Source organism: Lathamus discolor, chromosome 3 (genome assembly GCF_037157495.1).
Source record: "Lathamus discolor isolate bLatDis1 chromosome 3, bLatDis1.hap1, whole genome shotgun sequence".
NCBI lineage: Eukaryota > Metazoa > Chordata > Aves > Psittaciformes > Psittacidae > Lathamus > Lathamus discolor.
Genome location: NC_088886.1, coordinates 5105786 through 6259218, shown reverse-complemented (window position 1 = coordinate 6259218; position 1153433 = coordinate 5105786). Strand labels below are relative to the sequence as shown.

General features: G+C 44.1%; 8 protein-coding genes and 3 long non-coding RNA genes across 37 annotated transcripts; 4 read left to right on the top strand and 7 right to left on the bottom strand.

Annotated features, from left to right (window-relative positions):
• The first annotated feature begins 149912 nt into the window (after positions 1–149912).
• Positions 149913–156014, top strand: LOC136011447 (uncharacterized). 2 transcript variants are annotated; one of them, XR_010611381.1, is made up of 3 exons: positions 149913–149976; positions 150941–151053; positions 154546–156014. It is a non-coding gene; the product is annotated as an uncharacterized LOC136011447 (long non-coding RNA). The 2 variants fall into 2 exon arrangements; XR_010611382.1 differs by having other exon boundaries at positions 150941–151083.
• Positions 156015–350774: 194760 nt separating this feature from the next.
• PLPP3 (phospholipid phosphatase 3) lies at positions 350775–396013 on the bottom strand. Its single transcript, XM_065673267.1, has 6 exons — positions 395325–396013; positions 370707–370864; positions 365973–366256; positions 365150–365207; positions 356791–356967; positions 350775–351424 (listed from the first exon to the last, which is right to left on the bottom strand). The coding sequence occupies exons 1-6, from the start codon at positions 395461–395463 to the stop codon at positions 351299–351301; spliced, it is 942 nt and encodes a 313-aa protein (XP_065529339.1). The 5' UTR covers positions 395464–396013; the 3' UTR covers positions 350775–351298.
• A 16685-nt stretch (positions 396014–412698) lies between these two features.
• LOC136011442 (uncharacterized) lies at positions 412699–424608 on the bottom strand. The gene is made up of 3 exons (XR_010611379.1): positions 424498–424608; positions 414584–414658; positions 412699–413695 (listed from the first exon to the last, which is right to left on the bottom strand). It is a non-coding gene; the product is annotated as an uncharacterized LOC136011442 (long non-coding RNA).
• A 1551-nt stretch (positions 424609–426159) lies between these two features.
• PRKAA2 (protein kinase AMP-activated catalytic subunit alpha 2) lies at positions 426160–453265 on the top strand. Of its 5 annotated transcripts, none has more exons than XR_010611378.1 (10): positions 426160–426336; positions 432636–432777; positions 434783–434876; positions 436249–436393; positions 437417–437504; positions 440079–440303; positions 442661–443165; positions 444914–445040; positions 445293–446521; positions 453088–453265. XR_010611378.1 is itself a non-coding variant. In XM_065673253.1 (9 exons), exons 1-9 carry the CDS (start codon positions 426243–426245, stop codon positions 445529–445531), a joined length of 1659 nt encoding a protein of 552 aa, XP_065529325.1. In that variant the 5' UTR covers positions 426160–426242; the 3' UTR covers positions 445532–449525. The 5 variants fall into 5 exon arrangements, 3 of the variants coding, with proteins under 3 accessions (XP_065529325.1, XP_065529326.1, XP_065529327.1); XR_010611377.1 differs by lacking the exon at positions 453088–453265 and adding an exon at positions 448641–449525; XM_065673253.1 differs by lacking the exon at positions 453088–453265 and having other exon boundaries at positions 445293–449525.
• On the bottom strand, positions 453190–477385 carry FYB2 (FYN binding protein 2). Of its 5 annotated transcripts, none has more exons than XM_065673247.1 (20): positions 477204–477385; positions 472564–473338; positions 471542–471736; positions 470476–470509; positions 467662–467750; positions 466909–466937; positions 465640–465671; positions 464686–464770; positions 464187–464340; positions 462401–462527; positions 462271–462311; positions 461898–461967; positions 459888–459971; positions 458574–458602; positions 457757–457817; positions 457102–457194; positions 454895–454979; positions 454439–454595; positions 454244–454277; positions 453190–453798 (listed from the first exon to the last, which is right to left on the bottom strand). In XM_065673247.1, exons 1-20 carry the CDS (start codon positions 477210–477212, stop codon positions 453651–453653), a joined length of 2331 nt encoding a protein of 776 aa, XP_065529319.1. In that variant the 5' UTR covers positions 477213–477385; the 3' UTR covers positions 453190–453650. The 5 variants fall into 5 exon arrangements, 4 of the variants coding, with proteins under 4 accessions (XP_065529319.1, XP_065529318.1, XP_065529320.1 ...); XM_065673246.1 differs by having other exon boundaries at positions 462271–462314; positions 477204–477383; XM_065673249.1 differs by having other exon boundaries at positions 453657–453794; positions 462271–462314; positions 477204–477368.
• Positions 477386–486527: 9142 nt separating this feature from the next.
• C8A (complement C8 alpha chain) lies at positions 486528–506390 on the top strand. Of its 3 annotated transcripts, none has more exons than XM_065673251.1 (11): positions 486528–486656; positions 488705–488798; positions 489731–489875; positions 491366–491510; positions 492640–492829; positions 494307–494507; positions 495823–496063; positions 500651–500779; positions 501341–501498; positions 503335–503557; positions 505835–506390. In XM_065673251.1, exons 1-11 carry the CDS (start codon positions 486538–486540, stop codon positions 505984–505986), a joined length of 1797 nt encoding a protein of 598 aa, XP_065529323.1. In that variant the 5' UTR covers positions 486528–486537; the 3' UTR covers positions 505987–506390. The 3 variants fall into 3 exon arrangements, with proteins under 3 accessions (XP_065529323.1, XP_065529324.1, XP_065529322.1); XM_065673252.1 differs by having other exon boundaries at positions 488702–488798; positions 495823–495979; XM_065673250.1 differs by having other exon boundaries at positions 488702–488798.
• Positions 506391–512570: 6180 nt separating this feature from the next.
• Positions 512571–532738, bottom strand: C8B (complement C8 beta chain). Of its 2 annotated transcripts, XM_065673243.1 has the most exons (12): positions 532558–532736; positions 530848–531001; positions 529682–529823; positions 528729–528870; positions 526258–526390; positions 525222–525419; positions 522847–523087; positions 519980–520108; positions 518896–519059; positions 515977–516130; positions 514633–514701; positions 512571–513240 (listed from the first exon to the last, which is right to left on the bottom strand). In XM_065673243.1, exons 1-12 carry the CDS (start codon positions 532680–532682, stop codon positions 513089–513091), a joined length of 1803 nt encoding a protein of 600 aa, XP_065529315.1. In that variant the 5' UTR covers positions 532683–532736; the 3' UTR covers positions 512571–513088. The 2 variants fall into 2 exon arrangements, with proteins under 2 accessions (XP_065529315.1, XP_065529316.1); XM_065673244.1 differs by lacking the exons at positions 512571–513240; positions 514633–514701 and adding an exon at positions 515420–515862 and having other exon boundaries at positions 532558–532738.
• A 6670-nt stretch (positions 532739–539408) lies between these two features.
• Positions 539409–1024125, bottom strand: DAB1 (DAB adaptor protein 1). 11 transcript variants are annotated; one of them, XM_065673261.1, is made up of 15 exons: positions 1023895–1024125; positions 791806–791877; positions 667502–667701; positions 604825–604964; positions 602465–602563; positions 581118–581249; positions 580341–580460; positions 573602–573661; positions 560691–560747; positions 557666–557728; positions 556424–556532; positions 553496–554044; positions 552624–552751; positions 551673–551771; positions 539411–542717 (listed from the first exon to the last, which is right to left on the bottom strand). In XM_065673261.1, exons 3-14 carry the CDS (start codon positions 667566–667568, stop codon positions 551688–551690), a joined length of 1608 nt encoding a protein of 535 aa, XP_065529333.1. In that variant the 5' UTR covers positions 667569–667701; positions 791806–791877; positions 1023895–1024125; the 3' UTR covers positions 539411–542717; positions 551673–551687. The 11 variants fall into 11 exon arrangements, with proteins under 11 accessions (XP_065529328.1, XP_065529338.1, XP_065529337.1 ...); XM_065673260.1 differs by lacking the exon at positions 1023895–1024125 and adding an exon at positions 1023438–1023567; XM_065673259.1 differs by lacking the exon at positions 1023895–1024125 and adding an exon at positions 857256–857373.
• LOC136011446 (uncharacterized) lies at positions 1023873–1033009 on the top strand. The gene is made up of 3 exons (XR_010611380.1): positions 1023873–1024131; positions 1031265–1031329; positions 1032962–1033009. It is a non-coding gene; the product is annotated as an uncharacterized LOC136011446 (long non-coding RNA).
• An 84525-nt stretch (positions 1033010–1117534) lies between these two features.
• On the bottom strand, positions 1117535–1139006 carry OMA1 (OMA1 zinc metallopeptidase). 5 transcript variants are annotated; one of them, XR_010611375.1, is made up of 10 exons: positions 1138424–1138650; positions 1137414–1137942; positions 1136759–1136987; positions 1135499–1135672; positions 1135299–1135406; positions 1133587–1133715; positions 1130168–1130242; positions 1127531–1127680; positions 1119045–1121059; positions 1117535–1118886 (listed from the first exon to the last, which is right to left on the bottom strand). XR_010611375.1 is itself a non-coding variant. In XM_065673240.1 (9 exons), exons 2-9 carry the CDS (start codon positions 1137920–1137922, stop codon positions 1120841–1120843), a joined length of 1593 nt encoding a protein of 530 aa, XP_065529312.1. In that variant the 5' UTR covers positions 1137923–1137942; positions 1138860–1139006; the 3' UTR covers positions 1117535–1120840. The 5 variants fall into 5 exon arrangements, 4 of the variants coding, with proteins under 4 accessions (XP_065529312.1, XP_065529314.1, XP_065529311.1 ...); XM_065673240.1 differs by lacking the exon at positions 1138424–1138650 and adding an exon at positions 1138860–1139006 and having other exon boundaries at positions 1117535–1121059; XM_065673242.1 differs by lacking the exon at positions 1138424–1138650 and adding an exon at positions 1138657–1138852 and having other exon boundaries at positions 1117535–1121059.
• A 6551-nt stretch (positions 1139007–1145557) lies between these two features.
• On the bottom strand, positions 1145558–1150064 carry TACSTD2 (tumor associated calcium signal transducer 2). Its single transcript, XM_065672989.1, is given in 6 exon segments — positions 1145558–1148765; positions 1148768–1148901; positions 1148903–1148951; positions 1148954–1149082; positions 1149085–1149419; positions 1150000–1150064. Coding segments are annotated over 6 exon segments (969 nt in total). The 3' UTR covers positions 1145558–1148508.
• Positions 1150065–1153433: the final 3369 nt, after the last annotated feature.

Below are 1153433 nucleotides of genomic sequence, written 5' to 3'. Positions count from 1 at the left end.
TGTAGTGACAGGACAAGGGGTAACGGGTTAAAACTTAAACAGGGGAAGTTTAGATTGGATCTAAGGAGGAAATTCTTTCCTGTTAGGGTGGTGAGGCACTGGAATGGGTTGCCCAGGGAAGTTGTGAATGCTCCATCCCTGGCAGTGTTCAAGGCCAGGCTGGATGAAGCCTTAGGTGGGATGGTTTAGTGTGAGGTGTCCCTGCCCATGGCAGGGGGGTTGGAACTGGATGATCTTGAGGTCCTTTCCAACCCTAACTATTCTATGATTCTATGATTCTAAGTTTATTCTTCCTTTCTTCCTTTTTCTTGTTATCAGTGATACATCAGTTTGTGATCGGCAGAAGAGCAGATCAAGGCATCATCACACCAGCCCATGGTTCTAGACCCGTAATGTACCTTCACTATGGAAACTGATGAGCTGCTGCGCCAGCTGCTGAAGGCATTAGTGGTTGTTTATCAGCTCAGTCTCATCCAGTGATTATGAAGGGATGTTTTTCTAACCTTCTGCTACCTGGGGTTGGAGTTCTGCAGGGGTCACTGATGGGCTGTTTGTCATCCAAGGTTTTCCAAAGCACTGTGAGAATCTCTGTCACCAGAGAGTTACAATGGTGTGTTTGTCACTCACATCTGCTGGCATCTATGGTATGAACAAGGCAGGGCACTGGGGACAGGGGTTAGGAGGTTCCTTGCAATTTTTGCTGTCTTAGTCTTGTGTGGTCTTTGCCAATGTGTGTTTATTTCCCTTTTGATAGCTGATGTGGTTTTATTCTCCATTCAGGAGAATGTCTGGCAGTCTAAAAGTGTTCCTTTTTCACCTGTATTAAGTCAGAGAAAAGAAAGTCAAGAAGGAACCAAAGTTTTGACTCCACTCCCTTTGCTTTCTTCCAGTGACCCTGACTGCTTTAATGAATTCTAACATAGTGGAAAGAAGACATGAGGCTTGAATTCACACACACAGAGACAGAATAGCTATGATAGCTAAGTCACATAGTCTTTTATGGGCATCTCCTGTTTCTTGGCTAGGATCTTGGTTGCAGCCTTATTTTCCTAGAGACCCTGTTTCCTAGAGACCCCATAGCACACAAACATGTGCTATGGAGGGAAATGAAAGGCACTTTCCTATGCAGAGAGAGAAGGGTTCATCCAGTTTATACTGGGTATATATGCTAAGAGCTCAGCGTCAGAGGGACAAATCAATCCTCCAGGATCTTCAGCCCATGCAAGACCACGGCATGCTGCGTTTGGACTTTCCAGCGGGTGGGTAGACTCATTTTAAGTAGAAAGAGCATCTTTCTTTCATTAGAACTGTAATGAATATTCATTCCAAATCATGAGTGAGCGATTGGATATTTCTTTCTCTCAGTTTTTTTGGGTATAGGAAGGGGAAAAATGGGAGAAAAAAACAGACCAGATCCCCCCTCTGCGTTGTGTGGTGACCTGGGACAAAGCTCAAGATGTTGTATGATCTCAGGAAGTTCCAGGTCAGGACTGTAGTGCTCCATCTTTGTCTTTCCTCATCATTTACACGTGTATCTGCCACCTTTAATTACAGTAACAGTCACAATAGCATCTTCTTGGTGACAGAATATTTTTCTCCCTTTTGTCTTTCACTTCTTCTTTCCCCTATGTATTTAGATAACCACAACTTGCAACCACATCCATAGGCAGCAAGCAAAGATGTAGAACACTGAGCTCTTTGAATGGTGGCTGTGCTTAGATAACCATGGGTTTGTCTCAGAGCCCCATGCCTGCGCTTGTCCTCTAAGCTCAGCCCATGTAGAAGTCTATCCTTCTTCTTAAACCTGTACCTGTCTGCTAATGCTTGGGATATAGGTGCACAATGAAAGCATGTGTGGCTTCTGAGAAGCAGGGCTGTATCTGGTGGTCTAGTGGTAAATAAATGTGGGTACACTGACCCAAATTCAACGTGGAGTAAACCCCATGTTTTCCTTCAGCTACACTGCTGGTATTGACATGTGGTCTGTCGCTGCTGTGGTCTTCTTACTGGTGAGGAACTGGGGAAGTAGGGAACTGTAAACCCATTTGGTTCAGATAATCTGTTACATGAACTCTGTTGTTGAGAAGGGGGAAAAAAGACCATAAAGTATTTATTTAGAAAGTGCAGCTTGTTCCCATTTGTGACCAAGCAAATTAAGAAGATTGAGCTTTGGGGGGTGTTTTTGAATGGGGGAAGGGGAAACCCTGTAATCATGAAAGCCTGTGAAATAAGATTATTTCTTCCGAAGGAACAGAGCCAGTTAAGAAACGTCGATGCATAAGCCACGTAGCACCATAAGACTGACCTTTCTTCTGTCAGCCTCTTCAACCCCCTTCTGCAGAGCTTTTTAACACCATGTCCATTGCTCTTCTCCCACAGAGCCTCTTCCCTTTACCTCTCTCCTCTCCTCTCCTCTCCTCTCCTCTCCTCTCCTCTCCTCTCCTCTCCTCTCCTCTCCTCTCCTCTCCTCTCCTCTCCTCTCCTCTCCTCTCCTCTCCTCTCCTCTCCTCTCCTCTCCTCTCCTCTCCTCTCCTCTCCTCTCCTCTCCTCGTTCCATTTGGGATACAAGGGAAATGGGTTGAGGACCCTCCTAAAATTCCATCTCCCTGTGAGCTCCCACGAGACTGAGGTAGGTTCTCACCTCAGGCTGGAAGAAGCGGTTGGGTGCAGGGCACGATGGGCTGGAGCTCAGCACCAACAAGAGAGGTCCAAATCAACCCCAGCGTTGAAAACCTGTGTGAGACCAACCAAACCCCTTGAGTTTACCGCAGGAAATGCTCGTAAAGATTTATGGTCTGGACTGTACAGAAAAGTAGAGCTTGACAGACAAAGTGTTTCCTTTGGTCTTAAAAGCTCCAAAGCTTTTCACTTACTGGGGGAGAGTTAACTTGAAGCAATATAAAATGTTAACTGCAGAGGCTTTCAGAGGGGCTTAAAAGAATTAGGGTCTTAGCTGTCCAATAACCCATCATGTCTAGTGCAGGCAAATGATGTTGAACAATTTATTTCCTAGCTGCTGAGCTGCAGTACTGGGAGGGGGTTAACATTGTTTTAGGTGTTGCATATGAGAGAAGAAATGTATGGGTCTCATTCCTGGGAAATGTATTCCTCTGTGCCCTAGCATGAGGCAATTCATTCAGGCTGGAAGTGCATAGGTGTCCTTTGGTGACATACAAGCACCGTGAAACTCAGCAGAGACTTGGGATTGCAAGAAGTAAATGTCATCTTGAGTGATGACCACTGAAAGAGAGGGCTCCGTTTTTAACCTCATCAGGGAAATTGATGGTCTGGTGCAGAAGGGGGAAGAGGACATTTCACGAGATATATTCCCATCATAGTTTTGGGCTGGGATGGCCTTTCAAAGGAGCTGTTTTAACCAATTCCTTCATCCCCACAAGCATTACATAAGAGCCATTGGCAAAACTAACAGACACACACACACACACACGCTTCTTGTACAAAGGGCTGAAAACCAGCCCAGATGTTTACAAAGCAACCACAAAAGACTGGAAGAAAAACAAACATACAGAGATGTTTTAAATGCAGAGGAACCAGCAAACACAGGAAAAAAATACCCCTGTTCCTGGCAGTAGCTTTGGAACATAATGAAACCATTTGGGGCAACCCTCCCTTTAAACTTGCCCCATGGCAGGTTTGAATTATCAGTTATGTTTTCGTTCATCACTTTAGGTCAAAGACTTCATCTTTCAGTATAGGTCTGCCCTGCTCTAAAAAGGCAGATGGAAAAGGAAGGCAGATCTTCATTCCTAATTGTTTTACTCTGCTTTCTCCTACTTCTGCTGACAGAAGCTCTGTAGCGAGAACATAGAAGAGAGTTCTCTTGCCTCCCTTGCCTTTGAGCAAACAAGCACTGCTTGTGCTTCCCAGTTTTGGGCCTTTTTGCTGGGGACTCCTCAGTGCTTTGTAATGTGAGATCAGGAGATCTGACTGGAAACACTTTCCTCCCAGGCTGAAATGCTTTTCTGTGACAGTGATGCAAGAAAGAGGACTGTTATCTCCACACCATTCATCTTGCAGAGCTGGTCCTGAGAGTATGTGTTGCACTGCAGTGAGGAGTGTGGTTTTGGCACCAACTTCTTGGTCTTCTTTGACCAAACCCACTATCCCTGTGATTTTTAGGTCAGAAACAACAGCTTATTTCTACGAGGTATTTCTCTTGTATCCTTTGTTTGCTAACCAAGAGTAGCTTGGAAATGTATTGTGTTGGGACAGATGCTTGAATTTGTGTAGTCACTCCTAAAAGGCAGCTTACGTTTTCCAGATGGCTTAATAACAAAGCTGGTTTAATATTCTTTGCACATATATAAAAGTAGTAAAGGAACTCACAAATTCAGGTGCCTAGGTAAGGTGGTCCTGAGCCCAGGACTACGAAATACAACACTAACGTGGTTCCACACGCGAACTTCACAGCTTTGACCTGTTGCTACATTAGCTTGTAGTAAAGGTGCCAGCAACAGAGCTGCTTTTTGTTGAAGAAGGCTGTGTACTTTGCTCCTAAGCACTATAAACACTGTAAAAGCTGTTTACTTTGGCTTCTGGTGTCTTGAATTTGCCGAGGAAGGTCATGGCTTTTGTCCTCTTCTACCTAGAAGGCAAAACGTTTGAAGAGAAGAGGAAAAATGCTCCTTTCAGGCTGGAATGTTGAGGTTGCAATTTATCCTACAGGACTTGAAAGAGGAATTTTCAGTTCCAACTTGTTTGAAGAGGAATGGGCTGGTGAAAGAATTTAAGGGCACTTCTGAAATGCAAAATGTTGCCTGTCTATGGAATGGCCCAGAAAGGAAACATCCGTGAGGATCTGTGGCTCAGATATTCCACACTGCCTGAACAGAATAATGAAACACTTCTCCTGAGATTTATGAGCCTGGAAAATAGACTGCAGACTGCCATCAAGGCCTGAAAATACTACAGACTGTAGCTGGAGTCTCTAGTACATCTCTTTTTATACAAGCAATACGGGGTGGGAGTATTGGGAAGGAATCAGAGATGAAGTGTAAATGCAAACGCAGAATATAAACATATTCTTTACTGTCATGAGGCTCCCAAGCTGTGGTTGTGGAAGAGGTTTTATCTTTCTAGTGCAAATTCCCTGGTCCTTTCGTTTTGTTTTTATAACTGAATGCTACCTCCAACTTCCTACCATTACACTGCAAGGCGAGGTGTGGTGCGGGAAGCATGAACTCTGTTGGAAGCTTCTCTCTCTTAAGCAAACTCAAAGGCAATGGAGTTGGTGAGTTCAGGCTGCTCCGTGAAGGCCAGGAGTATACTGTGATCTCCTAATGCTGATCCATCCCTTCTGTTGAGTAAAGGATGAGCAGTGACTTGTGCACTTCAGGATAGTTTTGTGTTAGTGGAAATCACAACATCCTAGCAAGCAGGATATCGAGGATAGCCAGACCATCTCTGCCCCAAGCCGTGTCAGCTCCTAGAGGCCTGTGATGGTTGTTACTCTGTCCCATTCCTGAAAAATCACAGCACTTGAGATTCCCAGCCCCAGTTTGCTGCACAGATGATTTTTTTTTCCTTGGCTGTAATGCCAGTCTCTCTTGCTGCAAGTGTTTTCTATCAAATGTGTGTCATAAACCATGAAGTAGATAGATGGTGCTTGGCAGTCACATCTGCTGGCAGGATTGTTGGTATTATTATTTTATCACGGCTGTGTTATTTAAGTGTTCAACCTACAGGTTTGAGAGTGATTTTGGATGCGAGAAAATCTGAGTTGCCTGGTTAGATGTGCCAGCTCAAGGAGTGAAACCTCACCCACGAGTCCCAGCTCTAGGAACAGGGACAAAACCCTCCTGCATACACACTTAAAGGAGTAGTTTGCTCTGTCACCTCTCAGCCCTCTTATTGCCAGACTCTGAGCTCTGCTGGAAGCCCAGTTAGAAACTTGGGTATCAGAGTGTGGAGCTGAGCTCCACTATGAAAAGAACTCCCTCTGCAAGGTTTCCTCAGGTGCACTCCAAATGAGCTTACAAATGAATCTTTTTACAAGGGCACATAGCAACAGGACAAGGGGGAATGGCTTTAAACTGAAAGAAGGGAGATTGAGATGAGCTCTTAGGCAGAAGCTCTTCCCTGTGAGGGTGCTGAGGCGCTGGCACAGGGTGTCCAGAGAAGCTGTGGCTGCCCCATCCCTGGCAGTGCTCAAGGCCAGGTTGGACACAGGGGCTTGGAGCAAGCTGCTCCAGTGGAAGGGGTCCCTGCCCATGGCAGGGGTTGGAACTGGATGAGCTTTAAGGTCCCTTCCAACACAAATGATATGATGTGGTCTAAGCAAAGACATCCTGATCTATACCTGTACAGCTCAACAGGACCTGGAATAAATGAGGAAAGAGCGTGCAAAAGTGTGAAGGGGAGTGCACACTCAGCACCATAAGGTTATAAATAAGGCTTTTATTTTTCATTCCTTGTTTTCCCAAGACATCGACAGAGGAAAAGAAATAGATTTCAGTGGCTATTTGCAAGAACTGCATGTTAAGGGTGAGGATCACTCCATGGTAATATCCATGAGCAATCCCTCTCTCTTACTCATCATGTCAGTCCATTGTTGTCAGCCTAATGCAAGGTGTTTAGCTATGGCTCTGCATTCCTGCTAGGAACTAAGTGTACAAACTCCCTGTGTGGTGGCTTGATCCGTGATTTCCTAGTAAGGTGCCATGTGCAAGGACAACCCCGATTGCGTTCACAAGGAACGTTTTTTGTGGGTAAGGCATTAGAACAAGTGCCTTGTGTGTGATGATGGATACTGCCAGGCGGCCGATAATTCTGATTTACACTTGATTTCTTTCTTCTTGAGGGGAAATCCCAGTTGCCAACTATGTTAACGATGTATGTAATGGTGTGTTAACGGACACCATTAGTTTGCTGGACAAAACGGAGACCTCTGCCAAAACAAACCTTCTCCAGTGGTAACGTTTTATGGATCAGCAGATTCTGAAAATGCTTCAGAGTGGAACTGAATGGCGGGGCACATGCTTCAGGAATGGCGAGCAGTTTCCTAACCACAAGGTTCAAGGTATCTGTTAGCAATTAACTGCACTCGAGCATTTTCTTAATTTCAGCATTGCACAATTTCTCGATGAGGTGCAATAATTGCAGTCCGGAAATAGTTTGTTTTAACATTATGACTAGATTAGTATGGAAAAGTAGTCCCAGCTTGGAGCAGCTCACGTTAACTTCCATCGGCAGGACCAAGCCGCGTGGAATGTGCTCATAGCCTAAGGCGTGCAGGGAGCCATACCCCGCATCCCTAGCGCTGAGGTCAGGCAAGGTTTGTGGGAGACAACCCACAGCGAGGGGTCTGGCAGACCCTCTGGCTCAGGGTGAGCTGGTTCAGCTGCTTTCGGAAGCGCTGACAGCAAAGCTGGTCTGCAGGAGCAGCGGAAGAGCCATGCATGGATGGAGCCAGGATGGATCAGCACTTTTGAAAGGTTTGCCAACATCTGGGCAGGCCTTGGGCTGTACCTGAGTGGAATTAAATGTGCTCGTGGATGCAGGTGCATGTTCTCAGTGGGAGCTGCCTGTTGCTTGGCAAGAAGGATTTGTCCTGTGGATGCATGCGGTATCACGCGCTGCCGATCTGCAGCTCTCCTCTGAAAAGGCTGATCTCAGTTTCCAGGTTGAGTTCTGTATAATCCAGGATTCACATAAAAATCGTGGAGTGGGATTTGTCTATGTGCAACAAAACTGCTTTAATTCAAGTTGTGGAGACTTCCACAGTATCGGAAGTGTGGGACAGCAGAAGACAGGAACATCCTGGAAGTGTTTGTTGTACCATAGTATTTACCCCAGGGTTTGAATCAATGGGCAGATGTGAACTCCCTGCAATCCCAAAGCACGTTTTATATAGCCCAGACCGTGTGACCCCTTTACTCCAGAGCAGGGCTTTGAGGCTCTCCCTGTACTTCTTACTGCTCAGGAGTTCATAGAATCATAGAACCATAGAACAGTTTGGGTTGGAAAGGATCTCAAGATCATCCAGTTCCAACCCCCCTGCCATGGGCAGGGACACCTCACACTAAACCATCCCACCCAAGGCTCTGTCCAGCCTGGCCTTGAACACTGCCAGGGATGGTGCACTCACAACCTCCCTGGGCAACCCATTCCAGTGCCTCACCACCCTTACAGTAAAGAACTTCCCCCTTATATCCAATCTAAACTTCCCCTGTTTAAGTTTTAACCCGTTACCCCTTGTCCTGTCACTACAGTCCCTGATGAAGAGTCCCTCCCCAGCATCCCTATAGGCCCCCTTCAGGTACTGGAAGGCTGCTATGAGGTCCCCACGCAGCCTTCTCTTCTCCAGGCTGAACAGCCCCAACTTCCTCAGCCTGTCTTCATACGGGAGGTGCTCCAGTCCCCTGATCATCCTTGTGGCCTCCTCTGGACTTGTTCCAGCAGTTCCATGTCCTTTTTATGTTGAGGACACCAGAACTGCACACAATGCTCCAGGTGAGGTCTCACAAGAGCAGAGTAGAGGGGCAGGATCATCTCCTTCGCCCTGCTGGTTACGCTCCTTTTGATGCAGCCCAGGATACTCCGTAAAGCCCATTAAAGCAGTTTATTGCCTCAGTTATGAACCTTCATGTATTAGTACAAGAACTTCAGAGTGCAAATATGGATTAAATAAATGGCTGACAAGGCTGGAGTGATCCAGCAGTGATGCTGGTTCTTCCTTCTTCCTTTGAAAGGTTTCCATTCATCTCAGACATGATAGTCTAATCTTTGACCGAGGCAAGAGTTTTACCTGGAGAGTTTCCAGTTGTGTTAATGGGAGCTGTGAAAACCCTGTGCATATCAGCAGCAGAAATGGCCCCTTTTTCAGAGGGAATGGTTTTGGTTGTTTCCTAGTGCATTACAATAACCAGCCACCAGACTTAATTGCTTTTTGTCCCACTTTCCCTCCCCTCCTCATATCTTTATCTCTTCATGCCATAAAAATACTGCGTTTTAAAATGAAGTCAAGGAGACAGAAAACAGAAGAGACGTGTTTTGCATAAAAGAAGAAACATGTGTTAGGAATAAAGGCTCAAAATGGGCAAACATATTGAAGACATATACATACTTGCTTTCCCTCTCCCCCTTTTGCACCCTCACAGGCAGGCAGGCGTGAAGCTGCTTGCGCACAGTTACACCTGAACAAGCAACCAGGCATCATCCCAAGAGAGGGGCTTGGAGCAAAGTGGGGATGTTCTTTCCACCTGGGCTGTTTCATGTGGATGGAGCATGTTCTGGTACTTTTATTGGAGCTGAGCACAAGCTGGCACAAGCAGGTGAAATTCCTCTGGCAAAGCCAGAGATGACCCTGGATGGGTTTTAAAGGGAGTGAATGTTGCTTCTGGGAGCAAAGGGAGTTCTCATTGCTCCTGGAATGGACAGAGAGGCCTGATGTTCATCCTCTGTGCTGGTCCTCCTCAGGACATTCAGTGTGTGCTTGTACTGTAATCAGATGTGGGTCTCTGTTAACAGTTGGCATGGATTACACAACTCTCCCATTACACAGCTCTTTTCAGTTGACTCACTGAAAAGAACCCTCACACTGCTACTGACCTATTCCCATCACCTGAGCTGGGGTCTCAGGCTGCTGTGGCTGTGTCCGTGCTGTCCTGCAGTGATGCTAGGGCTGAAGAATGAAGGGCTTTCAGGGAGCCTGACTCCACCTGGGCTTGCTCCTTCTTTTCTTCATTGCCAAGGAAAATAAAATACATTCCCCACACCAACTCCTTGAAAAGGGGGGGGAACTCCAGAAATATTTTAAGTACTTGTTGTTTTTCCTAAGGGGGGGAAAAAATGCAATGTGGTTTCGTTCTGGCCGTGCGGATATTTATGTGAGCAAGAGAGAAGCAAGATCAGAGAGAAAAAACTGGGTTTGGTTGTGACACAGCCTTTGGTGCCTGAGATGTGGATTTACTCTTGGCTCTGCTAGAGATTGCCCTTGTCACCTTGGACCAGCCACGTTCACCTCTGCACCCGCAGCTGCCCGCGTACTAGAGCTGATGAGAACCCTTTATGTTTCTGTATTAGGTGCATGGGGCTGGAACTAACAGGAACATCTAAAGCCACGTAGTCATACTAGAAGATTAAGGCAAGTTTTGCTTGGGAGGGTACCACCAAGGTTTGTTCAGCACCATGCACACTGTGCTTGGGTTGCTGGAGTCTTCTAAGTGCTACTGTAATGCAAACAATAGGCTGCATTCAGTAAGCAGCTCCTCAAATTTCCTGTGGATATCCCCAGCAAATCTGTATTTAAATAAGCAATAGTTTCTTAATCCTGGGCTGTGAGTTGCTGGGGCAATTTGTACTCAAGGTGAATGCTGAGGTTAGGGAGATGTTGAGCTGTAGGAAAGAAGCTTGCCATCCAAATTGTTTCCATCTGGTTTCATTATGCCCCACTCCTGCAGAACAAACCAAACATTTTAGCTTTCAGCTATTCCCTTCTGGACTCTGTAAAGCTACCTGTTCTCCAAAGCATTATTTGGTGTCTTTAAGTGCTTTAGTCTCATGTTTTTACAGTTGTATTCAGCCAGGCAAGAAAATTGCCTTAAACAGATAGGGAAGGCAGTTGATAAGAATGGAAAAGCAGTTTGATTAGATGAAAGAATCCCTTCAGTTTGAATTGTTTTGGTGATACACTGTGGGCACGCTAGGATTTCTTGACACTTGCATAGTTTTGCACTATCCTTTATTCCACTTCTCCCTTGTCAGGGCCATAGAATTTACTAGCCCATTCATGAGGTCATACCCAGTTTCCTCCACGGTTCTTGTCATATATAACTGAACACTTCAGCCCAAAGGACCCAGAGTAAGGCTCAAACCTGTGTTTCTGGTGCTGTGGGTGATGTGTCCACCCCTAGTCCTTGCAGAAATGGGTGAAAACCTGAAATCTTTGGGTTTACTTCTTTTGCTAAGATCAAGATCACTCTCAAAGGACCCAACATGTTCATGGAGAGAGCAAATGGTGTCAAAACTGTTCTAAAGAAGTTTTTCCTGCTTCAAAACCTAAAGCAATTAAGTATCTGCTGCAGCCATCCTGTACCTTCCTCACGTCTTCAAGTCCAGAAGGGTTCAGATCTTTCAACCAGAAAGACATTGCTTTAGCAACTGAAAACACTTCTTCTCATCAGTGAATATATTGCACCCTTTCTTTGTGGTTAATCTATTTGCGTTTAGCTCCGAAGAGTGTTTTTTATGTGCTAGTTGCCTGCTTGCCCAGATATGTTACCTTACAAGAAAAGTAATTGATTTTTAGCCAAAAGGACAGGAGGAAGGTTAAGAATGCGCTACCCAATTTCTCATAGCTTTGGAGGAGGCAGATGTTTCTCTTCTGCTTCCAACCTTCATTTTCTTTGCATGAAGAATGAGTTCTTTAAAACCAAATAAATATCCCTTTGAGAAGAGCGTGGTTCCCACTGTTATTCTTTACATTAACTGTTTTGTAGCTGAGGCAGAGCTTGGCTTGTTGATTTTTGATGCTAAAACGGAATGAAAGGACAGATTATAGTGTATTTCTTTTCTATAAATTCAATTACTATGCTCAAGAGCTGCTCAACAACAAACCCTCTGATATCTGACACAATATGAATTCTCATTACTCATTCTAGGTAGTGTAAATATGACTTACTTGCAAATACTTGTTTTCTTGCCATTAAGATTGCATTTAAACAGTCATAATTGCAAACATAGCAGCACATATTTCACATTCATGAAGACAGCAGAGAGAACAGTTGGTATCTGCTAGCAGTAAGCAACAGCAGACTTCTACTAAGGCAAGCAGAAAGGAAAGACAAGCAAAAAGCTGTTATTATTGAGGGTAAAAGTGCATAGGATGGATGCTGCCTGTCCCTGACTTGTCTGTGCACATAGGGCATAACATAGGTGATGGAGGCAGTAGGATGCCATTTACCTCCTTGGGAATGGCAGGTAGGCCTAAATAAAACCTACAGCATATAGAAGAAGTGAGAAATGTCCGATTTCAGGTTAATATCCTCCCTCTGGGGATGCCCCTGAGACTAGTGCAGCTAATTCCATGCTCCGCAGCCCCCGTTTCCCAGGGAAAAGGCCTGAAATGTTTACTAAAGCAGAAAGCCTGGCAGGGGAGGGTATCTGTGTGTGGCTGGGAATGGACACTCCGAGATCTCTAGGGCCTACTGAAGCATGGCCAGAGGCTGGGGGTCACTGGTAAGGTAACCTTGCCCATAGCTGGGATTTAGTCATTTGTCTTCATAGAGTCTAAGTGATGGGAAATGCGGACAAAAGCCTTTGTGAAGCTCTGCTTGCCATATGTAGCTGTACAAGGCTACTGGGGAGGCTTGTTTACCCACTAGGTCTGCAAGAGGCGTTTGGTTCCTAAGTTTATAATCAACATGGTGACCTCTTTCCAGAGCGTGAGGAATGGCTGAGGCATTACAGAAACCACTGAAGTGTATGTGTTCAGCCATGATGGGATCAATGTACTCCACTGTCTTCCTCTTGTCCCTGCTCTGTGCTGAGTGCTGGGCAACAAGGACTTCCAGAATCCCCATTGGGAAATCTTGGGAAGAAAGAGAAATGTGGAAAGCAGAGACAGACAGGTAAAAAGTGCCAAGGAGGGGTGAGACAGCAGTTGCCTATGGAAGCCTGTTGCAGTCAGTGAAGCAGAACGAATGTGCTGAAAGATGTGACATTCCTTGCCTGTAGTGAGTCGTGATGGGAATTTGGGCTAGCCAAAGCAAGAGCTAGTGGTGTAATAGACAAGAGACAAAGGGTATGTAGAGTCAAGACTAAAACCACATCCAAGCAAGACGAGACTTGAGTGGTTCAGCCAGTCATCTCAGACCCACTGACTGCCCTGCCTAGGGAGAGGTTAATGGGTTGAGAGCCTTCCCAGGAAACCTGTGCTGGGTTGAGGTTAAGATGGAGGTTAAAACTGGGGGGGGTTTCACATTAAAAATACAGGTGTCTCTTCAGGGCTGCCCATGATTTATTGTTTCCACATTGCATGAGTGGGGGGCTCACAGCCCACCCACAGGCAACCTTTCTTCCCTACAACAAACAGAACAACACAAAACATGTGTTTGCATTCAGCTGGCTTCTCCCTCACCTCTGTGAGTACTGTCCACCTCCTGCTCAGCTCCATTTCCAGCTGAAGGAGCTTATGGTGGGACAATAGTGAGTCTACTGGGGACAGAGATGTGTGGCACAATGAGAAGAGGCTTGGAGCAACCTGGTCCAGTGGAAGATGTCTTTGCCTGTGGCAGGGGGCTGGAACTGGATGAGCTTTAAGGTCTTTTCCAATGCAAACCATTCTGTGATCCTATGAAAGTGGTTTAGTTCCCCATCCAAACATATCGTTATCTTTTCTTCTTACAGAAGGGGTTTTCATGCTGGTCATAGTTCTGGAGGTTTTAGGGTGAACATTTACAGGATTTTCCCCTGCCCTCTCACTTTTCCTTCTATACTCTCTTAAAGGGCCAGTATTTCATCCTTGTGGCAAGATCCTAGCAGTTGGGTATCAGCCCTGCTGATAAAGGGGATCCTGAAGCTCAGTTGCCTCTGTATTGCACAGTGTCAGTATTCTGCATCTAGGGCTGTTGTGTGTTCTCACCTGAACTCCTGGCACACCGCAGCTGCAAACAGAGGCATTGCAGCCACTTCTGGATAATATTTTTCATTGAGCCACTTGAGAGTGAAGAACCTGTTTCCTGTTTAGAGCTCAGAGAGCTCAGCCCAGCCATTTCCTTGCTACAGGTTTTGGAAGGGAGCACCGTGTACATCCTTCCAAGCACTCTGAAGGCATCTGAGTTCACATCTGACAAATTGGTACAGATAGAACTGTCTGTTCCTGCCTGCTTTCTGCCTGAGTAGGGCTGGGGATCCTGGCCAGATCCAGTGCTTTGTAAAAGGGTGGATTAGCACACACATGATTTCACCCTACCAATGTGGCTTCTGGCCTGAAGCTGCTGTGCATCTGTAGACATCAGGCCTAAGTGTGTCCTAGGTAAAGCCAGTTTGGAGTCCTTATATGCCAGTACATCATAGAAGCCCAGACTGGTTTGTGTTGGAAAGGATCTTAAAGCTCATCTGGTTCCAACCCCTGCCACAGGCAGGGACCCCTTCCACTGGAGCAGCTTGCTCCAAGCCCCTGTGTCCAACCTGGCCTTGAGCACTGCCAGGGATGGGGCAGCCACAACTTCTCTGGGCACCCTGTGCCAGCGCCTCAGCACCCTCACAGGGAAGAGCTTCTGCCTAAGAGCTCATCCCAGTGTCCCCTCTGGCAGGTTAAAGCCATTCCCCTTGGCCTGTCCCTACAGGCCCCTGTCCAAAGCCCCTCTTCAGGTTTCCTGGAGCCCCTTTAGGCACTGGAGCTGCTCTAAGGTCTCCGCTTACGGAACCTTCTCTTCTCCAGGCTGAACAAGCTCAGCTCTCTCAGCTTGTCTTCATAGGATCATATGGGCATGATCAGCCCATTATTAGCAATAAGGCAGTCACAAAGTATGGGTTCCTGCTCCACTTGAAGGCAATTTTCTATGTCCGAAGTCACTCTGCTCTAGGAGAAGAGAGAGGATGCTACATCTGAAACTTTTGCATATGGATGTGCCTGTGACTTTTTAAACCTGGATAGTTTCTGGCAGAAAGCAGTAATCCTGCACAACTTGGGTGAAGTGTCTGTGCATGTGTTAAACCAGACGTTGCTTTCATTTACCTAGGGAGGTCTTCTGAGTGCTGTGTAATGTAACTGGTGCAACAGAACTGTGCAGGAACGCTGAAAAGGTCCTGGTTCTGGGTTTGTTTTACACACTTGAGTCTTTCCAGGTAACATATTTCTAAGGCCCAATAAGGTGCAATATAGTGCCATGCCTTACATGACCTCTTGTGAACAAGGGGAGGTTGTCTGCTTTCTCAGAGGTGCTATCAAGAGGCAGTCCTCTATAATCCTGCCATCAAAAGCCCTCCATCTGCTGTTATTTTGCCATCATATATATTTGATGCTGCTGTGAGGCAGTGACAGCTTCCATTCTCCTTCAGGCCCCAGGAAAATGTCTGTGGAATTTAGCAGAGCAGCTGACAAACCTTTGGGTGTTGCTACAGCCTAACTAAAAGTGAGCATCCTTCCTGCTGGGACAGCAAGGAGAGGCATTTCAAGTAGTTTCTAGAAATCACTTCTATACACCAATTCAGTCTGGTTTCATCCTAAAGGATACTTGTATTTAGTTTAGTGTGAGGTGTCCCTGCCCATGGAGGGGAGGTTGGAACTGGATAATCTTAAGGTCCTTTCCAACCCAACCCATTCTATGAGTCTATGATTTAAGAGAGTACTGCTGATGCTGAATAGGTTTAGGGTGTTGGAGAACTGAAGGAAGCTCTTTAGCATACAAACATCTTAATAAACCTTAGCACACATCTCTTTGCAGGCACCAAGTCCAGACCCCGAGATCTGAAAAAGCATTCTGTTGTAGGGGGAAGGATATTATATTCAATAAATCATATGGAACTATTTATCAGCAATCACTTCTTTAACTTTTCCACAGTCTTCAGTTTCAAAGCACATTTTGAAGTGAGTGAAGTTTGTACAGAGCAGTTTATTTAAAAAATTATTTTAGGAAAATGACCTCAGGGTTGATTGTGTATTTATGAAGGGTTTCTCTTTTTTTTTTCTTGTGTGTTAAATATTAACATAATGTAAGAAAATGGCTTTATTAAGAACAGTGGAAAAATGTGCAGAGAAACAGAAAAGATTTTGTGGCAGACAGTCTGCAATGGGAAAAGCTTGACTTGTCATGCAGTCACAAAGGACAAAGTCAGTGGAAAGACCCTGATTCAATGGGCTTTGGAGTAGGCTCTTTACCATGGTGGGATTGCTTGCTGCAGGACCTCGAGGTGTTTCTGGTAATGTCTGCATCCTCTTCAGTGAGTGTATTTAGATTTACCTCAACCTCCTCGCTTGCTGCCATCTCCTTGCCTTGAATCCTGTCCTGATCTTCAGTGAAAAATGAAATGAAAGTGCTCAGGATTCCACCAAACAGATGGGTTTTACCCGGCAACAATCTCTTGCAAATCCACATAGGCCACTTTGTGTTCCTGACATTGCTCGTTCCTGGAACAGTTATGGTCTGCTGCAGTTCAATTGCGTGTTTCAGTACACGACACAGCATGGCTCTTACAGTGATGACTTGGTAGTTTTCTAAAGCTGACTGTGAGCATTTGGTATGTGGTTTACAAGTTGGACTTGATGATCTTAAAGGTCTTTTCCAACCTGGTTGATTCTAGGATTCTTCCCAGTGCAGTCAGTGGTTCTGTGGTGAGCCCACAGGTTGGAGTAGAATGAGCTTTTTGCTGTAGATTGTTGTGGGATTTACGGTTGTTCTTTATAAATGCAACTCAGTGACAGATACTTGCCGTACATCTGAACCTGCTGTACTCCAGGGCTTAACTTGGGTCCTCCAGAGATGAGCTCAAGTGTGAAGGCTGTATGAGCTACACTGTCCGTGCTTCTAGAAGGTAAGCTTCATATCCTGGCTTCCCCAAAGTGCCGTGTGATGTCTGCTGATTGCCCTTGGGGCTGGGAAGGGAACAAGGAAGATGTGTGTGCTCAGGTCAACGCACATGCCAGGCTGGAAGTGCACGTAGAAGCCCTGAACATGCTGGAATGTCAAGGTGCAGTTTGGATTCCGTATAGACAGGCAGGGCCTTTTCCGAAGCATCCACAATTGATGAAAGGGAATTTGTTTGCACTGGTTTGGAATGGATTAAGTAGACAAAATATGAATGTTTGCATAAAGTAGTAGCCACAGCTCTTGTGTAGACAGTAAACAACCATTTATTGACAATAAACTTGTGCTCTTCTGGTAAAAAGTCTTAAATCCCTTATTTCCTGAAAGGCTCAGGCAGGGTGTCTTTGGTCACTTGCACATGTTTTGTACTTCATCTCAAATCAAAACATCCTGATTTCCAGTCTCTGGAACGTATTACTTGGCCATGCTTCCCCTGTTTGAATAGAAAGTGGCAATCCCTGGCTGTGCACGCATCAAGTCTGTTTTAGGTAGCATCTATGAGATAAGAAAACTGTGGATAGATAAGATCCTAGGAATTGTGCAGCAGAAAACATCCTTGGTCTGGCCTTGACAAGAGGGAGTTGTGCTGTTGGAAAGCTCTTCTTAGTCCCCTTCTACTTAAACTTTAATGTGATTGCTGTGAAAGAAGAGAGTATTTTATCTCTCAAGCAGGAGCCTCCAGTCTCTTGTATGCCTAGGCTTCCATGGTTCCAGGAGTTTCTCTGAAGGTTTCCAATGTGGCACGCCACTGCAAGGGGAACCAACCTGAGACCCTTCATAGCAGGTCTGTCTGGGTGTGCTGTGGGTATTCACCTCTCTGTCAGCTTGGTGAGTACAGAAGGGTTGGCTGGTGGGCCACAGTGTGCTGCTGGCTGGTGCTGAGCCATCAAAACAGAAGAGTTGAGATTCAGTCTTTGCTTTGGTCTAGAAACCTGCTCAGGTTAAAGAAAGCCACTGTTTGCTCAAATGAGTCCTGACAAGGACTTCTTTGGTAGGATAATTTCCTGCCTCAGCATCAGTATCTGGAGAAAGGATAAGGGAGTTCAGGTTAAATCTGGGGCTAAATGAGCAATGGCAGCAACCAGGATTTTCTCGTATGTCAAATATTCTTTATTCCCTTGTAGTACATTGAACTAAATAACTTCTTTTCTAGATGGTCTATTAGTAGATGTAAATCCATTCCCCACAATCAGGTGGGATGTCTGTAACTAGAGCATGTTTTTAGCGACATTTCATCCTGAGGCATCTTGTTCTGGCTGAAGATGTGCTCACTGAAGAGGCTACTGGCTCCTGACCATTTCACTTCCATGATGATGTCTACCTGATCTCTACCTGTCCCAGCCTCAGTCATACACATGTAGCTGCACAGGTACTCACATACCGTCAAAATGAGTCAGAAAAAGTCATTCTACTAGAAGCAGTTGAGGGATCTCAACAGCATTGAGCAGAGTGGAGGCTGCCTCTGTAGAAAGGAATCCCTTCATCGAAGTCTCACCTGTGGTCCTCAATAGCCCAAAGCCTGGATTAGTCACTTCAAAACTTGTTTTTGCATCCCTCAGCATTCAAAGGCCTCAGATCCATGACGCTTCCAGACTTGCTGTGACCCTCTTTCTCGGGCCCTGGCCTCAGGAGGTGAAGGTTGCTGAGCACTGTGTCAAGCTGCATCCGAAGTGGGTTTTGTTTAACGGTCTCTGCTGCTGTTTATATTTTCTACTGCTCTGCGGCTGGTGTTTGTTGCCATTAAAACTTCATTTGTTTGGAGGATCTTTTCAACAAACTGAAATCCAATAAATCATGAGTAAAATATTTATTATTTCAACTGGATCGGAAGGGGAAGGGGGGCAGTGGACAAATCTGTGTTCCTTCAGCAGCGTATTAAATGGGAGACCACGGGGGCATGTTAGCCACAGGACTTGGTGCCCCAGAAGAACAATTACTTGGCTGGATAGGAGTGGTTGAGCGACAGCTTCCCATTTGGAAGCAGAAGTGGAGCAGAAATGCTGTGAGTGCTCCAGCTTTATCCTGTCTACCCGTGTAATCACATCCCCACATGATGGTAGTGAGCTAAGGGCTTCTGGATTAAAACTGTCAAATATGCAAGCCTCTAATGCCTGAGTTAGAAATCCTGGGCTAATAAACTGGTCCTGTTATGCTGGTGGCAAAGCTGCTATTGTCTGAGGTCAGGATTTCACTCCAGGTCTGCTTCAGTTTGCAGACAGTAGCAGACTCTAAGCTCTTCATCCTGCTGTAGGCTATGTTGTACTAGCTTGTGGTGGGACCAGTGACATGAAGATCTGGAGCAGGCTGTGGAAAATGTCATCACAAGCACCATTACATTAGAGCTGTGTGGCTTGCTTTATTTGTTGAATAATGAACTCTACTAAAAATAGTGTGGGGTTTAAGGCTGCCCATGTACTTTTGTGTTCAGCCAGTGGCTTTGGCTGAAAATACAGAGGGAAACATGGGAAAGTCAGGCTGTGATTTCAACATCTCAAATACAGAATAGATGGAAGTGATGTTTAGCTTTTACTGTGACATCTTTTCCAATGCCAGAAACACACAAATATTTTGCTTTTGGACTGATCTGGTTGGAAAGTATTCTGAAATCTGTCCATGGGACTAAGGCAAAATCTCTGCATAGTCCAGTTAAACTCAGAACAGGTATAAAGTGGGGATCCAAACAACAGGAGATGTAGCAGGATCCGTAAGAAACTTGGTGCATAGATCTTGTATGAAGAACTGGTATATATGTCTAACTGTGATGCAGTCTGTCTTTTCAGTGAGGAAGATGCCCTTCTGCACCTGTAAACAAGACCCAAAATATTTATACAAAGATTTGGCCTTAAAGTTATACATTAAATCCAATTTGCTCATCCTATGTGATAGTTTCTACCCCACAGAGTCCCAGAAGCCATCGCCTTCACTATTAAGGCCTCTAGATGCTACTAGAAGACCATAAAACTGTAGGATCCTCTTACACTAACTTACACTACGGTAAGTTTGCGTCCCATCTGTCAAAAACAGGACGTGTGGCAAACCCTGCCCAGTGACTCATCTGTTCAGCATTCTCAAGTCTTTGAGACCTCTGCACTCACCAGGGAGCTCTGACATTTACCAATGTTATCTTTCTTATTTCAGTTTTGGCACCTTCTTCCTCTCCTCAGGGACCTTACTGGGCACAAAAAACACATGGAATGAGCAGCAGGCATCATCTGTCATTCCTCTGAAAGGTTACTGGGTTTAAGTATGTTATTTGGCCACGGATGGTGGTCACTTCACCAGAAAAACAACAAAATCCCCCCCCCCATACTATGAAGGAATTGGTCACTGGGCTGAGTTTTACATGAGGGGTCCATTCGTGGAATGGGTACAGTAATCCTTATTCATAGTGACTTTTGGGATGACTAAACTATCAAGCAGCAGATTAAAACCAGTTATGAAATGCTTTTCTTGCTATCATTTACTGTGAATCAGCAGTAAAGTAGTCACCCCGTTGGCAGCACTCCCATGGAGGTCAATGGAGCCAGGGTTTCACCCCTGGAAGTCCTGCTCTGCAGGAGGGGCTCTCCATCAGGCTGTGTCCATCCGTTTTCACTTCTGTGAGCGGTTGTGGGTTGACTTACAGTGTTTCATAACACAGGAACAAAGGGGTTATTGAATGAAAACGAGGGAGGGAGAGATTTAAAGCAGATGAGAGTAAATACTTGCTGCACAATAATGTCAGCACCTGGCTTTTTATCACTGGTAGACGTCAAAGTACTTTACAAGAGTGGTCAGTACCAGTATCTCTGTTTAATAAGCAGACGAAGAAAGATAACACTACCTGCTCAAGGTCACCAAGCAGACAACGCCAAAGCCAGAGTGGAAAATATCCTCCTACATTATGCTGTGGTTTCTGGTTAAAATCAACTTGCTTTTATGGTGCAGAGCTCCAGGTCAGCATGACATCAAGGATTCAGTGGCATGGACTGTTTATGTGGAGAACAAGCATATAGCATGGGGAAGATGTAAAAGAATTGAGGTCAGGCAGCAGCTCCTGGTTTCGTAGTAATCTGAGGCCATAGAACAGGAGACTCTATGGCTGGATGACATGTTTCTTTTAAATGATAATACAGAGGACAGAGCTGGGTTCTGGAAGTGAGTTTTCTGCTTGAAAACCCTGCTGAGCATCCCAAGTATTTGGTGGTCCATGCAGAAAGGGAGCTGTCATTTTGGAAATCTACCCTGCCCAACATGAACTAAGGTGGCATTGGTTGTCAGCAGAGATATTCCCACATAAGGGTGAAAAATGACCCAGTTTTCCTGGAGTGATTCAGGAATACACAAAAGACTGAGGCCTAAGCTAAGCATTCTTGTGAGGCTTCCAGGTTTACCCCCAAAACCAGGCAGGACTCATGGAACCTCTTCAGTGAGCACATCTTTAGCCAGAACAAGGTGCCTCAGCATCATCTCATGGTCAAACCCCCACGATCAGATTTGATGCTGTCCTTTCAAATGCATTCCAGGAGGCTTTTGCCAAACCCATAGTGAGTGCAGTTGGCTCAGTGGAGAAGAGAGGGTTGTCCATCCTCCATACCCATGGACAGTCACACAGTGTGTTCTCCACCTGAGCCACTGTTCCTCCTCTTACCTCTCTTGGAGAAGCATAAGCCCTGGCAGCCCATTAACCCTTTCCAGGCCCACATGGGTTTGCACATGTGCCTTTTAGTGGCATAATTCTTGGCAAGAGAGGCAACCTTAATATTGCTATTGGACCTGTGTGCGTGTCTGTTGTTCATCATGTGTAAATTAAATGGACTACCCTGGACTGGAGAGAGCGAAACTAATGATTGCCATATTGTTCCCAGCAGTCATCAAGCAAAAGAAGCTGTTTGAACTTTCCCCCACAGACGCTTCTGTCTCTTGCAGTGATTTCAAAATCTTGGGGTTCTACCCTTTTCAAGGTGATTAATTTTGTAATGATGCCTTTGCTACCTTCCCCTCCCCAAGGGAGAGGGTGAGCGGGACAAGGAGAAGGAACTATCCAAAACTAACTCCATGTGCGGCAGTAAATGCCTGAGAGCTGCTTCTCTTCCTCTTGCCTTTGGTTTCCAGCAAATTCCCATGTCCTTTCAGATATTTCCTTATGTTTTGTTTTTAATTCCTCTTCAATGCACGTATTGACATGTTTCTGTCTATTTGTGTTCTCCTTTACCCAGTGAAATGATTCCACTGGGAAGGGAAGGTCCAAATGGAAGGTGGAAGGAAGGAAAGCATCTTTCCTCATTACTAGTAATAGACTGATTGATAGTGTGTGACTCTGAGGCAAAGTGTCTCTCTGGGGTGGAGATCGTGGCCTCATTCTTAGCATAAGGACAGGCAAGAGGCTGGAACTAAGAATGGGGACTGCGTTTGGAACGTGTGACTAATTGTGGTGCTTGCCTGGCCCTCTTCCCGAAAATCAGGGCAGAAATGCTGCAGCAGGCATTGTCTTCATCCCACAGGATATTTCAAGTGCCGTGCTTTGTGACTAAGAAAAAGACTGCATCCAACTGTGACCAGAGCTGACCTTCTTCATACTGCTCTTGAAATCTCCTCCCTGGTGTATCTTGCTCCACAGCCATGAACAGACAGTAGGAAAAAGCAGCAGAAAAATGAGACAATCCCTCACATTGTTCAGATTGTCAGTAATAAATCAGAGGGAGGGGGAAAAGCCTTCCTTCTTGGCAGGGTGATCCCATCATCTTTCATAGAAGAAAGCATTCTTTACAGTGAGAACTATCACTAGGATGATCAGTCAAACCTTCCCAGGGATGTGGTAGAGTCCCATCATTGGAAGCTTTCAGGATGGGATTGGACAGGGTGCTAGATAATCTCATCTAGGCTCCCTTTCCCACCAAAGATTGGACCAGACGATCTTTCAAGGTCGCTCCCAACCTGGGCTGTTCTGTGTTTCTGTGACCATCAGCATGTTGGTTAGCTGGGTGTGTGATGTTTTCTAATCACAAGTGGTCAACTGCTGCCCTTCAGTTCTTGCTGTAGGTGAATCCATGCTGTTTGCATCTCATTCCTTTATTATCGAGCTTCTTTACAGTCTTACCTTGCAGTTTTGGGGATAGTTGGGAATCCCTTTATCTACCTGGCTGCTACCTGCTAGGCTTTTCTCTGAGCTGTCTCATTTGATCAAAGATGGGGCTCTGGAACCTGCAGTGAGTGGTAAACCTGCATTCTTGCATGTGAACTTATGTATAGGCTCACTTTCTGAAGGACTTTCCTTCTGATCAGGGGTCTGGCTCAACCTGGTGGCTCCTTGGAGTTGGGCAAAGGACAGCAAGTATGGAGGTCTGAACTGTGCCTGCGGTGCTGCTGTTTTCTGTACCTCAGTTTAACCGCATGTAGAACGTGGGTCTGTAGATCATTCTGTTGTCTTCAGTATGATAATCCAGAATACTTCGAGAAGTATTCTAGGAGTTCCTAGGCCAGTTTGGTTCAAAATAGAAAAGCGCTCCCCCAAGTTTGATTTCAATCAAATTACCAGTGGGAGAGTCTTTTAGTTTGCTCAATATGGAAAGAACTCTCAGGAGAGAGATGTTGGAGGACATCATGAAAGCTGAGACAAGACGTAAGGGTGCCATAAACATAGAGGAAGAAGTGGAAGGGGAGGGAAAAGACAGCTGGCCAAGAAACATCATCAGTGACCCTGGTGAACAATGTTCTGTTGGAATGGGGAGGGTGCAAATCAGCTTGGAGAGGATCCAGGATGCTGGAGACAGAGAATACTCCTGCTGTGCTTATCTTGTCCTTACCCACAGATGAATCTAGTTCGACCACAAGCTTCTGAAATAAAGTAGGTCCCAGAAGACCCACCACTGTGCCCTTTTCATCAGGGACCTTTGTGCTTTACATTGCAGAGGATTTTGAAATCCTAACACATGAGATGAGTCAGCTGCATTAGTGGTTCCAGATTTTTTTGGTATCATTATTTGATTCTGCTAAGTATGCATTGTAAAGGTAAAAACATTGGATTCCACACTGGGAATCCAAGTGGCGGCAAGGACGGCAGGGAGAGCTGACAAGCATTGTGGGGAGAACCAGATGAAGGGGAAAAGCGAACATAACTATAATATGGTCTGATAGCATAGGTGGGGCAAGTGTGGGCTTGGATGGGGTCGTGAATTTCCTGGCTTCACAGCAGCCTGTGAAGACAACATCACTCAAAGCCTTCTCTCCTCCAGGATGCAATTTCCTCCCCATTCTACTGACGGATCCTTTTCTGCTTGTGTATATTTTCCTTTCGGGCAACTCAACAGAAGTCCTGAAAACTGGCAAAGCAGCTCAGAGCTGTAAGAGATCTTGTACAAATTCCTCCTGCCTGCACAGGTTGTTGAGACGTGGTAGAACAGAAGATTACAGATAAAAATGCCATTTTCTGTCAAAGACAATAAAATGCTTCCAGAGCTGACCAACTGCAGTGCATTTGTCCTGGCAGGTCCTGAAACCAACATGTTGTCTCCAGAGATGCAATTAGCCTGAATTCTGGCATAGCTTGCATGATAACCCTGACGTGCTTGCTGTTAGTGAAAGAAGGGCTGGAATAAAAGCAATGGGTTGGATTGCTCATCTTGATGGCTGTGTGGTACAAACCTCCTGTTACTTAACAAAGTACCCAGGCTTTCTGTGTATGGGTTCTTATTTACTCCACAGACAACACAGACCCTCAAAAGCCACTCATAAATTTCAGTGGGAATTTGCTATAACAGGCTGAGTTCCTGAAATCCTCAGGGTAAGTCTTCCCTGAATGCCTGCCCAGCAGGAATATCTGCTTTACCAACCATAATTAGTCTTGGGATCTTGTGGGCAATGGAGTCATCGTTATTCCATACTCCTCTGTGGACCTGGGCATTTGTTCTTCAGCCACATTCCACGTGCGGATCTTGAATTTATGTTTGTTTTTAGGGTATGTTTAGGTGAAACCTTCAAGGCCAGCGTGGATATAGCTTGGAGCAAGCTGCTCTAGTGGAAGGTGTCCCTGCCCATCGCAGGGGGTTGGAACTGGGTGGGCTTTTAGGTCCCTTCCAACTCAAACCATTCAATGGGCTGGGGCTCATTCTTCAACTCCGATTTGCCCACTTTGCACATTGCTTGGTTTTATAGAGAAACTGCCAAGATGGGCATGAAAACCAGGCTCAAGTATGGTACTTTTGGAAGGGGTGGCAGGGTGAGACTCAGAATGTCTTCAGAGGAGTATTAATTCTTTCAAACTGGACACATGTAGCATAGGCAGGCAGGAATCATAGACTCATAGTAGTGCACAGTTGTGGGCAGGTGATTGCCTTGAGAACAAGTCTGCTGGCACAAGTACCACAGTTTTAGCTCTTTGGAGGGAGAAATCATTTGAATTCCCTTCTGAGAACTGTACACATCTGTGGTTTGATGTAACCTTGCTAAGTGAGTCAGTCACATGTAACTACAGCGGATGCTGCACTCTAAAATCAATAAAGCTCCTGGTAGTGTGGGGTTCCTTTTAGCTCTTGACACTGTGGGCACGTCGCTTACTGGTGAATACCTCTGACCTCCTCTGAAAGCTTTGACCAGATACAGTTCTGCTGCCATCTCTTCTTTAGGCATCAGAGGGGCAATTTGCAGAGGGAGCCTGTGGCCATAAAGCAGTTGTAGGTCTTTCTTCCGTCCTTGTGTAAGGCCTAACTGATGTTCGGAATAGTGTGTCGTCATGAGCTGATCTGAAACAATGCCAGGTTGTCCCTGCTTCCAGGGATGGATTGGGTGAGATGACCTCCAGGGGTCTCTCCTGACCTACATTTTCATGTGATTGCAGGAGTGAATGGTAGCCAGCTCAGGACCTCTGCAGCACAGGCTCCTTTTATTTCTACCTAACATGAATAGACACATTGTGTTGGTACCCAAAGGCTCTGACAGACAAGCCTGGCAGTGATCTGAGCTTTTACTGTCCTCAGCTGTTGGCCTGTGTCTCTGACAGAGGATGTCACACTCGCAGCAGCAGGAGGGAAGGTGTGAGCTGGAGCAGCTGATGATGCTCAGATTGCTTGTTCTTACAAGCTGGGCCAGTCATGTTTCAAGCTATGGCAGCCAATTGCTCAGATAATGGGAGACAGAGCTCTTAACTTTACACAGCCAAGCTTGGAAAATGAAGCCAAATTGATCTGAACTTGATTTGAGTATGGAAAAGGGATGCTGCAGTCCTCCATACCGCCTGAATGCTAAACAAAGCACGACATGGCCCAGAACCCAAATGCTTACGCAGCCTCCCACCTCTGAATATTGGCTTTGAATTGGCTTTGATTTTTATTGCATATTTGTCCACAGCAGCTGTCAGAAAGCTTAAATGCTAGAGTTACTGCTGTAATAAATACATCCCTCCAAACCCTTGCTAGGGTTCTACCCATTGGGAGTTTATGTAACACACTGAGTGGTACAAAAAGTATGCAGAGAGAACATTGTGCTTCCTGGAGGTTTCATCTTGGTTTGACAGCTCAGTGCTGACTCACTGTCAGGACCTGGGTTTATGCCTTGATGTTGCTCTATAGCAAAGCATGAGGACTGCTCCCTGGGAACTACGACCATCAGTGTTGCCTCAAATGGATGTGAAACCAGACTGTTACCATCCTAGGTGACTTTTTTCCATGGCAGTGTAAAAGCCATGGCATTCAGCCAGAGGCCAGTTTAGAGCAAAGGCTGCTTTCCTGCGCCAGTAGGGAAAGAAGCAGAAAAGACCCCAAAGTGGTCTCAGAGTGCTCTAGTAAGATGAAGATTTCTTTTAGTGCTATTTTAATCCCGTACTCTATTTTTATCTAATTTCCTTACATAACTGTCAGAGTTACAGCTGAATAAACTTCCAGCAAAGAGGTATTTTTCCAGTAGAGCTCCAGCTTTCTCCAGATTGATTCTGTGAAATCATCCACAAGAGGCTTCCAGAGCCTGTATACAGCGTAAGTCCTTTGTCTACCAAGGAAAGGGTAGAAGGAGATCCAAGCCCCGTAACAACTGAGTTTGTCCCTCATTCTGGAGATGGTAGAACCATAGAATGGTTTGGGTTGGAAAGGACCTTAAGATCATCCCGTTCCAACCCCCTGCCATGGGCAGGGACACCTCACACTAGACCATGTCACCCAAGGCTCTGTCCAGCCTGGCCTTGAACACTGTCATCCTGCACGTATGGATGTGTGTCTTGGGTGAGATGTCTCCTCGAGCTCTGAGCACATTGACAGTGAGTGGAAGTGCATTGTGGCTCCATCTGCCCACCCTCCAGTCAGTTCAAGCTCTGGCAGCGGGATGATAGAGATCTGGTTCTATTGCCTGCTCCAAGCAGCTGCCTCCTCTGCCTGTGCAAACCTTTGGTACTGTGAGGCTTCGGGTATAGCTGCAGTTAACTGTGTTCTGGCTCTTCTATGTTGTCCAGAGGCTGTTTAAGGCAGATCACGAGTGAACAAAATGCTGAGGGTTTCCTAATACTCTCCAGGGACCAGGTGGGTCCCTGGCTGTGCAGGACATGCCCTGAGGAATGCTACGTTTTCTCTTCCAAATTCCCACTTTGTGTATGCACCTGCAGGAGAAAAATCACCCCAATCTAGGCCAGACGTATTCTCCAGCCCCTCCTTGCCTCTGAATAGGAAGCGTTCACTGCAGCATCCTAGAAAAGCCAGTCTGCTGCCCAGCCGAGCATGAGGGATGGGGAAAACAAGGGTTTGAAGAAATGTGAACCAAACCAAACCAAAAGCAACTTTAAATAGGAATAATGGCTGTAAAGGCAATGCACCAGCACCCCTGCAGCTCTTCTTTTGCAGAATGGAGAGGAAGCAGGCCTACAAGGAAGCTGGAGAGGGACTTTTTACAAGGGCACTTAGTGACAGGGCAAGGGGAATGGCTTTAAACTGACATGGGAAAGATTGAGATTAGATCTTAGGCAGAAGCTCTTCCCTGTGAGGGTGCTGAGGCGCTGGCACAGGGTGCCCAGAGAAGCTGTGGCTGCCCCATCCCTGGCAGCGCTCAAGGCTTGGAGCAAGCTGCTCTAGTGGAAGGTGTCCCTGCCCGTGGCAGGGGGTTGAAACTGGATGACCCAACCCAAACCAACCTGCGGTTTTATGGTTTAGGGCTGTCTTACGCTAAGGGCATACCTTTGGCTAACGTTCTTGAATAGCTAACGGTCAGATGCAAGGCCCAGTGGAGTCAGCGGGAGGTTTTCCACTGGCTCCTTTAGACCTTGGATAACTCTTAGCTATGTAGGCAAGATAACACTCAGGAGTAATCAACATTTGCCCCTTCTTGGAAACGCAGCAGCCCAAAGCGGCTGTGGTCAGATACTTGTTATTGCGCCTGACACCCTGTATGGAAAGTCCAGATCATCAGAGAGATGAACATTTGAGATCTTGGATGTGGAATTGTTTATTGAGCAGTGACAGACTGTAGCTCATTGCTTTTAATAATGATAAGGAAAGGTTTATGCAAGCGCACATCTGCTCTTGGCTGGGGACAAAGTGTGTTAATAATGGCATGTTCTTGATTAGCCATAAATTGTCAGGAGCACTTGCTCAAATAGCAGCGCCCATGGTGACTGACTTCTGCGGCACAGCTTGTATTGTTTCCACTGCCCGAACTTGGTGTGCAGCTAGGAAATACTGCCCTGTAGAACTGCTGGTGCTTTTTCTTCTACTCTGTTTCTGTTACACAGTTTCACTGCTGGGCTGCTTGGACTCCACCACGAATTAGGATGTTTTAGTCCTTATTAAGGAGAAGTGGCTGAGATAGGTGTTTCTGATCTGATGATTGGTGAAGGGCACAAGTGTGATGAGGAATGGCTGAGGGAACTGCAGGGGTTTAGTCTGGAGAAAAGAAGGCTCAGGGGGGACCTTATCGCTCCCTACAACTGCCTGACAGGAGGCTGCAGGGAGGTGGGGGTCAGCCTCTTCTCCCAAGTAACAAGCAACAGGACAAGAGCAAACGGCCTCAAGCTGCACCAGGGGAGGTTTAGATGCAGCTGAGGAACAATTCCTGCCCCAAAGGCTGCCCAGGGCAGGGCTGCAGTCACCATCCCTGGAAGCGCTCACACACCGTGTAGATGAGGCCCTCAGTGCCATGGGTTAGTGGTGGCCTTGGCACTGCTGGGGAACGGTTGGACTTGATGATCTTAAAGGTCTTTTCCAATCTTGCTGATTCCATGATTCTATGATCTCTGCAATACAGGTCATTTTCCAGAGGCCCCTTCAGTGATGGGTATTAGAGCTGAGGATGGTGGGTGCTGGCAGATGCAAACTTGCGCTAACATTGGGCTGGAGGTGCTGGAGAGCGTGTTGTAAAGACATCCCAGCTTATAGCATGGGAAGTAGCTCCCCTGTGGGCAGTCAAACCACCTCTGTCCTAGTGCTGTGCCTGATGGAGCAATCCCTTCCCCAAGCCGTGCTGCACAGGGTTAACGCGGTGAGGTTTCGCTCAGACACTCTGCTTCTGTTCACAAAGCCCTGGGTCTTCCTTATTCTGTCATGACCTGTGACATCTCTGGCTATTGAAGTAGACTAACAACATTTAGCAGCAAACAAAGGCAGGTTTTTCTCACTGTCACTGGCCTAGGTCTCCCAGTGGTTGTAATGGAGATTTTCGACAGCTCTAGTGACATATAATCCAAAGAGGGTTTTCTGTGTAATGTATCTCTCTGAAGACCGGCAGTGATTTCCTCAGGCCCAGAGGTAACAAAGGCTTCTTGCACTGCGAAAGCTGCCTTCTAAAATTAGAAGCAGGGCACTGGTATTAGATCTTGCACTGGGAATGTAATTGCAAAATACATCGAGCTGTTCCCTGGTGTGTCTTTAGAGCCAGATTGTTTCATTATTCACCAGGTTTTTTCATGGCCTTCAAGTCTCCTGTTACCTCCCAGGTTTTGAAGCATGCCTTAAAAATGGCCAGGTCTTAAGACAGAAGGAAATGGGGAGCAAACAGCAGTGAGGGGTGAGAGTACTGTTTCCTTCCATAAAGCATGTGTACTTGCCCTGAATCCAAGGATAAGAGCTAGTCGGACATAACAATACTATGAACTGGCTTTCTGCCCATTCCAGAGTTAACTTTGGATCCCAAATATGAATCCTGCACAGTGAAAAGAGGAAATCATCATTTCTGTCCAAATGCGCTATATCATTTCTTGAAGCTCACCTGATACAGCTGCAGCTTATTCCAGCTTTGCTATCTGCAGAGTCCCCCAAAGAGTCCTTCTGAGTAGGAGATGCAGCACGAGCAGAACCTGCTTCCATCCATGGAGGGGAAACTGAGGTACCAGGACACCGCTGACTTGGAAGCAAGGGGTGAACTCGCATGTTGTGTGTCAGCACCTTTATTCTTGCAGACGGCTCAGGAAACAGGCAGTGGTATGTGCAGCCTTTGAAAGGAAAACTCTGAGCTCCTCAGGGTGAATTAGAGCAGTCAGAGAGAAACTATCAGCTGAATCTGAGAGCGAGCCGAGGATCAGAGGGAGTCCCCCCACGGCTCCCGTTCAGCAGCAGTGTATATTATTTTAAAGGACCCTCATGCAAGAATTATGTTGCATTCTGAAAGAGGAGATTGTTTTACTTACTTGATGTGGGAAAGGCCTCAAATTACAGCCCTTCCTGCTTATATTATTACATTCTAGGGTTCATCCTGCTGCTGTTACCCTGTGCTGCATGGGAAGCGGGGTCCATGGCAGATAAATCCACAGCCAAAGCCTGTTGTTACAACAGAAGTCTCTTGCCAGAGAGCCTGAACTGTTTCAGACTTCTCATTACAGCTGAATGCAATTAATTGTGCTCTGGAAAAAGCATGTGGGAGACAGGTCAGGGTGTCCTGGAGCACAAAGTGTCTGTATAGTTCCAGAGCAGGTACAGCGTCAAGCGGAGGCTGCGCTGACAGGGAATGGCTCCAAATTAATGTTGCACAAAGTGCTCTTATCTGCACTAAACAGGGGCGGTTCAGGTTATATATAAGGAGGAAGTTCTTTATTATGAGGGTGGTGAGGCACTGGAATGGGTTGCCCAGGGAAGCTGTGAATGCTCCATCCCTGGCAGTGTTCAAGGCCAGGCTGGACAGAGCCTTGGGTGGGATGATTTAGTGTGAGGTGTCCCTGCCCATGGCAGGGGGGCTGGAACTGGATGATCTTAAGGCCCTTTCCAACCCTAACTATTCCATGATTCTGGTCAAAAGACTGAGTTTTGGCTTATTCCTCCATCACAAAGTGATTTACTTTCCAGGGAGGTGGAGAAAGAAGTAAGTTTTATGCAGAAAGTGGAGTTACCCCAACCAAAACTATGACTGTCATCTTGACCAAGGTGAAACATTTGTGTCCTGAAATTCCCATTCATGGGTCGTCTAGTCCTGACTGCACATAGAATCATAGAACAGTTTGTGTTGGAAAGGACCTTAAGATCATCCAGTTCCAACCCCTTGCCATGGGCAGGGACACCTCTCTCTAGACCATGTTGCCCAAGGCTCTGTCCAACCTGGCCTTGAACACTGCTAGGGGTGAAGCAGTGTCCAGGCTCGCTGGGTGAATTCATGTCACTGGTGCATCGCCTTTGTCACTGGCTGGGGAGACCACAGCATGTCATAGGAAATGTAGTCCACCACACTCCTCATCCATTGGGAAAATGGGGATGTGATGCAGTCACATCTCCTATGAGGCGTGAATAGCACTTGGGCTTTGAAACGTGTTAGTTTTGCCTCAAAAACTTGTTATTTTGAGGAGCAGAGGGAGTTTCTCACCCACTTTGTAACCTGCTGTAGTCGAATGCTAAGGTTTATGAACTCAGCAAGGAATGGGGGGATTCACACAGGGATAACATCTCAGCTCCAAGAAATAACATAAAACTTAAACATAAGGACCCTAGTGAGAGCAGCCTTGAGGAAGCATTTCATGGAGAAGAAGGTCTTCTGGGATTGGGTCCTGATTGTGAAGAGGTCAGAGAGGACCTGGCGGCCCTTGGGTGAGGAGCAGAGGGAGTGGGTGCTTCAAGTCCCAAGTCTGGTTTGAAGCTGGCTGGTGGCATCGTTCAGTGGAGAAGGGCTTTTGCATTCCTCTTCTGACAAAGGCTGCAGGCTGCTTTGCTGCTCAAACAACAAATAAGGCTGTGTGTGGAAATTAAACCATTGTAAAGCAGAATCAAACCTTCTGAAGCAGCCAAATCAAGTCAAAGTTGCAGCTCTTAGGCCTGGCTGCCGATGCTGGTAAGGGGCATGTGTCTGAAGCCTGGCACCCTCTGCCTTTGGCTACGGAGCTGCTTCTTTGCTGGGTGCATGGCATTTCTCAGGCTGTGCTCTGGGCAGGCCATGCTATATTTAAGTACATTTTGCTGGTGAGGGACTAAAGGGCCTCCAGAGTTGTAACTTCCTAAGGGCTATTCTGCAGATTCCTTCCTCCTTGCTTTTTCTTTGTTTCCCTTTAAAGGAAACCCTCAATCTTCTTAGGAAATAATCCTTTGTTTATGCCTTGAAAAAACCTGTGCTCTCCTGGCCGGGAGCATGGAAGAGCCCATAGGAAGAAGTGCCACTTGTGCACTTGGATACAACCAAGCATGTCTTAAATAAACACTTGTTTATTTTTCTACCTTTCTGTGGAATTGCATCGTTGCCAGCATGGAAGGTAAAAGTATCCAGTTCAAAGACGACGACCGTAAGCGCAGGCTGACATCCTGTTGTAAATATAGAACTGGCCTCATGACAATGCCCTGCTCGGAAACAATGGGAAGCAGGGCTGGGAGAAAGAAACTTGTGAATTAACACAGCCAAGGCAAATGATTAACAGCTGATGGAGGAAAAGAGCTGTGGGCAATGCTGCCTGCTCTCAGGGGTGCTTCTGAGCTGGCCTTTGCGCTCTCACAGAGCTCTGCCATCAGTGATGCCACCCTGGGGTACCAAGGACATGGGGGACCCATCTGTGCCAAGCCACAGAATAGATCTCTCTCTCCCCTTGCTCTGAGCAGTAGTTTTCATCTCCTTGTGACCCCATCCTGCTACTGAGCACCGCTATCCCTGCCAACAGGACAACCTTGCATTGTTGGTAGGTTTCTGTGCTGCCCAGTACTTAGATCAGCATTTGCTGCGTTTGGGCTTTGCACCAGCAGGACCAGCACTGGGGGAGCTGCACAGGGCTGAATCCCTGCCCTCAGCGGACAAAATCCCTCTGGGCCAGTGATACCCACCCTCCATTGTGTTGCATTGGAATGGACAGTGGAGACCCATTTCCACAAGCAGGATGAGAGCCACAGGCACTGCCAAGACAGAAATGATAAGGTTCATCTCAAGCAGGCTTGGCCGTGAGGAAACAGTCCCAGACTGATTAGGAACCTTACTGATGCTTTTTGTGATACCTGAGAAAACCTTTTGTGTCTCAGTAAGAACCAGTCTGTGGCTGGGGACCTGGCAGAAGTCACCAACTCCAGTCCCCACCAAGGGGGAGCAGATTGGAGAAGACAGGAGCCACAGGCACCTGTAAGCTGGTCTTTGCATTTACAGCATGTTTGAGGGGACTTCAGGACTTCTTGTGAGCTGATGACTAAGTTGGGTGCAATTCCATGTGGCAAGAAAAGATCTGCAATTGGTGAATCCCTTGTGTAAACTGGGTTGAGTCTTTAAAAACCAGTAGAGTTTAGGTGAGCTTCACACTTCTTTTGCCTTGATTACAGCTTTTGTGACTCTCATGTGGAAAATGATGGCTTGCGCTGAGACTGCAGTACTCACTTCGCTTGTGTCCCAAGCCACCTTCAGCTCCAGGGCTGAGCCGGCAGAGCAGCGTCCACAGCGATAGCAAGTGGCTGTCACTTGTTTATCTTATCTAGCACACAGAGTATGGCATCCAAGGGTTGAAGCACTGGGTTTTCTTCTTTTCCCTGCCTGTGCAGCGCAGGGTGTGCCCCGTTTGACCTAAATATTTGTGAAGTTACATCCTTGGGACAGGCTGACAAAAGGTTATAAACTCATTTGTTTTCATCTTTTCCTAAGCCGGGCAGGCTGCAGTGAGGCATGACATCTGCCTCACACGGGTCCCTCACACCTTCCTCTGACGCAGCTGGGGCTGGCCACCATCTCAGACAGGATATAGGGCTAGACAGGCCGTGGACATGATCCACACTAACAATTCCTGCTTCCTTACCCTGGGATGCTGCCACCTCATCACTTTAGAATCATAGAATCCCAGACTGGTTTGGGTTGGAAGGGACCCTAAAGGTCATCCAGTTCCAACCCCCTGTCACAGGCAGGGACACCTTCCACTACAGCAGCTTGCTCCAAGCCCCATCCAACCTGGCCTTGAACACTGCCAGGGATGGGGCAGCCACAACCTTCTGCAGGTTGAGAGCTCTGGAGGTACTATTTGGGTTAAGAAGCAAATAGTGTCATGGGAGATTAGGTGTCAGTTCTGTGTTAAGAGGGGTTCTTGGGTTGAGTCTTCAACTTGGTGAATCCCTGTGAAGCAGCACAGTGAGGTTGGGACCAGGATTTTCCCACTGATGCCATTAGGTTGCACTGTCCCAGTAACTGTGCTCATCTTTGGATGAAGATGGGAAAAGTGAGTTTTGAATGTTAATGGAAGGAAACCAGGCAGTTTAATCCCACTTTTCACCATATTCCCAGCACGGTTTAATGACTGCATTTAATCGTGGTTGCTTCTTTTAGGAACAGAGAGGAGTGAGGTGCAGTCTCAGTATTTTAAGCATAGGACAGGGTGGAAGACTGTGGTCAATTCCCCAGCCACTTCAAAAGACTTCCCTAATGTGGGTGCCAGCTGTGCCCACATCTGGGCTCCCCCAGGCCTGAGGCTGGTCCTGGCTGTGCATATAGCAGTCCCTGGGGCCACATGGGGAACACTGCTGTGTCTCAAGCCAGTGCTGCATCCCAAACCCATGGACGTGGGCAGAAAACAGCAAGTGTCTTGTCTTTCACAGTGTATTTCAGTATTCACACTGCAGCATCTTTGTGCTTGGCTGTAGTCACGCACCACTCCCCATGGAGCTCACTCACTGCCCTATCAAGCAATCTCTCATCTCAAAAAGCTGAACAAATCTGCAGCCAAGTGTTTCAGAGTCAGTGCAGAGCCTATTAAAGCCTGACACAGCGTGTCCCCCATTGTATGGTATCAGTGGGCAGAGGCACGTTGGGGTGCATGTCTACAGACCTGTCGGCTGGTGGGTGGAAGAAAGAGATCCCAAAGCACTGCTGGGAGTGACAGGTGAGTTATTGCAGGAGTCAGTGCAGCCCAGAAGCAGAAACACTCTGCAGGGTATGAGGCTGGTACTGCCTGTGCTAGCTGGTGATTTGCAATGTGTAACCAGCAGTTGTGAGCCTGATCCCACTGTTTGCCTGTGCTCTGTTATCAGAGCCTCTCAAATGTTTTCCATCAGCTAATCCTTAACCCTTTGTAGATACAGAGCAGCCCTGCATTGGAATCAAGAGCCACATCACAAATAAATTCTTCCTATTCTTTGTTTGGGAGCCTTTTACAGTGAGTGACCCCCCCCCAACTAAAAACCATGTGGAAATTATTTAGAAAGAAGTAACAGCCACAATCCCTATCCTTTCACCCAAGGGGTATTTAGCAAGATAAGGACAAAGTCTCTGTAGAACGAAGTGATTTGAAAGAGCCTGTAGGAGAGGCTCAGAACCTAAAATTAAAGGTGACTTTCTTTGAAAGTGAAGTGATTCAGTGGCATGAGTGCCATTTGCAAACAGGAGCAGGTCTTCTGGAGCAGACCAGACAAAGGCCTTCAGGTACCTGCATATTTTAGTCGCCAAGCAGGTCGAAGAGTTGAGTGCTTGCTGGGTGTAGAGGCCTTTCCCTAACTGATTGATAAGGTCTCTGCGTGGATGTAACCTTTCTGAGTTTTTGTTCAAGTGTTTCACCACTCTCAGGGCAAAATCCTTTTTGTTTGTCACTGATGTGAGTCTTCCTCACTGCAACTTGTCCTTTTGCTTTGCATCTCTGAGAGGCCAGGCTTCATCTCCTCTGTTACCACCCTCTATGTACTGGAAGCCGCTGTTCCCCATCACTGCCTGGACAAGCTCAGGTCCATCCTCTCACGCCATGTGCTTTGGCCCCCAGACCATCTCACTGGCTCAATCCCTTTAGTCAATGTTATGTCCTAAGGAGCCCAAAGTTGGATGCAGCATCCAGGCTCGGGCTCACAAGTGCTGAATACAGAAGAACCATTTCCCCAACCTGCTGGTTACACCACTGCTGATGCAGCCAATGCAGAGTTGGACTTTGTCCCCGGAAGAGCACGTTGCTGACTGAGGCTCAGCTTATTGCAGTGTAATCAATATCCTTCTCTCCCACTGGCAATCAGATCTACAAAATGTCCCTGGCTGGCCTCTCATGAGTTTATATAGGCAACAGGGCCAGATAAAGACTTGAGCAATCTTGTAGAGCTTCTATTATCTGTACACTTCCACCTTGCATCCAGTTTCTGATTGACTCTGTCTGTCAAAGCCTTGCTTTTCGTGTTTGTAAGTTCACAGCAAAAGCAGAAATGTGTCCGTTCCCTGAAATTGCTTTCCTAGCATCTTCTGTTCCCTGAATGCTGGTTCATGTCTCTGAGCAACAGAAAGATCTGGGGGAGGTTTCAAGGGAAACGGTGTTCTTCATGTGTAGTCTTATTTTACTGATCTCAGAAGACGAACTGTTCTTGACTACTTTGATCCTGCTGCTCATTCTAGTTATAAATGGGGGAACAGGAATGTAGCCAAAGCAAGAAGTGAATAGGTGAGAAAAACTCCTGTGTGAGAGCTTCCCACCCCAAACCCCCGCATATTGATAACTGTTTGAAAAATCCAGTTGTTCTTCCGGGGGGCTGGAAACCTGAATTGCTGGGCGCCAAAGGGGAGTCAATGGGGACTGCCAAAGCATTATTGTTAAGTCATAGAATCGTAGAACCACAGACTCTTGGGATGGTTTGGGATGGAAGGGACCTTAAAGCTCATCCAGTTCCAACCCCCTGCCACGGGCAGGGACACCTTCCACTAGAGCAGCTTGCTCCAAGCCCCTGTGCCTAACCTGGCCTTGGACACTGCCAGGGATGGGGCAGCCACAGCTTCCCTGGGCAGCCTGTGCCAGCGCCTCAGCACCCTCGTAGTAAAGAGCTTCTTCCTTGCATCTAATCCAAATCTTCCCTCTGTCAGTCTAAAGCCATTCCCCCTTGTCCTGTCACTGCATTCCTTTGTAAAGAGTCCCAAATCAAGCAAGATCCCCAGCTGCTGAGCACCAGTGTGGCTCCACTGACTTACTGGAGGGAGTTTCTGGGGTCCAGCAATGTATGAAGGGCAGAAGCACAGCTAGGTATTTTTCTCTGTGTTTAGGAGGGTCTTTTTTGGGTTGTCTTAAAGCCATTCACATCATTCCTTCTGCTTCTGTCCTAATTCTAGGCCTTGGGCACATAAGACTCTTCCTTTGCTATTTGTTCTCAGCCCTGTGCATGCTTCCAGCTGTGCTTTACTACTACATCTGGTGGCACTGCAAATGGAAGTCTCACCACCCATCCCTACCAACACCATGGAGGCCATGGTCCATTCAGGGCCATGCTGTGAGCTCAGGTCACCCGTGCTGGTGGCAGGGTGATGTGGTGTATGAAACCAACCAAGGTGGCACTTGGCCTCAGCCCTGAACTTTTGCACCTTGCAAAGGGGAAGGTGGATGATTTGGGGGTGGTGAGAAGCCTGAGAATGCAGCAGCATTCCTGTATCCAGGCTAGGTGGGGCAGCAACAAGGGGATATTAGCTCTCCCTAGCAGTCAGTGTCTGAAACTTCCTTGTATTGTTTGTCCAATGCTAAGAGTTTCCCCCCAACACTAAAAATAGCTTTTTGTTTGGAAGTTCACTTTGCATTCAAGCTTCCTCTCTTGGTTTTCTCAAGAGGTTCCTTGATATCTTTAAATTGGCTTCAACCACAAGAACAAAAGGCAGCAAAAGTCTCCCTGTGTAAAGATGGGAAGGTTTTCACCTCAGAAGGAGAGAGGGGGAGGCTGTTTTTAATATCCTTTTATATTCAGTGCAGGTTTGACTGGTGAGAGCGAGCACTGCGTTCAGCCTTTATTCCGGTTACCCAATAAGAGCAGAAAGGGAACGTGTTGTCCTGCTGGGATCCCAGGGAAGAGTTGGCAGTGGTACCACACAGCTCAAATATGTTGTTCACAGAAATACTCAGAGCAAGCACCAAGCAACAGCAATCGCTGTGCCTTTTAGCTCTAGCACTTGGCAGCTCTTATCTGGACCAGATGTTGTCTTAAGTAAAAGGGAGATGCTGTTTTCCGGGGCAGGGGATATCTATTATTTTTCTGACATTAATGCTTGATGGATTCCTTATAAAAATAATGCCTTGTAGAATGTTAATAAATAGCTGTTTATTTTGACAGCAGTGTCAAGAGCATGCTAATGTGTTATTGTTTGTACTGTGGACACTTAAGACATATAAAGGGAGTTTGTATTGCTGGTTCCAGGGAAGCAGGAGGGTTTTGCTAGTGGTGGACCTGGTCCAGAGAATGTGCTTTACATATGGGTGTTTATATCTTGCTCTGTCTGTAAGAGTTCATTTGGTTGATGAAAGCTTGTTTGCTAGCACCCTAGGAGCTGGCAGGATGGTATTTATACCATTGTCAATGCTAATAAAGGTTTCAGATGTTACAAAAACTCTCAGATCAGAAGAAATGAAGAATTGATTACATCTAAATTTCTTCTAAATTCATTTGTGCTTAAAAGGGATCGGCCCTGTGGGCATTTGAATCTGAACTGGTCTCCTTGGTTTCTATTGAAGTGAATTTGATTGGAAACCAGGCAGTTCAGTGGTATATGCCAGTCTAACCACAGCAGTGCAGAGCTTAACATGGCCTGGAAAACTGGGTGGTACCTTGGGTAAAGCAGCTCATGCGGTAGTTGCTGTTGGTATATAGCCATGTAGATGTGTCTGATAACTGAAGCTTCCTGCAGTTAGATCCCAAAACTTAAGTCCTGGGTGTAAAGTACGAAATCACTGGGCTTGAAAATGCCTCCTAAGAAGTCACCTCCTCTTTCATAGAACCATATAATCCCAGACTGGTTTGGGTTGGAAAGGACCTTAAAGCTCATTCAGCTCCTACCCCTGCCACAGGCAGGGACACCTTCCACTAGAGCAGCTTGCTCCAAGCCCCTGTGTCCAACCTGGCCTTGAGCACTGCCAGGGATGGGGCAGCCACAGCTTCTCTGGGCACCCTGTGCCAGCACCTCAGCACCCTCATAGTTCTCATCTGTGGAGCTGAACCAGCTCTACCCACATCATTCCTGCCCCCCAGCTGGTGATGGAGACGCTGCAGCCTACCCAGGCTGTCAGATGCACTCCTGTGCTATCCTCATTGCTTGGAAAGCTTCCTCCAAAGTACATTCACAGTCTCCCTGGCTTCAGATTACTTTGTATTGAAACTACAGTGGATGTGATGGTACCACAGCTTGAATACTCAGCTCTTCTGGAAATACACATCTTCTGACTGCCTTAGCTAGCATGTAATACAGTGCAGCCACTTCTAGTGTGCAATGCTACTTCAGTATCTATAATATACATGGGAAGTGAAATTAGATCTATGAAACAGATCCCTTTATTCATACAAGAAAAAGCCCTGAAGACATGTGAATACCAGCTCCCTGATAAAGGAATATCTTCTCAAATCAGCACTCCTGCTTGCAGCAAGTGCGCAGTGTGTGGTGGAGCCATCAGCGCTTTAAGGATGCGCCCCAGAGAGATACCATGTGTTACATGGAAATGTTGCCTTTCTTTGCCTTTGTGATGCATTGAAACAATCCTTCCTCTGGCAAGGTCACGGCACCCAGTCACACAGCAAGCCTTATCAACAAGTAGGCATATTAAATATGAAATGTTAGCTCTCATACGTGTGAGAATGGTTCTTAAGACAGCATCGGAATTTATGTACTGTTAGTATAGGTGGATACGTTTTCCACTAGCAGCAGCTATAATAAAATCAGATTGCAGCTGAAACTAAATGCTAAATTGAATCATAAAAATTCAATCAAAATGAAGTGCTGGTGGACTCCCATCTAAGTCGGATTCAATTAAAGAAGCTGTTGAGGCCAAAGGCTTGAAGCAATAGTGAAGGACAGGCCCATAATGTCATCTCTGGAGTCAACATGAGTTACTAGCCCTCGGAGGGAATGAATTCCCCTTAAATTCACACAAAGGAGCAGCCTTTTCAGCTGGTGTTTCTGCATTATTCTGCCTGTCTGCATGCATAGCCTCAGGTTATTTTCATAGAATCATAGAACAGTTAGGGTTGGAAAGGACCTTAAGATCATCCAGTTCCAACCCCCTGTTATTTTGGCTGCCTGGCACCGGTGCAAGGCTGTGGACAGGGAGGATGCAAGCAATGAGTGCTGAGATCTCTCAGGTCCTTCCAGCAGTGGGTGCTCTGCTCACCTCAGGTCAAAGCTAAGCACAGCAGGGTGGGAACAGAGGTTTTCTGCCCAGGAAAAGTGGGTGCGGAGAAAATCCTAGAACCCCAGACTGGTTTGGGCTGGAAGGGACCTTAAAGCTCATCCAGTTCCAACCCCTGCCATGGGCAGGGACCCCTTCCACTAGAGCAGCTTGCTCCAAGCCCCTGTGTCCAACCTGGCCTTGAACACTGACAGGGATGGGGCAGCCACAGCTTCTCTGGGCACCCTGTGCCAGCGCCTCAGCACCCTCACAGGGAAGAACTTCTTCCTTACATCTAATCTAGATCTCTCCTCTGTCAGTAAATGATCTGAAGTCCATCTGGAGATGACACACGTGCCTTAGGGATGGGGCATCTTTGCACAGGGTGCTGTTCCCACTGAGCACTGTTTTGCCTCGGCTCCTAACAGTGCCTTGTAAGGAGTGATCTCTGGCTTCCACAGGAGCAGTGTCTTAATGAATTAATGATTTAAACCTGTCATTTTTATTCCGGTGGGAATCTGATCAGGATCTTTTCTATATGCTCCAGTTTGGCATTTTCTTGCAGTTGTAAAATGTCTGGTCCAGGAACTTTCTGACTGGGTTTTTGCAATCAGAAAACTGGTGACCTGCAGCGACCTGTCTGGGTTTGTGTGTGCGAGGGTCAGTTCAGTAAATCTTCCAGCCCTGAAAACGTTTCCAAGTGGCTGCAGAAATGGAAAGCGGGAGCTCTAAAGGGGGTATTTTTACAGTGTTATCTTGCTTTGCTGTTGTCTGTAGCATTAAATCCAGAAGGAACATTTCAGCTGATCCGTGCCATTTCCCTTCCTGAGATGATCCCTTTGCAAGGATTCTGGAGCTCTGATTTTCCATTCCATGGCAGGGCAGTAAAGCACTCCCCTGGCTCTGCTCTTATGTGAGTACGAGGATTTACTGGAGCTTTCTGACAACTCAATCTCAGTCCCAGTTAGGTGGAGGAGGGCTTCACTGTAGGCAGGTCTCGGTTGGCTCCATTGCCATTTACCACTGTGTTTTTCCTGCTTTTCTGGTTGTCAGTCAGTTCTGCACACTTTCAGGCACCTTTCACCCCTGGAAAAGAGCTGCGGCCCCTCTTTCTGGTAGAAAACCCACCCTTTCCCTTTTAACCAGGCTCTTTGACATGAAGCCTAAAGCTGGTTTTGATGGACCTGATCTGGCGGGAGGCCATGGGATCAAACCCAGGAGAGATAAAAAAGCTAAACCGAGATGTACTGGGATATCCTGGCTTTACCTGTCCATGGAATCAACTGCTCACAAACCAGAGAACAGACACAGGCGTAGAGAAAATAGCAGAGCACTTATAAGTAACAGTGGAGTTTGAGGGCATGAGGGTAGAAAGAAGTGAAAAGAGGAGGGGGATGAAACCATCCACAAAAAGGACTTTGCTAACCAGACATGTTTGAATTAAGCCAGATGTTTCCTTGGAGGCAGGTTTTTCCAGAGCCACAACTCCACTGTGTAACGTGAGTGACAGATGCCAGTTAAAGTGACTATTTCCTCTGGAGGAAATGGCTTACTTTCTGTAAAGGCCTGGCTATGTTCTTCCCTGCTCTATATGCCAGTAATGATTAAAGCAGTGGATGATCACAGAATCACAGAATGGTTCGGGTTGGGAGGGACCTTAAAGCTCATCCAGTTCCAATCCCCTGCCACGGGCAGGGACACCTTCCACTAGAGCAGCTTGCTCCAAGCCCCTGTGTCCAACCTGGCCTTGAGCACTGCCAGGGATGGGGCAGCCACAGCTTCCCTGGGCACCCTGTGCCAGCGCCTCAGCACCCTCACAGGGAAGAACTCCTGCCTAAGAGCTCATCCCAGTGTCCCCTCGGGCAGGTTAAAGCCATTCCCCTTGGCCTGTCCCTACAGGCCCTTGTCCCAAGCCCCTCTCCAGCTTTCCTGCAGCCCCTTTAGGCACCGGAGCTGCTCTCAGGTCTCCCCTTCAGGAGCCTTCTCTTGTCCAGGCTGCCCCAGCCCAGCTCTCTCAGCCTGGCTCCAGAGCAGAGCTGCTCCAGCCCTCGCAGCATCTCCGTGGCCTCCTCTGGACTCGCTCCAACAGCTCCACATCCCTCTTGTGCTGTTGCCCCAGAGCTGGACACAGGACTGCAGGGGGGGGTCTCCCCAGAGCAGAGTAGAGGCATCACACTGATGCAAAGACTTCCTGGGCAGAAATTCTCCTCTGTCTCCACAGAGCCCATGCACTGTCGTGGGTGATCGTACAACTTGGCACAAGGCAGTCAGCACCTCTGCGTGCTCAATCAAGCTCAACCTGAGAAGAAAAACATCACTGTTGGACTTGTATCTTCCACAGGGAATTCAGCGTTGGGAGCTTTCTGGGTTGCATCTGCACCCTGTTGGAGTCGGTGGCCACGAGGTCAAACACATCTGCGTGTGCTTGATGCCTGCACCATAGTCCCAGAGCTCTGTGTGGAGCGGGAAGGACACCGCTGTGGTGTCCAGCAGTGCTAATGATTCAGGTCATAGGGACCATCCCGGGGAAGAAAGATGAAGTTGCATTTTTCTCCAGTGATGATGGTGATGTCATGATATGGTAAACAAAGTATTGCTTCTTCTATTCCTCACTCTGTTCCAGGAGCTAGGCAGGGGTTTCTGCCAGAAAGCTGACTCTTCTCCTGGCTGAGGCTCGAGGGCCCATCAGTGCTGAAACATCACTGGAATGTTCTGTCCTGCAGACACGAGGGAACAAAAACCTCTCTGGAGGAGGAAAGGCTAACCCAAGAACTTCAGGGTTGTTCTTTCTGTACCTGTCACTGTTATTTGTTATTTCAGGCAACTTCTGAATTTATATAGTGCTTCTGAAAAGAGGTGCTGGGCCCTGGGTAAGTGGACAGACTCTCAGCACCTCGCTGTTCAATGCAAAGCGCTGTGATGGAGTGGAAGGTATAGCACCGAAATTACCAGGTCATGTAGCACCAGCTAGTGATGCTTTCAGTTCCTCCTGGTGCCACTCGGAAAGCAGCTGTTTTGGGAGGTGAATATAAAGGTGGTTCATTTACAATTAGTTTTTGTTGACTTTGCCAAAATGCCTTGTCCAAACAAAAGCATTTGCATGCACACACGACGCTCGTCCACACGAACACATGCATAGTCTGGCATGAGCCTGCTCCAAAACACAGTTCTTCCTCTCAGTTTGGTGCAACACTGCTGCCCCCCAGGTATCCTGCTTGGGGTTTGGGTACCGTGGTCCTTGTCTGTCCTGAGCCTGACCCTCACAAAAGCTGTTTTCAGAGTGCTTTTCCCATCAGTAATACAAACGTCAGAAGAGCTGGGATGAAGTCCAGCCTGGTGCCCTCTGCTCCTGCCACACACCCTCTCCTGGCTGTGCTCCCTCACTCCTTCCTCCTCCTCCTTGCTCTCCACTTGCTGCCCATGCTTTGGGATAAAGTGACTCAGCAGAGAATGGCAGAGAGTGAGGCTGACTCAGACACAGCCATCAGTGCTCAGGAAAGGGCTCAGACTTCTTGGAACCTCCATTTAGTGTCTTCTAACTATGCCTAATATGGCCTTGAATCTACTTCTTGGTTTTATGGAAACTCTGTGTGGCATTAGGCTGGGTGAAGCAGCAGGCTCAGGACAACAGTGGAGTTCATTTTGGGACAGACTGTGAACCCATGGGACTTCTGCACTGCAGGGTTCCAGAGGCCTCAAGATCCATAAATCAGGGAATGTGGGTCACTATCCCATCTACAGAGCCAGCCTATCTTTGTCTTCCCAGCAGTTCCCAGTGAAAAGGGGCACTTGTAAGCAGGAGACGAGGCACTGAAATGCCAGTGGTGTTTCTTGTGAGGCTGTGAGGTGCAGGGGGAATCCAGGAGTCGAACAGGGATGAATCCCAAATACGTGCACATTTCCTCACTGTGTTTGCTGGCAGCCGTGGGTGTGCTGCTATCCACCAGGGAGGTGTGAGCACAGCAGAAACCAGCCCCGCTTCTGAGTCAGATGATTTTGGGATGGGGAATCTTGTTTTCACAGAATTCTCTGAAACTGGCCCCTGACAAGTGCAGTGCCAAGAAAACTCTGTTTACTCGCACATCTTCACGTCTACAGCTTCTGAATGTGGAACAGGCATGTTAAAGAGGAGGGTTTTGGTCAAAGCCCCTGTGTGTTTGTGCTTAGGGTGGAGAAGCTGAAGCTGATTACGCCTCGCAGTGTTTTTTTTCATGTTATATAGCTGCAGAGTAGCAAAATGAAATACATTTCCCTGTCAGTATACATGACAACACTAATTCATCCTTGGGTACCTCCTCAGGCTTGTGCTGGGTCAGTGGTTGGATTTGTACTGCCAGATTCAACGTAGCTTAGATAGATGAAGTTAATTCAGCTTCCTGTCCTGCAGCTAGGCAAGTGATGCATCCACATCCTAATTCCCCCAGGTAGGTCCTAACACCCTCCAGGCCTCAGGCATTGCCCAGCCTGGCCTGTGTGGGGTCCTGCCTGCTGCCTGCTCTGTCTGGCAGGGGTGGGGGGCAGCAGATGGTGCTCTTGGACCATTACTGGGTTTCTTCTGACCATGCAAGCTATGGGCACTACTGGGGAGAAATGAAGGCTTGGGCACACTGCGCTGTGGTTTATTGAGGAGGAGGCTGCTGCGAGCAGCAAAATGGTATCTCCTCTGCCTAAACCTCAGTGGTTAATAATTGGGTCTGGAGCACGCTGTTCCCTGGGAAATATGGTTTGTCTGAATGTTAATGCCCTTCAAGTCTTCCAGTGCATAAAAGGGCCTACAAGGAAGCTGGACAAGGGCCTGTAGGGAAAGGACAAAGGGGAATGGCTTTAACCTGCCAGAGGGGAGACTGAGATGAGCTCTTAGGCAGAAGCTCTTCCCTGTGAGGGTGCTGAGGCGCTGGCACAGGGTGCCCAGAGAAGCTGTGGCTGCCCCATCCCTGGCAGTGCTCAAGGCCAGGTTGGACACAGGGGCTTGGAGCAAGCTGCTCCAGTGGAAGGTGTCCCTGCCCGTGGCAGGGGTTGAACTGGATGAGCTTTAAGGTCCCTTCCACCCCAAACCAGTCTGGGGTTCTATAATTCCAGAGAGCCCTGATAGCCAGCGCACAGACAGCGACCTTCTCCCTTTGAGGCTATGTCTATGGCATGAGATCAATGTTACCAGAGCTATAGGGCTCACTGCTGAAAAGCAGCAATCTATTGTATGATAGAAGAAATTGTGTTAAGAAAGGAGAGCTGTCGTGGTTTAAACCAATTTCTTGGAATAATGTTGTATTAAAGTAACCCCTTTCGCTTTCAAATATTTGAATTATAGACCAGAAAACTAAAGTAGCAAAAAAGTCAAGGAGAGTGACAAAACCCTCTAGAAGGTATTTTGGGTGAGTTAAGCCTTTCAAATTCAAGCTGAGACAGGGCCAGGGTGGGAAGTCTGAAAAACTCAGTATGAAAAATACCCCTGGAATTTATTAATCAAACCCATTTTCTTTTCTCCTAGGAAAAACACAGCTCAAACCATTAATCTGTATCAAATAAGAGCCTCTCAGTCAGCCAAAAGCATGAAGTAAACCCGGGGATGCTATTTGAAGTTTGCAGGTGGCATGCTTAGATACTTATATTTACCTTCCTACTCTAGTGAGTATATAAAACAATTTAGAGGTGTGCTAGAAATACTGAGATGGAGAATGGTCAGCACATGAAAAGGCTGAAATTGGTTTAAAAGCAAGAAAGAAAAGGAAAGCTCTGTAAGGAAAGGAATGGCTCCCTGTTGAAAACTGATGGCAGCTCCATCATTTGGATCATTTGAAACCAGGCTACACACTTCACTAAAATATATGCTAAGGGAAACAGCTGTAGGTTTGTTCCCCCAAGGAGGGGCAAGACGACCTAATATATCTTCTTCATTTCATTTCTCATTTCTAGGCTTCAAATCATGTAGACAAACCTTGAAATATAACCTGCAGTCTGCTAATTCCTTCCTTTCTTCCTGTCTAGGGAGAGATGTTGAGTTGAAGGCAATTGCCCAACATTTTGGACTATTATTTTTAGCTTGGTTTCCTAAGGAAATGAAGCTTATGTGAACATAGTGTCACCGCGTCTGCCTGCCAGGCCCTTCTCTTTCCTCTTCCCCCAGGAAGGTCTTGGCCAAATTTCAACAAAACTTAAGATAGGGCAGGGGACTAGGAAGATGTTAACAGTTCTTCAAGATGTAAAGGTAGAGGAAGCTGTAGGGAGAAGGAAGTGCATGTAGCATCGTTAGATGTGTTGAAGGTTGACCTGGACTTGGCATCTGGGAGTTCACAGTGAGCTCAGCCCAGAGGCACGAGCTCCAACAAACTGGTGTCCTTCTTGGCAAGGCGGGTCCGTGGGTTAGCTCAGAGATGGGGCTGTGTTGGGACCATTTACTGGAGTAACTGGAAGGCAAAGCTGCCTTTGCGTGGCTGCCCCTGCCGCGCTAGCGCTTTCCTTCCCGTTTGCATTGTCTCCCTGGGGCGTGCTGGGGTGAGCCCTGACAACGGGGCTCTGCCACACGGCCTGCAGAACCTTCTCCCTTCTCACAGGAGGGCTTTTTCCCCTCATCCTCCTTTGAAGTGCCCTCTCCCCCCACCCGAGGAAGCTGATGTCATCGGAGGATGGGAGGCCGAGGCTGCTCCCGGGCAGTTCCCACCTTCGGAGGAAGGAAATTCCTTGGGGCAGTGCTGTTTATCTGTTGGCCCCCAGAGAGCCGGAGCGAGAAATGATGTGGCTTTCTAAAAGCCATGGGGTTTAGATTTCCCCCTCTCCTCCCCGTCCTCGCTGTGCTTTCATTGTGCAGGTGGCTGCCTGGGGACAGCCCATTGATTGCAGTGTCAGAAAGCTGAAGCCTGGCGCCTTAATGACTTTTACACCTTGCTGGTGGAATTCGCTGGGCTGAAACACAAAGCCTCATGCAAAGCTAGTTTCTGTGGCTTGATTAAGGAAGAAAAGCCCAACAAACACCCCCACCCTCCCCCAGGATTAGTGAGGGCAATGAGCCAATGCAGCTCTACAAGAAGGAAAAGGTGGGACTTGCTGCTCCAGAGGATGCGAAGGAAGGGGCCCTGGCCACAGCCTTGAAGCCCTGTTAAACAGAGCACTGGAATCACCCGTTATGTTGGAGAGGAGCTATTTGGTCAGACCAGAAAGGATGGAGAGGGTCTCAGACTGTCCTACCTGAGGATACTTACAGGTTATTTACACAAGGCTGCACTAGAGGGCAGGCGAGAGGAATTCATCTTGCCCCATCAAGTGCCCATCTGCAGTGAGTGGTGGTGTATACCTGGCATGGGGTCGTGCAGAGCAGCCTTCCCTGTAAGGTGGCTCTGGCTGTGTTGCATCAGCCCCATGATTACTGTAGTGGAAGCCAGCCTGTGAGCAGACATCAGGCTCACATTAGGCAAACATTAATCTCAGTAGCAGTGGGAGGCAAAGATGAATTGCACATCCTCAGCATGTCCAGTGCACCTTGTCTGCAGTCTCCAAATAGAATCATAGAATCAGCTCGGTTGGAAAAGACCTTTAAGATCTTCAAGTCCAACCCTCACCTCAGGACTACCAAGGCCACCACTAACCCGTGGCACTGAGGGCCTCATCTGCACGGTTTGTGAACACTTGCAGGGACGGTGACTCCAGCCCTGCCCTGAGCACCCTTTGGGGAGAGAATTGTTCCTCATCTCCATCTAAACCTCCCCTGGCACTGCTTGAGGCTGTTTCCTCTTGTCCTATCACTTGTTCCTTGGGATCAGAGACCAGCCCCCTCCTTGCTCCATCCTCCTTTCATCCTCAACCCAGATTTAAGTCTAGGTTAGAAGAAACACTTTCTGCACTCACATTCCCAGAGTGTGGTGTAGCTATGACCTTGGGGAGCCATCTTACAGCCCGTTCTGCCCACAACAGGGAGGACCAAAACCCTTGAAGTCCAGTTCTAAGCCCCCCACACAAAGCAGAAGCTTGCCACTCATGTGCCCAGAAGCCCAGGAGTGACTGCATGTCATCACAGAGGATGGGGATCGTCTCCAGCAAGAAACTCACTTTGCAGCCGAGAGGATGTGTGTCAGCCAGGAATGCGGTGTGTGATGGGCCAGCCTCTGCCAGCGCTTCCCCCCTCACCACACTGTGTCTCGGTGTTCTTTTAGATATTGAATGCTCTGATCCTTCTTTAGCCTTCCTCTATCCCAGGTAAAGACTTCAGAGAATTCAGCACTAGTCTCTCCTCTCCAGCAGGAGGAATGTGCTGACACACAGATAGCACCGGACCAGCAACCTACGCTGGAAACACAGTTACTCGAGCCAAGAGGATTCTTTTGCTGGTGCAGTTTATCAGAGCTACCCAAACGAAATTAGATATACTGCAGCATCCACACCAGGGCTTTTTGTTGGCATAGCTCTCGCTCTTGTAGGGATGATGTGTTTGTCTTTTCACACTCTGAGCTGACATAATGAGGCTTGCAAAACTTCCTTGTGTAGACTAGCCCTAGCAGAAAAGGGGTCAGCTTGCTTCAGGAGCACTTCCACGCACCAGTGAGAATTGCTGTTGTCTTGAGGCAGTACATTACACGTGTTTTCCACCCTTGTAAAAGATTTCCCACAGTGCAGAGAAAAAATCAGTCCTAAAAGCCCTGTTTTGCCCAGTCATTTGTGTTGATCTATTATACCTTGGGGGGTGTGTGTGTGTGTGTGTGTGTAGACCTTGCTCACAGATTGCCATAACACAGATTTGAGGGTTGGTGAAACAAGTACATGGAATTTATTTGCGGTTATTGAGGTGGATGAAGAAGTGTGGAAAGAGAGCATCATCATGATGGTTGTGTTTGTGTCAATCTGTTAGTTGGATGTGCTGTGTAAAATCAGGAGCAGTTTGGCTTTCAAAGGAGCTCTGAATCACTGTGTTTAAATTATCCACTGGGTTCATCCTGAGCAGGTTGTACAAGAGGGATGTTTAGTCCTTTTGCTAAAGTGTGCAGGTACTAATGAGGAGAAGCACAGCAGTGGCTGGTGAAGACACGTAATGATCCACATCAGCAAAGGAAGAACACGTCTGGGACCAGTGTGTTTGGGAAAGGGGTTGCCACTTTGTGTAAGGGGCAAAAAATACTGCAGGAGGATGCCATGGTGCCTGTCATTACGGTGACAGGCAGACATTATGCCTCCTGGGTGAAAGCCAGGATATCAACTGCAGTGTTTCTGGTCTGTGGATAAAGAGAGCATCCTTGCTGACAAAGGCGCTAAGAAGTCACTTGCCCCATAAGCTGGAGCCCTGGCTGTATGTCCTTTACACAGTTGCACAATGGGAGATGAGGTTTTCTGGCTCCAGTCAGAGCCCTCCAAACATCTCACAGGATGGCCCAGGTCGCTATTCCCATCTCTTTAGTCCTTCTTTCTTTTCATGTGACCAAGCAGCTGCGTGAAGGCCACCAGCAAAGGCTCTGAGGACCACAGCTGGCACTCCATGGTGAGCAACATCAAGCCTAAAAGCTATTGCTTGGCTTTGAAGCTGAGTGGGCAGCCTTTGTATTCTGAGATAGAGTGGTTATTTAGATAACATGCTACTGGATGGAAAAAGTTTATCTCCCCCTCCGCAGACATAGTTTCAGGCTAACTGAATTATACTCAGCATGGGTGTTTAGGCTCAGTTCTGCAATATAACATTGCACCCTGAGGAATGGTGCCTCCCAGTTTGTTGTGATATTAATTCTTGGAAGCAAAACAAAATCCTTTACAAAAGATCAATTTAGTGCATCTCCTTTGTCTTGGCAGAAGACAAATAGGAGCTGCAACATCTGGTTTTGTGAAGGGATAGTACTTTTCCACTCTTGGTTTTCTCTGGCAGCTGCGCGCCGCCTGAAAGGCTGAAGTCAAGTACTCGTCGGTGGTACCTCTGACACTGAGCAGGGTAATGGGCCTTAGAGATGAGCTGAGTATTTCAAAGCACTGGGCAGATTTTAATCATCTTTGCCATTATTGCCCTTAGCCCACCAACAAGTGCGGATAAGCCATGGGGAGAAGTACAGAATCCTGCAAACACTTTCGTTTGGCAGGAAAAAAACCCTCTGTTAGAAGCAGTGGCTGAAAGAAGAATCCCCCCAAATTCGAATGGGAAATGAAACTTGAATGCTCAGTAGGGATGGGAATTAATCACAGGGGGGAAAATACCAAGGGAAGTGCTGGCTTTTTGCCATCTCTTGATGTCTTAGATGAAAAAAAGTTGTTCTTCTGTATGAGATGGAGAGATATGTATTGGTCAAACATAAGCAATTGGCCTCGATTCAGGCACAACTGAGTGAAATTAAAGCTTTTTTTTGATATAGAGAAGCCAGACCAGACTCTTCTTTGTAGAGCTTTAAGCTCTATAAATCCACAATGTTAACTATTTTCCCTACTTTATCTGAGGAAAATCCCAAACTGGCAGGTGATACAAGTTGCCCAAGGCCATAGAAGAAATTAATGGCAGCATCAAGAGCATAACTCAAGATTTCCTGGCTTTCTGCCTGGTTCTCTAGTGCAGCCCTGCGAGAGATGCTGATGCTGCAGGGGGGAGCCTGAACCTCTCACTGTCTGCTCCTCCTTGGTGCTGCCAGCATGGCCCAGCATCTGAAGGGGAGTTTGCTACCAGCATTCAAGCACTGGGCATTCTTGTGCAGCTATCTTGGCTCTGAAGGTTGGAGCAGGGACCTCGGACTCTTCTATGTGCAGACCTCTCCTCCCCATGGGGTCACTGCCCAGCATCCTTAGGGCACTGCTGTGTTTGCCGACAGGAACTGCAGGAACAAGTAGAGGTCACAACCAGGATGAGGGGTTGCTGCTGGGGAAAGTGTGAAGGGCGAAGGAAGGTCTCCCCATGCAGGTTCCGATACTGGAGTCATGATGCAAAAGAGGAAGAAGGGGCTGAGAGGGGCAGTGGTAAGAGCCCTGACCCCGTGTCAGCAAATGGGTTGAGTATATCCTTAAAAATACATCCTGCTGAATCCCATTAAACACACTTTGTGCCACACAGGGGCTAAGGGCTGTGCTGAACCAAGGCTTGCGTAAATGGAGGGCTGTGCATCACTCAAGATGTCACCTAGAATAGAGTAGATAAGATCAGCTATTTCCTTGGTACATCTAGAAATAAAATGTTTCTTTTCCAAGAGAAATAATATTCCAAACATCAGAAAAACCCCACCAGGAAACAGCACATCAGGAAATCAGACAGACAGGGTATTTTTGTGCTTGTGAGCTGATGTGACCCGTTCATAACAATTCACTAGCACCAAAGGCATCTTGGTTCTGTCAGGCCTGGTGACTCTCATGTGGTGATGCTACTGCCCGGAGGGTGCTTAGTGAGGATAAGTAAGGACTGGACCCACCAAAGAGATAAGCTGTGCCCAAGGTTTGCTCATGTTTGGGCTTCAGTTCAGCGTGGCCATCTGATTTAGCTGCTGTGCTGGCTGGGAAGTGACTACCATGGCTTAATCCTGACGTGGGAAGTTCCAGCAGTAAGTGATGTAAATGTTGACCATGGTTTTTCACTGGGATATCCGATATACAGCCCTGCATTCAGCTCTCTTTAGACTACCTGAAAGCTTCAGGGAGCGAGTTCATGTCTCTTTACAGAAGTTCCTCATGCATATGTGAGAGTAGGTCTTACCTTAATGTATTACCTTTGGATTTTTTCAGGTTGAAAGTAAGAGAAGATGTTATCAGGTGGATCTCATCTCCTGTGTTGTGCTGGGACTGTGTTCCTACCAAGAAGGCAGCTCTTCTGTCCTGCTGGGGTGAGAGCCAATCCCAAATCCAAACAGGAATTTATGTCTTTTTAAAATGGCTGTATCAAGTTAGGAACCTTTGAATAGGGTCCTTCAAAGGTTTCTTTCAAGGCACTTTCTTTGAAATGCAATTCTCCCTTTTTCCTTGAAGTTTCTATTCCAAGGTCCCTCTAATCCTCAGCAGCTGATAAGAGCAGGAATTGCTGGAGGGGATGTCCCGGCACGCAGGCACCCGTGAAAGCAGCAGGTGAGACAACCTGCAGTCACACTGGGGCTGGGAAGTCCTCATCCATCCCCCTTGTGCCAAGGGGTGAAGCAGGCTTGGGGCTCATAAATGCGTACAGCAGGCTCCTGCTGCTCTCTCCTGCTCGCTCATCTCTACTGTCCATCCCCAAACATTAAAATTCCTGCTGGAGGCTCCAAGGTGATGACATTTTAATAAGAGGTATTGTTCTTTCCAGGATTCTTTAGGTGTGAATGATGGGACAGATAAGGAGAGGTGCTAGGGGCTATTGTGTTGTGGTGAAGGGGCTCAGCATTCCAAACTGGGCGGGAGAGAGGGCAGATGTGGGATGTGAGGTCAAGAACTATAGAATCCCAGACTGGTTTGGGTTGGAAGAGACATTAAAGCTCACCCAGCTCCAACCCCTGCCACAGGCAGGGACACCTTCCACTGGAGCAGCTTGCTCCAAGCCCCTGTGTCCAACCTGGCCTTGAGCACTGCCAGGGATGGGGCAGCCACAGCTTCTCTGGGCACCCTGTGCCAGCGCCTCAGCACCCTCACAGGGAAGAGCTTCTGCCTAAGAGCTCAGCTCAGTCTCCCCTCTGGCAGGTTAAAGCCATTCCCCTTGGCCTGTCCCTACAGGCCCTTGTCCCAAGCCCCTCTCCAGGTTTCCTGGAGCCCCTTTAGGCACTGGAGCTGCTCTCAGGTCTCCCCTTCAGGAGCCTTCTCTTCTCCAGGCTGCCCCAGCCCAGCTCTCTCAGCCTGGCTCCAGAGCAGAGCTGCTCCAGCCCTCGCAGCATCTCCATGGCCTCCTCTGGACTCGCTCCAGCAGCTCCACATCCTTGTGTTGTTGCCCCAGAGCTGGATGCAGGACTGCAGGAAGAGCCTGCTTGAACACAGTCCTAGTCCTTAATGCTTTCAGCGGATTCTGTCTAACCCATTACCTAACTGCTAAGAGAAACTAGACCTGTGGAAGTGGAGGATTACTGATTCTTTCAGTTAATCCTGCAGATCCATGGAGATGTGTCTCCATGGCGCTGCTGAGCTGCAGTGTCCCAGGCTGGAAGAGGGCAGCATATCCTCACAGGTCAGGAAATGCTATCTTGGGCTGGAAGCTGCAAAATCAAATTGCACAAAGAAGATATTGAAGGCCCCTGTTTCTCAGTCCTGTTGGAGAAAAAGCAACAGCTTTCTGTAAGCCAGTTAGTCAGTGAGAAGGTGGTCGGGCTCCTTTTTACGCATTTTAAACTCAAAGATCAGGCAGGAAAAGCCAGTGAGATGCTGTCTGTGAAAACGTGGAGCTGTTTGCTTGTGATGCTGTGTTCTTCCTATAACCTCTGTCAGGTCACACAGAATCACCTGAAAGCTCCTCCAGTTCTAAGCCCTGCCACGGGCAGGGACACCTTCCCCTAGAGCAGCTTGCTCCAAGCCCCTGTGTCCAACCTGGCCTTGAGCACTGCCAGGGATGGGGCAGCCACAGCTTCTCTGGGCACCCTGTGCCAGCGCCTCAGCACCCTCACAGGGAAGAACTTCTGCCTAAAAGCTCATCTCAGTCTCCCCTCGGGCAGGTTAAAGCCATTCCCCCTTCTCCTGTCCCTACAGGCCCTTGTAAAGAGCCCCTCTCCCATTTCCCATTCTTGGGTGCCACTGGAGCTTGAAATGAATTGTTTTATTTTATGGCAAAATAGCTTATTATCCTTTACCCATCCCCAGCCCCACTTCCGCAGTTCTTGGTGGAATACCCAGGCATGTCATGGGCCAAAGCAGGGTCAGAGCATTACCTTTCCTTTCTAACAACGTTGCCTCGACCCTGTTGTGTTCAGTGTTTTCATTTATTGCTCTTGAAGCCGAAACACATTCCAGATGTGATTTGCAAGGGCTCCCGCAAGGTCACAGCCAAGTGGAGGTGCTGTGGCTGGCCTGTGGTGACCCCGAGGTGTCCAAGATGGGGGGCCCCATTCCCTGCTGCTGCATGACTGGGGGGCTGTCACTGTAGATAAATCCTGACTTCTCCTGTGCTGAGAGACGGGCTTCTCCATCCTTTGGGAAGAGAGGAATGTGGGGATTGCAGGCGGCTCTGCCATCACCTGCTTCGTGGTGTGATGAGTGCACTGAAGGCAGAGGGTGCACGAAAGGTGCCCGTCCCCTTGAAGGGGTAAGTTTGTGCCTTGAGGAAGGGACAGCAAAGGAGATGAATGGGGTCTGCAGTGCTGAGGGGAAGCATTCCCAAACCATTGCATAGGTCCTGTATTCCTGTGCGGGATCTTTTTCTCTTTTTAGATGAAGGAAAAGAAGAAGTAGAGAAAGAAATGACTTCCTTGATGATCTCATTCACCTCTCAATCCTTTAAGCTCACCAAACCTAAGTAACGACACTGGTGTCTATTAAAAATAAATGGTTGTTTTTTCTGCTACTGTTCCCTCAGGACAAATTCAGGCTTAAAGCATAAAGACAACATAAATTCCCGTTTTCAGTGTGAGTGCACCAAAAGCCTGATTTGCAAAGGTCCAAGTGCAAACAGGAGCGGGTACCCCAGAAAGCAAATTCCTGTTCCTAGAAACACTTCTGCAGGTGTCACTTCAGCACTGAGCTGCCACAGCTGTCGTTGTGGGACTGAAACCCAGGCACAGTGGGGTTTGGTATTTAGGGTACCTAGAAGGATTTTTGCTTCCAAGAACTTGTCTACTTGCCCTTCGAATGCATGGAAATGTCTTGTTTCCTACCACATCTTGTGGCAAGAAGTCTCATTGCTTTCCTGTATGCTGTGTGTATAGGTGTCTCCTTTTGTCTGATTTGGAAGCTAGACAAATCTCCTTTTGCCATGGGGAAGCCCCCTTCAGTATAACCCCAGACTGGTTTGGGTTGGAAGGGACCTTAAAGCTCACCCAGCTCCAACCCCTGCCACGGGCAGGGACCCCTTCCACTAGAGCAGCTTGCTCCAAGCCCCTGTGTCCAACCTGGCCTTGAGCACTGCCAGGGATGGGGCAGCCACAGCTTCTCTGGGCACCCTGTGCCAGCGCCTCAGCACCCTCACAGGGAAGAACTTCTTCCTTATATCTAATCTAAATCTACCGTCTTTCAGCTGTTTGACCTATTTTCACTGTTTTGAACAGGTAGATGGTCATAAATTTCCAAGTTTTGGGTTAGTTCACAAAACCTGGGGTAAATTCTGCTCTTTCAAGCCATATCTGGAGTTTTTTTCTGATGGCCGTGCTGCACCATCAATTTTGTGGGCAGAATCCTTGAGTCACTTCTGTGACCTAGCAACATTCATGCTCCCCATTTCTTTAGTGCCACAGCAATCTCCAGCTGAAGAAAACCCTACAGCCCAAGAAGTAGCTCTGGTTGCTGTAGCTCGTCTTGAGTAGAGGGCCAGGAGAACGTCTCACCACAGCTGATGTCTGCAGACAAATCCTATCTGCCCATTCCAATCTTTGTTTTATCCTTTACCTATGAATTGTGTCTTCATTCCCTTAAACCTGCTTTTTTCTTCTCTTTTCCCAAACCAGTTCTGACTTCAGTGCCACCGAAATACAGCACTGCTGGCATCAGAGGAGGTTCTCCAGATGATTCCCCTACCAGCAATGGTCAGCGATGTGGCCACGAGGTATGTGCTGCTCCATCCAGCAGCTCTCAGCTCCTTGCTTTGTCCTCCTGTCCTTGCTCTTCAGAGCCTTTGGGCTGCTCCTTGGGACACGCCTGGGCACTGCTGGGTTTTAACCTCCCGGGTGTTTTCCATCTCTGCCTCACCTCTCCCCTGCCATCGCTCCCTGCAGCACATTTGTGAGTTCACAGCACAGTTAAAGGGTTGAAATGACCCCAAGTGATGGGGAGTGGGGAACTGCTGTGGCCTCTCAGGAGTGAAATATGGCTTTGTGTCTGCAAAGAGGTTAAAGCTGCTCCCCAGCAAGAGCAACGGAAGGAAATGCCCTGTAGCTAAGTTTCATTTCGGTGTACAGTATGAGAACATGTGCAACCCATTACAATAAAGCTCTTGCTGGAAAATGCCTAACCTATGCACTGTAAAACCTAATTAAGGGATTCCTTCAAAACAAAGTTCCCAACCAGTATCAAGGAGTGGATAATGAGAAGCTGCTTTGTGTAATCCAACCCTTTATCTTTAGGCCTTCGGGGTGTCCGTGGCCAGGGTTTGTCCCTTGTTGTTGCTGAGGCCTTTATTGTGATAGCGGGCCCCTCTGGTGCAAGAACAATTCAGCCATCTCTTTTAAAGTTGACTGGCTCCACTTAGGTTTCCTAATGGATACAGCTGCCTGTTCCTCAGAGAGATAGCTCACTGTGACCCTGGGGAGCGTTAGAGGGACAGTGTGCAGGGATCTGTGGCCAGCGCAGCCAAGCACTGAAGGCAGCATCCAGCACACAGGTGATGGAGGCCTTGGAGGGCAATGGACATAGCATCACTTCCCAGGGGGGGAGGTTTCCCCAGCAGAAGGAGGAGGACAGGAGGAAATGGGAATGCTGGAGGTTGTCCTTCTCTGAGCTCTCCCCCAGCCTGCTGCCTTCCACTTTGCCAGCTGACATTAGCTTCTGCAGCATGGGTGGAAAGGATGCAAGGGTCTTCCTTAATACTTGCAAAGGAGCAGCTCCCAAGGGGCAGCAGCTTTCAGGTTGTTTCCCAGTTTAGCAGGCAGTAGCTGTGCAGAGCCGTTCCGCAACATGACAGCGTGTGCACCATCCCTGCAATCATGCAGAAACTATTGTTCGCAGTAACTACCCTTCTCCATGTGGGCAGCCAAATGACCTTCCCCCTGCTGACGCATGGTGCTCAGTGTTACCAAGTCTCCATTTAGTTTTGGTCTCTTTTGTTTTAGCAGGGCCAATCCCAGTGCAATAACCACCTAATTCCTGTGTGTCCTTCTGTGGATAGACTCCATCCAGCAGCTCTCAGCTCCTTGCTTTGTCCTCCTGTCCTTGCTCTTCAGAGCCTTTGAGGAACTCCCTTCCTCTCCACTTAGAGGAATCTGGGGGTTTGGTGCATGGTCTAAGACATCCTCAAGCCCATCTGAAGTAGAAAGGTGAGGTTTAATAAGCTGAAACTTGCTTGGGACTTTATGGGTGGACATATGCCAGACACTTGTTGCACGCAGTGGATAAGGACAGGCCAGGTAACCTGCAAACACTTTCTTGCCACTAAGGTCACAACATTATAGGAAGTGTTTCCTGCTGTGGTGGTGGCCACTAAGGAGGAGTCAAAACTAGAAGCTCCTGTCTATGTAGGCAAAGCCAGCAGGAGCAGAGGCTGAGCCCTCTGTTATCACTGTCTGCATCTCCCCCCTCCAGCCCAGAAGCTGAGCCTGAGAGCTAAGCTGGGGTTTCCAGTATCTGTAATTAGTCATTTTTATGGTGTGCTCATTTGCAGTATTCTAGGTAAGGATCTGTCAGTATTTCCATTCTATCCCCTTCTGTTTCCAGGGCTCTATAACCAGGCTATAAAAACACACTGCGGGGCAAAGCTTGCCACATAAATTCTCAACAGAGAACCTCTTTTCGGTTTGGTTTTGCTTTGTTTTGCTCTGTCACTTATAAACGTGACTTGGAAATGTGCAGCAAATAGAGAAAAATCCAGGTGGCTTCTTCAAGCCTCTGTTTAACCAGGGTTCACTTTAGCAGAGGCACAGTGCAAAAGGAGATTCATTTCTGTGGCTTTTGGGTAGCCTAAAAAAGGGGAAGTTTACTGTAAGTGAACTGGAAGCCTATCTGTAAACAAGCATCTGGGTTTAGAGCTCTCTTCACTGCACAAGCCGTGCTGGAATCGCTGCTACAGGGCAGTTACGTTGCTCTGCATTCAGCTCTGATTGTGCACATAAAGACTTAGATGCAAAGTCTATACCCAGTGCTCAGCTTTTATACCTGCACATCCAAGGAAGGGCTAAATTTCAGGCAAATTAGGTTAGAAACACATGGTTTGGTAAAGAATTAGAATGGGGTTTCAGCAGGGATTTGGGGTGGATGAGGGTTTGGCCACGTTGAAGTGGCTACAGGCTGATGATCTTCCCTCATTTTCGGTGTGGCTGGAAACAAAAATTGATGTCGATACTGAAGTTTTCCTGTAAAAAACAGGATATGGCACCCTGCTTGTACTCTGTGAGAAATGCAGTGCAAGGAGTTTTATGACATTAAAGCATCAAACTGTACCCGTCAGGCAATATAAGCAATTCTCTCACTTGGTGCTTTGTAAAAGGCTTTCTCTGCTTCCAGGAATTAGAGGTGGATGAGCTGCAGCATCTGCCTGTTTGTTACTGTGCTGGGGCTGCGCTTAAAGTCACCCTGACACATCCAGCCAAGTGACAAGAAAGAAACCTCTCTCCTGTCAGAGACTCCTTGTAGGGAAACACCAAAGGACTAATTGGCTTCAGGGGCTCAAGATCAGTTAAGAACATGTTCTGTGCAGCAAAGGCCAAGCTTTGCAACCCCTTCCCTCCATAAAATAGAAAGTACTGATTTATCTCCCTCAAGAGCAAGGGCTACAAAATCTGCTCCTCATCTTCTTTTGATGATTTTGCGGTATGTTTCTCTGATCCTCAGTCTGATCCTTTTAATTTCAAAAGCTTTAATCAAAACCTCCCAACAATACATTCACTTGCTGGTTTTGCGGTTTACATTGAATTCTGATTGCTTTTTTTGTTTTAAGGGATGCTTGCATTAAGATGCTACGGCTTCTGTTGGAGTGATTCATTAATATATGCCTGGGGATGGCACAACCCCACTCAGATTGAAGCTTTGTGTTGACAGACCACTAAAATAATACCCTGTGTGTGACTTCCCAGGGAGTAAATAGAGCTTTTACTAGCGAGACCTTAAACCCTTACAGTATTGTGCTTAGTTAAGGCCTGGAAGCTCATAGGTATAACACAGAGTCGTGTGTCAAACAGGGCTGTTGAACACTGTGTTTCTGCTGACAGCTTTGAGATGGGGTTTGGGTTCACTTTCTCATATCAATTTGTAGGGGTGTGCAATTAAAGCAGGGCGACCTGCTGCCAGGTGAGTTAAAACAATGGGACCTGGTTGTCAGGTTTAATGACGGGATTAAGTGAGGGAGAACCACTTTAGCAGGAATGCTGCACAGAGACAGAGGAGAGCGGCCGCATGTGATTGCGTTCAACTGGGCTTTACTAGAGGCAGTTGGCTGGTGTCTCTGAGAGCTGGTCTGCTTGCTGCCCTGAATATAGAACCTCTTGAGTAACTGCCTTCATTTTATTAACTGGAGCACAGATCTGATTGCAAAAGTCCGAACAATGCAAAAGATCAACAGTTTATGCAGTTTGAAATCACAGCTTCTTCCTTTCACCGGGGCTCTGCAGGGTCACAGCATCTCGACAAACACGAGCCAATTGAAGCTGTATTATCTTTGCAAAATTGACTTTTGGCGTTTGTTTCTCTAGGATGAAAAATATCATTCATTTCCTCCAAGCTCCCCTCTTAAGCCTCTTTGCCAAGAGCCATGGCCAGCATGGAGAGGGAAGCAGATTTCTTTAGGTATAATAAGTCTGTCTCAGTTGATCTGAGTGCAGCAATTCGATGACAAAAGGAGGGGTTAGGTGAGCCTGGGTCCAAATGAACGTCACGTTTTAACATGGAAATGAAACAGGTGGTAAACAGTTCTTAAACGGGATAATAAAAATGGTCATGAAAGTTTATTTTCTTTTCAGCCTCATAATGATAGGAAAGGCTGTTTCAGGAACTGCAGGAGAAGATTTAGGGGCTAGGTACAGGGCTCCTGCAGGGGCATGTGCAAAACTGCAGGTGCCTGCCTGCAACCTAAGGTAACGGCTGGACTTGAAGACCTTAAAGGTCTTTTCTTGATTCTACGGTCCTATGAGTCTATGCTCTGCACCAGGTGTGTGCTCAGGTGCGAGGGGTTGTCCTGCAGGAGATCACTCACAGGGATTTAGGGCAGCTGCTGAGTTCTGAGACAGGGATTAAGTGTGTTGAGAGCTGTCATGTTCCCTGACTGGGGCTGCTGTGCACAGAGGGGTCATAAGTAATGCAATGAAGGGCCAGGTTTGTGCACCTGTGATATGAACCAGCACAGGGACATATACCACTCTTTGGTACAAACAGAGCCTGGCAATAGGAGGGAGAGGCTCTATGCTCAAAGCAGAGATGTCTGTGCCTTTTGTTTTCCTGACCATCCCAGATAGCAACATGTCCTACATGGGGAGCCCTGTGTGCTGCAGATCACAGGATCACAGGGTGGTTTGGGTTGGAAGGAAACTTAACCCTCATCCACTTCCAGCCCCCTGCCACGGGCAGGGACCCCTTCCACTGGAGCAGCTTGCTCCAAGCCCCTGTGTCCAACCTGGCCTTGAGCACTGCCAGGGATGGGGCAGCCACAGCTTCTCTGGGCACCCTGTGCCAGCGCCTCAGCACCTTCACAAGGAAGATCTTCTGCCTGAGAGCTCATCCCAATCTCCCCTCTTTTAGTTTAAAGCCATTCCCCCTTGTCCTGTCCCTACAGGCCCTTGTAAAAACCCCCTCTCCAGGTTCCTTGTAGGCCCCCTTAAGTTATTGGAAAGCTGCTGTAAGGTCTGCCCAGAGCTTTCTTGATGCAGGGAAGAGCAGTGATAGGTTGCACAAAGCCATCATCGTTCCATTTACAGGTCTGTGTGGTGTGGTGGGCCAATATAACAAAATATCTGTCACTCACGATGCAACTGTTGTCTTTAGACTAACACTCAGCTGTGGCCTTTTATCTCCGTTGGCTGGCTCTAGGGCTCTTCACAACTCTTTTGCAAAGCAGAGTGCTGTTTAAATCTCTCTCTGGGATAAGGAGGGAGGAGGAGGAGTTTGGACTAAAGGTTTTCCGGTGATTTTGGAAGAGAAGAAACCCTTGAGTTATTCAGGAAGGTTTCATTTTGTGTTTTCTTTCTGTTTCTTGATCCAAACGCTTTACAGGTCTCTCAGCACCTTTACACCTGAATGCCCCTAACATTCCTACACCAGGGCTGCTTGGGCAAGTGAACACTGTCTAAGAGGGCTCCAGTCATTAAAACCCCATGGTGTTTATGAGGAACTGTCTGTTTCTGCCAAATGGAAGGGTTTTTTTAGAAGAAAAACCCCTATTTTATTAAAAAAAAATCATTTTGCTTTGAAGAGAGATCTGAACATTTCTTACAAAAGGGTTAGAAACTTGGGAGGAGGAGTTGTTGCCTTGCAGTCATAGCCGAATGACAAACAGTTCTTAAACCCCATGCCTGAATAGGTGTTTTTCTTTCCCAAATGCATTACTGCAGTAAGTTCATGTGAGAAAGGATTTGGCTGGCTTGGAGTGGGACAGATTTGGAAGCTGTCTTCTCCAGGTGACCACTTTGAAGCCTCTTAAAAGCCCTGTAAAAGGAGCCAGTCTCAGCTCCAACCCCAGAATAACTTTTTCCACAGCAGAAGAAAGTGATCAAAATCAGTGCTCTTGCTGGCTGTCCCTGAAGAGAAGTCCCAGGCTAAATGAGCCATGAAGCCTGAGCTCTTTCACCATGCTTCATCCAGCCAAGCATTGCACCATATTTTATAGCAAAGCACTAGGGAAGTTTGTTCAGGTTATATACAGAGTGCTTACATCTTCATAACTGTCCAGCCAGCCCCTTTCAGGGGGCCTAAGCTCCCTATATGGAGCAAAACAGTTCCCTCCTGTACCATACCTAATGCCATGGACCTGAAAGATTGAGGGAGCACTGCGCACTGGAAGAAAACGGATAAAAAAGGGCTGAAAAGGCATTTGTGTAGGATCTTCTCAGGTATTTTTGGCTTCATCACATCTATTCATGGCTTGTCACTGTGAGATTATTCATCATGTCCCTGCTGAAATGCTTCAGATTCCCTTTATCCCAAAGGAGTTTTCATCTCTTGTAACTCAAATAGTTGAATTCGCATTGAGATCATATATCTATTAACTAGAATGGGCTTGCTTTCTTCTTCATCACTTTTAATGAAGTTCACTCCTGCTCCTTTGACTGACCAAGTTGCTGCGTTAGTGGAGTTGAAGGAAGCCTGAACTTCCTTGCTAAGCTCGGACAGGGGAACACAGACTTAAAGAAGCCAGCTGGCGGCAGTTTGGGTCCTCTTTCTTCCTAAACCATGGAACAGCTTTCTACTGGGGTTGCCGTGCTGATTGCCTAGAGCCACCCAAGAAAAAGCATAAACACAACTCAAGTGGTACTTCTCCCATTGCTCAGATACACCCTGGGATTGGGCCCCATTAGCAGCCCTTGCAGACCGCGGAGCTGTCAGGTGGATAATGGGAAAGCTTCAGGTGTAATAGAGGATTAGTCTGGGGAAATGTCACACTGGAGCTGTTTTCCATGAAAAAGTCCTTCCGAGGCTCTGGGAGAGGCAGCGGGCGCAGGAGGTGAGAACTGATGTCCTGTTATCCCGGTGACAGAGACGCGCCGGGTAGCACCAGGCAGCTGGAGCAGCAATCGCGTGCTCCTGGTAGGAGCAAGACAATAAAACTTCCTCACATCTCCCAGGCTCCGCAGCTTTCTGATGTCAACAACAGCAGCAGGAGGCTTCAGGCACGTTCCCGGCAGCTGATCGTATTTATCAAGTTCATGTTCCTCGCTTTTGCTTTCTTCTTCCTTTCTTTTTTTGCCTTAAATATCAAGGTCCGGGAGCCACAAGATGGCCACGTTCCAACTCCGGCCCCTTTGAGCATAGAGAAATGTGTGCTGGGGGCTGGAGCAGGGACATGCTTTCTCCATGTGAGCCAAAGAACAAACAGCAGAGCCCTCCACGGGGACTGATTGTTGACATGTTTATGATGATGAAGTGGGGTAGAGCTCTCAAAGGGGGATGCTAGAAATGAAGAAGTAAAGTGTGGCACTGCTGAGGGCCTATATAATGCTAAATATTGTAGGAAACTGCAGTTTCTTCCTATTTGTGACTGCTTCGCTGAGCACTTGGAGAAGTCCCTTCCCAGCCATACATCACCCGCTCCCCATTTAGAGCTGTAGCTGTAACAACAACAACAACAACCCAGCAGGCGCCAGGAGTACGGAGCGCTGGGGCTCCAGTGACAGGGACTCTCGCTGTAATTTATAGCCCTGCTCAGAAGGTGTGAAAGATACGACTCTGTGCGCCTGGAAATCCTACCCAGAGGACAGCTTACAAACACTAAATGGCCATTGGAATACCCTGCACGATTGGGGCTTGCCATTTCGCTTGGGGTCAAGGGCAAAAGCACTTCATCTTCTTCTGCATGTGCACATGTGTGTCTGCGCCGTGGGATGGGCCCTGGATCTGCTGCCCAAGGTCAAACCTCCCACCTGGCATTTGAAGGATGAGGGAGCTGGGTTAAAGTCTCCCTCGTGGTGGTGATGCACATTCTTCTGTCTGCAGCAGCCCCGGTGGGATGCTCTTCATGGGTTGTTCTGTGGGTTGTAAGGGCACATGGCTTTGGTGGGAGCATCCATGCACATCATGCTGCTCAGCACCGGGGCCCGCAGTGCTGGCTCCTCGTTGCAGAGCTTGTTTCAGTCTCTGCTGGTCTCCACCTTGCACCATGCAAGGTCTCCAGCTACCATATCTGCAGGGGAACAGCAGCTGTCCCTGATTGCCAGTTATTCCCTTTGGAACAGTGAAATAGAGGATCAGCACAACTTCACCCAGGGAAAGTGACCCTGTCCATAGCCAGGTCTGGCCAGAGGTGGTCAGCTGAGGCAGTGTCCAAGGTATGATGGCTGTAAGAGTTCTGGATTAGTCTTGGCTTGTGTTTGGTCAACTCAGAAGGTGAGGAGGGGAAAATCTGGGTCTGTTTGCATTTGCCTGTATAGACATGAGTCTAGAAAAGCAAGGAACTTATCCAAGGAACTCTAGTTCCCTCAGTTGGGTTACCTACAAGCTGAGCAGCTCCAACCAGTGTGCAAGCTCTGACCCACAGCCTGAATTAGCTTCTTAAAAAGCAAAGCAGAAATGCATGTTCACTGGCCATGTTTTGTGGGATCACTGGAGCTGTGCTCTTTTGTGATTCTTCTGGATCACTGAGCACACCTTGTCTGGGGACAGAACAGCTTTTCCCCTGAAGAAAGAAACAGAAAACATCTCTTTCAGACAGTGGGATTGAATGCGCCCTCAGCAAGTTTGCCGATGACACCAAGCTGTGTGGTCCAGTTGATAACGCTGGAGGGAAGGGATGCCATCCAGAGGGACCTTGACACGCTTCTGAGGTGTGCTGATGCCAACCTTATGAAGTTCAACCATGCCAAGTGCAAGGTCCTACACCTGGGTCGGGGCAATCCCAGGCACAGCTACAGACTGGGCAAAGAAGAGATTCAGAGCGGCCCTGCAGAGAAGGACTTGGGGGTGCTGGTCGATGAGAAAATGAACATGAGCTGGCTTCAGTGTGTGCTCGCAGCCCAGAAACCAACTGTATCCTGGGCTGCATCAAGAGGAGCGTGACCAGCAGGTCGAAGGAGGTGATCCTGCCCCTCTACTCTGCTCTTGTGAGACCTCACCTGGAGCATTGTGTGCAGTTCTGGTGTCCTCAACATAAAAAGGACATGGAACTGCTGGAACAAGTCCAGAGGAGGCCACGATGATGATCAGGGGACTGGAGCACCTCCCGTATGAAGACAGGCTGAGGAAGTTGGGGCTTTTCATCCTGGAGAAGAGAAGGCTGCGTGGGGACCTCATAGCAGCCTTCCAGTACCTGAAGGGGGCCTATAGGGATGCTGGGGAGGGACTCTTCATCAGGGACTGTAGTGACAGGACAAGGGGTAACGGGTTAAAACTTAAACAGGGGAAGTTTAGATTGGATATAAGGAGGAAGTTCTTTCCTGTGAGGGTGGTGAGGCACTGGAATCGGTTGCCCAGGGAGGTTGTGAGTGCTCCATCCCTGGCAGTGTTCAAGGCCAGGCTGGACAGAGCCTTGGGTGGGATGGTTTAGTGTGAGGTGTCCTGTCCATGTCAGGGGGTTGGAACTGGATGATCTTGAGGTCCTTTCCAACCCAAACTGTTCTATGGTTCTATGTATTTCAGTGTCTTAACCTGCTGTGGGTTTTCCTCTAGGCCTCTTGAATGTATGAGGTGGGAGCTGGTGGCTTTGCCTCTGTCTGAATTGTGCTGCTATTGTGCTGGGGGTTGCGTGTCCCTTGCTGCGATGACATGCATTGAGTAGATGATTTGCTTCAAAAGACAGTGAGTTTTTCTCTTCAGAAAACATGTTTCTGGGCATTTTCTGCCTAGTTGAAAGTTTATCTTCTCAGCAATTACATGGGATTGTCTGTGGGAAAGGGATTGTCGGTGGTGTCTCTCAAAACAACCACGATTTGTAATTTTAATACAGCATGGGAAAAACCAGATGTTTTCCCCCAGAACGCTGACTGAGCTTTGGCATTTTATCCTTGTTGTGTGGTAGCACCTGTGTCTCTGTATCTGGCCTTCGGCCCACTGATGTATTATTCCTCATTGCTAAGAGCACCCTGCCTTGCTGGAGGCCACTGTGTTTGCACTTCCACTTTGTATCTACCAGCTTCTCCCCCCACTGTAGGGCTCCTGATTTTCCCATATCTGGCTTATTCTGTGTCTTGAATATTCCTGAGCTACACTGACTCAAGGCTAAACCTCATGTTCCAACCCCCTGTCTGGTACCAGCAACCATCACACTGTCATAGAATCACAGAACAGTTGGGGTTGGAAGGGACCTTAAGATTACCCAGTTCCAACCCCCTGCCATGGGCAGGGACACCTCACACTAAACCATGGCACCCCAGGCTTTGTCCAACCCGACCTTGAACACTGACAGGGATGGGGCATTTACCACTTCTTTGTCCAGCTCTTTCCAGACCTGTGCATGGGAAGCATCACCTGAAAAGCCAGAACAAGATCAGTTTTCCACCTTTCCTGTGCTTTTTGCAGCATCTCAATTTTTAATACCCTGTGTGAACTGTAGGCATTGTTCTAGATCTTTTCTGTAGATGGTAAAGGATTTAGATTTGGATTATTTCAGTGATTCCTTCACCTTTTAAGAAACACAACTGCTGAGAACTCTGCACCCTCTGTTTATAGTCCTGTCAAGCTGAAATCCTCACACACCTGCCTGGATGAATGCCGTTGGATCCCTCTCTTATTCCCAGACATAGAACCATAGAATCATTGAAAGGTTAGGGTTGGAAAGGACCTTAAGTTCATACAGAAGTGTCATTTGCCACATGTCTAACATCTTGAGGGGAGCGCAATGCCAAGGGGAATGTGGACCTCCCATGAGGCAGCAAAGGCTGTTCTGGCATATCCATGTATCAGGCCAGGAGTCTGTCAATCCAGGAGAAGTGGGGCTGTGGGTTGTCTGTCTGGCTTTGTTTCTTCTCTGAACCTTCTGGTGCTGGTGGCTCCATGCTACTCTCTGCATGTTTTACATTTCAGACCCGATTTGCTAGGAGAAAGTCACCCAACAGAAAACCTGACAAACAAACCACAGAGAACATCTGATCTGATCAGAAAGTACGTAAGCCTGTTAGTGAATGTAGGCACAGCAAGGCTAGCATTAATGGAGAACATATTTGTTATTAAATCCCATCCACAGAAACCAATCCGAAACAGATGTGAATGTTAACGGTATTAATAAGTGGGCAAACTCCAGGGATCCTAAAGGTACTGCTGCATGGGGGGAGGAAAGGGCAGAGACACATCTTTGCTATCACATGGGATTTATAAGGAAGGGGGCTATATACCCTGTGCCTTGTTTTGCATTCCTTGTTGGGATTGAAAAATGCAGCGTGTGGAATATGGAGATGGGGTGCTCAGTTGGAGCAAAGACAGCTGCCTTTGGGAAGGGAAGGATGATGGTGATAGTAGAGTTGGGTTGAAAGGAAACCATGTTCTTGCCCCTCTCTGAGTCTGTGATAGAGTGATCCCAAATGGTTCTTCCAATGCTATGAGAGCAAAAGGCTAAAAGTGTGCCCAGGAAACATGGAGTTGCAGAGGTGTAAGATGTATTGCTTGAGTATAAAAAGAGTTTTCAGACCAGTTTTTCTCTGCAAATTTGACGAAATTCATCACTACCTTCAGGTTTCCAGCCCCTTCTCTAAAGCAGGAGGAATACAGACCTTTGCAAGACAAGGTTGGTAGGGTTTTTTGCATTACAAGCCCCACTATTTTCCCTACCCATCTTGTCTGAAACAACTGAACCTCTTTTTGGCTGGTGGCTGAACAAAAAAAGAAGGCATAACAAAAAATTCATCCCAAGGCAGACACTTGGCGTGGAAAATTGCAGCCCAAGTGGTTTAAGTTTAATAAAGTTATTAGCAATTGAAAACAGGACTTTATAATTGGAAATGTTTGGCAAGCTTAATAATAGGTTGTGCTACCAGCCCTGCCTCTTAGATGTGTTCATGTACAGGGATGTGCATGTACCCGACACCAAGACGTGCTTGCATTAAGATGCTTTCTGCTGGAAACACGCACAAATGCGATGGCACACCGATGTCCTGCGCTTCCAAGACACCACTTTTTATTCATCTCTTTGTTCTCAACCTTAATTCTTCAAGTTTTGGTTGTCCTTCCTCCTCTAGTTGTAATTCAAACCAGGCTGCAAATGCTTCTTGTCCTCATTGGAACAAAACACTGCCTCGTCTCATGCTCTGAGAATTATTATTAAGAGGAGAATTCACAATGGATTTGGGGTGGCACAAGGCCAACTTCCAGGGTAGTAGCACAGATGCTTCATACCTCTACTTTCTTCTTGTGCATTGCAATGCGAGTGGGGTTGGCTTCCTTTTGGTCTCTGTGCACAGCCCTTTGCACAGGTGGAGGTGACAGCTTTTTGGGTGCTCACCTGGCCAGATGGCACCTACCCGGGGTAAGAAGTGTCCTTGCTGGGCTGAGGTGGGCAGCCTATCCACTGCTGGCCTTCATTAGGGCTCTCTGTGGTGTTTGCTGCCGCTCCATCAGGCGCCCCAATAAAGTTTAAACTCTTGATTACCACAAGCGCCAGTGCAGCCAGGAAACGACGTCAAGTTGAGTCATCATATTGTTTGAATTACACCAATATGAACATACATGAAAGCCACGGGGAGCCAGCATTTTCCCTTCTATATAAAATAGGGTTATGACCATATTAAAAAACACAACAAAATCTACCAGCTTTTAACAGGAGATGGTGGGACTGAGGGCTAAAGTGATGCTGAAAAAGCCAAGCATGAAAATAATTCCGTTTGAAAGAAGGCCCTGCTCTTTATTGTGCTCAGCTTTATTATGACCCCTGCTCCTGTCCCCTCTACGTCTTCTTTTTGGAGAAGGGAGAAGAGCAGCTTTGGGCTGGGGCTGCTGAGCGGCAATCCCCTGCCCTTCAGGTTGACAGGCAGGGGAAGGGGGTCTCAGCACTGCAAGGCGCAAAGTGATCTTAAGGTCCTTTCCAACCCTAACCATTCTATAGTTCTATGATCCTGTGGCAGCTGGCTGGGTCAGAGACCCTGTTTCTTTTAGTCGTTGTGCATTTGTCATCAGCGGATGTTGGTCTTGATGACCTGGCTAAAGGCTGCATAAAATCTCAAGTCTGAACAGTGCCAGTTTTGGGGGTCTTTACAGCTGGTTTTCAGCCCAAATGCGATGAGGTCTCTTTCTGCACATAATCTGGGTGAGCCATTTCAAGGGCTGGTGGCTGGTGGCATGTGATGCATGATGTCTTCCTGGGGCGCACTGAATAGCTCTACCCTATTCAGAAAGCCTCTTTGCCCTGACCCAGGATCAGTCATAAGAGAAAAAGCAAACCTGGGGTTCAGGTAGCAAAAACGTGTCTGGAAATGAGGCTGTTCTCCGGTCCTCCTCCTGTTCACGAAGGAGGAAACATCGCCATTTTACCAAAGTCTGCAGGTCCATTTTTCCGACCAAAAAAGGAATCTTTCCAAACCAGCACAGAGCAGATCTCTGGCACTTTACACCTGGGCAGCACAAACCCTCTTTCTTTCCCCTGATAGCAGCATAAAGCAATGGGATGAAAAAGAAGCCTCCATCCTGCTCGGCTGAGAGTGTCAGACCCTGGCTTGTGCTGGAGGACACCAGCCCTGCCCGGGTGAACTTCCCCTGAGGCCAAGGGGAAGAAGGCTTGATTGTCTTCCTGATCTACAAGCAAAGAGGAAGCTGGGATATGCTGGTGCTCACATCTTCTCTCAGGACCATGAAAGGTGCCACTGCAAGGCTGGACTTCACCATCCCCTGTGTGAGTGAAGTTCACTGGAGGACAAGCATCGTGTCCTTCTCTCTTTGCCAGTTCTCGGTTGACTTCCAGTTAGATCTCATTGTTGCTAAATCTGACCTAACTCATGCTTTCAGATGCTGCCGAAATCCCCTGAGCACCTTCCCACTTCTTCTTCAGGAGCAGAGCAGCACTGACACATGCCGAATATCAATCATTTGTTTTTAACTCTGTCTGCAAGGCTCTGATGCGCTCACAGCTCCGGAGCTGAGGCAGACAAGCCCTACTGAAAAGCAAAGCCTTCATCCCTTCCATGCTTCTTGTTTGTTTCAGTGTTATGAATGGTGTTTGTACGCTTTTTAATCATCTCAGCTCAAGGAGTTTGAGCCCTTTGCTGTTAGCAGTTTTGATATACTGCTACCATGCTACGCACCAAAAGCATTTCTACTCTCTTACCTCCACATATGTGTGCAGTCAGGAACAATTACTAACGTCAATCGTGTCTGCTCGCGAGCTCGCTTTTCTTTCCCCTGTTGGTTGTGCTGTAAATCATTTTCACATTTACAACATTAAGAAGGCGCTCAGAGCAATCATTCTTGTGGTCAACAAACTGTTACTGCTTCTCCAGTGTCATGGGTCACTACTTAATTACTGGATTTCACTCCCAGTTGAAACCATTAATCTTGTCTCCACCACCTTTCTCTGGGCCTCTCAGGCCAGTATGGTTTATGTTAGGCACATGTGACTCAAAGGACTGGAGTGGGTTTTTACAGCAGCAGAGGTTCCGTAGCTGGGATTTCTGGGCTCGATAAGGAAAATCGTGCACCAGAGGCTTTCTTTGGACTGAGTCGCTGTAAGCTGAGCCTTTCTGCAGAGAGGTGGGTTTTCAGACAGATGCAGATATAGTGAATACAGCAAACATAGTAATAAGGTTGTTCAATGGGAGCACCAAGCTTGCACGGGGTGAAGCCAACTCAGCCCCAGGAGTTCATAGAACCATAGAATGGTTTGGGCTCAAAGGAGCCTTAAAGCTCATCCAGTTCCAGCCCTCTGCCACGGGCAGGGACACCTTCCACTAGAGCAGCCTGCTCCAACCTGGCCTTGGACACTGCCAGCATGCCCAGGCTTCATCCCACTGGAGGATCATCACTGCCTCCTGCACGCTTGGCACATGCTGCCTGTGACCAGGATGGGTATGAGCACAACAGGGAAAGGCAGGATAGCTCGGGAAAGCAGACAGTAATTTATGAGCCCAGAAGGTTCATCAGGATTTGAACTCTCCTGTGAAAGATTACACGTGCTTTAAGAGGGTTGGCTCCTGCTCTCACACTGCCCTCCAGCAGGGTGGAAGCGCACAGCCCGTGTGGATGGCGGGGCAGCATCCGACTCCTCCCCATCTGTTAGTTGCATTGATAGGGATTCAGAGGTGTTACATGAGACAGAGAAAGGCTCCCCTGTTGTTCCTTACATGGAATTGCAGCAGAAACAGATTGAGAATTGTAAGCACAAAACTGGAACATAAGGGCTACAGAATTCTAACAAAGCTTGTTTCATAGGCCACATCCACAGTGTGTTCGTACAACGTGCCACGTGAATCGCACTTAATTTACTACAGAATATATTTCGCTATTTCAGCAAAAAAAAAAAGAAGAAAAAAAAGAAGGAAAGAAAGCCTATGGAGGACAAGAGCTTTGCTGCATGTTAGCTGTAAAAGTTCCACAAATGTGGAATCTATTAAAACCATTATTTGTTTATGATGTGAAAGTGATTAGTCCGTTCCAAAACCAAAACCATGAAAACTCAAAGTGCTGGGACTTTTCAGGAGAAGAGCCACTGATTCTTGATTGTAATAATGTCTATAATATGACCATCTTTTCTATTTTATATATATATAATTGTATTTCTATTACATTTATAACTGTAGCACTCAGTTTTCTTAGCCAAAACCAGGGTCCTCTTGCACATCCATCTAGAAGACACATTCTCTGCGCTGATGAGATGAGAGCTGGATGATTACCCCAGTTTTGCCAATGGGGACCTTAGATAAGGAGTCTGCAGGAGCTTGGGTACCTCAGCTCAGCTCTCACCTGGAGCCTGCCTGGGCTGGTGAAGCCAGAACCTTTCAGTACGAGCGTGAGGATGTCCATGTGGCCTCAATTATGGACCCAGGGCCTTGGTTTCACTTCCTGGACTGAATACAACAACAGGATGCTGGGATATTTAGGCTGCGTTCACTGCAGGGAATATTTCTTCTTTACAAGCAGAAAAAAAGAGTCTGTTTCCCTCTAAGAAGTCAAAGCATGGATAGATGGGGATTTGGACTTCTTCCGTATGTAGAAACCTCACCCTGTTTTGGCTTCTTACCACCTCCTTTCACAACGCTGCTCACTTTTGATTTGAACATCTTGCTAGTGTTACTGTACTCTATGGCTTTTGGGGGGCACCTTATGTTTGCTGTCACTTACTGATGCTCACCTGGCTGTTTGGGCAGCTGCCTGCCTGCAGACATGGAGCCTCAACATATTCCTGTTGTTGGCACCTCTCATGAACCATTTTAGACACCAGGTCTGCAACACCTTCCGCTTCCCAGCCTGCTCATCCTGGCCACATGCTGCATGTCCTGCCCAGAGCTGCTTCTCACCTTTGAAGCGTGGGGCATCTTTAACAGAGAGTATACAGGTGATGCCTGAGTTCAGGTGACCATCATATAGCTGGTGTCAGTGGGAGGAGATTCTGCTCCTTCACTGATGGGCTGATGACCAAAACAAGTATCATTAAGTGTAGCAGCCTGTTAGAGCTTTTGCCTTATTATTTGAGTGCTGAGGCGCTGGCACAGGGTGCCCAGAGAAGCTGTGGCTGCCCCATCCCTGGCAGTGTTCAAGGCCAGGTTGGACACAGGGGCTTGGAGCAAGCTGCTGCAGTGGAAGGTGTCCCTGCCCATTGCAGGGGGTTGGAACTGGATGAGCTTTAAGCTCCCTTCCACCCCAAACCAGTCTGTGACTCCAAAGCAGAGCATAAGGCTCTTTAAGATTTTCTGGCCAATGTACTTTAAGCCTATTGTTTCATTTAAACCACATTTGATTGCGGGCACAAAAATCAGTCATCTCTCATTATGCAGGATGAGCAGTTGTGGCTTACTACTGTTTCCTCTGCCTCAGTGACTTGCCTGTTTGTTTTAATGTCTTGGTCATTACGGGTGTGGGATTCAAGAAGTGCAATGTTCAGTTGGTTTCACACATGGAGAAGGGCCTTTCCTCTCTTATGGAGGTCTGTCTTGAAGAAGAGACAATTAAGAAAGCAAAGGCAAAACACTTCATTTGGAGTAATTTTAATATTGAAGTTAGATTGAGTACTGAGCTGTTGCAGAGCAGTCAGCAGGCCAGGCTGCTGCTATCTTAGACAATGAAATCCCACACACGTTCGCTAACCATGCAAGCTCCATCCTGAAATCAGGACTCTTGCCTGTGTGTGCGTTGTGCGAAGCTGCCACTGAGCCTTCTAATTTCTAGCCCAGATTTCCTCTCAGCCCATTCATATCCCTGTGCTCCAGTGCTGGTTTTTAGCTTATTCTCTTTTCTTCCTGTCACTGGAGAAGCATGAAGAGTGCAGTCAATGGGTGTCCTCACTCTCCTTGTAAGTAGGCAATTCTTGGCCTGTTTCTGCTCCTGACAGTGCTTCCCTCTTCTACTAATCCCTGTCTTTCCTATGGTGCCTTGTGAATTTACCTTCCTTATGTACAAGTGGGCACAACAGTCCAGTACGACGGTGTTATCACTTCCCTCTGTCTACTGGAAGTGTTATTCAGTGCTCCCAGGTCTTTCCCTTCAGTGAGGTTACAGTGATACATTGCCTCATGCCTCGCACCACAAATTCTGTGCATTCTCTGTGACTTCTTATCCAGTTCCTTGTTCTCACTGTTTCGAGGATCCCTGAAATTGGGGTCATCAGCAAGATCCATCAGTGCATTTCTTACATTACGTGCCATGGTCATTAATGAGAAGACAGGGCAGGATTCCTAAGACCCAGCACCGAAGAGCTCCGTGAGTAATTCCCTTTAGCCAAAGAATTTCCTTTTCACATAATGTGCTTCCTGTCATACAAATCATCACTTTATGCACTTTTTAGATCTTGTACAAATTCCCATTTTTTTCCTGTAAAGAGCCATTTTCCATGTGGCCCTGTATGACATACTTTACTGAAGTCCAGATCAATTGGATTAACTGCGTGTCCTCTAGGAAATCTCTAGCAAAGAAGCCAGATGAAATGAGTATCTGTCTTTGGCAAATCCCAAAGTTGTATTCTATCCCAGTTCCTATATATACTGATGTCTTTAATTACTCTTTCCTGTGACTGCTGTTTTAAAGCCTTGTGGTTGTTCAAAATGATGAATGACAACTGATGTTACCTGCTGATTTAAAGCATACTGCTTGTAATCTCTGTCCAAAAGTGAATCTTGGTGCTTAGGATGCAGCAGAGGCTTCTCTGGAGTGGGTTTGCAAGCTGGTTGGAGAGCAGGTTACCTGCCCCATTGGATCCTGTTCCCAACGAGGAGAACCAAGAGGTCTCCAAAGGCACCTGGACACTGCAGGGTCAGGTCCAAGCATTCAGGGTGGGACCTTGGGCCACAGGAAGCTTAGGAAAGCTGTCATTCACCTCAGTGGTTCTCAGTCAAAGTTGGTGTGTGGGTCGCATCTCTCCGTGGCATTTTGTGCCCAAATGGGGAAGGGAGGAATTGTATTTCTTCGTTTTGCCCATCATGTGAGAAGAAAAATGAGTGGGTTTATGCATCTTCTCCCTAAATTATTACTCTTTAAGTGGAGCCACTCTTGAGTGGATATGAAAAGGGGAAATTTATCATCATGCTTTTGCTCTAGCTTGGAAACACACGTTTTGGCTTGTTACTACATCCGTGTTCATACAAACACAAGCACATGCACACAGCTTTATGTAAAACATGTGAAACACCTGCCTGTGTTTGCGATGAAAGAGATGGGTGGTTTGTCAAATCCAAAAACACCAGCCAAAAGAGAAGAGGAAAGATAATATGGGTAAAGAGTAAAATGTGTCTAAATAAACTTGTCAGAAATGGGAATGCGGCAGGCGGAAACCTGGATGCAACAGAAGGGAACCTACACGGAGTGTGGCAACAGGAGGATAATTAACAGATCCGACAGGAAGGTGTGGGCTTGATCTGGGAAGGCAAAGCAAGGAGAAGAGAGAAATCCAGGTTTTTACTAAGAGAAGAAAATTCTTCCCAAAGAGTCTGGCGTGGAAAGAGGCCTGGAACGGATGAGAGGCTGGGTTTCCAAGTGAAGGAATGTATGAGATGAGTCAAGAGGGAGAGGGATTTAAGGAAGAGGAAGATTTACTTCTACATTACGGATGGGGGAAGAGATAGCAGAAGAAGTTCATAATACTTTCAAGATTTCAGGCCAGCAGGAAGAAATTCTCTTGGTTTAAGAAAGGGATCTACATGTAAAGTGTTTTGTTTTTACCTTGCCCATAGGAGGACCTTTCTTTACTCCTTTTAGCTGGAGGTTTCTATAAAGACGAGTGGGTGACTGGTCCTTTTGGTAATGTAGGTCCTGGACATCAGTACACCTGGGTGGATGTCCCTGGCAGTGTTCAAGGCCAGGTTGGACAGAGCCTTGGGTGGGATGGTTTAGTGTGAGGTGTCCCTGCCCATGGCAGGGGGTTGGAACTGGATGATCTTAAGGTCCTTTCCAACCCGAACCATTCTATGATTCTATGATTCTATGACCTGCTATTGATTTTAGGGGTGGCAGATTCAAGGACCTAACTCCTGGAATGACTTGGCTCCCCAGGAACGCATGTGGCCATCTCTTAGGCACCACCAGCCATGGAGCTAATTCCAGCCTTCATATAGAGATGCTTTTCTGTAGGTGGAAGTGTAATGATTTCAGTGTAGACAGTGCTCTAGGAATACTTAACGTGGAAAGGAAAGCAGCGTTTCTTAGGGATGACGTGAGCTGGTGGCTGAAAGCAGTGAAGCTTTACTCGGAACACCCACATTCAGGTCTGGATTTACTCACAGAAACACAAATCCACCCCAGGTTGGGCTGTGAAGCAGAAAGTTCCTGAGTGCCTGGAAAGCAGCTCTTAGGTCCCCTCCCAGCCCTTGCCAGCTTTATTCTTCATTACAGGTATTAAAGGCAATCAATGTTCCTGCACAGCACTGTGCACTGATTATCCAGGTTTTCTACCACATACAGCGTGCAGTTAAATTGCACCCAGATCCCTATAACATAACGCAGTTCATATCAGAGTAAAAAGATGTACAGTGCTATTTACTGTGTAGCCTGTGTGAGGTTTCTGTAGTGGGCCCAAAATGCAGCTACAGGGACCAGGCCCTTAAAGCATTACTCGTTTTGCTCTCTGCTCTTCGTCTTGCTGACACAGGGTTTATGGAAGCAGGGCTGATGCAGTGACCAGTGCTGAATGTACCATGCATACATGGTGTCCCCATTTTTCATGTAATTTTAGTTCATCTGTGCCCATTTGGGGTTAACTTTCTAATATCCAAGTGCTAATTTCACTGCTTTGGAAGCCTGATCAATGTTAATTTCAAGGTCATGTAGCTACGTTTGGAAACCAAGTTAAAAGCTGTTGGGGCATATATATAGTTCAGAAGTAATTTGGCAGCTTCCCCAAACGAGGCCAGACCCAAACACAACATGGATGCTTTGGCTGGACACAACTACACGGTAAAGCTCTCTGAGGCAAAAGGCGAAATTGCACATGTTGCATTCAGACTGATCTTCATGAACATAAGTGGGAAGAAGGGTGAAATGAGGGCCATAAATCACACATTGTGCAGTACTCACTCAGCACTGCTGCAGAGCAAGGTGAGAGCTTGTTTTGGGGCTCAGCCTGCAGCTATGGTGGGATGGGGTTTGCAGATTCCCCCTCAATCTGTGTGTAATCTCCCTGGGGACCTGACATGGGCAAGCACCTAACCCAGTAGCATTGGCTGGGGTTGGACAGGAGGGTGATGCTGCATTCACATAGGGGAGATGATAGTGAAAACGAGCTTTCTGCTTAATCTACTCCAAGCTTGTGTTATGAAAGAGGAAGCTGAGCAAGACCTTTAGCACAGGGGAAACTGCAAGACTCAGTTTCAATCTCCTCCCTGGGGACAAACATCCCCCTTGACCTTGGGTCGGGTGTTTCGTCCCTTTCCATGCCTCAGTTTCTCCAAGTGCAATGAGATACCCACCTTGTCTCCCAGCACTTCTGACCAAGAGGGGCTGGATATGGTGACAAGGATCTTAACTAATGGATGATCCTATGTTTTCTTCCCATTATTTTCAAGGAATCATAAAATCTTTTGGGTTGGAAGGGACCTTAAAGCTCATCCAGTTCCAGCCCCCTGCCACAGGCAGGGACACCTTCCACTAGACCAGGTTGCCCCAAGCACCGTCCAGCCTGGCCTTGAGCACTGCCGGGAATGGAGCATCCTCCCTTGCCTCCTTTGCAGGAGCACAAAACGCAGGATTCAGGAAAACTGAAAAGTGCAGTGGAAAGCCTCTCCCTCGGTGCAGTTGTGCAGCATCAAGCTGAATGAAGGATGTGTGTCCGTGTCTGTGGTGCTTTTGTGGGATTAAAGCAGGTTCCCTGGGGTGTGTCCTGTTTTGTTCCAAACAGTTCATAAATCGAGTAATTAGTAACAAAGACTATTCTGTTACATGCCAATAATATCTGAAACATCATCTCTATAAATGTGGTTCGTTTAGCCATTAATTTTATAGATGGTTGAAGTAATTAACAGCGCATAAAGAGGACTTCCTCCAGCACAAGTGTGATCTCTGGCTGAATGGCCCTTTGTAGTGATCTCTAAGACAATGTCGCAGAGTGGAACTGGAATTTCATCTTGCCTTTATGTCCTTATTTCCTATTTCAAAGTCTTTCTAAAATGAATTTCAATGTGCTGCCTCTTATTAGTTCAGCTTCTTTGCTTTTGTGTAAAATCCCACTGAAATTCATACATTAGAGTCCTTTAGGTGAATTGTTTAAATGCTCGAATAAATGAACAGACACTGTCTTGCACGGAAAGGCTGTCCTGTTATCTATAGCTGTACAGACTCTGGAGCATGGTCAGGGTATGTTTTGAGGTGATTTCCTCTTCATTTGGCTTGTTACCTCCACTCAAACACACCTTTCTCCTTTGGGTTGTCTGCATGCCCAGGCAGTAGCTAGAAGCAGTTTAGAGCCGCAGCACACATGAAGATCCCCATTTATTTTTGCTGTCTAAAAGTTATATTCTCCCCATGGGAATTCATCCAAAGAACAGAACATCCTCTCCTACACTGCTGCTGTTTGATCTCGCTCCTTCACCTGTAGGCTCTCCTACCATTTGTATCTACACAGGCCTTTTGCAGTTTCATACCTGTCTGTGGATGAAAACCCCTCCTGCCTTTCTTCCTGGTCCTTCTACTGCCAAGAAAAAGGTTTTACAGTGAGAGGGAGGGGAAGATGACAGCTACAGAAAAGGCAGCACGAGCAAACAAGGTGAATGCAGCCACTTCACTGGGCATCACCTTGCTCCCCTCTGTTGATATATGGAGAAAGAGATGCCCTAAACAGGGCAGAGATGGGCAGAACTGCAGGCTTTATTGTATTTCCCTCCTGTTGATGGAGGAATAAGGACAAAGTTAGATTCATGTTTCCACTCTCTCAAAGCAGCATGAACCCCCTCAAAAGACAGAGCAGCCTCTAGCTGTGGGTTTTATGTGGCCATCACTGGCTTTTCTAGCAATGCAGATGTTGCTGCTCTCATGGGTCCATCCAAGAAGCACACACTTAATACCAGTCGGTGGGGCAAGGAGTTGTGTGGGTAAATGTACATATGAGGGTTGTCATTTGATTTTGCTGCGAGGTTCAAAAAAGAGTTAAACCCCCAGTCCCCTCTGCCATAAAGGGTCTGGCAGGATGAGCTCTTTTCATCTGCTCTATTTGGATTCCTTTTGCAAAGAGTTCTTCAGAAACACAACAGATTTTCAGACATGCTTTTCTCCTGATTAAGCTTAGCCAAATAAATTTGCATCCTTTAGTTCCTGGGATATCCTTGCAGTGTCAACATCTGTTTTGGGAAAGACTTGTTTAATAGGTAGCTACAGCTCCAAGTCTCTGCTGTCACAGTATCCTTGCTCCTAAAGAAATTAAGGGGTGCCCATTTGGCATTTATTACGACAACTCTTCCTTCCTCGTGTGAAGGAAATGATGTCTTATTTCTCTCATTAGAGTAAAATATATCCCTTTTAACGTGTTGGTGTATCCTTGCATAAATTATGAGGGCTTCTCTCTGTTTACATGGAATGCAGGCTTTTCAGAACAGGAACACAGAGATGCTTGGCTGTGAAAATAAAAAGCAGATGTCTTTCTCCCTCTCCCTCAGGAGGTTAAAGCTTATCAGGGCATTTTAACTCTTGAGGTCCTGTGATAGGCACCATCTACTGAACAAACGGAACTGGCACTGTCAGGCACAAGATGGGGCACCCAGTTGATCCTGGTTTGCCCTTGGGATTTGTCATGAAACTGAGTGTGGCAAAACTGGAAGGGAAGTTTTGCCATTGTTAGGGTGTCTTGTGTGTAAATGAAGGGAAAATGTGGCCTATAAATACCTGTGAGGATGTGTCCTTGGCCCTTTCTGAAGCCCCCATGGCGGGTGTTCTCATGGAGTTGCTTGCTTAGTTTGCTTGTCAATGTGAAGTGTATTTTCCCCTCTGCACCCATCATCGTGGGGCTTTTTTATATCAGCCACTGCATATAAGCAAGTAGCAGGAGTCTGTCCATGTGAGTGCTGAAACACTTGGGCCGTACAGGGAGGCTCAATGTGGAAAGAAAGAAGTCAAACCAATCTTTATCTTTTCCATAACCTCTGTGCAGAGGAGCAGGTAACACAAAGCCATCTGTGCCACATCCGAGGGATCTCCTAGGCAGGGGGAATCCTAACATGTTCCTTTAGGTACCATTTCCATACATCTGGAGGCACTGGCACTGCACGTGCAGCCTTCAACAAGGATGTAGTGGATGCAGAGGGTAGCAGTTTTACCATGAGAAAATGAACGTAGGGCACGGATATGCCTCCTCAAGTTGGCAAGAAACATCCACAGAGAACAGATATTCCTCATGATATATTGATTCAAACACACTGCGAGAGCCAGGCAGATGACTCTAAAATGTGGGGCTGGCCTCTACTTTGTGGTGTTGCCACAGTGGTTTATAGTGTTTGGAGGGAGAGTTATGACGCAGAACAAATGAGATAAAAAGCTTGTTTAAGTGTGATTAAACGGGTCTAAAAGCTGCCCATTTTATGGGAAGGAGCTGCAGGCGTGATGCCAAGCTGTAGCATGCTGTATGCTTCACCAGCTTGTCATATCCATATGGGCTGATTCAGAGGAATCCGTTTAAAAGTCATCCAAACAATTTATGGCCATTCTCATCACCGGGCCTAAGTGCGTGAAGGGAAGATACACCCAACGAGGTCATAAAGCAGTACCAGGATCTTCTGCTTTTAAAGAGCAGCAGTTTCGATGTTCCAAATTGTCATCCACTGACATCACCCCAGCGACCATTAGCACTGGTGGGGTGGTCGTTGTCTTGACATTTCCATATGGAGTCATGTTTGTTGGCAGCCAGCTTAAACGGAAAGGATCCCTGCGACTGGACACTCATGCGAGGCGAATCACGTTGCAGATGGATCAGATATCCTCACAGCGAAAATGCTCTCTCAGCCAACGAGTTTCTTCTTTAATGCTTTATCCCAGAGAAGTGAGCCGGTCAGAAATGTTCCCATGAAACATCGTTCCTTGAGCATGGCTTCTTGTGCTGGGAACCGCGCTAAGCACAATTGACTTTCCCTATGCCTGAGGAAGAGAGCTTGAGGAAACCCACCTGTACTCCTGGCAGATCTCTTCCAGGACAGGAGAAACAGAGTGTGTACAAGTCCCTGGCTCCTGAGCGGATGCACCTGGTGGATTTGCCCCAAGGCCAGGGATGCTGGAGCTCTGCAGCTGCCCACTGAGGCTGACAAGCTTTGACGTGCATTTCGCTGGGAGGCTGCAGCAGGGGCTGGGGAGCTTCTGGCTTCCTGGAAATCGTTCTCCTTTCAAAAACACACAACTGAGCAAAGGTTCTGTTCCATTTGGATCCACCCCAAATTTTTATACATATAAATATATATCTATTTAAACCCTTACGTTTTCAAGGCACTGGAAACACTGCTTTTCAGCCAGCTCTACTTGATAGTTTTATAGGGCTTTGCCATAATAAAAGCGAAGTGAGACGAAACAGAAAAGCCCTGCTTAGTAACAACAGGGGGTGGGGGAGTGGGAAGGGAGGCCTTAAGCAGAGGCAGCCGTGCTGAGTGACGGCTGTGCCAGCAGAGGACAGAGTGCATGTGCCAAAACGTGATTGCAATCATGTGGGTACAAGGTTCTGCATCTCAGGAGCCCCACAATCGGGAACAAATCAAGGTGCCTCTTTGGAAAGCGGGGTGCTCTGTCCTGAACCATCCCTGGTCACAAGCAAACACCACATTATTCCTCAGGCATATCTGAACAGATGCTTTTAGCCTCTTGAAGCTCTCTTCCTACATATGGAGCTTAGCTTTGTCACCAGATTCTGCCAAAGATCCAGTCCTCCTTTTGACAACAAAGAACTGTTTTTATTTACTATGAAAGCTGGTCTGGCCTTGCTTCTCTCTTCTGTGATTTATTCATCTCATGGCGGTAGTAGTGGAGCTCCTCTCACATGTTAAGAAGTTTCTTTCCAGCAAGCTATCAAGTCCAGGTTTGGGAAGTAGAAGGGGGGAGAAGTAAGGCAGAAGGGACTTCATAGCTCACTCTTTTCATTAATATTAGCCAGCCAGGTGACCATGTCCTCTTTAGATAATGTGCCGTCCACCCCTTGCATTGGGACTAGCTGCGTCCTGTCCTGTTTCTGTATGGGAGACTGAGTGATGGATGAGGCAGGATTTGTCCTAACATGCTTTTGCCTTCTTGCTTCCTAGCTCAGTTCCTTCCTCAATGGAGGTACCTTCTGAATCACACAATTACAGAAAAATGGGTTGGAGAGGACCTCTCAGTTGGCTCAGGATTATCATCAAAACTAGATCAGATCAGCCATGGCTTGAAAACAACCATGGATGCAGATGTAGCATCATCTCTAGATGGCTTTTTCCAGAGCTGCACTACCTTGTTAAATAAAAAGTTTTGTAATGTTCAAGCTCAGCTTCCCATATAGAATCCTAGAACAGTTTGGTTGGAAGGGAGCTTAAGAGCATCTAGTTCTAACCCCACTGCCATGGGCAGGGACGTCTCCCAGGCTCAAGGCTCTGTCCAACCTGGCCTTGAGCACTTCCAGGGATGGAGCGTTCACAGCTTCCTTGGGCAGCTTGTTCCAGTGCCTCATCACTCTCGCAGTAAAGAACTTCTTCCTTAATATTGCAGTTTGTGTTGCACCTATTAACTTTCTCTCCTTACCTAGAAGCATTTGGCTCTGTTACCTTTGTCACCCTCCTCCATGCAGTTGCAGGTGGCTGTTAGATTCCTGCTCAACCTCCTCTTCTCCAGACTGTACAAGCCTTGTTCCTCTACCCCATCTTTTTCCCCAGCTGGGAATGAATGCCTGGATCATTTTGTTTGCCACGCTTGAAGTCCAGCTGTCCAGCCCGTTTCGACCCATAAAATGATCTGTTTGTCCAGTCCATACTTCCTCAGCTTACATGGGAAATAGTGTCAAAAGCCATACTAAAAGCAAAGTATCTTGACAGTACTACTTTCACCTTGTCTATATAACCCATTATTTCATCACATAAGGCAATCACATTGGTCAAGTGTGATCTGCCCTAGGTAAATCTGTGTTGATTATTCCCTATTTATGTTCTAGTTCTTCCCATGGAATGTGGAAATGGATGTGTTCCACGGTCCTTCCAGGGATGGAAAGAACCCAACTGCCAGAAGTCCTTCTCTCACCTTTCTTGCAGATGGGTGTAACGTCAGCCTTTTCCTGGCCATTAAGGGCTTCCCCTAGTCACTGTGATCTTTTGCAGGTAATAAACAGTGGTCTAACAGTCACATCACCCACTTCCTCTAGTACCCTGAGATGAAAACCATCCGTCTCCATGGGTTGGACAGGGATTTGAGCAACCTGGTCCAGTGGAAGCTATCCCTGCCCGTGGCAGGGGGTTGGAACTGGGTGAGCTTTAAGGTCCTTTCCAACCCAAACCAGTCTGGGATTCTATGATTCTGTTATTTGCATGTTTACACCTACCCTGAGTTGTCTCTGACTTCTTGCTCCTCCACTGTTGGCTGTCCCTTTCTTTCCTAAGCAAATTTGGTTTGTGCAGTGGTCTAGGAGGAAGATTTACTGGTGAAGACAGAGGCAAAAAGGCTTTTTTGTACTTTGGCCTTTTCCAAACTGAAGGCCTGTCCAGAGTCTGTCTTCTCTATAAATTACATTGTTTTCAATGACCTTTTCCCTTTTAAACTGCAAGGTAACATGTTGTAAGCATTCGGAGCTGAGTATGAGACAGGGATTTACTCTGCTCAATATCTGAGTTCCGGCACATCAGTCCCATATAATGTGAATCTTCGCACAACATAAGAGCCTCTGTAAGGTTCTTTCAGAGACACAATTCCCCAACTGTGTATGTAGATTACATTCACCAAGAATGTTGTAAAATTGTTTCCTCTAAGACAAATGTCCATGGGAGGATGAATTATCTACACAACTTGGATACGCTTGCATCTCTCTTTATTTTCATGGACATTCAGGGTAGTAAATCCCTTATCTCCAGCTATGTGAACAGTTTACTAAACATCTGTCAGTAGCACCCGTGCCCAGCTTGCTAATCTGGCATGCCAACATGCCTCCAAGCCCTAAAAAAGGCTTCACAATCTGTATCTGAGTACTAAAAATGCAGTGCAATTTAACTCCTAAATTGCGGAGTGCCTGCGCTTTGTCCCTGTTAACTTCGTTTTCAAGACAATCTTTAGGCAGAGGAAGAAACCCATTTCCAGAAGGAAAACATTAGTGATGGGTGCAGTTGTGAAGGGTGGTTGTGACTGACCTGGGCCTTGGAGGTCAGATGGTTATCATAACCAACTGAACTTGAAAAACCAAGTGAGGCAACTCGAACAAATGGGTCTGTGGCATTTAGGCACTGTATTAAATAGGATTTGTGGTACTTGCTGCTTCGAGCTGTGCCAAGAATAGCGTGAGTAGCCTTTCTTGTTGAAAACTGGCACATCTGGTCCCTGTCCTAGTTGAAACCAGTGGGGCATGAAAGAATATGCTGGATTGCTAGTATTTGTTTTAGAAGCTTTTACTGGAGGATTCAACCTGGACATTCACACTGTTACGTGATCTTTCTTTCTCAAGCTCTGCATTCAGCAACAGAGCAGCTCACGTATCAGAAACCATTGATCATCTATCAAAACAAGGGGTAATGGGTTCAAACTTAAACAGGGGAAGTTTAGATTGGATATAAAGAGGAAATTCTTTCCTGTTAGGGTGGTGAGGCACTGGAATGGGTTGCCCAAGGAAGTTGTGAGTGCTCCATCCCTGGCGGTGTTCAAGGCCAGGCTGGATGAAGCCTTGGGTGAGATGGTTTAGTGTGAGGTGTCCCTGCCCATGGCAGGGGGGTTGGAACTGGATGATCTTAAGGTCCTTTCCAACCCTAACTATTCTATGATTCTATGATTCTAAAACCAGGCTCTGCTTCTGTATAATTCCCCCTGGGTCACCACGCTCCCTCCAGCACCATCTTTCTGAAGTAACACAACAATCTTGCACAGAGGAAGAGTTAATTTAGCCAACCTGAAGAGGAAGAAATGGAGGAAAAATGAATGTATTTGGTAGGGCAGGCAGATGCCAGCGGTGATATGGATTTGTACTGGGTCCTTTTTGGGTCCTTTCTGCCAGGCCAGCTTCCCTTTTTACTGGCTTGTACTGCCCATCACATTGGGAGGGAAGGCGGAAACAAAAGAAGTGGGTGGATTTAATACAGCATTTCAAAGATATTGCTGCTGGGTTTGCAGATGGTGGCAGCAGATGACAGAAATGAGCTCATTTCCCTCTGAACATTTTTCATCTCTAATGAAAAAAGCTTAAACCAAAGAGCTCCTACAAGAAATGTGGGGTTTTGTCCCTCTCCATGTTTTTTGTACTGGAAGAAAGTAACCAGAGCAAAAGAGAGCAGATTCTTGCACTAATTCCTGAAGTGCATTTTCCAGGTATCTCAATGTTGGTCCATTTTACGCATTTAACTCCCTTGGAGGCCCAGAACTGTGATGCTGTCTGTGCATCTTAGCCTGGCTCATCCCCTTGCGATAGAGCTGCCCTTGACATTTACTGTTTTTCATTCTCCAAGTCCCTGTCATCGATTCTTGTCGTTTATCTTGTCTGTGGGAGGGAATTTCTACATGGAAATCTGTTTGCTGGGCTTGAAAGACCCATATTTCCTCTTTCGACAGGCTCATGCATGGCAGGACAAGGAGTGATGACTTTTCTCATCACTGACTGCAACTGTTCTCCTGAGAGCTGCTTCTGAGCTTGGGTTTGCCGGTGGCTCCTGTCCCTTTCTTCCATGGGGACAGAGCTTGAATGCAAGTTGTGTGGTTTCCCCACCCCACAGTCAACTGGTTGATCCAGACAACATCCAGACAGCAGGCCAAAATATGACAGTCTTGGACCCAAGTGTGGTTTCCAGCCCAGAGCTAGCATAAGAGCATACATAAATTGAGCCCACAGTGTCAAGTGCAGCATGCACTGACTTGGAAAAGTTCTCATTTTTCAGTCCAGACCTGTTCAGCAAGACATCTTTGGAGCAGAGAAAAGGGACTTCAGAACCTGCTTCTGTGCATTGCCACATGACATTTATTTCCTCTCCCTCTGCCCAAACAATGAAAAGGCAAAGGGAAGTTTAGCCCCCAGGTGCATTCCTGCCATGAAGCTCTCTGATCTCAGTTTGCTTTTAGATTCTGCATGCCTGAATTAAATATAGAATCATGGAATGGGTTGGGTTGGAAAGGACCTCAGTATCAGCCAGTTCCAACCCCCCTGCCATGGGCAGGACATCTCACACTAAGCCATCTCACCCAAGGCTCTGTCCAACCTGGCCTTGAACACTGCCAGGGATGGAGCATTCACAACCTCCCTGGGCACCCCATTCCAGTGCCTCACCACCCTCACAGTAAAGAACTTCTTCCTTACATCCAATCTAAACTTCTCCTGTTTAAGTTTGAATCCATCACCCCTTGTCCTATCACTACAGTCCCCGATGAAGAATCCTTCTCCACCTTCCCATTTTTAGGAAGGATGCAACAAAGGGTGTTTTTCCCAGAGGTAGCTCTCCTTGCACAATTCATGCTCTTCAGCAGCACCTCTTCTTCCTGCATTCTCAGTTTTCCACTGCGTGTTTCTGGTGGGATGATCTGTGCTGATCTTAGCTCAGCAGACTTTACAGGTCCCCTGGTTACAGCCCAGTAAGTGAGGTGAAGTTATTAAAGGCAGAAACCAAACCAAACCCATCATGACATTTCTTAAACTAATATGAATTGCCCATTCAGCTGTTCACACACTGCAAAGTACGACCCAGACCCCTTCTTTGAGCTGAAATCCTTCTCGAAGCCAGGATCCCATTGAGGATTTGGGACTGGATTCTCATTTATACTGAGGTCTCTTGAGCCAGCAAGCACAGGATGGAAATTATTTCTACTCTCACTTTCACATGAGAATTAGGCCTTTAGAGTCAACTTGAGTTACTCTGTGCTGGCTGCATCAGTCACACACGACCACCTGCTGTTTCTGGGTTAAACTTAACAGTATTTAGGTTTTTGGCAGGAGCGTGCCCTTGGCTGTGTGTTTTCATAGCCCTGGCCACTAGGTGCTACTGCAACACAAATACAGTTGATGGTTAGATGGAGACAGCCCTCAAGCTCAGCATGGAAGGGTCTTTCTGCACCCCTGGTTCTTCTTGCCAGTGTGATGCCCATGTCTGAGCTGCTGTGGAGCTGGCATGGTGAGCCTTGGATAGGCGCAGTGCTGGTATTGAGGTGTAACACAATGTGGTGAGGCTAAAACAACCTCTCCAGGAACCGAGCCCCAGCCCATAAGGGAAGGGTATGGAGGATGGACTCCATAGTGTGCATCCACCTCAGGGTGAAATTTGAGACGGGACTGCACAGGGGAATGATGGTTTTGGTCGGTGGAGGACCTGTTACTGAAGGCAAGATGCGAAGTTCTGCTGCCTTCCTCTCACATGGTTCATTTATACATCTGGGTCAGGGAGTTTAGGACTAAAAAGAATGCTTGGATCTTCAGGCTGACATCCTCAATCCAGTAGATACTGGATTTCACTGATTAACCTGGTACGGAGGCCAGCTGACTGTGTCAGTGAAAGGATCACCTCCAGAAAAGCATTTTCTCAACCTCAAGACATCGAAACTACCCGTTTTCCGTGGTTATTCATGCTCCGTGTCTAACCCAGCTTGTTCCATCCCACTGCTTTGAATTCACCTGCCTTGGAATACGCAATAGGTTCTCCCAGAGTACGTACAACCAGGAACCAAACAGAGAACAAAGATCTGCTCCGTATTTTTCCACTGCTTATTCTTTCTGGTTTTTATTTTGGGCTTTTTTTTCTTCCCGGAAGAAAAGGAATTCTGAGTAAAATGGAATTTTAAATAGGCAACCAAACAAAACTTGTTCCTATTGAAAACCTCAAAATCTGGCTTTAGGAAAATCCTGTTTCTTAGGCTGCCTTCACTTGATATCTTATATCCTCAGCATGATTCTGCCTTTCATAAGACTTAATTTGTGTAATAGAAGCCAGCAATAAAGGCAGCTCTTACTTGCTTTAGTTTATCTGGGCTGGCTTCAGCACCTCCGAGGAGGCAGCAGAGGGACAGTTTGTACAACTCTGCCTTAGAACAAACATATTTAACGGACACAGACTCATTCTCATGGGCTCTTATTTGTCCATCTGAGCAGTTTGCTTGCTGCAATATGGCCTAAGGACCCATAAGGTCTTATGAGTTCCTACCCCTGCTCGGTCCCTGGTGCTTCTCCGGTTCACACCATCACAGTCTGGGGCTCTGTACACTGAGATCTTTGTGTGGTTTTTTTCGTGGTGAATGGGCCATCTGCCAACCAGGCCGGGACAGAGTGCTGTGTATTTGGTAGGTCTGAATAATTCTGCTGCTGTCTTGTGTGAACTAGGGGAGAATGCTGAGATTTTTGCTGGTGTCCTCTAGTGCTCTGATAGCTTTACTTTTAGCTTCCAGGAAAACCCCAATCTTTATCTATCGAGCTTGTTAATTTTGATTACTCTTGACACGGTCGACTGTTTTATGCTGCTTTAATTACTCCCCTGCCTCGTATCCAGTTGGAGCAGGAATTCAGAGCTCATTCAGTTTATCATGCATGTAATGCAACTTACAGAAAAGCATTTTGCTGGAGAGCTTTGACATTGTTCACTTGTGTTTAGTCCTTGTTTCACTGCTAAGCTTTGCTTTTCCTCTTGGTTGAATACAGGGTACAGACTAGAGCAGACCTTTGTGAAAAATCTTAGCCTTTGTTACTAGTTTTCATCTGCTTGACTGTATTGTGTTGAATCCATAGAGAATGGGAGCAGCTTGCAGCAGCTTGCACCCTCCTCTAACGATACTCATTCCAGGGAAGGTGAAATTACCAGTTAGGTGACCATAGCAGACTCACACAATGGGATCTATCGTATGACTTGAAAGCTAAGTCCCAAAATCAACTCACACCTTCTCCAAACCCGGTGTGCTGAATAGTGTGTGCTGAATGTAGATAGTGCTGGGCCATGGTGCACAGCTGGCACTTAGTTGCTATTATTTGATCCATTTAAGGCAAAGGAGTTTCGTTGTCTTTCAGGGAGTTGCAGAGTTTCCAGGTCACTGGATGACCATTAGTGTTGGCAATCACTTAAGAAAAGAAATAACTTTTTTGGGCATAAATCTAAAGTTTCTGCTCAGTAGTGTGTGTTCAAGTAAGAGTTTGCTAAGGAACAAACTCTCCATCCCACCAATAAATACCTGAGATGATTTGTTTGCTTCTTTGTCAAATGCTGAACCTCAAACCCCATTGCAACCTGAAGGCCTTTAAAAGAGCTCCCAGAACCTGGCATTTCCATACCAGTGGGGAAAAACTATTAAGAGACCTCAAAGAAACAGGTCTTTGGAAGCCCTTTTAATGGAGGTTGAGGGAGGAGAGAAGTTTGGCAATGCAAGATAAAGCAGTAACATTACACAATTGTAATGCTGTCTCTTACTAAAACCATGCTAAATGATTTGTAACACTCTGAAAGAAGAAATATGCACCATCAGCATTAATGAGCTTGAGAAAGAGAGTTTGGCCAACACCAGAAATTTCAGATTTGCATTTGGATTGAGACTGATTTGCCTTCAAATTTTGCATGTTTTCCTTGTACTCAAATTGCACTTCTTTTTGAAGCCACTAAAGCAGACCAGTTAATTCCTGCTTGGGCACTTGCCTACAGCAAAATGCCCTGTTTGTTGTGCAGTGTCGCTTCTCAGCCACAGTGTGATTCTGTTGTAAGTATCAGGATATAGTTTGACAAAGTAAGTGCCATGTTGCTTTTGTTGCTTGAGTGCTACTTTGGGAGAAACCACTTTAGAGGAACCATTCAGTTGGTGCACTTTCAGGCTTGGAAACTTGAAAACAAGCAAGACTTAAAGAACTCTCTCAGATTGTTTGTTATATTGTAGTAGCGTGGCTGGTGAGTATGTGTGTCACCATCTTCTCTGAGACAGGATATGTGTCATGAACCTCATGGTGCCAAACCTTAGAAGACAGTTTTCTTCAACTCAAGTGATGGATCATGCTTTTAGAATATGACTGGAGGGCTTCGTGTAGTGACAACATGACATTTTTCATGGTCATAAAATGGTTACAATAGATCTGAAGTGTTGTGAACCGCAAATAGTTAGGAGCAAATTTTATCTCCTACTCAAAAGTTTCATGTAGATTGCTACATCTTTCCTTTAAACAATTGTTATTGTGCTTTTTGTGCAAACATTTGCTTACTAGCTGAGCCTGGAGGTAGCAAGTTCAGAGTTTTCCCTGGGAAGGAAAATGATCTTTGTTGCTGATTGACAGTTGACCCATTAGGTCTTCCAGATGGGGTTTTTCTTTGGGAATGCTGATCTTCAACAACTCCTTCTTTAGATGGTCATATTCTTTCCATCTCCTTGTCTTTACTCTGTATCAGAGCACCCTGTTTTGCTTCTGCAGTGGTCATGTACTCCTTCAGGCTCTTGTTGTAGGCCAGATTAGCTCTTCGCATTGACGTCTTAGTACATGCGTGCAGCGTTGAGACCTTCTGTCATGAAGATGGCCAAGATGACACCCTGTGGGGCTTACATGCACTGTTATTTTTGTTTTCCCGGTTTGAGAATGGCCAAGTGCTTGTCTTAGGTTGCTGGTAGCAACAGACACACAGGGAGTCATGTGCGGGCAGTGCTGTGAGAGACACAACCATTATGAGCACCCCACCAGAAGATGCCAAACCTAAGCAAATATACCAAATATATTCATTGGCAGGCAGGCACAAACATAGGCTTCTTTAAAGCATACTTATTGACCTAACTGCTTAAAATTATATTTAGCCACAGGCAGCAAAGTAAATGTCTTACTGAGACAGTGATCTTATATCTACAGAATTTATTAGCCCAGGAGCAGAATTGCCCAGCTGCAACCCCACTGCTTCCAGAGGTAGCCTGGGCCCAGCAGCACCCAGGAGCACTACATGTGTGCAGTCTTGTGGCAAAGTTAATAAACCTTCCTTTAAAAGGTTGGATGGGGCTTTGAGCAACCTGGTCTCATGGAAGGTGTCCCTACCATGACAGCAGGTTGGAACTAGATGGTCTTTATGTCCCTTCCAACATAAACCATTCTATGATTCTATAATTCCTGGAATCACAAGAGCTGAGAAGAGTTGCAGAATCAGTTGGCTCTGTAATATACCAGAGTGGTCCAGAAATAATAGGTATCATTTGCATTTTTATATTGTCTGGATAATCCTTAATTCTCATTGTCTCAGATGATGGAGGGCTGAGTGTATCCTGAAAGTGTCTGAAGGACTGTACTGCAAACTACGTTCTGCAGCAGTAGGTACTTGTGTTTGGCCTTTGATATGTAGTAGTATGCCTAACAACACCAATGCATATGCACTGGTTTTGCATCCGCCGCTTTGAGGTAGATCAGGCTTGGCTTTTGGTCACAGTGCTCTTTTGTTTTCCTTTCTTTTCTTCTCTGCATTGACATCTTGATTTGTGTTGGCTGGTTTGTTGCATTTCTGGCAGTGAATACCTCTCTGGGCCACGAGCAGGACACCTTAAAAGAGCCAAAGCTAGAGAAAGACTTGGAAGACATACACAGTAGAGCACACAAGTGGAGCAATGGACAAGGAGTGGTCCAAAGGAATAGGAGCCGGCTTTCATCCTGAAAGCCAGCCAGCTGTCTGCCCTCACTGCCTCTGCTGCTGACCGAGTATTTCCAGTTTCAGGTTGGGAAGGCTGATGTCAGCTGGCCTGTAGGAGATGTGCTGCATGGTGGCTGCAGTCTGCTCCTCTCCACCACCAAACACCTGAATGTTGATGTGATGGCAGGTATTCTTCCTAAGAGTCAACAAACTGTGTAGGTTGCCTAGGAAGTTGCTTAGGTTCAATCTCTTTCCCTTCCTCAGATCCATGAAATATGGAAATATGTGGTGTTATAAACCTCATTCACCATGTCTCAATGTGCTTAGGCGGTCCCTTCTCCTCCTTAGGGCCAAACTGACAGATCAACAGATGGTTCTGCTGGCGTTGGGAAGTGATGGTTTCAGAGACAGCCTAGGACTGTGCTATTTCAGCCAGTGTTAAGAATGTGCCCAGTTCATTTGCATTCTCTACCCAACTTTTGGGCTTAATCCTACTGCTGCCTACTCTACAGAGCTCCAACAAAGTACTTGCAGCCTCTTCTTTTTCTGGGGATGACCCAATTTGCTCCTGAACTAGGAAATAAGGACCCTGATCAATATGGTAAGCACCAAAGTACCCAGCGTTCTTGCAATGACAGTAGTCAGGTATGTCCATTCCTTACTTCATTGCCCAGTGTAGGAACATCCATTTACCAGGAAGGGTTAAAGATGTTCAGCATTTAGCATTAGGTACACACTGGCAGTGTTAAAATTCACACATCCTCCTCCTTCAGTGAGGACAGCTCTGAACTGACCTCATGGAAAACCCTCTGGAGTTTTTGTATGATTTCACATGGGCTTATCCCCATCCTGGACACAAAGGGCTCAAGTAGCTGTATTCCTTGTGGCCTTGTGGAGGCTCGTGCCTTATATGAGTCCTCCACAGATGAATGAATCTGGTACTTATGTAAGAGAAGGGATTATTTGTTCTACCCCCACGTTTCAGAGATTTGGATCATGCACCGCATAACTTTGTCCATGTCTTGTTCTCCATCCAAAGCTGCTTTCCAAGCATTCTGTATAGCTCAACATTACTCATCTGGGAGAAGCAAAGAAACCTGAGTAAGACTTTTACAGGGCAGGACAGAGTGATGAAAAACTATAATGTGACAATGTTGTATCAGCTCAATTTGAAATGATTCAAAGGTCCTTCTCTCCTTAGGAACCCACAGAGAGCTTGGACAGGTCACCACCACTACATGGCACACCAGCTGTGCACCCAGGAGGCCTCTGGGTGTTGCTAGCTGAATATATAGGCTTGTCTCTGAACCCTGAAGTGATGAGCTGTCCATGCAACATGGCAAGAGCCCGTTAGTTTGTCCTATGCATGGGGTTAATCTACAAGCTCCTTGACATCCATTGACCTGTGCCTATGCATCAGGGCAATAGTGCAAAATGCAGTTTGTGCCTGGATCCAAAAAAGCTGGTTTTAAGCTTCTCAGCTAATTTAAGGTCAAATTCTGGAATCTTTTCAATCACTTGCATTGTACAATCCCATGCACTGAGAAAAGTGAACAAGTTAGAAGACTTAGTCATTGTGTAGGAGCAGAAAGAAACCTGAATGCAATTTAGGAGTTGAATGTTCTTATCCTGCACGTAGCCAAATAGGCAGGAAGTATCTTCTTCTGTGTGTTTCATTGTTAGAAGAGAGTTTCCCAATCACAGTAACTTTATCTTCCGAGTTGCAAATATTCCACTTTTTACTCAATCGAGAGTTGAGCAAATCTCAGCTGTGCAGCATCTTCAGAGGGAAATGTGAACATCACATTTCTGCTCTTCCTCTGCAGTCGTGATGCCATATAGATGATACCAATACTGTAAAACTGCTCTCCCCTCTCCCTCCTGCTTTCACCCACCTGTGCACACCTTGACACGTGCAACATTTGCTCTGCGCACATGTGGCCAGCTGGTTGGAACTCCAATAGCAGGCAGTGGGATAACAAGGCAAATGCTCCAAAATCAAAAATGCTTGGGCATCATGCAACTGCAATGAGTGATTACCTTCAGCCTGTGTGCAAGAACGCAGGGTGTCGTGGGGATATGCTGGGTAGCCCTTTATTTATTGACAAAAGTAATGAGTCTTCATTTTCTCTTTGGTAGGGAAGGCAGCGACTGCAGCAGCATTTCTCCTCGTTGTTATAAGAAGTGAAGATTCAAATGTGACGGGGAAACAAATTAATTGGGAGGGTCTTAATTACAATCACTGGGAGAGGTATTGTGTTGCAGTGCAAAGCAGCAGGCGAATATGACCTCTCTGCGAACTTCTCAACCCTACTAGAAGCATAAATTTGACATCTCCTAGTGGAAAAGTGTTCTGGCACTGAACTGGTGTCTACAATCAGGATTTTGTCTGCAGGTATCAATGCACAAAATCTCTGCCTCGTGGAGCTCCGACTCCCCTGAGGCTTCTTATGTTTTGCCTTCGTTTGCTATAGGCCGTGTCAGAGGGTTTCTGTGGCCTGGCTCGGCTCTGGCTGCTGTTTCTCCTCCCAGCCTGGAGCATTTTCTTGATACGCAGGGAAAATCTCTCACAAGGAGGTGGTGAGAAAGACCACGGGAGCTGGAGCAGAAAGGCAAGCTGTGTGCTGCAGAAACGCTTGCTGAAGATATGTAACTTTTGTCTGCTACCAATTGTCACAATCGGTTAAGGCAAGCAATTTATAGCTGTGTAGCTCACACTTACCCTGCTAGATTTCCATCTCTGACTCCTACCTGGCATGTAACACTGATTCCTCCTGATTTTTAGCTTAGGGCAGAGCAAAACGAACATTACGAAAGAGAGAAACTCGCCTTCTTTAAGGAAGGGTTTAGGGTTTTTTGGCTTCTTTGTCATTAAGCAAACGCTTTTGCTGAGTGACAGCTGTTTCTGCTCAGAAGCGGGACACACAGTTTGGCTTTGTTTTAATCCTGGGATGTTTATCACAGGCCGTTGAAGCATGCACCCTTCATTTTCCCCTTCTCTATCTCTCTAAAGCTTTGGGGTTGAGAAGGAGCAGGAAGAGGAAGGGTTTTCAAAGGGATGTTTCGCTGCTAAAAGTTCAGCATTGCTCTCATATGGGATTTTCCAGCTTGGCAGCTTTATGGCTAAAACCTCTGTTTTAAAACTGGCGCACACTGGTGATATCATGGACATGCCACATGGTGTCTGATGGCCTTCAGTGACAGCGGATTTATAGCATTTTCCCTCATAAAAATCCTCTCTGTTGCCAACAGAGGTCCAGCTGGAGTTATGGAATCACCAAACAGAGACCTTGCTGCGGCGAGGAAGTTTGGCCTTTTCAGTTCCCTTGATCTGTTGCATGCAGTGCACATCTTAACCTTGCACACTGAAAATCACGCAGCATCCATGTGGTACCCATGGACATGGGACATGACAGCGCTTCTGGTCCTTGAGTGCTGCTTAGCAATTAATAGGAAGTTCATCTGATTCAATTATTATCAAGTTTTATTAGATACATGCATACAATGTGGTCAAAAGCCTGTGGGCCAAAGGCCCCCACCCTAACTGTGAGATATAGCACCCCTGAAGTTTGAATGCCTCCAGAGAGACACAATCCCTTCTTGAGAGCTTGGGAAGCGGTTAGTGGAGCTTAGATGTCACCATGGACAAATCTTAGTTAATAATTCTTCCCTTTGGAAATGTGTTCTGAATCTGTTATAACTATCTGACCACTAATGGCTTTCGTGTTGCTCACTGTGAAATTCATAGGCAATTAGGGGAATGGTGACAGATCTGATAGCTAATTGCTGCAAAATTCATCCTCCAAATGGTGGAAAACCAGGATTACCCAGCTGAAAATCTACAAATGTCTTCATGCACACTAAAGAGGTTCCCCCGTGGCGCCTGTGTGGTGAGGGTTTCGAGATGCTGGGGCAGTACAGGGTGGGCTGGAAGGAACTGTGCTGAGGCAAGCAGAGTCTGCATGGCTTTCCCATCACTCCAAAGACCTTCAGCTGCATCTCCGAAGGCATCACTGGCTCTCCTGGCCATGGGGTGTTTGCAGAGTTTGTTGGGGGGCTATCCTCAGCCCTGTTGCCTTTGGGAAACGATTGCGCCATGAACAGAGTGTGAAGGCCGTAATTGCCAAGGACTAGGGCACAACTTCAGCTTCAGCTCCCTTTCCCATCTGAATAGGCCATTCTGTATATCAGTTTTCTAGCCTAGTGTTAGGTGTGAGCCATATCTCAGTATCACTTGAATGACTAGGAAGGTCTGGGCAGCCCAAATTGAAAAGCTTGGTCCGACTCCTTGTCAGATAACATGTCAAGGCTCTGGTTGTCTCCAGTGAACAAGGAGGTCTGAACCAAAGAGGTCTTTAGAGAGCACCCTTGGGCTGTAAGGTTCAGGTGATAGATCCAGCATGTCCAGTGGGCACAGGCCTGCTCCTCTGTGGTGTTTGGTGTTGTGCTGACACTCTTATTTCAAGACCTGTATAGCAGCTGGTTCTTATCTGTTTGTTGGGTACAAATTACTTCTGGGGAGATTCCGACTGGACACGAGGAAAATTTTTCCCAGTGAGAACAATCAGCCATTGGAATCACCTCCTTGGGGAAGCAATGGATTTCCCAACACTGGGCACTTATAAGATTCAGCTGGACAGGGTCCTGGGACATCTAGTCTAGGTCATGCTTTGCTAAGAAAAGTTGGACCAGATGATCCTTGAGATCCTTTCCAACCTGTATTCTCCGATTCTATGATTCTATTGCTTGAGTTTCTTAGTCAAAATGTAATATGCAAAGATCTGGCCACCCTCGTAAGCGGGAGAGGCTTGAGTTTGATTCAACACACACATAGGCAAATCAGAAATAACTTCTCGTGTCAATGTCATCAAAATGGGTTGCGTTATATGGATATGATGGGTGTGAGATCAGAGAGGGGTCCGGTGTGGTCTAGTTGCTTACTTGCTTTAGTTCTTTGGAGGACAGTTAGTTCTGCTTGGAAGGCTGGAACTTGAAAGGCATTTCTGGAAAGATACATATAGAGATCCTTTTAGATATAGATACAGAAAAAATACAGATATAGATACAGATATACATATAGAAATATATATCGACAATTATTAGATATCTATATCTATAGGTATATAGCTATGAACAGAGACAAAGAGATAAAATCTGTAGCTGACACTCTGGCTTGTAGTGAAGGGAGTGAAAGGAAAAATGGAAAAGAACCCCCAAAAAGAACAGTGAAGAAATAAACATGTTGGTGAATATGGGATAAGAAACCCAGACAAATCACTGTGTGTCTTATAATCTGGGGTAGAAAATCAGGACGAGAGAGTCAGCATTTCTCGTTACAACTTTACCAACGCGTCGGACTCTCCTCGTTGGCTTTGTTTCTGAACCAGCTCATCACACCTGGCTCTGAGCTGTCTGTGCTGACCTCTGTCAGCTCTGTAAAGTGAGAATTTAGGGACCAGATCTGCGTAAAAGGGGGGAAAAAAGCCCAAGAAAATAAGAGCACATTTGCGTTTCAGCTTTGACTTGCAGCAGCCTGGCGCTGAGCTGAGACGGGGCGGGCTCCTTCGCCAAGGCCCCTCCAGCGAGGACACAGAGGAGGCTGTGTTAGTTTCCATGCTGCTTAACATTTGTATTTATTTATGCACCACATTTAATTCTTTATTTATTCTGCATGTGAGCGTGGATTTAATGCTTGGCTCCGGGCACTCCTGTGTTTATCCACAGGGCTGCAAATGTTCAGACTGACAATAGGTTTTAACCCCAAGTGGAAAGGCCACCTCTAAATCTGCTGCTCTAGTGCCCAGCTACCCATTTGGATGCAGAGGAGCTGCCAGTGGCTTGGTTGATGGGATATTTACTCCTAGAAGCAATACCCAGTCACTAAGTCCATGTCCAGAGGCCAGGACCATCCTCTGGTTGGTTGTGGCTCCTGGAGCATGAGGTGTGAAGACCAAGGTGCTGCCGAAGCACACTGTACTGCTGTTTGCCACTAGAAGGGAGTTGGTCATACCGGATGGAGTTAATGGGACATTTGCACGTTGCTGTCTTCCTTGGTCTCTGTTTAATGCTCTTACTATTCTCAGCGACAAAACAGCCCCTGAGGGGCAGATGCCACCAAGTGTAGCAAGGGAATACCCCTGTGGATGCTCTGGCTTCAGCTCTGTGCTGGACAAAAAAGGCAGGAAACCAAAATACCCTGTCCCAGAGCCATGTCCATGCCTTTGGCCCCATTCGCACACCACATGGAGCGCAAAAGCAACGGGGAGTCAGTGTGTTACCATTGTTCATTGTTAGGAGACTCAAATCTGAAGCAGGGAGTGGAAAGCCAACATCCCACTCCAACTTGCAGAAGCCATCCAGCTCCCTCTTTGTTCGTCGGCAGACGGGGGCATAACAAAGGGCGCTGCTGAAATCCAGCAGTGTTGCAAGATCCGCGCGGGATAGTTGCAGAGCCAGTTGAAAAGGAAGAAAACAAGGGGTTTATGAAGAAAAATTGCAGCCCTTCGAGTTGTTTCTGTTTGCCAGGGTGGTACCATAGCTGAAGGTGGGTCCTGCGGGGCTTCACGCCACTGCCCTGTGTATTGCAGAAGTTGGAGGCATAGTGTGAAGATGTCAAAGGAAAGGGAAGAAAACCAGTGCCACCGGTCAAAAGCCTGTTAGTGCGTTCAGTGGTGAAAGGAAGGTGGGGCAGGGACGAAAGAGGAACAGCATCAATTAAAGATGGGAGGATGAAAGCTTGTAACACTTCAACTTTTTAAAAACCCAAACCTTACTTTAGAGCCTAGTTTGGTTTTGGTTTAAAATCCTTTTCTGTGAAGGCAAAGGTCTTCTGATTGAAATGATACTTTTGGACTGAATCTGTTGGTTTCGGGAAAACAAAACACGTAAAATATTCCAAAAGGGTGGAGGTGTTTGTTTGTGTGCAGAGCTGTAACCAGTGAAGGTGACTCTCAGATTAGATGTTTTCTGTGTTTTTCTCTATTGGATGTTTTCTGCATGCTTTCACCTGCCCTGGGGACAGTCGGATGCCTCCTTTCCTTACAAACTCAGTCCTGTGGACGGCTGTCACATTTTGCTGTGATGGCCGCTAAACCCAAGCTCTTTCACAGTGGTAGGTGACAGCTGAATTCTGTTACTTATGCTCATATGGTACCGCATCTTTCAGTGTTATGAGCCAGGGACTCCAGCTGTGGCTCAGAGCAGTGCTTTCTGGAGGACACACCATGCACATGGAAGTCCCCATTCCTTCTCCACTGAGGGCTGGAACCACAACCAAATGTGAGACCATGAATGTCACATTTCCCTCTGTGGTACTGATCAACAGGACATAAACACTACCTGTGGGCATGAAGATATCTGCCAAGCCATGCAGCCAATGTCGTGTTGCTTTCATTTCCCCGCACGCCTGTCCCCCCTCATCCTTTTGATCCAGATGTTGCTCTTCATGCTGCTGCGAGAGGGCAATATTTCTGACATGAATCAATAATAATGTTGGATGTGGAGCTCATTTCTTGGCAAATCAGTGCAAAGGAAGTAAACAGAGCCTGTTTGTTTTGACTTTCTTTCCTCATTAAGTCTGGTTTATTTTAGTAGATGGTCTTTTGATTTCATTAATTAAAATATGGCAGTACAGGCAATGAGAATGAATACAAAGGACTTAACGATTGATGTATAAAAGAGGGGAGGAATATCCTTTGGATTCCTGTTGCCAGTAAGGAAGTTGTAAGAGGTAAAGTAGATCTGCATCTCTTGGCTCTGTAGCTGAAGGGAGGAGAGGCTGGTAATTTTAGCTCTCCATGGTGCTTTGCTAGAATTCAGGGTTGAGATTCAAGGTCTTTGACGAAGCTGGGTTAATTAATGATAACTAAAACATGGTGAAGATAAGATACAGCAAAAGAAAGCCAACCAAAGCAAAAATATGTATATTACAAATCAATTATTGCAAAAGCATCCAGTATGTTTTAGTATGTCTCCATTTTGTTAGCAAAACATTGGGGAATAGGGTTCTTTGTCTATTTATATTTCAGCAAATATTAATAAGCAATTAGACTGTCAGCTTGTGGACTCTTTTCAGGTCTTTTCAGATTGGATGCACTGGTTTTGTTTAATGCTTTCACCAAAAGTGCTGCACTGTGCTTTTGTGTTGTCAAGACATGTCAAGCTTATACCCCACTTGGTATGAGAAACAAGTAGCTGTGACCAACAAGCAGCTGGAATAGTGAATGTATTAAAAATTACAGCTCGGGAATGGCAAATTGCATTTCAGAATCAAGTTTTGGATGTCAAAACCATGGGTGGTGGCCGTGGAAGGAATGTAAAAGTCAAGATGCAATATTTCGGAGTTTTGAAAAGTGAAACACTTACTTTGGAAGTGTCCAAAAGTATTATTAGGAATTATTTTAACTTTCATTGACTTGTTTAGTCTCACAACTCACATATCACAGAATCCCGGACTGGTTTGGGTTGGAAGGGACCTTAAAGCTCATCCAGTTCCAAACCCTGCCATGGGCAGGGACACCTTCCACTGGAGCAGCTTGCTCCAAGCCCCTGTGTCCAACCTGGCCTTGAGCACTGCCAGGGATGGGGCAGCCACAGCTTCTCTGGGCACCCTGTGCCAGCGCCTCAGCACCCTCACAGGGAAGAGCTTCTGCCTAAGGTCTGCTCTAAATCTCCCTTATTCTGTCTTATTAAATCATTTATTGCTGGGTTACTGGTGATGGAGCTGTGAGGTCTCAGGTGTCCATTGGCAAAAGCAAAGTAGTTTCTGTTTTGGTTTGACCTGAACCAATTTTTTTCTTTGGATTTTTTCTTGTGTTGCTGATGACAAGAAAAGCACCTGATTCACCCTGGCCTGAGGCCTTTGATACCGAACAGCAGTTAAGCCACTTAGAGTAATTGAATAGGGAAGGAACTGAGGTGGTGCCTGCCAGGCTATGGCCTCCATGTAGGCAGCTCAGGGAGGGTACAGCACCTCAATAGGGGATTTCCCCAGGTAGAGTGGGGTGAAGACTAAACCCGTCGCTTCTGGCTTGCGCATTGGAAACGTTCCGTTTTCTCCCCATATTCTCTGTTTCGCACAATCTGTAGGAAAGTTTTATTTTCGCTCTGGGAAGGAAATTGTTTCCTGCCCTCCCCAAATTTCCTGCAAAATACTAATTCTGCTTTTTACTGGCTTTCCTCGTGCGCCGTCCTGAACAAGGCGCCTATGGGCTTTCCTGAGCTTGAGAAGGAACACTGTCAAGTGCTTACGTGCACCATGCAGCTCACTACCGTGTGTTTCCATGACAAGAAAGAGGTTTTATGACCTCCACTTGCTTGGGAGCCAACTGAAATCCCCCTTTTTTTTCCCTCCTTACATGAGATTGCTGGGCAATCAGGCAGGCTTTTTGAGTTGGAAACCTTTCCAACTCAAGGTTTCCTACTGGGTAGCATGAAATGGCAGGTAAGACGTGCCGATGAGTGGACAATGCAGAGCGTAATGTTTTGGTTGCTACCTCACTGTGCTAATTTATGCTTTGCTGGGAAGCTCTGCAGAGCGCTGCGTAACCGAAGGTCTTAACCATGTGTTATAAATTGCTTGAAAACGAGAGGAAACTGAACTTTCCTTATAAAAAGACCAATGGCTGTAATTTATTACTGTAAACAAGAACGAGAAGACAAAAAAAAAAAAAGTAATTAAAAAAGAAAATGTCAAGCTCTTTTTCTTCAACATTTGAAAGGACCTGAAGTCAATTGTTTCCTCCCGTCGAAGGTCTGGTTTCTATCAAGCAGGCAGCGAGGCTTTTGTTTCGAGCAGTCAAATCAACAGGCCAGTAAGAGGAGCTTTGAACTGCAATTTGTCTCTGTGTACTTCGAAAATGTCCTTTCGACGTGTTTACATGTTGGCTGGGGCACTTGTGCTGGAGTCAGCTCTTTCTGGGATGATTAATCAAGCGATCAAGTCTCTGATTAATCAAAGTCCCTCCTGACAACGCAGTCCTTTCTTTCAATCACCTGCTGAGTCGCTGCTAAAACCCAAACAAGCAAATGATTCAACTGTTGTGTTTTTTTACTAACTAGGAAAGAATGAAAGGAAGAAATCACACACACACACAAAAAAGGCAGCGTGTCTTGCAGATTTGGCACTTCCCAAGGTACATACCTCAAGGAGAGAGAGATCTTGGACTGCATTTGTGATGCAAACTGGAACCTTTTTGGCTACCAAATGCAGGATGTGGTGTATCCTGTTCAAAGAGGCACATATTTTGCATGTTTGTGTTGGCTCCTCTCAATCAAAGCATGCTGTGATTCAGCTACACTAAAAATTAACAATCTATGTTATAGGCATGTATTACATTACGCCCCATTTTTCTGAAGAATCTTTTCCAGAAAGACATCTTCTAAAGAGAAGGGGAGGTAGGTAACAAATCCCTTGCAAATGTTTTCATAATAATTATTCATAGGCAATCAAATCATGCCACTTGAAAAGATCAGCTGAACTATCTGTAAATATTTTCACATCTCTGCAGAGCGGTACAAACTCCTAATATAATGCATCTGTCTCCATTTCGGCGTTAAATTGGAGGTGGATTTTCATGTCAGTGACTCTTCAACGTCACTGCAAATAGCGAAGAAGAAGAAAAAGAGTTACAATAGGAGATGCTGTCCCACAGCAACTTGGGATTTTCATGCAACTTGTTTTGTGGTTTCTCTTAAAGAGAGAACAGAGGCTGCGTTAGCTGAGTTGATTGTAAATAGTGATGTCAGAATCAGAGACTGAATCTCCTCCATGATGAGCAACATCATCTGAATCTGCTGGTAGCCTTATTGAGGCTCTGATTGCTCCCTTCTTTTTGGCTTCTAGGATTTTAGACTCTTTGTTGATAACCATTCTTAATGTTTTTCCTTCAGAAGCATTTTATAAACCAATGAATGAGGTGCTGCAGAGGTGATAACGAAATACAATTCTCTTTGTTTAGATGTAAAAGCAAACTGAGCTGTAAAGGAACTAAATAATGCAATAATGTCCAAGATCCAAGGACAAAGAGGTGCTTGGGCTCTGCCAACACCGGCCACAATCCCGGGCTGCTCCTCTGACCAAAGAATCACATTGATTTTGTCAATCCAATCCCACCTGCTTCTGCAGATTGGATTAGAGGGCTGTCCCACTGCCTGTACACATAAATCACCGCTGGGTTAACTGACCGAGTAGGAACACAGCTATTTTTTTGCATACTCTGTTTCAACATTGTCGGTGAGTCTCCAGATTTCCTCTAAGTTTTCCCAGATTCTTGATGTGTGATTCCTTTTGTCAGTCCTGTTTTGTTGCCACACCTATTTCTAAATCACCAATTACTCTTGTTACATGCTGATGAGCCACATACATTTGGTTTTCCTCTCCCCAGGGTGGCTATTAAAATCCACAGTTGCCTTTATTTGCTGAAGCGGCCTTAGGAAAAGACCTTGCCCAACACATCTAATGACATCTCCTTCATATTTCATTTTCAGCAGGCATTTCCGAAGAAATCCCAGTTTTGTTCCAGGCAGAGCCCTTTATTTCAAATACTGTTTCTTCCTTTGTAGCCTTCAGAACAAAGTGAACCAATGTTTGTTCTTCCAGTTGTAAAACTCCCCCTAAAAAGCAAACCTCAGAAAACATGCTATTTTCCCCTGGTTGTATTTATCTTGCTCTGTTTTCAATAACCTGGGCCTGGCATCTTGGGTATTTATCACCCTAGAGAAGACAGGACATGAAAAAAACCAGCACAACAGCACAAAGGAAGCCAAAATACAAATTTTGAGAGAAATCATATTCTGGGGACTGAAATGGCATAAAGGATTATTTTAGTTGGTCTGGTGAAAGAAGCAATTGCATCTTTGTCGCTGACATGGACAGTGGGATTGAGTGCACCCATCAGCAAGTTTGCCGATGACACCAAGCTGTGTGGTTCAGTTGATACACTAGAGGGAAGGGATGCCATCCAGAGGGACCTTGACACGCTTGTGAGGTGGGCTGATGCTAACCTTATAAAGTTCAACCATGCCAAGTGCAAGGTCCTACACCTGGGTCGGAGCAATCCCAGGCACAGCTACAGGCTGGGCAAAGAAGAGATTCAGAGCGGCCCTGCAGAGAAGGACTTGGGGGTGCTGGTCGATGAGAAAATGAACATGAGCCGGCTTCAGTGTGCGCTCGCAGCCCAGAAACCAACCGTATCCTGGGCTGCATCAAAAGGAGCGTGACCAGCAGGTCGAAGGAGGTGATCCTGCCCCTCTACTCTGCTCTTGTGAGACCTCACCTGGAGCATTGTGTGCAGTTCTGGTGTCCTCAACATAAAAAGGACATGGAACTGCTGGAACAAGTCCAGAGGAGGCCACGAGGATGATCAGGGGACTGGAGCACCTCCCGTATGAAGACAGGCTGAGGAAGTTGGGGCTGTTCAGCCTGGAGAAGAGAAGGCTGCGTGGAGACCTCATAGCAGCCTTCCAGTACCTGAAGGGGGCCTATAGGGATGCTGGGGAGGGACTCTTCATCAGGGACTGTAGTGACGGGACAAGGGGTAATGGATTAAAACTTAAACAGGCAAGTTTAGATTGGATATAAGGAAGAAGTTCTTTCCTGTTAGGGTGGTGAGGCACTGGAATGGGTTGCCCAAGGAAGTTGTGAATGCTCCATCCCTGGTGGTGTTCAAGGCTAGGTTGAATGAAGCCTTGGGTAGCATGATTTAGTGTGAGGTGTCCCTGCCCATGGCAGGGGGGTTGGAACTGGAGGGACTCTTTGTCAGGGACTGTAGTGACAGGACAAGGGGTAACGGGTTAAAACTTAAACAGGGGAAGTTTAGATTGGATATAAGGAGGAAATTCTTTCCTGTTAGGGTGGTGGGGCACTGGAATGGGTTGCCCAGGGAGGTTGTGAGTGCTCCATCCCTGGCGGTGTTCAAGGCCAGGTTGGATGAAGCCTTGGGTGGGATGGTTTAGTGTGAGGTGTCCCTGTCCATGGCAGGGGGGTTGGAACTGGATGATCTTGAGGTCCTTTCCAACCCTAACTATTCTATGATTCTATGATTCTATCTTAAGGTCATTTCCAGCTCTGACTATTCTATGATTCTATTCTGTGATTCTTGAGTCGAGGATGACAGGAGTGAACAACATCTAATGCCGTATAAATAACAAGTCTACTCTTAATACTGATCATGGAAAGGTCTTCTGATGGTTGGCAGATTCATGAAATCCCTTAAAAGTGTCTTCTACGTGGCTGTTTCTGGCTGTGCACCCAAACCTTGATTTCAGCAGATGAGATCTCAGCTACCAATACTGAACGTAGAGGGAAAAACTGTGGAGAAATAGGTAGATGTATAAAGCAATGCCACTAAAAATCTGCCACATTAAAATATTGAGCAGAACTTTCTCATTCTTGTAATTCAAATATTCAAACAATGAGTAAAATTAATCTTATTCTTGGCACAGATCTCATCCATTTTATTACTCAGTATCTCCAAATAGTCTGAGATGCCATTTCCAGTTTTTATCATATTTCAACGTTGGAGTATGACTTTGGGATATTATATTCAGAAGTGTGTGGAGCTTTTGAAGCAGAATTTCCCTGGATTTAATGCATCCCTTTCAGAGCTTTGCCTTTAGATGGAAATTCATTCTGAGCCAGTAATATTATATGTTATTTCTAAACCTCTTAAGTTTATAAAGCATATAATGAAATTTAAGTCTTCAGCCCAGGTGGAATCATGAATTAGCACCAAGTTTTCTGCGAGCAGCAGGGCTGGCTGCCTTTTTTGTGCCTTTGCACATGGTCTGGTCTTTGCACATAGACCATGGACTATGGCATGAAACATCTACAAAGAGTCATGATGGTCACTGAGGAAGTCACCCCTTTTCCTGTTAAAGCAGTCCTTCCTTGGCAGGGTGAAGATGCTTGTGCTAAAATAGGGGGGAAAACTGACCATAAACTGGGCAAGTTTTCTCAGGAGTCTCTGAGAAGGCCAGGTTGGACAGAGCCTTGGGCAACATGGTCTAATGTGGGACATCCCTGCCCATGGCAGGGGGTTAGAGCTGAATGATCTTAAGGCCCTTTCCAACCCAAACCATTCTAGGATTCTCTGACTATAAGACAGATCTATCTGTAAATGAATACATGGAGCTCCTTATGATGTGGTTATTACCTGGATTGTAGCAATGGCACAGCATTAATCACAGCAAGTGAAAAAGAGAAAGCATAAAAGTACATTGGAGGTTTTTATAACCCATTAAGATCACGATTACTTATTTAGGGTATTCGCCATCTCAAATCCTTAGGCCAGTTCTCCTCCAAATTTTTCTGATTACGAATATCAAATAGTTAAATTAAACTCAATATACTAAAACTGCTCTGCTGCTGTTGTTTTCCTGGATGCAGGACACCATGAGGTTTCCTATATTTTCTTTTGCAATATATTTCTTCTCCAGGGTATTTTTCTTGCTAGCTCTGAGCTTGATAAGGCTTCTGAACACAAGAACCTAAACCAAACTGACTCCTTCCTGGGTGAGAGGGACAGTGAGGGAAAAAAAGTCACTGTGGGAAGAATTAAGCTGTGACCATCATCTGAACTTCCAGGATGTGGAACTGCTCGAGCAAGTCCCAAGGAATCTATGGAGGTGGTGCGAGGGCTGGAGCAGCTCTGCTCTGGAGCCAGGATGAGAGAGCTGGGCTGGCTCAGCCAGGAGAAGGCTCCTTAAGGGGAGACCTTAGAGCACCTTCAAGTGCAACCCAGCAGTAAGGGAGATTTAATAAGAGAGAATAAGGGAGATTTAGATCAGGCATTAGGCAGAAGTTCTTCCCTGTGAGGGTGCTGAGGCGCTGGCACAGGGTGCCCAGAGAAGCTGTGGCTGCCCCATCCCTGGCAGTGCTCAAGGCCAGGTTGGACACAGGGGCTTGGAGCAAGCTGCTCCAGTGGAAGGGGTCCCTGCCCGTGGCAGGGGTTGGAACTGGACGAGCTTTAAGGTCCCTTCAACCTAAAACATTGTATGATTCTGGGAATTAGAGCACAGTAACAGCTTGGGCCATTGCATACCTATCCACACTGACTTTTTTGGTTGTTAAAACAGACAAGGGAGTTGCTGGAGGGCAGGCATTGCTGACTGGGCAGCCCTCAGTAGCTCCATCACACCTCTAAGTGTGTTTGCTCAGCACTGTTCCTCTGTATTTCAGGTGGGTCTTGCTTGCCAGAAGGGAAACTGTTTATGTAGCATGTTATGGAGGTGACACGCTCTTTGCCCCTGTTAGGAAAAGTTTGCTTTTCTCCCTGAATCTAAACCAAAAGTCACACTGGCTGAAGGAATACAAATGCTCTTTTTACATGGGGAAATACATAACAGGAGTCAGTCACTTACCCTGGCCAGGCGCAGGTAAACCCAGGGTCCAAATTGGCACAGCGAGGAAGCCAGCAGTAGTTTCAGCGAAACTGTGACTAATGGACACTCTGTGCCCCAGGACATCTCAGCTGCTGAGCCCCAGAGTATATTTTGATCAAGGAGGTGAATTTCAGAGAAGCAAAGGTTCAGGTGTGATGGCTCAGGAGCAGGAAGCTGTTCAATAGTCAATGCTTTATAAGTTATATCAATCTGACAGTCAGACGTTTGGCCTTAGCACTTACTGGTACGCAAGCAAAGTGCATTTCATACCTATTAGCCACTTTTCCTTCCAGGAATTGACTTGTCCTGGAAGCTCTGCCAAGTGGTTTGTACTCAAACCCCATCACTGGTGTGCAGCTCACGCTGCCGCTAAGCCCCAGCTGAGTCCGACCTGCTTTATAGTCAGTTTTCACACTTGAGAGAGCAGAGCACCAGGCTTTTGTGAGCCCAGAGCAAAAGACTTTAAACAATGGAAGTGTTCAGAGCTGTTTCCTTTGGAGATGGTCGGCGCTGATTAGATGGAGCTGCACAGCAGGTAGCCACCTAGCAAAGTGCTTAGCAAGAGCTGCCTCGTAGCGCCAGGGCGTCCGAGCATCGCGAAGGGATGTTGGATTCCATCTGTCACACACGAGTTTCTGCAAGGATTCCAAAAATCACATAACCCCATGCCCAGCCCCAGCTCTGAGAGCAAAGTCCTTTTGTTTATTGTCTTTGGGCCTGGTGTGTCTGCAGCTGTGCTGGTGGCAGCATCAGCCCCTCCAACAGACCCCCCCAGTGACTGGGGTGAGTGGTGACTGGGAGCTTCCCACGTCCAGCCTTCGTTTCTTGGAGTGCTGGTGGCAGAAGGTCATGGGCGTCTCTGCTCTTCGCCTGATGCATCCTCTTAGAGCCTGGTGATGGCCACCCACTGTGGAATGTCCCCCTGGGTGTAGGGCTGGATGTGCTTTTCCCACACTGCCATCACCAGAGGGCCTACTTGCCCTTCATGCCTGGACTGTCAACTGTGATGACATCCCTCATGGTCCAGGTCTTTCCCAAATCCCATAAACCTCGTGGGTTCTGGGCATCTGAGAAGATTCCATACCCATTGTGCAAGGGGTTTTTTCGTGTCTTGGACTGGTACTGTTATTTTTTTGTGCCTGCTGCACGTAGAATCCCAGGCTGGTTTGGGTTGGAAGGGATCTCAAAACTCATCCATTTCCAACCCCCTGCCATGGGCAGGGACACCTTCCACTAGACCAGGTTGCTCCAAGCCCTGTTCAGCCTGGCCTTGAACACTGCCAGGGATGGAGCAATCTGCAGCTCCTCATGCTGTAACATCTACATTGCAGCAGTGTGCATGCAGGAGGGGTGAGAAGGACACTCGTGGGCCTCCACTCAGCCTCTTATTGAAGCAACTAGACAAATTAAACATACATTGCATAAAATAACAGCATAAATCCATTTGGGGTCACATCTTGGAAGAAAATCTGAAGCTGAGAGTAGCCCTGAAGCCCATGCGTGCTGCTAAGCATGTGAAAACAGCTAAGGGGGAAAGCTTCCATCCTTCCTGATGGAGCAGGCTTGGGTTTGCTGGCTTTCCAGCACACGTCCCCGCAGCAAGCAGCTGGCACGCAGCAGTGGCACATGTACAGTGGAATGTGTCTGGCACAGGGGGCTTTTTCAGCTTGTGTTTTCCTAGCTGGCCATGCCAGGAGACATATTTGTGTTTATTGCAGGGGCTGGGAGCTGCCTACAGGTGCTAATTATCGCCTCTTCCTCCTCCACAAGGGAGCCAGTGTGTGAGCCACCCTTCACCCCGCCTGGGAGTCACTGTCCCATTGCCGGCCCTTCCCTGCAGCTGGGAATGAGCTGTTTGGGTTGGCCTTGGTGGTGCAGATGGTGCCACCTGCGGCACGCTCTGCCAGCAAGCGCGGTCCCAGGCAGCTGCCACTGCCTCTTAGGAGGTCATTCATGGGAGAGGGAGGCCAAAATGCATTTGTGCTTGTACAGGGCTCGCCAGGCTGACAAAGACCTTTGCACATCGGATGGCTGCTCCAACACCCCACCTCGGGGCTACAGACTACTGAGGGGGCCTGTTCAGCCCTGGTTATGGTATGGTCTTATAAGTTTGGGAGCAAAAAGCATTGGGTGTCCTCCCAAAGAACAAGGGCGGTCTGATTTCCAAGGTTTCACAGTGTCTGAACAGCCCCTTGCCTTGCGTATAACAGTATCTCCTGTCCCATGAGAGGGGCATCAGAGAGGCTGGTCCCTTCCCAGGTGACTATTTGCTAGGCCAGGATGGACGGGGCTTGGAGCAAGCTGCTCTACTGGAAGGTGTCCCTGCCTATGGCAGGGGTTGGAACTGGAGGAGCTTTAAGGTCCCTTCCAACTCAAACTGTTCTTGGATTCTATGATCTGCAGGACACTTCTCTGGCAGCACCGAGTGTGCCAGCCTCACTGAGGGCAGGTTGGTCTTACACAGCATGCAGAGTTCGCAGAAGTGATAAAATCCAGAATATAAACTGAGATTTTTCTTCTGATGGCTACTGGACAAAGAAAAACAACTTCTGGCTTTCTTCTGCCCTTTCTGGTCCCAAACAAGAAGCATTTGTTATGCATTTTTAATTAAGATTTAAGCCGATATAGCAAAATTGCTGCCTCTCCCTGTACTGCCTTTGTTGAAAAGACAGCTGAATGCAATTACTAAAGGAAAACTTTTGCACTGATGATATACTATTCATTTTTTAACTGTGGTCTTTCCTGATGTACAATAAAATAATAGAGTATAAATCACAGCAGCCTAAAGGCGCAGGGTGTGATCCTCTGACAGGTGGCCTTGGAGAAGGCAGAGATTTGAGATTTGGGAAGATTCCCACAGTGGGGCTAAAATTGTCACATTTTAGCTGTCAGATATATATGGAAAAGGAAGTCACGGAGTCTTTGCCCCTGAAGCTATAGGAGTGGCCCTTGCTCCCTTGAAGCACAACCAAGAGTTGTTTGAAATTTGGTCCACCTCAGGGACCATCATTTGAACTGAATAATAAAAGCTAAGTTGAGGCAAGTTCACTTTGTGTCATAGAACCATAGAATGGTTTGAGTTGGAAGGGACCTTAAAGCTCATCCAGTTCAACCCCTGCCACGGGCAGGGACACCTTCCACTGGAGCAGCTTGCTCCAAGCCCCTGTGTCCAACCTGGCCTTGAGCACTGCCAGGGATGGGGCAGCCACAGCTTCTCTGGGCACCCTGTGCCAGCGCCTCAGCACCCTCACAGGGAAGAGCTTCTGCCTAAGAGCTCATCTCAGTCTCCCCTCGGGCAGGTTAAAGCCATTCCCCTTGGCCTGTCCCTACAGGCCCTTGTCCAAAGCCCCTCTCCAGGTTTCCTGCAGCCCCTTTAGGCACTGGAGCTGCTCTCAGGTCTCCCCTTTAGGAGCCTTCTCTTCTCCAGGCTGCCCCAGCCCAGCTCTCTCAGCCTGGCTCCAGAGCAGAGCTGCTCCAGACCTGGCAGCATCTTTGTGCTCTTCCTTTGGACTTGCTCAAGCAGATCCACATCCCTGTTGTGTTGGGGCCCCAGGAGCTGAATGGGAGTCTCATGGGAGCAGAGTAGAGGAGCAGAACCACCTGCCTGGACCATGCTGTTGGTGTCGGGAGTAGATGTGAATGGTTCACATTGAGTTTTTTCATATGTATGGTGTAGTTGTTTCTACCATTCAGAAGAGCTGTCTTGGTACAACCCTGAACCTTGCCAGGAGATCCACAGCCATATGTTTGCCCTTTAAAGAAATGGCAAACCCAAGCATTTTCCGGGAAAACCCTCCAATGTGCTGGATCTTTTTCTGTGTTCCTTTGGGAAGAGGAGTTGAGTTTAATAGCAGTTTTAAAATTCGAAAGTTTCTTTAAAAAATATTGAAGTGCTTTTTATTTTAAGCAATATTTTTCCGGAGAAATATTAAAAAGAAATATGTATCTTTCATCATTGCTTATTTTTCATCATTTTTAGACCAACACCAGTCATTTTCATTAGTGCTCTATGATCCATTTTAGTACTAACAGGCTGAAAATTAAACATACACTAAAGTACTTCACTAAATCAGGGATCAGAGCTCCTTAACGACATGTCCATGTATACTCTACCAGCCAGCCATAAGATTTTTTTGCATCTATTTATGTCCCTTTTTCCTCCAGTGCAGAAAATGATGCCAAGATGCGTTTGCACCGGTTTACCACACACTGAGATTTCCCCTGCTCCCAGCCCCCTTACAGAGAGCACTTTTGCTTGCCTTTATTACTTTAATATATCATTTTTCCTCCTGTGTTTCACAACGTTGAGCAACTTCACCCTGGCTGCAATCACAGAATCATAGAATAGTTAGGGGTTGGAAAGGACCTTAAGATCATCTAGTTCCAATTGCCTGTTTGGCATCCCGGTGGAGGAATCCCAAGCATGCTCCAGCAGTGTGCAGCCCCTCGTGACCCACAGGTGGGCTTCATGCAGCCGCTCTCACCTCTTCCCTTAGGTGTTTTTTGGAGCAGAGCTGGGTAAACCCCAGTTTTTCCATCTTACAACAGCACTTTGTGATTATGTGGTTGTTTTTCCCTCTCCATCTCACTGTGAACCAATAGGTCTCGCTTGAAATGAATGAGTGGGAGAGAGAAAGGAGGAGAACAAATACCTTACAGTCCCCTGGTGAGGGAAGTATTAGGGATGCCAGCACTCTCGGCTCAATTCCCAGCTCTAAAGCCTTTCACATCCCAGCTGGCCTCCCCACCCCAGGCCGCAGGATGCCCGGGACCAGGGTGAGGACATACTCCCTTTCTGTGCACAACCAGAAATCCCTCCTTGCAAAAGGAGTGAGAGCAAACCCACCGTGCTCCTCCAATCAGTTTCCGTCTCAATGCACTGGTATTTTTCCACCTCCAAAAACATATTGTAAGAGCTTTCCAGCCCTTTCCCTTCTGTGGCCTTTAAAAGCATGTCAGTCACTGTAGCTGTTTCAGTAGCTGGTCCCATCAGAGCGGGTTCACCTCTATCAATTCCAATGGCACCTAATTTGTATGAATGAGTGTTTTCATGCGCACAGATATATGTAATGGTTTGGAAGACATTTATATGCCTGATATAATTAAATCCAGTGGTCTTGTATTCCTTCAGATTTGGATAGCAGAGATATGAGAATACCAGCTCTTTATGCAGAAGTCTTACAGAATTTGATCAGAAAACAATAACCATTCGTAGGCTTTGGAGCTTTTGAATAGGTTTTAAGAGCGAATTACATCATGGCAATTCTATAGAATGTCTTAAAAGGTCTTTGTGAGAGGGAATCGTTCTCTATCAAGCCTTAAAGATTACACAGCCATTTCCATAGATCATTTCATTTCTCTCCAGTCCTACTAGTTGCACTTCTATTAATTTCTGCAGGGCTTTTCCATATGGCACATATTATTTTGGCCATAAAAATGCTCCTTGCGGTCAAACAGGCTCAGAAAGATGTACAGCCCCCGTTCAGCCCACTGAAGTCGCATTAGCTCCCATCAAGGCTGAGTCAGGTTTGCAAACCTGTTCTGCACCCTTCTTCCTTACGTCTACTCAACTTGCACAAGTTTGTGCAGTGATGGAAGAGTAGTTCCCTGCCCTGTGGACGTCTTCAGCTCCATATGTGAGATGATTGAGGCCCTCAGTGACATGGTTTAGTGGTGGACTTGGCAGTCCTGCAGTAATGGTTGGACTTGATGATCTTAAAGGTCTTTTCCAACCGAGCTGATTCTATGATTCTCTGATGGAATTCCTGCGTGTGGTCTAGCAAGCTTGCTAGACCCCTTCACACTTGGAGGGATATCAAAGAGATGAAGGTTGTGATCAATTAAAGCATTTTCAATTCTAATCAGCTTTTTCTTCCAAGTTTCCCCTCCTTTGTACCTTTGCCCTGCCTGTCCCTCCCTGTGAGCTGCAGCCAGCAGTGTTTATGATGTGTTATGAGCCACCACATGCTCCCCTCCTCCTGTGCTGGTGCAGCTGTGAGGGTCTGTTGTTATTGCCATTTCTTCTTGGGGCTTCACCCGTGTTCCTATTGATGTGCTCACCCATGTTCAGTGACCCTCTGTGGTGGTTCTCCATCCGGCTCCAGTGCCCCATGGAAGCAAATGAGGTTAAATAACATCACTTGACCATTACCCTTGGCCAGGAGCAGTCTGACCTATTTACTTATCAGAAGCTGATCTCTAAAGAGCTGTAATCAGCAGTTGCAGCCAAAGGGGCTAAACCTTACAGGCTCATATGTCTTCCTTGGCCTTTGGGATGCCAAGAGTGCACTTTCTTGCTTGCTGCTGCTGTACTGTGGTGGGTGGGATGCCTTTCTCTTTTCACCTTACCATTGACCTTATGATTTATTTTGTTTAACCTAAGCCTACCGAATTCCAGCCCTTCTTGTTCAGTCCAGTACAACCTGCAATATAACCTTACACCTAATTAGGTAAGCACACCGTGAGGCTTTGCTTACGTTCATTTTGCAGTGATTTATTTTTCTTCTCATACCCTTATGAAAGTGGACACCACCAGTGGTTGGTGGGGTCAGACTTCACCTTCTCTTGCATGAGCTTAAGTAAGCAAATGTCTTTGAGGAAACTTCAAAGGAGGGATTGAGAGAGGGGCAGCCTTTTAGCCCTGTAACTAACAGCTTGGCATGTTGAGATGGAGCCCCAGCACGATGCTGAATGTGTGGGCCACTTGGGTAAACCAGTAGTATTAGCCCAGAAGAAAGCGTGATTTGGGCATAATCTGATACAGCTGCACTTATGCCAGTGGCCTCATTTTGATTTCCAGAGATGGTGATCTAGTCCTTAATTTGTTGCTTACCTGATGTGGACAGTAGTGTGTCTCAACCTGATTACACTCTGTGTGCAGTGATTTTGATGAAGCTATGCCATTATCTTCTAGAAGAGCATCTGGTCCCCTGCCCAGACCCTTTGAAACGTGGCTAGAAATCACTTAATAGTGGGAACTTGCTTCTATAACAGCAGAAATAATTTACAGCAAGGCCTTTGCCATTATTCCGCTGCGTTTCTTTGACATATAAAAAGATTTTATATTGCATATTTTCCCATGCCCTTTCCCTGCTTACACTGTCTGCTTCAACGCGTTGCTAATGACGTTCGTTGACAAGCTCAGCGCATTTTGATAAGTCTTCTGCCAAAGTGTCTCTAATAAAAATAAGAAGAATGACAAGTGGAACAGAGCAAAAAAAAAAGGATTCCAACAGCAACAACCGAAGGTTAAAGCAGCATAAAACAGGGGGGAAACATAACAAAAACAGAATGCAGTGAGCCCAGATCGCGCCTTTGTTAAGAATGTGTAATGCTTAGGTTTGTTTTGTAGCCCTGGCTCTCAAGCTACCCGTGCATCTTAGATTCCCATCTTTTGCAGTTGTATGAATCTGCCTTCAGTTCCTGTTGGAGCAGGGGCAACTGTGTTTTTGCACATCTTTTTTACACCTTCGGTCTCTGGCCTCATCATCTTCCAAGAGCCAGAGTGAAGACATGTCTCCTGTCCATGGAAATATGACCACAGAAGGCTGGTGGTTCACAGCCCCCCAGCACAACTTGCTTCTCTGCTGCCAGAGGGCACAGATGCCGCAGCGGTGAGGTAGGGCAGATATAATGGAGAGCATGCAGCCAAGCATTTGGGACATTTCCTGGTTTGGCACTGGCCGGGGGTCCTTATGTGGACCTCCGCACAGCTGGGGAGAGCTGGTGAGAAGCTCCTCCAAGGGTGAAATTCCCAAGCATGGCACCAGCTGTTGCCGGCACTGCATTGAAGCAGGGATTAGGAGCAACACTTAGACCTTACTCCTCAATCCATGTACCCGTTCCCTGCCTCCTCCACCATCACTGCTGCTTTCTGGAAGACACTTGTGATTTCTCAGCTCTGTGCCTTTCCCTCCTCCAAATGAAAGAAGAAACTCAGTCCTTAGAGCGTGACTTTGCCTCTATTTGGGCTTCACCAAACCATGATGATGCTATTGTGAAATGATGATCTCATAAGACACCTGGGGTATGTGTTTTAGGATTGCAATCAAGGGGGAATAGATGTAAAACTGAATTGGCCCAGTGCGTGATTTCAGTTCACACAGTAAGCACATCTCCTCATGTCAGGGCTTAGTGGTGTGAGCTGGGATTGAGTGCAGGGGAAATCAGTGACAATACCATTTAATACACACCGAATGGCCTGTGTGAGATTCTGGAGCTTTCTGCAGAATTTAATAAAGCTTTTCAGCTGCTTCACAGGATGCCTTGACAACCTTTTCAAAGACGTGGGAAGGCCAAAGTATCTAAAACAGCTTTAAAGCCCTTGGCCCAAGATCTGGTCCGAGCACAGCTGTGTCTATCCCCACCGTGAGAACCAGAAAGCGTCTGAGTTCACTGTTAGTGCTGCGAAGGTCTTGGTTTGGCACTTCTCCACCGTGAAAGTCCCTCTTTGAAGGGATCCCCCATTTCAGCTACAGGTGTGCCCAGAGCAGAGAGCAGGCGGCCTGGATCAGGGGACAGCAGCAGCTGCAGGGAAGGGTGACCCCACTGGTATGTCCCTCATGTCGGCTATGGACCCTTGCTAACCCTGTTATCTGAGTCTATTTTAGCACCTCAAGGGGGAACCACCATTTAAAAACATAATGTAATGCCTTTTAGTCAGGATTAGGGGAAGATCATATCTGGGTTCCTCTCCTTGTGCCACAAATGATATTTTTAGTGCCCTCAACTGGAGTTTCTGAGGAGGGGAGGACACTGCTTACCCCTGTAGGGGTTTTTCCAGTGATATAAGTAACTCCTGCTTGTTCCGTGATGCACCTATGGGACTTTTTGAACTTGTTCAAGCAAGTTCAGTTTTTGAAGGGAGTTTAGGTACCACCAATTTTCCTTGGAATTAAGCTCTTGAACTCCTTCAGCTGTTTGACACCAACTTACCAGCTCCCATGAGGTCTGTGTATGAAGGTCCCTCAGGACATAAAGGAGTCTTAGGCCTCCAATAAGGTACAGGTGAGTGGGTTCCCCTGGGGCAGCTGGAAGTGCAAACCCACATGGAACAGCTTTCGGCCATGTGCAGGACCAGCACGGTGGGCTGGAGACGTGGGCTTGCTCATGGACACCAGATTTGGGATCTCTGAGAATTCGTTTTGTAAAGCTGGAGGGTGGTGAGGGCTTGGTTCTATCACCTGGGCCTGAGAAAGCTGTATCTTGCATCCTTAAAAAGCCCAGCAGTTGAAAGAAGTAATAAATAAAAAGGGCTCAGCATGCAGTAATGCCACTGAGGCACATGGGCATCATCTTGGGGGATGCTGTAAAAGGCCTCTAGGGTGAAATGGGGATGGCGAACCCCTGCTGTTCCCCTAACCTCTTCATGGGGCTGTAGCAGTGCAGCCCTGTGCTACGCTGAGCTCCCAAGGGATGAGGGCATCAAGGACTCTGACTGTAAGTCCTTCTTGACTGGACCCTACTCATGGACATTGATTGCAACTAGTCTAGATCAAACACTGAAAGCTAAATGGTACCCACTGCAGGTCTCCATCCTGGGAAATCTCTCTTGACCAGATCCATCAGCTCAGCACTCTCCATCTACTATGCCTTTTGGACAAAAGGAAAATCCTATCCTATAGGAAGCCGATACTAGAAACATAGAGCACACCCCAAACCACTTTTGAGTAATACCCTTAGAGCCCCAGTGGTCTGGGAGGGTTTTATAGTCTAAATATCATGCCTGGGCCCCTGGAACAGGAGTGCAGGCATCCAGAAACTTGGCAGGTAACAAATCTCCATGCTTCAAAAGGCAGATGTCGTCATTGCTTGGCTTTGTGGCACCGGCACCTGGCTTCCTGGAATTGGTTTATGTCTGCCTTCCCTCTCCTGGCTCTTTGGAGGGATGTGATGACTGATCTCACTCAGGTCTCATCCCCACCCTGCAAACCCTCCATTTCAATTCACCTGCAGCACCCTATGGATGTTGCCTTGCTTCTGCCCTGGGCTGGTGGCATTGTACAGGGGCTTCACAGACCTTAGGTCCCACATTTGCAGGTGGAAGAGGGGTCTCTGTGCCTTAGTGCTGGTCCCACCTCCAGAGGAGATCTGCTCTGGAGCAGGACCCATACTGGGCTCTGCCATAATGTGCTGGAGCTCAGGCCCCACCATCCACCCCAGGCGAGGTACAGTGCCTTCTCCTTTCTTCCCTCTAGAAAAGGTTTATTTGGTTGCTTTGCAAACTTATGTCAAATACCTTATTTTTTTCTCCATGAAAACAGAATTGCCACCAAAAAAAAAAAAAAAAAGGCAAAAAAGAGCAATATTTCAACAAGTCTGAATCAGAAAACTTGATTCTTTTTCTTAGTTGGAACATTTCTTTTTAAACTCCTCTGAAAAATTCTGCTTCTCAGTTTAACCTATTTCTTTTCTTCCCTGGAATGCCCTTCAATTTTGCTTATACATCTCAAAACACCTCTCCCACCTCCCCTCTAAAACCAGTCTGTAAAGAAAATAAGTAATCTACTTTTGGGGCTGAGCAAAGCCATTGATCCATCCCAACAGGAAACACTGCACGCTTCCCCGTTCTCCAAAGAAAATCTTTCTCTTTTTTCTTTTCCTCTTTTCTTTTTGTCCCACAGTTTTTCCCCTTTGTTCCGTGAGGTCGACTTGGGACAATTCCTCCCCTCCCCAGTGTTCAGTATTACACAAGTGGACCAGAAAAAATAGCCATTCAGCTGCTGTAACCGCAATCTAAATAAGAATGAGAAGATATTTCAGCTGTTTCTCTTGGTTTCCATTTTTCGCAGTTTCTGGCTCAGTAGCTCCCAGAACCTATTACACTAATTGTTCTTTCCCAAAATCCGACTGCCAACAGAAGGCAGGGAACCAGTCTAACATTTTCAACTGGAATTTCTACTACTTTGGTTTGTTCCTGACTGTAGTTTCCAAGAACTTGTTTGCCCTCCGAGAAGTTGGACATTTTGTGCTATTTCCCAAACTTCAACTTAGTCTCCTAAAGTCTTCATCTGACAAACATGAAATTCATTATCACGAGGGATGTTTTGTGGTGGGGCAGATACAAATGTCTCCTTCGTTATATGGTTTCCAGCCTGTGATGAGATAATTAAGATGTTTATATGAAGCTAGGAGAGAATCAGTACGAGGTCAAGCCAACTGTGTGAACTCTTCAGTGCAAAACCACCTTCTCAGGTTTCCACAGGCATTTCTCTTTCACAAATATGCTTAATACCTGGCCAAAATATTCCTTCTCCAGCCAAAATGCATCTTCTAAATGCAGTGCACATTGTCAAAGGGAATGCTTGGGCTTTGTTCAAGACAGTTGTTTGTCAATGTTTTCCCAGCGTTCTCCTAATTGGAAGGGCCTATCTCAGCAGCACTTTAACTGCTTGGTTTTGTCCAGGACACCAAACATGTTACGTGTGGTAGAAGCAATAAACGAGGGTAATGACATCTTTATATTATGGGCCCTGAATTATCTGAGAGTTATCGAATAAAGTTAAATCAGTGTTATCTACATTGTGCAACACCCACTGGCAGCCTAGGCTTGCAGTCAATAGAATAAATCAGGTGCTTAAAATTAAGCGCATATTTAAGGGCTCTGTTAAAATACAGCCTAAATGCTCCTGCAGATTGAGGAGGGACTTAAAATTTCTCTACTAGAGAGAAATGGGAGTGAGATATGGGAACCTCTTCTTGCGTTTAACCCAGTCAAGACCAAACTAAACCCAAGCGAAGCCCTCCTCCACCTTCTCCACTATTTTGTTCCTATTTCCATTCACATTTCTCTTTTCTCCAGTCTAAGAGCTTTGATAAAATGGAACAAATAAAAACCCACTGTAATTGTTTGCAGCACTGGGGAGCTTTTCTTGACGTGTCCCAGAGCTTCTGCTGCGAGGGAGCCAGGCGCTGGCAGCTGGTTCCACTTTAGAGCCATGTATGAGGCTCGCAGCTCATGCAGTTGTTGTACGTTTACAAACCCCGATCACGCTGGAGCTCTGTCTCTGCACCCGCCTTCACACCAGTCTGGTTTTGCTCCTACTCTGTTGAGTTCTGGTTTGGTTTTCTTTCTTCTCCCCCTTTTTTCCCCCTTTTGTTGTTTGCAGAATGAGTAAACATCTTTTCACAAGCAGGAATAAGGCTGTGGACACTTCTGGCTGCTGCTCTCCCTTTGCTACCACTCCTTCATGTGTATAAGTTTAGCAGGGGGTCCAGGAGCTAAAATGGGAAGCACATGGTTTTGTGACTTTACAATTGAAATAAAGGAATCTAATATGACAGAAGCATGTCATATTAGAAGCAGCGTGTTGTTCATGGAACTACAGATTTCAGTGAAGGACATCCCTACCAAATCATAATTAAAACTACCATAATGACCTCCAAATTTCATTTATTGGGCTGAGAGGAAGGAAAATACAGATATTTTCAGTGGGTTCTGCTGAAACAATTTATGGAGACCCACAGCTGGTTTTAATGTGCTGATGAGCTGGGAAAACAGTCAAAATTGTACTCCAGTCAAGTGACTGTATAATATCTGAGGGCAGAAAGAGACCAAAATCTCTGTCATTTTATTTAATCTAATGAATAGTGTTTTGTAACTGAAAAACGTAATTGCTCTGCATGTATGTTACGTGCACACTTCAGTCATAAAATCCACAGTGCCACCAGTGGAACCAATGAAAACACTTTTGATGTGATTTCTTTAACTCTCTTAATTTTTCTTAAAGGCCTTTTTGGAATCAGCCAAATGTTTGGCATGAAAGTCTTCTGCAACGTTTATGCTACGGGGAAGAAATCTGTGCTCCTTAAAATAAAAAGAATGGGTTTTTTTTTCTTGCAAGAAAAGACATTTCAACAGAATAATTTTCTACCTTTTGAAATAGATTTGAGGTTTTTTCACTGGAGTTGCCTTTGAAGTCAAAGACACAAAAACAATCAACTTTAAAATTAGCACATAAAATTAATGATTGCTGGAGTTGGCAAGCGGACTGGAAAACCAGGACTCTTCTGGCATTTGCATTTGGAAAAGCTTCAAAGCTACTGCCTGTGTTTGACATTAGAAGGGAGGACTGAAGACTGAGGGAGAAAAGAGGAAAATGCCTCCTAAATATCAGGTGCAGGGCTGTGTTTGCAGACTCAGTCTTAGCGACATCACTTAAAGCAAATCCTGTTGCTAACCGTTGTGCATGAAAGATGGTTGGTTGTCCATTTGATGGGGTTTGGGTTTTGGGTTTTTTTGGGGGCTTTGGTTCATTTGTTGAGGTTGGGGTTGGGTTTATTTGCTGTTGGTTTGGTTTTATCTTTAGCATTTATAGGTGAAAATAAGCAAGGGTTTGGTTTTGGGGGAGCAATGGAAGAAGCCGCTAATACGATCATTCGTAACAAATCAGTAGCTGTCCCTAACCTCGGAGAAATACACATATATAGGGATATATGTGTATATATAAATACATATATATAGGAATGACCCAGTTGTGTTAAGAAGACACTGTTGGATTTAGCTAAACTTAAGAATCTGTGATGTACTGTAGGTTACCCTGCTCTTGCAGGGGGGTTGGACTAGATGATCTTTTTAGGTCCCTTCCAACCCTTGGGATTCTGTGATTCTGTGATTCTGTGATCCTTCTCTGGAGAGGCTTATATTTGATCACCTACCCTAAGAGCAAAACCAGCAGCCCAAGTGTATTTGTTGTTTTCCCAGTAAAATGAAGCATAATCTTTCCGGGGAGCAAAGGACACAGAACTATCTGCTTTATGCCTTCATTAGTGGAAAATTAAGTTTTCCCTCTCCTCTGAGAAGCCAGCCGGGTGTGGGGTTGGTGATGGAAGACAGCTGCAAACAAATGTGTTGAGTGAATTAATGTACTGTGTGGCGGTGGAAAAAGAGGCCAGCTCTGCAGGAAGGATTTGGTTATCACATGGAGTGAGCAAGACTGAGAGAAGGACAGTAGGGACCGTCTGCAAGTTCAGCTACAGACTGTGTTAGTGTTTGAAAGAGGAGGAAAGGGTGTCATGAGAGAGAGGAAGAAAGAAACTATGCATTTCGAGGAGCAAGAAATGGCAAAATCTGAGTTGCTATAGGTTAGAGTCTTGTTTTCTCGAGTGGATTTGGCTTCAAAAGTAATTAGCTTCTTGTCACATGCTCGGGCAGTCATGCCAAGCAGTTCAACAACACATTATTTTTGTCATTGCACAAAAGGTGATATTGAGCCCAGAATAACTGTTTCCATTTATGACTTTGGCTTTTGGCCTAAGCTCAAAGGAAGTGAAAAAAAAGAGAATGATATCCTTTTCTGAAGGTCTCGGGGCACTTGTGTTTCAGATGTTAGTGTACAAGAAAGTTTACCAGGGTCTCAATATCCATAGGAAAGACAGCTCCCCAGTAGATTTATTTGGGTTGTTTGGCTCTTTGCTGGGGAGAAAACCTAGTGGAGAAACCGTATGGGATCAGGAACTGAGGCTGCAGCGATTCCTTAACCCTCCATCTACCAAAGCCTTTTCTAAGGTGTCAGCAACTTCAGGGGGAAGAGGAAGGCTCAATAGCCAAGACTTTGTGCATGATACAGCCCCTCCAGCGCTAAGAGCTATTCTAGTCCCCATTGAGCCACTGTCTCAAGGATGTTCCTTTAACACCCCAGGAAGACATTTTGGTCCCTCGATGTGTTGGCACGATACACCAAGAAGGGTGACAGAGTTCCTTCCTGCTAAAAGAAATGATTGTTTAGCCTGAATATTGATGAAGCCAACAAATCATGCTGTAATAACCAAAGAGGTACCCAGAGGGGTAGACACTAGGTGAAAGAGGGCTTTTGCTTGCAGGGAAGTGGATAGCACACTGAGGGTGGATATATAAGTGGAAATGGATTTAATAAACACCTACTGAGTCTCCCTCCTACTTCCCTCCCTGTAAATACCCACCATGGTATTTTAATCTTGATGGTTTTAATAATACAAGAAAATCTTATTAATAATTACATTTGGGAATGTTTCTGCTTAGTCAACTCCAGGGCATCGGTTTAACTTGACACAACCAGTGTTTGCTTTAAATTGTGTGGACCATGCCAGTCCAGGGGGGTGATTCATTTGCTGGCTAATTAACAAATGGCTAATGTAAATGTAACATTCACTTCGACTTACATTCCTGCAACCCAAGCTTCTTTTTGATTAGGGTAGCTGCAAGTGGAAGCCAAATATTTTCCTTGCTGCAGCCAAGGGGATGGCATATGCTACTCATTTAGGTTTCCATTTCCTTTGCATCTTTTCAGGGGCTGGAAGTCAGGCATTAACATTTCCGAATACAGAGTCATTTCTGTATGAAAGTTTGCAAATACACCCCCCACCCCACCCCCGATTTTCTAATACAACTGAAAACTAAATCCCAAGTTCTTTCATTTGCAAAAAGAGTGTGCCCTATGAGGTTCCCCCATTCCTTCTCCTCGTATTTCCTGGTAAAGAAATACATACCCAATATGGCTTTAAGAGGCTTTTATATCTCTTGTGTGCTGAGCATCCCTCAGCTGACTCGCAAGCACAGGTTTGAATAGGGGGTGTCTGGAGGTGACCAACGCAGCCACATGCACAGCCATGTGAGGCCACATGTGGGAATAGTGCACCTCTGCTATAGACGACAATAATTCACTTCTCTAATACCTCTTCCATATAGGATCATAGAATGGTTGGGGTTGGAAAGGATCTTAAGATCATCCACTTCCAACCCCCTGCCATGGGCAGGGATGCCTCAAACTAGACCGTGTTGCCCAAAGCTCTGTCCAACCTGGCCTTGAACACTGCCAGGGATGGAGCATTCACCACTTCTTTGGGCAGCCCCTTCCAGTGCCTCACGACCCTCGCAGTAAAGAACTTCTTCCTTCAATCTAACCTGATCTTCCCCTATTTCAGTTTAAACCCATTCCCCCTTGTCCTATCGCTATATCGGGTCCTTGACCTATATCATTGGGTTGGATTCCCAGGGCTGAATGAAATGAGTTCCTGGCCTGGACACCCACCCCATATGTTGCCACAAGAGCTTCTTTGGTTTTAATGCTGGGAAAGCTCATGGTAAGAATCTATCATTTCAGTTAAGTGAAGGCTTGTGATTTTATGGAACATGTTAGCATTGATGTCCTACTCCAACTGGCTAGCTCTTTTAGTTTCCTTTGTGGGGAAATACCTTCTTAAGAGAGCTGGATTTTGGAAAGCCTGTCCCAGGAAGCATGAGACAAAGAGCTCAGGTCTCTCAGTGATAATTCCTCCACTTCTGCTTTGCAAGTTTGGAAAGGTGACATAGAGCCTTTTCCTCAGTTTCCAGCTCAGCAAGGCAGAGCAAAGACTGCTGAAACCCATCAGGGGCTGCTGTGAAGTACAATTAAGTCACGTTCCTAAGGAGCTGGGAAATCATCTGATGAAAGCCATATGCTGATATTGGGCTCATCTAACACCGGTTTGATTTGGGGATTATTTGGAAATGACCCAACAGAGAGAGAGAAAGGGCTTGTGATGACTCCTGAGAAATGTCTGCACAGGATCAAGCATCAGCCTGTTTCTCCCAGAGAGAGACCCAGGCACATCCAAGGGGATTTATGTTAGAAATTGCACTGTAAGCTATCACTAGCATCATTCCGATGTGATTTCCAGCACCTCCACGCTACAGCTCTGTTTCAATGAGATGCAGAGATACTCCGGGGTTTTTCACCCTATTTTGATGTCTTCTGGTGATGTAAATGCACTTTTCACTTCGTTTTGTTGAAGGTTCGGGCCAGGACTGTGGGTTGAGCTTGGGAAATCCGGGTTTGGCTCTGAATTACGCCGCTCAGTTCTGTTGCTGAAACTCCCTGGAGGAAGGACACAAAACGTTCATGGGGCTTGCTCTCATGAGGGATACAGAGCCATGAAACACCACCTTGTTTTGGTAGCTGGCAAAGGGAGCTGTGCTCTACCTGTGTGTATTTATTTTGCTGCTCTATGGACTGCATGAATACGTAAAGTATCATTGCCCCTGTTTCATGTGCATCCACCATAGTGAGGCTGGAGCTGAGCAAACACAAGCATCATACATCATTAGTGCTGACTGGTGTCTTCTTGACTCTCCTGTGCTCCTTTATGGCACAGGGAAACCTATACAAGGAAAATTGGCTGGCTCTTGAAAAGCATAAATGAGAGGAACTGGCTGCAGGGAAAGGTTTCTGAGTCCCGTTAGGGTTCGAGGAGGAGTTCAAACACTTCGTTCTTCAGCTGCTGGAGATAAAAGTCCTGGTACATTCAATTCCTGCTTTCTGCTGTTGCCAATAAGCAGGGGGGCTTCTTCCTCAGCCTCTTACCACTGCAGAAATAACAAGAGATAAAGCAAGCAAAATAAATAAATGCTTTGTGGCTAGAATAGATAATAATTTCACCAGCTGAATATTAAAATATCAAAGCTGAAGGAAAGGATATATAATTATGGGTCTTTGAAGTTCAATAAAGGTCTATTTCATCAGCATGGTAGCTAGTATTTCAAATGCAAAGACAGAATGATAATACTGTGCTGGCATTTCTGACCCACAGAGGATACGTTAGGAGAAGAAGGAAGTCCTTTAAGACAGAAGTCGTTTAGACTGTGGCTGATTAATTATAGAATCCCAGAATCCCAGACTGGTTTGAGTTGGAAAGGACCTTAAAGCTCATCCAGTTCCAACCCCTGCCACGGGCAGGGACCCCTTCCACTGGAGCAGCTTGCTCCAAGCCCCTGTGTCCAACCTGGCCTTGAACACTGCCAGGGATGGGGCAGCCACAGCTTCTCTGGGCACCCTGTGCCGGTGCCCCAACAGCCCAAAATGATCTGTCCCTGGCAGGAAAATGTTGCTCAGCATCATTCATCTCCAATTTACTCGTGCTGTATTTCTGGGGTGTTTTTAAAGAAGGATGGTTTGGCCAAGTATAGGAGACATACTTGGAAATGGACCTTTCTGTGCTTAGTTATGCTGGCATTATCCCCAGATTAAAAAGAAGATCCAGTAAACTGTGGCTGAACTTGATTTGTTTGATCCCAATTCCTAAACCAGGGCCAGTGTTAAAAAGCTTGGCAACATTTCTAGGACGGTGAATGTTTTTAACTCCACTCTGTAGCAGGTAAAGAAAAGTCATCCTTGAGACATCTTACACAGGACATAAGGGCCTGAAAAAGATAACAGCAAGGGATGCATGTTGATGTTATTTTATGTTATTTCATGATATTATTTTATTTTTGGTGACGTCGTTAAAGAAAGATGCTTCCTTGTGATCACAATGACATAAAAGATGTCCTTCACTGAGGCTATGCTCGGCTGCAAGAAAAGCTGTTAAAGCCAACTGAAGCTTTATGAGTACCAGCAGTGTTTATACCATGCAGTTCTTGTACTTAGGAAGAGTTTAGTACATTAAGGTTACTATATTTTTTAGTACACTACCATCACATTTGGATACGTATTCTGTTTCACATTAACATCCAGTCCGGTTTTGTGGTTGAAGAAAGACAAGCAAGAGCCCCCAGCTACATGCCAGTGGAAGAGGAGCTTTTATTGGAGGGTAGGGATGCTGAATGACCCACAGCTTCCTGTTAGTGTTTTAATAGCAGGACTTTCCCACCTGGTCTTGGCTAGAAAGTCAAACTTGGATGCTTGTGTGGAGACCTAGTAAAAGTGTGAGGAGTGTACCATATCCGATTTCCTAGGTAAAGCGTGTTATATGCTTTTTGGTTCAAAGTAGGAATCAGCCTGTGGGGGAAGTATGTTTTTTTTTTGCATGCTTTGTATGCATGGGAGGTCTTGACTAGGGTGCTTCAGATGTCACGGTGCAATATAAAAGAAATCAAAGTTTCCAAATGAGGCAGTTCATTTTGGTGTTCAACGTGCACATGCAGTGGTTGTGCAGTAGATGGAGGGGTTATAGAATCAATAGAATCATAGAATAGTCTGGGTTGGAAAGGACCTCAAGATCATCCAGTTCCAACCCCCCTGCCATGGGCAGGGACACCTCACACTAAACCATCCCACACAAGGCTTCATCCAACCTGGCCTTGAACACTGCCAGGGATGGAGCACTCACAACCTCCCTGGGCAACCCATTCCAGTGCCTCACCACCCTCACAGTAAAGAACTTCCTCCTTATATCCAATCTAAACTTCCCCTGTTTAAGTTTGAACCCATTACCCCTTGTCCTGTCACTACAGTCCCTGACTAGAGTCCCTCCCCAGCATCCCTATAGGCCCCCTTCAGGTACTGGAAGGCTGCTATGAGGTCTCCATGCAGCCTTCTCTTCTCCAGGCTGAACAGCCCCAACTTTCTCAGCCTATGTGGTGATTCAAACAGGCCAGTTAAGGAGTCATCTTGGTTGACTCCTCTTTGCTTGACTACTTAGAGCAAGAGAGCTTTACATCACATCCCATGCCTGATCATTTGTCTGAGCCCAGCCTGAACATGAGTGCAGGAGGGTGAAAGAGTTCCCTTAGGCTGAGGCAGCCAAACTGCTCAGCATCAGTGAGGCTTGGAGGAGCTGGAGGTTGAGGGCAGCCAAGTGTTTTACAGTGGTGAAATGTAATCCTTCGGATTAGTTCCACTTTTCATTTGGCCTAGTTTCATATCAGTGCCCTGGGGGCCGGGGGGGAAGTGTTGTCTCAGCACAAAGGGAGAGCTTTGGAGAAAGGCACAAGTGGGTTTCTCCCAGTACAGTGTCCATGGGGACATGTCCCCTCTTTGTTGCTGATCCAGGTGTGTTTGTATTGCACAGTGTGGGTATCCTTTCTGTCCTGCAGGTTTGAAAACTGGTGTCTGTTGTTACTCTGTGCAGTGCAGGTCCTGGATGTGACTGAGCCTTTGAATGCCGTGCTAAAGGAGTTGTGACAACTTCTGCCCTGACTCCAGTGAACATTTCCATTGATGTGCGATGCCGGCATACTCTGCTGATCAAAACCATCAGCTGTTTGAGGCTGGGAAACTGCTGCTCCTAATGCAGCAGGGCTCTGCTCCTTACTGGCATTTCTCACCTTGGTAAAGTAATTGGCTTCTGAAGAATTCACAGGATCTAAAAGGACTCTGCAAAGCCCTTCCTGCCACCTAAATTCAGTGATGGTTCGAAGGTTATGAATAACTTGTTTTATGTCAGAGCAAACTTCCCAGGGTTCAGAGAAAGGTTAAACTTGAGATTAGGTTTCTTTTGCAGGTCGGGATTTCTGTCTGCAGGAGAGTTGCGAGTATGTGAATGAGCCTAAGTCCTTGCTTGGATGCTCCTGTGCTGCAAGGCTGAGTGGTTTTTCTTGTCGCTGGACTTGATTTCTCTTGGGATATGTTGCTCTGGTCCCTTCCTGCTTTCTTATGTTGCTAGATTCGAGCACTCCTCTGGAGTGCCCTTTGGAGTTGGCCAGATGGGGTTGAGAAATGGAGTCACCCCAATTTTGAGGCTGGCATGGGCTGACCCTGGCAGCCTCCTCTCTGAGCAGCCCTCTGCACAATCCCTGTCTGTCCATCAGGGATGCAACATGCAGGGAGATGCAGGTCCCCCTGGGAGAGCCTCTTGGTCCCTGAGCTTGTCAGCTCTGACCATCCTCTTGGGGTTTAAATAGAAGACAAGTCATTCAGGAAGTACCACAAATCAAAACCAAATGAAATCTAAATGAAACCATAATATATAAGAGAAACAGCAAACAAGGATTTCCTCTCTTCGAAGGTAGAGCTGGCAATTTAAATTAAACCAGGCAAAATCAGTGTGTGATACACAGTTCAGTGGAGAGTCAGAGCAGAGTTCTGCTCGAAAGGCAGATTCAGCCCTGTAGGCTTTCCTCTGTGTGTAGACCTGGTTTTGTCTGTCAGCTGCTTCTACTAAACCACTTTAATGAAGTCTTGGTCAATGTCAGAGTTGAGATCTATTTTATAGGGATGTATTTGTGGCAGAGCATCCAAATACCTGCCTCTGAATTTGTCAGTTATAACTACATTCTCAGCAGATGTTGAAAGCCATAAACCTTGTGCTTTGGGCTTTGAATGTCACTTAAGTGCTTGCGCCATGTTCTTGGAGTGGGTTTATGAGGAAAACTTGGCACAGGGAACCGGATCTCTATTTTGTTTTAGCTGGTGATAATGAATGCCCATGGATAGAAATGGCAAAACCATTCTAAACAAGCACTTTTCCAAACAGAACAGCACTTACCTTGCAGGAAAACACCAGCATATACCGGAAAGCCAAATGCTGTCTCATTTGACTCAACCTGATGGAGTGAGAGGTGGGGTGGGTTGGTCAGAGCAATGGGGGAAGCACTTTCTGCATGTTAAAGCAGCTCATTAAAATCAAACTAATTGCTTGGCCCTCAAATTATCTAATAGCTGGTTGTCCTTCCTTCAGCTGGCTCTGTTCCCTTTCTGACACCACAGCCAAGAGCAAGCATGCAACTCTGATTTAGAAACGTCAACGTGGTTTAGGTTAGGGAGTGTTTATAATAATTATGAATTGCCTTTATGGTTTGTTTGCTTTCCATAGCAATTGCGAGAAGACAGCAGCTGACAGCTGTGGAAATTCCTTGTGTTGTTCCCCTACTACAGACCAACGTGGATTTAATTAGTGTGGACCAGCAGCACCGTATTATTACGTTAATAAGAATTAGAAAGCTATTTGCACCTGTGCTAATGTAACACTATTTATCCCAAAGTGTGCTAAAGCATTAAGTGCTTCAGGTCTCTAATGACGCTGGCTTTACAAAGGGGAAGGCTGCGGTGAGAGTCAGAGCCTTTCCCAAACACACAACGCTACCAGGCAGAGGGGAAATTCCTCCCCATGCAAAGCCATAGGGGTTGCCTAATGCATGCAGGCTGTTGAGGGAGAGGCACCATATATATGTGTATATATGCATGCATGTACTTACGAGAAGTACCCAAGATCACTATATTAAATCATTCCTATTTACAAAAAGGTACATGGGGAGGGAAGCAGATTAACAGATTCTGCTTGTGCTGTGCAAAGCAAACAACGATTTGTAACAGATCAGCCAAGAGGTTTGCTGTCAAAAAATCCTTTACAAACCTTCTAGGATCCCTTCCGCCCCTAAGCAATAGCAGAATAGAGCTGTTTGCTGAGCTGATGCTCTCTGTTAGGTTTGGCTGTTGCAGAGTGAGTATAGTTGATATTATTTGAGGAAGTAGATAGACCATGAGGAAACGTGTTGGAGTCTAAACTATACCGCATCCCCACAAAATATTTGCTGTGATTGAATTTGTGCTGCTTGAAACTCGACTCTTTCACTTAATTTCTATTTGTTTTTGGCATTGTTGGTGGTAGGAGATGGCAACGTCCCTCCTTGAAGCTTGTGTACCCTTCTTGGAAACACAAAGGAAATAAACTTCTCCCAGAGTGACAGCATTTATTGTTATTACTCCTAGTTATTTGTTTTTATTCTAGTGGGATAGAGGAGGCCAATCAGGGTCAAACTGTGTGAGGCATCATATAGGAAGAGATGGCCCCCACCTCAGCAACAATTGCAGTTCAGTCAGCGCCTGGCTTCAGTGAAGTGCTTAAGCAGGGATTTAATTGTAACCACATGCACGAATCCCTTTGATGCTGCATCATATCGGAAGCTGTGCTACAAGACAACAATTAGGAATACTGAGCAATCATCTGGACCGTGGATGGAGAGGAGAGCAAAGTGCTGAGAGGACATGCATTCACACAGGCCAAATAGATAAAAGGTGGTGGCCTTTTCCTTGTCGCTCTGCATGGGTCCCTGCTTTGTCTGAGAGGAGGCAGGAGGTCGCTAGATCAAAAGTAGCCCATTTAATCTCATTACACCTCTTCCTCAACCCATAAGCATCTTAACTACTATCGCATTGTAGTCAAAGGAATGCAGATGTGGGTGGCAATGTGATCGGGACTGCAGGCTGAAAGCACCTTGGCCATGTGTAAGTGTTGGCATATTGGAATTGTCATTCTTAACCCCCCGAATGCATGAGGTTGGGTGTCTCATGCTGAAGCTACATCTGATTCTCCAGCAGAAGTGCAATTATTCCATAGGTCAGCATCTCTAGCTAGCTTTGACCTGGTGAGTTTGTGACAGTGTCAGCAAATTGCTGGTCCTTCCTTGTCCACCAGCTTCAACTATATTTTGTTAAAAGGGACAACTTGCATACCTGAACCTCTTCCTCCTCTTCCATTTAAACTGAAAGAGGAGAGACTGAGCTGAGCTCTTAGGCAGAAGCTCTTCCCTGTGAGGGTGCTGAGGCGCTGGCACAGGGTGCCCAGAGAAGCTGTGGCTGCCCCATCCCTGGCAGTGTTCAAGGCCAGGTTGGACACAGGGGCTTGGAGCAAGCTGCTCCAGTGGAAGGTGTCCCTGCCCATGGCAGGGGTTGGAACTGGATGAGCTTTAAGGTCCCTCCCAACTCAAACCAGTCTGGGATTCTATGATCCACTTCTGGAGGTGGTGAACAGCAGAGTAGCCATCTGGCATTGTCGTGCATCAAGCTGAACTAGAACAGATTGCTAACGTCTTCCACTTGTGGATCTGAATTCTGCAACTGTCTGTATTTGCCTGTGATGTAACGTTTCGCTGGGAGAAAGTTATTCTAATCCTGTGTGTTTTGTAACAGATATTGCTGTGCTCATAAATCACTGCGGATGACTGCCTGCTCACGTTAAATGGAATTGCTATTACTGCACACACTGAATGCAGTAGTACCTGATCGGTGCTTAAGGTTGGCTGAAGCCTCTGTGAACATCTGCCCATCATTAACTGAAGGCTTTTGAATCCCTTTTTCCTGCCTTTCTCATTGTATGAAGACCAGAGGAAATGGTGATTTTTGCAGAAGCTCTTTGTCCTTTGTGAACCCTCTCTGAATGAGCTCACGTGCTTTACTACATGCGCAATAAAACATCAACACGGTGCCATCAAAGGGACAAACTCTGCCCACAAATGAGCGAGTGGGCAAGAAACTATGAGCTCTGCACATGTATCTGATAGGCTTATGTGTCTCATCTGCGAGACATTGAACTTGAAGGCAGAATCTAGAGGCTCAGTGCTGAGAATCTGTCCTGCAGCATTTATGGCTGTTGTTTAACTTTAATCTCAGCCGTTCATTTGCTTCCTGGTCCTCATATAATTAGAACATATTAAACAGGAGCCAACCACAAGAAATATAAAAGGTTAACGCAGTTAGGAAATGTCAGTGGAATGAATACAGCTCACTAATTCACGGGTTCTTTCCATAAATATTTCCACCAGCCAAAATATTGACTTTAACCTTTTCCATCTCCTGCATGTAAAGCTTTGTATTCCCTTGTCGCAGTAACAAATACCTCAGAGTGTGCGGATGGTGCTCAGCACAGGGCACGCAGTTCCAGTGTGCAGCTATGGTATTAATTAAGTGACAGACTCAGATTTCACCGTGGTACGGCACACCCAGAGATGGAAAACTCATACACAACAGCAGAAAACCCCCAATGTGTTACAGTGGGGATCACAGAAATTGTTCAGGACAACAGTTTGGAGCTGGTCCAGCAAACATCTAACCCCCAAATGTTTTGCTGTGAGTAGCACAAGTATTTGGCCATTTGGATTGGGAGATGGCCTGAGCTGCTGCAGGAGTCCACATCTTGGATCTTTCATGTATAAATTGGTCAAGAACCGTCTTAAAAGCTGTTTCTATCCTCTCAACCCCAATTACAGAATCACAGAATCCCAAGGGCTGGAAGGGACCTCAAAAGATCATCTAGTCCAACCCCCCTGCAAGAGCAGGGTAACCTACAGTACATCACACAGGAACTTGTCCAGGCGGGCCTTGAATATCTCCAGTGTAGGAGACTCCACAACCCCCCTGGGCAACCTGTTCCAGTGCTCTGTCACTCTTACAGTAAAAAAGCTTCTCCTGATGTTAACGTGGAACTTCCTATGCTCCAGTTTACACCCATTGCCCCTTGTCCTATCACTGGATATCACTGAAAAAAGCCTAGCTCCATCATCCTGACACCTACCCTTTACATATTTGTAAACATTGATGAGGTCACCCCTCAGTCTCCTCTTCTCCAAGCTAAAGAGACCCAGCTCCCTCAGCCTCTCCTCATAAGGGAGATGTTCCACTCCCTTAATCATCTTTGTGGCTCTGCGCTGGACTCCTTCCAGCAATTCCCTGTCCTTCTTGAACAGAGGGGCCCAGAACTGGACGCAATATTCCAGATGCGGCCTCACCAAGGCTGAGTAGAGGGGGAGGAGAACCTCTCTTGACCTACTAACCACTCCCTTTCTAATGCACCCTAAGATGCCATTTGCCTTCTTGGACGCAAGAGCACATTGCTGGCTCATGGTCATCCTCCTATCCACCAGGACCCCCAGGTCCCTTTCCCCTTCGCTACTTTCCAGCAGGTCAACCCCCAACCTGTACTGGTCCATGGGGTTGTTCTTCCCCAGATGCAAGACTCTACACTTGCCCTTGTTAAATTTCATCAACTTTCTCCCCGCCCAACTCTCCAGCCTGTCCAGGTCTCGCTGAATGGCAGCACAGTCCTCTGGTGTGTCAGCCACTCCTCCCACTTGCTGAGGGCACACTCAGTTCCCTCATCCAGGTCAATTCCTACAGTGGAAGGTGGTTCCATCGCCTCCTGGCTCTAATGATCCGAAATCTTTGGGTTTGGTGCCTGCTGCCAGCTCAGGGTTCCTGAGCACCCTGGCTGGGCTGGTCACCACGTATTGTGGTGGGGTGACAAGCATGATTTACTACTGACCTCCCATGGTCTGAGCTTCATTAAGGAATTAGCATCTCCTACCTGTAGCTGCTTCATGGTGAAGTTTCTCTTCTATCCAGGCTTGCTCAGGATGCTAAATGAAAGGGGTCTCACTACTGTTTTCCTTGAATCCCTACCAAACTCCTGCCTGTTTGAGAATTAGAGATAAATCTTTCAGTGGGTCTGTAGTACTAAACCCTAGCAGCTGTACTCAGGGTTAACTGTCCCCTGGGCTTTTCATGTGTGCATAGGGCATGGCTGCCTGTGCAAAACATGTTATTCCCTTAATCTGCTTCCCTATGTGCTACCTGGGGTTTCAGCTGATAAGTGTCCTGGGTGTTTTCCTCTGGACTCTCTCATAAGACCAGCATGTGCTATTTTAAAGCCGTGGGCTGCATCTTAGGGATGAAATCTGTCCTTCATACCACTGAGGGCTGGAATGCAGTATCTCCATACAGTATTCTCTGATAGGTTTTTGTATCTAACAGCCTGATGGGATGCCTGCCCATCCTGAAAGCAGGTACTGACTGTGTTTGTGTCAGAAGATACAAACAATAAATCAGAGAATCACAGAATGGTTTGGGTTGGAAGGGACCTTCAAGGAAGTGGGTAGTGCCTGGAAGGATGCTGAGTATGTACCGCTGCCACTCTGCTACAGCAGAGGCAGTATGTCATGCTGGGGTAGGAGCCTGCAATAGATAACTAGCTTTGAGATGTAAGATAGGTATCCCTATGTCTTTAACTCAAATACAATACCAGGCTATTGTGGCTTTATGTGTGCTGTTAACTCACTTGGAGCTGGCTGGGGGACCTGTGCAGTGTGCTACTATGTAGATTTTGGAGCTCCTACCCACCGCTTCTACCCTTTCACCAGTGTTAGGTGGGATTAATGTTCTGGGAATTTTACCCTGTAGTTTGGCTTTATAAAGTAAATGAGATTAAATGTTGCTTAAAGCTAAGCCTTTGCCTAAGCACTGCCCTGAATGCAGAGAACCGAGGAAGACTCACTCTGTGGTGCTCTCACTGCTGATCTTTTGTCCTGTTGCCCAAGCACTGGTATTTATGTTATGTTTCCTGAGCAGGCACACTGATTTGAGCAGGGTGTATAACTGAAGAATACAAAGTGAAGGAAACCGAAATGAAATGCATCACTTAGGAATCACTGTGCGGGGAGCAGCTGGCACAAGGGCTTGGAAAGGGGTTTCCATCAAAACGGTGCATCCGCACAGTGACAAAGGATTAAGGCTGGATCTGCAAATGAAATCTAAGCTGTACCAACACTGCTGAGAGGCAGCACTCCTGTAATGATGCTGATTTTAGGCATTGCTGGGAAAGAGAGAGAAAGAAAATGCTGCCTTTTGACCCAGCTACAGTGGCTCTAAACAGAACTAATGTATGCAGCAGTGGTGTCATGCTGCAGTGCAGCAGGACCTTGCTTTTAGTCTCACTGCAGTTTATGCTGCTGATGCATTGAATTCAGCATTTATTTAATATAAAGAGTGCCTAGTTTCCTGTAGCTGTATAAATCTGGGTTCAATATACATGTGGGTGTATATAGACTTACTGTATCTTTAACACCAATTCACAACACTTGTGTAATAATGGGCTCATGACAGAAATCAAGATCTGCCTTTGAATGAATATATCTTTTATAAAAGGAACCACAGTGAAGCAGCCCAATGAGACATGCAGTTGGTTTTTCATAAGGTTTTATAGTGCTTTCATCCTCCTGGGATGTGTGTGCTTCCCATTAGTGCATTCCCCACCACCCCTGCCATCTGTCACAAGTGATTTGCTCTTTCTCATCTTATCTCCCCCAGAGGAGAACTGTTTCTGGACAGGATTTTTTGCTTGGGTTTCTAATTTTCCTCGCAAGTTTTTCCTTCCCTGCTCACTACTTGTGCTGGGGAAAGCAGGGCTAAGGGTTCGTCCCTTGCTCTGGCTATGGGGGTAGGTGGCATCTGGGCTCTGATGAGATGCGGGGTGGTATTGGCACCTGGGGCTTTTTGCACATAACAAAGGCATTCCCAGATCTTGCCAGGACCTGTTAGAGCTTCTGGTTCCTGCTGTTCTTTACCAATTTAGTGAGTCAGAGGCAATCAAGGCATCTTAGTGGAAATCATAGAATCACAGAAATGTTTGGGTTAGAAAGGACCTTAAGATCATTTAGTTCCAACCTCCCTGCCTTGGGCAGGGAAGCCTCACACTAGACCATGTCACCCAAGACTGTCCACCCTGGCCTTGAGCACTGCCAGGGATGGAGCACCATCATTCCTCTGCCCCATATCTTGGATCGTAGCTTGAAAGGATTGGTGCTGAGGGAGCTCTGGCTTCTCAGCCTCAAACTCTTTGAGAAATAGCAGCCGTGAGGTTTTGAGTCTGAGGCAGGGCTCTCTTTTGATGTAGTCATTCCCCATACTGCTGGGCAGCACTGTTGTTGAAACCTTCACCTGTCCTCTTCTATGTGCCAGTAGCAGAACTCCTGTCAACCCCTACAAATTATCCATATGGAAGATTTTATTCCTGTGATGGCTTTTCCATTAACAAGAGCCAGTTCAGGCCTGGGGATGAGGGTAGGCGCATGGAAAGTTACCTGGAGTTAAACCTGCATCTGCTTCGAGTTTCATTACCACATCTATTCACTGTCACATTCACTAAGAATATACTTTCTTTTTCCTCCAAATCTTCCTGTGAAGTCGTTTCCACAAGGGCTGAGTCACTGTGGGGAGTCTTGTAGCACATAATCACCTGGGGGATTACTTCCTTGGTGGAATAGCTAGAAAATCAAGTATGGCTGGCCACTGGGAAGAAGAAGAAATTCCTGCCTGCATCCAAAACCATGGAGAGGTAAGGCATGGCTGATGGCCAGATGCAGCAGATGAGCCAGGAAGGCCAGGTGGTTTGTTTCTATGACCATCACCCCTGTGGTGCAATGCACCACTCAAGGCTTTGTCATCATCTGCTCCTTCGAACGAGTTTTCTTCTGAGCCAGCTTAGGCTTTAGCTCTGAGCTAAATCATGTCAGAAAGGTGTTTCTTATTGTGCTAATTATCATCAAGAAGCAGGGATTAGCTGCCTTTCTTGTATTGCATGGGGATAATTTGGCATTGGCATGACTTCTGAGTCTTTCTGATTGAAGTGTTTGAAAAGCTGAGGTCATGGCAGGGCTCCCTGCAAACATCCCCTTCAGCAGTGCTTGCTGGGCTGCATTTCCAAGGCATCTCAGTGCTTTTTTGTCTTTTCTCAGGCAAAAAATGGGGGAAAAAAAGAGAAAAGGCCCCAGCTGAGCTTGGAAACCTTCTGCTTGAGAGCAGGTTATTTACTGTTGTTCTTGGCGCAGGAGCAGTTCCAAGGCTGTGAGTTTGGTTGTGTTCATCATGGCTCCTCAGCACCATGAAGGCTCCTGCTACACCAGAGGGGACAGAGCCTCCCAGTCCCAATTCTCCTGTGTTGGAGAGGTGATTTAATCATCTGTGCTACCTGGGGAACCAATCAGGTAGATGCTCTTAATACTCAAGCAATCAAATCTTCCTCCATGTGCTCGGAAGAACTCATGTGCCTGCTACCTCTGGAGGCAATTAGTCAAAGAGCAGTAAGAGTGGGCTGCAAAGCATCTACTTGTTGCTGCAATGGTTAACTGAGAGCCTAAATCAAGAGTATAGATGTTGAAGTGCATGTTGAGGGATGTAAGCCCTATTTCTGGCTGAGCTGCCAGCATGGGGAAGGTTGCTTTGATGTGTGAAGTAGGGAAAAACTCCTTATATAGAGATTTTAGATTCGATGTGGGTGGGAAATCTGGGAAATCTTCTGATGGAAGAATGCTAGTCTTGGTATCTTTCATAATAACGTGAAATAACTCAAATACGAACACTTCTACTTTTGCTACAACTGGCATAATATTTCCTTAAATCACGATCCTCTGGATCTGGTTATTGTAAAGGCCTTTTCATCTTCAAATGGCTTTGCAAATTTTATCTGACTGAATTGCCTTAGAAACACATTAAAATTGAGGGCGAAATATTACCTTTCTTTGTGTCCTCCTAGGTAATACGTTACTCTTTCATCCTCACGTTAAATGAATGGCTCTAGTTCTCCATAAAATTTCTTTTCGCATCCTGGTGAGAATCCCCTCTGGAATAGTTTATCATGAGCTGTAACATGAATATGAGAATAAGTTTGTCTTCCTTTCAGATTTTAACCTCAAAGTTTTCGTCTGTCTTGAAGACTTCCCTTGGCAGCCATCGTAAAAGACGCCGTTAGTGCCTCTGTTGTGCTATAGGGAAGGGTTTCATTACAACAGGCTTGGCCTAGGAGCTGATGCTAATCTTTCAGCTTCCCTTTAAAACAGGATCTGAATGTGTGCTAGTGTTATGAAGTTAAAGCTGTGTAACGCATTATGGATCCTGGTCTATTTTCTATCACCCGATCATCTCTTTCCAAGGAATGCAGAGGCTTTACTTGCCTCCAAGACGAGACAGCTCTTAAAAATACTGCCGGCACTCAGCTTGCTTGCTCATTTATCAGGGCAAATAGGCAGCAAAAGGGACTGTAGCTCCCTTTTCTCCTTTGCATTGCCTGGAGGAATACAGGAACTGTGAGGTATATAATATAGTAGCTGTACGACACTGGGACTCCGTCTGGTGCTGGTTCAAGTAGAAGTCACAGGGCTCGATACAGAAATTATCAGCTGAAATTGTTTGGTTTGTGTTTCACAGGAAGCTGGATGGGATTTAATAACAGTCCCTTCTGGTTCTAAAAGTCTACCAAAGTTATAAATGTGCAATCTAGGCCGAGCATCTCTAGTATCTGTGGGCAGCAATTCTGGGTGCTGGAGGTTGTTGCTGTATAGAAGTCTGATGGGTGGAAAGATGCATTGGAGTTATGATGCATGAAGATCATGCATAAATCCTGGTTTATGTTTTTTTTTTTCTTCCATGGCATAGGAACTTCCAATATATTTATTTGGCTTAGACTTACATGGTAACAAGAAGTCTGTTTTGTACTGGGAGATGTTTCCCTCCCTGGGAGTCTTTAAAAACAAGTATGCTCTGTGATATGTAGGTGCTCAGTACTGCATGCCATGGGCAGAGGAAGAGTATTGTGAACCAGCACCTGAGGCTGGAATGCAAGGCAATAGAATTTAGTAGTCATGTCTGCAGGGATTGAATTGGCCAGGGGTTTGTACCTGTTACATCTACTGTCATTGTGAGCAAAGTTCCCAACACTGCTGTTGGATGAATTTGAAGTCCTGACCAACTGCAACCAGGGCTCTCGGCATCTTTCTGAAGATGCAGGATGCAGTCCTGTGTTATCCTGTAGTGATAGGACAAGGGGCGATGGGTTTAAACTTTAACAGGGGAAGTTAAAGTTGGATGTACGGAAAAAGCTCTTTACTGTAAGGGTGGTGAGGCACTGGAATGTGTTGCCCAGGGAAGTTGTGAATGCTCCATCCCTGGCAGTGTTCAAGGCCAGGCTGGACAGAGCCTTGGGTGACACCGTGTAGTGTAAGGTGACCCTGCCCATGGCAGGGGGTTGGAACTGGATGATCTTAAGGTCCTTTCCAACCCAAACCATTCTATGATTCCATGATTCCATGACATGGGATGAATGTGAATCCTCTGGCAAGGGGACAAGTAGTGCAGGCTTAAATGGTGGAGCTAAATGCAGCACCCGGGAGGAAGTCTGGGTATATAAAGCTGTGTGATGTGTGAGGTGTGCATGTGTGTGGTTGTGCAAACGTGGGCCCGTGGGAGGGATGTTTCTGCACCACTGGACAGCCCAGATGTCCACGGGAAGAGTGTGCACATGTGAACTGTGTGGGTGTTGTTTGTATAGCATCACAGTGGAGTGAGCAAATCTGTAACCTAACCTCCTCACCGGCTGGGCCAAGCTATGAGAAAATGGGTAAAGCCATGGAGAAAGAGGATACACAGTCCTCCTTAGAGGTGAAGTTTTTCCATCTGACTTCAACTGCAGTTTGAACCATGTCCTAAGTTAATAATATTTACACCCATCTAAGGGAGGAGCCCTTTGGTTCTGTAATGAGTCTGCACTTTGCTCTGCCCATACCTTTCTACTTTCTGAGTTTCTCATGCTCTGGACAGCCTTGGATGGGTATTTATAGAGCAAGAACGTGTGAATCCTTCACCCTTCGAACATGTGCTCGGCCTTAGGAACTGTAATGATTCATATCCTTGTCTAATCACCATTGATTATATGCGTAAAACTTGGATAAATCTTCTGAGAGGCTTAAAAGGAGATGTGTATCTAGATTCCAAAATAGCCATATGGGTTGTGACTCATTCGTTCAGATGCTGTTCATAAAAAATCAATTACATGGTCACTTTTGCTACCAGGAGGGATCTTTTCCGTTGGCCATTTATTTCCTAATTCTATACTTTATAACTCTCAGAAAATCATAAAAAGCTTACAAATTAAAAAGTATTTTTGGCAAGAAACATCTTCCATAAAGACAGGTCTGTGGCAGTTTGTTTAAAAGCAGGCTGGGATCCTAGAACACGCTGAAATTTTTAACGTTGATATGCTAAAACCACCTGGCAGAGGAAAGGGGAAATGCAAAGCATCTGGAGGAGAAAAGAGAGGCTACAGAACGAGGGGGCAGTTGTTTGTCTGGTGGTTGGAGCATGGTTGCATGCTTGACTCCCTCATTCCTTGCCCAAGTCATGTTTTCAGATCTGATGGCTACAATTAGAAAGCTCAAGTCCTTGCACTGTGGTTACAAACAACCTTGTGCTGTCCATGTGTGGTTTCAATGCTGGGTGATAGGGAAGGGTTGAGTGGTCTCACTCCCAGTGTGAAGATGGGGTCAGGAATCCAAACAACTTCTCAAAGTCACATATAACATCCTTGTCTCAATGTATTACCATCCCTGGCAGTGTTTAAGGCCAGGCTGGATGAGGCTTGGAGCAACCTGCTCTAGTGGACGGTGTCCCTGCCCACGGCAGGGGCTTGGAACTGGGTGAGCTTTAAGGTCGCTTCCAGTTCAAACCATTCTAGGATTCTACCTATGTAGGTGGCTGTGGCAGAAGAAACTGTGTTGACTGCTGTAGATTACCATGCTAGGCAAAGTGGTTAAGAGATGCTGAGAATCTGGTTTCTGATGCAAAATGCAGCTGACGAGTACAGAGTCTTTATCAAATGATGTAGTTCTTTTTGTAGTCATCGGATACTGCAGTTTGCTCATGCCTGGGAAATGGGAGTATCTTTATGAAAAGCTGAGAGGTGCTATTCATTCTCTGTCCTAAACCAGTTGAAAGGCTGTCGCTGACTGCTTCCTACCTATAAAATAGGCAGACTTTTTTCTGCCTTCTCTGTAAATAGGTTCTGCTTTTGTGTTGAAGCATCATGGTTCAGCACTAGCAGCGTTACCCTGCAGAGGGTGGCAGAGTGGTGTGGCACATATGGCACTTCTCCAAGCCTCCAGTTCAGGATGGTTTATGGTGGTGTTGACCTTGAGCTATAATTATTAATAAAAAATATGAATTTAAAAGGAGGACATCTGGAATGTATCCTTGTCAGAAAGCATTGCAGCTACTTCAGCTAGCAAACTTTGTCTCCTGAATATGAAGAGATTGAGTATCTCAGAGCAGATAATCCTCATAGCAGCCTTCCAGTACCTGAAGGGGGCTATAGGGGTGCTGGGGAGGGACTCTTCATCAGGGACTGTAGTGACAGGACAAGGGGTAACGGGTTAAAACTTAAACAGGGGAAGTTTAGATTGGATCTAAGGAGGAAATTCTTTCCTGTTAGGGTGGTGAGGCACTGGAATGGGTTGCCCAGGGAGGTTGTGAATGTTCATCCCTGGCGGTGTTCAAGGCCAGGTTGGATGAAGCCTTGTGTGACATGGTTTGGTGGGAGGTGTCCCTGCCCATGGCAGGGGGGTGGAACTGGGTGTTCTTAAGGTCCTTTCCAATCCTAACTATTCTGTGATTCTATCTCAGCGATGCTCACTGTGTGTTTGCTCTGAATAAAATACAACTTAGCAACCAGCTGCCTGTGCCTCCATATGTCAACTTGACAGGTCCACCAGCCTTTCCCGAGAGCCTTTTGATGTCATGTGGCTGGTGGATGGCTTGATTAGGAGTCCCTCATGAGATTCAGGTCTGATCTTCAGATAAATCTCTTTGCATGCCTTGCCCTCGTATTTGCGCTGCCTGCTCCATGTGTAGGACATCCATCGACAGAAACCCGCTCCAGAGCAAATGTTACCCTAACATAAACACACTGCTAGATTTCCTGATTTTATTTTTCTCAGGCAGTATATATAATCTGTTTTTTTGTCCTTGCTCAGCCCTTTGAAATATTGCGAGGCTGCTCACCGATCTTATCTTACACAAATATTTACACGCAGTTGTACTTTGTGATGCATGATTTAAATTGCCTTTGCTGGATGACTGCGATCCAGCCCTCTGGTCCTGGGGTTGTGAGGAGGCCAGCCCATGATACATGCCCCATGGAGAATTCTTGCTGACTCAGCCAGAAGGCTGCCAGTATCTCCCAGAAACAACCCATATTGCCATAAAAGCTTCTGGCCATCTTCTGCCACCTTTCTTGTGTAGATTGATCTGCTATCAGCTGGATGAACACAGTGTTGCTCTTGCCTAGGGGAAGCTGTAGGTGGTATGAAGCAGTGACTTTGTTAACCAGCGGACTTACTCCAGTATCCTGCTGTTTGCAAGGGCCTGTGGGATAGATGGGTATGACTGGGTGAGACAGGCTGATGGGGCTGCCTGTGGCAGTGCTGAAGGGGTGCGATAGACTGGGAGCTTCCAGTGTTGCCCCAAAGCCCTGTGCTGCACAGCACTGAATATGGAAACAGCATCTCACTGAGGGATACTGATTTTTAATAATAATAATAATAAATAATAATAATAATAATAATAATATCTGTCATCCCTACCCTGACTTAGATTTTCTGAAGCAGCAGGAAGAAGGGGATTCTGTTTTTACAACATCCCTTCTGACAAATATTAGAGGAAAGTACTTTAAAGCATTCCACTGTAGTATTTGGATGCTTTCACTCAAACAGAAGCCATGCGTTTCAAGCAGAAGTTGCTGGGTGAGGCTGCAGTCTCCAGAGTGTCAGAATGAACATTTGTGACTATTCCCCTGCCCTTAAAATGTATGAATTTGTGCATTTCTGTATTTATGTATACATTTTTCTGTGCGTAAATCACTGGGCACCGTTTAAAGTGAGTCATCTGAAGGGAAAGATGCATCACTCCTGTGAGCTTTTACTGGAGGCTCAGAACTAACACTTTGTCAGGAATGGTGGGGAGGTCACTGGCTTTGACTTTCTACTGTTTAACCCTTTCTTAGGTGTCCAAAAGTCAACCCTGCTGCTCTAATATGGTAGTCAGCAATCTGCCCTGAGCCATGATGCTGCTTATGCTACTGGTGTTTAAATCCCAAAGCATAGAAGGAGTTAGGGGAAAGCAATGGATCCAACTGATGGTAAAACAGCTCAAAGTCACTCTAGTGATGAGTGATTCTGTTTTTATAGCGGCCAGTGAAGTTCACCAAAGCCCATTAAGGCTTCTGAGCCAGGTCAATGGGCTTTGCATCAGGCGCTTTGTCAGGATGGCTGCGTGGTGAATTGTGCACCTAATACACTTTTAATGAAAATGTTATCCTCTGGAGCGAGGCCAGGTACAACCAGAGCGGGAGCAAAGACCCTCCGTTCCCTCGCAATCACAGGGAAAGATATTGCAGCTATTTCATAAGCCTGTGTGTTTTAAAAGTCTAAGAAAACCAGCCCACATCAACAGCGGAATGAGCAGACTTCGCCGTGGACACGTCATTTAATCACAATTTAATAAGGCTCCTGTATCAGGCTTTCGTAATGAAACTTTCGGGTAGAACCAAACAAAGGGGTCACTGTGGGAGAGAAGAATGCAGCCTTTGAGTCACAGTTTCTTTTTAGGGTTCACCGTGTTTCGTTTTCAGTGAGCTGCTGGCGAAGTGAAATGCTTTCCGCATGCCAACTGTTACCTCATAAATGGTCCTTATGAAAAGTGATTTGTGATCACGAGATGATTATCAGCCTTCTTGGCCGAGCTCCTGTGAGAAGCGTGAGTTCTTCTTCCCCCAAAGAAACCTTCAGGTATTCAGGCCTTTAACAAGTGCTCCCGAGAGGTGTTTAGGGCCTGGATGACAAAAGGGTGTTACTTTAATAAGACAGCAAGCTGTTGGGAGCTAATAAGTTGGCCTGAGACAAATATATTCAATCTGGTGGTCTTGGTTGTGTTGGGAGGACGTGGGAGCAATGGTGTATCAGGCAGGGATGACTGCCTGCACTGAGGACCAAAACCTGCTGTGCCTAATGATGCCAGAAGATGTTTGCTCCCATTGGGGTTAATGGTCTTCCAGATCTCCATGTTTTGGGAGGTTGGTGTGTGAGCCGGTAGCTCACTAAGAGATGAAGATGAATGATCTGGAGAACATCAGTGGTGATGGTATGCGGAGGACAAAGGTGTCTTTGCTGTTGGCCTGAGCCTCTTGATGTTGCTGTTCCTTTTGCTTAACAGATTTCTACTTACAGTGTGGTCCATCCTCTCTCCTTATTCTGCAGAGCTGAGGTGGGGACATCCATCACCCCATAACATCTCTGATGCATTGGCTGAAGATGCATCTGACTGTCAAAAAGAAAACCCAGCCCCTGAGGCTTTCCAAGGTATGAATTTAGTTGGTTCATGCAGCACCTGGAAAGCTTTGGCCCAAAAGGACAGGCTGGAAAACAGAGAATTTGGGTTTTGTTTGTTGCTATATTTTTACCCGTGCCCTGTTGTCTCTCCTCTGATCTGTTCTCTCAAAAGAGTCTTGTTGGCCTGTTTTTGGAGTAATAATGGCTTTTTTTTTACCCAGCACTTGAGCTATGGTGTGTACTGAATGCATCTCCGATGCTGGAGAGGTACAGTCCTGACTTCGGTATTTTGCCATGGAGGGGCTCATTGTTTCTGAATTAGCAGAATTCTCCTGGTGTGCTGTGCATGGCAGCATGTTGTTCCCAAGGATTCCTTCAGCCCATTCCTGGGGGACTCCAGCTCTAAGTTTGTCCTTTGTTTGTTTTGCTCTTGCTTGATATTGCACAGGCGTCGGGCTGGATGGCTGCTTTTTGTGTGGTGGAAAACATAACTGAACTCTCCAGTGATTCTTGCCACGAGTGAAAACTGATTGGAGGAAAAAGGAGTTTAGAGCTGTTTTGGCTTGTAAGGCTCTTAGAGGCTGAGCTTTGCATTGTTGTCATCTCTGGCGTGGTGCTGGGAAGCCGAGAGCAGCCTCTGCCCTCAAGGGTGTGGATCACCACTGTCATGCGTGGCCACGTTACTTGCCAAGCTGCTTTGAGCAGCCGCCTGCCCCCAGAGCTTGCTCAGTGTGGACATGTCCGTAAGTCCCTCCTTAAAGCTCTTTGCTCATGTGATACAGGCATGAAACCGTTGATGGAGCTGCTGTGACCTGGGCAAAGTTCATCCAGTGTGTGCTGTGTGCTCCTGTTGGCCTTGAACTCCCCATCGCTGGGCTGGCCTGGGCTTGCTTGCAGGCACTGTTGAGACAGGACCTGCCTTTGCTGTATGCTCTTGTCGTGCTTCTGAGCCTGAGGCTTGTAGCTGTGTAATGTTTGCCTTCAATTCTTTACTGCATTGCTTCTGCATATCTGTGTGTATGTTTAACTATACGTATAAAATATATATAGGCAATATCTATACTTGCACACAAACCTATTCATAACACAATATTATCAATAGACAAAGTATTATAGTACATAGATCCTAATAAATCTTACTTGTCTCACAGTGGCTGGACAGTTGTCAATTAAATTACAGCACCATGGCAGACCAAACAAATGCTACGTGTTGTCTGTTTTTTCCCCACTGCTGGGGGCATGGTGCCCCTGGGTAGGATGGAGTCAGTGTTGCTTCAGCTCAGCTTTCCTGAGCTCCAAATGTGAGGATTAAACAGGAGGAGTCATCTGCACTCAGCTCTCTCTTCTGAGCAATGGTCTTTGCATGTTTGGCAGCCTTAAGCAGTGTACACTTAAATTACAGGATGCTCTTACAGCATCACAACAAAGTCTCCATAAGTGTTGCCTTGTAAGTACTAAACAAGGACAACTCTGCTTTGCTTTATCATGCTCTAATGCTGCAGGAATTAGAATTATGAAACCATCACTTTGCTATTTCTTTTTCTGTTCATCAGTTTTTACAGTGATGGAAGGTGGATTGATATCCTGCCCAAATGAAACACTGTGAGAAGGTGATTTCTGTGTCCTTCCACTTTAAGGAAAAGCAACAGGGTAAAACACAAACGAAAGGGATAGAATTTTTTCTGCATCCCAGGGCTCTCACAGCTTTAATCTCCTCTCAACAATGTGCTTTATCTGTAATAATATATCCAGGGCTGCTCTAACTAAAGCTGTCAGGTTTCCCTTGCTACCTTTCCAAAGTTATGTGGACACTCAGAGAAGCTGCTGCCTCCCTGCTTTCAAAGCAGAAGTGGCTAACAAGCAAAGGATGCTCTCAGCTTCTAACCCAATTTGTTAGAAAAGAAATAGCCCTAGATGCAGATGATGAGAATCCCTTTTGAATTGCAGGGTGGAAAAAATACATCTGCTTGAGGGGGGAGACTGTGTGTGATGGGTATAATGGGACAGGTATTTTGTGCTTGTCTGCATCATCCTCCCCATCACTCCCTCATATTCTGTAGTCATCCTTTCTAGCAAAGCTTTGCATATTATCTTTGGCCACTCCGAGGGAGGGTAGTATATCCCTGGCTGCATCCAGTACTAAAAAAGCCTGGCTCAGACGAAATAGAACAGTTCTCAAACTGATCCTCGCTTTCTCATTTTTACATCAGAAGCAGGGCATTTGTCCATCAGTGGCTCCAACACAGTTGTGGTGAATTAAGAGGGCCCATTTACAGGGTGTCCATAAATACGCATTGCTGCTCCTCAGCCTAGTTTTCCTGGCACATTCTTTTGCTTTCTCATGTGTCAGAAGATCTTCCCAAAGCTGCTGCTGAACCACACCAGCCAAATGCCTCTGTAAAGACTTTTGCAGAAGCTGAGGTTACACGGCCTCTCCTTAAATCAGAGCTGCATTGTTTGGAGTGCATCACCCTTCTGATGTGATGCTAGTTCCAAAAATCAGCCCCTTTCTGGATGCTGCAGATCCTACTACGATGCTACTAAAGCTCAGGCATCCAAATGCTGAGTCACCTACTACACCTTTATGTACCACCATAGCCCTGGCATTAGGCTGACTTCCAGCCTGGTTGAACATGGCTGTTCCAGCTTCATTTGGTGCTCATCAGTGAAACAAAATGAGTCCTGGGTGTTCATGAGCTGCCTGTGGTGGAGGACATGCCTCTCGTTTGCTAGGGCTGGGCACGCTCATGGCTCCAGTGAGAGCTGTACATGGTTGGAGCTCTGGGGAGTTCATGTGTTGGACAAATGGAAGAAGAGCTATAAAATAAGGCATGGTCAGTCCCCACCAGTGGCTAAAGCTCTCCATAGGAAGAAGAGACAGCACAAAGGTGGCCCCTTACCTGCCTGACAGCAGCATGGCTCCCGAGGAAGTATCCCTCTGTCCGTCAGCTTTCCAGGAAACTCTTCTTCTAGGAAGCCTTGTCCAAGGCTGCCTAGGTCAGCACAAATATCTCTTGCCTTCAGCTGTTCTTGCCTTGAGCTCTGGGAATTCCCCAGTGGAGGAGGAGGAGGTGATCCGAGGACAGAGGCGTGCGGCTTGGAGGGAGCGCTTCTCATGGAGACCAGGCTGCCTGTGACCTTCCGCCTTCCAGTAGCGGACAGTCCCTTTCCCAGTGTGCCTTCACCGATGCGGGTCTGGAAGGATCCTTGCAGCACAGGAGCAACCTCCAGCACCGCGTCAGCTCCTTTCGGGTGTGATGCTCCTCCCATCCTTGATTTGGGAGCAGTAAGTCCTTCCACCACTGTTGCTGCCTCTTGCAAAGCAGGCTGTTGGCTAACCCAGGCATGAAATAACCTCACCACTCGGCTGAGGGGGGGAGGAATGAATAAATGCCAAAAGCACGCCAGTACCAAGCACAGGAAAGGTTGTTTTTCATTTATTGTTGAGATATCAAAGATAGGGGAAACATGGGAGCAGCTCTGGAAGAGCTGGGCGGAAGGCCTCGCAGCGTAGGAAGTGTTGCTCAAATAAAAGTGGAGGATGTTTATGGTGTGAAATCGGAAGTGTTTTCAGGAAGCTGGTAGGAAAATTCTGCTGAGATAGGAGAAGGGAAAACAAGAATCCAGAGTGGGAGAGGAGTGCCTTGTTTAGCTGTATTTATAGACAACTGGACCATCCTCAAACCTGATGTTCAGTCAGGAGCTGCCACAGATCTCCCTGCCTGCCTCATCCCTGCAATTCATGCTGAGGAAATGATGCTATGGTGTGTGCAGGGCTATTCTGGGCCTGGAGGCTGTTTCAAGAAGCATCAGCAAGGCCAAGCTCATCAGTGCTGTCACAGATGGACTTTGTGGGGGTGAACTTGGCTCATGGGTTTAACATGTTTAGGCCATCTAACAGCAGAGAGCAGCGGAGGAAAACGTGTTTTACAGATCTGCCGCTGAAGGTCTCAATACATTGCATGAGGCATCTCTATTTAATGTAGCTTAAATGAAAGATCCATTTCTTCTTTTAGCAGGGCTTGTAAGACCCCTGAGGATGGCGAATGCTATCACTTAAAACTGAAGGTAGAGCTCTGACTTGCAAGCTGCCTTGCATAGAGGTGTTGGCACTAGAAGTTCTCAGGGCTTTTTCTCTATCTCACCCCACGCTTCAGGTGTGGCACAGGTTAGTAAAAATAGTCTTGTTAAACACCAGCAAATTCCTGGAATGCAGTTCCCAGGCCGAGCTCAAAGGCTACCAATGACTGAATACCCAGTACAAACGAAAGGAAATAATCCTTCATGTACACTGTGGTCACTCGAAAATTCACTGCTGTGGGAGATCATCTACGTCAAATGTCCTGGCTGCTGTAACCTTGTTCTTTAAGGAATGTTTTAATTTCACACTCATCCATAGCCTCTTTAGGTTAGCCAGGCAGTGCAAGAAGTGTCCTTATTCACGTTTCAGGGCATTGTGTGGCTCATGGGGAGGAATTAGTCCTTGTCTATGAGCAATAATGACTGAATGTGGGCATTGCTGGAGGGGAAGGAATCACTTTCTTCATCACCGCATTTCACCCACAGTGAAGGAAAGATGCTCAACAGGATAGATATAAGATCTGATTGCAAGCAAGGCTGCTATTTCCATATATTTGATTTAACTTTTAGTCAAAGTAAATTGGTTTTCAAATGCAGATAACGCGGCAAAGGGCTCCAAAACTAAAACCTGAAAAAGCAATCTATCAGGCATGTCTGTCAGCAAAACAGACGCCATCCCATAAACCTGCCAAAACAGCCCTTCGCTTCAAACAATCAAAACTGGAAGGAATGAAAAGGCTCAGCTTTAAAAACCTCTCTTTGGATGTTTAAGGAAAAAAAAAAACCCCAACCCAGCTCTCAATTGGTGTAATTTGGAGTAGGTTAATGTAAAAATGAAAGCCATTCCATAAATCTTTTAGTGGAGATCAAAAGCAATGAGTGCAGGAAACCAGAAAATTGATGATACGACATTTTCCGACACCCTATAACATTCATATTATTCAGAGAACTGCCAACTGCAATTGTTCAAATAGTCTTTTAACTGATGTTGTTGCTTGAACTCATAAGGCAGCCACTGATCTCCCCAGGGGAAAGCATATGGGAAGACAGTAGCTCAATTAAGAGTAATACGGTGTGTGGCTCTTAATCCTCGGTCGAGCCCTAGTGCCAGAAAGCTCTACAGTATGGGCTTAAATTTAAGCCTGTGCTCAAATTTTATCTTTTATGTGCATTTCTTGAGTCAAATGCCCCAAATACTCTTGAATCCCTGTTTGGAAGTGGGCTGCTCAGACTGCAGCTGGCCATGCTCAGAGGTGGCACCTACTTCCTCCTGGGTGCATTGGGTTCTGCAAGCAAATCTGGATGCTTTCCATCATTGATAAATCTCATTGCAAAACCCGATTTGAAACCTGTCTCCCTCTAGTGTTGCAAACACAATATGAAGGAGGTAAACGGGGTGTCAGAGATTTAATGTCAAAGGCACTCTCCTAGTTCAGTGCGCAGAAACCAGATGTCAGCGAGCTCTCCCCATAGCTGTGCATCTCCACTGATGACTAGAGGACAGGGTCTGGAGGCATTTTGGATGGGGAGGGTTGTGCTGCGAGCTGAGCTGCTGCTGGCTGATGAACCAGGCACATTTTGGCTGCGTTGTGTTGTATCTTGTGCTCCGCTGCAGGAATAGTTTCTCCGTTGCGTGCTGGCGTCTGTGCTGACTGTGAGTCTGGCATCCTCTCGCCTGTCCTGAAAATTAGTGACATCTGAAGACAATGAGCGTTGAAAACAACGTTATGAGAAGCTCACTTGCATGGAATTGGAGCCTTCCCGGGTGGATCACACAGGTTGGGTTGTGCCCTGTGACACAGCCGGTGAAAGGTAGTAACAGGGCATCGCTGTCCGCTGCTTGGGCTCCTGTAGCTGATCTCAGCACATGGGAACAGCGTGTGGAGCAGAGCTGAAAATGTGCTTATTTAGCACATTCTCTTTTCCTTCCCATGTGATGGGGCAGTGGTGCCTGCACCTTGGCTGTGGGCTCGCAATGGACAAGATGTGCCAGCCTTGGGTTGTTTTGACCATGGCATTTTACCACTCATTAATCCTTTTGATTTTAGCCTCTTTGAAGCCCAGAGTTCTGATATTTTTCAGTGTTAAACACTAAAATCAGACATGAAAACACCTCGACCAGTGCAGAAGTTTAAACCCCTTATTCACACACCCTGGAAAGGCTTTGACTTGATATGCTGACAAGGATTGACTTTATAATGTGTATCTTCTGGCAATTATCTCCTTTTGCAGTTGATAGTGGCTCACGTTTTCCTGGTGCCGGGCTCCACTTCCAACCTCAGCAAATGAAGTGGGCTGTCGTGTTTCCCTGCCACGCTGCGGCATGCTCTGGGCAGCCTGTGATTTTGATGGTAAATATACAGAGGAATAAAATAAACATGCACCAGAACAGCACACACAGACACACACATATGATAAAAAGTCTGGTCTTTCACCTAATTTAGACCAGAAAATTGGCATCCGATTTTATTGTTCAGACCAATTCCAAGAACACAAACATATTTTTTCCTTCAAAACAAGAACTGCCAAAATATAAAGAATGGTATCTGCTGGTTTGAACTAATTGGGATTAACTGTTTCCTGGCTGCTTTCTGTGGAACAAGTGCTATTTTACTCAGCTGATAACAGCAGCAGTACCATGGCTGACTTAAGGAAATGGGTGGTGCAAGGGTTCTTGCAGCCTGAGGCCATACCCCAGTAATGGGATCTATGCAAGAGGGACCTGCACCTTTGGGTGTTTGAAACAGGATGCTCACCCATCTCCCCTTGCAGCGTGGAGAGACGAGTTTAGAGCTGCCAATCCAGACAGGGGAGCGTGACAGGGAAAATGCTGAGCTTTCAGCTCATTTTAATTAGCATTTTCTGTGCACTTTCTGATTCCCCATATTCCCGTCCAGCTGGTGAGACTATTTGTATTTCTGGCAGTGTTTCTGGAAGGCAGGGAAAAAAGCCCAGTCATATCGAGAACCCAAGTACTTCACTGAAATTGTTGGGGTTAGAATGACAGTGAAATGAAGAGTTGTGTCTGTTTGTCTTCTGGGGTTTAGGATCCATGTTTTCAAGCTTTTTCGCTGTAAACACAAGCCTTGGAAATTTATCTTAAGGTTTCAAAATAGCCAAATGTTGCAAAACTTGCCAGAAGGACTGAGGGAGCTGGGAGCACTGGCTTCACAAGAGGATGCAATGGGGGAGCAACCCACCCGTTGCCTGTGGCTCTGCTCGGGATGTTGAAATAGGTGTAGGAAAAACAACCCCAGAAGCATGTTCTGTAAAGGGCTGCTCTGAAGAACCACACTAAAAAAGCCACGTGTAAGGCATGGCATGTTGTATGGAGGAGCCATGCAGCTTATTTTTAGCACCATTTCCTGGCACCTTGTGTATTAACTGCTTCCAGACCCAGCACATCGGACAGGGATGGTCGGAGTCGCTGGAATTCGTGTGCTGATTGTGCACAGCATGTGTGTGACAGGGTGGATGATACGACTGCAGAGCAGAAGCGAAGAAGGAAGAGGAGTATTTTTGATGCAGCTCCCAGGGGACCTCTCGAGGCAGAGATGCCTGAGCGCTGCGGTATGCCACTTGCCCAGATGTATACACCAAAGCAAACCTGGAGACAAGCTGTTCCTGGGAGTAGCCCACGTGGACCGGCACGCGAGAGCATCCCCGGGGATGCTGCATGAGGCCACCAGCTCTACCAGCCTTCTGTCCCCATCAGCTGGTGTGCTGCAGAGGCTGTCTCCAGGGAGTCATGGTAGACAAGGCCACTGGGTTGGAGAGGTCCTGTGTGTTCAGGAGGGTCACATCAGTGGATAATGCTTTCTGTTTGAATAGTTAATCTCTTTGCCAGGATGCCCCTCAGGCTAGATATATGCCAAAGACCTGAGTTGGCCCCCAAGAAAATAGATAAGGCAGATGCCAAACAGTAGTGGGGGTCTGGTGGCTTTGCTTATTCTCATGTTTCATTAAAGCTTTCAGCAGTGCTGTAAAAGGCTGATGCTATCCCTTCTTCTCACAGGCAGAGCATACGTGAAGGCCTCAGACTATCATTTCCTCATAGAATTGGTTATATTTGATTTATTCAGTGTTATGCCAAGGTGTGTAAAGTTTGTGAGAGGAGATGCAAAGTGCTGGGGGAGGAGGAATCTTCTAGGAATAATGTTTCCTTGGATGACCTTTAGGAATACATTGAAGAACCTGCGCAAGCAGTGGAGGGAAGGATAGGGGAACCCTCTTCTCTAAGGAAAATGGACATTTTCCTGGAGCTGTGGGTATTCGTCTTTCCCAACAGATCCCACTTTGGTGGGTACCACAGGGAGAGATCTTCCTTCCCCTGCCAGTCTGCTTTTGCTGCTGGGTCATTGAGGAAACCACTAAACCAGCTGAGAGAACATTGATTTTGGGTTGCTGGTTTGTTTGTTTAATGATACAGTCTGCTATGAAAATCTGGGGCAAATTAAGGGAAAACAAAGCAAAGATTTTTCCTGGGAATGAAAAAAGAAAACCAACCTCAGAAACCCACAATTGTGTTTCCCAGCTTGATGGAGAGAAAGAAGCAAGCACACGGTCAGCCCTCGCCGCCACCTGCATGAGACTCCTTAATTCCTGGGTCTAGAAAAGAAGTGATCCCACAAGAAGACCCCTGGCAAGGTGACAGGAGCTCCCAAACCATGAAAAGAGGTTATGCATTTCCCCCCCCCCCCCTTTGCTAATTTTGCCTCCCTTAAGGCTTCCCTGGATTCACCCTCCTTGCTGTGATTTCCCCCTCTGATTACAGAGGCCATGAGGGAGATTCCCATTCCCCAGCATCCTCACACCTGGCTCTGATTTCTCTGCGATTGATGATGTGCCAAGTGTTGAGGGTCTGACTCCAATTTGGGTGTCAAATGGGGAGAGGTGGCTCATGAAAGATGGTCAGCTCCAGGGCAGGGTTCAGCTGCCAGTTTACAGGCACTTAAAGCTTGTACAAGTAGTAGGTTAGGGAGCTGCGAACGTGGACCATGGGCAAGGGGGGAAGCTGGGCTGAAGGGATGGAGGCAGTGGGTGAGAGCTGGGGAAGCCTGCTTGCGTGGCTGCATGGCTTTGATGGCTGAAGGACCCCATCTCCAAAGACAAATAGAAAGGCTTTGCTATCCTGCATCAATTCTGGGAGCTATGCATGTGGCTCAGAAGCAGTAACTTTCCTTCTGATTTCTCTCCCTGCTTCTGATTTGCTCTGTCACCTCGGGCAAATCATTTAACCCCAGCTTCAACCTATTTTACAGGGATGTTGCAAGGCTTAATTAAGGCTTGTAAAAGGTCTTGAGTTCCTGAGAGGTGCCTGCTGGATTAGGGTGATTAATCACATGTTGATGGGAGAGATATTGTGGGGGTAAAGCCCAGCAGTCAACAATAGGGCAGATGATATTTTTCCCTGGGGGAGTAGGACAAGGGGGTTGTAAAAGCATGCACGGATCAGAGTCATTCATTCTGGATATCAAGTTGTTGAAGCTGGAGGGAGGCTCTGTGGCCAAAACCGCAGAAATCTGACTGCATGGCTGAGATAAAGACACTGAATTTCCACAGATATCAACCAAAGGTGCATAAATTGGGGTGTTTCCCCCCAGACTTCAGTCACAAAGGCAAACAAACCTGTTGATTTAGGAATAAATGCGTGGTGCTTCCTTTGGACACCATCCTAACACTCTGAAAACATCCCCCCTGTCAGTATTCATTGCTGTTGAGTGAAAGGGAAGATTATTCCGAGGAGGAGGAGGAAAAAATCCCTGCACCTTGTGCTGAGCTTTATGCGTTTCTTCGCGTGATTGCCCAATTGCCCTTCCGTATAGAAAAGCAGAGGAGGGGGAAAAATCTGGGCTCTGTGCAGTCATTTGCAAGATGACCCAGTTCTCCTTCTTTGCGGAAGAAATACGGAAGGAAACTCGCCTGCTGAACTCTGTGCAGTGGTTTTTGGCTTATTTGGTTTTTGACCGAGTTCTTTTCTCCTATAACTCCATCTCCTTCAACACCCCCCCGCCCCCTCCCCCCCCCCCCCCCAATTTACACCAGCATCCTGAAAAGGAGCTGGTGCTTGGAAAGCAAACCAGGCAAAGGCTGAACAGGCTTTGATCTGCTTTGAATGCAGCAGGCTTTGCCCCAGCAGTTGATGGTTACAAAGGGACGGGCCCTGTGCTGGGATGGATCTGCAGGGATTTGCCTTTGAATACCAAGGAGGGCTCTCCACAGCCCCGGTGACTGGAAGGAATGCAGCGAGCCCTTGCGCATGCAAACAAGGGTGATTTCATTCCCTTTTCAGAGGCAGAGCATAAATCAATACTGTTTTGTAGATCGCTTGGCTTGCCACATTTTTTTCCTTGGGGAACATCCAGTATCCATGTACTTACGGGGAAGGACGCTGCAGGGGAGAGGGGATGGCTGTGCCCTCTGTTTTCACCTCAATATCCAGCTCAGTGAAAACTGGATTTTATTCTTCCAGGGAACTAAACAGAGCCAGCCAAAACCAGAGATTATCATCACTAAGGAATCCTGCCTGGGGAGCTTCCACCAACCAGGAGAGCAGTTCGTTTGAGATGTTTTTAAGCATTTTTTTATGGCATGGCAGTTCTAGTTGAGCTAAATGAAGCTTAGTGCAGTGGGGAATTCAGCATCCACATGTTTAAAAATCTTTTAAGATTGGATATTTAACTCCAGCAAATAATCAAGTCCCAGGAACAATTTAGATGAGTAATATATTAAAACCAGCCTTATAGAGATCCAAGAAAAACGTTGGAGGATCCATAGGGGTCATTGTTATGCACTGCAGGCTTAAATATATTGACTTTTACAACTGCAAATGGATGGTTGCATAGTGGTTTCCACTGAAGAGCAGTTTCAGTTGTGATAACTCATACAAAGTGCAATCGAGCCTCGTGCTCGGAGCCGGCATGAGGTCTAAGAACTGAGTGAACTTAATCTTTATCTCACTACAAACATTACATCTCTTTAATCCTTGAGGCATGCCATTCCTGGGAGGACCCTGCAGAAAGGATGCAACAGAGCAGGGCAGGAATCGGATTCGTTATTTATGGGAAAAATCTGGAATCAGAGAAAACACATTCTGGAATGACAGGGAAAAAAAAAATTCCAAAGGGGAAGAAAATCTCAAAACCAAAAATAAACGGATGTTTTTTTCACTGATGAAAGTGTTTTTCCCTTCACAGAAATTTTATCATTGTATTGCGAGCAAAAGGGAAAGTTGCGGTGTTCCAGTCGGAGTGCTGTCAACCCTTCCATTTCAGGAAAATGGGAATGCTTTTTGCAGCACGATTATGGATCTTACAGATTTTGATAGAAAACTGTTTCTTTTCCAGTGTGGGGGAAAACCCAAACAACTTTCTTCTGGAAAAACCTCTCTGTTAAACCCAAAGTGCCTACAGGAGTTTCAGATTTAAAGTCCATAGATAGGAGATATAGAAGGGGTTTGAGTAGGCAGGATGAGGCCATAAATCCACAAGCTTCTCCGTGGCACTGTGATCTGTTCTATACTATTTGAAGAGATGCAATAGTGAAATCAACTGTCACAGGGCAATGCCTTGGAGTCACTGGGATTTCTCCCAGGGATTGTTGCCTACACCAAGGCCTGCTGTTTGCATGTAACCATAAAATAGTTAGGGTTGGAAATGACCTTAAGATCACCCAGTTCCAAGCCCCCTGCCATGGGCAGGGACACCTCACACTAAACCAGGGCACCCAAGGCTTCATCCAACCTGGCCTTCAACACTGCCAGGGATGGAGCACTCACAACCTCCCTGGGCAACCCATTCCTGTGCCTCACCACCCTAACAGGAAAGAATTTCTTCCTTATATCCAGTCTAAACTTCCCCTGTTTCAGTTTTACCCCGTTACCCCTTGTCCTGTCACTACAGTCCCTGACAAAGAGTCCCTCCCCAGCATCCCTATAGGCCCCCTTCAGGTACTGGAAGGCTGCTATGAGGTCTCCACGCAGCCTTCTCTTCTCCAGGCTGAACAGCCCCAGTGTATGTAAAAAAGCTGTGTCATCTACAGAGCAGTGTCGGTTTTCACTTGTTGGAGTTATACAAAGTTCTAAGATTTTACTAAGGTGATTTGAATTAATTTTTAATCAATTTTATGTTCTCTTGCCAGAAAACAATGTTGATGAAACTGGGTTTCCATTGGCACCAGGACCCAAACACTCAAGCAAATAAAGCAGCATGGGAGCTGTAACCAGCATGTGAAGAACAGCCCCCGGCACAGCCAGATCCCCTGAAGACTGCTGAATAGTTACATTTCTGTAATGCTTCCTCCTATGACGTGGTGTGACAGCAGATATTTCCTCCCTCAAGATGAATTTGTCATTAACAAAGCCAGGAGAGGTGACAGTGGCAGAAGCAGGGCTTGTAAGCACCTTCAGTAGCAAGATATTTTGCAGGAACACAAACATCTAAAGGAAAATATTTTGCTTTATTCCCCAATATTCATTTCTGGTCCATTGGAAGAGCTATATAGCTTACTAATGAGGGAATTGGGAACCATGAGCTGTAATCCTTGGCTGAGTGAAGCAATGTGCTCGTTACAGCTGTCAGTCATCTCCCTCCTGTCTCCTATTTCTGATCTGTAAATTGAGGTTAATACCCTCTGTACACCAAAGGTGCAGGGAGGATTAATTAGACAGCATCTGTAGCACTGCAGTCTTCTCTTTGGGCAATGGTTGGAGCTCCTGAAGACACACAAATGTCTCATTAGAAAGCTGTTTCCTACTGCAAACCTGAACGGGGGTGCTTCAGTTCTGAATCACTGAGATATTCTTGTTTTCATCTGAAACTTACCGGTATGAAACAAATGATTCTGACACAAGGAGAACACAAAGGAAAACTGACCTTTGAAAGGTGTGTAGAGATTTACCTGTGAAGGCGATCAGGGAGATTTTTCTTAGTGAACTAAAAATCCTAACTCCAGCATCCCAAATACTTGGCAGCAGCGTAATCATGACTTTAATAGAGCGCTTGGTTTTCCTGTTACAATAAATGAGGTCTGCTCTCTGTTAAAAACAAAGCAAAGGGGAAGCAAACAACCCGCAACCCCAACCCTTGTAGGTGTCCAGGGAAATGGCTTCACTATTGGGCATATCTCAAAACCTATCCAGGAACTGTGTGTTCTCCAGCGGATTAAATTCACCCACCAGTCACTTGTTGGGCTACATTAGCAAACAAAACAAACCGGCTGACAGTTTGTGCTGTACTGCACAGCAAAATAACACCACTCCCAATGGCTTTTCCAATTCCAGGCATGGAGCAGGAGACTTAACTACTTACTGACTCGGCTCTGCTCAACCCAGAAAGGACCCAACCTGATGGATGGCTCCTGACCTCTCCTCTGCGCATGGCCACCAGCCAGCCTGCCACTTGGGTGTCTTCTGCATGGGGAGATACGAACCTCCCATCTGGCAAGAGTCCAGCCCTATTTTTGTTCCATACCATGGTAAGAAATACTACACTTCCCTGAATGGATGACCTCGAAGTCACGCGTGGGTTAAATAGAAGTATAAGTTATCTGGACTTGCAGCCATGAAGCCATTCTCTGGGAGGAAAGGGTAAACAAACAAATCATTTATTAGCAAGTAAAATTGTTTTTTCTTTGAAATGCAAAAATGTGCTCGCTGGTGAATGATGTTTTTAGCTTCACCCTTCGCTCTCGCCAGGCAGAGTCCAAGCGTGTCATGAGCAAAACTGCTTTCAAGTCACCCGTCCAGCTGGTCTGCTGTGGGGTGGTGTTTGTCTGGTTAATCACTTAGGGCAGCACTCAAATGAGGGTAATTCAGCCACTGACACTGCGAGTAGCAGGGCCAAAGTGACTGTGGATATGGGGCAGCAGCAGCTGAGACACCCCAGTGCCCTGCAGCTGGGGCTGGAGGGAGGGAGGAAGGATGAATGTGGGTACCAGCAAGGTGGATGTGGAGGCTGTCCACACAGAGCTAATGGTGGAACAATGGAACAGGTCTGTGGCATTTGGTAGACATGAGATGTACTGGAGAACATTGGATATTAGGGAGAAATTCTCCCCTGTGAGGGTGCTGAGGCGCTGGCACAGGGTGCCCAGAGAAGCTGTGGCTGCCCCATCCCTGGCAGTGTTCAAGGCCAGGTTGGACACAGGGGCTTGGAGCAAGCTGCTCCAGTGGAAGGGGTCCCTGCCCGTGGCAGGGGTTGGAACTGGATGAGCTTTAAGGTGCATTCCAACACAAACCATTCTGTGATTCTATGAACATGTTTTTTCCTGTGAAGCCCCGACTTTCTGGGAATGGGAATCTGTCTACTGCCATCATCAGCCTCTGCTCCCTGCCCTGTTACATGGTTACAGACAGGCACAGAGGAGGGGAAGGTGGCTGAGCTGTGCTGTGATGCTGCTCCTGCACAGACCATCCATGATGGAGATGTCTCCCTACTCCCAGCCTTGTTCAGTTGCTCTGTTGGTGCCATTTCATCTTCCTTGTTTGGAGGAAGTGGTAAGACCAGTAGCCTGCAATAATCCTCAGCTTCATGGCCAGGAGGAGATGGGCTCCATGGGCGGCCTCCCACAGGGTGCCTGGCAGTGCTGGCATCCTGGTGCAGACACCATCCCAATTTACTTTAAATCTTCTCTCAAACTTCCCTGGAATGATCCTTCAGTTTCCTAAGCTTTCATCATTTTTCCACCCAAAAGATTGCTACTGCAGCATGTCGAAGCACACAGACTCCCTGCCTGCCCATCAAGCTCCATCCTTTAAGCCAGCTCCTTCCAAGCAGCTCCGCAGAGACAGCCAGTGTGTTAACTACCCCATCCATCCTCAGGAAGCTCCTGTGTCACATCTCTGCTCTGTGTCACAGGCACACAATGAACAGAGCTTTACATCCAGCAGGTCTGGAGATTCACTCTGGATGTCTCCTTTGATACCTTGCTGATGCAGTGAGTGTAGACACAGCTGATCCCATGACCTGGAGAGTTCTGGTGGGCAGTAGATGCCTTTGCATCTCTGCTGCTTGACACTGCCAATTAGGCAATGCCATGGGGGAAACTGGGCTGAGTTCTTGTAGTTTCTGTCCTTTGCTTGCTGTCTGCCATGCTGCTGAAGCTGCCACTATGCTCGCTGCTGCCCCACAGGAGTGTGGAGAGGAGTCAGTGAGGAAAAGCAGCTATTTTGTGTGCTGAGGAGGTGATTAAAACACGAAACTGGAAAATATGACAATGAAAGAGGGCAGGTATAGATCATACATTAGGCAGAAGCTCTTCCCTGTGAGGGTGCTGAGGCGCTGGCACAGGGTGCCCAGAGAAGCTGTGGCTGCCCCATCCCTGGCAGTGCTCAAGGCCAGGTTGGACACAGGGGCTTGGAGCAAGCTGCTCCAGTGGAAGGGGTCCCTGCCCGTGGCAGGGGTTGGAGCTGGATGAGCTTTAAGGTCCCTTCCAGCCCAAACCAGTCTGGGGTTCTGTGATTCTAAGAAGATACGTACAAAGCACTTAGGTCTTGGAATAAACTGTCCTGAAAGAAACACAGACCAAAACTAATAGATATGTGCACATCTCTTGCCATGGTCGCTGGAGCTCCAAAATAGCTGTTTTGGGGCTGAATCAGCTGTGATTTATAGAATTGTTTTCAGGATCGTATCATCGTGTATTTCTTAAAAACTGCCTTTTCCCCAAGGAATGGACTCGAGAAATAAGATTCCTGACATTCCTTGTATTGTCCAGCTGAGACCTGTGGTACAAACAGCATTTTTGCAAGGCTGTTTTGAAAAGCAAGCTGTGTTTGTTATTGAACCCTCTCTCCCCATCTTATTTAGGCTTTTCTTCTTTCTCTACTGTTGTTATTTATGAGCCTGAAACTGGTGCTTCTGTTGGGAGAGGGATTGCTCCATGAGTAAAATTGTGGGTTTTGGTGGTCTGCAGCTTCTGAATGAATGCTTGGAGTCAGTAAATGTGCTACCACAATTTCATAACTTATCCATGTGAGGATTAAAATAAGCTGAGGAAAACAACAAAACCATTCCATTCTTTTAGCTGCTCCTGCTCAAACCTGCAGGACTGAAGGAAAAGTACATCTTGCTTTCTGATTTAAATAGCTCTCATTTATTTTTAGCCTTGTGGCCAGTGTGGGAGCTTGTGGTTGAAGCAGAGACAGGGATGCCATGCCTGGGTCTCCTGGGCTGTTAAATCCTTTCTCTAGTGGTTGCTTCAGACAGTAGCTCAGAGCTGCAGCATGGGATAGAGGGGAAAAGTGGGAAGAAGTGGCATTGGTATCAATAGCCCCAGGTGCAACCTCTAGACTGGAAAACAGTGAAATGCATGCAGCCTATTTTCCAATAGGTTTTGGGGGAATGGGAAAGAACCTTTCTCTGGCATCTTCCTGTATTTCCACTCCGACCCTATTGCTCCCTGACAGAACCCATGTGAGGACACATTTCACCTTGCAGTGTTTGTCTTCCCTTTCCTGTGACCTGACTGGGACGAAAGAAGCTCCAGCAAATACAGCAGTTGTACCATGGAGCAATTATAGAATGGTTTGGGTTGGAGGGGACCTTAAAGCTCATCCAGTCCCAACCCCCTGCCATGGGCAGGGCCACCTTCCACTACACCAGGTTGCTCTAAGCTGCATCCAACCTGGCCTTGAACACTGCCAGGGATGGGGCAGGCGCAGCTTCTCTGGGCAGCAGATGGCCTTTTCCTCTCCAATGCTTGGCTTCAGCCTCTCTTGCTTCTTGTCAATGTAGTTTATCTCATCCAGGCAGAGGTGAGGGCATCTGCCCAACCAAATGTATGGTCCTGAGTCCTGGGCTTGCCTGGGGCATGGCTGAAATGATGCAGAGGCCAAACGTCAGATCTGGGTTTCCAAATGAATTTCTAAGAAAGCTTCTGGATTTCAAGCACTCCAACCCATGGAGCTCTGCTTGAACCTCAGAGCCACCCTTAGCATGGGACTCTGAACCTCTCCAGAAGAGGCAGCCAGGGCCTTCTGGGCTGTGTCTTTACACTGTGTGTTTCTCAACGTCAACTGAAACGAAAAGGCCATGAAGACATTACCTCTGTTTACAGAGAGATAGAAACAAACACTTGCATTTGCGAAAGCAAATGTCAACACCATTGATCTGGCGCTGGGTTGTTTATGACGAAGAAAGGTTAATGGTTAATGGGAGGTTCACTCCCTTGTTTTGAAGGTGCCTAAAATCACTAAACTTCACAAACCAATATGGTTTTGGTTAAGAAACATCTGATGTCACAAAAGCAAAGTCAGAGTTAATAGGTGCATAGTTCTGTATTAGCCTGCCTTTAATTTTGAAGTAAAACTCTAATGATTACAGTAAATTTGTTCATTTATGAAACAGAGAGGAAATGTGATATGCAGGAGAGATTAGGAGCAAGGGAAACAACCCTTCTACCGAAACCGAGACGAGCCGTGCTGCTGCCTCGTCCCCCCGAGCCGCTTCCTCAGAAACAGGAATGTGGATTTTTCAAGGATACAGCAACTTCCACATCACGGGAGGAAACGCATCAGGCTGGAAGGAGAGAATTGAAGGCTTTTCTGTGCAGAATACGCAGGTTCAGACTGACTGAAATCCGGCCTTGCTGCTGGTCTGAAGTTACCAAAATGAGAAAGCAAGGTGTGTGTGGGGAGGGGGGAGAAAGAGAAGTTTTGCAGCTTTTTGAAGGAAGAGTGAGCCACATCCAGCCTGCAGGTTTGTGTGCACTGAGTCCTGTATTGTGCCTCCAAGAGTGGACCACAGAGCAACATCTCATCCTACAGGAGCATGGAGCAGCTTGTATAGTGAAGGATGATGAGTGGGAGCAGCTTTGCTGGAGGAATCAAGAGGAGAAAAGGAGGGCTGTAACGTGGTTAACCTGGGTCTCAGTGACAGCAAACAGAACAGGACTCTTCTCTTTGTCCTTGCATCGCATGGGGTCCAGTGGCTGTGGGACTCTGCTTGGAGCCCAGGGCAGTGCTTCAGACACACTTGCAACCCAAACACTTTCTGCTGCCTGTGTGTATTGAACCCCAGGCTGCTGAAAACGTATGTTAAAATGAAAAGTTAAGGGTTTTTTCAAGATATCAGTCATGCAAATGACTCTCGAAAGGACACTGACATCCCTGTATTAACCCTTTTATGACTGCAAAATGAACATCCCAATGGGATATTCTCATGCTGGGATAGGCAGGGGATGGGACTTGTGCATTGCCCTGCAAGAGCTCAGCCCTGGGTGGGATCCGCAGCATCACCATCTGCCTGCGCTTGGTGTCTCTCGGGACTCGTAGAGAGGGGAAAGCCACTTTGTTTTCCAGCCAGGTTTTTGTTTGCAGGCAGGAGGGACTGTTTGATCTCGCAGCGATGGGAAAAGCTGCTGCGTTCGGATGCGCTTGGAAAGCGTCTGCTTTGGCGGTGGCCCTGATAAGGAGAGCGGTGGCTTTGAAGGCAAAAGGAAGGCTCCAGGGGGGACCCCCGGGTGTTTGAAGGAGGGGGAACCCCTCAGTGGACAACAGCCTGGGCACGGAGCTCAGAACACGCTCTCCAGGTTATCTAAATAGCATATAAATCACTGTCGGGGCTCCATTTCCTCTGACGGGGACCCGTGTAAGTGATTAATAACACGCAAACAGTGGTACTTTGTGGAACTGCAGTAAATTTTATTATAACTTCCTTCCACTTGATAACCACTTCCATGGAGACAGAGGCGCCCGCTCCCCTCCCATCCGCTGCCCGCAGAAGACCCCGAGGTTAGGGAGGGCTCCCGTGCTCCGGCCTGTTCGTGACCAGCTGTAAGCCATGAAAAAGAGCATTCTTGTGTTGTTTTGTTGCACTGGATGGAGCCTCTCATCCCCACCGGCTGACCCGGGGTTGCATCTTGCACACCTGCTGGTTTTAAAGTCCCATTAAATGTCAAGCAGTGCGTGAAGCACATACTGTTGGGATGCTCACGGGCTACAGCAGGAAGAATCACTCCTCATGAGAGACAGATGGAGAAAGGCTGTAATTGTCGGCTTTTGGGAAGCAATAAGAGTGATTGTTGACCACTCACCACTTTGCCCCATTGTCTTGAGGGTTCACCTTTAACGTTTACAAATAAGCATGGTTTTGCATGTGGGATGCTATGATTTTTTCATGTTACTCTATTTATTTCAAGTGGGAGTGGAGGTTCCTGGCAGGTGAATGTGTTGGAGCACTAAGCCAATAGCAGGATTGGGTAGATGCACATGGGTCTGCAACGTGGTGCTTGGGTTTTGTTATGGTGAGGTTGTAATTTCCTATTGCTTTATATCACTAATCATGCAATCATAGAATAGTTAGGGTTGGAAAGGACCTCAAGATCTTCCAGTTCCAACCCCCTGCCATGGGCAGGGACACCTCACACTAAACCATGGCACCCAAGGCTTCATCCAACCTGGCCTTGAACACTGCCAGGGATGGAGCACTCACAACCTCCCTGAAATAGAGGATTTTAAATGCTAGGTACAGGAAGGTAGAAATCTCTGCCCGGCGCACCCGCAGTCTGAATAAAGGGTTTCTCCCCAGTGAGGTCTGTAAAGGCATATTTCAATATATGTGGGGAGATGCACAATGGGTGATTTAGGGTCTAAAGATTTAAACTGTTGGGAAAATCATAGAATCCCAGGCTGGTTTGTGTTGGAAAGGACCTTAAAGCTCATCCAGTTCCAAACCCCTGCCACAGGCAGGGACACCTTCCACTGGAGCAGCTTACTCCAAGCCCCTGTGTCCAACCTGGCCTTGAGCACTGCCAGGGATGGGGCAGCCACAGCTTCTCTGGGCACCCTGTGCCAGCGCCTCAGCAACCTCACAGGGAAGAACTTCTGCCTAAGAGCTCATCTCAATCTCCTCTCTAAAGGTTAAAGCCATTCCCCCTTGTCTCATCACTGCAGGCCCTTGTAAAAAAACCCCTCTGCAGATTTCTTGTTGGCCCCTTTAGGCACTGGAGCTGCTCTAAGGTCTCTCCTTAAGGAGCCTTCTCTTCTCAAGGCTGAACAAGCCCAGCTCTCTCAGCCTCTCTTCGCTGAGCAGCCCATGGGTTGGATATGTCGTGTGAGTTCTGGGCTTTGATTTTGGTCCTCACACACACTGTTTATAAAATGATGCTGGTTTTGTTTCCTAGTTTTTACTGCACTACACGAGGGAAAGGAGCAAGGTGCAAATTGTGTAACAGGAGAGGCTGCAGGGAAAAGCTGAGCCCCATTTAGTCTCTCTGTTGAGACCCAAGCCCAGAAGTTTGGTTTTGCCACTGGAAGAGGCATTCATGTGTGGAGCTGGGGGGTTGCTTTGGCTTTTGGGTTAGTTGGGGGAACTCACAGCAGAGTGTAGGATGGATTCAAGTGAAGGATGGCCCAGATGCTGCTGAGGTTGGGAGGTGACCCTGAGCAGGCGTCCAGGACAGATACAGCCCCTGTACCCCAACTTGACGCTGTGTGGTCCATGAATGAACTTTCCCCCTCCTTTTCTTCTTGGCTAAGCACAAGTGAGCTGCTTGCTCTGGTGTGTGCAGATGGCTGCTCTTGCCTGGCATGGTGCCATGGGGATGCATTGCAATAACATCTATTTTATATGAAGGGAAAAAGCCTCTGGAGAAACAAAGCTTTGAAGCATTCAATTTGTAATGGTGCAACGCTGGCAGCGAAAGCTGTGAATGAAAACTTGTGGGATGCTGAATGAGCCAGTTAATCTCGATGGGTTTCCTTAGGTTTTTTTCCTTGTAGGCATTGAGTGTAGGTTGAATTTTCTCCTGACAGCCAAATGCTGGGCTGACTGCAGAGCAGCATCTGTGTGCCCACACTTCGGAGCTCTTGGAAATCCTAGCTGTGAATGAATAAAATGCAAACAAAGCAGCAAGGCATTTTTGTTATTCCTAGAGCAAATCCAAGTGGTTTATACGAGATAGAATAGCAAAGCAAACAGCACCTTCTCTTGGATCCTATTCTGAGCGTGGCTCCTGGCTGCAATGGGAACACGTCTGCTGGAGGTTGTGCTTGGGCATCCTTGTCCTGCAGGAAGTCAGGTACCTGCTCAGGGACCAGACTGCAATGAGCTCTGTCACTGTGGGGCCCATGTGGAACCAGAGCTGTCACCAGCAGTGGGTTGGTGGCACTGTTCACTGTCAGATTTATCAGTGGGTGCGAGGCCTTCAAAGGGTTGTGATTGATGTTTTCCAAGCTGAGCTTCCCAAGAATCCTGCTTTTTCCTTCTTTTTTCTTTCTCTTTTCTTTTTTTCCTGAGGCTGATTAAGTGTGAAAGAAGTTTGGAATAAAAATCTTTCCATCCCAACCTCAGAGATCTTATATATCAAAGCAGCACGGGTGGAATAGAAATAGAGGAGGTTGGGAGGATGCAGCCATGGTCAGGGAAATGGCATACTGGCACGGGTGGGATTCCCATCTCAGATACGGTGTCAAGGAAAAATGAAAAGCTTCAGAGGAAGAAAATGATTTGAAATAAAAAGTAGGGAATAAATGGGACTTAACTGGAGGTTCAAAGGAAGCCCAAGGTTTCTTACAGCATGCAGCAATTGTAAGGGATGATATGGTCTTTCTTCCTGTTGCCTCTATGTAAATGGAATTATGAATGCTCGGACTAATAAAGCTTTGGCAAGAGCGATTCCTACCGCAGTCCAAGCCACAAATACATTTCAGGGAAAAGGTGGGATATATATTTTTAACCAGAAAAAGAAATATTCCCAGAAAATACTGGGGAATTTTCAGTAAGTTTCCTAAATGCTTTTGTGAGGCCTTCAAAGGTTTTGTGGGTTTTTATCCTCCCATCCCAATCTTCACCCAGCTGAAGAGACAGCAGCATTTCTGATGGAGCTCTCTAGTGCGTTCTCAGGAAGTCAAGCCACAAAGAGCTGTTACAGAGCAGATTTCCTTGGACAGTTTTACACTGAATTACTCAAATCCCCACCACAAAATATTGAAGAATCTGCTGAAATCAGAAGAGGAGTCTGATGGATCATGAAGAAACAAGTATCTGCTGTCCCACAAAAAAGGCTTTCATGTCTGCGACCCAGAAAGATTTGTGTCCTAATATAATCTGACACAGAACAAAGCAAGGGAGTGAAAAGCAAGCGGCTGCCAGATCTGTCTCTTGCGTGTCCACGTGGAAATTCAGCCCTCCTTTTGGGGTTAGTTTTTATTCCCTATGTTCCATGGTCGGGCTTTGGTCAGCATGGGCAGGGGACAACCCGCTTCTCCAGGGGCCTCCACTGCAGCCCCTACCTGGCCATGGGGATGGGGAAGCGAAAGGATTGGGTTGTTTTCCAGGCAGGGGTGGGACTGGAAAACATTGACGTGTGAGGAATGCATGACCTCTCCCCAACTCCTGGTTAATATATCCACCACACTTTGGGGTTTAAAATCAAACCTCTTCACGCTTTTGCTGTTACTGTGGGCTTTCCGTAGATGCTCTTTTATATTACATCGCATCACTTATATCAAAACCAGATCAGAAAGAATTCTCCTTGGCCCTTTTTTCCTGGTTTTATGACTGTGAATTTCAAAGCACTTCAGGATTACACAGGGAGGGGGGAAACGGTACTCGAGGCCTTCATCTAAACTGGATTCATTCCTGTCACCAAAATGCATTAAGCAAATAATAAATAAAGCACAAACTAACTCCAGGCAAGACAGCTGGATGTGATAGTTGAGCTTTGGATGGTGCTGGCCATGCTGAGGCCTTGCAGTGTATCTTGAGTGGGTTAAATGTACATGATGCTGAATAAAATTTGCTTTTCACACAAGTACCATGTTTATATGCTTACATGGACCTTGTGAAACACTTGAATCTCTCCTCTAAGGGAAAATGCTCATGCATCCAGTTGTGTGTTCAGAAAAGCCTGTGTTTACTGGAGAGAGAAGTTGATTGCTCAGTGTTAGCTTGGTAGAAGATGAAGATGCGTGAGAAGAAAGGCAACCATTTATATTTGCTCTCTAAAGTCCCCTTCTGTGGGACAAATGGGAATAAAAGGAATTCAACCCCTTGCAAAGGCTGAGCCATCTCTATCCCTTCAGATTTGCACTCTTACTTGGAAGCACCAGAGCTTTGTGTGCCTTAAACCACGACAGCCTTTAACTCAACCAGGGGCTTTAGGTAAGGTGTAAGCAACTCCCAATATACATTTTTATCCTAGAAATGCCAAAAGAATTTTGAAAACCCCAAAGAAAAATGTGTGTTTTACTCAAATTGGTTTTTCCCCAAATCTCTGCAATCTGAGCAGTGACTCACCCCCCAGCTGGTGTGAATCAGCACTGGGCTAACGAGCACAGAGCAACCATGCTCATTTATGTCTCTGCCAGCACAGCCTACCTTTCTGGTGCCCCAGTGCCAGAGCCACCAGCAGCTCCAGCTCGTGCATTCTCCCTGAAGGCCACCAAGGATGGGTTTGCTCAGGACACAGCAGGGACTTCCAGGTAATGCAGTTGCTCCACTTCTTTTCTTGGCTTAGAGGCAGCTTATATCTGATCACAATATCTACTAGAATGTTTTGGGCCTTCCATGGCAGGGGAGTTGGAGCAAGATGTTCTTTAAGGTCCTTTCCAAACCATTCTATGATGATTCTGTGGTTGGGATGTTTTGGTGCTGTTTTGTGCCTTTGCAATTTGTTTTGCGTTATCTGTCATATACAGGGTTGCTGTATAATGATTTTGGGGTTTCTTTGCTGATTGTGGCAGTCACATGGGCTTTGTGACTGTGAATCATTATGATGCATTGACCTCTTGTTTCTTCAGTCCCTTTGGAGCGATGTCTGGAGATAGTACCTCGGTAATAAGCAACATGTGCAAAGTGAGGCTCAGGTGCTAGGAAGGGAGCCTTGGGTTTGAAAAGCCCTGGCATAGCTTGGTCTGTTTGGATAGACCTAGTGGTTTGGACAGTCCAACGACATCCATATGCAATGGTTTTTCTTGATTCACAATGCTGAAACTAAAAACCCCTTGGCTTTAAACTTTAAGCCTCTGCATGCATTCCCCTGAGAATGAGCATTTCTGGCAAACTCCAAGTTCTTAAATATCACTTCTCCAATTACATTCTCACAGGTTAGTATTTATGCAGGCCTGGCTTTTCAAATCCATGGAGCTGGTACTGGGCTGAGGCTTAATGCATCACAGGTGGCTTTTGGTGCTTTGGGCTCTCTGACCAAACTGGTTCCAGATGGCCACACAGTATGAGTAATAACATCAGCTCATTAAGTTGCAAGGTTTCAACTACAATCACAGAATTATCAATGAAATAAAAGCTAACGGCGTATCAGCTGCACCCTAAGCCATAAATAGGATTTACAGCGAAACAAAAACCTTGTTTTGAACTCGGATCTCTCATCATTTCGATACTGGGTGTCCACAGAGTAGGTTTATTCACTAGCAAAAGGGCAAAAATCTGCCCTCGTGCTCTCCAAAATATACTCCTGAAGGCTACTGCATTGTGGGCCTGTGAACTCCTGATGTTGGGAAAGCTTTTGATTGGGGTCATTGCAAATGCATGGCAGTATTTATCCATGATGACTTAGAAAATAACTGCAATGAGCCTAGGTCTCGGATCAAAGGGATAAGTGTCAGAAAGCCTCATTACCTTGTGTTTCATGTTACGGTTGCTAATGTTGTTCTTTGTGCAAGTTGTTATCTGTCTGTAGCGTGTATATCATGTCCAGCAGGATGGCTCTTGTAGGGTGCATAGGTGGCTTCTACTACTTCAGAGCCTGTATTGAGTGTTTTGTTGGTGTAGGTGTCTCTTCTGTTCAGAATCACGATGGGGAAACATGCCCCCAAGCTTCTAGGGTAGCTGAGGTGATGGAGATACAGGGTCTTGGCTATCAAGGGGTGACTTCTGCATAAAGAATGTAAATAGAGTGGAAAAACATACACAAACTAAGTAATGCCTCTGAATTCGCATGGTCCTTGAGCCAAGCACAGGTGTTAGTACACAAATACAGCAGCTGAAGTAGATCCTTCTTTAAGTTCTTGACTCTAACACCTCTGACTTCTGGGTGACTTGGTAAAGCCCCTCTCTTCAATCCCTGAAACACGAGTGCAGCAAACAGCACCAGGTGCCCCATCAGCCTCCCTGGTTTCAGTGGGGTTCCTCATGCACGTGAAGTGATGTGGGTAGGTGAGTGTCTGCAAAATGCTGGCCAGGCTGGAGCTGCAGTGTGTGGTGTGGTGGTGAACTGAGCCCCTCTGCCGTGGCACGGGCTGGGTGATGGTGATGGGGGAATAGAGGAGGAGGGCTTCATGGTCCTTCTTGCCCTCTCTTTTGTTCTGCTAAATCTGCCCCCCGCCCCAGAAATCAGGACTTCGTTAGTAGACTTGAAGACAATGCATTAACGATACAGCGTTGCATGTTTTGGAACAAGGTATCTTGTATGTTGTGGTATAAATTACACCAGAATTATGATTAAGGAGTGTTTCCAACCCAGCTAAAACCACAAGCTATTCTTTTGTGCCCCTCCATACCAGGCACCCAGAAAACCAGTATGCTGGAAGCACGGATGTGCTTTGCTTCTAGCCGTGTTTTGTGAAACCTAAGTGGGAAAATGGGTTTCCCAAGTTTGTGGGAAGCCAGGAGAAGCTTTATATGACCCTAGCCTGGTCCTAGAGGTCCCAGTTGTGGTTAAAGCCTGGATCTAGTATGCTGAGTCATGCTGATAACCAGTGTGATGATGTGCTTTGTTACTACTTCCGTGTGAATAAGAGACTCGGAATCAGTCCCTTGATAATTAGGCATGTCTTGTTTAGATTTATCCTACCTGCTTAGCCTCCCTAGCTGCAATTCTGTTGTAAGGGCAAGCAAAGGTTACATCTATTTCTACCCCAAGGGTTGTTTATGGCAGCAGCATCGCCTTTGGGTCAGGTAGTAGTTCAAGCATTACGGTGTTAGGGAAGGTGAGTACGTCTATAGTGTCCTCCTAGTTGGGATTTAATTATCCACATAAGTCATCCTGTAGGTAGTTCTCTCTCCATCCTGTAATTCTGAGGGTCTCGCAGATGTGCAGTATCACTGCTTCCAGATGTTGACGGCCTTTTCAGAGCACTGGGCACTGGCCCAAGGAGGGATTTGGTACTGGGGAATTCTGGCACCAGCTGTTTCTCCAGCAATGTGTACACCGAGGAAATTATTGTGTGCGAGTGTAATGCAGAGACACCACTGGAGGCTGAGCTTAAATCCCCAGGCAGGCACAGCATTGATCAAAAGTCAGGGCTGGGGGCAAGCACAGAAAAAGGTAATGCTGTGACTTAGTGGGGTGGGGTGTTTACTGTCTCAGGCCACCACTATCCTTTGTGCTTTTGGGGTTATAGTGCCTCCAGCATCACTCTTCCACGAGGAACAGGTTTTCAGTAAGGTGCTTGGTGTTACTGTGAGTTTTGAGGGCCATACCCAGGCCTTTTGCTTTGAACACATAACCTGGGTGATGCAATGTGTTAATCACAGGCTGCTGTCTCATCAGGCTGATCCTGCCCAGGTTAAGGCCCATCTTCCCTGTGCACACACATCACCAATGGAAAGAGAGCAACCTGAGAGACCTAAACCATGATGAGCTTCTTGCCTGCCTTTCCATGGGGTGATGGGTCAGGTATGGGATGGGTGTGCTGAGCTGGGAACTGCCTTGTACCAGTCAGTGTGAAAGCGGGGCAAAGTCCAGGCAGGGCTTCATAACGGGACCCTCCACGGGTTGGTTTTTGGGTTGGTTTGGGGGGTTTTGAGGCTAGGATATGCCCTGACAAAGGAAGAACAAGATGTGAATGCAGCTTGCCCCCTGACCCAGCGCTATGCTGGCCATGTGTCGGCACTGAATCCCCAGCTTTCGTGGGGAGAGATTGCTACCCACCTCTACGACTGTATGCCATGGGCTCCTGTGAGGGAGCCCTAGACAAGGTGACTGCCTCTTCTGCAGGGTCAGCATCCTACTTTGGGTCTTTGCTCTGTATAACCAAGATTTAGGGCCTAAGTGGATGGTCTCCAGCCCATCCTTCTCTTAGATGCTTGCTATAAGCAGTGGGCACATGAGCATGGGTCTCGGCACCAGGAGCCACTGCTGAGACCCAAGCTCACGTGCCAAGCAGAGCATCGCTAGAGGAAGCCTGTGTGCAGCATGAGGAATGCCAGACCTACCCGCTGTCTCCAGATCTGTCTCCCCAGCCGGGCTCTGGATCTTATTTGGATACAGGGAGATTTATAAGGCATTCTCTTAATTAGGGGCCCCTGTTTCGACTAAGAAAGATGGGGAATGAGGAGACCTAACAGCAAGGCAATGGCAAACAGCGGACTGAAAGGAAAGGCTAGGGAGACCAGTGGCATGTGCTGTAAAGAAGTAGGGGCAATAAAATACACCCATAAAAATGATGTGTATGCCTGTAGCCTCATCTAAAAAGGAGGAACAACAGCATGTCCCTTCTAAGGGCAAACAAGAGAAACCCTTCCATATGTAAGCAATTATCAGAAACACATGGGAGAGGTGGACAGGGCAGACAAATCCGAAAGCCATATGATATTGCACAGAAGAGCGAGGCTCGTGTAAAGCCTGGGAGTTCATATATTTCACAGCTCACCATGTAGAGAGACTTTGGCCTGCTCCATACGCTGCCACTGGGAAGGCTCCTCTCATTTTGGCCTCGAGGCCTGTGCACAGATGGTGAGAGCTCAGGAAGAAGGGTTGAAGGGGTTGGCATGAGGAGGAGAGCCAGAGCCCTGCTTGGCTTTGCTGTGTGCTTTGCTCTGTGAACACTTTGCAGCTGGTCTGTGCCACAGCAGCACTTAGCTGGGGCACTGGGAGCAATACAGCTGTGCTGCTGCTTCTGGACTTTGGGGCATCTGTGCTTTAAGTCTGAGTTTTGAAGTGTGGACTTGTCCTTATCACCTTTAAACTCGCTATCAATGTAGTGGCAGGATGATGCTCACTGCAGGGATGGGAGTCCCAGAGGAATTGCATCCAGCCTTCCACCTTCATGGAAAGAATCAGTGTGTTCCCATCACTGCAAGGACCGTGGTGTGGTCTAGATCTTCCTGAGCTGCTTTCATGCTACCTGGCCCTGTACTGCTGCTCTGAAGTCCACAGCAGTCTGGAGCCCAAGGTGTTATCCGGCTTCTGTGCAGAACTTCTGTGCCCTGGATCTCATGATGCTTGGAAATATGGGAAAGATCTTTTTTGCTGGGACCAAGCCCTGTGGTGTGTGAGATTAGCTCAGATGAGCACATTTGTTATCGGCAACTGATCTGAACCAGTTCTTTGAGCTGCTTTGTGTCCACTTGTAAAGAACATGCTGTGAACTCGGTGCATGTCATCAGCTTACTGATTTGGATGCATTTAACTTGTCTCCAAAGCAGCAGTTAACCACTTCATTATCACACATGCCCAAACTCCAGTCTGTCTCATGTGCCCCAAATCAGGCTTGATATGTGGGTTGCTGCTTTCCAAATGTCTTGTGTTGCAAATGCAGGGACGTTCTCCTCGGGATGTGGAGAGCAGCCTTACAGAAGACAAAATTATTCCTGTTGCTATTCCCATTGGAGACCAGGCTGTAATCCCTAGGGATAATGACATTTGCTTGGTTTCCAGAGCAGTAATTGGACAATCTTCTGCTCTTCAGCCTTAATAACAGCAGCAAAGATGTGGAGAAATTGAGTACCCAACTGTGCCCATCTCCTGTAAAGCCTTGGACGTTGTTGCACCAGAGTCTCTTACTTTGCATCCCACTGTAAAGCAAGTGCTCTGCTTGTCTGTGGCCTTGGTAGGACAGGGAAAGAATTGATTCCAAATGTGGGTTTAAGCCTTGCATGAAGGCTTCCTTGTTTTCAACTGTTTCTTCAGGTTGGGCTGTGAAAGTAGCTGATCTGATTGCAAAACGCATCACTCATACATGTGCTACTGTCTATAAAACATTATTCTGCCTTGTGAGAAAGGAAAGTTCCTTTAATGCCTGAACGTGCCAGGCTCCTTCATGTGGTTGTGGGGTTGTTTTGTTACTGAGCAAGCAGATGTTTTAGTGCTCTGAGGATCACCTTTGCTGCTAAGGGTGGTGCTTACACCTCTGAGGGCAATGGTGTGTTCAGCCTCAGTAAACATGTTCTGCTCCATCTCACTGAGCACTGAAAGCAGAAACTGCTCTTGGGTTTCATTGCAGAAGGGGCAGCCTTGCCAATATAAAGAAGAACTTGTTCAGGGTCTGCTTTCATCTCTGTGCATTATCAGAACTATTAAAATGAGGAAAGAGCTCTTTAAGCCTCATTGGACAGTGACACTAAAAATACCCCAACAGCCCCCTCGATCCCAAGCCCCAAACAACTGAAAACCAAAAACCAGCCCTAAACCCTAAGCCCCTGGAAACCCTGTGGTATCCATCACTGCCATGTATAATCACAGTTAGAAATCCAAATGAAGTCTGCAGCCTGTCAGCTCTGCAGACAGATTTGGTGGTGATATGAGCAAAGCCAACATTTAAAAATGACTGAATTCTCATTATAAAGATACATGATCCTCCTTCTCATTGAGAACAGTTGGGCTTTGCTTCCAGTGGAGAGCCAAGCCATTTATTTTATAGCTCCATTGTATGCTGTGCTGGGAATTGTTCCTGCAGATAGAGGTTTCTAGCGTATTTTCCCTATGTACTTTGTTCCACATGCACTGTGCCCTTTGCACATGCTGAGGGCTCGCCCATGAATTACGCTTTGCCTGATTTGGTTGGATGGGTTTCCTACGTTTTTGTCCTATAAATTGGCATGGCCATGTATTTATTTTGGTAATCAACCAGTTCTTTGTAAATCTGTGAGCTTAATCCTCCAAGAGAGGGAAATAAAAGGCTCAGGCTCTAACAATGAAGATAAATACCTTTATTTTCATAACTTTTGGACATCTCTTTTCATGGCCCCCAGCCAAATCGTGAGGTCCTTGCTTAGGCAAGAGCACGCAGATGTCATTAAGTTCCCCACCAGGCTTGTTAGGGCATGGAAAAACCCTTCTAAGAGGAAGGATGGTCTCATGGTTTTGCCATTGAGCGAGGGTTTAGCTCAACTGGGCGAAGTTCTTGCTTCTGCTGTATATTTCCCCTATGACCTTGCATGACCACCTCTCCATCTGCTCCCCTACAATCTCCTGCTGTTGAGCATATAAATCTCCTTGGTGCAGAGGCCCTCTTGCTGTGGGTTGGTTCGTGCAGGAATTCTGGCTGAGGCTGTGAGGTGTTGCAGAGGCAATGCAGACACCAGCAATAGGATTTCAGCTCTGCCTGTGGACCAGGAATGGCTCCACCTTGCTCCAAGGTGATGGGATGTAAGCCAGAAGCCACCTGAGCCTGTTAATGCACAGCTATGTCCATAATAATGAATGCTGGATCTCATGTTGTTAGTTCAGGTGCTGTGGATGTCCAATTTGGATGCATTGCTTGTGGTGCTCCTTGTGCTGAAGGTGGCTCACAGCTGGGTGCATCTGGCAGTTCCCAGAACAGGGATGCCCCATCCCTGGCAGTGCTCAAGGCCAGGTTGGACGGGGCTTGGAGCAACCTGCTCTGGTGGAAGGTGTGGAACTGAATGAGCTTTAAGGTCCTTTCCAACCCAAACCATTCTATGATCTCAGGTTTCATCAGATAGCTAGACAGTAACAAACCCTTTGAGATGTGAACTACGGCCATCATCTCTTTGGCTGCAGCATATGTGCTTGTTCTTTAGGGTCAAAGTTTACACACCACTGAAACCCCATCTATTTCTCTATGCCTCTCACAATATCTGCTTCTCCTAGAATACCTTTGTGACATTTCTTTAAAGAATACGAATAAAATTAGTGTGTGCTTCTGTAGAAAAAACAGGTTTCCTAAGTGACTCTGTTTCCATTGTCAAAAACCCCTTTACAATGAGTAATCGTGATGTTTCTTTTCTTTTATACCAGCCTTTACAGTGAAAGCAATATGTCGGCCGTAAATCTTTAGGCTGGTTAATTCCTATAAAATCCTACTTGCAGAATCAAATGATTTTACTACCCCATGTCAAATTAATGGCTGGGTGTCAACCAGTGACACTTCCTGCTTGAAAAATGATGGTGACATTAAGTGGGATTTATTTATGCTTTCCGGCCTGATGATCATGAAGAGTGAAACTGAACAGGGAGGGTGGGGAAAACTCAGTGCTTGTTTCTTAAATAGCATCACCACGACATCTCTTTGGAGCAATCCCATGGTGGGACTTGGGTGTGCTCCCTGGATGCACGCTGACTCTGTTTTTCCTTTATGGCTGGTTGCTATGGGAAGGGAATTTAGACTCATGGCCCTAAACTCAGCTCTGGTCCTGCTTCGGTTGATGGCCTGGTTTGATGAGAAGGGTGGTACTGTGGGATGTGCCCTAAAACACAGTGTCCCTTTGTAATGAGTCTGAAATTCCTCTTGCTAAACTGTCTTTAGATATGGTGAAGGCCAAAAGGAAAAGAGCTGCTGGTGGTCTGGCTGATGCCTGGATTGAATGCTCACAAATGGAAGGAATAACTCGTGTAGTTTCATGCCACTAGACTTGCATGTGTTGATGTTGATTTGAGGAGGAGCTTTGCCTTCCTTGGTGCCTTGGTGGGAGCTGGCGGCACTTGATGGGATGCCAATTGTAATCTGCTTGTTAGTTTAACTGGAGTAAAATTGTGATTAATAGTAGATAATCGTTTTATGGTGACAACCTGAAATAGACTCAGCAGAGGTGCGTCATCAATAGTCGTGTTCAGCTTGGAAGCAGTCCACTGTCCTTTGTCCAAGTTTTTGGACAAAACACGAAAGCGCCATATGATGGTTTGGGTGGAACAGGAGCAGCAAACAAGGAAAATGAAGCAGTTCTGTCCTCTGATTCCTGGTGCTGTGATGTCCTTGAGGAATCCTTCATCAGGAAATAGTGACCTCTTGTACAAAGGGACAGCTAACTAGGAAAGACTGTCCCACTGGGAGGTTTACCTGTTCATAAGGCAACTATCCTTGACAGGCCCATGGGCGGCTGGAGACTGTGGCCTGGATGAGTTCTCTTTGGCTTTCCCCATCCAGCTATGCAGGCAGATGGAAACAGCAGCTGCCAAGCACACCACGCCTCCCAGCCTGCAATAACAATCACTCATCAGCTCACCTCTGGCCCACAAAAAAAAAAAGTGTCTGGAGAAGTTTTTCTGTTGCCAGTCACCCCACGTTTCAAGCCTATTCTCTTTGGCTTGACCTATAGCTGGGGATTTGGCCTTCAGAGCACTAGTGAAATGCATTGACAAAGGCCAGGCGAGGACGTTGGGATCGGCAGCATGGAAGATAATGTCTGAGTCAGCTCTCAACTTCCCTAGCACTGCCAGCACTAGAACTCACTGCTGCTTCTCTTGTTGCCCTGGCTATAGTAATCCTCTCTGAGCCCAAGTGTTTCCACTGTATATTTTGGGAAGAACTGGAACGTTCCACTCAGTCTTCCAAAATCTAAGTATCATTCCTTATGGTCCTCCCTAACACCTAAGAGTCAGCCCTGGACACACTGCAGATTATTTTTATCCATCTGAAGCTGTCATGCTACACCCAGTTTTGCCCAGCCTCCTGCAGCTGGGTTAGCAGTGTTGTATCCACCCTTTAAGCTGTGCCTAGGGATGGTCCTTACCCTTGTAGTCCCTCCAGTCTCAGATTCATCTGGGGCTGAATCAAGAAGGGATACAGCCAATGCATAGCACAGGACGTCATCCAGAAGTTGAGGCATAATGAAGCCTCTTGTAGCTCTTCTTTGACCAGCTTCTTGGATCTCCTTACAAAGACAACCAAAGCCTATGGAGGAACGGTATGGAGTCAGCACGCATACAAGGTTTTAGCTGGGATCTAGGACTGGGGCTCCCTGGCCCCACAGTCAGACATTTTTAGTCCCTTCCTTATCTGGGCAGGGCAGCACCACCTTTCTGCCCCTTTCTCCACTTCAAACCTTGATTCCCAGGTCAACATCGTGGCCCATACAGTCCCTGGGAGTTCAAAACTGGATTTCATCACAATTGTAGATCACAAGTTGTGAGATGCAGCTGTACTCTGCTTGGATAAGCCATCCAAGGAGGTGATCCTGCCCCTCTACTCTGCTCTTGTGAGACCTCACCTGGAGCATTGTGTGCAGTTCTGGTGTCCTCAACATAAAAAGGACATGGAACTGCTGGAACAAGTCCAGAGGAGGCCATGAGGATGATCAGGGACTGGAGCACCTCCCGTATGAAGACAGGCTGAGGAAGTTGGGGCTGTTCAGCCTGGAGAAGAGAAGGCTGCGTGGGGACCTCATAGCAGCCTTCCAGTATCTGAAGGGGGCCTATAGGGATGCTGGGGAGGGACTCTTCGTCAGGGACTGTAGTGACAGGACAAGGGGTAACGGGTTAAAACTTAAACAGGGGCAGTTTAGATTGGATATAAGGAGGAAATTCTTTCCTGTTAGGGTGGTGAGGCACTGGAATGGGTTGCCCAGGGAGGTTGTGAGTGCTCCATCCCTGGCACTGTTCAAGGCCAGGTTGGATGAAACCTTGTGTGGGATGGTTTAGTGTGAGGTGTCCCTGCCCATGGCAGGGGGTTGGAACTGGATGATCTTAAGGTCCTTTCCAACCCAAACCATTCTGTGATTCTATGATTCTATCCCATAGAGCCAGGCAGAAAGAACAGATAAGGAGGACAGGGTGTCCTTATGGTGCAGAATGATCTAATCCATACTCCAAACATCCTTCATTCTCCTTTAGGCAAACCATACACGCATAACTGGAAAGATTTTTGACAGGCAAGACTGTGTCTTAACCCCAGCCAGCAGATGAGCCCCACACAGCCACTTGCTCAATTGCCTTGGTGGGATGGGGGAGAGAACCAGAAGGGTAAAAGGGAGAGAACTTGTAGGTTGAGATAAAGACAATTTAATAGGTAAAGCAAAAGCTGTGCGTACAAGCAGAGCAATAAAGGAATTCATTCACCACTTCCCAATGGCAGGAGGATGTTCAGTCATCTCCAGGAAAGCAAGGCTCCATTATGCATAATGATTACTTGGGAAGATAAATGCCATCACTCCCCCTTGTCTTTCTTTCCCCATCTTTACATGCTGAGCATGGTGCCATATGGTATGGAATATCCCTTGGGTCAGCTGTCCTGCCTGTGTCCCCTCCCAGCTCCTCATGCACCCCCAGCCTGCTCACTGGTGGGGCAGCATGAGAAGCAATGACCTTGACTCTGTGTAAGCTCTGCTCAGCAATAGCTGAAACATCCCTGTTATCAATGCTGTATCCATCACAGATCCAAAAGGCAGCCCCATACCAGCTACCACGAAGAAAATGAACCCTCTCCCAGCCAAAACCAGCACAACACCTCTTGCAACCCGTTAATGAACCGCCCAACCAAAGAATCTCCGTGTCTAGAATTGCCTGTAATTATCAGGAGATGCATTTGTCTTGATTTACCTTAACCTCTTCAGCCTTCACATTCAAAGATGTGCAAGCCTTTGATCCAAAGAACAGCCAAGTGGCCATGAGGTGCCAATATCGCTTTGCCACAGGCCTGGCAGCATGGACCATGCTTATGTGGGAAGTGGAGATGCAGGATATGAACATAATAAACAGAAAACAGTTCAGACACATGACCTCAGGGCCAACATGTAATTAAAGAATATATATATTAACACTGTTCCTGTCTGATAAAGGATTTAAACCTTGCTTAAACTGAACTCCCTAAGCTATTGCTTAGAGCTGTTGTATCTTCCTACACACGGGTTTATGTTGTCACCAGGCTGAATTAAGTCATGTAGTTAGAAGCCTTTGGCACCTGCCTGCACGTTTACATCTGGGAAGAGAATAATTGTGTCCTTTCTCTCTCTTTGTCTCTATGCAGGGAGTTTATAGAGCCAAAGCTACCCCTAGGGCTCTCTTCTCATACGTGCTCTTGGAGTAATCTATTTTCAAGCCACCAAGAGCTGGGATGGTTGGAGAGGGCAGAGCCTGATTGGTCATTTCTGATGGTAGTCTGCAAAACTCGAAGCATTGAAGGGGATGCTTAATTGTATTACAAGGTGTGAGGAACTTGGAACCATAATATGGAGACCGCTATAGAGAAGATGATTGTGCCTCACATTTTCCAGTGTGGCCAGCTTGTAAAACATAAGCTTTTTATTTTATAACATTTTTATATTATAATTATATTTTAACTCGTGCTTTTAACTGTATAAAAAGCCCCAATGTTCTATAAGCTTGCTGAACTGGAAAATCTGAGGCATGCACGTTTGGTGATGATGACAGCTTGATGCATGGATTTGTTGGGTCAGTCAAGTGCCCTTGTCAAAATTCCTTGCTTGCATCTCACCTAGATGGAGGTTTTCGCACTCAGTCCCATCAAAGTCTTATTCAAGACCTCAAAATAGAGTTTAACTGATTCACGGAGGTTGTGTTGGTCTCACTGAGTTGATTCACCCAAGCTTTGTAACAGTGCTAATAGTAACTGATTCTTAACAACATCAGTGTGTTATTTCCGATAACCCCCTCCCCGGACTCATGTGTGTTACAAAGGAAGCTGGTGTCACTCTGTGTTAAAGAGAAAACACACCCAGCTTTCCAGTGGGGATGTTAATTACACTCTGGACATCCATGTTTAATCTTCTTGCTTTTATCGTTTTCCTACATGAGAAATGTTTAAAAACATGTGGAAGCAAATGAGATAAACATCTGCTCCAAGCTGGACTCATCCATGCAGCCCGGAATTCAGCATCTGGGAGGATTTCAGTGGTGAATGTGGCTGTGAAAAGGGCAGACCAAAATAGCACCAGTTTCCCAGGATGTCAGGCCAGGCTGCCAGCTGGTGTAAATCATGGTGTCTCCTCTCCTGTGCTGCTGTTGGGGTGGTTCATTCTCACCAAACCTCACTGGTTGGGTTTGAGATGTTCCAAGCTGATTTTCCAGATCATTTCTTTTATCCAAATAGGTTTCACTGTGGGGTTTGTCCTGGAGGAATGAGGCAATTGGTGAAGAAAGCTTCTTGTGCATCGCTGAACCCAGTTCAGGGAGAGCAGGGGTCCACACAAGCTGTTAAAATGGTATGCTGAGCTGCAGTATGCTCAGAGTGCAGCCCTGATTGGTGCTAATCCCAGACTGGTTTGGGTTGGAAGGGACCTTAAAGCTCATCCAGTTCCAACCCCTGCCACAGGCAGGGACACCTTCCACTAGAGCAGGTTGCTCCAACCCCTGTCCAGCCTGGCTAATGGAGGAGTTAGTGTTTCCGTACTGTCCTCCTGGGTGGTAAACCCATTCCCAAGTGTCTTCTATGCAACCCTTTTCTGTAATGGGTTTTAAAGGTATCACTGAGCATGTGTCTTCCCACTGATGCTCCAATGAGCTCTGTTCATGGCACAGTGATGCTGCGCAAATAACTAATGAGAAGGGACAATGCTGTGGTGATAGTCAACCGAATATGCTTAACCAGAAAAAGGAGTGGGCTCTCTTGCATAGGAAGCTCACAATGGTCCCTTCTGGATTTGAAATCTGAGAGGAGCCTGCATTTGGAGAGTGTGGAATGGAAAAGCCCCCTCCTGCCTGGCCCAGACTTCTGAAGCTGGAGCATCAGGCCAGGTGGGATTTACCACTTGCTCTTGCCAATGTGTAACCTGGCAGGGCTGAGCCACTTGGATACAAATTCCTCCTCTTCTGATGAAGACAGGGAGCCAGGCAGAGCGCTGCAGCTTTCCCAGCAGCACTCAATGGCATGCCGTACCCCAGGGCGACTTGCGTTCCCTGCTGTGAAAAGCTGTAAATTACACACCAATAACTGCATGGAAATGGCTGGGCAAATATTTGGAGAGAGTGAGGAACTCTGTAGAAATCACTGCTCTTGAGTCACTTATGGATGGGAAAAGGTGAACTGAAAACATCGCCCTGGCACGTGATTTGCTGGACGTTATTCATCTTAACAGCACTGCTCCCTCTCTTCTTCCCCCGCTTTCTTATCTGCTTGCTCTTTTCACTCTTGCTATTCAGTGGCTGATGAAACCATGGTTTCCAAATGGATTTATTTTTTCCCCTTCCAAATTTCTAATGGCAGTAAAATACTTCAAAGGCAGAGGCAGCTCAGATGCCAGCTTCTGGCCTAGAGCTTACTTTTACAGCTCTGTAATAAACCCCTCTAAGAGAAATGTTTATAATGGCCATGACCGTGGTACTTGACTATAGCAGTGCTTTCTGTCACCCTCGTAATGTGAAGTGCCAATAAATCACCTGAACTGTTGTGGTGCCCTGTATTTATTTACTAAGCTATTATAAGAGTGTTTTTCAGTTTTATTGCCCAAGTGGAACAAAAGCTGGGGTTCTGTTGTGGCTTTGGGGGTTTTGTTGGGGTTATTTTGCACAGAAGAGTAGATGAAATGCCACCTAAACCTCAAGCTGGCCTCTTGTACCTGAGCTCTGTAATGCTGCTATTTTTGGAGGCATTTTGCAGGGGATCAAACCTGATTTGGAAGCAAGGCAGAACAATATTGAGTGTTCCCAAAACTTCACCTATGGAGAAGAAGAAGATCTAAAACCATGAAATAAAACTTATCCTTCCCCCTAGTTTCCTGCATGCTGTCATCTCTGCACTAGAGGTTTTGGAAGACGTCTCCATACTAAGCGTAGGTATGTAGTCCAAAGGCTAGTGAAGAGCCGAATCGGAGCTCACGGTATGAGCGTGGACACGGTTTGACGTTAATGCATGAAAAAGAAACCATTTTCTCCCAAACGAAGGAAACACAGAAAGTTTTCCAACTGTGTCAATGACCCCAGGGCAAAATGGCTTTTGTGGCAGCGTGGATCATATGGGAAAAACAATGTTTAGCTGTTGGTAATTCAAAGTCAATATTAGAAGTAAAGCAAATCAGCCCTCAAAGCACCTGCCTGCTCTTGGAGTGCGTTTTGAAGAGCCTGGCCACATCCTGCGTTAGGACCTGCTGCCTCTGCGTGTATCACCTGGTTGGGATTTTTCACGGAGCTTGAATGTATTAGAGAGCAGCCTCGGTGGAGCAGAACTGTGCAAATTGAATTGGATTTACATGACAAGGTGGAGCCCGAGCGCAGCAGCTAGGAAATGCCTTGAGAAACAAAAGACAAAGCAGAGGGGAGGAGGGAGGGAGGCTGCTCTGTGTGAACAGGGTTTGAAGACAAGGAGAAAGATTGACTAATAGAGCAATGACATTAAAGCTCCCGCTTCAGGTGCCCCGGGGTTTCGGAATGAGACACTGAGAGTTGGGTATTAGAGGAAATAAACAGATTCCAGGTTAGAATAAGCGGGAGGCTGGAATATTATTGTAGGATAAAGTGTTCTGGGATGGAGTGAGCTGACCCAGGACATGTCCCTGTTCCAAGTAAGGGTAAAGACTTGATCATTGACACCAGCAAAGCCTGGAGGACTCAGCCTATTGGCTTCCATAAGCCCTGGGTGAAGCCTGGCTCCCGAGCAGATGTTAGGAGCTTCATGTTTTCTTCCCTTTAAGAAATATGTCTATCGGCTTGCTGCCTGTTATCAAAACATGGTTTCTTCATCAGGAATATGTAGGTTTCATCGGAATCTGTAAATACCGAATTGCTTCCATATGCCAGCTATTTCACTGGAGAGACCCTCTGCTTCGGGAATGTCATTACTGCCCAAGATAATCTGCTGTGAGTCATAATGTAAACTCAAAGTTATTGCAGTTTATTAGCAATCACAATTTGCCAGGAAAATAGAATCAAGGGTGTATCAGAGAAAGTATCTCAATTGCAAAATGAACATGCCCTCTGTTGCAGTCTGAACCCATTAATATCTGCTTTCCAAATCCAAAGAGTGATTTCCTCTTGTGCCTGTGTAATAACATGGTGCAGCGTGTTTTCTTCCGAAGGAACCAACAGGATTTGATTGAATGTATAGAAAGGAATTGGTCTTTCTTCTGGTTTGTTACTTAAAGCTGATCCTTATTGTCAACATGTCCGGCTGGAGACCATTAACGAGTGGTGTCCCTCAGGGATCGGTGTTGGGACCAGTCTCGTTTAACATCTTTGCTGACATGGACAGTGGGATTGAGTGCGCCCTCAGCAAGTTTGCCGATGACACCAAGCTGTGTGGTCCGGTTGATACGCTGGAGGGAAGGGATGCCATCCAGAGGGACCTTGACACGCTTGTGAGGTGGGCTGATGCCAACCTTATGAAGTTCAACCATGCCAAGTGCAAGGTCCTACACCTGGGTTGGAGCAATCCCAGGCACGGCTACAGGTTGGGCAAAGAAGAGATTCAGAGCAGCCCTGCAGAGAAGGACTTGGGGGTGCTGGTTGATGAGAAAATGAACATGAGCCGGCTTCAGTGTGCACTCGCAGCCCAGAAAGCCAACCGTATCCTGGGATGCATCAAAAGGAGCGTGACCAGCAGGTCGAAGGAGGTGATCCTGCCCCTCTACTCTGCTCTTGTGAGACCTCACCTGGAGCATTGTGTGCAGTTCTGGTGTCGTCAACATAAAAAGGACATGGAACTGCTGGAACAAGTCCAGAGGAGGCCATGAGGACGATCAGGGGACTGGAGCACCTCCCGTATGAAGACAGGCTGAGGAAGTTGGGGCTGTTCAGCCTGGAGAAGAGAAGGCTGCGTGGGGACCTCATAGCAGCCTTCCAGTACCTGAAGGGGGCCTATAGGGATGCTGGGGAGGGACTCTTCATCAGGGACTGTAGTGACAGAACAAGGGGTAACGGGTTAAAACTTAAACAGGGGAAGTTTAGATTGGATATAAGGAGGAAATTCTTTCCTGTTAGGGTGGTGAGGCACTGGAATGGGTTGCCCAGGGAGGTTGTGAGTGCTCCATCCCTGGCAGTGTTCAAGGCCAGGTTGGATGAAGCCTTGTGTGGGATGGTTTAGTGTGAGGTGTTCCTGCCCATGGCAGGGGGTTGGAACTGGATGATCTTGAGGTCCTTTCCAACCCGAACTATTCTATGATTCTAACATTTGTGATCAGCAAACCTCAGGAAATTACACGACTAAAGGCTTGATCTGGTGCCACTGTTGATTTGTAGAGCTGAGTTGGAGAGACACAATTGTGGCCATGTCTAAGGACCAGCCAAGCAGAAAGTACGTACTGGCACCCTGGGTCCGGGTTGCTTTGGTTTAAGTGTAAGGAGCGCCTCTTAAAGGTGAAGGGATCTTACAGGGATATTGTGCTGCTGTCGCCATCAGTAGAGCTTGGGAGAGGGCACACAAGGAATGTGGTGAGAAGTCAGTCATGAAAGAAGTGCTAAATGTGCCATTCACTGCTGGAGCAGCTCAGCTTAGGAGAAATCCTCCCTCTTGCATCCTACTGTTGGGAGCATGGATTTGGGTGGGTGAGAAATGGCTCTTTATTAGTAACACTTCGATTCCCCTGACGCCGGTGGGCTCAGATTTCCTCCAGCTAAATGTTGATGGAAGCAGCTTCCAAGTCTATTGGTATAGCAATATCAATGCATAGCGGATCCAACAACTGGCTGTGTAGGGACAACTTGTTACCTCAGAGCCCTGACCCTGTTGTGTCTTTTCACACAGATGGCAATGCCATATCCCTTCACATGAAGCTGATCTGGCTGCTAAGGTCCTTCAGCATTGGCTAGAGGTGTCCTCAGGGTAATGGGTAGCGTTGGCTTGGCCTTGCTGTGGTGCACAGTCTTGCTGGGCAACCTCATGGGCCTTAGACATTAGTTAGTCCTACCTGATTAATGGGGAACTTCCAAAGCTCCAATAGGTGGGATCATGTCAGACATCTGGAAGTGGTTGCACAGCTGGACTGAGGTGGCAGCAGAACTGTTAGGTTGGCTTCACCTGAAGTGCACTCATCCATCCTGCTGGAAAGAACAGTCTTGTAGGCTGGTATAAACAGATATCACTCCAAAGGGGGGCCATAAAGTGCTGCTTATTCATAGCGCTTGCTTACTTGGCAGGGATGCCCCTTCTCATTGACGTTTCTGGTTCACTCACCTGGTGTGGGGCTGTGGTTATGGATAAGAGAATAGGAGAGACGGAGAACAGAGCAAGCAGGTCTCTAACAGGGGGTTGCTTCTATTGAAGCACAAAAATCTTCGTTCCCCAGGAGCCTGGGCAGTCTTCTGGTGATAGACTGGTGATACTGGATACAAACTGAGGGCTGAACAGAGCATCCCCTAGTCCTCATCAAACCAAATGAGGATAGAGCAGAACCTCACCCTATGAAGACCCCTCTGAAATGTCAGTGACTGAATTACTTTGGTAGGAGAGTAGAGGTCTATAAACACCCCACCCCTGGAGAATTTGCTTGCTAGATGATGCTTGGTGGATGCTGCACCAACCTGCCCCATGCTTTCTTTAGCATTGCAGGTGCTATACAAATCCATCTTTCCTTCTTCCTTACATGGGTGTAAACCCCATTCTACTCTCCTGGAATCCAATAGCAGTTTTTACCATTCATTTCAGCGAGGTTGCAGGTATTTGTGTGTGTTTCCACCAGCTCACACTCAAGAGGAACGGCTGAGCTGGTCTGAAAAGGGGGTTTCTTACAGAGAAAAGAAGACTTGAACTCTGCTGGAAACGCTTTTGTTTGGCAGTGGCTGGGAAAGGTTGTTCTGGGACTGATTTAGAGATCACTGGGTAATCTTATGCACATTCCCTCAGGGCAGCCATAAGTTAAGTGATGAAAATGTCTGCATGTTTTACACAGGGACTGGGGGAGAGGCAGCAGTGCTGGAACAGCACACAGAGCCCCATACAGACAGTGCCATTGCTGAGGGGACAGGAGGCTCTCCCGTGGGAGCACGCACAAGTCCAGTACTTGAAGCAAGCAAAAAGAAGCATCAGTGTCATGGAGCTGAGCATATGCAGAGCTTTTGCAGTAGCTTTGCTGCAACAGCAACGCTAAAACCACCCCAATGCCCCAGAGAGCTTCCTCATGGGAGATGTGGTCCTTCTCCAGCTTCCTGCATGAATCTGCCTGCCCCAAGCTGTGCTCATGCGATGCTTGGAACGTGTGCTTGGGGCTTTGGGGCTGTGCAGAAGAATGGCTCTTGTTCCTTGCTCATCTGCAGAGAGCTGCTCTGGGGTATCCCCACGTGTCGGTTCTGGAGCTGCTGTGACAGATGCAGTGCTTCCCTAGGAGACATCCGTGGTCGTGCTGCTGCTCTGAAGCCTGCAGTGCTTACACAGGGCTCGCTGCCAGTGCCAGGGAAAACGACTTCTCCCCCTGCACGTGCTTCTGGTTTACATAATTTACATACGAATGTACAGTGCATAGGCAGCCTCCCTCTCATCCCAGCCCTCATTCCTCCTCTGCCTATTTGTGACAATGTGCTTGATGTGGCTGCCTCTCTGTGCGTGCGTGTGTGCGACATAAATGGTCTTAAATACAAGGGACTGGGTGGGAGGAAAAGGAGAATGGAAACTGCAAGTATTTTACTGAGCTTAGATACCATAATAATCCTGACAATTAACTATGGGAAAGCGCCAGAGCTGGGTTTTTTTCTGGCATACATTTGTTTTCAGTATAATTGAGGAGAGACCCTTCCTACTTGTTGCACAGCAGCCATGCCCAAGGGGACTTGGTTATAACGAGTTCCAGAGCAGGGTGTCCCTTCTGGGGTATCTGTGTGCTTTGCCCATAAAACTTGCAATGCACCCCCTCTAACATTAAAAGGCAGCGAATGAACTCCAAAGGCTTGGCTGATGAATGGGGCTCTTTGTTCTGAAACATTGTCACCCAAGAGTGAGCCTATGGGGAGATTTATAGTGAGATTTCGAGCTAGTAAGGAAGAGAAGGCTGCTTTGATTAGCCAGGTGGCAAAGCACTACAACACAGCAGATAAGGATGGCCATGCAAGCAAGCCCATGGGTACGTGCACAAGACTTGGAGTATCGCTGTGTGGTTTGCACTGCCTAGTGCTGCTGTGGCTGGGGAAGGTGATTTGCCAAAGCCCAGTATGTCCTGGGGTTTGGCTATTGCAATCCTAGGTTTTCTGGAGGTGGTTCTAGTTTGTGTTGGCTTGTTGAGGTCCCCGAAGAGCCACTGTGTCACCGAGGGCTGTTGGAGCAGCACCATACAGCTCTGCTCTCTTTGCTTTCGCGGTCATGATGTACAAAATCTCTGCTGCTTTCATCCCTAAAGCACCCGGGTATTTTGCTCATGTCCAAAGCCGCCTGGATTAAAGAAGGTGCATCCCATGGTGCCAGCAGGATGTTGGTGTGAGGGGGGACCATTGACTCTGCAGAGGCACAGTTTGCAGAACCTGCTGGAAAAAGTCAAAGTAATAAAGGACAGTGTTGGTGAGGCAGGTGAGATAAAGCCAAGGGCTTTGGCCAGGCTGCTCTGTGTACTGAACCGATCCAGTTATCCTTTGCAAGTAGGTCAGGATGGGATCTCTGCTTGCTCTTCTGCTCAGTCTGGCTGAAAATAGCTAAATTGGAGTAAGAACAGATCTGTGTTGCAGAGATTGGGAGCTGAGGCAAAGATTTCTGATCTTTGAGACATCAAGGTTGATTTCTCAATGGAGAGAGTTTTGTGTTGCTTAAGATCAAGCAGGAAGGCTGCAATGGTGCTGGGATATGAGACTGTTCTTGCTTCAGTCTCGTCCTGAGCAGGGTTTGCCCTATGGAAGAGTTTCCTTGCATTTTGCTAATTCTGCCATGCAGGAAGGCAGGTCTGTGGCATGCGTTCACTCTAGAGTGCTTCCAGCACTAATGAATTTGAGTAATCAATATTGTGCGAGTTCTTCTCACTCGAAAACAGTAATGTATCAAACCGTGCCGTTTGTGCTTGCTCTTTGCAGAATGTTTTCTGTTCTGTCCGTCTAAACACCGGGAAGTATTTTAAACAGATGTAGGCCATCAGTTTCTATAAACATCGTAATTGTTTGGCACCACCAGTGCTTACATTTCAAGATGCAATTTGCAAGGATCCGCACAGACACCAGGCGCACACTTTCTGCCGTGCACAGAAACACAGTTTACATCCCATTAGAGGCCTGTAACCTTCCTCCTGTAAAACTTGCTTTAGCTTCAAGCCTGGCACCAAACAATGGCTATTATCCTTACAGCTTTATACAGCGTCATGCTGCACGCTCAGCCATTTTAGCACGCCTGCTCGGCGGGGTTTGATAGGAGGATGTGGTTTGGATTCCACCCCGAAAGCTCTTTGTTCTCATTACCCATTGCAAACTAGAGGCAATGTTATTGGCACCTTGAGCCGTTCAGGGTTTGTCAGGAGAAAATGATACAATTGGCTTCTCAGACCTCAGTTCACTCTGTGATTCGATGGTTTACCCACAGCTTTCTATGAACTCCAGGCAACGGGTGCTGATGATGCCGATGTTCATAGTGCCATCCCCTGGAAGCAGAGGAGGTGTGGTCCTCAACTCGCCCTCTCATAAAAATGATGGATTGAGCTGCAGAGAGGGAGGGGTGAAAGGAAAAGATGGGTAATATCCATGCTAATAAATCTCGTGTGGCAATTAACATCGCCTTAAAAATGTGTCTTATCAGCACAAATGGAAATGCAGACGAGAGCAGCGGCCAAGTGCTGCTCTGTGTTTATAACCAAACAGGATGGACTCGGCATTAGTCAGGGACTGCTGGCCAAGCCCATGGCTCCCCTGGACTGGGGTGAACTGCTCTCCCTAAGCCATCTTTCATCTTGAGCTCATCTGCAGCTTAGTTGTTCTTAGTCCATGTAAGCCTGCAATGTGGTGGTGAGGTGGTTGCCAGTACCTCAAGTCCTGTTGAAGTGTGTTTGTCATGATGATTCCTTCCATTAGCCTTATCTGGTGAGTCAAAACTGGACACCTTTGTGCTGCAGCCCAGTGACAGCAAGTGGCATGAAGGCTTAAAGCAATCTGGGGCTTTGCTTTACATCGTTGCTGTCTCAAGCCAGCCCCATATGCATTCTCCTCCTGTTAGGAAATAGTAAGGGGCAACAATAAAATGAGACTTTGCTGATAGCGTATGTTCAGCTCACAGGCTCATTTCTTAATATGCTTTGGCTCCAGCCTCTAGCTGAGAAACCAGATTGCTAAAGCATCTGAAGTGTGGCTAAATGTACGGTCAGGGCATTGTGTAATTTTTGCCTCAGTGTGAGATACAGGGAAAGCTGTGAATACCACCACAGACCAGAGAAAGCAACTGCTGCTGTCCTCTCTGACCCCCTGGAATAGGCGCTTCAGGTCACCTTTCTATCCAGTATCAATCCTTGCTCAGTTTGGTATTGAGAAAGTTGCTGTCTAGATGGTGAAGCACAGATGGGGCATTGCCCTCTGCAATGGAGACGCAAAGGGTAGAGCACCAGAGAAGTGTTCATCTTGTCCATTTCCAGGTGTCTACTTAAGGTGTCTAACATAGCTTAGGCTGGTCATCAGCCCCTGTATGCAGGGGAGAGAGAAAGGTTACTCTGTAAGGCTCTTGCCTGCACATGAGGCTAATTCCTGCTCTGAATTGCTCACTGGAAGGAAGATCTCTCTCTACAGAGATTAAAAAGAGATTGAAGGAAGATCAGACACCTACTATAGTTGCTTATACAACATGATTAAAGCTGTCTGGGGCAAATGTTCTTTTTCCTTTGCCCCCAGTGATGAAGGTCCTCAGTGACAAAGGCTTCTAGGGAATCTGGTGGGCACCTCCATGGTGCAAGGGACAGGTCCCCCCAACAATAAAGGCACCCTTTTTCCCAGAGAGCACTGAACTTCACCCAGAAGAAAGCTTCCAAACATCTACAAGGAAAGCTAAAGCTGGAGCAAAAGGCTGGAGCTGATGGAAGTGGGTTGTGGTTGCTCAGTGGTCAAAACAGTTTGCTCCTCCATCTGTGCACAAGGGTCTTATTCTAGGAATTCCTGCTCATCGCTGGGAATTCGGCCTGAAATAGACTCCCTTGGTCAGAGGAGAAGCGAGAGCCTGGCTCAGGAGTCAGAAGTGCACAGAACTTGGCCTCGGACAGTTTTGCACTCTCTGACCGGGGCAGCATCTGATGTCGAGCTTTCCTCAAGAGTCACACTTGTAAATGGGAAGGAGCCCAAACCGATCACATGTTGACTGCCTGCTCAAAGACAGCTGGCTCTCACTGCCAAGTGGATGTTTGGGGAGGTCTGCTCCTGGAAAGCTCGCCGCTGCCCACGTGCTCATCTTCGTCTGGAGAGCAGGCATTTCTCAATCCTGGCTGGGCCAACAGCTCTTTCCAAACTCAGGGTCAAAGGAGTCATAGAGCCTTATCTCCATCTGCACCAGGGTCAGCAGCCGATGCTCTGCCATTCAGCTGTCCCTTGCCTTTTAACCAAGTCTGGTGTCAGTAAACTCTTTCTGCAGGTGTAAGAGTTTCCTTATGATGGCTTCTGGCTTTCTCTGCTCCATAGAGGGGGAAAAAGTCTTTGACTGTGACCTGAGCATGCCTCTGGCTTTGTGTTTTGGGGTAACATAGCAGGCATAAACATGGGAAAATAGTGTGTCCCTTCTGTTGTTTTACTGCACTGATGGATTGGGTTCAAACTTAAACAAGGGAAGTTCAGGTTAGATATAAGGAAGAAGCGCTTTACTGTAAGGGTGGTGAGGCACTGGAATGGGTTGCCCAGGGAGGTTGTGAATGCTCCATCCCTGGCAGTGTTCAAAGCCAGGTTGGATGGATCTTGGGCAACATGTCTATTGTGAGGCATCCTTGCACATGACAGGGGGTTGGAACTAGATGATCTTAAGGTCCTTTCTAACCCAAACCATTCTATGATTCTATATTGGATTTCCTCCCTCTGATGAAGCATACCTGGAATTTCTCACTCTAGAGGTTAAACTGAATTCTTGGTCAAACAAATCCTCTGAAGGTAGTGCTGTAGGGTTTTAGGCATCTCCATGCTTGCCAGCACTTGAGGTTTTCTTAACTGTATTGGGGTCCTTGCCTAGGTTTCTCAAGTGATGTTCACCTTTCTAAAGACACACAGGTTTTGTCCTTTACATAGCACGCAAAGGTGAATTCTGGAAGCTGCTATTATTCAGTTCAGACAAGCACGTCAACAGGCAGCGACCCATCCAGAGCAGATCTGCGTTTCTTGGATGAGTCAGATTTGGCTGCAAAATTCCAGCAGAAATAACTGAGCAGGTCTACTGACATGTGAGAACCATCTGACCGCTATCTCGATGGTTGCATAAACATTTTAAGATCAATAAAACAAGGTAATCCATCCCTTCTGGCTTATTTTGAAGGGAGGATTCATGGTTTTGTGAACATATGCCCTGAATTTCTTCTGATTTGCCTATTTCTCCTGGTGAGAGTGGTCCATGAGGCAGAGCAGCAATGACCCCTAGTCCCAGCATCGTTGGAGCTTGTGATGGTCCACATCAATCCCATAGCTGGCCTCTGCCAAACTGTAGGCCGTGTTCCAAACATCAATAGCAGTTATTTAGGGAACACTTATTCCAAGATACGGTTCAGCCATGCCTGCAGTGTTTCCATGCTGGTAGACAGGGATGAGAGCACAGTCCCAGCTGTTGCTCTTCAGCACGATCCCAGTTTCTTGCAGGCCAACTGCTGACCCTTCTCAGGCTGCCCAGTTGGGCTGGGCTTGGGGCCTTTGTAGAGCTGTCTGCAGATCCCACTTCCTACCCTTGTGCAGCGAATCAGTGCCTCTTCCCTGCTGCCAAAAATGCCTCCGATGGTAATGCAGAAATGAAGCCCTGGCAGCAATCCCCTCTGGACCTTAACATTTCCACCTAGAAAAGAAAACAAAGCAGCAGAAGTTGCTATTTGTGTGGCTTTCAGGGTTGCAAAGTCACTTGCCTGGTGGCTGCAAGGCTCGTGCCTTGGGAAGAATGGCCTCTTTTCAGCCACTGGCATTTCAGCCACTGGCATTGCAAGTGGATGGGGCAGCGGCAAAGGCCTTCTGTTCAGTGCAAGCTCTCGATCCATGATGTTTTCACCATTCCCAGTAACCTATGATCCAACAAGGGCTCCTTTGACATCATTTGGGACTGGACTGCAGCAGGCCTGGGCGAAGTCTTCCCCTTGGAATGGGAGGAGGAAAGGTGTTTATGTGAACCCCTGGGCGCTGGTGGGCATCTCGGGTCTGTGGGGAAGTCAATTACGTTTAATGAACTGGGCCAAAGCAGATTGTGTGATTTTTGTAACCTATTACTTTAGAAAGAAGGGAAAGTATTTGGCATCCCTCCCTGGCCATCACAGGGACCCCTTTGTGCTTTCCTTTTCCCCACTTCTCTCGTGTGTATAGCTGGCTCCCGCATCTCCACTTGCTGACGCTGATTGATTGCATTAATATCACTGTAAATATTACATAACCTCCGCTTACAATGCTAGAAGGGACTGATGAGTTTTACTTTGCCAAGGGTTTTTAGGCTGGGGAAATAATAATAAAAACATAATTTAGGGAAAAATCTTTATTTCCCCCCATTTTAGGTTTCTTTTTCCTTTTTTGTGTTTGCCGTTGACTGTTGGCTGCAGACCATGGGGAGGATGTATCCACCATTTGTGTCCATTGTGTCCAAGGGATGGTGAAAAAGAGGTGGGGAAGAGGCGATAGCAGCATGGCAGCAAACTGTGCCTGGCCTCAGCAGAGGCATGGTAATGGGAAGAGGGGATGTTAAAGGATGTCAGACCACTTACGGAGAAAAAGCAGGCTTCAGAAAACACAGTGCAAGTAAGCTGAGGAGAGTGTGGATGTACAGGGAGGTCTGAAGTCCATCCTGGCACTGCAGGCCAGCGGAAATACGGTTGCTGGAGTGTGGTACCCTGCTCTGTCCATAGTGGCTGATTTTAACTCTGTGTACTGGGTATTTGAGCTCACCTCACTTCGGATTTGAAGACCTTGGTTTCACTTCCCTGCAGAAGTGACAGGTATCCAGGGGTCATTCCAAGATCATGCCCTCGGCTGGGAGGCTGCAGGGAGGGACCGAGGGGATGCTCCCCTCCGCTGCAAAGAGCCCCTGCTTAGGGCAAGCAGGAGGGGAGATGTGACTCCTCCTCCAGCACCAGTCCAGGGTCATTTGATCTCATACATATAACACATCCTCCATCCAGACCCTCGTTCAGGCCAATTCTGTTTCTTATCTCTGTCTCCCTGCCCGAGACAAGCGTGTATCAGGTTGCATTCTGAAGAAGGCGCGCTGTTTTCGGACTCCATAGAAAATCCATTTATCATATCAGCCTTTACATTAGCCAAAGTATCAGAGATAAAAATTATCTTGGAAATCTAAACATAGATTCTAATCTAAGGTACGGCAGCATCTGTTTCCCATTACTTTTTATGACTCGCAAGACTTGAGCGCTATTACTCCTGCAGTGAGATGTTTCTGAAAGCAGAGGTCTGCGCTTCCCAGAACTGCAAGTCCCAGTGCTGGTTGCTGCTCATCTCCCAGGGCTCATCTGCATGGGAATAGCTGATTACTCAGCGTGCAGCGCCAGGAAGTGTGTGTCCTGCACACAGGCAGGCTCCACGGGCAGCAGGCTCAACTGACATCGGGGTTATGCTGACCTCAGTGGCGTCAATGTTGCGGTTGGACTTCTTTCAGATGTCTGCTCAGGGACCTGCTTTAGAGGTGTTGGCATTACTGGTCTGCAAGGCTTCACCGGTCCAAACTGGCCACGGAGAAGCAGTGATGTGGATACGTGGACATAAAGCCATGGCTTCAGGCTCCCCTTTTCTAATGGAGCTGTTTCTAGAGCTGTGCTTTGGGGATGATGAACTCCTCAAAGGCTGCTGCCAGAAGTGACTCAAACCTACCACTACGTCTCCTCTCACAAGGCCAAATTCTGCACAGCATGGAGCACGGTGCAGCTTTCAGCTTAGCCACGGAGCAGACCGCTTGGTCTAACATAACACAGCCTGTATCCTGACGACTGTCTTCAGGGCTTGCAGTGCTTCAAGCCACAGGTCAAGTGTCCACATCTTGGGGACATCCATGCACCAGCTTGGGGCCCTGAGGGTGCTAACTGACCTTGGTTCCTCTGACCAGCCTCACCTTGCACCTTTGCTGGTCCCCACTCGAGCTCAGCCTAACCTGAGTTACATTGGAGCTTGCCCTTTGCCCTGTTCCTGAGTTACTGCTTGGTTTTCCTGGATATTCCTTTAGGGAGCAGCCCCGCTCTTACTTCTCACTGACACCAGCAAGCTTGTCGCTCTTTGCAGCGCATTGGGCATAGCGAAGGGGGTGTGCTGTGAACTCAGCCTTGCCCTGCTTCTCCGAGACAAGTATGCAGCTCTGCAAACTACTGTTTGCCTCTTGAGACAAATTACGGTGTACTGCGATAGTTGAGGAATAGCATAAGAGGAGTATGCAATGAATCATGATGCATATGCACACGGGGGGAAAAGTTCAACCTTCTGTTTGCCATTATCTGACTCTTGAAAGCTGAACTGTTCAATTCTTGCATTTTCTTAGCAGGGTTTATTTCTGTGGCATTTCCTAAGTCTTTGTATCTGTCTCAAGGCAGGAAAATGTAAGTGCATCCCTCCTCAGAACTCTGCAATTGAGCTGGCTTGCAAATAAATATGAAATCAGAATAAAATAGGGTAAGAGAGCAGAAATATGTAATGTGTAACTCTAGATCTCTGCATCTGCAGGGTTGAATGTGCATCTTTAACCTAACCCAGCTGGGTGTGCCTGAAGCCCATTGCTGATGCTCATTCTACCTGGGATAGAGGTGGGTGCAGGCACTGGGACTTTGGACACTGCCTTGGCTGCAGGAGGCCATGTACCCTGCAATATCTGTGTTTAAAACATATATTACAGTCAGTGGCAGAGATGTCAAGTTATATTCCCTCATTGCATCAATGAGATGGTATTTCTCTGATATAGAGAGGAAAAGTGGAGAGAAGAGAGAATTCCTCCTCACCACCTAACTCAAAGTTACCTTTACCTCTCAAGGTACCTGTTTTTCCCCAGTAATGATAATGACAGCACATGCTGACCCATCTCCTAAATCAGCTCCCTTGGGGTGACTTTCAGGGTTGTTTGAAATCCCATGAAATCACTCTTGCCAATACAAGAAAATTAGTCTTTATTTCATGGGCACTATGCATAGGTTGTCCTGAAGAAGTGTGGTATCCAGGGCTAGATACAAATCAGGGATCTATCAATCTCTGCTGAATACACCAGATCTTGTCAAACTTCCGAACTGTATCGTGGATATTTGCCCTTCCTGAGGCAAAGGTTTCACATGCAAAGAGCAGGCCAAGAGGATTCCCGTCATGTCTTAATCATCTATGAACACTCACATCTCCTCAATCTAGCGGAAAAATGAGATCCCAAAATAACAAGGAAACAGAAGCTAAACACATTTAGAGTGGTGACAAGACATGGGTTTTCAAGAACGACACTAATTACACGTTGAAACCCATTAACTTGGTGGCTGGAGGAGTCTACATTCCTTCCTTCCTCCCTTTCACTGCCAAAACTCATCTGGAGAGTGCAGGCTGAGCATACAGGAGGTCAGTGTTGGGAATGCTGAGACTCCTCTCTGGGGCAGGAAAAGGAAGTGTGGTAATGCTAACACCACTGCACCAGCTCATAGGTGTAAACTGTGCCCCACTCAACACCCTGGAGCGTTAACTCTGAAGCCTAAGGATACCTGTTCCTATTTGAGGAGTACTTCAGGGCCAATTCCTTGGGCAACAGCACATGCTTCTGCTGGGATTGGGACCATTAAGAGTAAAACTGCCTCATTTCACCCTAGATCCTCTCCCATGCTCTGCTCTCCACCTGCTTTTGTCACAGCTCCGCACATATTCTAGAGAAGCACATGTTGTTCATATACTTGAAACTACAACTTGGCTTAGGTGGCAATGAAAGCAACTAAAAGAACCATTTCGTTTAATCCTGACCTTCCAAATGAACCTGACAAAAACACAATGGCATTTGCAGTGTTTGCACCAATCTGTATTTTTCTGGATATTCTCCCAGAGGAAAAAAAGGAAAAGCGAAGGCACCCTCCCTCCCCTTTAGGTTCACAGTAATATTTGCTTGCTTGCTCTGTGTTCAAACTGGTAGTGCAGTTGCCAAGCTCAGAATACTGTTTGTGCCACATCATACCTTTCTGTTAAAAGAAACCAACCTAATTTTGACTTTCTGAACTGATTGAATGCAGCAGGGAAAGGTCATTCTAGAGAACAGGGACTGAGACCGAGCAGTTTGGATGCTAATGGACCGCAAGCAATTTGGGATCAGAGGTTTTGGATGGGATTTTGCACACTATCCAATCCAAAAGAGCCTAGACCCCAAAATGCTCCTGAACCACAGTGGATGAGGATTGCCTGTATGGTTTAATCCTGTCTGCCCCTGCGCCGGAGGAAATCCTGCAGTGTTCCTCCTGTGTCCACCCCCTCGGGAGAAGGAGGAGTATTTAGGTCAAAGTACAGAGGACTGTATTACCGGTATTAGCACTTATTAACCAGTTTGATTCTATAAAGGGAAACCTGCAGCAAATAATGAGAATTGAGTTGGCCCTTTCCACAAGTGCTTTAACAGCTGGTGGCCTCTGAGCTGTTTTGATGAAATAAATCGCCCTGATGGAAAAATCTCCAAAGCCGCAGACTGCGGAAAGTTGATCAGATCTTTACTGGCAGTATTTAGGGATGCTCGAAACAATGAGGCAGTTGTTTTCCTGTTGCTTTCAATACCCTGCCTGGAAAAACATGATACTCCTGAAGCCTGCCCGCCCTGCAAGGTTTGGGGTGCTATACCTGACTGCAGGACTCCTGGAGGGACTTCTGCTCTTGTAATGAATTTAATGCATGCAGTAATCAGCGGGATTGCCTTGACCTCAGTTGGAGATGGCAGGATAGGCAGAGGTGGATGGGGTTTCCCTGGAACCTGGCTTTGTGAGCATCCCCCACAATCCTTCACCTGCTGGGAGTTCCTGGGACAAAAAAAGTTGTTCCAATGCACGTAAAACCTGTGAAAAGTAAACACAGAGGCAGGGCTGAATGAGCCCTTAAGATAGATCCCTGCGCGGCAGCTGTATCAGCTCTCTTTCTGCATGTCAGGATCTGCCCTTGGACCTCTCTGGCCTCTGGATGGCATCACTGCGAGGCAAATCCAGTGTTTCCATCTGCTAACTCTATTTTGGCTTGTATCTTAAAGGATATGCTCTGGGAGAAACATCTCCCTTGGCCTCTATGCTCTGCAAATGCAAGCAAGCAAGGCTGTGCCTTGAGGCCCCTCCTGGACCATGGAGATGGGGGAAAGGGTTTAAACCATTTTTCCTCATCAACCTGAGCTGGAACAAAAGGGTTTGGTTGGGTTTGCTTCTCCTGGAGCAAAGCACTACAGGGACTTTGTGTTTTACAACACGAAGTGAGAGCTGAGGTGACTGGCTGAAGTACAGATAACGTGGATAATTCAGCAGATAGCAGGAGTTTCTTTTCACTGCTTCACCTTGACCTCCTCCTATTTAACCCTCACTGAAACTGCTTTCCCAGCAGCCTGTCAATGCAGAAACAAACCATGGGGAAGAAAAGAGGAGATAAGTGTAAATCAAAGGTCATCTCGTCAAGAAGAGATCTAATTTCCACTTTCAGTGCTTGGGAAGGTCTTCATTTCAGCCTGCGGGACTAGGCGTCCTTTCAAAGGCTGGGGGTAAGGGTAGGCAGAGAAGTAATCTGCTCTAAGCTTCTCAGCTTAGAAATCCTTGTGCAGCAGGTTATCGAGCAGCAATAAAAGGAGGTTAAGGGCACAAGAAAACCCTTCTTGTCTGGTGGTTGGTGGTAGCAGTTTCTGAGCTAGGTTTGACCTTTCCACAGATGCCTGTGTGCTGCAGAGGAGCTTAACGCTGGCATTAAGCGGTGAGGAAGTAACATAGGAGTGATCCGCCAGGTGCTGTCTAATGAGGTCTTTGCCTTTAATTGGGTGTTTGCGGAAGTGGAAACGGTAGTTTAAATACCGCGGAAGACATCAAACCAATGAGAAGGTGCATGGGTGGTTGGCTGGGCTCCTCTTTTCCAGCTCTCACGAAGCCGGTTGGGTTGCCCTCAATGAAACACCCTCTGCCGTGCCTCCTTGCTGATGTTTCTATCGGTGCCTTTCATAAAGCTCCAATGAGAGTGAGTGTCACCAACTGTCCCACTCCACGACTTGCTTGTCCTCCAAAAATTAAAGCCCAGTGCCCTCCCTGAATGGAATTACTGGCACCATAATCAGCAGAACACTGAATTTTGCACACGTTTTCTTTCCCTACCCTGTTGGGCTGCCTCTCTCCTATTTGCATTCACATCCCATTTACACCTTTTAGTGATACAAAGGGTGAGCCTATCATGTTTATACAACAAATACAGCTTCTGCCCTGTTCCCTTCATCATGGGCAAACCAGAGAGCGTTTACCAAGATTCACTCCGCCTTATGGAGCAAGACCAGGGAAATAGGTTATTGCGGTCAGAAAGTCCTGTTTACAGAAGGGGGGAAATAGATCAAGCCCAGCATGTCCTACAGTAACTGTGGGAGAAAAGATGTAATTGTTGTCTGTGCTAAACAAAAATGTAAACAGGATCACAAGTAATTAGCTTTTTAAGAGGTGACTAAAGTAAATACTGCAATTAAAAAGCCTATTAAAGGTAATACTGGAACAAGAAACCTCACAAGAAACACGGCTTTGTGCTGCGCTGCCAGTCAACAGAATCAACAAACCATTAAGCAAGAAAATGTCCGTGCATGCCCAAATCAGTAAAACACATAGTAATTACTTGGCACATTTTATCTTCAAAGCCCTCTGCACACGCTAAGTAATTAATCCTCCCAACACCTCTGTGCGGTATGCGCAGCAGGCATGGGTGAAAAGCAAGCTTGTCTTGCAGCCAGGTATAAATACCTTGTTGTGGGACTCATTCTTCATGGAGGAAATGCCACTCTAAAGTCAATAACAGGGAGTGCAGTGTGGTTATCTCTTCAATGGCACTCATTGTAAGCCATGGCTGTCTTTGAGGGAAGGGGAGACTGAGGCACGTGTCAGGAGTTAGTTGGGGTTGTGGGAAGCTGCCCTTGGTTTCCCCACCAGACTGAGGAAGAGTGGCTTTAGGAAAATCCCATGAGCTTATGCAGCTCTTTGGCCTTCAGACCTGTGTCTGAACATCAGGTGTCAGCAGGGCTCAGGTTAATTTGCCAGACTTGAAAGCACATTGCAATGTAAGCTTTGGGTCAGCTCAGTTGGAGTTAATGAGTTTCAGTTTAATTAGTTGTTGCAGGGCAGACTGCAGTGTGCCCACTGTGGCATGTGTGGTCCGCTAGCAGCCGGGGGAGAGCTAATAAGACACAGATACAGAATCATAGAATGGTTTGGGTTGGAAATGACCTAAAGATCATCCAGTTCCAACCCCTGCCATGGGCAGGGACACCTCACACTAGAGCAGGTTGCTCCAAACCCCATCCAGCCTGGCCTTGAACATGCCCAGTGGTGGAGCATTCATAACTTCCTTGGGCAGCCCATTCCAGATGATACTGCCTTGTGTGCCGGTGGTCTTCTAAGCCCATTTTTTGTGCTGTGTGCCAAGCAGAAGACAGTTTTCTGCTCTGATTTTTCCATCTGTTGCTCCGTGTGATGACTTTTTTTGCCATAAACCCAAAAGGTAGGGAAAAGATAAATACAAGTGGTAGGTCAGAGCAGAGTAACACATGGGGCACTGAGGAGTAAGAATGTAATGGTGGAGCATGGAAAACTCACATTAACATCGAGCCGTGTCATAAACACATCCAAGCTTGAGCTCTGGGAGTGCCAGCAGAAATAAAACACCTTACAGAGAGAAATCAAAGATGATACCACCAGATCCCATCCATTTCCTGTTAATTGCAGCAAAGGGCTATGTGGAGCTTGGCAGGTGATGCATGGAGCAAACCTTCCCACCCGGGAATGACTAATCCCACCCTGGCTGCTGTTAAAAGACCATTTGCAGCAGTGGCTAATTGGGCCGAGCGTTTATACCGCTGTCCAAAAATAAGCTTTCCCACAAGGAAGGTTGAGCTTCAAATGGAAAACTACCTGTGCTGAGGTTAATTCTGGTGTGGGAAGGAAGGCTCTTCTGCAAAATGAAAGGCTGTATTCAAGAAAGGGCTTGTTTTCCCTTTGATCAGAGGGGCACCTGTGCCGCAAGGAGGAAAACGGAGGTTTATGGATTTGTAGCCCGCAGAGACCTGAGTTTTCACCAAAACTGAGCTTTTAGTAGCTCCCTTTGCAGGTGTGCCAGTGTGGATGTGGAAGATGAATGTTACTGTACATCTGGTACAGGTCAGCAGGGTTTGAATCATAGAGTCAACCAGGTTGGAAGCAACCTGTAAGATCATGAAGTCCAACCATTACCCAAGGACTGCCAAGGCCACCCATGTCACTGAGGACCTCATCTGCACGGTTTGTGAACACTTGCAGGGACGGTGACTCCAGCCCTGCCCTGGGCAGCCTGTTCCAAAGCCTGAGCACCCTCTGGGGAAGGAATTGTTCCTAACATCCAGTCTAAACCTCCCCTGGAGCAGCTTGAGGCCGTTCCCTGTGGCCCTATCGCTTGTTACTTAGGAGCAGAGACCAGCCCCCTCCTGGCTCCATCCTCATGCTAAATGACACCAAAAAGCAGCTCTTCTGTTTGGGCAGATGTTGAGCTTTATAAGCTCATCCAATTGTGCTGCTGCGTGGCCCTGGGTCACCCCTCTGTCACCCTTAGGGAAAGCTTGTGGATTGCCTCCACTGCCTACAGCCACAAATACCCACAAAATGACTGCCTAAAGTAGCTATTAGCAATTCCTTGGCTCAGAGTCTTTGGCAATCCAGATTCCTCAGTGGGATTTGGAACCATGTTGTCTACATGCATTTTCTTCCGGTCCTCAGGTGACATCTTGTGTCAACCACAAAGCTTTTCTCCATCTCCTTCTTGCTACAGTGCTCAAGGAAGCTCCTGTCCTTTCCTTTACTCCCGACTCCTTTGCTTATTGACTCTCAGATGAGCCCCATGCTTGTTGCTATTCTCCAGCTTGCTTTTACGCAGCCTTTGGGCTAATGAGTTGGGGAAAAGGCTGTTCATGAGGATGAATGTCCATGAGCATCAGTGTTATTAGCCTGGTCGTTTCCCTGTGGGTTTTCATTTCATCTAGGAAATAAAATCACAACAGAGAAGTTGCCATAATTTCATACTGGTTTAATAACACGTGCAGCATTTCCCAAGCCATCACATCGTGCAGGCATAAGTCATACAGTGTTTTCATGTGCTCACAAGTCCTATCTTAAATCCAGAGTAAACTGCCAAGTTATTTCCCCACAGGACATGCTCCGTGACGTATATCAGATGGATCATCAGGACAGTCCATCCCTGCAAACAGCATCTGAACACATGCTGCGGCTTAAACAAGGGACTTAAGCGAGTGCTTTCAGATTATGTTCTATCCTGGTTTGTAAACAATACATGTAACTCTGTTTAGGACCATGGAATGAGGCTCGTCTCTATCCTAAGATACAATGACATGTCTATTTGGAGGTTTCCAGGGAACGTCACCTTCTTGATTCTCTCATTTGTGCTATTGGGATTTTAGGCTTGGCTGAAAGAGGTGTGTGCAGGTTTGCATGAGGTGACTCTTCTTTGAGGGTTGATCCGACAGCACGAGATGGAAGAACTTCCACTAACATTGAGTGAAGCCCAAACTGTTACTGCAGTGATATTTGATTAGTATCAAATACCTGCTGATATCTGCTGTTCCCAAATAGTGCAGCGTTTGAAGGGGGTTTCATTTTGTTATCTTTCAGTGTCTCTCTTTCATGAGGATGCGTGCTTTGCCGCACCAGTTGGTTCTGAAAGAGTACTGGGGACAAAAAGTGTGCAGAATGGGCAATTGAGGTCCTTCCTTTCTGCAGCATGATGGACTGCCCATTGTTCTTCCAGGAGCTGCTAGCAGCCCAGAGCCCAGGATGCCATGAAGAGAAGGGCATCCATAATGGATTAAGTTCCTAAAAGCAGAACCAGAGTGCGCAGGAAAAAGCACAGGTGAAGAATTGGAAATGACACCTAGTATCCAAGTAGAGAAATATCAATGGTGGGCAGCATAGAACTATGGCATGGGATGTGCGAGCTGTGATGCTATGGTGGGAAGACAACTCTGTCCCCTACACCCACAGAATCACAGAATCACAGAATCCCAAGGGTTGGAAGGGACCTCAGAAGATCATCCAGTCCAACCCCCCTGCAAGAGCAGGGTAACCTACAGTACATCACACAGGAACTTGTCCAGGCGGGCCTTGAATATCTCCAGTGTAGGAGACTCCACAACCCCCCTGGGCAACCTGTTCCAGTGCTCTGTGACTCTTACAGTAAATCTCAGGTGATTGCTGCCAAGACCTTGCTCTTACAGGGGTGAACACATCTCAACAAGCTACCCTTACTTCTTCAGCTGCTCCCTTAGCTAAGGGAAGAGACAGGTAACCAAGCCTCCTGGCTGACATAGTGCAGAGAGGAGCAAACCCACCACTTACACCACCACTCTCCTTCAGAGGAAGCCACATCACCCTCTCCTCCTTACTGGGGATGCAAACCAGCAGCAGTCAGTAACATCAAAAACACCTGCTTCATCTTCTAGTCAGCAGCTTGTTGATCACATGAAGAATGGGCATGAGTTTCAGCACCACAGTCGTCCATGGTTCTTGGATTTGCCTCCTCTGGGGCTCTGCTGTCAGGTTGGGTCCAGCTGGGGCTCAGGAGCAGTCTCAGCTCATTGTACAGTGCCATGGGATGGACATGTAAGTGCAGCCTTCCTTGATGTACACCCCTGAAAGAGAGCCCTGGTTGTCAGGGGGCACAGCGTATGTTGATATTTCTTGGCATCAGGCAGGGGTTGACCTAATTTCTGCAGCTCCCATTAATGATAAATACTGGCTTTTTTGGTGTCTTAGCATCTCTGCTTTTCCTGCCTTCCATGCTCACAGCATGGCCTCGAGATGTGCAATACGTGCTGTTAGCATGGTCCATGTACAAACCAACCTTCACTAGATTGTACGCTGCGGTAGCCCATTAGCCCTCTGTTCCCATCGCTGGATGTTTTCAGTATTAATTGATGCGTGTTCTGGCACCTGAGTGCCACCGACATCAGTAAATAACCTTGTGCCTCTTAGCGTGTTTCAGAGCAAATGCCCCAAGCATAAGACATGGTTTTCTTCTGCCTTGAAGGCAATGGAAGGCAGTGTTCCCAGCCTCTGCACATGACTTTCCCCTGTTTATCCCACTGGGTCTCTCTTGGATTAGACCCTCTGCCATCCATCATCCATTCAGAGATAGAGATTTCACTAATGGCCACAGTGTAAATATTTACAGTAAACAGTTTTAACAGCTGACTTTTAGTAGCCACTGTGCATATGGAATTGCATAAACAGGAAGGACAATTACAGAGATGGAAAAATTGGCACAGGAAGCAAGGAAAAGCAAGAAGCTAAAATACTGAATTCCTCCAGCAGACAATTAACACAATAATTTATTAGCAACGACCCTTCACTTCTGAAGACCCACAATACACAGGCATGAAGGGAACACCTAGAATTATTGGGCCCTACAAAATAACATATAGCTCTGAAATTCGTGTCATGTTACTTTTTTGACCCAAGTGATTAGCCGGGATGTGGGGTCTCATGGCTTGTTTCCACTAGAAGTAGAAATTAATGACGGTCTCAAGTATTTCTTTAACACAATCCTGTTTATTTCAAAGGCTGTGCAAGATCCTTGTTCCCTGAACTCATTAGGAATTAAATAGCGGGAGGCAGTTTCCTTGGGCAGCAGTCCAAGCCCCCTTTTCCAGCCAGCACTCAACCCAAAAAGCTCACTTCATCAGTCTCATTTCAAGGTCACGCTTCATGTGCCTCTTTAGTTATCCTTGACTTTTTCAGCTGCCTTCTCTCCTTGCTACTGTGATATTTCTCATTATGTTTTTTCCTACTTTTCCTCCCCTTTTCCCTTACCTCCTTCCCTTTACCACCTTCCCCTCAAGAAAACCCTGCATGAATTGCTTTGCTCCTCTACAAGAAATTCAAATCCTTAGCCCGTAGCACCTGGCTAACTCATGCTATGTAGTTTAGGCAGCGGTTCCTACTGCTTTAGACACTAATTCTCCTCTTGCCCCCAAAACCTCTAGCTTTTTCTTCTATTTATCACCATCAAAAGTGGCTATTAGGCATCATCCCCTCTCCCACCTGACAATGGCTTTGTGTCTTCAGCCGTCATTGCTTGATCATGCCAGATGCCTGTGATTCTTATTACCTTTTTGTATCCTCAAAAATCTTCCTGAGGGAAAGACACAATTTGTTCCGCTCTTTTAGCCAGGCTTTGCGCCTGAATGGGGTTCTGGTTTCACTTTCCATTCAAGCTGGTAAATCCCCGTCACCGTGTAAAACACAAAACGATGTACAACTCCTGTGGGCGCTTTGTCTGTATGTACGCAGGCACACGCTTAGGACCTCAGCAAGAAGATGTATTAGCTTTTATTCCCTCCCTCTGCCAGACTAACTCTTCCTTTCTCTATGTTTGTTTAACTAATCGGCACTAGGGCCACCTGCTCTTTGAAAGGCAGGAGCTGTATACAAGGCAGTAACAAAATGATTCAGTATTTCAGTGGAAATCCGAGTTCCGTAGCTGGGGTTTTTTTGGGCTCAGGGAGCTGGGTATTTACAAGGCTAATTTCGGCTATGCAAAGTATTTCAGCAGGTTTTTAAAGGGATGACCTACAAACTAGAACTGAGAGCGAGGCTTAAGCTTGGGTTTATACATCCCAAGTGCCAAGATTGCTCAGATACGCACTTTGTATTCCCTTGCTTGCGTCCGTTTTATCCTGCAGGAGGAGGAAGGTTATTTGACTTGGAGCTGGGCAGACGTCTGACAAAATAACGTGAACGAATTAAGACAGATGAAAAGTGGGGACACAGGGGGAGAGAAAAGTGAATTTCTTTTCCTCTCCTGGAAAACCCAAACAGTTTAATATCTGCTGCAGCCCAGGTGGCATTCATTTCCCTCCTTTAACTAATTGGGGAGACTGGGATTTTTGTTTCGTTTATTTTCTTTTTACAATTTTCCTGAAGCTTTTTTTTTTTTTTTTTTTTTTTTTTTTTTTTGCCTTGGTCTATATTTTCGTTTGCTTTGGAACCACGTGTCTTCCTGCTATATGGAAAAGAATCAGTAAGCCATCACCTCCACTTCCTAAAGCACTTTTACTGCTGATTTTCTTTCGTTTATTAATATTAAATGGATTTTTGAAAAGCCATGGTTGCCTTTAAAGATCATCAAACAAAAAGGGTAGTAAAAGAATAAAGAATTCTTCTAATAACTCTAGGGGAAAGTTGTAGCTTATGGTGGGAAAACCCTGCTAGGCCCCATTAGGTTTTACTTGGAGGACCATCACAGGTTAATCACAGCAACAGCAGGGAATAAGTATGTCCTCCTTCAGCACCATTTGTTGCTGGGGATACAGGCCCACAGCTCAGTTTGGGGCTTGCAGGGCAAATCAACTCCTTCTGCTTCAGGGGCAACCTCAGGCAGTAAGCGACATCAGGCTATATTATAGCCTCCCTGCACCAGCCTTGTGTACGTGCGTGTGAGAATAAGGGCAGTGGGACTAAACTCCCCTGATTGCCTTAGAAAGATGTTTTATACAAACCTAGATGCCATGTGAAATCTGTACAAAGCAGCACCACAATGGCACCAGCCTGCTGGATTTCAGCATTTCTTAGTAATTTGGCTCTTGATCCTAGGAAAGGATGGATGTCTCCAGCTCTGTGGGGTTCATATTCAGGGGGAGACCCAAGTGCACACAACCACAAACCTTAATCTTCAATTACTGCTCAGATCACTAACTAATTTCAGTCCAAGGCATGCTGCCAAGGAAAACACGATGAAGATTGTGTTATCATAAACTGATTAACAAACTGTGAAAGAGAGACTTTTCCTGACACAGAGGATAGATGGAAATATCTGAAGAGAGCAGGAGGGGTAATGTAATTATGAAGAATTTGAAGCTACAACATAAATACAAGAATATATCCCCTGAGTCAGCAGTGCTCTTAAATAGATGTAATTTTAAACTCACAAAATGCACCCATTAAATCACATACGTGAATTGTGTGTTTAAAATTAGGCCTATACGTAAGTCCCTCGATGAGCTTGAGGCCAGGTGAGGCACAGGTCTAAATGCTGTTGACATTTTATTCTCAACAAATTAGGTCCCAAACTGCTTTCACTTTCCTTTAACAAGTCTGACAGAGTTTGGGTTATTCTTGTCGTTGCTATTGGTGTTCCTTTTTTATGATTATTCATAATAATAATAATAATGTAATTCCCACTCACATCCTGACGCTTTAGGAAAGTCAGAAGAGCACTGGTAGAGACTATTAGATCTCCTGTGTTGTCATTACCCACGCTCAGTGTTAAAGTGTACCCTTGATACAAATAAATGGCCAAATCCCAAAGACCACAGCTCAGTAACACATGGTTTCCCAGAGATCCTCAGCACATGCTTATTCACATATGTGTAATCTTTTTGGTATGCATCTGAAGAGAGGATTTTAGCACGCTACTCGTTTGTTTTACAGCTGGTTAATGATGCTAATTGGACCTGCACCTGCTCATTCAAAGGGTTTGTTTAAATGAACAGCCTGAATCTATGTAAAGAAATGGGGGGGGCTGTGTCTTTAGCTGATGTTAGTCCATTGATGCTGGCCAAGCATCCTGTAGAGAGCCTCTCTCCTCCCAGGGTTAAGCAGTCAGCAGCATACCGTTTTGCAGTGGTACTCCATAAACTGGGTGTTTCGGGGAATCATTTAAAGAAAAGATGCTGTTGTACCTCAGAGGTATTAAGAGCAAAACTGAGTGCTCTCACAGCACTTCACCTCTGTCCTTCTCAGGTGCTTAACCCTCCATCCATCCTTCACACTCAGTTGGCTCTGAAAGCAATGCTCCTTACACGCTGACTGGGCACTGCTGGCTTAGACAATCTCTTCCCCATCGTGCTGCTCACCTTGTCCCCATGTCCTGGGTTCAGCCCACCAGTCCTTACAATGAGGCATAGGGTGCCAATGTGACCAAATTGGTGTCCCCAGCTCCCTTTGCAAGTGGTAGATGTGAGGGCCAGCGAGCAGATTGGGGTTTTTAATTGAACATTATAATTTTGTTCGTATTTTATTGTAGGCTGGAAAAAAAAAACCCTGTGGCTAAACCCAGCCTAAATTAGCAGTCAGTATTGTACCCTTGGTATGGGTATGGAAAAGAAAAACAGAGGTGAGAAGGTGTGCAATAAGGAGGTGAATTCCTGCCTTGAGAACTGAATGTGGAAGGATGAAGCTAGAAATACCACAGCAGAGGATGGACAGGAATACCTTTGAAACAGACCTGCATTGGGTAATGTGTTTGAGGAAGGACGCAGCAAAGATGAGTCTGCTGTCTTGGTGAAACAAAACCTGCTCTTCCCAAAAGATGGCTGGGCTTGAGACAATGCTTTTCCTTTTCATAGCAGGCTTCCCTTAATTTCTTCCTTTTCCAAAAGAAGATACATCTTTTGCCTTTGCTTAGGAGCAGCTACTGGAGTCCCATCCCTGCACCTCTGCCAATAGCATCCCACACCATAGGTGGCAGCTTAAAGGTCTCTAGAGTATAACTGGAATGTACCATACCATCTGGTTGGAATCGAATTGAACAAATACTTTGGCTTCCTGCAATCTGATCGATAGTTTTGGTCACAAAGACTGATCGCCAGTAGAAAAAGTCTTTTGCGGTTTCGATCCAAAGCACAGATGAAGTCAATGAGAAGATGCCTGTTAATTTTAAAGGGGATCGGCACAGACACCATCCGTGTGAAGCCGTATTTCGTCCTGTCTTTGTAAAGTTTGCAGGAGAAGGAAAGGAAAAGTGTTCCACTTGTCCGGTTACTCTTTAACAAATGGGTTGAGGGTTTTAAAAACTCTGCCTTTGGGATGTTCATGCATCACTGAACACTGTTAAAATAGAATTTGACATTGGTATTCACGGCAATGCTAATAAAACTGCCTTTCTTTATAAGAAGAAAAACCCCTAAGCCTAAAAGGAGCATTAAACACATAAATAACACGAAACATGGCTGTTTCCACAATGATTTGAATGATTCATTTATTTGTTTTTAGTCCACAGATTTTAAGATAAAGATTCATCATATGAATTATTTTTTTAGGTAATGCACACTATAAACATTTTATTCCCCCGCCCCCCAAGATCTGATCCTTCTTTTTTTTCCCTGCGGAAAGCAAGATTTTTCCAAACTTTTCGTGGATAAGTGATGACGACAGGAAGTTCTCTAATCTCCTGCCATTTACAAGTGAGTCCACGTGGAGTTTTTGGATGGAAAGTTGCAGCAGAAGGTTCCAAGAGCTGCAGGGCTCGCTAGCTCTGAGCCGGGCTGAGTGTATGGAGATGTATCCCAGGCAGCAAAATCCAGCCTTCCAGAGTAAGCCTATTTAAAAGCCGTGTAGATGTGGCACTTGGTGACATGGTTTAATGGTGGACTTGGCAGTGCTGGATTAATGGTTGGACTCGATGATCTTAAAGGTCTTTTCCAACCTAAGCAGTTCTACGATTCTATTTTCTCACTTTCATCCTCACCTTCTCATGAGCAACAGCAGCCTTTTCTCGCACATTCCTTACTACCTATGTAGCCAGATCCCCCTGGGGTACGTAGGGGAGGATTTGGCTGCTAAGGGATGGTCACAGGATCAGGGTGGCTCATTCTGGTCTGGCCCTGGGGACTGAGCTCTGATTTTCCCTTTCTGCATGTTCAGAGGTGTTTGGAGGGAGGGAATGTGTAATTTGCATTTTCAGCAGCCCAGTCTTTAGTCCCGGGATTAACTCCTCTTGTTCCTCCCTTAAAGAGAAGCTGTATCATCTGGACAGGGGCTTAGGGTTGAGGAACGAGTCTGTCCATGACTTGTGATGATTTAACAGGGCGGTTTATTCCATTAATACATTATGTGTTGAGGCATGGCCCTTTGGAGTCAGTGGGAATCTTTCCAGTTGGTTTCCATTAGCTAAATATAAAATGGAGTTACAGCTTCAGAGGTACTTAGTGATGAAGAAACACCAGTACACAAGACCTTGCAGATCACGTCCCTGGGTGGCGGGTGACTATTAGCTGCTTTGGCTGTAACTCTCAGCTTCACGTCATGCAGCAGGCCTGGGTGGACTGCCAGCTCCATGGTCTGTACTGACGTTAAAGGATGCTCGCGTGTCTTCTCGTCATGCCTTACACAGTGTTTTATGCACCAAAACAGGTCCACTGCACCAGGGGTGTGGAGATAGCTTGGAAAAAAAGCTTGCATTGCATCCTTAGTGCAGATATATTTGTGAAATATTAGGTTTTGCCACCTCTGGAATAGGCTGTCTCCTCTCTCAGGGTTAAGAGCAAGCCCTGGACGGACCAGCTCTGTTTAGAGAGTGCAGGGTCAACAGCAAAACTCTTCAGCCTTGCTAGAGTTCCCTCACCAAAACCACCAAGAAATATGGCATTTCGTCGGAGGTTAAAACATTGCTCTACAGTAAGACATCAGATATCTCTGCTTTTGTGAGACCTCACCTGGAGCATTGTGTGCAGTTCTGGTGTCCTCAACATGAAAAGGACATGGAACTGCTGGAACAAGTCCAGAGGAGGCCACGAGGATGATCAGGGGACTGGAGCACCTCCCGTGTGAAGACAGGCTGAGGAAGTTGGGGCTGTTCAGCCTGGAGAAGAGAAGGCTGCGTGGAGACCTCATAGCAGCCTTCCAGTACCTGAAGGGGGCCTATAGGGATGCTGGGGAGGGACTCTTCATCAGGGACTGTAGTGACAGGACAAGGGGTAACGGGTTAAAACTTAAACAGGGGAAGTTTAGATTGGATATAAGGAGGAAATTCTTTCCTGTTAGGGTGGTGAGGCACTGGAATGGGTTGCCCAAGGAGGTTGTGAATGCTCCATCCCTGGCAGTATTCAAGGCCAGGTTGGATGAAGCCTTGTGTGGGATGGTTTAGTGTGAGGTGTCCCTGCCCATGGCAGGGGGGTTGGAACTGGATGATCTTGAGGTCCTTTCCAACCCTAACTATTCTATGATTCTATGATCTCAATAGGAACACCATCTGTAGGCTCATACTTGTGATGGTCCTCTCCATTCTGATACCTGCTTCCTGCAATGGGACATTGTCTCAGTTCTTGTGCTCCAGGTCTCCAGCTCTGTGGTGGTGACAGCTGCTTCTGTTTCTTTAGTTTGTAAGCTTCTCGGGACTGGAGCCCCTTTATCAATATGGGAATGTGGGGAAGTGTTTTTTTTATAGCCCATACAGCACCGAGAGGTACCAAAAAGGTCAGCCAAGGCGAGGTCTAAGATTCGCTGTAATAAAAATGATACAGAGACAAAAGTGGTTGATGAATATTGAATATCAAATGTGGGCTCACTTCTAGAACATTTTGAGCATTTTTGTTTTGGAAAGAATACTCCACTTAGGCTAAAATGTGAAAGACTTGCAGTGATTTTTTTTCTGCAGAGAAGGTTGCTGTCTCACTATGTGGAAATACTGTCTAGTATGCCACATAGTAAAGCACATTTTTTTCCTCTTTTGCAAAAAGTGGTCAGAAGCCAGCTTTCTTATTTATCCAACTGCTGTCATCCCACAGGGAAAGGGCTGGAGATTTAGTAATATCTTTAAAAAAGGATTGCCAATACAAATGCAATTGTTTTTTGAGAAGGCACATTAAGGAGACAACATGCAATGCTTCCAAAAAGGACAAGCAAAGCTAAATGTAAAATCATTTTAAGAGGCATTTGAGGAATGTAACAAGGACTGAGTCTAAGCCTGCTGAAATGATGGATCATTGGAATTCAATGAGACTTCTTTCTCTAGAAGTCAGATATTCAGTGTAACATAACCCACGATGTGCTGGTGGAGCAGCTGTAGGTGGGGAATGGACTCGGGTGATGTGTTTGTGGCACAGGCTCAACAGGAATCAAAGCTTTTCCAAATCGAGAGCTGTTTGAGTGATTGAGACATCATCTAGAGTTGCCCAGCTGGGCTGGAGGGACACTCTAGGTACAGCCAAGAACACTGGGATGTCAACCCATAAACAAAAGAAGGATCCAGGACACCTGTACATGAGGTTTGGCAACTTCAGCTCTTTGGTGACAGCAGAAGAGGGACGATTGAGACCCTAGTTCAGTCTTCACTTTAAGCACACCCCCACAGTCCCAACCCTATAAAGTTCTGGTTAGATTGTATTAATTTGAGTATAAACAGGACGTGTTTCATATTCATGCATGACTCTGGCTGGGATTGCTGCCCTGAATCCAAGCCATCGCAGATGAACATCTCCGCTTTAGCCTTGTTTTTGTTTTGTTGGTTATGCTTACGGCAAACAACCGTGCCTGAGAAGCCTGGGGTCCGTGGGATCAACTGTTTAATCAGCTGTAGCAAGAATGTAATTGTCTTTGTTGTTAACCATTCAGCTATGAAAAGCGTGGATAGTATATGTGCATTTGGAAGCACACACGAGTAGTTTTGTCCCTGCTTTGCTCCCTCCTACTGGTCAAACGCTCGGAATAACTTAAATATTTTGGAAGTTGAACATTTTGCTGTTTTCTCCAAGGTTCCTGTTTTCGGTTCAAACAGATAATTGCGTCTGTAATGGGTAGATGTTTCCCTCGCTTGGCTCTGTTAACATCATTAAACACCTGCTGGGGCTGAGCTTATTTTAGCTCTGAAACGTTGGTTTCTCACAACTCTTTGTGTAATACAAATGTATTGTTGTAACTACGGAGGTTTGGCTTTAGAAACTTTGATAAACTACCCTTGTTGCCACTGAAAACATACACTCACTTCTGCTGTTTGGGGGTTTTTGGTTGATTTTGTTTTGTATTCTTCAATATTTTCCCTGGAGCATAAACACTTCCCAGGCTTGCTAAAGAAAAGCAATCCATCCAAATGTAACAGAACTGTTAAGGTGCCAAAAATGCAAACATCTCCATGCCATTGTATAAAGGATGTAGGATAAGGAGGTGCTGCAGGGTGCAGGTTTTACCTCCCTGCAAAAGGAAGCTTGGATGCTTCTCTCTGCCCAAACCACAGTCTGAGGAGGCTCTTTCTGCATTTTAGGGATGCCCAACACACAGCTAGCACTGAGATGATGGGGGGGAAGGGGCACTGATGTCCACCTTACTCTGGGTTTGGGTTCTCCGTAAACCATGGAGGAGCAAATCCGATCCTGGTTACTCTTGTGCTTTGCAGACAGGCATGGGTTTAATTGAGCTGAGAACCAGCTCATGTGGGTGATTGCTTCACTCTGTCGAGTGGCTGGATGTTGCAAGACCACTCAGCATTTCAGCTGTTTTCCTGCTCGCTGGAATGTCTCTGCTCCGGGTGTTGAGTCATTTCTTCCAGGAGCGAGCGGCTTCTGGCTCTTGACATTCAGAGCAGCGCCTGCGCACCCAGGGGAGCAGGGCGCAGGGGCAGCCTGTGGGTCAGCATCCTCTCTGCCCTACGGAAATCAGGTGTTGCAATGCTTGTGCGAAGCTTGCCAGGTTTCTAATGGAAAAGTAAATGGCCAGCTAACCTCAGAACGCTGGGAGCTACCTAAGGGGTTACATCACTCTACCACCCACAAGCGCTGTATGCGAACTTTTCCCGACTTCACCCGAACCTCTTGGCTGTCATCTCCTCTGCATTTGGACAGGCAGCAGCATTTGGGTTTAGTTTTAATCCTGCACAAAAGGCATTTTTTAAGGTGTTGCTGAGCGCAGAGACAGGAGCAATATCCCATTTCTCCAAGTGCTGCAGAGATGCGCTTGAGCACCCTGTTCTCAGGCTGAGCCCTGACTATGTTAGGCTAAATATTAGAATCATAGAATAGTTAGGGTTGGAAAGGACCCTAAGATCACCCAGTTCCAGCCCCCCTGCCATAGGAGCTTTTGGGTGGGACAAGGTCTATCCCTTTTTCCCTCACCATTATCACCCCAGAATCTTCCTTGGCAGTAGTCAGACGAGCAAACCAGGCTCCTTTTAAATCTCTGCCACTGTTGCTGTCTCTGTGTCATGCTTTTGAAACGGCAACCCAAGAAGTGAGGGGCCCGTTTTCTCTCTCCCCCTTCCCAGCTCTCAGTTCCAATTTCGTTTTCTAAAGTGCAAACCCCAGAGCTGATAAACATCTTGCCATGTTCCATAACTCCTGCCCTCAGCACATTTTCCATGCTCCCGAGCCAGGCAGGTTTTTCACTTTGACTTTATAGTTATGTCTCGCTCTCGAGAGCGACAGCTCTATCGCACAAATCTCTATCTCCTGTTTTCTAATCCTGCAACTGTTTATGTTTGTCTGGCCTTCAAATAATTGCTCTTGGTCCCTCACCACACTGGGGTGTCCCAAAGATACCGGAGGGAGAATATGCATGGGATGCGAGCACTGACCTGCAGTGCTGGGTGGTCTGTAGTGGAGCACAGCCGGTGCCTTAGCCCTGTACATACGCTCAGGCAGCAAGCATCCACTGGTGTGTCCGGCACCAACACTCTGCTGTTTCCAACACCCCATAGTTGACAGCTTAGATATATTGACCCCTTTTCTTCACTTTAGTGTACCTGAAAGGATCTGTTTGCCCAGCTTTTCCTGATGGTGGAGGGTGGCACGGGGGCAGTGGGAAGAAATCGTCTTTGTATTGCTTTGAAGCCGCTGCTGTTGTGCCTGACTTTGCCTCTCCCTGCCCTCAGAATGTAACCTGAGCCTTCTGCATGGAACTTGCTCAATTTAGTTTACACAAACCATCTCCTTACTTCCAGCTTCCCTTGGCTCTCGTGTGGCTTTATTAGCCCTTTTCTCAGAGGTGGGGTTCTTAGCACCCATCTGCCCCCTAATTCCAGGGCAGAGATAGCCTTGGGGGGTCAGGTTTCCCACCTGGCATACGCTGAGCAGCCCGCAGAGCCCCAGGGAGAGGAAGGACCATTTGATGTGAAGGAACTGAGAGATGCTGGCTTGGTTGTCCATGCAAAAGGGAGGTCCCGGGGGTATTACAGCTCTGCAGCATTCCAAGAGTGGATCATGTGGGGAGAACACCCAATGTCCAGGTATAGCTTTATAATAAGGAAACCTAGGAGAAAAAGGACAGATTTCTGACAGCCAGAACTGTGCAATTCTGAGCACTTCAGGAGGTATAAAACCCCTCTGGTTTTATAAGGATATTAGGTGGCATTACAAAAAGTGCTATACGATGAAGATGCACAGCATCTTGAGGGTGCAGAGCTCCAATCTAAATGCCCCCTCTGCCTGGGGAACATGCACCTTTTCTGGGTTGTGTGCCCTGTCAGGACTCCTTTGAGCCCTAATCCTCCCCCAGAGAGCCTGCCTATATATAGGTGCACACTATAAAATAATCCTTGTCCTGCTCTTGTGGAGTTATTTTTCCTTCTACTCCACTGAAACGCTATAATTTAAACCAATCTCTATTGGCTTAGTGTGTGCTGAAGCTTTTCATTCTGTTGCCTGTGACTTAATATTATTTCTTCTTCTTTTTCCCCACCCCCTGCTAATTCCTCCCCTCAGTTTTCATCTCCCAAGGCCATAGCTAGAGCAGTTTTTGTCATGATTATCACTCATCATAACCGAGTGAGCGTAACTCATGATGTCATGATAAGAAATCAACTCTCTTAAGCTATTCTGTAGACAAGTCATCCAATAATTCCCCTTCCCTCACCCTGACAATAACCTTATATCTTCTTGGCCTGCTTTTTTTACTTGTATAATCGCTTTTGTCACGATGGTAGCAGTGCTTTGCGTGCCAGAACCATATCCCCAGAGCAGCTGTGATGAAAAGCACAGTAGCAAGTTTTGCAAGTCATTATTAGTCTTTTGCCAAAAAATGAATGGCAGCTCCGTCTCGAAGTACGTTACCCAGACGATGCCCAGGAAGGCAACATCCGTAGCATGTGCCAGGGGCTTTCTTCTTCCCACAGGGACATGATTGACTTTCACTGAGGGTGGTCAAAATGACTCATGTCCTGCCAGACGGGAGCTGGGACCCGTTTCTTGGAAGACACAAGAGTGGAGGCAGAGCCTGATTCACAATGTCTAACTTTTCCTTGCACAAACTGGTTTTGGAACCTCCCCACGTTTTCAGTTCAGGATCAGTGGCCTCCCACTGCCCAAACTGTGTTTTAATCCTTGCTCCGTTCCCTAAATGCAGTTGTTGGCTTACAGATCCATGCTTCTGACTTGCAGTTTCTCCAGGTTGGAGATTTCCCTGTCCCTCTGGACTTCCCCATGTAACCCTATGGCTGTGACTCCCTCCCAGCTCTGTCCTTTCCACATCGCCTTCTTACTTGCCGCCCTGCCTTTGCCCCACACTCTGCAGCAGCTCTTCACTGAACACCAAAGGGAGGGTGATAGGATGGTTGAAGTAATCCTCACTTGTCCTATTTCTGCTCCATTTTTAGTGCACCACACCACTTTTTCCCTCTCTGTATTTGGGGCTGGAAAACATCTGAGGTTTTTTTTCCTTATTAAAAAGCCCAGTTAAGTTCACTTTGATAGTTCTTATTTTATTTCTCCTCTCCTCAGCCTCTAAGATGCTTCCTTTGTTACTTTTGCCTCCTTTCTTGCACAGTTGATAAGACTCTTATTTTGCCACCTGAAGATATCCACGTAGGTCAGTGAGGAGACCTTCCTCTTTCAACAAGATATATTCTAAGGCATCTTTTTGTGTGTTTCCTAATAGAAATTCCAACCCCCTGTATCATAGCGATCACTGAGCCCTCCAGCCTCCCTGACTCCTCCAGCTCTACTTCCTTTCTGATATTAAAAGTCATAATTTTCCTTAAAGTGAGTCAAGTTGTGATCACTCATTGTAAGGCTATTTGCTCTGACTTAGACAGCAATCTTGCAGTGCTTAGCCAAAAGCAGGTCAGAAATAGCGACTAGTGAGGAAGCCCATCCAGGAATAACTGGGCTCCACCAAGATAATAGAGTGATTTCTCCAATTTCCCCCCAGGAAGTCTCCATCAAGAGCACAATTCCCGGTAGCTTCCCTCTCTCCAACACCATGCAGAGGTCACTGCCAAGGTCAAGTCTCGGTCAGACACTTGGTGTCACAGCATCACATCTCGACCTGATGCTGTCCTGGAAAGATGCTGACTGGTCCCTGATGGATCTCGTTCCTTTGCATCGGCAATGCAGCCAGTGGCTTGTGATTTATCAGAGCCCACCACACCGTACATCTTGCTGCTCTGCAGAAATCCTGCCAGAGAATCTGAACCAACTCGCCTGATAATTTTAAGGGCTTTTGTGGTCTTGAATGGGGAATGTGTCTCTTCAAGCATAATATTTCTTCCATCCCTTAAGGCCCTGTGTGAATTTCATGGACTTATTTGGCTCTTTAAATCCTCCCTTGCTGGGACGATGTTCCTGTGAGCTCATGGATGGCTGTGCTCTGTCTGGGCTTCTATAGGAGCCTGCCTTCTTGTTCAGACCCCTCTGAAATCCTCCCTTTATCCCCTGCCACATTTGATTTGTTGGTGTTTCTTCTCTACCAGTAATTTTTTCAAGCCTGGTTTTAAGTACAAATGAAGTTTGCATGTATTACATTGCTTATAGCATGCATTTCTCCTGTAGTTTAACTGGAAGTGCTGCATCAGGGGTGGTCCTTCCTTCCCTTCAGATCACCTTCTAATCTCCCTTTGGGGCAGGGATCACTGCCACTTTCCATGGAGCTTGAGCTTGGCTTTGCATGATGGCCAAGGGCCCATATAACCTGCTCTTCTGCAAATTCTCCTTCCAAAGAAATAAAACTCTCCATTTCCAACCTGGAAAGGGGAAATCATCCCCCAAACCCCCAAAAGACCATGATCTCATCAGGTATGAGAAACTCCTCTGGGGACAGATATTTGGCACTCTCCTATCAGCCTAATGAGGGAACAGCCTATTTCAGTGAGCCCCATTGAGACCTCAGATTTGGGCACTCTCCAGTAGATGACACGCTGCTCACCAGGGTCCTTTCAAGCCATGCAGCTAGAAAGGATTATTTCACTTTAACCAGACGTGTCCTTACACCCGCCCCCTGTGTGGGATTTCTTCCTGTTGATGTCCTTTTTGTAGTGGGCAGGGAACTTAGGATGGGAAAAATCGTCTTCCTGTGGTGCTGTCGTTAAGTGTATACTCTGGGAACTGCCTTTTTGGCAGAAATTTGGAGAAATCATATATTTCCCTTTGGTTTTGTCTTGGAAATACATAAAAAAATATGAAAGCAATCACAAAGCTGCATTGTTATCAGTAAATACTGTTTGGGGAAACCTTGCTTTACTATTTCTTTTCCATACATTTATTTGTGGGATTTTTTTGGCTGCTTTTTCTCTTGCACAGGCAGTAAAGTTCGAATTATTGTAGGATTTGGAGATTTTAGCCCAGCTCAAAAGCACTTAAAAAAGCAGAACTTGATAAAATGCCCACTAATGGAGGTGGAAAGGCTCCCACTGACTTTGAGAAACTGTTGCTCATGTGTCAGAGAATATCCAAGAAATGTTTTATTTGATGATGCTTTCAGAGTTAAGGAAATGGTGATTCTTTGAGTCAGAAGAGTAGATGGATACTGGCTCACACTTTAGTACAATTCCTATGCAGCTACAGCATTACTGTTCGCCTCAGGATTGGGTATTGCTGAGGACAAAGCAGTAGGATGGGAAAGTGGTTTTTTCCCCCTGTTGTCATTAAAGACTACCCAATCTTCTTAAATTTTAATTAAAAAACAACTTCTGATCAAATTGAAATTTGAACAAAATTAATTTGGGAGTGGGACCTTCTTTGTATGCCAGACGGAGTTGTCACAAGTTACAGTGGCTGTAACAATATCCAGACAGATCTGTGCTAGAAACACAATTACAGATTTTAATGGTGAAAGTTCTTAACCACAAGATACCTAATAAGGATTTGATTTATGGATGGGACATGTAGAATTCTCCATCACAGAAGCCGAGGTTGGGTTGTTTTCTTCTAGGTGCTCAGCATGACTCAGAGACACCCTGGGGACTGGGTAGAGAAACCAATTTAGGACAAGGGTCATGCCTGGGTTGGACTGGAGGATACAACAGGACAAGGTTCATGCTTGGGCTGGGGAGGAGATGGCAAAGGCCAGTCATTACAGTCCACCTCGTCCTTATAATCACAGATCTGCATTAAGTAGGTAACTATTGACAATAAGCACTGCAAATCTCAGTTCTCATATAGGTGATAGAAAAGTCCATCTGCAGAGACATTTAACCCCCAAAGACTTTTGCAGTTATGGTCTGAAAAGTCTGTTGCAGTTGTTGTAGATGGGGCTGACCATGCTCATCATCATTGCTATAAGACTGTAGGAAATGTTCTATACATATGGTTGAGGGAAATTCTCCTGCAGCCTGTGGCTAACAGTGTGTTATGGCAGGTGGATGGGAGTTATAGGAAGTGGAAATGTAACCAAGGTGTTCGGTGCAGGTAAAAACAAGCCTTCTGCTTGCCTGGTGGTGCTATGATGACAGTAAAACTGTCAGGATGCAGGCGTTATCCCAGGGGCTACTTGGTGGCTCCACTCCCTGAAGGAGTGATGCCCCAACACGCTGCTGAAGACATTTTGGGGTTTTAGGCTCTGGTAACATCAAGGTACTTCAAAAGAAATAAAAATGAGAAGTTAGCACTAAGGAAAAACTGAAAAAAGAAGAAAGGAAAGAGCCCCATGTTTTGTGGTTAACAATCAGCGAGTGTCACGTCTCTTTTCAAAGCAGAGGCCTCTTGATTTTTGCTTCTGTCTCATTTAATTATGCTCAAAGGGCCATACTTAAAAGCTGCAGGAAAAGGAGTCAGCCCTTTACAATGAAAGACATGAAGCTGTGTATGTGAGTACCAGCCTTTAGGTCCTGAGGTTCACATGCTGAAGAGCAGTTGAAATGTGATGTCAGGGCTGGGCTGATGCCAGGGCTGACAGGTTAAACTCTGAGACACGGCATGTCCTGGTTTTGTAGCTGTGTACCATTCCAGAGTGTCTTTATTAAGACATTTCTGATGGCAGATTAATCAGGTTGCCCATTTTCTTGTCTCAGATAGAAAATTGGATGAAATGTTCCAAAAGCATGAACCCTTTTCTTGACTAAGACACAAATTCCCTGTCTACATCAGAGGTCCTCAGATCTCCGAGGCTGGGCACATTGGACCCACATGTCTTGTTCTGGATCAATGTGAATGTCCAATCTTGAGATTAAAGGTCTGAGACCTCCATGCAACTCATGCACATGGAGGCCTAGGATACCCAGTTCACCTGTTTCCTGGGATTGTGGTTGAAATTCTTGACCCAACCCTCTCAATATTATTAGTTAATATTGGTGGATGCTTACATCCAAGAGGCTTCTTTCTTTTTCCATGCTGTGGCATGAGGTTCTTGTTACTCTTTGGTTGGAGTTGTTGGAGCTTCTATTGGAAATCTAAGGGCAACAAGGCACAGGCTCAGTGCTGCACAGACTTTCACAAACATTTCTCTGCCTCCTGCGTGGCAGAGCACATCTCTAGGTATACTCTTACTCTCTTATATTTTACCAGATGGAAGGAAATCATAAGATGATCATTCCCACTTCTATTCCACCTATATGATATGCGGAGAGCTTCCCCCACTTTTTCTTGTTTCAAAGTTTATTTGAAGCTAAGGATGGGCAAAGGGGATATACACGGGATGGTGCTGAGCCCACACTGCGATACTGAACTGCCAAAGTTCTTGGGTAGAGAGATAGGTAAGGAAACATGTTAGAACGTCAATAAAAGAAAGAGATATCTTTCTCTATTGTTTTTCTTCTCCAAGTAAAATTCTAACATACTCATTTTCAGTTTGGATATATGCCGTGAAATGTTTGACATATGGTTAACTTCATGCTGTTAATTATTTGAGGCTTTCTGGAAGTCTTATGTGGGCTTTGGTGCAGAGCTGTGTGGCTCAGCAGATCCCGTGCAGGAGGGATGGTATCTTTTCCTCTCACTTCTTTGTTGTGATGGTCGCTCACAGGCTGGGTCATCTCAGCAGCTGGGACGTCAGTGTCTGCTTGGAAAATTCATTCCCATTCATAACTTAGCCATGTGCAGTAGGCACAGGATGTGCATGTTTTGGAAGAGCGATTGCATCAGGGAGAAAGGTCAGCAGAAGGGGCAGTGCTGAGCGGATCCGCAGGTGGTTTAACTCACTGCTTGTGAGAACTAGCGTGCAGCAGCTATTTGCCTTTCCCATGAGCAGGAGATGCTCTTCTTAGCGCTCAAGCCTTGCTCCTTCTGGTAATCCAATGCTGAATCCATCAGCATGGTCCAGTGCTTTTGGAGAGCCTTATTTTACAAACCAGGCTCAGCTTTGAGCAAGCTGGAGCCTTTTTGGTCTGTACACAAAAGCAGGAGCTCAGGCTAAGCAGCCATCTAGGCACAGCCAGTGGGAGCAGTGAAGCTTAAAGCTTCAAGCTCTGCTTTGTTCCATGTGAAGCCAGTGAACGTTAGATTCTCCTGCTTGCTGGGCAGGCAGGAAAGACAGGAATTTCAAAACTTCATTCCTTCAATTCGCTTTTCCCTCAAAAATGCTGCTCTTCCATCAACTTCTTCTCTGGTCTCCAGCCTAAGCCAAGCTTTCATAACTCCTTTCCCCCCCACCCTCTGGTTTGAATTACAGCAGTGTCTATCACTTTTAGCTGACATCGTGAATAAACTCTTATAAGGCAGGGAACATCTTGCTTTCGAAATCACTTAAGTAGCAATCAAATTTAGCAGGAAGATTCAGAGCCCAGCAAGTTCGGAGGGTGTGTTTGTTTTACTTGCATTTCTTGCACTCAGAAGTGACCATCCTGCTGGCTGTCGGTATGAAGAAGTCCTCATGGGAAACCCAGTGGGTTTTGCTGCACTACCCAATTTCCACTGTTACAGTAATGCAGTGCTTTGGAGGGTGCTAATATCACAGCTTTTGCTGCTGGAGACGGGCTAATGCTGAAAACTCCCCAGGGAGAAATGAGCATTCGTCCAAGAGGAGGCCAGACAGCCAGTTATTTTCCCTTAATAAGAGCAACAACCGTTTGATGCTGCATCATACTTGAAACTAATAATGAGTTAAATAATAACAACAGCAGCTGGTGGAAAGTGAAAGAATACCAGGAAATAGCTCCTCAGGCATCCTATAGTTAGCCTATGGACTTCGTTGCCACAGGAGATCGGTGTGATGATTGCTCTTGTACAAACGCCGTGGCCCTGACTCAAGAAATACGGCTGCTTATCTCTGTCAGAAATCTCCAAGGCAGCTTTCTGGAAGAGCTTGTTGTAGCAGTAAGGTGGGACATGAATAGCTCCATGCTTTGCTGTGCAGGGCAAGGTGACTGCTCATCACGGCTAGGAAACTCTCAGGGCTTCCTGGGAAGCCCAGCTAGCCTAAAATAAGTAACCTTGGGAATAGTTGTTCTTGGAATCATCATGCTTGATCTGCCATACTTCCTCATTTCCCCTAAGCTCCCTCTAGTCCCTCAAATAGCAGCCTTCCAGTACCTGAAGGGGGCCTATAGGGATGCTGGGGAGGGACTCTTTGTCAGGGACTGTAGTGACAGGACAAGGGGTAACAGGTTAAAACTTAAACAGGGGAAGTTTAGATTGGATATAAGGAGGAAATTCTTTCCTGTTAGGGTGGTGAGGCACTGGAATGGGTTGCCCAGGGAGGTTGTGAGTGCTCCATCCCTGGCTGTGTTCAAGGCCAGGCTGGACAGAGCCTTGTGTGGGATGGTTTAGTGTGAGGTGTCCCTGCCCATGGCAGGGGGGTTGGAACTGGATGATCTTGAGGTCCTTTCCAACCCTAACTATTCTATGATTCTATAAATTAGTGGTCAAGTGAATAGGGGAGGCTTTCTGTGTGCAACAGCTGTCAGGTTTCCATTGTAAAACCACTCGTCAGCTCTACCTGCTTCCAATCTGATTGTGAAGAATTATTTTCCCACCGTATTTTGAATCTTAATTGGTGCCTGTGAAGTAAATACTGTAGTGCCATGGCAAAGCAGTCCATGAGCTCACAAGCAGTGTGAGGGTCAGCTGCCTGTCCCCTCAGGAGACTGAGATTTCTGTATCTGCATTAACAGATTCTGCTTCAGGCAGCTCTAGAGGTAAGACTGCATGGAGACCTGAGCAAATTTATTCAGTTATTCTGCATATCTGGACACCAGCAAGGTTCTCTCCAGGGTCTGCACATTAATTTTGACATTAAATTTCTTTTATAGGTTTATAACTTCGTGCTTCTAACAAACTTGGCTTATACGTTATCCACTGACGCCCATAATATGCTTTATTTTATGACCAACTGGACAAGCTGGGGGTTTCTAGTTGTTTTATTTCCCGAATACAGGCTGGAAATTACACAGGGAGGTAAAACATACATGAACCTCTTATCATCGTAATCAGATATCTATCACAGTGTTACATAGGAAGGGCTGTCTGTATAACAACTGGGAAAAGGTGTGAGTCATCGTTTCTTACTCCACGCACAGAAGTGGAACATCACACCACAGCTCGTAAGATGTGATTACACGTGAAAGAGAAGATTTGAATGATCAAGGGTTATCGCTGAGGTTTTGCAATAGAAATGACCTGTGATTCACTTCTAATTTCTAAGGGTTTTGCAAGGGCTTTTTTGGAGCTAACAAAAAGCAACGTGGAATGCTTCCTGTAACATCGAGAGCCCTTTGCTGTACAAAGGCATCGACACACTGGTTTGGACACATAAAGGGCAAAGGGCTTGCCAAACAATTGTGTCCTGACACTTCACTATTGGCTGAAAATTGACATCCACACATTACTTCATATCAGCTCAGCTGTGTCTTGTACTCATTATATTGGCTCAGGAGATGCTTTTTTGCAGCCACGAATACATACGTAACTTGTGTGTGCCATTCAAGCTGTCTTGCTGGAGATCTGCCATCAGGCAGGGAAGTCATGTGCGACTGATGGCTAGGACAAATGAGTCTGAGAAAGGAATAAGAACTCTACAGAGCAGCCCAGGAATGATGAGGTTGTGCTGCAAACCCTACCTTTTCAAGCGTTTGGCGCTATCTGTCATAGAAAGCTCAGCTCCAGTGAAAACAACTGCTTTACTAAGTAAATAAAAGTATTCTTTTGTATTTTTCCTGTGTTCTGAAAGCAAAATCCATTCAAGACAATATCAGATTCAGCAGAAAACATGTTGCCTCTGGTCACTAGGCTGTTTCCTTCTGACTGGACAAACTTCCATCCAAATGAAGTCTCGTTTTCAAGATGCGAACAACCAAGCTGCAGCCAGCGTGTGTCATGGGAACATGACCAGGAAGAGGCACTTAGAAGAACCCAGGGCTGCACAATATCTTGATAGCTAACTTGATTAGAACAAATAATACTAACAACCCAGAACAAAATGCAGTTTTATAAGCTTTTGGGTGAAAGCAAACATTGCCTTTTCCCATGAACTCCTTTGCTCCCTGACTGAGTTTTGCTCATATCCCGAATGTTCACATCACTTCCTCTTTTCAAGACCTGGATAGTCACGTTGACCAAGTATTGGGTTAATAGTTATGATTAATTTTTTGTTCTTCTTGCCCAGGACAAATAAAGAGCAACGACAGAGGAGAAGTCTGGCTAAAGTCACGTAGGCCCTTTGAATCAAGGAGAGATGTTTGTCTAGAGGACACTGACTTGGACATGAACATTGGAATTACCTTTGGAAATACTACAGCCAGGGTTTTTGCAGGAGGGCAGATGGGTAGTTATAAAAGTGTTTTCTGGCTTTCAGATCCAACACTCTATGCATCCTCATACCTTTTCCTCGATATGAGAAAGGACTTTAAGGTCCTTTCCAACCCTAACCATTATTACGGGTTCAAACTTAAACAGAAGTTCAGGTTGGATATAAGGAAGAAGGTCTTTACTGTGAGGGTGGTGAAGCACTGGAATGGGCAGCCCAAAGAAGTTGTGAATGCTTCATCCCTGGCAGTGTTCAATGCCAGGTTGAACAGAGCCTTGGGTGACATGGTTTAGTGTGAGGTGTCCCTGCCCATGGCAGGGCGTTGGAACTGGATGCTCTTAAGGTCCTTTCCAATCCAAGCCATTCTATGATTCTATGATTCTACATATTTTAAGAAGTTAAACCTAAGCTGCTGTTTCCTAGGTGGAGTATCTGCCTCCAGCCATCATGAGCTATGGAACACCTGATATCCTTACAGCTTTGATTCAAAGTCCACTAGATTCTTCAGCTCTTCAGTGACTCTTGCTGGTCCTGGGCTGGTGTACTTATACACAGAAAAAGCTGCCTTGAAGATCTTTTTGAGGCTTGGGTTTTGCTGCCACTTTACATATTGAACATGACTGAGGTTTCAGTAATTGTTCCAATGGTGAAAAGCAGAAGAAATTTAGCTCACCCGAACAATCGCTCTTGTCTGATGATCTGGGTTTGATTATGGCTCTTTGTAGATGTCTGAAAATCGGTTCATATCCTTTGCTTCAGAGGCAAAGCCTATAAAATGCATTTAGTGTCCCACTGAGTATTGCTCACATTTAATTCTGTGTTTATTTTTGGTCACAAACTCAGTGGGAAACTGCATAAACAAAGCTGCTATAAGCATATACACGCGCGCACAAGGAGGTTGCCAAGCAAACAGTGCCAATCTGGGTAAGTCTAATGTAAACACCGAGTCTAGACAAAATGAGCTAGAGACAGAAGCCAGCTCCTATGTCAGAGGAGATCAAATGTTGATAAAATTGCTAGAACCAGGGAGCCAAAGGGGTTTTGTGTTAAACTTGGATAGTGGTTAACAGTGATGTTTTTACTCAGCTTGAATTAATGGAGTTTTTTGCCTAATGTATTACTTCAGACTTCCTAACTCTGTGTCCAGCATCTGAGTTAACAGGTCTGAAAAGCCTTTGCTTTCATTAGTCCTTAGATGCCTTTCTGGACTGCAGGGTATGATGCCCATGTTCCAGCTCTGGGTAAAGTCTGAGTGTGCTATACCCTAACACGTCCCTTTTGGTGCCTCTACAGTGCTGCCTACTGTGGTCAGGTGTATGGGCCCAGTGACAGACCAACTCACCTGGTCCCCAAATCCCCTTTCCATGTCTGTTGCTCCCTGTGAACATGATGGGTCCATGCACTGCATCAGCTCTGCACAAATAGGTGCCATCGCCTCCTGTTCTACAAATACTCTTGAGTGTATAATGTGGAGTTGGCCATGGCAACCCAAATGAGGTGCTGGCTGCCAAGAAACGCTTCAAGGTAAGGAATAGTTGAACCCTAGCAGCTGAGCAGCATTTACCACCTGGAAATATGCTCCCAGCAGAACTGCAGTGGTGAAATAAAGCACAAACTTTGTCTGGTCTGTGCCACACTTAGTTTCGCCATTAAAGCAATGGTACGGGTTCTTGAGGCTTTATTAACACCGCATATCACGCAAAGGAGCTGCTGCCCTGCCCAGAGCATCCAAGAATGCTTAACCATCCCGTCTGTTCTTATATTTTGCATGCCTTATCTGAGATCTGTATCCATATCCTACTTGCCCGTTGTGTAGATCAATGTGGTTGCGAGAGTGCTTGGTGAGATCCTAATTTGTCTTGCCAACATCTGTGCACACTCTGCTCTAGAAGGGAAACTCTCAGCCTCATTTCTGGAGTACAGCAACAAAGTTCCCCCAAACCAAAGTAACTTTTAGAGAAGAAAACGAACTACTGAAAGAGTTATTCATGGGAAATGATTTCGAGTGCAGAACAATATGTCATTTACTAAACAGGTTGGGGTCAGTGGCGTAATAAGCCGCATGAAAGACAAAATCTGCTGTGTGGTTTCTGTGGTAGGACAGAGCTCCCACAATCTCTGTCCTCGGCTGCCTCTGTTCCCAAAGCATTGTCCTGCTCCGGTCAACTTCCAGGACTAGTTGCAAGCCTCTCCCAAAACATGATCTTATTTGCTTCCCATTAGGCAGACGTTTAACCTATTGGATGCTTCCCCTTTGGCTGCTTGACCAATTATGTTTTAACGAACTACCTGTAGCAGGCGGTTGGAACTAGATGATCTTTAAGGTTCCTTCCAACCCAAACCGTACTGTGATTCTATGAAGCATGGCATGGGTGATCCTGGAGATCTACCCTCAGGAACCAACAGGGATGTCACAGTCCTTACATTATCAGTACAAGGGTCACCGCCAGCTCTGGCCCCTCAGATGCCAGTGTCCCTCCTGGGTATGAAATGTGTGAATGTGAGCTGTGCCTGCAGTGGCTGTGCCCCCCCTCCGTGCTTTCCCCAGCCCTCAGTAGGGAAAGCTCTAGGGAAGATGCTCTTTCATATTTCCTCCAGCTGCCCCAGAAGGCACAGAAAAGCTCTGAAATGAGGGAAGTCATATAATCTATGTTTGGATTTTGCTTAAAAGCATATTAACCCCCCTCCCTTTTTTCTTTCGGTGGGATTTCCTTTGTTTTACTGAGCAGCTGCAGGCTGCAAGGTCCCAGAATTGTAATTTTGGCCTGCAAAAGCACCATATACTGTCACAGTGTGTATTACATATCCAATAAAGCCTGACTATTGCGTCCTCTGGGCACACTTTAAAATAATTGCTTGTAAAAGCACATACTCATCTCAGCTGCACTCATCGGAGGGCCCAGCGATAGAAAAGGCTCCCCAGAGCACAAATTCTCCTTATCCTCCTTCCTTGCACTCACCCTTCTTCATCTCCAGTCCTCCAAATAAGCTTTCCCAAGGGAATCAGTGATTTCCTCTAATCCTTCAGCTTCACTCAGGAGTATGAAGGTGGCCCAACACATAGCAGAGGAAGTGCCTCAAGGGCAAGCTGGTGGCAGAGGAGAGGGAGTGGGATTGTCCTCTCTATCCTGTAGATGATGGAAGGATGTCTTTTCCAGCTCTTTCTCCACAAATAGCCCCTTCTCCATAAACAGAGGAGAAGTAGGGCCAGACCATAGTGATGTCTGTTAACCTGTGTATAAAGATACTCTGCCACCCGGATGGCTGCCATCACTCTGCCTTTGTGTGTTGGGTACTGTTCAAACATCAAAACTCCTGCATAACACCGAAACCCCACAGTTTCTCCGGTTAACATTCCCTACAAATCCCAGGCACTCTTCCCTTCCTCCTTTACTTCTTAAATCCTCTGTGCAAGCAAGGAGCCCATAGCCCTTTCTTGGCTCTTTCACCCTGTCTCAGAGTGACTGTTAGAAATTAGTGACGAGTGAACATCCAGTGCTTTGCAGTTTGGGGTCACTTCACTTTAAATAAGCATCCAAACGTTCACAGTTGAGCTAGCCAAAGCTCATTTGTCTTGAAATTTTCTCACACGATTTCAGGCATAATTTCTTCTGGCCACAGCTGGGAGTATCAAGAGAACAGTCCTCTTTGCTGTGTTCCGGCATGTTTGGCTGTAGTGCTAGCCAGGCCTGGAAGTTAGAAGAAAACGATCTCTATCTGTCTGTTTGCCTGCCTGTCTCTCTATCTATCTCTCTGTCTATCCATCCATCTACTTACCTGCCTACCTATATATCTAATGTACTTTATATAATGCATGTGTGTAAAAACTTTAAACCCTCAGAACCCTAATGAACCAATTCAGAATTGATTTCAATTGGACATAGGTTTTGGAAATAGTCCTTAATTTCTAACCGAACGTGCACATACCCATTACAAATCAGTATGTCAGTCCATTCTGAAGAAAAGAACTCATGAGATCTGACTGGGTGATTGTGTGTGTGTTTTTAAGGATATCCATTTACGGAAAGTAACAGGCAGAACTTTATCTGCTGGCAGCTCGTTGCGAGAATTCCAGGTAGGGGCTTGCAATATTTACACAAGGTGTTTCATTGTGAACTTTCTGACTGTGAAAGTATTAAAACTCCAGAAATACACATAGCGAGCTGCAAAAAAACTAATTCTCTTCCTTTCATTTTTGTACTTGCAGGCAATCTTTGCCAGTCCTCTTGCTATTCCAGAGCACAATAACACCCATAAAAGACCAGAGAGTGTCTGCTCTGTGCAGCAGTTCTGCTTGTTTATAACAGGAGGGGGGTAAAAAATGGTTGAATTTGTTACAGCTGGTGGGGGAAATCTGGTTTTGTCCATTTTACCTGATTGCTGCTGAAACCATATGTACAATATAAGTATAAGGACGCATGCCTATAAAGAATTTCTGCTGCAGAGCTTTCTGCCGGGTTTTCCTGAAGTTTGACCTTCAGCAATCATGGTTTTGCCTTGTTTTACAGAGATCTAATTGTTCCTAATTTCCTGTCGATAAATGGTACAAGGTGTGGAGTTGCACTTCTAATGTTAAATTTCAATCATTTGTCTGACTTAATAGACATGAATAGCTCTTTCAAATCTAAGTGCTTTCAGTTCATGTAGGACATATTTATATTGAAAATCTATTTTGAGTGGGTAAAGCCATTATTCACCATGTAGGAAAATATTTCCTACCTACGGTGGTCAACCTGTGGGGGAGCTGTGGGCACAGGGCTTGGATTTTCTGATCTCAAGAAATTGACTCAATAGGGTGATTTTATTTCTTCTTCCAGTGAAAATCACGATGGGTTTCTGCTTGCCACAAGTGGGTCACGATCTGCTTGCGGATGTGCTACCTTTGGTATAATCCTGGTGCCATAAGGATGATGCTTTCTCTTGGAAACGTTGGTCCTTTAGCATCTTTCTCCTTTTATGCATGATTTCTAGTAAAGACAAGTGTTTTTAATGGCTGGATTTTAGTGTAAATCATAAATGTGTCTTGCACCAATCTGCTGTTTGCAATCAGTTGCTCTTGCTGTCACTAATAAGGGTTTCCTTCGGTTGGGGTAGGCTGTAAAGAAACCAGTGCATGCAGTTTAGGGATTAATTCTTCAGGGATTAGTTCTTCTACATTCTTCTCCCCTTGCCCATAGAGGCATGTGGGGAAGCTTCCTACATCACTGCTATGCCTGTGGCACATAGTACCAGCAATGTGGGGTACCCTGAGTCACAGTGGCAGTAGCCAAGAACACATCTAGCTCTAGGAAAGGAGTGCTGAAACCTCCATCAGAGCCCCCATCTGAATGTCTTCATCTAAATATATGGCAATATTTCTGCTGGACTTGCTAGGTATCTTGGTAGGTGTGATGTGGAAGGTAGTGTTTCTACCAGTTAATACTTCAAAGGGACAATAAAGTTCCAGGGAAAATTGCTTTTGACCCATGATGGTGCAATTAAGGATTTGCAAAACCGTTTTAACAGGATGCAGGAGAGCATATAAGAGAACTATTAATGGCAGCTGATAAGCCACTTCAGGTAAAGCTATTTGTGTATAGACGGTAATGGCTTGACTACTGTAGACATGAGTAATGTTACAGTAAATTGCAATTTACTGAAATCTTTTAGTCAGCAGTCATTAATCCTGTAAGACTTTCATAGATGAACTTGTGCCTATGCTGCTAAACACTGTTTAGGAGCAGGTTTAAAAAACCATAATGACTCACCACATAGTTTTCCCAGCCAGTATGGATCCTGAATCAGAGCAATTATTCTAATTACAACGTCCTTGTGTTTGATATATTTCATTCAGTTTTACACACTATTTTGAAACCTCGTGACAGGATACTGAATGTTGTCTGAGCCTTTTCTACCTTTCTGAAGCACTCAATTGCACCAAAAAGTTCATTCATTTCTCAACATAAGGTGTTATTCCTCTATTTGTTGTGTATACCACTTTCTGAGCACTGAATCAATGAAAACTGACTGTGTTTTCCTTCGAAAAGATGTGTATCAGAACCTTTCCCTAATATAGAGTGTGTTCTACTATAATTCAACTCATAGTTAATCCCCTCCTGCACAGATAACATTTGATACTCAAATTCTGCTCTTTGAGCTTTTCAGCCTTTCAATTCCAGCACTGGGTCCGTATCAGGTTTCCTCTTTTAAATAGCTCCCCTGTCTGTTTTGTATAACTTCCAGTGGTTTGCCGGATATCTTTGTTTCCAAATCTGTTGGTCTGCTCTGCTGGGACTACATATGTCTCTGTTGTGTTTAACTATCCCCTGCAACCTGTTAATAAAGCATAATGGGTTTGCTGAGATAAAAACCTTACCAACAAAATAATACTCCTTTCATTACAAAACGGACCCTGAAAAAAAAAAGAAGTAGAGGCATGAAATGAAAAATATTGCAAGAGAAGAAATATCTAGGTCACAGCTTTTCTCAATTTTTGTAATTTAATGCAGCCTGGAATAATTGCTGCATGCATTCTTTTGAAATCAAGTCCTGTAATGTTCTTATTGCTCAATCTCTGCTTGCAAATGCTCCTGGTAGCGTACATTGTTCTGTTTTCCAAATAACTACATTGTAAAAATGCTAAAGGAGTAAGTTGAATCAGAGTTTATCCCAATATTGAAAAGAAACGTAGCTGTCCACCTCAGCCTGTTAGCTGTTGGGTTCTTCGTGGGACATCAACTCCACTTCTGAAGGTCTCACTGCCAAAAAGCCCCAGAGTCTGGAGAAAAATATACTCTAGTGAAGGAGATGGGGGAAGTGAAAGACTTACAGCTCAAACCTCAGGTAATCTTAGGGAAATCTGAGGAAATCAAGTAGTGCATCGATGATGCGTAGGCTTTGTGCACCATGTATGCAACTCCCTGTGGAGAAAACAGTGGGATCATGCATGATTGCTTCTTCAGGATTGTCCCCTTTCCCTCTTCCTTGCTGCAGTGACATTTTAAGAGCATTCTAAAGCAATTTAAAGGTATCTAATAGAGGTAAAAAGGTTAAAGGCTTTGTGTACAGTCCCTAGGAATTAACTGGCAGTCCCAGATTTACATTACAAAAAACGACTGGAAAACCAGTTTAGTGAGATTTTCCTTGCCGGTCATCTTAGGAGTGCAAGGAGGAGGCTCTGGACAAGGAATAGCAGAAAAGGAATTGCACCCTCACTTGTCAGCAAATGAAACGTGGGCACATAATGCCTTTGGTTTGACACCAAAGTGTTTTTCTTTCCCTTTAGCGTCACGTTTTTCTGCACACCACTTCATATGCCACCAGGTCAGGGGAAAGATACGGAAGATATGTACTGAAGAAAAGTATCTACTTATCTGCTAAAAGAGAAAATACTGGCAGGTTTGCAGATTAAGCATAAGTGTTTGAAAAGCTCGTCTATTAAACTGAAGGATTATTTTCCACTCAGTGGCAAAAAAAATGAAGCACTTGAAAAATCTCAACATATTTCATGAATCCTTCAGGAAAAATAGCAGGCTGTAAGTAGGAAGTGTAGCTCACAAGTTAGAGTTATGCGTTCTTGGTATGTCTTTGCACACATGCCCTTTGAAATTAATAGACTTAACCTCTCTTCAGGTTTGTTGTGTCTGAAGAGAATCAGTTTTCAAATAGGAAAAGGAGGAAAGCTGAAATTGCTTTAGTGAATACTTATCCTCCCTCTTAGACACTGCACTCTATCACCATCTCTTCATATACAATGAGGAAACATGCTATGTTTTAGGTGGAATTTGTTACTTTAGGTCTGGACCATTTCTGTTGCCGAGCAAAGAGGAGTTCGATTTGTCTGAAGACAAGTCAGGAACACCCATCCCCCTATTACTTATTGCTAGATTTCTTGTCCTACCGTTGGAGACCAAACAATTTTTGCTATGGATGATTTCCATCCGCCCAACTAAATTGCAATGACATTTTTAACTGCAGAAAGTCTTAGGCTCCCCCTCACTCCCAATTTCTGTCTTTGATTTAGCACAGAGATCTGACTGGCCCTGCAAGAGAAAGCTTAACTTAGAAAACCTTTAACTGAGGTGTTTCCTATCAATACAAATAGGTGTCTCTCTTACCTATTACTCTTGCAGGAATAAAGGTTAACCAGTTGAGTTCAGTAATTACTGATATTCTCCAACACCCAAGCTGGTTTAAGTGGTGGTTTTGCTAGGCTTTTAATGGTGCTGCATAGATGGAGCAGATTTTAAAATACTTTAACCCTATTGAAATTTAATTATAGAGCCTGTTTTGGGTTTTTTTTTTGAGAAGTCATCCCTGTGTTCATATTAACAAAATTGCCTGGATTGCCCTTAAGAATGTTTCTAAGGTGTTATGTCTTTGTTTTTCTTCCTTATGATGATGATGATAAGTGGATTGCACTGCTGGCTTTTTTGGTTAGTTTAGTGGGATTTTTCCCTATTCATATGATTAGTCATAATGACCACAAATAGCCGTATTTCCATCTGAATAGGTAGAGACACCCTGGCTAATGCAGGAGTGCTTATACAGCAGAAGCTGAGCTCTCCTTGTGTGTCTGATAGCAGTGTTGAGTAACCAGCATTCACCATGGGTTAAAGCTCCCATCACTTTGTATTTAGCACAGCTACACACTGTTGCCTGTGTCTGCTTGCTTTAGCTGTGATGGTGTGACAGAGGATGTGCAATATACACCGCTCTTGCCCCCAGAAATAACACCAATCAAACTACTTAGTTATTGAATTTTACCTATTTGTTTCTTATCTGGAATAATCGAAGAACATCATCAGGCCTCTTAATTCTTCACAAATAATTGATCATCTGTCATTTTTTCTTGCCAATATTCAAATACCATTTCTTTCTATTTATTAGTCATTAGCTTTACAGGAGAGCATTATACAACTTCATTCCGTGATCAAAGGACTCACCATTCCATGCCAGGTTTCCAACATGAATACTTGCATTCTAAATTTTCTTTCCATTAATTTGTTGCTTCTGTAATTGTTCTTGTCAGTAAATGTGTTCATTACTGGAAAGAGAAACTTTAGAAGAACGTAAGACCAGTTGCAGTGCGTTCAATAAGGCATTAAAATGAGTATTCCTGGGAACCCTTTTTGTAGTATTTTCCCAGCAGCACATCTTCCAATGGACAGCTCTACACAGAAAGCCCAGGGAGGAAAGGAACCGAGGTCATTTTCCATGGAAATCCTTGTTCATTTAGCCCCGAGACTGCAAGACTGGACACTGTTTGGCAAGACATAATTCAATAACAGCATCTTCCCTGCCTGGGAATATAACTCAGTTGCTTGGTTTATCTGAGAAACCTTGTCTGAGTTTTGAAGCATGGAAATAAGCAGCTGGTTGAGAGGAGGATTGGAAGCAATTTTGTTTGAAAATGTGGCCCTTTTCAAACAGCAAAGCTCGGCTATCTGCGTTCTTTTGGAAATCTGAGATGATTGCTTATTTGAGAGAGCTTAAGTGGATCTGTTCTTGGTGCTAAGCCCTGTATTTTCATATCCATCCCTCTGATAAAAGAAACTTGAGACAAATTGAAAAGAAGGACTCTTTCTTCTGTTTGCAGAGGAAAATGAAGGAAGGCAAAGAAAGCTCAGACTTTTTGTTGGAGGGATCACATCTTTGCTGCAAGACCCTGGTGTCCCTTCATGTTCCTGAGACATCAGTCCATTCTACTTCTCTCATCATCAGGTGATGTCTGTGTGGCAGCTTCAGTATCTATTCTGATGGGATATGCAATTTATCTTCATTTCATGCTAAAACAAGGACACTAAACTTAAGAAATCATCACTACTTGGGCCTCCCAAAACCAATTAAATAGAATCTTCAAAGTGTTTTAGAAAGCCCTGATTCCAGCTCAGATTTCCTTGGTTTAGACCCATTTGGAGTGATAGGTATAGAAGTGCTGCAGTAGAACAAAGTAAAATGACACCTGAAACATCTCAGAGGCTCCATTCTACTTTGATGTAATGAATTTAAGCAATGTTGCTACAGATTCATGCATCAAATCAGTTTAGCAATCTGAGACCAATACATCTTCTGTCACCTGTATAATCACACACACAAGGTATAGTTGCACACAAAGAACAGCAAGAGATAGTGGTTTATTGTATTTTATTCCTGCCAAAGCTCAGACTTTGTTCTTTTTTGCCATATTCTATGTTACTAGCTCAGTGGTCCTGGAGAGATGCCACTATGTCCTCATATCATTTTTCTGTGGTTTGGAAAAGGTCATAAGCTTTCTTCCAGCAAAATTTGGATTGGTCAGGCAGAAAACTTTCTCCAGCACACAGTCTGCCCTTTGAACTGAAAACAGCATGGTTCATCTCACCCACCATACGCTGATGTCAAAATCTGAGTTGGTCATCCTTAGACTGAGTAGACACAGGCACCTAAAGGACCTCAACCACTTCCCCTGCAGTAGTCATCATACCTTAAATACTCCTTTTCCTCTCCACTGATTTATGAGAGACCCCATGAATCTCTCTATGTGCAAGTCTTCCTCATGTACGGTTAAAGTGCAGGGAGGTGAATCCATTGACAAAGATCTGGCTCATTCTGGCATCACATCTTCCAGTTTTACCCGTGTTTCGTACACATATTTAACTTCCTGGCTACTAATGGGTTAAACGGAAAGCCACACACTGCTAAAGGTGCAGGTCAGTGCTCTGAGATTTGGAAGGATTTTGCTTTCTTATTGTTTTATTCTGTAGAAATAACATCATTGTTTGCTGGGAAGAAAAAACCAAACCACACAACAAAATAAACCATCTGTTTTACTCTTCACATCAATAACTGCATTCATCAAACTCTAAAGCTACTGAAGCAGAAGACCATCAAAATATGAGAACCGCTGTAACGTCTGTGGGGAATTCACAACTGCTGTACCTGGGAAGAACATGAGTCACAGTGTATCTGGCAAGTGCAGGGACAGTGGGGAATACATCTTGCAAGAGGAAGCAAAGTGATGTCAAAGGCAGCAGATGGATTGCATTGCACTTTGCAGACTGGAAGACGTTCTGTTGTCTCCTGGAGTCAAGCAGTTGCTCTAAAGCATGTCTCATAGCACGCTTACTGCTGATGTAGGGATCACTGTGCTGGAAGCAGCTGAGCCCATCCCAGCTCTTCCAGCAGCCAAGTCTGAGCATCCTGATGGCATCATCCTTGGAGACAGTGTGTCTGAGGACAGGAAATGACAAGGTTAAGGTGCTTGATAAGCGACCTGAAGTACCCAAGAAAGTGTTAGATGAACAGTAACAATGAGGGGGCAATTAGGGCACATAGATCCCATGGAGGTCTAGAAGATCCATCCATTTTTCTTAATGGGAGACTTAATTGCAACACATGGGGTAGAGGGAACAGAGGCCATGCTGGGCAGGATCCTTTGATCCTTTGCAGTGCAGTTGCCAACTACTCTGTGTGGAGTAGCAAAGCAGTCTGCATGTGTTTTAGTTAAAACTTGGATGCATTGACCCAGTAACTCTTTGCCATTGACCCCAATGAAGGCAGATGGGCTAAGGTCCTCCCCAGCATGGTGTTGCTGGGAGCACCAGGTCATCACTCAGCTGTTTCTCACAAAGGTGTTTAGAAGATGTGCATGACCTGCCAGAAAAATCTCTCCTTGTCTCCTTGCCTAGGAGTGGAATGTCATGCCCCCAAAATCAAGGGGGAAGATTACAACCAGGCTTTCACTTTGCATGTATTCTGTTTACGGAGACTGAGCTACACAACCAAATCACAACTCCTCATTAGAGGGGAAAGGCTGAGACAGGGAAATGCCATGTACTGTGTGGATGAGCTGCAGACATTCTGCTAGGCCTCACCTAATTGGCACAGGACCCAGTAACATGGGTATCCAACCAGTCCTTTCACACATAAAAGCTTGAAATTGTGTATTTGTACTCACTCATAATTTGGCTGATGAATGCTCACAGATGTGAGGGTAAAAGGTTGTGTGAGATTCACGATGTTGCCAGCAACTTGTAAATAGCCTCCCTGGGCTGCTTAAATGTTATTTTAATAATAATAGTAGCAATATTAATTTATGGTAAATTGAAAAGGAGAATGAGAGCAAAGGGAAGCTGTGCCAGGAAGACACAAGAAATCAGAGGAGCCTCTTCTTCTTCCCAAAATTGGAAAGCCACCCTGGGAGAGGTGAGGGCTGTGCGCCCTGTCCTCTCCATTTGCACAGCCTGTGGCCAAAGCAGGCGTGGTACCAGCCACCTATAGTCAGCCATGGGTACCCAGAGCACCTTGCACCACCAGCATCACCCACTAGTCTCTGCTGCAGTCACTGCTGGCTGGTCCAGCCGGCTGGCATGGGAGCTGCTTGTCAGATGCTCCATTGGACCCCCCCAGAATGGGACTGGGAGAAGTGCCAAGCTTGCCCTCAGGGAGACTTTCCTTGAGCAGCTGAGCTTGCTCTTCTCACACACCACACATTGCATGGGCATTTGAGCAACTACCCAACCATAAAATAAGCATAAATGTTTTCTCAGGGAGAAGATGAGGAATGTGTTTTCAATCCGCTCCAAGATTTCCCTGAAATAAAGACTCCGTGTCCATGGACAAGAATTGTATTAGCACACCAGGAAGTTAAAACAAAAAAAAAAGGAGCTAAAAAGGGACTGTGTTGGTCACTCACTGCTGGGTTTGTCCATTTCTGGACACACTTGGTTAGACTTCTTTACTGGTTTGTAGGCGCCCTAAATCTAACAGGGAAGGACTGAAGTACTGACATATGGCTAAGATAGTAAAACACCCAAAACCTTTCCAAGCATTAGCTGAATTTCATCCAAAATTCCATTAAAATGCATACTGAAATGATGTGGAAAAAGGGGAGGGTTTTTAGTTTTGTAGCCATTTATGTGGGTTTTGGTGTCTTAGTGTCATCGTGATTCTTAGTTCAAATTCCTCAAGTTCACACACCTCACACAAAACACTGTGTTGACTCAGTGCCACAACTGAGATCCATTCAGAGAAGTTTAATCTCATGGACCCTCAAATCTAACACTTCCAAATTAACACCAATTGTGGTTAGTTTCTTCATATGCACTCTCTCTAGATATTCATTTCTGGCTGTGTGCAACTGCTGACAGGAAAAATGTGTTAGAAAGATTTAACTCTAACCTCACGCAAGCGAATGATGTTTCAGAACATCAGTACTTTGACAGGGCTCTGGACGCTGTCGTGTGTATGGAGACAATTTGGGTAGAAGTTGCTGGTATTTCCATTCCTCAAACGCAATTCCCTGATGACCGGGGTTGCAATGACTGGGCTTCATCAGAAACCTGCCTCTCTTCCCCAGATCCTATTCTAGTGTCTTCAAAATGTCAAAAGGACTCCTTTCTCTTCAGTACCATGATGAGAAGGATACAGAGCAGTCCACTGTGGGCTACAGTGTCTCCAGAGAAAAGGAAGAAGCATCCAGGTCATGACTTGTGTCTGAAACCTCCAAGAAAACCCTCTTTGGCAAGCTGGTAGCAGTTCAGTGCACTTCATTATTTGATTTCAAGAATGCTAGGAGGATTTATATGACATTCCCAAAATGCGCTGCTTGGACAACAGCTATGAGAGAGGCAGATGGGGTTAGGTGATCACGCTGAGGCTCAAGTGTTGACCTTTTTTGCAGTCAAGGTGGACTATGAATACATGTTGCAGACCAAAAGGCAAAAGAGACATTGCTGCATCTGTATGTGATCTGTGTGTGCCCTGAAAAGGAAATTGTATTGCAGGAGGGGTTTGCACTCAGGCCATGATTTGATTTCAAGCAACTTGTGTTGCATTATTTGATTAATTCTAAAATGGTGCATTCATTTGAGAAACAATAGCCCATCAATCTCCTCATATTGAGCAATTGTTGGAAACTTGCTTTGAAAAGAAAATTTGCAAAAATAACCTTTTGAGGTGATAAATTAGGCAAATTCTGGAGAGTTTCACCCGGAAAACAGGGAGAAAATGGAATAACTTTAATATATCTTATTTGCCCTTTTTAAATAAGCATTTTTCCCTGTTCAGTTTGGAGATGGGTTTTTTCCTGCTTGAAAAGACAACTCAAAGTCTTTTCTAAAGGCTAAGAAAACAGCAATCCAAATGTGAAAATGAAATAGAATCCTTCACTTGTAGTCACACAAAGTAGATTAGTCAGTCTGAAATTAACCTTTTTTCCTGATTTTTCTGGTTTGGCAGCCAAATTTAAAAAAAAAAGGAAAAAAAATCCATTCTTTGTACAGCTCTAAATAGTGTGTTTCAAAAATAGTCCAAAGGGGTACGTTCACACAGAAACAGATTCGTTTTCATTTCTCAAGTCATCCAATTGAGAGGGGGAAAAAGAAAAGGACCAGAAGCTCCTCCAAGTTTCCTTCTGCTGCTACTCTTGAAACAGGGAAAACACATTTCTGACCACATTACATGTTTTAGTTGGACACCACTAAATACAAGGCTTCTGCTGAAATGCAGAACGCCACCAGACCGAAGTTCAAAGCTGGGCAACCAGCCATGATTATTTGTAAAATAAAATTAATCCGAAAGCTGTCATAAGCACGATTGCAATGGGAACTTGGAGCATCCTCCTGCTTGTAAACACCCTCCCATGGTGGTCCCTGACTCATTTATCCAAAGATGTGCCCTCCCTTTGTGACGCAGCCAGAATTTAGGTGCGTGAGGAGTTTGGCTTGGGATATTGGGTTATCCTGCCTTTCCTTCCTTCATCTTCCCTGCCGTGTTTTGGTTTGGGCAGCACTTGAAGGCGATGTCATGGTTTTCATGGAGGACCCCTTCTGCTCTGGGTAGAAGGAGGATGAATAAAAGATATTGCTATTGGAACGGGACAGTGCTTTCCTCTGAAAGCTCTGTTGTAGCTCCTTCATCTCCTCCTCACTGGGAGGGTCTTGGTCCTTGGTTCCTTTGTTAAAACTTACACAGGGGAAGTTTAGATTGGATATAAGGAAGAAGTTCTTTACTGTAAGGGTGGTGAGGCACTGGAATGGGTTCCCCAAGGAAGTTGTGAGTGCTCCATCCCTGGTGGTGTTCAAGGCCAGGTTGGACAGAGCCTTGGGTGACATGGTTTGGTGCAAGTTGTCCCTGCCCATGGCAGGGGGGTTGGAACTGGATGACCTTAAGTTCCTTTCCAACCCTAACTATTCTATGATTCTATGATTCTCTTCTGTGATGGCCTTTCCCAATATGGTGTGCGATGGTAGCAAACCTGGCCTCCTTCTTCCACGTACCAAGTTAAAAATAAAACCTGTGAGGAAACATGTCCCTGGTATCTCTTAATGCAGGGACCTTTTACTAAATATTTTGTTTAAATTCTTTAGTTTCTGTTTTCAGGGTTTGTGTTCCATTTCATTTGGATGTATGAATTCAGGATTTTATATATTCCTTACTCTTTTGACTCACGGGGACGTTTCTGCCAAGCTCACTGTAGATTCCCGTGCTGTGAAACAACTAATTGCGTTCACACTCTCTGGTTAAAGCTTGTGGCTGTTAGTTAGGTGCCAGATTCCCATATCTATCAACATTTTACTAGCAGAACACCTAGGATTGTAGCAAGCAGTGCAGGAATAGAGATTTTCTTCTTCCTCCACCCCAGATCTCCATCCTCTATGAGACCTGTGGAGCGTGTCTGTGTCACTGGGCAGAAAAAGGTCAATTTTAAACAAGCAGCAGTGAATACCTGTAGTTCTTTTCATGCCCAAGAGTTGGTCATCCCTGAACCTTTCCCTCTGGCTTGGTTTTGACAACAGAAAGCTTTTTGGGCCACCCAAAACTCCTTAAGTCGTGATCTTTGGGCAAACCAACTTCTAAGGAAAGGGTCTAAGAGCGTGATGCTGCATCACACGCAGCTGCCCTGGGTGTCTCCGTGCCAGCTGGTGGGACTAAAACTGGCTGCAGCTCCTGCCCAGGCGCTGGTCCCTGACGAGGTGTGCAAACTGCTCCACCCCACTCCTCACAACTGGTCCTACAAAAACCTCACAAGGTCTGAACTCGCCGCAGTTCAAACAGTGGTTTTCAGTGTAACCAGAGAGGCTTTCAACCTTTTCTTTGGCTGAAGCAGCTCGCCAAAATTCTGTGCTCGCTTAGCACTTTTTCTCCCCCCTCTTTTTTCTTTCCCTGTTTGGCTGATGGAAAGAGGAATGCCTGGCTGGAGTTTGAGAGCTGGTGGTGGTGTGGGCCGTTTCTTCCATGAGAAGCTATGAAGCCCCACTTCCCCAGCACACCAGGAATCAAAGAGCCGGAAAGGCTCTTCTAGCTCATAGAGCCAAGTGCCATTCCCAAACAGCTCTTGGCCTCAGAAACTTCCCTTTGGAGTTTCTCAGTTCCTGTGCTTATTCTGGCCTCGTCTTCTGTTTCTTGCCACTGTTCCTGGGATGTGGGCATGCTCCAGGCACATTTCCCACTGCCACGTCCACCAGACACTTACCATCACCTCCATGAAGAGATGGAGTTCATGGTCCTACCAAAGGAGGTCATCTCAGACCAACCCTCCCAAGGGTGGAGAAAACCCTTGTCCAGAACAAAGAGATTTACCCATTGCCAACACATGTCAACAAGAAAAGACAACTGTGCAGCACTGCTTGTGGTCTGCAGGCTTTCAATAAAAGCAGGACTGCTGTGTCTCACTGCCTGGTGCCAGCCCGAGGGTAGAGCAAGTCATGGCACCATGCATTAGCAGCAAGGATGGCAGATTGGGGTTTAAAGGTTGAACACAGCATGTAATACTTTGAAGCAACCATAGCACTGAGCTTTAAATAAGACCTGTTCTGTCATAATCAGTGAACCAAGGGCATTTCATGGGTGCAATGCTGCACATTTTTAAGTATAATAACAGTTGTACAGCTTGGAGCTTCCTCTCTGAAGAAAATAGATGTAATTCCATATATATATATGGCTGCTTTAATAAATGTACTTATGTATGCTGTAAAAATAGAACATTTTCCTGGCCCTAAGGGTATGGATTTGTCTGCAAATGTTGCCATAACATGAAATTTCAGAATTCTTTTCTGCCGTGGAAAACAAAAAGGTTTTTAGTAAGCACTTGATTTAAAAACAATAATAATCACTGGAGTTGTCTGCAGTGCAAAACTTTGCCACTGTTGTTATTCACATCATCAACAAACAGGCTAAAAGAAGTGGTGTGCAGGGGTGTGGGAAAAGAGCTTTGTGGTTTTTGGTTTCAGCTCTGCCTGTGAATCACTTTGCAGTCTTGGGCAAGTGGCTTAACCTCCTGGGGGCTCCATCTATTCAGCTCTGCAGTGGGCTGAGCAGTATTTAGTGGACCTCATTTAAGGGGTGCTCGAAATAGCCACGAGACATGAGAAGATGCAAAGTCCCTGAAGAAAGATGGCATGTAAGTGTCATATAGTATTATCATGCTTGCTGGAGTATCATGGCTTTATACTTCTAGAAATCCAGATGTCTTACATGAAAAGGGTGTTATTGCTACATACAAATGGATTTTTTCTTCCTTAGTGGCAAACAAAGCAATATCTTCCAGACAGGGACCAAGATACTGACATCCTCATCAGGCAGACTCCCACCCAAGCCAAGGAAGGTTTTGCCTGAGCTAGGATTTGGCTCTTTGTGAATTATCCAACAGAATCCATTGACTTTTTAACCCATAATTGTCAAACTGCATAATTTCCAGCTAAGCAGATGGCTGGAAACAACCAACCTGTAAGATAAGGTACTCTGGCTCCAGTTTTAAGTAAAATTCGAGTTTGCTAAACATGAATGTTATAGTTACATAAATAACAAGAGAAAAAATCACCCCCAAAGCCAAAAATCGGGGGCTTTTTGCAAAAACATAGAGGATCAATTTCTCTAGTTTAGTATTACCCAACTTGGCAGTAATTCACATTTGAAGTATAATGATGTCATCTGGTTGGCCTTTTCCCATCGCAAACAGTAAATCTTAAAATCTGGAGAGATCTTTTATTTGGTTATTCATATTGTACTGCATCAAGGGGTTACAACACATGTGCCTGGGCTTATTAAAATCATCTGGAAGAGAAGAGCTTATTATTTAAAGGCACAGTACTTGAGCTTGTGCTGTTTTTCTTGGAGGCTGCTTTTTTCTGATGTCAGCTGCACTTACAGTCGGACTCTCGCCACTGCTTATGTCACATTGAGAGGGCCCTTTGTTTGGAGTGGCTTTTTGTAGTGTCTGGATATAGACACTATAACCCATGGACTTGCATCTGTCGTCCAAGGGACCAGGAGTGCACAATGCCTTTCTTCTTTGGGAAGGACTTACACCATCATGGTCAATCTCTTCATTGGCTTTCAAATGGAAAGTTACTACTGTCTGGTGATGAAGTCCACACGTTTTAGGGAACAGGCATGTTGCTGTGCTCTAACCAGCCAAACCTCTTGCTCCCAGGGCAGCTTCATCACATTTACTTTGGTGCAATGAACAAACAGCAGGCTGGACTTCTTCAAATCCTGTGGTGCCTTCAGCTGGGCTGTCCCTTTCCCTTGCTTTCCCAGATTTCCAAAGGCTTCTTTCTCCTGCTCGTTTTTATTGACGTGTCTGAGGTCTATGTTGTTTGGGGTTTGGTTTGGGCTGCTGGCTGTTTTCCTTGGAAAAAGCCATGGTGTCGTGAGTGCAGGATGTCCTCACGGCTCTGTTTCGTGGAAATTTCCTTTGCTGGAGATCGAGATGTGTTTCTCCAAGGCATTGAGCCAGCCCAGCAGTACCAAACAACCTGGTTGGTTTTTGCAGTCACTGGATTCCTCATCACAGATTCACACAGGATCTAATTCTATCTCTAAGTAGTTTTTTCCCTATTTACTTAATTTCTCTGCATGTGTGTTTGTTCCTGCGCATTCTGCCCTGGCTCCCCCTTAAGTCCATCTGTGTTGGCTTCATCCTTCCACCTGTGTGGTTAGAAGTTTCACTGGTTTATTAAATCTCCTTATAGTTATGGGGGAAAGGCCCTTTTTGTAACATAGCCAGGTAGGAAAGTTTTCTGTTGGAATACCTGAGTGAAACTTTGCTGAACTCCTTTTCTCCAAGAGCATGACTGAAATGATTCCAGCCAATTGTGAACACTCAACAGCAACTTATTAGATAGCAAAGCAATGATTGCCAGGTACATAAAACCTGACCACATTTTTTTCTTATATTTGGAGAAGGAAACAGTGTCTAGCACCTGAAAAATGAAGATAAATCTGTTTGAGAACACCCTTTTACTTTTTCCCCCAACTATTTGGCAAGATGTGGCAGTAGGAAAAACCCAGCTGTAGCTTTGAACTTAGCAGATGATTCCCTACATTGAATGCCATCATGAAAACCACATTTCTGTGACGGGGATGGGAAACTTTAATGGACACAAACAGCTTGGGGCTGTGATTGTAAGATCTGCCACCAGAAGTCTTATTCTGGTCATTTTCTCACCTGCATTATACCAACCTGATTTTCAGTGCAGCTGTTACTGCGCTCAGTAATGCTTATTGAGCGGTTTTCTGAATCCATTTCCACCCATGGAAAAGATTCCTACATCATCCACATTCATGTATATAATTTCTCTCCATTTATCTATACAAATAGAGGAGGGATAAAAGGCAGATCCCTCTGCTATCTGAAAAAAATCTAGGTTGTTGATACAAATTTCAAGGCTGAGTGTTCTTTCAGCATCATGCTGTCGCAGTTTTCTACACTTCGTGTGCCATCTCAAGGGTTATCCTTGTGCGTCACTTTCCTGACCATGAATGTCAATTATTCTTCTGAATAATGACTTTCACCACAGACCTGTTGTATATAATATGAAATCCTGTCCCAAGAGATATAATAGCCTCCTCATGTGTCTTTGTACACCACGTTGCAATCTGTAGTCTCAGCCCTGCTCGCATGATTGTGCAGGATAATATAATGCAAATGATAGTGATGAAGAGCATTGTCAGGCTTTCGGCTACTCTGGCTTTGTAACAGCAGCTGCCCTAACCCCATAGCATCTCCATTTCTTCATTGCTGTAAGGGACGCAGTACTTTCCTTTCATCTCACATAGATGTGGTTGGACCACAGCGCAACGAGTTAATGTTTGTAGATGCCACACGATTGCCAGAGAGCACAGAAAGAGCATGTATAAAAACCAGTCACAAATTTCCAGCCAGGCTCCTAACTTAAAACACCTATTTTTTACAAAAAAAGCTTGCTTTCTTGGGGGGGAGAAATTGACATTTCCTGCAATCACTAAAAGTTTTCATCTAGCTATGAAAAATTCACTAGCCCCGGTTGAAAGCTTTAGTTTTTTTTAATGAAAACATAATGGTCCTAGGAAAGAAATCTCTTTGGCTGGTCCTGGTTGATTGCTGCTGTACTCTGGATCATACCTGATCACTGCTGCGTTGACGTTTTCTTAGCTTAGAAAAAGTGCTTTGATTAATATCATTGCAGAAGCCTGTTAAATGACGGTGAATATTTTAGAGTTATTGTACCTGCTTCGTCAAACAGAACGTGCTTCCAATTAGTGTTGGTCTGCACTGTTTCAAACTAAATGTGTAACTCGTTATCAGCTGGTATCACAGGTTTTGAACCAAAATACATCCCAAAGGAAATGTATAACAAATATTTCATATCAGTTGCATAAATCAAGAGAAAATGTGCCTTGTATTTTCCTCTCTCCTCCTTGGGATACTGTACCCCTTAAAGCACTAACAGCCATATGTGGCTATTGCTGTCTAAATGCAGGGCTCAGTCATCTATACCTTTTGCCTGGCAAGCTGGAGGAAGTGATGGGCAAGTTACAGCTTCATAGTGAATTAGAATCAGATGGTATCAGTTGTAAAAGAAGGGGGGGGGGGAAGAGCACTGTGCCAGGGTAGATGGCATGAAGGGTCACTCCTTTGGGGCATGGGTCTTCCCTGCATTCCTCTCTGTTCTCAGGAAACGTGTGGAACACTATTGTTTTATATCACTGTCCTCAGCAGAGCAAACCTCTCTTCTGGGCTGTGTTTCAGACTACATGAGGTCAGGAGCATCCTTATATTTGATCTTCTCCCATCAAACCACAAACAATGACAAAGAATTAGGGTTAGACCGGTATTAACCCTCAGTGGAGCAAGCATCTGACCTGCCTACAGATCACCTGAGGTTTGTCCAGGGATTTCTGGGGCTTGAGTTGCTGTAATTTAGGCAGAACCAGTATCCTTTAAATTGGAGGATATATTCCACCACTGAGCGCTTGATATCCTATTCATAAGAGTATTGGTGCCCCTACAACTTACCTGAAGAGCCTGGTTTTATGTCTTATTTGCAGAAAAAGCTTTTCCCTCTTTGCTAATGCATCGTTTATGAACTTGCCCTGCCAGCCGCCTCTGCTTGGCTTGCTCCCCTGCCTTGCTCATCAGCTTTATTTCAGCCAAGACCTTCAGAAAAAGGTCTCTCATGCACACACACACGCACACACACAAAAGAATAAGTTGCTGTATAAAATAAACCAGACTGGCCTACATAAAAGGCACCATCCAATGTAATTAGCTGTTACTTAGCTACTACATGGTCTTGTTCTGCAGCAGCTTTCCCTCCCTGTTTCACCCATCACCTGGTTTGCCTTCCTCAACCCATCCCCAGGGCTTGGCTGAGCCATCCTGAGGACAAGACATGTTTAGGTGTGTCTGCCCCTGGCAAAGCACAACCAGTCCTAGTGCAGGTGTGAAGTGTGCCTGCGGTGTGCACGCACCTCTCTGTTTTGGGCATGGTCAATCACTCCTAAGGTCCTTTCTCTAAACACAGAATCATCTCCAGGTTTTTCTCTCTATTTTGCTTAGGAATCTGATAGAAAGTCAAATCCTTCTTTTTCCTGTTTCCTTGGGCAAGAAAAATTCTTGCACTGTTATTTTTAAATTTGGGAAATGCAAAAATATTGACTGCTGGCAAGATAAATGTGAGTAAGTATGTGAGCAAGTGCAAATGAGGCCTTCATCAGGGATATCTTTCAGCTGTTGAAAAAAAAATCAGTGCAGGCTACAAAGGGCCAGATTCTCCAGTGGTGTAACCTGACGTTGTGCTGCTGGGCCACAGCACATTGCATAGAAAACAAGTGCTAATCACCATCTGCAGTGGGGACTCTGGGAGGCTGCAGGGCTGGAAGGTGCTGGATCTCCTATGGGAGGAGAGCGGTGGAGGATGTGAAGGGATATAAAAAATGAATATGAAAGGAAGGAGAGGCTTTCAAGAAAAGAGCACTGTGTTTACATATTTTATGAGGCTACACAGGAACTGGTTGGAGGGATGCTGCACAGACATGTTGTCCAAACCAGAGGGTGTTAAATGCTTGGATGATATTCAAGTATGCATATTCACCATGTCGCCTGTTAGCTTCTAGCAGCAGCCCAAATCCCAAAGGATTCCTATTATTAATTTATCCTTGATTCTTAGATAGGCACAGACTATTTTGATAAAGGGAGGAGAGCTATTGTGACTTTCCTTCCTTTATTGTTCCACCCAGATAAAGCAGACAGGATATTTTACAACACTGTGGAGTCAATATATCGTCTACCAGAAGGTGCTGGACCTCAGGGACCAAGTTCCCTTCTAGGCTAAGCTGTTTACTCATATATAAAACTGGACAAGTCTGATTTGTCAGGACTTTCAGCCCAAACTTTTTTGTTTCAGATTACATATATAGCAGCCTTCCAGTATCTGAAGGGGGCCTATAGGGATGCTGGGGAGGGACTCTTCATCAGGGACTGTAGTGACAGGACAAGGGGTAACGGGTTAAAACTTAAACAGGAGAAGTTTAGATTGGATATAAGGAGGAAATTCTTTCCTGTTAGGGTGGTGAGACACTGGAATGGGCTGCCCAGGGAGGTTGTGAGTGCTCCATCCTTGGCAGTGTTCAAGGCCAGGTTGGACGAAGCCTTGGGTGACATGGTTTAGTGTGAGGTGTCCCTGTCCATGGCAGGGGGTTGGAACTGGATGATCTTGAGGTCCTTTCCAACCATAACTATTCTATGATTCTATGATTCTGTATTATAAGAGTGCCTCATGAAGACACATGCTTGGTCTCTACTTATCTTTAGACATAACTCAAAGGATAAATTCCCTACTTGGATAAGCATTGTGACAAATTTTTTTTGGCGTTTCTTATTATGCTGCCTTGAGTCCTGCTATTTTGCAGCAAGAGGCTTCTGGCTGAACCACTGATTCTGAGGCAGTAGCAAAGGAACTCAGCACAACAATCTTCAGCTCAAATTCAGTCAAAATACAGCCTTATCCCTTCAAAGACTGCGTTCCAGAAACTCTATTTAAGTGTTGTTATGACCCACACCTTTGGTAACGCAGACTTTTGGTCACTCTTACTTCTGTCTTATCACCATTGTGTCTTTGTGCAGACCGTTGAGCTGGCTTTGCAAAACACCCTGTGAGTTGTGCACCGCTTTTGTTGCCCACCACATCTCTCACCCCGCTGCTTGGAAAGGCTGCAGACAGGTAGGAAGGAGAATGTGCTTCTACCAGGGAGGATTGCTGTTGGGGAAAGTCACAGTGTCCTCAGGAATTCTCCTTTATCATACATTTTCTTTCTGTAAGAGCAATTCTTTTGTCATCATGGGTAGGGCATTTACCAACAAGGAATGGGGAAAGGTCTCTGTAGGCTGGAATTATGCTTAAACTGCCCTAAATGTAGGAAAGGCTTTGACTGATGATGTTATTTCAGGGTTCGGTCATGAAACATCACTCTTGCACAGATGGGATGCGGGCTGGTGACGGGGCCAGGTCCAGCCACCATTGCACTGCACGGCGGCAGTGTACATGCCTAGACCCTGATAACAGAAACCCATATTTTTCCTTTGGGTGACTTTTCAGTCACACCCACATCAAAATGTTGGGCCTCTTCTGGGAAAAAAACAATGCAGGGACGTGCATGATGAAAGGGTTCCCGGGACAGTCGCTGCACTGCTAGGAGCTCAGCCCAGAGACACACCATGGAAGTGACGTGTTCCGCGTCTTTTCCAGTAAGGACCTGGTATCAGAGGGATACATGACTGGTACTGTGTTTACCCAGGCACCTTGTGTAAATCCGCTTCTCCCGTCAATACAAACCGCTTAGCCAAAGTGGATTATTGCCTTAGAAAGGGGACACCTGCCCTGTTATCCTTTAAATGAAAAACAGCCTTAACAAATAAATGAATAAGCCATGTTGTTTTAATGAGACGTGGAAATTAAGTATCACTGCCAAAACACAGCTCCTTCTCTCAGGCTCCTGTTCTGATTATGAGAACAGTCATTTGCCAGCTCCCCACTTCCTGTTATTAAGCCAATTGTTCAACTTGCAGAAAGATTTGAGATACTAATCTAAAACCCAGTGGCTGACATTCACCCAGCATGGATGATTACCACCTCTTCCTCCTCTTCCTCTTCTTCTGCAGCAGGGTGGAAAGCCATGATACAAGGGACACCTTCATGTCTTTGAGCCCTGGGGAAAGCCTTCTGCAAGGGACAATGAGGTGATGTCCATGTACAATGGGGAGCCATAGAAGACATGAGGCACCATGTCTTCTGGCACCAAAGGCAACCAGAAGAATGAATCAGACCCAAAATATCCTAGAGGGTTTGTTGCTGCAGAGCAAGCCTTGTGTTTTTTCCTTAGAACAAAGCAGTCTTCCTCTGAAAGAAGAAGGCTTTTAGAGGGAAAGGCCTGTTTTCTTAGCAAAAAGAAGATACCAAGCATAATAAGATTGCTGCATGTTATGAAATCTATTGAATATTTACAGTAAAAAAGGACTTTGCCTGCCTTGCTTCTGTTAGGGCAGGGAGCAAAGTCACCCTTGCCAAGAGAAATGCAGGTTTTCTTCTGGTAACACCATTTGTTCTTTAACACAAGAAGGATGCTAAGCATCTGAAGTTCAGGGCTAAGTTTGCTGGTTGCAGTAGCCTCTATATGAATGATGCAGCTACACGTATCACCTGGCACCATGTCAGTGGCTTCTGGAGTATCCTGAATCACAGGGACAGCTTGCTTGAGGACTCACCAAACATTAAAGGGACTCCCCTGTAGCCCTGATCACAGGTAAAGTCAGTTTAATCTATTATTGGCCCATGTGTGAACATGTAGGAGCTTTCTCTTCTTCAAATCACAGGATCAGCATTTAGATTGGAAAAGATCTTTAAGATCATCAAGTCCAGTTGTTAACCCAGCACTACCAAGTCCACCACTAAACCATGTCAGATGGCAGACTTTCCTATCCTCGGACAGCATTAAATTAAAACAGGTTTTATCTTTGCCTGTTCTGGGGTGTTTTTTAAACCCTGTCACCATTCTGTCTAAATATTACAGAAGAGCTTTTCAAAGACACAAATAGGAGTCCAGTTTCCAGCTCCCACCAGCTTTCCAAGGGAGATGGCCATGAAATTGCCCTTTGTACAGTGAAAAATCATTCCTGCCTATACTTCACTATTAGGTTACCCATAAGGGCTTCTTCTGTTGACCTCAAACCCCCCTGGAGCTCGTGTTCCCAGCTGCTGGCAGGGCTGGCACTTGGGTAAGAGATAATATCACCAACACCTTTGCACCCTGCATAGTTCACTGTTTCATTTGGGTGAAACGTATTTTTTCCAGTGTTCGAAGTCTATATTTCTCTGGAGATGTACATATGTATATATATACATATATACACATACATATATGTGCAACATTCTTACAATAACATTACATTGGAAATTTGTGGCAGGCAGGATCTATATTTTAAACTTCCTCTTTGGTGACTGATAGCAAAGTTAGGTTTTCTAATGTATTTCATTATGTTAACCACACAAATCTCACTGACTCCTCCTTTGGTTCCTCTTCTATTTAATTTCCTACCAAAGTCTGTATTCTATCTCTTCATCCCAAGGAAATACGGATTAGGTGAAACGGATTGTAGAAACAAAATCTTCCAAATAGTTTCCTCCAAGTGAGGGAATTCCCTGTTGGTTTGTTTCTGTGAGTGGGCCATACTCGGATACAGGCAGAGGCTTCTTGGTACACACAGGTCCTTTCACAGCTATAAAACGCAGTTGTTTACAGAGGTATATTTTCCCAGGTCTCTGCTGTATTAATCATTGGTCCTGCACTGAATGTTTGTTCTGAAAAACAACCACCACCACATCTCCCTTCCGGGATGCGACGTTGAAGTATGAATGCAATGGAGAAGGCCGGAAATCGATCTCACAGAGGCTCCGCACCCTCCTTATGCTCCTATTTGCCGTATAAGTCACAGCATAGGAGCTAGCCGTGGTTGAAGTCCACCAATCACCTCCTTCACAAAAGCCTCGAGTCAGCTATAACCAACGTGGCAAGGCTGTTTGTTTATTCTTCCCAACAGATGTTTGAACAGCCTCTCCAACCTCCAATAAAATATTGCAGACAACTGTGAAGTTTACTAACCCCTTGTTAAAGTGATCTCCTTGAAGTCTTTAGCTCACCACAAGATAAACTGCACCACCATGGCATGCTCCCACTCTGAAGTACAGAGAGACATTTCCACCAGCAAACAGAGATTAGGCCTGTAAACTTTTGCACTGGAAATCGTTGTGTCTCTGGTTTAGATCAATGACATTAAAACAAAGACAGACGGAATATCTTACTCTTATCTGAGGCTGTGGTTAATTGCCTTTCTGATTCCTCACATCTCTGTCTCTTCCCTTCCTGTTCTTGGCACTGGGCTCAATGCACCAGTGGACTGGCTGTCGCAGTGTGATCATAGAGTCAATTAGGTTGGAAAAGACCCTTTTAATCATCAAATCCAACTGTTACCCCAGCACTGCCAAGTCCACCACTAAACTGTGTCACTAAGGGTTTCATCTACATGGTTTTTGAACACTTCCAGGGATGATGATTCCACCGCTTCCTGTGCAGCCTGTTCCAATGCCTGACCACCCTTTTGATGAAGGATTTTTTTCCTAATATCCAGTCTAAACCTTGAGGCTGTTTCCTCTTGTCCTGTCATTTGTCACTTGGGAGAAGAGACCAGCCACCTCCTGGCTCCATTCTCCTTTCAGGTAACTGTAGAGGGAAATGTGTGATGGCACGCGGCAAGAAGCCTTGCTGCTCTTGTCCTTGTGTCTACAGCCTGGGGTTAGCCCTGTGGATGGCAACACAGCTACACTTCATGGCTGGCACTCAGATCATGACCCACAGAAATGGTTTTCCTTGAAACAGCAGCAAACTGATGCAGGGGCAATGTTCCCATTCCCACCATGCCATGTTTGCAAGCATTTCTGGTCCTTGCCCTCCACTTTCTGCCTACAGAAGGATGGTTATGCTCAGCCAATCCAACAGGAGAGGGCAGCAGCATGAAAGATCTGAGACAAATAGGCATGGAGCTGGGACGAGACAGAGGACAACAAGCTGGAAAAAGAATGGTTGACCATTCATGGTGGTCAGCACATGGGACCTTAGGTGAGGATACGATGATGATGTTGGATACACTGCTAACAGTGGCAGACTGGTGCTTTTTTTCACCAAGATGCATTGCTTCTCTAAAGCTAGATAGTGCAATATACTTTCACATTTTATTTTTGATGCCATTCCCCCAGGTTTTCATCTCTCAGTCCTTTCGGCCTCCTGCCCCACCCTTCCAGGAATTCACATTGCACACATTTCTGCAAAGGGAATTCATCGCTTCTCTTTAAAGTTATGGGAGAGGAATGTCCTTTCCATTAATCCTTATCATCATGTACTGCTTCAATAAAGATCTCTTGTAAACCAAAAAGAATGTCCCAAGCAGCAGCTGGGGGGCTGCTGAATTGCCTAAGATGTCCACATCTAGGGCCAGACCCCTGAATATGCACAGTTTTAAGCACAAAGAGAACGCTAAGTTACAGCTTAAGTATTCAGTTGGCTCAAGGCAATGTATTTTCTATTCCACCCATTGTACAGCATCATCTGTGGGTTTGCGATTTCTCTCTGTTTTCTCTGTAAATAAATCCTTACAATGGACTTTCCCTAGTCTGACTCCAATACAACTGTGGAAGCATAGATAACACTAATGATTCAGCATGGTGAAGTCCCTACTCCACGTCTGGAGCTTGTCTACATCAAAGGATCTCATTAAATGTCCCATGGCCCCCTCTTTTCCCAAGGAAACGAGCATGTGTAGGAGAAAGACCATACAGGCTATGCTCAGGTCACTTCCAAGCAAGGATCCAGGACACAACCAGCCTGTGTATCCAGAGACCAGGAAGGTGAGCACGCATGTGGTGAGGGCCCTTCTCCTCCATCGCAATCTTTACAGAAAGCCATCACTTTTCCAAAGGTGTCATCAGGTCAGCAAGCAGCATCCCAACAGTATATGGCATCAACAGCTTGAGGTCTACTGCTGCTCATAGCCAGGGTTGTGTCCTTGTTTATAATCAGCCGTGGGATCTATATGACCAAAAGGTGCAAGCTCTTCTCACCTGAGCTGGGGTAGCAGCTCCTCCAGCTGATATCAATAATATCTCCATGTGCAATATGCACTTGAGAGAGATACAAAGTGGATTAAGAGCACAGTGTGGATGCATAACAGAGTGTCTGGGTTGACTGGTGGAAGGTTTTTCTCAGTTGCAAAGTCAGTCTTTCATGCTTTGGACCTTGTTAATGATATCTGATAATATACAGCATAGGCAAGATGGAGCTTCTCTATCCCAGACAACAGACTCCATAAATGCATTTCTAACATAATTCAGTGAGAGATCATCTGTTACACTTGTGCACGATGAGAGGGAAATAGTCCAAAATTTGTACTCTATGGGGAAAGAATAATCCTTGGAAGCAGAAAGAGGGAATCTGCTGGCTAAGAGACCCCAGAAAGCTTTGAGTGTTTCACAGGCTGTAACTGATACTGAGACTTCTGGGCAAATGGACAAAGGGATTCCTGAAGGCAGACCTCTCTCAAGCCCCAAAATGCACTTTTTTATATCTTTTTGAAGAGACATCTCTAATGTTTTGCTGGAGGGGGCTGTTGGCCTGTCAGTGCTTCAGGAGGTTATTTAACTTCTTCCATTCACAGGCCTGGACTTTATGGTCTTCTGTCTTTATTTCTAATTAATTTCTGTCTCAGCTTTCAGTGTCTGGTTCCCATTCCAAAGATGTAATTTGACTTCTCCTGTAAGAGGTCTGACTACATCCATGGTTTTTCTGCAGCCAAAACTTCAGCTTCTATTCAAAGCAAATCAGGGGCTCAATAACATGCTGGGGCTGAATTCTGTCAAAGCAAAGTGCCCTCAAGCCGTCACAATACCAGGTTCCCTGTAACACTGACACTGATAAATACAGAAAACAAAGCGTTCTGCCTTTTAAAAAATGAGAGCAAAATGACAGAAAGCCCTTTCTGCTTCAGTACATCCTAAAACTGTGTATAAATCTAAGTGTGCTTGTGCTCCCAGAGGTTGAAACTGGGCATAAAGTGTGTCAAGGGATGCCCATCATCAGGACGGGTGGTAAGGTCCAGGGCTGGTTTGCAACCTCCCCTTCTTAGGTGGCTTGGTGGTGTGCCAGACCTGAGAGGAATTAAAACATGGATATTAATGATACCCAAGGCTGCCGGTGGTAGGAGAAATGCTGGTGTTTCACAAAGAAATGCTATTTCTATCACTTCTTCCACTTACACTGCTAACTGGAGTGAGGAGAACCATTTTCATGGCTTCTTTACCCCAGAAAGCTTCTCCCACAGTAATATTCTCTCCAACACCCTTATACCCCGATGTTACTTATGACTATGTCTCACTAATGAAATCTCATGATGAATTCCCATCTCTAAATCTCTTTAGCTGTAGAGTTGCTCTTTCAAACAACCGCATCCCGCTGGATGAACCTCTGAGCACTGCAAATCCTTATTTCCCTTGGTAGCCAGGGTTCATCCATGTCAGGAGATCTTGTTCAACGAACAAGCCTTATTAGACCAGAACTGTGTGATCCTTAACAAAAAAGGGTAGGAAAACAGGGACAGATTCCTGAACTTAAGCAGCAGAGCTGGGCTGAGAGATAAACAAACTATTAAATCACAGTGCTGCGCTGTTGAAGAATGATATATCTCTCCTTTGAAAATAGTGTCTGTAAGGAAATGACAAATAATTTTCCACATGCAGGACTTACAGACACACTGAAGTGAGTAACTTGGAGGACATTAGTATTTTCAGTATTCCTGACTTTCCGGAAAGCTGTGTCCAAATCCCCACTGAGCACAATGAGAGCCTCTCACTCCTGGAAACCATACTGACAACTCAGAGATCATGGTCTAGTAAATGATGAGTAAAGACCCTGAAATGATGTGTAGGATTCCAGAGGTACGTGGGCTCACGTCTGGATCGCAGCCATGGAGAGGTCACAGAGGGAAATAAATCAGTGGCTAGCGAGCTGTGCTGGTGAATTTGGCTGTGATTTCTGCCCCAAGCTCATTGTAGTGACTCCAGGACCTGGGACTTCATTCGTCAGTACGACGGCGGAAATGCAAAATCCAGATCGCTATAATGGAGACCATTGAAAGAAGGCTCTCAGGAGAAAGTCTGCTTAGCAAAGGGAGTCATCAGCCCTTCCCAGCTGCGAATATGTTGTCTAGGACAAGAAAACAGAGGGAAAAATAAATAAATACAACCAAATCCTGCATGAAGGTCTCAAACCAAATGAAGTCACTTCCAGAAAAACATTGTCGAGTGCTTTGCTCATGGAACACACGGGTCTCTGTGTGTGTCTGCTGCAGTTACAGACTGGAGAGGACTCATCAGGAGTCAGGAGAGCCATATGCCCTGCCCAGTATGGGGCAGGTTGGGGTGCAGTGGGGTGGTGGAGGTCCTGCAAAGCAGTCCTTTCAGATACCCCAAGGCTGATCAGGACTTGTGCTGCTCAATGCTTATGCTGAGGGCAGGATCCTGCTACCTTTCTCTACTTGCAAAACCTTTCTAAGACAAGCCAGGAGGTCTCCAGCTCTTGAAGAAGACTCCATGATGCTCATTACCTGTTGGACCAACTAGATCGTTAGTCAGGTTTTGTTCTCGCTGTGCTTTCCCTAACTCCAGTTCTCCCACATTTATTGTACCCTCCTTTCACACCTTGGCTTTTGAAGGTAAATTTCCTTTCACTTCTGCCATCACCCCAGTGGCTGTCATCTGTGAAGCACTGCATTTCTAAGAGCTCACTGGTGAAACAGTCTTCAAGGCAAATAAAGTTAGTACCAGCAGTTTCATAGAATCATAGAATGGTTTGGGTTGGAAAGGACCTCAAGATCATCCAGTTCCAACCCCCCTGCCATGGACAGGGACACCTCACACTAAACCATCCCACCCAAGGCTCTGTCCAACCTGGCCTTGAACACTGCCAGGGATGGAGCATTCACAGCTTCCCTGGGCAACCCATTCCAGTGCCTCACCACCCTAACAGGAAAGAACTTCTTCCTTATATCCAATCTAAACTTCCCCTGTTTAAGTTTTAACCCGTTACCCCTTGTCCTGTCACTACAGTCCCTAAGGAATAGTCCATCCCCAGCATCCCTATAGGCCCCCTTCAGGTACTGGAAGGCTGCTCTGAGGTCTCCACGCAGCCTTCTCTTCTCCAGGCTGAACAGCCCCAACTTCCTCAGCCTGGCTTCATACGGGAGGTGCTCCAGTCCCCTGATCATCCTCGTGGCCTCCTCTGGACTTGTTCCAGCAGTTCCATGTCCTTTTTATGTTGAGGACACCAGAACTGCACTGTGACATCTTCAAAAACTCCAACAGACATGGCAGTTTGGGAGGTTTTGTTGTATAATTACTGCCGAACCCTAAACACAAGCTGTATTACAGGGCTTCACATTCATCCCAAGCAGTAAACCAGGGCCCGAGCTTGTACCTGTAGACCTAGCTGCCAATTCAGCTTTTAAGCTGCCATAAATAGAATAACCCATGCTGCTTTCTTATTTATTAATAAGGCAGGAGAGTTAAGAACTGTCGGTGCCAGCTCCCTGGTGCCCTGGAACCAGGGAGCCAGTGAGAGCTGCCATCGCTCACAGTCAGATGCAGCGTGGGAATGTGCTGTGCTCCCTGCACTGGCTCAGGCTGAGGAAAAATAACCCCAAACACTTTTGTCAGGAATATTTTACAGAAAGGAGAGATGTTGGCTAAAAATTGATTATTCTTTTTTTATGAGAACTGCTCTGAATTTCTGCAGAGAGCATCGATGTTGAGAATCCAATTTCCCTGATATAAACCCATTTTGGCAGGGGGGTTTGTCTCTATTTTTAGTAGCATTAGCATTCATTGTTCAGATTTTTGAAAGACTCTCTCTGACTATTTTCATCCCTGCTTTAGCTTCAGTTTTGCAGCTAGATTAGACCTTCCTCTTCCTACACAGAGTAAAATTCCTGGGTGGGCTGAGAAGAGCCACGTGGTGTATCAAGTTCTATCTTCTTTAAGCCCTGTTTTCTAGATCTTCAGTGAACCACAAGCAGGTACCAAGCACAGAGCTAAACACTGCATTTGCAGAAAGTAAATGAAAGCCAGGGAGGAGAAGGGAGGTTATCTCTGGAGGGTGGGGGCGGTTCTACCAGAGCCTTCTCTGGCTTGGCAAGGAGTACATCCTTATTAACACTGGTGGTAATAAACCCTTAGAATCATAGAGTCATAGAATGGCTTGGGCTGGAAAGGACCTTAAGATCATCCAGTTCCAAACCCCCTGCCATGGGCAGGGACACCTCATACTAAACCATCTCACCCAAGGCTTCATCCAACCTGGCCTTGAACACCGCCAGGGATGGAGCATTCACAACCTCCCTGGGCAAACCATTCCAGTGCCTCACCACCCTAACAGGAAAGAATTTCCTCCTTATATCCAATCTAAACTTCCCCTGTTTAAGTTTTAACCCATTACCCCTTGTCCTGTCACTACAGTCCCTAATGAAGAGTCCCTCCCCAGCATTCTTATAGGCCCCTTCAGATACTGGAAGGCTGCTATGAGGTTCAGCTGGTTCATGCCTGCAGCAGGTGAAGTCTGCTGGACAAAGGCTTGTTGCCTTGGAAATCTTCCTCTGTTGTTCTTTTAATTTGATTCCCATTTTCAGGAAGGATGCAAAGCCTGCCCTCCGTTGCATGCTCTCCTTCGGTGTTTCTGCTTCCTTCCCATAACTTGCCTTGGGCTCCGGCTAGATAGCAAGATGTTAAGAATCATCATCAACAGAAAAACAGTGTGCTCTTTTATTTTATTTACACAGCTGCCACGAATTCTGTTATGCCTAAGTCCTCTGTCTCTTCCTCTCTCAGTGGGTCAGAGAGGAAAGAATGGGCTTTTTAGCATTTGTGTTTACTTTTATTGCTCTTTAAAATATTTTATGGCTTTTTAACAGAGTGGCACAATAATATTAAAACAACATGGAAAAAAAAAGGTACAGAAAATGTATTAAAGCATCATTGAAATGGATTTAACACTTCAAATACCCCTTCAAAGTGGCACCATGTCCTTGCTTTGAAGTGAAGCAATAAATTCACTTTATAATTCTTTATTAGAGGCTTTATTGGAAATTAGACTGCATGTTCTAAACAAAACGTCAGTTTATCTATAAACAAATACTTGCCTACAACTTGGATGTAAGACAATGTATTATACATTACAATCAATTTATATTACAGTAGACAGCAGAGATTCAGTCAAGATCCACCGCCATGCTTAACACTCTATCTATCTGTATTAAAAGTCAGCTTTACTCTCAAAAATAAGCAGACAGATGGTGTCAGATGGAGAAATAGTTGAGACAATTTGCTTCAGGTTGTACAGCAATGCCATGGCTGCTGAGCATCCCTTTGGTACCTCTGGCACTGCCCCCCAGTCTTGCATGCCTTTCACAAGAGCACACAGCATACTACCCTAAGCAAAAGTTGTGATACACTGATAGTCTTATCTTGCCAATGGCTGGAATTAAAACTATGCAGTGTACAGATACAGGAGATTATCACAGAAAGAGCAGACAAAACAAGAGGGAGAGAGGAGCAAGATGCAGGCAAGGGACTGGCACAGGGGAGGGATCCATCTCAGGGCAAGCACGCAGTACAGGAATGTAGAAGTTGGATGCTTTGTTATAAAAGCAGCCACATATGCACCTTTTTGCTGCTTTTGTGCTAAATCATGTCCTGAGAAGCACTGAGAGCCAGCAGCATCCTAAAGGACAAGGCCTGGAAAGTGCTTCCCTAGATACCCAGCAGTATGGTGGCATGCAGAGACTCTCCCTCAGTGAGGAGGAGGAGGATGACCACAACTCAAACAAATCCCTTAGCTTGCTCAGTGCTGATCATTTTCCTTCCCATTCCCTTTGCATTTGCAAAGCTCATCAAGAAACTTGTGAATTAGGAAGTGGGGAAAGATGATTATGCCGACATATGTTGTTTATACGACATAAATAACCACCATCAGGGTTGTCGCAAAGGAGACTGCCACTGGGGAGTCACGATGCGAGGAGACCAAATGGTAATTACGGCACTTGAAGCAGTGACAAGCTCCCAGTAGCCTTGAGAGAGATAAATCTTCTGCTGCCTGCCCCTACTTGAAGGTAGGGCATCCTGGATTTCAGGAGCTTCCACTCTTCTGCATGATCCAACAAACATCCTTTCAGGATCTCCGGTGAATAAATAACTCTTTGAAATATGCCTTCCCTGTTGTGGCACCCATCCCAAGGAGCGCCTGCTCAACTCTTCGGCATTGCGTAAACATGCACAGCACAATCAGGAGCTACTTTTGTCTTGACCAGCAGCATAATTACTTCTTCAAAGGGCCAACTCCTCATGCCTGAGTTCATCAAGCTGTCACTCAAGAAAGGCAAATCTCTGGACAGGCGCTGCAGCCCTCCCATGGGCTCTCCAGTTTCCCCCAGTCCATAGGCTTGAACAGAAGCTGTTTGACTCCGTTGGCCGCTTGGCTGGAGGAGGGCACCGGTTCGTGCTGATAAACAAACCTCTTTGCAAGGTCAGCTCCTTTACAGCTGCCCCTCGCCCTCCTTTGAAGCCTGGTGTGTCAGAAAGCTCAGCATCGCTGTCACGGTGTGCAAGGGTGAAGGTTTTTATTGTGTTAAAGGACCGAAGCTGAGAGCATTTCTCCTGGCAGTTTTTCCTGTTCACTACAAACCTCTGATCCCAGATCTCGGCTCCCAGGACAAAACAGGATTGTGTTTAACTGGAACCAGTGTGCACAGGGGTGGGTTTGCTTTGAAGGTGCCTTTTCCAGTGCAGATCAGAGCCAGGTTCACCAGTGGTGTAAATCAATGGCACTTCTACAAAGTCATGTGTTACCAGTCAAGCTATGTCTGATTTACCGCCCCGAGCATCTGTCCCTCTGGCTAGAATCAGAAACACAATAATACCGTGATTAAGTTATAAATTTGCTACTAAAACCCCATTGTCATGTTCAAGTTATGCAGGGTGAACACAATATCACACTACAAGGTAGCAGGAGGAGATTAAATATTCGAGCCAAATCAGTTACAGATTTATTCCATAAACTTCTCACAATTTCATTGTATTTTTCCCTCCTTTGATGAATGGATTTTCCCGAGTATGACAGATTTATTTTTTGTGGCAGGTAGTTTTTGCTGTTGCCACGCTTTATGCCAGTTTTCCATTAAATCCTAAGGAACCAGATGAGGTGAGAAGTAAGTTTGCTTGTAGCTGCAATTTGATTTAGGTACATGCAGTTCACATTTGAAAGCTTTTTTCAAACGACACAAGGACTCTGTTTTGAAAGCCTTTGTGCGGCTGTTTGGAAACACTGATGTTTTCAGGAAAAGGAAGAAATCCAAAGGAAATGATAGGATCTGTAAAACGGCATTTAAAAATTAAAATTTTAAAAAGAGCCTGTTTTAAGCATCACCTTTAAATTGGAGATTTTCTAAAAGATTGTGGAATATTTACATGTAGTTAAAGGGGTTTTCTTGTAAAGACCTGTGGAGTATTTATACTTTACCAACAGGAATTTCACTCAATATACTCAGACTGGCTTTGGGTTTCCTCAGATTTCTTTGGAGATTTCCAAACCTATAAATGCTGTAAATATGATCAGACATTGCTCTGTCTGAATTCTGTTAAACTGACACTTCTTTTTTTTTTCCCTTAAAAAAATACGATCCATGGTTTATTTTGCTTGACCCATATTTGATATTTAAGGAAATTAAATAAATCTCACATTGAGTCTCCCAAAATAATACAGGGTGTCCATTAACACGTGTTAAAATTAATGAAAGCTTGGTGGTGAACATATAAATAGCACAGCTGCCAGGCTGTTTAGTAAAAGTAGAGTTGAGCTCTCCCTGCTGTAAAGTGTGCAGAGCAGATTCACTGAGATAATATTGGTTGCTATTTGTAATCGCTCTTTTGTTCTTTCTGCTTTATGGGCTCTTTGGTTACACACTGGCTACTCAATGTGGTACTGCATCAATATCCTATAGTTCTGCTAAGAGGCTTGCAAGGGGTTCAGTATTTTCATGTTCAGCTCTATCAGGAAACAATGGGTCCTTGTGTCTGCACCCTTGCACAACAGTATCTTGGTGTAACTGCACCATGCCGAGTGGGGAGACTTCCCATGGATAGTCCCCTTTGGCAAATGTAGACAGCGAGTGATGTACTGAGTTAAGGAAGGGGGGGTGGAATTAATCTAGCACTTTTGAACATCCTAAACCAGGGATTTGGATCCATTTTTTTTTGTTGTCCGTCTCATTTTCCTCTACTATTAGAGTTCCTAATTTCTTTTTCCCTAAAATGGCAGCTCTCTTCCATTCCCACCTCCAGCAACTTTTATGAGGCTGACCATAATTACGTGGCACAGCATCATGGTTCTTCAGTGACAAGTTTATCACCCACTGACTTATGCCTGGCTTTACTAGCAAAAATGACATCAGAATCTGGCCCTCTGCTTTGGTTTTGCTCTGTTGTTTAATAAAAAGCATGGCAGCATTGACATGAGCTTAGCATGATGATTCTCCAAAAACCATCACAAGGTCTCCTTACCCCAAATCTCCGCTCACACCCTGGCTCCAGACAAAGCCACCTTAAAGGAAGGCTGTGGTTAAATAAGTACTGCAATCATGATGCTGAAGAACATCTCAGAGTGTTCTCTCATCAACCAATATACTCACACTGCAGCTCCAGGAGCTCCCAGCATGTCCCAGGGAAGTCTTTGTGCCCCTTTGGACTGGTTTCCCCATTCCCCTGAGAAACCTCCCATGGAGGCAGTGTGCATCTATTACTCAATACCTCATGGCATCATCACCCCTCATGGTGCTTGCAGGCAGCCGTCCTTGTGGCAGTAAGGCAGTGTCAAGGGAGCAGAGCCCAATGTTTTGATTGAATATACAGATAAAAGTCTTGAAATGGATCCTCCTTCCCATTAGGAAGCTGTTGAGAAGATTAAAACATTAAATATGATCTCGCATGAGGTCAGAAAGTTAATCCCCCTCCCCTAAAAATTATTACACCTTATAAAGAAATAGTCAAAAGCAGTGTGGGAGTTTTCTACAGAAAGTATCAATAGACCTCAAGCAAGCACATGCAACCCCTGCAAAGGTGGTGTTCATCCAAAAACATTTTCCTTACCACCTCCCCCCCAATCCCAATTAAGCTTGGACACATTTTTCCATCAGCCCTTACCAAAAAGCATCAAAAGCTTGTTCCAAACTCCACTGACATCATAGGGAGCCTTTCCAAAGGCTAATGGGCTTTGGGATCAGGCCCCTGGGTTTTATTCCAAGCATTCACAACAGTGAGCTTAAATCGTACCGTGCGCGCCCAGGAAGATTTTCCAACATTACATTCATTTGGGACAAAGCTCCCCCCATGCCGTGGAACCCACGTAAATCACATCAATCACTTGAAAGGGGACGTGGGAAGGGCCAGGCCAGCTGAGCAGGAGTGGATTTCATCTTACACCCGCTCTTACCTGCACGGATGAGAGGAGGGACACCCGTGCCAGGCAGCTGCCAAAGAAAGGGTGCTGGTGGCATCATGCCGAGGTGACAGCGGTGGTGAGGCTGCCCATAAAGAACTGAGAAGGCTGCAAGTGAGACGGTGGGGAAAGCCCATGGAAGAAAGCGCACAGAGGGTCTCTGCTCTGCACAGCAGTTTTGCCACTGTTCATGAAAGAAGTTGTGCGGAGAGGATGGATCTGGGTATTTCTGTGCCTTCCTCTTGGTGGCATTCATCCATCCAGTGTTAGACATTAATCTCCGCTTAATTGACTAGACACACGGCATGTGAATATGATTCTAATTAGCTCACTTCAGGTTACACATTGATTCTCTGCGCACTGCCTTTTGGAGCTGTGAAGCAGCTTGTTTTTTGAGGAGGACATAAAAGAGAGAGGGGCAGGGGGAGTGTTAGTTGCAGCTATAAATTTTACAGTTCACTGGAAACCACATTAAATGGCAACATCAGTTTATAGATCAACTCTGCAACTGCTTGGTCGTTAAAGTGGTGGTGGTAGATTATTGTGTTGTAGCCTTGTAAAATATGGGCACCGTATTTGCTGGGAGAGAACTTAAAAAGAACAATAAAAGTCTGCAATGTCTTTGATTTCTCATTTTCTCTTGCATTACAGTAGGCAATACGATACGATCTGTGTGTGAGCTTTTCTGGGGTGTGAGCATTTGCAAGGCTTTTCTTTTATGCTCCAGAGGGCAAAGCTAATGAATCTTTCAGATTTAAGGTTATACTGGCTTTGCATCCCTCTTTGCCTGGACCAGACATGGGGTATATGGAGTATATGGAGTATATGGAGTATATGGAGTATATGGAGTATATGGAGTGGTACCCATGCTTGGCTGGCCCTTTAGAGAAGAAAGAGCATCATGGTCCTCTTCCAGCTCAGCCTGACACAAGGACAAAATTCACGTGCAGAAATAAAACTTGGAAGTGATAAAACCTGGAATCTCTTCCCAGACAGTGCCTAATCTCTGCCTGTCTTCTGCAATTGTAGACATTTATTTTGGACTATGAAGAGCTTCTTTCGAATGTTTGGCCCTGGCTAAAGACGCTGAGGTTGTTGGAAAGTTCCAGCCACAATATGCTGCCTGATGACCAATATATTTTGCATTAATTTTTTCCTTCCTTATCGGGATGAGAGAGTAGTTGGTGCAATGTTCAGTGGAGGGATTAGGGTTAGTAATCACGTTTTTGTCTGCACGTGGCACAAAGTCTCTTCCAACCAGCGAGCAGTAAGCGCTGCCCCACCAGAGGCCTGGCTGATCAGAAAGCTTTCCTTTAAACAAGGGGATATTTCCAACTTTAAAATGCAATATTGTCAAGTGAAATTAATTAGCTTTATTGCACAGGAGACAAATGGGAATTCTCTCCGTAATGTACTTTTGCAGACTGAGAACTTAATTGTGTGAAATGAAATGCTTTACAAAAAGCTACTGCTACCACTCACTACACTTTAGGGAATTTCTTTGGATAAAATCCCACTCGCTTTGTGGAGGATAACCCAAAGATGAGATGAAGTGCATGGCTGTCATGGGCTGCTGTGGTGGGTCCAGGTGCAGATGGGAAACCAAATACATCCCCGCCTTGTTTGCTGTTGATGCAGGCTTTAAAATGGATGGGTGTGAGGCTTATGATTGTCTTTTTGGCCCTCTAACGGCTGGACCACTGAAGCCACTGGTTAAATCTCTACTGCAGGAAGAACAAGTACTGGTCTGAATCGGATCCAGTTTGGTGGTGGTGGCAGTCATCACCACAGGGCTGCCAAACTTTGCTTGTTGAGTGAGTCAGTGGGATTGACCTTCCCACTCACTTTCTCAGGGACAGAGAAGGATCGATTCTGGCTGTGGTTTTGGCAATGTCAGCAGAACTCACATGGCCACATGTGAGACCTCACTGCACTTTTGGCTCAGGAGCCAGAAGAGCAGCAAAGAGCTTTCAAGGGTGTGTAAAGTACTTCTTCTGTCCCTTTCCTGTGAATAACAAGAGCTTTTGTTGCCTTCATTTCAAAAGTGATACAGTTTTGTGAATGCTAAAGCCACTTTCAAAATAACATAAACAGAATTTGGTAAAAGCGATGGAATACATAATGCTTCTGTCAAGTTTGTTTGGTTGCTTCTTAATGGAAAGGATTGTGAAGGGTGTTAGTAACTCAGCTTCTGAGTAATCCAGCAAACCACAGTTACAATTTCCTTAAGAAAGAAAAAGGGAAAGCTGCTGTTTATCCAACACAAAGGGAAAGGGCAATGCATCTCTGCTTGAGATGTGTACTAACATTACATGACCTGACTGCTCTGCAGTGAAGGACCAGGATATTTTCCTGATTTTGTAGTTATTTTCTTTAATGAGAGGGAGTTTTGCTTGGCTAAGGGGAGCATAAAGACTGAAGACCCCATCTTCTACCAGGCTGCATCCTATTTATGGCACTTCAGCATACAGAACTGCTCTAACCCAGCCGCAGATCATTCGTGTTGATGCAAGAGCGACTGCTGGTTTCTATAAGATGTCGTGACCAGATCATGGTCCTGGGGAACCTCATGGTGGGAGAATGAGTGTGGTATGTCATTAGTGCTTTGATATTTCAACAGCGGATCACCAGGGACCTTCTGTCAGTGGGACAAAGATGAAAGATCTGGCAGGAGCTTATCTCAGCCAGGGTAGCAGCATAGGCCAAGGCATGCTATGCTGTCCTGCTGCAAGGAAAGTCATTCATGAATTGGCCTTTGGAGACAAGCAGCTCAGTATCTCTTTGATGACAAATGCTTTAAAGTGCCTGTACAGTTCAATCTTGTCATTATTTGGGTGTTGTTCTGTTTATTGCCCTGTTTTTAAAAATAAAGACCTTGTCAGGAAGAGGTTGTAACACGCCCCATGGAAGACATTATTTTCAGTTTAAAATTTCCTATGTCCCCAGCTAAAAATGTGAATCAGAGATAAAGTCTGACACGTTCTCACCATTTGTCTCTTTGGCAAAAGGAAAAGAGGGGTCAGTCAGTTCTGGGTCTGACGTACAGGATGCCACTTGAGCCGTCATACTTGATAACTTCAACTTGAACTTGTCCACTTATGTAAATGGGGGTGATTTATAACTGATTTATAACTTTGCAATACAGACAGAGCGCTTTGTGTGATTTTCTGTGTGGTGATAAACTGCTCTGCTATAATGGCATTAAACACACAAGTTTTTGCTTGCCAGTTGTTTAGCACCAGGGACCAAGGTGTTAAGGTCTAAAAGGGCCCTGAGGGTGCACACAGCATGATTCAGGCATGGCATCTCTGTGACAATGGGAGTTTAGTGGGGTTTGGGAGTGATTTGTAGTAAAAGTTCTGATCCCTAGTATGGAAAAAATCCTTCCAAATCCCCAAAGAAAACTGCAAAGTCAGGGTCTCAAGTTTCCTCTCCCTTTAAAGTCATCATAAAGAATTAGAAAAGAAAAATCAACTTTTGCTAGATAGCACACAACTGCTGCTCAAGTCTAAGGAAGTGCTGTCCAAACTCCAGTTTCTTAGGATTTTCATGTGGTTCCTCTGACAGATTCAGCTATAGTTAGACTATTTATGTCTCAGTAAGCCTGCAGCTGCCAGCAATACAATCTGTAATTCAAAGAGCACAAATCAGCATGGATAATTCAAATCACACTACCAAATGGCTGGTTGTGAGCCCATCCTGGATCTGGATTTCAATTGCAAGGCTGGGCAATCCATTACTAGAGCAGTGTTATTCTGGCCACGGACAATTGTACTGCAGTAAATCTCCGCGATCTTTTCCTCCGTTCTGACACTGCCATAGCACAGAGGAGATTACATCATCTGGTAGAGTTCTGAAGAAAGAAGTTAGATTTCCTCCAGACCTTCAGCCCACGTCTTATGACATGGAAGATGATGCCCAAGGTCTGCCAGCTCATGGTCATTTTAGAAACACATGGCAGCATGATTTCAAAGGTTGAGGCCGTTTGTAGGTGCTGGTTCTGGGAGTGCACTGACAATGCTTTTTGTATAAGTCAGAGAAGAAATGCATTATTCCTGCAAACCATCTCTGATTTTTGTTTGGTTTTACCTTCATTTATTACATATAATTTCATGTTACGTGACTGCAAAACGAAGGTCTTTCAGCCTTTATTTTACTAAAGATGTGTTTGGCTGGATTTGAGAGACTTCGGATGGCATGGGAGGAAACAGATGAGGTGACTGGAAAAAACAGAAATTAGCTCTCAGTCTTAAGATGATCTTGCTGTAAAATTAAACCAGCAAAAATAACACTTCCCAGCTCCTCAGGGCTGTGCTTTGTGTTTAAATAGATGGGGTCATTTTATGTCTTACCTTGCCGTACAGAGACTATCCCGTAACTCCATTTCTACATGAGAATGAGCAACTCATCTGAGGCAGGCCAAGGCTGACTGACAGGAACAGCAACATGAGCTGGACAACGAACAGAAAGCAGTGAGTAATACTGTAGGATGTGTCTTGATGCACTATAGCCTCTTCTGGCTGGGTGTGCTGCACACTGATTCATTATGTTTCCCCCAAAAATAATGGAATGCCGTGAAACATCCACTGAAGTTATGAGCAACCACCGAACTTCCTGCCTTGCATGAGTTTCTTGAGCATCTCAGCCTGGTGAATTCTCCTACAGCTGCTAAAGATGAAAAGTGCATGTGTTTATAATTGGTTGGGTTTCTTAAAAGCGAACAAGTGACTGGCTGCACCAGCTCATACACACATGCCTCTGGGCAGCCTAACAGGTTGCACATCTACTACTGCAGTGCCAAGAGCTTGGCCCTTACTCTTTGGGACCATGCTTTGTGGTTAATAACAGATGATATTGTCCACCACTCCATCTTCATGTCCTACTGTTGCACATGTAGCTGAGATACTGTGAGAGATACACTTGGATATATCCTCCCGTTTGCTTTATAGGGAAAATATGTTCTGAATTGTATGAGTAAGGAGGGAAAAAAAAAACCTAACTCTGTGCTTTCCTGGCTGGATTCTGTGCCTTAGCTCCTTATTTTGACTCCATTGTCCCCATCTTTCACTTGCCCCTTTCAACCAAGAACGCATGCAAGGGTTATTTGGAATTGGGATGTGTGTCTTATATCGGAATGATTAGTTATTCAGAAATGTTCTGTTTATAATAAAACTCCCTTACAGTGCTTGGGCTGTATCAAGACAGCTTAGAGCTGGCACAAATGAGAGCTGTTCCCAGTCCTAAGGTCAATTATTAGTGCCAAAGAAATGCAAAGGAGGCTCATAGCACCTATGTACTTATTATTCATCTTCTACGTGCTTATTATATAGGCATGCATGAGATAAATAGATAGATTTGCACAGCACAATGTTTAAGCTGTGCCAAAGAAATAAAATTCTATCCCTGGAGAGTTGAACTGTGAAGGCAAATAGGGGCTAGCAATGAAATCACAGATTATGATCACAGCTAAATGGCTTCTTTAAGCAAGAAGATGAGTTGGTGTATTTTCCCTGGGAGGCTGCTTCTGATATGCATGACATTATAAGTGAAGAGGCATGAACCAGATGCCAAGGATGTGAGCCAAAGCTGATAAAAGCCAGTGGGAGTCCTTCAGTGTCAATAAGCTTCAGAACAGGTCTGTGGTGCCACAAGCTGTCTGAGAGGAGCTTCTGCAGCCTGGGATCCCAAATCTCCCCTAGACACCACTGTGGCTTCCTCACCACAGGGTTTGGACACTTCATGCATTGCCCTTAGCAACCTTCATCATCCCCATAAGGAAGTATTGTCATTTCTGTGTTACCAACAGGTAGCACAGGTTTAGCTGGATGGCTTCTTATGACGCCTCAGATGAAAAAGTAGTTGGATTAGCAGGAACTGTGAATGCCTGATTTCAGGGTGCTCTGGCCTGGGGGCTCTAGAAGGAACCGTTGTGTTAACATAATCTCCGTGCAATGTGGCTGGCAGAAAGTCATGCAGTGATTTCATGATATCCCTATTTGTGTTGTAACCCCTAATTGTACAACATCAATATCTGAGGATCAGGTCTCCTCCTAAGTGTAAACCAGACCACACCTAGTGAAGGCAAAACTGATCTTTAGCGTTCACCAGGTGGCAGTTTCTATTAGCCAGATCCAGCCCGAAATCCAACTGCTTCCACATAGTCACTTCCCAGAAAATTGGTGAGGTATTAGATAAAGAGCTCATTTCAGAGATACATTAATTTTCATTAGGGATTTTCTAATAAATTCCTTCCATGATAAAGGTAAACAGGGTATTTTTTATTTATTTTTTTTTTTTGTTAAAGACTGTAGCTCAAAAAGCCTCTTTACTTTAGGGAATAGGTGGCGTTCCTTTCCTTACTCATCCATAGAGGTTTCCAGCCAAGAACCGGAACACAAGAAGCCAAGGAAAGGAGTCCACCCAAACAAACTAATGTCATGTCATCGGAAAACAGTGGAAAATGTTCTGGAAGTACTCTCACTGTGTATTGTCCAGAAGCAGGGCTTTTTCACAGAGGATGCTATCACTACTAAAGAGCCTATGAACAGAGATTCTTTTCTGGTTCCTCCTTTTCCCTTTCTGCTGTGTTCCCTGGCCACCAAGGTGTGGGCTCCTGGAGTTAGAAAGATGAATAGCAATACATCTTCATTTCTGGAAAAAAGATGAATAAAGTCATGGCCACTGCAAGAAGATTTCGCTACTTCCAGCATGTTGGGGTAAACCCATGGACCTTAAAGCTGTGCTGACCATTCTTTTGGTGGAGCTCCTTGTATGTTTATGTAATTGTGGGCAGAAAGTACACCCCATCCTTCTTGTGCCACATTTGCTCCTTAGAGCAATGTTTTCTTTCTGCTGCTCTTGTCCTTTATCTTAGATAGATATTGTGTCCTTAGATTTCATTTTAGTAGGCTACAGGTACCACAGATTTTAAGCTTCATGTTGTAAGAAAAGCTGTATATTCCCTGGTCTCTCTAGTTGCCCTTTTCCTGCTTTTCTTCTGGCTGGGATTTGCCTGGAAGGTGCACAGCAATGTACACCGCATCCCCGATGGGCTCTTATCAATGCCTCTTCCAAAGGCTTCCCTGCTCCCTTGTGCCTGCTCAGTCTTTCTTGCCAGGATCAGATCTGCTTTCTTTAAGATCACACTGGTGCTATCAAGTCATCCTGTGATTAATTAGCACAGCTGGGTCTTTCCTCCTTTGCCATTTCCCCCTGGTGACCCAACTTTACCAGGCTGCCTGGCTCTCTGCTGTAGGAGGGCACAGCTCCAGTTTGGGCTCAATTCTTGCCATTCCGGAACTTCTGGCAACCTGGTATCACCCCTTGGCTACTCCACATCCCTGTAAACAGGAAAGTCTGGGATCCCCCAGGACTGATAGAAAACCAGGGGCTTCTCCTGTGTTTTCCCAAAGCTCCCTGAAACAGATGCGGTTCTGGAAAACAGTTGAGTCTGACAGATCTCCAGCCTTAGACAAAAAGCCATTTGGTCAGAGTATGATCATCCAGCTGCATCCAGGACACAGCTTGCTGATTTTATGGATACACATATATCTTTTAGGACTAGAAATCAGCATTGTTTTTGTCTTCATGTGTAATGTTTGACATATGATGTAAATTTACTTTTACAACACACAGACATAAAAGCTACTGTGGCTTGGACGTAGAATTTATTGATTGTAGAAAACTGACTACCAGGTTTGTTGGTTAACATTTTTCTGTACAATGGGAAAAATGAAAGACAAAATCAAAGTACGTGAGGGCAAACTTTGCACTAGATAGAAATAATTCAGTCTTTTGAAATCTCACTGCTGTAACTGAATACTGAAATCGGTTTAGTGCAGATCCCTCCTCTAATTTTTAAGATGTCCTCAGTAACCATCTACCTATTTGTAGGCAGGTTCAATTAATAAGATTTCTTAAATAGATTTCTATATGCCTAAGTGGTAAGTTATGAATTTAACAATCATAAAGCAAGATTTGCCTCTTCTCTAGTACAAAAATGCCATGAATTTGTTCATAAAAGCCTACACAAACATGCAATGGCAAACTCTGAAGTCTATGGGAGAGCAGCCTGATTAGGAGATACAGCCTGAGGCTTTTAGCTGTGGACAGATGGATTTGTGCTCCTACAAACTGCATGCTTATTGTGTGCTCATCACTTGTGCAGTTAATGGCATTCATTTTGTTCCCAGTAAAGACTGGGAGGACACAAAATCCCTCTGCTTTCTTTGTCGTTTTGTGGTTTTGATGCTCATCTTTGGCTCAAACTTACTGATCTTTTCTAGCAAAACCTTGTAACTGTTGTTTACACATCAGTGTCTAATGGACAGAACCTGGCCCCTTGTTGTTATCACGCCTGGTTCATATAAAATTTTCTAGCCTGGCTTTATAATTCAAACCATTTTCATCCTGCATCCACACACATAAGTGAGACAAAGCTACTGAGCAAGCCCTACATGCAGCTGAGAGAATGTGTTTGCCTTGAAAGTATCATTAAAGCAATTTCCCATAATGTCTGGCAGGGAGTAGGTTTCTTTTAATGATTTTATTAAAAAGTGAATTAAAGGGCAAGGGTTGCTTTCCTACAGCCCTTAATTTCCTGTTTCAGTGCCAAATGCTGTGCGTAGAAATTGCTGGGAGCAGAAGACGAGGGAGCTCTCCCGCAGGACCAGCCCCCAGGGAGGCTGCTGGGGCTTCAGCTCTGTGACCGCGTACACATGCAAGCCTGTTCTTGCACTGCAGTTTAACATCAGAAAACACAATGACAGAAGCACAGTTGTCAGTTACAGATACAAGCCTATGGAAGTAACGTGATATTGACTCCGAATAAGGCCCAAATGTTTGTTCAATATCTGGGATGCGATTTTCATTTTCCTGATGTCAGCTCGACATCAGCATAACCCCAGGGAGGGAAACACTGAAGAGAAGTGGGTCCTGAAGGCCTACATGTCCTTTGGCATGGCTGGACTAGTGACATGAGCTTGCATTTTCATTGCATCTTTATGCAGGCTGGGCCTTGCCAATACTTTGTGATGTTCAGTTTGGTGAGCATGTGGAACACTTCAAGTTGAGGAGCTCCTGGTGGGCCAGCAGCTGTGGAGAAGCAGGGGCATTTACAAAGAAGCAAACAAACTAATGCACCAAGAATAAACAGAAGAACAGTGACAGGCTACGTCCGCCTCCTCCTGGGGTCTAACAACCCCTCAGTGCGCGTGAGAGAGAAAATACGACACCCCCAACATAGAGAATGGGTGTTAAACATCAGGCGTCCGGAGTCAGCTGGGATGTGCTTTCTGTGATATCCCTTTATTTGGAAAACCAAACATCAATTCCCTCCTGGTGTGCAGAAGGACTCTGTGAGATGCAACTTGCAGCTTTGCAGCCTTCGTGGGCCTGGCCAGCTATTGGCAATGAGCAACATGTCGGCAAAACTCCAGTCTTTAAAATACTTTAATAAAACAACCATAATTTACCCCACTGCAAGAGCTATAAACTGTAATTTAATAATGTGTTTGTAAGGAGACAGCTTTTTTTTTTTGAATAATAAAAAAAAATTTTAGTATTATTAAAGAAATGTAGCATATAAAAATATCTAATTGCTGAGGAAACAGCATGATTATGATTTTCAGATATTTAGCATGAGCAAATCATTCTAAGGAAGGGAGCTGTGTTTTTATGGTAGACTCTTGCAGTACGGGTCTCATTAAGTTCTCAGGGAATACTGCTCCAAATCTTTACCATGCTTGCACATTATGTTAAGCACGTAAGCTTTCATCCTGCTCCAGTGGTGGGTTCTCAAACATAGATGACATTTCTTTGCATGGGATATAAGCATCTTTCAAGTAAAAGGAGGCTATTTCTTATAGGACAAAGCTTCATCCTTTGGGATCTCAGATTTCTAGGTTCAATTCCCATAAAGTACCCCTAAAACATCAGTTTCAATATTAGTACCTGGAATGGCTGAAACTCTCCAAATGCTCTGACTCAGGACAGGTTTAGCCAGGGAAAAACCATGTAATTGCTGCTGTGTCTTGGTTGCAGTCATCTGCTCTGACACAAAATAGAATCATATAACTGCTTCCAGCTAATAGATTTAGGCTGTGGTTCCAGGCTTATTAATACCAGATCTGTGCACTGCCAGCTCACCCAGGACTATAAATCTAATGTGGATCAGGCATGGACACATGATTGTGTTTTGTCAAATTAGCCAAGGGACATGATATGGAATTTATACCAGCTTTATACTTCTGTGCTAGCTGCACCCCTGCTGCGGAAAGGCAGAAGATAGCTGGTCCAACATGAAGTTAAGACAATGTCGATATGCTAAAAAACCTGCTGTTATAAAGGGGGGGCTTTTTGGTTCTTGGTTGGGTTTTTTCCTCTTTTACAAATGGGAACCATTAGTTGGAGTTTGCTCTAGCAGCATGTTGCTCATCTGGCACACGGCACTGGTGGTATGATACCACGCATCTTACAGTTGGGTGCAAACCACAGCCTTAAGAATTAGCACTTGAGCTCCTGTCACGTAGCTGCTCTTGGAAATCGCTTTTCAGGGCAGTAACCATTGTTTCCTTATCACGTGTTATGGGATCAAGAGGTTTTATGCTACTTAGTTGTATGACAGCTCTTGAAAAGCTAACATATTATGGAGGACTTGCATACATGTTTGCTACAGAGAATGCTCAGTTTTCAATAGTTGGGTTTAAAATCTTAGAAGGAGGAGTCCATTTTCCCTCACTCCTCTGGAGATATGCTAAACACTAATTCTTGGTGTTGTTGAGGGGCTGGGATTGGAAACTTACCTAGCCAAAAGCAAAAACTGGAGCTCTCCTTAGCCCTAAGGTTCTAGCAGTGTTGTCAAAGCAGCGGGTAGGAGACTGTGAATGAAACAGCATGGTTGGAGCATATGAGTTCTTGGCTGAGAAGTGGCACATCATGAACAAAAAATCCTGTGTTTTGCTTTTACATGAACTTTTTTAGTGGTGGGAGATGAAGCCCTCACATAACTAGGGTGTGGATATCAGGCAAAGACAGGAGGCTGGGGAGGCAAGGGCTGACCATGCAGCCTGTCTACAGTGGACAAGCAGATGTGGGACCATGGCCTGTACAATACCAATGGGCAGCGGGTGAAGGGACAAAGAATCATCACACTTCAATTTCTGGGTAAAACTTTGCTTGTCAAAATGGATCTTGCTGAAGAGAGTAACTTATTCTGGGGGTTGAGTAGAGAAGACGGGAGATCAGAAGTGATGTCTTTGGAAGAGCAGCGGCCACGATAAATGAACGTGTTCAGCCTGGGGTTTTTCTAAAGGAGAAAGCACTCTACAAAGCAGTTTCTTCAGCACAAGATGCAAAGCAGGTGAAGATCTGCTCCAGGGAAGCCATAGCAATGTGCTTGAGCGCCTCTGTCCTTCCCAAGAAATGCTGATGAGCCTTTCACACTAATATGACAACTCAGGTCACTGTGATTCATTTGTGTGCACAGGTTCTCCTCCCACCTTCATGAAAGCAATCGGTCCTGAGGGCTTCTACATAGTCACCTGTGAAACACACCAGCAGCAATTCAAGCACTGATTCGGATATTTGGTCATGTTGGAAACCAGGAAAGGGTGAAATCTGGAGGGTCCTACATGCTGTATAAGACCTGCAGGTCAGGATTGACACTGGAGTGTAACTGAAGTCAGGCTTTGACCCTTAACTTGGAAACACAAAGCTAAATTTTCCCCTCCTTTTCCCCCATCCTGAATCCTCCCTGGTACCCTACATGGCTGTTCTGTATTATGATCCCTTTAAATAAGCAGCCTGTCATTAGCTTTTATCCCAGTGCTTGCTCAGCCGGACTAAAGTCTACGTCTCTTTGTTTTTAAGACTTGCATGGTGTGTAAGTGCCAGATGTTTCCCATCTCTTGGCTCTTGGTGAAATAAACACGAACTGCCGTAACCTTCACCTTTCAACTCTTACATTACCTATTCCTAAAGTACAAAAAATGGATGTGTGTTTATGCAGCAAGGCTTTGAACTACCTTCCAGGTTTATGTCAAAAGTCCTATTCTCTAGGCAAAGATAACATACGAGAGCGGACTTTGGTGTTGCCATAAAATTCACCTTCTGCATTAACGAAGGAGTAGTCTTCATGGACACAAGTAGTCTGAGGGGGATTAGAGGACACATAAAACTGATCTGACTTTCAAACTGAGTCACTCAGCTCCAGATTCAGCACTCCTAGAAAGCAGAGTTGCTCTGTGGGGGACAGTCCGGTTACTTCACATAAAAGCAGCGTAAACATGCACATAGTCCATGGGGATTCATCTGATGTGTCACAGCTTTCCACACAAATGGTGGAGTTTGTCCCTTTAATGTGTTTCAGTTATCTTTAGAAGTTTCCTCTCCCTGCAGAGCAGGTTTGGAGGGGTTAATAAAGGAATTTTCAGCTTTAATAATAATAACTGCACATCTAAAATCATCCTGGAGTTATTTCTCTTCCTCCCTTTCTATTGCTTCTGATTGTGTAAAATCTTCCTTGGAGGCACCTTGGCTTTTGGTGGGGCATAGAAGGCTTCTTCAAGTTAATACTCATGTGTCCTAAGGACGAACAGAGAATACATAGCCTCAGGAGGCTGGGACCAGCTGCCTGATGACACATACTCCAACCTTCCCTTGAACAGCTACCCAGGCTTAGGTGTCTCATAAGAAAGTCATACAGCAGCTTTTCCTTTTTAACTCAATTCAGTAGTGTTACGCAATTAAATGAGGAACAAATGGTGTAATTAAGATTGCAAAAGCCTTTCAAGTAGAATTCCAAGTGAATTATTCAAATAGAACTTTAATTTGTGCTAATTCATGTCTTCCCAGAAAAATTAAGTTTTCCTTAGGGAATGGCATTTCTTTTTTGTCATAGTCTCAGCTGAGAGGTGCCTTAGCAAAAGCAGAGCAGTGAAATACTTCAGCCACTATTCACTCATGATTACTGAAAAGAATGTGTTTTCCCCACTGTAAACAGACCAGTAACAACATCTTCTCCGATCAAAAAAAAGCTACAAACCAGCTTCCCAGCAGACCTGGGGAATTCTTGCAGAGTCACCATCACCAAACTGTCCTTTGTGTTTTGAAATAATCAGAATATTCCCCCTGAGTTTTGTTTTAATCCTCAAGCCAAACATTTGGAGGCCATCTATTTCAAGGTTTGCCCATTTTGCAGGGTGACTCTACTATCCCTGGAGATAGGAAAGAAGCTGTAGGAAGCCAGAGCCTGAAGGAGGCCCATCTCCAGGCACTGTTGAGTCTCTGCAGAGTTATAGAGGGGCTAGCTTCCTTTATGACCTCTCAGTGCATATTTCCTTAACCAAGTTGACTCAGGATGCTGGGGTCACTGCGATGAAAGTTATTACAAAGGCTGGACCAAAGTTTATGTGTTATGATCTTTAAATTCATACTGAACTACAGCCCTCAGTTACTGTTGTGTCTGAGGGGGAATAAGAATGGCACACAATGAGACTAATTGATTTTGGGGTGTTTCCATAACTTTTGCAGCACTGTCTAAGCTCAAATTTGTGCATACGCTAACTCCCATTGCATATGCTCAGGCCATTCATTCATTCAAGCAGTTATTGAAGAGGCACTGAAGTAAACTCAGAAGTTTCAGCTATGGCACACACCCAGGTGCCTTATTCATTTCCTTATGCTTCATAAGTGCCTGCTGTCTTCCTATCTGTGTTCCAATCTAGCAACCTATATGTAGGTTTAGAAATGCTCATGCACTTCCTGTCACCTTCCTTGTCACACCATTTTGTCCCACTACATTATCATTTGGCTGGAGCCCTTTGCCCAGGAGTCACAAAATCCAATATTGTAGTGAAACCAACAGTAATTTTGCTCATGTAAAATGATATTTAGAATCATAGAATCATAGAATAGTTAGGGTTCGAAAGGACCTTAAGATCATCCAGTTCCAACCCCCCTGCCATGGCCAGGGACACCTCACACTAAACCATCCCACCCAAGGCTCTGTCCAACCTGGCCTTGAGCACTGCCAGGGATGGAGCACTTGCAACCTCCCTGGGCAACCCATTCCAGTGCCTCACCACCCTAACAGGAAAGAATTTCCTCCTTATATCCAATCTAAACTTCCCCTGTTTAAGTTTTAACCCGTTACCCCTTGTCCTGTCACTACAGTCCCTGATGAAGAGTCCCTCCCCAGCATCCCTATAGGCCCCCTTCAGGTACTGGAAGGCTGCTCTGAGGTCCCCACGCAGCCTTCTCTTCTCCAGGCTGAACAGCCCCAACTTCCTCAGCCTGTCTTCATACGGGAGGTGCTTCAGTCCCCTGATCATCCTTGTGGCCTCCTCTGGACTTGTTCCAACAGTTCCATGTCCTTTTTGTATTGAGGACACCAGAACTGCACACAATTTCCCTCTTGGCATCTTCCTAGCATACTGCAAGAGCAACGTATGTTGAAACACATTCTGATGGGGTTTTTCTGTTACCTGAAGGAAGTAAATCACCACGTTACAAATGTTACCTCAGTCAGAAATAAAGCCATCACCTTTAGCACTGGTTTCAGTAAAAACACAAACACTTCTGCAGTCAAATGACAAAGTTTTACTGCCGGGGCTCTTTGAAACAACTAATAAATATTTGTTTGCCATTTCTCTCTGGGGCAACTGTCCAATTGCTAATTTACACATCGCCAAGAGGCCTGTTAACTCTTGCCTGTAGGTATTAAACCCTATCCATTACTGTGTCAAACTGCCTGGAGGTTGAGAGATGTTTGGAAAGGAGTAAGAGCAGCTCAGCCCATGACAGGTCATCCTGAAGCAGAGCTCAGGGTCCCTCAAGAGCCTTATAGCTTCTGATGTGACTAAATTGCAGTGTTTCTGCCCTAAAGATTGTGTGTGGTGCTGCAGAGCGCTCTTCCATATCCATCACTGTCCTTTAGGGAGGGTGAAGCTGCCTAATGCTTGGCCTCCACATCTGTAGGTATTCAGCTTTTCTTTTCCCTCCTTTTCTGCTGTCACATCCAGGCCAGCAGCAGTCACTGTCACTAATAGTATCTGTCTTATCCAAGACTTGCACATACCCGAATTACCTCCCCAGCCAGATTTTAACAGGGTGGATCAAGTCAGACTCTTCCAGCACATAACCCTCAGCCTGGGAATCAGGTGCCTGGCTCTTCCCTGGCCTTGTTTATAAATGCACATACGTCTTAGGGGTTTATGTGTTTGTGCTCTTTGAAAACCTCATCTGTTTCCCTAGAGATTTGTGCTTCATCAGTTCCTGTCTGTGGGTCCCTGGTTGATAACCTGACTTCGAAAAGCCTGCGACTTAGCTGGCTGTAGTTTATTTGTTTTCCTTCCTGTTTGGCTTGAAAAACCTGCCCTCTGCAATGTTTGCTATTAAAAACTTTATGAGAAATGCTCTGGTGTAATTTGTTTTTGTTAATTACAGCTCTCCCTTTTTTGCCCCTTTATGTTGATTCTCTTTGCTTATGCCCTCACAGCCCAGATTTCTCTATCGATTGAGCAGCTAAGGAAGTGCAAGAGAGACCGAAGTCATACAGACCTTCTGCACATGAACGTGCATCCATGAGGGCACAAAAAAGCGGCAGACACATGAGTAGCACCCCCTGCCATCTGCCTTGGGCCAGATCTGCATGCCTTTTGCAGGTGGTCCCGGGTCACTCCAAGCTGGCCAACCTCTGACCTGACGCACCAGCATTAGCACAGCACTGCACTGCAGCTAACAAACATTTCTTCTCCTGCTTTGGATGGGGACAGGAGGTGTGCCACACTCACCATAGGAGTTGTGGGCAGCTTGGCTCAGGCTGCAAATGTCCAGGAGGTATTTTGCTCTTCTTCATACAATGGATTTCCCAAGCCTGTGGCTGCTTTATGCAGCAAGAACAGCTGGTTGGAGAGTGCACACTGGAGTGTTAAGCAGCTTAGAGCCGATAATTCAACTGCCATTTGTTATTTCATTCTTCGTGTAAAGGCCACAAAACCTGGAGAACAGGCAGCATTTAGAAGATGCTATCAGTATTTAGGCAGCCCAAGTGCCCAGGTCTTAGCATAGCTGATAGAATCCAACAGCTACTCTGGAAGTGAATAAAAATACAAGGAAACAGCAAATGGAAGCAGCAAATGTGAAACACCTGCATAACGTGCCCATGAGCTTGCTCTTCCTGATGTCTTAGATGGGAGGGGGTGATTCTGTGGGAGGTGCATGGTAGAAAGGTCTCACCAGATCCTGTCACATGAGGAACACCCTGAAGCCTCCTTCAACTTTGCTAGCAACACGTCCAGTAATACCAATGGCAGTCCTCAGCATATGAGGTGGATACCTGTCCCTGGGAATGAGTGTCTGGCTATGAGCAGAGCTGGAGATAAGCCTGGTTTAATAACATCCCAGCCTGACAAATGCTTTTCCCAGCTCTCTCATGGACTACATGACTCTGGCCTCTTTGTGCAGCGACATTGCAGAGCATTCACATACAAGCACTGCAGAACCCCTGAAAGGTGATGGTATTTACAGCTCCTCAGACTGCCTCCCTTGTGCTACTGAATTATGAATGCACCTATAAGCTCAACAACATCTATTTTCCCAAAGGACAAAGTCAATTTGCACATGGGGGGGAGCTGTCTCCCAAACACCAGCACTTTGCAAGCAAACCATCTCCACTCCACTGCTACCCAACAATAACCTGTGAGCTACAGATTGAGCGAACACCCACACAAAGCGGACTGTACAATAAAGAAACATTGGTTATGATATTTTTCTTTTATGGTTCCCAAATACTGTAAACTGTGGAGGAACAGAGCTGCAAAGCTGGCCATTAAACTGTCTGCTCCTTCCTGTTTGAACAGGACCTCTCCAGGGTTTTAGCTGCCTCAACCACCGCGGGTCAACATCCAGGAAGGAAGACGTTTCTAAGGAAACCGCGGAGGCTTTCCACCAAGGTGGCTGCATGAAAGCGCTGAAACTGGTGAGAGTGACAAAAAGCAGTTCATTGGATAATGTAGAAAAAGGTACAAACTTATTGCGCTCAGGCTGTTTTTATAATGAGGCCATTCAGGCATAAAAATCACTTTAAATAGGTAGCTTGTTTCCCCGTTGCAGAATTATTTTCGTCCTACTCTTTCAAGGAGGAGTTTATCTAGGCATGGTGGCGTATAAATAATAAATAGCCCTGGGGGCAAGGTGTTTTTACTTCTTCCCCCCCCCCCCCTCGTATCGTGTTGCAGTTGGGTTCAGGCTGCAAAATGAATTTTGTTTTCTGAAATATTATTTACTTTGAGTGCAGTCCTCTGCGAGAGGCTTTGGAATTCTCCTCTGCAGTTGCAATGGCCCAAACCAGACAAGAGCTTTACAGTCCCCCATTCTCATTACACGGCTTTTCTGTGGGTTGCAGGGTAGTTCGCTAGGAGGACAGGTACAGTCCCATTGGCGCAGAGACCCCCACGAAAGCTCTGTGTGTGCATGCAGTGTTCGGACTGGGTGAACACTGTGGGATTCAAATGATCCAGGGATAAACCCGTGAAGATCAGAGATGCAAGATCACCCTGAGGGTGGTAGATTACAGAAGGAGGTGGCAGCCACCATGCTGGAGGTATACTGATGTGAGACTCTCTGGACAGAAAACAGATTCATTCCTTCTGTCTCCTGTGATGCTGAGCATCTCTGAATATATTTCTAACAGTAATCACATCTGATTATCACAGCCATCAAGACAAGGAGCTCACACCAGCACCTGCTTCTCCTACATGGGGGTTGCATCCTGCCCACTGGGAGCCTCTGAGCTCTGTCCCCATGGCAGTATCATGAGTACTGGAACAAGCCCAATATCAACATCTGCTTGGAGGAACCAATTTAAGGTCTGACCCACCAGACCTCCTGATGGATGAAGGTGGTGACCAGAAGCCCCAGAGAGGCCCTACACCTGATTTAGACCTAATTGGAGAGGAGGGAGGCCAATTTGGCCCATTACTCATGGCTTTCCACAGTTCAACCACAAGGGCTCTTAGTTTCAATCTCAGTCTGTCTTAGCTAACAATGCCATTTGTCATTTTCTCATGACACAAGCTTGTGTGTTGCTACCCCACACTTCAGTCCCTGCAGGAAGCCCTTGTTAGGTAGAGCAGAACTGGTCAAACAACAAATATTCAGGAGCCTAAGGGCTTGAAAAATGTGGAGATTCCCTTCTGTGTTTTGGTTGTAGCCTCAGGCTTTCCCTATAGGTTTCATTGGAGAGAAAGGAAATAGGGAAGATGCTTCTTCTCTTGCTTGGCCTGATGTCTGTACATCATCAGGGATGAATGGTGGTAGTGGAAAAGGCAAGAAGACAGGGTTTTGGTATGGGAGACTCAGGATTCAGTGGGGAGATCCTAGAAGGACGAAGAACACTGCAGGTGGCTCATGGAGGGGATAATGAGGACCTGCAGTAGGGAAGGGCTTGGATTCAATGGGCTAAATTGAACAACCTCCATATCCAGGGACTGTATCAGAAGTTTGAGCCGGGGAGGAAATAAACAGAAGAAGTTAAGGAAGGATCGGCCTGAAATGATCCAGACACACATTAAAGTCCCAGGTTGCCGGAGGGGGAGGGAGTGAAATTCCTGCTCTCCTCTAAGAGCATGAGTGATTAGCTCTAAAAGCCATGTGCCAACGCTCCTGCGCGGCTGCCGCTGCTCAAGATAAAATAACAGGTCATCTGTTGGAGCAGAGGTTCTTCCAGACTGAAGTCTAATTTCTGTGCTCCAGGGGCTTAAGTGTTAGTTCAAAGGTCACCAGGCAACGCCAGTCACCGCACAAGGATGAAGCTCATTTTCACTATAAACAGAGCCCACAGAGTGGGGCCCTGTGCCTACTCCATCCCATGCAGTTGGAATCTGCACAGTCTCAGCAAGGAGGGAGATGTTTGGAGATCAATAACCCAGATAGGTAGTGCCGGGGTAGATATTGGTTGTGTCACTGTGCTGAGATAAGGACTTACCTTCACTCATGTAGCCAAAAAGCTTAAGCGCAGACGTGCAAAATAAACCTCAGCAGCTACAGATGAGCCTGAGGGAAGCCCCTGTGGCTCCATTCCCTTGCACCAAAACTCTGTATTCCTTTATCCAGGAGTCATTTATTACTACATAAACAGCACCATGACCTGTGTGATGGATGCCTTTGTTCCAGCAAAAGATGCAGAATGCTTGCAAGTAAATGTATTTTTTACTAAGCTCTTCACTCTCACACACACACACACACAAAAGGCCTTTTTTAAAATGGAAGCATTCATATTTGAGGTTTGAAAGGACCTTTCATTTCAGTTGCATGCCTCTGGTTTCTTATTACTGGAACAGCAATAGTTAATAGGGTTAAAAGGGTGAAACACAGCAGGGATAACAGCACCTGAAGCACAGCAGACACCCAAAGCCTCCCTGGGTGCCCCTGTCCTTACTGCAAGGGGAGCTCCATCAGCTGAATCTGGAGGTGGGCTGCCAGGGAGCTGAGCAATGGAAAGGTCACACTTTTCTAGCCTAGAAAACAGATTTTCTTCACCACCGCCCCCCCCGGAGAGAATGAGAAAACACAGTGCAAAACGCATGTAAGGTAAAACGAGAACCCCTTTATCAGCCAGGTAAAGCTATAGGGAGAACCTCTCATCAATTCAACATAATGCTTGTATTTGAGGGCCATTAGATAAACAGCACTAGGAACTTTGGGAAAATAAACTAAGTCGGATGCTTAGGAACCTGAGACCTGTTTTAGATGTTCGTCCACATTTCACCTGGGCCATGAACTTCCCCCCTATCCTCTTCACTTACACACGACTCTTTCTTTCTCTTCAAACAAATCACCCACTTGCAATCCATCCTTATCCTTGGAAAAATCCCTGCCCTTCCCCAGAAAGAAATAGCCCGCAAAACCCAGGAATCACCTACAACACAACTGCAGCACAAAGGCTCTCAGGGGCTTGTTGAGGTGCCCCGCAAAGCATTCAGGGTTTCTAAATGTTTGCTCATTATAAGCAGGAGCAGCTTTTTTCCATTACAAAGTGATCTATTTCACAGCTTTCAGCCAAAAGTGTCAAGCAATCAAGCAGCGGTTATGCCTTAAGAATTGCTAATATATTTCAGCACCTAATGAATCTATGCAAAAAAAGGCAGGTAAAGGATAGAAACAGCCCACGGTTAACTCCTGCCCTCCTCTTGCAACGATTTTTATCCCCTGCCTCCCAGTCTTGTGTTTTTACTGAATGGCAATTAATTAAAAAGATCAAGATAGAAGAAAGATGGAAACCTTATTACTGGTGTTATATTTCCATACTAGTTTTGCCCAGGGAAAAAGCTTCCCAGGAGATTAGCTAATAGTTAAGCTATTAAAGGTTTCTAAACTGGGAAGGTTATTTGCAAGGTCAGACAACTTTACTAAGCTGGTAGTTTCAAAATTATCCTGGGTTCCTTTACTAATTCATCGATCAAAATGACACATTTTAAATTATAGATGAAAACGGAGCAGATTTAAGTTCCCATCTTGTAACCCCTGCCTGAAAACTACACATTACAAGCCTCTAACCGTAGTAATTTTCAAGTGAGAATGAAACATTTGTTCTTATTATTAAGTGCTGATTTACTGCAAATTCACAAAGAGCTGAACCAGCCTTCACACTGAAAGCGTGCAATCTAACCAGCTTCTCCCAGGTGCTTTGGGCAGTTAATACACAATGACTCCTGCCATAGCATTAGCTATCTTTGCAATTTGCAGTCAAAGGTAGGGATACACTTCAATCAGGTGGGAAGCAAACACATAGGAAGGAGAGAAATAAAGGAAAACTGATCTCCTGCCTCCTGTCTCAATGCAATACTAAATCCCACCTGGACTCAAGCAGATCAGCTGTGTGCCATGTACAGGAGCCACATCCATTAGTGTCCCATGAACCAGTGACTAAAGCCAATGGTCTGCTGTTCTTCTTCAGCTTTTGAAGTCCTCTATCTAAATCAGTATCTAAATCATAAAGTCTGATAACACCTGCAAAAGTGGGTGGGTTTTCCAGGCTAGCTCCATCATTCAGGTGCTCATCAGCTTTGCAATTATTCTTAATCCTAGGGACACTATTGGGGATAATTCTGGATTGGGCACCGCAGAACTTGTGTTTGAAATATCTTGTTCTGGAGAGGTTGAGCACTTCTTACATTTGAATTCAGGTGCAGAGAGGAATATTTGCTGCTTTTCATAGGAAGAAAGTGGGGCACAAAGTCAGGAGGAGTTAAAAGAATCTGCAAAGCATTATTAGGCAGACAGGTCCAGCCAGGACTGGATCACGCAGCAGAAATCCATGCTGCGTTTGAGATGAGGCCATAAACCATCAGTTTTGTTTACAGCTGAGGTTGTCAGCTCTGTACTGGATGAAGCAAGAGGAGCCAGAGCCTTCATGAGCAAGGCAGAGCTGCTGATCCTGCTGCTGCTGCTCCAGGTTCTCCTCCTCTTGGGCTGCTGCGCAAGCTCCCTGTGCCACACAGGTTGTCCCACATCTCTGAGGTGTGGCAGATGCACACAATGTGTTACTCTGCTGATGGACCACTCCAGGAATGGCTCCAGAGATAGGGTCCCAATTACAGTCTGTCATGCAGTAATAATTGCTCCGGGGCTCCAGGCAGGGGTTTGAAGAGAAGCATGTGTTCAACCTTCTCCAGAAAGCAGGTTCCTCTAAGGAGTATCAGAATAGACACCAAAAATTCAGATATTGAGCACCAATATCAGTTGTTTAGCACAGAGGAGGGAGATGCCCCAGCTTAAACAGAACAACTTGAGCCTTCCAGTAGGGAACACTTGTGAGTCTCAGGCTGGCAGATCTTGAAGCTTTTGCATCCTGCGCACAACACTTGGAGCTCACAAGAGCCGTGTCACCCCCAAAACCATGCTCCAAGGGCCAGTTACGTGCTGTCAGAAGTACGCATGCTGTTTCATCGCTGCCTGCCTCGCATCGTCCGGTTTTGTGGGCAGCAGTGGTGGCGTTGCTTTTCTTTCCATCTGGCCCCTCTGTGTCCTCCAGCAAGAGTCAGCGCTTGCGGCTGCAGCTGTAGCAAAACCCATATGTCAAAGCTTGGATCGTTTTCTTTCCCAGCCGAGGCATCTGGATCTGTGGCTTGTTCAGCTAATAGCCTTGCTGGCAGGGCTGCAAGCAGCTCTGCAGCTAAATAGTCCTGGGGTGGCTTGGGGAGGAGCTCACCTGTCCTGCAGGGCACTTTTCATTCTTTCTTTTGAAAGGATGTGACTCACTGACATAAATTTCATAGACATGCAGTGAAAAACACTACTGGATAATAACGACCTCCTTTCAAAGTCTCTGCTATGGTATCTCCTGCCACTTCTAGAATTGGTCCTGTCAAGATAATGTGTTTATAAAGGTTTTTTTTTCATCGTGAATCAGTTGCAAAATATTCAGGCAGCAGGACATATGGAAATCATATGAGGCTTTGCTGCATTGCACTTGAAAGTGATCTCTTTAAGAAAGCGGGGGCTCAAGAGACACAGGACACTAATGCCTGACTGCTGAGGCATCACCCAGAGGTGACGCATGAGAGGGCGGAATCTGAAGCTCCTTGGTCTTTCATCTCTGAGGGATCACTGAGCTATCTGGCTTGAAAGTGTATTTGGTGCTGGTGAGAAATCTCCCACCGAACTGTTTTCCAGGGAGAGCATGGGGTTTGGTTACGTCAACACCATCTGCGTTCTCACAATGTTTGGTTTTTCCATCAGAAACTGAAACCCCCACTGGTGAGCAGCCCAGTTCACTGGATCCAGAACCTGACAAGAGGATTTGGAATGATGATGAGCACAGTGTCACCCACCGTGGTGATGTCTCCTGAGCTAGCACCTCCCTGCTGTCACAGAGCTGAGAATGAGACATGAATGATGATGTGAGCAGGAGATTTCAGGAATGGGACTTTCTGACCATGGGCATTCCCACCCCTCATTTCTTGCCTGTCACATCCCTAACTGCATAAATCACTCCTCACCTACCTCCAGGTATGCCTACTGCCACTGAACTCCCTTTTTCCTAGACGTATTCCACTCTTAGCATTATTATGCTTTTGTATGGTGTAACAGACCATAATTTCTCTATTTCTGATCATCTGTGGATCCTGCTTATGAATCTGATCATTTATTTGTACGGTAACTCTGAAGCAGTGCACAAAGAGGCATTACACAAGGCCAGGTCACGCTTGCAGGTTTAATTTTGCCTTTGCTCTTCTGAAGGTGAATGAAATCTCGCACCCACACAGAATTGAAGGGGTAAGAAAATGCATCAACCAAGCTGATAGAAAAGCAGTCCAAATCTATGTGGGCAGAAAAGTGATTTGCTTTGCAGAAGGCCTGAAACAGAGAGGGTGGAAGGAAGAAAGAGAGCAAGAAGGACAGACATCTGCCATACAGCTCCAGCACTTGTAACAGAAACGATGTGTTTGTTCAGACCAGAGCACACACTCATTTACCCGGACAATTCTGCTGTCACATGCTGCACACCAGACAAAACCATACATCAAAGTTACCAAGCACTTGCTAAACAGCAAGCATAGCCATTTATCATGTTACGTTACATACATGCTGTTTCACCATGGAATGCAGCATGTTATGCTGGAACACAGTAGCAGCCGCCTCCAAATATGCTGAATGATCAAGTGTTTTTGTGCTGGGCGGAAGCTATTACGGTGTGACCATCAGGCTCGCTTAGTTTCTCATTTAAGTTGCTCCACTGAAGCTGCATCATCAAATCTTGTTGGTGGGTAAATTGTTTATATATATATATATGTGTGTGTATATATGTGTATATATGGCACCTTTCTTGATTTTATCCTGAGATCCACTGGTTTGGCTTCTCAAACAAGAAATGGCTGAGCAGACCGATGTATTCTAGTTTAACATCATGAAGCCTGTAAGCTGCAAGCTTTCTTTAGGGGACAGCATATGGGTTATTATTAAACCAGAAAACATATGTGAATAATTGAGGCAAGGGATCCAGCATTTAGCTCAGAAAATGTGAAGTCAGCTTGCTGTGAATAACATATCTCTGCATTTTGACCTGTTGCTGACAACGAATATATTTCACTATTACCTGGATAGCAATGACTGGGGGGGGTTTCCTCCTCTAAATGAAAGCCAGTTGAGAGAAGCTGGCAACAGACAAATGATGCTCATTCCACCCCTGCTTTTACTTAATGGCTGCTATCAAGGTCCTCAGCATTCATTGGTGACATTGCTATTAAAAACATATTTCTTATCTGGCTCTTTTATTCCTACAAATCGAGCATGGAAATAAATCTGTGCTGATAGAGCAGTGAGCACACAGCCGTGGGAAGGAGAAGAGATGGCGCTGAGCTTAAGTCCTCCAAGCTGTGCACCTGCTCAGTTCACCAGGCATCATCTTCACTGCCAAACCCTCATCCTCAAGGAGACAAAACATGCTGGACTCAATAGAGGGGATGCAAAACCCAAAGGAGGAATTGGTGCTTTATCAGGAAGGACAGGGACACTGCTATCTGCGTGCAATACTCCATGTGGAAATCCAAGGTGGAGGGACAGCACAAGGGAGCCTGAATGGCTGCAGAACATACCGATCCACTATACTATGCTCTCCTGGCAGGAGTCCATTGTACTAATTCAATATGTAAGTATATTAATATGTCAATATGTGTAAGTTGCCAAGTGCAAAATAATCCCTGGCAAGTCTATGTTTTTCTGAGCAGCATTTTGTGTGTGTGTGATACATGATATATAAACACCATGCTACTCAGATCAGATCTCGAGGATTAAAAATATATGATGAATTAAAATTTCATATGAAATTCTAGCTTTGCCGAGTACTGGAAAACATTACTTTTGCCTTTTTCCCTTCTTCCCCAGAAAGGCTTTTATTATGGAAGATGAGTAAATCAGTCTTTTCCACTGTGGAAGAGTGTATTTTAATCACAGGTGTCGCTGAGAAGAAATAGAATTGCCTTACCAGATTGGTTTAAGGTACTAGAAAACCACCTGTAATGGTTATTAATGCTGTACAGGCAAGATGGGGCAACACACTGAACCAGTTGAAATGTCATGACACGTGAAAATGGCATCTCTATTTACATCAACCAAACTTGAGTTTGAGGTTATGTTTTGCCTCCAGTTTATCTGAATTTCTCTATTTATTTTATTATCTGTCCTTGGGGCATGGACAAAGTTTTACATGATTATCTGGAGTCAGCAAAGAAAGACACAACTTCAGCTTCTTAAGATCTACAGATGGGCTACTTCGAAGTGCCCGCAGTGTGTATCACTGACAAGAGAAAACCCAACAATTTCAACTGTAATGGCAACACCCAAGGACCAAGCGGAAAAAAAGAGAGAGGGTTCAAAAAGAAAGAAAAGAGAAGAAAAACACTGGGTGCCTCCATGTTTCATACTGGTTCAGATACAACTGTTTCTTGTTAATTTTCTCTTTGCAAAGTCCTTAGGCAGGAACACGAGGAGATGCTGTGTATCAGAACAGGAATCCCATTGCTATCCTACACAGTAGCCAAAACCCACCGAGATCTCCTAGGAGGTCCTGGGCTGCATTTCTCATTCTTGGATTAAAAGGTATAAGGGAAATCTTGAAGTCTCAGGAGCTGACTGATGGGTGTCTCTGGGTGTGCAAGAGCCACCCTCACTGCGGGACTGTCAAAGGCAAACCCTGAGATATTTCATTCTGCAAGCAGCCCAGGATGCTATTGCAGCAGGGAATAATATCCTTTTCCCTTGCAGGACTCCCTCAGGAATAATGTGATATGGTATCAAAACAATAATCCTCTGCTGCTCCATTTTGCTTGCAGCTCTACAAGAACAACATGGGAGAAATCGATCATACGAGATTGATGAGGCCACCAGGTGAAGTCTGGGTGAAAAGTGCTTCCAGATTTAATACCAGCTTTCCCTTTATACTCCGAATGAAAGGACAACTTTACTCCATGAGCATAAGTAACCGGGGAAACACTTTGGAGCCAGGTTCTTCATGCAGTTTTTGTTTGTGTTATTTTTCCAGTGTGTCTGAGCATAGTTTTAATTTAGCGTCGGAGTGAATCTGATACTGAGAAAAGACATTAATCTCCTTACTTTGGCTGCACTTCCTACCCTGCAGAAATTATTTATCCAAGCACAGCAGCAAAGTGGGTCAGGGGAGGAATAAAAAAGAAACTGCCCACAAAAACCTTGAATCCCTTGCAAAAGTTGGATTAAGACGCAAGACACTGGGCAAAAACCGCTTACCACGTTCTCCATTTCAAAGGAAAGGTGTCAGCTCAAACAGAGACACGAAAAGGCTGTAAGGTTCAAGCTGCAAAATCCCTCTCCCATGGTTTGTAAGGCTAGCCGCAAAGCAGGCAGCAGAGAGAAGGAGTCACCTCTCAAAGCCGCTCTGCCTTTACCTCAAAGGCATGCAAATCCCAAAGAGCGAGTTGCTTCCTTGACTACACGAAAATAAAGTCAAGAAAGCGCTTGGGAAGATGTGGGTGAGCAGCAGAGCCCACAGGGAGGATGGGGGGAGGAGAACAGGGGAGAAAGCTTTTTTCCTGCAGTTTCTACCACAAACTGCTCTCCTTAGGAGAATCTCATCTTTTCCCAGCTCCCTGAAGTGAGGGCAGCTTTGCCGAGCCCTAGGGGTGAACCGGGATGTGCATGGATAGCACTGGAGACTGGAGGTCCCACAGGAGGAAAATAAAGAGCTCAAGTTGCGCACAAAGAGTGATCTAGGAGTGAAACACGAGAGAAGTATATAGTCTGCCTGACAGCTCCCTGTAGCTCCAACGTAACCATCAAGGCTGCAGCAAAACCTTGGACTAACTTCTTGCTACAGGAAAAGCCACTTCAGTGCAGCTGGGAGGACTGGAAAACATGCTCCTATAAAATGATATTTGCAGGGTATAACCAGAGAAGGAAGAGATTGCACCATTTGTGAAAGCAATCCGTGCGGATGAGCAGGGAAGCACACGCAATGCTGGCAGCTCAGCTAATCAAGCAGGATCTAACATTAATAAACCAGAAGTGGAGGAAAGGAGATAAGCCCTGGCACAGCTGCTGGCAGAAGGGTGTTCTTCTCACTTCACCAACAGGAATCCAGCCACCCACAAAACCCCAACATATTTCTCCTTACATTAGCTAATTAAAACCCCAGTCTTAACTCTGATTAACAGCACATTCACTGTTATTTATTTGTGCCTCCTGGTGCTGATGAGCGATCCTACAGGACCACAAGCAAGCAGTAAGACATTTCCACCTCCACTGCAGGCAAAGGAAGTGATATCATCATGGGGGAACCCATGGACAGAAAAGAGGAGACCAATGGGATATTCAAAATCACTCTGGGCTGAACAAGGTCTGATCTCACTGAGGTTAACTGGAGCTTTATTCCCAGTATCTGCAGGAGCATCATTACTGGGGATAGTCCCAGGCAGGGTAGAGATGGGAACTGTGCAACGTATGCTGAATGGATGCGACTGACATCTCTCTCCTGGATCCCAGTCTTCCCAAGGAATTTGGCCTTGATTAAGCCAGCAAAGTGTATTCTTGGCAGTGATATTGCCGGTGACCTGCAATGGATACATGGGTCATCAGGGACAGACCTGTGAGCATAGTCCACCTCTCCTCAGCCTCTGGGAAATGTCTCAGAAGACAAAACTCGAATGGAGAAGCTGAAAAGTGCCTGAGACAGTAGGAGCAGGCCTTCAGAGATGAAAGATGGTGTCTTCTGGGGTAAGAAGACTGCTATTTGCACAGTCAAACTCCAGAATTACTCCAGATTCCCCTGATTGCGGCCAGGTTTGTTCCTTCACTTCCATGTAAGTCAGCTGTTAAATTGCTTCTTTTCCATAGGTGTTTCCATGGGTACTTCCCTAAGCCGTCCCACTAACTCCACACTTGAAGAATAGGAATTCACACAAGTTTGAAGAGCCTTTAGGGGAAAAAAAAGACAGCTGAGTGAATCTGGCTTCTCCTCTGATTGTACACCATGAACATGCTGTTGGCTTCCACAGAGTGGTTAGAACCAGAGGTGAGACCTGTGGGCAAAGTGGAAAATATCATTCAGCTCATCCCGCATGATCTTTCCTCACCATTAGGAAACCAAGTTGTGTGGTATGGAGTGGCCTCAGATTGCTCACAGATGTCAGGATGAAGAGAAGAAGTTCATTTCCGTCTGTGAAGGGAAGGTCACCGAGGAGCACAGCTCGTGGCAGCCTCCACCAGTGCATATGTCCCCACCACACATGACAAAAGGCTGCTATTTGGGATGTTCTTCCATGCAGACAGCACATTTCACAACTCCAGCATGCATTAGGGTGAGGTTAGGTGTAGATACCTACCCAACCGCAGACACCCGCTGCCTTCCTTCTCCTTTGTAGTGACAGAACAAGGGGTAACGGGTTAAAACTTAAACAGGGGAAGTTTAGGTTGGATATAAGGAGGAAATTCTTTCCTGTTAGGGTGGTGAGGCACTGGAATGGGTTGCCCAGGGAGGTTGTGAGTGCTCCATTGCTGGCAGTGTTCAAGGCCAGGTTGGATGAAGCCTTGTGTGGCATGGTTTAGTGTGAGGTGTCCCTGCCCATGGCAGGGGGGTTGGAACTGGATGATCTTGAGGTCCTTTCCAACCCTAACTATTCTATGATTCCAAAGTGTTTTTAAAGTCTTTTCCCCTTGGTATTTTCAGAGAGCAGCTCCTCAAGGTGGGTGATTTCCGAAGAGGCTGGTTGTGCAAACAAGTCGTGGCAGATGGCTAGAGTGGGAAAATGCACAGCTGGAGGAGCGGTGGGGCTATATATTTCGCAGTGTTTGGACTGTTTGTGAGCATAGCCTGAGTCAGCAGTCTGCGTTTTCTCCCAGGCAAGAATAGATATTTCATGCAAACTTTGCCATCCTGTTCTTGTTTCCTGTGTATAAGAAATGACCCCAAGGCAGAGAAGGAGACAATGTAGACAATTGCGATGCATGAAGGTTACTAAGAAGCCAGGAGCAGTTCAAAAGGAAGCTTTTCAGCATCTGAATAATTTAGCAGCAGAAGAGTTCAAGAAAAGGAGGGGGTTACTGGGTGGCTGTGGGAGCCAATAGGGAGATGTAGTTGTCACTTAGAATGAAGAAGACAAAGACAATTCTTTCTGCCTTGAGCGTGCATGGCTCTGGGGATGGGTGATGCTCTGGAGCAGGGTGAGCAGCTTTACTTGGGACCACAGGATTATGCGTATGAGTAGCTGCTTCTGTACCTGATAAAGGCAAAAGATGTCCCATCTCTGCAGCTTGTGTGTCTGCTGGGCACCTCTCCCAGGTCCTTTCACAGTGCTTCTCTGCTCTGCCTGTAGGTTTGAACTGGGCTGGACTCACACCAGGGTTTAGGAGTTTGCTCCTGGAGTCAGCCCTGAAGACAGGAAGGAGTTCAAGAGTTTTGAAGACTATAGAATACTGATGCCTTTGCTATCAGCTGAGCAGTATATCCACAAGACCTTCTTGCTGTGGGTGCCATCTGTCAATGCTACTATTTCTGATAATGGTCTTTTTACCCCTTCTCCTTCCATTGCACGCATGAATCCTTTAAAATTCCAGCAGTTTTAACCAAATATGAATTCTACTTCTTTTTTGAACAAAAGCACTTTTAAAAGCCTGTGTGCAATATACAACACTGAATTAATTTCCTTTGCGATAAGTTCCTCTCTGAAAATCAGCTCAGATTGTCAGTGTCTGACTATTCACAAGGGGTAACACACAGCCTGAATCTGAGCCAGTCAAAGCTCAACACCTCTGAAAAGTCAGCCTTGGCTCCTCTGGGAACCAGAAGCTGAACAGGCCACATGAGAGCTACCAGAGTCTTCCTCTGGAGGAGATGCAGAGCTGCTATCTGGCTCACACATGGCTGGGACCATCCTGATGGAGGCTTGCAAAGCCTTGTAATCCAGACTGAATTTCAGCTGGAGATTCATGCTAACAGGGTCTGGAGCTGACCTATTCTGCTGGCTCAACTTCTCACCATCAGTGACTCCCTCAGTACTTTTTCCCCTTCCTGCTGCATGTGCCTCTTTTGAGACTGCCATGGATCGGGAACTAATCTTCAGATGAATTGTTGCTCTCCCAGAGTTTGTCACAGCATTGGGATCATCAGCAGAAAAATGCCTCAAAACACTCATCATCATTACGATAATTATTACTGTGATTGCTGCTCATTCCCAGGAAAGCAACAGAAATTTCTCACACAGCAGTTGCTGATAAACCATATATTTATATATATCAATTATTTCCAACAGGAAGATCATTCGCTTCTTGCTTCTTTGACCAGTGGGGACTTGGAGTTTTGTCTATATGTAAGCAGCGTATTCATACAAGTACCAGCTCCAGGCTCTGCAGAACCAGAGTGAAAACAGCAAAAGGTAACTGGGAAGGAGATGTCAGCAGTGCCTCTAATCATTGCAGGCCTCTTGTGACACATGTTTTTAATTGTTAGAGGAAAAAAAGGAAAAGAAAGAAAACCATTTATGAATAATCTAATAAGCTTCCCACCTGTGAAACGTGGCTTCCCAGCTGCACAAAATCAAACGCAAGAATAGAAAACAGAGCATTCTCCGAGGCAACACACATTCACATTAGATGCGTGTCATTCCAAAGCCACAGAAGAAAAATGCATTAATGCCATTTTTGGCTCCTGGTGTACATGCCACTCTGTAAAAAGTATCTCGGAGGAGTGTTTGTTTAAGGAACAGAGGATCTGCTTCAAAGTCAAAAGGTAGAGCGGGAAGATGGAAGAGGGAAACCTGCTGCTTGGCACAGTTTCCAATGAAAGAGACATCATCATCAACAAAACCCCATGTAGCATTAATTTGAGGGATTGCAGCCCAGCAGCCAAAATTACTCAGGAATAATTAAGCATGTTTCCCTGATATAAAGATATTCAGGAGTAAGTTTTAAGTGAAGATAAAATGCAGAACTGCATAGGCACGGCTTTATTCCAGGAGTAATTTGTTTTCCTGGTATGAAAAGAGGGTTATGTTCGCTGCCTTTTGGAGCCACCCAGCAAATGTCCTCATGAAGCTGTTTTTCATGGGAAAGAGCTGTTTCACGGAGGGAAAAAGGTAACATCCTGACAAGGGGTGGGGGGGAAGAAGTTAACTGGATTTTCAAGGCTGTTTTGACATGTTTTTCTTCTACACAGAACCAGACTTCAAATACAGCTTCTTAACCACGACAGCTTAAATGACCCACCCAGAGAACTCTTTTTCCACAAACAATATAGCGTCGGGAGAAGGAGCCTGAGAGGAAAAGCAAACAGTCCTTAAAGCAACTGCTTTATTTGGATAGTTCTGAACCACTGGCATTGGGAGCAGGTTTTAAGTCGGTGGGCGTGAGGAGAGGAAAGCTCATGGTTTTGATTTGAAGTAGCCACATCAAAACCTGTTTTAGAGAAGGGAATGGCAGTATTTTGAAAAATACATCCTTCTGAAGGGGATGTTAGGGAAAACAATTCCATGGCCTGTTGAATGATAAAAGCCAACATGTTGGCGGGGGAGAAAAGAAGTTTCCCTGTACGTGGAGTTATTGAATAAATCCAAGGTATACCTTCCCTAGTCACAACAATAACACAGCAATAATGCACATACGTTGCTAGTGGGCAGAGAAGGGTCAATGGCCAGGACTGGTGTCAAAATGCTGCTCTGTATTTCCCACCAAATGAATTGGATACCTGCAATCATGCACACAGTGACAGCAAGAAACTAAAACCCATCCCAAAGACACTTGGAGGCCCCATTGTGGATCCATCCACCTGCCCTGTCCGGGTATCTCTTATCAGCCGAGAGCCCCCGAGTCGCTGCTGATGCAGCGATGATAGATGAGACGTAAATCTTAATGTTGGTGAGCATGGGATGATGTTGAGAGTGGCTGATGGGAAATTAGGACATCTCTTGTAGTCTTTTAGCCATTGACTTTGGCTTTCCCATGCAGTCCTGATTCCCCAAAATGGGTTTAATTTTTTGTATGTTGTTGCCATTGGGACATCTGTTTTCAGATTGAGAAGATCAGGGTTCTTACTTAGATCATTCCTTGCTTATAAATTGACCCCAGAAACTCTGAAAACTTTCCCATGGAAATGTTATTAATGGGACTATTTCACTGCAAGATGTTTTGGGTTGGATGAAACAGTGTTTTCCAACAGCAGTGACAACAAATCTCATTAAAATGTTTGAGTGGCTCCAAAAGCACCAAGTGGTTTTTTTGCGCAACTTTGGATCCTGCAGCATACAGCATGCGACAACAAAGTAACATTATTGTCACCCATCAGATAGGCAATAATACGGTATTCACTTTGCATATCTGTAATGGACCTACATCAATGGATCTTTGTTGGCAACAAATCTCTTACAAAAATGGGAAAAGGAAAATACCATTAAATACCTCCAGACTCTCAATGCCATTCAGCAAGGATGCATTTTGGTCATTAATCACCCACATTTAGGCAAGCAGTTAGAAAAGGCCAGCTGTTCCAAGCCACAATGCTTTCCTTTATTGCATTAACAATCTAACAATCTTGCTGCTAACAAGACAGCTTCAACACACATCTACAAGAAGGGCCATAATGCCTTGTTCCCAACGTGGTCATTGTTTTAGATTGAAAAGTTCATGGACTAATTATCTTCTAAACACTTCTGAACAGGCAATATCTGATTTCAAATCAGCACTGTGTTTACCCGGCAGCTCCCAGGACAGTGTGAGGTCTCTGAGGAGTATGAAAGTGAGCTCTTGTTTTCCCCTAAAAACCTTCATAGAAAGCGCAAGCTGGGAGCAGTTATGGATACTCCTCCTCCAGAGAGATGAGCTTGTAGGATGGGATCTGGTACAGCACAAGCTCTGAGCTTCAAACAGGTAGGAGCTGTTTGATGCACCTAACCTGCACTTAGTGCTGCATCCTGCTAAAGCAGTGACTGACACCTTATTCCTTCCCTTTCCAGCAGTGTGTAGTGCAGAGCTGGCGCATTTCCTCTACTTGTCTCTAATTCAGGCTCTTCCCATGAATCAGACATCCTGCTACCAGCCCCTTTTTCCCTGATACTCACACCCACTTCTACAGAAATGTGGTCATTTCTGCTTCCCATCACGTGTCTTCCTACTCACCAGTGTCCAACTGCACCCGTAGCTCCCAAGACTGAGCTTTCCCAGGGGATTCAGTGCCGGGAGGTATTCAGGCACTGCTGAGCCACACCGGGCTGCTGAGCACTTCCAGGTAAAGCTCAACATGTATTTTGTTGGATCCAGCCCATGAGCATCCTCCCACACAGGACCACGCTTACCCCATCCTTGCCCCAGGGCATCCTCCCCCTCTTTTGGCAATACCTCTCCCCATTGATGCCTTCCAGGGACTAAATCCACCACTGTTCTAACCCACAACTTTGGAGTGGGTTTAAAATTTCCCAGGGCACATTCCTGCCGCCTCTAGTTTCCAAACTCTCAGGAATTTGCCACACAAACAAGTTCCTTCCCTTTATTTGTTTCTTCAAAGTGGTTAGATGGGGGGTTGTTTGCTACCTGTCATACCTTGGTTTAAGCCTTTTGGGAGCAAAGTGAGAAAAAGGGAAAAAGAAAAGCCTTGCAGTGGATTAAGACTGCTGATTGTAGTAACAAGAGGAGGTATTTTAATGACAGGTTTAAGACTTGCTAAGTAACTGCCACTAGGATTATGAATACATTTTGTAACAGGATAAGATTAACGGATAATCCTTAAAAAAAAAAAAGATGGGAAATGGCTTTTTAAAAAGAAAAATAAACTAGGAAAACTTTGGAAATTGCCCATAAGAAAAAATTTTCCCTAGACATGTTGACATCATTAAACATTTTCAGGTCAGTGTCCTCAACAGGGCTAAATTGGTGCATCTTAATACGAGTGGAATGGTGTTGATTTATACCTCACTCAACTTGGGCATTATTTAAGTGAACGACCAAGCTTCTTGCCAAGGAGCAGCCTGGCATCATCAGCTGCAGGGAGCACAGTTTGCATGGAGCAAGCTGCCTTTCTTAGAAACGGAGCTCTTGCTCCTGAACAATGCTGTTATTGATACCTAAATGTCATATGGAAATTTGGAGGACACTTGGGGCCTTTCTCTTTCCTGACTCCATGAGACTTGATCTTAACCCTTGCCAAACTGAATCTCTGACCAGCCATTAGCTCTTGGGTTTGACCTTTTCATTCTGTATTCATCATGAGTAACACAGAAAAGGCTGTATTTTCATTCATTATCAGCAGTGGGAATGTACTGGCTGTAACACCTTCTTCTTGGCTGTACACACATGGTCTTATATCCAGAAGATCCGTTTAGGCAGATCTCTGCTGACAATGAATGAGTTTCTAAAGTGGGTTTCAGGGCCTTGCAAAAACAGCTGAAGACCCGGATGCTTCTGCTTGGTGAGGGATGTAACTGCTCAGACGCTGACCAGTTGTAACACAAGCCCAGCATCAACGGGAAGGACTATGCCTATTCTGTAGCCAGCAGAAATGGGGCCTGATTACTATCTATCTTGTTAAAATGCTGTTTATTCCAGTACAAAGAAGAGCATGAATTTGGAAATGAATTAAAAGTGCTTTCAGGAGATGCTATAAGCTCTTTCAGTTAACTTGAGGCTGAGCTTCACCAAATCTTTTTTCCAACTGCAAAACCAGGGTGTCACTGGATGCAGCAGGTTTTCGAGTCCATAGCAGGTCTAACGCATTTCTGAACTATGCCTTTGAGAGAACTGGGTTTGTTCATCCTTGAGAAAAGAAGGCTCAGGAGAGACCTTAGCACCATGGTCCAGTATTTGAAGGGTGGCTACAAAGAAGATGGAGAGTCCTTTTTTGCAAGGAGTCACATGAAAAAGGCAGGGATAATGAGTACAATTTACTCCTGGGGACATTTCAATTGGACACGGGAGGGAAATTTTTCACAGTGAGAGCAATCAGCCAGTGGAATAGTCTCCCCAGGGAAGTGATGGGTTCCGCAATGTTGGACACTTTAAGACGCAACTGGACATGGTGCTGGGACATCTAGTCTAGGTCATGCTTTGTCAAGAAAGGTTGGACCAGATGATTCCCGAGGTCCCTTCCAACTTGGAATTATGTGATTCTTGGAAAAATTGACTGTTATTTGCAAAGAGGGAAGTACTGACATTGCCATACATTGTAAGGTGCCCATGACTTACAGCCCTTCTCTTAATGACTGACGGCCCTTCACTTAAAAGCAGCAGAAAAGAAAGCAGTCAGTGAAAATAAAAATAAGAATTAACAGATCATTTTTGGTAGGAAACATCTGATCAGCCTTTTCTGCTTACTCAGCAGAGGGAGGTGAAGATCACTGCCTACCACGCTCCAGGATAAATTCCAACTGCCGAAAGCTTCTTGTCCCCATCTCAGATACATAGGCAAGACACAAGCTATGGTGTTGCTGTAACATTATGTCATGTTTGGGGGCTGTAAAAGGGCTTCCTAAGATTACAAAGAGACAAATGGAAGGAGACTGATTTAAATGAAGGTAGGAAACTTGGCTCAAAAGGACAAAACAGTCTGGACATAACCTTCCTCAATAGCCGGTGAAATCTGTGCAAGCCATTTCACTTATCAGGAGAGGTTTTGCAGCAAGCTGGTGGTTAAGTGTCAGTTATGGCCTTTGTTTGGTTCATGGCCAGAGAGAAGCAAAAACTGCTTTTTCTCCCAGAGAAGTAGTTTCTTGCCAAGTATCCCCACACAAAGAAAACAAACACACAAGAAGGCACCATCACAGATACCCAGGGAGATAAGCTGCAAAAACATGTGCTCTGGGCAAAAGTGCAAGGTGCAGAATGTGAGTTCATGATCTACATGTGTTCTTCACTCTGCTTTGTTTATTTTCGCTCGGTTTTGATGTGTTAAATTAAGGGATAGTTCATGGCCGTAAGTCATCTTCTTGCTGTGGAAGCCAAATGGTGGGAAGCAGGTATCTCGCACATCAGAGGCCAGCAGTTTCACAGGGAGACTTCAAATGACTGGAGCGAGAACATGAGCAATTGTTCTGTGGCTTAGAATGTTGAAGTAACTCCAAAGTTCTAGGAACAAAAATCGCCCTAGGTCTCAATTGCAAATTAGAAAGGGATGAAAATACCTGCTCCTCAAAGTGCTCCAGTCATTGAGATCACTAAACTACTGGGGCTGGGCCTGAGTTTCCACGATCCTTTGTGGTGCAGTTCCTGCTCTGAAGGCTTTGCTTGGAGCAGGACCAGCCTGTGCAGTGCACATGGTAGTAAGCCTAAAAGGGTGATTAAGGAGAAGGGAGGCGAAAGACAGCATTCTTTTACTTGTCTCTTGCATGTGGGGAGCAGAGACACGCAGTATCCCACCTGTGTCCCCGCAGATGGCTGTGGGGGTCTCCTCTCATACTGCCATTGAAAGGGGAAGGTTTCCTAACCCCATTGCTCTTCTCTACAAATCCTTTTTTCTCCTATGCTCCCATCTGCGGTAGCCCACGCTCTGTTTTCATGCTTATTTGCCCATTTATCAGCTTTTTTAGTGTGTGCAATACACAGATGTGGAAAGCCTTCTAACAGCACATGTGAAGGAAACCCATAATTTGGAGAAGAGATGGTTGCACTCAACATGTACAAATGGACAGGTAAAGATTTTTCTTTCCCTTTTCTGAGGCATTTTTTCCCATTCAACAGTTGGCTGCATTATAAAATTAGTGCAAATCTGTAAGTGATCACAAAGGCGCCTTAAGGAATTTTAGGTAAATTCTGCTGGTGGTGCCTGAGAACCAGCATGCATTTTTCTGATTCATGTTTTAATAGTGCTAGTGATCATAAAATCATAGAATAATTTGGGTTGGAGAGGACCTTTAAAGGTCATATAATCCAACCCCCCTTACAATAAGCCAGGACATTTTGAACTAGACCAGGTTGCTCAAAGCCATGTCCAGCCTGGTCTTGAACACTTCCAGAGATGGGATTTACCACCATTCTGGGCAATCTACTCCCTTGTTCCACCACCCTCATCATGAAAGAATTCTTCCTTACATCTACTCGGAATCTACCCTCTTTTAGTTTAAAACCATAACCTCTTGTTGTATTGCAACATGCTCTGCTAAAAGGTTTGTCCCCATCTTTCTTGTAAGCCCCCATCAGGTACTGAAAGGCCACAATTAGCCAGCTGTCTCAGCCCATCTTCAAGGGAAAAGTGTTCCATCCCTGTGATTTTACTGACAAGGGGAACTTAGGCAGCCACAGCAAGACAAAGAAAAGTCAAACTTTCTGCAGAATTTCCCTTGCCACAATGAAAAACCTCGCTATACATGACACATAGCTATCAACATTTAGAATCCATCGTCCTTCAGTGTAGTGACCCCTGCTGAAGCAGTAAACCTACTGGTTTGTGCAACTTGGTTAAGAGTGCATCTGGCAAGTGTGCTCTCAAGCACCAGGCTAAAAGCAGCAGCAATTGAAGCTACAGGGTGATCGAATAATTTCTATTGTGTGTTCAATTATATCTATGGTTTTGTAACACAACATTTAAAGAGACAGTGGGGAAACTGCTGGAAGCCAAAATCATGTCATAGTGGTGGGCTGTACAGACAGTGGCTGAGAACCCAAATATTGTCCAGTGTGTGTGCAACAGGGAGGACTGGATTAAGTAATACCCCCCAAAATTCCTATTTTCCCCCTCAACAAATAAACAGTGAAGTTCTCAATTTGTTATTTATGGGTTTCATGCCTTCAGCTGTGCTCTGGCAGTGTTTCCCAGTGATGAGGTCCACCAAAACTTACCATGAAGATGACTCTCCTCATAACGTTCCAAAAGTGAGATATTCATTCCTGGTTACTCAATATTCAGTTTCCCAAGCAAGAAACAGTGGGTTTAAGTTGTCAGTGGCACATTGGGACTTCAGAGAAGTTAAACTAGGCAGTTTTTTAACACGCCTCAGCTGCCAAAAGAGTTTGCAAATATTGCATACCAATAATGAATGCTTTTATAGACTCATCCATCATTGCAAACAAGGATTGGATTCATCTGTTAATTTGTTTCCAATGAATAACCCAATCTGTTTAGAACAAAAAGGTCTCAATGTCCTGTTTATCCCAGCCATTGAGCACTTCCCTTTAACGCCATCACAACTCATTGGTACCTGCAATGCCAACAAAACCACCAACAGCCGCATTGCTAATGCGCAGCTCAACATCAAGGTTGTAGCTTTCCTGTATGTTTTCCCAAATCCAATTTAATGTCGTAACATACTTTATTAGCTGCAGACAGAATATTTAAATTCAAAATATTTCTTTTTCAAAGTTTCATCTTTTGAAATGGCAATTGGTGATATTCAAGCCACATGTTAGCCACTTGTTTTCAGGATAGAGGGTGTACCTTAGTACAAACCTTTCTCTGTTTCTTGAAACAACAACAATAAAACACCCTTTGCCTTTTATCCACATCTGGCTGCAGCAAAAACAGTGACCCATGGAATTCAAAATTTCATACTTCACTGCTGCAGGCAAAGTCCAGAGGTTATTCTTGCTGCGTTTGTGAAAGTTGTAGCGCTGTCAGAAGGAGAAGTGCTTATTGAAAAAAACACATGGGGTTTCTGTTTCTAAAAATTATGGAATTAGTCAGTGATAAGAGGCTTTTTAATGCCCCCGAGCCATTCATGGGACTTAATAGGGAATGGCTCAATTAATTGTAAGACAAGGGTAAACAGTCCATGTCAGATATTGTGCATGGAGAGTGCCACCACCACAGTTCAGCCAGTTTGTGCTGCAGAAGCCATATCTCTCCAAAGGTCTGCAATTCCAAGGAGCCTTTTAGCCATTAATAAAGATAACAGTGACCTCAAATTTAACCTTGTGCTAAGCATGTTATAATACCATAATGACTCAAGCTTCCTGCAAATTCAAGCAGGTTAGGAGTTGTCGTACGGAGGATGATGAATTTGAACCATTTTCCCAGTACCATCGTCCATAGATCACCCTTCTAGGAGGACCACTGATTAGAATTAAAATTTAGTCTGAATTGAGAAACTGGGAGTCAAATTCATTTTAATCAAAGTGTTTACTTTGTCAGGCAAAGCAACCTGCTATAGTTACTACAAGCCCTACCTGTGAGATGAATGAGTCCAAAGACCACTGTTATCATCCCCTTAGCTACTTGCTGGAGGTGCCCATAAATCATTGTTCATGTTGCTGTCATCTGTTGAAAGGGGTTCCTCACAGGTAAAGTTTGGCATTTTTGTGGATGAGAAAATACTGTTGGATGAACTCAGCTGTGGCAATAAACATGTGAAAAGCCTCCATCAGCCTCACCATCCCCAGATGTAGTTTCCTCCATGTAAGATATAGATGGATGATGGAGTGGTGAAGTAGGCAGCTGTCCTTTGTGGCAGTGGGATTCAGGATCACGTCCTGTGGGAGCGGTTGTGCTCTAGGAGAAGTGGGGAGCAATGCTGGCACAGGGTAATCCTCCCACCTTTAGCAGGTGGGGACCTTTCTCTGCTCAGGTACCCCAGAGCATCTAGAGAAAGGGTGTTGCAACATGACGGATACCAGCAATTCTGTGGTGTAATGAGCCCTCTCTGCAGGAGGGCCAGGTCTAGAAATCCGTTTCTACACAGTAAATGTAGATCTTTGGAGACAATTGCAACCAAAGCTCTCTTCTATTAATTTTCCTACCACTTTTGTGGGAAGAGGCAGCACAGCAGAGGCAGTGGCCGCGAGCAATGACCTGGCTCTCAGGAAAGCCCTGTCCCTGTGGTGGGGTCCCTGCACAAAGATGCTAAGCTGGTGCTGGGCCACAGCAGCACGATGGCAGAGGACAAGTTGTTGCCCAACATGAGCAGGTCCAAGGCATGGTTTTCCTCAGTGTGTCTGCTGCAAGATCAGCATGCTGCTCCCTGGAAGGGAAATGTCCGATTCCCAGCTCTGGGTTTGGCTGGCATGCAAATCCCATCATCTTTCATGTGTGTGTTGGGTGTGGGGGGGAGGTGGCTTTACAACTTTAATGATTGCAGAAAGATATCAATCTGCCAGTAGGACCTTTGGGAAGCACATTTCCTTCTGCCCTGCATGTGATTCTGAAAAACATTTGGTTGACATCTTTCTTTAAGCTTCCCAATCATTCTACATATCTACAAACCCCGAACAGCAAAACATCGGCAGAACCACAGTTTCACAATATTTTGATTAAGGAGCAAATCATCCTCTCAGCTTTGATGCTTCCCTGTCTGTGTTTCCTTGAGGAAGGATTTCAACACTGAGAAGGCCATTGGACTTTGTTCATTTTGAGGCATGATGGTCTCTCTTTGTGGCTTGAGTTCAGGAAAACAGCCTGAAAGCAATGAAACAGCTATTTAAAAGCTTTCCTTTCTTTGTACAAAATTAAAGATGTTTAGGTCCTTTCTTGACTTACCAACATGGAGTCTCATCACATGCCATAACAACTACATCGAACATGCTTCAAATAGATGCAGAATAAGGACAGTTAGCGGGCTTATGCTAGTATGTATGTACTTACCAAACATTATACACTGCAATAACCTTTGTAATCCAAACACTGACAAAGGAAACCAAATAGCATACCAAGTAAACAACCACTTCAGATATATGTAGTGTCATTGACTATTCTTATTAGAAGGAAGGTCTGAGTAATAAACTCCCTATTATTTCTTTTAAACCTAAGCTAAGTAATACACTGTATCATATTAGTCATATGGGACTTATATTCCAAGTATTTCTTTCCATTTGGATTGCCTAAGAGTTAACCTAGGAGAAAGGCAGAGCATAGTGATGACACTAAGCCCGTGTAGATAAATATCATATGCTTTCCAACTTCATCACATTTGGTTTATATCAGCAGTGCTAAATTCCTCCATAATTCCCAAAATTGCATTCCAACTAGTTGACATCTACATTAGCTGGATGTTAATCCAGTTAAAAATAAATGCAAATTTTGAAAAAAAAAATGAGCTCAGATATGCTTGGAAAAACCAACTATTCCCACTTTTCTCTTTGGGGGGACATCAGCAGTCTTCCTTACTTACCTATTCCTTTCAAGACTATTTTAGAGGGTGGAACAAGGCATTTTAAAATACAAGACCAACAGAAATGCTAGTGAGAAAATTACTTACCAGCTTCGCTGAAGGTCACCTTCATTCTCACCTCCAAACCAGGTCCACGTAGCTTGCATAGCAAACCAAGAATAACCTTAGTACCCACCTGGGTCTCTATCACACACACTGTATGAATTCACAGCTGCCCCACCACAGCTTGTTCCAATTGCAGATAAACGTGATTAATGAGAAGAGCATTCCTGGTGCATTACCACTGCTCCTAAAAAGGGACTACAGTAAAATGGTTATTCTTGATTTCCCCCCTCAAGATCTGCTTGTCCAAACTCTGCCATGCTCTGTTTGTGGGGTTATCTATACTAGCACCATCTGGTGAGTCCCAGAGATATTACATGCTCCTTAGGAACGTCTTTGACAGAGGAAGCACCAAAGGTGTGAGGGATATTTGCTCCCACATCGTCTCCAAGGAGAAACTCCTGGTGATGACAGATGAGCCTGGTCCATGAAGCTCTTGCCTCCAACCTTATTTGCTTGCCCAGTTTGCCCCCCGAGGCTCCCAGTCTTCCCATGCAATAACGCACAGTGGCATTTCCATAAGCCTGCAAGGGGGCTGGCCCATGCTGGGTCAGAGTCTGTGTCCCTGATTACCAGTGCTTTAATGTCCATTTCCCCACTCCTTTGATCCTGCCCATGGCATGCAGAAGAAAGGAAAATCTGGCTTTTGTCTGAAGCACATTTAACCCCGCTGCCCAGAAATGGGACCTTGTCAGGCAGTGGATTTCATGGGTGGATGAATGAGATCACAGCAGTCTTCAGTTCATTAAAAATAAAAGGCCTTCCTAAGTCTTGCTTTAGATCTATTAGGAAATTAATGCATTTAATGTCAGACCTTAATGGCAACAGACCACGGTATTACTACTTTTATATTACAAATACAACCAGTAGCTAAATAGCTCATCAGCTCCTGAGCTGGAGTGGATTTCAGATGAGCTTCTGTTGCTCAGCTGGTATGATATCCCTGGTAATAGACCACAAATGGTGCCACTGTAACCAGGGGCTGAGAGGGTGTGCTGCTAAATTGGTCTGCAGACAACAACCTGGATATTGGGATTGTGTGTCCTTATCTCCAGCCAGGATTGTCAGATGAGTTTGATGCCTGGCCATTCCTTTTTTTCTTTCACTTTAGGGACTTCCAGAATCCATATAGCCAACTTCACAACTTCTTTGGGTACTTCTTCTTTAAATAAATGAAGCCTTTGTCAGAGAAATGCACGTCTCCAGATCTTTGTGTAAAGCTGATGCTGAACAAAGTTTGAGCTATGCTGGCTTTCCCAGTAAACCAATGAGGTTGTTGAGCTAAAGGCTGGAGCATTCTAATACAGTCCTCCAAAAACCTCCTCTGACACTTGTTATGGCGGGGCCTACTGCATGGTATCCCCTCCTGAGCGGAATTGTGCCAGAAATGGGAGGGAAGCAATAAAATTGAGCCCTCTGAACTTTAAGTGCTGAGATTCAGGGGAGGAAAGACCAATCACCCAGCACAGTGTTATCAGCTGCTGTTCCAGGACCCATGTGTGTATAGGTTGGGGAGATGGGTAAAGCAAGCTGCTTTTAATATACATCCTTAATATGGTGTTGGTCTTCTCTTCTAAGTCTATATTGTTGCATGATCTCACATATCCACTACCACAGACACGAAGGGTGGTGCTGATTTCAAAACAGGGGTAAAACCGCAACAGGCGCATGTCTGGGTTTTAACCAATTTTCCATTCAAGTCCCACCAGGGCAACCACACTGCACCAGCAGCTCTCCCCACAGTTGGCAATGCACTGCCAGTTCACACGCATTCAAATGGTCACAAAACCAAACTAAAACCCTTGGCCAGAACAAAAGGTTATTTCCTTGCTCATGACAGGACCACTGCATGGCAACGATGGAGTTTCCCTGTGCTAAACTCTCTGACAGTGCCAAGGTGTATGACCAAACAGCTTGCTACCAGGAGGAAAACTGGGGAAAACCAGAAAAGCCTACGTGGTTTGTCTGTATTAAACAGGCTGGAATAATCTCCGTGACAGATCTGCCCATCTGAGATTTCCTGGCTTGGTTGTTGCATGCTATGTGCACCCATGGGGAACAAGCAGCTATTTCCTCACCTGCTAGCTGATACAGGCATCTATCAGATAAAGAGAACCCCAGGTATATCCAGCAGCTGGAGTTAACACGGTTCCAGCCAGAAGACAGACATGTTTTGAGCCACGAGTGCAATTATCCACTGGGGTTCTCCCAAGGGATGTGGTTGACTCTTCATCATTTGAAGACTTCCGATCAAGTTTGGGTGTCAGTCCCAGAGCATCATTACTCTCCTGCAAGTGGGTTTGACACAGCACTGCATGAGATGTAGGCAGCAAAGAGCAATCCCTTGTGATCTTAAAATAGACAGCTCAAGGAGGGATCAGATCTCAGAGTTCATGTGTTGATACGTCAGCACTGAATTAAGCTGGCATTCAAATCTCCCCAGTAAATCCAGCAAGTGTTAACATTTATTGATGTTAATTAAGACATTGACTATATGGCTGCAGAAATGCTATGGTTTTACAACTAAAACTCATCCTGGCACCATCCAATAGACTTGAAAGGCATGATGCCTAATCCTTCACGTAGTCTTACCTTCTGTGTTTGATTGGGGTGAAACAAAGGTGTCTGTCAGCACTTGCTCTCTAGTGCTTGCACAGGGTTTTTTTGCTGACGCAGAGACAGCATCACATCTCTCCTGTGTGCTCTAATTGCAAATAGCTAAAACATCTGATTCATACTTAGCCTAATTATATTAATCCTAAAACAAATAATCCCAGCTCTTATGTTGTCAGAGTGTAATTTTGATGTTACTTTAAAATCACAGAAAATGGAGCTGGAAGGAAGCTCACAAGGTCATACAGCATGAATGGCTGCCAGAAGATCTCTAAACCATACACTGGAGATGGAGATGCCCTGTGCAGCTGCCTTCGCACCAAGCAGCAGTGGAAAATCAACAGCTTGCCCTCAAAATCCACATCAGAGCATCCCTACCTTTAACCTAAATATCTTCTGCTACGGATTTAAGGCTGGGATTTCTATCCTTGCTCCTTAGTGAACAGAAATCCAGTTTATTAATTTTCCTCCCTATTTAAATATTTGAGTTACAATGTAGAATCATAGAGTGGTTAGGGTTGGAAAAGACCTTAGGATGATCTATATGTCTCCCACTAGACCCAAAAAGTTCAAGTTGCTCAAAGCCCCTTCGAGCCTGGTCTTGAGCACTGACTGTCAGGGATGAAGCATTCACAACTTCTTTGGGCAGCCTGTGCCAATGCCTCACCACCCTCGCAATAAGGAGTTCTTCCCTTTATCTAACCTAAATTTTCCCTTTTTAAGTCTGAAACCGTTGCCCCTTGTTCTATCACTGCAGTCCCTGATGAAGAGTCCGTCATCATTGTAGGTCTTTACCCTCCATTCTCCCTGCTCAGCTTGATTGTTGCTATCTTCTTGCAGAAATCACATTTTCTAGCCCTCTCATCAGTCTTTGCTGAGCAATCTTCAGACCCTCCTTGAAGTGTGGATTGCAAACACTGGACTGTTCACTGCACCTGAGGCTTTGCCAGCCCTGGGCAGAACAGAAAGGATACACATCTGCAGGTGATGGATAGACATATGTATGACATATGGCACCCTGGTTACACTCTCCAGAGAGCTTTCAGCATTTTATACAAGTTGTTTGGCATATTGGACTGTCTGTGTGGCATTTCTGGGGCAGTCATCCCAGTCTGTGGCCCACTTCAGCCCTTTTCTGCGTTAGATTTCCAGCTCCCTGCCTGTTCTCCCCACCTGCCCTAGGGAATTACCAGGGTTTACTTTTTTCCATGCTAAATTGTATTTCAAATGGAGCCTCACCTTGTCCAGATCATTTGGGGCTCTAATTTTGTCCATGAAAGGCTTTGCAACACCTCTTGCCTTGTCATCGCCTAAGCGTTGTCCTTCCATATTATTCTAGTACAAGGGAAATCTATTTTGTTTTGTGTTATTGTGTTGGTTTGGGTCTTTCTTTTAACAAACCAACAAAGAGAAAATCCAAGCAAACACCTTTTGTCTCTCCAAACCACCCCTAGTGCTCAATGTCAACATATCAGTGACAAGGGTAGATTCTCTCAAGACATATTCAGCACCTCCAGGCTTTGGCTTCCTCTGATCCTTCTCTTAGTGATTAGATCTGACAATAGGAAAATGTGCCTTATTTCAAGCCTGGACAAACCCTGAGGACTTTGGGCTGTTGCAACAGGGCCCCACTCTCCCTTGGTGAGCATCAGGAGGATGAAGGACTTCCCCACTGCTGGGAACGAATGGGCCCCATGTGTACACCAAAAGACAATAGTCCTTGGCTGACAACAAAGAACACCCAAACCCCTGAGAGTTTCCAAACCCTGATCAAACACCTCATGTGAACTGCCAGAGGGGATATCAAACCATCTGGGGCTCTGAATCAATTTTATTTAGCTGTCCTGCAACCAGGAGGGCACTAAAATTGGGAAGAGCCTCACAACAAGGGCAATAATTTCAGAACCTGCTCTTAAAATAAGATTAGATCTGTTTAAGAAAGAGTTCACGTGAAGTGCCAGCATGCGATGGGCATTTCAGCCTCGTGATCCATGCATCAGGCAGAAGCAACGCTAACGCAGCATTTGGCAAGAAAAAAGTAAGGAAAAAGGTAAATAATATGATACTATTGTGGATCACTGCCACGCTGTGGGGGTAAATACACAGAGGAGTAAATACAGTTATTACACAATGCTGAAATCAAAGTCTTCTGAAACAAAAGGTGCTGTCAGAGCTGGTGGGTTGCAATTGAACTTCACAGAGCTGTGCCTTCTATATCCACAACGCTGAGTTGCAGCATATATGTCTCGGCATCTATGTGAGTTATTAACCCAAACCAGAGTGGATCCCAGCCAAACTGTCCTGCTTTCCTGGCTGCATATGAGAACCAGCCAAAGCTTAACAAGCACTTACCATGGTTTTGATATACAGCCATAACCCAGGTTTGCCTGATTTGCAGATGTGAGTGAACTCCTAGCTGAGCTGGGATGAGTCTCATGTTTCTCGCCACCCAGCAATAGTACTAATCTGCTTTGACAGCTTCAGTCTGTATCACCTGAAAAAAATTCAGCCTTGTTATTTGTTTTTTTAATCCTTTCGTGCAATAATGCTATACCCCAGAGCTAAAAACAGTGTTTCCAGAAAACACCACCACAAAGTTATCTTCATTAATTCCACGCACATAGGTGAAAGGACATTAATCTCAGCAGCTGATTAATGTGCAGCTGGAGTTTCTCCTGGATGCTACCTTTTATAGACCCTATAAAAGAAAGAAGACTCCGACACCTGGCGATACGTACATGGGAGGGAAATCCCTGCTGAGCCACTCAAGTGCATGTGCACTGGGTCCTCACCTGCCTCAGCCCTGTCTGGGCTTCTCTGTGTGGCAGAGCAGACAGTCAAGGTAAATGCAAATGCTAAGAGTGAAGCTCTGGGATTCAGCAAGGTGAGATGATTTTAGGGTATGAAAAACTGGTATGAGAAAGCAGATATGAAAACCTGATCTACATATGGAAGCATGCATAAGAATATACCTGCTGTTATATCAGGCAGGTGAAAAATGCAAGGCCAAGAGCCAAGATCAAGAAAAAAACCTACTTCCCTGTGGTATATCATTGTGCAATTAGGTATGTGTGATAGGTAGCAGATGAGGATCTATCTTGCTATTAAACAGTGTAGTAAAGAAACCCTGAAAGCCCACTAAACTGCTCCCATATGACAGTCCCTAAATTCCAAGACATGACCCATGTTCTACCTTCAAAGATACATCTGTGGACCACAGAATTCTTTTTTCCCCTGTCACCATGCTTGAAAACCCCCCACTCTTGCTGCTGTATTAAGCCAGCCTCGATGTATTTGCCAGGAATGTGTTCGTATGCTGTCTTCTTACACGGGAGACTAGCATTTTTGGGAGGCCAGGAGCACGGCCAAGGACTGAACGTGGGATGAGAGCAGTCCAATAACAGAAGGCACGAACCCACATTGCTCCACCACTAAATGATCTCCTACACCGCTGGGGATTCGCCTTTTCATTAACCACCCCCTAATTAATGCAGTCAGGCACTGCTCTAATTCCATGCCTTCACTGCAGTCCGAGCCTAAGCCTACTCCTGCAGACATTAATGGCAAACCTGTTATTTATTTCAGTAACAGCAGGACTGGACCACAAACATCTGCCTTCACCTGACCTTCCACATGCAAGGGAGTTAAAGCTTCTCTCTCTCTGGTTTTGCTCTTCTCCCTTCCCTGCCAGAAGCTGTAGGAGTCCAAAACCGTTGCACCTGAAATGCCACCAAGAGCTGTGCATATGCCATGCATAACCTCCAGTGTGAAAAATGCTTAAAGGGCATTTTAAGAGAAGTATCATTTAGTGAAAGCATAATAAGGGGATTCCAAAATTAATAACATGGGAAAGGTTTTGTGTGGACCCAGAAGCATGCCACATTTTCCAGTGATGTGCCTTCCGTACTCTACAGAAAACCAGCCTGAGCCCAAACTTTGCCACCTCTGCTTTGATGTGGGTGATCAGTGTGCCCACAGTTTCTCCCTCTTGCCCCAAGTGCTGCTGCACATTTACCGCAGCAATACGGCACTACCAAGCAGTAACATTCACCCATCTCCCCTTTCCTTATCCCTGTTATGTATTCTGAGGAATCTTGCTGGCTTCAGGAGGAAGCAAGGGAAGATGATCAAAGCCCTGATTGTGGCCTTCAGGCACTTGCGTCTCAGTCTCAGTCCAAACCACTTTGCTGTGACCTGATGCCCTGGCACATAAGGGCACATAAGATCATTTGCGATCTTCTCTAAGCTTGTTTTTCCCCAAATTTATTAATATTTGTAGGGTTGAGTTTAATGAGCAAAACCATTCTCATAATCCTGGTCGTCCACTGCAGGCAGTGGGGGGAACTGGACAGCTGCAGCAAGAGCCAAATTATTCTTCCATTTGAAACACCCTTATGAAATAATAAAATGGGTTTGTTGAAAGAATAGAGCCCAACAGTTTCCACAAAGGCAGCTGGTTAGGGCTGATGTGCCTTTCTCAGTGGAACACAGAGGAAATTAGGCGAAGTTGGATTGCGGTAAATTGGTGTGAATTCTGTGCGACTGTCAAACAAATTGACTTTTGAAATGGGTGGTTTTCTTCTGCTTGCAAATGGCATTTTTCCTTCTCTAAAATCACTTTCGTTAAAACCTCCCATTGTAATGTGCTTGGTGTTTAATAATAGAAGTATTGCATGCTTAAAAGCAGCTGATTAAGTTAGATTACTTCTGTTGAGGTCCAGCAAACATATAGCAAATATCTCAGTACTTTCTTGTTGAATGTAAATGAAACCAAGAGCATCAGAGTCTTCGCCCTGTCATGGTTGCAGAAAAAGGGAATAAACACATTCAGAATCAGGCCCAAAGGATGCTTTATGGGATTTTCTTCTCTCTTATGGTTTTTGCACCCAGAAGCCGGGAGCGAAACACCTTTGTAAGAGCGAGTAGATCAAACCTGAGTTAAAGAACCAGATGCCATTTATTCCCAGTCTGGCAAATGACCCCGGAGTATATGGTAAAAAGTGTGAATTAAACGACACAGACCTCCTCACCAGAGCCTAGTGAGTCTGTTTGTTTATTCAGCTTATACAGTCCTTGTTTTATACTTGGATGCGTATGAATAACAACTAAATTTTAAGCCTGTGCCAGCTGGTTTGTTTAAGACTCTGACTACTTTTATACCCAGCACTTGTTGAAAGGAGTGGAAATGCCTTCCCATGAAGAAACCAACCCACCCACCAGTCCCCGTCTGAGGGCCTTGGCCCCTCTTACCCTAACCTTGCTTCTTAATGAACTCTCCCCTCTCTTCTAAGTGCTCTACAGATGATGTCAAGGTATTGAGAGGATTTTACACAAATGACCAAATTATGTTCATAATTTCCTTGTGTTTTCTTTTAAAATGCTTCCAACAGATCTACCATGATATGAACTGAACTGGGTTTTTCCCAGGGTTTTTCTCCTTCCTTGCGTATTTCTTTCCACTGCACCAAGCATTCAGCTGGACTCATCTCCTCCTCCTCTTCCTTCTGAGCTCTGCATCTCTCCCAATACTGCATGATCCCACCATTTGCCCTCTCCAGATCTTTCTTTTCCAATGCCAAGTCCTGTAACCTAGCAATGATGTTATGCTGGAAAATATAATGGCTTTTAATATTTGGCCTTTAAGAAGCATTATGTCCTATGAGACAGGCTTTAAGCAAGCAAGGGGAAGGTGCAATTATGAGTAACTTTTATTCTTATTAGCCCCCTATGCATCTACGGTTGACTGCTTTGTGTTCTTTCTACCTGTGATAAGACACATCATTTTTTCTTCTCAGTCTTCCATGCCTCTAAACAAGAGAAGAGTCTTGATGCCATCCTCTTTTTCCAACCTGCTATACAGACTATATTGCCTTTACAACTTGCAGCAGTTGTGAGATCTGGGGGGTTGTCCTGAAAGAGCTATTTTGAGCAGCCTGAAGCCTCAGGCCTGACTGTGGACACTCCCTGTTCACTTGGTCCTCACAGAACATCCCATTGTGGCCTGTCTGCTTCACATGATGGGACCAAGGGGACAAACGAGGAGGTGAAAGCAGCTGGGCATGACCTACCTTCGTGTCTCCCATCCATGCCATGGGGGAGTGCCCTTGGCAAACTCAGTTTGCTGAACTTACAAGTAAAATAATTGGATTGTGATTGTTCAGTGGAGTAACACGAACAAAAATGCCCATAAGCTCCTTTTCAGGAGGTGGCACACAGCACAGACAGTGTCAAGGTGAAGCACCAGCACAGACAGTGTCAAGGTGAAGCACCTCAGTTAAGTATTAGTATCATTTGTATTCGCCAGCATTTATGGCCAGAAGAGAGACTGGATCTGGGCTTCTTTGTTTCCACTTATCTCTCACTTACTAATCCAGAGTTTCTGACATTTGTAATGTTCTGCTTTATTACTATGCATTAGCTTAAGCTTATAATGAACATGGTATGAGACATACATGGTGCAGCATATTAGGAACGACTCTGATTGACGGTGCCGTGCAGTGATGACAGCACTGTGTTTTGCTTTCATTTTTGGAGACTAAGTGGCTTACATGTGGTCCCATTTAAAGGATGTCTGGGTGGCAGCTGCCTTCTCCTATGTGCTTATGAGAGGGAAATGAACTTTTCAGTCCTGAAATACTGTAAAGAGGGGTTATGTAAAAAGGCTGCATGTGGCTATTGAAGGGGGAAAATATCCTCTCCAGACAATGTGACTTCCTGTTTACAAAATACAAACGTTTTGGACATCACTCTGAAATGTCACACAAGATTTTTGATGCTTTCCAGAGCAATGTCCAGCTTGGGATCAGAATGACTTTATTTGAGAGCGCTATCCTCAGGGGATGAGACTTTCCAAGCCTATACATCTGAAATTGCCAGTCTGCTTCCCAAATTTCAGCCTCCCTCTTGAAACACAGAGACCTCATGTTTAGGGATGCTGAGTCTGTGCCCAAAGCAGCACCCTTCTAGTGACGGGGAGCCTATTGCCCTTGTCTAGGAGGCGGCTATATACCTGTGACTTCTTTCTTTTCCATTTGCAGACACTTTGCACTTTAAAAACAATGCAGCACTGAAAAAGATCAACCCCGTATACTTGATGTAATGTTAGGATGGGAAAAAGCAATTCTACTTCTGAATACAGAAGGGATCAGCTCGTTCGGTTTCTGAACACAAAAATTGTCACTAGTCTGGCCTGTCCCATGAGATGCTTCTTTTCATTAGGGCCAACAGATATTTATCTTTATTACTGCGTAAGGGTATCTTAAAGCCCATGTGGAAGCCAATGGTGGGAGCTATAAACACCCCCTGAAGTTCTTCCTATAGGCCACAGTTGAATAGGACTTGACAGAGTATATCATCTCCCCTCTTTTCTTGGGCGCTGGCAAGCAGCATTTTGTCCCTTTCCTTTTCTAGGGTACGGACTGCCCCCACAGCTCAGTGCTCATTTGCAGAGAGGAAGCCAAGGGCAATTGAGGAGCTCTTGTTGTGCATTGGCACCAAACAGCAGAGCTGAGGAGTGAGTGAATAAGCAAACAAGTCCTGCCAAGACAAAATAGTCGCTTTGAGTGGAGTTGTGGCCTCCAGTGACAAAGTACAAGGAGGTTGCCAACAGAGGGCTGAGCCAGCAAAAAGCTGGTTTATTTATACATTTCAGCATACACCAAATGCATACACTGTGCTGTACTCTTTGAGGGGAGAGGAAGGTGGATGAAGTGAGGGGGAACTGTGTGATAATAACTATACTTTCTAAAACACACATACTAGAGTTGCATGTCTGAGACCAGGACACTGATTTCCAGGGAGAACATCTCCCAAAGGACACTCAGAGGTCCCTACTTCCAGCTTAGGAATCAGAGGCTGACAGCACTGAGGGTTGGTGTAGATGGTATATTACATCTAGTACCCAGGGGAAAACGGGCAGTAGATGCTCCCCACATGGTCTTCCCATCCCCAGTGCTGGATGTGGACCTGAATCACCAAGCTCCCTCCTGCACCCACCATCATTCAGGGCACCCACTTATGGACTGCACAAGACTCTCCCCTGCAACCCCAAAGGTGGGTCTCTGCCATCAAAAAGACACTCGCATTTGGAATAAATTTCCTCCTCCTTTCTGCCACACAAAAGGGAGGAGATAGGGACGGAAATTTGATGTCTATGGTACAAAACCTGCACCACTTTGGATCCTGCTTCTTGTGCATCTGTAAGGATAAACCAGACATATCTTTTCCTTTTTTGCTGTTTCTTTGGGGGTCTTGTTTGCATTGTTTTGCTTGTTGTTGGAATGCTTACTCTGATAAGCTGTGTCCATGAAGCAGCTAACATGAGCGCTTGTCTTCAGCATGCACAAATCACTGTTTGGGTCATCCCTATCGTGAACGCGGTGTACCTCAAGTGCTCCTTAGATAGTCAGAAATCACACAAGCTAAACTTGCTCCTTTTTCTCCTTTTGTTTTGCAGCACTAGAAAGCAGGCACAGAGAGGAGGAGACCTCTCTCAGGCTCCTTGCTCCTGGCTGCTCCCTAAATAACACATTAATCACCCAGACAATGTAACTGAACTCCAGGCTGCTGCCTTCTGCCTTGAAAAATGCATGCAGCATCATTTCTGCAGTATTAGTATCTGGGAAGCAAGGTTGCTGTGTTTCTCTGAAATCTGGTTTAGTCTGGGGAATCTCTCCTCTTGGCAGCACTGACTGGGTCCAAGGCCTTGTGTGAGGAATGCATAATATCGTCTTGATAAGTTGAGGAAGAGCGTGGTGCTCCATCCTCTACGACACCTAACCTGGATGAACCTTGTGTTATGGTACTGACAAGTTCTGTTTTGGTTCAAAGCAGTTGTTTTTATTGTTTGAATTGACTTTTGACATTTTTCACCCTGACCCCATTGCACTTCTGCCCATACGACCATTAAAGGGTTATCTAATTCCACTAGAGGCCATCTGGGTTTCTCAAAGTGCATGAAATGTCAGGCTGAGATGAACCACTAATTGTCCAAGTAGAGTATTAAGCTGTGTATGAAGAAAATGGCCTTCTCCTGACAAATCCCAGAACCAGCCTGGCAAGGTTATTGACAGAAAAGTCAAACCAAAGCATGGGCCATGTTGCATGGGGATGTCTCAGGCACAGTAAAACACCACAGGGCTCAGTGAGAGGAGGAGAGGCATGGCCATGGGCTGGCTGAAGACTGGCTCAATGAAGGATAATCAGGGAACTTGTCCTCACAGAAAGAACAAGAGGAAAACTTAAAGTCAACTTAAAAAATCAAGTTTGCATCCAGGTCTCAGGAAAAATAAATGGGGGGGAAAACTGCCTGCAAAAGCAGTGCCTCGCTAAAATTCTGCTGGGGTCAAGGAAAGCACGTGTCTGTGTGGTGTTAGGGTGTAATATGTGGTGAGAAAGGGTGCTAAGGGTGAAAAGAAAGAAGGAAGAGGCACAGGGGAAATCTGGAGGCAGACATTGGCCTCTCGGATGTCCTGTTTGTTCCCTTGGGCTCTGTGTTCTGAGTGATGGAGAAAGCCATGCAGTCCTCCTCCTCCATTTACCAGGGCTGCAAGTCTTAATTTAAGATGGCAACTAAAATTGCTTCCTCTGGACTGTGACAAACCCACTCAGCTCCAGGGCAGGGACTGAGACGTGTTGCAGTGAGTGTCACTTACTTTGAGTGAAAGGCTGCTGGAGAAATAAACAGCTGATTTAGCCTCTTGCCCTTTTGCAGAAGCAAAGAGGTTGCCAAGAAAGAAAAAATGTTAATAACAACATGGTAATCAAGGGAGGCAAAGGGTAATGTTAAGTAGAAGCTACTGAGCAGGCTTTGTCATCTTTGGAGTATGCTTCCCCTATGGATGTTATTGGCAAAGCATCTTGCCACAGTGCTGGGCAAGAGTTGGATGAGCTGAGTCCTTGTGTCCTTTAGAAGTGGCACAGGGTGCAACACAGGGATTCCTTAAGGCACATCACACCCTGAGTGACTCTCACACCTTCCTCGGGGTACAGAGAAGACAGCAAGGCAGCGTGCGAAGGGGAGCATACCATTCAGATACAGAAACATACGCTTGTCTGTCGTGACAAGTCTACTTCATGACCCCATCACGCTTGCCACAATCAATCTTCATTTGGCTTTGAACATCGATAGATGCCTCAGCAGGTTTTGATTATGGCAATGCAGTCAGCACTAGTGATGAGCTGTGGAAAATTCCCCCTCCACCCTTATCTCTTTATACTTACATAGCTGGCTGGGCATTGCTGATCTTCATGCTGTGGGGAAGGCTGACCAGAGACTGGCACACTCAGAGGGAGTGGGAAACAGACTTTTCCTCACCATTTCTTGCTTTTCACACTAACAACCTGATAATGCCTCACAGCTCACTGCTTCCTGCAGCCAGGCCTGTGTTTGTGGTTGGTGATGAAGTTTGCCTTACTGAGCAATTCCACTTTGTTATTTTAGAATTGTAATACACACACACACAACAGCATTAGGCATGTTTTTTTAGAGCAGGGAAGAAGCCAATAGAAGAAGTAAATCTTTTCCACATTCGATGAAAACGAGATGCTTGCTCTACCAGCAGTTATGGAATGATGCCGATGCTGCTGAGCGAAGCTGGATGGTCCTTGTAAGGCAGGTGGCTGCACTGGAGGGTCCTTGTGGCCCTAAAATGGATTAATAACCCTTTAAAGAAATTATTTCCTTTTTTCCGCTGCGTATTAGTACTAAAATGAACTTGGGGAGCGCCCAGGGAGTATTCACATCCTTATGGCTTTATGCAGTCAGTTCATCTCACTGCCAGTATTAAACTGGCAGCATTTATTGGTTTACAACAACGTCTGCAGACCTCCTGGTGCTGACATGCTATAGACCACTTGCTGGCCAGTGCTTCCCTGCTGTTTTCCCATCTGGTGCACACGGCAGTCAGACAAGCAGAAACTGCTTGCTCTCAGCTCACTTGCAAGCAAGGACCGATGGCTGTGCGCTATTCCCATGGTGTGGAAAGGCTGTGGAGCCACTCAAAACCACCTCTGCTGTATTTTAGCAAGGGGGGGCCTCCATTTGTGCCGCAGGAAGGGCATGAGCGCTTCCCTGGCTGGGCAGCTCTTGCTTAGGATACGGTGAGGCTGTCAAAAACACTAACATGCTGTGTCGCCTAACATCAGGCGACATCATGTACTCATTCAGAGCACTGCTGACAAGAGACCCCTCCAAATTCCTGGGAAGCATGATGCCAGTGTATTCATTCAGCTGTGCTGCTGAACTGCAGCATGTGTTGGGCTCTCCTGCAGCAGAAGAAGGGGAAGGATGTCGTTTGCTGCTCCTCACATCATCTTGTGTGCAGCATCTTTTGGTACTTGGTCCAAGTTTCAGCAAAGAGAAATACCTCAAATACTGGTTATTATCATCGTTATAATTTTCTTTTACGGAGTAAGAAGAAACACCAGAGCTTCCCTCAGCAGAGTGACAAGATGCTGGAATGCAGCTTTTCTAATAGGCAAATATGCAAAAACCAGCACTCTTGTCTTTTCTTAGTTATTCTGATCTTTTACAAGACTTGTGTGACTCAAGTCAAATATGCTGGGGAAAAAACGTACAGCCTCCACAGTCTGGAATGGCAATGTTTTCCTGAGCCATGAATCAGAGGCCTTGATAACAGGGAACCGATAATATGTTTGGAGCTGTACAATCCAGAGGCTAAAGAGCAGCTGCAGACCAAAGGCCAGTTCAGTGCTTCTAGGCAGACCACAAGCTCATTGCGGAGCAAGTCTCATCATCTTGCTCAGGGCCAACTCAAATAGAAACAAAAGGCTTCCAAGGAGACAGTCTAGAAAGGATGGATGCTGGGAGGAAGATGCCTTTTCTATGGCTTCATCATCTCCTGGACAGCTTAGCTGCACCCATGCTAATATATGAAACAGGACCAGAGCTGAACATCCTATGGATGCCTGCACTAGTCTGCACTTTCCAGTTGCTTACATGCTACTGTTCTACATTCCACAGCTCCTCCAGGGATTTCAGTACAAGCAGAAGAAAACACAAATCATGGACGCTGTGGACTTTAGTAAAGCCTTTGAAACCATTTCCCGCAGCATTCTCCGGGAGACCCTGGCTGCTCATGGCTTGAACAGGCATAGTCTTTGCTGGGTAAAACACTGGCTGGATGACTGAGCCCAAAGAGTGGTGGTGAATGGAGTTGGTGGCCAGTCACAAGTGATGTTCCTCAAGGCCCAGGACCAGTTCTCTTTAATAATCAATGATCTGGACAAGGGGATCAAGTGCACCCTCAGTAAGTCTGCAGATGACACCAGGGTGGGTGAGAGTATTGATGTGCTTGAGGGATCAAAGGCTCTACAGAGGGATCTGGACAGGCTGGATCAATGGGCCAGTCATATGAGGTTCAACAAGGCTCAGTGCTGGGTCCTGCACTTGGGTCACAACAATTCTATGCAGTGTTACAGGCTGGGGGAAGAGTGGCTGGAAAGCTGCTCGCAGAAAAGGACCTGAGGGTGTTAGACAGCAGATGCTGAATGTGAGCCAGCTTGTGCCCAGGTGGCTAAGAGCATCCTGACCTGTATCGCAATAGTGTGGCCAGCAGGGCCAGGGATGTGATTATTCCATTCCAAAGAAGGGCAGCCAAACTGGTGAAGGGCCTGGAGCATAGGTCTGATTGAGGAACGGCTGAGGGACCCGGGGAGAGGGTTAGCCTGGAGAAAAGGAGGCTCAGGGTGGGAACTTATTTCTCTACAACTACCCCAAAAGAGGCTGGACTGAGGTGGGGGTTGGTCTCTTCTCCCAAGTAACAAGTGATAGGACAAGAAGAAATTGCCTCAGATTGCTCCAGGAGAGATTTAGACTGGAGATTAAGAAACATTTTTTCACCAAAAGGATTGTCAGGCATTGGAGCAGGCTGCCCAGGGTGGAGTCACCGTACCTGGAGGTATTTAAAAGACACTTAAGGACATGGTTTAATGGTAGGCTTGGAAGTGCTGGGTTTACAGTTGATGATCTTAAAGGTCTTCAACCTAAATGCTTCTTGTTTCTATGGACAGGGCAGGTCCCTGTCTGCCTGCAGACTGGTCCCCAAGTTAAGTCCTGGCAGCTTTGCCCTTCCTGATGAGCACTGGGATAATGATCACAATTGCAAGGGGCACTTTTGCACTTTCCACTTATTTACACTATATAATGACACCTTATTGCACCCACTTTGCACTGATAAGCAGGGGAATCTGTTAAATAAAGCCCAAACCCAATAAGATACCACTTAATGTACTGCTAAAGCAGCTTAGGCAGTCTCCTGGAGGTGTCAGCTGGATCTGTTCTTTCTACCTTCTCTGGGGTGAATTTAATACTTCCCTCCAAATATAAACAGCCTAGATCGAGCAGAGCACAGCAAAGTTCATTTCTTTGAGGCCACTTGGCTAGAGGCTTTGACAAATGCCTGTGATGGTAAGGAAATGTAAAACAGTCCCAGGTGGAACCATGGCTTTGCCAAGTCTCTCTGTTCCCCTCCATGAATTTTGCCACTTTGGTGCTCAGAGCCAGCCAGGAGCAGATCAAAAGGGCACCCTCAGCTGGCTGCTGGCCATCGTAACTAAGCACCTTCTCCTTCAAACCACAAATGGCAAGGGTGCAACAGAGTTTTCCTATCCTTTTATTTCCCTTTTTCTCCTGGTTCAGTGTGGATGACAAATAACGTTTTAAGCTCATTGAGGAAATGACTTCAGATTTTACGTTCTTTCCTGGGGCAGCTTTGAATATTTAAATATATGCGTGTGCTTTTCTGCTTCTTTCTTCTCCCCTCCATATCCGATAAACAGCTTCCGCTCTAGAAACGAATACAGGATGATATCATTGCTCAGTGAAATGCACTTGTTGCTTTAGTCCTTCTTGTGTTTCTAAGGGCTCACTCAGATTTCACTGAAGTTGGCTTTATTTCAAAGGTTCGGATGATGGATCACTGGGCTAGATTTCTCCTCTTGCTTTTACCATTCCAGAGGTATATAAGGCAGAAAAATTAATAACTCTGTGATTTTACTAGGGAATGTTATACATTACCAACTATGCACTCTTGGATGTAGGTATTTACCACGACCGCTTTGCTGGCTCATTTAAGTACTTCCCTCTCTGTAAGGTCTGGGCCCTTAGAGCAGCTCTGTCAGGTGGATATAGATTAATTTCTATTTTATGGAAGGAAGGAAGAAAGTAGAATTTGTTATAGGGATAGGAGTCACCTCACCTACTCATAGCTACCCACATGAACTGCCTCCTATTTTAGTCGATGAAGAGGCACTGGCACCTCTATGGTACAGATTGTGGATATCCACAGGCACGTCTAGAGACTTCATCCTCTCTTCATGGACTACAGATGTAGTTTGGGCATAGTGAGGTGAAATCTGCCCTCAGTGCCTTAGCTGAGGGCCCGCATTTAAAGTTTATAGGATAAAAAGGAATTAAGTCTTCATCTCTCACATATCTGAGCTTCATGGTCACTTCTTTAGAGTCCTAGCACTTGCCTGTGAGCTCATCCCTAACCAAACTCAATAAGACCAGATCTCTGAGCCATCTACAGAGAAACATTTGCAGAACAGAGACTGAGGTGTTACACATTGTGGGAATAATTGTGTCAATCATGAAAAGATTTGACTGGAGATTATAAGACAGTTATCCAAGAAAAAAATATAGTTTCAACCTGAACATATATTAGGGATGATTATTATCAAGGATATTGTTATACTTAGACTTTTCTGTTGCATAGAGTAAGAAGCATTATGCAGCTTTGTGATCTTTCATTAGTAATAGCCCTCCCAGGCCAGCAAGCCAATGTCCTATGAAAAGACGTGTCACTTTTTAAAGACTACTCATCACAAACCACTTGATTTCTTCTGATTTTATCCAAAGTCCTTCTATAAAAATCAAGATTATTAAAACCCTCACTTCAAAAAGCCTGAAACTTGCAGTTTATCTTTGGGTGGGAGGAGAGGGAGGAAGATTCACAGTCCATTAGATCTTCCTTAATGGAATCTGCAACTCTATCATGCAATCTCCGAAGTAAAATGAGGGAGACCCAAGGTGTGCTTTGGTTCAGGGATGTTGACTCAATCTGCACCTTTGTAAATGAACTTAATTTCTGTAAAGTCTCTGGGCACTTCACACAAAAAGAGTCAGAATAACCCTGTTTAAGAGTGATTCTGAAGAAAACAGATTCACAAGAATGCTAAGGAGGGTTACATATTGAGTTTACATCCAAACCTCAGTCAGTGTATGACATTTCCATGATTACACTGCTCCAGCCATTTTATTAATCCCTTTGCACATGGATGTAAAGCACTACTTCCTCCTTCCTCCAGAGAATTCAATCATATGGTTTGTGCACCAACAGTGATAAAAAATGTTCCATTCAAGTTAGATTCAGGATGAAGGTATTTAAAGACAGACAGAAAAGTTAAGGCAAAGGCAGTTGGTTATGGGAGACTGCTAAAGACCCCCAGATGAGATAGGCTCATTGCCTTGAGACATGGTGTGTGTAATGATGCAGGGTTTGTTTGTTGGAGTTGATTTTTTGAACAGCTCAAATGCATATTCTATACAGACAGGCACTGTTGTGCTCCATCCCACTGGTGCACACACTGCACACATGCGGCAGCATTTGTGGCTACTGGGGCATAGGAACTCATTTCTTATCCAAGCCATAACCGAAGAAACTTCACCGCCAAATCACTGCAGCCGACTCCATTTGACAGTTTAGACCAGGATGAATATCAGCCCAGGGTGCTGGGAATGGGAAACAGGGACACTGATAAACCAAGAAGAGTTAGGCTTAAAATGACACTGTTCTGTGCCAAGTCTCCTTGAGCACCAATTCATGGAGAAAAGGAAATGGTATACCTGAAAACCGAAATAATGTGAATTGCTTCTAGCTTGCAGCTGGAGATGCTGGTTATATATGTGCAGTTTGGGAATGCTGAGTACAGGAGATGTCCTACATCTGAAGTCACACACCTGAGAATCTCAGTAGCATTTTGGTCAACTGCTTATATCATCAAGGAAGAAAAAAACGAAGCAGAAAGGCCAGCAAATGAACCCTCAGCCCAGGGCAAAGCAGCCAAGTCATAACTGAAAAAGAAGAGCAGTAGACATCAAAGTAAGGATGATGTGATTTTCAGCACACCTGGATGTCACATCTTCCCCCTGCTCATCGTCAGTGTTCCATGTCAACAGAAATACATCGGACCCCTCAAGAGCAATAGCAAAGACTTGGGAGCAGATCCAGCGTGCAGTGAGAGCTTTCAATAACCACAGTGATCATGAGCTCAGGCCCGGTGCGATAGAGTATTGGTTTGCTCATTTGGGTTTTGTTTCTCAGGTAAAACTTTTCACCTCCTCATTCGGTGAGAACAAGTCATTAGACGTTTTTAGGATCCTGACTTCTTTGCGTGAGTTGACAGCCCAAGAGTATTTGCCGAAAGTTGGGAAAAGGCCAAGTTTTCATTAAACCTCTTGTAAACCCCAAACTGCCGTCCTGCGAGGCTACATCTGGCAAAGAAGCCATCTGCGATTCGTATAGTCTTGCTCCAACAAAACGACAACAGTGTGAAAAACTCTTTTCTCTGGTCGGCAGTGAACTGTAAAAGTAACATTAGTAATAGCTTCTGCAGGCTCAGTAATGACATAATTGACATTGGCTGAAAGCACAAGCCCCAACGGCGAGGTCTTGCCAAGGCTCTGGATTGATTCATATCATCCTTCAAAAATACAGGTCATAGTCAATAGCCCTCTTGGACGCTGCTTCTCATGTCGATGTTGAGACTGCTCTCCTTCTGAGCAGCGTCTGCAATGAAATCTCACAGAGTAGGAGCCTCCTGACCTCATCCCTAGCTAAAAAACAAGCACAAAAAGGGGCTGTTCTGCTTGACTGAAGCCATTTGCTTGATCCATAAACAGGGTCTGTATTTCCAATTGTTTAAAAACCTGCCGTTTCGCAGAGGAGCACACATTGCACCTAGTAATCTCTTATATCTATAGCAACATGACCCGGTGCATTTTATTTAATGCAGAGCCCTAGTAAGGAGACTGGGCTTTAAGCCATCTGCACATATGTTTCTTGGATGCCTGATATTTTCATTTTGCTTCAGATGAGCTGCACTGTTAGGGGGCTCCCATTTATAGCATCCGGGATTTTTTCCAGTATAAGTTGTGCTCACCCCGTCTGCAAACCTCTCTTTCCCCCTCAACCCCCTTCACCCCCATGACTCAAAAAATACAAACCCCAGCAGATGTCCATAAAAAAAAAAGAGTGAGACAAAAAGCACTGATTTGCTCAAATCTCTCGCTAAAGAAACCATTCCCCAGCTCCCTTTGTGTTTAAAAGCTTGAGGCCCTGTTTTAGAGAAATCCTAGAAATAAGATTTAAAGACCTCAGTGGGACCATGCGGTGCTGAGAGGCTGCGTGGTTACTGATGGGGAATGTTTAGAAAAACAACACCTAATGCCACCAAGGTTTCCATTCGCACCTCTCCTGTTCTACACGTTCTATGGAGGGCCTGGCTTGCAATGCAGGAGCTTTTCCTGTGTTGTTTAGACAAGTAAGTGACAGAAGAACACTGCACTGGGGCCTGAACCCTTTACTAAAGCCTTAGACCTTTCTGATTCAGCAACAAGCAAGCGAGGGTTTAATCAGCTGAGGGAAGCCTGAAAGAAGATGAAAAAGGAAAAAAGATAGCAAGGGACTATCGGGTAGCACAGACCCGAGCGCCTGATTCTGACCCTCCCCTGCGGCGCGAGTGAATCCACATCTGTGAAGATCAGAGGTGGCTCTTTGCTGAGTGATGGGCTCCAGGATGCAGGAGGGAAACAAAAGAACACCGGTAATGTGATTTTTGTTTAAAAACATGTCAGGGCCAAGTGGTCAAATCCGGACCGGTGTCAAGAGGTGTACCTCTCACATTCCCTGCTGCTCAGAGTGCCTGGGAGTATGATACAGGAAAAGATACAAGAATCAAAGCCCATACCTGAGCTGAGATGTGATGGGCCAGATATTGCTCTTGTTGGAGATATTAATGAGGGCTGGCTTGGCCAGTGAGACATCTCACTATGCTGCTTGATGTCCTTGTGAGGTCACCTCTGCTGCCACCTCATTGCAGCTTGGGGTCTTTGTCCCTGTGCTTGCGAGATTCCCAGGGCCAGATTAGCAAAGGGATTTCTCTGAGCTTCATCTTTCCTGCAGTTCCCTCCTCCTGCCAGCCCCAATGCCAGAGGCAGAGCCCACACAGGCTGCCAGACTGACTCCATTTCTAAAGCCAGTGCTTGAAACCAAGGTTGGGGTGCTGGGAACTGCCTCTGAATATTCCCTTCTATGGCTATAGTGTCCATTGGCTCTTGCCTTTGGCGTGGTTTGAAGCTCCCATGGGCCGTAATCTGTGGTCTCTTTTTTGTTTCACACTGTCTCTTCAACATGAGCCTTCGGGGTATGTTCATGGCCAGCTTGTTGGGTGGGAGCTCATAAGCTTGCTGGGGCTTGTCTGCTAGCTCCCAGCTGGCAATGCAACACTGCTCCACAAAGGGAAGGTTATGGTCCCCTTTCAACACCGATGCTGCTGCAGGGTTGCACAAGTCCATCATGAGGCAGGGATGGGTTCCCAACATGGTTTTGTAACATGGATACGCTGGGACAATAGAACTCAACTGATGCTTTCCAAAAATAAAGCCACCCTGTTCCCAGCACAGCTGGGAAGACTTGCAAGACTTGAAAGGCTCCAGTGCCTCCTGCGCAGCTGCTGGCTCTGTGGAACAACATGTCTCTGCTGCTGAGGAGGGACCAGGAATGCCAGACACTGTCCATGTCATCAGAACAGCCCAAGGACAGCAGTTCTCAGTGCGCCCAGGAAAACCCAGCGCTTTGGGACACCACAGGCCAGATTTCCTCAGGTAATGTGGACTTGGGGCCGACATTCCTGGTATTGGACACCTTTTTACACTGAGGAATTCAGCTTGATGTTACCTTGCAAACCACTCTCCAGGTTGTTCCCTGGCCCCTCCAGACCGCCATTCTCACAAGCTGCCTGAGTATTAATTCATAAGCCCTGCTTAAGCCGGGTCGGAGCTGATTGCAGAAGGGAAAAGTGTGTAATGCAGGCAGGGAAACAGGCAGCATGAGCAGAAATCTGGTCAAGGGTGGTCACTTCCTTCATTTGTATGAGGATTCAGGAAGTCCATTACAAAGTACTCCATCACTGTCACTTAATTCCAGCTAGATTACAAAAGATTAATAGCTCGGCTCCTTCTACCCCCTGCCAGCGTGTTGCAGAGGGTGGTGTTATCAGCTCCTTGGTGTGTGCCAGGTAGAGTTTCCCAGGACTTTAAGGAACTTTCTTTTACTCTCTAATACCTTGATAATCTCAGCTAAGTCATCAAGGGAGCTCTTAGTGTCCTTCTAGGCATATCAATGGGGAAACATATGGTGAAACAGCAGACGAACAGCATCATGTCTTTGGGAGGCAGGAGTGAGGCCATGATGCCTACAAGTGACCTGGTTGCACTGCCTGGAGCAGGGAGCTTCTTTTTATTAGGTAGTTTCTCAAGCTGGTGTTACTGTCACTGCACACCAGAGGCCGTTAATAACTGTGGATACAGCACTGGGGTGATAAGCAAGGCCATTACACGCTGCATTCCTGTCTTTGGCCCCAACCTTGTGGTCCTAAGGAATTCAACCTGATCTCCAGATGATTTACAGCCTTTTCTTCTTCTTTTATTCAAGTCTTCCCCAGGTAACCTGACTTTGATGTGAATTCGCTTTGAATAGGCAAGCCAAATGAGCAACCACAAGCAAAAGTGGGCATTTGCCAGAGTGTTCACACTTCCACAACTTATTTACACAGCTTGGATTCGAGCATCAGGTAGCCTGGTGTTATTATTGGGACATCTTGTTACTATTCATATGACCTCTGCAATTTCAGCAGCTCCTCCACTTTCCCCCAGTGCTATGATGTACTTCACATGGCTACCCACCAGGTAAAATGTAGAGGGGTCTGGATGAGGTGTTGCTTCATGGAGGGTTAATAGGACAGGCTTAAGTGGCTCAGCCACATCTTTTCCCCATCTGGGGTAGTTATAACTGCAGAGGTTAGTGGAGGGGGGGGGGCGGTTCTACCATAAGTTCATCCCTCAAAATGAGGCTTTGGGAAAAGAAGGACTGTAAATGAATTCAAATGTGGTGAATAGTTTCTGTGAAAAAAAACTGGCCCTGGAAAATATCCCTACTTTTTTATCAGTGATTCTGAAATGCAAAGCTTGGCCATGGAAAGGCTGCAATGTTCCATTGTGTTGTTTTCTGAATATCCACATGTTTCAGATCTGCTTTTCATAGTGTTTCAGTTTCAAAAATTAACTTGAACCAAAGGAAAAGGTTGTCCAAAAAGATTATATAGCCCCCAAATGAAGTAAAAGTATTTATCTCACATTTAGCCAAAAGTTTCTGATTGTCCCACTAATGAAATTTTCTAGCATTGTTTCTCCAATTCAGTGCTGAAACAAGTAAGATCATTGGGCTAGACACAAACCAGTATTCTCTCTCCAGTGATCAGAGGGCTGTAAGAACTAAAGGAGAAGAAACATTAAGCTGAGACGTATTTTTACATCTAATGTAAGTGTAGTATAATTAATAATGTAGTAACTACTGGTCCTTGAGTTTATGGGCAAATCTTGGTGGTAAAGGCAATGGTACCTCCCTGGCCTGGGATGCAGTGGCTTGGCCCTATTTCTATCTCATCCTTCAGAGTGGGTTTGACTGAGGATGCCAAAATACCTGGTGGCCCCTTCTGCTCTGTCTGCTTGGCTCCTGCACAGGGTGGTGAGCAGACAGATAATGAAAAAAAGGGTCAGGTAGCTGGGAGAATAGAATGTCAGACCTAAGATCTTGGCCAGAAACGAGCAGGTTGTTTTGATCAACCCCTTTGAGGAATTGTCTGCTGAAAGACTTGGGCGCTTCTGTACTTTATAGTTCGCACATAATAATTTATGTATGTTGTCCAGCATTTTTTATTGTCGTAATCACATAAAGGGTCTTAGATCACTGGTGAATCTGGATTTTGTGGTCATAGCAAATGCAAGGGTAAGCCCTGCACTTTAACAGAAGAAAAGCATGGCCTTAGAGCCATTTTTTTTCCCATCTGCTCCTTCAGGGCTGGCCCTCAGTTCACTGCTGGCCAAAAAAACCGCACAAAGGGGTTTTTTTTCTTTCTTTCTTTCTTCTTCCATAGTTTCTTATTCCACTAAGGATGTATTATTATTTTAAACTTAATGGGAATTTAATCAGAAAGGAGTGACGCAGTGACTAGTCACCAGCTGAGCTCTGCAGAGCTCTGACGGATGGGGGCCAAGCCCCAGTCCAGCCTGCCAGAGCTCTCTTTTTGGTTTGGAAACCATTACTGCTGCCTCCCGTGGATGGCTCCGTGGTCATGGCAGCTGATTACAGTAACAGGGGGATTAAAACCCTTCACCTGCTGTGGCTTTCGCTCAGCTTCCCTCTCCTCCAAGTGCTATCTTTGCTGGAAACTGCCTGTGAAAGCCCAAAGCGTCTTAAAACTGCAGCAGATGTTTTACTTTAATGGGGGAGAGGAATAGGGGAGGAACTGATGACAGGCCGTGAAGAAGAAAGGTAGGAGGGAAAAAACAGCAAAATGGAACCATCCCATCTGCTTTTATCCCTCCATTAGCTGACATAGTAAATAGGGGTGGTGCAGACTAGTTTATCTAAGAGGGATGCTATGCTGCTGAGTGGAGAACAAGCTGAAGGTGTTCACTGAGTTAGAGCACTTCCCCCTAAAAAAAACAAATACAGAAAACCCAGGAAGGCTCCAAAATGACCCTGAACTAAACTCAGACCCATTTGGTGCCTCATTAATATCAGCCTAATTTTGTATCCTGTTCTCATGCCTCTGAGTTCAGCCTGAGATTTGGTTTTAAATGAGTCTGAAATTTGCAGTTGTTCAGGTCAAGGGTTTTGCTTTGGCTTGACTATTCCTGGCTGTTCCTGTGCCATGGGAGGTCCAAGAGTATTTCCAGGTTTATCAGCAACATTTCTTCTGAAAGCTGCTCCTCTAACCCTGCATTTTTGTGTGCGTTGCTGATAACCCGTGTCTGAAAGAATGGTGAGACTGTGTGCTTGGCTGGGGTCCACCTGGGTGTAAAAATAGGACTTGCAAGAGTGGTCCAAATTTGACAGCTATATTCCTACTAAAGAGGCTTCTGAGCTAATGAAGACATTCAGAAGTAATGAAGCAAATCCTCAGTGAAATACCAGCGAGATTCAGGCTCCAAGTCCTGCAGTGGGGATTATTTTATTGTTTTCCCCCTCCTCTTATATTCTGCATTCCTCAGGTATCTTTTAATTGAACAACAAACTCCACTTTTTCTCCTCCATCGCCATCTGAAGATGTCCTCTGTTTTCTCCTTCAGCTTTGCCACTCCGAAGCCAACAGCAACATCAAAGAAATCTGCTGAACTTCCCAAGTTAGCAGCAATGGAAAGGGAAGGTGGGATGCCAAGGCTGCTGTGGTACAGTATGAAAGTAGGAAAACTTTGTCAGCCTGGTTAGAAGAAACTGTAGACACATACGGCTAACACAGGCACCAAACCACTTCCAACAGATCGCCAGCTCACAGGGCTCTTTTAGAAGACACACTGATTATTGCTTTTTCAAATGGAAAACAGGGATATTGCCTATTTCTTCTTGTGCAGAAGAAGCAACTTGGTGTGCAGAAAACCCACCTGCTTTTCATTTTTAGCACATTTTTCCATTATTGAGAAGGACTGTGGACAATTGTGTAGCTATATAAAAGCTGTTTTATTTTGCCCCAATTAGAAAAAAAATGATATGCCTGATTTGCAACTGTTCTGAGGATAAATGTGTGACAAGAATAAATGGCTCTTTTTCATTACTATGTCTTTTAGCTATGCTTTTAGTGGAAAAAGTGCTCTAAAGAAGCCTAAATGTGACTTGAAGTCTGATCCTCTGCTAACTTGGCAAATACCTGAGGATGAAGTATGGAGAAGAGCTAACCTATAAAGTATCCTGTATTTTAACAGCCTGTTTCTCCATTAAGCATTTTTAGACATCAATAGAACAAATTGTCCTGTATTGTATGTTACATGTCTGTGCTGTTAAAACATTGAGGCTTTTGTCAGCTTGCTACTTTAACCCTTGAAGATGGTGGCTGGTGCTCCAGTGAAGTCATTGTCCTCTGCCTTTTGTCGGAAAGCTGCTGTTGATTTTATGGCTGTGCAACCACATCATCATTTGTTTTCACCCTCAGGAAGATCCAGGCTGCTGGTGGTGATTTTATTAGTTATAGAACCATAGAATCATAGAATGGTTAGGGTTGGAAAGGACCTCAAGATCATCCAGTTCCAACCCCCCTGCCGCGGGCAGGGACACCTCACACTAAACCATCTCACCCAAGGCTTCATCCAACCTGGCCTTGAACACTGCCAGGGATGGAGCATTCACCCCTTGTCCTGTCACTACAGTCCCTGATGAAGAGTCCCTCCCCAGCATCCCTATAGGCCCCCTTCAGATACTGGAAGGCTGCTATGAGGTCTCCACGCAGCCTTCTCCTCTCCAGGCTGAACAGCCCCAACTTTCTCAGCCTGACACTATTTGCTTGTGAGCTCCTCCGTGGACCACGATACTCTCAGATGAAGAAATACGTAAACATTAAGCAAAAATACACCATGGGCCTTTGTAATTCCAGCCTCAGCAGGGCAGGTTCTATAGGGCAGAGACAATCCTGCAAAATGTTGGCAAAAACCCACCTGTGGACCACTAGTTGTATACCTGTCCTTGGGCTCTTTCACGTGGAACAGTAACTCCTAACCTAGGCAGCTGGAGGTACAGGAGCGTAGGGGTAGGCGGGGTAAGCCTGTGTTAAGAGGAAGCAAGCTCCAGAAAGGCATTGCTGCAGCTTGGGTCTCCTTCTGTTGACAATGGTTGGTTGCTGTGGCCAGACTTTGAACCTTCTTGCCAGGAATTTTGGAGCCATCTTAATTTCTTCCTGCTTCATTCTGGGCCTGGGTGACTCCCTGTGTGTCCTGCCTGACCTGGGAAGCACCGATAGCCTTGCCAGCAGCTCCCACTCGCACAGCATTCATGCCGCTCTCATTGCTTCCTGCAAGCGTGACCTTGAGATAACCACCATCCACTCTCTCTATGGGTATGGCCTCTCAAGCAGGTTCCCACCAGGCAGAGGCAATGGTCTGCTTGCAGAATTGTCCATGTCCTTATCTCAATCCATAAGAAAGGCAAGTTAATTCACACCAGTTTGAGTGATGAGGACCCCCTCGTCCTCATCACATCCAGTCTGAGTGATGAGGACCGCCTCAATCTCGAGACTGGGGACATGAGGACCCCCAGGTCTCATCGCTGTTACCCCAGGACCATCACTGGGGCAGGGCTACCACACTGGAGACCCTCTCATTCTCAATACTCTGACTGTGTTAACCTCACAACAGGCCTTTGAAATACCTGTTTTTTGAGTATGGTTTCATGGTGGCCCTGCTTGCAAATAGAAACAAAACAAGAAACTCCTTCCTGCCCTTTCCCAATGCCTAGGACTTGCCTGCTCATCACAACTGTGTGTTAGGCTGTGGCGAAACTGCCCTCATTCAAATGAACTCTCTCTATCTCCCCCTAAAAACATCAATTATAGCTCAGATCATTTCCAAAAGCTGGCTCACACCTTGGCTGTAGGATTTGGACAAGGGGGGTGGTGGAGGCAACACCATTGTGAAGATGCAGGTGTTTAAGCTGATCTTGTATTACAACAAATTATTCATTTTAATGATTCAATCATTCACAACAACCTGCCGGGGTGACAGCAGAAAGCAAAATCCCTTGTCTGGTTGTGCTAACCGCCAACCCAGGGGTCCTCAGGCTTCAGCTACGGACCACCAGGGCCGTAAGAAGTGTAGAAAAGGGCTGTGAAGTGATTGCTGACTTTCCTCCTTGTGCTGGACAACCGAACACAAACATGCTCTCAAGAGTGAAAGCAAAAAGGAAAGTCAAATAGTGTTGTGGGAAAACTGTGCAACAAATGAATACGCATCGTAGCTGGTCTTCCAAAAATAAGGGAAATGTGATGGAACATGCATGAGGTGGACTCTGGGTCTTCCTCAAATAGGCTCCATGAACCTTTACCTGAAAAAGCTGTGGAGGCCAACTGAATTGCTCCAATATTTATGCCAAGCTTTTAATAAGTGAGGGGTAGCAGCTGCAGGACTAACCAGGAAATAACTGAGTAGCCGGTGCTTGACCAGCTTGTGGAAGGTGTTCGTGAGGAGCTGGTGACTGAGCCCTGTGATGTAGGTGGTCCCTTCCAGCCCTACGTGCCTGGGAATGGCCGTGGCTCCTTCCCAAGCGCCGTCGGCACTAATGTATTTATGTTCCTTGCTATGGTATGTGAAGCAGCTTCGCTGGAGCCAACAGGTTTTATACCTGGAAGTCCCATAAGTGACTCCCACGTGAATGTAAGGAATTCACCTAAACACCAAGATGGTGATAACACCAACAAGGTCTGCAATCACTGGCACGGTGTTGCTCCATGGAGAGAAACTCAGCACTGTAGCGCAGCAACAGGTTAGATCCCCCTTTTCCTATTTTAAAGTGTTTTTACTCCTGAACACAAGGAAATCTCCCTCTCTGCTGGGGAGCATTTAGCAGAGGAGTAAACAGGTCCTCCTCTCCCTCTCTTTGTGTTCAAACATGGGAGTTCACATCCTCTGCCTCTTCCTCTCTGCCGCTGGCCCCCTGGAACAGCAGAAGCACACCCCAGGGACAGCACAACAAACAACGCGGAGGGGCGGCGGGGGCGAGAACAAAGAGCCCTTCAGCCCTGTGAAAAGCTTGTCCTGGAAAAGGGAGTCGATCCCAAGGCAGTACCGGTGTGGGGGATTAAAAAGGCACCAGGAAAGCAGAACAAAAGGGAAGATAACGAGGCTTCAGTGGTCTTCTCGTGCATTTCTTAGATGTCGTGCGTACGTGGATTCCCGTATATATGTATTTCCAGAAGGGAAATATGAGCCTTGTTTATAAAAATTACAGGCTTGCTTCCGAGTTTAACCTCTACCCTTAAAACAGCAGTCTAGGAATTGCTTTGTGCAGGGCAAACCGTTCCTCTGGCCCAATTTGGGTTTGAAAGGAGTAAGCAATTCTAGGTTTTCTCACCTATCTGCTACCTGCTTTTGTCTCCCAGGATCCCAGTGAAAGGCAAAAGCTTTGCAAAGAGCTTCAGGCCTTGCTGTGGTTGCATCATTCCCATCTTGGCATCCACACACCGGCTCCTCTCCCTGTATCCTTCACACTTCCAGTGCCAAGAGCCTTGTACCTACCTCTGGCACCGTTGTAGCTACCTCTTCGAGTTTTCCTTTTAACTACCTCTTGTACTTATCCTTGTAACTACTGCCTGTAGTTATTTCTTGTAATTACATTGGTTGCCTTTGTGCCTGCAGCTCTTGGTGGCTGTAGGCACAGCTCCCAAGAACTATGTGATGCCTATGATATATATATGTGTCTAAATGCCTAAACCATGCAGTGTAAATCAGTGGAAGGGTAGGTATTTATCAAATACATGTATTAGAAATGCGTGCGTGTATACATGAATTTCAATGGTGCTGTCCCTCCTTAAGCCTGGAATAGGCTTTTATATGAATATATGTATGTATATCTAACCCTTCCACTCATTTACACTGCGTGGTTTAGGCATGTAGACATACATAGTGGTAGACAGGAATTCAACCCCAAAAGAACTGCATTTGCAAGACTGTTAAGTTTCTTCACAGGAAAGGCATGAATTGGAAGAGGTGTGCAGAAGAACTGTAATTAGGAATGGGCTGCCGGCCTCTTGTCCTGAGAGAAAACAATGCCAAATTGGGTTATACTTTAATAGCTGAGATGGTAAGCACATCAAGGTATGAGGATTTACATTTCCCATTTGCACTTATTTGTCGGATATCACAGGGCAATGAAAAATAGCACCCTATTATGCCTGAGATGGGAGCCCTCATCCAACAGCTCTGCTTTGGTACCCATAAGAGTCCACCCCAGGCTTAAAGAAGGACAACAGCGTCAATCATTAAAACTCTTAACTGAAATCAGTTCAGTGTTATAATGTTTGCCCTTCTCTCAGGCAAAACTGCTGGGAACACACAGAGGTTTGCCCAATCTTGTACTGCTGCACCTGACAACAGAAGAATCAAACCAGACAGTTGCATAAATATGCGTTTTCTTGCCTTGAATCTGCTGTTTCAGTTCACATGATTCATTGAACAATTCCACTGGAGCCTGTAAATAACCTCCCCCCCCCCCCCCCCATTATTACCCTAATAATTCTCCTGAGATTGAAAATGTGTTTATTTTGACTCAGAGATTGTAAAACCACAGGAATAAAACAAGTTTAGGCTGCCAGTGCTTTATTTAATATCTTGTTCTTTTGCTGAAGCTCTGAGAATAACTTCAGTTTCCTGCCGAAGAAGGAAACAGTGTTTTCCTTGACTTAAGTAAATATGACTTCCCCACTCATACATTTTCCCACTGCTGGAAATAGGCAGGAATTTTCCCCGTGCATGAAGTTTGCAGCCCATGTATAAGAGTTTGCTCTCCACCCAGTTCACATTGGGCTGGCTTGGAGGGGTTGGAGATTCCCAGATGGAGGCTAAGTCCTTATGGGCATGCAGAGGCTTGGCAAAGCAAAAAGAAGTGCCCACCAGCTCTCAGCAAGGACCTGCCCCTGACCAGGGAGCTCTGACTTCATTTTGACCTCAAAGCAATGCTCCTCTGTGTTCATTTTTTTTTTTTTTCCTATGATTTAAGTCATTTGGCTGTAACATATAATCAAGACTTCCCTTACCGAGAGGAGCTACAGCAAGAACAGAGGGAGTAAAATATAGGCTAGCCATGTAATGGGAGCGTGTGAATGTGGGATGGGAAACACAGAGGGAAGGACAGAGATGCAGTATAAAAGCAGCACTGACATCGGGAGCTAGTTCTTTGGCATGTATATAATCATACCATAATATCCAGTTGGGAGAACGTGGTAGAACATTTCAAACAAAGGAAACAGCCGGTGCCTGGAGCTCCTCTGCATATTTATTACATCAACATAATGATACAGAGAAATAGAAGAGAGGCAGAGGCTGGCATTACGAGCAGGCGAGTGTTGCTGCTACTGTGTGTAGCACTGCTGGGAACGTGCCTGGCTCAGGCTTGGTGTGGAGGCCGGGCTTTGGAGAGGATACTGGTGAATTATTGAGGGTTTAGGAAAACACGCGTGAAAAATGATGCTTGAAAACCTGGCTGGGGTGAGCATCTCAGAAGTTCAACCAAGGAGAAGAGCAAGAGGTGGCTCCATCACAGCTGGATGGTCCCCACAGCAAGGAAAGGGTTGCTGATGGCAAACCAGTCTTTCACTGAGCCAGCAGAAATGATGCCAGGGCTGGAATCTCAACCCAGATAACATCACGCTGAATGGGAGGTGGAAATGTTAAACCATTTCTAATCATAACCCTTTCTAATGGGCAACTGTAAAGACTGCTCAGGGAGGCAGGATGCTTCTCAGGGCATTTAGATGTCTTTTTCTCGAAGACATACTCTAATGCAATCAGGGAATTACAGGCTTGATGCAAAGATTATACAATTTAATTATCTAGCTTCTGTTATGCAAGAGGCCAGGAAAGATAACATTCCTGCCAGGCCTTTAATCGATGACGTGCCTGTTTGCAAAGGCACTGAGTGATCTGGGTCTCTGTCAGTTTTCTGGGGTCCTGCTGTAAGATGCCTGGCTTTCCACGGAGAGGTATCATCTGCTTCTGGGAAACCCAGCATCTTCCAAGGTTTCTCCATCTATCTACCCCAAAATGAGGCCATTTCCAATTGCTGCTCACATCTGAAAATGCTGTTCCCATCACTGCACCAACAAATGAACTCCAGATTTTGAAAACTTAAACCCCTAGGAACCCCTAAACCCCTACCTTTTCCATAAAGACAACTACTTTCTTATAACTTGGCTCTTTCAGACAACGATTTCCCAGTGCACTCTCACCGTAAATGAATCTTTTCACCCGAGGAAGACATCTATCTGCTTCCCTACCAGGGCCATTTCTCTTCTCGCTGCACTCCCAGCTATCTTGCAGGGTTTTTATCTATTTATCTTTTTTTACTCTTCTTTCTATTACTGCTGAGGTGATGGCAATTCCCTGTAACAATATAATCCTATGTAATTTATCATGGTAAGACTTTTCTGCTAATGCAATGGAGTCCCTGTTAGCTGGAAAAGAATCTTTTACAGGCAGGAAAAATCAGCGTAAGCCATATAGATCTCGCACACTACTGCAGCTAAAGAGCTGACGGGGGAAAGCGCGCCTGCTGCTGATAATCAGTGCAATGTATCGCTGCTGTGGTCTACTCATAACCCTTGAAATGAGGTTTTAATTCCTGAAGCCTTGCACAAACAAAAGACTTGCAGAGAGGGAGAGACAGTGGGGTGGGGGGAGAGGAGCAGTGACCTTTGCAAGTGAACTCGCAAGGAAACAACAACGTGCCTCAGCCTTAGCCTGATACTTTATTATTCTTTTTCTCTCTCAGAATGAAGTTGGCTGTTGGAAACCCAGAAGCTCTGGCTGTCAGACACCGGCCAGATCCCGTGCGCTTTGTTATTTCAGCGTTCAAACCCAGATGAGGCCAAGTCACGTTCAGATTTTAGACATGGCAATCGGGTCTGGGTCCTCATTGCTCTGGACTGTATTTCTGGCTACCAGGTACCCTAGAAAACATAAGGAGGTGGCCAAGGTGATGAGCAGGTTTTATCGCTGGAGTAAACTCTACCCGTGCTCTGAGCCTGGCGTCCTTGTGCAGTGCACTGATTTCTTTGCTAGATCTCCTTTGTCTGGAAACCTACAGATTAAAACAGAACAAATAACAGTGAGGAATGAGGCCTGTTATCCTATATATATGTGTATTCTATATCACATATCACGCATGCAGTATTATGATACACACTTTTCTTTTTGATGGTGATGAGACATGAAAAATAACCTAAAAGCCCCAATGATTCCCCAACTTCTCTGCATCTCCCTCAGCTTCTTTCTCTTTTTCTCTTCTTGCTCATGAAAATGTGCAAAACCAGCAGGCTGAGGCTCCAGTTTGGGGGTTGCCATCATCTAAAAAACCATTTATTTGCCCCTTGCTCCCGGCTGCTTGCCACAAGCACTATTTCCCAATGTCCCCCCACCTCTGCAGCAGGAACCGCCGTTTGCTGCTGTGGTTCTTGTGTGAGACCCTGCACTTCTGAGAGCAAACAAAAAAACACCCAAGTTGCTGCCTCTGGATCTGAGCTCTCCCCCATCAGCTCCCTGGCTCCGCAGAGAGCACTCCCATTTCAGCCCTCGCTGGAGCTCCTCGGGGTAAGATTGCAAGCGCCAGGCAAAGACACATGTTTCCCATTATACGCCTAAGTCTTCGCAGAGCCCTGGTGACAAGAGATCTTACAAAAGAGCACTGGGTGGAAAGGGGCCGCAGGTGGGGGAGGGACTCATTAGAGGGGCAGATTCACAGGAGGGAACCCTGTTATTAATAAAATAGGGGGGGATTAGAAAGAGAATAACAGAAAAGGTTGCAGTCGTTGATTTTAGTAGAAACAAACAGAAACCATTCACCTTACGAAATGCTCTCCCAAGCTGGCCAGGTCTGGGATTATGCTGTTCACGGTGTTTATTCAAATGCATGCTGTATCATACGAAGCTGCTGCAAGAAAAAAACACGCATGCAACCCTTGTGTTTATATAAATTACTTCATTTAACCCAAGAATAATTCCCAGCATTGCTCTCACACACCGCTGTCCTTTTTCCTCACCCTACTTGGAAGCATTCCCTTATTTCCAGGGTTGTGTTACAATCCCATTTGTTTCTCACTGTAAAACCAGCTCATTACGTGGCTCTTCCCATCCCTGCTGTTACAATACAGTATGCAATTTTGCATTTGCTTATGACACACCATGATCCGAGCAATATAAATATCATGGCTGATCTGGTGTTAATCATCTTCGTCCCGTCTGATGGGAGGGCAATAGAAACTACACTATGGCTCTGCAGGTTATTCATAGCATCAGCTCACTAATTTTTACTGGAATACATTCGCATTTGAATGACATGTTTATTGGAACTTCTTTTGCAGTCAAAGAGAGTTATTGTGGGCATGGGCTAAATGCATTCAGCCATTATATTCTGCAAGCCGCAGTTAAATGCCAGACTAGGGTTGAACTGGGTTTGAACAGCCTATCTATAAAATCTCCTTCATGTGTCACCAAAAAAGACTGCCTAAAGAGCCTACAGCCTACCGGCTTAATATATTAGCCTAATACATTAGCTCTTAGCTTAATATTAAAATAACAGTAATTGTCAGAGGTACAAACGTTGCGGCCAAGCAGAGAGCACTTGGAAAACGCAGCCCTGGAAGGGAGCGGATCGTCAGCCAAGAGAAATAAATTACCTTCAGCTCCCAGCACACCAGCTGTATCTAAACCAGATTAAACGCACGGTGTCCACAGACTGGTTTTATCTCCTTGGAAGAGAAGGAGGGTTTGTGGTGCCACTCGATGGCAGGCGGCTATGGAGGGTGCTTCACTTTGCAGAATCCTCTGGGGATGGTAATCACCTGCCAGGCCAGAAACGGAGATCTCCTGGTCCTATCTCCCAAGGAAAACCACCTCTTCTTCCATTTTCTGTCTCCATATCACATTCTAAAGTGATGGTTGCTTTGCATGACAGTGTGCCGTCCTTCCGCTCAGGCACTGTCTCTCTGAGCAGCTGCTGATGCTCCAAGCCCAGCTCCTGAGGCGCCCCGGAGGTCAACCATGGAGGGTATCCATTTGGGAAGTGAATTCAATGCAAAGATCCTTTTCTTTGATAGTTTTTATAACCCAAAACACGTGCTGTCATGGAGGACTGGAATTTAGATGGGCTCCATTGGAAAAGAGACTCCTGACACTTTCCCACCGTGATGGCTTTATTAGGCACATTAGCACCTCCATGCCAGATCCTCCTTCACTGAGAGCAAAAGGGCCCCACTCGGGATGCGTTTAATTCCTCTCTCTGCCCTTGGGAGCTGTGTAAAACAGAAAACAACACACATTTCAGGTTCGCTGGGGACATGAAACTTGGCCAGTCTTGCACAAAACTCAGTGGAGACACAAATCTGTCCTGGGAGCTGCCAGCAAGCACAGCCCTGGCCTCCAAATAATCACTGTTACGCCTCGCAATAAAATGCTCTGTTGCTTCTGCAGGACACGAGGGATTTTAGCCTCCAGTTCAGGAGTTTGCAGTCTGCAACCGTTTGCCTTGCCGTAGCCCAGCTGTTTTGAGGGGAAAAAAGAAAACCAACCCAGTGCAAAGCACAGAGATCAGCAGAGCTGATAACGTGGCTTTTGTTGTGAGCCTGCCCCTCCTCGAATGCAAAACGGAATGAATAGAAACCAACCTAAAGTAATTAGAGCTGCAAAGTGCACCTCCGGATTTAAAAGAACCTGGGAGCCAGTCTTCCTTTTGTCCCCCGTTTGCAAACTCAGTAAGGAATAGGCTGTTCTAGTGAAGGAGGACAGGACAATAATAGCAATAAAAGCTTTCATGGAGTTAATTCAGACCGCTATTAAATGAAGTGTAAAATTGCAAAATGGTGAGAAATAACATCTCGAAGACCTCAGTTCCTTGCTGACACCAAAATGTGTATCAAAAACCGAAATAACTCCCACTGGGGTATTTTTGCTCAAACTTTCCACAACTACAGGCAAAAGCCCAAAGCATTGCTGACTGCAAAACACAAATGACTTTACTCATTACGAACAACTCCAAGCACTGAAAACTGCTCAGAAAGAACCAAGAGGAGGCTTTTTCTGTTTCTTTTTTGTTCGCTGTGTTTGTTTGGTGGTTTGATCTCCAAGAAGGCAACATCTCTTATTAAAAAATGAATTTATATTTTTCCCAGACCTCAATTTTGGAATGAAACGGGAATCTGATTAAAAGTGATGTGAAGTGAAACTGTACAGTTGGATAATGCAATATAAATGTCTGTCTTAAGAATATGAAGCAGAGGACATTTTTAGAGACTCATCTTTTTTGGTTCTGCTCTCATAAACTCTCATTTTGTTGTGCAAGTCTCTTGCTAGAGGCACTGACAGTGAAAAGACTCCACGCAAGGCTTAAATATGGGCAGGAAACTTCCCACATAAGGACAGGCAGATAAAATTGCTGAAGCATCAAAACTTAGCCCTGCTTGCCAGGAAGTGGATGTGAGACCAACACCTTTCAATACTGCTAAAGATAGGAAGGCAGCTTGTGTCTTGTCCCACAACTGGTCACAATCCAGACATTGGGGGATGTAAGCATTTTAAACCCTTTTTGGAGAAGTAGTTAAAGTGGGAGTCTTCTGGCATGCAAGACGGCTGGATGAGCCATGTGTTTGTGAGCAGCCTGGACCAGCTGCACCATGACCATCAGGGATGGGGAGATTTGACCATGAACTCTGGTACATGTCTGCGGTTCCCACATCTCCATCGAAGGGCCTTTGTTTCTAAATGCACTCACTTTCATACCACAAAGTGTCTTATGATGTCAAGCAACCTTTCTTCAGGAGAGCTTTGTTAGAAAAAGCTTGTTACCATGAAATGCTTCTTTTTGAAGAATACAAAGGAAAAGACAAATAAAGCAGGAGTAGTTCACCCAAAACTTCCCAGCTGTCTCCTCTCGGTTAGGTTTTGGGTAACCTCATGCTAATCCATTTAGAAGAGTAGATAGGTAGCTATGGCTCCACCTTTGAATAAGGTCCCATGGGGTTCCTAATTCCTGCCACCCCCCTTCAGCTGACCCCTACTTTGGGACAAAAAAGATGTTTACCTTCCCTGCACCTCATTTTCTCTGCTGGTAATAATGGGAAGTGATGATTGCAGCCCGCTTTGATGAAGTCTCCTGTGATCTACAAATGAAAAATGCAGTGTAAATGCAAGGAATGTAATTATTATTATCACCAAAGAAGCTGCCTGGTGACCTCGGAGCTGGTTTATAGATTCCTAATTGCTTTAGATTGAAATGGCGATGAAGCAACATGTTGAAACACACCATCACATTCTCAGTATACCCAACCTGGTCTTGGGGGACAGTAAATATTGCAAGCGTGGTTAACCCGTGTTTCAGAACATGGCAATATCTTTGCCTTTGATAATCTTCTGAGCTCCAGCTGCCCCAGTGATGCTGGGATTTGGAGATGAGAAAATGAACATGAGCCGGCTTCAGTGTGCGCTCACAGCCCAGAAAGCCAACCGTATCCTGGGCTGCATCCAAAGGAGCGTGACCAGCAGGTCGAAGGAGGTGATCCTGTCCCTCTACTCTGCTCTTGTGAGACCTCACCTGGAGCATTGTGTGCAGTTCTGGTGTCCTCAACATAAAAAGGACATGGAACTGCTGGAACAAGTCCAGAGGAGGCCACGAGGATGATCAGGGGACTGGAGCACCTCCCGTATGAAGCCAGGCTGAGGAAGTTGGGGCTGTTCAGCCTGGAGAAGAGAAGGCTGCGTGGAGACCTCAGAGCAGCCTTCCAGTATCTGAAGGGGGCCTATAGGGATGCTGGGGAGGGACTCTTCATTAGGGACTGTAGTGACAGGACAAGGGGTAACGGGTTAAAACTTAAACAGGGGAAGTTTAGATTGGATATAAGGAGGAAATTCTTTCCTGTTAGGGTGGTGAGGCACTGGAATTGGTTGCCCAGGGAGGTTGTGAGTGCTCCATCCCTGGCAGTGTTCAAGGCCAGGCTGGATGAAGCCTTGTGTGGGATGGTTTAGTGTGAGGTGTCCCTGCCCATGGCAGGGGGGTTGGAACTGGATGACCTTAAGGTCATTTCCAACCCTAACTATTCTATGATTCTATGATTCCCAGTCAACACCCATTCTGACACACAAGTCAGGTTAGTTTTCAGCCTGTGTTTTGCTACAACAAATTGTGTGCAGGCCTCAGGAATGAGAACCAAATACTATTTGACATATACAGAGAGTATTTAATTTCAGAAAGAGCCTTTGTGTATAGCAGAATCACACAGCAATGAGGAGCCCCTTCCAGCCTGAAGAACAGCTGCTATTTAACAGCATATGATCACTTTATGCTGCCTTTGAAAATAGAGGGTGAGGATTCGAATGCTGCATCCTGTTAAAATTACAGGAGCAGCCCCTATAGACTGAAAGCCATTTTCCAAATGGGAGTTTAGCTGTAATTATGGGTCAAAAGACTCCTCTTAAGTAAAAAGTCCCCTAATTTAATGATGTGACACAGCATCGCTGTAGGGGCTTTGCTTTTCAGCAGTTTTTTCCTACCTCTCATTTATTAAACTAATCTGGCCAGAAGGACAAAACAACACAACCATAGGGAGGGCTATAAATCTTCGTGCTTTTGGGTAGAACTCAAGCCCTAAGTAAAGAGAGGTTGGGAAGCCACTTCCTCCATCAACAGGTTATTCCATAATTATCCTCTCCTGGGCTTTCTCCACCTTCCCCTGCAGCCTGTAGCCAGAGTTAGAGCCAAGATCCTGTGCAGAGTGGATGCACCACCAGGTCCCCTGTTTCCCAGCGTTGTGCAATGCAGGCTCTGTTATCAGTGTCCTCAGGATCTTCCCACAGCTGAGACAAAAGGTCTGGGGCTATTTGCAGATGCCTATAATTTGCAGGGTCCTCCCTTAGTTTGATTTGCTCTTAAATATAGGACAGGGAACTCCTGTGCAGAGTTCTCCCTCTTATTGCTTGATGTTTCCTGTGTACAGGGTGTGCTGTCAAAACAAATATTCCCCATCCTTGTTTACCATGTTCAAGTCTTTGGCATCTCATACATCAGGCCCAGCTTCTTCCCAGCTCCTTATAATCGTGATTGCTTGAATAGGACCTCAAAGGCTTTTAGCCCCCAAGAAAATGAACCTGATCTCTAGGATGTGACATTCAGCTTCTTTTCATGAAAACAGTGGTTAGAAATCCACTTAGCCGCTTGGTAATATCAGGATCATCTATCATTAGCTTCCAGCCCATCCCCCTGTAGCCAAACTGGCTCCTGGCTGGTTTCCTCCATGGATATTTCAAGACTATCGTAGTATTTATCTCTCCTTCCTTTGCTATTTGTGTGCTAGATCCTCAGGCTTGTGTTTCATCACTGTTTTCGTTGCTTTTCCCATGTTTCAGCAATAGACAGTACTTGCTCCCAAGGCTGTGGCTAAAGAAGGGGACCCATGTGCATGGTAGGACTGGGACTGTTGCATCCTGTGACTGCTCCCAAGGTCCCACGTGAGGTGGGGCTGGGGTTTACATTTCACACCAGACCACAGCCTCTGTGGTGGAAACTATTGAGCTTAGGCCGAGTTTTCTCTCCTTTAGGACCACAGGCTATTCTGGACTTGTGAGCTGCAAGGGGACAAACCTGATGATTTATCCACTAAGCCACATAGGCCCCTCAAACAGCTCCTTAATGTGAAACATGTGCTGCTGAGCCCCGGCAGTTAGTTCTCACTTTAACTTAGCCCCTGTTTGCTCAAATGCTGAGCGCATTCGGACAACAGAGGTTTTTTGGTAAGGAAAGCAGCATTCCTGGAAATCCCATCGCTGTAAGAGCATGCTCTGTCTGCTGGCAATTATTTTGACTCTGGCCTTAGTTATTTACAGAAGGCAAAGGATGTTTCACTTGACTTTTATCTAATTATGATGGACTTATGCAGATTAAGCATTATATGACTTATGCTATTTATGGCAAGCACAGTGTCTCGGTAGCAGAGCATGGGAGCAGGCAGGGCTCATGCTCAGGACATGGGGCCCTTGCATAAAAGGTTATTTAGACCCTGTGCTCCCAGTTAGCACTAGCTCCTATTAAAATCTGCAGGATCAGAGCATCTACATAACCTCACAGAGCAACAATGAGATTCCCAGACCTTTAGGTACTTGGCAGGTGCCACAAAGCAAACTGCGTTGGAAACCAGAGCTGGGTGACTTGTATCACTGGAGTCATTTTAATCCTCATACTTCGTTATTGTTGGCATATTAACTCCCACTTCACCTCTCTGCATTGCTTTAGAGAGAGGATATGGGTCATTACAACAAATACCACCTTCCTCCAAGGTTTTAGCACAGGGATGGCTGCATCACTTCTAGCATCCTCTAAGCCCTTAGGAGAGATTAGCTCCGGGTTCTGCACAGCTTGGGGCAAGGAAGGAGACAGGTAAGCTCTGGTAAGCAACCTGGCAGCTATGCCAAGAGGACCAGTTTTTCTGAGCTCAGGAGCAAGGCTCCAGGCAACATCTCACAGGTTGGGAAGCAAATGCACTCACACAGGTGCTGCCTCGGTGAACACAAGCTTAGCTCACAGTACTTCTCCTTCTACCCAAGCTGGTGGGCTGGCCAAGAGCAAGCTTATGCTTACTATGCTTGCTTAAGAATAATAAATCTCCTTTTGCTGTTTGTACTGTGTCTTGAAGTACTAAAGAAAATAAAAATATGCTCCTTGAATGCTCTGACACTTTAAGTGATGGAGTCAAGGACACTTCTTCTGTGCTTAGTGCCTACAACTATGTAGGGCTGCACTCTCGATGGGCAAATAGATTTGCACAAAAATGTTTAACATTTCCTTATGGGGCTTGTTTGGAATTTCCCATTCCGGGGGGGGGGGGGGGGGGGAAGAAAAATCAAAATTAATATTTTGATTTTCTGTCTCAATTCAGAAGGAAAATACACAGTAAAATATTGGAATTTCTCAAGGGAAACCCCAGACTCAAAGCTGCCTTAAGAAAGTGAGGAATGGCTAGGAGAAACCCCAAACACTTTTGATAACTAGAAATACCAGCAAATTGGCTTCCTTTGCATAAGGTTACCTACCTTGGCTGATAGTGTAGATAAGGGGAAATACCATACTAATGTCCCTTGAGGATACACTTCCCTTCTCCGTATCCTTGAGGATACACTCCTGACAGCCACCCCAAATTCCTGGAGTACCTAAACCCAGCCATGAAAGGTTTTTCCATGGGCAGAGAAGAGTGACTGCTTCAGAACTAAACCCATCTCCATGCCCCAACCTCACCCCACTCCTGTACACGTTAGCATCGTACAACTAGTTTGTCTCTCTGTGTTCTTAAGCTACCTTCTGTTTCATAAACCCCTTGATTGCCTGGCTTTTATCTGCAAAAAGTGTATGTATTTTCCTTCATAACTAAACATAAAGCACAGCAGCTGATGTATGGTCGTGAACCACACCAAAAGGCCTCCCCTTCCCCACTGCAGCAGTGGGTGCAGGGTCAAGTGGAGCTCAATCCAAGCAATTTTTCCCCCCTTCTGTACTTAAGCAAAACTAGCTGCTCATAAATATAACCAAATTGGGAGAAAACATCCTGAGGCAAACTGCAAGCTCATTACAGGTCCTGTGCTGGAAATGTTTTTGTTAGGCTCCCATTAAAGCACAATGTGTATTTTGGGAGGTTGGCTACAGGCAGCCTGTTCTCTCCCGACCCCTCTGGGTCCTTGCAGAGGTGCCAGCCTGTCGAAGGCTGTACCGCTATGTGCTAATATCTTCTCCCAGAGAGGTCTGACGGGTGGTTCATTAGCTTAAGCACTAATCCATGCTGCCTTGTACTTAATTTGTATGGAGACCTGCTCTGCAAGAAAGCTACTTTCCATGCTCTTTCCTCTGAACAGTTAATCCACCTGCTCGGTGCCCAGCTTGGCCCACTTCCGTGGGGAACAGCTCCCTTCCTTGCAAGATAAGACATGCATGGCTTAATGCCTCCATTAAGCTTGCCTTCTTTATTCAAATCTTCCTGCAGGAGCTTAGAAAGGCAATTGCCTTCCTGTTTTCAGTGCCAGTTCAGACAAGGAGCAGGCACACAGTTATTTGAATATTCTGTCCTTAATAAATAGGGCCTAAGATGTAATCCTCTGCAGAGCATCCCTTCTCTTACCTATTAGCATACGGTGGGTGGAAAGTCTTCTGCAGCCTTTTGTTCAGCTCACGTTCGCTAGTGTCTGTGCAGTTATTCGTTATCAACTGCTGTCTGCCTTCAGCAAGGTCAAATCTGCATTTGGCTTTGCTCCGGCTCCACTGGTATGTCAGATGCAGTGCAAGAATTTAGCATAGAGGTAACTTCTAGTTCCTTTGCAGCTCCTTTGGAAAGCTGGAATGGTTATAGATAGTTGTGCGGTGTGAATTTTAAGGTACCTGTTAATCCATGATGGAATCATCTTCCCAGGACTTCTTAACCCTCCAGCTTCACTTCATCCCAAGAAGTCGCCTCCAAACCTCTGAGACTTTTGCCATATGTCCTGTAGCCCATAGTGGCCCAGTTCAGAGGCCTAACAGCATCATACCTGATTTATACCGAGCATCAAGTGACTTACCCCTCACCCCCAAGCTTGGAAAAGCTGCCTACCCATCAACTTTGTTTGAAGAAACCCATCTTACACATTGTTACGGAAGTCATTAATGTTCATTTTGAAAAGAGGCCTCTTCTGCAGCTACAGACAACCCCTTGAGAGAGGATTATCTGTTTTTCAGAAGTACCCTGAGGTCTAGCAGATAAGATGCCTGACTGAAGAAGGCATGACAGAGGGCGAATGCTATCAAGCTGCTATTCTCCTGGGGCCTGGAAGGTGGAGGGGTTAAGGCCTGATAAGGAATCTCTCCTCTTGGAGAGCATCAGATTAAATCTGACCTACAAGCAGAAGGTGCTCCTATCTAATTGCTTGTACAAAGCAAAATTGGTCCCCAGCTAGTCCCTTCCCCACTGATTTTGTGTTAACTTGCAGCTTTTCGTATGTTTTTGTAAGGGAAGCAAAAGCCTCAGCAAAAACTGGGCAAGCTTTAAACTTAGAAGCATTATTTGTGAGGAAACCCCATGGAAAGTTAACCAGAGGATTCAGCTATGGGAAAATGGCATCGATTTAATAAGAAAAAGCTTTTTTTTTTTTTGATAAATAAAAGTAAAGGGATATGGGGCGTGGGAACACAGAAGCAGTTAGTAATGAAAAACAAGAGAAGCATTAACAAGATATTTTTAACAGTGAGACCAATGAGCCAATGGGATAGCTGGCCAAGGGATGTGGTAAATCCAATATAATTTGGCACCTTTAAATCAAGCCTGGATGTCTTTCTAAAGGACTTGTAGTACCTTAGCCATAGGCTATAATGCTACGTGTAAAAGCTGCTGGCTTGGTTCTGAGTGAGGGATGAAGCATCCTACACCCTGCTGGACTTGGCATTGATTCATTTGTTTATGGGCAGTGTCGGTGACTCTTAGAAATGGGAGAGTTGGACGTGCCATGTCTAACCAGCCCTGTCCCACACCACATCCATTCAAGGGGATGCTTGATCTGGCTCTGCCAAAAAGAACCACCTCTCCTGAATTAAGTAGTGCATTTTCAGCTGCAATCATCTCATTATTTATAAGCAGAAGTTTCATAGAGTTCTTCTAGTTTTTATTGTTTTCCCATGGAAAGAAAGAAAAGCTTCAGTGGTCTTTTCCCTTCACCTAAGCCTTGGTAGCTATTTTTCCTGTAATTTAAGCAGGGTTTATATCAGTTGGAGTCATACTTGTGCTTACTTGACTAGAGGCGAACAGGACTAATCCTGCTTAAAACCGAACTAAGAATATCTACACAGTTTAATGGAATGGATTAAAATTTTACTTCATATTAAACATTAACTTTTCTTGTTCAGACAAGCTCCGTGAGGCTGGAGCAATGGTACTAATTTGCCTTCAACAGCACTAAAATTTCTTTGAGAATAAGCAAATTATGCACTCGTGCAGCAGACAGGTCCTTTCGAAACGATGGTGCTCATGGGAGATCTGGCTCCCTTCCTCCTCCGGATAAAAAAAGGGTTTCTTTTATTTTAGATTTTATTGTATTTTCTCTATTTTATTTCTGAGTTCCTTATTAAACCAGCACAGTTCTTCCTGTTCCATTCCTCATGTTTCTCCAGGGGAAAAAATCAGCCTAGCATGAATTAAACGCTCCTTTAGTTAATTTATATCTCAGGCTGACCTCAGCTAGCATGCACTCACACCACACACCTGGAAATGGAGATGTCAAAGCACGGCTGGAAAGCCAAGTTTCCACACCAGTCTCTGTACAAACTAAGTGATGGCTTTGTTTCATTTTGGTCATTTTTCGGATGGGAAAAAGAAGTCCCATTATTTCAAGCTTTGCTATAATTTGAATCACTTCAAAGACTTCTGGAGCAGGCTGAATTCCCCTCAGCTCCCATTTCTCCTATCTGTAGATGTGTGTGTACACACATATTTTGGTGTTTTGGTGGTTCTTTTCCTCAGCTTTCTGCTGACACGTGGAAACACTAAAAGGTGTTTTTCTTAGAGAATAGCCCATTGTTCCTGCTGGTTATGAACCCTGAGCGCGAACTGAGATCAAACCCTGGAGAGTTCATGCCTTCAAACACTGCAGGTGCTGATGTCTTTGCCACCAGCAGTGAATAAGCTGGCAGCCGCACGCTTCACGTGTCCCAAAACACAGGAGAGTCACCTGATGAGAGATAAACCAGCAAAAAACAAAGACCCGAGACGGTTATTTTCTGGATTAAAGACGAAAAGTAAATGCTACACAAGGCTGTGCCACTATATATTAAAAGCAGCGTTGCCTGCGAGCTACAGCCGCGGTAGCAGTCGGCGGCTCTAGAGCAAGGCAGGAACTGGCAGAACGAGACTTTCTAAGGAAACCAGGAGAGCTTCCCGGTGACTTCGCTCCCTTCTAGCTACAGATAGGATGGGGCGGGGACTCATCACAACCAGTCTGATCACTACTACCCAAACACATACATAGGTGTAGTCTGTGCCCCGAGGAAATTATAACTCAAGACAAGCTAACGCAGGCACTCCCGCGCCGGCTGGTGCCAGTGGGGGTGGCGTGCAAAGGTGATAATTGAAAGTTGTTGGGGTTTGGGGTTTGTTTGTGTGTTCTTTCACCCCCCCCCCCCCCCCCGCTGAGTCAACAGGAGGTTGTTTTCCACCTCCTGCTTCCTTCTGTGAAGGTGGCAGCTTCTGTTTGACCTTGATGGAGGCTGGTAACACAAGCAGTTGGCCACTGGAGTTGTGCCAACTTGTGACCATCACTTGGCACCCAGGGAACAAGGGTGGGAAAGTCTGGAGGAGACGGGCAGCAGCTCGTGTCTGTGGGCAGTTATATGGACCATGTTTACAGAAGCCAGGAGGCAAGTGATTCACTTCATTCATAAAACCTGAGCCTCTGATCTGGTCTCTAGAAGTAAACACAAGGTAGGAATCGCTTGCCTTTTGGGAGGAGAATGGTGGATGAAGGCAGAGGGTGTGTCAAGAGAAAGGGGAGGAATGCAGCTGACATGGGGTGATGGCTCCAAGGACGGCTGTGCTGCACCCCAACCATGGACGTGGCCTTGACATCAGCCCTCCGGTGCTGCAGGACCTCAACCCAAGATATCCTCTGGCTCCAGGACTGAATGCTAGCTATCTTTACAACCAGCTGGATGAAAACTTTGGACACCAAAACCAAGGCAGGCTTGGAGCATAAGAAAAACAGGTCTCTGCTTGTGGGACGAACCTCCTCCCTCCCCCTCCCTTGACTGAGACCTTCATATCCATAAACCATTGAGCAGAAGTACAACAGCTTCAGTCTCTGAAGGCTGCCAAGCATTCTTGCTGAGTGAAGCTGTTTAGGTACACTGAAACACTGCCGAACCTGGGGCTTGCGTAAACCTTTCTTACCCTGAAACAAAAGACGTGCTCCCATGGCAGTCAGGTGCACACACGAATCCCTGCCTGTGAAAACATGCTGAACCGGTCTCTGTGCAAAAAAAGACAGGTTTGACCAGAACATCCCCTTGTACAGAAAGGATCAGCCAGCCAGGCCCGAGCATCAAAGGCAGACGGGTGCTCCACTGCCTCCGATTAGCATCGCATGAGCAGAGCCCAGAGTCTGCAGCACTAAAGGCCACAACCAGCATCCAGCAACCAGTAACATGCTTTGTTTGCATCTGAGTTTGTTCATCCATCTCCTTCGCTGGGATAGCTGCAGTGTGCAGAGCAGCATGTAAACCTCCAGCCCCAAAGTCTCACAGCCCTTCAGCATCCCTGCTGATGGACGTTAGTGGGAAGAACCAAACATCACAGCCCTGCAAGGTGCAAGCTTCAGCTGCATACACAGACAATGCTCAGGCACCACCTACAGAAGTGGTTGCTTGGTATCCTAGCGCTCGTACGGGTTTGGGTTTGGTTTCTTTTCCATTTCACCCACTTCTCTTTCACTTCCTTCCTGCCCCGCAGGAAGCAATGGCAACAGATACACTCCATCACCATGCTCAGGGCTTGTGGACCTCCGCTCCTTTGGCTTTCGCTTCTCTATGAAGCTTCACTGAAATGATCATTTAATATCAGTGCTCATTCTTCCTGTAGCACCAAAACACGTACTCTGTACCTGGCTAACACAGAAAGACCTCTGTGGGCCATGCCACCGTGTATTGCCTTCTTCCATCTGTGCCTCGAGAAATAATCATTCCCCTTTATTTCCCAAGCAGTCACCAGGGGTGAGCCCTGGCAAAGCTGCACCCCCCTGGGCACAGGCTGCCGTGCGAAGCTGTCCGTACCCTCCCACCATGAGTGTGTGGATGAGACCGGACAGCACCGGGACGGCGGACGGGAAGCGGAGGAGGAAACACCACTGCTCAGCCAGAAATAGGACTTGGCACTGGTGACAAGCAGCCCCACACTGTGATGTTTCTTTAGATTTATCTTCTACAGATTTATCCATAGCCTTTTCTCCCTCTCCCCAACCTGACCCACACATCCTGAGCGAGGTCCCAAGATCTGCCATCCCCACAGGCACTGGCTCTTATCGCCTCCTGTACCATTTCCCCTCTGACACTTCTCCAAGCCCTCCTCTTTCACCCAGACATCTGTATTCCTGTTTTCTTCCAAGTAGCCGGGGGTTAAGGTCTAAGTAAACATTTTTCTCAACCCAGCACTTGCTGCATCCGAGTCAGCCTCGCATGTGAAGGGGTCCATGAGGCCAAGCTCCTGCCAGGCAGGGTTTCCTCCTCCCACCCACGTTACACAGGGCTGGACAGCACATTTTGAAGATAATCATAGAATAGAATCATAGAATCAACTCGGTTGGAAAAGACCTTTAAGATCATCAAGTCCAACCATTCCCCCAGCACTGCTGAGTCCACCACTAAACCATACCACTCAGGGCCTTGTCTACATGGTTTGTGAACACTTCCAGGGACGGTGATTCCAGCTCTGCCCTGGACAGCCTGTTCCAATGCCTGAGCACCTTTTGGGGAAGGAATTGTTCCTGTTATCCAATCTAAACTTCCCCTGGTGCAGCCTGAGGTTGTTTCCTCTTGTCCCATTACTTGTTCCTTGGGAGCAGAGACCAGCCACCTCCTGGCTCCATCCCTTTTCAGGCAGTTGTAGAGAGCGATAAGGTCCCCCCTGGGCCTTCTCTTCTCCAGGTTAAACAGGGGATTAAGAGTTTGTCCCCACAGCCGTTGCCCTGAAGCTAAAGCCTCACCTCTAGAACACACTCAACCCCTAAACGCTTCCAAATCACATGCAGCACCGTGAAAAATACCTTTGCATTTAGGACAGGTGCAGGTCTACAAAGTTCTTCCACGTGTGATAAAACCCTGCTAGTAATTAGGATAATAATAGCACGTGCGAGCTGAGTTCTGCTTCCTTCATTTCCACCTGCTATTTATTTGCAGTTTGATGTGGTATTCGCTTCCTGTCATGCATTCTTGCAAATTACTTCTGTGCCACCTTATCTCGCCGATGTGGTTCATCCAAGGAGTGGCCGAAACGCAGCTCTGACCATGTGTCACCACCGAGAAGCTGCTTTTCGTCTGTAGGAGGAAGAAAGAAATGACTTAAAAAATCACGGCTGCCTCATAACTGTGTGCTGTGCACGTGTGGATCACAGCACATGTTGTTGTGGGCTTCTTTTATTTCCCCTCTTTTCCCCCTTCCACCCACATCTTTGCAAACCAGCGAGCTGCAAGTTTGCTGTTCAGCTGCAACGTGCCTGTTTTTCGTGGAAGAAGTGTTTGTGCAGAGCACAGTGGTAAGTTCTGTTAGGCAGAGGCTGTCCAGGACTCCAGGCAGCTGGGCTGTGGCTCTTCAGATTCTGTTTTATTTCAGTAATATTCCTTGAAAGCTCATAATATTACTAATGAAAAAGGGATGCCCTCGATAAAAAGGGATTTGCTCAAAGACTGGGCATAGCCAAGAGCAGTCCAATGCAAAGCCACAAGCGTTACCATCACATCCTCTCCAGTAGGGAGGTGGTGGGAGCTCTCTGTATGACCATCAAAAGTGGCATTGGGTATTTTATCCAGATGTCCTCATAGAATCCCAGACTGGTTTGGGTTGAAGGGACCTTAAAGCTCATCCAGCTCCAACCCCTGCCACGGGCAGGGACACCTTCCACTGGAGCAGCATGCTCCAAGCCCCTGTGTCCAACCTGGCCTTGAGCACTGCCAGGGATGGGGCAGCCACAGCTTCTCTGGGCACCCTGTGCCAGCGCCTCAGCACCCTCACAGGGAAGAGCTTCTGCCTAAGAGCTCAGCTCAGTCTCCCCTCGGGCAGGTTAAAGCCATTCCCCTTGTCCTGTCCCTACAGGTCCTTGTCCAAAGCCCCTCTCCAGGTTCCCTGCAGCCCCTTTAGGCACTGGAGCTGCTCTAAGGTCTGCCCTTAAGGAGCCTTCTCTTCTCCAGGCTGACCCAGCCCAGCTCTCTCAGCCTGTCATAAATCATCAAATCCCAAAGGGTCACCCCCAATCATCCTGCTAATGACCCTAATTCCTTTAGCTGGGGAAGGTCAACCCAAAGGCAGAACACAACTCCCGCTGGGATGTTTAGTTGTGTTATGAGCTTTTATTTAAAAAGCACATTTATACAGCAATAATTTCGCAGATACAAACTTCAATTTTGTATTCTACAAAAGTCTTTGAATATTCTTCTCTTTACAAAATGGAACATTACAAAAATACAGACAATTTAATATGAATTTTTTTATACAAATGTCTCTAATTGTAGTTATTTTCATTAAAATATTACTACCACAGAACTACAATATTTTAGTCGACTATAAAAAAATTAATTCAAATGCTTTTTTAAGCAGCAAAATGTAAATAACACAGGTCAGGACACAGTTTATAGTCATAGTGGATATATCTAAAATTGTTTCAGAAATAATATTTTACATAGTTAATTTTTAAGGTTTTATACATTATTTATATAATATTTATATATAAAAAAAAAATCATAGCTTGCTATAGTTGAAATGATAGGACGGATTCTGTGAGAAGGATGTGCAAATGGCCGTTCTGCATGCTTTGCGGGATCCCTTTGCAAACACGCTTTGTGAAAGGGCTGCAAACCAAGAACCTGTGGCTTTTGGGCAAGAAAAATAAACTTCAAAATTGGGGAAAAAGAACAAGGAATCGCACTCCATATAGGCACGACTGATTCACCACCGGTGTCACCGAGCGCAGCACAGGACCTGGTACCTGCCGTGGCGCATGCCGGGGTGCCCAAGGAAGGAGGAGGAGGAAGGAGGGATGCACAAACCAACTGACACCCAGGCTGGGACGTGCCGCCCAGCAGCCCGTCCCGAAACTGCAGAATCAAAGTTACCCCAGGACTCAGCCCCGAGGGTGTAGTGCGAATGCGTCTTCAGCAGAGCCGCTGCTACCCACTTGCCAGCTCATGTGGGCACACAAAATCTGCTGGGATTTGAGGGAGGGATGACTGGGGATGCTCTTTTCATGAAGGGCCATTTGTGGGTGCTGCACATGCCCGGGGGGTCAGGCAGGATGAACCCTCATGAGTGAATAAGAGGAAGAAATGTGGCTTCTCTACGCAGAGTTATTCAGTCTCACTGCATGTCACAGGACTGCTCGTTAAATGTAGTGTGAACAGAGACCCTTCGGAGATCTCGGACTGGGCAAGCTTCTTCTAAACTAAGTCACAGTATGGAATAGAGGAGGCAAAAATACACTAGTATCAAAAGAAGAGAAAAAAAGCAACTCTTACAAACCAATCCCAGATCTTTACTCAGTGCTGTTTCTCGCATGTAGTGCTACACAATTTACTTGTGAGTTGTTTTTTCCCTCGCAGGCATTGGAAATCTTCATAGTAAAAAAATACCCCTAAGATGGCCAGCTTTCCAAAAATCCCTTAGCGTTCATTAGGCTATGAACAATTTGGCGTTCACTACAACATGAACACTCAAACCAATTGCACATCCAGAACTCCGGCACCTCTCTTTGTTCAGCTTTTGTGGTTTGTGTGTTTTTTATTCCTTTCCCATTGTCGCTTTGACTTAGTTGACCACCAACCCCTTTCAATCCAAACGTCGCAAGTTGTGAAGACCACAGAGTAAGACTTTACTGGTCGGGCAAGAAAGTCTCTCCCTACATTCTACTGTCTGATGAGATTTGAGAGCAGCAGGTAGTTGCTGTCAGCAGTCATTTTTTTTTGCAAAAAAAAAAAAAAAAAAGAAAAAGAAAAAAAACTAAAATAAAATACAACACCCATCCAATTTCTCAAAGGTCTACACCATGTTGTGATGGTTATTTCGCTCAATGATGTCCACAGGTGAAAGGATCTCCTTCCGGATGGGTGGTGGAGGCAGGCAAGTCTTTGTCTTGGGTTTGAAGAGATCTGAGACGTAAAAGACCTATAGGGATAAAAGGAAAAGGCAAATTTAGTCACACTGGGGGATACTTTCTTCATAAATTTGGTTTACAGAAGATATTCGCATCTTTAAGCTGCAAAACCAGCACTACTTGTGCTATTGAATGCCCGTCCATAACACTGATAGCAGTGAAATCCCAGCGCCTGCTATCACCGTAATAAGGAAGAAGACTCAGACCTCACAAAACACAGCCTAAATCCATTACAGCACAATTTCATTTCTCATTGTGTAATCACCAAGTGAAATGCCCAAACCTCTGGCTGAATGGGTTGAAAAGCCAGGAAACAGATACATGGCCCCACACGCCAATAAAATAACAAAGGTCTCCAGAGGGCTGGCCTGACTCGTTGGTGAGTGGCTGTAGGGATGGAGTTGTCATGAAACAATTCATTCAGCCAGAAATCAGGCAGGCAATTAAAAGCTTTCAAATTAAAGCTGTATGAAAAGTTATCAGCAGTGAGTCAATGGTGAGTGATGCTCTTTCCTCATGCCCCACCAAGGTACTGGTATAGAGCCAGGGTCTGATCCTGAGACTAAAACCTAAAGAGAAGAGGAACTATTCCTGACTAGTTCTTCCTAAATATCCCATGATGTAACCCCTCACCCGGATGTGAAAAAGTCAGTGCTTGGGAATTCGGGAGGTAGCAACACAATAAGAAACAAAATGCTGGGAGGAAACTTCCACATCCTCCCTTGGCAGCCGCTGCACAAAGCTTATCAGTCCTCCAGGACCGGGACACTTTCTCCCTTGCCAAACTTCAGCCCCACACCAGAAGGGAAAAGAGTCAGACATCATGGATCCTCTGGATGGAGCAAGAAGTGAAGAGTCATCACTTCATTAGCTGGCACTAAAGCCCCAAACTTTGGTCCTGCTGCTGACTGCCAGCCCTTATTTCCCAGCTCATCTCAGACATCCTCAAACACCAGTAGTCTGGACCAAGCTGTGGGTTGGCTGAGCCGAAGCCCCAGGAGGAGCAGCACATGGCTGTAGGAATTAGCAGTACCTTTGAATTTTCTCCCACAATACTTAGAATCATAGAATCATAGAATAGTTAGGGTTGGAAAGGACCTCAAGATCATCCAGTTCCAACCCCCTGCCATGGGCAGGGACACTTCACACTAAACCATCCCACACAAGGCTTTGTCCAACCTGGCCTTGAACACTGCCAGGGATGGAGCACTCACAACCTCCTTGGGCAACCCATTCCAGTGCTTCACCACCCTAACAGGAAAGAACTTCCTCCTTATATCCAGTCTGAACTTCCCCTGTTTAAGTCTTAACCCATTACCCCTTGTCCTGTCACTACAGTCCCTGACGAAGAGTCCCTCCCCAGCATCCCTATAGGCCCCCTTCAGGTACTGGAAGGCTGCTATGAGGTCTCCACGCAGCCTTCTCTTCTCCAGGCTGAACAGCCCCAACTTCCTCAGCCTGTCTTCATACGGGAGGTGCTCCAGTCCCCTGATCATCCTCGTGGCCTCCTCTGGACTCAGGGGGGGAAAAAAACCCACCCAAGTCCATGGTGCTCAAAAGGGATGATATCAGATGAGTGCATCCAGGCTGGATAACACAGCAAAGGAGGAGCAAAGGTTTTCCCCATCTGCATCTCCACATTTTCTAAATGCCCACAGCCCAGCTCAGCAGGTCGAGTCATCCTTGGAAACAACTTTTGCAGGTCCCTATCAGCACAGGCAGATAAGGAGCTGAGTTGAACATAGAGAACCTGCTGTGACAATTTACTCCTACAATTACAACCGGGGATGCAGGAAACTGAGCTGTTGTTGCTCAGCTTTTATTGCTTCATGGAAAAGCAGGGAAGGAGCTGACATATAAACCAGTTCTTTTTTTTCCATGTATATGCCAGTGTCTGGCTGCCTAGTTGTATAATTGAGCCACTGTTTACAGAGCATCCAAGTGGCAGCATTGGTACCTTTGGTTAAGTAACAGGATTCAACTGATCCCACCAAAGATCACAAGCTGGAGTCTGGCCTCTTGCTGCAGCACTGCAGTGTAAAAGCATCTTGAATTGCTCTGGCAATGATTTTCTTTTGGTTGTTAATAACTGTAAAACCCCTGCTCGGCTCACTCGGCGCATTTCTGATGCCATCCCACTCAGTTGTCCACCTCGGAGAGCTGGATTCAATCAAAAAGATGTCCAATTTCTGCCCCAAGATAGCCATGACAAATCAATTCATGGGAGAAGATTGCAGACCGCAAGGAGCATATGGGGATTACTCTGAGTCTGGTCCTTATTTTGGACAGGAATGAGTTATGGTGGAGTGTCATCCTGCGTAGTTTAGCTTTTACTACGCTGCTCACTGCTTTTCAGGGTTTAATGCAGAGGCTGGGTAAGAGTTTTCATTTCTCTTTAAACTGTATTTCACTTTAACATGGCTGGAGGTTATATAAACACTTATAGGAATCATGAAACGTGATCTTTGGGGGTTAAACAGTGTGTTAAATCCTCCTAATGCTTGAACTGTTTAACACAAAAAAGGACTAATAAACGTGCAGTTTTTCACTTGGATTAGCTCTATTTCCTGTAGAAGGTGCTCTCCACCCATAAAGAAAACTTGACAGCAGAACACTGAGTGTGCACTGCACAAAGTAAGCCAATATCTTATATTGCCACTTAACAATTCCTTTTCGTTATATTGAAGAAATACTTAATCAGATACAAAGAGGTTAAAACAACTCATTTAAGCTAACCAGAGTAACACCAGGAGCAAGTCCTTCCAGCATCTCCCCTCTTCTCTCTCACCAGACAAGACAAGCTACACAACACATAGCAGGCCGCCTACAACGCACATAAAGACTATTTCCATTTAATAAATCCTCGTCGTATTTCACCCTGGATCAGGGTCCAAATGTTTCATCAGCTGGAAGCGCTTGACACTAATGTCTTCTGCTTGTTATTTCAGGCACTGAAGGACAAACGTGTCTGCGGCAGCACAACCTGGATTTAAACTCTGTCAGCCCTTGGAGATGAAACTTCCAGTTGGTTCCTACTGGAAATTGCACCTTGAAAACTATGGTGCTTTAACAGCCCTTGACTATCTGAGTGGACACTGGAAGACTTAGCTGGGAGAAGGGGTGTCTGGGAGCACACATGGTGAGTTGGAGGTGATAAGTCTCCCTCTGCTTCGGAGCATCCCATGCACAAGAGCTGGATCCCAGAGCTGAGCAACAACCCCCAGGACACTGCAGCATAAAGCTGCTAAACTATGCATTCAACGCAAACTCCAGGGAGTCTTGGGGTGACTCTTCTTTCTTGTCCCTTGTTGCAACCTCCCAAAAGGGAAGAAAGTCTGCCTGTGCCTCATACCAGCAAAGAACTTACTGATGGTTCTTTGCAAGCTGATGAAGTGGGACAAGGGTTGGGTTTAAACCCTGCTCTGAGTGCTGAGCTGCTGCCTGAGAAGTCCCCAGCCACCAAGCCATGCCTGCAAAGGGTTTGGATACAACAGCCATCTGGGAAGAGAAGCACGGGCTGCCCCAGGCTTGCAGGCAAACCTGAGCCTGCCTGTGAAACTCAGGCAGCTGCTTCCTATGTCAGTTTACCTCAACACAGGAAAACAGCCTAATGCTGCCACAGCCTCCCCTTCCCACCACAGCTCCCAGCTGCTGGAGGGCCAGGAGAGGACAGCCAGACCTGCCGCTTGTCCTGGCCAGGAAGCATCCGGACACCCATCCGGAGAGCTATTGTCTTTCTGAAACCGCTGCTGGGATCCAGGGATGGATTGCCTGATCCCCATTCCTCTTTCTATATATCCCACCTCTCAAGCAGAAAGGCATGTGGAGAGGCAAATACCCCCTTGTAAAACTGCCTGCTGTTGTGCATTTGGTCTCAACAAAACACATCATACAAATGGCAGCATTTGGACCGAGACAAGCTCCTTCATTGTTCCCAGTGTGGCCAAGGGTCTTTTCTCCCAGGACTGCCAGCTGACTCCTGGGATAGGAAAATACTACCAGGATTTGGAGAAGCACGCTGGCAATACTGGAATGAAGGACACGACCTGTAGCACGCATTAGAGCAGCAGCATGCATCTCTGCACAGACGCTTCTCTAGTTCCTCCCTGTGAATTTGCCAGCCCCACATGGGATATCAGCATCAGGCTAAACCCAACGGCTACTCCTCAGCGAGTTAATAATACCTTCATGAAAGCTTTCCAACAATGACATTTTTGTTTTGGCTTTGGAATATTATCAATGAGTAGGAAGTACATAAATAACCTATTTTTCTCCTTGCATACTATAACATTAGCAAACACCAATTCCTTGCTTGCAAGGCTGCTTTACTTTTACATCAGTTAATAAAAGCAGAGGGAAAACAAAAACCCCAAACCCAAACAAATCAAGCAAGCGGTGTGCTGCTCAAATCCCGCTTGCAGGAATTTGGACAGACAAAGGAACAACCATAACCCCCAGGCTCCTTTGTTTCTATGCGAGGCAGCCACCCGACCCTATGCCCCCCTGCCCTGCCAACTTTAAGCATCTACATGTGTCACTTCGAGTTACAGGGCTGCGCAATCAGGCCACTCTTTGGAAAGCAAATTGCATGAGAACAAGCCTGGCAGCTGAAGACATGCGGGCACGGCTTTTGTTCACCGTGTTCTCACGAGTCCTTCTGCTGTGTTAAAAACCCACCACCAAATGGGGCAGCCTGCCTCCCCTCGCTGGGCAGACACCAGCTCCCACTGCCAGGGGATGGCTTTTGGCTAAATTGTGCAGGGAAGAGCCATAATCCCAACCACCCCAGACTTCCCGCTTGGGTCTTGGTGGAAAGCCTTGCAAATGAGCCAGTGCTCATTACCAAGAGCAGCTGGAGAAGCGAATGCTGCTGGATGAAAGGGAAATACCCTCCCTTGTCTGAATGTCTTTTTATCACCCCAAGCTGTCTGGGTGAAGGGACCTTTGCCCAGGAGCTCAAGGCTGATGGGGAAAAACCCTAAATGTGGTCTTTTTTGCTGACTATGCAGTTTGTTTGGGGAGGGAGAAGTTGCTTCACCCTTCCAGCACAACAGTGGTGTTTGCTCATGGGCAGGGGAACCGCTGGTGGGTGCACCCTCCTTTGCTAGGTCCCCATTGGAACCCTCGCCATCAGGCTGGTAGGATGCTCTGCTCTTGAGCCATGTTCCATCTGCAGATGAGGCTTACACACGCTGCCAGATGAGGATAATACCAGACCAAGCTCCTGCAGTACGCTGCCTCCTGCCACATCCTGGCTGTAACAGGGTGTTCCAAGAGCTGTTGGGTAGGGCAGATGCCTGCTATTCCCCTGGGACCCCCACCAACATCCCCCAGCAGCATCCCCACTGCTGTTCCTTGCAGGGTTGGCCATACTCACCACGCAGTAAGCCACCAGGGCTCCCTGTGCAAAGCCTGCCAGCACGTCAGTGGGGTGATGCTTGTGGTCTGACACACGGGACAGGCCGGTGTAAAACGCCATCATGATGAGGGTGAACTGGAGGAGGGGACGGAGCAGGCGGGCTCCCTTCCACGTGAATCTGGCCTGCAGATAAAACTGTGGGGAAGAGAGGGAAACAGAAAGGTTGCGTTAATTTGAGGGCAGCGAAAGAGAAGCTTTGCCCTAAATGTGCACACATGGCAGCAAGCACCCTGTGGGGCTGGTCATGGGGCTCCTGCACCCCTGTGACTCAAAGGAGGAAGGAGTTATCGAAGAAGGAGGATGCTCTTTGCAAATGTGTGGCCCCCAACATGCAGAGAGAAGCGGAGCTGGAGGGCTTTTAACCCATGGAGGGGATGCAACAGAGGCAGATGGGTACACCCCATCCTTAGTGAGCCCAGGTCAAGGGCATGGGAGCCCCTGCATTCCAGTTCACACCACAGCCCCACTTCAGCCTCCACAAGACATCCCATCGGGCCAAGTAGGGGAACTCCTCCCTATGGCTGTTTAGTGTGTAACAGAAGCGAGGTCCCAAAGCTGAAATAAGCAGAACCCACAGCATCTCTCAGGTGAAAAACAGGAATCAGTGCAGCAAGCCACACCTCCAGAGCTAGCCCCAAGGATCCTCAGATGCAGCCACAACCTGTGACAACATGCAAAATACAATCCTCTAACATTGCTGTCATGTATCCCAGCCTGAGCCCTGGGGTTTGCATGGATGTAGGGAGCAGCCACTGCATCGCTTGGCATGGGAAGTCATTCCTATCCAGCGAGGGAAAAGCAAGTTCCTGGCTCGACCCAAAAAGACAAAGCTGACGTGACCTCAGTTGGACATTATCCCTTTGCCGTGACTATCTCAGGCCCATTTCCGTTTCAACCAGTGGGCACGGCCGGTTCCTGTGGGAACCGGGAAGCTGGGTGGGAAGAGAGGACAGGAAAACGGCAACCCACTGCCCACAGATGAGCAGGGAGGAAGGCAGTGGGAAGGGAGGGGACGCTGCATCAGCCTTCATGCTTGCAAAGCAGAGAGGCATTCAATGGCTCCAGAAGTGTAAAAGTGCCTGGAAAACACTGCTAGGCTCCTGCAGCTCAGACCTACGTGGGCTCATCCACAGAATGTATGTTCTGCCTGCTCCTAAATGCAGCACTGGAAGTCAGACCCAGTATGCTTTATGGGACTCAGCAACATCAGAGGGCTGGAAAGGGGTTTAATACCCATTTACGATCCCTTTTACACACCCAGAGCGGTTTACACTGCATTGATGTAAGAGGGAATGAAGCTCTTGTTGGGTTCCCACAAATAACTTAACGACTCCATTTACCTATAAAAGCAGAATTAATTGGAAAACTGATAAGGGGGAAGCATAATTTTGGCCAATTTAGTATGTTTGGCTGTTGCATAAATATTATATTTACCCCTTTGGAAAGAACGCAGGCTGGGCTCTCGAGAGGAAATGGAACATCATGTCATTTCAATAGAGCAGATGCTCCAAATTACCCAAATTGTTAGCCAATTAACATGGAAGAGAACAGTACCAAAACAGCTCAGTGCTGGCTAATGCACATTATGATTCTGGGAAATATATCTGCAAACCAGCCAGAGTCTGGGAACTGAGCCACGTCACCACGGTGCACACCCCACACCATGCAAACTTGTGTACACGATGCTATGGGATGAGTTACAGCTGTCTAGATCGCACAGCAAACCCATGCTGATGCAGCCCAGAAAATGGGCCACAGGTCTGGTTGTCTAGGTTGTGATAAAGCCCCGCCAGCAATGAGGAGGTGCTTTCACTCCAGGTAAAATGCTGCCATCACTGAACTGGAAAGCTAGAGCTGTCAAATATAGCACAACCGCATCCTGCACAGGCACTTGCAGTGATTTAACAGCAGATACTTCATCCTGCAAGCAAATAATCTCTCTGAGGTTCATCAGCAAGGAACTGTAATCTCAGATTGCAATGCTTAGGCTGGCTGAATTTTCACTGCCATGGTATTTGTGCACCCAGTGATCTGCCACCCAGAATAAACTGTGCAGGGAAGGATACTTGTGGGAAGTATGCAGGGAAGGTTTTAGGCTGAGAAAGTTGGGGCTGTTCAGCGTGGAGAAGAGAAGGCTGCGTGGAGATCTCATAGCAGCCTTCCAGTACCTGAAGGGGGCCTATAGGGATGCTGGGGAGGGACTCTTCGTCAGGGACTGTAGTGACAGGACAAGGGGTAATGGGTTAAAACTTAAACAGGGGAAGTTTAGGTTGGATATAAGGAGGAAATTCTTTCCTGTTAGGGTGGTGAGGCACTGGAATGGGTTGCCCAGGGAGGTTGTGAGTGCTCCATCCCTGGCAGTGTTCAAGGCCAAGTTGGATGAAGCCTTGGGTGAGATGGTTTAGTGTGAGGTGTCCCTGCCCATGGCAGGGGGGTTGGAACTGGATGATCTTAATGTCCTTTCCAACCCAAACTGTTCTATGGTTCTATGATTCTAAGGTGGTGATAGAGGGTGCTGGGAGCTCCAATGTCTTTAAATACAATTTCTCAGTCTAGAGACAATGTACCTTGAAAAAACTATTTATGAAGAGCATTTTTCAAGCACACAAAAGATAGAAATACAAGCTATTGCCATGGCTTAAAGGACTTTTCTTGTTCAAGAGCCTCAGCCCAGCCCAGATGACAGTGCAAAACTCAGGTTCCAGTACGTTGTTGCAGAGCAAAATTATCTCCAAGTATTAAAGCTTATAGACTTACGCTCAGTTCCACCACACAGACTTAAACCCTAATGTCATATTGTGACTAAAGACATCAGGATTAGACATTTTCCAACTGAGTTGAATCACAGAATCAACTCAGCTTGAAAAGACCTCTAAGACAAGATAGTCCAGCCATTACCCCAGCACTGCAAAGTCCACCACATGTCACTAAGGGCCTCATCTACACTGTGAACACTTCCAGGGATGGTGATTCAACCACTTCCCTGGGCAGCCTGTTCCAATGCCTGAGCCCCCTTTCAGTGAAGACTTTTTTCCTAATGGAAGTCTTGAGGCTCTGTCACATTGACCTCCTTAAGAAAGAAACTCGCTGCTGGATAATGTGACATTTGTCCCTTTTGCATAGCCTTGACATCCCCTCCAATCATTCCATCCCACAAGCTTGGTCTAAATAGTTCCTCTGCAGGGGAGGATGCGAAGTACCAATTAAAAACTAGCAATAAAAAGCAAACACCATCTTTGAACACACAGTAAAGCAGACACTGCTGGAGCTGAAGTGATTGAAAACCAACCCTGTTTGTATATACGGACCCATTCCTTCCAAAGCACAGCACCAAAGAGTGCCTAATGTACGCAGTTCAGCCCTGGAAAAAGAGTGTAAAGGCAGCGTGGCACCATATGGGCTGTGCTGAGGAACACCCAAGTGCCCAGCACCCAATTCACACCCATGCTTGTATATCCTGGAGGAGCAAAACAAACCGGAATAGATGCACCTCAGACACCACACTGTCAGTGTAAGGATCTCGGCTGAGCTCCTTTCATTGCTCCAATCAAAGTCTTGGGAAAATTGCTGTTTAGTTCCCCATTCATAAGGAAAAGAGGATAACAGCGCTTTTCATACTCTAAACACCAGGGTGCTGTGCCATAAGCACTTCAGAGGCAAGCCTTGGGGTACTCTGAACTTTGCCTCTTTCATACTGAGGGCAGAGAAACCTAGTTAATAAGAGAAGATCAGAAAGTAAAAGGGGAGCTCAGCGGCTGAAAAGATCAGAATTTCCCTAAAACAGGAATTAGCACTCTTAAGAAGAAATGGGAAGTTCCTGGTAATTTATCCAAAAACCCTGCTTTTGGTTTTTCTGAAACCTGGGAGCAGATATGAACTGCTGCTTACTAAGGACTGCCAGATTTGGTTGGGAATGTGGGGCTGGATGGAGCCCTTCCTGGGAAGGGATGGAGAAGCAAGACCACAACCAGGGTTCTTTCCACCACAAACCATCACAGGGCAGCGAAACTCAGGAGTATCAACAAGAGCAAGGGTGGATGAAATGAAATGGGCTCACACAGAGCAGGAGTTATTTGGAGCTGCCATCCACAGTCTCCTGGCAGAGGCCGAGTTACCACAGAGCAGATGGCTTGAGGGACGTCACAGTGCTCTTCTTCTGCCAGGGGACTTCCACAGTGGTGGTGGGGACAGCCCATGACCGTACGCAACCCCTGAGTAAACCCTTTGAGTAGGAGCTGGCAGGGGACATGGGCTAAAAGCATCACCTCCAGCCTCCCGGGGCTTTCTGCCACCCAGAAATCCCATCCTCTTCATGCTCTCCCCACCGCAAGGCTGAGCTCCACCAACCACGTCCCTTAGTCACACCTTCTGGGAAAGAGCTGACCTTGTTTCTGACTGTCCGACCTGCTGTTACCTCCATCTCCAGCCCCATCTGCAAACAAAGTGGTACCCAGAGTGGTACAGAGCCAAAACCTCTCAGACCCAACCTCGCCCTGATGTAACACAGTGCCCTGGCTGGGCAGAGCCAGCTGGAGGAAGGGGAACAGAAGAATTCAGCTTTCAGCACCAAGCTGGCCAGAAGTCAAGGACAAGGAAAGGGCAAAGACCTCCCAGCAATGAAGGCACACGCTGGTTGCCTCTTCCTCGCCCTTGCTGATCCTCTAACCTCATTGGGAACATCCCCATCAGCTCAGCAACGCAGTTCACACCTCGACCCTGGCCTCTGATGCAATCTCAGTTTATTCGCTTACTTAGGTCACCGCTAAACTTGACTCCAAGTCCACAACCACCACGGAGTTTCCTTCACATGGACACGTCATTGCTCAGCAGCACCAGAGCCCTGGGACCTTCACCCTTCAGCAAGAAGCCCCAGTGAGAAGCCTCACACTTACCCTGATATAAATACATATTAACTGTGTTTGTGTATGTAAAATTAGAGATGGAAGGATAATTTTACATATGAATTAGTAGAGCGCTCTTAAACCTATTCTGAAGTCTTCAGTCTCACCCACCAACACACATTAAATACACAAACATCCCTGTTTTACTCTCATTTTGTCCAGAATCGGCCAACATTGCTGAGGAATATTTAGCTTTTCTGATATTAATTTAGCTTTCCTGCATCCTCTCTGTGGTTGGCTGGGATTTCAGGCAACCTCATGCTGCAAGAAAAAAAATCAGCATTATGGTCTCACATGCTCGAGGGGAGCAGAAAGCATCCGTTGCTCTCCGCAAAGACTCCCAACATACATTAAAACTAAACCAAGAGGTGCAAGTCAGGTCCAGAGGGCTGCATGAAATAAGCTGTTACGTATCACCTCTTTCCTCAGCCTGCTATAAATACATATTATGGGCTCGCTCAGCCAAGGAGTAACAAAGCAAGGAAAATTAAGACAAAGAGGATTACCCAACTGTAATTTCCCCTTTTAAATGTTTTATACAAAGGCCTGATGTTAATTGAGTATTCTTGGTGACAAGAAGGCTCCGAGAAACTTAGCCATGAAGTCTCAGCATTTAGAACTAAATCCCAGGGGATTTTACTGTGTTACAAGTGCCTTTCCCCAGGACTTTTCCCCCAGAGACCTGTGGGGCTTGGCCTTTAGCCACCTTTTCCTACTGGGAAAGGCTAAACTGCTTCGCCTTGATGGAAACTGCCAGGCACTGCTGCTGTGCCAGGCAATGGGGAAGCCATGGTCACCCATCCACTGGCCACTAAATCCCTAGGCAAATCCAGCCCCATGGTGCAGGTGAAGCCCCATGGGATGTGTGGGAATCAGGTATCTTTTAATAGATCAACCTCGGCTTTCTGGCACTCGTCTCCATCAGGTGAGGCAAACTTGAAAACATTATAATTCAGAATGGGCTCCAAGAATGAAGGCAGGGAACGACAGGAAAGACGGGAAGTGACTTATCCTTGAAATATGAAGTATTGTTCAATAGGGAATGCACTCAGGACGTGGCTGATCAGCTCAGTCTCTGCAGCACACACTCAGCCCCATAGACAACCCCAGTTCTGCAAAGACTGACTGAATCCATCTCCTGCAGGCACTGGCATTGTGGATGCCACACTTCTTACCAGGCTTTCCAAACCCCGCTGGTTCTTTGAGCTGAGCAAGACAGCAGGGTTTATTCTGCATAAATCCCTTCGGGTTGTCATAACCCCCTCTAGTTTTTAGATTGTTTTTGGATATTATATTCCTGTCCAACATGACAGATTTTCTGCCTCCCTTCTTCTATGAGATTACCTTGTTCAGGCCCTGGCAGTGGCCATGAAGCTGAAGTGATGGAGAGCAGGGTGCTGCTAGACAAGTGAGAAGCATAGAATGATTTAGGTTGGAAAAAGCTCTCAAGATCATTGTTTCCTTGCCCTGATACACACCACATCACGCTGTTTTGTCTCAAGTTGCCTTTTTCCACCTTCAATTTATGACTGAACACTTGGTATAATTTTTTATAAATGATTTTTTAAGGCACAAGGCAACTGAACAGCTGCTCGGAGCCTGCTACCAAACTTATCCCTGTTTCGGGACAAGGAAAGAAATCAAACCATTCTTAAGGGACTGGGTGTCAAAACCCCTCCATGGCACAGGATAAGCGGAGCGGCCTGTTGTACTAGATCGAGAGGGACAGGGGCAGAGGCTGCCGAGCACTGATAGCTCAAGCGCTCCTATATGAGGACAGGGAAGGGCAGCCAAGAGAGATCGGGGCAGTTTTCTGCTCCGAAGTGTTATGCAGGAGCTAAATGCCACTTGTGAAGCCTGCTGCAAAGTTACAAACGAAATCGGGCAGCAGGCACTGGTGCAAAGCAGTGCTGGAAAATGAGCCATGAAGGTGGAAATGCAGGGAGGGGGTGAACGCTTGCCTAGCTGGGCACAGCACCCCAGGTTTGCCCTCTAACCTGATAGATGCTGATCATGCCACGTGCAAAAGGTAAAGCATCAAGCTTGGCTTCCTAAAAGGCCTGGGAGCAGCACCTACTAAAAGAAACAACCCTGGAAGGACAACCTAAATCTTGCTGAATGGAGAGAAACCACCACTGACTTAAGGACTGGCAGTGCTCACTGTTTCCGGATGCCAAGACTGAAAGCATCTCTGGGCTGACTTATCCGAATCCGATCTCCTCAGAAATAAATAAATACCAGCGTGAGGGATGGTTTTCCAAACTCAGCTTGGAAAGTTTTGCAATGGCAGCAGCAGAGGGCTGAGCCTCCTGCAGAGAGCCACCAGGGTGGCTGTGCATCGTAATGGCTTGGAGGAAACAGGCAGAGTATTTACTGGAGAAATTCAGACGCTTTCCAAGAATTATATAAAATAAGAAGGAAAACAAGGAAAGAACACACCACCCACCCCCAGCAGCCTGGAGAGCTCCGTCATTAAACTGCCCACAGGGAGGGGGGATCCAGGGCTGAAAAGGCAGGAGGGAGTAGTGGTCACTTATCTTTTCAGAGGGTGAAGGGATGGGGGGGAAGCACTGCTCAGAGATAAAAGCTCATGTTTAATGTTTTTATCAGTGCCATGCTGTTTCTTTGCTTTCTGATCTGAGCTTACAGGAGATGGGATGGGGCACAAATCTTGAAGGGAATCCAAACCTTTTTTCCTCACTTAAAAAAAAAACTCCTAAATAATTCATATATGACCATATATATGTCCATATATATATATTACCATATACATACACACATATATATATACACACACATATATACATACATACAAAAACCCAAGCAGAGATCATTCTCCAGACCCTCCCAAACGCTGTGTGTGGATCCAGCCCCTTGCAGTTTGCCCCTGCAGCCCCGGCAGGAAGCACCTTGGCAGCCGCCCCAGCCCCGGCACAGGAAGGGTAGAGCCATTTCTCACTGACAAAGAAAAACAAGTCCCAGCCCTCGGGTCCGGATCCAGCCAGGCAGAGGCTGCTCCACCTGCTCCGCTGGCACATTTGGGAACCAGCCTTTGCTCCCCAGTGGCACATCTTTCCCCCCACCATTGCAACATGCCGGCTCACCCAACACCTTCCCCAGTGGAAACCACAACGTGGGGTGAGCAAAATTGCACAGGTCGCCCACAGATTTAGTAGGATTCGGATTTAATTGCAGCCTTGGCTACATCCCAAAGCTGCACACCACAGGAGTCTTCAGCCCAAATCACACCACAGGGGCTGAGAGTGGATCTTTCCACTACTGGCTTGTTCAGGCTCTTTTTTTCCACCAACCCTTTATCTCTGATGCTCATCGTGCTGTTATTGCTATGAAATGCAGGTGAGTGCCTTGGGAAGGGGGGACAGGGATAAATCTCAACCTCAAGCAAGGTTACTTACCACCAAATACAGCATGGTGTAGAGGGAGAAGGACGCGTGCCCGGAGAAGAAGGATTTCCTGTAAAACAAAGCAGGTGCTAAGAACCAGCCACTATAATCTTCACTATCAGAATTTGATACGTAATATGGTGACTTATCTGCTGCTACCAAGAGGGTGCCAAAGCAGAACAACCCCCAACCCCCAACCTTTCAGGTTAGAAAACCTTCATTATCCGCCCTGCTCATTCGTGAGGCAGAAAGGGAACGGATGGACAGGATGCTCGCATTGTTCGTCCCTTCCTGGTCTACTCGTGGGACAGTAGTTATTTCCAGGATAACCCGATAACTCATCGTCTCGCCTCAAATAACCAGGAAACTGTAAAGAAATAAGAAGTGAGCAACTTCTGCTGTTGCTTTATTGTAGCGTGCAAAGTGTGGGCCTGGAAATGTCAAAAATGAGCATCTCATGGATTTGATAGAGAGCTCAAAGGAGACGCCCTGGCAGCCCTGCCTGCATGGAGCCTCAATGGAAGAGAAGCCCTCTGCTCTGCCGCATGGGACAGCTCGAGCTGCTCACCATGAGCTCAGCTCTGATGGTGCATTCCCACATTGAGCAACCGCTCAGGAAAACAATAGCGTAGGAGTAAAGAGAAAGGAAAAGAAATATTGTTCAGCTGAGTCCCACAATTCCCAAGGGAAAGTGCCTGTCGCTGGTAAGTTACAGCCTTCACAGAAAGCAGCATTTGAATCATCTATTGCTGGCAGAGAAACCCCCTTGAGATATTTAACATAAGACACCGTTTTGGTAGCAGCAACCCATCCCTTTGATGCGGTGGGCTCTCACCTGGCTTCCTGGACCTTGCTGTCGTTCCCCCTGCAGGTGTAGTTCTGGATGTAAACTCCCTTAGCACAGTTGATAGTGGAGAAATCCAAATCGCAAACTTCCAGGAAATGCGGCCGCAAGCGCCCGACGGACACTTTGGCAATGTCTGTGAAGGACTGGCTGATGGCACAGCCGAAAACGAAGCATCCCACCTGCTTGTAGAGTGCTGCCACATAGGGGTTCTGGATGAAGGACCTTGATTTCTCCTTCAGGTAGTGGATGCGGTAGAGCTCTCCCGTTATAATCTGTGGGAGAAATGCAACAGAGAGGTTAGAGAGCAGGAAATATGCTGGGCAATACTAGTGATGGGTGGTAAATGCAGGGCTAGCATCTTGAACCAGGAATCTGCTTCTAGAGTGAGGAAGGAGAGAGACCAGCATCTCTTTGTCCTCCTTATGTTCCACTTCCAGCATTACAGTGCTCTAAGTGTTGTTTATTGGAAAACTCAATGAACAACACTTAGAGCACTATAATTACTAAATTATTGAAATACTGAATTATTGAAAAATTCAATGAATGAGAAAGAAAAAAAAGCTAATTTTCATTTAGCACATTGGCATATCTTTACAGAAGTGAAACAGTATCCAGATCTATACCAGCATAATGGAAAAAGTAGCAATTCAACGTAAACCAGATAAAGAATCAGTGTGTGTTAGGGAAGGAGAGGCCAGATCACTACCCTCTTATCAAACTGATTGTAGAGGAAAACAAATGAACAATCTCCTTATCTTCCTCTCTGCAAACCACAAACAGAACAGGGTAAGACTCCAAAAGCCCCAGACTTTGCACATTCTGGCCCAAAATTTGCCATCACCAGACCCAGTTCAAGTTGCTCAAACCTCTGTAAACGCCAGCTATTTCTAGGCATTCTTGCCATTGCAGGGCAGCAAATTACATTTCTCTTGGGTCAGGGGTGCTGGGGTTTGACAATATCACCATAAATCACTGTCAGGGAGCAGAAGACCTGGCTTCTCATAATTCCAACTCTGAAAAGGCAGGTTAATGAAAATCAGGCTGTGAAATGAAGTCCAAATGTCTCACCTCTCCCAAAGAGGCAAAGGCTTAAATTGTTCTCCGTCACGTTACACACTTAAGTTTTGAGCTCCAGATTTACAGCTTTAGGATTTTATTCATTACTTTAAATGTTTTTATACCCAAGTAATAAATTGAAGCTTCCCCCCCCTCCCCTTATTTTTCAGCCACCCCTTGCCCCCGCCCCTCTCTAGTCACGAGGGCTATGATACGTAAAATTAACTGTCAGGAAAAATGCCTTCATGTTAATCCCTTTCTGGAGCAGCCAGCAATATTCCTCCTGGCGTGGCAGCCTGCCAGAGGCATGCAGGAGACAAGGCTCCCCTGCCTACCTATTTTAAAAGCTTGGCACAACCTTTGGAAAGTAATAAACTGGAAAATGTATAGCAATTAGACTAAGAGGAGATGAAGCTGTATCATTGTTTGAACTTAACTCGTACCCTGGCTTGAAAAAACAAAGGTTGACCTAAGGCAGCTGAAATCACAGCTAAGCAGGCTTTATCAAAGAGAGATACAACTATAATATACAGAGGGAGATTACCCTTGGATGGACATGGAGGTTCCTGCACAAGGACACAGCCACTGCCTGCAGCCTCTCAAAAGTCTAAATTCACAAGAAGGGAAGCTATGAGCCTCAAAACTCATGGCTTTTGCAGAGGGAAGATGAGACGAATTAAGGATGACACCCAACACTAGCAGATGTGCTGTTACTCCAAACCCACAAACAGGTCCATGTAAAACCCAAGGCTCTTGGCCTGGGCCAGGCATGTGACCATTTTAAACAGGGACCAACAAAAGTCTGGGGATTAATATTTTTCTCTCACCGTTGGTGGTCTGGGTAATTGCACACATGTAGCAGATTGTAAACTGGAGACTTCATTCCCTTGCTAACACGCTGCTGGGCAGCCATGAACCCTCCCCGCGTAGTTAAAGCCATGGCTCAAGCTTAATGAGAAGCTAAAAAATTGGGTAAACTTGTGTTTTTGGCAGGGCTGTCCCAGATAAAGCAAGACAGTGAATAACTAATGCAGTACAGATGTGCATGATCTGAACAGACATCCCAAAAAGAAAACAGGTCTTACAGATATTAAGCTCTTCTCAGGCCCTGCACTGCTGCTGAGCCATCCATATGGGATATGTGCCATACCTACGTGATGGGCACAACTCCTGGGGCACTGTCACACTTCAGAAGAAGCCAGTGTCAACCTTTTCTCTCTGTGAAGGCCTTTGGCAGACTTTTGGTTGTCGTGCCCATTTTATCATTATTATAAGGTATCACCAGCAATCCAATGAACCTGTAATTACTTTTAGAGCTTTTCTCATCGCTTATGTCTCTGGTGTCATGTCCTCTGTGTCTAATCACATCGAAGCGTGTCACCTTCAGCTGTAAAACAACCAGATAATCTGCCTTTGTAACTTAGATTATGTAGGAAATGAGTTTTCTTAGGTGTTTTCCATAGGCTTCCAAAGTCTATCAGGTGTGGGGACACAGGGCCTAGAGCAGTGCTGCCCATACTAGGCTCAGGAAGAGGACAACGTCACCTTCCCCCAGCCATCCCAGGGACCATCAACATGTTCCTGTGCTGATCAAATTAACCATCTTCCAGCAAGAAGAGCAGTCAGGAGAGATGAAAGAGTGTACAGCCAAGGGGCAAGAGCCTCCCCAGGGTCATCTGCATGGAAATTTGCCTGAAGCCAGTAAATACACAGGTATTAAAACCAAACGCATACCCTCTCACATCCTGATTGAAGCAAAGGTCTTTGCCTCTGCCGTTTACTTAACGAGCACTCTGGGTGTCCTCAAGCCATTTAAGACATGACCTAGACCTTTTACCCCGGGCTAGACTACCCATGACGCCACGTAAAGCAAGGGCGTGAAACATTGGCTGCACCATCCGAAACGCCAGCTCCCTGGAAGTCCTCACAACCACAGTCCTGCCTTCCGAAAGCAAACGTTGTGAGCGAAAGGAGCGGAGTCAGTGCCTTGTGGATTTGGAAGGAATTCCTATTATGCTACAGTAATTCTGGTATCTGGGTTACATCTGAAAAAAGAGGTCAGGCTGACTTGAATTTTCCATGCACGCTGCCATAGCAAAGGAATCTGTTGCTTCAATTCCTCGTTAGCCATTTGTATCACTCAACAGCAAATAACCCAGCTCTTGAATTTACCTTATTAAGTTACATTTGTTGTGGGCACAGTGAAACCAGGGCAGAAACATCTAATTCTTTGGGGATTTTCTTTCTCTTTTAATTGACCTGCTATTTCATGGTAAAAAGTTGATGGATCACATAGGCAGCTGATTATGTTTCCAGTTTCTGTTCCAACTCCTGTATTTGCCACTGCCTCATTACTGATCAGAAGCACACTCGGCATGGAGCCGGCGTGCAGATAGCCCAGGCAGTAATGTGAAAATGAGAGGCTTTTTCATTTTGTTTTTATGGCTTTTCCACACTCGGGGGTAATTCACCTGCAGGGGAAAATTCTGCTGTGTTTATGGAATTGGGGGTCTGCCACCTTTTGGGCTTGTTTTGAGGAAGGAGAAAGCATAGGAACAAGGCAGGTTTGAGGACCTACTTTGCTAAGTGAGTATATGTGGTCAGGAAACAATGGAGAGATCAGGAAATGATGGAGATACGCACAGCATGAAGCAGCAAGGCTGAGGATAGGGTATTACCAAAACAGGCACCACGCCATGCTAGAACACTTATTGCCCGTGACATTGCTCCTGCAGGGAAAGATGATGGCTAGGAGGGGAACAAGCACTCCTGAGCTCACCCATCTTCACTCCTCCCATCGGAATAACCAAGAGGAAGGCAGCATCCCTGGGAAAGCACCTTAGTGGTGCTGACACCAGGTGAGAAGCAAAATGTAGGTACTTTTCATAGGGGAATTTCATCTTCAGCTGCAAGCGTTTAGCTAACAACCAAGAGACAGGTCTTGCCTTCTGCCCCAGCACCAGATACACGTTGGCACAGGGAGGCTCAGCTCCACGGGCTGAATTTTTGGCTGACATATAAAGCTCTCACCATGCAATTGTTTCCTAGCACAGCTCTAGGAAAGCTGGCAGAAAAGAGAAATGAGGAGGCATTAGGAAGGTGGTGCATTAACTACTTTTTATAGCAAGAAGTGTGGGAATATGCTCCCCTTGGAAGGTTTTAATTGTCTTTTTAAAATGGTTGTAATATACAATCTCTTAAAAATCTAATACTAAGCTGTGAAACTTTTCCAGGCACCAGTTAGCTGAAAAGATGTATCCTTTTTTTTTTTTTTAACCTTATAAAATAGGCAAATACCAGGAGTTATTTGAATAGGGACAAACCATGCCAAGTCCTTACTGACACTCAAGTCTTTTTGTTTCTACTCTGAACTCTTACTGGAGGGTGAAAAAGCTCACAGACTTGCCCAAACAGCTTTGGGCCTGTTTATAGGCTTCAAGAATAATCTCATTCCTCTTATTACAAGCTCTCATTTGCAACTGTTTATTGCTCCACACTTACACAGAAGCCAAGCAATCGCAGAGATGTGTACCTTGGTAGACAGCGTGGACACACCAGCAAGACTATGTTAAATCCCATGCCAGTGGTGCCACTGGCTAAAGAGGTGACAAAAGCTATCAGGGATGCTCAAGGGATAGCAGAGGAGGTTTTGGAAGTGGTACTTACAGCGAGGATGGCGATGAGGATGCCCGCGGCACACAGCACTGCATCGTTGATAGTCTCCATTGACTTTAGCGGGTACCTGATGCTGTCGTCATCGCAGTAGAAGCCCCGCTGGTAGGGCTGGATTGTGCTTGTTTCAATGATGAGGAAGGGCAACCCAGCTAGAAAGAAGGGAACACAACAACAAAACCCATCAGCGATAGAGCTAAAGACAAGCAGCTTGCCAAAAATGGACCCAACTAGAAAACCTCTTGCAAGCCATGCAGCACTGCTCCTGATGGTTTTCCTTCCATGTTGTTATCTTTCCAAAGGGAATAGCATTAGGATTTGTTTTTCCAAGTTGCTCTTGCAGGGAAAAAGCATCTCCTCTGTTATGGTTATCAGATGTCTGCGCTGCCTGGTTTCAGTTAAGCCTTGTGCATTGCAAATATTAACTTACAGGAATGGACCCCTAAAGGAATCCCTCTGCAAAAAGCCATGAAAATGAATCTGGCACTTTTCTCTGGGGAGGGCCTGATGCTCTGCTGAGCGCCCCATGGCAGGGCAGTCCCAGAGCTGTGCAAACAAACCCTGGAAGATCAAGTATCAGCACAGCTTCCCCTACCCTGGTCAGCCCAGCTACACTCCATCCCATTACATTTGTGCCTTTGAAGCCTTCCTTGGCTCTCTCCTCTTTGTATTTACAGGGTATGCGTGTGCCTGTACCTACTGATGCCACAAGACTACATGCTTTGAGCACCTGTGGGACACCCACCCTTGACCCATCCGTGCAAGGGGAAGCTGAGCACACACCCAATCATCCCATCCAGAATAGATGCTGAACTCCCACTAAAGCCTGTTCACCTTCAATTACATTAAAATGACAGAAAAACTGTTTTTAAACAGTTTGTGAACCCTCTGTGCAGGAGACCTGCATCTGCCCAGCTCAGCTGGACCTTTGCACTGGGCCTGGAGCAGATCTGCCCCAAAACATGGTGTGATAGGACGCACAGTATGGAGGGGACACTGCAAAACTGCTGTATATCTGTATTCTTCTGACCTTCTTAGAGAAATACAGTTTTGCCTTAAAGCTAGGAGAACCCCGGGGTGTTTTACAGCCACGATGATACCTTGGGCCAGGCACCCTCCTTTCCTTTGCCTCAGTTTCCCCATCCATCTTTGCTATTAAGCCCATCACTAAGGGGAGCAGTGTATCCTCACCAAAACAAGCCCCAGATTCTTCGAAACCCACATTGAGAGTAAATCACAAACCACAAGGCACAGGAAACCCTCCTCCCACTTGCAGAGCGAAACCCAGGTAAGGGGAAAACAAAGGCACAGTGGTTCGAGCTCCTCCTTGAGCCAAGACAACAGGTCTCACACCCGGATCCTACAGAAAGCAGTAGGGAATACTTGTCGACCACTAACTTGCTTAAGTATCTGTGGGTTTGTTTACACAGCCAGAAGCCAAAGACATCAGAGGGATTTTCCCTTCTAAAACTAATAAAAAATAAGTTAAAAATGAAATGCTGTTGGGTTTAACCTAAGCTTGTCCCCAGTACATTTGTAGTGATCATGATCTGTTAGATGTTATCAGCGAGGGTACCATCCAGGCTGTTAAAAAGTGTCATCAAAACAATGCTCCCCATCTCCAGGTGAACCACCTTCTGCATTTCACTTTGTGCAATCCGTTTTGGCTCCTTTTCCAATATGTTAATAGGTTCGCCTAATCCAGGATTATTCAGGGGTTTTCTTGGTCTTAAAAGTGAAGGTCTACCTCATTTGTGAGCAGGAACAACCACACACAGACCCGAAACCCCCCAGGTACGCAAGAGCAGCCAGGGCCATTGCTGAGGACCCCTTTCAGATCCTTTCTAAAAACCCTGGCAATGGGTTCATTGCAAGTGCTGGGCCCTGCGGAGCTTGGCAAGGCGGGATGGTTTCCACCACATGTGTGAACCAGCAAGGAAAGGTTTCAGAACTGCCTGCCCAGCTCAGATTTGGTAAATAAAGATTGGACATCTTGTGTGAATCCAGTTGATCTTCATTCCACTATTTAACCGTTTTGATGCTCAGCCAGCTTGGCCCCAGAAAGTGCCTCTGATGCCAGCAATCCAATAGTAATAGGCCACTTAAAAAATCCTTAGGTTTCCCAATGAAAAATTGCAGGAGAAGAGCTAAAGTCACTCAATGTGATCCAATTTCACATGCACTTGAAGCAGAGGCGTAACAGTTGAACTCGGGGAGTAGACATGCCACGGTTATGTGGCTTATTGTTATTTCTCCAGTTCCTCTTGTTAATAGCTTTCACATGACAGGTCTGTAAAACACATGTTCCCACAGACAATAAAATACATCTGAAAGCTAAAACTGGCTTAAAGGGAAAAAAAAAAAGACAATAGTGTTCCTATACATTATGTGAACCCAGGAATAATAAAGATTTGTTTTCCCTTCATTCATTGAACAGCATGGGGTAGTACTTCCACGCTGCAATTATATGTACACTTGCCACAGCTATAATAAGAGCATAACTGACCTATATGCTCCACAATTTCTTAGAGCACACATAGGCATAGTTTAGAGAAATCCAATGGTTTTTGTTTTCTCTCCTACAAACTTGTGGTTCAGTGGGATATTGCCAATCAAGTCTTGATGTTTTTCCAGCAAAACAGTAACCTCAGATTCCCTTTTTCTCCCCTTTTTCTCTTTTTTTTTGTTTTAAAAACATAAGAAACATAAACATACTCTCCATAACTGCACGGATATTACTCAGAAGACATAAGACACCTTTGATTTCAAGCACTGGGTGAGAGGCTGCTGTTTCAGCTATAATTACCCAAGGAAGAAAAGACCCCAGCCCACAGTAAATTGTGCTTAAGATGGCTCTTCTTCCACAAGGATATTTCCTGGAGGATGGGTTGTCTAAGTCTCTTGGTCACCACCCACATTTTTGTTGGCAAGGGGGTTCCAGTCTGTAGTGGTGCCAAAAGGCAGCCAGAGAATGAGTTTTGCAGAAAAACACTACAGAGGGAAGTCTGGAAGAAGACAGAAAACTAAATGTGGAGAGAGATGCCTTTAGGATCCCTCAGCAAAACACCACAGAGACATTATTCACACTAGGAGAGGTGCCAGAGGCAAAGTTATCCAGAAGAGGGGCTACAGCCCACACACCCTTGGAAATGGAAGACAAGCAGCATACCACGAAGATCATAGAATCACAGAATAGTTCGGGTTGGAAAGGGCCTTAAGATCATCTAGTTCCAGCCCCCCTGCCACAGGCAGGAACACCACACACTAAACTCCATCACCTCTTCTGCCCCAGGTATAACTCTCTGATTTGGTGTTTTAATAGGAAATTCAGTTTATGTATTCTGCAGTGATTTGTATCTACAAATTCAACAGCTGGACCCCAAAAAGATGCCGAGTTTTCAACCTCTACCATTTCCCATCCCTACCCACAGTAGAAAACTACTAGGAATACAAGAGGTACATTTCAGTAAACAGTAACAAAAGCTGACTTGCATTGAAGAGAGTTATAGACATGCACAGTAGACAAAAATTACAATGGTTTTGGGGATGGTCGCTCTTCCCCCCAAAATGACCCTATCTGGCTGTTCTCTCTATGGCTATGGTTCACCTACGTGTACAGACCTATTGCAAAAATCTCTAGTAACACTGTAGAAGGGCCTCACATCCTTCTTAATACTGGTATCTCCATGCTGAGAAATTCCACAGCAGCCTGTGGACCGTACCCTAAGGCATGGAGGCAATGCCAGTGCATCCATATAAGACTGTGCAACCAGAGAAGTAGTTATCCCCATCCCACAGAGGAAACAAAAGCACAGAACAACAAAGGGATTTGCTCATTCCAATGCAAAAAAGGTAATCAGAGCGAGATTACCTTTAACATCCTTCACAAGATGAAGGAAAGGTTTTTGTCCTTATATAAAGGGTGGTGTGTTTTTTGCTTTAACAGCAGAACAAGGAAATCCCAACCACGTGCTTTTTTATCTAACTATGCTGTAGGAGATCAAACAGGGCTCCAAACCATGAACATAATAGAAATCTCTTGGGGACTGATCCTGCCCCATCCAAATGGGCTCAGCCTTGCTCCGAGCAGCGCAGAGCAGGTGTGGACACTAAAGAATTGTGTGAAGCACCACAGGATGCCATGGGGCTGGACATTGAAAAATGATGTTGCTTTTGTTGGGAGGAAGTCCAAGTGACTTGGTGACCTCTAACTGCTGGTGTCCTACATGAAGGTATTTCAGGGCAGGGTTTAAATTTATTTGTCTTTCCATTTAATAAAGCCAATCAAGTTTGGAAATCTAGCACCAATTTAAAACTACTCCCTTCTTTGGTCAGCACCTTTATTAAGAGTCAATTAATAGGCAACAATCCTGGGAAGGTTGGCAGCATGAAAGCCAAAACCCCACCACCAAACCTAAACAAAAAGCCTTGCAAAACCCCTGCATACTCCCTGACCAGCTTGAAATGTGCATAAAATCAAAGGCAGAAGAAAAAAGGGCTCTGTGCTGGGCACAGCACTTTGAATCTCAGTCTTTGAAAAGTTAATGCCTGTGCAGATTTAATGGGGGGGGAAAAGGAAAATGAAGACGGGATAAGCTTTCGTTGGCCACCCATCAGAAAAGCGAAGGGAGCAGGAGGGGAAGAGGTATTTCTGTAGTGACCCACCCATGCAGCTCATCTTCCCAGCCCTACCTCACCTTTGCACTGAATTAAACACCATTAGGGGCTTTTTCTCTTTTTTTAATGTTTAGTTTTGATGAGGGTTGGGATTTTTTTCCTCCCCACTAAATCTTTCTTCTTTCAGCCCTGCAGGTCAGCAGGATGTTGCTGGCTATCTCAACCAAGCAATTGTAATTTCTCACAAGCATTCTGTAATGTGTTTAGCTGCCGGCGTCCGGGCCCTGGGTGTGTTTTTAAGGTTTCTGTAGATTAGACATGGTATCATAGAATCATAGAATCATAGAATCACAGAATAGTTAGGGCTGGAAAGGACCTCAAGATCAACCTGGCCTTGAACACTGCCAGGGATGGAGCATTCACAGCTTCCCTGGGCAAGCCATTCCAGTGCCTCACCACCCTAACAGGAAAGAATTTCCTCCTTATATCCAATCTAAACTTCCTCTGTTTAAGTTTTAACCTGTTACCCCTTGTCCTGTCACTACAGTCCTACTACATCCAGCTTCGTAAGTGAAAAAGATCATTAAATAATTTGGTAGGGCTGAGCTGGGGATCTCATTCCTCATTCAAGACACTCTTTGTAAGTATTTGGGTACCTGCAAGAGATGGGCTTTCTATTTGAAGTCCTTAGTGGCTGATCTTCGGTACATATAAACCTAATTCAGTTTACAATCACAGAACCATAGAATGGTTTGGGTTGGAAAGGACCTTAAGATCATCTAGCTCTAACCACTATTTGTACGTATTTTAGAATGCCTAAAAGCTAGATTAGCCTATGGGAGGCTTTTATTAGGGCTTTAGAAGTTGGCTTCCCCATATGCTATAGAAGAATCGCAGCACTACGGGCCAGCCCTGACAGTGAGCAACTCTCAAAGCCAGTTGACATTACATACATATATATATACACATGCAGAGATACCATTTAATAACACAAAGAATAGAAGTATTTCCCCGTTTCCATCATATAAGGCCCATCACAACAAGGCCTGATCCTGCATTAGCATCAACAAAATGAGTGGCTGAAGGAGTTTGGTCAACCAAAAAATAATCTCAAGGGGCCTGACCCACAGCCCAGTGGCAGCCAAAAGAAGGATCCGACTGCAGCCTGGATTGGGCCATTCTGTTGGGATTCTTACAGGTCTTGAAAGCATCAGCTATGTGCCTCCTTCCCAGTGTTTTTCACTGAATGTGGATACTTGAAGCCTATGCATTCACAGGGGACAACTAGGCTAACATCAGAAATACAGAGTACCATCAGTTCTTACTTCATTACCTTCATAATCTTAACTGTTCTTCGCCTTGGTTCCAGCAGTCCAGAAAACTGCTCTGTGCATCTGCCTGTATTTTGGAAACACATCTAATACTTCTGTTTGCAAAACAGATTCCCATTCAACTCTATTACAGTTCCACTATTCTCAGCTACACAAGACCCATGAGGATAGAAGATTTTCCAAACACACAAACAAACCCCAGACTTTACTGCAGAACAGGTACCTGCTTTAAACTACTAAAGAACCCATAAACAAGGATTGGCATAGAGTGCATTTCTCTGTTTTGACCTGTTTGGAAAAGCCCTAGAATACAATGGGTTGATTTCCACAAAAAAAAACCCCTCAAGATACAGTTCCTTTTCTACTTGCTGTAGGTTCTCCCATGTAACTCACACTAACCTATGCATCTCAATCTGTCTGGTCTCCTTACTCTCAAGAAGGTGGTATTTCAGTTCACTTTATTAGGAGTTATATTTTAGCCTAATCTTAGCAAAATCAACATAAACCTCACCACTTTAAGGTCCAGCAGCTGTTAGTGGGCTTCAAGTTCATTTTGACATGGATGATATTTTCTGTGTTCTTACTTTTGAAGGGTTTGTTCATTTTTTACTAAGAAATGGTTATTCAGGAACGCTGAGCAAAATCCCTTCTCATGCTGCTAGCACAACAGCAAACAAGAAGAAAGCCAACAATATTCATTTTCTATACGCACAACACTGTAACACTGATGACCCCAAGCTGAAGAGGTATTTGAGAGGTGCCTCTAAAAGGAACCAACAGTGATGGCAGGAATGACAGGTATCTGCTGCCCAAACCCATCATCTAGAGGCAAACCCATCCTTTGCAGTAAATACAGCCCTGTGCAACCTAAAGCATTCTCATTGACCCAACCATCCTGGGCGAATGTTATTATAGAAAGGCTCTTGGTCACAGATACTTTAAACCAAATGTCAAATTATTCGCACGTACTGAAAATTCCTCTGGATTCAAAACCTCAGCAGAAACATTTCCTCATGTGGTAGAGCACGATGTGCCAGCTCCACGCTCCAAGAGCTCCAGATGAAAAGAAGCTCTGCCATTGGCTTTGCTGGCTAAAATACTGCTTTTAGAGAATACCTCTTACCTATTTGCAGAGGTAAACACCACCTACAAAGGAAGAAAGAGGAGAAGGGAATTCTAAGAAGTTGGTTAAGTTGTTCCTCCTGGGAGTTTGGCATGAGTGGATGTATTAAAAGAGCTTTATATTAAAGTGCACATAGACCTTTAATACCTAAAAAATGCATTAATAAGAACAAAAGGTCTTATCCAAGCCACAATACCTAGATGCACATGAAATTCTGCCTTTGTGGGGTAAGGCAGATTTAAGTCAGACTGGCTGACCAGCAGAACTTGGAGAGGGTGAACATAAAAGATATTATCAACAGCAATCCAGAGCCAACACAATGGAAACAAAGCCATCATTTCACATTGTCTACAGCAAGGAATAAAACGCAGTACACTGTGAAAACCCAAAGTGTCAGCACCTTACGAGGCACCTCTACACGTCTTTTGAGGCACCTCTATACATCCAAGTGCTTTGGAAGGCCTCACAGATATGAAAAGTCTGACCTAGAATGACCCAGCTTGAATAAAGGGAAGGGTGAGGGGAAGTAAGATCGAAAATGTTCCTGTGAACTCTGCAATACTGAAGGCAAACAGATCGTGTGAAAAAATACACTGTGGCAACTATTACGTTTCCAATTACAAATAGAGCGGACATGGATTACACTGCCGGTCAGCAGGGTTTGGAATAAGCCCTGCTTCACCACAACTCCTCAAGCTCTGCCTTCGAGGAAGGGCTCGGAACACTGCCCAGCCCCAGGAGCACTCATGCTGTGGGAAAGGGGCACAATACCCTGTTTCCTTGAGGGAAATCTAGGAGCTTTCTTCCAAACTGATGTAAGGGTGAGCAGAGCGGTTGCTCCTCTTCATCCACATCATCCCACTGGCATACACTAGCTCTGTGAACCCTGATAATTCCCCCTTATAACAACTCTGCTCCACTCCATCAACTTCTATTCAAAAGGAAAGTTTCATGGGCCGTAGGTATTGCTTTAATATATAACATATCAAGAAGAGATTCTATATCTTGGCTTGCTGCCCCTGACCACCACCACGTATAAGCCCTGGCTCCTTCTCTTTGCACAGCCACACCAGACCCTAAGAAGAATGACTGGAAATATAGAAACCTTCAGCCAACCTGATACGGTTGACAAAATTACCTTGATTATTGTTAAATCAATCAAGGTGCAAAGCTTTTGGGGCAAAACTAAAGCCACTTAACCTGGCCAGCATCAGGCCTCTTCAGAAACATTCAGCTGCTGAACTTCCCAAGCTTCCTCTCCCCCTTCCCAGAGCATCCCAGCCAGGCACTGCAGCTGTAATTAAGCACGGTTTGGGCTGCAACTGCCCCTGTGCAGGAGGTGGCAGAGCCCTTGTCTGCAGCACTGAAGGCTGCCGTGAGTAGGTTTCTGACCCAGTTCTGTCAATGTACCTATTGTAAACGCAAAATCCTTCTTCAGATTTGAAGCAGCAGCCACCTGCACAAATAAGGTTGGGTTATAACTCTGTAACCGAATACAAGCACTGGAAGATTAAAAAGTTTGTAGTCCAAAAGGCACTTCTGACCTTTCCCTTAAAAGTTCACTAATCACTTTTAATTCATAATTTATACCCTCTTAATATACTTGCTTTATATAATACCCCCCTTTTCTTCCCCCCTCCCTCTCCTCCTTTCTTTTTTCTGGAAGTTCCCCAGGAGAAAATGGTATTACACAACTCCCTTGATTAACTGGAAATGAAACTTTTCCCCCTCGGTAGTCGAGATTTGGTAGAGTTTCCAGGATATAATGCATCGTACACAGTGCTGAAAGGCAAAAAAATGTGCGCATAGGTGGAAATGATCCAAAGGCCCTGCAAGCGATGGGAGTTTGATCTCAGCAGTTCCTAAAGCAGAGCTTAAGGGAATAGGCTTTGCCTATTCACTGATGGGTTAAAAAGGTGTAATATTATCTCTTTTTTCCCCTCCTTAAGATCACTCAGTTCCAAACCCCCTGCCCACGGGCAGGGACACCTTCCACTAGAGCAGTTTGCTCCAAACCCTGTCCAACCTGGCCTTGAGCACTGCTGTGGATGGGGCAGCCACAGCTTCTCTGGGCACCCTGTGCCAGTGCCCCGTCACTCTCACAGTAAAGAATTTCTCCCTTATATCCAACCTAAGCTTCCTATGTTCAAGACTGAACCTGTGGTTTTTGAGGACAGCATGGTTCCATGCTGCACACCATTTCAGACTTCCGGGTGCTTTTAGTGCCCTTAAGAAACTTCATATTCTGCAAGTCCAGGTGATGCAGCAGTGTCATAGCATCGCCTAAAACATCACCACCCTCTTCTGCAAGCACAGGGCCACTACTGGCACAAGGGCCAGCCACATTGGGCATGTCCATCTTGTCACAACCAGCGTGACAGCAGCCCCTTTCCCACACACGGCCCAAACCTGCATGTTGCAGCCAGGTGACATCCCATAACCCCATTTCCTTAGGACATGGTATAAACCAGGCTGCATCCACTTGGCACAGGCAATGGCTGGGTCTCTATTCATACTGACTCAAGGGACACAACATGTACTGTGCTTTTTAAACCCCAAAATGGAGAACTCCCAGTTTCCCTTTCCAGGTCCCTGGTAACAACGTTGTGCCCTGCTGTCAAGGAACATATGACTAAATGGAAGAAAAAAGGTTAAAGCATCCCAACGGAATAGCAGTCCTTTTTTCATTATTGCAGTTAATTTTGACAAAGGCTCTTCTGTCCCCATAGCCTCCCCCCATCTCTTTTTGGAAGGGCTTTGTGCCAAGTTGCATTATCCCTCTTCACCATGGTACTGCCACGAAGCCCGCCTGGTATGTTTGCCTAAAAATCACAGGTTTTCATGGAAATTGTTTTTATCTCAACAACAACTCCCTTTGTCACCTCAGACATGAAAAGAGGAAGAGAAGAGCTCAGGCTCAAATCCCAGCCCAGCAACAAAGCATCCATGGAAAAGCTCCACAACCTTCCAAATCCAACAGCATGAAAACCTCCAAACCCCTTTTACTACTTCCCTCCTAACACCAATGCATCCACAGTCCCATGTGACACACTGCAACCCACTTTGCACAACCTCCATCTTAAAACACTTTGAGGCTTGGGAAAAAGCCCATACCATCAGTGGGGTTGTTTTGAAGGATTTTTAAATGGGAATAGTTTCTTTTCTTGCAGCTCATCATGGCAACCAGAGCCTGCTGGCTCCTGTCAGCGAGGCAGGAGCTCAGCAGCTCATAGGGGGGTGTCCTCTATTTCCAGCCTATTTACTGCTCTGTTGAGAAAGGCGCCTATAGATGCTCTAGTTCTCAGATGGGAGTTTGGAGAGGGACTCAGTTATTCAACAAACCAACCCTTTCTAAACGCTGTCAAAGGAGTGATTTGATGCCTTTCAGTGCTTACTATACAAAACACTGAAAGACCAGCGAACTTCAAAAGCCGCAGAAGCGGAGCTGGAGTTTGGCAGGAGTTCATTAGCTGCCTGTGTCCTTCTGTGTGTGGCTTGTAATTACATGCAGACTTGATGCCAAATCCTCATCTACCGAGGGGTACCAATTAACGTGCTGCTGGATGATTCACAGGTAGCTCATGTCAAGATTTATACAACCGGTGTGCCAAGTATCCCATGCTTGATTATTATATATTTTTTAAGCTGGAAAGGTTTTTATTCCTCTTTTCAAGTCATTGTACAAGCAAGGCTTTGGCAGCAGAATTGGGGTTGCCCAGCCTGTTCCCAGGCCACACACCAGTGGTAGTGATCCTGCTGTCACCATGCACCAGCATCTACAAGGAGACACGCATCCCTTTGTGCACTGGGCAAGGGCTTTCCAAGTTCTACTGTATTTTCCCTTTGTACAAAGCAGACTTTTGTGCTCCAAGAAGAAAAATCTCTAAAACTGAGGTACAATTTGCACTCTATACTTGCTTTCCTGCTACTTGCACTCTCTTACTCCTATAGGTAGATAAACAATAACAGCAAGAGCTAAACAGCAGCTGGAGAAGGTGAGGAAGCAGGTAACCAAAAAAGGGTAATTCACCTTAGGGAGAGAAAATGCATACAAAGCTACATCTCCTGAGGGAAAATATAGCAGTTATTAGATCCTCAGACAAAAAAAATTAACCCAACTCTACTTCTCTTACTTGAAGTCTGTATCCCTTTGCAGCCAGCTGGCTCCCAACGCAGCCCTTGGCAATTAAAACCTTGGGAAGTTAAACACAACAGCATGGAAGCGAGCCTTTTGTCTTCCTGCTTTTTCATTCTTCTCTTCTGTTTGATCCCTGAACAGATTCCTTAAGCTACAGGGAAACCATGGGCCCAGTGGAGCATCTTGGCACTGACTTGCAGCAGACCTCCAAGAACACTGGTTTGCCACCACTGCTGGTTTTCCTATGGAGAACAGGAGACCCAGTCCCCATTTCCTTCTTCTGCTTGACTTTCTACCTTCCAAAACCAAAGCGAACATACTGAACTTCTCCCCACAGCATCTTGGTGGCCTCCCGTCCCCAGACACACCATGAAACAAATGGCACGAGAGGGACACTAGTTCAGATTTACTTGATAATCCTGGGCAAAAACAAGACTGTAAACAGAGGCAGCAAGAGGAAAATTACAGTAATGCTCAGCCTCGATGTAACACTGCTCCCAAAACTACCAGCCAGACAGCTACGCACTCAGTCATGGGTTTGGATGCTCTATGGAGATACATGTAACAACCAGAAACCCTCATTAGCAGTAATTTGATGGCTTTTGCTCTTCCTTTGCCACACATCTGGTTTCGATGTCAATTTTTCTGACACCCATGTCTCCCACTCTCCCCCCTCCAGATACCCCCACCATTTGACTACATTTTCCTCTCTCCATAGGAGAAGCAGTTTCTCCATCACTCTTTGCTCCCATACCAGTGCAAAACGCCTTTGGCCCTGGGGGGAAAACTCAACGCCAGAAGGACTGCAAGCACAACCCTATGCTCCCACCACTTTATCCTTCTAATAAACCTATCACTGCATTTGACACAATACAGGGCTTGTCCAGCCATGAAAGCTTTCTTGCTTATCAGGAGAATTTTTTAATCAACTAGAAGGGAAAACATGGCCTGACATTTTATTGCTTCCTTGTGCTTTGCTGTCAGATGTCTCGGTTTCTTCCAATTTGTACTCTTGCTAATCTCTTTAACCAGGAATCAGGGGAAACCTCAAGTCTTTCATGCCCAGCAGCTTCTCCTGGGTAAATTGGAGGCAGGGCAGGCAGAGGAGTGTAGGGGCAGCGTAGGGGTAGCTCACAGTGGAGTGGGAGAAGAAGGCACCAGGCACCAAGCTCTCAGACTCCGTGCAGGTTCTGGGACACAGTTTTGTCCTGGCCACAATTACAAAACAACAAACAACGTCTGTGGGGAAGGGTCATAAGAAGTTCAGCTTTCCTCTATTAAAACCATCTGGTGCCTATAAAAAACCCCAACTGGTTGGTTGGGATGGTTGGTAGCACCTCCCCTCCCTGCTTGGCTCTTCCAGGCATTTCTTGGAGATGCCACCACAGGGGACAGAGCTGCTGCAAGGGGGCTGGTGGACACACACCCCACTTTGCATCCCTCCTGGTGTGAAGAAGGTCGCCCACCACCCATCTCGTTTCACTTCTCCTTATCCAAACCAGACCCTTCTTTATGAGGTGTTTGTCCCCTCAGCAACACAGGCTCCTACCTTAGTACCCCCTGTGAGAGGGCTGTGCTTTCTAAACCAAAGAAAACATCCTTGTGAGGCCAGTGTGGAACCCAGCAAAGGGTTTCTCCATACTGGAGACACCGACGGCTCCCTCTCCAGCACCAACAGCAAGAAGCATCGCCAAACCTGCAGGGGATGGGAACCTTTACTAAAAGAAAACCAAAACAAAACAGCCTAAACCTCCCCTTTGTTTCCAAAAGGAATAAAAGGAGGAGAGGGGGGCAAGAGAGAGAAAAGAGAGGAGCTTTTCCAGCCAGTTCCCTAGCCTGTAACACAAAACCATGCTGTGCTGGGAAACCTTACACCACGCAGCATCCAGCTCATGTACTCCTGCTCCGCTCGCCGCCTCCCGGATGCTTCCCCAAGCCCAAACTGCCCTAGAGAGAAGCCAAGCCTCAGCCTCTGCTGAAAAGCCTCTTTGTTTGGATTCCCTTTCCAAATCAGCGTATCCTGAGATTGAACTCCCTTCCATCCCTCTGCAGGGCTTTTTAATGTTCAGATGCCTTTGGCAGCAGCCAGATTTGCCAGCAGGTTTGCGGTCCTGTAATAGCATCCAAAGCCTCGGTGCTGGGGCACGTACAGCGCTAGGAACTTTCTTCACTTAAAGAAGAGAGGGGAGGAAGAAAAAGTATTGCAGAATTACTTCAAATGATCCTTTAATTGTGAATTGGGAACAGAGGAGCCAAGTGCTCCTTAATTAAACAGCTTTAATCAGCCTTCAATAGTCTACATTAAGGCACAGCAGTGAGCTGTAGAGGCACTATTTTTCCTCTCTTAAACTGGAATCACTGGAAGGAAACTAGACAAGTCACCAGAGAAACGCAGGCAGAGGGTCTGGTCCATACATGCATCACCAAGAGGGTTAGACTCCAACTGCTGCCATGAGCTTTCCTATGCCACCTCAACCACCATCACTCATTGCACCCAGAAACTAAACGCATTTCCCTGCACTGCCCCCTCTGTCTGCAAGCTCAGGGGCACAAGCCCATCACACATCCATACAGCCTCTGGCATGCAATGGGATGCTCCATTGGGGTTTGCGAGCATCCCAAAATCCTGCAGTCCCACAAAGGGCAAGAGATACGGTACACCCATGGCAGGACTTCTGGTCTAGCAAAGCCCCAACTGAGACCCACAAGTAGTATCAAGGGAGTATAGTTACCACTTGGAGCAAGACACAGTACCTCTTGTAGCAAGGGACTGTAATGGGAACACCAACCCTGCACCTTGCTCCAAACACCAGAGGGAAAAGTCAACCCTCTTCTCCAAAACCAGCCTCAGGCCTAGGACTTGAAGCAGTTTCACTGGGGAAAAGTTGCTTTCCACTTGCAGTTAGCATTTTAATCAGCCTCAGCATTACATCCTTTGTGAAAGCAAACCGCTGAGCACTTAAGCAGGTGGATTTTCAGACTGTGGACCCAATCCTGCGTTCATAAAGCAATACCAACTTTTGCAGACAACTCCAGCAAGAGCTAACGCAAAGCAAAGCCCCTGTTGCAACATCCACAATCCAGATGCATCCCAAACTATCCCACTTGTCTGGCTGTTTTAAACACACCGCATCCCTATACCCTGCAGTAGCTCTTGGAGCTGTAGCCACTGGAAATCTTTGTGCCCATGCACATGGTGATTCATCAAAACAGGCTCTCCCTAAAACACTAGTTGACTTTTCCATGGGTTTTGCATCTTACAAAGGTTCATACCAGCTCATTCAGAAAAATAAATGCCACAAAACTTCTCCTTTAAGGAGAAAAAAAAACCCAACAAAGCAAAAAACCACCCAACCCTCACAGCCCAATGCTTTAGAAATGCTTCCACATGCTAATCAGCCTCCTATTCAGTTCCAGGCTGAATAGGACTCCAACAATGACAAAGAAATACGCTGAACCTGTTCCACATTTCATCCCCTTCGCTCAAAATGTTGCTGTTACCTTGGTTTTCAGCTGCTTTGTGGGAGCTGCAGCAGAATGACAGCCGCAAGCTAAAGCTGCAGGGATGGTCAAGAAATGAGGAGTGCTAGACTTAGAATATATCGAGCCAAGATTATGGGGAAAAACTTGGAATTCTGTGATGATTTAAGTCACTGATGCTGCAAACTTTGATAAAAATAAGTATGAAAAAAAAACATGACATAAAAACCAAGGCCTCTACTGAAAACAGCTTCTTGTGGTCAGGCAGCAAAGCGAGGTTTTACTTAGCTTGGCAAATACGAGTAGGCTAAAGCCCTTGCTTTGAGAATTAGCCATTTGTGTGATGTATTATCAATGGGCAGCTGGATTAATGCATCTTTCCCCACATATCCTTAACCAGAAAAACTTCAGCTCTTAATTGGGGAACTGATGAGCCCGTTCCTGCTGCAATGGGTGAGCTGAGGTTGTTTCCCTCTTCTGCAGAACATGGAAGCATGGGAATGGAGCCATCCAGGGAAGCTTTCACAGGAATCAAGGTGGGAAGCTCCGGGATAGGTGCACACATGTCCTAGGGACATGGTTTGGCCCAAGCCCTGAATGGCGCAGGCTTCTCCTCCACACTTGCACATCGAGGATCTGATTTCAAAAGACACCTTGGGAGGCTGGGGATGGCCTGGCAGAGGCACTGAAGTCTGCAGCTTCACTGAAGTTGTTCAGAATTAGTGGTACCTCAGTAGCTCTGAAAGCCTCATTGGGAATGTGGGTGCATCTGTACGGGAAATGGCACCTTCAAAGTGTGCCCTTACCTTCACCTGGCTCCCTATCCCTGCACACACATGGAGGTGATGCTCCTGCAGCCTCCTTAAATTAGGAATTACCAGAGGCACAAACCTCCCCTATGACATGCCTGAGCAGGACCAGGGGCAGCAGGGCTTAAATCCTGGCCCAGGACTCTGAGGCTTTGGCTGGGCTGCAACTAAGAGAAGGGAGAAGTGAGAAGCAGCTCCCCAAAAAGCAAGGGCCATCTGATCAGTGATCAAAGAGCAGCTCCAGAAACCTGCTAACACCAAACTGACTCACAGCTATCAACTTCAAAGGAGTTTTGCTGCCTGCCATCAGCTTACCATCCCTCCAAAATTACTCTGTGAGCATCACTCAGAACATAAATGCACCCAGTGTTCAATAACCAGACCTGCTTATCAGCACCTTGCCACACTCTTTTCAACTCTCCCTTGAGAAACTAACACTTTAAAGGCTGGTGGGCTTTGCAGAAAAGCCTTGGAAGCCCTCAAAACGCTTGAGGTGCAGGACTGGTTGCCACATCCACTGTGCTGCTACAAAGACCGGTGCAAAGACCTTACTGTCAGCATTGGTGGGAATGATAACCAGGGCTGGGGTGCTCACTCCAGCAGCCTCAACCTGAGCCTTTCAGCCAGGCTTAAAGAAAGGCCCATCACACCACCCCAAAACACAGGTCATAAACAACTTGCTGAGCATCAAGGTGACAGGAAACCCAGAGCCCGTTTGGCACACTGGCCTTCAAATTCAGCAGCTGGACATCTTGAGGCATGCGGTGATGTCCCAGCATAAGCACGTGTTGAATTAGCAGCAATGCAATAAATACCTGTATGCAGCGCCCACTACATGCTTGACCAGACACAGAGGAACCGCTATAAAAGCTTCCAAAATGACTATCATTCTCACTAATTTACAGCAAAAGCAGGTGAAAGCTGATTGCAGGATGCCATGCAGCTTCTCACCTTTGCACAGCGGGGGGCTACAACCCTGGCACTGCTGAGAGAAGCAAACTCTCAGAGGGAGCATCATTTGTTTCAAGAGGGATGGCTGCCCCAAACCACTAACCAGCAACTTTCACTTTTTCTGTTTAAACCCACAAGAGGAAGAACCACTCTATTCCCAGCTCCTCCAACCAGGAAGGGTGAAGCAGCTCCAAGAGGAGCAGCCTGCTGCCTGCAAACTCCCAAAGCCGTGAAGGACACCTCCATATCACAGCCACCTTCGATGTTCAGGGCAAAGTCTGAGTCAACCCAGCAATGGCATTCCAGCCTCAATTTGTTGTGTCTTTCGGGCACCACAGAATAAGCCCACTGGTATGTTTCATGAGAATGGTTGGAGGCATCTCCCAAGCTTCTCTTTGCTATGGTCTACACAGCTTTCATGACTTCCTGTACAAGGGATGAAAAATTACTGGAAAGTACTAAAGGATTATGCACACTTTCCACTGATTCAGTGTCACCACCATTGCAGACCAACTGCAGCTTCATTTGGGCTTTGGCTAGCTGCCCCAGCCCAGCCCTTTAGCTCCTAACTAAGAGCACCATGTGCTCAGATAAGACAAGCTCATATATGGATGCAAGTTACAAGCAATGCTGGAACAAGAACACACAGCACAAAGAGCACAGGGCATCAGAAGCTCTGGAGTTAAATTACATGTTCTACTTATAACGCTTAGTGGATGTGCAGAGTTGGTTTCCAACCCTCTGTCTTCAAAACATCCAATGCATGTGAAAAACAAGCCCACTTACGTGACCAACTTGAAAGGATAGAGGTTACAGGAATTTCTGACACTTGGAAATCCATCAGGACAAACCTATTTTTCAAACTCATAAATACATTGTCCTGGTAATAAACTGAAGTTTTCCAATGGTTTCATCAAAAGCTATATGAAAACAAGTCAAATTCCTCTTTTTTGGTAATGTTCTGCCTCCTCAGGTCTAACTTGAGAAGCAGCTTCTGTGGATCTTGATCCCACTGTTAACCCCATGTTAACCCAATGTTAAGCCATCGCATGCAGCTAAAAGGCAAGAATGGATTCTCAAGTATGACTCCCCAACAGCTGGTCCAACACACCCCTGTATACAGATACCTGATCCATGCCAAGGAGCTTTCCATCTGCTAAAATGATGGAGCAGGTAGTGCTTCTCCAAAGTAGATGTCATGGGAGACAGCAAAATGGGCATAGAAAGGAGTGGCTTTGAAAGTGATATGAATGCCCTTCAGAGAAATGGGCCATGCTGATCCACGAGGAGATATGACAGACAAGGCAGCCTCTTCCCAACTTCTATTGGCACCTCTCCCCCACCCAGTTGAGGTACCTGCAAAGCCAAACTGAAGGCACGTACACAGCAGTGCAGTCTGCAGCACTGTGTTAGCAAGGGGGGAGCACAGAGCGCTGCTACAACTGCCTGAAAGGAGGATGGTGCTGGGAGGGGGCTGGCCTCTTTTCTCAAGTAACAAGAGGTAGGACAAGAGGAAACAGCCTCAAACTGCACCAGGGGAGGTTTAGACTGGATGTTAGGAACAATTCCTTCCCCAAAGGGTGCTCAGGCTTTGGAACAGGCTGTCCTGAGCAGTGCTGGAGTCACCGTCCCTGGAAGTGTTCACAAACCACGTGGATGAGGCCCTCAGTGCCATGGGTTAGCGGTGGCCTTGGCAGCGCTGGGGAACGACTGGACTTGAGGATTTTAAAGGTCTTTTCCAACCTTGTTGATGCTATGATTCCATGATTTAGCCTCTGCTACACAAAGGGTCCCACGGCTCTGCCAGACCAGCCAGTGAAAAATACAATAATCATTAAGTATATTCATAAAACTGACTTCAGGCTTTCAAATTACAGAATAAATGCTGGTTTACTTTAATTCACCCCTATTTTTTTTTTTTTGAGGCTTTATTCACTTCATTTTAATTTTCCAAGACTTTTTTTTTTCCTTTTTAAATATGAAACCTGACCTATCAGAACAACCCCAACCCAACTGCAGAAGCCAGTGCCCTGAGACAGAACAAAAAGAAAGAAGGAAATAATAAATGAAAGCACTCATACTACAACCCCAGCTGGCATCCTGCTGTCCAGGAGAGAAAGATGCATCTGAGGAGGGCGTTTTTCCCTGTTTCCTACCCCAGCCTCGGGAAACAGCTCCCCAGGGATCCACGGGGCCAGGGGAAGCTGCCATTCTCAGCGCTGGCTGCGTGGATGCTGGGGTAGGAGGGTTTGGAGGCTGCTGCCTTTCCCCACGCTGCCTTCAACAGGCATACCCTTGTTTGAGGCGCAGGCAGACCGGGCAACCACAACGGTCCCTTCTGGATTACCATGGATGAAGCGGGAGCATTGTATGAATGAAACAGAGAGGATGGAGTCTGCACTGCCAGAGCAAGCTATGGAGCAGAGCTGCGGCTTCCCCTCCACCCCCTTTTTAAAAGTCATTTCAGACGGAGATAGAGGCATGCAGACACCCTTCCTACCTTAGATACGGACACTAAAGAAGAGCCCTGGTTTGCAAGCTGGGTTTCCCAGCTGTGGTATGCAAACCATCCTTGGGCGGTATATGGAGGCACAGGCATCTGGAGGATATAGTGTCAGCCTGTATCTAGACAAACAAAGTCAGACCAAAGCAGCCTAAGAAAGGTATGCATATTAAATTGAGATTTAAAGGGTATAAAAATAATCTGTTTGATCTGGGAGCGATGTTTATATTATTTTCTGTGCTCACTACAAACAGACAATTAAAAGCAAAATGTCATCTACTCTAATTGTGATTCTCATCTCTCGCCTGTCTCAGCAGCAGGTACACGGGATTCAAAGCACTTCTGGCCATGAAGCAGTTGCACTTCATTCTGCTTTCCTGAAGACACATCTTCAGGCTGGCCAAATTCCACCAACTCGGGAAAGCCAGCAGATTTATACCCTCGAGGACTCAGTCTGCCATGGGTACAGCATTTCCTTGTTCTGCAATTAACACCTCAAGTATAATTGTCATTAATAACCTGCTCTTGATAGGTTTTTCTGTTTTCATAAAGCAAACACACACAGAAAAAGTGTATTTTAAACACCCCCAAAATATTTCTTTCTCTCCTTCCAGCCATCTTTGCCTCCTTTGGTCTTTCAAGGGAGGAGTAAAACTAAGGATTGGTATCATGCTTAGATGCTGACTGTTGCTTTAATAAGAAGCTTTTCAAGGCTCAGTAAATCTCCTTTGCTCCCAAGTTACAGTGGGGTACAATGCACAACCCCATGCCAAGATGCCACCTCTGCAAACCTGCCTTGCCAAAGCCCTTCCACACCCATCATCCCTAAGACAGTCCCTCCTGCCTTGTAGCAGCTCACTGCCTCTGTGAGATCCTACAGGTATTAAGCGATACATAAACATGAACAAGCAAACCCCATCTAGGGATGGATGCTCAAAACAAGATGACGACTCTCCACCCACACAGCTTCTTGTGTGTGGTATGGACTCAGTCCTTCCCAACACAGAGAAGACACAGCATGGAGAAGACAACACCAAGGCGCTAGGATTGCCTGGCTGGTTTAGTACAGTCAGACCTTGTTGTCTCTTGATGAAAATAATAAATGGTTGGGTCAGCAGTTTCTTCAGGAGCACATAGAAAGATGTTACTTACATGACAAGTGAGCCCTGCACGGCAGGGTAGTCTGAAAAGTAAAATAAAACACAACCCCAACCCAAAGCAAAATTGCTTAGCTCATCAAAGTCAACGTTACAGCATCTAAATAACTCTAACCTCACCCCTCATCTTTAATTCCTCCCACTCCTTACACTCAAATGACAAACCCAAGCCTGTTTGTGTCGATTTTCATGATGCGGTGACAGGGTCCCAACAGATCTCAAACCCCTTTTGCTTCTGAAAGGCAAACGATGACACAATTCTCTACACAGAAGAGGAAAGTTAAGAGTAATCTAAACTGTTAGCCCAAATTATAAGATTATATCCCCACTTACATAAACATGACAAGGTCCTGCTAGCGTAAATATTTACTTTCAAAGTTCATTTTAGCATCAAGCTCGCTACAGAAGAGGAGATGCCAAATTTGTGAGAAAGCTGAAGAGATACTAAGGTTGTAAGAGGCCTATCCATCTGTTGCTTCAAAACCCTCCAAAGGCAGTAAAACTTGCGTTGTACACATTAACTGGGATTGACAGAAGAGAGAAAATTTAAATCAGAGACAGAAAATAAGACGGGCAGTAAATTACATGCAGTTTACATCTCACCAGCCTGAAACACATGCTCCCATAAACCCCATTTCCACGAGCCTAGGAAGCAGGTACGCCAGATGAGATCCCTCTATTTTATAGCACAAGCAGGGCTTTTTGGTAGCTGTTCTACCTGCACAAGCTGCACAAATACAAGCTACCGAAGACACTCATCTGCCCTATCAGCCTTGCTGACACAGTCTTCCCCTCTTTCAAGCTTAAACGCTCTACTTGTTGCTCATCAGCAGAGCACAGGTGGCTGCTCAGTTTGCAGAACATGGGGATTCCCTGCTAAGGGAAAAAAAAAACAGGTCTAAGAGAAGAAAATTTAACCCTGGAAGCTACATCTGTAAGACCAGGCTCCAAAGCATCCCACCTCAAGGGTCAGGGCAGAAGGCTTTTCCTCACTGGCCCATGGCTCCTGCAGAAAGGTGGTGGCTGGTTGCAGCAGCTCCATGCAGTGTTGCATCTGGACAGCAGAATCCCACAGCACCAGGGAAAGCTTCACTGTGGGACTTGCCCCAGCTAGTCCCCGCCAGTAACAACTCTATGCCCTGGGCAGGAAGTGCAAGAAACTCCTGGCAAAGGAATAGGGCTGCAACTGGGCTGAAGATGATCAGATGAAAATAAAGCAAGGTCCTCCCGTCAAACCTCTTATTTTGATGCTCAGACTGTTCTCCCCATCTCTCCAACATGAAGACGCCAACTGGCTTAGCAGGGACAAATTCAGGCCCTCCAGCTGAGCTCCTCAATCACATTTTCAGATGTGCCGCAGCGACCAGCGAGACAGGGACAGGGCAGCAGGGACTCTTCCACACCACCAAGCTCGCCCGCAGCCCTAACAATTTCAGGAAGCATCTTCTAATGCTCTAAACAGAGTCCTCCTGAGAGGAGGAAGCAGATGGAGAAAGTTATTTTCCCCCCTCGGATGACCTGCTTTAATAAATGCACACTCAGTTCTTTTCTGCCGCTATTTCCGAGTTAAGCACTGACATGAAATGGCTGGGAAGTTCAGTGTTGGTGATGAAACCTCTTGTTCATGTAAGAAACCAGAGATTTGTCAGTGCCAAGTGCACTCGTTATGGGAGTGGGTTATTGGAAAATATTCAGCTCGCTGCCAACCCAGCCCAAGTTTGAAATGCAGGAGAAATGTGGGGTCTTGTTCAGTGCATCAACCTACTCCACCAGCAATGTACTTCTGCCAACGACTTGACAACTTTGCTTCTCAGGATTCCGAAGGAAGATACAGATCTTCCCCTTATGCATTTACTATCAAGATAACCACTGTACTTAATAAAGAAAGACAAAAGTGGCTCTTTCTAACAACTCACACCAAATTAAAGCTGAAGGAAGCTCTTGATAGCTCTGCTTTACTTATTCTAACTCCCTTAGATGTTTATGATAATTGTCTTCTGGGTAATTTGTTTAAATCTGAATGTAAACAAAGAAGGGTTTGTACACATCTACCACCTCACAGAGAGCTGACGTGTGTCATTCCTGAATGATATTTTACCCATAGTTTATTCTTTTCATCACCACCCCCCACCCCAGAAAACTAATTCAGGTCAGAATCAACAGCAGTACCTGCAGGAGAAGCCAACACAGCATCACCTCTGCAAATCAAATGACTGGTTTGATTATTTCCTAAAGTGTTCCTCAAATGAGAAAAAGCCTTCTATTTCCCTGTTACTCTGAATGTCTTTGGGCAGCTGCTCAAGAGGCATAACTCATTTTAACTGCACTGGAGGCCATTGGCCATGTGCCTATATGCACCAGCACAAGACCTCTACAGAGCAACTCCACCTTAACACAAGTCAACGTACCCAGTTCTGCTCCTCATTATCTTACACAGGACTCCGGGCTTTTTTACTGAACTTATAAATACCCATCAACTTGTATGTATCCAACTTTCTCCTACACTTCAGCTACAGCACCTTTTTTTCCCCTTACAAAGTAGGGTTTTTTACAAGGTCAGAAATGAAGAAAATGGGAATCAAGTACTTGGAAACAATAAACTCTTAAGTCTCCCCTAGCAAAAGGTAGAGAGAAGGGCAAACCAAGCCTACTGGGAGTGGGGCAGCTGGCTTTCACAGCAACTCATGCCCAGTCATCCACCAACAGGTCCGATACTACTGCTCTGGATGTATTTGAAAAGCCCATCCCCAAACACACATCATGGGCTATCCATCATATAATCACCTCCCTTAACACGTCCCACCCATACTCTTCACCTGCCAGTGATCAGCCAGATCTAAACTTTCCTTCAGCTGTTGAATTCATGCTCTTACATTTAAATGCTCCTCACACTAAAACAAAAACCCCAATAAACCCCAAAACAAAAACAAAACCCTACAAGCAAACCAACTCTGGTGTTTACTTTCTGATTTCCACCTGTAGTAATGTGAAACAAAGCAACACTCACAGTTTTTGCTGTCTCACATTATTCCCAGCTAACAATACCTTCTAGTGATGCTTGATAAGTTCTGTTTACCCAAACTATCACAAGTAGAATAACACATGTCAACTAACTGCTTTTTCATTTAGGACCTTTAAGTCTAAAGAAGAGGAAGAAAAACCCTTTACCCATTCAAATAACACTTACTCATGACAGAAATGCCTGAAGTTAAGAAAACTTACGTAAATATAAGTTTAAAAGTTCTAACTCCAAAGAGCTGTTTTACTAGGAATCCAACCTTCTGTTTAAATAAGTGAGGTAACTCAAGCAAGTTATGTTTCTACTTATATTAGTTTCATATATGGGATATCAAGTATTTTTATTTTTTCCAGATACAAGGAGATGGAGCTTTCTGCACTGGCCTCTGTTCTTGTGGGAATGCAAAGAGAAAACCATGCCTCCCTTCTTAATGTATCAGTGCCTAGTAATATACACCAGATGATCAATAAACTACATAAAAATTAAATCAAACTGACAGCCTTTAGAAAAAAATGGGCTCTAAGCAGAAACAATTGTTTTAAAGACTGTGGTGTCTGGAGTATTAAACTCACGTGCTGCTGTGTTATTAATCTCTTTGTTGGAAGCCAGTTGATTTCCCCTGCCTGTGTCTGTCAATTAAATATTCAGCATTGCAGCCACAATTGAACAGTTGATGTTTTGGCATGCAAAATCTTTTCGAGACAGCCTGTTGACAGTTTCCTTACATGTCATACCATTCCCAAACGCCGAGCGGGCTAGCAAACCCAGACCTCTGCCAGGGACTATGGGATGCCCGAGAACACTTCAAAGCAAGGGTTCAAAACGAGTTGCCTGCCACCAGACACCCTAGAGAGGTAGACCTGACAGCCGAGCAATACAAAGTAACTAAAACAGCAAGAGTTTCTCCTTTCCCCCCCCCCCATTTTTAATGAAAGCACCCAAGCTGCGCGCTTTGCCGTGGAGCACTACCTCCACCTGGAGCTGGCCCTGCCGCTGGCCCTGCACCGGGGGTGATGGCCCGGCTTGGGGGCTCCACCGGGGACCTGGAGCAGGGGCACATCCCCGAGCCCACAGTGCCCCCTGCGCACCGCTGGCGGCCGGGCTGAGCCCCGCCACCCGCCGGATCGAGACATGGGGGAGAGGAGGTAAATATAACACTAATAATCAGTAAATCGGGGAGAGAGGGTGCTCGAGGGTGCTGCGGGTGCCCTGCTTACCCCCCCCCCCCCCCCCCGGCCGCCATCCCCGCTGTGACCCCGATAGGACCCGGTCCCCACCACCCGGCCCCAGCGCTCCCCGGCCCAGCCCCGTCGCTCCCCGGCTCGGCTCGGCCGGCGGCCCCGCTCCGCTTTTGTTTGGGAAGCGGCACGGCCGAGCTCTGCCCGCCCTCCCGCCGCGAAACCTTCCCAAAGTGGGAACCCGAAGGGCTACGAGGGGGATAATGGAGGGGAGCGGAGCCCCGCGGAGCCCCCGCGACTGCTCACCCATGACGAGGCAGAGAAAGTCGAGGCAGATGAGCAGGGCTTTCTTGCTGCTGCTCTTGGCCGGGTTGTTGTTCAGCGCCGGGCTGCCCCCATTCTTGCTCTCCGGCGGGATCGCCTTATCGTACTTGTAGCTCTGCATTATCGGGGGCGAACGCCCGAGCCGTGCCGTGCCGAGCCGAGCCGGGCCGCTCCGAGCCGGGCCGCGCCGCGCCGCTCCGAGCCGTGCCGGGCCGGACTCACACGCGGAGCGCCGGGGAGGTGCTGCCGGAGCCGCTCCCGGCCTCTCCGGTGGGGCACGGGAGGCGAAAAGCAGGCGGGTCTTCCCTCAGAAAAGCAATTGGAAGTAGCAAAACAAAACCAAAACAAGCACAAAACCACCAGCGAAGGAGGGAAGGGGGAGCGAGGGAGAAGTTTGCGGGTGTCCCAAGGCGGTGGAAAAGTCCTGGAGGAAAAGCCGGGGGGCGGGATGAAAAGAAGAAAATATATATGTATCAAGAGCTCAGTACGCGGAGGGGAAAAGGTGCGGAGCGGGGAGCCGAGGCTGACTCCCAAGGCAGGTGGGTTGTGCGCTGCTGCTCCGCGCTTTTAGCTCTGCTCCGCGCTGCGCTGCGCTGGGGGCTCCCGCCGCGCCCGCCCCGGCCGCTCTGGGAGCCACCGGTTTGTTTCTGCACTTTTATTTCGCGAGGTCCTTTCCACCCCTTAGGAGAAAAAAAAAGAAAGAAGGGGAGGAGGTGGTGGTGGGGGGGTGTGTGTAAAATAGAGCCCGTCACTTCGCCTCGGATGGGATATCCAAGTAAGCACAGCCCCTTTCCTGCAGCTGACATTTTACATAGATAATGAACTCCACATTTTTTTCCTGAGGGAAGTTAAAAAAAAAAAAAAAAAAAAAAGGGGGAAAAAAAAAAAAAAAGTCAGGAACTAAAGTTTGGTGGTGGTTTTTTTTTTTTTTTTTTTTCCCCTCGCAGACCAGAAGGAGGGAGCCTCTAGCGTTCACAAGGCAAAGAGAGGAGCGCAAGGGGGGAGGAGGAAAACAACCAGCCTGTTCCAAGCCTGCAGGGAGGACTAGGGAAGGTGGTAACGGTGTGAGGGGCAGAAAACAGGGTCAGAAGTCAGGGACTGTAGTGACAGGACAAGGGGTAACGGGTTAAAACTTAAACAGGGGAAGTTTAGATTGGATATAAGGAGGAAATTCTTTCCTGTTAGGGTGGTGAGGCACTGGAATGGGTTGCCCAGGGAGGTTGTGAGTGCTCCATCCCTGGCAGTGTTCAAGGCCAGGTTGGACAGAGCCTTGGGTGGGATGGTTTAGTGTGAGGTGTCCCTGCCCATGGCAGGGGGGTTGGAACTGGATGATCTTAAGGTCCTTTCCAACCCAAACCATTCTGTGATTCTATGATTCTATAAACGAGTAATAAATAACGTGAAACATTTTTCTCCTGGTTTTCGCTCTTGTCCTCCAGCTCTGTGCCAAGTGCTGAGACTTTTCCCAGGTTTGCAGTGCTCAAAGACCCCAGTGGGGTGATTTTGGTAGGGCTGCATCCTGCCCTGCCTGGTCAGTGGTGAAGGATGGGGTTGGCCATTAGTGGTACCCCCACCAAGCTGTAGTAGCTTTTCCCTCCCGCACCAGCAACACCAGCTTCAGCAAATGAACATAACGAGAGTGTCTGGAGTTTGGTGAGGGATTAGTATGTTGGTTAATCACCCCTTTGGTCTAATTGAAAGTCAGCAAGGAAGTGAACAATAGGTTTCCCAGGAAGTCCGGCTGGTGGGATGGTGATGCTAGCAGCTCAGCCTGGTGGGAAGAGTGCTCAGGACAGTATCTAACCACTTTTCTTATCTTCCTTTTTTTCTTGGTCTTGTATTTGACCTCAGCCTTCCGTCTGTGTGCTGGCAAACCACCACCAGGCCAAATCCTGTGCCACAGCATATATCCTGCTACAGCCCTTGTGTTTCCCTGCCTGCAGAGGTAGGCGGGCAGGCAGGACCCCCTCAGCAAGGACACACTTCCCTGCTGCTTTTTGCATCGACTATAACCCAAGCACTAGAGATTGTGCCTCAGCAAGGGCAGGTTTTCCAGGAATCTGTTTAGACACATACCTGGGCATATTTGGGCCAACCTAGGAGGAAGAAAACAAAGTGGCTGTTTTCATATTTTACTTTTATATGTGTGGTGTAAGGGAAAAACAGACCTTGGACTTTCCTCCAGTTCTTTCGTGATGCGCTGAGGTGTCGTCTCCCACCTTACTTATGAGGAGGATGGCTCTCTTTTGCCTGGTATCGCCCCATGGCACTGAGCACAAAGCCATCAGTTTGGGCTCAGATTGGTGCCCTGTGGTGATGGTCACGCACCCGGGGGTCCAAGCTTCCTGTGGAGGACACATGTCAAGGTCTCTCCCTCTTTCTCCTGACTGCAGCAGAGGTGCGGGTGCCTAATTTAGGCTCCTCGGATGCCTGAAGCGAGCGGAAAGAATCTTCACGTGGGAATTCTCCCCCAGACAAGGGGCCAGCCCTGCGCCAGCTGCGGGCACGCTGCCCAGTACCCAGCTCCATGCTCTGCTGCGGGGCCTGGCATCCACCTTCCCTGCACCCTTCAGAGCCCAGCCCTTGCGAGAGGAGCCCCTGGCTTTCATCAGTTGGCCTCAGCCTCCCCTCAGCCCCAAATCTGCTGATTGAAAACAATCCCCACCGAAATTCCCTGGGTTAGATTCAATTTTGTGTTTAACATGAGAAAATAAAATGAAAAATAAAAGACTTGTCATTTGCGACAGCAAATAAAGACATAAGAACCTTCACGTACTTAAAGGGAAATTGAAATTACAGTTCTATTTGCATTTACAAGACCCCCTCAGGCTACTAATGTTTGCATTTTCATAACAAAAAGATTGTACTGTTAATTGGTGCAAGCCAGGGCACACAACTAAGCCAGCATCTTGGACAATTTCATAAGGGAGCAGCCACCACAATTACTCAGTTCACACTTGACAATGGGTAAGTCAGCAGCACCAAAAAGCAGCTTCTGTGCCTTTGTCAATAATAGGCAAGAGATTCATTGGTAATAGTTAATTGTTTATTCATAAATGTAATTATTGAATACACCATGCCACAGCTATCCTTTTGGGGTTCAGCTTTCAGTCAGACTCCAAATTCCAGCTATGGACTGAGGTTTCTCTTTATATAAGTGAACTGAACCGAGTCTATGTTACTAGTGAATTTTGCTCTGCATTTTTGAATACTGATCTCACAATATTTTCACCATCTCAGCTGCACCAGACCTCTGGTGAACAAGGAATACAGCAATGATATATTCTATGGGAAGCTTATTATATGGGAAGAACACTTGCTCTTGCCTGCATTTAAACATTAACTGGGATATGGCTGAACCCAACAATACTAAAACAGGAACTGTGTTTTATTCATTCAATCTTGTCATTTTAAGAAAATAAGTTCTTTAAGAATACTTCTGGAATGGGAAAAGGGGCAGGAACTGGATGCATCTTTGGGACATGACTACATGGAAACCTGCTCATACATGGCAATAACTTAAAACTGAGAGAAGCTCTTCAACATGACCAGTCATCATGATCCAGGCCAAAGGGTATTACTTCAGTCAAAAAAAAGCCCCCAAACCAATGAAAATGGCACCAATAAAAAAAGTTCCTGTTTTTACTTTCTTTTTTATTGTCCATAGAAGAGTGTCCAACGACAGTAATATCTGGTTTGAGGAAATAGGAGACCATCGAGAACTATGTGCTTCCAACTGGTACACAGGGTTGGTTTGGGGGAGAGAGAAGGGATGAGAGGCAGCTCCAGTCTCTGCTCTGAGGCTCATAGAAGTAACTTAGCTCACATGTTATTTAATGCAAAATAACTATTTGTTGGAGTGGGGTGTGGATCTGTAGCCTGCCTTGACACTCCTGCTTACCCCATCTCACGCCCAGCTTTAATTAGTCCCTATGCTGCACTTCATGAGCCCAGCATTATCACTGGGGCAGCAATGGCCCAGCAAGCAGCACTCCCCTTTGCCAGCATGGACCCCATGCTCCTAAGGCAGGATGCAGCTGGTCAGGCAGGATGCAGCCCTGGTGCTCCAGACTGCTCTACTTGCAAATGTAGAGAATCATGGAATGGTTTGGGTTGGAAAGGACCTTAAAGCTCATCCAGTTCCAACCACCTGCCACAGGCAGGGACACCTTCCCCTGGAGCAGGTTGCTCCAAACGCAGTCCAACCTGGCCTTGAACAGTGCCAGTGTCTTACCACCCTTACAGTAAAGAATCTATCCTGCTTTTCCTGATGTGCTGCAAACACCAAGCACACTGTAGAGGTCTGATGTCTAAAGCATGCATGGTTGGATGCCCATTTTGATGCACAGGCCAGTGCCAAGCCACTACTGTCCCCTCAGACATACACATATATGGGGTCCCAATTAGCTTTTCCATTACAGGGAGGATTTGGCAGTAGCTCCTCTGGAGAAGGGACCGCAGCAGGGAAGGACCAGGCCCTGCCTATTGAATTTTTTAGGGCTGTTAATGACAATGTCGATAGCAATCCTAAAATAAGAAAGTGAGCTGTGTTCAGTCTGTCGATTGTTATCCGCATGTTATCTGAGATTGTTCCCCACCGAATGGCGAAACTGGAGCAAAGTTACGTGCTGCGCATCAGGTGGCCTAAACCGGAGTCACAAGGCCAGAATACCAGTGAAATTCTGGGAAGTCCAAAGCTGAACCACCACTACCCTGTTCAAGGCTATTTTTAGCACCATCAGCTGCTGCTGATGGAGAAAACACCATGAGAGGGGCTGCGAGTCATGGGGAGGGAGCTGGAGGCATTGCCAAGACCACCCAAAAGCAGGAGGTTAAGGGCAGGAGAGCTGCCATGTCCCCTACCTGCTATCACGCACTGTGTGAGGGGTCTTCCAACCTGTGCAGTCACTGCTGCCCTATTAAGAAATGTTTGCTAAGGTTGGACTTAGACCCATCATTGCAGGGAGGCAAATAAAAGTGAAATCCAAAGGGGGCCCAGTTCTGCCCTGTTCAATGCCACTGGGAAGAATCAAGCCTCATATATCTTTAGGTCATTACAAGAAATTAGCTGATAAAATGTCATCCTGATACAGCATTTGCTGCTATTCAGGAAATTGGGTATCCAGATTGATGCGGGCCAGGAGGGTCATCCCTCAAGCATGTGCCTTGGTGACCCATGAGTTAGGAAGTTTTGTGGTCATGGACCCGTTCCTGGCATCCCAAAGCACACTGGGTCAGATGCATTTGATTTGCCAACAGCCTTCAAGTCCAGTCTGTTTTGAAACCGACATCTGTACTACTGCCAAGTTTCACAATCCTGGTGTTTCTCCTTAATTTAATTTAGTTCCCCTAAATCTTGCTGGCTCCCGACATGATTAGAGGATTCCACTTTGCATTATTACAAAGAAGGGGGGGGGGGGGGGGGGGAGGTTCAAATGATGTGATTACAACAAAAAGCTTGAAAATGTGACCTCCAAATCTCAGCTGAAAGACCAAACCACACAAGCTGTAGAAAAAGGAGGCCTTTGCATCTAATTTGAAGGCCAAATCCCACAATTCAAAGGAGCCTGATTTATGATTTGGGGGGCTGATAACACCTTGTGTCTAGTCCTAGTCATGCCTCTTGTCTTCAGCCTGCCATCTCGGGCCTCAAAAAAGAGAATAACAGCACCATCTACTGCCCTTCCTTAGCATTTGCTTGGAAAAACCAAACCCTTCAGCTCCATCAAAACAGCTCCAGCAGGTCCTGGCTCTGGTTTGCCACTGCCTGATGATGCAGCCGAGTATTGATGGAGAAATCGGAGCAAACTGGGACTGCAGAAATAAATAGCAAGGTGTTAATTAAAAAAGGTGCTTGTTAATTATTAGAAATTCCAGTCACCTTTTCCCCAACTGGTGGCATTAAAAGGATTTCAATAGAGCCGTATTTTCATATAGTTCCCTCAAATCCTTTCATGTGTTTATTAGCAGAACCTTAAAGGGCTGCCTGTATAATTCCCAATTTCTACCAGGCAGGCATTTTCACCATCAACAACAGTTAATGAAAGAGGTGGTACATTGCTGCTCCTTTCAAACCTGGTAAAACCCAGGTCTGTGCTCCGTGCTGGCGAGCTCCCAGAAGTTTGTTTGAAAGTCAAGAATGTGCCATGGTTTAATTACGCTTCTAGGTCAGGATCTAAATGAAAGCCCCGTTATAAACAGCAGTCTCGGAGGAAAGGTCCACACTCCAGTTTTTAGCCCCCAGTTGATTACCGGTTAACTCAGGGTAGTTAACACATTTGTAATGTCTGGTCTGGACACTTCCCAGATGTTTGTTGCAGGATACAAACATTTGTGGTTTATAATGTAAACAGGTAGACCTACATTTTTCAGCCTGGATTGATTTCTGGTTGCAAACTATCTCAATAACTTGGTTGAAAACATTCAGCATCCAAATGAAAAGTGAAAGAAAAAAAGAAGATTAATCTTTTTCTGTGGCTAGACCAAACTTTTTATGGGCCACCCGATAGCTTTTGGCATCACCTTCAAAGTGTTAGAGCCCTGTTGATGAGCACAGGCGCTGATGGTGCAGGTGTGTGGCTGGCCACCAGCACCAAGGGGCAGCAGGGAAGGTGATGCTGAGACAAGAAGCAGCCTTGAAGGCAGCGTGCATGGGCTTGCATCTTCTGAACATGAGCCAAGATGCTGCTCTGATGGCTTGGTACCTGAGGGACCTGGGAACATAAGCGGGGATGCAGGGAGAGGCTTTCCAAAGACATTGTAATCAAAATACATATGGAGCAACAATGGGGCTCATCAAGAGATGAAGCAGTGCAAGGAAAAAGTGAGGCAGGACCTCAAGTGTGGGGGCCCCTCATTTTAATTGTGTCTTGCTCAACTGTATGGCATGAAAATGGAGATGCGCCAGGGAAGAAGAGCTCCAACATCCCTCTCGCTGCCACCCCACGTGAGTTGTGAGGGTCAGGCCGTGTATTTGTATACAATGCACAAGTCCCTGGGCTTATCTGCTCCCAAGTCTCTATCCCGATAATTCATTGTCAGTGATCCTGAAGTATCTAAATGTGTTTGCAAGAGCCAAGCTGGACCCTCCCCAAATATTTGCTTCAGCACACAAATTGGGTTTGCTGTAACGCCAGCCACACATGCTTTGATCCTGCCTTGCCGTGCAATACCCAGGGGAGCATAAAGGGGATACACAACCTGGTTTTGCCGTTGAGGAACATTCTTCCATATGCACAAAAAACTGCAAGGGAAAGGGGAGAAAAGAGGTTCTTTAGGGGTAAGGCTGCAGTGCTGTGGCCTGAGCAAGGTTAAGCTACCCAGGAACATGAGGGGGCTGCAGGACCTCATCGTCCCCATGGGCTGTGAGTTCTGAGCCTTCAATGGGCACAGCACACACAAAATCTCAACAACAGCCTTCAAAGCCTGCTCTTTGCTCCCATTTATCTTATCTAGCACTCCACTGAAGTATGGATTTACATAATACATACCTAATATATTAATGTTCCTATTCATCGAGAGGATCTCAACACTGTTTTCTTTGGAAGCCTTGCCAAAAATGATCAAGCTCCTTACAACAGAAGATGGTTTTATAGCTCTGAAAAGGATTTTCTCCCCCGTTTGTATTCTGAATACTTTCACATAGGCTGTTTGATACTGCGATAAGAGCCAGGCCCAAGAACTCAAGAGAGGTAGGATCCACAGAGTTTGGGTTAGCAGCACATTACAAAACTACAGCACTCAAATTACTGACTCGGTATGAACCATTAGGTTCACACCCTCTCTCTAGCTGCAATATTTTCCCAAATTATCTTGCAATATAGCCTTTTAATAGCCAGGAGGGCTCAAGCCAGGCTTACTCCCATTTGTCACACACATTTCCAGTTAGCTGCCTTTTTTCCCCCGCCTCTTAAGTGCACAACCCTCCCTTCCTGCTTCACTTTTCTGTGCCAGTTTAATTTTGCTTGGGACATTGGATTTCAAAAGGCAGAAGAAATGTCTATAAAGAAAGGCACTAAAACAAATGATGTTCAAGTTATGATATTGACCTTAATACAGCTCAAACGACTTCATAAATGCACATAAGCTGCCTGGCAGACCACAGCATCAAACTACTGGAATGCTGCTATTTTCCATGTAAAGCCACACAGATATACTGCAATATATGTATAGCTTATCTTTTGCTTTATTTTGGAAGAGCTAAAGAAATATTTACCTTCGTATGAGTGTTTGGACATAAATTCTACTTCTAGCCAAAGGCAGACAAAGAAAAATGAGTAGTACATTACCCATTTAATTTCAAATAGGGATAAGGATCAGATCTTGGAACAAACCATTTCATGAGTGGTTGCTCTTTCCACCTTCATATTGTGCCTTTATAGAAGACATGCAGTAGCTGAACACAAAGTATTGGGCTCAGTATAGGACAGGATGAAGTTAGGTGGCTTGAGCTGCACAGAGACTCAGACTACAGCGTTAATGGCCTCTTCTGATCTTCAGAATCTGCAAATTTGCTCTGAACCAAGGATTATGAAATAGCAAAGAGTAAATCCCTTTAAAATTGCCGGTAAATGTCAGGAAATACACTTTAAACACACAAAGACACAGGTTCACTGACAGTTGTTGCACAACAGATCACAAATAACTTGTGTGCTCAGTCATGGGCCCCTTTATCTCCTTTATCCGGCACTGCCAACACCAAACATGAAATGTCAAAATCCTTCTGTTTCCAAACTGAGACTGTTTTGAAATACCGAGATTCAAAAACAAAAGACTCCCCAAAGAGATGCATTTTGAGTTCTCATTTTATCTGTCCTTAGCTGCCCGCCTTTCTCCAGCCATACATCTACATCTACAGCCCTCTTGCTTTTAGCAAGGCCTCCCAGCACCAGCTCCTCAGAAAGCAGAGCAAAATACCCCCAAAATCACCTTACAGTGGGTAAGAAACCCAAATCAGACAAGCCTGAGAAAGCAGTGTTTCAATTTGGTTTTGTTTTCATCTTCTTTACAGAGTATGTCACAGTGTGCATTAAGGAACCCAGCCCTGATTTTAGTCTTTCTTACTGGATTTTGATGAAAAGCTCCTGATAACAGTCCTCAAAGAGAAAACGTGATCTTTTCCTATTTCTTGACCCATTCTTTTTCGTGGTTTCCACACTCAGACAGCACCTTGCTGTTACAAGTTGAGAAGCTGTTGCTTTCTGTATTACTCTTCCCACCCGAAGGCAAGAGGTAGAACAGACTAAAACAGAAGAAAAGCGCAAATGAGCGCAGTACTCGAACTCACAGGAAATATAATTCCATAAAAGGGGAATCTTGCTTCCTAAAATCGCTTGGCATTGGGCTGTAACAAGAGACCCTTTTGCTGATGATGGCAGCCAAGAACAGTGAGCACAACATGGTCACCCACCCTTACAAGAACTCAGCATGGACACTGCAGACGTCTCTCTGCTGCGACTGCTTTACACAATAGAACTGAAAAGAAAGCAATACACAGCACCTTGCTTCTAAAGTTTCGCAGCCCCATAGAAATTAAAGGTGGCCAGTCCAAAAGACTATTATTACTGTGCCTTCTTGTGTAGATATGATCTCAAGAAAAACACACATCTAGGTCTAATAATAACAAATAATCAAGTTATTCATACGGCCCACTGCTTACACGATGGCAATTTCCCCGTAATTGCAGGTAGAAGGAATAAGCATACAAACAGCAGTCTGTAGTAACTCTGGGCTACCCAAGGCTTGGGTGGAAGCTGTTTCTTGTAGGTACCTCTACTTTTGAGAAGAGAACTAATCCAAATTCCAGCTGAGCCTTGATAAAACTCTCCCGCATCCCTGCCTGGAGCTGTATTCACACCAGAATAAAACACACACACAGAAAAATCATGAGCGTAAATATGTTTTAGATTGAAACGGGTGGTGATGACACCCAGCCCCTTTTGGTGCCGGACCTCCAGACAGTGAAGCAACAGTGAAACCCCAACAGCTCCTTCCCTGCCTGTCACACGAATCTCAAGACAAATTTACACCCAGGAGTGAATGCCTGTGATTAAGCAAATGGGGAAATCAAGTTCCTGCTCCCATCCTTTCTCCCTCACAGAGCTGTGGGGGAGGCGAGGCGGGGTACTGCAGATGTTTGCTCTCTGATAAGGTCAAGGCAGCTCCTGCTGCTGCGGTCTGCCTGGCGCTGCCTGCACAGGCAGGGCAGTGGGGTTCTGTGTGTATCCCATGCAGTGCCAGATGGGATGCTGCGTCCCTGAGACCCCTTTGCTTATCTACAGAGAGAGTGAAAAGGCTCAGAAAAGATGGCCATAAAATCACTTCCAGCATGTGCAAGGACCTATAACTGCGTCTTCCTAAACAGGGACAGAGCACATAGAAATGATGCTGGTAATTGCACAGCACTCATTAAGTTGTTAAGGTCACCTGCAGCATGCAACAAGGCAGGGAGGGAGTGTCCTGTCCCTCCCATGGCTTCTGTACCCCCAGGCAGCCACCCACAGCCACTTACTCATTTTGGCATCTTGTCTGGCTCCTCACACCTTTGCGTGCTTGTCCGCACCATACACATCAGTGCCTTGGAGCACCGGCTTGGGTGGTGACCCAGGGCTGATCCATGGGGCCCAGCACAGCGAGGAGCTTGTTCATGGCTGTTGCTTATTTAAGAGATGATAAGAGCAAGTATTTTGATAGCCAAGTTGGGGGTCTAATCCTGCCTGGAGCTGGAATTGAATGCTCCATCTCAGGACGGCAGACATTGGACAGGGAGAGATGCTGAACACTCCCCCTCCGCATCCCACACCAGCAGAAAGATACCTCGGAGTGAGATGTATTCCATCAGGATGGCAGCAGGAGCTGGAAGAAGTCCACCTCCTTGGCCATTTTCTTTTTGTCCCCCATGAGGGTAGATCCTCAATTTTTGATCCAGCTACAATTACAACTTCAGAGCCCAGGACTGCATTCAGGAGCCCAAATTCCCCCCCTTGGATGCCATCTAGTGCTCAGCGCTGAGAGCAGAGGAGCCTCGCAGGTGGTGGGAGGGAGATCATTTCTGCTCTTCTTCCAGGGGCTGCAGAAACCCTTCTGGCTTTAAGCTCCTGGGAAATAAAGTCTGGTGTGGGCCAAGATCTCACTGAGAATCAGCTGTCATTTAGGTTGATAAAGCTTATTCCAACCATTTCTTTCTCTACCTGTTTGTGTGTCTCTGTAATAATTGTGTAATTCCAGGGCTAAGCAACCACACAGACTCAGGAGGTGGGACTCCTTTAGGGGATAACATCTGCTGGAGCCATCTAAAATCTGTTTCCAATCATTTCCAAATGCTTCCCCAAAGTGCCAGTCTATCAGATTCATAAGAGAGGGCTGCCGTAGGGTGGGAAGGCCTATTTCTCTTCATTTGGCTGTAAAGTGAACCAGAAAGGCTCATATGGATACAGCCACTTCTTCCATAGGCAGCATAGATCCTATGCAGAGCTGCCCTCCTGCTTTTGAGGCAAAGCTTGGGTAGATTTTCATGAACCAACATGATGGATTCAAACATAAGAACTTTCTTCATGGATTACATGAGGTGCAGGGCAGACGGTAGAGGGAAAAGAGGCAGAAAATAGCCTGGCACTTCAGAAATACAACTTGCAGTCAGAACACTAGAAATGCATAAGGAAAAAATAAACCTAGAATTTCATATGCGTTACAACTTCTTTCAACTTTCTTTGTGTTATTCTCACCAGAAGCTAGTTTTACCTGTTTCTGCTGGTTTTATTCTCTTATTGATGTATGCCCTCATGCATATGGAGCTTCGAGCATCAGCACAACCTGCAGCCACAGGTGCTTGAGTTGGCCCATCACACATGCCTATGCACCCCTGCCCCACAGCTGGGCACCCAGCAAATGCTGCACCCCTTGTCTCCCCTTGCACCCTGCAGAGGTGGTTGTGGTCTCCAGGAGATGGACAAACTGAGTGAAGAATTCATGGTGGTCCCCAATGCCAGGGTATAGGACTGAGAATCCTCAGTCAAATCCTGAGATTCCTGCATCCCAAGGAAGATGGCAGTGTACTTCACCCAAACTCCAGCACTACCATTGTGCCCACTTCCCAGTGCTGCTGGTCATAGAATCATGGAATAGTTAGGTTTGGAAAGGACCATAAGATCATTTAGTTCCAACCCCCCTGTGATGGGCAGAGACACCTTCTACCAGACCATGTCACCCAAGGCTCTGTCCAATCTGGCCTTGAACACTGCCAGGGATGGATGTTCCTGCATGATCTTTATAACATGACAATCTCATCGGTGAGCACACAACATGCCAGTCCATGACATGGTTTAGTGGTGGACTTGGCAGTGCTGGGGAGTGGTTGGACTTGATGATCTGAAAGGTCTTTTCCAACCTAAACAATTCCGATTCTATAAGGTCCTCCCACCATGAACCCTCAGTCCCCATACGTGTTATAAGACTCACTGAGAAACCTCCCTCCTCCTCCAAACCCCCTTCCCAGAGTTCAGGGACACACACCCCATGAGCCCCGGTGCATCGCAGCCCCATGGCTCCCAAGAGCCAGCTCAGGTCTGTCTCACCAAGCCCAGGTCTTACCTCTGCACTGCAATGTAGACATATCCTCAGGGCACGTCTATTCACCGGGCTCAGGCTGCTCAGCTCCTGCTTGGAGTTGGCAGGGTGCAAGTCAGGTCTGGTTTGGGAGCTGCAGAGTAGTGTTAGGGAGCAAAGCGAGCTGAATTTGCCTGGGCACTGCGCCACGCTGGAGCAGCCCTACAGCATGCATCCAGCTCAGGGCGAGAGGTGGAGGCCTTGCAGACCTGCTCCTCCAATGCCTCCTGCTCCAGCTCCACATCACCACTGCTGCCCAAGAGCTGTGCTGCTCTCTTCTACCTTCACTAGCATTTTCCCTCCCAGATGTGGCATGTCCTTTATCCTGCTGCAGCAAGGACATCAGGAGCATTGCATCTCAGTACCCCTCGGTAATGAGAGGAGACTTTTTAGCAGGGCCTGTTGTGGTTGGAGGAGGGGTGATGGCTTTAAACTTAAAAAGGGGATATTCAAGCTGGATGTGAGAATAACATGCTTTACAATGAGGGTGGTAAAACACTGGCACAGGTTGGCCAAAGAGGTGGTGGATGCGCCATACCTGGAGACATTCAAGGCCAGGCTGAACGTGGTTGTGGGCAACCAGATCTTGTTGAAGATGTCCCTATCCATTGCAGGAGGGTTGGACTAGATGAGCTTTGAAGGTCCCTTCAACCCAAACTATTCTATGATTCTTTGAATGCGTGGCTCCTGCTGGAGTTGTGCTCCCATTCCAAAGGCACTGGAACTGAGCCTGTTTTGGAAAAGCTAAAATGATTCACTCGCAGGCTTGCTCGCCTGTTTTATTAATTCATTTTTTTCATCTGCAGTTTCAAATGGTGTAATTTTGAGATCAAAGCTCTAATGGCTCCATGTAAGCCTGGCCTTCACACATATCGGAGCCTCTGCCTCGAGGAAAGACATGAGACTCAATCTCAGCCAACATGAACCAATTCAGAGAGAAGGCAAACTGGGCTAAATTTTGCTCTCACTCATACCCATCCAAAGTTAATTGGCTTTAATGTGGGAAGAACGTACCTACTCAACTGATCTTAGTCAGATCAGGCCCATCCCTGTTGTGTATTTAAGAAAACTCATTGGATGGTGGTGCCTGTGAAATAACTGTAATTAGCCCTGGCCTGAGGCAAGAGAGAGTAGCTGGAGAGTGTGCTGCATGGACAAACAGCCAGCAGGACGCAAGGCAGGGGCTGCTGCATCCTTCCACCCAGAGAAGAGGCGTTTGTGTTGTGTTTCCTGAGCAGTACTCAGCTCAACGTTTGATCAAAGATGCTATTTACACTCTACCTGGTTTCTTCAAAATACTACAAATTGTTCCATGTGTACCTTTTCCTTCTCCATTTCAACACTGCTACTCTGCAGGACACAAGTTAAATGAGATCCAAAATGCATGGCTATCATAGAATAGCTTGGGTTGGAAGGTTGTCTAGTCCAACCTCCCTGCAACAAGCAGGGAAGTCTTCAAGTAGACCAGGTTACTCATAGCCCTGTCCAACCTTGCCTTGAATGTTTGAGGTATGGGGCATCTACTACACTTCTGGGCATCCGGTGCCAGTGTTTCACCACCTCATCATAATTTTTTTTCCCTTTTTATCTAGGCTGAATCTCCCCTCTTTTAGTTTTAAACCATTACCCCTTGTCCTATTGCTACAGGCCCTACAAAAAAATCTTTCCTCATCTTTCTTGTGGTCCCCAATGTAACGGAGAACAGAGCTTCTACCCAGCTAGAAGCTGATAAAACGCTGCCCAGTATCGTTCAACACATCAGGAACAGAAGATACTGCACTTGGAGCAACAGCCAAAGTTTAACGTAAGGCTAGCAGGACTTCATTTTTGTTCAGACCCGGCAGAGTGAAGTTTGTCTTAATGTCATTAGGTGTTGGTTTATGATAAAATAAAAGCAAGATCTGCTAGAAAGAACCATCACAGCTTGCTGTTCATCGCACTTTGAGCAGTGGGTCTGTACAGCCATGCTGGGCAGAAAAATAACAGGGCAAGGACAGAGCCAGCCTCACCAGTTATATCTGAATGTAAACGCAGTCTCTATGGATGAAATCCCCAGCCTGGGGCACAGAAGAGCAGAAGCTTGTTCTAGCTAGACCTATGAGATACATCTCCCTCTTTGAACATGGTCCTAAAGCAGCCTGCAACCCCCTAAGTGATGCTTTCTCTCCGTTGGGTGCTGGCTGGGGCCATGCTGGAGCAAGCGTGAGCAGCCCAACCCATGCTAACAGCCTCAGTTATCTGTTAATTTGATTTTTATCCCAAGCCAACACTTTACTGCTGCTGCTACACAGCAATGCAACTCCCTATCCCCTCCTGGAGCTGCAGTCCCTCTTCCCCTCCTGGTCCTTTCTACATCACCCTGCCTGATGGCACTAACGTTTTAGAAGACCACTCAGGTCATGCATTTTGTCAGAGCCAGGCTGGATCCATCTGTGATATGTGACAGCTCATGAATCACTGTGAATCAGGAGAAAACCAGCTCCTCTTGAATTTGCAATGAGCCAAATCTTTTCCTTACCGACCTACTCCATCATTCCCCATTTGCACAAAAAGACTCACTTTTTTTGTGCTCTCCCATCAACCAGCAGGCAAAAGCACCACACCAAACAGGGTCTCTTTTCCTATTAGAAACTGTGTGTTTGTTGTGCACAGTGCCACTTGATGTATGCATCGCCAGTAAAACACGGGCTCCGGTTTACTGAATCAATACAACCATCCTGTTCGAAAACCCCCCGAAGCAAAGGGCTTCTTGATGTTAAATGCTCTCTATCTACTCTTCTATACTTCAGCATTTCTTCATTGGAAGCATCGATAGTTAGAAACGCAGAAGAGGATGGTCACAAGATGAGATCAAGGACCTTCACAAAATACTTGAAATAACAACAGCATTACACTACAGGGAACAATGTGTTGTTATTAACGAACTGCTGTGCAATAATGTCGAGGGATTCCAAGCGGTGGCTCAAATCCCCTTGGCGTTAGGTGCTATTCAAAGACAAGAGCTGCTATAAAAAGCACACAAACTCTCTACAGTATGTAAAAGGCAGCCTAGCAGACGTTTATCTCCAATTTCTCTGAGATAGATCCCTAAGTTTTTCTTCATTTTTGCTGAGTTCCAAAAGGTTGATAAAACGCTGCCTGAACCAAGACTTGAGGAGCATTCTTCTTTGAGCTACCCTGCATTTTATAAAGACAGATTTGCATCAGATGATACAGCAGTTAAAAATAACTGGTGAACATCAAGCAATCATAAGTACATGTCCCACAGGTCTGCATATCTTTAATACTGAAATGTCTTCCATTCATGCAGTAGGTGATGAATTTCTCTTTTGCCACTGGAAACAGTGTATGCAATGCCTTCAGTTTTGGTAGGGTTTTTCTGTCCTAATAGACACTGCTCCCTGTTTAAATTAAGGAAGGCAAACCAAAAACTTCTGCTTTGCAGCTGGAGTAGAATGGGATTTGAAGTTAGTTCTCATGGGATGTTTTTTCCTCAGGAGTCCCATAAAAGCTCTGTTGCAAACCTATGGTCACCAGCCTCATCCTTGATAAAAATAGGAAAGCTAGCATTGGCCTCCAGATGAGGGATAAGCAGCAAGGACCCAGGACTTCCAGCTATGAGTACAACAAAACCCCCACATGCTTTCTTCACTAGGGCTGCCTTAAGAGTAAAAATTGCCTCTAAAAAATGAGTAAAAAATAGAGAACCAAAAGCATCCTGCACAGTGATGCAGGATGCTCTATATAAAAGGTCCGGTTACTACAGGTTGAAGAGAGGTGGAATATCAAAACCTACCCAGATACTCTGCAAGACAAAAGAAATGAGTAACTTCGCATGCAGTTTAGTATAAAGATCTGGACATCCAGGGTCATTTCACTGCACTGTTCAGCACGAGGTGGATCCCATTTCTATTTCTTCCTTTAAGCCACAGTACAGCAAAATCAGGTCACTTAAATCACTGGAGGGGAATCCCTGCACAATTTAAGGCATGTTGGGGCTATTGTAAAAGTAGCCATAAACCAATAATCCCATCTACCATTTCTCACCTGTTAAGCTTTATTGAAGCCTCAAATTACCATCTCCTTGCTTTTTTCCATTCTGTCCTCAACATATCTTTGAGAGGCATTTACAGCCACACTTCTCACACTTGTCCTCCCCAAAACATGCTCAGCAGCAGACAGGATTGTCCCAGCTCTTCCTCATAGGAACTGAGGATGTGGACAAGAGTAGGAGGCCACTCCAAATGCCTCTGAAACACTGCCAGGCTTGGGGCATTGACCACCTCTCTAGGAAGCCTGTTCCAGTGCTTTCAAATGGCCAGTCTAAACCTCCCGTGGTGCAGCTTTGAACCATTCTCACATGCCCTGTCACTGGATACCAGGGAGAAGAGATCAGCACCTCCTCGCCACTTTGCCTCCTAAAGGAAGGTATAGAGAGCACTAGAGGTCACCCCCTCTCAGCCTCCTTTTCTCCAAATCAGGCAAACCTGAAGTCATTAGCCTCAAAGGACTTAGGACTAAATCCAAAGGACTTAGGACACAGGACTCCTTAGTCCTCAAAGGACTTGTCTTCCAGTCCTGTCACCAGCTTTGTTGCCCGTCTGTGGACAAGTTCAAGGAGCATAGAGCATGAGCTCGAGGTCAGAGAACCAAGATGCTACAAACAATGAAGAATTCAACAAATAAACCAGCCCTCAATATTAGGATGCATGGATTTGTTGAGCAAATCCCTCTACTTTCATTTGCCCTAACAGAGTCAGTGCCTAAGCCAGAAGCTGAGACACAGGCAGGGTAAGGGAAAGATACATCAGAAGAGGTGAAAAGGATCAGAGGCAGCACGTTTAGAGGTTTTTCCTCTAAACCTCTCATATTTTATAGCTGCATCTCATCAGAGTACACGATCACACATGGTATAACCTTCAGGAGGTGAGTTTGCAGGTTGTCCTACATGACATGCTGTCAATCACTGTATAAATCATCACGCTCTTGATTTTTCTCATGCTTGTATTCCTAATCAGACTTTCTCAGCAAAGCTGCTGTTCAATCTCAAACAGGGTTAAACGGTTTTCCAGCTGATCGCTTGGCCACAGTTTCTTTCTACTCAGCTCAAAATAAGGGCCCAATCCAAGTTTGGCTCTGCGCCGTCTGTTTTCAGTATTACTTGATAAGTTCCTTTCGTCTGGAAAAACCTTCAGATTTATCTCCCACTATTCCCCCATGCAGAGATAGCGGCCAAATCAAAAGCACCTTCGCTGAACATGTGTGACTCAGATGGCCATGAAGCGTAGCAGGGCTCTGTTTCCACACACTGACTTACAAGACCCAAAATCATTTGTTGTTTCCTACTTGTTAGACACCCCAGTCCAGATATGTCAGTAAGAGACTTCATGAGACCTCATTTTGTCACTGATTAAGCTTTGCCATTGTAATCGATGGGTTGCATGGTGATATGTGCTAGTGGAGGGTTCTCCGGGGAAGCTCATGGGTTTCCACCTACATCTGCATAGTGCAGATTTTCCCTCCCAGCCCAGCAAACTTGGCAAAAACCATTCTGATTTCTGCTGAAGTGGGTTGTGAAAAACACAACATTCTCATCCGAGAGAAGGTCTCGGAAGACTTCTGCAGAGGATGCGAGTGTGGCTCCCACGGTCGCGCTAGCCCCAAGGCTCTCATCTGAAAGGGCATCCTCAGATGGAAGCTCTCCATGGCCTTAACAGAGCAGAGTGGTCTAAAGCCGCATGGCTGATTCACTGAAATGATAAAACCAGATTAGGAGATGTAATCTCTAAGCAGCAGGAAAAACTGATGGGAAGGCCAGCTGTGAAAATTGCTTTCATTTACATAGCGCGCAAAGCCAGGCCAAAAACGCTACTGTCGGATGATGACCTGTATCACATGAGTTGGTCAGAAAACATTTGCAGGATTACTACAATACGCCATTTCTCAAATTAATCAGTAAATTCCTGATACAACATACACCGAAGTCCATGGGAAAAAGCCAACTGCTCTCAGCATGTGCTGGGAAAAGCTGGAAAAGGACAGTAACGCACAAACTTGCAATAGGACACAAGAAAAACGAAATCCATGCTTATAAAAGCCATGATATCAAGTAGACTGTAAAATTAAATCGATGCAGTAACATGCAATACAGCCTTAATCAAAAAGTTATATCCCTAGGTATCTAGTAATATTGCTGCATGCATCTGGTGGGCACGGTGGTATAAGGCTGTAACCTAGGTACATAAAATGTAGCTGAAAGATTGTTATTTCTCACCAAAGAGATTTGGGGTTGCCAGTTTTTAACACAGATGGTCAAATTCAGGTTTATTTTCACAATACACTGCTGAGTTATTAAAGAAAGCATTGTATAGGGGTTAACTGAAGCCTTGGAATCAGGGAAAACACCCTCTATTATGTGCAATTTGTGAGTTATTTTCTGATCAGTAAAATGTGAGTAACATCCCTTCGATGAGGCCCTAATTCATTAAGTAAGACATGCAAGTCGGAGCTGGGTACGACTTAAAAGTGCTGTGAGTTTACACACATGATTGAAGGGTTTTGACACACAGGTAGCTGCACCATAAAGTGCTACCCCACTTTGGCTGATGGATAGTTCTTGCCCATGTAAGGTGTCTTACCTTCCTATGGGAGCAAGGTAACTCCAGGCAGCTTGCTCCATCGATGCCAGGGTTAGCCTGGGCACAGGGAAGTTCCTGCAGAGCAGCCAAGGGACAACAATTTCTTTGACAATGGCAACTTGTACTAAAGCCTTTAGCAATTATTTCTCATCAAAGCCTCGGGATAATGAAGTCCACTCTCCAAATGAGTGCAGCAGTTCACACCCATTTCCCCTTGCTCCCTTGTTGAGCTTGGTGACCTACATGAGCGAAGCTGCTGCAGCCTCAGACAAGTCTTCATCTCACAGACACACAAAAATGCCAGTCATGTAATTACCCCTGAGCATTCTTGTGGCAGCCTTGGCATAACCATAACAGACACTGAACCTTTCATCCTTAAAGATGAACCCACTAGGACTGATGTGCACAATGGGGGGAATACTCTTCTTTTCCTACCAGCCAGGAAAAATATGGATTTCTGAGTGTAGCTCCAGATGCACAGGCCCTTTGGCTAGTTATCTGTCTCTAGGAGGCTCTGTTATTTACCTCCAGTCTCGTTGGGATTCAGGTTAATACGTCAGAAGTGAAAAATCTCTACTGCTCTTGCAAATAAATTGAGCCATCCTGTTACCATGTCATACAAATTCATAAGGCAAGATCTGCTCTCAGTTTCACCTCTCCTTGCTGTGCATCAGCCTAGGAATATATGAGAGATCATTCAGTGAATGCCTGCAACTTCCATTTGCTCCATCTTAACGGCATCACAACCTAGATTCATGTATCATCCCGCTCCCCATATTTCATAGAATCATAGAATAGTTAGAGTTGGAAAGGACCTTAAGATCACCCAGTTCCAACCCCTGCCATGGGCAGGGACACCTCACACTAAACCACCTCACCCAGGGCTTTATCCAGCCTGGCCTTAAACACTGCCAGGGATGAAGCATTCACAACCTCCCTGGGCAACCCATTCCAGTGCCTCACCACCCTAACAGGAAAGAATTTCCTCCTTATATCCAATCTAAACTTCCCCTGTTTAAGTTTTAACCCGTTACCCCTTGTCCTGTCACTACAGTCCCTGATGAAGAGTCCCTCCCAGGCATCCTTATAGGCCCGCTTCAGGTACTGGAAGGCTGCTATGAGGTCCCCACGCAGCCTTCTCTTCTCCAGGCTGAACAGCCCCAACTTCCTCAGCCTGTCTTCATACGGGAGGTGCTCCAGTCCCCTGATCATCCTCGTGGCCTCCTCTGGACTTGTTCCAGCAGTTCCATGTCCTTTTTATGTTGAGGACACCAGAACTGCACACAATGCTCCAGGTGAGGTCTCACAAGAGCAGAGTAGAGGGGCAGGATCACCTCCTTCGACCTGCTGGTCACGCTCCTTTTGATGCAGCCCAGGATACGGTTGCTTTCTGGGCTGCGAGCACACACTGAAGCCGGCTCATGTTCATTTTCTCATCGACCAGCACCCCCGAGTCCTTCTCTGCAGGGCCGCTCTGAATCTCTTCTTTGCCCAGTCTGTGCCTGGGATTGCTCCAACCCAGGTGTAGGACCTTGCACTTGTCATGGTTGAACTTCATAAGGTTGGCATCAGCCCACCTCACAAGCGTGTCAAGGTCCCTCTGGATGGCATCCCTTCCCTCCAGCGTATCAACCGGACCACACAGCTTGGTGTCATCGGCAAACTTGCTGAGGGCACACTCAATCCCACTGTCCATGTCAGCGACGAAGATGTTAAACAAGACCGGTCCCAACACCGATCCCTGAGGGATTTCCTCGATTCACCTTTAAAATCCGACTGGGTGAGACTTGACATTTATCCAGATTTTCTCCTTTCTCTGCTGGCTGCCACATCACTTGAATACAGGTGCACAAAATGACTGTGAGAGCCCCTATGTGTCCATGTGCTGGACAAGGACCATGTGAACCCCTTCCTCCAGGAAAACAATCCCTCTGTCATTGCTGACTGTGGATATCCAAAATGATTCTGGCTGCTCTTTCTAAAGTATGTTTGCAGTTGGAAGAGCGGGGGAAGCAGCATGATTTATGCTCTGTCAGAAATGGATTTTCTTTTCTTTAACCACACACTACATTTACGTACCTAGGACCAGCCAAGCAGCCTGCTTGTTTTGCTTACTAACTCCTAATTTACCCAACTCTGGTTCAGGGAGATAGGCGAAGTTCTTTATAGGAAGAGGAACAGCTGGATTATAAACACAGCAGGGAAAAGATGCCCCATGCCCCACTGCAGCTACTGCTCAGGTGGTACCTCCCTGTGCTCCCTGCTCAGGAGAACCCTTCTGAGTGACTCTGAACAAAGCATGAGCCCTGCTTAGCAGGGAAGCATCCAAAACCACCTGCACAAATGCACAGGTAATACAGGGCTGATGCAGAAAACCACTGACAACTGCAAACTGTCCAAATCGATCCTCCCTGGAAAAAGCATTCCCTTTCCCCTGCAATCCTCTAAACGCATCTCCCTGCCCCTCGCCTGCCTTCCTGACAAATCCCTGCTGTGTCCTCTCCCTGCTCATGCTCTGCAAACTGCATACTCACTGTTCAACCGTCTTCCTAATGTTATCATGGTTTGCTGGGTCTCTTACCAAAGCTCATTCCTGCACCGTAACCTTAAATACTTGTCTTAAAAGCTATGATTCCTGTGCACGGATTGCAGTCCTGGTCTTTTCTTTTCTCTAGTAGTTGATTTATTAAAGATATCTAATCCCAGATGTGCCAGCTTCTCAAGAACACACCCCAATGGCTTCTAAAGGAAGGACAACCCATATAAAATATCAGAGCTAGCATTTCACAGCCACAACAGCCAGGGAAGCATCAAACTTAGGCACATAGAACCATAAAATAGTTAGGGTTGGAAAGGACCCCAAGATCATCCAGTTCCAACCCCCCTGCCGTGGGTAGGGACACTAAACCATGTCACCCAAGAAATAATCACATAGTCACATCGAGTTCCTGATGATCCTTACAGTGCGAACAATTATTTCAAGTCATACATCTTTGAGATTTATTTCTTTTTTCTATTTCATACTGTTTGAAAGAAGCCACTCAAGCCTCTCAAACCAAGATTTCTGATGCAAGAACTCCACACCGCAGACCAAAAATAGCAGAATTAGGAGTGCTAAAAGTGTCTAGCAAGGCTTTTTATTTTAATTCATATTTAAGAAACATTTCTAGCAGCTGGAGAAAGTAAGAGCTGTATTCATAAAACCCTTGGCTATTTGCCACACAAATGGTGCTTTTATTGAGCAGGGGGCAGGAGGGGGAAATGGGGAATGTGCCTATTCCGCATCAGGAATGCAATTCTCTGATTCATAAATCCTCCCTCTCTCCCCCAGCTGACTAAAGGAAACCTTTCTCAGTTTGCCACTGAGATGAGAGAGGGTGAGAGCGATTCTGCAAGAGCACCAGCCCCAGACAGAGGCATTTCAGTTGAAACAACATGCTTATTAAACACACACACACACACAAACAGGACTACATGTTATCGCCCAGCCGAGGGATGCTCAGACCCAGCACAGACAACAGCAGGGATAAACCTCTCGAAGGTGCAGCCAGCCCATCATACTAGCAGCCTGCCACAAAGTGTTATGTCCTGCCATAAATACATGCATTTTTCTGGACAGGTCTAAGAGTTTCCAGCCTAAAATGCCCACTCAGACACAGGCAGGGAGAAGGAATGAGTTATGAGGATGTGGAACTGAAACATAGGAAGGCTGAGAGCTAAATAAATACCCACATTTATTTCAAAATTGGGGATTGACACAGACACAACTGGAATGGGAATTAGGACTCCTGAATTCCTCCAAGCAAAGTTTTGTCCTGAACTGCAGGTAGCGGAAGGCACTCAAGATGCTTCCAAGATGCAGCCACTAAGGCAATACCTGTACCCTGGGTTGTTCTGGGTTTAGTAACTTCGCAGCTCGGTGCTGTTAAAAATGGAGCAGTTTGGGTTAATGAGAGAGGTCTAACTTTTGGCACATACCCAGGTGGGGAGCTTAAAACTTAAAGTAAAATGAAAGCCACTTAAAGGTTAGGGCTTGGCAGCAGCTGAGTGGAAGGTTTGGATGGGGATTTTAGACTTCAGCTCAGCTCCGCAGCTTGCCCAGCATCCCACAGGAGCTGAACCCAGATCCCAGGGTCCTGGCTGAGATGCTAGATGTGCAGAGACTGACCTCACAGCATCCCTTTACCCCAGGCAGGAACATCTGCACTCCACAGTCTCATCCAAATAACAGATTCTGATGCTTCAACAAGCTTCACTCTACGTATTTCTTCATTTCATACCATCTGTGTGTGGTTTAATTTTAGCCCTATTCTTGTCCTGGCTATTGTGGACGTGGAGAACATGCTGTTCCACACTGTTTGCAGTAGTGCTCTGATATAGTGCAGCAAGACAGGGCAAGGAAACAGTGGACTGATTCTGCAAGGTCATGGATTTTTAAACAGCATTTAAATCAAGGTTGAAAAAGGCTGGATCTACTGTACAGGCAGCAGACCAAATCCTAAACTATCCCTCTGTGTGTCCCTGGAATAGATGCTCATGGGTCCAGACTGAAGGGTGAGGATAAACTTCAGGCTCCTCCCCACTAGCAAATGCTTTCCCAGCTGAGCTAATTAGGCAAAGCCAAGAGAAGCTCTGCCAGCACTCACAGATTATGCCCTAAAAGAAAACATACTTGGCAAGCCACTGAAAAAATGCTATAAGCAGCTCACACAGTCACTGCTTTTCCCTCCATGCTGCTAGAAGTTATCTTTCAGGATTTGTTGCTGAGCTCCGGGCTACAGAGTTTCTGCAGGAATCGTATTGCCCACAACCTGGAAAGGAAAGGAGGGCAAGACTGCATGGAAATGAAAAACATCCCCCCACCTTTCCATACAGGTCACCTCAAATCCCTATTGTGCTTCACAGTTGTGGATAAAGCCTAAAAGACTGAGTTCATGAAAAAGGATGTAGTTGCTTTAAAAATAACCTCCCAAACCCCTAAATAAACCATCGCCCTAATCACAGAGCATATATAATAGAATAAGAGGAATTCATTACTATTCACTTCTAATGGGATGAGGAATTTGTGCCTTTAGGAAAACCTTATCCAGAAGTTTAGGAGTAAACCACTCAGAAAACACGTCCTGCTCTCACTGCTGGTTACAGCATGCATACACCCAGTGCTTGCATATGCAAATGGTCTCTATTTAGCAGTCTCTTCATTAAATGTGTGTTTATCATGCTGCATGCTTAAAGTATTTTGTTTTCAATGTCAGAAATACCACACTCCTTCCCCACTCTGGCTCAGGGAGGGTTTTCAGCTCCCATTCCCACCAGCGCATCCTATGTTCCCATGCAGCTCAGATTTACACTCAATACCAAAAGGAGACCATAATAGACATCAGCCCCATACACATTATGGTTTTGGAATAATATGTCCATATTGCATGTTGTTATGTTATATTACAACAAGGTAATCCCAAGATTGTTTCTGAATAGCTAACCCCCAGAAAAGTTAATTTCCAACACTGCAGCATGACAGTTCAACATCTGCTCTTGGATGGTAAACAGGGTTTGATAAATAACATCAGTTGCATAATATGAATGGGAATTGCTTAGTTACAAATCTAATGTGCATAAGCCTCTCACGCATGTAGTTTCTCTAACATTCAACAAAACCCCTTTCATATGCTACAGTTTACCCACTGCTACATTATCCCATTAGCTATCTCCTCCAAAAACAGGCTGGGAAAGCAAATCCTACTGAAAATCCACAGATTTAGGACACTTACAAGGAATGGATGGCATGCTCCAGAACCCGAGCTTTTGCATAAACAGATGTACAGCGTTCCTGGTCCTTTTTTGGTCACACTGAACTGGAAAAAATACAGCATCCTGATCTCTTCCCAAATGGACTAACAGGTTCAGAGTGCTGAGCTGTCCTCTGACAGGTCAGACATGTTTGATCTTGCTTTTTAGCCCTGTATTACCTTGCCTTTTGAGTGAAGAGGGTTTGGTGCCTGTGAGGAGCATCGGCAAAACGTAAGCACATGCCACGAGCTTCTGTAAGAGCTGTGAGGAACCTGTGTTTCTTCCCAGGACTCATGCACCCCACAAAGGAATGCATAAAACCCCGTGGTTTAGCATTTAGACTGAAATTGTACTGTAAATCCAGTCCTAATAGTGCAGCAGAGAGGAATGTGTGCCCCAGGTGAAGGGCTAAGCAGCCCACAGCATCTGTCCCCATGCCATCATGCCTGCAAGAAGGGTGGAAACGCAGCCAGCTGTGATGGAGGGGTGACTCCCAGCTGGCACTGGGGTGCACTAAGGGGCACAAGCATCAAAGCAAGAGAGAACAAGCCCTGGCAGGATGTATTTAATAAGCCCAAACCCATAAAAAAATTACTGTTAACATGCAGCGTCTGAAAAAGCAGAGACAATTGGCCACAAAGGAACCAAAGGTATGCGTGGATCCTCCCCCAAACAGGCATATATCCTGCTGGTCAAACCAGGGATTTCTCAGTGAGTACGGGGAAAGAAAAGAAGGGAATAAAAGAAGATCTGGGAGACAGCAAATCACCACTGAACACCCCCCCGTCTACGTTTGATTTCTATTTTAAATAAGCTGCAACCCTGCTAAGCACAGACAGCTCATTCAGAGATGGATGTGAGCAGAGGAAAGAGATTGCTAAGCCTGCTTCACACTCAAATACCATTTCGTGTGATCTACACCAAAAATAAAAATGCTGCTTTGCCAGACACTGGAGTCTCCATCTCCTAGCAACACCTCCCCACCCAGCCTTGTACTCCAGACCCTTCAGCTCCTGCCTGCAAACACAGCTCTGCTCCCCAGCGTGCGCAAATGAGATGTAGATGATGTCTACCTTCGACCTGCTGGTCATGCTCCTTTTGATGCGGCTGAGGATACATACGTATATCTATACGCACGTACACATAAGGTTAAAACCGAGAGGAAAATCGAGCAAATCTCCCCAAATCTCCCCTGCTTTCCAGGAGCACACCAGGCTCTGCAGAACGGCTGCTCCCAGCTCCCACCCCACACTGATGGGGGTGGAAGGTGCTCACCCACTTGGTAACAGACTCGCTGCCGAGCAAAGGGCTTGCTGCAAGTCTCCTGCAAACCTTAAACTGCCAAAAATATACCTTGTAAACGCAAAACCTGATTAATATGAATTCTGTAGCTCTAGTAAACAGCTTCTGTGTAACAGGCTGTGGAAACACAGGTTTGGTTACCAACTTGTAGGAAACAAGCAAGACAGCAAAACAGTATGTCTACAGCAGCTCCTGTAGAACATATTAGTCTAACCACTAAAACATTACCATTGGAGATCTCGCCTGTTTGTGTGGTGCTTCCACCACTCAGGTAGGGTCAGGGCTTGCCAAGACTGGAAGAGAAGATCAAACAAACCCCACACACTCTTGGGAGCAAAGACAGAAGAAAGCTGGTGAGGGCTCGCAATGTAAAGGCTTGCATGGGCTGACAATTCGGCAGTTGCCTGAAGAAGACAGAGTTTTCTCAGGCTTTTCAGGATTATTTCTAATAGTAATAATAATAGTATAATAATAATAGATAAGATAGTAATAATACTATTATTACTATCTTAAGCTTACTATTTGTAAATACTGTTTCTTTGATACCTTCATGTACATCTATTGTTCTGATTAGAATCATAGAATAGCTAGGGTTCGAAAGGACCTTAAGATCATCCAGTTCCAACCCCCCTGCCATGGGCAGGGACAACTCTCACCAAACCATGTCACCTAAGGCTCTGTCCAACCTGGCCTTGAACACTGCCAGGGATGGAGCACTCACAACCTCCCTGGGCAACCCATTCCAGTGCCTCACCACCCTAACAGGAAAGAATTTCCTCCTTATATCCAATCTAAATTTCCCCTGTTTAAGTTTTAACCCGTTACCCCTTGTCCTGTCACTACAGTCCCTGACGAAGAGTCCCTCCCCAGCATCCCTATAGGCCCCCTTCAGGTACTGGAAGGCTGCTATGAGGTCTCCACGCAGCCTTCTCTTCTCCAGGCTGAAAAGCCCCAACTTCCTCAGCCTGTCTTCATACGGGAGGTGCTCCAGTCCCTGATCATCCTCGTGGCCTCCTCTGGACTTGTTCCAGCAGTTCCATGGCCTTTTTATGTTGAGGACACCAGAACTGCACACAACGCTCCAGGTGAGGTCTCACAAGAGCAGAGTAGAGGGGCAGGATCACCTCCTTCGACCTGCTGGTCACGCTCCTTTGGATGCAGCCCAGGATACGGTTGGTTTCTGGGCTGCGAGCGCACACTGAAGCCGGCTCATGTTCACTTTCTCATCGACCAGCACCCCCAAGTCCTTCTCTGCAGGGCTGCTCTGAATCTCTTCTTTGCCCAGCCTGTAGCTGTGCCTGGGATTGCTCCAACCCAGGTGTAGGACCTTGCACTTGTCGTGGTTGAACTTCATAAGGTTGGCATCAGCCCACCTCACAAGCGTGTCGAGGTCCCTCTGGATGGCATCCCTTCCCTCCAGCGTATCAACCGGACCACACAGCTTGGTGTCATCGGCAAACTTGCTGAGGGCGCACTCAATCCCACTGTCCATGTCAGCGACAAAGATGTTGAACAAGTTTGGCAAGATGATTGAACAAGTATGATTTCATTATACTACATACAGTTTTATATTATAGCAACCTTCCTGTTTCTACACCAAGCTTGTTATTTCAGTTACCTATATTACTGGATTTGTTGAATTAAGTTGTCATTTTATTATTTATTATACACAGTCACACACTGTGGCCATTATTTTATCAGGTACCCTTTTTTGCACACACTCCTGTTCCAGCTTCCCAAACAGCTCTTTACTACTTCTGACTGTGGATTACATTTGTACCCTCCTGCTACTTCATGCAGCTGAATAAGAAATGGAGACGTCAGAATTAACATTATTAAAATGTGGCAGGATTTTTCTTCAGATATGTTAGACCAATTTCAGTGTCCAACCATGCTGCTTACTCAGGATGAGCATACACTTTAGGGTTTTTTTGTTGTGTGAAGTATTCATATGGGTCAGGCAAAGTTTACATCCTATTTAGGTAAGGGAGAACATCCTGCTCTCATTAGGAAACCTTTTGGAGTTTTGGCTGAAATTGTCCATTGAGTGAGTGCTTGAAAGGGAAACAGATCTGAGCCTCTACACAAGCAACAAACTCTTTCCCCTAACACAGCTCTCTGAGCTGAGTAGCAGCTACTGATTTGCTTAAGCTCTGGTCTGGAGGTGCAGAGGTACCACCATCCAGGCAAGAGGCAGCTAAGACCATGCAGCTGCAGATCAGGGAGACCTTCACCTCATAGCAAAAACACCTGCATCAGCTTCTTGCCAGGCTCAGTTACTGCACAGCACAGCAAGATGCTGCAGTTGTATTATTAATAAGTAAAAGGGGAAACTTCAGCACAGAAGAGTCAGGATCGCTAAATGGGTGTTTCCTTTGGGATAAGGTTTTCTTCCCCCCAAAGGAAATTTCTGATGAGAAATTACCTCTTTCTAGCAAGAAGCAGCCTGCTTAGAGTGGCTATGTTATTATGTCATACACAACAATACCTTACCAGACTGCAGATGGTCCAGGGCTGAAATGCTAAGGAATGGATAACACTATCATTAGGATGAGCTGCTAGTTCACGAGGAACAGCAGCTGACAGCACTGCCAAGACATGAAGACAGTTTCAGCTGGCTGCACTGACTGCCGATGTTATTGATGTTTCCTTCCCCATGCATCTGTTTTGCTCCTTTGTATTAACACAGCTACTGACCCAAAGGAAGGCTTCTAGAGCTGCTTTGCCAAGTGGGAACTGCTCAACAACCATCACACCTCAATGCACTGCTCAGCAGCAGCACCCCCAATCCAGCCTTCCCAAACACTAATGAATTTACTTACTGAGTCCCCACTTCTCCCAGCCTGCAGTCCAGGGTGAAGGGCAGCAAGAAGACATCCATAAATACCATCCCCCCTCCTCAACATACAAGTCTCAGCACATAACACCACCCATCCCACAATCACACTACTCCATGACACCTCCTATCCCTCCCATCCCTCCTTTTTCTTTCCTTTCCTTCCTACTCACTCACCTGCCCTGCATTATTTCATCACTGTTAATCCCTCCTACTCACCCACCTCATCCCCCAGCCTAAGGTGCAGCTGGACTTCACAGGGTGTGTGTAGGGCCATGCCTCCTACCCCATAGCATCCTTCCCAAGAGGATGTGCTCTAGGAACTTAATACAACTCTGCTGGCTGGTGCTGCTCCAAGTACAGGGTCACTAAAAGGAGGGATCAACCCAAGGAAGATGCAGAAAAAGGACCCTAAGGGCAGTGGCATCCTCTGGTGGGTGCATCGTAGAATCACAGAATGGTTTGGGTTGGAAAGGACCTTAAGATCACCCAGTTCCAACCCCCTGCCATGGGCAGGGACACCTCACACTAGAGCAGCTTGCTCCAAGCCCCTGTGTCCAACCTGGCTTTGAACACTGCCAGGGATGGGGCAGCCACAGCTTCTCTGGGCACCCTGTGCCAGTGCCTCAGCACCCTCACAGGAAAGAGCTTCCTCCTTATGTGTAATGTGAATCTCCCCTGTTTACATTTGAACCCATTACCCATTGTCTTATTGCTACAGTCCCTGTAGGGACTTCCCCACAGACAGGCACATCCCAAGTGAGGCGTATCATAAGTGTGGCACACACTAAGGACTCTGTCATCCTCAGAGGAGGTGTCACTCCAAAGGTGTTGCTCTCAGACACATGTTCTCCAAGGAGGGTATCACCTCCAAGCAGTGGCACCCCAGCGAAGGTGCACTATAAAGAGGGTTCAACCCAAGTAGGGTGTGCTGCGAGCAGGGTGCGTCCCCAGGAGCATCACTCTTAGGCAGCTGCAGCCCTCCAGGGAGATGCCAACCCAGGGAGGGTGCTACCAGCAGTCAGATGCGCCTTCTGACGGGAGCCCTCTCAACCCAGGTACACCATAAGGAGGGTGCGCTGTAAGGAAGGTGCACCCCAAGTAGAGTGTCCCCAGCAGGCAGGTGAACACCACAGAGGGTGTACCCTAAGGGTGGTGTCACCGCAAGGAGGGTGCCACTCCCGAGCTGTTGTACCCCAAGGAGGCTGTACCTCCAGCACAGCACCCCCCAGGGAGGGTGTCACTCCCCGGCAGATACCCCCAAAATCGGGCGCACTCCATGGACAGCTGAACCCACCCAAAAGAAGGGCACGCCCCGAGGAGGGTGTCACCCCAAGGCAGTGCCGCCCTAGGGGGGTGTCACCCCCAGGCAGGTGCACCTCGGGCAGGGCACACCCCAACGAGGTGTTAGACCCCCCCCCCCCCCAATCCATCCATCCACCATCCATCCATCCATCCATCATCCATCATCCATCCATCATCCATCATCCATCCATCCTTCCTTCCATCCCTTCATCCCCGCCGCGGCGGGCGCGCTCCTCCCCGCCCGCGGGGCCGCGCCAGCCGCCTCCCGCGCACCCGAGCCGGTGCTCCCGGCGCTCCCGCCCCGCCGCCGCTCCCGCTGCCGCCGCCGCCCGCCGAGCCGAGCCGAGCCGAGCCGAGCCGAGCCGAGCGGAGCGGAGCCGGGCCGGGCCGGCCCTGTGCATTGTGGTCCGTCGGCGGGGGGCGAACATGGCCGAGAAGCAGAAGCACGACGGGCGGGTGAAGATCGGGCACTACGTGCTGGGAGACACGCTGGGGGTCGGCACCTTCGGCAAAGTCAAGAGCTGAGTACCGCGGCCGTGGGGAGGGCTCCAGGCTGCGCACCCCCCTTCTCCTTTCTCCCTCCTCCCCTCCGCTAACGCGGGCCTCCGCGCCCTGCATCGCCTCCCCCTCCGCGGCGAGGCCGTGCAGCATCCCCGGGGGGCAGCGCGGGGAGCCCGGCGCCTGCACGGTGGGCTCGGGGTGGGAGGTGCCCCCTTCTCGGGGTGCGGTTGTGAGGAGGGGAATGGGGTTCGGGGGGTGTCGCTGGCGGCGAGAGGGAGATGGAGCCCTCGCCCTTGTGTGCTGCAGCCGCCGGTGCGCCCAGCAGGACCCACCAAAACTTTCCTCCAGAACTAGGAGGAAGGTGATGGGAAGGTTGGGCACTGACGGGCATCCTTCCCTCGCTTTGCCCGGGCTCTGCTCCTTCTGCCTCCTCATTCCCGATGGGGCGGCAAGTGCGTTCGGGTGGGTGTGAGGAACGGGGAGTGAAGGGGGTTTCTTCTGCTGCCCCCCCCTGTACGTTGTCCTTGGGGAGCTCGGGAACTGGCTGAGACCGGCAGAAGGTGGGGATGGAGGGTCGGGTCAGGCTTGGGCTGTACACGGGGATTCCTGTGTCATTCCTGCCAGAGTAGTCAGCTTTCATGTTCAAGGCTCTCCTTTGCTTTACCTGATTTTGCAAAGATTTCTATTTCTTTTCTGTGTGAACTCTGCCATTACAGGCAAATTTCAGTTTGAATCAAGATATTAAAAAACCCCAACAACCAACCAAAACCTGACAAAATGTATTGTCTAAGCAGAATGGATAGCAGTGATTCCTGGTTGGAAATGGGTTCTGTTCCAGCCAGGGCAGCGTGGTGGCTGCTCGAAGGGGTGATGTGCCTGCACGCAGTGACTGGAGTTTTAAAATAACCCTAAATTTGACGGCAGGGGAAAGAAACCACCACAACCACTGGAGCTAAATCCACCTGTGACCATTAATCAGGCCCCTAAAAATATATCACCGTGTTTAATCCCAAACCACAAATTTACTGACTGCAGAATTATCGGAATAAGTACTTCTGACAGTAAGGACCATTGAAATCACTGGTGGATACCAGCAGACCTCAAAAAGGGCTCTGAAGACAGGTTTGTGTCCTTGCAGACCAAATTAAGCCTGCCAACAATAGCCTTTTTTCCTTAACTACCTTCCAGGAGTAACTCGTAGAAACACGCCCCACTCCATATATGACCTGACTTCAGTAGAAACTGACCGTTTCCAAAGAAACATTTCAAATGACATAAAAGATTTCCTAGCTCAAAATCCTTTATGGGTATCCTTCATATATGCATATATATATACACGCATATTTTGTATATATATATACCCTCTGGCCCCTTAATATTAGCCCACAACTGACAGGTGTAGTTTGCACTCGAGATTGGAAACTGAGATGAAGAAACTCAATCTCCTATTTAGACAGAATTCTAGCATTTTAATCAAATGAGCTTCAGAAATACCTGCGTTCACCCTGTTTAACAAGAACCGTGAGAAAAAGGAAGGAGATTTTGGCCTGATTGGTTCAAGGGTTGTATATGGTGTGTGTAATAATTGCTTTTACACTAAGAAGGCTGGTGCAATTGGTGCCATTTCTTGTGGGTGGTGTGTTTTCTTCAAACACTGCCTTGCACAAAAGGCCTTGTACTCCTCAAGGTTAAGAAATCATAAAATTACAATTGTTAAGGATTATAATTGTTAAGGAAATAAGCAAAATGGCAATGAGAGAAAGGATTTAGTAATGATGGGGTACTAACCAGAGCTCGAATTTGTGGTTGGAGCTGAATAGTCACTTTGAGCCATCAGAAACCAGAGATATAACAGAAAAAGTCCCTGCTGCCCCATTGGCATGTTTGTTCTGGGACATCAGTGAACGGATCCTCCTAAAAAGTAGCTAAATGCTGCAAGAAACTCCCCATTTTAAGCCCATTCAGTTCCTTGATCTCATTTACAGGAAGACTACACAAAGCTTTCTTCAGAGGGGGCCAAGTAGGTTGGCAGATGAGAGCAGGATTTTGGTGCTAATACTGAAATTCCAGCTGGAGTTGGTGATGAAAATACAGCATCTGTTAGGAAAGAGGAAGGTGGCAGGAGTAAACGTGGTAGATGTGAATGTGGTGGATGGGTAGGAGGTCTCATGCCGAGGGTCAGCTTTACTACACAGGATTTTGCCAAATACAGGGAGAGCTGGAGATAGCTGGTTTTGCTGTCCTGCAGGCCAAAGATAAAGTTAATCTGCAGAAAACAGAACAGTGGAAATGATCTTGGATTATGAATTTAGTGAAGCAATGAAGGGAGGAGGTGGCATCTCCTCCACTGGTGGTTGGTAAGAACGGATTAGAAGAACTGCTGCTGTGTTTGTCATGGGCACATCCCACCCTGCAGGTCCCTGAAGACCTCTCCCACAACCACAGCGCTTGCACAACAAGGTTCACGGGGGTTGCAGCTTGGGGACCATCAGTCAAAATCCAGCAACACAAATATTTTTCCATGCACGACATTCCCAGTGGCCACTTGGTGGTTTCTTACCCACACTTGTTGGCCACCAAGGTGATCGGTTTGTGGTCCCTCAAGGACCGGCAGTGCTTGGGTGATGTTTACGTTGGTTATGCTGAAACCTCATAATGCTATGAATAGGGGTCAAATCCCGTTTTCTCATGCACTGTGCCGTTGCTGCTGAAGAACAAACCTTGCATTGGAGGGAAGATAAACTAATGGAGACTGAACAGATGAAGGAAAGGGAAAGGAAGGATGATATAACATACGAGCAAGTGGCACTGGGGTAGAATTAATAGCAGTGTTGCTAAATATAGGCTTTGGATGGATTTCATTTTAACTTTGGGCTAAGATAAAGGCTGGCACAGCTGGTAGGAAAGGAGTTTTCTCACCCCTCCGTAAACTTCTACATTCCATTGAAGCGTTTGCAAAACTTAACTCTTTGTGCTTAACTGAGCTGCATCAAACATGCACCCAGAGGTAGGCTTCTTTGGTACCTGCTGTCCCTGATGATCTCGGCTTGTGGTGTTATAAACACTATTCCTCCTCATTTTTTCCTTATGAAAATAACTAAATTAGAAGGAACTTCTTTCAGAAACTGATTCTATATATCTCTTCCCTTCTTTCCTTAGCAGCATCTGATGCTGAAGCGTACTTGTGCCCGGGCAGTCACATGTGCATGTGGATGAGGGAGCAGCTAAGGACACTCGCACTATATCCTGTTTGGTGCTGGTTTGGGGAGTTTAGGGTCAGCGTTACCACCTAACCCTTATGGCTGGGTTATTTTGCAGCACAGTGTGCAGTGCTTCTCGTCTCAGTGTGAAATCCATCTTCACTGCTCACCCCAGTTACTGGTTTTAAGCTGTAGTAGATCTTACCCGGGTATTTGTCACTAGAAGACAAGATATGTGTTTAAATCCCCTTTCTAATACTGCCACTCATCCCCTTCTTCTCCTCTGGGCTTTTAATCCAGGGAGTTAGTGAGAGCAAGGAGAGGGCTCCCCCACCACCACCACAGACCACCATTGCCCATCCCTAGGGTGAGGGCAAACCCCTTAGAGACGAGCATCCCAAGCATCCTCTTCCATGCTTATGGAAGGCATGGGACCTGCCACTGCTCATCCTAGGGCCGGATTATCCCATCAGTGTGCACATGGGGTCAGCAGCAGTGACTCCTGGAGCAGCGGGAAGGTTGTCCTTGCTGCCCCAGGTCAAAATTCCTGCGTCTGCAGGCTGCAGCCAGGGAGACCTGAAAGGCTTCAAAGTCTCCCACCACATAGCAAATTATGTTGTGTCTTTGTCTCTATTTCTCAAGGCGTTCGAGTAGGCTTAACAAGCCACGGGGGACTGGAACAATAATATCTCTGTATCTAATGCTTACTGTAAGCAAAAGATGGATTACAAAATAGACTGTTTATTTTTAATTATTAATGTGTTGGAGCTAGCAAACCTTCACAGAGTTACACAGTGTTTGTCATGGATGGAAAGGAGATGAACTCTTCGGCAATGGTATTAAAACCAATAATTATTCATTCCGGGCATGGCCATTTATTTTTTTCCCAAGTGCATAATAAAAGTTTTTCAAAGCATAAGCTGGGATAAGGCCAGAAGGGATTGTCTGGAAACAAAGGATGGCAGAAATCAGGGGTTTCTTCCTAGTTCAGTGTTAAACCTCTTTCTGTTGCTGTTCCTCAGTTTCCCAACTAATGGCTTAGTGTGTTACATTTCTATCATGGACCTGAGTGAATCAAGGGCAGCTTTCAAAGCACAGATTCTTGTGCTCCTGGGAAAGAGAGAGCAGAGGTATCGCAGTGCTATATTTGACGAAATTGAATGCTGCTGGTGAAAGACTTGATCTCAAAGACATAGAATCATAGAATGGTTTGGATTGGAAGTGGCCTTAAAGCTCATGCAGTCGTGGGCAGGGACACCTTCCACTAGAGCAGGTTGCTCCAAGCCACGTCCAGTGTGGCCTTGAACACTGCCAGGGATGGGGCCCCCACAGCTTCTCCGGGCAAGAAAAGCTGTGGATTCTCTGTCCCTTTTGGATGTCTGCTAAAGATGCCTTACACCCCCCTTTCAAGCCTTCCCCAGCCTCCTCGGTGTAATATACACCATGACAAGCTTGGCAGATAGAGATCAGTGCCCTTCATAAGACTACTATTGGCACAACCTGGGGAGTATTTCTTGCAGTTAGCAAAGAGGCTGTACCCTGACCCGTTTGCAAGCTGCAGTAAAGCTTGAGCATGCTGTTTTGCCCCTTGCACACATGCTGCTTTGCAGAGGCTTCCTCCAGCACTGCCCTGCTCCCCTCTCCCTAAGGATGCACCAGGGAAAATGCCTCCTCGGACTATTTACAGCACAATCTTTACACCGCTAGAGAGGAATTATCTGCCTCCTCCAGCCCTCAGCTAATCTCTAAATTGCATCTATACTGCAAAGCTCAGTTTATTTTAATTTCATCTAGTAGTTTTAAGTATTGCGAGGAATAAAATGGACGTGCAAAGTGCTGCTTTAATTTTCAAGGGCAGTAAAGAGTTTTATTTTTAGGATGCTCTTACTGAGGAAAGAATCTCTGGTAGGTCTTATCTGGTGGCTAATAATAGTGACCTGGCATGCCCTGAGCAGTGCCGGCGCTGCCGCCCTGCCCTTCTCACGCCGACTGCTTACTCCGCTTGCTTCTGATCAGCTCATTAGAGCCTCCAAAATTACAGTCTAATAATGTAATAACAAGGTTTGCTTGTAATTATTAACTCCTTGTGCTGTATGTTATTACTGGAAGGGTAACATTCATAATTAAAGAGCACAAATATTTACTGTAAGCAGGTTTTCTGTGCAGTCTTTAGAAAACCATCCGTATGTTACTGTTTTTAATATCCCATGAAATATTGAGACGGGGTAGCTCATGGCCAGAGAACCCTTTTGGATATCAACATCCAGTTGACAGTTTCCAAGCAATTTCTGCTCTAAACTTCAATGTAAATCATGCTTCCTAGGAGCTTTATATTTTGTTTGTATACTCTGTTTATTGATAACAAATGGATCGAATGCTGAATCCATTTCACATTATTGTTAAGTTAGTGCCATTCCCCCAGTGAGAGTGGTGCTACTCCCAGTCTGTGGTTGCCGTTTGTCCCTGTACGCAGGAGATAAGCATCAGCATCTCAATGCACCAAGTGCCTATTATAAAAACCCATACTGAAGTTTGTACCTTTTCTGACACCACATTTTGCTCTTGCGCTACAGCAGTGTTCCTGCAGCTTGTCATCAAACCAAGAAGCACGCTTAAGAAAGTATAAATAGAAATTCATTTTAGTAATGCAAATCCTGCAGTCCTATTTTGGGCAGGGAAAATCCCTGTATCATTTTTTTAAAGAAGTGTGATGGTCTAGTTTTAAGACTGGGTTTATCAGGGGTTTAATCCGCCAGTGTGTTACGGTGGAGGTTGTCCTTGTCTATTGAAATATATCTGTTTATGATTCATGTAGCTTTTACATGCTATAAATCCTTGCAAATTAGCTTTGGGTATGACCTCTTCCACTAACTCAGTCTGTTTTATTTAGTGGAGTGTTTTTTTGTGGATAAGTCTCCTCCCTTCTGTCTTACATGACTCCAGTGGGAAAACAATCAAGTGAAGAGACAAAAACTAAGATAAAATATTTCACCCCTCGTATTTTGTTAGCTTTCCCTTCAAGAGTTGTTTTTTTTTTGCTTATAAATCAGCATCCTAAATAACCTGTATGAATCTTGCTATACTGTTTAGTGACTTTGCAATGCTTTCTTTCTAATAGTTGGCGAACACCAGCTGACAGGGCACAAAGTAGCAGTAAAGATACTCAACAGGCAGAAAATCCGCAGCCTGGATGTGGTTGGGAAGATCAAACGGGAAATTCAAAACCTTAAACTCTTTCGGCATCCTCATATTATCAAGCTGTGAGTACCCTTCTGCCTTTCAGCTCACTCGATCTGCAAAGACTTCAAGTTCACAATTGACTAGGTTTCAGGAGATGGCTTGGAGTAGTAGGTGATGTTAGGTATGTGGTCAAGGTTTTGCACATTGGAGCTAATCATTGCTTTTTGAGAGTCTCCCACTAATTTATGGAGGGGACACAGTTGACACATTGAGCAATGATGGAAGATGTTTCTCCCATTGGGAGTAACAGCCAACAGACCAATATCCCTGCATCAGGTTTTGCTCAAAGCTGTGCTCTGTTGAACACAGAGACCATTGTAAAGGTGCGTAGAGAAGGTCTGGGCTTTCCTGCGCTGGGATGCTATTAAGAGTTTTTGTGATGATCCTATTTAAGCTTCAGATCTCCAGTACTGGAGCTGCTGAGAATTGCGCCTGAGGAACTGCGGCATGGCCAGGCTCGTAGGGTGAAGCCTTGGCCCAAAGTCAATAGGATTTATGTTTTAATAGCCTGATTACCCAGAGCTTAAAGGAACATTTTTTTGTTATTATTTATTATTCAGACATAGGTTTTCAAAGTTGCCACTCTGATGAACCTGAATTTAAGTTGTAAATCAGCACCTGCACTCCAGCCTCTGGGAATCCTTCTCAATCCCCAGTTTGTGCAGGCAGGCCACATTAACGAGGCACTCGATAATATCTTTGGCATTTCTGTAAAAGAAAGCTGTTGAATGGTAACTGCAAGGAGAAGTTGACATTTAGGTCAGCCTTAAAACTGGCATGAGATGTAGCAAATACCTGGGATTTAGAGGCAAGGGAAAACAAATTTTCTCTACAGTTAAATAACTAACCATGCAGCAGCTGTTGACTTTAGAGTAACTTCACAGTTCCATGGATTTATTGGAGAACAGATTGGTATTATTTCATGAAAAAGCCAGCAAGAGTCCTCAGCTGTGTACCCAGCATCCTGCAAGCTGAGTCCTGTTCACACATTTGTCAAAGTATTAAAGCCTAAAAATTAAACCCAACTTAACAATATAAGTGTCCTATGGTACATACTGCAGTCATGAAATACAGTGATAAAAGAGGTGAGGAAGAGAAACCTTGGTGCATGAACCTCCTCTTTCAATAGCTTTTTATGTGTATATAAAAGAAATAGTGGGACAGTTAACAGTAGCTGGGATGTCTGGGTCCAAAGCTCTTCAGAAAAATTAGGTTGATGCTGTTGATCTTTATGGGGCTATCACCTGTTCACTGCTGATCTCTGAAAACGGTTTCAAATGTGTTTGTTAGAAATTCCAACCCATGGAAATTCAGCTGTAAAAAGAAAAAACAAACCACAGTTTATGTGAAATAAAAGAGAGGGGTGTCTCAGATGGTGCTGCTATGAATGCCTGTAGCAGCGTTGACCTCAGCTGATGGTATTTTATCAGCTGGAACACTGAAATGAGATTGCAGCGCTCAGGGATCATATTGAATGAAAATGGAGAACTTGGGTTTTTTTTTCTCCCCCCATTCTAGAATATGGAGGGATTTAATATTTGAAAAATAACTATTTTGGGTTTCTCATCTTTGTTTCTAAGCCTTTCAAAAGAAGCTCCCTCTAGTGCTTAGAGTTCTTCTCTATCTTCTTTAATGCTTGATGCAAGGGAAACCAAATATACCCCCTTCCCTGCCCCCTGCAAAAGAAGCATTCATTTCTAAAGCTGTCGTTGCAAATCTTAGCCAAAATGGAAATTTGTAAGTCAGGACAGTACTAAATATCATAGGATTGTCTGGCAGAGATTTCAGAGGATCATTTAAAAGCTTGAAGGAAAACTGTAGGTATGTAAAAGAGATCCTTTCATAGACAAGTGAAAGATTATACTCGAAATAAGAGATGGCTTTTCAGAAGTGGAAAGCAATTATAAATGCAAGATCCAAACAAATGCTTATTTTAAGTGTTGACGTGAACCTAATCATCTGTTTAAAAGCCTTTCCCTGTTCTTCTTAATTATTTTCTTAAGTAATCCACTTGTGTTTTTGAAGGTACCAGGTCATCAGCACGCCAACGGACTTCTTCATGGTCATGGAATACGTATCTGGCGGTGAACTGTTTGATTACATCTGTAAGCATGGACGTGTAAGTGCCAGTGCCGTGCCCAAACACAGCCCAAACACTTGTGTGGGAAGAGGATGGTGTTTAGAAGCAAAACGACTGCTAAAGGGAGCACAGTTAAGGTTAAGGCCCAAAATAGAAGTTGCTTCACAGCAAACCCATCTGGAGTGTCTCGTACCCGGCTCACACAAACGTGGTGTGTGATTTTTTGCAACGTTCTCTGATGTATTTCCATACGCAAACCAAAACATCCAAGGTAACGTGTTGCTTAGTGCAAATATTTGGAAAACTAGCATAGTTTTATCATTTTTAGCTACGGGTTGCCTGTCAAAACCCCCGCGGTTCAGCAGCAGATTTACGGCATGGGAAGGAAGACGGCTCGGTGTGGTCTCCATCCCAGTCGTTCACCTCCCTCAGACTCCCCCTTGGTTCCACGTCAGGGTTTTTGAAGACTTTTAAAGGATGTGGCTTATCTGAACAACATTCTCAAAAGCCAGTAATCCTGCTGGGTATAAATCACCTGGGGTGTAGGTTAAACCCATGGAATGTGGTATTATGGTTACAAAGAAAATCACTAGTGTCAGCCCCGTGGACCTCCTCATAGTCAGGGAGCAATTGCAGGGCAAGGAGATAAAAATGGGCTTAAGTGGACATTCAGAATAAGGTTTCAAGTGAAGGATCAGCCCATTATACGTTTCCTGTCTGTACTACAAAAATCAATGCATTTATAACTAAATGGTATAGATTAGTGCACTGGTCAATGGAGTGGACTTCACTTTTCTGTGTGTAGTTCTGGTTTTCAGCACATTTCACCCATCTGGATCTTTTCAGTGACTAATTTGGATCTTTTTTGCATACAGAAACTAAATTTTTCATGAAAGTGTCTTTAGGAAGTCATCGGTCAAAATTATCATTCTCCTCATAATTTTAAATGTAATTTCTCTTAATATAGGTCAGACAACTTTATAGCTAATTTAAATCATCACAGCATTCCACCTTTAGCTTTTTTTTTTCCCCAAAGCCATCTGTCCATGAGGAATTGCTCTCTGCGGCATCCTCTGCAGTGTTTTGTCCAGCCTTGATCTGCATGTGGTGTGTAAGAGAATTGGTCCTGTTGGGATAGCAGGCCATTGCCTCATAGGTGCCACCAGTACATTCTTGATAGCTCAGCTAAATTCAGGTTTCTAATTTCATCTCTGGGCTGTATGATTTGCAAAGACTAGCACATTATAAAATGCAAGGGGGAAATCTGCTTTATTTGCTGCTTCTGGTCACAAGCACACTGTGATTTTCTCTCTGTACCCTGGAACATTTTGGCTCCTTGCTAAGTCAAACCTTCCCTTGCCAGCTCTGCACGCAGACCAACGTTCAGGACTATTTCCCCTTGCATCTGTAGGTTGAAGAGGCAGAAGCTCGACGCCTTTTCCAGCAGATTCTCTCTGCAGTGGATTATTGCCACAGACACATGGTTGTCCACCGAGACCTGAAACCAGAGAACGTGCTGCTGGACGCACACATGAATGCAAAGATAGCCGATTTTGGTATGTGACCCCAGCAGCATTCCAGACATGCAGCCAGCTCCGAGGCGCTTGCTGGAGCGTGTCCGTGTAGCACGCCTTACAAAACCCAGAGCCTGTTTTCCTAACCACTAAGCAGTTGCTTTACCTGAAAAGCCCACAGTTATAAACACCATCCCTTTTGAAAAGCAGGGATTGCCCACTGAGGGCTGCTTCTGTACTGCCATTAAGAGCAGAGCAGCAAAATAATGCCGATCTTCACTATGTTTTAGTATAATCACCTAATATAAAGATTTAGCTGATTCATGTATAAGGCAGACTCAGTGCAGTTAGTTCCAGGTTGAGCTGGCAGCATGTTTATTTTCATGCGTCTTCTCCATAGGTTTTGCCATGTGCTCTTGGGCTCACTTTGTTTTACAAATGAGCAGTAACAGGAGGCTGTAAGTTGCATTCCTGGTTGAAATCCATTGGAATAGCTGGGCTACCAGCCATGTCCTGATGACTCCTTTCTAGCAGTGATAAATCCTTTTGAAGATTTACTAATTTCACACCCCCACACAATTCCTATATAAAGTAAGAGCTCTGGGATGAATTATGTCTCTGTTCCTGTGTGCTCTGGGATTTGCAATTTAGAGAAGCAAAATTAGCCTGGAGTGAATATTCCTTGGTTGGACGTCAAAATAACAATAACGATAATAATTGTGGAGGAAGTTGTGAATGCCCCATCCCTGGCAGTGTTCAAGGCCAGGTTGGATGGGGCTTGGAGCAGCCTGCTCTAGTGGAAGGTGTCCCGGTCCATGGCAGGGCATTGGAACTGGATGATCTTAAAGTCCCTTCCAACCCAACCCATTCTGTGCTTCTGTAGTAATCATCATAATTTTCAAATCAGCTCAAAGGAGTCTTATCTAAATTAAATGACCGTTGCCCCCCCCCCCCCCAGATTTCCCCCTCCACTTACAATACCTCTCCTTCTCTGTGAGACACTGAGTTCCCTGTGCCTGGACCTTCACATCAAACATCACTATATACCAAACATCTTCTTTTTAGGATTGTCCAACATGATGTCAGATGGCGAATTTCTACGCACCAGCTGTGGCTCCCCAAATTACGCAGCCCCTGAAGTCATCTCTGGAAGGTAGGACATACCACTTCTCATCAGAGCCTGTGTGAGCACATAGTCTTTAAATGTGTTCTTGGGATTGGAAACAGCTTTGCACATCTAGTAAAAGCAGCTGGGTCCTTCCAGCCTGTATTTTATGTTTAGGTGAATCTACTGGCAGAAATCTGAAAGTATGCTTGGTTATTGCAGTAGCTGCAATAGCAATAGGAAACCAGGTTTTGCTAAAGGTGTTCACCTTGGATGAATTATGATAGGAGATGTTGACTATATTGCTAATTAAAGAGGGGTGAAATTACTCTTAGCATGCAAATACTGAGGTTTCAGATGGAAAGGCTTTTCCAGATCACGACCTTCTCTGCTGCCCACCTATAATATAAAATATAGTGTAATGAGGAAAACCGTTCACTACCAGAAGAATCAGGGAGATCTTTAATCACTTCCCTACATTGTTGAGCTCTTATATTGAAGATACTTGTCTTCTGGTTCCTTAGCCTAGGGGTTTTGTTCGTGACAGTATTTTCAACCATTATAACTCTGTTTCAAATTGATGACTTAAATTGACTAACCTCCAGTGTGGTTGCATTTTGCAGCATGCAACATCTGCACAACACATGGCATGTTGAACGCGTTCTGCAAGGGTGAATCGGACTTTACTATGTTGATACAGAAGTGTTACCTCCTGTGTTTTACTGTTGGGAACCTAAGTTACACCGACTGTACTTATTTCCTATCTCTCTCTATAATAGCATAGCAAGGATTGCAAATACAGATTTCAGTCCTCTGTATAGTCCTTCAAACTGCCCATCTCATTATGTGACCCATATATTTGAACTGCCCTTAGCATGAGCATTAGTTTTCTTATATTTCCAGCACAGAATTTTGCCTATAACTGTAGCTTTTAAATACAACATTTTGTTCAAAGTGTGTTCACTGTGATTATGGTTATTTTATCCCTGTTTATATCAATACAAGTGTTGGCAGAGTATCCCGGGAATTAGACTAGCATCCAAAAACCCTGTTGTGACTACAGCTCATTGTGCGAAACCAAGTAAATCCTCACTGTCAAGAGGGGGACCAAGCCAGAAGCTCTACTGTGATTCCAAAAAAATAGTATTATTTCAATGTCGTTTTCAGTAAAGGCCAGACACACATTTAGGAGACAAGGCACATGGCTGATTAACAAGGAGGATTTAGTCCCTGTATGCAGAGCATGATTGTTCCAAGGATACAGGCAATACAGCTTATTAGCAACGAAAGTTGAAATAAGACCAAAATCAATCCTACACATTGCACTTTTTCGCTGCCTATAGCTGCAATACCACTTGCGGTACCAGTGATGCTTACTACCCCTGATTAATATCCCAGTCTGTCTTGTCAAAGCTACAGCAGCATATGAGAGCAGCATTTATGAGGAAAAGGCACAATCCACTGTTCCTGCAGTGGGATGAGTGCATTCCTGCTGGGCGTGTGGGTCAGGGGAGCTGGTTCCCAGCTCCTGTTGCCTTTGCTGGGTAGAGCACAAAAGCAGTGGAGTGTGACAGCTCAGGTTTCAGAGTCCTAAAAGTGTATCTCATTCAGGCTTAGAAGTCCGATCAGCTATTCAGGCCATGCAGTTACCAGCAAAAGAATCAGGCTTCCTATCTGTTGGAATTGGGCTTGGAGGCAGGATCAAGAAGGCATCTAGCTAATCGTCTGCATTTCCAAAATGACTTTGCTGCTGTCCCTGGCCTCAGCAGGGAAAGTCTCACCCTTGGGTATGCAGTTTTAGTGGTGTTCAGAGAATGGCTGTGTGCATGACTGGCGCTTTTTGTACACTGGTGTGTCTGTGGGGATGCTTTTCGGGAGGAGTGAGTGCAGGATGCTGAAGTTTCAGGAAGAGACTTCTGTATTTCCGTGTGAACCTCTGTGTTTTGGTAAGGTTTTACAGCCCAAGGGTAAGCACTGCAGGAATGCATCTGTTGTAGCAAACCAGATAAATAAATAGAGCAAGCAGGCAGCAGCAAACCCTATATGTTTGGGGTGTCCCGACTTGGCGATGCCAGGGAGCACATTAGCAGCTTGTCAGAAGCAGGAGTGCTCATGTACCAGCACACAAACTTCAACAGAGAGTAAACACTCAGAGATACATTATCTGCTGCCATTTCGTCCGCCTTGCTGAGTGAATGGTGTCCCTGCCCATGGCAGGGGAGTTGGAACTGTAAGGTCTCTTCCAACCCAAACCATTTGAGGACTCTATGAACAGAAATGCTGGCTGAGCCCTTGGGGCAAAGCAATAAAGAGCCTGGCAAAGCTCTTGGAAACACAGGTTTGCTTTTTGGAGGGTCTGGCAGAGTCAGGGATGTACATGGCCATCCAGAGAAGTGCGGGCAGCCAGCACCAGCTCTGCCGTGTTATTTCCCCTCACTAATCAGTGATTTTGGCTTAAGCAGGTTTAGTTGGGAGCATCCATGTGAGTGGCTCTGGGGTGTGATGCAGCTCTGGCCTAGTGGAGCTGGCAGCAGGTCCCCAGCTCACCCGGTACAACCTGCACCCTAACTAAGGAGAGGAGGACAGGGGGTAACATCTTTCTCCTGCCTTGCCTTCGCACAGGCTGTATGCTGGCCCAGAGGTGGACATCTGGAGCTGTGGTGTTATCCTCTATGCCCTGCTGTGTGGCACTCTGCCTTTCGACGACGAGCACGTCCCCACCCTCTTCAAGAAGATCCGGGGAGGTGTGTTTTACATCCCGGAATACCTCAACCGCTCCGTTGCCACTCTCCTCATGCACATGCTGCAGGTTGACCCCCTCAAGCGAGCAACCATCAAGGACATCAGGTCAGCCAGGGTGGGATGGGTTGGGCTGGCTGTGCTAGGGGGGCTCTGACAGACTGGTAGCAGAGGGCGATGGTTGTCCTGGGGGTTATCTGCTGGTGTGTGAGCAGGGTCATTTACAGTAGTCAGCTAATCCAGCTGATTTTTGTCCCGAGTGATTCAAGGAGCATTCATGCACCCTTCTGTGCTGATTTAGAGATAGGTGAGGATGTTGTTCAGTTGATATGCTGGAGGGAAGGGGTGCCATCCAGAGGTACCTTGACATGCTTGTGAGGTGGGCTGATGTCAACCTTATGAAGTTCAACCATGCCAAGGGCAAGGTCCTACACCTGGGTTGGAGCAATCCCAGGCACAGCTACAGGCTGGGCAAAGAAGAGATTCAGAGCAGCCCTGCAGAGAAGGACTTGGGGGTGCTGGTCGATGAGAGTGAACATGGGCTGGCTTCAATGTGTGCTTGCAGCCCAGAAAGCAACCGTATCCTGGGCTGCATCAAAAGGAGCGTGACCAGCAGGTCGAAGGAGGTGATCCTGCCCCTCTACTCTGCTCTTGTGAGACCTCACCTGGAGCATTGTGTGCAGTTCTGGTGTCCTCAACATGAAAAGGACATGGAACTGCTGGAACAAGTCCAGAGGAGGCCACGAGGATGATCAGGGGACTGGAGCACCTCCCGTATGAAGACAGGCTGAGGAAGTTGGGGCTGTTCAGCCTGGAGAAGAGAAGGCTGCGTGGGGACCTAATAGCAGCCTTCCAGTACCTGAAGGGGGCCTGTAGGGATGCTGGGGAGGGACTCTTCGTCAGGGACTGTAGTGACAGGACAAGGGGTAATGGGTTAAAACTTAAACAGGGGAAGTTTAGATTGGATATAAGGAGGAAATTCTTTCCTGTTAGGGTGGTGAGGCACTGGAATGGGTTGCCCAGGGAGGTTGCGAATGCTCCATCCCTGGCAGTGTTCAAGGCCAGGCTGGATGAAGCTTTGGGTGAGATGGTTTAGTGTGAGGTGTCCCTGCCCATGGCAGGGGGGTTGGAACTGGATGATCTTAATGTCCTTTCCAACCCTAACTGTTGTATGATTCTATGAACAGGGTAATGATTTTGTATGTATTTTGTGTGTCTGTGTATATATACATATATATATGTATAGAATGGTTTGGTTTGGAAGGGACCTGAAAGATCATCTAGTTCCAACCCCCTGCCATTGGCTGGGACACCTTCCACTAGACCAGGTTGCCCAAGGCCCCATCCAACCTGGTCTTACATATATAAATGCTGTTTTATTGCATTATAAAATAGCCTAAAAAGCTCTCAAAAGTGCTTTAGCAAAACCAGCTATATTGTGCAATAATTCTAAGAACTTAATATCCACCAGACATTTTTCATTACTTTATTTCAAGACCACCTTCCCGTGGATGCTGGCTCAGAATAAGAGGGTAATCACTGTACTTAGTGTCTATCCAATCAAAAAGGAGGAGAAACATAAGAATTATTAACTTAATCCATAAATATTGGATATAGTTTTAAATGTGAGCAAGCGGTTTATCTTTAAATGCAGCGAAGTCTTCTTGTGTAGTCAATGAGTGCAGTGCCCATGAACCTTTTATCTGCATGCCTCAATGTGGAAATTCAAGGTAAAGGGTACAACTGGGTTCTTATGCATGTATTTGTGCCCACAGAGATCATTATAAGTTTATGACTGGTAGCAGGACTTCAAAATTCTCACTGTCTGAGCCATTTTAGAAACACTTTGTTAAACTGGAGACTGTTAAGCATTTTATGAGGTTTATAGTAATCATTACATCCCACTGGTGTGCTAAGCATATACATAAATGTTACTAGGACATTCAGGAGTTCTCAGGTTTTTTATGTATTTGCAATGGATGGCCTTAATTTTACCCTTCAAGGAAAACCAAGTAAAATGCCTGTTTTATTTCTGAATTCTTTAATACTAGAGGGTTTAATTACATTATAGAGCAGCAGCACTTATGGTGAAATTACAGTTGTTATGTAGAACCTATAGACAAGGTTATCATTTAATTATCACTTAATTATTATTGACTTCATTGTAAATCAGTAGGAATCAGGTACCCGGATAGCTTTGATGCTCTGTATCTCTATCAGACTCATAGTAATCAAAAAGTGTGAGCATCTTGTATGTGCTGAGCTCTTACTTCAAAGCCATGTGAGCCAGCAGCCATGCTTGTAAAGTGTCGTTGCCATTGCAATACTGGGGTGCCCATGCAGGACTGGGTTGAGCTCAACCTGCAGCTGAGGATTCATATTGGACCAAGTGAGGGCCTGGCAGCAGTGGGTGCCCCAGCACTCCTTGCACAGAGCTCACAGTGGCTCCTCTCTGCTTTCCCCAGGGAACATGAGTGGTTTAAGGAGGAGCTGCCCAGTTACCTGTTCCCAGAGGACCCTTCTTACGATGCCACCGTCATTGATGACGATGCAGTTCGGGAAGTTTGTGAGAAGTTTGAATGCACGGAGTCGGAGGTGATGAACAGCCTGTACAGTGGTGACCCTCAGGACCAGCTAGCGGTGGCTTACCACCTCATCATTGACAACCGGAGGATCATGAACCAAGCCAGCGAGTTCTACCTCGCCTCCAGCCCCCCCACTGGCTCCTTCATGGATGACAGCACCTTGCATATCCCTCCTGGGGTGAAGCCGCATCCGGAGCGGATGCCACCGTTGATAGCGGACAGCCCCAAAGCACGATGTCCTTTGGATGCCCTCAACACCACAAAGCCGAAACCTCTGACTGTCAAAAAGGCCAAGTGGCACCTGGGAATCCGCAGCCAGAGCAAACCCTATGACATTATGGCCGAGGTGTACCGTGCTATGAAACAGCTCGATTTCGAGTGGAAGGTAGGGAGTGCTGCTGCTTCTTGGTGGCCTTCAAGGGTCATTTTCTCATGAGCTGATTTGCTCAGGAATGTTAGTAAGTATGTTTACAGCCTCGCCAAATAAATGCCCCCCACCTTGCAATCATCCCAGCTCTTGCTTGTTAATATAAGCACGCTGAATTAAGATGCTAGCTGTGGTTCAGTATCTGTTGTGTTTGTTTATGGCGTGAAATAAAAGTTTGCTTTCCGAATGCTCTAAGCCTCTGGATGGAAAGATGATTCTGCCTTGTTTAGCTGCAGGGATAAGAGGAGCCAGGCACATTCTAATTTTAGTGACTAATTCCTTGCGAGGTCATCTTGAGTGCTCCTGAGCCAATAACCCTCATTATTTGTGCTTGGGTCCTGTCAGTCATGTGTGCTGAAATGGCACGATATGCATCTGCATAAAAGACGTTCAGATGAGGGGAGCAGGAGCATTGATGTGGTGGCATTTTCCTTGACAGAGATGGAACAGTGCTCGTGGACCAGATGTGCTTTCAGACACTTACTGCTTCCTTGGTTTAGGCTCAGCTTCTTGAAGCTTGATTCAAACCCAGATGACATTTTAGTTGATGGCACTCACTTCGGATATTTCTTCAGAGCTACGCAGCATTTAGTCACAATCTCTTTCAAAGTCAGATTAATAAATCCCTAACTTAGCCGTGAATATTTGCTGCTGAGCCTGATTCCTGAATCTCAGTGCGGTTGCTGAGGTGAGCTCTCCTGACTCATGGCCTTTCGCAGCAGCCTCATGAGAGCATCAGGAGCAAGGTAAGGAGAGTTTCAGCCTAGATCTTCATCACCAGAGGAGATGATACCCTCCTCGCTCCAGCTCCCAAGGGTTGTGCAGCGTGAATGTCACTGTGCTGCCTCTTCAAAGCCTTCTATCTCCTGCTTATTTTTAATGTTACATATCTAAAAGCCAAGTAGCACCCAGAAACCTGATTTCACTGCACCAGCCAGGAGATGGACTGCCTTCAGATGCATATACCCGAACTATTCTATGATTCTGTATGTGTGTGCCAGCCAGACATTTGTTAGTTGCATGGTTTTACAGAGTGAACAAACCTGATGTATTTCTGGTACAGCTTCACAAACCAAGTCAGCCCAACGTCTTTATGTGGGCAGTGGAGCTTATTTTGTATGAGAAGGTTTCACAATAATCTTTCCCACCCTAAGAATAACTTCAGATGTGACTCTTCATCAAAATAGCTTTTCCATCCGTGCAATTGCTTCGTAATTATAGCGCAGAGAAGGTCTCATTGCAAATGAGGTGCAGCAGATTGTGGGGTGGGAAGCGGCAAGAGAAAATCCACAGCTCAAGGCTGATTCGTGAACACTGAATTTAGCTGCGCTGATGGGAGAAGTTGCTCCCCCCAGATGCCCGGCTGGTTTCATGGGCAAGGGCCTCATATGTGGGTCCATGAGTGGACTTTTTGGCTTATATAGCCATTGCTGCTGGTGAAGGAAACATCAGTTTGGTGGCTGACAGATGGGTCAAAGCAGCTTCATCTGCCAGCAGCTGGTGAATCATAGCCCTGTGAAGCATCTTTCTTAGAATAGGAGCAAATAGGATATGAAACCATTTGTTTAATTTTGTAGGCATTGTTCTTTCTAGAAACTGTGTTTTTCCTCAGAAAATGTCTTGCTAGTGCTTAGAAGAACATAAGGGCAGAAACGTTCTGCTTTCTATCTCGAGTCTCACTCCCAAAAGCATGTTTCTCACTGCAGGTAGTGAACTCCTACCATCTCAGAGTGCGCCGCAAGAACCCGGTGACAGGCAATTATGTGAAGATGAGCCTGCAGCTCTACCAGGTTGACAACCGCAGCTATCTCTTGGATTTCAAAAGCATCGATGGTAAGTGGGAAATGGTGCAACACGAGATGTAAAACACATAAAATGGCCAATTTTTAAGCTAATAATAATAATAATAACAATAATAATAATAATTCTTTGTATTTTGAAATGTTTATGCAGCTACTTCAAGTCAGTGAAAGCCCTTTTCATCCATTTGCTTCCACTACCGTTACTAGTTCCATACCAAACACACATTGCAGATGCCAAACTAATGCCTGTCTTTGTTTGCTCTTTCTATTTTGAACACTGAAGATGATGTGATGGAGCAGAGGTCTGGCTCATCCACGCCGCAGCGTTCCTGCTCTGCTGCTGGCTTGCACCGGCCAAGGCTGAGCATTGATGCTGCTGCAGCCACTGAGTGCCAGTCACTGATGGGCTCCCTGAGTGGCTCCTTTGTGGGCAGCATCCCCTCGGTGACACCGCGCCTGGGCAGCCACACCATGGACTTCTTCGAGATGTGCGCCAGCCTCATCATGGCCCTGGCTCGCTGATGAGTGGCACCGAGGCACCGGTCCCTCCGCACACGGTACTGCACTGTGAGGATCTGGTCTGACTTGTCCGTTCCTTGTTTTTTCTGCTTCGTTCCTCCTCCTCCACCCCTCACCGCTCCACAGACTGTGACACAGACCCAATTCCAGACCCAGAACATACTCCCCTCTAACAAGGCACTGAGGAAATCAAGAACAGCTTCATTTCATTCACGATACCGTGGTGAAATGTATCCAATATCCCTTTTTTTCCTGGTGAACCGAATGGGAAATATTGTCATGACTGTAAAGTAGCAAATGTATCACTGAGGTTTTGGAACACACATCCCCTCTGGTTCGTCCCGAGTTAACTGAGCGCTGGCCAAGCCTTCCGAGATATAGGCAGCATGTGATGAGATTGATGTTGTGTCCCCTTTGCTGTGCAGAGCAGGGGCAGGATGCGCTGAGCCAGATCAGAAGGGTCAACCAGGAGCTACAAGAAATAGAGTGGAGGGGTAGTGAAGCAGCTCTGCAGCATTCACACCTGGGTGCCAGCAGACTGCCAGCCTCTGGTAACGCTTTCCTCCTAAAACTAGCAGCTGCTTAGATGCTTCTGCACTAGTGCAATACGCCATGCCCTGTTTTTTTCCCCCATGCTAAAGATGGGAAGGTGGGATTTGCAAAGGTCCTGTTGAAAACCTGCCATGGAAAATCCTCCAAGTGTCAATTCTTTACAGAGGAATGCCCCTGAAGATGCTTTGTTTCTTCTCACAAGAGCCCCAGATGTCACTGACCTGCTCACCACATTCAGATGCGAAGGCTGATTGCCTTTTAACCAGCCCTTAATCATCACGCCCAGCCAACATGTTCAACTCTCCCTCGCCACACCACCAGTTCCAGGGCCTGAATCTCAAGCAGGAGTCCAATGAGCCACCAACATGGACAGCAAGATGCTGATGACCCACCTGAAAACCCAGCACTTTGCCCACACTTCACCCAAGGGTGGGGATCCAGGTGAGATCGAGCAGCATCATACAGCTCCGGAGCACTTACCCCTCACCTTTCCCATGGGAAGCCTTCGCCTGTTGTCACCATCCTAGAACCGCTGCCAATCTGCCTTCCTTCCCTCCCTGCTCACTGCTTCACGCTGCTGGAGGCTTGCTTTTCATGCTGAAGGGCTCTCCCATCCTGCTGCTGCTCACCAGACTGTGACCTTCACCACGCCACTGATAAGGCAGGGATATCTGAATCCAGAGTTTTACTCTTTCTTTACTACTGGTTACCTGAAGGATAGGGTTTTCTTTTTTAAGACAAACTACAGGGATTTTTAAGGTTAAATTCTTGGTATTCAAGGGTAAGCTCTAATGCATGTATGACTACTTTGTGTAAAAGTATTCTTATTTTTCGATTACCTAGGTTTAATTTCATGGGCCTCTGCTTGGCTTTGCTATGGTATTTGATTACATTTACTTGATTTCAAAGAAAGATAACGGTCTCATCAGTCAAGGAGAAATTGCTTTATGAAAACTTTGCCAGAAATATCCAGGGACAAACACACACATGTTTATTTTCTTCTCTTTTTGGGGTTTTGTTTTAAGAAACAAAGCAAAGGGGAACTTTTGTGGGTGCCGGGTATGTGGTCATTCAACTTACTTAACTTAAAAAACTTTAATCCATCTTTTTGATAGTTTCTTATGACCCATCAAGGGGTTTTGCCAGGTGTTTTTTTTTTGTACAGTTGCACTTTAATTTATACTTTCTGCATGTTTCTATGGGAAGCAAGGAAGGGAATGACACATTAAGCCTTTTGTACTCATCATTTTAGGTAACGAAGACAAATACGGGATATTTTTGCCATCTACTGGCAGTTAAATGGACGTTTTCAGCTTAATGTCCCTTTTTCTTTCCTTAAGAAACACAAAATTGCCTTACTTTTGTTACAGATTACACTTGGATTCTCACTAAACGTGACTTTACAGGTCCGATTCTTCCAGAAGCCGCACAAAGTAGAAAGCTTCTAAATAGTTTTGCTGTTCTTGTCTGCTAAATCCAGCACAGCAGTGGTTGGATTATAAACCCAGCAGCAGAACACTTTTGTTTTTAGAAGAAATACTGGAAATATTTGTAGTACTCCTAGGTTTTGTAATGATCTTTTTATTACATGATCATTATTGAATAAATACTCTGGGGTGGAGGATGGCTTTGGTTACTGTGCCTGGTGGCTATCAATCAGATGATGCATGTCTCCAGTGCCGTAGTGTGAGCAGGTCAGACCTGGTGAGGATGGAGAATCTAGACTCCTGCATGCAAAAAACACCCCACCCCAGAACCAAAGCCGAGCAGCACACCCAGGTCTTTAGCAGCTTTCAGATCAGTGCTGAGACATGAGCAAATGCTGAGTAAACAGCCCTGAATGGTTTTGGGTACTGGAGATAAGCCCCTTTGGAAAAGAGCAGGAGAAGGCAGCTGAGCAGCCACAGGGACGGACATTCATTTCCATCCAGGAAACAGCTATGAGTGTCCATACCCCAGCTATGGAATGTGTTTGAGATGTAAAAGTGTTTTTGAATCATCACTTGCAACTGAGCATCTTGCCAAGTTGCTTGTCCTGGAAACATCTGTAGCCCGGTTGATAAGGGGCTGGTGCAGATTATATTAGATATGATCTGTGGTTCAGAAGCATGTAGATGTACAGATGTCTTGCCTTAAAATGACACTTGTCCTCTGGGATTTCCTACCCAGCAGAACTAATAGTATTAAACAGCAGCAAATGCTCTTGGGAGGATATATTTGCTTCCTGGAGGTGGGTGGGATTTCGAGGTGGTAAAATAAGCCCTTGTGGCACTTGGCATCTTCTCAGACCCATGCAAACATAAACTCATATATGCATCTGCAAAACCAGTCCTGCCTAGAAGGCAAGACGAATGGCTCAGTTTTCCATATGGAGAGACACAAAGAGAGATGAAGCAACTTTCCTGCTTGATGTCAGCAGAGGCAGTGGAGTGAGTAGGACTGATGAAAGTACCTCTTTGATGAACCCATTGATTGAACCGTCCATTGCAGCCTTACCCAAATCCACACTGCATATTGCAATGTTCTGAGAAGTTTCACTCTTTCTTTTTTCCTTTAATAGTGTATTCATTTTACCTTCAGATAAGCTGTTTTCTGGTTCCTAGCTGCAAAGAAGCTGCTGACCTCCAGTTATATTTTTCCAGAGGAAAAGGTGAACTTTTACACTGTTATACTGTGGTCAGGTTTGGTTTTTGGGTTAATGCTGGTACATGCATGTGCATCGGGAAAAGCAGGGAAGACATATCTGAATTACAGAAACTTGAATTACTCCAAGTGCAATTCTTCAAAAGCCTCTGGACAGCTGTGCTTTGCAAGCCACAAACTCACCCAAACTTCGCTTCAGCCCAAAGGGGAGAGAGACAAAATGCAAAGGATATAGAGGTCAGAATAGGTTCCAGCATTAACCTCCAGCTCCTGGGTGAGTTAATTCAGAAATAGCTTGTATTGTATTAGTTGGAAAACATATATATGTATGCATATATAATATGTACATATATATATATTTAAAAATGTGGTTAGCATCCCTGTCAGTGGTCTCTCAGTTTTATTTGCCCAGCAGTGTAGGTGTGTGCCCTGGATACCTGCCATCGCACACACTAATCTGAGCATGTGAGAGGGCCTGGAGAAAAGGGATGGTATTTTTACACCCTCTTCTAGGTAAAGCCCATGAGTAGCTTAGCTGACCCCATCGGACCCAACACAGCCTTGTCCGGGAAAGGGAGTAGAGGAGCCATGAGCATCCTGCCCTTCCACACTCCCCGGCCAAACCTATGGGGTTTGGGGCACTATTATCAGGAGTCAAAGCTTAGCAGGTAAAGGCAGAGGGATGTTTATTTCTTCTTAACAGCTCAGAAATGCATCTTCAGTGTGTGTCCAATTGAGCATTTCATAAGGTGTGTACAAGCACAGGGGTATATATACAGGCAGTGTTGTAAAAAAATAAGCAAGTGGTATATATACAGGCAGTGTTGTAAAAAACTAAGCAAGTGGTCGGTATCTGTTGTATATACGTTTCTTTGTGTGACTATGACGCCATTCGTATTGGAATAGATGAAGTTTGAACAAAATAACCATTCTGTCTACTCCTGTTCATTTTACTGCTCTTTACCATCAGTCATCTTGTGTGCACCCAATAGAGAAGGAAGAGAGACCTATACACAGTATGTGAAATCGTGCCTTCAACATACATTAGGACTGCTGGAAGTTGCAGCTTTATTTCACGAGGTGCACAGATTCCCCCATCTTATGCAGAATCCCACCGGTGAGACATGCAGGCCATGTTTCTGAATACTTGAAGTACCATTTGTTATGCAGTTATTTGGCTTCACCCTTTTACTAGCTGGGGGAAGAAGACTGACACATCCATCCCTTTGGATGAGCCAAACAAATCCTTGTTCCAGCTCCTGCAGTATTTTACAGGAAAGTTTTAGGATCTGTTTTTATTTCAGGTGTATACCTACTAGAGTCACTTTTCTCAAGATCTCACTTTGATACGGGCTTTCCATTTAGTGCTTTCCTTTGGCTTCCTTTTATATTCTTCTTCATCATTCACTTAGAAGAAAAGCAACAGCTTCCTGTAATTGTGAATTCCCAGCCTGCCTCTTGGACACCGAGGTACCTAACTCCTATGCCTGAGAGGTGAACTGGTTTTCAGAATTCCCACATTACACCTACTGATGAAGCACTGACTTTTGCAGATAGCAAACCTGGTATTACATGTATTCAACGCACATATCCTTGCTCGTTTTGATCACCAGAATTAGGAGAACTGGACGGTAAATCAGAGCTCTAGTTGCAAAGTATGAGCACACTTCTGCTGTTAGAAAAAGTCTGTTTTCAACAAAAGCATTGAAACTCCTGCTGAAGCTGCCTTATTTAAAAATCAGTTTATTTGTAAGACTCATCTCCTTTTATTTCAAGTTTTGAAATAGTTTATTTATCCTCATCTCACAAAGCTGTGAAGTAGATACTGTAGACCTGGTACTATTTATTCTTGTTGCCGAAAGCATGTTCATGTGTTCTGTATCATGTTATATTCACGTGTTTTGTACCTCAATGCATTTGTGGGGTTTGTTTTTTCTTTCAGAGCACAAAGCAAAACTGAATCCCAGGATAACTGTAGTGTCCATGGCCCAGCATCTTTGGGCAAACAAACCTCAGCTCTAAGAGAGAGGTGAACCAGACTATTGCAATTTTTGGTTTGTACTATAAGGAGTATTTATGATTTATAGTATGTATTTATGGTTATTTTTTGGTTAAAATACTGAACTTTAAAAAGCTCTAAGAATCCCTTCAAACATATCTTTAATGTGAAGCACACACAAAAAACAGAGCTCTACAAATACCCCATCCTTCTTGGTATTTTCTATTTTGTCAGCTGATGGACTGGAGAAGGTTTGGGTTTCAGATGAATTGTTTCAGTACTTTCTGGAGTGAGCTTTTGGGTACAGTTCAGTTTTGTCCTTTGTGCAAGTGTGCATTAGAATAATCACAATGAAGCCTTTTACCTCCCATTTATGGTGTGGAAAGTGTTTCTCGGTGTACTGCACTGCATGTGATTGATAGCTGTCTCCATGGTTGACATTTGCACTTTAATAAACTCAGAGATGAAAAGAGGCAAAAGCAACAAATCCTTAAAACTTACTTATTGTACAGCCCCTTTTTGGCTTGGCTGGTAGTTTTCCTCTGGAGATGATGCTCCCAGCACATCTGATCTGCGGGACCATGGATGCCCCCAGGGCTTGGGAGGGGCAAAGGGGCAGGAAAGGGTATTAAAATACATACATGAATAACATAAAGAGCTTCCCCATCCCAAAATACACACCAGGAGCCAAGCCCAAAGGTTTTCTACTGTATTAACAAGCATCAAGCAGAGCTGATGGTCCTGTGCCGACTCCAATCTCGACTCCTTATGCAGAAGCATGGAAAGAAGCATTTTAAAGGTACTGTGCAAAAATAACCTCTCATTGCAGGCAAGGTGCTTGGGGGAGAATTTTGGGACTTAGTTCTTACGTACTTGTGATGCAGTGGGATGTAAATACGGTTAAAGCATTGGATTTCTAGTGAGTGCTCCAGTTCCATCCCTATCCACACTCTCCTTTTACGCAATTTATGTGAGACAGAATTGGCTTCTGAGAAATTTCAGCTCTCCCTCAGATTCAGCAAGTCACAACTGTTATCACGGTGATTTCCATTTTGAGAAGAAACCGAGAGGAACAGCGTTTTAAATTCATATGAGAATTATTTTAAGTTCTGATGTGTTAAGGATGTACCAGCAAGGCTATAAAAGAAAAAAGGAAGAGTTTAATTTCCTGACTGGTATCTTACAATCTTAATATAGCCAGTCTGTGGTTTAATTGAGGAAATCTAAGTTGCTATATCTAAAGCAGTTTTGTATTGTCTTGAGTCATCCCATACCAAGCGCTTTCCTTCTGTGCATGCATTGGACTCTGTCCATGAAGGAAAAGAGTTATACATGCATTGCAAAGCATCCTCACATGGAGTCAGCTGCCAGCGCTAGTGCAGAGGTTTGTGTTTTGCATCTAGTTGGGTTGCAACCCCACAAGGACTGTGTGTAATTGCAGCGGGAGCGGGGCCCGATCACGTATATCACAGGATATTTGGGGAGGTTTCTCTTTTTTTTTTAAATTATTTTAGAAAAGAGAATCTTAAGTAATTTCCTTAGGAGACTAAAAAGAACTTGCACACGTGGCCAATACATGATTTGCCTGTAGCTCTCACAGAGCGTGTGATTAATAGACTTCAAGAGCTGTGGGATGGGGAGGAGGATGAGGAAGGAGTCAAGGAAGGGAGGTGGTTTCTTCACAGGATCAATCCTAAACATGCCATGGAAAAAAGCATCCCCCCAGGTAAACTGTCTCCACAACTTCCATCATCAGTACAACTACCAGCAAAGGTGAAGGACACAGAGCACGTCCCAGCCTGCTCGGGAGCCAAACACGCACTTCAGCTCCCCGACCTCTCCATCTCCTCTAGAGAAGTCTAAATATTTGGGCTGGCAAGGCTGCAAAGCTGCGCATGCTTACAGGGGCTTGCTTTATTTATTTTCTTATTGCAAGGATGGATGCAGGCCAATGCACTTAATAGTAACCACATGGTAAAATAAATAAGAATGCCTGTATAGACTTAAAAGTAAATGTTCAATATTTGCTCTGGGTTTTTTTTTTTCTGATGTCTTCTATGCCAGCTTTGAAATGGCCGTATGGCAAACAGCACTTTTATTTTGCTGGGTTTTCTTAAGCCTGGAACATTTAATAATTTCTAATTAAACCAGCTACATTTTTAGGATATTTATGAGCAAACTGATATGGGCTCTTACAATGCGCTGGGGAGGGGCAAAAGCTGTACACTAAAGTCATGTTTAAGGGTTTTTTTTCTGCCAAAGTCATTTAAAAACCCCTATCCACGTTCTTCTTGCTTTAGAGAAGGTACCCACTGGATACACTGAGGAGAAGCCATTAGCAATTTATATTTCTCTTCACATTTAGGAGCATTTTACTTCAAATAAGCAATCATCCTGCAGCCCCACAGCGGAGAAGAGCCCGAACACAGGAGCAACTGTTGGGTAACTGCCTGCTGCTGTGAGGCGCTGGGAGCCAGAAGTCAGCCTTTACATATCTGGGATGCCAAAGTTAGCTTACAAAAATAAAGTAAATTTGGACTGAATGCTTTATTTACTCTTTTTTCATGTTTTTTGGAGAGAAATGAGTCAAGTTCTCCTCCATTTCGTATATTTAACACAACATGAGTGGTATGGTACATACTTCTTGTCCCAATACCTTTGTCAAGACCAAAGCCAGTTCAAATTTATATGGTTTGTTTGTTAAAGAGCGAATCTTTGGGGAATTCTTGCAATTCTAACACCTAAACCAGAGAGTAATGAGATGGAGCAACTCAACTGCAAATGTAGGAACGTTACGGCTATTTCAGAGCGGACCAACAAGATACTCCACAAAGTGGGAACTACAGAACATAACTAACGTTGAGATAATCCATGAAGATGCGTGTGCTCTAAATAACAGGCAAAAAAGGAAAATCTCTTGCACATTAATCAGTGTAAAAGTGTAAAAAATAAAGCTTTATTTACACGTGCATCACCACTCCACAGCTGATCAATGTGGGGTCTCATGGACACAGGAAGCACAAAAAGACCTTCAGGGATGCTCCTGGGAGAGCAGCTCTCAGTTAGCAGTATCTGTCTCAAGAAAAAAAGAAAGTTTCACAACAGTGGGCACCTGGGCCATACAGGAGGTTCATTTGTATCAATTATGCATGAGCATGCAAGGAAATGATACTGCAGCAGGGAATTTAAGGGGGTGTTTTGGCAAGGCAATGCACACCCCGTGGCCCATGTTTGCAGCAGATGTGGATTAATATGGCATATCTGAAGGCAAGTCAAGAATCTCCGATTTAAAAGAGTCATGACTGGATGGGGGTTTTTTTAGCTGCAGTTGGACTGGAAACCCATATAACAGCAAAACAGCAGCCTAAAACTGGAAATACTTCTTTAATATTTAATACTGGCTGCTTACATTAACCTTCCCCTGCCTTCAGAAGTTTTAGGTACATTTCCCCAGCTCTCGGATATCTATACACAGGAAGGAGAAGAAAATATGCATCATAATAAATAAAATCTGAGTTTACCTGAAGTTCAAGTGCTCCACTAGAACATACCCGTCTGAGAGGGGGGGAAAGAGAAGGAAATTAGTAAACTCCTGAGCAAAGAAAGTCACAGTGGCGAAGCACAAAGACTGTACTGTTGCTTGTGAAGCCGATTTGCCCCTCAGACCAGGACTTCAGTGACCACCCGTGCCAGAGGCTCACATCTGGAGCACTTACATCTGCCCTCTGAATTGCGGCAAATCACTGCATTGCCCTCTGTGACATCTATAACTTCTAGCTGTTCTCCAGCTGTGACTGGGAGATCAACTCTTCTCTGACTGGAGACTGAGCACTCAGCAGTGGCTGTGCTGATGACATTGATCTCCTTATCATACTGTAAAAAAGAAATACAACCACAAGTTACTATACACTCAGTGCAATGTCCTTAAGGGCAGTGGGGAGGGATGGAGAAAAGACTTTCCAGGATGGGTTGTGAGGCTCTGGGGCTGAAGAGAGGGAGAAAACCCCAGCAACATTCCTGATGAAGATCCCAGGCTAGAGGAGAAGGTGACCAGTCAGTGGGACATCTCCCCCAGCATAGCTAAGGACCAGCTTTCCACCATGCATCTTTTAAACGTGAGATGTAGCTGCTTTCCTCCTCTGACACAATTATTTCTCTAAAAAGACACATACCATAAATGTTTCTCTAAAAGACTTCTCTTCTTTTCCCATCTTCTTGCTTTTTTCCGCACTGCTTTTCTTGACTTTGAAGATATTTCTGCATCAAGAGAAACACACACACACACACCACTTAGCTCCATCTAATAACCACTGGCACACTGGCAAATGAACTCCAGAGCCCAACAACTCCAGCCTTGTCTGCAATGAACTCTTGGAAGAGCAAAGCACACCATTCACATTGCTATTTTCCAGGAGAGGATGAACATAGCACTCGAGTCTGTTGGGGAGCAGAACTTGAGCCATTTTGTATCTCCATTAGGAATAACTATTTGCTCTGTAAGCAGCATGGGAACAAATAAACCATCAAGTGTTTCAAATCAAACGTATTTTTATAGAAGTCAACAATTCACTTCTCCCCCAGCAATTTGTCTCCTCCTGGTTTTATTTATATCCAAACATAAAGGGTCCCCAGATAACTCTCATCCTGAGTCATTTATGGAAGTGGGGTTTGATACAGCCCTCCAGATTTGTGTCGCTTTTTTAGCACATGGAGGAGCAAGTCACCCAAGCAGACATTTATATGGCATTGTAAAGTGAAAAACAACCTCTTATAACCGGCTTAAAGGAAGCAATTGCCATTCATGCTGAGGCATTCCCTGGACATGGACGTCCCGCTCTTTCTGGTTTGTACATGAATTTCCAGCTATGACATTCATTTTAAAACTGAGAGAAAAAAAGAACCCCAATGAACCAAACGAAAACCACCAAGTTACAATGAATTATCATAGAAAAGTATCATAGAATAGTTAGGGTTGGAAAGGACCTCAAGATCATCCAGTTCCAACCCCCCTGCCATAGGCAGGGACACCTCACACTAAACCAGGTCACCTAAGGCTTCATCCAGCCTGGCCTTGAACACTGGCAGGGATGGAGCACTCACAACTTCCCTGGGCAACCCATTCCAGTGCCTCACCACCCTCACAGTAAAGAATTTCCTCCTTAGATCCAATCTAAACTTCCCCTGTTTAAGTTTTAACCCATTACCCCTTGTCCTGTCACTACAGTCCCTGATGGAGAGTCCCTCCCCAGCATCCCTATAGGCCCCCTTCAGGTACTGGAAGGCTGCTATGAGATCTCCACGCAGCCTTCTCTTCTCCAGGCTGAACAGCCCCAACTTCCTCAGCCTATCTTCATACAGGAGATGCTCCAGTCCCCTAATGATCCTCGTGGCCTCCTCTGGACTTGTTCCAACAGTCCCCTTTGGGTGGCCTTCACACACTTAAAATGAAGAGGAGGGGAAATAAGAGCTGAAATTAGGAACTTTCAGGGTGTGAAGAGATTTCTCCTTGGCAGGCTCAGCCTGCAGGTCCTGCCACCTTTAAGGAATGGATGAAAATGCATTGACTTCCTGATAGTCCGTAAAATCATACACATGGCTCTGCACAACAGAAGTGGTGTTTGTACCCCATGGAGTTGCTCTGTGGTAAGAACCTGGAAAACAGAGCTCTGATTTGCATTGGTTTGAAGTCCCAGGTATTGGGTCATGAAAAAGCTCATTGCAGACATGAGAAAGCTCATTGCAAATACCCATTTTTCTGATTTAAAAGGGAAATGAAAACTCCTACTTCCATGCACATTTTTGTTTTCAGCACTGGTAAGAAAAGGTTGTATTTTTGCTTTTATGCACAAATGCTACAGCAACAGCCTATAAACAGCCATAAACCCAACTGGAAGAAGAAGACCCAAGAAATCACTACTTTAAAATAAGGGCAAGAGGAACACACAGGCAATTACTACGTTGTGTACAGGGCTTCTAAACACAGTGCGCTTGCCAAAATAGGAATAGCTGATCATGGAGATCAAATACTTAATCAAGGCACAATTAGAGAAGCAATGGGACAGAGCATGGCAGAAAAGCAGATGAATATATAGCAAGTAACACCTTTTTGTTTCAGCTAAGTGGGAGACATGATAGAACTTCAGGATAAGACCCCCAGGGTATCCCCCACTTGCAAACAGCTCAGATCATAGAGTTTGTTTTGGCCTCGAGATGCTGTCTGCAAAGTCTCTTGAAAGCTGGATTCAAAGGGAAAGGACCCTGGAGCAGCAGCCAACACAAAACGTCTGTGCAATCCGGGACAACCCACTCCAGCAGACAACTCAAGAGACAGAGGTACAGAGAGAGACAATGTGGGAAAACACAGAATAGAAATCAAGACCTTTCCGCATCGCCGCTGCTTTTCCTTTGGTCCTTATCCTCTTTCGCCATCAGAAATTTTGGCATCCAGGGTTTGTACTTGTCATCCTTCTCTCTGGGAAAAGGGGAAAGAGCCACAGAGAAATTCAAGTGTTTTCCCAGCAGACCATGTCCCCCCTTCCCAAACCCATGTACCTACAAAGTCATGATTTTTCTCTCTGTCTCCCCCCCCATAACCACCACTGAAACACAAACACTTGCTGTGATTTATACCAGCACGCACTGCTGCCACAATCATCTGGCAGCAAGACATCAAGACATGCTGTTCCTATTAAAAGCAATTTTTCTGACAAGGAACTTGCCAGGACGGGGCTGATTATGAGGTCTGGGAGCTGGAGTTTTCCTTCCTTAGCAAAACTACCTGAATTTTCACATGTTTCACGGAGCAGCTCTCTCTTTTTCATGTCTCTGGCACTGAGTAGGTAACACTGAAGAACCATTCTGTGGGATGCTACTTGCCAAATCAAACACACATGGAGAGGGCACCTGGAATTTCTCCAGAGGACTGAGTCCCAACCAGCTCATGACCCTCAGTGGCTTGCAGTACCACAGGCTCCCCAGGGCAAAGGACCATCTTCTTGCCCAAGACCATCCTCAGGAGTGGGCACTGTCCTCACCTTGGCTCTCTCTGCCCCACCTCGACATCATCATACACCATGTCCTCCTGGGAAACAGCCCCTGTCAACCAAAAAGCAGCAAAGCAAGTTAATATTAGATGTCATCCTGAGCCAAGTACTCAAAGCCATGTATTGCAGGGGAAAATTGGGCTGCTGCTAGTTGCTCAAACCCAAAGGGTCTAAAGCAAAGGAAAAGGAAGATCCGCAGGGCTCCAAAACCTCAGGGCTCCAAAACTTATGCTGGATCAAAACTCCAGCATAAGGCAGGATGCTTGGGTTTGTTAGTTGTCTCTATGGACAATTTTCAAGATGGGTCTGGCCATCCAGATCCAACAGGAGCAGCAGCTTCACCCTGTAGTCAGCCCAGGCAGAGTTTCCATCCTGAGCAGCTTCTCAAGCTTGATTAGTGGGACAGGTTTTGTGCCCACCCCCGTTTACACAGGCATGAACTTGACCCTCCACCAGGCAGCAATAAGCAGTTTTATAGGGAGCTGCTGGAGTGCCACTGGCTGTTAAACACCACTGCCAGCCTAGAAGCAGTGGCTCAGCATGGACCAATTCACACACTGCCTTCCTAAATATATACAAATCTACAGGAGGAATCCTCCTCTTCAACAAGAAAACACTCAAAAGTGAGCAAAAAAACCCACCCTCAAGAGAAGCACAAATCTCTATCAAGTCTTCAACATTAACACTGCCACATTACATGATTTTCAGAGAGGCACGATGCATTAAGGTTGATTTTCCATTGTGCAATACATTTGCCTCTTCAAACACAAGCACAAATCCCCAGGAGTCAGATATGTACGTTGCTTACCTAAATTTGGTACCGAAATGGAAAACAACCTGTGGATAGAAAGAGGCTTTTAGGAATGAGTCTGCACATCACCATCACCCCAAAGTCATGAGCACCAGCTCTCTGCTGAAGATGTATTTGCTAGAAACACATCCTTTGCTAAGTAAGCAGCAACTCCATCCTTCGTGTTCATCAGGCAGGTTAGGAGAGGTCTACATTGCACGCAAAGAACAATCCAAATCAGCAAAAGTAACCTCCTCCTTCCCACCTCTGCACCCCTTTCCGATAGCTGGAGGGTTGATGGGCAGCTGGCAACTGTACTTAGCAGTAATTCCCACCCTGTAGTCTGCCAATAACATGGGTTGCCCAGGAATTTAAATGTGACTATAACTGTAGATAACTAGATGCTTACTGGAGCTTTAAGGGTTCTTTGTGACATGAAACCTGGTGGCTCTTTCAATGGAAATATATGCTGCAGTAATGCAGGAAAGAGCCACTGACATGGCAGAGCATCTAGTGTGAAAAGGATTTTAAGCAAAACAAACCTTCCTCATATAAAAGAGGAAAGGATTAATCCAGAATTCCCAAAGAAATCAGAAAAAGTAGCGTTTCCTAGACTTCCGGCACTGCACACAAGATGAAGCACATGCTGGCAGCAGTGAAGGATGGGTTCTGCAGGCAGCCACTCTGTACTGGAGGAAAAGGCAGTTTCCATGGAACCTTAACTAGCGTTTTGAACACTAGAGTACCCCAAAGGGCACTACAGGAAGTTATACAGTATCCTCTATCCTTACTTTTTAGACTAAAGACTCAATAATAAACCTCTTCAGCAGATGCTGTTGCCAGCTTGACTTTAAATTGTGCTTAGAATAAAAACTCAACCCTTGACAGCCACATCAGCAAGACTTTGCCTAATCCTGGTCCACAGATCCAGGCAGCAGGTAGCACATTTCTATGTTCCCTTGGGTATTTGCACCATGTTGAGGTATCAGAAAGGTACCAAAGGCAGCAGAAAGCCTATGAAAGCTTGGACATTACTGTAGGGCCAGCTCCTGTAGATTCCTGATGCCAGAGACTTTGGAGAAGCTGCTCAGATGGACCATTGGCCAACAGAGAATCATGGAGTCATAGATTGGTTAGGGTTGGAAGGGACCTTAAAGATCATCTCGTTCCATCTGCCATTGCAGCTCCTATTGAGTAGGCAGAAGCACTTTGGGCATAACCTTCCCAACAAAGCTGTACTCCTTACTCCTAGACCTCCTCCTCTCAAATGATTGCAAATATTAATGCTCAGGTTTGGAGGGGGAAGGGGTGGGACAACCAGCATTTTCTTACTTTAAGTTTTCCTTGAACCTGGTATTCTTCAGCTTCAACTTTTCTATCTTAAACAAGTTTCCAAATCTCTTTTGTTTTTTTGTTCTGTCCAAAAGAGAAACAGATTTCAAATTAAAGAGGCACCAAATGCTGAAGTATGCGAGAGTTGCAATACTTGCTGCTCCAGAGATCTTGAAGCAGATAAAGGCAGGTCAGCAGACCTTAGCTCAGCATTAGGTTTTAAACCTTAACAGCATCATACGGATGAATGATGGATTCAGTGGGATGAGCACCAACACAGCAAAAGATGCTTAGTTATAAAATCCAAGCTCAAACCTTTGCTTAGATTTAAACTTTGCAACTGAAGGTGTCATTCTCTGACCGAACAACTACAGAATGGTCCAGGTTTATTTGGAGTAATAATAAATAATAAATAAATAAATATGGGGTAATAATAAATAATAATAAATGCCTGTCTCTGCCACCCTTCATCACACATTTCTGTTGTGTACGCTCTTGAGAAGGACTTTCCACTACACACACTTCTCTTTGTAGCTTACAGGGGGTTGCACAGCTACAACACAGCAATTTCCTAATGAAGTATCTGCGACCAACCAAGATCCTCACATGGGGGACATTACCCATGGGCAAGTACTATGAAAAATATTTGATGAGTATCAGCACACCTAATCTTGCATGTGGGATCAACAGTAAGATTACAGAAAGACTGGTTTGGGGATTGAGACATTGACCTCTGAACCCGGCGAATTTGGTCCCAACCCTAGCTTTGTCATGAAATTCTCTTGCAAACTCAGCAAGATGTACTGCTCCACTCTGAATTAGCAATGGAGTTTAATTTCTGCTACTGTTCAGCACCCATGTGCATAAAGGTGTAAAAGAGGTGTGGGTATGCTTCCCGATAGGTGGAAGATATACATGGCTGGTTTGGGAGCCAGATGTGGACACCAGCACACTACTTACTCCCTCCAGAGAAGCTCAGGCATCTCCAACACACAAAGCCATGGACAACTTATAGAGAAATTACACTTTGGCTTTTAATAACTGCCCAGTCACCTCCAGGGGTTTAGGTTTCTCAACCCTTTTTCCCCTCTCTGACACACACAGGCTCTGCATCCACACAGAAATTAGACTTGAATCCAGATGCAAGCCAGTACGAACCTCACATCCGTTAAGGGAAAAGCAGATGTACAGCAACACCTTATTATTCCTCCCACACCGCTCCTCAGAAGAGAGCCACCAGCTGCATTCGAAGCAATTGCGCGCGGCATCCCCAGCCCATATGCTGCTCCCAAAGGCAGTCTCTATTTCTTACAAAGGGATGCAGGAAATCTTTTACTGCAGGAGGGTAAGGAACCACACAAAGCTAATAAGTAAAAAAACAATGAACTTCACATTTCACCTCTTAATCCATTTGGGAAGCTCAGGCAACCTATAAATCTGAGGCTGCAAACCTCATTGCTTTTATAACACACCCTGTGGAAGCAAATACCCTGAGAAGCTGACTAAGAAAGAGCAGGTTGCAAGTTAGTTACAGCATGTCAGCCTGGGTTCCTTTCAGCTTTCCAACCTTCACTGAACTGAAATATGAGCATTTTGTCCCTTTTTACGGGGACAATGTCCCTATTTGTCCCTTGACACACAAAAAAGATGCCCTTTCTTGGCTACAGCTGAGCAAACCTTTTGATCAAGAGACAGCTAGCAATACTGTCCTGTGCGTTTTATGCAAGGAGAGTTCTGTAATGGAAGTACTTCCAGTGGATGGGGAGTGCTACAAGTTCTAAGAAAAAGGCCTCACTGCTTAGGGATTTCGTTCTGGTAACTATTTTTCACTCCCTATAAGTGTCAGCCAAAGGGGAAAGAGGGAGGAATAGGAAGAAGAAACCCACTCATACAACAGCTCTTCTGCAGTTGCATTAGGGAAAAAAAAGGGCTTCCAGCCAGTACCTGGCATGTGAGATCAAGGAAGCATGGTCAGTATTTCAAAACACAGACTAAGAAATTGCAACTTACTCCACTTTTGCTGGATTATCACTCCCAATCTCAACATCTTCATATGTTTCTTCATAGCTGTTTCCTGAAACTTAAAACCAAGGCATGCCATTATCAGAAACCATGTTCAGCAGTGATGAGGTGAGGCTCACTGGACAAATTGCACCCGGGCTGTAATATTTTACTCTTACAGATGCTTCAAGGTTGCTCAAATTAATTCGATGCAAGACACGTGTATTGCTCCCCACTGGTTTTAATGGGAATTTAGAGCAACCAGGCAAAAAAGAGACACTGCAGATGTTGAAAGTTAAATGAAACTATCCACATCATCTCCCAGGGACCAGCCCAAATTAAAAGCAGCTCCTGTTTGAGCTTCACCATGTGCTGCACTTACCGCTGGCTGAAGTGAATGGACATGAGGCATCCGACCCATGGCTGCTAGAAGACAGAAATATCACATAGGGATTTGCTACAGCATAGCTTTTAAAAGCTATCTATTGCAAAGAGCCCAAGTCCATACTCACAGTCTATCTTGCATTTCTTCAACATCATCATATATATCCTCTGGTGCCTGCAGAGACTGCCAAGTGTTTTGGTCCAGTGCTGTTCTTTCTATCCCTGGCTCTGGAGCACCAACATACACGTAACGCACTGGAAACGAGAAAGGAGCTTTGCTTTAGATGCTTTTCTGAGGAACTTGTCACAGGGCAAGGACAGCTGTTGAGGGTAACAGTTGATATCACAAGAAATAAGAGTCCAGGAAAGACTCTGCTCTGAGCCACCTTGAGACGGAAAAGTGAAGAATTTTGAAAGATTTGAAGTTTTAAAGTATTTAAACTATTTTAAAGTTCTAAAATAACAAAAATTAAAATGCCCATCAATATTCTCAGTTGTGGCAGCTCTGACTCGAGTCCTCCTCACCAGAAGACATTCCAAGAGACTGTTCAGAGAAGTGCTTGAAAGGAGGGCTTAGCATGGTTGGTGGAGATGCTAACATCCAAATAACAGGCTGCTGCATTGGGAATACACCCTTAAAGCAATCTCTCGGAAAGGAGACAAGGAGGGAGAGTCTCCCAGAGATGTATTTCACCAAGAGCTGCAAGCAAGCATGAGAGTTGCACCTCATGAGCTTAGAAAAAAGATTATTACAAGAGGACTTTGTTAAATGGAAATATTAAATCCTTAAAACTGATTTGAGGGAGTTGAATGCACATGTAATACAGAAATACAGCCACACAAATAGAAGCAAACAGCGTTTGTAATGCACATGGGTGTATGCAGTAGGTCTCACCAGAAACACGCACCGCCACAATATGGCGGAGTTAACGACCAAAGTTTCTGCAGAGCATTCAAACCCTATGAAGAGGAAAAGGATGGGGTGGGGAACCAAACAATTCCCTAATGAAGCAATGGCAGGAGGCTCAGCACGAGTCCTTCTAAAGCAAATTCCCAACAGAAATTGCCTCCAGCTGTTCAAAAGTCAAGCAGATTTCATACAAAACCAGACACCAACCATAACAGAAAACTGCTATGAAGTGGATTTAAAATAATAATAACAGTAATAATAAAACAGCACCTGAGGACCACACCACCACCAACAGCCACAGTCAATTTACATGTTCTCCTTCATACTCCTGGTCTGTCCACAGAGCCCAATAGAGCTCCTTTTCCCTCTTTCATCTTTGAAATGCTGCCATACCATACTAATGGCTTGCGGAGCAGGAGTAAGCCCATGCACACTTAAACCTAAAGTTGCAAAATAGTATTGAGAGAGGAAACACGACTGGGTTTAATTGTGCAACTACGGTGCATATCAGCACCTCCAGGCGCTATCTTAGAGCATTGTGAAAGAAGGAGCCCAAAGAAAAGGCTCACAGGAACTACTAAGAAGATGGAGCAAGGAGCCATCATCCATCTTCATAAGGGACAGGGCGAGACTTCAGGCTCTCATCCTGCTCATGTGTGTTTCTATCACAAGCCTTAGCCAAACCCTTTTCTAAGACTCAATAAATTAAGAGCCGCAGAGGAGATGGATTTCAGCTCTCTTGGATAAGGGCAATCTGCTAGAAAAACAAACACCTCCGTTTGAGTGACGCAGATGGTTAACCAACTTAGGAAGCTATTTGCAAAGCCAAAATAAATGATTCAGACCAGAATACAAATGCACATGCAACCTTTTGCCCTGGTTTACCTAAATTGGTTCAAGAGTTGCATCCAAATTTAACATTATTTCCCATATGGAAGAGACATTTGGGCAACAGATGGGACCGAGGATTGAGGAAACACTCAAGAGCGCAATGAGATACTCACAGAGCTCTGCTCTGTCTTTTGCCAGCCCCTGTGGGATAGGATGCTTTGCAGTCTGGGTACTGGTCACATCCTCCTTCACTTGCAGAGCCTTCATCCCACTTCCACCATCTTCCTTCGTTCGGTTAGTGGGAGATACATATTCATTTCCACCTGTCTGAGATCAGACATTTGGTTTGGTCAATACTGTCTTTAGAAACAGCTTTCCAGTAGAAATGAATATAACTTACATATGCATATCTGTAAGAATATAAGTTATCTTTGGACTTAAAACAGTTCCACACCCTTTTCCATCAGGAATTTCTGGTAGACACAGATGCTGTTTGGCAGCACTACCTGTCTTTTAGACAGTAGCAGTTGAGCAATGAGCAGGGAAAAGAAAAGGCAGAAAAACCCAGGTGATTAAGGACTCAAATTCCAACTGTTTTCCAAAGAAAGGGAGGATAAAAGGAGAAGAGATATCCCACAGTAATTATTACAAGTAATCTCAAGGATACAATACCTTGAAAATTTTCTTTGCTTCCTGCTCCTCTCTTTCAAAACTTGCTTTTCCCTCTTTTTCATCCTCTATTGTAGCTCTTCCAGGACTGAAAGTTTGAGAAATGAGAGATATCTCAGAACAGAGACACTTTAGTAAAGTCACAGACAAACTGATTGCTTTATGCCTGTGCTCAAATAAGCAGCTCATTTTCCCTTTGAATGAGGTAGATTACAAAAAAGACTGTCTGTACTAAAAGTAAGGACAAATCCAAGTCTAAAGGTTGCTGGTTACCTGGAGTAATAGCAGTCACTTCTGGAATAGAGACAAACTAAGATGATTGTTTTCTAATAGCAGGAATGGACAAGCTAGATCTATTTGCCAGTGGTGGTACCTGACTCATGAGCTGTGCCTCTCACCGTACTATATTGTGGCTTAGGAAAGAAGACAGAGTGACAGGCGGCAGAACTTGATAGCTTTTTTCCAGCATCGCAACCTTTCCCACTGAAGGGACCCTGTTTTATCACATGATTCTTCAATTCTCATTGAAAAAACAGCCTTCGGCCAGTGACAGTAATTATACAGTGCAAGGAGTCTGAAACGTGACATTTATAGGGTGAAATTCAGTGTAGACCTTGACTTACTACACAGCTTTGGACCTGGAACCAGGTGTCCCAGCTTGAGAGCCTCATACCTCTCCCTTCTTATACTGAAAAGAGTTTAGGTTTCAGTAGGAAAAGATAATGTATTTCCTTGTGTGCCAGAGGAGAGAGGAAAATCTCCCTTCCAGATATGATTTAGAATGAAAACAATCTTAGAAACCATGAGTGCTGACACAGAAGAGCATCATTGTCTACATTGTCCTGGTCACAAAATGTACGATATTTCTTTGTATTTACTGAGAGTTACAGTATTCTAATCCTAACCTGAGTCAGTTGTGGGTTTAGAAGAGGCTTGAGAGAAAGGAAAGGAAATTACCTGGATTTGGCAAAGAGAAAAGCCTTCTGTTTCTGGAATAAAGAAGAGGAAAGCCTTCAGTCACTGTGCTTTTCTTAACAGTCAAGCTTTTATACAAGGCTTCAGCTGTCATCTAGTATTTAAAGAAATATTTCTTTAGAAAGCCCAGAAGCATTTTACGTTTGGAATAGTCATCAAACAAGGATATTTCCTCTACTTTGCAGGACAGGAGATACACATATTGACAAGCTATATAGGGATAATGTAACAGTGCAAGTTACTGGTCAGAATGAAAGCAATTACAGGCTGGAGACCTTACAGAAGAGGAGGATTTTTCATTAATTAAAGATTTTCCAACCTACCATAAAATAAGACTAGAGCCAAGCCAGAGAACCTCTCTGCAAGTCACGCACAGATAAGTGTATTTGGAAACCTGTGCTATTTCCTGGGCAATGATTGCTTTGCAAGTCAGGGCTTGAAAGTGGAATTTGATGTTTCCCAAAGTGTAGTTTCCCCTCTTACCAGAGCCAGAACTGATACCCAATATATGATCATCTCCTGACATGAGGTGACCCGTTCTCTTAACCCAGCTACTCACTGTGAGCTCAGCCATGCAGCCAAGCAGGTCTTCTCTAGGACAACAACTTTAGCAATTCCTGCCCGTGCAATGCACTATCCTGGCTTCATGGCAGGATATCTGCACTGCCATGGTGAACAGCCACCCCTTTCGCAGCCAGGGTAAGATGAAAAGAGTCAAGTTGTAGTTTGCAGCAGAGATATCCCTGAAACAGGGGATGGAAATCTGAACAGTCGTGCCCACAACAGTTGCCCTCACTTCTGAGCCAAAACGTGGAGCGTGCTGCCATGACAAGGAACCTGGCACAGTTTTGCTTTTATGCCTTCATAGAGGGTTTACCAGGACCAGCTCATCTTTGGCAGGAACCTTCAGAACAATTCAGTGGGTTTTCCCTCCAGGAATTCATGATCTTGATATCAGTGCTTGACACTTACTTGGTCTACCACCAATGTCCAGATGGTGTTATCGCCTCCTTATAACAGAAGTCAAGGGAACTTACTCTCTCCCCTAGCATGTTTGGAAACCTCATTAGTCTTCGTGTCCCCTCTGCAGCTTCTTATTTATTTTATGAGAGTCTTCACAGACAACACACACAAAGAAATACTCAGCAGGTAATAAATGCCGATATTTAAAGTTTTTAAGACAGGAAAGCATGGTGTGCATGGCACTGTCAAGACTGAAAGATCAAAACTGGCTGTGATGAGAATTCTTACCTTGTGTTCTTGAGGTTCTGCCTTAGGTACTAGAAAAGAAATTTGTGAATGTGTATTACTTTTTAGACCATGTAAAAGTCACCACACTTTCAGTTGCAAAACCCAACTTCAGCTTTCAGGCACACGTTCACTGTGGCATATTCACCATGTCCTACAGGCCAGCATCCCTCAATGTGCTGTTTAGCACTGGCTTACATTCAGAGGACTGTAGCACTGAGCTTGACTTCCCACAGGTTTCATAGTCCTAGGGGCAAACCCAAGAAGGATGTCGCAAGTAGCCCCAAGGAAGTTGCTTGGCTCCTGATCCCGTGGGAGAGAAAAGCAATGCACATGGCAGAAACAAACCTCCCCCAAAAGAGGCAACTTTGAAAAAGGTAAAAGTAGAGCAGTGGCAACTCTGATTGATAAAGCAAATGATACTGGGAAGAAGTACTGCTCTGTCTCTGTACCCATTCCCAAGAAGATGCTGAGGTTTGCCTCACTGTCTTCTTTTATTTCTCTTCTACATCAGTAGCATCTCCTGACTTTTCCCCACTGCAGCTTTCCTGCAGCATTTCACCACCAAAAAGCTAACGTGTGTGCCCCAATACCCTCACACATCGCCAGTGCACAGAGAGACTGTACAGACAGTCATATTTGGTCACCTGGACCAGTGTGCATCTGCTTTTCTCAACTGTATTATCTCCTTTTTCAAAGGCTCTGTCCCAGATAGCACATAATTCACCTAGGACTGAATCATGCTTTGCAAAGTACCTTCAATGACACACAAGGTTGTGGTGTCCCCAGACTGATTCAGGTACATTGGCGCTTCTTCATAGTTCTGCTGCTCTTCAAGTTGAGCACTGAGAAGATGAAAGAAAAGAGAAAAGAGACTTTTTTTTTTTTTCTGACCCTTTTAGAAGTCTGGGGGAAAAAAATCATCTTAACAACAAGGAATTCAAGTGTTTTGATACTGAGCCTACAAGAAAGCAAAGTGAAATCAGGAATTCCTCGGAGGAAGACCTGTGCCAGACACAGGGCTCAGCTGAGCCTCTCGCTGACTCCATGCTCCCACTGCTTTTCCTTTGGGAGGATAGGTTGTGCTTACAGGGCTCAAAGCACATCAGGGCACTTCATACTGGGATTATGGCCTTCTGCCTACAGCAATCCCTCAAAAGTAGAAACAGAACAATAAAAATCCAAGGAAATCAAAGTGTAGCATTTTTCAAGCCTACTACAGCTACTTTAAAACTAAAAGCAACCCAGTTACACTGTTTGGCATGCTATTTCTCAATTAAGGAAACAGGAAGGGGAAAGCAGAGATATCAGAGGGTAGGTTTAAATATCCTGCTCCTGAGTTTATCAAGCCACAAGCTCCATGCTGACACGGCAAGTGGGATATACCAGCTGCATCTCAGCCCCGGCACCACAAAGCCTCAAGTATTGGACTTCCCAACCCAGTCTCCACCTCCTCATTCTCCTTTTTCCTTTCTTTCTCTGGAAATTTGAATTAGCATCATTTGGGAATAGGTGCTGGGAGAAACCCAAGCCTTCCCACATTACCCAGGCAAATCCCAGAGGCTTCTTCCCCTGTGCCCTCTGCAGCAGAGGTTTAGGCACCTCAGGAGCGTACTAAGAGGTGGCAAATGCACACAATGCAGCTTGTAACACATGCAGAGGACAGGGTAGGGTGGTGAAAGAGTACCAGGAAAAGCTATAGTGAGAACTTCCATCTTTTAACAGTAAGTCTATTATAAACCTCAGGGAGGGTTCGGTTTTCCTTGAATCACCCTAAACTATCACAATTCACCTTCAGCAGAGTAAGAACTAATTAGTTGTTTCCAAACAGAACAAGAGGAACAAGAAACTCAAAGTGCATGCTAAAGTAAAGCAATCAGAATAAGAAATGGCACCTGAAGTCAATCAGAAGCTTGTGCTAATACCAAAGGCTGCCCTAGCCCCTGCTCTAAGCCCGCCAGTGCTGGGGGCAGTGCCTCCAGCTCCAGTGTCCACAGCATGTTCTGGACATGTCTCCCACTGAAGGGGACACACATATACATACAGGTATTTTGTCCCCGATACCATCACTTGAGGAAATGGAGACCAGGAAAAACCCTGACCTTTCACTTCCCCAGCCCAACCCCTGGATAAAATAGCATCATCGGAGTTTGGCTGGACACCAGACAGCCCTTTACAAGCATCACAGTGCTACACCAGACCTGAAATACAACTGGGTTCATGGATCCTTGACTAGCATCAGTGAAAGCAGAGTGTTTATCCCCAAACAAGGAATCAGAGCTCCAGATTGGTTGACCCAAGCAACTGTGTCAGGGGCTCTAAGAGACCAGACTTTATTACAGGTGAGTCTTAGAGGAGGGGAATTTCTGCCTTTCCAACCCCATGATTTTGCTTTTATGCTGGAATTCATTTAACTCATTTCCCCAGTTATCACATGATTAATATTTAACAAGTGACCTATTGTCAAGACCGTATCAGAAATACTAGTGTAAGACAGCTAATCTTGCTGCAATCTATTGCTAAGACAGCTTCCTTGTGGTGCATGACAGCTTTGGAGCTGGTTATTTTTCGACCACTTTTCTTCTGACAAGCACAGGTTAAAAGTTAAACGAAACACCAGCCGACACTGGCAGGAACACCTCGTGATGTGAAAAGCACAACTTGCTATGTCAATAGCTGCAAGAGTTCATTGTTTGGGAACAGAAAGTATTTTAAGCATTCGGCTCTTTTTGCCTTGGATAAGCCATTCTGTTTCCCTTTTTTTCACAGCTGTATATTCATGCAGATAAGACAAAACACATATATGACTATTTTCCGACACTTCAGCTGTTCTTGTGGCAAAGAACCAGCACCACTAACAACCACTCATGACAACTCAGAGAAAAATCCCCTTGTATACAAAAGCAATCGCGTCTGTAAGGTTTTGAGCCATTTTGGACACTTATGGTATCAGGAGCTGCACCGGTCAGCTCATGACCTCTGTTGACTTTGGACCACCACTCACTAAAAACCTCATTTCAGCATCTGGAGACAGATGAAGCCCTGGGGATGGGGAGGGAGGGCAAAGGCTCCCGTACCCTGGTGTGCTGGCTGCACAAACATAGAATCACAGAATAGTTAGAGTTGGAAAGGACCTTAAGGTATCTATGCAGGAGGGCAAGCTCTTCTGCTGCTGGCAACAACAAACCCCTAACACCAGCTGGTTACTCTGGGGCTTTGTTTCACAACAGTTCTCAAAAGCATCTCTTTTCTAAAAACACCACTTGAGTACATGGAAAACAGGAAGCAAAAAACACGGGTGCTGCGTGATCTTTGCAAGCCAAAGCACTGGCAATGTTTTCCCTCTGGCCAGCTGAACCAGACCTAATGGCACACAGGTAGGATTCTCCACACTGCTCAAAGAGCCCAGAGGAGAAAATAGGGATGAAGCTTTAGGAGAAAGCCATCCCAGCAAGTCACTGCCTTTGGGAGTGGGACGTTCCCTCCAGACTATACAGGGAACATTCAGCATCATGGGATGGAGATGCCTTCATCACTTATGAGCCACATGTTGCCTTACTGCGCACTCACCTTTCAGGGATCAAGTAATCCTCTTCATCAGCAGCTGCACACAAACACACAGAGGATTAGTATTTGAAGGCAAGACCACTCTCTGCACACAAAGAAAGGTGTGAAATAAGACTGCCAGCAGAAACTGGGGATGTGGCTATGTTAATACAATATTATTTCATGTTTCCAGGCAACAATCTCAGGTTTTCTAGAGATCTATAATTGAGCAATATTGAGAGGGCATGGAGATGATAACATCTAAATGTAAATAGTTCCTTCCACCAAATTAATATGTTTAGAAGCATTAGTATAGTTAGAAGCAATGAGGTTAGAAAAGAGCTTCAGCGAAAACCTCTCTTTTCCTCTTATTCTTATCAAGGCTAGGGCAGAACAATAAACACTGGCACAGTAAAGCCAAAGAGAGTTTAGCAGAGCCCCTCTTAGAAAAGCGACTCCCTTTGAATTAACAAAAAGTTGTGCCTAAAGATCTGGCTATAATTAAGTCTGTATCTATAAAGAAACACCATTTAGCTCCTTAATAAGTGGTCCAGAATATTCTATTATGCAACATCAATAGGGTTTTATTATGGGAAACTGAACTTTTGCAATTCTTGATGTTGGAACATTTAACAACATTGCGCTCTGTTGTATTTAAAACAGAAGGGGGGATTAGCAGACCAGTTTCTACCGATTTTATTGTGCCTTCCCACAGTTGTGTGCTTCAGAGTCAAGGCATTTCCCATTGAAGAGGGGTGATAAAGATCAGCTTGCCTCAGAGGCAGCTGCTGCTGCTTTACAGCCAGCTGTAAACCACTCACAACACGCTGCAGTTGGGAGGAAGGCTGGTTTCTGCACGGGGGATAACGGCCAGCCTGGAAAACCAGATCCCTTTTCCAGATTAAGAGCAAAAATCAGTCTCACTGAAACTGCCGAGCACTTCTTAATGTTCGAGAAAGACGTTAGAAACAAGTAACAACATCTTATTTCCGGGCACTTGGAATCGTGGCTTTATGGATGTCAATAAACTGCAGATTATTATTCATTTTGTACAGAACAGGTCTGGGGAGAAAGACTAGAAATCTCTTACTTGTTTCATTTCCTCTGTGGGCCAAAGGCCCGGCGCTTCGGAAAGCACTGAGGTCAAACTCTGGGGGTCTTGCAGGCTTCCCAGGGGCAGGACCAAGGGATTCAGCTGAAGGGAGAGGTTTAATTCTTGGCCACTCGCTCCCAGGGCTGTGAGACCGTTTTCCTGCTCTGGGCTGGCAGAACTGGGGCTTGGATTCTGCTCCAGAGAAGCACAAGGACAGGCAGCAATTAGCCCTCATTCAAGCAAAAATCCATGCAGGAACATTAGTTATTATACAGACATTTCTAACCAGCTCTATTTCCTCCCAGTTTTGGTGTCCCCATCACACAGCAAGGCTCCTACCATGTTACCAGAATGGAAAAGTAAATGGCAATGTCCATTTTTACAGTTAACCATAATGGGGCCTCAGCTCTCGACAGCTCCCTTCCTCTGGATTATGAAATACTCGCCTCATTTTCTGTACCGATAACAGTTTAATCTGCCAGGATTTAGTGGCATAGTTGTTTTCAATACACAGCCCAAGCGAGGTAGCTTTCCAGGGTAAACAAAGGCTTAATCTTTTCAGTGCCTCGTCACTTGGTGTGACATTAGCAAGGGGAACTTTGCGGCATTTAAGTTTCCTAGCACCCGTTTCTGTATGAAATATCGCAAGGAGAATATGCCCTCCGAGCTCAAATATGACCTTTTGCAAAGCTGGGAGGGTTGCAGAGGGGGGAGTTCAGGTTTAAGCCATTTTAATTCAAACTGAAGCGTCTTTGCAGAAAAGCCAAGCCTTTATATGTCTGTGTGCAAACCGAATAGCAGGGTGCAGCCACATTTACCTTGTAATTGTGAAAGGCCAAAGCAGACCAAAACTGAAGGTACTCCCCTGTCCTCCCTCTTCATCCTACTCTCAAAATGTGGACGATTTCTTTAACTATATATCATAGAAGCATAGAATGGTTTGGGTTGGAAAGGACCTTAAAGGTCATATAGTTTCAAACCCCTGCCATGGGCAGGGACACGAGTATAGCTTACTATACCTTTCTGACGCTGAGGCTGCTCTCCTGATGCACGATAACCCTGCTGGCAGAATGCAGTTGCCACTGCAGTCTCAGCATCTGCTTCATCAGAAGTCCTGTGTCTCCCGGGAGCCTGGGGAAGAGCCTGCCCACTGCTGAGCAGAGCATCCTTCTTCTTCTGGGCCAGCAAGTCCAGCACCGGCTTGCTTCCAGAAGGTCTTATCCTACTACTGCTTGCCTCAGCAGGAGCATGTGTTGCCCGCTGCTCAAGGTGAGGGTGCACATACAAGTTTGATGCCCGTTGGGTTGGGAGCATTGCATTAGCTTTCTCACTGTGGGATAAGGTGTTTTCCCAAATCCGTAGGGCATGGTGGAAAGAGTTTGGGAACGAAGGGCTCTCTGGAGCTGTTTCGGCTGATCCTTGCTGGTCAGTGCAACAGGAAGGCAGATGCTTCCCTGGACCACTCTTGGGAGAACTCAGCCCTTTCTCTGAGATGTTGCCTTTATGCTCTTCATTGTGCCCTGCTGGCTTCATGTAACCCAGCTTGGCTCGAGGCCATACCAAGGGGTTGCTTTGGGTGAGTGCAGAGGGTAGGGAGGCATCTTCATTCTTAGGGTTTAGTATTACCTCTTTCCTCTTACTCCGGGGAAGAGGGCTGGGCACAGCGTTCCCTGCAGAGCCTGGCTTGGGTGCAGCCTCTGGGGGAGGCTTCTTGCGTGGCTGCACCGGCTTGTTGGTCACATTGGAGTCGTTCTGAAATTTTGCTCGGAGGGCTCTGAAATCACTCACACCTTCCTGGGTGGGGGGAGAGAGGAGAGCACAAAACATCTGCTTTTGGATGTGCAACAAGCAATTTATGTGGTCATGATTGGAGCATTGTGTGCAGTTCTGGTGTCCTCAACATAAAAAGGACATGGAACTGTTGGAACAAGTCCAGAGGAGGCCACGAGGATGATCAGGGGACTGGAGCACCTCCCGTATGAAGACAGGCTGAGGAAGTTGGGGCTGTTCAGCCTGGAGAAGAGAAGGCTGCGTGGAGACCTCAGAGCAGCCTTCCAGTACCTGAAGGGGGCCTATAGGGATGCTGGGGAGGGACTCTTCGTCAGGGACTGTAGTGACAGGACAAGGGGTAACGGGTTAAAACTTAAACAGGGGAAGTTTAGATTGGATATAAGGAGGAAATTCTTTCCTGTTAGGGTGGTGAGGCACTGGAATGGGTTGCCCAGGGAGGTTGTGAATGCTCCATCCCTGGCAGTGTTCAAGGCCAGGTTGGACAGAGCCTTGGGTGGCATGATTTAGAGTGAGGTGTCCCTACCCATGGCAGGGGGGGATTGGGACTGGATGATGTTAAGGTCCTTCCCAACCCCAACTATTCTATGATTCTATGATCATTTCAGAGGGAAAGAGGTCATGGACTCCACCCTGGTCACCAAGGATGTGCCAAGCATATAGTGAAAATCTAAAAGCAGGAGAGGAGAATTATCTCATTCAAAGGATGCTCCAAACACTCCCAAATCACTTCCATAAAGGGAACAGAGCTGAGACAGGAGGAAACACAGGAGCAGAGCATGGAAACACAACCAAGCAGAGCCAATGGGACAAGGTGGAGACGGTTTCTGCCCCCCAGCATCACCCAGTGTTGGAGAATCTCTCTCCGGAGGACTTGGCAAAATGAACGTTAGGGCTTCCTGGCAGAGGCTCTGTGCTACCACTTACACACCTGCTGGGTAGGAAAGCTGCGCTTTATTTCCAGTACACAAGCACCAGCCAGGGGAGAGGCTGGTGGAGATCCCCAGTCCATCCCCTGCTTCCCTTAGAAAGCTCCACCATAGGAAAAGAAGCACCAAACATCCTCCTTGGCAGGTTCTAAATGATCCCTGGGGCAGAATCTTCCTCCGCTGTGCTAGTTTAGCTCAGGTCCCTAGAACTCTTTGGATGCTTCTCCTCTTGCTGTTATTCCCTCTCACTCCCAGGAAGCAAAGGGCATACAATCCAAACATGCCACACAGAAGGACAGCAAGAGCATCTCTCAGTTCAGGTGATGAATACTCAATACAGCCTGAGATACTCAATTCCTCTCTAACACAGTTGCCAGACCCCATAAGATTTTGAACAAAGAGAGCTAATAGGTGACAGCACAGTTTAAAAGGGCACTTAACATCTTGTTTCAGGCCTTTGTCCCCAGGTATCTCCCTGTCCCATGCTGGAGAAAGGGGACCACAGTGTTTGCCTGCAATATCGTGGCTTCAATTCAGCCCTGGCCTGAACTAGGGAGAAAATATGAAGAGAAATTTATGAGCTACTTAAGTCCTTGAACTGCTCTATAACATTTTATATGCCGTGATTACATTAGGTGCACTACTCTGGCAGCTTAGTTCAGCGCAGAGAACTGTAAGGCTTCACGAGAACCTGTCTAATGAATAAATTGGAAAAAATTATCTAGGACAGAACTTCGTTATTCTGAAAAAAGCCCCAGCCTTAAGTGTTAAGGCAGAGCAGATGAATAGCGCACTGAGGGTTTATTGCATTTAATTGCACGATTTATTAAACACTGACAATTTCTCTTGAATAACCCCTTTCACTGACTTTATTACTTTCACAGGGTAGTGCATGATGTAAAGAACCAACCCTTGGGGGAGAGGGTTGAATTGCTCCAATTATATTTCATAGCAGTGGTCAGCAGCGTGATGCTGGGTAAGCTGCCCAGACAGCCTAATCTAGCGGCGAGCCGGTGGGAATGGGAGTTTTCAGAAGCACACGGAGGATGAATCAGATCTGGGAGGAAAAATATAATCCCCCATGTACCCGATCCCTCCAGCAATGCCAGACAGGAAATAAAGCAGCAAGGTGCCCTAATGCAATTGCACTGAGCTTGCACACGTGCTGCAGCTACAGTTGAAGAGTTCAATGCTGTTTACCTCTCCGTAGTGATTTTCTTTACTGTAATGCATAGCTCCTCATCAGTGTCCTCAGAGAGAAGGAAAATAGACCTGCATGTCTCGCTGTGCCACAGGCGAGGTGGACACATGCAAAACAGGGGTTTCAGCCTGGCACTGCTGTGACAGAAACGGCTGCGGCAGTCGCTGGCTTGGCATTACCTTTAATTAAAGGGGGATGGATCCAAGCCTCCTGTTCTCCCCCTTCCCTCAAGTTGCTATTCCTCTTGCCTTGAAATGGCAGCTTCAAATGATTCGCCTAATTAACTGGAAGATTATCTGTGCTTAACGCACTCTCCGTGCCCTTCACTACAATATAGCTTCCCCCAGTTCGCTGCATGCTGGGGTAGTCACACTGACAGCACGCACAGACCCAGCACAGGAGGGACACGTATGGTCCCCAGCCAAGCACAATGAACTGCCTGGGAGGATGGGGTTTAATTGCACCCCACGGCCACCTCCTGCACACCCACACCCAGCCTGATGCTCTCTCCCTCTAAACAAAGCTCCTGCTACTGCTTCTGTGCACAGGGCTGAGCTTAGCGCAACCCTCTGAGGTGCAATGAGTTCTCCTGGTCTCTGCAGGGATAGTTTTCCACCAAAGCCAGGACCATTTCAAACCTCAGACTCCCCCAAAGCAACTCTTCAGCTTGACCCACACACCTTAAGCTAACGCAGGGAGATGTTCAGCCTAAACACCGTGCCAAGCAGGTTGCATGTAGATAGGACACATGTGAAGTCCAGGGAGGGTTCAGCACAGTGGGGAGACAATTAGACCAGTTGACAAGTGAGGAGAATACACTAATACATTTAAAGGACTGCCAAAAGCTCACAATGTGCATTACAGCTACATCTGGCCAAATAATTCACTGTGAATAATAACACATTTGGCAAAAGCCCATGCAAGATGAGAGAGGGAGAGAATAAAAAGGAAACAAACTTCCACTGGCCGGAAAGCTGTGAGCATTACAGAGCCAGGGGACAGCTAAACTTGCCATATTTTCTCCCTATAAATAAAATAGCTCTTCTAACATTAATATCATTCTAGGAAGCAGAATAAAGCTCATCTTAAGCCTATGATAAGGCTACCTTTTAGAAAGAGCAGCAGCTGGAGGTTTGTGCTGTTATTAAGGACTAACTAAAAGGAATTTGCATTCTCATTAGTTCTCTGCAATTGCTTTTCTACAATGAAATCAACACCGGAAGAAAAACCCAGTTCAAGACATGGCATGCAGGACAGCCAAGAGGAAGCACTGCATGTTTAATCCATTCTTTATCTTGATTTCCAAGGGAGGTCCTGTGGGTAAATGTTTAATCAGCACTGCCCACAGCAGGGAGCCTGGAGCTGGGCCCAGGACCCTGAGCACACTGACGAGAGCACAGCACAGATACCATCTTCTCATAAACCAGAGGAAAACATCAAATCCACGTCTACTTTTTGTTAAATTGAAAGGCAGAAACCGCAGTTCATCTCAGAGCAAGGGGGGGGGGGGGGGAAGAAGGCAGGCAGTGAGCCCCTGCTCTGGGGCAGGAAAGCTGCTGGTTTGTGGTCCCCATGCAGCTCAGAAGCAGCGGTGAGCGCACACACCTAAAGTCCCGGGTTAAACTGCACTTGGTGGAGAGAACAGCCCCAAGCTACAAAGCACCAGCACCCGGTCAGGGGGAGAGGATGCAGCAGCCCATTGCTGTGTGAGGGTGGAGGGCAGCGGCGCCCCTGCAGTTACCGCATCCATCCCTGCGCTGCGGGAGCCTGGCAGCCGGTATCGGTGCCCGTGTCCCGGCTCCCGTCGCCGCTCCCCGCGCCGCGTCCGTCCCCGCCGCTGCCGCTGCCGCACCGGGCGAGGCGGGGCGAGCCCCAGAACACACCTGGGCCAGGGCAGGGCCTGCCCCCGGGGCGGGGAAAGCCTCCGGGCAGGGCTCCGGATCCCTGAGCCAACAGCGGGCAGGCTTTGGGTGGGCTCAGAAAGGGGAGAATCGGGCTTGATTCTGGGGGGAAAGAACGGTGCTTGCCCTCATCGTGTAAGGCAACCAACAGCATCCTGGCGTGTATCAGCAGCAGTGTGGCCAGCAGGACTGGGGAAGTAATAATCCACCTGTACTGGTCACTTGTGAGGCTGCATCTTGAATAGTGTGTTAGGTATTGTGTCCCTCATTGCGAGATACGGAGGTACTGGATTGGGTCGGGAGAATGGCAGTGAAGCTGGTGAAGGGCCTGTAGCACAAGTGTGATGAGGAGTATGAAGGAACCGGGGCGGAGGGGGGTGTGTGGGGGGGTGTGGGTGGGTTAGTCTGTAGAAGAGAAGGCTTGGGGGACCTTATTGCTCTCTACAATTGCCTCACAGGAGGATGGAGCCAGGAGGTGCAAGGTCTCTTCTTCCAAGTAACAAGCAATAGGACAAGAGGAAACGGCCTCAAGCTGCACTAGGGAAGGTTAAACTGGAAATTAGGAACAATTCCTTCCCCAAAGGGTGCTCACACATTGGAACAGGCTGCCCAGGGCAGTGCTGCAGTCACCATCCCTGCAAGTGTCCAAAAAACTGTGTAGATGAGGTCCTCAGTGATGTGGTTTAGTGGTGGCCTTGGCAGTCCTAGGGTATGAGTTAGACTTGATGACCCTCAAGGTGTTTTCCAACCTAGTTGATTCTATGATTCTATGATCATGGGTGCCCATGTATGTGGCAGTTCTCATGTTCCCTCTCATACCTGGGGCAGGCACAGCAGAGTCATCCCACCATGCCCAACAATAATCCTTATCCAGCCTCTGCACGGGTCTCCCCATGACACCCACCGTACTGCATCAGCACAGCCCACACCAGGCTCTTTCCAAGCTGAAGCCAGAGACCTTAGAGTGATTAAAGCAGACATTTCCCTGGAGGAGCCAAATGTTTTCTTCATCTCAGCACAGCAGAGCCCAGCAAAAGGAGTCATCCTCATGGAAACCCACACGTATTCCCTGGTGAAGCAGCTCCTTTTCAGGCTGAGCTGTTTTTCAGAGTCCTAAGGACAGACCAGTTAAATTAGGGCAAACAAGACTTTTCCCATCACTGGATATTTCTGCCCTGGAGAACACCGTCCGAACGCTGAGCCCATGTTTGTGCAGAGCATGTCTCCCAGCTAAAGCAAGGCAGGTTTGCTTGGCAAGAAGAGAACTGAGAGCCCCAAGACTTTTTGCCTCCACAACTGATCAAATGCTATTTCATCTTTCTCTGTGGGAGAGCTGCATGTTTTCCTTCAAGCAGAGACAACTGCTGCATGGAGTCCCAGTGCTGGGTGGTATTCAGAGGTGGATGTCGATAGGGCTTGGGTGGGCAGGGAGCCATTGGCAGCCTGAGCAGTAGTCACCCATCACCAGCAGACCCTAATCCCACATAATAGGACATGGCATCTCTCTTATTTCTATATCTATATTTACATCTGTACCTATATAAATATACAGCAGCTTTCCAGTATCTGAAGGGGGCCTATAAGGATGCTGGGGAGGGACTCTTCATTAGGGACTGTAGTGATAGGACAAGGGGTAATGGGTTAAAACTTAAACAGGGGAAGGTTAGATTGGATATAAGGAAGAAGTTCTTTACTGTGAGGGTGGTGAGGCACTGGAACAGGTTGCCCAGGGAGGTTGTGAGTGCTCCATCCCTGGCGGTGTTCAAGGCCAGGCTGGACAAAGCCTTGGGTGAGATGGTTTAATGTGAGGTGTCCCTGCCTATGGCAGGGGGGTTGGAACTGCATGATCTTGAGGTCCTTCCCAACCCTAACTATTCTATGGTTCTGTATCTATACCTATATCTATTTCCCAAAGAGCTGTCTGGAAAAGAAACTCTGCAGTAATAGCAGGCCTTAAGGATAAGGGAAAAAAGGGACTTGTAAAGTATGTCTGTGATGTGCAGGATCTGATGTGTTTATGATCATGTGTAGGATCTGATGTTCATCTGTAGGACCTGTGTGCATACCATTGTCTGAAGGTGATTTCCCTCCACTGATTTGGAGCTAATGGCTGTGATACATAAGTCATGGATGGACATTCCCTCTCTGCACATAGGCATGGAGGAAAGCCTTGCCTCAAGCATCCCTAATGCCTTTGAGAGTGGGACCAATGCCCTTGCAGCCTAAGTTGACCCCGCTTTCCGGGGGCAAGCTTGGGGAGAGCTGAATAAAAGGGAAAAGAAATTTGGGGGCGGGGGGGGGGGGTGTGAACCCAATTAATTTGTTGGAGACATGACTCGAAGCACCAGTCTCGTTCCTCACCACATGAAAAGCCCCGCTGCTGTGTGGGGGTCTTGGAGAAGAAAGGGGGAGTCCTGCTGAGCTGAGAGTTGGCAGGGAAGTCCCCAAAGTCAGGGCTGGAGTTGCGGTGTGATGGAAATGAATGCCAGCTTTGTGCACAGGTAGCTGGGGAGGATTTATGACCCGCCCAGTGGTATGAACACAGGCCGTGAATTAAAGCACTGTTGGAGAATCAGGAGGTTGTGACTTCAGAGCCGTGTCCTGGGGAAAGGGACGGGGCAGATTTCTCTATACGGGCTCTAAAAATAAACAGAGAAATGCCAAAGGTTTCTTTAAGACATGCATTTTGTGAGTGCTAGCCCTGGTGGGAGCCCGCTTGCCTCACCTCCCTTTGCCAGCAGCCCCAGGGCTGCCATAAATCGCACCAGGCTCTAATAACTGCAGGGGGGGGGGCACAGCGTAGCCGTGGTGGTGTATAGCTCAAACACCACAGAAGTGGAAGCCGGCTTTTTTCTCTGGCTCTGCACCTTCCTGGGGAATGCCTGACGGTAAAAGAGCTGGCGCTGCTCTATGTAAGTCACCTTTTAACGGGCCGTACGGCACAATTTCCTTCGAGAGCCTAGACGGATACGTCAGGAGATGACAAAACAGGACCTAATGCCCTTCCCAACATGCCAGAGGGAGGGCAGGTAATGCCTTGGATAGCCCTTCCCCTCGTGCCCCACCTCTGCCCGCAGTGCTGGTGCCTCCCATCGGTCCCCACCAAGATGCAAATTGCCATGAATGATGATGTCCCTGTAAAACACAATGACCACCTTGTCCGCCGCCTGTTACAGGCAGCAGTTTGGAGCAGGAGCTCAGCGTTTGGGCTAGGTTTGTGTATCAAAGGCACTGACCCAGAACAGGCGTTCCCAGGCACAACCCTAACTGGAATAAACCCAAACACCACTGCTGAGAGCAACAGCACAAAACACTTCCTAAGCATGCAAAATCGCCCAGAACAAACAATTTCAGCCTGTTTAAAGATGTAAAATCTTACGATTTGGATTGAGGTGGGTTTTTTTGCAGTGGTGCAGTTTGTATGTTATATAGATACAGCAGTCCAAGGGCTGCAAGCATGGCATTCAGCAGACTTATTTTCCCTGCATTATTCATTTCAGTTACTTAGTGACCGGTGGGATTTGTTATATGTTATAGGTACATTCCGTAGATTTGGGATATTTTTGTATGATTTTAAATGTCAAAGAGCTGCTACTAGAGAGCAGAAGCAACAACAGATCTTAGGAACAGAATCATTGAATCAAAGAATGGTTTGGGTTCAAAGGGACCTTAAAGATCATCAAGTTCCAACCCCCCTGCCATATGGCTTTTTATGAATGTGATTTATTTAGGAATATGATTTATCCCTAATATTTCAGGCTTTTAGGAAGGCAGGGCAGTGTGACTGGTGAAGAGCAGGGAAATTTTGGGGCAACTCAAAGTCTTCTTTGCATGACAACTGAATTCAGGTATTGCCCTTCACATAATCGGTGATGACGTTAGCCCAGTGTCATAATATTATGGATTGGGGATAGTCTGAGCAGTGATATTTCCTTGTCACAGCACTGGCCCTGAATGTCAGTCAGCACTGTGGGAAGGGGATGGGACACAGGGTGAGGGAAATAGCTGCTCCTGGACCCAATACAGTGGGGTCTGTATACCTGAGAAAACACCTCGGAACCCATAAAAATGGACAAAAGCAGAGGGCAGAGCACAACCTTGTGCTAAGGGGGATTACAGCTCAGGTTTTATGCTGTATTCTGGCCCCAGGAGGGCCAGAGCAGCTACTCCAGCCTACTTCCCCGCACATCTCATCCTTTTTCGGCCAGGAGGTCATATCGTGGTTTTCCAGCAGAGGGGGAGATAGGATCACTTGTTCCACCATCGAGCCGCTTGCTCCGTCTTGCATCACTTGCATTAATAAGAACTATGAGAAAATGCAGTATTATTGATCCCTGCATTCAAAAAGCTAACGCTCCCTTTTACTGGCCGGGAGAAACTGATGTCTAGGAGGAGCCAGTGTAGGTACCCATGTGGCTCCTTCAGAAGCTTTAAGATCAGCCCCATTGAAGCACTGTGGCAGTTAGGAGAATGAATTTAAAAGCCTTGCAATGTGTCAGGTTTTTTATCTGTCTAAACTACAAGGCTGTCTCTGCAGTATGGCCTTGATCCCACACTTAAGGGCATACTTCTTTCTTAGCAATATAGCCCATATAGTTGCTTGTGTATTCAAGGCTGCTTATACTGCAGAAGGCATGTTACCTTACCAGCTCAGTGTTCGGTGACACCAAATGAGGACTGGCACGTCCAGCACTAAAGCTGTGCTTATAGAATCATAGAATGGTTTGGGTTGTAAAGGACCTTAAGATCATTCAGTTCCAACCCCCCTGCCATGGGCAGGGACACCTCACACTAGACTATGTCACCCAAGGCTCTGTCCAGCCTGGCCTTGAACACTGCCAGGGATGGAGCATTCACAACTTCTTCTGGTCCTTAGGTGGACCTTTTTCACACCTCTCTGCACTCACTGGGCTCAGTAACAGACACATGCCCAACACGCATAAATGACACATAGTTTTGTTGGTCCTTACGAGGCATGACCTCACTGTGAGCACTCAGTAGCCAGAGAACTTAAGCTGGGGATGAAAACCAGATAAACCTCAGGAAGCTGTGGCTGCCCCACCGCTGGCAGTGTTAAAGCCCAGGTTGGATGGGGCTTGGAGCAACCTCCTCTAGTGGAAGGTGTCCCTGCCCACGACAGGGGATTAGAATTAGATGAGCTTTAAGGACCCTTCCAACCTAAGTAATTCCATGATTCTATGAATAAACAAGATGCACAACTAATGCACAGAGGAAAAGCATGTTGGTGGTTGCAGAGGTGGTCAGCCCTGTTATCAGGACACAACTATGGAGTGAGACCATCACTGTGAGAGTGACCACTCCTGCCAGTGTCTGAAGGCAGTGTTTGCTTTCACCCCACTGACATAGAGATGATGACCAGGGTCAGGTACAGCCTTTCTCTGCCCTGCAATAATCCAGCACACACAGGCATGAAGCCTTCAGGACTGCACAAACATCATCTAGCAGAGCATCTGCTCAGCAGTGTAAACTATAGCAAACACATTACATCTGTCTTACATTTCCTAATGCTTCTACTCGTGTCTTCTGTTTTCTGTACAATATATAGCCATCTTCCAAACCTAAACCCTCCTCTTGAAGGTATCCTCTGCTGGGATTTTGAAGTTCGGAGATGAAGACTTTGATAACCAGCTTCGCTTCTTTGGCAAAACAGATGTTATTTTACCAAGCTGCTTTGCAGAGCAAGCTCTCCAGCGCTTGCAGAGAGGATGAGCTCAGAAAGCCCATGTGTGCTGCGAAAGCACGTGTGAAATGGCAAACTTTCCAAGGGCAGCGCTCCAATTGCTAGGCATCGTTTCTTGATCTTGCCATGTCTAACATCTCTATAACCCCTGAGCGCTGCAGCAAACTCCATGTTTTAAAAGACACCACCCTACCTCTGAATGAAAGGCTGTCTGCTCTGCACTTTTCCCTGGGGAACCACAAGGGAACAAACAGCACATGGCAGGTGTCAGTCACATTGCTTACCGCATGACAGCAAGAAGCTCAGATACAACTTTGTGGGTATGATGCATTGAAGAGAATAAAAAGGAAAAGGGCTCTGGCTTTAGATGTTCATGGTCTTCAAGTCAGGAGTGAAATTCAGATTTACAGTAGTGCATGAATAATGTACTACAAAAAATTATAAATAGAATATTGGCATTAGAAAAGATTATTCTTTTAAGTAACTGTATCCCCTGCAGCAAAAGCTATATGACTATACTAAAAATAAAAATCTATGTATAAAGAAAGTACAAATGCAAATTGCTGGACAACAACAACATTATGTTAGCTCTTGTAATATAACTTCACCCTAGAGCTAGGTTCTTGTAGACAGACACATTACCAAATGTGCTGTTCAGGTGCTATTTAAAAGATCAATGCATTCTGCACGCAGAAATTAATTCCTCTTGTTGGGCCAAGTATATTTGAAGCAGAGACCTCTTGTAGTGGAACAAAATCCTGTATTGCTGTGAGTGAGGAAAAGAGGGTGCCCAGGCTTGTTTACACCGAGTTCATCTGCCCCTGATTTTAGACACAGAAGAGTTGTAAATGAGGAGTTACGTGTCTTCTAATTAGAGGCTGGCAGTGAAGAGCTCTTCAGTGTCAGGGGAAAGAGCTTTGTGAGGGGAATAGTCACAAGGTGATGATGCTCAGCCCAGCCTGCTCACAGCCCCTGTGTCCATGCTCCTGAAAAGCCCCGGTTCCTCATCCTCCTGAAGGTGACTGTGTTGCTATCTGGCATTGCACGCCAGAGATCCAGAGAGGTAATTCAGAGGTTTAGAGGCAAGGATCCAACATACATTTTAGACAATTTCAATTCATAACATTATAAATGGAACCGTAACTTTTATATACCTCACTTTTGGAACATAACACCTTTAAGAAAGCTTCTTTAATTTCACCTCTAACGCGGTGTGCCTTGCTTGCCGATTAAATCTCTCTCGCCTGCCTCCCCCCAAGCAACCTCACCTATCAGTGAGAAATTGTTGTTGTGCCTGATTGCACAAACCAGCCCAGCCTTTTACCTGGGAGATGTGGCACAAATAACTTTCATTATATATATATGTGGTGTTTCTGATGCTGCTGTCAGAGATGAAAAGACATAATGCTTCGACAGTCCTGCTTAGATGCTGAGGAGGCACTTGACTGTGCAAGCAGATGTTTATATCACAGGATGGCCCAAGTCTGAACCAAAGATAGATCTGGGAGATGGCCAGGGAGGTTCTAACCATGGGGACAGTGGGGTCCATCCCCACCAGACCTCTATAAGTATTCTAAAACCTTTTAATGTCATTCTGTCTTAACAGCGATAAGCAGAGAGGCTGGAATGCGTAACAGGGAGGTAATGGTGGTGATTGCCTTAGGCCAGTTCCAATCCCCTGCTTTTCTCCCAGGAAAAAGCAATTTAGGTTTAATAGTATGTTAAAAAAAAAATATTAAAACCCTTACTTGAATTCTTATTGTGTAGAAGAAAGAAGAAGAACTTTCTGAACCCATCTGAGGTGCCGTAGTAGGTAGGGGATTACCTTAACATACTCTCGAAGGTCACAAAAAGGCAGTTCTCATTTCATTTCACTACACTTTACCCATGTGCTATATTTCTTCATGTTTAGCAAAGACAAGCCCAAGGGTCATTCTGAACTTTAATTACATTAAAATAACATGGTAAGAGGTCCTCTTATTTGATAATATACAATACCAGCTATTGAAATGATCTTTGCAATTCATTTGGGAAATGCACAAAGCGACACTTCTCTCCTAGTCTTTTGTGGACAGAGGACAATTCACTGTCTGTTTAATAGGTGTAAGATCACTTTTCCCTATAATAATTATGCTTCCTCTTGAATATATTGAAGCTCAAGCTTCCAGTTGTCTACGGGGAACACTTCATTTATGCGCGAAGCATCTCAGCCCACTTATTGCGGAAGAAAAAGCAGGGAAATGCAGACCCTTTTTTGAACACAAGTCTCCATAGATCTCTTACTCTTTATTTAAAACTAATATCTGATCGAGTTACAGATTTCTTTGGCATTTTTGTGCCTGCCCAGGAGCCTTCGGGGGAATTTTGCAGGCTATGTGTATGCTTGAGGAAACAGGTATGTGGCAACTTGGCTATAGAATGACCAAGTGTCTTTCCAATGGCTATTTTTCCTTTCTTCCAGCACACGAAAACTAACTATTCTCATCTTGTGACTATTATCTTAATAGTAAACAACCCATGGTGTTCTTGATTTTCTGGTATTGCTTTCTTATACTTGTGCACATCCACTACTTCCTTGTTAAGATTCCAACCACCTTTCCTGTTAGGGTGGTGAGGCACTGGAATGGGTTGCCCAGGGAGGTTCTGAATGCTCCATCCCTGGCGGTGTTCAAGGCCAGGTTGGATGAAGCCTTGGGTGAGAAAGTTTAGTGTGAGGTGTCCCTGCCCATGGCAGGGGGGCTGGAACTGGATGATCTTAAGGTCCTTTCCAACCCTAACTATTCTATGATTCTATGATTCTAAAAGCATTAGAGGTACCACTAACAGATGGGCTTGCACAGCATATGGGTTAGACACAGTTTCAGATTTAGGGGGCATCTTCCTCACCCCAAATCACTTTAGAAAACAAAGACTTAGATTCCTGACTATGTAGGACCATCCAAAAGCCAAGTGATAACTCACACCAGCTTTGGAGATGGGATGCTGTCTTTGGGGGATGGCAAGTGGGAAGAAGCTGAATTGACATTACCTTGACGTATCTGGAAGGTGCGTGTTCCTCATCACTTCAATTTGCTGTCCTGGGAAGCTTTTCCCTGGTCTGCAGCCAGACACACCAAGATTACAGTTAGGTCACTGTGGGAAAGAAAATGAGTTTCCTCCTCCTTCAGATTAAAAGGAGGGTACAGGCTGGACAAGAAACACACTGCTGCAATAGGACTTGATTGACTTTAATGTGGAAACAGTTGCATGGTTTAATAAATTCCCCTGCCAGAAAACTGGGAATTTCTTTCCAAAGGGCAAAGGCCTCCAGGATGTGTCCTGATTCTTCTTGATTTGATCTGTGCTATTGTCAATGATTTACCTCAGTGTTTTGGAGTCCAGTGGCCTCCATGCTGCTTCTAGCAGTGCTTGCCCCACAGCATCCTGAAGCCTAAAGATCTGCAGCTAATCTATAGCAAACATATGGAGAAACCATGTGGTGGGGCCTGTGTCAGCTTTCTCCTTTGATTCTGTCTATATGCTCACTAGGTTTAACAGCGTGTCAGGCCACAGCTACAGCACACAGGGAGCTCGAGGCATTGCTTTCCCAGAGGTAAGTCTATTTCCCCCCCCAACTTTACATATAGAAATTACAGACAAGTCCGTCAGGCCATCAATTTTGTCCTGACATGAGGCATGTGCACACTGTGCTCTCTGTAAACAGCTACCAGGGAGAAAACGTATTGGCAGTTGTCCAAAGCCCAAGCTAGGCATCGTAATTCCTTCTTATAGGAATTGTTTGCACGATGGTTTTTCTTTCACAGATGAACTATTAAGCCTTCTTAAACTCCCTTCCCAAAATTACCATACTGGGTTTGGGCAGTTGAAATTAATTCCCTATACAGGATGATTAACGAGTGAATATTGGTTGTATTCCTTTTCATGATAATTATGTTGCATTTGCCAATGGGAAGTTAACAGGCGCACGGGAATAACCCAATCTGCCATCCAAGCCAGATCCTCATGCCTCAGGTTTTTTCCCCAACCAATATTATTAACCTATAAGAGTGTCACTTCGGCTTTGAAGGAAGGGAATAAACAAGTTACTTCTTTTCTAAAGCAATAGTGTTATGATAGGAAAACAGCTGGGGTTTTTTTTCCTACCGTTATTAATTTCAGCCTTGTTCTAAAGGCAAATATGATTTAGAAGGATCAAAAAGGGTATCAGTGATAATTGGAACATGGAGACAAGGAGAAGACGGAAAGGGAAAAAAAAAGGGGGTAGTGATACACTTAATTATGAAGGCTTATTCCGATAATCCCTTCTGAAAATGAACAAAGATGAGATTTTTGATGTTTGATGAACTTCTCAAACAAGGCAGAATAATGAAGAGGTAAATGTAAAATCCGATCGAAGGTGAGCCAATTAAGCACTTTGTGAAGTGCTGAAGGATACAGCCCACAAATCCTCCTGTCAGAGCAAAAAGGCATCAATACCTGGTGTCCTCCAGCTCCGTGTTTGTCTGCAGGCTCCTGTTGTTTTCCTGGAGCCACGGTGGGGTTTTATCTCACACACTTATCTGCATCCACGGGCTCCCTTGCTGAGCTGTTGTGGCTTTCATTTAGTAAGCCTCTCTTCTACGGCCTCTGAGGAATCCCCACTGTGCCCTATACCTCTAGTAATTATCAATATTTCTCTTTGGATTGCAGGCTTGTAAGTAAAACAGATTGCTCATTAGTTAATCACCAAAATAATAGTAATAATACTCCTAATAACAGCATTTGGCTCAGAATAACCCCTCAAAATGCTTCAAAGGCTGTGGCAAATGCAGAGTTGTATTAGCAAGCCACCGATTGCTCCTCAAGACAAAGAAAGGCAGTATACAAAGAAAGACTGTATGAGTAGGGACAGAAATAGAGCTCATAAACTCTGGGCTGGGAGGCAAGAGAAGCATTGCTCTTGCTGTTGTATAGTGATATTCAGTGTATGTGAAGAGAGCCTGATCCAAGGATTCTGGATACAGAGCCCTTGCCATTTTCTGCTTTTATATATAGTTACTTTCCTCTTCTCGGAATTTATGTTTCCTTTTAGAAGTAGTCATCCAACAAATTCTCATAGTTAACATGGCTTTTTACCTTCCCTTCTCAGCACTGTTGGTGCAGCCATTCCCACCACTCCACAAAGCCTCTGGGGATCTGATTCAGTAGATTTCAGAACAGGCCCCAGGTAACAAAACATCACTTCTGGAGTTCGTGTTGTGCTTCTGAGAAGAAAGCAAAAAAAGGAGCCTTTCCTTAAAACCTGTCTCTTCTTGACATTCCTTCTATTTACTCAGTGTGTTTGGTCTTATATATAAGATATATATAGGTTTTATTGCAATCTCCTTATTGGGAACAGCAAGGATCTCTTGGGAGAGCCAGAAACCCAACACAAAATCTTCAGGTCCTGCACCGGCTGCCCCTGACCCGTTCTGATGGTGAAGACTCAGGTGGAGCATCTCGGGTAGTACAGCCAGCCCTGCTAAGCGATACTTCCCGTTTCCTATAAAATAGATTCCCAGTGGAAAACCACACACTGATCATTTTCTCCCTGCTGCTCTTCACCCCTCCTTAAGACACAACTTCAAAGACCTTCTTGCTATCTCTTCCCCTCCTTAGAAGAAGCGGCAGAGATGTTAATTCTCCAGCTCCTGTTGACTGTCAGCTGAGCCAGTGGTCAGAATGGACTGACTGCTTTCCTTGCCAAGAGAAAAAAGTAAGACTCCACTGTAATGTATTCATTTATCTTCAGATGTGTCTGTGATGAGGATGTACACACATTAATTATATATATTATACATATTCATCATTCTGAAGCATCTAGTAAACTCATCCAAATATGATGGAGATGCTCCTCTACTAAAGAGACTCTTACCCTGGTGTAAACTAGGGAATAAATTCCTTTAAGGCAGCAGAACATCAAGATGCAAAATCAAGGCAAATGGTGGAAGAATCCAGCCAGAATATATGCCCAAGACTTTCTTCCTTTTCTATCTCAGATTTAATTAAGTATCTGCTGATTCTTAATGCAAATATTCCAATGAAAAGAAATTAGAAGCAGCCTTCATTCATCAGCTCCTGTTCTTAATTTTTTATATCATTCACATCTTCATAATTCAAGAATTTCTTTTCAAATACCTGACACAATTTTGCTTTCTACTGAGTTTATATCCCTGCACTTTTTGCTCCTGTGCTTATAATCAGTAAATGATTTGGCTTTTCTTTCTTTCCTTTTTATTTACTAGTTTCAAGAGCAGCAATTCTCATTAATAATCCATCAGAAATAGTGTGGGATCAGTGCTGCAATTAGTGTCTGTGTCCATCTGAGCCCATTACATTCCAGGACAAAGCATGTATAACTGGAAAATATATGTATTATTTCTAAGGTATAAAATAGGGAAAAGATTTTTAAAACCAGTTATTCTAGCCCCTTCAAAATTCACTTGTGTGAACTTCAAGCAAACCTCCTGCGCTCCCACCTCTCTGCCACCTCGCCTCCATTTACCATGTACAAAGTCTTTGGGCCACAAAAAGAATAACACTATAGATAAAAGCAATAGTTTCACTTGCGTTATAGCCTGTGGAGGTGATGTCTTGGTGGGATCTAAGTTAGGTGTTGGTGATGTTTTTCTCTCTTGTGGGGTTTAGCACCGGTACCGGAGGCTGGTGCAGCCGGCGCGGTTTGCAGGGCGGCAATGCGCAGGGCATCTTTGGGATGAGCAAGCTTGCCGTACTGAGACCACGTGCACTGGACCCCCCAGCTGTGGGAAGGACTTCCAGTGTGAGGAAACAGGTGAGTGAACCAAGCACAAGCTTCTGCCAAAGAGCTTTTGGTCCTGGGTGGACAGACCTGGGGTAATACCTGTCCATGGTATTACCATGGGTAGAGCTTTGCCAACCGGCCAGCAGGATGGTGAACTGGTGCAAGATAAAGCAGCAAATTTCCCCATATTTGGTTTTTTTTCCCCACTTTTATAGAAATCCACCCATGTTCTACTCAGATTTATCTAGGAAAGAAGGCTGTAAGACACGGAAAAGGTTAATTTTTTCAGTGGAACAAAAAGAGTAGAAATATTCTACTCCAACTGCTGTGCTACATGCTCACACTCCCCTCCATGGGCACCAATGCGCCCACAACACACCACTTTCTCTCCTTGCAAAAGACATAGTTCAATCATAAATCCAACAAGCAATCTGTTGGGGTGATTTATTTATTTTTAGCCATCCCCAGCTCTGAGGATTGGGATATAATACGGCTGTTCTCTGAAAGTTTCACTAGCCTTGACAGATTTCTGGGTTTACACAAATGGCTCAAACTCCCGTCTTGAGTATTTAATGAAAATTCTACTGACATTTAGAACTACGTGCCAGCTCTGTGACCAGCTCATCAGCTAGAGAAGGTCAGCATAGAACCATAGAATCACAGAATAGTTTGTGCTGGAAGGGACCTTAAAGCTCATCCAGTTCCAAACCCCTGCCATGGGCAGGGACACCCTCCACTAGAGCAGGTTGCTCCAAGCCCGGTCCAACCTGGCCTTGAGCACTGCCAGGGATGGGGCAGTCACAGCTTCTCTGAGCACCCTGTGCCAGCGCCTCAGCACCCTCACAGGGAAGAGCTTCTGCCTAAGAGCTCGTCTAAATCTCCCCTCTCTCAGGTTAAAGCCATTCCCCCTTGTCCTGTCACTACATGCCCTTGTAAAAAGTCCCTCTCCAGATTTCTTTGCTCCATGGTAGCAAGTGTAGCAGGATCAGTTCCCTCTGCCCACAAATGTCATGTCAAGGCTTTCTCCTTACTCCCAGAAGGGAAAGCACCTCCGAGCTGCCCTTCTTCCAAACATCCATTCTTGAGTTATAATTATTGCAATAAACTCCCCAAATACCTCCAGCAAAGGGAAGAGGCAAAACTGCACTTTAATCAGATGGAGCTGACTGCCCTGAGCCAAGCGGAGAAGCTATTGCTTCCTGTAGCTCCTTTCCAAGAGCATGATGTTAGATAATAAAATCAGGCCAGAGATGTGACCTTGATTTGACTCTCACTCCATGGAATCCCATGGGAGCAGTCAGCTTGGACTCTGAGCTGTGCTCACTCCAGTTTGCAAAGGAAAACCTGCCCTGAAGGAGATGGGAAAATCAAGCTCCCAGTGTAAAAGCTTCGTGCTTAACACCCAGAGGGACTTCTTGTGGCCCCAAGATATGGGTGGAGAACAGCACAAACGGTGCAAGCTGCTGGAAAGGTTTTCTGAAGGGCAGATAAGTGAGAGCGCCTGTATCTGTGCCCTTTAGGTCGCTGTATTAAACGACATCTTGTGTGCAATGGGGAGCCAGACTGCAGAGATGGGTCTGATGAGGATAACTGTGAGGATGAAGATATTGAAAGCCCTTGTGAACATCTGTTCCCAATCCCAGGGTCTGAAAAAGCAGTCCAAGGGTAGGTAATTAATCAATAGCTGCTACTCTCACAATCAAAACAGGATTAAGTGTTTCATATTGCATTTCCTTAGCAATTGCAATGCTCCATGAATTGATAAGGTGCTGTACAAAGCCCAAAGGAGAGGTACTGTCCCACACAACCATGGGTAGCAATGAGGGAAGCAGGAGGGCTCATCCCAGCTTTTCTTTCAAATTTTGCCTTGGATTTACTATCTGACCTTGGCCTCTCCCAGCCACTCCATACTTGTGATGCCCTCTTTATACTCCTGCACAAATATATCCCAGTTATCTCACAGCTTTTTCCAGTTGATAAAAGCAATCTATTAAAGCAAACAGTAGACTTTGGAGATGCAGCATCCTGGTGGCATTCATTCTTAAGGAGAAGGCTTAACTACAGGAATTAGGACTTCAGAGCACAATTCAAGGCAGAGAGCCTGAGCTCCACATGAATATATACAGGGTAAATACTTCTGTCCATTAAAAAGTCCCTGTTGTGAGGGGCAATGTTGCTGTCTAGTTTGAATAATGCTTTTGTTTGGAGCCATGGAATTACAGGGAATCTTAAGTAATAGGCAGATTTCAGAGGGCAGCAGCTGTGATGGCTGAGGAGCAGGAAGAAAGAGGCATAAGGAAATAAGAAGTGAGAGACTTGGCAAAGCACAAGCAGACTGCAAGTCTAGGGAGGGTGATAACTCCCCTGAGAAACAGGGCCATTATTAAAGGGAAGAAGATGAAATTAAGATAGAAAACAATTACAGGGAATGCCAGGAAACACTTTGTGACAGTGAGATGCACTAGGCTCATGGGGAACCTGGAGGAATTCCAGGACCTTGGAACTTCCGTAACTGCACTTGCTGGGACAGACTGGACACCTTTACTGATTTCTTCCGTTTCTAGCATATGAGTCCAAACCAATGGTTGGAAATAAAATGGCTCTTTGTGTCCTGTTAGCTTTGGGAAGCAGACAGCAAGGAGGTAACAAACCCAAAGATTTTGGGTGCTACCCAAAGGCAGAGACCTGAGGATAGGTAACTTGTAGTGTGAGGAGAACAGAAAGAGGGACAGAGGCTGTTGAGGAAATAAAACTGGAGCTATGGGTAACTTCCGGAATGTTAATTCTTTCCCAGATACAACATCCTAACACAGGAAGGGAGACAGTATGTATATGATCCTAATTTTTTTGGAGGCCACTGTGAGTATGTCTACAACGGAGAGTGGAGGGAGCTGAAGTATGATGCTGCATGTGAACGTCTGTACTATGGAGATGATGAGAAGTATTTCCGCAAACCTTACAACTTCCACATATACCAGTTCCTAGTAAGTCCTTTGGGTGATCAGATTTAGCAATGTTTTCCCAGCTAAACCTCCCATAAAGATGACATTTTGTCATTCACTATAGGTTGTCTTCCCAGGTACCCAAGCTGTCCCCAAGACAACAGGCAATCAATGATATAAATGCTATTTTATGGCACATCAAGGAACTAACATGCTTTATCACCCAGGCATCGCCACAGCTTACTCTGGCCTACTAACAGCCAAGAGAAATGGGTTTTCTCTACCTACATTCTGCTATTAATGAACTGTAGAGCTCGCACAAGCCACTTGCCTCTCTAGGGATGAATTTGGCCATGTGTAAAATGGGAACAATGCTACTGGTTCAATCTTTCAAAGCATTTTAAGCCTTTGGCATGGCTACAAGGGACATAAATCCAAATTCTGAGTGAGACAGAGATCCTGAAAGCCATCACCATGTATCACAATGCCTATACTCTGTGGGATCATATCTGATGTTGGAGACTGAACTAAGTAGAGCAAGGATTCAACCTGGGACTCCCATGTCTTAAGTGGGTGCCTTGGCCACACTGTTAAACATTTATCATGGTTTTTGACATGAATGAATAAAACACATTATTCCACGGGAATATTACAGCCACAGGTTCAATGCAAGTGGCTTTACCATCCCAGCAGACAGTTCCCTGTGCCCCTAATTCCCCAGGTTGAACACAGACAGACCCACCGCATGAACCACATTTTCTTCTCCTCCTTACCTGCTGCTAGTGGTGGAAGGCCCACTTTTGCACCATGGTCATGCACTGAGGGACACTTGAGCATGCCCCATATGCATCTTGACTTAGGAGTGTCTCCCTGCTGGATCTAGGAAGTCATGTCGATGTGAGATGCTTCCTTCAGCGCTGGTAATTGTTTAACTGGCTTTTTATAGAGATGGCAAATGGCACAGCCTGGATGCAGCAAGGCTGCTCAATTCCACATGCCAGCAAAGTAGAGCTGTCAAAGAAAAGGTCAGTGCTCTAAAACACAGGCATAACAATGTTTGTTTTCTAGCACTGCCATTGCAAGCGGCTGGATCACTGCTGTTGAATTTCTTCTCCTAAATAAATTCATCCAGAAGCAAGCTGGAGACAAAAAATTCACTCCAAATCGTTAGGATCTGGCAGAGCTGTAAAGAACTGGAAGGAGGGTTTTATAATGGGAAGTGTCAAGCTAGCTTAATAAGTACCATTACCAGCTCTGGCTGTAATGGCACTGTTATGAGTTGGCTAAACACAAGGTTTTCCCCTGCCTGGAGATGGATGAAGCTTTATCCACATTTCTCACATATTTCCAAATGAAATTGCATGTGACTTGATTCTTTATTCCACATTCACTGCGGTCAATGTCGATGCTGTCAGGACCATCACAGGCTTCAACAGGGGCACCATTAGCTCCTTAAAGAAACAGAGATTAAAAGTAAAGAGAAGTACCTAAAAATTCATCTCTGCTCCTTTCACTTTAGGCTCATGCTGATTCTGGATTCACTTTTGAGTTTTATGATGATTCAAAGGATCTGCTTGATGCCCTTAGAAGCGATAAATCCAAAACAAAAGGCTTTACCATTGGAATCGGGTCTACAGGATCAGCGTTCCAGTTAGACCTGGGCTTCACCTTATCAGGTGGCAAAGGATCCCTGAAGAATTTCACACAATACGCTACAAAGGTAAAAGAAAAACAACAAATCAGTGATGCATAATGCTCCAGTTGTGTCATCTGTGCATCGCATGGGCTGGCTGTAACTTATGTCAGTTGATTCTCTCAACTGCATTTTTGAACACATAGTAATTGTACCTTAATTTGTTCATGTAATTGCAAATGTATCATCGTTAGTAATCCTGTTTGTTGTTCTTCTTATGGTTTAGCAAACAGGGAGTGGGAATAAAATTGAATTACGAAGCACCACAACACATGTCATCTCTCCCCATCCTGTTTCATGGCTACATTAAGCACATAAATAAAAAAATGCTTAAAGTGACGATGAGGGAAGAGGAAATACCAAGATGTTGATCAAAACAGTTGTCCTCAGGGAATGATCTCTGGTAGCACATATATTTTGTTCAAATTAATACAAGCTGCCTTATGATGCTGAAATATGCTACTTTTTATGGGTGGTTAGAATAGCACACTGAAAAAAGGATACCCAGTAATAGGGTGTATTTCTCATAGTGGGTTTACATCATGGACTAGCTGTGGCGATCTCTTTCCAATCTAATAACATGAATGCTGGCATTTCCCACATTTACCATGCCCTGTCTCTATTTCTTTTGTGGCTGCTGACAGAAAACAATAAAGAAGAATTACTTTGATAGTGTTCTGAGTTAAAATGCCCTTAAAAGCTGCTTGAAATGGGCACCATTATAGCATTTACTGTGCCCTTGTCTAGACTCACACGATGTTTACAGCAAAATGATGATTAATTATTGGAGGAATCATTTAAAGGTCTGTTCTGGTTGCACTGGAGCCTTGTCGAGTCAATGGCTCATCTAGAAAAGGAGTCATGGAGCTGGTGGCATATCCAGGAAATGCTCCCACAATCAGCATCTTCCTCCTCCAGTGCTGGGCTGGGCTTGCCTTGAGCCTTTATCCTGCATCGCTGATTGAGGCTGTGAAAAAAGCGAAAGGGAATTAACACTATTGAAAAGAAAACAGGAAAAAGGAATAGCAGAAATGGGAGGATGGAGGGGAATCATGTGGAGACTGATTCTGATCATATGAACACATAAAAAACCCAAACCCATGGCTTTGCCCTCACCTCACACAGCATGCAAGAAAGATGCACTCTAAAAGAGTTACCACCAATTTCATTTAAACCTGGGCTTGTTTCCCTGCCTCCAACATACACTGACAGTCAGAGATTCAAGCTTTCCTCTGCAAATCTATAGACCAGAAATTACTTTTATTTTATTTTATTTTAATTTAATTTAATTTTATTTTAAAATGTATGTTGAATGGCAGCTCCTCTTTTTTCTTACCTGCAGGAGGTTGGTTTCATTAGAGGTGTGACAAAGGTGCAGACAGCCCGTTTCAAGATGAGAAGGGACAGCATTGTTTTGGATGAAGATGTGTTGCTCTCCCTGCAGGAGCTTCCAGACACCTATGACTATGGCATGTACGCCAGATTCATCAATGACTACGGTACCCATTTCATGACATCTGGCACTATGGGAGGCGTCTTTGAACACATCCTTGTCATTAACAAGGAAGAAATGAGAAGAAAAGGTTAGAAAATGGCAAAATATTCTCTATTCCCAACATCCTGCTCAAAGCCAGGCATTTCCAACCTGGTGACCATGGTGTGGGTCCACTCCACCAGAGTAACTCATCTGGTTCTGGTTGCTCCCACCTGCCATTATCTCCCTGGGCCCTGACAGAGTGGGTGCTCATTGGCACCTCTTTGCTGAGCTGGCTGGCATGTCCCATCCCAGGACAGACACATATGCATTGCAAGCCCCAAAAGGCACAGTGGGAGTGAGGCAGAGATATCTGTATGTTGTTCACAAGATGGATGCACTACTGGCCAGAAAGCAGGGGATAAGCTTGATTGTCACAAAATGTGCTTCCTGATCAAATTTCAGAAGAATCTGGGTGAGATTTTGGTAGTTTACAAAGGAACCTGAGCATTTTCTCTCTTTCTTTCAGTGTCACTTCTCTAAACTTCTCCTGTTTCTTACAGTCATTGTTCTGGCCATTTCCATGAATACTCAAGGACTTCCAACTCATGCAGACTAAAGCAAGTTAGCCTGCTCTTGTTTCAGCATCTTGATAGTGAGGGTTTCAATTTCCTGTAAATGGAAAGAAAACACTGCAGTTGGCAATACCTCTGCCACTTTGCTCTGGTTACTGTCACATCTGAAGGCTAACAGACCTCTGTTAGCTCCAGTTCTCAACATAAAGGAGTGTATGAGGCTGAAAAGCCATACCTCTAAATCTCAGTTACATAAAATATCCACCACAGTTGTCTACAACACAAGAATAGGCATTAGTGGTGAGCCAAGCCATAACATTTTCCCTAATCCAAAAAATAAGATGCAGAACAATGGTATCTTACTTTAGTACATGAACCAGACTGTCAAGTTTTGCAAAGGTGTTGACAATGCAATAGATCCCACTTCCCTTATGGAACATCATTCCATTCTGTGGAAGGTAAGGCTCCTTCGTAAGTCTAGGCTTGATATTTACGCAAAAGAAAATTGTGATCATAGACAAGAGGTGAAAATTGCTGCAGTTGGTACAAACTGCTGTAATTCCATTAATTTCCATGGTTCTGCCCCAAATTCTGCCCCCGGTCTGAAACAGTTTGGTACCGGCAGCACTTCGGATAACTGTGCACTCCACACTGAGTATTAACCAGGCCAATTTTCCACAAGAAATTACCAATTGAGAGAATTTTCATCAAGTCCCTGAACTAGTATTTGGAAATATGATGCCTCTTCACACCATTTATTCACTTTGAAGAGTGAGTGATGTAGAAGTGAAGATCTTGGCAAGCAAGTCTTAAGGAAGCAGACTGCCAATTTCAGAGGAAGAATGAATCCAGAGCATGTGGAGGGAGGCTATTATTTTACTTTATCTTGTGCTTGCTGTGTATATAAGGAGGAGATTTACTGCTACGAGATGCCTTATCTTAGGAAAGAAGGATGTTGAAGTTCAGCAGAAGACAAAAATGTGCCCCAGTGGAGATGATGTAATTTTCATTCTAATGAAGCATGCTTCCATAACATTCATCTAACCCATTCTCTGCTAGAAAGCCCACATATACCAACTCAGCAGCACTCTATGACACACAGCATAGAACCAGAAGGACTCCCACCTGCAGTGGCTGATATGCCCCTGTCTAAAAGCATTTAGTAAAAACCCCTGATTTCTCTAATGGCAATCAGAGCCATGCTTGAAGGCTGTGTGTGCGAGAGGATTACCTGCCTTCTCTGAGGAATAGGCAGGATCAGGATATAAGTGCTCAGGTCTTAAAATCAGAGCTTCATAAGATGAGTTTGAAGCTCTGGAGATGCCTGGAGATGTACCAGGGCTAAGAAGCATGGCACCTGCTTTGGATCAAACACTGCTTCCTTAGGGCCGACCTAGCCCCTAAGTCTATGTGTTAAATGCTCTGGAAGAGAAAACATTCCTTTCTTATAGACCAGTGACTAAAGCACATGCCCAGGAAAAGGAAACCTAGGCTGATCCCTCCCTAAAGAAGAGACAGCTTGGGTAATTGCTGAGTATCTAGCTAAGCACAGGCATAAGCTAGACTTCAAGCATGAAAATGAAGTCACCTTCTGGGTTTAGATACCCAAGAACAGACCACAACTCACCGGTGCATAGCTTAGGACTGCTGTTTTGCTGCAATACCCATTCCTAGCTTGCAGGCTGCAAGGGCTTGCATGGATGTGGTCATGAGTGAAATAAATACATATGTCAGAATGAGGTCCCTTGTTGCTCTGCCATCAATATTTTTCATTACTTGTTTTTAAAATAGATTGTTATGGTTCTATTATTTAGCAGAAAACAGTATAATGTGCTCACACATTACAAGAACATTTATGGGAGAAACATTACGCACAGGGCGAATTAGAGAGAGTCTTCATGTATTCTGATTAATTCAAAACGCAGCAGTAAATCTTATCAGTTGAGCACATTTAACTATCGCAAATTATATCATATAAAAAACCCTACCAGGGCTCCCCCCTCAAGTGCCAATATTTTCTATGGCCACCCTTTTGCAGTGATAACCACTTTTCATTTATCAAGACATGATCTTGCTGCAACCAATAGCAAATTGTATTGACAGACCCTCGCTGAACATAATTACTCAACGGGAACCATGGCAAATCAATTAATCAGGGTGTTCCTCAAGTTTAATTTGATGCTCCTCCACCACCAAGATAAGCAATCCCTCATGTTGCTTTGGGTGAATGAACTTTACCCACTGTGTTTACAACTGTTGAACAGTTTAGTAGCAGTAATTGAGTGCTACACATTTAATCTTTCTCAAGAGCCCAGTTTTGCAATGGGATGTAATTCCCCCTGAAGTCTTGAGCATGTTTCAGCTCTCATGGGTTTGAATCCAGGGGCTACAGGAGCACCTCCACCCTTTGGGACCCACAAAGCCAACGAGCAGATCCACACCTTCATCAAAAGGAGTGTGACCAGCAGGTCGAAGGAGGTGATCCTGCCCCTCTGCTCTGCTCTTGTGAGACCTCACCTGGAGCATTGTGCGCAGTTCTGGTGTCCTCAACATAAAAAGGACATGGAACTGCTGGAACAAGTCCAGAAGAGGCCACGAGGATCATCAGGGGACTGGAGCACCTCCCGTATGAAGACAGGCTGAGAAAGTTGGGGCTGTTCAGCCTGGAGAAGAGAAGGCTGCGTGGGGACCTCATAGCAGCCTTCCAGTACCTGAAGGGGGCCTATAGGGATGCTTGGGAGGGACTCTTTGTCAGGGACTGTAGTGAAAGGACAATGGGTAATGGGTTAAAACTTAAACAGGGGAAGTTTAGATTGGATATAAGGAGGAAATTCTTTCCTGTTAGGGTGGTGAGGCACTGGAATGGGTTGCCCAGGGAGGTTGTGAGTGCTCTATCTCTGGCGGTGTTCAAGGCCAGGTTGGATGAAGCCTTGTGTGGGATGGTTTAGTGTGAGGTGTCCCTGCCCATGGCAGGGGGTTGGAACTGAATGATCTTGAGGTCCTTTCCAACCCTAACTATTCTATGATTCTATGTCTCCAGCCAGCCTCTTCTGCAGGGTGTGCAGAAGGGAGCAGATACAGATCTATGGGTGTTTTACCAGTATTTTAAACACAGGCAATGCAAGACACTGCTCCCCAGGGCTGGGGTAAGGCAGTTCAGCAGACAACAGTCTACAGTGGGGCTTGGCTGGAGGTTCAATCTTTAGACCATTAAGCCATGATGCACAAATCCTGATGACCTCTGTTGCCTCCCTTTCTATACTGCGGTATTGATCACAGGGCTGCTTTGTAAAACACTTTAAAGCTCTCTGACAAGAAGGGCAACATAAAAGTTGCCTATTACTTACAACACCTGTATTTATTGAAATCAATGGATTTTTTAACTATTAAAGAAGACAGCCTTATATTTGCAGCACACTGAAGTGCGTACATAAACCCAGGCTGTATGAAATATGCACATTGCTTACCTTGGTGAAACCACCTCATTAGTTCCCTTCTCCCCTCTGCAGTTGCTTCATGGGTCTCCAGTCACATATTTTCATGATGCATGTGGCAGTGCTGGCAGCAGCAGCCCAGCAGCAGGCAGGAAGGCTTTGACAGCTCTCAACACACAGCAACCTATTGCAAGTTGCTAGTCAAGAAGCTACTTAAGCCACTAATACATGGGTCAGATCCTGAGTTTAGGAAGATCAGTGAGGATCTATCAAGTTCAGCTGTTGGTCCCAGCTTTATCCTAATTATGAGTTAGGCTTTAAAGTAACAATTAAAACAAAAGTTGTATTTTTAAATAAGTAGACCAAATAAGGAAGTACATGCCTGAAGCCTTGTGTTAATGCCTTTACTTTCTTCTAATGCTTTCTAAAGAAACCATTTTTACAGTAAGGACACTTTCCTATTCACCTATTATGCAATGGACCCAATATACCCCAGTTAAACACTGGCTTTTCCATTGCAAGGCTGTCCTCCGCCCAGAATAGCTCTTGACTTTGAAAAACAGGCCATGCAGATAACCAAGTATCTTCTTTGTTCATAGAAAAAAACCAAACAAATAGCCCCACAAATGAGAAAATTCCTATGCTTCCACTCAGAATGATTTTACTGGTTTCCTTTCTGTTTTGCAGACATCAGCGTTGAAGAGGTAAGTGCCTGCATGGGATGGTCAATTGGCCTTACAGGAAGCATGAATAAAGCGCATTTGGGAGCATCCATATCGTCCTCTGACTGTGCCAAGAAAAGACTTCTGAAAACGGGTAGGATATCAGGGCAGATGTCTGCCAAGGCATCTTGCATCACTTCTTTTGGTCACTTGGGCATGGACATTCAAGTAGGGTAACACAAGGGTTCAAAGAAGGGAGCTCTGGTGCCATCCCCAGCCATGGCTCAGGCCCAGTCATGGGACCAAAGTAACTTCGGGTCCAAGTCTCCAGGAGTCCTGATTGCTCTTGAAAGAGGAAGAATTAAGATAGTAATACCTGGATTAGAAATGTGTGTAAATAGAGGCAGTGGGGTGGCTGGAAGGCCGCAGTCCCTATACCCACAACAGACTGGGCATGGATGATAAGGGCAACATGGCAACTATTAAAGAAGTCAAAACTGACTATAAAACGTACTCAAAGAGGCTATGAAGCCTCAGATTTGTAAATCCCTTAACCAGCTACAGACAGCTCCAGAGCTCCCATTGATTCCAAGAGGTATCATCAGTGCCGCTCTCCGACAGCTCCTTGCACAATTGATCTCTCCTCCATTAAGCAGTTTCTAGTCTATGTGTGGAAATGATAACTAAATAATATGGCTGTAATTCAACTTTTCAGATGCTGAGGGCAACAGTGCAGTTGTAGAAGATATTATTCCCCGGATTAGAGGTGGAGATAGCAGTTACAGCGGAGGACTCTTAAACAGTTGGGATGGCAATATGTATCGTCACTGGGGAAGGTCATTAAAATATAATCCTGCTGTTATTGATTTTGAGGTAAGGCTTTTCTCCAGTTGAAGAAACTCTGCCACTATAAGGAATGAAAGTCTAGTCGAGCAGATCATTTCGTATTTTTATTGTGATCCCATCACAGAACAAGATTAAATGTAATGGGCCACTGATCTGGTAACCTCTTATTCATTTCACAATGGGGAGTACATCTCCCACCGACTGCATCCACAGGGAGACTGACAAGGAGCTTAATGCTGGATTAGTGCCGAGTTAAGTTTTTGATGTGCTCCCAAACAGCTTCCCAATGAATGGCTCTCCGAGGTTGTATTCATCCTTATTATTCCCCTTGATGCAGTCTGCCCTCCTTTATAAGAAGGGGACTCACAGCAGGCTGCAGAAGGAGTTTTGCCTCCCCAAACGGCAAAGATCTCTGAAGCATCCTATAGATGGGGAGGAGATGGGTGCAAGCAGAGGGGTGAAAAGGGAGACAGAAGAGGAAACAAATAATCCAGGAGGAGAGACTGCAGAGATGTGAGGAGCTGGGCACAACTCCTTGGCTGTGGTCAGGAGTACCACATCTACCCCAAGATGCTATAACTGCTAGTCTGCAGTAGGGGGTTGAGGGGGGAAGACCTCAGTCAAAGAAACACACTGCCACTTCCATCCCTCTCATCTTCAGTTGAGAGCACACCTGCTCCTGGCTCTGACAAAGGGTGGCAGAAAGAACGATGGAATCAGGAATTATCTGAAGAAGGACTCTGCAAACCTTCCTGGGCAGCACCTCGCAGGCAGAAAGCCCTGATAGGCAGGTTATTTCAGATGCAGGTTATTCACCTTTCTGCACAAGTTCCCATCAATTCTGGGCAAAACTTGCTGCAGTTTTCCAGTAAACCATGTGCTGACCTCTCTGTTGGCTGCTCTGGAGCTCAGCAGTCACTCTGCAACCGGAGCTGCCGATAAGCGCTCATGTCCACTTCAGCAGCTCTTATCGGCAGCTCCCTCTCGTTTGTTAAACAGGCTTGTGCAAATTTGTCTAAGAGCTCTTCCCAAAGCCCCACAAATCACTCTCACTGCATCTTGTGCAATGAGACGATGCCCAGCTCCTCTCTGGGACCAGTTTCCAGCAATTCCTAACCAAGACACACAGCATTTGCACAGATGTATGGATGGGCATATGTAACTATGTGACTTCAGACCAGCCCTGAGCTTTTAGGCTTAATATTCACTCTAATATTAATATGCAGTTGGGTGAGCTATAATTACAGTTGCCCAAACTGGACTATTTTTGCTGAATGGTATATAAGAACTAGACTTTGCTACTGGAACTATTATGAGCATATATTCTTGAAGCTGTAGATGGCACAATATTATTTCACTGCACTGAAGGACAAGAAGTATGTAGGCAAAATTCTCCATGCTCACCATTCACAATCTGGTCACCATTAGTGGTAGGCTGGCATTAGGTTTTGACGATATCCAAAAAGCTTTTAGCAAAACACTTTGGTTCAAAAAGGCAAAAAGCATGCAAGAATCCCTGAGATCGTGACAGCACTAGGCAAGCAGTCAAAAAATTGGCTTACAGGGCATTTTAACTTATCATTTGAATCCACACTGAAACTCCAAAGCATGTCCAGGAAAGTCAGTCCTGCGCAGACCTCTAAGATGAGGAAGGTTTTGGAATGGTGATTTCCTTCTGATGCTCATCAGTCGTTAGCAACACATTTGCATGATGTACATGGAGCTGTCAAAGAAGACAAATGGGGTTTTTCTGAGCCCTGAGTTTATCCAGCAGTGTCACAGCTCTCTGCCAATGGCGTGGTAGCATCTCAGTTAATGCTCAGCTGAAACTGTCTCCATGCTATTTATCTCCATCTTATGCAGCTGCAGCCCATCCATGAAATTCTCCGTAGAAGCAACCTCGGCGACATGGAAACCAAGCGGCAAAACCTGAAACGGGCTTTGGAGGATTACTTGTTGGAGTTCAACACCTGCCGCTGTGGCCCATGCCAGAACAACGGTGAACCTGTTTTGGTGGGAGACACGTGTTTCTGCCAGTGTCCACCAGGTTACAGAGGCCCTGCCTGTGAGGAGACGAAGCGCCAAGGTAAGATACATATACCCACAGCAGGGGAGGGCAAAAGGCAGCAAAGGGACAGGATTTTCCCCTCTGTGGTTAACCAACTGCTCTTTGCATCCATGCGTCAATCAAGCCTTCACTTCTGAATTGCTTTTGCTGCTACACGACAGAATGAATTGGGTTGGAAGGGACCTTCACAGCTCTTCTACTCCAACCCCCTGCAATGAGTAGGGACATCTTGAACTAGATCAGGTTGCCCAGAAACACATCCAGCCTGGCCTGGAATGTCTCCAGGTATGGTGCATCCACCACCTCTCTGGCCAACCTGTGCCAGTGTTTCACCACCCTCATTGTAAACAATGTCTTCCTCATGTCCAGCCTGAATCTCCCCTCTGTTTAAAACCATCACCCCTCATCCTGTTGCAATAGGCCAAGTCTCTCCCCATCTTTCTTACAGGCCATTCTTTCAGTACTTTTAAGTAGTGAAAGGCTGCAATAAAGTCTCCTTGGAGCCTTCTCTTCTCCAGGCTGAACAACCTCAACAGTCTCAGCCTGTCTCCATAGGAGAGATGTTTCATCCCTCTGATCATTTTTGTTGCCCTTTCCTAAGTGGTCCTACAAGAGACTGAAAACAGCAGCTCAGGTGATTATTATAAGTAAATCAGTGGAAATAAGGCTGCATTTAATAGCTGGAGACTTACCAATATGTTGTAAAAAGCTGAGGTAGGGTATAGGAGCAGCACCCTGGCCAAGCCCAGCTGCCCACATTACCCACAAACCTTGATGGGCAGGGAGGGAAGGGAGACTGTGGGTCAGCCTAAGCGACCGGGACTTGGTGTTCAAGCAACGTGCCACCAAAAATGCTCTTTTACTGAAAAAACATGCCACATTGCCAGATTTCCCACCTTCCCTCCCAGGAAACATTTTAACTAAAGGGAAGCATCTATTTTAGGGAGAAAAAAAGGTGTTTTCTTCCAAAATGACAGGCGTTTATTTATGTTTTCTTTATTACTTTAAAAACTATCCTAAAAAAATCAAACGGGTGGCAAAAAAGCCAGCCCTGAATCATGCTCTTTTATTTTTAAAAATGGCACAGTTCTTTCTGGGTATTTTTTGTCCTGATTTGTGAGGACAAAGAAATTCCAAATCTCAGCAGAGGAAGCTGGCAGAAAAACTCCATCTTCAGAGCGGTTCCACCAGGCAGAGCTCCAGGCCTTCAACCATGTGCTCAAAACTGGGGTCTCACCACTGGAAAATCAAAGCTGTGATGAGATAAGGAGTTAGAGCAGAGGGGGAGATGGTTTACGGAGCTGAACCCAACAGCATTGCTTCAGTGACTGTAAAGTGGGCTTCTTTAAAAATATCAGGTTCTTTGAGTTGTCTCCAATTCCAAGGAATCTGCCTTACATGATTGGAAAGCTCGGGATCCGGTCCCAGAGCAGCCTACCAAGGTGACCAGCCCCTGTGCTCCCTGATTTCAATAACAGACACACTCTCATGAGCAACTTCTAGCTTCAAATCTTTAGTTCCAAAACTCATTCAGGACCAAACCTAGTTGTTTTTAAAGCACGATATTACACCAGATATGAAACCCAGCTTTCCGCCCAGCACAAAGTAAGAGCACACACATCCATTTGCGCTGTCTGGATTAATAAAGTGCCCGAGCCAGGCATGAAGGCCAGTTGAGTAAATAAGAAACGACAGTAAACGACAGCTATCAAGCATTCTCATCATTCAGGAGCACTGCCATAATCCATAGTATCGAACGCTCCTGACAACTCAGTCTGTACTGTAATGAAAAAGCCTTGAAATGACCCATCTCCAAAAGGATGGGCCCTTTTCACAACACAGCCTGGTCTAGTGAATGGTGTCACTGCCCATGGCAGGAGGTTGGGAAGAGATGAGCTTTAAGGTCCCTTCCAACCCAAACCATTCTGTGATTTTATGGCGTTAGGAGACTTTTGTCCCTCTGCCTTGGTCAGGGGTGAGAAAGTGCACATAGAGCTGTCAGCTGCCCTTTGGGAAAGGAAAACCAAGCCACAACCTTTCGGACAAGCAGAAAAGAAGAAACAGACATTGATACCTGAAGAAGGTGATGCTGCCTCCTCTTCCCTGGCTTCAAAGTGCCTTGATCTCAACAGCCATCCATATGCTGGGCACGGGTGGTACGGACAAGGAAATCCTGCTCAAATCACAAACTGCCAGTGGCAATCAGCTCACCCCTCCCCTGCTCCCACCCAAAGTACGTCAGTGCACTTCAGACCTGAATACTTGCGTTTTCCCCCTTTTTTAATGTGTTTACAGGCAGCAAGATGGATGGGCGCTGGAGCTGCTGGTCAGACTGGAGTCCCTGTCAGTCGGGCACAGCGCGGCGCAGCAGGCACTGCAACAACCCGGCCCCGCAGCATGGTGGGGAGCCCTGCATGGGGAGCAACCTGCAGAGCAAAGCCTGCTGAAAACCACATTGCTCTACACAGGTCAAGACCAGTTTGGAGTCTGTGCTGGGCTAGAAGCACTCCAGGCATGATCCCATAATGGATTTACCCTGGGGAAAAAGAACTGACCAATATTGCATTCCTATATGTATGGAGACAGGCTGGATTCAGTGTGTAAAACCAAACCAATTGCTCCAGCTGCCTGAATGCAGATGCCCCCACACCACAAGAGGTGATGGGAGCCCCCGCCCCATTCACAATGGCTACAATACAGGAGATGGTGGAGAACCCACACAGGTGGTTTTGCTGCTGTGTGACCCTGTCATGAAATAAATTTACTGGAAGTGTTTGCGTAAGTATGCTTGACTCGCAGGAATATTTATATTTGTCATTGGAAAACACATTAAAAGCTCATGATCCTTGCATTTCCATGCAGTTGGTATTGACATATGTGCCAAGAAACTTTTGTAAGTTGACATCGTCACATTTTTAAGCCCAGCATATTGGCCAGGGCTGCGTTTGCAGCAAAGCCATATGCTGGTCTGCATGGGAGGAGGCTTAAGCCTAAAGATGCCGAGCACCACTGTAAAATGTGAACCCAAACTGATGAAGAATCTTAAACAGATCAAAAAAGAGAGGCTTGAACACAACCATTTGGCAGAGGATGTTCACACAGAAGGCTAGTCCTCTTTAAAATCAGTGATGAATTGACTATTAGGACACAGGCATTTTATCTCCCGGGCACCCAGAGCAGGTGAAGATGCTAACAGGGTGCTTGATTTAAGGGGGTTTTTTGAATGTAAGATGTAAATCTCAGCACAAGAATACACACAGTATTGAACTGTGTCCAGAGACTGCAGTGAGAGCCCACAGCTCCCTCTTATTAATGAACTGCAACAAAAACCTGGGGTGGATGGAAGGCGAATGGCACTTCATTTTAGTGTGCTTTTCATTACAAGGAAAGCAGGGGGAAAAAGCCCTGAGAAAGAACCAGGCATTATGAAAAACAACAACAGCAACAAAACCTCAAAGCACAAAGGGGCACTTCTATATACATGTGAATGGGAAGAGGGAGTAGAAAGGAATCATGGTTTAGTGAAAGAAATTGCTCCGCTATAGCTCCGCTTCTTGGAAATGCTTGTTTTTCAACAGCGTGTCTGTGGTGATTTAAAGTCTGACACTTAGTTGATGTAAATCAGTGTTGCTCCTTCAACAGAGCTGGTATATGCTACCTGAAGATCTGGTCCCGTATTTTCTTTAGTGTGCATGTTTGCCAAAGGATGACTTTTTCACCACTTTTGCTTGAAAATGAAACTATGGGCTGGTTTTGTTTAAGAAAACAACAAAACCAGGTTGCCTTGAACACTGAGAGAGAATTGTTCTGTGAAAAACCCCAATGATGAGTGGCAAAGCTGTGGCCTTTTTGTCAACTTTGCTTTTCCAAGTAAAAGTGATAAGTCACCCAGAGACGAATTTGCTCCCAAGGGCTTGAATCTGATGCCTTCTATGTTGGGAAAATGCAGCAGCGCAAAGCACCCGTATATTGGTATGATTTAGACATCCCAAATGTGAAACGAAGAATCAAAAGTTTTCCCATCGGTGGTTTTATCAACACTGTTTGACATTGGGCTGGCAGGTTATGTAGAAACATGACACTGCTCTTGCACCAATGACCAGTTTGGTTCTTAGGCAATTCTTACCTTTACACTGACTGCTTAGGACCCAGGGCAATGATTGAAAGTAAATGAGTATAAAGCCACCTCGGTTAGAAAGCTGAGTATGCTCCTTTTGGGACTAGAGGGAAGAAATTAATGAACAGAAATGATCTGATGCCTTGGAGGCTGGGGAAGGATGGAGCCTGCAGGAAGGCAACCTGCACCCTCTGCTCTTAGTGCCATTTCTAGGATAGATCACAGGCTGCAGAACCACAAAAAAAAAAAGAATAAATCCAAGTGATAAAGACATATGAAATACCACCATGAAGCATATAAAAATAAGAGCAAATAAGCTGGGATTTACCTGCAGTTCTGTGTTCTCCCTGTTCACTTCACCACCCAGGCAATGAAATACAAACCCAGGGTTTCCTCCGAAGCAGCCCCTGTCCTCCCACTCCAGTTCCCTGCTGCATCCAGGCTCAGGCATCCACAGGGCTGAAACTCGGGAGCAGTGAAGCTGAAGTCAAAAGAAAGGAAGAAGCTGCCTGTAAGGTCTGAGGGGAAAGAAAAACAGATTATGAGCAATTACACATTTACAACGCCAGTCAAAGCAGCTAATATATCTCATGCTGAAGTGGCCAGCATGAGAGTTGTGCTAGATGAGATAAGCGGCAAAAACGTGCGTTTCTTACTTAAACTAAAAGCTTGGAGGGTACAATAAAACACTGCAGTTCCACCCTGGTTTTAATGAATGGATTTTCCCCTCTTGCACACTGACATACATTTGATATAGTTATTTATCCTATATATTTCTTGCAGCATATTTCCCAGGAGACCTTGTTTATCTCGCTCATAAGTACATGATGGATGTATGGTGCTTTGGATAAATGGTATCACAATCAGATATTTTTATGGATATAGGCAAACTGGGTTATTAACAAAGGAAGGGCAGAGAGGAACCAGTACGCAAAAGAAAATAGCAAATGATTGATGACAATACACCTGAGGTGGCAAGGTGCAGTCTCCAGATAACCAGCTAACAGAAGAGTAGATAAGGGCAGTGCTTGAGACAGAGCTGTTTTCTACCTTGGGGTCAATGTCACGCTGACTGCCCAAATGCCTGCATGCCTTTGAGCTTGTGATTTTAGAGCAGGCGAAAATTCCCCAACAGGAGCAGCTCAAAAATTATTGCCTTCCTTTTCATACCCTGTAATGCAGAGGCACCGGAAGACAGAAAAGATTTCATCCTACCTCAAAAACCTGAAACAAAAGAAACGCATCATTCTGAAGAGTTTGGGGAGGGACTGGCATTTCCTGTGCTGCTCCATCAGCAGCGAGACTCTTGGTCCTGCATTACAAGTAAGTAAAAATACAGGTTTATAATGGTAATAATTACTGTCTTCCTCTCTAGTTTTGTTCAATTAGAAAAGCATGGGGGTGGTAAAACAGGATATAGAAGGCAAATCTACAGGCATAATTTGACCTGAAATCTGGCAGCTATCTTGGGTGCTCACTGGGCCCTTTAGCCATCAAAGTAGAAGAACTAGGAGTTGGAAATCTGGGGACTGTTAACACCTCTGCATGGACTCGCTGGGTCTTTCAAGAAAATCTCTCCTTCTGGGTGAGAACCTGGGAAGGAACAATTATATCCATCTGATAGTGGGAGAAACAGGAGCATGACAGAGTAACTTAGCAATACTACAGCTACCATAGGGTTTGCAAGTCCCCAGCTGCAGCCTAGATCATATTCCAGCCTCACAGGTAAACGTAAAGTGTCTCTGTGATATGAAAAGCCAGGAAGCATGTGAATCCAGGCTAGAAACCAGTCTGATTTACCCACTGCTGATGGAGATGTTAAAGGCTACAAGAGACAAGCTGGTTTTGTCCTGGGAGAGCTCGATGTGACAATTACAACTTACCTAAATACTCTTTTGGGAGTTTCCTGAGCCACATTGACCGGATCCAATATAAATCACAGCAGCAATGTTTTCAAGCATGGAGGTGAAGAAAATACAGCTTCTCCATGTTTCCTGTACTTCTTTTCTGAGAAATTACTAGATATCTTTTCATTATGTGAGAACATGATATGGGATGTAGTAAAGCCCATTGTGACAAGCGGCTTAACCAGAGAAATGGGCTAGAGCAGCACAACCAGTGCAGAACATGCACGCAACCTGCCTGCTGCCTTCCTGTTTTCATGTGTGGGTTATTAATCTAAGCTTACACAGAAGGGGGGAGTTAGAAACACCAGTAAAAGATAGTACCAAAATTTAATGCATACCAAAATGAAACAATAAAAGCTTCAGCACAGTATTTTTTATTACCCTCCAGGTCATAATAAATCATTAGTTAGTTGAATCAAAGCACAAAATCACAAGGACACGATAAAGTTACGTCCTTTATGGGAGGCTTCTAAGCCTTTAGGCTCAATATTCACCCACTACTGAAATCATACTTCAGTTAGACTGTCCTGCTGATTTCGAAGAGTGGATGGGGTTCTGAGCGACCTGCTCTAGTGGAAGGTATCCCTGCCTGTGGCAGGGGTTGGAACTGGATGAGCTTTAAGGTCCCTTCCAACACAAAACATTCTATGGTTCTATGATTGTCAAATCTCTCCTCTCTTCCTCCAAAAACCCAGCCAAATATCCAAACCCAGGCACTTCCATTTCAAAAACCCTGGGCTTTTCTGATGTGGGAGCAACAGTCCAAATTGAGATTGCTACATTTGGCTCTCCTCGCCACAGCAGTGGATAGATGTGCCATGGCTATGTGTCAGAGTGCTTACTGCAGCTCGATGATCCGGAAAGGTGGTCACATTTACAAAAGACACTTGACTCATCTAGGAAATTTCCTTAATCAGATTACATTGATGCTTCTCAAGAAGGGCAGGCAACCACACTGCAGTACCTGTCCTCACAGGCATCCATGAACCATGGCCAGGGTTCCCTGCTGCAGAGCTTCTAAAGTGTCCCTTTAGGAATCTCTGAAGAATAACACACTTCACATAAGCAGTGACCTCATTGACCATGACCCAAAATGATCCTCTTTGACAAATCTTTATCAGACAAAAGATATCACAGCTACACAGTGGATAACGGAAATGTTTCGGGTTGGCAGCTCAATTATGAAGCCCATAATGAGTACAGAGCACTCTTCTTTTACATATGCAATGTGCTCTTCCTTTCTTAAAGCTGTCACAGAAACCTTGTCAATAAGTGTGGAGGCGGCATGAGGGCTACAACTAAATGCATGTTCCATTGTTCAGATGTCAGAAAGCCTGAGTTCTTACATTTAGACAACGTCAGCCTGAAAGGAGAGGAACTGATGATACCAACCCATCATCACCAGCATTGCTAGAAACCTTCAGAATAGCGTTTGACCTTGCAGATGTTAGAAGACTCACAACACTTATGAACAACTTTGCACTGGTGGAATCATTCTACTGGAGCAAAGCTATTGCTGGTTATTTTACATGATGCCCCATCAAATGTCTTTGCGAAAAATCATTAATCACCAACAGGGCCATGGGAAAAGTCCCTGGAATGATCCAGGCTCATGAAATAGTGCCCAGTATTACATTACAAGTTTCTCTTTTGCTTGAGTTGGATTGCAATGCACAGCTCCAGGGACAGTAACAAAGGGGAAACAACTCATAGAATGATAGAATAGTTAGGGTTGGAAAGGACCTTACGATCATCCAGTTCCAACCCCCTGCCATGGGCAGGGACACCTCACACTAAACCATCCCACACAAGGCTTCATCCAACCTGGCCTTGAACACCGCCAGGGATGGAGCATTCACAACCTCCCTGGGCAACCCATTCCAGTGCCTCACCACCCTAACAGGAAAGAATTTCCTCCTTATATCCAATCTAAACTTCCCCTGTTTAAGCTTTAACCCATTACCCCTTGTCCTGTCACTACAGTCCCTGACGAAGAGTCCCTCCCCAGCATCCCTATAGGCCCCCTTCAGGTACTGGAAGGCTGCTATGAGGTCCCCACGCAGCCTTCTCTTCTCCAGGCTGAACAGCCCCAACTTCCTCAGCCTGTCTTCATACAGGAGGTGCTCCAGTCCCCGATCATCCTCGTGGCCTCCTCTGGACTTGTTCCAGCAGTTCCATGTCCTTTTTATGTTGAGGACACCAGAACTGCACACCATGCTCCAGGTGAGGTCTCACAAGAGCAGAGTAGAGGGGCAGGATCACCTCCTTCGACCTGCTGGTCACGCTCCTCTTGATGCAGCCCAGGATACGGTTGCTTTCTGGGCTGCGAGCGCACACTGAAGCCGGCTCATGTTAATTTTCTCATTGACCAGCACCCCCAAGTCCTTCTCTGCAGGGCTGCTCTGAATCTCTTCTTTGCCCAACTTGGCTTTGAGTCTTTTCATAGCAAAATCTTTCCATCACAGATGTCCTAGCCCAAGTGGATTAGCAACGCAGCTGCTGAAATACAAGCTTTCGTGGGATCAAACCAAGGCACCAGAGCCTGCTTGGGGCAGAGGCAACTACTAAAGGCAGAAGACCTCAGGGAATGTGCAAAGATGTTTGTTCCAAGATGTTCCATTTATTCTGCCCATGGCAGAAAAGCTGGCTGCTGATCCTGCACATGTGGCCATCTCTCCTTCCTTCCAACATCCCCAAGAAGCAGAAGGAGCAGTGGCTGCTTTCCAGTTCCCATCCAAGCAGCATCCCGCTATCCTTCCCTCCCTTTCAAGAGAGCCAGAGCCTCGGTGTATCTGAGCATACCAGGGCATATCCAGTACTTTCAGTGTATCTGTTCTACTTCAAGCAATGGGCAGGAGGAAGCTCATTGCTGCAGGAGGAATACAACTGCTATATAGTCTAACAACACTAGTGTCCCCAGACTGTTCTTCCCAATTCAGTTTTCACTCCTTCAAGACAATCTCTAATACAACGGACATTTTAAGTTAAATACAATAAATTGGGAAACTGGGGTATGAGGCACAGCAGCTCTAAATGTCACATTAGATACTACTGTGCTGGTTGAGATTTAGACTTTAATATGCTGTATTTTGCTGCACATCACACAGCTGCCTTCACAGAAGCTCCATATTAGGGCACGTTCTGGTGCACGTAAGATCAAACAGTCTTTCCTTATCTCAAAGGAACCTTCACAAACAAGACAAGTGGAATTTAAAATCATGCAGCTACCAAAGAAGGCAGGAGATAAAGCTGGTCTCAGCCCATTGCAATAAAAACAAAGAAAAGTAAAACTATTAAGGAGAGTAAGCACATTCAATCCCATGAGACAGCTGCAAAGCGTGTCTGAAGGTGTGATTTATAACACATATCCAGTTCCCAACATCTTCTGAAGTGTTTCCAGCTTCAATGCACTTGGGCGAGACTCATAAGCAGATTGAGGCCAACTTAATAAGCCAGTCAGATGACATTCTCCCACTCCATTTGCAGACTGCTCATCAGTTCTATGCAAGTTCCTACTGATTCCCTCTAGCAAGTAACAGTCTCAGCATCAGGCCCTGAGCATGATGAGCCACCATTCTGTGGGGCAGGGCTGTTGCACTGTCGTCTCCTTGTTTGTTGACCTCCTGAACATGGAGACCAGCTGGCCCAGCAACCCCAGTTTCCATTAATGGCAGCATCTGGAAAAAAGAACCCAAAGCCAGAAAGAATTGTCAGAATAGAGCAGCTCTTTCCATGGGAATAGCTGTCAGCTTCCATGAATCACATTTAATACAAACAGCTCTGCCCCTGTCCACAGCACTAAGAATATACTTGAGTCAACAACAACGAGTGATTGTTTTAAAGATGTTAATCCTCTGTTCAATATTTCTGGTCTTCATTCAAACTATACTTTATACAGCAAGGACAAGGGAAAAAACCCAATTAGCTTTATATTTGCTTGTAGGATGTTTCTCTCTCTGACTTAGTCAAGGCTAGGTAAGAAAAACAGCAACTAAACTCATGTCAGCCACATTCTGAGCTGCTAGGGAAAACGTTAGCACGTTCTTCTTCAATGAACAACAGCTTGAATATTCAGTTTTCTATCCATCGCTTTTCCTATTACACCGTTTCTTCTGGGCCCTGGCCATGTGAGTGACATAAAGTCAGAATCCTGAGAATCATGGAGCTGAACTTGGAGACAATACATAAAAGGAGGAAAGGGGCATGAGGAAGGAAGTTACATGTTGACAAGTGGATGGATGTGAGTCTTTGGGAGGGTTGAATGCGATTATGCGTGTGGTAAGCAGACTGGAACAAGGTGTAAGAGACTCCACAGTTTAAAGTTCCATAGAATTCCTTAGAAACACCTACAAAATTGACCCTCTGCATGGTGAAATCTTGGCTGAAAAGTGTTTTAAGCTTAGCTGGGACACAGACATACAGAATGAATACTGGATAACAGACTGAAAACAAAGCTCCATGATAGATGCAGTACATCAAATTGTGGGATGGTGCCAGAGCTCTGGGTGCCTGAGATCTGGTATTATTTAGCACCGAAATTAACGAGCTGGAAGAAGTAAACAAAATGATTAAATCCACCGATCATCCTAAACTAGGAGTTAAGAGCATCAGTTGGAAGACAGCAGGGCTAGAAAAGTGACCAAGAAGCATTAGTAAATGCTTCAAAACAACATAATAAGATTTAAAGATTAAAATGCACGGTAGCATATCTGGGGGAAAACAGTTTGCAACATATTGGCTGTATCAAAGGGAAAAACTTAAGAAACAGAACTGTTGGAAACCTGAGGCTTGTCGTGGATTGTATTCTGTATTCTGATACAAATGCCAGGGACATTTATGCATGTTAGCACTGCAAAACAAAGCCATCCCCCTGTGAGTGGCAAAGAAATATAGAAGAGGACAGGCAAAGCATATCTGTCACCTTTGCAGGACCCTAACACCTTGTCAATTGGGCTGGGCATAGCAGAGACAGACAGCACATTACTCCCCATCCATCAGCTGCCATCCCTGTCCCTGGACACTCCTAAGTATACCTGGGACTGTCTCCATGGATCTGGGGTCCATCTTACCTTTTCTCTCGTTGATCTCACAGGCAGTGCCACTGTAGCCAAGGGGACACAGGCATTCACACTTGGTTCCTGAAAGTAAGCAGAGATGGTGGGACTAGAGACTTCAGGTCACAGCTCCCTCCAGATGCCCATTTGTTTTCAGGGCTTCATCTTCTGCGAGTAAGGGACAGCAGGTGAATTATCAGCATCTTTCTGTAATGGTGAGAGTATAAAACAGCAATAAAGCAGGGAGCTGTGACTACCCTGCTATCCCTCTCACCTTCCTGGTCATTTGTTGCCATCGCTGCTATTGCAGCTCAACCTCAACTACATCAGTGCAGCAGTTCAGCAAGCCAGGGTACCACAGAGTTCCCCTGCTCCTCTCCAAAAGAGATTACCTTGGTAGAGCTGAGAGGCAGCAAACTGCAGGATCAAGAATGAGCACCTAGGACAGGAGCATTCCAGCTTGGCTTTGTGCAGAGGAAAAGTCCATGTAACCCTGCTTTGGCTGCCCAGGGCTGGGATGTGCATCCCACAGCAGAATGGGAGCTCCCACTTAGGAAAATAAATGGTCATTTAAACCTCTTGTTGAGAAGATCCTAAAAGAAACTCTAACCTGACTCAACTCCTAAAAAGTTATTTAAACAAGGGTAATCACGAGACAAATCCTTTAAGTGCTACAATCAACTAGCTGGTATGTGAAAGGATGGTTTCTGCATTAGATGATACATTTAGATGATAACGATTCTCATCAGGACTTTTGCAGATGCAGATTGGAATTAGGCACTTGACAAAATGGTCCTTTTGTTAGAAGCTCTCATCACATTGTATCTCTCTGTTTAAGCAGTGCAGTTTTCATTCAATTTGATTATTTTTCCCCTTCATTTTTAAATCACAACCTCCTTACAAAGGAGGACAGCTTCTATTAAAAGTGGGGGGAGGTGATGGTGCTAACTGCGCTTGGCACTTGTATGGTGCTTTTCATCTTCAAAACGCTTTTACAAACACTAATTAATGCTGAGACAGTAGTCACTTCTCTAGGAGGACGGATGCAGTCTTAAAAGCAAAGGAGGAGACTTAAAGATGTCAAGGCTTTTTTTTTTAATGCAGAATTGAGAAGGAACAAATTCTTCCACAAAATTGATACAGGTGGTCACCCCCATTTACAAAGACACATCCCTTGACTTTACCAGCTTTACTTATGGGTGGCACTGAAGAAAAAGACCAACTTAGATACAAAAAATTAATTACCTGGAAAAGAAATGACAGGAGAAACGAAAGAGCAGGTCACTTATCAACCTTACTCACTCCCCACACATTCCCAGCTCATTTCGTTCATAGAGAAGAGGCGCAAAATGCACCCACCTTGCAGAAAGGGGATGCCATTGCTGCGGCAGGGAGCACAGCGACAAGAACTCGTCTCCATCTGAAACTCATCAAGAGCCCGTCGCAGGTTTTCTTTTATTGTGATTGCATTGGCCAAGTCAGTTGGAGTCACCAGCTGATACAGCGGCTCTGCCTACAGGGAGGGAAGAAACTGCACTGAAATCCAGACTTAAGATTGGTGTGAGCATTGCTGGGCTCGGTGGTGGCACAGCTGGAGAGGGAAATAAGGGCTCCAGGTTTCCCATTAGTATTCCCTTAAACCTTGCAAACAACAAGCCAGTGACATGCGGAATACTCACAGGGATCCTTCCCTTGGTTTATAACACCAAAGGAGTTGCAAATGCATAACAAAATACAATCATAGAATCATAGAACAGTTAGGGTTGGAAAGGACCTCAAGATCATCCAGTTCCAACCCCCCTGCCATGGGCAGGGACACCTCACACGAAACCATCCCACACAAGGCTTCATCCAACCTGGCCTTGAACACCGCCAGGGATGGAGCACTCACAACCTCCCTGGGCAACCCATTCCAGTGCCTCACCACCCTAACAGGAAAGAATTTCCTCCTTATATCCAATCTAAACTTCCCCTGTTTAAGCTTTAACCCGTTACCCCTTGTCCTGTTACTACAGGAATCATAGAATGGTTTGGGTTGGAAAGTACCTTAAGATCATCTACTTCCAACCCCCCTGCCATGGGCAGGGACACCTCACACCATGTCACCCAAGGCTCTGTCCAGCCTGGCCTTGAACACTGCCAGGGATGGAGCACTCACAACCTCCCTGGGCAACCCATTCCAGTGCCTCACCACCCTAACAGGAAAGAATTTCCTCCTTAGATCCAATCTAAACTTCCCCTGTTTAAGTTTTAACCCGTTACCCCTTGTCCTGTCACTACAGTCCCTGATGAAGAGTCCCTCCCCAGCATCCCTACAGGCCCCCTTCAGATACTGAAAGGCTGCTATGAGGTCTCCACGCAGCCTTCTCTTCTCCAGGCTGAACAGCCCCAACTGTTAGTTAACAAACTGACAAAGAAGTTTCATTAAGTCCTTTCATACCCATTCTTTTGATATTGACATTTTCCAATCAGTTTTGCTCAAACTTATGTTTCCTGAGTGCTCTCTCACTCTGATTTACAGAACGTCCTTCCCAAACCCATCCACAAGAATCTCCTTCATTCCTCCTACAGCCACACAGCACAGCCAGAGGCACATGGTCACAGGCATTCAAACTGGCACCTTCACTACAACCACTTCACTTTTCAAGGCTGATTTCTCTCTATGAAGCCAAGATAAGGGTTTCCACTGTCTTCAGAAGGGAGAGGATAGTGATCCTCATCTGCAGATGGGGTCGGTGGGAGAAGATACGGGGGTGCAGAAAACAGTGAACATGCAGTAGGGACCAACAAGACTTCGACCTGCTCATCTGTTTTTCTCCTGAGAACAAGGGAAAGTTAAAGAATGGTCTCAGTATTGCCAGTCACCCACTCATGCCAGAGGCATGCTCAGTCTACAAGAAATAGAAGAATGTTTCAATAAGATAACACTCATTTCCTCCTGCTGCACATCCTCTCTTCATCAATTACATGATCCATACTTTGCCTTTTGAATTCACATCATACAAATGAGGAAATACACTAAGAGTGACCTGCCAAGTCCCTTCAGCAGATGATTTATGAACTGATTTGCTTTAGTTTTCCCTAACTAAGCATTCTTGGGCTGACATTTAGTCACACTCTGCTGGTACTTTTGATCTTCAAGCCCCACAGGGATATTGGTATGGAAATGAAGGATTATAGATAACCAAATCCAAATTACATCAGTCCACTGGGCAGCCTGGTCACTGATGCCAGGCAAGACAAAGAGCATCACCCTTTCTTGTGGGAGCGTTTTCTGTATGTGCAATCTAGCACAGACGGTTGCAGTTCTGTGGTCTCCTGCCCAGAGACATCCCAGGGCACTTCTGAAAGGTCAATCCACAGCACACCAGGGGTTTGGGAAAGCCACCTCTCCTGCAGCAAGTGCTAGGCAGGCACTGGCTGTGTTTCCAAAACAGGGATTTGTGCTTTGTTTCCTAGTTTTTCAGAATTCATCTCTTTTTTTTAACGTAATGTCGGGATTTCCAATGAGAAACAAGCACCTTTTACAAATAGATTTGCTGCCTAAAATTGAGTTTCACCATTAAATCAAAGACAATAATGGAATTAACTTCCAACACTACCAGTCCAAACTCCTGTTTAAAAGGATATTTTCTCACACCTTTGTACTGTTCACTCTGAGTGAGCTTATTTTGACATTAACAGTGCCAATATAATATATAATATAAATGCCAAAATAGCTACATACTTCTGCTCACTTTTTACTCTTACAGTGCCTTGCAGTTCTAAACCTCTTCAGGATCAAACCCCCTTCACTTTTCAAAACCTAACTTGTATTTCTAAGGTTCAGCTAAGCTGCACGAACACCCAGGCATGGATGGTGAACTACCTGACCCTCTGAACCAGAGAGAATTGCTGCTGTATAGTCACTGGTGCTCACAGAAGGCAGAAGTTTCAAGAACAAAAAAGTTCTTATAAAATATAAGCTGCTAGATACGTATGATTTGATAAGTGATACACGGGTAAAGCAGATGCATCGTCTGATCTACTTGGTAGGCAGCAAGTGACCACATCTGCATCACCAAGTTAGAAGGGTTAAAGCTGTTTACTTCACATACTTCCAACACATCACACCTTTGATTTTCTGAACACCCAGCCTTAGAGAAACTAATTTGCATTACATACATCTATTATTTGCCCCATAAATCTCCCTGTTTTCTTTAAATCCTGTTTACTCAAGCACAGAGTTCTCCAAGCTGCTCTGCCAAGCGAGGCTGAATGAAGTGACGGGTACAGTACCTTTAGCTTTATGATTTCAGGGTTGTACTGTACAGCATCTCCCCACTCCTGCATGAGTGCAGCAGTTGGCAGGTCCTTGTAAGCCAATGAGGTAATGTGTTCACTTGCTCCACCACGAACGAGGACGATGAAGTCTTCCACATACTGTTTTTTGGAGGTGCTGTCTGCAAAAATGCATTCAGGAAGTGGCCAGCTCTGCTCAGATATGTCTTTGTGGATTGTAGTTGAATCCCAGACTGGTTTGGGTTGAAGGGACCTTAAAGCTCATCCAGCTCCAACCCTCTGCCACAGGCAGGGACACCTTCCACTGGAGCAGCTTGCTCCAAGACCCTGTCCAGCCTGGCCTTGAGCACTGCCAGGGATGGGGCAGCCACAGCTTCTCTGGGCACCCTGTGCCAGCGCCTCAGCACCCTCACAGGGAAGAGCTTCTTCCTAGTACAAGATACTGATATTCTGAATACAAGATATTGAGATAAAAGCTAACATCTAAACACCCCTGTATACGACCCATCCCACTGAGAGGGCAAAAATGGTCCTCTTGAAGAGAAAAAGGTACTGAAGCCTGGTTTCCTACCCTGCATATCCTGTGCCCTCCTTGCAGCAATATTTCTACCCTCCTCTCCTGCACCCTATATCTTGACTCTACATTTCCCCCCTATGGTTGTAAGTTTGCAGGTCATTCCGCAGCCCGATGCTCCTCACCACCATGAATACTGCCTGTTCTCCTCTGTGTATCTTCAGCTGCATCCTCCTCCCACTGCAACACCCCCAGCTTCCCCTGAGGCTTCCACAACACCATCACCTCCCTGTTTTCCCCATTTGGGCTTCTTTTTGGGTGCAAAAAGGAGCATGCTGGGCTGCTCTGCTGAGAGCTGGGTTGATCGATAACACAGCACCAACCAGGTGGGTAACGGTTGACCTGTCCCTACTTTTCTCTGGGACACTGAGCAGATATTTCTTCTCTACCAAGCAAATAACCAAGCTGTGAGGCATCTACACCTCTGCTAAGCAGGCAAGACCACAAAATCTTGTTTTCACTATGACAAATGCTAGAAATTAAATGGGAGAAGTGCTTCATGCTTACCTCCAATCTCTTTTAGAAGGGATTTACAGCCGGCATCAGTTATTCCAAGACTCAGATAGACGCTGTATATATTTGCACCAATGTTAAAGCCACGCTGTGCACATTTCTGGACATCACTCAAAGAAAAACCTTAAACAGACACCAAAAATTTGGAGTGTTTTAATACAAGTGTTTGATGCTTTATGTCCATTTACACAGAAAATGGGAGCTGATAAATATTTTTCCTTTGGGAAGAAAAGATGTGATGAACAAGCTTTTTTTTTTTGGATATTTCACAGATCTATATACAATGAAATTAAATCTCTGCCTTTTATAGAACTCCAAAACCAAGGGGAAAAGCAAGGTAAATGCTGGAAGAGGAGGCTTTTAATTGCTAACCCAGCTGCATGGGGTTATGCAGAGCTGCAGTGGGTGGGAGCCTGGGCTGTGACTTAAACACCATGTCTTTGACAAAGGACTACCCACCACTCATCCGCATCATCAGGAGCCAGGCTTATTCAGAGTACCAGATGAAGCAGCTTTTCCTCCCTTTGCTACCTCACATCTCCAGTCCTTTGCTGCCAGAGGAACTATAACTGTTTCATGGAGGTTTCTCCATAAAGCCCTACTACAGTGGTTTTTCCTGACATGTAAGAATTTGCCTTAAAAATCTGCAAATCCTTCCTATGTTCTTCTCCAAAGCCCTTGCTGACCTGACACTCAAGAACATTTAAGCAGTTATCATGGTGAAACACCAGATACGACACTCAAGTATCTCGTTTCTTTCTCTGCTTTTTTGTTGTAATCCCCCATCTCTCCCTGAATTCTTTACTTTTTTTAGTTAAACTCATGTCTTGATGATACAAATGAGCTTGTACATGAGTTTACATAGCTCACAATACAAGTACGGCTGTATGCCTGTCCTGTTCTTATGCTCTTCTCATACATCTGATATTGGCCAGTGACAAGATCAGAAGAGAAGACGCACTGAGTTTTGGGTTGACATAGGATGGCCGCTATTAATGTTCATAGTCATGTACACCTGAGGGCAGGAACCACTATTTTATGACATCCTTGTACAGCACAATCCAGACCTCTCTCCTGCTGCCTTTCCCACTAAAAGCATTAAAACATGAACCACAGCCACATCTGGCATATTGGATTATATGTAAGAGAAGTGCAAGTACTAACTATAGGATGTAACGTTCGATACTACATAGAATCATAGAACAGTTTAGGCTGAGGAAGTTGGGGCTGTTCAGCCTGGAGAAGAGAAAGCTGTGTGGAGACCTCACAGCAGCCTTCCAGTACCTGAAGGGGGCCTATAGGGATGCTGGGGAGGGACTCTTCGTCAGGGACTGTAGTGACAGGACAAGGGGTAATGGGTTAAAACTTAAACAGGGGAAGTTTAGATTGGATATAAGGAGGAAATTCTTTCCTGTTAGGGTGGTGAGGCACTGGAATGGGTTGCCCAGGGAGGTTGTGAGTGCTCCATCCCTGGCAGTGTTCAAGGCCAGGTTGGATGAAGCCTTGGGTGGGATGGTTTAGTGTGAGGTGTCCCTGACCATGGCAGGGGGGTTGGAACTGGATGATCTTGAGGTCCTTTCCAACCCTAACTATTCTATGATTCTATGATTCTAACAGTTTAGGTCAGAAGGGACCTTAAAGCTCATCCGGTTCCAACCCCCTGCAACGGGCAGGGACACCTTCCACTGGAGCAGCTTGCTCCAAGCCCCTGTGTCCAACCTGGCCTTGAACACTGCCAGGGATGGGGCAGCCACAGCTTCTCTGGGCACCCTGTGCCAGCGCCTCGACACCCTCACAGAGAATTTCTTTCCATCTGCAAAAGAAGACTTGATTTCCAGCACAAACAGTACAAACAGAATGGATCTGAAGGGAAAAACCTGTATTCTCAGACTAAACCTACCAATCCCCAGTGAGAACTTACAGCTCAGCTCAGCACTGGGGGTAGTGTGAAAATGTTGGTACTACTGTAGGATCCTCATCTGGGTCAGCACATGCTGACAAGTAGCATTTTCATGCAAATAGTGATTCACATTAGTTCAAAGGAACACAGCTTGTGATGGGCCCACACCAACAGCTGAGAAATTGGGCAGCGCTAATGATTTGAATATCTGAACTCTGAATCTAAATTCTGTCCCTCTGGGCTGTATCTAACTACGGAATAAGCAACTTCCTAGACAGCAGAGAGCAAACTGAGTCACACACAGCAGAGTCCACAAAATGCTTTTGCAAACAGACAGCGAAGGCAGTTACTCACTCCCATGCCAATGAATAAATAAGAGAGTGCAGCTATTGATTAAAGTCACACGGCGCGCTCTGTCCTACACAACAATCATCATTTCTCGCAGAAAAGGAAGCCAGAGTCAAAGAGCAAGAGCAATGTCAGGCACAAGAGTCACCCAGCAAATTATTTACTGTTTCCTACATGCTGGAAAAGCTCTCGAGGCGAAAGGTGTTTCAAAACTGTCATTTGAAAAGCAATGGAAAAAGAACTTGGGTGAAGGTTTTCAAAGCTAACAAAAGCATTCAGCTACACGATTCTCATTCATCTCAACATCTTGTCAGCCTTCAAAACGTGTCATCTAAAATACTTGCTACAGGGCCCTTTTTCTGTGAACTGGCAGCACCCAGAGCTTGAGAGCTAGATGAAGCCCATGATGCTGAGCACGCTTTGAAAACCAGGCTCTTTATTCACTGCCATAAAGCACTTTTACTCCCATACTTCCTGCAGGCTTTCTTTGAGATGCTGACTCCTTTTTCCACTATGTCTGTTTCCTGACCTCAGACCTGAACCATCACTGGGTGCCTGCAGAGGGGTCTTCCCACCATAAAGCTGGCTCCAAAGCTTCTTCACAACCACATACCTGCCTTTTGGAGCTCACTGCTGTTCATGACTAAAGTATATTCGTAGATGCCACCGACAGTAGCCTCCGTGATGTAATGGGTGCCATAATCCCTGTAGAGCTCTCGGTACTCCCCATAGCTGTACTCTGATGGGAGCTGATGGAGTCTCTGCAGGAACTCGTAATGCAGCATCAGGGCTCGGGGCTTCAGCTTATAAGCAGCAACAGCCAGCTCAGAACGGGCATGAATGAATTTGCTGGACTACAAGAAACACAGAGGCACAGAAGAATCCAGAACTGAGGGACGATATTCTTGTGACAGCATGTAGTTATTTGCTATTAAATAATGAATGCTGGTCAGGATTTACTAATTGAAGTTTGCAACTGGAAATCTTTAAATTTAGCAAAACCAAACCTTTTAGTAGCAAAGTTTCTGAAAATCAGGATTCTGACGGGTATTAGAGAGGGCAGAAGGGAGAGACACCCATTAGATCTAAGGTGATGACTTAGGGCATGACTGGGACATGGGCTCCAGAGGCTCCAGGCTCTGCTCTGCCAGATTCAGGGTGCAAGGACACAAGCAGCATCCCATGAGACTGCTCTACCCCTAATAATGTTGCCTTTGCCTCTCACAAGCTATCCTGAAAGATTATGAAATCTAAAATCCTGGTGATTTATATGTGAAATGGGAATTCTGATCCAAACTAATATTTGTGTCTCACAGAATATGCCATTAATGAAACTCAAAGGAAGAAAGGAAACACAAACACACATGTATTTATATGTCTCTGTCTAGGTATGTGTACAGGGATAAATATTATGTCTCCCCATTCTGACATAAAGGTCAGGAACAGAAGAGGCATTTTGTTATGTTCAAAGGATTTAGCGTCCATTTTTGGGGGGCCAGCAGGACAAGCACATGGGGGGGGGGGATGTCAATGTAGAACTCTGCAGCTTAGATCATAAAATCAAGACTTAGTATTGGGGTTCTTTATGGATATATGCAAATGCTTCTCACACACCCCGATCTTGTCATGGGAAATGCCTCTTTGCAGGAAGCAAATGCGAGTTTAATAGCAACAAGGAATACTCTGCCATTCCCGAGTGCACTTTATACTGTAGGGAGAGACATAGATCAGTGCTACTATTAAAGCATTGACAAGAGCTAGGTTTGTTTACTGCAATAACAGATAAAAAAAGAGAAATCAAATGATGCTGCACACTACCTCAGACTAAATCTCATAAACCAGTCCTAGGAGTTATAGATTAAAGCATCTCCAGTCAGCTTAAAGTGTGCCTCAGATCACAGCTACGACCGAATCTCTGCAGATGAGACTGGAAGTGATTGTGCCATCCTTATTTTGTGTTGTGCTGAATGATGTGGTCAATGATGTACTCAGCAGACAGACCACATCAGCCAAAGTAAAATGGGATGCGTCTGTGTAAAATTAAACCTATGGAAGGCCTGCTAGCAGTCTTTGTTTTACTTTATTGTCAATGCTGCCCCACAGTTGAACACCTTGGCTTAGCTGTTTGCATTACCATTTACTGAAGCAACAGCTCCTGCCTTGCTGATGCCCCTAAAAGAGGGATGGCTCTTCATGCGGGAGATGATATTCAGCAATGATGGCACAGACACTGCTGAATATCATCCATGCAATAGATGCATATTGTGTGAATGACAATAGCCATCCACATCACAGTCTGGTTTCACGGGATTTCTAGAACTGCAGAAATCCTATATGCCCTTCTTTCACCCCATATTTCTCTACTAGTCACTGTAACTCACTCATAGGGCAGAGAGAACCTTGGGCTCCAGTGTTCACTAGCTAAACCCCAGTTCTACCTGTGCAGATTCCCTTGGAGGAGTCACTGTGCTGCTTATACACACTGACCTGCCAGACTGCTTTGGCATCAGTGGTAAGAACTTCTTAATGGCTGGCAGGGCAAGGTGCACTGCATCCCATGGCCAGGGTACAGCACCAAGACCCTGTTAGCAATGTCGCTTGTATATCTACTAGCAAGTCCATTGTATGGAAGAGAGGTTATTTGAAGTGGCTTTTTAGTTTCTTTTCTTTCTAAATGACTTCACTACAAACATCCAAATGTGGATGCCCAGCAGGACAATGGACGATTGCACTTGATTGTGGCTGACTCTGGAGGTCAAGCATTCTGGTTCCTGGCCGACGGGTGATTAGAAAAGCTCTCGAGTGCTGTAAGCACAGATGAAGTTGTTGTGGCCTTAGCAAACAGTTGACCAACACAAACTGTAAAGTCCCATCAAGAGGAAGCATTTAATGTACCCTAGTCAGGGCTGCTAGCCTGAGGATGAGGACCGGACCGATACACACATACAGACAACATGTTAGCAGAGGATTAAGTGGAGCAGTGCTTACAGTTGAAGAAAACCTCTTCATCCTTTGTATGAACTTCTTGAACCTGTTGTCATTTGAATTGTAACCAAGTTCAAACACTCGTGGTATTTTTATACCAAAGCTGAAGCTAGACTGCGAAGCTTTTGCCTTCAGGACACTGCTTTCATAATCTGAGTAGGAGTCGTATTCAGTCATTGTAAATTCATATTTGCCTTTGGTCTAAAAACAAAGCAAAAAACAACACATCTAATTTCCTGCATAGCAGTTGTATACCTGAAGCACAGGGAAGGAATACAGATACAAATATACTTGTGAATTAATGCTTGCACTTTGAAGATGAAAAGCCTTGTATAATTGAAGCACTATTATTATTAGCACTGGTACTTCAAGAATACTTGATTTACCGCAGCAGGAATGCTACTATCTCCTCTGTACTGCAATGACCTTAGGCTTTTACTTAGTATGTCAATCTCATGCAAAGAAGGTGAATCTTGGATGCAGGCATCAATTAAAGTATGAATCCTAAAAGGAAAAGGTTTCCTAGTGGGCAACACTCAAAAATATCATGCTATGTCATCAAAAGCATTAAGGTCAAATATATAACATCTGAAGTATAGCTTTGAAGCTTTCACACAAAGCATGTGGTATGTGGCTATATCCTAGGCTGTTGCACAAGGACAACTTTCCCAGTCTGGCTCCTGAGGCACTCTGCAATGCTGGGTGGCTTTTGGGCCCTCTTGGACAGATGGCATCGGGATGGTTAGGCTCAGTTTTTGCAATGACAAGGTCCAAGAAAACACGCATCTTGCATGAAAGACGCGCTTCCATCTATTCAAGTGCACAAGGATATTGTAAGGGGATGTGTCTAACTTCATAGAGAGGAGGACATGGGGTATGATGATGTTCTAGAAGCAGGGCTAAATTCAGTCTCATTCCATTTGGTATCATGAATTTTGTGATGCTTTATAAAATGATTAATAATGAAGCTTTATCAGTATTGCACACTAAATCCATTGGAATATACACATGCATATTTGCAGGCAAATCTGACACATACCTCTGGTGTGTAGCTTTCTACATTGTACGGCTTTCTGAATCTTGTGTCCATGATATAATGGGGAGAACATCCCCCAGCATAGTACCTGTGATCAAGAACTAATCCTTCCAAGTTGTTTGTGAAGATATTTAACCTGCACATGAAGCATAACAGCAAAATGCTAAGATTATTATCTATTTTAAAGTAAATATCAAATGCTTTGGCTGAGAATGGCAAAACACTGTTCTGTTTGGCTGAGGGCTCCCTGTTTCATACTTGGACAGAGCCTTGGGTGACATGGTCTAGTGTGAGGTGTCCCTGCCCATGGCAGTGGGGTTGGAACTGGATGATCTTAAGGTCATTTCCAACCCTAACTATCCTGTGTTCTATGATTCTTTATTTTGAAACCCCAAAAGACAGTTTTGCCTTTTTCCCTGACCAACCAACCCAGTTGCTCCAGAAAAACTAACAAGGAAAAAGAGAGTCAAATTCGGACACTTTGATGAATACGAAAGGTAATTTTCACCACCCAGCTACAAACGAGACACCAGAGATTCCTGCCACCAGCACCAGCAACTTTCGTAGCCTGTACTGGAACTCTCTGGGAAGAGCAGAACTGGACCAGCCAAGCCCCTGTCCCACCAGGCTGCCCACCCTGAGCATCCCCAAATGCCCGCACTAGTATAGCAGCATTCAGCAGGATCTTCAAAGGCAGATTTGCCAACCCATGTCATTAATCCTTACTATTTTTAATTCACCTTTCTTTGTTCTGGTTTATCAGTCCTAGTCTTTGCCAGGTTGGTCAAAGATCAGCCAGAGGTCAGGAGAGGGAACACGAATAAAGGTACTCAAGCAATTGTCCTTGAAAACACTGGGAAGCTTCTGTTTGATTTTAGTGGATAAGGGACAGTAATCTTAACCTAAGAAAGTATGCAGCAGTGCAACCTTTTTAGCTGAGGCGATTAAACCCCATCATTTGCTTTTCCTATTGCTCCTGTTGCTCACTGTCAGGACCCCCACACATCACCCTCGTAGCACACAGCTGAGGACATGGCACTCACCTCCACAAACTCACCCCCAAACAGTAACGAGAGTCATTAGATGAGAATACACCAAAAAGAAGATAAATTGCTAATAGCCCATGTTGTCTCGCCATTAGCGCTCCAGTTCTCCCTTAGATCTGCCTCTCCTTATTTTGGGGAGAGGGACTGGCGCGATAATGACTCCGAAGCTGTAAAATATTAACTCTAATTTTAGAATCAGCTGGAAAGAAGGGAAGGCCACTGAAAGCAAATTACTGAGCAACTGTAGCTTCAAAGAGATGAGAAGCGTGTTCCTATAATTGTCCAACATTATTTTTAATTTTGATTAAACCCAGCAGTACAAAGCATTAGCAGTGACGTGCAGCAGCCGCATCTCCAGAGAGCAAGAAGGAAATTATCATTTTTTCCTGGCAATACGATTTTTCTGGGTTTTTTTTAATGTAAAAAGCATTTTTTTTTTCCTGCAGAATGAGAAAAAAACTCTTTTCACACAGTCTGATCTTAGAGAAAGTTGCCACAGTTTTAGCCTGTAAAAGCTGGATCAATTCAGACATGGATTTTAATCCCCACAAAGCTGGAGTTTGCTAGCATGGAGGTTAATCCTACCCCACTCACACAAAGGACACAAATTCCACAACCTCTCACTGTCATGGAAGAAATCCAAGGAATTTTGACCTCCCCCCAAACCAATACAAAAATACCAATCCAAAAATACCAACCAGGTTTCAGTGTTAGGCAATCCAAGATCATAGAATCATGGAATGCTTTGGGTTGGAAGGGACCTTAAAGAGCACCTAGTTACAAACCTACCATGGGCAGGAACACCTTCCACTAGACCAGGTTGCTCAAAGATGCTGATTTAAGTCACTATAATGAATGATATAGCATTATCTTCAGATTTTAACAAACCTTCTTTTGCTTTTATTTCAAAATCACAGTTTGAAGCAGTCTTTCAATTCCTAAAGGATGGGACATTCCTACTTCCCAGAGACTGGATTAGGCCAAAGTCTAACTGTATTTTCATCTGTGCAAAATAACTGGATTATAGAAACTCTCCCAATGATTCATTTAAGTGCAAGTACCCATAGACATCAGAGAAACCTTCAGTGTCAACACTTCCCTCTTTACTCACCAAGTTTTGGCAACACAAAGAGCTCACACAGGCCCTTGCACAACACTTGCAAACTGAGCTGATGGTCTCCACAGGGTGCACAAGTGCCCTGGGGTATATCTGGGACTTTTACTCACCTCATTCCTCTCCAAAAGGCTCATAAAGTCAATAAGGATTTTCCCATCGGGCTTTGGACCAGGACCCAAAGGCTGTCACATCCTAACTCCTGGATACAGCAGTTGCTGCATCTTTTCTCTGCTCAACATTTATGTCTGCAGCCACATAAGATCATTCTTATCCCTAACTAAGGAACCACCTCATGAAGGTCACTGACTTACCCTTTTGCCAGATTCTCTATTCCCCAGTATTGCTCCATCTTCTGGTCACATTTCTTAAACACTTTTTTGCAGTTCTTTTCATCTGACTGGTCCCCACAGTCATCATCCCCATTGCAAAGCAGCCTCTGTGGAATGCATCTCCCTAGGATGCAAGGTGTAAATTGCTCATAAAACAATCTATTATCACACACCCTGACTCAGAGCCTAGAAACATAAAACTTCTGTAATGAATGGCCGTATAATGTATGTATCTGCACTGATTTGTCAAACTCCACCTGCTCAGTTTGGCTAAAAACTTTCCTAATTCCTTGTTCAACCTATCAAAAACAGCAACACCCTCATTAAAGGTATAAAAAACCACTTTTTTTGTTGCTAAAATCTTTTAGTTTTGAGAACACATGCTGGAGATGGTTCACCTTGTTCATATACCTTGTATATGGTATTATTTCGCTCCCCCCTCCCATGTACATAATTACTGAGTTGTCCTTCGGGTACAGCTAACTGCTGTCTTGCTTTCCCATGCTGGTACAGTGTCCCTGAGGAATTAGTTGTTAATAGGGATGGAGGGAAATGGCATGAGGCCCACCATCATATCCCACTGTGCTCCTGGGCATGGTGTCAAAGACGCCCTTGGGCATGTGTCAAGAATGCATGTTCTCCTGTTGCTGTTGGATCCACTTGTAGCACACTACAGGTTTTGCTGATATAACTGGGATTTAATTTCCTATTCGGAGATTTTAAAGACATGCTTTAGACTGAGAGATGTTGTCTGATGGCTCACTCAAAATCACTGATATAAACATGGTATAAACCACAGCATAAACATGGCTGGACCAAGGTCAACTCCTGACATCTCTTTGGCCCCACAAACTCTTGTAGAAGCAGAAAATTCAGTGTCGTGGTCTCAGAGAAGCCACCTGAGCACCACCACTCCTCACCCCCTAAGTCCTTACCTGTAACTGCACACACAAACCCATCACATCTGACTTTATTCCTGCAAGGATTATTTGTAACACAGTCTTCAGTTTCTTTATCAGTGTAATCACAGGGATCTCCATTGAACTGAGAAGGTTGTTCCAGGCGGGCGAATCTGTACTGTGATGAAATAAAAAACATTGACTCAAAGTGCACAGAAATTGGGAATTTTACGCTTCCCTAGTTAAAAAAACAAACGTTTGTGTTGGGAGATCTGATCTAAGAGTTCTGTCATGCTAGAAAAAGAAGTGTCGGCAAGGAAGTGCGACGCTCGCAACGTGCCTCATCTCAAAGGTTTCTGATCTGCCACAGTTTCAATTCTACTAAGGAAGGATTGAGGACTGCAAGGGATGAAGGAAAGTTTGCTTTTCTTTGACAGTTTGTTTAAATGAGGCTGACAGAGTAGTGCGGGCATTTGCAAGAGGAAGGAAGGATTCGGTTACAGCTCCTCTCTTTCAATTAGCACTAGTAACGACATCCCTTGTTATTTTCTGTCAGTGTATTTACTTGGCCCTCTGCATCATTAGGGATGTTTTCCGCCCACAACACTGCTGTGAAGCAGTCAATTACTCCGTCCAATATGTTAGCCCTCCCTTTTCCCCCAGCTTTTCAGATTAACTCTTTGATATGAAGCTTCGCTCTTCCCAACTCCCATCACTGGTTATTCCTGCTTAAGCCTGGGAATGGCTTCTCCAACTTGTTAGCAGAGGTCTTTTTAGCAATGGGGATTTTGCTCTCCATGCTTCTGAGATCATTACTTTCATTTGACGGGGCTTCTTAGGTAGAAAATGCTCACTGCAGACAAGAAAAAGCATCTTAATCCTGAGAGGCAGCATCTCCAGGTCCCATGGGGGACCATTAGTGGGGATGTTGCTTTCCACTGACGCTGGAAGAGGACTGTGTTGGACAGAAAGGTACTGCAAAGCCTGGGCTTACACCTCCTTATCAGGACAGTGAGAGAGCCTGGAGCTACTGGGGGTGGTGAGCTGAAGAGCTAAAAGCCACCTGAAAGGAAAAGCCTACAGTCTCACCTCACGGGGCTTTCCTTGGCAGCTCCCTGCTCTTTGCCCAACCCCACGGACAAAAGAGACAAGGATTTGCCTCCTGGTTTCTCAGGCTTCGCGCCTAAACCACAAACACTCACCCTTTTCTTTTGGCAGGGGTCACACTGGCTCCATGAGGACCATGCGGACAGCGTGCAATCACGAGGCTGCAGCAGGTCGCTCACGGACCGGGCATGTCTGCTGTTGGCCGTGCTCTCGTTGGTACCGCTGAGGTTAAGGGAGTCTTTTTCACCACTGCATTCAATGACACAAGAGCTTCAGGCTGCGAAATCACTGAGTTGTGAGGACAGAGCAACTTGGCTTACCTATAGGCAAAACTACCGGCTAAAGAGAACTAACGCTTGTTGGACATCATCAGATCTTCTATGCAGCCTCTAGATTTCAGTACTGGTATTGATGCATACTGGTATTCAGTAGTGGTGTTGATTTCATGCTGGTATTGGTTCTATATGAAACCCAATCCACTCTTCAATACCCAAGAGGAGACCCCACTGCCCAAGAGTAAGTCTGCAAAGCACTCATCAGGGGTGACTCCAGCACATGCGTTTGATCTAGCATGGAAACTCAATCCATGTCCCCACCAACCTAGGGGTTTATCTCAAGCTGTGCAAGCCCTACCAAATAACGTGGCCAAGTGGCCAGCAGTAAAATCTGCACCATCAGTGGCTGCTCTTGTGCCATCGCTCCCTGCTGCTCGCTATATGGGCAGGACTTTGGTACTTCGCTGCTGCACATGATAAACAGCTCCAAGGTCAGACATGTCTGTGCCAAACACCAGGCCCAATGCTGAGGGCTGGTGTGCATTCAGCACATAACCAGCATAAACACCTCCCTTTGCTGGGCAGCCCATTTTTTCTCTAGCTGGCCAAACCCTTTAGTCTTAGACTCTATTCTCAGTTCACAATAATCATTGACTTAATAATCCCATTCATCCCAGTAATGAACCTGAATCCCAGTCCCCTCTCGCCCTCTCACGACAACTGTCTCCCAGGTTTCCATTATGCCACAGCTAAAATGCTGCCTGCTCTTTTGACAGATTCAGTATTTCTGATTAAATCCTCGTCCCAGACAAATGCTTCCTTGTAGCACCTAATCTAAGCGGGAAGCTTTAGTGAAACGTTGACAATTAGTTTCTTTTCATACCTACTTTGACAAAGTAAACTACAACAGTGCTGCTCCCAATTCATCCACCAAGACAAGGAATAGCATCATCTGAAGCTTCAAGTATGATTCAGTGCCTGGCAAGGGGCTCTCCCATTACTGCATATTAAAAATCACACGGAATATAGGAAGTACAAAACCTCATCAGCTCACTGAGGCATGAAATCAGAGCTCAAAATCCAGAGGACAGTGGAAAAAATAGTTAGATTGCAAAGATTACAGTCACTGACTGACCACATTCCTCTAAAAGAGCAAAATGAATTAAGCTAGCAGGGAAAGAAACAACTATCAGCCACATTCTTGCCATTTATGTACTCAAAGAAAACAAAGCCCTGTCTCTCCAGCACACTGGCAGGCAGCTAGCACAGGAAAAGGTTGCATGTTGCAAGCAGAACTCCACATTACAACGATTTGTCATCTCAGGTTTACCAACAGGTTTACTCCTCTAAAGGCAGACACATTACACTACATTACTACTACACAAATCGGCATCTTTTGCTGTTCATTAGAAATACAGAAATCGCTCAAGACAGCAATTATGTGTTACACAATGTGAAAGCAGAGTCTGCACTGATTTTCACTCTGTATCATAGAGCCTCACAGACATTTCTTCAGGAACATTCACTTACCCAAAGCAATGAACAGTTAGGATGCAGAATAGGGTGTAAAGCAGCAACAGCGTGACAGTGTATGGAACAAAAGTGGTGCGTGCTGCGCTCATCGCTGCAAGGTACCATCGGTGATTTGGAACCATCACCGTTCCTGTTCTGGCTGCCAAGGGGTGGTTTGAAAACGATTCAGGTAGAAAAAGGTTGATCGCCAGGTTGTTTCTGCACACTGTAAACAGCAGATGACCCACCACCTGGCACATTCACAAGGTGGATGTTGCAATTGTTGGCGCGCAGCTTTCTGCAGGCAAGTGGGAAGGAAGCAGAGATCCACTTCAAAGCAATTCACGCTTTCATGTGTAATGCTCCTTCCAAGGGATGGGGAAGAATGAGTATTTCAACAAATGAAACACACTCGAGTCTTGGCAAGAGGGAAGTGATAAGTAAACTAAAGGCTTTCTAGGAATGGAGTGCAAAATCATTTATTGCTTCTTTTCATGTCTGTCTTCCAGAGGAAGGCCAGGCATGAAGCATAAGCAGCCAATCTCATGGCTCAGGGAAAGCCTTCATCCCCAGATGGGCTTTGCTGTCCCTCACTCGGGCTACAGCTGCAGTGGAAGCCAAGAGCCCCAGCCTTGGCTGGGCCCTTCCATAGAGATTCACTGCTCCATGCAGTCGAAGTCCTAAGCCCTTGGAAGCAAGACCTGTCAGGGTATCAAATTAACTGTCTTGGTGTTTTCTAGCTATAATGTTGAGTCATTTGCTCTCTTAAATGGTCCTAATAGGGACAGAGAACTTACCAACAGCTGATTCCCATCAGTTCAGTTGGGCTTTCAAAGGAAGCTCAGGGTCTTCAAAGCCTTGCAGGGTTCAGTTGCCTGTTGCACCTCTTCTCACTTCAGGTACAGCTTTATTCTGGAGACACAACAGTCTTTCCCTTCAATTTCCTAATCAGTCTTAACCTAAAATATGCATCTTAGAGGGACACAAGTTTTCTGAATCTGTGTTTCCCTAAGCAAAATGATGACTACAATTGCATTTTCCTTCCTCTGCTGGACAAGCAGTTCTTTGCAGAGACACAGTCTCACTCTGTGTGTGCAACTATGGCTTTTAGCAGCACAGTCTCTCACGCTGGAATAAGTCTTTGCGTGCTTTAGCGATATAAAGAATAAATACATTTTAATTTGCTCACTAAGTGAATGATAGATGCTATATCAATCAATCATATTCACTAATACAAAACAAACCTGACAACCACAGCATTACTTGGCCAAGTACTGCACTTCTTAACGTGCCATAGTTACCTTACAAATGACGTTATTCTGACTGTGGAGCTATGTCTCTGCAAAATAAGCAATAGGCTGCTGCATCTTTCTAGTTTGGCAGCTTGATGATAACAATTGAACACAGAGAAGCACATTAACTGAATCCTTGTAGGAATCTGCTCCCAGTAAAAAGACTATGTTCCAGGCAGCCAGCTTTTTCACTCAAAGTTACTGAACACACAGCTAGTGAATAACTGTCCTCTAAACATGGAGGACAAACTGTTAGGAAAGATGGCTTAGGCTGTGCAAAGCCTTTTGTTTGCCTTTTTTTGCCTTAGTTTTTGTTTCAAATGACTCTGCCCCACACTGAACCCAAGATGCGGTTATGTGATATAGCTTGCTCAACCTTTGACACAATTGATTTTGCTGTTAATCATTTGTCTATGACCAAAACCGAAAAACCACTTACAGAAAAGTCCTCTCCATACATAGGACCTTTGCTGGCTGGGAAACGCAGTACACATCCAATATTTCAACAGCAGCAAAAGAGAAGCTAAGATTATAAGCACAGAGCACCCTCTAGATTTAACTGCAAACCATGACAGTGATCCCAGTATATGAACCTCTTAAGGCAATCTGCTCCTGTTTCGTGCTTGTCTCTGTTTTGTTGCCTCTCACCATGAACATCTTGGTGGTGAACATGCCTGGTTCTGAATTACCAGAAAGAAATTAGGTTAAAACAGAAGCAGGGCCCCAAGAGACAGCATTTCCTCCAGGTTAACGTAATTTTCAGAGAGACTTGAAAAGCAAAATCAGATTTACCACATAATTTATAATCTGGTTTAATCTGAGGTAGGTCTAACACATAAAACTGATGGCAACAGCCACAGCTTATTTTCTGCTTCCTTGTAGTTTGTGGCAGAGTGGGTCCATGGATCAGTGCAAATGTTGCCTTGTAACACCGCCTGTCCTCTCTCCCTTGTCTTGTTCCTTCTCCATCGCCGACAGTAATAGCCATGGCCGTCTGCTGAGCTGTTAAGTCCCAAACCACTTAGTGCTAAGAGCGCTGTAAGTCACTGGGTGTGGGTTTCATCACAGTTGAAAATGAAGCCTCAGTAGTGTCCACCATGAACACTGAGCTTTCAAATGTAACGCATCCTTTGCAGAGATCATAACACCAATAATAAGTTTGTGACCCCTTGCTCCCTGTAAATAAAACCTATACATTTCATCAAACAGGGTTTTTGTTTTAAACGGTAGTTTCCTTTCCAAAGCAAAACTGTGAAACACATCAGAGACGAAAGGCCCTCCCTTGGAAAGGTTAGATTGAAGCCAGCAGGCACCTATTCACGGTATTGTTAGAGCACTTATCAAAACCAGTTGCTTTTCCTTTATCTTTTCATTCCCTGCTTTATAACTCATAATGCATTTCCTTCTGCAGAAGAACACAGCTGGCTCATTCATAGTTAAGAGGAGGTTTGCCCATTGATTTTAATGGTGAAAACCATAAAGTGGCAAATACAAAGGAAAATTTACAAACAAAACCCCCTAAAGAATGTTTTCAGCTGTCCACTACAACTGACTCTGTTCCATCACCATTTTTCTACCCATGCAGTTATTTTCTGGTGGTGAGGCTGGCCTCTCAAAGGCCCTGGACATGAAAAACTCACCTTGTTGTGCTTAAGTCTCCTTTCCTGGCCCTTGATTCACTAAAAATAATGCCTTATAGTGATTCAGTTCAAATTGGGCACAGGTTCACCTATTCTGAAAGCTCTGATTCTAAGGTCCTGTGAAGATGATAAGACAGAGGCTGCAGTAATAAGTACACAAAGAAAGAAAAACCCACCATGCCCCATCCCTTCTCTCCATTAGACCTCAAGATAACAGTGACACATACTATTTTCAAACTAGAAACAGCATTTCTTTTTAAAGAAAAACCAAGACATTTATAATCTCAATGTATAAATGGTACAAAATCTACAATACGACATCTTACAGCACTGTAACTTCTGCTTATTTCTAATACAAGTGGCTCCTGACATCGAGAGCTTTTCTTTGTCTTCTTCAACAGATAGTTATTAGAGGTCTAAGATGCCACAAAAGATGTTCACACAGCCAGTACCTGGCAATAATTCTTCATAATCCTTTATTTTCACAAACGTCTGAGGCTGAATGGACATTGATTTGCTGCCCATTAACCTGGCTTCCTTTTAATCTATTGTGATTTCCTTCCTTTGCTGGTGAACAGTATTTATAGAAGTGGTGCTGTGGGAGCTATGAAATGGGGTTGAAAAGCCAGCAAATAATATCAGATCTTAAAGGACCTTTCCTAAAAAAAAAACCAAACAACATTCTGTATCTTAAAGCCCCTTGAATTGGAAGCATCTGAAGCTATTCTTCTCATTGAGATTTTTCAGGTGCAGATAAAACATTTTAGGGGTGATAGATGGGCCACAGGGCAAACACATCCATTGAGATAAGACCATTTAAAGCTCTAAAAACTAATAGCTGGAGAGTTGTTTCACTAATAGACCTGATATTTCCTGCCTCCAGTAGGATAATTTTAGATAGAGACAGGCAATGGTACAGGTACTCAGGAAATCATATCAGGATATTTCCCCATATTCCTCACTGTCATCCTGAAATATATAAATCAGTTTCCCCATGCTTTCAGACAGCAAGTAATACCAAAAAAAGCGGTTTAATACACAATTCTGTTAGATACACTTTTTCTTTCCCTGTGCCAGGTCTCTGATTTACCTTAGGAATTAAAGTGAAAAGAGACAAACAAATGAAGGCTGTTAATGGGGTTGATCCTAAAAAGCAAATTGGTATGAGAAAACCAACTTGTGGAAGACCTCATTGCAAGATACCTGGAAGAAACACTCTGACAATTATAGAATCATAGAATAGTTAGGGTTGGAAAGGACCTCAAGATCATCCAATTCCAACCCCCCTGCCATGGGCAGGGACACCTCACACTAAACCATCCCACCTAAGGCTTCATCCCACCTGGCCTTGAACACCGCCAGGGATGGAGCACTCACAACCTCCCTGGGCAACCCATTCCAGTGCCTCAGCACCCTAACAGGAAAGAATTTCCTCCTTAGATCCAATCTAAACTTCCCCTGTTTAAGTTTTAACCCGTTACCCCTTGTCCTGTCACTACAGTCCCTGATGAAGAGTCCCTCCCCAGCATCCCTATAGGCCCCCTTCAGGTACTGGAAGGCTGCTATGAGGTCCCCACGCAGCCTTCTCTTCTCCAGGCTGAACAGCCCCAACTTCCTCAGCCTGTCTTCATACGGGAGGTGCTCCAGTCCCCTGATCATCCTTGTGGCCTCCTCTGGACTTGTTCCAGCAGTTCCATGTCCTTTTTATGTTGAGCACACCAGAACTGCACACAATGCTCCAGGTGAGGTCTCACAGTAATAATATCACACAAGCAGGAACAGGGGTTAGACCCACTGAGTTCACATACAGGAGCAGAAGCAGGAATAGTGTATGCAGCAGTAAGGACAGTGACAGTAGTAGTAGTTTAGATGCTTCTGCAGATGAACCAGTCTCACACGTTCACCCAAACCCTCTGTTTTCCAGTTGCCATGTGGACTTTCACTTTGTTCATTCATCACTTTCCATGCTGGCACAGGGAGACAGTAGTAGACTATGGATTCAAACCTCTGTAGAAAACTGCCAACAGATACCCGCTTTCATGTCTTTGAAATGATATTCTTCTGATTGGGACCAGTATTTGCCAGAAAATGAATAAATGTGAACCTGACAGGACAAGAGTTCTGTAGAAGGCAAGGTAAGAAAAAAGGAAACAGAGCATGGAAATACATATCACAACCTAGAAGAAGAAAGAGGTTAGTTTATCTGTCTCAGCAACTGCCACTGTGTAGTGATTAAAGCACATAAAACATTGCCTTTAATCCTACATAAGCCAGTTAAAATTGCAAGTTCCCAGTCTATACAATCAATTGCTTTCCCTGAAGTCACTGACATGGAAAAGAGGGATCATCTGAGTTGTCACTTCTTGAAAACCTGATTTCTGTAAAACCTGACTTCTGTAAAACCTCAGTTTGCACTCTGATTCTGCAAACAGTTTGCTAAATAAATTCTCATTACTGCAGGACATCATGGCTTTAATAAGCATTAGTTAAATCAGGACCGGTTTTTGAACTAGTCACGTTTGAGTTGCATGCTGTCATAGACAATCTGGAAACTCTTCGTGTGTTTAAATCACAGTACTGTCAATGTAATATAGTACCTTGACAGAGCACAGTAAGAATCAGGGCTTTTTTGTCCCCTTCTGAAAAGTGCCAACACACAACCAGGTCCCTCCCACTTTGATGTTCCTCACCACCACCAGCCCAAGTTCGAACCTGCTCATTCTGAAACAGACTCTGCATAGCAACTGCGCAACATGAGCCACTTTTTCTGATTTTTCAACATAAACCAGTTTCCCTTGGGGGGTACCAGATGAATATCAACACGATCAGATTTGGCCTACGTTATAAAAACGCATTTTAGTTTAAAACCATGTCTTATTTCGCTTTAAGCTGATGTTTTCTAGCTTGCTGAAAACCAAAGAGATCTTGTTCTTCCTTCCAAGGACATCTGAATACTGTTAAACTATGTACAAAATCAAAACGACATTAACCGTTAGCATGTTTTCACCACAACAGAACGACCAATGACCTTAGTTTTTAGATGGGATTCAAGTATTTCAACAACGTTCACTGACAAAGGCAATGCATGTTTCAGCATGACCTACTGGATGGTGGTGGATGAGAAATGGAGATCAAAAAGAAATACAGCAAAACATAGGCGCACACATCCACCCCTCTATCTCTTCCTGCATATAAACACACTCTTCTTACCCTTAAACTTCAACATGATCTCTCATGTATTTCTATTACTCACTTGCCAAAGAACGGTGCTATTCCTTATCTTAAGAGATCTAGTTCTCAGCACCTCCGAATATCAAGCAACATTGTTTTGCATCAAGTTTCACGCCAGCACAACACTTCAGCCTATCCTATGCGTTACCCTAACCACTGAAGAGGTTCCACTCAAGTAGAAGGTGGTATCATTAAATGTTTTACTGGATCAAGGCTTTGCTCTCAATTCTGTGCATATTATTGGAAAGTTGGGGGGGGGGGGGGGTTACTTGCAAAATTGTCATATTTAAATGCACATTTTTAATTTTATATCTTAATTGAAGAGGAAAATGTGAGCACAACTGATTACAGCTTCTCATGCCACAAAGGTAGTCCTGCTTGGGTAGCATCGCACAGTGTGGTCTGTCCCAGGAACGTGTGATTTTACAGGAGGTGACTAAAATACACACTGGTTTGGGATGCCTAAAAACACCATAAAAGGGGTTAAAACCAGGGAGGCAGCAATTAAAACCAGCAAGTATCTGCAAGGTAAGCAACACTTAAGTGTTTAAGATTAGTTATTCCCCAAACTGAGGCACTTTTCTCCTTTCTCAGGTATTTCCACTGTCAAAACAATTGTCCCTGACAGACACCAACACTGCACTGTAAGAACAGCGGGATTACCGCAGAAGAGCAACAGCTATGAAACAGACTTGCTGAAATGACACCTTTTTGAAATGTTTTTATTCATAACAGTATTACATGGTGTGTTACAGAAATTAATGGAAAACTGCTAAAAATTGGTTGGGTTTTGTTGCTGTCGTTGTTGCTGAATGCATTACACATAAAGTTAAAAAGAACGTGTCCGTCGATGTTAACAACTGGTCGGTATCTGAGGTAAAGTTAAAGTAGGTTTAGAAAGGTACTGCAACAGTCGTTTTCTCTTTCTCATCTTTATTAAAAAAATATGTGTCAGAATGCAGAAATAAAAAGGAATGAAAACCACGGAGTAAACATCTTTGCAAAGAAGGTGCCCAGTACGTTATTAGATGAAAGGTTTCATCAGACACTTGGATGACTACGATCTATCAAAATATCTTTTCATGACAGGGAAAGATCAAGAAGCTACAGGGGGATGATAACAGGATGGCTGGTGGGATTCCCTGGTTTTGAAATTTAAAGTGACGAATTTAGTGCTAGTGAAGGATGAGGGATTAAACAATTGCACAAGCTGGATATTTTAGTTATCTACAACACTGGTGCAGTGCAGAGGCTTTCCAGTCCTCTCAACTCAGCATCTCAACCATGGCAAGGAGGATCTAATTGTACAACAAGACGATTTTGAATCGGTTTTTATTGATGACCATTTGTAAAGGAAAGACAAAGGTCCACGGTGATGGTGCGGCCGTCTCTTATGAGACACTAAAATTCCAGCCTCATTCCCTCGGCACCTATTCGTGATTTGTGTCCTACAAATATGATGGCAATGGATCCTCTGAGACATAAATCTCGTCTTTTTCTTTCAACGGTTTTCCCCACAACTGCGAATGCACTGATGATACTAAACCCCAAATGTCTATGATGAACTAAACTTGCCTTTGTGGTTCCATATGTAGGACAAAACCCAAAAGAGCCACTGAGGAAGAAAGTAGCACCACAGTGCAAACTAGGAAAATATTCTTAAAGAAATGTCCTTCAGAAATGCTTTTACCTCTGCTTTTAATCCTGAAACACTCAATCCATCAAGTTTTAATCTATCTTCTCTGGTTAGAAAACAAGATCTTTCTTCAGCTGGGAAAAGAAATGCTGCAAAGCTGTTTGCACATGACTAAGGAATACGCATCAAATGACCGGGAATGGGGATTAAAAGTTCTCTTCTCTGCAGGTTCGTTCGGTCTAGTCACAGCTAATTTTGCATTCACATCCATTCTGTAATGCACGTTTCTCTAATTTCTCTCATTCCAAATAAAAGAGTGGAATTACGTTGGGAGATTTGGTTGTATCGACAACCGCCACCCTGGTTATTCTGTCTTCTAAACCAATTTCAGCTTATAACAGAGACGAAAGAAAGTAAAACAGTTGTAACTCCAGGCCTATTTCGATCATGACAAAAATGTAAATCCTACCGCGTCAATTTAAAAACAAAATCTGCACAATAACCCTAAAAACTGATTCATCATTCGATTTAACTTTTTTTTCTATTTTTTTCTTTTTTTTCTTCTTTTTTATTTTGTCCTTTATCTTTTTTCATTTTAGTGTTAAACCACTAAATTCAATATACTGTCACTGCATAGGAACATCAGGAAAACACATTTGACCTGTATAACAATTCTCTGTAGGGCAAAAATATATAGCTTCTTTATGAAAATCATGTGCTAAACATAGGAACCCAAACACTGCGCTTTTGCTTCATAAATGTAAAAAAAGGAACTTTTAGATTCTTTTGCTCTGTGTGTAAACAGGTGGATGACTCCTATGCAGAGGTTCAAAGGAATGTCAATGAAATGTGATTTCTTGTAAGCGGAATAAGTCCATGTGATAACTCTAGATCATAAAATCATGTGTTCCCATTAATTCCACTAGTCGCTGACAAAGCTGACTGCTTTTGGCAACTGCACTTGAGCTTCAGCCCATTATTGTAAGCATGTGAAAAAACGTATGTGATGTGAGAACCACAAACTGGGTTTGCCACACCTCCCAAGCACTGCAACTTGCTACCTTCTCTACTGTGTAATGGCATTAGTAAAAGAATTTCCATAACATTTATATTTACAAAAAGACTGGCAATTTTCATTCGAACTCCTTAAAGCCATTTCCCCTTAAACATTTAAAGAGTTTAACAGTAAGGTTTTTTTCTTTTTTTTTTTTTTTTCAAGTTATAAAATAAAAATCCCATTTGATTTTTCTGATGTACAAAAAGTGATAAAGATGAACAATTTGATCACAGAATCAGTTTGTTATTCCAAAATCCATGCCATCCTTGTCCCATTTGTAAAGTCCGCTTCATCCAAACCCCTGTACCAGAATCATACCAGTATTATTTGGCAAATGATTTTTGTTTTTCATCAAAAATGGCACACAGAGAAGAAAACACTTGTCTGCATAGCATTACAGCAGCAAGATATTGAAGAAATAAAAATATTCCTTTCTGCACTTTGTTTAGAGTTTCCTAGGAAATACTGACGCTTTCGTCTTTCCTCAGTGGGACTCGATGTCCATTCTCTACCCACAACATGAGCATTCCAAAGGAAAGCAGCATTTCGTCCTCATGCTGCGCCAGAATAGAACTTCAAGGTCCGTTTGGCAACGTTTTCAGTCAGGATGGATGAACGACCGAGTTTGATGCTGTGGTTTCAAGTTAGGAAGCCTTTCCACAGGAGGTGTTTTGCTGTTAGATCTGTCACTCATACAAAACTACAGAGTAAGAAAGACAAAAGAAAAAATGACGGTGCCAGTATTTTGTTGTTGTTGTTTAAAGATGCCTACACAGGGGACAAATAAAAAAGCCAGGATCAGCCTGATGTAAATGACAATGGAAAACATGTCACCATGACATAAAAAGTGCCGACGTGTGCCCAAAAGGCTGTTGAATGATAATGCCACTGCCACATATGGACTCTGCTTTTTGCTCAAAAGAAAAAGAACATCTCATACTTAATAAATCCCAGATGATCATTATTTATATGTGGCATACAGACAACAAATGTTTAAACGAAGACTGAGGAGTAAGATTTCCTAGTCTGGATACCCACAACTTGTGAGGACAGGGACTCGTGGTATGAGAAGCAGGGAGAGTTTTACTTTGTGCTGCCATAGGAATCTGCCATTGGTTGCCAAAAAGAACCATCAGGAACACTCGTAGAGCCAGTGCAGGAGGGCAATCATCTCTCCTTGTCAGTCAGAATCAATCAGAAAAAAGCACGAAAGCCAAAGGCCCGCCAGGTTGTTGGGTTTCGTTTGAGTCTTGGAGCACCACAAGCCTGTAACAATGCTATTTCTTAGGTCTGTTAATCTGGGCGTAGAGAGGTTCTGCTTCCTGGGGATAACAAAAAGAAAATCAGCAGAGATGTCTCCAGACACTTTTTAGCACATTTTTAAACATCTGCTTGCGAACAGCAATACCTTATGAGGCAAAACCCAAAGGAAGTGTTTGCTTTCTGTGCTGCCTTGAGTGATCACAGCACCCCGGTTGAATTGTGGAGAAAACGTGACATTATTGCAGGAAATGAATGCTTACTATCAATTTTCTCTTCCAGTTTTGGCCGTGCACCGATCCTCAGGAGGTATTGCTGGGCACAGACATATGAAGAAATGAAATGGTATTTATATGACCAGATGACTGGAAGTTTACAGGCCAGAAATGCAGCTGGAGTAAATGCTGTTACTCATACCAGGCTGAGACCCCCCCTCCCCAGCAGCACAATAGCAGAACGTAGCTGTTGGTTTTACACAATTCATGGAGAAAAAGGCTTGCAAACAGAAACCACCCCTGAAAGCTGAGCTAATGAAGCTGTGATGGGATTTAAAATAACAGGATGAGTTGCCTATGAAGAACGAGGAAAGCAAGCTCTGTGCAGTTTGATTAGGAGTCTGTATAACCATTAGTACAATCATTAAAGCTGGGAGGAAAGCATGTCAAATTTGCTAACAGATACTTCCTTGGGAATTTCCTGGATGTGGCAGGGGGAAAGCTGCCATGTTTTTCAGCGTTGCTTCCTAGCTGACAACCTGGGATTTCTTAATACTATGTTCAACTCGGCTGCAGTGGGAAGCAAACCATCCACAGACCCTGGAACGCATTCTACTTTATTTTCAGAAACTAATTTATTAAACTAAGAATGACACCTAAAAAAAGTAACAAGACAGGCAGAAAGGCTAATTAATGCCATACTGCATTAATTCTCCACAGCCTGATAAATATTCAAATACCATGCCACAACGTTGAGCTTAACCAAGTTAGAATCAACTCATGGTACAGCAGCGTCAGCAGAAGTTGACTTTAAGCAATAAAAAGCCTCTAAAGGCTGGCAAATCACTGGGCACTCTGAAGCACAGGAAGGCCTAGCAGCGATTTTAATCACGGCTTATGAAAATGATGCTTTTCCTATTAGAGAAAACCAGCCCAAAGGTGGATCTATAGGGCTATATTTAATCTGTGCCCAGGCTGCCTGGCTAGTGCTCCAGGCTGTGCCCCATCTCACCACACTGTGCACTCTGTGTTGAATGAGGAGCAACACAACAAAGCCAAACTATGACCTGTTTCCTCCATGCCAAGAGAAGTTGTCTTTTATACCTTGAAATGACTACGTTTGTGGAGCTTGCAGAGGCTCTGCTCCCCCATCTCCTGCTTTACAGGAAGCCCTGAGTACACTACGAGCATTATAAGAGGATGAGAGAAATCCTTTGGAATGATTAAATAAAGGCTGCTGAAATCATCCCCAGCAAGAAGCAAATATATTTTGTGACCTTGAAAAACCAAAGGTAATCAGAAGAGATGACTGAGAGTAAATAACCGCATTTCACACACCGTGTGTTAAGTCTACCTATGCCAATTTTCATGTACCGCAGACATGAAGCTGGCAGAATGATCTATCACAGCTAGTTCAGAGAAAATCTGTACTAATTAATGTGGGAACCTGACACACACCAGCCCATTCTTCAGGCATTTGCTGAACCTAAGGTGATTGCAAAGGGAAGCGAAAATGAAGGAGGAGAAGAAAAGGGGAGGGAGGACATCCCTCTGGAACAAAAGATGTCAGTTTTTCAAATGCCTTCAGGGAAAAAGAGCTTTTCAAAATGTCAAGCACGCTTGTTAGAGCTGTCCTCAAGTATCTTCAAGATATGCAGATGCACGTAAGGAACAGGTGCCCAATGGTGTCACAGAACTTGACACCCTTGGAAGAGGAGGAGGAGTTCATCATTGGTCATCAGCACTTTCAACATCAGACGAGGCAGCCTTTAGGATAAGGCATTTCTTTTATTCATACCCAACACTCATCAAACATACACTTCACGGGGCAAAGGCCTGCATTTCTCACTGATTTGAATCATTTTTCTTCGAGTAGACCAGAACATTTTGAATGAAAAGTATGCTCTTAGAGCTTCCTTTTAGCTGATTTCCTCCTTCAGATGCCTAAATGAGAAATTAATTGCAGTAACTGCGCGCAATGTTCTCAGCCAAAGATTATGTCAATGACTGAGATTTGTTTTCTAATATTACTTTGAGGTAATTCAAGCAGTGCATCTTGCCTGTAGCCCAACACTGCAAATGGTATCTGTAAAGTATTGATAATGATACTCAAGAGAGCAAGAGAGAGCAGAAAGGGGTAGAAGAGAGGCAAAAAAAGTCGAGTGTGCTGACTTCATGAATAGCTTTTCTTACAATGCCAGGCAGGAGGGATTTCACAAGCATTACTTTGGAGGCTCATGGAAGCAGAAATAAACCCCCTTTATTTACATGCTCCACACAGAAGTCACAGGCCATGTCACTAAAAGGCAGGCAAGCCCAACTCTTCTCACAGCATTGGAATCGTCTCACTTATGTCTTCTGCTTTCTATTTCTATCACTGTTAGGAACACATCCGAAGAGAAAGAAATGAAAGAATGGATCAGAAAGAAAGAGAGGTAGAAATAAAATAGCATACAAAGCTTCCAATTCACATAAACACCTTGAATCTTCAAGTGTTTTCCTTTCTATAACGTTGGCTAGAAGCACTTCTGACGTGGTTTCATCAACCCACAGCAAGAAACCAAGGTGGCAACTGACAGTATCTTTTTGTTGCTGCTAAATCCTACTTAAAGGTTTCTACCAGCTTTGGGGAGATGCAGTTTCTGGCAGATGTTTGAGAAGTAAATGTTTTCCTTTATGTTTGGAAGCTGCTATCAAAGTAGTGTGTAGCTGTATTCTCACATACTAATGGGGCTTTTTATGTTGAACAGTAGCCTTCAAATAACAATATTTTGCAGGAAGAGGATATGGATCCACAGGTCAGGTATCTGACTGAAGTGACAGGCTGCAGTAAGGAACCAGAAATGTCTAAATATGCATGCTTTAAGTTAGACATCTAAATATTCACGAAGCTATAAAGATGTTTTGCAAATGTTGAGTTATGAAGTCTCTCGGAATTCACTGCAAAAATTGCCAAAGAGGAAATTTTCCCTATGTACGCTACATTTACATATTCCAGAAATACTTCACGCCTAAAATCAGCTTATTCTTTCCATTTTAAGGAACATTTTGCACAACAAACAAGACTGTAGCAAACAGTAAGCATTTCTGGTACAGTACACTACTGCACGAGGTAACAAGGTCGCTAATGGTTTTGAATACCATCATGTAAATACTTGAAGTAAATTTGCATCCAATTTAAAGACATTAACATCTGCTCCCCAGCAGAACTAATCAGTGGAGAACATCTCCTGAACGATTCAGCATCTACTTGGGCTTGTGTAGGGGAGCTCACCCACAACACATAACACAGGACTTGGTTAGGAAGAAATTACTTTTCCACTGGCAGTCCTTTCATCATTGTGAGGCACCCTGCTATGTGCAAAGCTTCAGGCAAGATGTACTGAATTGTAGAGGTGAGGCCCGCATAGATTTCTTTGCCCTTTACAATAGATTCACAGCACCAGTTTTACTCCTGGCTGACTGATCAGAAAGGGCAGGCTCAAATGATAGAGTTTCATGAAATAAGTGTGCTGGAGTGCCAGCCAAAACGAGAATCTTGTGCTGGGGATGCAGGTGAAAGGAGTAGGAGTGCAATGTGTGTTCTCCATTTACTGCATGCTGACTCAGTAATACAGGAGATAGTAAATTCGGCAAGCAGGATTCAAATGAAATATCTCTGCTGATAAGACAGGTAATTCCTGTTGGCCCATTAACAGACAGTGGCTTATCTTTGGTTACTTTTATCACATTTAGTCTCTATTAGCAGCGTAAGTATAGCAGCCTTCTAGTTTGGGATTATGACTGGAGAGTGCCTCTATTCCTACTATAAACCTACCTAGGAATATTTCCTTGTCTCAATATGGAGCTTGACTATAGCATTTTAAAAGTCTCTGTCATTTTAGTATCCAGACAGATGATCTGTATCCATAAGATGATAAAGCAATGAGAGCTACTCAGAAAGATGAACCTTGCTCCATCTTGGTCCCAGTGTAATAATGAACTGCAGCCACACAATTATACTTTTTGTCTACGTATCTGTCAATTCTCCTTCCTAACTTTTAAACCCAGCGGCCAACTTGAAGCAAATTGTTCAGAAGTCTCGAAGATACTAAATTATTGCAGTGCCTTTTTTAAAGCAGTTGTGCAGAAGACAGGGAACTTTTAAATGACCTCGTTACAGAGCAAGGTAGGACTGAACTGCTGGATTGCCAATCAGCAAGTACACGCCTCGAGGCGAGCTGCACAGTAAGTTGTTTCTTGTTTAGGGGAAGAAGTTGCAGGAATGGCAGGGTACCTGGCTACTTCAGGTGGGCTTGAAGGCACTGGAAGAGGTGAGAAACCCATGCATGAGCTGGTCACTTTAAAACTGATAGCTTGAAGGGTATTGTAGCAGTGGAGACAAAGGCAAATCTGCAGGATGCCTTTGTTCATAGAGCAGCCCGAATTCCTCTGACCTTATCCCTTCAGATACCCTGGGACATATGATGATGAACAAACAAGCAGGAGTCCTGAAAGGACAGTTTTAGGGTTTCTCTGGAATGAACCAGTATTTCCCAGTCTGTGATCCCTTTCCAAACACACAACACTACTACTTTTCTCTCAGATTCACAGCCCTGTGCGGTACTTTGTCCTTGGTTTGAGAATGATACTCTTGAGAATAGGTCACCTATAATCATTACGAGTTTCCCTTTGGACTCTTTTCAGTTCCTATTGAGCCAGATGAATGATAGTAACAGATCCTACAAACACAGCCTTTGATATTTTGAGCCTATTCAGAGTCCTAGTGCAATAGAAAAGGAGCAGAAGGAAGAGGAGGATGCAGAATCAGCTTGATGTGTCCTCCTGAGGCTCACTAAGCTCCCAGATAAAGCCACTGCTTTGTCCGTAAGTCGTTATTTCTTTTGCAGGTTTCTAATAACAGTTACAGTAGTCCATCCTGGAGCTGACTAAGATTATTAGGAACATTTATCACTAAGAATGGCACTTGCTCAAAGATGGATGATGGCAGCGGGCCACCGAAGTACCACCAAAAGCTGATAGACAAATATTCTAATGAACTGTTGCTCTCCTGACAGCGCTGACTGCATCATGAAGGGTGTGACATATTTTGAGGGCTTATAATTGTCTGCACACATTTCACAGAGCAACTAAACAACTTTTTCAGGAAGATATGCTCCAGCCACAAATGTTTTGAAGGCTTCTTGAGAATCTCTCATGAACGACTGCCAGTGCAAGTCTTGAACTGGGCAGCTAATCAATAGAGCTGCATTTGTTCCAGCACTAAAAATGACTTTTATTGCAATAATTGTGGTATCAAATATTCCTTTACTCTCAGAATTTTCACCCCGTAGCTAATTTGCCTTCAAGAACCAGCTTGTGTGGTCCATATGGAGTTAGCCCGCATGCGTGATATCTGATCCCAGCATTCATGATGCATATATTCTTTCTATAGTCAGGATGCTTTGTTAGGAGATGCTGGCCAGCATAACCACCGATAACCAGATAAGCCTGGCATCAGAGAGCCAAAGTTTGCTCCTCATCTTCCCTTTTCTCATTGTGCTTGAAGGCTTCTATAGCCTTTGCTAAGCACTCAACTGTATAGCCTCAGGGCTTCCTAGTGCCACGGTGTGCCAGACACATTGCTGAGGCTGAAATTCCCCCAAGAACAAAAATATCCACACTAGCATGGTCTCCACCTAACACCCTGTAATTCAGGCTGATTGAGTGCACTGATGCAAAGAGGACGAGCAGATTAAAACTCCTCTGTTCAAACTTCTTGCTTTAATCTGAAATGTCGATAATAAGAAACCTTTAACACATTTTGCAGGATCATAGCTAAATACTTTTCTTTCTCTCTCTCTTCTTTCACCATAGTTATCCCACACACAGTCTAAAGACAGCAGCAGGGCTTAAATGCAAGTCAGCTGAAGATGGCAGTCTTATTATTCAGTGTTCTCCTTGCCTCTTCTGGAAAATCACTATTCATCCTCAACGCCGCTCATAAACAAAGGGAAAACAACTGAATACAAATCTTGCTATGAGTAGCTCTGCAAAGAGTTGACTTTATTTCACCTGCGAAAGTTAGAGCTATATGCTTATCTCCAACCACAAAGGGACAAGAAGTAAAGTGTCCATAAAATGTCATATTTACCTACTAAGAACCTATAGCTATTGGTAGAAGAGTGACTTATACGAACAGCTATAAAATTTTGAGACCTTAAGTTGCAAAGCGCAAAAAGTAGAAAGGAAAAACGCAGAAAGTAAAGGAAAGATGCTGAATTTTTTCTAAATGAAAATGTGTCATATCAAAAGAAATCACAAAACCTTGAAAGATCAGGGTACAAAATACCAGGAGGGTGAGCATTCTGAATACGTCAAGAGAAGTAAAGACACTGTACGGGTATAGCTGATTTCACAGAGATGCTGGGACCAGATACAGTCGAAATTACTGAACAAAACACTATGTCATGCTCCTGAGAGGTCCATTCATCTGAGCTGTGTACTGTGCTGTTCTTGGTGTGAGGAACCATGTTCCAAAGAGTATAGCAATCTCCCATCTACCACACAAAAGTGACTTTTGTGAAGACTGTCATTCTTTTGTACTACATGTTTCTCCCCATTAAGTTTCTCCCCGAATGTGGAGCTCAATACACAACGCAGTAGTAAGTCCTGAATTGATGATTTGCCATGGAGATTAGACTTTCTGTTGCTCTGACGATAGTAGGCTTCAGTATGAGATGGGCTGGTTTTAGCAAGTGGATTTCCTACAGCCTGCTGCTGAATGGCACTGCACAGAAGCACAATGATATTAGTGTAACCTCCCTGGATAGAGGCTTTCTTTTTGTTCAGCTTCTTGTCCTGCCCACAGCTTTTTAGGAATTACTGTAATACGATAATCAGTAACGTTATTTAACATTTCCCAGAATATATTTCTGGAAATTATACATACGCTATGCAAGACTCTACGAGGATTAACGAAAAATAGAAGAAACATATGGAATCACTAGTAATACTCTGTTCTTGTAGCTCCCAGAGACCCTGAATGTATTCAAAGAATGTATTTTACTAAGTGCTATATAAAAGCAGAACAAAAGGAGTCCCTCACTTGACTGCCTTGCATGGTAATGTGCATTAACAGACTTAAACTACTGTTTCAAGTTACATCCAGAACTCCGGGTAGGTAAATGTGTGTGATGCTGGTTTATAAATGATGTTAACTATCTTAGTGACAGTCAGAAAATTAGAAAGAGATTTTATCATTATGCTCCCCAGAATGAATTTCAGAATCATACTGACTATGATAAACCGTCATGAACAAATGTATGTGTGCTTCCAGAGTGTCTGACTCAGTTAAAGGTCAAATCCCCTTTCTTGATAGAGGAAAGAACACTCAAAATGGTCTGAAGTTGGGATAGCAGGCCGAGGTCAGGCAAAGGCAAAGCCAAATTGCTGTGTGGCACCATCCATCTGCAGAAGCAGTTCTTGCTGGAGTACAACAACCAATGGACGCTCTCACTAGAGCAGCTCATCCCAGCTCAACTTTATCCTTACACTATCATTTTTACAGTCAATGAGAGTCTAAAATGCTCTGTGACTCAGTGAGACACAAAGCTTAATGCTACTTTTGCTTCAGCTCCCAAGAGCTAAGCATTACGTTGATGTTACTAAAGAAGAGGGAGATGCCTTCTCACAGCACCACATATTAAAAGATAATCTCATTACTCCCAAGTGGATCAAAGCTAAGCTACTGTAAGATTTCTTTAACCATATTCAATGTACAAAGTAAACTGACTCCTAATGAAACTATTAATTTTGAAGAGAAACCAAATTACTTTGGCTCAGGATGGATAAATCACTGGTAAACACAGTGCAATTTCTGTGCAAAAATCAAAAGGCTTCTACCATTTTTATGGATTTGCTCCAGGAGCTCACTGCTAAAGCACAGAAGCTGCATCAGATCACGTACTTGGGTAATACAAAACATGAATGGCAGACACGGAGAAGATAATGAAACATATCCTTCAAACAGTAACACTAGAGAGTGTTTGGATGGAATAACAATGGCCAGCACTCATAAAACTCTGTAGCTTTACTGTCATATATACTGTACTGAACAAATCACAGAACATTCACTGGCAGCCACATTCTCTAACGTGTTCTATAACACGAAAGATGCAAAGATCATCTTTCCCATCTGTCTGGATTTAAATGACTCATATTTCACCAATAATTTTTAAAACATCAGTATGCCAATGGTAATATGAATGCTCCTCATTTTCAGATGTTTTAATTTGCAGTTGGAGATAAAACTACACACACTTCAATATTTTTACATGCAGATAACAAATGTGCTGCTTCTACTGATTATCACTTTGATTTAGGGTAGAGGTGCTCATGTATCATTACGTAAGTTTATTTAATGTTATGTCTATGGGTAAGATGTCTTATTCCATTTAATAGGTTACATCTGATGAAAGGCCAGAGTAGATTTGATAAAAAGATGTTCTGCCTAATACATTGTTAGTAATAGCTCAGTTTCCTTATTTCCCCTTAATATTCGAACGCAAAGTAAAACAAGTTTACATTTCTTTGAAGCATGCAGGCAGCTGAAACACACATATCTGCATAAGCTGCAACACTTAGTGAATGGCAAAAGCCATGCAAACCACCGAGCATGAGGAATACACTGTGGATAATGGAGAGGGAAAACGGAATAAATGGCAAGGAAAATTAACCATGCACCATGAAAGCAATGGTAGGCACTGGTGGAAGAATAAGTGAGCACCTCATGGTGTAGAGAAAAAAAGGACAGATACCTACCCCAACCTGCGCTATCTAGCTACCGACCTGTGGACTTATAGTATCACCAGTTGGCTCACCAAATGGATCACTGTTGGATGAGGCCTGAGACCCATCAGGCTAGAATACAAGAACATAACACCTTTTTTTCTCAACAATAGGAAGTGAAAAGTCAACAGGAGGTTATTTTCATGCTGTGGGCATAACAAGTACATCCTATCTCATGAAAACCAGAAAGTGAGACCTCGCAGCTGATACATTCTCAAAAGCCATAACGGTTTCCTATAATTGATGCAGGCAGGATGAACCTCACCAGTACCTGCTGGAGCCCATGCAGGAGATGCCACAGGCTTCAGAAGGTACAGGATCAGACAAACCAGAACTGCAAAAGGCACTGAAAGCCAGTGAAACTATGTGAATCAGAAAGAGTCCAAGCTTGCATTACTTTGTACTTTCGGGTTCTTTTTTTGTACAGACTCCCTCTTGCCTTTGGCTCACTTGGGCTCTGATCTACTTAAGATACTGTGATTGAAAGTCATTGCTTGGATAACATTTCTTGCTCTGGTCCACTGAGTCTAAGGCAAAGAATTCACATACTGAAGGCCAGAACATTGAGGAATGTAACTAGGCGAGCAACTGAGATGCAAGAACGTGCAAAACAACATCAAACCATCATCTTTTAACAGACAAACTCTTACATCTCTTTCTGCAGCCCCAGCATGTATGTTGTTTTACCTTGGACTTCCTTATCATCGAGAAGTGAATGCTGGTATGCTAAAAAGGACATTGGATACAACTAAAATATATAAACTTACATATGAATTCTGAGTTTGGCTCCTTGTATCCCCCTTAATTACCACCCAGCCCCATTAGAGCAGCTATTTCTGACACTACTAAACACCATTAAAGTAACTTCTGTCTTTCCTAGCTAAAACCAGCTAATCAGTAAGTAGGAACCTTGTTGCTACTCACAGCCTCTTGCTCCTCACTTTTGCTTGGGCTTTCAAACCCCTCTTCAAAGAGGTCGTCTGCCGCAGGATCACTGGTATGAGATGCTGATGATTTCGATGGAGAACTCTGTCTGGGTGCAGGGGTTGGAGCTAAACCAAAATTAAGGTAACAGCAACAGAACAGACATCTGTTAATTTGTTAAGAAAGCCTCAGCAGCACAAAGTTTGCTCATGCTTAAGAGCCCTCAACTTTTATTACCCCTGGAAATTTCTGACAAGGAGCTGTAAGATCTGATTTTATTCAGCAGTTTGCAAATTAAGTTTGGCTGCATCTGCATACGTCTGCAGGAACCAGGGAGACGCCACTGCATCACATTAAGAATGCTGGAGTCGCCAGCCCTATGGCTGGGCAGTGAAACGGAAGGTCTCTGTCTGGCCCCTGGTAAATCTGTGCTTCATGAATTCTTCTTTTCAGCAATTTGCAAAATCCCCCATCTCCATGCTATGAACATGATACGTTTATTTTACAGCTCTTCCCCCATGTCCAATATCAAGCTATTAAAATCAATACCCACCCCTTAAATTCTTCTAACTATGACTTGGATAGGACCTAAGTGAAACCATTGGTAAGATTGAATGCCAGGGTATTTTGCGACGAGCTTGCATGTCCCTAGCACAGAACATGTGTTACTGTCTTCTTAGAAATTAGATTTCAGACTGCAGCTGTCAGGGCTGTTGATTTCAATGATCTCTGAAGTTCCTCTCTGATACTCTTCTTTAAGGCTGAAACACATTTAATAAGCTAGACCATGCATGAAGGTTCTCAGTCTATATCTGTGTTGCTATTTACTATATGAAAAGATAGAAATGCTTTGAGGAGCAGTGAATACTCACGTGAATTTGTAGATGGTGTCGTGGAAGTCACAGGAGTCAAATTTAACTGAGAGATGTCAAAGTCATCACAATCATCTGCTTCCTGTGCCATCCCAACTTTGTTGAAGTAACTGGAGAAGGCCTCTGAGGTACAACTGAGGGAAGGCTGATCTGGTTTTCTTGATGGCACTGGTGGAGGCTGAGCCATCTGGAAATCTTTAAACATTTCTTTTCCCATTTTCTGTCTGGGCCTGTCTGTCTGTGGACTCGATCTGTTGGAATCACTTGTGGGTGGAACAGTAGCAATAGGAGCAATGGTACCTTGAAACATGGCTGCTTGTAAAGGCAAAACAGTTTGTGTTGGCATGAAGGCAGTTGGTTGGAACTGACCAGCTACAGATGGCCACGGTTGCTGAGTAGGAGGAAAAATACCGGGTTGGCCCCACGCTATCGGCTGTCCTCCCTGCATCACCTGAGCAACTGGAGGCTGAGCACCCATGGCCAACTGCTGTTGAACAAGTGGTTGCTGTCCCCAGAAGGAGGGCAGAACAGCTCCCATGGCAACATAACCTTCAAAGAATAAAGATAGCAGGGGGGAAAAAGAAAGATGAAAGATTTTAACACTGCTGTCAAGTGGATGCAGAAAAAGCTACACAATAAATCAGAAACACGCAGGTCACATTAGTGATCCCAGTGCTTCAGCACACTTGAAAACTGAAAGACATGGTTGAATTCTCATCACCGAACAAATACTTGCATACAGAAACATAGGCTGGTGGATATAGACAATAATCGTTCCCCTTATCTGAAATGCTCTTTTCTTCCTCAGTGAGTACCCCCATGGATCAGTTAAGACCTGTGTGCATGGATCTTGTTGGGACTGAACATGATCATAGAATCCTAGAGTGGTTTGGGTTGGAAGGGACCTTAAAGCTCATCCAACTCCAACCCCTGCCACGGGCAGGGACACCTTCCACTGGAGCAGCTTGCTCCAAGCCCCTGTGTCCAACCTGGCCTTGAGCACTGCCAGGGATGGGGCAGCCACAGCTTCTCTGGGCCCCCTGTGCCAGCGCCTCAGCACCCTCATAGGAAAGAACCTCTTCCTTATATCTAACCTAAATCTCCCCTCTGTACTGGCTCATGCTGGGAAGGAGTTCATCTTTTCAGAGGTGCCCATATGCTGCTAAAAAACAGGCAGCCAGAGAAAGCAGAGGGAAGGAAGAAGATGCCCAGGATTCCCTCCTCTCTGGAGCTCTGCCAGTGTTCCTCCTCCTTTTTGCTTTTATTATTCATTGGGGAGAGTGACCCACCAACACCAGCTAGCTCCTGCCAATGGCACAGATACAAAACTGGATCTAAGTTAGAGGGAAAAACCTTTAGATATGTTAGATGACAGCTCAAGGGCCCTCTAACGACAGTGTGACTTTCTTGCAAGAGGAAGCCTGAGCCATCTCTTCTGACACAGTTACAGCTCAAACCACTGGGACTCTGAATAGCAGAGAAGTGCCTCAAATTGCTTATCAAAAAGTCAGAGCCCAGATGAATTCAGATTTAAAAAATCACATTTTGTTATTAATTGGTTACTTGAGAGCACGAAAAAGATCTTGAGCTTTTGCTGTACTACATACCTAGTAAAAATAAACTGCTTTAGGTATTCTTGTAGCATAAACCCCTCCTACCCCTGCTAATCTAAGGATTAAGACTAAAATGATACTGGCTTCCTATCAGACCTGGAGCCTTCTCTTAAGCTACAAAGGGTTTGACTCTGTAGGAATTATATGATCAAATGCATTGTTATTTACACTGAAAAAAACACCCCAAACTAAAAGTGCTGTAAAAATGTTACAATTTAAACCATGTAATACAATTCTGTTCCACTGATAGAAGTACTAGGCTTTACAGAGATGCTGTTTTACATTTACATTAATTATTTACTGCTAATACTTTACAATACGCAACCTCTCTTTTAATTGTTTTTAATTGAGTATTTTTCCAAGTCCTCCTGTAGCTTTTCCTCCTCACTTTATTACTAGGCCGCTTTCTAATGCTAACTGTAAGGGTGGCTGCAAAATCTTAAAGGGAAAAGCTCAAAATAAAATACAGAAACCGAATTCTTGAAGACTAAATTAATGATTGATAAAGGAACAGTAACTCAGATACATATCTGCTTCAATAGATGGCTATGATGGATTCTCCAAGTATCCTTTTATCTTGTCGCTACAGTAACCTCTTCCAAGCAGTGAAGGTTTCCATCTGACATTATCCCTAAACACTTCACCATCAGTGTAACCTTTCTGAGATGCAGTGGCTAATCTGATGCTGTAACGCAGCTCGTCAGAGGAGTTAACCAATTAGGAAGTCACTGTTGAATGATTCAAGGCACTCCTCCTCCTTTTGCTAAGCTCTTGCAGTGCTCCTTGTATCCCAGGGAGAGATCAGCAGTCAAAACCACATGCCTTGTGTGTCTGTGCAGAATGCTACATGGCTTTTGAATTTGGAGCACTTTAAGGAACACAGAAAAGTCTACAGGAAATACCAGGATTTCACTAAGTGGAATACCTTTGAAATGCAATCCCATTCTCCATGTCTTATGCTCTGTTCAAGGGACGCAGCACAGAATGTTCACTGTTGCCACAAAAGGAGCAAAGCTAACCTAAATGCTTTGTTCTCCCTTGGTACTGTACCTAGAAGGTATGTTATCCAGATGCTGAACTGTGCCTGAACTCCCAGTGACTTTTTTGGCTTTTGCTTAAAAAAATATAGGAATATTCAAAATAATAGACTCCCCGCTTGTTAAAGACTTGTTTTGCCTTGCCCTGCAGCACTGTCCTCAAAACCCTTCCCCACTTCCACTCTACTACATTAATGCCCTGAGCACTGAAATGCAAACCAGGGCTGAGAACTGATACCAAATCTGAGTTGAGCGTCTATTTCCGGTAGATTTCTTACCTGAGGGTACGGCAGCAGTGCTGAAAGGTACAGAGCCAAACATGTCTGTACTAGCAGGAAGTGACTGGGATGAAGATGGGATAAAGGCATCACCTGGAGTAGCAGGAGTCTGCAAAAAGACAGGAATAAAATACAATGATGGCATATCAGCTGCAGCTTCTGCAGCACGACTTTGCTGCCGCATCATCCATAATTCTAAAAACACAGGTTTGGAGGGAAGCAAGGGAAAGAAAAAAGAACGGAAAGATGTAGAAGGAACAAAGCAATAGAAATAAGCGTATCAGAATTTGCTGGAAACAGGAGAAAGAAAGAAAGAAAATGAGAGACTGCACCTGAGGAACAAATAAAACTAACATTTGCCTGGAAAACCTCTCATACAAAATATGGACAATATTTCTTTCTCCAGAAGATAGAGACTTGTGATTCTACGTGTTAGGTGACAACGAGCAGAGGCAGTGACCAACACATTTGCGTAAGAAACAGTAAAGGTAAATGAAGTATCTGCAGGATTGATGGAAAAGTGAATAAATGTTGCTTCCTATTAAACAACAGGATTAGAACTATATTAAAGGAGAAACCCAACCAAGCAGGCTAAGGATGAGGAGACAGCACTCTGAACATCTAGTCCCAGACATGCTCCAGAGTACCTTGCGTGTCTGAGGCTCCTGACTTCACAGTCACTCAATATATTCAGCATATCCATACTCCCTTATAGCTTAGTGTAAGGTTCAGAAACTCTATAGAAAAATGACTGAGGTTTCATTTTATAATGCAGAAAAGCACGCGGAGAAAATTTCCTTTGCCCTCAAAACACATTCAGCCTTTTCTCTCTTCACTGCTTTATCTTCCTTCCTTTAACAGCAGTTCTGGGATATGTGCTTGGTGGAACCAAAGAGACATGATATATAAGGCTGTAACTGGATCTTAGAATCTTCCTGCAGTGCAGTGGCGAGACAGAATGCAGTGAAGCATGTACCCCTGATAAACACCAGGGAAGGAGATCTGCAGCTCAGGTTATATCTTATGTGACACCTAGCCCTATATCAGAAAAATAAAAATTGAAGAGATTTTTTGCACTGACTCCACATTCAATTTCTTCCCCTTTATTTTCTTGCAACATAAAAAGTACTTTGAAATCCTTCCTACAGGAATGGCTGACGACCTGAACTGTAAATGTGACCCATAAACGTGCTGAAAATAGCGTGTAGAAAAACGCACAGTTCAGTTTCCGTGGGTACTCACTGGGGGAGAGGTTACATCAGGAGGAGTGGACATGTCCCCAAAAAGCTCTAGTTGGGTAACAGCCTGTGAAGAGAGAAAAAAGAGAAACAACCCCTTTATTTTCTGAGGAGAAGCAGCTGCGAGTTAACTACTTCCAATGTGTAAAGTTAACTAGTAATGGCTAGGAAGACAAATCCCCCTAAAGAGACGTAGGCTTCAAAGGTCAAATCCCATATGGAGGAAGCACATGGGTTCAAGCTGTGGGATTTTGATATTGCTGATGGACCCAAACAGACGGCAGCTGACCCTGTAAAATGATTCCATAGGGAATTCTCCACCATCAAAAAAATGAATAAAGCATAAAAAACTAACCAGAATGGGACTGGATGCATTACTGCTCTGCCCGCATCATCAGAGAGCACCAAGCATGATTTATGGCCAGCACCTTTCCTAAATCCCCATTTCAAAACACAGCAGCAGACTATGGAAGTGATAGAAGGCTACGGAAGGGAAGGGCTTTTAAAGTGCTGCCTGATTTCCCCTGGCCCATGGGACAGGTTTGACCTGGATAAGTGGATTTCAAGGAGGATGCACAACTGGGTTATTGTGAGTTTGTAGCTCTACATCTAAATCATGCCAAAATGTTTTCTGAGGGTGTCCTTCAGTTTGATCGCAAAATAGGTCACCCATACAGGTCTCAACTGGACCAGAAGAGAAAAAGCACTTTCATAATAAGGAGCTCCTTGGGTGGCTGCATAATCAAAGCTCCTTCACATACTCTGGAGTAAAATTACTTTCTTCCACCCATCTACCTCTACCAATCAGTTCAGATGAAGTCCAGGAATGATAAAGCATGGATCCCTTATAGCTCTGCAGGAAACCTAATCCACATCTACCATCCTTATCAGAGTGGCTATTCTGGACAGCTTTGATGGGAACTCAGGAACTATTCTTTCTCCACCACCTTTCTTCTGCTTACTGTCTTTCCTTCTTCCCTGTATCATACTGCATCACACTCACACACCTGAGAAGCCATAAATGTCATCGTGAATGAGATTTAATGCAAATCTTGATTCAGTTTGTTGAACTTCCTCCCTAGCTTAGGGACATAAACCTTGCAACCTATCACATATGCAGGTTTGAAATTCAGTTGAGTCCTGACTTACAAAGGCTCTGGACATAGACCACATGGGCTGCTTGTTCTTTACAACCTACCAAACGAACAAGATCACCCAAAGAATTTTTTCCTGCCCTCAACCTTCTATTAGAAAATGACCCTTTAAGAAATAAGGCTATCATTCAAAATATAATAATTGCAAAGATTTATATATTTCTGCAATCCAATCTCTATTCCCATATACAAAAGCAACGCTCCAATCGCTTAGACCTGTAATTTGTCTAGCAGCTTGGATGACTCCCAGATTTCTGTCTAATGATGTACCTAAGGATGAATTACTTCACATTTCCTCACATCATGTCTTGTATTAAATAGATCACATTGCTTTAGTGCTATGGCAATATATTTGCTTCTTATGGGCTTATATATCCCTCTCTAAGTATCTGCATGGAGATGGAAGAAGGAAGAAAGAAGAAAAACCATGTTTTCTTCAGGATACACCAATTCGACACCAATTCTAGTATACATTACTAAAATACTGCTAGAAGTAGCTTCAGCAAAAAAAAGCTCAGAAGTCACTTCTGCAACGTGTGCAAACACACGGGGCAAGCATTGTTAAAACGCCCAAGCAAAGTCAGAATGACAACTGCAGCACCCGTTTGGAAATCACTTCAAGCCTCCTGCAGGTGCTACTGACTCAAGAGATGCCAGATGACACCAAATCACTGAAAGAGCAACCTTCTTCTCATCTCTCCAAATTGCTTGTTCAGCACCACCCCTAAATCTGCCTTTTCCTTGCATCACTGGTGAGCTTTTCACTGTTTTCTTCTCTCTGGCTTGGTAAGAAACAGCTCCTGTCTTTGGCAGGGGGGTTGGAACTGGCTGATCTTAAGGTCCTTTCCAACCCAAACTATTCTACGATTCTATGAACAAAGGTGAAGAAGTGAAAGAGCAAGCCAGAGGGGATGTGAAAGGGTAGGGCACACATGGTTATACAGACTAAGAGGAACTGTCTGTAAAGTCATACGTTTGTTGTGGAAAAAATATTAACCATTTCATGTAGAAGGCCAGGTTGAACGGGGCTTGAAGCAAGCTGCTCTAGTGGGAGGCGTCCCTGCCTGTGGCAATGTGTTGGAACTGGATGAGCTTTAAGGTCCCTTCCAATTCCAAAACATTCTATGATCCTTTGGTACATATTTGAAAGGTGGTAACTCTGATCTCCATGCCTTGATACCCCTGTGAAGTGGGAATAATAATACTTTTCAGAGTGTTTCAAGCTGATGGATCTTTGGAAACTCTGCACAGACATAACTCTATTAAAGTTCTTAAAAGAAACTCTATGGATTGATTTATACACAGGCAGCTGGAGAGTGACAGGAAAGCTGTCTTCGCTGTTTGTTGTAATACACATCCTTCACAATATTCCCCAAGAAAAAGGCATATATGCACAGGGGAGGTACTTCTTAACAGAATAGGAACCTTATGTGCAAGAGGAGCTACAGAACTATGCCAGAGAATGCAAACAGAAATTTAGTGGGAACACAACTTCCTCATTTACTTACTAGAGACAGCTTTAAACAGCAACACTTGGAGGTGGGATTTTAAAGTCCCGAGTGGTTCAGATCTGGATTCTGGATCTAGGTTTTTTGATACAACCCTATTCTCAGCTGAAGAAATGAATGCATCTTCTCTGACATAGACGTAGTTTTATCCACTTGCAGCATATGAAATTCTGGGTACCAAATAGTTATCTTTTATTTTTGTGATTTCACTGTCTCCACAGAACTGATTTCACCCATTAGGCCTTTCTAAATTATTCACATCCGATATTAGTGAAGTTAATCCCAAACAGAACATTTTCAAATTGCACGTTTCCTATAGATGATTTAATCTCTATTTCCTTAAAACATTTTAGTGTCACAACCTTACCTGAGTGACTGAAACAAGATTTTCATCAATGTCCAGCAATAAGTTTCCATTCTGCAGCTGTAAAGCATGATTTATGAAATGAAATGAATGATTTATGAAAATGACATGAATTTCTGAGCATGAAAATGATAACCTCCATAATTATTGCCTTCAGTATTGAAATGAAAACCCTTTCCATCTTGCAGCAAGCACAGATGTAAAATCACGTAGTAAAAACAGTGAGTTTGCTTCTGAGATATGGAGCAAACATGCATGTTATTCATGCTAAATCTCATCTTCTGGTGTATAAGGCAATTTTACCACTTGTATCATAAGTATCTATTTTCCCAGATATTTATTAATTCAGCAATAAGCATAGCCTGTGAGCTCTGATCCTGCTTACATCAGTGGAACTTTTCACTGCCTTGGTGAAAGACAGGACTTAACATCCCAAATGGGAAAAAAGCTGTAAAACCACGTATGTGCAGAAAACCACAGCTTTCTCTTAACTAAAGAACTATGACATCAATGTAGACCTAGTGAAGGTGAATATTTTCCTTCTATAGTATTTTTTAAAATCACTTACAGAAACCAATCCAAGTTATATTTAAATCCATAGCTTGTGTGTATGTAATTACATGTTGGAGTATGCTGCTCACGCATGCATCCATATCTATATCCATCTACATATTTAATACAATTTATCACTTCAATGTCCTCAGATTGCTAACCATATTTACTGTAGTGTCGGTGATTTTATTTCTTGAGAAACAAACATAACAGTAAGTTATCAAAAATCAAATCTTTGATGACTGAGAAGTTTCATACAAGCTCCCAGCCAGTAATCCCATCTTAAACCAAAGGCATTTAAAAACCTCAGAAACAGCCTAGAATGCTTTATTTCCCTCCTTCATCTCACCACAGACTGGAAGAAAAGAGGCTGGCAAAAGGCAAAGCTAAAGGAGGAAAATGCCACCATCCACAACTGGGAGAGGACTCAGTTCTGGGGGCTGACAGCATCTTCACCCAGCTCCAGATAAGGAAAGCATGAACGAAGCTTTGTTCATTTATTCAAAGAACTCCACAGACCTTGAGAATATTCTTAAAATGAACCCAGAAGGGTTTACACCTTCAGGAGGGACTAATTTTGGCTGCTAGTTAATCACTTCTTGTTCTGACAGCCCTCCTGTTTAACCTCCCCATCCTCCAGCACCCAGGGATGCGGCTCGCGTCACTTTGTAGCTCCGAACCCCCCAGCCACACCGATCACTCTGTGAAACCAGCTGAGAAATAACCATGTCTCAGCACAGAGGAAACATGTGTGCAGTGTTCAACGGACCATTAGAAATTCCCACCTGCGCTACAGCGGGACCTTGCAGAAAACATTTGCCCAACATGTCATGGTGCATCCCCAAGTGCCCAATTATCATGTAGCACTTGAGCTGCATCTTCCATTAGCTCGTGTTCTGCATCACACACTGGTGAGGAGACACTTCCTCAGGGTGAAACATCCCTGTCTGTTATAGCATGGAACAGGCAGCAACGGCGACTGTGCCAAGGCTGCAACACGGTTACAGAGGGCAGAATTTGGCTCTTTGAGCCTTCCTCCAGTTTGTGTTTTTGCTACTGAGCGCTTAACCATCACAAGTAAAGTCCTCTCCCTCCTTGCCCAGTGCATGACATTAAATAACCAGAAGCCTGGAAAGATGCTCCAGTCCTTCATCCTTCTCTAGGATTGTTGCCTGTGGGCTTCTCCACAGGGCAATGTAAAAGCTTGCTTTAACTATTCAAAAATGCATCCCCTTGAATATGAAAACACCCCTACAGCTTAGCCAACCAGGAACACACCACTCACTTGCACCCCGCCGTGCAGACCGAGGCGGAGGGAGAAGTATTAATCCTTGTATCGCAGTGACATTAAACCTATAATGAAGGCTCCATCTTCCTATGAAGGCAGGTGAGACATGCCGCAAATCTTCTAAACATGAAATATGTAAATCTGGCTTCTTAAAGCAGCAGCAAGCTTTTTAAAGCACTCCAGCCAGTAATGGAATTCCTCATGACGCTTCTTACTGTTCAGTAAAGAAAAACGTACTATGCAAGAGCTGGAGAAAAACCAGTACAGAGACAAGTAAACTGCAGCCTTCATAAAGCTGAACCTAGACCAATTCGCCTCCCTTACAGTATTCATTCTGATTACCAGGTACTCCGAAAACCATCTTTTCTAAGCAATGTGAAAGTTCAGCTTTTAAAAGAGAAATCTAAGATGGACCTCTTGCACTCACAGGAATGTGAAACACTTTATTTCTTTCACTTCTAAATACATAAACAGCCAGAATATCCAACTTCTGTTAGTCAATCTTGTTTTACCAACAGCTAGGGATCTACACTGACTTGCAGAATGAGAAAACCTGCTTAATATCGCTCTGCTTCTGCAAGCAGGATGATAAAAGAGTGTCTAAGAGAATGTGGTTTTGAAATGTCAGAGAATGAAGCAAAGATGGTGCTTAAAAAGCATGAAAATGTATTCAAGTAAGTAAATTGTACTCTGTTACAGAGCTCAGACATTAAAAAAAGAGTACAAAGGATACTAAATATAGCAAATAACCAGCAACTAGTAATTAACCTTTGAGCTGGGTATTAGCTATTCAAATCTATTACACCAGCAGAGGGATTTAAACCTGGTTTCCTGCATTCAGGGTAAGCGCTGCACCAGTTGGCCCAGTAGACAAAAGAGTGATCATCCAACTGTGCCGCCTCGCTGCATTTCAAATTCCCTTTTCCCAACATGTATTTTACCCTGGCAGTCTAATGACAAGTCAAATGGTTAGTCAAACTAAACACTTGTGTTCCTATTTTACTTGAAACGATAAATATTTTGGCTATGTCAAGTATTTGTTTCTGGTGGTTTGAATCATTATTTTAGCTCAGCAAAGCTCCGGTTATTTACACAACCTTATACCACAAGTGTTTATATTACTACGAGCTCCATGAGCTGCAAGCAGCTTGCTAATTAACCACAATTCATTCTAAAAAACAATTAGAACTATAACGAAGGAGCATGTCACAAGCATGACTGAAGTGATCATTAGTCAAACCACGTCTAGTAGGTTGAGACATACTGAAAACAACCAACAAGACATATTGTTTTGCTGTGAAACCACTGTTGGATTAATGAAGTAGCATGATAACTCAACAAAGCACTGCTCAATTGCTTCCGAATTAAAGAGAATACACTGAAGAATATGTGTGTGAAAAAAGCATTGTCAACGCCTTTGCAACCTTCAGCTTCCTACAGATCCTAAAGATCCTCAAATGCCATGAGCTTTCCCAGTTACAGAGGTAGCGGCAGTGTTACCATCAACCCTGATTTATACAGGTATGGCTGAGAACAATCTTTTAGTTGTAAGGCTGCTGTGAACATTTAGGGTGATTCCCAAATGGTATAGGCCACATTAACAGCATGGGTTACCATAGACCTACACTGATGGATCTTTATCCAAGATACATGCATTTGGGCATCCATTACTTATACAGGGTTCAAATCCAGTGCTCAGAATCCTGGGGGATATAGGAACCCTCCTGTTTGAAGTTTCTCTTACCAGTTTCATAAGTAATTCTTACTTGCCAGAGGCATTCTTGTTCAAGCAATTCCCTGTATTTTTACTGGAAGTAACAAACCCAAGTTCTGACTTTGGTAAGATGTACCCAACTACAGGGTAGCTTTGAGCTTCATCGCATTCACCAACTGGCTGGTCCCCTTTGCCTGTTCACTGGGAAGCAGAGTATGTGCTGGATAAAAATGCTCATAGTCATGGCTTCACAGCTAAAGAGGTAGGATGGTTAAGGATAATTGACATAATGGAGTACTGAGGAGCGTTTGAGTGAATTGCTTCACTGGTGCTCGATAGCTTCCTTTAAATTAAGGATCTCTTCATATGATCAAAACATATATTCACTCATTTGTTTATTTTCTCTTCATTTGAACGGAATTTAATTCTGAATTCCCTGTGTGCTTTGGGTATTTACTCTTATAGGAAACGGTATTCAAAACGTTTCAATTGGCACTTTTCTCTGACAGCCTCTAATAAATCAAGAGTCCAAAAGAGTAACTCTAGCTTAGAGCCAGACCCATGCTGCTTCCAGGCAACATGACACTCAAGATAATTAAACTTCCCAGAGCACAGAGGATGCTGGTGCAAAGGTCCCAGCTGAAAGGTCACCTCATCTGTATCTTCTCCGGACCCCATGTGGTGGGTTCAGAGAGCATGGTATACACCAGTCGCATCACACACATTCAAAAGAAATCAAGTCCAGAAATACCACTGTGTTGTTGAACTAAGCACTGAGGCTTTCAAATTGTTGACACAAGCTGCAAAAGCTGCTGTCATTTACATTTGTGATGTTCTAATAGGCCCTAACATCTGTCTTTCAGACACATAAGCCTGTCTCTAGATTTAGGTACCTTTATAAAAAGAGGTGCCCCTGCCCATGGCAGTGGGTTGAAACTGGGTGAGCTTTAAGGTCCCTTCCAACCCAAACCATTTAATGACTCTTTGATTTTAAAACACTCGCAAGCACAGTTATACAGGTCTATCTATGCCTTTCAAAATGACACGTGTCTGAAGCTATAACCAAGCTTGAGAAACAAGTTATTTCACCTTCATTACTGAATGCTGCCTCAACATGCTATTTTCCAAGCCTGGAAATTTCCTGAACATCAGCAAGCAAAAATCATAGAATCATAGAATAGTTAGGGTTGGAAAGGACCTTACAATCATCCAGTTCCAACCCCCCTGCCATGGACAGGGACACCTCACACTAAACCATCCCACACAAGACAAGGCTTCATCCAGCCTGGCCTTGAACACCGCCAGGGATGGAGCACTCACAACCTCCCTGGGCAACCCATTCCTGTGCCTCACCACCCTAACAGGAAAGAATTTCCTCCTTATATCCAATCTAAACTTCCCCTGTTGAAGTTTTAACCCATTACCCCTTCTTAGGGTGCATTAGAAAGGGAGTGGTTAGTAGGTCAAGAGAGGTTCTCCTCCCCCTCTACTCAGCCTTGGTGAGGCCGCATCTGGAATATTGCGTCCAGTTCTGGGCCCCTCTGTTCAAGAAGGACAGGGAATTGCTTGAAGGAGTCCAGCGCAGAGCCACAAAGATGATGAAGGGAGTGGAACATCTCCCTTATGAGGAGAGGCTGAGGGAGCTGGGTCTCTTTAGCTTGCAAAAGAGGAGACTGAGGGGTGACCTCATCAATGTTTACAAATATGTGAAGGGTAGGTGTCAGGATGATGGAGCTAGGCTTTTTTCAGTGATATCCAGTGATAGGACAAGGGGCAATGGGTGTAAACTGGAGCATAGGAAGTTCCACGTTAACATCAGGAAGAACTTCTTTACTGTAAGAGTGACAGAGCACTGGAACAGGTTGCCCAGGGGGGTTGTGGAGTCTCCTACACTGGAGATATTCAAGGCCCGCCTGGACAAGTTCCTGTGTGATGTACTGTAGGTTACCCTGCTCTTGCAGGGGGGTTGGACTAGATGATCTTTTTAGGTCCCTTCCAACCCTTGGATTCTGTGGATTCTGTGATTCCTGTCACTACAGTCCCTGATGAAGAGTCCCTCCCCAGCATCCCTATAGCCCCCTTCAGGTACTGGAAGGCTGCTCTGAGGTCCCCACGCAGCCTTCTCTTCTCCAGGCTGAACAGCCCCAACTTCCTCAGCCTGTCTTCATACGGGAGGTGCTCCAGTCCCCTGATCATCCTTGTGGCCTCCTCTGGACTTGTTCCGTGTTCTTCTGTACTTAGTAACGTAGGATAACACTGAATTAATCAGGAAAAAATCACAACAGGTTCTCCCCAGACTGATGCAAAATGCATAGAGCATTTTCCCCAGAACTGTACTCCCTTTAGTTGTGCAACTGATGCTATTTAATGCACACAGCAATACAGACTAGCTAAAGCTACAAACTTTGCTACTTAGAAAGCAGATTGTGTGGAAATAGATGTTTTAGCAAATCAGTATGAGCTGCGGGACTCTGAGCAAATCAAAACGTAGTGAATCAATACAACGTGCAGCTGTGAACTTAATATATCAGGAACCATCAGATAAAATCTGCATCAGTCATAGTGCATAAAGGACAAAAATTCACTGTGTGTACGAGAACTTTACCCCACAATCAATGAACCTGACCCACGGTTCAGCCACACTCTCTTTTGTCCGCTTTGGAGAATATCAGAAGGGACAGAATATTACCTTGGAAAACGTAAGGAAACGAGGTAAGGTCAGGAATGCAAATAAACATGAAGCCATAGGACATGCGACCTAACGGGCTGCATGACTGCAAGGGGGCACTGAAATGTTTATAGCTTATTTATATTGCCCATGTTCTGTATTTAAAGCACAAATCTTAACACCATACTAACACCCATGTCACCCATACCCAACAAGATAACCCTGTTCCAGGGCAAAACCTGTAGCTTTGGTTTGCTTCCTTGTTTCTTGCTTTTTCTGCAGTACGAACAGAGAGAAAAACTGATGGAAAACTGATCAAGGGCGGTGTTGCTGGATTACAGCCTTCCCCATTATGTGTTTATGTCCCAGAATCCTAAAGGATTGCACTGGGAAGTAAAGTTCAATGCTTTGACAGCATGTGATCATTCTGCTGGTGATGCAGTGTTTAGGATCACACTGGGGGAACTGTATTACAAATGCAGGAACTGAAAGCCTGCTAGCAGGAGTACTCCTATGGATTAAAAAGAACTCAATATGTGGCCCGCAATATCAATATGGCATAAAGGAAAAATGAAATCAGGACATTTTATTCCCATCTATGAAACAGTATTCCTACACTAGTAAAACACCCTATTTGACATGCTAGATGCAAAATGCACTTACTTTCAACATTCAGAAACTACGGAGATTAAGAATCAAAGTCTTAAAAAGTCTATACATTAACAATGGATTAATTCTAACATCTAACCCTCCAGATTGCTGGAAATCAGGCTCTGAATTCAGGTTAACAGCTTCTTGAATATTCTTGCTCTACCTGGCATTGCAAGAACAACTTTTCAAGTTGAAATATCCTGAACTTTGAGCTAAGGTGCTAAAATGTACATATGGCATGTATTGTACATAAAACACACGAAGAAACTTCATCACTTTATATTATAGACGTTATAGTCTGGGAAGACTGGAAGGAATAACTGGTTTCTGCTTCCTGCACCCCTAAATTTCTTATTAAGACGCAAACCACAAAATATCTCCAGAAAATACAACTTAAAAGGAGAAACAAAAATGAAAAAATACAGATTTAGTTATTATAGTACTTGATGAGAGAGCTAACATCCTACTAAGTACAGCTTTCACAAGCTGATGGTGGTGATCCCTGCGAAACATCCCTGATGGTGGCTAGCTCCTCTCCTTGGAAAGGAGACACAGGGGTCTGAGCAAGGTCTCAGACCTCTAGTGAAAATTCAGGCTTTAAAGTGCTTTTTGCTGTGGATCCACTCCAAACCCTCTGCTGCATAGCTGTTTATGCCAGTGCTGAGTGAAGGTAAAAGGCTTTTAATCAGTTTTTAGTCGCATTTTTTACGGGTAAAAGCAGAAGCAGAGTACAAAACAGCAGATGATGAGGCCCATGGGTCTTGCTAAAAGGAAAGAAAAAGCACCTTGACAAATCTCAGTGACCTTTTATAATGTAGAAGTAATTAAATCACAGTTAATGACAGACCTTGACTGGTAACACACATACCTAACAAAAGTCCAAACAAAACAGATATATCAGCTACCTGCCTAACATACCAAACCTGCCCCATGGCATTAAGGGATGTGCCTCTTCTGCATCACCCTGACTCAACTGAATGCAGGACCCTCCTGCAGTGCCAACACCTTCTTTCTAACCCCAATAATGGAAAAAAACCCCAAACCCACAAATACAAGTATCTTAAGACATGACAGTGCAATGTGAACAACATCACTGGATATCAGTAATATCCATGACAACTGCCCAGAGGATAACACAGGGCAGGTTGATGCAGGTCACAAAGAAGATGGTACCCACACAGCAGATGGAAACAAATAGCTGATGTGTGGAGAGGCCATTATAATAAGGGCCTCCTGCTACAGCACAAGTCTCGCTATTGAAGGCATGAACGTGACAATGTCTCACCTTCAGGGCTCAGATGTTACCTTTGGTATGGTGCTAAACGTTTCCATTATAAGCCAGCAGTGGTATCAGAGTTAATATTGGTATTAAATCAAAAGGCAAGCTGAGAGGAGGGACACATGGAGCAGAGGTGTTTTCAGTGCTGCACAAAATCGCAGAGCAGTTAATGCAAGGTCTAGGCTGCAGGTACTGATACGTGTATCCACTTCTGTCTATAGAAATAGCAAAGGCCCAGCAAAACACCAAATAAACTCACAAGACATTATCATAACACATATACTTTCAAACTGCGCAACAAGTAGCTGTGCCTCTTAAAAATGCCCATCCCACACCGCAATATTAAACCTTGCACACAAGGTTTAATTGGGTATAACTAAGTCAGGGCATTTGAGCACAGCTAAATACAGCGGGCAGCTTTGCCAGCAGATAGTCAGGCTGGGTCTGAACACACTCTTTCTTCTCATGTCTGAAAATCTGATCTAGAAAGCCTGACTGTGGAGGCTGAAGCCAATGTCACCAGTTTGGAAGCTGTTTCTGTAAAGCCGTTGATGCAGGGCTGTCCATGCCTTCCAGATAACCCCAGGCACGCTTCCTCTGACACGAGACTTGAACAAATCAGACCCGCAAATGCCACTGTAATCAAAGCCAGAATTAAAACTGAGCTTTCCCAAACACAGCTTCTTAGTTCAGGCAGAAGGATCAGGCAACCCTATGGCTTCTAGATCCATTAATTCTCAGGTCCAGCCCACCTGCATCTGCTCCTCCCATGCCTTGCTCTATGGCAGCCAAATTACTCCCTGTCCATTCCATCCCAGTTTAATACTTTCCACATAGTTGTAACTAGTCGAATGACTGCCTGCATTGTAAGGCATCAGTTATAATGCCTTGAATCTTTATAGAGCAGTAAGATGACTTGTTTGAAAGCCTTCATAAAACTGTAAGCAGATAGTTTAGACATTCTGATGAGAAGAGAAGGTTTTATTATGATGTGACTGACAGTCTCCGTGAAGGGTATTTACAGTCTGATTCTTATTACTAAAAACACCATGACAGGTAGAACTTGATGTGGATGCATAATGGGGAGACGATGGGAAATTATGACAAAAAGAGCTCATTAAACATTTCACCTTTTTATAACAGTTAATTTCACATACAGAACTACAATTTCTCAGTGGAATCGGTACCACTTAACACAAGCTTTTTGGGTGAGCTTGCTTTCTTTGTCTGACTTGATGTCTATTCTGACTGAATGGAGGAGAACCGGTCTAAGGAAGGAGCAGAGAGAAAATAGGTACAAGTACATGAAGAGTGAGTTGATACAGAGGAAGGGAGGAAATAGGATACCGTGAACAGTGTGGGTTTGAAGCATGCCCCACAGAGGAAATCTACAAGAGAGCAGGATTTGATGAGAAGGGATGCAGCAAAGAGATGGGGAAATACAAGTACTCCAGTGAGTAAGCAATCTTTTCATCCCAATGTCAGAGAAGGGACTTGGCAACCAGCCACCACTCCTAATTGAGTTCAGCAGGGACATTCAAATCCTGAGATCCAAAACTCATTCTTTTCCACCTCATTTGCACCAAATTTACATTACCTGATTTCAGAGATCATGAGGAGTCACACTACAAAGTACTTTGACATCTTCTGATAAATGGCCTCACACGATGGCACAGTGTTGTGCAAGTACATCAGCTATCTCAATGCATCTACAATGTTGAATACTTCTGCCTCATGGCACTACCAGGAGAAGCTTCATACCTTCAGCCACAATTGGACCCCATAAGCGCAGAAGAAACATCTGCCCCAATAGTACTGGTTTCTTAGGATGCTACTAGCTCACTGCAACCCAGTATGAATTAACACTTCCCAGTTTCAAAGCTACCTCTGAAAAAGGGTTTCAGGCTTTTAGTTTCTCCACTGTGGCAGATCTCACCCCACCTAAGCCTAACCATTTAGCAGGTATCAAACCTGCAAGGCATTTACAGATCCTATGTAGCCATGAAGGAACAATGTCCAAATGTACATTTAGAGAGGGACACTTCATGCAGGCAGAAGGAATTCCCCCATGAAGCAGCTATTTCTCTCCATTGGCTACAGAAGTCAAAGGTGGAGGGCACCTAGATAACAATTTTGGTATCCCTCACTTTAATGTGCAAAGACTAGAGGTAACTTGACTGGGAACACACCAGAGGAAAACAATCCCAAGATGGAAAATTGATTTCTGTCCAGGGAATGTGGGCAATTCAGTCTGAACTCAAGCAAAACCTGCTGCATTTTTATTCAGTGCTGTATTTATTGTCAGGAGAGAGAATTCATGGTGCCTGAAACCTATTAGGAGCTACAAAAAGTTTCTCACTTTACTCATCCATTATGAAATTACTGAAAGCCAGATCTCCTAATAGAGCAAGTGTCCTTACATGTTGAAATCAGGTAGATGAGCTTGATTATTTGCCCTCAGATTGAATTTTAGAGGTTTATATAATAATGACAGCTATAAATTGGAAAGAAAAAATTACGGCAAGTGTCTCAGTGACAGAGTGTGGAAGGGTGAGCAATAAATCAGATGGGCAGTGGAATATTAAATCACTAATTTTAAGAGCTATTTCTGCTTTTCCTTTTTTTTTTTTAATGCATATTAATATAAAAAGGTGAAACAAAATCTCAGCTACCTACTTCTTCCTCTTCTCTTTGTCTTCATAAATTACAGTAAGTAACTTGTTTGGAGAAAAAGCTCTAATCCTTTTAAATTTCAGCATGAAATAGCAGAAAAACCTTGAATTAAGTCAAGCAACCAACTTCACGGAGATGACAGATGAAATATATTTGATGATTACGGAGTGGGTTCCATATGCCCTATATCTCACAGCCACGCTCTTTAGCAGGACAGCCTAATACCAAAGTGTCTGCAGACATGATTGTAAATGTACTCTACACCCAGTCGTACTGCAACGACCTAAATTACAGACTATACCCGGAGTAAATTTGAAACATCCCTGAAGGAATAATAAAAAAGTCAGAGGAAACGCACAGCAGAAGAATTGTAACAGTGAACTGTGAGAGAAATGAGTCAAAAACCTACAGCCATTCCGTGCCCACAGACACCTTCATTAGATATGCAACATGAGTTATTTTACTAGATTTTCCCAGGCAACACGATGATGCCTCCCTCCTCCTCGCGCCTTATCATGAAATATTTATGGCAAGGTTTGTTTGTTTGTGCAAACCACAGAAGTGTCACAATTCAGGCCCCCATTCAGCCCCTCCCCAGCACTTATCTTTCATAGTCAACATCTCTGCGCTCAACCCCAGCTGTGCAAGTTACCACATCCTCATGTGAAAGGAGGCTCTTCCTCTCTCTTGAATACATTTTCCCCTTGCTTCAACAGATTGAAATTCCTGACCTTTTCCTTTGTTTTCCTCCATTCTCACATAAATCCTCAGAAATACTAATTTTCTGTGCAACCAAATGCAATCAAATAATTTCTCGAGGTATTTATAGCACAAATTTATATTAAACAGTATACTCCACACTTCGCAAATGCATGCCTTGCTGCTAAGGCATCTGTCACTCCACTTCTGCTCTCAACCGCTTGCTACCATTCCTTATAGATGGGAATAAATGCTGCCCCTCTTCAAAATGCTAATACACAGAAAAGGAATGGTGCCATTTGGATACAAGAGAGTATTAACCCCATTTTTTAACAGTCTACTGTCCATGCAGGGCACAGGACAGAAAGAACTGATAGTCTATATTGACCTTTAGTCCCCTGTGCACTTGGAGCACTACAGAAACAATATGTAGCAACAGAGGGAGGAAAACTCCTTTGTGCTGATTAAAGCCCACAATAACCAGGAAAGCATTGCAATACATAGACAAAAAAGCTCTGCCACTCAGGAATTTGCTGATTGAGGTCTTTTTGCCCACTTCATCTTGATGTAGTTCCTTTTAGAGTTTCACAAAGCTGTCTGCCCATATCTCTGCCCTACAATTGTACCCCTCTTACTAAGCTACCATAGAAGCTGGTTTTATTGGAAAAAAGAATTGGTTTTCTATGGTGTATGCTAGGTTGGATTTTTGTTTAATGTATTTGGGTTTTTTTCCAAATGACAGAAAAGTAATTCTAATGCAAATTCCCAGGTTTTGGGTAACATTTGATTCACATCTCCTTATGAAATGTTTGCCTATCAGCACACTGTATTCACCAGGAAGTCTTTTGAGAGGTATAGACATATTAGTTGCAGAAAAACACTGTAGAGGTCACAGTGTTCTGACAGACCTTTTCCTAATGCTACCTCTCTTGAGCTCCACTCTATTCAGACTTTGCCTCCCCTGCTGTCCTACTAAACCAAGCCGAAAGGAGCACAATATATAAAGTACAGCTCTGACAGAGCACACAGGGGAGAAAATGAAGTTCATGCTCACTCAGAGTACAGCGCTGGGTAATAGAGGAACCCTCCTAATCCAGCCCCCAACAGTTTATGCATTAACATGCAGAAGGCTTATTGTTGACTCTTGACCACACATAGCACATTTATAAATAGTGACTTACGTAAGAATGAGTTGGAAAAGCCAGAAAGGAGATTTAAGTAATGAATGAGATGGATATAAGTGACATAACAATCCTGGTTATTCTGAATAACAACACATCACAGATAAAATTCACATCACGAGGAATGTACCAGATGTTACACGCAATAATGACAGTCACAGAGGCTAAGAAACACACCTTTACTGCATATAAATAGGGAAAATACTTACACTTACAGGTTGACTTTTTGGCACATCATAAACACCTTCCTTCTTTTGGCTGGTAGGAACCTGCAACAGAAAATGAAAACGAAGGTCATTACCAAAGCAGGTTTGATGAAAATTGAAAGCAGCAAGACATATATGTATAGAGTAGCCATTTAATACTAATGAAATCAATCTCTTCATGTAAGCAAGTACCACCACTCGAGCAGATACTAAAGAAATAAAACATCTGTCCGAATTTCAAAATCCTAAAGCCCAGTAGTGTTCAGAAATGAGAGTTTCATTCTCAGTTAATTCTGGTTGCATCAAGTCCAGGCGCACTTGGATCTCCTTCCTAATGAAATGGCTTTTATTCATTTTACTTGAGGGTTAGATGATGTATGATGAAGTCATGATCAGGTCAGTAAGTCATCTTCCTCCGCGGTAGAGATCCAGGGTACAGCTACTGAAGTAAGGGAAAGAGATGCGTGGCCTGTAGCGTTACATTTTTCCCCTTCCAATTCACTTCATAACCTAAGTCAGATAAAGTCATAACATGTACCCCTGCAGTGCTGGGGCCCTGCAGCTGCTATAAGTGATGTTTGGTTATGATGCTGCAGTTTTACTAAGGAATTACTGGCCTGTAAGAGTCTGACACAGCCAGGGAGCTGAACTCAATGGCCTCACATGGACAAGAGACGACACACTTAAAACTGGGGTGAGCCTTTAGTGGAGTCAAGAGTCATCATGTACACCTTAGGCATTTATGACCTGCTCATGTGAATCGATTTGCTTTGTAATACCGGGCTTTGCCTGCCTCAGGACTGCTGGTTTACATATTTATTATTTGTGATTGCATTCCTTTTCCTTCCTGGAAGCACTGAATGTCTATTGTAAATGACACAAGCAAAGAGAACATGCTCTAAACTGGTGCAGATGCTCTAAGTAAATCAGTGCCAGTTTTTCACTGAACAAGGGCGTTCAGCATAAGCAGGTTACATTTCAGACAGTAAGGAAACCTCACAGGTCAATAGGAGAAATAATATTGCAGATATTAAAAAATGATTACCTTTCTGTTTTCTAAGACAGTAACTATGTTAGAGTTGTGATACTAGAGTAGGAAGAGCGAAGATCTAGGGGAAGCTGAAGTAATGTAACTTTTTCATTGAGATGTTATAATTTCTTATTTTGCATAATATATAAAAAGCTCTCTCTACTGTTCAAACATTCTCTTGCCCATCTTTAAACGTTAAAGTGCTCAAGACAAACTACACATCATTAACTTGGTGCACATTGCAGAAGTCAAAAGCACAAGCACAGAACCCTCAAGGGAACTGCATGAGCTTTTCAAAGATCTCTTCTATTCCTATCCTGGGAATAGCCTGCTTGACTTGCTTTTCTCAAAGTACTGGTCCTTCCCACTGAAAACACCTATCCCATTAGATAGGTGAAACGGGTAACAGTGGAACAGTTCAATTTCATGGAAATAACAGTCTGTAACGAGAGAAAACTTTAAGGGACAGTGTCAGAGCAGAAACCAAGACCGGTCTGTTTCATAAGTCACTGGCAAGCTTAGTCTTCATAAAAGAGGACAAATGTGCTAAGATGAACTGTTTATAAACTATCACCAGTTCCTCTTTTCTCTCTAAGTTTTCTCTTCAAGTCATTCTCCTCTTCCTCCTTCCAACTTTTCCATGAAGTCATTCCAATTAGCACGCTTCTGTCCACAGCTTACTGTGGAAATGAGCATTTCCCTGCACTATCAATCCCCTCTTTTTTACTCCAGCTTATGCTTTCACTAGAGAAAAACTCCTGACTTCTAATATCAAGACAAAGTTTTCTGACAGACATTTTTCTCTCCCAGCCCGATGCCTGTTGTCTTCTTGTTGTCTATACTGCCATGTAGCATCACGCTTTCTTGCATCGCTACTTACACCAGGGGTCTGCAAGGGCTTTCTCTTGGTTTTTGTTTTCTTTGATTAGAAATATCAGCAAAGAGGTACCAGCACTGCTGCTGCTGACAGCTGTCTCAGTGACAGGCTGTGAACTACTTTGATGTACTTGCATTTCACTAGCAAAACAAGCACCACAACGCAGAAAGCCCCATCTCAGATTGACAACTCCTCATCGAGCTGAACTTGCTTCTCCATAGAGACCAGTGCTGCTACATACACAACACAAAACCACTCAACAAAATCTCATCCCCACCTCACTGAAACAACTGGCAGGAAAAGAGATGCTATTAAGAAATCTGACACTAGGTAAGAGGATTGTACATGCTCAGTGATCAAGTCCTTGCCTAACACATATTAGAGTAATTTACATAGACAGGCAATATTAGAAGAACAGACAGACACAGGCAGTCTTTGGGGTAATGTATCAAAGGAAGGTGACAGACAGAGAATGAATGCTTAAAAAGAAAACTGTGACCTCTGCTATGTTAAAGAGAAACAGAAATTGTCACTTTTGGCACATTATCTTCCACATCCAGGTGGAATCTTTTCTTTCCTGCTCGGTAGGACTCTTTCCCACCATGGGAGAAGTGAATTCTTCACATACCAGCTCTCGGTTGAAAACCCAGAGCAGCACCAGAAGAAAGATTTGATGAGGCTGAAGTGAGGATGCAGGTGGTTTCTGAGCAGATGCATGTTTACTACAGTATAGGATGGGGAAGGCTCTGTAGTAAATAATAGAAGCAGGCACCAATTTGCATCGAACTAAAATAAAGCTACTAAGTGTCGTGGTTTAAACAAAAGGAAACAGGAAAACAGGACCTTTTCTAATTTAATCTTTAATAGTAGCCTGGGTAGGTCTGAGATCATCAAGATCTTGTAAGAGAAACAATTTCCTAGTGATCAGAGTGTACGATCTGCATGAGGGGAACCCAGATTTATAGTAAGCCAAAAGCTCACAAAGTCCATGGGAACTAAGAAGCTTGTGGTCTTGGGCAAGTCTACACTAGTGATACTACAGCATGTCAATTACATAGGTAACGGAAGAAGCCACCTTGCTCCTCAAACTCAGCATCTGCAGTATTACAAGTACTGCCTGTAGTAAATTCAGAGGACAATGCTAGACCTGCATATATTGAGAGAGTGGCATATTAATCACAGGAATTTTCTGTGGGAGGAAACACTTCTTCACATCCAGCTACTGTCAAGTGAAGCCTTCAGCAATTCTCTGGTGGCTTACAGGACAGTAACAGCAGTGTCTTGAGATGAGGTGACAGTGACCTCAGCATCTGCTCATTGTCTTTAATTTCCGTTTTAAGAAAAAGAAACTGTCCAGAGTCCTCCTGTTCTTTAGGCCATTCCTCAGAACACAGCTCCTACTTCTTCCCTACCCACCAAAGTTTGATCTAGGATCTCCAAACACTGGGAGCAACGATCCCATTTTGCTTGCTTCCACTGGTACATCCCTAAAACACCACTGAAAGCTCTGCACTTGGATGAACAACAATCAGGTTTTTTTCACCTGATCATAGTTGTGATGGGATTTTTTGGGTGCCATGGTTTAGTGTGAGGTGTCCCTGCCCATGGCAGGGGAGTTGGAACTGGATGATCTTAAGGTCCTTTGCAACCCTAACTATTCCATGATTCTATGAACTATAGCAGTAATTATTTAATGGATTGCTTCCCTGACAATAATCGAACTTTCAACACTATGTGGTAGCAACATTTTAACCTTAGCCATACTCTCACCTTGAGAGCTTTGTGTGCCTTGGTCTAGAGATGCAGAAAGATGCATATTCTAGTGTGTGTGGCAGGGGTGCCAGGAAATCAACACCGACAGAGTAAATGAATCTCAACTCAATGACCCTGTGATGGGGCTAATAAAATGGTTATTTTCTAACGTTTAGCTTGCATTTCCATTTCCCACTTAGCTTCTTCCTATTTTGGCTTACAGCTATTCTAACCTTTCATTTTCTCCCCTGTTATCTTCCTACCTTCTATCATTACTCAAAAAAATACCTTTCCCTTTGTTTTTGTTCTATCCTTGCTCCTGCCTACTTTAGAAATGCTTTCGCTATTAGCAGATCAACCTCTAGTACGGCCAGATGAAATGCTTAATCACTGCTTGAACTTCTTCCCCTCCACACTAAATGATTTCCTCGAATCACTATTTTCTTACAGCACACAGAGATTTCTGTCTATTTTCAGATTTGCCTCTAGTATGTGACACAAAATGAATTACATTATATTTTAATAAACCCCGGACTGATCCCGTGAGGATAAATTGAACGACAAAAGATTATTTTAGATTGCTTTTAATGCAATTTTTGTCAGTGTGAAGAATGGGAGCTTGGGCTCTAACATAACATTTGCACTCGGAAAATATTTTCCCCGGCCTGGGGGGTATCCATTGAGAGCTCTTAGGTTTTGTCAGTGATTTCCTTGGTTAGGCAGAAAGAAGAGCAATACCATCAAAATGCCTTTCTCAGAATTGCTTGGGTGAGCAATCCATGAGACTTCAGGATCTGTAAAGGTGTAAAATACTGCCAAAATTATCAGGAAAAAAAGACAATCCATTATTTATCACTTAATCTGGTGCACGCAAAAGTTTAAGACCTTTTATAAGTGGACAAAACGAATACAATCTGCAGAAGCTGAAATGACAAACAGAAGCATCACACTGAGACTGGGCGGGTTATTCATGTCATGTCACCAAAATGAAATGCCAGACGTTTCTGTGATGGATGAAAACTAATAAAAGTGAACTATATATGAAATGTACTTCACTAAATGCTTGCAATCGTTGCAATGAAAACACCAAAGTTAGTAATTTTATACCTGATAAATGTTTTCTTCCGTTTCAGGCTCACGGATTGGCTCGTGTCCAGCCTCAAACACAATGTACTATGACACCAGCCGCCAGAGAGGGAAAGTCAAAGATGAAACAGAAGGGAAAAAGGCGATTTGGAATTCCACGTCAAAACACAGGCAGGCATTAAAGAAACAAGTTCAAAGCACAGGCTGGCAGCAGGATAACCGGTGTGTTGGAAAGCAGAGTAAGGTTGTTTCATATTTCATAAACCGGCAATAAATAGACCTGAATCTCCCCTAATGATCATTAGAGCAACTTCCTAATTCTTTCTCACTAGAGAGACTGCCTGTGGCCCAACATTCATTTTCCAAAGTCAACATGAGTTTTGCCTCTTTTACATAATGGCAATTATTTCAACATCTATTTATTATCTATGAATAAAAAAGCTAAATCCAAACGGGGGGAATAGGCTGGTGCTCATATAACAGGCCACGTAGCAAAAGGCTGTCACAACTATTTTCACTTTCAGGTTCTTGCTTTATTGTGAAGAGCACAAAGTAAAACTCCTGACATTATAAAAGCTGAATAGCAATTTAGGGCATCCTAATCCTTATCATCTTTCTTGCTGCACCTTAGGCGCTCTTCAATATTCCCTAATGGCTGGATCGGTTTCTTTCAGCATGCCTCCCACTGACATACCTAAGTGGAAGAACACAAAATCTCCAGGAATAAACCCTGTAAACTATCATCTGTTTTGTTTCAGTACAAAAACATGAGAATGAAATTACAGCTTTTTCTTCTTCACACTCAGTAGGGTACTGGACATGAATATATTGACACATATCTGATAATCATCTTTGCTCCAAGACATTTTGCTTGGATGAAACAAGGCTTAAATTTCAGATCTATTATTAAATCATAGCCCAAGCGCCAACAAGGGAGCATGTTAGAACATCAATTCCACTGATGTTCTTATCCAAATATTCCCCTTCTGAATTATGTTCTGGCCCCACAGAAGACAAAATGTCAACTTATTACTCTCAGAACAAGATGTCACCTTCCTTATTCTCAAAGTAACCCCCTTTTCAGTTAGGGTTTGTATTCAATAATGATGACAAATCTCATTTGGGAATTTAAAATCGGGACTTGCAAGCCACATTTTAGGAATATTCTATCCTATACAGACACATTGTGACATTACTTACAGCTTATCTCTAAATATGCTACTTTCTGTCAAAATCTCACAAGTTTCTCAGAAGACCTATCTCAGTAAGCTTCAGAACATCTTGTTAAAGGTTTTGGCTGTGTTTGAAGATAACATATATCTAATCATTTCTGAAACTCCAAGGCAGTACAGCTTCAGAAATTACCTGGTATACAGGATCTTCTACATCTTCTTCCAATATTGTCTACAGCAAAGTAAGAGGACAGGCAGTAAAAGCAAAGAACATAAACAGCAGAGATAAAAGAACTGTATTCAGAAACTAAAGGACAGCAAAGAAATAAGCAAAATGGGCAGGTAAGTATATAGTTTTCTTTCTCCAGTATACAGATAAAGTCACATGCTTGTACAAAGTAATTTTATTCCAGTTTCATCCAAGTTTAAAATCTGCACCTTGTTTGATTTGATTCAAATGCATACATTCAGAAGTATATTGAATCATCCCTAAAGTATTACACACTGTAAAAACCTGACTTACAACACACACACTTTCATTACAGTTTTCCTTCTGAGTGAGAGGAAACACTACGCAGGAAATGGATAGATCATTTCCAGTTGCTAAACATGTTCATCATACCCCAAGTGTTAGCTTTCAGCATTGTTTAATCCTACCCCTGAGCTCACGATGGCTGTTAGGTTCTTACTTGTCCATGAAGCTAGCACCGTTCAAACCCATTGCTGTTAAGAAATGCTGAGGATGCTCAGTGCCTCTTTGGAGCAATTCTGGGGGGCATTTCACACCATACTTTTCTTGGCACTAGTCTAAGCTTATGCGTGTACCTGGTATACCGCTTGTTCACACTGCTTGTCCTTTTGTGCCTTTTTTTCCATTTCTTCTCTTTGTTTCAGTTCATAGATGAGCTGAAACAGGTCTCGCAAGTCCAGAATTACAGGTTCAGCCTATGGAAGCAAAAACAGGAAGGAAAGTTTCTATATGGGAAAGTATACACTTTTTAACCCACCCTGCTGATAGAGCAGTTACAGCATCTCCACAATCGGAGAGAACTCCATACAGAAGTAATTTCTCCCTTAGCAACCAGGCTCAGGTCAATTTCTATCAAACTAACTATATTTAACAATTAAGGATAATATTTCAGTATCATTAATATTAAATTGATGTATTTATAATCAAATATAAAAAGCATTATGAATACAAAAGGCATATATATGAATATAATAGAATATTTATTAGTGGTTTCTCATGCAATGGAAAGAATGTAGACTATATGCAAAGTAGCTCTTTGGAATCTATCGCTCTCTGTTTAAATGAGTGTACGAATATAATAACCAAGCTTAGCTGTATCCAGTCAAGTTTAGTTAGAAAGGAAACCAATAACTAACTATAAACAGTACATCATTAAAAATCAGAAACAGAGAAACACATTCTCTTTCCCCCAAGCTGGTTCCATTAAGTTGGCATTTAACATCTAAGCAGTCACTTGTGATAAGTGTAGCACAATCAGAAACAACCCAAGGTTGGCCTCTTGAACGCCTTCTTATGAACAGAGCCTTTCTCTTGGGTTACACTGTAGAAAATGACAGTGATTTGATACTTACTGCCTGGGCTGTTTTTATTGCCACAAATCTATGATTTCCCTCCTTTCCACATACATATCCAAACGCTCGATGGTCTGTGATATCCTTTGCGATGTATGAAATTTCATGAACTGCATGGTGGTGCTGTAGTAGCTATTAAAAAAAAACACAGTAAGAGACATCCATCAAAATATTCCATTAAAAAGCAGTATAATTTCTCTTTCATCAGTGCTTCACCCGGATCTCAATACACCTATGGAATTAAAACAAGCAAACACATCCTGGTATCAAAATCAATTAACATCTGAATTCCTTAAACCTATTCTCTTTACAAAATCTAGTCAAACTTGATTTGCTTTAATAACGTGACTAAAGCTTCAACTGAGGATTTTTTGGTATCTTTTGGTGAGCTATAATTCAATAGAAAATATTATGTTACTTAGTTGCTACCTACACAGCATCCTAGGTAGACAATCAGTATCTGTAGGTACATATAAGAAGCAGCAGCAGTTACCTGTAGCTTCATACAGGGTGACTCAGGACAGGCTGATCATTAGGGGCCTGCAGAGCTAGAGCTATCCAATCTGTCTAAGGATCAGCACAAGACTTGCTTTATCTCTGTAACCCTCAGCATCAGCCAGCGAGTGGTATTTCATTTAAAGCAATAACAGAACTCCAAAACTGTACTTTTCCCAGAAAACGAGTGGAAATTGACTGAAATCGATGCTAAATGCAAAAGTTCACATTTTATTTAAAAATCCCACTTTGGTTAATTGTCACAATAAAAAGGCTCAATTTTGTTTAAAATGTATGAGTAAAGCTCTCTCCAGAGCCAGGACATGAATCTGAGGCTCCTACAAGCACGCCTTGGAGTGCCAGAATCTTTATCACTTTGGCTTAAATAGTATTTTATTACCAAAGTAATACTTAAGTATTTCTACTTAGAATAATGTCCTTGAAAAGTTTATCTAAACCAATCTATTAGCTTCAATTTCTACCTTCTGATATATTGACCTGCTCATATATCATCTAGGGATAATGCTATTTCTGAGAGGAGGCGAAGCCTCACAAAGGATTCTTTTGAGGTCCAGCTTCCTGCTGGGTTTGAGAAAAGCACATTTTGAAAATCAGCGTGGTATCGAGGCAATCTCTAAACAACCTGGTATTTTTAGGGCTTAAAAGAAAACATTTTAATATTCAAACCCACAGAGGATGTGTGTGTGTAGAAGCAAAAAGGCTGAACGCGTGCAGGGCAAGTGACAAGTGATGAGGTTTCTGTAGGACATAGACCGAAATCTAACAGGAGAGGCAGCATGCAAGAGACAAATGACTACGTATAAAACAAAAGACTGGGCATATTTCATTTTCATTTTGCACTAAATAGCTCCTAACGTCCCAAGATCAAGATTGCTTGCTTGAAGGAAAACGGAAGTGTTGCCATAGGCTTCAAGCTGAACGTGGCTAAAGCTGAGGGTGCACTTCAGACACTCCTAACGTGTTAGGTGTTTAAAATTAAGGATGGGATCTTACTTAGATAACACAGGGATATTGATATATTAGGTTTTTCTGAAAACCAAGTTGCATGCTATCTGTTACAATGAAATGAAATGTTCCCATCTCTCTATTCTGCATATGACAAGGAACGTTATCTCCGGCTCCTATTAAATCAAAGCTCTTTGACATTGCCTTATTGATTGCGAGGCAGGGGTTTGCACTGAAATTAAACTGTGATCAGATTCCTTCCTCATGGAATTACATCTGAAGATCGTTCTACCATGGAAAAGTATCCCCCGCAATGTAAGACAGCAGATGGAAACACGCCAATTTATTTGGGAACCCTCATTAACCATTCGAAAATCATTACATTTTTAATGGTTGTGATATTTTACATACTGTATCAATGGAAGTACAAATTAAGTAAAGGTGACCGCAACATTATCCTTTCACATCTTTTACTGTATGGAGTGTTTAGCAAGAGCTTACTGACTTGGAACATACGCATGAAATGCAATGTTGCATATAGACATCTCTACTCCAATGTAGATATAAACATACCTTCAAACCTGTGTTTTCATAGCCCTCAAGTCATCTAATGTCTGTTTTCACATATGCCAATATTTATTATTCCACGAGTGCCTAATTCTTTGCAAAGCAGAAATAAGGCTCCTGTTGCAGTCAGTAGAGGTTTACCACTGTACAATGCAAGATCAAAACTGCGTCCTTTCTGTAAATCTTTGTTTTGAGGATGCAGCCTGCCCAGTACCATGCACAGCCCTGCACAGCAGTGAGATGCGCACCAGCATGGAGGATGGCACAAGGAGAAACACCATGTCAGCCAGCCACCCAGCACAGACTTACAACTGAGGCCACCTATAAACACATGCTCTTTGCATGTTTTGATTAGATTTATGGCTGATTACATACATTAATCTGTCCTGTGAAATAAGACCAACCAACAGAAATACCATTTTTATCCCTCAGTTTGTAACTGCTCACATGTAGCCACCCCCTTGATACTTGATATGAACAGTCCTGAAAGGAGATGAAACAAAAGCCACACAAAATTGCTTACAAGAGTGCTGGAGAAGGACTGTTTTACAAGGGCCTGTAGGGACAGGGCAAGGGGAATGGCTTTAAGCTGCCAGAGGGGAGACTGAGCTGAGCTCTTAGGCAGAAGCTCTTCCCTGTGAGGGTGCTGAGGCGCTGGCACAGGGTGCCCAGAGAAGCTGTGGCTGCCCCATCCCTGGCAGTGCTCAAGGCCAGGTTGGACACAGGGGCTTGGAACAAGCTGCTCCAGTGGAAGGTGTCCCTGCCCATGGCAGGGGCTGGAGCTGGATGAGCTTTAAGGTCCCTTCCAACCTAAACCATTCTAGGATTCCATGATATGATTCTGTGGGTAGCAGAACTGCTGGTCAGTTACACAGTTACTACTCACAAGCTGACCTGCCTCCCTTTCTCCCCAGCCTCTTTTATTTATTTATTCTTTTCTTACCGCGTTCAAGGTTTTAGCATGACTTAATCCTGTCTCCAGTGAGCCAGAAGCACATAAAGGAATTACTTCATAACTCAGGGCTGTTTATGACACCCCCATAAGCCCATGCTGATGGACAGCATCACACACCAGTTGATGTTTTTACTGTATCTTTGCTGAGCACTGTTACAAGCCAGTCACCAATTCTTAAGTGAGGTATCAAATTATTTTGGAGGGCTGCAGCACAACAGAACGAATTATAGAGAAGACTTAATTTGTATGATGGTTCAATACAGTCAATTAAATATTGCACAGATTAGGAAGTAATTTAACATTTAAGCTTCAGCTGTTTAAATAATACACCGTACACAGCCTCTCCTGTGACTCTATTCACCGTTGCAGGCATAGAATCATAGAATGGTGTGGGTTGGAAAGGACCTTAAGATCATCCAGTTCCAACCCTCTGTCATAGGCAGGAACACCTCACACTAAACCATCTCACCCAAGGCTCTGTGCAACCTGGCCTTGAACACTGCCAGGGATGGAGCATTCACAGCTTCCCTGGGCAACCTATTCCAGTGCCTCACCACCCTTACAGTAAAGAACTTCTTCCTTATATCCAATCTAAACTTCCCCTGGTTAATCAAGGATTTTAGAAGAAAGATAAGGTCTCGGGAAAGGGTAACTAAGACCATCTCTTGACGTAAACATGATGCAATTATTCTGTTTTATTCACACACTATAAAGCTTTTTTTGTGGTGTTAAAGACATCCAAAATACCCACCTCCACCAAGACGTCTTCGCTCTTCCCGATAAGTTACTCCAGTCTCTCCCAGTAGCCATTATTTTCTCTCCTTTTCTCCGTTCTATCCCCTGCTTCTCCTTTCCCCCAGGGTTGCTCCCTGTACGTCGCACTGGACTGATTTAGCTGACTGAGATCCGTGGCATTTCCAATTTCCCTTGGGCTGCTTGGTACCGATCATAAATTTCTTCACCCCTTATCCTCATCTTGCCCCTTTATGTCCACGCTGTAGCCTCCAGTGCCACTAAATCAATTAAGTCAATCAATTAAGTACTCGGAGGGTCTCGCAACCATTTCACATGTGCGAGTTAGATGGCATGAGAAAGTCACTGCTTCACTATCGCCATTTCCCTTTTAATGAGGTTGTCTATTTAGTGGAGCCTGGGGCACAGTGTTGAGAGCCTCAACAAAAAACATCCTGCAAGCTGCAAAGCCTCCTGTAAAAGCTGCCCCACTGAACGCGGGAAGCATGTACCATACAATGCTATATCCATAAGCACAAGTTCCACAGGGATTCAAGTTGCACAGCCTTTCCACTTGCATAACTAAACGGTCAGGTTGTTTTCAGATAGGTGGTATCAGCTGACAGCTCTGCTGTTACTATTTCCATGCTATTGATACTGGGATATGGGAGACATACGTGGTGTCCAAGCATCCTCTGCATTTCTGCTCCTTTCTGCTCGTTTTTATCACATCTGAATAAGCAATAATACATTTTCTGTGTCACATAAAGCTCCCCAAACAACAAAGTTACTCGGCAAACTGCAAAATCCTTAATAGATTCATAATAAAATAACTTTATGGATTATAGCTTCGGTCATGCTGTTCTCTACCTGCAAGTCCAATATACTCCAACAGATGTTGTGATTGCTCAGCAGCAGGTTAGGAAATCAGGCCCTGTATGTTTAGGAAGACCACTGAACAAAGCACAGAAACTGAACCCAACCTGGAAAATTACGGCAATGCCTTAAGAACAAGCTTAGCAAGCCAGAAATACACTGAGCATTATTTACTGGGATGCATTAAGTGAAAACAATGAATTGTAAAACACACGAGTGGTTCTGAGATCAATTTACCTCTTTGCTGCAAGAACCGCTGGAGCGGTGCAGATGTGCAGCCAGCTCCTCTGCTACACCTAGGAGGCAGCTGCGTGCCTCAACGGTGCTTCAAGGCGTTCATGCTACGGCACTTTGTGAACTGTTCTTCATGGCCATTTCCTTACAATTCCTGTTTGGTTTAGATGAGATTTGCAGGGATCATGGGGACAACAACTGGTCATAAGCATTTTTCTGATTGCTTATGTTTGTGCTGCAATGCTTCTCCGCTGTTCCGCTAAATGCACTTTGTAGAGGTGGTCTGGAGCTGCTCATCTCCATCATAAACCCCAAAATCCAAATAGACACTTGAGGGGCAGGCGTGAAACACCTCAATTCTCTCCATCTGCAGATTCAAATCCCAGACCTGTCAAGTTTTATGACTTTAAGGCAAGGATAACGAGCAGTCCCCTGTATGTAGACACTAAAAAACCCCCACCCAAAACCCCACTTGGCTGGCATGGATTTTTTCCTGGTACCCATTAATGGTGCATGGATACCTGTTAAAAGCAGTTGTGAACCTTTCAACTTCCTTTCCCCCTACAGACAAGTGTGTTTCAATGGGACTGTATACAGACAATCTGGGGAAAAGCTCAACCATTTCAAATGTTAGTGAACTGGAAAATGAATCAGTAAATTGTATCTGCACCACAAACATCCCATGTTGTTTTCTAGCACTTAGCATTTGGGTGGCAAGGGGCATCAGCCTCCTGAGATGCGTAGGATGAGCAGATGATGGGGAAAAAGCAACAAGCCTTGCCCTACCACTGCAAACATTTCCAGTGCAATGTGAAATAGCAAAGAGGACACAGCTTGGTGCATTTCAGAGCTACAGCTCCCAACGAGCTCCAGACTCCCTGCAAATTACTCCTGGTCGCAGCACAGAGCAACTGAGAGCACGGGTGGTGACAGAGCTCACCCACCCAAAAAGCCAATTGCTCCCCCAGCGCTGGCAGTGCATTCACCCACAGCCTTTCCCTGCCTCCTGGGTGGCTCCTGAGCACTTGATGCAGTATAGAAACGTTTCACTGGTGTTGTGGGTGTTGCTGAAGTGTAAATGAAGAGACAGAAGTTGCAGGTTGCTGTCAGAGGCAGCTAAATCCAACCTGATAAGGCTTGGAAGCACATCTAGGGATTTTATCACTGCTGCTGGTTTCTCAATCAGTGACAAGCTTGGAGTTACTGCTGCGGCATCCTCTGCCTCCACTTAGCAGATGCGCTTCAGGATCCTTTTTCTCTCCTATTGTTTTGGCCCATTTTCCAAAGATGAATACAGAAATCTGTTGGGATTTTGCTCCAATTGGTCAGAAAGGCAAGAGGGAAATAGTTCATCCACGCCACAGGATATAAAATGGGACGTTTGAGGAAAGGAGGTAGAAAAGCACTCAGGAGAAACAGTGTTAGAAACTGTATGTCTAAAGAAAAGGTAAATAGGAAACAACATATTTCAAATCTGACAGTCCTTTCCTACCATGATGAGTGCTCTAGTTGCATGTCTATGAGAAGAGAAGCAGAACAAACAATGTATGACAGATCACAGTAATTTGGCTTAAACGTGGTAGTGGTTGGTGTGGGGAAACACTTGATAGACCATAAAATCTGTCATATAAACATTTAGTGTAACACATGGAAAATTACATCTAGTTCGATCTAGAAAAGGAAGGCAGCAGTACAGTTTAAGCTTAGCAAATTAGCAAAATACTGAATTCCTACCAGCAAGAAGTCTTGGAACAAAGTATTGTATTCAGCTTCCAAAACCTAATGTCATCTATGAATACCTGAAAACCAAAACCCACTAGAAACCTCTTGCTGTTCTGAAGATTGCAGTATTTTGAGGCATTTCCAAGAGGCACTGGCCATTTTTTGAGGTACTGGCCAAGATGAGCAGTTTTGAGCGTAGAAGAGTATAAAATGAACATACTACCATGCAGGGAGAAATGAAACCTTTCCACTGAAGGAGACTGAAGAGGTGCTACATCCTACACAGCCAAATTGAACGGTTCAGCCCTCAACCCTTTTGATCCAAAGCCACTCATGGAGTTTGGCCTAAGCAGTAGGTTATGGACTTTCCATCTGCAAAAAGCCCCCAAGATTAGGAGCAGAAAAGGAATGTGTAACCTCTGGAGTGTCCTCCAAGCCTGAAGGGACTCCTCAGATGGCAGCCTTAAAGCATGTCTTCACAATGAGAAGAAAATAAATCCCTCTAATCCCCATGCTTCCTCCACGCACACTGATTTTGCAAACAATAACCTAAAGAAAGACTTTTCCAAGTGCCAACTTCCAAAAGGCGTTTCAGCGCACAAGCTTTGCAATAAAAACATTTGGCACAAAAAGCACTCTTTCAGATTACATGCAGATCAAAGCTTGGCCTATGTATCACAAAGGGGCACATAAAATATGGTGCTGATAAAGAAAAGAATCAAAACAGATTCAGCCCCAGTTATCACAGACCCTGTCCCTCCAGGGGGTCAGCAGTCTGTCTGTGACACAGCAAAGCACCCAAAAGATGTGTGAATTTAATTTCCTCTTAATAACAATACTAATAATACACTCTAAAGAGCCATTCTCTTCCTGCAACCAAGGAGACTGGAGCAAAAAACAGATTATGTGACTTCCCAAGCTTACATGGCAACGGGCAGCTGAGTCAGGAAGGACAAAAGTCAGTGAGCACAATCACGTATAAGAATAAGCACATCTTCAAGTAAGCTCGACTAAGCTCAATCTGTACACTCCAATTCATCCTACATCAAGGCAGGCACTCTGCAGAAGTAACCCAGGTAGACACCTGCTTGGTTGGACTCAGGAAGATAGCTTAAAAGGGTACTTCGGCCTCAGCTAAAATCTGAATTAATCCCTACCATTTCCTTTGCTTGACGAAAAGGTATCCTGCTACTGCCTGTATCTTACCCAGGGAGCAAGAGCAGCAAACTGCTAAGAGAGGAAACATGAGTGTCCTTGTTTGTGCCTCATGTGATGGGCACGTACAGTGGCACTCTCAACTGGCCTGGACTTGTCCTCACTCGAGACCTCTGGCATATACCAGCAGTCAATTAAGGCAGAGGGACTTAACTTTGCCAGCACAGCAGTCTAATTGTGATGGATGGATCTATGATACTGAGCTAGCTGGATGTTCCAAGAACCTAATTTGTGCTACAAGAACACCACTAAGGTAATAAACTTCTGTCTGGCTCTCATAATTTGTAATAATGCCTGACAAAGACCAGATATGAATTTAGTTATTGTTCATTGTCTTAGGAAGCAAATGCTAAGTTGCTCATGCAGAAGATCCATTTCTTAGATATATGAACTTGGAAAGAAGCAAACCAAAACTGGAATGCACACATGGTCGATTTTGTATCTTCACTTCAAAGGCTTTTCGACTTTTTATTGCACCAGGAATGAAAATAGCCAGCTAAATCTAAACCCCTTGTCCAATTACTATTAATCCCAAGTTATATTCTAAACATGCACTTGCAAATATTGTTCCAGGACAAAGAAAATCCTAAAGGGCAAGGAAACATTTTCACAGAGCTTTGGAAAAACAGATGTGCTACACTAAAGCCGTGATGTTGGACCTCCCATGAGTCTTGCACTATTTTCTTATTGTTCCTGCAACAAGCACAGTCATTGTTTTATCAGGATGGTTAAAACAAAGAAGGATTTGCACAGCAGTACCAAGAAGCATCCAACCTCAGCCTTGATACCAAAGTCAATAGCCCCAGTAGGCCACAATCAGCTCAGCAATGAATGTGGCCCTACAATGCAACTGTATGGGACTACCTGTAGACTACAATACACTGATTTACCTTGCCATTTCACTATTTCAACATGGTGCACAAGTAACAATTCTTGCCTCTAAGGATATTATTTCATTCTTTGGGATGGCAGCTCCCCAGTGGCCCATAGAATACACACATCTGAGTGTATGCCCCCTTAGCACCCACCTTATCAACTTCTGCAAATGGGTCAATAGATCAAAATAGCCATAAATATGCCAATATTGCCCTCTACTCTCAAGCCAAAGCTTGCATACAGCCTCAGTATAGCACCTCTGACCATGCCTTGTAGTTTGTCCTGATACTCTGAAGTTTGCAAGACTCTTACTGATTAAATCCTGAATTTGAAGGAGCACAACATTCAGTGATGGGACAGTCAATTTTACAGTGTCACCAAACCTCTCCATATTTTTATTGCTTTCATATATACAGACTGTGAATGCCTTTTGAGAAGCCTTTACTTTTACAAGGTTCTTTTTACCTTCACACCAATATTCTTCACCTCCTGAAACGCTTTTGATATAAATGAATGGCACGAGAAATACCATCATGAAACTCCTAGGAGCTTTGGAGGTAATTATGGGCTTTAACCATCTCAGATCTTAACTGCTTCAGATGCAGAAAGCATTATGACCCACCTTCCTCTTATAGCCTGTGATCTGAAAAGCTCATCATGAAACCCAGCCTCTGATTCTCCTGATGCAAACCCTATAAAGCAGAGCTTGCAAAGATCACAAAAATCCCAGCCATACTGGCAATACTCAAATTTAAGTTGCCCTGGAAAGTCATCAAACAGCAACTTTCTTTAACCTTAGATCTACTTCCATAACTTTCCAAACTTGGCTGGAAAAGGGGGAAAAGGACAAGAGGGATTTATTTTATGCTTATCTGTCTCCCTGATTCTCATGCCAATTTTAATAAGACTTTAAAGGCGGCTGAGAGAAAGCACATGTACAGAGAAGAATAAGAAAAGGACTCTGAATTCACAAACTGTGTAGAACCAGTATGTCATGTTCATGAGCCAACTGAAAATGAAAGCAAAGAGGTTGAGAAGTTCACATGACACAACGTTTTATATGTTTCAGATACAAAAAGGATTTCATGAGCAGAAATAAACCAAAGCACATAGGCAAGAAATCCTGCGTTTCACAATGACAGATTGGTTTCAGACGGCACAGTAAAGGATTGGACAAAACTGACTCAGCCCAACTCTTCATGTCTAATGGCTTAATTTCTAGTAGCCAACATAAAAATATACAGGTCCAGATAAAGGAGACATCCTGAAATGTTTCCTGCCACAGACATCTGTTTGCTTATGAGAAACACTTGGAACAGTATCACTACCTACCTATCCTGGTCATAAAGACCATGCCATTTTATTTTCAGTCTTCCTCCAGAAAAAGATAGGAAACCTTTTCCTTTGAGTTACAGCTGCATGTAAAAATGAACTTCAGATAATCCCATAAATGTGCCATTCCTTCATTTGCTCATGTCCCACAACAGACACTTAACCTAGGATACAATGCAATGACACACTCATCTTAGGTCGGTGTCACACAGGGTCTGCCTTTCAGAAAAGCTGTCAGGCAGTGCTGCCCTCACCTTATACTTCAATGCACAGAGAAGAGCCTTTCCTAGTTTTGATGCATGGATGCTGGCTTGTTTTCTCCTATTCATTCCTTTAGTTTGCCCCCACCCTTTGCAACTTGTGTGCACAGCAGGTATTCTACTTCTCTTAATTAAAATTGAACTTCCTCATTACTTCGCTTTCAGCACTGCCCAGCACTAAGCTTTATGCATGCACAGGTTACACTCACGTGCTTTACTCTTCACAATACTTCCATATTCCTGTAGCATTTGGCTAATTAAAGATACACCAGAAGGCTATAAAACCTTCAACAAACCAACTCAGCCTTTATAAAAGCAAGGACACTATCAAAAAAATTGGATTCAGATCCGTGTTTTGACTATCTAAAAAGAAGAAGAACAAACATACTCGGAGCCACATGCAGTATTTTCAGATGCCCAGTTTTCTCATTCACTTTAAATGTCAAGGCACTCAAACTAATTAGTGCTCTGCCTCACCTATTTCACAATGCTCCCTTTAAAGTCTGCAGGAACGTTGCTGCTGCTTCGCTGTGAGTACAGTGATGCAGAGTTAGGATAGGAACCACAAAGAATTAAGAAGTGTTAACAGCAGAAATAGGTAGAGTCCATTAAATGCTGCTTATTTGCTAGAGAAGTGCTATAATTTAGGGATGCAGTAGGCACTGATGTAACTCCATGATTACTACCAGGTGCTGGGTAGCACAACAGGAGATGCTGTTCCAGCCCTTAGGCCCTGTGACACATGGTTGCCTGCATGCTGAGCATATAGTGCATAAACTAGAAAGGTTACGAATACAATTATCTCATTTAGAAAGACAACTTTCATGCACAGTTATTTATATATTAAGCAAAGATCTATTGGTACCTGAAACTTATTACTTATTCAACTGAAAAACAGGGATAAAAACAGGGATTTGTGCTTCATAACTGTTGACAAATAAGAGCATCCAGTGGCAACCACTGTCTTTCCTCTTCTCCTTCCACAGGGCCGGCCACTTACTACATACACTAAATGGAAGAAAAGACATTTACTTGTCCCCCTGGACTATCAGATTGAACAAAGGTCTTGCCAACTACCCTGTGAAGACAAACGTGTTCCTGAGGGCAGAACATCATCCAAATCAAAACTGATTTTACTGCCAAGAGACCTATCACCATCATCCCGCAAACTCCAGGTAGCTTTAACAGTAAACATTCTGTAGTTTCCCTCGCCCATTACACTGATAGTGAAGGTCATCCACCTCCCTTGCATGCGACCCCAGCAACAGAGGAGGTTTAACAGCCTACAAGTTAGCACAGGAATTCAGAAACATCATCGGTAGTATTGCTATTACAAGGGCAAATGGCAAATTGCAGAGCAGCCTACTAGCTAAAATGCACTGAATAGGAAGGAAAATCACCAGCACACCTGGGGCGGAATGCTTCCCAGCCATCTCCAAGCGCAAGGAACAGCACATTTCAATGGGGGATGTAACCTTCTGTTACAGCACCCGCTGAAGGTCCCCCACCGCTCTCCAGGGAGGTTTCAGAGCATCTCAGCTGCCTGCACTATTATTATGTCAGCATTTTTCTTGCTAAAACCTTTCTCAAGCAGTTTGAAATCCAACCATTACTATTCTGTGCGTCCTGAAAACAGACCTGGAATTTGTTTCTAGTGTGTAATGCATTAACTTAGCTTAAAAATACCAGTGCTTGCAAGCAACTCCCCCATCCCAAGCAACTCGGTATTTTAGGTGCTCTTATCCAAGACAAAACTGCAGCTGGAGAAAAGGAATATGGCTCCACTGGAGTCAGCGGGACTACAATGTGGCTTTCTTATCCTAATTTATAAATATGAATCACAAAAGGTAGTGATTTTAGGCAAAAAACAACAATACAACTCTGTACTTTGAGTTTTCTACCATGGGACAACAACTCATTGGAGGGGAAACGGTGCAGCTCTACTATATAACAACATCTAGAACAACAAGTATTTTTATAACCAAAAGCTATCAACTTTTTAGTGCAATTCACCCCAAATTCTGCTCAAGCATACCAAACATTATAAACAGACAAAAATCACATAGCAATTTTCACTACAATGGCTCTACAGACAGACAGCCACCCCCATACTCAATGGAGGCTAAACGGTAAGTAGGAGTATGCGCCTAGTGAGATTCCCCATACAGTAACACAGAATGCATGCAGTAGTATTTAAATCCATCCTGGGGTGCTTGGATTAAACAACAGGAGGCCAGATACAGCCAAATGAGACCATCACTAAAACAATAAAATCTCATTTTCTGCCTCTTTAAAAGCCATCGACTTTTTACCCTTTTCACACTGAAAAATACAACTACAACGAATCCTCACAAATAATTCCAGTTTGGATAAAATGTCTGGAATGGCTTCATTTTATCTTAGTGTCAGAAATATCACAATACTGACTACAAGAAAGCTGAACACAGCTCTAGATCAGAGCATTTCCAGCTGAGAGGAAGGAGAGAAGTATCAGCCTTCCTCTGTATGCCAAGTGTTAGGAGGAAAGACTGAACGATCAAACCACAGTGCTAGATCTTAAAACCCTCAGACTTCACAACGTGCAAAATCACATCTGAGTTTTGCCTTTTGGGCTCTTTTTCTTTCCACAGTGACAAAAAACCCCCTCTACAAAACAGAAGACTTTTACAATCTTCATACAGCAAACTGGACGTCTATAAAACGCATCTCTATGAGCTTGTGGCTATTAAAAATCCCTGTGGAGCACGCTGAACCGTCCAAACTGTCTAGGGCACAGTTTGGAAGGCCAATAAGAAATGAATTACAATAGTCAATAAGGGATGTAATTACAGAAGTAGGTTCATCTGACATTTACGTTTTGCTAACTCTCAAATGCTGTTTATAAAATGTTACTGTCTCCCTTTTGAAGTGTCAGATGACTATAAATGCCTTGTAAGAGCAATAAGCTGGGTTTTAAGTCCCCTGCTCTGCTATATTCTAATTAAACATATTTATTGCATATAGAACAGCAAATGCCATGTCTTCCTATTCATATTTACAAGTAGAAAAATGGGAAAGTGTCAAGCAAAAGAGCAAGACGCCCAGTTGGCCAGAGGGATCTTTTTCAGGCAGAAGCTGTGGACAATGCAATCCAATTCAGATTGGCCCCAGATGTCACCATTTTCAAAGGAACATGCAAAATATGACTTTCTCAGTATGTTCTTTATTGTTGTTACTAAGATTTCACTAATGATTTTATCAGTGCAGTCCTTTGAAATCCTCAGCATGGTCCAAGACCCAACACTTCTTACAAAAAGCCCTATAAATACATAATTTTGATTAAAAAACTTAAAAGGTAATCCCGGAGACTTTATATTTTAATTCCAGCCTTTGAAAGTTAAGGGCCCAATGCCCACTGGGATAATGCTGACGTGCATGACTGCAGTAGCTCATCCTCATGAACCCTCAGGTATGGAGAAGTCCTTCACTCACTGCCCTGGTAGATGCCCTCCATCATGGAGGAATCTGAAGGGATCTGCATGAAAATGGATAAATAATTCCTCCAAAGTGTGATGGGCAGGATAGGAAGAGGCTCGGAGTCGTTTGTTTGAAAACTGAATAAATGAATGATGAAAGCCGGTACTGTGGAATGACTCCTTATAAGTTGATAAAGAGTAAAGGCAGCCATGAAAAGTCGGGAAAAACCAAAAGGGAGTAGGGCAGGAGGCTGATAAAATACAGAAGCAGATTCAGCATAGGAATGCAAAGGGAAGTGTGACATGATCAAAAGAATAAGCTGAGACAGCAATCTTGGCAGTCACGATGGATTTCAAAACTAAAAGTCATATTTGTCAAGGACAAAGGGAAGGATAACAATTGAGACACAAGATGAAGAGAGGCAGGAGTGGGTTTTAAACTGTAAGCATGAAAATAAATGCTGTATTTCACAGCAGTTAAGAAGAATCTGCAATATCTGAAGTTACCCTGCGTGGGACAATCGAAACCAACACTGAGTCAAAAAGGCTGCTGAATTTACAGGGCTGAATAATGGATGATGCTGATATTTTCCTCAGTGTTCCGAAAGGAGGTCAGAGAAGGACCTTTGGGAGTCAGGATTAGAAGGCCTGGTTTAGCCACGTTAAGCTTGAACTGCTGGCTAAATGCGCACGGAGAGGGCTGGAGAGACAGGTCAAGATTTGAAGAGAAGATGTCAGGGCTGGCATCATTTGGTTTGACACAATAACCGAATTTACATGTGTGAATGAAGTAACTCTCATAAAAAAACACAGCAGGAAGAAAAAGAGATCAAGAACAGCGAGCATCCAGGAAATCCCAGATGGAAACTGTGGGAGCGAGAATGAGAAATTAGACACACAGGGGCAAAATCCAGAGACAAGAGCAACGGAGGAAGGACTTTATTCAGGTAAGTTAATGACGCTAACAAAGTTCTGTGCCTCAGATCAACCATGGAGAGTCAAGCAGGAATTTTAGGAAGATCAGTTTCAAAGAAATGAAGGGACCACCTCTGGGCCTGGAGCTGGAAGGAGCCCCCAGCAGGGACCATTAACAATCTCCTGGCCAATACTATGCTCTGGCAAACACAGAAACACAGTGAACTAATCACATCATCTCTCCTGCTCACTGCAGAGCGAGCAGAGAGCGGATGAAATGAATTCCTTCTTTTATTTCTATTTATAAATACTCAGAGAGGCTCGATGATAGAGACTTGACAGTTTGACATTTCATCTGCTCCAGCACATGTGCTTCAAGGAATAACTACAGATCCATAACCATACCTCGATTTCTGGTCAGAGATGCCAGAACCAACAGATTTCCAGCAAAGTCAAGGAGTACCTTTGGTACATTTTACACGAGGTATCTTCTGCCAACAGTGAGAATTTTCATCTTGCGAAAATTTCCTTTCAGCCAAGTTTAGCCGTTCTGTTAGCAATCTATCAGCATAATTAACACTATCATTCACATCAAATGGAGGAGAGCAGCAAATCCTGGGGTTATCGGCACAAACCTGATAACGTCTCAGAACAAGCTAGAAAATGCTTTACAGACGTGTTAGCAACAACTTTAGAAAAATCTGTGCATTATAAGGTCAAGAGAGCTTCAAGGTTCAGGAAGATGGGCAAGATGTAGGCATCTAAACCAGTGGCTGGACTATACGAGAGCCGTAACTTCTTGCTACAAGAGAATAATCTGAAGCCAGCAGGATTATAACTGCCCACTACCTGTTTTATTTATTTGGACGTTATGAAAAGATACAGCAGAAGATCAACCACTAGCTCTGTGGCCAGCATGAAAAGGCAAATTAATCTGGTTTTGTACAAAATACTACAGGTAAGGTCTGGTCCCCCTTCCATGGAACAAGGAGCTATTATTCACTGAGTAATACCTTCTTAAGTAGGTAAATACCGTTCTCCATGAGAGTCACATAATCCTCCTCAAAGAAAAGAAAGGTTAGAGTAAGGCATAGATAACAAGAATGAGAGTATACAGACAACATGAAATGCATGTATTTATACATATGTTTTCATTCGTGGATTTCATACTGACAGCCTGAAGAAAATGGCTACAAATGAAATTAATAAAACATGAATAAAACACTGCAACACTTCTATGTAAGACTGTAACCCAACCAGACACTTACAGTATTCCTAGATATTCCATAATCCCACAGGCTGTGCCCAAGCCCTGTATTTTGATAAATATATGGGTCAACATCTCTGAAAAACTAGCCAACCCCTCCAAAGTATATAACAGACAACACAAACGAAACTCAGTTTCAGGGTGTTGCATAGGACAAAATAGGAAAAACAGGGGATATGGCTGTTATCTTCATAAACTGCGTTACAATCTGCCTGTTTAGTGTATTGCTCACAAATAAGATACTGATACAGCTCTACCATGCTTTTCAAGAAACATGGAATATAGATTAATAATTAATAATAATGAATCTCTAACAATAGCTCATAGAAAGCTATATATTGCAGTATATTCTGGCAATTTGCATATCCATGAGCTGATGCAAGATTTTACTTTGACAGAAATGATTCTTTACTTCAAGCCAAATAGTAGTTATTTGCTTTCATCTTCTTTCTCTTTCATAGTGTCTGCGTTTTCCATTAGTCAACAGGACTTTGCAATTAGAAAGAACATGAGTTTAAAAGTCTACCTTATTATATGAGTGTAGAAGAAAATGGGGGTTTTTCCAAGCATTTTATAGAATTTAATTGTTACTTTTAAATACATTTTTGGAAAGTAACTTCCAGCAAACAAAGATTTATTGGTACATAAATAAACAATGAGACAATTACAGCCTCTTTGTGGAGACCATATTAGTTACGCATGTCTAATGAAGCATTACTAAGCTATCGCAGGGAGATAGCCTGATGTGTGTGATTAACAAAATAATACTCATAAATAGCTGAGAACAATGATGGTCCTTTAAGAATTGTGCACATCCTTTTATATTCGGAGTTACTGGGGTTTTAGCCACTAAGTTCCACCCTGAAAAGGAGAATATTAAATAGAATAATGCAACTATTTGCCTTTTTGCCTTCTATAGACCATGCTTTTGAAAACACGAGTGAACACTCATGAAAGTCTACTAACAAAGGATGTACTTCAGCTTGAGATCTAACCAAGGTGAATAGGACAGAATAAATAGAGGAAAAGTATTTTCATATAATATGTAGCCATGACATCTCTGAAGTGACCCTGGGTAGAAAAAGTACCAGTTTAGTGATAATTGTGATAATTTTAGTGACAGTTTAGTGATAATAGTGATAACTTTAACTTTTAAAATTAAAAATAATATGTATTCCTTCAGGTGAGACAAAAATTTTGGAGAAAGCAAGTAGGATGACTGGCCAACATATGAGAGCAGACAAAAAAGGTACATTTATAAGAAAAAATAGGGTTTAAACGCATGTGCAATGACAGTTTTGGACGTAAAATAGGAAAACGTTCTGCTAGTCAAATTAAAGACAATTTTGGACTCTTAACAGCTCAACAACTCTAATTCTCAAGAGGTGATACTGTCCTGCCTATGCAAGCAGGCTACTGAGTGAGGCTATAGGACAATATACACAACCTACAGACATGCAAGGTGAATTCTGCTAAGCAGGGCCCTTCCGCCCTATTCTAAATACACTGACAAGTGGTTGAAAAGTGGCATGAAGGGATCTATTTAGATGGATCCATGGCATAGAATGAGGAAATATATGAGAGGAGTTATAATTCCTATTGCAGTGCTATAGATGAACTAAATGGTATTGCATCTACAGAGCAAACCCACAGCAAACCCTTCTTGTATTTTTCTTGGTGAGATAAATTCTTCCCAAATGATATTCCACCTTCAACCTAATCTCATTCATGGACAAATGCACTCAAAGGGCAGAATTCCTGACAGCTGGAATAACAGCATTATTAAAATCAATATTTTTTGATGAATATTAGGTCTGGAACATATTAAAGGGAGCTATAAAATACCAGGGGAAAACCCTTCCTTATCATTTTTAGTAGTAACCCAACTACAGCCTTTCATCTGCAATGAATTATGGAGCAATTCCCCTAAATCCTCTGTATGAAGTCAGTTATGACACTGCCAGTTTTAAAAAATTTGCTAGTTTTGAGCTACAAATCGAGGTTTTATTGGGATAAATTAAAATCCAGCAATAGCCTAAGACACTAAACGTACAGAAGCCTACATTTTTACCCTGAGCATTTTTTCTCTATCACATCAGACTGACATTGTGGCAGACAGGATTGCAATAGCCAGTGATAAAAATTAAGAAAGGACACTCTAGAGAGATAAATAATCTTCCCAAGTAAACAGCAAATGACTGCTCTGGCCTGAAGTATCCCTTTGGGAATTCCAAAACCATGGCAACACAACTAAGGGAGAAAGCATTGTGGGGGGCAAGGAGAGCTGTAAAAGGAGAAAGCAAATCCAAGATTATCCAGGCTATTCCCTAATAAGGGCATACTTTTTTTGCCCTGTTGCATGAATGCGAGCATCAGCCTTCAGACTTTATAAACACTTCAGTTTAACTCAGATGTCAGAAAATGTGTGTGAGCAAAACATAACCTTTTTGCAACCCCTTTTGCTTCCTTCTCATCCAAAAAGCCAGGCTAAGCTATTGTACATCCCTAGGTTTGCCAGTTTGTGGGATTTTCTTTGTTGCTTCTTCAGGATGGGATTATCAGTATCCTATTACTGATAATATTTTATTAATATTAATATATATATTTATTATTAGGTAATATAATATATTACCTAACTACATCATCCTTATTTTGCCTTATAGGAGGATAGGAGGCTGCACATTACAACAGGATTGCAACTTTCTCTGGAGGTCACTTAAGCACATAGACATCAATGTGAGACTACGCAGGCACTATCATTTACTACTACAACAGCTGTCATCTCTTAGCTTTACACCAGGATGAGTCAAAGACATATGGCTGAGACACAGTGCATCACCCCTAAACATCTGTCTCTTGTGCTTTGGAAAGCACCTTGCCTCAGTAGTGCTCCTGTGGGCTCGGGGAGCCCAGAGATACTGTTGGAGTCAGTCCATGACTTACTGCCGATGCTAACCACTGTATTTCGTATGTTAGGACTGTACATGACTACCATCAAGAATGGGAATGAGATGACAACTGTAGGTTAGCAAAGCAGAGAGAGGCTGGATGATAGACTATGAGAAGAATAGGACCAGGGTGTGATACTCTGGAACATGGAGAGACTCAAGCTGGGGGAGAAAGCTGAAGGGATGGTGGTTGTGAAGAACCGGCAGAAGAATTCAGGCACCCTGCGCTTCAAGACCTTGGCATGGAAAGCACAATTCTCCTGCTTTCAAAGCAGTGTGTAAAAACTGATGTTGAAAGATCCCCACATCCCTCTGTCACAGCTCCTTTTCAAGAAGGACAACTCAATATTCCTGTCCATCACTCTGGCAGCTCAGGAGCAGGCATCTGGAAGGTGGATTTAAAGGTTTCAATCTAAGCCTCAGTGAGTGACAGAGCTACTATAAAGATGATATAGTCATGTCAGATTTAGAGTATAAAGTGTCAAAGTTATGAAATGAAAGAGACTTGTTCTCATGTTCCCACCTTACCAGTTGAAGATAGGACTGCGTGCAGGATGCTGCAGGAAAGGCAATTTGGCTAAATTATACCCTTGTTTCTAAAACACATATCCTTTTCCCTCTTTATTTAATGGAAAAGACAACCAATGTTTGTGAAACATTCAGAGACAAGCACAAAAGGATTAGTTTTTCTTCTGTTTTCTTTGTCCAAGAAAAGGCTTTAGTCTTAGGAAAGCAACTGTGGCCTCAGTGCAATCTGACATTTCTGAGCACAGGCTGTAACCTCAGCAATGCTCTCTTAAACACTGCTTTTGTAGGAACACTTTACACATGCTGTACACAACACATTCCAAATGAGCTTTTCATTACTAAGTACTCATATTATGTATCAGTAAGCTCAATGACATTGATTTTCTAATAATATAAATTAACTGGCAAGGATAATTTTATCTACCATCAGTAGGGTCTTATTTCTGACATCATCTTAAACAGTTATTCTTTCAAAAGATTAAATCAAGAGCTTTTTAAAATTCAAGGCAGAGCTTAAACTGCTGTAAAGATCTTCTTAATTAGGATTTAAGCAGTTTGCGTGTTGTTGCTTTAGATCTAAGTACTATAATATTTTGCTTAGGTTTCTTCTTTCAGAGCAATTTAAAAAAGCAAACATGCTATTGCTGTGGCAAAAGCTGCATAAGGTATAAATGCCTTCTGCAACTTCCTCGACCAGATGCTACTGGATGAGTTGCTGCTTGGTACCCTCAAACAACCACCTCTAACTTTCCACTATTTTTTGCCTCTGATTCCATGCAATATATACTTTTTCTAGCACTGACAATACAAAAGCACTGATTCTTATGGTCACCAAGTACGTCACAGGAGACTGTTACTGCTGTTCTTATCAGTATATTGCATTATAGAATCATAGAACAGTTAGGGTTGGAAAGGACCTCAAGATCATCCAGTTCCAATGCCCCTGCCATGAGCAGGGACACCTCACACTAAACCGTCCCACACAAGGCTTCATCCAACCTGGCCTTGAACACCACCAGGGATGGAGCATTCACAGCTTCCCTGGGCAACCCATCCCTGTGTCTCACCACCCTCACAGGAAAGAATTTCCTCCTTATATCCAATCTACACTTCCCTTGTTTAAGTTTTAACCCGTTACCCCTTGTCCTGTCACTACAGTCCCTGACGAAGAGTCACTCCCCAGCATCCCTGGGGACTTATGTTGACTACAACTGCATTCATGTAGAATTACAGACCTGAAATAAACATGTGATTTCCCTGGGACATCTTCAGGTCAATCCCAGCTAAGTGTGTGCTGCTCCCAGCAGCCCCACAGCTCCCACTGCCCTTCCTTTCTCTCTCTGTCTCAGACATCAGTGGGGAAAACAAGCTTTCACTCTCCTGCAGTTGTCTGCAGCTCCCTGTTCCAACTTGTTCTCTTGCCCTCACTTCTCACGACACAAGGAGCCCAATCCAAGGCAATTCTAGCCTCTAGCCCTAATCTCTTGTCATTAGATTCTCAAAAATCACTCGACCTGTATTACCAAGAAGGTTTAAGCAGCATCCAGAGGATGGCTGTGGTTGGGCCCAGGCTGGATAAGAAAACCCATATGGACACTGATGCCAGTCTGTACCATGTACTGCTAAAGTCCCCTACAAACAGTGGGCTGGTATTTCCAAGAAGCAACTATTTATCTGGCAGAAGGAAAACAAACCCCCTCTTGCCACTTTCTGGACTCAGAGCTGGGAATGTTTATGCACCTAAGGAGCATCATCTGTGTACTCAAGTGGTTCTGCAGAAATATCCAGAACAAGGCTCTACAATAAACCATGTCCCCACGCTACACTTCACACCTCGGCCATCTAACAGCTCACTGTGATATATGATAACCCTTTATAAAGCTGCTCGGATGCTTCAGGTGTGCTTTACACCGGTGAGATATTACTGCCCAGCAAGGAAATGCTTTTAAAGAAACATGCCAGGAAAGATTCAGTGTTGTTCCATCACCCGGTTATTTTACTTACCCCTGTCTTCTCATCAAAGATTTTGATTCCCCCAAAGGAGACTGTTAAGAAGACTTTTTGTTTATGCTCTCCTTTCGAACGAGCCGCAGCAACAATTCCCTATTGAAACAAAGAACAGTTGGGTTGGTTTCATTACTCTTCCAGATGCCACAGCACAGCACAAAGATTTGCTTGTGAATGATTCACCACTTCCCTAGGAAACCTTCAGGGCTTTCCAGGAACAGTCCCCCCCTTCTTACTTCTGGCTTACTCTCTTTTTTCAAGGTACCACATCTCTTTATGCTACCCAGCGAGCATTTCATGTGCTCCCGCTTCCAACCCCTGCACTAGCTAATCCTCCATGAAATTCGTTTTCATGGAAGGAAGCTGAAGGTCATTCCTAGCACACTCTTCCCAGCTACAAGCTGTTTTGTTTTCTTTCTTCTCTTAAGGAACACAAACCAACAAGCAGTGGAAGGAAAAAGTGTCGACAACTTTAGCTTGCTTCAGGGCCACATTCATCTGGAATGAGCAAATTGAGCTTTTCATAGAAGAAAAATATAATTCTCAAAATCAAACTACACCTCTACTGTAAAAAAAACTGGTATTGAGGGTCAGTAGTTTTCATGATCTCAGGCTTTTACTTTGTAAGTTGATATGCTTCTCATGCATTATTCTCCCATATAGTAGTAACTTGTTTCCACCTTCTCAAGAGCCTGCCCTGCCCAATAATGCTATCCTAAGATGAAATATAATCAACTGCATTAGTAAATAAATGATCATTAGCCTTTATCTGGTACTCTGCAATTTCAGCATCTCTTTTATGTTGAGTTTACAGACATTACACAGCCATGAAAATTACAGAGAAAAAGTCATTTATCAAAAGCACCCCAAAACTTTATGGCTGGCTTAAACCACTGTGTTTCCAGAGCCGATAACTTCACGCTACGCTGCCTTATATACAAACATGAATTTCTAATGCTCCCCTCCCTTAATGGTTTTAGTCATCTCCCAGCACTGTTTAGATCAATCTCGCCACTGCGCAGACAGGTATCAAGCGGCTGGGAGAGATGGAAATGGTAATCCCTGGAGGAGAGAGACAAAAAGGCATGTGCAGAACAGTGACAACTCTCCCAGACTGCTTCTAGGAACTATGAAATGATGAGAAATAGCCAGTATACAATTAACAGATAGGAATATTGTGGCAGATGTGACACACCAACAGTGCACCTTTTAGTGCAGATTAGCTTCTGCTTGCCATAAAGTGTTTGTAACTGATTTGTAAAGTATCTACCGGATCTTGCTTTTAGATTGTTGAACCATAAGATGTATGTCACCCTTTGCTGTTTCTTCATGAATAATTTATTCCTCCTAGTTCCTTGGGACTGGAACCCTGCTGGTCGGGAGTGTAAAAGATATCATTTAGTGATTTCTCCTCCTGAAAAGATCAGCAATGGAAAATCCATCAGCTCTCGTGGCAGAGGGCTGCGGAGAGAACTGGAAGGAAGAAAAATGCAGAGGGTTTACTCCTAGACCTAGCTTGTAACCCTGCAATGCAGACGGGAAACCAACACTGCCCTCAAGGAAAACATAACCTATCCTTCCTTCTCAGTGACCCCAGCTCTTCCACATGTCCCAGGGTGACGTAAAGGATGCTTCGTATGGAGAGCTCTTATGTTTTTTGAGGGTTGTAAGAAAAGACTCAGAGAGAGATGTCTGCCAGGCTCCACAAAGTCCACCCTCTTACACTACCAGTGCTTTCAGGCTCTTGTTTCTCTCCGAGTTCGCAGTCTGCTCAAAATCTGCCTTTGTCACTGCTGGTTCTTCCCCAGACTCTGGGGATTCCTCTTTATCTTCTCATGCTCTGTGCTCTCGGTGCACTGCTGATTTTGTAACCCATCAACCCTGTCAGTACAGATGCAAGACATTCTCCTCCCAGTGAGGACACCAGTTCCCCTCTGCACCTGGCTACCTGCACACCATATTCACCCCTTCCTGCCTGTTCCAACAGGAGGTAATGGTCAAAGCAGGGCTGTAGTCAACTAGCACTGTCATATAAAATGTTTTGATATACCATTTTCCTTCAGTGGTTAACCCCCCCTTCTGTATAATAAAAGTATTCAATTTATAGATGTGTTGTTTATAATTTGTGGACAAACTGTAGTGGTGTCAATCATGAATAACTACTGAGCTCAGAGATAATGTATTAAAATTAAACTGGGATAAGCAACACCAGCCAGGAACTCACTTAAAATTGGTTGATTTCAATACATAATTAACCAGAGTGAGACCCAGTGTCACGAAAGGAGAATGAGTAAAAGTTCAAGCTGAAACTGTTCTCCTTAACTCCGTAACATTAAACATTAAATGTTTCACTGCACCTTGAGCTTCATCATGGAGTCCTGGCATAACTTGTCTCCTCGTGCGGCAGAAACCTCATCTATCCCAATCAGTTTTGCTTTGTATCGAACACCGTCACCTTTAAACCTCTTTATTAAAGTGGCTTCACTGCGATCCTGGCCTGAAAAGACATGAGGGAAACAAGGAAATTTACTTGAGTGCAAAGGAAAATAAATGAATAAATACTTACAATTAAGTGGCAAATTAGATTTAGCTCCTACCTCAACACCTAAACATGCAAACATTGCAATAAAATTAGAAGAGAATTAGTTCAATGCAACCTCTTGGCCTTCCTACCTCAAATGAATTCACAGTGGAATTGGTGCCATACAGAATCTCCTGCACAAAATTTGCACACAAATTAGGTTTACGGGAAGAAGAGATAAGACTGAAACAGACCTCATGGATCTGAAAACTTCTGATCTGGGTGGGTTGTTTTAATCCCAATCCATTTGAGGATTCTTACTTTTGCCGACAGGACTAATAGAAACATGCTGTTTCCTTGTACACCAACTTATCTAACAGTATCAGCAATATTTACACCATTAACATTTGAATGATGGCAAACCAAATGATATTATTTGCCTATAAAATACTGCTGTTCTCAACCCTCACAAGTAATACTGTCCTCTTGTTTTACTCTTTCTGCCTATACACATACACAGGAACAACATAACTAGCAAAGTCAGCTCGCACAGGCTCACCTCACCCTGAGAAGCTTAAAAGAAGGCATAAGATGTTTCTCAATAAATAAGCAATCGGGGGGTAAAAGATAGCATTGTAGTGATAAGGCCATTTGTGCTGATCTTGGCTGCAATAGGGTTAATTTTCCTCATGGTAGCTGGTAAAGGGCTGTATTTTGGATCTGTGCTGGTATCGGCACTGGCAACACATGAATGTTCTAGCTGTTGCTGAGCAGTACTAATACAGAGTCAAGGCCTGCTATTCACACCTCCCATTAATGCCTAGGCTGGGGGTGCACAAGAAGTTGGGACGGGACAAAACTGGGGCAGCTGTCCCCAACTGGCCCCAGGTATATTCCATTCCATATGATCTCATGCTCAGCATGTAAACTACAGGAAAAGTTGGCCAGTGGCCATTGCTTGGGGAGTGCCTGGGCATCAGTTGATGGTGAGCGATTGGTCTTCATTTACATCACTTGTTCTTGGGTTTTATTTTTATATCTTTTTTTTTTTGTTGTTATTGTCCTTTTAATTACAATTGTTATATTATTATCATCATCATTATCATAAGTGTGCTGCATTATTACAATAATCAAAAGAAGCTGCATCAGAAGAAATGTGACCAGCAGGTCAAGGGAGGGGATTCTCCCTTCTATTCTGCTCTGGGGAGACTCCCCCTCCACAGTCCCGCATCCAGCTCTGGGGCAACAACACAAGAGGGACATGGAGCTGTTGGAGCAAGTCCGGAGGAGGCGACAGAGATGCTGCGAGGGCTGGAGCAGCTCTGCTCTGGAGCCAGGGTGAGAGAGCTGGGCTGGGGCAGCCTGGAGAAGAGAAGGCTCCTGAAGGGGAGACCTGAGAGCAGCTCCAGTGCCTAAAGGGGGTGCAGGAAACCTGGAGAGGGGCTTGGGACAAGGGCCTGTAGGGACAGGCCAAGGGGAATGGCTTGAACCTGCCCGAGGGGAGACTGAGATGAGCTCTTAGGCAGAAGCTCTTCCCTGTGAGGGTGCTGGGGCGCTGGCACAGGGTGCCCAGAGAAGCTGTGGCTGCCTCATCGCTGGCAGTGCTCAAGGCCAGGTTGGACACAGGGGCTTGGAGCAAGCTGCTCCAGTGGAAGGGGTCCCTGCCCATGGCAGGGGTTAGAAGTGGATGAGCTTTAAGCTCCCTCCCAACCCAAACCATTCTATGGTTTTAAGATTGTTATTCATTTATTTCCATTATTAAATTGTTCTTATCTTAACCCACAAGTTTTCCAGTTCTCTTACCCCCATCCTGCTGGGGGTGTGTGTGGGGAAGAGTGAGTGAGCAGCTGTGTGGTGCTTATTTGCTGGCTGGAGTTAAACCACGACACCAATGTACATAAATTACAATGTTCAGACTAGCCTGAACCACACAGTGATAACACCGCAGCAACCCATGAACAGGACATTTTTGACAGGAAGATGTTTCCCCCGCTGAGTACCTGCAGAAAAGTTCATATTGTGTCTTAGATGGAAGAAGTATGTTAACTGGGGAATCGGTCTTCCTAGAATTGGTTAAAGACACATTTTGCAGCTGTCTGTGGAATTTCTCCCTAGGACCTCAAAAAACCAGCAGTGAACTGTACATTATTGCAAGCCAACAAGTAACCAACCAAACAACATCCAAGGCACAAAGAATTAAGGGGCTGGTTTTGATAAGCAGAAGCACAGAAGCTTTAGGGGGAAAAAGCCATCCTGGTTTATATTTCTATTAAAAGCACCTTTTTCACCACCCAACACTTGGGTCAACTTTGCTGGTATTACACACACATCAAATGGATGAATAAACTGGATTCAAAAGTATGGAACTGTGATTTTACAACACCATGATGAGAAAAACTAGAAGCATATATGACCAACAAAGATTACTTCCAAATGAAGTAATCCTTGGTTCTTCTTCCCCCCAAGTACAGCATATGCTATGAATTGATGATGGACTAAGTGCATGCTGAAGAATAGAGCTAATTTAAGCATACTGAGATCTTTGAGTGTGTTTGAGCATACAAGTACCATTTATTTCAATGAAAAATGTCAGCTCAAAGCAATGCTTTAATGCTTCATTTACAGCCCCCTAAAAAGAAGGGAACTGGTAAGTGTTGCTGCGATAGTTCAGCAGCCACCCAACTGACTCCTTGATTTGTTTTCACTCCTGCTCCCTCAAAATAATGAAACGGGATTGAAACTTGATGTTTTTACACTGTGTTTTATTAAAAATCCCCAAAACCTAATGAGACACAGATGATAAATAAGAAACTTGAAGTAGTGCTAATATCACTTCCCAGGGCAATACCAAGGCAGATGCTGGCACCACCTACTAAGCCAATGAAAACCCATTTTGCACTTTCAGCCTCCAGAGTGGGGCAGGAGGGAAAACATCTGGAGATGTAACAAAGTACACCAATAACAGTGGACTTTTCCATATGTCTTATTTGCTTCAAAGATACCCTGTTGATTTTTAGTAAATAAAATCCAATTCCAACCGCTTTCTTGACAACAATGTTCAACCTTACGTCTCTGTTACAGCCACAGGCAGCTGTTAGCTAATAGCATAAGCATGTAAGTGTTCAGGAGCGCTTCTTGGGTCCAAGACATGACAGCGACCTTGCATTCATCACTTACTTGAATATTTATACTTATCCCAACCTCTGATCTATTTTGCTGTACAGTAACTAAATCCCTGACATTAATAGCCCATTCAAACACAACTTACGGCTGTGTTTCCTAATGCATGAGTCCCATGTCAATTATGACCCACATTAAGTAAGATGAAGTGCTTTGGGGATAGGAAAATCATCAACATGAAAATGGTGTAGATATTTTAAACTGCAGTGGAAACTGCACGTTATTAAAGACTACAAATTCATCTGTAAAACCCTAAAGCATATGCCCTATGAAAAAGCAGAGAGGATGCACACACACACACACACTGCCCTATAGCATAAATCAGCCAAGAGTGACTGTTTCTCAGTGTATATCCAGATCCCCTCTGATCTGTACCTGGGTCGGAGCAATCCCAGGCACAGCTACAGGTTGGGCAGAGAAGAGATTCAGAGCGGCCCTGCAGAGAAGGACTTGGGGGTGCTGGTCGATGAGAAAATGAACATGAGCCGGCTGCAGTGTGTGCTCATAGCCCAGAAAGCAACCGTATCCTGGGCTGCATCCAAAGGAGCGTGACCAGCAGGGCGAAGGAGGTGATCCTGCCCCTCTACTCTGCTCTTGTGAGACCTCACCTGGAGCATTGTGTGCAGTTCTGGTGTCCTCAACATAAAAAGGACATGGAACTGCTGGAACAAGTCCAGAGGAGGCCACGAGGATGATCAGGGGACTGGAGCATCTCCTGTATGAAGACAGGCTGAGGAAGTTGGGGCTGTTCAGCCTGGAGAAGAGAAGGCTGCGTGGAGACCTCAGAGCAGCCTTCCAGTACCTGAAGGGGGCCTATAGGGATGCTGGGGAGGGACTCTTCGTCAGGGACTGTAGTGACAGGACAAGGGGTAACGGGTTAAGACTTAAACAGGGGAAGTTTAGATTGGATACAAGGACGAAATTCTTTCCTGTTAGGGTGGTGAGGCACTGGAATGGGTTGCCCAGGGAGGTTGTGAGTGCTCCATCCCTGGCAGTGTTCAAGGCCAGGTTGGATGAAGCCTTGTGTGGGATGGTTTAGTGAGAGGTGTCCCTGTCCATGGCAGGGGGGTTGGAACTGGATGATCTTGAGGTCCTTTCCAACCCTAACTATTCTATGATTCTATGATTCTATGCTCACACTGTATTTCCAAATTTTGGTGCTGTATTCAACTTTCTACCTGCTTGCGAAAGTACCCAATGACAAACACGGCCAGTATGATTGACTTTACGGCACTCTGAGATGGGAGATTTATGCGGGGTGATACTTCATTTGTACACGGGACACTTCCAAGTCCAGACTCTCATAAACATCTCATCATTGAAACAAAAAAGTTTCGGTTTTAATGGCAGTTCTTGAACAAGGTTCTTTCTGTGTTTGAAACTGCATAAATTAGAGATGTCTGAATTATGAGGCTGTAATTCTTAAGCTTCAGAGGAGGGTGAATGATAACACTAAACCTAAAAGCTGTCCCTGTGCCAGAAACTCACCCAGGAAAGTTCTGCCTCTTTCCTCCCATTTAATAAGTGGAGTCAATCTCTTCTTCTTTGCAGCTCCTGGCTTTGTCAGTGGAGACCCAGCTCTCCAGCCACCCCCTGCCACTGCTGGCTCAGTCCCACCCTATGGGAAGGAGGATTATCCCGGATGTGGGGTGGCATTTACTGCCAGAGCTCGGTTTTATTTGTGTAAGCCACATCTTGGGGCTTTTGCTGTCAGCTTGCCTTCCTCACGCTACAAATAACATCGCAAAGGTAGGAAGGGGGACATTACAAACCAACTAAGATGTTATGGAAAACGGAAGCTTGAGGTCTCAAATCATTGCTAGCCCATACTCTACAACAAAATTAGAAGCATGGGTTTAACAACAACCACTTCTTTCCACAACACTTTCCCTGAGATCTCATTTTAGGATGTCTTGACTAGATAGAGAACACAACAGTTGTCAAAGTCACTGCTGGATGAGCAGCTGATGCCCATCCCAATTGTCCACTATCCCCTGCACAGACGGGGATCTGCCCAGTGCTCTTCTTCAGAGGGCCATTCTAAAATGATCCTAAACTCATTTTTTTGGTGTTTAAACCATTTTTAACTTCAAGACCAATGGGTCTTTTCTGATGGTTTGCTAAAATGCTTCCAGAAATTGCTTTTCACAAGCAAAGAAATATCCCAAGCACTTGTTCAAAACGTAACGCAGTCCAAAATGGAACAAGATTATCAACAAAATGAAACACTATATGGTTCTCATGCCCCAAACTGAAGAAAAAATGCGAAAGTTAAAACCCCATGGACAGCATCACACACATCCAGTTTAGAAAGTGTGTTGCTGATGACACAGGCAAAGAAAAGTTTTGTTGTAGCACATAGATTTATAATCCTCAGAGGCCCTTGAACTATACATGTAAGTGTATTCTGTAGGTGTAACTGTGCACCTTTAAGCCGTATGCGTTCCAGCTGGACCCACTGCTCCTGCACGAGCAGGAAAGCATGACCTTTGCTGCCAAGTTCTGACATTGCACTTGGACTTCCACAGTCTTTTAAGAAAACAATAAATCCCCAGAGCTGGGTGATGCAATGTGCTTCTGAGCTTGCATCTAAAGTAGAGAGACAGGCTTATCGTAATCAGCCTTAAGGTTATCCATCGTGCTACAGCTACTGTAGAAGTCATAAACAAGGTTTTTAGCTCAAGTTAATAATCCGTATTTAAGGCAATATAGCTTAATTTGACAAAGGTTCCCTCAAGCAAGCTAGAAACAGACCTGGAAACAAATCCCCAAGTACTCAACCCAAGTATTTCAAGTACCTTCAATCCCAAGATGTGACAAGTAAACAGCCCAAGAGGAACATAATCTACTGTGGAAGATCCAGGCCAGAGCAGCTCCAGTTGCTGCTGGAGGTGGATGCTCCCAGGCCTTACCCATCAGCAGGAGTCACTGCAGCTGCTTAGGGAGTTGCTCCCAGGGTATCACCATCACAGCAGCACCCTGGCTGCCATTTATCTCTGACATCAAGAGGGAGCACCGTGCTCACATTAAGTTATCTGGTTCTACACAATGCTCTTAGCTTTGCAGACTGCAGCTCAACGCAAGGTTTTCTTCCCAGGCACTGGGTATTTTGGTAAGTGTTTCAAGAAGACTTATCCTCACTCTTGGTACTAGTCAAGGATTACATTTGATTTTGGCTCTTAGCCCAAGAGGCCACCAAGCTAATGTTGTATTAATATGGCAACATGTAGAGCAAATGCTGTTCCTTCTCCCAGGGGATCTGTAAGTGAGTGCATTTCATAAATAGGAAAAGAAAACAAACCAAAGCACCACAGCAATAAGCACACTGTTGCTTTTACTGTATGTTCTTATAACACACTAAGCATTCTTCATAGAAGCTAATCTAAACCAATAGCCCTGGAAATGGCTATATCCTTTATTTAAATGTGGGAAGCCCTCAGGGTACAATCTGAATTCCTTGATTTTATGACTGTAAAATATATAATGATATTATCACCAAAGTCAATAACACGCTCTGGGCAATCAATTCACTGAAGAACACCACATCACGGTGTTTTTTGTTCCTTTCCTGGCTAATAAACTGTCAAAGTTGTATCCATCACACATTCAAATTATAAACCTGAAATAACACCTCCTTCTATCTCACCGGGCTGAAAAACAATCACATAGGCACTTATAAACAGCCCATGTCTTCACGGGGACAATTAGCATTTTTATATCACACACACTGCGGTGCACAATGACCTCTAAGATGCCGCACACACTGAAGATTACTAAATTTGTTGCTAAGTGGAAGATATTTCCCATTAGCTGTGCATTTATCCACCCCTATGCCCACATATATATGCATCCTTAATTTTATGTATTTGCACATATGCGTACACACATGGTGCGCAGCTTCATTTGGTCTCAATTATCTGAAGAGAATTCACAGTAATTTTAATCAACTGCAGATTTCCTTAAGGAAAAAGAAAAAGTACATAAGCAGGTGTAAAAGAGAAAATATTCACACATAATTATATGTACCTTTCATACAGCAGCAACTAAACGGCGATTCAGGAAGGAATCATGAAAAGCTCAAATGGCTTATTCTCCTTGATGGAGCATTTTTCTCAATGGCTTCACAAAACTGCAAGTCCAATACAGAGGGATGGAAAGTACCCATCACACAAAGGGTTGGATCATGGGTTTGGGTTGGAAAGACCTTAAGTTCATCTAGTTCCAACCCTCATGCCATGGGCAGGGACACCTTCCACTAGAGCAGTTTGCTCAAGGCTGTCTAACCTGGCCTAGCAGCATCTAGCAGTGTATGTGCACGCGATTTGGCTTCTGGTATTATTACTAGCATTCTCTTTCTCTAACAATAGTTCTCAAATAAGCCTCTTGCAATTAGCCATTTTTAACTATTTTTAACAAGAGAGTTACTTAGGGGGTTAATTTCAGGATCTATAACTCATCTGAAGTGACCAGAGTACATTCACAATCACTACTGTCTTTCAAATGAAGATGTACATCGGATTTCACACTTTACTTGATTGATAAAGGCTAGTTCCTAGCAACTGAAAAACCTACTGGTGTAGTGAAATGCTATCTGCTTACAGAGGTGGATTACACCCTTAAAAAGCATGCTAAAATCTTACAGGGAGTAAGTAACTCTTTCCTATACAGGACCCTACACAAAAACTTGGTTGCAATATATGAGTACAACTGGAATGCAAACTTTTTTCACCAACTGATAGGGAAACACTTAAAAAGTCTGCAAGATGGTTTGGAATGCTTTTAGCTTACCCAGCTATAGATAGCTTGCTGTCAACATGCGAACCCTATTGAGGTCTAATGTATTGACAAAGTGATACTGACACAGAACAAGTACATAAAACCTCAGTAAACTACCTTTGAAACCTCCTCCTGCCAAGAACCCTGCGTCTTCCTATGAGCTGCCCTTGCCCAAGAGTGCTGTCAGGCATCATGCAAGCCTCCTAGCATGAGGAACTAGAGGGAGAACCTCCCTCCTTCCTACTGTTCCTTCAGTCCTCTTGCTCCTTCTGCGGAGAAAATGCTCCTTTTGACAGCACCACAAGCATTTTTCTTCAATGTAAAGACCAAGAATATTTCTAAGGAAAATGATAAACCATTTAAAGAGGGGACACAGAAACCACTCTGAAGGCTCCATGAACTTCTATTATGGTTAAATTTAAACATATTACCTACAATTTTAAGCACAGATAAGGGCTCTCCAGGAAAACTCAATCATCATTCAGACTATCATCTCAGCAGCACTTCCCAATTGTTCAGCACTGCTATTCACAGTAACCTCCAACTGAGAGATTTTATGGCTTCTGGCATTATTAGCCTGTGAATTACTGTACTCAAAGACACCTACACATCCCCACTCTTAGAAGCGAGTTTTCTATGTAAGTAAATAAGACGTTCCCATATTATTTGCTGTCTTTGATCAGAGCTTTATGAGCAGAGATGTCATTCACAAGGTGACAGCAGTTGCCAAGTTTTTATCTTAACGCTTTGTACTCTACACAAGCTAATACAAAACAAGATGTACATTTTACTGTCTCCGAAGCAATTGCATGGACTAGAGTAAATTATTTCTTTATAATACAAAGAAGTCTGTGTGACAGAAAGAAGTCTGTGTGAGTATGTCAAGGGAAGAACTGGATTATTTACAGAGAAGGCCTCAGCATAAAATGATGTTTGATTAGAAATCTGGACAAATCTCAGTGATGGAGAGTCTAGGGGAGCGCACAGGAGATGGCAACAATTGAGCACACGCTCCATGGGCAGATGACAAAGAACTCATTTTAGTTTTAGCCAGAAGGCTCACTGATCAATTTTATTTTCTTAGATGGTCTTTGAGATGACAGTATACGGGCACATCCTTAGACACGAAAATGACCAAAAGCTGAATGTAATTAAGCTGCCTTTAAGCCTCTGTACCATGCAAGTCTTCATAAATCTTCAAAAGGCATTTTCTAATGTCTTTTTTATAAGCTGGATGCAGAAGCAGCAAAAATCCCAAATTCTACACTGATTCGAACTGAAATGAGACAGTACAATAAAACTTCATTTTGGGGTACTAGCCTTGTTCGCTGAACCCCAGGAACAACCAAAAGTGAAACAAGGAAAACTCGGTGGTGTGTTTTCTGCTGTTAGAGATTAAGACTAAAAATGATGTTTTCTGGACAACTAGAGAGGAAGGGAGAGGACAGCTATCTGTGGATTCTACAATTAAGAGACAGAAGTTAGTTTAGCAAACTTTGTTCACCTCTGTCCTGGGTTCAGCAGTAGCAGTCATTTTTTCTCCTTCTTAGTAGCTGGTGCAGTGCTGTGGTTTCGACTTTCGGCCAAGCAACAGCGCTGATAACACCGATGCTTTTAGTTACTGCTCAAATGTTTAGTCTGACCAAGGACTTTGTGAGTCTTATGCTCTGCCAGGGAGGAGGAAGCAGAGACAGGACACCTGACCGAAACCAGCCAAAGAGTATTCCATACCACAGCATGTCACGCCCAGTATATAAACTGGAGGCAGTTACCCGGAAGGGCTAGGGCAATGCTGCGTGGAGTGAGGTATCGGTCTACAGGTGGTGAAGTGTTGTATTCTCTTCCCTTGTTATTTCCCTTATCATTATTATTATTGGTGGTAGCAGCAGTGGTTTGTGTTACACAAACACAAACAGGGATGTTGTCCGGGAAGCTAGGGACCAGGTTAGGAAGGCTAAGGCCCAGTTAGAATTAAACTTAGCCAGGGATGTTAAGGATAATAGGAAGGGATTCCACAGGTACGTAGCAAACAAAAAACAGACTAGGGACAACATAGGCCCCCTGAGGAAGCTTTCGGGAGCACTGGCTACACAGGATTTGGAGAAGGCTGAGGTTCTGAATGACTTCTTCGCCTCGGTCTTCACTGGCAAAGGCTCTGACTGCACCACCCAGTTCTTAGAAGGTAGACGCAGGGACTGTGAGAATGAAGACCTTGGGCCCACTGTAGGAGAGGATCTGGTTTGAGACCATCTTCAAAATCTGAATGCACACAAGTCCTGATGGGACCTGATGGAATCCATCCGCGGGTCCTGAAGGAGCTGGCGAATGAAGTTGCTAAGCCACTGGCTGCCATATTGGAAAATTCATGGCAGTCAGGTGAAGTTCCCGACGACTGGAAAAAGGGAAATATAACCCCCATTTTCAAGAAGGGGAAAATGGAAGACCTGGGGAATTACAGAGCAGTCAGTCTCACCTCTGTGCCTGGCAAAATCTTGGAGCACATTCTCCTGGATGGCATGCTAAGGCACATGAAAAACAACAAGGTGCTTGGTGACAGCCAGCATGGCTTCACTAGGGGGAAATCCTGCCTGACCAATTTGGTGGCCTTCTATGATGGGGCTACAGAACTGATGGACAAGGGTAGAGCAGCTGATGTCATCTACCTGGACTTGTGCAACGCGTTTGACACTGTCCCACACGACATCCTTCTCTCTAAATTGGAGATATTAATTTGATGGATGGACCACTCGGTGGATAAAGAACTGGCTGGACGGCCGCACACAAAGAGTTGTGGTCAATGGCTCGATGCCCGGCTGGAGACCACTAACGAGTGGTGTCCCTCAGGGATCGGTGCTGGGACCGGTCTTGTTCAACATCTTTGTCGCTGACATGGACAGTGGGATTGAGTGCGCCCTCAGCAAGTTTGCCGATGACACCAAGCTGTGTGGTCCGGTTGATACGCTGGAGGGAAGGGATGCCATCCAGAGGGACCTTGACACGCTTGTGAGGTGGGCTGATGCCAACCGTATGAAGTTCAACCACGACAAGTGCAAGGTCCTACACCTGGGTCAGAGCAATCCCAGGCACAGCTACAGGCTGGGCAAAGAAGAGATTCAGAGTGGCCCTGCAGAAAAGGACTTGGGGGTGCTGGTCGATGAGAAAATGAACATGAGCCGGCTGCAGTGTGCACTCGCAGCCCAGAAAGCAACCGTATCCTGGGCTGCATCAAAAGGAGCGTGACCAGCAGGTCGAAGGAGGTGATCCTGCCCCTCTACTCTGCTCTTCTGAGACCTCACCTGGAGCACTGTGTGCAGTTCTGGTGTCCTCAACATAAAAAGGACGTGGAACTGTTGGAACAAGTCCAGAGGAGGCCACGAGGATGATCAGGGGACTGGAGCACCTCCCGTATGAAGACAGGCTGAGGAAGTTGGGGCTGTTCAGCCTGGAGAAGAGAAGGCTGCGTGGGGACCTCATAGCAGCCTTCCAGTACCTGAAGGGGGCCTATAGGGATGCTGGGGAGGGACTCTTCGTCAGGGACTGTAGTGACAGGACAAGGGGTAACGGATTCAAACTTAAACAGGGGAAGTTTAAATTGGATGTAAGGAGGAAGTTCTTTCCTGTTAGGGTGGTGAGGCACTGGAATGGGTTGCCCAGGGAGGTTGTGAGTGCTCCATCCCTGGCAGTGTTCAAGGCCAGGTTGGATGAAGCCTTGGGTGGGATGGTTTAGTGTGAGGTGTCCCTGCCCATGGCAGGGGGGTTGGAACTGGATGCTCTTGAGGTCCTTTCCAACCCTAACTATTCTATGATTCTGTGATTCTATACCTTAGTTACTGGACTGTTCTTATCTCAAGCCGTGGGAGTTACATTCTTTTCGCTTCTCCTTCTCATCCCTCAGGGAGCGGGGGGGAAAGAAAGGGGGGGGGGGGGTGTGGTGGGGGGGGGGGTGGTGGGGTTGGTGCGGAGTAGACTGCATGGTTCTGATTTAAGGCCTGAGCTTAAACTACGACAACCTCATGTTGGGGTAAATGTTTAAATCAAATAGACATCAAAATATCAAGTAAATAAAGCCCTTGGGAAAACACGGTCATCAAACAGTTCATTCCTTACCCACTTGCCTATATGTGAGTATGAAATTGGTTGCTTCTGAGACAAAAATCAACTAAGAAAAGGCAATTGATTTTACAGTGATCTTTAATTGGCATTAATATGTGCACTGCATTTGGACAGAGAATGGTAAAAGCCCACTTTGAAAACCAAGGGACCTGTTACAGCTGCACTAACATGACCAAGCAAAACAGCCCTAATAGGTTAGCCAGTAGACACCATCCCTTGCCAAGCACCTCTATAAAGGGCTTCCAAAGCAGCAAGAAGAGGTCACAGAATCCCAAGGGTTGGAAGGGACCTAAAAAGATCATCTAGTCCAACCCCCCTGCAAGAGCAGGGTAACCTACAGTACATCACACAGGAACTTGTCCAGGCGGGCCTTGAATATCTCCAGTGTAGGAGACTCCACAACCCCCCTAGGCAACCTGTTCCAGTGCTCTGTCACTCTTACAGTAAAGAAGTTCTTCCTGATGTTAACGTGGAACTTCCTATGTTCCAGTTTACACCCATTGCCCCTTGTCCTATCACTGGATATCACTGAAAAAAGCCTAGCTCCATCATCCTGACACCTACCCTTCACATATTTGTAAACATTGATGAGGTCACCCCTCAGTCTCCTCTTCTCCAAGCTAAAGAGACCCAGCTCCCTCAGCCTCTCCTCATAAGGGAGATGTTCCACTCCCCTAATCATCTTTGTGGCTCTGCGCTGGACTCCTTCAAGCAATTCCCTGTCCTTCTTGAACAGAGGGGCCCAGAACTGGACGCAATATTCCAGATGCGGCCTCACCAAGGCTGAGTAGAGGGGGAGGAGAACCTCTCTTGACCTACTAACCACACCCTTTCTAATGCACCCTAAGATGCCATTTGCCTTCTTGGCCACAAGAGCACATTGCTGGCTCATGGTCATCCTCCTATCCACCAGGACCCCCAGGTCCCTTTCCCCTTCACTACTTTCCAGCAGGTCACCCCCCAACCTGTACTGGTCCATGGGGTTGTTCTTCCCCAGATGCAAGACTCTACACTTGCCCTTGTTAAATTTCATCAAGTTTCTCCCCGCCCAACTCTCCAGCCTGTCCAGGTCTCGCTGAATGGCAGCACAGTCCTCTGGTGTGTCAGCCACTCCTCCCAGTTTTGTGTCATCAGCAAACTTGCTGAGGGTGAAGGTCAGTTCAAATGCTGCTGCTAAATCAGCTCAGAACGTGTCATTTCCCAACCAAAACTTGCTGGGGAAGAAGAGAGCAAATCAGAATTGCCTTTCCTTCCAAGCTCCATTATAGCACTGAGAAGCACCATAAAGCAGCTGAAAACTTAGCCAACAGTAGGAAAACGGATCATTTAAAGATGAACATCTAAATAATTATCTCCTATGTGAACACACAAAATTTGCAGTTGCTGAATTCCCCTGACTCTCTTTAATCCTACAAGAACTAAAAGTGCTCAGAACTTAGGACGAGAAAAATCAAGCTGCTTTTACGTGTCTACCTGTATCTGGCTTCAAGTATGCAGTTTTCAGGAACAATTTTAATTAGACTTAAACTAATCCAGGACACAGGCACGCGTGCGCTTACACGTGGCACCTCAAAGTCATGTTGAGACACACAAATACACCATTTACACTTCAAAGCCTACAAATACATTCTGTTGATGAGTCTGTCAAAGAGTTTAGTTTTTGTTATGTATCAAGAAAGAAAAAGGGCGGAGAATCAGTTCACTTCATACAAATGCCAAATTCTTGTGCTGTCTTAAGAGAAATGTTAATTCTCCAGGACTAAAAAAAGAGATTTCTCACATTCCCAAATTTCTCACATGTTCGAGAAGAGAAAAATCTTTCCATTCAAGACAACTAATTACAGACACTAAAGTCCTCAAAGAAAAGAGCAATAACCCATAACAGCTAAAACAGGAGGACAATGCTACTCATCGATTTACACTTTACCCTCCCTGTCAGCACTGTGGTCTCCTGCATCCATGCCGTGAGCATGCATTGCACCACAATGAATGAAATCAGTGATACGTGCCAGGGCAACCTCTCTCCTCTTTGTCAATGAAGAACTTGACTTTGTTGAAGACTCGTGCTAGTACTCATTAGAACAGTTAGAAAATGGTGCAGTAGATCACAAGAGGCTGTAAACATCTGCAGAGTCTGGTGGTTGTGCTTCTGTTCCTTGGATGATTTCATAGAATCATAGAATAGTTAGGGTTGGAAAGGACCTCAAGATCATCCAGTTCCAACCCCCCTGCCATGGACAGGGACACCTCACACTAAACCATCCCACACAAGGCTTCATCCAACCTGGCCTTGAACACCGCCAGGGATGGAGCACTCACAACCCCCCTGGGCAACCCATTCCAGTGCCTCACCACCCTTACAGGAAAGAATTTCTTCCTTGTATCCAATCTAAACTTCCCCTGTTAAGTTTTAACCCGTTACCCCTTGTCCTGTCACTACAGTCCCTAATGAAGAGTCCCTCCCCAGCATCCCTATAGACCCCCTTCAGATACTGGAAGGCTGCTCTGAGGTATCCACGCAGCCTTCTCTTCTCCAGGCTGAACAGCCCCAACTTCCTCAGCCTGGCTTCATACGGGAGGTGCTCCAGTCCCCTGACCATCCTCGTGGCCTCCTCTGGACTTGTTCCAGCAGTTCCATGTCCTTTTTATGTTGAGGACACCAGAACTGCACACAATGCTCCAGGTGAGGTCTCACAAGAGCAGAGTAGAGGGGCAGGATCACCTCCTTCGACCTGCTGGTCACCTGCTGATTTGGTTCACTGCTGCAAATAAAGTCATGCACCAGATCATGGGGCAGAGAAGGTGAACGTCAGTCTCGAAGCATAAAAGCTCTCCCACTTGGCCTCCTCTGAAGCTCAACTCCACCTCATCTCCCACTTCACTTAACGCCAATAACACTTAAGGCCCAACACTGCTGAGCAAAGACTCCAGAAAAGCTGCATCACGCACTGTGCTGTGACAGCAAGTACATAATCAATGTGATAGTACAGCTTCAGAACCACCCTGCACCTTTCTTCCTGTGGAATTAGTGTCACTGACAATTACATCTGGATTTCTTGGTCATTTTGATGATGCTGATAAAAAATGCAGTTCTGGAATGTACAGACCCGTAAGTTTCTGGCTTAAAAAAGCTGGTGCCAGGGCCATGACATTAGAGGAAGCATGGAGCCTCAGCAGTGAGTTATGTACCCACCTTATTCTCACGCAGGAAGAGGTAAAAAAACCCAAAAGACGTGTTAAAAAGCACAGTAAATAGATTTGTAGAAATTATCCTACAATCACATTAATACAGTCAGAAAAGCAGCTGCTATTTATTTTCACGGTCAAATGGAAATACCAGCATTCACCACATGGCAGTCGGCAAAAAAACCCCCAACCACTATTTCCCTGCTGAAATTGTTCACATTTTGTTATCCAATGTTTCAGGAAGGAAATTATTTTCATGTTGGCCTCCCACTGCCTCTGCAACATCAGAGAATGTCTCTCTCTGTTGGAGAAACAATAGGAAGCAAAGAGGAAAGCAGCTTTTTTCCTGAGACTTTGGGCTAAAAAACGCCATCAATTTCAAAATTACAACAGTGGCAAAGTGCTTCTTTCAATCTGGTCCTTTCATTTTTGCCTCCTGCTGCCGTTCCTATTGTCAAAGTGGAAGCAGGAGGCAAAAAGGAAAAGACTACTGCCAGCAATCACCCTTGGGCAAAGCATTAATGAGAAGTGAAACACCCCTGTGCCATAACAAATTCCAGAGGTAAGAAATTGGGGCTTGCACATCCCTTGCACATCAAGGTAACTCTTCTGTTTCTGGAATTACATTGATCAGGTATCAAGGAATTAAAGTGTTTGGGCTGGTACCCAGGAAACAGAATGAAACAGAGTAGAAAAATAATAGAATACAACAACCCCCTCCAACAAACCCCATCACAGAATCATAGAATAGTTAGGGTTGGAAATGGCCTTAAGATCATCAGATTACTTCAAGTATGAGGAAAGGAAATTAAGGAACTGGGAAAAGCTGGGACACTTTTTCAAGACATTGGGCATAAATGGGTTGAGCTGTAAGGGCACAAAGACCCAAGTAACCCCGAAGCTAACCTAGAACCATAGAATCACAGAATGGCTTGTGTTGGAAAGGACCTTAAGATCTAGTTCCAAGCCCCCTGCCATGGGCAGGGACACCTCACACTGTACCATGCTTTATGTTAGAATGTTTGAATCCAAAAACCTGTTGGTATGTGAGGGGTAAATAGGTCAAAAGACCAAAGCAGAGTGCTTAATGCTCCTAAACTGTACAGATTTCAACAAATTTGCTGAGCCATCTGCACACCAGTCCAGTATTTCAGAGCTATTCACCTAAAGAAGAGCAGGAAGGTACGGCGCAACCAGAAAGAAACCGCTAACAACCCTCCTTCCAAACCCTCCACAAGCCAGAGAGCAGCTCTTGAAAACGGTGACTATAGCTAATCCAGCCAAACAACCTCCAATGCCCTTGCCCTTTGGTGATGGTTCCAAAGAACCCAAGTTACCCAACTGCAAATAAGTGCCCTCTAAACAGGACTTACATAAAAATGATGCCTTCATTACCTGAAATGAGGAGATCTGTCCCCAAATGAGCAGTACCTGAAAGTGTCTCTGCTTACAGTCCCCAAGTCTGTGTCTAGTAGCTGGGTGCTGCAAGGGTTACTGAATCACATCCTTTTGGGAAGAAATACCAGTGCTAAAAGGACGGTTTAACCTAGCTCTAGGAAGTTTTAAGCAGCTGGAGTAAATCAAGACAGAGGGTAGGAGCGGTGCCTCAGTCTGTCCCTGCTAAAGGCTTGAAAAAGAACACATTACTTGCCAAGATTATACATGTCTTTTTACTACCTTCTTGGCAACAAGAGTCCATTATAAGAGAGCAAAATCATTTCTCTGCAGACCTTGGGTAAAAAAAAGTGTGAACAAAGCTGACTTCATCTACAGAAGTTCTTCAAAACCAGAGAAAACTGGGGAGTGAATAAAGGCGCTAATGAAACTGAATATGATGCTATTTCTCATTGCGGGAATTAAATGAAAGAGAGGAGGGTTTTCTCCATTGAAACCTTTCTCATGTTAAAAATAAAAAGCAATGGGACTTCATGAATAGAAGCACTGCTATTTCTAGAACCAAACAACAAAAATTTATGAAGCCTGAAAATTATACTCAGTGCAACGTGCACCTGAACTGTTTCATCACCGGTGTTTCTTAAAATAATAAAGGAAGATGATTTCCAAAGGAAAACCCATATAAACTTAAAAGGAAAAGGCTTTTATTCTAAGGGCAGAGTTCTCCATTAACTTTATTTGTCCAAAAACCTTGTCATATTAACTGTAAGGACATGAAGATAAAAACCAGGCTCCTGAAATCAACACGGACATAAAGAACAGCCTCGAGGGAGGAAAACACCGATTCTATTTGTAACATTAAAATATTGCCAGACTTTTAAAACATCATTACTCCTCCTGCAGTTGCGCTTCTCTTCTGAAGAGCGTAAGACCTGTCCGCTCGGTGTAACACTCTAGTTATTTAGTTGCTGGTACCATCAAGCTTTTCTGGTTATTTCTCCCTCTAATAGTACTTCATGAGGCCACGCTGAAAACACTGATCAAGTGATACACAAATCCTTCCGGACTGCACCCCAATGCCTTCCCACTAACTTGCCTATAACTTATTAATTTACAAACAAAATTAACTGTGTCTAATCTCCATGAAAAAACCCCAACAATCTAATAATTTAATGTCTGTATGCAGCTTAGTGTATTATAAGATAGGGCATTGCTATGCCAGGTTAGTATGCTATTAGCTGGGGGATTCTCAAGCATCTGTCATGCAAAGTAGGTCAATTTCTAGCCATATAATTCTGATTATGTCAAAATATTTATTCATGAGTTTCCTAATTCAACATACTTCAAATAAGTCCTATTTATGTTAAAAAAACCCCCCACATCTAAATGATGGTTACTAACAACTGGGTTATCACAGCTTCAAACACCCTGGTAATCCAGATATGTGCATAATGCTTTTCCCTTATAACGGAATTGGGTTTATTTCCTATTTGCCATTATTTTTAGCCTGGTTTCCCAAGGAAACAAGAGTAACACTGCACACACTTCATGGGTGTATGAGGGAATATGTAAAGCAACAGAAACCCCCATCCTCCCTTCTCATGCTTGTTCTTCCCTGCATAACACTTGAACCATCTGGCCAATTTCAGTCAAGTTTCATCTATATTATGAATTTTTCACTTTACCAGTCAGGGGAAAGCAGGCAGCTGAATAGAGGAGAGAGACCTGTCAATGGAAATGCTGAGGAAAGGCCGTGCTGTGTGCTTGTCTTTCCTTAGAACTTTGTCCAAAACCAAGACCCAAGAACACAAGGCTTCCCCACTTCTTCAACTCAACAAAGTCCTTCCATCAAATTCAAAGATTAACAACAGGAAAGGGGGTATACAATGACTTACCTCATCCACACACTCAACAAGACCTCACCTCTGAGTTAGGAATGACTCTTAGCTGCAGGTAACACTCATGCAATAACATGAGTTCATCACCCAACCAAGGACATCTACGACCAGAACAAAACAGCAACTCTGCAGTTTTCAGTGCCACTGCAGGCAAAGAAAAGGTCTCCAAGGTCACAATTTTCCACTGTACCTTGCTGCAGCATTCAGATTAACCGTGGTTCTCCTGTTCCTGTTACCAGTACTTCTTTTTATCAGCTCCCATACGTTAGATCCCACTTTTTAGCCCTATTAAATACCCTAAAAACTTTAGGCTTGGTGAAGGAAAATCTTTCCACTTTCCTCCCCAGGTAAGTGCTGCCTAAAACTATACTTCAATATACTAGCAGGAAGTGCAATTGAAAGATGTATAGTACTTTCATTCTTGAGGCAAAAAAACGATGAGCCTAATTCTTCAGTTAGAAGATGCCATTCTTCTTTTATGGCATTTTAGCGCCGTACTTACAAGTAAACTGAAGAGACATTCCTCAAAGCAATGCCCACAGCAAGATGCAAAAGATACAAAGGCCATGTTCAGGTTCTCCTCCTAGGTCATGTGGAAGAGTGTATACATGTCTATAACCTACAGGATTCTTTGCCTGCAGAACAGAGGGGAAGGAATGGCTTTGCCTTTCATCAGTTAAGATGTTTTACCTGAACATCATCATTAGAGGATGACACTTTAAAGTCATCGACCATGTAGCTACTTTTATAAGCTTTTAAATGCAACTGCAAGCGGCTGGCCACCGTTTTAAGAAGGTGTGTACCATCCTTGAGAGTTCAGTCCTCTGACACTTGCAGGAGCCAGACAAAGACACATTACAGCCATTGCTCCTGTATTTGCTCCAGGTACCACGTACGCACACAGCTACGGTCCGTCAACAACCTTTTTAATCAAAGAAAATAAAAGGAGGGCATCAACACTTTTAAACCCTTTCGGTTACCAACGGCGTAATACTAATTTCCTAAATGTTCTTCTACAGAGGTAATTAAACCATGATGTGTGTTCCTTTTGTCTGGCTGCTTCTTATGCTAGGATTTAAATGCTATGTTTTGTTTCATCTGTAATAGTTTTCCCTTAGACCATTCTGGTAGTCTGTGGGCATTCAGTATAATCTGATGCTTGAGTATGTCTGTAGCAGTTATTTAACTGCCTATTGGTCTGGCTTGAAAGAATCACAACGGTGGCTAACAAGACTAATCTCGGAACAACCATTTAAGAAGAATTCTTGTAAGATTTAAATGCCAATTCTTCTTTCTTCAGCCACCCTCCTACAGGATACCACAAAGATAAAATCCATTTGATATTAAAAACATCCACAGTGAGCCTGAAGCAGCAAATCAGAACATACATTTAGATGTTGAGAAAGCATTTCTACTGTACAGATTTTTATATTAAAAGACTATAGTCTTTTACTATAAAAGACCAGGTTGATCTTTTATATTGATAGTCTTTAATATTTCATCCAGGTTGGATGGAGCTTTGTGCAACTTGGTCTAGTGAAAAGTGTCCCTGTCCATTGCAGGGGAATTGGAACTAGATGATCTTAAGGTCCTTTCCAAGCCAAACCATTCTACAATCCTATGATTCTCTTTTTCAGAGACTGTACTGATAGGACAAGGGGTGATGGGTTTAAAATTAAACAGGGGCAGTTCAGGTTAGATATAAGGAAGAAGTTCTTTACTGTTAGGGTGGTGAGGCACTGGAATGGGTTGCCCAGGGAGGTTGTGAATGCTCCATCCCTGGCAGTGTTTAAGGCCAGGTTGGACAGAGCCTTGGGCAACATGGTTTAGTGTGAGGTGTCCCTGCTCATGGCAGAGGGGTTGGAACTGGATGACCTTAAGGTCCTTTCCAACCCTAGCTATTCTATGAATCTATGATTCTATTTATGGTTGGATCTCGCTTTGCCCAGTGGCATTTCCCTTACTCTTCAGGCACTTCTCAACCTCTGTAGCCCTTCTTCCTGGGTGCTGGAGCGCTCTGCCCCATAGGACATCTCTCCTGCAATAGAACAACTCCAATCTCACCTTCACGTTAGTCAATGGGAATTTTGTTGTCAGCTCAACCAGCCAGGCTCAAGCATGGATTCATGCACAGCTTTACAGCTGGGGAGCTGGCATTTTGGTTCAAGCCACCATCAAATGTGGTTATTTACTAATACAACCCAATAAAGCAAAGTTCTACCTGCACCCTCAACTCTGCCTCTACAAATCAGTGTGTTTCAATCGTAAACACTGTCTGCAGCTTCATTTTTTCCTAGGGGAGATGGTGCATTCATCGATGTGCTTGGCTTTTCAAGCTTGTTGCCTTCTCTGCTCAGCAGGCTGCCCTTTAACATGCTCCATCTGGCAGATGTGATTCTGTGACTACTGTTGTATAAAAACCTCTTCACATTCTAGAAACCCTAACAGTATAAGACAAGGCAAATTTCAAGTTCTTTACCTAAAATCTCAATACCTTTCTTTGGAAAATGTGTGGTTTGTCTTTATTTCAAATGATCTGATTTCACCTTTTCACCATCTCAATATCAGGCATATGTAAAGGCGAGAGCATAGAGGCACAATTCAGCTTGACTTTGATTAGAGCTGCTTCATCCGCAGCTCTTGCAGGACCGGCCTTGGTCAGGATTGAACGGGCTAAACATCCATCTGAATGGAAGCTCAGCAAAAGGAGTTAATAATAGTAGACAAAACAAGATTCATTTAATCAGCTGTGTATTTCTCTGATTACAACAAACAAAGAAACAGGATTGTATGACAATTTGGAGAGCTTGGTAAACTTCAGCAGAGCCTTGCAATGAAGCCTTGGCAAGAAATAAGTGAAATACAAAGATTTTTCATATCAAGGCTGTGTAAACAGTTTCCTCTTTTAGAAATGTATCCTAGCAACTCACAGAAATGGTTTTAAAAGACAGCTGGACAAAGCCATCATTTGGAATAAAACCAGATGTAACCGCTAAAGCAGCGAGTCTGGTGGTCCCCAACTGCTCTTGCAGCCACATCTCGACTACAATTCAAGATGTTGAGAACACAAACACCAGGACAAACAGATGTTTTAAAACTCTCACCTGCAGGAACAACTACAGAAAAGTGCAGAGCTGGTGGAAATGATTCTGAGTTTTGTGTTTCTTTCCTACTGATGTAGAAAATCTCTTTGGCTTCCAGTGGAACGGCCTGCTGGACATACAAGTCATGTTTCGTATTTGCATGCTGTTAGACAGAGGTACAAGATGCACAATGGAATTTTATTTATCAAGTGTTCACTCAATTCCCTCGCAAATCAAGTCTTTTTTATTTCATTTTTCTGGAGAAAACGGAAAGAAGTGACTTGTGTAATAACGCACAGACCTTGATTAAATATCTAATCCATAATTCAATAGAGAGATTCTGCTGACATCACCAGCAACGGAACAGGCTCATAAAAATCTATCATGAATACAAAAGGAGCCTAAACTATATTTCAGGATTAGTATTCAGACTACAATTGCATAAGCGTTATTGGCAATGGGGATAAACGATGTTTAGACATAACAGGTCACCTTATAAAACCTGCCAAGGAGCTGAAACATGACAGAAGAGCATCCTACTCCTGAGACGCAACCAGGGAACACTTCTCGGAACACACTTCAATTCCACCCTGGAGGATTATTCTGCTTTCCAGTAGCTGTTTACATGTAAACGACAGTCAGTGGCAGATAAGGAATAATTAACTATCAGGCTGTAAATTCAGATACTGTCAGGTAATTAGCTCAGTCACAAATCTTTGCAACAACACTCAAAAGCAGTTGTAAATGGCAGCAGATCGCGGGCCACAAACTGAGCCCTGCGTTGGTGTGAAAGAACTGAGCAAGGGATTCTTGGGGAAGAAAGAAGAGTTGAGGCTTTTTTAGAGCACGAGGTTATATTTTAAGCCAACACCCACCATACATTCCCTTGGTTAGCTTAGCTATCAAGAAGAAAGTACATTATACTGAATATCCAACGGGTAAGATACATACGACTCCCACAAAATTTACATTTAACGGTTTGCCAGAGGATATTTTTCCACAAGAAACATGAGTTAATTTTCAGCCTCACGTGGTATCCTGAATATTCAAAGAGAGGCTCAACTAATTCTTGGATTCTTCATTTCTCCAAAAGTCAAGTTTTAATAATTCTGTTACGAAGTTTGTCAACAGACATGTTCCCAAACTAGACATACACACTGCAAGAGACTGCGCATTTGTTTCAGTTGATAAAATACCCATCCTTTACTATATGTTCTCTAGTTACATGCAAGGGGCCAAATCCATAAGTCTATGTTTGGTTCACAGAAAGGGAGTCATGGTCGGACAAGCAGCAGGCCCTAGCTTCATCACATCCACCCTTCTAGTGGTACAAAGTAAATCGTATTGCTAGGAACACATTTCACACCTCTTTACCAATTATCACAGTCCACTGAAGGACCACACATCCTGGAAATGGCCTTATCTCCAGCAGAATCTCCATACCACAGCACCCATGGCTAAGTATCAACCACAATATAAATTACTCTCTGGAGATCCACTGACCAGAGATGGATGCTGACGCAATCGGCATCCTGTGCTGAACATGTCAGTAAAGTTCCTTAAGTCTGGGAGGATGAAAAAGCAGAAAGTGGTACCACCCTGGAATACCCTCCTACCCAGACCCCAATGACTCCTGTGCTAGAAGGGACAAGCTTCATCATGTCTTTCAATGCTTCACTGTTAACTTTCATTGCTACTGTTCTGGATGGTATTTTACTGCTACTAAATGTCCCTGCCTCTCCATCTGCCCCCTTCCTGGCTTATGCTACCAATCCAGGGTGAGTGACACCAGTCTTCTGGCAATATAAATGAAAATCACCATTTTATTACCATTTCCCCTCTTTCCCAATCCATTTATTACTTCTGAACTTTAACACTTACGGACTCGTGACACGTCTGAAGAAAATGGCAAGAAGAAACTCAGATGAAGATTAAACTGGAATTCAAATGGAGAGCAGCACACGTAACACTACATTTGGATTTATTTTGGAAAAACCTTAAGATCTTTTGTTCTAAATAGAGTTACTGACCTAGAAACATATATTCATCTCTGGAAATAAATCAAAATTCCTCCTACATTAATCTAATTGCACCAGTGGAGGCTAAGTAGTCCCTTAAGTAATTTAAGTTTCCTTATTTGAGGGGAGGAAAAAAAAAGATCAGACCTTCACCATCGCTGGGAGTGTGTTTTGTAGATCAAGCCAGTTATGATTAATTTCTCTGTTTGCAGTAGTAAAGACATTTTCCCTTAGAACAGGAATAGGTGTGAGCAGACAGCCTGGGTGTTAGTGTGCATTGTATTAGTAAGTAAATAGAGGACTCCAAAGTATAGAAAATAGTCTACGTTTGTTTGGCTCGTGTTTTTTCAGTGCACCACGTGTGGGGTACAACTCCCCACACAAGTTGCTGATTTCTGAAATACAGTAAGCTCAGACACGAGTGACTCTTTCTTAGAGGTAGCTGTAACGAAAAGAAGTGGAAACTTTAAAGAATTAATGATCCTGCTGGGCTTCTTACTTCCTACTTCTGTAATCGCGAAGCTGTTTTATGAAAGGGCAGCAGCACCAATCATCAAAATCACCCCACTCTTCCTGCAGCAATAGTATTTCAAGGAAACAAGGAACCCTTTGATCTATGCTCAATGAAAGGGTGCAAATCTCAGGAGGATTCAGGTCTCTTGTCCCATAGATGAATGCAGCTGCACAGCCTAGTGCCAGTTAATCAAGATGCAGAGTAGGCCAGGATGTTGGACTCCCATCTTGGTCTATCTACAGTCTCTTGAATCTCAGCCTGAGAGATTTGGCTCTCCCCATGTGATACAGAAGGGGCCCAGAAGCTGGTCTGGACTCCAGTAATACAGTACAGATGTTCAGTCCCTACACTCACAATATGAGAGCTGTTCACATATCTTGTTATATGCATGGATGCTGTGCAGCCATGGGTAGCAGTTTACTTAAGGGTAAACTCTTGCAAGAAGTCTCCTCACAAAGTTCTTGGTCCTTTTCAAACACATGGTTTAAGCACTGAGAGCAAAATTTCAACCCCATCACGTCAAGGAGGAGGTATCTCTGTCAAGTGAGGTGCCAGCCCCCCAGCAGCAGTTCAGCAGCATGACCCAGCTGTGATTTAAGATCAAGGACAACCAGGGGAACTCGTGTCACAGAGCACCAGAGAATTTATTTGGGCCTGTGATTTCTTGTGAATCCCTTTTCCTTAGACAGGATGTCCTCTACAAATAGCTCTTTGTCTAGAGTAATTATTTGGGGATTAGGAAGAGCTAATAAAACCCTCTCCTGAAAGGCTGGATGAATTTGAGATGATAACAAGGTTGGAATGTGCCTAAGGGAGCAGGGGCATCTTTCTGATTGCAATCTGATTAACCTTGATTAAAAGAAAGAAACATTTACCTGCACCCTGTTCAATAAATTTTGATAGAAGTCTATATTCCAGCAGGCATATAATCCATTCTACATAGCAAGCTTACTGCAAACAGACTAAACTCAGATTTCTTCTGCTCTATCCCAAGAAAACCAAAGGATGATGGGACGGTAAAGTATATAGGCAGAATACAGGCTAAAAACACTGAGGAATACTCTTAAAAACTAAAATGTAGATATGAGATGTATTCTTGAGAGACATGGTCCCGATTTCCACCTTTAATATACTCCAAATCCATGTCTCAGTATTGGGAACAACTGCTTGGGCTGCATCAAAAGGAGCATGACCAACAGGTCGAAGGAGGTGATCCTGCCCCTCTACTCTGCTCTCGTGAGACCTCACCTGGAGCATTGTGTGCAGTTCTGGTGTCCTCAACATAAAAAGGACATGGAACTGCTGGAACAAGTCCAGAGGAGGCCACGAGGATGATCAGGGGCTGGAGCACCTCCCGTATGAAGACAGGCTGAGGAAGTTGGGGCTGTTCAGCCTGGAGAAGAGAAGGCTGCGTGGAGACCTCATAGCAGCCTTCCAGTACCTGAAGGGGGCCTATAGGGATGCTGGGGAGGGACTCTTCGTCAGGGACTGTAGTGACAGGACAAGGGGCAAAGGGTTAAGACTTAAACAGGGGAAGTTTAGATTGGATATAAGGAGGAAATTCTTTCCTGTTAGGGTGGTGAGGCACTGGAATGGGTTGCCCAGGGAGGTTGTGAGTGCTCCATCCCTGGCAGTTTTCAAGGCCAGGTTGGATGAAGCCTTGTGTGGGATGGTTTAGTGTGAGGTGTCCCTGCCCATGGCAGGGGGGTTGGAACTGGATGATCTTGAGGTCCTTTCCAACCCTAACTATTCTATGATTCTATGATTCAGCTAGCAGAGTGGTACTGATGCATTTCCACCCCATTCAGCTCCAAGCACCACTCTAGTAGTGTGATATTAGACTTGTGACTCAAGGACTTTCCTTCTCTGAGTTTGCAGAGGAAGGACCACCTCAGAACTTCTGGCTTCCTGCTCACCGACAGCATTAGGATAGAGTCTTCTGCAGCAGTGCAGGCTACTCTTGAAGCGTCCCACAGTAAACATCTCTAAAGGAAGAGTGATTTATATCAGCTACTTTTTCTTGATACGCTGCAGCTGAGGAGACAACAATAATAGTAATTATCTGTACTCTTCCCAAAATACCGAGTCGCTCAAATCCCAGTTATTTGTTCTAATATCTACCAGAGCTCACCATCAGTGTAAATATTTCTTGCCACCCTTTCTTTCAGTCTCTGAAAGAAAAGCCTATGTAGCAAATAATCTAAAGATGCAATGGATTGAATATGAATAGCTTCTTACTTCTGCAAAGTATCTTAATTATCGTAGGTCTTACTAACTCAGACAATTACGGCTTGATTAGGCTGAAGTTACTTTTCCTACTTTAGTCATGCAGTTACTTTCATTCACAAGAGCCCTAAGCTGCATATGCTTAAAAATAAACCAAAATTGACAAAGAAATACCTACTTTCCAAGTGAATGAGTAGAGAAATTTAGTAGTCGATGTTGTTTAATCAGAATAAATCCTAGCAATTCACTGAATTCTCCGTATTCTTTCCAGAAGCTGAAACAAGCCAATTCCTGTAAGATTTTAGATCCTGAGCTTAAATAGGTCAAAAAATAAGAGCACTGAAAATGAAATACGCTCTGCACACAATGCAAATTAACATATTGCAAAATCACCTTCACTAAATGCAAATGCAAGATGAGATTCTGATACGCTTACTCCGGTATTAATTTGAGTGAGCTGATGAGCTGAGGTGCTAATTAACTTGTAAAGCTACCAGCATTTGGCTTTATCTGATTGGCTCTATTACAGAAATCTTAGGATGTTCAGAAGACGACAAAAAGAAAGAATGAAAAAACAAAGCTAAAAATACTTCGATTCTCACTGTTTTGAGACACTGGTGGTTTTAAAAGCAACAGAAGGGAAACCCAACAGATCTGAACTGCTTTGCAAAATAATGAAGTTGAATTAAATTAAACCGTAGCTTGATGAAAATCGGTGAGGAAAACAGCACTAATGATGCTAAGAGTGGAATATAACATCTCTCTGACTACACCATGCATTCAATAAGCACACTGCGCACATAAAACAACGTAGGGAGTGCAATAAACATAAGCCACAGTAAAAAAAGGAGAATGTGCGCTTTACATTAGGCAGTACACAGAAACCCAGACCAGTTATGTACATAAAATATTGGTATACGCTTCCTTTATAGGCAAGTAAAACCAACAATGAGGAAGAAGCAGGGCAGCAGGTGACATTTTCAAGATGAAAAAAGTCCAAACCAGAACAACGGGAGCTAATTAAAGAGCACCTGACATAGCAGGCTCTTCCCTCTCCCTTGTTCCAATACCTCTTTGAAATATATTAAGCAACATCAAATGAGGCAGGAGATCATACAGTTGTTTCTCTCTTCCCTTGCTTGTGAATACCAGAGTAAACCGACTGCCTCGAAGCTTTCGTTTTCAACACTTTTCCCTTCCCAGTTTTGACTCCGCAGTGCCAGCTGGATGCAGAAGCCTCCCCAAAGAGGCACTTCCACATCTGGCAAGGAATAAAGTTTAACACCTGAAAGGCAGAGGAGCATACTGTCACCTGCTGAAAACTGCGGGATGACGATACTGGGTAGGACTGGCGGCCCTGCAAGCTGGGATCCATATTACAGCTTGATTATTTCACTGAAAAGCCAGCAATCGGCAGTTATAGCATAGCTAGAGGAAGGAACCCACCTGTTACTAGATCATTTATGCACCATTTTGTGTTAATTAAGCCTCATCTACACCAAATTTTAAGCCTGGATGGCACACAGTTAATAGCGAACAGAAGACAGTCACTAGAACAGGAAAGAAATAGAGAGGGAAGGCAATTAGCAGGGGAAAAGAAACCCTTCAAAACTGTTAAATACAGATCCTTGAGTGTCTTATTACATAAATAGTTAATTAAGAATAATTTACAGAAAGAATTATCATTACCACATTAACACTAATTGTTCTACGCAGAAAGACAGCATTGTCTAAAGTGAGATTGCCCGCCCATTACTTCAGCATATAAAAATGTCAAGGGATTTTAGTTGGTCTCCTTAATTCCCTTCTACCATCTCAAGACAGAACATATTCATAGAATGGGGTTTAACACATTAAACACAGCCCCTGCCTAGTTTTATTGAAATAAGTCAACTTATTCTATTCAAAATATTCCCCCCTTTTTTTTCCCCTTCCTTCATGAAAATGTATCAGTTACAACTCTGCCCAGGAAAATGTGTCATTACTAACATTGTATGGATAACAAATAGTAAGATTAAGTAAATACGAAGAGACATAATTATGTCTACACATGGTTTAAGTGTTGAGGTTTTAAATTCGGTGAAAAAAAACACTTCAAAGAGCAAAGAAACAGTGAATATAAAGAAGAGGACTGTCAAAAATTAAACTCAGGAGGGATGAAAAGAAGGTTTTCTATTCCCGATTCTGATGCCAACATTGTTTTCTCGAACCCTATAGATGGAAACAGAAGTTCAGGGCATGTATCCGAGCACAGAATCCAGCCCTTCAGCTCAGGGCTGCCGTGCCTGATTGAGTTTAATTTAAGCCTTCTTCAAATTGCCTCCCCTGTTGTCTATGTGCTGGCAGCCAGCCGCTTTCTCTGCACAGCAGGTCCTGCCTGAGGGCAGGGAAGGAGGAGAGCACCCGCTGCAGCTCACATTAGTGCAGGAGTTTCAGCTGCTGCAAAAGGTTGTGGCTTTCCAGGTTCCCACTCCTAAGCACCAGTCACCTTCTCACCCACGAGTACCCAAAAGTTACCTGCTTCCACTGCAAATCTGCTTGAATAAATCATCTGTAATGGCAACTTCTTTTCTTAGAGCTCATATATGAGTATTTCACATCAGCCTTCCAAAATTTTTATCATAGCACAAACAGGCATTTTGAGATTGGAGCGTCTAAGTCATATCAAGTGATATCAAGTCCAGAGGAGGCCATGAGGATGATCAGGGGCTGGAGCACCTCCCGTATGAAGACAGGCTGAGGAAGTTGGGGCTGTTCAGCCTGGAGAAGAGAAGGCTGCGTGGGGACCTCAGAGCAGCCTTCCAGTACCTGAAGGGGGCCTATAGGGATGCTGGGGAGGGACTCTTTGTCAGGGACTGTAGTGACAGGACAAGGGGTAACGGGTTAAAACTTAAACGGGAAGTTTAGATTGGATCTAAGGAGGAAATTCTTTCCTGTGAGGGTGGTGAGGCACTGGAATGGGTTGCCCAGGGAGGTTGTGAATGCTCCATCCCTGATAGTGCTCAAGGCCAGGTTGGACAGAGCCTTGGGTGGCATGGTTTAGTGTGAGGTGTCCCTGCCTGTGGCAGGGGGGTTGGAACTGGATGATCTTGAGGTCCTTTCCAACTCTAACTATTCTGTGATTCTACGATTCTATATTCAAGGCCAGGCTGGACAGGGCTTTGAGCAACCTGGTCTACTGGAAGGTGTCCCTGCCTGTGGCAGGGGTTGGAACTGGAGGAGCTTTAAGGTCCCTTCCAACACAAACCATTCTATGATTCATTCTGTGATTACAACCCCCACCTTATCAGATTTATAGGGGAAATAAGGGAAAAGAGCTCTGAAAGATTAGATGGTTGATACAAATCTGAGAAATCAGCCACAGGCTGACTACATCTACAGCAGTGACATATAGCAGGGATAAAGACAGCAAAGAAAGAAGCTCAAGAAAAAGAACCCAAACAAAACAGCAACTACACTGCAGCTGGAATGACATCTGCCTGATATTCAGCCATGTTGGTCATTCACAGCTTAGGCTAGCAGATGCTGAAGATATCTGGAAACAGCAACATGCCACTGAAGATAAAGACTACAACAAACTCCTACATATATTTCACAGAATTATCTGTGTGACGGGGTGGACTCAAAGTTTCTCCCAATCCACTGATCTCATGAAGCAGGAAGTTCTTGATATAAGAAGACAAATGAGCTTCATTTAGAAAGAGCAGTAGATCCTGATGCCTCCGCACAGTCAAGTGTGAATCACTAAAGCTATGCTCTTCAAGCTTACAGAGGTTTAGGGAGCTATAACAGCCCCCAGCTCAGCACTATGAGTGGTGTTCTAGCTCAGACTACCAGATAGCATTAGCCTAGCTTTTTCTAGCTATGGCTCAGAGACAGCCTCTTCAGGCTACCATAAGAATTAATCAAATGGAAGCTTCTGCTATAATATCTTGCAGGAATTAAGCTCTTTTACCTTGAAACCAAGTCTGAAGCCACAGCCTAAACCTTTACATAACCTTTTCCTAATCACTGCCTCCTCAGCTTACCTATAATTAAAAGCACGAACACCGGATCTTAAACAACTGCACCACCACAGCAGAAGAACAAAGCAGACTTTAATACTGTGTTAGTGCTGTCATTTCAAAATCCCGCAGACTTTAAAGGGCAATAGAAATACACATGCATTTAGAGAAGGGCATCTGCTCACAGCAAGGCCAGACATACCATTTATTATCCTCTACAAGCTCATCTTTTGAATAATACAGGAAAATTGGATGAGGAATGCTACAGATGGACAACTGACTTGTACTATTTCTTACACTGAAATGCTTTCTTGCGCACACTAAGGCATATACTTGTCCAGCAGCCACACAAGTGCAGGAGGAAATCTGCACACGCAGGCAGTTTAAAGTGCTAGTTTACCTGTTTGGCACATCTCTGTTGACAAATAGGATTTCCAGGCCAGCTTATTAATAATGATTTTGTGTGCAGCTATTGACTAATGAGGAGAACTACTGAAAGTCATGAACGTGTCTCTGGTCTTGGCGTTAGACTCCTTTGGATGCTCTCCCGCAGCCTCCTGTCATTAGGTGCAAAGCGAGCAGCAGCAGCAGCTCGGTGCGCTGAAATCAGACCTCGGCATTTGAACGCTTCACTCCAACAATGCTGGCTAATGAAAATGATGGTGGAGGAGAAGAGAATGGTAATGAGACAGTTGGGAAATGACACGTGCTATGCTGTAAGGTATATACTTGTTTTTCAAATAGGTGGAAGTCTAATGACTTCTGTACAACTGCGGAAGCTCCTATCCAGGTACTGGCACCTTCTGGTTTAAAACAACTGGTAACATGGAAGTAGCACTTGGAAAAACATGAGCCCTGTACTGCGGCTGGCTGCCTCCCATCCTTGCAAAAAGGAGTAGCAAGGTGAAGGACCTACCCCCCAGCTGAGCTTCTCACGCATGGCCAAAGGATCCTGCTTAACTACAGGCTGTTCTCATTACAAACCTTTACCCTTTGACCACAATCCCTGCTGCCTGCGCTTATCCCTGTTCCTGCACAGCCTACCCACAACATGAAAAGGCAGAGGTGACCTTTTCCCACACGCCTACTGATTCCAAGAGTAATATTTAACATTCAAATGAGGCACAGTAGGTAAACATTTATAGCTGCCCTATCTCTGACTCCGTGCCTTACTGGCTAACACGTAAGTCTTTCGTCTTTCAGTTCAGTCAACAGCTTTGCAAAATCCATTCTCAGAAAGTCTCCTCTGAATGTGACTGGGCAGGATTTTGTTTTGCCCTATGCATAGGGAAGTTCCCTAGAGTAGCTTTCAATAACGTCACTGTGGTTCGTCTTCTAACCTAAGACCTTCATTATGCTCCTGACTTCATATCCCCTTTCTTTTCCCAGTACTTCAAGTGTATATTTTTATTCGTTAATTGCAATCACATTATAAGAATGTTACAACTCGGCTTTGGTTCCGGAGTGTTGTTTTGTTATCGTTAATCAAAGCTATTTTAATTCTATTTGCCATTCTATTTTTCTTGGAATCATAGAATCATAGAATCATAGAATAGTTCGAGTTGGAAAGTACCTCAAGATCATCCAGTTCCAACCCCCCTGCCATGGGCAGGGACACCTCACACTAAACCATCCCACCCGAGGCTTCATCCAACCTGGCCTTGAACACTGCCAGGGATGGAGCACTCACAACCTCCCTGCGCAACCCATTCCAGGGCCTCACCACCCTAACAGGAAAGAATTTCCTCCTTATATCCAATCTAAACTTCCCCTGTTGAAGTTTTAACCCGTTACCCCCTTGTCCTGTCACTACAGTCCCTGATGAAGAGTCCCTCCCCAGCATCCCTATAAGCCCCCTTCAGATACTGGAAGGCTGCTATGAGGTCCCCACGCAGCCTTCTCTTCTCCAGGCTGAACAGCCCCAACTTCCTCAGCCTGGCTTCATACGGGAGGTGCTCCAGTCCCCTGATCATCCTCGTGGCCTCCTCTGGACTTGTTCCAGCAGTTCCATGTCCTTTTTATGTTGAGGACACCAGAACTGCACACAATGCTCCAGGTGAGGTCTCACAAGAGCAGAGTAGAGGGGCAGGATCACCTCCTTCGACCTGCTGGTCACGCTCCTTTTGATGCAGCCCAGGATACGGTTGGTTTCTGGGCTGTGAGCGCACACTGAAGCCGGCTCATGTTCATTTTCTCATCGACCAGCACCCCCAAGTCCTTCTCCGCAGGGCCGCTCTGAATCTCTTCTCTGCCCAACCTGTAGCTGTGCCTGGTATTGCTCCGACCCAGGTGTAGGACCTTGCACTTCTTCTTACACTTGTTTAAACTTCCAACATTCCCCTTGCAAAGCCGCAGAGGTGAGGGGTGGCTGGTGCTTCCTTCACTCACCATATCTCCTAAATGCTCTTTGGGGTAACCCCCATCTCTTCCCATCTGAGCCTTTTTCCTCTACACCAGTACTTGCTGTTCAGCGCCACCACCACCTTTTTCTCAATCAGCAAGGAAGATGAACAGCCACCCAGGTAGTCAGGTTCAATTTCACTCCACAGATCAACTAACTGAGAGAGCTGCAGCAGGGTGTAATTTACATTCCCCATCAAAAGTCTGCATGTAGCTGACAGCCAACTTCACTCAGCTTTGTCTGATCTTAATCCATTCCTGCACTTTCGAGTTTCAGCAGCAACCAACTCGGCCCAAGTGAAATGTTTTCATGTCTAATCTACCATATAAATTGCTCGCTTGCTACAGAAAAAGCCTATTTTCATTAAAGAAAAAACAAGAGCCAAGGCAAAACACAGCGTGGAGGAACAATTTGAATATACAGATTATGCATTCAGAGCTTGCCAACCAAAGCACACTGAAATCCAGGGGAACGTCCCCCAGTGAAGGAAAGGGCAGATATTTTGAATAGTTTAATATCAGTTTTGAGAAGCAAATGTTCGTCTTGTTTTAATCAGCTCCAAGTAAAGCGTTCACAACCTTGCAGGTAGCACTGCTAGAACATCACTAACTAGGTGGAGCATTTCCATCATCACTGTGTGATGGTTCACCTAAAAATGGTTTTGCAATCCAATTACGTCAATTACAATTAATACAGTGTTGATAAAGAAGTAGTACTAACGAGACATGGAATGGACACCCCAATGCATTTCATTCTGTGCCTGTGCAGTGACAGAACCAACACGGCACTGCTCAGAGCAGCAGCATCGTTCCAAAACTGTCACCTAAGGGGCTTACATCCAGCTTTGAAGTTTCCACAAAAGCAAAGCGCAGTGACAGTGAGGTAAAATTCAGCTTTTAACTCATGTTGGAGATCGGAAAGTCAACGAAAACCTTGTTTCTTTCAGACTCATTAGCAGTGAGTCCTGACACAGATGCAACTTTTGTAGTCCCGAAACGCTTCAAGCCAGCAACACACAACCACCTGAAAGTGATGCCTCTGCAGAGGATAAAATGCTTTACAAGCAGGTAGTTTTGTTTGTAGTTTTGTTGGTATCGTTTAATACAGAAAACCAGCATTTTCTTTGGTAAAATCAATGTAGTGTATCCATCCGCCATTGATAAATAGGATAAAACACAGAACTTGGTAACATATCATCAGAGAAACCACCTAAAGACGTTCACATCTGGGAAAACTCAGGTTCAGACAGAAGAATCTTTTTTTCCCCTTTAACTCTGATGTTCTTTAGTAGCAAAGAAGCACAAAAGCTCAACTCTGAGTGCATAATTTTACATCTCTGGATTCCTAAGATTTACATCTGTCATAAATATCAGAAACATGAATCTTTGAAATCAAATATTAAAATGAAGGATGATACTGTAATGCGCTGTGGCATACGGTAAATTGCTGTCATTTCTTGAGAGGTGGCAGCGTTTCAGTGGTGGCTGATTGCTATATTATTTTTGCATTCATGCCCATCACTGATGTATGCAGGTTCATTTTCATTTTTAAAAAGCAGCTCTAAAATAAAAGCTTAAAAAGTACTGCTCACAATAGGCAGAGTGCACCCGTGGTTTCTAGGCAGTGTTCTGTGCATCTTGTCTTTATTTAGTCCTAAAGTTTGTACAAACGGGGATGTAGGATAAAAAAGAGCCCCATCTACACAGACAGTATTTCATAGAATCATAGAATCAACCAGGTTGGGAAAGCCCTTTAAGATCATCAAGTCCAAACATTACCCCAGGACTGCCAAGCTGCTCCTACGTATTCCCATTACTCTAGCCATCCCTATGCTCCTGTCCCCAATTCAATCTTCCCTAAATCTAGTTGAAAACTTAGATAAGGCAAATCATCAGAGTTTGACATTTTTTCCCTTAATCCACAACAGATCAATGACCAAGTTATTTACAGGTTAAAACTTAAACGGGGGAAGTTTAGATTGGATATAAGGAGGAAATTCTTTCCTGTTAGGGTGGTGAGGCACTGGAATGGGTTGCCCAGGGAGGTTGTGAATGCTCCATCCCTGGCAGTGTTCAAGGCCAGGTTGGATGAAGCCTTGGGTGGGATGGTTTAGTGTGAGGTGTCCCTGCCTATGGCAGGTGGGTTGGAACTGGATGATCTTGAGGTCCTTTCCAACCCTAACTATTCTATGATTCTATGATTCTATTCACCAAAAGATTTGCATTTCTACTTGAACACAGATGGATAATTTATATATTTACATATGTGTACAGCATCTCTACTATTTTTGTGTTCAAACATGCCCTAAACGTCTCCAGCAATGGTAAGCTCAATATGTACATTAGCATTACTAAGTACTTGGACAGTGGGTTCTCAAAAATACTGCTTAAATGAATCAGGTTAGACTCAACATCCAGCAGCCTACTTATCTGGCCTTTCCATTCTACAGCAAGAGAAGGAAAAAAGCAGTATTTTAAGTTTTCAGTAAATTAATGCAAAACCACTTGCCTATATCCTGTAAGTGAGGCACGCAAGGATGGAAAGCTGTTGAAACACCCTTCATTACTATCACCTGGAATGTTCTTGCTTACCAACACATCATCAGTGTGTTGTTCTCCACAGTGACAAGCTGTGTTTCTTTGTGCTAAGTGGTCACAAAGTTGTCCTCTTTGTACGCTAAAGGTTAGCTTGAAACTTCCTTAACCTCTTTGCTTAGATTAGAGCCTTCTGTAAAAATGTCCCATTTTTGTGCACCCCCCAACGTTCTCTACTGCAAGAGGGAGAACTAAACCAGAAAACAACTCTGGAAATGCTATCTTACCCACACCAAATGGAAAAACATCAACATCACAACTCATGGATTTTAAATTGTGACTTTAAAAGAGCTCAAAGTCCTTGGAACTAATTTAAAAGGCCAGTGAGAGCCCACGTATACGCAGTCACCTGGGTTTTAGATACTTGCTATTGCTCCAAATCTTTATTCTTCTACATCTGTGATCTCATTGCTCTGTATTTTGCTTCTCTAACTGCAAACGGAAGCAAGAAAAGCAGTTTTCTAGTTCAGTGTTAATACACACAATGGTATAAGTAATATAACCTGGCATAAGTAATATAGTCACTTGGTGAAAACAGTCTTCAACCCTAATTAGACCTTTCAAGTTTCAAGTTCTCCTTCAAGCCCAAATACTGCAATCATGGATGCACTGGAACTCCATAACCACACATAACTAATAACACATAACTACATAACAGCTGACAAAGCAGTTATTATATGCCTCCGAACCTTCCTTTGGTTTCCTAGACAATGTGCAAAGGTAAGGGGAGACTATATAAAGCCACTCTTTAAGTTGCTATAAATCACAACTGCTGTTAAGCCATGCCCAAAACTTATCCTCAGTCTGAGTTCCGTAAAAATAAACCATTGCCAGGATCTTTTTATCAGGTTCTTTTCAATTCCACAGCAGCAAAAGGATGCTTGCTTTAAATGAGAGGTTAATTCTGGAAGCCTTCATGGAAAGCGTACTATGGAAGAATGTGCATAGAGTGACCCTTTTCAAGCAAATCTCAGACTACTGTTAGCAAAGACGAAAGCATGAGTAGGAATGTGAGGGAGCTCTCAGTGTCAGTATATATGGGTATAATCAAGGAAGAAACAACAAGAGATTGATAGCAAGCCAGGTCTGCAGAAGGCCTCTAGGATGTAGTCAGAGAACCAAGCCTCGCACTTGGCTAGCAACGCCTCCCAGGACACTGCTGTAAACCAGTTTTAGTGAGAAAATCCCAGCAATGAAAGATCCAAAATAAATAAGGATAGGGCAAGTCAAGACAGATGCTGCAGTTCACTGACATGATTGATGACTGACCAGTGTTTCAGTTCTGAAGTCAATAACCATACGATGTTTTGTTTCACGATTACAAAATGCTGCTTTCAGTAATTCATAGAAGTTTGGCTCTGGCCCTTTTCCATGAACTACACTAAGCACTGTCTGTCATCCTTGTGAGACTGTGTATGCATTATCATTTTCTGTTCTGCATCACTGGTACTGCACTTCACCTCCAACCTCTGCAAAAGCACTGCAGGAACATTATATTTAGAAACGGAAACAAGACTGTAATGATGTGAGAGAGGAGTAATTAAAATGAAACAAATTAAATTGGGAAGACACTGAAAGACAATTTACTTGAAACACTTTAGTAGCGGCTACCTAAGGAAAAACAAAAGAACAAACCCTAAACAGTTCTCATTTAGATTTATGGTTAATTAATTACGAAGATAAACCCATAAAGACTAACACCTGTACTAGAGCAATCTTCTCCCATCTATTTGTAAATGCTGCAACTCTCACTCTCCCAAAGCGCGCTGCCAGTTTGGATGGAGAGCAGAAAAAGAATGGAGCTTTTTCAGGAATATCCCACTACATCAAACTTGAAAAGAAAAATTCGGATTTAGATTCTGACTAGAAGAGGAGTTCAAGAAAACCAAGGCATTACAAACACTGAACAGTCAGTCACATGTATTCACTTATTCTTTGGACTTCTAATAAAGATGCTGCCCCAACCAACAAGTAGCCATGATGCAAAGTGGATGTCCTGGCAAAGGTTAAAAGCTTGTATGGCCATTCGCCTTCAATAGGCTTCTCATTCCATCAAGAATAAATATACAACTAGGCTTACACTCCCATTTTGTGAACAGGAACTCCTGCCTATGAACAGCCAAATTATAAAGCACAACATAACTGTGTGCAAGAGCTTATCAACCATAGAATCCCAGCCTGGTTTGGGTTGGAAGGGACCTTAAATCTCATCCAGTTCCAACCCCTGTCACGGGCAGGGACACCTTCCACTAGAGCAGCTTGCTCCAAGCCCCTGTGTCCAACCTGGCCTTGAGCACTGCCAGGGATGGGGCAGCCACAGCTTCTCTGGGCACCCTGTGCCAGCGCCTCAGCACCCTCACAGGGAAGAGCTTCTGCCTAAGGGCTCATCTCCATCTTCCCTCTGGCAGGTTAAAGCCATTCCCCTTGCCCTGCCCCTACAGGCCCTTGTCCAAAGCCCCTCTCCAGGTTTCTTTTAAATTACCCTTAAGGTACTCCAGGCAAACCATCCCAGGTTTAAGCCACGGCTGTGAAGGACAGGAGTTGCTTTCCTCCACTGCACCCCCCAGCTCCTTTGCTCCACTGGGCTGTAGCACATCTCGGCACAGGAGTGCAACCCTGCACGCCTCACTGGGATTAGGCCTCCAATGCCAGTGAAAAAATGCCTATTTGGGTATATCTGGAGTACAACGGTATCTCGGCATATAAGTATAAAATGGTAAATTTAAGAAGGTGTTGCCAAAGCAATCACTCAGTTGAGGAAAAATGCACTACTACAAGTGCTTGATATGCTCCAATAATATTTGTAAATAGTTTAAGGAAATACCTGAAATTACAGCCCAGCCGGTATGTCTAATTCCAATTCCGCATGACAGCTTTCCTCAAGGGAAGACAAGCCATAAATATGAAAACTGTCAGAACTTCCTTAAAATTCAAGCATGAGATAGCCTAAATCTGCCACAGGGCTGAATGAAAGTGGAAATAAGACAAAAAAAGGAGGCTGGGAGAACAAGGCTGGAGTGATTTCTGGGGGGCTCTTGGAAAAAAAAAAGAATGAGGATTTTCTGCCAAAGTTATTTTTACAGTAGTTCAATCCCAAATTTCCTTTTTATCTGCCTTGGGCTGAATTCTCCGTTTCCTACAAGCAAAGTCCAAAGTGTCTTTTAAGGCACACTGACACCTCCGGAGCTGTGCAGCTGCAGCGCTCCTGAAGCTGCCTGTCATTTTCCCTAATGCCATCAATACACTTTTCCTACTTTTCTCTCTTTGTTAACTCATCAAGGGAAACTGGGAAGAGATCAGCCTCTGTTGCTGTGCCGCAGACTGGATTCATTAGGATTGTCCTGACAATGTGCTGGCAAATGAAAGGGAAAAAAATGGTTTAGAGATATAGTGAATATTTTTATGTTTTAATTATGTCACACCGCATATTTTACCTGCAGGAGATAAAATATTTACAGCTTTTTACATGTTTACCATAAGATATACATCTTTATCAGAGACTGAGGGGGGAAATGGGTCTGAAAAAGGAGAAATAAAGGTGTCTTTTGGTGAATATGATCATGTTCCATACCAGTGAAGCACTTGCACCAACACAGAGGAAGAAGTATTTACAAAGCACAGAATCTAGTAACAATCTGATTCCCGAAGTAGCTTTTCCACTCTTTTCCCTAGCGATTTCCTTCTATTTTGATGAAAATTAAAAAATTAAAGAAATTCCGATTGCATCACATTCCATAACCTCTGCCTCTTTCACTTACTAAGAAAAAGCGTCTGTGCTGCTCGGTGCTAAATAGGGCCCTGCTCCTTTTCCTATGCACTTCCAGTGTGAGGTTTGTCACGTCTGAATTACTGCCAGAAGATTTTTCATAGCATTGAATTGCCACGTATACAAGCCATACTGAACTGACCGTTCTAAAAACTAGGCAGAGCTTGCACTGGAAGGTGTATTTTTTCCACTAAAATATTAACTAGGAAAATCACAGATATTCATTTCTTTTCCTCCGAGTATTTTGCACGACTCTAAGCAGCAGACCTGGAGTCCCGCGTGTTTATTCTTACAGCTGGGGACCAAAACCGCTTCACAACAAGAAGATACTTAAAATCTCTCCTTCTTAGATAACCAGCTTTACTTTAGGCATCTCAGAGAGAAAATCACCTTTCCTTAACAGAGCGCTCCATTAAGAGCCAGGATGGGGCTGATGCACTGCCCGGCAGGCAGGAGTAAGTGGAATGTAAGGCTTTTAGTCTATCTGAGGCTTTGTCTAGACTGAAGTATTTTGTGGGTTTGCTGTCTACCTGAGTGAAGGAAAAACCCACAAAGCCTTCTTCTTGAACATAGAGCTGTTTTGTCAAATTACCTTTTATCTAAACGTTGTGACATGGATGGACAGACACCTAAGCCATTGATTCCCTGAAACCACTGCCATGTCCTCTGCCTTCAGCATCTACACAAGGCTACTCATGCTAAGGAACAGAGCCTGCTCATAACTGGTTTCAAGTTAATTCGTTCCTGATTGTCATGAAAATTGGTTGCCTTGAAATTTCATAGTAATGTTTGGGTTGGAAGGGACCTCAAAACTCATCCATTTCCAGCCCCTGCCATGGGCAGGGACCCCTTCCACTGGAGCAGCTTGCTCCAAGCCCCTGTGTCCAACCTGGCCTTGAACACTGCCAGGGATGGGGCAGCCACAGCTTCTCTGGGCACCCTGTGCCAGCGCCTCAGCACCCTCACAGGGAAGAGCTTCTGCCTAAGAGCTCATCTCAGTCTCCCCTCGGGCAGGTTCAAGCCATTCCCCTTGGCCTGTCCCTACAGGCCCTTGTCCCAAGCCCCTCTCCAGGTTTCCTGCAGCCCCTTTAGGCACTGGAGCTGCTCTAAGGTCTCCCCGGAACCTTCTCTTTTCCAGGCTGTGTAATAGTTTCAAGAAACATATTTTACTTCTCCAAACACAAAAATAATGTTTCATGAGGAAACTAATAAACCCTTGAAAATCCCAGTATTTCTTGCTGTGCACAGCCTATTTTATCATGGGCACACCTTAGTTTCCTATGACGTTAGTGTTTCAATGAACAGCTAAACCCCAAACATTACTGTTTGTTTTCTGTAATTATCCACTTTTCTACTCAAGCAATACTTTATGAATCTTAATTTAGTTGTCACATTTGGAAGGAAAGCTACCATAGATAAAACCAACAAGAATAAACCAACCAGGCGTATCAGCGCTAACACAAAATGGTTCTGACTTCTGGTTTTCCGCAATGCTAACGTTCGTATTTCAGCTAGTTCTAATAAGGAAAGAATGGCCAATCTCAAAAAACAAACACCATTTTACCCTAAAATATTAAAAAAAATACAAAATTAAACCAGTTGCAAAATGTCTTTCCTAGGAACCACATTTCTGTACTGAAGAAGTCTTGTTTCAGCTAAAAGGAGATATAATTTATGGTATTATCTTGGTTTGGCAACTAGAGAAAATTGCCTGCACTGATTGCAGCAGATCTATTTTGGAACAACTGATTGCTCAGCCCACCACACTCAATGTGCAAAACCTTTCATTCCAGAGTCCTCAGAGAATTTGCCTTTTCTCCTATTAGTTTCCCACAAAAGGGTAATCATTTTGTGGTAGTTTTCTTGCTCACCAAAGATGAGTCAGCCTGGAGCTAAATGAACAATACCACACTTCAGGTAAGATCCAGACAGAGTATGTTTAGTAAACTGCCTTCTGATGAATCCACTCCTTCCCAAGTCAATTTAAAGCTGTGATTTGATAGCACCATGTTTATCTGCCACAGAAAAATCTAACTATCAGCGGAGATCTTCATCTTCCCAGCCCAAACTTATTTGACGAAGGTGAAGATTAAGGATTCCTGCTCTTTTCAGGCAGGTTTGTAGGTATTTAAAATGCATCTCTATCGCACTAAATGTTTCCAATTTGCAGGTTAGATTTTCCACTTAACTGGGAAAACAAATGGAAGCTGCCAAGAATATTGCCTGAACAATATGTTGGTGTCTCCCTGCCCAAGCTGACTGATGCTGCTGTATTGGTAAGTAACTCTTTCTCAGAGGAAGCCGCAGGTGTTTTCAGCAAACACATTCGAGCCGCGGAGAAGAAAGTTCAACCCACTCTGCTGACCTTACGACAGTGATCTCCTGGTGATTAAAACTGGGTGCTGCTGCTCACACAGAAACCTAAGCAAGAAAGACGGGATTTGCTTCGCTTTCCCATGCATCTATAGGTATCACCTATGTGGCTTTCAGTAACCATCTTGGTTATGGATGAATCTCTGTGGCCATGCAGTATTTCCAGCCTAATTACGGAATCAGGACCAGGCACTCTGGAACACAGCTGTGACAAACACAGACCTGCACGTAGCAAAGGATAAAGGCTCCACTCCATTTTTAAGACAAAATAGTAATCTTTTTGCTGAGATTTCAGGAGTTCCTGGAAACAGCTTCTTCCTTTCACACAAAAACCTTATTCCCAAAGTGATTAAGCTTTGTGTGCCTAATTCCATAAAATCTGTAAGCACGGAGAAGCCATAAACGCAAGGCTGGTATGACAACCCACTGGAGCCATTGGTGACCCTGGCCAGTAAACGGAGCAATCTGGACAGCAAGAAACCAAGGCACTCAGCCAAGATAACTTCAAGTTATTCAATATTGATTCAGTATTAAAATCCACTTTGTTCTACTAAAGTCAACATGAAATATTTTTATGTATGTTGAGCCTTATTAAAACCTATTATTCCTTTTAAAACAAAACTTAATTGAAACCAGCTAGAAGAAGGAAGTTTCATTTATCACAAAGTGACATTCGGTAATTAAAATACAGTTCAGAACAAAATGTTTAGCTGCAAAGGCATGAATTTTCCCTTCTTCACTGTTGCTGCCAAGTTGCTATTATTATGAGGGGGATTAAAGCTGCAGAACTGGCAGTTGCTTCTTTTCACTGAAAAGCAACTGAAAGGAAAACTGAGATCATTTGCCTAGAAGTGGCTCTCCCCTTTTCCTCTTTTTAAGGAGACAAGGCAGGCCAGAGATGCAGTGCCGTGACCATGTATTGAGTTCTGTGGGGCTGGTTCAGGCACAATGGCTAGTGAAAATTAATAGATCAGACTAATAGCAATAGCCAAGAACAGGCTATGCACCTTTTCTGTGTCAACTGCTGAGCCCTGCAGCTTGGCTACAAGGGGGCTATGCCTTCTGCAGGCCTGCTTGCTGCCAAGAGCTTCACCAGGTGAGACAAGCGCCTGGTCTGTGTCCCACTCTGCAGCATAAACCCTAGGAGCAGCCCTTCCGTAGGTAACAGGTCAACCCAGATAGCAGCACTTAACCATGAGAGAGGGAGCAAGAAAGCAGCTGTAGGCTTGCACTGCAATCATTGCAAGGTCTGAGAGGCAGTATGAGATGGATGTCAGCCACATGTTTTATTCTTGACACTTTTGAGGGGCAATGCTGGAGAAAACTCACGGGAGAGCAAGAGTACAGGAGGAATAATGAGATACCTGCAATAAACTGTGACACTGGATTAATATCAGAAAATGCCTTAATTATGGGGTTTGGATGGCCCTCTAGTAGTATTCAATGTCTGCATTTCTTCATTTCCTCAGTATTGATGGTTGCCTACTCTTCCAGACAGTAGCTGATGGCTTTTGCTGTCTCAAAATGCTTTCAACCAAGACATTCCCTGTGTTCCAGCCAGTGATGCTCCCCTTGCCCTTTCACAGTCGATCCTTTCCTCACCACATCCTTATTCCCTTGAATTCCAGTCATCATGTCCATATGAAACGTCACTAATTACCTTTGCTAATGTGGAAAATAAAGAGAATACAAAAGTTGATCCTCAAATGTTAAATAAGACATGAAACCATACCTAGAGGTTACTGCTTTGCTCAGTACCTTCTGAAAAAGCTGCATTTCTAAATCATTTCAACCATTTAGAGCAACCCTGTTCCTCTTTTCCTTTCCCCTTAGTATTCTTTCCTTGAAAACGTCATTATGGGGTCAACTCAGCCTTTAATGAATCAGTTGCTCCATCTGACTTTCTCTGAACCTACTCACATGTTAACAGGGCTCACACACCTACCCAAATCATGCTAGCAAATCTGGAAAGCAGAATTGCAGTTGCAGCAGATGAGAACTGGAAAGAGGCATCAGGTTATGTACAGCTGGCTGCAAACCTGACCATGATTACATTTCTGTACATGGGTCTCTAACTAAATACTCAGGACAGCTTTAAATGCATGGAATCTTTTGGCATTGTAGCCATGAAAGCTGTACATGGTGCACGTGAGCACTGCCTTTTACACTGATTTCTTGGGCCTTAATGCTGAACGGGCTCTGCTTGTAATAACTATAAGCTGTTGCAAGCTGGAATCCAAAGCTGACTGGCAAATTAATTTGGCATATATCAAGTCATTCATTCCTTTTCCTAAAACAACATTCCTGGTGCTAGGAAAATCTCTGCATCTACACACAGCAGCAATAAATACAAACCTTCTCATGCAGGCATCAAGACACAAATAAAAGGAACATGATTTGGTTTCCAAATCTGTCAGTGAACTCAGAGTGAGGAAAACATTCTTACTACCCTCACAAAGTGAGTGTGCTCCTAAGGCTTTCAAGTAGGTTAATACAACGATTACAGCATTTGCAGAGTTTTGCTATGGCATCCTGCTCCTATCTCCTTTTGTACTTAGCAACTAAATGACTAAAAATGCTTTCAATACAAAGGTGAAGTACATTAAAGAGGAGTTGTATGAAGCTTTAGCCACACCTCCATCCGACATATGAAATAGAAATCTGCAAGATACAATGATACACTTGAAATATCATTGCATATAACTGAATATATTTAATATATGCAGAGTTATTCAATGCTTTTGGCATAATCTTGCCATCTTTAACACCACTTATGTGTTATAAGGTTTTTTAAAAACGGAGCATAAAGAGTGCCTCTGATAATACAAGTAATCTAGTGCTTCAGTTTAACATAATGACTGTTGGGATTCACTGCCAGCCTTCACTCCAGGCTGTGATCTGGTTCCCTTTCTTAATTGTTACATGAAACATCATCTTACCATCAATACCACTGGTGAGAACTGACCCAGTTGTGCTTACACTGGGAGAAGGCTGTTCTTAGCTGGACTCCAAGCTCTCTCATCTAATGGCTGAATCATAGAATCATAGAATAGCTTGGGTTGGAAAGGACCTTAAGATCATCCAGTTCCAACCCCCCTGCCATGGGCAGGGACACCTCACACTAAACCATGTCACACAAGGCTCTGTCCAACCTGGCCGTGAGCACCACCAGGGATGGAGCATCCACAACCTCCCTGGGCAACTTGGGCAAGAGGACTTGTTCCAACAGTTCCATGTCCTTTTTATGTTGAGGACACCAGAACTGCACACAGTGCTCCAGGTGAGGTCTCACAAGAGCAGAGTAGAGGGGCAGGATCACCTCCTTCGACCTGCTGGTCACGCTCCTTTGGATGCAGCCCAGGATACGGTTGGCTTTCTGGGCTGCGAGCGCACACTGAAGCCGGCTCATGTTCAGTTTCTCATTGCGCAAGTCCTTCTCTGCACAGCTGCTCTGAATCTCTTCCCTGCCCAATCTGTAGCTGTGCCTGGGACTGCTCCGACCCCGGTGTAGGTGTTGAATCCCAGATTCAAAGCTGAAATTTTCATGAAACAGAAGTGCTTCCCTCAACAATTGTGGCTTTGAATGAATACTACCATTAAGTTTGAGGTAAGTAAACCAGGAAGTTAACATAACTGGGTAAATGACATTCTGATGAACAGAAACACATTGACTATGAAATTTCAGATCTCAAAGTCCATAGTACACAACAGATCAAATCGAAGTCCTATCCTAAATGCTGGCAAAGGATCTATGAAAGGTGATGTTCTCTGAATAGTTTGCCTTGGTCCTACCAGCATAAGCATATTAATGTTGTCTAGACACAAAAGTCTGGCTGTCTGAATATCCACATTACAAGGATATGGGTAGCTTACATAGCAGCACTGGCAATAGGGAATTGGCTATGTTAAGCACCTGCTATTGACAACTAAAATAATTCACTTGTGTGTAAAAAAACAGTAAAACAACTTTTTTAGGAGAAAATACCCAGTTCATCCTTTAAAATCTGGGGCTTTTTCCCCTTAAAGACCCCCCATTTCTAAATCTTTCAGCTTTTCAGTTCTGAATAACTTGGTTAACAAAAACAGTATTTAAAGGGTTTTGAGTTTAATGCAGGCCAATAACCTTGAATATTTTAAAGCACCAAGAAAGAAGCTTAGCCACACATTTCAGCAAGTCTAAAGAGACGTAATTTGAAAGGTATTTATAACTAGTCCCTCTTTATTTTCACATCTCAGGCTTTTAGAACCCTTGGTCTAAACCTAAAGGGGAAATTTTTGCCTTTGAACTAGGTTACTTCAAATGGATATTTCATTACTAACCTTAGAGAATTCAGTCTCCTCCAAACATCATCTGCTTTGGAAAAAGAAAATCAACTTGTGTTTGGATATAATTAGTGCAGTAACAGAAATGAGAAAATCTGGCCTGGAGAGGTGTTATTGGGCATTAACAAAAGATGATGCTGTAATGGTTTAGACTTATCTGCTGGAGATACACTGTATAGAATGGAGCATGAAGGAAGGACAGAATAGGTAATACAGACCTCTCTGAGTTCATCTGATGGTCAGTAAATTCATACGTGTTTCAAGTTGTATTTCTCAAGGTATCTCCACATTTCTGTAAAAGCACACTAAAAGATGAACCTTCGGCATCCCCCCTCATCAACTAGCACATTTCTCTGCAATTCAGCAGTGGAAAACAATGTCGAAGATGCAGCATACAATCTAATACAACATACTGCATGAATCTATAAAAGTCCTCTCGGATTATTCCGCACGAAGCTGCAGCTTTGATTTTCTTACTTTTCTTTGCTTGCCAGCAACTCCAAATGAGAGTTTCTTGGGAAGAAGAAGTTTGTTTCACGTGTTCTTCCTGCCTTTTGAACTCCAGTCACACACAAACTCATTCACAAGGTTATCCCACACTTTGTTAGACCCTGAAGTGTTAACTGCTGAAGATCAGCTGCTGCATTCTGCCTTGTGTTACCAACAGCCCTGCAGTCAGTCTCAGGCCCTACGAGCTGAGAGAGACTGTGGGTGCCACTGCAAAGACAAGAAAGGCTGCCACTATTGACTTCAGCCTAATACAGACGTGTTGCCAGGAGCCTGGCACTTTGCTACAGAAGCCAGTTGTGTTTGTTGTCACACAAATGAGCTTTCTCATTATGAAATACTCAAAAATAGGCTAAATGTTAAAGATGACTTTCCTGGAAGCTGAACTATGAATAAAAGGTGACGAACAAGCCCTACAGCTGCTTTTCAACATTACAAAGCTTCAAATTTCCTCCAATGAGAAAGTTTTACTATAAAATTAGACTCCAGTAACAAAAAGTCTTCAAGTTACCCATTAGCAGTGACAACTTCATATTTGTCTATCTTAACAGATGATCATCAGGCAACAGGAAATACGTTTTCATAGTATGCTTATAAAAGTTCTTATTGCATCTTCAAACTTATACCAATTGCTTCATTATGAAAAGGATCCAAATCTTCCCCCCAAATCCCTTTTTTTAATTACCTTTTAAGAACTGAAGAATTTAATACAAAGACACGAAAGAATTCATATTTCAGTAACCTCGCTCACTTAAAATTCCTGTATCCAACTGCTCTATGGACATTTAGTCCCAAATGACTGGTTCCACCTTAAGATTAAAACCAAAATAAAACAAGCCTCTGTGATCTTCATAATCTTTTCAGTATATTGGCAGTTTATGCATTGAATAGAATATGAGGAATTACTGAATTAAGGAATTACTGCAGAGAATTTGCTAGGTTTTCAAATACATGGGATATATTTACTCTAGCCGCTGAAATGACCATGTCCCTGAAAATGGTTATGAGATAATTTACAATGAATAAGTAATGAGATTAATATTAACATCCTAAATGTTTTTAAACACAACAAAGGTTCACTGCTTTCACAAGATCCAGCCCCAGGATCCTTATTGCTCTCTTAAATATCTCTACATCATAAAAACCCTCCCATGAACCTACAAATTAGCATTAAAGCAAGCTTTCAGGTTGCTGGAACTCCTTTCAAGCTATTTTTGAACACCCAAATTGTGCTTCTTTCATTGAAGTAAGTGGCTTAGCAGTTAGTGGTACTGCTTACACTTGCGTTGTAGGGAAGAACTTTGCCTAAAGAGAAAGAAGATAAGCGTGTAGTATCCTGGACCTCATTAACATATGCACATACAGATGAGTTGCAAAGTATGGGCTTTTCTATCATTTTAAATAGAGTTAGATCTAACAAACCTCTTCTATCACTAAAGACTATTCATTCCTCTTTCTTCTAGCCCTGTGGCCACATTAAGCATTCTTATCTTAACCAACTTCTTCACAACAGCCTCAATCTCAGTCTCTTCTCACCACTTGTTCCTCTTAGTTCAGAAAGTGCTGCCAAAACAACCTCTCCTGAGTACTGCTCTGCCTGTACCCCTCTGAAACACTGCACTGATTTCCAGTCTTTCAGACCATTCATTTTAAACTTACTGCTCCCTTCTTCCAGATAAAGCTTGCTCAAGAATAGGAGCCACATTCAAAATACTCAGATTTTCCCTGTTCTGATATTCTCTGAAAGGAAAAGGGAGCTGCAAAAGCAAACAAAGAAGGAAGAATCATAGAATACAAGGTTGGAGGGGACCTCAAGGATCATCTGGTCCCACCTTTCTTGGCTAAAGCACAGTCTAGACAAGATGGCCCAGCTCCCTGTCCAGCTGAATCTCAAGTGTCCAGCACTGGGGAATCCACCACTGCCCTGGAGAGATTATTCCAATGGCTGATTGTTTTCACTGTGAAACATTTTCCTCTTGAAAGGATCTTGTGAGACCTCACCTGGAGCATTGTGTGCAGTTCTGGTGTCCTCAACAGAAAAAGGACATGGAACTGCTGGAACAAGTCCAGAGGAGGCCACGAGGATGATCAGGGGACTGGAGCACCTCCCGTATGAAGACAGGCTGAGGAAGTTGGGGCTGTTCAGCCTGGAGAAGAGAAGGCTGCGTGGGGACCTCATAGCAGCCTTCCAGTACCTGAAGGGGGCCTATAGGGATGCTGGGGAGGGACTCTTCGTCAGGGACTGTAGTGACAGGACAAGGGGTAAGGGGTTAAAACTTAAACAGGGGAAGTTTAGATTGGATATAAGGAGGAAATTCTTTCCTGTTAGGGTGGTGAGGCACTGGAATGGGTTGCCCAGGGAGGTTGTGAGTGCTCCATCCCTGGCGGTGTTCAAGGCCAGGTTGGATGAAGCCTTGTGTGGGATGGTTTAGTGTGAGGTGTCCCTGCCCATGGCAGGGGGGTTGGAACTGGATGATCTTGAGGTCCTTTCCAACCCTAACTATTCTATGATTCTGTAAGAAAATGGTTGAGATGCATTCGTATGCCAAAGCGGCCCATGGTAATCACCAGAGCCATAACCCCCGAAATCATGCCCCACCATCAACAACAGGGTCAAGCTCTTCTCCCGTCCCTGTGAATGGGAGGGTTTCCCTGCTCCTCTTGCACAAAGCTTCTCCTCCTGAAACGTTATCTTGCATCTGAGAAAGCTTCCTTAATGAATTGTGAAATTCTAGAATGGTTTGTGCTGGAAGGGACCTTAAAGCTCATCCAGTTCCAACCCCTGCCACAGGCACCTTCCACCTAACCCTAACCCTAACCCCTTTGTCCAACCTGGCCTTGAGCACTTCCAGGGATGGGCATAAAGCCTTAGTTGAAAACAGTATTTCTCTATGAAAAATTTCTTCTGTTAACATACCTGCTCATTTTGCTCAAAAATATCCAGGAGTAATTCCTGAACACCTACAGTTTCTATGTCCTTATTTAATTCTCTTGTCTACCTTTTTATATCTATGCTAGTACTTTACCGAAGCACCATTACCACATTGGATTTCAGCATTATTTTCTTCTTCCAGTTCCTTTCGTGTCTCTATGATGTGACCTTTGCAATAGCTATTTATCAGTCTGCTTTCTTCAAATCATTCAAATCCTTTCTTAAAACCACAAGAAAACCAAAAACCTGCTCTTTCGAAGAGTAGTATATAAAAAAGAATTTGTCTAAGATGTAAAGAATTTCTATCTTCTGGTGCTTCCATCAGTATCCACGCATTCAGGTTTGGGTTGGGGTACCATTCAGACAAAGGAGGCAGCTCCTTCCTGACTGTCAAGCATAGAAAGCAGCACCAGACAGAGCACATTCCCTGACCACTGTCCTTCCATTCACTGAACAGGACAAAGGTCTCCGGGAAATAGCAGCATAAGCTCAGCTCATTAAAAACTGCATGAAAATGTATATCCTGAAGGGATGTTAAATTAGGCTTACAGAGGCAACTTTGAGTCTGTGCTTCCTTAGAATTTTAGTGCTTAACCTTTTCGCCCCAGCATTTCTTTAGTGCAATTAAATACAGAGGTACAGATATAAAATACTGCCTTAGTTACAGTCTACCAGCAAGGAAGAAAGAAAATAGGCGAGAGAGATAAAGAATTCTGTAGGTAGCTTTCATTCTGATCTCCAGTGTCTCCCCAGCATTGCCATCTTTTTGACATGGTCACGACAGTAGAGGCTGTGCTTTTCCACAGCCAGTTTTAATCAGAAGGGCTAATAACACCTTATTCTTACAGAGACACTTCAGAGTCTGTCCATTTTGTTAAGGCCTGCAGTCCATAAACATCCCTACACTAGTATATACAGCAAACACTAGGCACATAGGTAACGCTATCAATGTTAAACTTAAGCCATTACCGGGTACAGAGCACACCCAATTTCCACGATGCATTTACTTCCCTTTATGCGACTTTGTACATCTCAGTTCAATGTATAACTCAGGCAGGCAACACAAGGTATAAAGAAAAATATTAATTTGGTCAACTATTACTGATGGTTTTGCCTTCCACCCAGTTATCAGCATGCTAATCCACATTATTGTGATGTGCAAATATTACCCTCTTATTACTTTGATGGCAATTTTACATTTGGAAATGAAATTAATGGCTAACCTCAAAAGACTTACTAGGCTTAATTTCATTTCACTCCCTCAATCATCCTTTTCACTATACAGTTAATCTAAAAGAATCAGAGGTGTAATTATAGATCACAGATTAGCTGCTCAACATTTGCTAGTAGCTAAAATGGGGCAGATATTAAAAGCAAGTTGACTCCAGAGAAAGCTGCTCCTCCCATCATTTATAGAAGAGACTGCTGTGAAATGTTAATATTATGAAGTCAAGGCTGGGGCTTTCTGTGCCTCTCGACACCTTTGCAGGGCTCTCCCAAAGCAGGACATGCTACCACCATTGAAACCACTGCCAGGAGGATCTCCCACCTTCCCCAGCTGTGTTCACTGAAGTGGGCTATGGGTAAGGTGGGAGAACATAATGCTGTCCCAGGAATCCCTCACTAGGAATCATCTCCTTCACAGGTAGGACAAAGCAGGGAAGTGCAGAGGCTCACCTATGCTACACGGCCACATAGAATCATAGAATCATAGAATAGTTAGGGTTGGAAAGGACCTCAAGATCATCCAGTTCCAACCCCCCTGCCATGGACAGGGACACCTCACACTAAAACATCCCACACAAGGCTTCATCCAACCTGGCCTTGAACACCGCCAGGGATGGAGCACTCACAACCTCCCTGGGCAACCCATTCCAGTGCCTCACCACCCTAACAGGAAAGAATTTCCTCCTTATATCCAATCTAAACTTCCCCTGTTTAAGTTTTAACCCGTTACCCCTTGTCCTATCACATAGCAGCCTCCCAAAACACTGTCCCACAACCCAGGAGTATGCAGATGACTTGGAGCATCCTTTCCCCTTGAGCTCACTCTGTGTTCCTAGATCAGGACTTCACTGTAGGCAAGCTCTTCATTCTGAGCCTGCAAAGGAGCACTAGGGAACTCCCAAATCAGACTGGCTGACACGCTGGAGGAGAGCTCTGAGTGCCAGGCACTGAAGCAACAACCTGAAATCCTGAGGGGCCAGAGGTTCAGGTGCCAAAAACCAGAGGCGAATGATGCTGGAAGGGGCACCCAAGGGAAAACTGAATGTCTAACATCACCTATGAAGAAACTGTGAGAGTGTGTGTGTGTCCACTAGCAAATTCCATACCTGATCAGCCAGAGGGAAGAACAGACTGCGCCATCTCTGTTGTTCATGCGTATATTGATGCTGTTTCTGATTATGTGGATGCTGGTAAGTGCTCTCCTCTGTGTGAGGTGATATGCATCATTGTTTGCAGTGTGCACACAAACCTATCAGGAATACATGCTCAGCCTTGCTCCTGCCTGGATCTGGACACACCAAACCACAACAGCCTTCTATCAGGCTGGGAGAAAATTAACCCCCTGGGTCTTGTAGCCCACCAGATTCAACTGCCTCTAAGGGAAGGTCCTGGAAACATGATCATGTTAACATCTTTGGTTCCACACATGTTGATGAAGCAACAGCTTGGTTTATTCCCTAACGCAAGCATCAGAAAGAAGACACAAAGCCCATAGAGACCATACGTTATTTGCACCTCCATTTCAAACTTGATCTACTTGCAGAAAGGAAGGGCGGTTTCACAGCTTGGCAACCAAATGATAATTTGCCCTATTTCTCCTGGTTTTATCGCTGTTTTGCAGCAATGAATAATGCTGTCTCCAGGAAATGGAAGTGAAAGCTACTCTGTTCTTGTCAGAATAATAATGGATATTGTGTTGGCAACTGCCCTCCTGTGCTGCACAACACCATGAATAAAAGGAAGTGGGAAAAGCCAACAGTTCTATAGTAAATTGTGTAAACTCACCTGCTTGCAAATAAGCGATAACCTCTACTGTTTGCTGTTTCATCAGGGCAATAAGAAGAGGGTAAACACAATGCTTAAATCAGAAGTGTGGCAACTCCACTGATGCTCACCTATGGAGGGAGGTTGTGGGGGAGAGGCACTAGGTGTTAGGGAAGGGCAAAGTAGAAGTGTGTGGCTTGTAAAATGTCAGGAGTGCCTCCATACATGGGTATACAGACAGCAACAGACTGAAAGATGGCCTTCTCCAAATCTCAGATTAGTTCAGTGCTGGAATGTTAGCTCTGGCCTCACTATTGTTACTAGCAGAAGGAAAGACAACAATGAGCAGCAGTAAGGTTTTTGTTCCTCACAGCTTGCATTCATGTACAGTTTCTATTCAGAGAGGCTACACATGCAGGCTTCCCACAGTTTCACAGGGGCCAGAACCCCCTTATGGAAGCCAGTCAGACCCTTGGTAATGTCCTCACATTCACTACCCAGCTCTGTCAGGGCTTCCTCCACTGTCACCCTCCCGAGATACACAACTTCCTTTGTACCCAAAACCTACTTCATGCGGGACTCCACACACCTCTTTTGGGGCATATTCGTGGGAGAGCAAAGGTACCAAAAGGTCCTCTGATTGCTCCTTCCCTGCAAAACCAAAAGCTGCTCACATTGCAAGGGACCTTGATTCTTTTTTGTATTCACTATGCCTGCTCAGAATGCATAGATATACATCAAGATCTGCTCACCTGGTACTTGCATTAAAATACACACTGAAAGAATTGTAAAGAAGAAAATAAATCAGTTAAGTGCATATTACACACCATGACTTCACTATAAATAGCTTAAAAACCTGAAAAAGTTATTTTGCTTTTTATTCGGCCCTTTGTTTTCATACAAAAGGCCCACACAAACACATTCTTTAGTTAAACTAAATATATTGTCACATCTGCAAAGCCAACTGTAAAAGCAGAGAAATGCATTTTTCCTGTCTTTACACCAACACCAGCTATTATATATAACAATGTTTAGTTAAAAATAATACAAATAATGTGCAATTATTTCTGAGGACATGTTTACCTCTAAGAGGAATTCATTTTCAAGAGGAATGTTAAACTGTTAAACACATTCATCCACTGTGCCATCAGACAACCAAAATGCATTATGTACTATATTACCTTTATTTTGGATGGCAAATGATGTCAATATTGATTCTATAGCTAAAGCAAATCACTTACAAGGATCAGAGCCATATCTTTTCTTTATCCCCAAGGAGCACAGTGATTGTTTGGCCTGACATATTTATCACAAGGAGACTGAGCCTATTACTTGGCCAAATTCACCATATATTCTTCGAGCTCTAAAAGAGGAAGATGCCATGGCATGGGGAAGATGCCATAAGGCATGAAGGGCTAACAAATTCAGCCACAGTATGTTCCAAAAGGCTATCAACTTTGTGGGCAGGATTTTCTTAATAGTAAGTGATCGGTGTTCAAAAGGTCAATGACGTTAAAGATCAAGGACACAGTTATTTTTCAGCTAAAGTTTTTATCACTAATTTACAATGGTGTTTAGCTAAACACTTCTGGGTTTGGCTGCTTACATACCAAACCAAACCCTGTATGTTAGGGACTGTACTGATAGGACAAGGGGTAATGGGTTCAAACTTAAACAGGGGAAGTTCAGGTTAGATATAGGGAAGAGGTTCTTTACCGTGAGGGCAGTGAAGCACTGCACTGGGTTGCCCAAGGAAGTTGTGAGTGCTCCATCCCTGGCAGTGTTCAAGGCCAGGTTGGATGAAGCCTTGGGTGGGATGGTTTAGTGTGAGGTGTCCCTGCCCATGGCAGGGGGTTTGGAAGTAGATGATCTTGAGGTCCTTTCCAACCCTAACTATTCTGTTATTCTATGACTATGTTTCCTTTAACGTGTGAAGGAAGGAGTGTGGAGCAACACACAAGTCGATGTGTCCTAATGAAATGAAATTACTGTGATATCATTATTGATAATTACTGAATGAAATTACTGTGATATCACGAAATTACTGTGATATCATTATTGAGAGAGCGAGACATACTGGTTAGAAGACAAAATGAGAAACAGAACCTTCAGATTACACATGAAGCTCTGCTCTGCTTTGTGGTGTAATCTCCAGAACAGCACTGGCTTTTGATGCAAAGATTGAGCCGCCTTTGAAATCAATTTACGTTTACCCCATATGTACACAGGCCATGAAAGCTCACTGCTTTCCATAAATTATGTAAGATTATAGAATCATAGAATAGTTAGGGTTGGAAAGGACCTTAAGATCATCCAGTTCCAACCCCGCTGCCATGGCCAGGGACACCTCACACTAAGCCATGGCACCCAAGACTCCTTTCAGCCTGGCCTTGAACACTGACAGGGATGGAGCATTCACAACTCATTATACAAGCTTTGAGGAAGTTTTCCTAGCAATATGAAAAAGTATACACTGCAAGACACTGGAATCGGTTGCCCAGGGAGGTTGTGAGTGCTCCATCCCTGGTGGTGTTCAAGGCCAGGTTGGACAGAGCCTTGGGTGGGATGGTTTAGTGTGAGGTGTCCCTGCCCATGGCAGGGAGGTTGGAATTGGATGATGTTAAGGTCCTTTCCAACCCTAACTATTCTATGATTCTATTCTATGATTCTATAATATGGACATTAATGCTGACTGTTGCCTGTTTATTTCAGGGAAAATTGGTGAGCAGCTTAGTGCTTCCAAGATTGCTGGAATCACGCTAATATCCCAGATCTACTTGTTTCTGATTTCTCTTCAGCAAAACGGTGGCATTTATCAATACAGCTGATACCTCTAATGTGTAATTCACAGCGAGTAACACTGATGTATTTTATTATTACTTCAGAATTTACCATAATCATAGAGTCACAGAATAGTAATGTCAATGGAAAAGGCAAAATGTTTCAGGAAGTATAAATGTTCAAACGCATGGAATGCAATGCACTGGCAGAAATTTCATTCGTTTCTATTATTAGGCAAGCAAGTATCTTTGGATGAAGAATGATATAAAAACATTATCATCAACACACTTGTCCCTGTAGAACATTTCTATGTGAGCCACGTTAGGAAACTTCTACTAATCCAAGCCTCTAGGGGCATTTTAGCTACTAATCTGGATGAACTGGGTCACTCACTCTTGCTCAGTTACACTCTTTACATGACAGAGTCTTCTTCCCTGAACTCTCTAAACAAACCTTTTCATTCACAAAGGTTCTAATACACATTTTGCTGGGAGTCTTTTCAATGAGTGCAAGTGGAGACTGAAGTTTCCCTGAAAATTAATCTATTTGCCTGTTTGGAAGCTTTCCCTCCTTTCCAGCCCCTCACTTTCTCCATACTTGAATCAGAATCAGTTTAACAGTGTAAATTGATGAAGCCAGCAAGTGCTGAACCGGAGGCACAAGTGATCCTCACCCACTGTTAACCAACACATTTCCTAGCGTACAGCCAGCCTTGGAGCACAGTAACACCCACCTGTACTTAATGACTGTTACACGAGTCAAATCCTCTGTGGAACATGCATTGCATTTAGCTCGTAATTACTAGTTTCTACTGAAATGCTTTGACGACTGTTAAAATATTGAGAAATTATAACATAACAGAAACTCTCAGGAAATGCTATTCTTAACATCCAACACATTAGCGATTCCTCTACTGAGGAGCAAAGTAAGAGCTCCGATCCTAACTTAGGCAGACCCCTCAATTAAAAACAGCAGTAAATGTTTTAACTGCAACAAGAGACAAAATCCATCACTCCCAAAGAATCCTTCAATTAACACAACCGTGCCCCCCTCCCCCCGGTTGAATGTGGTGAAGCAGAATTCATGAGCTCTCTAATTTATGATAGGTTATTGGATAACTCTTGTTAATTATAGCCATACAACGTCAAAATTAATGATTTTCCCACCCTCTTTCCACTTGCGAATGAATTCATAACTTACATCGAGACTCAAAAGATGTGCGATTAATATTGTCAGCAACCACTTCACAAAAGAGATTTGTTAAAGGCAGGCGTGTGGACACAATTAGTGTATCAATTAATGTTGCTGTTGCTTGATCTATAAATTATTGAAAAGCTCATAACCACTACAAGGAAACAAAGCAAATCCACTCCCCGTCAATGAAATAAGCTCCTGACTGTGTCCCTCATTCATTACTCTTCGGATCATATTTGCACTTTGCTGGATTCCATGAGTCTTAGCTATGTAATCAGGAAAATAAATGAACCTCTACCAACCTGAGAACTTGAAATGCCTCATTACAGTGATGACGCTTTAATTGTTAGCTGATCGTAATGTTAAAAAAGGCAAATAAAAATACTAATAATGAACAAAATCTACTGCCGTTGTTCACAGCACTTACTAATTTCAGCTGAAATTCCAATCTGGAAATGAGCCTGCAAAAACTGCATCAAAATTTCCATGTATCAGCACAACTGTAACTTTCACATCAAGCAGAAACCTCTGTGGCACTCTCAACTTTAGCAATGATTAGCCAATAGACCAGATTCAAATGAGGTCTGAGAAACCCAAACCAAGACTTGGGTAGCATTAAGCACCTATGATGAAAACTGAAAATGACACAAAAGAACCTTGTTTAAAGGCTACTTATCCCCAAAGGCTTTTAAACTAACTAGGTACCTCCTGTTTGATCTTAGTATGACTAGAGTTTCGCTTCTGGGGATGCAAAGGTTTTTCTTTAGACAGTTAGACAGACTCCAGTCTCTCATTAAGAGTTTAAAAGACCCAGGAAATAGATGTGATTCTGCCAGAGGCCTGATCTGATATATGTGAATAGTCCCTGAAGCCACTGCACTCCCTTTAATTAGTAGTCAAGATAGTTAAAATGGGACACTTAAGCTTTTGGCCATTCTTATCCCGAGAGGATCAAACTTAATCTTGTACCACCAAGAAAGCATTACCATGCTCTGCTGGTGCAGGCAGTATGATTCCTTACCTTGTATTAAACAGCCCCCAGAGCAGAGTCCGCCCTCACTTTCCCTCCTCAAGCACAGCTTCAGAACTTGTATGTTCATTGAGCCAAAACGAAGTGCCCAACTCACGGCTATGAGAAGACAACAGCACAGGTAGAGACACCACCAGCTAGTTACAGCAATCCTGGGCTTGGCGGCCTGCCTACTGTGATAGCTGTCTTCAGGCATTGCAGTGGAAAACTATCAAGTAAGGGCATTTCACCCCTGGGGATCCTTAACATCAAAGATTGTTTATGCTGATTGTCAACACGCCTGAGCTCTTCTTCGTATCTCAGTTCCATTTTTAAAAGTCTTTGTCATTTGGAAAATTGACACAAAAGTCTGACTATAGGGGGTACAATGAGAGAGGATGGAGCAAAAACATTGAAAGCTTCAAATAGAATAATTACAGCATTTAAGTGCAACAGGAAGAAAGCAAATCCCTAGCAAAGTCTCCCGGCTTCCTCTAAGATGATGCAGATCTGCATTCAAGATTGGTACCCAGCCCTCTTTCTTTACTGACCTCCCGTTTCCGGTTACTTGGTTTAGTTAATTTTGCAAGAAGGCATTTTCCAAGGCAGTTATGGGTGTGAATCCAACACCAATGCAACACATTTACCTCTAAAGAAGTTTCTAAATCAATTTTAATTCCAATGGGCTCAAGTAAACGTTTTCAATTTGATTCAATAATCCATACAGACCTATAAAGTGGCTTTTTCCCCCACGTACTACAAGACAAACATGGGTTACGCTTCTAACAACTTTGGCCAATAAAAAACTCTAATTTCCCATCCTGAATGGTACAAACACATCATTTTCATTCACCCCTCAACGAACCGGCTGACATAAACAAAGGAAACAAAATCAGCCTTTAAGAGCATTATTTGAATCATTCTCTATATGCTTCTTAAAAAACATATGATTCCTGGCAAACACAAAAAAATGACCTAAAAATGCCCTAGAGCAGAGCTTTCTGAATCTCCTGAGGTTTATGCATCATTTCCTCTTAGACGGCAACATGAAACCTCTTCAGGATGTCTTTTAAAGTTTCAGCAAGTTTTCGAATAAGGTAATTACAAGCCTGTTACTAGCAGGTATCAGCCAAGAGTGGCATGAAGATTAGGGCTGGAGCTGGACGGTAGAAATATAATCTCCTCTAATAGCATCTAGTGCACTGTAAGCTCATAAAATAGAAGAAATTTCAGGAAAGGGCTGTGGTGGTCAGGGTGAAACATGGGTACTCTGTAAGTATCTTCATAGTACATAGAGCAAAAAGTGACAATCCGGAGAGGAAGTGAGGGTCTCATTGAATTATAGAATAGTTCGGGTTGGAAAGGACCTCAAGATCATCCAGTTCCAACCCCCTTGCCATGGGCAGGGACACCTCACACTAAACCATCCCACCCAAGGCTTCATCCAGCCTGGCCTTGAACACTGCCAGGGATGGAGCACTCACAACTTCCTTGGGCAACCAATTCAAGTCAGTTAAAACTCCTACCCTCTCCTGGGAGCATGACCAAGTAGTACTTCTAAAGACCACTAAATTCTGGATCCATCAAATCAATCCTGAGTGAATAGAAGGCAAAATTAGTACTTGATTTTTCTAATTAAGATTATCCAGGGTGATAACGTTAACCTACAAAGTTGCAATTTGATATCATCATATTCATATTGAACTTACCTATAGCACATTGGAGATTTGCAGCTGCGATTCTACTTAAATCGCAGATTCTGAAAGGATTTTGTAAGTTCTTGTCCTAACCATAGTAATAAACAACTAGTTTTGGAACAGAATACTCTTACAAACCAACTGGGATGACAATGGAGAGAGACTGAAGAGTTCATGATAACTACAAAGCTTATGGATACAAAACCACCCTGACTAATGAGGGAAATGCTTTAATAATCTCCTGTATGAGAATTGCTTTGCATATGACTACAGAAAGAGGTTAAGTTTTCCCAACACATAAAAGAAATACGCAGTAAAAGCTGTAACTTTGCAGGAGCAAATTAACGTTATTTGTTACCCCTGCAGCAGATATCAAACTATTTCCCTGTCACCCTAAAATCCATAATCTACGCAACAGAGCCTAAAAGCAGTTATAAGAAACTGTAAACACATATCCTAACCTTAGGAATTGAGCTTTGTATTATTTCAACACTTCAAATGAAAACCACTACCCTATTATATCCTTATACAGAAAGTGCACTTAAAAGTCAGCTGACACTATACAGAAGACTTAGGCTGAGACCATGAAAGGATGCTTTCCTCCATGCTCTTACTCCACAATAATCCTTGTTCCATTTCAGCCACCCCAGATCTTCAGCAGGGAATACATCTGTGAGACAGACACTCCATCAAGAATTTGTTCTCAAACTTATGCTCTTTTCAGCACAGTGCTGTGAACTGCAGGGTAGTTTGTGTTGGAAGGAACTTTAAAGATCACCTGGTTCCAACCCCCTGCCACAGGCAGGGACACGTTCCACTGGAGCAGCTTGCTCCAAGCCCCTCTGTCCAACCTGGCCTTGAGCACTGCCAGGGATGGGGCAGCCACAGCTTCTCTGGGCACCCTGTGCCAGCGCCCCAGCACCCTCACAGGGAAGAGCTTCTGCCTAAGAGCTCATCTCAGTCTCCCCTCTGTCAGGTTAAAGCCATTCCCCTTGGCCTGTCCCTACAGGCCCTTGTCCCAAGCCCCTCTCCAGGTTTCCTGCAGCCCCTTTAGGCACTGGAGCTGCTCTCAGGTCTCCCCTTCAGGAGCCTTCTCTTCTCCAGGCTGACCCAGCCCAGCTCTCTCAGCCTGGCTCCAGAGCAGAGCTGCTCCAGCCCTCGCAGCATCTTTGTAGCCTCCTCTGGACTCGCTCCAACAGCTCCACGTCCCTCTTGCATTGCTGCCCCAGAACTACCAGAATGGTAGGTAGATAACACAGCAGAAAAGGCCCCTCTCTGCTCTGGACAGAAATGGCTGCATGGCTTTTGCAGAAGTACAGCAAAACCTGTTTCACTGGAAATACACTGGAGCCGAACTTTCTGTTTATAAAGCAACGACTGATTTCTTGGGAATACTCAGATCCATTGCATAATCAAACTCATTGATTAATAACATCAGAAACCTCATGTTAGTGCTTGTTTCCTGTCACTGCTCGCAGTTAATGAACTTGGGCAAAAAAAGGAAGAAAAAGAATTCCCTGTTTTTCACATGTCCATCACTCACACTACACCGAGGAGGGCTCATTTGTGGAAATACAGGCAAATACATACAATCAATGACAAGTAAATGAGAACACCAAGTTCCTTTTGACTTCCATTATGTGGGATTTGAATAGCAAACACTGTCTGAATTGTATACCTTGTCTGTATAAAGTATTCACGGTACCCCAAGGCCCTCAGATGGCAATAAGATGCACGCAGAATTGCACATACAGTACAGAACAAGATTAATCCTGGAGATGTGCTACTGCTCTAGACTGTCCCTTCCAGTTCTTCAGATACTTGTACATGCTGCAGGGAGCAATGATTGCTGCCACAGAACATCTTTTATACTCCTGCTCAGCAGTAGAGGTAATTCTCAGAATTTCCATTTGGGGGATAGAATCAGATTTTGTGCAGAGAAGCATTCAGTTCTTATGATTTATGAAAATCCTTTTACAAGTTGGATGCTGAATATTTTATTAACATAAACACCCAGTTCCTAAAACAGTTGTTTGCTGTCTTCAAAAGTTTCACCCTCCAGCAGAAGAAATAACATAGGAGACACACATCAAAAAGATGTCATCTGTATAGCAAAGAACTGGCATTTTCCAATTTCCTGCCTGCCCCTAAATACTGAATGATCGCACAACTAAACCATCTTCACCTTCCTTATTTGCCTTGAACATCTCTCTCGGCTCACATTCTCATTTACATCAAAGTGTCCCTATTTGTGCCTTTACAAACTACAGCTTTTTTATCTTAAATGAATCATTTAAAATAGTCTAGGCCTAGAGCAGGCATGATTCTAAACCATCTTCCCCAGCAAACACATTTCTTTAATTGCTGTGTGTCTCTTTAAAAACTCAAATATATGTATTTCTGATACAGAAGCTATAGCAAACAAAAGGCCCTTCATTACTGTTTGGCTGGATCGCTGCTGTAAAACGTAGAGCTGCCCAGAAATGGAACAAGTTATCTAAGATGAGTAAAATTTGTAACACACACATATACTAGCAAAGATGAGTTGGGGCTCATTTTTGTCCTAAAAAAAACATAACAAATCCTCGGAAGTAATTGGCTAAATTATACACCCATAAAAAGAAACAGGATGACAAACTGAAAAGGTGAAACATGGAAGTTCAGATGTTGACACCTCAGGTACTGAAGCTATTAAGTACTACTTTCTGGTTTACTTCCTTGAGCGATTCATATTAAACTTGCTTTCAACCTCAATTTCATTATCTGTATAGGTTTAAAAACAAAAATTAAAGAGGGTTACATAGAATAACATGAATTAGCACTGGAAGTCAAGGACTTTGCCCCCATGTTCATCAGTAATTAAAACCATAAGCAACAAAGATATGAATAAAAATCTCAGGACAAAATTCCCTGCTCAAATCTCTCAGTACTCCTATTTATAAGTGCCAAATTCATCACATCTCATTTCTCATGCTGATCAGTCCAAAGAATTGCCCTACAATCTAACACAGAACTGTAAACAGAAATATGAATGCATCCAACCATGCATTTATTCACAGCTTCTCCTTTAGTTTTTCTCCCCATTTCCTTTACCAGATTACAATTATTCTCTCTACAGAGTGCCACTACTTCTCTGTAACTTCACAAAGCGTCGGTAAGATTCAACCTCCAGTAACACAAAGTGCATTTAAGCTCTGGTTAACTCAAAACAAAGTAGAAACAAACCAACAGAGAAAAAATGTGCTCTCTTCTGCCAAAAGTAATTTTTCAAATTGTATTTTCCATTTGTGAAAGAATTATACACAAAAAGTAAAAAATTAATGAATTGTAACAAGTTCTTTCTTCTATTTTAAATGTATTTCAATACGATGTAGTTTTAATGTCAGAGAATCAAATCCCATGTTCCCATACCAGACTTCCACTGGGCTTAACAAAGTTTGCTTTCACTGAGCACTCAGATAACAGAAGAATCACAGATGCGTAAAAGGTGGCTGATATAGGAGCTCAAATAAAGTACAAAATAAATACCAATAAAGAGAAATGAGTCACTACCTTTCTTTTTGGAGTCTTTCTTTGTGCTGGTTTTAACAGCCACTTGAAGTTCTGTCTCAGTTGACATCCTATATCCTTAGTCCTCTTCACACAGATCCAGGATCTCGGTCAGGCTCATTTAGAATGTCTCTCCAAGAGAATAATTTAGCCTTTCAGATACTATAACCCAAACAGTTCATCTCATTCACTCCTTTCAAGTGCTGTGAAAGAAGGAAACAAAAAGTAACAATCATTTTCTGAGATTAAAACATAACAAAAACCAAAGCAAACCCCTGCAAGCTTACTAAGGAAGAAACCTATGAAGTCTCTCAACTACAGAGTCAATGGTCAACAGTTTTAGATGCTTAAACACAGTCATCTAGTCCTGCTTGAGATGTTTTAGCATATCCAAGCTGTCTTCACAGGCTACAGACACAACAAGGCATACAGAAGACCTGTATTTCGGGACCAGCAGCTGGAGGACAAAGACTACAATCCAGGAAGTAGCTGGAAATGTCATCAAAACCAAACAACTCTGCAAAGACTCAATTCTTAACTGCGACAGTTCCAAGGAAGAAACATATTACCTGATGATAAGTTCACATTTTTACTCCTCAAATGCTCTTTTAATGCTTTCACTGTCCTACTTGTACAAAGACAAAACTGTATTCACTACTCATACTGAAAGCATCACACTTTGCCACTCCTCTTTCAGTATTTCAGCATAAAGAAATCTGCCTCCATATAAACAATGCTGTAATTCTTAACACCCATCTAGTAATTTTTCTTGCAAAAGACTCTGAAAATACTGTTCATTAAGCTTATTATCCTTAAATAGGATAGGAAGCAAAAAAAGATAACATTTAGGGAGCAAACTACAGCTTTACATAAGGTGTTTTTGTTGGGGGATAGATAATGTACTGGCTGTGAACCCACAATAGTCACTGTATAAATGTGCTGGAGCAGTGTGAGGGAAGCAGGCTGTAAGGCTGCAAGTAGGACTGGGGATACATGGGCTGCGGAGGCAAAGAATACACAAAGAACAACCAACCAACCAAAGAATAAGCCATGACTCCCATTCTTACGGCTGGTCCTTCTTGCTTTGAAGGATGAGCCACCTACTTCAGCCAGTCTGTTGAGGACAGAGGACCGCACTGTCCCAAAGCCATTTGTCATGATGTTCCCCCACTAAACGCATCTTCTTATTGTCCTTTCTCTTTGTGAAAAAGTTCTCATTATTAGCACAATTACAGTGAAGTCCATCTGGCCTGTCTGAACAGCTGCCCAGTTATTAAATAACTACTTGATATAGATATTAACCCAGTATATCAGCTGGTTAGCTGGCAGAGATTAACTACAGTTATAGTTATTTCCTAATGCCCCTTCTTTGTCATTTAAGAAAGTAATAAACTGCAAACACTGAAATAATTCTGACAGGTCAAATCACTTCTCACAGCAAGGGCTGTGAAGCCACTACTACTTCTCCAATCCAGGCTGTTTTAACACTTTAAAATGCTTCAGTAACATTACACTGCCATGCACCGTCAGAAGTGATTTAATATTGCTGAAGTGTGTCAGGGGCTTTCTTTAATAAGCTTTTCCAATTTGTATGTGTATTATAGAATAGTCAAAGATAGCTTTTCAAACTCTGCTGAACTGAATTTGAAATACAGAATTCCCTGTTCCTCCTATATGGTAGCTGAAAAAGTGCCGTAATGGAAAAAAAGTGGGGAAAATAAGGCAACTTACGAACTGAAATTGCAGTGCTTTCTAAATGCACGTTTTTGGAACACATGAATGAACTAAAAGCATTTTCATTATCATTATTAGTCAAGAAAACAGTAGTGAAGGAGAAAGCAAATGAAGGTTGATCAAAGAGATAAAAAAATAAGGTAACAGCCCCATGACAAGCTTTCAGGATCTGAAGCACTCTTAGGCCAGGTCCAGAGACAGGGAGACATCTCTCCCCCAAGCACGGTCAGGGTGGAACATGGTACGCAGTGACCACCAGGCCTAGGCAGGGATCCACACATGCACTGCGCTGTGAGGGAACCACCTCAGCCCACTGTTGATGGAGCTGCTCTTCGCTTACACTTGAAATCCCCCCAGCAAGTGGGAGGAAAGCGCTGCAGAGAACAGATGTCCCTTGCAACCCCCATTCCCTTACCCTCCCCCTGCACACAACCCGATTTAATAGTATTTAGTTTCACAGCACAGTAGGGATGCATTGGTCTTTACAGCTCAGTGGCACTTACTTAAAGCATCTCTCGAGTCACAGTTGGATTGACAGTGTATTCTTCTAGAATTTGGATTTAGGTTAATATAACCTAAAGCTAGCAACTGTAGTGACAGGACAAGGGGTAACGGGTTCAAACTTAAACAGGGGAAGTTTAGATTGGATATAAGGAGGAAATTCTTTCCTGTTAGGGTGGTGAGACACTGGAATGGGTTGCCCAGGGAGGTTGTGAGTGCTCCATCCCTGGCAGTGTTCAAGGCCAGGTTGGATGAAGCCTTGGGTGGGATGGTTTAGTGTGAGGTGTCCCTGCCTATGGCAGGGGGGTTGGAACTGGATGATCTTAAGGTCCTTTCCAACCCTAACTATTCTGTGATTCTATGATCCTATGAACCGCAGAACTTTACAGGAAGCACGAGCATGAGCCACCTAACAAAAGGAATGCATTTATAATAGCTCTATTTTTAAAACCGAAACAAAGAAAAAATAAACACAAAATACCCACAGGGTCAATAGTTAAGCAAGTTTTAATGTCTTAGAATTGTACGTACAAAGCATCAAGAATGTAACCGCCTATTGACAGCTACTTTCAACAGGGTAGCTGAAAAAGTAGCATCTGAATAGTCTGAGTATTTTAAGCAACAACATATGACCACTATCTCACTTGAAACTCTCCAGAAAAGCTGTATCCCCTCCAGGCTATCCCACTGAGTAATATTTATCAACGAAATGCATGTCTGGTTTTGGACAGGTTCACCTATTGATTCACTTTAATACTTAATCAGGTCATACTTCCGAAGGCTCACAGATCCTTGAATAAAGTAATAGGTATCTTTGTGAAGGAGCGCATGAACATCTGTCAGATGCAAACTGAATCTGCTACAGAGACAATTCCTCCAAAAGCACAGGTCTTTCGGCAAGCTACATTAGTAAACTTTCCTATGCCGTCCATATTTCAGCCGTTTATTACCCAGATGAGGATGGCAGTCAATCTGCTCATCACCGCAACAGCTTTTATTGTCTCCTCCAATCTAGGTCACCGTTGTTAACTACTATCGCCTTCCAACTGTGGGGAGTACTGCAGCATGTGTTTTATCAATGAGATGCTGTTTTCTTTGATCAGCTCTGCCACGTTTCTCTCCCAGCTCTAAAGGCAGAATTTTGCTAGCTGCATTTAAAAAAGAAGCCACCATCTCACACATATCCTTTTGAAAGATCTTCTTGTGTGCCTTATTACTGTTCCAGCCACAATGTTATGTGCATGCCTCAGCTTTTCCTAAAGAGGATTCAGAGCTCTTCATTTTAACAAAATACTGACATTTTCTGCCCCCTTATTAAGTGACTACAGCAGGAACACACAATCAGCGCATTTGGGAATTAACCAGCTTTTAATTCCAAGAGAAGCCTTAAGCCTGCATTCTGCATTACTCCTGCACTGCCAGGAAACCTAAAGCCTTAGTGAAGAAGTGTTTCTGTAAGTTCACTTTACAGCTGGGATTAACACAGGTTGGACCTTTTATGTGCAGGGAAATTACTCGCATGCTCCATCCGCCTCCCCCCCTGCATCTATAAAACAACAACTTCTGTCAAATCAATTGTCTTTTCAAGCACGCTTGAGCAAGCTCATGAAGGGGTTATTAGGCGACTTCCCCTGGCCCGAGCTATGAAGGAGGTCAGACCCGATTGTAATACTTCCCCTCTGGGTTTAAAATACATGAATTTATTAATTTTCTTCAGGGCTTCAAAACTTAAGAAGTTCCCTCCCCTGAAACCAATTTCCATCTGCTTATGTAAAGAAAAAGCAGTCTTAGAAAGGATTTGTAACTAAGCCCTGGCATTCCCTAGGAATTTAAGTTCTCCACAGTCCCAAAGTGGGATTTGACAAGAGGATGGTACCTCCCAAATGCTGGCTTGACAAAACAAAACCTATGCTGCCATCCTTAGCTCTTGCGTTAATACCTCTGATGTCTTGCAATTCATTTCCTTTCCTCCAAAGCACCCAGTATAATCATCTGTAAGGGAACGCTGATGCCTATGATTTTGCAAGTGTTAAAACCCAAACATATTAAAAGGGCGAAATGTGACAAAACTATTTTAAAAGGGCTGTGATCCTGAAGAAGGGAAAACAGTTGAAGCATGAAGGACTTCTAGCCAGGGAGAAAAACGTTACTCATCAACTTCTCATCTAACCCAGAGAACTTTGATGGGACCGCACAAAGACAGACGGTGCAAAAACCCTTCATTGTCACCAGTGCCCTTCTACCCTTCAGAGAGAGGCCATGAAACCCTCTGGAACTGCTCTCACTATTTTGTACTCATCAGCTCATTTCCCTAAGGGTCAGGTCTCGTGCGCATCCTACTTGGTATCAGAGTATTCACCTTTTACACAAGGAACTACACTAATTCTAAACTGAAACCCAAGGGACTGCTCCCAAAAGCCACTTATATATTTCAGTTAATAAAGCCTGTAAGTAAGAACCAGAAAACAAGGAAAATGAGGAAAAAAAAGAGCACTTAAGATATTGACACAGAAGGGAAAATGAGGATGAAAAGAAAAGCAAACAGGGGAAGCTGTCTCTGTATATACTTCATTAAAGCAAATTCTGTAACAATGTGGTTAGCAGCAAAATCTAAGCCAACTCATGCATTAAAACTCTGTCTGGCCTGCAAAAGAAAATAACCTCTGTTAAGCGTGCTGCATGTGCCCAGTCCCTCTTCTCTAGTTTTGTCATTTGCCCACAGAACAGCATAATATACTGCTTCTAGTGACAAAGTCAAGAGAATCTCTCTTGCAGCATCACATCTCAATCACTGCTTTTTCCTACAATTTCTTTACTGGTGTCTGTTAGCCTGTAGCGGTGACAGGAAGCTTACTGTTCGGGTGCACAAACTGAGATCCCACACAACAATTCATTCCCTCAGCAGCCAAGTGGCCTGTAAAACTCCTGAAATTCCCCTTTGCAAATAACAAACACCCCTCTGAGACCCAACACCCTACTTCTGCCCCCCCTAAACTGCGCAGCTTACAAAGACTTGCAACTGCCTCCATATTCCACGTGCAGTTTTGCTTGCGCTAAAATGAACAAGTACTCCCTTCCACCTCTGATTTTCTGTGTATTAAGGGAGGAGATATATGTGCTTTATTATGCTGTTTGTACTATGTCTGTAATGAGACAGCAGAATGATACTTCCCAATTAACCCTTTTTAATCCTTCCGACACCAGAAAACTACTTCGTACTTAAACCATAACATTACATTTCTTTTTTGTATTTTATCAAATACTTCCAATTTTGTATTTTTGTATTTATCAAATACTTCCAATATCTCCTGAAAAAAAAAGCTCTGTCAAAAAAAAAAAAAACAAAACAAAAAACCCTACAAGTAACCAAGGCAAACAACACGTTTTATTACATTTATTGTGGTTTACAATATGCTTCATTATTCCATCTCTAGGGCATGTTTCAGGCATTCTACCCAGTTCCTCACATGGTGTAAATAGCATCACTGAAGCTGATTTACCACTACAAGAGCATCTTGGCAAAAAATTGACCTATAAAATATTTCCAAAGTAAGATGTTTATTAGAATTACAATGACAGGAGGAATAATTACTACAATTCCTCCTGGACATCACTCCATACAGTTAGGAATACTACACTCCACCTCACCAATTATTCCCCAGAAGTGCTTTGAATTTCGTACTCGCTGAAAATGCTGACTGGATTAAAAAGATGCTTTTCACGGGAATTAATTGATTTCATCAATATTTTTAATGGGGAATTGCTAATATTTCGTATTAATGTCACAGTTTCTATTTCACATTCCAGAGGACAGAACTCTGGGAACAAAGGCAAAACAGAAGACATCGACCTTGCTTTAACAGACTTTGAAATATTCAGAAGTATGGCATTTTGCATTCAGGAAAAACTAGATGATCATAGATTCACAGGATAGGTTGGGTTGGAAGGGACCTTAAAGCTCATCCAGTCCCAACCCCCTGCCATGGGCAGGGACACCTTCCACTGGAGCAGCTTGCTCCAAGCCCCTGTGTCCAACCTGTCTTGAGCATTGGCAGGGATGGGGCAGCCACAGCTTCTCTGGGCACCCTGTGCCAGAGCCTCAGCACCATCACAGGGAAGCACTTCCTAGTATCTAATCTAAATCTCTCTGTTTCTGGTTTAAAGCCATTCCCCCTTGTCCTATCACTACACGCCCTTGTAAGAAGAAAGGTAAAAAAATTACATCAGTTCCTAATTTCTCTGAAGAAGGGCATTCAAAAGCCTTTAAGAACTGTTAGATTAGAGCCAGTCACTAAAGACCAATGGCTTTCTTTCAATGCCTTTAGCCTGAAATTCATCTCCTTAAAAAACTTCATATTATCTCAGCATAAAAAATAAAGTAAGAATATGCATTTTTTTTAAAACAAGCACACAGAAAAAAATACCCCCCAAAAACCCCAAACACCCCCCCCCCCCCCAACACTGAGAACCCAGAACTCGCTGCTCTCCCTGCTCCGCTCTATTGCTGACTAGAGTTAGTGCTGCAAAATTCCAGTACTGCTGTTGTTCCTCCAGTTAGTCTCAGTCCGATTTCCTACTGGACCATTTCCTACTTCAACTGTATGAAATAACATTTATTTAATATCCCTTCCACTGGTTTTGTCAACACCTACCTCTTCTTTCAGCCAGGTATATACGTTCGAGCATCATCATGCAACATCCCTGTGTAGCAGGGAATGCAACTCCAGCCCAAGGAGCTGAAAACGAGCAACAAACCCCCTGTGTGCCGGGGGAATAAATACAACACGCATTGTTCCTTTAAGCGTATTTGTCTGCTCGAAGATGCAAAACTCAAATGAAAGTGATATTTGTAAGCTTCTGCAGGGCACTGTATAAAAAAACCAGCACTGCCACTGAATGGAACTTCACATCGTTCCTCCAAGACTGAGAGGCTGCTATGTTACCAGATAACATAGTAAGTTGTTCAGATTGGACTAGAAATTCCCAGTGCTCACAGTGAAACTGAATTACCTAAATGCTTTTCCTATATGAATTGCGTTACACCAAGACTTTACTATACCCAGATTACTACGTTGCCAACCCTGAAGCAGAAAAGGAATTTCTGATAATGCTTTGCAAGAACAAACAAGAAACAACACTCACAACTGCTACAAATACTGCCCAGGCACAGCCTGCCTGTGATCTAAGTTCCACCGGTAGAAAAGTGCCTTACCTCCATTAAAGTCAATAAAGCCACACCAGCACAAAATCAATAGCGCTACATTTGACTTATATTGGCGTAACTCCATTGATTTTAATGGAGTTGGAGTTACACCAATTTTATGCTGGTGTATCTGCATTAGTGTCAGTGAAGTTATGCCGGCGTGACTGATGTAAACAACACCAGACCAACCAATCCCTATATGCCTGAAATTCAATGTCATTAACTGTAAAGCAACAAGAAAATGCAAATCTGTACGTTACCAAAGCAGGGTCTTTGGAATTTATATTTGCAAAGCAGAAGAGCTCTTTTGCAATCCTCTCGCCACCAAAGAAACAGAGTGAAGACTAAGAAGGGAAAAAGGACAAAGTACACAGTTGGGATCACAGTATTCTGTAATTAGAGCTGTTAAATGATTACTAAAGCGCAGTGGTGCAATCATCACGCTGAAGGAAAGGGAGAAGTATGCAGTCAGGAGCATCACCAGGGAGAAGGTAAGAGCAACGTCAGTGACACCACGTTTTATATTCAAATGCAACTTCATCACAATCAGGATTTGTGCCTTCTAATTGGAAGAAAAGGTTACAGAAATAAATATCTCGCATCCCGGACAGCTCAGCATGTTTTTAAGTGGCACATAAGTTGAAGGCAACTGACTCATCTCCTGTCCTCTATAGAAATATCTCAATTCAGCTCTTTTCTCCTTTTAATTCAAGATGACTTTCCTAATACTGCAAGTGAGGCTGAACTGGGACTTACCCTCTCATTCAATTTAAATACAATACAGCACAAAATCTACACAAGATCCAACTTAAACTGTACTTCCTAACCTGAAGTTGAGCTTGAGGTGACGCTTTACACCGGCCTTCTTAATGGATATGTATTCTGCCCCAACTTTTCCAGGTCTCCTTGAGATTTGCTCAGTCACAGGAGTTCACCTGCCCTCCAGTTTTCCCAATGCTTCCTGACATTCTGGCAAAGCAAAGCAAACTTCCCCAATGTCAACAACAACCCCCTCTGCCAGGACCTTTATTCACTGCTATTTTTCAACACTCAGCCCATGTGCCTTGACAGTTAAGCATTAGGAAAACTAATCAGAGGACTTCACCTCGCTGTAAACGGACTTTTGATTTATTACATTGAACCCAACCACCAGACTTCTACCAAAGTTCATTGTCTAGCAGAGCAAAGGGGAAAAAGCAAGAAGCTTTCTGGGACTGTAAGTATGAATTTACACACTCAGGCAAAAACGATTTTTACACTGCTGTTCCACAGCTGACAAATATCACTGTTTTAAACTAATAAATGACTTTTAGCTACAGAAGTACTTTTGACAATCCCATTTTAGCGCTCCAGTCTTCAGGCCAGCGATGCCAGTCATGAAGGTAATTCCAAGACGACCGCAAAGAGGAACAGCAGGCAGACTTCTGAACCATACCAAACACAAGTATTTGGGAATGGCTGCTAGATTTTACTGGAGAGATTTCAAACCATACATAATTCTCTTGAATTCACTTATCTGTTCTCATCTCATTTGTGAATGCCATGCCTTGTATCTGATTATGTTACAGACTGCCTCTGCTTTGTATCAGTAAGAATGTTAACCACTTTATAAGGGAAGAAGCACCTCCCATAAGAAGTCAGGCTCTGTGCATTTTCCGTTTGTGTGTAAGATTGAGCAGTGTTTCTAAATACTAAAAGATGGGACTTTTCCCACAGCTGGAAAATATACAAAAGGGGGAAACTCCAGCTCTTGAAACTACGTGGGCCAGGTGTTATTTCCTGTATCATAATTCCATACAGAGAAACACCCATACGGGGAAACACACTGCTCTCCATTTCACTATAATCATGCAGCTGGAGACGTCTACATGACCATATCACGCACGTACAAAATCAAAGTCTAAGTGAACAGGTTAGGAACCCTGTAAAAGGAATTACTTATAGCAAAAATCAAGACACTGCAGGGCTAAAATGTCAGGAAAGATGCCTAAAGGTGCTCTTGAGCATTCAGATAGAGAGCTCTGAAGTAGTTACACAAGTATACAGACCTGCACGAGCTGTAATGCATCCCAAAACCATGCTTATTCTCTAACCATTTTTTAAAATCACCCAAGTAGCATGCAGTGAGGACCCATTCACCTTCCACTGTCATGCTACGGTTTATTCTCTCTTGGAAGCAATTACAGGACAAATGCCAAGCTACAGAAGGTATTTTTCCAGCAGCAGCATCTGGCTTCTTGGCAGACTCCTCAGGCAATTTTATTGGAAGCTTTAGAGATGCTACTGGGTCAGTCCTAGTTATATTGCTCATGAGCTGTCTGGCGGTTTCTTCTTCCTAGATGTCATAATCCTTCTGATTTACCTTGAAGGAACGAGCACACTTTTATCCATTTCAAAAACAGCTGACCTGCAAGGCATTTAGGGGCTATCTGCAGAGACAGGGTAAAAGTCACTGGTCTAAATTTGTATACCTTTGAGCCAGCAGCATTTCAGCATCCACTGCTTAATGCATCATCAAGGAAACAAGTATGCCATGCAAAAAAGCTGTGTGTGTCTTACTGGTAAATTGAATGCATTCCTTATGATTAAAGGAAAAAGGATACGATGCATGACAAATTAATTAGTGGGGGGGGGGAAGGTAATCTGGGGCAGCAGCAAATCTGTGCCTTTATTTAAGATGAACTGCTCTCACATAGTGAAGACGGTGCTGTGCTGTATCCTGTCATAAGAGACAGCGCACATGGAATGCTTCTGGCAGACAGCAGGCATAAACCGAAATACAAAGGGGTCTGCTAAGCCAATGGAAGGAAAACAGTCTCCGAGAGTCTGCTTCTTGCAACTCCTCTGTTAAGCGTGGTGCCTCCGAGGGTAAAGGGGGCATGTGGAAGTAAAGACAGCCCATGTCCTTCCCCCTCCCCACACCCTAGCCCTTCCCCCTCTCCAAGCCCAGCAGCTAAGATCTGCATTATTCTGCAGCTGTGATCATGATTAATCCTCAATCCAGAAGGATGAAAGACAGGATGCTGCTTTTACCCTCCCTCTTTGCATACCAACAAAATGAAGTCCACAACGAAAAGGCTTTATGTCAGTTTAGAGCAGCCCTTTACAATCAGTGCAGAGAAAGGGGACAGAACGCTACTGAAAGTGCATCTGTAGCCCATAACACAGGTGAAATCCTGCTTTTTTAAGACTTTTGTGTAAGTATTTACAAGAAATATACTCCTTTTTTAAATAACTGAAAAAGCAGATGTGCTCTAAATTACTACTTTCTTTTTCAAGACTTTCCCACAAAGATGTCATCATGTGTCGTGTCCCCCCCCCTTTTTATTTCAAGAGCTTTCAGAGATGTTAGAGTAAGAAACTCCCACAAAATCCTGTACCAAGTTATTTTTGAGGGAAAAAAGACCTAATGCCCAAAGGTAAATATACAGGTACACAAAATGCACACTATAATTTAATAAAGGGCTACAGATCTTGGATTTTCAGTAACAGGAGTACACTGAGCAACATAAGAGAAGATTGACAGCACTAAGAAAGATGCACATATCCAGGTCAAACAAAAAGCCAAACGGAGCTGTCATCAGCACAGTGCAACTAAATGCAACCAGACACGGAATTCAGACTTGGCTAATGCGAATTGACTAATATAATTCCATTTTATGCAGGGCAAAACATATTCTGATTATAGGCCAGTGATGCTTGCAAGTTCTAAATTTAGGTGTCATTAGAGCCAGGTGAACCGTTAAGTGAGCTAATCTGAATTTTACCCATAGCACAGATTTGCGCTGTCCAAAAATGAACTTCTAAGATTGAAACCATGAACTCACCCTCATTACTTTATATGTCTTTTGGATAACCCCATTCATCAATTAAAATGTCTGCAGAATCCCAGAACTCACTGACAATGAAGCCTGGGTTTTAAAATGCCGTGCAACAACACACGCTGAAAAATCAATTATTTAGGCTCCAGTACCCAAACAGAAGTTACTGGCACACTAGAAACGGAGCCATATTTCAGAAGGGATGTAGCACAGACTCCCTTGTTTACAAGCTTGTTTTTTGCAAAGTACAAAGCAATCTCAATGATCAGGTGAACATCTGAATGCATGGTGAAGACTAAACTTCAGTGATGCCCTAGATTTCACTGACTACACAAACGAGATTAAAGCTGCACACACAAGCAGGCGGAAGGCTTCCTGGATGCAGAGAAGATCTAAAATATTTTTACAAGCTCTCTTTGATTAAAAGGCAGATTTAGATGAGATACTAGGAAAAATTCTTCCCTGTGAGGGTGCTGAGGCGCTGGCACAGGGTGCCCAGAGAAGCTGTGGCTGCCCCATCCCTGGCAGTGCTCAAGGCCAGGTTGGACACAGGGGCTTGGAGCAAGCTGCTCCAGTGGAAGGTGTCCCTGCCCATGAACTGGATGAGCTTGAAGGTCCCTTCCAACCTAAACCATTCTATGATTCTACAGTCTTATAAATTGAGAGTAATCAGGAATAACCATCAAATGAGTGTACTTCAGTACAGCAAAGAAAATCAATTATAAATATAACTAAAATGTTGATCTACTTTGTACACTCCTGAGACACCTGGTACACTTAAAACAACGTACAGTATAATCAGGGATAACATAACCTAACTTGAAATAAAGACTCTGCTATCATTTAAAGTAGTTGTTCAGCCAGCCGCGTTTAAAGCCAAAAGGTGAAGAATTCCTAATCCAATTAAAACGAGAGGGAATTTAGGAATGCAGAACTTAATTACTGTACTTGGAAGGTAGCCAGGACCCTTGGGTTAAGCACCCCTGTGAAAGCGACATAGGAACTCAAAGGACTGCAAGCGGTCAGACCCTTGGCTCTGCTTCTCCTTTGAGCAGGGCACCCTTGGCAGCCACATGCCCTGTAGCTAAACCCTAGGGAAGACACCAGCTTCTGAATACAGCATTTCCAGCAGCTCCTTATAAGCTTCCTCTCAATACCCAGCATTAGGCAGGGTTTGGGCTTGCCCAGCTTGTAAAATCATACAGGCTCTCAGTACAGTATGGTGAGACAAGTAGATGATGCTCAATTAAAGCCATTTGGATAAATATGTGTTCAGTGATGTTATTGCCTATGTGTCACTTGAACATTATGGGTTGTTTTGGGTTTTTTTCAGTTCCACAGATTAAATAGCAAGCAGCAACAATATTAGTTGCAGAACAAGTGTGATGTTTGTGTTACCCGCTCCAGTTAATTAATGAAAATAATGACAGAGTTACAAATACCAGACATTATTAAGAACTTGAAGACCATCCTACCCATTTCTCTGCCAAGGAGGATTTGTTCTTAACAGCACATTCTTCTGTTCTTCATCAAGCCTTTCTAAATCGCGCCAGCAGTAAGAGTCACATCTGCTTCCTTCAGAGGCGTTCATACATTCAGACTGATTTGGAGGAAGAAGTAAAACCCAAGAATTGCCATTCTGCCAACTTCACATCATTATTCTGAGTTAACTGCAAGGAGATTATCTTGAGCAATTACTCTCGTCCCTCACTGCACATACATTCCAAATACCTGTAATCCCCACATAGCTCAACTCTATCAGTGTTAAACCAATCTATCCCCTTCAGGTAAGATCTAATGCTAAAATCACATACCACTGGGTTTATAACCCAGACTATTACAGTCTCCATTATTAAATACTGCTTATTATTTTGTACTTACAAAGTCAGGGAGATGTGATTTTATTGCTTGCAAATCATTCTTACATTAGTCTTACGCTGTTGTAACTTCGCTCTGCTTTTCCAGATAAGCTTTTCAATTTCTGCATATTTAAATAGTAACTCTAATTATCCCTACTTGATTGCCCTTCTCCTGCAAAGCCTTTCCACAGCATCATCTGCAGTGGACTCTTCATTCAACTTAAACAGCCCAGTATACATCATATTCTTTACTTTAATAAGAGCAAAGATATGTGGGGAGGGTAGGGGGTGGGGGTGGTGGGGGTGTCTGAAAAACATGGATATTGGGTTCCATCTTCAGACGTATTTTTTCTCCGAACACACAGCAAGAAGGGCAGATTCCTGATTATTCCATCAATAATAATCACAGAACAGGGCCTAGCAATAAAGTCAATTGAAAAAATATAAAGGAAAAAAACCCCATAAGACCATTGACATGGTATCAGATCAGTGTAGAAAAGTTTGGTTCATTGTCTAAAACCACACTTAGAAGCATTGTCTGGATCTACTTCCAACCACAGTCACAGATGAGACTTTATACTTTCAGTTCATAAGTACGCAGGAGCTACATGTGGCTAGATGGTGGCTGCAATTTAATTCATTGACTCAGGTAGTCCATTCAAAGAAATGCATATTACAGTAGCCCAAAGCATGATAATAAATTTTGAGTAAAAAAGAACAGTTTTTTTAGTCTTTTAGGTCAGTTTTTTAGAGATTTTGCTATTTCGGATACTCACAACATATTTTGGGTTAATTATAATGACGTTTGGCAATCTGATGTCTTGTTAGAGTTGTCTGATATTTTCCAGTATGAATTCTCTCTTTAGTTCCTTATAGCTTTACCAAAGCAACGTGTATCTACTGGAGCTGACGTCTTGCATGCCACATAGCAAAAGCAATGATATGTACAGTCCAGTCTCCAAGACTTAGCCCTGCTGCCCCGAGGCATGCAATCCTTCCTCCTCCTCCTCCTTTGCTCACTAAGCAGCAAAGTTTCCTACAGACACTGACTTCATGCAATCCTGATTTTGATCCTCCAGCACAGATCCATTCTTTTGTACTAAGACTTTATGTGGAAAGGAAAGCGTGACTGCATCCACAACTCTGCATTCAGTTCTCTTCCATCTGGAGGATGTTAAATTTAGCGTTTCTTTACTGATGTGCTTGGCTCTGTAACAGTCATTTACATTTTTATGCATGTGTGTAATAACATCCAGGAAAAAGAGGCAACACAGGTGTACCACAACCATATTGCGGTGCCTTCTTGAATTCAGCTTGCAAGCTGCACTCTTTCAGCACCTACTCCTTCAGAAGTTACTTTAGCAATATGTGATGAGAGTCTGGCAGAAATGACTATCTTTCAAACAAGACTTCAGCACAGCAAGCCAGGAAGACAAAACAGGAGGTCCAGTTGTGATTTTCACGTCTTTTTGTGTCAAAGCAGTATGCAAAAGAGTTTGGAAAGACAAAACACAGTCTCGAGACCCTGAAGCTCACAAAAGGCTTCTATTATTATAAGCAATGCACTGCTTTATTAAATAAACCAAGCCAACCAACCACACAGAGCAGCCCATCTTTGAGCCAAAGACTTTCCTTAGAAAATGTGACATCAGCCATGAAAAGGCTTCTCTCCCATCTTCTCAGTTTGTCTCCACAAGTTATACACCACTGAAGAGTGAAGGTACTTGACCTACCACCACCTCAAAAGCACAACAAAGCACCAAGTATGCCTGAACCAGATGGTTTTGTGTACAGCACTGACGAGAAAGCAGGACAGCAGCATATTGCTTCTACAAGCTTTGGCAAGTCAATCAATAGGGATGACCTGACCAAACCCATCAAGTGGGAATAAAGTTTTGCTGCTGTGCCCATCCAACATCAGGATATATTGAGAAACAGCCTTGATGAAGAAGGCCTGACGGTTTGCCAACTTAGTTTCCCATAAGGATGTTAGTCAAAGTCTTGTAACTGCCCAAGATGATGATAGAGTGGTCATGAGGGTAAGTGCAGAATACCTGCAATCCAGCCTATGGTTCAAAAAGACAGGGATATGTGTCTATGTTCTGGATCAGGTTTTGTTTTCTCCAGATTGATGAATCTGAAAGGAACACATGCCTTGAGACCCACAGTACAGATGTCCCATTGTGATTTATGCTTTACTATAATGCTATAGCTCCGGTAAGAGCAGAAGCAGTCGTATCAATTCTGTTGGCTGGGTCCACCTGCAGGGACTGCACGGGAGTCCACACTACAAGGCCAGAAACAGCTCCTCACCAGAGCTGAACAGATTGGAACATCACAAGGAGAGTAACCGAGACAGATCCACAGCAACCTTCACAAATATATTCTCCAAGTTGGCTGCAATTGAAGTTATATTGGTCACAAACATATTAACAGGTTGAAAACCTTCTCAAAGCAAACACTTCATATTAATAAAAGCCTTTAGTTTTCAGCAAGACTTAGTACTCCTATCAGGACTGAAGTGTAACTGAAGAACAAATGATGTCACTAGTCTGTAAGCAAACACAGGGGAGAATGCTTGGCCTTTTAGCTGCAAAGCAACCCTCTGTCACTCTATTCAAGACCTGAACATGAGAATGTTCAGAATATTATTGAGTCATTCTGCTTGAAACTCAGTAAATAATACCCTGGGGTTTTTTACGTGAAGTAATTCAATTCTATTTTTATCCATTAAAGAACATTTGGATTAACAGACAGAGAAAGCTCATTCATGTCTTTAGATCAATATTTAAGGTCCCTTCCAAACCAAACCATTCTATGATGCTATGATCTATGACCGTTACGAGCCCTCCCCCCTGCTGCCCATATAACCAACCAAATCATGGCAGAAAATACATTTACATAGGCTTGAAAACATTTAAAAATCATCATTAACGTGTCTGATTCCATCTTATTTTACTTCAGAATCCGAAGTTCTATCCTGAACTCTATTTCCATAGAGATTGAGTACCAAATATTAGCAAGGTCCAATTTTACTGTCTATCCTGACAGCATTCAGGCAAATTACATTTAAAATTAAACTGAAAGCAAAGCCTTTGCACACTACCGTAATATTTCAGGCAACAATTTCCAGAAAGGAAAGGCAGAAAACAGACTGTGCATAAACTATAGTTCAAAATAGATTCCTCATGTCAAATGGCATAATTTTCCCCCTTTTTTTCCCCATTAAAGAGTTATTTTAAGTCTCCTGCTGAATATATTTACATGCATAATGAAACTTCTTCAGAGGTTCTTTCTGTATTACTATATATGCTTTAACACTGCATACGCTAATAGTGTACACACATATACAAATCCACACACAAATGGATGCACTCATGCACACAGTATTCATGCAAAAAAGAATTAATTCATGCAAAAAGTTTTGACTGGATGCTACCCCCAGTAAATATGTTCAATGTGAATAGTGCTTATGGCTGGGTTCATTAACTGAAAACACTGTTGTCTGCACGATTTGTGTTGCTCACATAAGACTGGATGACATGTAAAATGCTAATTTACAGACTCACTTCTGTTCAATTTACCATCAGGGTCTCTCTCCACTAGGAGAATCAGTGGTTGCTTACTACAGTCCTTGAGCTGAGACCTCACTCAGCACCTGAAGATAAAACTCTTCTCCAAAAAGGGAGAGTAAGGGGGGAGAAGGGAAGGTTTGGGATGAGCTCCAAACACATCTGATATGTTGTCGTAGAAAAATGCTACCCCAAAAGCCACTGCCTACTGCCATTAACAACATCCCATCTTCAAAGAGAAGCAGCTTTGTACTTAAAAGAGTAGCAGCTTATGTCACTGCAGGTAACTCTTCTCACAACTTCAGCTGCTCATCATCTTTTGCTTCTTCAGTTGTCTTCCTAAAATCCCCACCTCTAGAGCATCTGCAGTCTGACAGATCTGCTCACATCCAGTTCAAGAGCTCCTCTGAACTCTCACACCGAGCATGGAATTTCATGTTATCAATTAAGTTTGGACCTCATGTCCCCATTATATGTTGATGCAACACTTGATAAACAGATACAATTGAGAGACTAAGTTCAAAACCACATTATATCTCCAAATTTAGCACTCGTTCGGCCATCATTCCCTGACACATTCCAGGACTTCATTCTTCCACAGCTGTACCAGCTGCCTCTTCTGTAAATACCTATGACACCCAACTGCTTCAGAAACCACAAATAGTAATATATTGCTATTACAATGTATTATACTTACAAATACTCTGATTATAATTATGTCTTTAACATTTACGAGCAGGTTCAGCAGTTGTTTCCTTCCCTTCTCCCTGCTGCAGCACTGTGCTCTATCTAACCACCTCCCTGTCAACAGAGCTCCTCACCCTCCAACGTACAAGCTACTTCAGTTTCAAAGATCTATTCTATTCAGGGTAAGGTTTTAGCAGCAACTTAATGCCTTTAAATTCTTTTCTGCAACCTCTGTGTTAGTTTATCAGAGCAGTCATTAAGCCCGGGCACTTTGAGGCTGATGGGTGCATCTAAGCTAGCCCACTTCGAGCTAATTGTGTTCAATTTAACATTCGCCAAGCACTGGCAGTCCTCATTCAAGCCAAGTGTGAAAGTTTTTAAATTAGCTTTCACACTTTGATTCCCAGACAGCAAATGCAAAATGGCACAGGATTAATTTTTTTTTTCCTCCAACACCACGGTGCAACAAAATAGCCCAAAGGCTATTTTAGTTCATTTGCTTTAACTATTAGGGAAGATTCACAGCACAGACAATGCTCCAACAGAGACAAAAGCTCCAGAGGACTTTCAAAGCTTAATATTGCCTTCATTAATTAAAGTACCATACGTTTGTACAGCCTTTTCACTTTGTCACTAGATGTTAAAATGGAAGTCTAGACCATGTAAGACAAGCCACACTGGTTATTGCTTAAAAGATTAACATATCAATACATTTTTCTCTTATTACAGATCACATTTTTAATATTTAATGAAGTCTGCTGTTGGACTGTAACATGGGCTATACAGAAATCCATATTTTCCTTGGGGAAGTACAAATCTTGACTTCACATGTAATCCAACAATATGTCTTTTGACTGATCTGCTTTCATTGCCAAGATACAAGTTGAAAAGGAAGCCAGAACACTGAATTACCTATTGCAAAAATGATTCAGTGAGCCCTACCAAACAACGGCAGAGCAGGGTGGAAATTCAGCTTTCCTGGCGCTTTTCATTTTGCCAGCAATCACCACTGGGCGCAAACACTGAGTTCACATGCTCAACTTCCTGAACATCTCCAAGTCTCTTCAACAAACCTTTGAAGTACACGCGTTTCCCTTTGAGCAAATACAAAGGGTGTGCATGAGCTGCTCCACTGACAAATAGCAGAGTTCAACACATACAAAACCTCATGAAACACTCCACACTCGGTCTTCAGTAGAAAAATAATTCACCAATGTAAGAGGGAAACTGAAGCCTCCACTAAGAATTCAGCTTATCCTGTCAAAGGGCATATCAGAATACTAGACAAATCCCTATTCTTCCAATGTGGTTCATGCATGCCAGATTGCATAACTGCAGCCTTAAGTATCAGAAGAAGTAACACACAGTGAGATCGAAGTCAACTAACTTCAATGGGAGTCCTTCCATCATCTTTAGGAGTTTCTCATGAAGTTCAAAACTCATAATCATTACAATTCAAATTATTTCTTATACTCTAACAACTCTAATGACATACTCTAATAACTCTAATTTAATAATGTAATATCTGTATTGTAACGGTAGTTACAATAGTAACTACTGATAGTTACAAGAGTATAGTAGTGGTAACTCACATCACAGATGGGAACTGTCTTAATGTATAAAAATCATTTATAGTGAAATCTAAAAGAACAACTCTGCATGCACAGATGGATTCCAGCTTTAGCGTTCATATTTGATTTGATACAGCCTGAGATACACAGGTCACATTTGACAACCTATAAAGTCAAAGGCCTATCTGTAAATGTCATAGTGTTAGTCACTGAGGTGGATATAATTTAGGTACTTCTTAGCAGGATTCAGAATACCAATCTCAGATATCAACCTAGCTTTACAAGCGTTTTCTGGTTTGTGTTAAGAAGCTACATACTTGCACAACAGTGATCTTAAATATCACCTTATTTTGTAAATAAGAAGCCTCTTTCACAGCAGATTTGCAAAGGACATCACAAAATCTGTATTTGTTAACGTTTTAAAACAGAATCCACGCTCTTTAGTGAAACGCATTTATGGGATATTTTAAGAAATTCTTGCAACTCTTCAAGCCAATTCCAGTATTATGCAAACCTCCAGACAAGTCCATGAGACCCAACACAAATGCATCTCTGCCTGCCAGCAGGCAGCCGGAGGCAAGAGGATAACCTTCACACACAGGATCTCTACAGGACCACACACAAGATCTACAGACTAGTGATATTAAAATTTGATGAGCATGTTAATGCCTTTAGATCATTAGATCTTGCATGTAACTACAAACAATTCAAATCCTTACGACAAACAACCTTGAAGCTTTACACCGTTGAATATAATCCAGCTCACAACGCGTGAAACTTCTCTTTCGGTGGTAGGTACAGCTCAGACGTTCCCCGAATTCACTTCCAAAACTGATAAAGCTTTATCAGCTCAGATGGTAAACTACTACAGGTTATTTGAGACTAAACTTGTCAGAAACTGCAAAAGAGACACAATCCAATTGTTACTACAGGTAAAGAATACACTTTTCTGGTCACTTCCTGCCAGGCGCTAACAGACATCCGAATCACTAAACAACACATTCACAGGAGACATCATATGTTTGTGAATATTTATGCTTCAGAAACTGCATTCTATCCAAACGTAAATGCCGCAGCGTAAGTGATCAGTCTTCCAGAGTGTTCTCATTTCTAAAACAAACTAAGATGGTGAAAAATTCATGTTATGGTGAATGTGAATCGTCAGTGGATTGCTGGCAATTCCAGAGCACAAACAAAGCATTCACTGGGAATGGAAAACAGCCTCAGTACTGACAAGCCCACATAGGATGACTGTATAACACTTTACAAATAGTACGCAGTAAAGGTATAGGCTGATATCCAGTTGTTAAGTGCTGCACAGAACATAATCTGACACGGTTTAGATATCAGGATTCTCACATTCAAAGTATATATATGATAGAAGCAGCATGGTTACATTTCCTGTGGCCCTTCGAAAGCCTCGCCTAGTGTATTTCAACTTTCAGAAATGCAGATGTACTTCAATTCTGAGAAACTAATTAATGCTGATCTCTACTGAACACATGAAAATATCTCCGTGCTGATCAAAGGTACTCCCCCTAAAAATATTGATTCCATCTGAAGTGACATGCAGTCTAGACAAGCACAAAACACATGCATTTCCCTTCTATGGTTACTGATAAAACACAGAGCTGCAAACATCTGCAAAGAACAGGGTTTTTTTCTTCCTCCATCACAGATAGTGGCATTAGTTGGAGGTGAAGAAAAAACCAATCCCTGATATTAAGGACCGCGGATCAAAGCAACTTGCTTGCATCTGAAAGCCATTCTGACGTGCACTAAAGGCAGCAAGCACAATGTGCTATACATTTACACTCCGGTTTGGTATCTTTTTCACCTGCTTATGATACTTTTATATTTGAATCCTTAAGCTCTTCAGATGGGCCTTGGTTTTTTCTTCTATCTGTTCACAGTAAGATAGGGACCTTGTTGGTAACGCGTATCTCCGCAGAGATATACAATATATACAATAATGGATATACAGTATACAATATAATGGACAAGCGCATTCAGAACTATCTTCAGACAGTAACTCCAGCTCAAAATTCTTTATAGCCAAAATGGCTTCTACAGTTTTTCTTTTCTACTATTTGCCAAGTGGATTTATAGTCTACAGATGAAGACTGCCTTTGAGCTACACACCCGCCGCCCCAAGGGTGACAAGGAAAATTCTAGGACCACCAAATGTCTTTCTTTAACAGAGAAGAAGCAACACTGCTGAAGATGAGGAAGGTAGGATATGAGATGCTGTACATCCTCCGAGTGCCTGAAATTAACAGCTGGCAAACAATTAGTGGGGTCTCCCACATAACTTCTTAGCAACAAAAAACATTCCTATGTTAAAGTCTATAGCGCTAACAAAAACCATAACATCGCCTTTTAAATGCATTCTGGCTGTTTCGGAATAACATTACATTGATGCTTCTGATTTATTTTTTTTCCTGTTCAATTCCTGTTCTGAAAAAAGTGCAGCTCATATCCTTTCTGAAACTCTTTTATTTCCTCCATCTCCAACATGAAAGCTCGCTTTTGGCCTCACTGAGACAAAGCTAGGGCTCTGTCCAAACACACTGGCTTATTCCTTTCTTTGTCACACTTCTGTCACAATGCATCCCATTTCCTTCCTAACACCCCCTTTCAAAAAGTTTCTCATCTCTTTGAACAGAAATGTCTTCTCAGCTGTTAAACAAGAGACCCAACAAGCGACAGTGTGACATGAGTAGGAGATGAGTAAGCCTTGCCCTTTGAACAGCATTGAGCTGCTCATGGAATACAGCCTCAGCTGTTAAGATACCCAACATAAAGAAACTCTGAGCATAATCAGGTCCTACCACAGCTTGAACCACCAGCAGCAGTTTCATTTAACTAGATGCATAAATATATGTATTTCAGTGCCTAGTTTTAAAATGAACATCTGAATCAGTATCAATTCAGTGCATACAGATCCAGGGAAGAAAAGAGCACACAAACTGACATGAACAAAAGTTACACCAGTTTTCACCACAACACAACACAGTTCCTTGAAATAAAGAAGTAAGGACAACTGCTAGGGAATGACACTATTTTACCTTTTTGCATCTGGCAGCAACTGATACTAAAAGAGAGACATTAGATACAGCAAAGAGGCCTTACGGGGGGAAAAAACACTAAACACATGGTTAAATAACAAGCAAAATAATGTCACTGCTTCAATATGTCACTTTATATATAGACTAGATGGTTTGTATATGTATGTGTTTATAGAAAAGCCTGTATCTAATTAGGACAAACTTCAAGTCAAAAAGCAAGTACTGGTTAAGCTAAATGCTACTAAAGAAAGAGCTACGATGCAAATCATCACTCAGTTTAATGTAGTTTCTTATATGTAACCACATGGAACAAACAACGTCAAAACAGCTACTCTAGGGCAGCGGAGCTGTACCAATTTACACTGGATCCAGGATCTGTCCCAGTGTATAGTTCCTTCATTCCCTTTATTAGATCACGTTTGCCAGCAACTAGAAAGTACTAATTGGTGCAAAAAGCTATTCTGCACCTGTTGATTGCCAAGGCAGCTGTGCAACCACAATGAAATGGGAGAAGTGATGCAAGGAACCCTACCATTAGAAATAAACCTGAATCAATACAAAGAAGACTTAAGCACTTCGCACGTATGGCTGAATTCTTACAAAGTATAAATGGTATCAAAGCATGCTTTTAGCCCAATACTACCTAGCAATCCTTAAATAGATCAGTTTCTATCTTACCAAACTGTATTCTTTGCATTTATCATAGAATTATAGAATAGTTAGGGTTGGAAAGGACCTTAAGATCATCAAGTTCGAACCGCCACGCCATGAGCAGGGACATCTCACACTAAACCATCTCACCCAAGGCTCTGTCCAACCTGGCCTTGAACACTGCCAGGGATGGAGCACTCACAACCTCCCTGGGCAACCCATTCCAGTGCCTCACCACCCTAACAGGAAAGAATTTCCTCCTTATATGCAATCTAAACTCCCCCTGTTAAAGTTTTAACCCATTACCCCTTGTCCTGTCACTACAGTCCCTGACGAAGAGTCCCTCCCCAGCATCCCTATAGGCCCCCTTCAGATACTGGAAGGCTGTTATGAGATCTCCACACAGCCTTCTTTTCTTCAGGCTGAACAGCCCCAACTTGCTCAGCCTATCAGCCTAATTACAGCCTATTTAATTACTCTAATGCAAAAGAAAGTCAATCTTGAAGAGGCACATGCTGAAGATGAACAAACATACTGAGCTTCAGAAAAAGTTTGGTTTTCTCTCAAGGAACTACAGAGCTATTTCTGTCTTCTCACTAGGTTCAGCGCTGGTTTATTTTGATGGCTCAAACAGAATCACCAGCCCTGGTAGCAAATATTCAGCTCTTCTTTGAGTTGCTCCGATTTCTGAGACAACCTGTACAAAGCAAGAGTACGAATCCAAGAAGTGGAATTTCCCCAGGATGTTACCCTTGCATGAGTAGCTATTATTGCCAGGTGCTGCAGCCAGATTATCAATTTACTCACTGCACAAATTTTAGAGAGCGTGATATAAAAGCGAAGGCAGCCTTATCATTCCCTGCTTGTTTTCATTTCAGAAAGCTGCTTCCCCTCACCTCCTTTAAGCATCTACTAACCCCCTTTTTTATTGCAGTTTATCTTGAAAATTAATCATCATAAATTTAAAAACATTTTCTTGCAAATCTGTCAGGTCTGTAGTGCTGTTTCATTTATTACAAGGCCGCGTGACGCATCGGAGCTCTGTATTTGAACATGACATATTTTCACTTTGTTTTGATACCACATTCGAAAATTGCTCCTATCAATCTTTCACTGGAGCCAAAACTTAACTGCCTTGTTCACTGAAACATTAAATGCCAAGTCACACAGATGAATAAAAGCATTTGCAAGATGCAAACATTTGCAAAAGTTTCCTGTTGAAAGGGTCTATAGGAGACAACCCACAGTCAGTGGCAAACCCGATTATTCCTAATCGTTTTGGTCACCAGATCACACTGAGAGTTAAGATTTCATAAACGGGCTGGTCTTTAAGTAGGATTTTGTAAGTGCTTGCAGTTCTGATTTCCAAAAACTACTGCAACTCAGACTCAGCTTATGTATTATTTAAGACCCAGGATTTTCTGCATCGTTCGCTCACAGGGAGTGAAAACCCCAAACAAACAGACCATACACTTACATTCCCTATAATGCATCATTTTCTCTCTAAACAGTGGCAGCAAACAGGCACATCCAATACTGTATTACTTTCTTCTCTCATTCATGACGATGTCACACACAGGTTCTTTGATTCTGAAAAAGAAGCATTTCCCAGGTTCTAAGGATAGAGGTACCCCAACCAATCCATCATGCTTTGTGTGCTAATGATAGACTCATGCATAAGAGGCACCAGAAGCAGTCAGAGGCAGCAGGCATGAAAAGGAGTGAATCAACTGTCAAGGGTTGTGATCTGAAGGACTGCAAGGCTGTGATTAGAATTTTCAATCAGGACTTCCACAATTCATCACACTACAAGGGAAGGGAGGGAACATATTTCTTCATCAGCCCTTTTGCTATTGGCATAGCAAGTTCTAGGGCATTAAAAAAGGAAATCTTACACTTACAAGCAGGTACTCTTCAGAGAGTGGAGAGTAAAAGATTTTCTGGCACTGCATGGCTACTACTCTTTGCCTGCATATTCAAAGCTGAAGCAAGATTATCTGCAGCACAACCTTTCTTTCTGAGAAAGAAAACACTGCTCCTCCTCTCTCTCCTCTTGCAGGTATACTTATATACCAGGTATATAGGTATACTTATATACTTCCAGGTATACTTATATATACTATATAGACACCTGAGCAAGTAACCCGGAAACCTTCGACAGTTGTCTTTAGGGATATGAGAAGGAATAAAACCCACCAGGAATCCATCAGAATTTGATAACACACTGACACTTCAGAAAATAAAAAGGCAGAGCTCTTCACAAGGGAAGTATTCTCCTAACCCTTATGAAATCACCTCCAGCACTTGACAGGCTGCATAGAGTCATGTTTTCAAAACGTAAAAGGGACCAGCAAGATGATTGAGTGCGTAAGCTCAGAGTAATCAAACACACAGTCTAACTTGGTTTTCCTTACACTATTTGTTTGCCTTGGTACTACCTCTACTGACTCGCCGAAGAAAAAGTCAATCCCACAACCCAGCAGCCTCAAACAGGCCTTGAAGCTGGGCTGGTTTAGGGCTGGTTCCATAGCTCTGCTATAGCCTCCCTTTGAAACCATGAGAAAGCCACAAAAGCTCTTCAAATATTTTGCTGCTGCTTTGCTCCCCTTCCCCACCACCTATGAAATAGAGTAACCCTATCTCCCTGAACAGTGATTTCACAAGAACTCATTCACAAAGAAATGCTGCCTCAGAAAGCAATCCTTCCAAAAAATACCTGCCCAGCATTAGGAACTGGGTATGGAGACTTGAACCAAGGGCCACAAGCGAACAAGGAGCCTGTGTGTGTCAATGTCATGGCAGAGTCTTTGTCTCAAAATCCAGACCCAAGCGACGGCCCAGGCAGATTAGACATTTATTGAAATATATGAATGAAGCATTATTTCAAAAGGCAATTTTCATGTTAAACGATGAATAATGAACAGTAAAGACAGTTCTTATTTGCATAATTAATGTTTCAGTTATTGATATTCCTTCAGAGGGTCACTAGCATTTTTTCTCCGAGTTAATTAATTAATAAAGCAACTCCTTTTATGTAAGCAACTGTAATCACTTTTAATGCTCAAAGGTATGTAAAATATCTGTCACTTCTATTTTCATGTTGCAATCCTAATGACACAATGATCGTTTGCATAAACATAAACACTGAATGGGTCCATTTAACTCCTGACTAGGAAGAAATCCTTTGAAATTAAGAGGATAGAAATACATAAATCACGGCCAAACGTGGCAATATGAGCAAGAACACCTTTGGGTTTACATCACAACAATCATATTTTCCTTATCACAAATCACAGCTTTGAGACAATCTACTGCTAATGATGCAAATCTGTCCTCTCTTTAGCTGAAGACTGCTCTGAGGAGACAATAATTTGGGGAAGAATAGATGTTTATGAGGAAACAAATATGAACTAAAAAACTGTTAGCAAACAAAAAGCCTTCGACACTCAACATTTTAAAGGTAATACAGAACTTGTTCTTTTCACATTCAGAAAAACACAAATAAATCCCACAAACAGAAGCCTGATCCTACAAAAACCTGTCACAGAAAGACTTAGGGCCTGTGTCAAGTCTTACTCAAGTCAAGTGGGATGGTTACTTTGGTCATCAGCCAGAGCTTACATGCAGCAGATCAGGCATTATGCAAAATTCAACCTGGCGAAGTCTACTTTATATGGTGCTTGAAGCAGGTAGGAAAGCTAAGAGGTTATAGCATTAGTGAAAACTGCCCCCCCTCTCTGCTCTTTAAAGACAGTACCGAGCGACGAGGTTCAGAACAATATTATGAACATCTTGTTCCACAAGCTAGCTTAAAAGCTGCACCGCCTGCTTGTGAGTTATTGTCTCACAAGTCAGTCACTCCAGATTCCTGTCTGTAAATCTCAGGTTTGCTCCGTTCATATTCTATCCAAAACGCCACTGCAAAAACCATTTTAGTGGCCTCTTTCATCATGTCTCTCCTTGATGTGGGAGAATGAATACCAGGATTACCATCTTCATCACATGTAATGCTTTTAAACCACTAATAACTTGTACTCATCCCATTTCTGACCCTCTCTATCTACATCACCACACTTTCCTGCCAAACGAGCATCTTCATGGGGGGTGGTTCCAGGCTGCCCTCCTAAAGCAGTGCCACACAGTGCTCCAAAGCCAATTCTTTGTTGTTAAAATATCACCTTGGATACATCTTTTTTATGGTGTGATTTTTATGGTGTGATTTAATGGAAGAGAAAGGAAGGCATAGAAGATGTCGATATCAAAGTACTGACACTACTGACAAGCTGATAAACAGAGACCCATCATTCTGGTATTTCACAAAATTGCTACTGTCTCTACTATCAAGCACTGTAAAATGTAATTTGGGTTTATTTTCTGTTTTATACAGTGCCTAATACCATTGGGGAACACCAAAGGGAAGGAGGGTCCCAATGCACCCCCACTGCTCTGAGGAATTGGATAGCAATATAGATAATAAAATGCTATTATTTGTGTTATGCATTCATCTGCACTATATCAGCTGCTAAAACCTTGCAAATATTCCAGACATCGCCAAGAATCATTTCAACCTGTTTTCAGACTGTAGATCTCAAATCTGACCTCCATCCAAGAGATTATAACAAAATGTGAAATAACCTAAGTACTGCAAGTCATTTCACAGAAAATGGAAATAGATACAGTAGGAAAAACACGTTCCAGACTTGAATATTCACTCTTTCATGCAATCCTTATCCATATTCTTCCAGGGACCTATTTGATCTCTCTCTCAGCAAGCACACCTCACAGTATTTGTAACCACTGCAGATCTTTTTAGCCACTTGTACATTTAACTGGCAGTTCTAGCAAATGGTATTCAAAACACACAGGACTAAGAACTGCAGCCACTAAGGAGATTAGGAATAGAACACTCAGGTATTCTCTTCTGTATTTCCCAGTAATTACTCACAGCCAAGGAGCATAATAGACATCTGCTTCTTCACTGTCTGACTTCTAAAGGATCGATGTGGTGCAAACAGAAGCACTACAGGACTTAATAGCAAGTTTTATCTGATTCTTATAAGACAAGTCTCCTCAACAGCTTTCTCCCAGGCCTTGAGGAGCCAGTTAAATAGAAGCTATTAGTGTATATTTGTGTCTTTTTGCCAAAATCATACTTACTAAACACAAAGAACCTACAATAGACAGATCCAAGAGAAGACACAAATGAAATTCTAGATTAACAAAGCCCTGTTAAATCAACTTCGCAATTTTATCTCCAGGGGTAGCAATTTGGCTTGCAGTAGTGGGCTAAATAATGCAGTCCAACACAATAAGAATAGATCTGTATTCAGATGGAATGGACTGTTAACTCAGAAAAGAGGCAGGAGGGAAAAGAAATGCTGAGGTAGCCGTTTCCTGCCCACAGCACACTTTCCCCATCTTCCAAAACTACGATGATCATACATCTATCACCATATCTTGCACATTCCCTATGAAAGAGACAAAATAGCTCTCAAAATCTGAGTCTTATGGGTGTCGTCAAAAGAAATACCAATTCATCTGGATGTAGCACATGTAACACACATAAAGGAGAAATCAGTGCCATTAAAAAGTGGGGCTTCTCCTTTGCCATCCAGCCACTGCAATAGTAAGGGCTGGTTTTATCATTTCATACCACGGATACCTTCACTTCCCCAGAGTGCATTTAGCAGCAAGCCTGAAATTTCTCCTCTGACCAAGAAACAGGTCATATTTTCTACCTCTGTACCTGCACCTTCAGCCATGCAGTTTTCAATGAGACAGCGAAGCATTTCTCTATTGTAAGCACTGAAAGCTTCTCTTCAAGTAGTTCTGTTTCTTTATATGGAGCCACATTTTCATCAAATTTCAGCGCATACGTTTGATGAAACTGCTTCAAAACCTCAGGATTTAGGTCAGAAACAGAACATGAAATGTAGGGTAGGTTATAGTGGGCTTTCTAGGGAATACTCCATTAAAGCAATTTCTTGATAGGTAAGGTATTGCTTGCTGTAAAAGCAATGATTGTTGAGCATGGATTTTCAGTGGGCTCTGGAGGCTTAAAGTCTTAAAAGACCTAATTTCATTCAAAATTACCTGCTTCCTTCCCCTGGATTTTGTATCTGTACGAGTTCAGATGGAAGACAGAATTGGGCAAAAGAAGTGATGATAAAACATCAGCAAAAGAACTTTGGTTGAATTTTCTACATTGTACAAACACCTTTTCTGTACGTTGTAAATGCTGTCAAATCTTCTATAGAATATTTATTGTTTTGGCAATCTAAAAAGGAATTTTTCCTTTTTATTTTTTAGATTATAAAGCAGCACTTCAAGGTAAGAAAAAATACTATTGAATGGACGAAGTTCAGCTTCAGGGGGAAGAAATGTAAAATTACATGATTTTTACTGCATCAAATTGGGCAATGAAAACTTCAATCTATCTGTTCCAATCTCAGGTACAGCTATGAATACTTTTAAAGCAGAGATATAATATTCCACCAATGTTCTTACTCCTATTTTTGCTCTAGTCAAGTTATAATTTGTACTCCAAAAAGGATCCATTTTCAATAGATATTCATATCACCTGCCCTATTCCAATTAATTTGTTAGCTGACTGCTATTCCAGTTTAAGCAATCTGCAATATCAACATCCTGAACACAGTTGAACACTTCACAGTTATATATAACTAACTAGACAGACAACAAAGAATTTCTAACACCCAGCATTGCAATTCTTCATCCGGCTTCCTTTGCAGTGAAAACCCTGCAAGTGAAAGGACTTCAGGTTCATCCCAAGCTTCACAAAGTCACTGTGCAGTGCGGACGACAAGACAGAGTCTAGTGGGTTTTTTTCCTTTCTCAATATTTCCACTCATATGTATGACCTCCACAGTTTAACTGATGACTATTCAGTGCATCAGTTACGAAAACCAGCCATTCTCATTTCCTTTACACTCCTCCTCAAAGAAACAAATCAGTATCTTGACTGATTGAAACACTTAACTGCCAGTCATTCTTTGTCCCTGCGCTGCCTCACACCAGCCTGCATGAACTCAAGAGATGCAGAGCAGTGATTAAATTGTAACACGGAGCACTGAGAGCAATAACTAAGTGGGCAGTTATAAACAAATAACACAGGTCTTCATAATTCAGTGGAACACATTACTTGAGTTTGTGTGTGTTTTGGAAAGCCAGTCAAAGTGGCAGTGCTTTTACACTAATGCAATAACATTACTGTTTAATGGTGGAAAGCACAGGAGAGCAATATATGGCCTACAAGTAAGAGTAAAATGTGCAAGCTTAACAATACAAGTTAACTTCCTTATAAGTTAGCTAGGCAGTTCTTTTATTATGAGAGATCCATTGTTTCCTGATCTGCAAATTACTTCCTGACTCTATTAACTGTAATGGAAGAAATGTATTTTTCAGTCTTTCTCTCTGAAAGAAACCAACGCCACAATAAATCAGCCTAAGCAGGTGAGTCTAAAGGAAACAAGGCGAAGGTATTTCAAGTATGCAATCACTGGCTCCCAATAACTCTAAAGGATATTTTCCAAGGTGGGAGCAAAGAGATGAAATGATTTAAGTGTAAATTATACAATAATAGGACAATTCTGGAGTATTACCATGCATGTGAGGGATTATTAAAGATCAGGTAGGATTTTTCTAGCCTTACTTCAGGCACCTCCAGGGAAACAAATTCTGCAATGCTCTGTAGGAGATAAAGAACAACCTGAGACATTAAAAGACACGGATATAATTCCATGAACTACAAGCTTTCTTTGTAACTCAGATACCTTAAAGTGAACAACACTTCTATCACAGTCCTCGCATTTCATGTGTTTTTGAAGGATGACATTTCCGCTTACCGGCTTAGCATTTGCGTATCTTGAATTCTCTTGGATAATATTACTCCTCTCCAAGAGACGTGTATCTTATTCACATATCTTCCCTATCCCTAAATCCCAACACCCCATCCTAAACTCATTTACCTAAGCAAAATGCTTCAGAAATGTATAGCCATTATATGTTCAGAAATGTATAGCCATTATGAGTTCCCTGAATACAAAAGAGAGAGTAGGAGACACTTTTATATGCTCCTGAAAACTGAAGTCAAAAGTTGATACTGATATTATGTGGCAGAAGATACATCTGCCATGTTCTTGCTAATGACATACCAATTGCTGTGAAATAAGTCACAGCTGAATCACCACAAGGTAGTTTGGTAGCATCACAACTGTGAAACAAATACAAGAAGCAAGGCATCTGAATCTGCCCCAGTGCTGTGACTGCAGGTACTGCATTCCTCCTCCTGCAGAAGCTCTCCATCACTTCCCAAGTGTAAGAGTTCATCAAGCTGGGTTCATTTTCTCACACTTCAGATCTTCTCACCAAGGCCCAAGCACCAAGGCAGTTTAAGTTCTGTTCTCTGCAGTCAACAGGAGTCAACAGGACTCTTGGTATTGAGGACCTCTGCACTCTACACCTCACAGGAGTCATCAGCTGTAATGCTTGCTCTCAAAGTACTCAGTGTCGCATGTGCTGAGACAAGGCAGGAGGTTTTGCCATGGTTGTTTCAGTCAGATGATCAGACACAGCGTACACAATACACTCTTCCAATGGCCCCTTAAATCTTTGATCTCCAGGTCACATGTTTCACTGAAAAGGATGAACAATTTATCTGTGATGCTGCTACGAACAGTAACTATGCTAAATAATCCCTTAAAATAAGTTACCTATTTAAGTATTCTCTACTCCGAGCTAAAGCGGGAACCTATGATTAAGGCTGCCTGGCACTTCCCACTGTAAGAGTCTCAACCGCTTGCAACTTTGCCAGATTTTTATCTCTTCTGGCTACGATTTTACACTTCTATGCCTGCCTCAGGGTGATTTCCAGGACATAAGAGAAGAGGAATGAGTCGAATCACTTCCAAGATTTAGACTGCAGGAAAACCTTGTGTGAACTTACATTTGAAACGCTTTCTGAGTTTTAAACCTGGGAGTAAGATTTGGTCTTCGCATTATTGATCTGTTTTTCTTGCTAATCCTAAAAGAACCCCCCCCCCCAAACCCCAACCGAACCAACAAAAAACAAAACAACCCCAAAACAAATAAACTAAACCAATTCAAAATCACAACCCCCCAAATGAAAAGCAAAATTACCTAAAATAAAAAATATCAAATTTTACACTTGTCTAGGGATGACTCCTTTATGTGAAAGGAGTACACTTTCCTGCACACTGTAACACCTCCTGCAGCCTCCAGAAGGAACTAAAATGTGCATGCATGTTCCTATAAGCATCCCTGGAAAATGGGCTTCTCCCTATAGTTACTTCTCTGAACTGAAATTACACAAAACAGTGGAACTAACAGCAAGAGGTTTCTCTTTCCACTACAGCACCCAGCAAGCTGTGGAATTTGAATGCAGAAGGTACAAATATCAGACCAAAGAACAGAGAAATAGATTTTGATGTGAAGTCTTGTATCACCAGAACCACAAAAGAAGAATTTGTAGCTGCTATTTAATAATGGAGGACTTGGGATTTTAGTCTGGGAGTCAAGAGGTAAACTCGGCTTCGGTGAGTAGGAAGATTAGAGCGAATGGAGGTCTGTAAGAGAGGTGCTGCATGCAGATAAGGAGCAAGGATGAAAGGAGAGCTAACTCCAGGAAACTAGGATTAAGAACTAACATGAAGAAAATGCATCTCATTTGCCTCTATTTAGGGTCACAAAAATCACAGCAGAAGCTGCTGACACAGCTATTCCATTAAACCCAGCGGTGTATCCCCGTCCACAGGCAGGACAAAAAAATCTGATCTTGATGATGCCCATGGATCTCAACACAGTGTGATTCTATTTTCCCCCCACATTGAAACAGGAGTTGTATTTTACCTACTGTGTTAAAAGCAAGGTCACCCAACCATTACTGCTGTGTCTCCTGTTGAATATTGCAAGCTGAATTATTTTAAATACTTAATTTCATTAGACAAATTTTCTAAGATGACATAAATTAGGGCATATGGTTCATAATATTTTCATTTCCTTTCCCTGTAACCCATTTCACTAGTTTTACACTTCATCAATTTAAGCATTATTGCTAATATGTAACATTTGAACTCTGCCACAGGAGAAAAAAAGATCTAAATGTCTATTAGAGAGCTATGATGGCCATTTCAGAAAGTAGCGTTACATTTTCTACCTACATTCAAGACACATGAAAGCAATGAAGTCAGAAGGAAACACAGAGCCTACAGGCCTAAAGGAAGCAAAAGCTTCCTCACTGCTCACTTGGGTACAATATAAAACTGAATCCCTGTCTGTAAGATTTACAGCTACACAACAACAGCATTAAACTACAGCATGAGAATGTCCCTTTTATTATTGCATAAAACCAAGGGCAAGTGACATTTTTTATGCTAACCATAACACATTCCTATACACAACTGAATTAACAATAATATATGAAGATTACCTACTGGAGGGAAGAGCATCTCTGATCAACACCAGAAAAGTTAACTGCTGGCATTAGTTAATGTCAGAGAAGCTGTTTTCTACCCGAATCTTTGTATGGAAACGTGACAAATCTTTCAAACATCAACAGGTGACAGAAAATCATGCAAGAACAAAACAAAAAGAAGAAACACATGGAAAAGCTTTCACAAATACGAAAGAGGCTGAAGTCTCCATTACAATGCATGTGTTTATTAATGCATATTACAATGTCATATACCTGACCTCCCATCATTGCAAAGGTTTACAACAGGGGACTATTTTACAAATCTTTGTGAGCATGTGAAATCCACTGCTACAAAATAAGCAAGATACAACCTGTAGAAGAATGCTTAACACAGGACAGCAATATATCAGTGTCTTAAAAGTATCAGTGAGCAAACAAAATCAGCGCAAGAGGGTATTCATGCTTATGTCAAGTATTTGAATGCTAGAAATATATAAGCCTACAAACTACAAAAAGACTGGGCTCTTCAGAAAAAGAATACATAACATATTCATCTACACATACACATGCTCCTGAAGAACTGGGCCAGCACATAAAACCATGGAAAACACCAAAACTGAAAGGTATCCCACTACAGCCTATTAACAGACCATTACACTGTTCCACAACAGTGTAGTTAAGTATACAATTATTCAGTGACTAGAAAGGGAGGCCTTAGATAATAACACATTATACCTAGAGCAGCAACTGTTTCTTTTCTGTAAAGTGACTCCTTCCTAAGCTGTTTTTCACACTGCATTTGTGAAGTATTATTTGGTACACTGTAACACAGCTTCTAAGGCTATAACAGCCAAATGTAACAGGCTGCTTTAAGTTTAAAATGGTAACCTTTGGCATGCCAGATTGGAGGTGGAAGGGTCAGTAAGACTGATTTCTGGGTGCCAAAAGTCAAGTGCTCCTCTTTGTAAATACGGTATATTGCTATGAAACCTTAAAACATATTCTGTTAGTGATTCACAGAATCACAGAATCATAGAATAGTTAGGGTTGGAAAGGACCTCAAGATCATCCAGTTCCAACCCCCCTGCCATGGACAGGGACGCCTCACACTAAACCATCCCACACAAGGCTTCATCCAACCTGGCCTTGAACACTGCCAGAGATGGAGCACTCGCAACCTCCCTGGGCAACCCATTCCAGTGCCTCACCACCCTAACAGGAAAGAATTTCCCCCTTATATCCAATCTAAACTTCCCCTGTTTAAGTTTTAACCCGTTACCCCTTGTCCTGTCACTACAGTCCCTGATGAAGAGTCCCTCCCCAGCATCCCTATAGGCCCCCTTCAGGTACTGGAAGGCTGCTATGAGGTCCCCACGCAGCCTTCTCTTCTCCAGGCTGAACAGCCCCAACTTCCTCAGCCTGTCTTCATACAGGAGATGCTCCAGTCCCCGATCATCCTTGTGGCCTCCTCTGGACTTGTTCCAGCAGTTCCATGTCCTTTTTATGTTGAGGACACCAGAACTGCACACAATGCTCCAGGTGAGGTCTCACAAGAGCAGAGTAGAGGGGCAGGATCATCTCCTTCGACCTGCTGGTCACGCTCCTTTTGATGCAGCCCAGGATACGGTTGCTTTCTGGGCTACGAGCGCACACTGAAGCCGGCTCATGTTCATTTTCTCATTGACCAGCACCCCCAAGTCCTTCTCTGCAGGGCCGCTCTGAATCTCTTCTTTGCCCAACTTTCCTACTTTAATAGAAAAGCTTTTATGTATTGTATATATTACATATGTAATATGCATTAAGATCACTTCCCAAAGCTTTAAAATAGTCTTTAGAGAAGAGAACAGGCATCCTTGACTCATTCAGGCAAAACAGGCATATACCACAACCAGGCTCCTATGCTCACAAGCACTCAAGTTCTCCTGTGCTTAATTCAATGCTCCACAGGTAAGTTAAACCGTCCCCTGCTGAAGTAGTGATTTACACAGTGTTTGCTCCTCAGAATGAGTGACCGTAACTCCTTTAGCTCCAACCTCTTTCCACAGCAATGCTGACATACTGAGATGCTGCACCGTGATTTATCCGTTTCCCTCTCATATCGTTGCACAGAGATGCATTAAGAATCATTACAAGTTATTACAAGCGTCTCATCAAACTGGTACACTGGAATTTTTAATCTAAAGGAAATTTGGGGTTTAAAAAAGCACTTTGTGAATTCTACTACGAGTTGCAAGGTATTTCAGTCTGCCATATCTGGTTCTCAAGCTTCTATTACAACAATAAAGAATATATTTAACAGATTAATACTTAGAAGGACTTTATTCTTCTACTTGCATCACCCTTATAAATTGGTCTCCTATTAATTAGCTATTTGATCTCAATATACTGGAAACAGCACAAAAAATACATTGTTCTCCATAATGCTCTGTAACCTATCTGCTTGTCTTCTGCTAAAAGCCTCTCTTGGAAGTGCTATTATTAATTGTCAAGCATTGGAGCTGTTCCTCCAGACATCATCCCCTATACAGGCAGACAAGATTTTCTCCACTTTCTGCAAGGACAAACTAAAGTACATCTGAACACACAATTCATTCTATTTAGCACTGTGCTCTCCTTAATGCATCCAAGGTAGCCAACTTCTTACAGGAAGCAATTGCTGGAACAATCAGGACTCCCATAAGGACTTAACAAGATTAATATACACTATATCATCACATCTGCATCTTATCTCATGCAGTGATACTACAAGGTTAAGGATGCAGTCCAACAGAAGCACATCAGCAATGACCGAAACTTCTGTTAACACTCTAACTCTAGGCTAACTTTCTTCCCATTTTATTAATGTGAAAACTTGAGAGCTATTATGAACTACTTCTCTTCTTGATGATTATAACTTTAAGCTGCTCTTTTTACCTTACACCTGCAATATTCATATCTGAAATGGGAAGGAATCCTCAGAAATCCTAGTTCCAGTTTGTTTGCATACAGAACAGTAACCTTACACTGATCTCCAGACTGGTTTTTGGAGAAGTAACCATACATATCGTAATTGCTTAGAAACCCGCACAATTCCTGGTGGTTTCTTGATGCCTCTTTCTCCTAACAAATCAAACCCTAGACAGTCTTGGAAAAACCCAGAGTTAGTCTCTCTCATGAAAATATATGTCTACATATGAAAATGAAATACAGTCACTATTATTCACCATAAGAGTACTCCTCTTTAATAAATAGGTGAATTTAAAAATCACTGTGAAGCAGCCAATGATAATACAACACAGTCTATCACAATGAGGAAAACAAAACAAAACTCAGAGTTAGTCCATTACAGACATTCAGATTGACATTTGTCATAGTTTAACCCCAGCCAGCAACTAAGTACCACGCAGCCACTCAATCACTCACTCACTCCTCTTCCTGCATTTAACCCCAGCCAGCAACTATGTACCATGCAGCCACTCAATCACTCACTCACTCCTCTTCCTGCCCCCCCCCCCCCCCCAATAACAATACTAACAGGAAAGAGAGGGGAATAAAACATGAGACAGACAAGTGATGTCCAATATAACTGTTCACCACACACAAACTGATGCCCGGCCTGTCCCCGAGCAGCAATCTGCTGCTCCCAGCCAACTCCCCCCAGTTTATATACTGGGCATGATGTTCTATGGGATAGAATATCCCTTTGGCTAGTTGGGGCCATGTGTGTTTCTGCTCCTGTGCCCACCCTCACTGGCAGAGCATGAGACGCTGAAAAAACCCTGACTTAGGGTAAGAATTACTGAGCAACAACTGAAACATCGGTGTGTTATCAGCACTGTTCTCAAACTAAACCCAAACTACAGCACTGCATCAACTACTAGAAACAAATTAATTCTATCCAGCCAAAATCAGGACAATATTATAGCTTCTTTACTCATTGTCTGTGTGCAAATTAAGTACACACTTCCAGGCACAAAGAAGAAAATCAACACCATGCTCGTCAACGTGATTTATTCTTGTGTTACTGGATCCACAAAACAAATGACATTTGCCTGTACTATTTTCCGCCTCTGCACTGTACACTTCTTCCCATCTCCACCAAAAAGTTCCATCTAAAAATACTGATTAGCAGAATCAGCCACCCACAATGTTTCTGGGTCATTTGCAATCTGTTCTTTGAACTAAAGATGCTCTTTGCAATAAGGAAGAGTTAGTTCACTAGACAGGCTTGAGCAGTATTTTGACATTTGATACACATGATCCGCTCCCCTGGATTTCTGCTGTCTGGAAAAAGCAAGGCAACTAGAGTTCAGTGACTGAGAATAGGACTCTTCTCACCTAAATTTCAGCTGTCAGGACTGGACATCTTGTAGAAGTTAATGAACTAGGCTTCTTCTACAAAGAACAGTGAGTGACAGAACCATCCCATAGAGAGTCCTCTCTCTGCCATCTCTTCACCTTATCCAAGAGCACACCAGAATAAATTATGCAAGAAGGAAACATGAGAAAGGCTACATTCAAAAGGGATAAACACAAGTGAGTACCTGTTGGAGCAACAGTCCTGCCATAAAAAGTGAAGCTGCAAACAGAGCTCTGTTATGAAAACCACTCACTGTTCTTTGTCAAGCCCAAAACTGGGAGTGCTGAAGTCTCAGACCTGCTTTGCAGCTGCGGCAGAGTTATTTTTCCAGTGTTGTTTTGCAGCATAAAGAGGATTTCATGTCCTCTCCAGGATCATCCTGCACTGAGATCCAGAAACCAAAGCTTGGCACAGTGGGATTCACTCGATAACAATTCTCACTTTTCTCTGAGGATCTGTATGCACCAAAATCAATTAGCATTTCCTACACACGTAACATAGCAACAGCGGACAAGCCCTCATTTGATGTAAATCAGTGTAGTTCTTCCCATTGGAAAGAACTTTACCAAATTTCATCAGCTGTAAGTCTCACACAGTGCTTTTGAATAGCTCGCTCCAGCACTAGGGAGCTAAGGATCATAAAATCTGAGCGCCAGGAACAGTAAGTGGTCAATTCAATCTGTTATCCTCTTCTCAAAGATTCTATTTCTCTTGTTTACAGAAGGAAGAAAAATGGGTCTGAATATATGAAAACCATCACACGTGGGTGGTGAGTGGAAAACTGTCCTGAAGCCATAACGTGAGATTTAATTACTTCAGAACAAAAGAAACCCACCATAAAATAATCTTGATTAAACTCACTGATGTTTTTTTACTGTTTTTAAACTTGAGCAAACTGCCAACACGCTGTGTGAAGCAGCACTTACTGTTGATTTGTTTTGTATTAATTATAGTGTAATTAAAGGGGGGGGGGGATATGTCTTTGTCGCAATCAACTACCAGGTGTACTAAAACAATGAACAGGGGCATTAATATTTTCAGGTGATGTTACTGTGGTACATTGGTCAAATTTAAAAATGTGTGCACATTTAGGGAAGAAAATCCTGTATTATGTTGAAAAAGGAGTGGAACAAATGTCCATCTACTGGGAAGGCCCTTGATATTAGTGGTAGAGCTGCTACAGTTCAGACATGAACACCTAACAGGTCATCTAATCTTGCCATTAAAAGGTTTGAATTCGCTAATATGCCTCAGAGCTTGAAGAAGACTGACATAAAAGGCAGTAACAATAAAACTAACTGGGTATTTTGCTACGTAAAGGAATGAAAAGGAAAATTGAAAGATTAATAAAATATTCACCACACTGACTGTTGATGAGCTAAAGAGCACTGCAATTTCCTGATTATCTGCTGGACTGCATTAAAGTTTAAAACTATTTTGCTTTTTACCTAATTACCTTTATGCTTGGTTTAATCATGTAGGTGGATGGAAATTCCAGCCTCGAATTCTCTCTTGCAGCAATATGCTGAAGTCCAAGTTATCAGTGCACTAGCAGCCCATTACCATTAACTTAAAGAGCTAGTAAAGATCAAGGAAGCAGAATCTTCTACACCACCACAGCCACAAGCAGAATATATGTTAAAAATTATCCGATTAGTAAAGGCTATACAAGGAAACTAAAAAGAGGGTGAAACTGCAATTCTTCATAGATGCTGACTACCTGTTACAAATACCCACCCATCCTAAACACAGAGAAAGTTTTTCTTTCCTCCCATCAATCCTGACAGATTACTGTGAGAGAGAATCAAAGGAAAGGTATGAACCTGATAAGGACACAACTCACGTGACCTACTACATGTTAATCTGGCAAAAAGCACATGCCAACTGAAGTGTTATGGCCAGTCTCCAGGCAGAGACTGACAGGTGCTGGAAATGCTGTCAGATTACTAACACACTGTCTGCCTCTGCATGAGCACTGAATCCTGACGGCTTGGATCTCTTCATTCAGCCTGGAGAAGAGAAGGCTGCGTGGAGAACTCATAGCAGCCTTCCAGTACCTGAAGGGGGCCTATAGGGATGCTGGGGAGGGACTCTTCATTAGGGACTGTAGTGACAGGACAAGAGGTAATGGGTTAAAACTTAAACAGGAGGAGTTAGATTGGATATAAGGAAGAAGTTCTTTACTGTAAGGGTGGTGAGGCACTGGAATGGGTTGCCCAGAGAAGTGGTAAATGCTCCATCCCTGGCATGTTCTAGGTCAGGCTGGACAGAGCCTTGGGTGACATGGTTTAGTGTGAGGTGTCCCTGCCCATGGCAGGGGGGTGGAACAGGATGGTCTTCAGGTCCCTTCCAACCCTAACTGTTCTATGATTCTATGATTCTGGCTTGGTCTCAGGAACTATTTGAGAGACCTAAACAAATCAAATAAGTTTAAGTGCTCTCTTTCTTTGCCGTTCTAGCACAGTCTATTAAAAGCTGCATCTCAAGTAACTAGAAGAGAAATGTAACTTTTTTCTATGACGTACAGAGATCACCCACATTTTCCCCTTCAGTTACTTCAAGCATTAAAAAGAAGTGTATAATCCTTAAGGGTGAGAAACAACCAACATGATGCCTACTATTCTTTAAGTAACCAATCTGTCACTAGGTTAGAAAAGAGCTATGTAAAAGAAAAAATAAGAAGTGTGTATGGCATTAACTGGATTATCAAGTAATTAAAGTTCTTCATTTTCAAATGGGCATACTTAAAGCCTTTGCATTTCCAAATTCTAAATGTGAAGCTACAAATGTCAATAATCTCATTTAAATATTTCAATCGATTGATGGAATTATTTTTGGTACGTACAACTAAGGCAGCCATATGTTTAAGAAGCTACTTTATGCTGTGCATTAGTGAGTCAACTTCTAACCAACAGCAGTTACACCCGCCTATATTCTTAATACACATTATTGTTCAGTATGCGTGGTTTTGCTATTTATTAAAAATTGTTTTGACTTTTTCATAATTGATCATCATCAGGTTGTGCATTTTCTTCCTAGTTAAGTATGTTGTGAATCTTAAAGCAGAAGAAAAAAACCATACAAATGTGGCACTGTGGGAATTAGGAAAGTATCCATTAAAGAACCTCTTTTGGTTTCGAGTATCATTTACATGGGCTAAGAAGAGTATAAAGTGCATTATTCTGTTCCATCTCTCGTGCTGACCACACATAGTCCAAGGAAAGTGCAACCTCTTACAATTTGGTCCACAGCTGGAAAAGAAGTCAAACCTTCCTTATTTGCACAGAGCTAAAACAAGAAGAGTCACCCGGTACCCAGTGACTGTCAAACCTATTAACTCGCTGATCACTCACCAGGTCTAAAGAGGTGTTTATGCTCAGCTCTCCTAAAATGAAAGTGGAGGGGAAAACAATCTGTAACTGGCAAGCCAAAAGGTTTTAAACACTGCATTTTAAAAAAAGATACACTTTTAAGCGAAAAAGAAAGTCTTGTCAAAAGAGATTAAGCAAAACCTCCCTGAATGACACTGAGTAAGTGTAAGAGTCCTGCAGCTAGGGTACCCATTCACTCTGAAAGCAAAGGACTATTTTCAGGTTGCAATTGCTATGATCATCAATTTCTGCAGCCCCACAACTGTCCTAAGCTTTCCAAGAATAAAACTGTGCAGGTTTAAAAAGTTCTTTTCCAAAACATGAACCAACTGATAGGCTTCAGAGTGTATCCTGGGAACTAACATGGCTAGACTGATGAGTCCTGATACCTAGAGAATAGCACCAAAAAAGGGGATTTGCACACTACAAACTGCTTTAAGAAGCCTGGATAATAATCAACTCCCAATTAGCTTCAAAGCATGCTGGCCCCAACAAATACATTCAGTACCACTCATCATCAGCAACCCTGTGAAGATGAAATGCAGCAATCATCCACAGCAAGGCACACCTACCAACATCCCTATCACGCTGCTGCTGAAGATATTTATACTGCTTTTTGCTACAAAAAAAAAAGAAAACACACCACGTTTTGGAGAGATTCCAGCTCCATCTTTAGTAGTAATGGCAGAACTTTGTACTAGAGGACTCTTGATTACCCTCAGTACCAAACAATGATACACTCACATTCAGGTATGAATAATTCTATCAGCCTTAGTATTGTGTCTTGATTGGCTGCCTTTTCACAAATGTCCTCTAAATGTAATTTTCCAGTAACGACTCACTGAGGAAAAGCACCTCCTAAAACCACAGGGACATCTAAATCCGAAGTTTTTTGCAAGACAGCAATATGCCTGCTAAAAAGAAACAAAATGGCAAGCACACATGCATGATAGGATTATTTGATTCAATACAATATAAATTAGGTCAGACTCCTCTTCGGAGAATTCTGTGTCAAGAACTAGGTGGTCCACTAAATTTCTATTCATTTGCCTTCAGGCTTGGGGAATTGCAAAGACTCTCAAGAAACTGATGTTCTTTTGCCCACAAGAGTAATCACTATTGGGGGGGGGGGAAATCTCTCAGTGTAACTGCTTCACAATATCTGTAGACCCGAGCAATCTTTGTGATAAGAGCAGCAGCTAATAAATCTTTGCATATATATAACATATACATAGAGATACAGAAAATTCAATACAGAAAAAAACCAGCGTTTTGTGTGCTTAGATATTAAACTACCTATTTTTATTTTTATTTTTTACATTGTCTATATCTTTAAGAAAAATAACAATTTGTTCACTCTCATTAAACCAACAGTAACGGAATGACAGGAGAAGCACTATCCATAGAGAGTGCAAAGGATTACAGGCTAGAAACTGACCTGAGCCTGCTCCCTGGCAGGCCTCTCCTGCTCAGGAACACTGTATTTTTAAAAGCTTACACACAGTTATCATCTGTTCTGATTCTATAAGCAGTTAAAGTCAAGCATCACACCTCCAAGGGCTGTAAGACTGTGTCAACTACTTCATGTATCTGAGAGGAGGACTGAGTCAAAGCAAGATGTGACAACTTAGCCCTTCAGCAGTCCTGTTGCTCGACTGTGGATGGATTTGGTTAGGACACACAGCTGAGGTCTTGGATAGATGCTTCCCCCACATCTGGGGACATGACAGCCTACGGCTGTCCACAGATGGACGACTGGTCATTCCAGGGTATGAGCTTCACTCTAACTCCTCACGAAGCAATATACTGATTAAGAAACAAATGCTGACAGGTCTCTCTGATCTTATTCTGTAAAGTGGCACACATCTTGAAAAAGATCCACCACTGAAAATAGGTTGTGCAGACCCCACCGTAACCAGCAAGGCTCATGCTGGCAGGTTGTGACAGAGCAAGTGTGTGTGTGACTTAAACACTGAAAATAAAGACATGGTGCAGGGCTTTTCACTACAACCCTTTTCACACAGGTTCTTACAGTGCTTGAAAGGAGCTTTCAATTGTTTTAGCAACAAAAAGAATGGAAAGATCCGTATTGCACAGTTAAAGCCAGTGAACAGTGCTCATCACTGTAACACCTGAACGTGTGTTAGAGGGCTGTGTAAGATCAGATACCCAGATGAGGTTGCGCACAGTAACATGGTAGCCTTCCTGTAACTCGCAGCGTTGGGTTGGCTCACTTCTAAGTTGTGACAATTCTGCTGCCTTTAAACAGAAATGGAAGACTGATTCATGGACTAAATCCTTAAACCACAACCATGAAATGCAATTTTACTGCAGCTAGACTGGGCAAAAACCAGTGTTAAGGGCAAAATACAGTTGCAGGCTCTCAATGTGACATGTCAAAGTATGAAAATGAAAATGTTTAAATCTGATTAATTACTTGGTTGAGAATATACGCTTTTCATTCTACTGTATCAAAATACTCCTAATAAAACAGTGCAGCAGATAAAGTCAAGCACCCCCTTACAAAGCCCGGCAAATTTGCAGAACAGCACTTGAGGTTCAGATTAGTAAAATCCTAATGAATATCTACTCTAATACCCATGTAATGCCAAGGAATGCATTTGCAAGTGGTACAGTTATAATTAAAAAGAAAAAAAGAAAGTAAGAAAAAAAAAAAACCACTGGCACAATTGAAGTCCAGACTGTGATTTTAGCATCTAAGAGACTTAAGTGACAACCTGGAAGAACGAAGGTCCTGGTTCAACCCCAAGAAAGGAAGAACTGCAATAAAGATTTCCAACTCTTTCCCAGATGCCTCAATCTCGCACTCTAAGTACCAATATCAAAACACTCAATTTCATCATTTTTTGCCAAACTGTTTTCATATTTTATCTAATGATTGCTTTATCAGAAGTGCCTTCCTCTTCCTGCACACTGTAGGAGGAGCTGGGTGCCCAGTACATACCCCTCAAAGACTTCCTTGGGACTACATATACAAACACTGCTGCTGCACTACACGTTGCAAGGTTTTACACTTCCTTTTGGAAGCCAGCACCTGATATCTTTGCACCTCATCTTCCTATCCATAAGAAGAGGATAGCACTTATTTTGACTTATTTTATCTCACAAATCCACCAGGTAAATAAATGCTTTAAAGGCAGAACTGTAACGATGAAGTCAAAGTAGGCCTGAAGGCAAGCGCTGCTGAAATAATACCAAATAGTATTGGACATATGAGAGACCAAGTAATAAGGTACTTTTATTCCTAAGTAATTGGCTGAGTAAACATATTGTGATCCAGCAACTCTGATGAATTTTGCAAGAATTCTTGGGCAGTGTTTATAAAACCCAAGTCATTACCTTGACTAAACATTGACTTGGACAGTTAACTTTCACCATCGAGACATTGACTAAATATTGACTGGGAAAGTTAATTTGAACTATAAAGTCTAGAAAATCTTGGTCCTCTTTACAAGTATTTGCTATCAATTTTAAATGTAAACACAACTGCAAAAATAGAGGTTCTCCCATCTAGCCAATGTTTAACTGGGCAGCTTGGGTTGTTTATACATCTATGCAGGGGTCTTCCAAAGTGTATTTAACAAACTGTGCCTTGCTCGAAGAACCAAGCAGGCTGGCCACTAGGACAACGTGCTCGTTCTGGTACCTCTACTTTTGAAGCCTTAGTAGCACCTACTTCAAGTCTACATCCTCCACTATTGGTGTCACTTCATCATGTGAGGCCACAGGTCAAAGGACACACACAGGGTCTTTCACCAGCTGAGCTAAAAAAAACCCAACCAACCCAAGAAAAAAGAAAATCAATTTCAATCCTCCTAAGATGAAACCACTGATGTGTGCAGTCACTAAAGTCCCAAAGGTAATACTGCAAGAAAACATGATGGTGTCCTCCATCACTGTGCCCAGACACTGTTAAAAGTACAGCAAAGCCATCTATGAAGTACAGTCCGAGATCAGCATCTGTATCAAAACACACCAAACAATAAATCTGAACTTTCAGACAGATGTGAATAGTGTGTTTTAAATGTGTAACGAAACAAAGTGGTAATAACAAAGGAGCAGGAATTTTACAATTTTTGGAAGGTGTTACATATGCGACTAAAGAAATAAACAACGGCCATGAATCCAGCACTAATTCCACCTACAGTTTCATTTCAAGAGTTTGAAAAGTGCCTTTTAGCTCTGTGCCTTAATTCCTTTTTTAATACATCAGCTGCCTTCAGCACACTCAATGAAAAACAGCTTAAGAGCAAATATAAAAGATATAAATCTCAGATACGAGTGGAAATATCAAACTAACCGGTGAAAACTTGCTCTTCCATTATTTCTGAGTACAGTATTAAGGAACAGATTGATTCTGGCCTTATGGGGGGGTTGAGGGTGGGGAATGAAAGAACAATAAACAATACAGTCATCAGTAGCTTAACACAGCCCTGTGTCTTGCAACGGAAACATACTGTGAAACAGCTTGCGAGATAAGCTTCATCAACGATAAGTAATTTTTATTCCGTTTGAGAGGCTGAAAACAATAAACATGATTAAATGCTTCAGACATGCATTCAGGATTTAGACAAATGGCAAAGAGTTCCAAGGAGTTTGCTTTTAAAAGTACTTTGGGGAAAGACCTAAAAATCAACTTAACCAGTTTGAAATGTACAATAAAACAGAAGTCCATAGGGAAATTAAAAAGTTCCCATTCATCTGCAATCTCTACCACTGTCCAAACCAGACACAAGCTTTGTTATTTACTGCTCGGATGAACAGCGGACCAAGTTCCCACCTCACTACTTTACCATTCATAGAGGCATTTCAAACGTGCCGGTCAGGAATATGAGCTGCCACGGTGTGAAACACCCTGCAAAACCCAAAAGGCAGCGGTGGCCTTGGCTCCCGGAGAGTTTCCACCCCGGTGGAATCACTCAGGCTGCCCTGTTCCAGGCTGGCAGCGGTCCCGTGCGCATCTTCCTACGGACGGCAGCCGAGGAGCGATGCATTTTCAACTTTAACCAATGCAAGGGTCTCTGTTAAGCTGTTCCTAGTGACGCGGTGGCCGTGCACAAACACAAAAAGCACCCAAACCATTCAACTCAACATTAGGTTTTGGTTGGTTGGGGGGGTTATTTCGAAGTAAAGGCGAGCTATGCGAACGCGCAGCATCCCGGAACACAACTCTTCGCTTTACACCCAGTCCCTCCAACACACGCTGCTGCGAAGGAAAAGCCCTGCGGGTTCCGGCGGAGGGGCTGGGGCCGAGCGCCGCGGAGCTCCCGGCTCGGGAGGGCAGGCTCGGCCCCCAGACCTGCCCCCCCCGGCCCCGGCCAGCGGCCCCTCCGCTCCAGGCGCCATTTCCCCGCCGTTCCTCTGCGCGGCGTCTCCCGTCCCTGCTGCACCTTCCCGGGGAAGGCAGCGACGGCGCAGCCGAGCAGCCGGCGGGCCCCGTCGCTGCCCCGGGGGCCGGGCTGCCTCCCTGCACGGCGGCGGGGCCGCCTTCCCTCGCACCGCGTTGCGGGAAGCGGCCGCAGCCGAAGGTGCAACCGGCGCTTGAGCAGCGGCCGGAACCTCTGAAGGCGGAGCGGCTGCACGCCCTGCCCGCGGAGCAGCGCCGGACCCCCGGCACTGCTCGGCTCTCACAGCCGGGGGGGCCCGGCGGTGGCATCGCGGCTGTGGGTCCCGCTCTGATCTCTTGACTCCAGGGGATGGGGCGTCCGGGCGGAGCGGGGCTGCGAGAAGCCGCCTGTGCCCCGCGGAAAGCCGCGCACCCCGCTCCCCCTCCACACCGGCAAGTTCCCGCGACTCGCTGAATTCAGCCCGTTCTTCCCCGGCTCCGGGTGACGGGAGAGACCCGGAGGTAGCGGGGGGAGGACGGGCAACCCAAAACTTCCTCCGGAGAGCAGATGCCTTCCCATACCTGCTGCGGGCTCCCCCTCACTGGAGGGAGCACCCCGGGGCGCTGCCGCCCGCCCCGCAACACCCCCTTAGACCCCGGCCGCCGAAGGGAGAAGGGAGCCGGCGCCCTCACCTGCCCCAGCGAGCCCTCTCCTCCTTGCATTCCTCTGCTCCCCATCGTGGGCGCAGCAGCTGCTGTTATTCCTTAGGATACACATGGCTCGTCCATGCTGGGAGAGCCGCCTCCCCGCATCGCCTGCCCTCTCCGGCCCCCGCCAGTGCGGCGCTGAGGCCAGAGGGAGGGGAAAAAGGGAGGTGTGTGGCGGAGGAAAGCTGCTGATGAGGGGTCGGTCTCCTCCTCCTCGTCGTCCTCCTCCTCCTCCTCTCTCAGGGCTGGGGGTCTCGGCGCCGTTGGTGCGGGTGGGCAGGGAGCAGGGGATGAGGAAGGGGGGCTGGCTGCGCTCTCCCCGCTCCGGGCGGGGCGGAGAGGGACACACGTCTCGCCCGCTCGCCTCCGGGGCAGCCCCGGTGTGAGGGAGCGGGCCCCCCGCCTCAGCACCGCCCGGGCCCCCGAGGGGGGCAGTGTGGCGGTGCCGGTGGAAGGGGCTCCCCTGCGGCGAGGAAAGGCGGACGGTCAGTCAGTGAGGGACGGCCGGCCCCTGCCCACCCGTGAAACCCGGCCATGGTGCCGCCAGCGCGGGCCTCCCCCACACGGCCTCGGTTCGAGCCCCCCCGCCGTCACACGGCTACCGGCGCGGTGTTTTTCTCATGGCTTCTCTCAGTCACCCATGAAAATTTAATGAGGCATTTAGGGCTGTTACCTCCAGAGTCAATGGAGGAAGCGTATTTAGCCTAATGCACTTGCTGCCGAGCCAATAGGTCTACTGCAAGCAGATCAGAAGTCATGGAGAGACTCTCCTTTCAACGCGAAATTCACGACCCATTAAACTTATTCTGTGATAACAGCTTCTTTACAAACGGAGACCTATAGAAAACAGAGGCTGTCATGCACTTCCTGAAAGGATTTACATACAGAAGAGAAGTACACTGGCGAGGTTATTGCTATTTCACTAGTATTATCTCCAATCAAGGCATAAAAGCAGCTCTGCTCTGGCTAACTGAGGTAAATGACTAAAGAAAAGCTTTTTGCAGCTTCCAGACAGATCTGATTCACTCCCTGGGTCTGAGTGGCAGCATCTCCTTCAGCTGACAAGGAAAAAGGCTCAGACCAGTGCAGAGTATCTGATCTGACCATAAATGATGAGTGAGATGTTATGCTGGGCATGCAAATATCTAACTGCTGATGTGCCCCCTTCGGGATGACAGACAAGGAGTGATCGCCAAGATGTTCACAAGGTAGAAAGACAGGTTATTTTACCTCCAACTGACAGGCAGGTGATCTGAACCAAAGTGGCAACATGCTTAACAGGGCAGGGAGCGCCCATTCAAGAGCAGAGGGAAAGGCTGAGCAAACAGATTGATTGGAAGCATGTGCAGAGATCCAATAACATTCTCAAATATTTTCAGTTTCATCTTCCTCAATTATTCTTTCCATAGCACATTATGTATTAAGCATAAAAGATAAAGTCATCTAAATAACCTTTACGATGTAACAAAAGTGCACTCCGAAAGTCATACTGCATTTATAGAAGTAGTTGCTGGAATGGAGGCTTTTACTATAGACCTGTTTTCTTCAGTCCCATTATTAGAGAAATGAAAGGGAGGATTATCAATTGAACCCACTTATTCTAATGTAGGTGAAAAATTAAGTTCTAGTAATAAATTTAATCGCTATTGGTGACAATTCCACTATCTCAGGAAGACAAAGAACTGAAGAAAAAATTAAAGTAACAGAAGTCACCTTTCTATTAGGAAATAACACACAGCATCCTCAAGATGACATGTGACTATGCTTGTCTAGAACTATTACATCCAGTAAGATGTTGGTGATCCTCCGTTCCCAGCAGGCATATGTTTTGCTGGGGAAACAGTAAGTGAACTGCTCTACTCCCTTGCTGATTACCCTTGAAAATGAAGTTGCATTTGCCATGACAGTGGCCACACTCATGTCCTGCAGTTTATGGTAAGGGTGCTAGTGTTGACTAGGAGAAAAGGAACTTTGAGTAAGTGTAAACTCCATTCCATTTCCAAAATGTATTGATGCAAGTCACACTTGCTAACAATATTTGTTAAATATAAAACACTGTTCTAGCTCACAGCCTGTAATATGAATGCAAATGAACTTGTAGTTATACTATTCAATTTCCTACTTTTTTAAACAAAACTATGAAAATAGAACAGACCTGAAGAGAAATATGAACTGCAGCTCTTCATTGTGTTCCTTCATTATGCAGGAGTTGCCATAAGCGATCTGCTCTGGTTTAATGTAATCTTTTTTTTAGGTCATAACTGCAACACGAATTCTCACATGAGAAACATATACATGGTCACAGTTCATCCTCTCTAGTGAAAAACATGACCAAGAAGCAAAGGAGCAAGATATCTGGTTGGATTGTTGGCATGGACTTCTTTTGTCTTTATCTGTAAAACTTACTTAAATTCATCGTTGCTATGTTCTCCTCTCTGATGGTACTACAGCATTACAGATTAAGTGATAAACCTCAACAATTACACAGTAAGAACTGTAGGCCAAAGATGTCATTTCCACTAATACTGACCATTTGGAGGAGCTGAGGATAAGAATCCCAAACAATAGTTCTCTCAACCGTTTTACCAATGTGTTGAACAGTCACCTCTGAAAACAACTGAAGGGGAAGTAGTATCGTCTTCTTAGTTCTTGTTTAGATTTGAGCTAATAGAACAAAAGATCATCAGCTATTTAAGTGTTAAGATATAGGGGTGAATTCAATGTTACAACCAAGAGTGCTGCATAAATTGTCTAAAGAATTGCCTCAAAATAACATTAAATTATTCACTACTAATACCTGCACAGGTGGAGTTCAAGTAATTTGTTATACTACCCGATTTACAATAAGAACTGCAGTGGGTAATAAACCACTGTAATAAGTATCCCACAGAGCAAAAATGTTTATCTGGAAATAGATAATTTGCAGGATAATTATTGACCGTGAATTCACTGATAATTCACAGTCAAGTTTTCTGGCTCCCTAGGAAAAGGGTGCTCACAAAACTTCCCAGTTAATCAGCACCAGCTAACCCAAGTTAGGCACACAACCTAAGAATGGAGCTCATTTGCTTTCAGAGCAGACCCAAATGAGGGCCATTTGCTGAAAGGTGGATCTCCAGAGCTTCCCTTCCTAAAATCTGCTCTGGTGAAGCAAAATTTTAGTGTTCTATTGCCCAAGGAGAAGAAAGTTTTATTTAATCCCCTTGTTTTTTCCAGCTCCAAGCCTCTGTGTTTCTCATGTGAAACGCTAAGACAGCATGCATGCTGTAGAGCTGGTATCACTCTGTGTCAGTGGTAAATCACTAGGCCATAAACCCTGTAAGGTTACTGTCACTGCATGTATGTAACAGCCATTAATATTAATGAGAGCAGGACATTCTCTGGGATGGAAAACAGGTCTTATTTTCATTAAACTAATTCATGTACCGCAAGCTGTGCTGATTATACAGAGCTACCAAACAATATTACAGAGAAACTTTCTTTGAAAGATGTTTGAGAAGGAGCTTTAGGTGCTGCTTTCAAAGAATCTAGAAGTGAAAGATGTTTGTTACACTTTACTTGGTTCAAGTGTGATCAAGAGCATTCAAATACTTGAAAGGAGAATCAGCCATTATTTCTGCTATTAACAGCTCACTAAAATACAGAACAATGTGCAGACCCATCCCTTGCCAAGCGAGCTCTGAAAATGACAGCTTCCTCACAAAACCACTCTTCACATTTACTGATCTATATTGTAGCCCACAGCAGGATCATCTTGATCACTCTGGAGATACTCTACGGGAATAGTTCCTCACACAATAGTGATTTCAGTTTAATAAGTTCCTCTAAGGCAATTAGGCACTGACTGAATATAATACCTGCTGCATTATCGGTAGCTATGGTAGCCCCTCTCTTACCATTGTAGCCACACTGTTAGCTCCTTGGCCATTCAGCAGAAGAATTAATCATGATTTAGTATTCATCTTCTGTTTTCTCAAATGGAAAGAAAGCTAGCTCTCTCATTCCACTAAAGATATTAGGGATATTTTCTTAAAGACATCTACTCAGCTAATAGGTGACTGAACAAAGTACGTTGCTGAACACTACTTTTAACCATCAAAAAGGTCTATGTAGAAAAATTGTGGTGATCCTTCATGGAAAATGAGAGGCCGCTCTATCTGCTGCCAGTGACACAGCAGGAAGAGGTAATGATGATTCTTGACCACACAGTGTGATCTGATAAAACGTATTACCCTGCAAAGTCACTGATGTCTTTTAAAAGCCAACACATGGAAACACTAAAAATGAAGTGAAGTCTTAGAAAGTTCCAGAGACTCATCACTGGTTTCTAAATATGGAGCTTCTACTGTATTATGGCTTGGTCACAAAAGGAACTCTTCCTTCCACACATCTCAACAAAGATTGCATGATTACACATGCAAAAAGGATTCAGGAGCTTGGTTCAAATCCACCACTGACTAGGTGTGTGACCCTGGATAAGTCAATCTGTACTTTTTTATGTCCGTATTTACCACACCTATTTCACGGGCCTACTATGAGGCTTTCTCCACTAATACTTGGAAAGACCACAGACACAAGCAAGGACATACATAAACACTAACCACTGTTATACATGTGACCATTCATTCTATATTGAGTTCCAGGAGGAAAAACAGAAACAGGATCTTATTGTGGTATCTGCTAGCTCCTGTAATTCTCCATCACATATTCAAAACACTACTGAACTAACCCTAATGCAGACCCTTTCCTCAACTGCAAATGAACAGCTCCAACATACACTCTAAGACTATTGCTCTTAAATCAATCTCCTCAAGTAGATGGCAGCAAGTTGTTGCTCGTCTTGCCAAATAATGTAATTTGCCAAAGCACTGGAGATTATGAACCACATTATTTCCCATGAAAGAGCCTGTGATTCTCCAAGTGCAGCATCTAACTTCCTCACAAATCCCAACTTCATAGTTCAAATCCTTTTTGGCAAGGTGCATTTCCCTTCACAGCCAATTAACTACAAACTAATTTAGAGTGGGTTTGCTTTGGCAAACACAAGCGTCAGGTTCCAACAGAGAACTGTTGCTAAAAGCGTGATATATATATGCACACATTCCAAGTTCTGTTGTTCTCTCACAGCCTCCCAGACATCACTGATGATCCACACAGACACCTATGAACTGAATAGGCTGCTTTCTAGGAAAAGTTCATGGATGAAGAAAATCTTCAATGTCCCTTATATACTGAAAGCCTTCATGTTCTGTATTACCTTGGAAAGCTTAAACACAAGTAAATTCACAGCAAAGGCTATCTGCTATGGAAAATATATATCTACTATGGAAAATACAGAAGATCTGCTTTATAGATAATTCTGAAATTTGGCTTTATTCTGAGTTAGAGAGTAAAAGGGGGCTTGAAAATTTTAAACTCTCTACTTCTGCAAGAAGAAAGCTTATTGCAGCTTGTTCTTAAGATGTAGTCTGCTTTAACAAGCAGCCAACACTGACCTGGACAATACTGCAGCTTCTTTTTTCTAAGTATATATTTATCACTGTTATTTCTTCGTTTTCAGATGTTAGCTTTAAGATCCAAAACTTCATACTCAGGGGTTCCTAAAGACCTTGCCTGTTGCCGTATTCTGCAATTCTGACAGCAAAAGATCCACTTGCCATTGTAAAAGTCATTTTTGATAAAAACAGACAGACAAACATGATATTTAGGACTGCATTCCCCCCAGTTTCTGCCTAAATAACAGGTATTCAGAAGACAGCAATTGTATGGAGTGAACGTCCTCAACAAGTAAGGTTGTTTTCCATTTCCTCTTATGTCACATTACATTTTCCTCTTTATATTTTCCTTTAAATATTTAGACAGACCAGAGAGTTTTAAATGTGTCATTGACAGAAATAAATCTTTAAGCAGTCATTCTACCTTGGGTTCAGCTCTTGTCAGATCTGATAAGTTAAATATCAGTGGATCTGGTCAGTAATTGGATGGAAGGCCTCTGAGGAAAACTCAAGTGCTGAAGTAAGTGGCACTAGTTACTCAGTAGGTGTTTTTCTTAGCCTCAGACTCATCCTGAAAAATGCCCTCAGCATGGTATTATGAGCACTAGCTGAACAAGGCATTTTCAAGTAACATATAATGTGTTATTTCTGTTAGGCACTAGGAAAGATTCTGAACGCTTTCCTCTGAAACTCGCTTAGCCCACTTTCAAGTTAGTTGAGCCCACTGGTACCTAAAACTATCTTTTATAGTATGAAATCAATTTTTAATCATTTTCCTTTTAATTATAATACATTTTTAACAGCTACTGTTTAAATAGTAACTTGTACATGTCTTTGCCTTCACTGCCTACATTCCTGACCTTTCCTTTCATCCCCTTGCTATGTTTCTGAGTGGTCAGCCTCTCAGTCTTGTTTGTGTGTACCAAAGCACAGATGTTTCCTTCTGCCATTTCAGAACCCACATCAGTATTTCCAAACCTAGATATAATCCTGCTTCAAAAGCTGCTGATACTGACTCTTTTACCACTGCTTCTTCACAATGGAAGTGGAACTGACAATGATGGGACCAACCCCAAAGCTCATCCACCCTTCAGGCTGTGGAGTACACTGTCTCTAAGGATTGATGAATTATGTAAGGCTGCTTCATAGAATCATAGAATAGTTAGGGTTGGAAAGGACCTTAAGATCATCCAGTTCCAACCCCCCTGCCATAGCCAGGGACACCTCACACTAAACCATGTCACCCAAGGCTCTGTCCAACCTGGCCTTGAACACTGCCAGGGATGGAGCACTCACAACCTCCCTGGGCAACCCATTCCAGTGTCTCACCACCCTTACAGTAAAGAACTTCCTCCTTAGATCCAATCTAAACTTCCCCTGTTTAAGTTTTAACCCATTACCCCTTGTCCTGTCACTACAGTCCCTGACGAAGAGTCCCTCCCCAGCATCCCTATAGGCCCCTTTCAGGTACTGGAAGACTGCTATGAGGTCTCCACGCAGCCTTCTCTTCTCCAGGCTGAACAGCCCCAACTTCCTCAGCCTGTCTTCATACGGGAGGTGCTCCAGTCCCCTGATCATCTTCGTGGCCTCCTCTGGACTTGTTCCAGCAGTTCCATGTCCTTCTTATGTTGAGGATACCAGAACTGCACACAATGCTCCAGGTGAGGTGTCACAAGAGCAGAGTAGAGGGGCATGCTTCACATGCTTATGAACTCAAGACCTCATCTGTGTGGCTCAACACTAAAAAACTGCCAGGACAAACACTTGCAGTTCAAATCCAAGATCTCTGCACTTCTGGGACCTCTTCAAAACACCATGAAGTTAACACACAGGTAAGACCAGCTCTTGGGATGTCCGTTTTCTCTTTGTCCAGCAGGAAGGCTGGACCCTGAGGCTCCCAATCTCCACACACTTCTGCACAGTGAAGGTTTAGAGACACAAGCCTAGATACCTCAGCTCTAGGCAGCACACCAGAGTTCATCCAAACATATTTGCCTAAGCTAGTATTTCTGTAGTACATTTCAAAACATGACAGATCATTACTTTATGACGTTTGGTATTCATATTTTTTCTTTTTAAGCTTTCCAGGCAGAAATGTAATTTGCAAGTGCCACCATAGCAACTCAATGCAACAATATAAATCTTCAAATTACAATTTAAATGAAGGATGTTTGAAGTCTTCTTATTTTGAAATAAATTTATAGATGTCAGCTAGATCAGGGCTTCATTTCTAAAGGGGTTTTGCTGATTATCTAAAAAGACAATCCTTCAATTGGAAGAGATTATAACATTAGCCTGAGACAAAACACAGAGATTTAACAAAACATCTCAAATACATACTATTTATTTATATTAGAACACTACTCAATGCTACATTAGAAGTTCTTAAATGTCTATGTCACTTTTTATTCCTGGCCTTCTTATTCGCATTTTATAACAAATTAAGACAGAATCAAGACAAACAGAACAGGTTTTGGGATCCTCATCCACTGCCACAAAACCAGGATAATTTCAAAGTTTGTTAACAAAAGGGATGTTTGAAAGACTGAAGGTTGTCATATGCTTAAGGCTCAGTTTGAGACTCTGCAGCATACATGTAGAGGAGATGACAGGTTTTCAGACATGTGGTTCCTCGGGCTAAGGTGGTATTTCTCCAAATCGGGATAACACTCAACAAATCAGAGAATACAGTGGCACCCCTTCAACCCTACATGAGGACCAAGTTCCAGTTCTGGATGCTAAGCATGCACTATTGCCCAGAAGCATCAGTATCCAGAGAGGAAGTTACGTGGAATCAAGGTTACGTACAGAACAAGAAGAAATCCAAGTGATTGATGAGCTGAATAACCCATTCCTTTCTGAGTCCTTCATTTCTCATGAACTTCTGCATAAGTGTATCTCCATTTACAATGAAGTTTGTTTTCTCAACATAAATATAACAAGAACAAGAACACCAAGATGTTTGTCAGCTTTCAGAGTAGGGAAAAATCCATGCTGTTTAAATAAGCAAGGCTTTTGAACATGAAAGCATGCTCACTCTGGATTTCAGATACGTCACAGCCATGGTCTTCAGCAAGGAACAAAATCCAAATTTGATTAAATAGATAATGGTTTACAAAACATCTATGGCTGAATAGTTACCTTCTGTTGAAACGTAAATTGGGGCTGACAAATGTTAGCAAATGATACAGCTCAGGATCAGCGATAAGCAAGACTAGATCCATCTGGCCTGTTGAGGAAGAAAGAGCGCTGTAAAAGTCACGCTATAAGACTATGACCAGGAACACGCAAGGACTCATGCTGGATGAGAAAATGGAAAAATGCAGCTTCCTAAGCCTCATGCCCTTATGTTAACTTCAGATCTGTATTAACAAATGCTCCAATCCTACATATCACTGTCGTATTTGTGCTTGGTACCTAATCTGTGAAGACATTGAGCATGACTTGGATTACAGAAAGGAGAGTTCATAGGAAAATCTACTAAAATTAAACAGTACCAGCAAATGAAACTACAAGTTGCTAGCATTTGTATCCAGGTAGCCATAAATCCACCTTCCCACTTTTCCTATGCTGTTAACATCTTCTTTTTCTAATCCATGAGGGTTTTCAGTGTCTGACACACCTACTCTCTGCTTTGCCTCTAACAGAGTCTGGAAACTGAATCCCTTTCTCTACAGAACACTAATTTGCTACACCTTCACAAGATGATTTTCCATTGAGCTCAGAAAGCATGGATTTTGTATGCGTTTTGATGAGCCATCAACTATTTTAGATACTATTCAAGCTCACCAACAGATTTCAAAATGAAACAAAATCTACCTCTCATCACATGCACAACAGGATATAACAGATGTCACAGAGAAACCAAGTAATAGCAGTTTTCATGGTTGAATTCAACAATTACCTTCGTGCTCCACTCTGTGGACTCTGCCATAAAGCCCAATAAGCATGAAAGAGACACCTACCCCAGGAGCCCAGTGTAAACTTCCATAAACAAAATCTAGGAAGGCACAAACCAGAAAAACATCCAAATACACATCTTTTACACTAAAACCCACCCAAGAGTTAGCTTATATCTAATCTTGAATACACTATCTCTCGGAGCAAAGAAGGATGTACACTATTGGAGAAAGAACAAAACTGATGTCTCTTCTGGGATGAACAAAGAATATTATGCCCATATTTACAACATAATTTCACTCTCATTGGTATTATTTGCTGGCAGGAAAGGTATCCTGTTGGCAATTCCATCACTGACCACTTGCAGCCAGTATGAACATGCTGCAACCCCCCTCCTACTAAACAGCAGCATTTGGCAGCTCCTTCCAAAACCCTCTCTAGATGAAAAGCCCAATGAAGATCCTTTTCTTCGGCTCATTGCACAGGAGTTGTACATGGGTTTTCTGTCCCTGTGTAATTTTCCCCTGCAATGTGTGCTCAAGGTTAAAATGCTGTCCTTTCTCCTTGGTGATATCTGTCACTGAACTACCAAAGTATACACGTTAGAGAGCTTGCCAAGTGGATAGCCGAGCGATGCAAAGATAGGCTTGTGATGCACATTGTGACCTTAGCGCATTCCCTATAAACATCTAAAAAATGGGAAGGAAAAGAGCCTCTTCTCTTTTCCATTTGGGGGGAGGAGGGCATTAAGTGTCTCTTTGGGTACAATTGCCTTCACATTTATTGTAATTATTATTGCAATTATTATAGCCCCTAGAGGCTTCAGCTGAGACCAGAATCCCTTTATGATGAACAGTGTAAGACCTAAAGCAAGCGAAAAGCCTTATCTCAAAAATGCATAAACTAAAACACAGCTAAAAGGCTAGGAAGAAAACATCCTCATCCCTGTTTACGTAATAAGGAAAAGAGGCATAGTGAGCTTTTCGCCAAAATCCCAGTGAAATCTGTGGCAAAGCCAGGAGGGAGGATCCGGGTGCCTGCCAACTGCTAGTCTGACACCTTCACTTCGGAACAACATCTATGACACAGACCTCATCTTCCAGGGACTGCAGCTCTTCCACATCACGCATGGCCTTTGAAGAGACCTTGTAGACTGGTAAACCAACATTTACAAAGCTCCCTGTGTACACAGGCCTGTCTGGGATAACGGCAGTGTGTTAGCTTCCCTGGATTTGCCACAAAACAAGCACAGAGAAGAAAACCACAAGCTTTGGACACTACAAATAGAAACTGTAGGATATGTTCAGGCCATACATCCGGCATGACCTCTAACTCCTCTATTCTGTCTGGTCTACATACCCAGCTGAGGGTGTCCATTTTACTATCTATTTACCTGGCCTAGTGTTTGAATGCTCATTGTGATTTAACCACCGCCATACAAAAGAGCATTAAAGCTCAAACCTGACTTGGAGCATGGTTTAACTACAGTCATGTGCGAAATATCTCATTTTAGTTAAAAAGCAGTAGGATTAAATGCTATTAAAAGCTCCCAATGATGTAATAAAGACAACTAAAAAAAAACCAAAACCAAGGGAAGTGGGCAAGAAGCAATCACCTTTCTGTCTAGAAACAGTAAAATAATGACAGTCTGATTGTTCTTAGGGTCACCAAGGCCAAAATGGGCAGAATGACCTTCATTAAGTCATACTTTGTACTTTTGCTAGGGGACTGTTGCATCTGCTCCTTTCAATTTGGCTTGTTTGAGTAACAAAGCTCCCAGCGATCATCTAAACCTCATTTGAAGCACCTGTGAACAATTCATTATATTAATATAACAGCAGGGGAGGAGTACAGATACTAATAAATAGGTTGTTGAGCAGCTTCTGCTGCCAAGGTTGCTTTACCCAGCAAGGAAATGTCCCCTCCACCCAAAAGCTGATGCACTGCGCTGAGACGCTGGGATTTGTTGTACCACAACCTGTCAGAACACACATCTGGCAGTAAAGAAGCATGTAAACTGATTTTTTCCCCTTTCAAAACAGTTGATAAACTTGTGTCTAATACTTCTGAGAGACTCCAGTGCGATTTGAAACAGTTTGTTCTCAGCTACCATAGAACAAATGTTCTCCAGCTAAAGGTGGCTATGAAAGGCATTTGGTAACGATTTGCACCAGCTGGGCTTCTCATTACTTCAAATAGATTTGTGTAAATCAGCACATAAAAATAAACAAGTGGTCAATGCCTTTCACTGCAGTTGGACGTGGTGTAGTAGTAGAAAACATCTGAACTTCTGTATTTTTCTCGCATTCTGCAGTTTCAGAAAATAGATTTATTTTTTAATAGAAGCAAAAAAGAGTTTTGCTGTTAACATCTATTTAGTCTGGTTTCATTTAGTCACATTTTGCAAATGTCACTGAAAAGCAAAGGTCAGCTGGAAAAAAAACCCAGTATGCTATGGATCAGTACAATTACAGAATGCAGAGTAGCATGAGGTTATAGAATCAGCTTAGGAGGAAAGCATATCTGCAGTATTGGGTATATGTGTGGTAAATTCCTGCTCATGGACCAGCATAGCTATTACCTTAACAACAGCAGAAAAAAAGATACTGTTTATGATACCATACTATACTATATTTTTTCCAAAGAAACAGAGGAGAATGTCATGTTTTCAGTTCATTGACTCTTTTATATATATATATATATATATATATGGGTATTTTTCAAGCAGCCTTGGTTTTGAAAACCAGCTTGCAGGCCAGAGCATCCCAATTGTGCTCTTGCTGCAGTAATTTTTCCTTCCATTGCACAAAGGGACCATAGGAAATTATAACCAAAGTCCCTATAGGAGATGTAGGCTGTATTCCTCACTCTACAAAAGACTCGGGGAAAATACAGTAAAGCCTAACTTTAAAAAGTGTTTAATGTTATCTAAATCAGTATGCATTAAGCCTAAAAATCTTTACAGCTCTCTCTCTTGTACTGTCTTCTGTCTCTTATCATTCTGCTGTGAATCGCAGTATTTCCAGTCTATACTATACACACTATAAGCTTTGATGAGTTAGTGCTGGTAAAGCACACTGAGAAACTTAAAAGGACCATGCAGTTAATAATTACAACGTATCTTGCCCTTCCAGATTTGGTTGACAGTTTTAAACAATTATTATTCTGGAAGGCACACAAAATCCATACAGAAGTGTCTCAAGACAGTTGAACCGGAATAGACATTGCCCCATTTTCATCCCTTCATATAAAGAATAAAAAATTAGAAAAGGAAGGATATTACATATATCAACAGCCAGGAGGGAGACCATTTTAAACAGAGAAGTGAACACAATCAATATCATTTTCTATCAGTATAACAGAGTAAACAGCGTAATTCTCCTAACATCGCAACGTCCCATTTTCTACCTCACTGTAGACATGGGTTAAAGATTATTTCTTTCAGCCAATTTTCTCTTTTTGCTCTGCAAATAGATTTGTTGGTTTTTCAACATCCAATTAAATATGGACAGAAAAGTCATAAAGGTTTCCCCCTTTATGTTTTTGACTTCTGATGAATTCTTTTCAACTTAGAAGCCATAAAGTAACCAAAATCTACTATTGTCTCTATGCTGGAATTGATTTAGCAAAAATTGGTAATTGAATCACTGCTTCTGGGTATCAAACATAAACATTTACACACCCACTGTGAAATCCTCTCCAGCAACATGAAATTGAATAATAGAAAAAACTGCTCTTATTTAAAAAAAGATCATTTTTATCCTTTTTGTAGAAGAAGCCATCATTTAAAACCTTTCTTTGAGCCAAAAAGAATCACATGACAATAGCAGGTTGAGGGATTTTCAGTAATTGTATCTTTCACATCTATCTTCTGCAGAGATAGCTATGAAATAAATACTGCGTGTAAGCAAGTATAAAAATGTACTTGAGGTACTTCTGTTAGATAGAATCTCATCCCCTTGAAATTGCCTTTCACATGAAAGATGCCCAACGACAACCAGCAGTTTAACTAGCTAGGAATATATACAGTCAGCTACCACTCAGCCTTAAACTGTTATCTGATTTGTCCCATAAAGCAGAATATATGAGGTACATGATAGAGCATGGGGATAATGTACAATAAACATAACTTACACTGCAGGAAAATGAGTTCCTATTGGATCACCTGACAACAAAATCAACTGTGTCAGAATTTGCCCAATCTGATCAAACTGTTTTCTTGTTCATACTCCTTTTTCCCAGCAACATAATTAAAACCAGACCTCTTAGAAAGATACTTCTGTGCTAGCTTTTAATTTACTTATTCTAGCAAAGCCTGCCAGAGTTTTTTGCCCTGTTTAGAAAACACAATTTGCATTACTTGCTGCAGTGGTAAGGAAGTACAATCACACCATCCTTTGCTCCGCCCTTCCTTCTGGGTCTTTACAGATCACCATTGTCTTTTAAGGTTTCTCCTCAGGACAAGAGAAGCTATGGTTCATAAAGAATGGAATGCATTTAAAAGACTTCCAAAAGTGTTAAGAGCTATCAAGATTTCTGAATAACAGCTCACTAAACACATTTACCTTTTAACTGGGATTACTAACTTATGTCTCCATTAAAAGATCAAGGGAAAAAGGATTTCTTTATAGGATATTTACAATCGTTATTTACTTTCTTTTAATGAATGCAGACTCTATGTCAAACCTGATCTATAGTGCTGGAGTTAAGTAATTTTGTGCATATTAATCATCATTATTAATCATCATTTTAGATGCCCTGTATCCCTTTAAAGGCATAAATATTTAGAAAGAAAATCTTCACATAGCTTGCATCCTCAAAAATGGCTATAAAATCCAAGGCAGAGGTTGTGGGGTAACTTTCTTCACCTCAGCATGCACTTTCTAAATGCTTGCATTCAGGATTCTTGAACATACAACCCACATGCAATGAAAAAGTACAGAGGTTGTGGCTTCAAGAGCTAAAGGCCTGCTATGAGTTTGTCCTATTAAATATTGAATAAAAACAGGTCAGGAGGACCTAACCTACCAAAAGTACCAGTACCTAAAGGGGCCTGCAAGAAAGCTGGAGAAGGGCTTTTGACAAGGACAGGTAGTGACAGGACAAGGGGGTATGGCTTTAACCTGACAGAGGGGAGATTTAGATTAGGTATGGGGAAGAAGTTCTTCACTGTGAGGGTGGTGAGGCGCTGGCACAGGGTGCCCAGAGAAGCTGTGGCTGCCCCATCCCTGGCAGTGTTCAAGGCCAGGTTGGATGGGGCTTGGAGCACCCTGCTCTAGTGGAAGGTGTCCCTGCCCATGGGAGGTGGGGAACCGGATGAGCTTTAGGGTCCCTTCCAATCTAAACCAGCATGGGGCTCTATGACCTGTGCCCTGAGGAGCCTATTCTGTAAATAGCTGATACAGCCTTTGGCTGGAAGGGAGCCCGGAATGCTTATTTGGATGGCAACAAGTTTATTATTCTAATTTGTGATTTCTGAATGAAGAAGAGTGTTATTAGGTAACCTAATGAGATGAGAACAAAAGGAGACGGGGTATGGAAGTCTGGCAGAAAAAAGCATGATGAGGAGGGCACATATGTGTGAAAGCTGAAAAGGGGATACAGTGCCGAAGGGACAGATGGAGTCGAGCAAGGCTGCAACACAGGTCCTTCCACAGCTTGGGAAGAGGGCAAACAACACAAACTCTTCTAACCACAGCTCCCGCACAGGCAGGTTTGTGCACAGCAAATTTATCACTGTTTTCAAAAACAAGCACACTAAAACCAGCTTTTGATTCGTTCTGGCCACGTTCTTGATTTACACCGTTAATGGGCTTCTATGTTGTGTGGGGTTTTCCTTGGATACACACAGACTTCATTACGAAGAGTGCAAAAAAATCCCAAACAAAATTACCAGAAGAGGTTGGAACAAATATGGCCATAAGTGGGGCTGTAGGAAAGGGTAATTCCCCTGAGCTTTCCCAAACTTCCCCTTACTCTCGCAAGTTCCCTACGAACACAGTCTGAAAGTAAAACAAATAAAGCTAGTTCCTGGTAACGGTACTTTGTAAATGGATATTAACTCAATGTTTTAATTTCAAACTGAATGCAAACTTCAATGAATCTTTCAGCAGAAACAGGAACTTGATATTTACCCCAGTGCTTGTCTAAAAAGTTGTCTAAAAAGCCATCTTTTTAACTTAAACAAAATCGGTTATTGACTTTGGAACAAGCCCTTGTGTATTCCAGACCTGTCCTTGGTGGAGGAACATCATCAAGAGAGTTTTATCGTTTCCCAGGCAGTGTTCTTGCTACAGGCTTGCATAGGGTCTTGCGAGCTATTAGAAATACTATTATACCTTCCTGGTGTACCGCTCGCATTACTGTCTGGGGGCCTACTTCAAGGTATTGACAAACGTATCTCTTGATTTCCTTGATTTAGTTAAAAACCTTGTTCTAACCAGAGCTCTAGGGTGACCAGGGTTTGCAATTAATCCCTTCTCATCCTACAGCACTTGTCAGCTTGGTCCAGAAGCCAGTGGAGCAGGGAAGGAGCAATACTTGCAAACAAAGCCATATCAATGTAACCAGTGACTCCTCAGGTCCCCGGGGAGGATGACTGAGGAGGTGTCTCTGATCTCCACGGGAATGTGTACTTCACAGGCCTGGGGAAGGGCCATCAGTGCCAACTGCTCATTAACCTTCTCCACTGCTGGAAATCCACTGGTGTGCCTGGCTATTGAAACATCCTTATGAGAGCAGAGGCAGGGAAACAGAGGTGCAGGGTGTGGTGGGAAGGGTCACACATCTTCATCAGATAGCAACTAAAGGAAATGGAAGGAAGGGTGGCATTGCAGGATTTCAGCTTCCATCAGCACTACAAAAATAAACTATTCAGCATAAAAACAGCATTTTCCACAAGACCTATTTAACTGTGAGACCACAGTCTGTTCCTCCTCGCGGTTAAGTGATGGAGAAATATCTCCCGGGATTTAGATTTGATTTTTACAAGGGCCTGTAGGGACAGGACAAGGGGGAATGGCTTTAACCTGCCAGAGGGGAAACTGAGCTGAGCTCTTAGGCAGAAGCTCTTCCCTGGGAGGGTGCTGAGGCGCTGGCACAGGGTGCCCAGAGAAGCTGTGGCTGCCCCATCCCTGGCAGTGCTCAAGGCCAGGTTGGACATAGGGGCTTGGAGCAAGCTGCTCCAGTGGAAGGTGTCCCTGTCCATGGCAGACGGTTGGGCTTTTAAGGTCCCTCCCAAGCCAAACCTATGGTTCTATGGTTTAAGTTGTCTGCTGTTTAGGACACAACTGAACAATTTTAGCCTGAACAGGTTTGCTGTGACATCTGATACTTGGTATCAGCTCTGTGGGGAGAGCACAGAAGCAACCGCTCATTCTCAGAGGTTTTCTGTGCCTTGTGTCCTTTAAAATAACATCAACTGTAGAGCTTATATCAGCACTGTCAGGGGCACCTGGTGTTCCTCCTAACACAGCAGCCCAAGGCTGCCAGCGGAATTACCACTCCTCTATTGAAGCTTGCTGTGAGGTGGAAATACTACCCTGGAGTTCATGACTTTGTAGCTATAAAAAAAGATACAACTATCAGATCTTATTATACCACCTTATGCACAACGCGGTAGAAAGGGAAAATACAATACAGGGCTCTGGGGATCAGGAAATCCTAGAAAAGTTACTCCTGGAGGAAACAAAACCTCCAAAATGCAAAGCCCAAACAGGCAGAAGGAGCAGGTTTAACTTCCCAGCTGCACAGTACAGGCACCCCCACTGAAAACCGAGGAGTTTTAGATCCTTATGATCTTCGTGTGACTGACACACAAAGGAGCGAATTTCCCTCAGGCCTGCTCTCCCTACTAGTTTTTAACTGTGCACCCGCACAACTTGGTGCATTAGAAACACACGGGAGGCTGTGGAGAAATGAGTTTGCCTGAAACGGTTCCTGCAAGGATTTCATAGATCCAGGATGAGTTTTCTGATCAAAATCCATGAAAGAGACTGAGATAAAAGAAACCCAGGTTTAAGTTCATGCCCTCTCTAATTCAAGTCCGAGTATTCAGTCTTTCATTCCCCTCCCCTTTGGCGTAATGAATATTTATTCTTACAAAGTGGAAGGGCTTTAAACAGAAGAGATCGAAAGCATCAGAACAAAGCCCATGGCTGAGTCCCCCTTCAGATGGACTATAGGAGGACAGGTTAAAACCCCTGCTCTCAGTTCCATGCCCATCCAGCTTCTATCAGGATGCTTCCACCATTTTATGGGCCTTTGGAGGGATGCAAATAGAAAAGAGCTTCTGATTTTTGGTCATTCCACATGGTATTAGTCTATTCTTGTGTTGCTATTATTAATAAACATTTCCATCTTTAGAGCTATACGCCTGCACTTGATGCTTACCTCCCTACCAGCCTTTGTAGGAATGGTTCAAGTATTTCCTGCCCTTCCCCTTAATCATAGAATCACGGAACGGTTAGGCTTGGGAAGGACCTTAAGATCATCTAGCTAATGATGGCTCGTTGAAGGAAAACACCATTAACGTTTCAGTGGTGCTCACTGTACTCAGGATAGCAAGGCAAATATTATCTCAGGTTACTCTTTCTGTTAGCTGTGCTCACTCAGTAGCAGGGTTGCCAGCAAAGCGATCAGGCAGGATTTCACACGTAATTACAGCCTGAGAATGAAGCTTGATGACTTGCAGAAAATATCAGGAGACTGATCTGCTACCGAAGAAATAAGGCCCGATTCTAACAACCATTGCAAATGAAGCTAAGCACGTACTTTCTAGGACACGTTTGTTTTAATTTTAACCCAAACCTATGGGTGACCCTATAAACATTGCGTTTGCTGAAATATTGATACAAATATCTATGCGCAAGGAGGAAATAATTGGGTGGTGGCTTTAACTTCTGACAGAGGGAAAAGCCAGTTTAAAGAAATATATTACTTCCCTTCGACAGGCCTTGTAGGTTAGCGACAAGTAACTCGTAGGTCACATAAAAGTGCAATGATAAAATATGCAGGTGCTGTGAAACATTTATAAAGTGAAAGTATGAGGGAGCATGTAGTTTAGAATGTGAACTGACATTCTGGCATGGAACAGACCTCCCGCGGGGCAGTTCTGAAACTTCCAGAAATTCTTAAAATGACATCTTTCAAAAGGAACAAACATCAAATGTGCTGAAGTCGTTCCCTCAAAGTGCTTCACTGATAAGTCAGGCTGGGGATGTGCTAAAAATAAGTTGCCCTGTTTGAAAGCTTGCAGGACTGACCCGGCAGGCACATCATGCCGGGAGCTGTGACCCATGCGAGTGGTGCCCACACCATCCACCGTTACGCTCTGTATTAACTCAGGTTTATTTTGGCAGCCCAATGGGGAAACACATCCATAAGGCACGTCTATACCATGCAGAGGGACACCATGGCTGGATGCCTGGGCAGGCACTGACACGACCCAGCACAAGCCATCCAGAGGTGAGGTCTGACCAAAATGGCCCGCAGAGGAGGAGAATACTTAGTGGCATCTCTGCCCTGTCACTGCTGGGACAACATACACTTGTTTTATGTAGTTAGTGGCACAAAGAGCACTCTCAAAATGCTGAGCTTATATTACTGAGCCTGTTTAGTTCAGAAGGGAAACGAGAGGGCAGGAAATGAATGGCACAATGCAGGCATATAGCCATTTCTTTAATAAAGGCTGTGGAATTCAGGAAAAGGGAAAAAAAAACTGTTAAAGGGAAATCCCTTTTTTGTGCAAGGCATAATTAACCCACGGACCCCTTTTCCCCAGCCCTTGCTAAACATTAAAGCGTAGTAGGATAATATGGGTTTGCTACTGGTTTTAGGTTTGCTATGGTTCTTTTCTTTCTTAAAACCCAAGGTGTTAAAGACAAGCTGACAGGAGTCTGGCACTTCCAGGTATAGTATTTCACAGTAAGGTTCTTCTATCTGTATTAGAGTCAATAGCCATTGACAAAAAATAGAATAAAAGAACACATGTTCCATTGCTTTCACCCACCATTGATCTTCCTTTAAGTGCAAGGATGCAAGATACAAGATACAAGCCAAAGTCTCCCTTCTGCCCTCAGATGAAAAGTTTATTGAAACTAAGACCTCTCAATGCAGAATGGAGTAATGCTATGCACAGAATCTACTATTATAAACTTTAGAAACACGTTGCCTTTGCTTTAACTATGCAATTCTGGGAGAAGCGATGCTGCTGCATCAATGTCAATCTCTTCTCCATCATCAGAGGTGATATCTGTGACGATCCGCTGGTACAGCTCCACATTTGATCGCTTAATTCTTCATTTGGTTCTATTACAGGAATCTGGGCTAATTTAAACATAAGTAAGTAGTAGAGTTTTTTTCCCTCCAATGCGCATTTCCATAAAGTCAAGTTAGAATCATAGAATCACAGACTGGTTTGGGTTGGAAAGGACCTTAAGATCACCCAGTTCCAACCCCCCTGCCATGGGCAGGGACACCTCACACTAAACCATCCCACCCAAGGCTCTGTGCAACCTGGCCTTGAACACTGCCAGGGATGGAGCATTCACAACTTCCCTGGGCAACCCATTCCAGTGCCTCACCACCGTCACAGTAAAGAAGTCTGCATGCATTCCCTTGCACTTTGGTCTTCCACACAGCAAGTAGGAAGAGAAAACTCACACAAAGACCTAAACCAGCATCTTGACCAGAGAGAAACCAGAAGACAGGTTCAGGCCAGACTCAGAGCTGCAGCTCTCACCCTGCATTAGGACTGACGCCTCTGGGAATGTCTCTCCCATACAATTCCAATTCAGCCCTGTTCTATCCCACCGCTTCTTTCAGCTTTTCATTTCTTAGTTGCAGGCTGGTTATGCATGGGAGGTTATGAGGGCTGTTCATGCAGCAAGCAGCTATATAAGAGTACTTCATCTGCCTGGCCACTCTAATCCCATCCTGTATTTACTACACACCATTCAAGACTGTCTCTGAAGAGCGAGATTGCTCATTTCTTTACAGACTGTTCCAGGCACTCAGCATTATGAAATACAAGCTTTCTACAAGTGTTTATTATCCTCCATAGAAGAGAATGTGTTATCCTGTTTTGCAGACCAGAAGCTAGTAAAAAGGTTGATTTAGGCATTCAAAATCAGTGACTAGCTCTTAAGTGCGTAGTCCGAAGCACAAAGGGTTAGACTCTACAAAGAAAAGGTCACAAATATTTTTCTTCACATTATTTACTTCACAAAGAAGGAACTTCTTACTACAAAACCAAACAAATACTTTCTTCCCCTTCAACCATTTTCTGCCGAAAGACAGGATATATGAAGTTCTTGCTTTCAATTCCTTGTATCATTGGAGCTATAGATGAAAAATCGACTTCATCAACTGCACCATGGCAGGACGAGGGCACACGCCGCCCCAGGGAGTGAATGTTTTCTCTGCAAATAGATAATCCAGCTTTTTAAGTAGGGAAACTTAATAGAAAGAAGGACAATTGGTGCCATATAATAACTTCATTCAGAGGGACTAAATTGAGCAACCAGAGCAGATGATGACTTTATTAGGTGCTACCCCAGATATCTGTGTGCTTTTAGAACACCCCGATGTGTAACTGTTCAGCTGGTGAAATAGTGGCATAGCTTCACAGGAGTCAGTGAAGCTCTAAGAGTCCAGCTAAGGATGATGTACAAAGCTGTATACATATCTCCCCTTCCTTTCATTCCGGCATTCATTCTGGTTCCAGAACTTCCAACCTTAAAGAGGAACTGCAAAAAAACAGCAACGCAAGCTGCCCCTTTCTGCATTTCAACCTATCCATCTTCTAATTGCATGGTTTTGCCTTGAGCAAATAGTAAAAATGAGACTTTGTTCATTTTCTCTGTGTTCTTAACTACAGAAAGGAAATATCTCTAAAACCCTGTGTATGACAAATTAGCTCCCAGTCCATTTTGGAGCCCCACTGGATTTACTGTGGTACAAGACTAAGCAGAAGCTGTCCGACCACTGTCACAGATGAAATCCTGCTGGCTCAGTAACACAACAAAATGCAGATGAAAAGCTTTGAGCTATTGAAGCTTCGTGTAGTTCTACACACAAATCACACATAACTAGGTTGACTTAACTCCGCTCTAAAATTCAACGAGGGTAATGAATTTTTACATCTTCTCTGCTATTAGTGACTTGCACGTGATAATCCCAATAATATTATCTCAAATTCCTATGATACTACAATATTAATGGAAATGTAAAACTAAACTGCTGAAACTTAAACCCGATTAATAAAATATCCCGTCAAACAGATTCATTCCACTTCCTAAAGCAAAGAACTTTACTTGATCTCAGAGCATTAGCTATTTGAAATGCTAAAACATTTTTCTTTCAGTTGTAAAAGATTTTTCCACAGGCAAGAGCTTGTTTGTCACTATTCACACGGCAGCCTTTCCACAAAAACCCAGGCTCCTTCTCTGGATCCTTGTGTTTAGGCACTGGAGTATCTAACAAGAATAGGTAGAAATTATTCCAGTGAGTTAACCGGCTCTTGGAAATGGTTTGGAAAGAGACACTCCCTCAGATTTTCTCCTCTATTTGAGGAAATATGACCTGCCAGTCAAAATTAGGATCTCTGTTAGGAAGGGCAGCATGAGCAGACCTTCACTCCCATCTGCTTAGGTAGTCTGGAGATGAGACTAAGCCAAACTGAGAAGAGTTCCACAGTGAAGCCCCATTTCTTGGATTTGAACGCCTGAGTTCAGTCTGAATTTGTGCTGACCTTATTGCAGGTGACTTGCCATGGAGACTCAAACCTGAGTTTAGCAGAAAAGCTGATGTGAAGCCATAAAGCAACCCAACACATCCTCATGACTGCCAGAAAAAATGCAAACATATTTCTCCTGCTTCTTCTCTGGTTTCAACCAAGTCAAGCACTCGGTACCCTCCATGGGGACATTAACACGAAGACAATTCCCAAAACACAGGAAAGTGTGATCCTGACACAGGCACATTAATGCTGGGGGTCAGCTGGGAGCAGCACACCCCTCTCCTCTCCATCTGGCTGTGTTGCAAGCAGCAGAGGAGCGTGCAGAGCAGTGCAAATGAGCATGGCAGTGACAGATCTTTCATTCAGGAGAAGTGCGAGTCTCAAACAAGAGAGCAGAAGACGGAGCTTGGGGCACACATGCTGCGAATGCACCCTACTGAATTTCACTTGTTCCATTAATACCACAGGAATCGCAGCCTTGCACATATGTAAACACTTGGAAAATAGCAATCCTTGCTTGTGCAAGTGGAACACATTAACACAGCTTACAACTTCAAGCCAGCACTGCCACCCATGGAACAGATGGGTCCTTACATGAGATGCGTTCAGGCTACCCAGGCTCAAATAAACCTCTGGACCAGAAGTCTCCAGCACTCACACCACAGTGCAACAAGCAGAGACAAACTCTGTCCTCAATCATCTGCCATCATGCAAATCTAGGTGAGCAGATCGGACTTTCTTAAGGTCACTTCATGCTCACAGCACCACTGACAGGACCTACCTGGCTGCTTTTTGGCCGGCAAGGTGCATTTGGGTCTCCTGGGCTTTAAAACAAGTAAGAGAAAGAGCTGCTCTCACCTCCATAGGGCACAGCTTTCATTTAAGGACCTCAAACATAAAACTGCTCACAGGAGCTGCTTTGCTTTCACCAGAAGCTTTTGTGTTTTATAAGCTCCATTATTACTAAAAGGTTTAACGATTTAAACAGCACTCTTGATTTAAGAGATGCTTCCACTCTTCACCAGATATCACACCTATAGGGGACTAACACAAACATGAGGAATCCTCTCTGGAATCTTCTAAGGCTGGTAGCACTCAATTCAGTAGTTTTATTTCAGCCACAAATTCCTCTGGAAATATTCAAGACTTTCATAATACTAAAAGAATAACCCAATTCCGACGTTCTAAATGATACTATTTTAGCTAAAGGCAGTATTTTAAAAACCTCGCTTCTCTAAGCCTATTAACCTACCAAGTTCAGCTACAGGAGTAGAAAAAAAGCCTCCTCTCGCCGCTTATTGACACTGGATGTCATCTAAATGGCTAAAATGCAATACTGCTCCTAGGATTATTACTGCATGAGAGAAAGATATTTAAGAAGGGACTCACAGAAGAAGCCACACTCGCAGAGCTAAGCCATATGGGCAAACCCCCCTTCTAATTTCATTGTATTTATAGGTCAGCTAGTTTTATTTTGAAGCACAAGAGATTTACCAGGAAAATTCATTACTGCCACTTGCTCTGATTTTCCTTCTCAATACAATTAAGCTTTGCTAATTGTCTATCATGATTAAAATCATGCCAATAACAACCTTGTTTCCCCATTTGGCTGCGCTCCAGACTCTTCAGAACTCTTGTTTGAGGGCAGTTCTTCCTGTAGCAGTTGTGAAAGGTCTTTTACCAGACACGTCAGGTGAGCTGTTGGCCTGTTTGCCAATAAATTAAGAGAAGTCAGGATTCTACCAGTGGAAGGGAAAGAAGATGGTCAAAAAACAAAAACATCGCCAACAACTGTATTTTAAGGACAAAAAGAGTGAGATTCATTTAAGACTGAGAATTCATTCTTGCAGGTCGGAAAAATGACCTCGAACTACAGACAAAGATATGGAGGTGTTGAAATGAATGATTACTTCGGGGCTGTATTATCCTCCCAGCAATACAAAGGCAATGTAAGGCATGGAAATTCAGCCAGAACATAGAAAAGGGAGAAAAGGGGAGAGAAAAGAAGTGGGGGTGAGGAGAAGGGAGAGAAAAGAAAGAATCAGCTCTGCTGTTTGAGCACAAACCGCTATTTCTCAGCTTTATGCCCTCAGTGGAAGGCAAACCAGGGGTGCAGAGGAGAGGACCAGGAGATGAAGGCAGCTCTGCTTTGCACTGGGGCCCACTACTTGACACAAGGGCACCCAGAGAACCCCTAGCAGGGGGAGCAGGACAAAGCTGGGAGGCCAAAGCCATCCTTGGTTTCTTCCTACCTTCACCTCACTTCCTCCCCCCTTAGGAACTTCCCTTGATGAACAGAGACAGAGCTTGGCTTTTAGCAGTGTTCATCAGCAAATTTCTGACAAAACAGATTTTCAGGGCAGAATATTGATTTATTGACACTAAGATGTTTTAACCTTCAATGCTCTTGTTTCCCAACAGCTCATTTGCTGGTTTCCTCAGGAATCAGCACTCCTTGGGTAGCCCTACCTGGCACCAGGAACAGTGCTACAAGGGGCACTCACAGCCAAGGTTCTGGGGCTCTGCTATTCCCAGTAAGGGAGACAGAGAGAGAACACTACAAGTCCCACAGTCTGCTTTAATGTTTTTAATGCCTCCACATAAAAGCTTCAAATGAGCGCTTATACCTGCACATCACTTCAGTGTCACAGAGTAAAATAACCAGCTCACCATGTGCCTCACCTTTTGGCAGTATAATACGTGTGTGTGGACTTTTCTAGCTCATTCACAGTTATGCACTTCTGCTATGTAACACATTCTGTGCCTCATTTCCCCTTAGGAAAGGTAAAAAAAGCCACTGCCTTTCTCTCCACTTCTGTCTAATTTACACTGTAACCTCTTTGGGCCAGGACCTATTTCTTGTTACGTGTTCATACAGTGCCTAACACAAGGACAACCTAATCTGAGACCCCTTTTTAATGCAAATGTAATCGAGAGCCAGGCTCTTTGAACAAAAAGGGTAATTTTGGTTCCCCCTCGGTAATGGAGTTTTTCTCTGGGAACAGATAATTGGGCTGTTTTGTCATTATTCGTTTTAAGTGAGGTTAAGGTGCTATTGGTGGGAAAGTGAAATATGTATTGTGGGCTAATCAGCAGTCAATATCAAAATGTGCTGTGGCACAGCTCTCCCTGCAGTTACTGCACTTAGTAGATGGGTTGTACTAACACAATAAAGGGAAGAATTTGGCTACGTACGCATGTAGATTGTTATACTTGCACATCTTCTTTTACAGTACGTCATGCACAGAAGGGTTTGAAGACTAGGAACATGTCCACAACAATTATGGGTCCAGACAGAGAACTGCCTGAAGGCAGGAGATACAGTTAGAGCAGTTTAAGTTACTGCCTCCTCCAGAGGAAGCAGTCAGAGGCAGTGGTACCCCTGCTCCTCATCTACCATGACACATAGTAAACCAGATTTCGGTCCAGTGGTGGGTTAAGTTGGGTGGTTTCATTTGGCTTTGCGGAGGACTAGAAGGACACACACAATCAGTCAATGCATCTCAGCTGAAGGCAGTAGAATTTAAAGCAGTGGAAATGAACCACTGGCAGCTGGTTATATTTTCTTGCTCTAGAGTCAATAGGGTCAGTGAAGACGCAACCTGGTAAATCCAGTCCAAAGAATAGCAGATTTGATCCTTCATTCCTACATGCTACTAGTTATCAAAAAGCTTTTTCTCCTCTCACAGCAAGGCATGTTTTTCATGGTGCCAGGGCACAGAACTAAAAACATTCTTCATCAACGTTGTTGTCAAATACATTTCAAATGCAGCAACCCCCATCTTGGTGCTATTTGTTTCAGTCCGAGAGAAAGCAAAGGGCTGCCAATCTTCCACCATTTCCTAGCATGAAGGACAGCTTATCAGAAAATAGCATCAGTGGCAGATATTTGAAATACATTTATTCCAAGGTGTCTCCCACTCTTTCCCATGGATACTAGATTTAAAACTGCTACTAGGCAGCCTAGCTTTTCCAAACCCATAATGGGCTATTCTGGTTAGTCTTTCAACCGAGTGAATCCGATTTGCTTCTGAGTGCAAGCCATACTGCTGATATGAATCACAAAGCAATATATAAAATATACCTTGGATCTATTAGAAACTTTCTTCCCCTGCAACAGTCACGTGCCCAAGATTTAAATCAAAGAAGTCCTCTCCATTAACATGCGGAAAGGAAAATCCTTGGCTCCAGGATTTACACCTTGCTTTAGTAAGATGGATCCTAACTCTGACAACCTCCTACAGACACTGCAAAGAAAACCTGCTCGTTCCAGCTGTTACCCGAGCCTCCGAATTCCTTCAACACTTCGATTTTAATCCTCTAATTACATGACTTGTAAGCTACTGGATTCTCTGTTCAGGAGAATTTGTGCAGGATATCCTGCAGAAAGAAAGAAGTGGTATATTTCTGCAATACTTAATTCTCCCACAATGAAGTCATACTGGACCCAACCTACAAAAGCCAATCTGAGTAAGAAAATAATTAGCATGCACTCATTCCTTTAAACGCCAGGGAAAAAAAACTGTCCAATGTACCTGAAATTTCAACGCCTTTTTTCCCCGATGCCTTAGGCATTAATGGCTTTTTAACAGGACATAATATGTCATTTTCTTAAGGCAATTTTCAATGTTTTTCACCTTCAGAAAGAATGTACCGGGTTAATCTTTCCCTGCTGACATCATAAGGATGATTTCTCCACTTAAAAAGGTCTTCAAAACAAAAGGAATTAAAAAGAAGAGTTCATTTACAGTTTCTCTGCTGAGCAGACAAACTGTACTTCAGGATTGTTCAATGACAGCCTGTGGGACAATTGTCCATTCAAATGATTATCATATTGCAATATGTGTCCCAGCAGTACCTGAATAAATTCCTACATTATAGTCCAGGCTCTGCTGTATAAAGAATTCAACCATCTCTCATTTGTGACTCAGGAGACCTGGGTTATGCTCCTGGATTTGCCGCTGCCCTCTGGTATGCTGCCCTGCAAAAATCTCTGCCTGTCTCTCTGTTTCTCCACCTCTAAGATGAGGATCAGGATCTCTTTATAAAACACTCTTCTGTAGAGGGATCAATGTATAATTGCTAAGTTTCACCCTTTCAAATGGCTCTTCTGGAAAGCAACGGATTTCACTCTTCATATAAAGTACAAAAGCCAGTGTGTCTACAGCGTTTTTAAAGGCACTTCCTTTCTCACAAGCTCTGCAATGTGTAAATGAAAATACCTCTGAAACAAATTCTGTTTGTTTGCTATCCATTGTCTGCATACACTGACACGCAGTTCATCTTATTTTCAGGGGGCTGGGGAAAAGTTAGCACTTAAGCACTTATTTCTGCGGAAAAACCATTCATATAAATAAAAGGAAGACAGAGAGAGACGAAGTGCTCTGTATGGACACTTTAAGCTGACAGAGAAAATGCTCGTACCGCAACAAACTGGAGCGCGCTCTGGGAGGACAGCACTATTCTTGATTTCATCTTTTAAAGAAAATGAAGAAGAATGAATAGCTATGCCTCACTTACTCTTGAAGCAAATCAAAATGAATATGCTGGTAGCTATTTTTTATCTTCCAGGTCTTGTTAATGAAAACAAAAGACCTAAATCTTTGATTACTTCCCCTCTGTGTCAAAAATAATAGTCCATGTCCTTTCTAGTTCGATAGAAAGGAGACTTGTTAGATCTAAGTCCTTTCATGTAAAACACTATCACACAGGTTTGCACCAGTCTAACCCACTAAAATGAAGTTGAAAAAAAGCTGCCTTCTTTTTTTCTCCCCCCTTTTGGAACTGCACTGCAAGCAATGATTAGGTTGCATTTGCCAATAAATCTATAGGGATAAATGAACCAAAATAGCTACTCCCTCTCCAACCTATCAGTTAACAGGCTTCCTTTGTTAATGATGTTATCATTTCATGATTTGCCTTAAACCTTACTCTTTCCATCCGGTGCCCTTCAGAACCAGTAAGTCCCATCCTAAAGGCTGTGCAAAATGCATTTAGGACATCCATGCTTGTGAATTTGTATTGCAGCAATTTCAGCAGCACTCACGGTCCTAATTAGGTGGAATCTCAGACACGCAGATCTTTCAAGAACCCACGGTTCAGGTGAAAATGCGTCTCAGCAAGAAAACACTGTGTCAGTCCAGAACAAACCTAAAGTGACAGCAATTGATTTGAACTAATGAAGACATAAAATGATAAGGGAGGATAATTTTAAGAATGTAGGGATAAGGAATTATAATTCCGAAAATCAAATGCAACACACAATTACGAAGAATCAAGTGTCAAGGGAAGAGTGACCTTATTCCACTGAGGTCATTCAAATTATTCTAATAGCAGCTTCCTGCTTGTCAGTATTAACCATAAATATGGGTGGTTTGACTTGTTAGTGGTATGGTTTTTTCCTGATATACCGAGTAGTACATTTTATTCCAACACAGATTCCATTTCATTCCCACAATTTTCCCTCTAAATGCATTTCCAGCTCAGTTGTTGACCGGGAGAAGCCAGTCTTTGCACCCAGCTGTACCCCAACTTCCATCACTGTCTCACTTTGCCCCTTCATTTTAACCATGGATTTGTTTCACGCGGGCCTTGAAAATCAATGCTTAGTACGATGCATATAATTATTCAAACAGAACTTCCATTTCCAGTAATTACTGGTGCAGCACTATTTTTCTTGCTGATGTTTTAAGTAACCTGAAGAGAAAAAGGGAGACGGAGAGAAGACACAGATTAAAAAGCAGTTTAAATGACTCCAGCCTTTTAGCGGAGTTGTGCCAGTCGGAAGCTGAATACATCATTCGGAGTGTTCTTTCCAAATGGTTGTGTAACCAAAAGAAAGGGGGGAAGTAAATCAGGGCGTGATTAGTCTCTGTAGCAAGAACCAGGTAAGAGAACAAATCAAATCTAACACTAGGAAAGCAATAATGGAAAATGCCCGTCTCACTGACAGTTCCCTTGAGATAAACAATCTAACAGCGCTGAGCTGAGCCCGTCTCCTCATCGGTACTGCAAAAGCCACTTGTCCACGCTGGGAACTTTGTGGAAAAGGAATACCAGCCCTAGTCTATCCCTTGTTAGCATTATGGGTCTCTGCGTTTAGCAAAGATAAGCAATTTAACACGTTATAGTCCACAAACTTATCAATCACCCTCTGAGATACTCAGTCAACATTTTCACAACTCCAGGAAGTTAAAAGGAGCCCCAAACTCTCGAGTGTCTTTGAAACAGGTAACACTATATAAAGACCACAATATTTTTTCTTACTGCTTTCCCTTCCCAGCCTCACCAGTTAACATCAGTGATATTTCCAGGCTCAGCCTCTGCTCTTCACTATGTTGAAGATATGTTCACTATGTTCCAGGCTGAGGAAGTTGGGGCTGTTCAGCCTGGAGAAGAGAAGGCTGCATGGAGACCTCATAGCAGCCTTCCAGTATCTGAAGGGGGCCTATAGGGATGCTGGGGAGGGACTCTTCGTCAGGGACTGTAGTGACAGGACAAGGGGTAACGGGTTAAAACTTAAACAGGGGAAGTTTAGGCTGGATATAAGGAGGAAATTCTTTCCTGTTAGGGTGGTGAGGCACTGGAATGGGTTGCCCAGGGAGGTTGTGAGTGCTCCATCCCTGTCGGTGTTCAAGGCCAGGTTGGATGAAGCCTTGTGTGGGATGGTTTAGTGTGAGGTGTCCCTGTCCATGGCAGGGGGGTTGGAACTGGATGATCTTAAGGTCCTTTCCAACCCTAACCATTCTATGATTCTATGTTAAGCATTTCCTACCACACACTGCCTCCTCATGAGCAACAAGGTAGTCCCAGGGCCTGCAGAGCCCTGAATGCAGATCGACTGTTGTATGAAAACAAATATGAAAACTCTAAAAGCTTTTGATCTGTGTGATGAAAACCAACATCGATACGGATTACACCACTCAAGGAGAAGCCAGCTAATAGAGCACTCACAAATCTTAATTCATCCATTTTGCTATCAGAATTCATTTCATCCTAATTTTAGAAGACTAACGCGGCCCTGCCTAAGGCACTACAATGTGCTCAAGATAACCCAAACAGACGTTGTATCACTCAACACATCAACTGCCTATGTGAAATCAGAATTAATGATGGAACAAAGTGACCAAAGAGCCTCGTCCTACATTTAGCAAACCAAATTCACTTGAATGACTTTTACATGAGCTCTTAATTTCCCACTTCTGTGGCAGCAGCAAGCCCCAGTCTCTCTGGCTGAGGCCCGTGAGCCAGGCTCCGTGTTTTGACCCACATGCTCACGGGTTCTTAGCTCCTAAACTGGTAGGGAAGTTGTGAAACAGATACTCCCTCTACCACATTAGCTGACAAAAGTGACATATCCCCAACACAGAGATTAAGGGTGAGATGCAGCCACATGCAGCCTTGCACCTCACCTTACCACCCACCAGGAGTGCATTTAATCCCTGACTTCTACCAGCCACAAAAAATGAAGTGGTGAGAAATGTATTAACCTTTATAGTCATGCATAACAATCTGCTGTACATCACGACTTAAACTGGAAAATATGCCTGACAGTAGAATTTCACCCTTGTTAGATAAAATGAGGAAAGGTGACTGTGTGTGATCCTTGCCCCGCGCTTCCATTGTGAAAGGAGACAATTGGCAACAGCATTTCTTATTAATTACATGTTATCTCTTTGAATAGACGGGAAAGATGTGATTTCTCCTCGCTCTTTTTGCTGGCGCAGTGTAAAGAGACACTTTTATTAATTGGACGATACATTGGGCTTTAAGGTACTTAAACTCCTAAACCCTACAGATGAATCCAGAGCTAAGAATGAGGTATGTCACTTTCCGATACAGATCGAGGGATATAAGGAGGAAATTTTGGATATAAGGAGGAAATTCTTTCCTGTTAGGATGGTGAGACACTGGAATCGGTTGCCCAGGGAGGTTGTGAGTGCTCCATCCCTGGCAGTGTTCAAGGCCAGGTTGGATGAAGCCTTGTGTTGGATGGTTTAGTGTGAGGTGTCCCTGTCCATGGCAGGGGGGTTGGAACTGGATGATCTTGAGGTCCTTTCCAACCCTAACTATTCTATGATTCTATGATTCTATCAACTAACAGTGAATGTTAACATAACTGAAATCACTAGGGCAAAAAGCCACTCACCACAGCCAGCAGAGAAGTGTGTGCCTTGTGTCCAATCTCTCTCCTGCACAAGAGGCTCTGCCCATTCAACGTGCCCTGCCTTAAGTCCACTGCCCAGGCCATTTCTATTTAAAATGGATAAGCAAGAAGAGGTGACTGCACTTGTTCAAAACCACCTAAAGAAAGTGTCCCTTGCTCCTCCTCCCTGTGTCCCTTGGTGGCTGAACCACTCAGGGTAACAAAACCCCAAATTCTCCATCTTGTGCAAGAGATCCTGCCTACCGCAAGCAAACTCCAGATAAACTACACACAAACATCTTCTGCTCCATTTCCACAGCCTCACAAATTTATAGTTACTCCTGGAAGCATGCACCAGTTGCAGAAACTGGAATCGGCTGCCCAGGGAGGTTGTGAGTGCTCCATCACTGGCGGTGTTCAAGGCCAGGTTGGATGAAGCCTTGTGTTGGATGGTTTAGTGAGAGGTTCCTGTCCATGGCAGGGGTGTTGGAACTGGATGATCTTGAGGTCCTTTCCAACCCTAACTATCCTATGATTCTATGGAAGAGCCCATGAGAAGCCTCCTCTCCTGCTCACAGTCCAGTTCAAAAGCCAAGTCTCACAAGTGAGCCTTGTAAGCTTGCAAGCGGGCATCTTGCTCACCTCCCACCTGGTTGGCTCCCTCAACCTTCTCTTAGAGTGATCTAAGATCATGGTGCTAAAACTCGGTGCACTGAAGTGGTTATACTCGTACTTATCTCCTGTTTTGCAGAGGGGTTTTTCAGTATTTCAAGTTCACGTTTTGAAAGTTTTTCTCTATGAACTACAAGCGCTGGAAGCTTGAAAGCAGAGCAAGGTGAGAGATCGAGACCTGATGCCCTGAGAAAGAGACAAGACACCTGAGAGCTGACAAAACTCATTTAAACATTGACATGTTACACCGAACGTGTCCAGAAGTGACTGGGTTTTCTAAGTACTTACACGGTGCTATCACAGGATTTCAGAAACCTAAAGCACTAGAGATTAGTGCTTTAAAACCTAACCTGACCTAAAGCAAAACGGATGGGTCCCAAGGAAGAGCTGCTCATTGCTTGTCAGCGATCTTACATGCCTTACTCCTGCAGTACTCAGATTTTCCTTGCTGGGTAATACCAGAGCACAGACCGTCCCTTCAGACTACTAGTACAGGTCACTCATGGTCCTGTGCATATGAATTGCCTGCACTCATATGTAAAGTTTTCTTTCCTCTGTCGCACTGCTGTTTGATTAATTAGTGCCATTAAAGCACCTACACAGAGTACACATGGCAACTTGCTTTGTGTAACACTGGGAAAGAAAGAGCAGGTCCTTCTGAATTCAGGGAAAAGTCTCTGAAGTGGAAATAGATAAAGATAATCAAATTCAGATGAGATTAAAATTAACTGACTATCAACCAAATGACACTATTAATAAATGTCCACAACAAGTAGGGACAGAAAGGACTCTGAAAAGACCAAATGTAATTTAATTAGACAAATGAGAACATACAAAAGAAACCGTAATAGCTAACCACATGGAAAGACAAATAAAGATTTCAGCAATAACTGATACTATTCATTGTATAAAATGAACCATATCAGTGCTCCTCTTCATTTGCATACCAAGACGCAGGTGGAAAACCTTGGGATTTTAACTGTAACCTTGTAAAACTATAGATACTTGTCCTCTGCATTAATAAATGAAGTTTTGTTCTCTGTGTAACACTTAACATCAGGCCACGAGTGCAGAATATACGTATGTACTCACAGCAGTCTTGTGATGCTAGGGAATACCATTATTCTGATTTTATGGATAGAGTTTTACAACCTCATTAGTCTTGAGGCAACAAAGCTTTCTTCGTAGGGTTTGATATTACGGAGCGTGAAAAATCACATCCCATCATCTACATGACTAAAACAGGCAACGTTTCCGATGCAAATGCAATGAGGTTGACAAGACCCTGCCCATCAGCTATGCTGACTGCTGAACAAGGAGGGGAGCATAGACAGCCTATGGAAGAAGGAATATGGTGGCATTGGCCAGGGATGCAAGGATGAAGGAAGGAAGACTCTCAGCTTTAGCCCTGTTTCTTCAGTTCCTCAAAAGATAAAAAGGAAGTCTCTTGTTTCTACATTAATACTTGAAGACAGAGTACCTTAATGTTACCCTAAATGTCATCCCACACTCAATAACCATCCAACAGCATGCGCTGAACTTCCCCTGCAAGGCCTGTCCTGCTGCTGTTCAAAGTAACACTGATAAACCTCACTTTCTAGCAAGGCAACTCACTGTCTACACTTAGATAACAATGCAAACTACTACAGAAAAAGAGGGTGCATCGGAATGCACTGGCTATTTATGTAACCCTGCTTTTGCTAGTATGGCTCTATGTATGGCTCCTCAAGGGAAAAAACAAGGCTAAAAAGAAAAGGCACTGAAATGAACCACAACCTTTTAAATATCACAGCCATGTCGATACAGAAGCTTCTTCCAATATAAATTTTGGTTTGAAAAGTCCCACTGCAGAACAACTCTGCAATAACAAAATATTTACTCTATTGAGATAGTGAAAACTCTCTTAAACGATGCCACCAAATGGTTTATCATCAAATTCTACCACCACGGCGCTTTCTATTGTAGCAGTTTCCTAATTGCTACTGTTTGCTGCATTACTTCACTAATCAATTCATTTGATTTCACTGTGTTTCAGTCACTCCACAAAGGAATCACAGAGTGGTGGGTGTTTCTAATGAGATCCTGCGAGGACCCTGAGTAACTGACCCTCAGCTACACAACACTTTTATCAACAAGCTGGAAGAAAATACGAAAACGTGATTTGATAAAAACATCAAATGACTGACAAAGATTAGGAGAATAGTAAATAATGAAGTGGAGAAGGTATCGATTCAAAGCAACCTGATAAGATCAACACAAGCAAACATTATGTGCTCCGCAGTACAGCTACTGAATGAGTCCTAAATGCCAATTGGGAATTAGGATAAACTCAATCCTAGGAACAAAGAACATAGAGCACTTTCATAGGATGGAGAAGTCTACTTTAGGAAGCCAGGGGCTAAAAAGCAGAAAAAAATTGGAAATCATGACAGGCATTGCTGTTGTAACAAGGGGCTAATGCGTTCTGTGACTGTGTTAGCAGAATAAAGCCACACAGGAATAGACAGATTATATCACACTGTTAATGTCAATTGGTACAACCACAACAGTAATGTAGCAGTGCTGTCCCCATCATGGGTCTTGCATGAAACAGCCACAAGAATGATTAAAGGAACAGTAAATAAGAGCAAAACGTAAGGAACTTCATCTATTTAGTTTATCAGAGGAGAGGGCACAAGTTGATTACAGCTTATTAATACCTACACGGGACACTGAAGTTCAGTAATTGAAGCCTCTATGAAATAAACAGAGCTATAATACAACCCAGTGGCTGGAAATTAAGCTAGGCAAGTTCTGACTGGAAATGAGATGCTGGCTTTTAATAGTGAAATAAATATCAACTGGAAATGATTTATTGAGAGTTAAGCTGCATTCCTTAACATTGTAAACCTGAATTTCACAAGTGGATGTTTTCTGACAGATACACTGGATCTGCTGGATTAGCCTTCAGGAGGTCACAAGAGATTATTACACTGGTCCTTTCCGGCTTTATGAACCACAGGTCTCTAGATCAGTCCCTGTCCTATACCTAAGGCCTTAAGTGTTTCCTTCAGGTCATTAAGTTTAACATCCACTCTCCTTCCCTTTAGAATATGCAATTAAAGCTACAACTGCTGCCTTAATTTAATGGCAGTTAAACTCGAGCTGGCCCCAGTGTTTTCTGTAACCAACTCACTATTGCAAAGGAAAAGTTGGACACTGTCCTCTGGAGCCACCATCTGACCAGGCTGCCATAAGGGGACAGGGACAACAGCACGAGTGACTCTCCCCCAGAGGACAATCACAGCAAGGAATCTAATTAAAAGGCTGTGTCATTAGAAACCATTTTTGGAATACAGGACCTCAAAGGAGCAAAGGTACAAGGAGCCAGCTCAAAGGGTTCATTGAGTCCTGACATCAAAAGACAATCCTGTTGTTGAGATAAGCTTCTCTCCGTCCCCATGCCATGGTAATGCAGGACTTCCCCTTGTCTACACCCGTTTTTCCTCATCAGTGACATGATACGGACAACATTCCTTTTCCTGGGAAAGTTTTTCCTGGCCCTCCTCCTCCTGTCCCTCGGCCCCGAGTCTGAGCCTATGCAAGCTTCACGCAGGCTCAGCTAAGCACCATTTTGCTGCGGCAAAATAAACCAGCTCCAACATTCAGCCCACAGTTTCCAAAAGCAGCTCTCATTGGTACTGTGTGCAAGAAAGATTCTTATGTAAAATAAGGATGATTTTTAAACGTTTCCACTGGAAGCTCGGGAGTGCAGGACGCGATACATCCTAGCTGAATCATGCAGTCTAAGCAAGTACCCATTACTGATGATGATTATGCACCAGAGCACCTCATTAAGCCTTTGACTCTCTGGTATCCATCTAATCAAGACAATTGCACATCGGCATGTTTCTCAACTATGACACGACCTACCAGGCTTGAAAGGGGGCAATTTCTGAAACCAAAGGCAGCACTGCCAACAGTGGAGTGAAACATAGGGAAGGCTCCATATGCTTAAATAGTTCGAAGACGGAATGTTTAAAACCAGACTCCAATTACTCCAGTCATAAAAGACTGATGTTTCCTCTGAAGGAGATGCATGCACACGAAGTTCCATCAGGAGTACTAAAACATAAGCAAAGTCTATTTGTTCTTCTTTGCATACACACGTTTCTCACTATGTATCATGAGTTACATGCCTGTACTCATACCTTAAGAGTACTAGAAAGAAAAACGCCTTTCCTTGTGTGTTGTAGAATTAGCTTTCAAAGTGTTAATCATGTCGCGACCACCAACGAGGTATTTTGTACACTTTCCAATCATTGGCTAGTTATTTAACAATGACTTAGCAAAAAACTCCCCCAAAAGACAGACAACAAGAAATAGAACGCATATGGTGATCTGGGAAATCAAATCTTACAGTTATGCTCTAAAATCCCTCTAGTTAATGCAGAGGACAGAAAGGAATTTGCTCCTAACATATCATCATGCACATAACTAATAAGGGACTCCATAAATTGCTGGTTTATAGAGAACAGGGTATGGGAATTATTTAACTACATTTGTTTAGCAGAGATGACACAATCCATCACCTCATCACTGAAATAAGAGAGCCTTAAAGCAACATAGAGACTGCTGCCATCGCCACCACCACATGCCACTTAAGATGACTATATACATTAGCAAAATACAATAAGATAGATAACCTGAGATAAAAACGTTACATTGCTGTCTTTGGATTTTGGTCTAGTCTTAAAATATAACCCAGTTTTTATATGAACGTAACTAGTTACAAATAAAAACTAACTCTTGCGTACCAATCTATTTGCAGTGCTATAGATCTGCCAGCTGAAGGGATAAGGAAGAACGAGCCCCAAACACACCAAGATCTGATTTCACTCCTGTTGTTAGTAATTTATTTGATGTTGTAAGCACACACAGCCCTTGGAAACCATCTGAGGCCTGAGTGGAGAGGACTTTGCTGAGTTGCTTTGGTGAAAGCAGCCTTCCTTTTACTGAGCCATCAGCAGGGAGGTCAGCAATAAAACTCTTAATGTCTTCTTTCAAGTGGAATACTTCACATCTAACATGCAATTCATTTTCCTGATGTACTCATGGGAGTTTACATGGAGATAAAGAAGGTGAGTGTCACATTTATTCCTCAAACACCTGATCATACAGAATGCACAAGCCTTTATGCTGAACAGGTTTTAGCTACAGAAGTGATAGCCTCCTTTTGGCAAGCCTGTGTGGCTTCTCCAGCAAGTCAGCATCTCTCTTGCTGATCCACAAAAGAGATGTGGGGACCATGAAGATTTCTTCCTTGAGATGATGCTGATGGCACAGCAGGACTATCAGGAGTCTCAGTAACATAATAAAAGTCTCGGTGCTCTGAAATAACATTAGGAGACTAATGCGACTCAGGGTTTCTCAACAGACTGGAGCCTTGTTGGTTTATTGCACGCAATTTAGTGATAGTCATACCTTTCATGGGGTGCAAAAGTGCTTTCTTTTCCCCTTTTTAATAACAGCTACAGAAAATCAATAGATTTCATGAGTTCAATTAATCCCCACAGCTGCTGTGCCAGAGTCAGGAGGAAACAAAGAAATTCTCCATTTCTAAGCTTTGGGACTAAGCTTCCCCACTGTTGCCTGTAGAGGAGGATGGTCCTTGAGTACCTTAGACTGTGGTTTCCATTAAAGCATGCTTTCCTGCAATTTGTGATGTTTATTGGAAACCTTAGTAATTTATAAGGTAAGCTAGTGCTAGACTATGTTCTGAACTAACAGAGCCATGCAGTCATTTATATTTAAATGTATTGGACGGCCCTTAAATATAAAGCCACTAGGATTTAGGTTTGGATAATGGATTGAGGTCCTTGGGGCAGCCCCGTCTCAGCACTGCTGAGTTACAGGGAGGTTCATTACTGGTACTTACTCTTAAGTAATTAGAGAAACACGCACTACCTGAAAATCCATTTCTAGATCTTTCTCAACGGTGGATATTCAGCAGCAGGTTGGGGAACCCTTGCAGGCAACTTTCCACATCCAAGATTCAAAAGCCACTAAGCACCCATGCCCTGGGTATCACCAAAGCACATCAGACTTCATGACTTCTGCACGGACAACTATGTGTGTGGCTTGATTCCAGTTTAACCCCTTTTCTCTGTATGACAGAAACCTGCAAAACACCTCGTATTTATAATACATTTCCTCATCCAAAGTCTGACTCAGTTTTGAGAACCAGCTGCTAGACAGGGCCTGGGCACCCGCAATGCTGACCTGTGCTCACAGGGGACCTTACTGCAATGTGTGCCACGCAGACTTTATCTTCTCCAGGAAAAAGGTTAATGTTTTATTTCTCCTTCTAAATAGCCAGTTTGGGTCCTGTAAAGGGCCTATAAAACTGGTCTTGACTAATTACCTTGTGGTAAAAGCAGTGACCTCGAGTAGATCATTGTCCTTTATTGCTGCCAGATTTGATACCAGGACAGTTATCCTGGTGTATAAAGGCTCCTTTTCACATCACACAGTGAGAGCCTTTGCGCTTCCAACTCTCACGTGCAATTTTTTGCCAGTGGCAAAGCTGAGCTATATTTGAAATGTTTATCGAGGGATTCACCTTTTGCACAGCCCCGAACAGCTGCCTTGTGACAATGTCACTTCCCAAAAAAGCTATTTCTACATCAGCACACAGCACACGGTGACAATGTGAGTATAGGGAATGCACGAAGGAGCTGCAATGGTCCTATGGTCCTGAATGGGTGGGTTACATCCCTTTGTCCCGAGGGATATAACCCACATCATCCTTTTGTCAGACTCAGGTATGGGGGGTTTGCAGCAATAAAAGGTCATTCCTCTCTACTCCATCTATCAAAGAGGCCAATACTGGGCTCTCTGAACTTCTGGTACATGACAAGCTGGTTTTACATCCGATATGATCAGTGGCCACATACCACAGTATCGCAGGCACCCATGTACGCAGTGAAAGAGGACCCGGAGCGTTCTCTCCTGTTGGAGTGTGGATCGGTTTGTATTTCTCAACATGACGATGGTGGCTGCCAAACCCGATAATGAAAAATTGAAAGTCAAATAACCCCTATTAGTCTGTCAAAGGTTGATGGAGCTGGTATTGTATTTTCCCATTGTGAATGACTACCATTGTTAAGAGCTGACAGGCAAATCTCCACAGAAATATGGACTCTTTGTGAGAGCTATTTATAGTAACATATGACAATGCAGTGCTATAATATGCATACTAGAGCACTGCCTGGGATATGCAAGAGCCCCCTGGTACAATTTCTGAATTGTAAGGCAAAATTCCATTAAGATAAGAACATTTGAGAGGCCTAAACAGATGAGATATGGAGAAGTGGGGAGGAATGATTTGGGGTTTGTTATGGCACAGCACCAACAGCATCAGTATGTACAACAGCCTTTTAGGGAGGAGTAGAGAGCTCATTTATCAGTAGCACAAGAGCAAAAAAACAAGTCAGGTTTGTGTTTATTTTGCTCTGCTTTTCTTTCTTGGTGTTTTTGTTGGGGTTGGTTGGTTTGTTTGTTTCATTTTGTGATCGGTCTGTGCCTGGATCCCACAGGAACAGGGAAGTGCGGTTCAGGATGATCAATAGCGAACAACAGCAGGATGGATGGCTGCAGGAGAGATTCAGAGGCACTCTCTCAAATATTGAATATTAACTGGGACCGGTACCTAGCATGCTCAATGTATGCAGAAGCAGGTCCAGGCTTCGCAGCAGTGTTAGCAAAGTCAGTACAAAGCCCAAAGATGAGGACCAAATGAATGATTTCAGCAATTCCTAAAGGACTGGATGACACAGAACAGAGTGCAACGGCAAGATAAAACAGCCAACACGGCTGAGCATACACTACTATGATTAAGCCTCCTGCAGATGGCCTTCCCCTCCTCCTTGCATGCCAAAACTCATGTCGACAAGGCAGAGTGGAGCTCTCGGTGCCACCCGGTCCACCTCCACAGCACACCTTTTCCTGCACGTAACCGGTCCTCTCTAAGCCCAAGCAGCAGCTGGTGCTGCTTTTACCAGATGTTTTCTAATGCATGTGGCTTTGAAAAGAGAAGAAAAGGAAGGGGAAAAGGCAAAAGGGAAATAAGGGGAAAAGAGAAAGGGGGAAGAAAGGGGAAAGGAAAAGCGATACCAGGACAGTACTTACGGTGCCAGTGTTTGCTATGTGCAGTACTGATATCATCTGCTCTGTCATGCCTGCATTAACCCATAGCCTAAAAAGGCAAAGCAAGACAGCGCTTCTCCTGGCACTTAAGAAACCAGATTTCTGAATTTTTACTTGTATTTCCCATTTTGAACTCTGAAACACTGCTTCATCCTCTCAGGAGCTGGGAAACAGAAGCGTTCTGATTTGATGGCAGAAGGCATCAACAGAACACTGCATGCTTTGCTAGGATTGCACACTCTGCATATCAGGGTTCACTGCCGCTGTGGGGGCTCTGGGGGATTTTGACCACTGTCTTGGGTGCTCCTTCCCCTAACGCACGCATCGATTCTGCAAAGCTTCTGCAGTTTGCATTCACTTACCTGATAGAAACCTCCTGAGCATACAGATAACACCCTTATAGGCACCCAAAAGTTATCTAGCCTGCTAGATACCATTATTATAGGGAGATAAGATATAAACGTACACACATATAAAGGAAAGAAGCTAAGACTGATAAAACTCTGGGAGCACAGAGAGCAGCTTAAGACTCACCAACCTTTTTGGCTCTCGTTACCAGCTCTTTTAACTGAAAACCCCCACAAAATTCAAAGGAGACCTTTTAAATCTTTGAACAGTTACAGCAAGGTCACCAAATTCCACCCAAGCCATCAGTGCCTCCTGCACTTCTTGCAGTCCTACACACAAGCTGATTTTGCTCCCATCTCACAGTTATATTTTCTTCCCTTTCTTGCCTTATATCTCAGTTATCAAAAGAAAACACAGGAGGCAATCAGCATCACGTTTACATTAACAGTATATGGTACCTCACATCGAACCCAAACACTTTGTCAAGAGAAAGGAAGGTAAATGTTACTGTCTCTTAAACTACGTACAAGGGTTAATAATCATAGAATCATAGAATCATAGAATAGTTAGGGTTGGAAAGGACCTCAAGATCATCCAGTTCCAACCCCCCTGCCATGGGCAGGGACACCTCACACTAAACCATCCCACCCAAGGCATCAACCAACCTGGCCTTGAACACTGCCAGGGATGGATAAAGCTCCTTTTGAGAGGCAGAAAGAAAATCATGCATCTAAGTGATGATTATGAATGATACTGGCTCTGAAAAACATCTTGTCTCTTCTAACAAACATTTCTGGGCTTAAAATAGGGCCTTTAGGTTTTGTTGACACTGTTGTAGGGTAGAGAAAACCTCTACACTATAAAATCTTATTTCCCACTCATAATTCCCCATAAATGAACCTTCTTTGTGTTAACTTTCTGCATCATCTTGCTTTCCTATTAGTAGTTGCTTTTTGACCCTCCCTCTGGACGATCAAGCTAGTTATAGGTTCAGGAATTACCTATTTTTCTGCATCAGACCTGCACTGCCCACCCATATTTGACGACGAAATGGCTCCAACACTTAAAAACCCCAACTCCTATATGATTTAAAACAATTCCAATCTTCAGTAGTGAGATTTCAGGGGCAGAGCTAGCCTTAAAGCAAGGATTTCCATTCCAGTCCTAGATGAATAATTAGCTGATTCAGACTTGCATTTATAGGGACAATAGTGTTCCAGTAGGCACTGAAATAATGACAAGTGAATTAAAGAACCAGCACTATGGATGTGACGAAATGACAGCTGATGTCTGTGTTGTCATGTAAAGGGTGGGTTTGCTATTATTTGGGCCCCTGGAACCCTTTATGAAGGCTTTACATTGCTGACTGCTTCAGAAGGTGGAATTATATTTGATTATGGGTACTCAAAATATTTTGTTCACTTGCGCAGTGCATTTCTTCCAAGAAAGGAAAGAAAGGCAGGGAAGGCAGGATGGGAGATGTCATTCCCCACAGCTATGGCAAAGGCAGATGACTAAAGAAAAGGCAAACTAATAACAATTCCCTATCAGACAGTAGTGGCTTACTGCATGCAGCCTCCCTACCCTGTACTATGTCAGCCAATGTGGGGCACAGCATCCCTGGGGCCATGGGAAATATCTCCTTCTCCTTAAGGAATCCTGCCACCACAAGCCTGCTGTCCTCCTGGCCATCCCAAGCATTGTGCCCTCATTGTGCTCTGCAGAGCGGCCTCAAGGCTGCTCTCTTTAGGCATGGGAAAGGCCTGCAGACCCATAAGCTCTCTGGGAAGTGCAGCTGCAACGTACAGACACTGGATATTGCTCCAAAGGAAAAAAGGTCACCACTTGGTTCTAAACCTGTTTCTCAATGTCTTAGGTAAATAGGACTAAGGTATAATTTGGGTTGATTCAGGTGCTAACCTGCCAAACTTGCAAGCCATAAGGAGGAGAGAACACTTACAAGTGTCTGCGTGAAATCAGAATTACTGCTTTAGTTCCTTAAGTGCATTAACTAAGAGACTTTTGTCTTTTGATCGATAGAAAGGCTCAGAAAGTTAACTACGGAACACACCAGATTATGCAGAAAATCATCCTTGACGATTTTTGTACTTCTGCAATACTGGAAGATTTTCTCTTCTCCAAGACCAGAGCTCTTATTAAATGTCAGTGTTTCGGTCTATTACTTCAGTTTGTATTTTGATGCTCAGCCCATAAATTTGACTGGGTGTGTGTGAATAGCTGCGCTTCGGGGTTAGCAATAAGAACCATACAGCAGGGCACTGGGTCTTCAGTAAGGAACAAAGCTGTTGTTCTATACACAACTCTCAGGAGATTAAGCAATGGAAAAGTGCGTCAGACAGCAGGATCTCAGTGTCCAGAAATTCCAAAATAAGATAAACCTCCAAAATCGAATTACCACTCCTGCCAATAAGCTATTACTGTGCAGTTATTAAATACACACAGACATTCGCATGACCACGTTGCACTGTAAATCACACTTGCAGACAGTTCATTTAATGAACAGTTTTTGAGTAGACAATCTGGTTTGGATTCTAGTAAATATCTAACTCCACTTGCTCCAAAATGCATTCATAGAATCATAGTTAACTTTGTTGCAATCCATGCTTAAAAATAAAGGGGGGGGGGGGAGATTAAATCACTGCCAAGTGGCAATTTTCAGTTTCAAAAAGCCAAATGAGAAGCAAAGCTTAATTTCATTTAATAATTTACCTTTAAAGAATATATGCTGTGAAGCTGGATGACAGCCCAGAAAAAAATATGTAGGATTTCGCCTGAAGTTTTTAGTAATTAAAACATTACACCATTGATTTAATTTGCTTGTGTTACAGTAAATGCTTCTGCCTTCAAAGGCACTTTGAGGATGCAAGCATTACATCTAACCTCTTCCTAGCTGCTCCAATGGTACAGCAGTTCCCAGTGTCCTGCAGTCAGCACTGAGCTGGGTCCCACCTTCAATCCTGAGCATCCCCCTCTGGCCCTACATACAGTGTCAGCACCTTCTTGGGATGTGTTTTGCTCCCCTCTTTGCAGTCCAAAGCACTGGGACTGCATCTTGCCGTGTGCTCAGCAGCAATTGCCAACAATGCCTGACCCAGACAAGCTGCAATCCCAATTCCCTGTTTTAAGGGGACCTCAGCCACCTTCTCCCAGGGGTATCCTGTGGCTGTGCCCAGCCCTCCATGGATGCAGATTGGCACAATGGGACAAGAACACAGAAGGTGACTTACCCAGTAACTGAACTGAGCCACGCTTTATCTGCGGTGGAGGTGATACCTGATGGAAATGGGGATAATGTGAGTATTGGAGCTGTATTGTGTATTTTAGAAATAGAGGAGATTTAAAGGGGATATGCAATCTCATGTCGCAGGGGCTTAGCCAGACTCCATTAGGATTTAGGTGCAGATTCCGCTGAGGAAAAGACGGTGTCTTATCAGGGATCTGCTGCCTGGGGGCTTTCTTGCCTTTTCCTTGGCAGCACCTGGTGGCCCCTCGGCCCTCATCTGCAATGGCAGTTTTTAAATCCCACCATTACACTGCAGCCTCACGCTAATGTGCAATAAGCCTGTCCTGATTGCCAAATGCGATGGCATGGGCCCTGTTCCTGCTAGGAGCTGAAGGTCATGAGCCCCTGTGACTACAAAGCAGATGCATGGACAGTCCCCATCCAGTCCCAGAGCTATCAAGGACATGGCTTCTGGGCCTGCTAAATCAAGTTAAAGAGCATCTCAGAATGCTCAGCCAGATGGATCACTTGAATGGCTAAACACTCTAATACATCTTTTTGAGAAAAGATATTGGCTTGTGCAATGAAACAGATAATTGACTATTCCATGGAAACTGTTCGGGCTTTACCTCTGGGATCAGCAGGAACCCATCTCTCTTACTACAGAGGTAAGCCTGCAAGCCTTTGGGTTTGATTTCATTCTCCCTTCCTTCCAGGAGGAAGATTTGGAACAGAAACCAAGCCCAGGCTGGTCTTTTCACATCAATCCACTCGCGCCGATCTACTGTGATAATCTGCAATTGAGCGCGAGTGCAGCAGCCTCATAAATCAATGCAAATAGCATAAGCTTCTATAACAGCCATGGATACAGGATAACCTGCTCTTAGCCCAGGTAAAAGGAGCTCTTCAAATCCCCACCACCAATCCCAGTAAACCCTCCCTTGCCCCGTCAATAACATGAACTCAGTGTTCACTCTGATCTGCTGTTACACCGATGGACATGGTGATACCAAGGAAATAACTGGGATTTTTTTCCTGGATTGTGGTAGAAGCAGATGAGAGGAGAGGGTGCAACCCCCACCCTTCTCTGCCTCTTCCCTCTTTCAAACACATCAGATCCTTAACACATGAAATTGTGGATTTCTCTTTAATTATGAAACATGAATGAAAACCAGGTTATGGAGCTGTAATTCCATGGCAAAACTCCACCAAACACGCGGGCCTCTCGGTGCCTTATTTCTGTGGTTTCTCAGGACACAGAGCTCCTTGATGGAATTACAGCGCTGTCATTCAAGTTGCTTGTTATTTGTTCTGTATGTAAATAAAGGGAATGCATTTAAAGGACTTCACTAATGTATTCAAATATTTGTAGATAATCCAATGTAAATCTCAAGACTGGAGGATTTTGCATAAACGCTTGAATCTGTAACAGCTAGGAGGGAATTCCAACTCCCTGACCAAGTAAATTACACAGAACATAGCAGGATGATTAGACCAAGCACATTAATATTCGCAATAAGTTTTGTGTGTCAGCACGCAGACTGAGTTCAAGGATTGCATCCTTCTTAGTATCTGTATGGCAGGAAGAGAAGCCAGTCACAATCAGGGTATAATTATCACAGCAACACACATCATTTCATCCTTACACACCATCCCAAAACATACGGGATTGGGCTGATTATTGTATTTACTCAGAGTTTTCGCACAAGTTTTGAATGACACTTGATCAGCTGAGAGTTTTCACTACCCAAATATTCCTGCTCTCTGTAGTTTGGTAAGTTAAAGAGGATCTGACAGCTTCGAGTCCTTTGGATCTCCCACAAATTGCTCGTACGTTTGTCTACCAGGAAGAGAAGCATCTTCATCAGTAAAGGTGTTAATAATATATACACATATTATTAACTGAACTTGTTTTCATTTCTTGCCCTCAAGTCATCATTAGTGAAGATTAAACATGCATAAATCAGTCTCCCTTAAATTAGTGAACATCATCAAATGTCACCTTGCTGAAACCAAAACCTATTTATCTCTCTAGTTATTTACTTATTTTAAAGAATTGGATGGGGCCTAAAGACAGACACGATTGTTCCACCATCCACCACTCTCATTCCCAGGTCACCGGACTGCATCCAAAGATCCCATAAATCTCTCATTATCTTTAAACCAAGGGAAATCAAGGTCAGGTCTGGAATTACTGACTTTTAATTTAAGGTGTCTTATACACCTTAATTCTGATAAAACATCATGGGTGGTTTGTAAACCTTCCAAGGGGAGGACCAAATGATGTCTTCAGCTACATACATGTACTCTGCTATGCCAATCACTGGAAGTCGCACACATATAACAGAGGGAGGAGATTAGCTGTCAATACTGCAAATAAAACCTAATGAAGAACGAATAGCTTAATGCTAGAGGATCATATTTCAACATTGCCAGATCCTGCTCTTTTATCCTGACTCTCTTGGAGTGTATTTAAAAGTCTTGCTCCTGAAATAAGGTGATTACACGAGAACCGCGCTGTCATTAACCAGGAGTAATTTCCCAGCTTTCAGTTGCAAAGAACAGCTTAAAGATGTTCAACTAAAGTGCACCTTCAAGGCTCACAAATGAAAACATTCCACATTTATTCATATCAGTAACTTTTGAGGGCCTGCTCACATTAGTAAATGTTTGGGGTTGCCTACACTGAGATAACAAATGTGCCAGAGACATCCCCAATGCCAGGAGCCTCTCTGTCCTTTCAAGGAGGGAACGCTGATGCTGTTTATTCATAGCTGCTAAGTTTAGCACAGCTCCAGGCACTGAGTACTAAAAAATGTACTTATGTTGATTTGCATTTCTGCTTATTATTTGCACAGAGCTGTCATCTGCAACACTGGCAGAAAGAATTTGCTTCCCTCAAGGGCACTGGGCAGATAGGCATGGTGGGGTCAGATCTGAGGCAACGCAGAATAGTTAGGGTTGGAAAGGACCTCAAGATCATCCAGTTCCAACCCCCCTGCCATGGGCAGGGACACCTCACACTAAACCATCCCACACAAGGCTTTGTCCAACCTGGCCTCGAACACCGCCAGGGATGGAGCACTCACAACCTCCCTGGGCAACCCATTCCAGTGCCTCACCACCCTAACAGGAAAGATTTTCCTCCTTATATCCAATCTAAACTTCCCCTGTTTAAGTTTTAACCCATTACCCCTTGTCCTGTCACTACAGTCCCTGATGAAGAGTCCCTCCCCAGCATCCCTATAGGCCCCCTTCAGGTACTGGAAGGCTGCTATGAGGTCCCCACGCAGCCTTCTCTTCTCCAGGCTGAACAGCCCCAACTTCCTCAGCCTGGCTTCATACGGGAGGTGCAAACTCATCTTGGGAAAATAAAAATGGGAATTCATAGTTATCCCAGGTTCCAGGTGCCTAAATGAGTGCACACATCCATTCTCTATACTGCACCTGCAGCATCTTGCTTCATCTTTCCTGCTGATCCAGCTTTGTTCTACAACTAATTCACTGGGGTTTGGGTCTGAAAGCTCTTTAGCTGTCTGGCAGCTCAGACTTCAGTGCAAGGTAGGCACACAAATGCTTCTGCAAAGTCTGTGTTTGAGGGAACAGGGAAGACAATTCCCCTTCTGCAGCCACTTGGGGACCCCCAAACTCCCACTTTTCTCCACTAAAGTCCTATGGCCATATGAACACCCTTCCACTGGCAACCACCCAAACCTTTAGGTGTTGCCAGCCTTCGCTGGTCTCTTCATGGGAGCTGCCTGGACCCACAGAAAGAATTAGTAGCACTGAAAGAGTTGCCCTGTTCTCTACCAGCAGTGAGGCAGTGGCAGAGCAAGCACAGGGAGCTCTAGAGTGGTTTTGGCTCAGGTGGCCCTGGTTCAACAAGAGCCTGATCCTGGGCTTGCCGTTACCGCAGCACTGTAATTTGTCCATGTAATGGAGACGTGCTTTAAAATCACCAAGTTCCTTCCCTTTACAATGATGATAAAATTCAGCATGTTAAGTGCTGTGCTGACACACGGCATTAATCTTTACGTCCTCACAGGCTTTGTAGGTGTTGATGCTGAATGACAGAAGTCTTGCAAAAAACCAACAATAGAGAAATCAAACTATTCTCTTAAAAAGAATGCTTTAAATGGTAATTTGAGGTATTTCTCTAACGTTTGAGAGAAGTACCCCAGGAAGCCTACTGAATCACCCCAAAATTAGCACTAAGTGGGGTTTGGGTTTGATCCCATTAATCTTCTTCCTCAATGAGCATTGCTAAACACATTTGCTGCCGACTTAGGAAATACTGTTCCCATTAACAGCTTGACAGCGTACTGTGAACTTGTACACACAAGCAGATCTTTGTGTGTACTATCACCCTCGAACGTCAGTTCAGAGAGCATGCCGACATACCAAGGCTTGGATAAATAAACACGGGGGGATAATACAGAATAGAAACGGTAGAAGCTTAGTTCATGTTGTTCCCCGCTCCATACTGGGATCTAAGAGCTGTGGTGGGGCAGTTTTCTCTTAGTCGCACCTACCACAGCTCTTCAATCCATAGAAATGATTAAAAATTAACTAGGCAAGGAAGACAGATTGACTTTATCGGGCACTGCTGAGATGAGATTAACATTCCACTGGCACATGGGAGTTCGAAGTTCAGGTTTCTGCATTACTGAAAGTTTAATTTTTAATCTTTCTTTAATAGCAAAGGTCTAGCAGAGCACCACAGATAGGTCCTGCCCTGACATGAAGGAACCTTAGACCATAAACTTCAAAAGCATTGATTATGGAAAGATCATTGATGATGGACAAAATTCTCCACTATGGTGGTGCTGAGGCGCTGGCACAGGGTGCCCAGAGAAGCTGTGGCTGCCCCATCCCTGGCAGTGCTCAAGGCCAGGTTGGACACAGGGGCTTGGAGCAAGCTGCTCCAGTGGAAGGGGTCCCTGCCCATGGCAGGGGTTGGAACTGGATGAGCTTTAAAGTCCCTTCAACCCAAACCAGTCTGGGATTCTATCGGCCTCCAATGTTTGCTTCTCCAAAAGAAGCAAGGTCTCTTGCCTGCTGAACTAGATACACTTCTAAGAATCAATCATGTGGGGTGATATAACCCAAATTTTGACCAAAACATATCACCCTGCTCCAACGGATAAGCGCAGTGGTGACAGAAAAGGAGGGAGGCCTCAGCGGACTGCTGCAACTCTCCCATTCCTACCTGATGGCTAAAGCCACCTCTAAGGAGTAGCTCATGAAGCATCTGTGCCTTACCCCAGCTCCAGGTTTTAGTGCATTGATGAACATCAAGTCAGCAAGTATCAGTGACCTACACATGCTTTTACCAGCACTGTTGTGTCCCAACCCTCACTTCAGAAAGATCATCCAGCCATCAGAAGAGAAGCACTCCTAAAAACTTGGGATGTTCCCACTTCTGCCACTGCTTTATTGTCTGCCTTCACTGTACTTATTACAGTTGCTTGCAGAATTACTTAGCCTGACATCAGTAAACACTTAACAACAAATGTTTTACACATGACAAATCCTTTGCTGCCAGCCTGTTCAGATGTTCACATTTTATCTCATGCAACAGAGCTTTGGTCAGACTCCCACAACACCTCCTACAAAGGCTACAGAAGAAATGAGAGACTGTCTCCCCCTCATCCTTACCATCCTTTCCAAACCAAACTGATTGCTCTCGAATGTAAATGGGGGACATTCAGTACCTTCACATATGGAGAGCATATTCTCTATGTGGAACATGCCTGTGAGGTAATATTTCAGCTCAATCCATTATCTGTCACATCTGGTATTTTGAATAATCAGTTAAGTGAACCATAAATTGAATTAAGCCAAGCCAGTGTCATAAACCTAAAGTGCATTTCCAAAGGTTCTCCCATATGAAAAGGGAGTTGGCTGAGAAGGCTTTAACATCCTGACTCGGAGAGCCTTAACTGGAAATAAATCCACAGCATTTGCGGTTGTACCCATGGAATAACCCCATAGAGTGGATTAAAGATAAATACTTGTGAGAAGAGAAAGCGACAACCCAGATGGATTTTCCTCCGCAGAAACCCGCCACAACCGAAGGGCTTGTGACGATGACAACAGAGCCAAGAGACTAAACTGCAAGTATGTGGGGAGACAAGCAGGGAAGTGCTTCCCTTGCCTGCCCTGGGTCTCACAGGTTGGCTCTGGAAGAGCAGGAGACCCTGGCTACCCACATTGGCCCTGCCAGCAGCCCTCTGGAGCTGTGGTGGCAAAGGAGCTGTAGGACAGATGAGGCTGGTTTATCCTCCTGACACTGGGATGAGTGTCAGCTGTTATCCAGAGGGCTCTGGATGTACCCCAACATCTTCTTCCACTTCCTGAAGCTATTGGCTTAATCACACCAGTATCAACCAAAAGAATGATCTCATGGTCAAGTAACATAAAGCAGCAGCTTATTTGTAAGCTTGTCCTTGGGAATGCTCGACACAGCCTTGTAAAAGCGATGATTACACCCATTTTAGCCAAAGGATTGTCTATTTTTGTATATCTCTAACATCACCATGCTTTACCAATAAAGGGCTAATGAACCAAAACAGTTGCTCGTATGTTTTCTTACTCCTTTTGCAAACTGTCACAATAAATCTATACTGCTGGGTAACGGCAAGCAGATGGATATCGTAGCTTGTAATTTGGCACAGGTATCCTCAATCAAGTCAAAGATTAATTCTCCCCAATGATAACCAGCTTTTCCATTTGTTAGAAGCCCAATATAATTTTCTAAAAGGTTTTCCTCAGGACAAGGGTAAAACCGTCTCTCTTTGTCCTATTGCTTTATCCATTACAGAGAGATGGATTTCTGGGGACAAGGCAGAGTCAACCCCAGAAAAAGGCATCTCCACAGAAGCATTTAAGTAACAGTAAATATTCCCTAGAAACTCTTTGATGGAGTGACATGGCTTCATGGCATCTACCTCCTGCTGTTTTGGGAGCAGCCCAGGCAATGCTTCTTGCCACCTTTGTTAGTATGACTATTTCCTCAATGAGCCCAGAAAATAAAGATCAAACCCAAACAAGAGAGACCCTTTCCTAAGACACAGTCCCTTACAATAGCAAAAGGAATGAATTCTTTCTTATACCACCATCAAATTAAACACTATAGCAAAACAACACAGATTTTACCACCTGGACAAAATAAAACGTGAATACAGTCCATTGCTAATGACATGGAAAGGCCTAAACTTTGGAAGTGAATACAAGTCCTGACAAACAGGGTGACCTTCAGACCTGACTTCCAGATCCTGCCTTGTCCCGGTCCTGCAGGAGGTTTGTAGCATCTCTGGGAAGGAAATTTACATTTCTTCACTCTTCTTCCTCTGATTTTAGGATTTCATTAAATGCTCCTAAAAATATCCCCTTCAGGTGTTTGTTACCCTTGAATTCTGTTTGCTAATGAGCTCCTAATTGCGCATAGCAAGTTCATCAACTACTGTACTCCTATTAAACAAAGAGGTACTGAAGTTACTTATTTGTTAAACTCATTATTGGAGCTCTGCTACCATAAAAGCTTATGGCTATTGAGTTTTCCAGCTGACATCCTGCTGCAGGACACTTGGTAGGGACCTCTAACAGAGGTCTTCTGCCAGACTGGGGCAGTTGCAGATGTTGAAGGTACGCACATCCTAATGTGTCACAATGAACTGCAAGGAGCATGAAAATGTGGACGCTTCCTCCTTCTTCCTCCTGCTATAGGAATGATAATCGCTGGCAGAGGAAGGATGTACATTGCTGGTCTCAACAAGGGTCCAAAGTGACTAGACACATCACAGAATCATGGAATACTTAGGGTTGGAAAGGACCTTAAGATCAACATACCTCAGCTTAAAGCATTTTAGTGACATGGTTATTTCCTTTCCTAGTTGAAAAGGTAGTTTTGAATTAAATTTACCAATAAATGCCTTTTAATGGAAACAAAGTCAGAAGATACCTTCAAGAAAGCTGAAGACTTAAGCCAGGCCTGGCAATATTAACCAGGGTTAGGGTTGTTTTTAAAATCACAGTGATACGAAAGGCTTTAATGTTCCTGCTTTCCTTGCAACCCTTAGCACGTCCAAAGAGGCATCTCGGGGAATCCCTAGAAATTCACTGAAATCCAGGAAAATCCCTCCACTGACCATCATGGGCACTGGGTAGGATCAGTGGAGGTAATCGACAAGTTTTCACTCTCTGCACACTAAAGAGCAATGTATCAGTAGGAAATGAATCGCTCAGGTAGTTAGTGATTAACAGAAATGCTGCGGTGCTCTCACGGATTCAAACTGTTCCTGATCAATCGAAGAAGCAATGAAATTTGAACAATGAGCTCATTGTACTGGAGGCATCACCAACGGAGCACAGGCAGGACAGCAGGGCAGGGAGGTACCATTGGCCGCGGTGTCCTGCATCTTGCCCTGGAAACGTGGATTAGCCAAGCCTGGCTAAACAGGGAACCTGAACTGGAAAGTACGGTTCTGTATTAATCCTGGGGCTAAGACCCTTTAGGATTCTGCCCCAACAGATAACAGTATTTCCTGAACCTGTTGGGAAACATTTCACTCCTTTTCTGCCTCACTGTAGAGTAGAGGAGCTCAAGTTTGTGGTGTGAGCCTCCCTAACCGGTAAGGCTCACCATCTCGAAACCATCATTACACTGCTGTGGGTAATAGCTGCTACCAGCCATCCCTACCTTTCCTTTCTATTCCCTGTTCTAGTGCATCGAGTTTAAGGAGCCATGAATAAACAATAAGCCCACATCTCCACCAGAGAAATGACATGGTCCAGCCTGAACACACGAGAGCTGAAAATGATTTAAATACAGTTTTTTTGTCATCCACTCCAGCTTTGCGAATGGGAGCTGTGAGTCAACCACTCTCTTCTAAATCACTGCAACTGCAATGTCTCCTGGTAACAAGCGCTGCGACTCTTCCCACAGCCCCTAGAACACAGCCTTCTGGGAGGAGTCAGCCAGCCAGCCCTGAAGTGGCACAAACTAAACTCCTGAAACCACTCAAGCACCTGCCTGGCAATGGCATCCCTTAAAATAGCACAGATTGAATCAGTGAGTCCCTTCCTGACAGAACAGATAAACCACTAAAAAATACCTATGGGGAAAAGGGAGAATTAGGTTTCGTAGAACTTCAGAATCCCAGCCTGGTTTGGGTTGGAAGGGAGCTCAAAGCTCATCCAGTTCCAACCCCTGCCACAGCCAGGGACCCCTTCCACTGGAGCAGCTTGCTCCAAGCCCCTGTGTACAACCTGGCCTTGAGCACGGCCAGGGATGGGGCAGCCACAGCTTCTCTGGGCACCCTGTGCCAGCGCCTCAGCACCCTCACAGGGAATAGCTTCTGCCTTATATCTAATATAAATCTCCCCTGTTTCAGTTTGATTCTCCAGCTATTTCCAAAATGGATTTCCTAAATGGCTACTTATGTTTGAGAATCAAAAGTTTTGGAGAAAGAGACCATGTTTCCAGTTCCACCACTGACTGACTTTGGATGTGAACATTGTTATTGCTCACTGAGTAACAGAATCACAGAACAGTCTGGGTTGGAAAGGACCTCAAGATCATCCATTTCCAACCCCCCTGCCATGGGCAGGGACACCTCACACTAAACCATCCCACACAAGGCTTCATCCAACCTGGCCTTGAACACCGCCAGGGATGGAGCACTCACAACCTCCCTGGGCAACCCATTCCAGTGCCTCACCACCCTAACAGGAAAGAATTTCCTCCTTATATCCAATCTAAACTTCCCCTGTTTAAGTTTTAACCCGTTACCCCTTGTCCTGTCACTGCAGTCCCTGATGAAGAGTCCCTCCCCAGCATCCCTATAGGCTCCCTTCAGGTACTGGAAGGCTGCTCTGAGGTCTCCACGCAGCCTTCTCTTCTCCAGGCTGAACAGCCCCAACTTCCTCATACATGCAACACAACTCTGCCATACAGTGAAGCAGAGATTGAAAAAATAAGTGGGAATCTCCAAGGCAAGATTGTGTTACAAGATCACATTGCTATGCAATACTCATTCTTCTGACTACTTAGGCTGAATGAATTTAGGCAGGCTACTATAATCTTGTATTACAAAGAAAACACCAGTAAAACCCAAGACAGACGCACCAACCTCTACTACAGATATAATCAAATCAGGTTTATTCACTTGAAGGCAGTACTGTGCATGTGTATCAAAAACAGTTATGCATTTACACTTAGAAAAATAACAGCCCTGCACTATTTGATGGTTGGTGATACTGAATTAATGATTCTAGTAAATCAGAAGGAAGTTAATGTAATCCTCAATTTGCTTTACGTCTTCAAAGTCACCTGCGGCATTTTACAAGGCAGGTAATATTATCACAGCTGGACACCTAGGTAATCTTTTGAGCTCCTTTTCCTTTTCAGAATCAGTGTTACAGATTTAGCATGATACTGCTAAAATAGCTGTTAATTTCCTTGGGAAGATGAAAGAAAACAGGTGAGTTAACAGAGCCTTGAACTCCATCAGACTGAACAGAAATGCCAGCAGGGCATGGTACAAATGAGAGATCCAAGACTGCAGATGGAGCAGCAGCAAGAACCTCCTGCCCCACATCCCCATATCATGGGAGGTTTGGATTCAACCTCCTCCATCCTGCCTTTTCGGTTGTCCTTTCATCCAAAGCTGTGTGATTTGCAGAAGATGGCAGATGCTCCACAAGAGCAAACTTGCCGTTTGAAAACATCAGGTTGGCCCTTTGAGGCCGAAACTGAAGAGAGAGCTAACAAGGACCCCAACACTGAACTATATTCCTCTTTTTAGTCTGGTGTTCACACTCCAGCAACCACGCAAAAACCTTAATGGGCTCAAACCACAGTGACTAGGAAAGATCCAGCTTTAATTAGCATCCAGTTCCAAACATCCATTTTAAGCCATCTTCTTTGTGGCACAACTCCTGTTGAGTTTAACAGCACCTCACACGGAGAAACCTGTGCCTATACATTAAGTTCAGTTTAAAAGCTCAAGAGAGATGGAGCAGCCCCACAGGAAAACGCTGCCAGAGCTCTCTCTGTGCCTAAGGATCCAAATGCTCGATTTAAACACCAATGAGCACAAATGATTTGCCTTTTCTGCAGAGTTTGATTTGTCATGAGCTGAACTTGATCCTACTGAGAAATCCTGCAAACACGAAGCACCTGAGCAGCACCCACCATGGGACTGCTCAAAGCCCCAGGGTGCTGCACTGAGGTGAGTCCCACCACCTGCATCATCTCATGCTCCCCATAACCCCAGTGTTACTTTCTTATGGGCACCAGACACAAAATTACTACTATGCTCCATAGAAAAATACTACTAAACCCAATCTCACGGGATGCGGTGATCTGATTTATCCCTAGGTTGCCTTCCAGCATCATTCACAGAATCATAGAATGGTTTGGGTTGGACAGGACCTTAAGATCATCCAGTTCCAACCCCCTGCCATGGGCAGGGACACCTCACACTAAACCATCCCACACAAGGCTCTGTCCAACTTGGTCTTGAACACTGCCAGGGATGGAGCACTCACAACCTCCCTGGGCAACCCATTCCAGTGCCTCACCACCCTAACAGGAAAGAATTTCCTCCTTATATCCAATCTAAACTTCCCCTGTTTCAGTTTTAACCCATTACCCCTTGTCCTGTCACTACATATCATCACACACTACACAGGTTTCATCCTGGAGGAGCCCGAGTAACTCAGGGATATTCGGACATGGCACATCTGAGGAGTCCCCAAACTGCAGAAGGCAAGGTACTCCTGTGAGGCACATAATAGCTCTGCTTACAGCTCAGCGCATCCTCCAGCCCAGAGGTGAGAGCTATTCAGGACATCTCAAAGACAGCAGGCACAAAACTTGCTGTCCAGAGACATCCTCACCACTTGTCATCAATGGTGCAAGGAGGAAGCCCAAACATCGCTGTGTAAGGACCTGGTATAGGAAATCACTTCCAAGTTCATGGTGGTACTCCACTTTGATCGATTATTTTACTGGACAACCATCCCACTTTGTGCCAGACCATGGTTCCAGTGTAACCTTTAGCAATTGTGAAAGGTTATAGCCAAGGCACACTGACTGTGTAAGAGCCCAGTAACCACTTAGTGAATACCAAAGGGTCTCTCCACTGATTTTCTGCATAGAGCAGTCGGTGTTTACTCATAGAGTTCCTTTAAATACACGTTACTCCCACAAACATTCATCCCAGGCTCTTTCTTTAAAGTGTAATTGCTATGGGATACTATTGCCTGCTTTTTAAATAGAACTTTAAAAACATAATAATACACTTCATTTACAAACATTTACATATCAGAAAAGCCTAATCAAAACCTCCCTGATTTCCATGTCAGCTGTCAGAGATGTTTTAGCAATCAGCAAGGTTATATGAAAAAAAATCAAAACATATTTGTCTTCTTACATAAACTATTACAGCACTATAATGCGAAAAGTTAGAGGTCTAAATGACACTTGAATAGGGGGAGCTGTAAAAGCTGGTATGATTGATTTGCTAATGCTTTCAGGCGTTGTAAATAACTTTTAAACGTCTCTTCTGCTTTGATTTGCATAAGCGATTGACAGTTCATTAGATATGGGGAAGGGGAAAAAAAGCCAAGACAAAACCAAGGCCAAGGCAATACTGAGGACATTGGTCCAAACAAGGACCTGAGGGAGGGACTGTGACTTTCTATCACAAACAGGTCCGTGTACAGAGTCTTCCTACAGAGCTCATCATGAGGAGGGGGTCAGTCAGCGTTGCTTCCATCTCAGCTCACCAAAACATCTACTGCAGAACATACTGGGTTTGCATGGCAAGGTTTCGGTACCCAGGGGGAGAGGTACAGCTGTGTCCTCTTTGAGAGGCTGCTAGAAGCTTCCCCTGCATCCAACAGAGCCAATGCCAGGAGCCAGTTTGTTGGCAGGAGCTGTGACTCCACGGGGAACCCAGGCTGGAGCAGCCTGTTCCTGAAGGCTGCACACCATGGAATGGAACCACACTGGAGCAGGTCATGAAGAACTGCAGCCCGTGGGAAGGACTCATGCTGGAGCAGGGAAGAGTGTGAAGAGTCCTCCCTTGAGGAGCACGGAGCAGCAGAGACAATGTGGGATGAACTGACCGCAACCCCCATTTCCCTATCCCTTGTGCCGCTGAGGGGAAGGAGGTAGAGAATGTGGGAGTAAAGTTAAGCCTGGGAAAAAGGAAGGGGTGAAGAGAAGGGCGTTTTAAGATTTGGGTTTATTTCTCATTATCTTAACTGATTTTATTAGAAATAAATTAAACTAATTGCCCCAAGTTGAATCTCTTTTGCCCAGAGCGATCTCCCTGTCCTTATCTTGACCCAGGAGCCTTTCGTTGTATCTTCTCTCCCCTGTCCAGCTGAGGATGGCAGTGTCAGAGCAGCTTTGATGGGCACCTGGTGTCCAGCCAGGGTTAACCCACCATGCAGATTCACCAGGCTTAGCACAGGGTTCACACCACACTCTGGGAAAACTCACATAAACCATGCTGGAAGCTCTGACAGGGCGGGACCTGCACAGGAAACGCATAGGAACTTCATAGAACGTCCTCAGGAAATTCTTCAGACCTTCACAGGACATTCACAAGACTTCCATAGGAAGTTGCCCCTACATCCAAAGCATTTCCTACCGCTTCCAAGAGCTGGTAGTGAGCCCACTGCTGTGAGCACTGGTACAGCCTGCAAACGCACACCCTACTTGGAGACATTTCCCACCCATGTACGAAATGAAAAGCTTTTGTTCATGGACAGACAGATCCCTCTGCTCTGAGCTGCAGCCCAAGGTAGCAGAAAAGGGAGGATGGGAGAGCAGGGGAAGGAATGAAGACAAGGGAAGATAATTGAAAGTACCAGTGCATTAGTTGTGTTGCATATATCTAATGTAATTAGTATTAATAAGCTGTCAGTCAGGAGATGTAGCTGTTAAAAGGCAGTTCCAGTAGGGGAAAATGATAATTGAACTCCTCCATGTATTTGTCTGTACTTATTTATCCTGCTGGGTTTATTCAGTTCATTGCCACAGATGCAGGTTCAGCAAAAGTGAAATGGAAGAAGTAAACTGAGGGGTTTTATTAACTGGAATAAAAATGATACCCTATTGCTCTGAGCAGTGCCAACCATAGGAGGAACGCTCAGAGAGGTCAGTGGTTCAGTTCTACACTTGCTTCTCACTCAAACCACAATGTTCTCAAGCTACAACCTGAGATGAATTCTGTTTTGCTGTACATACATACTCATTCCTGTGGTCTCTGGCATGGTGCGGCTGCTCCTTTATTCTCTACTAGTGGGTAAAGCCACTACAGATGCTCTGCAGGGTCCTGTTGTGTGGTGTTTAACACTGCAGCTCCTAAAGCTGGTCAAATCATGTGCAGTGAATAATACATTCAATAATTCCCCTTCTTGCTTTCTAATTTTTCAACTGTCTGCAAGCAGCTTAGAGCGTTCCCCAAAGCATCTGTAACGTGAAATTAGTCACTAAATATTTCATACAAATAGTTATTAGTCTGTTTCTTGATCACAAGCAGTTTGCTGTGGATTCAAGTGGAATGGAAGGAATTGGATTGGGTTTGTAGTCTGTAAACTGGCCCCAGCTAGGTCATGGAGACAGCTTGCTTTCTCTGCTTCTCTAAGCAGCCTCAGGACAGTGGTTGAGGTATTTCAGCAGTCAGACAGCCAAGCTTGAAGTTACATCAGCCATCATCTCTCCCAGATATCCTCAGTAAATCCTCTATATCCTGAGTATCTCCTAAGTTGGAGAGTTACATACAAACATTCGTCTTTCAGAGGGGAGCAAAAGCAGAATCAAACATGCTTTTGGCTGCATGGAGGGGATTTTGACCTATAGAGAAATCCTGACTTTTAGACCCAATACTCAGAAACCTTTCCTCTTCACCTTAACAGAAGAGCCAAGCTCATGTCATAGGAGGGCCATGGAGCTGCTGCGAGGGCTGGAGCAGCTCTGCTCTGGAGCCAGGCTGAGAGAGCTGGGCTGGGTCAGCCTGGAGAAGAGAAGGCTCCTGAAGGGGAGACCTGAGAGCAGCTCCAGCACCTAAAGGGTCCGACAATAAATGTTTTTACAAAGGCATGTAGTGATAGAACAAAGGGGAACGGCTTTAAACTTGAAGAGGGTAGGTTTAGGTTACACATTATGAAGAAGTCCTTCCCTGCAAGGGTGCTGAGGCGCTGGCACAGGATGTCCAGAGAAGCTGTGGCTGCCCCATCCCTGGCAGTGCTCAAGGCCAGGTTGGACACAGGGGCTTGGAGCAAGCTGCTCCAGTGGAAGGGGTCCCTGCCCATGGCAGGGGGGTGAGACTGGATGAGCTTTAGGGTCCCTTCCAACCCAAACCAGTCTGGGATTCTATGATGTGCCAAAGTATGCAACACCCACTGCATGGTTCCTCAGGAGCCCCCTCAGTACATCCCTCTGCCTCCCAACACTCCTCGCATCCAAACAGGCCCCTGGGAGTTAATATTAACACCAGAATTTTCCCTTCTATCTTCATATAGGTAAGAAATGCTGCATTTTTGGTCATTTAAATCACCTGCTAAATTTAAGGAGTCTGCAAGTCATAAAGCCATGGCTGGCTTTCCACAAAAGATGGAAAGCACCCCTCTGCAACCAATACCGTAACCAATTTTTAAACTCAGAGTTTGTGAAATCCAGGATGAAGTAACTGCAGGTCACATCAGGCTGTAATAGCTCCCGTCAGCTCCTGTTATCTAAATGAAACATTTCTGAGCCGGTCCCAGTTCAGGCAAGGGGATACATGACATTTCCTCACTCAGGCTACTAAAGGACAAAATAGACCTTAGAGGTGATTAGGAAGAAAAATGTGACACTACCAGAGCCCCTGCTTCTGTGCGCAACACCCTGCATAGCAATGGGGTCACAGGGAAGCCACGCTGGGCCAGCAGAGATGCCAGACCGCTGGCCTGGCTGTAGCAGGGCTCTCTAATGGCTTGATGTGACTAATGTGGATTGTTACGGTTGGAGCTTTGTTTGGAAAACGCTGATTGTTTTCTAAGTGTAATTAATTGTCACCATTTGTTGCAGTCATTTAGAACAAGATCCCACGTAGGGCTCTGCGGAACGTGATGGTGCAGAGAAGTTCACAGTCTATCAGCGCTGTCTTAGACTCCATCAGGCAGAAACTCACACGGTGGAAATGGGCTCCTGGGACCTTGCTTTGGTGTTTCCTTCCTTTCCTTCTCCTCTTCCTGCCAAGCTCCAAAGTCAAAATACACGATTCCAGTGTTTTTAAAGAAGACTGAAAGGGGGAGAGATGTACTTTCAAGGCCTTTAACCTATTCAGAATGATACGTCCACAAGGAGCTATGGACAGGGGAGAGACTGTGGTTGTTGAACAGTTTGTCTTGTAACTGAAAATAAGGATCCAACTGACCTCCTCTGTATAGAGAGCTTCTTTCTCAACTCCACGCCAAGAGGATGCTCATTTTCAAGACACATGACTGCTCCTCAGCCTCCCTATCCATAGGGGGACCATTTGCCCACCCTTTACAGAGCAACAGACTCCCTAGAGACACGCAGATGGCTACTGGTGCTCCTCTTCTCAAGGCATTGCTGATACAGGAGCTGGCCCTACCATAGGAAGGAGGATTGCAACCCGTTTTCCGAGTTGCTTATTGACACAGGGACAATTTATTTTCATCCAACCAGGTTTTCTTGTGTCAGTCATTCAACATGTTCCTATGTCTTTTTTCCTGCCTTTCTTATTACCTTTTCTGATAGCAAAGACGTTGCAGATGGGCATCAAACTGTGCAAAATGTAAATCATGATTGGGTAGAGTCAGGACATAACAGAAATAAGTTATTTGGATGCAATTTTTTTTTGTCTTTCCTAAGGACCACAGCACATATGGCATGCTAAAAAAGAGTCTCGTGTTCATTAAGGCTAAATGAGACAGGTTAGAGAATCATGGGCACCAAATGGAAAACTCAGGGAATAAAAAACCCTGGCTGGCAACTCATTCTGCTGATAATATTTTTTGGATGTTTCCCTCCTGCCCTCTTTTTCCCCCTTTTTTTTTTTTTTTTTTTTTTTTATAACTGCAAGGACATTTTAGCAAATATTTCACAAATATCTGATGGCTGTTGCTCGGGAATGTGGCCTCCCCCGCTGTGCCTTCCTCATTTGAAGGTCATAATCTTCCAGCTTGTGAAATCATCATTATCGCGCTAGCCAGCCACTCTGATGTCACAAACGGAGGATGATGAGGACTTCAATGAAGAAAGCAGCAGCAGGAGAAAATGAACTCCTCAGCCACTGAGAGCTTGTTTCCCCCTGCCCCCAAAAGATACAGCAGAGAAACCTATCAGCACAATGATCTCCAAATAGACTATTTCCTGCGTGGTACCAGTGCCGCTTTCAGAATATGAGGGTAATTTCGGCCTTGTGCCAGTGTAACACAGGCTTCCAGTTTATTTTAAGGCATTAAAATAAACTTGTATCTAATGCAATAGCAGAATCTTGCTCCCTCTCATGGAGTTTATACAGAGACCTCAAAGCTCTTCTATAAAAATGAAACGAGCCTCCCTTTAACCCTTAGCAATATGAAAAGGCCAAGGTTCACCACAAGGTTACCTACACCTGAGGCTTCACTACAGCCGGGTAATCTGCCAGTGCATCAATAAAAACCAACCCAAAACCCTCAGATAAACACTGCCTGGCAGATTAACAACGTATTTAATGTGCGCTTCTCCTTATTGCTTGTTATTAGAGCATCCCTGCCAGCATAACTCACAAAATTGAGGGACTTGTAGTGGGTGACAATTTTTCCCCCAGAAATGGAAGGAGAGAGGAGAAGGAAGGAAGAGAGGAGAAGGAAGGAAGAAAGGAGAAGGAAGGAAGGAAGGAAGAAAGGAGAGAGGAGAAGGAAGAAAGGAGAGAGGAGAAGGAAGGAGAGAGGAGAAGGAAGGAAGGAAGAAAGGAGAGAGGAGAAGGAAGGAGAGAGGAGAAGGAAGGAAGAAAGGAGAGAGGAGAAGGAAGGAAGAAAGGAGAGAGGAGAAGAAAGGAAGAATGGAGAGAGGAGAAGGAAGGAAGAATGGAGAGAGGAGAAGGAAGGAAGAATGGAGAGAGGAGAAGGAAGGAAGAATGGAGAGAGGAGAAGGAAGGAAGAATGGAGAGAGGAGAAGGAAGGAAGAATGGAGAGAGGAGAAGGAAGGAAGAATGGAGAGAGGAGAAGGAAGGAAGAATGGAGAGAGGAGAAGGAAGGAAGAATGGAGAGAGGAGAAGGAAGGAAGAATGGAGAGAGGAGAAGGAAGGAGAGGGACACAGCAAAATGGGGACCATCCTGACACATTTCCTCTCCCTGTATTCATGGATTATCCGCTCCCTGCAGTATGGACCAAAAGACACATATGCCTCACTTCTACATGATTTAATTATTGGAAATACAACTAGAATGATGGCGCTGATTTTCCTCCAGGATAGACGCTCTGGGAATGTGATCCGGCAATTCTGAATGCCATTATTTTGAATAAAGCTATCAGTGTTTCTCCTGAAGAGTTTGGAATACAAGTAGATTTCTATTGTCACTGTAAACGCTAGTGTGTCTCTTGGGCATCAAGTAAAATACATTTCAGTGTTACTGCCTGCTTGAATGAGACATTAGAAGAGCTATATCCTGAATTCCTGCTGCTTTATAGAAATATAAACTAATAGTGCGATGACACGGCTCTGCTGTCTCTTCCTGTTTCTATCGTACGTGCTACCTTGCAAGGTATCTATGTGCAAAAGCAGCAGTGCACTGGGACTAACCCCAAACCTAGAAAATGCAATGGAATCTGACACACAAATGAGAACAGAAGTATTTAATACCAGAGGCTTGGAAAAACCTGAAATTCCTAGACTGTCACTGTGCTCCTGACGCTTGGCATTGGTACTGGGCTGTGTAACTCAGGGGAGATTTGGTGGTGGCAACTGCATCCTTGTGGAAGAGCCATTTTCCAAAGGCGTATCACAGCAACAGCATCCCCAGCTTCCCGGATGCAGATTTTAGCAGTGGAGGGGAGACTATGTAGAGAAATAAAAGCACAACAGCTGCAGTGCCACAGTCCCTGGCCTAAGGAATATGTTGGGAGTGCACACACACTATACTCAATCATTAAAAACAACATATGGTGGGTTGGTGTTCATGCTGCCTTTCTCTGCCTGCCCTGTTTCTGCTCAAGGTATAAGTAGATTAAGAGAGAGTCAGGCTGCTCATGTGAGCAGAGCATTGAGGAGAGAACTACATGGGGGCAACAGGATGCATACATTCTTTATCAGGGTTATTTAAAACCTTCGTATCTTCAACCATTCTAAAAGCTCCAAAAGGCACTGAAAAATTATCCCATTTTGTCTTTGTGTGGCCAAAACCTTCCCTCACATTTTTCTGTTCTCGGTACAGCTGATACACCCCATCATTGCCCTCACTGCTCACAAACTCCCAAAGCACAGAACATAAAAGAATAACATGGCATTTGCAAACAAGGTGACAATAACTGAGATGGCTCACCCGTCCCCAAGAGCACCCCACAACCTCTTTGTGTGTGTTAACTATGACACAAAGAGGTTTCAGGTATTGTGAAACTGGCCAAAAGATGCATTGTTCTCCTTGGGAACAGCCCCACAGTGTCACCCTGGCATGTGTGGGTTGACCCGCAGTGGCCAGACACAGGAGATGGGTGCTGCAAAATGCCTTTTGCATCAACAGCCCTGCAACAGCCACAGCTGGCCCATGAGTGCAGTGAGCAAAGATCACTTTAGGAGCAGCAGAAAACACAGGAGTGGCATGGGAGAGCAGTTCAGATAAAGGCACAAGCCTGCAGTACTGCAAGGACATCAGCTGGGATACGACTAACGCAAGAGACACAAAAAAGGGTTGGACCAGGACCCTGCTCCAGGAGAGTTCCTGCAAAGCATGCAGCAATACACACCCGGGAGGTGCTGGGAATGCTGTGGCTTGCATTAGACCCACACAGGGAAAGAAAAAACGTAGAACCCCAGACTAGTTTGGGTTGGAAGAGACCCCAAAGCTTATACAGTTCCAGCCCCTGCCAGGGGCAAGGACACCTTCCACTGGAGCAGCTTGCTCCAAGCCCCTGTGTCCAACCTGGCCTTGAACACTGCCAGGGATGGGGCAGCCACAGCTTCTCTGGGCACCCTGTGCCAACGCCTCAGCACCCTCACAGGGAAGAGCTTCTGCCTAAGAGCTCAGCTCAGTCTCCCCTCGGGCAGGTTAAAGCCATTCCCCTTGGCCTGCCCCTACAGGCCCTTGTCCCAAGCCCCTCTCCAGGTTTCCTGCAGCCCCTTCAGGCACTGGAGCTGCTCTCAGGTCTCCCCTTCAGGAGCCTTCTCTTCTCCAGGCTGCCCCAGCCCAGCTCTCTCAGCCTGGCTCCAGAGCAGAGCTGCTCCAGCCCTCGCAGCATCTCCGTGGCCTCCTCTGGACTCACCCCAACAGCTCCACGTCCCTCTTGTGCTGTTGCCCCAGAGCTGGATCAGGACAGCAGAGAGGCAGAATCAGTGACCTTGTGGCCACACTCTTTTTCATAGAGCCCAGCATATGGTTGGCAAAAAGAGAACCAAAGGCTTTAATTCCACATCCATCAAAATCAGGAATACCAGTAGCTCCTAACATGTAGACTGCTTTTAACATTGCAAAAGGTGGCACCAGAAATACCACTGCTGGCAGAGGATTCAGGGATGACAGCGCCAGGCTCTGCTTCAGTACTGGCTCATTGCGAGAGCTCAGGAGAAATGACACTAGAGTTGGTGTCACGACTGCGGAGTTAACCTTTGTCACCTCTCTATTTAGCTGACTTTCTCCCTTAATGAAGCAGTTTGATTTATGTACAAGTCATTTGCCTTCATAAGAAATTTATTAAATGATCATCTTTTTTTCCCTCCAGATTTGTCACTTGAAATGTGGTAATTGGTGGTTAAACCTGCAATGGCATGTCATCAAATGAGTTCAAACAATGTTACACGTTCCCTGCTCTCTGTATCATAACGAAGCTCCGCTGTCAGCACTAACCTGGGGACAGGAAGACTCCAAAGGTAAGGAAAAATCCTGGTGGATGCTACCATGGGATGCTGATAGCCCAAGGAGCTGCAGCTTCTTTTCATTCTCAGTGACATGAGACATAACAAGGACGAGGGAACAGCATGAGATGCACTGGTACCTGAAGTGGTAATCCAGCCAACAAGAAGCCCAAGTTATTCAATAAGGACTAATTACATGGATAACATTAGACATGTTCGAGTATGTTGCTGAATGAGACCCTAATCTCTCACTCTTTTGGCATCTCAAAACATGAAAACAAGTAAAACTGTGCCAAGAATCTGCTATAAAAATAATTGCTTTTAGTTAGAGAAACTTACTTGTAAAATACCTATAGAGTCGCAATTGGTCTTCTTTTCTCTGCAAGAATCATTTCACACGAGCTGCTTGGTTTTCATTTACAATCTGAGTCAAAAAAGTACTTCTGTTTTAATTAGTTTTATAAATTTGCTGAGCTAAATGAATACAGCAGCAAAATCAAACCTACAGAAACCGTGCGGAATCTGAGCATTACTTGTGGGACAAATTGTAAAGCCATCGCTTAATTAAAATCATTCGAAACGCCAAGATGTGGAAACTCTGCATTTTGCTGCCATACAGAATCTAAAGCTCATCTTCACAACTTCCAACAGCCTCAGCTACAAAACTTTGTCGTTTGAAAGGTTTCTATCCATGCATGTGAATTTTTCCCCCCCTTTATACGTGTACTTTTAGGATCTCATCCTGCTTTGATCAATGATGGTATAAAACACCACTTGGGCTTCTCTTCTTGAGCTGCAATGACTGAGAACGCAATGAAATTGGAAGACATGAAAACTAAAACACAGCTTGCAAGGTGTTGATGCCTTTAACTCCCAAGTCCTTAAGGCTTTCCCAGTTTAGCCAAGAGGAACAGCAGCCTCCAATGCCAACATTAGCTGGGAAAGAGTGGCTTTGCCAAAGAGCCGACCATCCTTGAAAGCACATCACTACTTCACCCTGTGGGTGATAAGGGCAGCGCCTTGCCATATTTTCACAAGGACCATAGTCCAGTGCAAGCCTTTCTTCCCTAGAATATCACACATGGCCAAAGAGATGAAACCCTTTGCCCCAGAAGCAGTTTTCACAGCAGAAGCCAGGCAGAAATCAGCTGGTGCGCAACACGAGCAGTCCTACGTGGCCAAGGGTTTAGATGGAGAGCAGGAGTTTTAAATTCATTCTATGACACCAATTGGAGACTTTTGTTCTAGTGGATAATCTTGGTTTTCTCAAAACCCATTACAATCAAAATATAACTTAAACTATGCCTCCTGCCTTGCGATGGTTCAGTGTCAAAGCCCGGTGAGCGGCAGACATTAGCAATATCTGATTTCAGCTTTCAGGGCATTAATAATCATGTGAAATTGCTCTTACAAGCAGGGTTTCCTTGCCCATCGACTGCTCTGTAGATTGCTAGGACAAAACCTACCCAGAAACACAGAAACTATTTCTGTACAGCTCTGCCAGCTGGCCACACCATTATGCACTTAATTCCCTCTACTTGGGTTTCGCAGTAGGAAAAAAATCAAGACCTAAATTGAATATATCTTAGGAATTTCAATTTAATTAAGAGGATGACAGGAGGTGATACAGGCAGAATGGTGTTTAATACCATAATACATTTCTACCTGCATAACAGTGATACACCTATGCCCATGTGTTGATATGCTCTAGTGGAAAAGAAAACCGTGCAATCTGTACTATGTCGTTGCAGACATCAGTATCACACGTACCTGTTTGGAACCGAGCGAAGGAGACAAAAATCTCACTCTGTGCTGCAGCAAAGGGAACAGATGGTGCAAGAATTCACACACACACAAATTCACACTTGGAGCTGTGAAAGGACTCCATCACGTGAGGAGCTGCATGGTGGAACAAGGGGACCAGCAGAGACCTTGCAGCCATGGATGGAGCATGGAGTGAGCCACACACATGCTCAGAGACATTGGCTCTTCTCTTTAGGTGACTGCTGAGTACTTCCACACACAGTTCCACCCATTCCTACAAATCCCAGAGCCAGCTGCAGGTACCCAACACATCCAAACGGCAACCCACCACGTGCAAACGCAGAGTCCCCTGTGTTTTATTTAAGAACATGTATGCAGATGGTTGTCTAGAAAGCACACCCTATAAATAAAACATGTTTAATAACCCAAGTAAACCAAACAAAATAAATAAACCATGCTGCTGAATGGCAACTTCCTCTGCAGAAGAATCTGTAAAACACTTTCTGGGGTTTGCAAAGTGCCTGCCTGCAAAATATTTTGCATGATACAGTCCTGTTCCTTAAACAGCTGTGAAGGCCTGCATGGTGCAACAGCTAACAAACTCCCTGCTGTACCGCTCTTCCGCTCTGAAACAGCACAAAACAAACCACCTCAAACGTCAGCTTGAGTCAGGACTCAACTTTATAACTGCCAGTTAGAGTTTGTTAGAAAACAATACCTCTTACTTTCTTCCTGCTGGGAGTCATTGTTCTTGTGGGGTTAGCAACACCAAGCCACCTTGCACCAACTCATGTCCAACCTGGCAGATTCCCCACAGACCATTAGGAAAGCAGTGAAGCTCTGGCTTCCCCATCCCTAGAAGTGCTCAAGGCCAGGTTGGACAGGGCTCAGAGCAACCTGGCCTAGTGGAAGGTGTCCCTGCCTGTGGCAGGGGCTTGGAACGGAATGAGCTTTAAGCTCCCTTCCAACACAGACTGTTCTAGGATTCTATTACAATTTACTTCTGTAGACATTACTCTCAGCTGCAGAACAGGGTGATGCGAACGACACTCAGTTCTGAGCTCATTCTGGGTTTATTTCCACCTCCCAGATGAAGGGCTGAAGCCAACCCGACCTGTGACAGTGTTTGAAGGGGATTGGGCAGCAGTCTTAGTCCCGTTCCGGCTGTGACAACAAGAGCGAGAGATGGAGCGCAGAAGAGAACGTCCTGTCCCAGCCAGCTGTGTTGGATGGCCCCTTGGGAGGCAGTGTGGGTGCAGCCTGCTGAAAACCACTGTAAAACTGCTCTAATAAAACTCCATGGCTGCCTCTGCAAAGGGGCTTCAACTACTCTGTGTGAATAGGGGGATCATTTCTATAGGAGGTGTTGGCAGGATTGAAGCCAGGCTGGTAAGAGTTGGTTTTCAGAGTCAATTTGTTCTTCTCTGCCCTTATTTATTCTCTGTATAAAGCTAAGAATGCAGGAGAGAAAACCAAATCCAACTCAGCATCAACTAATTTTTCTCAGGACAGAAGCTCCTTTTCATTAAAAACATCCCCTGTATTTCCATACGTGCCACAATCTGCTGAATTACCAGAACGTATTATTTATACAGAGCCTCCTGCTTTCAAGAGATCCGTAATTGTTGGCTTCCTTGCTACGCGCTACAACACAGCTTGCCTTGTTTCACAGCCAGAAGTGCTGCTCTATCTTTTTGTCTTCCTCTCCCCAGCAGCTCGGCTATTCTTTTGAGACATACTGCAAGTGTCAACAGGTGGGACGGGGCACTCGGAGGTAGCGGCTGCTGTGTTACTACAAAGGACCATCTGGACACGACGTGCGGGCACGGAACGCAGAATCCGCAGCCAGCAATGCTGGAACATCTGTCTGCCTCCAGCCTCTTCACCTATGGTAAAGGTTATGCACCATCACGGTGCCAGCTGTGTCAGGTACTAGGGGTTTTAAAGGATAATTAAAAAACCCGGCAATAGCCTGTGGGGACATATTTTTTTGCATCTTTAGGCATTTTAAAATACCAAATTTTGCTTAATTCAAAACTAAAGTATCCTCCCCGTATTGGAGATCTTACCACTGCTAATCAGATACGCGCTTACTTGCTGAGACATTCCCATGCGGGTGCAGGACCCCACTTCACATGATAGCAGTGGATACTGTATGCTTTGCCTGCATAAGCATGTAAGGGGGAGATTATGTTAGATATAACAAGGAATTCTTTACTAAGGCGCTGGCACAGGTTGCCCAAGGAAATTGTGAATGCTCCATCCCTGGCAGTGCTCAAGGCCAGGTTGGGCACAGGGGCTTGGAGCAACCTGCTCTAGTAGAAGGCGTCCCTGCCTGTGGCAGGGGGCTGGAGCTGGATGATCTTAAAGCCCCTTCCAACCCAAACCACTCCATGATTCTATAAAACCTGGGATTATACAGGCAGCCAAATGATTTTCAGCCAGATTTCCCAAACATACTATCAAAGGAGGGAGCTTAAAACTATTGATATGCTATCAACCATGCACTTAAAAACCCACAGAGGAGCCCCGAGACAACAATTTCCCCCATAGTCCTAATGGATTTTACTATGAATAAACAAAAGCATTCCCATCCTGCACTTTCCCTTTCTAAGGCCCCTGCCAACTCTGACATTTTATATATTCCTCTGAGTAAACCAGTGCCAAACATTTCCCTATCTTTAACAGCAACTGAAGCAGGAGCTACTGGGGACTCCTGCAGTGCTCAGCCCATCACAACGACTGAGCCAAAGCCCCAAACTTTCAATTCCTTTGGCTAAATCCCAGTTTCATCTCTCCTGGCTTTTCAAGCCTGCACTGTGCTTCTATAGCAAGGAGTGCTCCCCACTGATGACAGCAGGCAAGAAATGAGGAGGAAGGCATTAATTCCTTAGGTGATTTGGACTCAGTACCTCCATGGATGCTCTCTGGCTGCTAACGCAGGAGGATGAACCATGTGGGGCACTGAAGTGTTTCCCAGTTGGCATCTGAAGAGGAAGAAGATGGAAAGCTCTCCAGTTACCTATCCAGCCTAGCATAACCTGGGATTTTTTGGTCCTTTTTTGCTTCTGTGAGCACAGTGCTTTTGTAGCATGTCTTGTTAATACTTTATGGCTTTTTTAGGAATTACTTGGCACAATATACCACCTAAGGAAATGGGACCTTTGTGTGTGTCCAAGTTGCAGAAACAGCCTTGAAATGTGGATCCTCTGCATGTGACATTTTTTGATTCCCCAAAACTGGACTTTCTGACACCTTTTATAGAGCTTTTTGATGCCTATCTGTAAACTCTCTGCCTCTGCAGGCTTCCTCCCTATTCCTCATATCCAAACAAGCCTGCTCACTGAATGACACCAAAGTGGCTGGCACGGCAGCACTCACACCCTGCAAGGCACCACTTTCCAGGGGCTGTTTTTCACACCAGCCACTGGTAAACGAGCCTCGTGTGACAGACCACTGGCTGGATAATGAGTTCATTCTCCAGACCCTTCGAGAGCAAGGTACTTTCCTGGCCCATCTGTTCACTGAGCTCCTCACGGCACGGCTCTGGGAATGCTGCTTCTGAAGAGAGCAGCAAACACCCGGTGGACCACTGATGTGCAACAGACCCCGTTTTGATGGCCTCTGTAACACACGGTGCGGAGCTTTCTCAGCTGAAAAATAGGAAGAGACAGAGCACTGGGATCACTTCAGAGCCATTGCTGGAAATTCTTAAACTGGAAAAGAAAAATCGGGAGGGAAGAAAGCCTCCAGAAGGCTAAAACACATCTAGCACAGAAGTGACACAGGCACAGCGATGCTCCTCAACCACCTCTTATTTCCTCCACGTTTTCTAGGAGAAACAAAAGTTCCAGGAAAGTCAGAGGTCTGTAAACAGAAGCGGTCAGAACGTCAAAGCAAAGATCATGGGAGACTAGAACAAGGAACGACACTTAAAATACCAAGCCAGGAAGCGTATCCAACCTCGACTGAAACACTGGCACATGTGACCTCAAAAAGAAAACACAGATAAATAGCTTAGGTACCATCTGCAAATGTCTTTGGAGGCAAGAAAAACTGGCACCTGCTTCAATTTGGAGAAGGGATGAATAAGAAGTGACAGGGGTTGGTATACTTGGTATACCTGAGTGGTGAGTGGTTTAATGAAGATAAAGCAGGCTGCCTAATATACCATCTTCTCAGTACAAAAACCTGGCAATGGATGACTGTGACAAACATCCCATTTAAAACCGCCTTTAAAAAATGTTGGTTTCAAACACACTGCCCTGGCAGAGCTCCCTGCTATTTCATACGCACAAGGTGCAGATGTAGGTGGTTCATTAACGCATTGAGGCTGTTGAAGGTCAGGAGAACATCCTCGCTCACAGCCAACAAGGCTTTTTAACAATGAACTCTCATGGTTAGGGTTGGGATATGAGCCAACTCTCAGTAGCAGAGCTTGCTCCAGGTAAATCCTTCCACAGCTGCCTATTATTCCATCTCACATCATTTGTTCTGACACACATAGCACTGTCCATATAGATACAGGACCAAATACATCATAGGTGCGACCCAGTATGGGAAATCCTATTTGGTTGTGCAATTACATTACTGTCTTCTCCCTGACTGTGCTAATGTCTGAATTAAACTGTAATATCTCATGACTGGAACCCTTCTTTAATTCATGCTGAAGAGCTCTCACACAATCTGTGGCACTGAACAAAGTAGTAAATTCACCTCAACATCTTTATGCTTTCCCACAGTCTTTAAATCATTCATATCCAGGCTTTCTGTGTGTTCTGGACTGGATGGAAATATTCCTAGCCCATAACTTTTCTATTAATGCTCTTGAGGAACGAACTCTTTAGAGAGAAAGTTCTGTTCTTTAATCATCAGGAGAAAGAGCAATTCCCATGTTTCACTGCCACAGGATGAGCCCCGAGAAGCCCCAGGGCTCTGAGTCATCTTGGAACAAGTCCTTCTGAACCCTAGGACAAATCAAGCCCTGAATGCATCCCTGGTGAAAAGCACACTCTGCAAATGGATGCCTGGTGAGGTGCCACTCCCTCTTTCTGCTTTCTTGCAAGGAAAGGAAGGGTCAACAGTGCTCAAGAAGTCCTCCCCTGTACGGGCAAAGGAGTCAGGCAAACTCTTCTGACGTGATGCGCTTCTGTGAATGAAGCATCCTCCAAATGTGCTTCCCTGTAACATGTAATGCCATTATTCCCCAAGACTTGATAAAAACCTGAAAACAAGCTTGAAAATAGGGTCCTCTGCATCATCTGAAGAGGCCCAATGGGGTAAACAACAGAGCTGCACCATAGGAAACCAGACATCACTGCACTGCAACTAATTTGTGAGACATCTCCCAAACATCGTCTTCAATGAGAAACAGCATGCCAAAGGCTCGCAGGCAAAAACTCACTACTGAATACAGCAAAACACATTAAAACAACATTAAGAGTTGGGTTTAAACATGCAGAGTTCCACAAAATTCAGAGAAAGGCCTTCCTTAGTACGGACCCTATACACCAAGACACTGCAGCCTTTACAGCATCAATGACATTGACTGTCCCTCTCTTTTGACAACTGCTCTTTCCTCCATTAACTTCTTTTCCTCCATGGGTTTAACCCAGAGACAGAAGGTCCCCATAATCATTGCTACAGAGGCTGGTAGAGAAGAACCCCATAGGGGTTTGCTATACTGTGAAATCCCCCAAGCTAAACCTCATTGAATGTATTTAGCAATGACACAAAGCACAACTGCAGGGGAAAACCTCTCTCTCCTCTCAGGGCCTCTGCACTGCCAGCTTTGGAGCCACCTTCCACCGCTCTGACCATGAACTACTCAACATGACCAAGAGCTTTGCTTCATCCCAGGGAGCTTCTTGGGATGAGACTCCTTGGGAAACCCACTTCCAAAGTGTGACACAAAAGTATAGGACATACACCTGGATAACCGAGAAAGTCCCTACCTTTCCTCTGCTCCTACACCTTTGATACTTCAGGATGCTGACGCAACTTGATGCAGTTCACCCAGTTTTACAGTTGTAAAGACAAACTGCCTCTAACCTCCTCTTCCCCAGTACATCAAGCAGCACGTACAGGCCCACAGTGCCTTTTCTGGTCCCTGCGGAGACTCAGGAGTTCCCTCCTCAGCACAGCTCTTGTGCTCTCACCCAGACAGGAGTCTGGATGGTCCTCGCTACAGCACCACAGTGCTGGGAAGGTTTAGGTGGACACTTGGAGGGACACACTGCTTTCACAGACAGCTGACACCGGCAGGGTCAATATGACTTTAGAGTCTTGTAGGGCCAAGGAAGATCTTGTTGAAAGCACAAAACCCTGCTTTTGAAACAGCACAATATGCAAGCAAGTATGAGCACGGTATCACAGTGTGCTGGTGGTTTGTATATTGTTCCTTTAAGTACTCTAAATTTCCTGCTTGAGGCCAGTCTCTCAAGCACGCTGGGCTCTTCCCAATACCTTGTGCTATCACAGGACCCTCCCTACTTCTGAAGCTGCTCTGAGACAGTTTGTCCTCCTACGGTGCTCTCCAGCTCCCCTCTTCCTAGCTGCTCACAGCTCCTGCCTCCAGCCTCTGACCTTTCGATGGCTACCTGGGAAATCCCAAATTCAGTAAGAGACTTTTTAAAGCAAACAGTTTACATATGATTAATTCTGCCTGCAGACCTCAAACACAAACCAAACCCTTCCTGATTAACAAAGGTCACTGAATCTCAACAGTTTATTGCAAACAATTCCAACACATTACAGCCCTCCTCTGAAAAATGAAGTAAAAGCAAACCAGGCTTTGCCTGGAGAGAACAGAGGTGGCTGAAGAAAGGGTAAGGAGCTGCCCACATACAAACTGAATAACTGATGGAACAGCAGATGCGGGTTAGCACCACCAGCAAGTTGCCCTTATAAAATGGAGAGGGACAGGGCAGGATAAAATGGAGAGGGACAGGGGCAGGATAAAATGGAGAGGGACAGGGCAGGACAAAACGGAGAGGGACAGGGCAGGACCTCTTGCCACAGCAACCCCCAGTCATAGAATAAAAAATACATATCCTAGTAGAGAGAGCACTGCCTGGATGCATTCCCTGTTGGATCCTTTGCCTGTTGGATTCACTTGGCAGTAGGATATTCTCCGCATGCTTCGAAGTTGCACTTTTCCTTCATAGCTGTCAAACCCCTTTGCGGAGGTATGTATGACATGACGTTATCTTCACGTTACAGACAGGGGAACTGAGAGGCAGCGACGGGAAGCTATTTTCTCAAGATGAGATAGTGGGTCATCAGCAAAGTTAGAACCATGGTCCTTAAACCACCCCGGCATCGCTGCCACCCTCCACAGCCACCTCAGGGAAGACAAGGCTTAAAAGCAGCAGTGATTCCCATTGGAGGTGCTGTGCCTTGGAGCACACCAGGACTTTTCAGTGGTGACAAATGGTGACAGTGCCAAATACAGCTCAGCACCTCGGGCTTCCCAGCTGAGCCAGCACACCAAAAAGCTCCGGTGGCACAAATGCCATCCTCCCATAGAGCTGGTGTTCCTCAGGCAGGGATGAGCCCTCGGTGGGCTTTCACAGCACTCTGGGACCAGCAGAAGGAGCAGCAATGTCCTTTACTGAGAGGAGCATATGAAAACATTAAGAGGGAATCCTCAATCATCTTCCCTCACATTCCCATCATACCTTTCTCTATTAGGCAGCTGTGACTTTGCTAACCTGACTGATCCATAATTCATAACTATTATCCATGCTCAATAATTACAATGTTAATATTTTGTTAATTTAAAAGGACCTTCCTCCGGCAGAGTTCAGCCTGTACCACTGACTAATGCACAATTTAAGTGTTTATGAACAAAAGTGCTCTCTCTCCCCTTTCTTTTCCTCCCCAATTCATGCCTTCAAAATGTTTTCAAAATGCTGGGGAAAGGAGGAATTCTAACAGGAAACCTCATTACTTTAAGGTAAATTTAAAACTGATGAGATGCACAAAGCCTAATCTATCAATCAAAGCCAATTGTGCTGTACAAGCACACTGAAAGCCGTTCACTTTCTAATCACTAATAGGTAACACTATCAAATTCAGCCCTACACTCTATTAGAATTGCAGCAGAAAAGCACTTAGTGTAATATCCAAAGAGAGCTTACCGAATACTATTCACTTGGCTCGAAGACAAGACCAAGTGTGTTAATAATTTGTAAGCATCCTTAGGCAATGTGCTTTATCAATATGCTCAGAAAAGGAAATAAAAATACCCAACCAGAACATTTGTAGATGAAAAATCAAAATCTAACTTGTGTTCAGCCAGAGAGAACTGTGACTTCTTCTCAGTGTAGGCATTAATTTGTGAATTACACATGGCTGTGGGGCTGTCCTGGCTGCAGCACCCATCAGACTATCACAGAAACCTAGAATGGTTTGGGTTGGAAGGGACCTCAAAGCTCATCCAGTTCCAACCCCTGCCATGGGCAGGGACCCCTTCCACTGGAGCAGCTTGCTCCAAGCCCCTGTGTCCAACCTGGCCTTGAGCACTGCCAGGGATGGGGCAGCCACAGCTGCTCTGGGCACCCTGCGCCAGCGCCTCAGCACCCTCCCAGGGAAGAGCTTCTGCCTAAGAGCTCAGCTCAGTCTCCCCTCGGGCAGGTTAAAGCCATTCCCCTTGGCCTGTCCCTACAGGCCCTTGTCCAAAGCCCCTCTCCAGGTTTCCTGCAGCTCCTTTAGGCACTGGAGCTGCTGAGGTCTCCCCCAGAACCTTCTCTTCTCCAGGCCAAACCCAGCTGCAAACTGCAGGAACCATCTCCATTCCCTACTATTCCCCACCCCACTTACCCTTCCTTCTGACCACATTCATTGCAGGCTTGTTTGTAGGAGGATTTCTTGTGCCCTCATCTCCTATTGCCACATTTTCCCATCAGTCCTCCTAAGCACAAATGTACAGCGTTGAACTACAAAAGTATAGCAATGAACTTCACTCAGCCTCCTCTCTCTCAGTTGTGGCTTGCATCCTTCCTCCAGGGGAAGGACACATAGAGACACCGAGCATCTGCGACCAGGTCCAGTGCTCATTTTGATGTTATTATCCACCCCAAATTTAAGATTTTCTAAGGTTTTCTTGCTCTCCACAATAAATGCCACTGACAGCACACTGCTGTAAAACACCCAAAGATTTAGCAGCACCCGCAGGCAGCAGCAGCGTTGATGAGGGGATGCAGCAAACATCGAGTTTACACGTATACAGAGACGCTGCGCGCTGGTGACAAGTAGTACAAAGGCTTCCTTGATGTGAAGACAGAATGACTGCATTGCTCATGTCAAAAAATGATCAGTGGAAGCATAACAACAGACCATTCTGCATGCTACACACGCTGCATAAAGCACAAAAATAACTCTTTATGTTTCCTGCGCTTTTTTTGCCTGGTTTCTCAGGAAAAAAAAAAAACAAGAGACATGCAATTGTACTGTCAGTCACTGCTTCCCTAAATAACTTTTGAACCTGTTGGCTGATCTCAGGTTTGACAGATAGGCAGAGGTCTCAAAGGAATCACATTCCTACCAGATGCGTTTAAATAATAGGGACTCAAACTAGTGCCTTTACTGAATTCACCTCTGTGCCGTGCTGTGTGCTGGTCTGTACCTCAGGGGTACCAATTAGACCACAAGCCAGAGCAGCTCTCCTGATCAGGGAACAGCTGGGGGAAATGCTTACTTACACCATCAGACAATGCACAAAGGAAAAATCATGTGAGTGCTCTAACCACAGGACATGCTGCGAGAAGCATTCCAATCCATCCTTCTCCGAGCAGAGCAGGATCCAGGACCATCCATGCACGCAGCCTGAGCAGCTGGACTTGGCATCTTTGACACTTACTTTGGTCTCAAAACCAAAGTCACTTAAGGCATCGGCAGGCTCTGTGTGATGTCAGTGCTAATGCCCCAAGGATTGCCCTGTTTCCCCAAAGCACAGCATTACCTTCTTCAACTTCCCCCATCTTCCCCCTTGGAGCTGGAAACACAAATGCATCCTCTGAGCTAATAAAGCACTTGCTTTAGTAGCTTAGGTTCTTGCTACCGTTACCAAAAGAGATAAATAGAGAAGCATTGCCTGGCAAAGAGCAAGATTTCTATTCAGTCTGAAGGGGATGTGTATGACAGCGAAGCTGCAGAACTCTCATTCTAATAGCCAGTGCTGCTAATTAAAACTGTTTTGGAAGATGTGGAGCTAGCATATAAATCACCCCACTATATGCTATAAATAAGAGGCAGATACTGAATTGAATAGCTCCCATTTGTCAACTGAATGAAGAGATTTGATTGTGCCTTTCTGAATAATAAATCCAGACATACCTAGCAGGGCGCTGAGAGTTGCAAGAGTGTCTCTTATCAAACAACAATGATTATATTATAGGGTATGCATTATAGCGGATCATCCATTTCTCTTGTTTTCTCATTTATCGCTGACATCCTCCCTCCCAGGTGAAACGTTTGCTCTGTACAGCCTGTGTTCACGCAAAGGTCTCGGAAGCGAGGCAGGAGTGAACATTACTGAGTCAATATGCACCTACTAGGATGTATCACAGAGCAAAGGTAAGATGAGTAGGGAAACTGAGTTGTGGTACACAGGTTTTTCTTCTTGTCCTTTTTCCCATAGCACTTCGGAAGGAAACTCAAAAACACAGCAGGTCTCACACAGAGGAGAGGCACAGTTCTTAAAGGCAATGGATGCCCATTCGTACAAAACAACACAGAGAAACAAAGAAATTCCTTAATATCATCTTATAACAATCACTGAACAATGGAAACCCAAAAGGCACACACACAGCAACAGGTTTGCAACAACAACAATAATAAAGGTACCTCGCTCCTTTGTGAACAGCTCTTCTCAACCATGAGCACTAGATCCCACTCACAGCCACCATATCTTTCTCACTGTAAAAAACAAATAAATGGGCACTAATTAGGAAATGCCATTTCTTAATGCTAAGTTCAGAGCAGCTTCAAATCCTGCACACATGCATAAAGAGGAAGATTTAGGATTCCCTGTCACACGGAAGGCTGCGGAAGGTTAATTGAGTTCACGGAGGAGGTATCATTACCTCTATAACACATCTAAGGAAAAAAGCACTGCAGTCAGGTTATGGAGATGGATTTATTTTAAGCCTTTCAAACGATTTGTTAAGTTTTTGCCCTCTAACAGGATGATGATTCCTCTCACTTTGTCCCCAAAACCTAAGGAGCCACTTTCACAGCACCCCTCAACCAGTGGGTTTCACACCTTCCCCTGCCCAGATGCTCTCATCCCACCCACTGGCAGACATGAGATGCAGGTGATTTATGACCTCTGGCATCTACTCCCATTTTCCCAAAGGAAAAACATCCTCTGGGACTGACCACGGGATTCAGTGCAGGCTTTTTAATCCCATGCCAAAGGAACCACTGCTGGCTGGAAGACAGTGAAACAAGCCAAGGAACTTCAGGGAGCTTTTTACCTTGTCTTTACCTTTGCCTTTACCGTATCTTCTGCTGGGGCTTAAAAGCAGAGAGAAAAAATCCCCCCATCTGGGGCCCCTCATATCCCCCTTCCAAAAAACATACCAACTGCCTACAGTCCTCTCAGTATCACTAAGATAAATAGTATCCTTCTTGTGGCCTGCTCCTCATTTGCTCAGGCTAGTAAAGCTGTGACCTATGTGTACTGATTTTATCAACAAGAACTGTAAATCAGGATGATTTTATCATTTGGGGGTTACGTTTGCCAATAAAAAGGAAGAGACACAGCTAGGCTGAAAGCATTTGATGGCTACACAGCGATTTTGAAATCCTGGCCATGGCTCCTGCATCCTGAAGTGCTTACCTTGCTGTCCTCCACCCTCCCCTTACTTCCTTGAGCTCCTGAGTCTAAATGACATTCTAGGCACTACAAGTCAGGCCATGGCCTGTGTGTCACCAGCTCTACCAAGACTTTGCAGTCACTATTCAGTGCCTGATGATGCTACAAAAGCTACTGCAGGGCGAGGAAAGCACAAACAGGGCTTTCCTTGCTAAAACCAAGCAGATGGGACTCAGAGCACAAAAAGGAGAAAACACCATTAACAAAATCCATTTATTCAGATGACCTGAACTTGAAAGGAAGGTGTTAAAATCCAAGACAAAGAAGATTTCTGATTGGCAGTCAGTGACATCATACCTGTGCCAATTACAGAGGTAATTCAGGGGACTGCCTTTAAGAAGAAATTATTCTGATACAGCAATAACACATTGTAGACAGCCCATTTGCAGGGGATTACATGGCACTTCTCAGGTAGTTAAAGCCACTGAGCCTTTTGACCTTGTGCCTCCTAACACTACAGGAGGCATAATCGCATGGGGATGCACTGCTTGTCATGTGTGTCTTACTGCTTAAATAAAGGCCAGCCACCCAGCAACGGGAGCTGTGGACCTCAGGCTCATTTTCTATGAGTTATTATGCGAATACAACATGAATGTAATAAACAGCGCTATTAATTAGTTTATTATATCATTTCAGGGACGGGCTACACAGACTGAGAAACAGTAGAGGAAGCCTGTGCCAGGCTAGAATAAAAGCATTTCTCAGGTCACTGCCTTAAAAGCCGATATTTCATGCTACCATGATGCTTAGACAAGACAAGTAAATCTTCGCACGTTGCAATCTTGAAGTCACTCGAACTAATCGTCTCGCCAGATGAGATTCTAGCTCACTCGCAATCGTAGCGCTCGTAATGAACATCACGCAAGGTGAAAATTGATATCAAGAGCATTTCTAAGAGCTAAAAAGTTAACACCTAAATTGGAAATCAATATACACTTTAAGTATTGATGAGCAGAAAAGAAATCTTCGAGGTTTTGCCTCCGCGGCGTGAATACTGTTTTAAGTTGAGCTAAAGTCTGCTGAAATACCCTACTTTGAACAGTTATTAAAACCCAAAAAGCCCCCACAAAGCAAGCAAACCCTATGCTTTATGGAATGATCGCCTAATGCTATCACAAACACGCGCATCTGTGCAAAAGCACCAGGAACATGCTAAGCCAAATGTTAGAAGCGACTTTTTTACTGTCTGTTAGTTTCTGAAGCTGTGCTTGCCTCCTCAAGACAAACAGCAAAGACTAGATTAAACCACAGCCGAGAAGCATCACCTTTGAGGATGATGGCCTTTGGTACAGGCATCAGAAGAGCACATCTACACCTAGTGATGGAGCACAGGGTAAAGACTGTGAGCCTGCTCAGTATGTGAACCCGCAGTGTTCAAGGCCAGGCTGGACACAGGGGCTTGGAGCAAGCTGCTCTAGTGGAAGCTGTCCCTGCCCATGGCAGGGGTTGGAACTGGATGAGCTTTAAGGTCTCTTCCAACACAAACTGGTCTGGGATTCTAAGATGTTGCTTTTGGGAGCAGAATTAGTGTCTCTGCACAGTGCTCTGCTCTTACGGTGGGGACACATCTCCTTGGGTCAATACCAGGTGAAGAGCAGCTGCAGAATATGTCATCTATCTGCTCAAAGCAAGCTTTTCAGACTCACTGATGAATGAAATAGCTGTGAAAAACAAACGTCTTATTGTTCGAGTCCTCCAGCCTGCAAGGAAGCAGGAAATTCTGTGCACCGCATCAAAAGAAACACTTGACCCTATGTGATCAGTTCCTCCTCATAATTATTACTCACCAATTTTTGCCATGTTTCTCAGGTGAAAAGGGGCAAGAATGGCTCAGAAAAGGTTAGAAATGCTGTACATCTCTATAAATATTTGTTGGTCTGCATTCCTTTAACTTTGCGTGATTAAATACAGCCTGCTTCTGTTCTTCCACTTTATCCTCCGGGGAAATTTATCATCAAAATTACTGTACAGCATTCATTACTCTAGCCTCATTTAAAACCTTGCCCTACTTATTATTTAGGCTGCAAAAAAAATATGTTGCTTTGTATAGTATTTCCTATAATAGTCTCAATCATTACATTTAAAAAGATTGCTGTAAGGCAGCTTAGCCTGTATTAGAGAGAAATAAAGTGCAATTCCATAGTTAAGCGTTACAGTTCTTATTCAGCTTTTGTTTCCCAAATCATAACAACGCAACGTTGCAATTCCTTAAAAGTCTCTTGCTGCTAATTAGCAACATTGAGGACTTCAGTCCCCGCATTTGAAAGGGACATGTAGTGGCTCTTTTCCAGCTTGAACAGTAGTGGGGAAAGGCAAAGAGATGAGAAGGGAAGAGAAGGAAGGGAAGGCAGGAGGCTCCATCAATTTGAAGGTACAGTGGTCTAAATCAGTGGTGCAGGGAACACACCCAGGTATAACAGAGCAGCAGGCAAAGCAAAATCACCTGTTTCTAACTCTGATTCAAGATTCCTGTTTAGGACAAAGAGACACAGCTATTTAAAAGAAACAAGATGCAATGTCTAAAGGAGGGAGAAAATCTAACTGAAATCCCAGTAGTGATTTGGGAAATTGCTCATACTGATATGTGAAGCCTCTTAATTTGGGCTCCTTCACTAACAGGAGTACTCTGATGCCGAGTACCATTGCTGGGGTTTTCGACAATACTGAGTATGTGTTTCTCTGAGCCTTCTGTACTTCTGACAAAGCATCATTAACCAGAGTCTGGAGTCACTGGCACAGATCCTCCTGAAAAGCAGACCCTCCTGGGGAGGTTATCATAGAGAGGTCATCTCTTCCCCATTAGCAGCCCCACCAGGACGTTCTCCTGCACGGACTGCAGAACTGAACACTGGTTTATTTGTGGTTTGACCACAGCAAATACAGGGTGGGGAAAAGCCGTACATTAACACTGAACGTGTTATGTCATTGTGTTTATTGGCTCGTTTAGGTTGCTCCAGTTTCCTCACTGCCTTCCCTGGACTTGAATGACCTCGGCAGCTTTTCGCTATCCACAAACCTAGCTACCCTTCCACCCCATCTCCATCCCAGATCAAAGACCTCATGGAGGACTTCGGAACACTGAAGGAACCCCTGGTTTAACCCTCTGCAATGGCGAAAGCTGCCTGGTTATACCTAATCTTCAGCTTCAGGTTTTGAGTCACGACTGTATTTCTCCCTGTCACACGCCTACCTTGTCTGACTGCTTTCTACGAGATACCTTGCTAAAGACCTTTCAATATCATAAATAAATGAGATAAGCCAGTTCCTCTCTCTTCATTTCTTATTGACAAGTTCAAAGACTTCTAAGAGATTAAGAGTGAAAGACTGTAAGTGACCTGCTGGGTCATCAAACCTAGGCTTTTCCTATCACTTCCAGCCATACACCTCAGTACCTTTCTACTGGATAAGCCTGATTTTATCAGCATCTCCCAAATGTTCTCTTTTTTGCTTATCATTTGAACCCGTTTACCAGGTACAAATGAAAGACTTAGTGGTCGGTAACTCCCTGGATCATTTTCTTTCTGGTGTCACAAGAAGGCATTTTATCCTTTCTATCCATGGAGCAGACACATCCCACAACACCCACAGGAAGGGAAAGAAAAAAAACACCTAAGTCTTAGTGGAAGGAAGGGAAGGGAACAGGATAGCAGAGCTGATGTTCATACAAGATGTACTGCCAACTCCAGTACATGCAGTGCATTGACAAACTAATGAAACAATGAAAATCCCTATTTTATAACAGTGAGAAATTGAGGTAGGAATCAATATTTTCCTTGGGTATTATTTTCTCATTAGACTTAATGGGTAAAAACGTAATAATTTTTGACCCCTAATTGTATGGATTCAGAATTAAGAATGAGCACCATGCAACATGCATCAAATACAGCTTTTCCATGAGTCTGGTCAGCAGAGGATGCTTGCGATATGTTCTGATGAGTGCCTGTGTGCATCCCATGACCGGAGGGACTGTGCTCATTAGCTGTGCCGTGCTCTGGAGGGGCAAATTACCATTCACAAACCCAACACCCAGCTCTGTGCGCCAGCAGCTGCTTAGGACACACAGATGCACGTTGGCAACCATGCTGCCTTTCAACAAAATACATCGGGAAAATCCATAATGCTAACATATACCTCTCCCCATAAAAGGGGTTTTCACAAGAGGGAATTATTCTGTGCCTCCTCTCCCCAGCAGCCATTTGAAGTGCATAAAAAGGTTTAGAGTTGTAGCTTGCTGCAAAGAGCAGCAGGGATCTCACCCAAAGGGGACACTGCTCTGGTTCAGGGCCAGGAGAGGTCAAACATCACTGCAGTGCTACGGTCACAAGCAATTTCCAGCAAGGCTGAGCCACAGCCCATTAACCCATGTGCTACGCACACACACCAGGTTATAATGCTCACATGAGAGGGAGCAGCTTGCCACCCTTTGTGGGTCCATAACAGCCCCAAACCCCTTCTTACCCACAGCAAGCACTGACTATGACATGAGTTCACGTCCAGAGTCTGACCCACAAAGCACTTTGGTGCAACCAGAGCATCTTCTCAAACCAGATTCCTGGAGGAACCTTGAAAGCACGTGCAGGGTTCAATGTGGCGAGTGCCACTAACACAGCAAAAATGAGCATGATGGTGAACCTGAGCAGATCCTCAACACTTGGGGAAGAAGAGGAGTAAATTCAGTGGATTTGGTTTGGTTTTCTGAGTGATGCATTAATTCTATGCCTTGCAATGATATCTTCGGCAGAAGAAAAAACCCCAGTATTCTGTTTGTTTCCTGCAATAAATCAGCATCATCCTTTGCTTTATAAACCAAGGCTATTATCTAAGATATTAGAAGCCCCCTTCCAACCCCAACCATTCTGTGATTCTACGATATGATTCTATAATATTCTCAAATATAGCTAAACCTTTATGTGAGCATTTAAACCAAAATAAAAGATTACCTAATGAAACGCTTGCAACTTAATGCTGCTCCCAGAAGGGGAGACCAAAGCTATAACAACAGGCAGAAGGCACAGGTGGTGTGTTGGAATGGCCAGGAGAACACATCAAATCACCTCTTTACGTCGTGGATGCACAAACAACAGATTTGGGGACCCCATGCGTGGGTCCCCGACACTGCCAGCCACAATGCCCTGCAAGCAGAAGCTGCTTCCTGCTGGACAGGGGAGCTCTGGTGCCTCCGGTCATGGGGGGAAATTTCCTACAACATACTGGAGCAGGTATTACCCTGCAGCTCAAGGGGAGGATCAGCCCAGAACAGATATCCATACTGGAGACCCCACACTGGAGAAGGTTTATCCTGAAGGATGGGTGCACAGCGGGGCAGGGAAAATGTGTGAGGAGGAAGAAGTGGCAGAGAGGGGCTGTTAGAGAATAACCACAACCACCCATTCCCTCCCACCCTATGCTGCTGGGGTAGGAGGAGGTAAAGGAGTTGGGAATAAAGGAGTGGATTTCAGCCTGGGAAGAAGTGGGGAAAAGATGTTAAGTTTTTGTCTTTGTTTCTCACTATCCTACTCGATTTTTAAGTGCCCACAAATTAGCTTTCCCCCATAACAGTAACTGGTAAGTGATGTCTTTATCAACCTATGAGCTCCTCCATCACATTTTTGTCCCTCCATCCTGCTAAGGAGGAGGGGCGAGAGCAGCTGGATGGACCTTTGAGCAGCTAGCTAAGGTCAACCCACCACACTTGTCCATTCCCTGGCAGGCATGCCTTTCTCTCCAAGAGTTTATTTGGAGGAGCTTGCTGTCAAACCAGCATCCCACAGAGTGATAAGTGCATTGTACAGGACCTGCAGATGGCATGACAGGGACCACTGGACATCGGCCATAGGCAGGATCCTGATAACCTCTATCAGAACAGTGCTCCTCCGTAACTTTAAACTATGGGGGCTGGGAACTGGCTAGTGTGGAAGAGAGAAAAGTTGATCCCAGCATGACACCCTTTCTGTCAATCCAGCCTCTATCATTTATTTAAGTGTTCTTCTAATCTTCCAGGCTGCGGCTCACACATTTATAATCTTGAATTCTTTATGAGCAGCAAGATTAACACCCCTTTCATCAGGCTGGGAGCAAGGCAGATCCTGACTAGTTTTGATCTGCTCCTGAACCCCAAGGCTTTCAATAGATGTCATATTTTGAGCTGTGGTTTTCCCCAAAGGGAGAGCTGCAGCTTTCCCGTGGTGCAGCCTACAACTTCAAATTGCTTGTATCCCACCAGTTCCATGTGAAAGCCTTAACACCTCCATCCACTTCCTGACCTCAGATGACTTTCTATCAGCAGAAAGAGAAACTACCAGCACTGACGGGCTGGTGGTGGGATCATCAGTAGCTTGTCAGAACATGACATCACACACCTCCTCCTACATCTCGGATCAGTAGAAATAAGCTGTCAGGTTGGCAAGAGTCCTCTCTGTTCCAGATCATCCAGAGGAAATTAAACACTTTAAGCAGAAAGGTCCAGGTCCCTAAGTCAAAGGACACCTCTCTTTTTCTGTGGTCCTTTTCGCAGGTTTTACAAGAGGTCAACCAGCAAACCAAGGTGGTCAGATCTTCAAATGCTCGCTGTGTTTGAGGTCTCCCACATGTACATGTCAGCGTAAATGAGACACTGAGCAAGAGTTTAATCTTGCTTCTGTTGCTTCTTCTCCAAGGCCAAGCCACCCGCATCCTTGTGTCAACCCACTGCTACTGCTAGGCAAGACTGGGCTCCCTGTCACCTATAGTGCCACCCTAAAGCCATGGTTCAGGCCTGAAACTGTAAAAGGAGCATTTTCCCCTACAGTCACACTCTTGCAACTGAGGTGAAAGAGCAGTTCTCAAAATCCTATGTAGTGTACCAGAAGTGAACATGTCAAGGCTGCAGACCTTCACTTCCAGGCCAGAGCATCTCTTTCCAGGGACCATTTACCAAATTTAACCACTCTCCCTCTCTGCCTTGTCTGTTATTTGGGCAGACTTCATTCCCATCTACTACTGAGTCCCTCTCTTGCACAGATGTGTGAGCTTCGTGCAGCTAAAACCTGTCTGATAATATCCATCACCATCTTGTGCACTGTGGGTTTCAAACTGTGTGCAAGTGCTACTACTCTGATGAAAATAATGAAAACTGATTATCTCATCATGTCATTTGCAGTGGAAAGAAAGGCCGATTTTGACTTTTGAGTAGTTGGATCTAATTTTCTGTCACGAGTTCACTGTCGTTTTCCCCTCCGCAGCCTTTTTGTGTCTCTCACCTGTTAAAAACGAAAGGCTTTGAACAGGAATGGGCAAGGGTCATCTCTGCCTACGCTTCTGTTCCACAGCCAGTGTTGTAGAACAAATACTGATGAGAATCATGATGATAATGAGGAAAATAATAATGAGCATTGATCTCGATGGAGATGCTCCTCTGTTCTACCAGGCCACTGAGATGAGAATCAGGAATCCCCTGACATATAGGATGTGTCACACTAAAGTTTAATTAACAGCAAATCACAACCCAAATGACATTTCCTCCCCCCCACCCCCTTGATTTTCATAACTGACTTTTCCCAACAAAACTCCAAGGGACATTGGGAAATAGAGGAGAAAGCAAAAACTTCTGCCTCCGCGTACAGCCTGTTACACTAAGGAAGTCAGTCATCCATGATTCCTCTCTGATTTTCTACAGTGTAAATCATGAGCTACTTCAGTGTATTCCATGGAGAGGCATCAGTACAGATGAGAGGAGAATTAGGTCCAATGTGCTTCAAGACGACACACTTGGCATGTTATTTCACAGCTTCACGTGCTAATGGCAACACGCTAACTCCTTGATAATGGTGCCATCAGTGCGTGTCGGCTGAACATGTACCAGAGCTCTCTTGCTGTAAGAGCGCTGACGTCCAGTCAGAACACCCTGCACTTCCCCAGCACCATCTCCAGCACTTTTCCAACAAATTAACCCAGGTGAAATGCTCAGGAGAGCACCATTAGAGAGACAGCATGAAGCCTTGCTTGCGGGGTCAGCCTAACTGAGCATCACTCCATGCTGCTGCGGTGGAGGTGGGCTTGCCCCAAGAACCTGCTGCCTCGTGCCACCTTGGCTTTCACATAACCATGCAGAAACCCCACATCCAGCAGCCGGTGACTGCCAAAACCATTTCTTTTTAATCATTGCTTGTTATATTACTTTTCAGCCACATTTTCACTTTAACTAGGTCCCTGTGAACACTACTGGGGCAGCAGGACAGCTGACCGAAGAGGGCAGGACATCCTCCTTTTAGCAGCAAGAACCATTTACACTATGGCATAAAGAACTCTACAGATTTACAAGGTTGCTCCTAGCTCCTATCAAGATCAGAAGAAATCAATGCTCAAAGGAAACTCATGTAGCTGTAAATAATCAAGAAGTGGTGTTCAGGACTGAAATATTTACTTTTCAGGTATGATTTTTGCTATTGGTGTTTCTGTGTTAGAAATATTTCTGTCTTGCTTTCAAGTGCCAGGTATTTGAATGGTTTTTCCCAATAGATGAAAACCAGTTTTCTGATTGACATACTCCTCTATGCTGCTCATACAAGATACCATACAGAAACATGGGCTCCCTTTCTCTCAAGACCTTTGGCAGATCTTGTTTACGACAAAGTGCAACATATAAAAGACTTTTATTTATAATCACTACCATGAAGTAGTTGGCTGATTTTACAGACTAAGTAGGAGGAAGTAAGGAGTATCTCAGGCAATTCAATGCATTTATATCCATTACATATTAACTTATTACATATTGCTCACGGAAGGAATCAATTGTTCAGACTAAATCAATCTCCAACAGGGTAAGGTCATAGACTTGTGCTATTAACTGCAATCAGCCACTTAAAAAGAGGATACCAGCAGAATAGCTAAGATAACAGGTACATCTTCCATTGATAACCTAGCCCATAAACATTTCCCATGGACATGTTCACAGAAAACCACAGCTGAGTTCAGACTGCAGCACTGCACAGCACATATATATCTATATGTATACACACACACAAAAACTACTGAGTTTCAGAGTACTGTCCTACACTATAATCTAGCAGCCTCTCCTCCCCACAAGCAGCTTCCTCCTGATAAAGAACAGCTCTCCCTGACAGGAGAAGATTCTGCTGATGAAGCAAAGACTGCAAAAAAGGAGGACACGAGGCTGCACAGCTCCAGCCCTCCTGCATGGCTGCGCCCTGCAAGTGTGGAATCAAGGTTTCCTGGCAGGAGCCAGCACAGGGCAAGCCAGCAGCAAGGAAATCTGCATCCTCCCTTTGGGAGAAATAATTGATCATACTTTAAAGGAAAGTGAGCAACAAAAAGCCAAGTTTGCATAGAACTGAAGCAAGCCAATGTTGCAAATCGTAACTCAACCAGCTCACACTGCTGCAAGCCAGAGATCTCTGATCTAATCGAAGTGAATAGCTTGAAGTGCACTGCTATTAAGAGAATCAAAGCTCCTGCGTCTCAGCTTCAATAGCTGGGAAACAGAAGTAATAGTGTTTACCCACCTTACAGAGATAATAGGAGTAGTTATGTTCGTACAGAAATGTGATCATGTAAAAAAGCACTGTGGCACGAAAGTTCCAAGTATTATTATTAGGTGTGTTTTGGTACTCCAGAAATAAAACTCAATTCAAGCTCTTCTATTTCTTTGACACTTGTAGCAGGCTTCCAATGTGGCGGAAAAAAAACCCTGCTCAAAAATAAACAGCAGAATAATGAGCTTTCCTTATTTAATTCACCAAATCGGCACAATAAGCTCATGTTTAAACAAAAAATGAAAAGGAAACTTGCTGCTGCGCCAGAACAGCAGCACAATCAATTTTAATTAGCATTGCTCATTGTGGGAAATGATAAGGTATCAGTCATAGTAATTGGTGGTGTTGACAATTAGTCAAAGTTATTAACATCTCAAGACCCAGGACAAAAAAAACCTTGCTGAATTTTAAGTATCTGGAGAAGGCTTGCTTCCAAATTCCCAAGTCTGGAAACATTGCTTAGATTTATTAGTTATTAGTTTTCCATCAGAACACAAGCTCTGTAATAACACAACCAACACGAATGTCACCGGTGCTTGATCAGTATGAGTTGTCCATGGAGATCTGCTGCGAGTGGGGCACCCTGGCTGGTGAGCACCATCACATCCCCGCTTCCCACCTCTCTCCCTTTGTTTCCCTTCACCTCCTTTAGACGCTCATCCCAGATACTATCTTGTTAGACACATGTGGACCAAACTGGATCGGGAGATGCTTGCAGTCAACATAAGTGCTGTCAGCTCTGAGCTGGAGCATCTCCAAACCCCGCATAGCCCCATGTAGGAAAATAAGCCCTTACTTACACAGAGCTAGGGGATGCTGGCCATGCAAGCAGAAACAACTGCTACTTGTAGATATTGCCCAGACCGCATCTTTTAATGGCCAATTTCAGCAATTCCTCAGGCTTCTTAGAAACTCAAGTATAAGTCAAAGTACACGACAAGTCACCAGCCACAACATCAGGCACTCGAGGGCTTTGACATGCTCTCACTTAGACCTGGGCAGCCCCAGTGACCATCCTGCCTGTGCTTGCTACCTGACATATGCTGAAAGAGAATCTGCACTGGCAAAGGAAGTCAGTGATTGTATTAACCAGCTGAGCAAACCAGATAGCTCACTTACATGGTTCAGATTAGAACTGACGCAAAGATTTCTAATGTTTCAGTAAGGTGAACTCACGGACACAGCTGATGCTAAAAAGGCAGAACAAGAGCATCATCAATTGAACCAAAAAGCATTTAGTTAATATGAAGTTAATCTGACCATCTGCCCTGGGAAGACACAATTGTTTTCTGCTAGAGGAATTTCAGTGAATATATCCCACCTCCCACTGCCTTCTGTACCTTTATTGTAAATGAAGATATATATAAGATATATATATAAAAACACAGCAATAGCCATCCTTCTGGTGTAAGTAGGTGTCACAGTTTAAAATAGCAGAGGTGACATGTATTACTCATCTGTCCTTTTACTCGCTTTAATGTGTTTATTTGTATGGAAATTAAAAGTCAGGTAAAAACAGCATCTCTTCTCCTAGCACTTGTATCTATTACACTGTGTGGCTATTCTTTGGACCCTGGCTACTACCACTCCCAAACAGACACAGCCCTTCATGCAACAGAGTGAAGTATGAGAGTGCCACAAAGGAATAAATCCTGTCTGCCAGATGCTGTCAAGCAGCACCACTGGAATAACTGCCAGAGAGCACAGTCTTTAAAGAAACTCCCCCAAAACCCAACTGAGATTCAAAGCAAAGAAACTCTGATTTAAATTCCCCCCCCTCAGCCACCGGCCTGGAGCAGCAGCAGCAGGGCTCTGCCGCTGCGTCCGCAAGATAAACACCATTTTCAAGGTCAATTTCCTATGACCAGTTGCTTCATTTCTCATCATTTTCTGTCCAACTTCATAGATTACCACTTAAAATTGATTTATTCTTTCCTTTTCCAGCATTACTTTGCACTTCATTTAAAAGGGGGGGTGGGGGTGGCGGCGGCTTTTTGTCCCCCTCTGTTCTGTACAAATGCACTGTCATAAGACGATGAGGCTCAGCTGGGTTTCAATTGACTAAAATGACTGCTCAGTAAAGCAGCGTGTTATAAAAGCTAAACTAAATCAAGAGGCATCTTCCAACCGTCTCTCCCCCCCTCTTCCCTACCGCTAGAAATACTGTTTTTAACATAGCGTCTTGAGCTTTTACATTGTGGAGCTTTGATTGTAAAGAAACATTTTAGTACCCCATAATAGAAAACAAAAAGTTGTATTTAGGTCTTTCCCAGGGTTTGAGATCCCTTCTGCAGGCCGGTAGCATTCGCACTTTAGATCAGATTAAAGCTGACAGAGATGAAACTGCGCTGGCCCACATCCTTGGGCTTGCTCCAGGGCCTCTCATCTGCATTTCATCGTGATGTGAGCACATGTTCCCATCATTGGTACACTCATCTGCATCACTCTGAATGTTAATCACAGGCTAACCCAATTTCTTCAGCAAATTTATTACTTACTGTTCATTAAAGTTCATAAAACCCAATGTGAGCCTGAAATAAGCAGAACAATCTTAACAAGTAGTCCTTAGCCACACGGTAATTCAGAGGTGGCAATGTAAGCCTGAGGAGCTCCTCCTTCGAAGGCACATGCCAAAATCTGTCAGATGTTCTCCAGGGAATACAAGGGGGAAAAGGAGGCAGTGAGATACTAAGAGCTGTCATAGCCTTTTAAAAAGCCCTAAAACTGGCATCTTTATAGGAACCAGATTATCCAAACACACACAGAATTTCTGTAGAATCATCTAAAGCCATTCACGCAGTGAATGAGGAAGAAACATCAAGGATGAAGGCAGAAGAGCTGTTTAGCTCCCCTGATCTCACCAACACTCGCAAAACACCAACCATAAAGCACACACACAGCCCTATTCAGCCTGACAAGGCAGCTGCTGTGCATAGAAATGAAGCCTATCCCAAGCGCCTGCATCACTGGGGGACCACAGCTTCTGCATGACATGGCAATACAAGGGGAATGAAACCAAAATACGAGGACTGTGGTGTAGAGCACTCACGAGGAGCATCTCAGGCAGCATGCACCACAAAATGCTTTTCTGGCATCACAGAATAGCTCAGGTTAGAAAGGACCACAAAATCATCTAGTTCCAACCCCCCTGCCATGGGCAGGGACACCTCACACTAAACCATCTCACCCAAGGCTTTGTCCAACCTGGCCTTGCACACTGCCAGGGATGGAGCATTCACAACCTCCCTGGGCAACCCATTCCAGTGCCTCACCACCCTAACAGGAAAGAATTTCCTCCTTAGATCCAATCTAAACTTCCCCTGTTTAAGTTTGAACCCGTTACCCCTTGTCCTATCACTACAGTCCCTAATGAATAGTCCATCCCCAGCATCCCTATACCCCCCCCTTCAGATAATAGAAGGCTGCTATGAGGTCAGTGGGCTTTCTTGATGATGTCCTGAGCAGTGGAATCTGACAAGTGACACTTAACTGCATTAACCTCAGTGATTTACTAATAATGCGTGGCAAGAACATGCTCAAACGCTCATGTGCTTGAAAATAAGCACATGCTTAAATGCTTTGCTGAGCAGGACCTAAGGAAGCCGCATTCGTGTTTTCCATGTTGGAAAGATGCAATCTAATGTATTCGAAACAACAGCCAGAGTAAACATTAACATCTACCTCCCCAGTGAACTCTGTGCATCTGAAATGATCTAAATCTCCTACACCAGTTCCTCAAAACCTCGGGAACACACGTGAATCCAAGCTTCCAAAATCCCGAGTGGAAACTGCTGAAATCCTCCAAAGGACATTATGATGGAAATATTCAATCAGATGATGCTACCATCAGAATAATGAAGCCTTTGGAGGATTTGCTTCATCGAGTATAAAATGATTTTGAGAGACACTTTAAAGGAAGAAACCATGTCTGTGGGAAGAAACATGACCGACTTTTTTGCCAGAAAGAAGATTATCCTGCAAGCCAGAAAATGCCACCTCTGAGGAGTCCAACATAAGCTCTGTTTCTAGGCTAAAATTACACGTCACTAAATACATAAATAGCATTTCTGCACAGCTGTGTAAATGAAAACACATCTGTCGGGAAAAGAAATTACAGATGTTTGTTCTCCAGCCTTCAAAATTTCCATAACCATAGACCGAATCCAGGCTGAAATCAGAAATTTGCACTCTCCTTTAATTAAATCAATTTGCATTTTTTTTTCCCAGCTGATTAAATAATAGAAAAGCACAGAGGCAAAGGCGGGTTTTGTGATTAAGGCACTGGACGAAGACCCGGGAGAGCTGAATTCAATTCCTGTTCCTGCCATAGACTTCCTCTATGACCTTGGGCTTAATCTCTTTGTGCCTCTTTTCCCCATCTGCTGAAGATGGAGTATCACACTCTCTCTCATAGCCTCCACCTTGCCTATTAGTCTGTGAGCTCTGCAGGGAAAGGGCAACCTACTAATGTGGGTACGAGCTATGCGGACCTCAGCTTAGCACGGTGAAGTTTGCTCCAAAGTACAAAGATGTGGCCAAACCTTTTCTCACATTCTGTTTTCCAAGTCCTAATCCCATTTCAGAGCACGGTGTTATACAGCACTGCATTTTCTGCAAGCAAGGCTGAGGTGCGACCAAAGGAGAGTGTTAAGCGTGACTTTAATAGTGCCTATAAAGGGGCTCAACGCAAGAAGGGACGTGGAGCTGTTGGAGTGAGTGTAGAGGAGACTATAGTGATGCTGTGAGGGCTGGAGCAGCTCTGCTCCGGAGCCAGGCTAAGAGAGCTGGGCTGGGGCAGCGTGGAGAAGAGAAGGCTCCTGAAGGGGAGACCTGAGAGCAGCTCCAGTGCCTAAAGGGGCTGCAGGGAACCTGGAAAGGGGCTTGGGACAAGGGCCTGTAGGGACAGGACAAGGGGAATGGCTTTAACCTGCCAGAGGGGAGACTGAGCTGAGCTCTTAGGCAGAAGCTCTTCCCTGTGAGGGTGCTGAGGCGCTGGCACAGGGTGCCCAGAGAAGCTGTGGCTGCCCCATCCCTGGCAGTGTTCAAGGCCAGGTTGGGCACAGGGGCTTGGAGCAAGCTGCTCCAGTGGAAGGGGTCCCTGCCCGTGGCAGGGGTTGGAGCTGGATAAGCTTTGAGGTCCCTTCCAACCCAAACCATTCTGTGATTCTCTTATATGATTCCATGAGAACAGCCCGCAGCTCTCCATCAGGACAGGGCTGCGGCTGAAGCTGGCAGCTGAGAGATCACAAATGCAGCAAAGAAAACAGGAATTAATCTCAGGAAAGACACTAGATCTTAATGGAATTATTCTAGAGCACAATAAAACACAAGCTGTCTTCATCACCACTATTACTCTTGCCTGGCCAGACTGCGAGCATATCACGTCAAATCGACGGAGGGAAAATTAATATCTCCAAAAGAAAGCAGTTCAGCACATAGCACATAGTCCAACTCCCACAGTGATAAGTTTCTTGAGAGTGATCATCTTAAAAACCCCAGTGGTTATAAGAGACTCTGTGGAATTCATCATATTTGTTGGTTTGGGGTTGTTTTTAATTGAACCGAAATAGAGTGTTGAACTAGTATTTCTAGCTGTGCTGTTTCGAAGGATTAACAAACCATTATATACTGGGGTTTACATAATGGAATCAGCAAACAGGAATCAGCAAGTAATCTTCCGCCTCTGCGAAGACTAACGTGTAATTGCCAGAAGCACCAGGGGAATTTCTGCCTTTTGTTAAAGCTTCAGGAGGTGACTGGCATCAAATTGGACAGAAATACAGAACACAACGATCAGTTCGAGCCATGAAAGGTAATGGTTATTGTTTAATACAATAACACAACTTTCACTGTGGTCAGGAGCTAAAGCCTGTGTATTGATTTGCAGATGCAAGTGCTAACTGTTATTATGCAGAAAATTACAGGCAAAGAACAGTGAGCTACTGAATGCTATGGACAAAGAGAGTCATGATATGCAAGATGAATTTTATGAAGCAAATTTTCTTCGTGAAGCCTTTTCACTGATCCAGTCTCAGTTTAATTCCATAAACGGATAGCCGTGATCAGACAGTTGATAGGCATTATATTTCCCTAAGCAATTGCTTTTCCATTAAGATGCTTGCATCAAACTAAAACAGGATGGGGGAAAGAAGAACGTGAACAATAAATATCAGAGCAAAACCCAGAGATGTGGCAATATAACAAAACTAAACCAAAGGCTGTGTCTTTACAGAACAAATGCATTCATGGTGTCACAGTGTGAGCAAGCATCAGAACTGAAGTATCACAAAACACCTCATGTGACCATCTTCGGATTCCAGGCAATGGGGATCTGGACACTTACCTCCCAGGGTGATAGCTTTATACACATAGCATGCTAGTGCTGAAGGATCACACAGATCCTACCATGAGGAATCATCTTCAAGAGAGAAGCAGCAAAAAGAATACTTAAACAGAGATCCCAAAAGCTCTAAAAGGATTACTGGAGTGCTCTTCCAGCTGTTTTCTCTAAAAGGCAGCTATTGGCACCCAGAGAGGGAAGAAAATAGCTGTAAATACTGTACAGCCTCATGCTGTACTCAAGCCTCAGCATGTCATCCTACTGCAGGCAACACCTTTATAAAGTTCACACTGAAATCCAATGGACTTATGGCCACTACACCTGCAGAAGAAGCATACGTACTGGATTTAGCTCTTCCTGTTCCTTTAGCCCTTTTTAATAATTGCATTTAGATCCTGTGGCTAAAGGAATTACTGACCAAAACAGCACTTGAAGACAGATCAGTGTTTTTCCTGTTTTGAAAGCAATGACAAGCAGCGCAGCACATTCCATCATAAACATCCACACCCAGCTCCTGCAGATCTCCTCTCCTACGTTCAGGTTCTGATCTACGTTCAGGTAGGTAACGGCAGACGAACAACATCAAGTGAGATCCTCACTATAGAGTAAGAGATTTCTATTAACTAACTTATTAGAAGGTTCAAAATCTCCTAACCCATTCATGGAAGGTTGGAGGCCCCCCTGAGAATGCTTCTGGGGAATGTGAAAGGGCGAGAGAAAGAAACGTGTTTGCCCCAATCGCTGTGACACAACTATCCCATATGCATTGATTTAACTGAAAAAATAAACATTCTCTGGTGTTAACACTCTCTGTACTTTTATTCTTTCAAGTTCTTCACTCCAAAGTAGGCAGCAGAGCTTCTGGTGCTGGTACCAAACCCTGCTAAAGAGCACAGGTTTTGGTAGACCCTTTCTTGAAAGGTCATGCAGTATCTACTGAGGGACATTAACAAGGAACCCGCACTATCTGTACAACCCCATTCCATAACGCACAATCTCTACATGCTCATAGCAGGATTTCCTCTCTTCCATAAAACTGGAAGCGCACAAATGCTGAGGCCAACTGCTCCAGCACCCTAGAGAAGTTACACAGTGATCACTGCTGCTCAAGATGTCACTGTTGGAGCTAGAGCAGCACCCAGAGATGCCAGTTAAGGTGCATGCCTGCACTCAACAACATACAAAACATATGATAAAAGATACTTCCTGCAGTCCCAAGCAGGGACAGGGAGGCATTGGGAGGCAAGAGCTACAGGCAGTGTCCTGGCAGGGGATGCTGAGGAGGAAGGTGCTGTGGAAGAAAAGCTTTAAGCAAGAGGAGGAGCAGGAGGAGCACAGCAACTAAATGCAGAGAAATGAACTATCAATAGCTTTAAAAGCTGAGATCAGATGATCCTGTCCAACCTGGCAGAGAAGACTGGCCCATATCCTCACGAGCAACTTTAGGTAAGAAACTGATTACAGTTAACTGGATAAGATGCCATAATCAATCACAACACTGCTAAGAACAGCATCACAGTGCCGGCGCGGAGGCAGCCTTTTACAGTGACGGCTTTCTCCTCAACTGCTGCAGATGGAAAGATACTGCTTGAAAGAACTGTGGAAGAGTTGTGGGTCCCATGGCTGAACCTCACCAGCCTGCTGCCATTGCACAAGGTTTTACCGCTGCGGTTCTGTTGCATTAATCCATCACAGGAGCTTTGCTGGATAAGTTTGCCCCTCGGTTTTCAGAGCAAATCACACACACAGGTGCTGGTCAAGCCAGAAAACCATTCAAAAGCAATGTGAGAAAGAAAAAGCAGTTCAGACTGCTAAAATAAATGCAATTCCTATTAATAAGGCTTTTAGACTTCTATCAGGGCTGAGAAGTCAGGTGCATGATAGAAAGCAATGCTATGTGGAACATACATACTGCTTCAAGCCTTATTATGCTGCAGCACATCTGTATTCCAGCAACATCTCAGGTAGGAAGTTGTAGTGATATTGATAAATTATATTCTGTCCACATCACTGGGGTGCCAGTAATGCTTCAGAACGCCTGGAGGATCAGTGGGCGACTCTCATAATGTATATATATAAAAGAGAAATCTTGTTTTGTCTCCCTAGAGATGGTTTTCTCTTCTAATGGAGTGTGGTCAGAGGGACTCTGCTTAATTCATGCAGTTAACTCTTGATCTTCATCACTTCACAGTTTTTGTGCTAACTACAACATACAGAGGCCATTAGGCAGTGAGACTGAGATTGACTTTTCTTACTTCATGGATTATACAGAAGGAATGGGAGCAAGTTGGGCTCATTAGCATATGTTTAAAGAGTTCATGGGGTTGGCAGTAGCAGAAAGTACCCAGCAACCAGCAGAGACATTTAATTCTAAACCTTGCACATCAGCATTAAAAGGAGTATCTCTGTTTCTCACTGTTACATCATTAAACGAACCAGAAGCAGCTAAGAGAAGATTGGGGGGGTAGGTTTTGAAGTGCTGACAACAGAGAATCATCTGAGCTTCAAGAAGGATAACATGAACTTTAATTATTGTAACACACTAACTGTTAAAAGTACTTATTCCCCTTCAGCGGGAGGAACTAGTGTTAAAACGTGTGCCTCAAGGCTTGCAGTACAGCCAGGCACTTGTGGAACAGGGCTGGGTGTTTCGGGAGCCCAGGGAACGCCACTCCATCCCAGCAGCATCACGACCACCACAGCTTCTTGCTGGATGTGATTTCAGGCTGCCGCATGCAAACCTCACACTTGAGGGAGCCCAACAGGCAGTGCAGCATCTCGCCAGCAATCTCCGCTTCCTCATCCAAAGAGACCAAGCCACGTGGGCTTGCAAACACAAGTGGGTTCAACCAAGACTGAAGGCTGTCTTCAGGGGGTGCCGTTCCTGCAGTGAGGTGGCCAAGCAGCACATCAGTCTGCTCTACATCTCTCCCAGTTTGCAGCTAGGCCCATTAAGGCCGATTTGGAAACACACCACGGTGCTCAGCATCAGCCTCAAGGTATTTCAAGGATGGCTCATCTCAGAGGAGGAACCTCTCACAGACCAGCAGGATGGCCAGGTGAGAGCAGCAGGAGTTTCAACTACTTCCACCCATCCGTGCTGAAAGACCTATAACTTTAATTTGAGCTATTAAATGACCTTCAGGTACCACTGTCCAAGAAGAGAGAAGGGACTGAGAAGTCTCAACTATGATCATAAGGAATATGTGGAGGTTATGAAGACATGTGGGAAGGGGCAGCAAAAGGCTCTCTTATGCCTCCCTGCTCCCCAGCCCCCTTATCCATCAGCCTGGGGCTGAGAGCAGCAGCCAAGCTCTCCCTCCAGGATCACCAGCCCACAGAGAGCAGGTCTCTACAGACACAATTTACAGCAAGATGATAAGCAATGCTATTTTCACACAAACCTCTTGAATAATAGACTGTAACTAAAATTCCGGGACAAGCATAGGGCTTTTCTGCTCGATTCACAGAGAATTTGCATTCTGCTCCTTATATCTCCCCCCCTTACACACACATCCAGTTAAAGATGTGAACCCACTCTCACACAAGGCAGGCTTTGGGTGCGTGCTGTGGGGCAGGAGGAGAGGCAAGGCAGCACAACAGGCCCATGCGTGCCTCTGCTGCAAATATCCTCCTTGCTTGGAATTCTGAGTAATGTCAGATCTCAAGGAACATATGTTAGAAGTGCCCCTGAGCAGTCACAGAATAGTACATTTACAAACAGAGAGAACCGATTTGAATCACTTGGTACATTTGCATGCGGCATCTGTAGGATGTATTAGAATCAAGATGAATATGCACATTGAAGCAGGGGGTGTGGGATGACAGGCAGGGAGAGCCGGCTCCGTGGCTGGGGACCAGCAGCAAAGGATGTGCAGGGAAATGGGAATCCTTTACAAAACCTCCCCAGGGACAGAAGGATTTGGGTGCCCTGCCAGCTGGTGAATGCTGGGTAAATGAAAGGGTATTCATTGCTTCTGCCGATTACCAACCTCAGTGAACAGTATTGAAGTCTATCTGAAATCAGACATTAATCTTGTGCCTAAGCAGCTGGCACAGATCACACCTGGGCTCACAGGGATGCATTGGGCACCCTTTCAAATAGACCCTCACCCTTCAGTTTCTTCATCACCTTTACTCATGAAGAAGTTCAGTTCAAAGAGCAAAACAAGGGAGGCAAAGCCCCCTCAGACTCATTTTATGTAGATATTGTTTAAAATAGAGAAGGTTGGGGTCAGGGGGGTGGAATGGCGTGGGTTTTGAAGTGCAAATTGCAACAAAAGGCCTTGGTGATGTCCTGCTTGCCAGCGCCATCATACTGGATTCATCCTCACTAAGAGGTGGCTCCCATGCTAGGGCTGTGGAGCTGGGGCTTTTGAAGCATAAGGCTTTGGTTTGTCAAGTAAATAAGCCAGGGAGGTGATAAGCCACTCTCCAAAAGCCCTTCAATAATCACAGTGATACATGCCTGGAATTCACACTCCTCTCCAATTTCCCCGGCTTTTTAATGACAGAAAAGAAGATCTCGGTTTCAGAAATATTCAGTGTCCTCTATTGTCAGCCTCTAGCTTAAAAAATAATTAAGTTTACTCTCCTGCTAGCCTGTTATCAGGTCAGTGCAAGATGCTAAGAGATCAGCATGCCACGGTAAGAAGTATTTCTGTCTATTTAACGCACTAATTCAATCTCGGTAAAGAATGAAACCCATGCAGTATCTATTTATAAAGTAAATACAGCAAGTAGAAATCAAATATTGGTCCTGTTTCAGGCCATTAGCTGAGAGGATGCTGGGAAGGTAATAGCCACAATATTTATAGTGTTAAAAAGAACCGGTTTGGTCCTACCATTCTTTGCCACTTCGTTTTCATGTTCGTAAGTGTCATCCTGAAAATGTTATGAGGAGCACTGGAGGACAAGTGTCTCGACTGTGATGTGAGAAAACCCTCCCAAGGACAGGCACTCACTCTCCTTCTCTTTAGACCAGGGAGATAAAAAGATCAGATAACAAATGGTGGATGCACACAGCATTCAGGCTATTGTTGCCCACTGTCAACAGCTTATTTAACCATTTCCTCCTGTAAATGCAGCTTTGTGGACTGGCAGTTTCCAGAAAGGTATCTGTTCTTGGAGTCTTCCAGGTATCTGGAACAAGAGCCAGTGCCTCCTCAAGTAAAGCTTGGCTGTCATCCCCTAGTGCCTCTAGAGGGTTTTAACTGGATTACTTCATGGAGATTATTTCCAGTACAGTCTAGACCTGAACATATTGGGATGCTGATGGCGGACTCCAGCACCGCAGGGGAGGACCATCCTGGCATGTGACATGAAATGAAGGGAACAGACATCCTGATGGTGCTCAGGAAACATCACCAAGGCACCTACCAAACTTTAGGCGGAGAAGTTCAAGTTTTATCATTCAGCATTATTTCTTACCCCTTATTTTTTGAGCTAAAGCAGGCCATTATGTCCCCTCTCTTCTTCATCCCCTGACATACGGTGTTGAACTGACTCCAGCCTGAGTTTGCAAATCCAGCAGAAATGGTCCATCCTCTATTCTCAACATCCATTCATCATACGAATTAATGCAGAAGTTTCAAGTGCCAAACTAATGCAGGTTTAGAGTGCAATTAAAGATTCATTTAATTCCACTCATATTTCACAGGAATGTTTTCACAAATCACAACTCATTCTCCCCCCCCAAAAAATCACACAGTAAACATCATCACAAAAGCCTTAAATAAAGGGAATTGCTATCGATCTCTGGGTATCCTAAATTCCCTAAAATACTGCGGCAAAATTGTTTCCTAATGAAACAGTAATTTAAATGTCATTAATTTCATATTTGCCGTTCCCTTTTTACTACACTGATCCCTAAATTATGGTCCTTAATGTCTCCTATGTCATTTAGGGATTTAATGGGTTTGATCCAGATTTAAAGGTTTAGAAGTGTTTTGTTTGGGGTTTCTCACCTAATCCTTAGGAGCCATTAAACCTCTGCCAGAACCAGGGTGCAAATAATGGCAGTTGCCAAATAAATCTGTATTTTTAACTCGGGTATCTTAACTCGAGGTATCAAAAGATAGCTCATCCTTTTCCATTTCGAACTATCTCTCCATGGCAGAGCAGCGCAGGAGGCTTCTTCTGGGAACACTTCTGACCCCCAACTCACTTCCATAGGGGATTTTTATTACTTTCTGAAGCCAGCCATGAAAAAGTACATTAAATCACAAAAGCATGGCTGCTGCAAACAAGATGTTAAAGATCCTTATTCATTTCTTAGACTGCATCCCCTTTAAAGAACTTGGGCTGCTTCTCTCGCAACACCAGGACAGTAGGTTGGTGACCCGAGCCTTTCTTTCCCACTTTACCAATTCAAACCATAACACAAGAAACACCGCAGTGTTTCTTATAGACGGCACATAGAAAGTGTACATGAGGGTTTACTCATGGGGTTATACTTCAGCTGTATAGGACAAGCACAAACCCATCAGAGGTTCATGACTGTCCTCCAAGAAGGATATTAACTTCAGTTAGCAGCATGTGAGGGGACACAGCTTGCAAACCATGGGAGATATGATCTGCAGAGGAAGGCAGGAGTGAAGCCTAAGCGCATTTCCTAGGTATAACTGGATGGCTTTCAAACAGAGTGGTGACTCGCACCGTTTGTGTCATAACCTCAATGTACTAAAATTAGTGTTTCTCCACATACAAGGATCTTCTTAACTTCTTAACTGTCCATGTAGAGAATTCACATAGTTCAATGTGGAGCTGGATTCTTCACTGAAGTAGTTTCTGTCTTTATTGGATAATCTCTTGCATGTGCTTCATTTTATCAATAACGGTAGGAAATCATTGATTTTTCTAAAGCCATTAAGTTCAATTAGCTTTACAATTCAAATAGAAAAATGGTAAATTACCTTCATTTGATGATAAAAATAACAGTAATGGGGGGGGAGAAAAAGGATAATACCCTAATTTGTGAAGTATGCGAGCAAAGTGGTAAAGCAAACAAATGAGTATTAGCATAACAGCTCTAATCAGCATTGTTCAGCATTTAAAACTGGCATCATTATGCTTACTGGACTGTGTAGCAATAAGTAGTTGGGATGTTGTTTACCCACTTAATCTTATGAATAAGTTAAAGAGCAAGAAATAATAAATAATACAAAAAAGGGTGGAAAATCATTTGGAACATGTTAAGCTTCTGCTTATCCTCAGCCTAAGGCGCACACACAGCATACCCCAAAAGCTGTTGAATATTGACATGTAATGAAGTTGGACCCAAACCTCCCCAGGGTCTCAGGACCTCAGCAGAAAACTACTATTTTTTGAGTGTTTTTTCCCCACCAGATCCCCATATTCCCATTCATTCAATGTATTTGCTATAAACTTTAGCATCAGTAGGAGTTTCACTGGCATACACATACGTTTTAACACATTTCGCTAGTATCAGGCAGTATTCTGTAGAAGTCAAACCCACTAAACCCAGCCTAGCTTCTGCATGAACCCTGCCTCTAAAACCCAGGTATACGCAGATCCATGAACTACAAATCGAAAGCCTGATTTAAAACTCCATTAAAGCATAGGCTAGTGATCCACTAACATATGCAGTCACCTGATCTAGAGCGGATTTTACTTACTAATTTCACAGGAATAACATTATTGCTGCTGTTCACAAATACCACAAAATTCCAAGATAGTAAAATAAAACAGAGCATGAAGCAAATGAAATCCAACTTTAGGAAGAATTCTTTTTAAAGCGGTTATTTTTAAAGTTTACTGGAAAGTCACAGCAAAATTTTATCATTTAATTTCAGTTATTGCTCTTAGCAGACCAGATTCAAAGCTTTCAGCTGCCTTTTTTTCACCCAGTAGTGAAAGTCACTGGTTCTTTCTGTTCGCTACAACACCGAAAAGAACTTTTCAGCAAACTTGGGGTTGGTCTCTGTAACGCAGATGCTCCAGAAGTGCTTCCCATCACTGGACTGGTACACGCTCCATATGAAACACAGAATGGTTTGTGTTGGAAGAGACCTTAAAGCTCCATCCAGTTCCAACCCCCTGCCACAGACAGGGACACCTTCCACTGGAGCAGCTTGCTGCAATGCCCATCCAGCCTGGCCTTGAACACTGCCAGGGATGGGGATGAAGTCCAGTGAGGAATTCCAGCACCATGACAAAACGTGTGAGAATATACAAAGAAATATTTTGTTAGACTGGTTGACCAGGGAAGAAAGAGCTCTGTATCTCCCATATTTAGTCCCTTCTAGCCTCATGTACTGTGCACCTCAGAGGATTGGTACCAGGATTTGTAAAGCCTCCAAAAACCTCTTGTGTGATGCTGCCTTTCTGTCTAATACTGTTCAGTTCCCAGGCATGCCCAGACTATTGATTTCTGCAGTGACTGCAATCAGTCATAATGGGGAAACAAGAAAGAAACCATCCATCCAGACATAAACCCACAATCGGATATTATCTGGGGCTCTGTGCTGATTTAATTTCTACTGACCCAGTCGTTTGGGTTGGCTAGAGGTTTTGTGTGGGACTACGAGTTCACTCTGCCCAACCGTAATCTTAGCATTATTACTGCGTTCATCATCTTCAAGGCATCCTACAAACAGCAAGGAAACTTCAACTTATTTCTCTTATTCTCGCATGTTCAAGTTTGTTGTTCTCTTTTCACCCTTACAGCTTGTTTTTTATTAATGGTAAGAAAGGGTCTAGTCATTTCCTTATGACGTCATGCCGACAAACAGATCATTTACTGAATAATTCACCTTTCATGTTCTCCCCCATGAATTCCTTCTCTCTACTTCATACCCATCTGCAATGAACGTTACTGCTTAATATGATAAACCCCAGACATATTCATTTTCAGGATGAGAAGTGTAAACCTTGAAGTGATGTATTCCCAACGCTTTCCACCACTGCCAGCCTTCTGAAGAGCTGAACAGAACGTGCTTAGCTCCTCCTGCCTGTTTCCTTCGGTCCTATGCCCTTCCCTCCTTTTTGTGCCTCCAGTTGTTTCATTTCAGCCCCACAACACTTTGGATTTGTGAAGCCGTTTCCTTTGACCTGGCTTCATAGCAAGGGAAGGTTTATGCTTCAATAGTGGTATAAACAAAAATTATCCATTTTATAGATGAAGAAACAGGGTATGGAGGCTGGATCCAGACCGAGCTCTGGAGCATGCACCACCACAGAGAAACACCTTTCATTCAAGTATTCCCCCCTGCAGTGGTCAAAGCATTCAATGGCTGTTCCTGATGCAAGATGTAGTTGGTCTTCTGTGGCCATGGGCTCTGACATTGCCATCTGTAGGAAAAGCTTTCTTCCAGCTCTGTACTTTATAGGACACCAAGATGAAATGCTGACCAGACCAAAGATATTAATGGGTTTGTCATCTTTGGGCAGCTCTGTCCCTGTCTGTCACTGTAGTCCATGATCTTAGCCCAGAGTATTAAATAGACTACCCTGAAGCCCAGGATGCAGGCAAAATGCTAGGCTGGTGTCTGCCTACCAGAATTCATCTGTGACTCAGTATCTTACTGAAAAAGTCTTTCTATTGAGCTACACAGAACGGCTCTGCAGACTGCATGTCCCCACGGGCCATCCTTTGGGAACTCTTTCCGCACGATGAGTTAAAGCTCACCCAGGCATAAGGCAGATGTTCTTGAAGGCAAGCATAAGGCTGTGGAAACAACTACAAAGCTTAGGAGAAAATTCACACCCATCCACCCCAAATGCAGGATACAAGCCTTGGTTTTCCCTGCTTTAACTTCAGTACACAGCAACTGATGCATTAAAACCCAAGAAACTCGTGCCTCAGAAAAGACTTCCACAATAACAAAACCAACCAAACAAAAATGCTATTAAAATAAAACACTCCATTGCTCACACTTCCTGGGGAGAGATGACAGAATAAACACCACATGATGGATGCTAGGCCTGCTGCTTAATGCACTACAGGATGGCACTCTCCTGTGACAGGGATGAAAACAGCCTCAGACCGACAGAAAACAAACCAAGGCAGAAAGCAAGAAGCATCCCAGGCTGAAGTATCTGGCCCAGGGCTGTCTCTCATTAAAACTATGCAAAAAGTGTCATTTCAACATAAAGCTGAATGCAATTCAGCACTATTGACTCAATCTGTGTTGTTTTTCTTCCCCCAAGCCTGACACTGGAGGGGAACCTTCTAGTGCTCCCATAGATAAGCTGAGCTACATCCACAAAAAGCCCTTAGGCTGGGGAATTTTGCAGAGTTGTCATGCAACTGCTTTACTTGTTCTTTCCTGTAAGATGCTCATCTTGTGCAAAGGATCTCTGCAGGATGAGGGCTTTTGCCGATCTGCCCCAGTATGGTCACACAATCCATTTCTTTCTTTACTAATGCAATCGTTAGCAATGGGAAAATAAAGCATCTACCCCAGGCTGCAAACCCACATTGAGATCTCTTTTAGACTTCACCATTGATTTAGTTTCTAGTAAATGTTTTCAATCTTAATTGCTGGAAGTGGGGCTTTCGTAGATGCCAGGAAAATATTTTCCATTTAACATGCTGGTGTCCCTGCCCATGGCAGGGGGTTGGAACTGGATGATCTTAAGGTCCTTTCCAACCCTAACTATTCTATGATTCTATGTTGAGAGAGGCTGCGTGCAAGAATTGATTTCCAGGTGTTAAGCTCGAATGCTGAAACCAAACGTATCTCTCTACCAAACCCAGCGTGCAATTCCAATACTCAGGAGCAAAGCCAGCCCAACACATGTATATTTGCACTATCACAACACTTCTCATTCAACCCATTACGTATTTATGAATAGTTCCTGACTGTGCTCTGCTCATCTTTGATGATCACATCATCATCCTTCAATCACGTCTTCCAGAATACAGCCTTCTTTGTGAGGAACCAACATTGACAGGCAGCCTGTTATTTGTCATACAATTGCTATAATTGTACATACAGCAGGAAGGAAGAAAGAAATTGTGGTTGAAAACACTGTGTCAGGACTTAATGTATTTGGGACCCTTTTTTACCCCACACAAAGCCCTTACCCACTTGGAGCATCACCTTCATATTTGTAAACTGGGATTCTATTAGACCTACATATGCCACCTTTCCCTTAGTACACATATTTCCTACAGAAATTGCCGCATCCTTCTAAATCAGTGTGGTCCCCACCTCCAAAGCTTGCTATTACCACCGTTATATTAAGAATCAATAGCAATCACTTTTTCTTGAGAGTCTGTATGACTTTTGACTAGAAGGCAAACAAATGAGTTGAAAAAAGAAGTTACCCTTAGGCTAAAGAACTGAAATAGCCTAAAGAAATATGGGGGTTTTATCCATTATTAATCAACTACCTGAAGTACAGTACAATGATCATCTCCGTGCAGTACTTTCTGTTCTTGATGTTTCTGTTCCAGTCACCCTCCGCTTTCATATAACCATCCTCTTAAAAGTTCAAGCCCTCTGTGCATGCACACAAATACGAGTACTCTACTCAGCAGTTCCTGAGGGCGCTGGAGGAGTAGATGTATTAAAGTGTGTGTGAATTCTTAAGCAGCTGTGATGAAATATCCTACGAAATACCTCAGCAGTTAAAAGCAAGCAATGATTGGTCTCTGCACAGGGACCAAAGTTCATATCCTCTGAATCACAACAATATAGATCCTCTTCCAATATTTTCCTGATCCACTGTCACAGTAGGGGTCCTATCTCAGAGAAAAAGCAGTTTTTCTCCCTTATTTTTATTTTTGATAAGCAGGGCAGGCTGGATTTACCATCACTGAACAGACACCTGAGTTTACTCCTGAAAGAAGCACTCCAGTTCAAGCGCAAAGCATTGAGCCTGATAAAGGGCTGCTGAGTGACATCCTTTGGCCCAGGCTATGTAGGAGGCAGGACTCAGTGATCATGAGATAACCTCATCTGGCTTTTACCATCTGTGAAGCTGTGAAGCATAGCCTGAAAGAACCAGAGTTTCTGAACACTCGTAAGGTCTAATTGTATCTGTATCCAGCCTAGCATGACAGCTGCAAGGGCTAGAAGAATAGCCACATCTAAAATAGAATGTGTTTTCTCCCGACACTTTCCCAAAGGCCATTATTTGAAGGGCAGACCCACTGCAAATACATCAGAGCTAGTGGCTTGGTTTCAGCAAGAGTATATACCAGCCTGGTTTATATAAACCAAGAGAGGCCAGTAGATCCTAAGGTGCTCTTCCATTGAATCAACCGCAATCACCGTCAGCCAAATACCATTTAACATTATAGATGATGTAATTCCACTGGGATGCAGTTAAAATGAGTCCCAGCTCACTTTCCCTAGAGGAATGCAATTTATCTGGGCTTACAGCTGTTGCATTCAGAGGATAAGATTATAAAATAATCCTTTCAGGAGCATTAGGAGATACGGGTGGCCAGAGCAATAGAGCCACAGTGATGTCCTGGGAAACGCTCTAACCATGAATGTGATTTGGGGAAATGAGTATGTGTCCTGCAGGACCCTCTACCAATTTCAATGTGCCTGCTTGAAAAGCTTGGCTTCTCCAAACACTGGGAATTGGGAAGGGATCCCACTGCATGACCAAGCACTTCCATGAGAATCAATAGTAAAAGGAGCAGAGGAAGAATTTAATGGAAACATAACATGAACTCAGTAGGACAGAATTACATCCCCACGATGCTCCTCTATAAATATAACAGTTTCATTGAGTTGGTGCAAACCCTTACACCTACACAGACCATGAACACATTGACGATTCCCAGCAGGTATGGAATTACTGCCTATTATTCATTCCTCCTTAGTAATAATATCAATTTAGCTGTTAGTTTTTGTTTTGACTCAGTGCTTAGGAATCAGCGGGGCGATAAAGCTATTTAAATGGAAATACCATTCAAATACACAATCACCTGATTGGAACACGAACAGCTCCTGCTCCTGAACATTTCTCATATAATAGCAGCTTTTTCCCTCATTAAATGCAGAAATCTGATTAACATTTAGATCACACGTGCTTTACTTACAGCAATTAGGACCAGATACAAGAGTTTTGTTAAACTATGTAGGATTTTTTATGCTTTATCATGAAGGGAAGAACAAAGAAGCTCCATAACGGTACATCTGGTCCTTTCTTCCACTTCTGTTGTACACGCACTGTCAAGGACAAACATTAACTTTAAAGAGAAGAGAAACCTGCAGGGACAAACTTACTGAGAAAAGAATTGGCCACTTGGATGAACTCAGCTTTGTAATGTAGAACAATGAGCGGTAACACTATAATGCCATACATTTGCTGCCAACGCCCAATTAACAGTCTAAGGGGTTACGATAGCTACAGATAAGAAATAGCTGCTAGAAAAAGTATATGGCCTGAAAATGAACACCTTTGTTCTGGTCAAAAAATAATAGTAATCTGCAATTCACAAGGTTCAATTCAAGTTAGAAGGGATCAAAGCTCAGTTGTTTTAAAAGCGTCAGAAACATAACTGAAGAGGTAATCCGGGACGTCCACCACGTTATTTTTCTCAAGCTATGTTGTCACACACTTCACAAGTTGTCATGATCTTCAGCAAACGCTAAACATAAAGCTCAGCCCTTTAAAATACAAAGCACAACCAGAACTGAACAGTAAAACAAAACCACTGAAACTGTATCTTAGGAATCCCCAAGCATATTAACATTTCCTGCAGCAGAGGTGCTCTGAAAGAACATTCAAGTGACTTTAAGGAAGTAGTTCCCAAAATTCAATTCCACCTAAACAAACAGGATGGAAATGGTTTCCCAGACAGATGGAAGTCCCAGCACTGCTGGTTCCCCATGACACGGGCACAGCCCACGATTCCAGCACCTTGTCCCACGAGGATCTCAGCAGAGCAGATGCCTTTCATAGAACACACCATCCTCAACGCCACTGCAAAATGCACAGCTTTCAGGGAGGCAGCCACCCACTTCCATGGGTGCAGGATGCCCAGACCTCACAGCCTCCCCTGTTTAGAGAGCAGACTACTATTTTCAGTGGTGACTGACTTCTCCAGGTAGTGATTTCTTGGGACCATGTGTAGAGCAGCTGCACAGCAGAGATGCAGCAGGTCCATTGCATCCTACATCAATCTTTGTTCAGCATAAAGCAGATCTGCAGCACACAGCTCATCAGACACCAGTCCCACGCACCAGATGTGATGCACATGCAATGACCAGGTGCACACATGGAGTAGATGTGATACGAGACATACAGGACCTCTGGCACAGACAACCAAGCCTGGATGGGCTGTGATGCATGTGCCAACAGCAAAAGCAGAAAGTAATTACACTGCTAGGTCTCTAACAGTTTGCTTCCTTCAGAGCAGCATAGCAGAAATGCAGTTCGTGCCACACTTGCTTCTTGCTTGTGCGCTGCACAAGCCGGGCAGAAAGTTTCCCCCATCCACTTTCTTCTGATGTGCTGCCCTAACACCCCACATCATCAGGGAACACAAAGTGCTGGTTTCCACGTATTCATAAGGGAGTAAGGAGGCGTACATGTGGGGTGGAAAAGATCTCTCCAGAACATATAAAACCAAGTTTAAAAACAATGCAAATCCATTTTCTCTCTTTACTGCTCACCTTTAATCTTTTCTACAAGCGCTTGCTAGGGTCAAGGTTGAACTGACTTAAGAAAAGGACTCAGAGTCCTTTGAAAGGGCCGGTGAGTACAATCTTGTGTTTGCATTTAATTAATCAGCTGAAGCTTTCATATCTGTACTATTATCTCTTTAATAGACCTGCACCCTGAAGGCTCTTGCAGAAAGCATCACGGCCCATGGGGCATGCTGATGCAAACCGCCGCCAGTCCCAATTCCCAGATTTGCGGCAACACTACATGACATGAGGCATGCGAACAAAAGAGCTCCAAATTTGGGAGACTAAGTATTAACTGATGGTAAACAGAGTAAGATTTAGTGGCAGTGATTAACTTCCCCAGTTGCTTTACGGGTAATGTTGTTGGTGGTTAATGAACTGTGTCTTTTTCTTTCTCTCTTGTTTTAATCCTGCAGATGTCCAGCGTGGAAGAGCTGTTCCTCAGATGGCTCCCAGATGAACAGCCTAGTGAAAGCCTAACTTCCCACGCAGTCTGTATTCCTCAGACACTAATTAGGGATATTTCAGGAGCTGTGAATGATGGAAGAGGCTCTTTTTTGTTGCTGTTTGAGAGATATTAATAATCTGAATCAGGCCTGCTCTCGCAATGGCTTTGCACAGCACTAACCTGATGCCCACCAAAATGCCCTGAGGGCCTGATGGGCAGACAGGAGGTGGCAGCCATCTGCACAGGGGCGAGCAGCAGCTTCACTTCCTTGACATAAACAAAGATGACCAGGAAACATTCAGATTCATATAAGAAAGGTGCAACCTTGGTGATCTGTGCACTTAACCACTTGCATTGCAAAGGTAGCAGCAGCTGCTGGCCTTGGTGAAGAGTGCCAGTGAGCCACTGTGCTTCTGCTATTATGGGTATTGATTTATAAGGGGAAAGAATGCCATTCCCATTAGCACCTCTTGTGGCATATGGACATCTTACACAGCCTCATATGGATCATGTAACTTGTTTTTAAATAACCAACCCCACTACCTCTAGCAAATACTTCCTTCGTCACATTTGCAGTTTTGTAGGCAGTGAAGCCTGAAGGAACTACTGGAACACTTCACCTGATCTGCACCAGATAGGACACAGGACTTGAAAGTAGTCACTGATGGAGCATGCCACACACTGTGGTACATTGTGGCAATGATTTCAGCTACCCTCCCCATTTTAAACGGGTCTTGTTTCTAGTTTGCAAGAGGCTCACTTTTTCTTGGGACCATTGGCAAGATCAAGCTTTGCTGCTCACTGAAGAAAGGACACCCTTAGGAACAGGCCAGCCCTAACAAAAGGACAAAGGGCTTCTACTCCCCTTCACCCATTTATTTTGGCTCCCCAAGCTCCAGCAAGGCAGTGGTCACAGTTACTTTGCTGCTCCTGGCAATCCCATGCCTGACGCAATTGCTGGCCTTGCTCATGCTTACAGCCAGCTCTGACTGCACATCCTTCCCACCCGCAATGCTCATCTTCCCATGGGCTAAAGCAGGGTAAGACGTAACCAAATTACATGGCAGAGGAGAAGGAGTTACATTAGTTCACTATTAGGCACTTTCCTAGCAAAGAATGTACACGGTTTTTGACATCTTTGCTTCAGAAAACGCCACCCAGCATTTGCTGCTGCCATGTGAAGCATCCTCTGCTTTGACAAACTACTGTCAGCAGGCAGTCAAAAGTCACTCCCACACCCAAGGCTTTGGGCAGCCCTGCAGGAGGTCTTTCCCCCCCCCACCTGGCCACTACCATGTCCCTTCCCCCCAGTAACGAAGCTACTTAACACAAGAAGAAAGGCTAAAGGAGATTTTCCGCAGTCCAGCTATGCTCCATCCATCAATATACTGGTAGATATGCTACAAAAACCAGCAAAATATGTTCTTCTGAGTCTGTTTCAGTTTACATTGCCCAATGAAGGTCCCCTCCTCACTCCCATAACTAGTGAATGAGATGATCAGCAAATTGCTAAACATGAGGAAAAAAATACCCTGAAGAACTGATCTTCCAACTCGTTTGGATCAAGATCTGAACTAGTATCAAGCAGCAAGCTGAATGTGGATCCAGCTCCCCTGGAGCACTGCATTGCATTGGTGGGGTACAACACACCTTCTGTCCCTGCTGTCATTCCCAGAAGACAAGAGGATCCCAGGCCCCTCCTGAATAAGTGCTTGCATACAACTGTGTGAAATCAATAGGAAGAGTAATTTTCTGTAACGATAGCACATCCCACAATAAACAAATCAGGCCAGAGGAAAAGATGACGTCTTATTGCTACATTCAATCTATCATTTCGTCTTTCCACAGAACGGGGTCAAAACAAGAACGTGCACTTATGAGAAACCTTCCAAGAGAAACAGCATCAGCTAAAAGATGGATAAATTCATGTGGGGTTTTCTCACTCTGATGCTCCCAGCTCTTCCATTTTGCCTGTCAGAAACCAAACGGTTTTCCTACGACTGGCATACCCTCAAAGAGAACAAAAGGTACCTTCCTTGCCTGAATGAAATTCATACCTGAGGTCAGTTATTAGCAAAGACAAATCCTTTATAATTCTCAGGCATTAAAAAAATCAAAGCAACTTTCATAGAATCGTAGAATAGTTAGGGTTGGAAAGGACCTCAAGAGCATCCAGTTCCAACCCCCCTGCCATGGGCAGGGACACCTCACACGAAACCATCCCACACAAGGCTTCATCCAACCTGGCCTTGAACACTGCCAGGGATGGAGCACTCACAACCTCCCTGGGCAACCCATTCCAGTGCCTCACCACCCTAACAGGAAAGAATTTCCTCCTTATATCCAATCTAAACTCCCCCTGTTTAAGTTTTAACCCGTTACCCCTTGTCCTGTCACTATAGTCCCTAATGAAGAGTCCCTCCCCAGCATCCCTATAGGCCCCCTTCAGGTACTGGAAGGCTGCTATGAGGTCTACTTTGATACCTGACTTGTCTCTGTGACTTCCTAACTCCTGGGAAAGCTCTCAGCTTACCTCTTCATAGGCTGTAGTTTTTCCCCTCATTAGCACTGCAGGCTAAGGGCATAACCAGCACACCTTCAAGTGGAAAAGCCTGGAGCCTTCACCATGTGCCATGAAGAAATAGGAAGAGCAGGGAACTCAAGCCACAAGAGGATTCATGCCATCATTCCCCACTAAGCATAACAGCTCCTGCTGTGGCTCCTCCTGTTCCAACTCTACCTCTTCCAGCCACACTTTAGCAGGGAAAGGAGAAGTGAAACTGACTCCACCTTTCAAACAATAAATGTAAAGAAAGAGCTCAGGAGAGGGATCAGGGCTGCAAACACTACCAGATGGGACAATGGAGAACCTGCTTCAGGAGGTGGCTTTGCATATAACAAGGTATCAGCAATCCCTATACTAAGACATCAACACCTAATTTGGGGCCCTAAATTCCTTTCCAAACATTGAAGAGGAGCACTTCCTTAGCTTTGACTCCATGGCGCATCCTTGTTTGTCCTTTTTCTCTTTTAAAAGCAAAAGCTTTCAGCAAAACATCGCTTCCAGAAATCACTGCATTATAGAGCAAGGTCGGAGGTCTCACTTTCAAAGCATTCCTTTTACATTGAAAACACTGGGAATCACGTTCCAGCAAGGAGGGAAAATAAGGTTGGCTGGAAGACCACTCATGCTGGATTCGTTTTCCTCTACAAAGGCTCTTGGTGGGCTGAGGCAATACATTCACAGCCCCAATAATCTGTAAATGTTGACAAAGATATTACGTGGCATCACTGGACTTTGTTCTTTCACCTGAGATCAGATCCCTTCCGCTTCTGAGCGAAACAGCCCCTTCAGCTATCAACAGGACACAAACCTGCCTGAGAGTTTGTGCATCAAACTTTGCTGTCCACATCAGAGCTGCGACAGAAATTATTCCATGCAGAAGAAAGAGAATGAGCAATCAGCCACCACGCAGAACTCGAGATCCCAGGCACGCACTCACTCTCCTTGGCAGAGTTTCACATGCTAATGAGGAAGCAGCATATGTGTAACCTGCCTTAAGGACATACAGACGGGGACTACAGACTCATTGTGGGATGCCCGAATTGGAATTCTACAGAAAGAGAAAACGAGGTCTGTGCATTGAAGTGCACAGAGCCCTGGACACAAGGATGACCAGAACAACATACAGACCTTCATGGACATGATGCTACAAGTCTCTAATGCTCAATAATTGTATGTTTTACTATAAATGTGCACATTTGAGAAAGGGATCACTGGTTATTCAATTGGGCTTTATAAAACCTTGCTGACACTCCACAAATCCTCTTGCACTGATGATGAACATAAGTGTAACCACCTTCTAAGGGCTAAAATAGTAATATTAAGATTACAATAATATAATAATCATAATAATAATAATTATTAATTATTAGAATAAGCAAGTCGAACCTAAAATAATTCTCTCAACACATTAGGCCTTCACCCAGCAAAGGAAGAGATCCTGCTGTGCTATCCTCTCCATCAGGTGACAGCAAGCATTGCCAACAGCGAATATATTGTCCAGACTCACAGCCAAATGAAAGATGGGAGGAGGTATGGCTTGTCTTTGGGTGGAAGAGCAGGAACGAAGACTTGCTGGTACAGTGCTTTTATGGGAAGTTCTGTTTCCCTTAGGAAAGGCCTAGTCATTTGATTGCCAAAAAATATTTCAGGAATGCTACCCAAAATAATTTCTTCTGCTACTGTGCCATATGCCGGGGACTCTAACCAGGCTAAAAAAATAATTGCATCCTCATTACTGCAAGTATGGCCAGTCACAACTGAAATATTAAGCTGTCAGACACAATTCCCACTGCAGCCACTGCCTCGAAAGCCTCCATCTAAGATGGTGCATCCCATCCCACCTTGTGCATCGTGTGCGGCAGCTCCAGGACAGCGTTTTGCCCAAGTGAATGATGGTGCACTGAAACAGGTCACACCTGAGTGCCAGATCACAGGAAATTTGACTTGGGTTTAGTGGTATATTCCTTATGGGTTAGTTGCCTACTGGGACAGCTGAATAAATGTAAAGGAAACTTAGGACTGCTCCTAAGAGTCAGTTCTTCGATGGTATCAATACTTGGATGGCAGCTGCTCCTTGCTGGATGGCAAGTGGGTGCAAACATGTTCTGCATGCCCCAAACCCAACTGCCAAAAACACAGGCACCAGAAATGACTGCAGGATTGCATGCAATTACTGGTAAAGAAAACAAAGCCTCTGCCCACTGCCTTCATTTCGTACTGAAGTCGTGACTGCACTGAGAAGGCACAGTTTTATATATAGGTATATTTACATATACTATTGCACTTCTTGAAGTAAAACCCAACTTCAGCACACCTTAACAATGAAGTCAAACTGTAGGTGATGCTCCAGACTCTGAATCTCAGTTGACTTGCAGAATAGCTGAAGAGTTAACCCCGACAGACCTGGATAATTTGGGTTTATTTTTCTTAGCTTTCCATGGACAAATTCAAGAGCAAAAGCTTTGTTTTCCTGTCTATTTGTGTCAGGTGCTGCAGTAACAACACAGAACAAAGTCCATGCTCCTGACTGTGCAGCTTCAGGAGAGACTAAGAGCAAGCACACAGAAACAGTGGGATATGATTCCACAGTAGGCACTAGCACAAAGGAAAACCATATTTACCGAGGTCTTGAGGGCACAAAGGTTAGTTTTCCGAAGAGCAGTAAAATGTTGTTTGGAAAATGCATATGGCAGTCTCCTCCCCATGAGTAACAGCTCTGAGGAGGTGGCATAAAATACTGACTTGAAAATGAGTATTGAGTTATGTTAGCATCAAAAGGAGTGCTCATCCCAGCAGGTTGGCAATGCATGACTAAGGTTTCCTAGACGCTAAAGTAAAGGGTGGTACGACAAGATTGTTTCCATCAAGGTGTATGTTCAACAGAATCACAGAATGGCTTGGAAGTGACCTTAAAGCTCATCTAGTGAGCTCCATACAGTGCTTCTCTGGGCAATCTCTTCCCTTTCTTCCTAATATCTAATCTAAATCTACCCTTCTCTGTTTAAAGCCATTCCCCCTTGTTCTACACCTACACACCCCTGTCCAAAGCCCCTCTCCAGGTTTCCTGCAGCCCCTTTAGGCACTGGAGCTGCTCTCAGGTCTCCCCTTCAGGAGCCTTCTCTTCACCAGGCTGCCCCAGCCCAGCTCTCTCAGCCTGGCTCCAGAGCAGAGCTGCTCCAGCCCTCGCAGCAGCTCCGTGGCCTCCTCTGGCCTTGCTCAAACAGCTCCACATCCCTCTTGTGCTGCTGCCCCAGAGCTGGATCAGGGCTGAGGGGGGTTCTCCTGACGTGCTGCTCATGCTCTGGGGATGCAGCCCAGGACACAGCAGCTGGTTCTGGGCTCAAGCACATACAGAAGCCAGGTCATGGGGAGCTTCTTGTCAACCAACACCCCTAAGTCCTTCTCCTCAGGGCGGCTCCATTCAGTCTCTGCCCAGCCTTTATCTGTTTCTTTTTCCCCCTTTAAGAGCACCACATGTGCAAATATAAGCAATTTTCCACCACCACCCCCCCCCACACACACACACACAGGCAGGGTTGGGGTTTTTTTGCTTTCCATTTGCTTGTTGTGCTTTGCTTTTTCCCCTTAAGAAAGCAGCCAGAAACCGTGATGTGATCTTTGGGTAGAGAAACACAAAGAACTTGCATTCTGTTTCCAGCTGGATAATCTTCCAGGACATCAATACCCACTAAAACGTTTAGAACAATTTATATACTCTTTATACTCTCTAAAAAGGAAACAGCCTTTAAAAGCCGAGTTACACACTATAATTACTCTAATTCTCTGCATCTGGCATTCAAAAGAACCCAAATTAAACACCACAGAGCACCTCAAGTGCATCCATGGAGCAACGGAGGTGGAATTAGCTCCAAATTAAATGGGACATCTTCAGAGACTATCAAACCACTATTCAAAGTGCACAGATTAAAACCTTTTCATGTTATTGCTCAGATTATTCCTTTTAGGGCAAGGTAAGTATTTGGAGAGTTTGCTTCAACACTTCATAACTTGGACTACAAAAAAATGCTTAAATTGGAAAATCCTGGAGCAAAGCACCATAAACATTGGAGACATTCTAGGCTGGATCAGCTCCAAGCTCTTCAGCTTGGAATTATTCATTGTTCTCCTGGTGAATAAAGACTTATCCCCCTTGCTGTTATAAACACAACCAGTTCAACACACACAACCACTACTGCTCTAACCTGCTAAACGTAGAATCACAGAATGGGTTGGAAGGGACCTTAAAGCTCATCCAGTTCCAACCCCCTGCCACAGGCAGGGACCCCTTCCACTGGAGCAGGTTGCTCCAAGCCCCTGTGTCCAACCTGGCCTTGAGCACTGCCAGGGATGGGGCAGCCACAGCTTCTCTGGGCACCCTGTGCCAGCGCCTCAGCACCAACATCGTGAAGAACTTCTTCCTAAAGTCTAATCTAAATCTATCTTCCCTCAGCTTAAATTCATTCCCCCTTGACCTACACACCCCTGTAATAAGACCCTCTCCAGCTTACTTGCAGGCCTCCTTAAGGTATTGGACTTCCACAGTCCAATGCCTTAATAACATTAATAACCTTGATGTCATCTACCCTGTGGTAACATTAGGAGCTGTCATTACATTGTGACTAAGGGAAGCTACAGACCACATTCTTCTTGGGTTATTTTAGATGTGCTCCATTGCATGTGTAAAGGACTTAGGAAAGAGCTGCTCTTCATCCTCAGTATAATATAGCCAGTGACCCAAACATCCCACGACTAGCAGATTGAGATTTGAAAGCAGCCTGTCCAAGACAGGTCATGTCAAACCCACACACAGTCTCTGCTCAACTGATCTGTGTGGATGCAGCAGCCTTTTCCCACTAATCCAGTGTCAGACATTGTAGAGGATTGCTGCCTAAAGAAGATTTATAGGTCTGATAATTCAGTCCAATTGCTTCAAATTGAACTGATTTTAGTCCAAAGATGTATAGTTGCTCACAGCACAACTGTATCATAATACCTAGAAAATCACACCTGCACATGAGGTATTAGGACAGTCCCTTTGAAAGATACACCCAAGAGCAACCTATGTCTTCTAGCTGGCAAGACAGCAGGCAGGACACAGAGATGACTGCAGCTGCTTCCCATCACTGATCGACAAAAGGAATTGGGTTTTCAGTATCAGAGGCACATGGCAAGTAAGCCACAAGCCACACAGCTGTCTAGCAAAGGGCAATCCACCTACCACCTTCACAGCATGCCCAGCACTCTTTGTCATCTGTCATCAAAGGACAGAGGTGAGAAGACTGAAGAAGGGAATTTGCCCTCGTCTAGCTTGGAGTTGTGCCATAAGGTGCAGCTGCTTCATCCAAGAGGAAGGAATACATCACTGTGAAGACTGGCAAAAAAAAAGTCACACTTTTACACCTGGGAACAGACTGCGAGTCAAGTGAATTGTACTTATGCTACAGAGCAGCCCAGTCATAGCAACCTGCAGCGCATCCTAGTTCATTGGATTTGCAAATGTTATTGATTTATCTACATGGCTCTTTATAAACAGTCAGCCTACTACACACACAGAAATAGCAACAGCCAGTGGATTCTCAGAGGATAAACAGCTGAAAGAAACTATCTGGGGGGTGAAGTTACATTTCGCAAGTACAGAAACCTCATACTAGGAAGTCTTGAGTGTAACTACAGCATTTCTTCTTCATACTCTCTCCCTTTGCAAGACTATAGCAATTGTGTGCATGTAACCAAAAGTCATTACAAGAAATTGGTTAATATTAATGAATGTGCTCAATAGAACATCTAACACCACAGTATACAGAAATGTGAGGACTACATATAAATGCATCAAGGGTTCACAAGAAAAACGTGGCTACCCTCTGCCATGCACTGTCCTGGCCTAGAGCTGAGAAAGACACAAGCAAAGCCATAGCCATATGATGCAAAGGTAGTCCCTGGTCCTTTGGTTTGGTGTCAGATTATTTCATCTAATTTAAATGCCATTCTGCTACATGTGCTTTAATACATTGCTTGCTGTACTGCACTGATGATAACATTTGTGATGAAGGCAATATCATCTACCTACTGCCTTTCTCATCTGTCCTTTTCCAATCTTGTCGGTGTACAGCCATGGAGGTTCTGTTGCTGCATCTTTTTATATTTCATGCTTTGTCTGTCCACAGGCTTATCTTGCTTTACCATAAATTGTGCAGCCTGCTTATCTGCCAATGCTCTTAATCTATGTGATGTATTCAGAAGTATTATAGGTTGCTTGCCTCCTCTAACTCTTTGTTTCCCAGTTCTGTATCACTGTAGATATTTTTCCTTATCCTGCTGCAAATTCCCCTTTCCAAGTTATTAGCATACGAAGCATTTCCAATTCCTTCTGTTGTTTCTATGCTGATAACCCAAAATTGTTCCAGGTCTTCTAGTGAAATCCTAGCTTCTGAAGTAGGAGCTAAAGACACCTGCCATTCTCAGCTACCAGAAGATGAGCCTTCGAATGCTGTGTGGGCTAAAACAGCTTTACCCAACTCCTAATGTATTTTTACTCTCTTTTAGCTACTGACACAAGCTCCTGAAAAGAGTTCATTAGATACTACATGTGATGATGCAATTCTGAATGAATACTAGTTCTCCTGATTTAAAAGAGTTTTCCATGTTATATTTTGCTTAGGCTTTTGCAGAGCTTCTTTGACTCTCCCATTCCAAAGTCAGATTTAAACACGGATTTTTCTAGATCCTGTTTATGAATGTATTCCCTAAGGGTCTTTGAAAGATTTATCAATGCCTTCCCACACCTAAAGCAATGCAATTCTACAGTTTTTTCTCAATCCCAAGTCTTTTCTGTTCAAATTCTCTCTCAGGTTTTCCAATATAGATATAAGTACCTGAGGACTGTAATTTCTGGCGTGATTTGCCCTCTCCCTTCGTTCCTGCTTTGTTTTAAAAGCTCAGAAATATACATCAATTTCTTATGGCATTTATCTCCCATTTCCCTGGCAACAGAGAGACAAAGAATTATTAGTTTTCATTTAGGCACTGAGTAATCAAACCAGTCCTATTCAGCAAAGCATACATGCACATGTCTATGCTGCATCAATGTAGTCAAACAGTATTTCTCTCCGGCCTTAGTTAGTAAATAACCTTTACAGGTTCTTGAAGCCCTGACATTTTACATTTAGGATTTGACAAATGCCTCATTATTTACATCTGTCTTTTGCACCTTCCCTTCAGCGTCCTCATCTGCTTTCCGCATGATACTTACTCCTTCTTTTTGCTCCATAACCTTCCTTACCACTTCTTTACACAGGCTTTTTTTCTGCACTGCGATTATTCTTATGCTTCCTTCTTTATTTGTATAGAAGGTATTTTAAATGGCTTTAAGCCAATAGACACATAATATGTTCAACGTGTTACCAATATAAGACAGAACAACAAAAAAACTACTGGACATGAAGCATCACATCTCACTCCTGTTCATCTATTCTTTAATGTTATCTTCCAAACTTTAGTCTATAGAATTTACACATCCTTAATTCTCTTCCTTCTGGTTGTACCCTATATTCATCCATCCAAAGCACTTACAGACACTCATCACCGCGCATCTAAATGCCAACTGATTAAATTACAGCCAGTATTCTTTGGGTACCCTCTCACCCCCTCATCCAATTGTGTCTAGGCACTACCGAAAATGAAAGGTCAGATGCTGCCCCTAATCTGTTTGCACAACTCCCCGTGGAGCCCGGGGTGACTCATTCCTACACAAGGTCTTCCAGCCTGTCACCCTGTTATGACAGTGTTTTACAGCAGATGAAGTGAGCTGAACAAAGAACCAAATCAGGCCCTGCGCTCCCCAGAGCACAAAGCAGCGGATGAGTGTGCATTAAACAGACACTCGTGGCCCATGGCATACACTGACAGTCCCCACCCAGTCCCGCAACCAGGACCTGCTGATATGAAGCATGAGATGCAGGGCGTGATATAACACATCTCCATCACACCAAGGACAAGGAGCTTGCCCATGAGCAGGCATCTGCACGCACAAAACCTGTTGTGGAGGAAAGGTAGAAATTGCAGGAGGCAAAAAGCAGACAAAACTTGTGATGGGAACGGAAGATAAGGGACGGCAAAGGGCCCAAAGTTGTGTCTCAGCATGCCAAATACTAGTTACAGCTCACTGCTTCAATGGTACAACAGCACCGGTCCATGCACATTCTCTCCCCAACTCCCCAGAGGGCTTGCATCAGTTTCTTTGACTTCACATTGAGGTCCATTCCCTACAAACACCCGCATGAGCCCCAGCCTTAGAGCACAGCTCACCAAATGCTAGTGCTTGTGCTCTTCGGGAGAGCAGCAAGATGCTGTAAGCTTGGGACATCAAATGCATTCGCTGCAGCTCAATATGCAAACTATGCCCCTCAACTGCTTCATTTTGAAGAGGTTTTAAACCAAAGCTGGGAGCCACTGGCTTCTAAATGCCACAAAGCTGATCAACAGCCACCTGCAGCAGCTTTAGCAGAGTAATAGAAACATATTTTTAAGAACAGAGCTGTTATAAACCAGGGGAAAATCATCAGCATCATCTTCCAGTTAACATTAGCCATGCCATCCAGGCCACAAGCCCATAACACAACAATATTAATGTACTTGCTGTCTCAATAGATACTGCCACAGCCTGTCCTGTGGTCTTGGGCACAAAAATTACCTACTCAGGCTTTAGAGGAGGTTATTCATCACCATCTATCCACATGAAACATTCACTGGAAGATAGTCCTGCAAGGAAGCAAGTCAGGGAAGCATCTCTGCTGCTGGATCCAGCCCAGCTAATAAGGATTACACTCACCAGCCACTCAAGCTAAATTCACAGATGCTTGTACATGTAAGGACCTTGAAAATAGGGTACTAAGTGGACTACAACGTTTTACTGAAGCCGTGACTAATTTTCCAACTCGGAGAGCCCAGTGGGTCTCAGTAGCCCATGCAGGCAGGCCTGTCAAAATGTTTTCATGCTGCCTGAAAGAATGTAACTGCCAATTGCTTTTTCCAGGGTTGGAATTCAGTATTAAAACCACGTATCACCCAAATACAGCTTCCAAAGGAACCGGGGATTCTAATAGTCTAATGACTGTCTCCTAGAGTTCATTTTTCACTTTTCGATAATTGGTTTTTCAGTTGCATTTGCATAGAGTCCATGTAAAATTCCATAGCCCATTAAGTTAATCACAACATGAAGCTAATAAGCACGGACACACAAAGACATACCTAAGCCCAGATCAATTTTTGAAGCGGTGATTTGAAGTTGCAGCGGAATAACTGTTCCTCGAGCCTGCCAATTTGATAGGTAAGAATGTGTTTTAAAGAACTGAAATGAAACACTGCTGAGAATAGCCCACGCTTATTCAACATACTCTTCTTTTAAAGAAAACAGATGTACAACAAAGAACCAAATACTTCGAGAAGAGGAATTTAGTGATGGTTCAAGTGATTTAACTGGCAGTTTCCTTTCCAAGCTTGCTTTCCCCTCTCCACCCTCCACCCAACAGCACCTCTCCTGCAATACGCCAAGTGCATAAAGGAAGGATGCTCTACAGCATCCACCTCTGCACAGCCTCACACAAGTACCACTCTTCAAGTGTTCTTAAGCACCACAATTCCAATTACACCTCCCCCCAGCATAACTCTGAGGGACACCTATGGATCAATGGGCTCCTTCAGTTCCCCCCAACTGGCTTGGATTTGCATTTCCCCAGCCCCTAAAGCCTCCAAGTGGCCACACACGTGCATTGTCACTCTTCACACTTCAACCCATCTGGCTCCAAAAGCCACTTATGGATCACAGACGAGATGTCCAACCCTGCCTGGAAGGTTGCAGCCATCTCCTAACCCAACACAGAGGGTATGTCCCTCTCCTGCCCTCAGAAAAATGGGATATTTCCATGGGAAATTTTCCACTTTGCACATCATTCTGTGCCGCCGGCTTCCCATCTGCCTGCCTGGAAGGCTCTGCTCCATCCTGTTCTGCTCCATCCTGTTCTTCGAAAACAGGGTTTTTGTTTTGGAAAGCCATGCCTGGGAAAAACCAGCCTTTTCCTTCCCGTGTATTTGTTCTATTATCGGGGTTTTGTGTGGTTTTCCATGGGGTTTTCTCATTAAATACTGTTTCATCTTGATGCAGAATGGGAATTTTTCTTCCGTGTCAAAGAAGAATCTCTATTTTCTGGCAAGGTCTACACACAAGGACACAAACAGAATAGGTGATGTCAGAGCTTAAGAGCTTTCGGGATGATAGCTTTGTGGCAGCAGAGCTGCCCTCTTTTGAAGCTGAAGGATTTGCACGAAATTAGGGGAACGTAGCCAGAGGCGGTTTGCTCAGCGTTGGATTTAGAGGGATGGGGGCTCAGCATAAGAAGTTACAATCATTGCTTCACAGTAGCATTAAATACATCTGAAGCCATTTTCTCTTTAGACTTGGTTTTCTGTTGATTTGCAGAGTGATCTATTATTTCCATTATATAATACAAACGAAGAAATGAGGCGGTGTTTGGTAGAAGGCTCATTTCCTCCAATGAGAGAAACACCAACCCATTGACTAAGTGCTCTGGCTTTTCCTAGGAGGTTCAATGGGATTTGGCACAGGTTTCCCTTTAATGCCACAGCTCCTCGTTATTTCTTCTGCAATTATTCAGATATGAAGCCTTAATTTTGTTGTTGTTGTTGTTTTTGTTAATCATGACATCAGGGGTGGAAACAGGGCAAAGCAAGCAGCCCCAGAGGGAAATAAAAATCAATCCAAGCTGCTCATTAAAAGGTAAACCGTCAATAATCTTTGTCAGGCCTTTTTATCTTGGGTTTTAGCACAGTGTGATCCCTAAGGCAGCATGCGGTATTGAGATTTAAAGTGGCTCCTACTTTTCACATCTCCATCAGGAAGATTAACTCCTTCAACACAGGCTGAAATTACCCCGATCCTAAGCGGCACATAAAAACGGCACCGGATTAAAGGGATCATTTTGTAACGGCTTCTCTGTATCTGTGCTGACAGAGAAGGAAAAGTCAGTCAGCTTCTGACCATGATTGACATGGTGCAAGTCAGAGATATCTCCATAGATAGAGCCTCCACAAGGAAAACTCAGATCAAAATCTGACCATTTTATACTTCACACATTCATACCTATATAAAAAGATTTAAGTGACCATGTGTGGGGTTTTCCTAACATTTCAGTGTATGTATATATACACACATATATATATATGTATTTAAGACTAACTACTTGCTTTCTAATATAGGCAAACACCATAAAAGCTTATTCGGAATGTCTATTTATCTAAATACTCGATACCAAGACTAAAGATTCTTGTATCGGTTTTCTGGGATCTAAGCCTCTATAACACAACTTTGCCTTTGAAATTAAGGTGAACTCCTATCACGTTGTTAACATTAAGCTAACTATAGAAGCTATGACAGCTAGTTGCAGTAGGAATAGTGTTGTTTCATCCACGTATCAGAAATTATGGAAAAATAAGCTTCCTAAAGAAACATTTATTGTGTTCTTCACCTCAGTGCTTTAAGCAGACCACCAGCTACCTTCGCCTATGTGCCATCCTCCTCTATAGATTCACTGCATTGGCTAAAGAACCATTCAAAATCATGGGGTTTCGTTTTCCTCTAGTACATAAGCTTTACTTTGAGAATTTAAGGGGTTGGTTGTGGAAAGGTGTGGCTGGTACATACACAGATCAAATCATTACCTCTTGCTATAAGCAGGGATTTCCATATACAAAATGAAATAACAGCTACATCTGGATCTTACCCACTCAGAACTTCTTGGAATAAGCATCTTGGTGCACAGGAAGCAAACACCTCTATTACACAGAATAACTTGTCTGAATAGTAAAAACAGAGGTCAATAGATTCAGCTTTATCCCTGCAAATCGGTTTGCTAGTGGGATCATCCCAGGATGTTAGCTATTTATGATGAAGCTACCCAAAAATCACAGGAAAGGGTTCCCTTTCTCTGCCAAGGCTCCACTAAGGTCCTAGAGCAGCGCACCACAAAGGCAGCACAGCCACCTTCATGGCTCTGGAGGTTCTCCATGCCAGGAGAGCACACCCGCATTTATCATGCAAGTACAGAAGAAGTGACCAAATGTATATGACCCTTCATAAAGCTATCTCCCCTTTGACAAGTTCTCCACATGGGGAGAATGAGCCTGTTAAATACAGATGCAACATGCAAGTGTGATAATAATCAATTTTCTAGAAACCCTGGGATCTTTCACAGGGGGTACAGAAGAGGCAAAGTAAACCAAAAACATTTCATTCTCACTTATTCAATACTTAAAACAAAAGGAGATGATGATTCTGCTTTATCACAGTCCTGCAGCCAGGTTTTCTTTATGCAATGCTTGATCTCCAGCAGTGAGGTAGGATTTAAACTAAAACCCCTCATGAATGCGCAAGCTTGTGATGGAAAAACCTGGTTTTGCAACGTGGGTTTAAAGTGATCACACCAGACAGACAATAAGAAGCAAAGGAATGAGGCCTATGAGAAGCTTTATGAGAACAGATGTATATTTAGAGACCTCCTCTATTCGGAAAAAGCTGAACCAAACACAACAGCAATATCCATCTACACTGAGGTATGCACTTACCTTAATCAACAGTTTTTATTTTAGCTCATCAGTTTGAACAGAGAGCTAAAAGTGTGCTGAATTATTTAGCTTGTTACTGCGGGATAACACATTAGGATAATAACCTGCTGTATTTACAGCACTGAACAGGTCCTGATTTTCCTCCCTACTTGGCTTGGGATGCAAACGTTGAAAAAGAAATGCAAAGTTTGATGATGTTTTCTTTTGGGACTAGAAGGGCCTAATTTAGAAGTATCAATAATTTAGTTGGTCTAGAGCTAGGTCCACAGAGGGACCTGGAGCATGGCAAGATGCACAGTGGGAAGAACCTGGGCAGGTACCACAGCCTGCAGCTGGGCATCATCATTTCCCTGGCGGTACAAGAAAAGAGTGAGGAGCTTGGAAACAAGACTCCCCCCAACAGCGTGCTGCCAAGTTTGGCAAGGGAAAATGCTCAGGACTCCACCACTCTTTAGAGCCTTGAAAACCTATGGTAAAAAAGTAATGGTGACCCAGAACTGGGTTTTACCGGGGTAGCTAAACACAGGTACCAAAAATGTCTTTTGCTGCAGGCAAGTGGCTCAACCCTTTCTTTTTAAGCAGGTAGGAAGGGATGGCTTGGGAAAAGGAAGGTCAAAGTCTTTCTTCAAGACAGACTATTTCTCATCCGAAATGAGAAAAGTCACCCTTCCACAGAACATCCTCTAGTTATAAAGGCAACACTCTTGGTCAGTTCACCTGAGCTACGGGCACAAGTTACCCAGCGAAAAGGACAAAGGTGGCTCTTGACTTCAACCCGAGAAACAACCTTTAAGCCAGCTGAAGTGCATTTCTGCCTCATGCTATGCATTTATCTGCAAATATTTAATAGGAACCAACTGTGGGCTGATCAAACAAGCCACCAGTCAGCCAGAAAACTGCTACCAGAGGCATGATCCTGGACCAGCTCCAGCAGCATTATGAGACATGTAGTCAGATCACATGAAAATCGTGAATGAGGCAGCCATCAGAAAATACGCATGTTGTTGTTCAGTTTGGCATCCAGGTGTTGCAGCTGCCAAGAGAGCAGGAGTGCCCAGGACCTCTGAAGCAACCAACATGGTGCCAAAAGGAGTTCCCAAACCATAACCATGTTTTTCCTTTCTGATCTGCAAATAGCAAAGCCTAAGCTCCACCGCTCTGCCACCCCTCGGTCCATGTGGCTGGACAGTCACAGTGGGAAACTGGATTGTTTGAAAGGCACAACACTGATTTACTATGATTAATTCCAAAATGAACTGGGTGCCTGTTCTTCACCACCACCAAGTAAGATGAGAAAGAAGAAGGAAGAGAAACCTCAGGTTGTGTTTCCATCCATATATGCTCATCCAGGCACTTTCTGAGCCTCTCTATCCTCCAAGAACACTTACTTAGCTCCACAGCCAGGCAGCCTGAGGTCAGTTCTCCAGGCAAGCCTCATCACAGGTGAGCCAAACCTGATGTTAGCAACCACCCAAAGGCACCACCATCTAACCACAAGAACTTCACCTGCAGCACTGAGATGAGCCATGTGAAGGACCTAAACATAGAAGTGTCAGCCACATGAAGAATAAAAATCATGTGACAGCTTGTGTTGGAAGGGACCTTAAAGCTCATCCAGTTCCAACCCCTGCCATGGGCAGGGACACCTTCCACTAGAGCAGCTTGCTTCAAGGCCCATGCAACCTGGCCTTGAACACTGCCAGGGATGGGGCAGCCACAGCTTCTCTGGGCAACCTGTTCCAGTGGCGAGTTATCCTATCATGCATTAATCTGCATCACATTTCAGGGTATTAAATACCACATTTAGGCAGATCCTCATCGAGATTAGCGAGTATAAATAAATATATCCTGCCAAGCAACTGAAATCAAACTCCTTTTGCTGCAGTGACTTACATCAGCTGAATCCTGACACCGTGTACCAGGGTGTTCATGAAAAAACACACACCCTTGGAGTAAATACAAAACTAAGAAATTGCTGTTCTACATTCATGTGCTGTGGGCTATGAAAAGCTAAATGGTATGAAAAACTGAGGCTCAGAACACTTGACACAGTTCAGAAGTACAAGGCACAATTAGACAGTTCTCAAGTGATGGCAGGCACTGAATACGTTCGGTAAAACAGAAGTGCTGTACAGCGTGAAGAGAGAAACTGTAAATCTCGGAGAGACAATCCCACTGTTGCTAGTTACGGATGCTGTGGAATTCACTTGTTAAGATAAAGTGAATTTTCTTGTAATGCAAACCCCTGAAACTGTTTGCATTTCAACCAAACAGCCAATAAAGGCAGAGATTTATATCTGTTAATTTAACCCGGAATCTGTCTGCACTGTCGTTGTGAAACGCAACAATACAAGTGAGCAAGGGAATACCTTAGCATTCATCCGAAATGCTAAAGTTATGTTCAAAATGGTGCATTTTTGCCCAAGAGATTTCTGGAACCCTTGAAGTACTCCCAGCAAGTTATTCCATAAACTCTCCACCACACCATATGTTCGCTGCCTGCAAGTCTGGGCAGGAAATGTCCAGTCCCAGCCACATCTGAAAGGAGGAAGCAGCAGCCAACAGCGCTCCCGTAACTAATCTGCATTTGCAAATGCCACATTGGAGTTGGCAAATGAAACATTTCAAGTGCAAATAGCTGTGAAGAGATTCGTGTGTAGCACTGAAACTGATGGGTAGACGCTGGGTTTGTTCCTGTTTCAGTTTCGTGATGTTACCTGAGTGCTGTGAGAACAAAGCCTCTTTCTTGGGATTATATATATATATATATATATTACATATATGTATTACATATACACACACACACACACCCACCCCTACATATATATACACACACATATATATTTGTATGCGTAAATAAAATATATATGTGTGTGTAGATAAAAGATGATCCTTGCACAGAAAAGGCTCATTTCTCTTCTAAACACTCATTGTGATACACAGCTACTTACAATAATTGTGCTCAAAAATCACGGCAATTATGAACACTTATCTCGCAAACAATTACGAGCACACTTCTCCAGGCAATATGGTTCTAGAAGTTTAAAGCACACACATTAAACATGGTTATAAAGTTTATAAAAACATATGTACATGTTGTACGTATACGCATATATACAATATGCTTCCTTTATGAAGCAATTTTATCTCAAAACCAATTTTAGAATGCAGTTATATATGTTTCAAGAAGCCTCCATCTTTTACATACATATACATTATACTGCGTATAATGCCTGTATTGTATGCGTTCAATTAGAAGATCACAGAGAAGATGATGTTTTCCAGTTGCAAACTGATATAAATAGTCTGAGACTGGGATAAATCAACACAGGGATGAAATATTATGATCTGGGCTTCCATTTACAGGATATAATTCCCATCTGACGAAACAGAGTTTCTGAAACGCATCTTTGTCACATATCATTAATGCTGACCAGACATAACTCCAAGATAAGACAACATTCAATTAGCATACAGAGTGCTGTCTAATCAAAAGCCCATATGGTATTAGAAAAGTTTGGGATCTGTGATTCCCCTCCTTCCCTGCTCTGTGCTTCTGCTTGGCAAAGAAAATCCCAGACTGGTTTGGGGTGGAAGGGACCTTAAAGCTCACCCAGCTCCAACCCCTGCCACGGGCAGGGACCCCTTCCACTGGAGCAGCTTGCTCCAAGCCCCTGTGTCCAACCTGGCCTTGAGCACTGCCAGGGATGGGGCAGCCACAGCTTCTCTGGGCACCCTGTGCCAGCGCCTCAGCACCCTCACAGGGAAGAGCTTCTTCCTTGCATCTAATCTCCATCTCCCCTCTGTCAGTTTAAAGCCCTTGTCCTATGCCTACATTTCCTTGTAAAACACCCCTTTCCAGACTTCTTGTTGCCCCCTTTAGGCACTGGAAGCTGCTCTAAGATCTTCCTGGAGCCGCCTTCCTTTCTCCAGACTGATCAAACCACTTCACAAAATTTCCTATTAACAACAAATAAGCATCCTTTAGGTGATCAGCAGTCAATAACATATTCCCGGAGGAAACTGCAGGAACATACTGATGCAGTAAATTTCTCTCTTCACCTACATATTCACCTTCCTCCTCCCCAGTAGGATCATTGATCTAATTTATCTGCAGATGTACTTTAACCATGACACGCATGCTTGCCACGGGACATCATCTTTTGTTGAACCAAAACGTTTTCTTAATAGCACTTGATTCCAAACACCTCACCGATGGCAAAGGCTTCTTTTCCCTTGCTCCCCAAAGGTTTCCAACATAGGAACCCCAGGATGGAACAGGTAGCTGAGGTCTGGGGCTCCTGCTCCAGGAGGAAGAAAGGGGTCAACAGCACAGGTGTAAAGCTCAGCAAAGGAAAGATAATCGGTGCAACTTCCCTGATCCCAAATGAGCATTCACCTCTAGAGGGGTATTTTTATGAACTATCACTTCCAAACACACTTTAGTTACCAAAACAGCCCACCTACTTCCCCAGAGGACTCCGCTTCCTACAGCTGTGGCTAACCCCAGGAAGGAGCCCAAGTTTCTCACTATTAAATTACTCAGCCAAGCACTTGCCAGGGGTCTCAAATAGTTCTTAAAACAACCCAAAAACCTCTGAAGTTATCATGCAAGTGCAGCCGGACAGCTTCAGCAACCTTCCTAAGCAAGGTTTTCCCCATTTTAACAACACAGAGCTCATACTGATGCTCAAAATAAGATTTAAGAAATCTGTGGATTAGTTGGTTGTGGCTTCACTCAAAGACAACATCGGTTCATCCTGTTGTTTCACGGTGCAGATTTGAAAAGAGCAATCAGGAGGACTAATACCGAAGGGATTTAAGTGCTTGGGATTTTAAAGTTCACTAAACACAAAAGTAATTAAAACCTACTGTTTCCAGTACCTGATCCAACACGTCACTGAGCTGCAGCTCAAAACTTGCCTTTTTATCTGTGTTTCAAAGTAAACACTTGTGACTGATCCCTGTTTTATCCTCGCCTCCCACATTACCATATGGCTACGGATGTTTCAAACAGACATTACTCCAATAGCTCATTACTTACCATATTGCACTGGAGAAGAAAAGCTACAGACAGTTTTGACAAAAACAGCAATCGCCTAAAAACGCTCAGCATCGCAGGCTTGTGTCGTCTTAGATGGTTTGAGTCTGGTAACAAGGATTGGTGTTAATGCTACACATAGAGAAGAGTGAATCAGCACGTCTGCATTGACTTCACCACATCTCCAACAGTTCTAATCCTGTCCGATTTAATACAGGACATGTCCAGTGTGAATTCAGCACATGTCCAGCCCAATAAAAAGCAGTATTCTCTCACTTCTCTACTTCCTTTAAGTATCACACAAAGGTAAGTCTTCACACATTGACCGGGGTGAATCTCCTACCATGACACAGCCCAGAGGGAAGAAAACCCTGCGGTCATTTATCCATCCCAGGAATATACTGACTGCCAAAGGGGACTTGGACACCTGAGGTGGGTTTTGTGATTGTTCAATGATTCCCCTCACACACCAGTGAAAGATCAGGAGCTCTGGAGAAACCATACCTGGTTCTGGCTGACTTGCTTTTCCTTGGCAGAAGGAAATTCAATGGGGAGTGTATGAACACGTAGCAGCTCTGAATCTAATGGGTTTCCCTGTGTTAGGCCCAAAGGCTGATCAGACCTTCCTGGCAACAAGGAATAAACAGATTTTCTTCCTCCAAGGAAGCAGCAGACTGCTGCAAGCCATCACATAACTGCAATTCAACTCCTGGTTGGCCGAGCCACACGAAGCAACCATGCACACCCATCCCCTCACAGCTGTGCCTCCCAGGTTAAGCCAAACACTTTTATGAACGCCTCGAGCAAACACATTTCTCCCTATAGAACACAACTGGTCTGAGAGCCTACACAAAGGTAACTCTACCAACAACCATTAGCTTCTTATATTACAATAACCCAAGCCCTTGTAAACACTGAGCTTAGGACAACAGCAATCAAAGGAGAGTCCAAGGGGGTAGAGGTCTCTAGCCTGACGTACCAAAAACTTCCTGCAAGTTGATTTTTTAAGGCCAGGTAGATTTGGGAAAGGGAAGAAAAAGCTGTCAGGTACAAGGAATAGAGAACAAAGTTCATCCCGTGTCACCTTTCTAGAAAATTCTAACATTTTGCCATGATTTTAAAGCAGATGAAGAACCAACATTAGTTATCAGCATAAGAAGGCCCTTCAACTTAAGTGATGCCAGTTGTATCCTTTAGAGGTGAAATTACACACTAAGTCATGCGTCCATCCATTTTTAGAACTATCAAATAAGGCACTTAAGAAGCTATGAAGCTTGCTAATGAACATCAAGCCAGTGCCCTGCTAGCCCACACCAGTTCAGACCACCTTTCACTTCTGGCTTAGCCTGCTCTGATGTAACCCTGAAAACATTGGTCCTTGTGCTATGAAGAGGCAGACGCGGACTGAAGACCCTGCTTCTGACACACAAAGCTGCCAAGACCCAGCAACATGATTTCTAGTCCTTCGGCAGGCTTTATTGCCAAGTTCCTCTAGCAACATCTGCCTCACTAGACACATATCTGGCAAGCCACTGCCATGTTATTGACAAGGAATGCCTAGACTTTAAGTACAATGCCCAGTACCTAAAATATGCCTTAGTATATCTATAATATACATATTACAAATAGTATTTTTATTTATACACACCCCTACATGTATATAAATATGCATTAAAAATTATCACTAAAATCAGTGTTTGTGTCTTTGAAGGCAAGGCTGACAAGGAAATCCAAGCGTGCTAACACAAAGCCAGTCCAACCTTGGCATACAGGGATGGCAACTCAAGCAACTAAAACAGATTCACTCTTTTCTGCCAGCTAAGAATTCGGGTTATTGAACAAAAGATGTCAAAAGAATAAATGAATAAATAAATAAATAAATCCTTATTTTTAAAACACTGACTATTTGGTTATCCCAGTTATTTGGTATCCCAAATAACACCTTCGAAATCATACAAGAAGGGCTTAAATCAAGATCTGGCTGCTTTTGCACCAGAGGTATTTCCCTTGCTAATACCTAGGACTCAAAGCATGTTTTGATCATGATAGGACCAGCCAGGCATTTGACTTCAAAGTACACCAAGCTAGAGCCTGCCCTCGGGTTAGATGCTCAGTGAAATTAAATACAGTACTTAATCAAAAGTTAATGCCTGTGACTCCTCAAAAGGTCAACCTTCTTGTGTGTGCAAGTTTTCCAAGTCAGTGGCTTCAGAAGGAAAGACTGCATTCTTCTCAATAGTCTCTGGCATGACTTTCCACCTGAATTAAGAGTTGGTAATCTTTGTTACATACGGTATGTCAGCCCTGCTTAGGAACAAAAACAATTAGAAGCACTTCCACTCCCTCGCCTTTTCCCCTCTTAGGAGATTTCATCTTCTTTGCAGAAGAAAGCCTGGGTTTGCTGTAACAATGCAGGATAAAGAACAGGCTTCCTTTATTTTAGTCAAGGAAAAGGTTTAAAGTCTGCTGTTATTTTGCAGGATAAACACAACATTCCCATGATTGGGACTAGTGAGGTTCCTGGGGGTTGGACACTGCCCAGTCTGTGGGAGCCCTGTGTTCAGATGGGTCTTTCATGAGGAGGTACAAACGAAAGCACCTCCAACAGAAGCATACCAAGACAGAAAGAAACCCAAGGCACTCTCACTACCAGGACCAGAGAAACCTTCCCATCTATAGTTTAAGTATCCTATAGAAAGCAAAGAAATGCAAACTCATCACGATCATCTTTGGAAGAAGCTCTTGATGAGGTCAAACTGCACTGGGATTTAGGAAGGAATGGAGTTTTTCAGGAAGCACTCCATCCTCACTCTCCCTATACAGGGACAGAACAATGCTATTTCAAGCTCTCAAGTTCAGCCTTAGTGACATCTGCTTACTTTCTTTAAGTGACATCCTACATTTCTCTGCTACTACATAAAGATAGGAGAAGCCGTTTAAAACCCTGACAAACTCCCATGGAAGTTAGAGGCAGAACTTCATGAACTGATGACATTAAATAAGCAGGTTGATAAGAAACTCATCTTTAACGTAACTGCTGCTCCAACTAGAAACCAGGAGAAACCAGCTTTGCCGTACACCGGATATTATTCACCGCTTCTCTTTTTAGCTTCAGAAAAGCTTAAAATAGACTGCATTTGTGCCATTTTGCATCAACACCTGCTTAACAAAGCCAGCAGTCACAGGAATGCAAGAGGCAGGGCTGCAGGTTGTAGGAACCTGATTTTGTTCAGCAGCAAACAGTTGTGCAACAGTTCAGACGAAGGCTGTTTCCAGGAGCTATAGTGTGGCTACAATTGTGACAATTCGGCTTCTTTTAACATCAGAAATACATCAATACCGCATTAAATCCTCTTCAGTACATTACAAACCTCAAAAGAAATGGACAAAGATATTGAGGGCTTACTCTTTTCTTTAAATAACAAAACAAAATCCAGACAGCAGCCGGCTAATAATCTTCTAATAAATTCAGCTCTGCATTTCCCAGCTCTTCTTTCCCTCAGTCACACACCAAGCACTTTTATATGGCACTTTTTGTACTATGAATTTTAATAAAACCAGCAAAAGAATTGGGGAAGAAGCTAATTTTTCTCCGTGCCTCTGGCAAACAGGAAGAATTCAAGAATAAGTTAAAAGATATCTTTCTACTCCTGAAAATTCATTTTCCATAACAAGACACTGGCATCTTCCTGAGGAGCCTGTAATTCCAAGATAAAGATGAAAAGATGTTGTTTTATCATAATGACAAGTATCTGTATCCATAGTTATTTTGTGCTCCAACATCACCGTACAGTTTGTATTGTCATGGTACATTGAGAAGTAGGAAAACATTTAGCTATTTCAATAACAAGAGAATAAAGGATAAAGTACCAAAGGGAAATAGCATAGCACAATCATTTCTGAGTATCCCTAGGAAAATATTTGACCCACATAGAGGAAACAGAGAATGTAGTTTGTTTCCTTGCAACTGCTTTTCCCATTTTCCAGTGGCCAGCCCATGCATTTTAACCGCTGACTATTACAGCTTTCTCCATCAGGCAGCCACAATAGGAGAGAAGCCAGCAGCTTCTGGGGGAGGAGGGAAAGACCCCCAAAACAGCTACTTTAGGATGTCCCAGGTGCCCAGATTACACCCTGCTTGGTGGTTTTACTGCTACCTGGCCACCGATTCCATCGCACACAGGTGAACGCAGGGCAGCATTTTTGGGCAAGGCAACCCTGCAGGCAACGTGGAATTATGTCCAAAACCAAACAATAGTGGGTAACTTCTCTCAATAAATGGCTTAATCACTTTCCTGACAAAATTCCTAGTGGCTGCCTTGGATATGTCTTACTTGCCTGTTACACTGTTATATACATGTCAGATAGCATTATGTTAGTGGCTTAACTTCACCCTTGTTTATAAGCTGCGCCGAGGTTATCTTTTCACCTTCTTGTTTAAATAAATTCCGAATGTGTCAGTATCAGTGCTTCTACCACAGATTAATAGAATCAGCCAAAAGGATAGCTGACATTTTTGTTGCCATAGAAACCGGTCATGATGTTACACAGCTTGTCTAGTTCCTATGTGCCATATATCTAGCCAGCTTCTGAACACGGTCCCCTTTTGTTTCACGAGGAATTACATTAAAATATAATTCCATCTTAGTTCAGTCCCCATTCTGCAGCAAAGAGGATTATAGAATATTAAGATACTTCCTAAGGAAAGTGCAAAGTGATGATAATATTGCTGTGTGGCTTATGTGCATTCCAGATTAAAAGGAAAAGAAAATACAAGCGGAGTAATTTATCCCAGAGCCCTATATCCCAGTTATCCTCCATTCAAGTATCTCCATCAGCTCCAAATAAACAGGCTTTTCTTCACTGAACCTCAAAGTGGTTGTACTTCAAATACGATTGTACCAAACAAAAATGACATTAGTGAGGATATGTTTTAATACACCATCAACATCTCTCTGCATAATGTGTAACCTTCTCCGTGCTGCTCTCGGGCTCCTTCTCCACACAGGCACCAGAGCCTCAAGAGAAAACCACTCACATAGAATTAAGATGTGAAGTTTCAGCACTTCGCGATGCAGTGTGGATGTATATTGTGCCAGAGGGCACTGTACACTTTGAGGAAATGCAAAGCAACTCAAGCAAGAACAATATCTAACGACTCCAAACTGTCGTGGTCCTCTCCTAGCTCTCTGAGACATGCTAATTCCCACTATTTTACTCAAGCCCGTTTGCTGATACAGGGATTAAAGTGAGAAATAGGTTTCGGGCAGTTCAGCTTCCCTTCTTGTAGCATTCATGAAAACAGAGCTGGAGGAGCTCAGCTCCAACACACTGGGTACCACACAAGCAGACAGCAGCTCCTGATCCAAAGGGACTCCTTCCAACCAGAACAGTGTCCTGGGTTCAGCAGTAGCAGTCAGTTTTCTCCTTCTTAGGAGCTAGTACAGTGCTGTGTTTTGATCTTTTGGCCTTGGAACAGTGGTGATGGCGCCGATGTTTTCGGTTGCTGCTCGAATGTTTGGTCTGGCCAAGGACTTTGTGAGCCTCATGCTCTGCCAGGGAGGAGGAGAGGCCGGGAGGAAGCAGAGACAGGACACCTGACCCAAACTAGCCAAAGAGGTATTCCATACCACAGCGCGTCATGGCCAGGAGGTAACGGGGAGTTACCCCGGAAGGGCTGGGACTGCAGGGTTGGAGGAGGTATCGGTCAGTGCTTGGCTGGGGGGCATGGGGCGAGTTATTGGTTGGCTGGTGTTGAGGTGTTGTATTCTTTCCTCTTGTTATTTCCTTTAGCACTATCATTATTGGTGGTAGCAGCAGAGATTTGTGTTATACCTTAGTTACTGGGCTGTGCTTATCTCAGCCCATGGGAGTTGCATTCTTTTTCGATTCTCCTCTCCGTCCCTCCAGGAGCAGGGGGAGGGCAAGAAGGGGGGGGAGTGAGTGAACGAGATTTGTAGTTGGGTTTAAACCACGACAAACAGCAACATTTGGTCATCACCCAGAGACATCCAAACCCACATTCTGGCTACTCTGATTTGCAACTAAATAGCTATGTCACTGTCACTGGTACCAAAATCTATCCCAGTCATTGCACCAATCCCAAGAGCAAGTTTGATTCTTAATAGGCCACTAAGCACCATTTTGGTTTGATTTTCACTGCTCAGATAAGCACATGCTACTTGTTTCTGCGGCCAGGGACTTCCCCGAGCTACTCCCAGGTACTGTGGTAATTCATGAGCACAAGCAGACAGGAAAGGTCACACAGAAAATCCTCCCCATTGACCATACTTTCAAGTGTGGTCATCAGGAATAGTTTCTCAGGGCTTCCCGTTGTTGTAGCCATGTGCGAGATGCCTGAAGAATCCCCATTACGCACAAGGAGCCTCTGACAGATGTCAGATACGAAGCAAAAATTTCGCCCCAAGCAAAGCACTGGATGCTTATGTGTGGCAAACCATGGCCTTTGAATCCAGAGATATCCATCCATGCCCAGCATCAGCTTTTTATTATCCCTGTAGTTCATAGTTATACACCCCATGGGACACAGCAAGACTGAGCACATGCTGCTGGCGGCTTTCAGGGGCAGCTGCAGAGGGTCCTACAGAGCAGCCCTGTGCCTGCTGAGCAACATTCCTATTCCCTTCCCTGGGATGGGAGCAGAGGAGATAACGCAAGAGCCATGCAGAAGAGTAGAAGTGCAGCAACATCCCTCTCCATGGCACTCCGAAAGAAACCAGATGGTTGGCAGCTGCTTATGGAGCTGTGTGGTGTGGAAATGTAGAAAGGCAAATTCATGAAGCTTGTTGAACTCACAACCTCTCTGCATCACAATAATAGTTGTAAGAGCTGGTAAATGCAATGCAAGGAGATGTGGAAGCTATAGACTCATACCACTGCTAAAAGAAAGGCACAGCCCACGCAGGAAGCACGGTAAGGCAGTGTCATTCCCAAGCTAAGCTAACAGCTAAAGAGATACCCATGATTTTGAGCACAGGAAACTGTGTTGGTCCAACCCCAATCCACTGGAGCTATTCACATTTTATAACCATTACCCAATCACATCTGTCAAAGTACTGCATTCTCATCCTTTGTACAGAATAAGAGGGAGGATGGGGAACAACAGGGCTTGTTGAACAATGCAAGATGCAGAGGAAGCCGCTCATTGCCTCGAGTTCCCCGAGTCTGAGGATCAGGGTAATTTTGCATGCCTGGCTGCGTCAGCATGTGGAGTTATGCAATGCAGCAAGCTGTCGCACTGTACAAAGCATGACGTATCATCCCATTGATGCATGAAATTAAAAAGATGTGGTTTGCTGGGTCACCCACAGATAAACCAAACTTGATTTCCAGTCAATCCCCTTTTAATTATATTTAAACTTTACAAGATGGGGAGGAGGGAAATACAGAAGAACAGATTTTTAAGTACCTGCTCATCCACTAATGGTAAGTAATTCCAACCAGTCAACACTGCAAGTAGGCGCAGCAGTGTGGGTATTTTCTTGAGGGTTGTGACACACTGATGAAGCAGCCATGGTTCTTCTTTGTCCCGTTCCACCAAGGTGGGCAGGGAGCAGAGCAGCCTTTATGGGGCACCCGAGGATGGCAGGAGGCTGCTCCAGCTGTGTAAGCTGCAAGTATTCACCTTAAGCCAACCCACACAGTGGTGGCACCAGTGGTTTGGGTCTATTTCCTCGCACTGCTGAGGCTGGCAGAGATGTTGGAGATCCTCCCTGCTCAGGGCTGGGTCCCCCAGAGCAGGTGGCTCAGGGTGAGTCAGGCTGGGTTTGGAGTAACCCTAAGGACAGAGGCTCCACAAACCTGCCTGAGCAATCAGCAGCTGGCAGAACAGCAGGAGAAAACAGGCTCTGGGGACGTGACACCACTTCTTTGAGGCAGATCTCTGCTAGTAAACCTTAGCTGTGAGGATCTAGAGGGGAACCACATGCACCCCAGTGCTGGTTGGAGAAGCGCACATACTTGAGTTTAGAGGTGCTAGCAAAGGAGCTTGTTCTTCAGATATGCCATTTAGCTATACCTGCCTTTGCTTGGGCAAATGAGTATTTTAGCATCGTCAGAAGAATCCAGTTAACATCAGGAAGAACTTCTTTACTGTAAGAGTGACAGAGCACTGGAACAGGTTGCCCAGGGGGGTTGTGGAGTCTCCTACACTGGAGATATTCAAGGCCCGCCTGGACAAGTTCCTGTGTGATGTACTGTAGGTTACCCTGCTCTTGCAGGGGGGTTGGACTAGATGATCTTTTTAGGTCCCTTCCAACCCTTGGGATTCTGTGATTCTGTGATTCTGTGATAAGACAAGGGGGAACTGGCACAGGGTGCCCAGAGAAGCTGTGGCTGTCCCATCCCTGGCAGTGTTCAAGGCCGGGTTGGACACAGGGACCAGGTTGGAAGGTGTCCCTGCCTGTGCAGGGGGTTGGAGCTGGATGAGCTTTAAGGTCCCTTCCAAGCCAAACCAGTCTGTGACTCAATGAATATAAGCATCATTTCTGAAGTCCGAACATACATTCTTGCAGCAACAGAGGTGGCAGCAGGTCAGCACGCAGCAGACCAAGCTTCAGAGCTGGGGTACGGGTTCTCTGCATTAGTAGCCTGTATATTCAGAAAAAGCAACCTGCTCTCAGTCACAGCATAAACCACAGCGGCTGTGAGACCAACACCTGGAAAAATCAGTGTTAGAGACAGAAGCCTCGTGTCTGGCTTTGGGGAGATTCCTCCTGAAACAAGGACAATCACCTGGCAAGGCTGTAAAGCACTGAAGTGGCACCCAGCAAACAGAAGAGATGCTACATGTGCCCTGCCCAGGCACCGTTCACAGACAAGAGCTGGACTTTGCAAACTTTGCTATTGGCTTCATGTGTAGTACAAACAGGCTGCAGGCTTTAAAAGTTATTTAGCAGTATGCAATTGAAGGAAGCATCGAGAGCAAGTTTGATTTTGGTAGAGGTTGTTTTGCCCCCTTAAAGCAAGAGGGAAGAAGGCAAAGAGGCGAAGAGCAAAAATGAAACTTCTCCAGCTCTTTTTTGTAGGGAATGTTGGACTTTGCCCAGCTCATGGCTGAAGGTGCAGTAGATTCATGCTTTACTTCCCTGGAACATGAATTACTCCGCCACCCCCAGGAAAGGAGACAAGAAGTAACACATCATTTATGACTGCAATAATCTGTAAAGAGTTTCAGAACCTGCTGGGTTTCACTTTTGGGATGAGGGTGGGATGCGAAAGGTACCCAACACTCACGTTGCCGTGGCAACAACTTGTTGCTGGATGTAAACATAAAAATGCTTTCTGTCACTCTGGGAATATAAATCAATAATTGCCAGGGTAAAATGAGAGCTTGTCTGCCGTATCATATGCATGTGATTTGTTCACACCTACATCATTAAGCCCTGTGACCACAGTGGAAGCACGGTTGCTCCCCACGGGTGACATGGGCCCCTCAGAGCTGGGACATCACGGGATGAGTGCAACCCTTAAATAAGGTTTTAACCTGGTCTGTAGAACTAAGCAGTCTGCGGTCAACACATTTCCTTCTGCAGCGTGGAAATGATGGGTTTGGTTATCCATTTTTGTTGTGTAAGAAAGGTCTTATTTACTCACTGATGTCCTCTTTCGGACATTAAATAGAACACATAAGTAAAGAGTCAATAGTTTTGGTTTGGTAGTAACTAAAAAAGTTTTAGTTCTGGTTGTAACTAAAGCCATTAAGAAAACACAGATAAGTAATATTATGAGAGCCTTGTCATAAATACAGTACATAATGTATTTAACCTATAGTTTTACCACTCACAAGGGAACTGCTGCTCAGACTAGTGCAAGCAGTGATCCTTAATAAAATCATGTTCTTGGGACTAAGAGTAGGCTGTAACACATGCACAAAACTACTTGCCCCATGCCTATGAACCACACGAAACTACTTACTACATGCCTATGAACCACATGAAACTACTTACTACATGCCTATGAACCACACGGATCCCTGTGTAACTTGAAGTCTTCCCAAAAGCTAATTAGAAAGCAGGTAACTTAAACACAGATTCATAGACTCCTAGAGTGGTTTGGGTTGGAAGGGACCTGAAAGATCACCTAGTCCCAGACCCCTGCCATGGATAGGGACACCTTCCATTACGACTTTCTATGACTTACAGCAAGTAGATATAAATTTCTATTCTAACTTACTTTTCTATTTCCCTCCTCTCTTCAGCAAATAAACCAGTTCAATTTAAAGAAAATAAAAGATGAATCAAGAAGCACTACTGTAGCCAAATCAGCACCACATGGGACTCCAAGAGGTGGCCCCAGTTTTAAGTCTTCAGAATGAAGTTACAGCAGGGTCTGCTCCACGCCATACCAGTCCACGACAGAGGACACAGGAACAGCTTGACATCACTGCCACTTGCCCCCACAATGTTAGTCTGGCTTTACTCCCTTGAGACAGATGACAAATACTCCTTCTCCTTGCGTCCTCTGAGCAGGCCCTCCACTAATCATCAAACATTTCCATATCTCAAGTGGAGAACGGGGAGGTTAATGAATATGCAGAAGTCACGTCTGCAGCCTAAACATACAGGAATCATTTCAATGAGTTCTGTATTTATAGCAAGAAGCTTCTATTATTAGAAACATAATTAGGGCCTGAGATTCATACACAAGTCTAATGTACTTGAATGAAAGAACAAGCAAGTTAAGTACCCCAAAGCAGAATTTATCCTCCTGTATTCAGACGAAAACACACTGGGTCTTTGGCTGGATACAGTTTTCAACGGGAAAAAGAGGAGAGAAAGAATCAAGCTTAACGAGTCCAACAAGTAGCTAAAGAAAGTCCTGAAATTGCTTAGCAGCAGCGAAATCCAGGGAACAACTATAATGTTTTGGCCGTAACTGATAATCACAGAATCACAGAATGGTTTGGGTTGGAAAGGACCTCAAGATCATCCAGTTCCAACCCCCCTGCCATGGGCAGGGACACCTCACACTAAACCATCCCACCCAAGGCTTCATCCAACCTGGCCTTGAACACTGCCAAGGATGGAGCATTCACAACCTCCCTGGGCAACCCATTCCAGTGCCTCACCACCCTAACAGGAAAGAATTTCCTCCTTATATCCAATCTAAACTGCCCCTGTTTCAGTTTTAACCCGTTACCCCTTGTCCTGTCACTACAGTCCCTGACGAAGAGTCCCTCCCCAGCATCCCTATAGGCTCCCTTCAGATACTGGAATCAAGAAAAACAGATGAATGGCTTTTAGAATAATAGAGAACAATAAAATATGCAGAAGCTCATTAATATATTCACTATATAAGAGGTTGGGAATCATAACCTTTTGTACAGCTCGAAAAGAAATGCCAAGCAAGAGGTCTGGATTTCAGTAAAGCACGTAAGTAGCATTTAATATGACGCAAAAGCTATAACGTGATAAAGCGTATCCCTGTCTTCCAAAATATTCCTTTATAATGGAACATTTCTCATTTCGGTTACTTTACCCGAGATAAAAACCATAATCTATCGCATTGAGTATCCACTTTAAAGGAAACCTAATAAAATGTTATTTTAAACAATGCTCATTCAGCCTCCTGCTAACACGGAACATAGCACTCGCTGCATGTTACAGCACTCTCCTTCGGTTTTAACTCGGGATGACACTAGATTTGGCTAATTTTGAATACGGACTTCAAAAGTGGTCACTTCACTTCTGCCATTTCCACACTAATAAATGCATTCTGAGAGTTTAGAATGAATTACCAAGCAGAGTTTGACTTCTGACTAGGAATCTTATTAAAGCACAGCTTCAGGGAAAGGTTTTTAACGCAGCATAAATTGTGGTGGCAGTTGTTACAGATGGTGTGGTAGTTTCCCCTCATTTTTTGCTGCCCAGTTTCAGATTAAACACAGGGTATTGAGAAGTTTATGCAAAATGAAGGAACCCAAATCCTTCTCCTGCTATTCTCCATGTCTCCATCATGCATTTCCACCTTTGTTTTTAAGGACTTTACCCATGAAATCCCATTATCTCTTGCCTCATACACATATACACACATATATATCCAGATACACACAAGCCTATTTGTTTTCACTATAACATTGTGATACCTCATTCCCAGAGGCTACCAGCACTGAAAGCAAGACAGGCACAGAGTAAATGGCTTCATCAGGCCACAGGAGCCTACCAAGAAGTTCACTTGAGCTGTCTCACAAATCTCCACATGCGCTTGGACAGGAAAGCACTTGGGACAAGGAATCATGGATTCATCTTAAAACCTTGTACTTCCCATAGCCAAATCTTGTCCAAGTTGATAACTGCAGCAGCTTTCATGCTAATTGGTGACATTTCCTTTGGGACATCACCACTGGTTGTATATTAGTGTCAGTGGATGTAAACCAGCTTGTTCTTATCCTTGTGCCGTCTGTCAGCAATAACGAAGGTGGGAATTGCCAGGGCTGTCACTGGATTTGCTTTTGTTTCCTCTACAAGTGATTATTAAACACATCTTTTCTGTGACAGTGACACTCCCACTGCCTTTGTCTGCAAATTTGTTAAGGTATCACTGAAACAACCATGGCAAAATTTAACAGCACAGCTGAGGAGCAGAGAAACAGTTTTGTGATATCCATATCCACTTTCTTAACACCAGCAAACCACCATGGGGAGGTAATGCAAAGCAAAAGCAGCAGCAAAGAAACAACACTTCGGAAAGAAACTCCCCACACCAATTCCCAAGACCCGATGAACAAATGTTCTCCTCAGGAAACACATTATGTGAGACCCAACACACACAAAACATAGGGAATGATCTGGAACTTGGAAAAAAAGCAGCGCTGTACAGACTGCAAAGAGATAAAGCAACTTTAATCCCTACTTTTAAGGCTTTGATTTTCAACTCTCAGCTCTCCCCACCACCGTAGCTAAGTGCATCTCTACATCTTTATGCATTAGAGCACAAAGTCATCTCTGACTCACCGCCAGTCCTGGCTGTAACCAAAGGGGTGAGGAACACTGTTGAATGTCACTGATACAACTCTTAAAGTCCAGAAAGCAGCTGAACTGCTGCTTACATAAATACATTTGTCAAATAAGTGATCGTACAAGTCTCTATGCAAATACATCCACAATTCACCTAGATCAACACAATTACAACACCTGCCCTTGCTCTAGAGGGCATACGCTCTCCCATATCATCGTACCTCAAGAAAGTACGTAATTAAAGAGAAAACAAAAACGTACCTCTTTACATTGTAAGGTTGCTCCCACTGTCAGCACCCAAACTGTTAACTGATTTAATCATAAAGGATAACATAAGCCTATTATCACTCCAGCTATTTCACAGCCACAACTCAGCTTTTCCTCTGCCTAAAGCATCCCAAAGCAAACTGGTCACAAGAAGAGCAGGGGGAGCTGGAAAAGCCCCTTCCTCCTCAAACGAGCTCATTGCTTCCAGCTGAGCTCCTTGTGAAGCACTGAGGCTGCCCAGGTGGGGCTGAGGTCTTGCAGCAGCCATGACCCCATAGAACAAGGCCGGTTTGCAGCCCCCACCATGAGTCAACACATCTGGTGGTTATTGCACACACATGGCTCGGTGGCTTGGCTTGCAAAGGAGGTGTGTTATCACCTGCATCCTACCCCAAACCACTCACTGCTATCACTTCAGCCAAACTCGGTGAGTCCTCTTGAACATCCTCAACTAGCTGGGATCCCACAGAAACTTCACTATTCAGTTGACTGCACACACCAACCAACGTCTGTTTCTTGGGGAACAAGACTTGTTCCTGTGCAGAAAGAGATGCACATCCATAGATCCTGTCCTGACTCATCTCCTTCCACAGCTGAACACAATGATCAAGGGCATCTCAGATACATCTCCCTGACTGCACTCACGGTGTTCTTACACACGTGCAGGCTGCGGGGTGCTTCTGTAGCAGGAGGTGAGCTTGAAGGACTGACACCTACACTCAACAGTGATGAGAGGCAAGACCCTCTGCATTAGTGTCTGCTGCTGTATCCGTGCAGGGAATCACTCAGCCCAAACCCAGCACCCAAAAACCCAGCCTCTGCCCAGAGGAGCTTTCCCCTATTCGAAGACCTGTTCCTCCAGCAGATCTGGAAGGCCCAGCAGAGCCAGGGTGGCTAAAACCTGTGCTGATACCTTCATAATATGTCACTTTGTGACAGGCCCTTCTCACAAGCTGAAGGAAAAGGATGTTTTTGTGGAAAGACTGAAAAACGTTGATTCAAACAGCTCAGTTTGATGTGAGACATCCCAGGGTGGCTCAGAAGACCACAGCATATAAAGAATGCAAGATGACTTGGGACAACAACCCGGTAACATCTTCCATAATTCAAACAGGGCTGAATAATTTCAGTGATAATAACTTATTCACCAACTTTAGCCCCTTCAGCGTCCATAAATTGCCTTGTGACAAGTTACAGCATTCACAGATTTCTTGTTCCACTTGGTTTTCTTGCTCTGAAAATTCTTCTCAAGCAATCCAGCGTAGTGGAGCTGCACTAAGGAGCTTTGTAGCCAAACAAGTGGCGCGTTCGTGTTTTGGCTTTCTGAAGGCTAAATTGTAACATTAAAAAACAGAATAGAAATGGGGCTTCTCCTGTGGTCCCTGGAAAATTAACTCTCTGCAACACAGCAGCTTCCTCTCTCCAACAAGGACCAGGATAATCCAGCAGCCATCACGCTCCATAGTCTTGCTGTTGTCCACGGGGGCCACGCTGGAAGCATCTTCAAGAAAGACTTCCGCCATCATCTCATAACCTCTTGCATTAAATGGTGCCAAAAGCTCATGTGGTAACTCCAGCATCAAGGCTGACTTCTGACTCCCTGTTTTCTAGAAGGTTGTCCAACATTCAGTAGTGACATAGAATCATAGAATCATAGAATAGTTAGGGCTGGAAAGGACCTCTAAAATAGATGGGGTTTCCACCAAACCTGTACAGAAGCTGTTCAACTGGTAACTGCCGTTTTAGCTACAACATCATACGTAACCCAGCCTGGTGATGCCAAGGGAATAAGAAACCAAAATCAACATAGAATCTGTAGGAAGCAGAATAAAAGTTATCATTTCCAACTATGTCTTGCCTGGAAATGTTTTCTCCTCTGAAGGATTTCTAAAGTGGATATTTAAAGTAAGGACCTAAAATTTATATGCAAGCATCTAAGTAGCTAATCTGTTTTTCACAGGAGCTCAACACTCAGTTCATAACACCAAAAGCTGGTCGGTGCTGTCATTGCAGGTAGGTCTGTCTTCCTTGGCTGCTGAACCAGGATAAGCTGCACCTGGGGCTGCACAGGAGGAGCCACTACTGACCCAGTGACCAGCCAAGACATTTGGACTGTTACTACCCCTCCATATGATTTCCTGGAAGGCATTATCCATGTAACGCGTTGCTTGCCCCGGAGGTATTCTGCTGGCATCTCTATACGAACTTGGTGTTGCAAGGTCCTTGAGGGACACAAGTCATTAAGAGAAACCTGAAGGCTGCTAAGAGCAAATTAATAGACATATATACTTCATATATTCATCAAGAAACGGAAATATGCCTGTGCAGCCATGTATACAGCTTCTGCTGGAAGCCAGGGACAAGTATTACTAGCAGAGACTCAGATCCAGATATGCCTCCACATTTATCATCCTGTCAGACACGTACACCTCCAACCGTGCAAGTCCCACAGAGAATCCAGCAGGAATTCAGGTGCAACAGAACCAGCACAGCCATCAATAAGAAACAGCAGCAGGAGTTTGTTCTGACTCCTTTTAACACCACATAGAATCATAGCAAGACCTCCCGCATCAAAGCCACGCAACCACTGCAACTGCTGTGACTACATGGAAATGACCATACACAGCTTTAGCAAGCAGCAAGGTTTTCCCAAACAGTTTACTTTGGTCCAGGAAACATATTTCATGTTGAACACGGAATTAGAAACAATAATATCAGCCACTATCTATTATCAAGCTGGAGATGGGCAGGTGGCACAGACACAGAGGTGATGGCTTTTGGCTTAGAAGTAGCCTGAGAAAGGCTTCTGCCTTTGAACATGCAGATGCTGACAATGGATTACCCTCAGCATCTTCACGACTTTAAAGTCATTTCCTAACCTGCAAAACTCAACCTACACTTCAGTACTGAGGGGTAGGTTCAGAATAAGTTTATTTTATTGATGGGTTGTGTGAAATATTTATTCTATCAGCAGTATTGCAGGTAGTCCATGACTCGGCTGTCTCAGCTCTAGGACATTCTGTATCCTTCAGCAGTCTCTGCTGGGACTGCTTCTCTTACAGCTCCTGTACCTACATTTCCATGTGTGTACTTCCATCAGCATGGAGCTACACTTGATTCAGTAATAGTAATAATACATGTTCCTATCCATAAATTCTCTGTCTATAAAGTGATTTCCTGCAGTGCCTTTTAATCTGTAATCTTGCCCCATACTGAGGCAAAAAGGAGACACTGAATCTATGTGGTCTAGACCCTGGCAAACTCTGATCAGACACACTTTGGTGAGAAAAGCACAAAATAACTCATCACTGCGCCTGTCAGGAATCTCCTCCTCTAATCCTCTATTCAGATAATTTCTACCAGACCTGCTCTATTAAAAGGGGTATTCAAGAAGAGAGGAAACCCTGATCATGATGCTGTGCTTTGAAGGATGGGAACCACACGAACTGGAGTTCTTAGAGAAGAGAATAAGGTTGAGATGGAAGACTATCACTCTTAAAAAAACAGGAAAAGGAGACCTCCAGTGCTCCAGTGCTTCTTGTGGGTTGGAGAGGATTTCATTCTGGCCAAGACCCAGAACATCCCGACATGGGACATCACATGTGGGCACTGAGAACAACAGATACTTCTTCCCTCATACAACAGCTTTATTCCTGACAAAGCAACCCATGTGTGTGTAATCACCACAACTTGTTCCTACAGGAGTATTTTGTTTTCTCTTAAGGGTTTTTTGTGGGGTTTGTGCTTCTTTTTAAAGGAGCCTATCGTCCTGCTCCGTGACTTGTTGCCTCTGGCACATATAGAGCCTCTGTGCCATGGTTTTAATTTGCATTCCCCAATGAATATATGATTAGCAACTGCACTTATAATTAGTAGTTTTGTCATTTAAAGTTCACCAGTTTCGCAGCCAATTATTGAATAAAAAGCTGTTTATTATTTTCAATATATTATTACTTTATTATGGCTCATTGCTTTAAAATACTTAGTTTAATCCTTTGCAGGTCCTTAAACACAAATATGGCAGCTATTAGCAACCTCTTCAGTCAGGCATAAAATTGTACCCACAGGCCTCATAAACAACAGAGTGCTTTGGAGAGATTAAATCAGTGTATACAGCTGCGAGGGAGGCCATTAGGAAATACATTCTCATTCTGCCTTAGTGTTATTTTGTTTTGCCACTGTGCTCTTGTCAAATCTATCAACTACCTGTGCTCCCCTCTCCATAAATAAGAGATGTCATCTCACCAGGTCCATCCATCAGAAACATTTCAGTCATCACACAATTACATCCTGAGGTCTCCTGCTAATATACTAATTTCTATCATTTGTATTTCAAACAGGACAAGCAGAATGGTGAAGAGTGAAGCTGTGCTAAGGCCAGAATGATCTATGTCCTCTGCCACTGGGACAAGCGCTGCAGCTCTTAGCAAAGTGTTTATGTTGGAATCATAGAATGGTTTGTGCTAGAGGGGGCTTTAAAGCTCATCCAGTTCCAACCCCTGCCACAGGCAGGGACACCTTCCACTGGAGCAGCTTGCTCCAAGCCCTGTTTAACCTGGCCTTGAACACTGCCAGGGATGGGGCAGCCACAGCTTCTCTGGGCACCCTGTGCCAGCGCCTCAGCACCCTCACAGTAAGGTGCAAACATACGGTATAAACATGGACCAGTTGTTATTCCTGCAGCACATTTTCAGGTCTGAACTTGGAAAAAAAGTCATTCAGCGCCATAAACCACAGAGCAAGCTGGACTTGGGATGTAAGCACTGCCTGCAGCCTGCTGAGCACAGAGAAGATACCTGGTGTTGCATGGGCATCTTTCCCTCTCACCCGCTGCAGTACTGCAAAAATAAGATGTGCTGAAAGACAGACAAGCTGATAATGACAGGGATCAATATTTCTGCTGCTCCTGGTGGAATTCGCCTCTCTTTCCCATCCACCAGATTATTTCCCCTAAATCTGTAATCCCCTTGAAATCATCAGGTGAGCCATTTTCCCATTATATTCCAGACCCAAGATTGCCAAGAGCTCCCTGCAGAGTCAAAGGTAAGTGTGCTATTTGTTAAAGGACAAAACAAGCGCAAACGAGGAGGAACTTGTATGGGAAGTAAAGAGTATGACACAATTATCATGTAAATTATAGTGGCTGTTTTAAATCCCCTGCCAGCTAGACACGAGGTTATTCCACATGTGTCTAAGGCAAAGGGAGAATTGGTTTCTTGCCTGGAGACAAAGACAGTAATATTAGAAGAAACAAAAACCCACACAAAACAAAGCAAATCTATCTTTGGTGTAATAAATATTGGCACTACTTGACTATTACCCATGTAGTCCTTTCTGTATCGATGTGCAAAGTTGCAGATCCTGTGGTGCAACATTCATTGTGAAAAATTAAGGTAGCAAAAGCAGCAAAGGCTAAGAAAACCTTCTGTGAAATACAAATAAAGAGGCATATTCTGCTTATTCAATTAGGGCCCCTTATCTAGTTTCTCTTCTCCTTCCTGCTCTGAAACAATGCTATAAATGAAAGAATAAGTAATTCAATAAATATATAAGAAGTCATTTGAAATTAGAATTAGTATTAGTATTATCCTTCCCCTATCTGCTGCATGAAAAGTTGTACTTGCAGGCATTTTTCTCCCAGTTTCCATGCCTGGTCCCTTGTGGGATCTGCAGCTCTGTGCCATGTTATCACATTCATCTTGATGGACTTCCTGGGATTATCTCCTAGGATCTAAGTGAGGAACAGAATGGCTTTCAAGCCTCTTATCTCTTGCCTTGCTTTCCTTCCTTAACCTTTTCCTGATTTACTCAGGCAAACACTGCACTTAGCCACCCTTGCTCTAATCAGTTGACATTAGATCTAATACCCATCCTTCCTTAATGTCATTTTCTCTTCACAAGCCAACCACACGGCGTCAGCCAGGTCTAGCTGGCCGTAGCCAGCTTCTCTTTCTAATTACACACCTCGTCAACTGCAGAGGGAATTCAGACAGAACTGGCTTAACTCTGCACTACACATAATCCACTTTTACAGCTGAAAACAAATTCCATATATTAAAATATCATCAACTACTCCATCAGTTGTGTATCACGTGATGTATTTCCTGTATCCTCCCATTCAGAAGAGCCAGAAGAAAATTAGGATCATGGCTCAGGATCAAATGCCGAGCAATTCCCAAAGCTCACCATCTATCCCTTGGGCAGTTCAAGCATTAGAGGGAAGATCCCAATTCAGATTTATTAAATTTAAAGCCACCTTTGAAGTTCTGGGTCTGTCTGTGCAGGACGTGGACCCCACAACATACTGCTTTCCAGAGCCTTTGATATGGAAGTACTTGAGCTAAGCACCAGTTTGGGTTCATAACATAACTTTAAGCTTCTTTTATCATTATTTTTAATACGATACAAAACTGTAGTACCCAATGAAAAAGACTGCTGTAACTTTGGTGTATCCCAGCCTAATTTTGCTAATTTCAGAATAACTGAAATCCTTCCTAGCTTCTTTGTTGCTCTTTCACCTTCATTCTACATACCTGCTCAAATCAAACACACCTAACCATCTCTAAGGAGAAATCTGAACCCAGGTTACTGTCACACAGAGAAATCCTTCATGAGGTGACTTCAGGAGATGAAAACAAGTCAAAAAGCAGTCAATAGTTCTCAACAGGTTTTCAAGTCAACAGTGTTTTATAGTATTCCCACATTCTTGTTCTGGCATTTGCAGACTGTATTATTGTGGGTTGTCTCTAAATGACTGAGTGTAAAGAAGGCAGGGATAAAACAGTCACAAAACTGAGTTTCCTAGGTGAAAGATAACAAGAAGGATTAAGTCTTCAGATCTTACTCGTGTGAAGTTTCCAGTAGAGATGAGTCAGAAGCCACTGCCTGTTCTTATGGGTGCTACGTTCTTACAGATAGCAGATAGGAAAACACACTATTGCTTCAGATCAGCCCTCCACCTCTCCCAAAGTAACCTCTTCCATGTCTTAAAATGCCATCACCCTGCTTGGAAAGCTTATCTGCAGGAATTGAAAATCTATAAATCAGTATCATCAAATGAGGACACTGCAATGCCGTACGGAAAGAACGAAATCCCATTCCACAACATGTCAGTTAACCTTATGCAGTTCAAATGAACTCGGTAATGATGACGTTTGGGCAGATCCAGCCATACTCCCCACCATAGACAACAAGGACTGTTTGCTAAGAATTACAGCATCCACTCCCTAGAAAACACTATCATCTGGAAGTGAAAGACTTTGAGCTATGTTTCAATGGGGCTGGAGCCAGGTGATCTTGAGGTCTTTTCCAACCCTAACTATTCTAAGTTTCTATGTTTGTTTGAAACAGCAACAGCTCAGCTTCTCTGGAATACATGCAAAGTTTCAAATAAAGAGGAATTTAGATGTACTTTGCTAGTAGCTCTGCATGTAAGAACTGAGATGTTCATACAGCATGCTGCAATAGGCAGAACCGTGTACCTTCTGTAACACTGCGTTTCCTGCTAATGCATTGGCAGGTCACTTCATCCTGTACTTTTTTTTCCTTTATTATTTTTTCCCACAAGCTATTAATAATTTGTGTATTTATTTGAGAAAGCTTGGGCAATAGGTCTTTCCTTACACCTAAGAAATAAATCAGTCTCTCTAAAGCTACACGCTGGGCAGGTCTCCTACAGCCATGATATACATGTTGGGCTGCAGGACTGAGGGGCGAGTGAAGGAAAAACACTTACCCAGAACAGACACACACACAAAACCCTACTGATTTATGAATGCAACACTTGGAAAGTGTTGAGCATGCAAATCAAAGCTGCCTTGGAGCAAGTTCATTGTATAGAACCCACATTTGTATGGCAGGTTAATCACACTGGTGCTGACACAGCAACATCAGGGTAACTTTAATAAAGGTTTGGGGCTTTCTTTTTTTTAAGGTATAGTTCCATCTCATTTGGGTCTAGAATTTAGATTTGTGTGGTTTAAAAGGTAAAGGAATGGTCAGAAATTAGTGGTCAAAACGAGAAAAAAACCCTCTGGATGTAATATTCCTCTACACCGTTGGATAGTCAAATCACTGCAGCAGGACATTAACAGATGAGGACTAGATGAGCTTTAAGGTCCCTTTCAACCCAAGCCAGTCTGTGGTGCTCTGTTTTTATCTTTGGTAAGAGCTCAAGAATGGAAATGACATACACAGGCACATCACATGATGAGCACATCATTCACCAGTTCGGCCCAGTATACAGTTGTAGATGTGCTGGGAAACTTCAGGGGACAACAGTTGAGTTACTACATCCACAGCCACTGATTACAGTTTCTTCATTCTAGTCTCACTGCTATATCCACATTAGCAAGTAATTTCACACACCAGAAGTAAATCATCAGATTCAATCTGGTACTAAGGCTTCTACGTTCTACATTGTATTTCAAGGATTCACTGGGGAGTAGATTTAATGTGCTCCCCTCAACCAAACATGGCCACCATGCGTGTGGTTCAGAACTTATCACTGTTTCAGATTCTTTATCTCCATTAGAGGCTGGGATGCATTGCCTGGGGCAGTTTGTGCACAGCAAAACAGAGCTGTGAATTGAATCAGCACACAATCAGTGGGGACAAGGAGAGGACTGGCTTCAGGGCCACACTACTGCTCTGAATCAAAACAGAAGCGGAGATATAGTTGTATTACCTACACTTCAACTAGCAAATCTATGGTGAATACATTGACTGGCTTTCCCTGATTCTCTGAGATAGATGCTAAATCTCATTAATGCAGGTACCGCAACCAAGCATTCACGTTGAAGTTACACAAACTGTACAAATTAAAAGTGACGACCCTGAAAACTGCTAGAAACATGCCCTGTGGATGGTAGCACATAACTTTGTACTGTACCCAGAACTTACGCTTTAAATGAGGGGGAAATTAAACTATTCAAGGCGTTCCTTGCCATTTCCTGTAAGGCCACAGGTTAGCCAAATACAGCATCCAACGGCTGTTTTTGCTCTAGTTGGTTTGTATCACACATAAGACATTTTTCTTCTGCATTCAGATGTAGAGATTCTACAAAACAACTTTATTATATAGGCTACAGGCCTTGCTAGGTTTTCTTTTTAATAAAACTCATCTCTTTCAATTAACTTGATTGGATGTGTTAATGTTTTGGGACTTGATTAATAACCCCGAGAGATAATTGTGCAAAGGTCCAGAGGCACTAAAATGTCCATGCAAATAGGGAATGATGGAGGAACAGTAAATGCAATCTATAACACTCAGCACAGTGGCAAGCCCAGAGCTGTCACTGTGCTCGGCTGCAAAAAACAAACAACCCATATGCCGTAAGTATAAACTATCTGGTAGCTCAATCTATCATTCCTCTCATACAGCTGAACAAGTAAGAGAATTAACAGTGTAATATCTTACTGAAGGAGTGCTTTCATCCTTTGGCTTTAATTAGAGACTTATCCAAACTAAAGCTCCCAGTACAAGCATGCTGAAATCCATATACATAATCCTTTGCTTCTACACAGCTCTTTAAATAACACTGGAGTTACCTAGCAGAGAATTTGCACCCCAAACACAGCACAGGCTCTGGCAAGCAGTGATTCCTCTCTGGTGCCATAAGACAGACCAAGCACTTCACAGAAACAACCAAAAGCATTGATGCCTTGTGTGAGCCCAGGTCTGGAGAACAATTTCTGCATCTGCTCCTTGAAAATGACTTTTAGAGAGTTATTTCTTAATCACTGTACCCTTGGATCTGCTCCTGACAACAAACACAGAACAAACAGCTCACAGATCATGCAAGGGATGTAGGGTTGGCTGCCATCTACTCATCCTCAGGCCAAACGTGCCAAAGCCATTGCAATCCCAGTGATTCCTCCTCCCTGCATTTGGTAGACTAAAGGCATCTCTTCCTACTTGAAGACCTAGGACTTAGAAAAGGGAGAGACAGGCAAAAGCCATGCTAGGTCCAACGCTGGGTCTTTTTGGTGAGAAGTTTCCTACCTGAAATAATGAACAGTTACAACTTTCCCTTAATTTTCCAGGGTTAGCGGTTTGGTGAATATGGGCTCCAATAGAGCTACCAGTGCATTTCAGCACACAAACACCCTCAGCAGCCAGCCACATTTTCATCTTCAGTCACATCTCCAACTCCCATTGTGCATCATGGTCATAGTCTCACAGATAAAGTGATAAAATATTTACAACTAAACGCTGCTAAGTTTACTCCCTAGTGCCCAAATACATCTTTTGCACAGCAAGTCCTTTCTTGGCTTAAATTCTGCATGCTAAACCTTAATTACTGCTGTCTGACAAAGTGAGAAATTGGACAAGAAACACCATTTTGAGAAGCATGGAAGTGACAGAGGTGACTAACAACCATTTTCCAAAGCAACTTTTGGCAATATCTCAACTAGAACAGTTCATAGATTGTTTTTCCTGAGCTGCAGCTCATGATGCTAGCTGAACCACAAGGGGCAGAAACCTGAAAGTGACCAGGGCTGGGATGCACTGTGACAGAAGGATGTCACTCATGTCTACCATGTGACAAGCAATGCCATCAAGAAGCCATGCAACCCATTAGCTGTCTTAAGAAATGCATCTCATTACTTGCTAATCTGATGCATAAACCACTCACTAAGCCAGTAACTCTCTTGAAGAGCCCAGTGATGCTGCAAGCTCTGCACAAAGAGGAGCTGCAAGTGAGGTCTTGTTACATCTATGCTCTGGTTCAGAAAGTTGTGAATTCTGCATCTGGACTGCAGCAGAACTGTACAACTGCTGGAAAAGTCACCTTGGAAGAGTTACCATCCCATCTTCTGCCTATCCCAGAACACACATAAGAGCTTCCCTCTGTTTCTTCATGAGCAGAAGCAGCAACATATGGGCTAAGGAGCAGCAGTCCACAGACCACTCACCATGCCATGTGTCTGCCACAGGCAACCAGCCTTTGCCATTTCCTTCCTTACCTTGTGCATCCCTGTACCAGTCAGGAAGAGAGAAGTGATCCACATCCATCCATGGGACATGAATGGCTTAGACATTTCTACTTCTTCTCTTCTATACTCTCTGGCTAAATAAAAGGTGCTGCAAAGCCCTGCAATGCCTGGCCCTAACGGTGGTGGCAGCAGGACCTCATTGCCAGAACAGAGCTGTCCTTCCATCCGCAGACACTGGACACTTCACAGTCAACTTTGTTTTCTTTGCCTATTCCAGTTTGCACTTCCTACAGTTGTGGCCATGGCGATATTAAATAGAGTCCTTGGGGAATAACTTTTAGTACTCAGGGAAGTCCATGCTTCTCCCACAGAAAAAAACAGCTAAAATGCTGCTGTTCACTGTAGGCAGACAGCACACATGGAAAACCATAACCTAACCAAGATGCCGAGGGACAGAAGGGAAATTCTGGATGTAAGGGCTGGGTTACACCTTTTCTTCTTTGTCTCCCTCAATCTTCCACAACGACTGCCTGAACCTTCATCTTGTACCTCAAAATCCTAAACACACAGGAATGATATTCTTGCTTCTCCCCCAAAAGCCATGCACCTGAGCAGAACAATGTCAAGGTGGGTTATTTCTCAGACAACATAGTTGAAGGTGTTTCACAACCCTATCATTTGGAGAAAGCCAAAGGAGGACCCATCACCCCTATGCTGATAGGCTGAATTCACCTACTGTAACCGCAGAAGACCATATCTTCATCAATGACGATACATGGTACATAATGCTCCAGCGAAGTGAGATGAATTGAACTCTCCCTTGGTAACAGGCCCTTAACAAGGGTCATTAATCACATAAGTATCCCAAGCACATCCACTGCCAAGAGGGGATGTTCTGACAGAAAGAAATGCAACTCCTACTGCCAATGGCTTAAAGGGAGGGAGGAAAAACCTCCCTATGAAAAAGAGGGCCTTCCCCTTAGGAAGTCAGCAGGAGCCACAACCTCAGAAACAGATCTTATAATTGAATGTTTTCACTCTCATTTAGAGTAGTGCTTTTCTTCCCTACACTTAGAAGCTTGGTTTAGATTGTACAAACTGCCTCAACTATTGGCCAGCACGGCTCTCCCTCCTAACAGAAGGTAAGGCTATACTGACCCATGAATATACACAGCAAAAATGCAGAAGTCCCAGGGAAAAAAGGCATCTTGGGAAATTCACCGTGCAATTCTTTAGAAAATAAGAGATTTGTTAAAACATCACTTTGGAAGGAAAAATAGTTTTCAATTCATTTATCAGCTTGTTTTGGAAACAATAACAAGCACCTAATACTGTCTTCATTAAAAAATCATTATCTCTGATTTCAACGTGCTCATCATTTCGACATACATAGAAATAATTACTACAATAGCTTGAAAGGAAAGCTTTCACCCAGTTGACTTCTTTCTCTCTAAACTTTTCTTTCCCTTTTCAGTTAATTAAAATATTCCACGCTTCAGGTTTTTGATCACCTGTTAAATCTTCAGAATTCCTCTTTTTTCCCTGTGGTTGGAAGAAATGAGGCGCTATCTCACTAAGATCTTAAGTTTCTAATTTAAAACTTCAAAATGCGGCTTTCAGTAAATGAAAAGCAACACACTGGGCTTCACCTCAAGCAGGTCTAGGTACTCTCACCACGTATAAGCACACAGTGACTCTAAAACATCCCACTGTTTTAGCAAAAAAGATCTCATGGGTGGAAAGCAGGTAAACAGCAGGAATAAGAGGCGATTACAGCAAGGTCAAGGTTTTGGTCACAGGTATAAGTTTACAACCACATTGATGCTAATACTTTCGTAATGCTGGATGTTGTGAATGAAGTTTAGTCAGCTGAATCCCTTTAACTGAGTTCTTTGGACTGAGTGCTTTTGCTTGGCATGAGTATTTGCTTAGCACAGAAAGGTGAAGCTGCTGGAGCCTTAGGCTGCAAGCAGCTAACTCCCACCTAGATAAGGCTGAACTTAAATTGCAGCCTGTGCTTAGTTATGTCAATGAAGGCTCTGAGACCTGTAAAACTGGAAAAGAACTGCATCTGTTTGCAAGGAGCGAGAAACCAGAGAGATAAGAAGAAACTTATGGCCACCTCAAGACAATGAAAGAACCAAATAATGGATGAGGAGATCCTAGACCAAAATTCACCATTGGACCAAGAGGCACATCGAGGCACATGAACAGTGTGTGATGGTTAGATGCACAGAATGTAAGGGCATAAAACCCCAGGAGTTTCTTTGTTCTGGGTTCCTCCCTTGGAGACATAACTGGCACAACTTCTTGTTCTGCTGGAAACCCTCAATATCACAGCACAAAGCACGACCCTGTGATGAACAGCACAGAATAAAGCACGTTCTCCATGGATTTGGTCATCACAAAATGATGACACATCCTTACTGAAAGTAGTAATGGGAACGTGTGCTTGGTTTTGAAATTAAGAATCAGGTTGTTACAGAAATGGTTAAATATCAGCCAAAGCCCAGCTAAACGGCTTCAGATAATCTATCATATTTTAATCTAACAAAGGCTTCATCGATTACCCTGAAATTCAGAATTAGCTAGGTGCATTTCATCTGATTCACTTGTCCTCTATTGTAAAATAATGATGTAATTTGTAATAAATTACCAACTCCAAGTTTCAGCAGTGACAAATTGTTTACTTAATTCAATAAAATAGTGTCACTTCTGTAAAGTGCATAATCTTAGAGAACTCAGCTGCTTGTGAACTGCAGGTTATGAAGAAAAACATTCATGTCAGTCCAGCGTAGAGGAGAAATAAGATCTGAAGCAAACTAACTGCATTCGCTCAGATTACTCTTTTGCACTTCAGTGTCACTCTCAATTTAAGGTTTTTCAGGAAATCAGCCAGCCTGGAATAGGCAGGATCATTCTCGCTCACTGAGTCTAATATGACGTGACTAACAAAAGCAGACACGATATGTCATAGCAATGAATGACTCATCAGACTGGGAAATGCAAAAAAATACCATTCTCCAAGATGCCATTTTTGACCTTTACACTCTCCCCTCAACTTATTTTACCTTTTAGAAACATCTGTAAGAGCAAGAGGCAATAAAAGTTGCCAAAGGCAGGAAAAGAATGGGGGGAAGGGATGGCATTTACCCACCTTTGGCCATTCTTCCTATGAGAGAGAGTCATCAAGGAAAGTGAAATCTCAGCCTTCCCCACATGTTTGGTGAGAAATTCCTCCATTACAAGTCCTTCCCCTGCTGTCAGCTGCTCTGGGGCCCAGGACAAGTGATTTATCCTTGTTACCTTCATTTCTCCATCTCTATAATGAGGACCAAGACACCTGTCTATGTTACACGATTTCTGTGACAATTCATTAGTTAATGTCTGTAAAGTGCTTCAAAGATGTGAAGCATTATTACTGATATGGGTTGCACTAATTTTTATGTATCCAGTCAGCCTACAGTCCAATAGTGCTGCGCTCTGCAGTAGAACCCTAACTGTGCCAAAGAGTCATCACAGCTTGTCCTGGTGGAACTTAGGCAAAGATTAAGAGAGACAATTGATTCTCACTCTTTCACACTGATTTGTTTCTAGTGGTGGTTAAAGCACAAGTCTTGCTACACACACGTTTCCACATGAAGCCATTCTGAAATCAATGAGGCTCTCGATTTGCTTCCCCAAATATTACAGGATGGAAAATTAGGACCTAGGTTATTTTCCAGACTAGCACGGAATCTGCTTTAAACACAACATTGAGAAAAAACTGGTAGGAATAAGAGGTAGCAAATTAAATTAGAAGATTAGAAGAATAGGCAGTAAATAGCCTACGTATGATATATTTTAATCTATATTCATAGAATAGAATTGCATTTTTCAGATGATCAAAGTATTTCCTTGGTTAGGTATATTTTCAAGCAATTAAACCTATCTTATTGTAAAAAAACCCTATTTGAAAACCAAAAAAGCCATCTCTGCTGTACATAAATCTGCCCCGTTTTTCCCCACGGGACCTGCCATACAGTACGTATTATTTTTCCTTGTACTATGCAGTAGCAAGGAGAAGAAGCCACCAGACAGCTTGGAAGTCATATTTGAAGAGATGAGAGAAGACTGTTAAAAGATAGAAAGGAAATGAGGAAAGATCTGAATGCCAGAATGAATACAAGATCTGTGCGTGTCAGTGAAAACAAAGCTGAACAGAAGATCAGGGGAAGCAGCGTTGAGCCCATCAAGAAAAGCAAGGCAGGAAACCAAAGCCTGAAAATAGTAAGATGAAAAAGGAGCAATGACAGATCTGTGCTAAGTAAAAAATAGGAAGGAAAGAGGTAACAGAGCAAAGATTATTGGGAAACCTGAAGAAATCAATGATGAATTTTCTTCCCTCATTTGGCTCTCACACCTCTCTGAAATGCCCAAGAAACGAGATTTGCCCATCACAGAAAAAGAAAACACTATAAAGAAGGAATATGAGTAGCAGGAGTTTGTAATGCAGTTACTACATGGATTTGCTTGGACACCGGCTTCAGAGCAGGGAAGCACCACTAGGAGCACAGCTGTACGGTCGCTTTGGGAGAATCATAGAATCCCAGACTGGTTTGGGCTAGAAGGGACCTTAAAGCTCATCCAGTTCCAACCCCTTCCATGGGCAGGGACCCCTTCCACTAGAGCAGCTTGCTCCAAGCCCCGTCAACAGCCCTTGTTTTCCTGGCTGCCACACACCTGACTCCCACTGCTCATCTCACCTGAAACTTTAATTTGAGATAGTGAAATAAGATGCGACCAACAAGCTCAGTTTAGGTCCTCACCTGGTTTCGAGATCCCTGTGAAGTTCTCCATGGAAGCAAGTCCAATGGCCGGCTTGTGTGCACTGCAAGGGCTTCAGCTGACCAGGGATAAACACATCACAATCGCTTCTCCTCTCCTGCCTTCTAGAACCCAATCTCCTAGAACAGGCTTGAAAACCAACGCCATGGGAGGATCAGAAGGCTTTGCAAGCTTGGCTTCTGAGAGCTTTTGAACCTCACTTGGCTACAGCCTGTACAGATGCACAGAAGCTTTAAGACATGAGGAAGACACAACCAAAAAGCACTGCCAGCCCTGCTAGCTGCCTCTTCTCCGTGCTGTCACATTTTCCCCCTTGTACCAGCAAAACAGCAGCTCCAGAAGCAAAGCTGTTATCATACCACAGGCTTAAGCCTGAAGAAATGCAAACTCAGTAACAGTTTATGCTGCCAGAACCCAACACTAACCTATGCACCTAGAAAGCCGATAGTGCCCAGCTTCACTTCTCAAATGCACAGCACTATTCAGGCTAGGGAGCCATGGGGGAGAAGACAGAGCACAGAAGGAGCCACACTGTTCACACTTCTATTCTACCTGCAAAAAACATCTTCTTTCTCTCCTTTTTCTCCCCTTTCCTGTGTGAATTGAGAAAAAATATTTGAACCATCAATATTAGTGCAACTGACTGAACTGGAGTGAATTAGGTCCATCCCTACCTATGAGTTTATACACTGATAATATCTATTTTAAGCTAGTAAAAAATGCAAGAAGAAATTCTAATCTATCCATATATATTAAATCAGATCCTAATCTTTCCCTCAGCCATTTGATTTTTAGGAAATGATAAGGAAAGCATTTACAGTGAGAGTGCTTTTCAATAAATCATCATTAATCATACATGGGCTCTAAGTGCATCAAACAACTTTGGGCACACAATTAGGCAAGTAATTACACTGACTCGGCAATTCCGTCCTTAAATGGACTTACCTGCCCCCAGATCCACCTGATCATTTCTGGGGGGTTATTTACTTGCACAATGGTTTCTTTGCTATTAAACACCAACTGTTGAAAACGTTTAAGCAACTGCATTTCCATGCCTAATTAATCATGTAATTGCCATCATTATTTGAACACCTTTTTGCACCACAATGCTTTGTTTGAACAGCATATGGGAGGATGGAGAAGTGAGTGCCGCAGCCGCGCGTAATCGGGTAGGTGCTCAGCTTCCATGGTGCGTAACATCCTCAGCTCTGACAATAGCCATAAGGAATTATATTGCTCAGCAGCTCCCAGTGGATGCTGGGCACTTCTCAGGATCTACCCCCTTGCAACTCACCGCACATTGAAAATCACTGCAGTTCCATAAAAAGGACATCGAAGTACAGTCTGTTGCTCAATACTAGTGCACACCCCTTGCCATTTACACCAGTATATTCCTCCTGGAGATTTGGAAAAAACAGGTATGTCCCCAGCACTTGCTCTTCCTTAGTTAGATTCTGCCTGTGCCTCCCCAAATATCTTAAGCTGAACAAAACAAAGCCCATTTCATTCTGCGTGTTTGGGCACGGATCAGTGTGTACGATAAGGGCCATTCAGATCCATATGTGATTTCAGGTCGGTTATCCTCTGGACAGATAATCAATGGTTGTGTATAACCAGTATTTTACTTGTATCTTACTATGTGTTATACATTTCTAAGCATCTACATACATGTATATGCTTAGGTAAGGAATATATACAAGGAAAAGTGAATTTATCCAAACTTTCTCCATACTCAAACCTGTTTCAAAGATGAAAAGGAGCCATTACCTTTTATTTCTTCCCCTCCATTTCTCTTTTGTTCAGATTTCCAGCAAAGCTAAAAGCTGAACTGCAGAATTAAGGGAAAAGCAACATCTGTCTCAATGGCATTTCCAATTTAGCTCTGCAGACTCAAGAATTTCAAATCAGGTTTGAGAAACCACCACCCGTGTTGGTTTCTGATTACTCAGATGCAACACAACAATTCTGACCAAGTTTTTCCACCTCTAGGTTGAAATCTCATTGGAAATTTCCAACATTAGGCTTAAAAGGTGGCTGCTCCAGAGAAGTATTACAATAAAAGTACAACCTTTCGCACTGCGCTTGTGTTGGACATAGGCTGCTACAAATACACGAGACAAGTTCTGATGTTACGTGCACAATATCGGGAGCTGCATGTCAAAATGAATGTCGCGTAGTGACAAAGTCAACAGTGGGATTTCTTCAGAAATGAGGTATTTACCAGCAGAGGAAAGGGCACCCTACTCTTTTTATTGCCTATTTAGAGGAACTGATTAATGTTTTCAGCAGCCTAAGTGTGCAAATTCCACCCAATACAGTGCAATTTGCATTCGTGTGTATGTAAGACCAAATACCTGCCAAAGATTCAAAGAGCAGCATCTCAGCCTAATATCTAGAGGGTCTTTTCCCCTAGCATGTGGGGCTCATCTCTGCCTTACTTTGCAACAACTAAAACTATTTCCTACTGATACAGCAGTTTAACAGTTTGCTCTCCCTGATGCATGTGATAAATGTAGCGGCTTCAAACCTTTTAAACATATTAAAGGTTTCACAGCTAGATGTGTGACAGCCTTGATTAATCCTGCGCAGGCAGCAAGAGTCAACGCGCACAGATATCTGCATTCAGGACTTTCAAAGTTCTAAGAGTTTTCTTTGATAAAGGTAAAGGAGCTTTGTGAAAGATGGTTTGTGACATGCAGCACTGGGAGAGAATTTTAATGCTGCAGGTGATGCTATAGTTCACTAGAAATGGGAAAAAGGAACCAGAAGATGGGGAAAGATGAGTTAAAACGGAGTTGGTGGGTTTACCCTAATGTAGCTTAATAGGTAGCTATATAATTTTTCACCTAAAATGTAATGATTTTTCAATGCAAACAAATAATTCTAAAATCAGATCAGTCTCTAGAGCCCTCAGGACTCTATTAGATAGTTCTCAGATAAACACCACATTAAGTGAAAACAGGAACACGTAAAAACTTGCTCTTTGGATCATAAGAATAACAGTACGCACACGCAATATCAGTGAGTGATGATGCATTACTGTGCATTACTCTCTGGCACAGAGAGCTGGAAAGCCTGTAAAGGAAGTCAAACATCCACACAGATGATGTTGAAGCAATGACTCTTCAAGAGCACATGCAGGCTGGTGCTTTCACAGCAGGGTACTAGATGCTGCAGAAAGCAGTGCTGGAATGGCACTAAGGCAGGGGGGGTGGCTTTTAACTAAGGTTACAAACCAGGCCAGCTTCCTGCAGTTGTCTTCAGTGCAATTTTAAGCAAATCTACTTGGTTAACTGACCTAAACACATACCTGCCCCATCCTGTTCTTGGCAGATGAAAGCAGGAACGTTTGCCTTTGGAGCAGAGCAGCGACTCACTTCCTTGGTCTGAGACAAACCTGGATGATGCTCAGGATTTATTTCACACCCAGTCACCTCAAAGGCATCTCACTTGTTCTGGTACCTGTGCTGTGTCTCGAGGCTGGATAGAGTTTAAATAACAACAAACTATCCCATGGTTCTAAATTCAGATACTAAAACTGAAGAACAATAGAGTGGGAGATACTTGCCTCAGAAAGACCATGGGGCAGAGTGTTAGACTCCAGGTCCAGCTTGATTATGATGACAAATGGCAGAGGAACCCTTCTTGTTCACCCAAACAAAGATCAGCTACTATCGCTTTCAAGTTTCCATAGCAATGTGATAGTCCAGCATAAGCAGAGCTCGGGGGAGTAGGGAGAAACAACACAGTTCAATTATCTCCATCATTTCAGCTGGCTGACTGGGGTAGGTGGGAGCCTTAGGAAGCCATCCCACTTTCAAGAGAAGAAATATACTCTCTTTATCTTTGGGCTTTTAGTTCTGTCAAAGATGGCCTAAATTAGGGAGTGACAACTTGCAAAGCAGGAACATATTCTCTTCTTAAATCAGGTCTGGAAATGCCGTGAGATGAACTCTGATAACGCAGCCTGCAAGCCCTGGGAGCCAAAGCTGTGCAAAATTGTTTAATATGGTCAAATCCTTTAATCCTCATATCTGCTGATGCAGAAAACAGAATATTTCTGCCATTTATTACCAGAAACATTATTTTCAAACTCCATAAATGTTGCCTGAAGATCTTATGCAGCAGAGACAGCAGAGGCCTGCATTTCCTTCGCTGGACAATTTTGATCCTAATATATTTAGGCACAAAGCAATACACATAAATGGGCAACCACTGATTTTTCTTCATCTTCTTCAACCATTCATTTCAAGAACAGCTCTGTGCCTTTTTACCTTACTCTTTACCATCTGCAGAGTTCAGGAACTTGAATGCCCTGAAAAACTTAGGAATTGATCAGACTTGTAATGAAAAAGGATCTCTCTTTCTCTCTGCCATAATACAGGAAAATAAAATATCGTTAACTCTGCAGGGCAGTACACTGAAGATGGATCAATCCCTCTCTTTTCAGACCATCCCATAACACAAGAGCAAAGGGGTCAGTGGGTAATTGCCAGCAAATTTGGAAGGAATAAAAGGAAATACTTGTTCACACAGCCGGCCTGAAGCATTTCCCATCACAGAAGGCCAGCGAGTCAAATGCTGCAGCTAGTTTTTGAAGAGCAAAGAGGATTTTTGTAAGCAATGATTTCAGTGCCAAGCAGACGGGATAGAGGGCACAGCACCCAAGGGAGATAAGAGAGCAACAAGGTAATGATGATTACATTTCATGCTTCAAAGCATGAAACAACAGGAGTCAGGAAGGAAGCCCACAGCCCGCACTGTGCTCGTTGGCGAGATGAGTTAGCTGTAGCTGCAGGTATGTCCTGCTCAGACACAAGCACTGGGCTTCACAAGCAGAACTCAGTTTGTGCCCAAGAAATCCTCCTCCAGTGGAGGATCCCCACAGTGACATCCCATTTTCCCAATCCAGAAAATGGCTGGATGTTTCGGGGTTGGTGGCTCTATAAGTAAGGGGTTTAGGAAGAAAGGGGAGGGGGTTGCATAAGTCCCACCTCAAACTCCCACCCCACACCAACCGGGCAGTGCCACCCCCATGGGATGCTCCATGGAGCACATCCTGCACTCCTGATGTACGCCGCTGCTTTTGAACCCTCTCCCAGCACAGGGGACAGGTCATAAGCAGCATCAGTGGGCACAGGTAGCAAGCCGGGCTTATCATCAGCTGTGCTTCAAATTCTCTTTAGCCAGAAGCATGCAAGAGGCAGGAGGGTTTGTGCTTCACCTTGCAGGGCTGTGGCTCCCAGACTGACCAACCTGCCACACCGACAGGCACATCTTTATGCTTTCCACAGGGATAAAGCTGCTGGAGATAATGCAGTGTTTAACCCATCTTTCAACGACAACTATGCTTTATATACCTTTGAAAACTCCTCTCCCTGCCGTTGCTACTGGAAGGCGACGAGTCCCTTCATCACAGATGTCTGGGGCCATTCTTGCAGGTGATCAAACAAAATCCCACAAAATAACTGTTTATTTGCTGTCAGCCAGCTCCAGCTCAGAAGCAGCCTGGCCTATTAACAAGCCAGTCCCCATCATTTGCTTCAGAGCCCAGAGCCCAGAGAGCGGCGCGCAGGAAGAAGTACATAATTTGTCCAGATGCAGCGAGGAACCGAATGACTAATTCATGAAAGTGCGATTGATTTTGATGAATCAATGCATTACAGGATCCAGGGAAGGAGGGGGAGGCACCGGGCATTTTACAGGCTCAACTACAGGACCACACTTTGATCTTGGAAACAAAGACAACCTTCTTCTGTGTCAGAAGGCAAGCCCTGGTTCTGTTCTCAGCTAAAAAAGTGGTTTCACTCTTTTTAACAAACATCCCCTGTCCATACATTTTGCAAGGTCCAGATGCTGCACATTCAACTGTCCTCATTCAAATCAGTTAAAACACCCATTTCCTAAGAATTTCACCAGTGACTGATGTAGAATCTGCCCACAACTGGCACCAAAACCAGTTTGGGTGGGGAAAAATAATACATACAAATCAGAAAACAGAATGTTAGCTGAACATCCCTAAACTTAGGTTTTAAAACCCTGTTTCAGAAGGAAGCACCCGAGAAGGAGAAATATACATTTATATTTTAATGGGGGAAAAGCCAATTTTCTACAGCAAGAAAAGATAAATGAGAAATGCCCCCTTTTAAGTAAAAAGCAACAAGAAAATCTTGGCTTTCCCTGTGCTTCTATTACAGGTAAGTGGAAAAGCAAATACATTACTAGCCTCACATTTCAATCACTCATTGTCCATCAAATTTCATAATACACCCTTCCTAGCTGCTCTCTTTCTTTTTGCAGATCATGAGCAAAATGGAGACGGTGCCTGGTTAAAGCTAATTCAAATCCATCCTCTACTGGGATACAAATACATTTCTGTGTATATTAGGACAGGGGAAAATTTATGGTGGGTGACTGACTCCAAGGCTGATTTAACATTTGCCATCAAGCAGAAATGCACATGCACAAACACACTAAGACTAGCAAATTGCTCCCTGATTTCTATTCCCTAGGCACCAGCCTGCAAGGAAAACTATTTATGTTTTTCCCTCATATTGACATCCAAAGTAGTAGTAAACAAACTGGGATTCTCCACATGGCATTTTCCATTGTGGCAACCATATGGGAAATCATCAGCTTCGACCTTTTGGAGGAAAGGACAGAAAGAGAGGTAGACTAAGCAAAGAAAGATCTTTTTACTCCAAGCCTTGCCTCCTTAGGCCTCTGCATGGATTTTCATGACCCAACAGAGCTTTCACAAGTACCTGTGGCACTTAAAAATGCTCACCTCTGCTGAAGGTGAGAGCAAGAGTTTACGGAGGCTTGGTGAGCATCTTCTCCACTTGCAAAAGACAATGCGGTCAAGGAAGAAAAATCAATCTCTGCTTTACGGCATAATCATGATTTCAACTAAGACAGATGGCTGAGCAATGGAGTGCATGTATTTCAAACCCTGCCCTTTGATACCTCCTGATTATTTAACCTGGAGATTTGAAGGAAAAAGAAGGCAGAGAAAACCTGCATGCAATAAAAAGGAATCATTATTTCCTTATTCCTAGGCACATCAAACCCTGGCAAGGAGGCTAAGGGACACGCATGGGTCAGAAACCAAATGGGTAAATTCCTGTTTCTGAAGAAGAGTGCTCCAGGAGAGGCTCAGAAATGAACACCCTGTGTGTAACTCCAGCCCCTTCAGGGTCACCTCTTATTTCTTTTTTAATAAAATAAGCATTACCAAGATTAAAAATGTTCCTCAGGCTCCAAACCGCGTTGGTCACCCCGAGGAAGTGGTCTGAACCGCTCTGAAAATGAAACTTCAAATTAAATGCCTAGATCATGCCTCTCAGTGTTGTCAGGCTGATGATTTCAGTGGTGGCTTTTTATCTCCCCACGTCTAGCAGTGAACACCATGGGGACTCCCCAGAACAATCATCAGAGGCACAGCCTTGCTGGGTGTACATGGCAGCAGTGACACTCTCCAACACGTACTGCTCAAGCCCTGGTTTACCCCCCTGAACTGTTGTATATCCTTGCCCTTGGTGTGCCAGCAGCAAATAGACTTTGAGGACATGCTTCCCCATCCTGGCAGTGTTCAAGGCCAGGCTGGCAGGGGCTTGGAGCAATCTGCTCTAGTGAAGGTGTCCCTGCCCATAGAAGGGGATTGGAACTGGATGAGCTTTAAGGTCCCTTCCAACCCAAACCATTCTGCAACTCTATGCTGAATGCTGGTGGCTCTCTGATGATGCAGGTTCCTACCTGACCTTTACAATTATCATGCATCCTGCGAGCTGACAGGCAACTGTTGGCTGCTGGCACTGATTTGCAAAGCAAGATGTCCAAAGAATAGAAGCCTATTTTTTTCTAATTAAGAAAAAACAAAACCAAAATCTAAAATCCATACATAAACCACCTGAAATTGGAGCTGAGGTAACTGTAATAAACTCCTCAACGCTGGACTGAAATTCAGTCCATCTGCTGGCAGAGGGGACGGCGATGGTTCTTCCAGCCCCCTACAAGCTTCCCAGGTGTGGGGTAAGTGAGAGCCATGAGCTTTTGTACGGATCCTCAGCCCAAGCGCATCCTGGAGAGCAGATGGAGGAAGAGTCTACCTTGCCTGGCAGGTAACACACCTGAAGCCAGAGCAGAAACAGAGAACTGAGTGTTGGAGGGGGAAATTGTCGTTCTCTTTGTGACAAGACTGAAGGTCTCAGTGAACAACCACATCATCATGAACACCTAGAGCCGCAGCAGGAATCGTGGTGCGAGGAAACGGAAGCTGAGAAGAGAGAAGTGGGACGAAGTGAGAGAACTGAGCCATCTAATTCTAGAAAATTAAGCACAAAACCACCAGCATGAGCATTACGGGCAGCCTCTGAAGGACTTGCGTGGTGGAAATGGTGTGATCAGGTGACAGCCACTCACTACCATCACAGACTCATAGAATGGTTTGGGATGTAAAGGACCTTCAAAGCCCATCTTGTCCAACCCCACTGTAATGAGCAGGGACATCTTCAAGTCGATAAGGTTGCCCAGAACCACATCCAGGCTGGCCTCAAATGTCTCCCGGGATGGCACCTCTCTCACTGCCATGCTGCTTCCCAGGGATGGCTGCTTTGTACCAATCTTCCATCCCCACCTGCATTTCGTAACCAAGCTAAACCCAGCTCCCACCTCTGCCCAGGATCATCTTTTCCCTCTGTGTCTCCCTCCCTCACTCCCTGCCCTGACTTCCCTGTATGATTGTCCCAGGTAATTAAAAGAAAGAAGTCAGCCCCGCTCCCCACGGGAAGAGCAGGAACAGGCACCGAGTGACAGACAAGATGCACAAACACAACTCGCTGCTGTGAAAGCAATTAATGGTACTCCTGAAACATTTTTCTCAGTAAGAGACATTCAAATTCAGCCAATCTGTCACAATCCTCCATTTGTCATTGTCATTTTTACCATTGTCACCTTATTTGATGCTATTAAGCAGACAAGAGCGAGCCGGAGGAACAACTGAAATAAGCATAAGTTGATAAAATAAATTAGCTCAGAAACTTGTACACAGAGATATTAAGCAAAAAGCAAAATGATGTCAAGGTTGAAAGAATTAGGAATTGAATTTTAACCAGCCCACATGTTTGTGGCTGATTTCCTGATGAATATTTTATTTTTAATAACCTTCCTATCACATTCACTAAAAGGTATCACCAAGGATGGATCGGTAAACAAATCTGAGGGGGAAAAAGAGGCTGCTCTGAGATGTGAAACACTTTCAAAGCTCAAAATCCCTTGGGAATAAGAGTCAAAAGGAACAAAGACAACTCTTAGCATGAAAAGGGAAGACACGGTATGACTAAATAAAAGGGTGATATTTGATAGGTACAAATTGGATGTGTTTCCTGCTTCGTTCCTGCTGCTTAAAAATGTACAGTCCATATGCAGATTTGCCAGAATAAGCATCTCTCACTAAGCAGGGGTTTAGACTTAGGCCTACGTCTGAAATGAAAACCTTTCCACTGGTTCTTTAAAGCTAACGTGTCCCGGAGGGCTGGAGACACGCCATGGAGTGCATCACATCTGATGGCGACCACCACTCACGGCCATAGGGTGCGATGCTCCGGCAGTCTCCCCACATCCAGTTATTTCATCAAAAACTGATCTCCATTTTCACCTTCAGAAAGGGTAGGTAATTATAAACGCATTCTTTTTACTCAAATATTTTAAGCAAGTAATTGTTGCCCATGGGAGAGAGTTTAATTATTTCTGATGAACAGCCAAGACACAGAATCAGGAGAACATGACAGGAAGAGTGTGGAAAATGTGTTCCAGTGCTTAATTGTGCGGCTATCTTGCCTTTTCATCCTGAAAAAACAGGCATTGATTTTTTTTTTTTCCCCTCCCAATTGATTTCACACAATCTTCAGCTTAGTAATACAGAGCACATCCAACTGCAAAAGGAGTGCAGATCCCTGGGCCAGGGCATCTGCGATTTCCTATCACGAACAGGCAAACCACATGTAGGTCTCTGGGTAACTCAGCAGTGGATGGCTTGGACTTGCCTGTGTGATGCTGGCTTGGACAAACGAGCCACTTCTTGTCCCCCACACACAGTGGACTCAGCTGAACGGCAGATGCACTAGACCATACAAAACGAAATGCTTTATGACCTTTACTAAGCAGAAATGCAAGTTTATAGTAAGGCAAAGACACATTGAGGAGACAGGAGTTGCCCTGCCACAGCAGGACAGCAGCCCATCTATCAGCAGACCAGATGGGACACTCTGGTGGATGCACAAACCCCCTACTCTTATGGAATATCTAGTCCATAAAAGACTGATTCTTCTGATCTTATGTCAGCTGAGGCTTGCTATGTGACCTGGTGCATATGGGTTTATAGCTCCTTTAGAAGAATTAACTATTACTATCACACATAAATATTTCCTTTGGTTTCCTGCTCAGCAGAGCGCATGAACAAACCAGAGTATTATTTATGGGGAAAAAAGCACTGTTTCATTCCTGTTCTTTAACAGGAAAAATATTTTCCATCAGTTGATCAGGTAGGTGATTCATGTGCAAGAAAGTATTCCCTAATGCATCTCCTGGATACAGCAGGTTTATCACACACAGTGCATTTGAACCTAATCATGATGCATCATATAAGGGCTGATTCTGCATTCATACATTAATGATGCCTATACAGAGGGTTGCAGGTATATAAAAGGCAAGACAAAGCCAGCGTATGTGAATGAGTACATGATACTAGATTATGATAAGTGAAGGCAGTAGCAGGTTGGACTTGAAAAGAAAGAAGATCAAACAGGAGATAGAGAAAATGCATCTCAGCACTCTCCCTTACACTAGGAAACAGCATGATTTGCAAATTTCCCCACAGCAGCCATAAAAATAATGCAGAGAAAGCAAATATCATACATCCTCCCATGACTTTACACTGTCCTCTTCCAAAGAGGTATTCCAAAATGTTATCTTTCACTACTGCTATCACAGTTCCCTTCCATCACATTTTGAAAGGACTTTTCCTGCTCTGTAAGAGAACAGAGAAAACGGAACCATGATGGTAGATAGCTGACGAAAAAGGTCATACCAGAATGCACCCTGTTATTGATGCTGTTTCCTTAGGGACAGGCCATGGTGCAGGTCACAGAGGAGCATGATGACGGTGTGTCTGAAGATGCAGCAGTGCCGTGGCTGATGTCTCCCAGGAAAAGTGGCAGCAGCAGAATGGAGACAGGAGTTACTACAAGAGGAGTGTGAGACCAGCCCTAACCATCACCAGCTCTGCCTTTCACCAGCACAAACTTCTCCTATGACTACATGAGTTCAGTGCTTTCCTTTTTATAGGAAAACACCTAAGACATGGTGGAGGCTAGCACAGAGGAATAGCAAATAAAACCTTTGTACTTGTCAAAAGCCTGGGTCAGTGGGAAGTGCCTCAAATAGCTTGGAAACTACTGCATGCTACATATCCTGCCTCAAAAAAGCCACTCAAACTCAGGAGGAGCTCCTAAGGAGGGAACATGAACGATACCGGGAGTCTTAAGGAGCCATCTGCACATCAAAAATTATGAATAGCAAACAATTCACCAGCAGTTATGGACCAAAGTAGACCTACATCCAAAGAAACATAGAATGGTTGGGTTGGAAGGGACATTATCACCCAGTTCCAACCCCCTGCCATGAGCAGAGACACCTTCCACTAGAGCACGTTGCTCCAAGCCCCATCCAGCCTGGCCCTGAACACTGCCAGGGATGGGGCATTGCCATCTTGTTTGCCAAATTCATGGAAATAATAAATGCCTTCTCAAAGCCAGGTCTAAAGTTCATGCACCCGATGAAAACCAGTAAGGACAGAATCAGGAAAAGACCTTCAAGTCCAACCAGTCGTAGTTTATATACAGATTTGAGAAGCTTATCCTGAAGGAAAACACGGGTAACCTTAAATTACAGCAACTCTCTATGAACAATTACATATCATTCCAGGAAAAAAACAGGTTCAATTTGTTAGTCTTCACCCCTGTGGTCAAAAGACCTACAGCGGGATTCACTTTTGTTGGCTTGCTTGCCTTCTTACCAAAGATTACACCTGAACTGCAAGCTCTCCCGCGGCTCACCAGATCATTCCACTTAATGAAGTACCTGGATAAATACTCACAACCTGCTGATGAAAAGAGCTGGGGAAGTTCAAAGCACTGTGAGCTGGAGCTGTTGCTTCTCCGTCCTGCAAAACCTGAGTGTTCATTAGTACCCAGCCCCTCTGCAGAGAACAAGAGGAGCTCGCTCGGTTCTCTCTCACCAGCCATCTGCAACTAAAAATAACATTTGGGGGGCTTTGATGCTCTCTCTGAACTAACAATTGCCCAGAACTGTTACTTCCATTTATCTCTACCCCTTCCAAAAACATTCCTTCTCAAGCCTTCCCGAACATAAGCCTAATTTAATGAGGCACCTGTTCCACAGAAAATCCGGCACCCTTTGCAATCATACAAAGAGGTTTTGCAACCTGATTGAAACAACCCCCAAATACTGTTAGCCTGCCTTTGATCACTAGTTTTTCTTCAATTTAAGTGGTTATTTTCCCCTGTTGCTTATTATATTTCCTTATTCCTGAATCCTTCAGACGCCACATCACAGCGTTCATCAGCTGGGAAGCACCACACAAAGTGCAGCTCACATACGAATAAACTCTACAAGGGGAATGATTCAGTCACAAGAGCCGGAAACTGCATGTGCTAAGCACCAGGCTTTGCACTTCTCCCTCTTCATCCCTGTGTGATTTATCTCCCTGTTTGCATTCCATGTAGCTTTATGGCAGAACAAATCCAGGCTAAAACTAGTTGTTTCTTGACTTTAGAGAAACACAGAGTACAGGTAAAAAACCAGTGTATCATTTCAACCATCCACCTGCCAGTATCAGATTATTTTTCACAGTGTCTATTTTAATACTTTCTCCCATCCAACTATCCCATGTCCTCAGAGACATGATTCATACCGTCACATCCTCTGCAGTATGGTGAAATGCTGCCAAATACACCCCAATTTCTATCTGCTTTTCAGACTGGCACACTTCATTGCAAACTCTAGGTCTAGTCCGGTTCCTTCTCTTGTCCTCTCGGCTCTATTATTCCAGTGCCAGCTGTGTGTTTCCAACCAGCCCTCCTAAGATATATACACACCTGCATTCCTGTTTCCAAGGTAAAGGCATTTTGCTATCTTTTTGCCCACATTCCTTATTTCTCTCCCCTTTTTCATCTGCAAATCTCCTCAAACTGAGATCATTAATTTGCACACTTACTCCCTCTCCCAGCTCATTAATGAAGAGGTTAAATAAAACCGGACCCAACACCTCTCCCAGAAAACCCCATTAGGAACCTCTCCTGACTGCAATCCTCGGCTATCCATCATTCAGCTTCGGCTGCAGTCTCTTGGCCATGCTTCACATCGCAAGGCTCACTAAACTAATTTGTCAAATAGATTTCTTGAAATCTGATATTAAATGCTTTGGGAAAATCTGAATTTATGACATTAATTGCATTAGCTGCTGCTTAAAAGCAGCGGTGCTCCTGCTTTAAGCCACAGTACGCATTCTTAGTTGGATTCACTCTTCCTAAACTTGTATTCTTTATTGCACTTAGTTTCATTAGCCTTCTAACACCAGTGGATTTTAGCTCCCTTTATTCTGCTGATAGAAGATACTTCAACACAGTTTCCAAACTGATACTCTATTAGCTTTTCATCAGGTAAGCCAGGATTCCTCTGATTTTATCAGCTCCACTTTACTATAATTTGCCCATTTCGCTTGCAGAGGGACTGCTAATTCAAACCCTGCAGGTGAAGTTCATTCCTCTTCAGAAGACCAATGTAAGTGTGTTTATCTTTAAAGGTTTGTTTCAAATGGGAGGAAAGGATTTCTTTTTACATTCAAGAAGAAAATGAGGAATAAAAAAGAGCAAGAGAAGTCAGTCCAGGGCGTAGGGCTGCTGTAAGCTGGTGTCCTGCTGGCCAAGTACCCAACCAAAGGGTGTTTTCTCTTACCCTTCAGCTGACAATCCCACTTAGTGCCAACTCAGACATATTGTCACACTTTTAGCACCCGCCTAGACTCTCTGGATTACTTCTGACAAACAGACATCCCGTTGGCTTGCCCTGCCTACTGCCTCAAAGGTGCTAATTGGATCAAGGCTCATAACATCGCACCTCTAAATGTTGGACAAGCCCATCGGCTCTTCCACTGCTGCTCCGCTGCAGTCACCAGTTTAACTGCTTGGGCTCTGTAACTCCACAGTATCCTTTGAGCTGCTTGCCACGCTCCTCCTCACCCTTCATCACTTACTTATATCCACATTTGTTGCTTCTAGCCTTCCTAGTTTATTCTTGGATGAACATACATAATACCCCTTCACAACTATTGCGCAAAACATTGTCTCATCAAAACCAAGTAACTTAATTCCCTGAAGCCAAAAACTAATCTTTCTCTTTGTTCCAGAAATGCTTAACAACTATTTCAGTGCCTTAACCATTGGAATTACTATTTCAATAGACCCTTCTCTTAATTTATTATAGGCCTGCTCTCCTCCTTGAACTTCCTTCTCCTTTATAGATTATTTCTAAGGGAGCTTCTTATTCTTCTTTTTGCTGACTCCGACTCCATCTTATCTTTGTCCTTTCACATTTAACTCAGCTCTGCATTCTTCTGTATTCACTGCTCTGGCTGTTTTAACACAATTTTAGCCTCTGTCTCTGAAAAGTCCCTCTTTAAGGCATAGCAATCACCGATTGTTCCATCTATCCCTTCCTGCCATCCCACTTCACCTCCTAAAACTTTCTTAATTCTTCAACATATGGTTTCCTGAAACCTTTGTATTGCAGCTCTTTGTGAAGCTAATATACCTCTGCTTTTATCTCTGGTTTTCACTTTCGTCTCTATTATGTGAATGTGTTTGCAGTTGAGAAAACCCATCTTGAACAATTCCCAGCTGTATCTACAAAGGCACTGAACTTGATAGAGACACAGCACAGTCCATGCTCATTATTAGCCCATTAGCTTGCAACTGATCCACCTTCTCCTGCTTCGGATTCTGGTCTCTGGTCCACCTACTTTTAGATGGATAAATGCGATGCAGTGTGCAGCACACCCAGCTCTTTCACACAATGTGGAAAGCCCCAGCAAACTAGTTAAGAGCCTGAAATGGAATTAAACATAAACATGTTTAATACAGATTAAAAAGAGTGAGAATTTGAATCTATGGGTAAAGCAGAATTACAGAAGTATCTGACCAAGACACCAAGAATTTGTACTAACAGCTTTCCCAAGCAGCATATAAACCTATATAACCTATTCTTAGTAGTAATTTTTGTTTGGATTAAACCAGCCTGCAGTTTCACATCTCTATTGTACAAGGAAGAAAATGAACGAAGAAAAGGCCTCAGTCCGACTACCTGTCGGAGTTGCCCATGTCTGCGGGGAAGTGCTAACATCACACAAATCTGCAGACAGTTTTTGATTGCACAAACACTCCGCTACAGGCAGTTTGACCAATATACATTTATTGCTTAGAAAGGGCGAGCTATGCCCCTCCAAATCCAACAGGCACCATTCTCCCCTCTAGCAAGGGCTGATGGTAATGAGCATTTATGCCCACGGAGGTACTGCAGGTGCAATCTGCATCATTCCTCCAGCCAGCACCTCTGCTGAGTGAACTTGTGATTACTCAGGGGTTACTCTCAACTGCAGCTCAGCCCAGTGGGTGAGAACCAAGGTCCCACACAGACATCCCCCCGAGCCATAAGCTGGTCCATGACCCCCAGGTATCTCGGCAGAAGCTAACACTCTGATGGGTACTGCTGGCCTGACCGTTTTTACCTAACTCATAGCTAAATGTACGGGCTAAGCTGGGTGAAAAAGGTCATACCCACACTAAATTTGGGGTGCAGACACTGGATGCCGACAAATTCCTTCTAGGGACCATGAGCTAGAGCTGTTTCACAGCCGAGGGGAAGCAGAGGCTTGGATTTAAGCTATCACTCCCACAGTGTTCACGTGCTGTGATTTCAGCTCTCCTCACGGTTATCTCTGGCCAACAGCGAAATAACTTGATCAGTTTAGGAAAATCTGTCTTCTTAGGAGTGAGTTGTTCTCCTCCAGGTCTGTAAGCCCTTACATCGACACACACACAGGGAGGAGGCTGGACCCTCAGACCTCCTGCACTGGGTTACTGGTGGTTTCTTGGAATGGGCTAGTTCACAGCTAAAACCTGAATTCCCGACAACATCCAAACGAAAGAGGATTTAGCCAGAACGCAAATAACCTTTTACCCTTAATTTGTTCTTCAATTTCCCACTCCTCCTGTGCTCGTCTGGATGTCCCTCAATAAATAATAAATTCACAGTGCTACAGCAGATCTGCATGTTTCCTTCCCTACCAATGACATCGAGTGCCTTGAAGAATCTCATTTCTTCCAGCACTCACTCTGAAGAGTGATTTTGTCCTTCTCTCCTAACCCCTCCCAACACAACCGAATGGAAGCAGCTTTCTCCCTTGTAATGTGACACTGTTTAACAACGCTGTTTCTTGTGAAAATCTGGTGACATTTTTGAGCTAAGACAGGAGATCTCGTTGTTCACCCGCCATTTCTGTTTGGTTTTAGAGCTTTACAGCCTCATCCTAAGAATCCATGACAGAAAACAGCCAAGCAGAATGAAGTTCTTTTGCAGCAAATCCTTTTTAACAGAGTTAAAACAGAAGAGGAATATCCACGAATCATGAATTCTTTCGCCTCACCATCTACACCAAGGAAGGTCTCTCACACCTATTCCTCTTAGGATGCTGAGCATTTCTCTGGAAGGAGCAGTTAATACCTCTAAATATGTAAAACCTCGTTTTAAGAGCTTGGCTCCTTCCGAAGGACAGAACAGAAACACATTATGTGTGATGACTCACTGATTACCTAGTTTTGTAGGGTGTTCAGATGATGCAGCGATGAGTTCATTCGGATGTGCATATTAAAACAAATTAATAGAAGCTTTCTATTGAATCATTTTACAAATAGGTACTTATATTTCTACCTTCTCTCTTCTATTTTTATTCTGTGACAGCTCAAACATTTCTGATATGAAGATGCTGCCCAGCAAGGGACCAAAACCAGAAGGTTAAAAGCAAATGAATAAAAGCAAGGGGAGAAACTGTTCTTTCTTATAGTAGTTATCTACTAGGTAATAAACGCTGCATAATTGATGCCATTTTGGAAAAATCCTGCAGAAAACAAAACATTGCAGGTTTAAGTACCTCAATTATGGAAATTTCATATTCAATGAACTCTTGCCAAAATAAACGGTGCACATTATCTAAAAAGCGAGTGTTAATTAAAACTGTATCTTGATAGCCTTCCTGGCTCACAAGGCATCCTGCATGTGGGAGATTAAACAAGGTACTTTAGCAGCAATCAGTCCTCCAGTAACGGGTTTCACTGCATTCTTTTGACGTATGCAGGACCAGAAGAAGTCAACGTACATTGACGGCCTTTAGTAGCCCCTCATCTTTCTGTCTCCAAGGTTCTGAATCTATAGCACGTACTTCATGAACTCTATTACAGCTGAGAACAGCTTCATGCAAAACTCTACAATAAACAAAAGATGAAGTTCCAAACATTAATTAGCTGCTTAACACAAAGATATCCACTTATCATCATACCCAGTGCACACAATAATTAAAGCCATAAAGAAAAGGGGACGCATTAATATTCCTGTAGTCTGTAGCCTCTGCGGAGGGATGGCTACGGGTTACTGAACAGGCCAGCAAGGCCTTATCCAGCTTCAGATGGGAATCAAAGAAGTCACTTATCTTCTCTGCATCTGTTTTCATAATTAAAGACAAACATTAACATAATACATGTCCGAGTAAGGAGAGGGATGGTCCGCTGCCTAGGTTCTCACTCGGGGGGGAGAGATTCAACGCTGCGTTCTACTCACATCTCTGTAGGTTTGTCTCTTCATAGAGCTCCTTCAGAAGCAAATGTAATGGGTGATGCATAAAAGCACAAGTAAAGCATTGCTCTAACAGCAAAACCCTGCAGCAATAAAAACACAGGTACATGGGCTTTTTAAAGTATGTAAAAATGCATGCAGGAAGCTGGAAATGCCTTTATAGGCTGCAGAAAAGCCTGATGTATGATGCTGCTACTGCTACAGCCTCCCCAGCAACGTCCATTGAGGAAGCACAGCTGGGCCTCCTGATCCAAAGTCAAAAAACTATCATTCCTTCCCATCTGTGCCCTGGGTTTATGCTCCTGACCTAATGCACCTGAATGAGGCCTGAAAGCTGGGAGCTCAGCTGTCCTCATTTGAAGCTGAAAGAGCAATGATTCATACACTGAATTCCTGGGGGATCTATTCCTCTTCATAATTTGTAGGTGGAATTTGGCCAACCATACTCCTACATTAGTGTCTTTGGCAGGTGAAGCACTCAGTTACGGGTTGAATCCACCTCCTTCCTCCCCAAGAAAACAGCTATACCATCTTCCTCCACATATTTTTGGAGAAGGAGGGGAAGCAAGACTGTGTGGAACTTTGGTATAAATAAAGGCTACATAATTCCTCATAGTTAATAACAAGCAAGGTATTAAAAGTCTATCTAAACACAGTCACCAAACCAAGGCTCCTTTACACCCTCCTGAAGGAGCTGAAAGCAAACATAATGCACCATGAATGTTAACATATTCACGCTGGTAAACGATGAATACATTTTCTCAGCATAAGGTAGTACATATATTACTAGTAGTATCATCATAAAGCTGTGGCCAAATCATACACATCCATAAGGCTCAGAGCATCCTTGCTACCATCTCAGTTCTGCCTGACTCTTAAAACGCTTCCTGTTAAACATATACAAACATACATAAGCTCAAATGCTTCACAGCCAACTTCTCGATGAGTTGATCTCAGAAAGAAGATGCTGAAGTTCACATGGAATTACAGACTTCTGGCGTTCAGCCACGGAGGTGCTGACACACATCAGCTGCAGCCCTTCACACCTGGCCAGGTTCTTTGCTCTGGGGTACAGAGTTTTGCTTCTAACATGAATTAAAGCAGACTGTGCACAACAAACTGAATATTTCAGTATTAGGGTTATTCAGAGGTCAGGCCAGAGATTTTGTATGCCCAGTTTCCTGCAGTCTGCAGCAAGCTTGGAGGTATGCAAGATTCCTAAGCAGGTATCTTCGGAGCAACTTTTCTACACGGATTTGCATAAAGAATACTAATGAATCACGGAACCACAGAATGGTTTGGGTTGGAAAGGACCTTAAGATCATTCAGTTCCAACCCCCATGCCATGGGCAGGGACACCTCACACTAGACCAGGCTGCTCAAAGCCCTGTCCAACCTGGCCTCAAACACTGCCAGGGATGGAGCATTCACAAGTTCCTTGAGCAGTCTGTGCCAGTGCCTCACTACCCTTACAGTAAAGAACTTCTTCCTTATATATATAACCTGAACTTCCCCTGTTTAAGTCTGAACCCATCACCCCTTGTCCTATCACTACAGTCCCTGACAAAAGGTCTTTCTCCAGCATCCCTATAGGCCCCCTTCAGGTACTGGAAGGCTGCTATGAGGTCTCCACGCAGCCTTCTCTTCTCCAGGCTGAACAGCCCCAACTTCCTCAGCCTGTCAGTAAACTGCAGAAGGGGCCTAACCATATTTTACAGCTATTTCCCAAATGATTTCCTACGGCAGATGAAGAGTCTTTAAAGCCACCTCTAAAAATCACGCCATGAAGTGAAAATCTCTCCAGGTTTATTTATCTGGATGTACCAGTCAATAGTGGCTGAGCAGCTTAGGGAACACTCAGCAAAGCACCTGAGTGATTTTGCAAATTGCTTAACTGAATCTTCAAGCATCAAAACACCTTTTAAACTCTGCTCTGGTGTGTCTTTAATGCTCAAAACACTTTCCTGAGACACAAAAGTGCCTTTTATTTCTGTTTTACAGAGGTACCTTAGCCAAAATCATTGAGAAATCTGTAGCTTAATGGGTTCAAACTGAGGTGTTTCATCACCTAGGGAAGTTCTCTAACCACTGGCCTCCTCTGCTTCAGAGCCTTCCTCAAGGACCGTGTGTAAAATATTAGCCCCGCAGCTCTCTGTGGGGATGTCAGCTTGTAACAGAAATACGGAGCTCAGAGCTTGAACTCGTGACTCCCATATGCCAATGAATCGCAGAGCCACTACATCACAAAGCTGACCCTATTTTATTTGATCTGAAGATGTTCCTAAATCTTGCCTCTTTCCATGGTCGAGGGATAGAATTTAGTTGCTAGTAAGCTACTCAGATTTCATACTTCAGGACATCAAAGTATGAATGATGTTCTTCAATTTTCTCCACTTAAGCTTATTAAAAGAAATATTTTAAGGAGCATTATTCCCTAAAGTTACTGGACATAAAAATCTGCAAAAACCTTTCTCCCTTTGGGTTTTGGTCAACACTGAACACAGGCACAATATGTTTCTTTAAGGACATGTCACAGATTTATACATCCATCACTTAAACTCAGGATGGCTCAAGTACCACCTGAGACAAAGGGAACCTCACAGCCCATTTGGTTAAGGGATGCTTTAGGGTAAACGCATCCTCATGAACAAGGATTTACATTCCACTGAATTTATTATCTTTCTCCCCCCGCAAGCTATCCTTTCCCACACTAGTAAACTGCAAAAGCATGATGATACCCTGCCCGTACAACCAGTTTTAGGTTACTTTCCCTGACAGTCCTGCCCTGGGCTGCAGTACTCTCCTGTTGAAGGACTTGCTCCAAGTCCCTATGTCTGCACCATCCTCATGATGCTCAGAGTCTATTCCCAAATCCCGCAGCACTGATGTTTGCTCTTGAAGGCAGCTGTAAACAAGCCGTGTCATTGCCATTAAGACTAAAAAGCACCGATATCTTGTGAAGTTACAGCAGTGCTGTTGGTGGATTTTAACAACCAGCATAAAAGCTTGCAGCAGGAGGAGGGCTGACGTGGCTGTGTATATCACTCTTTATGATGCTGCTGATAGTAATTGATATCTGTACGTGGAGTGCAAGCCTCAGACTTGTAGCAGCAACACAACACAGAAAAGCACAAGACAGTGTGTATTTTACAGAAGAAACACATGAAGGAGGTTTTGTTTGGTCCAGGGACAGTGCATTGGGATGGGACTGAAGAGACCAGGATCCAACTGCTGTCAGTGCGCTTTGACCTGTATAACACCATTCCCTTCACTCTTCTTTTTCCTTCTCATCTCATCTTTGTTCCAGTATGTGTTTCAGTACTGAAAGGGGGGCTACAAAGAAGGCAGAGAGTCTCTTTTTAAAAGGAGTCCCATGGAAAAGACAGGGGTCTTTACTCCTGGAGAGATTTCGACTGGACACAAGAGGAAAATCTTTCCCAACGAGAACAATTAGCCATTGGAATAATCTCCCCAGGGAAGTGATGGACTCCCCAACTCCGGACACGTTAAAGATTCGGCTGAATAAGGTGCTGGGACATCTAGGCTTGACTATGCTTTGCCAAGAAAGGTTGGACCAGATGATGCCTGAGGTCCCTTCCAACCTGGGATTCTCTGATCCTATGATACTTTTGCTTCTGGAAGATGTGAACTGGCTGCGCACTACATAACAGTGATGCACAGAAAGCTAAAGCAACTGTCCATATCTCAAAATACATCCCAGAAGTTTAAACTCATCCAGAAGCCCCTCTGGATGGAACCTTTACACTACTCCTCTCAGGACTATATCACGTCCTAATGAATGTCCTGCTTGAAGACTTATCTGAGGAAAGAGCAAGTCCTGTTCCCAAACCACACACCCACACAAAACCCCTTTTCAAACTTCCCCTTTTCCCCAGGACATCCCACATAAAAGGTTGCACACCCAAAGCTGTGGCTGCAGGAACAGCCTGGATGGCTTCAGGAGGCAGCCAAGGTGTTGAAATGTGGATTTCTCCATTCCCTCCGCAGTATTTATCCAAGGTAGCATTTGCAAGGCTCAGGTTATCCACAGTGCACTGAGCAAACAGCACACAGTTCATTTATCTGGAGGGGCTTTGTTCAGCTAGAATTCACACTCCCAGCTCGAGCACAATCATAGAAGCACAGATGTTTAACTCCTCGAAGATACACTACTCTACATTTAGATACCAATCACACAAGCCATCATTTTGGATGCCTAAGAAAATAAACCTAAATACCACAGGGATTACATTGGAGACCAGGTTTAGCTAGTATTTCAGCTCTGGGTCATTATTTCACATGTATATATCAAAGGAATGTGAATATGGAATAGGCTGAGAAGACTGCAGATGCAAATGCCAAAACACCAGAAGACTAATAGATTATTTCTAAGGGGAGGGAATAAGCTGAAAATATAGGAGAAAGTTGCTGGAATAAATCAAAGGTGAGCAGATGCACTTGGCCAAATGGCTTTTTCCTTCATAGTACAGCGATTTGTTTTACCCTTATGTTTCCCGAATCCAGTCAATAAGGCTGCATTAAAAATGCATGGGCCAATTCGATGTATACAACCCTGGGCTTCTTAGAAAAGCCAGGGCATTTGGAAGGGCACAAGCACTATATTTATGTACAGAAAAGGAGAACAGAGGTTGGGAAAGGGAAATACTTGTCAGATGACAGGTTCCCCATGTAGCAAAAATAATAAATCCCTTTTCTTTGGGGAGAAACAGCATTCGTTATCAATAGAAGCTGCCACACTCAAATAAGGCACCCACAGTGGGGGCAGGAAGAGTAATAGCACCTAAAAGAAGAGAGCAACCTATATTTTTCCCACTTCTCTTTGGCACTAGCTGTATTTCAGGACTCCAGTTGATGCAGGCTGGGGCTGCATGGGAATGGCTTTCAGGAAAGCTGGCAGACAATGAATTTTCATCAGAAAACAAAGCTGACATTTTCCAATTTCCTGTCTGGACAAAGAGAAGAAAACACTTCATTTGGAGGGAGCGCCGGCTGAGGTGGGGTATTTCACCCGTCAGTCTCAGCTGACACAGTTCAGCAGTTAGCTTCATTTGGTGGCAGCACGCTGCACCAAGAGTTATTTGGGAGCATCCTGACTCCCTGCCTCTCTGCGGGATGTGCTCTTTGCCTGTTTTACCTCCTGCAGCTTCTCCACATCTGTGGCACTGTACAACCCATCCCACTGGCAGCGGCAGCCCCAAGCCTTTCTGGGGACAAGTCAAGGCCACCATCCCTATGCAGGGCTGCCAACCCCTTTCCAGGCACGTCCCCACATTACAGGGTCTCAGCAGGTTGCCAGCAGATTACAGAGGGCCCTTCAGCACACCTGAGTTGTCCCAGACTGGCTTCCAAGAGACTGGCTCTGTCAGAGAAGAGCTGATGGATGCATTAAACGGAGCATGTTCATAGTGGCTGGACCAGCTCCATTCATCTCCATCTCCAGGATTCAGCTCCCTGTGCTGACCACAGGCAGAACCCAGAGCAGGCACCAGCCCGCTGCCAACCTCCCACCGCACTGGTCCTGCTGGCAGGAGCAGGGTATGCAGTTTGCCAAGTGCTCTGGTTAGATATTTCTGGTGTTTTAAGAACTTGACCATGTGGGCCTTGATGCTCGAGAGATGAATCAAGGTAAAGCATCTCCGTTCGCAAAGAAAGTGCATTGTCCAAGGAGAGAGGAAGGAGGGAGAGGGGATGGAGGGACTGTGACTTGCACTCTCTTCATAAAACCTGTCAGGAGATAGAGGGCTGATTTGCAGCTCTGCTTTCACCCCGGGATGCCTGCAGCCAGCAAGCGCTGCACAGGAAGGTCTTCCCCAGCAGGAAGGCAGAGAACACATTCTGTGACAGAGTAAAACATTGAAATCCAATTTAACAACAGAGGAAAACAACTTCTGAGAGCTCCTCCAGCAGCAGCAGCAAGAGCTTTGTGCTGCTATAGGAACATCTGAATTTGCATGAAGTGTAAACACGCAAGCACACACACACCCCCTGCTCCTGTTTGCACCCAGAGTGTTCAGAAAATAGCACATGTTCCTCACTTCCACCTCGCTGCAGTCACGGCAGAGCCAAAGCCCTGCAAATGGCTGGAAGGAAGCAGGGCTGTCATCCAGTCGCTCCTTCCTCGCAATCCGCTGGGACCACATCGTTCCAGACTGTTGTTGGGGACCATTCAAGCGGCAAAACATTAAATGTTTCTATTATTTAGTGCATGCAGCTGGTTAAACTGAACAGCCCAGCAGGCTAATGGGAACACAGGAATAACCAGGTCAGCCAAAGGAGGTGTAAGAGTGTGTGCTTGTGTCTATAAGGATATATATTGCTCGCTGCTTCTTGCATCAAGTGTAGATTTAGAAACAAATAGCCTGCGTTGTAGCACTTTCTACCAGTAAGAGCAGTACAAAGCACTGATTAACTTTTAAATACCTCCTGGGGAATGAAAGGATCGCTGGGAAGGTCGTACAGGGGAAAAGCTGCCCTTAAAGGGAAAAATATCCATACATAGAAGAGCCCTCGTGGAGCCTTCATGTAGCTTTAGGTAGAGCGAGCCAGCCATGCAGAAGCCTCCTGGATTTGGGGGTACAAATGCTTCACAGAAGGAATGGATAAAGAACAGTAGAGGATGGAAATATAATAATCATGCATTGTAGAGCTATTGCTGGAGCGTTGGTCTGGATCAGAAACCGTTCCCTGTAGAAGTCCAACATTTCCCTATTATTTTACAGCTCTTTGGAAGCTATTTCCACCATCTGGAACTATCCCATCCCCTACCAAGCATCTTCTCTTTATGCAGAATCATGAGGTGCTTCATACCAATTAAAAAATTACCATCTCAGTCTCTCACACTGTTTTGCAAAGCAGCCTGTAAACTATCCTAATATTTAGGGTGCCATGGAGGGAAAACGGAAGCAAGCAAGCAGAGGCATTGCAGTAATGCCAGGATTAATTGCTCAGTTCCACAGCCACTTGCTTTGACAACCAGCCTAAAAGAAATCAAGTGGAAGTCTTCAGGCCTTTAAAGAGTGGGTGCACAAAGCTCAGGGCTCGATGGCAGGCAGAATGAGCAAGCAGCACAGCAGATGATTTCATGTATTATTTCTATATCTAATTTCCTAATGGGTTTATTGCATTTTCAGCACGGGCGCTGCTATGCTGGGTACAGAGCTTTAGCTTGGGCTGCTTAGAACACCCTGGACGAGCAGATGTGCTGTCACCTACCCATTCCTCTCGTCTATGGTCAAACAAATCATACCTTCTAAGTACTTTTCTTCTATTCATACTCTACCTGATGGTGACCAACTATTCTAAATAGAAATACGATTGTAAATGGAAATCAAAACCATCCTTTCCAAAAACTTTGAATCGAGATACCCAGACATTATAACACCTTTTCCTAGATATCTCTTCGGTTAAATCACGGCAAATTCAATCAATTTCACAACATATTTATGTTCTAATGCAACTGCCGGTCTCAAAAGGGTATGGTTTGTCAGAATTTCTGCAATTAAATTTGCTTGAAAATGAGTTCATGTGGCCTATAAGATTTGGGCTAGCACACCAACACAGGGATTACAGTTTTCTGGTGCCAGAGATTCAACATATATATATAAGTATACTCCAAGTACGCCACAGTACACAAGCTCAGAAAAGGGAGATGTTTTCATTCCCGTTCTAACTATTCTCTCCCCTCAATGGCACATTGTTTTCCAGCTCATTGTTTTTGCAGTCCACTGTGTATTATTTGCTCCTATGTGTCTGCTACAGTAAGCAAACAAAACTTGAAAGACCTATTTCTGCTAAATCAAACTTATGCTACAGATTCTTTTCATCTTCCCCCGCCCCCCCCCATGCCCCCTTTAAGGTTCAGCTACTTCCTATGTTGAGATTTCCTGGCCTTGAAATGTGCTTTAGAAAGCAATGCAACATGGACCCCTGTTGATAATTAGCCTCAAGTTTGAAAGCGCTGGAGAAGGAGGAGGTTAACAGTCCCCAGCAGCAAACCACAAAGAGAGATGGGCAGTCTCCCGCTGCCTCATGCTCTGTCTGACAGTGGCAAACCTGTAGCTCTGACATGCAAGAAACATAATTAGAAACCGGTTCCTGCATTTTTTAAATGGAGTAAAGAGTTCTAAAGTAACCGTGCTATGACTCCAATTTTTGTCTGTGATCCTAACAGGATACCCAGATCCCTCTCCTGAGTCCTCAGTTAAGTACTAACATGCACGAAAAACAGATTTCCCCAGGGGAACATCCCTATATGGGGGTAGCACTGCCTGATGAAGAACGTACTTCTGTAGGCAAATGAGGCTCTCATGAGACCTCACCTGGAGCATTGTGCGCAGTTCTGGTGTCCTCAACATAAAAAGGACATGGAACTGTTGGAACAAGTCCAGAGGAGGCCACGAGGATGATCAGGGGCTGGAGCACCTCCCGTATGAAGACAGGCTGAGGAAGTTGGGGCTGTTCAGCCTGGAGAAGAGAAGGCTGCGTGGAGACCTCATAGCAGCCTTCCAGTACCTGAAGGGGGCCTATAGGGATGCTGGGGAGGGACTCTTCATCAGGGACTGTAGTGACAGGACAAGGGGTAACGGGTTAAAACTGAAACAGGGGAAGTTTAGATTGGATCTAAGGAGGAAATTCTTTCCTGTTAAGGTGGCTCCATCACTAGGCATATCAAGGATGAGGGGGTCATTAAGAACAGCCAACATGGTTTTATGAGGGGGAAGTCATGTATGACCAACCTTATAGCCTTCTATGAGGAAGTGACTAGGTGGAGGGATGATGGTAGAGCGGTAGATGTAGTTTTTCTTGATTTCAGTAAGGCATTTGATACTGTCTCCCACAGCATCCTCACAGATAAGCTAAGGAAGTGTGGGCTTGACGATCAAGTAGTGAGGTGGATCGAGAACTGGTTGAGAGGAAGAAGGCAGAGAGTTGTGGTCAATGGCGCAGAATCTAGCTGGAGGTCTGTGACTAGTGGAGTTCCTCAGGGGTCGGTGCTGGGACCGGTGCTGTTTAATATTTTCATCAATGACCTGGATGAGGGAACTGAGTGCACCCTCAGCAAGTTTGCTGATGACACAAAACTGGGAGGAGTGGCTGACACACCAGAGGACTGTGCTGCCATTCAGCGAGACCTGGACTGGCTGGAGAGTTGGGCGGGGAGAAACTTGATGAAATTTAACAAGGGCAAGTGTAGAGTCTTGCATCTGGGGAAGAACAACCCCATGTACCAGTACAGGTTGGGGGTTGACCTGCTGGAAAGTAGAACAGAACAGAGTACCTAATTACATTTGGAGTGTGTGTGCAGTGCACTTTATTGACTAGACCTCTTAAATTGGTATTTATGTTATTGCTGTCTGGAAGCCTGCGGCCTTCTTTGAGTGATATTAGTAGACGAGATAAATAGAAATTATTTTACAGTTACTGATCTGGTTACTGACATATATGTTTCTTGTTTGTAAATGTCAATCTATTAGCATATGAAGGATAAACCCCTCTATTCACTTAAATAACTACATTTTCTGATAAAATCATTGAAAAGAGCAAAGTAAAAAACCAACACAAGGCCATGTTTTCACAACCTCTGAATGTGTTGCAAGGCTGCTTTGGAAGATACATAAACCAAAGCTGACACTCCACTTGATCTCAGCCAAAAAGCCTAATAGCAATATTATAGCCTGTAATATTTTATATCTGACAACGTAAAGATCGTCTTTGTGCATCCATCAATTATTTACGGCCTTAGCAAAAATGACTACCCACATAAGCACACCCCATGCCAACTGTTCACATTGCGGGGGGTAAAACAGCCACCTGGGATGGCAAAGCCAGAAACCCCTCAACCTATGGAATGATTTCCAAATGCAAGACAAAAGTAAAGGCTTCCCCCAGGCTGATTTGCAGTCAGGCTGCTATGCCTGACTTGGAGAAGTCTTGGAAGCGAGCACAGCCCTAGTAAGAGAGGGTTGGAGAGTCAACCAAAGAAACCATTTCCTGTCTGTCCCCTGTCTCAGGAGCTGTAGCACTGCTCAGGGTTACTTGCTCTTCCTTATATTCCACATTTTATAAACCTTATTTTTGCCAAGAGGGTGGATAATCCCTGTACATAAGAGCTCTTGGCAAGTATAAGGGTTATTCAAATCTCTAAATCACAGACATCTGCTGCAGCTCTTGCACACTTTAGCATTCATGGGTAGCTTTTTCCATGCAGTATGGCCAGCCCACTGTTGTCCCCTGAAGTTAAAAGAGTAAACAGTAAAACACTCTTATTCATTTCAGCCTTCACTGAGCAATCTGAAAGCTGCCCTTTCTGTACAATTTCTGTGTCCCGACTTGGGAAGTATATAGACTACGGTAATCTAGGAATGTAAAAGAAGGGCAGAATGAAGTTATACGTGGGATTTCACCTTCAAGTGTGAAAAAAGCTCACCCTGAAAAGCAGGAAATGCTCTGAAAATAGGTGTGCACTGGACTTTGCACATTAGGAAACTGAAGCGTGGTCCAGCTCTCACTCAGCAGAGGATGCAAAATAGAGAGGAGAGCAAAACAGAAGCACTTCACGAGGGCATCGGCAAAGCTGTGGAAACAAGCCCCACTTCAGCAAGTGCAATCAGTGGGTCCAAAGAGCAAAACTAATGACAAAAAATACCTTTTCCCCCAAAGGTTACATGGATGAACAATAAGAATCATCCTGCTTTCAGAGAGTTTTCCCCTAGATAGCTCAGAAATCACAATACTTTTCCACAACCACTGGATGATGCCGACAGAGGAGCACCAGAAGGTTGTCTGCATCGCAGATCCTCTTCTCTCCATGATGCCTTGTCTTTGTAAGTGAAAAAATAAACCAGCAGCTGTGGACTAAAGCTGTAAACCATGCAGAAAATCATTTTAAGAGAAAGATCTGGTGCCTTTTTTACCGGAACAGATATGAAAATACTTTCTGAAGGTGAAAGAATAATGAATTATCAATAGGCAACGTGGGTGGAATCACTTGCATTGCATCTGCCTTCTAGCTGCCTAACTCCAAGCAACTACTGCAGTCCTGCAAATGTTCTATAGCCGAGTACATGAACAGAAAGACCCTGGACATCTCCTATGGATTTATAGATTAAAACCCTGCTTGGAAGAAGCTGCCTACCAAGACGTGTTCAAGTTTTTACAGCCCTGATTCAACTGCTGCTGAAATCAGTGGGAGTCCTGCCACTGATCCTAACAGCACTCAGATCACATTCCCCACAGAGGGTTATTCAGGAATTTCAATGCAGACAGTTTGTCAGGAAAAAGAACACAACTGTAGAATATGCACTGAAAAAGGGGGATTTTTATATTGGCAGGAAGATAGATAAAATACCCTAATAGGTTCTTTTTCTTCTCTGATTTCTATTATTCATGGAACAATAATGATCCCTTTCTGCATGCAAGACAAAAGTAAACCACAGCCTCCTGATAGCAAGCCTGGCACTCCGTCATTAATGTAACGTGGATATGTTAATGCAATAGTAATTGCCTACCCTACTGCAGCCAAATCACCTTGCACTGGAAGTGTAGCAGTGTTATAGCTTTTCATTAAGATGACAAAAAGGACCCCGAGATGATTATCAGGTTTTGTGTTGTATTAATGAAAGTGAATATAAACAGAACTGGGAGGGAATTATGAGCGTACCCATGAAGTAGCTAAAATGATGCTCTATCACTGGAAATAAATTGACGTGGGGACCGAATACTTCTCTCTCAGGACTGGTCAGAAAGAAGATGATGGCAGATAACTCGATAGGCACTCTGCACATACAGGCAGCATTGGCTCATCATAAAACTTTCAAGACAGGCAAGCTGCAGTCAAATTTCATCAAGTGAATTTCACATCAGCGACAGCCTCTAAAAACAAGGAAAAAATCAGGAAGACTCACAATTTCAAGGCAATGTCGACAGCCAAAGAAAGCATAATCCATATTTGCATTAGGCCCTCATGCATCCTGTCACGTATCTGCACTGAAATCCTCTCCCCATTTGGCACAGAACTTTCTTACTTTTGAAACAAGTACAGAATAAAGTCCGTCACTAACTTATCACAACAGCTCTCAGCCAAAACGCTGAACACTGTGGGCCACAGTAACGAATTACTGACTTCGGAAAGAAAAGTTTGAGACAGATACAATTAGCTTCCCATGCTGGAAGTGTGGCTGCCCTGAAAGGGCAAGGAGTGTTGGGAACTGCAGATGGCATCCCGGAGCTTCCTGATGAATCAGGAGCATCTTACGTTCCCTGGGGGGATGTTCGCACTGTGTCTGCATCTAGACCTGGAAGATGCCATTGGAATGGCAGGACCCATCATCGGTTTGTGATTCGTACGTGATATAACTCAGTAACTGGATGGGCTGCAGAAGGGGTACAGAAGCATTAAATAAGATGCAAAAAGTAACAATTAGAGAATCAGTGCAGAGGCTTTATATCTCTAAAGAACATGCTTGGTTTTGCTGAGGTTATCTGAAAGGATACTCCTTGCCAGCTTGAATCCAGCCAGGCAGAGTTGAAACACACTGGGTTTTTCCTTTTAGGTTACAAGGGAATAGTGCAGGCGAGGAGGGATGTTGCTGAAATCCAGCTCCATAATGGAAACCTGGATGAAACGGTTGCTGCATCCTTATCACCTCTCTGCAATTCAACACAAACGCTAGCAGGCTAACCATGTGCATAAGAGTAGAAGGAGTTTCTGTTAGTTTAGCCATGTGTTGCTATTCTGATAAAGGACAAACTGAGTCACCATCAGAGGCCAACAACAGCCTTAGAAAATGTACAGTTAAACATGTTTTGGGGTTAAAAAAACCCAACGTTTGATGCTTTTTGAAAAGATGAATAAACCCCCCCAGCCTGAATATTGAAGTGTGTTTTGAATTGCAGAGTGCACACTCAACCTGAAAAATCATCTCTGCTCTGCTGAAGTCATTCATGTCCAGTCTTCAATTCTTTTTATTCTTTGGCAGTGGTAAACCCATGCTTAATATTTTATCTCCTTTGTTCACAGCAAGGTTTTTTCCTTGCTTTGGGAAACAAACATCTTCCCCTAGGGAATATGGCATCAAACAGCTCCTGGAGCAAAGGGTATTTTTTTCAGCTGCTCTGAACAGGGTTCATCTGTAGTTTGACTCAGAAGCGACTTGTGCATCACTAGGGTCAGAGATCATGCAAGTGGAGAGAATGTCACATAAGAAAGTACCAGCAAGGACAAAGGAAGAAATACAGGAACAGTTCCCCATGTGCTGAGAATGAACTAATGCTAAAGAAAGGGTAATTACACTCTTGAAGTAAAGCTTCTTCTAAATCAAAGCGGCACAATACAGTGTATTGTTACCAGACTCGGGGAACAAGCACAAAGAGCAGTACAATAAATAAAACCAAAATCCCATACCCCGTCTGCTCTGTTCTCCAAATTGAAGCACCTCAAATACCACAGAGACATTTGCTGTATTTCATTACAGAGTCTACACTTGCCACTTACACTTTAAGCATGGAGAACTTAAGTGACTGTAGTAAATCATTATGAGAGAACACAGTTCAATAATGGGGTGCATCCAAAACCTCAACACAGATACAACAAAAGGTGGAAGAAAACACTGGAAGAGAAATCTGAGCCTAATAAAACCAGGTGGTTCTTACACACCTCTGTGTCACTCATGAAAACAGGATGCTGGGGGAAATAAAATGTAGTGAAATATTCTCACCTTTTAGAGTGCCTCGAGGAAGCCAAGAGCCAGATCAAAGCACAGCTGATTCGTGAGCAAATCCCACCTATTCTTTAAAGAGCTTTCCAAAATTACCACAGTCTATCGAGGCTTTAAAAACAATGACTGAAAAAGTCGAGGTGCAAGGGATTTCATTCTGCACACAAAATAATCTGTGTGGAGCACATTAATGATCCTTTGAGGGGCTCTACAAAAGCCCCTATGTTGGAAAGATAAGGAAGTATATTGCAATTGGCCAAACTAATCCACAGAGCTAAAAGACACAACAAAATGTTGAATACTTGCTCTGCAAGTGCTGGGCTTCATCACAAAAACTGCGTTATATATAAGCAGACATAAAGGATAATGAGGAGAGGCCACATTAGTCCTTTTGCAATGCTCCTTCATGCCCCTATATATTTGCTTGTTTGTAAGGAGCACATCCGGCTTCGTTCAGACAAGAAAGATGCAAAGATCAGATGTCTAAAGAGATGGAAAGAGGAGAAAATCCCCAGAAACAACAAACACGTCCCCTCTTATGTCCAGTGCTGTCATAATTAACGACAGCAAAAAACCCTGAGGGATATAAACCCCTGTGCCTCAGGGGTTAGGTCAATCTCTAAGTATTATAGATCCAAGGGAGACCATGCAGGGAATCACATTATTCCATATCTCCCTCCTGCACAGCTCTTACACTTTCCCCCTCAAAAGACCGTAATGAATATTGTCAGAGACAAGACACTGGAATAGATGGACCTTAGGTCTCGCTCAATTCCTGTGCCTATATTATTATTAGAAGACAAGCTGTCACAGGTATCTAAATGATAATGGAGCCCCTAAAAATGAAAGGGCAGGAAAAAAAGGAATGATGCAGCAGGCAGTTCAGCATCTGCTCCTTCTGTCCTCCTTTTCAAGCCCAGCTCTAACACCTCACATGGCTTCATAGTTCCTAAGGCTAGGACTCCAGCCCCATTCCTAGGAAAAAGAAACAGGTTTGTGTACAGTGTATTTCAGTTTTGATAACTGTTTTTCCCTAGAAATTCAATAGAAAGCTCAGGGAAAAAAATAACTAATGTTGCCTCCCAAATGCCTTGTTCATCTCAGCTGCCTTCCAGGAGAAGGCCACCTGGTCCTTCACGTGGAAACAAGGGAAGGAACTGCAGAGTCAACCCCCCGGGCTGGTAACAGGAGATATTTATTACACTTGCCCACAGCCTTCAAGGAATTGGTGTGTTTGTGCATAATTTAATAGGTAGTTGCAGGAGTCCATTGTTATAGGCTGAACATCTCCTTTAATGGTTACAGATACAGTCTGAGTTTTCAATCTGCTGCTCTGTTTCTAAAGGGGAAAACAATGAAAATAGCTATAGGAAAACCGGGATATAAAGGATGACTCATGGGATGGAATTTGGTGCTTGTTCTCACCAAAATCTCTACGGGTCTCTGTAGAGGGTCCTTCTGCCCGTGGTCACTGTGTCCTGTCCCACTCCTGCCTCCAGCAGATGAAGAGGATGTGCTGCCTGCAGTGACCACTGCTGCTGTTACACTCATATCCCTGTGCTGCCCCAGAGACCCTGCTGTGTGCAGAGCCCCTTGTGAAGCCCACAAACCCCTTCCTCTGTCCCTTCACCACTGACCACAGAAGCACCATTCAAAACCAAGAGGTGAATGTGGCACTGCAATAGTGCTGAAGTACCACCTTCTCTCCTCCCGTCTCACCCGTGCCCCCCCTCCTAAAACCAAATCCCAAGGCTGGAAAGGTGCCACTAGGTCTCAGGATGATGAAGGATATGGCCGGAAAGTGCCAAAAGTTGAAGGGTAGGAGGGAGAGGAATTAAACCCCTGTGGGATGCTGAGGTGTGGAATACGCTGCCGGCAGTTCTGTTAATCCATGTGATGTTTCCAGTAACAGCTTCATAAAAGCACAAGTTTAATAACACCTAAACCCCTTCCAGAAAGCGCTCATTCGCTCACCGCTGCTGTTTGGTACATCCTCAACTTGCTACCTTTAAAAACCTGAAGAAAACTTCAAAGGGAGTGAGGCTGAAGAGCAAATATTCACTGGTGTCTTAAAACGAAATCTAAGGTAGGGCAATGAGCAGAGGAACAGTTGGTGAACAGTTGGTGAATGGATATTTTTATGCAAGGAATGCCTGAAGGAAAGAGAAGGGGAAAAAAACTGTGTAGGAAGAAGGAGCAATTAATATGCTCCTTTCCCCCCCCCCCCCCCCCCTTACGCTTATTTTGATTTAAAAGTCTATTCTTTCAGTATCACAGATTAAGGTCGCTATACAATTTACCATGGAAAAATAAAGTGGTCAGAGCGGCTGAATGGAGAAATGAAAGGGCCTTGTGAGGGAGTTTTTAATTATTCAGAAACGATCACAAAGATATTCTGAATTAATTTTCACATTTTCCCATTTGTACATTTCAAATGAGGATGTGCACAGATATCATTCAATTCACCAGGCAATGGCACGCATCCCTAAGGCCAGTTCCCTCGTTACTGTCATTCGTGATTGGGAAGGCCACCAACTGTAACAACGTCTTGCTAAAAACATTAAACACTTCAATGTTTCATGTGAGCTGCTCTTACCAAAAAGCCCTGACTTCCCCAGAAATCTGTGCCACAGCAAGCCTTGGGTGCCAAAGCATTATTTAAATGAATGAGAATAAAAAAGAACTTAAAGAAATACTCCGGATCCAAGTTCCCTCTTGCATGTTGCTAATTAGGGGTGGGTACAAGAAACCTGGAGAGGGGCTTTGGAGAAGGGTCTGAAGGGACAGGTGAAGGGGAATGGCTTTAACCTGCCAGAGGGGAGACTGAGATGAGCTCTTAGGCAGAAGCTCTTCCCTGTGAGGGTGCTGAGGCGCTGGCACAGGGTGCCCAGAGAAGCTGTGGCTGCCCCATCCCTGGCAGTGCTCAAGGCCAGGTTGGACACAGGGGCTTGGAGCAACCTGCTCTAGTGGAGGGGGTCCCTGCCCACGACAGGGGGGTGGAGCTGGATGAGCTTTGTGGTCCCTTCAACCCAAACCAGGCTGGGATTCTATGGGTCTGCATCTCATGTCAGCTGAATGGAAGCTATGAGGCCGATACTTGCCATAGCAGAGCTGAAACTACATCTCAGTGGTTCCCCCCTCACTGTTTTTCTACAGCAGCAAAAAAAATTAGAACTACAACAATTGTTCACTCCTGTGTTTGGCTACTGAACATAACACGGCACGGAAAATCTCTGCAGAAATAAAGGTGCAAAACGTTAGTCCATAGAAGCTGAAGTGGGGAAGGGTGTCCCTCACTGATGGTAGCCTCCTTTGTGCTCATATTTTCAGCACTGTCTGTTTACACGGTTTATTCTAGCTGCAAAGAGCAGCCAAGCAGCATCCAGCGGCTGCAGCTTCCAGGCAGTCTGGTGCACACCACGAATGTGTAAATGAAGACGCCGTTACTGAAGTTAATGGGTTACAACAGTGTAAAGCAGCAGTAGCAGCAGCCAGACTCTGTGGCTGTCTTAGGCTGAATGTTCTGCTTGAAAATTAGATTCATAAAACTACTTTCAAATAGAGTCTTAGGCAGTTTTTAATTGCTTACTGCAGACAGCCCTACCGCTCTGGGGGTTGTTCAAAGAGCCTGGAGCATCCTTGAAGGGCTGCAAGGCCTTGCTCTACGTAAGCACGGTCAGAAACAGAGGTTACAAAGCACCAGGTACCAAATCCAAGTGAACGTGCAGCCAAGCTGGACAGGACCCTCCCATGCTGAATCTGTCATAGGGGTGGTATGTTGGGCTTCCAGCAGGGATGAGGAGAGAAATCTTCATACCCCCACATTCTTATAAACAAAGACTAAAATACAACCCCAAAGAACACGCAGATGCATGTGAAATGCAGACAGTTTGGCTATCCTGAGAAGTATTAGCATATAAATAAGGGGGGGGGGGGGGGGGGAAATGCAGGGCATAATAGCTTTTTATTAAAAACATATGAAAAGTCTACAGATTCTTAATTATTAATTTTGAAAGCTATCATCATTTTTAAGGGAAGTTCTACTTTTGAGGGGTACATTTTCATACCTGGACCAGAGAGAAGCTGTCCAACAGATGGGGAGAAGAAAGGATAGTCAAGGAAAGATCACAGAGGAAAAGCTCTTTAAGAGTCACATCAAGATCGGGACAAATACTGGCATCAAATATTTATTGGACACTCACTCAATCAAGGCCCGTGAGCTTCCTTTTAAGTATTCATTCCCCTTTTTATTCACTTCTTGCAAATATTCACTTCATGAACAAGGTTTAGCATGACTAGATCTTTGTGTAGTATATTTATACTGGATGCAAGCAGGAAGGGTTTGTATTTGGGGAGAATCTGACAATGGGAGTTCTGCTGTGTGTTTCAGAAACACTGAGATTTTAGCCCAGATGTCTTCTCGCTGATTTCAGTGCAAGAACAATCAACTCTACCGGCAACAGGAATGGAAACTCATTCATAATCTGTCTTAGAACGAGGGAGCTTTGGATAAAAATCCGTTTCCCAAGTTACACTGAATAACTCAGGAACTTAAAAGTTCAGCTCCAGTTGGAGGAAGAACTCTATGTAGTGGCTATCTGCTTGGACAAAGTTAATGGGAGACTGCAAAGAAACAAGGAAGGCAATAGCACCCTTCCAGTATCTGAAGGGGGCCTATAGGGATGCTGGAGAAGGACTCTTCATCAGGGACTGTAGTGATAGGACAAGGGGTGATGGGTTAAAACTTAACACGGGAAGTTTAGATTGGATATAAGGAGGAAATTCTTTCCTGTTAGGGTGGTGAGGCACTGGAATCGGTTGCCCAGGGAAGCTGTGAATGCTCCACCCCTGGCAGTGTTCAAGGCCAGGTTGGATGAAGCCTTGTGTGGGATGGTTTAGTGTGAGGTGTCCCTGCCTATAGCAGAGGGTTGGAACTGGATGATCGTAAGGTCCTTTCCAACCCAAACCATTCTATGATTCTAAGGCTCTTTCTACACACACACACACAAATACACTGGGTTTTTTTGTTTGGCTTTTGCCTTGCTCATATTTGTGAGTTAGAAAATTACTCTCCATGTCTGAACCTAAAATCACAGCAAATTGCAGGGTGGTAATTTCAGGGAGCTGGCTGCGTCTTCTCTTTGAAGAGACCAGCCAGGGATTTTCAATTTGCACACATTTTACAGCACCAAGTCCTTATTCACAAAGTCCTCACACGCTCTTCTCTCCATGAAGTGCTGCAGATGTGCATCCAGTATTCGCAACTTCATTTCTTACGGTATAGTTTCCTTAATACATACATATATATATTCCAATCCCTACATATCACTACACACATACAGTGAACACTAGGTGCATTCTCCTTGTACTCTGTCATTAAGAGCTGTATTGACAGCAAACAAGTTAGATATCTTTTTTTTTAACAACATATAATTTTGCTGTTGTTTGCACGTTTTCTCCAAGACATATTGGATACCATTTGCTTTTCATTACAAAAAACGTGCTGACAACAAAATCACATATTCCTGACACACAAAAGAAAGAAGAAATTGCTACCATTTTTTTGGGGCAGGGGAGTTGTTACATGGGAATCTTCATACATCATTACATGGGCATGCAGAACTTGCTTGGCACACGCAGACATGAAAGCACACAGCACGTGCATCCATCAAGACACAATAGAGGTGTTTGAAGCTTCCCAAACCCCTGTCCTATTTATTCCTATTACAGTGTATTGATGTATTCTTTTCAATTATCTGAAGGTAATTAAATCTGGATAGCCAAGGGTAGCCAGATGCAAACACATCTGAAGATTTATGCAGCTAGGCTGCTACATTTATAAGTGTGTTTCTACCTGTAAGACAGCACTGCAGAAGGGCCTGCACCTGATGCTGCATTAGCCACATTAATTCATCATCAGTAGCAGTAGCAACCTAACACCAGAATGACAGAGGTAATTTCTAATTCTTCATATTCAAGATATACTTAAATCAAAGATCTGCAGATAGACCTAAACACAAGCTGTGTGTAAGGGTCTTTGGAGAAGCCGGAGCGACTACTAAATGTCACAGATCTTGAGTACACACTACTGATACCCATGTCCTGCTCTGCTAGACTATATCATTGGCCTCCCAGCTGGACTGGGACCTGGTGGTGGTTGCCTATTGAGAAAAGGAGAGAAGCTGAAAAGAGAAACCAAAGAAAGTCCACGTCTGTGTATCTGGGAAGGGGTATCTGTGAGGATATGCCTTGTATCTCCTTATAATCTTCTCAGCACATACTGGAAGGCAGACACCAAACACTGGCTCCAGGAGTCTGACTTTACACACAGTTTTGGGTGAATATTTGAACTCTAGATCCCATATATCTGCTTCAGGCTTTAGACTTACAATGTTCCATGCAAAAAGAGCAAATCCCAATAGCTCAGGACATGCCTCCTAGTCCAAACCCCAATCTGGACCTCCAAGACTGGAAACATCAGGACCATCTTGTCCAGCCTCTTCCTTCCATTGTTTCCAAGCCAGAAGATTTTTAAATATCATATAGGACTAGGAAAAGAAAATATGTTGGAATTGCACAAAAAGCTGTAACAGAAGAAATTCCCAAAAGAACCGATCCCTTGGTCCCAGATTCTAACACAGAATCATAGAATGATTACGGTTGGAAAAGACCTTAAGATCATCTAGTTCCAACCCAGTGACACTGAGCAATAGGTCCACTGCTCTCAGTATCATGCACTCCAACATGACAGACCGTCCTGGGTTTAGCAGTAGCGGTCAGTTTTTCTCCTTCTTAGTAGCTGGTGCAAAACAAACTGCATATCAGAAAGAACAAGTGGTTTAGCACTAGAAAAATGTTAACAGCAGTGGTGACCTATCATCTGTAACAAGCCAGTGTCAATCAGCATGTCACCAAGGACAACACTGAAGAAGGCAACTGTGTGTGACTGCTGGGAATCACCCACTGCGCACAGCTCTGAAGGTCACTGCTGTGGTCCTGCTGCAGCCTCCTAGAAACCAGCACAGCACAAGGACACCAAGTCCACCCAGGGCTCCGAAATAACCCACTCACGAGCACAAGCACAGTGCCAGGAGCAGGAGCTCACAACTCCTCTCCCAGCAGCTGAACCAATACCACAGGCTCCTGTCATCAACAAGCAAAGCAGCAGCTTGTCTGACCTGGATGCTTGGCAGGGGACCCGTTTGTGGTCCTTCCTTTGCACAGTCCATGCTCCTCTTCATCCCACAGCCACACTGATTTTACACTCCGGCCTGTCCCACAGAACATGGCGAAGCAGTAGGTTTGAGCATCACATTCTTCTCCTTTACACATCCCTTCAGGAAAATTGCAGTAATTACAGCTGGTATTTCAGTATTGTTGAGTTTGTTTCATTTCTAGTGACTTCAGCATCTACTTTGCAGATAAAGGTGTAGTTTATACTGACAGTGGATTCCAGGTGAATGCAGCACAAACCTCTCATCCTGACCAAATGGAGGAGCAGCAAACCAGCATCCCTAACGAAGGAGCAAGGAACAGGCTGACTCATTTATTTAAAAGGCTGGCTGAGAATTCAGCAGTCTTCTGAGAATCCTGATAGGATTTTGTTCTTTCTGCAAGTGTAAAAGTCATTAAACTGATTTTCTTTTAATGTCTCTTGACTCTGATGCTTTGCTAAAATGAGCATTTCCCTCCTGTGCATGCATGAATCCTCTCAAACGCAGCTGCACACCCACCACCTCTGAGAGGTCTGAGGGTTCAGGGACTAACAAAATCCCTGCAACTGATTTTTGCACTGGTAATCCGTGCAGGAACCACACAAACTATCAGCAGCAGATTTATACAGCTCAAGGTAACGGATGAGTGCAGCTGAGGTGTAAAAGGGTGATTTCCAAAAAGGAGAGGCCAAAAAAAAAGCCCCAAAACCCGCAGAAATAACACAACTTTTCACCACTGAACTGGTGTAAGCCACCAGTGGCCAAGAAGCACAAGCCCTGAACCTGCTCCAAGGGTTCCCTACACAAAGCTGGGTAACTACAAAGGCCCAATCATCAAAAAGGGAAGAGACAGCAGAAAAAGGCTCATGATTCTGCAGGAGACAGCAATCTCACTGGCCGGATAAAAAGTAGTTGTTATTCAGGTAAAGCTCTCATTGAAACCTGAGAGAGTCTTGAGTAAGTAGAAATAAAGACCTCAGGGTCCAGCCTAACGCATCTTACTAATGAACCCTTAGATACACAGACCAAACCTTTGCCCAGGGAGCAACCTCCCTGCTTTACTCTGTGATCTCCTGCGAGCTTACAGGGAAGTCAGGACAGTCCATGATGCTGAAACGAAGATGTGAGTTGATTTACTGCAGCACAACACCACGATGCACACGTCTGCTTCAGGATGCTTTCTTTCTTCAGTTATTTTTTTGCATCTCTTCAGAGCACAGGAAACATATGACATCATCTGAATATTTATGGCACGCTGTGTAAAAGCAGAAGCCCCTCTTCTGTACCCATCTCATTACTGGAGTTTACAGTTTTGGAAAGGCTTGCTGCTTGGGACCAGCCTGAATTCCCTCTTCCTGCTCCACTGTTAGCCCATAGTAATACAATGGTGTAGCTCATCGAGGATTTCAACTCCTCCAGCAGCCTTTGCAAAACCAGAGCCCATGTAAAAGAGCTCAGCTAGCCACTCTCCTTCATCTGAGGGGAAAGATTGCCTCAGGCACAAACAAAGCTTCAAATTGATTTAATTTCAAATTTCAAACTTCTGTATGCTGCTCAGCTTCCGACTGCCATCTGCTTTTTCAGCTTGCCGTGACAGAGAGCACGGGTTTTATTATGTTTGTTCAAGCAGGTCCATCAGGACAATATTAATTTCCAGAGTCGGGGAGTGCTGCATGCTTTCAAAAGCCACCGGTTATAAATCGGACCAGAAATTACCAGCAAAACCCATCGTAGCTCATTTAGCCAGCTTTCAAAACTGCATCTCCTCAGCCTGAAGCTCCCAGATTCCTGGTGCCTCCTCAAACTGCCCCTCATATCGGTTTGTGCTGCATCAAACACAATCATCAAACAATCTTATGATCTCATGATCTTAAATCGGGACCTTTTATATCAGCCGTAACACAAGTCTTCAGAGAATAGTAACCAAATGTATTTTAATCCCATCAGATGAAGACATCCCTACTCAGGTATTCCCATGAGAACTTTGGAACAGGAGTGGAGCGCTGAAACAGCCTTTACAGCAGGAATCCAGTTTATCCCAAATCAGACCTTGGGTCGTAACACCTCTTGTCTTGACATCCCGCTCCAGGCATTCCTGGGCATTTACCCCGTTTTTATCTTTTAAAGCTTCCTGTATAAATCTGATTTCCTAAAGAAAAAGTTAATCTAAGTTAATCCTAGAGTCCCAGACTGGTTTGCACTGGAAGGCACCTCAAAGCTCATCAGCTCCAACCCCTGCCACAGGCAGGGACACCTTCCACTAGAGCAGCTTGCTCCAAGCGCCATCCAACCTATCCTAATCCACTTTTCCGAATTGCTTAACTCATGTGTTGCATTATGCCAAATCAAGAACAAGCAGAGCTCTTCTTCCACTTGCAAATGTACTAAAATTAAGCTCTTTGCTGGGCTCTGTGCTTAAAATATGAATCTTCTGCATCCTTCCAGAACACCCTCCTTCCAACAAACACATTCCCAGAGAAAGGCATATGTTACAAACATCCGGATCAAATGAACTTCGGAGGAAACTGCAGACTGTGCCTGCCCCTGCTGAGAAACCAGAAACATGCCAAGCTGTGGCTAAACCTGCAATATTACATTAATATACACGATGTGAAACAGCCCAGATGTGAGCAGCTGTGATTAACTCGCAGGTGCACCCTTGCATTCACCCCACACTATGTCAAACCCTCCTTTTTGTCAAAACCAGGTGACTGCTCACCCCTGCCTTGTTGAATGGATTTAAAAGTCCCAGTTTGCTTTGCATAGAGAACTACACAGCCATGAATAACTACTTCGGATGAAAAAACACTGATACGGCTATGTCCACACTGGTCACGTATGAGCCCAGCGCTCTCCCAACAGATACTGCTTCAGCTCTGCTTTCTTACTTAAATTCCGATTTAGATCATAGAATCATAGAATCCCAGACTGGTTTGGGTTGGAAGGGACCTTAAAGCTCATCCAGTTCCAACCCCTGCCACAGCCAGGGACCCCTTCCACTGGAGCAGCTTGCTCCAAGCCCCTGTGTCCAACCTGGCCTTGAGCACTGCCAGGGATGGGGCAGCCACAGCTTCTCTGGGCACCCTGTGCCAGTGCCTCAGCACCCTCATAGTGAAGAGCTTCTGCCTAAAATCTAATCTAAACCTTCCCTCTGTTAGCTTAAAGCCATTTCCCTTTGTCAGCCAACACCTCTAAGTCCTTCTCCTTAGGGCTGCTCTCAATACAGTCTCCACCATGTCTGTGGTTGTGCTTGGGATTGCCCCAAACCAGATGCAGGACCTTGCACTTGTTGAAAGATGCTTGCTGTTGATGGCAGATAGCTGTATCTTCCACCTATACTCTCTTCACAACCTCTGGCAGCTAGCCACTGACGGGGCATTTGCTCTCCCATCCCACCCAACTGATTTATTTCTATTCAGCAGCAAACTAACAACCCTGGCTTCATGTTGACACTCGACACAGCACTTCAAGGTCTCCCTGAGAGGCACTACATAAATGTAAATTCTATAATTATTTGAAAGCAGAGTCTCTTCCAACCTGGGTGAGATCTGATAGCATCTCTGCCTTATAAATAATGTAACGTGCTGGCAGGGTTTGCTTCTCTGTACAAGGCGCAGAAGGCCCAGCTGGAGCACAAACAAGCATACAAGAAAAACACTGTTGACAAAAAAATGCTACCGAGAGACCCAAAGAGATGTTCTCTATAGATCTCGGCACAGATGGACAACAGGGCTTTCTTCTGATTCAGGGCAACATCTGTGATCAGTGAGAACTCCAACAATTCGGGAACGATTAGGAAGCAGAGCTGAGCCATGCCGGAGATGTGAGAGTGGCAAATATCCCAAATATTTCAGTCAAATCTCTTTTGTACCTCCACCTTCAAAGCCGCCGATTGCAAAATAATAAAACACTTGTCAAGAGCCTCCAAATAAACAGTTAAGGGCAAATAAAAGGATAATAATAAAGGATTCAGCGCTGTTGGTTTCTTACCAACAGCTCTTCCCTTGGCTGGAGGTGATGTGACACAGATGTTGCCAGCTGCGCCAGACGATAACACCGCCTGTGCAGGTGAGAGCTCAGTGTTCATTGGACTTTCCCATTGGGTTTTAGGGCACGGGAATCAGCCACGGTGGCTTTATCACTTGCAGGTTAGTAAAAGGACACAGATACCTCACAGAAAGCCCCTCACCTTCTCCTAACCAACTGTATTTACTCCTGAGATAAAGGGCTGAGGGGAAGGATCTGGTTTACTGTAAATAAACAGCAAACTGCTGGACCATCTGGAGCTCTTCTATAATTTCTGCTTCCTCTGCAATTTTAAGGACACTTGTTTCCAAGCGATGACACAGTTTGGGGATTTAAGCCATAATCTTTAAAACACATATTTAAAAGGTATTAGCTAATTATTTCGGCTCTAACTGCTGCAAAAACAGCAAATAAACTGGAGTTCTTTGACCTGCTCTTTTAAAAGTTAGCAAGCGTTCGAAGTGAGTTGTAGGGGGGACCATTTGATTGACTTCTAGGGAGATGGACTGTAAAGGAGAAGGGGAAAAGGTACCTGGTCTTTGTGGATGCTAAAAAACAATAGGGAACCAGTCAAGGAGAGCTCTCCCAGGAAGGGACAGCCCAAATGGAGATAGAGAAGCTGAATTTCACCCACCAAAGTGGAACTGTGGTGGAGCTTATAAACCACATGCAACACATTTAAACTTTTCCATAGGCTGTCTGAATAGGAGCACACTTTACAGGAGCAAATATGACATAACACAGATATAATGCCTAATCAGTGTACTACAAAAATGCCCACTTCCTTCTATGCCAGCAGCTTCATTCTCTTTATCTGCTGTGGGACTCTAAGTGATGCCTGCTGTCCTGGGTTTACCAGGAGCCGTTTTGTTCCTTCTTAGTATCTGGTGCAAGCTCTGTGTTTTGACTTCCAGCCTGGGCAGAGAGCTGATAACACCGACTGGTTTTAATTGTTGCTAAGTAATGTTTATTCTGGCCAAGGACTTTGTGAGCCTCATGCTCTGCCGGGGACGAGGGGAGGCCAGGAGGAAGCAGAGACAGGACACCTGACCCAAACTAGCCAAAGAGGCATCCATACCACAGCACGTCATGCCCAGGATGTAACGGGGAGTTACTCAGAAGGGCACGGGCTTTCTCGGGGGGTTGAACTCGTTCGGCAGTGGTATTGTACTCTCTTCTCTTGTTATTCCCCTTATCATTATCTTTGTCAGGGACTGTAGTGACAGGACAAGGGGCAATGGGTTAAAACTTAAACAGGGGAAGTTTAGATTGGATATAAGGAGGAAATTCTTTCCTGTTAGGGTGGTGAGGCACTGGAATGGGTTGCCCAGGGAGGTTGTGAGTGCTCCATCCCTGGCGGTGTTCGAGGCCAGGTTGGACAAAGCCTTGGGTGAGATGGTTTAGTGTGAGGTGTCCCTGCCCATGGCAGGGGGGTTGGAACTGGATGATCTTGAGGTCCTTTCCAACCCAAACCATTCTGTGATTCTATGATTATTATCATTGGTGGCAGCAGCAGTGATCTGTGTTATACCTTAGTTATTGGGCTGTGCTTATCTCAACCCGTGGGAGTTGCATTCTCTCAGTTCTCCTCCCCATCCCTCTGGGAGCGGGGCAGGAGGGGGACGAAAGAAAGAGGGAGAAAAAAAAAGGGTGGGGGGGAGTGAGTGAATGAGCTGTGTGGATAGGTTTAAACCACGACACCTGCTCATTTTCACGCTAGTAAACCCATTTTTTCCCTGATACATGTTCCCCAAGCAACCATTTAAAACACTATTTAAATTAGAAATAAAGGATAAAAAGCTGAACATTGATAATTTGGAGCCACTGCCACACAGGAGAACCAAATCAGTTTCAAATCACTTGTATTCACATGCATCCCTGAGCACATCCTCCTCAGCACGAGCCCCACATGAGGCATCAAGACAGCATCTGCTCACCTTTATTCCTCTATTTTGCCACATTCCTGTAAATTAATGTGGGTGACAGCCCTGTCACTGTTCAAGGCCAGGTTGGACAGGTCTTGGAGCAACGTGGCCTAGTGGAAGGTGTCCCTGCCTGTGGCAGGGCGTTGGAACTGGATGGTCTGAAGGTCCTTTCCAATCAAAGCCATTCTATGCTTCTATGACTTCTTTCCGAGTATCCAGAACCCCACCTGCACGGGAAAGCCCTGAGCATGCTGATAACAGCAGCCTAAGAGAAGCAGGGAGAGAAATCTGCCTTCCAGAAGCTGCTCAGATACCGCACAGATTGACAAGGGGATAAAAACCTGATAGGCAGCCATTTGTTACTATTAATGTTTAATTAAGCACAGATGCTGTTAGCTTTGCGTCAGAAAACCAAGTCTTCTATGCATGGATGGAAAAATCTGAGTTCGTTGATAAATGAACAATTCATAAATGAACACAAACAGCTATGCGGGAGTCACGCTGTTTCCTGAAGAAAGCAAGATGGGTCTGCTTTCTGTTCCTCCTTCATCATCCTCTAACAGACAGAAAGACAGCTGGATGTGCTTCAGAGTTTTTACAGAAATCTCTATTATAGATTGAAAAATTAAATCCAGGCCTTTTCTTTCATGAAAAGATATCACAGAAACATTTACCTGGGTCTCCTGTTTGCTCATGAATACAAAAAACTTCAGTCCAAATCTTCACTTCCTGTTTTTTATTATTATCAAAGAATCATAAAATAGTTCATGTTGAAGGGAACTTAAAGCTCACCCAGCTCCACCCCCCTGTCGTGGGCAGGGACCCCCTCCACTAGAGCAGGTTGCTCCAAGCCCCTGTGTCCAACCTGGCCTTGAGCACTGCCAGGGATGGGGCAGCCACAGCTTCTCTGGGCACCCTGTGCCAGCGCCTCAGCACCCTCACAGGGAAGAGCTTCTGCCTAAGAGCTCAGCTCAGTCTCCCCTCTGGCAGGTTCAAGCCATTCCCCTTGCCCTGCCCCTACAGGCCCTTGTCCCAAGCCCCTCTCCAGGTTTCCTGCAGCCCCTTTAGGCACTGGAGCTGCTCTCAGGTCTCCCCTTAAGGAGCCTTCTCTTCTCCAGGCTGCCCCAGCCCAGCTCTCTCAGCCTGGCTCCAGAGCAGAGCTGCTCCAGCCCTCGCAGCAGCTCCATGGCCTCCTCTGGACTCACTCCAACAGCTCCACGTCCCTCTTGTGTTGTTGCCCCAGAGCTGGATGCAGAACTGGAGAGGGCTGTCTCTCCAGAGCAGAGAGAGTAGAGGGGTAGCCTGAACTGGTGCTCACGCTCTGGGGATGCAGCCCAGCACACAGCATTTATGTTTTTAAATAACATTAGCCTGCTCTATCTAAATCCTTATTTTCAGAATTCAATTTATTTTGGTCAAATAGACGCTCGGATGAACTTTGTACCCAACTCATGTACCTCAGAAAGAAGATATCATGCAGCCAGCAAACCCATTGCGCGTCTATTGTGTTTTGGAACAGGGTTAGAATTGGGTAAATCTCTTGTGAGATGGATGAAAATATTCCTGAATGCATATAAAGGACTTTCAAAAAGCCAATAAATACAGGAATATTGCGGCCCCCTACAACAAAATGACACGGCTGGAAAATAATCTCAAGAAACAATTTTCATGCCAGTATAAGACTTATTAATGAAGAAGAGTGCACTGTTAAAGAGAACGCCAAGAAGGGAATGCATTGGCATTGCATTTCTGTAAGCGGGGACCCTCTGGAACTGGAACTTCAAAATAGGATTTCTTAAAAGCTTTTTCTTTCCTAAATTCCCTTTGCAGAAGCCTGCTTATTCTTTCATAATCACTTCAAAGCAATCCCAGCCTTGCAATAAAGTAAATTCAAAGCAATTAGAGAGTAGATCTACACTGCAAGACCAAACAGTGCTTATAGAGGTTTTCTGTAAAGTGGTTCTGCATACATTTTCCTTGGAATGACATTATTTGTATAAAGAAGTAGGGGGTTATTTTATGAAGGAAAGAAAACTCGAAATGAATTTATGACAGCAAATAGAAACACTGCATCTCTGGAGTGCGATATGATATTGCCGTTTGTGAGCACAACCAATATAGCATCGCCCTGCTACATTCATACATTTTAGTGAACAATAACAGGAGGGGGGGGAAAGGAAAGAAAAGAAACTAAAGGAGTCTTCCACTGCGTGCTACAATAAAAGCCACCACGTAGTACAATAACAAGCTACATATGTTCAAGAATAAACAGACCAACTTTGCATTTTCCTGCCCCGTGTCCCCCGCGGCCTTGCTTTGCTACCTTGCCAATTGATGTTTTCACGAAGGCAACCCTGTGAAATGTAAAGCTGCTGGTGAGGCTGTTGCTGGAAGAGGAGCTGAGCTGTGCTGAACGGAGATGTGGTTATTTCATTGTGATGCAAATAAAGGTAACAATTTAGAATATCATTTTGGAAGATGTCAGCGGTGTAATTACTCATATGGCTTCCAGCCAATTAAGCAGTAGGTGAATTAGCCCATTTAATTGGGTTTGGAATTTCAGCGCAAGGTGTTTTATGCTTTGTATTCTGTCAACATTTTGCTGAACTACACGTTAATAATTCTGACTGCTCTCAAAATAACATCTGGGCAGATCTGGTCTGGAGTACAAGAACCACCGCTTGAAAGGTTGCATCCACCTGTGATCCCAGTTGTGCGAGCAGATTGACTCCAACTAAAGCTCCATTCAAGGAAGATGGAAGTCTTGATTGCCTGTAAGCCCATTAAACACACTGAATGGCCATGAAGATGAAACAAGGAAGCGCTTTAGGACTCTGCAGTTCGAAGTCTTGGTGCAGAAATGGCAATAATAAAAGAACAACACACAGTGATTATTCCCAGTATAAAAAGACAAGCTTATAACATCAACTGAAGAGGAAAAAGAGGGGGGGAAAGAAGTGTCATATCTCTTGCTTGGGAGACTGCTGTGATTCAGCTAATCTCCTCTATTAGCAGATGATCACAATATACAATAGTCCTCAGTAAGATGCGAAAACAGAGGCACCCATGGGTTAGTGGAGAAGTACTTAAGAGCTACCCTAAGGAAGCACAAGACAGACACACTAACATTAAGACTGAAGATTACACTGTTAATGACAATAATGGCATACAAACGAACCCTCCTTCCCAGGAAAAAGATTATTTTAAGAACAAAAAATCCTCATCTAAAAAGGGTCTGATGAAACTCAGAGCCAAACTAATACAGCAGCAAGTGCTTAACAGCCACAAGAAACAGAGAGAGAGTGAAAGACCTACATGAGAGGGTCTTTTTACAGCAGGAGCTGGTTCTTTTATGTTACTTTCACAGTCACTCCCTGAAACTAAGAGGGTCCTGAGGTGTGATTAGCATCTCTGATAGAAATTCAGCCACTGTTTGCTCAGCTCTGAACGAGTCACTTACTCCACAGACTTCAGTTTTGAGAATTCTAGGAATAACTACCAGCTTTGAGATAGGAAAGCTCTGTTTGAGACACCACCACTCCATGCTGAAAACAAAGCAGTGGCGAGGAGGAACAATACTGAATGGTTTTATTTTTGCATGTACAGCAAGACTGAATGTTTTCAGGGGAATTACAGGCGTGTTTTGTCCATTTTACAAGGGCATGTAGTAACAGGACAAGGGGAAATAGCTTTAAGATGAAAGAGGGGAAATTCAGATGAGATATTAGGAAGAAGCTCTTCACTATGACAGTGCTGAGTCACTGGCACAGGGTGCCCAGAGAAGCTGTGGCTGCCCCATCCCTGGCAGTGCTCAAGGACAGGTTGGATACAGGGGTTGGAGCAAGCTGCTCTAGTGGAAGGTGTCTCTGCCTGTGGCAGGGGTTGGAACTAGATGAGCTTTAAGGTCCCTTCCAACCCAAACCAGTCTGGGATTCTATTTTATACGGCTTCAGACTCCTTGCAAGGATACTTTGCACTTCCTAACATTAGAGAAGAGAAACCAGAGGTACAGGTACACATCTTCTCAGTCCATCAGTAATACTCAGCACAACTAAACACTTATATGTAACTCAAGAAAAGTCAGAGGTTGGGCTCTGCTTCGCAGTGTTTGCACAGCCAGGGAGTAGTCTGCAGGAGTTAAACCTGTAAAATGCAAGTCTGAGACCTGGACCACAGTCTTGGTCTCCTCTGTTGCTGTATTTAATGCCTTACTCAAGCTGTTATTTGCCTCCATGCCTCATTCTTCCCATTTGGAGTATCAGAATAAATCAGTGATTCATATTTCAAAAGGATTTGGAGATCTTTGCATGTAGTGTGCTCTGTTGCATTATTGTTATTTATAATTAACAGCGGGGTTACTCCACTATTAATAACACTTAGCAGCAGCGCTTTTCATCTTCAAACCACTTTCTGAGCATTAATTAACTACAGGCTTCTGTAACTCAGAATGTCTTTTTCTTGTTCTGCTTCCCTCAATTCCCTGTGTTACAGGGGTAATGGGGAAAACCACATGAGCTTCAAGGTGGGCTTTACTAGCATGACATGCTTGTCTGTGATTGTGACTGTTCATGAACATAAATGTGTTCATATTGATGTTTGATTTTGTTGACTATATTGTGTTGTGGTTCACAGCCTTTAGATAAATAGTTTTTTAACTGTATTGAAGGCACTTAGCCTCCTGTTTGTATTAATGGCAGTCTTTTCTTCGAAAGTTAAGCACGCCGTTAATGGAAAGTTGTTAGGTATTCCAGGGGACATCTAGATACCTGGGTTTTCAACAGGTTGGGTTATCAAGGGCTCTTCCTCACTTCCAACCATCAATAACATGCACTTACAGTGAAAGAAATCATTCACAGTGGCGTCCCTTTGGCAGCTGCTGTGTCTTAGACCGTTATATTGGATCCTAGCGTCCTCAGAGCAGAGGTTACTCTCATCTTTGGACGAGAAACTGAGAAGAAAGGGGCTGTGTGGGAAAATGAATCTATATAAATGCAATGGGAGAAAAACTAACAAGCTGCTGCCTGCTGCTCTGAGTCTCCTTATGAAGAAGAGTCTGTTACAATCTTGGCTCAACAGGCTATTCTCAGCAACCTTGCTGCTATAAAGACAGAATGAACGATATCAAAGGAACGTAGAACCCTTACTGAATCATTCTGCTCATACACTGTGGGGTTTGGAGCAGTTCTTTATTGAAGGGAGGCTGATTCATTTTAATTTACTTGCCAACTTGGTCAGCATCAAATGTAAATCAATATAAACCCTATTTATTAGGTCCAACTTCACAAATTGCCAACTCCTTACAAGTTCTTTGGCATCCCTGTTCTCTACCAAAAGACAGACAGAAGCAATGGACTCAACCACCAGATGCAATTAGAAGTTCAGCTACACATGTACACTGGAGCATGCTTTTCCTGTACAGCTCCATCAGGAAACGGGGGTTTTGCATCATCCAAATTGTACGTAGGTGTAAAGGGAATGCATTAGCTCGCAATGAAGTATGGTTGCAGTTCACGTAATTTTATCTCATTCATCATACTAAAAGCACAGTTATTTATTCTAGGGCTTCCAATTTTTTTTAATGTAAAATCTATAACAGCAAAAACCCCCAATCACTGAAACTATCCATATTTTTGCATCATCATAAGAAAAGAAGGCATTACAAGTGGTAGACTAATTATGCCTTCTCAGCACATATTTGGCCCTGAAGGTGCATATAACATAAATTCTTCATAGTGCTCTATTTCGACGTCCAAAGAGTAGCATATTCCGCCTCTTTCATAAATTAGAGTTTCCAGCACACTCTGCACTTAAAATCCAGAAGAGGAACGTATACACTGTTGATTTTAAACAAGAAAATCCTATTTGCAAACTGACACAAGTCCCTCACCTAGTACATTTCATTAATGTCCAGTGGAACAAATCCCGTAACCAGCTGCTGGAGTAACAGCCAAACATGCCAGACTCCTGGTACCATATAATTCAATTGATTGCCCTGAGAAACAATAATATAGTTATAATACTTCTACGAGCTTGATCCCCAGGGGAGCAAATTTACTCTGGTCTCCCTAACTGGTTGATAACGTATTTAAATGCCAGTCAGTCACTAATCCGTCGCTGCTCCATCCTCTGAGAGCAGCTTTATTGAACACTGTAATTGCCTGGATGTTGTTTTTCATTTCTGTAGCTGTTGCTGTTAATTAAATATTTCATAGAAAGCTCTCTCTGACATTTCTTACTGCATTCTTGAATATCTGATAGGATATACAGGCTGAGTATCTGTACCTGCTGCTCTCTGCTGATACTCTTGTCCTAGATTCAAACCCCCAAAACACTGAAGAAATGACATACTTTTAGCAAAATTAGGCCTCACACTGTTAAAGGGCTGGGGGATCTGAATGAAATAGAGGTGTATGCCATGCCTGTTAGATCCCAGGTGTCAGCTAAAGCAGGGTGTACATCTGGACTACAGGATCTACTTTCCTTCTCCCTATACACACACAGTGGATGTGGGCACTCAACTTTAGTAGTGGCAAAATTGATTTTCTGGAGTCAAAACTCAGTAGCAAATGTCAGTCTGGGCATTCTCAACACAAAAAAGGCCTTGATAGCAGTTATGGTTCAGGGTTGGTTGATTTTATGTATGCCACAATACAAGAGAAAGGTAGCATGAAGAGGCATTCGAGCAGCTCATGGGGATGCAGGAGGGGTTCCTTCTTGACAATGTCTTTACAGGAAGAATGATCCAGCTGTAGATATTTAATGCCCAGTGGCACAGGGGTATGGACAGGTTAAGACTGACTCAGGGATCCAAAAGCACCAAGAACTTCTCTAACACTTGAGACACAACACTGTTGTTTTCATACTGTATCCTGATGTCTACTGCTTCCTAAATTAACAAGTCTGTTACTGAAAAGAAGCTACCGTTTTTGCTCTGAATTAAGGTGTCTAATCATAGAATCATAGAATGGTGTCTGACAAGTAAGTCTGGAGCGGTAATAAAGTGTATTGGGTTTGGTGGCAAGGTTTCGGTAGCATAGGAAGGACTCACATTGGAGAAGTTAGTGGAGGACTCTCCCATGGGAAGGACCCCACAGTGCAGCAGGGAAAGAGTGTGAGGAGTCCTCCCCTGAGGAGGAAGGAGCAGAAGAGACAATGTAGAATGAACTGACCACAATCCCCATTCCCCATCCCCCTGCACCGCTGGAGGAGACACGGTAGAGAAACTAGAACTAAAGTTAAGCCTGGGAAGAAGAAAGAGGTAAAGGTGTTTCAAGATTTGGTTTTATTTTCTCATTACCCTTCTCCAATTTCACTGCTAATAACTAAACCAGTTTCCACAAGTTCAGCCTGTTTTGCCCATGATGGCAACTGTAAGTCATCTCCCTGTGCCTATCTCAACCCATGAGGCTTTCATTGTATTCTCTCTCCCCTGTCCAGCTGAGAATGGCAGTGACAGAGCAGCTTGGATGGGACCCTGGTGCCCAGCCAGCATCAACCAACCACGCAAATGACCCATCACATAGGCAGACGTGGATACACACATAATAAACACGTTGTGTAACTATATGCATTAACATACACAGCCAAAGGAACACAGTGTGTGAACGCACACTCATACCTGCTGATCTTAAATATCTGCATTAGTTAAACATTTAACTAACACAATTTTAAACTGCAATTCAGATGTTTTAAATGCTTAAATAATAAGGATGAAATCCCAGAGCCACTGAAGTATTTGACAAAGCCTCTATTAAGTTCAGGGGAACACAATGTTTTATTGGTTTTTCTATCATTAATTGGTTTAATGCCTCTAGTATGATTAGTGATCCATCACACTTAGAAACTAAGACATTGCCTCGGCAGTCTAAGGAACAGTCCCATGGGAGTTGTTTATTACCAGCTCTTGAATGTCCCCTCAGCAAATAGAAAACACTGGTGTACTCCAGAAGTCCCAAAGATGCTGGGATGTGAACAGTTCAATGCAGCCAACACAGAATCATCACAGAATAGTTCGGGTTGGAAAGGACCTTCAGATCATCTAGTTCCAACCCCCCTGCCATGGGCAGGGACAGAAGACAGTATGGTGTTGGAAAATCATCTAAGGAATAAAGGGTAGATTGAGATGATATATTAGGAAGAAGCTCTTCCCTGTGAGGGTGCTGAGGCGCTGGCACAGGGTGCCCAGAGAAGCTGGGGCTGCCCCATCCCTGGCAGTGTTCAAGGCCAGGTTGGACACAGGGGCTTGGAGCAAGCTGCTCCAGTGGAAGGGGTCCCTGCCCGTGGCAGGGGTTGGAACTGGATGAGCTTTAAGGTCCCTTCCAACCCAAACCAGTCTGGGATTCTGTGACGATTCTATGATTTTGGAACATTGTTTCGGAAAGCCCTGTACGTAATTACTTCAAGAGCACATCTGCAAATCCTTTCTCTGAACATCAGCCTTGTTTTGAGTGTTATTTATTGTTCCAGGGCCTTCCCACAGCCTAGTTACAAGGACATTCCTGCAGATGATCAGCTCACCAAGAAACCTCACCACAGTCAACAGCCTGTTCCACCGCATCCCTCTTTCTTTAGCACAGTCTGGTTCAAAACCGTCTCCCTCCCTTTCAATATGAAACCACACAACCTTCTTCATCCCACTGTCACAGACTATGAGACTTGAAAAACGGGTAGTTTACTCATCACTGAAAATGAGCAAAAAACTGCATCACCTGCACACACAGAAACCAGGAACTGCCCGGGCACTGACACCGAGAGTTACACCGAACATTTTTCACTGCAGATTGAAACTGAGCTGAATTATTTTGGGTTTGCTGCAGGCTAAAAGCTTGCACAAAGAGATTTCTGCTCAGGTGACACGAGGTAACTCGATCATTAGCATGATCCCAAGCCACAAGACTGAAGGACACAACGTTCTGGAAAACCCTCAGCTATCTCTTTCTCTACCTTTTTCAACTCCCCATCAACGAAGAGACAAGGGAAGCAGATGATGCTTGCTACCATACTTCTACCATATTCCATTTACCTTTTACCTCTTAGGCTTAGCAATACCATCTTATATGAAAAACAGTACGAAAGCATGGGTTTTCTCTTTGCCCTTGCAAGCTCTTCTTTCAGTTATTTATTAACTTAGGCACCACTCCATGCCTGTATCCTGCTCTAATTCAGACCACTCGGTGACAGCTGAAAATGAAATAAGGCATACAAGATGAAGAGCTCTTGTTTCACATGCTCTAAGTAGGCAGGTACCTGCTCCCCTGCATAGACCACAGTGTCAAAATTCAGTTGTGTCCCTTAAAGTCTTCCTTTACTTGCGATAAAATCCCACTCCTGAAAATACGCAGGGAAAATTCCACATGGGATACATCTTGTTTCCCTAATAGGATCCCTGGGGATGAACTTCAAGGCAACAATTAGAGATCTTCCTTCATCCATATATGGCAAACGTGCAGAGGTAGGGAGTAAGGTTGGGAAGCACCTCCTGTGCTTCGTTTGAGCTTAGAATCAAGAGTGCATTTAGGAGGGACTATTACTTTAGATCAAGAGAGGGTGGCAGGAAAGGGAACACTGTTCCCACCTTCACACACAGCATCTCTACAGCTCTCCAGGGAGTTGAGCAGTGAACGACCACATATACTCTATTGCTTCCCTTTGGTTTATTTGTCACTCTTGGTAGGTTTATAGTTACCTCCTGCTGGTAGCTCCTTATTTCTGCCTAGTTAAGGAAGAATACAGTGGTGTTTTCCTTTCCCGCACCACAGGTGACAATCCCTCTGTGTCTATCAATGCCGACAGTAGATGACTTGGAGATTTTTCAAGTCAGAAATCCTTCTGGAGAGACCTTTTTTAGTTCCCCTTTCCGAGTTTAACCTGCCATGTTTCTAATACGATTAAGACTCTCAGTTCCTTGCCAGAGTGACAGCACGAGACAAGTGGGATTTGGCAATGATGCAGGAGGATGCACGGTGGCAAAACCAGGGAGTGTGTGACCAAAGTATCAGGGTCCTTTGCATTCAAAGGAGCAGCATTTACATTTCCCGGTGACCACTGCACGAGCATACTGACAGCTATGAACTGCCAGCTAACGACAGATTTGTTACAGGCCTCTGGGCCAAGAACTAAGGGGGGATCATATTCTGCTCCTTCTATTTAAAAAGTGAACACACAAGCAAGCAAGCAGAAAATCTAGTGCAAAGAACAGATACGCTCATGTATCAATGGAAAAGGTATTTACAAGCTGACAAGAACAATATACAGAGATTCTTAACCTCCGGATATTGCTTTGTAAAATAAAAATAACTGAAGATAAAGACTTTTTTTTTATGAAGCCAGGCTGAGGAAGTTGGGGCTGTTCAGCCTGGAGAAGAGAAGGCTGCGTGGGGACCTCATAGCAGCCTTCCAGTACCTGAAGGGGGCCTATAAGGATGCTGGGGAGGGACTCTTCATTAGGGACTGTAGTGATAGGACAAGGGGTAACGGGCTCAAACTTAAACAGGGGAAGTTTAGATTGGATATAAGGAAGAAGTTCTTTACTGTGAGGGTGGTGAGGCACTGGAATGGGTTGCCCAGGGAAACTGTGAATGCTCCATCCCTGGCGGTGTTCAAGGCCAGGCTGGACAGAGCCTTGGGGGGGATGGTTTAGTGTGAGGTGTCCCTGCCCATTGGGGTTGGAACTGGATGATCTTAAGGTCCTTTCCAACCGTAACTATTCTGTGATTTTCACACTGTTTTGGCACTGGTGAATATTCTTAAGCTTTATGAAAGCTTTCTGGCCTGGATCTGCAAGCCTAAATATGGTGATTTTAAAGCCAGATTAATTATTTCAAGCAATCCTCTCCCATCCCCAAATCCGAAATGTGCATATAGATGAAAATATTCCCAGTTTTTTACTAGACACACGAAACTGCTTCAACACACCAAACAGCTCATGATCTGAAAGTGTCAATTCCTCCAACAGCTCAAACACTTCAGGAAAGTGACAAGGAGAAGACACCCACCACACTCTCCCTTCCTGTCCCAGCCAGCCACAGGGTCTCCGGAAGAGACCAAGTAGCTAATGTCTGTACATTAACCTCAGTGACTCGAGCGTCCAGTGCTCTACATATATTATAATCTGGTAATTATCATCACAACAACTCTGTATTGTCCTTGATTTGTGTTTTTATCTCTGTAATTAAAGTGCCTAGCTGCCACTGCAACAGACACTATAGAAGCATGTCTGTTGTATAATCATAATATTAATTCAAACCACAAAGTAGCTACAGAATAAGGACTACATCTTACAGGAGGCCAGTGGCTTTAAAAAATCACTTAGAGAACTTTTTACACAGGTGAGCCTCAGTCAATGTAGCTCAAGCAAGGAGAGGATGCTTTTCCTGCTAAGAGCTGTACCGTATGGACACGCAGAGTTTGGAGGGTCTCATCCTAGCTCCCTGCAGGTGAGTGTTTGCATCCCAAGTAAGCAGCAGACTGGCCCATTATGGACACTTTCAGCAAAGTAACTAAACCCCAACCAATATGGAAAATTAACAAATTCCCTCACCCTCAGAGAGGGAACCTTTCTAGAGATTAAGGCACTGCTATTGCCCGTGCTACAAGTTATCTGCCAAGCAAAGGAAGGTTCAAGCAGGCATCTCCGCTAGGACAAAGCACCTTCCTCAAAGATCCTACAGAGCTGGAATTAGCTTGATTATTCCCAAAGGAAATTTAAGGAGCATATTCACCTGTCTAACTCCAGAGTGCTTTGCTTGGTCTAGCTCCATACCTGACAGCAGCATCACCCACTTCTTCAGGACTTTCAGGTCTATATTAACAGCACAGTGAAGATATGAACATGGGGTATCTGTCCTACAAGAACTGTCAAATTAAGGGGAAATTATCCTGCTCTACCCAACTTGGGATGCATGGATGTGCATGTGTGTGTACATAACATTGGGCTGTAATGCTACAGTGCGCTGAATGGATGTTTCTTCCCCCACTCATTTTTGGGATGAAGTAACCAAAGCCTATTAAAAATACAAACTGTGGACGAGACCCCCTCCAAAAGAAATGCTGAGAAATTGGGCTGTAGGAGCAGGCAAATAGAAGGAGGATGGTTCAATAAGGCCCCTTTTAGTTTCTAATCAGCAGTGACTACAGTGGAGAAACCAGCTGTGATCTTGTCAGATCTGCTGATGATACACAACGATGGGGGACAGTCAATACAGAGCCAAGCAGCAAGGGAACTTCAAAGGGAAACCACATTCACCGTGTAATTGGAGCGAAACATGGCAAAGAAAAGGGAATAGAGAAGGATACCTGCTGAGGAAACCTGGGGCAGTGGGGAGGGGAGGTTGTTTTGTTTTGTTTCAAGTTGTAAAAGGAAAGGTAATGGCAGGAAGCAGCACTTGTAAAAAAGCAGAGATAACAGTGAGAGGGCATGAACCATGAGAGCAAAGGTTAGCCCTGGCTTTGGACAAAACAGATGTGCTGGAGAGAGACCCTTAAATAATACCTGCAGGGAAACTACTCTCAATCACATACACATGACAGGGATGGGAATCAGATGTAGAGGAGGGAAAGGTAAAGGAAGACTAAAATCCAGTTTCACTAATTAATATATTCTACATTTGAAGAGGGTTTTAAAGGAACAAAAATTTGTCTCTTAAACTGATTTTTCAGGCTTTGAACTCTTGGTAGTGTTAAAGCTACCGAGAAACCATGTGGCAGCTGGCAGTCCTGGTTTAAGCCACAGTCTGCTATTGACACTGAAAAACTCCAGTTTTTTCATTATCAGTAAATACAACTGCCATACTGTTTCAAATTCTTACCTGGGTGTCTATTAGCTGGAAGGGGATTCTCCCCCTCTACTCTCTCTGCTCTGCAGAGACAACCCCCTGCAGTCATGATCCAGCTCTGGGGCAACAGCACAAGAGGGACATGGAGCTGTTGGAGCGAGTCCAGAGGAGGCCACGGAGATGCTGCGAGGGCTGGAGCAGCTCTGCTCTGGAGCCAGGCTGAGAGAGCTGGGCTGGGGCAGCCTGGAGAAGAGAAGGCTCCTGAAGGGGAGACCTGAGAGCAGCTCCAGTGCCTGAAGGGGCTGCAGGAAACCTGGAGAGGGGCTTGGGACAAGGGCCTGTAGGGACAGGCCAAGGGGAATGGCTTGAACCTGCCCGAGGGGAGACTGAGATGAGCTCTTAGGCAGAAGCTCTTCCCTGGGAGGGTGCTGAGGCGCTGGCACAGGGTGCCCAGAGAAGCTGTGGCTGCCCCATCCCTGGCAGTGCTCAAGGCCAGGTTGGACACAGGGGCTTGGAGCAAGCTGCTCCAGTGGAGGGGGTCCCTGCCTGTGGCAGGGGGTTGGAACTGGATGAGCTTTAAGGTCCCTTCCAATCAAAACTAGTCCAGGATTCTAAGTCACTTAAACTAATTTGCAATAATCAATCCTTACAGTCAGTAAGGACTTCCAAGATCTTTACAGTGGTTATTCCTTGTAGACAGGAAAGCAGGGACAGCAAGAAGCCAAGATGTATCCAACAACACTGCAAACCAATGGCATCACCAGGGCCGGACCTCAGACCTCCTGAGCACCCAGAGCAGCCCTGCACACACTGGACTGCATCACCTCTCTGGCCTGACACCAGTATCACACATTGTTCTCCCTCCTTGCTGTAGGCACAAGAAGCTCATCGCTGGTTATTGAGTTTATTCAGCACAAGCTGCTGCTTTCTGCTTGCAGTGAAGGGCCTGTGAATAACCCACATTTACATTCTGTGCATGATATTTGGGAGCTTGGGGCTGATTTTAACCTGTTTGAATATATTCAATAAAGCGACCAGTGCTTTAACTATCAAGTTAATACTGAGTCTTGGTATATAAATTCTTGGCTTGATCTGATCTGGTGTGCAACACCATCTCTAATCTAGTTGTATTCCTCTCTGTGGCAAAATTTACTGCAAAGATTCACTTGAACATATGTAATGTACGTAAGTCATCTCTTTGATACAAACTGCAGTTTATAACACCTCGAATGCTTATGTTGGCTTTCCTTTTCCCTAATCATCAGAAATAACAATGAACCCTGTAACTCCTCCTTACAGCTCTCAAAGCCCTGGGTAAATACAGAGAAAGTGTGGGAATAGCAACAGTTTCTACCAAACATAGAGCTAGCAGAGTGAGATGGAGTGTAATAGCAAGTTTAACATGAAAGAAAGCTGATGTTGTCCAAAGATGGACATCTCTGTTAGATACCTACAGTACTGGAAGAAAGGGAGCTGGAGCTGTAACTGGGGAGTCTGTTTCCCAAGGCTGGAAAAGCACAATCAGAAGATCTGAATCAGAACCAGGAACTCATGATGGATCCATGGCACTACGGTAAAGCACATTCATGGAAGTACATCAGTCCTTGGAGAATGAGGAATGAGGCACTGCTGGGAGAAATTAGGTAATGTGAGGGGCCTGCATTTGTCATTTACTAGCGCCAAAGAGCGATGTTATCTCTTTTGAATCAAACCACCTCAGATGTAATTCCAACAAGAAGGATATTCTCATAAGGGACTCCGAAGTCCCCTTAACACATCCTAGAATCATAGAATCATAGAATAGTTAGGGTTGGAAAGGACCTCAAGATCATCCAGTTCCAACCCCCTTGCCATAGGCAGGGACACCTCACTCTAAATCATCCCACCCAAGGCTTCATCCAACCTGGGCGCAGAAGTAGTGAAACAAAAGACACCATCTGACTGTTCCTCTGCCAGCCAGCATGTAACCCACGTATTTTCTCTTGGCTCTTTTCCCACTACAGCCCTTGGGTTTCAGTGTCACTGTTTCTTCTGGTTGTCCCCAAAACACAATCCCAGATCATCAGTGGTGTAATTCTTACATTTCATAGAATCAGCTAGGTTGGATAAGACCTTCAAGATCATTAAGTTCGACAATTACCCCAGGAGTACACCAAGTCCACCACTAAACCATGTCACTTGCACAACATGCTTCTGCTATCACAGTGCTGCATACTACTATGCTTTAGGAAGGGGACTACTGGTATTTCAGCTCTTAATAAACAAAACAGCAATGGAGGTGGCTAGCACTTCATCCCACAAGTGTAAAAGGGATCAGTACAACCCCTAACCCTTACCAGAGATAAGCAATACTCCATAGCGCAGAGGAGTGTGAGAAGCTGAGCAGCAGGAGGGTTGGCACGCATCCTGATCAAGACAAAGACCAGAAATAGTATTTGTTCACAAGTGGTTCACAAAAATAGATCCTAAACTGCATCCAGACCTGCCTACAACAGCTCAATCAAAACACCAGAGAAGGTTTAAAATGAAATTTCCAGTTATTTTCATCATTTTCCCTTCTCCATACAATTGTTTCCCTTCTTTTCCACTCTCTAACATACATATGCACATAAAGCAACGCCAGGTACTCTCCTCTTTCCTCTCCTTTGACCTCTCCTCTGGACGCACTGGCTCCTCTTCTCGGCAACCCTTTCCCAGCTAAGGAGCATGGAAGCACAACACAGCACTTGATAAAAGCGGTCTGCCTTTGTGAGCAGCTAAAAAAATACCCCTTTTTCTGATGGTTGCTTGGAGTAGTCTGTTACCATTCAAATGACTTGGGCTTCTCACAGTAAGCAGAGGACCTGATGGAGCAGCAGGCAGAGGAGACAATAAAATCTCTTGGTAGTAGCTAAGCAGAAAAGATGAAGGGGAACTGGATTTGACTCTGAAAACTGTGAACAAGACAGACATGGCTCAGAAAAAGCTGCATGCCATCTGCAGACTGGAAGTGCTGCAGCCCCTTGGTCCCAAGATGAAAGACTTAGGAGAAAGAAAGGAAGTCAGAATTATGGTTGCTGTCACCTGCTAGAAACCAGAAAAGAATACAGAGACTTCATTTAGCTATGTGCACCACAGATGCACCTGTCAAGCTGGATCGTTTCCAGTCCCATTTTCCAGTTGGATTCAGGCTGGTGACTATCCAGAGAAGCTATCTGGGAAACAGACCCTGGCCAAAGCTTTCAGTAAGAGCTTGCATTGCACAGCAGCACATCCTCCTTGTAGCTCAGCAAAGGCTCTGTCCTTCTGCCAGCATAGGAGACAGTTTTGAGAGGTTTCTATCCATAGATTGCTCAAAGCTTGAGTACAGGTTCACAGAATCACAGAATGGTTGAGGTTGGAAGGGACCACTGAAGCTCATCTAGCCTAACTTCCCTTCTCAAGCAGGGTCACCTGAAGCACATTGCTCAGGGCTATGTCCAGACAGCTCCTGAGTATCTCTAGGGGAGGAGACTCCACAGCCTCTCTGGGCAACCTATTCCAATGCTCAGTCAGCCTCAAAGTAAAGAAGCTCTTCTTTGTGTTCAGGTGGAACTTCCTGTGGCTCAGTTTATGCCTGTAGCCTCCTGTCCTATTGCCTGCCGCCACCAAGAAGAGTTTGGCCATAGAGTTGGATTCAAGATAAGCAAGTTACTCTGTGAAAGTACCTGCATTACAGCAGAGGGAACCTGCAATTCACGGCATGAAGCAGACCCAAATTTAATCTGGAGTATTACTTAAACACGCCGCCGTGACTGAGCACAGGTTGCTACTGCTGCTCTCACTGTCATTTCAGTTTCACGTGCAGGTTTGCAACAAACCATCTTCTATCTCTGCTGTTCAGTTTACTATCCTTTCCACACATTTGCTTCTGAAAATACATGCCTAAGACTACAAAACAAATTATGTATTCCTGCCTTTGGGCCACTTTCTTGCACCTACAGCTGCGGTCATGTGTATTTAGCACTGACAATTTAATCGTATCACGCTGATCTGTCATAAGCGATCACTTACTGTTACTAATAATGTTCTCATTGATTGGTTTGAATGGAACAATTGACAGTGATTGAAGGTCAGGCTGACATGGCCAAGCTGAAACATCAGTAAAATTATACAGCCTTTCTTTCCATACATGTGCTATAAATTATTTTGAAGGTGATTCATACGAGCTTACAACAAAGTCTAAGAGTATAATTTTCTTTCATTACTATGCAAATTATGCATAAAATAAAATCACCTAAGATCTAGTCCTATTGATGCTGTACTGCTTTATCTCCTTTTTCCTCTGACAATTCACATCTGCAGCATACAGGAGTTAGATCATTATCTATACCATTATTAACACAATATCCTTGGCAAGGTGGTAGTTGTGGTTCTTCTTTCAGCAGCTATTTTGACATAACTGTACTTAGAAGCTGTGGAATTCAAAGCCAAAAGACAACAATGACTTCAACTTTCTTCACACACTGCCAAGGCAGTGTTTAAAACTTTCAAAGTCTGATGGGTACCTAATATAATTATACTAAACTTGGAAAGGAAACAGATGGCATAAACCAGGCAAATGAGAGATACACCAGAAATAGTTATCAGCTGAAAGAATAATGCAGCAATGTGGGTCTTTTTAAAGATGCTTTCTGAAATAGATTCACTATCATATATTATTTTCCATTTGCTGAGCATCTTCAGCAGCTACAGAATTACCCAAGAAGAAAACTTGCATTTTGCAGCTGTGGTCTCAACTACAATAATGTTGTTTTCTTTAAGAAACATGCAAACATTTTAAGAATCAATACTGCAGATTATTTACCAAGCAGCAAATCGCAGCATGCCCTCTGCATAAGTCACTGCTGAAAATAGAGTTGTCACGACTGTCCATTGGAACGGATAATGCTTTATGTTAATCCTTCATGGGGTAACAAGCTTTGGCCACATCTAGTGCCACTGCAGAACTCAAACGGTGTGATTTACTAAAGACCATACTCCAAAAATAGACCAAAAACCCAAAGGAGGACCAAAACCAAAACCTCCTTTATCCAAAATGTTTTTGCACCTCTTCAAATAAATAAAGACAGGATGCCAAAGTTGCACATTTAAGTGAAATGGAATTTAAATCTCATATGGATACATACATGAATCTTCAGAAACAACACCACTGGCCCAAGCATAGTTCTCTTCTGCAGGAACAGTATCCCCTAGTACTTACCGCATTTGGGGAACACATATTTTGAACTGTGCCTCCTATTAACTATGATCAGGAAAAAATCACTGGGATAATGAACTTCTATTCAGTTTATCCATGCTAGCATCCTGCATCTGCATTCTGAGAGTGCAGCTGAGATTTTGTCAAAAGGGAATTCTTCGTATCAGCCCTTATTTTGACACACTAAACCAAGTCATTCATATGGCTTCCAAAGATTCACGCCCAACTTAGAGCGCCTGGGGTTTCATCCCTTTAGTCTTGGTGGACAGAGTATCATGGCACTAGAGAACCACTGACCCTCTGTGAACACCAGGTGAGTAGTGGAATGCCTAAAGACCCTCTATCTGAAACCAAACCATAAGTTACAGCCAAGAATAAAGGTCTCAAGTTTGGAGTCACCCTAAGTCCACCCCAGCACAGAGCAAGGGCACAGCAGGTGATGCCAGATAAAAGGATTCTCGTCGACTATGGCCAACACATTTCATACAGCAATCACTGCAACAGAAAATAAAGTCCGTCTGCTGACAGATATTCCTCAAACAGGAAAGGGGCTCCATCCATCAGATAATTTGTTTACCATGGTGAACTATGGGAGATCACCACTACAGCTGGCTGAATTCTGCTAAGCTACTGAATAGAAAACCCTAAATACCGTTGCACAAGGAACCACCTTTCTGCAGGCAAGTGCAGTCTATGAAAACAAGCACATTTGTGCCTTCTGCTCATCTGCAAAATACACTCAGTGTCTGAAGAACAGACACACCTGGGTGCTACATGAGCTACTGTGACTCTGCCCTTGTTGGAAGGACATTTGTTAGTTACTACTAATATCTCGTTTGGGATATTTTAAAGAAAGAGTGTTTCTTACCAAGTGGCATCCTAGGTTTTATTTCAGAGTCAAGTCAGACCTGCTCAAGCAAAAATCTTACTTCAGTTAAGAGCCTTCCCCTAGTAAGCACCACTGGTTTCAGTCCTGAATTATTTAAAGCTGAGAAACTGCAGCTCAGGAGCATTTTATAAGGATTTGGAAAGTACAAAAGCAGTAGAAGAAACAGCTCACCCAAAACACTGCTCTGACAGGTTCTTGCTAACCCCAAAAGCCACTGGTTCAAGGGAACCGCTGTGTTATCAGCCTAAAGGAAGGCCACCTTTTCCTCTAAAATATCACCCAGTACCCACAATTTTTCATTTAGTTAACAGTGTTTTAAATGGTATTTTACTATGCTCATGCATGGCTGTCGATTGTCTCAGCCTTGCTGAGATTGCTTGAGGGGGAGCTACTGACATCTGATACCAAGGACAATTTCTGGAGCAAGGAAGATTGGTTTTTTTCCCTGAGGATCTACATTACTTCCAGGAACGAGTTGAGTTTGGAGGCATAAAAAGCAGCATGCCAATTCTGCTGATATGGGACAGCACATGGAGGTAACTTGTACGTACTCTCAGTTCCCCAGGGTTAGCTCCCCGCTCGGGAACTAACATACCTGTGATTTGCCCTTGTTCAGTGACTCCTCTGACTCCAGGAGTCTGTTGTAATATTATTTATGCTTCTTAGCCATCAAAGCTTTTTTTAATCCAGCTTAGGTGTGACATCTTGGGGCCAGGTGAATAGTGGGGTGGAAAAAAAACCCCATGTATGCACTCCGCAGCAGGTCTTATCTTCTGCAATTCAGGCTTGATTTGAGTGTGCAGTCAGATGGAATGAGCACATTCAGTATCTCAAAGATCAAGGACTTGGTAAATCCCAAATGTGAACATGTGACCACTTTGAATAAGGATGGCTGCCTCCCTGTGCGCTAAGCACAACTACATCTTCATTTGAACTCTGCTCACATACTGAATTCCATCCAGATTTAGCTCCCATTTTCCCTTTGCCACAGGTAGAAAGTTGGCTCTCGCCTACCTTGCTGAGGAAGTCACAGGCATTAAAATAAGAGACCCGATTTCAGCTATGTCCATTATGCAAATGCAATTAAGGTACATTATCTTAATTTGGTTTAAACCCTTTAAAACACCTTGAGCAACAAGCCTGATTATACTTTCTTCATCATGTCTCGAGTTTCAAACACTCCTTGCTTTAGTATAAAAAAAGAGAGAGTAACAAGCAAGCAGCAGACCTTGCCATCGATATTTCTCAGATAAGCAGTCATGATCTTTATGCTTATTTTGCCCATCGATCCCAAGGAAAAGTTTTACAAAGTGTGAAGCCAAGACCATTTTACCTACCTCTGGGATGGAACGTCGCAACAGTTTAATCACACAGCAACACCACGCAACGTTTTAGGATCAGGCACGAAGGACAATACTAGCTCTAATTGAAATTACTGGGGGAATTAAGGCATGCAGAATATAATTACTCATACTGGATTCTGGCCAGTGCATACTGGAGTGAAAGCCAGAACATGAAGTCCAGCCACCTAGTTCCTGCCAGAAGTGCCATGACATCTGTAATGAACACAAATGGCAAGATCCCAGAGTGTTGCATCCTACAGAATATGGCCTTCTAAAGAGAAAACAGCCACTGAACAAGCTCCAGTTTTAATGTGGCTCTAGTGCCGGTATAAAAAGAAAACTCTTGCATCATCCACTAAACACAACATTCTCATAAAAATACAAGCTAAGTACTGAGCTGGCAAAATTCAGAGTTACCTAAGAAGTGTGCACCAAGCATAATACTAAATTCCAGACAAAGACTAATGAATCTCTTTAATCAAACTTCGCTGGCCTTCAAGAACATCACCACGATTCTTTAGGGTGGAAATAAATCTATTCTAGCGAGCTCAAATTTCTCCTCAGCCTTGTAGACAGGAGTGATTTAGGGAAAGTAGAGCACAACCCCAATATCTGATTGTTATACAGTGATACATGCAGAAATACATGTCCTTCCTTTAGAAGTAGAGCCATTTTCTCTTCTTTCTCCTTGTCTGGACAGACACCAATCTGTGTCTCAAGTCACCACTGCGTTCAAATGGATGTATTCCAAGTAGTTCCTTTCCCCTTGTCTTTTCTTCCATATTCAAGCAGCCTGTTGACCATGGGGCAGATACTCCCTTAGGTGGCACCTGGAGAAGCCACTGGAGGAGTAAAAGGAGCAGAGGGAAGCCACTGGAGTTGTACTGTTGGGAGCCAGGGCACAGTCCCATCTGTGGCACTTCCAGCACAACTTATTGTAATCCCTGCACCAGCAACACCCAACAATTAATCAGCCTGCTCTGTTTTTAAGTAGCCAGCTTTAGCGATGTGATTTTATAACAGAGATAATGTTTGCCTAGTTTCGTAGATGTCCTTGGGATCTAAACCTAAAAAGAGTGCTAAGCATTATTGTTATTAAAGCAACAAACCACGTCCTGGTAGCAGATACAAAGGAGGGATTCTCAAAGCACAGAAAAGCATTAAAATAAGGTCACATTCCTTAGAGTCCCATGGGATGTGAAATACAGATGCTACGAGTAGCTAACAGCTAATTAGTTGCAAGCAACTAATATATCGCACAGTGCTAACACAGAAATAGACAAACATATCCTCATGTATACAGAGTTTGATTGTGGTTTTAAATATTTCATCTTGCAGACCAATTATCGTAAGGGAACTGATACGTAAAATTGCAGGATTCTTAATTACACTCTGTTTTCTCCAACTCATTTCCATTTTGACCATGAAACTCTGTGCAGCCTTAAACTGATTCATCAGTTACAGTAAAACGAGATTCACCAATGGTGGAGGGCTTTAATGCAAGAATAAAACCCCTGGTTGAATTCCGTGCCATCAAGGATTTTAAAGAACATATATATGAAGTATATTTTTAAATAAAATAACAGACTAAGAGGCAATTTTTGCCCATTTATATATATATCTTGTCAGAAGCCTTATACATACGCCTTTTATATACCTTCATTTTGCCTTCTCCCACATTCCACTTTCCTCCACACAAAAATAGAACTGGAATGTAGGTAGAGCAGTGCCAGCCCTGCACAGCCCTGGCTGGTGAAGCTCTGACCCCCAGGGCCCTGCACATCAGGGATGCCCCAACCCAGCAGGTACCATGACCTGAACTGTGCAACAAACCAGCCCTTCCCAGGTTGGCTTCCATTCACAATGGAAACTCTGCCAAGTGGTTAACTCGTGGAAGAGACATCTTTAGCAACTGAAGTTCATTTAGCAACTTAAAATCACGCAGTTTAAGGTGATGTGAAATACAACTGTGTGAGCAGAACAACTGAGGCTGTTACTCATTGTGCGCAAAGGGCAGACAGGCTTCTCCTTCTCAGCCAGCATTCCCAAGCACAGGACCAGTCTTACTTCCCCTTAAACCCTCCCATTTCTTCTCCCCCTTCCTCTGCGCTTACCCTCCTCACCTCCCTTTTCATGCCTCTTTACCCACCACTCTGCTACGCCTGAGACGATTTCCATTGCCTTGCGCTCTTCCCCAGTGGCCTTATTATCTTCTTCCCTTCCTCCTCCTCCAGACCCACTATGTTTAGCCAGCCTTCCTCTGGGAATCTGTGCTTTGCACCCAGGAAAAGTAGATAACATTTACAAAAGGATATAAATAACTCCTGTGCCAAAGCTTTCCTGGTTTTCAGTGGGATTTGGGATCCTTATGGGTCTGTCTCCCTGGGTTTCTTTTTGTCTCCCCCTTTTTTTTTACTGCCTACATCACCATTTTTTTAATGGTACTGGTGTAGTTAAAGTGGAAAAACATCCCTAGTATTGGATAAGCTATATGTATGCCTATATTGACACAGTATATTTCCACATAGGACAAGCTCTGACTATAAATCCCATATATGCCAAGTTATATATCCAATCTACAGTGGAATTTGCAATAACATAGAGGGTAAAAGGAATCTCACCCAAAAAAAGACCAATACATCATTGCAAAACCTGCATTTACAGGGAATCACATCACTTAGGTAACACAGGCTGTCACTGGATATAGAAGAAACTTGGGGTTTTTTCCACCGAAGCTGTGTAAAAAGCAATCTCCAATACTGTATCAGGGTTGAAAACGGATATATTATCTACTGTTAACTCCAAAAGTTCATGGGAAACATTGCTTGTATTTTTTGTTAAATACTATATGTGCCAATAACGATCTTCTCTTTTCACATTATACTATATAATAATATATATAGGTGTCCAAGACAAACCCTCCCACTACATGAAGAAGAAACCATGCCATTACCGTTCAGCTTCACCCCAAATTGAAACCTGCCTCTACACTTTACAGCCTTCAGCTCCTGCAGCACTAATAACACAGCAGCAACCCTGTCTGGAACGAACGTGAGCAAGGGAAGAATTCTTTTTGCAATTTAGAAAATGATAGGATCTTTTCTTCTTTTTTATGCGAGGGTTTTTTAAAGGGAACTGAAATTGTTCACGTGTAATGGGAAGTGACCTCTTTCAGGTGTATAATTTGCTGAACGCCCCTTAAAACAATAGGCTTTTCTCTTCTTCACAAAGGTAGTTATCCCGTAATTGGCATGCAGACGTGGGATGGGTATTTGCCAGCAGTAGAAGTTTTCTCATATACATTTGGTATGTCAGGTGCAAGCATGAAGCTGTTGGATGATTATTGTTTATCAGTGTAATGCTGACAGAGAGCCGTGCCCACGCTCTGCACAGAAACAGCCTTCTAAAGGAAAAATTAGCACTTAGAGAAGGACCAAAAGTGGGAACTAAAATATCCAGCAGCCCCTCCTCCGGCTGCCTTAGACATTTATTCTCATCTTTAAATATGCAACTCTCAGCTTCAGTCTCTTATTTATTTATACTAAGAAACGGGTAATATTTAACACGCATGTAAGAGTAGAGACGTTTGAAATGTAATGAATTCCTTGTGACCTTCAGCTGGAAGGGACTACAGAAAAACATCAAATTAATATTCTTTGCTGTACTCTCATGCTTTCTTGCTTTTCATGAGTAGTCTCTGTTCGTGTGCTTTATATAGAACTGAAGTTTGTTCCTACAAAAGAGCCAATAATGGAGAAAATCAAAGCTTCACTTCATAAAACTTACTTTGATGCCACTACATTTGCCTTCCATTAACCTTTCAGCTGCCGTGGACGTTCTGCCTATAGGCATTCATTTGGCCGGCAAAGTGGAAAATTGCTGGCAGGAAAAGATCTAAAAAGAAACCATCAGATGAGATAAAAAAGAGAAGATTTATGAAAACTTGCTTCATAGCTCCATGCACTAGAGAACTATAAACTGAAAACATTGCAAATTAGAGTCTGATTTATGGCCTTCAACTTCCATGTCGGCAAAAGCCATCATACCTGTAGTTAAAATTCTTGGATACAGCAGTTCACATGCGGATCATGCCCAGCATCAGACATGACCATGTGAGGCACAACAGACTTGAAATACTGTTAACAAAGTGCTGCCTTTCTTTAAATTTGATGCCTGTTATTGGAGCCACGGGTGGTAAAGCACACAAGCCATGGAGAAACAGAAAGATGAAGAGATTATAATTCTCTTCATGAGATTTATAGTTGGATCTCGCTTTGCCCAGTGGCATTTCCCTTACTCTTCAGGCACTTCTCAACCTCTGTAGCCTTCCTTCCTGGGTGCTGGAGCGCTCTGCCCCATAGGACATCTCTCCTGCAATAGAACAACTCCAATCTCACCTTCACGTTAGTCAATGGGAATTTTGTTGCCAGCTCAACCAGCCAGGCTCAAGCATGGATTCATGCACAGCTTTACAGCTGGGGAGCTGGCATTTTGGTTCAAGCCACCATCAAATGTGGTTGTTTACAAATACAAGCCAATAAAGCAAAGTTCTACCTGCACCCTCAACTCTGCCTCTACAAATCAGTGTGTTTCAATCGTAAACACTGTCTGCAGCTTCATTTTTTCCTAGGGGAGATGGTGCACTCATCGATGTGCTTGGCTTTTCAAGCTTGTTGCCTTCTCTGCTCAGCAGGCTGCCCTTTAACATGCTCCATCTGGCAGATCCATGGTGACACCCTTCCCCCACTACGTGCTGGTAGGCTTGTGACGGCAGGCTTTGGGATGCCCTTTCTCCCATCGCTTGCCTCGAGCCAGAAGAAGAGCAGCCTGCTACTCCCTATTAATTTTCCAGTGGGGAAAAAACATCTTGGGGCTCCCTTCTGAGCACATTCTGCTGCTCATAAGCTGGCTTCTGCCTCACACAAACATGAACAGTGCCTCCGCAGGGATTTTAAACAAGCTTCAACCCAGGTTTCCCTCTCGATGCCCCAGACCTGCTCATCTTCCAGTCTACCTTCCAGATTCTTTCCAGGCATTGCAGAGGAGACAATCAACCACAGGTGAGGATGGGGACATGTAATTAACCTATTTCATCCCCAACCCTTTTTTGTCTTTTCCAGCCTTTTCCTGCCCAGGTTAAAACCAGGTTTACTTCCTGGTTTCCATTTCCCATTTCTCCATCTTAGTTTATCTCTAAGGTTTTCATGTTAGAGTTCACTTGCTCCATTTGCTTGTTTTCCATCAAGCAAGCAGTGCTGTATCAATCACAGTTTCAGTATCCAGACTCGTTATGGTCCTTCTACAGCAGTGAAGCATTTTCCTTCCCATTCTAGCGAAGAGACATCAAATCACACAAAGTTTTACTGAACCAGGAGTTCACACATTGTAGTCCAAATCCTCACTAGCAAGCCCAGCCTCATCACATCGGTAAGAACTGCTGGAACAGAGTGAAGATGGGTGCAGAAAGACATCTAAAGAGATAACAAAAAGTCAATACAAATCTCCGGGACACATCACGGAGTGAAGGGAAACCCCAGAGTGAGTTTCCTGCTTCTCAGGTGCTGACAGTTAGCACCTTCTCACAATTACAAGGGAGAATAGTTGGAAGTTTGTTCCAATTCTGTCTTCAGCTGTAACAAAAAGCTTTGGAAAATGGTCAAGAGCTGCAACAGGATAGAAAGAAAAGATGTTGTAAGGCAAACCTTCACCTTAGGGTGTATGAATGTGCAGGCAGCCCCTCAAAGTCTCTCTGTTCGAAGTTCTTGGTAATTTATAAGGGCAACATGTTTGCTACTGAAAACACAGGAGTTTTGAAGAACTGGCTGTTCAGTATTTGGATTCAGAAAGCTCTTTCTGATATGAGCTTCCCTAGTAATAACTAATACAACAAAATAGAACCTTAGCCTTCAGCCTGTCAAAGAGACAGCCGTGACCTTAATTCGCCACAGAGATCTTTGATGAGTATGAAAGTATTCCCCTCAAATATCTTAGGAGGACAGCGCACTGCCTAATGAGCTAGAGGTCTCAAACCCACAGGCACCACGGTAATTACAAAGGGGTATTTAATTATCTAACCCTGGCATCTAAAGAATTAACAAACCAGAGGGGAAAGAAGAATTCCTTGTCTAAGCCACGGAAAGCTGGGAAAATCACTATAGAGACAGATTTCAATAGATTCATATCTGGTATTTCTAAAAGCTTACTGTGTACTAAAATGCCAGATGTTCACACATTATGGTTGTTATTACTGTTAACAGCATTAATTGGGAGAGAGAAGAAGTTAATCCATTTAATTCAGGAAGCTAAGTAGAGAAATATATAAGAAAACAAAAGCAAGTCTGTAACAAAGACAGATACCCAACACTTTGGCAACCTGCACATTCAATACACCGCTGGCAGAGTCATTCCAGAAGTGGCCAAACAGGAGAAATGCCAATTAAATGGTTCTTTCTCTAGGAACCATTTCATTTACATTTGTTCACCGCAATAAATAAACCAAAACAAGTCCATGTTTGGGGGCCCTGCACGGCCTCTTTGCATGGCTCTGGCAATGATAGCGCTTTCTGTGTACCTCTACATTGATTCATTTGTGCTATTTATTTCCTTTGCAGAGCAACTTTTAACTTCTCAATGGCAAAACCCCCACTGGTTACTTGAATTTCAGTGCTCTGTCAAAAATAAAAGACACCATTACCCGTAGACCCTGTCTCCTTGCAAATGTATGCAAATGCATGTGTATAACAAAGCAATTTACATCTGCCCAAAGCCTCAAAGTGAGCGTATTTGCTTTGATCAAAGCTTAAAATGGGATTTATCTGTAGGGCATAAAAACAATGTTTGCCTTAAAGAAAACAGCAGTGGCTTTAGATCGCTGCAATGAGGCTGTTCTGTTCATTGTGGCATTGCTGTTTGTAATGCTGCTAAGGTTGTGTGAGCATTTCCCTTATAATCCTCTGTATCCAGAAGCTTAGCACTTGCCAGGGAAATGTCTCTCCAACTTACACTTAGCGTGTAAGACATTAATCTATCTGCTAGCATTTTATTTCCTCACCCAATTATTAAAAAAGCCCCAAACCCATGTATTTCTTTAGACATTACATTTAATTATTAGCATCCACTGCAATTTTTGCAAGAAGAAAACTGAAATAGCTGAATAAACTCAAGATGTTTTAAACCAAGGCCAAGCAAAGCTAAGTTTTATCTGGGAAACATTTGTCTAAAAATAAAGGCCAGTAAATGTATAACATACAAAGAAGAAGGTGCCTGGGATGAGTTATTTGGTTCGCTAAATAGCTGCTGCCCTCAAAAAACAAAGCCAACAGTGCAAGCATTAAGTAGCCCACTGAATTCTTCCTTCCAGTTCTGTCACTAGAAAAAGACACAGTTCATGGTAAGTGAATAATTTGAAGAAAACCAGGAATCAGTGATGATTTGATAACTGGCATGGAGACAGAATCATAGAATTATAGCATAGTTTGGGTTGGAAGGGACCTTCAAAGGTCATTTAGTTCAATCCCCCTGCAATGAGCACGGACATCTTCAACTAGATGAAGTTGCTTGGAACCACATCCAGCCTGGCCTCGAATGTCTCCAAGAAAACATCCCAACTGAAAACCTGACGTTTCTGTTAGCAGTAGTACCTCCCCAAGGGAGCTCTAAGTTTCATTTCCATTCTGATTCCTTTTGACTTTAGGCTTACTTTGAAGCAGAAATATAAAAGCCATTTGGGCAGGAGTAACTTGGTTTTCAGGCTTAAGTTTTTTGCCAGCCCTTTGAAAACCCACCAGAATCTGTTCAAGTTGCAAACTTGCTCAAAATATAGGTTTATACAGTGCTAGTGGAGATGTCTTAGATTTTATCAGGAAACTCATTCCCAAAGGGATTTTCTCATCTGCCACAACAGGCAATCCTTCTGCAGTACCCAAGAAATTGGTAAGATATCTGCTATGTCAGGAAATTTGGCCTACCAAGAAAAGTCCAGCACATCTTGGAAGATATGTTTCAGCTGACAAATACTTCGGAAAACATGGATACCCTGCCCTAGGGGGTTCTGCAAGTCAAGCTGGGAGGAAAGTGAAGTTTTAACAAGAAGTCATGCAAGTGAGTCCATTAAAGAACTTTTCACGCTGTTCCTGAATGTAAGCTGAAGGATGTTTCCAGGTGTAAGCTGCTACTTGAAGTTGCTGAGAGCGGCTTTAAAGCCAAGTGGAAAAAAAATCCCCACATTTAATGATTTTATGCTGCATATTATCCAGATGCAAACAAGAACAGAAGACTCTTAGGATAAGAGGCATTCAGTGTTAGCTGCTTCTTTTTGTCTTCAGCACTGAAACTTTATCTCATTCACCACAAGCATCACAGCACAAGGGGTGACGCTCCTCACTGGAATGGCACCCAGGTAAACCTCCTGCCCACCAGCAGCTATAACCGAAGGACAGAGTTCTGTCCCATAAATATGAATCCATTCATTAGCACTTTTAGCATCATCTGCATTTTGCATGTTAAGGATGTTATTATAAACAGGAGTTTCAGCTATTGCTTAGCTAACTCCATGCAACTGTTTCCCATGCATACAGGAGAAGACTCCTCACAGGCACGAAACAGTAATTGCATATTCATAAGTATCTCAACACACAATTAATTGCTGAGTGGTGAAAAAGCAGTAATGAATAGAAAAGATTACTTCTTTAACACAAAAGAAAATACATATTAAGCGCACGCTGTGCATGTTGCATCGCCAACAAGTGTACTTGGCTTCACACCTGCCATCAACTCCCCATTGCAGCAGAAACCCAAAAGCTTCAGTTGCTGAATAAAAAGGAGACGTAATGTGTCCTTCTCCATTTACTACTCCTGCAATCACATTAGATGTTGAACTAACTCATAATAAGCAGAGATAAGTAGAGGAGTTTCTTTTCTTGATGTTGCCTTGAAGCACTGGCAAAGTGCACAGTAATAGGCTGCAACATTATCATATTGCTTCCCACTTCAGCATTGAAGTAACTTAGCCATAACCTAGCGAAGACAAGTCTTCTGATGGATTTGACACTTCCATTTGCACTTTCTGGGGTTTGATGCTTCCCATCATTAAATTAACTGTACTCTGTAATTGTTGTAAAATGACTGCCAGCAACAGAGCCAAGGAAGATGACTTCATTTTTGTATTGACCTTATCAAGCCATTTAATTGGCATGCGAATGGCAGGCCAGACGAGTTTCTGTTGGATCAGAAACTACATCCAAATATGTGAAAGCACACTACCCTTTCTTCCAGTCACATCTACCAGCTTTCTGTTTTGCACGGTTAGATTTCCTTCAAAGTTTAACAATCTATGCAAATAAACTGCCCAGCATCGGTACTTGATGCTAGTTTCCAATGTCCGAAGCGTTTGTGATACTTAGGATCTACTTCTAAGCATAGAGCTAGAAAATGTATTTGTATTGAATTTATATTCAATATTACTCCTAAATGAATGCATACAAGGAAAGATGTTAGCACCAAGATTTAGCACTTTTTAACCTTGAAGGTATGCCATATAATAGGTATTGATTTTATCTGTTTTATTACACAGAAAAAAAGAGTAAAATATGTCTGCTGGTGAACTGTTATACGACAGAATAAATGGTGAGCAGTGTATGTTATAAAACAGCACGGTGACACCATGTATGTTTGCTTTAAAAGCTTATTATAAAAATCAATGATGATATACATCTTGGTTAGGCTCATTTTTTCTAATTAAAGAGACAGTGTCAAAAAGAGGGTTTTGGTAGGTTCAAGCTGTAATTCTTATTTCTCTTCATCATCTGTAACATTTTCTCTCACTAAGGAGGACTCACAAATAATATTCCTCTATAAAATTTTGTTCATTTCCACTCAGAAATAATTCTGGATGTGGCACTGGGGTTAATGTGCTTTTATGTATGATCATCAGAACGTGCAATGCTTCAGATTAAATGGTCTGGTTTTCCTAAGCAGACTCTAACAGCGGAATTCGGATCACATTTAAGTCACTCCAACAGAGCCAGATTTTACACCCTGAAGGTACAAAAGCTGCTTCTCTCTCCTCTAAGAATGCAAGGAGAACCCAAGGGGAAGAACTCAGTGGAAAGCAACATAAAAGAAAGCTGGCAGGATCTCCCCTCTGAAGGGGTCCCTCCCAGCAAGAGAGAAAAGAGAAATACCTTGGAAGAGATGCAGAGCTCTTTCCACCTCCTCTGAAAGGGCACGGAGGCAGAGCCACAGAGTACCACAGCAGTTCTAGGACCCAGCTTTAGAGACAGGGCTCATTTATATCCCTACTGGTAGTTAACAGGCACATAACTTGTATAAAAAGCTCTTCCTATACCTTAAATATCCTCGAAACATTTCTATTGCTAGTTGCCCCTTTTAAGCTGATTGGTCTTCAGTCAAAATGAAATACATCAAAACTATTTTGTCATTCATCCAGAAAATTCCTTTTCAGACACAATCATCTTTCTCCCCTGAATTCCACCTAATTTGTTAAGCTGTTTCTGTTATCGAACTACCTGTAGATGAATGCTACATTCCAAGGCAGAAAAAGGGTCTTTGCACAGAGGGAATATTACCCCTCTGGCTCCCAGACAAAACTTCATCGGCATTTCTCACATCTATTTTAAATTGCAAGCTTAAGCATTTGCAATGCCTCACTCATTAAAGATCTCTCAGCATAAAACTGATTATTGGGCATGCATCCTCAGCAAACGTGTACGGTACCAAATTAAGGGGAGGGGTCAACAAAAAGAAAGGAGCTTCAGTTCAGAGGGGGGATAATGAACTTGAAGATGGAGTCAACAGAAGCCTCATGAGCCTAGAAGCTGTCAAAGGTCCATGGAACTGCCACCAAGATGGATCAGTCAGCTACAAAACACATCTGCATGGAGAGCCGGAGGGAGCTGAAATTGTAAGCCTGGAAACTACGAGTGGGTCTAGAGGTTCAACTACTGTAAAATTAACGCAAATAGGCAAACTCTCACTGGAGCTGGCACACAATACAACACAGGTGCTACAGCCATAAACCCGGGTGGGAAGGTTCAGAGTGGTTATTTGGGAAAGCAACACGGACACATGCTGCAAGAGAGGTTGTGAAATCTGTCATAGAATCACAGACTGGTTTGTGCTGGAAGGGACCTTAAAGCTCATCCAGTTCCAACCCCTGCCACAGGCAGGGACACCTTCCACTGGAGCAGCTTGCTCCAAGCCCCTGTGTCCAACCTGGCCTTGAACACTGCCAGGGATGGGGCAGCCACAGCTTCTCTGGGCACCCTGTGCCAGCGCCTCAGCACCCTCACAGGGAAGGCAACTTGTGCTTAAGAGCTCATCTCAGTCTCCCCTCTGTCCTCAGAGGATTTAAATACTTGGCTTGACCAGATCACTGCTGACCTGGCTACTGTGTGTGTGTGATTACCCCACTTCAAGCAGGAGGTTAGAAGCAAAACCTCCAGACCTCCCTCCCAGCCAGCATTTCAGTGAAGATCTCTTTTGCACTGTGTCCTCTGTAACTCCTTTGTTTCCATAGTGTGTACCATTAGCTGCTGCTGAGTTTTCAGGTGGTACAATACAAACTACTACTTCTACAGAAACGAAGGTGAAGCCATGTCAAGGTCTCCTGCCTGCATTTCTAACCTGTCCCCCTCTATCTGTGTCATTTTCTGTCTTCCTCATTGAAAAGGGCATTTTTAGGTGTTCCCCTTTTTTACCTCTCTTCCTTTTCAATTTGTTGCTGTGCAAACCACAAATGCAAAGAAATGCCTGCAGCAGAGCAGAACCTTCTCTTACAAATAAATTCATTTCTTTATGAAGACACAGCCTTCCTCCTAAGAAACAACAGCCAACAGGGCTGCGGTGTGAACAGACCCTTCACTGTCTTTTTAGTGTCTTTAATTCTCTATCAGCTTCTGAAAAGGAAAGCAGATCCGGATCAGGGAACCAGAACGAAAAGCCAAATGTGGTTCTCTATTGCCCCAGACTGTCTCAGTCCTCCTGGGACCTCAGTATCAGGCAAGTAAGGCAGGGCCTTAAGAAGCCTCCCCTTTTCATCTAGTTCCCTGTGTTCCCATATTCTGTAGGTAGCAGTCTGACAATACAGGTAACTAGACTGACCTGTACAGACCTCTCAGATATATTTGGATCTCTAAAGAGATCCAAATGGGAAAACAGAAAGTGCTATCTCAATTGTCCTAAGATAGCTTTTATGAGACCTTAAACCACAGACCATGCTTCACTTTGTGTTACTACTATTTCATACTACTCAGGTTACCGTACAGGTTGCACTGAGGAAGCTCTTACAATCGACTCTTGCTAAATCATATTATACACATATATTAACACACCTTTGAGAGTACAATGATGAAGTTTATAAAGGCAGTAAGTTATCAGACATGATTTTAAAATACCAGGTCTTACTATAGCAGTCTTTTACCTTCTTTTGAACAGAAGCGTACTCAGTGGGATACACGGAAGCATCTTCAAAAAGCATAAAAGTTATTTGCTTTATAGACATACAGGAAATCCATCTTTTTTCCTTGGCTGAGCATCAACTACTTGATTTAACCTTAGCTAGCACCACAGCGTCAGCTCATAACCCATTTCCCCTTACTCCATCTCCTAAATCTGAATGCTCTTGAGGCAAAATTCACAAGTGTTGAGGGTTTGGAGAGTCTCAGGAATGGGAAGTGCTGTCATTAGGACTACAAGCGATGTTTCAGTGCTCACTTTGTATGTTCTGAGAGCTTGCTTCCCCCTCCTGCTCTTAAATCTTTGTTGAGAAAAGATTGTGACAAAGAATGATGAAGTGTGTGAACTGAGGGGATTGTAGTGTCCTTAAAAGAAGAAAGAGGGAAAAATGGCACAGCGTTCTTTGCAGTGGTTATCATCAAGAGCCATCCTTTGTGCTTGAGTACTTGCTAAAGCATAAAGTAACTGCAATACATCCCATCTCTATCGATTCAGAAAAGAAAGGTAATTGATTCGCCCTCAGGATTTCCTTTAAAAGACACTGGGTAAGAATTATCTCTCCTATATCATATCAGAAAACACACTAAACAAAGCTACTTGAGATTTGTATACTGTCATCCATCACTGGAATCCCTGAGCTCTTTTCAAGTATAACTGAGAGTAGACAACTATATTTTTGTGGTCGTTCCAGGGTCTCTCTCCCTCTTTCAGGGTAAACCCCTCCACATGCAGTACTTGGGAAAGGGTTCGCTTGGGGTGAAAGAGGTTTTGTTATTTTGCTGATTGACTTGAGGTTGAGGCTTAAAAAGATACAGCAGAACCATAGAATCACAGAATGGTTTGGGCTGGAAAGGACCTTAGGATCATCCAGTTCCAACCCCCCTGCCATAGGCAGGGACACTTCACACTAAACCAGGTCACCCAAGGCTCTGTCCAGCCTCGCCTTGAACACTGCCAGGGATGGAGCACTCACAGCCTCCCTGGGAAACCCATTCCAGTGCCTCATTGCCCTCACAGTAAAGAACTTCTTCCTTATATCCAATCTAAACTTCCCCTGTTTAAGTTTTAACCCGTTACCCCTTGTCCTGTCACTACAGTCCCTGACGAAGAGTCCCTCCCCAGCATCCCTATAGGCCCCCTTCAGGTACTGGAAGGCTGCTATGAGGTCCCCACGCAGCCTTCTCTTCTCCAGGCTGAACAGCCCCAACTTCCTCAGCCTGGCTTCATACGGGAGGTGCTCCAGTCCCCTGATCATCCTTGTGGCCTCCTCTGGACTTGTTCCAGCAGTTCCATGTCCTTTTTATGCTGAGGACACCAGAACTGCACACAATGCTCCAGGTGAGGTCTCACAAGAGCAGAGTAAATAGCATCAGGCACACACCCTTCCACACCGCCAACCCCCCCCCCCCCCCGCAATCAGTTTCTATTTGCAAGCTTAATTTCAGTACATTAAAACTCCTGCAGAAAGAGATGATGCTGAAGTGCTGTGGCACATCCTGTATGCACTGAGCCCTAGGTAACACTAGACTCTCACTCAGCAAATGCAGATCCAATGTTACCATGATAATTTATACAAAGAACTTGAATTTTAAACCTCCTGAATTCTCTTCAATGATTTTGTGTATTCTTAATGCATCTTAGCATATAAAGTTGGCCTTATTTCTAAGATGCTGTCAATTGTGCTATTATAAAGCATCAGTCTCATGATAGGGATGCCTTGTTTCTAGCTGCTGGTACTTCTAACTTACTTACAAAGTCTACTAGACACATGGACACAAAACTCGCTAATAACATATGAAACTTGGACCTGATGGAGTGAAACTTTATCTAATATGGACAAAGAATAAGGAGAAAACTGTGGATCTACCCCATGGCCTCCACAAATACTTTGTTCATCATTACGGAGTGGTTGCAGTGGTAACAACCCACCAGAACTAAAGCCACTAACACCAGACTTCAATGTAAAAATAGAAGCCTCAAAGTTACTGTGTGCAGGACAGCTACTGATAGCCAAGAATCTGCCTTTCATAATTAACATGCTGTTCTTCTAGATGAGCTTCTTCACTGGAATGTTTTTGCTTGGAATTTCTGACAAGTTAAAAGAAGAAGAAGGGCTGAGCGCTCCGACTGGCAGATTGCCCAAATGTACTTAGAATCATTAACCGATCTCCTGTTGTCACCTGCTGTCACCTTCCCACAGGGGAGCAGATGTCCTGAAACAAACGGTGCTACGAGAGGGGGGATGTGAAAGCCAGGTGAGATGCTCAGAGCTACCATTGCTTGGGGGACTAAAGACTGACCCTACACCACTTTTGGAAGGAATAGTGGTACCCTACATGAGAGAGAATGGAACTGTAAAGGTGTGCATGCCACAGTCCATTAGACCTGGGGGATGTGAAAATAAAGGGAAACACTATCCCACACTTGCCCCCACATGTAGTTAAAGCCAAGTGATGGGTAAGAAATAGCTAATGTACATCAGCTGAAAAATGGCCAGCAGATCAAGAGAGGAGATTCTCCTCCTCTGCTGTGCTCTGGGGAGACCCCTTCTGCAATCCTGCATCCAGCTCTGGGGCAACAAGAGGGACGTGGAGCTGCTGGAGCAAGTCCAGAGGAGGCCATGGAGATACTTTGAGGGCTGAAGTAGCTCTGCTCTGGAGCCAGGCTGAGAGAGCTGCGCTGGGGCAGCCTGGAGAAGAGAAGGCTCCTGAAGGGGAGACCTTAGAGCAGCTTCAGTGCCTAAAAGGGCTACAGGAAACCTGGAGAGGGGCTTTGGCAAGAGTCTGTAAGGACAGGACAAGGGGAATGGCTTTAACCTGCCCGAGGGGAGACTGAGATGAGCTCTTAGGCAGAAGCTCTTCCCTGTGAGGGTGCTGAGGCGCTGGCACAGGGTGCCCAGAGAAGCTGTGGCTGCCCCATCCCTGGCAGTGTTCAAGGCCAGGTTGGACACAGGGGCTTGGAGCAAGCTGCTCCAGTGGAAGGGGTCCCTGCCCGTGGCGGGGCTCAGAACTGGATGAGCTTTAAGTTCCCTCCCAACCCAAACCAGTCTGGGATTCTGAAATTGCCTGTGAACACTTCATTAATGTCTTGACTTTATCACAGCAGACACTGAATATTACCTGATATTCACCATTAAATACTTCCCGCAAATACTTCCCAGCCTGTGACATGTTTGCAAGTATTTGATTGTATAAGATACTCAAGTGGACTTGGTAAGACAGAAGTCACACAGTGTATGCATTCCTTTACTCAAAAAGACCATCTCAAAGTCAGATTTCTATCGCAGTCACAGTTACCCGTCCAAAATGTTCCTCCTGGAAACATTTTCCAACCCTCCTACCTCAGTGCTAACTGCAGCCAGAAAGCCTACCAGCTGCCTACCAGCTAGGACATTTATAGATAATAAATGGAAAAAGAAAATAAACAACTAAAGCTGTCATATCTAAATCATTTGTGCAAGCTTAGAGAGTCCTGGCAACCAAACCAACCCCAGGCAGAGCAGCTGCCTTTGGAAAGCACACCTATGACTGATTTCAGCTGCTAAGCATGGACACAGGGACGTTAACCTCTTTCAGGCCCCAGCGGAGGAATGATGCGTAGCTAAACAGCTTACCTAGCTCCGTGTTTGGGTGCGTGTGAGAAACTAGTGAGAAACTGTGATTAACTCAAATACGGTATCTTCAAAACACATATGCAGCAAATTCCTCCTATCTCTTCGGACCCCGCAAGAAAGTAGGAGAAAAACCCAGGGTTTTTTTATGGTGCGCTGGAACTCCTGCAAACCCTCATTAAAGGCCACAGAGAAAACATACATTTTAATGTCTCCAATCTGCTGATGCATTCCTCTTTGTTACCTGGAAATAATAAACCTACTGTGCACATTACCCGCATGTAGGCTATCCACAGCACACTCCAGGCATGTATCTTAGGAGGCAGGGATAAAATACCTAGGGTAAAATAAGAGTTTTAAAACCACATGGAAATGCTGGCTGGAGATTGCCAGCAATTTATCTAATTCATTCTCCTGCCTTATAGATGATCCATATCATTAATGAGCAAACATATTTGCCTGTAGACCAATACCTGAAACTCCTCCTGATAGCTACAAGAGGCATGGGAACAAGCCCTAAATTTGCTAGTACAAATATAAATCTGTCTTTGGTTGAGCTTAATCATACATTGCGCAGTCTAAAGCTTGGCTCTCAACATATTCAGGCTAATCAAGAAGACAGCAGAGTCAAAGCACTAATAGCTCCTCACTGCAGAGAACACCATAAGGCATCATAATTCACCTGACTTGGCACAGTGGAGAGCAGCGAGGGAGATACCGATGGCTGCCCATGTGTACCGCTGTGTGCAGCCACAGAAAACAACAGGCTGCCTGGACAAGCAACAATTTCATCTACATTTTAAAAGGTCCACCTGATTCGGGCTTTTTGATGTGCACAAAGGGGGGATGGACACTGTTATGAAAGGGGAACAAGGGAAGTCCCTGCGTGCGCAGCATCCTGCCTCTGTACAGCTACCACATAGGGACAACACAGTTTTAAGGGCGAACTGTCACCTCTGAACAAAGGCTAGTGAACATGAAGAACACACCCTGCAAGGTAAACCATCACATCTGCAAGAGCAATTTCTACATCTAACTATGAAAAAGACTAAGAAAAACATATTACATCTTTCTTTGTGAGAACAAAACCCCCTTCCCAGAATTGCTATGCCATACCCATATTTCTGCCCAGCTATATTTTAGTATTATATATATTTACATATTATATATATTTTATGTCTATCTTTTCAGTGAGCTTCCCTCACTGAAACTCAAACTCCACTAAACAAACTATTCATTCTATTAAGTGTTTTCCTTAAGCTCCTAAAAGTGCTTCAGAGACCCTCACTGTCAATTACAACAGGCTGCATAAGGCACGAGGCTATGCAAGTGCCCATCCCAGGTCCTTCCGAATGTCAGCGATGCCCATGTTTCCAGCTGCATTGCAAAGAAGTGCACAGTCCACAATAATTTTTAAGAGAATGCATTTTCGATTCCATAAATAATGCATAGGAAACATACATTTTCCTTGCTACCTTGTGGGAGAGCTGTGTTTGATACACACACACGCACTAAGGCTGCAGGGCCTAAGCTTGTCACCAAGGCAGCAGTCTGGCATGGATAATCAGCTCGATGTACAGAGATGAAATTCCCAACTAATTTTCTTTTTAACATTAATGAGAATTATATAGCAAGGGGCTGACTCTAAATAAGACTCCCAAAGATGGCTTGGCTTCATCAAACTAGAAGCAGACACATGCCAGCGCTGTGCAAATACAGCCAGAAGGAAGCAAGACAAGGAAAACCTTAAAAAAGGGCATTTTGTAGCAAAAATCTCTAATCATTCCCAGGCCTGACCGAAACACCATAATCCCTTACTCTGAAATATCCTACCTCCCAATGGAGCTGATGAAGGAAAGCAACATTTGAATGCTTTGGAAGATTTTCCACTGCCAAATGGAATGTAAAACCAGTGACTTTGGGGTAATGTCAGGTTTGAGACAACACGGCCAGGAGGTCTCCAACTGTTCGACAAAACAGAGATTAGTTCTCAGAGCTTTTTACCTGATTTCTTTTTCCCTTTGCAATATCACAGTCTGTGTTGGGACATCTGGTCCCACTGTGGAAGGTGATAGAGTCTCCTCGCATGAAGTGAGGTGGTTCAGGAAGCCTGCCAGCAAGAAGGTCTGCTCTTCATCGTGGCTTTGGTGGGGAGTCACAAAGTGCCACGTGTCTTCCCATCCCGAACTGCGTTAGGTATGAAAAATGGCTATGTCTCACCTATTGCTCTCTGCAGTTAATCACTGGCTGAACAAGATAGGGCACTAGTTGCTCTCCAGATGACACAAAAGCATGACTGTTTAAGAACGTGGGACAAATAGGTCCCTTGACTGAGTACGGCCCTCCTGTTCATAGCATGGTACAAATAAACACACAAAATACACAGCTCATCTGTCACCCAGAGTGTCACATGCAGCTGAAATGCACTGTTTGACAACCATTCGTGTTCAGCAGACACCACCTCTACTGTGGGGCTTCAGTTCTGAACCCCTTCTGCAGGGATGTTGGTTCAACACAAGCAACAGCCTGCTTCACTCACTGCTTATCATTTAAACAAACAAAGGAGATGAGAGCCAGGTCCAAAATTCCTCCTCGGTCCAATTCCCCCTCATTCTAGAGCATGACAGCTTAAACTGTTCATCATGAACTGTTAAAATGGCATTTTAAAACTAATCATGGTTGTTTGGAGACGGTCCAGGATATAAAACCCTTCACTGTGATGGGAAATGTTTCACTTAGGTCCTACTTTGGATGTACCCAGCCAGCACTCCAAGTCACGTCTTCACCTGACCATACCCAAAGGTCATTATTTAGTTCCAGAGCTTTCAGTTGCCATCCAACTCTTAAATTACTACCAGTTTGATAACAGAAACAAATGCTGTCTGTTTGGCTAGTAATTAGTCAACAACTATGAAAGGAAAAGAAAATAAGGCAAAACTTCTCTGACAAGCTGTCATAAGAACATGAAGAGCACTAAAATAACAAGTTAGCTGCTCTAGAGCACATGAGACAACACAGCAGGTCGTTTCAAAGCATGATTCATAGCGTCTCGCAAAGGAGCAACCTATGAGTAGATAGGTATCACTCTGCCAAGAAAACAAGAGGCATGGGAGAGTTCAAAATCCTCCTCGTCACAGCAGATCAGCTATTGAAGAGATGGTGAGAGAAGATGGAAAAAAACCCAGTTTGCAGCAACAAAGCTGTCCAACACTGTGGCTGTTACCAGCAAGATAACGTGATTAACAGACGGCTTTCAGAGGCTTAAGAAAATGCTGTGACTTAAAGCATTCATTTTGTGAACAGTAAAAGGAATTACATATCCCACTAAGTCCACTGTGGGTAAGTCAAGTTTCTAAACTTCCTAAACCTCTTCAATGTACCTTCCTGAGGCATCACCTCTCCATGCACGAAGAAGCACAGTGTGTATTACACTCTTTAAAACCAGTTCCCTGGAACAGAGGCTGGAAGAAGCTGTCCCTTTGCCTTAAAAGCCCAGCAGCTGAGAAGGAAGAGAGGGGACGCTGTTGGCACCATTCCTCCTCTCCACCCTGAGCTGCCGCATCCCATCACAGCCTGCTGCTCAGCAACCAGCCAGCAGGACACACACCTTGCCACTTCACGTCGTGCAGAGCAGGACTGAGGCCTCAATGCTGCTAAGAAAGCGCACAAAAATCAATGTGCAACAGCAGCAACCATGAGACCAGGCAGAGGAAGCCAGAAGAGTTCAGCATGGCCCATGACACGGAGATTACCATTCTATGGTTTTCCTAATGTTGGCGGTCGTGTCCTGAGCTCCCTAGGAAGGAACCAAAATGCAAACACTCCACAGCAGACCCAGCTGCATCCCTCCCAGCTCTCCTGTGTGAAGAAATCGTCATCATAGAATCACAGAACGGTTTGGGCTGGAAGGGACCTCAAAGCTCACCCAGCTCCAACCCCTGCCATGGGCAGGGACACATTCCACTGGAGCAGCTTGCTCCAAGCCCCTGTGTCCAACCTGGCCTTGAGCACTGCCAGGGATGGGGCAGCCACAGCTTCTCTGGGCACCCTGTGCCAGAGCCTCAGCACCCTCCCAGGGAAGAGCTTCTGCCTAAGAGCTCAGCTCAGTCTCCCCTCTGGCAGGTTCAAGCCATTCCCCTTGGCCTATCCCTACAGGCCCCTGTCCAAAGCCTCTCTCCAGGTCCCCTGCAGCCCCTTTAGGCACTGGAGCTGCTCTAAGGTCTTCTGCATGAGTCTGAAAAAACACACAAGTATACACCAAAAAATAACAACTCCAGAAAAGTGAATCCCAGGCACATTGCAAGGAGGTGTTCAGGGACTTGGCAGCAGAACAAGTTTGATTCAAGGTCCTGTGATAAAAGTGAAACGAGCTCACATCTCACTGCTGTACATGCAGTTTATGAGCTGACATATTATTTTACATGGTACACTCACTCCATCCCAGATGTACATAGAGCAAATAGGCCTTTCAAGGATTCCTGTGAACTGTACAAATACTGGAATCAGATATGAGCAAGACACCAGCTTTCAGAAATGCAGATTGGGAATCCCATACATCTGCACACACTAAACCCCACAGTGTTTAAACAAAGCCACCACGTACATATCTGTACTGCAGCTTCATCTATTACCACCCTGTAAAATACACTTAGTTTATAAAAGCCCAAATCCCCTTTTATCTTCTATAAATGGTGGACATAGGCCTTTATTAATGCAGGTGTTAAAACCCTCTATAGCTGCCGATGAGACAGCAACAGGAAGAATACAGATGAAATAATCTATATGTCAGGTAATGAACCTCCACTGCAGTCAGGACTCAGAACAAACACCTTCTGGGAAGTCATCTGTTGACAGACATTCAGATGTTATTGCTGGTACCCAGCTTGAGAAATATGCAGAGTTTCCAAAAGGAATCATCAAGCACCGTTTCTTATCCGACTACCTTACCTCAATACGATTTTAATTTATATGACATACTTGTAGTAAACTCGATTCTGAAACCAAACCTGATGTAACATATAACTGCTGCCTTGGGGAGAGCAGAGGTAATGATTTCTTAGCAAAACATCATTTTTATATGATGTTTCATAAGCAGCCAAATGCACAGCTAGAAAACTAGGACTGCCGAATTTCCATCATCTTGGAGAACTTAAGTAGAAACTATTTTGAAGTTAATACAATATTGACTTTCCAGCACTGATGATTGAACTGTTAGGATATAGTAAATGATTCACTGTTAGTATTTCACCTTTCTTCTGTACCTTTAATTTTTAAAGATACCCAAAGTTAAAGGATATGAGGTTGCAGAAATGGTGACTGGAATTCATAAGGCTTGTGTTATGTTCCTGATTGCGACCTTAAACCCTTGGGCTAAGCATTGCAATAGAAACATTTTCCTGTTCCTATCAACACTGAAGCATATCTGTCACTACACCTTGTAATTGTTGAATTTGTAACACATCTGAATTATAATGAAGGTATCCCTTGAGCTAGATACAGTCTAGTTTTAAAAATCACTACTTTACTTATTTAAAAGTAATACCTGGAGTATTGTGTGCAGTTCTGGGGTCCTCAACATAAAAAGGACATGGAACTGCTGGAACAAGTCCAGAGGAGGCCACGAGGATGATCAGGGGACTGGAGCACCTCCCGTATGAAGACAGGCTGAGGAAGTTGGGGCTGTTCAGCCTGGAGAAGAGAAGGCTGCGTGGAGACCTCATAGCAGCCTTCCAGTATCTGAAGGGGGCCTATAGGGATGCTGGGGAGGGACTCTTCATCAGGGACTGTAGTGACAGGACAAGGGGTAACGGGTTAAAACTTAAACAGGGGAAGTTTAGGTTGGATATAAGGAGGAAGTTCTTTCCTGTTAGGGTGGTGAGGCACTGGAATGGGTTGCCCAGGGAGGTTGTGAGTGCTCCATCCCTGGCAGTGTTCAAGGCCAGGTTGGATGAAGCCTTGGGTGACATGGTTTAGTGTGAGGTGTCCCTGCCCATGGCAGGGGGGTTGGAACTGGATGATCTTGAAGTCCTTTCCAACCCTAACTATTCTGTGATTCTATGATTCTATGAAAAGAACATACAGTCTTCAAAATCTGGCCCAAGTCTTCCACTGATCTCAGGTTTGTGGCCCAGCCGCATTACTTATTTGTGCAGATCTCTATGTGTTTGGTGAATAATGAGTGGCTTACATTCCAATACTATCTGAAGAGGTTTTTTCCTTCTGAGTCAGTTTTTCTTGCAAATTAATAATTCAGTGATGTTTTCGTGGTGGTTCTTTCACCTTTATTTATTGCCCTGCCTGGAAGAGACAGAATTTCCCTTTGGAGAAGGAAGACTGAGAACATAATTTAAAACAGCTGCCTCAAAAAAAAGAAGTGATTTTCAAGTTTCACTGTAAACGCTGTGCTTTAAATCACTGTTAGCTCTTCTGGTAATCTGTCGGCTCTATTTAGGGTTTCTATTTTAAAAAGTAATGATAATGGTAGAAACAGTCAGGATCTCTGGTAAATAAAGTCTTAAAAATATCTGATATGCGTAATAAAGACCTATTACTTCATATTTACTTTTATTTATGTGCTTTCCTAACTTCAAAGAGGCAAGGAGATGCTGCAGAGCAGCTCTGGGGAAGTTCAGGGTATTGGCAGCAAAGGTACAAACCAACACTAACTGGTAACTCACATCATCTCCAAACCTACTTCATCACAGGACACTAGCACTCACCTCTCTCTGACAGCCCATGGAATATTCTGCTACATCAGCAACATAAACCCTCTTTCACCTCCTCAACAAAAGGCAAAACATTAGAAAGATGGTCCATCTGCACCTTCGTATGCATCCAAAGCTCTGCTCACGATTAGCACTGTCAGGAAACTTAATGGGTTTAATAAAATGAACTTTACCCCAAAAGAAGCGGAAGAGTTTCTGTCAAGTCCTGCAGGGAGATCACTGGCATTGAAGGTTATATCCTGAAGTTTCCTCAAATAACTCAAGAGGTAGGACTCGGTGGTAAGAGGAAGCACAAAACTTTAAGAAGTGTTAAACAAAGAAACATCATCATAGTACTACAGAAGCCCTGCATGACGCTAAGGTGGGATCACCGGGTTTGCTTCTTTCTAGCATTTTTATACCAATGTTTGCCTACAGCACCCTACTTAAAACATCCCACTCTGGCAATACTGCTGCTACCACAGCTCCATTCAACTAATCTCTGTGTCGAGAGAGAAAACAAGTCGACAGTGACTACAGGCATATATTTTAAGTGTATAATAAACTATGTGAGTAAGATTTGTGTAGGAAAGGTGAAATGGGATGGAACAAAACAACACCAGGAGCAAAAGAACAGGTTTCCAATGTTCGATGCAGTGCCCTACTAAGCTGCTATGACCTAAAAGGCCCCATTGCAAAGGGTTAGAAAGTATGTCACTTCATCGGGCCACTTCTGTTTTTAGGCCCTCTTCTGAGACTGCTGATAAATTAATGACACCGTTTTTAGACTCTATGAAGAGAGGAACAGCTTTGCACAGGGAACTGGAGTGAGGCCAGTGCACACACACTGCCACCAGCCTCTGAGCAGGCTGCAGGCTGCGGTGTCTGAATTTGATTTGGATACACAGGACCTAAATGTTGCTCTCCCATGCAAACACTTCCATCTAATACTCCCTCCCATCTTATCTTCTTCCAAAGATGTTTCCTGATGGGTTGATAAACAATCCAAGTAAGAAGTGTGGTTATTTCCACCTGCATCATTCTCTATCAACTCTTGTAGACAGCTTGAAGAGGCAGAGAGACATCTCACAGTATCTTCATAAATGCTAAGAAGTATCTAATTGAATGCTATGATCCTATAAAGACAGGATGAGAGAGAGCTGGGATTTCTCAGCCTGGAGAAAACTCCAGGGGGACCTTAGGGCAGGTTCCCCAGCCTAAATGGACCAGCAAGAAACCTGGAAGGGGACTTTAGACAAGGGCCTGTAGGGACAGGCCAAGGGGAATGGCTTGAACCTGCCAGAGGGGAGACTGAGATGAGCTCTTAGGCAGAAGCTCTTCCCTGTGAGGGTGCTGAGGCACTGGCACAGGGTGCCCAGAGAAGCTGTGGCTGCCCCATCCCTGGCAGTGCTCAAGACCAGGTTGGGCACAGGGGCTTGGAGCAAGCTGCTCTAGTGGAAGGGGTCCCTGCCCATGGCAGGGGTTGGAACTGGATGAGCTTTAAGGTCCCTTCCAGCCCAAACCACTCTGTGATTCTATGACCTAAGCTTTCATTGGTATTATAGTTAATTCACTTGATTTTTTTTTTAAATATATAACCTTTAAGCATTGGATATTTTTTAAAATCTGGTCCTGAGTATCCCTATTAGCTGATAATTCTCTAATACACAGCACTTCACTGCCCAGCACCAGGGTTTGCTTTTGCATTATGGAATCAACCACAGCACAGTGGCTTTCATTCAGCTCTCGTAGTTATGTTGAGTCTGTATTAAGGTCATAATTAGCATATTCCAGTAGGAGATATTGAAAACCAGGCAGCACAACCTTACCCTCCAGACTGCTGAGCTTACTGGGGTCATTTTCTTCAATAAGCTTTATTCCACAGAAAGGTGCATTTTAGAGAAGAGTTTTCTCATCAGGAAAACAAATAAATGATTCTTCTCTTTCAGAGAGATCCAGCACTGTAAACACCAGGCTGTCATGATGGATTTCCACTGTCAAAGTTATCAAGCCGGGTAGCTTATAATGTTCATGTTCTCATGACACCTGATTAAAGCTGGTGTCATCACGGTTTTATGGATTACTTAAATGTGGCAACTTCCATTAAGTGTTTTTAAAAAAGCAATTAACAGTTTTAACAAGAGTTCATGAGTTCAAATCATTTTGGCATTGAGTGGTAGATTGTCCTCCTGGGTACCATGCCTGACATTCGCATTCTCTTAGCCTCTCACAAGGAGCATTTTGGCAGAGTAGGAAGAGAGTTATGAACATCACTCAGTACTTCAAATACACTTCTTCTTAGAGGAAACAACAGACTAAGAGCAAGCCAAGGCTCCACCAATGAGTAATCAACAAAACCTGCAAACAACGCTACCAGGGGCAGTGCTGCTAAAAGCTTTGAACTGGACAGATTGGTCTGCAACAACATACCAAGAAAAGACAGGGAGGCAGCTGTGTGTGAAGGAGAGCATGAGAAGCACAAATCCCACCTAAATTGTTTAGTGTTATTGACAGGTTTGTGAGGAAAAACAGGAGTAGATGAAAATTAAGTCTGTAGTAGTGGTGGAACCGAAAGAAAGAGAAAGATCAGGCTTTAGCAGGGTCCTAAACTGAATGTAGAGCAAAGGACTGGCAAGGAAGGGGTGGGCCTGGAAGACATACCAGGAATCAACCTGAAAACAAAGCCTTCTTATTCATTACTTTCTATAATACTATCCATTTGCTACTAATACCTGTTGTGGTGTCCAGAGGTCAGGGGTTTGTGATACGGAACAAGTCATTGTTTAACTACGAGATTTGAATCTCCCATGGCCTAAAGGGGAAAGACGAGAAGCCTGGAGAGGGGCTTTGGAGAAGGGCCTGAAGGGACAGGACAAGGGGAATGGCTTGAACCTGCCCGAGGGGAGACTGAGCTGAGCTCTTAGGCAGAAGCTCTTCCCTGTGAGGGTGCTGAGGCGCTGGCACAGGGTGCCCAGAGAAGCTGTGGCTGCCCCATCCCTGGCAGTGCTCAAGGCCAGGTTGGACACAGGGGCTTGGAGCAAGCTGCTCCAGTGGAAGGGGTCCCTGCCTGTGGCAGGGGTTGGAACTGGATGAGCTTTAAGGTCCCTTCCAACCCAAACCATTCTATGATGCTTGCTGTTGGGAATTCAAAATGCTGCACCGAAGAGAAATAAAAGGGAAAGAGGATCAGGGTAATGCCTTTGTTGCAGGACTCCATCTACGCAGGAAGTTACAGGTTGTTCCTCATTCGTATGCTCTGTAACACCACTGACTACTCAGAGAGAGCTCACCACAGCCATGGGCACTGGCCATGATCCTTCAAAAGACAAGTCAAAGCCCAAGAGACACAGGCCAGAGACACAGGGCATTTCCCAAAGACCTATAAACTTCTTCACCCTCAAGGCTTCACTCCTCTTTTTTATAAAGAAGGTTGGTTTTAACCCATTTTGGTGCACTTCTTCACACATTTTTCAGTATGTCAAGAGCCGGCCCTACCAAGGACACGGTGTGGAAATGATCTGCTCTTCACTACTTGCCTCCTCATGTAACACAGGCTGGGAAGTACCTACACGAGGGCCTCCATGCTTCTCTCAAGGGAAAAGCAATTGCAGACAAACATAAGGAAACAGCTCTTTTACAAGGCTCATTTTGGCAATTTTCTCTCAGATCAACATTTTTCTCTTTAACTAGCATCTTCCCTAGAACCTTCCCTAGAAACTACAAACAGAGCATGACATTTCACTGCGGCAGACAAGAAGAAAGAAGGGGTACAGGGATTACCAGTGATGTGGAGCAGCCAAAAATGTTCTCCTACACCCTGGGACAGCAGGGACAGCTCCTTGTTCTCATCAAGGTTCACCTACACAAACCCATACTTGCAGGTGCTGCAATTTGGGTAAATTGCACTGTTGTTCATTGCATAGACAACTTTAGTCTGTCTGTTCCTAGAAAACCTGGGCTTAAGCAGTTCACAAGGTTCAGTTACCTGTATAGGATGTATCCCCACAAAATTTCAACACAAATCATGCTCATCTCAGTCACTTGCTCTAGCCTCAACTATTTTTCCCATCACACTAAGGCACAACTGAAAGCATTCAAGGAACTGGCTGTCATTCTCGTCTCTTGGGGAAAGCTGTTAAATTGTTAAGGCACACGCTGTATTTGACTGAAAGATAACAGGAGTTCAGAAATAAGAACAGTTTTTACGGTATAATATTAAAGCAACATATTATCTATTTTGCTTCTTAATTGAGACTGCTTGATATAAATTAAAACAGAGGCTTTCCTAAGTTATCATGTACGCTCACACAAGTATTAGGAGCACTTTTAATTAAGCCATGAAAAGGAATTTGTTTTCAAGGATGAGGTGGTTTCATCATACTCATTACGGCCTATTCTTAACAGGGGATCTTACGAGAAGCTCTCATTAAACAGCTGTTTGAAATGAGAGTGGGTTGATGCACGCCAGCTACTCCCACTACTGCAACATCACACTTACAGCTTCAAACAATCAAAGCAATACAATGACCACGAACTTCTGTATATTCCTCTTCCTGATAAAATTCAGCCACAAATCTGAGACTGAAAGACACAATTCAGTTAATTTAAGCATCCAAAGACAGCTTCCTATCTTTTTTCCCTATCCAAAATCCTAATTTCAGTGGCATCTGTAGATAAAGAATAAAGAAGCCTGGTCCGGAGAGAGCTCTGGAAGTGTCACTCAAATACTTCATTCTTTCCCCTTCTCTGTTATCCAGTCCCTGCCAAGCAGCTGCCCACAGCAACAGCCATCAGTGACTATGGGTGCAAGACTGCATCCGGCCCTCCCTTCAAACTAGAACTGCCAGAGAAGCAGAAGCTTGGAGGGCTCTACAGCCAGGAGCACCCAGGGATTATCCTCTGCATGAGAATCCCAGACTGGTTTGGGTTGGAAGGGACCTTAAAGCTCATCCAGTTCCATCCCCTGCCACAGGCAGGGACACCTTCCACTAGAGCAGCTTGCTCCAAGCCCCATCCAACCTGGCCTTGAGCATTGCCAGGCGTGGGGCAGCCGCAGCCTCACTGGGTTTGCTCTGACAGCTTGCTAGTCATGTAACATCACATCCATTCTACTGAAACATAGAAAGTACCAAAGTGTGGAGGTATTTCAATTCAATAAGGAACTGAAGTGTCAGCACTTCAGCAGAAAACCCTGCTTTTTCTAGGAAAGCCTTAAACTCCTCGGTGCATGTACTTCTCCCCAGCATACACTGGTTCTAATGCGAAACAACCCCAATTAATAAAGCTCTGGCAATGGAACAAAAGCACCACCTGTCCTGCAGCTGATGGAACTATCACACAGGATCAGGATTATCAGGCAGTAGCTTTCCCCATTCTTTGCAGAAAAAACTCAATCAGGATTCCTTTTCCTTGAAACATCTGTCATTGTGTGACAGGTTTCCAGGACAAGCCCAAAGGCTGCAGAGATCGTGCCAGAAAGAAAGAGAGCAGCCGAGCTGTTCCAGTGAGAGCAGTGAGCTCCAGGGTAGCTCACATGTAGCGCTGGACACTTTGAAGGCAGTAACCAGCTTTATCCTGTTAGAGAGATGGTGAAAGTAATGCACAGAAAGGCAAAAAGATTTGTTTGAAGTCACTCGGGGACTCAAGGACTTTGCTGCAAAATAAAGCCTAAACCTGTAAAGACAACAGCAAATGAAACAGAATTCAGAATTCCCTCAAAACCTCTTCGACCTCATTAAAAAAATTCATTCCGGGAAAACTCTTAAAATCCTGGACTCCATCCGAAAAGGCAGTTAAAAGGAAAACCCACCGTGGGCACAAGAAGTTTAATTGCAGAGATTAATGAGAGAAGTTCTCGTCTCTCAGCAGTAAACCTTTTAGTATTTATGACATTGAACTTACACTGCATAAACAAAGGAAAAGTTAGAAAAGGGCTGGCTTCATAAACAGTGGCACGGTGTTGTGCCAGGCTGATTACCTCACGTCTGTTTTCATACCAAGCTCTCGCAGAGCAGCCTGCAGCTCCCTCCAGCTCCCCAGCCAAAGGAAGTGGGAAACGTCTCCCTTGCCAACAGGAAAGAGGCCGAACAAAAAGACCATCTTCACTAGAAAACAGTTTCAACATACATAATATCCTGTTGGGAAACTTTCAGGAGAAGTTGCAATGATTAAATAGCACCCACTTGGATATCCAAGCCAAATACATCTGTAGTGGCAAAGCGCAGGTGACTGGTGGTGTATGCTTATGTAGAATGGCGGAAGCGCCAGCTGGTAAATGGTCCATGGGCTCTCTGTGCTCTGAGCCACACACACGGTGATGGCAAAATAAAGGAAGATCATAGAATCCCAGACTGGTTTGGGTTGGAAGGGACCTTAAAGCTCATCCAGTTCCGAGCCCCTGCCATGGGCAGGGACCCCTTCCACTGGAGCAGCTTGCTCCAAGCCCCTGTGTCCAACCTGGCCTTGAGCACTGCCAGGGATGGGGCAGCCACAGCTTCTCTGGGCACCCTGTGCCAGCGCCTCAGCACCCTCACAGGGAAGAGCTTCTGCCTAAGAGCTCAGCTCAGTCTCCCCTCGGGCAGGTTCAAGCCATTCCCCTTGGCCTGTCCCTACAGGCCCTTGTCCCAAGCCCCTCTCCAGGTTTCCTGCAGCCCCTTTAGGCACTGGAGCTGCTCTCAGGTCTCCCCTTCAGGAGCCTTCTCTTGTCCAGGCTGCCCCAGCCCAGCTCTCACAGCCTGGCTCCAGAGCAGAGCTGCTCCAGCAAAGCTTAAGTCCACCCCATACATATGATTAGGTCTGGCACTTCTGCTTCCTGACCCACTGGTGCTGAGGCCAAACTTCAGTCACAAGCACACAGGCATCTTGATAAAGGCAGGCAGATTCAATACCAAGCCTGCTTCTGTACAAATTGCTCTCAAGCCAAGGAGTTTTAGTTACATTCTCTAATTACATCATTTTTAAAGGTAGTAAATAAGCACACAGTAAGCAAGGTAGGAAAAGGCTTTGTAGGGAAGAGGGAACAGGTCAGCAGGCAGCAGGATGGGAAGCAGAAGAAAGTTAAAATACACAAAAAATTCTCTGATCTATCTCACTGAATAGCCTCATTGAATTAAGGCCAATAAATAGATTAAATTATATCAGGCACAAGTTAATTAGCAACATATGAGAAATAAAGTGATTGAATTAAATTGTCGGAAGTATCTATAGACTCATCTATATTGCTTAATGCAGTGCAGGTAAAGACACTGAAGCTATCTGAAGGCATAAGCGAAGAGCAAATTGGTCTGCCTGAACCTCAGGATGCTCTGGGCATTGCTCCCAGCAGAAACCTGGAGCCGGCTGGGGTATACGGACACAGGGAAATGCAGATACATGTATTTGTTACGTGTAGTTAGTGGTCACACTGCAAGAAGAAAAACAAGGGATCAACAGTGGCTAAACCATACTGTTCTCAGGGGTTGATGCAGCCACTAAAATCACAGAATAGGAGGAGGTGAAGGCATCACCTTGTCACAGGGCCTGTGTGGTGGTGTGCTCCCACCCACCCCAAATTTGACCTTCTTTTCCCATAACTCTCTTCAAGTGATAACCACCAGCAGTGGTGGTAATGGATGTGTCTGGGTTGTGATGACCACAGCCAAGTCAAAGGGGATTTGGAGGAGACAGATAACACAATAGCCCAGGGCACCCTTATGCTCCAGTGACTGCTCCCAACAAAGCCCCTTAAGAGTACACTGCTTTTAAAAGTATGGAGCTAAACATCTTCTGTCTACACAAAGTCTATTGCAACTGTTCCAAAGGGCCTTTGGGCATCGCCAGGGTAAAGTGCTTATCAAGCTAACAGTTATTCAACACCTAGGCCTGAGTGAGGAGAGCGCAGCATCCAGCAAGCCAGGCAGCAGCTAAAGGAGGGATTAGAAGGGCTCACAGAAACCACACTCCAGTTACTCAGCAGAAAGGGAGGAAGTTTTGTTCCAAATAAATTAGTGGAACTAATTAGGCAGCAAGCAGGAATCTCACTAAACTACTGTGTTACACAGGAAATAAACTAAGCATTAAGTGCCCCCAGAGAAACTCCATAGAGGTGTCACATCTCCTCTTGCCAAAGAGGGTACCAGCAGTCTCCAGTTACCTGGCTGGTTTTTAAGCTGTCTTCTCTGGTTTCTGCAGCCTATAAAATGGGCACAGCTCTAGACACACTGGAGGCATTTTAACTGAGTTACAAATGCTTCCAGGATTGTAGCTGACCTGTCATTGTATCGGGATATGCAAAATCTGTCCACCTTGCTTTCAGCCCTCCTCGAATACACCACAGCCAACACATCGCCATACGTTATCATCACGTAGTTCTTTTGAACTTTAAAGCAAGCTGTAGGTTCCCTATTCATAGTTTTATTTGAATTGTCAATCTTCTGTGTAAGCTGGGTTAAACTGCACAGCCACCAGTGCTAACCCAAGTCAGGCACTATCATCATGCCCTTACTGTAAAGCGAGGAAATTCAGAACAACATTTAACTGCATGGCCCTTCATATTTTGACTTGTCAACATCCAAGCCAAGTGTCATATAATGAGCAGCATGAACCAGCAAGACAAAAGAGATGGATTTCTTTAGGCACGGTGCAGAAATCATGTAAGAAAGTCTTTCTCTGGTTGTTTAATGACCCATAGCTGTCAAGCTGATAACTGTATTGATGCCCAGGAGAAAACAAACCCAAACAAAACAACTAGCTTCAACCAAACTCTAACTTGCACTATGTTCCTTAATATTATAAAGGGCTTATTATCAAAATGCTGATATAGAAGTGGAAAACATTGAGTCTAATGAGTATGTGTATATTTGCTGGAGTCCCCAGGAGGTTTCTTCAAATGAGGTGCTCACTTCAATGAACCTAACATGGTAATTAATAAAGCCACTAAACAGACTTGGTTGCTGAAGAGAAGATGAACAGAACTGAAGGAAACCCTGCCATGATGAAGGGCTTTCAAAGACACTGTGAGGAGTACATAGAAAGAAAGACATTTTAAAAAGGAAAATGAAGGCAGCTGGAGTGAAAGATGAAGGATGAAAATATGGCCAAGAAAGCAGACCTTTTCTGGATGGACAGACAGATGAGAACCAAGGATGAAGCAACACCTCCACTCATGCTCCACTTGGGACAGGCTGGGAGGTTTTGTGCGTAATCCTTATTTTAAAAGGTTCCATTAGTGCTTATTGTATTTTGCCTGCTGTGAAGTTACGATGCCTCCCCATGAAGTGTATTACACTGATTTCTGTGTCTATTTAAGACAGTGGTTTCCTTCTGGTTTTGTCAATAAATTGGATTCCTAAATTATACCTTGCATTATTGAGCATCCAAGTCAATTATTAACAAAATACATCAGTGATAACTATCAAAAATTTATTTGGTGCTAAAAAGACACGAACACATTATTGCTACAGGAGTCATTTCTACTTGCTGCTGTTCCATGATGATGCAGTGGCCACGATACTGCTCACAGTGTGACTTAATTCATTTCCACTTAAGAGGATGAAACAATCTTGCAAAATTACTGCAGATTTTATTTCCACAGGTTTTGCTTTTGCACAAAACAAAAAGTGGGAATAAACTGTCTGCTTTGAAGGCTTCTCCTTGAAATACTTTTTGAGGTTTACCCGCAGTTTTAGTATCATAGAATAGTTAGGGTTGGAAAAGAACCTTAAGATCATCCAGTTCTAGGATATCCAGAAGTGCTATAATCCATCATTCTACACCTTGTACTCTTCACCTTCGGTCTGCATGCATACTATTGCCCATGGGTTTATGCTCAGCACAGACTGAAAGAGGTCTTGGTGCTGAGGGTTTGCACTATTAAGTCTCCTGGCAAATGTTGGAATGGCCTCGTGGCCTGCAGTTATCCCCAAGAGTTTCATCCTCTCTCTGTGCAAGTGACACTGTCAACTGCTGAGAAAGAGAGGGAAGGCTGCTGGAAAGACTATTCAGTTTTAAGTTAACCGAACACAAATCTTCTCAGGTAAGGGGTGTCCCTGCACATGGTTGGGGGTTATAAATGCATAAGCTTTAACGTCCCTTCCAACCCAAACCAGTGTGGGATTCTGTGATGACAGATATTAATGCATGAACTACTGATTCTGGGTGATGGTTCCAGTTCTCCATCCTGAAAGGCTGCTCCACTCTCTAAGGCTGTAGTCAATCCTGATTCCCAAAACAGGAGCTTTAATGAAGTCTGCAAAACCTATGACTATGGAAATGTTTCTGAGCTACCAAGATGATGATGATGATGCATTTTCACCTTTTCCTCTTTCAGCAAGTCATGTGTGAAAGAAAACAGAATGTGTAAAGGGACAGCAGCTCTTTTCTGCGTGTGTGTTGTGTGAGAGACACACACAGAGCACGTCTCAGCTGTGAGAAAGCATGACACCATGTCACACTGACTACAAAACACTCACTGTTAGCTTGGAAAAGCCTTTAACACACCGAGCTGCCGGCCATATAGGATGGCTCCAAATTGTTGGATGTCTTATAACGGCTGTGTAACATTGCAACATATAGCAGGAATGTATGTGGTAATTAGAGACTATCTGCACGTATGGCTACAGCAGAGGGGAAAGCAGACATGGTGGCACATGCTGGTCTGTTTAAGTTGCCCATGAGGCTGTTGGTGAGAGGAAGAAGCAATGCTGCCCCAACAGCAGTGCTGGGAAGCGATGCCAAAGCTGCCAATTCCAAACCGTTACCCTCCCAAAAATAAGCACATAACCAAATGTTGCTGTTGTTATCACATGCAGAAAGATAAGAGCTAATTTTCAAGATAGCAAAGCCCCAAAAATGGGGGAAATTAACCCCTGGACAAAGCCGTTCTTAGAAAGACCTTCTTAAACAGGCACAAATTCTTCTCCCTGCCCTGCAGAGGCCAAATGGCTGCTGTCAGCGCAAGGTAACACTCCGCCCGTTCCTTTGTGTTTGCTGCCTAATTCCCAGCTAAGTTGCCATCCTGAATCCTTCCCATCAGTGCTGGCTGGTAATGATTGATGAAGCAGACAGCACACAGCTTGATTTCTTGGACAGCAGGTTGCTGTTGCAAAGCTGGCAGTTAAGAAAAATCTCATTCTGAACCTGTAAACGTACCGCATTTGATAAGGAAGTCATTGAGGGAGCAAGAATAAACATGAGGCACCAAGATGTAATACTGAAGAGTCTTTACATTTCAGAGCATAAATGCTCTTTACAGATGTGCTCGGGAATAGCCTCAAAGCCATTGTGCAGTTGTACAGGGGTGTTAACGTGAGGCAATGCCTCCCTGCCAGTCAGTGAATCCATTACGTATAACCAGACTAGCTGCACACCTGAGGAAGGAGCTCTCCCCCTTTAGCTCTTTGTATATGAACTCCAGACTAAATATTCCCTGCAAAATACCTGCATTCACTTTGGCAGGGCACATTGCTTCCATCCTCCTCAAACAACCTGCAGCTCATTTTTGGTCCATGTAAGTCAGGAGAGAGGATAACAGAAGATTCAGATTAGATATTAGGGAAAAGAAAAAATCCCTGTGAGGGTGCTGAGGCGCTGGCACAGGGTGCCCAGAGAAGCTGTGGCTGCCCCATCCCTGGCAGTGCTCAAGGCCAGGTTGGACACAGGGGCTTGGAGCAAGCTGCTCCAGTGGAAGGGGTCCCTGCCTGTGGGACCTGCTTTAAGGTCCCTTCCAACCCAAAACCAGTCTGTGATTCTCTGATTACATGACACATTTTTAATCGAAGACCTAGCGCAACACAGCAGCACTTCCGAAGCTGCCAAACAGAGGGCAGGTTGCTAAAGAGGAGGTGGCCAAGAGGAGCTGCTGAAGGGCAATCTTGTCAAAGGCTGGTTTTAATCCTAAACACCAGCCCAGGTTTTGCAGGTCAATCTGTACAGCAGGAGCTCTGCCCATCATGACTGTATCTCCTCCATCCTCTTCAGGTAAGCTGATCAAGGACATGTTTTACAGCAATACATGGGCACGTTGACAGTCATTAATGAAAACAAAGCTGAGAGGGGGACAGAAAAAGGACAAAACTGAATCACAAGGTCAGTAGAGAAAACAGTGTACCTGCAGCACAAGTGGAGTACTTGACAGTCTCCATGTCCAGTTGGAAATGTGCAAGCTGCAAAGACAGCTCCTGAACCCAACCATAGAAAATGGCCCAGTTGGAATTTGGGAATAAACGTCATTCTTTTCACTGGTGGAGCCTACAGCTTAGAGGGAACATCTTTGCTTTTCTGACACTCTTCTCAACTGAAAAAAACATTTATCTTTGCTGCAATATGCTGAAAGTTTTACTGTGCTTGAGCCCCAGTCTTCACAACCAGATCTCACCCCCAAAAATTCACAGCCAGCTCCCCAAAGAGAGAAGGGGAAGCTGCATGGACACAAAGCTACAGTTCCCTTCTGGTTGCGAAGGAATGTGCTGAGAATCTGCCTTCATGTGAGGAAGATCATTTTGGATCTACCTCTGCTATGTGCTGGTGCTGAAACAAGTCTCAGCTTTCTCAGTTACTGAGGGAGCTGGCAAACATGAATTTGGGGAAGTATCCCAAGAAGTCTAACAATCCCATCCCCAGTGTTACTGGTATTCACACCCCTGGCTTCATCCCAATCCTTTCCATCCCAAATTTCTCTGACTATCCTGACCCTTTATCTCTTTTCTCTACTCACCTTTTCATCTATGCCTTTAACCACACACACGCACTCCCCATGACATATATAATAGAAATCCAGCTCATAAAAACAGAGAAATAAAATTGAATGTTGAACTCTTGACATTTGCTATCCATTACCGAATTTGTACGCACTGCCTTTTCCCACTGCTCATTATCATTTGTCTCCAGATCAGCCCTCGTGGTTTTTTAAACCAATTCTCACACTATTTGTTACTTTATACAATCCCGTACTTTGAAAAGATGGAGAATCTCAGCTTTGAATGTGAGGATCTCGGTTTTAGTCAAAGTGATTTTCGCCCTGCTGGGTTTTGAAAGAGGGGTGCACAGAACGAAAACAAAATGCTGACTTCTCAGGGGCTCGAATGACACAATGAGAAACTCCACCAGAAAACTAAAGGGAAAGAAAAAACATTTCAATTTAATGAAGTCAACTTTCTAAGCCAATCTCATGGGGAAACAGGCAGCGAGAATACGACCTACACAGCCCCTGTAGCTGTAAAGGCGACTGGTCTACACTAACGCTAATGTCCGGATTAGCTAATCCCCTCTTTCACGAAGGTGGGACACAGCATTAAAACCTTCAGGAAATCTCAGCTCTTTACGCAGACAGATGGGGGCAGAACAGGCTTTAAGCATAACATTTGTCAAAGCTTTCCATGAGGCGCTGAGGTGAATCTCTGTTTAAGTGTAATTGGCTTCCAAGGGGAAGAGGTTCTGCTACTGAGAAACCAGATAAAGGATGAGCTGGGGACACAGGGGAGAAAGATCCAAGTCCGTTGTTTACTGGGCAGTTGATTTCTCATGAATGGCTCAGAGAAGCTATACCTGTTGGGGCCTCATCTTCAGGATTTAACAATCCTAGAATGGCTTGGGTTGGAAGGGACCTTAAAGCTCACCCAGTTCCAACCCCTGCCACGGGCAGGGACACCTTCCACTAGACTGGGTTGCTCCAAGCCCCTGTGTCCGACCTGGCCTTGAACACTGCCAGGGATGAGGCAGCCACAGCTTCTCTGGGCACCCTGTGCCAGGGCCCCATAGTGAAGAGCTGAATTCTTCTTCAGTTCCCATTTTTCTTGGTTTTCTACAGTTTTAAAATTCTCCATCAAATCTCTGTTAATGTCACAAAATGCGGTTTGCTCTGAAATAAACACATTATGAGGTTTCCAAAGGTTCACAATACGCCCTCGAGTTCACAGGTGTCTTAAGTTATTTTCCAACATCACTTTTGAAATCAGCATGTCAATAAGGTGTGATGCATGGCATTTTCTTTCTAACTTTTACTTTGAGATCCTTTCATACCCCCTTTCTGCTCAGGAAGCCATTGAGGGACTCATTTTAGCTACAAAGCGGTCTTCTAACCCTGATGTGCTGAGGGAAATATTGGAATGGTTTTGATGAGATATTTATTTCTTTACTTCTGCCCAGAAAAAGCATTTCCATTCATTTGAAGCAGGAGTTATGAATCTGATTAGATATTCAGAAGCAAAGAGGCAGCTTCTAATTACCCACTTTGTGCATGTTATTTTGTTTCTCACTTCAGGCCTAAATAGCAGCCAATGTGGATACGTGCACCACCTTCTGAGGCACATAACTCAGACACAGGTAATTGTAGAAAGATGCTTTTACATATCTGACAGTCTAATCGCATAAAGAGATTAATAAAACATTTACTTGCCCATTGATAACATTTGATAGGCTCAGTGAAATGCCTACCCTGGTTTATAACAATAAATCTTTACGTCATTCAGCTCTAAAAACTAACTATTAAGTTACCCAGAACCTTTCAGATGTGTTTTCCTAATCGCAGCTTAAATAACCACCAATGTGCTTTCTGTATCCAAAATTAAAGCAATGTATACGTTACCATTGCCAAAATATATTCACAGAGAATATCTGCCTCCACAGACCCTCTCACTAAAATCAGATATTGTATATATGTATTGCACAAAATCAATTTGAGGATGCTGTTATCCTAAGACTATAAAGTATGCTCAATGCATCATGTTTTGATGCTTTCGACTGACTGTATCATAGCTGATACAGGTCATTTCAGATTGGACTTGAATTTTGAATATATGCATTAAAATGTAACTAGTCTTAGGGAAAACAAAATATACCTGTGCTTCAAACGTGACAGCAAAGGAAACAAATTCAATTTTTCATTAATAGAGTCATTACTCAGTGCAATGTGGAAAGTGGAGGGGAAACTTGGGGCACACTTTCTGAAGGGCTAATCTGTTATAAGGACTTGCAATTTGACAAGTGGTGTATAAAAATCACCCTTGCACAATGTACCAGAGCAATAAATCTATGAAATCAGCAAAGCTGAAAAAGGTCACAAGCATCCAGCTATCCTGTGACTCCAGCCACTTCACTGACATGACTCTAGATTTCAGGTGAAATTTAACACTGATATCCAGGCAAGCACTGCATCTGTTTACACAAGACACTGCACATTTCATCCTCAAACGGCCATGGTTAGTTTCCTTCTTACTTCATTGTAAAGCCTGGAGAAGAGAAGGCTCCTGAAGAGAAGACCTTAGAGCACCTTCCATTGCCTAAAGGGGACAACAAGAAATCAGGAGAGGGGCTTTGGACAAAGGCCTGTAGGGACTGGACAAGGGGGAATGGCTTTAACCTGCCCGAGGGGAGACTGAGCTGAGCTCTTAGACAGAAGCTCTTCCCTGTGAGGGTGCTGAGGCGCTGGCACAGGGTGCCCAGAGAAGCTGTGGCTGCCCCATCCCTGGCAGTGCTCAAGGCCAGGTTGGATGGGGCTTGGAACAAGCTGCTCCAGTAGAAGAATCTGATACATGAATAGTCAGAAGTCTTAGCTGGCCATGTACTTGAAATCTGCCTTTGGAACTGAAGCAATTGAAATCAGTTCCTGACAAGCACACAGAGGAACTGGTTGGTCTCTTATGTTAAGTGGGAAAGACAATACCAGAAAGCATACTTAATGACACCTACAGAGCACCTTCACACATTGTGGTATCGGCAGCAGACTCCCAGAAAAGGTTATGAGTAAAAAGAAAGGGACTGATTTCCCTCCACTTCAGCATCACTGTCAGACATTAAGTACTGAACCTGATACACTTGGTCAGCAAAGGTTTTGTCATGGCTACATCAGAGCTGAATCTTCCCTCTCCCCACCTCAACAGTGAGAGAGACACCAGGTAGGGTTTGCCAGTACAATATGTACTGATCTGCATGAGCATTAAGCAGACGAAGGGAAATCAAACAACAAGAAAAAGCAGAGAGCCTGATTTTCTTGAGGCATTCATTAATATCCATTCAATTATAAATACTGAACAAAAATCTGCATTTCATACTGTGGGAAAGCACGCTTGTGCCAAATCCTTTGGAGATTCGGTTCAAGAACAGTTCATTCCTATCTGAAGATGCGCCTGAAATACTGCCAAAACCCACTATCCCTTCATGTTAGCTGAAATAAAAGCTACTGTTGCAAAAGACAGAAATGCAAAAGAGCTTCACAGGACCATGTTCCCACTCCTGCTTGGATATTCATGTACCTGATCAAATACTCTTTGGTCTTCACCTTTCTGCTACAACTTCAACTGGGCCCATGTTGAGTGCAGCACAATACACTGATGGCCGATTTCTTCTATCTACATCGTAACCATCAGAGGGGGTGCCTCTGAATCTTTATTTCTTTTCTAGGCTTTATTGGTGCCCTTCAAGCTATCCACAGAAATCAAATTATGACCGGTTGAGGAAAATTCTTATGTGATCCCTGCTCGCAGCCTCATCTCTCCCTTTTCTCCCTTCCTCATCAACCCAGGGACTCGGATTTGAACATGTACAAGACAAATATCAACACACACAACTTCAGGTTTGGATTCAACAAGGAATCTGTCCCGGAGAATTTTGCGTCTCTAGTGGAGCAGGGACTGGGGCAGGGAAGAGATCTCTAAGCTAGTAAAGTCCCAAATACCATGGATCTCACATTATCACTCTTCTAAACACACCCCCACAACCTGTTTGCTCTGCTCTCACACATGCTACTCTATCAGCAGAAATAGTCAAGCTCATTAGAGCAGGTTGTCAAAAGCACTTGCAAGAGATTTTGTACTTGGGAGGATTCTCATCAGCTACTGGTTTCCTCCTCAAGAGAAAGAAGAGCGATACAACTGTCCTGATTACCCTGGATGTCTGCAACTTCTAACCCCTGCAAACACAACGCTCACGAACACCCTGTGAGCTGAAAATTATTAGCAGCCTTTCCCCATTGCTTGTTCTGGTTACTTGTAAATAAGAACAGGGGAGCAAACAGGACACACACATATTCATTTCACAGCATACTGACTTCATCGGTGTACTACTGAGTACCAGTTAACTGAAAGAGATGCACACACCTGTAGGACTGAAAGCCTGTCACCTCTGCTGGTCAAATTAGGGCTCTCTGCTCCCCGATGTCCTCTTGGAAAGCAGGGGGAGGAAGTTTGCTGATATCAATTTATTCTGGGTAATGAGGACAAAGGCTGACTGAGGAACTGCAGAAGGACCTTATAAAATGAGATGACATATGAGATGGCAGATGAAATTCAATAGAGATAAATGTCAAATATGCATGTGGGAAAAACAATCCTGACTTCACATATGAAATGATGGACTCTGAGCCAACCTCTGACTACACAGGAGTGAAATCCTGGATTTACAGTGGACAGCCCCATGGAAATGTCAGCCCAGTGCTACCAACGATCAAAGGAAAAAAGACAGCAGAGCAAATGTTAAGAATCATTAGGGGGAAAGGAAACACAGAGCATGGACAGCATGGATGAGGGCTGCTTGCTCATGGACTTTTCCAATACTGACGCAAAGACTCCCAAAACCAAACTGGAACCATGTCCAAAACAAACACACCCAAGTGATTTTTGTACCTAACAAGAGAAGCTGTGGATGGCACAAGCCTACGCTGGCTTAAGGGTAGAGAAGATTCAGTTCACAGAAGAAAAATCTATTCATGCTTGCTATCTACATAGAAATCACTCCTGGCACAAAGTCCCTGAGCTGAAAACAGCTGGAGCCTGGAAAGCATTGGAGAAACACCACATGTGCCTGCCCTGTTCCTGCTCCCCCAGCTGATAGGCACTGCTGGGAGGCTTACAGGGCTGGACACTGTAAACAGGAATTAACAGACTTACATGAAATTCAGCTTAGCAGGAATGTGGTTTTCGCTCTATTTTTAACCCAACATATGTTGAATTGGTAATTTCACATTTCTGGTTCCAGCACTGGAGAATTTTGCAATACGAATAAAGACTGCAGAGGGGAGAGCAGCAGAGCAAAGACACTGCTCATTTTAAGAAACATACTGGCCTGACTTCCTACCACTCAACAGCCAAAGCTTCCCAGACTTTGGCTACCTACTTACCCAAACAGTGCAAAAACGTCAGGTAAGGCTAAACCAAAGCATGTGCTGCATACACAACCACACCAGGTCTTCCCCCCACACTCATCACAACCCTGCCATAGCCACATGTAAAACCACCCTGACACAAGGGTATCTGTGTGGCCAAGAGTGCTCATCTCAGGGAGATATTCTGGATGAAGCCAAGGAGCTATGTGAAGAGAGGGAGATGGAGCAGCAGTAATACAAAGGGATGGAATAGGAAGCTCACAGCAGCAAATGGTAATGCAATAGTTGAATCTCTGCAAGAAATTCTGTTCTACAACACACTCCCCTCCAATATGACTTCTGAATGCAAATCAGCTTTATAGTACCTAATCCTATTAGCATGCTCCTGAAATCTCTAAGAGCAGAAACACAGCGCTGGCCCAGAGACTGAGCTCTCCACCTCTGCTCCCCCAAGAAACAAGTTCAGGTTCAATTCAACAGTCCTTGGGCCCTTAGGGACTGATTAGATCATATTTACCAACACTGAGAGATACATTCAGCAGGAAAGCAAAGCAAAGTATTTCACGAAAATCCTTTGGACAAAATATGCTTTCTTAATTTGGAAAAGTTCATGGATTTTTCCTTCTGTGCCTTTCCAACCAAACTGGAAAAAACAAACAGCTGATTATGTTCCTTCCCCCCACTCTCGGTTGTTACTGAGCTCTTTTGCTACTGTCTCTCCATCTCTCCTTTTCCTACTAGGCTTTTTCAGAGGCAGGAGTTGAAAAATACAAAGAGAAGAAAAAATACAGCAAATAGGCAGAATGAAGAAAACAGAGGTAAATTAATTAAAAAATAAATACTTGTTTAGAAAAAAGGAAAAAAATTATGGATTTCAGGATGAAAATTGTTCCTGTCAACCCTTTTTTCAGGAAAGTTTCATTTTCACTAGGTGACAGCAATCCCTTTACAGGGATGGAGTGGATGAGGAGGCACACGTTTGCTTTGGGCAGAAGTGTCACCCCATACCTGGGCTTATTCTCTGTGCAGCCAGGTTGGGTGTGTGTATCCTGGTTAGATGATCCCCAATGGCTCTGGTGGCTGACGAGAGCACGCTCCATTAAATGGATTTCTGTCCAAGTTCCCATTGCACGACAGCCAAAATGTTTTAACAGTTCTGTAGATGTGTTTCCGTGCAGGAGAATGAAGCAGATGTTTCCTAACACAAACCGTAGGCTGCTGGCGAGGGCTTAGGTCTTGGGAGATAGCAGAGCATCAGTCAACATGAGACAGGATGAAAAATTCCAGTGGCAATCCAGCAGTGCCTCCGCCAGTCGCACCCATTTCACATGATTCAGCAACAGACATGGTAACAATTCAATTTGCACTAAAATGATTTTGTTTTTATTGAATTCTGGAATGAAAACAGGTTTTATCTCTTTGAGAGATGCCACGAAATAGAATAAGCAGCTTGTACTCCACATCCCCTCAGACATTCACTGTCTCAGTGCAGAGACAACAGGTTGGCAACAGGGAATCTCTGAGATTCCAGAAACATGCTATACCCCTTTAGATACATTTGGGTTTGGAAGACAGCTAATTTAAAACCCAAAAGACCAACCAAAACTCCATACCATTAGGTAACAACAATTATATATTGGAGTTCAATAAATTTCAGTGCTTTGACTTAGCTTTTTGTAACGCAGGCATTTCGTTTCTCAAGTATGAAACACATCCCAAACGATAAGTCTAGCAACTGCCTACCAGAATGACTTGGTGACTTCAATTTCACAGCTTCTCAAGTATTTTATTACTCAGTAAATCTTCATGAAGTACAGTACTGACTGCAATATCATACCTAGGGTAAAGGGAGAAAGTCAGCTCCCATCTCAGAATGGAGGCACTTCTGGAAATTGCCCAGTGAAGCTGCCCCAGTTTCCTAACTTCCCAATCACCACGTCAGCTGGGATTTCACTGCTCTGGCGGCATTGCTGGTCTGTAGGCTCCTACCAAGGTCTTTGGTCCATGCCCAGTTTCTCACAGCATCTTCATAACTGCTTAGTAGCACCACACTCCTCCATGCAGAAACAAGACTGTGGGTAGCTGATCCATTGAAAGCAGAGTTCTAGCTTCAGGTCAGCAGTCCTCTGCCCAATGGATAATGCCTACTTGACCCTACGGGCTGGCTGTATTCAGTGGGTAGCGAAGGACACAGCTATCACCAGAACTATGGGAAAGGAGGCACGTCATGCAGGGAAGATAAGGGCATTGATGATTTCTGTGGTCCCTGCCATGGAATTTAAGGTTTAACTACGAGGCTGCCCAAGAGTAACAGGCAACAGGAGTCTATGAAATGTCATGCTGTCTACACAGGGACTACAGACACAAACTGCCAGGCACGGAGCACACCCATCTTTAAAACACTCTGATACAAGAGGAAACCTCCTTGTTAATGACGGGGTCAGGGCTAGGAGAGGTTTCTCACACGAGCAGCAGATTATGCAGGTTAGCTGCACTAACACACATCCCTTTCAGTGACCCATCTCCCATTGGCTCACGTTTGGTCCACACCTGCACAACCTCTACTCATCCCTGAAGGCCTTGAAACTACGTGTTGCTGCACCCCTAAGCCGTATTTGTTTCTGACATGGAAAAAAGCAAGACATGAAAACCAGACAAAATATCTATTTTTCCTTTTCTTCCAAGAAAAGTTTTTGTCTAGGAGACCATGGACATTCTAGTTTACATTTCCTATTTTCTTGCTTATTCATTGCTGGAAGTAGAAGCATCTTTTGGGATTTCTGTTCAACTTTGCCTCTATTTCTCCTCCTGCCCTTCACAAAACACCATTAAATATTGTTCATTTAAAAACATAAATCCGAGACAGGAATTATGTGAATCACCTATTCCTCACCTCCTGATGGCCTCTGGTATAACTGGGGTTGTTATCTTTCATCTATTAATTTCTTGTTTCAAGGCATAAGCAATGCGAATCACCACAACACATCACAGTAGCAGTATGCGAGTCTAACTTTCCTGTTCACTTGTACTTCAGGAGAGACACAGAATTCAGAAGTGATTTACTGAAGCTTTGAAAAGCTAAAAGGGGTTAAAACTGCCTATTGCTACCAGAGAACCTCCTGCTGACATCAAATGTTTTGAGAGGATGATTCAGAAATGCACGGATCCCTGGTAAATCAGTCAATATTTGCTTCGCGTTGAGACTTTAATGCTACTTTTATCTCCACAAAGTTGTCTCTGGGGTCAGGACTCCACCTTGCTCAGGTTTGGGAAGCCATGGAGCGCATTCAGAAGAGCTGAGCAGAAGGAAATGAGGCTTTTTAACAGCATCTGCTTTCCCAAGCTAATGTCCAAAAGCCTGGCAAACACAGCCGTTTCCTATAGGTAAGGTAGTATCTCTGATAGCGTTTCCCTTCTGTTGCTTTCTTCTGACATCCATTCCTATTCCATTCAATTACAGATGATTTCAGGAACCTTTCTGCAAAACTTCTTCTTATGATTATGTCTGATGAACAGCAAGTACTCAAACAGCTGCAGAAATACACTCAGAATGAGCCAATTCCCAATGTAGAGAGATATCAAGGCTGTGACATGACCATGCTCTACCCCAAACAGCAGCTTAGGGTCAGCAGCTCATTATCAGCCACCATATAACCTGTCCTCGGATACTTCTATGATGGGCCTTGAACAAGCCAATGCTTTGAACACCATGGAAATCAGCAGGAAGAGTCAGTTGCGCTGTTCAGAGCAAATGCATCAGACCATATACTTGAACAGAAACATTAAATACACTTAAAGAAACCAAAATAAAATGAAAAGAGACAGACATCCTCAGTCAAAATTCAATTACAAGACATGACATTTGCTTAGCGAGTCAGACTAAGCAATTAGCCAAAAAATTAAGTGGGAAGTAAGTCGTTTCAGGCAGTTCACCTGCTCCTCAGACTTTTGGCTTCTCAGTTGTGTGTCATTTCATAATCATATTTGCCTAATTTCCAGATTTGTTTTTCCAACCGACTACCTAAGAAAACAGCAAAACAGATTGTACCGAAACAGCTGTGAAATGAGCATAATAAATCAAAAAAGAAAAGGGTTATTTACTTTCTCTTCCCTTCCCGTTCTTTAACCTACAGCAGTCCTAGGCTTTGCCTGCAAAATGCAGATAAAACAATGCAGACAACAAATAAAACACCCCCAAAACCAAACTTGAGGCAGTTTTTAATGGATGGCACTCCTTTCGCTGCACAAATCCTGCTGTTTGGTACAGGGGTTCTGGAGAAGACATGAAGCATCTCTAATAGAAACATAAGAGTATTAAACTCACGCAAAGCATGTTTGTGACTTCTTTTCTTAAAGGAATTTTTATAGCTTCATTCACTTAATATGGTTTTGAAGCATTCACGTTCTTGCAGTACTACAAGATAATGGCCTACATCCAGAAGAGGAAAAAAGAAGCAACACATACTCAGCTACCATTTCTTTTCCATTTTGAGAGATAACTCACTCTACTTAGTTAGCTCCCTTTTGAAGCCAGGAAGGAAATATTGCGAAGAATCAGAAACCAACGAAAATGAAATTAAAACAAGAGGGAAAATCACTTACATGAAAATATAAAGACAACACATTGGAAAAGTACTGAAGCATAACGCACCAAATTAAAGAGATTTGTAAGGAATGGGAGAAAATGCTCCGTTGGAGATAAGCAGGTTCACAGCCCCGGTTGCCACATGAAACAGCGGAGTTCAAGGATATAAATCCAGGGAGCTTCAGATAAAATGATGTCAACTTGGTTTGCTTTTGCTGCAGTTAAGAGTAGTGGGGGCCTCCCTGCTGGACTCCCGCCACCCAGGAAGTGTCTGCTGCCAGCCGGTCTTACTCACAAATTGAACTGGCACACGAACCCGAAGGGAAAGGCACCGCTCTTGCAGCACTCAGACCATCAGCATCTTCAGACCAAGCTTCTCCTCAGGGAATTTCGACTTTACACAATAGCAACATTTTCTGATAGAAAAAGCTTCTGTCGTCTCTGTTCCCAAAATGGATTTTGTTGCTATTACAAATTGAATTTCTGGTTGGTGGCATTTATTTGATTATAAATTTCAGAGGCTATTTTCTTTCACGCTTTGGGTCTATGCCTGCTCAACCTAATATGTTTCCATACCACGGAGCTGACTGGAGCAGCTTTCACCCAACCTGGGAAGCAGCTGACATCGTAAGTTTCCAGGGATGTGAAGAATGAAGAGATAGAGCAAAGTTTGATGTGTGTTGGCAGGGTTGGTCTAAATCACCATTTACCACAAATCTGCGCCTTTTTAGCAGGCTTGTGCTGATAAATATCAGCTTAATCCTAAAACTGGATGCTTCAATTACGGGATTAATGTCAATCGACAGACAGAATAACACCAAGTAGAACTGCTTTCCTCACAGAGGCACTAAATCAGCGTCTCGGTGCTGGTTGCACAGAGGCAGGCTGGTTAGCCTGCACGGAGATGCAAAGTTGCCTGTGCTGGAACTAAATAGCGGCTTTTTCAATAATAAAAGCATGGGATTCATTGAAGTCTTTTAATATGACCTGGGTCGTTTGGGACTGAAAGACAAGAGGGTGAAGAATCCAGCCATACATCCAATGCTCCTTCAAAAAGACAAACATGAGACAAGATAACCCAAAAGAGGGATTTGCTAGCACTAGAGCTCAGCATCCTGCAGGAGCCAGGGGCTTTAAATCCTCTCTTTTTATCCTCAAAACAAAGATCCTCCTCACAGCTGAGTATTCCAAAGATACAACTTAGTGAAATGCTAAATCAGTCAAGAAATGCAGAGAAGCTGCAGTCAGGTCATGGACAAATGCTCTCTAGGAAGTGATTCCTTTCTCTGCAGGGCCATGGACTCACCTACCGATAGAAAACCAAGCTGAAAAAGCACCTCAAATACAGAGGACTTTTTAATGAAGGAAGTGAACAGTCTCCATTTTTCTCCTTTTCTTTTGCCTTTTCCCTTTTTTAATCCATCTATTGGAAATGGAACCTATTTCCACCCAGTGCATTGAACCTCAATGCATCCGACCTATTTGTCGGCTGGGTCCTGTGCTCCTTACTCAAACCAACAGCCTAGTGCTGCACACTGCATGTTCTGCTTAGGAATATAGCACGTGCTACAGACATCCAATAGATCATAGTAATAAGAAGCAAAGTACAATTTTGATTCTATCCTGAGGAAATTTAATAACCCAGAATTAGAGAAGTCTAACTCATTTGACAGCACTTCTTTAAAAGGAAGATGTATTTTGAGCTCAGAAAGCAGGCACAAGCTGGAAGGTTTTTAAGATTCTCATGGAGATGCATCCACATACATACTTTTGAAGCTGATGGTAAAAGGTGAGTACGCAAGTCCCACCAAAATAATGGTAAATAGCAGACAGGACCTCCTGTTTCCTTCCCAAACCAAATCCAACCCTCCTGCACTGCTTAATTCTAAAGGCAGACACGGTTCAGTTTCATTCTTCAAAGAACAGTCAAAGGCACCTTTCAGAAGGAAAAAACAGGAAACAAAACAAGCACTTCAAGCTTTAGCCCTTTGCTTGCAGGACATTACCATTACAAAGATGCCCAGGCTCTTTGTGGAGTGCCAAGCTGCAGTGGGGAGGGTCAGGTCCCCTCCAAAGTTCTGGGTGAACTCCCCAGGCTGAAGTGTGAATGGACATACAAAGCCAGACAGGAGGCTTTACTGTGCTGAATATGTATGTGATGTCTCCTAAAGTGCATGACAATAATGAGCTTGCACAATCTATGGTAAATTAATTCAATAGCTAAATGAATTTACTCTCCTACAGAGATGGTGGGTGGTGAAAATGGATGGATAAGCAATGTTGCTTATGATATTTTTAACCCAAAATAAGAAAACAGTCTGAGGGGAAAAGGCACATGTTGGAGAAGACAGATTTTCACAAATATTTGTATTTGAATTGCTGATGAACTCTTCCTGCTGTTATTTTTATTAATGTTTTAATTATATATGCAATACACTTCATGAATAACTGAAAATATATAGGAGCTACAACATTTTACAAGCTAGAGAGACAGTTATATAGCCAACTTCAAATATACTTCCTTTCTGTTAAGGACAAAATGCATTGGAACCATGACCTTTTATGCAATATATTTAAAGGCAAGCACGTGATGGAGAAGTTCTCCTGAGCTCACGCTAAAACTGATGTTGCCATCTGTAGAGCAGTATTTCACTCCGTGTCTCCAGGGGTTTTAAGATGTACTGGTCAACTGAAAACACAATGAATATGGAACAAGGCAGCAAGTTTTCACTGGGACACTAAGTTTTGGGATATGCTCAACATCTTAGGTCCTAGGAAAATACATAAAGGGGCCTACAGGAAATCTGGAGAGAGACTTTCAACAAGGACATGTAGGGACAGGACAAGGGGGAATGGCTTTAACCTGCCCGAGGGGAGATTGTGATTAGATACTGGGAAGAAATTATTCACTATGAGGGTGCTGAGGCGCTGGCACAGGGTGCCCAGAGAAGCTGTGGCTGCCCCATCCCTGGCAGTGCTCAAGGCCAGGTTGGACAGGGCTTTGGGTGACATGTTCTCATGTGGGGCATCCCTGCCCATGGCAGTGGTTGGACCTAGGTGATTTTAAGGTCCTTTCCAACCCAAACCATTCTGTGATTCTGTGATTATTCCAAAAACACCTCTTAGATAAGCAAAATTTTTAGCATGCACTGTGCAGAGACCTGGTAAGGCAAAGCTTTCTGCAGTGAGCACAACCAGAAGCTATAATCATAATGCCACGACTGCACACTAAAGCAATATTTTGAGAACCAGTTCAGCACATGAGTTAAGGATATGAGTTCTGGTGTCCTCAACATAAAAAGGACATGGAACTGTTGGAACAAGTCCAGAGGAGGCCAGGAGGATGATCAGGGGACTGGAGCACCTCCCGTATGAAGACAGGCTGAGGAAGTTGGGGCTGTTCAGCCTGGAGAAGAGAAGGCTGCGTGGGGACCTCAGAGCAGCCTTCCAGTACCTGAAGGGGGCCTATAGGGATGCTGGGGAGGGACTCTTCATCAGGGACTGTAGTGACAGGACAAGGGGTAACGGGTTAAAACTTAAACAGGGGAAGTTTAGATTGGATATAAGGAGGAAATTCTTTCCTGTTAGGGTGGTGAGGCACTGGAATGGGTTGCCCAGGGAGGTTGTGAGTGCTCCATCCCTGGCAGTGTTCAAGGCCAGGTTGGATGAAGCCTTGTATGGGATGGTTTAGTGAGAGGTGTCCCTGTCCATGGCAGGGGGGTTGGAACTGGATGATCTTGAGGTCCTTTCCAACCCTAACTATTCTATGATTCTATGATTCTATATACCTTACTTAACAAAACAGCTGAGTACATTCTTCCTGAGTCTTTAGTCAGCCCAAAACACTCCAGTCACCTTTGGATTAAGCACAGAGACTCCATTCCATCAACAGGATGTTCCAACCCAGACTTAACACCCAAGAAGAATTAGACCCATAGTGCTCTCACATCCAGCCTTCCCAACCTCATCTGAACACAAACGTTCAGGATATAGACCCATCCGAGTTGCAGACCTTGAGGTCTGCTGAAGACTTCCCGCATTGACCCATCTGAATAGCGTGTAATGAAAACCTTATGATCATTTTCTTTCAGCCCACACTGCTACAGAAATGTGTTAGCTGCTTTAAAATGGTCTCTGCTTTCCTGGCCCTGCTTCTGGCAATGTAAGTAGCTGTCATCACTGTAGGAGCAGCCTGCTTGATAAGATTATAATTTTGTTTACATTGTGCTATAGGATGCCACACTGAGTACAGCGCGAGGGAAATGGCAATCGACAGCAAGCAATGTGCCTTCTCAGCACAATGTGGGGTATCTTCCTTTAGCCCTTCCTCAGAACCGCATGGTTTTGCCTGATGCTCTTAAAGGTGAAGAGAAAACGATAGGTTTAATGTTGTTTCTTTGGTTACTCTGGAATTTATCTCAGTAAAACCCATAATGGCCTTTTTTGGCACCAAACCTGCAGTATACAGCATTCAGAAAACAGCTATTTATTGAAGCAGGAAATGCAATACCAAGATTACAAATCACTTCTTCTGCATAGAAAACCAGAAGTAAATCTTGCCTACGCCTGCCTCTCTACCAAAGGTAGAGCTCCCAGTCTTAAACTAGGAGCAGCCAACTTTCATTTGCTTCACGGTTGCATGTTAAAGGCCTTACTGCATCTCATTTTAATCCTCTATAAAAATGGAATTGCAACCACATATTTTAAGAGAGGGTCACAAAGCTCTCTTAGTCCATGGGACTGTAAATCTACCTGGGAAGCGTACCACTATTTTTACAGCAGTCAGTTGGGTTAGTTTTAATCTGTGTTTGATTAGCAAAGCGCTCTGGGGCACCCTCACAGTATTCACAGTATTCCCGGTGCAGCAAGGTAAAATTTAACAATTCTAATGGTACTAATATGTATTCAGTCTTAGCCATTAGCTGCTGGGGAAATGGGTCAACAATAACACAGCTGTATAGCTAGAGGATGTCTCCACCACACATTTAAATGCCGCAGTAAAGGTCAGCAAGGAACACAAACTAGATTTCTGCTACATTTAGAGTGATCACTGCTATTTGCCCTTCTCAGGAAGCAAGCTATTTTATAAACCTTTTTCTGACTACCTCCAGAAGTTAATTCTCAGCTGTGTTCTGTTCTCTCCCTCCTGGGGAAGGTTGGCCAGAGCTGGAGTACGTGGTCCCAGGAGCAAAGCTGAATCTAGTGCTTTGCATTGGGAGGAACGGTGCTGAGCAGCTTTGTCAGGTCAACCATAAGGCATCATAATGAATCCTTAAGCAGTGCGAGCACACAGAACGAGTATTTCATGCTAATAATTGATGGCTTACCAAGAAGGGTTGCTGAGTGGTTTTACATCCCAAGTCAGCACCAATAAGCCCCATCCGTAGAGAGGAAGAGAGCAAGCCAAGTCTGCGGCAGGCTTGCAGGTTGCTGTGTGGGAATGCGAATTCCCCACTGGGAATGCGAGGGGTCCCTGCGCAGAGCCTCTCACGCGCGCTTGGAACAAGCACTGCTGCTCCTCTGCCTGGCCAGTGGAACGGAAAACTCCATCTCAGAGACTGACAAGACAAATAGTGGAATTTATCTTTCTCAGACTGGATTGTTCTCCATGTAATGGGAACAAAAGGCAATACCAACAGAAGAAAAAGCAGCATTAAAGCCCTTTCTGAGGCTAGAAAAGGAAGCAGTCGTACATCAATATGCTAAGTCAGTGCACAAAGGATTGCTCAGGTCTGGAGGCTCAGCTCAAGCTTTATTGACCCACACGACCGTCACTGCACAAGACCTTGAAGCACAGCTGAGGGCTTCAACAGCAGAACCCACAACCACCACAGAAAGGGAAATAAAAGCACAAACAAGAAATGCTCGTCCTTTCCCAACATAAAGCATCCAGCTTTACATAGCTCAGGCAAAACTGTCAAAGAGTACATCATTGCAGATGACAACGGTGTTTTGTTACTTGAGGACAATTGGAAGTGTCAGGATTTATGAAGGGATGAACGTCAAAACATCATTTTCTTCATTAATGGTATCAAAGCCTGTGCTTAAGTTAATAGTCCCAGTTTTAAGGACTCAATGTCATTCATTTGAAGTCTGCCAAAGTACACATGTAATTTAGTCTGATTGTTTAGGAACATCTCTCATCTAATTCCTGTTGTTCGAGAACAGTCAGGTGATTTTGGTTCAGGCTGGTTTTCCTAACATCTGGAAACAATAGTAACATTAATTATACCTTACTTCACCCATTCAAATGCAGAATGACTTAAACCACGTTGATGGGCAAGAAACTGCTGAGACAGAAGCACCAAATTTCACATTCAAGAAGTCTGAACCTCCCATCTGGAAGTACCGGTGCACTTCTGTGCAGCAGCAAATACAAAGTAATGAATTATTTCCAGCTCCATTTTGTGAAGTGAGGTAAAGAGAAACTAAAATCAGCATTTACCATGTGTCAGCAAACAGTACTGCAAACACTATGACTAGATAACCCAGTCACTCATAACGATAGCCTCTTGCTCCTGATGAGAGAAAAGGTGCTATAACCATTGCACTGATGCACTCCAGGTTCCCACTCAGCGTACACCAACACCTGCACACATCAGACACTACCATTCTGGGTGAGACTACCTTTCATTTTCAAGCTGATGGTTGCATATCACAACATTAGGGCTACATTCTGGCTTTGTTCCCAAGGAAGCAGCCTGAGCCAAGAAGACAGGCAGAGAGATGTGTAGGAATGTATTTTCAAACACAGCATCAGTCTGTCTTCACCCACTACAGATAACAACACATGCAGGAGAGGCACCAGTAACAGCAGGCTTCATTGCCAGCACTTTTTACTAGGTGGGCAAGAACATACACACAGGAGGACCCAAGGCTGCACACATGCAACACACACTAATGAAATTTGCATCTACTGGCACTGTGTGATTGGAAACCAGAGCAGATAAACTCATGCCAACTGCAAGTTATTACAGCAGAACAGTGTGAGGCCAGAAGAGCGCAAGGCAAAGCTCCTAGCCATTACCTCAAAGGATACTGGAAAAACAAAGGAGAGAACGTGTAATTGAAAAGGCAACTGGATGTTCTCCCTGAAACACACACTAGGACAGAGCGTTTTACTGACACAGCCAGACAGATACGTGTATGTAAACCTAAAGCAGAGAGTTCTCAACAGGGACATGGTAGAAGAGGGTCAGGTGCAACCATTGCACTCCCCACACCATTGACTGCACACAAAGCAGATGGCATGCCACAGATGCACAGATCATTTTCCTGACCAAAATCGACATGCCAAATTATCCTCCAAACCAATGGCAAGTGGAGGACACACAAAATGATATCCCTGAAGCCAGCTGGCACACACCAACCTGGGCCTGGATGTGATCAATGGCACAATGGGCACACAACTTTGCTTCCATCTGGTGTGGCTGGCAACAGTGGAGGTCGACACACAAGCTGAAGGAAGAGAGCAGTGCTAGGATGAAGCAGTTGACTGATGACAAGGGAGAACTGAATGTGGGGGGAGAAATGACCTGCAACAAATCAAGTGTGGCCGTAGAGATGTGTGTCTCCTCAGCAGACTCAATCAACAGCAAGAGGGTGACAGAGATACCGAAATGGTTAAACAAATAGCTTCATGTCGGCCTGCCCAGAGTTACGATGAGATGGATAGGTGCAACTGAGAACCACTGACCTTAGCAACACAGAAAGAAGTGAGTGTTCTGGAAAATAGATAAGCCAAACAGAAAAGAAAGATAAATACCAGTCTGTGCTATGATTTGCATGCTAATCCATAAAGCCCAAGGTAAATGAACGGACAAATGAGCAGTCCAAGTGAGAGAAATGTCAGTACTACAAACTGCATCACGTATGGGCAAGTGGTGAACAGAGGAACCCCCAAAACCCTTCAAAAGTCCTCCATCTCTGACTTGTCAATGTGATGTATCTTCAAGCAAAAAACGTTTCACTACATCTTTTTTTCCACCTTACCTCTCATTTCTCAATCATTCCACTGCGAACTGATCCTATCTTTGGTCAATAAATACTCCTTACATGTTACACCTTCAAACAGCAACCTTCATATTCTATCTACCCCTGATCTGGACCCTGAGTTTCCCCAGACTTCTACAAAATCACCTTCTCTTTTTCACGCCTTTCACTGCAACGCCTTACAAAAGCCCTTGCGAAGGGGCACGCAGGAACGGTGAGCACGCTGAGATGACCCCTTCTCAGAGTGATTCATTTTGACCATTTGTTTACATACGTCCATGTAAATACATCAAACACCTCTCCTACTTCTGTACTCTTAGTGGGGGGAGGCTCTGTTCTCTTTCAATATTTATATAGAATAAGTACAGCAACATTCTGTTCCACAGCAAAGGTGGACAGCAAGACAAATAACAGGCTATAGGATTTAAGGGTACAAAAGCCAGCGTGCCAACAAGTACTCCGATTCGACGGTGACTCGCTTGTCTCATGCAGGGAGCTTAGCAGAAAGCCTAAAATGGCAAGATGCCAGAATTGAGCTACTCAGCACGAAGGCATGTTTCCTGCACATCATGATCAGCAGCGGTAGCTGTGCAAAATCAGAAGTCAAGAGGCATAGACCAGCTGTAAAATGCTTAACAAAGAAAAGGGGGAAGGGTGGGACTCGAAAGTCAAGGTTATCAGCCAATATGAACCCAAATAGGAGAACATCTTGTCTCCTGCATTGCTGACCCGGGCACCAACCTGCTCCTCTCCACCACTGGCTTCTCAGTTTATCTCAACAGTCTGACTGAAAACCTGCCTAAATGCAATAATGGCTTTTAAAGCTGTAAATAACTGTAATGTCTACTAACAGATCATCACTGTCCACAGTCCTGGCACCATTTAGCACTACCTTCTGGCTGGCTAGACACCAAGTCCTACAGAACCAGACTGGTCATCTGGGAGGTGTTCAGGTGATGAAGAAAACGCGGCTCGTGCTCTCCCAGGGCACTTCTTTTGCCCACTGACATTTGGAACAAGCAAAAGTTTTCTTTTGTTGTTAGGCATAAGCTGCTTATTGAAGGCAAATGTGCTTGTTTCCTGCCAACCACTCCAGTCTCTCCTTTGGCTTGGAAGTAAGGAAGGGGAAAGGATTATCCAGCTGAGGCTGGATAATTGCTAATCTTAGGGAAGGTGTTTATGTGAAAAGAGGAGAAGAATCAAATTTGGTCTGATAGAAACATATTTGCCTTTTCAGATTTTTTCCCCATAGAGCTCCAGCTACAATAGGGTTAAAATGTCAACACATGAACCCTATGCTTGAGTGTTTTTCTCAAGGTCTCATATGTAAACAGGCCTTGAGATCCCAATTCCGTGGCTCCTAAGTGTGTTTAGGTCTTGAAAGCAGCCAAAAACATGACCCACAGGAAGCACCCTGTTAAGAAACATGCAGAGAAGTGAGATTTCTGAAGATCTTCACCAGATGCACCAGAGTAAAAAGCCACTAAAAGATGTAGCTAAAATCTTTCACACACTTTCACTCCAATTTAGCTTTTCTATTTAAAAGATGCATTTTGGCTTATGAATGATGTTTACTTTTCAAGTAAGCAGCAGCAGAATTTTAACTTTGATATCAATTTCTAATTTATTTTTATTACATTTTCATCAATATGTCCCCATGAGCATGGGGCTAAAAGCAAGCAAAACGTGCAATGCAAAAATAACTTCCCTCATTCCTTCTTAAAAAGGGGGTTTCTCCTCATCCTTCCAATCACCAAGGATTAGCTGTTCTGACAGAGTCCCTGTTCAACTGATGGAGAAGGCAAAAGGAGCTGGTCGTGAAATATGAACTTATTATTTCCTTTTAATCTTTGGGAATCAAACAGATTAATTATCACAAGTCTCTGCCTTTCCCTCCACCATGTTATTAGCAAATCCACAGGGAAGAACACCCTGCGTGGCCCAATACCAGTTCTAATCACGTATATATTTATCATCAGGCAGCTCTATTTTCATCTGCTGATGCATGTCAAGCACATAAAAGCCAATCCTTAAGGCATTGTTACCTGTGGTCACTGCAGCTCCGCCTGCATCTTGGACGGAGCACCCCATTTACAGGAATGGGGCTGTGCAGACTGTGGATGTCACTTGACAGAAAACACTAACGCGAATGACAGCACGGTGAGGCAGGACTTAACTCCCAAATGTCATCTCTTTCCTTCTGAACTGGGTTTTGTTTGCTATATATATTGTAGCAATGTCTTTTTCATGGTACAAGTAACTGCCCTTGTCAAGCCAGCTGCTTACCCTTAGGCTACTTTAAATCTCTCTACAAATCAAACAATGATCCTTATCTTAATATAAACTGTGAACAGTTGAGAGCAATACAGAAGAGTTTTAAATTGAGAGAGATGGGTCAATGATGCCATAAGAGCACTTTGTCCCTAAATATAAAGCAGATCAAAATCCAGTTTTGAGCAGAAGCACACGCCATTCGTGCCTGGACATGGAAGGGTCTCCTGGCCCCCACCTAGCAAAGCCCATACAAGCGCAATGAGCTCTTCTACGATTCCCTCATGCAATGGGGCAGCCAAAAGCCCAGGGGTAATGGGTTAAAACTTAAACAGGGGAAGTTTAGATTGGATATAAGGAAGAAGTTCTTTACTGTTTACCCAACTGGAATGGGTTGCCCAGAGAAGTGGTAAATGCTCCATCCCTGGCAGTGTGGTGACATGGTTTAGTGTGAGGTGTCCCTGCCTGTGGCAGGGGGGTTGGAACTGGATGATCTTGAGGTCCTTTCCAACCCAAACTATTCTACGATTCTATGATCCCTACCACCAGATTTGCAAAGTAGGTCCTGAATACCAACCCTTGCTCAGAAGAAAGATAGCAGTCGCACAGCAGGGCTCTTCTGCAAGTCATGATGCCCAATGCATCCCCTGGCCAGAAGGCAGCCTGCCTAACCAGCCCATCTCTGCTCCTACCTCCACTGTTCCACTGTTTAACTGCTAAGAGTTCATCTGGATGCAAACAAAACAGGATCCCTCTGGCTGCTGAGTTGTTCATCTTTCCCAACCCTTTTCCCAGTGTTCAGAACAAAACCACTGCGGCCTGACCCCCCGCAAGGCTGGTCCTGCCTGTCATTGTTGGATTGATTTGTAGCACAGAGCCTGTTTCACTGTCTTGCTCATCCTATTTTCTTGGTCACAGTTGGGCAGACACACCTACTGGCTGCTCTCCACTGCCATCAATTTACTATTTTCTTTAATAACCCCCAAGAAGCTCTCAGAAAAACCTGATTCTGATTCATTTTCTCTTTATTGAAAAATACTGTATTAAACACATAAAAATTAAGCAGCAGCACCTACAACTACTCCCTCATTATCACTGCTATTGAGGCCAGCGTCATACCCTGAGAGGAGAGAAACTGCAACCACTAGCAAGTGTCTGACACACTATAAGCAGCAAATAGACTCAAGATGTGAGAACAAAAGGAGACTACACTCAGTGACATTAGTTCACTTACAGCAACCATTTTTATTTCCAGTCTTTTAAGACGATGCAAGGGTTGATCAGGATGGATTCCAACAACTGCCATTAGAAACGGAAGCAAACCCTGAGGGGATTTAGTGCCTATTTGGACACCGCAGGTTAAACCCTTCCCAGCAAAAGTGAATTTTTTGGTGTTCAAATTCCATTTCATGGCACTCCTTTAAGACTGGAAGAAAGAAAAAATTATACTGACATTTAATGCACACCCTGGAGCCAGCTAATCAGACATAGCAGGCGAGCAGAGCACAGAAAGGAAAACAGGAGAGAAGGGGAAGGGGGAAGAGCGGTATCAACTGGAAGTACTGGAGCTGGAAAGGGGCTGGTACGAGTGTAGGGAGGCCCAGGGACAACAGTGATGTGGAAGGGACTGTAAGAGAGTAAACAACAAAGGGAAATGGTCAGACACAGCCCAGCACAAGGAGAAGAAGAAAAGTAAAGCAGAAAAGGAAAGACATTTTGCCTCATGGGGTAGGAAACGCTGTTGCATGAGAGCGGAGCAAAGCGAAGGCAAAAAGGAGATTGGGAATGCTGGAAGCAGCACAGGAAAAAAAAAAAAGGAGGAAAAGGGGCTCAGGATGTTCAAACAGCATCCAAAAGAAGCAAGAGGGGAAACAAATGAAGGGAAAAAAAGGGACCAGACAGAGCAGTGACTAAAAAAGACAGCGGATCCCAGGGACCTCCATAAGACAGGGACCTGACTTGAGGAGGACCACTGGACCATCAAGCAAAAAGGCCAGAGGAGGACTGTTAAATGCCAGAGAACGTCAGTTCTCTCAAACACAGTGGTAACTAACAGCGATGTGCACTTTATGGTACCCACTATGTATTTTCAAAGAGGTATGTGAATAATTATCACAGAGTGCATTGAGGAACACATCCCTGCAAGCACTCATGGAAGGATGAAAGCATTTCCTGCAAAAACACTTAGATTCCCCCCCCACCAATAGTTTCTTCTCACATGAAGTGAGGCTTTTCAGCTGCTCACATCTCAGAACATGGAGGAGGGGGTTTGCTTCTTTCTCCAAGTAATTTTAAATAACAGAGCAATACCTCCAAATATTTCCTAAAGTGCTTTCCTGACTTTGGGTGTAAAATTAACTGGGAAATAATAATAGCTTCAGTGAAACGCATTAATGGCACTTTGAGTTTGAAAGCATTTAATAACAATAATAGTGCAAGACCCGAGAATCTCACAGCTCTTTATGACTATATTATACACTATTTATAACTGCATATACGCACGCTATATATAACTATATCTATATAAAACTACATATTGCAAATATATTCATCTTTATATGATTTGTTATGTTCTAATAAGTTCTTCCTGGAAACCACCAGAGCTGCCTCACAATCCTGGTTGCTTTCATCAAGGAGGAATGGATCTTTTAACAGCTGGGTTTGGTCCTCTTCCCTGGAGGATTATGGAGTATTACTAGTTCCAAACAGTGATCAATACGTATACAAGAAGATATAGTTCTAATAGAATATTCTAATAATAACATTGTCAAATCTTTTTCCATTTCAGAGGGCTCTAAAGCTCTAAATCACAATCAGCATTCAGGAAATGGGCTCTAAACTCCAACATTTTAACTCAATATATATAAATTTTGCAATAGCAATGACAAGTAGTCCTAAATCTAGGAATTGTTTCTAATTCTGATTACATGAGGGTTGGACATTCACAGAGGGTCACATAAAAGCTCTGCAAAGAGAGTGGCTCAGGGCCTGAAGTCACCAACTCTTGTCTGATAAATGATCTCTGAAATAGCCACCATCAGCAGGAATCTCAGAGATGCCATTGCTCTTACAGGACTAAACAGCAAGAACATTTAACCAACTGAAGGTGACACTGAGCTAAGAAATGTGAGCAGAATCAGCAGAGAAAGAATGTATCATTAATGACAAGTTGGAGACTAGGATATAATATCTGAAAGCTAAAGCCTGATCCAGAGCAGCACTTCCTATTTGTTCATTTAAATCTTTCTTCTAACATGCATGTGGTGAAACTATGGGTGATAAAAGGGCAAGTATCTGTACTCCAGCAAGTTACACTGAATACAAGTACAAAATATGGTGTTATTAGAAAACCAGACATATCAGAGAAGTATGGCACAAGCACGAGATGCTAAGGTGAAGGAGCTTATTCTTCTTTTCCTATTGCATAGAGACACATTGGTTATCTCAACAGATACCCCACTTTGAGTGCCACTCCTTAAAACATAGAGAAAAGTCAGTTTTTCTTCCAAAGCAAAGCCAAGCTGAGATTAAGTTAAGGAGGTGCTAAGCATCATCCAAGAATGTCCAACAAGGCAGTAACAGAAGAGAACATTCATCAGCCCTTCTCCTTACAACTGACAGGAGGACAAGCGGTACAAAGAATAAGGCATTAGAAAAATGAAAGTCTTGTTAGCAGTAAGAGTGGTGAAGACCCAGAACAGGCTGTCTGGGGAAGATGAGAAATCAATATCCAAGGTTTAAAAAAGAGGTTAGACAGTCTGTCAGCTTCTGGAGATGAGACAGGTACACTTCATCTCACCTAAGAGCTTGGCAACATGCTAAGTTACCTCTCCAGGTCTTTTACACACCACTATTTCTGGGATGTTTGTAATGCTTCAAGTAATTTGTCTCAATTATGAGATTCTTTCATATATGAAAGAACACATCTAATAGTGTTAACATGTTACCCAGTTCCTCTCTCCCAAACATCCTCTTTTGAACAGAAGACACTAAATTCAGTGAGAAATGAAATGTTTAGATGGTTTTTCACACCCCCTTTAGCTTTGTTTCACTTTCTTGTCTAAGGGCTCGATGCTCTGGATGTTTCTATCCTTAAATTTATTTCTCCTCAAAGAATTTTAAGAATAACATAATATTTTGTAGTACTACTCTAAGGTCACTACACGACTCATCTTCCTTGTTAATCATAAGGTGATGTTTTGATCTTGCCACTCCTTTAAGTACATAAAGTGCCTGAGGTATGTGCTAATTGATGCAGTGCATCCATTTAATCCAGCAAGCAAAAGAGAAGTATCCACTTGTACCACAAATCCCCTGTTCTCTCTACTCACTGGCATCTCTTTGAGTTGCAGAAATCAACGCAGTGAGGCAGTCCCCAACCACACAACCACTTCCTAAAGCACCTCCTACTGCAGGAGACACTTCCTCCTGCATACTAAAAAACCAGGACACTTGAAAATAGTGTTCTCCCACAAGATAAAATTCTGTCCTTTATTTGTAGTCTGGGGAGCAATTTTTGGATTACTGAAGGATTTTGCAATGCAAAACAAATTAGAATATCAGCATTTGCTAAACAAATACTGACTGGGACCTGCAAGCTGAAGAAACACACAAGAGCCTTTCTACTGCAAATATCACTAGATTTAAATCAGCAGAGAATTAGGTTAGTTTGTAGGCAGAAGCTCTTCCCTGTGCGGGTGCTGAGGCGCTGGCACAGGGTGCCCAGAGAAGCTGTGGCTGCCCCATCCCTGGCAGTGCTCAAGGCCAGGTTGGACACAGGGGCTTGGAGCAAGCTGCTCCAGTGGAAGGGGTCCCTGCCCGTGGCAGGGGTTGGGACCGGATGAGCTTTATGGTCCCTTCCAACCCAAACCAGGCTGGGATTCTGTGATATGATCTTAGCTCCAGCAAGAGCTAAGCAGAATACTTTTGATAACAAGAGGTTCTGGATAAATGACACCAGGTCAGTGAGCCTGCAACACTTCCCCTGGAGCCAAGGCTTCCAGGTGCCTTGGAGAAGCCATGGAGAAGCTCCGCAATGCAGGCTGGCGTGAGGCAACCATCCAGTAATTGTAGGGTGGCCCAGCTTCCACCCTTACAGCTCATTAGACCCACAGTAACAAATTTAGGATCCTTGTTTTCCAGTAGGGAAGAACACAGAACTGCAACCTATCATTTTAAAAAGCAAACACTTTAATTGGGTTTTACTCCCAAGTAGGGAGCCATCTTTCCCAATTCCCCTCAAACCAGAAATTCCCACTTCAAGCCTGGTACTGGTTAAGAAGATGGGAATTCACTGGTGCTTCAGAAAGGGAACGCATATCCCCATTTATTTCCAAACCCAGCTAAACACACACCTTTCAAGCAAGGAACATTACCAGGACCATTTTTGCTCTGATGGTGGTGTACTGAGAAGGAAATCTCTCTACTTTTTCTAGAACTACTTACTCCTTACAGATTAAAATCACTAGGCGACATTCTTAATCGGTACTGGCCAGAATTGCTAAGATGAGAACATTACCAAGTTCATTTACATTTGCAAAGTAAACCAATTTGAACAGTACCCGAGCACTAGCAAGTAGCAAGGATGAATGTTAAAAGACTCAAGAACAAAAAGCTCTTGGGCACAGCGCTACCTTCCCAATGCTCACCTTTCTCCACATCACATTCAAGAACACCAAGGCGTATTTCTTTCTACCCCACTCCTATTAAAACCTCTTGTGCAGAGCAAGTACTCTTGGTGCATAATGAAAGAGAAGTTTGCACTGGGAATTAGAAAGTCCCATGCTGTGGAGGATGCTCCTTCCTGCTGCTGCCTGGTCTGCTGCTGCCTGGTCTACCTGCAGGGATGCGGTGGGGCACTGCCCTCTCCCAGGCCACTGATGTCCACATAACTACCTTTAGTGACAAGTGAGGAAAGATTGAGGCAACTGTTGCATTTCTTGGCTTCCAAAGTTGAGTAAAATCACAGCTGATGACAAATTGGGTCCCTTGTTCCAGTCAAATAGTTCAATTTGTTCAAAGAAAGTTTGATGAGCTGTAAAGCTGACAATTTATATTCCAGTCTCAAGCCCAGCCTTGTCTAAAGCAAGTCTAAAGGAAACACTGACAGTGTTAGCTGCAGCACCACTGGGTACTGCTTTAATAACTTTTTAATCACCCACAGACAAAGTCACATCTGATTAGAAATAAGCTGGTTCCTTGAAAAAGAAAAAGCACAAAATCGCTCCAAGCTCCCCATTCTTTCTAAAGAAATTAAAAGTACATTTTATTCCAGTTAAAGAACACAAGGATGCAAGAGAGGAGCAAGGCTGGATGCGTGACAGTTCAAACTCGTCTCTCTTTAGATGATCTTGAGCTCTAAAGAGAACACCTGTAGCCTCCAGAAATGCTGTGTTCTTGTCCTTTAAAGAAAGGAAAAACAATAGAACAAGATGTAGGAAATCTGCTACAGGAGGTTTAATTGCAACCATTTGTAACCTGCATTTCACCCAGATACATATCTTATTTTTAAGCAGATATTCCTAATTAGGCAGAAGAAGTGGTTATCACCAAGTGAACAATTTGCAGAATGGGGTTATCAACACTGATATAACAGAAGTACCCCAGATATTGATCCAGAATTAGACGGCCATCACAAATTGCAAGATCCCAGGATCAATTAGGGGACAGGGAGGAAGGATGCAAGACACCAGGACCACAGCTCTTGCATCTGAATGAGGACTCAGCATGACCCTAATCGACTTTTGCCTGGGGAGGTGACAGGGTCTGAAATGGGCTTTCTACTGATACAACCTCCAGTATCACAACATCTGAGACCCACTGTGGTGTGCATGTGTATTCTTACGGCCCTTTGAGGCAGGGAATCCCACTGCCTCCCTAACCTAAGCAATCTACTTGGAGTTATATAGAGTCAATAATGGAAGGGGAATTAAACATGAGTCTCGTGCATTGCAGGTTAACCTGCTATGCTACCAGGTCATCGTTCCACTCTGGAGATGTCATTCCAGGCTATTAAGGTACTGCCTGACTCTAGCAGCCTTGTCCAGGTTTTAAGGAAGCCTAAGAATAGACAAAAATTGATAGTTGGTCTGGCAGTCACATACAAAGAAAGATTTAAGATAAGGGGATCCTGAACTAACTGGGGTTTTTGCATTAAGTATATCAGCTTATGGGGCACTGTGCAGCCAGCTATTCAAAATCTGAGTACGAAAACCAAACAAAAACAAACCACCCACTTCGATATATTAGTTCAAAGTAGTACTGACACATCATCACAGCACTGCTAGGGATAAGGCCCATGGGGACAGCATCGTCCTGCTGTAACACGGATCCGTGTTTCAGAAGTTGATCAGGGATGCAGCACTGGGCCCTGTTTTAAAGCACAGACATAGCCATAACTCAACCTGCAGTTTCAGTCCACCCATCAAATAAAACAGTATTTTCCAGATCTGCAATCATTTTCTTCCCACAATCCCAGGGTGCCATATAGCCATTGAAAAGAGCTTGGCAGTGAATCTAGAAGGCAGGTAAATATTAGCATATAATTTGCAAATGTTAAGACTGAAGTATTGAGGGGTCTCTGGTCAGAGAAGGAAGCAAGCCCTTTCGTCCTTCACTTTTACACAGCAAAGAGCAACAATGCAAATAGGACAGAGGCAGGGAGCAGGCTCTGAAGCTCAGCTAAATGCTCCTTGAAAACTTCAAATGGAAAGCTCACAGTCTTAGGTTGTTTCTCTTAAGCAATGCACACCGTGGTTGCTGGCACATGGGTGAAACAAATTGCTGCTGTAAGCCTATTAAAGAGGGAAAAAAAGGCTACCATATGGTGCTGACTGCGGCATCCCTGAGCAGGTGAAATGCGTCCAAAACAGTAACTACCACACTTAATTATTTTGACAAATTCCATGATTCAAGGTGGGAGCTTTTTTGTTTGGGGTTGGGGCTTTTTTTTGTGTGTTATTTTTTAATAGGCTTATGCGCTATCCTCACCCAAAACCAGTAACTTCAGGGATAAAAAATAAGATGAGGAGGAGAGAAGAAACCACACACATGCAGACATTTGTGTCATTGAGAAACAGGCATGGATTCAAGTATTGAGTTTGTGAAACTTAAGACAACACGGGTGTTGGCACACCAAAGAGAAAGATGCACTAAGTACCAGAGAGTTGGTTCCTGATTTCCCTTATTATCTAACCTGGATAGCACGGTGATACCAGCACTAAGAGCTGGTACATAAAGTACACAAGTCCATAAAGTACATAAAGTACACAAATACATAAAGTACACCTGATGAAGATGGTGAAGCCAGACAGCACCTGTGCAGACCACCCCAGAACCTGCTTACACCCAACATGGACCCTTCTGATGCACACTGTTGTGTTCCAATGCACTAGAAAGGCTGAAGAGATCTGAGATATGAGGATAAAAGACACAGTGAGGCTGCTGCCCTCCCTGCACCAGGTTTGCTCCCTGCATGGCAGGCTGCACAGGATTCACTGAGCACCACAGGCAGACAGATTAGCATCTGCAAACACAGCTCTGAAATGTCACTGGAAACAGAAGAGGTTTCCCAGCCCCAGTAGTTCCCAGTGCTCACATATGCTTTCTCCCTCCCCACATTAACTCAGTTGAGTTGTCAATGCAGCCTGATGAGGTTAATCAGCAATTAGGTATTTCAAAAGTATGTACAATAAGATGGTCTCAGGTTTATTATAATCCCAGATTGTGAAAAATGCCATGCACAGTATCTGCCTTTTGATGTGAAAGCATTCACAGAATCACAGAATCCCAAGGGTTGGAAGGGACCTAAAAAGATCATCTAGTCCAACCCCCCTGCAAGAGCAGGGTAACCTACAGTACATCACACAGGAACTTGTCCAGGCGGGCCTTGAATATCTCCAGTGTAGGAGACTCCACAACCCCCCTGGGCAACCTGTTCCAGTACTCTGTCAAATTACTCGAACAGTTCACTGTTGGCTGATCTCAAGGTCTGTGCTTCTGATATGCTCAAAAGAATATTTAGGCAGCAGCTTCAGGCAGATGTGGTTTCAAACCATGTGTAAATGAAACTGTTGCTTCTGCATTTCAGCATCGTGCCTTTAAGACCAAACCAGACAACAGCACAGCCAGACCTGAGACTTTCTGAACTCAGGAACAGGACTACGGGTCAAAGCTTTTCTGTGAACTTCCATAGGGATACCGCTACCTGGGAAATATGGTCCCGATTGCTAGCAAGCTGCCACATCCATCTCTTTCCATTCTGAAGTTTCACTTGCTCTGACATTCTAGAGTCAAGAGACAGAGGGAATCCAAAGAGCAGCTTCAATACAAGCAGCATACAGACCAAGTAGCACATAAATCAATTAGGCCCATGCACAGAATGAGGCACACTTCCACGTTATTTCCCATTTAGTGTGAAGTTTCACAGGATAATCCTGGGATCCTCCAGAGCTGCACTTGCTCCTCTCCTGTTCCCCTCACTGCATTCCACCATCACATGTATCATACATTTAAAAGAATCAGATTGAGTTATTCCAACACTCTTTTTCCCATCATAACCTATGTTATTAAGAGTTAAAGACATAATTCTTCTCAAAAGAAGAGATCCAGTAATAGTTTCCACAGTCCCTCATGCCTGAATCAGAGCTGTCTCAGCAGGATATCCACAAGACATTAACCTAATTCAAGCAACAAGAAATGTCCCTCTCTACATGGCTGAAAAGTCCCTGGTAAAGACCCGGAGATTTGATTCCCTGTTTCTTCCCTGGGATGAACACTTCAGGTGAACTCAGCTCATTATATCCATCAGGAGCTGAGCTCCTGAGGTTCCCATGTGTTGCCTTGAGCATTTCACACCTACAAGTTACACATTTTCCTTTCTTTAACAACATCCTAAATCCAAACTCTTTAACGTCTTGCAAAGGGGATACACACACACGCCCCCATATATACACACACTTAAAGCAGTGATTTAGTAATTTCCTTTCCCCTCTAAAAGCCCCAACTTAAAATAGAACTTTCGTGGCAGAATCAGCTACAAACCCACGTTCAAAACCAGAGCTTGAGGAATTTGATTTCATTATAAAAAAGAACCTTAATTACCAAGGGTTGGGGTGTTTTTTTTCTTCCCTTCATAAGATCCTACAAATCTTAAGGGAAAAAAAAGCCTTTCTGTGGTCCTTCCACGCTCGCACTAATTTACTCAAAAAGCCCACAGTAATTTCCCCGAATAGCTTCCAAAATGAATCCCATAAAACAGCCTCTCTCACCACTACTGCCTTTTTCGTGGGTGAGCTGAAGGATCAGCTCCTTATAGGGCTTATTTGGGGGGAAAAAACCAACATATCAAAACCAAACAAACCCCAAAACACTCAAACAAAACAGTGCTTGTAATTTTAAATTCATAATACGTGTTTTAAAGCTGCCTACTCTGAGCTGCAGGCATCTTGCTCTATGTGAGAAATACACCAAAACCAACAAGCACTGCAACTACTGCAGCTATTCCTCCTTGGAAAAGGAAGTCTAACCAGAGCTAAATTTGACAAGTAATAAAATACAGCCTTGCCAAAAACACCAGCCATGAACTAGCTACAATTGATCTCTGGTGGCAGAGAGGCATCTCCAGGGGAGACCGGAGCTTCCTGAAAAGGTCACTGCATCCCACACCAGCCTCAGCATGGGGACTGATGATCTTTAAGGTCCCTTTCGATGCTAGCCATTCTACGATCAGGGCAGGGTAGCTCATATGTATGTTTACAGCATCATAATATGAGCTTGAAGCACAGAAAACGTAAGTCGGGAATCTTGGTAAGCCAAAAAGCTGTGGTCACAAGCCCTGGCCAAAAGATGCGTTTGCTTGCAACAGCTGCTTGCTGTATACCCAGCAGAGCGGCATTCCAGCATCATTCCCAGGTGGCAAATCCCAGATGACAAGCTCCCCCAGGACAGCCACCTGAGCATCACTGTGGAACACCGTGACGCAGTCCAAGCTGAGCAAGCTGCAGTGACATTGGCCTCTGCTGCAAAGGAGAGCTAACAAAGGTGTACAAAATGCTCCTGCCATGCTTCGTCTAGACTTGGGGAAATAGATGGAACATGAATCTACCACACCACAACTGCTCCAACAGCAGCCCTCAGATTTCAGTAGAACCCCTGAATGGGTTTCATTCCACCCAGGACACCTGCGATTAATCCTAAAGCCTCAGGATCCAACAGCATACTTCTCCACAAGCTGACTTAAGCCTCTGCAGCGAATGCTCTGAGAGACAACCCCATCTCCCGTGATTTACCCCAAACAGACAATCCAGTGTGATGAATTGGTTAGGGGGATTTCCCCATTAATCTGAGCTTCTTCCAAGAGTTCAATGCCTACAGCAGACTGCCTTTGACAAACTCCCGGTCCATGCAAATGAGATGGGATGCTTTACCACTAAGGGAATGAGAAAATAGAATGAAGACATCTGTGGATTAAGCAGAGATGTGAGGACAGACGGACACACATAGCTTACAAACACAACACTAGGAGCTTCATCCCCAATATTAGACAGCAGAAAAACTTATTAACCATCAGTCTTGTTGTTAACGTAATGGACATAACCTTAGGATCTTTGACCACAAACAGCCCAGCCTCTCCAAAATTTACTACTGGAAAATGCATTATTAAATCAAATCCGAGCATGGCTCAGAATCTCAACTCTCTTTGTTCCCTGATGCTGGGCAGAGGTGGAGGGAAAGGGAGGGGTGTTATGAGCAAGCTGGCTCAACCGATTTCTTGTAAATACCATAAAAATGAACACTTGACCATAATCTATGAATTGGATATAAAGAGAGAAAATAATTCTTAAGGAAATGAGTGCTTTTAAGTGCTTTTTGAGCATCAAATTGAAGAAAACATTTATGCGTTTTCCATCGTATTGTGAAGCACCATGTCAGGCAGGATCAACCACATAAAATTACTTTGTGACAATACATGTAAATGGTTTTAACATCCTCTGTCCCTCTAAAGCACTAGCAAAGACTACCCAAGCCATCTGAGAGTTCAGGATTGTAATAGGGCCTTAGAAGAGATTACTTGCAGACTAATCATATATTTCCTCCTGGAAGCATTCTACAATTTGAAGTACCATATTCACACTGCACATTTCACCTCCGAAAATTACTTCTGAAAGAGCCAGTGAAAAATTATACACTGCATAGACACGCATATATCTAAATGATATGCATGTCTAACAGAAATAGATTATTTTCAAGGGGTCCCAAACTCAGCTCTTCTATTTGCTCATTCAACTGCATGCTATAATAATTTATGTATGGGCATCTATGCATTTCAATCAGAGACACAGAATTGCCAGGGCTTTCTGCTTGCTCATTTTTACCTGTTCATATAAAATATAATAAAAACAAGCACATCTTTAAAAGGAATCAGGTTGGGGTTTTTAAAAGATATGAAAAAGAATATAGTCTAAAACCCTGTAATGCTGAAAAACCTTCAAAGAAGGGGTATTTATCAGAACATGGAATTTTAGTGACACTTGCTTGGAAGCAACCACCAAGAGGTACCTTCAACACATCTTCATTATGCATCCTATGCAGTGTCTTTCCCAGAAAACTCTTTCATTCCACACTTCTCCTTCTAAGGAATTCAAGCTTCTAACTTGGCCTTGTAGATGCCAGCCAAGTCAGAATGACTCAAACAGCAACCGGTCAAAATCATTGGTGACCCAGTAACAGGTTCAAGCACTTCAATGTACCCCACATTCCCACTTGAGCAAGGAACAGTGAGGCAATACTAATACACAAGGTATTTTTTTGGTTACAAACTCCAAAACCACACGTGTGTGCACACAACCACCTTGTTTAGGATGCAAAGTATGATTCCTCCAAATCCTGCTTTAAATGATAACAAACCAAGATACAATAAGACTGGTTTGATACTTGGATCAACCCAAAAGAAAAAACCTACTCATCACCACAGGAAGTTTTCCTGATTGTTCAGAAAAAAAGCCTGTTTCTTACCCAAGTGTACCAGCAGATAATGAATGGAAGTGCTTAGGGGCTTAGGAAATCTTCAGGCAAGCTGCAGAGGAAACTACTGGGATCCAGCTTATTCCCAAGCTCAGCCATTTCATCAGCCGGCAGAGCGCAAGCCGTCCTGTGCTGCACTCCATTACAAGCAGTTTGCCTTCTACTGGCTTTGTGTGCTCCTAATGAACTCGAAAGCAGTAACACCACACTGGAAATACGTTGGGGCAGCAATAAAAACCCATAATTACATTCTTGTATCTTTGTCACGCCTGGAAATGTCCAGATTGAGCAGCAGTAACTTGCTAGAACTTCAAGTGAAACAAAAGTGGCTCGAATCACTGCAGCCCTACTTGGTGCAACCAGAGTCCTAGACCTGCAAGAAACTGTATGAGCCACAGAGGATCACAGGTAAGGTGAGCAAAAGGCAAGGCTGACCTTGATTTCACCTGATTTCGTGGATGTGTTAACCTCTAGTCTCATCTGATGTGTGAATATGAAGCAACTTTAGCAAGTCAGGTGTATTTATCCATAATTGCTATAGCTACAGACATACTTGTGGGATGGATATAAGAAGGCTGACTGCATCCCTACCTGTAAGGTTGACCCAAGTTGATGAAGTTGGAGATTATAAAGAACACCCCAAACCAATCTGAAATATGGCAGGGGGGTGGAATTAGATGATCTTTGAGGTCCCTTCTAACCCAAACCATTCTACAATGATTCCATGACATATATCTCCATTTTTCTTCAAAGCTGCAGCACATCCTGTTGTACCAGAAAGCTGACCATTATTATTTCTGATTCACCAGAAGATGTGTAAAGACCAGAAGAGAGCAAGCACTGTTACAGTGGCCTGAGGAGACGAACCACATCACTGTACTAATGCCGCTGCATCACACCTCAAAAGCAAACAAGCAGAAACCACAGTGTGGCTCCAGTTCCTCACCTCCATTTCCTGTCCACCCTTCTGTTTTCATCTTGGCCTCTAAGCTGTTCACAGTAGCCAGCTGTATAGAACTCCACAAAGAAATCATTTGCTTTCTCTACATCCCAGTGCCATGGCATAGCAAAGATGGAGCCGTGTTGCCTTCCTTCCTCACACAGATATCATCAGCCTTATTCTCATGTTCCTGCAAACACCGCTGACCCTGTACTGGTGCTGGACACAGAGAATACAGACAACCTGATTCACAGAACACAGCTGCCTTTAATATCTTTATAACACAAAGAAATTAGATCAATCTCATAATCAAAGGTGAATGTCATGTTCAAAAAGCCAAGGCTTTAAGCTTGTTCCTGTAAAACCCTGCGGCACAGCAACACAAAGTTTAATTTTCTTCTCTGTTTTACCACAGAGAGGGGAGAAGAACTTGGTTTCACTGCCCCATTCATGGCGCATCCTTGGGTCTTTATTGAAGTTACTGACTCCTGGATGCAAGAGTCTCCAAAGTAGCTTTCAATAACTTAATTAAAACAGTAATAAAACCCCACACACCAAACTCTCACCACCTTCTAAATTGTCTTTGTCTGTGTGAGTGCAGTTGATCAGATAAAGGATATTAAATGGCCTTTAAGTCTGACAGCAAAGAACAGCTCTAATGGGAGTCCCAAACAGCGCTGCTAGCAATATACTGTACTTACAAAACTGTAACATCAAGATGCCAGAACAGAGCCGTGACCTATATTTCCTGCAAACCAGTTTTCTTCTTTGTGGAGTGGATGGAAAGAATCCAAGTGCTTTTTACGTTCCTTTTCGTTCTGCTGGAACTATGCCTTATCTTACACATTTTTCCTACACCCAACTTTTCTATGCCCCGCAGCACTTAAAGCATGAATTATCTACAGTCTATTTATGCAGTTATAAACAATAAATACTGCAAAATCCTGTTTAAGCTGCAATTACCGGGAACAGAATTCTTTATACCTCATTTCCCTACTTTTAAGAGAAGCCAAACCCCTTAAAGGGGACTCCTAAACAGAAGAATGGCGTTACAGAGGAATAGAGGTCACACATTCCGAGGAATTGATGTGGATTCATTATTGATGAAGTACAGCTTAGCTGATGCTGTCAGAACATGTAATTTTGAGGGTGGAAAGGTGTGAACTCACAAGTTTCATAGGATTTTGAGGGTCGGAAAGGACCTTAAAGGTCATCCAGTTCCAACCCCCTGCCATGTGCAGGGACACCTTCCATTAGACCAGGCGCTCCAACCCAGCTTACCAACTTTCTACACATTGTAGTACTGCAGCTTACCTAAACAGTGTAAGCAAGGCAAATATTAAGCTTAGGCCATAGGGACAGGCTTACCTGAGCTTCTAGTTAGGTGACACCCAGAAACATCCACTGCTAGCACACGGCAAAACCATCACTAGGGGCTGAAAAGACTCAGAGAAAGAGCCGTTCTGTCCCATTTCTGAGGGTCACTGCTTGGCTTCTGCACACATGAAGACACCGAAGTTTTCAATATGAATATCAACGTCAGGAATTTACTCTTTTGGGTACTACCATCCTACAGGAAAACTGCACCCTTTAAGGAGAAGAATAAAATCAAGACAATGTCTTTAGAAGAACTGAGGTATCTCTACCTGACTTTGACTCCCACTCCCTTGTGATATCCCTAAAAACTCCCTTTTTGCCTCAGGAGGAGTCACTTCACCCATGCCTCATACAGACACACGATGCTCAGAGTGGTCAACAGAACACCTGCAAGGATTCCTGCTAAGCTTGTTTTCCTCACTCCACCCCCTTACAGCTCTCCTTGCCAAATGCAAACACTTTCCCTCAGGCAGGAAGACTTGGAAACAGAACACCTGATGCCGGGTTTATTCCAAAGCTGTCCCACGTGTGTTGAGTGTCAAAGAGAGCCATGTTGTGCCACAGCACCCACTTGTCTCGGGGAAATTGAAATCGTTCTGTGTCTAACACTTTGAATGATTTCCCAACTTCTCACTTGCCCCATCTGCTCCTCTCAGTTCATTTTGATTTGTTTTAGCCTTTTGTGCTTGCAGTGGCACCAACAAAACTGCAGCATCACTGCAAGCTCCTCTGCTATGGAGCAATGCCAAGCTCGCCTCAAATTCAGCCTCCTCCAAAAGGAAGATACCAAAAAATGAGATCTCAGACCACTTCTGCTGCCTCTCCCTTCCTCCAAAACGTGCACAGGCAGCTATCTGGCTTCAGCGCTGAGCTCTACAATACACCAACTATAAGATTACCAACATGAAAATTATAAAGCAGATGTCCACAGAACACAGCAAAGCACATGAATGCCATATCGCAGTCCCAATTTTCCTTTATTAGTTGGCCCAATTAGCTAAGGAATTACATCAAAATTACTTCATAGAATCACAGAATGGTTTGGGTTGGAAGGGACCTTAAAGCTCATCCAGGTCCAACCCCTGCCACAGGCAGGGACACCTTCCACTAGAGCGGCTTGCTCCAACCTGGCCTTGAACACTGCCAGGGATGGGGCATACTTGAGTTTATGTATTACTTTGTTTCTTTGCTGTTAACATGGTATTTATAGGACCTCTAAGGCAAAAATACCAGCTATTTGCAACACTGCAGAAACCAGGATTCTGAAACCAGACAGAACTTACAGTTAGGTGGGAAAATTGGTAAAAGCAATGGGTGAGACACATACATGAAAGGGATCTTTTGTTAAGACACTACCCAAGGCAGGCAATCACAGTGTTCTCCTTGAACAGTCAGGATACACTCATCCAGGGTTTTAAAAAGGGCTTTAAATATGATGGAAGAAAGATGTCACTAACAAAACATGGACAACAACCACGACAATCTGCCCATGCAAGACTCCCTTGAAAAACACCTAACTCTGCGCAGAACCTCAATAAAGGAAACTGAAAAACCCCACTCCCACAGGTTTGTTCATCTCCCCACAGGCTTCAAGTCAGCTATGACCAGATTAATGAGGGTCCACAAAGATGTAGGTGTACCTGTGAGAATGCAATCAGTCCAATACCCTCTGCTGAGCCACCAAGCACTGACTACACCGCATTGCACAGAGAGAAACAACTGATGGGGAACACTTAGAGCTCCTATCCCTACTTGTATTCAGTGTTACTGCAAGCATCATGCCAACAAAAGCTCAATACTCTAAGACAGTGGCTGCATGTTGCCTTAAGTTTATGTTAAGGAGGTCCTAAGCTCAGTAAAAAGAAATGTTAAACCTCTCCAAAACTCTGGCATACACTTCAAGTGCAACATACCAAGCACCACAAGCAACTTGACATGTGGCTTGCTTTCGTATTTGTAACACATGTTCAGGATGTACCAGGTAACCATGAATTTCTGCTTTAGCTTCAGTAAAGCACACAGTGAGTGTACCAATCTTCACCCATACTTGGCACAAGCTCCACTATGCCAAACCATGTAGCTAGACTTTCTTACAGTAGCCTCAGTGGTGTCTTATTTCCCCAGTGTTCATTCCTTCCTTCTGGTGAAGGTAATGAAATTTAGCTTTACAATTCAAAAGATATATGGCTATACATCTTAAAAGAGAAGTCACTAAACGCGCTGCTGCTGCAGCATTCTGAGCAGCCAGTCACTAAGCTGAGCTGGTCCTGAATTCAGGGAACGTCGTTCAGCGGCCATTGGGGAGTAAATGAGGCAGAAAGCAAGTTAGCCAGGCAACTGCGGAGCCGAGAGCCCAATCAGATGTGGGAGCTGCAGGGGAAGCAAAGGTGAACAGAGCTAGAGAGCCAGAATCTGACATTTGCAAGGTAAAATATGATGTTTGCCACTAATAGGTAGAAGTAGGAAGAGAAATCTCACTGGCAAATATGCTGGCTGCTTCATAAACTGCTCCTGGGAAACTCTTTGGAAGGCTGGAGTGCATAGCAGTGCGCATGTGTTCATACAGCTGCTTCCGTAAAGGGGGAAAACTAAAGCAGGATACGTATCAAAAGAATGAATTATCTACCTTCAACGGATACACTACCCTCCTTCAAAAAGCACAACTGCTCCAGTCTCTGTTCCTATCTGTTGATGTCTGCTGACAGCTAAAAAGTACTATTCCACCCCCAAATTTGTACCTCTGAAATAGGGGCTATATGATCCCCTTGTCACCGTGAATTTCCTTATTAGGGGCGACATACAGCATCATTTCAATGGTGAAAACTCAGTTTTGACATACTGGAAGAAAAGTTGTCAGCCAAATACCTCCAGCCAATTGCAAAATACTCTAACTTCATTAATAATTTAAGAGGAACCTTTTTGTGTGGCTCTTTTACTATACAACTCCAAGCTACTCCACCGCACAATTACAGTACCTGAACTTGGCTTTTTAAATGCTGCCTTGTGTAAACTCCACCGTGTTTTGCCCCTGAAGTGATAATCTGAAGGCAATAGAGTCTGTAATAAGTTACATTACAGATGAACTCTGCTCCAGGTCCTCCGACTAACAAAGGCATTGACCCTAGAACCCTGCACAAGGTGACACTCTTCCTACATGATTATCAATTTATTTCTTCAAAACATGCATACAGAATGTTACAGGGACAGACAAGCATTTCCACAGGGGGAAAAACAGAGCTTATTTCAAATTAAGAAAGCCACTTAGAATTGAGATTACTCAGATTCACAATGAACTGAGCAAACCACAACCTCCAGGACCAATAGTGATATTCAGCCTAAATCATCCCTCTATATGGGAAGAATGCCTGGTCTCCTGTGACTTGGCATTAGATAACCTGAGCTTGTGGAAAGTGAACTGGAAAGAAACATGCAAAGGAAATAAAAGAAATGCCTGGTCAACCTATGTCCCCATTAGGAATGGTTCTATCTGAGGACTGAGTTGCTCAAGGAATTGGTAGTGGTACATGTGCCTTTTCATGGTAACCTGTGCAAATCTGGCTCAGGCTGATAATGATCAAACCTAATTACAATTTGACAGCTCTTCAGTGGCTTATACAGTGCTTAAGATTTTATCACAAGTCTCATGATATTTATTCTTAAGGCCTAATTCTTAAAGTCAAGCAATTACGCAAGATTTTCCACTTCCAATAAAAATGAATTGGAGTTTCCATCCCATGAGCTTGGAACAAAGCTTTAAACATGACCTAAATGCAATCGAATGGTTTCAAAACTCAAAAAGAAAAGCACAGATTGTTTAAATTTGCAAGATTTTTAAACAGAAAAGGTGATGTTTTAAACACTAAGTCAGGAGCTGGAATGGTTGGTTGACAAAGCTGCTCATGAATCGTCTCATTTCAACTTCTGATGCTCAGAATAGACCAGCAGCCACTATCACAACCAGTATGTTCGTGGCCTGTAGAAAAATAGGTTGGGAGAGTAGGACTGACCTCTCCTTGAGGCTATTCTCTTGGCCTTCATGCTGATACACAGCCTCATCTGGCCCCACTCTCCTTTCAGGGAGCACATTCCCTTTCCAAGTTCCCATTTCGACACTTTATGCCAGGACACCAACTACTTATTCTTTTATTTTCCTCCAACATAGACATTTAAAATTCTGCTGGATCACTGTAAAAGCTTCATACAGCTGCATAGCCACATAGAGATGGATACAAATTACATCTCTAGGGGGCTGGAACTCGATGAGCTTTAAGGTCCCTTCTAACCCAAACCATTCTGTGATTCTAAGTGAAATAACAGATTTTAAACCAAAGCCATTGGTTCAAACTACAGCAAAATATACCACCTGCACAATGAATTACTTCTGTTCTCTACACCTTAGCACCACTGAGTGCCTTGCCAGAACTTAACACCTTTCCTCCAACACTGATGCCTGTCTCCTAGAAATAACTTGTTCCATCTCCCATACTCTAGTCCAGCTCAAGCACCTTTAAATCAAGAGAAAGACATGATAGCAAGGGAGAGGAGATGGTTTGCTATCCTACACTGGCTTTTGGCTAAGTTCTTCACCTAAGAAAGCCCTTCTGGCTGGGAGCAATGAGCCAGCTGGCCCTGTACGCAGCAACCTTGACTCTTTGGCAGTCACCAAGAGCAGACGCATATTGCAATAATTCACCAGAACACATTCCCAGCCTCCAGACATTTGGGAACCTGGCATTTCCACACCAGAAGCAGTATCACTCCATGCATTACTCCTCAGTCCTACCGCAAACTTTTACAGAAGACTCGTCTGTGTAAGCTTTTAGCCCCCACAGCATCCCAAGGCAGTGAGCTTGCCTGGTTACCACCACCTTGTGCAGACTTGTTCTGTACCTGCTGCTCCCTTGTTTCATGTTTCATGTGGTCAATGGCTCAATGTCCGGCTGGAGACCAGTAACGAGTGGTGTCCCTCAGGGATCGGTGTTGGGACCGGTCTTGTTTAACATCTTCGTCGCTGACATGGACAGTGGGATTGAGTGCGCCCTCAGCAAGTTTGCCGATGACACCAAGCTGTGTGGTCCGGTTGATATGCTGGAGGGAAGGGATGCCATCCAGAGGGACCTTGACACGCTTGTGAGGTGGGCTGATGCCAACCTTATGAAGTTCAACCATGACAAGTGCAAGGTCCTACACCTGGGTCGGAGCAATCCCAGGCACAGCTACAGGTGCAAGGAAGAGATTCAGAGTGGCCCTGCAGAAAAGGACTTGGGGGTGCTGGTCGATGAGAAAATGAACATGAGCCGGCTTCAGTGTGTGCTCACAGCCCAGAAAGCCAACCGTATCCTGGGCTGCATCCAAAGGAGCGTGACCAGCAGGTCGAAGGAGGTGATCCTGCCCCTCTGCTCTGCTCTTGTGAGACCTCACCTGGAGTATTGTGTGCAGTTCTGGTGTCCTCAACATAAAAAGGACATGGAACTCCTGGAACAAGTCCAGAGGAGGCCACGAGGATGATCAGGGGACTGGAGCACCTCCCGTATGAAGACAGGCTGAGGAAGTTGGGGCTGTTCAACCTGGAGAAGAGAAGGCTGCGTGGAGACCTCAGAGCAGCTTCCAGTACCTGAAGGGGGGCTATAGGGATGCTGGGGAGGGACTCTTCATCAGGGACTGTAGTGACAGGACAAGGGGTAACGGGTTAAAACTTAAACAGGGGAAGTTTAGATTGGATATAAGGAGGAAATTCTTTCCTGTTAGGGTGGTGAGGCACTGGAATGGGTTGCCCAGGGAGGTTGTGAATGCTCCATCCCTGGCAGTGTTCAAGGCCAGGCTGGATAAAGCCCTGGGTGAGATGGTTTAGTGTGAGATGTCCCTGCCCATGGCAGGGGGTTGGAACTAGATGATCTTGAGGTCCTTTCCAGCCCTAACTTTCTATGATTCTATGTAACACCCTTCACTTAATATATCAGAAAAGACAATTCCTTATTCAATTCTCCATATGGTTTTAACAGGTCTCTTTTCTGGGGTGACCTTGTCTTGTTCCACTGCCTCTTTTAAACTGGAGGGACACAGAAGCTTTCCCCAGGGTAGCTCAACTGCACTCAGAAAACAGACATTCAGCTAAAAATCCTTCACTTCTGTTTCTATATAACAGTTCCTGTCTTCCGAACTTACTTGTCCAACCCAAACCTAGCACAGCAGTCCAGAACCTTTAAAAGAGGGATACTCGCCTACTTACTCCAGTTTTCTTCCATATGATACTTACAAGACATGACTATACAGAATTCAAATCACATAGCTTGGAAGGAAATCAGACACCCACATCTTTGAGATCTCTCTGGCTTTGGATAAGGGAAACCTTTAGGTCCACCACATCAAACCAGAAGACTAGGATTTTGATCATACAATGAGAAAGATGGTAACACTTCGACCCTAACCTGCTGCAACAGCCAAAACAGTGAATACTCACTGCAACCCTGCTGTTTTCTTTCTATACTTGATTCCTAAGAGGAACCTCAAATATGCATAATAAAAACTGGAACATTTCAGACACTAAGCACAGCTGACCCTTACATAAAACTATTCTACTTCAATAACGTGAAGGAAATGATGCATTAGTATCCAACACGACTGTTATAATTTGTAAAGACAGCAGGGATGCTGAAAAGCTTTCTTTTTTTTTTTTACTATTAACAGTATGTCTGTTCCTAGTAAAACACACACTGTAACACAGTAAAACACACACTGTAACACAGTAAAACACACACTGTACTAAAGCGGCATTATGACTTGAGAGGCCACTCATCCTGATGTCCTGATCTCAGGACATGTTCTTCCAAACTCTCACATGCAATTTACACTTACATGTCCACTAACAACTGTTGGGAAGTCATCTGTATGGATAATTGCTATAGACAACTTGTGATTTAACTGAAGTGATGCCACCATTACCAACAAAGAACAGACTTTCAATCCTAACCAAGGCTTGACTCCAACTCTATGCAGTCCTCCTGTGCACCAAGCCACAAAGCCTTTTGCCCATGGAAAATACTGAACCAATATAATTTAAAGCATGAATTTAAGCTCATTTGACAGGCTGAAAACCCATGTGGAGGCATGGTTATTTCAATAGTGAAGTCGCAATTTTCAGTTTAGCTTTAGCTAACTGAAGGCATTTACACATTAAATCTATATAAGCCAGTCCTAATCTGAAAGACGTTTCTGATGAAGGCCTGTACCAGCTTAACAGTGTAGGGAAAAATAGATCAATTTAAAGGGAGACTTGCTCAGTGATCACGTACATCTCAGACCTATGACTGGAGGGACTTTGGCTTAGTGACAGTAATGACACACTTTAACACAAGCCTGACATCATCGCTTCATTCGCCAGACAAATAAGATTTCACATTGGAAAACAGTAATGACAACAAGTTAATATTTTCAGTCATAAGTTATCTGCCCAAAGAGCACTTGACCTTCGCTGTTATTTCCACCCAGCTTGCAGTAAACCACCTGAGTGTGTACAAAATGTAATGACTAAAGAAATATTAAAAATGAGAGAACGTTATTAAAGTAGGTCACAATTCAAACAGCACCATCACGGTGAAGATGATGTTTGCAACTACATCACTCACAATCCTTCTCGCACAGGATGAGCTACTCTATAATTTATTTTGCCTAACAACAGCTTCTGTCCATATTCTCTCTCACTTCATCCCCAAAGACTCTATTAACGCAGCCCACTGTGCCGCATGACCGCATAATGCCCACATGAGGCATGAAATGTCACAGATCACAGCTTTACACCTGGCCAACATAATATATTCATCAAATTCTTCCAAGCAGTGGAAGCATTTGTTGTTATTTTGTGGGTCAAGCCACACAGAGGCAGATGGAATGGGCCCTTTATTTACATGTGAAGTCCCTAAGCCCATACATTTTATTTATGATGAACAAAATCTGGGCTTACACAGTCATCTAAGAAGCTTTGAACCAAAGACGTTGTTATTCTACCAAGATAAGGAAGAGTGGTTTCCTCCAATGCTTCTGCATGACAATGAAGATTCATTTTGCTCCTTAACATTACATTCCACATACTCTGAACCTCTTAAAAAGCTCAGAGCTGGGATTTTGATTCACATCCTGAGAGGAGATCAGCGTAATTAAGACCCACTTGTATGTCAAGACAACTCCAACAGACAGGAACAGAATGGTGTGACTCCCCAGCTGTACCGTAAGCCTGTGTAACACAGAGTGGAGTGGTCAGCTCTTCCTTTTAACCAGAAATTCAAGACACATAGATGCAGATATTGGCTTTACCCATCCTTCCATGGACTACAAAACAATCTAAAGCACCCACAAAGGCAGGAAAATGTAGAAAGGAAATCCTTGGATGCAAAAATGTATCACTTCATACATTATGTAAATTTTGAGTGATTCCAAATCAGCATTTTTAATTCTTGACATTGATGTTACCATGAGAGTTTGGGGGAAATTTTGACATACATAGCAAAAGTCTTTGCTATAAGGAGAGTATTAACCCTGTTAGCTTTCGATTATCTATGTTGCACATGAGTATTAGTGACATGGGTAGCCTAGAAGCCTAGCCTGATGATGTTTTAGCTTGCAGGAAAACAAAATCTCAAGGCAGGACTTCTAGTAGAAAAGAAAAATAAAGAAGTATCTGCTATTACACTGCTCTTCATGTATTTCTAATAAAATGGACGCATGGATGTTAATGTGTCTGCATCATATCTCATTTTATCTCTCACCACCAGCCACTGCTTCGTGACCTCTAAGACAGACTTCAAGCCCTTTGATGAACACACTAAAAGGCACCTCGGTAGATGCAGAGCAGTCCTTCAAGTTCACAGAACTGTATTTTGACTGAATCACAAATGCACCATCCCAAAACCTCCAAAAGAACATGAAGCCTCTTCTCCCTCTGAGAAGCATACTGCAATCCTACTGCTTTTATAGCTTGAATACCACAAAGCACTGATATTAACACATATGCATAAGTGGACGACTTCTTACGCAGAAGATCAAGTTCAGATAGCTAAAATCATGATTATAGAGAAGAAAATGTTTTACACATCAGCTCCTTTCTCCTGAAACACCAGTTTCTCTATCATGTGCTTACTATTGACAGACAATTCTTCAACCCACAGTCCTCCTAAAACAGGGGAGAGAACCACCATGCTACAGCTTAGGGAAGAGGAGAGAAATGGCCAACTCAAACTGTATGGGGACTTCTCCAAACAAAGACCAGAGTTAATCTAAACTGGACCTGGGACTTGTTAGTCCTTGAAACGAGCCATTGCAATGTCTTCTATTCATTGACACAACCTGATGTAAAGATCACCTGGAGTCACCAAGGTGGACCATGTTATACAGTACTCAGCCACAATACCTAAGGTTGATAGAGTTTAGAAGAACCTGCAAGTAATAACACGCATGCAAAGACATGACTACTAACACAACAAAATTCCAGGGAAGGGAGGTGCAACGATGCAAGAGCATCTTTAGCTACCACTCCACAAAAAGGAAGTTAAGTAGAAAGGAAATATCAAGTAATGCTGAGAGTCTGTCTGGATTTCCTTTCAGCTTAGCAACCCAAGGTGAAGAAAAGCCCTGGGCACATGGAGTTGCAAGGCAGGAGTGACCGGAGAGCCTTGAGCCTGCAGGGAGGAAAGCACATTGACCGAAGCACCCATATCCTAAAGGAAGGTAAAGCATTCACTTCATCCTCATGACGAAGTGAAAGCTCAGGCTTTCAAATGAGATGTAAAAGAGAGCCCTGACCATTCATCATCATTAAAGATCCCATGACAATTCTTGCAAGAGTAAAAATGTTAACTAACATGTCCTGGCCAATATCCAACTCAGATAATTGCATTCTGCTTCCTAAATTCCCCTTACAGTTTCAATTGGATTAGTTTTTCTTCATTCCTCTTCCCTAAACCCCTCCTGCATAATGCTTCCAGCCCAGAATGCCTGCTGTATTCCACTCCAGAGGTGTGTGAATTATCAGTGTTGTGCAATCCCAACATACATTCTGTATACATTAATCAAGGAAAATGCTTTGGGAGCTGGAGTAAAACCCTCACCTCTCACTGCGGAGCATTTAACTTCTCAAATGAGAAATCCCACTGATGTTATAAGATTCTTTTTCTTTATTCCTAAAATATAGCCCTGCAAGGAAGTGTAGAGGTACCAAACTCAGCCTCCTGCCAGTCAGAAACATCCTTTGTTGGGCCCTGCCCTGAGTTTAAGGAGGCAGATGCAGTTGCTTTGACTTCAATAGAACTCTGCTACATTAAAACAGGAGTAAATATTCACACAGTATTTTTCCACTAAGTCACTCATGTTTAAATGTTGCAAGAATCAAAGAATTTGGCTGTTGAATGCATCAATCTGTGGATAGGAGAGAGGAATATCAGAACATATTCTCCTCACTTCTAACTGGCTTGCACAATCTTCACGCTATTTTACAGGCAAGTTGGAAGTTCTTTAACTTGGCATAGGGATGAAAAACGAAAAGCGCTATGAAATATGAATCTCCTGTTGTTTGTAATGTGTACTCTACTGTAAGTACCCACAATACTATGGAGGCAAACTGAAAAGTCCTGACCCAATGCATTTTACAAACAGGAGGAGCAAAGGTGATTTATGTGCATAAAAGCAAAAACTGACAAGCCTTTGATTTTCTTGTAGAACAATCCCAAAACGATTGTCAAGAGGTTTTTTGCCCTCTGCACTTCCCATAATGGGACCATTTTATCCAACAAGCTGTTTTATAGACACCATATATAGGGTCATTCCATCTGCTATCCAGGTTACTCAAAAGAATACTTTTCACTCCCTCCTCCAAGAGCTCGTAGCAGCAGAGAACTGCTTGTTTTCATTTCCAGCCTGCTTCTGCATCCCTGGTGACGTGTACAACCACAATCATGTCACCTGCTTCTTTCCTTAGAGCTCTGACAGCAGAAGGACATCCTTAAAAATCCCAGAGCACAACCGCAGTCAGATGAATGGGGAACACAGAACATACTCATTTTGGCATTTCCTCATGAGGATCACAACCCTTCTCCCTTCCCCCTTGTAGACACTGAATAGGTGTCACTGTGAAAGCACTGTATTTGCCAGCTCCAGGCTGGGTTCTTTGCAACATCATGCTTACTTCTCTACACCAAGTGTGGAAGGGGTGACGTGGGACCTCCAACAGCATACTACTTTCAGTGGCAAATCCTAGTACTAAGGGATGAAACTACGTGGTGAAATTATAGGTTTGTAGCAGGTTTGTGTCAGGCACAAGCACGCCTTGGGTTCATCCAGTGAGCACAGATGGATCTGCAAAGGAATTTTATGTCAGACTCAGATGGTTGAAGAAACACAGACTATGTTTCTGATCTGCAGCACACATACAAATTTGGTAGGGAGAAAGCTTATCATCAGAAGTGACTGACTCCAATTTTCTGCCATTCTGGGTACCAGTTTTTACTCCAGCTCAGCTCCTCTTGCACACAGTAGCTGAAACGAACACTGGAAACAATACCCATCCTCAACCATACACTCATCCGTTCCCATAGTTTCACTTCAGTGGAGAAACAGGCTTGAACAGGAGAACACTGAAGTTGGCATCCTTCAGGTAAGTAGTGCTCAAGATTACTTGGCATTTCTACAGTAAACACAGGGTTGAAAGCTTAAGTCCTTCCACTGAAATTTAATCTCAAAAGTGTACAAGTGAAGTGGCTTCACTGGAATAACATCTCAGCCACTCCTTCCTTCCCACTTGCATCCTAAAACTACTCTATCTGGAGTGGAAACATTGGCATTAGTGTGCTCTGAAACGCAGTAGTCCCTGCTACAACAATCAATACAGAATTAGCATGACTACAGGAGCAGAAGCTTGGGATTAGAGAGAGCTAAAAATGGAAGGATTTCCCTGCCCTCCTCTCTGCAACCCGAGGAACCCTTCCAAAACCTGCCTGTAAACAAGTTCATTCTCTGTCAGCTTTCTGGAGGAAATCATTACAGAGGCAAAATAAGAGAGCACCGGGTGCCACTCTGCAATAAGCATCTGTCAGTCAAGCAGGCATCACCCCACAAGTCACCCCAAGCACTTGTATGATCCAGGAGGAGGGTGCTGGACACAGAGGGTTTGCTCAGAGCACTGCTGGAATGATCAGACCAAAGCTGTACTTCAGCCAGTGTCATGCTACATTAATATCTTGTTACTTAAAACAGAGTCATCCTCTTGGCCCCTCTCTGCTTCAAGCAGTTTATACATTTAATTCAATTTAAGAGATATGTGTTTGTTTACTAGAGCAAACAAAAACCAGTCATGAAGAGCTGCAGTTAGAGGGAAGCAAGCAACCTGCTTGCCTTCCACTCAAAGCTGAAGGTTTAGCACTAAATATTGACATTAGAAGGTAAGCAGCTTAGTTCCACTGCTGCTTTTCACACCTCCCAAGTACCCAGTGGAGAATTTGATGCAAGATCACGGGAGGAAATGTGCTGACCTACACTGTGACTTCAGCATTACATCCCATAGAAACCACCATCTGAAATGTGCTGAGGTTCCTCAGAATAAGCCTTCATCACTCCATTTGCCAACACCACCAACCTCAGGCATCTTTTTCCCTTTCATCTCTAGTTCTCCTTGCCTTCATTGCTTGCAGCATCACAGGCAGAGTAAACCAGGCACAGAAGAGAATGGTGGTATCATGTACCACTGCACTCTACCTGGTTAAGGAAATATATTCAAGCAGCAGCCCTCACTGAGAATTAAAGGAAGAAGGGGAAAGAAAAAGAAAAAAAGAAGAAGAAGAACAGAAGAACCTGTTGCAAAAAGGAGAAAAATCACTCAAATCAAATAAAAGCTTTAGGTTTGGGGCTCTTTTTACTTAGATTTTGGGTTTAGATTTACCACTCATGAATACCTACAGGCAGTTTAACAACACAATTTAAAAAGCACAGTCAAATCAGCTCAGATTCCTTAAATCCAACATGATTATTTCCCATAGAACTATTGAAGTCTACTGAAAGCGTAGCTGCAGCATCAGAGGGTTATTTGCTCCAAGGACCTTTTTAATATGGCTGTATTGTAATACTGCAGTGCAAAAGCCTCTCTGGGCATAAAAAGGGATTGAGCTCAGAAACACAACTTGTGGGCAATGAAAAATACATTTGCTTCAATTTGCACTCATTTAATAATAGCATTATTTAAACAGATCAGTTAAAAGGACTACCCTCAACAGACAGCAGTGCACCTCTTCTCCTGAGGCTCCCAGGGCACGGAAAGCTATTCAGCTCTGCAAAACCAAATGCTCAAAGCAACCAGCAGCACTAGAAAGACCATGTTTAAACGGGAGGAAAAACGCTCTGTGGCTGACCAGAACCAGAAAACGCATCCCCTCTCTGTATCCCACCCCCAACATTTCACTTTAAAGCTGCCATATATTTCACTAGCAAGGAAAATGATATTCTTCCAATAGAAGTAACAACATATCTGTCATCACACTTTGATTTTCATTCACAATCCAAAGCACACCGAATTTGCACACACTAGGAAACAGCTACCGGGCGCATGGTGTACCACATCACCAGTCAAACCCCATTTATCCTCGCCTAATTATTCTCCTACAAGGTTATGCCTAATTGCCCACTAAGCTCACCGATTCATCACCTACACTAGACACAGGCGTTGAGGAAAAAGCCTGAAAGGCACCCAAATATTTAGTCGGGTTGCAAATCTGAAACCAAGCGGGGACAGAGCTGGGTCAAGTTGCTCCTTCCCGGCTGCGCGCAGTGGATGGAGAAATCCCCGCTCAAGTCACACACACACAAACACAAACCCAGGGAAGAAGCCGGTGCCTCCCGTTCGCTCCCCGCAGCTCCAAGTTGGCTCTGGAAGTGTTAAATTATTCCACACGCCGCTGAGCTCCGGGTTCCCCGAGCGGAGCCGTCGCTCGCACGCACGTCCCGGGCGCGCAGCTCCGGCCGCCAGCCGCGGAGGCACCAGCCCGGCCGGGTCCCGTCTCCCCCCCCCCCGCCTCGCTCGCTGCCGCCCGCCCGCCAGCGCCTCCCTCCCGGCAGATAAAACTTTGCGCTCAAGTCCGCACCTTTCCCTCCGCACCGGGGTGCGCGGAGGCAGCGGCCACCCCACCACCACCACCGCCACCACCTGCGCAACGGCGGGGCGGAAGGGTACGGGCGCAGCCCCCTAAACCGCGCATCCCCGCGGCTCGCTCTTCCTCCTACCTGCAGCCGGCGCCGCTCCCCGCAGCGCCCCGCTCATCCTCCTGGCTCGGCGCGGAGGGCTGCGCGCCCCCTTCCTTCCTTCCTTCCTTCCTTCGCTTTCCCTTCCCTCACTCCCCTTCGTTCTCGCCGCTGGACGCGGCTCCCCGCGCAGCGGTAGCGCCGAGCCCCTGCAGCCACCGCGCTGCTACCGCATTCCCCCTAATAGCGGGGCGCGGCTCGGAGCCCCCCGCCCCGCCCGGCACAGCCCGGCCAGGCCCGGGGGCAGGAGGCTGCGCACGGCGAGGACCCCCCCCACTCTCTCGCCCAGCAGCATCGGCCCGGCCTCCTCAGTCGGGGCTCGGGGGTTGTTGTTACGGGATGAGTGTGGGGCCGCGGCTTCCAAATCGCTGTCTGCCCGCCCGCACCCGCTTTTAACCCTCCCGACACCCAGCGACGCGTCTCCTTTGGCCACTCTCACCATCATCCGCTGCCCTGGCTGCTGTCTCCTCCTTCTGCCCCAGCGCAGGGAGATAATCTGCGAGGAAGTCGCCGAAGTCATTGCAGCGCACAGGTAGAGGGGCCGGGCTGCCCATCGCACCTGACTTCCTGGCGGGGGGGCTGCAGTCGAAAGCTGCCTCGGAGGAATGGGACACCCGAACCGCTGCCCAAGCTGGGCAGCAGCATCCCGCTCCAGCGGTGCCTTTGGGCAGCAGAGGTAGGTCTCCTAGATCAAGTGTGGACACTAAGAGGCGTTCTGGGCCCAGTGGGATGTGGCACCGCTCTTCCTTCCCATGCTGACTTCTTTTCTTTGGCCAGTTCTGCCTGGCTCTCCCACAAGAGGTTTCCTTCCCTGCTGCTGCCTCCCCCGTGCAGGGAGAAAGAATACAGATGTCTGCTCTTGCTGCTTGAAGACGGACTTTGAAGGCAGAAATACTTTTGAGTGACAGCTTATAGCCACAGTAGATCAAACTTCCCTTTTTGTTCACAGTTTGATGTTAAGTGTCTCTCTCAAAAGCTCTGACCTAACCCAGCTCTGTCGATAGGCAACTGGCCTGCTGGGCTGCCCTTCAGGAAGGAGTATCACTGTCTGTGTTATAGGTATCTGCTTGCTCTTTGGATCCACTCTTCCAATGGGATGTCACCAAACAGCAAAATTAATCCCTGGTGAGAAAGAAATTCATGTGTTAACTTGCAAAACCACAGCAGTGAGACAGTGATTGGAGTTTCTGTCTAATTCTAGGAGATCAAGCTTGTAATAGCTACAAAATGAGACTTAAGCTGCTTTGCATTTTCCCTCATCTGTAAGATCATTAAAGCATCTGTAGTTATTGCAGCTCGCAGGGGAGGGAGGGAGCCTTGCTGGGGGTGTTAATAGTGGCTGAGTTCAGTGGCCAGGGACGTGTGACAGGGTGTTAACCTTTGGTCACTGTGCCCCAATACATTTGACTAAACCATTTTTCCTGGCCCCAATCTCTTACCAGCTCTCCTATGTCACATATTTATTACAAGAGCAATAGCTCTTCCTGCTTATAGGCTTCTTCCATGCAAACCTTGAGCCCTTTGACAATGGCTGTCTCAGACATTTCGTTATCCTTAACTTGTGGGTGATAAAAGACGAATAAAGCTGTCAAATATCCTATTGATTATGTGATGGAGATGTCCCCCGGTTGCCCTTCTTATGTTGAGTTTCTCCCATTCTATTTCCTTTCTGGAGTTTGGGTGAGGATGGAGAGAAGAACCATGCCTACAAAATAGCACTGAACTTCCAATCTGTCAGCCCAATCTGCTCCAACCCCTCCATATCTGTGTGAGGAATACAACTCTTGGCAAAAATATATGGCAAATCTCAAGCCCTGTTTTTCTCCCGTTAAATTACAGTGTCTCTGAGATCGTAATGGTTTTCTTCTTAAGTAAGGTACAAAGCAGGAGCTTCCAACTCCAGTGTAGGTTCCTTCCTGCTTTTAGCAAAAACACTTGCTAAAGGCAGACAGGATCATCCCAACAGGATGATCAGTTCGGTTCAAAAGTTTGCTGCTGGTATGATTAACTCCCTGAGCTTTGGGAAGGCTCTCGGCTTGCATCAGGAGAGCGTTTGTACCAAGAGGCCAGGTTGGATGAGGCTTTTTACAAGGGCATGTAGTGATAGAACAAGGGGAAAGTTCTTCACTGTGAGGGTGCTGAGGCGCTGGCACAGGGTGCCCAGAGAAGCTGTGGCTGCCCCATCCCTGGCAGTGTTCAAGGCCAGGTTGGACACAGGCACTTGGAGCAAGCTGCTCCAGTGGAAGGTGTCCCTGCCCGTGGCAAGGGTTGGAACTGGATGAGCTTTAAGTCCCCTTCCAACACAAGCTGTTCTATCGTAATACTATGATGACAATGAGGAGCATCAAACATACAAATGCTTATCTGCAATCCCATCCAAAGAGACACAAAATCAGGAAGTGCTGCAAAAGATCCCTGGAAAAGATCTAGATGCAAGTGACATGAATTTCCATTCCTTAAACACAGATGTCTGAGCAAAAAAGCCATGTAAGTGCTTCTGAATGAGAGAGTGCTGGAGAACCACCTGAGCTCCTGTGCCTCTGAATCAGCTGGGAAGCAGAGTGCCATGAACAGCTGAGCAAGCGAGGGAGCAAGCCCCGAGAGAGGGAGCAGGAGCAGAGATGCTGCAGTGCACAACTGCAGTGAGGGACTGATTATACTCATCTCAGAGCAGGCAGAGTTTGAAATGGAAATGAGGAGGAGATTTCCCTGCCACACTCCCCAGCAGTTACAGTAAACATTGCTTGAAGACAACAGGGAAGCAGGCAGCACGCAGCATGGACTTTGTTTAGGTTCACTGTTATTCAGCTCATCTCAGAAGTTCGTTTAATTGTTACCCAAAAAGTTCCATACTGTAATGAAAGATTAAGAAAAAGTTACTTCTACCTTCACATCTTCATTATCGAGGCCTCCCTGCACATGGAGACTTTGGCTTATGTACCCCAAGCAGAGCAAATTACCAGTTCTTTACACAAGTCCCATCCTTATGGGCTTGGAAACCAAATATCACCTGCGATGCAATGTGAAGGCCTCTAGAGCCAGCAATTAAATAGCCCTCACATCCGAGCTGCACTGTGAGTACACTGCTTCCTTTTGCAGTCAGGCATGTCTGGGAATGCCTCAGGATGGAGCGCCCATAAGGAAACAAAACCCACCTTCACTGGTGTACTTCAGGTCTCCCTGAACATTCAAAACTTCAAGGCACGTAACTTCCAGGTGAGGATCCATGCAAACATCTAGCAAACTTCTGCCTCTGCCAGAAAGAGACATTCGATTTGTCTTGCCATCATCCTTCCTCACAGCCTGGGGATATTTTTCCTTCTTTTTTATGACTTCAGGAAACTCCTGGCTTTCTCAGCTAGGACATGCATCTGCTGATGGCACCTAAAAAAGAAAAAGAAACCTCAGACCTCTGATTTAGTGAGACAGAAGTACTGACACACATGCCCAGGAATGCCACAAGTCTCCTGTGCATAGATAGATGTTCTGAATTTTATGCTGTAATTCTTTACTTCAGCATTTCCCATCCAGAGATTTTATGGAGCTTAATACCGATGTCATTACCTCATTTTACCAGGCTGAACTGAGGTAGCCCCTGTAGGATTAGTGGCACTGTCTCAAAGTAAACCAGGTAGCATGACTTGATATCCGTCAAATACAGAGTGATTTGGATCCTTAGGTGAAATACAAAGAAGGTTTTTCTTTCTGGAAGTTTCCTTTTGACCTCTGTTACAAAAAATATCCTGTATCCAACAATCAAAAGCAGGAGACTCTTTCATCAGGAGTGACAGTGAGTAGATGGTAGTGCCCTATGTTTCTGCTGCTCCCAATGCCCCAGGCTCCCTCCAGCCAAGCAGCTCCTTTCTAGGTGTTTCCCCTTTACTCCTGGTGTGGAAGAAGGGAGTATCGGTACAACATCCCTTCCACTTCTATGAGACAATTGCTTAACGTTTTCTTTATGACTTCCTGACAAATACAGTAAGTTAAAAGGGATTTCTGAGATACTTCCAATGAAATGCATTGCATCACTGTAGCATTCACCACATACTCTTACACTTAACTCCAATCTTTACATCAATATTCTGGTGCCAGCGTTAGTCTGGATTTACATCCACCATATACACAAAAGACATAATATATGCAAATATACGTGCCCACCCTCTTCATCCACTGAAAGAATAATTTAGTAGATTTATGCAGTAGTCACCTGCAAAAAATACTGCTTCCCAAAGCAAAAGTCAAGTAAACCCCATTAATAGTAATTGCACTATTTCTCCCTTACAGTATATTCCTCCATATGATTTCTCTACAGGAAAACACAGAAGATGTCCTTTTCCTGCCTCGTGTTCCCTTTCCGAGATCGAACTTTCATAGCTTAACTATGAATTAAGAAAAACAAAACCAGGCATTCGCATTGGGCAGTATTATGTTTGGACACAGTTATACCAGGGGCAATCCTGTAGTCATCCAAGCAGGAAACAAAACCAATACGTATTTCTTCAGTCACACATAAACTAGTTCTAAAAATCAGCTCTTTCCCGACTGGAGTTTATATTAGAATCATAGAATCATAGAATAGTTAGGGTTGGAAAGGACCTCAAGATCATCCAGTTCCAACCCCCCTGCCATGGGCAGGGACACCTCACACTAAACCATCCCACACAAGGCTTCATCCAACCTGGCCTTGAACACCGCCAGGGATGGAGCACTCACAACCTCCCTGGGCAACCCATTCCAGGGCCTCACCACCCTAACAGGAAAGAATTTCCTCCTTAGATCCAATATTATATTCTCTTCATAAAAATAGAAGGACGGCAGCTTGAGGGGAATTCATACTTATTACTAATTTAACAATAAATTAATGCAAACCATACACAACGTGGAGGGCTGTTTTACACAAATAAAGATGCTAAATTCAGCCAGGAAGTTATTTGCTGGGAATTATTCCCTTAGTTCTGTTGGTTGCTGAACCTTTTTGAGGGTTCTCTGGAAAGCAGCAAAAACTCAAGCATCTGCAAATCAAAAGAGCATCAAAAGTCAAAGGAGTCCCTAAGGGAGATGAACTTCAATCCCAAAGTAGGGTAAACAAATGGAATTATTTACAGTGGAACATTATCATTTGTGATGATATCTGATTCATTATTTAATCGCACACTGGGTCTCCCTCGTAGGCTGTGGTAGACAACAGAGCCGTTTTATTCTGCCTTTCACCTGCCATGTATGTATGGAAATAATACACTTGATTTAACATTTCAATGCATCATGCAAGCTCCTGCCTCCTGCCTGCGTTTCAAACCTACTTGTTTCCTCCCACCTGCTCAGAGGGGGTACACAGATCTCAAGGTTGATGAAATGACCGAGTACAGATGACTCCTCATCTCTTTGATCCCTGGATAGCCGGCTGGCACATTTCCCTCCGGACTTCTTCCTCTTTTGAGCAGGGAAAAACCCTCAAAGGAAATTCAAGTCATGAGCCCTTGTGCTCGGTGGTACGTTAGACTGAAATGCTGTTAATTGCCACATGTCACCTTCCACGGCAAACTGAACTGTTCATAACAGGCCAGGAAAACAGGCAGAGGGGTTTATTGCAAGAGATATTGGGGAAAACAGCAGCAGTACTGTACAATCCAGTACAAGAAAAAATCCAGCCTGCTTATCACCACTCGGCATTTGTTTCTGTAGTGCTGAATTTTCTTATTGGCAAGCTGAGAAGGAAAAGGCAGGTTTGTGTTTCAAGAGTCTTGCACAACAGCCTAGAAAGGATGAGCTCTTTGTCCCAGAGCACTTCAGCAAAATGGACTCAAAATCTTGATTACTTATAACTAAGCCTTAGTTTCACTGTTTATTGCTGTTTTCTGTATGCTCCCACGCTGAAGACATCCAATATTCAAGCTAAGTTTCAAGAGTCTCGTGCATTCCTTCGCAATTTGCATAACCATGTGTGTCAATCGAATGCTAAGCTTAAACACCTCTTGGCTTAATCCCCTAATTTGCCTGGGTGGTGGAGGGGGGACGAGACGAAGGCGGTTCTGTTCAGCAATGCAAAGCAGCCAACGGAAGATGCCGCCAGGATTAACATAATCCAACTGCTATAACCGTTCGATTTGGAGACTAAAGATGATAAAACCTATTTTCCTTGTCAATCAATCATTGTGATCGACTTGCAAAAAAAATGGGGTGCAAATCAGGGTAAGTTAATGAAATCAGCAGAATTATGTCAAATGACAGTGCTGCTGAGAATGAGGCCTTGCATTAGAAGCATCCCACGATTGCTGTGAAGGGAAGTCAACAAATTGTAAGAAACCATATAATTAAGAGCTTATCAAAGCACTTTATCCCATCAAGCACTACCTTACAGATAGCAGGTATTACTTTTATTAACACTTAAGGAAATGAACAGCAATGAGGATGCTTGAAACATCACAAGGCACTTGGAGCGAGCCAGGAACGGAAGCTGACGTACCACTGTACATCCTAACTGATTGAGGAGGTTACCCAGGGAAACAGGAGAAAAAGAGTCATCACTGGCTGAAGTTGATGCACGGTCTGCTGTCACTGCCAGTACCATCTGTGAGCAAAGCTCAACTACAGACCGTGTCCGGGGCTGCATCACCAGCAGTGTGAGCAGGAGGTCGAGGGAGGGGATTCTCCCCATCTACTGTGCTCTGGGGGCAACAACACAAGAGGGACATGGAGCTGTTGGAGAGAGTCCAGAGGAGGCAATGAAGATGCTAGGAGGGCTGCAGCAGCTCTGCTCTGAAGCCAGGCTGAGAGAGCTCGCTGGTTCAGGCTGGAGAAGGCTCAGGGGAGACCTTAGAGCAGCTTCTAGTGCCTAAAGGGGCTACAAAGAAAGCTAAAAAGGGGCTTTTATAGGTGCATGTAGTGATAGACAATGAGAATGGCTTTAAACTGACAAAGGGGAGGATTTAGATGAGGTATTAGGAAGAAGCTCTTCCCTGTGAGGGTGCTGAGGCACTGGCACAGGGTGCCCAGGGGAGCTGTGGCTGCCCCATCCCTGGCAGTGTTCAAGGCCAGGTTGGATGGGGCTTGGAGCAAGCTGCTCTAGTGGAAGGTGTCCCTGATTGTGGCAGGGGTTTGGAATGGAGTGAGCTTTAAGGTCCTTTCCAACCCAAACTAGTCTGGGATTCTGTGAACTTTCTTCCTAACTGCTTCTGCTGTTAGCATCATCCCACCACTCGTCCCTAGGAGAACAATTACATGCTCCAGCTCCTTCCTTTCCTATTGGAATGTCTCAAATAATAAGGGTGTTTTCAAATATTGTCTCACAAAAAGCCAGGACTTTCAGATGGCGATTGCTGAAAATGAGGATTTTCCACTGGAAGAGTGAACAAACGTCACTAACAAATACAAACCTATAGCCTGTGAACAACCCTCCACTGCATTACAGGGGATGTCATACTCAGTTTGACTTGATTTTCCAAACTCATTTCATCCTGGTACTGCACAGAGCCTAATGAAAACTGTATTAGCTTCATTGACTAGGTGATTTCTTAATAGGTGATTCCCATTCCTCTAATAACCCATTCCCACCTTCCTCACCTAGGATGTACACGGAGCCGACTGAGACCTTAACACAGAGGTTGACACTGACAAATGCCTGGTTTTGATCATTTCAGGTTGTATGAATCTATCACATGCACATCAAAATCAAACACAAAGCAAGGGAAGCATTAATTAAAGCATATCAAACACAGACTTGACAAGACTATGATTTAAGTATAAAACTGCCTGAAGAATTGTGATTCAATATTTTCATTCATAACCTACATTTTTTGTCTCACCATACAGAGCTGAGAAAAGGAAATGCTTTTCCCCTCCACCTCCTTCATCTGTTTCACTTTCAACTTGAGCTGGTAAGTCTGTCTTAGCATTGCCTATGAAAAAAGGTGACATAAATTGCTCAGAGAGTTGAAAGAGAAGAAAAACTTGTTTACAAGTTACCTATGCTCATACTATCCGCTAATACCAAAGGCAGGAACAGCAGCACGTATTTCAGAGGACGCAGTTTCTTCTCCAGCTCCAAGTCTGAGATTACTCCATGAAACATTTAAAGCTGGTTCCCCTGTGATTCTTTATAAAGATTATCCTAGACCATCAAATCATTCAAAAAGAGCACAGCCATTCCCCCCAAAAAAGCTATCAGGTACAGTTGATTTGATCAGTAGGGAATAGCGAGGCCTGATTTACCCAATCTTTAGAGTGGCTGTTAATCTGGTGGGTACAAATATTTTGGACTAGAAGTCTTGAGACTAAAAGCTCCTGATGGTCCCTTTCTGATACTCCCTGCTCCAGGTTCAGCTAGAACCTGAAAGTCTAGGAGGGGCATGAAATCTACAAAGAATAAGAATTAAACATGTATCTATCTAACATAAATCATATAACTTCTCCTACTGAACTTCGTGGAAGAGTCAGCTGTGGATAGGAACAGGAACACACGTGGTACAACAGGTAAATGCTGTAATAGTAACCCATACGTGAGCCAAAGCCAGCACTCTATGTGGGCATACAACACCTCCCAGATTAATTTGGTGTTTTCCAGCCCACCTTCCATCCTTTAATGTCAGAAAGGTGAATTAGAATACTAAAGGCCAGCCAGGACTGACATTTGACATCAGTGGAGGTCAGGGGCACCACCTCGGAGTCGGAGCCTGTTGAGAAGGGAATTTTAACATCTCTCTAATACCTTGCCATTTCTCTTTTTTCTTGACTCTAGGTATAGCCTCTTCCTCCCTCTTAATTTCAAGCTTGGCTTTTTGTCTTTTTACACTTCTGTGTACATAACCCTCCTCTGTTTGCTTCTGTGACTTCATATATAAGAAAGAGAAATAACACCCTTTTTATCAGTAGGAATTCATCACTTGCACTTTTGGATAAAAATAGCTACTCTATCTTATATTTCTACTCATGTATCACTGGCATCCAAAACTGCCTATCATCTGAGCCCTGGCACTGTGAAAAGATATCTTAAACCAGAATAAGATGGAAAGTTTTCCCCTAGAGTGGTAAAAACCTTCCCCAGAAACCTCCCCGTTGTTTGCTGCAAACACAGACCTGGCCTGTTGCTCACTTTGTAATCTTCTACAATAGCCGCAGTCTGAGGTCTTCACATTTCTCCATTTTCATGATGAGTTTACTACCAAGCTATCTTCAGTGTGCTGCTCCTCGCTTGGATATGACAGGGAATGAAATTTCATTCACAGCAGGATCATTATTATTACTATTGAGCTGGATATATCTGAAGGAGCACCAGTGTCATCCCAGTGCTCCCATACATCACTTTCGCTTCTTTGCCATCTGCTCTTGGAGTTGTCAGTCAAAACAGATCCAGCGTTCCCTGTTAGCGTCTACAAGTTTGCTTCTGCTGACCCAGTTTAATGTCATATTTGCCTCCTTTTCTGTGTTTATGTGTGTCATTTATCTTACTCCTCTCCACCCCAAAAATGTTGTACTTTTGAGTATTTGATGCTCATTACTCTTTTTGACAGATCCTGGTACAGCTTGAAAATGCTCCACCAGACTTCTCTACATTGGCCACATTGATTTATCAGATTAACTCCTTTGAAGAGACTTTCAGTAATAATCAGCTCTATTGTGTGCAGAAAAGTAATTCTAAATGCAGAAGTGTTAATTAAGATCCAGGGTTCTGATTTGGTCTATTGTTAAGGACAGCTCTTAAATCCAAGCTTCCAAAACCTCAGAGAAGTTCAGAGGTCCCAGAAGCAGAAGGCCATCTCTAACTCTATCCTTCCCAAATGTATGCAGCTTGTTCAGACCTCTGTCCTTAGTCTTACCCTGAATTATAGAGACAAAGCAACAATGGCAGTGACAGCATTAATAAGGTAAGACTTCTTGGAACAGATAATGTAATAGAGATGAAGGCTGCCAAAACCAGAAAATCATATAATCCCAGACTGGTTTGGGTTGGAAGGGATCTTCCAGATCACTCAGTTCCACCCCCCTGCCAGGGGCAGGGACAGCTTCCACTAGACCAGGTTGCTCCAAGCCCCTGCATCCAACCTGGCCTTGAGCACTGCCAGGGATGGGGCAGCCACAGCTTCTCTGGGCACCCTGTGCCAGCGCCTCAGCACCCTCACAGGGAAGAGCTTCTGCCTAAGAGCTCAGCTCAGTCTCCCCTGTGGCAGGTTAAAGCCATTCTCCTTGTCCTGTCCCTCCAGGCCCTTGGCCAAAGCCCCTCTCCAGGCTTCTTGTAGCCCGTTTAGGCACTGGGAGCTGCCCTAAGGCGTCCCCTTAAGAAGCCTTCCCTTCTCCAGGCTGAACAAGGCCAGCTCTGTCAGCCTGTCTTCATAGGAAAGGTGTTCCCTGTACAGAGAAGAAACTAGAAAACAGTAGAGCATATGCAGACTATTTAATGAACTACACAAATAGTATTACAATGCACCTAACATTTCATTTCTCAGAGTTTCTCCCTATTCTCAGTATCACCATCACTTAATGAATGATGCCTCCCTGTCTTCCAAATGTTGGTTTTAAATGGAGTGCTGTCCTGGAGACCTGTCCTAATGCAAGCAGTGTTAGCACCACTGTATCTCAGTGTGGACAGACAGTGTCCTTTCAGGGATTTCCTAGTCCCCAAGGGGGAGAAAGGGCTTGGATCCTGTACTTGTTGCTATGGCAGCTGCTAAAACTGCTGCTCCCAAGAATTTTTGAATTGCTCTCTGTATTCAAACATGCTTTGAAATAAGGTTAAACCCCAACAGTTCCAGCACTATTAAAGAGCCAGTTATCGACTTCTTTATGTTTTCCAAAATAGAAATAAAAAATGAGAAGCCCTTAATGTCCCCTCTGCATCTCAGTTGTGTTAACGCTAAATCACAAGCAGCCTGTAAAGATTTTTCAGAGCAGAGGTTTGAAACAGCCCTTATAAATAATTTCAGTGATTTATATGATCCAATTAGAATGCGCTATATTTCTTTTTCTTGATAATTTCAGACGTGCCTGCCATAAATGTGATCCCTGGTTGGAGACAAGCTGCATATCAAACTATACGTGCCAAAAAAGAACGGTATAAAAATAGATTCCTATGCACTGTGTGTGTATTTCTGGGTTCAAAGAGGTACTTCTGCCACCTTCTCTCACTGCACACATTGCACACTGGTGCCTGGACCAGAGTGTTGCACCGGGGGAGGCTGCAGATCTGTCACTTGCTCGTCTTGGTTGTGCCATCCAACACAAGCAGAGACTTTCCCACGCTGCTTCAGAGTCATCTCATTGCATTTTCAGAGAGCGGCTCTCGTAAGACAGTATGTTGGACCACCCAAGTACTGTTGTCACAGCCAAGGGTGACAGTGGGTCTGAATGAACTTTTGGGTAGGCAACCACATCTCCCAGGGCTTGCTGAAGCATCCCAGAAACGTTTTTGTGTCCTTATTACAGTATTCATTTCATTATTAGAACTGATAATTTAAGAAGAACCATTAAAATCAGTGTACTAGCCCAGATGGAGGAGCTGCCTATCCAGGATTCTGCCCACTTTAACCAAGACCAACGCATGCATTTCTGAGCTCCAGATGGAGAGGGAATGGTTGATGCTCAAATAACACCTAGAGAGAGGAAGATGAACATGCACTGAGGAGTTCTCCTCTACAACTAGCCCTGCAGAAGAGTGATAAAGAGGGCATAGAACAAAGGCTGTGGTGTTCAAGGAACAGCTTTGTTTCGCATTACTCTCAGAGGTTTTTGCCTGAATTAATAAACAATGCCCTAAGGGAAGAGGTTGGAAGAGACTTTGGCAAGATGTTCACCCTTCCTTAGTTGGGGAGACAAGACAGCAGCCGTACAGCAGTTATGGAATAATCTGCCCATAGGGAAGCTGCTTCTTAGCTCTCATTAGTTAGAGGTGGGGTTATACCCTCAAGCATGAAGCACAAATCTAGGCATTTTAAAAGCATTAGTAATAAGAAATCCACTATTAGCATTGTTTCAGCTCCTTTTAATTGACCATAATGCAAATATATTAAAGATGTTTAAAAGATACTTGAAAGGAATTCCAGAAAACAGCCCTCTCTGCTGGTATCATGTTCAAATCTGTTACAGTTCCCAAAGAAAATTAACTCACGTCTTAAATAATTCATGCATTTATTGGGTCAGAAGCTCTTTCAGATCTGATGCTCTGATTCTCTGCCAGCAGAAGTGGCAGAAGTACAAATGAGAAATCAGGCAGGAGCATTATCCATAAAGTTTGAAACTGGATCTAATCCAGCCTTCCTGAAGTAAGATGTGTTCTGATGAGAAGCTGGGGTTTGGGCTTGCTCCTTGGGAAAGCAAGGAAGGTTTTCCTCATAGGTGCACTGCCTTCAGGTCATATTAGCTGTAAGTAGAGCCACACAGTTTAGAATGGTAATAACAAATTGCATAAGTTACCTGAATGCAGGCTAGAATTTAACCTAGCCACAGTCATAATAAGTCTTTCTGCAAGTTAACAGCCAACACTGACTTCTGGAGCTACAGAGAGGACAATATGTGACTAGTGGAGTCCCTCCGGGTTCGGTGCTGGGACCGGTGCTGTTTAATATTTTCATCAATGACCTGGATGAGGGAACTGAGTGCACCCTCAGCAAGTTTGCTGATGACACAAAACTGGGAGGAGTGGCTGACACACCAGAGGACTGTGCTGCCATTCAGCGAGACCTGGACAGGCTGGAGAGTTGGGCGGGGAGAAACTTGATGAAATTTAACAAGGGCAAGTGTAGAGTCTTGCATCTGGGGAAGAACAACCCCATGTACCAGTACAGGTTGGGGGTTGACCTGCTGGAAAGTAGTGAAGGGGAAAGGGACCTGGGGGTCCTGGTGGATAGGAGGATGACCATGAGCCAGCAATGTGCTCTTGTGGCCAAGAAGGCAAATGGCATCTTTGGGTGCATTAGAAAGGGAGTGGTTAGTAGGTCAAGAGAGGTTCTCCTCCCCCTCTACTCAGCCTTGGTGAGGCCGCATCTGGAATATTGCGTCCAGTTCTGGGCCCCTCTGTTCAAGAAGGACAGGGAATTGCTTGAAGGAGTCCAGCGCAGAGCCACAAAGATGATTAAGGGAGTGGAACATCTCCCTTATGAGGAGAGGCTGAGGGAGCTGGGTCTCTTTAGCTTGCAAAAGAGGAGACTGAGGGGTGACCTCATCAATGTTTACAAATATGTGAAGGGTAGGTGTCAGGATGATGGAGCTAGGCTTTTTTCAGTGATATCCAGTGACAGGACAAGGGGCAATGGGTGTAAACTGGAGCATAGGAAGTTCCACGTTAACATCAGGAAGAACTTCTTTACTGTAAGAGTGACAGAGCACTGGAACAGGTTGCCCAGGGGGGTTGTGGAGTCTCCTACACTGGAGATATTCAAGGCCCGCCTGGACAAGTTCCTGTGTGATGTACTGTAGGTTACCCTGCTCTTGCAGGGGGGTTGGACTAGATGATCTTTTGAGGTCCCTTCCAACCCTTGGGATTCTGTGATTCTGTGATTCTGTAATATGAACAGTTTGAAGGTGGAAGTAGTGCTTTACCTTTATAAGAATCAGCACAGCACCATGGTGTGCACAGTACATACACCAATGGCATTTTTCTTGTTTCAGCTCTCTTTAATAGAATGGCAACTGCTTAACATTCCTAATAATGGCTTGCTGCAAGTCTAAGCGGAACCAAATGAGGTGTGCTCAGGAATCAAGCTTTTGTCATACCTCAGCTTGGCCTTTAGCACCCTCAGGTAGCCCTTCCTTGGATCCCATATAGGAGAGGACTGCCAATCACCATGAACCACAACAATCCATGTCGTTGGTTTGTATTGCAGATAGGGTGAGGGCCACCTCATTGCAGATATGAGATCAGGGCCACCAAACCCACTTTGGTCACAACCATAAGTCTGTTGAGATGAAAACTGACTGCATTAGCCCACAAGCTGCAAATTGAGATACAGCTTTTCTGTTATCCTGCACACCTAAGTCAGCACAATATAGCCCAGGATGAGCAAAACATGTAAAGACTCAGTTAAAATCCTGGAAAGGAAACTTTTCAATGGGTTGTTACCAGTGAATGTTGGAAGCACTCCAGGAATAGCTGAATTAATTCAACCAGGGTGTTGCAAAAGGCATGGCTAAGTGATCCATGTGGGAGAGGTGGTAATGCAGCACTACACTGTTTGGAGATAATCAAATAGCAGCCTGGCAACTCTGCTGACATGATCATTAAAGATGGGCTCAATTCCATGAACACTCCCAGGTTTTTCATCCTTTGAGATGAAGACAGCTTTACCCCACTTAGACAAAAAATGAATGTTTTACATATATAAAGCTCTTTCATCCCTAAGGACTTTGCTCGATATGGACTAGATTTATAAATAGACTGCCTGCAGGTGTCTTTGGAGTTGGGATCAGTTACTGATCGTCTGGCCCTACATGCACAGTGGAACCTGCTTGTAGATGATCCCAGTGTAATTGTAAACACACAAAGAGCAAAAAGATTAAGATCCCATTGCTTGTCACATGCGAGTGCTGGGTAGGCAAGAGGGGCTCAACTCTATACAGCGTTTACTTTTCTCACTGAACAAAAGACATGTTGAGTAATATTAATGGTCCAAATATAAGGTTACACAATTCTGATGCTCTGAAGATTTCTGGAAGCATCTTCTAGTACCTAAAGAGGCCTACAAGGAATCTGGAAAAGGACTTTTTAGAAGGGACGTGGGGACAGGACAAGAGAACTAGCTTTAAACTGAAAGAGAGGAGGCTTAGACTCGATATTAGGAAGGAATTCTTCCCTGTGAGGGTGCTGAGGCACTGGCACAGGGTGCCCAGAGAAGCTGTGCTCAAGGCCAGGTTGGACGCAGGGGCTTGGAGCAACCTGCTCTAGTGGAAGGTGTCCCTGCCTGTGGCAGGGGGTTGGAACTGGATGAGCTTTAAGGCCTCTTCCAACCCAAACCAGTCTGGGATTCTATGATTTTAGAGTTATTGTGTAATGTGTAGCTATTTCCAAACAAAAAACATTATTTCAGTTAGTTAAATAATTGCTCCAAAGAGAACCACAAAGCCTACCAGAAAACTCCTTGCGTCTGGGATCTGACCCTGTCATCACATGTACAACACTCACTGCCGTCTAGGTAGTATTTCCCATTAGGAATAAGTACATCTGAGGTGACCAGACTCTGGTGTTTATCATTCTTGTGGACCTACTGAAGCTGAAGCCATATTAATTCTAGCTCTCTCAGAAGGCATCAGCACCAAGTCAAAAGGTTGTAAGAGCACTAACAGAATGCCTGGAATACCCATGCTTCTTTATAAAAGCCCAAAAAGACTAAACCCTGGGATTAAACTCATTAAAAGCAAAAGCTAATTAGGTACCTAATGTGGTTATTTCTTCTTACAAAAAGATTCCTTTAGCCCAACCACTTGTACTAATCCACCTCCATATTAAATGGATTATTACTTAAAGGGGGGACAGGACAGCTTGTTTCTCACTACTGTGCTAGTAGTAATAGTAAGTTATTTTGCAGTGAAGCAAGAAAGACACATCTATTTTGCATGCATGACATATGCTAACTGAGAGCACATTGGTCAGCAGCTACATTACCATTAACCAGCATTTACAAATGAAGGTTCATAGGAAGAGTAATGAATGCCACAGCATTTCTTTTAACATATTCGGCCATTATAGAGCTATCGCAGTAACTCCCCAGGAAAACGAGGAGGTCAAGGGAACAGTCAAAGTTGACAATGCTGAATCTCAAAACCACTATTATTAAACATGGTAATTCCTAAACTGAGAATTGCTGAGAGAAGGGTGATGTGCCAGTTAGACCAAAGGTGACCATGAGGCCAACAAACTACTTGAACACGACCATCAGCCAGGGCAAAAGAGCAGAGAAGGTAGAAATTGGTCTGAGGCAATTTACATCAGTGGTGTATTTATAGCAAGGGAGGAATGAGCAATGTGCTAAGTGAAAGTAAGTATATAAAACAAAAAGCAAAGTAAAATGAAATGTTGCATCACACACATCTTCCAGCACATAAATACAGATGCTGGAATAACAAGAGGCTGCTGGTCTGAGTCATTCAACTTCTCTTGGGAAGGAAAATCGCTGTACAAAGCACTGAAGCTTCACACAGAAAGTTATAAATAAGGACTCCTAAGAAATGTGCAAACACTTGACAAAGTCTTTACAAAGACCACAGATGTAATGTGTAAGGGAAAGAGGTCATTTTTACAAGGAATAGCTCTGCTGCAAGAATTTTCCAGAAGCATATGGCCATAGCACGCAAGTGGGTCTCCTGGGAGCCTCTCTGCAGTGCAGCTTCTGATGGCTGCACCTCCAGAAGGCGGCATTTGCGGTGGGCACTACTTAGTACTTTCAAAGATGGTTTCTCACAATGATTTGATCCACCCAAGAGCACACACACATTCATAAAGGTCAGCAACAATGCTCTGCTACAGGCGAAGCAGCAAGGCTGGGTTAGCAGCTCCCGCTTCACCTTTGTATCAACTTGTCAAGTAAGAATTCCTTAGCCACCAATTTCTTCCTTGGTTGTCATTTCTGGTGACTGACAACAACTTTACATAAGCACAAACAAGTAAAATACATTTAGTGTTCCTTCCACAGCTTGTAGCCCACTTCATAACCCATCCGGCTTCCCCTCCTTTCGCAAATCCTCAGAGCAACAGGAAAAGAGAATCTGATTTATTGAAGCAGGTCCAGCATCCCCCAGATGGCAGGAGACTGCAACAGCCATAAGAAAGAAATAACACAGCTAAGTAAAATCAAGCTCACACAGCTATTGCTAAACTTACCAAATAACTCCCCCCATCCCAGGCTTGAACCAAAAAACCAGGAAGAGCTATTCAGCAGCAAGCCAACTGAAATGAAAGCCCTAAAGACAAACTCAGAGCATGGTCCTTCTTCACATACAATACAGTCTTAATGTATATTCACAGGAGCAGGGCAATGTGAACTCAGCATGTTCTGGATTTCAGGATCTTTTCAGAAACCCAAGTGATCTGTTAGGGCAGAGCAGAGGTTCAGTTGTGCTCTGCATCTCATCTAGGATAATGATACATAAAGAAATGCTGACTGTCTTGAGCAGGAGCAGATCTTCAGATTAACACAGAAAATGTTCGTACAGTAACTTCTAACATCCACACCTGCAGAAGGAAAAATGTCACAGGAGGAGAAGAGGCTCCCAGGAAGGATCACCAAGGGATTTAATTTTACTGGGATGTATCACGGTTCATGCTGGGAGGGACCTTAGAAGGCCAAATAGAATCATAGAATAGTTAGGGTTGGAAAGGACCTCAAGATCATCCAGTTCCAACCCCCTGCCATGGACAGGGACACCTCACACTAAACCATCCCACACAAGGCTTCATCCAACCTGGCCTTGAACACCGCCAGGGATGGAGCACTCACAACCACCCTGGGCAACCCATTCCAGTGCCTCACCAGCCTAACAGGAAAGAATTTCCTCCTTATATCCAATCTAAACTTCCCCTGTTTAAGTTTTAACCCATTACCCCTTGTCCTGTCACTACAGGCCCTAAGGAAGAGTCCCTCCCCAACATCCCTATAGGCCCCCTTCAGGTACTGGAAGGCTGCTATGAGGTCCCCACGCAGCCTTCTCTTCTCCAGGCTGAACAGCCCCAACTTCCTCAGCCTGTCTTCATACGGGAGGTGCTCCAGTCCCCTGATCATCCTCGTGGCCTCCTCTGGACTTGTTCCAGGAGTTCCATGTCCTTTTTATGTTGAGGACACCAGAACTGCACACAATGCTCCAGGTGAGGTCTCACAAGAGCAGAGTAGAGGGGCAGGATCACCTCTTTTGACCTGCTGGTCACGCTCCTTTTGATGCAGCCCAGGATACAGTTGGCTTTCTGGGCTGCGAGCGCATCCCACTCAGGGCAGTTATGATTCCAGCTCCTACTCCTCCTTCAAGACAGAAAGAACATCCACCAGTCAGAACCTGCTTTCCCAGCCCACGGCAGGGACAGGGACTGCTGAGGTACCCTCTAATCAGGGGGCTTTGATGTCAGTATCTCCTCCCTGTTCTGGCACCTCAGGAAAATCCTTCTTCCCAGCTGCAGTAGTTCCAGTCACGCTTGGAGTCACTGGTACCAATGATCACCTGGCTTGGGGATCTCCACTTACGCCCTGTGATAGAGGTCACCCACCTGCTCCTACAAGATTCTTAAGGACCAAGCCCTGATCATAAGTATTTGATGTTTTAGAGGGCTGTAAGGTAACAGTTCCAGTATTTTAGATATGAGACTATTCACTCCTTTAAAAGAAGGGCAGGATTCACCACTGGAGATGCAGTCATGTCTACTTCTGTAACAGCAGGTAGGCATCAGACTAGTACATCCTAAAATGCAAACCTGTCATTTCCCATTCATTTCGATTGAAAGGCACTGGGGTTTTACCGAGTGGAACGATGGATTGCTTAAACAAATGCTGACTTCTGTAATCCTCAGGGGAAAGGCAATTTCCCTTTCTTGGTGTTTGCTGAACCTCCTTGTTCAAGCAAACATTAAAAAAGACTTCTCAGAGAAAAATTTCACTCCCTTCTCCTCCCAATATGCATCTTCCAGCCTGTATTTACAGTACAGAAACATACGCAAGACATAAGAAAGTAGTTGTAAGGCATGGAGCTGTGTTGTGAGTTGTGGTTGTTGCAGCATAATACATGATTGCCCAGAGTGTCCTTTTAAAGCATCAGCCATGCCGCATATAGCGACTGTCGATGGTGATACACTGAGGAAGAGATTAACGTTACACATCTCTGCTACTCAGTTCTCCGGTTCAGTGTTTTATCAACCGCCAGAGTGGTTCCTACAATACCAGATATTGTGAAGGCAGAAGCTTTGTGTCCCATCCCTCCCCAGCAATAAACCAGAAATTAAATACAAAGGAATTCCGTTATCCCAGCAGTCAGCCGGGATATTTCCTATTCTGGGACAGCAATGGGAGGTTCCAAGTCTCTAGGAATTTAGCTGAGTTTTTTCTGTTTCGTACACACAGCAAAGAAAAACCCTTCAGCACCAATCATGCACAAGCGCTGGAAGTCTGAGATTCTCAAGTCTTCAAGGACAGAAAAGCTGTTCTGCTCCCAGTCCTATTCTGGTGATAGGATATCAGAACACAATAGCAGCTAACCTGCACGGGTGTCATTCAGAAGATCTTTCACAGCTTGCTTTCACGCTACTGGTACCACTGAATAAGCACTATAAGCACTAACCCAGGATATCTGAGCTCACATCTGCTCCTTATTCAGCCTATTATTGGCTTTAACTAAGTGAAAGGCAGAAATGAGATGTCACATAAGATGGATTCTCCTTGTTACGATATCTAGGATTCACACATATTCAAATCCAGAAGATATGTGCTTGCTTTAGTAGGTCTGACATCCTGATAAAAGATAAAACACTTCACACATTAGCCAGAATGTTACGCTGCCCTGAATTCAAGACAATATCCAGGAGAAAATTCCTTTGCAGACTTTGAAATCTCAGTTCAAAACAACATATCTAATACCTCTCATCATTATCATTTCAGAATGGTAAAAACAAACAGAAACCCCACAGACAAATCCTAATTACTGGATACAAAACCAACCCATATAGGTCTTCTTTCCCTTGAACCCTTCCTTACCTCCAAATACAAAGAGCTTTGGTTAACCACCAGCACACATTTGTGCCCTTCTCTCATGTAGTTTCTTGGTTTATACCATTCATTCTATTGATAGAGATTTCACTATTTCCAAACATTCATTTCCTTATTCTAACATACTGTCAAGAGCCAATCAAAGTGAATCCAACACTGATAAATGCAAGTGATTCTCTATTTTGTTCCATGTATTTCTAGCTCAGTTAACAAACAGTCAACTCTTTTTCACTGTGATGCTCACCTGCAAGTCAACAGTGATGAGCAAAGCTTCAAAATAAACCCAGTCTTGGAGGTAATTTCTCTGATCCAGTAGAAAATTGTTGCTAAAGATATAACAGGCATTTCTTCACACTTCCTGCATTTATGTTAATATATCAGACTAAGGCAGGATCAGATCAGCCTCTAACTCAAGGCTGGGTTCCACTTTGGCTCCTACATGTGCACACTGCCAGATGTGGACAGTGTTTCCTGCACTCCAAGCCCAGAAAGGGAGACCAGCCCCAAAGATATCAGTGCTGCAACAAGCCTGCAGAGGAGAGACAGGACTTACTGGTATAGGGGTTGTTTGTGGCCTTGTGTCCACAACAAGCACCACTGAGTCATGACCACCCAGCTCAGGGAATTAGCAGACAACAGATACCTGCCTGTACAGATGTATCGGCTGCAGCATCACGAGAAGTGAGTCTGCATAGTTACATCGAGTCAGATCAGAAGTCAGTCTGATTCCTCCATGCTCCTATCAAAGTTCTTTCCTATAGCTGAATTATCCCTTTCTCTCAAGATGCTTTGGTGGAGCAACATAGAACCATAGAATGGTTAGGGTTAGATAATGCTCATCACCTAGTTTATCACTATGACCACACAAATGTCACACAAGCAATAGCGTAATTCCACACACAGCTGTAGGTGGTTTGTATCTAGAAGAAGCTGTTAAAACCAAAGCTGATCCCTTGATTTGCTATTATTCCACCAAGGTCTCATTTATGATGAATACACTCTTCATTCTGCAGGGCCTTGGCAAAAATGCAGCATAGTTTGAAGAACAGCTTCTAAACCAAACGTTACTTTACAGGATCCCTTAAAGCACACACTCCTAGCTCCCAGCTCTCCTTAGGAAGCAGTGGTGTCAGAATGATTTCTTTATATCTATCTTTAAGTCTGTGTATTTTCACAGCTAACTCTTAAATCATTTCACTCTACTTCAAAGTGAAGAAATAAATACAACCCTAAGTTCCTCACAGGTGGAATTTTCTGACTTTGGTTATGATGCTTTGGACTTCTCTAGGGCCAACGGAGCGAGCAATAAACACAACCTATTCATCTCCCTCTTCTCTAACCTCAAGCCTTCATGCTCCCTTTCAGCATGGGTCTGAAATGCCATAAAAACCTCACAGGTTCATAGTCTATCCTTCACAAACAAATATCCCACAATCTTAACATCTCCTTTACCAGGTGGAGTGCAAAGGCAAAGCATGGAACATGGGAATCACAAGCTACCTCAGTGTGGTAAGAGCAGATCTGTAGATGACAGCAGCTGTGCTGAAGGCCCTGCATTTTGAGGGAGTCATTTCAGACTAGCCCCAGTTTAAGTGGGCTAAATGTCCATTAGCTGCACTCCCGGAGCATCTTTTCTGATTTAGTTTCATACTAAAGAAATCCACTTTGTGCACTCCAAGAACCACAGTGCAGTGAATGAGAGATTACCTTAAAAGCTTACCCTGATGCTTTAATTCAGGTCAGTGGTAAGTACCCACCTGATAAGCAGGATTTCTTTGCTGTATCCAAGTTTTGCTTTGACCTGATTTGCAGCACTAGGAAATACAACCCCAGCAGTTGCAGTTCCCTGATGTTAGTCACTGTTCCCTAATTAAAGAAATATCACATTTAGATAGCTGATGAAATTAGGTCGACAGGTAAGCAAGAAGAAAAGGATGAAACCAACTTACAGATTCAAACTCTTGGGGGCCTTGCTACTTTCATTAAAATACATTTCACTAAGAACGAAACTCAACGTTTGAAACAAGTTTTCAAAGTCATAAACCTCCATTCTTTTATTTTTTTTTAACTTTTTACTGGCTTTTAACTCCTTTTTTAAGAAATTAGTGCTCCAGTGACAGCTGTGATCAAAGCTTCTCCTTCTGCAGGCAGGAATTAAGGTTGCTACAGCCACCCTGGTGACAGATCTGCTTCCAGCACTTCCACACTCTGTTCTAACCTATTGGCTGCAACTGATTTATAGCTTCTTTCAAATAGCTTTAATATCTGTCTGAGGGTTTTGTTTAGTTATTTAGCATTCAAAATTTCACTTTATTTGCTATGCATTAATAATCTCTGCAGAGGTGCTTCTTTAGCACCTTTCAACGTGGTTTGCAAAGTAATTTACAGATGCTGAGTGTGATTACTGCCCATGAGGTTCTGCTCTGCCAGAACTTACTAACTTCTCTGCTGAGTGACTGCACAAAGCAGTAATTCACTCAAGCTGATGCTAGATGAACCTCGAAGACACCAGTGAGGCCTTGACCCCAAAAGGAGTGGTGTCATGCAGAGATGCACATGCTGCTAACAGGTTATTGAAAACAGGGAAGGAAACAGTCCCAGCCATTTCTTTGGGTCATTCCTCGCATAAGTTAGAACAATTCTAGAAAGAATATCCAGTCTAATCATGGGAGCTGTGCAGCTGGAGGAAAACAAAAGGAGGTTAAGAGTGACTGAGTAGCAGCTTCAGGACAGGGGAACATGGTGAACATCACCTACCCAAGGACTAACAAGCTCTGCATAAGGCACTGTAATGTTGTGTGGATGAAGAGATATAGACTGAGAAATGAAAAACTGCAATCTATGAAGACACATAGCATGCATTGAACACAGAGCACATACAATATAAATGAAGCCTGCATGCACACTTGGCAAATAAATAAAACATTCAACCACTTAGTGAGATAAGAAATAGGTGGATGCATAAGAGGATTAGGCTGCATAAAGAGGAACTCTAGCTGGAGCTGGTTTAGGGTTAAACTCCTTTCTATCTGCTTGATCTCAAGTCCCTAGGGTTATGTTTGCTCTTTATCACAGGGACTTGAATAAAGGTTTGTTAAGCCACTTTCAAGCTGAGCTGAATGTCTAGGCAAGCCTAAGGAAGTCTGGTGCCCACTATTATTCTTTGGACAAACAGCAGCACCCAAGAACTGCAGCGGGGACCAGCAGGACCAAGCAGCCCATGAGGGAGGCACCCCTGGAAGAGCTGGAAACACCAAGCACATACATCTCTGATAGGTGTGACAGTATGGGCAATAATCAATTAAGTCACAGATAACTTACTTTTTTCTTGGCCATCCAATAAGCTAAAGTTTTAGAGGTAGAATATATGCTGTAATATAAAGAAATGAGAGTCTCCATTAATCTATACATGTAAATTTCCATTCAATCTATATGTATTTTTAATAAATGGCAACCATGGCACTGACAGAACCGAGTAGGCACATTTTTAGCTGCAAATACTAAAAATGAAAACCTTTGAAATAAAGAGGTCCTGTTTTCAGTAAACAGAAAGCAAGCATGAAAGCATAGATATTAACAAGTTCTTCCCCATGAGGGTGCTGAGGCGCTGGCACAGGGTGCCCAGAGAAGCTGCGGCAGCCCCATCCCTGGGAGTGTTCAAGGCCGGGTTGGACACAGGGGCTTGGAGCAACCTGCTCTAGTGGAAGCCTTAACTATTAAAGGCACAGTGGAAAAGCTACTGAAATACCAGACTTGGCTTGCGTATAGAAATAGGCAGTTATAAATATGTTTTAAATGTATATGGAATTTCAATAAGCCAAAAGAAAGCAATCCTGACAGCAGTAGCATTATTGGATTACATCCATTACAATTCTTTACAACACAAATATATGCATTTTATAAACAGCAAGCAATTTGCTTTTGTGTTGAGATCTAGATTTGTCTATTGAAATGTATACTGAGGAGGTCACAGATTAAAAATCCCTGAGATACAGAGGGCTATTTATAGAGCTGGTACAGCATCCAAGAAGTTGGGAATTTTACCACATTTGATAGGTTGTCTTTTTGCCTTTTTTCTTCAAAAATGTTCAAATATTTCAACAAATACAAGGAAGACTGTGCCAAAGCCACAGTAAAATGTATTACAATTGAAGCTTGCAAACACTGCATAGATTAATAAACAAGGGTTACTGAGATGCATGATTTTAATATAAGTGCTTACATCAAGCAAATGTCACTTCAAAATGGCAAAGGAGAGAGAAAAACACTCTGCCTGCATGCCTGGCTGTTCAGACAGCTGTAATTCTTCCCAGGGTACAGCCTGAGCTCAATTTATCACTCTCTTCAGTTTCAAGGAGTGCTAAACCAAGGATGTACAAGGAAGAAAAGGTCTTAGTTTAAAGAGCACAGACAGCTAGGCTGGATCACTCCAGTCAAGGCATCAGCAGGGCAGGCTAACAGCCAAAGCTGGATGCCAGGGGAATGGAGAGAGAGCTAAGGTTAGACCAAAATAAAACCCAAGGCCCAAGAAGAAACAGAGTGAAAGCAGTGATGGCAGTTGCTGGCCAGGTAAGGAAGAGCTCTAGCACTTCCCAAAGGCCACGTGCAGTGGGAATGTTGGCATCTGTTAATTTCCACCTTACTCAAAATCAATTAAATCAGACTCTAAGAATCACAGAATAGTTTGGGCTGGAAGAGACCTTAAAGCTCATCCAGTTCCAACCCCTGCCAAGGGCAGGGACACCTTCCACTAGAGCAGCTTGCTCCAAGCCCCTGTGTCCAACCTGGCCTTGAACACTGCCAGGGATGGGGCAGCCACAGCTTCTCTGGGCACCCTGTGCCAGCGCCTCAGCACCCTCACAGAGAAGAGCTTCTGCCTAATAGCAAATCCAAATCTACCCCCTTTCAGATTAAAGCCATTCCCCCTTGTCCTATCCCTACGTGCCCTTATAAAAAGTCTCATAAAAAGAATACACCATGATACTCAGCACAAGGTGCATGGCAAATCACAGGACTCTTTCTCATTTGGAATTACAACCCAAACGCAAATGCAGAACACAGACAACCTCATCATATAATTTCTGTTGCTTATCCACTTATCTAACACTTTGTGAAATGAAAGCCAAAAATATTAAAATCAAGGCATGCTTTAACAGTCAACATGTGCTGATTTCCTCCCTGGAATGTATTTTTAGCTGGATTTTCCCTTTAATTAAAAATGATACCTTGCAATCAGTTTAAGATAAGCAGAGGAATGCTCAATGCTTACATGCATATAGTCAGTTTAGGGGGTTGGAACTAGATGATATTAAGGTCTTTTCTAACCCTAACTATTCTATGATTCTATGATCAGTACATATTAGGTTATAGGCATTTTAGCAGTGTCTTGTCTAGCATGTAGCTTATAACACCAAATGGCTGATTTTCAGACAAGGTGTAGGAAAACCTCTTTAAGCTTTTCCTAACACAGAAAACGTTGGAGTGTCTCATTTGGAAGCAATGTGCTCTGAGGACACGGCAGGGTTAATGGGTTAATGAGGCTAGTGCTAGGGTATGGCTACATGAGCACACTGCTGCAGGGTAAAGGAGGGCAGCTCTACAGTACATTAGCTGCTCCACAGCTGGCTCTTACCTTGTAGTATAACTCTTCTCCATCTTTCCATGTAGTAACCTGTTCTTGTAGCCATAACCCCAGGAATACATTGGCAAACTGGCAGCAGTGCATGCTTATTGGAAGAGGCAGATGTCAAGAATGCTTTGAAAGGTTTAGAATCCCAGTGTGCCTGGAATGGGGAGGGAAATACATTGGTTATCCTTTTAGTTAGCAAGATGAATGCTTGGTCCCCTCTGAAACCAGAGTTACAGCTCCAGTCTTGTTACTGGTGCATGTGTGTGGTAGAGAACCCAGACTGAAGCTGGGAGACACTGAGGTAAGGATGTGATGTAGTGACAGAAAGAAACAAATTGCTGGGATCCTGAGGCAATCCTTCACTGAGTGACGAGAGTGGGATCAGATCCCCTGAGATCCACCTCCGGATCTCAGCAGGAGATGTTAAAGGCAGACGAAGGGTGCAAGAGGAGATGTCTGCTCTTACAACAGTATTTACTCCTTCTTTAGGGACAAGGTAGCAAACCACATAGAAATTTTCCTCAGATTGGACATGGCCCACAAGCTATGAGTCACAGTATGCTGCGTAAAGTATACCCATGCATCTAGCTGCTATCAGTAGCATAACACTCTAAGGAAGGCAAAGTACCAAGGAGAAGAGCTTGGCCTCGAGGAAAACAGAGCAAAGGTCTCAGAACAGAGCCAAGTGACAGGCAAAGCCTCCTTTCCTGCCATGTACCCTCCAGCACAGCTCAGTGAGGACCAGAGATAAGCCAGAATGGAGCCCAACTGAAAGAGGGTGGATTTAAATGGAAGGAGGGGAGATTTAGATGAGATGTTAGCAAAAAATGTCTTCCCTGTAAGGGTGCTGAGGCACTGGCACAGGATGCCCAGAGAAGCTGTGGCTGCCCCATCCCTGGCAGTGTTCAAGGCCAGGTTGGACACAGGGGCTTGGAGCAAGCTGCTCTAGTGGAAGGTGTCCCTGCCTGTGGCAGGGGTTGGAACTGGATGAGCTTTAAGGTCCCTTCCAACCCAAACCATCTAGTGAGTCCTGTGAGCCCAGGGCAGCAGGTGCTTGCAGGGGGGCTCCTGGTCAGCGCACTTAGGACCTGCTGGTGCACTTGGGCCCTATCACACCAACAATGGGTGAGCAAACCTTCTCTTTACTGCCTTTCCATGAGAAAGAGTGAAACATCATCTCACTGATGCACTGTGAGGAGCTCAAGATCTTAAGATCTCTAAAACTTTTTCAAGAATGAGGGTGACGTACAAGTGCCCATTAGCATAAATTCCACTCATCTAAATACACGTTTTAATTAAAATCATTTAAAAAACCCTTCAAAATAATTTTTTCCTGAGGTCAATCAACATAACAGCTCTTCATCCTGACCCTACAGAGTCTGGCGTATTCTTTATGCTCTGTTTGTAGTCCCATTGACTTTAACACTACTACTGCTAGAAGAAATTACTATTAAGGCCATGAAGCACTGTCACTTTGCAGTGCTGGAAAGATCAAGTGCATCTTCCTCATTGCACACTGAATAATAAAGCAAGCTCTGTGCAGTTAAGCAATCATCAGCAATATGGCAAACCTGATGCCCATCTCTCTGTGTTCATGCCAGCCTCTAAACCAGCTCTTCTGTTGTACCTGTTTCCCTTCACGTTATTTCTCACCTGGGCTGATCCCCAGTGGGAATCACTACACAGCTGTGCTGAGCTGAAACACCAAGAGGGGTACGGTCAAGTGGAAAGGTTAAGGGCTACTTAACCCTCTCTGTATGCTGCAAGCTTCCTGTAGCCTGGGTTGCTGTATTTCATACATTGGCCTTGCTCTCTCACACCACCGAAATCCAAAAAGTTCTGATTTAGAGAGGAAAAACAAAATCCTACCTTTACCCATAGGTGTCCACGACAGACTTGATTTTATAATGTTAATCTGTTAATTAAACTTTAAATTTGTTAATTAAATCTCCTTAGCTAACATATTCTGGAGGTTTTACTGTATTACCATATATTTACACGATGTTACAGTGGGGCTTCTCAGGAGGTGTTCCTGTGGCAGCAAATGCCAGCAGGTTAATTGGGCTTTACTTGCAAAAGAAAGAAGAAGAGCCTAACACAAAAATAATACTCTTTCCTTACAGAACGAGCTTCAGTAATGAAATTAGGGCTTCTAACACAAAGCTATAAAGAGTGACAAATCTCTCTTGCAGTTCTTAATTTGTGTTAACCCCTTGACTCTAGCAGGTCTGGAGCTCCTGACATGAAGTGCTAATGCATTTAGCATTAAATATACACGCTAAATGCATTAGAATTATACCACGCTAATGGAAGCATTCATGGCCTGTCAGATAGGTCGAGTATTTGCTTCACTTGGGTGTTTGCTATGAGCGAGGCAGCGTTTCAGCATCAAAGCCTTGTCAGAAACTTTAATGATCTTTATTTGGAGAAATTGCATGGCACTAACCTGCATTTCACTGGGTTTTCTCCCATTTTTGCCTGCTGTATTTCATGAAGAACTTCTCTTCTGTTACATCTCTAAAGAGGTGTCTTTTGGATTTAAAATACAAAGAGCTTACTGAATATTGAATGCAATCTATCTTAAGCACAGTAGCAGCAGAGAGTCCTGTGGTGAATGTGTTCCTGTTGGTATTTGAGCTCAGATGGTTAAAAGAAAGTGGAACGGAGACAGAAGAAATTAGAACTGTACAATATTCAGTTGGTAAAATATTGCTCTTATAATGTATTATGAAGTGGGCTGTCAAGTAAAAACATGGTACACTTTTTAATACCCAGGGAAACAAGAATAAGTGTATTGCAGCATGCAACATACTTAAGTAAACCTCTGAGTGTTGTTATTCCAATGAATAGATCTATACATTGCCACATATATTACTGTATCAAAAAACACCCTAAAATATTCAGGCTAAGTAATTCCAGATCATATATAAGCATATAGATACATACAGAAACGTGCACTCACCAGAGTTAATGTGCATTTAAACCATTGCTCACAGACTGTACTGGAAATGGCATTTGGCTGGAAAAAGGACAGCTTATCCATGACACACACCATGGGTGGGGAGGTCACTACCAAGCTCTGACTGACTGCTGCAAGTCTCATCCTCTCCACCATGGGTTTATTCATCTGCATCACTATGTAAAACCATAATGTTCATGGGGGGTTTGTGTTTGCTTTTTAACTTAGTATCATAGAATAGTATCATAGAATAGTTAGGGTTGGAAAGGACCTCAAGATCATCCAGTTCCAACCCCCCTGCCATGGGCAGGGACACCTCACACTAAACCATCCCACACAAGGCTTCATCCAACCTGGCCTTGAACACTGCCAGGGATGGAGCACTCACAACCTCCCTGGGCAACCCATTCCAGTGCCTCACCACCCTAACAGGAAAGAATTTCCTCCTTAGATCCAATCTAAACTTCCCCTGTTTAAGTTTTAACCCGTTACCCCTTGTCCTGTAACTACAGTCCCTGACAAAGAGTCCCTCCCCAGCATCCCTATAGGCCCCCTTCAGGTACTGGAAGGCTGCTATGAGGTCCCCACGCAGCCTTCTCTTCTCCAGGCTGAACAGCCCCAACTTCCTCAGCCTGTCTTCATACGGGAGGTGCTCCAGCCCCTGATCATCCTCGTGGCCTCCTCTGGACTTGTTCCAACAGTTCCATGTTCTTTGTATGTTGAGGACACCAGAACTGCACACAATGCTCCAGGTGAGGTCTCACAAGAGCAGAGTAGAGGGGCAGGATCACCTCCTTCGACCTGCTGGTCACGCTCCTTTGGATGCAGCCCAGGATACGGTTGCTTTCTGGGCTGCGAGCGCACACTGAAGCCGGCTCATGTTCATTTTCTCATCGACCAGCACCCCCAAGTCCTTCTCTGCAGGGCCGCTCTGAATCTCTTCTTTGCCCAACCTGTAGCCGTGCCTGGGATTGCTCCAACCCAGGTGTAGGACCTTGCACTTGTCGTGGTTGAACTTCATGAGGTTGGCATCAGCTTCATGCAGTTAGCCACCCAAATTGCTAAGGATTAAGCACAAATCATCCCAGTGGCCACAGAACATGTTTGGTGTTGTCCTCTGGGTTTCAGGTTTTAAGGGCAACAGAGATTTCATTCCAGGCAGGAGCTGACACCCAGTTTAGAGGTGCCATATATACAGATCAGGCAAATCCGAGTTGGACTAGACCTTTGAATGTCCCTTCCAACCCAAACTATTCTTTGATGCTATGAAATGTCTGTGGGAGCAAAACACACAGCACAGCAATCATTCTGCCCATGACATACTGCCCAGGGCAGCAGAAGCTGAGAGCTGATAGTGGATGGCATCTAGATTTTCAGAACAAACCCCCAAACGTTTCTTGTTATTTACAGCTGACAAAGCATCACTAAGACATGCTGCTTTTGATTTCTACCTGTCAGGCTGCATTCCAGCCCCTGTGATGCATCCACCTGGAAAACTCAGAGAGACAATTTTATGATGGGAGAAATAAGACAGCAACTGAATCTTTGCAAATGAGAAAGCACATGGACTAGTTTCTGTTGTTTCCTCCCAACAGCTTTTTCCCATAAGCCATCCAATAGTAATGCCCTGAGTAAACTAAATCCTCACTTTCTTCTCTAAAACACTGTTTGTGGTGAGTGAAATGCCTGTCCAGATTCAAATGCTCAATAATTAATCATAGAATCATAGAATAGTTTGGGTTGGAAAGGACCTCAAGATCATCCAGTTCCAACCCCCCTGCCATGGGCAGGGACACCTCACATTAAAACATCCCACCCAAGGCATCAAACAACCTGGCCTTGAACACTGCCAGGGATGGAGCACTGTTCAAGGCCATAATTCAGCATTAAGAGACTGTGACAAACTTGAAGAGAAAAACATAGAGCTGGACTTGGCTGGTACCACTCACAGCCTTTGCTTCCCCACTATCTCGCACCCCACAGTCCTCTGACACCCAAGGGAAGTCAACAGAGAGCAAACAAATCTGCAGGCAGTAGGAGCAGATAAAGGCAAACACTAAGATTTCTGGTGGGAGGATTCTACCCCACACCACACCTGCCCAGAATAGCACAGGGGAGAGATGCTCTCCTTTCCTCAGGCAAACCAGAGCATCAGGAGGAAAAAGATGTCAGTCTTTCTTATATTTGTCAGTAGAAAAGTATCTGCTGTGTGAAATCACCTTGTTTTGTGCTTTATCCCTGGTCTCACCCTAAATATATCTTTTTAGACACACTCACTGGGGCAGACAGCATCTCCCATACAGTGCTGGGCACAACGAGGCTCCATTCTTGGTGGGCTCTCAAGAACAACCATAAACACAACCAGTAATAATAACCCCATTTAAGTTACTGAAGGCATTTTTAGGCTAATGCCCAGCTTTAAAAGCATAATTCAGTCATAACAATGAATAGAGGCAGCAGAGCATCAGTAATAATCCTCTCACATTACAGAAAGCATACTGAGACATTAGAATAGCACGGTGACGATAACTTCTCCTCATTACCAACCACAAGCTGCAATCGGTGGGAGAGATCTTTTTCAACATCAAAAAGCACACAGTTCAGTGCAGGCAGGGGTAAAAGATGGAGATGGATGCCTTACACTACTGAATTGAAAACTAGGGCATTGACTATAAGCAAAGAAAGCCAACCTTTGGAAATAGTTGGTTGCGAAAAGAAATAAAAAGGAAGAGAAAAAATCACCTGCTAGTTTCCTACCATGGCAAAGAGGAACTGCAAATTCCATGAGTCAGCATATTGTCAAGGAATCTGAATGTAAAAGCAGGAGCTCTGCAAAGAGCTGTGAATGCTTCAGTAATAATCCCCCTTCACACGCCCTCATCAGTATTTTCCCTTTCATTAGCTGGCATAGTGTTTCCCATTAGCTTATTGCTTCTATACTTACTTCTGTTTCCTCCAGGTATCTCCACTGACTGCCTATCAAGCAGCTCCTCAGTTTCATGGCTTTACCTTCATTTCTGTGAGTCAACTGCATTAGTAAATACTGGGTGTGCAAGAAAAGGAATCTCTGTGTTTAAAGAGATTCATTCCAATGGGCATGCCATGACTATAAGGTACAGCAATTCCTGCCTCCCCTCCTAAGGCACTTCCACAGGCACCACACAACACCTCGGCTCTGGTGCTCACCTCAAAATGATTTTATGCTCCAAGTGCAACCAAATGATTAATATCAGAAATACAGAACACTAACAAAACTGCTGTAGCTGGCATAGGCTGTTGTTTTCTCCCAGTCATATGTGCTTTCTACCTGCTTCCTTTCAAAATCCTATTTCTAAATAATGCCTATTTTTCATGATAGACTCTTCATCCAGCCAGAAAACCCAGAAATCTATAGACTAATGGCCAAATTCAGCCTCTGGTAAGTGGGTTTCAGTAATGGCAGGGCACAGTGAGATAAACTACATCTGATGAGGAGGTCCAAGGAGTGGGACATGCACTAAGAGAGTACTACGTAAGCATGGGAAACAACCTGTACCTGGAGGTAGCCCATGGCTATGCAAAAGGAGTAGAGCAAGATACAAGTCACCCTTCTTGTTTGTAATGCTTAGAAATGCACAGTGCACTATTCCACCACATATTTTAGGTGTTCCTAATTTTTTCTATAATGAGTTTCATCTCCATTAATTTCTCTTACTTTTCCTGAGACCTCACCTACCTCACTTACCCCGGGACCCAAAAAGAGGATAGGAGTAGGAGGTCATTAGAAACTGCAGAGCTCTGAGGATGCTGTGAGCGAAGGGACCAGGGAGGATAATGGGATGCAGGTCTGGTCACCAGCCTGGCAAATGAGGTAACAACTCCAGCAGCGCTCAAACCTGCGGCTGAAAATGCCCTGCAGCACTGAGAAATGCTGCAGACATGATGCAGAAAAGGCAGGAGGGTTATGGAGCTATAGCAGCATGTTCTGCTTCTTTTCCAGGGTAGGAGGGAACTAATGCCCTACATTGACAAACATCCTACAAGTGAGGCAAATCCCAGCAATCGACAATACCTGATTTATAACAGTGCTGGGAAAGAAACCTTTATGCCAGGAAGAACACAGAAAAAAATCCAGCAGAAATGCTGCTCTGCACAAAGGGCATTGTGGTTGTTCATGGCAGGTTATAGAATAATTGCAAAACTCTTGCTCATTGATTTGTATCATTTATGCATGATGACATAAATGACATCAGTCATTTTTGTACTGGCATCAAACTACTGAATCTGTGACTTTGGTTCATGGCACCTTCTTGGATATGAGACATAAATGAGTACTGTCCTGCCTGCAAAAGCAGCAATAGACAACACAGTCAGTGCTGTCCCAGAATCAGGCATCCTCCAAGAGTAATGAATAGCTCTTGAAAAATGTCATGTAAGCAAGTAACTGATTAAACTTCATGACAAAAAGGAACATGGGCTGCTTTGGCTAATCACTGTTCACTCTCTCTGCCCAAACCCCAGTCCTTCTTCAGGCCAGTGAAGATACATCTGAACGTATACCTGAAATTAAAGTGATCTAATGCATACCAGTAATTGCTTCCCCTCACTTTCAGCAAGAAGCTATAGATTAACTTGTTAATTCAAAATGCAGCACATTGAACAGTCTTCTCTCTGCAAGGATGGCTTCAGAAAGCTCAGAAATAAACCAGGACAACATTTGTTATTAAATCTTGAAGATTTCCTAAAGTAAACGAGAATCTGTGCAGGTGGTCCACGACTTTCTGGTTTAACTTCCTAAGGGCTGTGGGCTGAATTTGATGAGGTCAATTCAATGATACATATATTCTCAGCTGGGTTTTTCCCTCAAAGAACTAAGAGATATGCATCAGGAAGGGGAAATGTATAAAACCATGTGGATTCAGAGACATTCAGTAAAAAGCAAATTCAAAAAGATAACAGGCTTAGATGCTATCAAAACTTAATCCTGGATTTTATATGTTTGCATTTCTCTCTCAATATATTGCAAATACCTATTATGACTTTATTTCTTCTAGACCTAAGAAATGGAATAGGAAGCAGGCTATTTAGCTCCCTGCACGTGGAGGTTCCTGCATAGGACTCTCATAGAATAAAGAGCATCCCAATGCTAAAAGATATTTGTTAGCTGGAGAAGAAAAAATTATAGAACAAGGTGCCCAGAGAAGCTATGGCTGCCCCATCCCTGGCAGTGTTCAAGGACAGGTTGGAGCAAGCTGCTCTAGTGGAGGGTGTCCCTGCTCATGGCAGGGGGTTGGAACTGGATGAGCTTTAAGGACCCTTCCAACCCAAACCATTCTGTGATTCTGAGATTCTATGATTTCCATTGGCAACAACATGAGTCCATACTACTGCCTGTAACTCAATTGTGCCACCACAAATGAAATTAGAATCATAGAATCATAGAATAGTGTCCTGGGTTCAGCAGTAGCAGTCATTTTTCTCCTTAGTAGCTAGTGCAGTGCTATGTTTTCATTTTTTGGCCTGAGAAGAGAGCTGATAACGCCGATTGAGCAATTGCTGCTCAAATGTTTGGTCTGGCCAAGGACTTTGTGAGCCTCATGCTCTGCCAGAGGAGAAGGGGAGGCCGGGAGGAAGCAGAGACAGGACACCTGACCCAAACTAGCCAAAGAGGTATTCCATACCACAGCACGTCATGCCCAGGATGTAACTGGGAGTGACCCGGAAGGGCTGGGACTGCAGGGTTGGAGGAGGTATTGGTCGGTGCTCTGCTGGGGGGAGTGGGGCGAGTTATCTGTTGGTTGGTGCTGAGGTGTTGTATTCTTTCCTCTTGTTATTTCCTTTAGCATTATTATTATTGGTGGTAGCAGCAGAGATTTGTGTTATACCTTAGTTACTGAACTGTTCTTATCTCAACCCGTGGGAGTTGCATTCTTTTCGATTCTCCTTTCCGTCCCTCCAGGAGCAGGGGGAGGGCAAGAAGGGGGGGAGTGAGTGAGCAAGCTGTGTGGTTTGGGTTGAAACCACGACAAATAGTTAGGGTTGGAAGGGACCTCAAGATCATTTAGTTCCAACCCCCCTGCCAAGGACAGGGACACCCCTCACTAAACCATCCCACACAAGGTTTCATCCAACCTGGCCTTGAACACCGCCAGGGATGGAGCACTCACAACCTCCCTGAGTAGACCAGACACCAGACTTCCCCTAACTTGAAAGCTGTTGTCAGGTAGGACTAAAGTGAAGAGGTTTTCTTCACACCTTGCTGCAGTTAATCATTCCCGTTCATCAACTCTTCATCCAGTCACCTTTAAAGTTATGCTTCTAGTTTGGTTTAAAGAGCAGAATAACAGAATAACTTTCTGCTAATAAACCACAGCAATCTGATGACTTAAGGCATGCCAGTAACATAAAACTTAACAAGCCACCCAGATTTCAATCTGGCTGCCACTGCTCCCCTCTCTGCTGCTCAGGGGATGAATCCCTCAGCCTGCACACCTGTGCTAGGAATTCCCTAGGCAGAAATTTAACTCATTTCTGTCCTTTGCGTTGGAAAAAGCAGGCAGGAAGAAACAGCCTGGGCTGTTAAAGTAGGGCTCTCACTGGGTCACTGGCTGTCTGTTGTTTGTGAAGGAAACAGGGTTATCTGACTGCTGGTACTGCTATAAAATTAATCCAGACCTAATGTAGTCAGGCTTTGGTTGTTCAATTAAGAGCCTACTTTGCATTAAAAGAATACTCACTGTTTGCTCTACAAATTTGTCCTTCCTCAGAACATATAATGTTTTTAAGACCTAAACCAGAGTGCATGAGGACGGTATGAAAAGGCTTCTCATAACTGATTCCAATGAGCAAAACTATCTTCTTTTTCTCCTTCCACCCTCAAGTTTCAAGTAAAAACACATGAAAGAACACCACTCCGAGCCCTCTTTCTCCTCTCTGCTCACCTCTTTGTCTGCCCCTAAATACAAAGGCCAGAACCCCCTGCTAAATCTTGTTTTCCTGATTATCTTCTTAGTTTCATGTTTATAATTTATGATAGTCATGATGTAGTAGAGTAACAAGTGCTTCAGTTAATATCAAAGCTCCTCCATGCTTATACTGAACAGCATGAGTTTGCCTCTAATCTAACTAATCAAAGGGGACAATGAATAGCAGACAACATTCCTGATGGAAATAGCCAAGACCCAGCCTGCTGTTTCCTCTCAGTGCCCTTCTGAGCCAGCACTCCTCCTGTGCAGTCCTGGTGCTACCTTTGCTGCTTCACAAGAGTAGGTGGCTCAGTAAGTGAAGCCAGAATCACACAACGTCCACCCATACGGGTTTGCCAGTAGCTCCCCTCTGTTGGGACTGAATTTGTATCTCAATTTCAGGAAAAAAAATCAGTGGAACTGCCCTAGATTTGTCTTGATTTGGTTGCAACAATAACTCAGCTGTGACCCTCTCCTGCTTCTATCCACCTTCTCTTTGAATTTATATCCACCCAATGAATATTGAAGCCCAGTATCATTCACCAACATCCTTTCCACCAGAGACACAGAGAAGATATGATTTTCTTTCTCTCTGCAACAGTGACCTATCATGGCCCTCTTTTAAACTACTCCTTGGAAAATAGCATCACAGGCTCCTTGGGACTCCACAGCTTTAGGGTGCATGGCTACATCCAGTGGTCCCCACAACAGGGCACACCTAAAGGGTTCTAGGAAGCACCAACATTACCTCTGAGGCTTTTGAGACTACTTCTGACATCTCAGGCTTTAGCAAATCTTGGAGTTCTTCTGTTCAGGATTTGGAAGGCAAAACCCAATTGAATCCAAGTCAGATGCTGCCAACATGTTGTCCTGGTGGAGACATAAAGAATGTTGCTTCTATTTCCTTTTGGTTAAGAAGATCCATGCATAACTTGTACTTTACATCTTGTATTCTCTGAGTTGGATGGTTTAGAACTATACCAATTTTTGGCTGTTTTGTGGATGATTTTTTTCCCCCACAATTGCATATTTAGTGCAAAACTAAATTATAGTTAGTAGAAAGATGGTGGTTAGTTAAAAAAAAAAGGTAGTTAAAGAGTGTTTAATTAACCCGCTGAATTGGAACCTGTGCTATGTTGAGAGCAGAGCATAGCACTTAGGAAAGCTCAGTATCATCTACAAATACATGTGCTAGAACAGCATTACAATAGTGACTGATTAGTATTTATATTTCAGGGGCAGAAGACAAACTCTAGCTGGAAGCAATCTCATCTCTGGTTTGAAACTGTTAAATGCATCATCAAGAATTTCTGCCTTTCCCCAGCATTAGCCAGTGATGGAGTCTGAATGGATCATCGATCTGTTTCAATACTGGAAATTGGCCCAGGATGTGAGGGAAACATCTCGACACCTTATCTGCACAAGAACATAAATGAATTTCAAGCCCTGCTTGGTAACCACATACACTGAGACAAAACTTAATTTTCCACCCTCTTTTTTCATATATCTTGATTTTCTCCCCCATTTGTCTCTGGAAATTTCTGAATTCATCTCTTTGGCTTTATGAATCAGACCTTAGAGGGCAAGAAGATGAAACCTTGATGATCTAAATTAACCCCCTGGATATTACAGCTGCTGCTAGAAATTAGAGCAGACCTTATCTCTAGAGTTGCCAGTCATTTTGTGATATTTGCTTAGAATTAGGAAAAAAGACTGTTAGTAGAATCCAATTAAAAATGCATTTATCAATTCATTGCAAACAGGGAGATGACAGCGAAGTGGTTAAGCAGATCAGTGTTGGCCGCACCAACTGGAACATTCTTACAATTTCTCTATGAATATCTAAAAATGAACATTCTCTCTGCACCTTCTCCCTGAAATATGTCCCGAGGGTTTCTAATTGATGGATAGGCCATTGCCAGCTTTCTTCCCAAATAGGCAAAATCGCTTAGCTCAGAATTTAGGAAGTATAAAATCATTATCCACACCATTTAAAACTACACTTCTCTTACCCTGCTTTTACACTTTACTCGTCCTGTCCTCATTTCTTGCTTTTTTGCAGGGTAATAGCAATCAGATATCAAAAAATCCTGTTCCAAACCCTCTCCCTTGTCTTGTGCATTCTCTTTTCCCCCCTCCATGGTTTAGCATTCTACACTTGGAGCAGAATTCTCCCCTGGTTACAAATTCTAACATGCCCTGATCTTTCCATTTCTCAATCTGATCCCAACTGGAAACAAAAGCAATTTTACAAATGATAGGAAAGTCTGATGTTTGGCATGGAAAAGCTGAAATAGGCAAGGGGAAGTTGTGATCTTTCTGTGATGCAAATAATGTTCTGCATCAAATGCATAACCATAAATAAAGCTCCCTGAGGTACATTTGCTAGTTCAGACAAGAAGAAACATCTTTAGCATATAAACACAGAGTGTAGACTGAAATATTTCTCTATGTAAAAATAACCAAGGAGACAATTAACATGGCTCTTGGGCTCCAGTGTGTTTTTCTAAATAGTTCAACTTTCTGCTGTTTGCGTTGAAAATATCGGCACATTGGGGTATTTGCACAAAGGTATTTGTACAATCAACCATAAAATGTTACTGGGAGAAATGTTAAACATTTTAAATGCCTTAAACATACAAATGTAAGGAAGTTATGGTAAAAAATGAAAATCAAGGTCAATTCTCTCATCCACTTTTCATCTAATGATGCAGGTGCCCAGAAGTAGCACGAGAGTTTGGTAATAGGTGGGCTGAGATTCACCAAGCACACAATGCACAGGAAGCCTAAGCTCATCTTTTTAGCCCTTTGCCACATATCCTGGACTTTTGAAGTAAAAATCAACAGTTTAGTGTCATTAAATTTAGAAGAGACCATTCATTGACTGATTTAGGGGAATGACAGGTTTAATAAGTAAATCTTTTGGTGTTTATCTTACTATAAGGCCAGTTGGTACTAGATTTGATGAGTACATGTGAAGTTACATGACTTGCTGCACTGAAGAACAAAGACAAGGTGGCTACATTGTCATGGCTACTTTGATCATACAAGCAACTAAATTTCACAGGCAAGACATGGAGAAAGCTAAGCTAATACGCAGACATTGGACTTCCAGCACCTCTTAGAAGAGTCAGTCAGGACCTTTGGAATCTCAGTCCATAACTGCATTTCCAAGGGCAGAGAACCAGCGTACCCTGTTACCTACCGATCTTGGACATGTACCAAAGCACTGAGCCCATACTGCTGTGTTTTCCCAAGAGGCAATCTTTTTGTAGGAGATCTGAGGGAACTTCATGGCCTGTCAGATCTGCCTGAAACTGGTGGAAGCCTTCAAATGTTTTCAGAGACAGACCACTAGATAATGTGTACAGATAGAAAGTTCCACCATGACTCGTTTTCCTAGAACATGAGACCAAAAATTAAAGCCTCTCTGACTGCACTCAGCCCCAGATCTAGGAAGGGAGTAGAACCCAGAAAAGTAGCCTACAGAAAGAGCCAAAATAACAGCTCAGACTTGTCAGTCATACTTGTCACAGAGTCTAACCCAGACACCCAGAACTGATCACTTAAATTCCAACACTTTGGAGTGTGTTTAATTCTTCAAATACTGAAGAAGGCTGTGAATCATGGCTCTGTGCAGTTCAGTCTGAGTCCGTCTGGTGCAAGAGCAGCCTGTCAGTCCAAAAGGACAAATACCCAAAACCATTTCTGACAATCCCACGCTCACCTCCCTCAAGGCAAGATCAGCAGGAGGAGGCCAGTGAGTTCCCAGCACAGCAATCAATCATGGTGTGACTCCTGGGAGCAGCTGAGCAGTAGCTCACCTGGGCAAAGGTTATCCAGGGACAGGGAATTTTGCTGATTGACTCAGGGATCTCATAAGGAACTCTATGCACATGCTCACCTTCAATTTTGCAGGAACCTTTTACAATTTATCTGTTGGGATTTTAAAACAAGGTTACTGACTGTATACATAAGTGATGCTGCATTACTATCTCATATATTTCTATTAGCTAGGTGCAGTGTTCAGCCCTGTCTGTGCACATTCTGCATTATGGTAAGAAAGAGGCTTTTATCTTAATCATGTTACTTAGGAAAACTCAGTGTCATCAAAGACAATATATAGATCACAAAGGACATAAATATTATTACAACTATGTTTTTTAAAGTCAACTGGAATGTGGGGAGCAGTATCTAGGTTAAAATGCTTGTTGCTAGGTAAAGATGGGTAAATGTAGAAGAGAGTTCTATCAGTTTTGCCATAGGAGAGGCGGCTATTACAGGACTGATGGAATTTCTGACACCATCCCCAGCTTCTTGGTGCTGGCTGCTGCCAGGGAGAGGCTTCTTGGTGAGGATGAACACTGAGCTGAGCCAGTACTGACAGTTCTGCACTCCAGCACTCAGAGTACAGAGTTGAAAAGAAACAAACTTCTCCTGAAACCACTTGGTTTTCTTTGATGTGTATTCTCCACTCAACATCTGTCTCACACCAACAGATCTCCTGCCATTTCCTCATTAAAATAAAGCAGAAATGTGAACAAGTAAATTCAGTTAATATGTGTTCAGCCCATTTTTTCAACAGGGCCCCTAGATTCTGACATTACACCAGTTTAATTCAGCTATGGGTCAGATGCAAAGGACTCAGATGTGGATCTTGATTTTAAGGCAGAGGTAGTGAGCATCCTTTGCTGAAAGAAACTCCTTTTCCAGCATGTCAGCAGGAGACAATGTATTCAGCTCCATAATTATGTACTTGGGTACAATCACAGAGCATTAGACACAAAATCACCACACTGCTGATAAAAAAAAGCCTGAAACACTAATTAGTTCACAAATTAACATTGATTTGATTTAATGTTGAATAAGGGTTTGCAGCTTATACTTAGGAGAGAACTTCACTTTCAGGCATGCTCAGCCCCCCTGTTTTAAATAACACTGTGCAGCCTGTACCAGGTGCACAGTGGGTTCATTATCTATGTATAAAGAGGTAGGACTTACTCAACATAAAATGAAGCACAGAGGCTGCTGCACAATGTCATCCAGCAATACAATACCCTTTGGGACTGAGCTACCGAGGAAAAGCAGAGCATAAGCATCACCTCTCTTTGTGCTGCATCATGTTAGGGAAAAGTGAGCAGATCATATTTCCATTATAGTGCCCTTTCCTGTCACGGATGTCGGTCCTGACAGGTGAACATCAAAATAATAATGCATATTCTAATAACATTTGCACTCCTAAGGCTTCTTCATGGAAATAAGTCAGCTTTCAAAGAGCACCACTGATGGTTTCAACCCCAAACCACTCCTGTGTAGGCAGAGACTAATGCCCTCCCCATTCTGTCCTGATTCTGTTCAGTCAAAGGGTGTTTTGACATTGACTGAAACACAGGGGTGGTTTCACCCAGGAAAATGAAGCAGAGGGGAGTTCAAAGGAGAATTTTTAAAGGGAGCTGTGAGAGCTGGAACAGAGAATATGAACATTAATTCTGCCTGCTCCAGCATCTGAACAGAGGCAATGCTGATGATTTCAGCTCCTGCTGCTGGAGCTCTCAATCCAGCCCTGCTCACAGGTCACCTCAATTCAGAACGGGGCTGTGGGAGCAGTTAATGGGTCTAGCAGCTGCCAGTCCTTCAGTCTTGCTCGTCCCAAATGCCAAAGTGCCCCTTTGGATCCAGTGCACACAAGCCCTGGCATAGCGGTCAAGCTGGCTGAGCACAGTCCATAGAGTGGGTGACCACTGTTGAACATGAAGAACACACTCTGATCCAGGAAGGGGCAAGACATCATCAGTGCCACTTCAACAGGGAAGCAAGGTCCCTCCATGAGCTAGTTACTGCGATTGCTCTGGCTGCTTAGAAGGAAAATACTGGAGAAGAATAGGCTGCAGTTAAGGAAAACTTCCTGTTAGAGATGCCTACACTGCTAAGGAGAGCAAGAAGCTGCTTTCTTAAAGGTGGTGGTCTGTAAGGCCAACACAATGGGATGTGGACAGGCCAGTCAATTGAAGTGTTCAATCTGGTGAAGGCTGTGGCAGGAGTCCAAGGTACCACAGAAGATGGAGACTGACTGACAAAGCTGGGCAAAGTGGCATCAACCTGTTTGAAAAGTTCCAGCTTCTAATACATCCGGAGTTAGAGAAAACACTCCTTTAGGACACCTTGGTAGGGGAGTGAGAAACTAATCTCTCTGTCTTCTAGATGAAGAAATGGGCATAGCTGTAGAGGAGCAAATGAATATAACTTGAATGATCAGTTTCTAAGATTCCAAGAGCTCCTTATCTTTTACTCTAGGGGTTTGCATTTGCATTGTCTTCTTTTGTGCAGCTAAGAAGCATGAACACCTAAAGGCCTACCCTATTACATTCAGGTCCACTTCCAAAGCTCCAACAGCAACCAAAACAGCCTGCAGACAGAGGTTTTGACAAGCACCAGGGAACTGGGAGCTAGAACAGGTCCATGTCTCAGAGGAATGAGCCACAGGGTAAGCAGCACGCTAAGCCCATCGCAGTAAAGGGATACTGCCTTCCCTTCTTAGTGCTACAGAAAAGACCCACAGAACCCAGAGAATCAGTAGCAAGCTTTCTAATAACTACTGTCTTCAACAAACCTCAGGACCCTGCTTTTCCGAAGGACTGGAAGGTCCACACACTCTGTGTGGCTTGGGAAGACTCACACATTCTGTAGTCCGGGCACAGAGGACGAGGATCACCCCCTGACCAGCAAGCTGCATCCCTCCTTCTATTTCTTATCCAGGTAGGTGCTCCCTCCACAACACAAGTAGCCCAGTGGAAACCACAGGATTGTTCTGACATGTAAAAGAAAGCAAATATCAGATTTATAAGGATATGCAATGAAATTATTTGGCTCACACCTGAAAATATATCTAAACACAAATATTGTGCTTTCAACTTCTACTTGAAAACATGTGTCCTTGTTTCTTTATGCTTGCTTGACACTTACTGAGAAAACATGGACTGGGTATAAAATTATATTCAGTACAAGAGAGCAAATGTTAAAATCAGGACAAAAGAATCCAAGGATAAATTTGTATTTGGTGGCACGGAAATGTAGATGGGAAACGAATCTGACATTTTTGCTATTCACAGCTGAGGATTAATTTTATTAAATAATTTCACACTTTTCTGGTTCACTGAGTGCATATTTTCTGAGAACTCCCCAAGAAGGAAGGTACTTTGTATGGAGCAACTTACCCCAATACATTGCTTCATTCAAGCAGCACTTAGCCTGCAATACACTCATTCTGTTATAGTTCATTTTTTCACCCTGTTTGGTTCAATCTCTTCTCCATTTGCTTGACCTAAACTACTCAGTTCACATACACCATGCCGCACGTAATATAATGGTTGAGTGTCACAAATGAATACCTACAAGGAGACCACCCCCAAAAATACATAAAAGAGGGGAAGTCATTATTAAAAAGGTTAATGTTCTTAACTGCTGGTAGCAGTATGAACAGATAAACTCAGGACCTTTTTTGTTTCTTTTATGCAAAATGTCAGCTTCTGCAGACTGTTGCCCTCTGTGCCCCCCACTAAACATGTTACAATTGCATTATCATAAAGCATTATGTAAAATAAAGGGAGATTACCTTTCAATTATTTGGGTCAAAATTTATTCCAAATTGAAACTCATTCCCCTGCAGTGAATCAGGTCAAAGAATAAAAGCTCTCCAAGGCAGGATTTAAGACCTTGTGCTAACCCACAGACAGTGTCTTCACAATTGTGGCCAGCACGCATGGCTTACAGATGGCTCAGCCCACATGAGGCTGGCTGCCACCTTAGTGAACAAATGACCTCTTACCCTCAGATAATTTCATATAGCCCTCCCATTTTGAACAGAAAGCACCTCCATCCCAATGGCAGGAACTGGAAAGCATCTGATTTTTTGTATTTGCTACACACTGAATGTAATTGCTAATGCTGTGGTCGCTGTTGCTTTAATAAAGCAAATCAACTGACTAGAGAAACCTCTTCACTCTCTCTTAACCTTACTGCAACGAGTAAGAGTGATCTACAGTTGTATTTTCTGCCAGTAGACTCAAGACTTCAAGTGCTGTTATTTACTGGATGGTCACTAGAGATTTCAAAGTGAAGTAGCCTTGGCTCTGATTCTATATAGTGCAGCACATGGCTAGATTTACATCCAACAAAACAATATACTTACCAACCACTGAGAATGATTTTCAGTACAGAATAACAAATTTGACATCAAAATATATGTACTTCTGGCACAGAGCAAATGTACATGATCCCAGTCACTTAAACTGGTGGGGAAAAACAGCAGGCTTTGAATCACTGCCCTGGCACCAAGCTCTTCTCCTCATGATGAGGAGCAACAATAAGCTGGCAGCAGCATATGCCAGTTATCTACTGGAGCAGCTATTAGAAGGGGAACATGCTTTATTCTCTGAACTGCATTGTCAATGCAGCCTAGGACCAAATTCTGCTCAGCAGCTCTTGGTAAAGGCAGTGAGAGCTGTACAAAGGCAGGTGACAGAATAGTCCATCCACTTGAAACTACCTCCCTTTGCCTCCACTGCAGCAAACAGAACTGCAGCTAAGCACACAACTAATAATAAAGGTGGGCTGGGAAAAGGTTGTTTTTTTCCTGGCAGATGCTAAACTGAACCCAGATTTCCTTAGACAAGTGCTGCAGCTTTTCCACAGTGCTACTTACAACAAACTGGGAAGCAGAGAAGAGGAAACAGACATTTTAATGTGCTTGGCCTCTCAATCCTCCAGCAGAGAAAAGCCCTGACACGTACTGTCCTCTGGCTGGATTTAAGTTGTGATTCTGGACTAAGGGCAATACATTAGCAGTGCTGTTTGAATTCCTGGTGGACAGTAATCTGCATTAGAGCACTCTGCTTCTTGAGGAAGAACAGCAGCACATCAGGAAGACAGAACAGGCTTTAATTCCTGCAGAAGGGGCTCTTCTCAAGGCAGAAAGAGGTCAATCACGGGACAGAGCACAAAAGAGCTTGTACTCACACAGCTGTAATTCTTAGGGGCATTAGGTGCCTTAACCTTCACAGGTGCATTTCCCAGTTAGCCAGAATTTACACAGTAAACATGATTTTAAAGAAGTAAGACTTAAAAGAGTCCAGTGTTTGTGTAAAGAGCTCGGTTCTGTCAGGGTGCCTGCATCACCCTTCTGTCCTCCAACTGGTATTCCACATGTAAAGCCCCCAGAAACACTTCTTGAACTGAAGAATTAATAAAATTGCTGGCATTTTTAAATGTCAGTCAGCTTTTACACAAGCTCTCTGCCTGTGGAAAAATGGGAGAGTCACAATCTGTAATTGTCCAGCATGAGTGTCTCTTGTTAATGGAAATGTTGAGGATTCATTTAGAGGATGCTCTGGAATGGACATCTCTTGCACTGCTCTCTGGGGGCTGCCCCCAGAGCTCCTCTCCAGCATCAGCAGGGATGTCAGCTCAGACAGATGAGAAGATTAAATGCTCTCCTTCTCCCAGGGAAGGCACCAGCACCCCCCACTTCCCTGGGGAGCCTCAGCAATGAGAGTGCAAGGATCTCCAGGGCTAAGGAAACAAAGAGGTCAGTGACTTCTCACTGACAAGTATCTGCCTTGGAGGCTGCAATACATGTGTGCACTGCTGCCCCTTGTTCAGTGCTGGGCAGGGGAGGTGCTGAGAGGACGGGTGGGCTCCTGAAGCAAATGTGTTTTTACTGCTTACCTGAATGTGGTGGAAATGGGAAAGAGAAAAGGAGAGAGTAAATTATGACTGGACTCTCAGTCTCTATTTGTAATTCATGCGCCAAAATTCTAGGTATGATGCAAAGGGGTGAGATGTACATCTCCTCCGAATCACAACCACATTCATGCCTCTAAACCCCAAATATTTCAGAATTAAACAAAATATTATCTGATAATTGCAGATGCTGACTATTAGTTTTCTGGTAGAATCCTTCTTGAAGTCACGCTGTCAGCAAAGCTCTCAAAGCAGCCTCTCAGATTATGCCTCACTCCTGCAGGGAGATGCGTTATCAAAATAATCTAACCTTTTAATTCCTCCTGTTTTCATTTTCCCTCATCCTTAAAAACCAGCCAAACAGCAAGAACCAGTGAGCACTGAGTTCCTGGCAAATATGGACACAGATTAATGAATCACAAAATGTCTATAACAGAGTCAGGACATTTAGAAGTAAATACGTATTGAAAGGCAGCTCAGGCTCTGCAGCTAATCCCACAGCCACAGGGGGTCCCTACCTGAGTAGGGATATGCTGATCTTGATTGCTCGTGTGACCTTTCCTGCCTGTGCTCCAGTGCCACATGGTGAGCAGAACAAGCTGCTTGTACGCTGCATGAAAGCTGCAGGGTTAACCCCGGAGGCAATCAGCACATTTCATCCTTGGCATGACTGCCATGTATATCACATGCTACCACTGGTTAGCAGGAAAACCTCTCTATTTCCTCATTTACATATGCACAAATTAATGATCCTTATAATTCTTATTCCAATAAATAGGCAAGCTCTTGTAATACATGAGAATGTGAATTTCTACAATCATTTTAGGCTCAAATCCTACCCAAATGGGCACAGTGAAGCAGTTTGGCTGCATGCATAAAAGAAACCACAGCCTCCATTCCCAGGTTCTCAGAGAAGCCAGGGTATGGGAGGGAAATCAAACAGCTTTCCTTTAAGACCTAGAGAAACTTTAAGCCAAATCTGCATTTATCAATGAAGTTCAACTGCTCTCAATATAAATACTCCATAGGATAAGGAAAGTTGATCAGTGGTTCCTGCAGTCACTCTTCTCCCGCAGAATTCCTCCTTCATGGTATTTGGCAAATCACTTAATCACTTCTGCTGCATTCTTATACTATACACGAGTTGCTTGTTTGTCTTTAACTAGTTCTTTGGCTGTAAACTTTGAGCCAACAAAACTTCTATAGAACTAGAACTAGACTAAGTCTGCCCTAAGGACAGCTTAGCTTTGCTTGGCCATGATACATCTGCAGCACTTTGTTGAGATTTTGCACTATAAAAGCTGTATCTTTCTTTGTACAGTGAAAACAATTATTGTCTTCTCCATTGGCAGGCAGCATAAAAACTAATTGTGTGTCATTCAATAACACTAATATTTGTACTCTGTTCCTATACACATCTATAGGAAGAGGTTATGAAAAAGCAGTGACATGAGTTAGCTTTTTCCTATTCATTTCCATTTGAGCTTTTTCAATACCCTCAGCAGCATCTCCCTATCTGGCAGCCAGCTACAGCATCTAGGGAACAGCAAAACCACAAAAAGCCCCAAAAGAAGCCTCCCAGAGATGAGCCAAGGCAATAATATTTTATAGAAAATACAAAACATGCCTGGGTTTGAATTTAGGAATACGCTCGTCCTCGTTCAGAGCCCGAGATTGCAGCAATGATTGCTAATAGACCTCTGTGAAGAGTAAAAAATTACTTTGATTAGTTTCCAGCAGTGCCATTTTCCTTTGCAAAAGAGCCTGAAGTAAAATGAGGGTGAGAGCTTGGCCATGCTGTTTGAAGGGAAGAATTCAAATTCCACAGCACGCTGGGGAACCAGATACAAAGCCAGTACCTGTGACAAGGGCACCCAGCTGAGTACATATGTGCTTGGGCAGCCTGTTTCCTCGGTGCAGAATCTGACTGCACTTTATTGTCTGTTCAAACTTGGGAGGGTTTTTTAATGATGTTCACCTCTTTTTAAACGATGGCAGCAAAATCTGCTGGTCAAATGGTCAAATGTTTAATGCAGAAACACTTCTTGCCAACAGTGAAATGCTAAATGCAAATAAACGTACTGCTCATGCAGTCCTGGAAGAGACACATTGATAGTAATATTTTCTAAGATAAAAGAGATCTCTTCTGTTTGCCCCAGACACCTTTTCATTTCAGTCACATATTTACTGACCACGCACTGGCAGAACTGGAATAGAAACTCTGCCAGACTGGTATCAGGAATGCTGAATGGTTCCCAAAGACAACGCTCTCTTCTAAAGCAAGAAGAATCTGACGACATGGTTTGGTAGCTGAAGGGTACTTGCGGGATACAGATATGATCATCTCATGTAGTTCTGGGTGTACCACTTCAGACCTCACTTCAGGAATCTTAAATCATAAGTTTTTCTACCTCAACACTTCAGATGAATCTGTTCTTTGATCTGTCTGTGATGAAAATCTCACCCCAATAGAACAGCTCTAGACTATCTCAAAGCTATAGACAAGGATACACTTATTAATGCCTGAGAAGCACTCAGGTGCTGTGGTGATAAACAGCATTGAAATGCCTAGGTAGGCACGTGGGTGTTATAGACTAACAGAATTCACAACAGTCTCACTAACCACGACCTTTCTTGTCTTGTCTTTGATTTCAGGGCAACCTGCTGCCATACAGTGCTGACCTCAGCCACTTCTTCAGCAAAAAAGCAAAATCAAGACTCACTTCTCAATTGTAGAAAAGTGGAAAATATGAAGCGTTTCCAAACTGTGCAGAAATGCTTTATTCACTGTGTATAAATGATGTAAAAGGCTTTTTTGCTTTGCTGTCCATCTTCAAAAGAAAAGCTTCTTAAAAAGATGGATTCACCGTATCAAACCAAAAGCATGAAAGGTCCAACAACTGTCATAAGTGTGAAATATTTGAACAAGTAAAGCTGCTGCACAAACACTGCCAACAACTGGAACTACTCATGTCCAACATCAGCTGTGGAACACACACTGGGAGGAACGTTTGCAGTACAGGACAGTTGGAGTGATGTTCATGTATATCATGCAGCCATCATGGACATGGTAACTCAGCCTATCTCAGTCGTATATAATCTAATGATAAAATGTTTTATCTCTCAGCCTGTCCATAGGGCACAGTGAGACCCCGCAATCCTGAATCAGCTGAGCGGCCACACACACACATCAGCTGCTACAGCATCTTTTCCCACCCAAGAGCTTGTGCCTATTGGACAAACTTCCTACGACATGGGTACCTGTCTCCTTGTCACCCTGCTCAAAGGGAATATTAGTTTGACACAAAAGAGAAGTGACATTCATGAGCAGCAGGGAAAAGGAACTGTTTTCTGCCCAAAACCTGGTATAGTTAGAAGATTCCGCTTTCCTATCTCACTCTTGTCCTTCCGCAACATGAAAGTGGATGGAAAATACATATACAGTGCTCTAGTTCTCTTCTCCCTTGCCTGTTTCTTCAGCTTTCTTTAACTGAGCTGTCCTGGACCAGGAGCACAGAGTGCAGCAAGGAATAAAGCAGGGAAGACATTCCCCTTCCATAAATAAATCAGGCACTGCCATGGAAGGGCTCAAGCACAGCTGAGAATGGAAAGAACAAATCTCCCAGGTCTATCAGCTCTGCGTTAAGACCAAGGTGTAACTATCCTCTTTGTACTGCCATATGTATGGTTCTCTATTTTAACCCTGTACATGTGACACTACGAAGAACATCTCTGTAATAAGCCCCTTCTAAGATTTGTTGCCTTCACATATGCACACAAAGGGAAGGTAAATACTGGTCTATTTTCCATCCTACTGGTCCTGCCTAACAAGGCAGTCTGACAGGCAGACTGACAATAAATGTAATGTGGGGTTTTCCTTCATGCCTGCCTACACACCAGTCACTTCCGTGCTCTGGAAAAAGACATTTCCTACCTGCTGTGCTGGTCTGCTTCCTTCCACAGGGTAAGTGCCTTAGAGGAACCTGATGTATCTGGCTTTGCTCTTACCTTGTCCTTCACATCGGTAGTGTATGATTTTAGGTGTATTTCTGAGTTATCTTTGGACAGGGCACACAAAACTGTATGTGTGCACACACATCCATCAACGCGCACGTATTTATGTGCTGTTGTGGAGCTGAATTCTCCTCAACTTTTCAAGATAAATGTGTACTTTGAGTCTGGTTTTCAAAGGTAAATTGCCTTTAAACAAGTATTTGCACTCACAAACAGTTAAACACCACATAATAGTGTTCATGTTTATAGCCACTTCACCAGACTTAGATACTAATGTTCAGTCAATAGTTCACTACATGGAAAATCCAACAACGAAGTCAGCTGAAGCAAAATAGAGCCTGAATATGCATTGCACAATCTAAACTGCAGAGCCAGGAATAAGAACTTATGGAAATCTTTAAGAAAAGATTACAACTGCGTTATTTTCAGGGAGATTTAGGGCTTAAAGTTCCCTGTTACTAGACAGAGCAAAAGAAAAACCATTTCACTAGTCAGGACTATGTAGGGACACAGAGATCAAAATGACAGGGAAACGTGGAGACAAAAAGCTGAGAAACCTATGAGAGAAGAGGAATAGGAACAGGGGTTATGCATCCTGCCTGGAGCTGGTATTCCTGTTATCTTTGCAAATATATTTGTTCAGTAGCCAAGCAGCCAACTGTATCTCCATTTAAGAATGAAACCAGTAAGTCTTCACATCACAAGCAGCCAGGCCATAATTTTAGCTTCAGTGTGACTGGCCTCCCTTTAGGATGCCAGAAGCACTAGGCAAGAAAACAGCCACTGAGTCAGGAGGTCAAACCCATAAAGCTCATAGAGTTAAACACACAGGAGACAACCTGTGCTGGAGTCCTCTCACTGAGCCATTTGAGTTATTTCTTTTTAGAAGGATGTGTGTTTATGGGATATGTGTTATGCTGCTTCTGGGAGAGCTGTTGGGCGGTTGGATACCTACAGCACAGCTGGGTCTAACAAGCAGTAGCCAAAATAACCCCTTCTACAACACCCACATTCGCACACAGAACTGACACTAGGACATGTCTGCGCTCTTCATGTTGACCCTCTTCATGGTCTCATTCTACCCATTTAAATTTCTCTGAGATGATTAAAGGTCAAGGCCTGCTGTAAGAGATGGCTTTTGCAGATGTTGGTCTTTGCTACTCTGGTCCACTTTTCCTGTCTGTGAATTGGGAATAATACTTATTTCACATAGAGATGATGCATGAAGATAAACACAGCAGTTACGTCACGTAGGAGGCCACTCCAAGGGTGAAACATTACTTTCTGGAAGCGAAAGCATTCATTAGCACTGTTTAGTCTAAGGAAATCTCTGTGGCCATATGGGCACCAATAGCCTTATTAATCTGCCTCATTAGTGCCAAGCAGAAAGTTGCATTTATTTGACCAGTATTCTTTTTGTAAAGCAGCAGGGTCTTTCCCTTTTCAGCACATACTTCTGTGTGCAGGACTCTCTTCCTCACATCCCATGTACCTGCACCTCTCGCTATGCACCTTCCCAACCACAGTGACTGCAGGCTGACACCTAATTTCATTCACCTCTCCTTTTCTAATGCATATTGTCAAACATGTTTCTCCCTGCAGCAAGGCTTAGTCATAAAATCATGTGGAACTTTTTACGGTGCTGTTGCATTTGCATGCTAATCACCAAAGGCTCCATGTCCCAGCCCAGAAGGATGATCAAGCTGCAGGCTTACAGAAACCCTTTGCTGGCACGGTTAGGAATCCCTTATTACTCCCTGAGTCCCTCTCTGAGCTCCATTTAATCTATCAGGATCCAGACCTTGCCTTTAACCTCATTCACCCCCTTTCCCCCAATCCTGGCCAGTATCACATTTTAACCTCCCCAGGTCAATACCATGGATTTTTTGCCTCCAGATGTTCCCTTCTATTCCCCTGTGCTAATAGTGGTTAGTGCAAGGATAAGATTGGATTTTTCAGCTCAATAGTGAAGCACTGAATAGAAATGACCATTTTAACAACTCCTGCTCACTGATGTTAGAGTGATGATATCAGTTTACCATCATTGAGTCTTCTTTTAGGCCTTGGCACTTACCAAGCTAAACAAATCCCACTTTGATCAGTTCTAACAAGGTATAAACACATATATACACAGGTGATGAAAATCCATCTCTTTGCATGAGATTAAGAAATACTTTGTTGAAATGTTGACTTGTTTAATCTTTTTCTTACAGAAATAATTCAAAGTATTTAAAGGGAAAGAGAAAATGTCCATGTCCCAGATATGAATCTTGATGAGTTCTTCCCTGGTGGCTTTTCTGACTGTAACAGCAAAAGCAACTGTGGGTTACCCTTCTAACACCATCTGCATTCCCCAGTTCCCCAGACTAATAACATGCATGAAGCTCTTTGCACATAGAATAATAGAATCACAGGATGGTTGTGTTGGAAGGGACCTTAAAGCTCATGCAGTTCCAACCCCCTGCCATGGGCAGGGACACCTTCCACTAGAGCAGGTTGCTCCAAGCCCCGTCCAACGTGGCCTTGAACACTGCCAGGGATGGAGCATTTACCAGTTCTCTGTTTCATTAATAGATCAGGAATAATATAAGGGAAGACAGTTCAGCTGTGGACTTGGGATTTTTCACCTTCTGCCTTCCCCCTGTTAAGGATTTCAGGCAGGGTGACATTCACACAGCCTAGCCCTAGCTGTCTAAAAGTTGCCACAGGCTCTGCAATAAAATTATCTGGCACTGATGGAGATGGAGAAACCAGTTCTCTCTCATTAAGTATAAAGGGTACCTACAGCTAACTTCTAGATGCTTAAACTTAGTGGGATGAATCCCATCTTTGTAATCCAGTCTCCTCCTGTAAAACAATAACACAGTCCTTCTACCAGCATGCTGATAGGATCTAAAGTTGAATGAAAAAGGTGGGTTTGGACACTTCTTCACTGCAGTTTTCCACTTCATCCAGTCTCTTGTCTACAAATGATAGTCATTTTCAGACATATCACTGGAGAATGGACCAAGCACTGTAAGTACTAATGTAAATTGTCCTCCTTTTCTGCTGGAGGGAAGAATCTTTGCTGACAAGAAAGCCTCTTGCTCCCCTGGGTGAATGTAGTTCTGGCTTTGTCTGTTGAGACTGACATAAAGATTATTGCTTCAGATCCTGCTCTTTGTGCTGCGGACATCTGGGACAGGGATTAAAGCCACTGAGCTCATTTGACATATAAGAGACCACTGCCACCTTGGAAAAGGGTAACAGACACCATCTGATTGCTTTCAAGCCTTAAGGGTGGAAGTTAGTGTAACTGGTTTAATGTTATCTAACAAACACGGTTCTTTAACAGAGTTGGAATTTCAGTAGGACTGAACAGACACATGGAAGTTTCCTGTATACTAAATGAAACCTTTATAACTCTGTTTTACAGCAGAAATGTTAAAATTAAAACAGATCTATCTTAATACACATTTTCCCTTGGTGCAAGCTAAAGATAGCTTTCGCTCTTAATGTATTTTTGTATGACTTTAAAGGTGACTTCCACAGTAGCTGTCCTAGATCAGTTCTTCCCCTCTCATGCTTTCTGGCAACTGAACCAGATGCCACTTTAAGGACTGTTATGCATTACTTATAAACAACAACCAATCACACAAAAGAGCCCAAATTCTGCAAAGACTTAGACCAGACCAGATACAGGCCCTGAAAACTGTTAATAGCAGAGAAAGAGACCAGGAAACTACAGACACCTTTCAAAGCAGCTGTCCCCTTCCTCTCTTTTGGGAGAAGAACTCCTGTCATCAGCCTTCTCAATAGGCAAACTCAATTGAAAATGACTGCTTGAGGTAACCTTAGGGAAGCACATTTCTTTTGAGTATTTCTTCATGTATTTTCAATCCCAGCAACTGACAACCCTAACTGGTGTGTAAAAGCTAATGGACCTCAGTAGGCGCCCAGCTGAAATAATAACCAGCCCCTGAATATAAAAGAGAAGGAACTCAGAGCATCTTTAACAAGTGATTTACCTTGAACATGAGGATTCATGTAATTAGCACGCTTTTTCCCCACACAGCAGACCCCCATCTCTAAACACACTGGGCCAAATTCTGCATCCACTTACTCTGTCAAGCTCAGTGGATTTATACAGGTGGGGGCATGGGGAGAATCATACTTGCTACATTTAGCTTTCATTTTAAAATAAATGAATTTTCCAGAACAGTGACAGTATTGACCTTACATATTATCCAAATAGAAATTTTAATGAAACAAGTATAACACTGAGTATAGTTATAATAGATATGCAAATATTGATCTTTTCTTAAAGGTCTCCCTATCTGGTCACATGGATTTTTCTTGGCTATGTGGGGGTGAAAGCAGAGAGCATATATTAGAAGCAGAGAAGGAAAGGATGGATGCAGAGCCATGGAGAATCAGGCCATCAAGTAGATTTTCATTCTTATTTCCTGAGAATTCCCTCTTGAACCCATAACTCCCTGGACACACCACATGGATGTGTGTATTTCAATCAGCATATACTTATCACTGAGGTGTCTGAATGTCACTGCCATTAGAAATAGAGCAGATCCGCAGTGAGAGGCTATAGTCTGTCTTCTGGGTTTTTATCCATGCCGCCTCCTTCCTCCCTCCTTTTTGGCCTGTTCTACTCTAGGTACAGGTTTCCTTTAGGAGGCCCCAGGCCAGACAGCAATCCATGAAGCCCACTGATTACCCAAAGTCAATCCTTCTCTCAAACTCATGTCATATAAAACTAATAATTAATAACTACGACACTGATTCATTTCCCCAAAACTCACTCCTAAATGCTCATGCTCTCTCCATGCTGCCATCACTTCACAGGGCTCAGAGTCCCTCCTGCTCTTTGTTTCCTGGTGAATATCCTGCTCTCTGATGACTTTTCTGGTGGTGTTGCTCCTTCCTCCTCTTTGGAAATCTTCCAGGGCCTGGGCTGGGCTCTTTTCTTGTCCTTTGTCTCGTGGCTCTCTCTTGCTGTTCCACTATCACCTCTATGCTGACAAGTCACAAATCTGCCTTTCCAACCCTACCCCATGTACATAAATCTCTCCAGCCCATCATCCAACATAACCCCCCTGCCAGCTCAAGGGCAACCTGGACAAAATTGAGCACCTTATTTCATATCCTCCCCCCTCCCTCTTCCTGCCTTTCTCCATTATTTTCTTAACTTCCCCTCTTTCCCTGCTTCCCTCCCCTTCCCCCAGGCTTCAATGTCAGCATCACCTTTCATTCTTCTGCCACCCCCTTCTCACATGCAAGCTGACAAGATTTAGTGAACTCTTTGCTCCATAATACTTGACCCTTTCTTTCAGTCAGACCAATTCAAACTTTGCCCATGCCCTTTTCATCTTCACAACTTTACTATTCTACCAGTCAAGCTTCCTCTCTCCCTTCAGGCTGTTAAAGATCCATGATGTTTCCTCTCTAGCCCAACAGTCAGAACATTTGCTCCTTCTGTATTCTGTTTCATTGACTTCTATTGCAACAACTTTCTAGTTGCTTGTCTACAGCTCTGACTACAGAGAGCCTCCCTTCCCTTGTATTCCTTGTTCCTCCAGTTTGCCAGCTGGGGCAATCCTGGCATCCATGCCTCATGCTATACAGAGCACATTCTCTGTGCTTCACAGATGCCAAATAACAATGTGCCTTTGTTTTATTTTTGAAGCATGTGTTGGATGGAGCTATTTGCTATCTCCAGAAATACCTTCCTGAAGTACGACAGCCCATACTGTGTGGAAGCAAATGTAATGGCAGCAGGTAAGTTTGACTGGAAGAATTGTTCTTCACTCCACAAAATGGAGGTAACAATGAACCAAGACTTTCTGAGCTGTAAAGATACAGGTGCTCAGTGTAATTCATAGAATCACAGGATCCCAGACTGGTTTGGGTTGGAAGAGACCTTAAAGCTCATTCAGTTCCAACCCCCCTGCCATGAGCAGGGACACCTTCCACTAGAGTACGTTGCTCCAAGCCCGTGTGTTCAACCTGGCCTTGAACACTGCCAGGGATGGGGCAGCCACAGCTTCTCTGGGAACCCTATGTACTTAATGGTTTTCAAAAGACAAAGGCATTTTGACCACATCTAGGGGAAATCCTGTGAACCTTCCCATCACTGGGATTGATGGGAACCCATTTCTGTGGAAGGCATAGTGTATGAGAATTACGCATGGTATATAAGTACCATGGTGTAGTTTATATAGATAGTATATATTACATATATATATGTACTTATACATATATAAAAAATTGCAAAAGGAACTTAGGGCTTCTCTTCATCATTTTATACACCATGTGTGTTCACCCTGTACACCATGGTGAATACGCATGGTGCTTAACTGTTAATGCAACCAGCTTTTAGTCCTGTATCATACCTGAGAAAAGCTTTGAAGTGTGTACCAGCCTCTCAAGAAACATCAGCAAAGGAAGAAGCTCCCTGCTCCCACAAACCAGGAACCATTTGTGCTGGTCAGAGCAGCAGAACTAAGAGGGAAGCAAGCAAAGCTTCCATAGCCACTGGTACAGGCATTCCCAGCTCCTGCACGGGTCACAAAGCAAAACTGAAGCTGTTTTGCAGAGGCAGGTGCAGGCACTGCTGTGATTAATCAAGCCATAATTAGAGACCTGTCGGCAGGCACTAAATATATGTTCCAGGGCTTCAACCCTCTCAGAAATCTGGGGATGGAAATCTTGCCAAGCAGTGAATTTATAAAAGCAGCAAGTCTTTGGATGATGAATGCATACAAGAAAAGAAACTTCCACCGGGCCGTGACAATGACAAGTCTCTCCAATGCTTCACATCTATAATTTTTGTTTCTATTTCTCTGAGTTTATTCAAGTATTTTTGTATCAATTGACTACATAGTGCAACAGATAAATCCTATTCTCTCTTCAGTATCACAAGCACAGCATCTACAGAGGAGTAATGGTTTTATTGGTTTACACTTAGACTGCAACAGTCTGAGGAATGTCAGGGTGTTCAAATATACTCTGAGAACAAAACAGGTCTCCTATTCCACTGCCCTCCCCTTACATATCCATTTGCACCTAGGAAAAGGTAAAATATCTCCACTTGACAGTGCACAGAGGACAGAAGTCCAGTGACATTTTATAATCTCCACATGAATTAGTGCAAAGTCAAGGTTTGAGATATTATACTTATTTCCATGCAAATGTAAGCTGGGGTCTCTCTCCATAGAGTAAGTACTACTGGGGCTGAACAGATAAGTACCCTTGCTGCAGAAACTCTTGGGATTGCTGCCTACTGGGGGAAGAAAGGCAAGTAAATCCTGATTGGACTTGAGAATAGCACAAGGTAGGTCCAGGGAAGCCCACAAAATGAAACAGGGTTATTTGGGGTGTCTGTGCCAGCTAACGCTGCCCTGTTCAGAGGCAATGGGTTCAAACTTAAACAGGGTAGATTTAGGTTAGATATAAGCAAGAAACTCTTCACTATGAAGGTGGGTTCTCAGCAGGGTTTTGTAGCAGGTGCTGAATTTACAGCATTTTATTTCAATTGGACATGTTCAAGAGTTTTGAGGAAGGCAAAGTGTTAGGTGTCTGACTGAGCTCAGTGATATTAAATGAGAGGGGAAGTCATCTAATGTCTGTTTAATTGTAGCTGCCTTTGTGAGTAATATTGATGATTAATCAATTGACCAAAGGGGACAAGGTGAGAAGGGGAATAAGGCTGAATTGAACTGCAGGAAAGGATGTGGAGTAAGATGGACCCTGAATCGATGGTTGCTACTTGCTCAGTTAGGCTGGGACTGGGATATGCCCTCTGCATGAGCTCACGAGCAATGCAAAGAGGCTGCTTCACAACAAAGACATTTCACTGCTTTTTATTTATATTGATTTCCCAGTGAAGTGTGTCTTGGCATTAGGGATTCCCACAGAGCTGGGAAGAAAGATCAGCTTCTTTCCTCAGAGGGTCAAGAAATCCTGAGTGATGAATCTTGTCTTCTCAGGAAAATAGACAAGAGCAGAGGTTGGGGTCTGTGTTTCCTACTAGAAAGGGGGATCTGAAAGTGTGTCATTAAATAGGAGGAAAATACAAAAGTGTCTGAAACTGAAAAGCTTCATATAAGCTTTACATGAAATAAGCTTTACGTATTCCTAGGAAGCAGTATGTAAAAAGAAACCTGAGCAAAAGAGAGATTGGTGAGGCCAGTGCTGTCAAAAGTCCTATTATCTGACATGGTGCCAAAGCAGGAGGGACGGTGGTCCCTTGGGTGGCACTGTGATTGTGAACTACTGTGTATCAACTCTGAAAGATGTGATGCAGGATGTGGCTATGAAGTTGTTTCAAGGCTTTCCCCTCTTTCTTATTGAAGGGAAAACTGATTAAACACAGAATAAATGGCAAAACTAAAACCAGTCCAGGCACCCAGGCTCCTACAAGGTATCCAAACTGTCAGACACCACCAGTCTCTGCAGCACCAGATTGGAAAGAGCCTCAGTGATACTGATAAATCACTCTGATACTGTTAGAAATGAAGACACTGTTAACATTGAACTCCGCCTTGCTGCTTTCCTGTACTTACCATAAGCCTTGGCTGGTTTAAAGGAAAATGTGTGTTACACTGCAGGTAAAAACAGGCTTGTGAGTAAATACACTTCCCAGAGGAGCTCATGAGAATCAGCAGAGACTTTTCCCAGATTCTATTGCCAGGTGATATTCAAACTCTGGATAATCCTGGATAACTTAAGTCTTGCAGAGTTTGCTTGTTCATGCCCCGTAAGTACTACATGGAATACTTCCCTGTATCAGTATGTGGTAATAGACAATAAACTTCCCCCTTTAAGCTATTCCTGAACGTCACAACATAGCCACCTAGCCTACAAACCAGAACAAATGAATATGTACATTTTTCTCTCTTTTTTATTTCCCATCTGCATGAAACATATGCCATGCACAGTGATTCCAAAAGATCAGAGCAGGGTCTGTAGTCCACATGTTAAAACTCCTTATAAAATATGCATGATAAAACCTTGCAGAGGAAATCACATTTCAAACCAGGAAAAAAGCCCTTTTTAATGAGGGTTTAATTAATGTCAGATGGGCTCTGTTGGTAACACTCTTGCCTCTGGTGTAGAAGGTCATGATTTGGAGCCCTACATCAGGCTCTGAGCTCATAACCAACGCTGACACTGCAATGTACTTCTGCTACACTGTTAGAGGTTCTGACCTTCAAATAAGGTGTTTAAGCTAAGATTCTTCCTGCTAGTCTCTGGTGGTTCTTCCAGCTGGAAGCTAAAGATGTCCTGGAACTTTTTAAGCAGCACAGGGAATAGCCCTTGCATCCTAACTTCCCCTTACTGAATAAAGTAGGTTATAATACACAAAGCTAAGACTCTCAGCCATTACTGACAGTTGACAACACACACTAATGAGACTGCTCTCGTTATTTACATGCTGACTCCACTCATCACACAGGAAATGCTCACTGCTATGTCATAAAATGGTGAAGGACTATTTTTCAGCGCTAGAAGGGGAGAAATATAAGGAAGACATTAAAATTGGTTGAGTTCCAAAATGAGAATGCCCTGTGTATTCCACAAGAAAAATGGTACCACTTAGAATAAGCCAATATTTTAGGCAAGGAGAGACAGAGATAAGAAAAATGTGAGGCTTATGAAGCAGGTAACAACCACCTCAAGACTTCTTGTAAACTGTAAGTCACATCAAAATCCTGACCTTCAGCAGCAATAGGGTTAAAAATCTCAGGAAAATTCTTCCTGAAACAGCAAGCAGGTTGGTACCAATGTGTGTGATCCTGCTCATCAGCTGAGTCATCACAAAAGACATCCTATGAGCCCAGCTGGAAATTAAGATCTTTATGATCTGTCCATTCAGACCATCACATATGATTTACAACTAAATAGCAGAACTGTTCCATTTCCAGCCTTGCCAATCCTCCTGTCCCCTGCCCTCCCCCCCTCCTCCCACCACACACCTTGTTTTAGAACCAAAACAAGTTCTGATTTCGGCTCCAAGGCAATTCTTTTACCTAAAGAAGAATTCAATTTGCACCTTAAGGAAGAAAGCAAAAACATAGTTCTTAAAAACAAAGTCTCTTTACGTACAGTATTACAGCTAGTAAGAGAGAAAAAGCAACGGCAAAGCCAAGAACTTCATTTTGGTGTTTCCCAGGAGCCCCTGTGAGAACTTTTGCTACATCCACTGAAGAATATATCTAAACTACTGACTATTCAAACCTAACAGAGGCTTCCTAACATGAACCTTACTGTTTGTGTTTCTCAAGCACCCTGGTGTCCCCTGAATGGCAGCTGCAGGACGTACAACCCTTGCAGAAAGCCTTTCAGCAACATCAAACTTTTTCTCTTCACTCTAGCCTGGCTTGGGAGGAAAGCAAAATGGATTACAAAATGAGCTTGTGTGCACTGAGCCTCCCAGAAAACAACCTGTTGAGAGTATGTGAATATAGTGCAAGAAGCCAAAGCTTTGATTATCTAGAATCTGGTTTATGTCTGGGTAAATAAAATACAATCAATTCCTGGATGGCAATTTAACTGGATTTATTTGTAAGACATCCTATCTCCTTCCTTTTGTTCACTCTGCTGGGCCTACTGCCACTTGAGCAGAGTAAATTGAAATGATGCCATCTACCTTTACAAATTACATCTATGATGTTTACAGAGGCTCACTTCATGAAGATGGACTTATTTATTCTTCAGTAAATCATTTCTGGTCTTCAGGTAACAACTTGAACCTCAGAAAGGCCTGAAAAGTCATTTATGGCTCAGAAAATCAGAGAAGTTTGAAAAGACATGTTTTTAAAGAAGGTAAGCTATAGTGCTATGGAGCCCAGCTTTGATCCCAGCAGGCCTCCCATGGGAATCAGAGACAATGCTTTTGTATGGTTGTGTTATTCAAGATCTGAGCAGTGATAGTATTCTAACACCTTACCTGGCTGTTAGAGCCTGTATAATTCTAGGTATTTCTTGGTGCAGGACAAAGTTTGCTTTCCTGTGATTTTATATGCAATGTGATGTTGAATCAGCTTCTAAAAAGGCACAAGGTTCACATCCAGAGCTGTGCTACATGAACAAAGACTTAAATGTCCAGTTACAGAAGAAAAGTTAATCCTTGACTATTTAAGCCAAACTGGTTGAGTGCAAATGGCATCACTGCTGTCAGAGAGGACACTAGAAAGCAGGTTGCTAAAGCCACACATGGCCCCTCTGAGCAAGGCATGCACTGAACAGCACGGGGCAGGATTTGGCTTGTTGCTGAAGCTGCTGACTGGCCAGCCAGCATGGGCACCTTGTGTGGGATTTATCTTACCTTGGGGTTTCAGCCTAACTTGAACAGGGCATCAGGTCTAAATTAGTTGCCTCAGCCCTCACTACACTTAGTGAAGATAGGATAGACTCCTCCCTAAACACTTCACAGGCTTAAAATGAGTGGGATGAATTGTTCTACACAGCTGTTTGTTTCCTTCCACTAACTCCAGAGAGAATTCAAAGAGTTGAATGAAGACCCCAGTGACAAGAACACAGCACATGTCCTTGCTCCCATACTGAAGAGATGCTAGTGAAGAAAAGACAGGAAATTGTCAGCAGAAAATGTTTCCCTTTCCTTGGACTCTTTACCACATAACGAACTCAATGTAAAAAATAAAATGAACTATGGAAAACTATGGGATTCTCCAATTTGGATGCTTGCCCCTTTCAAAGTGACTCTCAGACTAAGGCTGATGGGATCACTGGGGGCTCACAGATCTACTTTAATCCTTACAATGAAGTCTCTTTTACACAATGTCACATCCCGCTAAACTCCAGCCAGGGTTTCCCAAGGCCTTTAAGCCGTTGTAGCTATAGCAACAGGAGCCCAAACAACTCTGTTCCTTCCATGGCATGACTTTGTTGGGTGTTTGTTACAGTTGGAATTCAACTGTGATCAAATGTGCGGGTGACAGCTCTGCTGAGGAGGTATAACACATACACAGCAGGACCTAATCAAGCTGCAAAGTCACCTGAAGAGATTAGAGCAGTGGGAGCTGTAGGCAATACTGAGGAATTCAGGAGCAATGCCAGTTCTGCACCACACAGTGAAGAAATCAATTGCCCTGTCACAAGATGAAGATTACAAAGAGGAGTTTCTTCCTCCATCAAAGTGAGTAACATTAATCCTTTTTATTGTGTTCTTTTATTGTAATGTGCTCTGGCTTTTAATGCAGGTAGATGCTACACGTTACAAGGGACATGTGGGAGTGCAAAGTAGTAATTCTTTGGGGAAAATGTCGAAATGGTTCAAGAATCTCTGCTTCGGTGACTTTACATGAAGGCCACCATCCTTGCCCTGCTGTCATGACTCACTGGCACTACTTCCAGCAATGAAGAAGGCAGTGCCTTGTGTTCATCTTTTGGGAGAAGATATTTATACCAGTATTGATTGAGCAGAATAAAGGGCAGGCAGACTGAGGACTGAGAGCTGGCTGCAGTAGCATGACTGCTGTTATAATGTGGCTCACAAGCATGACAGCGAAATCTTTTTTACTCCTTATCATCACCTCTGTCAGTGCATTTTAAAGCAGAGTTACAAGATTCAACATTTGATTGGTACAGTGCATTTAACATCTATAAGCCAAAATACAAATATATTCAAAAGCATTTAGAATAAATGAAGCCACAAATAAAATCTCAAGTTATTTAATCATTCAGTCCATTCTTTGGTATCCTTCTAGCAAACCTGCAGTGCCTTTTGCTTAGAAATCCTTCTTACATGGAAGCTTATATTGCAGCTGAGCAGCTCCCCCCAGGCGGTGGGAGCATGGCCAAAGGCTGAAGGGACTCCTGTCTGGAAGATGCAGTCACCTCTAGATGGAATATGGGGCAAACAAATGAAAGATAGTGTTCCTTTTGTGAAAGAAGATTGTTTTGTAAGGGTTCCACTTCAAGCTCTTTGTTTAGAATAGAATGGCTGCACATTCAAACATGCAGACCAAACCAGAAGTCTGAGAAAGAGTGGTTTCATTGTTTGCCTATGGCTGTGAAGAGAAGTCAGACATACATCCTGTAAATGGGAGGAAATGGGAAGAAGGTATTATCTCCAGAAGGAAAGGAGAAGCACTGCAGAAAAAATCTTGTAACAGCAGCATTTCTGGGGACAGCTTTCCAGTCCCAGGAGAATAATTTTAGCTACTTCTTGAGAGAATAGAGTGTGTTTTCTCCCTGTATGTCACAAGACGATGTAGAAAAGAGGCCTTTGGAAATATGTATGTGTTAGGGTTAGGAAGCTGATTCACACTAGCACTGGGAGTGTACTGTCACAAATAAAGGCTGCAGCACTGTGAAGACCTTTGGTAGCATGACAGTCTCTTGCCACTGTGATTAGTTGCCAACCATACCTTTCAGAAGATGGAAATAAGAAATCTAGTGGTATTCAGCTACAGTGGGAAGCAAGAGGAGACACTGGCTCCCTCCACAAAGTCCCCACATCCCTTTTGCCTCAAATGCTCCATGCTTGGCAGTGTTCAAGGCCAGGCTGGACAGAGTCTTGGGCAATGTGGTCTAGTGTGAGGTGTCCCTGCCCATGGCAGGGGATTGGAACTGGATGATCTTAAGGTCCTTTCCAACCCCAACTGTTCCATGATTCTATGAACAGCAGATAAAGAAGGGCTGCAGTAGAGGGCGGCTGATACACTACAGAACATGCTAGACTGCTATTAGTCCTTCCCAGACTGCAAGTAAAGATATGCTTGTGTCTGACATAAAAACCTACTGACCATGTCTCAGTACGTTCCATTATATGACTTCAATATAGATTCCACAACTCAGTGCCATGAGCCCCTTCACTAAGCACTAGCCAACCTGACTCTAATGCAGCAAATAATGCCAAGTTGGTCATAATTACACCATAAACCTCCTGTTATGTTGTAATTTAATTTATTCTTCGTTCATATTTGTAGCTAATGAAAATAACTTACACTGATAAATAATTCCTCTAAAGTTCCCTGCAGTGCAGAACAGACCAGGTGTGGCCCATGGCCCTGTTATCTGAATGGTCGTGGAGATGAGTTTTAATTTGCCATCAATACTTTATGCTGCATCCTTTACTACTGTATTATTCATTTTCTAGCAAAATGGGAGGCAAGTGATCTCACATGGGAGAAGACGTGGATGTAGATGGATATTAGCAAGGATTTTTTGCTTTTTCCAATCAGCCCTCAGGCTTTCCTGGAAAGTAGAACTGCTGTTGCTGGGAGAAAGTGAAAAGAGCTCCAAGAATATGTAGGAAATGTTTTTCCTCTACTGGGAAATACTTCTACTTGTAGTTTTTTCCAATCCCGCTAAGAATAGAAAGTCAGAATGTGAATGATATACAAAAAATAAAATCCCTTTCAGCCCTGTGAAACATTTAATTTAGATTTCAGATATTCTTACAGCTCCTTCAATGAAAAATACAAAAGGAGTCATCATTTCATACTAAAAAAACCCAAAAGGCTCATTTTTAAAAGTATTCTATATGAACAGTTTGGGGTTTCTCCTCAAAATCTAACTGCAAACCCAAGAATGCTCCGATAAACTACCACTTCAAAAACTTTCTATCATGCTGAATTATTGTCCTGTTGTGAAAATACAGCAGCTTTTAGGGTGATTTGTTAATGTCTCGTTCCTTAAAGTACCCCCAAACTCAACAGCAAGTTGAACCTCTCAATCTATTCTTCCTCAAATGATTTAACTCTTTAATCTTTAAGCAGCTCACAGTAGCACAGTCCTTCCTGGTGAACGCACCCCTGGGCAAGAAAGGGGCCCACTTGCTCCAGGAGAAAGTTCTTGATGTAATTAATTTATCCTAACAAAATGCACATTAGACCTAGCTCAAAGCATACTGAAGTTATTTAGAATTGTTCTAATCTGATTATCAGCATCTAAATGGAGGAAAGAAAGGGAAAGACAAAGGGGAAAAGAAAAATGGAGAGATGAGGAAAAGAGAAAGGGAGAAGGAAAAGGGAAAAGAAAAGTGAAAGGAAAAGTGAGAAAGAAAGGGAAAGGGAGAGATAAGGGAAAGGGAAATAGAGAGGGAAAGAGAGAGGAAAAGGGAAAGAGAGAAGGAAAGGGAAAAAGAAAGGGAAAGGAATCCAAAATCCCTGATGTTTCCTAACAAACAAGGAACCTTCAGTGGTGAGGTTCAGAAAATGTATTGCAGTTTACAGCTCACAAAACACTTTCAAATCTCCTTGTCTTTCTCCTCTCCTGTTCAGATCCCTCACTTTCACCCTCTCTGATAAACATGTGTGACCAACCTTGCCTACCCTTAGCACTGTGCCACTTACTTGGTCTATCCTTGTAGCACGTCTGCAAATCCGCGCATCTCAGTCGTGCTGCTTTTGGAGGCAGCTAGGAAATAAATAGATAACAACAACAGAACAAATGGAGTCCAGGATCCCACTTCAGCCCTCCTGAAATTCATTCCTTTTGAGCTACGGGTGCAGGTCTCCTATATGATCTTTTGCAGAACAACTGACAAGAACAAAGCCCACAATTATTAACCTTTCCACTTGTTCCCATAGTTTATTGTGACAAGACAATGCAATAAGCTTGAAGGTAATCAAAAAGCAATTCTGTAGTAGTGAGCTTAAAATGACAAACCTTTCCTTTTCTAAATAAATCACCATTATTCCCACATGGTCCATGCTTGACAAGTTTGTTTCCTTAGTAACAGAGTACTTAAACAGGGCTTGTGTGCCAAGATTATACCTTTAGCCACAGAAGTGAAAGAGGAGACAATAGGACAGAAAGTGGCCCACCCACCTCGGCTTGTGATTTAAATATTTATCAGCTGGGTAATGACAGGAGAGGAGGATGTACAGGAGTCCAGGTTTGCCTATTCCCTCCAGGCACCTTGTGCTCTTAGTGGAGTCCATGGACCCCACTACAGTGCCTAAACTGAATTTAACACTCCCTGATGTTTGCTCAATAGCTCACCTAATGTTGAGGTCAGCTGTCTTATAAATTATTGAGCAGATTAACAGTGTTAGGACTACAATAGAAATAGAGGGTACCAGACAAAGAAGACATAAAGTGTGTCTGGCTCAAAGACAAAAGACTGAACAAGCAGAAGAAAAGATTTAATAGGCTATGGATACATTTAAGAGCTTTCTGTTTTGTTTCATCAGTAATTCAATGACTGATTGCTTTGTAATAGTAAATGTCTTTGACTGGATACACAAAACCTGATGCTATGCTTTACTGAGCTCAGTCCACTCCTGGAGAAAATCCTTCAGCCCACTCTGCTGATGCCTAATAAATTCCTAGTTCTCTTCCATCAAATACAGACAAGTGAAGCAAACACTGAACGGACAAGCCTTTAGACAGTGTAGCTCGGTCTGTAGTTAAACAAGGACAGCTTTTCTAGCACCAAATTAGGCTGGTACAATGCACATTGATTTTAAGTCTTTCAGTATATTTTTTAATGTATTTTCTCCCTTGTCTGCTGATGGATTTCAAATTCCCCTTGATGAGAAAATGCCACGAAAGGCACTGGAACATGTTACCCAAAGAAGTGGTAAATGCTCCATCCCTGACCCTTGGTCAACGTGGTCCAGTATGAGGCATCCCGGACCACGGCAGGGGGTTGGAACTGGAACTTTCCAATCCAAACCATTCTATGACTCTATGTGGACCACTCTAAATTGGATATTATATAGGCTATTATTTTTACAGTCCTAGATTTAGCTACCAGCCACTGATGATACATAAAAACCACTGAGCCAATGTCTAAAAAAAGGCCTGTTTATCCATAACACAATGCCCACTTCCCTTCTGACTTGACCATTTCAGCAGCTGTCCCAAAGAACCAAATCACAGCAGTTTGTCAAGAGCCAAGTAACTTAATGTGTTGGAAGGCAGAGAAAAGAATATGAATGTTTCTATGTCTTGCATCAACAACAGCACTTGAAAGGCAGCATTGCTTGTTAACTGCAAGTAGCAGAGGCCAAGATTGTTTCTGCAGAGAAATTATGTGAATGAGTTTAAGCCCAGATTCCAAACTTAATTTCAAATAAAGCTGGTGAGATTGTAATGGTGATGAATTATATCTGTTGTTTACAAGTAAATTTCCTCAGCATACATAAAAGAATGTTTATAAATGAATATTAAACTTGTGGTTTATAAAAAAGCCAGACACGTATATCCTAGCAGACATGGTTTGTTTTAGATTTCAATCAAAAGCAACAGACTCCAACATTCATTATGACTTGAAGTATTATTCATCAACACTTCTAAATTACCAGCACAAGTGGAAGTATTCACCCATTTCCTCAGGCTCCCCAGCAGCCATCCAGCTTGCTCACAGGTTTGAACAGGCTCCTCAGGATTACCGAGTTTGCTGCTACTACTACGCAGAAACACTGCAAAATGAGCTAGCCAAGAGAAGACAAGACAAGATGATCTCCTGAAGGTCACCTGATGATAGCTTATTGTAATGAATGATGGAATGAATATTGTTACTTAAGCAGTTTTGAGGAGATATTTCTCCTCTTCTTCAAAGTCATAGAATCATAGAATCAGCTCAGTTGGAAAAGACCTTTAAGATCATCAAGTCGAACCATCCCCCAAAACTGCCAAGGCCAGCACTAAACCATATCACTGAGGGCCTCATCTACACAGATTTTTAATGCCTCCAAGGATGTTAACACCTCCACCACTGCCCTGGGCAGCCTGTTCCAATGCCTGACCACCGTTTTGGATAAGAAATATTTCCTAATCTCCAGTCTAAACCTCCCCTGGTGCAGCTTGAGGCCATTTCCTCTTGTCCTATCACTTGTTACTTGGGAGAAGAGACTGGCCTCCACCTCACTACAGCCTCCTTTCAGGTAGTCAGAGCTAGAGATGCAATGGGAAGAGCTGGTGCTTTCATTAGCTACTGAGAATTACCAATTACACTTCAGACAAACCATTTTACTTCATTTGTTACTGGCTTTCAAGTAGTGACCACAACTGTGAGTCACTATCAGATGTATCAGTAGCGTAGGGATGTTAGTCCCGCAACCAAAATGCTCTTTTCCTGTATCTCCTCACCCACTCTCCCTCTTTTAGTGTAAACAACGTTCAATATTGATATGTAGGATGAAAATCAATACAGAGCTTTGCTAGTAAACCATTTATCTCTATGCATGAGAAATAATGAGCCCTATTCCTTTAACTCTGGGAATTAGGCTATCTTCGTAAAAATATATCGAAATATAAAACTTGCTCGATTTAAATTACTGACTTAATAACGTATTTGCCCAAACATTCTTGGATGAAATATGAATTTGGAAGAGGTGCCAGATTAGATTCATCAGGAAACATGCTGCAGAGTCATTTAGAAAATATTAAAATGTCAACTTCTCTGCAATCCTCCCTCTGAAATTCAAGAGAGGATATTGTTCAGCTCAGTAATTCTATAGTGTTGCTTGCCCTCCCCTTCCCCCATGTTATGTTCTCTTCTAATTGTCTCCTGTTCCAGGAGAGGAGCAAAATGATCTGTTATTAAATGGTTTTGCTGAGTGCTTTGCTTTTACCCTCTCCAATCGGGAGTGAGACTTTCCCCCCTAGTACAACTTCCATCTTCCCAAAGCATGTACAGAGATTAAATTCTCTTGTTCTACACACTCGGTGAGAACCTGGCAAAATGAGAAATGCTTGCACAATTCTTAAGAAATCACATTTTGATCTTCCACCTGTGACAATCCAGTGTCTATCAAGCCTTTCAGTAAGAAAGTAGCATTCTACAGTACAGGACTGAAGTAGATAGATGTATTTGCAAAAAGGTATGTACTGTTTGCACCAATTTCAAGAGCTGCAGTGTAGATTTATGCATTCCCTACTGGCAATCTGCATTAGCAATAATCAGATGAAAAAGCATGAGCCTGCAAGAATGACATTTCCTTCTGCACTTAAGAAATCAAGTGTGCAAAGCTACTTCCAAACATTTTTTAAGAGATATTTTTAATCCCATCTATGACAGTCAAAGGTATTTGCAACATTTAACCTGTGGTTTAGAACGCTTTTTCATTACCAGCTAATAAGCTGAATTGGTTTCCTTACCTTCTCTTTAAACATGAATATTTATATCAAGTAACTGTACAGAGTATTCAGTAAGAGGAATGATGAGACCACCAAAGTGAATCTTTAAGGCTGGAGTGGATAACCCCCGTTCAGATGTCAAGGTCAGCAGAAGGTTTATGAACTACACTAGCAGGATTTAACCTCTGACAGGTAGAGCTGAAACAATTGGGAAAATAATAAACTTCATTAAAATACTGAATCTCTGATCCTTTGACTGCGAAGTATTGATGCCAGTAGCTCATAAGTGTCAGGAGACATCTCTCAAACACATATTGACTGAGCCTGTTCTCATTTCACTGATAAATCCTGGAAAGACTCTGACTCTGGGAAGAAGGTACTTTTCTACCATAACCCATTTGTTCCTCTGTGCCTTCTGGCACTGGCAATGCCCCTCCTTACTCTGGACTCCAAAATCTAGCCTGGACTGGACATACTACACTTGTACCCCCATCCCAGAATCATGCACGTCCTCCTCGCAGCACATCTATTTGATTGCCACAGAGTCCAGCCCTGCAGCAGCAGCACAGGGCTGCCAGGGTCTTCATCTGCTCTGGGGCAGGCACACGTTTGTCCTAAGCAGGTCCTGTCCCAGTTTGAGAACACCCTTCAGGGTGCCAAAAGGTCTGTGCTGAAAGCCTCTTGCACAGAATATCATCCGTATTTGGGCTTTCAAACACTCAGTTGTCAAGCAGCAACTTCACTGTCCCATGCTGGGGTTTGTCCCTCTCCAGTCAGTGGGAAAGGAACTGCTTATGACTGGTATCATTCAAAGACAGGAAAGCTGCTAAGGAGCAGTCTTTTGCTTTCTAAACAGAAAAGATAATGACTTGAAGCTTGGGTGCTCTGCTCCATCTCTTAGAAGACCAGAAAGTCCTCATCCTCTATTTACCCAGAGACATGTGAGATCTTCTGCAAAGTTCTGTGTTAGCTCCCAGCCATCAAGAGCTGTACTACATAAGAAACAAAGCCTGTGACAGGGACTGAAGTTTATAGACAGATCAGTGGCATCAGGCTATTAATTAGCTACTGTCTGTAAGTCTCTTTGAAATGCAATGTGTAAGCTCTAAGCATTATTAATACATTCTCAGTTACTGTACTTATGTGCAGTTCAAATGGTTAGAATAAACTGTTATTCTAGTAATTATTCAAATCACTAGGATAAACTTTAAAACCCTTGAACAGCATTACTAAGTGTCTGGCTGGAATCTAATCTCTTCTACAACTGAAAATAGCATCCTGATAATGTATTCTAAATGCAACTGATATGGTGGTGTCTGTCTGAATTTGCAGACTCCTTGAGACAATTACTCTGGGACATGTGAATATCCATGGCTTCAAGACTTTTCTTCAAGAGGACTGATACACATATGAGAGAGCACACTGACAGTAGCCTAATCTGAAAGGGAGGGGATTCTCACCCTCTGCTTCACTCTGGGGAGACCCTCCCTGCAGTCCTGATCCAGCTCTGGGGCAACAACACAAGAGGGACGTGGAGCTGCTGGAGCAAGTTCAGAGGAGGCCACAGAGAAGGCTGAGAGTGCTGGAGCAGCTCTGCTCTGGAGCCAGGCTGAGAGAGCTGGGCTAGTTCAACCTGGAGAAGAGAAGGCTCCTGAAGGGGAGACCTGAGAGCAGCTCCAGTGCCTAAAGCGGCTCCAGGAAAACTGGAGAGGGGCTTTGGACAAAGGCCTGTAGGGACAGGACAAGGAGAATGGCTTTAACCTGAGTAGGGGGGAGATTGAGATGAGCTCTTAGGCAGTGTTCAACGCCAGGTTGGATGGGGCTTGGAGCAACCTGCTCTAGTGGAAGGTGTCCCTGTCCATGGCAGGGGTTTGGAACTGGATGATCTTTAAGGTGCCTTCCAACCCAAACCATGCTGGGATTCTATGATTTTCAGCTAGTGGGGTAAGCCCTGGGTCTCTTCCTGATGCTTTTAAAGTCAGTTCAGTGAGCATAAACTAGAGGAGGATGCTGCAGCACTGCCTCTGTTAGGGAGCACTGCAGCAGGGAACAGAGTTATGATGGCAGAATCATTGCAGAGAACTATATTCTCTAGAGTTCCTCATGCTCTGAATTGCTTTAGTAATCACTTTAGGCCCAGCTGCTTTTAGTGAGTACTTCACCCTTCTGTGCCAGCATTTCTTACGCAGATAGACAATTTTAGATTAATTTCTTGATTGGAAGATCATAGTTATCCAAGTCCTTTGCTCATCAGTAGTGTGACATTCACAACCTGCCAACACACCACTCTGGGAGATTAAGTAGAATAGATTTTAAATGGTATGTTATTGACATTTCAATTATTTAAGCTTGGGTAGAAAGTGACCAGATGAGGTTTAGATTATATGATCTGTCTCACAAAAAAAGTTCTGCTGGAAAGGAGCAAATGAAAGAAGGGATAAGGGGCAGCTCAGATGACTACACATCACAGCTGAGAAGAGGTAGACAACTTGGATAGATGCACTAGGGGATAGATCCAAAAGAGCTTTATAAAATAGTCCAAGCGATGGAAATGCTTTTTCTAAATACCTCAGGAAGACAAAACACCTCAAGGAAGAAACATGAAGCAAAAGGCATTAGCAACTAGCATGAAATAAAGGGTGTAATCAGCCCCAAAACTATCAGTATAAATCAGCCACCAGCAGAATTAGGAAGCTAGTTGCATGGTTTCTCATCATAAGAAGACCAAGATTCTGGAAGACTTCCAGTGGAGGCAAGACAATGTAACTGTGAATGGAATTATAGCACATGCTGGCTAAAGCCAGCAACGGGCAGGACTCAGAAACTCAGGAAATCTTCCCTAAGCTTGTTTTCCCAAGGAACACAGCACTCCATTAAAACCAGTTGTCATTTTACTATGACAGAAGTGTAAGATATGAAAGTATAAGAGGTAAATGACATAAAAGGCTAAGATTCCTGTTCATAGAAATTCACATAGGATATCTCAGAGTTACACAATGCTGTGTGACAGAACCTGCAGCCTGGATGGAAGACCCTGACCACAAAATGCCAAAACCACTGAAGTCTGTCATTATATGAACCTTTCATATAACAGTCTGCCTCTGTTTGCTGAAATACTTGTAAACGTTCTGTGTTGCAGAAGGTCAAAACAGCTGTCCAGCAATATCTGTATTCCTATGCAGAATCATAGAATGGTTTGGGTTGGAAAGGACCTTAAGATTACCCAGTTCCAGCCCCCTGCCACAGGCAGGGACACCTTCCACTACAGCAGGTTGCTCCAAGCCAGTCCAACCTGGCCTTGAACACTGCCAGGGGTGGAGCATTTACCACTTAGATTTTCACCATAGCCAGACAGAACGCAGTGGACCCTCTAAACAGGAATAAAATGCACAGGGTTTTTGATTTTCATTTACTAGAGTAACCTTTCCATTTCCAAATACACACTGAGCCTCTTGCTAATGACTGCAGAGAGGGGAAGATGCAGTCAAGTGTTCTTTTTTTGTATGAATAATTATAATAATTAAAACTGTCACTGGTAAGCACTAAAAACATGATGGTCAAAATGTTCAGCCATGGATGTCTTAATGCAGATATGTAATTTCCAATCCAGCCAAATAAGCAGGGCACTATTTTACAGCCAAGCATCTAAGGGGCTGAGAATCTACTTAAGAACTTTGATCATCGTCTCATTGATGAACCACTGCAGAATTAGTTGTCTTTTCAAGGAAACACTTCAGCACATGCTTAAGTGCTGATGTAAAATGGGACATTATTTGGGAAATTAAGCAGAGTTAGGTGCCTAATTTCAGCATAGAAGTTAAAACACTTTGGCATAAATGATGCCTTTCTGTAAAGATACTCTCTCGCACATAAACAACAAATGAGACATGTTTCTTACACTGTAAAAACTCAAGCCAAAGTGTGAAGATTAGGATTTTCTGTTTAATTTTTAGAGGCTATCTGATTTCCCAAATCTTATTCCTGGGGAAAACGTTTGTCATGTTACCTGAAGCCATGAAAAGAAAACAGTAAATATAATGAAGCGTTAACACCCATCAGGCAGCATGTTTATAAGCAATTGTTTCCTTCATGTACTTTGAATTGTATAATGAGACTGAGTTTTACTACATATGAAGAACAGTAATCATCCTCAGGTGAGTGCCTGGAAAGCACTATTGTTGCTATGAAATGGAATTTATATGAAAAAAGAATAAAACAGATCTGAGTATTAAGTAGGTCCTTACTGACATGACTGGAAGCAATGGAAGTCAAGAAACTGCCCGATTTGTCACTAAAGAGAATGTGATCTAGAAAAGTACTTTTCCACTGTTCTATAGGCCCTGAAACAATTTCTCTTTTAACTCGAACCCTCCTTGATTCATCACCCTTAGGGCACCATCAAGTTTCCATCAGTAGCTAATTGCAAACTTGTCCCTACCTCAAAATTAGTAAATTTCCCTTTGGTCTTAGCTCAGACTGCATTCTTATAAGCCTTAAAACAGGGTTTACAAAGCAGTCTGTGAACTGACTGCCAACTAGAGAGGCTCGGTTTCAAAGGAGTGCAGAAAGGTCACCTGATGTCCCCCTGTGGAGACCCAGAAGCATGGACAGCAAGACAACACCAATCCAAATGTGGCAGCATTACAGGATAATGAAAGAAGAGTGTAGAACAGGCATCGGGCATGAATCTAAGACAGATTTTGGCTACAAGACTAGATATTATTTTACAGCTTTCTCCAGAAAGAGGACTATGATGCAAGGGTGAATAAATGAAGGGGACTGTGTGCAAGAACCCAAAAGCTGAGATGTTGAAACCGCCCTTCTTTTCCCTTGGTTCGCTCCTGAGGCTCAGCCAGTGCACTGTTCATCTGTGGCTCATCAAAATAGACATCCTTTCTATTTTATAGAGTCACAGATTGTTGGGTATGAAGATTTTCAAAGGTAATAAAAAACCCCAACCATTATTCCTCACTGTAAAGATGGATGGTTGCAGCTATGAGAGGACATAATGAATATGGAGCTAAGTGACATACCGTTTCTGATCCACAAGGAAACAGGCTTTCCCCACCTATCTCCTTCAACTCTAACACTAGTCCCTTTCCCATCAGGCTCTGGAAGATCTCTCGGCTTGCACTAGTGGCAAAAGACACTGCAAGGTTTATTCTACTGTAACAGAAAGTCCAGACACAGGTAACCATGAAATAACTCGATCATGGTGTAAAGATGGCAAGTTATTTTTCTACAAAATCTTTCTTGTGGAAGTGCAAGGTGAGGTGTCCCTGCCCATGGCAGGGGGGTTGGAACTGGATGATCTTGAGGTCCTTTCCAACCCAAACTATTCTATGATTCTATGATTCTATATTTTGTGTTGGACTGGATAACAGGTATTCATTCCATCTCCCCTTTGGTGGGTGCACTCAAGAGCACATAACTAAGAAGGGCATCTTTACATGGAGAGAGCCAGCCTAGCAGGTCAATGATGCCATTTTGCCCCATGTGTGGCACTCTGCACAATTACAGATTCTCTTTATAGGAACAGAAAGGAGGAACCTGGGTGTTTTGTGAGTTGGGGCAGCTGACACATGTAAAGATCTCATATATGCAGCCCAGAGGATTTGTTTTCCTAAACAAACTTGCAATCATCTGTCTTTTTAAATACAACTTCTGTGACACACAGAGGAGAAGCAGAAAGCGATGCCGAAAGCTTTCCATGCTCTATTAATTTTATTATGTAAATCCACTCCCCAATTGATGTTTTCATTCAAAAGTAGCACAAGATCCGTCATTATTCCTCGATGTAAAGGAAAGCAAAACAAGTAGTATTCAAGCAACTACTCTCATTTGGATTATTATTTTAATACAGCAGTATTGTCTGTAGGTAATTTTTAAAGCATGTTTGAATAGCGATTCCAGGCTGCTCCTTCCCAGAGGCTCTTTAGCTCTGTCAATATTTATTACTATTGCTTTTGTAAATACAATAGAAAGCAGAAATGTTTGACTTTAACCTAATAAGCAGATTTTGAGAAATGGACAACAAAATCACTTTTCTGCTTTTTGAGTTATCTGTCTCCATAGCTAATAATTCAGCAACAAAGGGAAAGCAAAACTCACAGAGACTAAAACCCCGTGGAAATACGTGCAAAGCATGCTCAATGTTTTGACATCAGTTCTACTGCCATAGGTGGCTATTAAGTGATAGGACAAAGGGGTGATGGGTTCAGACTTCAACAGGGGAAGTTCAGCTTAGGTAAAAGGAAGAAGCTTTTTACTCTAAGGGTGGTGAAGCACTGGAACAGGTTGCTCGTGGCTCCCAGTTCCTCAGAGAGCTGTTAGCTGTTTCCTGTTACAGCAGGTTAAAAGGCTGTAATAAGGCCTTAATAATGAAGATATTAATTATGTATGCTTAAGTTGAAGTATGTTACAATAACTGATTGGCTGCAACAAAGACAAGAGGGTTTTCTTAGTATTCTTACAGGGAAGAGGTGTTTGGAAATTCGGAAACTCTGCAGCTAAGTGAACAAAACACACTGCCTTCAATACTGGCATTGCTGCTAGAAACCCTATAGGACAGGTAGGCCTGAGCCAAACAGGAGGTGTTTGAGGCCACACCTGAGAAGCTTCCTATTGCGTGTGGGAAAGGAAAGGTTGTTTCTCTACAGAAGCTGTCAAAAGCCTGCATCCAACTTGACATTCACACTCTTCACATGGTCGGTCACTTTTCAAGGTTCACTACACATTTCCTGGCACTGAACAAAATTCCAGTTGGGGGTTGAGGAAGAGTTTGTGAAAAACCCCATGTGAAAGAGCATGTCCCCATTTGGCACTGGGGAACTCAACACCACCACATTTTTCTCAGTTCTGCTTTCTGCCAGGTTTAAATAGGGTTTCGTTGTTTAGAGTTGCATTTTGCTTGTACTTCAATGATACGAGCATATTTTGGGTGTTTGGATTTTCTGGCTCAATTATTTTACTATAGAACAACTACAACAGAGTCTATGTTTTACCCCAGGAAAAAGGCAAGTATATTTTCCAATTATAAGGGCAATGTAGCACTTGTATATCATTATGAAGCTGTTAACAAAAATGCTAAACTTTCATTAGCTAAAAGGCTATTTATCCCTAATGAGTTAAAGACTTAAGGCAAAATTCTGCTTTCATTTACACCAGCATAAATCTGTAATCCATTTGAGTGCCTTAGGATTTATATTGGTGTCAGTGAAAGCAGAATTTGGCCTGAATGCTTTTGGGTTTGACTTTTTAATCTCTTTTCACTTTAAGAAAGTCATTATTCACCAGTAAGGACCAATCAATAACAGTAATACTGGGGGGAAGGAGAAATCAAAGGGACTCCTTTATTTCCACCCCCATGGATACTTTAGAACACAATACATCTATTGAAATACAAACCATAGCCTAAAATGTGTAAAGCAAGAACAAACTTCAGGGGTGCTTTGCAGCCTGGATGCTGATGCACATCTACATCTGAATGAGAAACACAGACATTGAAGCTGGCCAAGTTCTAGGACTTCCCTTTGAAAAGAACTGTAACTGGGAAGCAATTGACCAACAGTAGGATGTGTTCTGGGACCAGTAGGAGCTGCCTGAAGTGTAGCCTACCACAGCATAACACCTTTGCACAATATTCAGTGTTATCAATCTTCTGTGAGAATTTCATGGTCTTTACATTGGAGAAAAGTTGCACTTGGTGAGACTTTTCCACTGGCTTCAGTGAAACAGTAATCTTGCATTACCAGATTTATACAGAACTGATTGTACAGGATAGATTTATACCATACAGCAAATCATAGGTGTATAAGTGCCTGACAGGCTGTAACACCTCCATTAAAGCAAAGCATGCTATACCAATGATGTTTATATGACCAATACACTTGGGCATTTCATTTGTCAAACTCTTGAAAAATGAAATTATGAATATGAAAAGCAAATGTCCAACAATGCAGAGAATCTGTACAAATGATCTGAAAGTAACTAATGTGTTACCTCTTGTATGGGAACTGTAATGCTCCTGTATTCCTGTATGGGAATAGCTCTGCCAGGGATTGACTACAGGAACCTTAACAACAAAGGATTTATTGATAGCTGGTGATAGTACTACATGTGGCATGGGCTAGTGACCTTCACAGCAAACATTCTGGGTTTATTTTTCTTCACATTTCCTTCTGTTGCTTTGTAACTGTAGCACAGTGTACCTGCAACATCTGGTCCCAAAGCTGAAGTAGTACATCTGACTGGTAAGTGACCTTCCATAGCTATCAGTGGTACTTCTGCATCCCACAGGTTTTGTGCAACTCTCTCAAATGTTTTGAGTACTAGGTAAGATGCAATCCTCACTGATGCATTAAATTTCTCCCTAATTTAACATTACATCAACCCAAGAAAGCTTTTTTGCAGCTATAAAGGCTACTTTTTAAAAGGTAGGTAATGCAAAGGTAACATGTCTGCAAACACAACAGAAGTTAATATTAAGGACACAGAAATAATAGAGATGGTGATGAGCTGTGAGACTGATCCCAATGGAACATTTTCATGAAGCCTCAAAGTTAGATTTAATAAGTCAAAGTATTAAAGAGAAGCTGCAATGGCTGAGATTTCCAAAATCTGTAAAAAGATCAACTTTCTTATGGTGTGAAGGCTGTATTTCACAACAACATTTGTTAGGAAGTCTGTTAACTACAGATTACTTAAGCCAAGGATAGTTGAAAACCCTAGGAACCCATGTTGCATATTTGGTCATCTTGCAGAGGCCACCACAGCCGTTCGTCTCCAAGTGTGACCTCCTTTCAGCTAACCCAATAGGTCTGTTCATTCTATAGTCTTGGAGGCAAAGACAAGTTCTGTTTGCAATACTGTATTCGTGTACACTAACAGGAGTGAGTGTAAGCAGAAAGCATCAAGTTCTTGTTTGTCCCAGTTTTTAAAACCCAGCAGATTGTTGCTAATGCACATTTTTCCTGTCTTCCCTGATTGATTCAGCTAGTGCTTTTATCTGCTTTCATCCATAAAAGTATTTGCCAGCAGTAAACAAGTAATGTAAATACAATTAAATACAAAAAGGATGTGCATTCCATTGCCTGAATAATTACCCAGGAAAATATTGTAATAAGCGTCAATAAAACAATGTTTAGTGTGAAAGAAGTAGAAACATGCAGCTGTATGAATATTTCTCAGTATGAGTAAATCATGATTTCTCACTCTGCTTTACTTAGTTGAATTCAACTCTATAATCCTATAAGCCACTAACCCCTGGAGAGTATAAATAAAAATAGAGTCACTGAGGGCTAGCATCAATTCACATTACATGGCAGACAGCTGCAGTGAAACACAGCCCTTAGGAATCAGTGAGTCCAGTCTGAGAATCTGCATGGAGCTGATGGGGCTAAAAAACCCTTTTCAAGTATGAATTAAGAGAGGAGGTTCCTGCAGTGACAATGACAGTGTTTCAAGATGAAACATCCCTGCATCTTCCAAAGTATTCTTACCTTCTCTTGTTCCGATCAACAAGAACAAAAAGTTGCAAGCAAATAGCAAGGGAATAATACCATGATCCCACCAAACACACTTTGCTCCTTGCCCACATCCATCAGCTCTGCAGTTCATAACATGCATTGTCATGTTCTTTGGAGTAAGGAAGCAATTGTATCACTTCTCTGCTGCTGGACTCAAGCACAACTAAAGGAACTGGTTTTTCTGAGCTATACTGGAAGTCTGTGACAATGCAATGAAATTAACCTGGGAACTCTTAGATATAGTCCCTGGCCTCTGAGCTATTTATTCTTCCACTCTTTGGGGCTAAAGGCTGTAAAGCAGATCTATTTTTCTAGTCTCTAAAGCAGAACAGAGGAACTCAGTACACAGGTTCAGGAGGTTTTGTCATTTTGTCATTTGTGTTACTGTCTGGTTTCTCCATTGCAGCACACATGTTAATCTGTCACAGGTTTTCAATCTTTGCTGAAATTCTCCATTCCTTTTGTTTCCACTTGCTTGTTTCTCCATTTTTTTATCCTCACCATCTCTGCCTATTGGGGCACAGCCTCTTTTCTTCGACTTACCTGCTTTTCTCCCCTTTAGCATGTTTAACACATCTTTGTATGGTGCCTCACTGCAGCAGAAGCCAGTGGAGGAACTGCGCACCTACTGCTGATGTGTAGGATACACAAAGGTTAAGATGAATCTAATTCTTCTTTGCATCTCGGGTACCTGAGTAAGGGATAAATAAGGACTCTAGTGCTCTCTGGCTCTCATAGCTCGCTACTTGTATTGAGGTATTGAGGTTTAAAGTCCTGGGAGAATATCAGCCACTGCAGAATTGGCTTTCAAATTCAAAGAGGGAAAAAAGCAGATTCAGTATTCTTTCTATAAGGAGAATGATGATTTCAAAACCATTGGGCATAAAGCTCAAGCCTTTACTGTTTCCAGGTTGTGATGAATATGAATGTCTCAGCAGATGAGCAGACACTCTTTGGGAAGCGTAAGTGAAAAGTCAGCTTTGAAAGGCAGGCCATGAAAGTGTTACTGAGGGCCTTCTAAGTGAGCAAAAGTACTTGAAAATCAATAGATGTCAATCATAACAAACAGATTTCAGAACTGCACTTGTGCCTCATGTGAAAAGTGAAGATTGGAATCAAACCACCAAAATAATTGTTATTTAAAGCTTAGCAGAATATTTAACCCCAGGCCTCTCAAGACTAGTGCAACAGTTCCATGCATTGTTTGCCTTCCTTCCCCATCCAGTTCAACTTCCAAGTCTCATCTGACCTTTAAAAAGCATTCTTCATCTCTAACCTTAAAGAACTTACACTGGTTCTGCATGGGCTTCCAAACACCCTCACAGCTTTATCAACCAGAAAGATTTGTTCCAAAGCATCATCCCAATCCCATTTAGTTTGTGTTTTTTTACACTTACTTCCCCATTAGTCCATTGGCCATATTAAAGAAGAGGCTCCACTGACAATACTTGCAGAAGTTCATGAAACGAAATCTACTATTTCCCACAAGGATCCTAGCACATTTACTTTAACATTTCTGAGGAAAGCTGAATCCTATTATTGATATGCCACTGATTTATATCAGGAAGGCTCAACACCCAGATATAATTTATCTTGGCCTAGTGTTTGGAAAATGAAATATTCAATATCATGTACTTTGACAAATGCATCCAGGCACTGGATCCCAGAGGTAGCTCTAACAAATAGTTTCATTCTTGCATCATTCTAGAAATGCCTAAACCCAGCAGCTTCCCAGAATTGCTTTTGTAGACTCACGCTAAGTAGTCTCACTGCTTTTGGAGAGAATTAAAACCAAACCACAAACCCTCAAGCTCAAAAGCTGCAGAACTCATTTATTTTTAAACAAAATAATTACAAGAAAAACACTAACCACAAAGCCTTCACCTTTAAAGTCAAGCAGCCTGATTGAATTTGTCCTTGGAAATCCTATAGCAGTAGGGAAAGAAGCACACATTAAAGAAGTGAGGATCTCTTCCACCAAGAAGTGAGGATCTCTTTATTTGCTCTGGATGCAGTCATGTATCTAATCCTACCATAAATACTGTATGACTGAGTTAGACTGATTTGATGGCAGCTCTGTAAACATAAAACTCCTTGACCTGAAGTACCAGCTCTGCTGCTGCCATCAAGATGCTGCTGGAGTTGAGGGTGTGGGCAAAGCCCCAGAGCTAAATCCTCACGTAGGATACATGCCATTAACAGTTGAAACTTGGATTCCTCCTTACCCAGGTGGTTCAGGCTGAGCTGGGAGAGGGGGGTCTAGCACAAATCCTCATGTGGCAAGACACAGCTTGTGAGTTGTTCATGAGATGCAGGCTGCAGACAGATGTACAGGGATTGCCACTGGGACGATGACATTTATAGTTGGAAGTGCTTTGCGTTACCATGGCATTCAGGGTACTTGGGGCACTGCAGTAGCTCTGTGCTTCGCCAAGGACTCTGGGAATCTGCTCACTAATGTCTAGCTGTTCTTGGCTCCAGAACAGCCAAGTGGTAGGTTAGATTCACCCATACTCCATGGCACCTAGGCAATGGATTCACCCTTCCTTGCCTCCTCATGGGATTTTCTGCAGGTAACTTGAATCACCTCTTGACATCAGAGCAAATTCTCCACCAGCTACAGCCATGGAGAAACACTAATCATAGAATCATAGAATCAGCTGGGTTTGAAAAGACCTTTAAGATCAAGACCATTTCCCCAGCACTGCCAAGGCCAGTTGTAGGAAGTGAACTACTACAGGAGAATCAGCCCTGCCTGTGTCCTTTCCCAGCTCCTGCTGACCTGCATGTTCCAAAACTATTAGCTTTTCCAGAGACCTTAATGTTTTCTGCCAGTGAGAGAGCAAACTGGGCTCAAAGGATATGAAAATACATTGCACTATCAGTCCAAAGAACAAGGCTGGGCTCAGAAGTTGAAGTTGAGCTTATGGTACAGAGCAGCAATGCATCTGACCAACTGGCTAGCTTGGGTAGTACTGCTTGACTCTGCCTTGGCATTATCACTAAATCCTCCAGACAGTCTCAATACACCTCTGTGGAGATGACATCATGGTGTCAAAATGAAATAAGACTATTTAAATGCAAGACTATCGTGGTACTAGTACCATGTGAAAATGAAACTAACTCCATGTAAACCCACAGGGAGCCAGTTACAGTTTGAGAGAGAAATAAAACAATGTAAATGGATGTTGCACTGGACTTAAAGAGCCCACTGAGGCCAAGGTCTGTTGCTGAATTTGTTTGGGCATTCAGCTTAATTTGGGCCATATATCTTGAGCTGGGTGCATTGTTTTACTGAATAGCTATTAACTAAAATTAACATGCAGGAAAGTATGTTAGTGTTCAGGCAGGGTTTGACCTAAGCTGTGAAAGCAAAGACACTGGAAGTGTGGCATTTTCTTCCTGAGTGGAAAATGTCACTGAAACAACTCAGTGATACAGGATGAAACAACGATGACTATTCTAGCAATGGCAAAGAAAGATGTTGACAAACTCATTGGAAATGAGAATGTGAAAACATAAACGATATGGGAAGGAGGGGATCCAGTTGGAATCAAGGCTTTTGGAGTAGGGAGGAGGAAGTGCAAATGAAATGTCACCATCAAGAACATCAAGAATCAAGAATCTGAAGGGTGTGAAAGAGCAAAAAGCTAGTCCTTAGGGAAGGTGTAATGGCACAAAGCTGAGCCTAAGAACTGTAAGTCTGATGCCCATAAAGAGTCTTGTGCTAGTGAGAGCTGATGGGCTGTGACAGCATCTCCCTTGGAAGCAAGAGGTTTCATCTGGATCTCTGTGAGGTGTGCTGGGATGCCTGGTACAGAAATACATGTTCATGTGCTGCTTAGTGTACCAGCACTGACAGACTCATGGACCACACGCTGTAGCTATCCTAAGCAATAGCAACGGGAATATAGGAAAACTTGTATTTTTGACAGCTGGAAGTGATGTCACAGACACTTCGCCAGACAGCTTGAGGTCTCAAGGTCTACCTAGGCAAATCTCCAGTTGGAAAAAGGACTTAAGCAGGGAGGCCCAGAGGCATGGTCATCCTCCCACCACAGTGCATCTATAGCTCACCTTTTGAATCTCCTTAATACTAAGAAAAATAAAAGTAGATACCAATTTCCCAGATGATCACAAGCCTTAAATGGATTAATGAGCAAAGACACTAAAAAATTTACTTATTGAAGAGGAAGCTGAGATTTATCAGGAGTCTCACAGGAACAAGAGCATTTCTCTACTTGCTGGTGACCAAAGAAAGGGACGGAGATATTCCTGACTGAGATTACTTAGGTCACCCTAGTGCTTTTATCAACATGCACTTCCACAGATGCTCCCAAAGAAGTATTATAGTTCACAAGGTCTATAATGTCAAAAATACTCAGGGAATCTATAATCCTGGAGTATTTCTACAAGTCCTCAAAGTGCATTTGATTTATGGGAACTGGCCTTACTACAAAATCCCTGGGAAATTTTGGCTTGCAACTACATGCAGCCACTATACAATTCCTGTTCTATTGAAGTTAAATGCAACAGTTACTCATTTAATAAAAATTATCTTCAAAAGACACAAAACAAACCAGAACTTGATTAGTGTAGATCAGGAATCACAGACATGATACATGTTAGAGCAGGTTTTAGGATATAGGAGAGTAAAAGAATGTTAAAAGTGTGTTTACTGTGCATCGTCATTCTGAAACTCCTGACTCTCTGCAGAGAACTAAGAAGAAAAGTACAAGGAAATGCAGCAGAAGCTGGAAACACTGAATTCTGACACCTAGATATTGCCTAGATGTTAGTCCAATTTAGGAATATGACTTCCATGCCTTTCCTGTGACTGTTCTAAGGCAACAGAGCAGATTGTGATTCAAGAGAGTGAATTCCAAAACCAGTGAGCTGAAATGATTCCCTGGATACAAAAGTTTAAAGCTGCCAGCTGCAGGCCTAACCTATGACTTAACTTCCAGAGAGCCAAACTTTCCAGATCATAGAATCACAGAAACCTAGAATGGTTTGGGTTGGAAGGGACCTTAAAGTTCATCCAGTCCCAACCCCCTGCCATGGGCAGGGACACCTTCCACTAGAGCAGCTTGCTCCAAGCCCCATCCAGTCTGGCCTTGACCACTGCCAGGGATGGGGCAGCCACAGCTTCTCTGGGCACCCTGTGCCAGGGCCTCAGCATTCACATAGTAAAGAACTTCTTCCTAGCACCTAGTGTAAATCTCCCCTCTGTCAGTTTAAAGTCTTCCCCCTTCTCCTATCAATACCTGCCCTTGTAAAAAGCTCCTCTCCATATTTCTTGTCGGTCCCTTTAGGCACTGGAAGACTGTTATAAGGTCTCCCCAGAGCCTTCTCTTCTCCAGGCTGAACAAGTCCAGCTCTCTCAGCCTGTTCCACGTCTAGGTTTCAGGTCCAGCACCCTCCCTTCTCCCTCTTATCAGGTGCAGGCAGCCTATTTCCAAGCCATCAAAGGATCAGGCTCTGGGAAGATTCTGATCTCTGGGTATGTGACAGTTACAAATGATCTGTGCAGGCCTTATGACAGGCTGCTTACTCGGTAACTGATGAGCTGGTGTCCCAGAGAGCAGAGCCCATGTATTTAGTAAATGACAGAACCTCCGTGTTGATCGAATCTATGTGAATAGTAAAGAAAATCAAATACAGGTGTGGGAAAATCAAAGATCACCTCCCCCCAGTTCCCCAAAGTTATATTATAACACTAACGAAACCTTAGTGTAAAATGCAGCTGCTGCTTCCAGGATGTATGCATGGAATCTACCTGGTGATAGTTCCCCAGGCAACCCTGCAACCGTGGCATATGCTAAAAGAAACTGAATGGAGGGTGGAGTGGCCAGGCTCTACTACAGTCCCTGCAGGAGTGGGAACTTGAAGGCATCGTGTCCTGATAAACCACACAGCAGCTGCCAAACGATGAAACTAGAGTTGTATTTGTAAAAGCAAAGCAAGAGGATTTTACACCCATCAGTAACAAAGTGTGTATGACTACAGTCTGACTCAAGCACCATAGGCCTATAATGAAAAAGTTGAAACCGGTGTTACTATGGAGAAGCCTGGACAGATCCAAGACCTCCCACAAGGTCAGGATGAAGAACACTGATGAACAAAGAACTGATAGGAAGACAGAAGGCTTTACCCTTGTGTAGACAGATTAAAATACAGAGCTAATGAATCTCTATCAGGAAAGGCTATCCTTAAAGCCTGGGACAACACACGGACATTGTCAACATACAGCTTCACATGGCAGCAAAACATGACTAGGGTGTCATGGTGTAACCTCATCCAACCTGTCTACTCTGTGTCTTGGTAGGAGGGTTACAAGGAGTTACTATCCTCAATCAAACGGCATCAACATGTGAAATTAGGAAAGGGAAAGTGGGGAAGACTCCATTGCAACGTCTAGGATCAGTCCATGAGCTCAATCTGTCTCCTCCTCCATAGGGACACCTGTTGGGTAAGAACTTCATCTTATGTGCACTCAGTAATTAACTCATGCTGCTGTTATTAGTGATTATAATCATAGAATCATAGAATCATAGAATCATAGAATCATAGAATCATAGAATAGTTCGGGTTGCAAAGGACCTCAAGATCATCCAGTTCCAACCCCCCTGCCATGAGCAGGGACACCTCACACTAAACCATCCCACACAAGGCTTCATCCAACCTGGCCTTGAACACTGCCAGGGATGGAGCACTCACAACCCCCCTGGGCAACCCATTCCAGTGCCTCACCACCCTAACAGGAAAGAATTTCCTCCTTAGATCCATTCTGAACTTCTCCTGTTTAAGTTTTAACCCGTTACCCCTTGTCCTGTCACTACAGTCCCTGACAAAGAGTCCATCCCCAGCATCCCTATAGGCCCCCTTCAGGTACTGGAAGGCTGCTATGAGGTCTCCACGCAGCCTTCTGTTCTCCAGGCTGAACAGCCCCAACTTCCTCAGCCTGTCTTCATACGGGAGATGCTCCAGTCCCCTGATCATCCTCGTGGCCTCCTCTGGACTTGTTCCAGCAGTTCCATTTCCTTTTTATGTTAAGGACACCAGAACTGCACACAATGCTCCAGGTGAGGTCTCACAAGAGCAGAGTAGAGGGGCAGGATCACCTCCTTCGACCTGCTGGTCACGCTCCTTTTGATGCAGCCCAGGATACGGTTGGCTTTCTGGGCTGCAAGCGCACACTGAAGCCGGCTCATGTTCATTTTCTCATCGACCAGCACCCCCAACTCCTTCTCCTCAGGGCTGCTCTCTGGTTGTGCATCTCTTCCAGCTTCTTTTTGCAGACAGTCCCTGTCACCAGCAATCACAAACCTTCATTTGGTATGATTTTATATTAATAAAGAGTGTTATTCCAGAAACTGTCAGTGCTGGTCCTTTGTGGGTGCCAGCAATCATATTCATACAAAGTGAGCAGACCCATTGAGGGATCCCCCTTCTGTTATTCCCCGAACCAGTCAGTGGAATCACCTCGGATCCAGCAAGGATCAGTGAAGGGTCCCTATAACGGGGCACTGACAGACTGGCTGGACACAAGGGTCTCAGCTTTGCTGGGGCACTGATACAAGCGTGAGCACATATGAGGGGTTGAGAAAATCTCCCCTCCACCTTCACATGACAACAGGCTTTACACTAAATGCCCATGATGGATAGATTTGTCTTGCTGTGTAGTGCTCTGATTCCAACACATTAATTCAAACTACACATGTAATTCAAAACTTTCCTGAAATTTATTCTTCATTACAGGAATGCTGAAGCATTGCGTTTCCAAATGGTTGCAAATGACAAAGTGCTACGTTTTACTCCAGGATTTAGGTCCATATTCTGAATAAACTCTGTAGCACACTCCCGCTAGCTGCAATAAATAAAGTGTAGGCTTTGATTTGTCTATGTGACAGTGTGAATCAAAGGAAGTAGAGGGAACAAACCCCCAGCCACATGGTGTCTATGAAATGAGATGAGGAGGGGTAGAGAAGGTGGTTCTGCTTCTCTCACAAAGCTTTGGCCAAAATCTAATAGGATTTGAAAGAGCAAAGAGCTCAAACCTCCCACCTGGAGGGACCTCAAACATTTCACCTTTGTGTTCCACAAACAGTGCACAAATCCACAGGTTTTACTGTCAACATTAATCACAACACTGAGATTTTAGAAACATGTTTATACTAAATGAAAGAATTCTGCAAGATCTTAAGTTTCCCAGGTGCCTACTTTGGGGTCTTTGAAGCCCACCTGGGGGGGGGGGAGATGAGAGATACAGAGATACAGGTATTCCCCTTCCTAAAAGGGAAAGAAATAACTCTCTCCTTTCCATAACTCACACACAGCTTTATGAGGTTCCTTTGTACCGGAACCTCTAAAATCCCAGGAAGCTGTAGTTTTGACAAAGTTTGTTGGGGTTGATTTCATTTTATTCTCCATTTAGGTAATGTAGAAGCAAAAATTCCTAAATTAATTGTCTCAGTATCTCAGTTTCTTTGTTCCATTTCTGGTTTTTTCCTACTACCTTTTCACCAGGTCAACCTGATGGACTAGAGCAGACATGTAAAACCACGATCTCACTTAGGCCAGTGAGGTACTGTAGCCCAAATGTCTGTTACCTAACCTGAAAATGCTCTGTCCTACATTCAGTTTTATTATAAAAGATGCAGGATTTTCTGGGCTAGCCTTTTGAACTAACAGAGTAAGCCTTGTCTCACTGAAAACATGAAGTCATTACTACCTGCTTGCCAGACTGGTGTCGCATTCAGATTTGCACAGACCAACCTGCCCATCACTGTCTGTGACCTGGTTGTTCTCTTGGTGGGTGAATTTTATGACCTTCTGAAGATGGGGGAATCCAGTCCAATGAGCAGCTCCAACAGCAATCCTTTCATCTCTGACCTCCAGGCTGGATTACTACAACTCATTAGACTGTTACAGTGAAACATGCTAATAGATTGCACATTAAGAGTCATTGATGTACCAGCACCTGGGGTGAAAGTCTCTATAGGAAGAGTTCAACATGCCATGCATTACTTGCAGCCACTGCCATACTCCATGGGTTAAGCCATTTCATCTGGCCTAGGCTCTTAGCTGGCAAAGCTTTTCTTGTTATCTTGAAACAGAAGCAGAAAAGAGCAGCAGCTGGAGCAGCTACCTGGATTTAGCCTTAGATTTTTCACAAGGAAGCAAGTTAAAAGTAGACAAGCAGGGAGTAAGAAAAAAGGTTAAATGGAAGAAGCCTTATAGGAAGACAGAGGTCACAAAGCAGCTCTGTCTGGTGTTAGAGAGGATGAGCTGTGCTTATGGCTCCTGCATGAGAAGCTTGCACATTTTGTTCCATTGCTCCAGAAGGCAGAACTGTGTGCATAGTCTATAAAATGACACCAAGTCCAAATGATCATAAGGAACATTTTAGTGATATAGGGAATATATATATTAAATATATATATATATACACACACTTAAATAGTACACCATTATAGCAAGCCGTTCTTATGCAGGCAAAGTTATACATGGAAAAATGGTTTTTATTAGTGTATTAAAATGAAGCAAAACTGGTATAAATGTTTGTGGGTTGTGGTTTTTTCCTCTAAAAATAGCTATGCTTTTGTTATTGCATCATGGTGTGACCATCAGCAGCCATGTACCTTCACAGCCACACCTGATAGCTGTGCAGGTAATGACAGGCAATGAGTTCCAGCCTGACTCCACATCAATGGCAATAAAGGGAAGTTTAAAGATCCCCAAATCTGTTATTGCTCTGGAAACTGATCAGTGTATCATATCACAGAATCATAGTATAGAATAGTTAGGATTGGAAAGGACCTTAAGATCATCTAGTTCCAACCTGCCTGCCATGGGCAGGGACACCACACACTAAACCATATCACTCAAAAAACCATGCAGGAGAACCATCTGAACACCCCTCTGCTTATGATGCACTCATTTTATTAGCTGCCTTTGTTATCCCCTGCAAATTCAAGGTTCTCCTTTTTAAAGTCCTAGATGTATCAGCTCAATATAGCCACTAAGTAACATCCTTCAAGATGTGATGCCTCTTGACATGTATGTCCCACAGGCACCATGAAATGTTAAAACTGAAAGTCCAGAGTTAAGAGATGGAGATTTCTTCAGGGATAGCCTGGCTGGGACCTGCTCACAGAGAAAAATCAACAAGTCCAGAGGTCTCAATGGCTTCCCCAGCCACGCAGAAAAGTCATTTCAGTAGGTCCTCTCTCTTGCAATACTGACAACAAAGATAAACAGAGGTCAGCATGTCAAAATCAAGTTAACATTAAAAATAGCTTGCCAGAATGAGAAGACAAAGCAGCCATGAGGAATTGAAGCTGGGGCAAATTTGAATAATATACACTGAGACAGACAGAAGTTCTTTAATACCAGACAGAGACGTGTTCAATGTGCATGTTATGTTAGCTATGCCCACAAACACCTCCAGTCACTGAAGCTGCAGCCAAGGCAGGATGAAGCTGCATCAGAGGTGTGAGAGTAGACAATGCAGGATGAGCAGCATTCATGACAGCAGTCACTACTAAAGACAGAGTGCTCTCAGCACAGCCCCAGGATACACTTCAGCTGAGACACAAGAATTTGCCCTTTTAATGCTCAACCCACCACAGTGCCCAAGACTGTGTCCATCACAGTTATTCACAATAAATGAAGTATTCAGAGTAAACACTAACACCTTCCATGGACTTACCTGAATTCTGCCTTAAGGGTTAGCGTGGGATCAAATTGTGCCATCACACAAGCCACCTAGAGAGAGGGGTTGGAACTGCATGATCTTAATATCCTTTCCAACCCTTACTATTCTATGAGCGTGCAGTGCACAAGTCTTGAGGAATACCTGGTATCAATGACTGACGCACAGCAGCAGCAGAGTGCAGTTGCTTCATCTTGGTTAGAAAATACGCCCCATCATTTGGTAACAAGCTTCCTTGTCACCAAATCATTATAATTAATATAACCACTATCATTAGAGCTGAACTTTCCAGCCCAGTCACATGAAGTAAATCAATTCCTTCTGTGTACTTTTTTTGGATGTTTTCCTTCCTTTGTGGTTAATTATTTATCACTTTTTTTCTAAGCCCTAATTCATGCCTCCTTCCTGCTTACTGAAGATAAAATGTCATCTGTGCAAGAGCTCATAATCAGCTGATTCTGACAAGCAGAGGATAAAGCACAAAGGGAAGAATATTGTTTTAAGGAGGGAGAAATCCAGATCTAACTGCTGGGACGTGTGCCAGGGATTTCAATGAGAACAGAATAGAGGCCTCATTGTTGACAGCGAAAATTGGCCCCTGCTGCCTCTCAAGGGTTTTGTTTCCTTCTAGCTTGTTGGCTGAAAAAGTGGTGAAACACAGACCAGTATAGCCCCATCTGTGTTATCAAAGTAATGGGAGGGTGATACAGCTGAGGATACAGCAAAGAAGTGGGCAAAACCCCATCAAACACAGTGCTAGCTCAGGTTCTGATTGCTTCGAGAATCATTTGCTGTTTGTTAAAGTGCTTAAAGAAGACACAGAAATCTTCTCCAGGCTCAGCATTTGAAGACAATCTTTGTATACCTGTCAGTCTCTGAAATCCAGCTCAGACACATTCAGTTCCTCTAAACACCAAGCTCAACTATTTCCCTTCACTCTTTTAGTTCATGAAATATCTCACATGGAAAGGGGGGAGGGGGAGAAGAGAGAACACCAAGCACTGAGGCCACAGGACAAAACCAGAGTCTTCCCATTTCACCCCTCCTCAACAAGTAGGGTTGGCTGACGTTAAAGAACCACCATCTCTTCCGCTCTCCATTATCCCTCATACTCTAAAATCAGAACTCTAGAGAAGAAAATAAACCCAGCCTACCCTACCATTTTTATTTTCTATTCACCTCAGATATATACCCCTATACATCCTTGCCATCCTTGAATTTATTCTCTCACATCTCTGTTTCATTGAAGACATACACTATAGAGCTATGTAATTATGGCATAGGAAACTGAAACCTGGAGTCTCCATTCCACATTACATTAGTCCATTCTTACACTTCAGAGTCAAAGAGGCTCTCCAGGATGGCTGTGTTGAGGCTCAAAAGCACCAGCAAGCTTTAATTGCCCTGACCAGCCTCAGCAGGCGCCTCTGCACAGGTACCTCCACCCAGGGCTCCATGTCAGCTCAACCCTGAGCCATGACAAGCTTTGCTGGAGTGAAGCCTGTTCCCTGCTGATCTCCACAGGTTGGCTGAGCCTCCAGCTTCTATCCTGGACCAGGTCTGTCACCTACAGTTTGTCTGACAGTCACCAGACTGTCAATGGGACCCAACTGTACCACCAATCCTGTGTGAGATGACCAGCCAGTAACTGTGCTCACTGTCAGCTCCCAGCTCACTTTCCCTCATAGAGCAGCCTCACTGACAGGTTGTAAGGGAAGAAAAAAACCCCAAGCCCCAGCACATCAGAAACACAGGTGGAAGCACACATCTTATGCCCTTAGACCACAAATCCTTCTTTAATCACTAGACAGAGACAAGCATCCTGTTAGCACCAAAACAGAATGTTTTGTCTTCATTTGTTACCTTAGGGCTGGAGGAAAGCAGTCCAGATACGCAATAGTGGCTCAACATTGGCTACTCCAAGTGTAAATCCAATGGTGCGTACTTGATTTTTGGATGTACAATTTTTCACTCAGTCAGTCTCTCCTTTCTGATCATTTCTGCTGAAGGCAAGTTAAGGCTTTGACAGACAGCAGCTTTCTGCAGTTATCCGCTACCCAGATAAAGAACTGAAAGCCTTCAACAGAACCACAGGAGATTCACTGCCTCACAAGGATGATGTCTGGAGTTTGTTCTAGGGAAGAGTCACTGCAGTTAACACTGAAAGGAAAAATCACCTCGACAATTTACTAAAGCCAGACTAAAAATGAAGGCGTTGCAGTGCAGCGGTTTCAAGCCCAGCTCAGGCAGCCCAACTGCCACCTTGTGGCTAACAAATCCTACTGCTGCAACTTTGCTACTCCATCACCTGCTCCTTCATTATTCAATGCACGTATAGAGTAAGTGTGAGTACACTATATCCCAGACAGGAATAAGGAGTTCTGATTGTCTAGAGTCCAAATATACAATACAGAGAATGTTGCTAGAATCATAGGATCATAGAATAGCTAGGGTTGGAAAGGACCTTAAGATCATCTAGTTCCAGCCCTCAAGAAGAGGAAGAGACTTCCTTTCATTAACTCAGGTCTTAGATTGCAGAGGGTGGTAGGAGTGGGAGCATTTGGATTGGGGCAGGAGTCATCTAATGTCAGGTACTACTCTATAAATACTGATCTGACAAAAGAAAACCAACTGCAATACCTACATGAAAAAAACCCATCCTTAAAAAGCCTGGGGAAAATATTTGACAATTGGGTCAAATATCCAATCCTCTCTGCACTCCTAGAGTTGAGAAATACCACTTTGCTAGCACATTTATGCATCTTTTGTGACCCCTTGGACTGACTATTTGCAAAGGTCAAAAGTAGTACTTGAGACTATGTAGAACCTGCAATGAAACCTGCACAAGAACTTCAGAGCTCCCTCTAAGGTTTATCAACTGTTCAGTCCATTTAGCACCTTCAGTAGCTTCTGTTGCTTATGCATGAATCACCCTTTCATCAAATTGACTTGATGTTCAATGCCGGTTTCCTCACCCTACCTCTGTGGCACTTGATTGATTTTCTACACTCAATTGTGTAGAAAAGGCATGATAAGAACCTGAGAGAAACTGGAGGGCCTTGACCGCAACATCATTCATGAACAGGATAAACTCCAACTTGCAACATTTTGATAGAACTCACTATGGAGAGCAAACAAAAGACAGAAGGACCACAAGGCCGTCTACAGTATGCCCCAAGACAGTTATCACTAACACCTCTTTCCCATGAAAATCTACATGCCAGTGAAAGCTGAAGGAAAAAGCAGGTCAGATCATACAGCAAATGCCACAAGGAAATTTTTTCCTTCCACTTGTTAGATGAACTGTTTCTCAGATGAGCTATCAGAGCTGCTTTGTAGATGTGTCTCCACTGTTTTCACAGGAAGGAAGCAGCAAAATGACCAAATTACTAAGTCTTACTACCTTTCTCTTTGCTTGTTCCCTGCAGCTCAACTGGAATCACTGTCCTGAACTGTTACATGGAGCTGTGTGCTCTGTAACAGGTGCCTTCAGCTAAAAGGTTTACAAATTGAATGCTTCAAAATAAATGTGTTTAGCACATATTTTGGTATCTACCCATCACGAGAAAGGGCTGTCACTGAGCAGAGTTTTGATCAAATTAAGATACAGAAGACAACCACTGCAAATAGGAAAGTATTCTTCAATAACAAAATACAAATTTTCACATCTGTTTTGCTGGTTTCCAACAACATGAAAGACTGGATTAACGATATTATACAGGTGACTAAGCTACACACCATGTTTCTATCAAGTGCTGCCCCACCGAATGCTGCTTATGATTTGCTAATGAATCCAGTATTGTCAGAACACAGTTTTAAATTGAAATACTTTAGTAAGCTGCAACAGAAGTTGCACATTTTTAGAAGGTGATAGGTATCAACAAATAGCAGACTGTTTGAAACAATGTTTATGCTTAAAATATGACTACTGCACATCTTTCCATACTTTCATCAATGTTTTACAATTGAGCTCTACTGAATTACTTTTCCAGTGGATAAATACTGTACACGCTGCAGTGTGAAGAGACATCATGTAATGTATACTAATGAAGCCATTATATCTGTAGAGATCATATTAAAATATCAAATTAGCAGGAATTAAACACCTCAAAAGGATTAATGAAATATTATGGAGCCATTCACTTCCAGGTCAACAGGTTCAATTTCAGCTTAGTTTAACAGTTATAATGAATTTATGTGCTGGAGAGAACAGTTCTCTGCATCCATTCATAAATCAGGGTAAAAACTCCTGGCTCATCCCAGGACCAGCAGACTTCTACCAGCACAGCCACAACGATGTAGCCAGGAATATTCTGCTAGGCCTGTATTTGGCTCATAGCCTTAGGCTCTGGGAGATCAAACAGCACATTGACTGGATGGCTGCAATATGTGTAGGCAGCAAAGAGGGACACCAGAGACACACAGTCAGTTCTCTTTACAGATCTGCCAGCAATTGCTAACCCCAGCAATGAAGTTACCACAGACAGAACATTCAACCCTATCTTTTATATGACTTAGTTAAAAGTCAATTCTGCTTACCCAGGATCCTCTGTCAGCAGCACTTGCTGCTGTCAGCAGAGACACCTGCAGCATAAGAAAGATGGGGCAGGGGCATGTGAAAGGAAGAATTGTAGCTGACTTAAATGCAGCATTACCTTACAGCTGATCATAGCATCATATCGTAGAATGATTTGGGTTGGAAAGGACCTTAAAGGTCATCCAGTTCCAACCGCTGCCACAGGCAGGGACACCTTCCACTAGAGTAGGTTGCTCCAAGCCCGGTCCAACCTGGCCTTGAACACTGCCAAGGTTTAATGTGACAGTAAATGCACAACACAGATTTTTGTGATGGAACCACAAATTTAAGATTAAAGGGGTTTTTGAGATGAAATAACCACAATGTCAACAGATTCAGGCACTGGTCCTTAGTTATGATGGTCAGTAAAGAAACAATAACCAGCTCAGGCATAAGAAAAAGTAGTTAAGAAATAACTACGTCAAGAACAAATAACTGTACCTTAGTCCTATATACATAAAGAGGTACATCCAACCTCTGCAGATAGATACACAGTGAAAGGTGGCAAACTGTATAAATGTAGCAATCACCCAAAGACTATCACTTCAGAAATACTTCAGAGGACTCTGGTTTTAGACACACACACAGGATGCAGCATGCTATATTGTAAGCTAAGGAACGATTCAGAATGCCATAGTTCCAGCCCCAGATTTTTTCACACATCTTCCACAAAGCTGTGTTAAAATCACTCTTGCCAAGCTTCAATATCTCCAATAGAACTGTCAGAAAGTTCAGGTATGATAGAAAAACTTAACTATTATTTATGAGGTGCATCAAGTGATTAGAAATGCAAGTTATTAATATCAGTTCTTACTGTGAGTGACTAAAGCACGCTCTGCAATATGGATTGGAAACCTAAAGAAGTCGCAGTGCACTGCTGATAGGAAAGTCTTATACTGCTACCTCTGCTAACGACTACACTTTGTGATCATCCTGCTCCCCCTTCAGAAGCTCCCAAGAGCTGGAAAAACAAGGATTTTTAGCAGAGAGAATTGTGTTGTCAGTAAAACAGCTTACAACAGACTGTTCTATTGGAAATAGTTTTTCAGCCAGGGATATTGAGACACAAACCCCACACTGCAAAAACTTAGCTGTGGCAGCCTACATAATGTATGAAAAAAAGCATCAAGCTTGCAGGATTGTTCTGCTTTAGTGACTACAAACAGAATTCAAGAACAAAGGGCATTCTAACAGCTGTTTGCTTTGCTTTCCTAGCATTTCAAGTTAAAAAAAAACAGTAAAGATGACAAACTCAAAGTTATATGGAGCAGTTTTTATTACAGGAGTGCCCTGAATGCACATCCCCTGCTCAGCAAACCTCTCAACACTCCCAGTACTGTAAATGCATGAAGAGATTTAGTGAGATTTGTATTGTATATTTAGTCTTTCAACAGGAAAGAGTATTGATGTTGGAAATGCAGTTGTGTTGTTACTGATGTATCCTGCCTTTTTTCACTTCAGCCACTATCCTCCCCCATGTATGAGATGTGTCTTTCAAGTATTGAATTTAGATCTGTTTTTCCTGTGACATACTAAGTTACACAACTGCAATGAAAAGCTTCTATGGATCATCAGGAGTTTGCAACTAGAGTATTTTCCTAAGAGATGTATTTTGAAATGATAATTATTATGATTAGGAATCTATTAATATATTATAGTTTACATATATCAACATATTAAATACATTCTTATACACACACAGCTTAAATTATTATTATTATAACCTTTAATTTTAAAAGTGTCATTCTTCCTATGACTTCCCAAATCTTTTGAAAGCACTGTTTTTCTGTTTAAGAAAGAAAACAGATATAGACAGATGTAATGGTTAAGTACTCACTAAGAATTTAAGGGAAAAGTGCCCTCGAGAGGCAGATAAGCATAAGGCATTTTCTGCATTGGATGTAAGATGCAGAAAGAAGAAACCCTTCCTAAAACATCTGAGAAAAATATTTGGGATAATTCGAGATGTAAAGTAAAACCTGAAATTTTCAACATCTCATATTGCACTTTAAAACTACAGTGGTTTAGTGCGGAGGTCTAACTCTCGTGTTTGGGTGTGTACTGTATGTACATATGTCTGTATGTGTATGAAACATTTGCAAGGAAAGAGATGTGTTTTATTAGACCATTATAGCAGGAAGAAGTACACAAGCCATTTGTTGGTCTAATATAAGCTAATTCTCCCTTGAAACCTTTTCTCTCACATCACCATGATCAGGGTTATGAGACTAGTTACACACAAATTAAGCACATCTCCCTTGGTGAACTTAAAAAATGCACCTCCAGCGTTCCACTGCAATACTTCAGTCACTTAAAACAGTAGAAAGAGGAAATTTATCTGGTTTCATACTTCAACACTTCAGAAACTCTATGTTGTCCTGAGTCCTAGCAGACACAACCATCATGTTGCAAGTTAACCAGGAGCCCAGGATAACAAAACAAGCTTTGACACTGGAAGGAGAGAGCAGCAGCACTGGGGTCTTACTGTTGCTGTATAAACTATAAGGTCCACAGGGAAATCTAACTGGTGTATTTTTCTGTTTACCTTTAGGTGACAATGTCCAAATGCTTCAACACATCACTGAACGGCTGTTACAAAACCTCCTGTCACTAGAAATAAAAATGGATGGATGAATAATGGTCAGGCTTCTACATCTTGCCAGAAGTAGTGAGCAGAGATTTAAAACCAGCTTGTAAGCAATATGCAGCTAGTCTAGAGCTATGTAATCAGACCTAAAATCATCAACAGTACACATACATCAACTTACCTCTGCATAGGGAGTTGCTGGTGTTTCTCAAAGGACCCTGGTTCATCGACTGAAGTCAGGAAAAGATTTACTTGTTTCACAGTCTTTTTTTCCCCAACTGTATTCACTGGCACCACTGAATAGGTTGGGATTTTCCTTTCTAAAAGCTTGCATTCTGATTTAATTGAAGAAATAAGATAAAATCTGCCCCCTATATATATTAAAAAATGAGTATTTCAAAATACAACACATTGTAAAATGTCCACTTCATGTAAAATCCTACCACAGACAAAACAGATTTTTGTTTTAATATGGGTACAAAACCCCTAATAGCAAATACCTCTTAACAGAAAAAGGAATGGGATTTCCATTTTTATTTCCATTCATTGCCACCTTTTTCTACATCTTCCTGTAAGATCACCACTTCAATACTTTCAACCGCAAAGCAAGGACAACTCAAACATGTGCAAATGAAGAATACCATGCTATACTGGTTAGCCCATCACAAAAGGCAGAGCTTAACCTATATTGTGCATATTTGTCTCCACAGTATAAAATGTGTGGCTTCAGGGGGCTGGGGACAGGAGGGATGCTCAGCACTGGATGCCAGTTTCCTGAAGAGAAATCACCTTTTAGGATAAGGTACAGCTGCAAAAGCTGTGTAGTCAAGGAATCTTGCTGTATCTGTCTACTACATAATATATTTCCACATCAGCAATCACTTCTATCCAAATGTAGATCAAATGTCATGGCAGGAAAACTGCACTCTGATGAGGGACCCTGATCATTTTAAAAAGGCAACAGCCATTCTTGCAAAGCATTTAGAGATTGTAGTGATAAGACAAGGGGTGATGGGTTCACACTTAAACAGGGGAAGTTCAGGTTAGATATAAGTAAGTTCTATACTGTGAGGGTGGTGAGGCACTGGAACAGGTTGCCCAGGGAAGTAGTAAATGCTCCATCCCTGGGCAGTGTTAAAAGGCCAGATTGAACAGAGCCTTGGGTGACATGGTCTAGGGTGAGGCATTCCTGCCCTTGGCACGAGGTTGGAACTAGATGATCTTAAGGTCCTTTCCAATCCAAACCATTCTATGATTCTACGATTCTATGATTCCAGTGCTACAACCTTTGGTTCTTATACTGTGTTTCTTTCAGAAGAAAGACTTCCTTGAAAATCATTTAACTCCTTTTTTTAAATTGAACTTTGTTCAACCCTTTCAGGTTGCTTTGAAGAAAAATGTTGAATCAATCCATATTCTAAAATGCCTTAGAAAGAAGAAAAATCCCAGCAGTAAATCCACCTAATTAAGCGGGGGTGTATCTCGCCCATAGGCTATTACCACATCTCAGCTTAATATTCTTAAAGATACCAGATGTGGAGCAGGCAGTGAGCTCTCCTCATTATTTCTCAAATGAAGCTGAAGAGATGTAACCCAAATTACAGCAAGATAAACCAGACAACTTAAGTGATGAAAACTGTACGTTTTCCTCTGCTTTAGGGACGCTTCTGGCTCATCTGTCCTCTGATCAAGGTGAGCCTGATAAAGCTGAAAATTACACTGTGTGACTGGATTGTATGAGATTATCTTTCCCCTGAGAAGTGATTTATTTTAGTAACTCTTGATGATTAAGAAGCTTTCTGCTCCAACACACAGCTCTTCTTGTGTGGGCATGGTTCCTTATTGCTTTGAGTGAGAGATCACTTTTAAAAAACATAGAATATGAGTGGCTACATCTTCTTTATGGTTCAAAGACAAAATCGTGTTAGAAGAAAGACCTTCAGGGACAAGTTTACAAAAAATTGGAAGTTGTTGTCATTAGTTTGTAGGTTTAACTGCAAAAGTTACTGGGCTATCTTCCACTTTTTGAGTGTGAGGAAAATCCTGTTTGGGTTTTGGGCGATCTCGCTTTGTAGAATTTGGGGCTTCTTGATTCTTAGACGATTCCAGAAGATGTTGCATGTTAAGTTTGAAAATGAGGCGAGGATCTGGTCCAGAAAGAGATGGGCAATTGCAGCTCTCTCTTATTTTAAGAGCCTGTGAATACATAGGAAAACAAATCAAGCTCATTTAAGTAAGAAAAACAAAGAAGGTTTCAGTCAGCAATTTGGCTTTCCATAAGGTCTGCATTTGCACACAGAGCTTAGTGAGTACAATACTGAGCCTGAGTTGTTACCAAACAACTTGTCAACAGAAACCAAGAATTCCTGAGAAGAAATGTAGCAATCCAGTAAAACAATGGGAAAAAATGAAGAATGATAATCATTCTCACAGACAGTTTCTCAAAGAATGGATACTCCAAAGGTACAGCATAGATAGGAAGTTCTCCAGCTACGTTATGCGATATTTGTCCACGTCAGTATTTTTTACCTTTAAATTTACATTCACATGTAAACTAACTGCACCAAGAAAAAAAAGAGCTCTGAATAATTTACTTTATACTAGATAGGCTCTATAACTAAAGTGACTACATATAGATGCCCCACTCAGAAGAGGGGAAACCTTCCAATAACATAATGGCCACTGAACTGTTTGGCCCAGAGATCCAGCTGGTTGGTCAGTACAATTAAGGACCAGTTGCAGAAGTGATCTCATCTCCAAGAAGCATTTGAATACGCAGCTTCCAAGTATTGGAGAAAACAGTATCTCTAAAGTGTAAAAATTCATCTCGATAAAAAGAGACCAAACTTTATGTGACTCCTGCTCACTGAGTAAGTGCCATTGCTTCCATTCTACACATTAGAAAGTAGAGGCACAAAGGAGCTGAAGAATTTTCCAGAGAATCAAAATCCATTATTGCGAGCACACTCCCCCCAGGTCATCCTGCCTTGTGGGCAATCTGAGCAAGGAATGACAATGGATGAATCTCATGTCTCAGAGGCACCGTGGAGAAATTGATGTGAAACTGTATGAAGTTAGCTGCTTTAAAGGATCCTTAGGTTGTTTCATTTTAACAGTGCTGAAGATACCTTGATTAGTCCATACAAACAGGCAGCTCATTTTAGAGCCAACAATGGATACCACATGACTAAATCTGATGCAGTACTTTGCAAGCAGTTGGACACAGACCTACTACATGGATTCTCCTACAAGACCCATTTAAACTAATCAAGATAAGTAAGATCCCATGTATCATACAGCAAAATATTATATGGAGAATTTGAGGGGGTTCTATGTCTCCACTGAGAACTATTTTTTCAAGACTTGCAAAATGAAACAGCAAGAAAACAAGTCAAAACCTAGCCTGATATTTAACATTCATCAACAGCCACTGTGGTGTAGTCACTTTTATGCAGTATTATCGGTATCTTGGCCTCAAGTAACAGCACAAAACTCTAAGCAGATTAACATCCAGCTTTATTTTCAACCCTTCCATGGGAAAATAAGTTCAAATGTGTGTTTTATTCCACTTCATAACCATGGATTCTTTATATACACTAGATTTGGCTGAAATATCAAATCAAATACACCAGTACCCCTGTGCACAAGAATTTGCCCATCAGTTTGAAACAATTTGGTATTCTTCCACAGGCAACACTGGAAACATCTCACTGCAGCAGATTACAAAACAGAAGAGCAGAGCTTCTTAACTCATTTCTTTGCATAAGGGGGTATGAAAACATATTTCTCCCTATCTTTATTACAGCAAGCTGATAAAGAGTTTGCTGTAAATGGCTAGAAACAAACAGCATTTATATTTAACAAATGGCTTTGGAAAAAGATGTGTTTCAGGAATGTAGAACTAGGGTTTCTCCAGCTGTTTCTTGTTGAAATGTAACATTCAAATTACTGGATACACAAGTCTGATTTAGGCATGCAAATATTCCTCTTGTCTAACTTTTAAAAGACATGAATAAAGCTTTCAGTATTTGTTTTTCTACAGCATGATTGTCCATGTAGTCACTAAATGTAACTGTACCGCTGAACACTCTTCTGCTTCAGTGACCAATTAATTTCTAAACTGACATTTTTGACAAACCAAGAGTTTTCTCTTGTTCTCTTCTAGAACATAAGCTGCTGCTAGACTGCATTAATGTCAAACAGCATTATTCAAGGCAAACGGAAATATAAAGATTTAGGCTGTATACTGGAAAGGGTAATATAATCCTCTTTTAAACTAATTTAGTGATTTTATATCTCTGGTTTTCATGGCTAGATAGTGCCTGGCCTATTTCCATGAGTGAAACCATCTAAAATGCTAAAGTCACAACAGCAAAGGTAAAATCCACACTTCAGAGTTAATATTTTTACCTTGTGGATGTCTTTGTGTTCTTGCTAGACATAAAGCTGTGCAAGGGGGGTAAGATGGCATCTATTAAACACCGTCAACTCACATGCCATTAAACAGACTATAGCTATGAGAATGGGGAGCTCTGTTGACATGTTAAAGACAGCTATGACTACACACTCCAGTGAAAGTGGCCTTTGTGACTGCCATGCAGCATTCAGCCCTAGTTGTGTTCTTCCCCTGGCTCAGCTGACTGACTGCTGCTATATTGTTTTGTGCCAGCAGCTCTGTAACATCCTTAGGAGACCAGTAACAAGCTGAGGAGTTAACAATATCATCTCTCCTGAAAGATAAAGCAGCCCAACATGGTCAAGCATATTGGATCTAACCTAATATTGCTCAAGTCAATTGGGTTTTGACAATTCGGGTAAGAGGACAAGAAAAAGCATTCTAAATGAAGCACATGCATATGGATGTTATATTGATATTATAATCAGAACATGTTCCGTTGACTGTTATTACTGAAGAGTGTTCTTGATAAAGAAGACAGAACTGAGCCAAGGTTAACTAGCTAGAGAGAGTACATAGATTCAGCTGGGAACAGAGAGTACTTTAATGCTGGTCATTTCAAGTTAACCTTAAGAGAGAAGTACTGCTGTTCAGAATAAAGACCACCTGCATGCTTACTAGTTCAGGAGGTCTCAAATAAAATATCAAACTATTGCCTGTAAGTAACAAAGGTGAAGCTGTTTTTCTTACCAATACAACTGCAGTCACCTCCTGCAGTGTGCTGGGGAAGGGGAAGGCATAATAATTCGGGAGCTGCACCTTGTGCTACTGCTTTCATATAAAGCCTTCCAGCAGAGACAAATACAGGACCATGTAATTTTCAGCTGCCAGTATTAATCCTTCATCAGTGTCACAGATACCAGGCCAACTGCTGCATCTTGACTCCTTTTAGTCTTCTGGAGTTCATCCTACCTCTCAGGCCATCAGCACTCTCAGTATAAAAGTCACATCATTCTCTTGTCCACAAACCAAGCCAAGGGTTATAGTATCTTGTGTATAAACTATGATTACCTCAACAGGGCTGACTTCAGCTCTGACCTTGCAATTATGACAAAAACTAAGAAATAGCACAAGCATCTAGGGTAAAAAAGGGAAAAATTAACAAATAAGAAATGCTGGGTTGCAAACTGTATTACAATTAGCAGGCACAGGGTAGACAACAGGTTCTACAAATGAAGCAGTAGTAAAAAGAGGATTAAAAGAACGGATAGATTTGCTACTTGTTGGAGAAAAACAACATATATATTGCTAATTCTTCAAATCTTTGCTTCTGTTGGCACAGAAAAATTGTGACAAAATATTTCACAACTTTATAGGGAGGTCAGTATTTTTTTTATTCTAATTTTCCTTTAAGTTTTCACACTGATAGGGATTCATTAGTATATTCTGGTACAAGAACTATTTGAAGTAATCTTCACATCACAAGTGAAGGCCAAATACACCAACCCATTTTTAAAAGGAAGTGAAATAAATGTATCTTCAATATCCCAAAGGCAGCAGACTGAGGAATAAGCAATAACTACCCCCACAGTAATACAACTAATAAACAGCCAATGTGGGTTTGACAGGAACAGGTTTTGCCAAAGCAAATTCATTCACTTTTTGACAAGTTAATTGAGGAAGCAAACAAAGGAGGAAAAGCAGCAGAGCTGGCATGTCCCAACTTAGTATTGCTCTCAAAATCATCTCAGCATGGCATTTCCACAAGAAAGAGTGGGAAACAGGAGTTAATGTGAATGAAGAATGGAATCTGAGCCAACAGCATGATGCCAAGAAAGCAAATGTCACATCAAGATGAATTTTTGTGTCACAGGCAAGGCTCAGTACACAACCTTCTGCTTTAGTCAGTATAGCTGAGGCTTCAGCTCATGCACAGTGCTCCACTTGCAGAGCATAGTAGGAAAAAGGTAGACAAACAGTAGCCAGAGAACATTAAGAGAAAAGGTTCAGAGATTGAAGATAAATTCTCACTTTCTATGACTGCATCTTACTGTGGAACCTGCTTAGAAGTCTGTAGAGAAACATCTGTGTGGTCTGACAAGCCCAAAACTTTGTCCCTATTTCCCCCAGCTCCAGTAGCTTGTCTAATAATAGATATTGTATTGTCCTGAAAACCATTTCAGTTTCAAATCCATCAGCATATGAAACACAACAGTACTCATCATGGATCTGATACCGATTCGTAAGTACAGTTTCTCCAAAGAGATACTACAGAGATAAAAAGGCCGTTTTCAAAAGCTGGCTTCTCCCCCCAGGTTCTGAATATCTAACGGCCATTAAATATATATGGTAAAAATAGTGTTCAAAAAAACCTTTTGTGTGAATAATGAAACAACAAGGTGGGATATTGAACAACAATAACAACAAAGCCCTGCGATTCCCTTTAAATGCCTGAGATCCAGCTTCAAGAAGGCAGCTTTCTGATGGAGTCAACACTTCAAACAAGAAACCTCCAACGACATCTCTACATACTTTATTTAATTTTTATTCTATTTTTGCAGTATCAACCTCACTTATCTAGTGAACTTCTGTTAAAAACAGGAAGCCTTTGGCCCCTGCTTTCTCATCCTACTCCAAAAAGAACCATTTAAGGTAAAAGGCAAATGAAAATGTCTCATATTAACTTTCGGAAGATAATTTCCTACCCTCCACTGCTTTTGGAACTGAGAATGGCTATAGAAAGATGAGGACTGCTGCACCTGCTAAACTACAGGAGATAAGAGCAAAATAACATGACTGCCAGTTCTACACAGTTGCTCAATTATTTAACTTACCTGCTTAGTCCTGGGGTAGAACATAAGAAGTGATTTATTTCATTCCTGTTTTATAAGCCAATCAATAACTGTATGAAACTAAAGGATCCCAAAACCTTTATGTTCAATCTACCTAAACTTAGGACCCCACAACAAGCATAATTTTTCATTTAGCTGCTCCAGTGTGTTAAAAAATCCATCAAAATAGTCTCATAACCAGTATAGAATTTGTGTATACTTAAAATATTCAGTCAGGCCAGTCTCCAACCTCCTAGCCCTAATGTTAGTTTTGATTTATACCATCATTTAGAGTAATTACTGCATTCATTTTCAAAGAATTCATGAGAATCCTTTTTTCTCCTTTGAAAGCAGCAAACACCTCAACATTCCAGGCCTCCCTCTGCCAATAAACCTTCAACTGTCTTCACAGTTTGGAACTGAGAAAGGATTAAAGTGACTGAGAGTTTAAAATAAAAAACACAAGAAGAAGAGAAAGAACTAAAAATTACCAGTTGGTTTTAAGAAAGGGAATTTCCAAACACAGTTTAGCTTGCTGAAAAACAGTGTTCTTGTGAAGTGCTTTAAACACTATATCTTAAAGAGAAAAAACGAGGCAAAAAGCAACCCATGTTCTTTCTCTGTAGTTAAAACCCCCACTATTTAAAGAAATGTAACAAACTAGGATTACTAAACTTGGTTCTCTGTCCTTAAGCTACCAGCGAGTAGCACATCAAATGAACAGAACCCCCAAGTAGCTATCCACTTGGCATTCCTCTGAGAGGAAAGTACAAAGACTGCAGATTGAAGGGCAATTGTGTGAATTAGCTCAAGTTCCTTGCAGTGGGGTAACATTTGCTCCTAATTTGACAGAACAGAGATGTGAAGAAAAAAGCAGGCTGCAAAATCCCCAGAGTCCTATCATAACTATTAGTGCTATTAGGGAATCTACTGGGGATCTGATGTTCTTTTGAGGCACATTATTTGAGGCATATTCAATCCCATGTCAGTGAGAAAGACAGGATAGGAAGGAGAATTCTCTGTTTGACAGCCCAGGGCTAGCTACTCAAAGCAAGTTAGTTTAGGGATCCAATTTAAAAACTGGCTTTCAAAATGGCAAAAAAGAGAAAAGAATGGATAACATCAGTGACATGGACACATCTAAACCAGGAAGGCCATTCAAAAGCAGAAATACTACACTTTGATCAGAAATCAGGAAAGTAAAGAAATCCTAGAATACGACTGCATTTTATCTGTGCTATCTTAATTTTTCCTCAATTAATAAAACCTTTAACATTGAGAGCTATGTAACAGAAAACTTCTCTAAAGATAAGACTGATGCTACAGGAGAAGCCAGGAGTAGATTGTGAATTGATACCAAAGTAGCTCATGAATCAATACCAAAATAATCCTGGCAACCTTCCTAAGAGACAAAGACAAACTTCCTTCAACTCTGCTTACCTCTGGGATAAGCCGGTCTAAGTGATCCGCTCTGTTCTCATGAGAAGGGTGTGTGGAGAGCCACTCTGGTAACTTGGGTTGCCCTTGAATGGTTTCTGCTAATTCCATTTGTTGCCAAAACACACTGCTTGCTCTTACATCCACACAAGCCTGAAAACAGAAAGGAAACTTATAAACCACTGTATTTTTAAAGTAATACAATAGACATTCTAATGATATTTAATTACAACAGACTTCTTAAATTTTAAATCTCTAAAGTCTGTTTAGATGGTCCCCCTCGTACCTGACAGGAAAACACTGCTCTAAAATATCTGATATATGGTGAAGGATCTGGAGAGTAAGTCTTATGAGGAATGGCTGAGGGAACTGGGGGTGTTTAGCCTGGAGAAGAGAAGGCTCAGGGGGCCCTTATCACTCTCTACAACTGCCTGAAAGGAGGTTGCAGTGCAGTGGTAGTCAGTCTCTTCTCCCAAGTAACAAGCAACAGGACAAAAGGAAATGGCCTCAAGCTGCACCAGGACAGGTTTAGACTGGAAATTAGGAACAATTCCTTCACCAAGAGAGTGCTCAGGCATTGGAACAGGCTGCCCTGAGCAGTGTTGGAGTCACCGTCCCTGGAAGTGTTCACAAACTGTGTAGATGAGGCCCTCAGTGACATGGGTTAGTGGTGGCCTTGGCAGTGCTGCCATAAAGGTTGGACTTGATGATCTTAAAAGACTTTTCCAACCTCGCTGATTCTATGATTCTAAAAGCAGTGAAAGACTCATTCAGATAAAACACTGGATTTGTTGCTCTTAACATCTATGTAATACCACCAATATTAAAAACCTTACACGTGCATTACAAAATTCAGGAGCAAAACAGCTTCACAATTTCTGGCATGTACTTGTTCTTTAAAAAAAACCAAACTCAGCTGCATATTCTAATTTACATTTGCTAGACACACTGCGGAAAAAGAACAAATTAATCATCTCCACAGATTTAGGCAAACTTACAGGAAGAAATTTAGAGCCAAAAATAGAAAGTGATAATAATTCATACTTAAGTATCTCTAAAAATGAGGTGTAAAGGCTTCTCTGTAAGTTGATCACACTGCCTTTTTCAAGGCTGATCTGTGTAATCCACACAGATTAAAACAGTAATTCTGCAGAATTCCTATCTCTCTCCACAGAAGTATGTATTTAACCACAGACAGTCATGGAACACTAACTTTAAGAATGGTATTTGTGTATCACCAACAGGCCCCTTTATATTTGCATTTAAATGGAGAGGGGGGAAAGAACAAGATTACCTACATTAATTTTCATTTGTTTAAGAGAAAAGAGATAAGTATTCAGAAGGTTAGAAAATTACTTTTCTTTCCCCCCTCCAGAAATCCAGAAGTGCTTTATCCTTTGAATGTATTTCTTGAAATTATTATTATAAAAAGATTACCTGCACCAGTAGAGTAATGCTGAGATACCACTTTGCTTGGTTCTTCCTAGTACAGCCACAGATCATCATTACAAAGCAGTGAGCATCAACACAGCAGTTACTGTTTTTTCTCCCACAGACTGCACTATTCCCTTAGCTGACTTTAAACTACAAATACAGTTTCAACCCTAGAGTCAAGGTTAATTTTAAAAACTCTTCCTTGAAGAAATATTAATAATTATTAAGAAAATGAAGTTTTCTTTATGAAATATTAACACCAGATGGTGCTACTCTCACAGTTATCCAACACTTATCTACCTCTACCGAACTCAGCTATGAAAGAGCTGGTTTAGAGTCTGGAATTCAGAATTAAAACACACAGGCACAAAAAAAAGTGATTGAGAAAGACTAATTAGAAGAAAAATGCTGAGTAGTTTCTGACCAAATTTGTGTCTGTCTTTAGCAAAGTCACATTATTTTTATGGATGCATTTTGACTAAATATTTAAATTCTAGAACAATGTTGATATACTTCATAATTATCAGAAATCACAGAAAATATAATTACAATATCAAAAACTTCTTCAATTTTACTGTAATGTTATGAGAAAAAGTATTATAAATCAGGTGCACTAAGATATAAGGAGGAAATTCTTCCCTCCTAGGGTACCGAGGTGCTGGCACAGGGTGCCCAGAGAAGCTGTGGCTGTCCCATCCCTGGCAGTGTTCAAGACCAGGTTGGACGGGACTTGGAGCAAGCTGCTCTAGTGGAAGGTGTCCCTGCCCGCGGTAGGGGGTTGGAACTGGGTGAGCTTTAAGGTCCCTTCTAACCCAACCCAGTCTGGGATTCTACGGTTAGGAGTACTTTATACCTTTTCAAACTATTAAATCCTTCTTAGGGAAGCTCACTGTTTGGCATTCTCCTCTTTATAACTATGTAGCTTTTTTTTCCAGTAATAATAAACTGCACAGAAAGTATACTGTGCAGTTAACAACGCACAACTTTACAAACTTCAGTCTTATTACATACAATTTAGCCAGAACGACTTTGTCTTTCCCTGTAACTTGTTTTATTTCCCACTACTTCATTAATAGACAGATCTGCAAAAAAGCTGGAATCCTCCCACACAGTTTACCTCTGTATGAAGTATGAAACTCCCCATATTGCAATAGAAACTGAAAAATGGCAGGTAAATTGCTACTAAAATAAACCAGTAGTAGTTACCTTTGCTGCAAACTGAAGTCCCACTTTATCAGCTTCGGCCTCCAATGTTCTACTGTATGGCCTATCAAACATAAACTGCAAAGAAGCACATCAAAGCTCTTATTTCTTAGGTTTGAATGTGTACAAAGCTAGAACACTGTAGCTATTCTTATGATCTCATAAGAAATAGTGTTTATCCTGTTCACATTGCATGTGATCAGTACTAATTTACTCCATGTAACCTTTAAGTCCATGTGTGTTTAAACCACGACAACATGCAATTCACTCATCCTATATTCAAATGACACGTATTTTCATGGCCCCTCCCATCAGGCAGCCTCACAGCTCTTCTGCAGCATCTGAAGGGGCAATGCCATCTTTAAAACTAGAATTGTTTCACTTCACTCTTTTGTTAAGATTTTTGTTGTAGCAACTGTATGTAAAAAGATACAGCGGTTCCCTTAAACTTTTATGATGACTGTTTTTAAACCTGGTATGATCTATTTGGTATGGTAAACAGGCTACAGTATGGAATACAGCCATAAACATTTTCATGCAGCAATCACTCCCCTGTCATGATTATCCACCAACACAAGTTGCAAATTGCTCTTGAGAAATGAAACTAGAAGACATAAATCTGACTAACTCTTCTCCCATTTTTCTATGGTGACATTGTATTAACACACACTAAGGGAGAGTGATAGCCTTCTCAAATGGTTATGTAGTCATATAATACCAGGATATTCTGGCATATGTAATTCATGTAGACTGGGACAGCCCTGCCCTGGTGTATCAGGTTATAGTAAATGCAAAGCAGGAAGTGTTAAAACAGCCCACTCATGCAGAGACAAGGAACATGTCACAACATTCTGGTTTAGGCATTGATTAGGAAATACCAACTCAAGAATGGGCATGTGCAAGGCTAGTGAAGAGAAAAAGGTTTTATCAGCTCTTTATCTGATAGCATTTATGGGGTAGCACCCATTTCCAAAAAGATTTGCAGAAGTTTAAGAACTAGGAAACTGATGTCTGAATGTGTCTTGACCATTTAGATAGAGAGATCTGGGACAGCAAGAAGAGGGTAGTAAAAGGATCAGCATTTAAACTCTTACCCCTTAGATTTATTTGCATTTACAGTAAACAATAGGGTATTACTATTTACCTGTATGTCTATCCCAATACAAATAACATGGGTGTCTTTTTAAAATTAAACACAACACTGATACAATCTTTAATTCAGGACCTGCCATGCGGCAGACTACAGAAGCAAGGATATCATCTGAAGAAACTATTGTCCTATAATTGCTGATACTTCCCTTACTTTTCACCTATGTATCTGCTACTGGCTAGTCACAGACAAGATACGAGCATAAAGACACTGTGATGTGATTCCCTATAGTAATTCTAATGCAAGATACAGCTTATGACCAAGCAGGGTTCCTGATCTAAAATCCTGGACATAATAAAGCAGCAGATTTGATTTTTCAAACCAATTACTTGAGCTATCTGTACATGTTGAAGAAAAGGAAGTTCCTTGTCTTTAAGGTAAGCTGACTATCCAAAATCACCAATTTCCACATGAAGTAGCTGTGTGATAGTGTGTGGTGCACAAGAAAGGGAGTATGAAGTACTGGATCTGTACATACTAGTGTGCAGGATTCGAGTAAAACTCAGAGACACGCATTGTGCTATTCCAAGAATAATTACTAGGCTTTAGTTCCTATATAAAATAACCACTGCTGTAAAAACAAAACCAACACTTTTCAGTTCAGAACTGCATGACTAAAGAACAACCATGAATTAATTCTGTAAGAGAACTTATTTTTTTAAGGCAAGCAAACCCACTAGGTTTGGAGAAAAATCAGAACTGGAGCTCCATGCCAAAAGCCTTACGAAGAGTCACTGGAAACTACTTATAATAATATATATAAATGCTTACAATAAAAAATAAACCATCAGCCTTTGAGGAAATAACAGAAAAACAAGTACCGAAACAGAAGCAAGTGCTGCAACATGGCTTAAATAACCTTTTCATAGGGTCACATGGTAAAATTTTAAAAACTAGAATATGGAAAAAGAGGTCAAGAACCATGTTGAGAAAATGTGCAGAAAGATTCATTTTCACACAAGCACAATAGCAATTGAGTCCAGGAAACAGACATTGCCCTCCTGAGTGACTAACAGAAACAAAATATTCTATTCAGCATCTTTTGTATAAGGGATGCAAATATTAATCCCTTATTCTGCATTCCATACGGATATGTTTTAATGTTACTGAAGACAAGTTTGATCAGAGGGTAATCCAGGACATTAGAGTACAATCTCTCATATACGACAGATCTTTCCCATAGCATGCTAGGAATATGAACTGAAACCCAGACTCCATTTGCAATCTGAAGCACAAATCCAGTCCACAATGCCAAAATAGCATTTGCAGTTACCCTAGAAAAGGAGAAAAGATGCTGACAGGGAGTTAAATCTTGCTGTCTAAATTATGAGCAGTCTCAGGATTGATTCACACTTTTTTTCCAAATTCAGCTCTTCAAAATGCTGGCTAGAATTCATCAATGTATTGGTTTCTTAGCTACTTGTACAAATATCCAAGCTCTTTAGAGATAATTTATGTTCAGAATCCACACATCCACCCATTAGCATAAGAACTACCAAAACAGATTGGTTATGTTTCAGTTCATGTTTTTGAGGAACTGGGGGAAATCTCAAGAGAAGCATCAAGAGAAGTCAAAGAAACCAAAGAGCTCTTTCATTAAATTCAGATTTGGTTTATGATGTAAGCAGAATTTATTTTAAACGAAAAGAAAACCCATTTTTTAAAAAAGAAATGGATCAGTAACTGTCTGAAGGCAGAGAGTAAATTAGACTGAAGCAAACTGGCACCACAAAGCCTCTAAATTTTACTTTATTGGAATATGTGCCGTCTGAAAAGATTATTTCAGTAAGTTCTATTATAGTGTGTTTTATACTTTAAAGGAGTGTTTAGATTTGCGATTTTCTGATCTTGGAAACCATTCTTACCACTAACAATATATTTACAGAATTCCATATATTTTATTTTGCTTAGAAACAATTTAAAAGCTCCTCAAAATAAAACCACAGTATTTCAATATATACAGCTTTAAAGGGGGAACTACATGTCAGAAAGACAATGAGCAAGCAGGTACGCAGAGCCTGTGCAGCTCAATCTAGTCATTTAGGGAGATCTGAGGTTCTTCAGCATGACAAATGAAAATATGTATCAACTAAAGCAGATGCAGATTTAGAAACATGTATTTCATTTTAAACATACTCATATATTAATTTTTGCTAATATTTTTTCTTTTGCCTTTTCACCCCAAATATATTAGTTAGTAGGACTATCTCCCCAAGATTAAAAACATTTTTCCATGGAACTCCAAAAGGATATTGTGAAGTGTCAGTCTTACCTCCTGCAACTTGCTCTGAAGCCACTGGCCAACAACTGCCAAACTATCTCGAGGACAGATGGCCCAAATCATAGTGAGAAAGATGAGTGATAGAAAATCCAAAAAGTGAACCAGGCTGGCTTTCTCTGCCTGCAAACAGAAATTGTCCCGTTTTCATTCCTGTCTGACATGTCTGTAGAACATAACAAGATTTGGAAACGCTTTAAAAAAGGGGAGTGGAGAGTTTCGGCAGACAGGGCAAACATAAGGTCCCCTGCTCACACAAAAAAAACCCCTAATGGTTGGAAACAAGGTACTTCCAGTCAAGAATCCCCACCACCTGCATAAATACAGCTAGAACAAACACAGTTTGAGAGATTCAAAGCTTGAGATAAGATGACGGCAACATGCAGACAGAGTTCTTTAGTACAAAGGCCATAAAACACCTCAGCTGGAATGAAAAATCTATAGAAGACCTAGAAGACTGATTTTTACATGAATTTAAGGCATCATTTAGACGGGAACACTAATGGGATAAGGGGACAACAGGCATTATATATTTATTGTCTATTTTCTGCTACATTACTTTAATCTCAGAAACTGAAATCCCAAAGAAAGAAATTAAAATTCTTTTGGATTCGGAGTTTTATTTCAAATGCAACAAATTAAGCTGAGCACTCACAACCTGGATCAGGCAATACTTTTCTCTCTGCCTGTTGGGTAATACAGGTTCCACACAAACAAAGTTAAGTTCTTTTTATTATTAGAACTGGTTTTTTTTACTAATTTTTAGAAGTTTAGCAAGTTACTTGGCTCAGCTGAGCCCAAGAAGCTATGATGTGAACTGTTGGTTATCCAGAATCATACAGGATGAAATAACTCAATTCTCCTGTATTTCCACTGCCTTTAAAATTTACTTTTTAATTTACCCATTTCCAATTAGTTTTGCAATTTTAGCAGGATCTTTATGTTTAAAGATTATGGCGCCTCAAACTGACAGATAGGTAATGTATTACATGCATACATAGGAAGAAATCAACCTGGAGGTAAAGAAGCAAATCCCCTCAGTCTAGAACAGTATGATCCATATTCCTATACCATCCTCTTTTTACCATAGTTGTACCTACACAGCCCAACAAAATTATCACATTCATTGTAATTCAAACGGCAAAGAACAACCAAATTCAACACATCCAGGTCAGGATACAGAAAAATTAAGTCTGTGAAAACCATCCTCTGTAAATGCAGACTCAAGCTCCAGGCATTCTAGAACTTGGCATTCTAAGACTGGATACTAGTATAATAAAAATATAATATATATTAGAATAATTTATTAAAGTATATCCACTTCTGTAGGTATTAACAAGAGCGGGAGTAACAAACGAAGCTGCTGAGTGCCTCTAGATCCTTATGTCTGTGCTATAGAAGGAGAGGCATCTGCAGACCAAGTCCTAAAGAACTGTTAACAGCAAGCCATAATCCACCTGTACAGCTATGACAGAGACAGTGGCAGACTTTGTGCTAACACTAACTGCTACAGCACTTCCAACAGTTATTAAGTACTACATGAGTAACAAGCATATACTGTAGCAGAATACTTTCATGTCAAACTCCATTTTTCATCAGTTTGAAAGAGTCACACTGAAACAATGGTTGGTAGTGATAAGAAAAATCTGAATTAAAGTAACTAGAATGAATATAAGAATTTTAGACAGTTTTCTTTAAATACTTACTGCATGTTCCAGCACAGCATGAGCTATTTCATGTCCCAGAATGAAGGACAGCTGATGAATATCAGAAACTGCATCTAGCAATCCAGTGAAAACAAACACTTGACCATTCTGTAAAGCAAAAGTATAAAAAGTAAGTATAAGACACATAAATAAAAGCTCTTTCATTATGACTATTAATTTTTGTATTGGGTTCAACTTACTGGAAGCACAAAAGCATTAACACCTGGTTCCTCCACCACATGGATAACCCACTCGAGTGCAGAGACCTGTGGGATGTCCTTATTGCTTTCAGATAAATGACCAACAACTCTCTTCACAACCTGGTAGCGTGGATCTGTCTCAGGTAACATTTTACTTTTGAATTCCTCCATCCACTTAAAAACAAAGAAAAATTCTTGACTGCCATGCAGGACAAACACACAATAAATGACTAAACAGTAAACTAATTCAGTGGCTACACACAACTTAGTTAAAGCTAAATTTTCACACATTTTTCTTTCATGCAGCCAAAGCCAACATAAGAGTTGACGCTTTCGGAGCCACAAGTTAAGGATTAATAAACTTCAAAGGAAGTAAACTGATGACCACAGATCAAAAATAAGATTGTATAAACTTGGACTACTGCCTCCTGTATCTGGCATTTTCCTAATCCACAGTTAAGCTTTGTCTCACAATTTGGCAAAACTTTCTATACCTTTCTGAATTTCCAGCTGAATTTGTGATTTTTCTGTATATTTTATCCGCATATTATATTTTAACTGTATATTTCTGTTGTAATTTGTAAGGTGGTCAAACTTACACAAAAGATATAATTTGAATACATCCTTGTACTTGTTCAGTTCTTATCTCATGTTCCCTGTCAGACAGGAATACAGTAACATTTGCATATGGATTTTCACGTTTCACTGGCCTTAGAACAGAACGTCACAGAACTCAAAGTTACAGAAATTAATGCAGTGGACAGCTTAAAGGAAAGCAACTATAGAAAACTGAGCTGATCCAATGAAAAACTGAATGTAGGTAGAGAGTTATTACCTTACAAAGTGACAGCATAGAAGAGGACCTTAAACAAGTGTCAAAGAACGCTCAACTCAGCATAGAACATGAGACAGATCTCAGCATATACCCATTAGCTGTGCTTTTACTGCTTCCACTAGACTTCTGTACTTGTTAGATTACAGTAACATGGTTAGAAGTGTTTGCTACACACAGGTAATGTGCTCTTTAACTACTACATGCCCCTGAGCAGTTTGCTGATGGAAAGGCAACGCTTAAAAAGGATGGAACGAGAGGAGAGATTGGCTGATATGGGTCCTTTGCAGGGTTCTGAGTATGAAGTTCAAAATACATCAAGCACACAACAAGGTTTGTTTGCCTAGCTCATTAATTGTACTATTTCAACACTGTAATAAAAGCATTAACAGTTTTAGAGTATTTTGAATGTTTCTTTAAAGTCTTACCATCCTATATTCCATCTGGGACAGTTCCCTAAAATGTTCTTTTCCAAACACCAACAGTCGAGGGCGCCCAGTGATGGGTGTCTCCTCCAAGTGAGTAAAATAAAACACAATGAATAAAACACCGAAGCTACTGACACTCAGGAGTATCTTCCATTTATTTTGTCTTGCATGTTCTTTAAAAAGTTCCCGTTTATTAGGAGGAAGTGCCTTCCACCAATTTCTTATGCTCCTGTAAGATATAAATACTGTTAACTTAGGATTCAGTTTAAGAATTTCTTAGTGTCTGCCCTTGCCGTATTCCCTATTACAGTCTCACCTCATGTCAGAGTTTAGGGAATATTATACTGTAATTGGCTTCAACTCCACTCCGTTTCTTACCTCCCACAGGAGAAGAAGGAATGCCCCTTAGTGTCTTAGTTCATCTCCCTCTACCACACGTAAATGAGAATGGAAAGAGCAAAAGATACATCTAACACCTCTGATAATGGAAATGACTTCTTGTTGAGCAAATTGTCAGCTTAGGCCCCAGTCCTATAAAATTTTGCAGATATTGAAATGAAAACACTACAAATACACCTACCATTCTCCACAAACTCATGCACACATCCTTGTATAATGGTGTCTTATACTGAGAGGAAGTGACATAGTATTTTACCTGCCAAGAAGAATAGCAAATAATTTCTGAGCTGGCTTAACAATAATCCAGAAGAGAGGAGCTGGTGCAGCCTGAAATGATGGTGATGTGTGAAGAGACCTGATGATCTGAATGTTCCAAGCTGGAAAATGATGTGGGGGTTGCCCTATGGAACTGATCTGGAGGGATCTGACTGTCTTCCCCAGCAGATGAGAAGCCTGGAAGCAAAACCTTCCTGGACTGTGGTGTGCATTCTTGTGTACTGCTGTATTTGGGACATTCAAAAGACATCTCAGTCCTTTACTGATGAAGTTTCTGTCAGAGTCAGGGCTTCCAGTCAAAAACCAGTCTCTAGTATTTCCACTTAAATCCAGGCTTTGGCCCCTATCTCGTGCACAACTGACTTGAGTTTGGCGACATCCTGGATAAGGCTTATAGAAGTTATTGCACTTTGTCTCCTTTGTCAAAGAAGCCAAACGAAAGGAAATACAGTTCCTGCCCAACAACTTTAAACCACGGATGATATTCATAACTTCTTTGGTTGGTTACCCTGAAACGAAGAAAACAAAATAGCAGAGAGGTATTAAGGAACTCCCTCAAACAGGAAACTCTGAAATACTACTTCATTTCACCTGAACAGATACCACGTATTTGTCTGCAAACAGTTGCACTGCACCAAAATGTCAGTTACAGCTGCATCCTGTTGCAGTTTTAAGGTATCCATTTGCTTCTGACTGAAAAACCCAATCTTGTATCACTGATAATAAAATAAAGCGTGATTTTTTGCTTTCACTTTTATTATCACCACATCAGAATAACCACAGGTGTCCCTGTGGAAGACACGTGCGCAGTAACTTTTCCCTGCTGGGCTCTTTGCTGTCCATCCATACTGAGGAAAACCAGGATCTAGGGAGCGTTTTGTTGATACTTTGCTCCCAAACACAGGGTGCGTTTCCAGGCACCCGGCCTAGAAACAGACCAGCCCAACACAGCTAAACCAAGCGTGCCCCAGCCCGCAGGCTCGTACTCACGGGGCATGCCTTCCCTCCGGGAGGGCCCCGGCCACCCCCTCCCGAGGGGCCCCTTGGCGCTCGGTTTCAACAGCGGCCTCGGCTCCCGGCCTTCCCCTCAGGAGAGGCACCGCCGGCTTCCCCCGCCTTTTCCCTGCTCTTCCTTTCTGGCAGCGGCCTTGAAGGCTGACCTCGGCTGCCAGCCCTCAGCGCCCAACATCCCGCCCGCAGGCAAGCACCGCCCACCCCCCAACCTCGGTGCTGGCGCGACTATCGTGATATACGCAGACGTGAGGAGGCAGGGGAAAGAGAAAAAGGGGGAGGAGAGGAGACGTGTCACTCTGAGGCTCCCGCCTCGGGCGGGGCGAGCAGGGGGAGAGCTCTAGCCGCCGCCGCAGCCGGGCGGCCTTGGGCTCTTCGCTGTAATAGGCCTCCTCCACCGGGCTCCCCTACTCACCTCCCCGGGAGGCGGAGGCGGAGGAGGAGGGGTCAGACCGCGGAGGCGCCGTCGCTGCCGAGCGGGGGTAGCGGCCGGGAGGCGGGACGGGCCCGGCACCGCCTCCGCGGCAGCCGCCGCTCCGCGCCCCTTCCCTCAGGCGGCCGCGCCCGCTCGCGCCCCCTTGCGGAGGCTCCGCCCCTCGCCTCGAGCCCCTGCGCGCGGGGTGAGCGGGAAAGCTGAGAGGGGCGGGCCGCCATTTTGTGTCTGCTGCGTCGGCCCCGGCTCGGCTGTGGAGGGGCGAGGGAGGGGTGTCGGTTCGGGAGGTGCAGAGCTGCCGCCGGCCTTGCTCCGGTGCTGCTTCTCCTCTGGCTTTACCAACGCTGTCTCAGTGTTGAGATGTGTGCTGCCCCCTCTCACTTCACAGGTGGGGTTGGCCCTGACTCCTGTGCCCCTGGGGCTGGGGCAGACCTTGAGGTCCCTTCACCCTTCAGAACTCATGGGTTCTGTCATACAATCATGGAATGGTTTGGGTTGGAAAGTACCTTAAGGTCATCCAGCTCCAACCCCTGCCATGGGCAGGGACCCCTTCCACAGGAGCAGCTTGCTCCAAGCCCCTGTGTCCAACCTGGCCTTGAGCACTGCCAGGGATGGGGCAGCCACAGCTTCTCTGGGCACCCTGTGCCAGCGCCTCAGCACCCTCACAGGGAAGAGCTTCCTCCTTGTATCTAACCTAGGTCTTCCCCGTTTTAACCCATTGCCCCGTATCCTTTCACTACAGCCTCTGATGAAGAGCCCCTCTCTGTCATCCTTGTAGACCTGCTTGCTGCTGGTTTTGGAGTGCTGCACTGCTTCCAGCTACCAGAGGGTTGGTGACACCCCTGCGGGAGGGAGCAGTCAGCTCTACAGTGGTTTGTGAGGAGGTGATGTTTGGCTCTTCCCAGACCTGCTGCTAATCTAATAGGTAAGTGTGGTCTGCTCAGCTAGCTGACACAAGTACATCTTGCATAGTGGGATGTGAAAACCAGGCTATTTGCTGAATGAAAGGTTGGTAATGACAGGACAGCCTAGGCTTCATCCAAGCCGTGAGGCTTTGCATGTAAACAAAGCGCCTCTCATTGCAAAAGGTAAAGAAACGCAGATCTTTGCCTTCAGCAGTGTGTGTGAACGCAGTCAAATATTATTTAGTGTTTGCTGATATACTTTTAAGTCCACCCCTTTTTGATTACTGAGGCCCTATGCATACATAGTGACCAGATCTTGGGAGTACAGGCCAAGAAGAAACTTAATGTAGTGATAGGTAGAAAGTCTGTTTTCTCGAAACAGAATTCCTTTAAGACCTGCCCAGCCTCCATTATCCTCAGAGGCATGAAGAGTAAAATCTGTCAGTCAATTAGCACGGCATTAATTTGTGTGACTGTCGGCTCCAGTCACAAAACCAGCTGATCTGTAGCAGCAGCAAAGCACTTTGTCTAACCTAAGGCTTGTGTATGTCCCGGCTGTCAAGAAATGAAGAACTGAGATGGGAGCTCTCATGAATGTCTCCTGATGCTTCATATCCTTATTTCTTAGACTTTGTATTTGCTTGCTTTTCTTGTTCTTTATCTAGAATTCTCCATTCCTAAGCCAAGCATGAAGGCTTTCTACCATTTTTTTTCTATGGAGCAAATGTCATTCTTCCGCCTTACAGAGTCTCCACTTTATTTCAAGTCTGCTGAAAATGTTTTTTCTTTGCATATTTCTTTTTGTTGTTATTTGTTTCTCCAATTGTATTATTTAAATGTCTGCCTAGAGGGTATAGGAGCTATTTCTGCATTCCAGACTCGCCTAAATTCCTGTTAACTCAATGGATGTTTTGAGTGTGCAAGGATGGGGCTAAGAATTGTGTTCTATATTCTGCACTTCTGAAGTCTCCCCAAGTATCAGCACTCACAATTAAAACTTCAAAGCAAACAAGCAGCAGATACAGCACAGGTAATTACAGGATATCTCTATCAGATACCAACACTAAATATCTATATGAAAATCAGGTAAACAGTTGAGCAATCAGATAATTATAAAGTGGTGTTTTTCTCTGAATAGACATGCAGTGAAAAAAACCCATTCTAGCTAGTCATTTATGCCATGGCTCCTCTTGAATTTTAATGAATCTATATGCATGTAACCATTTATTTCTGAGGAAATAAGGGATAAAATTCTATGCTTTAGGGAGATAGGTTAAGAGTTGTTTTGTTGCTGAGATTTTGCTTATGAGCCTCATCTCTTAAAAGGCTAATTCACATTTCTGAAGAATACCAAAAGGCAGCCTTCATGCCTTAAGACTGCATAGGACCTACGTAGAGGTCTTAAGTGATGTATAGGTTTTCTGATGAACCTCAGCATGGCACTGAATCTCATTGCTGAAAAACTGATCTGTAGAGTGAGTTCAGATCATGAAGTATTTTCACAGCTGTCTTTTTTTTTTTTCTCCCCAAAGATGAAATGCATATGAAATGCCTCTGAACTCTCTGCGTGGTAGGATGGAGCGCACAGAGTCATTTATCATCACCTGTCCCCAAATCTTTGCTTCAAGTTGCTGTGGAGGAAACCACTTAACATCAGCCCCCCCTGACTGACTAGGTATGAGCTTATCAAAGCTTTTGCTGTCCACATACACTGTACAAACACACTATGCAGTAGTCCTTAGTGCAGTTAACCATTCAATACCTGGTGTTAATTCTGCTTAACAGGCAGAACTCTCCTGTATAGATGTGTCCATGAGTATTTGTGTATCTATCTCTCTGTGTAAGTAGTTGTACTGAACTGAGATTTTGCACATGAAATGAAATTATTCACATAAGTAAATGTCAAATCCAATAAAAGTGCGCTCACAGCCCAGAAAGCCAACCGTATCCTGGGCTGCATCAAAAGGAGTGTGACCAACAGGTCGAAGGAGGTGATCCTGCCCCTCTACTCTGCTCTTGTGAGACCTCACCTGGAGCATTGTGTGCAGTTCTGGTGTCCTCAACATAAAAAGGACATGAAACTGCTGGAACAAGTCCAGAGGAGGGCCACGAGGGTGATCAGGGGACTGGAGCACCTCCCGTATGAAGACAGGCTGAGGAAGTTGGGGCTTTTCAGCCTGGAGAAAAGAAGGCTGCGTGGAGACCTAATAGCAGCCTTCCAGTATCTGAAGGGGGCCTGTAGGGATGCTGGGGAGGGACTCTTTGTCAGGGACTGTAGTGACAGGACAAGGGGTAATGGGTTAAAACTTAAACAGGGGAAGTTTAAATTGGATATAAGGAGGAAATTCTTTCCTGTTATGGTGGTGAGACACTGGAATCGGTTGCCCAGGGAGGTTGTGAGTGCTCCATCCCTGGCGGTGTTCAAGGCCAGGTTGGATGAAGCCTTGTGTGGGATGGTTTAGTGAGGGGTGTCCCTGTCCATGGCAGGGGGATTGGAACTAGATGATCTTGAGGTCCTTTCCAGCCCTAACTATTCTATGATTCTATGATTCTAAGATCGGTGTAACTGTAAATATTAAAAATATGTGTATATTCAGGTGGAAACAGTTTGGTAATAAAACCTCTCTGCTACGTGTTTTGATCATCACAGTTCAAAAGTCAGTTAAAATGTACAGCCTTTAGCTTCAAATGAAAAAACTTATAATATTTGCTTTTCTATAAATCTAAGCTAGAACTAAATATTAATTAATGATTTTGTCATTCAGGGTTCAGTGTAATTCACTTCTGCTTATTAGTGTTAGGCTAAAATCTTGGCAGGAACAATGCTTGCTATTTAATGCCACTTGGCCTGTTTGGCCAGTTGAAATCTCAGGAGTTCACATTCACTTAAAAGAGCATTCAGTGCTTTTCATAAATATCAAGATTTTTCCAAATGTTTTTCACTAGAATATCCTGCCTTGATCCACTGAGTGTATTGTATTGGGTTCTAGCTGACCCTTGCCCCACTGACATATCAGTCAGTAGATGCTACTTAAGAATTTGATAGGTAATAACTATTTCTGCTTTTTATCTGTTGTTGATGTAAAAGTAGATTTAAAATCCAGAAGATGAAGTTACTTAACCAAACAGAAGTTCACTGCTGAACTATTCCTCTAAAAGTTGTTCTAAAATTCAGTACAGTCTTTTCTTTCCGAAACATGTGTGAGCTTGTAAGTAAGAAGTCTTTTCTTTCCTTGCTATGTTACAATATTTTAATGAAAGACTCTCAGTAAAAGCCACAAAAGTCTATTGGAGCTCTTCCCACTAAGGAATTGATATCCCAGATATTTAGCTTGTTAGTGCCATTTATTCAGCCCTGGCATTCCCAAGAATCACTTGCCAGTGATTCCTGCTGCCAGTCTTAACATGTTGAGTACCTTGTGTACTCAGCACTAGTATTGAGTACCTTGCTGGCCAAGGATGCCAATCAACCAGAGTTGAGTGTGTCACCTGTTTTCTTCTTTGGAGCAAGAGAAATATAGACAAGATTAAGGAAACATACACAAACATTCAGACTACATTTTAGGAACTTCTGATTTTGAGGGCTTTAAGAATTAATGAAAATGAGCTCTAGCATTACATACTGCTTTCAGCTTGCCAGATCTGTCAGCCATTGCGCTTTAGAGGGCGACTTGGACGCTTAGTAGTTGCAAAAGTAACAGAAATTCAGAGAATGTATAACTTTTGTTCTTCTAGTTCTTGCACATAATTTGTAAACTCTGTTTGCAAGTGCTCAAGGCCAGGTTGGATGGGGCTTGAAGCAACCTGATCTAGTGGAAGGTATCCCTGCCTATGGCAGGCGATTGGGACTGGGTAAGCTTTAAAGGTCCCTTCCAACCCAAACCATTCTGTGATTATATAAACTGTTTTTAAAGCAGCTGACTGCATAAAAACATCAGTGAAGATAGTAAGTAGCACAGAATTCTTCTACTAGATATCTAAAATGGAAAATTTATTTGTAGAGACTGAAAAAAGGAAGCATTCATTAACTTTCTATATACCCAAGACATTTTACTTAAGTCCTTCAGCAGGATTGAGACTAAATTATTTCCAACAACAGAAAAGAGCACATGAAGATAAGAAGAAAAAAGGAAAACTCAGCAGACCTATGCAAAAAAATGAGTGTGTCTGCACTGCACAGTGGCTGTAACACAGCCACATCCAGTTACTTTTTACTTGTTCCACTTAGCTTTCCTGGGTGCAGCCAGACTAGCAGAAATGCTGAGATTTCTCATTTCAAGCCTTACAAGGACACTTATTTAAAATGAAAAATAGCTGGAAAAGTTGAAAAAGGTTGACTGTATGTGCCACCATATGTCCTGTGGAGCCCACCTGTGCAAATCCCAGTGGAAAATCAGAAATGCATTCTCATTCAGTCTTTCATTTAGAGAATACCATGTCTCCCTAATTGTTTCTGTGGTGCTTGATTTGTGCTGGAGGAGGACTGTAAGAGTGTTATCCCTCAGGGAGCAGGGATCCTCATGGAAATGAGATGTGAATCTTGTCAGGCTGCCTGGCGTGTGTAAGATTTTAACTAGCTAAATCCTGGTACAAGGAATTTTGTTAGAAGTGCTGAATAAGAATTGTCAAAGTTCTGGAAGTTGATTTTTCCTGCTCTGATAGTAACTGTAATGATTTAAGATTAATTTTAGCATTGAAAAAAAAAGGAGAGGTAATTGCAGTACTTAAAAGCCTGAGGCAAAGCAGTGGAAATGCTTTGGAAAAGATAATTATACCTGTCTCTTTAATAGCATTAACTGCTCCAATTAAGGAGAACTGGAGGAAGGGACAATTTGTTTCTTCTTTAACTATTCTGTGAGGAAGTGGATTCAATATTCAAGCAACAGAAATTGGTTTGGTTTTTTCTAAAGTGATTCCCAAAGGTTTAAACATTTTAAAGCCTACTGGGGGGATTCTTATCTCTTGTCATTAAGTGCTTAAATTCATAGATACGCTGGTGTTTTGCTGTCTAAACAGGAGAGGGGTCGGGTGCATTTTTGAAGTACGCATTTTGTTTCACATCATTACCCTAATCTGGCCGTAATCCCAGTCTAAACACCCATAAACAGATTATTCTTAATCAGGGGAAGATGGGACAAGAAGAGGATTCCCTGTTGTTCCAAAAAGGCAGCAGGTTTGGGCTATTTACTACTGATAAGAGCTAGAGCAGGCTGCAGGCAGGCTAAGTGCAGTGTAGGATTTGCTGCGCAAAAAAGCTTTCCCTAGGGCTTGCCTGCTCTAACAAACAGTGATGCGTCTTTAACTATAGGTGTATACACACAGTAGTCATTACCAGGGATTTTGTGTCAATGCATTCGAGAATGCATACTTGCATATATAAGCAGGCATGGATTTTACCAGGGGGAACAAAGGGAACAGAGTTTAAGAGGGTTTTCATCCTTCTATGAATTGTTATCTTTCATTTCCTTGCTGTAGTGCTGGCATTGCCCCTGGCACTGTCCTCAGATCTTGAGTGGTTACTAAAGTTTTAACTTAAAGTTAAAAGCAAAGGCCAAAACTCACTTTCGTGTGGTTGCACAAAGGCAGTAGCCCTGAATGAAAGGGCAGCACTATCCCCTTCAGAGTTGTAGCACAGAGACAGTGGATATTTTGAGCTTTTTAAAGCAGGCCTTCACCAGTTGGAATTGCAGAACATAATTTAGGCAACAGACAGTTTGATCTTCATTAAAGCAAGCATAACCCTCTGCTACACAATCCAGGTAGGCAATGGCACTCTTTCCTATCAGCTATGCATTTATTTCTGTATCTACACAGATGAATAAATACGTATTTATACCTACAGAGTATTCAAACAGCATTCCAAAGCAAAACAGTCCCCTGAATACATTTACGCCTGAGCCACAGAAGCTGATACCAGATTGATGTTAATCACATTGTTCCAGGCACTGCTTGAAAGCTGGCAGCCAGTGCCACTGAGAACGTAAACCCACCATTACTATCACCATGCTGCCTGTACCCACAGAACCCGTGCAAAGAATATAGAACTTAAACACAACACGCTATTAAACCAGGAAAAGGCTAACTAGGGATTCCAGTTAGAAATTTCTACTTTAGAATGAATAATAAAAAGCATTTAATTTTTGCTAAATATAAAGCTATTTAATTTTCTCCTTTTCAGTGGAGAAACATCAGCAGTAGACAGAAAGTCAAACAAGCTGAACATCATGAAGTGTTCCAGTGAAATACCTGACTAACCATGTGCAACAAAGAGATTAATATATAGCCTGAGAGACCGTATGACTGGAACAGCAGGAGAGAAATGAGCACTTAGCAGGAGCAATGGGTATGTTTAGTTTATTCAAGTCCAGAGCCTACAGTAGCTTTATTCAAGTAAATGATCTAGACCAAAGAGAGGTTCTTTGAGCTCTGCACTACAATTAATCTTCCCATTCTGGTGATTAATTGCAGACACACACCTTATCACTCCTATTAAATAACCCTCATGCATTTCCTGTGCCCTAGTAGCATGCGCTCTACTGGTGCTTGGTGATTAGCAAGGAAATAACTGACCACAACATGTGGTTTCCATTTATTAATCCTTTAATGATTAATAAAAATATGAATGGCACCACAACAGCCTCTTTTCTCAATCTCAGCCTCTAAAAAGAAAAGCCAGGAGCCAAAGAAAGCTGCTGAAGCTGTTACCTGCTCAGATTTTTTCAACAACTAGACACTTCTGCTTCTCCGAATCAGAATTATGTTTATGTTCCATTTTAATATGAAATCTCATAATTCACCTTCACTTTGTTTTTTCTTATGACAGAAATGAGAAGAATGCAGTGATTCTAAAAGAGTCGAAAGCCACAGCAGATCCCCAGAGAAGACTGCACATCTCGTGATCTCTGATGGAGGGACAGCACCAACCTCTCATAAGTTACATATTTGTAAAATTTTTACTCTCATCCTACATTTCTTCATCACTAAGGGCTACTCGGCTCCGGAGTTTTAATCAGTTTGTAAAAGCCTGATTGGAGATTTGTGTGGAGTTAGCCTAAGTTCTGATTTTTCCTATGACTTGGGAAAATCCAGCCTAGATACTTAATTCTCACTTTGTCTTCTGTCAGTACGAATGTATATACTTGACTGAAACCCAGCCAGTTTGGATGTGGTGCCGTAAGGCACACAATAAATTACAGCTCCTGCTCCACAACTTTGGGAATGCTGATGCAGTTGCATAAAAAACTTGTTTGGGGTTTGCATCTGCTGCATTTTATGTATTCAAAGGCCAGATTTCTCCAGCAGGTAACCTAACAAGGATGAGCTTAAAGGAAAATAGTGTACATTGAGCCAAAAAAATTAAACACCCCCAAACAAGTCTCTTCCTCTTCTATCTGAGCCAAGGCAGAAAGAGAATCAAAACACCTTCACTTTTCCTGCTATCCTGTTCATTCAGTAGAATCAGAGATGCATATTTAACAGTTTTCCCTGGAAGTAGCACATTACTCACTGTTAGTAGAATTACAAACTAGTAATGTAGAAACTAATGAGCAGAACAAAAGAGCTGCTCCTGCTGCAGTGCCTGGGTGTAGCAGTCTCATCTCAACATTACCAGATTAGACTGATGGGACTTCCGACATCCATATGCAGTATGGAGAATTTAACTGCCACTATTTCAACATTTCACAACTATTTTCTTTCAAGTGTCCTTCATGGTGGACATGACCTTCCAAACATGGAATGCAGCAGATGAGGAGGTAGCAAATAAGTCCAGTTCTAGTGTCTTGGCCAAATTCCAACTTCAGTAATTACACTCCGCTCTTTAAATTCCCCCTGCAGCTCTAGTAGAATAAAGCTCTTTTTCAGCTTGCCCTGAAGCATTGTGGAGTATTTCTGTGAAGCTGTAGAACACTGAAAACTTATCTCCTCCCATTAAAACTGCAAGGGGAACTTAGGGAGACAGAAAGCTATTACCAGAGCTGGAGTTTGGGCAGAACACCAAGGTTAACTTACACTTGCACTGGGATCAAGGGATCTTTGCTGACTAGGAGTGTCAGACCCCTGTTAAAGAGCACAAGTGGGAATAGCTCACTGTGCTGCCTGAATGCAAACTTGGGATCTCTGCACCTGGAAGGGACTGCAGGAATGTTTCCTAACAAATGACTGTTTAAAAGCCTCTGGTCTTTCATCACCACCTGGTTTGGTTAGTTAGTAGTATTTATGACGTTTTTTGTTGATAAATAAAAGCGACAGCAACAGCAACTTTAAAAGAAACACAACCTATACTTTAACAACAGCCTTTACTACAGAAAAGCAACTGCAAGACCCAGTTATGCCACAGCAAGTGTTTGAGTATCAGTAAGCAGATACACCAAGAACCACTCTGAGAGTGTTGAGGAAAGCTGAACCAAGCCTGCAGTAGCAGGGAAAGCATTCTGTTACATGGACAGCTGCAACAGTTTTCTGAGGCTCTCAAATGGGACTCAGTTAAAATATTTAGGTAACTGCCTCCCAAATTAGTTTATACCCAACACTAAACAAGTCATTCTTGCTAAAGTAGAATAATTTAGGGCAATCACTATACAAATACCTGTAGAAAGACAAAGATCTCTTCAAATCTATCCACTGGCATAGGCTGTTTGCTATTTCTACTTTGTGCCTTTTTTCTTCCTGTTGTTGCCTTTCCTTTTCAGAGCTGTAAGCTTAGTGCTCCTATTTCAGCCATTTGTTTAATCACCTTTCTCATATTTTCTTGTCTTCAGCCACCTGAGAAGAGCCAGCACAGTGATGCCCATGCCAGCAGCCAGCACCACCACTGTCACTGCACCACCAAAGCCAGCACCCAGCTGCTGCATGCAAAACTCCAGGGCCTTTTCATCAGCATAGTAAATCTGTAGTTTTTCAACATCCAGAGCATCTCCACTGACACAGACAGTTCAGGTACTGTTAGAATGAAATATGGAGTCATCTTTTGTATCTTTTTCAAGTAATAGACTACATCAGCTATATTCACACCACACCTGGATTTCTCGTGCTGGTTCAGGCAGATTTGCATGACTGGGGGACTACTATTACCAGCTGTGATGTACTTGGGGTGCAGTTTGTATAGGCTCTCAAACAGATGTTAAGGCATTCAGTACATCAGGACCATCAAAGGCACTGGACCTGTTCCGTGCTTCAGCTCCATGTAGATCCAGTTTGTTCTAATCAGTTCACCACTACTGAGGTTTTCATCACCCTTTTTAGTTCTCACTCAAGCATTGTTCACGCACCTGCAAGCATCGGTATGGCCGAACTGCCTGCTTTGAAGATGCCAGTGTCCTTACAGACTGTATTGTAAATGCCATCATTACTTAACAGCCCATGGGGATGGCCTCAGAAGCTCTTCTCTTTGCAGAGGATCATTTCTGCCTTCATCATCAAGCATCTTGAAGTCAGTGTTGAACAGTCTAACTTGTGATTTGAACCTACCAGTGTGCAGGTACAGTTCTCAGGTCCATGCTGGGCACATACCATCCACTTGTTGGTCTCACAGGTGCAGTTGTTCTGCACTGATGGAGGCACACCGGAAACAAACCCCACAAAACCCCAAACAGGCTCATGGCACAGGGTTGCTATGGATGCATAGCTTGTATGCAGTCTGAATGTCAGCAGTCAATACCTGAAGCTTTAATCCATTTGTTGAGTCTCCTCATCTCTACACACTGGTGTGCTGCTCCCTTTACCAAGATTCAAATCAGACCCACCAAACAGGTTCTTCTTCTGGCACTCAGAGAAGTCAACAAGGTTCAGGGAGCAGCAGCAACGCAATACCTGCTTCCAGATGTTTGTCATCCTTCCTTCTTAGTAAGGAAACAACATGGGAGAGAGAAAGCCAACTGGGAGTATAGCTCCCACCTTGGCCTTCCCACACGAATTAAAGCACAAGCAGCTTGCCCTTTTCCTTCTTCAGACTTCTTACGGACTATGTAAATGCATGTTTGAGGAATTTCTCCTATGTCTGTGGAAGAAATTCTACTCCCATCATCGTTTTTCCTGCATCTTCCATCACACAGTTCCTGTATAATTCCACTGTCTGGCTTACTGTCAGTTATGTACTTCCTCCTTTCTACTTTTATATATTTATGAAGTCTTTTGGAGCTTTATGTATGCTGCCAGGAGAAGCTGCCAATTCAAGAGAAATGACTATTCGCCCGGTTGATGGCTGCTCTCTGACTTACAGAGCACAGTTCTCATCTTCCAGCATGGAAAGCTTCTCTCCCTGTTTTCCTTTGGCAATACTCATCCCAGGGCACCACTAGGAATGATGATTTTCATGCTTGCATTACCCTTACAACATTGTTAGTAATTTCTAAAGAAATTTTTCAATCTGAACTTTGAGTAATGCCTTTCAAGTACACTCCAAAAGCTCCCAAGTGTTCTAATGATCTACAAAGTGTGAGTTTCCATTTTCATGTGTTTTGGCAGCAGCTGAAAGATATTCTCCAGTTTGCATTAAGCACCTCCCATCCATCTGATTTGTCAAACACTGTCAGCCACTTTATAAATCCTGACTTTGGGACCAGTAACAACCACAGAACAGTGGATATGCCATTCTCCCATACCTGCAACTCACCCATTGCCCTGCAGTCAGCTCCTTCTCTGTGTGCTGCTGGTTCCTGAAGGCCTGAACTGCTTCAGATCAGTGCAAGCTGGGCTACTTGTAGTAGCAGCACTGACTGCTTCCATCTGAGTGAACAGGGGGAAGTTACCCTGGCTATCAGTGTGTATTTATAACCCAGTAGAGGTTTAATATTAGAGCTCCAGGTGTAAATACCTAATAGAAAAAGGCACAGTCATAGAATAGTTTGGGTTGGAAGGGACCTTAAAGCTCATCCAGTTCCAGCCCTCTGCCATGGGCAGGGACACCTTCTATTGCTATTAAATGGCTGCTATTCCACATTGTCATCTTGATTTTTTGGTGAGAGTTTAGTAACTCTTCCCATTTCCCTCATTCATTTGCCTATAATAATCTACCCTCTTTTCAATTTCACATCCCTCCTTCATAGTCAAAATCCATTTAACTGACACCCGTATACATCTTGCCTTTCTTTCATTTCATGTTATAAACTTCGGAGGTGGGGTGGGAGGGTTGGATTTCCCCTCTCTGGAGGGCAGAGGAGCACTGGCAGTTTCCATGTAGTCAAGAGCTTCACCATCCCTGTGCTTAGAAAGCACCATGAGGCTGGGCACAACCAGGGTGTTTTAGTGAATAGCACTTTGCTTGTGTGGTATTTCCAGATGTTCACACTTGGTCTCAGCCTGATACTGTCATCTGACTGCTTCCCTTCTTACAGACACTTCCACTGAAGTAGAGAAAAAGGGGCTGTCAAAAGCCGCATATGGAAGGAAGGAAGCCCATCAGTTACACAACTAGACAGTCTGTTCTCACTGCTGGAAGAGTCTCATTGCCATTACCTTAGTTATAAACCACATTCATTTCTTCCCTCAAAGGTGAGCAGCAGCACAATGATAGTTTTACAACACACCCACCACCAAGCAAAAATTGTAGAACAGTGACAAGAACAGGGCAAAGAGGAAGAGTTCTGAGTTTCCCTGATGATGCTGCATAAATTGCCAAAGCACGCTTCATTGTACTGGTGGATTTTCCTCTCTGTAAATAAGAACATACTTATTATGAAGATAAAAGTCTTTCCAAATACCTATATACATATATTACACTATATATATAGTGCCAATATAGTGACACTAAAAAAATAAGTATTATTCCTTTTAATCCATGCTAAGCTGTAATGGTACTACAAGAGTTAATTATTTCTAACAGCAGGCTGTAAAAGGAATAATCCTGCAGGAGCTGTGAAGTGCCTTATTTCTTTAGTGATCTCTGCTTCCATGGAAACAATTTCTCAGCACAATTCTCAATCTCATCAAAATAGGGCACTAAGTCTATGTAAACCAGCAAGACATTTCCAATTAAACAACCTGAATGCTTTCATCTAGGCCATTAAATGCTTTGTCCAGTATCAAACACTATTACCATGTTGGCTGGGATGTTAACAGCCAGCTACTTCTCATGTGCCGGCTCTGTGGGCCAGATAAAGTCTCTCTGCACACATCCTGACCTCACCTTCTCAGCTGGCCTTGCAGTGCATTCCCTTCCATTTGCAGGACCCTGGAGACCACTGCTCTTGTGTTTGAGGTGAGCTGCTCACCTCCATGCCGCTTGCTTCCACTTTTGTGGCATCTCTTTCCCTTATACAATACGCTCCATAACGTCCAGCAGAACAAACTCTGCTAGCGCAGCAGGAAGGAGTTAATCTTGCTCCTGCTGCTGGCAGAGCTAAAGCTAAACCATACTTGGGTTAAATGGTTGGTGATGCCCCATCCCCGGCTGTGTTCAAGGCCAGGTTGGACAGGGCTTCGAGCAACTTGCTCTAGTCAAAGGTGCTCCTGCATGTGGCAGGGGGTTGGAACTGGATGAGCTTTAATGTGCCTTCCAACCCAAATCATTCCAGGATTCCATGAAGATAATCTGATGATCATCTTCAGAATTCACTGTAGCTGCCCATGAAAACAAACCCATTACATAAGTTTCATGATCCTACAAGCCAGCAGATTCCAAGTGTAGAAAATAACTGATCCTGGCACGCCAGCCCCAAAGTACCACTGGGTAAGTTTCTGCAGGATACTAAACAGGGGGTTTATAATAGAGGAAAGAAACAAGGCTGTATCAAGGTACAGTGCTACTGCCCATAAGATGTGATCACTAGCCAGAAGTTTACATGAACTAGTAAAACCAGGGTGGCTCTTCATTGAAAACCCTTTCTGTATCAGTTGTAGCAATGCTCCCTCTAGTGGTATGAAACTTGTGGAATCACTTGATTAGTTACTGACTTGGAATAAAGAAATACCAGATCTGATACTCAAGAGACAAGAAGACATGACACAGGTGGAATACAACCATGTATAGCCTTGCTCAGTAGAGTCTTGTACACCATCCCTCAGGAACAGCAAAGTAACTTAAAGGGAAAAAGTATATAACAGCAATGGCAACACTGTTAACTTTGGTGTTTAGTTTTGTTTGTTTGGAGGTTGCTTGGTTTATTTTTCCTCAAATGAACTCAAAAATGTTCTTTGAAAATTACTTAAGTTCTGGTCGTTCACCTCCTCTGGCATACAAGTCCCTGTGCGAGGCACTGCTGCTAAGTAGGAGACAAACTTTCACACAGCCCATGAGGGAGTGGTGCAGGAATTGATATCTGACGGATTTGGATGGTTTTTTGGCGATTCTTTCTTAATTTTTCACACTGTTGTCTCTTCCAGTTTAAACTGTACCACTCTGCTTGCTACTCAACCATCAACCATCCCCTGAGCAACAATGTGGCAAGGCCCAACAGTGGTCCAACATAAAGAACAAGCATCTTAGTCCTCAGGAAGTACACTCACCCAAGCTGGCATGGAAGGAAGAGCTGGGTGAGGCACAAAGAAATGAAAGTGAGCTTTAAAATAAAAAACAAAATAAGTTTTAAACGTTAATAGCAAAAATCAATGTAATGCCTCATCTGTGTGTTTGGTACAAATAGTGATATTACTAAAATAGAAGAATGAAACTTCCAGACTCATGTTATTAATCATAGTCAATATGAATTGTGAA

What these genes read in the sequence shown, in the direction of transcription:
- PLPP3 (XM_065673267.1), bottom strand. Translation starts at nt 395,463, where the DNA reads ATGCAGAGCTACAAGTACGATAAGGCGATCCCGCCGGAGAGCAAGAAT. An exon ending in CTTTCTCTGCCTCGTCATGG is followed by an intron (nt 370,865 to 395,324) that starts GTGAGCAGTCGC and finishes CCTTCTTTCTAG; the next exon opens with CTGGGTTGCCCTTCCTCATC. An exon ending in AGCAAGGTCCAGGAAGCCAG is followed by an intron (nt 365,208 to 365,972) that starts GTGAGAGCCCAC and finishes TTTGTTTTACAG; the next exon opens with GAAATCCTTCTTCTCCGGGC.
- PRKAA2 (XM_065673253.1), top strand. Translation starts at nt 426,243, where the DNA reads ATGGCCGAGAAGCAGAAGCACGACGGGCGGGTGAAGATCGGGCACTAC. An exon ending in ACATCTGTAAGCATGGACGT is followed by an intron (nt 434,877 to 436,248) that starts GTAAGTGCCAGT and finishes TTGCATCTGTAG; the next exon opens with GTTGAAGAGGCAGAAGCTCG. An exon ending in GGATTTCAAAAGCATCGATG is followed by an intron (nt 445,041 to 445,292) that starts GTAAGTGGGAAA and finishes TGAACACTGAAG; the next exon opens with ATGATGTGATGGAGCAGAGG.
- FYB2 (XM_065673246.1), bottom strand. An exon ending in CCACAGAGGAAATGAAACAA is followed by an intron (nt 470,510 to 471,541) that starts GTAAGAGATTTC and finishes GTTTGTGTGCAG; the next exon opens with CTGCTGATGAAGAGGATTAC. An exon ending in CAGAACCTCAAGAACACAAG is followed by an intron (nt 465,672 to 466,908) that starts GTAAGAATTCTC and finishes TCTTTATTCCAG; the next exon opens with AAACAGAAGGCTTTTCTCTT.
- C8A (XM_065673250.1), top strand. Translation starts at nt 486,538, where the DNA reads ATGTGGTGGGGCCTGTGTCAGCTTTCTCCTTTGATTCTGTCTATATGC. An exon ending in GAGGCATTGCTTTCCCAGAG is followed by an intron (nt 486,657 to 488,701) that starts GTAAGTCTATTT and finishes TCCCCTCCTTAG; the next exon opens with AAGAAGCGGCAGAGATGTTA. An exon ending in TCTGAAAAAGCAGTCCAAGG is followed by an intron (nt 491,511 to 492,639) that starts GTAGGTAATTAA and finishes ATTCTTTCCCAG; the next exon opens with ATACAACATCCTAACACAGG.
- C8B (XM_065673243.1), bottom strand. Translation starts at nt 532,682, where the DNA reads ATGGTTCCAAATCACCGATGGTACCTTGCAGCGATGAGCGCAGCACGC. An exon ending in TAGAAAGCTACACACCAGAG is followed by an intron (nt 525,420 to 526,257) that starts GTATGTGTCAGA and finishes CTTTGTTTTTAG; the next exon opens with ACCAAAGGCAAATATGAATT. An exon ending in CAGTGAGCTCCAAAAGGCAG is followed by an intron (nt 520,109 to 522,846) that starts GTATGTGGTTGT and finishes TGTCTGTTTAAG; the next exon opens with GTTTTTCTTTGAGTGATGTC.
- DAB1 (XM_065673256.1), bottom strand. Translation starts at nt 714,453, where the DNA reads ATGTGTATCCTAAGGAATAACAGCAGCTGCTGCGCCCACGATGGGGAG. An exon ending in CAAAAAGTCAACCTGTAAGT is followed by an intron (nt 560,748 to 573,601) that starts GTAAGTATTTTC and finishes CATGCTTTACAG; the next exon opens with CTGCAGAATGGAAACTTATT. An exon ending in GACACCATCTACAAATTCAC is followed by an intron (nt 552,752 to 553,495) that starts GTGAGTATTCAC and finishes ATTTTGGTTTAG; the next exon opens with CTCCAACCCCTGCACCCAGA.
- OMA1 (XM_065673240.1), bottom strand. Translation starts at nt 1,137,922, where the DNA reads ATGAATATCATCCGTGGTTTAAAGTTGTTGGGCAGGAACTGTATTTCC. An exon ending in CCCAGATGGAATATAGGATG is followed by an intron (nt 1,135,673 to 1,136,758) that starts GTAAGACTTTAA and finishes TTTGTTTTTAAG; the next exon opens with TGGATGGAGGAATTCAAAAG. An exon ending in ATGCTGTGCTGGAACATGCA is followed by an intron (nt 1,133,716 to 1,135,298) that starts GTAAGTATTTAA and finishes TTCTGTTTGCAG; the next exon opens with GCAGAGAAAGCCAGCCTGGT.